The following is a 1097786-nucleotide window of genomic DNA, read 5'->3' on the forward strand; positions in this document are numbered from 1 at the left end:
GGCTCGAAAGCCTTTCTCCATCGTGACTAAAATATATTGTGGATACGCTTTTCCCCCAGAAAAAATGAATGTACGCCACTTTGGAGCTACTCCAGACCTCTGAAATACAGGGGAGATACGTAAGTTGGCAAAACTACGGGCTTGCTTTTACTAACCTAGTAACATGTTTGCCATATATGCTTTGCCGTGTTGAAAGGAGGACTCGAGCCATGCCACGATTTGCCCCTGTTAAAACCAAAGTTGTTGGAATACATGGTGCAGATGTGGCTTTGCTCAATAATGCGGTTTGCAATGTGTTTTTTTGTGCCGTATTATTATTGCTACACATTCAAACGCTTTAAACCCAAAGTCAAAAGTACGAATGACGAAAACAACATAAAACACGGGGTGGTATTATGGATGCATATAGTTCTGTGAGTGGATTGTAAATGCACTTCTTTATATGCTTTCGGCCTTATCATCAGCACATCCAGGTAAGGAAAAAGGTTGTGTATTTTTATTGTGATGTGAATTATGTGAGCCGTCGTATATACAAAAATTATTCTCTGCATGAGACTTTTTGCCTGGATGGTGATGATGATGTTGGCAAACGTAACTAACTAAAATAATGCCAAACATATCGTAATCATGATATGAGGATGGAGTTTGTATGATATGTAGTATGTATGTGATGCATGTGGCTATTAACTAATGAGTTTGGGAACGGTGGATACATACGTTGTAAGATGAAGAAAAAACAATGGAATAAAACAACAAAACCTTAAAAATTTAAGGAGTTTGAGAGAACACATATATTTTACTGTATATGAACAAAGTCCAATTGGTCATGCAATCCAATTTTTGGTGTAATCCGTACATATGTAGCCTCGAAAAAGTGCTTATGGACCAAGTCAGCAAAATTATTTTGCAGGAAGAAATAAATAAGTTTCAGATAATAGAAATTTTGAATTTCCGTATAAAAATAACTCCCACTTCTCAACGCGTATTTTATCATTTTGAGCGTTACAAATTGAAATGATCCCACATCATCGGGATTCTTACGTATTTATCTCATATGTCACCCACTTATCGTATCTGAGAAGACACTCCATCCACACTCGGTCACATTTATTTGGGTTTGGTCAATATTTCCATGTTTAGCCAGCCATGTTTGGTCTTGTACACCAAAAAACGTCTGAAATTCCAGTAATTTTTTAGTGCCATCTTCTTCTTGCACTTCTTTTTATAGGTGTAAGTACATATATACTCTTTAAAATCCTTATTTTGGACTGGATCCTAAGAATGCATATGTACATACCCAACCTGCATGAAAATATATACGCGTCACCCACAACCTCATCATCTCGACCCACTGACTAAACGCATTAATGAAATAGAATCCCGAACTTGTACGGATTTGCAGAATGAAAAGCAAAGTTTGTCGAGAGGAGTCGTCTCATAAAACAATTTCAAACTATTAAGACCTCCCAGTCAGAAAAGTTACTTGGACCACAAACAACTAACTCTGATTGCGCCTTATCTCACTCCAGTTTTCAAACACTCATCATCCATCTCATGTCCCAGAGAAGATAGAATGATAACATGCAAATAATACGGTGGGTATGCATATTTGTTGCTTAATACAACTTCCGTAGTGCATACATACTCGGTGATATTATACATTTTATCCATTATGTAATTCACTAACAGATCGAGTTAAAATAATATTTAATGTTTAATCTTTTGAAAATTAAATATTATTGTAACTGAGCCCCAATTTTGGCTTGACCTCGAGAGCCACACACACCAGTGCAACCCTACATTTAACTAAAAGTCAACTGCAGTAGTCATTATGCATTAATACTTAATTGTATAGTCTACTACTCCACAACGACGAAATGTGCATTATATGTATGAACGACGTAACGTATCCCACGCGGGGGCTGATGTGCTTAATGGCAGACACAGAGAACACATTTATTCATCGTTTTACGAGTGGGATAATTAATGGTTTGAAAAAGTAAATGGAGGGGATTTGCTATTTTTAATTTTTTAGGAAATTCAATGCTCTTGATTTTATCCAAAATGGTCAGTCGTGGTTTACTACTCGTGCTAAAAGCACACAAATTCAGTATTCATACATGATACGCATGCCACAAACCTTATTACAAAATCTGGAATTAATTGACTATCAAAATATAAAACTGAATTGTCTCATCACATTTATCATCATCTTAATAAACCATTTCCGCCCAATTTCTAACAATTCTCAAATTAAAATTATTTGACAGGCGGTCATAATAAGTCGTAACAGCCACTACCACACCAACCACGCCAAATGGACGTATGTATGCATGTCCATACTATCATCATCATCGATCCTTCCCTTCTTAATAAGTCTAACTTTTACACACCACAGAGTTCGTCATCTCAACCGAATAACTTGAATAATAATCCTCCTCTCCTGACGTCCGTCCGTCAATTGCAATCATATATATCAATCTTGATGCTTATCGAGATAATTGATGCTTTCATTCGGCCTGAAACCCCACCAATTGCATTCTGCAGATGGACTCGGCGATCTACCACCAAGTATACAGCCTGGTGAGTAATTGGTTGAGGGTGGCACTACACACAACCCATTGTAAACAGGACATTTCTTCCTCCTCTTCCACGACATTATCTCAAAAAGAGGAAGAAATGTCAGTTTTTCCATCCTGCGGGGAAATATCTGCAGAATGAAATGTTATGAAAGAAGAAAGTAACATGAGGACGAGAACATACACATACAACAAGAAAGACCATAAGAATTAGATTGGATGAATGGATGTGACATGGTTTCTGTCTGTCGGATCAATAAAAATGTAATCAAACGCCAGCCAACCGAACTTCATATAAAACTTGGTATATATCCCCCTGGATAAAACCAAGAATCGCAGATATGTGCATACCTCCAAGCATACTGATTTGTCAAACTCGTAATAAAATTTAAATCCAACAGTCTCTTCTGCTGTGGTTGGGTTTTATTTTTATGCAATTAAATAATGTTGTTGACTGCACATACACACGCTGAAAACCACACCATCATCATCGTCCCCGGCAATAAAACGCAATTTAATTTAATATCCGTCAAATGTGGTGTGGCTTCGATGGGTCGTCCTCCTCCTCCTCTTGATCGACTAAGGAGTGAGTGAGCGTGGGCCGTCGTATTGCGGAATTCAGTTGGGGTTTGCCTCAACTATAAATCTATCTCATCTCTAGTTTTCTCTGCTGGGCTCTGCTGCGAAACGAGTTCTGCATCCCAGAATAGAATTTTCAGTATCATCATCTTCCATAATTTATCTGGAGCAGGTGATAATGACAAATGAACTGTACGCTTAATAACCGCGGCACGCAGGTATTTGTGTGTTTTTCGGAATGTTCTTGATGATTGAAATAGAGTGGAAAAGTTTTGAAATCCAGAATGAATGGTGGTATGTGTGTGCTTCAATTATTTGGAAGTGTTGTTGTTAAATAATATGTACACATGTCGGAGAATAAATGACAAAAACACTGTAAAAAAAAACAGGACGACGAGTTTATTACATAGTGAAAGTTATGGCATAATATAATCCTAACCATATTTTTATATGTAAATGTCTATTATTAGCGACGAATGCTTAAATTAAGACACTTAATTTGTAAGTAGAAAAAGTTAGACCGAAAAATTGACATGTTTTTTGAAATGCAATGGTTAGATTTTTTAATAGGTTTGATTACAAACAAGCACCGGCGAATAAATATACATACACAAACAAAAGTCAATCAAATTTTCCTGTCGTTATGAAAAACAATTGAATATTTTTATGACAATTTTAGCAATATTTATGTAAGGCGACATTAGCCCTGACCAACCTTAATAAGAACCTTAATAAGAAATCAAATAGGTAATTATTTGTAAATAGTTTATGCGATTTTTAACATCACCTTACTTATTTCTAATGACATTGGTTATATAAAATCCTAGTTTATCTGTAAAGTGAGGAAAATAACCAGTATAAATGAATGTGATTTAAATGCCAAAAATTTTACTCACGAAATCCAACAATTAACTCAAGCATTACATCCGCTCCTGCCAACAACAACCAACAAACTTGACAGAACCTTGGGAAAACCTGTAATTTTAGGGACATTTCCCATGTATTTATTTAACGGAGTAGATGGTTATCATTTCTAGTGCATATATAAAGGAATACATAAACCGAGTATATTTTCTCGGTCAAAAATCAACTATGTTTATTGGCACATAACGTGCCACACGTTCCAAAAATACCTGCTACCCTACATCAAAAAATGGACATTCTCCATTCACAAGTAGCCAGCAGAGAGGGAACCAATTTGTGTTTATGTATGTGCTCACTTTGTGCATTATGCCCTCACAAATTGGCAATCATCAAGAAACTTTAATCAAGTAACGTTATCAAACAGACACAAATAAAAATAACAACATCTCTTGAGTGATTTTCTGTTTAATTTGCCAATCCCGTGCCGTTTTTTACATCAATTTATGTGTATATCTAACGAAACCTGCTATGTTGGTTGATATCTATCTGGGCGAAATTGGCAACAAAAACAGAGTGCGAAGTGTACATTTACATACTTACGTAGCATGACATTTGGCATTCAACCTCAGAGATTGTTGGTAGCTGCACTCTAGTTTTATTCCGATTTCGATATAATATAACGCTTCGCCCAAAATTAGTGCATATTAATAAATGTAACTTCAACTTGATGGAAATAAATGGCCATTGAGGAAACTGCCCAGCACGGATTATTATGACGCAGTTGGGGTACATAGAGCAGTTACGAAATTGTATGGAAATGAATGCTTTTGCGATTTATTAAATGTTTAACTTTTGCTGGAACTGGGTCCCAGAGTTGGATTCGCATGGCTCTTGAACGTGCATTATAGCACAATTCAAGACAAGGGTAAAGGAAGGACAAAACATGCACCACCATGAAATGTACAATCCAAGCATGCATAATGGTCCTCGTCGTTGTCGTCGTCGTCGTATATATCTATTTATTTTGAAGACTGCATTGTACTTCCACCATAGAGACTGCTAAATAACCAACTACTACATACACTTCTACTACGACTACTACTACAAAGTACTATCAAGCTAAACAAAACATGGCTAAGACGACGAGAAACACAAGACCAAGTCAACTTTGAAGCGTTCGTTTGGTCGGTCGGCGGAGTAGGACGTAAATTATTAACAAAGTTGCAAAACTTGCAAATCCCCGAACTGCATGGGTAGTAGAACAGGAGGAAGGATGTGTGTAAACCTGGACTGGATGTTTCGTGATTGTTGTGCATTCAAGCTGCACTCATATCACATCTCATCTCTCCAGTCCGCACGTAGTACATATGCACAGGAGAGAATTTAATAAGACACGTTTTTTTGCCCCCCATGCATTGTTATAGTCTAACAAGGAAAACTGGACCACGAGTAAGAAGAACCATGATGATTTGCACTTTCTGTTTTATTTCTTTGCAAACTTTTCCACAGGACGATCTCTTTTATCCAGGCAAAGTTTTCCTTGCTTGTTGGTGGACAGAACCTCTCGATGCTTTGGTTTGTGAATGGGATGGCTACCTGCCTAAAACTCTGCTACTGGCGGTGTTACATGTGTATAACTTAGAGTTTGCAAAAACTTTTTCGAATCTGCGTTACCACCACCAGCAGCAGCAGAGTACATATATCTAAATATGTAGAGTCTCGTCTTGTTTGGTCTGATGTTATGTTTCTCCTCGCTGTTTATGTGATAGGTACGACCATCATAAACGATTACTGCCACAGCACGTTGCATTGCGTTGTTACCGTAAAAGAAGATGATACCAACCACAAAACAAGGATAGGTACAGATACATAGTCTCTCGCTATTATATTAAATTTCCTCCCGTACCAACAACTGCGTCACATGAGCTGGATAATTGCAATTATGACACATACCACCATTGTTCGTTTCATCCACAGTGAAGAAAATTACCCACTGTACTGTACATTTAGCACCACGAACAACGAAAGCATGGTTGCATGCAAGTATGTACTCACTCCTCGCTGTATGAATGGGTGTGTCGTAAGACGGAAGAAAATGAAATAAACTTTGTCGCTCTTTGGAGGAGAGGATGTGGTACGGACGTCGTAGGTATTTGAGTTGCGAAACTTTTCTCTTTAGGGGAGATGATTAAGGGAACTTGACAATAAATCAATGAAATTAGACAGGAGAGAAAAGGTCAAAAGGAGGAAGAAGCGAGTAGAATTACACCATCCATCCGGGGAGAGAACTACTAAAATAAGTTTATGGGAACCAAACCAACTCATCTTCATCATCATCTTCTTCTTCCCGTGTGTGCTTAATCAGAGGACGAGAAAGGACGAAGCTCAAACAGAGGAGAAAGTTAATTCCGTTTAATTTGATTCATTTGATTGCACTCAAATCAGCGGGAGGAGGAGGAGGAACATCGTCGTCTCCAATCTCTGATTCGAGGATTGATGAGTAATGAATGATCAAGGCGAGATTTGCGAACTCAGAAGACTGCATAGATCTACATATCATGGCTCAAATTTCAATAGAAATTTAATTTCCTTCGTGATTGGACCCAATTTAAAAGTTTTGTAGCACTAAATATCTATGTAGCAAACTTTCTCTTTGTAACTTTCTCTTTCTTGGAAAGGACCCTGATCTTCGCAACATTTATTATATTTCCTTTCACTACAATTTTTCAGTCGTCTTTTATCCTCATACAAAAAAATAGTTTAGAAATCAAAAAGAATGAATAATAAGTAAATAAGTAAATATGAACGTTCAAGTAAAGTTGAAGGTTATGCATTTTTTTCGCCTTCGTCTTCTTCTTCTTCTGTATGTTTGAGAGCTTTTCCAGTCAAAAGTCAAGTCACTTAACATTGAATTGAGCGATTCATCACACATCACATCAAATCTATCATCTCATCCTCATAATTTATCCATGCAGCAGTGATCCCAGGCATCTAATCACTATTTCGTTACTCACTATTTTTAATGCTTGGTTGATCCCCACGATATTCTGGCTTGTCCCACTCCAAGGGAAACTAATCAATCATGAGAAACCTTTGGCTGTCGGGGCAAAAAGTGGATACTGATAAGCCTTTCTTACTCTCTGATAAGCAGCTAAACATAACATAACAAACACGCAAACCAGACTAGAAAGTAGAAACATCCAAAGTAAGTACTGGAGGCTAAACCGAAACCAATTTTACTAATAGTAAGTAAAGTTTATAGAATCACCTCGCTCAAGAAGAGAACAGAGAAAAACAAATAAGTAAGCTTATGTACGTACGAAGAACGCCGCGGTGTGATCCGATCTACCCACGACGACGATCTGAATGGAAATTTAGTGCTTCTTCTCTTACCCAATAGCAATAATAATTTAAAGGAATCTACAAGATTGCCAATCGCTTTGTGTGATGCCACACTCGAAAAATCTATTGATTTATCCACAAATAAGCAATTACTAGAATACTACTTGGTATCCTTTCCTACTACCAGTCCTCCATTCCCATTCACCGGTTTCTACCAGAATGGGAAAAGTTATATATTATATCGGGCTTAGGATTACTTTGAGTTATTGAGTTTTACCAGCATGACATCGACATTGCTTCGCCATCGACTACACACACACATTGTACCCAACTATCACCGCCACCCAGCTAATAAGGAGCAGCAGCAGCAGCAGCAGTGAACTACTGAATTCTCGAGCGTCATAAGCCAATAGCTATTACAGAATGCCAACCTAGATAAGAGCCACGCCAAAAATGAGCAAGCCAAACAAGCCTCCTCTTCTTCTCTCCTTATGTGCTATATACTATTTTAATATGGCTCGCTATGACCTCTTATTATGTGCTACAACAGCAATTCACCAAAGGATTAGGATTAGAGACACAGAAGGAGGAGGAAGGCATGGGTAGTATTGATCCCCTATGGATATTTGGCTATAAGGGTGTGTGTATTGTGCAATAATAATCATCTTGAATCTGTCTTCTCCTTGGATAAGGACAGCAGTAGGACGAACGAGGCTTTACGTAGAAGTGAAGTGAGGGCTAAACTGTTTACAACTCTGGAACTCCAGTATCACGAAAGGCAGGCATTTCCTCCTTTTGTACTTTTGGCGAGTCCGATCCTATCGCCGTTAACTATTAGATCTGCAAAAGAGTAGGGATTTAAAGAGAAACCACGTCAGAGCCAGATCTGATCAGAAGAAGAAGGAAAAGAGTTGACGGCTATATCTGTGCATGTATCTGGCACGATGAATGATCCCACTGCCACTGGTACTAGTAGCACTACTAATGTCCTAAAACATATCCGTCCATCCAAACTTTACAGGATGGGGAAAGTTGTACATAAGTATAGGAATCCTTCCTTCTGCTTTGATGAATAATGTGCCAGTTGGCCTTCACACTCTACTTTCTCCGCCTGCCTGGATTAGGCCGAAACACGGAAAGTGGAACGATTTCCCCAACGAACCAACCATCCAATATATTTCCCCGAATATCGAATACCTTTGACTTTGAACTAGCATCCATTGCACCCATCCGTACATACATTAAAGTGATAAAGGGTCCGTCATTTAGCAACAAATGCGGATGAACGTCACCCAAAAGGAGAGAAGATCAGACGGGAGAACAGGAAAGGGCTGGATTCCAATTTACCAACAACAGTGCGAGGGCAATGAAGACGAAGGAAGGAGACTTTCCATTTGCTTCTGCCTGGTTGAAAGTCTACTTCTTGCCTGGCTACATCATAGGTCGGACTCTATGTGAGCTCGTCGTCGTGCTGGTGAAATGACGTCAACCCGTAATTCACTATTGCAAATTGCAAACTCTTTCCTCCTCTCCCACCGCCGCTCTCTCTCGCAAAACACCATCGAGCATTTGGCAAAGCCAAAACCAACAACCCACGCAAAACTACGCGCAGCAAAGTAAACAAGATCTCATCTCTTCTTCTTTTTAGCTCATTCATATTCTCCCATCATCATCATCACCACGGACGGACGGACGTACACAATACACACACAAGTTCACCTAGGTGCATGTAATGTAGGGATGACAACGACGGTTGTATTGCACTCTGTCTGTCGGGGAAAAGATATTCTTCAATGGTAATCCCTTTTTTAAATAGCGTCGCATGTGACATATACATGATTCCTTAAATCCCTCGGGAAGATTAAATGCGAAAGGAGGATGAGTAAAAGTTGGCATAAAAGCCATACTTTCACTTCATGAATAGAACATGGCTGAATGAGTGAAATCCTGCAAGAATGACTAAAATATCCCGGCTTGAATATACATACGCGACCTGAATAAACATGGAATGGAACGATATTATTCAACTCTTGCGATTGGATGGAGGGATTAAATCTCATTTCGCACTTTGCTGTACTTCCTCTCTCTCTCTCTCCATATGGTAAATAGACTCGTAAATTCCCATGCAGTACTTACATTATAATACTACCGCTCTCCTCTGCTCTACCACCTCTCACTTGCTTACACTCTATGTACCCTGATAAGCTCTGTTATGAGTATGAAAATTGACTCATATCGAATAAATAGAACACACAGCGAGTGAGAGAAAGTAGACCTCTGCGAAAAGTATTTTTGCAGTGTTTGAATAAGACAAAAGCCGTCGTAAAGAGAGGAGAAAGTCGACGAAAGTGCAGTTGAAATTGCCAAGCCTGCTGTTTTTCTTGGCCCATTAGGGATATTGGGGAGGAAAGGCGAGACCAAACGAGACCGAGAGAGAGGAAAGAAAGAAAGAAAGAAAGAAAGTAAGAAATCAGCAACCTACGCAGATTTTCTAACTCGCAACTTTCTCCAACCAACCAACCAACCAAAACCAGGGCTCAAATCCCATCTCACCCACAATCAGTGACACACACAAAGAGACAGACACCAGCCCATCCTCATTCATGGAGGAGAGAGAGGAATGGAGGAAAGGACTGGCTGAAGGACACACAACAACAACATCTTCTACTCGAGCAGACGGCTCATCAAACTTAGTGTTTGTTGTTGTACCCCACTGGGACATAAAAGTATCAGCTTTTAGGCTCAATTTTTAAGTCATAGGCAAATAAAACTTCTAAAAATACGACACCATCCACCTGCACGACTCACTTGTTCAGGTGAATCGTCCCATAAATTTATGGATGGGGCCGAATATATATAAACTTTAGGCAGGAAATACACATATTCAAGGTAAAAAGGTATTCAGCCACTACAAGTAGGCACACTCCAAGGGAATGTGTACCCATTTCTAAAGGAAGTAAATCCTCCCACTGCTTTCTCTCATTTTGTGTACGTACTCCTAAGTCCAGTCCAGTAGTTTTGCTGAGCAGCATTCCCAAGTGGTCCCACAGGATGTGATTCTCACCCACCATTTCCCACTCTCAGGGGCCGTCGTTGTGACGCGAATACGAAATATGGGAGCAGGGAGCCTATGCGTGCCTACCGCTGCCCAACATCCATGCGCGGAAGGGACCTTCATTTTACTTTGCGCTTCCTCATGTTCCCTTATTTTTAGGTCAAGGATGAGACAGAAATTCGGGAGAGCAGAATCGATCTCCTTCCTCATGCCCGTCCCGGCTTTCTTGTCCCAATTCTGTCTCTCATCCCCTACTTTCCCTTCCCCACTGCTTCCACTGCTGCTGCTGCTGAGCTCTCTCCTCCACCAGAAGCACCAAGGAAGAAAAACAACGTTACGGGCCGTTCCGACGACTCTGCCCGATATACCCGCCTACGTACGTACAACTTTCTTCGTCAGAAACAAACGCCATCACCACTCACTTGTCCTCTTCTCAAGGGCAACTTTGTATACACATTCCTCCGCCGCCTAGAAACTACACAAGTCCAGACTTCACCGAATCTCATAATATGCACTGCAACCTTTCTCCCACACCGCATCGCTTTCTTCTTTTCGCGTCCCTGTTCCGTGTTTCCACTCAGTCACTCAGCAGTAGGTAGGGCGAAACTACATGGTGGCAGGTCTATATTTACACACATTGGGCATACCTTATCTATGAATGTATGTATGCATGCATGCGGTGCTGGTGGTGGTGGGCCATTACTTTCACGTGGATCCATCAAGCCATGTATCTGCTGAGTGAGCAAAATGTGAAAGTTTATACCTGCCTGGCTTCAATAAATGCCATGTTTTTTTTTACTTTCTTGATCGGATGGATGTGTTATGTGTACAAAAATGGGAGACATTTTGTAGCACGATTAGAATCAATTACTCAGCGTAATGATTGGGAGTAGAATGTGTAATGGCGTAACGTGGAGTATAAATGGCATGTGGTTCAAAATACCTACCTGCGCTTTCACTTTGGTAATGCACGGGTTAAATTGGGAACAGCAATTTGGGACGGTTTTCCCATGCCGGGGAATAAGTATGGATTTATAAATTACACAATTTATTTCCTAATCATGAATGACATGCTGTTTCTTCTCTTCTCTGTTCTCAAGTCTGAAAGGAATTGGAACTTAGTGAATTTCCTTAATTAAATTTTTCTCAAACTTTAGCTTGATTCCATTGTGCTGAATGTCAGAGATGTATAAATGACTGGTGCTTTTCCGCTCTGGTGAATCTTGAAAACACGAAATTCACCACCACCACCACGACCTAGAGAAAGCGAGATTCTAATAAAACCTAGAAAACTGCTGGGATGGAATGAAACATGATTAATTTCTGGATCTGTTTCAACTAGCATTATTTTCATCTTCGTCGTCTTTCGTAAGTAATTTCTAAAATGTGTAAAAGAAGCTTATTGTTTATAGAATTATTCGAAAAATACGACGCGGCTTGTTGGTCCGTGAGATCCTTCCATCCATTCATATCGGATGGAAATTGCAGTATGCGAAGGACGTGGAGGAAGGAACGGATGGCGATGATCTATCTACGTCCGTGGTACTGCTGCTGCTGGTACAAGGCACTCTTGTTTTTGTTCCATTTCAGTCCACATCCCCTTCATAAATCTTCCTTGTCTTCCCTTCTGTCAGCCCACTTTCAGCATCACACAATCCCACTTTCTCCACATTCCTACCAACCAACCACTCAGTTGTACGTACGCTTTCACCCATACTCAGATGGAAAAAAGAAGAAAAGAAAGAAAGAAATGCATGGATGGCTGTTATAGTTTTGGTCGTGGCGGTGGTGGTGGCGAGGACTGAATGGAGGTCGTGGGTGACGATCAATGATGTTGGACTTGGACGAAGGTGCATGATGTCTCATCGTGATGTGACTTCAAATTGGGTTGTTTCCTCCACATTGACGACGTCGAAAGGAGATCTCTCTTTTCGCAAACGGGTCGTCATCATCCAACGCAGCCAGGGCGAGAGTATTTTATTATTCCAGAACAAAATAAGGAAGTTACACCAGCAGCCGGACAAGTAGATGTACCTCCAAATAATACCTTCCTCCCTTCATCATTAGGCAATCCGTGATGATGTTCCGCTCCTTGAGAAAGTGAGATGGATAGATCCATCATCCAAGTATTGCTGACATGGATGAAAAAAGATACAAAATCGAATTAAGGATGCGATTGGTAGAAATTTGTATTAAAATTTACCTCTTTTTTCCCCACCACAATACTTAATCGCCTGGTGAGAGGAGCATTCATCCAAGTAAAATCAATTTTATCGCAGCCTCGATCTGGTTACCGGGTCTCTGTAGCAAAGAAGAGGAAGAAAATGACCTTCGAATGACGCCTTGGATCGTTCCTGGGATGCTCAAGTTACCGATTTTGAGCAAGGTCTTTCATACATTTCTTTCCACTTTCACTGCTCCTGGAGATTGAGATTGCTTGCTACCTGCAAACTTTTTTTTCTATACTATAAATAGATCCTCTCTACTCGTCCTCGTCCTCTTCGTGGCTGGGTAGGTGGATGAGTGGAATATTATGGAAGAAGGAGAGATTGATGAAGCTTTGTAGAATTGATTTTTGATCGGAACACCGGATATTAGGATAACAAAATCATCAGCACCCTTATTACATTCCTGCCGACTGCTGGGAATGTGAGATAGCATTATCAACTTTCACCCATTATAGATTATTTTCATGTTCCATCCATCGTGTCGATGGTCTTTAGAATTCGAAAGTTCAATTCATATATAATTTTCGAGTCGAGCGACTACATAAATGAATTAGTAGATACGTGATGTAAACAGTAAACAAGTTATGTAATCCTAATATTCATCAAATAAAAATTCCTCAAACTGAACCTGCTCCAATTTCTGGAATTATTTGCTCCATTTGGTGAATTTTGCTGAAGGGCAAAATCATCACTTTGATTGAGGCTGAGCACATCAAGTAATAATTAATACTTTGGTTTGGCCATTGCGATGCATGTGATGATAGAAAACCAAGATGAATTTGACCAGGGAGGACTAAAAGTCGAATGGAATTGGGTTCAGAAAATAAATAGAATTTGCAATCATGACATCGTGTAATCATCATCATATTCCTGTGAAATCTCATTTGTTAACAAGCAAATCAGAATTGGCAACAACTTGCATCCAGCCGGATATTTCGCAAACCAATCAGCAGAGAGGGAAGCCTTCATGCATAAAGGAAAATACATACGTACACGTTTCGTGACCGTCTCCCATCCCCTCCTGCCATATGGCCTTTTCCAACTTTATGCTCTGGTTTAATACCCAGCAAAATGAAACTTTTACTAAAGCCATAGGCGAGGCGGTGGAGAAGTGAAGTTGTATAGATACATAGATAATGGGAGACATATTGCCTGCTATACAGAATATCCAGCCATAATTGCAGATCAGGTTAAAACTTAATGTGTAATATCCTTTCAATTTCAGCGTAATCAATTTCCCTCGTCGTCGTCGTCAGCCAGCGTTGTCCGCGTTCAAGGCCCACCAAGCAAAATCAATTCTCCACCTCAATTCCATTTCCATCCAGCAAAACAACTAGCTGGATGGAACTGGAACTCATAAAGTACTAATTTAGAAACTATTTTAGTTAACGAACCCTACAGCCAGGAACTACTGTATAAAATACTGATCTCCATAAATTCCTCTACGTACAATGCTGACCAACCAAGCAGTAATTATGGAATGGCAGCGATCACGTTTCTTCGCCTCATCCCGACTAACAAGGTGCAGACGAGAGGAGGATGGATATGGATGGGTAGATATCTATTCGTGTCCTTTCTAATAAATTAGTTTACTTGTAATTTAGTACGTCTCTCACGACATAACGATGCAATTTCAGTAGTAGTTAGTTGATGTGCTTCGTCGGCATAAGTATGTAGGAAACATGTGCTGATTTATCGGCTCTTTTCTAATAAAGGATCACTTTGATTTGGACGGATGGACGTAATCTCAAACGAAACATGTACTATGGACTATATTATTTCGTCCATTTTCCCCAATGCCCCAGGTTTAAAATCGGGGGTCCAATCCATTATCGTTGTTAAATGTAAAATAAGTTTATGTATGAAATTTATTGATTACGCGTCTACAATTGCCCCCTGTCGTGGTGGTGGTTGCCATGGAGACGACGGGGGTGGGATTTTTGGGTGCGCGTCTCTCTTTGTTAAGTCGTAGTAAGTAAGTAAGGTGGAAAAAGTCCACACAGTCGAGTTTTAGTCGTTGTCAGAGTCAGACATTTTGGATTTTAGTCGTCGTGGCAGGCAATCAAGTTTAGAATTGTTAGTTCTTTTTTGTTGCACGATCAATTTATAATTAAAGTAAGTCATCAATCAACTCGTGTTGTTGCAGAGCTCTGAATTGTGTTGACCATCGTTTAATTGATTTAAATAAAATCTAGTTTAAGTAGATAAAATAATCGTATAATTCACTCAGTCACTTTCTTAATTCCAACGAGCAAAGCACAATTAAATATAACGTAAAGACACTATACTCCGGGTAGGTGATAGCTTGGTTTTTAAATTAGTGGTGACCTCGACGTGATTGCTCGTTGGGTCAGTTTTAGTTGAAAGTGGACTAGTTATAGTTGGTCAGTGAGTTGTGATCTTTTGAGTGAATTAGTTGTACGTGCAAAAGACTGTTCCGTGAAAATCCTGTGCGATTGTTGCTGTCTGGACGAGGAGCAGATTGAATTAGTGTACGTGCAAAAAGTGTTCCGTGGAAATCCTGTGCTATTGTTGCTGTCTGGACGAGGAGCAGATTCAAAGGAGAGGATTCACATCAAGCCTTGCCTCATTGAGGACCCGACCCTGAGTATTCGGGGGCTGTTCAGGTGATACCTTTCAAGTTTTTATTGTTGCTGTGAAGTAGTCCGTGAGGAAGGAGTGACCGACCAGATTGAAATCGGCGTGTCCGACCCGAGAGGAACTTCAACTTTATTCGTCTATTACTCAATTACTGTCTTGCCTCTTTTGAGGGCCCCATCCTGAGCGTTCGGGAGCCATAGAGGTCGGCGTTGTTGCTGATTGAGTTGATTAACGTGTACTGTTCTAATTGTTTTTGTTTGTTGACTTCGAGATATCAACATGGATCGACTGAAGAAGGCGAGGACTCCTGTTCGAGCTTCGATTACAAAGACAATTGATGGAGCAGTTGCTGAGTTGGCGAAGGATCCGAAGGATACAATGGAACTTACCATCAGGCTCAGAAAATTGCAATCTCTGCAGACGACGATCAGAGAACATGATGAAAAAGTGCTCACCCAGATGTTGGATGATAACTGTACGGCGGAGGCTTATACGGAAGAAAGTGCAGCGAATGAAGAATATTCAGACAAAATCAGTGCAGCTATTTTGAAAATTGAAAAGGTTCTTGATGCAGAAATCCGTCCACTAAGCCCAAGTCCTGCCAGCAGTTATACCACAGCGAACGGTGAACGTGTAAGAAGAAATAGGACTTTTAAACTTCCCAAGATTCAACTTCAGAAATTCAGCGGTGATACAAAGGAATGGCTGGGATGGTGGTCGCAGTTTAGGAAGATCGACGAAGATGATGAACTACATGCAAGTGACAAATTCCAGTACCTACTACAGAGTACGGTATCTGGGTCAAGGGCACGTGGACTGGTCGAAAGCTTCCCAATGACGACAGAAAACTACCCAAAGGCCGTCATCGCTTTGAAGGAAAGATTTGGGAAAGAGAAGTTCCTTCAGCAGGTGTATGTGAGAGAACTACTTCGGCTGATTATCACAACCGCAAAATCAAAGGAAGTAGTCGTGCTCTCCAAACTTTATGATGACATTGAGACTCAATTAAGGGCATTGGAGTCTTTAGGAATTAAGGCGGAGCAGTCGACCCAGTTCCTGTTTCCTATGGTGGAATCCTGCCTCCCAGAAGAAATCCTACTCGTTTGGCAAAGAAGTCCTCTTCGCAAACAAGATGGGTCACAGCTTAACCCGAAGAAAAATGAATTGGATTTTCTAATGGAGTTTCTTCGAGAAGAAGTGGAGGGCGAGGAGAATAGAAAGCTGGTGCGATCCGGTTTCGATGCAGCCATCAAGGGAAAGGAAAAGAACAAGAAGAAGGGTCAATTGGAGAAGAATGAAGAATTCCCCACTGCTGCCGGTCTCTATTCAGGTCAACAAGTTGAACAGTGTGTTTTTTGTGGAAAATCTAACCACAAAAGCCAGAAGTGTTTCAAAGCGCAGAAGATGCCACTCGAGGAGAAGAAGATCCTAGTTAAAGAAAATAAGGGATGCTTCATCTGCCTAGGAAGGGGCCATATTGCGAAGAAGTGTAAAGCGTCGGTGTCATGTCGTGTGTGCAAGAGTAATCATCATGAAGTAATGTGTTCTCAAGTCGAGAAGGATGATCAACAGGACAACTCGTACACATTTATTTCCACCGATGCATCTCAAACAAACATCCAATGCCAGAGTGATGTTTTGTTGAAGACAGTGCTAGTGAAAGTCGGCTGTCAAGAAAAGAAAGAAGATCGTGTTGTCAGGCTGCTTTTTGACGAAGGAAGTCAAAGAAGCTACATAACCTACAGCACTGCAAAAGCCATCAGAAGTAAGCCAATGGGATCAGAATTCTCCAGAAATGTGCTGTTCGATGGTTCCGTTACTGATGTTGGGCAAGTTTATAAGCATCACATTTTGCTCAGAAGTCTGTACGGAAGAAATCAAGTCAAAGTGGTTTTGAGAGAGAAGCCAATTATTGGAGGTATAGTGCCCAGAGTTCAAAACGGTCCATGGATTCAAGAGTTGAAAGCCAGGGGGATCTTGCTCTCGGACTATTCTCGTCATCAAGTCGCCGAACCAGACATCCAAATTCTAATAGGAAGCGACCTGTGGGGAAGCATCATGACAGGAAGAATGATCAAGTTACGATGTGGGCTCGTCGCGTGTGAATCAGTTTTTGGATGGAGTCTGAGCGGTCCAGTTCCAAAGTTCAATAGTGTGCTGAATGAATCGATCTCAATGTTCACGACTGAAGAAAACGTGCAGGAAATGTGGACATTGGAAGCACTCGGCATTAAGGATCCAATCGAGGTGAAGTCGAAGTTGGATCAAGAATTAATAGCGAAGAAGCACTTTGCAGAGACAGTATCTCGTCAAGCTGATGGACGTTATTCGGTTGGCTTACCATGGATTGGTGAAGAGAATATTCCCAACAATAGGATGGTGGCAGAGAATAGACTCCAGTCAACAACAAGGAGATTACTAAGTACAGGAAAGTTTGACGTATACGGGAACATTTTCAAATCGTGGAAGGAAGAGGGAATAGTGGAGGAAGTAAACGTGTATCATTTGGATGACTTAAACTGCCACTACTTGCCCCACCATCCCGTGTTCAAGGAAAGTGTGACGACCCCGGTGCGACCTGTATTTGATGCCTCTTGCAAGACAAAAAGATATCCATCATTGAATGATTGTCTTCACAAAGGACCTAATCTAATGGAACTCATCCCGTCAGTTTTACTCAGATTTCGGGAGAAGAAGATTGGGGTCGTCTCTGATGTTAGGAAGGCGTTTCAAATGATAGACGTACAGGAATCCGACAGGGATTATTTGAGATTCCTGTGGTGGGAGGACCCTGCCGGAAAGAAAATTAAAATTTACCGTCACTGTCGAGTTGTGTTTGGTGTTAACTGTTCACCCTTCTTGCTTGCAGCAGTCGTCGACATGCATCTATCATCAATTGTGGATGGACGACAAGAAGAAGCCCTGAAACTGATGGGAGCACTATACGTGGACAATTGTGTCACGTCAGTCGACAGCGTGGACGAGTATGAAACATTCAAAGTGACTTCAACCAAGATTATGGAAGAAGCGAAGATGGAGTTGAGACAGTGGGAATGTAGTGTTGTGGGGGTTCCCGGAGTCGGCTCGCCTGCCATGAGTGGGTGCGGATTGGGAGACGGCAACACTGACACTCCACAGGAGTCAAGAATACTCCCTACAACAATGGTACTTGGTCTAATTTGGGACAAGTATGAAGATACGCTGTCATGTGACATAAAGATGGACAATCTCCCGGATAAGTTGACCAAGAGGAGCGTGCTGTCCATGGTTCATAAAGTGTACGATCCCATCGGTTTCAGTTGTCCAGCCTTAATAAAGCCGAAGATGTTGTTACAGAAGGCGTGGAAGAGGAAGACCGGATGGGACGAACCATTACCTATGGAGGAGGCGAAGGAATTCAAGAAATGGTGCGAGGAGCTACCTCACCTAAAATCAATTCACCTCCCACGGTTTATGAAATTAGAAAGTACACGTGTATTGCAGATGCATGTGTTTTGTGATGCGAGTCAAGATGCATATGCTGCTGTCGTGTTTCTTCGCAGCGAAGTTGGGGATCAAGTGGAAATAAGCCTCCTTCAAGCAAAGGCAAGGGTGGCTCCTTTGAAGAAACCAACAATTCCAAGACTCGAGTTAATGGCTGCGTTAATTGGGGTGCGACTTTGTGAATCTGTCAAGAGTGCACTCAATTATGAGACCATCCCCACTACATATTGGAGCGACTCAACCACCGTGCTGGCGTGGATTCGAGGTAACGACAATTGGGGGACTTTTGTTGGAAACAGGGTACGAGAAATTTGCACGTATACGGATTCTAATAAATGGAGACATGTTCCGGGTCTTCTCAACCCTGCTGACCTACCATCACGAGGATGCAATGCCAGAGAATTGCTACAGTCAGGATGGTGGATGGGGCCTGATTGGCTCAAAGAATCAGAAGAAACTTGGCCTCACTCAGATGAAGTTATGGACGAGGAGGAAATTAACCAAGAAATGAAGAAATCCAGCAGTGTTGACTTGGCTGGTACTACCGCCGTCGAGATAATTCCAGATCCGAGATTCTCTACCTACGTGAAGAATGTTGCAGTAGTTGGCTGGCAGCGTCGTTTTGTGGAGAATACTCGTGTACCAAAAGAAGACAGGATCATGAAGAATTATCTGACAGTCCAGGAATTAAGAGAAGCTGAAATAGTGCTGCTGAGAGAAATTCAGGCTAGCTTCGTGGACAAATTCCAGACTGGTGGCGGAGTAAAAGTTCAGAAAATGGAAGATGGACTTTTACACGTGAAGACAAGACTACTGAATCGAATTGATTCTGAAGAGTTCAAGATGCCGATATTACTCCCAAAATCCCATCCGATGGTGCTGCAATTGATTCGAGATGCACATCGGAATTATTGTCATGCTGGTGTTCAGTTCACCATGGGGAAGTTACGAGAGAAGTATTGGATCTTGCAAGCTAGGAAGACGATCAGAAGTGTCATCCATAATTGTTCCACGTGTAGAAGATTCGAATCAAAGAAGGTCGAGGTTGAAGAAGCTGCTCTACCAGAGAAGAGGGTCGCTGCGACCGAGCCATTTCAGACGACAGGTGTTGACCTGGCTGGACCACTATACCTTAAAGATGGATCGAAAGTGTGGATCGTTTTGTTTACGTGTGCAGTGTTCAGAGGAATACACGTGGACTTGATCACCTCCTTGAGCACGGAAGCATTTTTGGAATCTTTGGAAAGATTCATTAAACAATGTGGACGTCCCAATACAATTTATAGTGACAATGGGACTAATTTTGTTGGAGCCGTCAACCTCTTCAAGTCACTGGATTGGACCAAGATCGAGAAAGAAAGTCAAGTGAAGAGAATCCAGTGGATCTTGAACCCACCCACAGGAGCGTGGTGGGGCGGATGGTGGGAGCGACTTATCAGATCAATTAAGGATCTTTTGAAGAGGATGCTGGGTCGAGCCAGGTTGACCTATGACCAGTTGAGGACCTGTCTTTCTTCCGCAGCAGCCGTCATCAATAGTCGTCCACTGACAACCGTGAATGAGGATGAAGACGACCTCATTCCTTTGACACCAATAATGTTCATGAGAGGAGCATTAACGTGTAATTTTCCTGAAAGTATGGAAATTGGATCAAGAGAGTTGCAGTCTCATTACAAAAGAACAAGGAGACTACAACAAGACCTTCAAGCAAGATTTAGGAAGGAATATCTCGGTCAATTGGTCCAGAAAGCTAACGAGAAGAAAGCACGACAACTTCAAGTAGGAGATGTTGTCTTAGTCGGTGCTGATAACAAGAAGCGTTTTGACTGGCCGATGGGGCGAATTTTTGAGCTTATTCCAGGGAAGGACGGAGTGTGCAGAGTTGCGAATGTCAAGACGTCGAAAGGAACACTCAAGAGACCACTGCAACGACTCTATCCATTGGAAATCGCTTCCCCTACGGCAGCCGCTTTACCCATTTCAAGACCCTCACTGGACTCCAAGAAGAAGAAGCAAGTCCAGAATAAACCGGAAGTTGATACTATCGATGAAGAGATAGTGACCAAATCAGGGAGGATCTCTAAGAAACCAATTAGATATTCGCAGTGGAATTTGTAGATTACTCGTATAGTTTAATTGGATTTAATATTTATGATTTTTTCTTAGGGTAGTTCTTTTGCTCTCACAAAAGAAAGTGGGAGGATGTTAAATGTAAAATAAGTTTATGTATGAAATTTATTGATTACGCGTCTACAATTGCCCCCTGTCGTGGTGGTGGTTGCCATGGAGACGACGGGGGTGGGATTTTCTTTGTTAAGTCGTAGTAAGTAAGTAAGGTGGAAAAAGTCCACACAGTCGAGTTTTAGTCGTTGTCAGAGTCAGACATTTTGGATCAATTTTCACGATCAATTTATAATTAAAGTAAGTTATCAATCAACTCGTGTTGTTGCAGAGCTCTGAATTGTGTTGACCATCGTTTAATTGATTTAAATAAAATCTAGTTTAAGTAGATAAAATAATCGTATAATTCACTCAGTCACTTTCTTAATTCCAACGAGCAAAGCACAATTAAATATAACGTAAAGACACTATACTCCGGGTAGGTGATAGCTTGGTTTTTACAATCGTTATTGCTACCGAATGTGAAGAGCAAAGAACGAAGTAAAAGCAAACAAACTTGAACCACCAGCAGGAGCAGCGGAAGAGAAAAAAAGAAGGCTACAAAAGTGAAAAAATAGAAGAAAGTGAAATGAAATCACAACTTGCTAGAATTTGATAAAAATAGCAATTTAATTTGTCCTGTTCTCTTCTCTGAAGGATTACATTTCTCGATTCGATCCCATTTCTTAACGAGAGAGCAAAGTCTCTTCTCTCCCATGTCGTCGATAATGATGGAGAGAAAGCTAAATTGAGTGAAATGTGATACGGCTTAAGAATGCATATACGTTGAAAAAATCTCATAACTAAAAGACAGAGACGACGGTTGCGTCTCCTTGTGTGCCGAGAGATTTTTTGCTAATGAGGGGGGGCGGGGCGAAGAGAGCAGCTGATTTTCATGTAAACAATGCAGGCAGTTGCATGTAAAAAGTTGCTTTGGGTTTTGAGAGTGACCGTTCCCACTCTCCAAACGGGGCATCGCGAACCAGAAAAGGAGAAAAATTTCGACTAAAACTTCTAATTTGCAGCTAATACAAAATGGATTGATTTCGTTTTGGTGGCAATAAATTCCCAAGTTTGTGCTTTACAATTGCCATGTTGCATAAATTCCATAATAAATCTCAGAGAAAAGTATTGAACTGAAACATGGACTCATATCATGTTTCAGTCCAATACTTTTCACCGAGATTTATTATGGAATTTATGCAACATGGCAATTGTAAAGCACAAACTTGGGAATTTATTGCCACCAAAACGAAATCAATCCATTTTGTATTAGCTGCAAATTAGAAGTCTTAGTGACAAAAATCATTTACATTACTGGTAAGTGGCGAGGAGAAAAAGTCAACTCGCTCACTAGGATGCCCAGACTGTTCCCTAACTCAAACTTTAAACGGACGGATCGACGAAAAGAGAAAATAGTCTTCGATATTCTACCCTCGCTGTCTGTCAGCCCACAGAACAGATATCAATTACTTTATTGTTACCGTCATTCTCCACGTCGTCTATTCTTAGCCACCCAATAATAATTCTTGCCTTTATTTAATATTAATGAAGTGACGACGACAAAAAATGGTGGAAAAATGAGACAAATAATGTACAAATAAGTTTTTTACGTCCAAACCAGCTGATCCCATCTGTCGGGTTTATTTGCGGGTGGCGATTTCTCCTCGGCAGCACCACCGCCGTCTAACCACGACTGGGGCAAACTAGTCGTTCAAATTTGCATAACTCCATCCAAGAACAAACCAACCGACTCATCAGTTAGTTCGTGGTCATCCTTCCCCCAAGAAAGGTTCTGCCAAATACGACTTCTTAACTGCACACAAAGTTAAGTTAGTTGTTTGTCGGCTTTGTTGATGACACTTTGTCGTATTTACTTGCAACTGTCAAATTTCTCAAGTTTGATAAGTACAGAGAACGACGGTTCGGAATTTTTTGTGTAGTACAAAAATTATCAGCTGCAAAATTCATTCCTCATTGAGTGACTGACTGACGTTTTTTTTCGGGTTGGATTAGAAGAATAATAATCATATATCTTCCAGTTTTAATAAATTTGTACAAAAAAGTGCCAATTTGTTTATGGTGGTGGTGGTGTTGATTAAATGACAAGTTGTGGATAATTCATATCAAAGTTTGTTTAAGGATAATTTTAGTCGTATTTTGTGAAAATGAGTGCCGGAGGGCGAGGCGGTGGTCCAAGTGGGGATGATAACACATTGGACAAAAATGACCCTGACTTCAAGTACCTCATTGTCGACCGGAATATCATCAATGATCCGGCATCGCAGGCAGAATGGACGCAGAAACGACTGGTGTGGGTGCCAAATGAGGCGTATGGATTCGTTCCGGCTTCCATTAAGGTGGATTTTCATGATGAAAATTTAGTGGAATGTGTAAAATGTAAATGGGGTAATTTTGATGATTGATAAATTTCTTTTCAGATGGAGAAGGGCGAATCTGTCGAGGTGGAGATGGTCGATACGTCCAAGAGGATGGTCGTAAATAAGGACGATATTCAAAAGATGAATCCGCCCAGATTCGACAAGGTTGAAGACATGGCAGATCTCACCTGTCTTAATGAAGCTTCCGTCCTCCATAACTTGAAAGATAGATACTACTCTGGGCTTATTTACGTATGTGACAAAAATTAATTATTTTTATTATGATTTGATTATTCATCATAATTGGGGAAAATTGGCCGGAAGTCTCTCATAGTCATAAAAAAAGTCATACATGCATACGTACCATCATCATAAGCAATTGACACCTGCAAATGATTTTCGCAGTAGTTGTTATTGCATATTATAATCTCAAGGGACATAATTGCTTCGCCTTCTTCCAAGTCACAACTCGTGAAATGTTTATTTTTGTTAATTTTATTTACGTACTCATTTCAGTCGTCTCACTTACGAGGGAACCTTTTAGGGGTTCATGCATTATTTCATATTAGTCTCAAACTGTGCCAAATTTAACACAATTGACAATCTTATCACGAAACATTTCTTCAACTTTAGTTAGAAGAAAGCTATGAATAAAATATGGACAAAAACAGAAATTTTTGCAAGTGAAAGTATTACTATTCCAACTCCCATTCACTTTCACAAATGGCTTATAAATTTTTTCAGAGGACAGTAAAGCTTCTAGACCAACTCCAGTCATAAAATAAAGTGTACAATATGAAGCAATTTAATTTTATGCAAAACTTTAAATGAAAGTTTTCATAAACATTTAAAGAAAAATACCATTTTACTTCCATTAATTTCAGTAAATGCTGGCAGTTGGTAAGCTCAAACTCAATTCGAAGATAGTGTGCTATGCAAAAGTTTTAATGCATTAAATTTGGCGCGGTTTGAGACAATACGAACCGATTCTGTGCCTGGTACTGGTACCCAAAAAGTTCCCTCATTAGATAAGACAGACAATAATATGGCGATAATTATTACAAGGTCACATATTTTTCTTAAGTGTCGTGTTGAGTCATCATCTTAAGTAAATAGTCTTATTCAATTAATTATAATGTCGTAATGTATATACTTTCGCTTAATGAAATGTTGCACTTTCACCTTTGTTATTCTAAACAAGCATAATTGACACAGACAATTGTTACATTATTTACAATTTAACCTCCACATTTTTTATGCATGGGTCAAGTTATGTCATGTTTATATTTTCAGTAAGTTGAGATTATTGACCCGAATATTTTTCTTGAGAAATTATACATCACCCAGTGGCAGTTTTAGTTGTTGGTATGTCTTGAAGAATAAAAAATAATTATTCATGCAGGATGAATGCACAAAATTAATGTGTATACAAACAAGGGATGAGTCAGGCAACCTCAATTTCGCACACAGGATTATAAAGCATGAGTCGTTCCTTTTCACTTCACCGAAGCAGGTACTGCGCGATCATAGATACGTCAGAAAATTTCCCCGGACGATGTTCCGTTGGTGTTGTTGGTGTCGGCTTCCGTTCTGCTGGTTGGTCATAATCCCACATTCCATTGTTTTAAAATAAGCAAGATTGATAGGTCATTGAGTTGGACTCATTTACATCCGCAAGTTTGATGTCATTGGTTGACAAAAAATGCGCATTTTAGGAGAGGCTTTATTATTACGGTCCATCCGATGACTAATTTTGACCGATAAGTTATTGATAAGCCATCCACAAAAGATAAATCGATTGATTATGTATGCTGGTCAATGTTGTTTTGTACGTCGTTCAAGCGAGTCAAGTCAGAGCTTTAGTTTGAGCTGTTGACAAGTTTATCCTTTATAAGTCAAAGTTTTCCTATGAATTATTTATGAATTTCTCTTTCCTGTCTCCCCTCCTCACCTGTTGAGCCGAGATTGGACTTTTGCTTTATGCAAAAACTCATAGTATGATGATGTATGAAATTGAACATGCATAATGAGGATTCTGTTTAGCTAGCAATGTACACATTATGATGAATTGTGCATAGATTGAAAAGGATTGCAGTTTTCGCGGAGGTGGATGGAAGTTTCATATTATTTGGACACGGGATGAAGCTTTGGTCACTGATATGATATGCGACAGGAAAGATAAGAATGTGAAGAGTTGTTTAGTTGGCTAGCTCAGCTTTTGAGTTGTTGCATTTGATCTACCAAATAGATTGTAGCGTGGTAGTGGAGAGACGAGGGAGAGAGAAAACTGGTTGCAAATTTGCAAATATGGACATTATCTCCATCAGAACCTTTATAGGTCTGCCATAATAAATTGCCTTGCCTGGTTTCTTGTTTTCGAAACATAGAAGATCATATACGTAGTTTCGTTGGCTGGTTAAATAAGCTCATCTTATTCAATTCAAATTTGGTCCGTTCCAAGCCAAGTAAATAATTGTAGTGCATATTGTAATTGTTGACTTTAGTTAAGTCTTGGTGGGTCCTCTGATGTATTCACTTGTGGATGAAATTCCAAGTTTTGTCCATTTGAAATATGCATATGTAGACACATTTACTTATCCACGTCACGTAAAAAGGGGAGATATCGACGACATTATGTCTCATTGGCGCCAGCCTTCCTTTCTTTGCACAAAGGATGACAGGATTTTTAATTGCAAAGAAGTATTATGGCGAAGAAGTGTTATGAATTTGGTTATTATTATTAGCACTCGAGTAATGGAAGAATTGCATGATGCTCAAATTCCTTTAGGGGAGGCTTTCCGTTGCAATTTTATGAACATATAAATGCGTAATGAAAATCGAGTATTTATGAATGAAATATTTTAGCTATATGATACGATACAATATTTTGGTATCAACGATGATATGCGGAAAAGAGCATAATTGTGGACTACATGCGTTGGCCTCAAACATTTAAGCGTGCAAGTTACATAAGAAAAAACACCACATCTGAAACCCCCCGTTAAGGTTAAACAAGGATACAGAATGTATGTATGACCATCTTCATAAATAGTAACCAGAGAGAAAGACAGCAATAAGCAGTACAACCACCCAAAGTTGGAAGTTGTACTTCTCAGAGAGAAGGAAACCAAAAACAAGTAAACTACCAATAAAAACAGCCCTCCAAACTAGTCGAGAAGAAGAAAGGAAGGGAATATAGCTTTTGTGGTATTAACTGACTACTATTTCTTATGCTTTTCGCTGGATATGGATGTTTGAGGTTGGGTGTTTGCGTTGTTTTGTTATATGTGCGACCACAACAGCTATATAATGTTTGGGAGGCTGTTATGCGAGAGTAGGAGAGGTCGTAAAATATATTTCACGTGCATTACATACAACAACCTCTTCTCCTATTCTACATTCCACACCAACAAAGCCGGTGAGGTCCATATGGTAAATGGCATGGCGAATTTCAAATCTTGAGCTAAAAAAAGTGTGATAGTGGTCGGCCTTTGCTCTTCTCTGCCTTGCACAAAGTTGTTTTTCACATCCATCTGGTTTTTGGAAACGTTTCTGCAGTCAGCATATCATTAGAAAAACTTGCAGCACTTTCGGCGAAAAATTTAAAATAAGAGCAAATGAAATGTACCTAAATTCATATCAAATTGTTAGTAGATGAATATTTTGCGAGACGGGACAGGACAATTAACTGACTTGACTGCAATATGCATGCAACAGGATATGCATACACAGCACACAGTCTTCTGAGATTAATATTACTTTACATTCTTTCTTGAGTGGAATCGAGTTATTTGGTACTTTCAGCGTTTTATAACCTGAGAGAGGCGAGGCTTGAGAGCCGTTGGTAAAAGTGAATCTGATTTAGAAATGAGTCTTCTTCTTCTTCCACTCTAAAACTCCAATAACCACTTGGTTCAGTTCATGACACTCAAATTTCATTGTGCAACATTCCTCTCACTATAAATCTTTGTGCCGATCAGATTCAAATTCTAGAATTCATTTAGCAGCAAGCAACAGCTGAATTCGCAGTTATGCATATTGTTGGGATCACTTTTGTAAAACAAATCTGCTCGCAGGATAAGCACTTTTTGCATAAACATATGAATTGTTTTATTATTTGGAAATGCAGCACGGATATTACGTACTCATTATGTTTTACAGAGATTTTCTGCTCGTCCTTAAAAAACGGAATGGTTGATGTATTTGGGCGAGGTTATCAATATATTGCGAACGACTTTTTCTGGTGGTGCTGCTGGCTGTATGTGGAAAATGAATAATAATTTGTAACGAACTTATTTTACAGCACTAGCATTCGACAGCTGCTAGCTGTCAACGGAAAACAGCTTTATGCCGTGATTTCATGCATGATGTGTGCGAATTTAGTGCATATAACGAGCTGGCATATGTCCTAAAACTATGCATTGCATCTGCAACTTTTTTTGTACATCGTTAAGCAAGCATCATTCAATCAGACGCCTGGAATCTGAATTATTCCATCTTCTTTCTTAGTCCACTCTGTACTGACTAACTTGAAATCAGACTAGTTTTTGGTTTGTAAATAAATCATCCTAGACAATGATGACACGTTTAGCTAATTTGCACAATTTTATTGCCTTGTGTGCACCAGACATGTGGAATCTTATCTTTTCAACTTTTTACTCCACTTCGTTAGTAAAAGTGTTTTGCTTTACGATGAGTTTAGACACGGATTAAAATTTTAAAGGAATTGTCCATGATAATTTTTTGTATAGTAGTCGCGTCGCGTCTACTTCTTGTCCAGCAGATAATGCAAGTGCAGGCAGGTACAAGAGGACAGAAATTGAAAGAAGTTTTGTTGCCTATACTTTTTTGGCCGTTCTTTTGTAATGAGCTCGACCACGCATTCACCTGACTCGATCAATGTTGTGTGTATTGGGTTTCACTGAATTCTCATGATGATCTTTTTGTATCTCCGAATCAGAAAGTATATAACAATGAGGATGAACCTTTGCTGCCTCGATGTGTGTTTACCCCCGTCGCATTCAATCCACCATAAGAGTTCAACCAACAAATCCCACTCCAGAATAGACGTTTTCATTAACATTTACATCTCTACGACCAGGCAGGCTGACAGTCACTTGATGCATGTAGCAGTTCAATCCTACCTGTCTATTGCTTTCCAATTCTCTCCTCTCTGCCCAGTATGGTTAGGTGCGTAATGTGTATTTGGATAACATTTTAAGGTGTTCTTTGACTTGACGTCTTAAAGTCAAGTCGAGTAAGTATTCAGCAGATTGAGATGGACAAAAAAATCAGCCTTTGTGAACAAACAGCAAAAAAATGAACAATCAGATTCCACAGTTCAAATACATTTGGATAGAAGACTAAGCATTCACTCACTTGCTCATTTTGTACGTATAGGAACTATTACACACGTGAAAGGAGATAATCAGAAGATGGTTTTAGTTAAAGGATTTCTTCTAGTTTCAATTTCACTCTAATTGAAAAATAGAGAAACTGCAAATTCATATAATATATTCAAACTCTTGCCAATCAGGATTCCCAGGAGATTTGCACCTAAAATTGTAATGGCTAATAAAATGGCAAATTTATAAATGACGAATAATTAACAGCGAGTTCATATATAAACCTTAATTTTCGCATTTTCTGTAAAGCCACATGTTAAAATATTCGGTATTAAAATCTAATACATACGGTGTCACACCAATTTCTGTCAAATCAAATAGGAGACAAGCTATTAGTGTGGATGTACATAAGTAAATAATCACGTTCAAATACAAATTATGTAGGTGTGCATATGCATCACTCCTCATTCGGATGGTTTGTTAACTTTTAGTTTTCAATTTGCACAGACAGATATGTAGATATTGCAAATACTGCTGACTATTTGAGTGGGGACTATGGGCTGTAATTATGGTTTGTAAATTGCCATAATGAGAGTTATAATTGGTGGTGATGAAGTGATGACTCAAAGTGGACGGATGGTGATGAGCTAATGGCAGGTTGTATTATAAACCTAACATTATACAGAATTTTGTATGTATGATAGCTGGTTTCCGTTTAAGGATTGAAATAATTTTTGGCTCAAATTTTTGAAGTCTTAATTAAAACCGCATGTAAAATTGGGCTGCGATAATTTAACGGAACGGATAACAATTCAAACATCAGATTATCTACGTCGGCAAGCCTCGAATCTTCTTTTTGCATTCATTCATTGATTGATATTATTATTACAACCGTTTTTGCAATTAGTTGGCTACTGCTAGTCTTTCAAAGAGTGGGGAGTTATATAACAGCTCGTTATGGGTGTTTGTGAGATGAGGTTGTTTAGTTGGTTGGCTTATTAATAGATGCGTGTAATGTGCAATGTATGAATGTAAATAAACATAGGTTTGCAAGTACGCAGTCAATTATTAGTAGACATCAAACCAATTTATTTCTTGCCATGTACATACATATATACATAGGTTTCATTACTTGGATGTCAATCGTGCTGATGGCACACGCTGGTTGTCTGACGTACGATAAGTGATGTGGTGATTTATTTTTAAAGAAAACTCCATTCGGATATTTGTAGGACCCACAATTTCATTGCATTGCATAATAAAGTCAATTTAGTTTTTTGACCTTTGTGAGGATACAATTATGTGTACACTATCAAGTCATTGCTAGTTGTGGGTACTCTGACTGATGTAATGACCAATTAATAAATGACACCCTTATTAGCATATCAGAATTAGAAATAAACTTTGTAATGAAATCCCACCACAACTTTTTATCACCGCCCAAAAACTACCACATCCAGAATTCAGGCAAAGTTTCCGCTATTTGTTTTGCAGGTTATTAGTACTTATTGCAAAGTTGATAAGCGTGTGCAGCAGGTTCATATGTATGAATTGAATTAGTTTTTCGGGCACGTAAAAAATGTAGATCTGCTTGTTATTAGTCGTTTAGCCGGTTGTGTGAAGCTGCGAATGAAATGTATTTAATGCTATTTAGCGATGTTATCTGGAATTTATTACGAACGAGATTCATAGCGAAATCTCGTCTGATCGGTCATGTCAAGTTGGAGGAGAGTAAAAGAACAAGTACAAATGCTTGTACGTATCCTAATAGACGAAGAGGTATTGACACTGACCGTTTAACTGGCTGAATGCCCGCTTGTCACCCTATAAAAAAAATTTAGTAGTGTATCTGTATAAATTCATCCCTCCCACTGCTGCCCGTCAGAGTTGCTTGCACATTTATTGATGCTAATTTCATATGAGAATAATAAGAAGTTACGAAAAGATGCCCATACACTCCTTGATGCTCGATGGACAATGAAAATGATGATAGTGATCAGTAGTGTAATTTGACTGATTAATAATTGCATGAAACTCACTTTTCAATGGGAGCGGGTTGGTTGAAGGGAGAAGAAGAGTGAAATTTTGGATGGACGGGGGTCTAAAATAAAAAGTATGTATAAGAGAGAGACCCTGGACTTAGATATTTATTGGGTGGGAGGGTTATCATTGGTGCATGCAATAAACTCATAAATAGATCAACTTTGATGAATGGGAATGCTTACATAAGCACGAAGAGGGTTTGTTGCCCATAAAAATATACACGTATTTATAATTTGCAAATTCCAGACCCAGTTTTGCAACTCCATCCAAATGGCACAGATCTACTAACTTAACTACTTATTCACATATTACTTCGTTATCATTGTCTTAATTTTTACATTTTTCGATGCACCCACTTATCATTCCAACTCATGGTTATTTGCTAATTACGATAAATACTATAATTTAAAAGTCCATAGCCCATCACAGGCGAATCAATCCTTTAGCTGTCCAACCAAATCACGAACTTTTATCATTTCGCGAATGGATTTTCTTTACAGGTTTCTCTATCTAGTACTGGATACTGATAAACTTATAATGATCCCACCCGTTCTATTTCATGCCCCATCTAATCCGTCATACTTCCCACCTCTCCAAATTTATTAAATCCGTGCCGACTGCCAATTTATTCATAAATCAAACTCACCTCATAATATGTTTGTGCATAAATGGATGGTGGATGAATGAATGGTTCATTGCTTCTACAGGTATTTAAATACTTCGAGATGTTTAACAAAAAAGATGATGAGATTGAGACGTCCGGTCAATGGATTATTCAAATGAATTAATTGATGATTTTTAATTCTACCCTTATAATATTCATTCAACGTGTATTTTTTTCTATTTGCAGACTTATTCCGGCCTATTTTGCGTGGTTGTAAATCCCTACAAACGTCTTCCAATTTATACGGAGAAAATAATGGAGTTGTACAAAGGGAAAAAGCGATACGATGTCCCACCTCATGTCTTTGCCATTACTGACTCAGCCTACCGGTCAATGCTCCAAGGTAAAAAGTTATTTGAATTAAATTCACCATCTTCTCTTCCATCATTTTAATTTAATTCAAGGTCGATTTATCATAGCATGAATTTATTCAAGTAGTTGGCTTAAAAAGCAAAAGATGCATATATTAAGTACAACAACATGGAACACGTACACTAAATCAAACCCTTTCAATAATATAGTGAGAAGAGTTCTGCATTAATAACGGGTGTTTGAGGGTTTAGAAAAAAAACTTTTATAAAAATAAAGTCGTGATTTGTGCATCAAGAGGAAGGAAATGTGTCGATCCAAGTCACATATGTCACTCGAAATGAAATGAATTGCAATTGCATCTCAACCTTTGAACTTTGTAGCTATTCTTTCATTATTAGTTCTTGGAAGATGGTAAAAATTCTGATAACATGCTTGTTTGCTAGCCTCCCATATGATTATTGCATTGTATGTCATAGGACACCAGCCAATTGATCACATTCACACCACATGCGCATGTTCTTCTTAAGCAAGTACGATGTAGTGCACGCGACAAGTTTTACGAGAAGAAAATTAAATTAATTATTATTCGATTGGTAAAATTGAATTGAACGATTATGTAAACGACACAATAGCACAATGAACATTAATGGCTCGGGATGCCTAGGAATGCTTGCTGGTCGAGTTGATAATGCAGTTATACATACGTGCACAGTTAATACTTTTACATAGTTGTGTGACTGACTACATGACCCGCAGATGATATCATCATTCTAAACATCCTGTGGCTGTGGTATTTTAAATTGCGTCACTTTAACAGCAACTAGCTGACAAAGTAATGTGTATATAAGGCAATGTTTTCATTTTGTTGGCCAGCCCTACCACTGGCTCTTCTGAGATGGGTGCGAGTGTTTTGCATTGATAGCATTTTTACTTGTTAAAATACCATTGTTATTTCGTTAATCGAATCGAGTCTTCTTGGTGGGCTGCTACTGCTGTTAACTAACTGCATACTTCTTCTTAAGAAGGACATATTATATTTAAAACAGACGACTCGATTTCTGTGGCATGCATGCGCCATGTACATTTTTTCTCAAGTATGCCCTCATCTCATCATTATTACAAAACCTAGATTTGATTTCACTCACTTGATGGTCGTGTACATATTGCCTGCGTGTGTGTACAATAGACATGGTTGAACACATTTTCAGCCTTGTGGACAATGATCTCAACCTTTTAAAAACTTGCTACACATCAAATAATAATACTCATCTTGCACACATAGTTTTTTGCAACTGCTTACATAGATATATCGTTCCACGGCTTATTAAGTCCGAGACAAGGTATCGTATCTCTCCTTGTATGGTAAATGATCAGATTAGCCCAACTATGGCATTTGTGCGTTCGTTGTGCCTACTTTTTTTACTGGGAGATGAAAAGAGGCGTAAATTATCAAACATAAAATAATTCTTGTGATGGCGATACTCTTGGTTTGGGGGAAGATCAGAGTACATTAAATATGTTTAAACCATACTTTGCTGGATTAACGTTTACGACATTCTTTAGATTTAATACAAGTGCGAAGGTCGAAAGGCTGATCAATGATCAACGCCTGCTGCTTACACAGAATAAGATTAGTCGAAAGTGCGTCTGTTCAGTTGCCTCTGGTGGTCGGACTGGATCTAGAGGAATGAAAAGAAATTCTAATGTGAAAGATACAACCAAGTATTAAACTGCCACATACGAAGGAACTTTAGCATAACAACAACATACAAAAGTCAGGAGGAATAAGGAAGATGATTTTGAAGTTTATTAATTTGGCCTGGTATTCTCCATCACGAACACGAGCCATGCGAATGCGAACTAGTCACATCAAATCTTTTTCGCTACACTAGTTGGGCTTCAAAAGAACTACTTCACATCGTTCTTGATTTTGTGGACGGATTCAATGATCTGTCTCTAGCCTGAGATTGTATGCGTGCTAGAAAGCTCATTACTATATGGTAGCAGTACGTATTTATTAGTGGAACACGTGGAGAAAATGGCAAGCAGTGAGATGAATGATGCAATTTGTGGGCAAAGACTAATGATTAATAAGAGAAATTTCTTGCTACACATCATAAACGACCTGTGCAATTTCATCCTGTTACATTTCTTTGTTCTTGATTAGCTACCAAGAACAGAAGTGTACTAGATAATGAACGTAACAAATCTTGAGTTTAGTTTCAAATGGTAGTTGTTACAAGGGTATTCTTATAGTGTTGGGGCAAACACTGTGTTGTTACTTTCCATGAATTCGGTAACGTTATCGCGACCAACTGATTAAAGTAATGGAATTTCCTAGTAGTGAAAATGATGTTGGTTTGGGCTTGTTGACAATTCCTTAGAAAAATGCTTAAAGTGGACTTAGTGTTTACTTACATACATATTTTTCCACTTACGTTCAAGATTCAAGTCCAGTCCTCTGTCACGTGTGAAAATCATTATCATTTTGCAATTCTTCTGTTTAAGGGAGATGGAAATTTCACGCTGTTTTACCCTTGAGTCACCTCTTGTCTTCTCAGACGTCCCGCATCACTCCTTTGTGCTTAAAGAAGTTCTGAAGGATACCATTTATTTCAGATCAGTTATTTGATTAGCCTCCTCTCTGCAGGGCGAATCCGTGTTTTCGATGATTGATACACATGTTTGATTTGATTTTGTTCTGAGATATTAAACATAATTTGGCCAGATTTCATTAAGAAGGCAGTCTCACATATAAATTATGAGCTTGCATTCCAAAAGAGAAATACATACATATGAAACGTCCGTCAGGTAAAATATGAGTATTATTGCTGCAACTGCATTCGTGGTAATTTTCTATGTCTCGTTGCCTTTTTTGTATGTCACTTATTGTTTTATTATACGTGCTGGGTTCGCGGTGGTGTCGTCGGTGCTTGGTAGCCGTGCTTGTGATAAATGACGAAAATTTATGAAACGAAAACAATTTTTATTTGGAAGGATTAGGAAAGGGAAAGAGATGCCTGTAAAAGGATTGAACCCTCTTTTGATAAATTGTTACCTAAACAAAAAACGTCGTTTATTGCGTTATGTCACCTTGTTTGATTCGTTATAAGGCAATGTTATGATGATGACGATGGTAGTAGTAGCACATAGATGAGCAATGTGGGCAATTCCAACTTTGATCAATCCATAATACGTCCAATGAGAGACAAGAATTTGAAACGAAACCAAGTAAAGCTTGCAATATGATAACTGATTGAGCATCAAAGAGTAGCTTTGATTTATTTTTCCTTCGTTCTTTGCCAGATCAGCCAAAAAAGAATTATTGTACGGCACAGTTTCTAATCCAAGTTTGCAAAGGTCTCAAAAAATAAGTACACGAACGCAACATCCGTCGTCCACTATTTGCATCCAAATACGGGCATCGGTCGCCTTGTCTATTGCTAAATTTAGTGTGATGTAAATGTCTTGGTCTTTTATCAAAGAATCAAAATTGAAGACAAACAGCAGCTACGCGTTATCATATATCGCTTTAATGCGCAACTTTACTTGAGCAGTACTCGCTGTCGCTATTCAGCTGCATACATATCTAGACGTATGCTGCAGGAAGTAATTTTTCAATCCACGGACCCTAAATACATGGCAAATAATTTCTTTTGATAGCAGAGAGTGGTTGTTGATACTCATTCATTCTCATTAAACTACACTTCTTCTTCTTTTGGTTATTATTGGTTCGAGTCAGAGTGGAAAAGTATTTTGAATCCTGTGTCTTTATTATCTAGTTCCAATCTGAATTTTGAATTCGAAATCGGCCATCAATCCATCCTAACCAAACCAACCATCCAATCCACTCTTTCTCTTGATTATGTTTCTTTTAGTCAAGATCTTTAAACCAAATATGGCAAACTTTGTCAGCCAGCCGTCATCATCCCAACCAAAGATCCCAGCTCAACTAAGCTTGGCTTTGTCCATTTCAGGTCAAAGACATTCTTTACGGCGAGAATGTTTTATTATGCTAAAACAAGAATAAGTTGGCATGATATGAGGTTAGATGATTAACCGTTCATTTTGAAATGCTTGATGAAACAATTGCATTTTATTCGTGTACACGTCTTATAAATTCGTATTATTATTGTACTCGAATATTTATATGCATATTTACATTCCTTCTGCTAAATGACTACTACTACCTTCTTTCAAGGTGTTGTGCTCTCTGGTCTCTGGGTGGACTCGAAGTTTTCACTCACCCAACAACAGCAGCAGCGCCGCAAGTTATCGATGACCGTTGATCAATTATTCAGAGATCAATATCAGATTTTGTCTCATTGATGCCTTGTTGACATCGGATGAATGTGCTTGATGCATTGTATTGTTGGATACCATATCTGACTTATTGGTCCACCAAACTATTCAATAACTGTTTGAATTCGCAGTTTTTTTTTCTTCTCTGTACAACTTTCTGTTCTCTGTCGGTCCTTGTTGTGGCATTAAAATACTATTATTGTGCTGCAATATTGGGTAAAGTTTCCCTGAATTGTTTCAATATCCGTTCATTTATTCTACATGCATACATTGTCATACGGCCGATTAAATAAAAATTCAATTATAATTTGCTTTATGTGTCAAAAGTTGATGAGGACCTTCGATTCGATTACTGCCGTGCATCCAGTGCCTTAATTATTGTAGTTTCAACGCACGACCATAAAGTGGTTGGTTGGTCGGACGTATTGGTATTCATAACACTTGTGTATATAAAATATTGGATGGCTGAGTCGCCCAGCCAGTCTCAAGAAGACATCTATTGTCGCCTTTCTCATTTAGGTGCATAATATAATGGACAATCAACAATCGCTCAATCGACAATGGAATGACGATGGGACGAAACGATAATAGTAATAGCATTATTATGTACGTGTAACATCTCCCTATTGTATTCCCCCTATATCTACTTAAAATTCCGTCTTGTTTGTGTCCCGACTCTGGCTTGGCTTGGCTGTGTGTGTGCCCCTTCTGCAATTTAATGAGATGATTTGCGATTTTAATAGAGGTTTCCAAACCCCATGTCAATGCAGTACATGTAAAATACCAAAGAAGCGTGCAAATGTCCACCACATGCAAAAAATGTTTTAGACGGGTAGATAATATTTTACAAGACAACGTCACATCGATGGATGGATGGATGGACGGACGAACCGATGCCAAAGTTTTGAATGTGTCACTGCAACCAGCAATTAAGTGACATGAGGGACCCCCTGGTTTACGAATTGTCAATAGATTCTGCTGCTTGCTTTGTAAAATAAATAAATAGATATATATTATATTTAAGATTATACGCTTTTGTCAAACCTGATTATAAAAAAGAGATACGTGAGACGGTTTAACAATGCAGGTAGTAGAGAAGTATAGATTATAGATAGATAGAGATACATTTGGTCAATGCATACACACGTTTCTACAAAGTTCATCAGCAGACATAAAAAAATAACTTGATTCGATTTGACGATGTCTTAAATATTAATATTTTGTTTAATGAATTTCAGAGCGAGAAGACCAGTCCATTTTATGTACTGGAGAATCTGGTGCGGGTAAAACGGAAAACACAAAGAAAGTTATCCAATACTTGGCCTACGTAGCTGCCAGTAAACCACGCGGAACTGGGATTCATCATTCCACGGTTCGAAATGTTACAATAAATGATGCAATGATTTAATAATATTCCAACTTGATGCTCTGATTTCAAAATTTCCATTTCACTTTTTTATATACTTTCTTTTTTTACATTTTTAAAAACAATTGCTGGTTTTGGTAATTTGGTATGCGTAATGAGCTGATGAGACTGAGCTATTTATTATCAAACTTATTTCACTTTTGCCCTACAAATTAATGCAGTTGCTGGAGTGCTGATTTTAAATAACTTGGCATTACTATGCACTATCATTAGAGTTGAAAAGCAGTCTTTTGAATGATTTTGAAAATATTAAGTAGATTTTAGTGGTAGAGTATTTTAGTTTTTTTTTATAAGTCATTCTGTTGCTTCGATGAGATTTAGTACGAGTTTGTTCAATTTATTTTGTAAATGTGTGTGAGACGTGACCCGTGAGTGGAGTGGGTATTTGTTGAACGTGGTTTGGCTACGGTTTTGATTGAAATTGATTTTAAATTATTATTATTATTGACTCTTATTGCATGGATTTCTTCCTGTCACTCGGAATCTGATCCACACACGCTCGCTGCACTTTCGATGATTTGCTGTTGGATTATTTCGCAAATTTCGCTTTGGTATCTGAATGGTATCGGTATTGGCATTTCCTTTCACGTACGTAGGTGGTGCCCACTTTCAATATAGTAAGTTTTTGCAACACACGTTCTAAATTGCCAATTATACATTTACTGCACTTGCGCACTACGGTTCTATTTTAAATATTTAATGATCTTTTATAGTAGCACAAAATTATGGAAACTTTACCATTTATTTATTTATATTTTTTATGATTTTGCTGCTTTTGTATTTATTTGCAAATATTAAGATGTCTCAACTACTGGAGACATTTTCTTATTTCTTAATCTTATTCATGCTCTTCCACAATATTTAAATGAAATGATGTTATGTTGGGATTATGATGTGGTTTAATTCAATAATAATAACACTTCCATGCGTGATTCAATTGCTGCAATTGAGACAATGGGTTTATTCGATTAAAAAGATATTATCCTAATTGAAGTGTATTTTGTGACGCTACAGGGAGAACTAGAGCAACAACTTCTTCAAGCAAATCCAATTCTGGAGGCGTTTGGTGAGTTTTCAACTATCTTATAATGTATATATGAATATATGATATTTTCAATTTTATCTCTCATTTCAGGAAATGCCAAGACTGTAAAAAATGACAATTCTTCCAGATTTGTAAGTAACGTACCCTTCTTTTATTCTCTGAGAGAACGAGACTACACAACCCCCACACATTTTCGATCGTTTATTTTATTGTACGATTTTAATTGAAATAATTCGAGGCCTTAAACAGTTGGGCGAGTCGAAATATGTCATTCATTTCTTCCTTCACATTTTGGCCATCATATTACTTTCCTTACTTGCTGCGAAGAATGACTCCCCACTGTAGTATGTATTAAATAATATATAGCAGAGTGTAATGGACACCGACTTCGTATCATGAGAACCATTATTAAAGGTCCATTAATATAAATTTATTTGTCTTGTTTGTATCTTGCAGGGTAAATTCATACGGATAAACTTTGACACTATTGGCTACATTGCGGGAGGTAAGAACTATTTAACTATTATTTAACACATATTTGACTATGACTTAAACAATGACAATTTGGGCTTAATTCGATCATACAACGGCTTCAAATTAATACTCTCAACATCAAATTCTGCATCTACATCGAAAACTAATTTCTGTCCTGACATCCACTCTACAACTGTCTTCATTCGTTGAACATACTCAGAGGTCCAATTTGATGAAGCTTCTATTCTCATGAGACCATACTTGATGCGTCGTCCATCCATTTGTCCTCCGAGCATCTCACACACTGCTGTCGCCATTTGTCCAACTCGTTCCATCATGTCGGTTTCCTCTGCAGAACCAGCCAAATTTTGAAACACGGGTGTTCCATCTTCATCGTGGGGGTGATAGTGACTGATGCATGTTTTAGGGGATTTTGAATTTTGAAAAGTCTTTCCAATGCTGACCCCATACATTGTATCGGACACTGCTGCCACCTGTGAAATAGTGCAACATGTTAAAAAATAACAAATTTAATACTACTACTATTTCGTCAAAGACATCACTACAAACTTTACATACCCGCATATAATTCCACCGCATATAATGTTCGTCACATTTTCCATCCGTGTTGTAACTCTTTTTGGTACATCTGTCTTCATTACACATTCTTTGCCACCTTCCTCTTTGATCTTTCCATCGGATACTTCCAGTCTTCATATAAATCACATACGAGACAGCATTGAGAGTGACTGTCCGAGTGATTTCTTTCTCTGGCAGTGCAGTCTTCAAGTCACTTTCATGTCCAGTGAAAGTATCACCCAAAAACAGGTTTAGATCATTCCAGATAGCTGCATTCAGAGATCCTTGCCTTGGAGGAGTCCAATCAATTTTGGGTCTATATTTATAATCCACAAACAGTATATAAATTAACAAGTTTTATTTGTATTTCACTCATGCATTTCACAACTGAGTAAGTGTCACGCTCACGCACCTGTATGGATTTATAGCAAATCCACGAGTAGTAGTAGGTCGTGTCACGGCAGTCATAACACCATCTGGGCTGACCACGTCTTCTGCACAGAGTAATTGACATTGTCAATTGTCTGTTTTTTGTAATTTTTATTGTTTTACCTGTCAGTTCCACCAGATTTCCATCTTCATCTTCTCCCAGGAATTTCACAATGGGTTTAGTCCCTCTTTCAATCAAAAATGTTTTTGTGATCTTCACTTTATTTGGTGGTGGTTCCATGTTTGCAAATGTAACTTAATGTTACATTTAATATGACACTATTTTAATTTAAATTAACAATTAAAATTAACAATTTAACTTAGACTTATCGCTCAACAAATGTAGAAATTTTATTCATTCCAAAATCAAATATCACTACTAATAATAATGGCTGAACAGTAGGAAAATCTCATGCAATTCGGGAGAAGGTCAATAACCCCGAGAAATGATTCTCTCTTTTTTCTTCGACCAAATAATCATTGTTTCTTGTTTCGTTTCAGCCAATATCGAAACGTACCTTCTTGAGAAATCTAGAGCAATAAGACAAGCAAAGGATGAGAGAAGTTTCCACATATTCTACCAACTACTGGCCGGTGCAACTGATGCTCAAAGAAGTAAGAAGCAGTCAAGCTAATTTGCAGACATCCATCTAGTCTGCAAATCGTATTTTTCATGCTGCGTAATTAAAACTATTGTCAAGTGATGTTTATTAATGGCTTGTTTGTAATTTTGTGATTTATAGAGGAGTTCGTAATAGAGCCAGCCGGCAACTACACATTCCTTACCAATGGAGGCCTCCCTGTCCCCGGTGTTGATGACGTGGTAGAATTTCAGGCGACCGTTCAATCAATGGAAATCATGGGCATGGGTATTGAACTAACATTTATTATATTATCCAAACGCCAAAATTGCTGGACTCAAAAACTATAATCTAATTTTTTGTATAGCCCCGGATGATTTTGCTTCTATATTTCGTGTCATTTCGGCCGTTCTTCACTTTGGAAATATGGAATTCAAGCAAGAAAGAAATTCGGACCAGGCTATTCTTCCTGACAATACCGTTGCCCAAAAAGTTGCACACTTATTGGGTCTCAATGTCTCTGAAATGATTAAAGCGTTCTTAAAACCAAGAATAAAGGTTGGAAGGGACCATGTAACGAAAGTAAGTTGATGAATTAAAAGGATAAAAACGAGTCACATGTATATATGCATACGAGAGTGTGGTTGGCATTTATATATTGATTGACTAATACATTTTTATATATTGTAGGCTCAAACTAAGGAACAAGTAGAATTCGCTGTCGAAGCCATTGGAAAAGCTACGTACGAGAGACTCTTCAGATGGCTGGTGAACAGAATCAACAGGTCGTTGGACAGGACGAAGAGACAAGGGGCTTCATTTATCGGTATTCTGGATATTGCTGGTTTCGAAATCTTTGAGCTCAACTCGTTCGAACAATTGTGCATCAACTACACAAATGAAAAGCTACAACAGTTGTTCAACCACACCATGTTCGTTCTGGAACAAGAAGAATACCAAAAGGAAGGAATCGATTGGAAGTTTATTGATTTTGGTCTTGATCTTCAACCAACTATTGACTTGATTGAAAAACCTATGGGTATTCTTGCCCTTCTTGATGAAGAGTGCTGGTTCCCAAAAGCTACGGATAAGTCATTTGTGGAAAAATTATTGTCCGCACATACCCAACATACCAAGTTTTTCAAGACCGACTTCCGAGGACAGGCTGACTTTGCTGTCCTACATTATGCTGGAAAAGTTGACTATTCTGCCGCTCAGTGGTTGATGAAGAACATGGACCCTCTAAATGAAAATGTTGTCCAACTCGTTCAAAACAGTTTGGATCCATTTGTGGTTACAATCTGGAAGGATGGTAGTGCGCCTTTACAATAAATATATAGTTTTAGACGCCAATAATATTTTACCTACGGACGTGTTTTAATGTTTGTTTTTTATTTATTTGCAGCTGAAATTGTGGGAATGGTAAGGCAAAAGATAATGAAGATATTTATTTAAACATATATTGAGCAAATTCTTTTATAGGCACAACAAGCAATGTCTGACACTCAATTCGGAGCCAGGACACGAAAGGGAATGTTCAGAACTGTTTCACAGTTATACAAAGAACAATTGTCAAAATTAATGGCAACACTGAAAAACACAAACCCCAACTTTGTGAGATGTATAATTCCCAATCATGAGAAGAGGTGCGTTGTACGAGTTTTGTAACATGATATCGAATAGTTGCGTTAATGCTTTTTAAAATCTAACTACAGGTCTGGAAAAATTGATGCTCCATTAGTTTTGGACCAACTGAGGTGCAATGGTGTCCTGGAAGGAATTCGAATTTGCAGACAGGGTATGAATTTGCTGCATTCAGAATATATTGACAACCAAAGCAACAAAGGAAATTATTATTTTATACGATTACAGGATTCCCCAACAGAATTCCATTCCAAGAGTTCCGACAGCGCTACGAGTTACTCACGCCAAATGTGATTCCCAAAGGTTTGTAAATTATATGGGAAAAGTAATTCAATAAGATTATCTCCAAATCCTTATGCTCTATTTTCTTTCTTAACCTTAGGATTTATGGATGGCAAGAAAGCTTGCGAAAAAATGGTAAGTGTTTTTTTAACTGTGAACTATCTTATAAGTCTTGTAACCAATTTTTTTACATGAATTCACCAGATTAACGCATTGGAGTTGGATAGCAACCTTTACAGAATTGGTCAATCCAAGATCTTCCTTCGTGCTGGAGTGTTGGCTCACTTGGAGGAAGAAAGAGACTTGAAAATCACCGATTTAATTGTCAACTTCCAAGCATTTTGTCGTGGGATGCTCGCTCGTCGAATGTATTCTCGTCGAGTGCAACAGCTCAATGCCATCAGAATTATCCAAAGAAATTGCTCTGCTTACTTAAAATTGCGCAATTGGCAATGGTGGCGACTGTATACGAAAGTGAAACCACTTCTCCAAGTTACAAAACAGGACGAAAAACTAATTCAGAAAGAGGACGAGCTCAAACAATTAAAGAACAAATTGGAATCTACTGTGAGAGTTACCTCCGAAATTGAACAGAAGCTTACCCAAGCGATAGAGGAGAAAGGAATGCTGGCTGAACAGTTACAAGCGGAAACAGAATTATGTGCTGAAGCTGAAGAAATGCGGGCTCGGTTAGCATTAAAAAAGCAAGAACTGGTACGAAAATCCTACTTTCTAATTTTAGGTTTAAGGTACCATTAAAAACTAATATATTTCTTACTTTCTCCAGGAGGAAATCCTTCACGATATGGAAGCGCGTATCGAAGAGGAGGAAGAACGCGTAGTTTCCCTCAATCAAGAAAAGAAAAAGCTCCAACTGAACATCCAGGATTTGGAGGAACAATTAGAAGAAGAAGAAGCTGCAAGACAAAAGCTCCAATTGGAGAAAGTGCAAGGAGATGCCAAGATCAAGAAAATGGAAGAAGACTTGGTCATTTCTGAAGATAGCAACACCAAGTTGGTTAAAGACAAGAAAATAATGGAGGAGAAAAATAATGATTTGAGCCAAGCGTTGGCTGAAGAAGAAGAAAAGAGCAAACACTTGGCAAAGCTGAAAACCAAGCATGAAGCAACAATTGCTGATATTGAAGAGCGACTTAAAAAAGAACAACACGCTAGACAAGAAAATGATCGGCTGAAACGTAAAATGGAATCGGAACTTCAAGACATCAAAGAGCAAATTAACGAGAAGCGCCTTCAAGTTGAAGAATTTCAACTCAATTTGGCCAAGAAAGACGAAGAAGTAAGCCAACTCTTGACAAAAATTGATGAAGAGTCAGCAGCCAAAGCAACAGCTCAGAAATCCTTGCGAGAACTAGAGTCTCAACTTTTGGAATTGCAAGAGGACTTGGAGGGTAAGACGTTCGTTTTTTTATTAAACAATTTTATATTCTCATGTATAGAATATCCTGTTAATAAAATATACCTGTTTTTTTTTGTTTTCAGCTGAAAAGGCTGCGAGAAATAAGGCAGAAAAGAACAAGAGAGATTTAAGCGAAGAGTTGGAGGCACTTAAGAACGAATTGTTGGACAGTTTGGACACTACCGCAGCACAGCACGAGCTTCGAGCCAAACGAGAACAAGAGTTGGCCGCTCTCAAGAAAAGCTTAGAGGAAGAAACAGTGTCGCATGAACAAGGTGTCACTGAATTACGACACAAACATGTCCAGGAGGTACAGGATCTTATGGAACAATTGGACGGTCTGAAGAAGACTCGTGTAAATCTTGAAAAGCTGAAGGGTACTTTGGAATCTGAAAATGTTGACTTGGCGAATGAGCTCAAGAATCTGCAAGGGGCCAAGACAGAGAATGAAAGAAAACGGAAGGTTCAGGAAAGTCAGATTCAGGAACTTCAATTGAAACTGGCTGAAAGTGAACGAGCCCGAGCTGAACTCTCCGAGAAGCTGGCCAAAGTTACAAGTGAACTCGAAGCTGCCTTCATTCAACTGGAACAAGCAGACTCCAAGGCTTCTCAAGCTGGTAAAAATTCTGCCGCTATTGAAACCCAAATGGTCGAAATTCAAGGTTCCTTGGAAGAAGAGACACGACAAAAGTTGGCCCTTAGTGCAAAAATGCGTCAACTAGAATCAGAGAAGGAGCAGATAATTGAGCAATTAGAAGAAGAGGAAGAAGCCAAGAAAAATATGGAGAAAGCAATGACCAGCCTGAGTCAATCCGTTGCCGACTTGAAGAAGAAGGCAGAAGACGACTTAGAAACAATAACCACACTGGAAAACAGTCAAAAGAAAGTACTTAAAGACATGGAACTTATTAAAAGTCAAAACGAGGAACTGATGGCCAATTGTGACAAACTTGAAAAGTCTCGAAAGAAACTTCAACAAGAACTTGAAGATGTTGGCATTGATTTAGAAACACAACGAAGCAAAGGTAAGGTTTAACTAAAATTAAAACTACCTATTTAACATGTTCTAACAATTTGCGAGAAATATATGTATTCTTTTGTTTCTTCTAGTCATCGAATTAGAAAAGAAGCAGAGGAATTTTGACAAGATCCTCGTCGAAGAGAAAATTATTAGCGAAAGATTCTCCCAAGAAAAGGATCAAGCGGAACGCGAAGCTCGAGAAAAAGAAACTAAATTGCTTTCCCTCAATCGTGAATTGGAGGAGAAGGATGCCCAAATCGAGGAGCTGGAAAGGCTAAAGCGTCAACTACAGAACGAACTCGATGAGTTGGCAAATTCTCAGGGCACCGCTGACAAGAATGTTCACGACCTCGAGAAACAAAAACGTGCTCTCGAGTCCCAACTGTCTGAACAAAAGACACAAATCGAAGAACTCGAGGACGAATTGCAGTTGACGGAGGACGCCAAACTTAGACTCGAAGTCAACATGCAAGCTTTGAAGACTCAGTTCGAAAGAGATATTCAAGCCAAAGAAGAAAGCAACGAAGAGAAACGTAAAACCCTTCTCAAGCAACTACGCGACACTGAAGCAGAGTTGGAGGATGAACGGAAAAATAGAACGGCGGCCGTCAATGCTCGCAAAAAGATTGAGAGCGATTACAACGAACTTCTTAGTCAGATGGAGGCCAACAACAAGATGAAGGAGGATGCTCTCAAGCAATTGAAAAAGATTCAAGGCCAAATCAAAGACTTCCAACGAGATGCCGAAGAAGCCCGTCTTGGCCGAGAAGAAGCAATTGCTGTCGCCAAAGATGCCGAAAAACGCCTCAAGGGAATTGAAACGGATATTTTCCAACTTCAAGAAGACCTCGCTGCTTCAGAAAGACAACGCCGAGCCGCAGAAGCTGAGAGGGACGAATTGGCTGAAGAAGTTAGCAACGGCACGAACAGGGGAACACTTTTGGTGGACGAAAAACGTCGTCTTGAAGGTAAGGTTAAGAAGAATGCTAGTAAAATTTATTCATATGGAGTTTTTGTCTGAATTAATGCTAAAAATCTCTTTTTACATTACAGCTCGCATTCAGAGTTTGGAAGAAGAGCTGGAGGAAGAACAAAGTAATAACGAAATGTTGCAAGAACGAGCAAGGAAAGCCGTCCTCTTAAACGAACAACTTGGTGCTGAGCTACAAGTAGAGAAGTCTACCAACCAAAAACTAGAAAATGCTCGTGCGCTGCTGGAGAAGCAGAACAAGGAGCTCAAACAAAAATTGACCGAGTTAGACACGAGCCAAAAGTTGAAGACTAAAGCGACAATAACTAGTCTTGAAAATAAAGTTCAACAAATGGAAGAGCAATTGGAACTGGAGGCCAAGGAGAGGTTAGCCCAGCAGAAGGTTGTTCGTCGGCAAGATAAGAGGATGAAGGAGCTCAGTCTTCAAATGGAAGATGAAAAGAGGAACTCGAGCAACATGAAGGAACAAATTGACAAGTCTAACGCTCGTGTGAAAGCCTTGAAACGGCAATTGGACGAGACCGAGGAGGAAATTTCTAGGGAAAAGGCGATTAAACGTAAACTTCAAAGAGATTTCGATGACCTGACCGAGAGTTACGAGTCGCTCGCAAGGGAAAATGGAACCCTCAAGAATAAAATACGGTAATAATAATTTGCACATGCTGTATAAGAAATAATCGTAACAGTAGTGGCATAAAATAGTAGTACTACAATATAAGTAAAGTTATGAAATATGATCATTTGATACTAACTTTTGTGCTTGTTGTCTCTTGTGCTTACCCAAGAAGTGGAAAAGGAGGAGGAAAAGTAACGTTTAAGTAAATGGTTCAATTGTTCATGTGTTGTGGCGTGGTGGTCATTAAGTAAATAGTAGTAAAAAAGGTTTACATGTAAACATTGCTTAACGTGTCTTTATTCTTTTTTATCTAGACGTGGAACGGGAACGGGGTTGAGCCTAAATTCTAGCCGTTTATCCAAAAGAGGTTCATTACCGAATTCCGGTCCAGGAGATGATTCTGTAGCGTCTCAAGAAGAGTCCTTTGACGGTGAGGATGAAAAAGCATAGAGTCAATCCATGAATCTATGCATATTTTCATAAATCACTAAAATGAACTCTTCCAACACGAACGAAGAGAAGGAAAAGTTATTATGAACCCAATACGATTAGAATTTAATTATTGTGTATGTGAGTATGAAAAGTTATAGTTTAGCATTATCTATATTGTCCTCGTCGTTGAATTTACCTCTCAATAATTACTTTTCGTCATGATAATTCTACTACTTTAGCTTGTCGGTTATCAAGTACTTACATATGATGATATGGGTTATTTATGGAATAATAATATAATATACGACGAATAAACAGTGCCTTACCTCTTTGCTAATGATAGCTTAATTTAGAATGTATCCTTTAGGCTAATGATACATGTATGTAGGCTCAAGATAATTAATTTGTGCTTCATTTAACTGACTAAATATATTATTTTATCAATTAATCTGTCCAATGACGTAAGATATGTAAGCTTTACGTAACAATTAAAACATGTGACATTCCCCCCGTAGGATTATTTGAGTGAAAACAATGATGAATGCAAACAAACAATAATCATTAATCAGGGTTGACCATGATTACTACTGCTACTATATACATTCTGGCTACTTGTACTTTTCTCGTTTTTTTCTCATAAAGTTTAATAGAGTATTAGTTTCGTAGTATTAATTAGCCCTCTGACCATTAATGAACCACAAGGCTGTATTATTTAAAATTTATATTGTGTTTTCCATTGTCATCATCACGTTGACATCACGATCGAGTTTGATTTCTCTCTACATGCATAATAATTATTATTATTTGATACCAGTGATTACATGAAACCATTCGGCCATGCTTACCTACCTGTTTAGAATTATATTTAATTATTAGTTATCAGTTAGCGTTTTATTTGAAAAAAATTGTGCAAGGCCATTAATAACAAACAACTAAATAGTACTCGACTAACTTTAAACAAAAACTGGAGTAAAATATTGTGATTTGTATCTATAAAATTAATAACAGATTTATATCATTTAAAACTTGTTTGCCTACTTTAATTTAATTATTTACAAATTATTTGCTGCCTCATGATTATTCTGACTTGATTCATTTCCATAATTCACTTGGTTTAACTTGTTCTTCCAAAATTAGATATTTCTGAGAATATTGTTGCGAATGTTGTATTATCAAAGTAAATTTTATAAGATTTACTTTACGTATTAAACATAAAATAAAAACTTTTTTCTTTGGATTTTTGTTTGGTTTGATTTTTTTTATGCGGTTTATTTGTATTTTTTATTTACAACTAACTCTAATTGCACACTTTAACTAATTGGCAATAGATGATAAACTTGTAATGATGCAATAATATGAATGGACTTAAAATTACTTATAGACTGGAAATGCTTCAACATGATTATTGTGATGCTAAAAAAAATCCAACACTTTCTCCTCCGCTCGTCTCGTACATTGTATAAAACTTTTTACTCGCTTTACAGTTGACAGTCAATGTTACACGTTTTTATAAAATAAAATAAACGTATGATATGAATTACGATAAAAATTAAATTAGTCAACTATTTAACACGTCAGCAAAGTTAAAATGGATTGTCAAAATTATTGTCATCATTCTATTCTTATTCTTACACATAAATCATTGTCGTCTCATTTTGCATTATTATTATTCTGGCATAATACAGCAGTGGAGTAGTAAATGGAGAACTAAATAATAAGTAATTACCTGAAATATCATCATAACCGTAAGCTTATCTCTCGCCATTTACTTAGCGATCAAACATTTTCACATCGCTTAAAATACATACACGTTAAAATTACTAAAAACAGCTCAGATTCATATTCATACCACTAAATTATGAACGCTCTGTGTAATAAAATGACAGAATTGTGATGGTATAAGTAGACGGGGTAATAATAATATTAATGATAGAACCTCTTTTGTAATATAAAAAAAGGTTTGAAAAACACTCGGTAAAATCGTTCGTTAGTTCAGAATTGTATTTTTTTAAGATTAATGGAAAAGTGGGGAGGAGGAAATATTTTGCAATATTATTGGCTTGAGCTATATAACAGGTTGCTATTTACTTCATGTAATTTCCATGAATGAGCGTATCGATTCAAGTAAAGTACAATTTGTACATAATGCTGATTGTTTTCAATTTTTTTTGTTTTCTTTAAATTTTTGAAAATTCCAATTAATCATTTCTTTCTTGAATATTTTTGCCAAGTCATCATTTTAAATGCCAATTGTACGAAAATTGTTTCTCGATCCCTCTCAGTAGTTACTGTATTGTGGGTAAGAGTTTCCATATCCGTATCCGGGTGGATAAGCAGTTGCGTAACCGTATGCCGCATAGCCGGGTTGTTTTTGTGGATAAACTGCAACATTTAGTGGAATTAGTTGGTGTTCATTTCATCATAAAATTTTTCACAATTTTTGCAAAATTTGTACGCAAGCAAGTATCCTTTTCAGCGAGTTAGTTTTTCATTAATTTTAGTTTGAGGAAAAAATTGTCTTATTATTCAAGGAAATCGTTGATGCATATTCGAATATCTGTAATAACGTATTTCTTAAAAAAATGAAATGTTAAGGAAAACTATAGAAAGTTTAGCGATGATTTGTGCCACAAGTGGTGTGCAAATTACGCACCCTCACGTAGAGCGTATTCAGTGTTTGTAGCATAATTTGTCATTTTTAAATGACACCTTGTCCACCAGTGTTTAAACCCTAAATAACAACGAATTGCATGGTTTAAATGGAAATTAAATGACAACAAACACAGCACCATCACGATCTGTCTCTCTATCACTTTCCCTCGAAAGAACACTAACAAGTAAGTCTTCCACGGTTCGCATAATAATAATCTCAAAATCATAATTGCATTGCACACTTTTACATTTGCATTATATTCTTAGTTCAATGCCGAATAAGACAAGTAAGTACTTAGGAACATGTAAGATAACCAGTGTCAAAGAAAGTAATGATCGTGTAGTAGTAGCATCATATTTATCTGCATAATCCCATATTTGGGGCCTTTGCTATGTTTTATAAATCGACATGAAATTATAACCGCCTCGACATGTGTAATATATTTGAGGATGTGGCTACCTCATTTATTTTAAAATTAATAGAATTGGCTGTCTATAATCTTCCGGTAGTTAGTTAGCAAGCATAGTTTGTCTCTAAACACTGTGCTAGAATTTCATAAATGATCCGATACGAATTTTTCCATTATGAACAAGCCAGCCTTTCAAGACTCAATCAGCGATGACCATTTGAGATGACCATTTGAAGGTGAAAAGGGCGTATGCAAATATATTAATCAGAAAAGGTAGTAAATGTGCAAGTTGTTGGCTGTCCTACCTAATCTGTGTCGTCAATATTCACACAATTTGCATACTGCGAAATGAAATAAACTTGCGTAATATTGGATGCACGGAAACATTTCAATTGATCTGGGTGCCTGTGATAATTTATTTAGTTTACAGTTTGATTTTTGTGGATTAAGTCCACTCTGTGACCTTCATTTTGATGCACAAACATCTCAAATTTCAGGTATACTTATTTCATGTTTTACATAAAGGAGGTGGGTGGGTGGTAAATTGCAAGAAGTGGTGGTACTACTTAAGAGAGTGGTGGTCACCCAAAAAATTTTGGTTTTTAAGCCCAGCTTCACTCACTGCAAGTAATTTGTGCTCTTGTTATTTTCTTTCACTTGTAAACTCAAGGTGATCAAGTATTGTGTTGCACAGAGAGATGAATGTCTTCTTAAAACAATGATTAAACTTGCAATTCATGGTCAATTTGGTGAGCAATTGGTGCACCTGCATTCAATTCAAAGTTCGGATTTTTTTTTGAAATAACAATAATCACGCGGTTCGCAATCACACAATTTTCGAAGCTAATGCTAATTTTATGAATGAAAAATGCTAATATTATGGTTTAATGGAGGATAATAAGTATATGGTTGGTGGTGACTTTGAAAATAAGACATAATAATTTGGAAACACATAAATAACAGTAGATCATTCATAACTTGCGACACGGATTAGACTTTCTGCTGCTGAAAATTCCTTGTTTTTTGCCGAGCGAGATTTTCATTGAGCAATAAATAAAGCCACATTTTCTCGTTAATAATGTAAAGCAATTGTTTTTTTGGGTAAGAGAGATGTTAGTGTCGCTTGGATTACAGGATTTTTTAGTAGTTTTTGAAAGCACGATTTTTGGATTAATGCTAGATTAGTAATGTTAATAAGTTTGTAATTAGTACCCGGCATTAAGTAGTGCATGTGTTGGCTCTCGGGGTAGCCAAGGCCGGCCTCGCCACGGAGACATACCGCGGCGCCCGAAAACAATAACGCCGCCACCAATGACCAACCCACACCAATCCAAGCGAGTACATAACTCCAGTCGTATGACCACACTGAAGACGCCTTCAAAGCCTGCGGTAAGACAAAATATTAATCAAATCACCTGTCATCAAATACTGCGATTGCGACGCCACGAGCTCATCACGCTCTCGGGACAGACACGTCGCTGCCCCGGCGAAGAGGACGGCGGATATTAAACTAAATCCGACAGAGACCCAGGACACGTAGAAGGACCAATCGAAGCTGTACTGTGATTCTAGCTTGAGCGACTATGGGTCATAGTCGAAGAGATAAAATTAGTTCAAATTATGGTTCATTTGGTTTTGTGAAGGATTTTTATGATTAAATATTTTATGATGTATTGATTGATGGCAATTTTTCTGTGTAGGTGTTGTTTTATCATAATTAATTACCTGAGGCCAGTCCTTGAAATATTCGGATCCACTAAGCTTCTCAGTTTCATAATACTCGACCCCGTGCCACAGTCCCATTCCGCCTGCGCTGAATAAACCTAAAAGAACAGCCAGCATTACATTTGAAACAGTGATATTTCATGCTAGATAATTAATTATAAAGAATTTATTACATGTGAGCAACATCAGAATCGCAGTGGCAGTAATATTTCCCGAAGATCTTCTCCAACAACCAGCAACTCCCGTCCAGAAGGCGATGAACACAAAGAAAAATGCGAGAATGAACAAGGCAATTGCGCTCCGTCCCATATCTGGAAATTCATTAAGAAGAAGCCAAACATTTTAAAACGCGTATGAAATTTGTAGCGTTGATTTCATGCATATTTCTAATTTACAGTAGAATTTATTTTGTTGCAGGATATCAAATCGTGTTTACTAAAATGCATACATAAATTCTGTACCACTTTTCCAGGCTTGATTATAATTCCGTGCAGCCTCGGATTTTGCCTCAATGAATCATTTTATTCCGTGTTTTCATGCAGACGCATTTCGAAGGACGTAACGTATTTAACGAAACGCAAGGTGGATTTGATCACCCTCCTCGTAATAAAAAAAATTAATTTTTTATTACTTAACCCGCATACTAAACATCTGCTGTTTCCTACAGCCTTTTTTTCCTCGAGTTGTTCGTTCCCAGCCAACTCCTTACTTTTATTTTATGTATGGGCGCTCATCATCAGAAGTGACGATGTGAATACTTTGGCTGCTTCTTTTATTCATCAGCTCAGCAAATGTATTAGGTTTTGGTAAAATCAGATTCAAAATTCCTGTTTGCTTGAGTCATTTCTTCTGTTCAGTTATGCATCATCAACTTTTAATTCACACACCAATGCCAAACAAACCCACGGAAGAAGACTCGATCAAATGGTAATCATCACAGGTACATACGCTAGAAATATGTATAGCCATGAATAAAAGAAATATATGGAGGTATGTAAAAGTGCATAGTGCAGCTACCTATTGTATGGCATAATAAATATGTATGGTTCAAATTACCATTATGCTTTATGTTTTAAATTAAATTACTATTTGATAGTGCAGCATACAGTTACTTCGTTTGCTTAAAATTGTCGTTAGATTGTTCCATATACGCAGACCTGGTCCTTTCAGGTAATAATCTACCTGTACCCGAGAGGAGATTTGTAAAATTTCACTTTTCTTTCATCTCAAGAAAACTAGGGTTAAATCCCAACTTCGAATTCAGCTACCGTCAAGTTTAAGTAGCCCGTCGTCGTCATTCAAGTATGAGAACCAGTATCTTCTAATATAATGATAATGCATCGCTTTATGGCATCAATTCACCGTGCCAAGTCAACCCGACGTTGGCAACATCAAGTAGTAAGTAACATAACGGGAGTTGTCTTTGTACGGTTACAAATTCAACAGAGATGCATAATTTGACTGACTTGTAATACGATTTATACGCCGGGGAGACGGTTCATTTGACGCTACAATCGAATCAAAGAATTCAAAGTGCGACGATTCACCTGCTGACTGACTGCACAATGAAATAATTTGAATATTCGGTCACTGCCAAATTCTAAATGTGCTAATGAAGTACACATTTGGGCCAGAAATTCACATGACCTGAGCACATACGGTAAATAAAATTTGGAATTTTCTACTTACGCAGTCTGTTCATTTGATCCGGGGTAAAATCGGCCGTGACATTGTCCTCGTCAGGAATGAAATAGTCAATGTTCATGCAGTACGTTTCCACTGGTGAGAGGTATAAAGCCACTGAAATTCCAAATACATGAGAAACATTTTAGATTTTCAAACAGACTTGTGAAAGAATGCACACGGCTTAAAAAACGTGGGCAAACAAAGGAAAATCTTGCGTACCTTTGCTCGACGATGGCCGTTCCGGAGTGGGGAAGCACACTCTGAAGAGACCCTTCGTCCTCGTAAAGTAGAGAGGATTGTCTTGTAAGTCATCTGGGTTATCTATGGATGAAGGGTCATTTTGTACTCGCTCCTGCAAAGGTAAAAAAAATCTGTGATAAAATGCACTGCGTTTTTTGAAGTGACAGAAACAGAATATCTTTCTTTCTTTTTTAAGTATGCACATATATAAATCAAAGTCAGACTTGATTCGAGACATGAATAAAAAGATTTAAAAGTTGTGTGGTGGTGGTATAAATTCTAGGTCACACCGTGTCCACGGGCCATTCAATTCACCACCAACTTATGGAGGGCTTTTACTACCTTCCTTCTTATTAATAATAGCAACACTCTCAATTTTCCACCCTATAACCTACGTTCACATTTTTCTGATTGCACCTCAAGAAGGGGAATCTACAGGTAGGATTTATATACATTTGAGGACACGGCGATGAACCCTTTTGCCTCCTCGATTCGATGGTGGGGTGCCAGGCACTTAATGACAATGGCAATCAACACGTTCACATTTGGTTGGTGTGAAGAAAAAAAGTTATTTTCGTTCATGTGGATGGAACCCAATTATGGAAGCCAAACTGCACTTTTGGTTTGTCATGGTTTAGAATTTTCTTAAAGTTCCACTCCACTGACATCGTGACGTGCTGGAGTGGAGACAATAATCGTAGATACAAAGTAGAGTCTGGACCTGATCTCAAGGGTTTGGATGGATTGAAGTACCAAAACTTTAAGGTTTTGTTGCAGCCGGATATTATTATTGCATACAATTCAAAGTAAACTGGCCCACAAGGACGTTTTTACATCCTTGTTCTTTTCCAGCGCTTGGGAAAATAAAAGATTTCTTCGGTTAGTTCCGCATTTCTAAGCGGAAAATTTTCGAAATCCAACTCTGGTTTGTTAAAGGATGCTGCTATTCTTATGGTGTGGTCGGTAACTGCTTTTAGTGTTTTTTAACTATGTAGAATCTGCTCGCATGTATGAAGCTTGTCACATTTTAGAGGTTTTCCTCTGATGGATTACTTTACCAACCTTCTAGAGCGATTCTCACTGACACGAAGGCTTAATAACTTTGTGGTTGCATAACAGCTTGAAATCTTCACTGGTGCAGAAAGTTTTAAAACCAATGAAGCGTATTTATAAGACTTTAAGTAAGTTTCAATGTGAAAAGTAGTTATGAAGCAGCATCATCTTTAATCTTCAAAAGTTAATTTCACAAATTTACTTATGTGTAGATATGGAAGGCCGAAATATATTATTTCAATGACACTTTATCTTCAACTAATTTAAGTTGGAGGCTAAATAGAAAATCGAATAATGTTTGCAGCGTAACATTTACATTTTATTGGATGGGACTTCAAATTTCTTGCAAAAACATTGTACAAATAAAATGAGCCAAACCTCGGTGGGTGGTTGAAGCAGATTTCTCTATTCTCGTGATTTTCTCTCAATTCTTTTGTATCATCTTTTATTTTAATGTAATTTAGTGAAAAGGACATTTTTTTACAGAAAAAGAAAAATGGTCTCATGATTCGGTATTCAATGGGAGTGAAGTGAACCGATTCCTTGACTCGAGACAATTCAGGTCCACCAAATGTCGCCTTAATCGCCTAACAAACTCAAAAACGAAGTGTGACACTGCTAAAATTTTCATGTTTGTTGGCTGGCACGAGGACATGTTGAACAAAATGTTTCCAAATTGTGTGTGAGGAGGAGGATGAACCTACGTCTTTTTCGTAAAGGAAAAGTGGAAAAGTCGGAAATTCAAAGTTTCCTTCTCTCATGGCGTGGGCAGTTTTACCAACCAATTTATTTATGACACGTGATCCTCCACCCAGGGACGTTTACATTGTTGCGTTTTCCAAACAATATTATTCCCACAGTTTCTCTATGCGTTTAGAAATTTTAAAAACGTGTGGATAAAAGGAGAAATAGTAAACTTGAAAAACCATATTTTTTCAACCCACACTGATTAATCTCAGTGTACCGTGACATGGTCAGACCACAGCAGACGAGAGGAGTTACAGGAATACATGTTCCAACCTCTTTGGCTTTATTTCGATTAAAATACTGCATCCAACTCCCTTTCATCCGCAAAACCGTGATTAATTACGCCTATTTTTACTTTTAATTTCCACTCTCCTCCATCCACACAATGAAAAAATACAATACAGCTTGTTATTTATTTATGCATTTATGACGCTCCATAATTAATTAATAATAAGATGCAAACAAGATTCTTCTTCTTTTATAGTTTTCTCTTATTTAACCCTGCATCCGCGACAATGCTAGTTTATTTATTAACGTTTCAGAAATGGTAATTGCCAATACTGCCCCAAATCTTTGTTCAATGTTGAAAAATCCCACGCCCAAAATGTTCACAACGCTTTTCAAATAAGTCCTTGCCCAGAGGGCTGTGCGAGGGTTTGAATGAATAATAATTTGAAAGGTGGATATTTGCTGTCGGCCGCTATGTAGTTAAGTATTTAGTTGATAAACCAAACCACAAGACAGCCTACATTCGCCAAATTGCTGCAAGAGAAGAGTCTGTCAAAATGCGATTTTATCTGGGCAGCATTTTATTCAATAGAATTTTAAAAATTGACCAAATTAGTCGGGATGGAACAAACTAAGAAGATAATGACTTCTGTTACAGTAAATACACGATGTATGTGTACTAAATTAGATGATCGTTACCATATTTGGTACTTAACCGATTACAGGATCAAAGTGATTCACTCGGTGCAACGGTGAGCATTAATTTTAGACTGTGGCAAATTAGAATATGCAGAATGCGTACGGATCTCATATCCGGATTGTCGATCTAAACATAAACTAACTGAAATATCTATTTAAATAATGGATAGAACACACCTTCTAATTGCTCGCATTGGAGGGAGCAACAAAAAGCCGTGATTTTCCGCTGGTTTAATCTGACTCATGCAAATAAAGGAGCAATACTTGCTTGCCTCTAGTCTTTTAGCTGCTTACGTAAAGCAGCGACACTTTGATTGGTATTAATGTCATTGTGTAAAATTTACCGTTTGTTTACAACCACTGACAAAGATCACCAGTTTTAAAAGAGATGCTAAATCGTTACCTGAGAGCTGAGAGACAAGTTAAAATCTTTCACTCAGCTTGAATTAAGACAAACCTTTAACATATCTAGAAGGCAGCTTTATTTAACACGACGACGGTGAAATGAAGAAAGAATCATCATCATCTTCACTTCCACCATGAGATGATGGATTTTCGGTCCGTGGAGGACTCTAAAATGGTTGCCTGTCTTGTTGTATGTAACTGTTTTTCGTAGTGAATTTCACGGGAGGCCACTTATTCACATTAGGAGTAGGTTCGTACCTAAATACGTTATGCTTTAGGTGAGAAACGGTTTCATCTCAATTTTCAATTTCGTACCATCCATCCATCCACTTAAATAGCGCAAATTTGTACGAGGAAAAATGACTTGGCGGAGTTTCCTCTTCTTCTGAAGCGAAATTTATTTGATGTAATAATCAAAGCGTGATTTTTTGGGGATAAGAAATAGTCGACATGCGAAATGCAGTTTTGATAGTTGCAGCATCAAATATCTTCCTCTGTGCTCAATAAAACTTTATTGTTTAACCATTGCATGTGTTTAAATGTTATTTAATTGGCGATGCCGTGATAGATAGTGGACAACACAAAGTCGCGATGCATCCTCTTAAATTGGCATGAATTTGCAACATTTTTTGCAACGTTTTGCTGCAGATACTGGCTGCATGCATTCACACACTGGTTTAAACCGGTAATAAACTAACTAATTTTTTATTGTGTGTATGTGACCATGTAAAAATAGTCTAAATTAAAATAGGCAAAGTACTAACTAATGAACATACATAAAATACGCTGGAATAACAATCTAAATACTCACCCGGACAAAAATTGTTCAAGCAGAATATATAAAACGGCACTGATAACGATCTGATCAATTTTACTTTCATTTTGAACTTCTTGCCATACGAGTGTAATTACCATTGACACAATTATTTGCAGTTTATGTATGTATCTACTTCAGCGCAAACATGGTTATGCTCAGCTGCATAAAGAACTACCGGTTGTGTCAGGAAATAGTGAAATGCAAAATGTGTGAACTATTCTCAGCATTCATTTCTTTAATTAATCATTAACAAACTTATCCTATCTGAACTGAACCACTGGTTGAGAAACAATTATACGTATCACAAACATCATCGGCGATGGTGGGAGTGTCACTTAAATTGTGTGCACGTACGTATATATATATTATTCACTTTTACTATTTAGTTAAGAAAACCAACTCTGATATCATGCCGCAGATAAAAAACAGCACTTACTTGAGTCTGCGTCTGCTGTTACAAAAAGTAAGCCAAAAATAACATAAAATAAATTTGAATGAGTAATTAGCACTCTTGGCTGAAGAAACTATAAAAAATCTCTTTGCCATTAAGATTTGAGTGTCGCTTGGCTGTCAATTCCACCCACACTCTTCTTTTTCGCCTCTCCATTAAAAACGAGAGTATGTATGACGAAGGATGACAAAATGAAATGAAGTGGTTTGCAATTAAGCAATAAGCCAACTATTCCTATTCACCTCGGTTAAAGTAAGTGACAAATTAAACAAAATGAGATGAATTCGGATGATTATACAACAAGTAAATTGTCAAAGAAATTATTCTGGTTGAGATTTACGATTGAAAGGGAAAGAGAAACCGGATGGGATATTTATGTGCGTGGCGTGGATTCAATACCGCTTTTACAATTGGTTAGATAATAAAAACTAATTTAATTGCTACTTTATTTTACCAATAAATAAATTCGGCAAGCTATACTTATCCAAAATAATGATACACTTTGTTGTCCCAATATGTCCAAAGGATCGCCTCCTTTAAATTTTTACATGCATGTATGTGGCCACTAGAAATTTCTCTTATTACGTTCTTCTCATACAATCAAATCATCGATGGTAATAATTTCGTGAAGACGCTGACACAACCATAAGTTAATCGAGAATCGCATTGTTTTGATACTCACGAATCAGCTCTTTCTTATTAATAATTGCAGCATGAAGTCACTCCTGTGGTTGGTGATTTCAGCCAGTATTAACCAATTGGCCGACGAATTTATCATCCACCATGTACGTACACTCTGCACAAATGAATAGCTTCCATATATGTGATTGATGCATGCATGACATTGTTTAATATTTGTTCATTCTTCCTCCTATCAATAATGGGTATAGATAGATTTTCGAAACGGATTTAAAAAATAATTTCAACTCATGAATGATAGTGTTATATCGACATCCTTATCGACATTCATTCATATCGTATCGACATGATATTATTATTATGGAATGGATGGTGTTTGACAGGTTTACTTCTTTTGACGTGCTTTACTTACTCTACTCATTTGTGGATGTGTGTGTATGTACCAGATTTGAAATCTCGTTTGTTTCTCTATGTACATCATGTCCATCTTTTAACAATGGAATTATTGCATTGCATTGGATTGCAACTTCTCGTACTGCACGCTCCATCAGTTGGGGCATGCATTTTTTTAGTTGGACCAATCGGATCATTAAAATAATTGGGTCAAATAAAAACTAAAGTCAGATCCAATTAGGGGTTCGTTCCTTATTTATTGTGTGTCGATTGCAAAATGCGTGCAATTTTTTTTATAAGTATTTGTAGTAATTAGTCAGATGAGGTGCGAATTTGTTACAATTTATTTATGATTATTGAGAGGTATCACTTTTTTATTATTATTTGGATCATGTCGCGTTAAGGAAAAAGTTGTATGAATATTTGGGAAGAGAATTTTTGCATGCTTTACCTTAATTTTATTCCTTCTGACATCAATACGGATCCAATTATCGGTGGAGAACGAAATAGCCAATAGTGCAACGGAGATTACCGCAGCAATCGTGGCTAAACTTAAGGTCACAGCGGAACACGGCATTTTATTATAATAAATTTATTTACGTGTAAAAATAAATAGCTTCCCGTTTCTTTCAAGTATGGGACCCTTTAATTAAATCCACACTTTGTGACCAACTCAACAACTATTACACACTCGCACTCAACAAACTCACAAACCAGAGCAGGATCAACGGAAGAAGGAGTCGAAACAAAAGACAAAAGACACGATTATTTCCACTCAGCACTTGTCAATGTCCTCCATATGCAAATTATTTTCGTAAATTTCTTCTTATAATTTCCAGGAATTTAACACTTTTTTGCGAAAGATCATTGATTTACTATTACAAACTAGTAGTCGAATCAGTCCACTCCGTTTGGGTCTCTCCTCTCATGAACTCGCTTGTCCTCCTGACTTTTCGATATTTGTTTGTACCTATAGCCCATGCAACTAATTGGTAATCGTAGTAATACTTAAGTACTGTAAGCACGTAATTCAATTTTGATTCCTGAACCGAGAGAGTCCAACCAAACCAACGGAGCAGGTTTGGCGTTTCAACCGATGTCGATAATCAAGTCTTGAATTTGAATTGTGGATAGGAGAAGAAGGAATAATGTTGACTTGACCTCAGCCAGAGCGGTTAGTTGACTAACTAACCAACTACATATACTTGAGATGTATGTATGTACACGGGATGGAATGCTTAAGTTTTACGGAAGAGAATATACAAGCACAACTATACGAACGCAGTACATTTACTTCTTGTCAGGTGTGTGTTGTTGGGTTGGTTATATTATTATTGTGAGATCTTTTAGGCAACAACATTGTCTTGTTGCTGCTTAAAAGAAGGTATGCCAAGCCAGCAACAAGTCACAGGTAAGCCAGGTAAAGGTAAGCATGATGGCAGTCTTATAAGCTGCAGTTACCATCCAATCCACCATCCACATTTTAGCTGCTTAGATATTTCTTTGAATTTTTTCTACCTCGCCTACCTTCCTTCCCATCATGATCCAATCCTCAACCTTCTTTAGTCTGTGTGTGCCTTTGATTTAAATTTAAGCCCTACCTTGACAAGGTAAAACGAGTAGGATAGCATTTGAATCTATGAGGTAGAATTCCTTCCTACGCTCGTAATGATACAGCCAAAAACTTGGTTGGGTTCCACAAAGACGTTGTCGACGAAAGACGACGATGACGACGACGACGGCGACGAGGGTAAAGAAATGAATGCACTTCTCCCGAGAGGAATAATACGTATAAACCTTTGGGTTAATGCTACATGCACAGGGTAAAAATGCTACCGGCTAAATAAATGAATCCTATGCATATTCACATTGAATTCTACAGGTTTTTCTTGACTAGATTGAAATGCAGGGATACAATAATGATGATGATGATGATTGAATATGTGTATGTATAAAGTCCGGGTTGGTTGTCTTTATTATGCAAAAAGTATCATCAACACAGAGAGAATTTTGTGCTACGAAAATAATTTTCTTTCATTTCTGCATGCTCGTTATATCTCTACTATTGTAATAAACAGTAAATAAATACAAAATATGAGCAACAGGTATGTGCTTACATACGTAGGCACAGGCTACCCGTGTTGTGCAGTAGCTGTAAATGCTTTTTGTACAGATTTTGTACAAGCCAGGGAGAGAAGATGAAGATGAGAAAATGAAGGTAAAACTGAGGAGTGGAAAGAAGAATGTCAATTATTATTACAGCTCCCATTTGCTAATTGCAAACGGAGGAAGAAGACAGAATTTTATAAAATGTTGGATTCATGTAAGAGTAATTTGTGTACCGGAATTTCTAATGAAACATATTTACAGCTAGTAAATAAGCATAACATTACATCGTTTACATAGTTTGTGGACGAAATACGATCCGTGTGGATGAGCCGCAATCAAAATTCTTTACAATTTCATTGTTATTACAAGCAAACATAACAACATTTGTAACATTATAGCTTTCGTTAGTTAGTGAAAAGCCGGTGGGGTCCTTTCCGGGCTCCAGTCTCGTCATCATCATAATCAGCCATCCGTCGCCAGCTACATAATTTCTTGTTCCTTTTTCTATTGAAAGAAGGAGGAAGACGAAGTGAGAATTTGCGTCTGTCGGCCTCTTATTATTATTCCTTTCCCCAGGGAGGTAAGAATTAAATGGGGATGGGTGTGTATTTCGAATTAGTATTCTGTACGGTAAGGCACTCAATACAAAGCAATTCTCATCTTCTGCTGCTGCATGACATGAGATTCGTCTTCGCAGAGAGAGGATCGCACCATACTGAGAAAATTGAGGTTGCATGTTGGAATTTACGGTAATGAGTTTCTGGATTAAAAATCCGTGACACATTTCTCGTCGCAACTAATAAAAGTGCATAAGCGGAGAGAGGAATTTGGAGTTTAAAATTATTCATTCCTATGAAATTTTACCTCCCAGATATCGCATTCGTGTAGTATTTAACATAATCCGGGTGGAATTTATTAAGCACACTGCTAAAAATCTGGTAGAGTCACAAATATGCGTTCCGCACTGATATTGATTTGGTAATAATTTCCTACCAGATTGATGTAGTAGTTTTGTTTCTGGGTGGTAAATTTTTCATTACCGCAACATTACTAAACGGTAATGCCAGTTATCTATTACCGTGGCGGTAGTCATGTATTGATTTAATACCAGTTTTCTAAGAGTGTATTCTTACAAATTAAACCTGATACATTTATCGGCCTGTTACAACACAAATATTTCCCTTCACTTGAATGAGCTTGGACATTTATTGAACTGACAGAGGACTACGATATGTAGAATAGAGTCTTAATTTTAAGTTATACCGTCCTGCCCCATCATCAGTGTAAATGATTCCATGAAGTAAAAAAAGCTATATTTAAACTTTCTGCAACGTCATCTTTGAACGATTATGATTACGGATAATCGAGAGATCATGAATATAAATTGTGATTAAATAATAAAAAAGAAGGTGGAGAAACTTAATTTTTTTCTTCGAGAAATAAGATTGATTACAAAAGCAATTGTGTGACTTTGCTAACAAGCATTATACTAAATTGTGTGTAAAAAATTTATTTATTCGATTGGGGTTTCTCAACTTTTTGTAAACAATTTATATGCTCGAAAACTAAATGCGTACCTATCTACAAAAGGAAATTGTATTCGTAATAAATTAATGATAAAGTATACGCAAAGTGTGTTTAATACAAGAGTATCTCAAAAAACGCTATTTGATATTTCATCTGAATAGTAATTGCCTTTGTTCAATTCATTTGACTAACTTTACTTGATTCTTCACAATAAAACCAGGTTTTTAAGGGATGAACACCTTTACCTTTTATTTGATAACTTTCCAAAACCACATTTTTCTACGTGGCTTTGAGATTGAGAGACTTGTCCTCTTCAACGAATCCTGCGTTGGGTGCGATGGTCCACACGGATAGCAGTGCATGCACGTAAGAAAAATCTTAATTCTTGATCTGATCTAGGTCTCACGAACTTGAGCGTACATAAAATAACTAACAATAAGTAAGTACATACGACTGACTGCCTGCCTGTACCGTCGAAAATCTATTCAACCAAAAGGGCGTAGGTAATTATGAAAAAAAGTAGTAGTAAACGCAACGTTTACTTACCGATCGTATGGATTATTAAGGCATTTTATTTTACATGCATTGGACAAGCGACTATGTAGATTGAATAATGCTGTATTTATTTGTAAAGATGAAGAAACTTGCCCATTCATTAAGAAAAATTGTACATACATACCTACCCCAATCTTATTATTTAGGAATTGTATGTACGAAAGATGAGAGAAAGAACCACTTAATAAAACCCACGAGGTCGGTTTATACATAATTGTGGCATACTTTTGCTTGACTTGGCTGCTACTACAGTAGACAACGGCGACTGTTTGTTGGACAGTTTAATTTTTCTTATAATACTTGACCATTGAGAGAATCTATGTATTTCAATCACGGACGGACTGAGTGACATTATTGACAACCTGAAAAATATTATTGAGCGCATCGTCCTATAGCCGCATCCCATACAAAGTTAGTTAGATCTCTATCATAAATTCAATTAATTTCGTCCCTTTGTCCATCCTGTGCTTGCTCTGTCATCAATTTTTATTATTATTTTGCGATCAGATGCACCTGTGACGCGTTAGTAAAGGTTTGTAACAGATTAATAAAATTGCACCCAACTCTCATCGATGTATATAAATAAATACAATAGTGCATCAAGTTTCAATGTAGTAAAGCTGCATTTTGCAACAATAGTATACAAGCTTAATTGCTTGACACTGCATTCTTTTACGTACTACAAGACACTTATTTTTAGTTATTGTGATGATGATCATGGTTAAACATGCATTTACAGACGGAGACATTGGTCCATCATCCTCTAGATGACTGTCTGTATCTTAAAAAAGTAGGCAAGAATCGAATGCTGGTTGTTTTCTTTACTTGACTTAGCACGGACTTGGATAATTTAAAATTTGGTCAAGAGAAAGGCTTGAGTAAACATGATAACAATGGAATGAAATGCAAGTAAGTCTGGCTAAGGAGAGAAGTTGGTAAATAAACTAAACGACGAAACTATTGCAATACAATTCTTCTACTCCTTCTCGTAAGTAAGTCAAGATTTCGATATAAACTTCTAGTCGGTCGGTCGGTTCGACTTGGACGCAATGAAATAAAATCTTGCTTTGCTAGTAAATAGTGATTAGTAAAATTCTCTGTTTATGCTCGTTGTAAAAAAAGAGCTAACTTTTTTTTATTACAATGACTGATACAAACCTTACGATATTTATTGCAGCCTTTACCATATATCTTTCCGCTGTTGCGTTAAAAAGTAAAGTGAGTGACATAAAAATGCTTTATGTTGACAAATATCATGAACGAATAAGTGAGTACAAAATCGAAAATGCACACTTTTTGTTACGACAGAACGGCATAGTGGTAGTAGCCAGTCGTCTTTAACAAGGTAGCTGTGTAGCTAGCTAAACGAGGCAGGCTATAGCAATTAAGAATTAGACCTGGTTTAGATGACTGAAAAACTGGTTAAAAAATTTGGCCTAAATCGCGACGAGCAGATTTGTCTGGTCGATCACAATTTTTGCAAATTCCTAATATTCTCCTGTGCTGCGTATGCATTAGATAAATCTCTCCCGTAATTTTAATTTAGTCGACACACAACACAAATTGAATTGAGTGAATATTTTATAAGGTTTTTTTTACTGAATAATTACCAAACTTTCGACATGATTATGAAATTAATTATAATACTTGAGGCAACAAGGAATTGTTTAATCAACGAGCAAATCCATATGCGTATGTATAATGTGCCCACATTTTTTCACCTGAATGTTTGCAACCTGCATGAATATGTAGCAGCAGCATCTTTTATTACATCTCATTGTTGGGTAATTTCTGTGCTGTCCCAATATGTCATCAATCTTATTTCAGTTCACTTCTAGGTAGATATATCCACACGTAAATGATAATATGCACCTGACAAAAAAATGCGATACAACAATTTGAGTACATAATTTAGAAATATTTGATCTTGGTTGGGCTGACGTGCCAAAAAAATTTATCACACTTCACACTTGTCTTCTCCCCTGTGTATTAAGTCATTCAGAGACTATGCATCTCATTATTGTCCGAATATCAGCAGAATATCTTCAATAATATGCATGCATGTACACGTCGTTGACCGCTACAAATACTTGCTAATACATCAACACGCATGCATGCAGTGATATTCAAATGAATTATACATCATCATCCATCCATCCATCCGACTTATTAATTGTCCGAAAGCACAGAGCACAACAAACTGAATTTATAATCTAGTAAAGTCGATGAACGATAGCAGCCAGCCAGGACGAAAAAGAGGAGAATGTGAGACAGGTGCTGCGTTGGTTGCTGCAGAGCCATTTAGCACATGTTTAATCTCATCATTATCACCACATCCGTCAATCCATTTCATACGGGACTCGTATGAAAAAGTACACTCTATATGTCAATTGGACACATTGTTTTATTTTGGTGTGCAGTTTGACAAGAGAATCCAAATGAGCGAATGGTTACGTACCTAAAACTGAATATAAAATGCATGCAAGTAAACATATGTGTGGCTTGGCCAAGCCCATAAAAAACTTCGTTATAAGGTCAGTGTTAAATTATGCTCAAGTTTTAGTGGTACTATAAACATGCCTAAACAGATTTCATTCATGAAAAAATTCCGGGCACAGACAACTGTGCAACAGGTCACAATATTTACATGTATTGAATTGGTGTAAACCCATAAATTGCTACTACTACTTAAGCAATTGAGATTTGCAGAATATAATAAATATCGAGTTCTTTTTTTGTGAAATTGCTCGTTATGATAATTACTTATGTTCTGCAACAATATTATTGCTGATTATGTATCTTTTCACTTATTTTTGTACCATGCATTCTGCCGTCACTCCCTTATTTTATTATGAGTTATTTTGGAATATATGTAACACAATGCATGAGCTGAATGGAATTATTTCGCATCAGGCAGCAGCAGCAGTTAGTTAAATTACAATTAGTTATTTCATGTGTTTTGTATCGTCGCGTGGTGGTCATGAAACGGCCAACACCCAAGACACGATTTTTGGAATTGTCGACCCATAAACATGGCCCAAGATGATAAATTGGCATGTAGAACATTATTGCGTTTCACTGTATAGAGATTCTAGATAATGCGACATTTAAGTTGTGCTTGTGTACAACCAAAGCGTCTCAAAAAATGAGTTACTGAACCCATATGCAATCGTGAAATAATCGTAATTCACAACTTTCAAGCCCTTCAACTTCAAAATGAGCGTATACAAATGAACAATTAATCATACCACAATTTACGTCAAGTAATTATAATTTTAGCCAGAGTGAACATACGTACAATTTTATTTTGCATGTTTTTTTTTGCATTCACACACACGCTCGTAAATCTCGTAGTTATGATTAGAATCGAATCAGGGTTTCTTTAATTCGTGGTATGGTCCATTCAAGAAATGACAGCCATTTAAATAAATTTACAAGGTCCCATTCATCCAATTTGGAGTGAAATCAATTAAGTGAGACAAGCATTTTGTTTGTAAATAGTAAATGCAATATGAGAAATGTGGAGGAGTCACACCACCACGAAATCCAACCACATATTTGTAAATAAACTTGGCTCGTGAGATTATTAGCATGGTATTTAATATGCATTCAAATATTTATTCCCATTCATGGCTGATTTGCATCTCTTAAATAGAAAGATAAATACGATATGAGAAATGTTAGTTGTAAATGTAAATCAGTCAGTTTTGTGATGATAGTAAATGATTTGACTATCACCATCATATTCATATCAGTAGTCTCAAAATCTCGTTGCCAATGCTAATGCCATCCTTTGACTCAAACTTGTACATCGTCGAGAATGTAATAAGATTGTGTTACACGATTCATAAAAGTACAAGATTTGCAAGCATTTTGTGAAATTTAGGTTCCACGGCAGGGTAAAAGTAGTAATTTTATACTTTCACTTGGCGTATCTCATTTTCCCCGGACTTGAAAAGTATTCATTTACATCATATACTTTGAACCTTTCTTTTAAATTACTCGAATTCAAGTCCCATTTGACTCAAACTAACGAAAAAAACACGCCTTAAATCCTCTCCCCCTCATTTCTGCGATACATGATCGTCCCTTCCGTCCACTATTCCTACCCTGCCTATATTTTCCTCGTCGACTCGCCCTGCTGCTATTGAAACACTACTAAAACCATCCAAAAAGCAACCATCATTCTCTCTCCTTCACAACATTATTCACGAGGCAGAGTGGACAGTAAAACCTCACTTCTCACCACTTTCCCTTCCCTTGTCCCCACCAATTTGACCCTTACTTGCCCCCTCCTCTTCCCCAGACGGGGTCACACCCCCACCGCCATCCTGGGTGACTCAGACCCTCCGGAAACGTGGTCAGATTGCGTCACATCCACGAAACGTCTGGGCCACTATGTCCATCCCGTCTCACTGCAGAATTCCGCCACTCCCTGTAACAGATATGAACCCTTTGGGGTGATGGGACGCCTTAATTTGGGCGAGTCTGGTTGGCCTCGAGAGGTGTGGCCTTGTGGGAGGTCGTTGACCCGGGGAGGCCGGAGCAAACCCTCTCAGACGTGGGGGAAGCGTTGGGCCAAACGGGCAGCGTTGGGCCCATAGTTGCCGAAGCTTCTTCTTTGGCGGAGCGGAAAAGGAGTGGGGAACAGCCATCGAGCACAAATGGAAGGGCCGGATCCTCACGAAAGTAGACTCGTTTTCACCACTTTTTGACATGTTTTTGGAGTTAAATGTGGACATGTGCGTGGGTCTTGTTTTACGACTTTCTTTGTCTTTCCCAAATAAGAGCAGAGTTAGTTGTGTGTGTGGCAAGTAATGAAATAGTTTGGGTGGTTTTATGTGCAAAAAAAGTGGAGGGGAAAAAGAATGCTAAATTAAGATACAATTTGAGACGAGGAATGTAAGAGAGAGATAGAGTTTTTTTGGGGGGTGAGATGAGACTGGTTGATTTTATGAGATGGAGAGACTTGCTGTTAAGGGAGAACTTTCGATGGGATTTCATGCCATTTCATGATTTCATTTCTGCCCCTTCAATTATTTTTAGCCCGGGTCGTTTTTCATTCATAGTTTCATTCATCAATCACTCATCTAAAACCCACCACCCACCTAACCAAAAACTCGAATGAACGAAAAGAGAGAGTAGTAGTAGCGGCGTCTACGTCTACGCTACACACCGCTTGCTCCGAAACAATTTCCTTGCACTTTTCTCATTGACTGTGCTAACTGGGTTGGGGCAAGGTGAGAAAATTTAACTTTCACCCATCAAACGTCGCCCCCCTCTTCCTCATAAAGGATAAACGCCTACTTTCACCCGCTTTCTTTTCCATGCCGGTGAAAGCTACGCCCCTGTGAGGATTGTGCTGCGCGATCGTGCGGACCCGGGGAAGATGATCGTAGCGTGCGTGGCAGGCCAGGCCAAGTTATTAAGACGAGAGTGTGTCTGGTGCCGCGTAAAAATCGGCTGCGAAACTGCCACCGCTCGTGAAATTTAATAATTACGCGCTACCTTATAACCTTTGACCCCTTTGGAGTACTACCACCTTGTAGATAAGATCATCCGCCACGCCCCTCAGACTGGATAAGGTCAAGGTGAGTCAAACTCGGCAAGATATCCCGGGTGAAGTGAGCACGATTTTTGTCGTGGTAGTGTAGCCACAAGTTGTGTTGCCGGTATTGCAAAGAGCATTGCATTGCCTACATCACCGCCACCGCCACTACTACTACTCCACAAGGATACTATAGACTACTTGTAGTATGTATAGTGCATTCCCAGTCAATGCATTACAAAAGCACGTTGATTAGCCGGCAAGACGGGAGATATTCTAATCTAAAATAACTCTAATGTCTTCTTCTTCCCATCTGATTATTTCCAGTGTTTTGCTCTTTTGTTGCTGACCCCACTTCCCACCGTTGTGTCCAGTTCAAGAGCTGGATGACACGGCGACCCTGAGTGATGGGTACTTTGGTAAGATGAGAAAACGAGTTTTTTTAAATTTTATTACTGAGACGGAAGCATGCCGGTGTGGTGTGGGTTTTATTGATTTGCGTGAGGAGTGCCCGGTCGGATAATATGCAAGGAAATGAGTGGGAATATCTTGTGTGCAGAGGCGGGCTGGAATTGTTGAGACTATTGTTATAAGAGAGCCTTAGACTAAAGTTGTGTTTTGTGTTTGTGCCGAGGTGCCCCACCGGGAGAAAAGTGACCCTTTTTTAGTTACTAATTACATAATATGCCTACTTAAGGGTTAAAACTTTCACTTTCTAGTACAATGAGGATAAAAGAAAAGGATTATTGAGGAATTCATTCATGTTTAGTGTTTGTTTAGTTTAATCCTCAAAAAGGGCAGTAAAATGTACGGAACGAATGTCTCAATGAATGAACTAGTTGTTTGGATATGCTAATTGATTGGTTAATTTATAATTTTTGGAATTAGTTAAACTAAATTAATACAACAACTACACCACGTGGATTTGAATGTATTCTGACGTGTATTTAACGCATTTCCCAATTTTCGTTCAAAGATATGAGCATATTTCCATGAAAAAAATGCTCGCATTTAGCTGCTTTAGGTGAAAGTGAGAATGAGAAATGCAGGGATAACGTTTTCTCGGATGTGCGTGGGTGGATATTAGTGTGTGTTACTGTGTTGTACATCACCATCCATCAGGGTGAAAGAAAATGCTATGATTAATATGATAAATATTTGTTTGTCTTATTTACTTACGTATGTGCTTTCTCTTGCGTAGGTGGACAGTAACGAGATTTTCGCAAGTTTAAAAGGAGGAGGTGGTACTACGATTCAATTGATGATGGGAAGTGCTGCTGCTGAAGAGAAAGTTACGACTACGAATGGCTGGTCAGAGGACGAAGCTGATTCTCTCCTTTCCCTTGTCGGAGGCTGGAGGCTAGACGAGTTTACCGGTGGTGGGGGCGGAGGGGGTGTGGTTGTGACGACAAACGGTCACACGAATGGGACAACTCCAAATGGAATAACCAACGGAATAAATGGGATTTCAAATGGAGTCGCTAACGTGTCATCCTGCCTCATTCGTAAATAAACCATTTCGTAATATACTAATTTAGTGATGAATTTCATTTCATGGCAATTTTTTCCAGATGCAATGCCACATATTTGTTGGTGTGAGGTGTGTTCAAAGGGTCTCTGCCGTATCTGTTCTCAGGTAACTAACAAATTACTTGTCTATATAAGACAATTGCTCATTTTGAAATATTTTCTGCAGGACCATACCGCACGTGGTCACGGCACAAGGACGCTAAAGGAGATGGGCGATACGCTAACATTGACGTTAGAGGCTGAAACTCTCAATCTGGGAAAGTTACTGAATGAAGTGTATCGCGTAGAAAGAAATCAGCAAGACATCGTAATGAAGATAATAGACGCATTAAGGTAATATTAAGTTTTAATATTTAAAAAAAACTTTCTCTTGCATATAGCAAAAGTGTTAATTTTTTTCAATTTTTACACAACAGTCAGGCTAAAAGGGATCTCGAGGAGGAGCTAATGAATGGGTTTTCCGTTTTTAGTGAGTTGCCTCAAGTTCATGACCTATTAACGTCGGTGAGTCGGCTTTTATTATTCTATAATTAAATTGATTTACAATGTGTAATTGTCCATATTAATTTAATTTTTGCTAATTAAGGCGCGCAAGTCCCTAGCAAACGGCAGCTCTGAATCAAACCACCTGTCCCATCTTTCATCCCTTATTTCCGGTAATGTTTTTTATTAATTAGTGGTTTATTGGAATTAAATAAGTGACGAGTTTTGTCCTTGCAGCACTCACTTGTCGCAAACAGCAACTCGAGAATTGTCTTTTTCGCGCAATGGTCAGCGTAAGTGTCCCAACCAACTTACATTTACTTACGTTAGCAGTTATTATTATTTCTAAAATGCATTCCTCGTTGCTTTCTCCAGGTTTCGCCGATGTACGCATGTGGTTCGAACTCAAACCATGAAACCCTTAGATTAATTCATAATTACACTTCGGTAAGTTTGTATTGAATCAAAACAAATTGCATAATTTTCAGTCTGTGGTTGAGCAGAATATATATAACTGAATTGTCCGCAGGCCAAACTGGGGTTGAATAATTTTGCATTTACCACTGGGAATGGAGTTCTCAAGAGCAGTCAGAAGGCATTGATATCTCCGCCCAAGTACTCACCTACTGCCTTGAGCCTAGGCAGTGTTTCCGGACCTCGGTTTTATTTCGACATGGAAGGTAAGTAATATTTATGAAGTATTTGCATTAATTATTAACGTCAAAAAATGATATGCATCATGTTTACAGTTCAATCTGTTCCTTTGGGACGTATAATCATCGAAACCCGGCCCGACGTTGCGCCCAAAATGTGTGAAAATTTCAAAGCTTTGACGACGAAAGAGAGAGGTAAGCAATATTTATTTATAATGTGATGTGATATTAGAACCATGTTGCAATAAATAATTTGGTTTATCCTCTCTATAGGATTTGGTTTTCATGGGTGCGTTGTGTTCCAGTGTTGGAAAGGCGAATCTGTAATTACGGGTGACTTTGAGGTAATATTTAGTTTTATATTATACAATTTAGATTTATACTTAAAATATTTTTATTTCTGAAGCACAACAATGGCAGAGGCGGACACTCAATATGTGAGTATTTATTTTTTATATGCGCATGACATGCATATTTAAATAATTACACAATTTCGGTTGTATTTTCTAGACGAAGAAGGTCTCTTCATGCCAGAAGACACGAGACTACCCGGTAAATAATAATTATAATTTAATAATATTAAATGCAAAATGTACATAATTATAATTATTACTATTCTAACTAGCGATCCGAGGTGCAATCGGGATGCGTCGCACTCAAAAACGCCATGATTCGAAAGGACTGGTTGGTTCCCAATTTCGAATCATCCTCCAAGACATGCCCGGTTTTACAGGAATTTTCGGTCATATCCTCGAAGGAATCGAGATTGTCGACAAAATCTCTGAATGCGGTGACCCTTCAGGAAATCCCACGAAGCGTATTGGAATTAGAAAATGTGGCGCTTTGAAGTAGATTTTATTATATTCGATATATATATATTATAATATTATTATGCGATTTTTTTGTTTGTTTTTCGATGACTAATTATTATGCAAGTGCGAGCGAGAACTTTAATTATTAACTACTTTTGTCGTGTTTTTGTCTTGACATTCCTCTAAGCGGAGTTTAAAACGGATTATCATGGAAAAAACCATTATATTCATCATATATATTCGTGTGCTGACAAAGAATAAATCGCGGACCTAAAATTGCTTTCATGTAAAAACAGTCTCATTTCCTTTACCTTATTAGATGATATGATTACTGTGTAAAACACCCATCACTGGAACGCATTTTACTCGCTCACTCCATTTACAATTACTACAAATGCAGTAAATAATGCACAATTAATCCATCATTTGTAAACAAGAAACCTTTAGCAGTACACACATATTTTCGTATTGGTCACCTCATTTCATTCATCTTTTCCACACCAACCACTCCATAATCGACTCAACTAAATACTAAATACTCGCTACGTGTGCATAAATAAAAACCATTCTGATGTACCTTTTCTTTCATTCAATAAATTAATTGACGGACGGACGGCCTGTGTGTGAGACTGACTGACTCACACATGCAAAAATGAGACTTGGCTCACGGGGCACGTCACTAAATAACAACTAATAATAATATTATGCCTTAAAAACTTGCCCAATTCTCTGTTTCTCATTCATTCACTGATTGACTGCTGTTTGGAGTGGAGCAAATTGCTCTATAATTGCGCTGCTTAGTAAGTATTATTAGGCATTATTCATTCCTTTTTATCCGTGAGTGAACTACCGGAATTGGAATTATACCACCATCTGCACCATATTAACGTATACCATAAGACTGCTAAATAAAAACTGTGTTACAGGAAGTATACAGCAAGTTCATGAGAGTTTAAAATAATCGAAACATATTCTTTTGACATTAAAATATTGACCCCATATTTCCAAAGTTTCGAAATTCTCTCATTTGATCCGACATATTGTGACATTTTATGCATACGTAGAAAATCATAAAAAAACACCGAACAAAGAAATCATGCTCCGATACGATGCACACAATTCCTCAAGTTGGAGAAAGGAAATGCAAGAAATTTTGACATCCCTTTCCAATCCACAATTCTACGGCCCTGTGAATAACATTGAGCCTGAAAACAGAGGTCTTTGCTTACAGCATTCCTCCTCTCCTTCAAATGCAATGTGAGTGAAGCTATAAGCGTCGACGATTGGGAACTCGATTCTGTATGTCGGCCTGCTGCTGCTGCTATGCACATTGGGCCAAATTGCTAACATTCAGGCCACGACTAAATGTTACGATTTTCAGTCGATTTCAACGTTTTAATACTAATATACATTAAGCAAAAAATCTAGATTGCAGAACATACAAAAAATTATGTAGCTGTTACAATCAGCAATTCGACGTCAAAGTTTTACAATTTTTCAATTTTCTTAAGAGGGGACGTTGTGTGTACTATCAACTCATGGATCTCGATGCCCTTTGGATATGTTGTAGTGTCCCATGAATGAACAAGACCCCCCAAGTGGTTTGATGCCATGGCCACATTTGCGCCCGCCACACCCACTCAAAGCTGCCAATAAAAGATAAAGTAGCGCTTTCACTCATTCAAATTCACGCCAAAAATCCAATTTTACTCGGATTCTGAAATTTCTTTCACCATTATACTCCCAGATAGTTGTTTTCTTATATCCAACATGAATTTTTGTAAAATTGAATTTGTGGCGTGGATTTGAATGAGTGAAAGCGCTACTTTCTCTTTTTTTGGCACCTTTGAGTGGGTGTGGCGGGCACAAATGTGGCCATGGCGTCAAACCCCTTGGGGGGTCTTGTTCATTCATGGGACACTGCAACATACCCAAAGGTCAAAGGGCATCGAGTTGATACAACCTCCCCTCCTTAGGTGTGGCAATTCCTGACATTAAGTTTTCTAAAATTTTTGTCCACAATTTGGGCCCACAGCATGCTGCTGTTTTTAGGATTAGAGGAACACATATACGAGGACACGACGTAGCCAGCAGCCATATAATGGAAACGGTTGGAGAGTTTTTGTGCCGTATAAAAGCAGCAAGGCAAGGGGAGTATTATTGAGCCTCTCTTTTTGGTGGCATGCATGACGAGGAGGATTTTATAACAGAAAGGGTTGTTCGCAGATAGTGCTCCGTACAAAATGTAAGGCTGTAAAATTATTTGAAAAATAAATTTTTACAATTTCAAACATTACATTTCAACGAAATCCTATGAGGAGTTTGTACGCTATCAGAGTTGTTGTTTTGCTAGAGAGAGATTCATCATGAAACCAACGAGCAGATATCCTTTGGGGGAATGAATGTATTTTTCTCAGCTTAGAAAATAATACCGTGTTGCTGGTTTGGTTGGGTTTTCTGCTGTCAGCTCATGCCTGAGTTTGCTATTGCCTTTTCCCATTCTCTTTCCTATCTACATCTAAATGTGAAGAAGACGTGAATTTAGCTCTTGGCCAAACTCACATCCTGCTTTTCTCGCTACACAAGAGAGGTGTGGGTTTACTGCTTCGTCTCACTTTGAACAGTTGACTCAACTCTAAAAGTTCCTCTCTGCTGACATATGCATGGAATAAAATGAACAAAGTAAAATGACTCGACTTGTGTGTAGATTCGCATGGCATAGAAAACTGAGGCTGCTAAAATCTTCTAAATATCATTAGCAGTACTTAACTTACTCCTCTGCTAAGAAGGCGTTTATGCAGCAGTTAAGATGAACAGCACATAATATTATTATCCTTTAAACTCTTCCCCACATTTGTTCCTTTTGGGGTCAAAGGTTACTCATAGTTAACATTACGGAGCTACCTAGGATGCATGTGTGCCCCTCTCCCCGTAATGTGTGAAGGCTTCTTTCGCCTTAAATAATCTACTCTGTGAGGCTGTCTGTCTAACATCCACCAACCCAACCCAACGAGCCAACATTCTGAAATCCTCTCTCTCTCATGCCGTGTGTTAAAACGAATAATATTGTACAGGCAGGCTGCTTTTATCTATCTCGTCGTCGTCGTCGTTCAATTTCATTGGGAATACAACGAACCCTCTCTCACACTCACTCTCCTGCTGCTTGGACCGTGCAGAAGGGATGAGGCCACATTTCGACCGCACCCTCTCCCCCCCTCCTCGCGATCCTTAAAACTCCCGCCGCTCCGAGGTCATCGCCCTCCGAGTGGGGAAAACTTTTCGCATTCCTTCCCGTTCAACCCCCCCCCCCACTTACAACAGCTTTGCATTGCCTTTCCTCCTCTCTTACTACTAGCTCGTCATGCTTTTATAGCTTAGCTTGACTCACTATTTTACTTTGGTTACTTGGTGGATGGATGTGGTTATTCCATGTTGGATGGATAGACCTTTTTGCTCTGCTCACTTCGATCGAGTTTTTGGTAGCGCGTTGCGAGTTGGGCTGTGCACTGCTACGTTTGCCGTCCGTATAATAAAATATTCTCTCTCTTTCCTCTGTATAAAGCTAAGGCAGGCCAGGCAGGATACTTTGCAAGTAAACCTTATAACATGGCATAAGAGAAGCTTACGCTTACGGGACTTGGGCATTGAAATTGGTTGGTTGGTTGGTGGTTCTCCCATCGCATCGTCTGAGTTCTCTCTCTCCTACTCAATATCCAACTCAACCTCACTCACATCACAAGCAAAAGCAACGCTCGTTCGTTCGATTCTTCCTTTGCTGCTGCTGGCTCTGCTGACATTTAAAAAGAGTTTTAGCACAGTGTACAAGCAAGGGAGCGAGGAGAAGAGATAAGTAAAACTGCATACGACGAGACGAGTGAAAGAAGTGACTTTACTTTGTTCCGCTCCTGAATTTTGCGAGAGAGTCGCTCTCCTCTCTTCCGTATTGTCCAGTCACAAGAAGAATTCCGCTTTCTCCAACTTAATTTTTCTAAACACACGGCGATTTTTTATTATTATTGTGGAATTGAAATTATTATTGTCAAGAATAATAATAAAAGGGTGGGATACTTGAAGAGATAAAAAAGGAATAACCAGTCGTTAAATGAGCATCGACAATTTGGACATTATCGACAACTCGACAAACTCCAACGGGAGTGGGGGCGGGGGTGAGTCGAACGAGATGAGTGAAATCACGACGGCAGCCTTCCTCAGTAAGGGGTCGGATCATCAGTTCAAGTAAGTACTAGATTATTTTTTACTATTATTATTACTTTTGGGGGAGTTATAATTGTGGAGAAAGTGGAGAATTCCATGCACCAGAGACAGGCAGAGAAAACTAGAGAGGAGTGAGTGCGAAGCCCATGAAAACGAGATTGGGTGCATCCCTGCATCATCATCATCATTCATTTCATGTAATTGTTTTGCATGTGCGTAAATAAAGTAGGAGAGCATGTGGTTGTTGTTGGTGTGACTTGGTGAGAGACCGGACCGGACACCGACTGTCAATTTGTGTGTGCAGCATGCATGGTGAGAACCGAGTTGGGATTTGCAATCAGCAAATCGCAGCAGCAGCAGCAGAAGCAGTGTAGTTTTTGAGAATGCGGGTAGTAGTTTACTTACACTTTCTGCTTGGTTTCGGGTGGTGGGTGCTTTCTCCTGCGTCTCGTTGAATCGTCTGCCTGTCTCGCTGGATCACTTCACGGCTATTTATACAATGCCGAAGTCCTACTGGTTGGTGTGCCATGTGATATTAAGAAATGCATCCGCATGGGTAAAGAGAGAGAGAGAGAGTACTAAACCAATGGTCGGTCGGGTTGGTGGTAGCCTAGGTCGGGTCCTTGATTTACTGAGGAGTATTACATACATACTAGTCGTACACTGGGCCAGCTCATTCAACAGCTTTTATTAGGATATGCTACGCACAACAGGAACTTGCACTTGTATCGGAGGAGTCGTAGTATTTAGTAAACGCACAAGTTACGTAATGCAGTTGGCTGGTGCATGGGCAGGAGAGTCATTTCATTATTATTATGTAACTCGATGCAGTCAGGCCAGCAGTAGTGTCGGCGATTATGTATTTGGGCTGATTATATCAAATAGTAATGTGTTCTTTCGCACTTTGCCTCCTCTTTGCGTTTTGCTTGGCAGCGTAACGCAGGCAGGGTCACTTGTTGTGCGTATCTAAATAGAGAAGTATATATATACTGTACTTTTATTTGATTTGATGAGGTGTTTTTATTATGCAGCACGTTTGTTTACGACTTTTACTTTCTCTGACTAAAGAATTGTGTAATTTTCTTTTTCCAGATATGTCCTAGGGTTGTATGATGAAGCGTTGAAGATTAAAGCAGAATCCAAGTCAAAAAAGCCTCAAGAACTGATTAAACTAGATCAGTGGTAAGTGCAATTTTTATTTTTTCTTTTGCATATGTTCTCCCATTTTATTAAATTATTATTATTCGTCGACGAAAAGGACGACTTGACATACTCCATCCATCATTCATAATGCTTTTAATGCTCCCGAGTCCTAGTCCTGAGTAGTAAAACTAATAATGGTTTGACGGTAGTAAAGTGAATCCTTCTTCGTCTTACACGAGCCATGTCATTACGGCATCAAATATTCTCATCAGACAAAGCTTTACAGGTCATTAAGGTCACATGACATTACTCGTTATGTGAACACCACCACGTCATTATGAATGACAACATTAGTAGTCCTCCTCCTCGTAAAACCCAGTAACAGCGAAATAGCAGCAATCGAAAATGAAAACTGATCTGACCATTTCACTCGTGAGATGAGATGAGACGGATCGAAAAAGAGTAGTAGGTTTTACGTTTTACGAAAAACTATCGGCGGATGTGAGACTGTGAAGTTGTCCATATATTGTAAAACATCTGCTGGAAAGTGAATGCGAGTAGGAGTAGGACATAAGAGACCGGTTCGTCCGTCGGTCGGTGTGGGTTGGTTGTGGCTCAACATTTCATTTCCATCTGAGGACACGGAGGAAATGCAATGTGTAGATAAGCCTGGAGAAAAAGGATGGATGAATGAAATCTCATTTTTAACCCAAATCAAATCTGGGCAAGTTGAGAACTTTACCAGACTAAATAAAAACCAGTAACGCGTAAAGGTCTTTACTTTACGTAAGCTAAGGTAGTCACTAACTAATTATATTCACAGTAACTCTTCTACAATTCTCAAGGCAAGGTGCATCATCAACTATTATACGAATAAACCACATTGATCATCGTTTTTTTTCGCATTGCCATTAACAATCTTGGCGTACGCATATTTACAATTAAATCGAGTCACTCTACGTTATAGAAAATGTGGAAATGAGCTTTATTATTATTATTACGGCTTCCTCTCATTCTTCGTTAGTAGACTTGTTCAATACAGGATCGCATTTTATTAAACGTTCTCCTCGTCTCCCTGTCGAGGAGAGAATGACACAAAATAAGGAAAGAGTCAAGTCCAGTATCAACAAATATGTACAACAAAACAGTCAATGTTACACACATAGTCGGCAAAATATTCCCTCCGACCCAACTTTTAAAATTTAACTAGTCCTGTATCGCGACAGTGCATACGCAAATGTGCGAATGCATGCATGCAAATACAATTATTTGAGAGCATAGCACAATAGAGAATGCATTCTCTTCCTGGAAGAAGGTCGCGTAATCGTAATCATATTATTTTACATGCATAAATACTACTTCACCTAGCACAGTGCATACTCAGTCACTCATCGAATTTCATGTTGATTGAGAGTGCAGCAGCCAGTGTATTCGGAATTTCTCCCAATTCCCAATATTATACTTGAAAGAGAGCTGGTTTTGTTTTGTAGAAAGCAAATTGAGTTGAGATTTTATTTCGCAACTAGAAAAATCACCATCATCATCGCTTCGCCACCACATCGCACATTCAGTATCTCAGTCAACATCAGAGGAGTCAGACGTGCCACAAAAACAGGCACAAGTGTGGCGTGTTTGCAATATGTATGATAATAATATTATATGCAAGCAAGCAAGTAAGCATTTAAGGCTGAAAACGATGAGCTGAACAGAATGTACGTACGTACTTTTCTATGTAAAAGTAATGTTAAATGTAGTTAGTTTTAGTTAGCTTAAAAGAGAGGTTGTTTAGAATGGTGGATGGAATGATGATGGTACACAAGTACGTAGTTGGAAAATTCTCAGTACTGTACAATCATGCAAGCATCCAAGTAAGGCGGCTGAAACTTTGGCCAACAAATGTTAGCTGCTGCTTTACTTACGAAGCAAATAACACATCTCTCTCTCTCTCTCTGTTTCCCAAAGGCAAACCGACCAAGTTTTTAACGTGGGCCGTAGCTGAATCGAATGTAGCCCATGCATAAAGATATGCCCAGCTCTCTCTGCTTGCTCAACCAACTGCTCTCTCTCCTCGTTTAAGCGTCGTCGTCGTCGACAGCGTCATCGCCATCGCTTCGACGTCCCTCGCCCCATGAGCAAGCCAAGCCAAGCCAGCAGCATTATATTACAGAACAGGCTTCCTTTTTCTCTCTCTTCGTGCTCAAGTCCAATCCACTTCCACCAACCAACCAACCAGCCAGCCAGCCATGCCAGTAAAGTATCACGAATTTGCTAACGAAACGAACGAACCCAAGGTTTTCCACCAACCAACCAACCTCACAATTCTCTCTCCAATCCAACCTAGAACTCACGTAGGCACAAGTATAATAGAAAAACCTGCAGAGTTGGCTTACTCGAAAGGATGAACTAAATAATATAAGTTGTTGGTTCATCATGATGGTGCTGCTGGCATGGCTGCTGCTGTAAATGTAAAATGGTTTGGTTGGTGATTCATTCCTTTGCTTAATAATATTACTGATAAAGCGAGTATTTGGACTGGTGATAAAATGAATGCATGAATTTGGTTTAATTGCGCCGAGTATGAGGTGATTTCAACATTATTACATGTACAAAATAGCTCCACGTGCTCTGCTTTCTTTAACTCCTCTGCTTTCACCCAATTTGTCACTCGAATTTGAGACGAGACGGATGAAACGGGTTTGATTGGGGCGAGAAACTTACCCTTCTTTTTTCTCGACTTGCTCAGCATTGCATTTAGGTGAGAAAACTGCCACGCTATTGTTGTAAGAAGGCAAAAAAGTCTCACATTCTCTCTGACTCAGTTTTGCATCGTTATAAGTCACAAGAATTACTGTTGCGTCATGTTAGTTTACTAAATTGAATGACTTGGATGGATGGATGGATACTTTGAAATTTATTGGATAAACTTTCACCGGCTACGTTTTTTTTGGGGAGGAGAAAAGCATTACTACTAATGATTGGTGATGGATGGATGGATGATAATATTTATGAAATAAAATGCTGCATATATTTTACGAGAATTTGTATATTCTTTAACCCAGGTACCAAAAGGAATTGCCAGTCAAGATCAAGTCCAGAGGGAAAGACCCATACATCAATCACGATGAGTTGGTAACTTGCATGAGATGGAAGTTGGCTGTAAGTGGAATAAATCCAAGTATCGATTGTTTTATTTTAATATGGATTATTAAAATTAAGAAATAAATGTTATCATTTTCAGAGGGGTAAATTCCGTCCCAAGTTGAAGGAGTTGGTTACAATGAACTCTCCAAGGGTTGTTGAAAATGAGGTGAATTTTCTTGCATATGAGTCAAACTGTTTATGAAATTGGCCACCAAATAGCTTATTTAATTGTTTTGTATTCATGCATTTTAGACCAAGAAAGCCTTCCGAGCTCTATTTAAGAAAGATGACCTGGCGGCTGCCATTCAGTATATGTGTAATCTCAAGGTGTGGCTCTCGTTTGTCACTAATTGTACCTCAAAACATGTACCATTTGATGTAATCATTCATGTTATATTTTATGGCAGGGTGTTGGACCTTCGACGGCGAGCAGCTTGTTGACTGCCGCCGCTCCCGACAAAGCCCTTTTCATGGCGGACGAGTGTATCGCAGCGGTTCCCGAACTCGAGGGTATCGACTACACTCTCAAAGAATATCTCGAACTCTTTAAACACGTTCAGCAGGTAATACATACAGGCGACACGAGTATTTTTTGTGCTATGGAAATTTTTACTTTTTTAGCACATTACATACGTCACACTACTGAAAATTGAGTAGTACGCAGTGACTTGTGCGGTTTCACTGTTTCAGGAACCTGATTAAATTTTCTTTCTTATTGAATTAGGCTGTTGCTAGACTGGGAGGTTCAAGCGAATGGACTCCACACAAGATTGAGTTGGCCTTGTAAGTTTGCATTTTGTGAATAACCACAAAAATTCATGTACATATATTAGAAAAGGATGAAAATATTGACATGATTTTTTTCTCTACAGATGGACTCATAACGTTCTTTTAACCCTCAAACCTGATCTTCTTAAAAATATACCTGGAGACGGTGAAGGGATAGTTCCTCCTATTGGAGTATTGCAGGAAGACTCATTAGCGTCTACCATCTCCTCGGCGGACTCCAAGATCCTGAGTGAAGATGGCAATTCCAATCTTTCAAATGCAGGATCCGTGAGTGACGGTGAGTGTCAATACATATCACAGCACCACTGCAATTAATCAGAATATTTCTATATGCCAAAATTATATTTTTTTGTTACAGCTACCGGAAATGAAGATTCCAACTTGGGAACAGGAGACGATTCCAATTCCGTGGACGCCTTTGTTCAAAGTACGTTATCATAATAATAATTTGATAACATGTAAAATGAGTAATGTTATTAATATTATTTTCTTGCTATATTTTGAAGGTCACAAGAAAAACGGGCAGTCGGACGGGCAAATGAACGGCACGGCGAAAAAGAATGACATTGTTCCTTCATCTGCAGATGTGGTGAACCACCATAGCGAAGATGCAAACGATAACGAAGGCTTCCCTGCTGCAAAGAAGATGAAACTGGACGAACCATTACCAGTTCCAGTCCCAATTGAATCTGCATGTAACAACTGAATTTTGATAGCCTGACACAAAAGATGTTGTTGAACTATTCATAATAATAATAAAGTATATTAAATAGAAAATCAAGTGACTAACCCCACTGAGAAAAAACCCCATCGATTGAACGATTGATTGAGAAGAAGAACATCGTCATTCAGATTTACTTAATTCAAGGAACTGAGGACTTTTTATTATTATTATTATTCTATATAGTTTATTGTTACTGTGTACCAGTTGTTGATTACCTATTTAATTTTTAATTGTCATCTCTGTATTTACCAATGTATTAAATTATATGACTTGTTAGTGGGCGATAGTGATTTGTAATATTAATATTATTGTCACTCTGTTAAATACGCAGGGAAATTTCGTTTTTTAATAACGAACAGGTTACAAAAACTGTATTTGTATGTAAACATTCCTACCAGAGTACGAATCGAATAAATGCTTTGTGGCGGAGTATCATTATTTTCTACATGCGTCATGCTTTCACTTACATAATTCAGGCTAATCGGAAGTTGTATTTATGGGCGTAAACTGTGCAGATCTTGGAATTCACAACTGACGCCAGTGGGCACAGCGCAAAAATCGTGGAAAATTCGAAGCGAATTGTCATTGACACCTCGTACGAAATGTAACTGACAAGGGAACCTTAAGTACTGTCCCATCTTGATTTTCTTTGAAAACTGGAACAAATTTATCTGGGAAGGGCCCTATGGGGTCCCTCCACTATGGATTATACAAATATATAGGACGGCATGAATATAGGCCTATATATTTGCGCTCCTGACTAACTCACTCTATTTTATTCGTAAGTTTACGTGGACCACCGTGAGATTATTAGGGTATATTTTGTCAATGGCTATCAAAAATATGCCCCATTAGTGGGGTACTGTTATTGAGACTAGGTTAGGTTAGATGTTCAGATCACAATTGACAACGGATTTGGTTCAGATTATGAATAAGTGCATATTTCATCTTCAAATCATATCACAGGGTTACGATTATTACCAAAATGTAAACGTATATGACTCTACCACCGTGGTAATGAATTTGGCACCAACTGGTTATAAATTTATTTGTTCTGGTGTCAATTTAATACTATTTCGGTGAAACTTTATAATTAGTCGGTGACAATTGTAACCATTCGATGACATAATAACCAGGGTGGTAGAGTCACATGCATTTACTTTTTGGTTATAATCGTTACCCAAATTTCTAGAAGTGTTCAGTGACAAAGTTTATGTATGTTACACTGAATTATCTATCAATTAAGATTACCCGAAAGGAAATTGAGATCGGGACAGTACTTGTGAGTTTATGTATGTCTATGGACTTTTGGTCATGGTGGAAATGTGTTTTGCAGTTCAAATTTCAGTTTTGTATGACGTGGAAATATTTTTAACAAACAGAATATCTTTTTCACTTTTATTTATTGTTATCATGAGTTGAGTAAGTAACTCGGTTAGTCATTAGTTTGAAAAACTTTGATGGCAACACGATTGCGCTTATCATTACGGTTAGCATTAATGTTTTGAGTTGGTTGACTAGCTGATTAGAGTTTGAGTCATAAAGTACAAAATTACTAATCTGATTATGAATCGCTTTCTCCAAACTTTCACTTCTTTCCATACGCTCCTCCGCCATGACTACCCCCACCACCGCCATGGCCACCTGAAGAAACATGGTGGTCTTGAAAATCTCCCACAATAACACTGATTTGAGCAATTGCTTTACCCCCACCGTCACCGCCCCCTCCGTAGCTCTGAGAAGGAGCGTTGTAGCTGACGCTAGACCCAAAATCAGGAGCGGCATAACTTTCTCCTGTTAAATTAAGCATGTGAAGTAATTTTAATTGAGATTATCGAGCCAGTAAGTGTTTCTTACCTCCTCCACCACCCTTCGACGACCCACCGTAATCAGAAGCAGGAGCAGCATAGCTACTCGACCCACCCCCGAAACCACCTCCATCGCCTTTATAAAGAAACAAAATAATTTCAATGTTTTTTTTAATTGACGAGTAGATCTATTTGACTTGTATGCATGCCTTTTCCTCCCCCTCCGTACGACGAGAGAGGTTCAGCTTGTGGAACGCCATAACTAGAACTTCCTAAAAATTTAATCGCATTGCGTTTAGATTTTGTTTTCAAATTTGAATAGCTAAAGTTTTTCTTAAAAAAATTACCACCCCCATAAGAAGATGATGGAGCTGCGACAACCCCATAGCTCCCACCGCCTAAACAAATATTCGAAATGAAAGGTTGAGCAGAAACAAATTCACTTATTGTGGGTAGATGAGGAAACATACCTCCTCCTCCCCCTCCGTAAGAAGACGACGGAGCTGCAACAACGCCATAGCTGGACCCACCTTAAGTAAAATGAAAAAGTGAAACGAAGGGTTGAAAGAAAGCAATGACAAGAAATTAACACTTTGTCAGCTTAAGGGAGTAAAGCATACCTCCTCCATGGCCACCCCCACCGCCACCGCCGTAAGAAGATGACGGAGCCGCGACAACCCCATAGCTCCCACCGCCTATGAACAATATGAATATATGAAATGAAAGGTTGAGCAGAAAAGGTAATTTGTAACAAATTCACTTATGATAAAGTGAAATGAAGGGTTGAGAGAAAGCAATGACAAGAAATTAACACGTTGAGTAAAACATACCTCCTCCATGGCCACCTCCACCGCCCCCACCCCCATAGGAAGATGAAGGCGCTCCATAACTGCTACCTCCTAAAATATATGCAATTTAATTGTACTGTCATTGTTCTAAAGTGTCATCTTTCCTTGCAGAAAATACAATTAACGTACCTCCGCCACCACCATGGCCACCCCCACCGCCCCCACCCCCATAGGAAGACGGCGGACTTCCATACGAGGATGCTGGAGCTGAGGGAACACCATAATCACCTGAAACATAGTACATATGCTTGAATGAAATCTGGACATGATAAACTGCATGAGGAGTGCAAAAATCTTACAGAGAGAAATATGTGCATATGCAAATATGTATTATTTTGTAGTAAATATTTAGAGATAAATATTTGGAGAAAAATTTAATTTAATTTTTCTAGGTTTCGAAAAACTTTCCTTAAGGGCAAGGATTTTATATGCCTAGTAAGTTTGGGACTTGGCTGGTTTTCAGCCCAATCGATTATCGCGTGTACTTATTACGATAATTAATGAAGTGACAGCAGAATTTAGGCCTAAAAGTTCATTTTATGAAGACCTCTAATTGCACAGAATACTTATGATCAAAAACATAGCCATGAAAAATTTTACATATAAGATGAGCAAATGATCTGATAAGCAATATGCTTGTGGGATATTATCTACGTAATGTTTGATAAAAATTACCTCCTCCACCCCCACCGCCCCCTCCCCCATAGGAAGACACAGGAGCAGCTGCGACGACACCGTAGCTCCCACCTGAATCTGAAATACAATTTATAAGTAAAAGTTCCGGCCGAACTATCGGTTCGTTGACATAAGTTTTGGGTGTAGGTGCTGTGCTGTCAAATTAGTCATGCTCGCCTCTAAATTATTTTCCCTCATTGATAATTGTCAGATTGTTATATAATAATGTCTGCCTCGTCTATAAAGTCATCGATTGGTTGCAATTCTCAAAGCCGAACTATTTGACGCATTGATTTAAAGTTGAAGGATAGAAAACTGTTTAATGAAATTATATATGCTCCATCCACCACGCAAGATATCCTAATTTTTATTCTATGCGAGGTTTTTTCGCACCTCCTTTTCCACCGCCGCCGCCCCCACTGTATCCGCCTCCCCCACCGCCCCCACTGTATCCACCACCGGCGCCGCCCCCACTGTATCCGCCTCCACCCCCACCGCCCCCACTGTATCCACCACCGGCGCCGCCCCCACTGTATCCACCCCCACCCCCACTCCCGCCGCCCCCACTGTATCCACCACCCCCACCGCCCCACTGTATCCACCACCCCCACCGCCCCCACTGTATCCACCACCCCCACCGCCCCCACTGTATCCACCACTTCCACCGCCGCCCCCACTGTATCCACCACTGCCGCCGCCCCCACTGTATCCACCACTGCCGCCGCCCCCACTGTATCCACCACTGCCGCCGCCCCCACTGTATCCACCACTGCCGCCGCCCCCACTGTATCCACCACCACCGCCGCTGTGCTCATGATGATGATGATGGTGGTGATGATGTTCGTGACCTCCGCCTTGACGTATGGAATCAGATTCATGTCATGTCATGGATAGGATATTTTTAGTTTTACGACCTTCCCCCAATATGGTTAGTATGACTGATGCCCTTAATTACTCAATGCAACAGTTAAGAGTATATGTTATTCAGCATTATTTTTGCATACTCTTTTGTTAATCGTCCCCCGTTACACGTTTTTTCAGTTGGGTTTTTAAAAATCGACGAGTTAGTAAGTTATTTGACCAATGGTAAGTAGGTGCAGTTAAGTTAGTGCGTGCCAATTAAGTATTGTTAGTGAATACAGGTTAGTGATACAACAACATATACTTTATTATGTAAAAACAATGGCAAAAGCAGTAATATTACTAACCGTGGGCTTTCCCTCCATCTACATATAAAATATACAAATTTCCAAAAATTGAGCAAAAAATATATTTACATGTAATAATATTTTCATACAAAAATTACCTCCTTTTCCTCCCCCTCCTCCACCACCTGATAAGAAATAAAATCATGAGCATGCTTTCTCCTTTACTTTCACAGTGCATTTAAAAATAAAATGCTAACAAAGTTCAATAGAAAAGAAACAAATGGTAATTGAATGACAATTTCAAATCGATCGGAAAAATTAGTCATGTATGTATCAAATTGGTAAATGCAAAATTACCTCCTCCATAGGATCCACCGCCACCACCTAAAAGTATTATTCAAGTATATTAATCAAGCATTTAACACTCATAAATTGTCGAAATTTAGCTAGGCTTCTCGCTATAGCTAATCCGATTGATTTAGTAAAAATGCAAAGCATTTCATCGAATACATGATGGATGAACTGTAATTATGCATCCACAGACACGTGATTTTTCGTACCTTTTCCTCCACCCCCACCTCCTCCACCGCCATAACTGCCCCCACCCCCAAAGTCTCCACCCCCACCCCCACCATAAGCACCTCCTAATAAATATTCCCACTTGTTAAATACTCCATCAGGTGTAGCGAAATTTCTAGTCAAAACCGAATAGAAAGTTTCAAAATTTGTAAAAATTTTACCTCCACCCCCTTTTCCGCCTCCGCCTCCTCCTCCGTACCCTCCTCCCCCATCTAATAATTTGTCAAAATAAAAACACGCATTATACATACATTCTAAAACACAAAATACTTTTCCCTTAAAACATTAAACTAGTAAATAGCACGTATTTTACCTCCTTTTCCACCCCCTCCGCCATACCCTCCTCCTCCCCCTAAGGAATTTGAAATTGTAAATTGTAATTTTTATAATCAACGCTCACAGTGGTGGAAACCTACCTCCTCCGTATGACGACGAAACCACCCCATAACCTAATTTGTCAAAGTAACAATCATACATGCGTTTTAAAACACAAAGCACTTTTCCCCTTAACATTTCATTAGTGAATAGCAATATTTTACCTCCTCCACCTCCTCCCCCACCAAAATCTCCTCCCCCTCCGTATCCGCCGCCACCTAAAAAATTTTGTTATAACAATTATGAACACACTTTCTCTTTTGCTTTCACTGTGCATTATTAAAAAGTTCAGTACATCATGAATTGAAATAGAAATCAATAGTAATATATGGGCCCTATTTAACTAATCATAATTCTTATTGCGACCATAATTAATACTTTTTCCCGAATACTTCCTCTTATCATAAAGAAATCCAAGTTGACAATAACGGAGAAAATATCTTGTCTTGAGGGGAACGCAAGCTTGGTTGACCAGCAAAAGCGCATATTAAAAAGACATTAAAGGTTGGCTAATAATTGATAAAATGTGTAAAGTTTTTAAAAATTTAAAAACGATTTTAACGTGCATTATTATTTCTGGAAAAATCGAGCAGTTATGAACGAAATAATTTATTATGAGCAAAAGAAGCATTTCTATCTTTTTAAATGCTTATTATGGTCGGGAGTAGTATTCAACTATAATCAGTTATACATTCCTCATAATATATCAAATTTAGGGATCGGAAAACTTGACATGTAATTTAAAAATCTCTTACCACCCCCTTTTCCCCCTCCATGACCACCTCCTCCATAGCCCCCACCCCCGCCAAAATCTCCTCCCCCTCCGTATCCACCACCTAAGCAAAATTTGCCCTTGTTATATGATCAAGTTCACTTTTAAGGCATAAAATCATAAATACGCTTTCTCTTTTGCTTTCACCGTGCATTATTAAAAAACCAAAAAATTCCAATGCACCATGAATTGAAATAGAGATCAATAACAATATAAAAATTAAGGGGTAATTTTAGAGGGGTCGAAAAACTTGACATCTAATTTAAAAATCTCACCCCCTTTCCCCCCTCCATGACCACCCCCACCTCCTCCTCCGTAACCACCCCCGAGGTCACCCCCACCCCCACCATATCCGCCGCCGCCTGAGTAATATTTATACTTGTTACATAACTAATTCACTTTTATAATGTGACGTGATTGCGTGATCATCTCTGGTTCTGGCCATATTTCAAATTCAAAACAAAAACTAAAGAGGGGAGGTTGTGTACTATCAATTTACGGATCTCGATGCCTTTTGGATATGTCATAGTGTCCCATGAATGAACAATACCCCCAAGTGGTTTGATGCCATGGCACATTTGAGCCCGCCACACCCACTCAAAGGTGCCCAAAAACGCTTTCACTCCAGCTTTCACTCACTCAAATCCACGCCAAAAATTCAATTTTACTCAGATTTTGAAATTCCTTTTACCAGATAGTTGTTTTCCTATATCCAGCATCAACTAAACTTTTTTGGTGATTATTTCACAGGCATTTTGCTTTGTTGATTACTACAGAAATGCTCATTCAGAATTTTAAATTTTAAAAATACTAAAAATTTCCAAAAGTTGAGTTTGATGTTGGATATAGGAAAACAACTATCTGGGAGCATAATGGTGAAAGAAATTTCAAAATCCGAGCAAAATTGGATTTTTGGCGTGGATTTAAGTGAGTGAAAGCTGGAGTGAAAGCGTTTTTTGGGCACATTTGAATGGGTGTGGCGGGCGGAAATGTGGTCATGGCATCAAACCATTTGGGGGGTCTTGTTCATTCATGGGACACTATAGCATATCCAAAGCGAACCGAGGTCTATAGTACACAACCTCCCCACCTAAAGTAGAATCGGTGTTTTTGCGCTATCCACAATGCGTGAACGTTTTGTCCCTTGAAAATTGCAAATGTTCTGGATAAAACCACTGGTTTTCGAAATTTGAGATGATCACACCCACGCATAATGGATTAAATATACAATTTACCTCCTCCGCCATATCCGCCGCCGCCGCCGCCGCCTAATAATATAGCCCCGTAATATTTAGACTTATTAGCATGACCAATTAATTTTTATTATGCGACAAAATTACGTGATCATCTCTGGTTTTGACCAGATCAATTTTAATTTCAAATCTAAAACTAAACAGAAACGGTATTTCTGCGTTATCGCGTTCACATTTGGGACCTTGAAAATTGCAAATTTTCTGGACAAAACCATAGGATTTTGAAATTTGAGATGACCACACCCACGAAATGGATTAAATAATACCTCCTCCACCATAACCGCCGCCACCACCATCAGCGACCTTGATAATCACAATCTTTCCACTTTGGCCTGAGCAAAACAAGAGAAAGTAATTTTTAATGATGGACGGTCAATTTGCATAAATGCATTTGGAAAACTCCAGTTTTGTGGACTAGGCAGGATTTAGCTGATTTTTTTTTGTAAATACCCTATGGTCCCCTGAGCAGGGGTACCAAACTTTGTTCGCGTAGGTGTCGAAAAATAAAATTTCTAGAATTTTTTTTGTCTCCGATTTCCAGGAAAATGATCTTCTTGACTAATTATGCTGAAAATAATCCGAAGCAATTTTTGAAAAAATTGATAACAAAAAGTTAGGATTGCTAGCTAAAGCTATTTCCCTCCTTTTACCCTAACCTAACCTGCTCGCTTCGCTCGCTAATTACGACCGGTACCCCAAAATGTCAAAATTATAATTTCTGTAAGGCCCACTGTGTCAAGGACAAGAAAACATGTTTGGCTCAGCTCTTTTTGAGCTCCCTGCGCCGTCCATAGCTCGCAATGGACCATGGACCATGAACCATTTTTTAGGTTGTCCAGCATAGTTTAATTAGTCTATAAAATCACTTTCATAAAAATCGGAGACAAGAAGTAATTTGTATGCAAAATTTCTAGAAATTTTATTTTTCGAGACCGTGGTGAAAAAAAATTATTTGTCACGGGACCATAGGGTATCCACAAAAAAATTCAGCTAAATCCAAATTAATCCACTAAACTGCACTTTCACCATGCATTAATTACGCTCAATAAATTTATTTACCGATTCCACCTCCACCTCCTCCTAAAAACGGTAAAGTAAATCCGAAAATGAAATTATTTGAATGCTTAAATCGCATTTGACTAATCGCGATTAACTTACCGTATCCACCACCATGGCCTCCTCCTCCACCCCCTAATAAAACATATGTAGCAATTAGAAGAAACAATCACACTTGATGAAATAAACGCGAGGTAAGTTAGTCTGCAAATGGCCTATCCCTACTAGGAGATTTTCATACCTTCATACCCACCACCTCCACCACCTCCTCCTAAAGAAATCATAAACATTTATATTTACATATTTGCATAGTTTTTAAATTTTGAATTTAAATTTTGATTTACCCCAACCTCCTCCTCCTCCTCCGCCACCGCCCCCACCTAATGAAATTATAAAAACCTCTCTCAGTACAGTTTTGCATAGACAGGGTTTATTAGTAAACAGCTTTGTCACATAAAAATAAATGGACTAAATAATAGGAAAATTTTGCACTATAATTATTGACACCAAAGGAAACATGCCCCTTGATCAGGGGCATGTTGGGTCAGGTTGGGGTCGTTCCAACAAAAATATGTATAATTCCTAAGGCGTATTTGCTACCAATAAATCATTTTTAGTCTGCATGCAAAATTCTGCTGAATATATGTAGCAACATTTAATTTCATACTCTTTCATAAAGTCCAGCTTTTCAAGCCAATTTATGAAAATTGCCCGATAACCAGACAACCCGATAACCTAACCTAACCTAAAATTACATAACATAACTTAACCACCCGATCGATCGAACGAATCTTGAATTCAGTCGTTACATATATATATTTCTATTCAATTTGGCAAAAAATAGGTCAACGCGTTCAAGAATTATCGAACGACAGGACGGTTACATAAGCTCTAGTTGGACCGTAAAATTGAAATTCATACTGACATGTCACTTTAAATTTTAATTAAAAAACGCACCTCCCCAACCCCCACCTCCCCCTCCTCCTCCGCCACCACCACCTACAAAAAAAAAGATTTTAATTTGTTGTCTCCAATTAAATCTTTCCAATTAAAATCAAGCCAATTAAATGACTCACCCTTTTTAAATAATTTCTTTAATTTCTTAAAAATTGCTTCCGACTCGTGGAATTGTACGCTTAGACAAATGGCCAGAAGCACACAAACGACGGCCTACACATCAAAATTAACATTATTGAAGAAAACTTTGTATCACTGCATGAAAATTGTGCCTGCATACCTGTCGCTTTCTTGCCATCTTAAGCAAAATAATATCCCCCACTAAATTGGCAACGTATCAATCACTCACTTCTCACCACAGATCGAAATCTTATGAAAACCACTCAATATTTTACAACACTCTTCCCACCATCACGGCACACAAGATTTTAAACTTAATTGGCTTCACTTCACTATTGGAATCCGTGGAATGAGTGACTTCTTTGCATCGATGTGGATTGGACGGCTCCCAATCCAAGTATTAAGTAAGAGTCCAAACAGTTATCGAGCTTTTATAACCGCGTTGGTTCAGCTGAAAGGGAAGGGATTTTCTTTGTTGCATTTTCCTATAATTCATTGTTTCCTTTCCTTTTTTACTAATTTCTCACACCTCGTCTACCAAGGCTTTAAACCAGATAAGACGACGCATAGTAGGCACACAAGCATTAGCAACAGCGTCATCATCTCAGTTGTCAGCAGTACTGCATGCTTGTCATATCATAAGAAGAAGCCGGCTAAAGCAGAATTTGTTTCATACCCAACGTAACAAAACAGTCCGTAATAATCCTGAATTTGAAAAAAAGTAAACCGTAAACACTGTACCATAACCCACAAACGTATACCAGAAGAAAAAAAATATGAAGAAAAGGATGACTGCCTATTTTCTGCATATTAACATCCCATAAGGAAGGAAGCAACAATTTAGTAGCTCAAATACGCAGGTTGGTTTACGTGCTGCTGCGTCCGCAATGGTCAGCACGGGATGCTTACATTTGTATATATGATTGTGCATTTTGGAAGAGAGATTTGTCCCATTATTTAATATTTACCAGTACCTAATTTATTTGGTCAAGATTTCCATTCCATAATGACCAGTGAGTGATATAAACTACTTAATTCTCCCGATAAGAAATATTCATAATCGGAACCCGATGAAAGGAAAGTTTTGATTTTATTATTTTTTTACGACAGAACAGTTTGTTGATTTCTACTAATAATTTATAATTTACAATTTTTCAAATTCATTAAGAGCTTGGTTTCCATTTTTTCACAAGCTACCTATTCCCATCCATCCATTGTTCATTGTGTGGACTTATTATGCGGAGGAGAAGATGATGAAATGCAATGGGCAACATCAAGCTGTGATTAGCGAAGTCGCAGTCGGGGTCTTAATCATTTTTGTCACTTGTTCTGTCGTGGCACAAGTTTTTTAATTTTGATATAAAATTTGACATTATTATATCAACAAAATTTATATGCATAAAGTTACAGCCTGCTAAGCATGTAGCTTATTAAACGACCCGCAAACTACCTAACCTACTAATTAAACAATTATGTATATAAATACGACCTGTCAGTACCTCTCAATTTGCCACTACCTAAAAATAACGCGGAGTGATGAAAACAACACAAACTGCAAATATCTAGTTAGACAAGGCGTTGTATGTTTTATCCTACTTAAATTTATCAAATATTTTTTGTCACATTGGGGAAAAGTTTGGGAAACCGAGATGGATGGATAGAAAGAAACGCTACATTGTTGTGACTTGCTGGGCGTATACAAGAGGTGCACGTAATTAGCCTATAATTAGCCAATTCATCCAAATATGAAATACTAAAGATAGTGCAAATACGTATTATTAGCTTTTATTTTCATCCCAGCCGATATTTCCTGTCACGACTGATCACGAACTAGAAGAAGGGAAGATCTAATGATGTCAGGAAAGTATGTACACGTAATAAGACGAACGAATATTAGTAGAAGAATAGAAATCTAATGTATGAAAAAAAAGTGTGAGGTACGTACTTACTCTCCACAAATGTATAATGTATCTTAAATCATCAAACACTCTTTAGCGGAGAGCGTCCTATCATTATTATTACTTTTATTGTCGTGAATTCTACCTTAGTTTACATGAGGCATTAAATTGGGATAATCTTTCAGCATCATCTGTAATCAGGAGTAACGAAACGACTTAACACACACTTGCCGAATCCTTTATCTGGCAATACTACCTAAACCCACCTCTTGTTTAATTAGGTATTCTGAAAAATAATGGTAAATTCTTTCGCCTTTTGCTACCGCCGAATGTAATTAGTGTCACTGTAACGATGTATGTATGCAAATTATGCACGTGATGAACGAGACGGATGGAGTAAGATCTCAAGTGTTATGCAATAATTGACTTTCCGTAACAGCAGTAAGTAATTAAATATTTTTGGGTGTTTCTTCGATTATGTACCCGTCGACCTAGTTGACAGACAGAGGACTATTTTGCAACGAGCTTTAATAAAAAATGATGGGAGAAAACAAAAGTTTTTATTATTTGCTCTTCTTAATAAATGACGGGTGCTAAAGAATTATAATTCATTCGGCAAGTTCTCTTTTTTTAATTCATCGTAATCCGTTCATGCAAATTCAATCAACTCCCAGAAAAGAAATGCAAAACCAATGTATGAAAAGCATCCTCGTCGTTCGTACTTAATGCTCACGAAATCAGAAAGTATACGCACAGCGGTACTCCAATTGTACTAGATGGACTAAATCACATCTTTCTTGTATAGTGAATTGAAATTGACGGCCAATTTATTTATTTGATGACACTTCATTTTCCGCCGATTAGCTCAAGATTGAAAGGGAAATGCAAAAGACGCGGAAATGGACAAAGCTTTGTAAAGAAAGAGACAGAATAATGTTATTATGACATCCGCCGACTTCATCCGAGTCATATTCAATTTGATTTGTGCAACCAGTTAAGCTGACAGGCAGGAACAGAAGCATAAATAAATATCTCCATATTTAAGAAGAAGTCAGAAAACACCCAGCCCCACAGGTACATGTGTACACACACAAATAAGCTCAAAAAGGTACCTGCAGTAAAAATAAATCCCGCATTCATTCATAACGCCAAAAGCAAAAGTTATACATAAATGCAAATAGATTTAGTTGGCTATTTTTGCACAATGTCTTTATCTTTGCCAAGTTGTGACCATATTCACTTATTTTGTCTGATTTGGCACATATACAATAATACGATCACGACAAGGATTGCTACTGATGATGATGACTCGAATTGTGTAACATTTCGTAAATTGATTAAACCTAGGAGCCTTTACATACACAGAAAAAAAAGCTTTAAAACTTATAACGAATTTATTTAGTCCGCGCCGTGTATTCCTGATGTAAGTAGCTTTTGGATTTAAAAAAATACCAAAAACCTATCCTGACGCAATTCTTGAATGAATTCTACCTCACCACGACTTAGGTAGATACTTACTTACTTGTTGAATTTAAAAAAATGAAAAGAACACAAGCTTTTCTTCGAATACTTCAGAAGCCGAAATTTCACGCAGAGCCCAACAAACAATCTTCATCACTGCGTCTTTTCCTCTCATCATCATCACCACAAGACAATTTAAGGAGAGGATTCAAACAATGTGTTTGTACGTCTGAATGAATGTGGTGGCACGTAAATGGTGCAGAATTACAAATTACATTTCAACATAAATGATGCAGTCTTCTTGGTCTGTGAGACAGAATGTACACACAATCGGGATGTGGATGTGACGAATTTGGATGAATGAATGATACTCGTCGTCGTCAGTTTGATAGGGTGCTGCTGCTGATCATTGTTATGTGTACTTATTTATAAATACGTCTGAAAAAGCTCCTGCAATTCTTCCCACGAATGGGGTCGGTTGGGTTGCATCATGAAATTATTATTACACTATTATTACAAATAATTACTGGATAATTTACAAAATTGTATTCTTTTTTGTAAAGTACAATAAGCAAATATTCAATACATTATGCAATCTTTATAACAATCAGTCATTTTCCACTGATTTTGTCACTATTCCATCATCCTGTCAGTGCAAAAATAAGTAAATGTATCCTTGTCTGGTAAGTCCAATTGGTATTAGTTTAAAATATGCACCCATAGATAATGGGGCTGGATTTACCTGGATAAAACATTAATTATACAACAACATACTTATGCACAGTAATTATCTATAACAGTCAACTTTTGTGATATGCAATTGATTGATTATCATAAAGAGTAAAAGTCTCATGACCTTTTAAAAGTGTTAAATGTCTTTACTCGGTGAGTGATATTGACCAGTGGACATTTGACATCGGCTCAATAAACAATAGCTTCTCCATTACAATGCAATTTGTTAAAACTTTAGCAATTTTGCTAGCCTGCGTTTGCAGCATTTTAAATGCAGCTCCGCAGCAGAAATGGGTGAGAGGTTAGTTAATAAATATTTAAAAACAATGGAGTTTAGACATTTAAGCAGATTTATATTGACCTAAATCAGATATTGAGGAGACTCCTGGTCTTTTCGAGGGGGACATAATTCTTCCCCCTTCCATCGAAAATGGACTAATTGACGAGGTTTACAGATGGCCAAATGCCACTGTGGTCTACGAACTCGACCCAACCTTCATGGTAGATGAGCTGGCAAAGATTTATGCCGGATGGGCAGAAATTACCAACACTACGTGCATCAAATTCAGGCCAAAAGGACCCTCCGACACCAATTACGTAATGGTTCGAAGAGGAGCAGAAGGAACTGGGTGTTCATCCTCAGTCGGGATGAGGGGAGGACAACAAGTAATTTAGCAACGTTTACAATGGAGGTCTTCCAGCGTAAATGCTCTCAAATCTAAGACACGATCTGCAAATGTTGACGTTTGACAAAGATATTTTCATCAAAAGAGAAGAAAACGTGCCCAAAAGATGACAAATTTTAGAATTTCCAAATTTCCTGCACGTTTTCTCCTCTTCGGATGCAAATATCTTTGCCAAATCTGAGCATTGGCAGATCGTATTTTTTGCAAATTTCATATTCATTGAATTTGTGATCGATTGACACTAATTAATTTGGTCAAAATCTGAGAGCATACGCTGGAAGACCTCCATTGTCAGTTAGCTACTATAACTTATTGACCAAGCTACACATATATAATCATGACTGATATTGACAGGGAATGAATCTTGAGGCTCCATCCTGTACAAATCGACACGGAACAATCATTCATGAAATGCTTCATGCTATCGGATTTTATCACGAGCAATCGCGACCGGACAGAGACGACTATCTAACCGTCGTTTGGGACAAGATTGAGCCTGGAAAAGAACACAATTTTAATAAGTACCCAGAAGACACGGTCACCACATTAGGGGCTCCCTACGACTATGGTAGTGTTCTTCACTACAGTGCTCGAGGATTTTCAATTGACGGGAATGATACTCTCGTGCCCAAGGTATAACAATCAAAATCAAGTTTTTAACCTGTTCATAAATTGTTTTACTTCAATTATGCAGATTCCTGGAGTTACAATTGGTCAAAGACTCCAAATCAGCCAGCTGGATGCTGGAAAAGTTCGGCTAATGTATAATTGTCCGGATGAATGGTGAAGCTTTACAAAAAATTAAAATTATACCGTTATAATAATAAACCGTTGTGAACAAACATAAAGAAGTTGAATGAATTTTGTTTTGAAATTACATATTTATGACAATTATTAGATTTTTGACATTTGACCTTGTCATTGGTTGGTTCGAGGTAAAAAATATTGATGGTGTGGGATTGGCGATGAAATTTATTTTCGACCTCGACAGAGGTCATAAAATTAAATATGTTGAACCGTTCGAAAGCCATCTTGCTAACGGACAAAGAGACTTATGTTGTGATCCCCTTTAACGTAAATGGGATCAGAACAATCAGCCATTATTTGCATACATTGCATACTCCAGGCTAATGTTAGTTTTATCCTAGCATTTTCATGGTACACCAACGCCACCATGCATCGGTTTGGAAGCATTCCTTTTATTTTGTGCAACAATACAAGGGTTCAACCTGGAGAAGGATACATATATCTCATTATACATATTTACATGCCTCATTTCAAAAATAAATGTCGCTTAGTTCACAATTTCCACCATAATAAATCGTCCTCTAAGAATTTAAATTTATTTCATACAGAAAATAAGTAATTTGCATATTATGGTTGCCCATAATGTCTTCCATAACCATGTTGCTGGATATCAGGTAAGAACCTCAGACCTCACCTATTCATTCAAAAGACTAAGATTAAGACTAATAATATTTAAATCAACGATGCAATAATCAAATTTGTGCAAAGGCTGAAGTAAATGACTTAACATGATTTTGGTAAAAAAAAATTAGTTAGTTCGTTGCATGTAATCATTCCATAACTATTCCATTCTGCAACTAAATATTTGCATCCAGTCTTACATAGTCCTCTCAGTAGTTCAGAATAATTTTTTTGTGCGTTAACTCGTATTTTATTTTTAAATAGAACAATTCCACTGCTTTGGAAGACTCAACAGCCATGGCTGGTAAGTGCATATTATTAATTATTGCATACCTAAAGACATCCTGCATATTACAACAGTGTAATTTACGCGAATGCATGGAATATGGTGAAAAATCAAGTGAACCCCTTGGAAGCGCTCATAAATTATGTATTGCAAAAATTTTCGGAAGCTTCCTTTACCATGTAACATGCACGATATCATTGGAGCTTGAATGAACCCTGCGTTACTTCGAAAATAAGCCATAGCATTCAACTTTTGTGAGCATGTAATTCAGCAAATTTAATTTAACACAATTTATATTAGCACATTATTCACGTCAGTCTTTATTCATTTTATTTTACAGATTTCGACTATGACCAATATAACCAGCTAAGGCGAAACACGGAGGCCTTTAGGGAGCAGCTCGAGAGATTAGATAAACTCGAACAAACCAGACAAGGTAAAACGATGCGTCCAAAAATGACGTACATATGTACGTAATACGTATGGTCTGAGTATTAAGATTTTTTATATAACACGAAAACAATATTTCGAGTTTGAAAGTTGTAATTCTCAAGAAGAATTAGCTTGCTCAGTCCTATTTACTCAGACAATAGTACACAAAGAGTACCTATTTAAACATCTTAAAATTACAGTTACCCGAGCAAGAAGACCAATTTTACAAGTATTAAAGGTTCTCGAATCTGAGCTCAAGCGGTTGGAGGGCGTTCTCCGTATTCCGCCGGCCCCCTTCGCACCACCACCGCGCTACTTCCCACATGATATGGCAGCAGTATTGGTATGTGGATTTGCTATAGTGGCGGTTGGGTTGGGGATCTTTTTCCAGTACTGGACTGAACACTGGTCAGTCAATAGTTAACAGTTGTTAGCTGACAATTAATATTTACCTACTGCAAAAATATTAAAATCTGATATCTACATAATCTCTCCTTGATAAAGCAGTGTCATGCTACAAATGAAAAGCTATTCATTTCGTTATTCTATTGCTCTTCAACACAACTCAAAAAATTTCCCTATTAAATTTCATGAATACTCAATTTCTAATAGACTGCTTCTAACGTGTACAAAGATTTTATTATTGGTCACTTTATGTCTAAAGCGTTCTAAAATTCTTGAAGAGAAGAGTTTGTACATAAATATATTAGTATTATATAAGATAAGATTGATTAAAGCATCCAGTCCATAATGCTAATTGTAATAAGACAAATATGAAGAATAAATAAATTCATTAATTTCTTTCCACAATTAAAAAATAAGTGCAAAATATTGTGGCTTAGTTATTTGAGAAATTGGCATTTGGTGTAGTTGGTTGGTAGTTCCATGAAAATTCTATTATGAAGATATCGACAGGAAATAGTTTTAGCGTTATTTATTATAATCAACAAAACTTAACAAAAATAACAATCTCATAAATTAAGTATTTAAATTAGGACAGAGAATGAGCTCAAAGTTTAATTAATCGGTAGAGAGCAAAGCTCGGAGAACATTAGCTGGTGAAATTTCATCGGGACGAAGGCGTTGCTGCAGCTTAAATTTTAGTTTCCCCGTCTGCTCTACCACCAAATTGTGGAAAAGGTTTTCCAATTTCTTCACCCGACATTTAAATTTGGAGTGACAAAAAGATTCTCTTTTCATGGGCGCAAGTTTGCCCACTCTTCGGAAAGTGAGTACTTTGCTTTGCAAACCGTCTGGCCAGATTTTCTCCAACATCCAGGCGGCAGGGTCCACCATCGAAGGTGCCACGCGAGACACCATGGCCTACAAAAAATACAAAGCAATGGGTTATTTTGTAGAACATTTGAATTTTTAACCAATTTCAACCCTTATTTCAAATGCTAGGAATCAAAATTAATTGAAAGTCAATAAATTTCTTGGATATATTTCAGGTATAAACGTTGAAATTTCAAATGTCGTTAGAGATGAAGTTAGAAATCTCAAATTCAGAGATCAGTTAAGCACTACTTACCCCCGTATCGCAAACAAATTTGTCCATGCATCCATCAACGTCACGCCAGTCCAGACGAGCAAAATCTGATGGAATTTGTCTCATAATGTCGTCCAATGTTTCCTATTGAAAAATTAATTGCTAGTTGACAAGCCTGCATTTTCTAGTCTATGCAAAAGTACAGTGAGTGTTATAAATATATGCAAGTACATACCTGAAGCAGTGACTTTTTGGTTGGGATCTCTTGCCCGTTAACGTCACGCTTTCGTCTTCCCGTAGTGATGACCTAAGTTCAAAAACAACACAAATTAGAAATTCCAGCCAGTACAACCTTATCATATTAATCCGCCACGTACTGGAATTGGGATGAAGAGCAATAACAGAAGTGGCAGTAACAACAGGAGTGGGGCCAAGAGTAAGAGGGGCAGCAAAATCGGGCTCAATGCCAAAAGTCCCAGCCCCTTCGCAGCCTTCAAGGCTTTCAACCCCTTCAGTCCCTTGAGTCCCTTCAATCCACCGAGTCCCGCAAGACCAATCAAGTCCTTCAGGTCACCACCACCTTCGTCTTCGTCATCCATTCCCATCCCCCATCCACCCCCTCCACCACCACCCATTTGACCCCAACCTCCCCCCATTCCACTTGCCTGACTTTGCTATTGAATCATGACAAATACAAATTATTACAACATTTTGAATGATCACTTATAGCCAATTAATGAACACAATTAATATGCACATACCAGGACAATTGGTGGGATCGCATACTGCGGTGTGTATCCACCTCCCTGCGCAGAGCCTCCATACCCACCGGAAATAGCTTGCGGGGCTCCATAACTGGACGCCACCTGTCCCCCAGCACCACCATCCGCCCCACCTCCGCCACCACCCACTGCGCCATAACTCTGTCCAGGTGGCGAGTAGTCTCTCGCCTGTCGAGAAGTCGCTTTCTCCTGAACGATCGAGTTGCTTATCGACGACGCCGACCCAGCAATCGTATTCGGCATGAGCTGTGACGGCGTAATGCTCTGTTTATTACTATTGCTACTCGATTCCTTCCCACTGTACGACGATGACGACGAATTCGTCCCCCCAATCACGGTGGACACAACCGTGCCGAGAAGCACGGCCAAGAACACAACTCCGAAATGGTGAGATCTTTCCATTTTTTTCTCGTACGTTTTTATCCTTCACTGGCACAAAGAGAGCAGGCAAATGTTCCAATAATGTCAACTGATTATTCCATCTTATCACGGAGGAGGCAAGATGAGATTATAGGATGAGATATTATTTCCACTTAATAAGGAGGAGAGATGTAGAGGGGAGAGTGAGACGGGACGAACTGATGGGATGTGGAAGAGTTGTAGGTGTATTTATACCGAGATCCATTGTATTGTCAACTATCGAGAGCAAATGCACCCAAAAATAGAAAAGTGTGGCTAAAGAGAAGAAGAAGAACAAGATGGATAGTAAATAAGTGTAGAAGGAGATGAGGATGGTTCCATTTCTCTCATAGTCAAGTTCAATGCTCATCATCATCATCATCATCTCACCACCAAGAAACCAACAAATCTTTGCTGATGAAAAGACCAAGAAGACGATGTTTTTTTTATTTATTTTATGTATTTGAGATTTAGAGATCTCCCTTTAATTAGTCTTTAATCATTTCCCATTCTTACAGGTAAACACAGGACGAGAACTTTTCACTCAATAAATAAACGCTACATAACAAAACCCTGAATTACCCATTTTTATGTGGCTGGCTGGTGTTGGATCTGGTCACGGTGAATCATCATCTTATTGTCACTTTCATTCCACCGTGCCAAGTAAGTACTGCAAATAAGTAGTCGTAATGCTGGCTGCGTTTTTCTCGAAATTGATAATAATTTCGGTTTATAGTTACAAATTTTATGATGAAAATGAATCCCTATTATTTATTATGGGATGATGGATGCATACCGAGAATCTTGTAAATCACGTAGATTTGGTGATTTCCTTTTTTAAAATTGGCTAATACTTTTATGACGTGGCTAAATAATAAGTTGGTGGAGCTGCTAAATCCGGGTTCGATAAACCATTCTGTAATTTCTCAGACAAGGTTTATCTTCTTCTTATTATAGAAACCCTTCAATTTGTGAAAACTTTCTTTTCCACCACCGCACACGTAAGTACGCAGTATTTTTATTATTAGGTGTCATGTAGTATTGCAGCATGTGTGTGGAGTAGATAAAGTTTGCCACATAATAATAAATAACGTTGGCCATTCATCAATTCAATAATATTCAATTGGCGAGAGAAGTTGTTCCTTTCTTCCGCTTGTGCATAAATACGTACGAGTATTTATTTCGTGGGTAATGCACAGATAAGCTTTCACTTCTCTTTATCCTCCTCGAGACCGGATACACACGCACAATTTCACCAAGAATATTGCAATTTGCAACTATTTACAAAGTATTCGTGTGTGCCTCCAAATATGAAAAATATTTGCGACTGGATAATAATTTGCTAAACTTGGGATGAATACATACGATTATTTATTTATTTATTAGATTTCTAATTTCTATTAACAATATATTTAGGTATGTAATGAGCATTTTGTTGGTTTTTCAGTTTACGACCGAGAAAGTAAATAAAAGTGGCCATTAATGGCACTAAAGTGCATGTTTGGACTGATGCGTAGTATCAGTAGCAGTAAATTCGTAATAATAAATAAATGCAATAAATAATGCAGTTGTAGTAGCAAGCGATACGGCTATTAATTTCCATTCTCATCTTTTCTTAAACTTATCCAAGCAAAAGTAAGAGGCAAAGTATATGGTGTAATATGTCAGTCGTGCATAAGTACATGTACCTCGAGCACATGTACATATGTTAACATTTCTCATTTTAAATACAAATGTAAAATTTTAAGTAGATATTTCCAAACTTTCTCTCCTCTTCGGGATTCCGAGCGATTAGTTTTCAATGCAGACTTAAAAAGGACTTTACTATTTAGAAATACATAAATTGGTTGTAAGTGTTCCTTGATAACGAACCGTCGTCGCTGTACATGTGACTTATGAAAAAGACTCAACTTTTGCATATTATGGTCGTGTAAAGAATCATCGTCAACCATAATTAGTCGATAAAGTGACAGTTACCAACCACCATTCATGCGGGAAAAGCTTGATAATTTTCTTTTCGCTAATTTGCTCATCATTTCCATCCGAGGATGTATGTAAAGAACGTCCGGGAATGAATGGGAATGGTCTGAAAATGTGGTCATAAAATCACAATGAGTTATCGGAATTTTAAACTTTTTGCATATGTATAATACCAAATACGTACCTACATAATTTAATTAATAGCTAAGGCCGCCACACCCCCGTTGGCGACTAGTTCGATTTTCTTGCGAAGATTTTTCATTAAATTTTTTCCCGAAGTTTTTGCCACTTCCGAGGTGATTTTCTTCCATCGTCCTTTGAATTTTCGAAAGGTGTCAGGCACATCTTGAAGCCGGGAGTATACTGACTTAGAACGTGCCCAGAATTTTTCGATTGGGCGGAGTTGGGGTACATTAGGTGGGTTGATATCTTTTGGTACGAAATCAATATTTTTCTTTCTGAGGTACTCGGTCACTTTCTTTGCATAGTGACAAGTGGCGAGGTCAGGCCAAAACAAAACTTTATCATTTTTGTGAAACCTATTAATAAATGCTTCCAATCCAGCCTTGACGCAATTTTTCAGATAAATATCTTGATTGATATTCCCTTCGAGAACTACCGGGTCTGATACATGTCCGTGACTGGAGATGCATTGCCAAATGCAATATTTCTTTGGAAATTTGTCTTTTTTTCGTACTTTTTCTTCATAAGCCACTTCAGAGGGATCCGAGCTATGAAAAAAATGACGCCCTGGAAGATTTGAAGGGTCAACCGGAACATACGTTTCGTCATCCAGGATCACTACTTTTCCACGCATTTTCTTCAACAATTTTTGACAGCAATCCTTGATCCGACTTTCTTGTACGGGCTTGTAATTTGGTGCAGGTTTTTTGGTCCTTGCTTTGATTCCTAATTTATGGACCTTAATTTCCCCCAGGTAGCTTTTGGAAATTTTGACTTTCCTGGCAGCTACAGCTACTGACGTTGATGGCTTGGTTTTGAAAATTTTTTCAATTCTATTTTTCACTCGAGTGGTCGCTAGCTTCGCCGGACGACCAGCTGGCTTCTTGAATTGCACATTTTCGGAATCCTTGAACTTTTTTATGTAGGAATACACATTTGAACTTGGAATTCCTTCCTGCTTAAAAAAGTTCCAGGTCACCTTGGAGTCTCGGTTGGCTGTCGTGTTGTAGAACTCCATCACTCGTTTTGCTAACAGCTCCCTTTCAAACAAGCTTCTTCTACCCTTATCCATTTTTGAAATTTAAGAGTGATATACCAAATTGACCCTAATGAAGTGGGCTTTCAGAAATTTAAATTATTATAGTTCGCGGGTTTATTGATTTGTCAATATACTCGCTAGAGCGCGCATTCCCATTCATTCCCGGACGTTCTTTAAAACGGTCAATTGATTTTGTGTTGATGTCAATCAATGCATTAATTTTCAACTAATGATCCACGCACTGAAACCGTTTGTAATAATCACACCCTCGATCGCCTTGATCCGCCCAAACCCTACACCGGTCTCCATATATGTAAATTTGTATGTTTTATCATCCCAGGGTTTTATCAATGATTAACTAATTGCAAATTTTAACGGATATTAACTGGATGAATTTTCAGACATGCGAGAGACCCAGATTTTCAAGACCTAGATTTACCTTTATTTACTATTTGTGCCCTCCCATTATGTATTTGAAATTCTTAAAAAGAGTATGATACCTATTCCAAAGAATGACCATCAATATTTGTAAACCGTGTTTTATCCTGTGATCCTCTACTTTGCAAAATATATCTAAATATTGTAGGTCACTATTATTATTACATTATTAAGTAGCTTCAGCTACTTTATGTGAAGACTTTGTCTGTCTGTCTGTCTGTCTGTCTGTCTGTCCGTCTGTCTGTCAGCAGGATATCAGGAGAACGGATCGAGATAATCGAAATCGGTTTTCGCCATCATACATAAGACCCCAGGGGGAGGATCCTATCAACTTTTTGGGGCAACCGGACCACACCCCCTTTGGCGACAGGGGGTGTGGTCGGGGCAAAATGAGATTTTTAGTGCAATTTAATCTATAGGTGAAATAGAGTAAAATTATGTGTTCCGGAGTTGTGCCACACCCCCTCGGCGCCAGGGGGTGTGGTTGGGGCAAAATGAGATTTTTAGTGCAATTTAATCTATGGGTAAAATTAGGTGAAATTGAGTGAAATTAAATGAAATTAAGTGAAATTAAGTGAAATTAAGTGCTTCCCCGATTGTGCCACACCCCCTCGGCCCCAGGGGGTGTGGTTGGGGCAAAATGAGATTTTTAGTGCAATTTATTCTATGGGTAAAATTAAGTGAAATTGAGTGAAATTAAATGAAATTAAGTGAAATTAAGTGAAATTGAGTGTTTCCCCGATTTTGCCGCACCCCTTCGGCGCCAGCGGGTGTGGTTGGGGCAAAATGAGATTTTTATAAAAAATTAATCTATAGATGAAATAGAGTGAAATTAAGTGTTCTCGAGTTGTTCCACACCCCCTCGTCGCCAGGGGGTGTGGTCGGGGCAAAATGAGATTTTTACAAAAAATTAATCTATAGGTGAAATAGAGTGAAATTAAGTGTTCCCGAGTTGTGGTGGGACCGTTTGGGGTGAAGTACGTCTGAAGCTACTTCCGTATGCGCGTTTGCGACGGTTTATTATTATTGGCACCCTGTATTTTTTCTCTAGTGGTAGCCCTTCAAGAAGTATACAATTTTTCATTCGAAATTTGCCAACGTTTCCATTCAGCCCGAAAGTTGGTTGTGGAACAGTTGCCCATGTTGATACAATGGGTGATGCGATTAACACACACAAACATTGACAACAACAATGGGAAAATATTCCCATGCATGCCATATATGAGATATTATTCGCAATTAGTCTTTATTATTGGCACTACCAACTGTCACTGATTTCTTTCAACGGTTCACAGCAGTCCATCCACCACGTCTGAACCAATTCAACGTTGGTCATCATCTATCTCTCTCGGATTTGAATGGCTCATGTTTAAATTCAAAAAATGGCAACAATAGATGTCCAACAGTGCAGCAAGCAACCAATGCAATCAAATCCTTGTCGACGATAAATTGCCAACTGAGAAAAGAGAGACGAGAAGAGATTCATATTTCATTTTATACGAGCTAATATTTAATAACAAAAATTGACTGTGCTTCCTACACATTTTTGTGTGTGGAGGATGATATTTAGTGCATACATACAAAATAAAACTGCAATTTTTCTTCCCCTCACAATAATAGCGTAGCAGTAAGCATAAAAAAGGTGCAATTAAAGACCTCATCAAATTCATATTGGACTTATGCAACTGCAAACAGGTGGCGTTTAATTTATTTATAATATGAACATGACTTTGAGCAGGATAAAGGATTGCAACAGTAATTTAATTAAAGCGTGCGTCTATTGCACAAATGGATAATTATTATGAATGTAATTATATTATAACACATGTAAACCTGCTGACTTACCATCAATTTTACAATAACCGCACATGAAAAGAAGAGTCAATAAGGGTCCGCAGTCCACTTAAATCCTTTTGTGCGTATTTGCTATGCACCTGATTAGGAGCAAATTCGTGCAGTGACATTGCATTCTTATTCGAAAACCGTCTGCCAGCCATGCAGATTTCAGTGCATTTGAAACTTTTCTGGCCTATTCGTCCGTCCACCAAGAAGAAGAAGGCGAGAAAAAAAAACCGGCAGCAATGACTTTGACATGACCAGTGCTAATGTCGATGCAAGAAACTCATCAACCTTCCAATGACGACGACGCTTTCTTTGATTTGGAAAAAAATATTTACAACACCAAAAAAATATGATTTTTTTTGTACAAAAACTCGAAAAAATGAGGCAATTTAAGAAATCATTGTTATTCAGAGATTTGGGTTAAACTTAAAAACGTCACTTTGTTGTTGTTGTCATTACTTTTATAATATTACTTTTGCTGCTGTGGTCCTTTTGATCTTGACCACAAAAATGTCAAGTGTTTCTTTCCTCCCATGAATGATCAATAGGATGCAGGACAAAATAAATATTAGAGAAAAATTCCTACAGAAATGCATGAATTATTCGTAGTGAAGAGAAATCAGATAACCAGGCTAAAAAAAGTGTGAATGTACAATAAGTAAATTTATACATAAACTGTGCAGAATACGTCAACTAAATATGCTGCATGCACTTTTCAACAATGTTCAAATCAACGAGTCATCATCATTCCTTCTTTGCTGCCTGGCTGCTTGCTCATTTAGTTTTTGGTCTAATGTCTAGCGTAAAAATAACACTCAGTGTATTTTAATTACGAAAAATTCAATTAAAACAAAACGGATGAGCGTTGAGCCAAGCAAGCGACAAGGCAAACGCTGTTTCTTTCTTTAACAACCGTACAACAGGTGTAATTCATTCATTCATTCTTCGTTCATGGCGTCTGTACACACACCATTTGTTCATCGCGTAGTATCGCGTTTCCACTATAAATCTACATTCACAGTTGGTTGGCGAACTTGATTTTCAAAATTTAAAGAAATATTTGTATGCATATTAAATTAATTTGTACCAGTTTTAAACAACGACGAACGAGGAGCACCCCATACGGCGGGGGAACGTCATCATCATCATCTTGAGATGATCCTCCTTTACGTACTACATTAATTTTTTTGACGATTTTTATAATTGAGATTCACCATGTGGTCTGTCTGCTGGTCATCATCATCGGAGGAGTTTAGTATCTACATAAATATCTATGTATATAGTCATCAAAACGTTAATCATTAGTCCAATCTTGTCTTGTCAGGCTGAAATCAACAAAGTTTATGATCATTGATGTTGACGAAGAGACAAAAGAGTCAGTCACCCAATTCCTTATGGGTTCTTCTTTGTAGCACTAATTATAAGTACGGATTCGAGACAATTAGTTAGTTGGGTATTGAAGCAAATCCGAAATAAGGTACGCACCGTCAATGTCAATCAATGAATAGAATGTAGAGTGAGTGAGGCATTTATTGTTTATTTATGTATTTATTTATATATGCCTTGCATTGCGAATGCATTCATCATCGAGAGAGAGAGAGAGAAAAATCATATTATAATTCTTGAATTGGACGTTGATTTACATTGGACGTGGTGTTGCTCGGGGTGTAAACTGTCACTTTGTTATTTATTAGTGCAAAATTAGAATTGTATTCCGAGTATTGATGAGGCTGTGTGAAATTACATACTTTCTTCTATTAGCTTTGGACACGTGCAGTCATTTATAGGACAAAGGAGGCGACACGACTACTTAAGTATGCAATTCGGATAATACATCGCCTTGGTGGAGTGGAAATAGACCATATTATTATATTGTTATTAATGCACCCAAGCTACACACTTGTATGAAAAAGGAACATGGCAGCAACATGAAAATATGATGTTACTTGTTTGATTGAGCATTTACAGTTTGTGCCATTTTTTCAGATATCTTATTATAATGATCTACGTATGTACATGGTTTTAAAAGAAATGCACCTCAAAAGCTATCCGGGGGCAGGTAAGATAAATTGAAAAATAAACATGCAAAAGTGAATTTGAAATAAATAAATAAATAATTGCTGAAATGCATAAATTTAAACAAATTCAAAATGCATCTTCTTCTTCTTCTTCTTTGAATTGTGTGCGTGTGTGTGTTAAAGAAAATCGGTCATCACACCATCCATTCAATTCACACACTTTGTTCTCCGGAGATAATTGCAACTTGCAAACTTTTCTTGTTGCGGATAAGAAAACTCACTTTTAACCAACAACACCCGAATAAAAGAGTTGGGCACGCACCAATTCACAGTCAAGGAGAGCAGAGTATTCGTTTGAATAATAAACGGCTTCAACAATTACACCACGGACAAGGGGCACTGACTGAATTCACTTTTCTTCACTAAAGTGCACCATTATCTGGCGCTGCTCATTTACAATTTGCAAATTTTGAGTACAAATTCCTCCTTACAATAAGCACTACAAGTATGTATCTGATAGTAGTCAGCTGCATATGAACTAGTTCACAGAAGAAAAGGCAGGTAGGCAGGCAGGCATTGACTTTGACTCCTTATTTGAGCATCTGCATAAAATCTTTGAGACTTTGACAACAAAGGATCAAAACTTTGAGCTGGTCCATTATCATGATTATTATTACTTCCACTACTACTACGACTACTACTCTCTTTAAATAATGGTATCAAACATCATCACGCCATGGATAGGTTGACTTGTGACGGATAAGAAAAAAAAACCCATTATGCTATCATCTTCGTTTCCTATTCTCAAATTCTCACACACAACAAGAAGAGAACAAGATGATGGACTGCTGACTGTGCTTGCCGGCTATTCATCCTTTTCAAATTCCAAATTTAAATTGACGTTTGAATCCAAAATATTTGAAAGTGATTCAGTGCTTGAATCTGAATCATCAACTTTCCCCACCAGCAGCCAAGCCACCAGAAGAAGATGAAGAGTTAGTAGAGTTCAACCTTGTCTCAAGTTTCTCAATTACCCATTATCTCAATCTCTAAATGTGTGGCAGACGGTTGGCATTTTTGTTGCTGTGTTGAAGAAATTGTTCAAAAGTTATTGTCTCATTATGCGCATATGGAGATAGGCATGTTTGTATGTGGCAGGCGTTGGGTCGAGATGCAGAAGCTTATGAAATATGCAACTTGGGAGATAATCTTTCTTGCCAAAAATAGTTACACTGATCTGAACAATCCTCTTCTTCTGCTTGATTAGTTTTTAATCATACAGTAAATATACGACCAACAGCGAAAGTGATAAACTGGGTGACAATGACCAGAAGTACAAAGGTATGTAATGGGCAGGCAAGGCAGACATGGGCATGAATGACGTGTATGTATGTAAGACGATGCATTGTCATTGTAATTAATTTCACGGATTCAATCAGAAAACAACAATGCAAATTTTCCATGTAACTGCAAAAATTGAAAAAAATTATGCATATTGCGATTGTCAACGAGAACATTATGAATGTATTTGCATACATATGAAGAAAATAAATCAGAAAAATAATAATACTCAAAATTTTGATGACAGAAAAAAATACTGGAATGCGATGAAAAATGAGCATGTAAATAAGTACTTGGATTTACTGTAATTTATTGTATTGCACGTTTATTAGCTGCCGGTGGGTTTGTCGCGTGTAAAGTATTATTGACGTACACGATATTAAAAGCAAAACTGTATCTCTCTCGGCACAACCCGATTCAATTTTAGACAACTAAATGTCACACTACTAGTAATACATTTCATAAATTAATAAGTTTCGTAATTTGATTCGACTCGTATAATGTTAAAAATTCTAGTATTTGCACAATATAGTTGCACATGGGTTTTCTCATAAATATTGTTATACGTATACACGGGCAGACGTGGCAGGCAGTAGTATAGGTTTAAATAGTAATTAAATAGTGAAATATAAGTACAGTAAATTTGTTTCTATTTCTGTGTGATTGTTCCCAGTTGCTGGATCATCGTTATGTTGGCTTCTTCAGGATTATTGATTATGGATTGTTACTAAAATCTTATTAAGTACTGCGTGTAATGATTTCAAGAAGAGTTCTTATAATTTCTGCTAAAAGTATTAATTACTATGTATTTATGCTACAGCTACACATACATATTTACGTACAAGTCATAATAAATTGTCAAATGTCATATTTTTAGATTGGAATTACATTATACTGGAAGAAATTTGAACTAGATTCATTGGAGAAGAGTCAGTCGGGCATCTCCTGTCAGTTTGGGACAGCTTGGCGACCTGATTATGGAATGCCTCGGTTTTTTGGGGGTGGAATTGGAGGAGGAATTTCCTCCATTTTCATGGCTGCTCCACCCTCCGCTTTTGCCCCCGACTTGCTCATTCTGGGCTTTGGTTTTGGTCTCGTCGACGGGACGGCCTGGACATGTTTTCATTTCAATTAGTTCATATTTCATATGTACTTGATCACATATTTTTGTACCAAGCAGTGCATAATTCCCAACAATATTTGTAAAAACAAAACAAAAACCCACGGGGAAGAGCGAGCAAATTAATAACAATTTACACAAAAACTCATGCTTTGGTTGAAGATATTTGACGAAAAACAAATAAACATTAATGCTGTTCGATTTTATGGGACCGGAGATTAAATTCACACAGACAACAGAGAATATCCAATATGGATCCGTGATAATGAATAGTATTTCTCTGATTTTCTCGATTTTTCGATCTAATCAACGAGTAACTACTATAATCCTAAATTTGTCACTCCGTTTATGCTCCATACATTTAAGCGCTTATCGTGCTTTGTACATATATTACAAATTTATCACTTGCCCTGATATCCGTCCATTAAGTGCATTAAGCGTGATCGTAAAGCGGAGATTTGGTCGGGTTTCTAAAAACAGTGATACATAGAGAAAGCAATCCATGAATAAACAAACATTCAGAAACAAAACAAGTGCAAGTAGCTGAAACAAAACACAGTGCATACATAAACACCAACAAAAACACAAGCAATATTTACAGAAAAATGCACCTCACCTTATTGGCAGATGAGGCACAGCTAATTATGCTTTGGAAATCACTGCCTTCTTGGTCTAAAATTCGTCTCTTTGCGTCGTTTAGTTGCGTTTTTAGGAAAGAAATTGTTTCCTCAAGTTTGGATGCTTCGACCTGTGCATGTTTTAATTTCAATTTATTCTTAATTTATACATAGGTGCTTAACTACGCATTTTTGTATTGGTATGACATACTCTGGTATGACATACTATGACATACTCATACTCATACATACTCTAATACCAGAGTATGAGAGTATTTGTATGAGTTTGTCGGATATTATAAAACAACTATCTGGGATCACGATTGACTTTTCACTCACACATTTTAAGGAATATTTGTCCGATAACCTCAAAATCTCGTCCTTGACTTCCGTCAATTCTTGCTCGTGTTCTCTATGCAAATCTGTCAAATCTTGACCCGTGCTAAACTTGGACATGAATTCTTCCTTGAATTTTGTAATTTCTTTCTGCAACTCCATTTGGTGATTCTTTCTCATTGCGTCCAATGCGGAAAGTGTGGCCTGTAATTTGTAAAAAAATAGTTATAAAGGTGAGAAAGTATGCGAAAACTGGACTAAATAAATAAATAAATTTCATATTTACCTTAGTCTCCTCTGCAAGCTCATTTTCTTTTTCTATTTTCAACGCCAAAAGATCTCTTCTGTGTTTCTCCTCGAGTTCCATGACCATCCTGCGATGAGAATTTTCCATCGCTTCGAGACCTTTAGCACATAGGTTTCTTAGTTGTTCAATTTCTGCTTGATATTTGCTAACTGCTTGCGCCGTCATAGGACGAGATTCCGCATTCACGGGCTGCTCTTTGACAAATTCTTTCAATTCCTTCACTTTGTTGTTAAAATCTGATTCCAGATGCATCAAATTTTCCTCCAAGGCGTCCAACCTCTCTTCACGATCCTGCACCTCCAACTCGAGCAGTTGACAGTTTTGACATGTTCCGATCACTTCCAGCTCACCACGTCTGAACCAATAAGAATCTACTGCTTTGTCCACTCTTTGGTCTAAATCGTTCAGTTTCATGATGACATTTACAATTCCACTTCCACCATCACGAGGACTTGGAATTGGAGATGTTAAAGAAATCGGTCCGGAACTTGGAGATGTGGGTGACAACGGAGTCGATGCATCAAGTTTACCAATTTTTTCTTCCAAATCGCTGATTTTGTGGAGCACATCTGATTCAATTTGCCTGTCCTTTAACGATTGACTTTTCACCCGGCCTAATTTAGTTTTCAGACTTTTGGCAGTTTTTTCCGACTGATATAGCTTTTCCGTTAGATCATTACAGCGATATTTAAGGAGATCCAATTCATGACACTGCTGCATATTCCTCGCTTCCAAAAGATTTTCTATTTCCTTGCAGTGAATATTTTCCATATCCGCTTCCTCCTCGGTTTGTCGTAATACCCGTTTTAAATCCGTGAGCACCAGGCGAGATTGTTCCATTAATTTTTCTCTCAATGAAATTTCTTGAGATAGTGCTTCCTTAATTTCTTCAATGATTTCATCTTTGCACTTTAAACTTTCTCCGTACTCTGACTCTCGATTTTTACAGTACAACTCCAATTTTTCAATTTCCATAAATCCCGAGGAAATTTGAGTCCTAAAATTGTCAATTTGCAACGCTTGACTTTTTAAGAGTTCTCTCATTCGAGGAGAGTCGACTCTAAGCTCCGTTCTCTTGAAATTCTCCAATTCTCTTTCTCTCTCGTTAAATTCGTCTTTTAGAGATTCGAATAGTTTCAAGTCCGTCTTTTTTCGCCATCTTGCCTTCTTTGATTTCAAGGGAGGACTTGGAGGATTGGCAATCGAAGATGGGGAAGGTTCTTGGATAATTTCTTCAGCACTGCGAGGCCTGCTCTTGGCTGCCTCTAATGCTTTCATCCAAATACCTGATTTGTACAAAAAACATGTTTTTTTATTTTTGAATACTTTGCTTTTAACCGTGTGAATTGAAAAATAATGAATAAATCTCACCTCTCATCCCATTAGTGATGGCAGACAATTTATGTATCGTCGATTTATTTATGACTTCAAATCCGTAATGCTAAAAAAAGGGAGAAAAAAAATTGTTCCAGTCATCCAACTAATCTAAAGCTATATATAAGCTTAAAACAATTATTTTTGACTTACACGACTGGATTCAAATTGTCTAATGGTTGTGTCTTCATTAATTTCAATGTTTCCCAAAGGATTCAGCTCTTCAGAATTTTCATAATACACTAATGAATTATTCTGGAGGACAAACCAGTGTTTTGTCCAATCCTGGAAGGAATAGTTATTTCATTAACATTATGCTTAAAATTATGTACTAATCATTATTCTCACGCTATTGGTTTGTCGAAGTAGCCATCCCTTCCTTAATGGGCCACCATCTAAGTTATCTAGACCACCGCATCCATCCGGATCACCTCGAAGCTGCGATATTAAAATTCCCCATTGATTGATATGTACACATTCAATTTATTCAATATCAACCGTAAAATATTGCACACACCGCTCGAACCGAATTAGTTGGACATGGACACGAATCGTCCGTAACATCCACGGATTCAAATCGCTTTTCAAATTCTTGGGATGTAATTGATGAAGTAGGAATTTCTTCATCTGTAGAAGCTGCAAGTAAATAGATAACAATTGTCAATTTTCATAAGAAGCATACATATTGCATTCCCAATCCACTATTTTTCAGATTGTGGGCTAATATGTGCAAACTAAAAAAAATGAGAAATCAAAAATAGTATCAGTACATGCAGTTTGAGAAGCACAGGAGGAGGAGGGAGGCAAAATAGTAGATGAGAGAAGTCGAGCTGAAGCTGGTGAAGGTCTCAGCGAAGGATTTGTGGCAGGGAAACTTCGACACGATTTTCCCGTTGGAACATTTGACACGGACAAATAAAAAGATCGGCTCGTCGTGGTAGTCGTCGATACTGCTGTATTTGCAATGATGGGGGACGCTTGTGGAACCGAAATTTGGTGATCGTTTTTATTGTTCCCGAAAGATGTAGGAGCAGAATTAACAGCAGAAACTTTTGGCGTGACCGCTCCCAAAGTTGAAATTGGAGAGGAGGAGGTGGAAGAAATAAAGAGATGATCCCTGTCATCATCATCATTATCCCCCCCACTACTAGCGGTGCTGGGGTAAATAACAGATGTAGACTTGCCATAAGGTCTCGTTGGCGAGGGCAATAATCCAATAGGACTCGAAGTTGTTACACTGTGAAATCTTGGTCGGGATGATGGCCCGATGACCACTCCAGTTTCTGCAACATTGATTTTGTTAGCTAAACGTCTGAAAATCCCCCATTATTAACTGCTATTTTAATAATTGTACCAAATCTTGTTGAACTCGACCCCCCGAATCCTCCTGGAAGAGTGAGACTTCTCTTGCCATTTCCGGTAGTGATAAGTCTATTGCCATATTTTGTAAGGACGGATTGCCATGATTTAATGTCTTCATTGTTCTACAAAGTCAAAAAAGGCCATAATTAATTGCTTGCAAAATGGCATAAAATAACTTTGGCCAATTTAGTTACGCTTTCTTACCTGGCCTTTAATGAAGGTGGCTTGTTTTCCAGTTAAGGCAAGGCTGTAAGGATTTTCGGTGATGTCTTCTGCATTTTTTACTTCCAAGATCTCCCTCATATCCAGAGTTCCTTGAGGAATGGTGTCCAACTAATACGAACGAAGTGAATTATTGATTTGATTCTTTAAATGATGATTTATGTTTCATTATTTATTACAAAAACCTGATCGTCAATGGACCACGTTAATTGGTCATCGGTCCACAATACGAACCAACGGCGTTGCCATCTCTGAGATTTCAATAAGCATCCATTGAATTCACAATTTAAGTCAATTTGAATATTACACAAACCAACCTTGGCCCGATAAACTGCAGGATTGCAAAAATCCCAGTCCCTCGGAGCGACAAAGAGATACCCGCATTTCACCACTTTCCTCAAGGACTTTAAACAAGATGACAAAAAAGAAATGAATTAACTATCTACTCAATTCTCCGCCGTTCTTCAGACTAATTAACTATGTCCACCTTGGAGTCCAACGCTATGTCCCCATGTTCCTCCCTCGTCTTAAAACAACTGGAACACTTTGACGAATTAAAGATATTGGGGATAAATTTAGGACAATCGGCGACCATCTCGATCTCGACTTTTCGTCTTCCTCCAACTCAGAACAGTCTTCAATTGGTTTCTTCATTCACCAAAATTTTATATTTCCTCGTAACTCGAATAATAAATCTTAATAAATCTCCAATATTATTTCTCACTGCCTCTTAGCTAATCTTTTTTATCTGCAAACACAAAATTACTATATATAAAAACACTATCAAATAACTTCCTCCAAATCAATACCCAACTCTTAAAAAATAACACAAAATAAATCCTACAGCACGAGTACGTAGTACAATCACACAAATAATATCTCCGCTGCATGTTTACACAAAATGATAATTACTACATTTTAAAATCATAAAGCAAACACACACTTACACACCTTTTCCTCTTTCTTTTTTCTCTCGTTAAACACACCTTGGTTTGTTGGTTTGCATGTCGTAAAATAAAAATGCGATATTGTATTTAACAACTTTACTAAATAGCAGCACTCACTCGTCCTTTGGCTCATTCAATAAATACATTTTTATATTTATGACTTTTATGTATACACTTTTAATAACTTTTCGCTCTGTGTAAAAACCAAGGGCGTAAACCAATTAGGAAATGATCTCCTCATTAAGGAATAAATATACCAGAAAAAAATACTGTCGCAATTCCGTTGAGATTCCAAACTAAATTTGTATTCAAAAACTTAAAAGTTAAAAACTTAAACTTAACTATTCATTCGCTGTCTATCTCTACCCTTATTAAGCTAAAATACTAGAGTTGAAATTAGAGAGAGAGAGAGAGAGAGAGACCATTCACTTTACTATTCTGGTCGATCTTTTACTATAATATTGCATCCCTTTTGCCTTTACTCGCTGCGATCCTTTACAAAGCATGCATATCTCTATTCTCTTCTGTAATAAGGATTCTCTTATTCCTCATTTCTTACTCGAGGATATGCCATGCATCGGATCGTCTCACGTTAAATAAGAAAAGAAGTTGGTGGAGTTAGTTAGTTAGGTGGGTTTCTTATTAGGGCTGCATTATTTTATCCCACTGTATGTATAATATACGTACCAACCAGCAGAGAATAATATGGGCAAGTCTCACTACTCACCAGCAAAGTTGTTGTGTAAAAGCTTGTATAAAATAAACCGTCGCAAACGCGCATACGGAAGTAGCTTCAGATTCACTCCACCCCTACGACAGCGGGGGAACACTTAATTTCAGTGTATTTCATCCATGTTTTTTAATTTCACTGAAAATCTCATTTTGCCCCAACAACACTCCTGGCGCACAGGGGGTGTGGTACAACTCGGGAACACTTAATTTCACTCTATTTCAGCTATAGATTCAATTTTTGTAAAAATCTCATTTAGCCCCGACCACACCCCCTGACGCCCAGGGGGTGTGGCACATAAGGGATACACAAAATTTCACTCTAGTTCATCCATAGATTCGATTGCACTAAAAATCTCATTTTGCCCCGACCACACCCCCTGGCGGCAGGGGGTGTGGTCCGGTTGCACCCAAAAGTTGATAGGATCCTCCCCCTGGGGTCTTATGTATGATGGCGATTTCGATTATCTTTATCCGTTCTCCCGTTATCCTGCTGACAGACGGACAGACAGACAGACAAAGTCTTCACATAAAGTAGCTGAAGCTACTTAATAAAATTGATATAAAAGCTGTCCTCTTATTCTTTCTCTATCCTCCGTGTATGTATACGAGTCGACTATTTCTTCTCATTACTATTTACTACGACACACACACACACACCATAATAATCCCATCTCAAATAAGCAGTCAATACTCGATTTGATGATGATGATGATGGTTCATTTCATCCATGCATTTGCAAACTTGCATTTAATGCGAATATATAGCATGTAAAAATCTCACACTGTATGGACGACGGACGACTAGTACGCTATTAAATACTATGGACGTACGGACTGCTCTATAATCAACAAAATCGAGCCGAGGTATAAAGAACTGATTGCAAATTCATTGTTATAAGAAAAAGATTGTGCTTTTAGTACATAGTTGGCTGACAAAGTTTAGTTTGTATAATAAAGCTGACTAACTCCACCGACGAGTCTGCCCTACTTTACTTCAAGTCTTCATGATGTATTTTCTCATCACATCTCTTCTCATACTTTTATCCCACCTCAGTCAGTCACACACACCTTCTTATTCTGCATGAGCACCAATATAACCGTCACGTTAGGCGGATTCAAACCTTTTTCTCTTCATATCATTATTTACAAACTCGTGTTTACCACCACACCACCGACCGCACCGTCGTCGTCGTCGTGGTCATCTCGTTCGTACACACACTCGAATCATCTAATACCAATACGAGTTTATTTTACCTGTCCTCTCCTACATGCTAGAAAATAATGGTCTGCATTACACACCTGCATGCATGCATGCAATGCAAGCACATTTAATTCATGATTGCGTATTGTTATTGTGCTTTTTGTGAGGACAGCTCAACAGGCACTTAAAAATCTCGACATAAAACTACGTAAAACCAAACCCAAATCAAACCACAATGAGTTCATGCTTTTCTCATGCCTCTCCTCTCTTAATGTCGCATGTATGTATGTATGCCTGCATTTTGAAATGAAGGACCACCACCACCACTATAGAAAAGTAGATAATACAGAATAATAATAGTAGTAGTAGCATATCATAACGGAGATGATGAATGATGGGTGCGATGTCATAAGACGGTATTTAAATAAATAAATACACACACATTTTTCATTAAGAAAGGTATTTATTTCTTCGTCTCACTCGAGTCAGAAATATTTCACAATTTGATTTCATCGTCGTCGTGTTGCTGTTTCTTAAATGAAATGAAATGAAATACATAATGTGCGTAGCAGTTAAGAAAACATTTAATAAAATAAATGCTGAGAGACATGATGAAATAAAAATGCACTATAATTTTTCTCTCGTCGAGGAGAGAATGGATAAAAATTTGAATTGCATCGCATGTAGTTGATCCATCATCATCATTTATCCCGTGCATGGTGCTTGGTAGCATTCATTGTTGAGTGAGACGCTGCTTGAATTTGGAATCAAAATTATTCCCTTGACTTGACATCCTCCGCGCTGTGCTATCATCATCGGCAGGTAAAGATTAAACTCGAGATGATGAAGTTAAAAAAGGAGGAGGATTTGCCGTGAGTAAAAATGAAATATTCATTCAAGTCGTCGTCGTTGTCGTAATGATAATTCGTACGAAACCACATGCATGCCGGCTAGATTATTCTTGTGTTGGAATCATATTTTTAGTTACCACACAACACACTACTTATGAAGAAGAGTTGTACATACATATCAAGTCAAAATATTTTTATTGGCACGATGGGACGATGGGATCACGCATTTTTAAACGTATGCATGCATGAGGTAGAATCAATTCGGCGATGTATGAGTGAGGGCATATTGTTTAGATTTTTCTCGTCCGACTACCTGGTTTACCTTTAACGTTCCCATTTTAAGAAACTTGTAAATGATAAGTTTAGGAGTTGGAAAGGATCTCGCTGCTCTTAGTCTTCTCTCTAAAAGGAAGAGGAGAGGTGCATTAAATAGCATTGACCGGGGGGACTTTACAAACAAACAAATAAAATAAACAAGAGTGCATATATGGTGCTAAATTAAAATTGGAGAATACGGCATGCATATTTAATGCATATTATGTATGTATCTACTCGCAGTCATTCGGCATCTCGCAGCATGTTCATTCACACGAATCGAGTCCTTTGTACCCGTTCCTGAATTATTATTTACTAGTTTTACTACTGCTAACTAACTGCTTTGCTGTTCTGCGGTAGTAAATAACTCGTAATTTGTGGTAGAGCTACTACTCATTCACTCATTCACTCACCTGTTGAATTATTGGGATTATTTTGCATATATCTTTTTTATGAATATATAGTATGTCACCCGTCATACACATGTACATATAAAACCCGGTCTTTTTAGCACATTTTCAGGCTATTCATCCCCTCAGGTTCCTCCTCTCTCGGATATGATCATTCATAATATGTGTCATTCAAGTTTGTTTGAATAGCGTCGACCACTATCTACCCATCTCTTCTACACAGAGTCAAGATTACTTTTAATCACAATTACCAAACGAGTGACCCATATGCCCAAGAAGCATTAACTAACGAGCAGGCAAAAAAGAAGTGGCAGTAGCAAAATCAAAACGCCACTTTTATTCTGTACAATCTAAATTGAACCATGTCCAATCCCACGCCACGTCAAAATAATCAAAGTCAAAGTCCTAATTTGTCATGCCCTTATTCAGCCCGAGTTGGACATTTATTCAGATGCACAATTCAACTGTCCTTACGATGAGGAGAGAAGTCTAAAAAGGTAAATAAATGCAACCTCCTCTCTCTCATTATATTATTGATGCATCCATTCATTCACCCATCCATTCAGGCAGGCTCTTCATCTCTTGGAGATATTTTGATAGAGGTTGATCTCGGCTTTAAAACATAAATGAAAAAGACGCAGAAATAAGAATCAGGCAACGTTACGTCGTCCTTTGGCATTGTTGACTAATAAAGAAAGAAAAGTCGCAGGGGGTTTAAAATAGCGGAGAAGAAGAAGACGTAACAATTTAGACTTCAACGTGTAGTAATCCAATGTCAATAAAGTTTTAGAAGCTTGTTCGGGTACAAACAATTTATTTATTTATTTATTTATCTATATTTACTTTGAGAATAAACAAACTACAGTAATTGTCCTATTTGTATTATTATATTATTGTACGGATTTTTAACATTTTTTCTCATAGCGTGATACTTTTTGCTGCTGTTTTTTTAGGTGTGAAATGTATCATGTACAACAAATTATGCAGGAATTTAGTTTTCAACACTTAATCCGAGTATAACATGGAAATAAACGTTAAACTGCTAACACTGTGCCGTGTATGATAATATGTACTAATCATTATTTAACTGCTGGTTTGTGTGGAGCTGGTTGGGTGGAGTTTGTATATTATATTCAGTGTGTGTAGAGATGGATCAAGTCATAATAATAATAATTCTAATGTAGTTTACCAATAATTTAAAACTATGTAACTAAATCAAATGTTGAGCAGAGCATGAGGTTTAGTTTGTGTGTGATGTCATGTGATCAATGATCTACAAAATAGTTGTAACAACAGTAACAATAGAACAGTAGTACAATATAATCTCTCAAGTTTCATCTTAAATCTTAATCTAAAGTTACGTAATGTATTGCATGTAACACTCTCCTTCATCATAACATCAATAATAACAAGAGTTTTTTAAAAGCGAATTGAGATGATTTCATAATTTTGTCTTGCCTGGGCCATTATATGCCATTCGGAATCTTTGTATACACATTTAATATTTGTAATATTTGGTTAACACTTTCATTGAGATGATGCCTGGTTGTTGTGGGTCTACTAAAAATGTGACGCGTATCATCATGGTATTTCTATACTTCTGCTTTCGGATATATAATTTTTGGTTTCAAAAATTAATCTTATTGTAGATCACGATATTTTTTGTACTTGTGTTTGTCTTTGCTTATTTAAAGTAGTACTGAATTAAAGTTTGAATTAAATTGATTCATGGAAGCAGCAGACATGCAGATGCTACGACACAAGTTGGTTATTGTTGTTTGTTGGTAGTAAAATTTGTTGGATAATTTTAATTTTGTATTAGTATTTGTAAGAAAACTTTATCAAGGGCACTAGGAATATATACGTAATATGGTTTACCTGAAAGTTGCCTTGTCTGGAAAATATCATTGTATTGTAATGAACACGGTCATAATAACAGCTCGGAATAAATCACTAAACCAATTCCATTCTCAATCCTATCGTCATTTTGTTGTTTGGGATATTTTCTTATTTCTAATATGTCGTGATTATTTTGTTTGTAAAACTGAGTATTGCATAATTGTTTACTTTTGCCAAGTACTAGGGTCACAAAGAAAGTTAAATTCGTAAAAAGCTTCATAACTCTGTGGCTTTAAATAGAGATTAGAAATCAATTAGTGTTAAAGTTTCAAATTATGTGAAAACTCTTTACCTTCAGAAAACAGAGTGTCATCACTTTCCTATTTTGTACATTATCATAATAATTATAGGTTAAAAATTATACCAAGACTCATCTTCTAAGAAAATAATGATGGCACTATGTACATGTAAAAAAAATTGGCAAGCCAGTTCGCCAGGGTTGTCTAGTTTACTATATATATATGCCCTTCACCAAAACTACATACGCCTGTGGCAGTGATAAAGCTGCAGTCTTTTGTAAATCTGCAGGAAACATAATAACTTTTATACATGTCCTCGTTTCATTTAAAGAGAGTTTGTCGCTTCGTCTACTATAGTAATAATACAGTGTCATAATAAATTTAAAAATCTGATGTATAACCACGATATGAGGGGCAGTTAAAATGGGATTGCAAAGTGAGAAAATATGCCTCCCTCTAAAAAAACTCCTTTTAAAAGGTGCTAGACAATTTGACACTTTGAGAACCATCCTCCTCCCGTCGATTTTTTGCTGGACATTGAGGCATTGGACTGTGATCGCTTAATTGGTACCTCCGTGGCATCAATAGGGACCTTATTGCGAAGTGGATAATTGGCATTTGATCGCGCACTAGCGCGAGTAGGTGTCTTCCTAGTGGACTTTGGAGTTGCCTTTCTCTCAGCAACTTTAGGGCTTGATTTCTCCGCTGCTCTAGACCTTGACGTAGATCTTCTGGTAGCTGTTATACCGGAAAAGTTCATTAGATTATAATGAAAACATGGACAAATGTCTTAAAAAATTGTAAATAGTTAAATACCTTGTTTTGCAGCGGGCTTCTTTTTTTCTGTGGGTGTCTTTCCAACCCGCTTTGGTAGCTTCTTCGTTTTTGAGACAGCTTTCTTTGCCTTTTTTGGAGACTTGGTCTTGGGCGTTGGTTTCTTTGCAGGGGCCGGAGTTTTCGGAGTCGGAGCGGCTGCACGGGTAGGAGTCTTGCGTGGCTGTTAATGATGAAACGAAAAATTATAGTAAATTGCATTCATAATTATATTACATCGCCCAATCCACTCTACTACTACCTAACTAGTTCTCTACTGTACGCTGTACTATAATTCTCTACTATCGAAAAAACACAAGCGACGCAAAATTAAAGAAACCCAACCAAATAGCTGTGATAACGTGGTTCCTGGATTTCTCCAGGGTGAAAGCAATAATTAAGACAAATTAGTACAAAAAAGGAGACGAAGACGAACTCACCCTTCCTCTCCCTCGTGTAGGAGTAGTGGGTGTGGCAGGTTGAGGCTATATTGTGCATGGAACATGAAATAGAATCATTACATTAACGCCCAAGAAACTGTCTTGCTTGACAGATGCAAATAGCACAAGTAATAAATCCCTCAAGCATTAAGTGCAAAAAGTCATCTAGAGTGTAATCTGTCCATGAAAAAGGGCAGACATCATCTCATATAACTTAATCATACAATTTAACCTATTACGGATTTAAATCCGTAATTATTATTACCCTTGCCGGAGTTCTTGACCGTGAACGTGACCTGGCCCGCACACTTTGCGTTTGAGGTTGAGATCCAGCCTTTTTCGTACTTTTCAGTACATCCAGCGACTAAAGTTTCACATTTCACATTAGTAAACAAAACTTTCTCCAACCACGAAACGAACTATTACAGGATACGTTACAAAATCCAGCAACAATTTATGAACACTCACCTTCTCGCTAATCCTCGCCTTAGCCTTGACCATTTTCTTGCTCGTTACACCCACAACCACAAACGGACTTGTGACTTATTTTCCAGAAATTTATCTTGAGGATAAACTGTTTATATTGGAATAAAATACTGGATTTAGTTGGTGGGAGAGTTTGTGGTGGAGGGAGAAGAGGACGCAGCAAAAGGAGAGTTGTTGGTGGGGAAATTGAGCCAACGGAAAAACTCAGATTTGAACTCCACCAATGGGACACCAATTCAGTGCCAAGCGTCAGTTGCATTCACGAACCATTCCACCCCACAAGTCAGAAATATGTATTTCCATTACAACCAACGCTGATGATACTGGTTAAAAAAACAAGTCCAGCACTTACTTGCGGTACTAAAAGTAAAGCGTAAGCATAGATAGTAGTTGATTTATTAAGCGATGGGGTAAGTTGGTAATGAAAATGCGAGTTGAAGACATGGGAGCACGTCTAAATATATGCTTAAAAGTTAGGCCTAAATTAAAAATTTGTGCATATGTTCGAGAAAAAATTACCATCATTTATCCAACTCGAAATTCCATATTGAGTGAGGCCCAAATTCACTGTTGCTGGAATTTTGTAGAAATTAGCAAAAACCAATGTAATACCTATCAGTTTAGATTTAATTATTTTTAAATGGAATTATTCATAATTAAGCTTGCATCCATGTTAAGCTTTACTCTTTAGATTAGAGTAAAAAAAAACCTTACAAAAACTTAACTTGTACAAGTATCTCAGTAAGCAACACATTTACACACGTCCCATAATTCCATCCATGAGATAGAGATTCTTTTTATTGCACACACACACTGTCCATCCATAACACCAATAATCCATTCTGTTTTCCACCAAATATATTATCCGACTTTGCTCCAACACCAAATGTAATTGTGCATGCAACTGCATCTCATTTCGGCTTTATTAGTATGCTCTCCTGGCCATGCAATTTACTCACACATAACATTTTATTCAAAACTTTTTAACTACCTGTTCGGCCTGGACTTGTTTAGTGAGTAAATGGAATGCCACTTTTTTGCCACACAGCTCATCAATTCAATCCGAGTTGGCCAATCAGACAGGATGGGTGGTGATGTGTGATGACGATGATACTATGTACCAAGATTTTAGAGATACTGACCAGATTTTTTTAACAAATTGAGCCTCCTCTACAAAGTCCAGCTTAATTAAAAATAAATATGGCTATGCAAATAAATGCCGACCAGAACGAGTAATAAAACCCCATAACACAAAGTATCCCACATTCACACGACTCGACTTTCTCCACTTTCCATCCATGCACTTTTCTTCCTTTTTTGTCTCCGCATGCTCCAATCTCAGCTCATCTTCTCATCGGCAGGAAGGAGTACAGGAAGGAAGGAGAGCTCATCAACATTTCAATAAAAGTACTTAACCTGATACCACATTAAACTACTCTCTACACCTACAAATAGATTATTACCTACCAAACCTAAAAAAAGATAACAAATCACCGCAGCCCCTGTCACGTCATCCTATCGCCAATCTCTACTAAAAAAGTACCACCTAACTAACAGGCTCTAACTCTTCAATTTGCATGACAAACAATAACAATATAGGACGAATTTTAGCTGTAAGTATTCTGTTAACTCAAGCATTAACTATACATATTTAATCCTGTGAGACCAAACCAACAACACTATTAGTGCTACCAACCAACTCACTCACCAGCAGAGTAAAAGTTGTTCATTCTTCAGGATGATATATACGTGGCCTCGTCCCATTAAATTCTTATTCACTTTACTTTGAGCCATTATATTATCATCAGGAGCCCCATATTTGCTTGCACTTTACATTACACGACGAAAATATAGGCTCCTCTTCGAAACTGTACATAAAAAAATCTGTTCTGTTTTGTAATAATATTAAAATTAGATGCACTTGATTACAGTTTGCTGTTGCACTTCTTCTTCTATACCCTTCACTAATATTTACGACTTGTATGTGTATATACAACCTGGCCACGTAGTAAAGTTACTACATAATGTGCAATATTTAACAGGCAGCTAACTGTTTAAATTAAATCCAATCCAGGCCCAGCCCGTCATCAGATTTTATATTTTATTTAGTCTGAAAATTATCCAGTTCAAATAATTAATCAGTGTTTAAATACTAATTATTCGTTTCTCTAGACGATAAGTTAATAATTGACGTTGGGACTTGAAAGTCTAGGATATTTGAGGGGTGGGGATTAGTAGTAATTCGTTTTTATGGTGCTTTATCACAAGTTGGAGGTGTCACAAATATTTTTTCTTTCATTCTTTAGTTTACAAAGTCACAAATATTTAGTTTTGTAACAAATTTAGTTGTGATTTACGGAAGTGTTACTGCTTTTTGGTTGTGATTTAGTAGATTAAACAAAAGCTATAGACAAAATGTGGAAGGTACGAGAATTGACTGATAAGTTGTAAGTGAAATATTACTAAATAGAATTTATAAACGGTAAATTTTGAATTATTCTGACATGTTTTTTATTTAAAATTTTAGAACGAACGTGGTGATGAATTATACGGATATTGAATCACGAGTTAGGGAAGCGACAAATGATGAACCGTGGGGCCCAACTGGTACTTTATTTTAAGACTTTCATTTGTGGCGTTATTATAAACACAACTTTCTTTTCTACAGGAACAATCAAGCATGAGTTATCTCAAGCTACCTTCAGCTATGAGGTGAGAATGACATCAAATAAATTATATGTGTATTAAGAAAAATTCTAATATCACTTATTATAATTTCAGTCCTTTCCTGAGGTTATGGGAATGGTAAAAATTTTGAATTAGCTCTTTAAATATTTAAAGTTTAATAAGTCAAATAGCTTTACTTACATTAATTACATTACAGCTTTGGAAGCGAATTGCTGAAAACAAAAGGAGCCCTAGAAGAATTTACAAGAGCATGCTACTTTTACATCACCTACTTCTTCATGGATCCGATCGCGTTGTTCGAGCAGCTCAGGACCGTCTTTATGAAATTAGATCTTTGCAAGACTATCACGTTATTTACGAGCCCGGATTTAATTTAGACGCAATCATTCCTCCGTCTGGGACTGAAACTAAAGATGGTGAACTTAATGTTCGCGTTAAAGCGAAAGAACTTGTTGAACTTATTCAGGTACATACATATTGACTTTGGTTGTGATATACTGGTGGTGGGATTTACATTATGTATTACTGTTTTTCGCTACCAGGACGAAGAGAGACTTCGCGACGAAAGAAAGAAAGCACGCAAGAACCGAGATAAGTATGTGGGAATTGGGTCCGACAGGATGACCACTTCCAAGTGGGATAATAATGACTATGGTGGTGGAAATGGGGGCGGTGGCTATGATGATGACTTTGGGTGAGTATTTGTCAAATACTGAATTGAAATTATAAAATAGTCTCACAATTTCAATCTGTGTTCTAATGTGTCAACAACAGAAACAAAAAGTCGCGCAGTCCTAGTCCAACATTTGGAAAGTCCAGTTTTAAAACGTTCAGCGATATGGACACAGATTTCAAGAAAAGTTCTAGCTCAAATTCCTTCAATAATAATCAGTAAGTTAAAAAGAAAGTTAATATTTTTAAATTTTGTTATGCACGCATAAATAACAAATTATAATTATGTATTACAGCAACTCCTCCAGCTCATTCAAAACAAATAAGCCTGCACCACCATCTCCTGGATTAGAAATTTCAGACGATTTTGATCCCAGAAGAGAAGAGAAGGCGTCGGATTTTGGAGATTTCACAAGTGCAGTATCCGCCAAACCAGTGCCTTCTCCGGTCAAAAAAGATTCCACTGATGGAGATTTTGCTGAGTAAGATTATTAGGTTTCATTATTTTGTGTATGCATGATAGAATAGTTCGAAAATGGTCAAGTAACAAAATTATGATTTTTCAGTTTTCAATCCGCCTTTGGAGATTCCAAACCAATTACGACAAAAGCTGAAGAACCACCAAATAGAACTGAATCAAAAGCAGATGACCTACTCGGCTTATCTCTCGACTTGAGAGGAAGGTCGACGGCGTTGCCTTCTTCCAATTTGCTATCTGACGATCTTTTCTCAAATTCCATGCCTTCAGTAACAAATACCTCTCCAGCATCGAATGTGTTGGATTTTGCTTCATTTGGTTCGCCATCAGTTTCATCTCCTGTCGGAATGGGACAATTTTCTCCAGGATTTTCTACTACCACTTTTCCTTCAATGGCTTCACCTACACAACCAATGGCTCAGGCTCTACCTCAAATGAATTATGGGGGGAATAATATTCTTGCTCCAGTCCTTGAACCAGCCAAATCTTCATCAGGCGGAGGATCGGTCAATGGGAATGTTCCCACGCTTAATAATAATAACAACTCCACTAAACAAAGCCTGCAGGTTAATACAATTTATCCAAAATAAATGTATAATCATTTCTTTAAATAATTGAGACGATTACAATTTTTTATGGAACACTTTCTAGGGTACGACCTGGTCTGACTTAAACATAACCATGGATGACCTGAACCTCGGAAGATCCAACAGCCGAAACCAGGCTGGTGCTGGTGGCAAGACTCCCATGAACCAACTTAAAACAAATTCTACCTCCAACAATTTCGGTGGCCTTCTATGAGGGCAACAGAATGTATTTTTATGCAATACTAAATATATGCTTGTACTTCATCATCAAAGCAAGGAAAACTTTAATAATTCTGTGCTGAACGAAACTTTCCAAGATTTTAATATCAACGTCCAATAATACACATTGCAGGCAACTAAAACTAAACAAGATAAAAATATATATAGTCGGATAACCAAGTTATTATACAAACTAAAGATTTTTCTAGTGATTGCAGGACATTCATTCTTTAAGGTAGACTTTGCTATATAATAATCAGAGAGAGAGAAAGATAATTTTGACGTCGTCCGTCAGGTTTGTACAGATCTTTCAGATGTTTAGATTGTGTAAAAAAAATCTTACCAAAATATTATGGTGCAATTATTATCAATTAACTTGGGCAGGAAAAAGAATCGCAATAATAGTCGACACCTACCCTGAAATACGTACGTAAAAAAAGCAAAAGTATTTGAAAAGTTATGCTCAAACGACTACTAGCAGAAAACAGATCAGTTTTATTAGCCACACACACACAGAAAAAAAGAGTAATAGATTTCATCATCATATTCCTTCCACATATTAAATGGGAAAATGTACTTAAGTTAGCTTTCGAGCTGAAAAATTCAATCAAGTGCCTTTCTGTATGGGATGAAGTTTCATTCATCCATCACAAAAAAATATTGAAACATCTCCAGGTAAATGTATGCGACGAGTGATGTAGTAATATATGTAATCATGCGATGACCGATTTGCCAAAATTGCTCACACAATCACTTCATCTTCATGGCCATCTTCTACATATTATTACACTAATAACCATCAATTATTACAGTTAAGTTTTGTGAGAATCGTTTTAACTTCACACGAGTGAGTATTTAGATTATTTCGATTTCTAATAAATAACGATTTTGGATTTAAAGGGGTAGCAGCATCATTCACGATGTGATAAAAAGCCTTCATTCATGGGCTAATATTTACAGCTTTATTATTACTTTACTTTTTCCGAATATGTATTAATTACTAAAAAAATAGAATTAGCAATTGAGTTGTATAAAGAACAACCTTAAAAAGATGTAATATTATTACGTTACTACTTTTATTTCCAGTATAGTATTTAGTTTCGATGTCGAATTAGTTGCGAAACTTGTATAGATATTTTTATTACGTTTATTGGTTAAGTTGATTGATTTCTGGTTGGTGGTATCGTTATCGTGCGTGTATTAGTGTAGTAGTGTGTGGTCTTTTGATAACAAATCATTGATAAGGGAGGAGATGAGACTAAATTAGAAATATGTACGTTGTTTGACTGTTTTTTTTTAGATATAAGTAGTTTGGTGAGATGAACTAATTAAAAATTTATCATACAACAACGCAATAAAAATTTATATGACTAAATTAACAGCGATACAGTTCTTTTTTACATAATTCTTTATTCGGTTCATTTAAATAAAACTTTATTCGTCATAATAATATATCATCATGCAGGAAAAGCGTACACAAAGTTATTTTATAAATTAAATTAAATTAAATACTCTCAATTATTTGTCGTCGTGAATAATAATAAGAACATGGAAATGTAGTGTTTCTCCTTTCTTGCAAGTTTTGTGTCGATAAAAACGAGACTCTGTTGGCTAGCGTTGTGAGTGAGTGATGCGAAATGTGCAGAATATCTGATGTAATGCATTTTATACCGTGATGCAAATTTGTGATAGAAATTAAATCAGATCTGTCTGTAGAATATCAAAATTAAAATTGAGACAAAGCGTATATAAACGGAAATTAGGATTTTCTTATCCCACGTCAGGCTGTAAAATGAATTGTGCTTGTGATGTATACATAAAATATTTAGTGGCTTCATCATTCATAGTACAAAAATGTGTCCGTCTTCTGTCCATCGTCTTCTGAAACCACATTCTCATTGAAGCATTAAATTTTCTAGATTCTTTTTCAAAATCGTTTTCTTCACGGCGTTAAACACGACTCGAATGTTTTCCGTGTCGATGGCACTAGTAAAATGGTAGAATAGTTGGCCAGACTCGTGTCGTCGTAAACTAATGAATAAGTTAAGGATGAATTGCTGAACGGATTCCAACGAGGCGTCGTCTCCTTTGTAGTTGGGGAAAAAGTCGGATACTTTAATTCCTCTTCCAATCTGTCAGATAAAGAAATGTAAGGATTTTGGTTAAGGTTATATTTTACATGTGACCTACAACTCACCTTTGCCCTCAATAGATCTGACTTGTTGAGAAACAGAATAATCGACACGTTTGTAAATATTCTATTATTGACGATGGCATCAAAGATTGTGCGACTTTCTTCCAATCGGTTCGTCTGCCTATCTTCCAGCAGCACCTGATCAATTACAGCACTTTTTAGTTGATACTTTTTCATAGGGAAATGATAAGGTCAATTATATTTAGTTTAGTTCATACCTGATCAAATTCCGAGCTGGCGACAAGAAATAATATTGACGTAATATTGTCAAAACATTGTAACCATTTGACTCTTTGTGACCTCTGTCCACCCACGTCGATCTGCATTATAATAATTTAAAGCATCATTAGTAACATTACTTATGATCATTATCCAATATTTTGGATGAAAAATTATTTTCCTTACAAAACGAAATGGAATTCCGTTGATGGCTGTAACAAACAACTGCACATTAATATTTTAAAGTTACATGTTTGCTAAATCAATTCCTTACCAATGGTAAGCTCACTTATCCCTTTGGTTGCTCTTCTGGCATGAACAATATCATTGTTCGTAGGCACCCAATCCTATGGTACAGTTCACATCAGTAAGAATTATTAGTTCATATTATCATAAAGCATTTCTATACATACTTTGTTTGCAATCGCATCCAAGTGATTGAAAAAGTATTCGACGGCATCCGCAATTTGGAAGAGCGACCGCTTATTGAACACGGTCCTAATCGCCTCATCTGTCCAACAAGCTCGTATGGAAGGAACAAATCTCGTAAAGGTCCATTGGTCGACAAAACCTGGCTGGTAACTGAGCAGTATGTCCCCGTGTATACTATTTTGGGGGTTCTCCCACGGAACCCCAAGTTTGTTTCTGGCATCCACTAAAACCCTCATTCCTGCATTTAACAAGTTTGATTAGCATTTAAATCTTTTAAATTGTTACTATTCATAGAGCTTTTTTCCAACTATGGACAAGAAAGAGTTGCAGGAAGTACAGTACCATTTTTGGAAGCCCAACCATAAAATCTTCTTCCGGCGAATTTTTAAAAAGCAGCAGATAATCAACACAAAGCGTAGAATTATTAATTTACATAAATACAGAAGCAGGAGTAGAATTTAGTCATGAATATTAGTTATAAACATTACAAAGAAATTCGTAGTTTCCAAACTATATACTAAATACTTCAAAATTTGTATTATTTTGTATTATTTGCGGTCCTCCCCCTCCTCCTCACCTTGTATAGTGTTGAGATAAATTATGTGTTGAAATTCTTGAACTGCGTCCGCATCAAATCCCAATCCGTGAATAATTCTCATTTGTTTTAAAAATGTAGACTTTCCACTTTCACCAGCTCCGAGTAAAAGCACTCGAACCTAATAATTAAATACGAGTACATTTTTATTTTCCAATTCGGACTCGAAGTTTGACAAAATCTGACTGCTTTCTCCATCCACTTACTTGCTTCCTCCTATCTCGTCGCTCTTTTTCTAGCACCTTGTCAATCTGTCTGGACCTTGATCTCTGCTCGATTTCGTCCGGATTGAAGTTAAATTTCCACCCACAACACCCTCGGTTTATCAGGGACGACATTTTTCACTTATCGTTCCGATTTGACTGATTTCCGTTTTAACCAATCCGTCCACTTATCAACTTCCTTCCTGTTTGTCGTCGTTAAGGTAGGTTAGGATTCTCATTACAGAAAAGGCCCCAAAATGTAGCACATCACGATGACGATAACCTCCGTTGTTATCTGTCAAGTGTCAATATCACAATAACCTTTTATTCCCTAAATACTTACTGGACGTACATAAACCCTCACTCATCATCAGACTAACCAACTAAACTATTCTAACCACAACCGTTAAATGTAAATACAACCCTGATAAAACTCTTAGAAATAAGAATAAGTTTGAAAACAAACGAAATTTATTACTCACCTAAACACACCACAAAACAGAAATAATACAGCAAATATAAATACGTGCACTGGAAGAAGAATTAAGATCAAGAGGAGAGGAGCTGCTTAAAAGAAGGCTGGATGTACATACATACATAAATCCAGCGAGTATGTAGTAGTGTGTAATAAGTAAGTATATGAATGTGTGTAAGTCTAACGAAATGGTACTAAATATTAAGTTAGCCAACTAAACTAACCACCATTAAAAATTGAATGCAATTAAATGTTGAGAATTGAAGATGATGATGTCCCACCCTTAGTGCAGTGCACATAGCTCTTTTAACCATCCTCACATTGCCTTCATATTCAACCCAACTGTGGAATATACGCTCTTTCACTCCTGTTTGTGTTGTGATTTCCTTGAAGAAAAAACATATCGTCACTTTGCTCACCAAACCAATACGTAGACCAAAATTGAGACATTTCTGTATTAGAGACGGTTCAGCGTACGTATTATTATTGTGCATATATTATTATGTACCCGTATCAACTGGTAGTATTGTGAGTAGCAGTGGTATATGTAAAAGTTTGGGAATATAATGACTACCCAAAAATGTGCTTCCTTTTTTAGCGAGGGGAAAATCATGTCAGTTCCGTGTTTAAAGGACTTTTTACTTAATCATGTATGTACATTTTTTGCATGCAAACCTTTTTTTCAGGTTAATTTGAAGTCGAATGGAAAGGTAAATTTTTTTACGACGTATGTGATTTTTGATCGGATCACATTTCATAAAATGCATTAATCCTTATAGGTCATGAAAGTAGTGATGTAATAAAAGTGACTGCATTTATGTATCATATTCCTCCGAATGTATAAATTCTCATGAATTTATTACTTCCAACGGATATAAAAATGTCTGGAACTGGACCTGGGTTTTATGCATAATAGGAATTCCCACTGACGAATGGACACAAAGAGAGAGAGTTGATTTAGGTTTTATGTCATGTTTATTATTTGAGTCTCTTATCAAAAATGCATTTATTTAGCGTCTCATTTTATCTGCTTATGGACTATTGACCCACTGCACATATTTTCATAGCATAATAGCACAATAGTTGAAGTATGTATGTATTCCTCGTAATGGCTTCGGCCAATTTCTAGAGTTGCAATGTGACACGCAATTGGAAGCTCTGTCTGAATCTATTTAGTAATAGAGATAAATTGCATAATATTAATGCATTAAAAGTCAGACATTGATGGATGCACGACATGACTAATGGGATGCTAGCAAACGCCCGATTTATGCATCTTCTAATTGGACCTCGCAAAAACGGGTGACAGTCGAAACGGTCATTAAAAAGAAATCATCTCACAATGCATGAATACAATCTTCATGAATACGTAACATAACGTATAGCCCAGAAGGACAGTTAAAACCACGTACAGATAAGTAAATATATACAGCACGTTATCATAATAAAGCCTGAGGAATGTATGTACATAATCAAATAACAATTTCATATAAGTCGTATAATTGGAACAAAGGCATATCACAAATGTCACCCAAGTCAAAATAATGGCCGAATAATAATGTCGCATTCCAATTCCACTCTGTTCTGCCAAATCCTGCTCGCGTATTGGACGCAGATCCAATCCAATGTTTCTGATAAGACTTTCTCCCTTTTACTACTCGTACTAAAGCTCTTATCATCTCCGCTGAATGGGAAACCTCCGCGTACAAAAACCTTTTACATCCATCCAATCCATTGTACTACATGTGGCAATATCTTTTCTGCTCTTTTATAGCCATTACATTACCCACAGCACTTTATGTGTTGTTGTTATTGCTCTCTCTCTCCATGATCATGATGCTCCCTGAACTAACGTGCTAAAGCATTTAAGCGTACGTACAGATGTACTACTCTTCTGCAGATCTCTCTCTCTCTACCTCTTTTAGCCGTATCTCTATTGAATCCAGCGAGTCGGCCAGATGGACGGACGGGTCTCTTTAAGCAGACGCTGCTTCTCTGCTGTGTAACAAAAGTGGTATTCATGTATGTGTAATAATGCAACGGGGATAGAAAGCAGCGGCTCAAGTGCTTATATGCAATGTGTGTGTGGTGGGTGCGCAAGAAAGAAGGGGCAGCAAGGAGTGGCCCTCTACTATTGATTTCCGCTGAAATCCAACCCGAATTCGTCAGTCTCTCAAATAATCTGCTCTGTGTGCGAGAGTCCTTTCTCACAGGGAGACATCCGTCCTTCGTCTTCCATCCTGGACGCGAAACACCGACGACGACGAGATAGATCCAGTTACTTGAGAGGGTACGACCGATGCGACGGAAATAACCATAAAACACGCATTGTCCATTGTTCCAATAGACAGTCGTTTAACTTTAACCATGTTGTAAAATTAGACCAGATAAGAAGTGTCTCAAGACAGTAGAGTTAGTATTGAGTGAGTGCATGGCTACTACGACGATAATAATGAGTTTTATAGCGGAGGCAATTTATTGCAAAATGCGAATAAATAATTCTACTAGTTGGTGACTAACTTAACCAAATTGCGATTATAACTGTACATACATTTGAGACGTTATACGATATCGCTTCTTATTATTACACTGGATTTCGCAATGTGACGATGTTTATTCAATTCATTCATTCATCACCAGCAGCATCATCATCACCCTTTATTCAACATCTTAAAGGACATCTGAGTCAGTACCACGCCACGTTAAGAACTAACCAGTCCGCTCCCTAGGAGGATAAGACGGATCCATTCGGAATGACTCATTACTGATCGTGCATAGTTGAAATTTGAATTTCGAGAAGAATGTGACATTACATTACTAAACTACCTAAAAGTTCTTTTCCCAACTACTAATACATCGTCTAAAATTCGTGTAACTTCCACGCCACGACACAAAATTTGTGTAAAATGTAAATCCTTCTTAATTTCTGTAGTGACCTGCTTCAAGTTAAACCTGCTGCTGCTGATATTTTATACTGTGCCAAAATCTCCGGAAAATGACAGAGTCTGAGTGCAAACCTGAAAGATCTCATGCAATTATTAGTGTGGGGAATAGTTAATAATTCAAACGAGACAATTTACAAAAAGAACTAACTGTAATCATGATGATGAACAGTGGAGGAATGTCGAGTAGCAATAGTGGACTAGGGAAAGTTTATCCGCAAGGGTTGCCCCCTTGGTTGGCCCGTTTTTTCCATCGTTTCCCCCACGTGAATGTCACGGGTCATCGGGTCAACTCCACGTTCGATTGGCGAAACGAGGTTTATGTCGAATCGTTGGGAATTTTGGCCTGTCTTCCGGCCCTCCTGCTTATATTTTTCCTCTTGATCCTCCTCTTATACTTGCTCACGAGATGTTGTGACCGACATGCGAAGAGAGATAGACCCTTAATTTGTCTTAAAGTGTTGTTAGGATTTCTTGCGCTTACGTGCTGGTAAGAAAAATTTGAGAAAATATGCATCGAATTCTGTAAATTGTAATGATTTTTTAAATCGATTTCTTTATAGTGCTGCCATCGGACTCGGTTTGTATGGGAATGACGATTTTCATAACGGGTTGGTTTTTTATTTATAAAATATGAGTTATTTTATTGTTTCATTTATAAAATACGTATTTTTTCATGCCCCACAGGATCGAGTCATTTGTCTCATCGTTGAGGAATATTCAAGCGTACTTTGATTTCGTTAAAAATCAGGTAATTTACATGATTCTACATAAATACATATTTTAGAATTTTCTCTACAAATTGTTATCGAAAGATATTGTAAGGTATTAATAGATAGGTGCATATCAGAAATTTCATCAGGATTTGTTTAATTTAAACTAAAATGCAATATAAACTGCAAGACAAAATATTTCTCAGAAAAACATTACTTTTGTTTACATTAAGGCCAAGTCGTAAACTTTTCTAAGTTCTGTTCCTGGCATGATATGCAGCGATTAATTCTTATCTCAGCGTTAATATTCTTCATTATCTGAGGAATCCTCGGTGAGGATGAGATATGAAACCTTCTTGGTTTTAGGGAGAGAAATTTGATCCCACAAATGTGCCAAGTACTTTCAGATATTCGAGCAGCATATCAGAAATTCAGAATGTTAAACTCTAAATTTTAGTTAACGAACGATGGAATAATGAGCTGTGAAGAGTCGTAAACACAAATTTTACTTCTCTCGATCCCTCCATGCAGACTTACAATTTTAACTTTTGTGGCACGTATGTACACGACCGTATCATTTTCAAGGCTCCTTCCCTCGTATCAGGACAAACTTGTTGCAATGAAATGATACCCACTTCTCATATTTATACATTTGTCATGAAATGATAAAAGTAATTTATTCAAGATCATGATTTTCATTTAAAAGACAACGCGCAGTGGGATTTGATTCAAATCACTACCACCACGCCACCACCGCTCGATGAATTTCATCAGAATTTGCACTCTATATAAGTTCCCCGCCTCTGCATTAATTTATTTATGAAGAAATGTCTAGCAGCTATAAGTAGATTGTCCAAGTTTCATCAGGCTCCTCCACTTTGAATGAATCTAATTAAGAGAGCGAGCTAGAAAGCCCACAAACAACTAATGAAATTCTGTTTGAACTTGTTCTTCCTTTAGACTTTAGAAGCTCAATCTTCGATATCTGAGGGAGTGTTTCCTCTCATGTCCCAACTGGGAGTCGTATTCGAAAGACCACTGGTAAGTTAATCAAGTTCCTTGTTGACAGCTCTACTAAAGATATGATATGCCCTCATACTAAATATAACGGACGGATAGACCATCAATCAGTCCGTCGGTCGGTGTCTATTCTCATTAAAATTGCGTCGAGGCCACTCGTCCAAACCCGCATAATGTTAAGGCCTCAATTAATACATACCCATCCATCCATCCAAAGAATATAGATATGCGTACTCGCCCACACGCCAAGAATTATTATTTTAGCAATATGATGACCATGAAGTGAATTTTGTGTACTCTGTATTTCAGCCGAATAACACAATTCATGTGGAATTGCTAGCTCAGATGACGTACATGGAACAGAACATGACCAGCACGCTGGACAATGCGAGAACGTTAGCCCGTTACTTTGATGAGGTACATGAGTAGTAAATATTTGGGAATGTTGACCCTTTACTAACGGTTTATGGACTGATTGATTTTCAGCTAATACAAGTCTCCCCTCACTCAACAACTCAACTGATTGAGACGATTAGGTACGTCGAGGAGTTTATACTTTCCAGAAAATTCATAACTTATTTTCCCCACGGTGAAAGTCCCAGCGTGGCTGGAAAAGGATGAGGTTTTTATATGGGAAACTTGTTCGTCTTGCTTGGAAAGTTTGGCAGGATGGGTTGAGAAAGAAGGGAAGAAGGGGGAGAAATAAGTATGTAGAATCATCATCCTTTTCCAGGAACATGGAGCATGTAACTAATCATTTGTCAAGACGCCAGTAGACCGTGTTTCAGTTTTTGGGATAATGCCAGGCAGAGAAAGTCGAATGAATGCTTGCTTTCTCTTCCATATTCGCACATTTCTTCGGAATAAAAATATTTTTTATGTCTTTTGTTAGGTGGCCCACAACCCTGGCACTCTTGATAATCTTTATTATATTTTGCGTTATCCTGTTCTACGCCATTGTTCGTCACTCTCGTTGCTGCTTTATCACGTAAGTCCGCTCCTTCACTTTGCTAATAATAATGGAATTACGTGGGCTGTCACATCCCGCTAATTTCATCATCCCGTCGGTAATCCTATTTTCGAGACTAATTGGATCTTTCTCTATCTGTTCACAGATTCTCAGTTTTAGGTGAGTATTAACTAAAGATAAGCCTGCCAAGGCACAAGGTGTATTTACGTATTATTTGGCTACTACGATGTTACTTTTCTGTTATTTTTAGGTCTCATAGCCGTGATTTTGAATTGGTGTTTGGTATCCTTCTACTTGGCCAGTGCTGTGGTAAGTGAAATAGCAACATATATAGATATTCCATGTACATGCATGTAGCTTCGACCAGACTGACAGAAAAAATCGATCCTATGACAAATGTGTCAACCCAAACTAATAATAAACTCGATATTACTTTTATTTAGGCACTGGCTGACATCTGCGTCAATCCGACACGAGCAGCCGTAACAGAATTATCCATCGGTCGTTCAATATCTCCAGAAATTTCGAGCTACTACTTGGTAAGAGCAACAAATGCCAAAGTTCATTGCTCGCAGATACACAAAATAATTATTTCTAAAGCAAGTTTTTGGGAAGATAAGATAAAATAATCTCTGCTCTATTTAGGATTGTGAGCCCAAAATGCTTGATCTGCTGGAAGACCCCATGCACGAGCTGGTCCAGCCTGTACATTCGCTAAATAAACCGATTTATGGGAAGACGGACACTTTCGACAACTCTGTGCTCGACAGTCAAACAGCTCTGGCCGGCGCACAGCACACGCTACGAGTCATCAACTCCATTACGAGCGAGGTTTACCCGTCGGGCGATGTCGACACAATTATTGATGGGCTCTTCCGCGAACTGTACAATGTCGAGGCGTACTTGCAAGAGGTAAAGTTTTTAGGGGCGATTTTATGCAAATCTGGGATGACTCTGTTTTACGGGGAAAGTTGGCAAGGCTAAATATTTATTTATGGGGATCCAGGGAGGAGGAGTATGTGTACTCTTAGAAATCCAGTATTAAACTAATACCAAGGGGTATTATTATTCATATTTATATGACTCTACCAAGTGGTATTGATAAGTATTACCGAGTACTCAATATTAAAGTTTTACTAAATCAGTAGCAAATTTTTATTGACCAGTATAATTTTAATAGCAACTTTAATACCGAGAATACCTACGTGACAAGTAATACCCTGTAGTAATAGCTCGGTAGTAAAGTTTTACCATATCGGTAACAAATTTTTACTGTGTAATCGGTATAATTTTAATATGTACCAAGTGGGTACCAACTTGAATACCGAGAAGTCGATCCCTGTCAGACTATACGAGATTTCTAACAGTGTAAGTGGGACTTTGGGACTTATTTTTCCTTAATTTATGTCCCCGTAGATCGCAGCAAGGGGTGAGTGTCAGCCCACTCATTTGCACTGGAAAAAGGGTGTGGAGGGGGTTTGCGGCACGAGTCTGTTTGGGTTAGCCCTTCTCCTCGTGTCAGGTTTGGCGACGGCCCTGCTTTTCACCCTGTTAGTCGGATTCGACTCTCATACATGGATTTACATCCAACGAAGGTCTGCACCATTGAATTCAGAACTCGAATTAGGTTGGGAAAAGGGTGTTGATTGGAATTTAACCAATTTTGGGAATATAACAGGAAGAGGTACTTGCAGAAAGAAGAGATAGCATTCCTTCCCTCGTCTTATGACGGAGGTCATAGTCATGCCCACGGTCACGGTACGGGGAGCACAGGTCGTGGAGGACGTCGTTCAGGAGGCGCGGGGTCAAATTCGCCTTATAATATAGTTTCAAATTGGGACACGCAACCCACCACCACCCCTTTGTACTACTAAAACCTTTTTTCATTCCCCCAATATTTCCGAAAATCTTAACTTTTCGAAAATGTCACTCTGTTTAGTCCATTCTCTGCCTCAAAAACTACTTTTCTACGCGCAAATCAGATTTCGTAACTCAAACACATACTTTATTTACGCGTGCTCTCGCTTTTTACATAATTTATTTATCTACTAATAACTGTAAATAACATGACGCGTTTCAGCTTTCACTTGCTCAAACATATGACAATTAACACTGGGATATTATCTACGAACATCTTGTTTTGAATGGAATTTAAATATATGGTTATTTATCGTGTTTTTGTATTGTTAGCATGTGCACTGGTTTTTTGCATGTTGTTTGTCGTTGTTTTATTGTGAAATGCAAGATTTTGGCTGATTTGTGACGAATTTTTGTTTTTAATTTTGTTTGTGTATGAATAAATCGTTTCGTTATCATGTGTACGTGTGTGAAGGAGTGAAAGTGCATGAAAATATATGTTATGCTTATAATAATTTTATTTGTAACTAAACACTTATGATTTTTGTCCACAATTTCATAACAAGCAAACACACATAGTTATGTACTCACACAAAAGTTGTTTTATGATTTTCTCTCTGAGAGGTGACGGTGGGGGTGCTTCCTACAAACTTTCCTATCTCTTTCTTTCTGTGTAGACCTCTTTCTCTCTGGCGTGTCAATGGGGACCTTTCTGTGTCGTAAAGTATTCTTGTCTGGAAATTGTTCAGCTTACATTTTGTTCTCTTTTCTCACAACATACGGCCCCATTGTCCGCCCATTCCCACAACGGCAGACTTCCACTCATACTGACGGTTGCTTTCTCTCAAAATTCACAGGTACAGGAATGGGACAATGCCACCGGGGGGATATTACAGGGGGGAAAGCACCATGGGTCACGCCGTCGTTGGGTGAGAGGAGGAAACTTATCGTTGATATCTCACTTATTCATATAAGTTAAGCTAATATTAAATATGTATATTTAGACCAAACCATGGCCAGTACGCGACTTTGAGCAAAGGATGCAAAACCTTAGAAGCGAACGATTTCTACTAAACGATGATCAAATAATCAAACCAAGTCTCTTCAGTCATTTGCTCTATTTGATTACTTTAAGACTTATAACTCGTTGTTCTTCTGTCTGAGGGGACAGCGACGAACGAAACATGATGAGATGAACAGAAAGTACCACACACGCAACACTATTGTATACACATTTATTAGCTGGAGGAGGATGTACCTACGTTACGTGAGATGATGATGGACAGTCAATAGTTAACTAACAGGTGTTGTTAGCTAACTACGTAATAATTAACTAATATTTGTTGCAGAAAAGTATTCTAATCTAAAATCTAATCTCTCTTTGACCAAACAGTGTCAAATAACTCATGCTACAAATGAAAAGCTGTTCATTTCGTTATTCTATTGCTCTTTAACACACACATCAAAAAATTTCCAGATTAAATTAAATATTACAGGAAACACCAACCATACTCAATTTCTGATAGACTGCGTCTATAAATATGTATACTTACTTATCTCACTGAAAGAAAAGCTAAAGATTTTTATTCTTAGTCAGTTTAAATCTACAGCGTTTTAAAACGTATCCTTCTTCTTGTTCTTCTTGAATCGGAATTAATTTTCCTGTACGTCCGCTAATTATTTGACGATATTTCCCCCATTTTTTACGAAGAAACAGCGATATAATTAGCGATATTATTAATTATCTCATTCCATTTAAACAGCGGCCATTCCTCAGCTAAGTAACTGCTTAATTTTTGCACAATAATATTTTACAACAAATCCAATCCAGTCAGGACCTAAATAGCAGTTAATTAATTAACCGCAACTATGCAAAGAGTCAGAAAGTTATGAATTAACTATCTAATAATAATTAAAATAATCATTTCGTGTCATATTTACATATTTATTATGCCACCACTTTTACAAAGATACACATTTGTCCAAACAAAAAATTGAATTCGTAATGTTTGTAGTCTGACCCATTTTTACGATTATACTTTCTCCTCGTATACAATTTAGTCAATATTTACATATTTATTTACAAACAAAATGCAAAACAAAACGAAACAAAAAAGCGTACTCCACATTTAGTCATATTTATTATTATTTACAAAAACCGTTCTGTTCAGCATTTACTGTAGCCCTTTAGAAGAAGAAAAAAATGATAATTCGACAAAACCAACCACGCAGCTCAGCTCATTGTTAATCGTTAAGTACAATACAAAGGCGTCTGAATTTTTTAAAAACTGACTGGATGACCGGTCATCTCTGGAGGTGGGTTTTTAACCTACGATTAATTGTAACGAAAACCAATTTGTTGTTCCCATCCTGATATTGAATGCTTAGAAATGAAAGTGAGACTTTGACCTAAATGTTATACATACATACAAATTATTGATTGAGAAAGTTGTAATTTCCTCCTAGAGGGAAAATTGAGACAGTAAAGACGTTGATATGTTGATGATAATAGTAGACACACATTTAGCTGAAAGACTAGAGGGAGGCAATAATAAAAGTATAATTGTACCGGCGTTCGTTTCGACAAATATTTCATCGTCGCTGAAATTTATATTCCTCAACTTATGCTACATAAATATGTTCAATATTGGCTGATAATATTGTTAATTAAATTTACTTTGATGATGATAAGCCCTAAAACTGCTCTAGTAATTAATTACTACGTATAATTATTCCGTAATTTTATTGTCTTTGTCCTTAGCAAGTAGGGAAATTATATTTTGTAGCTGCTTAGTCCTAGTCAGGCCATATTATGATTAATAACTTTATTAATTATTGATAAATATGCAGTAGTTAATTAATGTAAAAGGTGGAAACATTATGATAAAAATGTCCTTTTAAGAAGGACGAGGACAGTTTTTTGTACCCAGTAAATCTCATCTCATTAAATTACTATGATAATTAAATACAAACACGAAAATATGATATGACTTCCATATCTGCGTTATTCAACTTATTTTTGTTCTTTTTAAATTGAATCGACTTGCACTTACACGACGCTCTTATACACACAAATATCTTTGTAAAGAAAGAAGCTACATACATAAATATTGCAAGATTATATTTATCAGTTTGTTATCAAACAATGATGTTCTATGCAAAACAATTTATTTAAAAAAGTATGCAATTAAATATACTTTACATTGATGATACATAATTACACAAAATTGTGTTGTTTTTTGTGTGGAGAAAAACATGAATCCGGTAATAAACAGAATTAAATTGATATTGAAAACTTATTTTTGAGGTTGATTTTAATCCGAAATACATGTATTTTCACTTTTGTCAACTTTCTCTTTGAATTTGCGTTACAAATCCTTCCTTTTTTGAGACACACCTAAAAATTATTACAAAAGGTTACATATTTTATCAAATTGCCAAATAGTCCTTGTTGCTGATTCTGTTATCTGTACGTTTTACAATTGTTATTAATAAACATCAAGTGAAATGGGACATGCATAATTTAATCCTCCATCAATCTTTATATTTTACCCGTGTCACGATAAATAATTATCCAATAGCAAAAAAATGATCATCACACACGATAAACTAAGATGTTAATCTGCATCACCATCAATTGGTCTACATATTTTGAATTATTTATTTATTCTGCTCAGTTCTGGTTTAGGAGGCATCGCTTGGATTGAAACTAATAGAAAACTTTGTCATTATCAATTCATTAGCATGGCGTCATTTCCCTTTTGGTCGATGATATGCATAATATTGCTGATAATTTGCACAATTTCTATAAATGCACAACAATTCGTAAAACCCGTCCTAACCCAAGGCGGTGAAGATCCCGACCCCGTAATTCGTGCAAGACGGGATTTCGTGAAGCAGGTTAAAAGAGAGGAATTGCAAATTAATACAATTTTTCTACAACTCGCGATTCGAATACATTTCAGATGATGAAAGATGCATGGGACCACTACGTGGAGAAAGCATGGGGCGAAAACGAATTGAAACCGATTAGCGAGGTAGGCCAACCAGGTAATCACTTTGGAGGAGCAAAGGTAGGGTGCACGATAGTGGATTCATTGGATACTTTGTACATTATGGAAATGATGGAAGAATTCACTGTGGCGAGAGATTTTGTGCGTGACGAGCTGGACTGGAATGTGGTAATATGCAAATTAGGATGATATTTATTAGATGATGAAGATATGCGCAATGACCTTGATTTGGTGTTAAGGATGCTTCCATATCTCAATTCGAAGCAACTATTCGGTTCATGGGAGGTCTTCTGAGTGCATACGCGTTGTCGAATGATCCCGTATTTCTGAAGAAAGTTGTTCAACTAACGGATTTACTGCAACCAGTTTTTGACACACCTACTGGTTTACCATATCGTCATATCAATATTTTGACTGGGGTACCATTCTTGTGTTGTGCATAGCTTTTGATGAATTATTGGATTGAAAACCTCTTGAATTTTTATATCAATCATTTTAGGAACCAAATCGAACTAACGAGAAAAACTTTTTGGCAGAAGTTGCTACATTACACCTGGAATACAACTATCTGACCGATATCACTGGAAATCCTACTTATCGGCAAAGGGTGGATGTTATCCGAAATTTTTTGAATCAAGTCCCTAAACCATATAATGGCTTATATCCTAGCGAACTCAATGTCATTACTGGAGAGTGGACGTCCGGTATTTACATGATTTTTTTAACACAAATTATACAAGACCTTGGTGCATGATTATGATTTATTTTCTCAGATCAATGGGACCACCCACGGACAGTATTTTTGAGTACTTTTTAAAATCATATATTGAAACCGGACTTCCAGATACTTTAGGGCTACAAATGTACTACGATTCAATAAACGCCTTTTTTGACAATGGTTTAATCCAAACGTCAAGTCCAAGTAATCTTGAATACAATTCTGAAATGGTTAATGGCACCGCTGACCCTGTGGTGCATCATTTGACTTGTTTTGCCGGTATAAAAATAGTTTTGCAAGATACATATTTCCAAATCTTTTATGCATGTAAAAAATGTTGATGCAGGTGGAATGCTGGCATTGGGAGTTTATTGGATGGGAAGCGAACACCCAAATGCAACGAGGGATATGCAACTCGCAATTAATTTCACAAATACATGTTACGAGTCATATCTTCGAAGTGTTCCAAAATTGGGTAGAATTTTTCACTCAATAATCACGATAGAGCAGTGACAAATGTGCATTCGATTTATTTCTCTCAGGTCCAGTAAGATTTAGATTTGATGAAGACGAGGAAGCCGTCGGAATCTCTGAAACGGATCGGGATTGGAAATTGAGACCCGAGCTTATCGAGACTTTTGTGATCCTCTTCAGAATCAGGGGGGACACAAAGTATCGAGATTGGGGGTGGGAAATTGCCCAGAATATTGAAAGATATTGCAAGGCCGGCCCAGGTAAAGGGTAGTCGGGAATTGTGGATGTTTACCAAAATATTCCGGAACAGGATGACGTGCAACAGACGTACTTTTTGGCTGAAGTTCTCAAGGTAAATATAATAGTTAAGTTGAAATTATGTATATAAGCTGAGAAATGTACGGTAATATTAATTTATATGTATTGCAGTACCTTTATCTATAATAATTGGATTACACGGAGTTAAGTGGAAAAGTCGAAGAAAAAGTTTTGCTTTATTTTGTCAATATTTCGAATGCTATCTGCTATTCATTATCAAGACATTTACAAGATGGGAAATTTGTTACAAGATTTCGTGTAATGTTTCCTTTATCTATTGTTCAGCACACCTGACTTGATGCAACTCGATCAATGGGTGTTTAATACGGAAGCTCACGCTTTTCCCAGGAGGTTTTAATTTTTTGCAGTTTGTAACTAAGATTATAATATGGACATGGTCATTGATGTAAAAGAAACTGCAAAAATTTCAATTTTCATAACGTGGGATTATTTGACACTTACATAGGCGTTACAGTGGCCCGACCCTTGTAAATATGACGAGTATATGATTACGTTGGTAAAAAAATATGGTGTTCCAGGAGGATGAGCAAGTGACAATGCTACTTTTTTTAATGTGTGAAAGGTGTATTTCCCGTTACAATCTTAGTGTAAAGTCAATTACTTCAAATATTTTACTTATTTTAATTGTATTTTAACCCGGAAGCTTTTCCTCCATGCTTTATTGTTTTAGTACAAAAACATAAATGACCAACATTTTGATAACTATGGTTGAGACATTTTTCATAACTCTTGCATTATTTAGTATGGACAGATCTCGTTACATACAACATTACATGTCAAGCTTTTGTTGAACTTGATAATTTGCGAGAATTATATCACTTTTAAAACTTGAAATATCTGCATACATAGTTTCATGGGAGGAAATATAACAGGGAAATTTTTTCCTGTCCAGGGTACGATTAAGATTAAGTAATTATTTTAGCACAATGCATCTCGAATGCTGTTAAAAAATTAAATCTACACGCACTAACTGCGTGTAGATTTAAAATACAGTTATTCTACCACACACTCCAGTACCGGAGTGTATGTAATACATATCATCTCAAAAAGGTACAATTTGACATTAAAAAATCGCTTAATCATGTAATTACTACTCATCTTGTACTCCCCAAACCCAGCCATCCCGATGACAAAAAATTGTTATTGTGACTCAAGGAGAATTGGACAAAAACGGTTTTCTTGTCTTCCTAAAATTGTGATTCACCACAACAGTTAGAGATGAATCTGCCGACTTTACAGCTATTTCACAACGACCCAACTACATATTAAATCAATGCAAAATGAAAGTCTGTCAACTGTGACTGTACAATTTATTAAAACAATTTCATAATCGTTGAGAGGAGTGTGTGAGAGATCGCCTAAAAGTGTACAGACACAAGGCAATCACGAACAAAAACCAAGGACACGGCTTCAAACGACTAATGCATCTTTTAAGTACCTTCTCAAACTAGGTTCAACTTGATCAAGTTAAGTTAACACTTAAATAATTGGCAACATGATTTGCATGGATGGCAAATATTTCAAAATTTGTTAGTCTGAATTTTTTAATTAACAGTTCATAGCCCGTGCACAAGGTCGAATATGTGCAATTAATTGAGGAGTTCAAATGCAAATGATCACCTCAAAAAACAGATGCACTGCTACACAATAAATACAAACAGCAACGTTAAATTCATAATTTATAACACCATCTTTATCAGCTTTTTGTTCATGATATCCATCCACCGGATATTTCTCAATTTCATATTTAAGACTGCAGTGTTTAATCAAACCCCTTCTGAGCCTCGGCCTGCTCCTGTACACGCATAATTGCTCCGGTCTACTGACTTAATAAATTATACAACTTGTAATTTGTATACACGTGGATGTAGGAATGTATGTACGGCACACGTTATCACGCATTCCGTAGTCCGTACCGTGCCATCACCAAATTCAACCGACACAATTACAGATCACCAAGATCAGTCGTGATACATAATGCTATATAATTTTTAATAAAATACTACTCTCTTTCTCGAACGAGGTTGTCGTTGACGGTTTAATTTGGGTGAGTAAGTATTTTTAATGGATAAAAACTACTGAAAATGATGTGAGAATGAGCACTATGAACTTAAAATACCTTGAAAAATGTAAGCTATCAAAATGCAGTGCTGTATTCTATTATAGAATTTCTATATGTGGGAATTATAGATTCACGCCACAATATGACGACTTTTCATGAAAATGCAATGAAATCCAATGCAAAATTAATTAAATAAGCAATTGCAATTATATTCCTCATTAGACTTGACACGAAACAAACTGCATTTTTATTTGTTCCGTTACTGCAGTACTTATTAAATAAATGCATACATATTTTGCTGCAGTTTATTCAGTTCTCTTGTTCACAGCGCGATTAAACGGCAAGGGTCAGCATGTGATAAAGATATAATAATTATTATTTAACTTTTGCAGCTAAACTAATCCTAAACTATTATACGACGTGGAGGTGGTAAATTGGGGGGCACTGCTTAACCAAGCGCAAAATGGTACTCGAGAAGCTGTATGTACATACTTAATTTAGGTTTGACTTAAGAGCGGTCAACACGCTACACGTTTATTAAGCACATTTTCATCCACTCTTATTTTCTACTGTCAGTATTAACACCTTGCTTTACATATATTTAAACTTCGTTTAAAGTAAATTGTTATAAATTAGTGCCTTAAGTGCAACACAACAGACTACTCGTGCCAGCTTAAATAAATCAATAATAGATATGCTACAAGTGGTCTCAATTTAGTGCATTCAACTGTGTTCCTAACTAAATAATAACGCGTGACTTGGACAGCTTGGGGTCATTCTTTGTCTACCTTGGTCTTCGAAAACGTGCATTTTTTCTTTGTTACTTAATTACCTAAAATCCGAATACATTGCCAAAAATCAGGTGCAGCTTTACCATTTTTGTGAATTTTTTATCAAACCATGGATTGTAAGGATTTCTCGAGAACATTTTACAATAATTTCGCACGAGGTTAACTGAAAGAGTTCGTAAAAATTTCAACAAAAACAATAATTGTTTGTCAGGATTTCTATTTTCGAAAGTGTTATTAAGGTATCTCAGATTTCGAATAGTCATCATCTCACTGCATGAAAATGGAGCAACTATTGTCCGATTTTTCCATCTACATTTGTGCCACTCTGACTCCGCTTCTGACCGCTGTGATTGCCACCAAGACTTTTTTAAGATTCTACGATCAGATTATTTCCGGTGTGAGGTAAGTCATAAAAGTCTAAAATTTCGCATGGAGAATATTGACGGGGAAGGTGTAGCAAATTCTGTTATGATTTAGAATATGCATTTTCAGACAATTGAAGACACACATTGAAGATTGGATACTGGTTTTATTCACCACTTTTTGGCTCGTCTTTGTCAGCCAGCCATACGCACTTTGGTAAGTTTATTGTATCTCAATATTTTGCAATAAATGCATGTTATTTTTACGATTAACTCGTTTTTAGCGTCCTTTGGAGATGGTCGGTCAAATGGTACATGAAAATTTGCTACGGCGAACTCGGCGACATTACAACCGGAGCTGATTCGACAGGATCCTTGGACACGCCAGAATCTCGTCAAATTATAAAATCGCTCAAAGTTCTCCGAGGCAAGTGTGACATTGCAGAATTGAGAAAAAGGGTGGAGCAAACGGCTCGCAAAATTAATCCTGCAACAGGAAAATTGGCACATCCCAAATTCCACCAGTATTTGGAAATCAGAGGAGGTTTTTAGTAAGAGAATGAATTTTTTATTAGATAATATTGTTATTAGTTTACCTGACTAATGTACTTAATGATTGCATCTTCACAGTTGCTGGCGACCTTCAAAACCGTTGGACATCAACCACCACGTCCGTTTTGCCGAAGGGCTTGACGAATCCAGCAAATCCATCGGGGAAACCGAACTCTTGGACATTGTGTCAAAATACTCAAATACGGAATTTCAAGAGGGGAGAAGTCTCTGGGAAATAATCGTGATCCCAAAACTTCATTACGAACATGAAGAAGGCAATGTGGAAAATGCGGATGAGAAATTCGCCATTCTCGTCCGAATCAGTCACGGTCTGGGGGACGGGTTTTCATTTTTAAAACTGGTCATGCGAGACATGGCGGGTGCGAATCAGGAGGACTACGTCCCACCCCACAGACTACCAGAAAATCCATGGCTCAAAAAGATCTGTATCTGGTTGTACCTCTTCTTCAAAACTCCGAGAGCTTTTTACAGCGAGTTGATCTTCATGGACGATAATCCTCTTCACAATCCAGACTTGGTAAGAATATTAGTGTTTGAATAATAATAATATTATTAATTATTGCGTGCGAATATATTTGTAGTGAAATATTCGTACATGATTTAATACACTAGGTTCTAAGTGGGGAGAAAGTTCACGCCTGGGCGAAACCCGTAAATGTCAAGTGGCTCAAGAAACTCAAAACCAGGCTGGGATGCGGAATGAATACCATTTTATTAAACACCTTGAGTTCTGCTTGTCGTCGGTACATGATAAGTCGGGTAAACTAAAATGAGCTGCATTATTACGGAGAAAGTCCTGGTGTAAAAATTCAGTAATATTTAATTAATTAAATTAGGGCGTCGCGGAGTCCGACCTCCCCAAGAACATCCACACCATAATTCCAGTACCTGCCCCCAACCACCCGAGTGACCAGATCGTCAACAAGTTCTCCATCGTCTATCTCCCACTGGAGTTGCAAAAGTCAAAAACGGTGGAACGATGTCGTGAAATTGAGAAGCAGAACCGAATAATGAGCATGTCCCCACATTGCTACCTCAACCTCTTTCTCATGGATTTGCTCTGCGTGTTCAACGTGGCTTTCTCGAGGTGGTTGATAGTCAATAAGCAGTGCACCTTGGTCATTTCTAATCTACCAGGTACATAAACTGGCTTAATTGCTTATTTTTTTTATGGCCTATTAAAAGGTTACATAATTCTTTAACAGGGCCAACTAAACCCATTACAATCTGGGGCTATCCTATGGTCGATACGATGTTTTGGCTGCCGAATGTGGGCAGTTCAGGTGAGTTGGTAGATGCTATTTCTCTAGAATGACTTTATATTTTATTTTATTTTACTCAGGGGTTTCCGTCTCGTTCTTGTCGTACGGAGAGAAAATGAGATTTGGAATTGCCGTGGATGCCGGAGTCGTTCCCGAGAGGAAAGAAGGGGCCGAGTTAATCTTGAAATGGATGATTGATGACTTAAAGGCCCTCGCCGCCTCGATAAATCTCTCCTCCGATGAGGCCACCATGTTCATCGACCTTGCTGTTGAAAGTGGTCGAGGACAGTCTCAAGTGATGGGAAAAAAGGACAGGGACGAAATTGGATCAGAAGATTGCGGGTATGGTGGAGAACCGTCGGATATTTCGTCACAGGATGACGTTTCCTCGCAGGATGACACCGACGAAGATTTAGAGGAGCAACTAACCATCAAACTGGAGGAGGAAAGTGTGGGTTTCAAGAAGAAAGGAGTTTTGCATTCCGAGAGTAAGAATAATAATGAAAAGGAAGACGATTCTTCGGAGAAGGATTTGGTGGATAAGCGATTTATGATGAGCCAGTCTCTTCCCGTTGTAAAATCACAGCCTGTTGGGAAACGCAAAGGTGGAGGAGGGGCACGCCATCGAAATAACTTGTCGAAAGCTTCAAAATGTTGAGGATGGCCCCATATTTTATCGTAAATTGTTTGGTGCATGTCTTTAACATGATATTATATTAATTATTTAATTATACTGTTAATTTACTAATTTTAATATATATTCCAACGTCAAATCGCTCATCGCATATATCATAATATCGTATTAGCATTTTTGATGCAAGTAATTTTTAGTTAATATAAAAACATTTGTGATATGATAATTATAAGTCAATGAAAAATATGCACATGGGAAATAAAATAGAGAGCAAACACTCAATAATTCACGCTTTAAATATTTATTCAACATTGATTTACTGGCAATTTATTCCATTTACACTGCACAATAAATGAAAACAAATAGCTGAGAGATGCAACAATAAGTGTTGTTGTATGAGGCACCGGTCGTACATACTTTCTCCTTTTGGTGAGATACATAAATAATAATAATACACAAATTCCTGAACTGAAAATGAGTTTAGCTTATTAAACGTAACAACAATCGTGTAATTTACATGTAAACAAAATTAACAATATTTGCAATAAGTACTATCATATAGTTTTTCCTACCGTGAAACGTGTATCACAGCCGTAAAGAGACCTCATCATCATATAGAAGCTAGAAGTAAATAATAACAATAATAGTTTACTCGAACGACATCCATGGCTTACCTAAACTGCTTTTCTTACATACATAGTTGTTGCATTCTATTCTGACTATACGTATTTATTAAACTAAAACTGATCAGTTTTCCTTAGCATGCTATACGAGAAACTATTTATTATAAATTGGGTCATGCAGTATTAATAGCACTCAAAATCATTACAACACAATGAGGTTTAAACACAGAACCACCTTATACAAGACGAGAAATCGACAGAACCACCTTATACAAGACGAGAAATTACATCAGTAATTAATATGCAATACAATGCTGAGGAAATTGAAGGCGAATACTGACCTATCGCAGTAATGTTTAAAACAGTGGTGGCAGAATCTGAAGGTAATCTGTGATGACAAGTGATTCGTTAAGCTACTACCATAAAAATATACGAATATTTAGCTGGACTATCTGAACTATGCTGAAACTTTGACCGTTTCTGCGGAGGTACTTGTTTTGGATGGTGTAGAAGGGTTTTGTAGACTGGTATTACTATCAGTAGATTCTCCCCCTTTGTCAGCATCAGGTTGTTGATTTACTGAAGAAGTGTCATCGATATCCATCTTTGATTCCTCTGCTCCAGATTTGTTGTTAGAAGGAACTTTGGATTCCAGTTTAGCAATACAACTTTGGATCAGTTTTATACACTCTTTCCTAGCGTTACGAACATCCTCTCGGCCCTCAGTCTCAATCACATCTGAAATAAAATATTAAATATCAAGTTGAGTAAAGCATACAAAAAAAATTTACGTGGACACCTTTGATTGATATGTCTTAATGGATTAGTTATATATGTTCATATTTATAATCCTACCAAGTTTGATGAGATTTCTCGTCAGCATCTCGTCCAAGAATAAAAACTCCTTGTCCTTTGTTTTCCCAGTAAATTGATCAATTTTGACACTCAATTCGTTCACATCTTGAGTAATATCTGCAACTTTCTCCAATGGGTCTTTGGGCGGAGTAGGTTTCTTTGGTGGAGGCGTAACCTCACGAGGTTCGGCAGGTCGAGATGCTTTCTGTTGCTGTGGAGGATCAGCATGGTTTTGCTGGTAATGTTCTTGAGAAGTGGCAGGACCAGGTCCATATCCGTTGTTTACAGAGGGACCACGTCCTTCCACAAATATCGGGATTGGACGTCCATCAGTTCCTACCTTTGGTGGGGTTTTCTCTTTGGTACATTTTCCACCCAATTGAGTTGGTTGAGGTACAGAGTGGTTCGTCACTACTTTAGGTTCAATGTTGATGCTCGAGACAAATTTTTTGCCACCACCAGAACCTTGGCCGTCATTGTTGGGCGAATCAGGGGGAGCAGACTGGGCACGCGAAGATCGACCCGGAGATGGCGATTTTCTTACTTCATCGGTAGAGCTTCTCTGGGGTCCAGGAATATGATGCATTTTGATGTGAGAATCTGGTGTCGGAGATGGACTCATACTCATTCCTTCTGGCGCAGGCATTGGGATCGGCGTTGTTGAAATGGGATTGCTCCGTTGGACTGAGGCATTTGCTTTCGCAGCAGCTTTTGCATGCGCATTTGGAGCAGGGCCGTTGTGTGATGAGGGGGACGACGTGCCATCACTTCGTTCAATCCTGAAGTTCAAAACATGTCATGTTAAAAATTACTGATGATGATGTTAATGAGAAAATGCAATCTCACCGAATCGGTATAATGTGTTCTTCCCCAGTAGAAGCTGTCGATGAACCCGACGCACCTCCTCCGGATGATCCAGAGTTGTGTCTTTCACGATGGAACGGATTTCCCCCAAAGGGATCATCCTCCCACGCTGGACGTCTCATGGTAAACATTGGATGTCTGGCTCCCGGAAAGTCGTGGTCTAATCGAGATCGTGTACTGTCAAATGGGAATCCTCCCCCGTTCTGTTGAGAAATAAAACAAACAAACAAAAAATTAAATGTCAATCCCAAATATGGTCATCATCAGCCAAATTATCTTCAACAACGGCGTCACTTTATGTTCTCATTACACAGTTGTGTGTGTCTGGTACATTATCCACGCAAGATTAAGTTTCACATTTACTTGACGCCACACAACTATCACTAATATCACGCAACAAGATTAGCGTCTTCCGCTAGTCTTTGTCGTCGTCAAATCAAGAGAGTGGTGAGACGCAACATGTTATTGACTAGGCCAGGTGAACAAGTTTTTTTCTAATCTTGCGTGCAATTATACAGAAACCGAAATCTGTCAACCCACTTGTCAACACTTAAGAAAAGTTTGTTTTTTAGCACCATCAAGTAGACCATATTTGGACATCCAAGCCATGCGGCATATCTAATCTATAGTCGTCACCATTATAATAAGCCCCACAGACAAATTGGTAGAGATTAAGAAGGTTTTCACTCAATGCAATGCGTACTGATGCGTATCATCAAATAAAGTTTAGAAAATAATAATACTACGTGACGAGAGTGTTCAATCAATTCTCTGATGATTTAAAAGCAACTCGACCATAAGAATGCTAATATTTTCATAATCTGAATTGTAGTAATTTTTACCAATAATTTTTTATGTGATTCCATTTTTGAATATTCAACAGCCCGAGGAAGGACACCTTATTGGTATTTATCCACTTTCTGATCGGTTAATAACTTATCGAGTTATGTAGATGTCATCTATCCATTAATAATTTGTGCCAGAATTTCACTCTCGATTTCCTTAATTGTTGTCCGCACCATATAAATTAGTGTGGTTAATAATAATGCATTATCTTTCGAGAGACGGTACGCATGTTATTTGCGTCGTGATACTTGTAACAAAACTGATGATTTATCAGACAAAAGTGCTTGGAATGTGTACTTTTTAAAAACAAAATGCCACCTCCATTGTCGAGTCGAGAAGACCAAGCAAACTAACTAAAAACGAGTACAACAAATTCAAGATGTAAATGGGCTAATAGAAATCAGTTGTCAGTGGAGTGACGCCAAGCAATTCCAAATAAGGAATCCGAATCCAATAGTTCATCACTCCTCGTGGTCTCCTAACAATTTTTAAAGCGGAATGTAAAGAACGGAAAACAATAAGGAAAACTTTCTAACAAATTCTTTTGACAACAATTGGTCAAATTCAAATTACGAAATTATTACACACAAGACAAAATTATAAATGTCATACCAAAATAAATACACATTTTATTGCCTCCATACGCCAGCCATTGCCAACAGCAAGTGGAAGTAATAAAATTATAATGCTTATTAAATCAACATGCATGTGCCGGCAATTACTTAAATAGGATGGGGGACGACGACGACGACAACAATGGACCAGCGTGGAATTATCGTTCATGTCGATCTGCGACTCAATCTTCGTTTGGAAGATGTGAAATGATTGCCAACTTCCTGCCATTTCTTTTTTTACAAATAGCTATCACAAGCTAAAATTAATGTCACATTTACTCACTGTAATTAATTAATGAGCTTTCCTAGAACCTATGCGCACGTACCTATTTTCATGCAGCGTGTAATTAGAGTTAATCGTCCACAAAAAAATGTCGACCATCATAATAAATTATTTCGATAGGAATTTGTCCCCATGCAATAATTCCAAATATGCACTTTGAGCATATAAATTAGATAAAAGGCTGCCCAAATCGATCGGTCGATGCAGGGGTTCAACCATTATTAGGAACAATCAGCACAATATCGTCACGAGTATTTTTTTTGCCCTCAATTCAATGAGACAAAATCAGAGTGATATTAAGCAGACCTTCAACTCCAGACATTACACGGGAGCAAGTGCGACAGGATAAAATAAATAAAATTGACCTGCCCATAATGAGTTGGTCGAGGTTCTCTGTTTTACGAGGATCAAACGGCCTTGACTCAAGTACCTTCGTCCGTCTATCTGTCACCATAAACCATAATCATCACCAACATAAATCCTAGGAAAAAAACGAAATGGACGAGAATTCTGTACCAGCCCTACCTCACGCCAAATGGTGAACATTCCTTCTCCGGATGACATGAATGAGCGAATTTAATGCATCCGTCGCCCAACATAACATTGCAGACCGTGATGGTGTAGAAAGATGAGTGCAGAATATCTCTCTGAAACATGCCACATCACCACCACCACCGATTCAACCAAACCGAAATGCCGATAATTTATTCGCCACTCAATATTCATCAGTTCAAGGCAAATGTCCAAAGAAACATTGCACAAACGAAGCTACAAGTATATGGATGTAATAAATACACATTTACTATGCAAAAAGTGGAACGTGTTTACAGTCATCATAATATTAATGGATAGAATGGATTGACAACAGACTGGGTGGAGCTGAATAGTGAATATTATGTCATGCACAAAATTATAGAACTTTTCTCTTCTCCAGTAATTAAAGTGAACTTGGTTCGTCAGCAGAATTTCCACCCACATGAGTGAGAACGAGATGTTGGATGGTTATCCCACATGACATGACTATATAGACACCTTAACGTCTATTTAGCTAAACAATTATTACCTGTCGTTATACTTTTTTATTGCGCCTTCCCTGTCACACCAGTAGTAGTTGATGGATCACATCCAACTTGCTTCTTTTTTTTTTGCTATGAACGACGACTAAACTTCATAATACGTGTCACTTCCCACACATATGCATTTACTTTTTTACCACTACATTATGACGATAACTACTGAAATACAATCCACAAATCTGGCCGAGATCTTATTGCAAATTTGGTACAAGGGCTGGCTGGAGAACTAAGTGAAGTCAATATTGACCATTCATTTATCACCATCATTACATTCCACATACAGCATTTTAGTATTATTATATTGCCCGTGATTTAATCCTTCAGCTAAAACAGGATATTACATGCAAAGGCACGCGTCTAGCAGTAACGACTGGAAAACGAAATACGGGGCTGTAAATTAAATTGACAGTAATAATTTGCGGGGATAATAACAAACCTTGAGGATTCGAAATGAAATGACCTTGTGACAAGGAATATTTTTATGTGAAGTGTGTATTCAAAGTAAACCTAACCTATCTCAAATGTCATCATGCATATGTACATAATGCGTACTATCTGTTGAAGGAGTGATTCCAATCACAGTAAATACCAAACCGACAATAAAGTCGTATCATCATAAGCTAAATACACGTAATAATTTCATAATTGCTAACCTGACCTAATTTCATTTCGATTTTCTGTCGTTTTGCTCAGTCATTTTCTCCGAAAAACTAAGCCAATGTTAATGGAAAATAATAATGACCTAACCTAAATTTCTCATCAAATACGTATTCATACGAAGGAAATGGAGTGAATCTGTGAAACTCACCCACCTATAACAGACTGACACAATTACTTGACATTTACTAAACCCCCGCCTTCTTAATATCCGAAAAATGGAACATGGATTGATGGAATTGAGTTCAGTCTTTCTTTATATTTACCCGTAAGCAAGCAGGTTTAATGTCATAATTACAAATTCCACAAAAAACACCATAAAATCGCTTCAGGTTATTCAAAATAGATTAGAAAACATCCCAAGGTCTTCGGCTAAAAAGTGCCTACCAAAACCAAAAAAATTGAGCCAATATGCATCACGTGTAAGAGCGCATAAGATCTATGCCTACCAAATTTTGAGTGGTTTTTACACCCTCCTGTCTTATGATAATTTTTAAAGAACGCAATTCAGTAGTGGAGAGAAGCATATAGAATTGGTTTATTTTTAAGACGTGAGTAAAAATCTATGTATGCATGATGATAGAAGAGCAAGATGCTCATCTGCATACGTAACTTGTATGTACGTATTTTTCAAATATATATTACTTCACTTATTGCATTGAATCCATCCACATGCTTTTTTACAGTGTGTGCTTGAAAACTTGGAAAATCCGAACGCTCTACTCTACGTGAGACAGAAGTCAGATTGAACTTTGGCAAAGTCTCAAAACGCCAAGCTGCAAGCTATTACGACAACCTATACCCACTAACTAACCATACATTAATTTCAGTCGAGAACAGATAGAAAATAGAGCAATCATTCGATCAGTATGTAAGCGTAGGAATGGTATAGCACTTACTTCACACAAAAAATTAGCACTTTTTCCGAGCTTTTAAGAATTCCTTCCTTCCTTCCAAGTACTGGCACGTACGTATTTAGATAGGTGCGTTCTAACCATGAACCACTGTATGTATGTACTTATCTGTCTTAAAATTCGGTAGGGCTGATGACGAAATGAACGGAAATATGCATTCACCCGATATTACTCACCACTTTTCTTACGTACCACCAAATGCCAAACACCACACTTTTGAAAAGCTCCAGTTGTCCGAGTCAAGTTCAATACGAGGTCTCAAAGTCGAGTGCAAAATGCAATTCTTTTGCAGAAATGTTTCCAACCAGATGAAAAATAAATGCTCGGTTTCAAGTCTGTTAAAGGAATGACCTACGTGAAGGATGGGGAAGACACCTTTTATTAACTTGAGTAAGTGTGGGTTGCAAATTTGGACATTTTCGCATCTCTTTGAGTTTGCATTACCTCATCAGCACGTCCACCACACTAGCCCAACATCCATGTATAGTCACATAAACAGCTTTTTATTCCTAGTCAACACAATTGGCAGAGATTGAGACCACTTTGCAATTTTCAATGCGATGCAATTGTTTTTGGGGTTTCTCTTCATCAGCATAAAAAAATCGAGTATGATTTATTATTGAAATCTAATTTAAAAAATGATCTATGCCAAATAAACCCACTACGGAGCGACCTAGAAGACAGCTCCAGCTAGGATAATCTTCTTCGGATCTTTTGTTCAAAAGTTAGTGTATTTAAACTACACCTACTGTATCCATGCACGTGTAGGATTAATGGTCGATGATCATAATCGCTTTGTAATCTTCTTCTTTTTTCTCCTATCCTTTCCTCGAATATTTTTTTGTTTCAAATGAATCCTATAGTTTTATTTAATTTTAGGGTCCGGTCGAATCTCCTTTGCTATTTATTTACTACCCCCATCGATCCGTATTTGGTATGCATATTAAACATGCACAATAAAACTCAGGCAATTTCAAGGACTGAAGTAAACTGAAACCTCAAATGTGTACCGTCTGCCAATACGTATGTATTATTAGTGATTCGATGCCAAATAAATTAAACTCAAAACCTTGTAGAAATCTCCGTCTTAAAAACTTACATTTGCTCGAGATTTACTCGAACAACTAAACTGAAATGATGGCTAAATTGCGTGTAACTGGATTCTTGGACCTGATTTTTAATTGAATATATGTACGTGACCTGTCAACCGTTCCACCTAACGCACGTACATAGAAAAAGGACATTGTCTCATCCGGATAAAGTACCGTAGTAGTAATTGTGGAATCATCAGGTACATGTTTACTTTAATGATAATTACCAGACCTAAAAACATAATGTTATGATGCAAACTGCTGCTGTCAAAAACAATGCCGATTAGCATGACGCCTACAACAACGCGACGAGTGGATGATGCAAATGTTACCACCGAAATTTAGCAAACCTACGAATAAAATACAACCCACCTACAAACAAAGATGACCAGAGGGCAAGTGAAGATGACATCATTTTTTAACACGAGCTCATGTCAAGTGCCTTTATGATTACCTGAAAAGGTGCGTAAACAAACACCTACACAATTAAACTTAAACTTCTTAACGCGGTTTAATTTTCTACCTTTTTTACCCTCAGTACCATGAACACATGACTTTGATTGCATACTTGCTTATATACAAGTCAATTAAGTATTCTCAAACAATACAAATACACGATTGAATTAAAACAATCTCAATTTTCATAATGAAATGCATTTTTCTGCATTATCACTAAATAAATATGTAAACAACATCTAGGTATTTATGATTACAAGAAGATTAGTCAGCATATTTTGTAATAAAACAAACAATAAAGTATGTAATAGAATGCACAGTGCATTATGCACTTTATGTATGGAATAACTGATGTAATAATAAATTCGCTGAAATCAGTAGCACTACTGTCAGTTTGCTGGATTTGTAAACATTGCTGACTGATCATTTCCAGGTTATATTTGACTTCATCGTTTTATATTACTTCATTTTATATGAACAATTGAACAATCGCAGTAATGGAATGAATGAACAAATGAGGGTAAAAATATGTGGCCTAGCGCTAGTTTGAAATTCGTCACGCCAAAATGAATGAAATTAATTAAAAACTGCCAAAATTTCCGATTTATACTTACCCTTCCAGCTCTAGGACTTCCACTCCCAGCATGATGTGCCCCTCCGGGTGCTGGAGAACCACCCCTCGGATGACTAGGAAAGTTTCCAAATGGGTCGGAATCAAAAAACATTTTCCTCTCCTCTTCAATATGTTTCCTTAAGTCGTCTACAAAATTATCCTTCTCGAACACACCACCGCCTGGACGATTGCTGAAAATCCGTTCACTTAACCGAGGTCGGTTTTTCTTTCGGTTGTAAAAGTCTTGGAAAAATGGGTCAGAAGATTCCTGCGGGGACTGGCTTTTACTCTTGCTTCGATTTTGACTATGGTTTGAAGTTGAATTATTCTTCAAATTCTGGCTAGATTCTTCCTCTCGGTGGGGGTGGTTTTGGCTGTTTTGGGACAAGTGCTCTTTATTCTTGCTCTCGTCAGACGAAGACATTCAGCAAGTAAAGTCTCATTTATATTATAGCTCGAGACCAAAGACAAAACGCTGAAGAATGTATACGTGTGATTTTTCGAAAACTATTTGATATAAACTTTTCTATTTTAAAAACACAACTTTTTATTCTGAGAATAAATTGCAAGTCACAAAACTGCAAACTTTGTCCTTACAAAATGTGATCTGTTCAACCCGAGTTACAGAATGAGAATGTGAGTTCAGTCACAAGCGCTTACCATATTACAGCCGGGAGGGTTGTACACCTTTTACGGTGATTTACTAAAATGTGCGAATAATATCTTTAAAATAATGCCTGATTATATAATAAAACAATTAAGTTATTTTTTCGCAAAATTTTGAAACCAGACAAAAATAAGTGATTTTAGGGAGCATTAATTACAACTGGGAGACAACTATGAATGCTATAATAGTTGGTGAAAAGTGGTCCCAACAATTAATATAAAGAGTTTTCAAAATTTGTAACGTTTCTAAAAATTGATGCATGATCCATCCTTACATGCGAAATTGCAACTATGCAAAAAATCATGTTTAATCCCAAAAAACGTTTGTGAGAGCAGGCTAGAATTTTCCACAATAATCTCGACCCTATTGGTCCTTTCATAATTGCGTCACTTGTTCTCCTTATCCTGCAAGAATTAGTTATCTTAAATGCCTCTTGATATGCACTAATGTTGCTGATAAAGGTTGCATCTTTGTATTTTTGAAAGAAATGTGGGTTTGGTGCTTTTTGTGGATGTGGCGCTGTATAGGAGATAAGCATGTCTTCAACAATTGCAGGAACTTTCAACTACAATTACAATTACTGGAATAAGCAAAATTTAAATTGCTGGATAGCTACAACATTTTGCAAATATTTTGCAAGAAACATGTATGACTCGGTTTTTATTAGAGGATTAAGAGGATACAAATATGCGTCACTGTTGTTTCGTCCAACAATTGTTACGTATCAATTTTATCACTTCGCTATGTACTGCATGGCTGAAGAATGAGTCATAAAACCACTGAAGCTGAATTGTTGAGGAGTAAACAACTGCCTGTAACATAACTTGACCCTGAAAGGACTTTGCATGAGTCACTATTTTTGCAGTCCATTCTCGAGGAAGGAACAGACTATGGAGCTTACTTTTCAGGGTGAAAGCAAGCAGGAGAAAGTCCTTGATCTGTCAGGCAGAACTTGAGCCGGTGGTGTAAGTTGAGACTTCACATGAGACTTGATATGGGTCGATGTGAGAAGGGAAAGCGAACGCGGCCTGTGGTTTGGTCAGTGAAGAGAGAATTTTGCACGTGAAAGGAGTACACATATTTCCTCCTTAACTTTCACTACTTCCGGTTTGTTTAGTATTTTCATCTAACTTTGACTAATAAATTTGATTATTCGTTAGGAAAGATGGTTCGATTAAGGCATAGGTAAGTGGCTTATTTTAGATCAAATTTCGTGAAATGATTTTGTATACTTTGAAATTCAAAGTTTGAATTGAATTGAATTATTCTGAATTTCTAAAATAATTAACTTTTAGATATATTATTGCTGAAGTGCAAATGGAAGAAGAATGGAAATCTGGAAATGTTACGAGACAAAATGCACTGATGGAGGCGATAAATAAATCGATTCGAAGTTTGCACGGTATTCAAGGAGTAGCTTTATCCAAAGCTGGGCTATACGGTGATTAATCAGCCAACCAATTAATTGTTATGCTATAGTTCCAGAGAATTAATTATTCGTCTCTGTTACAGCCAAATATATTAACCCCTCGACAAAAATTTGTTTCATAAGAATGAGAAGAACGGCGTATGAAATAGTTACTTCGTCACTCCCATTTGTAACTCGCCTGGATGGACAACTCATGTCATTTAAAACTATTTATACGGGTGCTACCATTAGACATTGTAACATATTTCTGCAAAAGTATCACAGAAGAGAGCTGGAAACCAAGTACGGTTCGTTGAAGTCAGATTTACAGAGGAAATTGTTTGAAGCTGAACTTGCTAATATGGCACCCTTATCAGTCAAGATTTCTTAATACTTTCAAGTAGGGATTTGTTTTTACACCATTTTCTGGTATCAATGACGTGTATTTATTTTTGTATAAGACGTAATAAAGTTTCTACTTATTAACACGGTTATGTGCGAACGATATCAATTGATTAAATGTACAGCTCTATTTGTATCGTGTAGAGACACACGCAGGGCTAATCCTAAGTGTCAGGAGAATAATCGAGATAACCGAGATTTGAAGCATCATATATAAGACCAATAATTTCCACTTCCGGGGTCAATCTGACTGCCCCCTCGAGGTCATGGGGGGTGACCACATAATTTGTTGGAGAATTACTTGTTTCGTCTTATTGACACATTTCATTTGCTACGATTATTTTATTCATTTTCACTTAAAATGTAACTTTCTCTCATAAATTAATTAATACAAATTTATTTAGATGACTCTGTATTATCTAAAAATGCTAAGAAATAAATACTCTCTTGATTTGGACAACAAATGGGGTCACTTGACCAACTTTCTCCTCTCCTGAGTGAGGAGTCTCATAAGTCTCAATCTGGTCTCATGTTGCGCTGCAAGTTGTATGGTATTAATAAAGTATGAAATTATTTTCTATATATCTATGCATATTGGTGAAGAGCCTTAAACACTAGATAATACATCGAGGGACAACGTTCCAATTAGATGAATAATTTGTGTGTTATTTAAGACGACATTTGTATCCAATAAGTAATGAATATTTTTTTTAATGGAGAGCATATTTAACGATAATTCTTTAAACATATTTTACTAATATGCCTTTTATCATTGAAATTTTAGGGAATGATCAAAGCATGACTTAAAAATCTTCAATTCATAAACCCAGCCTGAAATTGATTGTGTGATATTGCAACAGTCTTTCCGTTTATGGAAGACAATGCAATCTGAAATGTAAATAGTTTACAACACAAAAACATGAGTCGCATTCGTGCCTTGCTCATTTTTGTACAAACAAATAAATGCTTTCACCCCTTCGATTGCGTGTCCACTCTAGCTAACCCAGAAAAAGACTTGTTTGGGGTATATCAATCTCTTGCATTACAGGTTTCTCATGCAATTCCTGTGATCTTGTGGTTGCTACTCTTTTAAGAAATTACCTCTTGTTTAGCAGCGATTTAAATTATAACTTAATTCAACTTTACGCAAAAATGAATGATCTTTTCCAAACGGTAACTCCTCTGAAATCAATTATGTAAACTTCAATTATTATTTTACTAAACCACTAGAAAATGTCATCCAAACGCTGCTAATTCTCCTCTCAATTGTGTATTTATCTCTTCTCATTCGTACTGAGAATGAGTAATGTGAAGTCGATAGTCGATGTCATGCCAAACTTTGTAAAATATGTGTGTAATTACACTGAAACATAAATAGAACCTACAATTAAATACCTTTTACTCTGACATATTACTCGGACGATTTTTAAGGCGTTATCATATTGTTTACTGCTTATCCCGAAACAAGGTAAACATTAAGGGGCACGCATTCATATTTGGTTCCTGGATCGCGATCGGTGCAAATGATTGACAAATTACATATTTAATGAATCTGTTGCACTAGTTGCTTGGGTTGTCGTATGCAAAATAAAGTTTGCATGCCATCATATTTACACAAATATGCTGTTACTTTAGCACACGTGTAAGAAAACTGTATGTCGCATCAAAATAAAATCTATTGCTCGATATCATTTACGAATATGTGCGTCAGACCGTGGACAATTAGTCACCAGGATAAGGACGCTGCTTTTAGTAGGCGTCTATTTCTTGGGAAGAAAGCAATAGAAAAATTTTCACTCCCGACCAATTGCCAAATCTCGTGCCAAAGGACATCACCAGTTTCAAGCAATTTCAATAAAGTGGAATTGTAGAGGTGTTGGGGATGTTGGGTCCCAACTGGGGTGTGGTTTTTGTGAGAGTTTGAAGTGTGATGTTCAATCGTATGGATGGCAACAGGGTGGAGATGAATACTTTTATGAGAGATTATGGTGTAGTTGTAAACTGAGGCAAGTTGAGAATAATCAGGCAGAGACGAGTGCACAATGGTTTAAGGTTACTTCAAGTCAGGATTTATGCAATTTAAATATTGTTACAAGTTTGATAAAAATGGGAAAGATTGACGCTACTCACAGCAGCTTAGGTAAAAGAATGACCGCGAGGTCGACTTGTCGACCAATATTTATAACCTTATTTGAGAGTGAATGACCAGTCAAATGCAAAAATAGAAACCTTGAGTTTGGGTTGAAAACTGGAAGAATACAGAATACTGAGAAATTTGACGGCTAAAAACAATGTTAGAAACTGGTCAGATTCACAAAGGTAGGAGGCTTGCATGAAGTACAGATAATTACATTAGTTAAACGAATGCATGTGCGTCATAGTTAAGATATGTAAAAACTCGGAAGGAGACAAATTTAGATAAGGAAATAAACTGAACAGAAAAATCATGAGCATTATACAATTCTCAACAAGAGGGTAGAAGATATTGGGGACATGTCGACGTCCGATTCGGAGGAGATTGTGGAGAGGACACCCGTGCTTCGGTTTCAGGACGACACCCCAACGGACTCCGATTCAGGCGGAAGTCATGTAGTGGAAAATGGAAATGTAGCCAAGGATGATGAGGTTACTTTCACTTTATAACAAAATTATTTTGCATTTTAAACAGGAATCATTTTCTAGTCATTAGGGCATTAAGGGGAAAGTTAGTTTGTGATAATTTGTATTTTTAAAACAAAGTATGACTCCATTTCTTCAGGAATATAAATTTGTAGATTTCGATGTCATCACACAAAATTTCCCACTGGGAAAAACTTAGCTTTGGTGTACATTGCATTCAGCATATTTTTTAAGTTTTTACTTTCTCCGTAATTTGTAGCCAACTCCGTCGCCACCCGGCGTAGGACCACCCACCCCATCTTCCCCAACTGAAAACGTATCTTTCAACCAAAATGCCACTGTCCCACCATCACATGAGACTCCACATTCCCAAATTAGCCAACAATCTCCCAACCCAAGGCAAGAACGACCCCACACTTCTCCCCACTTCGAATTCGAACCATACCAACCCCCCACATCCCGCCCTCACACGGCATATCGAATTCGCCACGATGACTTGGAACGGAACGTGCTCGCACCCTATGTCAAATCCCCATTTCCCCCACGCGTCATTCTTGACCCACCCTACAAAACAAAGTTGAGACAATTTTTCAACAATATTCGATCAATCGGTGGCGCCCCTGTTGTCCCGACGGATAACCCTGCTGATCAACCACCCCCTCCTGAAAATGAGGCAGAGATTGATGAAGAACAGCAACCAAATGAGCCCCATATGGGTCAAGATGAGATTGAGAAGAATGAGAATTTTGAGACGAATGAGAACACTTCTCCTCCTGATGAGATTTTCCCACCCGAGTCGCGCATCATGCAACCATTTTCCGCTCTGAAGTCGCTCATCTCAAACACCAATTATCTCGCCTGGACAACTATCCACAAATCAGAGATTGACCTTGGTGATCTGGGTGACAATGAGATCGACCAGGTAAATGAAGAAGGGATGGAGATGCAGCCGATTGATGCTCAACGGCATAACCGTGATGGCCAACTCGAAATGCAAAATCTTGACGAGCAGGCAGAGCAAGAAGAATTGGAAAATGAGATCGTCAACGGTCAACAAGCAGGCGGCCCTGAGGGGATGGGAATTATCGGAGCAGCGAATCAATTGATGGCAGTGAACGCATCCCGAAATCGCTTCAAAGAGATGGCTGAAATGAAGAGGAATCTTTTCCTTGGAGCTCATCAGTCCCTTCAGGCCATCGTCAATGTGGGAGCGTGTCAGTTACTCTGTCCCTTTGGAATCTGGGAAAACGACGGCGTTTTTGAATTAAAAAGTAACATTATTCACGCGGTGAGTGAAAGTTATACTCATTCTTTAGACATTATTGTTAATTTAGTCTGATGTCAAAATGGTAAAATTTGACTAGTTCACAAGAATATACCACAATTACATATCAAGATGCATAACAATAATACCATAAATACTGACTAGTAATAATTATATATCCATTACGTGATACCATCCAACGCTCATGCTTTTTTACACGCACAGAAATAGACCTCACATCAAAGCGTATGTACAACTCAATGAAAAACATCGATCAATACTTTATTAACCAAAATGTCCATGCTAATTTCCACTCGCTTTCTCCGGACACAAAGGCGACAAATGTCTTTTTAATTGATGTGTTCGATTCAATCAAGGATTTTCATTCGTTCATAAAAAAATTTGCTTGCCTTAATCGCAGAATTATTAAATGTTCCCATGAATTAACGAAAACGAATTTTTATAGCTTGTTTCTAAACTGTGTCTTATGTATTATCTAGGGACTTGTTAATTGCATGATTATGGGAGCCACATCACTCAAGGCATACGACACCAGCATTTCCTGGACCAGGTCCCAGTTGAAGGGAAAGCCAGAGACCACTGGGATCTTAATGATTGATGCATCATCCACTCTTATGCTTTTCTGCTATCTGTTTTGCGTGACCTTCAAGCGAAACAAATTTGGAGAGATATACAAAAGCTTCAAAATCCAGTCAGAGCAGGTGGCGGAAGTGACCAGAAAAAAGAAGTTAAGGGTAAGGAAAAATTGTTTATTGCAACAATGCACGATTTGCAATGGTGCTAATTATATTTAGGGCGATTTAAGAAATTGATTTATTGATTCTTTAGATTTATGTCGTAAAATTGCAATAATGATTGATTGATTGAAGTTTTTATTAATGGTGTCGTATGAGCGTCAGTACGAGTGCTGGTTTTCAGCCCTGGACACCAAGCGACAAATTCGAATATAATTTGAACTTATGAGTAGATCAAACCCAATATAAATTGGAGAACTTTGCCATAACATTTAAAATTATCATGTTAAGCACGTATGTAACTTTTATTGGTTATACCAAGGTCCTGAATTTTACTTAGTTACGTGTCTACATATGTAGACACGTAACTACATGCACTCTAAATGAAATCATTACCAAATCATTACCAAAATGCACACGTATATGACTCTGCAGAAACGGTAATAATAACCACCAACTGGTAAAGAAATTGATTGAACCCGAAGTGGTAATAAAGAACACTTTCTGGGATAAAATTAATACCATGATGTATGACAGATGTACTACAATATGTAGTAAAATGTCTACAGCCTGGTAATAAACCATACCACTTTGTACACGGTGTGCTATTCATACCGGTATTAATGCTTTGTTTTAGTATACCCCATTATTACCAAATGTAGTGCAGATTTCCACCGAAAAGAATAGATTTTTTTTATTTTCTTTACAATAATCTTTCAATCAATTATATTTATTGTAAAATAGTTTTGAAACATACTTACATAAGTAAAAAATACCACAAGAGGTTGAATATTTCAATTTTTTCTGGACTTAGCAACATGATTTTTTAGAGAAAATGAGTCAAGACATGAAGTACGGCTCCGCATAACAACAAGGGCATTGGGGCATTTTTAAGAGCTCCCCGAGATGGAGGGGATGGACTTTAAGGTCATAATGGTTGTTATTTGGAATCATTATATATTTCTGCAGGGTGTATAATCGGTTTGTGGGCTCATTTGTGTCTGGTAAAGAGATGTGAACCATTTTTGTCCTCAGAAACATAAAATAATATGGAGGGGCAAGTATAGAAATGCTATTTCGAAAAGTATGGAAGACAATATGGAAATGAGACCCATTATGCTCCCCAAGTAAAACTATTTCGCACGATGTGGGAGTCGTCCCACGTTTGTGCTCCGTATGGTTTTGACGCTAGGACGTTTTAAAAAAAATTCATCATGGTCGACTATTTTGGATATAAATACGTAAGTATAAGTAACAGCAGAAGGGGACATTTACCAAAATTTAGAGTAGTAATTTTTTTACAAAATTTGTATTTGAACCAAATTTCTACCTACTATAATTTCTGAGAAAATTACAATCAAACTGAGTGGTATAATTCCTTGCCAACTCTCTTGTGGTACCTTAAGTTTAATGCAAACTATTGAGTTACATACATACATATGTATACATATTTACATGAAATTTAAATTTGCTCCGATTTCCAACTTAAATTTTTGTTTAGCACTGAAAAAAGAAACGCATAAGATTATTATTAGCTCTTTCCTATAGTGATGGTGCTCGATCACCATCTTGATAAAGCATCTACAAATAATAATTTGATACTTACCTGTTTCCAAAAATTCCCTGCTCTGATAGATTCACTCTTAATTTACCCGGTATTTTTTCTCGCTTCAATTTCTACCTCGTACAGTTTTTGTTCATAAACTTTTTCTCCTTGACACTCAAGTACGCAATCTTCTACTCGTTTCCAAGAATTACTATTCTCACAATTCTGCCACGTCGCATTTGATACCTTACATTCCTTTGCTGTCTTGTCATAATGGAAGCCGCGGTTACTGACTCTCATGCATCCGGTCATATTGTTATTCTGACAACCTGGACAAAACAAAATTATTAGTATGCAGTGAAACGGTAAGCAGAATAAACTTACGCGCAGTCGGAAATGGTTTATACACTTTTGATTCCATAAAAGCAGGAGACAGAAATATCAAAAATATAACCAGATTCATTACAATTTTCGGATAAAGACGCTGAAAAACAATATTGTAATTTATTATGAAGCAACTAAGGTTAAGGATTATGAAAACTAAGCTGTTTATTGGTTATGAAACAATGAAGCCATAAAATCTGGAATTCGATATACAACTATGTTAACTTTTAACGGCGTCCAACATCCGTTCCCCATCCCATCCCACATAATGTGCATTTGTCAATTTTATTTCTATTCAAAATAAAAAGTATAAAATAACTAGTTATATTAGAGAGAAATTTAGTAGTTGGGGACACTGTTGTCAATTTTATAAATGAATGATAATGGAGGAATTGTTTGATAAACAGTCAATTCTTGTCGTCTTCATATTTTTGCAGCTTTTGACTGTGACGTCCGTGTTGGCCCTGGGTTATTTTTTACTCACTAACTGGACAGAATGGCTCTCATCCACTGTGTACGACCAAGAAACGAGATTTAGCTTTAGAGGAATCATTATCAACCTTGACACGCTCGTGCGTTTACTCTGTGAAGATTCAAATTTTTGCATTGCTATGTTTAGCGTTGGAATAATGGCGATGAATGTTGTGACCCTGCTATTGCTGTTCCACATTGATTTAATGTTATGGGGAATTTCACTCTCGTCTTACCTGATGGAGAGGACCCTCCGTGAAATCTACAACAATCCAGACCTAGATATCAATAAGGTTGGAGGTCGAAACATTTAATTAAAATTGTAGATCATCATATAAAAAATGAGGGATTTTTGTGTACAGAAAATTGAGGCCTTCAGGAGTGTCAAATCTCACATTCACGCCGTCAATTCTGCTATCGGGCCATTGATAATGGCCAGTGTTGTACAGATGATCCCCTACGGGGTGCTAATAATTCATTTAGTTAGCAAAGCAAAAACATTGGATCAGTTACCATGGCTCCACATGTTCATCATGGTAATAAAGCTGGGCCACATTATTGTGGCCTCTGAGGCAGCAGCAAACGTAATCAAAATATATTTTATTAAAATCTGCATGGATAAATTAACAGTTATATTTAATACAAAAGGCGGAGAACTTATCCTCCAGAATTATGTCGGATAGAGCCACCTTTGCGCAGGGGAATGCTGATTTGGCATATGAATTGATTACTGTGTCTACAAAATCAATCTATCTGAAAGGGCTGGACTTTTTTGATGTGAATTATCGCACCGTTCTGTCGGTATAACTCATTTTCAACATTATTTCGTCGTGTTATATTCCTTTCTGATAACTTGTATACTTCTATAACTTATTTCTAGATATTGGGGGCTTTCATCACTTATTATTTGGTAGTTGTCGACATGAAGGAGGATGACCCGAATCATAAAAAACTGATCAAGACGATTGTTGAGCAATTGGCCAACAGGACATTAATTCAGTAAATCTAATCATACTACACAATAATGATTTAAAGTAAATATATATATATAGAATGGATTGTTATTGTTAGTATTAGTGTGTACATATTTCATAATGAATATCACAAATTAGAAAGATTGGATATACGATAGATGTAATTGTATGTTTTAATCAGAGTACACTTTCTCCTAGTAGTCGGTCCATATACGTAGATTCGTGGAAAACTAATTGGATGAGGAATGTACATACGTAGATAGTTACATTTCCCGCAAGTTATAAGTTGGATTCACTTTTTACTTTCGAAAAATGCATTAACGTCTTTAAAAGCATAATATAATGCAAATAATATATTATGTACGCTTTTCAAGACGAGTTGCATAATATGCAACTCGTCGTGGGATTCGAGCAAGTCTCGAATGCTATACTAGTTCAGCAATGGCTATTGTGTTTATTTCATATGTATCATGTAAGTTAGATTTAGTCCGAGGCTATTTTTAAAAATAGATGTACATAAGAATGAATGAGGTACTTATGTACATAGATACGAAGAAATTAGTGTAGAAACTACACATAGAAAATACGAAAGATTAAATATTCACCAGTCTTGCTCGTATATACGTATTCCAAATATATTTTCTCCGGACAACACAATTTTTAGGATAATAAAGTAGCAGCACAGTTTTTAATTTATTAAGATCACTATTTGTTAATATACCAAGATGTACATACAATTTTATCTAGCTGTTCTGATAGTTCATAATTAATTGCACAACCAACATAATCATAATGTTGCCAAAAATAAATGCAAAGTATAGCATCAGGTAGAAAGGTCAGTAATACGTACACTCTGCACTTGATAATCAAGAAAAGTTGGCATTAGAAAAATTACAAAAATTGTCATAAAATTCCACAAATAAATAAATAAAACCCCACACAAATTGATGTGTAGGAGAACTTGACCACTCATGTCATGTCAAGCTTCGTTAAATTATCATTTCAACCACATAATCATGTAATGTATTATGTAACCTATATTATTTATAGTTATAAATTAAAGAAGAGCATACAAAAACCTGGCTTCCTGAACGATTAACTTGTAATTTACCCAGGATACCTATTTTTTCTCGCTTTCATTTCTTTCTCGTGTCTTTTTGCTTCAAAAACTTCTTCTCCTTCACACTCCTTAATGCAATCTTCTCCTTTGGCCCAGTAATTACTGGCCTCACAATTCTCCCACTTCAGATTTATTAGTTTACATTCATTTGCTGTCTGATCAAAATAATAGCCTTGATCACTGACTCTCATGCACCCGGTCATATTATTTTTCCGACAACCTGGGCAGAATAAAATTAGTATGAAGTGAAGCGGTAACCATAATTAACTTACGCGCACTCGGAAATGGTTTGTACACATCTGATTCCACGAAAGGGGACAGAAGTATCAAAGCTATGATAAGATTCATTAAAATTTTCGGATAAGAACGCTGAGAAAGAAAATTGTAATTTATTACGAAACAACTCCACAGCCTAACTTTAAGGATTATGAAACAAGGCTATTTACTAGTTATGAAACAATGAAACCACAAAATGTGGAATTCGATAGTTGATACAATTGTGTTAACTTTTTATGGGCGCCCCACATCCGGGTGTACCACATAATGCGTTCAGTTTTTAAGTAATATTAAATTTCTATTCTAAATAAGAAGTATACATGAATTATTAGGAATTAGGAGGGAACTTTGTGGCCTGTGAAATCTTGGTTTTCAATTTTATAAATGAGCGAAAATGAAGTAATAGAAAAATGATTTCGACAATAGGGCAACGCTTATCACCTTCATATCTTTAAAGAGAAGGAGCACTACAGTTTTAAATTTGTTAAGAGTATTATCCACTAAGAGAGCATTCAAATTTTAAAGGATAAGGTAATTTATCAAAAATTGAAAAATTCCTAGCTTAATTTCGAGCCATATAAGACGTTTATTGTTATGAATTTTTAAATTATATTCACAGAGTTATTATGTAGAAAATTATGCAGAAAAAAATGTATTACAGAGTAAATATCACAAAAATCTGACTACGTAGGAGTCGTACACATTAGGTCCCTAAACTTAAAAAAAATCGTAGAAAATTCGCCATATAAGAATAATTTCTAATGTATAGTGCTCGTACATCATACACACGTTCTTAATACCAATATCAAGACCAAGACGTACTATTTTGTCTTGCTGTTCTGCATGGCTACTTGAAATCACATTTACAGAGGTAATTGGTTTAAACTGAGCTCTGAAATATGATACCCTCATCAGTTAAGATTTCTTTCAAGTAGGGATTTATTCTTGAATTATTTTCTGGTGTTTATGCACGTATATTTATTTCTGTATGAAACGCAATAAAGTTTCTACACATTGACAAAGTAGTCATTTTATTGACACGGTTATATACGAACGACATCAATTGATTAATTGTACAGGTACACACAGGGCTAAGTGTAACATGGATTTTAAAACTATTACATTTAACCTACCATGATTTTGTTACTCTCCAATGTTATAATTCTTTTCATTATCCATGTTTATTATCTAATCATCATAACTAAAATATTTATTAATTACACAACATTTATTTATGATTAGCCATTAACTCTGGCAATATTTTAAAATCCAGTTACGTAATCAATTTTAATTCATTCAGGTCAGATAACATCATGACTTAAGAGTTTAAACAGCAATACAAAAAACTATAGACCATTTTATTTTTGATAAGATTTAATACCCTCATTATTCTTGGATGGTTGTAATTTTAATGATAAAATCCGGGATATTGGTCCAAATAAGTCATTTTTTGTATGTCCTTGATGTCAATTTGATCTCCGGTTTAATTTCATGATTTTCACGTTTTAAAATTGGGTTATAATATAAGTTACAATCAATAAGTACATTTAATTACTTAATTCATTTTCACTTAAAATGTAACTTTCTCTCATTAAACACATTAATTATACACATTTATTTAGATGACTCTGTATTGTCTAAAAATACTAAGAGATAAATACACACTCTTGATTTGGACATACATGTATTTAGATATTACGTTTAACTTGATACTGAGATCTCAAATAATTTATTATGCACATTTTACATACATAATCTAATACATACAGATTTATAGATGCACCAAGTTTTCTCTCCCTATCACACATATTAACTCTTGGATGACATTCATAATTTACGACATACCGTAAATAAATACAGGGTGTAATACACATAAAATTTTACATGACACGACACAATTACGTTTACGACCATTTAGAGTGAGGTAACATGAACTCCATCCTGGATGAAGGTGCTCTGGGTGGTTTCCGAATTAATTCCCCCCGTCGTGCTCGTGCTGGGCGTGTTGTTCAACGTGACGTTGAGCAGACTTCGGGCACTCAGCCCACATCCCGCCCCGCTCCCGTTGTAGCCACACCCACTGCCAACACCACCCCCGAGGATGGCGGCCCCCTCGTCATCCTCAGACTCACCCGACTCGTCATCCTCGTCAAGGGGGATTTTCCCCTTGTTGCCGTATGGAGGGACCTGCAATAAATTTTTAGCCCCGCCGACCAGTCCCCCTGTGGAGGAAGCGTTGTTGGGCATTCCAAGGAGGCCGGACGCACCAGAACCACCCGTGTTTTGACCCGTCAGTGCCCCCGACGTGCCGGATGGCACGACCCCTTTTCGATTCCCTTTTTCGGATTTCTTCCCCCGAGGAAAGACCGAATTTTCCATGTGGAGCTGTGCATTCACGTCCTGTAAGCATGAGATATATAGAATTTGACGTAGATAGATACATAAATAGGTAACTTGACACGTTACTGGTTTTTTTTGCTGGTGACAATCTTGGTTGACTAAATACTAAATAATTTGTTACATATTTTTCTAATAAGTAGTTAAGAGTTATGAATGTATGCAACAATTGGTTCAGTTGATGTGCGTAAGATGGTTACAATATTGTCCATAATTAATACATATTTAGTTTATCATACACTTTGTTTTTTTGGTCTTATAGTTAATTAACTGAGAATTTTCCTCGTAATTGGAAAATGCTTTATGCTTGTAGGCGTCAAACTAGACACCTCCGCAATATTCATACATATCTAAATAATCAGAGAATGCAAACCTTCGTCAAATAAATCACATTAGCGACACACAAAAAATGTCTGACTCTGACTCTAAGAAATCCTACAAAAAACTCACCCTATTTAAAATTTGATTTGCTTTCACTTCTCGGAATGAAATATTTTTTTTCCTCGTCTCTCTTGCAAGATTGCCTAAAACAATTTTGTTATGCAAAAAAACAAATCCATTATAAATCCCTGCTTCCTGCTGTGCGACGGCAGCAGCAAAACTCCTACATACTTAAATACACGTTGGTTGGGCTTATGCATTTCTATGCTGCCTGCTTTCTCCAACCTACTCACTCGTCCCTACTTATCCTTGAGTCGATTGGTTTAACTTAATGGAGTGCTTCTTATTCTGTACCAAAGTCTTGCCCAATTATCGTCGCGGTTGTTGTGGTAAAGAACCACTCGAAGGCAGATAGAAAGTTCTTGAGAAGAGCTCTCTTCCAACAACTTTGTTTCTAAAGGTGACTTTCACCACTGCACTCCAATCAGCTTAAGAAAAACAAGGACTGTGCAGTCAAAATTGTTTATCTCCAATTTTTAAGCCAACTACTCAAAATAATGAGTTTCGTTTCGGAAATTTCCTTGCCCACGCACCATACATTCATTTTCCACTCGGGCACTTGTTGTCGACGTAGATAGGAAAATTTGCACTCCTCAATTCCACTCCTTGGGGAAGCGACGAAAATAACATTTAAAGGCGTATACTAATTTGGTTTGGTGAAATATGTTTGTATGCACGTGACAAGAAAATGTGACCTCAAATTATATGTACATACTAAAAATTTTCTAGTTAAATTACTAATTAAAGTTATAATTATGTATGTACAAACTTAATGTTGTTTCGATTTTTTCCTCCTCCACGTGACTACACTATTACATAAGTCTGTCTGGTTGGAGAAAGTGGGAGAAGAAACCGGTATCTGTCTGTCTGACCACCCACCCACACTTTCTCCATCTCCAGTTTCTTATATATCTCATTAACATATCATTGCCAACATAGTCACGCTTTTAGAAATGTTGATTTTGCTGTTGTTGCGGTTGAGACAAGAGGACGAGTGGGATGTCCTTTTGAAAATCCATTCCCAATGCTAAGCACCCCTCATCTTCCAAATCTAGATCCAAATCGTCCCAAACTTCTTTCCCCTCCTCGCCGCCACCACCGACGACTCCGACGGCATGGACGGACTCTCGTCCAGGACTGGACTGCTCGACAGTCGTGGCCTGAGTAATTTCCACTGGCGGCGGAGATCTCCATCCAAAGAACTTTTGACCCCGGGGAATTGAACGTATAGTGTCCCCACCATTTCATCGTCAAATCGATTTTTTGTAATTAGATCAGCAATCAAGTGGATGGAAGGTATTCGTGGGAGTGGATCGCAAAGGTCCCAGAGTCCCCGGTGTCGTCAACCGTTGAGATTTGTCGGCCAGAATCAAGGACGAGCGTGGAGCGAGATGGATGAATGGACGACGATACGTAGTAGAAGAGTAGAGAAGAGCGTAAGCAGCCGAAAGAAAGGAACAAAAAACAACAAGAAACTAATGTCACTACGACCGACCATCAACCATCAACGAGTTTTTGTTCTCCCTCTTTTCTCAGGGGACTTTACGTTGCCAACAGAATAGCCAGAACTCAATTGACTAAAAAGCTGAAAAAAGCACTTGATTTGACGACTCTTACACAATAGTCATGACCAAGGTTGTGCATCTCACTGGCATGTCACCACTTTTTGGGGGGAGAAAGCAGGCACAAGTTTAAGTGGCAGTGATCTCATCATGCATAATGCTGCCTATAGCGTGGGATTCTGTGTACACGTTATCAAGACATCATGCACGCTAGAGAGGACAAGGTTATGGCCAAACGATAAAAATATCTTTGGGTCATATCATGCAAATCTCGCTCAAAAGTTATTGTACTCATCATTCCATGCCATTCGAGGAGGAGGAGGCGTGCACATAACCACCGAGTTCTTTCTCACTTGCTTAAAAGCATTTGTCCATCAAAGGCCAAGGTTGCCGTTTGACATAAGTGGCCACTTTTCGGTAAATGTATGTCTGGCTTTTTTCATAAAAATGGAATGAACTTTTGTGGTGTGAAAAAAAATGTCAACGGTTTCGTATGTATGTATCTGTAAATGGTCCCTTATTCTTGAGTGACTATTATGTATTTAGATAGCAATCTCCTCACAAGCAGAGTTTTTTTTATGTAAGTTGCAGATATTTACTAGAAAGTCGTATTGATTTGCTGTACAAGACAAGTGCGCATTGAGTGGGACACTATTTATTGATGGTCCTAAAAATAATTGTGCTTTGCCCCGTTAGGCTGAACAAATAGAGAGAAAGTCCGCCAGTCTCTGCGGACGTTTTATTGTGTGTTTATTTACGTCTAAATACGACGACTGATAAGCAACTTAACAGAGAGACAGCGGAGAACTTGGCAAATACTGGAAGCAAAAATAACCAAGCTGCGAATGAATGATTATCTGCTAATGTATTTAATTTCGGCAGCAACACAAGCCCACGAATTTCAGTACCTCCACCGTTCGTCTGTCTGGGTTCCTTCAAATATTCGAGATTGTAGACGCGATCATTTTATCGGTTTTCACCTCCCGGTTGTGTAGACAGACGTCTCATTAGGCAGGGTTAATTTTGTTATCGAAGTGGTGGTGGAGGTGTAGGAGCTGTCAGTTTTTCACTTATCCTAACTTAACACAGGTATCAACCAAGTAGTTGTAAGTAGTACAGTAAGAGTAGTAAGTAGTTTTAGGGAAGTTAACCAACAATACACCAGCAAAACCAGTAAACAAACAACCCACAGGAAATCAACGCGACAAACAAAGCAGTTTAGAGCAACTAAGGAATAATAATGCTAATCCCACTGGGCTGATTGTTTCCAATAAATTAGAATAAGTAGGATACTGAGAGGTTAAAAACACACCTGTCCCTTGGCGCAGGTGCATGCCTTGAGAAAACTTTTCTTGAAGTTGTCCGACAGGAACGCGTACAGAATTGGATTCATTGTGCTGGAAATAATGAGAGAAAGTAATTATTATTTTCAAGTGTTGTATGACAAATGCATAGGAAAAGACGTGATGTGGATGCTTACGAATTCGAGTATGAGAAGCAACCAGCGAGAAGAAATAGCGTCAACATGGTCTCGGAATGATTTGAGTCGTGTGGCATGAAAATCAGGGTTAACTGTAAACACGATCAAATTCATGAGCAAATAGTTAGACGGTCATAGGTCACTTTGGATAATGTACCTATGCAGAGCGGCCATATTGCATAAAAACCATTTTACATAAGAAGCCTTTTCATGTAAATACGTACTGCATAATTATTTCGTAAGTAATTATGCAAAATGACCGTTGTACAAAAAGGTCAGAGCTGGGATAATCCTGATTAAGGATTATGGATTTTAATCCCGGATTATGGATTATTAATCCATAATCCCTAATCCGGCAATGTGAGTTTTTTGTAGATTAATCCCAATCCATAATCCCGATTTTTCTGGAATTAGAATTAATCCGGGAATAATCCCACTTGATTTCATTAATCCATAATCGTGATTACGGATTACTAATCCTGATTAATCCCAATCATGATTACTAATCATGATTATTAATCCAGATTAATCCAAATCATGATTACTAATCATGATTACGTATTCATGATTAATTCTCAATCTGGATTACTCAGTTCAATTCCCATAGTTCCATTCATCCCACAGTGTAGCTTGAAGTCTCAAGTTCTCACAATGTTGTTCTGTCAGCTACCATTTGAAGAATCAACATGTTCTCGCTGCATTGTGCTACATACATATATCAATTGAAACTGGCGTCATTTTTATGTGAAACCACGTAGTTGAAATTCTTTGCGCTAGATATGGTGTAAAAATCATTAATCACCAGATTAATCCGGATTATTAATCCATAATCCATAATCCCGAAATTTTCAGAATTTATGGATTAATCCAGATTAATCCTGACATGAATTAATCTCACGGAAATAATTTAATCACAATCCACATTGTTTTGTGGTTAATCCATAATCCTTAATCCACCCTCAAAAACCAATAATCACCCAGCTCTGAAAAAGGTAGTTATGCAATTGAAATTATGTAAGGTGACCAGTGAAACATTCCATTTTCACATTATTTAGTAAAGTGAAAGTGGTGAAAGTGACTCACCTGAGTGGCCCAGTACGGAGCCCAGCAAACAAAGTAGACTGTGGAAACCATAATTTATCAAACATAAAGAAAAATACTTATAGTTATGCAAATTCAAATGAGTGTATCATGTGGACTGACCTGTGATGACGGTGAGGACCAATTTGGTAACTTTGCGATGTGATCTTTTCCTGTCTCTGGCCCTCGAAGCTTGTTGCGGGGTCAGGTGGTTGACCAACGGAGCCGGTGGTGGGACCGGGTCAGCGGAATGTTTCCGATCAGCAGAGAGAGCAATTGTGGGTGTGGCGGCGGAGGATGGCAAATTCTGGTTCGACGGCGTCGGAGGTGGACGCCGTTTTGGACCCACAGTTTTCAGTTTCAAGATTACGAAGACATAGAAGATCATGATAAGGGTGAGGGGAACCTGTGTTTTTTCATAGTTTCAATGAAACCCCACAAATTAAGACCAATACAAATACTAAAAAATCCACTTACAGCGAAACTGATGATGAATGAATACACGATAAAGATCGATTCTCCCGTCCACGTTTCCGAACTGGGCCAAAATATGTTGCAGTTGATTTGCAGTTCGAAAAAAAACAGAAAAACATCATATTAACGCCCCAGTACATGTCATGTCATGAAATGTGACTCCCAACCGAGCGAGCCAGCGATATTGGAAATTTTGTGGGGTGCTTTGCGGATGACAAGAATGCAATAATATTCCTGACCAACTGATGATTCGATTCGTCCATCTCTTATTATTACACATATCTCCTGCCTACCCAACCACTACATGGTCGTACGTACCTACATCTAGGGTTGCCGCGGGTAACGGGTCGGGTACCCGTTACCCGCATACCCGCAAGATTTTAGCGGGTACCCGTTATCTGCGGGTAGCTACAACTACCCGCACGGGTACGGGTAGCTAAGTTTTTAAATTTTGGGCATAAATTGGCTGACAAACAAAGTTGACAAACGTTAGGCCTTACATTAACAAAAATACGATTTTATTATTTATTAACTTCAAAATTTGCCATTTGCCAGCAACAAGTCTTTGTAGTGAGCGTGTCTTTTCGGAAGCCACAGCAGTCTACGGCAGCCTCAAATATTTTTTACATCCAAAAAATGCGGAGCAATTATTATTCCTCAAGCATATATAAGGTGCCTGCTCCACGATACCAGAACTAATTTGACTTGTATTTTGAGGGAACTATGCATATCATATGCATCCTCCCCTCCTATCTCTTCCTCGTCTCCATATTCATACATTGATATCTCGACCGGCCAGTCACTCCAAATTATCCATACATCGACTGAAGGACATCGTCTCCTTCAACAAGGACATATACTGTCTTCTGTCCAAGAATCCTGGCAGACGGAGTTCCGGTGTCTACCAAGACGTATCTCCTCTCTCCACCACTGCCATCCTAAAGTCCCCCATAATTCTACAGTTTCCACAACCTCTAAATATATTTTGGTTTTCTTGTTACATAAATGTAAAATCCTCCGGCTACGTAAAATAAATTGATAACCAGTTGCTCTGTAAAAAACTATAACTCTCGGGCGGACGCGTATTACATTTCGGTGACTTATTTCGAGTGCGAAATTCCGATAAAACATCAACTTTCGTGTATCTCACATCATAAGTGGGGCTGCCGATCGCACATACGGCCTTACGCCTCCAAACTGTGTGGTGAACTTCCGGAACATTCATCCCAGTCCGTCCCGACTGCACTCACCTCTGACCTACCAAGCGCCCACCGGAAGACCAACGCCCACAATTTGTTTGTATTTATGTATTTGAGAGGGACGACAGTTTAATTTGATTTGTGCGGGTGAAAAACCTCAATTCGATTAAAGGCAAAATTTAATTGGTAGGCGATTTTTTTAAATGAAAACTTCATTATAATCAAAATTTCAAGCATCAAACTAATGATGAATATTTGTTCAAGCTACATACCAAAATTCTCTAGCGAGCTATATCATAGTCAAGCCAAAAATTAGGGATTACGTGATACTTATTAGTCTTTCCTTTGACTAGCCACTTATATTATAGCCACCAAAAATATTGGCAGCCAGGTTGAATTTTAGGCAAGCAAAGTAAATATTCTCCACATTTTTTCTCCACTGAACGAAAACCATGATGGACTTTGAATTCTGCCCCCCAATAGTTTTCTTCAAAGGGGTCATTCAATTTTGATATAACTCGCTAAGAAATTCCGGTATACCTCGAAAAGTTTCCATTGTAAGCTTAAAAGTTTAGTTTCAATAACCAATGACCTCGACATTTCAAATTATGGCATGCGTAACGCATGCCATAATTTACCTAAACTACCCAAGTACCCAAACTACTTTTCCTACTAACTACTACTAACTACTACTTCCTACTAACTACTTTTCCCCAAACTATCTTTCCCTTTTTGCTAAAAGTTTTACAAATGATTATAAAATATATATTCCTAAATTACTTCAAAATTTTGTTACTATTCATGGATCGGTTCATGAAACAAGGTCCACAAATTGTTTTGTTATTCCACCACACAAAACTGTGCTCTTTGAAAAAAGTGTTAAACATAGGTTAATAAAATTTTGGAATGAACTACCAAATGAAATTAAAGATGAAAAAAATCTTGATGTCTTCAAATTCAAGTTGACGGCTTATATTTTAAAAAGGAGATGTTAATCTTAAGCTTGAAATTAAATATACTACTAATTAAGTATTTAGTTAAATGTCAATGGTTGGAAATCAGCATGTTATCACGTTGTTACCTTTTGACAATAAAGACTTATTATAATTTACAATGAATCTTGGAAGTAACGCATGATGCGTTACTTGCTTAGTATTGTCTCAATCTCCTGATCAACCCAAATGAACAAATAATTGACTAAACCAAATTTATTCTGAAGGCTGGTTAGCTTTTAGCTTATTTTTCACAACGGGCAACGGGTAACGGGTACCCGTGCGGGTACGGGTAGTTGTGCTGCGGGTAGCGGGTCGGGTAACGGGTAGCAATTTCGCTACCCGCGGCAACCCTACCTACATCTCCACATATGTATAAGTCTCCTGTATGTCGCAGTTAACCATCATGGATGGCATGTCCATGTCACTTTATTGCAATTCCAGCCATAAAACTTTTACGTGGGTAAAGATGCGAGAGAATATCCCCACCACCGCACTTACATCCGGTAAATTGTCGTGCATTCCGACAATCCGCGTTTATCTTCTTGTCGTTTCATTTCCTTGTGTGTCGTCCCTTCCGCAACGAACTCATGCCTCAAACCATGCACCACCGTTTTCCAGAATTTTAACAAAGCCTAGACCAACGCCACGCATCATTTTGACATGAATGTTATGTGGCCAATCATAAAATTTAGGACGAGGCGGACATAAAACCATGTCCGATCCTGCGAGAAGGGATTGATGTGTGTTTGCTTTCTCTCAAAAATCATCCCACTCACCTAAATTACTGATTTTGAGATGAGGAGAAATAACAACACGCCACGAGTTAACCTCGCCCAATTATTTTCTAATCGAGAGAACACAGAGGACAAAACAATATAAATTTCTCTGAACTTTGTCACCAACTAGGCAACCAACCCATCCGACCAGCACATGCCATTTGCATCCAGCAGTCAAAGTTCGTCCTCTAATGAGATTGAGTTATTTACATAACCGCTCGGCTACCTTTGAAATCACGCTTGGTCAAATTTTATTTTAATCTAGGTGCTCTCATCATTCGGCATTTGGCATGCCAAACTTTGTAATTGTAGCTTTGTTGCCGTTATTACGGGGCGAAAATATCCTTTCACCTCCGAAACTTTTAATACCGCTTTCACTTTTGGTTTGTACCTCCCCTCCCGCATTTAATTTACTTTTTGGGCACATGTAGACTCACATGATGCATAACTTCAAAACAATTATTTCACTTTAATGTATGCATTTGGAGATCAAAAATGTTGGTGATATTAAAATTTACTCATCTTGTTGTCAATTTCCAGAGTGTTTGCGTACATGTAGATGGGAACCATGATCAGGGCTGAGAGAGTCCAAGCAGTCAAAGCTGTAAATTTGGCGATCAGCGGTGTCCTCCTGAATAATAAGGAATAATAATGGTTTCAATTTTGCTTTTAAAATTACGTAGCTCGGAATTGATATTTTGATTGAAATTTTACCATTTTGGAGCACTGATTGGATGACAAACTGCCAAATATCTGAAATAGAAATAAATTAAAAAACTTGAGATTTTTCCTATGAAAACTTTCTCCAATCACGAGGTAGCCAGACGAGTATAATAAGGACACAATTATGAATAAATTATTTTCTCTCAAGGGAAACTTGTGATTAAAGTATTTCACTCAATTCTGCCCGTGACATGAAACCACTCAAAAATTTCCTAGACGAAAAAAAAGAATCTGGACACAAATTGATTTCCATTTCTTAAAATTCAATTAGTTCGGGCCTTGTTCAGAAGTAAAGTGCATTTTTGAGTAGTTTAATACCTATAAAAAAAGCTGTCAAACTTGCTCATTGTTATTTCTGCTGTTATGCATTTGAAGTATTGAATTATTTCGTTCAAATCAATTTTTATTCGGTTAGAAGCTCCAAAAATATACGTAGAACTAATTTATTTAAACTGAACTTATTTTTAAATTAAATATTCCCATGAAATACTGTACATTCCAAAAAGATTAGTTTTTTTTGCACAAGAAATTCTCGTTTTTGATAAAAGCTCTCCAATCTTTGCATATCTATGTATGAAAAGTAAGTACATGGAAAATCAAATCATTCAACTTGACATAAACTTTCCATGTTTGCAAAATTTATGTTACGTGTTATTGCATTTATCCAGAGAAATGTTCAAGCAGCAAGTAAGTACTCCACTCGTTCGTAGCATACTGGCAGCCAAAGCAGTCATACATATTTGGCTCACATCTCATCCCCCTCTCTCTCTCTTCAAGAAGAAAACTCGTTTAATAAAAGACAATTTAACGCAGATAACAATGTGCCAAGTGCTACTCTTAACTTATTGCGGCAGAATCTGCTGGGTCTACAGTTGCCCATCTTGTGTACGAGTAAAGATGCAGTGTAATGGAATATGATGTGCTGCCATATTTTTCATAAAACCAACCACACACACTGCTCTTCCCCCTTTGTCTACCTCACACTGCCGACTTTTTCAGAATCTAACCCGTCCCTTCATCCCTTCCACCAGACAGAAAAGAAACGCTGCTCATTCTTAGTCTCTCTCCTTTCTCATGTTAAATAAATGTTGCTCTTGGCACTTTTGTTATTTGATTGAATGTAAGAGCGCTCCTTGCAAAAGAGTGAAAGTCAAGCTGGAGAAAGTATAAAGAGTCAGATTTGAGACATGAATGGTTTTACTGCTCGCTTACGGTGAAAGAAAGAAAGAAAGTTGAGCAGCTTGATCCACATACTTTTATAAGTTACATACATGGCCCCCTGTCTTCTTACCTACGAACATATCTTGACTCGCGGAATGAATCACACCTCAAAGCTATTTTTGTAACGGTCTAGCCATAAAAAAATCAAAGCCATTCCATTCCCCACGTATGTATCTTGATGCGAAGTGTGCATTGTTGTTTTTGACGTGAACGGGAATAATCTTAATATTTATTGTCCCCGACTTTTCTCTTTTCAGCTCTCAGTGAAAGTGGGGAGATTGAGAGGAGAAAGATTTGAGGGCAGATTTATTTATTCGCGACAGGTAGACAATACTTGGGAACGATACAAGCTATAAAATAAAAGTCTTACCGATCCGCAGACATAATCAGGAGAAACATGGAACTGGTTATTTGGTTGATGGAAGTCGAGGTGAAGTACGCTTTGCATACAATATTGCCAAAGGGCCAGTACCTGTTTGAAACATTTACGGGATGAAATTTTGTTATCAAGTTTCTTTATTCATGCGGAATTTTACCCTAAGCCAATTGTCGTCATCAGGAAAGGGATGCCGACGAGGAAACACTGGATACATGGAAAATTCAATTTAGTTCGGAACGGTAGACACATTATTAATTAAAGTGGCATTATTTATCTATCCCCATTTGTATTTAGTTTGGGGCACAACAAACTTTAAATCGACTACAAATGGGAGAGAAAGCCATAATAAACATACAGCTAACAAGTGTTCATTAAATGTTTTGTTCGCCCACGTGATACCATGCCACGAAACTCTTTGATTAAATTCTCCCAATTAAACATCAAAGCAAATTCACAATAGATAAATTCCATTGTAACGTTAGACAAGTAATAATAATGGCGCAACAAATATTTCACTAATGAAATATTTACTACGCCGTGAGTACTCACCTCGTCTGCGATAGCTGAAACCAATTAAGTGCAAATTAATGATTTCATTAAACACAAATATTTGTCACATATGCAAATATTAGAATTTCGTTATTCACCCAAATTAACGATGTAGAGATTCGTCACTGTCTGCATCTTGGAGAACCTGACGACGACATAGATGACCAAACTGTTGCCACACAAGCCCACGCAGCACACAATCCCGTAAAGAATTTGTACAATCATGTGAATCCACCATGGTTGACCGGACCCCGTGGGTTCGCAGTTTTCATGAAAATAAGTCGAGTTGGGGTCCGACAGGGAACAGTTGGCCATCATTTCTTGGATGTGGGAGTGGACGTGGTAATCCACCGGAAGGAGGACGTGAGATTCATTCATTTTCCTGAGAAGAAGTAATTTCACAAGCAGCAAGTATTTCTCGAGTGGTTTCTCAGCTCAGCTCATCGCTGACTGTTCTGAAATTGAAAAATGAAATATTTTTAAAAATAAAATGTTTGTACGTATCAATACTTGTCAATTTCAGTCCAGCGACCTGGATGAAGAATACCTAAGAATATCACCTACAGGCTGATAGGTAGGTAAGCATTACGGACAAAACCATGTCGTAAAGACCTGCAAATAAGTCAGTCGGAGGACCGAGTGACACTGAGCCCAGCTGTCAGTTGCAGAAGTCAAAGGGTTTTAACTACATCTCATGTGACGCCGTATAAAGCTGGCTAAAGTAAGTAAGTAAGCTTCTAATAAAGTTATGGTGATCACAACACAACAAGATGCACATACACATAACAATAAACTGGAGTGTGTCATGAGATGCAGATTTAATTATGATGGATAATACTTCCATCCCGCATCGTGGTGTAGTAGGCACGGATTAAAATCCGTGGAAATAAATTACGCCATTAATTTAGCTTTTCCAGTTGGACTTGGTTCTTCTTATTCTTCATGCAATGTGTGGAATAATGTCTGTGCTAAGACCCAAATTTGTACTACAAAGTCCACTCCAAGAGCATAAATAAAGTTACTTTTAGCTCGCTGCTCCTTCTGCTGGACTGGAAAAGACATAAGAGTTGAGTGAATAATAAATTTCTAATTAGACCGCGGGACACAACGTACTTTATTTCGTGCAGAGGAATGCTGAACCAGTTAACAGAAAGTAGTGCCAAATCATCATCTTGATTGAGTATGCATGCCTGTTCTGGTGGTTTCAGGCTGCAGATTCATCTCATTTTTAATTTGTTTGCATCTAATTACGTAATTAATTAATGTAAGTAAGAAAACGGGGAGGTTTATTATGTAGGCCGAGCTACATATTTCCAGTGAAAGTCATCCATACTAATTGCACTCCCACGTAGAGCGTATACGACTCTATGAAGATAACCAACCACAAGTCGTATACTTGTGGAGAAGAGTAATTGCCACTGCTAAAGCCTCGATTTATTTATGCTGATGCTTAATTTTGAGACACCCACCCATCTCAAACTTTCAACTCAAATGCGTAGCAAGTGTGATTAAATTCGTTGATTTGAGCATCAAATTCCCTAAATGATTTGTTCTTTACAACTTTTTGCGGGCCAAGACAAATACTCACACTCGACGAGATAACAGATAAGAGAGTATTTTTAGGTTGTTTTCGTAGCAGAACTTTTCATGCCAGTTCCACACCACGTACGTTAACTTATCTTTCCTTGGCCCATCTAATATTTACTTTCAATCTTGTTCCTTTCGATTTAAGTGCAGGGCAGAGAAGGTTGTGTACTCTTCAATTTTCACCACTCGCTACCGCGTTTCCGTTTCGTAGAAACACCTACGAAACCTCTTTTACCAGTCTCTAACAGTAATTAAAAATCGCATTACTTACTCGCCTGCAATTCCTAATTCTCATCCACTTTCGAGTGCAACACACATCCACTCACTCAACTTCTTGGGCTCGGCAGAAATAGCCACAGACCAAATTATAAAAGTTGGAGAGAGAGAAAAAAATCCCATACGTAGGTACGAAATACGTATAAATAAATAGCTGTTTTCTGCCATCCGGCCTGAATTCTTTGTTATTACCTCAAAATTACTTATCTCAAATCAGAAAAGAAGAAGCCGAATACCTCGCCTCTCTGTTTTTTCTGGAGGGTTTCTGTCCTACATCAAAATGCAATCCATCATCTTTCTGTAAATTCCACTGACAAGAAATTCCATCATCATCTTTAAGCCAATCCGGTCTCCATCACATTCCTCCACCGAATCATAAGAGAAGAAGAAGAAGAGATTCCTCCAACAAATATTAGAATTGGGTCGTCTCTCTGGAAGGATTGCTACTTTTGTAGATAAATACGTCTCAAAAATTCTTTTCAAATTGGCCCCACTATAAATTACGTGGGAGAGAGAGCAAGTTATGGAACGGACGTGTAATACACGTACGTCCGTCGTATGTACCTCGTTAAAGAAGACATCGAATGTACACACATTTGTCAAATTATTTGACATTGCAAAATCATAAAAAAAGTTTACTTTTGTAGTAGCTAAACTTTCGATTTGACAGGATAAACACGAACCAGGTAGTATTAGGGTTGTACTACTGGTAGTAATATTAAGGAATAATGCTCTACAGTCCACCCATCAACAGGAGAAAACTACTGGTCCCTCACTTCTTTCTACTACTAAACTAACAAGTCTCAGGACTTGACATGAAGGGAAGATCCAATTTCATGACCATTTGAAGTACGAGAGAGAAAAAGCCATTTATCAGTCTCATTCTCGGTCTCAAAATTATAATGGGAACTTAGTGCCTTCCTTCTCACTCCGACTTTCACACTGTTACGACGACTGCACTTTCTCTTCTTAGAAATACGTCTCAGATTTGGCATTTCCATTTTTACCACCAGCACGGTTTTCGTGGTAAAAGCGTGTCCCTCCCTGGATAAAAAAGAGAAAGCACTACTTTCTCCCATCTACTTTTTGCCATATTTTCTACCCTGGCCGACTTCTCGTCGTCGTCGTTTTGCACCAGAAAAACAACAAGAATTGCATTCTTTCTTGCATTGTTGAGTTTTCGTCCGTTCGTCCCAGTAATTTATTTAGTTACCCGATCTTTGCTGCAGCTGCAGTAGTTGCACTCTGGCTAATAAATGGAGCAAAGTGGTATAAAATATTGCCCAAATTATGGGAATGGTTAAAACTTGTTAGAGCATTGCAAAGTAAACATTCACATTCATGGCAATAATACTATTTGCTCTCGGGTTCTGCTCCTCGTGCAATAAAATATTGCAAGATGGAGAGAAGGGAAAACATGCATTTCAGAGTTTACTAACTTCCTGCAACAGTCTTCCACTCGTTGTAGCTGGCGAATTCTGTCCGTGTAAATTAAATAAGCTTGAAGAGATCAGTCCCAATTTACTTCCTTTTCTTCCACGCGATCTCACTCGACTGCTGTTGCTTGAGAGGCAATATAGTCGTTCCTGCCTGCTTTGAGGGCAGCCTTTCCTTTTAAGGGAGGAAGAAGAAGAAGAAGACCTTTTTCCAGCAAGGAGAGCTTTCTCGTTTACACAAGAAAGACATAAATTTCTTTCCTCGGCACCATTTCCTCCTGCACTTAGACTCACACTGGGACAGCTATTATTCAACATTACTTGTTCTTCAAATCCTGTTTATTACTCATGATCAAAAATTGTGTGTTCGGGTAGGTTGCGGAGTGAAATATGTATTTCTTTCGCTCAGCCGGCGTCGTCGCAGGGTTTGCTCAATAATTTCTTGAAATATTTATGTACGGCCATTAATTATTTTGAAGTTTCATTCAGCTATAGTCTTGTAAGTATATCAAATCGTGTGGCATTGTTTCACGGACTAATCCATCTTATTGTTTCCTGCCCTTGTTTTCTGTATAATAAACTACTTTACCGATTTCTCTGTAGTCTGAATCGCTTAAACTTTGCTAATGACGGCTTTTCTACCTTGTCAAATATTATTTGAAGTGTTATTAATTCCTTCCGGGAACAAGACGACAGCAAAATGAGTGCTTGGTTGACTTCAAAATAAGTCAAAACCAGGGCGCATAAACTTTTTGTTGTCCGTGGTTTCTCTTAAGGGGGTGATGCAGGGATGAGCATTTTTTCAAAAAAAATTAAAAATTAAAAGTTCGGGAATTGCATGCAATTTTCCCATGAATTTGGTTGTCAACCACATATTAAAAATGAAATAAATAAATCTTATCTTGGTCTTCATCTCTGAAGATGAGGAATAAAGTTCGACGATTGATAAGATCCGTCAAGCATATGACCAGTGGGGACCATATGGGTCGGGTGAAGCCCGTGGTGCAGAATATTATCATTTGTAAAATTTGGTTGGCAACCAAATTCATGGGAAAATTGCATGCAATTCCCTAACGTTTAATTTTTAATTTTTTTTTGAAAAAATGCTCATCCCTGCATCACCCCCTTAAGAGAAACCACGGACAACAAAAAGTTTATGCGCCCTGGTCAAAACCGATTACACGATATTGTAAAGAGGGGAAGAATTACAGGGGTGGGTAAAATACTTTGTTAAAATTTAGTATTTTAAGCTATGTTCTTCCCAGGGTTTGGATTTCCAGGGCTGTTACACCAAAAAAAAGACGAGAATCTACGTGGAGAAGAACGAAAATACACGTTTCGGTTTCGTGAAGAAATTTACTTGTAATCACTGTCAAAATACTTTATTTCTTTTTAAATCGCTGAATACTAGATGCAGATTATCGTCTTCTCATGGGTGTAACAACCCTGGAAATCTAAACCCGGAGAAGAACAAAGCTCAAAATACTATGTTTTGACAAAAGTATTTTGCCCACCCTTGGAATTGTATGCTTGTAATTGCAACATTTCTTTGCCTCACCTAAGCACTCCTTTTTAGGTGCAGCTCATAAATCTGTATCTTTCTGTGCCTAACAAATGTTAGGTATTTTTATAGATCATGTCTCATAACTTGGCATGAGTGATGCATCAACAATCTTCTTCGCAAAGTCAGAGTGTAATTCTTTGTTCCAATATTTTTTCTCTTCTTATTGCAATCGCATCAGCCAAGCTCATCACGAGATTGGATCTGGAATCAAGTAGAAATAATCTGGCATTCGGATCGATGTCGATAGTTGGAATGGTATATGGCACACGCATTGTTCGCTCATAACTCAACTCTTGAAGACATGAAAACAGAGAAGAGTCATTTATTTGTCCGTACTCGCAGAAATCAGAAAGATGATAAATCATCCAGAAATCGGCGCTTCGCCTTGTTCGGTTTATAAGAAGAAGGAGACAAAGTTATTCATGCCAGTGGAGTGGATACCTGTCTTATCCGGCGAAATCTTACTTGGCAAGAAATGTTCTCTTTTGTAAACCACTTTCTACGAAATCCTTAGCGCTATTCGGGCATTTGCCAAGATTTCCGTAAGAAGATTCTTATTCTCCATCCAACTTTCTATTGTTCAACTTTTCTGCTCACATAAGAAAATTATGACAATTCAATATTCACTAAACCACGTTTCATCCGTGAAACAATGACTCGGTGGCAGTGGCAGCTACAGTTTTCAAAGTTAATTTATGCCACAAACCGAAAACTTTATGCGGACAGGATGACAAGTTGTAAATTTTGTATTGTACTCGGGAATAAGGTTCATTTTTCGAGTTGGCCACATTTTATAATTTTTTGCCTCCATACATATTCTCTCTCTGCCTGAATCTGAATTCAATCCATTCTCGATTGGTTACTTGGGTCTGAAACTTGCAAATTTTATGTATGAGATCCGTATCAGAATTTTATGTCCGAACATTTATTGTCCCCGTTTCGGGTTTGGATGAAATAAATCATAAAATTGTAACTAAATGAACGAACGAACGAATGAATGAGTAAAAGGAGCAACCAATCCGACTCTGCCAAGTTTATATCTTTGTATGTATTCGGTTTAGTGACCAAAATGAGAGTTCTCCCTGCAGGAAGTCATAAATTGTGAATCATTCGGCAAGAATTTAGAGACAACTAAATATCTATCTATCCATCCATGCAGCATCATCTACTTTAAATCAGACTTCGTGATTTGGTCGGAGAATCTTATCCACGGTTCGACCAGGATGCTTCTGGCAAAATTCTGCAAGTCAAAATTTAAGAAAAAATTCGATATGTGCATACAATCTCATAAAATGTCATAAATTTGTGCTTCATTGTTGCAGATTACCCCATTTGCATAAATCTCATTACAAAATTTTCTGGGCATACTGGTTTTCCATGTTGAATAAACTCTATAAAAAATGCCGACGGAGTGATCCTCTACTTAAATTCTATGTATGTATTTTGGGAGTTATTAGCTGCCCGCCTCAGATAACAACATAGGAAATATCCGACCAAATCTTAAAGTCTCCTTTAAATGTGTCTCTCCTCTAAAGCTTGTTTGAAACTCGAGTAAATAATATGCAATAATCTTTAGCCACACTTGATCCCAATGGCGTACTTTTCTCAAAAGTGGGTCAAAAGATCAAACCTTCTCTCGGATACTTAATCGTTTACTACCTTGAGCAATTCGACATGAAGTAATGGAATTTCTCTAACAAGAGAAAGGTTGAACCACATTACTCAATTTACGGAAAGCGGCTCAAATTCTGCAATAAAAGGTCCATTTTATCACACAGACATTAAGATAGGTAAAAGCCTGTTGGTAATAATTCCTTCATACACACACAAGATGAGGCCCTCTCATCCACACATTCCTCCATATTTAGTAGCAGCTCTCTCCCTCTATATTGCCTCCATTTCCCTGAAAATTGGATTGAATCGAGAGTGATCATAAACACGAACTGCTCATAACTTTCGTAATGGTTCTAATAACCCATTCCTAAAAAAAAGATGAAACAGCTTAAAAATGAACAAGTCAACTGAAATTTTCGGTGTAAAATAATTCGTAAATGAAATTTTATGAAAATAAACAAGCCCAAGCAGAATAATCCTTCAAAGGAAAAAAAAATCTCATGCTGGATTTCTGCGGATAAACTTTTTTTTTACTTCTTGATTGCTTTCTCCTTGTTCACTTTACTACTTCTTGATCTGAAAGTTTGGCACTTGTGATGCTAATCTGATGCTGGTGGCGTTGTTGGTTTATCCTGCTTACTTCTCATACATACAAGAAAGTCACGCTTTTTCCCAAGATTTGCACGTTGATAAGCAAAAGTATCAAAGTTTTCGGAAACAAAATAAAAACAAAGCAGGCCACACTAATTCAGAGCAACTTTTTTTCCTGCGCAATAATAATGCTAAAGTGAAGCCCCCGACTTTTTATACAACTCATTTTTAATATTTTTAAAAACTCTGCAGAGTTTTAAAAGCCAGAGGGAGAAAGCTAAAGCTCGCTCGCGGTGTGTGCTGGATGAGCTCGTGCTTTGCATTCAAAGTTGGGCTGTCCATCGAAAATTATTTTATGATCTTGTGGAATACTTTTTTTTTCTCGGCAGAGTGTAAATACAAATACTTAAATAATCCCGAATCCCACCCAAAAAAACTAAACCCATCGTCATCTAGCAAACCAAGCGGAAGAAGAAAACGGAATACGCCATGGTAAATAAGATAAACGCAATAAGTATGCAAACAAGATTTCTCGTGAGCGAGGAAAGTTTTTATTTTATTCTTGTTTTTTATTTATAATAAGGCCAACAAGGCCCGGCATGATTATGAACTTTCTTTTGTTTGTTCAGCAAAGTGGGAAATTTTCGTTCCTAGCACTGAGACCAATTTCACGCCTGCTGGGTGCCGCGAATCATAAACCTCTTCTTGTTAGTTAGGTTCGTAGATATTCGTACAAAAAAATTGAACAATTCTGCGATCTGCTGAACCAAACAGAGCGATGGGCTCGGTTGAGAAGTCACATCGTTCGTAGATAAAGACTCTCGCGTTCTAGGAACGAGTATACTGTTGAAGGTGAAAGTTTTGGACAAAGTTCAGGTTTTATGATGTTTGGTAAATTGTATTATTATGTTGCTTAACTTGATTTTATTAAAAGTTTGGTGCTTAGTGGTTATGGGTGAGTTGGGAGTGATATTCTAGACCAGATTCAACCGAGCACAATGTCAGAGTACGAATCACGAATCAATTTACTTTTCAACCATCACAAACTGCGTACTTTATCAAGTTTCTCTACATATTCTGCGTCTCTGAGTAAGTGAAAGTAAACTCAAAAGTTTAATTGAATTCGGTCGGTGATAAAATGAGGACAGGGAATTACACAAGTTGTCGGATTACCTATCGTGTTTGCGTTGCTTTTGCCTAAACGCAAATTAATATTGCTTACGTGCTTGTCAAGAGTTGGCCTTATCTAAGTATCAATTTACGAAAGAAAGCCGTTTTCGCAATATTGGCAACAATTGGCTCGAGTTGCCAATGAATTAGCTTTTCGACACACTTCACAGCACCACAAAATCTAATTAAGGCTTTGATAATCTTTGGTATTTGATCTGCCTGATCCTTTTATTTATTTGGACGAGTGACTGTTGACTTAATTTGATTCCAGGTTTAGTTACTACACTTATGAAATCATCATCTCGTATTGCTCTCATTTGTCGAGATCCTTTTAATGAAGAAAGAAGAAGAGAGACTTATATCTCATTCAAATCTGTCCTTCAATGTCCTCCTCAGGAGATTGAAGGTCAGATTCAGAACCTTGTAATAAATGACATCTGTATTCCTGCAAGGTGTACACATGCATAAAACATACAAGTTTTTTTCCACCTAAATCAAGAAAATCATCGGAAAAATGCTGGTTGCTTGGATCCTCGAGTGACTAAACTATTCAGCCTGATGGGTCAAGAGTTGCCAACTGGGTGTCCTACATTCCCTACCAAATCAACTTATGTGATGATCACGCACCAACTTTATCAAACTTCGTTTAATAAAAAAACAGCTCGAACTTGGACTGAACACTCGAAAAAAGATGAGAAAATTTCGTCTCAATTTTTGTCCACTCACTCACTCTCCAAGTTTCACTAACTGTTGCAAATATTACGTTTGAGATGAGACTTTCAAAAAAGTGACAAGTCCTGGAAAAGATCAGGACGCTGGCATAATAAGCAGAAATGCATGGCAAGATATGGCACTTTGATGATATGACGGAGTGGCGGATTGGAAGCCTGTTTTATGATGATTACTTTCTCCTCGTCCTTGTCGTCGTCGTCGCCGCTCTCCATTTCCATCCGACTGACCCATTGGCCATCTGCTTTTTATCACAATCCACACACACACACGGCATTCACTTCCTCATTCATTCATTCATGATATTCTGATTTTCATCCCACATTTGAATCCCGTCATGAAACGATGCCCTCTTTTTCCTCAGCTGCTGCTGCTGCTGGGGAATGATTGGTTTTGACAGCACGTTTTATTCCCTCAATAAACTTTCGATCAATTCAAATTGTCCCAGGTTCCCAGCTGCAGTGGATACAATGCACCAGGGAAAAAGACTACATTGCTTGTTAACAAACCCGTAATTGCGTAGGGATTTCATGCATTGTATCAGAGTCTGGCCTCGCAAATTAGTAAAGACATCGTCGTGGTTAAGAAGTTTGAATATTTTCCACCATTTGAGGCCACGATGCGGTAAAAGGTCCCCTTCTGCCGTTCATGTCAGGTAACAAAGTTTTTCAACTAGGATCTCACCGGGAAACGGCATAAAAGCTCGAGTCCGCTTTCACTTTCTCTCTCTTTTCTTCAGAGAAACAAAGTTTGACTTTCTTGTCGTCTGGTCTGACATTAGTTAACCCAGAAACACGAACTGTAAATTTGGTCTTAAACCCAAAAAGGATGAAAGCACGTCGTAATCAAGTAATCACTTTTAGTCGCGTCGTACCCTACACTCACACCCACCTCCGTTTCCATTTCCACTCGGCTGGATAAGTGTCTCCCTAAATGTGCGAGGTATATCTGCAAGCTCATCCCATTTCCATAAAATATTTAATACGTAGGCAAAGTAGATTGGGGTAGATTGCCAAGTGTCACACGAACCTACCCACCACCTTTTCTCGAAAGATTCACATTTCTTCACGCTAAATTGCCAATTACGTCCATTTACAATTACAATTACGAGAGCCAAGCTGTCTTGTAATTCAACGCTTTAAGGCCATGTTCACCAGCCACCACCTTGCTATATAAAAACGGAGCATTGGAAAGAGGAAGTGAAGAAGTCAGCAGTGGAGAAAGTTTCTCGTGTGTGTTCAGTCAGTGTGCGTGCTTATCTCTTTAATTCATTCATTCATGTCTATGCAGATAAGGGTAACGGGGTTAACGATAACGATTCTAATCTGGACGAATGTTCATTGTTATTTGCATATGGCTTTCCCTCTGGCTTTAGGTCACTCATCGTTTACTAATAGACGATGGCATCAAAACTTCCAACCAGAGATTTGTTGTCAGTCATTTCGTTCCTTCATTCAACCCACCAACCGACCAACCGAATGCGGTATCTGCGTGTGGAAGGCTGTAAACATCATGTAATAATGTGTGCATGACGGTGGTGAACATTTTCATATGAAGCTGTGCACACACACATAGAAGATGAAATCTTTCTCCGAAATCGGTCGGATTGAACGACGTTTATGACATGACCACTATTACGCAAAGGACACTTTTACTCATCCCAATAGCAAGACGAAATGATGCGATGGTCGTAATGAGATGGCTGGCGAGTGTTTCTGGAAGATTGTGTTTCATAAGCTCGTAGTATGTAGTACCCGCGCAAAATGTGGTCATTTGTCCGTACTTCGTACTTATTATATAACACTAACAGTTGTACGTTATTGTATATTTAAGTATTTATTTCATTACATGGTTAAATGTGAAAGAAGCTAGTTAAGCGGAAGTTTAAGTCCATATCGCCCTCTGACCGAATGTGTCGCCAATTAGCATCGCAGTGGCGCAGTTACACCGACAAACTGACCTACATTACACACGTTGTTTAGCATATGTGCATAATGTCGAACCTGTTAATGCATTCGCCATGATACTGGGAAGCAGGCCAATTTTTTAATCATTCATAAAATTTAATGAGAACTCATCACATTTGCATTTTGATTGATTCTATTAACCAAATGTGGAACATGTCTAGGTTATAAATGGCTTTTCCCGTCTGGTGATTGGGGCTTCCAAATTTATCCGGTTTAATCAGTGTGCAGAATCCCAGGTGCATAATAGCTTAATTCATGCCAACGGCGTATGTATTATGAAAACAAACTACTTACTATCTACATATCTTTCATGCATATCGTATGCATACTTTTGAGTCAAAACCATTTCCTTTTATCTCACGTAAAAACAGATTGATCAATCCACTCCGGTATATATTTTATGTTATATATGAACGAATATTGCTTGTTTTTCACTCCACTGATGCTCATGGGTCGCATGACGCAACCACCGTCTTGTAAAACCTTGATGTATATCTTTTCGACCACCTATTCTTAAAAAAAGCCCCATGAAACGCTTGGCATGTATGTATTCCTCTAACAAATTATATTTGCCAGGCAGACATTCCACTCCTCGCTAACATGCAGCAATGTATTTTAGGTTTTCTTTCAATCTTGGAGGACGTGTAGGAGTAGAAAGTGCTCGGTGAAAGCAAAAATACTTTCGGAAAATACATACATACATACGAGATAACAAACTAGACATTCCAAATTGTCCGAATTTTATTGCAAATCAATAGTCTACACACTGTACAGAAAGAGCGAGATGAAGAGTTCATTCATATGTCGGCTGCTTCACTCGTCGGTAAAGGTGACATTTTTTTACCCTTGGAAATAGAAAAATTCTATCCAAAAAAAGGAGCTGTCTTTTACCGATAAGGCGACCCCAGTTCTTTTACCGATTCAATTTTCTAGGAAATCTAGTTAGGCTTAAATTTTTTCAAGTTTATATTTCTGAAAGAAAGACAAAATAAATTTCTTCTTTGGTCAGTTTCTGCTAAAAATACTTTTTCCTTAAATAACTGAGCAAGGAGGAGCACCGTCTCAACAAGGCTGCTCATCTGTCGGCGTTACGTAACTTGTTTTGGAAGGAGGAGAAAGACAGCGATATGTCAAAGTTAATAAAGTGTTGGGAAATTTGCCCTGTACGACACAACCTGTCCATTCAATTTAACCTGTTACGTGTACATCTATACCTGAAAATTCCCAATTTAATCAAATGAAACCTTGTATATGTTTGGGTTTCATAACGCCGCAGAAATCCAATCTCTTATCAGTTGCGCTTATACAACAGGTCTGCTCACTCACTCGCGGTGGTGATTATCTTGTTTCGTTGACAAAATTAGTTTTGGATGATGAAATTAGTTTTGGATGAGTCCCAAGATTGTGAATTCGCTTTGTAGCTTAAAATAAATTCTTGGAATTTTTTTACGCAATTTGGCTCATGAAGCCAATTAAGGGAAAATTTCATTTCGTTCAATTATTATGTCCCTGCTGAAAATATTCGGTCCTTAATAAGCCGAAGTCTGATAAGGATTGATGTATGAATACGGGATGGAATGAAACTTTAATTAATTTAACTTATCTAACATATGTGGATACGCAATAGATTTACCCGTAAAGTTGAAATAAGTTTAGTTAATTCCTTCAAATCTGTTGCGAAATGGAGGGAAATATAGCGACTGGCATGAATCCTCTCATTTGTTGGAGCTGAATGGAGTGAAAGCAAAGTGAAAGCTCGCCAAATAGCTATTTTCAAGAGATTCCGTTACATGCATAAGGAAAATGAGGGTACATTTACGTATGGAATCCTTGTGTATTTAATGGACGGCGGAGAACAATACAATGGCACCCGTTGTTCTGATGGCTCCCTATTGTTCCAGGATTATCTAAGCATGGTGTCATTTTCAGGTCTATGCTTATTGTTCAACGTCAATTAAGCGTTATATGCATGCATGTAACGTGTATCACAATTTGTTATCGAGAAATACGTAATTCGATGAGCTCTAAATGGACAAAAGTCTAATAAAAAATGTGAAATGTAATAAAATACGGCATGTTTAAAAAAAATGATATTTCGCAGGAGACTGGAGCCTACTTCAATTTCAGTCTGGTTCGTGGAAACGCTATATTTTTCAACGTTTCACGCCCACTTCACTCGTTCTATTTTCTTATTGAAATTACTCCCTGGCGAATTTTAATATTTATACGGCACGCATGACTATGACACATGCAACAATGTTATCTGAAGATAAATTTACTGGTGTCTCGGAATAAATTTATTTTATTAATTCATGAGTTACATTTACATTCAGGGAGGGAAGAACGCCACAAAAATTACATTCATGTAAAAAAACGTTCTGGAGTCCATTATTCTTATGAAGCGGGTGGGGGGTGGTTAACTGTATTATGTGCATGTCTACGGGCGGAGTATTGTATTACTGGCATTGTATTATGATGTATTGAATTATTAAAATTTATTTTATCATTGCAACGGAAGAAGATGGATGTGCTCACATTTATTTTTCTAAGGTGAGACAAGAAGCACAATGGAGGTCTCCCAGCGTATACTCTGAGATTTTGACGAAAATAATGCCAGACAAACTTAATTAACGTAAAATTTAGAAAGGATACTGTCTGCAAATTCTGCTGTATAGCAAGCAGAGATATTTGCATTCACAAAAAGGAAATATCGCCCCCTCAAGAGAACAAATTTTGCACTATCCAACGTCCCTGCTCGTTTTCTCCTCTTCGGATGTAAACTTCTCCGACAAATCTAACCATTGGCAGATCGTATCTTTGGCAAATTTCATATTCATTAAATTTGGGATCGACTGACACCACATAATTTTGTCAAAATAGGAGAACATACACTAGGAGACCTCAATTGTTGGTGGAACCGATCCTTCATTTAGCATGCTACGAACTTGCGCGTGGAGAGATTCAAGTTCTGCACGTACGACATTTTCTTTACCGAATACAAATGCACCTTCATAATTTTACACTTTCACCATCAACACAAGTACTTATAATGATTTTCTCAATTTCTTGTCCGGAAATAAACTAACGCAGCTTAAATCTAAGTAGCTTACAGCGTCTACGATTCATGACAATTTACGTCACAGGCAGTTATTTAGGTAACAAAACCTTATCATGTTTATTGAATCGGATTGGATTTTATACTTTTTCCATCGCCAAAACGGAATCAGGGCAGAAATTGCGGAAAGAAACTAACAAGTATGTAAAAGAAGACCTCCATATGCAAATATCTCAGCGCACAAAAGTAGCAAACTGAACCAATAGGATGACAAAGATGTCGACAGGAAAGATGGATGTGTGGAGCTCTCAGGTGCATAAATCATACGAAACCTTTCTCTCTTGGCCCGACCAACTTTTGTTGGATTTTGATCAAGTAATATTCCCAGATTTTTCTCAAGGATTGCGAACGAAAAGTGGAAAATACATTCATGGGATGATCATCAAAGCATTTTACAAAGAAACGGGTATCCTTTGAGGATTTGAGAAAATTATGATATTCTCCAGCAACTGGATATTTATTCGCACAAACTACTTCTTCCACCCAGTTTTTGCACCAGTGAAACGAGCGAATACTAATTTTAGATCCAACGTTTCTTTCTGAAGAAAAACATGAATGATGTGTACCTGCTGTGAAGGGATATTATTATTATTTGCTGGCTGAACATAGGCACTTGAGTTTTCTGTCATTTTTCTTATTTCCCTTCTCCAGAGAATTCCGTATTCTCAGTAGAAACATGAACTTGATGAATCGCCTCAACTCTTCATCTCCTCCTCTCGAGGAATACGTGGAATGGTGACATTAAATTAAGATAAAATATGATGAATAGAAGCAACGCGAGAAGATAGATCTCCGTCGTCGTTGTCGTCGTCCTTCTCGTCGTAATAACCTCGAGATTCATATTACATACGCTTTTCGTCAACAGAACAGCTGCCACGCTGTGCGGCAAACACCAATTTAAGGTAAAAAGAACGCCATGTGATTAGTAGACTGTTCATACATATAGCCGATACTTATTCATGTATGGATTTCTTTGATATTTACGTAACTAGAATTGCCCAATTATTAACCGAACCGATATCTACTACATTGGATATTCGCCCAAGGTGAGACGACGACCCACCCTTTATCCACATCTCACTAATTGCCTCTGGCAAGTTTAACCTATCCACAAAATGTCTGCGGAATAGTAAACTTTGTGAAAGGCAAGTTTTGGACAGTGGCCCAAACATTGGTGAAAACATTGAAACAAGCAGTTTCAGTGAAAACTAATTTCTCATTGATTCCTCTCCTCCGCCCTCTCGGATGATCACTCAACAGAGAGCGTGAGGACCGATAAGTACTTACTCGATGATGATGATCAAGTCCCCAAAGAACAAATACCCGTGGTCACATCACCCTCCTCCTAATGGAGCAACTTCATTAATTTAAACTTAATTACGCAAACTTTTCAAAAGCAAAGTAGCACCAAAATTATTTATTTGCCAGTGCCAAACACTTTCTCCTAGTAGTCGGCTCACTCAAATGGTGACGACAATGGCAAAGTTCTCATCATTCCCTCGTCTCATGTGATGATGTCCACTGGTGAAAGTGAAAGTACAGCCGAACCCAGACCCCGTCGGGGCTGGTGACATACATATCGCCACATCACTCACTCAGTCAGTCACTCCTCTGGATCTTCTTGGCTAATGTGATTGAAAGTGCAAGGAAAGCAGAGTGCAGTAAATTTCTGCCTTAATCCACTTCACAACTTGCCACTCTCCATACAAGTACGCAGCCATCACCACATCTCTCATTTTATCCGCTCCACAAAACAAACTCGATTTGCTTTGACAAAGGCTGAGGGGACCTTATTTCGCAGAGAAGAGAATGGGAGCAGACAAACCTTGGTTTATATTCCTTTTAAAGTATTCAATTCCATTTTCCTTCAAGCTCTTTTGACTTTTGCCATTGACACATCCATCCAACAAATGCCGTTCCCTTTGAACAACGGCGGAGGTATTTCCTTCCTTCCTCTCCGTCCTCCCTGCTCAACCTTGCGAATTCAAGATTTCAACGTGATTACACTAAATATGTAGCATCCACTTGGATGAAAGTGAACGTTCATGGGTATTATTGAGATGGGAAATGGTTCTTCTTATTCCAGAAGCTAGATTCGATTTCCGTCTTCGTCTTCTGAACTTTTAGTCGAGCCATAGATGAAAAGTTATGATGATTTTCGTGGATGAAATGCTTCCCAGATAATGCTTAGACAGATCTAATACGTAATTATTATTATTGTAATTCAAGTTTATGTATGCTTTCTCCGCTCGGTGGATTTTTTTCATGATAAAAAATATGAAGCTCCACAGTCCACGATATTAGAGACACGGCACGCAGTAAATCATCCAGCCTCTCAAAGACCAGACCACGACAAAAAAGACGCATTCTTCATGACATTTCTCCTCCTGCTATCATAAATTACATACCTGGCCATGTTTCCACCCTGATATGGAATGTATGTACATTGTTAAAATTAAGCAAAATTTATGACCAGTCAGCATGTACAGTAGATTTACAAGCACGAAAAACGAAACCATTTCTCCGTGAGGAGAGAAAGGATGCTCCTACATTTTAAATCACCACCGCTTAGTCCTCTCCTCTTCTCACTACAGCGCCCCACATCCGGTCCTCTTCGCCATGTGAAATGCTCACCTGATGCTTCAATATTGAGAAAGCCTTGGAGTAAATCAACGTCACTTCACATCATCGTCGTCTCCAGAGAGTATCGCCACCAAAAGCTTTCAACGGCCCATCAAATATGCAGTAGGTAGCAAATATCCAGTCCAGAAAGGTCTCAGCCAAAGTGGTAAACGGAATCGCGTAACAAAGAATGCCTGAAAGTACAACAACCCTTTTGCTACTACATTCATCATATAATGGCGTAGGCGGTATTATGTGAGTTCTCTCAGAGTTTCGATATGTACCTAAGTAGATACATATTCTGGCTGAAATGTTACAAGTTGTGGAGGAGAATGTCATGTGATGAACTTTTTTTTATTTCGTCGCCCAACAAGTAATTTGTACTTGCAAATTTGTACCAGTCAAACTTTTGTGTGGTGTGGGTTGTTTTCGTCAAAATTCGAATAGAAATTGGATATCTGGCGGGGAGGAAGCTAACTTTTTGTATGTCTCTCTCCTTTATTTTTACGGGGGACGACTCTAATGTAATGTGATGGGTTGAATAGACCAGTGAAAGTTGGTAATGTAATCGGACTTAACGGAGGAGGACATCTGAATGACAACGACACAGCGGGAGTGGATACGCCACGTGTGCTGTTGATCTTTCCAACTTCTTGGGATTACATATTCTATAGGAGAGGAGAGAAGCGATGGTATGGTGGTTTTTACGCCCAAATCGAAATCTGTACTTCCACTTCAACACATGCACATCAATACCCTTTGATTGAAGTTAAGGGATCGAGGGAGAGAGGACATTAGACAAATGTGGCTTGAATTATAGATTATTTGCTTGCTTATGTAGGTCCCAAGTCTGCACGATCAAATTGTCCGTGTAGTTTTATTTCTATTTTCCAACGGAGGAAATACTTGGAATCGGCATCAATAATTCTGAACGATTATGATGCATACTGAATTGGAAAAGTCGGCCGTTTACGATGCATACATTGCTTTAAATCATTGAAATTTTCAAATCGAATAGTTTTAATGAAATTATTTACTGCTATTTATTCATCAGTGTCCTGGGAATAAATGGCACTTAATTTAACGATTCATTAGCATAACACCTTTAAATTAAAGTTGTGGGAAACATGTACAATTTAACAGAAACTGGGTCAAAATGAAATTCTGAGAATTGATGAAATTCAAAGTTGGTGTTTTCCAGCCTCTGGAGAGATAACTCTTCTTCCACTAGCTACAAACCAAATTTATCAGAAACATAAAAAAGTGCAGACCTTCACAACAACTTTGTATGACATGATTTTCAAATCAAGAAAGTTGAGATTTTCTGAAGTGAAAATTTCCACCGAGCTTGCAAAATTCTCAAGAGACTGAAAAAAATGTGATGAAATAGAAGGAAAAGAAGACACATTTTATTTGGCAACAGTTCTCCTATACAAAATTGGAATAACTAGACCCAAGCGAGTGAAACTTATCTGGTGGTGTGGCCTTACCTGGCATGTACCTGACTGAAAATTTAGGTAGGCGTATTCCATATCTAACAATGGAGGTCTCCAAGCGTATGTTCATAGATTTTGACCAAACTGATGTCCATCGATCAGAAATCTAATTAATATGAAATTTGAAAATGGCACCATCTCCCAATGGTCGCGTTTGGCGGAGATATTTGCATCCAAAGAGGAGAAAATGGGCCCTAAAGTAGACAAATTTTACGCTTTCCAAATATGCTTTCTCCTCTTCGAATGCAAATATCTCTGCCAAAATCTGAGCATTGGAAGATAGTGTTTTTTTGCAAATTTAATATTAATCAAATTTATGATCGATTGACACTAATTTGACCAAAATCTGTGAGCATACACGGTGAGACCCCCATTGGAAGTAGGTCCAACTTGTGCATGGATCGACAGAGTGAAAGTAATGTCAACACATGTCTGGGTATGTTTTGCGTGGGTGTGTCAAACGTGCAATCACAGCTGGTGGAACTGTTATTTTATTGAAGCCTTAAATATGAAATTTGAGTAGGAAATAGGAGAAAATGTGTTTTGTCGGGTGTATGTATTAACAATTCGCTGATTGAGCTTGATGACGTGTGCCAAAAAATACAAGTTGTGTAACTTGTATAATAAATCCATACCTACAAATGTGTGTCAGTTTCATATATGGGGTACGAAGCATATGTAAATACATCCATTTACTGCAAATACTGCTTCAGACGGTGACAAGCATAAAATGCTCCCACTCAACTTTTATAAAGTCAAAAATACTCTGCGTCTACGTAGAGGATCCAAATTTCTCAGAATGAACAGAATCTTACTCATCAGCAAAAGTTTTACATTTTGAATATGTGGGTCAAAAATGATTTATAAAATTAAGTATTTTTTTCAAAACAATCAGAATCCTAAGAGAGAGAGAAAGTACGAAAATTAGCTATTCGCGATTACATTGGGACTACAAAATCCAGATTTTCTACCCATTTTCAACGTAAATGCCTTAGCTGTGTGTATCATTACATAATCCAAAGATCACCTCATGACGTAAAATTAGCATATTTTTCGGTGCCCACTACCAATTACCAAGTGCCTTGAAGCCGAAAGGATTATAATACACACCGGTCTCGATATTTCTCCGCGTTATAAAACACCCACGTATGACGTATCCCTCCTCGTGCATAGGTTATCCCTTTGTTCGCCATCGGCCGTTCCGCTTAACCTTTCTCAGTCTCTAATGTAATTTTGTTGACGGACAGGAGAGAAAAACCCACCTAAAAACCTAACCTATCACATTATATTACGAACGAACCAGACGCAAACACCCGCAAGCAGTGGTGTTTTTGTCTGATGAAATCTGATCCAAATCGTATTTGTTACTATCAAAATGCAACACGACTTCCCTTTCCCTCCTTTCACAAAGAAAAATCAGTTTCTGAAGCTGTTGACACTTGAGTAGTATTTCCAAATTTAAATTCTGCAAGCGTGCTTTGTCCTTGTAAATAAATCACCATATGCAATCACCCTCCTCCTCCAGGCTCACCCACCCACCCAAAATGGCATATAAATCCACTCTATTCTATACTTTCTCTCTTCATCACTTTTTAACCCGAATCGGGGCTTATGCACCATCGTGTCCGTCTGTCCGACTAACTCTCTTTAAATTCATCCTACCAACTTGAAATTTTGCACACGTGTATTTAATATGCATCAAATGAGGAGTTATACAAGTTCGAAAATGGCCTATGGCACATGAAGTAAGTTTATTTTATTGCAGACAAATACTACGAAATAGATAGAATTGAGGTCATCGAGTCCTGGACTTGATTGCATTTTGTTTCGGTCAAGATAATTGGAAATGTCACACGAGAGTACAACTAATAATTATTAGAGGTGAATCTCAAGTTTCTTATCCAATCACTTTTCCAGACAACTCTGATAACACTTACGTACATAGTTCTCAACCAAAGTATGAAGTTGTTCCGATGGTGATGTATCGTAAAAGTTGTGGCCTCAACAAAGCCCTGCCACTGAGGACGACGATAATGAAGTGCTCGATATTTTTATGGTGCTACAATAAGCAAACAGCAACATGAAAATTCCATTGTGTTATTTTTTGACAGCAACATTTTCACCTTCCTTCCCAAACTTTCTTTGTATGCTTTCCTTCCCCAAAAAGTACGTGCATTGATTGAACAAATATATTCGCTATATCATTATCGACCATTCAACACGCCTTTCTCCCTGTCTTTCGCTCCCAAAAGCATACTCACAAGTGAGTTCGCAGTACTTGGCACACACTAGAATTTGCAACTTTCACAATATTTTGTATTTATTTCTTCCCCAGATTTAGGATAGCACACGTAACAGAACGGCAAAAATACAGTCTAGGAAAAGGGAATGCGAGGGGTGTGACTATTTCGAGAGGTAATCACACACAAAAATCAATGTTTGTTTGATTCTCAACTTTTATTGAGCGTGTTGTGTTGTGGATTGCCGAGTGAGATTATTGTAACGGATGCAAGCTTTTTTTTCCTACTCACGCGTAAAAACAGAAACATTTCAAATGTGGAAGAAATAGAAATGGTGGAAAAAATTATTTGCGAAATCGACGGTGTGTTCCGAAAAGGCGATAGATTTGAGTGGCACCTTTATAAAGCAGGCAGAATTCACAACTCACACGGCAGAACAATCCCTCTTCAACTTGAATCTCTCGCCATGCATCAATAATAAATTTATGCAGGTATGGAATAATGGGTTGAATAGAAAATCCGTTTTTGAAGGGCATGCCACGTAGAAAATGCAGTATTAATGCAGCACCGAACCATGGTTCGGTTAATATGCTGTGAATAATAAGCAGAGTATTCTACACATAATCCAGTCCTATGCACATGAATACAGACAACATGCAAACAAGTAGGGATACAATGACACAATTCCTGACAACGCACATCACTCGGAAATAATAAGTCTGTGTTCCAAATTTCCTGATGTCGGATATACAGTACACGGACGGAAAATTCAGATTGCGAGATATTATTACCAAATCTGACTGTCATCTCGCTTGAATTGGATCGGAACGTCATCCGACGTTTTGGTGACGGACGAACAAATTCCATTATTAATTGCTACTTCCATTCCACCTACGTACGAATATTTCAATTGAATAGTCTCTCTTTCTCATTGTCAATCTTAAAGATTGTCACATTTTACCACTAACCGACCGTCTCACCAACCTCACATTTATCTTTTCACGTCATGTTCCTTTAGGAGTTTTGTCCTTGAAATTTCTTTAGGGAGAAACGAAACAGTTCTGCAATTGACTTAAGAAAACAGGTCGCGATTAACTGTCAGACGTTGTGTCGTACCTACGTGTTCGTTCCTTTGAAAAGTGGGATTCAAGAGAGCAAAGCAACAAATGATGTTTTTATTCTATTCCCATTTGAATTGAATTCTATCTCGGTCGCCACTTGACATCATATTGTGTGTTTCGCCGAGAAACGAAGGATAAGCTGTGGGATCCATGTCGTGCGCTGGTATTAAGTAAGAGACCAGACCAGACCAGACCACCCACCCGTGGTTCTCCTACATTTTCCTTCTCCATGAAAATTCGCGAATAATTCTTGCAAAACCTTTCCCATACGTATTTACGATTATGTTATGTATGTTGTAACGCATTATACGGGTGGGTTCAATTTATTATCTCTTGATAAGAGAACCTTGTCAATGTCGCACAATAGCTTATGAGATGAGATAACCGATAACAAAGAGTTGAATGGAATCTAGTCGTTCGAATGCATGTATTTTGTTGTACCTATTTCTGTACCACGACCACAGCTGCCACGCCACCCTTCTTCCGAGATAAATGCAACAGTCTTTCATAAAATTGTCATCTCTTCTTTTCCAGAATTTTTCTCATTTCACACACGACTCGTTTTGCCTGCTTTATTCCTGAGAACAAACCCAGGTGATTGGCCAACTCGACCGAAAGTTAGATTTTTCAAATAGGATTGCGGCGACATAATTCTGAATTTTTTCAGGCAAACGGGAAACGTTGAGCCACCGGCGGAGACGGAACCGCTCATTCGTCAAACCAGGAGGATTTTAATGATACGTTCTTATCCTCACGTGTAATACAAAATGCATGCGAATACGAAGTATTTTTTAATTCTTGCTATTGAGAAAGGAGAAAGGAGAGGAAAAAAATGATTTTGGCACAAAGAATTAGCTCTTTGATTTTCCATTTTGAATTTGGCCTTAGTTTTCCACATGAGTGGATCTCTGAGAGAGGAGAATATGTTAATGCAAGACTATATGCATGTCGGATCTTACGGAATTGTCAATTTAGTTTGGTTTCATTTCCTTACTCAAGTTTAAACTTGGAAGATCCAGCAAAATCCTCAGGAAGCTTTAGGAAACCGCACAATTCATACTTCACCAAGGAGCAGGCGAAGGCTCACATCAATCATCTCTTCTTCGTGGTTGGAGGAGGATGGAGAAAGGAAATGTCAAGTATTGAATATGTTGATTTTGTTACTCTTGAATTCGTTCGGATAGGAAATGGAGTCAGCGGAGTGGAAAAAAATGAATTCCTTCTTAGCCACATCCTACTTGTGTCAAAGTCAAAATGATTCTTGGTACGCTTTCTTCTCGAAAAACACACGGCTTTCTTCACCAGCGGAAAGAAAAAGGAAGGAAAATCTCACTGTGACTGAAACGGTGAAAGGTCGGATATTTTAACTCTTTTGCGACCGGATAAACCTGCAAAGCTTGCTGTTTTTCGCCGGATTTGTTGTGTTCGCTTGCTACAAATCCATTTTAGACTTGGGCTAAAATACATTTTGTAATCCATCATTACAAATAATGACGCTTCTTCAATTCGTAAAATGTTTGGAATTACGGATTCAGCAGGAAGAACCGTGCTTTATTTTACCTTTAACCACTACTTGCCAATTTTCACTTTATTACTTTGTTAATGTGTTCTCAAAGAGCATTGAATCCTAACGAGGGTTCATTTCCATTCCACCACCGGCTGTTTCATAATTCATGAGTATGCTAATATATTTAGAATTCCCATTAGTGCAAGCACAGACTGACTGACAGATCAGCTTTGCTTTATTGTCTTCCAACTTTTCACTCAATTTTATCATAGAAAGGCAGAGACCAGACCAGACCAGACCACGCTTTGGTGGGGTTTTTCAAGGCTGGGCGTTAAGTTATCTGGCTTTAAACACACAAGAATACAGTCACAGTGTGTAAGACATCAGAGGAACAGAATAGAGAGAGAAACTCCTCCAGCACTTTGCTTTACGCTTTACCAAAGTCAGAACAATTTTCAAAGAAGGTTGTAATCATGAAAGGGGAAATTTCATAATCTGCTTAGACACGCTGAACTAAAATTGGCCTAGTTTTAATGCAGATCTGATCCAATTAACATGATTTCTATTTATAGGGTTAATTATTGTCGGAGATGTCATCCCTTTATTGTAAGACGATGCTATCAAGGTTATCTACTCAGCCAAAGGAATGCAATTAAGACCTTTAAATTTGATAAGTTTTCAAGGTTATATTCTCTTGATCTCTTACTCCTTGATCATATCTACATACAGCAGGTACTTAAATTGAATATTAGCCACAAGATAATAATTAATTACACAAATCAATATCACTTTCTCCTCCCACGCCGACACAAAGGTCGTGAAACAGCACGGTTTCATCTCTGCTCAGCACGGCCTCCTGAACGCTCCTATAAATCCCCCATTTTGGTCGGATGAATTGTGTCCCGTTACGCCAAAGGTCAATACCAGAAAGGTTATTATATTCCAGCAGCGTCGCCCCGTCTGACCACCTACTCAGATTGATCGTGTAGGTCCCATTGTGTCCAAACGTCACGTGCGATACGACATGGATCCACTCTCCGAGGAAGGGTTGGAGTGGGACGGAAGTCAAGAAATGGAGGGCTCCTCTGGAATCATACTGTAACAATTGGAGCTCGTTGGGATTTGATTTTCGTGGGGTGACCGTAATCAATGGCATGCTGTCATCCCTCCGACCGCTTTTAGCTGATGAATATGACAAAAACTGTACGGTGGGAGGAAACCAGAGTCCAGTTTGAAGTTCCAGGAGAGACTCATTCTATCCTCGGCATGTCCGACGAGTTGAGTTTCTGGAGGTGCGTTTAAGTTTTCATTCGTCTTGATTTCGTTCCTCTGCCGGTCGAATTTCGAGCACCTGTCGTCATCTTCTCGAATGTGGAGATGAAAAGCAAACACGGAGGAGTTTAGAGTGGGATCGAACTGTTGCGTGATGTGAGGACCGAATTGGGTGTGGTTGCAGTCCGGAACTTCTATGGCAGAGGATCCCTCGCCAAATACGGAATTAATTAATTGGTAACTTCCGGTTACTCCGTCAGGGTGAAGGGTGATTTTCCCTTCGACACTTCCGGGCGTGAAAGTGTAGGCCACCGCGATGGTGAGAAATGTGGTGGTCAAAAGTCGGAAATTAATGTACATGATTGAATTTATGGATAACAAGTTACGAGATGAGAGGCAAATTATGGAATCAATCGTAATGCAATGTCGAGCTGTTTTCAACTAACCACAAAAACAGAGTGATTGATTGGCTATTTATAAGTAAACTAATTAATTACATGTCAATGAATAGTTGATTGCAAAATATTCGAGTTGTGCGATATACATACAAATACCAATTTATTATCATATAATTAACCCATCAATCACTCTTTAGTTAATGTCATTAGTTGGATATCAAAGCAATCGAGTAAAGTTTTATCTCGCAGTAAACTATGAATCATAATTTGCACCAAATATTCCTAGATGATCAAATTCGGTCTGAAATTTTGCAGATTTCTAACAAAACATTAATAATTCATTGACGAGCAGTATTATGCAAGATGGGATTACATAACACCATTACTCTATCGCTATTGTGGTCCGTTTTAATCAAAACCCCATCAACTAAACCCAAGGATTTTCTCTCTTTCCTTCAAAACTTTAATGTAACACGCTTTTATCCGACCTTTAACTTTCCCCGTCATTTTCTGCACTGGAATAGTGTGTAAGAAAGGGATTTGCTTTCCCCTGCTGTACACCCTGTTCCTCGCCTCCTTTTCATGTTTCTCCCAATACTTAGAAAATCCGAGTCCTTTAAGAACATGCACCGTCCTCCTTCGTTCCGCTCTCTGCGAAAAATGCAATTTACTTCGAGTTGTTCTTGAGTCGGATATTTACCAACTTTTATTGTGTCCTTTGCAACATAATGAAAAAGTACTCCAGATGATACATATTTGTTGTCTGTACTATTTTACATGCCTCCAGAAATTTTGCTCATACTTCTTCTGCATGTATTGTGTATTTTTGTAGGTACATGTGCATTATTGATGAAATATTTTTGAAGGAATTTCATAATTGTAAGTAAACAAGTTTAAGAATTGACTTTCAACTCGTAGTCTCCACTCCGTAAATAAAATACTTCCATAAAGAGCCAATATAATCGAAGAGCGCTCATCATAAGTAACCCCAAAAGGCGTCATTTATTGCAAATATTCCATCCAATCTGTTATTATTTCGCTCAGCTCAGCGCTCTTGGCTTTTCCTCACTTACTTTGTTGTTCAACTTTTTCTACTTTATTTTGCCACTCTGACTCTAAAGAAAATCGATGAAAGGAACCGATCTTAAGAAAGAAAGAAGGCAACCCCAGAGTAAAAGAGAACGTTCAACTCGAACAATTCAACATTCAGCGTTTTTGTGGTGTAGAACCAGAGATCGGACACGAAACAAAGATCTCCACTCACAAAAGAAAGCATGAAGGCAGACCTCTGCTCAAGAGATGAACCCAGAAAATCAGGAGCCAACCCGGGATGCATGTCTTATTGTCTGCTTGCTTACTTACTTTGTTGTGGAAAAATTTTAAATCGAAAAAATTTTGCTGAGATTAATAATTTAGAAAATAATTAAGTGAGTTGCAAAAAAGTTGAAATTGTTGGGTTTTCAGAATTTCGTAAACTAACATTTTGGCAAAAATGTGACGGCCATGCTGAATAAATTAAATTGTGTGTTGCATAATTTTATTAAAAAGAGAAACTGCAAGTAAGCATTATGAATTAATGTGTACTTCTCATGTTACAAAATTGTATACATTTCAGCCTAGTTTGTATAATAATAAGGATTTTTTTTGCAAAAATCTGTTATTATTCCATTGTTATTATTATCCAACTACACGGGGATAAGGGAGAGTTTGTATCTCAGAAAGAAAAGAAATGCCCCTCAGCCTCCCTCGTGACCAGATGAAAGAAAAAAAGTCAGCGAGATGGGGAGGACAAAGAAAGGTCTTTTCACTCACAAAATACTATATTTCGAACAATAAGCAAATCTCTCACTCATGGATGAAAGCAATCTCAAGTTAGTTTCCTCCTGATTTTTAAATGGACTCAGTCTCCGTGAGTAATCACCAGATCGGATGTTTTTCCCTTCCTCTTCCTCTTCTTAAGATGGGATGGCTCGATCTGGAAATTTGTTCTGCAGCATGTTCCTTCACTTGAGTCGGTCTGTGAGTGATAATACAATAAAGATTTTTTTAGATAAATTTCCTAGAACCGGTAATAAGTAAGTCTTTGTTTGTTGTCTTTGTTTTGAAAACAAGTTGGAAATTTTTTTAGTTCAAATTGCACCTGTGGACTTACTACTCGGTGAAAATAAGATCTCTTTTTTGATTAACAAATCCTACCTTGAACGAGATAAGGCATGATTGGGAATTAATTGGACCAAGTTCTGAGTTTATATTTAGTGACATCACAGAGGTGAATTATTTCCCGTTATTAATATTCCGTCATCTTATCTAGATATCTAACCTTTCTGGTGGAAACTTCCACATATTTCCACTTTCTCCAATGTAAACTATTGGAATCATCCGTTGAGCCAGAGACCATTATAAATTTCCACCTTCCAACTTATCGCAATACTGCACACGGACTATGTATGTAACTATTCCTGATAAAAATCGTACCAAAACTTGTAATCTATTATTTCAACTCTACTTCCACCACTTTCTCCAAACTATTGAACAGAAATGATGTATATATATTTTTGGATATGCCGAATACAAACAATATTTCAGCCTTGTCTCTCTAATAATATGAATATTTTTTCATGCGGCAAAATTCAATATACTTTACATAACTTGAATTCTCTCCTTTGTACACATTTTTCCCAAAATTTCCGAATCTTTTTAAAGAGAAAGTCTTCCACTGTTGTGAGTCTGGTATTGTGTACGTAATGGGGAGCAGTAGTAGTAGAGCAGCGTAGCAGTAAGTATGCAGCTTGGTCGTGCTGATAATAGAAGGAATAACTATTTGTCATTCGGTCTTGGCCAGTTTTTCTCTATGCACTCCTCCTCCTATCGCTGAGTTTTTAGCTTCGTCGCTTATGGTGCAAGTTTACTAACTCCTACTTACTCAAAAACTTTCACTTTTATTCCCCAAATCTCGACAAGAAAGTTTTCCCTGTTTCCAGAGTCAGGCCATGCACCCGACCGAGAATGGTCTTCATCCTTTCGCATTATTTTCCCTCACTCCTGCTCCGTAAAGGATTGCGAGTGTGGTGGACAAAAAGTGATTCAAAGTCAAAGTACAATACTTTCCCCGCCTACTGGACTATGCGAGTACGAAGCGAATGCATGTATGCATGAGGAGGGCGACGCATTATTGAATTGACCAAGAGACGGGACGTGCGTGATGCCCCTGAAAAGGCTAATGTTCTCCTTGAGATGATATATTGTAATGATTTTCACGAAATTTTTGGAATATTGGCAATAATTCTTGTCCCTTTTTAGGAAATTTATGTACGTACATCACCCTGATGTATATACATTTGCTTAAATGTCACGTGCTATACAAGCCACTTGTTCTCCTCGGAACGCATTTTCCTCCATGCATTCTGTAATGTAATTTTCTGAAACCTCTTTTCCAAGCTGTCATGTTCAATACACTTTCAATGAAAATATGGTTACAAATAGGGACATTACTCGAGAGCGCATGCAACATATGGAAATAATTCAGTTATCTCTGCCTCATCTCTTCCTCTCTCTCTCCCTTTCCGTAAGAGTCGAACAGGGCGAATAGTTCGCAAAGAAAGATGAATCTTTCAATTCTATTAGGGGACATAAGTCAAGAAAACTCCACGCCACGGGTGAATTTTCTATTACTCGTAGAATAAGGACGACGATGCGTGTTAGTGGGAGCTGAGCAATAAAGGAGAGAAAGTGAATGGCAAATGGGATCGTGGAAGGGAAATTAACCAGTGAAATTTGCGAAATGGAAAATGTCTGGGCCAGATGGGGTACTCATTCATTTGATGATAGCAACCAAGGAACACATCACATCGGCAATCCATCCGATTATTTTTGAAGGAATGCACACCCGAGTGAAAGCCATGCATTTTGAGGAGTTGTGTGCTTTATGAATGCTTCGAAATGTGCATATGCTCAGAAATTTACCATTGCTTTAAACCTTGGAAAGCGCGATTCGAACCTGTTTCTTATTCGAAACCACCACCCGCTCGACTTGCTAATGATACTTTGGATCATGTTTCCATCATCATTACGATCAAGACAAGCAAGTCTTTGGCTTCGTCTCTTCTACTTTTCTTTCGCTTGCTTGGTGGATGAATTTAAACAGGATTGCAGATAGCGGAATCTTGCTTGATCTAACATCTGGGAAATTGAAATTGATCCCGATCTCTCATCAACATGGGGATGGAATAGGAGCTCCAAGTGGCTTCAATGATCTCATTACAGGACACTTCGCCCTTCCTTGATTTCATCAGCAAGGAGAAGTGAAAGACATTGAAAAGTAAAGTAGTCGGTGACTTGTTAGCATTTATTCCTTCTTTTTAAACTTGGTTATAGGTACGTACGTATGGATTGATCTCTAATTTGATGCTAAGGTCGCACATGCATATAAGATCACCACCACCTCGAAAAATGCTACCTAACTCACTTTCTATCTCTCCTTTTCCCCTAGTGTAATTTCCCCCAAAAAATATACCATCTCATATTTTCTCCAACTCCCTCCCCAGAGGAGCAAAGCGCAGCCCAGGCGTCGTGATTTAAGCAAATGAGACAAAGATCGCTATCGCCTTTTAATTCAATCTTCCAAGTTTCAATATAAGCAGAGAAACTTCTGCTTTGTCACACTTTCACGAACTTTGCTCCGACGTGTACCACCAGCGAGCGTCTTTATTTAAAAAGTGTCACTTCAATCTCTCTTAAACAGCAGGTCTGCCTATGCGACTATACCACTTCGCCTTACTCAATCTAAGTAAGTACAACGGCAAAGCATGTTTTCTTCCACTCAGACTCTCAGAAACTTTATAAAAGTTTTCGCATTTAGAGATGAAAAAAGTTAAAAATTTAATTCAAGATAATGCAATCAAAACCAACGTTCCACTTTCTCTCTTTTTGAACACGTTGCTCACTCACTCGCTCACTCGCTATGTGTGCAACTGAACTGATATCACGAACCACACCACGAGGAGGAAGATTCTTTTCGTGCAAAGATTTTCTCGCTCGACTTAGCTTAGCTCGATCCAAGTGAAAGTTGTCCATACACAGCAAAGTTGCGGATGATTGTTGGACGCGGTGGTCGGCTGGTGGTCGTGTTGAAGATGAAGGAGAGAGGAGAAAATGAAATTTCTTCAGGATTAAGCTCAAGTTTATCTTCGTCTGGTTTTAGCGAAGCAATCAAGAGCAGCTGAGAAAATTAAGGAGCCACGTTACGACTTAATTTCAGTTTATATAGATATTTGTCGTGAAAAAGGAGTAAGACTTCAAACGGAATGTTGTAAAACTGTGGGCTAAAAATTTGAAGGTTATAGTTTAAATTAGATGAGTAGTGGTGGGTCGTTGTAATCGGTCCCACCGTGCAGACTGCCACCCTTAAGTGCTTCAAGCCCTACATATATGGCGGGCGGGCGGGAGAGATGATGCAAGAAATGGGCACAGATCCGAATGACCCTATCAAAATAAGTAAGCGGGAGAGTTACGTTGACAAAATTTTGGAATTTGGATTGCACTAGTTGGTTCGTTCCTTCGTGTGTGTGTGATCATAAAGGAAACCTGGTACAAATTTACGATTGTGCTTAATCATATAAACTGCTTTTGTTTTTACTTGCTCCAAATTCCAGAGGCATCATCCTTACTCATATCTCTATATCATTTATATACCTATCTAGCTCCCTGTGTCGTAAATCTGCCTGACCGAAAACTACTAAAAAATTTATTAATTTCAAAATTTCATTCCTTCACCTCCATGCATGCTTGTGTCACATGATTAAATTAAAATTGGTGGACTGTACAAAATCTGTGCTCACTCAGATGGAAAGTTGGTCATTTCTCAACCACATGTGAGCAGCGTGATTATCTGCCCTCTTTCAGTCAGTGATGTCTCATGTTTAAAGTTGATGGAATCGGTTAGTTGGTTTGGTTGGTGAGCAGAATTTTCCCCGGCTCGTGTGACACATGACAAATGTGGCTGTCTCAGAATGTCAACCACATCGACAAAAGCTCATTTGCAAGCACGCTTTCCCATCATCATCAAACACAAACCAATGTCAGTCTCCTACTATCCGTCTGCCTGTCTTCCGCCCCCCCGCCCACCAGACCACTCGACAGTTGAATAAACCTGGCAAAAATATGGCGAAAAAAGAGACCTACAAGTTAAATAATGCTAGTTCAAAGTGATGGAGGTGGTGGTGCAAGATGAGAGGATGGCTTGATCCATAATGCTTTTGTTTTATTTTCTGTCCGTTTTTCGGGGAGGAGGAGGCGGGTATTAGCGGAGAGAAGTGTGGTGATGAAATGGTGCAGAAGGGCAGAGCAGAATCCTTCAATTATTAATGACTTTGCGTGTATGCTTTCTCCTCTCATCCCGACCGACTCGAGAACGAAACCATTCTCGCGTTGCTTTCTCTCTTGGATATTCGAGCAGAATTATTAGATAATGCTGTGTGTGTAGTGGTGGTAAAGGAAAATGCACTTTTGATCGTTCCTCCTGTGCTGCTGCATCGCAATAATTTACGAGCGGTTCGTTCAATGGGAAGATAAGTGGGAAACGTGGGGGGAATAAGCTTACTTAAAAATAGACAAATATAACAAAAGCAATTGTTCTGAAGGACACAAATCTGATTAAATGAAATCTCAAAATACGACTGGGATTACAAGAAGGCTAAAAATACACCGAGTAAAATTGATGAAACGCATCTGTGCCATGTGCCACTAACAAATTAAGCTGGTTTTAGCCGGATTAGTTTCTCCGACCAAAAATACTTAAATAAATATCGGCGTGTAAACCACCATTGTAGGCGAGAGACGACTTCTGGGAAAGGACGAAGGGTCACATCTCTACGCCTACGAGGATGAAATCGTGGAGGAACAAGGATAATGATAAAATAGCACTTTCTCTCTCTCTCGTCTCGTCGTTTTGAAAGGTGATTAATCATTTTCTTAGCAGAGATCACGCACTCTAAAGAAAGATACTAAAGAAATTCGGCTCTTATGTGATCCACCTTCCGCTCAAATCCCACTTGACACGATCAAGATAAAATTGTCGCGTAACCAATAATAATACACCACGGACCGACACGTGGCTGACTTTCAGACCGTTTCAAATGTCAAGAGAAATTACGATCGTGTGGATGATTGGTTGGTTGGTGGAAGGATTTTATTTCGAGCATCATTGGCAAATAAAACCATCAAAAGAATTGTTCCACTTCAAGCAGAGGTTGTCATGTTGTTCTGTTTGTATCTCGTGTGTACATATGATTCGAGGCTGGCTTGTCCATCTATAACTGTCCCCTGTGATTGATACACACCCCACAACGTGCCATCTTTCCAGGGTGAAAGGCCGGGTTAATGGATTAAAAAGGCCAAGTGATGATGTCAAAGTTACAAAAGTACAAAAAAGCCGGCACGACATGACACTGGGTGAATCACATCTCGAGTGGAAATGGACTGGAGAGAAAAGAGAAAGTAAGTGAACTGCTCGGGAACGTGTCAATCTCTCAAAGTCGCTCTTTTATAATTCCTCCCATATCTTAGGCCTCCTTTTCGGTCATGTTTTCCTCTCTCTTTAACCGCTCCTTCATAAGACAACAAATCCAAGGAAAGTGTCCCTCCTCGTCAGTAAGTACTGTGTTGCAACAATATGTCGTTTTCGTCTTTGTCCGCCAGCCAGTCAAGTTGGATGGATGACGTGGAGCAAGATGGATGATTTTAAGACTGACTGCATCTGGATGACTTATGGTTGAATGCTTTTAACTCTGTGTTGTTAATAACGCCCTCTCCGACGTTTTGATTATTTGAAGAACTTCACAAATCACGAGGAGCTCTTTCTTTCTAATGAAGGACGAAAACTGCATCCGTCCACTTCAAGATGCTTGCTTCACGACCATTCCTCCTTCTTCCCGTGATTAGCCAGCCAGCCATTGAGACCAAAGTGGTGTTGGAGGAGGAAGAAGTAAACCACACACAGCAGGCAATAGATTTGCAAAAGCGGCGGCGACGACGACGACGACAACAACCAACCCGTAGCTAAACTACAAAGGATGACAATGCGCTCTGAATGCTAAACACCCACTCGAGCGAAGGGAGGCAGCATCATCATCATCATCGTTGCATTAGCCTTGTGAAAGAAAGTGAAAGCATTGTGGATCCTGTATTTAATTAAACCGGAGAAAGTCAAGAGTCGAACATGTAAGTCTGCTTGCTTGCTTGGCCAGCCAGCTTTTTGGGGAGAGTATCAAATTAAATGTGAAATGTAGGACAGACGGTCTACCAACATGTGGCCACATCCGTGTAATTGGGGTTACTAGACTTGGATGGGATTTGCTCCTTTCAAGTTTATTGGAAATCTTCACAGAATGGATTATCAGGCATGAATTGAATTAATTTCTTTATCGAGAAGAGTACGTATTCCTTTAATGGGAAGGCAAACAGTTTAATTTAAGCGGTTCCTTTACTACCCGGTGGTTCCTGGGGAAATTATGTTTTTATGTGCAAAATATCGGACACGGCAGAATTAATGTATGCACAATCGCGAGGTCGATCAAAATTAAAGCATTATAAACTTTTCGCAATATATTATGAACGATTAACTTTGTCTACAAAGTTATGTATTACGATACGTTTTGCAATATCAATAACCCCATTAATTCACTGGTCGCGTCAGCCAGATTACACAGCCCACACATGGCGTAGGCAGGTAAGCGTTTTCTAGGTAGGTAGGATTACATAAGAAGGATTTCCATTTAAATTTGCATGTAATGAGAAGCCATAAATTCTCAACGTCCACATAACCGCACCAATTTTGCCCGGAATAATAATCTCTCATACTTGGAGACGAATGACAGTTTCCGACTTGCAGTGCAGTTACATATGTAGAGAAGCAGGAGTTGATTTGGTGGACTCCCCGCAATTTCCAGCTCACTAATTATTCCGGCTTGCACCATAATGAATGGGCAATTATCCCATCCAGCTGAGCTCCCAGCAACAAATACACTTTCCTGTCCACCACTCGCACCCCCATTGGGAGCCTTTATAATTTACTTTAATGCTTTATTATCAGCAAAGTAGAGATACAAGTGAACCACTCGGCGGCACTCACGAATGACAACGAGATAAATTGCAACCAGCCAGGTTCGTCCATTCTGTTCCATTTATAGGATCCCCCGCATAAGTATCAATGGCTATGTCGTACCAGTTACCGCAGGAAGAGGAGGACGAGGCCACCGACCCAGAAGCAGACCAACACACACAAATTGTTCTTTCGCTGGTCGTGATGGTCATGGAATTTTACGCTTCGAGATTCACATCACGGAATGACTAATGAGGCTGATCAACCCAATTGAGCTGACTGAACTTGCATAATCTCATTCAAGATTTCCGATCCCTGCCCTTCCCTCATTTCGTGCAAGTTGGTGGAGTTAATTCACTAATTATGCTCCTCTCTCTCTGTTTTCCTCACTTTCTTTTCTCTCCAAGCACAAAGTTTTTGAACGAATGTGGGAACTAATTTCGTCTCAAAATTTTTTTATCTTAATCTTCTCCCTTCAACGTAACGTAACGTATCTACGAGTTCATTTGCATAGTTGGCTTACACACAGCTAGTGCCACACCAGAGAAATTTGCACGAAAAGAGAAATTAATGATGAAGAATTTCACAGGGATAAGTTTTTCCACTTTCTCCACCACAAAAAACTTTATCTACTCTGCCATCGTGCTCGTGGTGATGGTGATGTCACCCCAATTTTGGGAAAAGGTAAATCGCAAATTATGATAACCTCCTCACAGATTGTGTTCTAAGATCGAAGTGGAAAATAATAGAGAGAGAGAATCCATCCACGAGTCAGTCCCTCGTTGAATCTGAGCTCCATTTAGGACACGGAAATGGGAATAATTTAGGAATTAAAGATGTATTATGGCAAACCGGGAAAGTGCAAAAGAGTTCTCTCTGGAGCTCCATTGCTCTTCACAACCCGGTACTTTTGGCTCACTCAAGAAGCCCATTAAATAAAATCACATTCGCATCCAGCCACCAGGCCGGAGAAGAAAAAGAGAGAGAAAGTGTTGTTCCTTTCCCTTTGGTCTTTTTGGCTGCACTTTCTCCAACGAACCCACCGACCGACCGAGGAAGAGGAACTTATTTAACCACTCGGCACACTCCTTCATCTCTCCTACGTGCTTATTACATTCACCACATTTTATGTATTTTACACATATAATTTAACACATACGGTGCTCCAGCCCCGGCAACAATTTATCATCTCAAGTGCACCAAGGAGAAGATTCCTTTTCCTCACTAACCGGTAATTTCGGGAGGAAATATGTGTGCTCAGTTGAACGGATGATAGAATTTAAATGCGTGTACATTCATACGGAGCGTGTCCTTACCCTAAAATGCTCCAAATGTGCTTATAGTATTTTATTAAAGCAGTGCAACCCCACAACTTTTTTTCCTCGGATTATTATCATCATCTTTTTTTCTCCACCGTCTCAGACACCCGACTGGACGAAGTGGAGGGATTAATTGACTCTAAAATGTCATGAGTATGTTATCTGAAACTCATTACGGCTTTATTGATCAAGTTGGAAATGTCAATCGCCACCGGAGCAAGGACGACTGATGATGATTACCGTTGTCTTTGTCTCGTCTCCGTATCCTCCACCCGACAACAACTTTTTGGTCATTTGCCTGGTTTGGTTCCCAGAACTGCTGCGAAACAGTTAAACAAGATGCGAACAGGCCAGTTGTACAAGTACCACCGAACTACTAACAAACATACAAAGTAGTAGTAACAGAAACCAGTACGACCGACGACAGCGGAGCAACATTGAAGATAACATAAGCCGGGTTTTATTGTTAATCAATATTTACGAAGAAAGCTGTGAAAGAAGTGCTGAACTTGGACGGAGAGGAGTGAGTGAGATTGCAACTCGCCCCTTAAGAAAATACAACAACTGGATATTTATGTATGTGTAAGTACACATGTAGACAGGATTCGTGAGATAAGTTTCTTCCTGTAAATAAATGTAAAATGGGTCGGGTTTCAGGCGTTGTTTTTCCGTGAAATGCAAGTTATTTAAGAGACGCACAACTATTATCTCGTGTCACTCAATTGGGAAATATTTAGTGGATGGGTGGAGTGGAGCATGGTGAAATGTTCGCCTGCGAGTCTATGACAATTGCTTTCTTCTCCGGTTTCATTTCCTATTACGTTTACTACGAGTCTGCTCTGCCTGTCCTTCTGGGAAAAAAGTTGTGGCTAGATTTTTGGATAAACCGAACCTGCCATGTGTACATTTTCTTCTTTCTATTCTCGCAATGTGGTAAAAGCTCTGGTTCGAAGGAGGGAGGTGAAAAGATTCCGTAGCACTGGCTAAAACTTGAACCTTGGGAATTTAAGAGTGGTGGTGGAAAGGAGATGAAGATGTGCAACAAGAGCAAAAACCCAAGTTTCCGGAACCAAACTGGGCCATAGGAGAGCAAGTAAGCGTGGTTACTCAGGAAGTGGGAATGTCTTGCGGATTGATGTTCTAAACTGGAGAGAGGAATGCCCAGGAGAGGGGAGGTTGAAATCCAAGTGTGTGGATGAAACGAGGTAAAATCCTTTCAGCAATCCCATTAGGAATGTTTACCAAACTCACGTCGTTATTTGCAACTTGCAAATTTTTTTCTAGATTTCTTCCTCTCGCTGAAGCAGGCTTAAGTTAAGCAGGGTTACATATTTGTAAATAGGTGCATGCATATGGATTTAACGTGTTCGGTCGTTATCTATGTATTGAATTAGCTAGTTTTTTTAACAAGGTATAGATTTCCAGTTTCTTAATGTATTTGTATCTCCTTTACGTTAAAGTTGGTCAACGACCAGGCTCCTTTGTACCCATGAACATGTTTATGATAAAGTATTTTCATCCAAACGGAATGCCTGTCCATGAAAGTTGTATGTACACAAGGCCCTATTTTTGGTCCTTGTTCAATTGTCTCTGCTCTTCGGGGTGATGATAAGAAGTGCTAAGAGTAATCATGATAATGGCCGTGATGACACTCTTCTTACCTGGAAACGTTCATTACTTTCGCTACGTGGCTGCGTGGGTGGGTGGATGGAATGGCATGATACCAACTTTATTGGAATTTCCAAGTACAATTTTGTGTCAAACTCAAGGTTTGTAGATATATTTACGGTGCTTCCATATTCTTCCAGGCGAAGGTTTGGCAGGAATTTCTTTGTTTAATGATTTTCTCTGTGTCACCAGGATAAGGAAGGAAGACGATAATGGGCGAGGTACGTACATATCTTTGGACTGCGCGGAATCTACAGCTGGCTGTTGACGAAGAAGGCTTATCGTCCCTTTCACAGTTTATTTATCGTTTATCGCTCTACGTGCCGCGACAACATGTACGACCCACCAACCAACCATCAAGTGCCTCACAGCCCACCCACCAATACGGAATTCACACGGTTGAAATATCCGATAAAAGCTTCTCTGCATAGACGAATAGAAAATATATATAACGATCACCAGCTCAGTTCAGTAGTGATTCGACGACAACGTCCAGGTTATAAATCCTACTTAATGACTTTGCCAACATAGATTGGATAACGAGGAGTTGATGAAATTGAGAGAATCTGCACAATGTTTGATTAGAGATTCTCTCGGTTCAACTAATGAGACTATGAGGAAGTGAGTTATTTAGTGACAGAGTACACAAGCAGTATGTATGCAGCATACATATACGTGTATATCCTGAGATTTCAGCCTGACATTGATCAGGTGCTAATTACACGGCCGACCATATCGCATTCATTACTTCCTTCCTCCAACGAATATTCACTACCAGACTTCTCCATGAATAATAATATGTTGACGATCATCAAAATTATGAAACCACCACCACGACTAACAAAAGACAGCACTAAAAGTGTCCATGTCTTATACATAATGCGCAGCGTATAACTTTACGTAATTCTCACCCACATTAAAGTAACACCCACCACAACTTCTGAGAAGTTGTCTAATCAAATCATGAGCAAAGATATTATCATTGCTTTTACTACTTTCACTTCAACGACCGAGTCACATTCATCATACTTTGACTACGAATTTATGCGTAATGCAGTCAAGTCATGGGAAAATGGTTTGAAAGTGGTCCGTAGTACGCGACAAGGTTAGTGTGGTACGAGAATGGCGAACCGCACACAACAATCTGCTTCATTACCTTTTACCCCACCCACTAACCGACTTGAGTGTTCATACCTCAACTCCAACCAACAATTAAATGCCCAGACTTTTCGACGAGAAGTATTTATTAATAAGTCGGCGTCTGCTTTGTGAGTGCCATGTGTTGCATAACATGACACGCCAACCAACAAAATATGTAGCATACGTCCACTCCTGATCGAGACAACGTGAGGGTTCATTGCTTCGAGTGAAAGCAATAAGGGTGGCTTCTTGGCTAATCCCACCTTGGGTGTTACATACGTATGTAGGAACCACTCACGTACAAGAAGTCGCTCGAGATTACTTGTGTTCTTGCAACATTTCGCCAAAAGCGCATTTGCACGAAGTAAAGAAAAAGTTGGCTGTTACCTCGCTCGCACAGTTTAGTGTATCATAATCGTATCTTATTCTTCTTATCCCAGTTTACGGGATGGATACTCTGAATGGGGCGAAATAATGCGGGCAGCAGGTATCAATTAAAGTCGGTTTCATTTCGGACGTGCAGTAAAGTTGCTCTTTCACTCCATCATATCAAATCGCTCTCATACCTAAGTAATTCTTAATTTGATTCAGACTTCTCATATACCTTGGGGCATAATAAAAGGACCATTACGATAACACTGCGAACGCACCTGCTCCCAATGTCAATGAGGGAAAGTGGGGGAAAGTGATACTTTTCCTACCTCCTCGTCATAACCATATTTCAGCTGCTGCTTTCTCTCTCCCCACAATTTTTGCTCTGGGTTTAATAAATAAATAAATTTAATGGAAAATTGAGCAGTAGACAGTTACAATTTATGTCAATTATGAAAAAATAAGGTTGCCGGATCCCATAAATTTTCATAAACGGATTTCTACCGTGAAATACATATATAAATCACACCCAATCAAAGGCTTATTTTATATGTACATATGTATACGGTTATCGTTTTCCAAAGGGTCGTTTCTCAAAATCATTAGAACCACCCACCCATCAAATCTAGTAATAAAGACTGCCATCAGACCAAGAACGAGCCGTAATGGTGGCCGTGGTGGTGGTGAAGCCTTAGTGAAAAACAAGTGAAAGTTGGCCAGGGGTTTCCTGGCTCATTTAATTTCCTTCATTGAGTTTCCTCACTACTTTCTCATTGTCCGTTTCGCTCGGCCTAATTTAACTTTATTGGAGTTAAAGCGAACTGGACTCTCGACTTAAATCAGTGGGTACGAGGAAAAGGTGCCTTATTTCACTTTGATTCCGATTCGACTTGATTTCCTGGCCGAAACATTGGTTTGGCTGGAATTCCGATCGGATGGAATTTGCTAGGTTTGGTTTTTGGCTCGGTGTTCCACACACTTTCCTCTTCTGGCCAACCTCAGCAGTCAGAGAGGAAATGGAAGACCGGGTTGACGACGACGATGACCAATATTTATGGTCCAACTTCTGTCGCCAACTAATCTAAGAGTTAAGACTTATTACGCCCATACAACGCAGCGCTACTTGCTGGGTGTCATTATTACGCTATACGAATGTATAAGGCGGCCTACACCTCGGAAGGAACCCACCATCATTACTCACACAATGCACTCCTCTTAAACCCGATTGTTCTCATTTTACCCACCAACCAAATTCCTCGAATGACTGGGACAATGTGTCATTATGAAAACTTTGTCGCTATAATTTCTCCCTGACTCCCACACTGCATGCAAATTTAAGCACATTTCGAGTGCGTGCATTCATTCCCAAATCGAATTCCACCACGTCATACAAATACATTAGCTTTAAAGCGGCGGGACAAAAAACGGGCAGTGATCCGTTTGCCAAATAATACATGTTCTTGTCATCCGACTTGCATCATTAGTTAGTTTGTGCGAAGCCCAAAAAACAAATTCCTCCCCCCTCCTCCTCCTATCTTTGAGGATGCAGCAGGAGCAGTGAAGTGGCTTTCGTGAAGCGGATTGAGATTGGAGAGCAGTGGATTTGGAGGAGGCTAAAGTAATGCCAAAACCGAAGCGGAGAAAGAAGATTTATTTATGAGCGTGTGTTGTTTGGGTTGGAGCGCACCCCAATTCATTTAAGCTTATCGAATTATGTCATCTGATAAGGAAGATCGAAGATCCCTACCTACCACTAAACAAGTCCGAGTGGGTGACTGGTTCAACATGACTCGGTCGGCTTATCTGCTTCTCTTCTCTTCTTGCAGATTTGCCCAAAGTCGTCTCGTGAACCATTGGAACACAATTTGTGCCACATTAGCATCCTAAACTAGGAGATGTACGTATGCATGCGTTTGTGGTGTGCGAATCAAGACGATCAATGAATTGGGTGCTTTGTGCGAATTTGAATTTGCACTCTTTTTTTAAAAGAACTCTTTGTTTTAGAGTTTCTAAATAAAAGCAGTTTAGATAAGAATTTATGACATTTTTTGTTTATCTGTGTCAACTATAATGACAAGGATTTTCGGAATTGTCAAAATAAGCAAGTGATGTCTTACCTTTGATGATGCCGAAATTGAGACACGTCGCAGTTTCTCGTCTCTGGGTGGGATGCGACAATTCCGAGTTTTGACAAAGTGCGAGAAAAAAGTGCCAGCCAGTCAGTCAGGGATCAGATTGCAATATTATTGAAATTCAAGATTAATGAATCCGTCAAAGTCTCGCCCACTGTGTTTGACACGAGTCGAGAAGAAATGCGAAGGAAATCTGAGACGCGGTCTCACTTTCTGCCTTTCATTTACATCTGCGAATGGTGACAATGTTTTTGAGAAAATTATTATATTCGTCACAAGAAAATCAAGATTTTCTTATTCAATTTAAATCTCAATGTCACAAAATCGTCAAACACAACTTTTTTTGTGAAGTACGCTTTCTTCTTCTCTCAGCGTAACTGGTTGGTGGATAAACAAAATCTGTCTTTCGCAGTCTTGACACTTGTCACGAAAAATTTTGCTTTTACTCCTCCACACAAAAATTCGCCTTGTTTTAGATTTTAGGTTGCGTAATGTAATGCAATTCAAACGAGGAGGTTGTTATATTCAATTGTTTTAGAACACGGCCGTCTTGGCAGGTCGTGGAAATAAAGGAAACTTTCTCTTTGGGTTTTCTGCTTTCAAGTGAAAGTTGAGACTGGCTCATTTTTTGAGGAGCGAGAAAGGGCAGCGAGTGGATCGAGGGGGTTCTAACTCAGACTGGATTCTGATCTTAAGTGGATCTCTCATGTTATTCCATTTCACGGACGAAGCCAAGTTGGTTGAGATGAGACTGCTTTTCGTGTCCGTCTCTCCCTTGCCTATTGTGGGTTTTGTGCCCACGCAGGTGCACCTACACCCGGGTATTATGCATCCCATGCTAAATTGTACGGGTCTCATAACTTGCTGGCTGGTGGTTTGTATGTTGTTTTATAAATTGGTATTTAATGCTTGTACGAAGGAAGGAGTGAAAGTGTTGATGTTACAGGTCCAACTTGATGAAAAACACTCGTCCTACTATGAACAAGAAGAAACAACAACGTGGCATTTGTTTTGCTTAAAAGTTGCTTCAGAGAATACGCAGGTTTATGAACCTGTCAGACAGAACTTTAAGCCTTGAGCACATTAAGAGCACGTAATTTCCAAGTTTTAACCGCACTAAGTGACGACAAGAGGCCAACAATGTAGTTGTTGATGTACACAAAATACAAGAGTAACCGAATGTACATACATACACCCACGATCATAAAACAAACACAAAGTTAAAACCGTCCCGTTTCTTCGTTACTTGGCCATCCATACCCAATTTATTTTTTGGAGAAAGTTTTCCTGTTTTAAATTTGTAGACGTAGATTCTTCCATGTATGAACTGGTCGTAATAAAGTTACTGATCAGAATTTTCATCAATTTATTCTATCCAAGTTCACAAGAAATACATGAAAGTCAAAGTAATTGGTCTTAATAAGACGTCATTGGACGACTGACTTCTTTGTCTTCGGGAAGAAGTATGTACTGCCAGCCAGGCAAACTGAATTTGGTAAGCTTTGAACTATACTTTATGAAAAAAGAAGTAACTTTTGCAGTTGATTGATCAAAATGAGATTGGAAATAGAACACAATCGATTTTGGAGACGGGATATACGCCTCCGTACAGGGAATTCTATGAAAGGACAGCGAATATGAAAGGCAGGAAGGAAATAAAGAATGGACGAACACGTATGTACTCGAGATGCTTGGAAAACTAGGAAATCTTGAAAAACAACGATCCGTCACTGGCCAAAATCAACGTCAGTCGATCCATAACAATCTCAATTATGGAGCACCTGCCAATATAGATATTTTTGTAAAAAATCCAACCTTTTTACCCCGAAATACATCCCCTCCATTACCTAACTACCTACCTTATTAACTTTTATGGACGACTTCACCCACCTCACTTACGCAATGCATCATCAAAGAAAATTTATTCCCATTCTCAAAACTTGTTACGTTCCACAAACTTTCTTTATTTAACGATTTCATTTCAATTAAAGACTTTCAAACAATTTTGACTGTGAGACCGGTCGCTTTTTCGAAGAATGAGCACGAATCAGAATTGTTTCTCTGGACCCACCACCCATAGTGACCTTCCCCCCCGTTGAATCCGTTCGCATCGCGAGGGTCCCTGTTTCTCCTGTCGGACTTCCACGGCTCATCAATCGCCTCGAACATGACGACTTTGACGCCATGGGTTGCCGCCTTTTGTCCCACGAGTTCCCAGAATTTGGCCATGTTGCTGACGGTGGAGGGAGACCCGTTGAACGCCACCCCTTCCGATGGCCACCCCGTTTCTCCCACGATCAGGTCGCACTTTGGATTCACGCTTTTAACCATATCGTTCAATTTCGAGTAGGTGTTTGACACCGAGTTAACGGCAGATTCGACGCTCTGCATTGAGGTCGTGTAGTCCGGGTAGAGGTTGCACATCAGATAGTCAGAGTCTCGTACGAGTTGGGTTAGAATTGCGACAATGTCAGCGTGCTGGTTGTTGGGGTCTAATGCAGTCTCACAGTTTTGCGTTCTAGCCCCAATTTTCAGGTTGGAAGCTTGAAATTCTGGATGACTTTTGATGGTGTTGATCATCTGAGAAACCTTGATTCCTTCCTGAACACTGAAGATATCTTCCCAGTTTACGGTTAAGGCCCAGACGGTGTTTGGGAATATGGCGTTGGCAGCTTGAGCCCCTTGGAATGCGGAGGTGACCTCGGCCAGTTGGGAGGTTGGATCGGCCAGTTGGTGAATTCCTTGAGCAATTGAGAGTAGTTTTTTGTTCGCTGCTTTATTCATGGATGCTGTCACGGTAGGAATGTGCGAGGTGATGGAGTCTGTAAATTGTGGTCAGTATTTTTGCTTTGTCTGAAATAATGTATTTAAATATCAAATTTTTTACTACCTCTGGTACCAAAGTTGTACGTCGCGATATACGTAAACTTTGAACTGATCAAGGTCAACTGGCACTCCAATTGCTGCAAAGTATACGAACTCCACTCTGGAATTGTATCATTCGCCTCCCATTGTTTCGTATACGGCCCAAACGCCACCCCGACATGATTCCGGTCGAATTTGTACGTGCTGGCCGTACAAAGCGGCTTGATATATTCATGGTAAAATTACAAATCAGTGGAAATAAGGGTCAATTAAATAGAATACACAAACCATAACCAAACCACGAACCATCATCTGACTTACTTACCACGAGCCCCAAGTTGAGAAGAAGAGATGGAAAAGACGCCAGCATTTTTATGTCCACCTTGCCTCGTGGTGTGGTGACTGAGATGGTTGCACAATTATTTTATAGCTTTCACACTACGTGACTGCTAATAAATATTTTGCCCCATCGCGCCCCACCACCTCGCAATTTGACAGCTTGGCTAAATCCAAACTGACGTAATAAAATCAGTCATGAGTCTTTGTGCAAACAGAAACGGAATGATTTATCACACGTCTCATCTCATCTGGGGAAATAGGATGTGGTATTTTTCCAGATGCTCCTATTTCTTTTTATTACACATCATGGAAATGTTTCCCGAGCTGCATATCCATACATAAAGACGCACCTTGTAATTTATGGGAGATACATATTTACTACTCACCATGAAGAGGATATTGCATACATAATGCACAGTAATGTTGATCATTCTACCAGAATCTCGTATTTTTTGATGGATGAGGAATCCATTTAGCGATCCGCATGATGATGTGTCAGACATCAGTGTAAACTTGGCATTGCAGCAAATATTTTATTTTGTCAGGTAAATATGTACATGCATAAAAATGGCATGAATGGAGCAACACAGATCATAAATTCTGACTATTTTTCATGCAATCGCAGTTTACCTACAGACATCCATAAGTGTGCCAAATTATGCAGCCTGACAGAAAAAAAGCTGCCCGAAAAGTAGTCGTAAAGGCGAAAATAAAATTGACAATTTCATGATGCTATTTAATAATTTACAAACTATATCAAACAAAGAATTATTATAAATCATCGGGAAAAAAGCTACCCGAAAAGTTTTCATGAGAAATGTCTAAAATTTTAAACTGATAATTTTATAACGACACTATTTAATATACTTTACAAACCATATCAAACTAAGAATGGGTATATATAATCTGTATTTACAACTCGAGCTTTTCAACCAAAATAATGCAAGTCTATTTAACTCCACCAAATCCCACGCAACTATTTCATCCTTTAAATTGAAGGGTTGTAACAACGCTCGCACAAAGGAAAGAATGGATAGCAAGTAAGAATAGCAAGTTGTAAATCTCTGCGATGCTACAAGAATAATATCTTGTGAATGCTTTGCCAGTTACCTGTGCAGGTTTATGAAGTTACCTTCTTACAGTAAGTACGATTACTATTTAGTAAGTGAACCACCTTGCCTTGGTTGGCTTGGCTTGATTCGCCTTTGTTCAGGAGTAGATCAGTGAGTCAGTAGTGGTGCTATTCTTTTGCATGCTTAGTGCGTTTGTGTTCTTGACGGAGGACGCATGTTGCTGAAAGAATTGCATTAAATTGCAACTGCAGCAACGACGGTGACCAGCATTTCATTTCATTTATTCCGATTGACTAATTAGTTGTGGAGCAATCCAGGAGGCAATTTGGGGAAAAGTGTCCACTTCTTCTGTGATCTCTTCTGTGAATACGTACATAATAAAATTGGAAGGAAAAGAGTGATTGGATTTAATCATCGTAAAGAAGGTATTTTTTTAATTTTTACATATTGTAGCATTTTTTCAAGGAATTCATGCATATTTTGAATCTGGAACTTTCAAAAATTTTACTAAACACACAAACCATTCATTTTCATCTTCAAGGCTTTTGCCAATTTCTTTTATTTTTCTGTTGAACAACGCCCATTAAATTTACTGCCAGAAGAGTTGAACTTTTTAAGGCTTGAGACAGTTACTGACGATCGTGAAATCCAATAAACAATGATGCCAAACATCCTCTCAAATGGTTTTAATACGAAGTTCATGCACAAACTACCTCCGTGCAGCTCAAACATTGCTTACTTACTTGCATATTATTGGTATTTATCGTCTCGCCTTTAGCTACCAATATGAAAGCGAGAGTGCTTAATAATGTTTTAAAATTCTTAACATGCAAAATAAATAAGGCAAGAATTTACATCACATTACGACTCGCAAACATTTATGTGTGGATAAAGTTGAAGGTAATTGATGGTTGTGAAGAAAAGCATGTAGGGAATGTTTGCAAAATGCGAAATGTGTCAGCAGGCTTTTTTTGCCATTCAGGCAGGACCCTGCCATAATAAGGGGGCGACGTCATGTGACACATTATGTATAAGAGGGCAGACATGCACCTACAAATAAATATAGCGCTCTTCTTTTTGCACACTTTTCTTCTAAGGAATATATAAGAAAAAAGATAATAAAGAACGAAACATCAAAGCACGCACCTTGAGAGCTGAATTATTATTGCATGCAACTTATTTAACACAATGCGCTACAATTTTGGAATCTGCTCGGCTCCAAGAAGATTACTTCAAAGGACAGCAGGGCAATTTTTGTCTTCTTGTCTGGTCTCAAAAGAGTCAAGTTTTATGTTTAAGGTGTGCAAAAAGTGAGAGTGCAAAAATTACAATTTTTTTCTTGTCAAGAGTTAATAATTGCAAGGGTGGTGTGGTGTGCGAAGGGAGAAGGTGTGATCTACATAAATATCAGTACTTGCAAAAAAAATGTCTTGAAAATATGAACTAATTGCAAAGTTATCCGTAAGAAATATGTATGTAGTTAATTTGCAAGTGCAAAAATGAGTATATTGATTTTTAATAATGTGTAGAAAACCATGAAATATTTTGCACTTGAATTTAAATCACATATATACGCAAAACACGGACGTGTGTTTGCAGATACGTACTTTTTTAAGAACGTGTGCAGTGCCAAACTATTTACGGCGAAAAATCTCATCCAACGTATTCCTTTGGCGTGTACGTATCTTGAGAGATATTGTTAGCTTAGTTTGCTGATTGTTGCTGCTGGTGGTTTTGTGGCGTTCAATTCAATATTCACGGACTGATTCCCAATTATGACTCGTGTTCCTTCGTGTCTCAATTGATGTATGTATTTTTATTCCATAAGGACTGCCTTCATTTACAACTGCACTGCACTTCCAAAAAAGATAGCTGATTCAGATACCTTTTGCCAAATACGCATTTACCTCAACTTTGCCGGCAACAATGCAAAATAATTATTTTTACAATGTAGTTCACGTTGCAATTATTGTTATTATTCCTTCAAAAAAAATGAACATTCCATAAAACAAAATTCAAGTTCAGCTTTAAAAAATAATATACTTGCAAGAACAATAACTGACTCGAAATCTTGTATTTTTTTAATTACCAGCCATCAATACTAATCCCATTTTATGCTATTAATTATAGCAATATATATATCCAAGTAGTGTTGAAAGATAGAGGAATAACTTATAATGACGATAATGATAATGGTTAATCTTGTTACAAATGATTTATTGCCCAGATTAAGAATATTATTAAAGAGAAGATCACGACGGTATTAATTTCTAAACTTTACAACTTTATATAAATGTACTTACGATTCCTGAAGAAATCTGAGTCAAAATGAAACAAAGCCTCAATTCGCAGAGTCACGACGAAAAGTTTCTTTACGAAATCTCTCTTGTTCTTCATCATTATTCGTTTGTAGATATTCCAATTCAAGAGCGGATAAATTGTCAGCATCATCAGAAGATAGATATGCGTCTTCATTACTTTTGCTACTTTTGCTAATAAATGACGAGTTAGTTTTTGCCGACTTTTTCTCTCTTCTCTTCTCACTCCCTGATTCATATTTCTTCACTTGTTCTTAAATAAATTAGCTCAAATTACAAGACAGAATATGCCGTCGTGTTCTTAATCAAATGTAAACGACGGTGATGCCGTTGCTGTGTTGTAAAATTAAAGTTACTAACTGTTGTTTATGCATTGCAAAATGTGAGAAGGAACAGTTAAATAGTGCAAATATTGAAATTGACGCATTATCTAAATCGTAATTTATTTATTTCAACTTCCATTTCCACTTGCCAAATGTTCGTTTTCCGTATCCACCTCTCATCATTTTTTTCAAGATGTGATGTGATGAAATGAAAAAGTGAGTGTCTTCTCAACATGTAATTTATTTCATGACAAGAAGTTCCGATGATAATTGTGGAAGCAATTTCTTGTCGGATCAAAAGTGATGCACTTCGTTAAATAAATATTCTTCAAGTAAATAAGTGTTGGATTCTTCTCCCAAACAAAAAATTATGCGCATTTTTATCATAAAATAAATAAGCAGACAGGAAAAAAAACGAGAGAAATTTTTCGGAAATGAGAAATATATGTAAGCAAATTACTACGCATCCCGTTTATGTAACAACTTGCCTTTGTGTTTGTACCAATTTTCTGTATGTAGCTCAAATTACAAGACAGAATATGCCGTCGTGTTCTTAATCAAATGTAAACGACGGTGATGCCGTTGCTGTGTTCCGGGAGGAAATGTGGCAGACGAAATCAAATTTAAATATATTACGGCAAAAATTCCGTTTTTATTAGGTAATAATCCAGATTAATTCGAGGAGATTCATGCGGAATTGTTGTTATACAATGGGAACAATCCTTATTCACGTGGATGCCGCCGCACCCAATATTTGTTGTAATGGTGCATTATAAGTATTATTATATGCCTAAAAGTGATCTAAATCTGTAAATCGATTCATTCCTTGGTTGAAGTACTTATGTACAACATGCACATGAAAATTCTTACGAGGGAATTGGGGCGACTAACGGGACGAGAGTGAAGAAGAAGAAGGCGGAGGGTCGAACAAAACTTGTCTGCATCCGAAGATGGATTGATGAAAGTTTACCTGAATTCATAAAATTCGTTCGTAGTGCATCCTTCCTTCCTCTTCGCCCACACGTCTCTCCATTGTTGGCTCACTTTTATATTTAGGCTGAAAATTTGACCCTTCCAGCCTTGTCGGATATTTTTGGAGGACTGGTTTCAGTTTAAAGTTGGAGGATTCAATTTCAGCCAAATTCTTAACATTTCTCGAAGAAATTATGTATCTATTTACTAATTAAAATTCAGCGTGTTTGAATTTGGGTTAGTTTGGCAAAAAATGTAACATTTAAATATTTACATGCATATTTTACCTATACCTAACATTATTATTTGCAATTTACTGCTACGTGGATGTAAATGCGTAATAAATTGCAAATCCTTCACCTCCTCTCTCATGACGCATTGTTTTCCTTAAATTGTTATTTTTATCCGTAGATAGCACCTTCTTTTATAAAAATTAATTTGCTACATGCCTTATTAATCATGCTTGTCTGCATGGATTTCCATAAGCACAGGGGGAAATCTGGTGTGTAACGTTGCCAACATAAGTGCAGTTCAATGTGAACTTGATTGCTAAAGAAGAAACAACAACAATTACCACAAGGAATAATTAAATGAACTTGCTTTACCTTTTTAAAATTGGGAAATGGACCTTTATTTTTTATGCGTCCATCCATCCATCCATTTGTCTGACAGAATGACTTACTGATCGTATCGTGTTATGACCAATATTGAAAAAAAGTCTGCATTATTATTGCCTCCGTTTGCTCACTTTATTTATCCTAGTTTTGCTATGCATCAACATTTATACGCGAAATAAGGAATGCGAAGCACATAACATAACTCAACTTTAATTTACCTTTTGAATGAGCACATGCATATGCAAGAATACAGAAATTGGCAATAACCATAGTTCTTGTGAAGTAATAAAGTTGCAACTGGCTCGCTGAACTAGGCACGTATGAACATTCGAGATTACTCTATCTGAATGAAATGAAGATCACCAAATTTGTATTTTACTTGCCAATTGGCATCTGTTTTTTATTGTCAATGTCAAGTCGGCTAGGTTATTCAGCAAGTGTCAGCAATACATACGTGAAATACTACATATTTTTGTATTAATTTAATGTTAAAAACAGTTAAATATTTTTTAAAAATTTTGCAGATTTTTGCAAATGACATTTTTACCTAAAATAAGCTCATCGTGGGCTGAAATTTTATTTTTTACAACCTGTTAGCAAGTACCTTAAAAAAGAAGAAAACTGAGAAAAACAGATTGTGTGGTCTAACAAAGAATGAAGATTTATGTTTCGCCCAGTTAACCACGCGGTTGACAATAATAATTATTTTCCGAGATAAGCGTGGTCATTATGAATGGTCAATGATTTTTAGATTCTCTGTATTTTTATTGTTTTTTATTCTCGAGATTTTATGTAACGACAAAATTATTATATAATTTCTAATTTCATTTGCTTTCTTATTATATAAAAATGAAATTTATGCACATGTGTGATTCAAGTGAAATTGCGGCAGGGTGGCAACATACCTCTTCTTCCAAGTGGCTTGTTTTGTGATGGACGTATGTATACACATGACCACATATTTACGCCACCGTAATGCGACAAACAACACAGTCGAACTGCTAATTTGAATTAAAAATGCAGTCGTAGTCTTAAAAAAATTATACGTTGCGTTGCGTTAAGTGAAAGTTGTTTGTCAAGTTTTATTCAAAACTTTTGAACCTTTAATACCCATCTTTAAAAATACAAGCTCGTTCCACTTGCAAGATTCAGATATTTATTTACGCACCTCAAACTACTGCACAAAAGAAACATGAATATTCACCTTTACTTAGGTAATTGAAACTGGAAGTTCTCAGCGATTGCAATCGTAATTTTAACCCAAACCTTGAAATATTTACTCACTTTAGTACTTCCCATGTCCAACAATGTTCCATCAAATTGCACCCAAACCAAAACACAATATTCTACCAAGACACAAAGGCTGCACGTCAAATTTGATAGGCATTATTGGGAAGGTTAAATATTTATTTCTAACCTCAACAACAAGTCGCTCATTTCCACACGGTTGTTTTATTTACAAAACAGAAGAAAACTTTTGCATCAGATAAATTACGATTTCATTCAAGTGTATATGCACTTGGATGAATCAGCTATTTCAATATTGCATATCTACATATGCAGCTCTCCTTTTATATTTATTGGATTATTTTCCCACAGACGGAGAGAGGACACTCAACAATTGTCAGGCTGCACAATACATAAAAAACTGCGGTGCGAATTTATTGTCATTCGTAAATACCGATTGCATCGGACGAGAACAATTTTATTGTTTGTTTTTAATATGAAATAATGCAGCAGAGGAAACTAAACTTGTGACGAGCGAAACTATTTTTTTAAATCCTGTGCGAAGCTTCACTTTGATTGATGCAAATCAAGAAGACGAATCAAATGATAATGCTTTAATAATACTTCTCAAGGGAAAGTCAAATGCCTTTGAAGTCATTAGGTTTTTCTCGTTGGGTGAAGTTATCAATGCAGTGCGATGCGATTGAAATTTTTAATTAGATATTTGTTAGGTAGATAAGTAAGTAAGGATTTAGCTTTGGCATAGTTGTTGAAGGTTTTGAGCGAGTAAATTTATGAAAACATGCGAACAATGATGCACGACAAAATTCTTACTTTGTTTCCTCATGTTTATTAAGAATGGTTAAGATTTGGGGTGATTTTGTAACAGCATAAGCTCACAATTTTGGGGAGATTGTCCAAAATATAGCCGAAGGTTACGGATGGTTGGTGTTTTCATTAATTGATGTGAATGCATAATAGGAAAAACAAATATTTACTGGGTTGAATTGGATCGATGGACGCCGTCTTGTTGACGATAGCCGAAGGTCGACGGAAAACCGATCAAGTTGTTTTAGCAGATTCCGGCATTATTATTGTTAAAATGCATCAGTACAAATATTGCATTGTTATTATTAATAAACCAATATGACCAAAGATCCACTTTAGATATTGAGCGAAAAACTTGAAAACACCAGGAAGTCTGTAACAGACTGTGAGTCACAATAAGTAAGTAAGCAATCTCACTCAAGAATTGCACGAGTTCCATAAAGAAATGTAAACCATTATAAAAAGCAACTTGCATTGTGATATCCACTTAAGCAAGTACAAAGCAGCTTTTATCCATGTACATAGATATCTAGTGCCTAGTCTTTTGAGCGTAATGTATTGTCATCGTCGTGTATTTGTAACAGTATAAAAATTCCATTTCATTGCCACCAACCAGGAATTAGACCAAACCATTTCGCATCGCCTTCAAATGCAGACCAAATCTCACGTAACATGAATTAGTGGAAAACCTGTTGCTTCCAAACAATTATATATAATGTTAAACAAATATTCTTAAAAAAGTTCCAGCAAATATGAGCAGAAATATGTTCTTACCAAATGCCTAATATTTAGGATTGCTAGTGCACTCTGCTATAAGCAATATTGTAATAAATGATCACAGATAAGTTCGGGCGGTGAGGTTCGTTTGGTTAAAGAGAATTGCTCTAGTTTTCCTTGAGAATTAGGCGCGGTTGATAGCCGCAGGCACCTCACGTATATATTTATATACTTATTACTTATGCACTATCCATTTCTCTGCAAATTCATATTTTTACTCGTTTTGAATTAACATGAATTAATTACAAATTGTTAAACGTTATTTTGGGAGCGTCAACAAAATTATGTGTAGCACAAATGTTTCTCAAACTATTATTACACATTCATAACATGCAAATATACATCCAATCAATGTAGAAATAATTATTAAGCAAGATCGCTACTTCCAAGAAAAAATTTCGCCGTGCCATAATAATAGCCCAATAATAATAATACCTAATGGCCCAGTCACTCCAAAACTAATCTGTACCAAACGCAAGGTAATTCTGACTCGCAAATTGCATCCCTACATCAATCAAAAGTTGCATGTGAGTCAGTCACCTTCAATTAATTAGCATGGCAAAGTTTACGGTAAAGAAAGATGATGATTATTGAAAAATGGGCCGTTTTATGAACTTTGTTAGTCCATTCGCAAGAAATACTGCTGCGTTCGCGTTACCATAATGTTTTATGGGTGGGAGACTAAAAATAATATCCTGAGAAAGTAATTTGTTCCATTGCCATGCTCAATTCGCAGTCAGGTGTCATTTTTAGTGCAACAACGGCTTGATGATAACAGGCAACTATTACTTTATGAGATTGCATCGTAAAGGCAGGGTAAATGTATGTAACGTATTGCAATTGCATACTTATTTAGGTACGTATTATGCCTACAATTCCATCAGCATGTCTGTCAATTGCAGATACCTAATGTCAGAATGTTCTTTATGAAAATGTCCTCGATCGTACATTCACTTGACCTGAACAGAAGCTAAAACCTTGCTTATTACGGTAGAAATTGGTTCGCTCTTGCAGCAATAATCTAGCTGCATTTGTGTTGTGGTTGCTCCTTTGGAGTGCAAATGAGTTGTAATTGTTGCATCAAGACGATTCAACGATTGTGAGTTTTTCAAGTGTTTTATTTACTAGTGAGAGCAGGGGGATTGGCTGGTGGTCATTTTAATTATTTGGCTATGCTTGAAATAAGTACGTGCTGTTATAGGTATATTTGCGAGTGATATTTTTTTAATCCTAACAATAATTAATTGTAATCTAAATAATATTTAGTTAAATGAAACTGCAGCTTATTCTGCTCTACATAAATGCATAGATATACGCACACATCTCTTAAAAGTAAAATGAGGAAGGACCTCGAAACTCGGATATGCGACAATTTATTATCTATTTATTTGCATCTAAGATACGGTGCAATATTGTGCAAAATGCAGCCTGCAATACATAGATTTAGATATGTGCATAGTGGATTTTCTAGTCTGATAGTTGTCCCTTGTTATAGTTTTTATCACAAGCATAGATATTTTATAGAATTCTAATGTCCAATTGCACACGACAATTGTATTCGTATTAGCAACAGGTACATATGTACAAATAAACTCTTTTGGAATATAGTGTAATTGCTGCTTGATGGTGTTCGGCAGGTCCTTTATGTTTATTTAGATATGCGAATTTTGCATATAACCACACCACACCCTTCTCAATTTCAAGGATATGAATCACACTTTTGCTCTCTTTGCGTTATACCTACACATTTATTTGTGGTGGGCTATATAATTACAGCAAATTGTGATATCGTGTTTCTGTATTTAGGCATTGCTATAATTCATGAACAGTGGAGGTTTCCCAGCGTATGCTCTCGGATTTTGACATAACAAGTGTCAATCGATCACAAATGGAATTACAAATATGTGAATACGAGGTTTCCTAAGATATTTGCATCCGAAGAGGAGAAAATGCGCAGTAAATTTGGAAAGCCTAAGATTTGTTAACTTCAAGGTGCGCTTTCTCCTCTTCGGATGCAAATATCTCCGCCAAAGCTGCACATTTGCGGATAGTGTATTTTGAAAATTTCATATGAACTAAACTTGTGATCAATTGAAACTAATTTGGCCAAAATCCGAGAGCATACACTAAGAAACTTCCATTGTAAGATACAACACTATCGACGTAAGCAGACTTGTTAAGGGTTTCAGACAAAGCAAAACTCTTATTTAATGAGCATACAGGTGTACAGTCCATGTTGCTAAATGAGCAGATTTTATGATACCATTTAAGTAAGCATGGATAAGATTTTATATATGCAAATATGAATGATAGACTAACCGGACCTAATTCTGTATGGATTTTACAATATCGATATTGCAACTGATTCTATGAATGGAATATTCATTACATAACTTCGATTGAGCAGATCTTCAGAAAGTTTCATAATTTTCACAAGTATTATGCAGTAGCTAAAAAATAACTATAAATTAAATTATAAATATACAAATATAAAATTGTCAAACCTTAAATATCAAAATAGTAACACGAACCAAAAATATAAATATATTTATCTGCATCTTTATGACAAGCAGGAAATGTACTGCTCCTGCCCATACAATGCTTTCTGATTGATACACATTACACACTTCTTGTCGTCATTCATTATTCCAACCCTTGCATGCCTTTCAATTTTGTCACATCTTAAAAAAACACAAGATACGGTAGAGTTGTTAATGATTTTGCAATCGTTGAGTCATTCGTGGAATTGTGTGAGTACTGCAAACAAGCATATAAATAAATAAGTACATAAATGCTGCTTGCTTCATTCTGAGTCTCACAATCAGTTAAGAAGTCACAGATATTCTCCGTGCTACAGATTCAACATAAAAATTTATGAGGAACCTTAAACAATTTATGCAATGATTGAATTGGAAACAAATTTATTCCATGTCATCCTCTCCCAATCTCATTTGAGACAAGTGCGAGTAGCCAAAAGGATGAATGAATGTCAAAACATTTTAACAATGGACTTGAAAACGGAAGAAGAGATTTCTTGGCGACGTGACATGATGAATTAATAGGTCAGGTTCTGCATCATCTAAGGACAATAAATGTCTTAGGGACAAGAAACATGCATTTATTTCCCTTTACAGAAAATTATTCTGTATTAGTCTGATCGAGACAACAGTTTACTCTCATCGGCATTATATGTCTTCCAACACTTTTAATTCGTACTTGTCAATATTAGTTCTCCTTAATGATTTTTGGATGAGTGAACGCAGTAGTTATTACGCGAGTCAATCAATTATTAACTGTGTCACATGATGACGAAAAAAATTGTGCTTATTAACGTGACTTTTTTTGGTATGGTTGACGGTTGACAGCATTTTAGCAGTTTGTAATTATGCTTGCTGTGTATGTATAAATTCCCCCGAATTATTTGGGCGTGCAGGATGTACATAATGTTTCATAGCTGTTCTTAATTTGATACTTGCGACGACTTCCCTGATAACCTGGCCACGCCTTATCTAATGCACACTGCACATTGGCCGCACCCACTCTCAAAGTATTATTGCTAAGAGTTTAAATTAAATCGATTTTTAATTACTACTTGCATTGACCCGGACCATATTTGCAAGTCTGATTAGAAGAAACTGTTACAATATCTGAAGAAATTGCAGTGTGCAACTCTTAAATGTGCATATTTCATGTATTGAGACGTTGAATTTTGTATTGTACATTCAATGCGAGTAAAGAAAAGTTGATTAATGCATATACAATGCAGTAGGAATTATTGTACGCTAAATAGTTTTAGAACTTTATGTAGTACATATGAATTTAGTAATTTGTGATAAAAATGACTATAATAATTTCTAATTTTTTGCAGAATTTAAATTAAGGACCACCAAACCCGATAGCTGATGAAGTGGTCAAAAATACGCTTGGCCCTTGTGGCCGTCCTTGTGTTCTGTCTTGTTGCCAACATCTTTGCTGACGATGAAAAAGGTAAAAAAAAACTTTAATTGGATTTACACGGAAGTTTTAGGAAGTGGAAAAACGAGGAAAAAGTTTGTTTTATTTGTCAATATTTCGAATCCTATTTGCCATTAATTATAACGACATGCGTAGAAATGATCTCAAAGATTTTTCAAAAAACTTTTAAAAATTAATGGTGGCAGTAAAAGTTAAACTATTTTCATTAATCGGATGATCACCCAAGAATCACAATTAAATAAAGTTTCTGGAAAAAATAAGCTCATAGAAATACTATGCATCTTCACATGTTATTTATCGCAATTTCCTCAGCTTAATAAGTTTGGAATAGCACCCTTAATGCGAATCCAGCTTACTTAAATTGGTCCTTTTTCTTCTTTCAAGTCCTACGAAACCCATACATACATTATAAATACACCATGAGTTTTCTAATTTATGACTCGCTCATTTGTGTCTTACACTTTGGCAAAGCTCTGATATGCACATTTTAATGACGACGACGACGATATTATTAGAGTTGAAATAATAGCCGACTCTCCTTCTGCTTCACACACTCTACAATTTCTGCCCAGCTCATTCATTCATAAGAAGTGTAAGAAGAAGACGAGTTGAAGTGTGCATTTTAGGTGAAGTGATCCTGAAAGGGAAAGCTCATTTGAATTGACTAAAGACCATCATTACAAAATACAACGGTCTAAAAGGATTAGCAGAATAACTCATTAGATCTGTAACTTTGCGCTAGAATGGCTTCATTAAAACCACTCAGGCTGCCTACTCACCACCAAAATATTCCTATAGAGCTGTTGCTCCTCCTTGTTGTGATATGCAAAATGATCCCTTTCACCCTCGATGAGTCGAGTTTCTCAGGAAGAAGACGAGAAGGAGGTGGTGGTGGTTGGGAGATTTTAAGTGGTTTCAGTTTTTAATGAGCCGTTTAATTAATTTGCTAACAAACTTGGCGTACAAGGTGTGCATGAACGTATTTTGGAAGTAAATATGCATGTATCTGTAATTCTATGGGGTATCTATCGTACCACGTAAATATTTTATTATTATGATGGTGCATATGTTGAATGCCGGTAGCTAAATAGTGTCAAATGAAAAGTAGTGAGAAGACAGGACTAGATGTGGTCACAATATTTGCAAAATCAATTTCTTATTTAGCATACTTCATGGATGATAATAATTATTGCAGAGCAAATACGACAAAAATTAAAAAACCAACTTAATCCAATTTCTATATTTCGATTTTTTCATGAAATCTTGAAAGTGACTAAAGTGAGTGCAGAATAGCATCCGAAAATCGAACTTTTTCTTCGAATTTCCACTAATCCTAAATACTCCGTGTACGCGTATTATTCGATTTCAAATATTGCTTATCAGTTTTGTTGGAACGAGGTACATAGTTGATTATACCGCATTTTTGTTCATTTAGAAAGCACAAAGTCTAGTACTCGATTAAGGCTGAGGGGCAGAGGTCGCGGAAAGACGAGGGGAACCTCCACCACAACCGCAGCATCGTCAGATACCTCTGCGGAAACCACGAGCAAAAAACCAGTTTCCAGACGTACCGGTGGGGGACGATTCCGTGGAAGCTCGTCGTCAAAATCTTCCGATGATGATGACCAAACTCCAGCAGGGTCGATTCAATCCAAAGTGTCGACAAGGCTCAGGCCTACGAATAGACTGGGAGTGGCTGCTTCCGGTTCCAAGTCAAAGTCGACGTCTTCAAATTCCGTTGACGGCAAGAAGAAGGTAATATTATTCTACTCTTAGTAATATTATTATTTCCGGTATTATATGTACGCACACGTTTATAATGGGAATGCAATTGTTATAAATTGTACGTCTGTTGATCGTCTGATCGTCGTAGATTGTCTGTTACTATACAAATTGGTCTCAATATCGACCCAATATTGGAAAATTTCTTCCTGAAAACATCCCAGCCGATCTTTGCACTCACATGATCTTCGCATTCGGATGGCAAGTTAACAAAGTTATGGAAAAGCTATATAAAAAATATGGAAATTTAATTGGTTTTTTCTTGTTCAGGATGAAAAAGGGAAAGTTGTCCAGCTTTGAAGGTAGACATTTATATAGTTTATTATTTATAGTCAACGCAAAATTCCTCCAACAATCTTAAAATGCATATGTGAAACAATTGTCTGGTTTTTGAAGGAAACGACGAAACCAAGGATGGAAAGATTGGACTTTACGATAAGATCAACGGGTTAAAGAAAGTCAACCCCGACTTGAAAACGCTTCTAGCCATTGGAGGGTGGAGGTACATAATTTATTCGAAATATTTATGCAACTTGTGTAGCAATTCCTTTCCAAATGTATGTACTTTCCCCTTTTTCAGTTTCGGAACTCAAAAGTTCAAAGAAATGTCGGCTACCAGATATACAAGGCAGATCTTCATTTTCTCCGCCATCCCATATTTGAGGTGAGCATTTATTCTTTCCAGAATGCCAACTTATCTGCTAATAATCTTAACCTAATCAATTCCTTAGGGAGCGAAATTTCGACGGATTGGATGTAAGTAAACGTCAGCCACTCCCTCAGGAGTGCCCAGGGCATGGGAACGTAGACCCTTTTCCTCATCCTGTCCCATGCACGTTTTTTATAGTGGGTCGCCTCCACCCTTCCAAAGTGACCCTGGCTCCGGCCTAAATCGGGGCCCCCAGCGATTAAGCAGGAGGGATCAGGGTCACTTTGGGACTGCAGTCTTTCCTGTGGGTCGCACCTAAAACCCATTGTTCTTTAATTCTGGAGCCATTTTATACTTTCACCAACGTGGTGAAAGCCCCAGAGTGCACTGCGTGGAGGCGGTTCCAATCACACCCTTAATTTTCTATTTTCTATTTACAATTTACAATTTTCTGCTCAGATTGATTGGGAATATCCTAAAGGAAGCGATGATAAAAAGAATTACGTGCTTCTACTCAAGGGTAAAAAAATCTTCATTTTCTAGATAAAAAGTTCAATCTGATTAATTTAGTTCAGTGACGTGACATTCATGATTTTTTAAATGACAGAACTCCAAGAAGCCTTCATTGCTGAAGCAGAGGAGGCAAAACGACCAAAACTCTTGCTCACCGCGGCAGGTAAGACTAATTAATTACTATTCATTTAGAAATTAAATTAAACTCATGTTTACTAAATTCATGTGTAGTGCCTGTTGGACCAGACTCGATCAGAGGAGGTTATGACGTACCCGCAGTTGCAAAGTATGTGCATAAATAAATAGTAGTTATTAAAAAAAGTTACTTTCACTTTGATAATCGTTTTCCCCTCTTCAGATATTTGGACATACTCAACATCATGGCTTATGGTAAGAACGTTTTTATTAGTATCATTAATTAAAATTAAGATTTGCATCAAAATTACTTTATTTATCTTTTACTTTATCTTTATAATTAAATTATTTACGACAATGAACACTGGAAAATTGATCGCTGATCTGACTAATTGATTGATTGCATTACAAAACATACAAACATTATCACCAATCAGTCTCTCTCTCTCTCTCCCTCTCTTGTGCTTCCCGTAACAACGATTAAAGTGTCCCCTGTACAGAGTAAAATTGTTACATGTTATTTATTAAGTATCATGATTTAAACACATACCATATTTGTGAACCAATTTCGTTACATCTAACTCTGATATAACGGAAGGCCTGTTCGCCAGAGTGTCAAAAATAACCCACTGATCACGAACGCGTCTCACAGCTATCCAGTGATTTCCAGGATTGTAGATAAATCCAAAGGATGAATTAATGTTAAAGTCACTGGCCCGTCTAGACACCTGATAGTTAGCGTAGACAAGGGCTCGATCTATAACCTCTACGCTATAATCTCCATTCTCACCGGCATATGCGCCACCATCACCAATTGCATACAGACATAAATTTTTACCTCTCCAACATCAATTATTTTTCTCTCGTGTTCCTCCAAATTGGCTGCGATTTCCTGGAAAAACTCCCTCGAATAAAGCGATTCTTGCAGATTAAAATTGTTAACCGCATTCATTCCGCAACTGTTCTCACCTCGAGATTGCTAAAATAGTTCAAATATTATCAAATACTGATGCTATTTAAATATTACCTTACCCGTTGAAATGGTAGGCAGGCAGGGAAGGTGCTCATCAAGGTCTCTGGGTGATTTGATGAATCAACAACTGATATATCCAGGGATTCATCTTCAAATACATCGTCATCGTCATTCATGTTGTCCATTTCCGTATCTGATTCTTCGTCTGTGGATTGGGCCGTGAGTTCATCTTTTTCTAAATTATCGAGAAGAACTTCAGTGATCTTATCCCTATCTGGATGCATCATAGCAGAGTAGGGTTGACCGGGATATAAGTGATCAATTTGGCAAGGGACAGTGGGATCCTTGAGAAAGTGGAAGGGACGGCGTGATCTGGTGGACGCAATCTGACGAATATGGGCTTGAATTGATGGATCGGAGTCCATAAAAATGTCTGTCTCGCCGTGACGATTAGCCCTACAATATTTTAATTTTCCGACTTGAGAATTATTTGGAGCGTTGGGATTAATCCACGACAGATACGCCTATTATTGAGTCAAATATACACTTTGGTTAAGGATGACTATATTATATTACGATAAATGATCAGTAAATTTACAATTACTGCAGCCTCCAGTGTCGCAATTCCGATTCTTCCCTTCTATTTGGATAATTTTCCTCGTGAACATGCAAAAGAAACGCTCGACCACCAGCGTTTACTTCTCGTCTTATTGACGTTTTAATACGAGGGTTAAATGTGAATGCAGAGGGTTCGGGTCGACTGGTGTAATGAGTATTAAGATAATTACTACACCATTTAAACAAGATAAAGTAAGTAAACTTTACCGTGAATTACGTCCAACGTATAATTGAACATATATGCTGTCATCATCTTCATGATCGCGAAGCCAATCATAAATCTCGGGACAGTGGTTGGTCGAATCCGGTTGGATGTGACTAACTAGCTCTTCAGGAATGATGACGACAAAGTAGATGTAGCGCCGCCGTAGTGAGAGAAATCCATCCTTGATTTTATCGTAGGTTTTGAAATATTCTTACATTTCTTCAACGTTTTCGATATCTGCCATTGCATCGACTGAATTGGTGTAAATTCCTCTAGGATTTACGTTGAAAGGAGAAATATGCCTCATCACTTCTCGTGGACTATAAGTAAAAAGGAAAATTTTTAAGCATTTGCGGAGATAAAGTAATATTAATTCTTAAAGAAGACTTAGTTACATGGGTCTGGTCTGATGAGTAAGCCATTCATTTCTTCCTGCCTTAACATACTGCCTGTTGATTTAAAACCAGAAATTAAATGCCATAATTATAACATAATATTTGCATTAACTTACAATCTGATGATGGCGTTCCTCCATCCTGTAATAGTCCGACATTGTCGAGTATTTTTTAGTCGATACAAGTCCATCCCAGATCGCTGACTTGATTCTCTATCATACCGAAGTTCATGCGTTATGCCGTTTACAACGATGTAGACGATTTCATCTGGATCAGGGTTTGCTAAACAGGGCCGCATCTTTTCATCATTATTTGATTCCAACCTGCATATAAGTAAAATTTAGAACTGTTTCTGATCTCTCAATAAGTGATGAATCCCACCAGCTTCGTATGTTGTTGATACTAACCTCCCTACTGCAGGGATTCTTTATGGGACACATTTCAGTCACATACATTCTCCGAAACTTTCCTCGAATTCGATACTTCGATATTCCCACTTTCTTCAACTTGTATTTTTTTCCGTCGACCTCAACGTCCTCATCCGTTTCGGACTCTGGAGATAAAATAGGAGGGGTAATTGGTCGTGAGAATTCAGGAGGTTTATGCTTATATCTGTGACAATAAAATATAATCAAATCAAAATCTGATTGAATTGACGAGTTTTTAGCATTTACTATTTATTTGTTGTTAGTGAAATAATGTACGTTTACCTCCTTTTTATTCCATTAATTATTGCGTCCTTTGACCTAGCCTTCTCACTCTGTTGATTTAAAAGTTTAAACATATTTTTTCCTGACTTCGTCCGATGAGAAAAAATTGCGTCGATCTTATGTGTTCTATATCTGAACGTTACAACTCCGTCAGTCGAAGATTCCTCGGTCGACGGATATTCGTATCCTTGCTCCCTTAGTAGTGACCGTGAACTGGATTATAAAATATATAATTATTAAGTTTATTTCTGATACAAGCCTACAAAGTACCGTACTTTAAACTGGCTGATGTCCTAAAACCGGAATCGCGGCTTGATTTATCCGAACCAGATGTATGTACAGCTGACCTGGTCACGCGTCGAGCAATGGTGTGTTTGGTGACATCTTTAAAATCATCAGAATCAGATGATAACACATTCATCATCGCTGGCTTCTTTCGCCGACGTTTCCTACAGTTTGTCAACAAGAAATAGTCAATGACAGTCCTATGTGGCAGAATATAAATATGCCTTATACCTTTTCTTCTGGACTTTTTTAAAGTCTGATTCAGATGAATCCGAGAAGATGCCTCTACGTTTTTTTGTGGTGGGAGGTGTAGATTCGTCTCCTGACGATGACGAGGAGTGAAGATCAGGCTCGGACATTTTATAAAAAATCGACAAACAATAAAAATTTGGTGAACAAGTCTTTTTGTAGTTTAGCGAAGAGAGAAAGAGAATGGTCAACAGTTTGTTATTGACTTTTGAAGTTCGCCAACTTTTGTCTCAGTTGGTACATAGTCACCAAACGGAGCTTACATTACATATCATGTTTGGAATATAATAGTTTTCAATAGTTCGATTAATTTAGTATTTTATTTCAGATTTCCACGGTCGCTGGGAGAGCCAAACCGGACACAACGCCCCACTTTACGCCCCCTCGTCTGACTCTGAATGGAGAAAGCAGTTAAGTGTCAGTCATGCTGCCGGTCTTTGGGTCAAAATGGGTACGAATCGATCCCGATTTAAGAAAAACAGTCCAGAAATCTGTTTCATAACATAAATTGCTATTCCAAACAACAGGTGCTCCCAAGGAAAAAATGGTGATTGGAATGCCCACGTATGGACGAACTTTCACTTTGACGGACAGACGCAACTTCTCCGTGAACGTTGCAACCAAGGGTGGAGGCAATGCAGGAACGTACACGAAGGAAGGAGGATTCCTCGCTTATTACGAGGTAGCTACATACAAAAATGCTCATTTTTAAGTTCCAGACATGACAAACATACACCAAAAAATTGCAATAAATATCGTGAAGAGCGTGTCAGTTAAAATTGGTTTGCTCGCTTCGCTTCTGGATTAAATATGAATTTGCCCCTAGTTTCGAACCCGTCTGAATAATCGCTGAGAAGAAGATAGCGAAAATAATGCATGAATTTCTGCTCCAGTTCCGAATTGCATGCATGTATCTACTTACTTTCTCTCTCTCTCTCCGGGAGGAATGGAGGCAGGATGATACAAGATCTCGAATGGAGATGAGACAGTGTGGGGACTTGGGACATGACTAGTTTTATTTTATTGTGTTTTACAATGCAAATTGTGTCGTACCGATGCTCATCACGTTTTTCATAAAAATAAGTCTTCCTGTCGTTTGTCCACGCAAAGGGGGAATCGAGTGTGAGCCAGCTTTAAATGTGATCTGAAGGCAAACAACATGCATGCAACGTGGGAATGTTTCCTTTTTCTCGCTCTTCTCTCTCTCTCCAGAATTGGTTATGTAATATGTTGTGGGAATAATGTTACTGGTGGTGATGCCGAACTTGCTATCTGGTCGAACGGACGGAGAGACGAATGCCATAAATATTTAGAGTTAATGCGGTGTTTTCTGATATCTGTTTTAGATTTGCGAGATGTTGCGAGGTGGGAAGGCCAAGTATGTGTGGGACGAGGAGATGAAGGTTCCCTACATGATCGAAGGAGATCAGTGGGTGGGATTTGATGACGAAAGATCCATCCGAAATAAGATGAAGTGGATTCAAGATGAAGGATTTGCTGGAGCCATGGTGTAAGTTTTCTCGCTGAAATGATGTGATTTTATGCTTATAGAAAAGTGGGTAAAATTTGCAGCCAGTAATTTCGTCATGTTTGACCAAGGAAATCGATATTTATATTTATGTCCGTGTTTTTCTTGTAGCTGGACCGTTGACATGGACGATTTTACCGGCACTATCTGTGGCGGAGGGAAATATCCTTTGATTGGCGCTATGAGGTAGGCAATGCATACATATTTGTGCCTCGATGAACTCAAATGGCTTCTTGTTTTTCCGTTCGGAGACATTTTTTTGGTCTAAACTGCTGTCATCAAATATTATTATGCTCTCGTCCACCAAGTTCTTGTTGGGCGAAATGGGGTGCTCGATTTTCTCTACGACCACCATTTGGGTCACAGCAGATTTTTTCTTTATGCTCAAAACAAGACTTGTTTCGTGCTTTATTGTGTTTGTGGTTGGGAATATAACACCATTTCATTTCATTCTTTCCTTCCAGAGAGGAGTTGTTGGGAACGCCACGTGACAAGAATGCCAAGGTAGGTTAAACAGGATCCGTAAAAAAACGTGGTGGCGGCTCCAATCACACACCCCTAATTTTTATTCTTTCAGGACATCGACTGGGAGAAAGTTGCTGGAAAACCGAGCAAGCCATCCGCCACGCTGCCACCCGCTTTGAAAATCCCCGTTTCAGAACTCCTCGCCAAAACCAAGAACAAAAAAGGGGTGCAACAACTCCCCCTTCGAGATGACAGTGAAGAGGATGACGAACCTGTTGATACCGCCAGCCGACCACCGCAAGTCATGTGCTATGTGACGAACTGGTCCTCCAAACGGGACGGGATTGGGCGCTTTCACGTTGAGGATATCGATGCCAAACTCTGCACCCATGTCGTCTACGCTTTCGCCAAACTTAAAGTAAGTACTTGCTAAGATAAATGTGCACAATTTGTTGAAAGCTTTTCCTACAATTTGTCTCAATTTATTTCCTTTTTTCAATAGGACAACAAACTAGCACCCGGTTTGGAGTCGGACATTGGGGACGACTTGAAGGAAGGAACGTACAAGAAACTCTTGAAACTGAAGGATAAAAACCCAGACATCAAAATCCTCTTAGCTTTAGGTGGTTGGTCGTTCGGGAGCAAGCCGTAAGCTCTCTTTCTTTCTCTGTAACGCGACCAGTTGACCTGAGACGATTATGATAAATAAATTGTAATTTAGGTTTAAGGAGCTTACTGCCAATGTTTTCCGGATGAATCAATTCGTCTATGATGCAGTCGAATACCTCAGAGAACACAATCTAGATGGTAAATTCGTAATGTTGATCTAGGAAATAAATCGATATTTATATTTATGTGTTTCCTTTTCTTTTCAAATCAAAAGGTTTGGACGTTTCGTGGGAATATCCTAGGTCAGTAATTTTAATAATGTCCTTGTTGTATAAGTTCAATAATGAGGACTAACATTTTTCCTCTCGTTCCATTATTCACTTGATCCCAATGATTTATCCTTTTTCCCAAAACAATTTAATTTGCCCAGCTCAATTTTAGGGCCAACTCGAGAGATTTATTTCTACTCCGTTTTCATATAATAGCTTTAACTCTTACTTCTCCGTAGTTGTCTATTTTTCCAGAGTCCAGACTAGAGAAATGAGATGTTACTTTGTTTTGTTATATAATAAAACATGCTTGAGGAAAATCTAGTACCCTCGATGCTGTATCTATTATGGTTACACAACACTACGCTATATGCACTTTTGCAGATAATAATAACTCCGATAATCAGCGATCTCTCGTTGTTTTCCTAATACAAAGCAGAATTCTCCAACTTTCTCCTCTCTTTTCCTCAATAAATCAATAGCACAAAGGGCGTAGAGGTGGAATGATGAATGTGGTCTGGTGGAATCAAATGGGGTGTGAAAATAATTAATTTATCAGCAGAGGTCAAGATGACAATGGTTTTCGAGTACTTTTTCTAGTGCATTAACCTTCATCTCAGGGTTTTGACCTATTTGTCGGAATGCTTTAATTTCCCTTTGACAAAGTGATAATGTTTGTATTAGTAAATTTAATTAATTTTTTATGTCTTTTACAGAGGCGAAGACGACAAAGCATCGTATCTCGACCTTATTCGCGAACTTCGACTTGCCTTTGAAGTAAGAAGATATTTCGCTTATAAATAAATATACCATCGCCTTAAATTGTTTTTGTGTTTTTTGCGAAAAATTTAATTTTTATCTGACTGACTAAAATTCTATGAATTTTCAAAACAAAGGGCGAGGCGAAGAGCTCCAAGTTGAATCGACTCCTTCTCACTGCAGCCGTCCCAGCCAGCTCGATAGCCATTGAGGCAGGGTAAGGTCCAGTTTTACTTATGGATATGCATCAAGCAGTGATGACCTACATTACTAAACTCCATATTACCAAGTACATACTACACTTTATGTGTACGTACATAAATTTATGTACGTACATAGCAAGCAACTGCCAGTTTTTGTCGTATTTCAAATCAAATTGACAAGGAAAAACATTCAAAAATGCTCTTAAACTACTTTCCCATCCGGTTAAAAATGCTTAAAATGATGATACCCTTAAACTATCCTTTTCCGCTCTGTAACCTGTGACTGCTCCAAGCGTATCAAGGAAGAAGAAGAAGTAGGTTTTATGCAGGCAGAGAAGAGATGTAAAATCTGGGAGAGAATATAATATGTAATGGCACAACTGCCTCTATTCCATTACGACGAAGATCCATGCAAACGCTTTCTCCAATCCCATAAAGAGATGGAAACCCATTTCACGCACCATTAAAAAGATGGAAGTTTTTGCTTTACTTTATATTTCACTGATTATTCCTTGCAAAGATATTTCCTTGCCATTTCCTCCTTTTCTTGCTAAATAAATGACTAAACGTCCCAAATCTACTTTTCTCTTTTTTTCTTTTACTCCCTCCGTGTAGCTATGATGTCCCAGAGCTATCGAAATATGTGGACTTCTTCAACATCATGGTCAGTATTTTATTTGAATATATGTATAATTTATGTATTATCGTTAATTAACGTTCTTACCTTGTTGTTATCTTAGACCTATGACCTTCACGGACCTTGGGTAATTTTTTTTTAGATAATTAACAGTTTTAAATAGTCAAAGATTTCCCTAAAAATAAAAATAATTGACAGGAGAAAGCTGTCGGCCATAACGCTCCACTCTTTCCGATCGAGTCTGCAACTTCTGCAGAGAAAAAATTGACGGTGGATCACGGGGCAAAACAATGGATGAAAATGGGTAGGATAGAAACATTATTAATTTGTAAATGCATATGTATTTTACACACTTTTGTATAAATAGGAGCTCCAAAGGAAAAGTTATTGATCGGAATGCCCACGTATGGTCGCAGTTTCACTTTGAGTGATCCCAACAAGTTTGACATCGGGTCTCCAGCCGAGAGCGGTGGGGAGTCTGGAAAGTACACCGGAGAAGCTGGGTTCCTAGCTTATTACGAAATCTGCGACTTTTTGGGAGGTGACAATACCACGTTGGTTTGGGATAACGAACAAATGGTCCCCTTCGCGTACAAGGGAAGCCAATGGGTTGGATTTGATGATGAGAGATCGCTGAAAACGAAGGTGATTTCTGCATAAATACAGATTTTGTGCTGTTACTGACTTTTAGAAAATTTTGGATTATTTTTCTATTTCCGAAATAGATGGAATGGTTGAAGGAGGAAGGACTTGGTGGTGTGATGGTGTGGAGCGTGGACTTGGACGATTTCAGAGGATCGTGTGGAAGTGGGAAGTATCCGCTCCTTAAGAGCATGACCACCGAACTTGCCGGATACAAAGTGGGTCTCGAATATGACGGTAAGGTCATCTTAAATGCGCATACATAATTTAAAAGCATGTGTCAAACTCTAAAAAACAATTTTTACATTCTAGGCCCATACGAAGGAACTGCCAATGGTGGTGTCGCAAAGGGGAAAAAGGATCGTAAGTTGTCCTCTTGATGCTTTCACTAAAGTTAATTATACTAATTTGTCTCCTTATTTCAGCAAATGAAGTGACCTGCGCTGAAGAAGATGGTCACATTTCTTACCACATCGACTACGCAGACTGTACCAAATATTACATGTGTGAAGGCGAAAGGAAACATCACATGCCATGTCCAGCACAATTGGTTTTCAACGAAAATGAGAATGGTACATGTTTTTAACTTATTTGATAATTGTCACAAATCACTATATTGAATTTTGATTTTGCATTTCAGTTTGTGACTGGCCCGAAAAAGTTGAGCGATGCAGTGCACACACCCAAGCACCACCCTCTGCCAAATAGAAACTCAAAAAAATTATGTAATTACTCATAAATGCGTAGTTATTTTTAATTGCCCACCACCAAATACCCATCCATAGACAGCATTATTTTACAACTGTCCTACTGTTTTGTACTGTATGTATTTTATTTAATGTAAAAAAAGTTTCTCCATTTATTAACAGCGCAGGAAAGATGTATTGTGTAGTAAGTAATAATAATAATTTCTTATTTTGTAATACTACTGCTCGCTAAGTTTATATTTTTGAAAAAATATGAACAAGAAGGTAAAACTGTGGTGTCAAATGTACATGTAATACTGAATGCATTAATTAGTAATTAATTAAGTAACTGATTATCGCACACGATTTTTAATAGTTTACAAAATTGTTAGATGAGTATGAACTTGATTAGACAGTAATGTACATAATATGGTCTCTCTAAATACATGTTATGTAAATACTTCAGACTGTTTTGTTACCCCCAACCCGCAGTTTTTTTTAGTAGTAATTTTATTTTATTTTATATTTTTTTCTTAGAACGAGCTGATATTAAAGAGATTCTGACTCTAATTCTCTGTATGTACGACAATTTAGAAAATGACACTATTGTTGTGATTTAGTCTAAATAAATATCCGAAACAATAAATCACGCTACATTTGTATACCCGCTTATTTTACGGTTTGTTTGTGTGTACGTAACATTGAAAAAAAATTATATTTTACTACTGGAAATAAACGCGATCATACAACAGTAACAACTTGTGATACACATTATTTTTTTAGCTGTTAAGACAGTTGCTCCTTCGAAGTCGTAAGTTTCGGGGGTTTATTGTTACTTTGGGAAATCTCGGCTAGATCGATATTATCGGTCCCCTCGGTCCAAACAGCTACATTGAGACATCATTAAGCCAATAATTACCTGGTTTTGAATCAAAAATATAAGTGAGCTAACCAAACATTCCATGCTGCTTGACTTTCCGCAAGTATGTAAACATATCTCTGGACAATAGGCCATCCGTCATCTAAATTTCAGACATTTTATTTCACATGTGACCTGTTTAAATATATACCCAGAAGTATTAAAAATCACCTCTTCAACTTCCGGAGGATACTCTGGAGTAAATTCTGGCGTAGGTTTATACGTCATTTTCTTATTTTTCATGACCCCCTGCCCCATCATATTAAGCTCGTCGTCACTACTCCAAAATTCCTCCTCACTTTCATCCAACTCTTTGGGCGTTGCTTCGTGCGGATCTTCCCTGAGAAATTTGGGCAGCTTGTATTTATACACGGGCGGTTTGCGACCTGCATTTCGATACACGCTGAGGACATTGTTTCTCTTGGATTTCTCAATCTGCACGAAATATAGAGTTAGTTTTTGAATAACTATTTGCATAAATTCAGTACAAATACGCAGCCACCTTAATTATGATCCAGCGACAAATTCTACGCACAAATCGGTTCGTGGCCAGTTCCCAAGTCCAAAACATCAAACGGAACACCGCCATGGCAAGGAGAGGGTAGAAAAATAAACCCACGGATCCAGCAACTGTGATCCATGCAATCATGATAAGCACCGGATAAGCGGATTCTTTCCAGAAGGATGTTTTCCCATCGCCATTCTCCTTCTCCAACTCCCAGTTTGTGACTTCGTCGCCATTTTCAAAGTAATACGCGTCCCACGCAAATTTCGACCTTTTGAGTGAAACCTCGAATTATCAGTCCATTTTCTAAACGTGTAAGTGTAAAATATTCTACTTACCAGTAAAGTCTCCAGCGTTTGCCCCTTCCTCCAGTCACGTTCACTTTGGTCAATTGTTCCCGAGGGATGCATCGACGATAAGGAGGATATTTAAGAAGCGGGTGGAAAGACTGGCCCGGCTCTATTTTGAAGTACAACAACCTGTAAAATGATAGAATTTATGGTTGATGAAAGTACACTTCCCTTCCTACTTTTTAGGTAGGACCATGACCATTTTACGCTATTTTTAAATTACTCGTAAGGTGAGTTCGCCAATTCCTCGCTGTCATTGCAAAATATGAAATGAACATTATGCTGGAAAACTAATAGTAAAAGGATGAAAACATTATATATCATTTTCATATTTTCACCACAGAAGAACACTTCCTATGAAAAATCTCATGAAAAGTAGCAGCACAAAATATTTATGATATTTTCAACCATAGTCGAACAAGTGTTTCTTTAGGAACGTATAGTCAATCAATCGTGTCTGGAAATTAGTTGCATGTTTTTTGTCGTTGAAAGTTCTGGGAACGTTTTATTCCGAATTTTAGGAGGCACAAATTGAAGCCCACCGTTCACAGTGGTCAAGAAAATTCTCCAAAAATGCTCAACCTCACGTGTTACCGAAATTTGGAAAGTGGGGTCAAGCTCGTTGCAGTGTGTTTAATGGTGAGATCCTATGCAAGCCTTACTAAATTAACACATATTTATTACATATCTGTTTGCCAGACTACTTACTGCGTTGGCCTCCTATACATGTTTCATCATTACCTCCTGAATCTCAAACAAGCCGAACGTAATGTAATGTTGTAATGTTGTCTATGATGCATACTTAATACATACTAAAGTTTACTAATAATTATTAAATGTTTAACCCACTTTAGAAGCCGAATTTCAAATATTGCGTTTGTCTTTTCTCTCTCTCTGTGCCGCGATTTTGTTCATAGGAGCAATCAAAGTAAGTCTACCTTCACTTACCTAATTACAATTACTTTTAGTACTTATACTATTTAATCTACGTACAGAGGAATTGGCGACACTGCATGATCTGGGTCGCTGTAAATGTGATGAACACGGTTTTGGATGTCGTCAACGGCTTCGAGTTTTACTTTAAATGCCAGAATTATGATGAAGGACGGATGACAGGGAAAGTACTCATGATCTCAATCGACATCTACTGCATTTACGTGGTGCTTTCCTTCGTTGAAGAATTAAAGGCAGCGCAGCGACAACCAATTGGACTTCCAACAGGAATTGTTCCCCAACCTTTTCACGCTTTCCCCTTACCTGCGGACTTTCTCCGACAAGTAAATTCCAATCACAACGAAATGATGCGAGCTGATGGCGATGTTACTGGATCCCATGCTTACAAAGAATCTAATCCTAGAAAAGAAAAGATGGATTCTGACGTAGGACCACCTCCGTCTTACAATGCAACCATTGGAGGAATTGGATACCCCACGATTTAGACGACTTTTGGCGACAATCGACAAAATGAAGCATACAAAATTGTAATTTATTAAATATTTTCTCTTTTAAATTTGGGGTGAGTCAACCGGAAAAAAATCTTATTGAGATCATCTTAATTGTTTTTGAAATAAAAAAAATACAAATATGACATCATTCCTCTGACTGTAGTGCATACGCAATACGAGTAAAAAATTCATAGCACTGGTACGAATTTTGCATACATTACTGAACTACTTGCTCAGTAACACCAACCAATCCAAATATTTGCCTGTTTGATACACTTATTTACTTATAAGAACAAGAAATTAAATATTCATCCTACAAGTTCGCACTAGTTCCCAGTTGTGCTGTGAATTATGAGAACTCGCACCTCAATTCGTACATAATTGAATCATCAATTGTCGTCATCATCATCACCACATAAAAATAGTTACAGGTTTTTTTACAGCAATAAATATCGGATATTTATATTTCACCAACAAATCATTTTTCACCCATAAATATCCTTACATATTTTTTACGTCGTACTGTACTGAACGAATCGCACCCATGAATGAGCTAATTTTTAGCTTGGTCAAAATTTTACATTCTTGATGAGCTTTTATCGTGTCAACTAATCATTACATACGTGAATACGCTACGTGACATGATGTAAGTTTAAGGACCCACCTTTTCTTCTTCACTTCATGAAGCATTACAAGTTGAACATGCAAATTTGAACGCTTCTCATTTGAATGAATTTTATATCGCAACAACTCTATTACACGAGGCTCATCTGGGCAAAAAGTAGATCTAAATCAATCACACCGACCATCAAACATCACATAAATATCAAACGAGGTGGCTAAATGAGCGTATTAAAATAAGAGATGAGATCACAGCATTCCTCGATCCATTCAGACCGTTGGCATCGTGCGTACATACATTTATTATGCATAAACTTTTCTATGTGGATTGTTCGATATAAAAACGAGATGAAAATTATTGTTCCTCTCCATCACTCGACAGTCGACAGCGACGTCGACGAGAGAAAAGGAGTGTCGCCCTTTTAGCAGAGAGGAGATTTTCAATGAATGGAAAATAATCGCTTTAACGTCGAAAATAAGGCAGAACGTAGATGCAAAACAATAATATTCATAAGTTGTTGGCGAACAACAGCAACATTACATTACACATTTTTATTTTACTTATTTATGAATGAAAAGAGTGCAGTAAGCTAAGTGATTTGGTGGACTGGACGGATGAATGAGAGCCATGTCAATTTATTTATTAAAAAAAACCACCAACTTTACTCACAACCTGTCGCAATCTACCTTCTTGTGGAATTATTATGTATGCAAAATTTAAATGAGTATTGGCCAGTAAATAGGTGACTAATCTAAATGAGATGAGATTGGGTTGAACAATAAGGTGGGTCTCGCACTCATTTTTACGTACAAAGTTGTAAAAAAATGTTTCAATTTGGTTAAAAATGCGACATTTCGAATTCATATTATTGTTGTAAATTTTACCTAGTTTGAGAGTTATTTAAGTCAGGAGGACAATGGAGGAGATCGCTTTCTTGAATTCAGGGAAGAAAAAAAACTTGAAGAAAAAGGAATCATTAATTTAGTTACGTATAATGAAAAACATAACATTTAAGTAAGACCTGGGCATGTCCATCTATTATTCTATTGCATAAATTATTATCTTGCAAATTGTGCTCATAACTCATTCCTGTCTAATGACATCATTTCATTCTCCTTCTGCTGCTGCTTTACTTTACTTTACTTACTCTGGATTCTTGATTCATTTTTTTTGCTCTTGATGAATATTGACTGAATTGAAGTGATAGGTATTCATGCGTCACTTTATATACAGTAAAAAGAGTCAAAGAAATTGGTTTATGGTCCTCCTCGCTTATTTACAACATAAGTGACTTGGACACAATAAGAAGAAGAAGAAGAGATGCATCAATTAGAATTATTAGCTGCGCCTTATTCATTTGATGGACTGGAGATCAATTGAGGGAATTTCTTATTATTCGTCATCATCCGTTTCGGTCATCATTATTATTATCTGGAAAATGGTTAATGGTTTATTAATTTATAGATTTATAGATATGTGTGATGCATGTACAGATTATGTAACGTATATACCAAACCAACCACGAGGGAAACAAAACTGGATGGAAGAAAACAAAAACAAGTCAAATAATTTATTGGCAGCTTCTGTCTCGCCAGGCTGCCGGCGAAATAGGCAGAGAAGAAATATGTATGTACATACATGAAAAACATAAGCAACATGCAATATGACCTGGCTTTTGTGAAGATCAAAATTATCATTCCAAGTAATTTGCATACCCTATTTATACACATTCTTCGATGGGAAAAGGCTAGACGAAAATACGGTTCATGAAGAATAATTTAAGAAAAAATGCTAAATTTCCCCAAAACGCAGGCAGAAATGTGTCGCTTTAATTTTCTCTCCTGGGTGGTTTGGTTTCCCGATTTAATACTTTGAATAAACATTTGTAGTAGGAAAGGAGAGTAAACTGAATAATGCAGCATTGTACGGGCAACTAAAGGGTCCTAAGTAAGGAGATTATAAACGGCTTACCGAACCTAATTTCAACCGCAGGAATGATATACTTGAACGGCAAGGCATGTACGGAAAGGTGACGTAAAATCTTCACACCTCGAGTACAAACACATACTCTTTCTCTCGAGGAAAGCGAATGAATAGGAGTGGAATTCGGTGGGCTTAATAAAAGAATTCTTCTCATAATACGAATGGAATGATGGGTTTAAGTTGCGAGAGAGGAACTAAATCATCCCTTATAACTGGAATTGCTTACATTTAAGAGCCTCTCATTGGTGGTAAATACTGTTAAAATTCAAGTTCCTAGCATTTGTGTGTATGTACGTATAATTATTCGTTAAATCGATATTTTTTAATTGATTTTACATAAGTATGTGAACTATTTACTTGCTAACGTCAAGTATGCCACCTTCACATTAGGTACACGATATTAATATATAATTATGTATTCCATGAATTTTTATGATTCATATTGCAATTTTCTACTCATAAGAGACAACTTTTCCAAGAATTTATTACAGAAGAAAATCAAATTAGACCGTGCCCAGCAGCTCTGTAAAACTGGCGATATTTGTTCCATTTCATTCACTTCCTACATTACCTAAATACATCCTTTCTCTCATTCTGATTCAACACCTCGCCACTTACACGACCCATTCTTTTCCCTTGTGCCACCCACCAAATCCACAATCCTACCAGTTTCAATACTTACTTAATACCACACAATACGGGTGGATAATAGTTCCTCGAAGAAGGTGAAGTTTTTGACAATGTGGTGGCGACACATTGGTCTAAACTTTGTTTTGTTAAGGTTTATGTAAAAGAAAGCTGCAAATATTGTACAAAGTCATGAAAAGTGGAAAGAATTGAATTCCATTCGTGGAATCAGTTTCAAGTTTTCAACATTTCTTGGAAAACCAATCGCCTGATTTACCCAAAATTGAAATTGATTGTGATCTTCAGAAATGAGCCAGAGCCAAAAATGAGGAATTTAATTGAGGATATATTTCCCTGAAGGAAATTCAATTAATGCTACATAAATTCTTTAGAATGTAATTAGGTACATACCTTATTCAACCATAATAATGTACGCACATACCCACCAGATTTTGAACCCACACATCAAATCAAATTATTTTTCACAACAATATGATTCATGCCTCGACTCACAAGGAAATGACAGTTTCATTCAAATCACATCTCATTATTCGGAGTTTAAGTCCTTTATTAACTGTTTACAATCCCAGCTCGTCGTCCCCCAACGAGGCTGTCTCTTAAGATTAACCAAGATTTGAAAGATTTAGGACATCATTCATCCCTTGCCAGATAATTTGAATAGGGACGACACAAGTGGGACTGTGTGGCAGCTGAAAATGAATCTGACATATGAACAGCTTATTTATAAGGAGACAAATTCAGCCGCAATTTGTACACGTACGTTATTTAGATACAAATTATGCTTAATATGCCGAAACAATTTGTTATTTTAGCATCCACTTTTAAACGCAAGGGAGCTTTTAAAGGTAGATCAACTGCACAAAAGTTACATATCTTTCACTTGGTGGGATTCCTTCTTTCGTCCTTTGTCACTTTTCCTCTTGAACTAACGTGACACATTCGAAATCCAGTAGATTTGCTTCAAATGCAACAACTTGCACTGCACCGTCGTCCATTATAAATAATATGCGTCCACTACATAATTCTGTTTTGTTGTTGCACATTTTCATCTCCAGAGAGTCGTTCGAGTACGTATTTACAAGTACATTTCACCTGAACCACACGTTTCCTTATGCAAGTGAGTACGTGTGAGCACAAAGAAAATCCTGGAATGCTATTGAACAAAAGTGTTGCAGGAATGCAAAAACGAGGGAAGAATAGCAATTTTCCTGGAAACTTTGTAAAGCATGAAATTCAATTTGGTAAAAAAAAAGTTTAGAAAAACCTCGAATTATGTAATAATTTATTATTTTAGTGTTGAAAGATTTTAGGCGGACAACTTTTCAAGATAATCCTGGAATCATTAAACTTGAGTGGCTTGACTTTTCTTATGCAATGTTGATTACTTCTGACTACCTTTCACCGGGTTTACCTGTCCGTTATGCATATACTTATCCGACCGATGCAACTGTCAAGATTCATTAGAAGCAATTGTGGTGGTGTTAATAAATATTTTACAATCTCACAATTTATCCTGATCACAAAAGGTAATCACGAATTAAATCCGGAAAAAAGCATGAGTAATAACTATAATTTTGGGTGATGATTTAATAAAATAGGTGCACATGACTTAACGATTCATGGGGAAAATGAGACTCGTCTCAAATTTTTGCACATTTCATAATGATTGCATACAAATTTACATCTCTCTCATTATTACGACACGTCCTTCATTGCCATAAGATTCTCTCGCGTAGTAAATCCTTCACACGGCGTCATTGTCATCTCCAAGGAGGAGGAAGAAACAAGGAGTGATAATAAGTAATCAACAACCCATCCAATAAACAATATGAACTTTTATGCATCTCATCCATCCATCCATCCGGTTGAAGAACCCATGAAATGCATCTCATTGCATGAAATGAAATCTCTCATCATTACATTGATCAATCTTAACTCGGTCCATCCGCGAACACTTCTTCGTTATTGCTTGATATTACTTATGCATGCATGTGCCAGCCAGCAGGACCAGTAGTAGACCAGCATCAACAAGTAACTTGTTATTGGCCCAGCTATATATTCAGCTTTGTTGAGGAGAGCACAAGCATTATTATCTATGTATGCATTAGAAGTGTGGTCGTCGTCGTCGGTGTAACACACACAAGTAATGCAATACTAGTTTGAAACTGAATCCCATACGGACCACATCACCTCTGAGAGAGAGAAGGAAGCCAAAAGTCCTCTACGGGATTTCACCCTAAAAATCAGAGAACCTTTTGTCACAAAAAAAGCAGTGAGTGTTATCCCACCTTCGAGTTAATGAAGCCAGGAAACAACGAGGTATCAAGATAAATCGTACGCGTGCTGCCCACGCAAAAATTGAATGCATACATACTGACCAGTTTTATGCAAATAACCCGAAATAATAAGGACAGTATCAAAAAGGTCATGCGAAATATATAGTATGCGACCAAATAAGTCGTAATTTTGTCCATTTTTGGGACAGATTGACATTTGAGACTAATTGAACCCAGGGAATATATGTACGTAGTGTTGACTAAATCTGTTAAGAGTACGGGATTTGCAATGGGAAATCACCTCTAGCCAAAAAGTGCTACCATTTTAGATCGAAGAAGTTCTACACGTCTGTGCCGTGGATGATTTAAGAACCTGTGGGAAAGTTGAGACTGAGAGAAAAGTTAAAGTGACTCGCTAAAATTTTGACATTCCTGAAAGTGTGCTGACTTGAATTCTGGTATTTTCGAGTAATTCAAGCTACAAGGGACGGAGAGGAATCAAGGAAATTAAGATATTTCCATAATTAGTAAGTGCAAATCAATCTTAACCTTTTTCATACGAATAATTCCAGATATAAAGCCAAAGCATCTCTAAGAAAGCAAAGTCCGCAATTAGTTTGATAATTTCGGAATTTTGCACATGTTCAACCAGAGTTCATACTAACGTCACGCGACAATTATGTACTTCCTACCCAAATCTACATTGTCCTTTAACTTCTGACTGTTGACTAGACCCAAACAAACTCTGATTAACTCATGCCAAACATTTACATACATATCTTACTACACAGTCATACATACATAAATACCAACTTGAAATATGTAACTTGTCTTGTTATTATTTACATATTTGACACTTTGCATATTATCCACTACGTGTGCATATTAGTATTGTTGTCATAATTCGCGATCTATTTTTCAAAATGGATATGCAAATATCGATCCATTCTCCCCCTGATCCTTCACAACAAATGACACATGTAAAATATGTCTCTTGCAATTTAGTGCATTGCCATCAACTCGAAAGCGTCTCATCACATTAGTTTCTTTCTAACATCACATCACATCCCTCGATCTCGTCATGCTGAACTTATTGCGATAGTTAAACTCCAACTATTGAGTGCATCAGGACCAGTGGTTGGTGGTATGGACCAGAAGTAACATAATATATTGTGAAGGAGGCGTGTAAACTGGTGTTAGTTTTGATATGAGGCTTTACCTTGTATTACTCTTTCAAAGTGTGGCTTGAGTGAAAACAATAATAATCAATCATTGTGAGATTTTTGCATATTTTTTATTCAGACGCTGCTTGGTAGTTGCTCACTCACTTGCAGATTTATACTGCAGATAGGACACACACACACATTACAATGTGAATATGTATTTAAGTAGTTGCACCAACGAGCAAATCTCTCGAGTTGAGACTTTGCCTGAGATGAGACAAGTTTGAAAAAGAAGAGCAACTCCAAAAAATTTATTTGCAGAGATGATCTCATCTTCGTACATATGCTCTCTGCAGACAACTACCACCTCGTCTCTCTTTCCTCATTCAACCCATTTCCCATTGCATATTAATCTCCCTCCTATAACACGTCGTGTATGTATGTATCTAGTTGCGAATTATTCGCGAATATGCTTAAAATAAATGATGTATTTTTCAAGTTTTGACATTTTAATGAGTATAATAGAAACACGGGACAATTGTTTTAAAAGAGGTTTTTATAAGATTTACAAAAAAGAGGAACGCAACAAAACAACACATAAATCAATGGGAAATTGGTGCATGAATTATTGTAGTGACTTTGCTGTTTGAGTTATCAATTTGAGCAGGATGAAAGGCGAGGTTTGTACTCAATTTGAGAGAAAGCAACTCTTCTCTTTTTTGAAGGATGACGTAATTTTTCGTGATTATAGTTCATCCATCCGAACAACGTCCGAATTTAAAAAGATTGGATACGAATGGGGAAGTTCACTTGTTAAATATATAACAAATTCGTGTGCATGTGGACTATTTACAGAGATGCAATACATAAAGTGCTACATATGTAAAATGGCATATGTACTGTACCACTTATTTATGAGAATCTGCTACAAAAGGGCAATCTAACAGCTAGTCTCGTACCCTGTTGTTGCAATACTTTAATTTTAAAGCGGATCCAACTGCTTTAACGACGACGGAAATGTGGCTGCTATTTGGAATTAAATAACCACGAAACACCCCGTTCATTCATTTCCCAGCACTCATTCTCTGTGCTCAACAACTTTGATTAATTTTGAGATCATCCCCTTTCCTCTTTGTGAAGCTGAAAATTAATTGGTCGCGTTGCATGAACTGGTCAAATCAAAGGCGTTACAGGACAGCAGCATTATTTTCGCCAACAAAGTCTAATGTGCATCACATATTTATCAATTGTTTCAATAATCGATGGCTCAGCACAAAGCTGATCAGGTGGGTAATCCAAATTGGCAGTAATAATTTTTTGATACGGCGTCTTAAATCTTATTCCAAATAATAGCGTGCTTGCCCAAGGGGGGAATTATTGAGTTTTGTTCTGCTGGGAGCGAGATTATCGAATGGAGACGACACGCCACATGCATACTTTATGGATGGATTTCTACAAGTTGAGTCCAGTTCAGTCCATATTTTTCCAAATTATTAATATTGCCATCTATATTCAGTCTGATGCTGTATGCATGTATGTACCTCTACTCGTATGATGTAATAGGATGAGGTAGCATTAGCTGAAATATGGTGGTTTTGTGCGTAATGCGATTATCTTGGAGGCAATCGCCCTTTAATTAATGGAAATGAGACGGTTTAAATAATATTAGAGATCTATGGCCTAAAGAAACTTGAAACTGGCCAATTGTCTGGCATTCCGTAGGTTTCTTGGGCTTCTATTCAGTAGTAAAAGCATAGATAGTAGTGACGATTGTGCATAGATTTTCCTGTGCATTACGAATTACGATGATGCAAGATATTGATATGTATGAAAACACTTAACTTTGCTATTTATGGGTCAATGGGATGAAATAAATGAGTAATGATGTTATTAAGTGAAGAGACTGCCTCATACAAAAATATAACCAGTCAACCATTAAATATTTATATCAGTACCACTGACACAAGACCCGAATCAGAATCAATTGCATTTTGAGAGTCAAGTTTTACGATCAATTTCACAAAAATAAATATAATAAAGCTCCAATCTCATCCTCAATAATTTACGTAATATTCATCCCGGGGTTGTCGTATAGTCTTTTGTGGTTGTAAATATTTAGTGACGACGAGCCGAAGAGGCCCTCTGGTTCACTTTTTATCCTGGGGTCGACGTGTTATTTACTACTTATTGCTCTTGGCATATGCATGCACGTATTTTGTAGTAGTAAGTATACAGTCATTAAAATTACTTTACTAACTCTGCTTCTAAACTAACGCAGATTTTTAGACGGATTAGACTCGAGATGAGCTCATCACTAATTCCGAATATTTATAAGCAAGTAAATCGTCGACGTCTTCAGGAGCAGTAGCTCGAGCAGTATCTGATCGAGCTTATAATCCCAATCAGCTCGATTCAAAATTCATTTTTTAAAAACAAAATTACTTACACACAAACTAATAAAGGATAAAATAAAATAATCGTATTCATGAATTGCCACCAATGAAATGAAACGACTGACCGCAACCACTCACTCGGTGACCAACGAGCAAACCACCATCAATCAATTACTTGAAAATATGACATTAAAAAAGTAACAACCATACGTTCGCATATAATTTATGCGGATTGGATCATCATTTAATTGACTGGTTGGTTGACTCGCCTTATCACACGTAAGTATGTACGTATATAGATCATTTCTTCTTATTGGAAGATTTGGTAGGTGTGTCCATCATCCTTTTTTTTACCAAGTATAACCTGTCAATATTTCTGTATCGCGTAAATACACTCGACTCTTGATGATTTTCTCAAGTACTAACAATTCGGAAATGTCTGTCTGAGATTCTCATCCTATACATAAATGATCCTGATACGCTAATAATGTGCAGTTAAAGGATGTAACTAACTAACTAACCACCATTCTACATATTATCCTTTTCCAAGTCTGCATTTTCTGGTGCAGTCACGAAGAAGACGGGGAGATAATAAAAAAGAGAGAATAAAAAATGACGACTTTTTGGCCACAGAGAGCAGAGTGACACACAATGGAGGGCAACAATGTCACCCCTAACTTACCGAGACTCTAACTAACTCAACCCCTATTCAATTTGTGAGGACGCACTCTATTTGTGCCATTAGGAGTCGAGTCATTTCATTTCATTCCTCCTGGTCTGGAGAAAAGAGGATGAATCCAATCTAATGCAATCAGACCACAATTCATCCCAGAGATTCCTTGCATTCCACCCTTTGTGTTATTCTGGTCGTCGTGTCAGCAATCTTAATCTTCTTCCCCGTGTCCGATCTGATGCCATGTTTAGTTTAGGCCCCTCTCCGACCTAAACTGAAACCTGAACTTGAAAAGTTTTAATAATCAGAATAATGCATCGGAAAGTCAAGTATGCAATTTAGTTTTTCATTCATGCAAATGAAAACATTTCGAAGGGAATCTTTGACAAGATAATTTTTTGATTTTCAAATCTCCATAATTAATTCCATTTTCAATTTTGATTCATGAAAAACGAGCAAATGTAACTGTTTGTAATCTGCATCAAGTGAAGATTGAGACATGCAATAATGATTGACTTAAATGCAGCTAGTAGATAATTATTATGCAACTTATGCCTATTTCTATTCAGTTTCCTTCAAAAACAAGGCATCACACTTAATCTGCCTACCTCACCCCAAACTTTGTTACCTCATTGCCATCATAATAATGAGTGAATAAATGCACGTAGAAATTCACCCTCATTCTCTTTCATTCATTAGAAGAATTGCTATCGAGAAGAGATTCATTCATAATTTATTTCGCTTTTACACACACAAAGCCTTCTTTTCATTCATGAGAATTTGATATTTTTCACACCAGCGAGATACATAATTAACTCGTCGTTCGTTGGTCGTGAGTAGGCCAATAAATTCACCAAACCCACCAAAGTGTTTGAAAGCATGGAGGAAAACAACAGGCTAATTTCTATCTGTTACATATGTATGCAAAGAAATAAGTAAACGAATGAATGAACTCCGCCCAAGTCTCAGTCAATTTTTTAACCCTTATTTACTGATTTTGTGGCCCACTGACTCATTATTGTAGGTGATCACAGAGAGAGAGAGCGACTGCACCCATTAAGAGAGCAATAATGGCAAAAATAAAGGGATAACTAATGGAAAAATGTATACCTAAACTATATTTTATGTATGTACATATGCGCCATTCATCAAGTTTCTATCTTGATTGCTTATTAGATAATAATAATATGTGAGTGAGTGAGGAGTGTGGATATTAAGAAATTGGAAGAAGATCCATCAGGAGAATCAGTTTTAGCTTGTAAATTAGTACCTTTGATTTCACCAACCACGTGTGATAAATTTGATAAAATTGTACCTGGTTGTTCAAACTACTTAAGTATCTCCAAAACTAACATTGTTGGCTAAGTAGTTAAAACTGTCACTTATCCAAATTGAGAGTAAATTGGTCATGAAAATATGTTGCATGGAAATGTGACGCCTCCACGCTCTGTGAAATGAATCTCTTGTATTGAACCCAATTAGCAGGTTTTGAATTCCAGCCAATGTAAACCACCACTCCACCCACACTACCATCCATTAAACCAGAAAGCCCTTGCCATAATTAAGCGCTAAATTCTTCTGGAGGTGTTCTCTCTCCCTCCAACCGCTATTTAGGGAAGATGGGAATCAATAAAATTAAACCTGCCCTAGATCAACACCTGGCTAAACGGCAGATCTGGTTTCGACTGGAGTTTGAACACTGTCTTGCCGCATGTCAAATTAGAATAAAACCCTGACCCTAAACTTTTGATAACAATGGAGGTCTCCAAAAGTATGCTCACAGATTTTGGCGAAACTAGTGTTAATCGATCACGGATTTAATTAGCATGCAATTTGTGAAAGACGCGATCTCCCAATGCGCAGATTTGGAGGAGATATTTGGATCCGAAGAGCCGAACACGCGCCGTAAAGTTGACAATTTCCAAGTTTACTGCGTTTTCTCCTCCTCGGATGCAAATATTTCCGTCAAAAATGTGCATAACCAGATCGTATCTTTTGCAAATTTCGTATGTATTAAATTTACGATCGATTGACACTAATTTAGCCAAAATCTGTGAGCACACGTTGTACGACCTCCATTGTAAGTACTTGCAGTAAATCGATTCCAGTTTTATTCCGCTCTTCGCACACAGTTTAATTGCTAAATATTTTCCATACAAAAATTCAAATCGTTACTCTACAGACTTTCCGAATCAAATTTCATTATCAAGTAAAACTTGCATATTTTGCACACTTTCCTGCATCAGTAACGACGCAGTATCCAATGGACGCTGTCCATTCATAAATTAATTTCTTTATCCTCCTCAACCATTAGTTCCACCAAAAAAGTACCCCTTACATAAATGCTGGCACAATTTACTAAATAATTTAAGCATGAGAGACACAACGTCTCCATATTTTTTTTCCTCAGACGACTCGCAATTTTTTCCTCCCGAACGAATATCTAATATTTCATTTACAAGGGTGCAGAAAACAATAATTGTTTTCCGACGACAGATAAAGGGACACTTGCTGTTGGTTCGTATTAAATTTCACACAATGACAAATTCCCAACGTTGCATGTACAAATCTCATTATCGTTATTGTGGGACAAATATGTGCATTCATAGCAATATTACAAGTTGATGCCATGTATACGGCTTATTAAGGAGTAGAAGAGTGGGGTGGACCCCACCCAGAAATCCATAAGCAAACAGCCAAACTTATTAAGGTAGGTCTTTTCCCTCTACATACGTAGATATCTCATGACAATGTTGTTCTTTTTGGTACGTGAGACGATATTTTACGTTGAAGATGATTTTAATCCATTCCCTCGGGCAGAGTGACACTCCTAAATAAAATCTTCTTCGTAGGCCAATCCATAACCTCTCATTCTCGAATGTGCTATATGTTCTTGCTTTGCCATTTTCTTTGCTGTTTAATTTCTACGAGGATGGAAATTTGTACCGAGGAACCTGCCCTACCTTCGTCCTCCTCCTCTCCTTCTCAGATGCGTTTCATTCATCTTCTCGACCATGTTACAAAACCTAATTATTATGCTGTGGCGTGGCATAAAGCACAAAAAATGAGGAGGACGACGTGTAATAAGGTGCATAATCATAGCATTCGGACGAAAATGGAAGACAGAAAAAGAGACTTTATGAATGAACAAAGTTGTGAATGAAACGAAGATGGTTAACTTTTTTAACTGATCATAATATCTGTAATAACGAGCCTTTTTCTTTCTACTGATCAATGGTTTTGCGATTCTATGTACATATAATTTGGAAATGTGCAAAATTAACAAGAATGGCTCCGTGTTTTGGCTTGGTTGTCAAACCACAAACGGCACACAAGTTTAAAGGTTGGTGATAAATGAGTAAGCTCAAACTGTTGGATGTTTTAAAACATGTCCTTCTTGTGTGGCTTGAGGATCACATCACAGAAGACACAAAATAATAATATGATCCTGGACTTGACAACTAACAATGGAGGTCTCCCAACGTATGCTCACAGATTTGGATGAAACTAGCGTCAATCGATCACAAATATAATTAGTATGAAATTTGCAAATGGCACTATCTGCCAATGCGCAGGTTTGGCGGAAATATTTGCATAAAAAGAGGAGAAAACGCACCCCCAAGGCTGGCAATTTGTTCATTTTCCAAATTTGCTGCGTATTTTTCTCGCTTTGGATACAAATATCTCCGCCAGACCTGCGCATTGGCAGATAGTGCCATTTGCAAATTTCATACTAATTATATTTGTGATCGATTGACGCTAGTTTGGTCCAAATCTGTGAGCATACGTTGGGAGACCTCCATTGTAAGTGAACGTGAGGTTGCATTTTTCCTTGGTAAATTTGAAGTTGCACCATTTTTTGCAAGCAATCCGTGTTTTATTTTATCGTGTCGTAAAAAGTAAGAGAGGAGAGGAGAGAGATGATATATTATTGTCGTGATTGGAATTCGACATGGGACATGGGAAGAAATGTGACATTTGCTCACAGACAAAATCGCGATATACTCACTCACCTCTGCAATTCATTAAAGTTAGTGTGGCATCACTGCGTGGGTGGGTGCGGACAAATGGTAAAGTGACCACATTAAAATTATGTATAATTGCAATATACAAATCCATCCAATCCACCGAGGACGAGACGACACACACACAACAATACAACCCAACCCTTGCTGCATACTTCACATAATGCTTCGAATATGCTGTCGAGTTGAATAATATTTTTCGTTTTACGTGACCCTTCTCCTCTAAATGAGACCTATTGTTAATTATTTATACATATCTAGTTGCTGAATGAATTAGAAAATTCGAGTCATTTCGACCTGAGAGGATACACATTTGAGCGAAAGGGATGGAAAATATGTATTCAAGTACTTACGACGAAATTTGATACTCTGAAAACTTGCGTCAACTTAAATAGTTAGTACATAAATATAATAAGTCAGACTTGTTGATTGAATTATAAATTAGAGAACCAAAAAACCCAACCAGCGAATAATAATATGATAATGTAATGACACTCCCAGTTCGTATTCAGTTTGCCATGAAAAAGTTGTGAGAAAAGTGCACAATATTTATTGTATAGTTGCCTGCCTGCCACCAACCAATTGGCATTTTTGGTATCTATCTTGATGTTGCGTTGTACACAGTGCAAATATGTAAGCCCCTGCATTTTAGTTGACATTAATTACAAATGGATGAGTCATTATGTTAAAAATTCAACTAACTTTCTCCACTTTATGGCATCATCGCGAATAAAGTGATTATTATGATATAAATCTGGTGACTAGTTGTTGATTAGTATAAATGATGAAAGAAATGCGAAAAACGTGGCATGAAATTAGCAAGTCGTGATCAATTAATAAAGTGGTGTAAAAAATGTAGCGTGCGTTAAAGCGTGATAAATAGGCGCAAAAAATGTGTATGTATGTACATACTTGTCCAATAATGCAGTATGACTGGAATTTTCACTTGAGACTCAATCTTTACAGAGAAAAATGTAACAAAATCTCAAAATTACTTAATATTTGCAGGTTATTAACAAGAAAGATCAGCAAATCGGCAGAGAAAATGAAGTTGGTCTTCGTAACGGGCGTGGTGGTGCAGTTTCTCACATTTCTTTTATTCGAAGTGGACACAAATCAGCATCACGTAAAATCTGGGGGAGGAGATCAGTATCTTATGCGACCCAGACCTGCGAAAGGTTTTCTAGCCGTTACAAAATTGCAGGTAATTACTTTCTCTGTCTGCATTTTTCTTCAATATCAATTGCAAGTGAATAATATGACATAATATTGACTATAAATTGTTTGTAGGAAGTCCCCGGCAGTAAGTATGATCCGAAGCCAGAAGATCTGGACGTGAGGCAACTAAGGATTAAAATGGGCAAAAATTTCGACCCTGAAGTAATGAGCATACGAAAACCGCACGATCTTGCGTCTCATCCAAACGGCACGGTCAAATTCCCATTCAAGCGAAATAAGAAGGGTCGATTAGTTCCGACGGGCGAGGTATTTAATAAAAATTTAATTTTTCACCCATATTTTTTAAATAAAAACATAAGAATGAAATAGTCTGCCCAGATTCCAAAGGCAATTAAGAAATTGCAATATGGAGCTCTCTCACTTCCGGACGGGACAAAGCTGAGGACAAGATTAAATCCTAAACTGAGAAGAAAACTGGTCCAGTTTTTGTGGGCTTATACATCTTGTCCAGTGTAATGAACACAAATTATTTATCATGCCATCCAACATGATTCTTGAGGTTTTATAATCTTATATTTTTATAATTACGTAATTGCAGGTATGAGAAATGGAGAGATCTTGGTAAGAAAAGACAAAAATTTTCAAAATTAAGTACATAGCAAATAATTTAGTTTAATTAATATCATAGGTTCTAGATTTTGGCCAAGATGGCTCAAAGAAGGTCACTGTTACACCGAACGCTCATGTTCTATTCCACCAGGGATGAGTTGTAAACCTTCGGCAGCAGAATATAAGGTAATTCAAGTTTAAATTTCTTGACTAATGATAAGGTATGCAGTTTAATATACATTTTGAAACGTTTGACCAGATCCTGTTAAGATGGCATTGTCAAGATTACGACAAGGCGAAAAAATGCAGATGGGTAAGAATCATAATTTCAATATTGTCATTTTCTTTCAGATAACATGGAAAATTTGTGTCAGAGCTTTCGATTACAAACAATATTCTCCATCAGAGATTTACATTAAGAAAAATTAAAATTGCACAAAATTTTTCATCATAATTTATTCATGTATTTATTTCCGAAGTACACTATATACGTACCTATATGCAATTTATATTGATTTTTTAGGCAGTCATTCGTCACCCGATTGTGACGGCATGTTCTTGCGAATGCTCCAACAAAGTATCTAACGACGACTATGACGAAGACGACTTTTAGCAATCTAAATTAGGTATTATTATTATTAAGAAATTTTGTATCTTCGTCATCCATGTTTGAATATTTCTGTATATATTCGGATATATCTTGTACTCGCTATTACTTGGCCTAGATGTGTATAAATAATGTGTATCATTATCATGCCGTAATTAATTAAGTTGCGATCGATATAAGACAAATGCCTGGACAGAAGCTATTTATGAAACTCTGTGATTCACAAAGTTTCAGTATTTAATTTAATTTGATAAATAGTTACAATTTTTTTTATTCCCCACCCTCTTTGACGAGGCAGCTCTCTGACTACTCTCCATTTTAATGATAAATACATATCCAGCTGTACATAAATATTCATGACAAAATTGTGATTCAAACGATATGTACATAACAGGAAAGGAAATAGTATTGCAACTTTTTAAATGTAGGACATGTTGTTGCAAGTTCCGAAATAGAATAAAAATGACGAGCAGAAGAGGCTATTAATTTAATTTGCACATGAATACTCATTAATAATTTTAAGAAATATAAATACTTAGAAGAGTTGTAGATATTTTGCCAATGATTATTTTTTAAACTGCTTTAAATAACTGTATTTTTTCAATCTCCAATTCTAAAAAATGTATTCACTGCAAAGAACAAAGACTGTTTAGTGATAAGAATAAAACGGAAGTGTGAGTGTAATTGAAGGAATCTGTGGTATTGTCACTTGGATGGCTTTAAAATTTATAAAATATTGTCGATTCTATTAATAATTAATAATTTTTGTAGTAGTAAAATCTGAATAATTTAGCAACCCTGCGAGTACCGTATGTGAATGGAAATGGACAACTTTTTATGACAAAGATCTCTGATTGAATTGAAATCAATTTGTTACTGTTATTATTATTTTTCAAATGTATGTATATAAATTACGAATTTGGTTTTTAGTTTTTTTTGTGTATATTTTATTTCCGGTTCATTACACATGAGGACTTTTTTTTGCTACGGACCCCCTTAAACATTTTTATTAAAATTTTGATAAATTGCAATATTTGCTACTGAGGTACGTCCAAACAATGAAAAAAATGCGTTTTAAAAAAATCTACATGTCAAGGGTACCTCTGAGGGACTCATTACATCTTTTACGCATATCCCTTCATTGTGGGCCAACCAGAAGTCGTAAAAATATGGGGTTTGGATATTTTTTATCTAAATACGATTGTCTAAAACGAACTTCAGTAAGGAGCTGCTACGTGACCTTTTTGACCTAAAGTTTGACCTCTACAAAAATTAAGTTTTACAGATTATTTGCATGCCAATTTTATCGCAATACATGTAAATTTAAAAGGTCAAACTTTAGGTAAAAAGGTCACGTAGCAGCTCCTTACTGAAGTTCGTTTTAGACAATCGTATTTAGATAAAAAATATCCAAACCCCATATTTTTACGACTTCTGGTTGGCCCACAATGAAGGGATATGTGTAAAAGATGTAATGAGTCCCTCAGAGGTACCCTTGACATGTAGATTTTTTTAAAACGCATTTTTTTCATTGTTTGGACGTACCTCACTAGCAACTATTGCAATTTATCAAAATTTTAATAAAAATGTTTAAGGGGGTCCGTAGCAAAAAAAAGTCCTCACATAACATAATGTGTTACTGAATACATATACGCATTTTGGCAAAACAAATGGTATGCGTATGTACTAATAAGCAAGAAGAGTATCAAATACACAGGCGGATCAATATAGGCATAATATCAGTTCAGAAATATATAGACCCACACTTATCACACAATATAATATCATTCAATTGGTAAGATAAGCTTCAGAATTTTACAAGTTTTGCAATTTTTCAGACAAAAAAAACATGCTGCTTCCTTACACAAAATTCAGTTGAGTAGCATGGCGTTAAGTTTGAGATAAATGTTTCTAGTTGCTGAAAGTATGATCATCACAATTTAATGAGAACATTCATTAGGAAGTGAGTCATTTCAAATGTCTCCTTAATTACTTCAGCCATAACAAGCTCAATTACAAATAAGGCAGTATTTTAAACAACTTGGCTTTAAAGTTGTACTTCGGCTTATTTTTTTAATGAGTAAGTTAAAGTTGGTACAGAAATTAAAAAAATATTCTGCTCTACAGCTCCGTTTCATTATTCTCATAATCTCTGGCTCGGTTTGATTGCTCATTGTTTCTGAAAAAAGCATGTATTAATCTAATCATTACAATTTGATCTACTTCCTGTTAAATTGTGGGAGTACGTACCTGAAGCAAATGAAGACAAGAATTTGTGTCCAAATAAAAATGCTCAACGCTAGGCACAAAGATATAATTAACTCCGTCAAGGTCAAGGGATGAATATTAAATAATAAACCTCCACACTGGGTTATAATCAACTATAAAATTACAAGAATAATATTATAGTATTAGAAAACATATTTAAGAATTACATTTTTTCTCTCTTATTATATCCAAACCTGCAGAATGGCAGCAAGAATCCACACGACACAGAAAATTCGATGCTTTAAAATACCAGCAAAACAATTTTTTTCAACTTTTCCAACTCGGACACAGAATAAATTGAATAGCGTCATGAAGGCAAGAGTATTAAAAATCATAGTATTGTACGCGGTAGGTCCCGTATCCGGATTGGTATTAAGGTCCAGCCATGGCCCCCCTGAAGAAAATGCAATTTGTTTTCATTTTAAAATACTCAAAATAATAATTAGCATCTCAAAGAAAGTACCAAGTAAAATGAGCCCGAGTAGAATGCCAAGCTGCCAAAATACTTGGCCAGCAATATTTCTTAATGTTTCACGGGCCATCGTCAGAATTTCATCGGCACCCTTCAATGGTCGATTTGCATCATCAGTCGGATACAACAATAGGGCCAGAAGCGTTGCAAATGTATTCATCCAAATTTTCTGCAGCCCCTGCTCACAAACCCGTAAAAGTGACATCGTTAAATCAAATAAACACAAAATCTAAATGTGTTAATTTAACGTAATTAATTAGCATTACACTAATAAACAGGACAGGTATTAGTGCGTAATGGATGAACATTACGGAAACGATGAGAATGTTGTAAATCACTTTCAATTGGACGATTTTAAATATTCCATGAAACGCCTTGGAGCTATCTTTCGAACGATGAAGTATCCAGACAATGATCAAAGGGAGGGAAAAGGGGATCATGAGGAGAAAACAGTTGACACTGTAGCCAAAGAAGGTCATAATTTGTTGGAGGTGTCGAACTTCCCCAGGCATTTGTTCAATGATGTAGGTATTGAATAAAAACATTGTCGTCATTGTGAAAAAAAATGATAATCCCATGACGGTAGCTGCATAATAGTTACATACGGAAAAAAATAAAATAAATTAGTGTTCGTTCGCATAATAACGTCATCATTGACGATAAGTATCATAATTGATTACCAATGACAAGTATGTAGGTTACTGGAAATAGTTCCTTATTCTGTGGAGGTTCTGCAGGTCATACATATATCCAAACATAACTAGATAAATCGTGTTGGCATTAAAGAAGCGCTTATCTTTATTATTTTTACCACTTATAATCTGCCCTAGCCGAGTGTTACTTCCAACGGCAACAATAACTATCTGTCCCTTCCCTTTCGATACGGCTGAGCCTGTTAAAAAACGTAAAAATCAATGTGCTTATTTTCAGTGCGTATCTGTAAAAGTAGAAGATTACCGACCTGCACAAACTCCGAAACCCGGGTATGAGTAAGCCCCATCAGATCCGGTGGTGCCAAACACAAGTCCATTATCTTGACCCAATAATAACCCATCTCCTGGGACCACATCACCCGGACTTAACTGATGCAGAAAATTAAACAGGGTGCAAAATTTTTCGTAAAGTGTTCCAATTCAAAGTAAGTACATACAAACCTGGACAATATCTCCAACAACAATATCCTCAAACTTTACTTTCGCCGTTAGCTCTCCACCTCGCATAACCGTTGCAGTTTGACCTGTGTTCCCAACCCGTTGAAGTGCAATATTCAGCATGACTTGTTTCCGATAGGTCCATCTTGCCTCCATGAAAATTGGGACACAGAGGAATGCCAGCGGTTCGATAATGTATGCGAGAATAATTAGAAGATACGTGGATAACTCAGCGCCAGGGTCCACAATAATGACGATGAAAACCACATAAAAAATCATCGCGCACACAAGAATATTGCGAATAAATCTGGGTTGGAGTTCGCTATAAGATTTTGCAAGTAGGGAGAAAAAAGTTTGTGAATAATGAGGTGGTGGTTGTGCTGAGTATTCATTTTTCCCAAAGGCTGATTCACGCAGGGATAAGTGAGCTGGGAATGAAGATAACCCTTCCTGCACGGAAGTATGGAGAAGGGTGCAAATCTCTTGGACTTTTTCCAATGAATCCACTCCCTCTTTCATGCGGGCATCGATACCCGAAGGGTCCAATCCGAAGCGCTTGTTATCCGTCATGGTGTAATCCCAATTTGTGTGTGGCAATCCTCAAATTATTGTATTCATGTCACAGTTTTTAATTAAGAGACACCACGCAAATACAGACCCCTCCCAGATCTAGATAGACACGAGAAGGACACTTAATAGCAGCAGTAAATACGAATTTTACTACCGTGCTACTTCTACTGCTCGAAGTTAGCAACTGGTTTTTTGTGTACCAAATACCCCGTTGAACTTCCGGTAAAAGTAGTAGCGAGTATATGCAAACATAGCAAACCGTTCTGTACATGCCCACTATATGCAGTCGTTGCTCCCACAACCCTCTTCGTCCTTGAAGTGTGGCTTTATTACGCTTTTTAGTATGCTATGATCAATTTTTTGGAATATTTAGTTCTAAAAATTAAACAAAAAAAGCAGTCTTTGCACATATCTCTGATTGTACTGGTTTTCTATTCTAATCTACAGCAAAATCATATCGAGAATGTATGTATCTTTTTTTTTTTTTTTTTTTTATGAAATGAAAGCACTTAACACTTTATTGCATTTTTGCACATATCCATGAAATCATTTTACATATATGTAAATATATGTATATATATATATGTATATATATATTTTACATATATGTATCTAGTATGTACATATGTACGTATATATATTGCTTTCACTAACTAATCATGGCACTAACGAAACCAGCTCAATATCTTAACTAAATTCTTTATAATTATGAATTTTATGTACTCTATGGGCAGATTTTGCCCGAAAGGGTTTTATTAAATTAATAAATCAAAAATCAAATTAATAAATCATGTACGTATATATGTATGTATATCAGACAGGTTGTTAAAAATTCAGCCAAGGGTGACCAAATAAAATGAACTAGTAGTCCCTGGATGATGCACACCTGGCACCTGGCCTCTTAATGTTACCACTTTAACGGCTGCTGATTTCCTACTTGACTATTGTTAACAAAGGCTGGTTTCGCAAAGTTAGTATTGCAATTGCAATCCATGCATACATTGGTTTGGACTTGGTTGGGTTAATTTTGTGCTGTGTTTTCAGTTCCATGAATTTCAACAACAAACAAAAGCCACATCATAGTTATTCTTAATCTGTGTCATAGCCACATTCATTCTCATTCACACGCGTATGCAAAATAGATGTTTAACACGGATGACGAATCTTGGTGAGAACTCTAAAATCATTTGTTAGTTTTTGCATGCACGTGCTACAGATAAATTTATTTGAGTTGAATGAAAGTTAATTTTCATAATATTGATTACTAGTAAATTAATTGGATAGTGCAACTACTCTACATACGAAGCATGGGGAATAATTGAAACTCTAAGTACTCTTTCATCTAGCCCGAGTCAAGAACAGAGTCTGCTTCTAAATTTTTGCCCAATTTGACCAGAGTTCAGCTCGATGGGATGATTTCTAAAAATTGGTGTGAGGGTCCCTTCAGATGTACTTTTTCCATTTCAATTAATGTTCTTCTAGTCACCTTGCGAGTACCGTTTATGAATGGAAATGGACAACTTTGATAAAGATCTCTATTACTTTATGATTTTAAGAATGTATATAAATTACGAATTTATTTTCTTGTGTATATTTTATTTCCGGTTCATTACTACACAGGAATACACATGTGTTACTAAATACATATGCATTTTGGTAATACAAATGGTATTAATATATAAGCAAAAAGAGTACCAAACACGACAACACAGACGGATCAATATAGGCATAATATCAGTTCACAAATATATAGACCCACACCTATCACACAATATAATATCGTCGACTAATTGACAAGATAAGGTTCAGAATTTTGTAAGTCTTGCATTTATTCTGCTGCCGGGAAAAAGGATGGGCTACGCCTGAACTGAAACAGCCTGAAAAAGCATTTGCAAATTATAAAATTTATAAAATTTCTTTACAAAATTAAATTAGACCAGAGACAGACTATAACAAGAAGGCAAACAACTCTAGCTGCAAAAAACGTAACAAATTATATCGCAGATACAATACCTAATTAGTATTATTTTAACGAAACACATTGGTTAAGCCACAAAGCACTCGCTGTGTGTAGTACACAGTTGACAACAATTCAGCAGGTCATGATATGATAAATACTTAGCTGCATAATGTAACTTTGTAATACGGTAACTGGGACTAAAGTCCATCGCTTGTACTGCATACCGTTCAAAAACAATGTACAAGGTAAAAGAGGAACGTTCTGATATAACGGAATCATAATTAGATTTTCAAACAAAAAAAGGCATGCTGCTTCCTTAATTGGAAATTAATATGTGAAGACAAAATATTCAGTTGAGTAGTTGTAGCATGATGTTAAGTTCGTAATATCGAGAACGTTTTTTGATTTGGTGATGATTGTAGACTATTCACCGTATTTACCTCACCACCGTCAAGACTGTCCGTGAGGTAGCCGAGCTGAACATTTTGGACAAAGTGAAGTTTTTCCAGTGGCGAATTAACTGTCCATGCATAAATCCGTACGTCCCTCTTCATCCACCGATACGTTTCCTCTCTGCGTACAAAAATATAGTACAACAGATTAACACGTGAAAATGATTAAAAAAATAAATTATCAACCTTGTTATCGAGTCTTTCTGAAACAAAATCGCGGACAGTCCAACAAACCACCAGTATAAGCAATTAATTCCCCAATCGTTGACCGCGTCCATGATTATTGCAGCCCAATCCATATACAAGGATTTCTGTCGAGGTTCCAAGTTCTCCCAATTTGAGCTCCACGTGGTGTATCGGTAGTATCCCGGTCGCCACGCCATGCAACCTATGATTTTTGGGTCTCGTCGTCGGACCTGGATTCACAGATAATAATGCACATACATATGCATTCACAATGTAACAACTGCAATATTTGTTTTATGGGACAATCTAAAATGCATTAATTACTTACATCGTAAACAGCTTTCACGTAAAAGGAGGAAACAATGCCCATCGAGTAACATTGATGCTTTTGAAATAAAGATACCACAGCGGCGATAACCTGTTACGAGAAAAGCATTGTTATAGATTGGACTTAAACATGACTAATGTCATTCATTATTATGTCATACCGTCTCATCATCGTCTTTTAAATCAATGATGAATTTCATCCCAATTGACAAACACAAATTAACGGCCTCTTCGAACGTGGGTACTGAAACATGAGTTATTACATGAGTTATCACAAAATGAGTAACGATGAATATGCAAGAGGAATGGTTAATTTTGAACAATTACCTCTTTCCTTCCTAAACCTGTCTCCCAGCGGATGCATTATTGAAATGTCCACCTTTTTCAACTCATCCAAAGTCATGTCCTTAATATTCCTATCAATGCCGGCAATGCGAATCAGGTTGTCATCATGAAATAGTACGGGAATGTTATCCTTTGTCAGGTTAACATCAAATTCCACCGCTTCGCAGCCTCTGTTCTTACACTCTCGGATGGCAGATAGGGAATTTTCTGGCGCATCCAGGCCAGCACCTAAAATAGAAATAAACAATTGAAATGTTATTGAAATTGTCCCTTTATTCAGAAATTTAATTACATTGTTATTCATTTGTTTATCTTTTTGCACCTCGATGGCCGACGACGATGAGAGGAGCTTCAGAGACAATTCGACCACCGTTTTTCTGTCCATTCTTCTGACCATTGCTTGAAGACGTGGAAAGTTGTGATGGTGGAGACCTCATCAAAAGAAGTCGAGATTTCACCGTAAGCCCTGGTTGATCTTGGATTGGGGTATTAGATGTTGGGTCCAAGTTATCATCAAGCTGAAGCGATGGTCGAAACGAAACGCCGAAAAATCCTTCAACATCGTCTTTCGAGGCGAGGGGGAGTCGGAACTTCCAAAGGACCCCAGTAAGTAATATGGTACCCAAAACAGTGGTAGGAAAGTATGTACAGAAAACAGTGTCGATAAAGATGAGCAATCCGCCGTACAAGATTAGCCAAATTCTGAAGGACGTGATGCCGGTCAGTAACCCATCCTCGATTAAGCTGCGGCTCGTCATAGTTGCTCTTTGTTTAGCTTCCAGATAATTTTAAACAATAACTGGAAGACTGGAAGAATAGAAATTACTATTTTATTTAAAAATGATGGAATAGTAGTTGACTTATTGGTTACCTGTTTTTAATCAATCCGACGGATTGACTGATTTAGTTACGGAGCTAGTCAGTTAAACCAATTTTTAGCCATGTAGGCCCATGCTTGTTCTACTTGTACTACTATAAGTTAACTTTACTTTATAAACTAAATCTAGATAAGGCAAAATGCCGAATAAACAAAAACGAGTAAGTTGGCTTCACTCCGTAAGTTAATCTTATAAAACCCGCAGCACTCCAGCAAAACACACTTGGCCCCAGAACGGTTTCAATTCAACCAAGTTTCATAAATTTCATGCACTCATTCGTCAAGTCAAGAACATCAAGATCACCGAAATTATATTTTGTCCGTTTATTATTTCAGGGTTAAAAAACTTTATAAAAAGATTCAACAAATTATTGGTAAGGTTTGAAAAAGTATAACAGAGCAACTCTTCAGTCATATTATAATTTGAGCAATTCGATTCGAAAAACATGGAAGACTTTCGTTCTAAAAAAACGACGTGCGATAACGTTTTGCATGTTACAATGTATACCAATATTACATTTAATTCATTAATTGTTATGGTCAGGTCAACAAGAAAAATTATCGCGTATCCGGAATCCCCATTCAGTTCTTCGCCATAAAGGTAACTCGGTACTTCCCTCGTCTGGATCCTCTTCAATGCAAAGATATTGGGCCACACCCATTTTCCTGGCGTCTTTCGGGTGTAAAAATCCCTTTGACCCCTTCTGCCTCTTTCTTGACCTTTCCTCTAATTCTAACAAGTGATTCACTGCGGCATCTAAATCGGCGACAAATACACGTGGCCATGGAATAAGCAATGATTGAAGAGTAGACATCCTGTTGGTTAATGCACACGGATAAATATCAATTTGTCGTTCAAAAATTGTTTTTTTTTGTGATTTCACTTACGCCAAGACACTCTTAACTCCTTCTTGCGTCAAGTTTTCTTCACCAAGTCCGCAACGCCACCGGTAAATTCCGAGATGTTTAAGTTTCCTGAGTCGAAACAGGGATTTAAAATCTCCTCCCTTCAGTCCTATGTTCTGCAGTATGAGTGTTTCCAACATGTCCACCATTGACATGGTCACAGAAAAATGCTCAATTACTGGTGATAGGCTGGCATGCCGGTACCGCTGTTTGTTATTGATCATGATCACTTTGAGAGATTCGCAGTGGGACAATACTCCAAAGTTTATGGGTCCTTGTAATTTTCCCACAATTTCAAAATGTACAAGGGACTCGGAATTGGAGGAAATAATTTGTTCAAAGTGGGTCCAAGAAATTGGGCGACCTTTTGTTGCACTGAACTTTATCTGAGTTAACCCTCTCAGTGATTTGAGCAGGTTGAGAACGTGATTTTCGAAACTCGACGCTGGATTTGACTCGTCTTCAAAATGAGTCGGTAGTCTGGAACAATATTCAAATTGCTTGATCGAAGCGAAACATTGAGCAATATTTCCGGAAGAGAGATCATTTGGATGAATAGCGGTGTCTGGACGTGTCAATTGTGGACTATTTCGCCGGTAACTCTTGTTGAAGATGCTGAGTGGGGTGTGGTACTCGAAAAGTCGGGATTCAATCAGTCTTTCACCATGGTATAATTTTATACTTTTCAGCCCTCTATGTCTTCCCATGAATGCAAGAACTTCCGCCATCAACTCCGTTTCAGAGGTTTGTTCCCACATAACGTTGGCGAGTGTGTGCAAAAAGAGCGTGGCTTCCTCCAATTTGGGAGCTTGCACCATCCGTAAAATTGCGATTTGATTGTGCCAAAATGCCATGACCATGTCGTGGTCGAATCCTCGTCCATTCAATACATTTACAAAAGCATTGATATGCGTTTCCCACAAGAAGGTGATGTGCAGATGAAAATTGTTTGAGTTCAACGTGAACGACTTCAATTTGGGTAAGTGTATGGGATTAATTGGGGTGATGAGTCCTTTTAGCTTCCCACTAATATTCAGGTTGGTCAAACTCGAACCATTCTTCATGGTGTTGTAGACAAATTCTGTGCTTGCAATCCCTTTCGGTGCAACGGTAAAAGATTTCAGACGCGCCGGGTTCATCACAACTGATGTCAAGGTTAACGACGTGGATAAACCAGCAATGGTAATGCAAGGAATATAACATTTTGAGAAGAAGGTGAGGTATTTTTTGGCATGACCGTCACTCACATTTATGCAATTCACAGGTCCAATGAATTGGTCAATTTCATTACTTAATTGCCGACATACTAGTCTCAGCATTTGTCTGTCTCTTGGACGAAGCTGAGTCAAAATTGTCTCACGTATCTGTAAATAATAATTATCACCGAGCCATGTTAAATCCATCTTTTACATGTAAACGAATATTTTTACTCGTACCTCTACTGGAATATTGAGAAAATGCGAGTCTTCCGAGCATCCTTGACATGCAGATTGAGTTTGACTCCCTGCCCCCAAGAAGCATAATACCCTCCGTAATTTTGAAATTGCTGACCCCATCTTTCACACCCACTTATTTTTTTTTCTTAATTCACCAAATTACTAATCCCAAACAAAGAGTGAAATAACACTAAAAAGATTTTCTATTGTTTTAAGTACTTTCATCACAAGAATGCATTTTAAAATTAAACCACTTTATTCATAGGCACGGGCAGACTGAGCAACTGACTGGTGATATGATTAATGGTTATCTTTATGCCTCCAGTATTTATATTTATTGTTTTTGATTCCTGCCAGCTTTACGTTAAATATGTAAGAATAAGCGTCCTCAAGTTTCACCTTTAGTTTTAACAAGAACTTATTGGGTCTTTTTCTCTGCTTCTTCTTCTTCTTCTGTGAATGTACATACATCCGTCACACAAAAAGGTTCATTCTCCTTTATCCAGCAAAGCACAACTCTCAAATATCACCAATGAAAAAGTCCACCAGTTTTACAAGGACTGCATTTATAACATAACTACATTTTCCAAATATGATGGTGTGATTCTTCTTCTTCACTTCTAAAGAGTTTTAACCTTAAAATTTTCCCATCATCATCCCATCCAACCGATTTCCAACCTGTTGTGATGGGTTTGTATTGAGCATGGCGTTAGTTAAAACCACGGAATGAATAAAATACACAGTCAAATATATCGATATTATTGACACGAATAAGTAATCAGACGGCATACATCCGTTGACAGAAAGTGATAATTAATATGATTCAAATTAATGAGAAAGCACAACACAACTTAATAATTTACGATACAAACACCGCACGAAACATGAGCTTCTAAATTTTACCTCAGAAGATCGAGTTGAAGGTTATGTGCAAGTTTCTCAAGGAAATCCTACACCCTTTTTATGCCCGTCCATGATTATTTGTTGAAGAATGGTGATGATAAAGCCGTGTATGGCATAGTTGTTTAAGCCACAGCAAAAAATGAGATTGACTCTTCTGGATCTGTAATTAGAGCAATGTAACGCAACAACAGGCACAGTCTGCAAAAGTGATTTCGACCGTATGCATTCATACAATACATAGTTTGGAATGTATAAATCAATTGTTTTGATATGAATTGGATATGAAAATCAAATACGTAGAAATGTTTGACCATGTTTTTCAATTTCAATTTAATAATCCATCCAGCTTTATTTTTTCATGTCAAGTTCGTTGCATTTTGTACACTATAGCTTGAGACATCATCATATTTAGATAGCGTACTTATTATTATCAACAGCCGCATTCCATAAGTAAATAGTAACAGTTTTATTTATTAGCCTATGCGTAACATAAGTATATCAGCAGCGTTTTTTATATGTGCATACACAGGAAAATGACGTTTACTAGTATTACTTAGATATTACTAACAGTATTAAAAGTAGCAACCCAATAACGTATAAATCCACTGCATTGGCACCTGTCAGTATAAGGTCACAAATATAGAAAAGCTTTTGATACGAAATTTCCAAGGGTTATTTGTCAATTTCAATTGATTCCCAGAGTATACATACTTTAATATTTTGTCAAAATTTTTGGCTTTGGCTGCTATGCTATTACATATGTATGAATATTATCCATTATATTCCTCACTTAAAGCTTTTATCTTTAATTTTGCCCATCGATTAACTATAAGTCTTACACAATGTTCAGTACATACAATATAAATTATACGAATATTCAGTCTTGACACGACTTTATATTCCATAATCCTAACCGACTAATGAATACTTGTCCATGTATTTATTTATAATAGTGAGCAAAACTTAAAGTGGAATTCAATACAAAAGCAATTATATTCTTCCTCGGATAGTTGGATGACATTGCTTAGGACCACCTTTTCCACGGCTATTGAAATTTTCATAATGAAAACCCAACGACTAAACAACAGCATGTACAATTAATAGATAATTTACAGTCGTCCTCCCCTGCCCTGTCTCTACTTTTTCAGCTAAAGTACAAAGACGTTTATCAAATAGGTAAAAATGATTGACATTTGCAGATCCGATTTAATTTGTAACTTGAAGAATTGTGTAGCCAGTTTAGTAAGTAAACTGTTTTTTTGCATGAAAAAATAGTTTTCAGCTAACAATTTTTTGTAGCACCAAAAAGCACGTACAGAAAACGTACTAAAATGTAGTCCATTATGGAATTATACAATATTAATTTAATAATTCAGCCTGATAGAGATATCTCTGATTACAATGTGGCTTTTAAAAGGTTAAAAATAATAAAATTACTATCCCCAAAGAGGAGTCAGCCCATATAAATTAATAAATTATTCATGATCCTGAATAGTAAGATGTTAAAATGTGACGACTTGAGATTGCACATTGTTCAGAGATTAAAAGAGAGCGAGTAATACATAAGTACTCAAATTAGTTTAAAAAAAGTCAAGTTTTCTTTTAGTATGAGATCAGATATATATTGGATCAAGTCTTTTGCTCTAAAATTCTCCAATTAATATTCAAATCTTGGTAAATAGTAGCAATGCGTTTATATAATGTAATCTCTGATCATGGATAAGTTATTCTTCCTGGAGGTCGGCTGTCCTCCTCATCATCGTCAGTTTGAGATGATGACGCTTCATCCGGCATAAGTTGACCACCTGAAAAAAAATTGCATTTTAAACACAACATATACAGCGCAAATTATGCCTTGCAGTAACTCAAGAAAATATTAAAGCTCAACGAATAATAAGTATTTACGTAGCACAAAATAATTATGATACTGCTTTCTACTGTTTTATTTTTAATTAAAAAAAACAAGCAATTTAAATTTGAAATGCATCAATATTTATTCTCATCATCTCTTTCTTCGTATCGTAATAATAACTCATTCGTACTTTTTCCCAAGGAAAGCTGATAACACAACAAAGAGTAATAATATTTGTAAAGTGATTTTAACATTAATTAAAGCTCTGAAATAGTAGTTGGAAAAATCAGTAGTACAGTTGTTGGAACAAGAAAATGTAGTCTGACTGAATATAGTAATTAGGGAAATTACCGTAAACTCAGAGGCGGTAGTTTGGGCGTGGGGCGTAATATGTAAGCAGTACGGAAACAACAATTTTCTGGCGAATTCTTATTTTGTTTTTAGGCAGGCAGATTGGGTTGGGTTGACATTTGAAAAACAAATAATCAGGAACAGGGGGTCTGAATTTTTCGCAAATACAGTGGCTGGTTGAGCAAGGTTATAAACTGGTCGTTTCGCTAATGACAGAAGATTCTTCCATCTGAAGTCCAGAATCGGTAGAGCTCGACTTGCTGTCGCCCTTTTTGGCTAATGGCATTGGACCGATTTTGGAACTAGGCTGTACTTTCTCTTCTTCTAGACCAAAATGTATCCAAATCGAAACAATAAGCACAACATCTAATGTTTCTACTTGATCAAATTATGACTGACTGTAGTAATAAGCGTTACATGAGCAAATATTATTCCTTCCGTATAAATAAAGCAACGACTACTTTCTAAGCACAGGAAAATAACAACACACGTATACATTTTGCTCAATAAAAAAAGACAGTGTAACTATTGAAGAAGAGATATTTCCAAAGTCCGTAAATTAATATAAACGCGTTTCCGTACTACCGGTACCACTACCACTATTGTACAAACTACACCAGCAACAATAATTTCAAATTACATGCAAGCACAGTAAATAGCTTTCACTCAACTCGACGGCACAAAAGTTTAAAGAAGAAATATGTGTGAGGGTAGGAAATTATTCTACAAAGAGTAGAACTACTTATGGAGACAATGCCATAATCAACACAAATTCATTCACTCCTCTTATAATCTTCATCAGTCATCATTCAATTTTAGTACAAAAATAAAAAGCAGTCAAGCATCACAAGCAAAAATAGAAATGCAAAATTGTTGACTTACCGGAAGATGTGGCAATAATACGATCACATTTGTTTTTGTCGGAAATTATATACCAGGCCGTCATGAGGAAAAATAACCCTCCCAGGACTTCGACAAAACAAGTAATGAACAGAGAGTACTGTAAACTTTGAAACTCGAGTGCAGCACTTTCATTGCTAATGTGCGTAGAATTGCACGACATATCTTCAAAGTTCATAGTCTGGAGTAGCGAAGAATTAGTAATAATTGAGGTAGCATTCATTGTTATCTCTGTTTCATTCTTTTGTCGCAACACTTTCTTCAATTCGTCCGAAATGATTCCAATCAGATATGGACTTCCGGCATCCCCAAATGCATGACTTAATAGAATTTGGAATGCTTCAGCGGTCGATCGTCGTGTTGGAATGACAGTATACTGCAGAGAATAATAAATTTGAGTTATTGTAGAAAAATACTACCAATAAAAGCATACATACGTACTATTAGATATTTCATTAATTTAAATACTCACCAATAGAATGTCTGCTACAATTGACCAGTTCAAGTTTAGGAACAACTATATAAAATCAAAATCACAAATTAGCTGACAACGAACAATATGTAATTTAGTTTTGTCAAAATGGACATTCATACCTCGGCAAAAAATATTAGTGTAAAACACGCCACAGTGTGATATTGGGCAGTGACGGCAGCCAAAAACATTAATGGGGTGCTGGCAAGAAGTCCAAAGGCACATATCCTATTTAAGATAATTAGGTCAAATGTTAATAATTACAGGTTATATTTAGCAATTCTTTTAGGGTGTTATGTTATGTAAGCACGTATTATTATTACAATGGATCAGCACGCCCATTACGAATTCTGAACTTTTGAGCAGCATAGGAACCAAGTGGAACTCCGATTAACCCCGATAACATGGTGACTACTCCGAATTTGAGCGATACGCTACATAGAAAAATATACAAAACATTATAAACTGTGAATGTTGATGGGTTAATAACTTGAATGAGCTTGACATACTCTGACATTTCCACATGTCCTGCTCCATCCTGAATTGTAAGTCCATAAGTAATAAAAATAGGACCCCACCAAGCTAAAGCTCCAGCAACGAATGTAACGCAGGTAAATCCAAGTGTAGACAAGATGAAACTTTTACTGAAAGAAGAAAATCATAAAATTAATCAATGTTGCAATGGTCTAGCTTGATTCATTTATGCATGCACGATTTGAACATTCCATAAAACATACTTTTTTCGCAAGTAAACGACATCCTCTTTGTACGATGTAGCTTTTAAAGCTGTAGAGCCCTCTGATTGACCTGAAAAAAAAGCAACAAAACTATTACGTTTCTGTGGGAGTGGACAAAGTCTCCTAAATAAGACTCACCTCGGGGAGGATCAATCATGGCGATAAGTATAAGGATCGTAGCCTATAAAATAAATAAATACAAGTAAATAAACTAAGGGGCAATGTGAAGCATCAAGACAAGGAAGTAATGATATGCAGGTGGCGAGATGAAATGATAATCTCATACCGGATTTCCTTTCCTTGTTACAAGTTACTCGCATAGTTTTCAATTTAATACAACTAGTAGTTATTTTATAATAATGGCCACACCCAGCCCCTCCTCCAGTAAAAGTGTCTTTGTTACACCTCCATCAAAGCGACAAAGGGTCCAGGGTGAAGGGATTGCTGCTCAAGTTGGGTGTACAATTCTTCTGACAGGTATTATGATTAAATAATATATATACATAAGTGGCTTATCCAATTAAATTAATTAATGACAATATCTAGGTTTATGTAAAGCAGGGAAAACCACAATTTCTAATGAAATGAACAGCTTTCTTGGTGGTCGCGGTTATCTTGTGAAACAACTGGACGGAAAGAAGTTACGTAGTGGAATTTGTTCAAAGTTGGATTTCGACAACCTTGACGATCGGTCCGAGTTTGTACGTCTGGCTGGCGAATCAGCAAAATTGTTCACAGAGATGGGATACATCTCTCTCGTCTCAATAGTGGCCCCACTTGAGAAGGTATAATGCGAATTAATGGATGTTTGTATCAATAATGAAACTACTGTTGATATTATAGGATCGGAAAACAGTTCGTGAGTCACATGAAAATGATGGTTTAAGGTTTCTGGAAGTCTTTGTGGATCGATCCAGAAAAGATTGTTCACACGGTCTTGAGAGAAACGGTAAAAACTATAAGATCATGTATATTATTGTGTTATCTAACTTAGTATTGAGCCAAATTGATGGCGATTATCAAATACCAACCAATGCTGATGTTCACTTAAGACGAAGTGGGGATAATGTAGCCGAGCTGACAACACAACTAATAAATGAGCTCATTTTATATGTATGTACAAAGGAGAAATTATGCAATTCTTAAGTGAAAGTGACTTTTATGAATAATTTTGTGTTTGTTTATAGACAATAATTTCCCCCATCATCATTCCACCACAATCACCACAATCGCCCTTTTCGCCTTGTGGAACAATATCGTCACCATCTACGTCAACTACAACTTTCAACTCGTCTGGTTTAGAGTCAGAGTTTGATGATGATGATGATGTGACAAGTTCCACCACCCCCTTTAAACTTCCGCAGAACGGAAGTGCTCTTCTCACCATTTTCAACTACGTGAAATCAGTGATGATAATGAGAGGATATAAGGGGACGGATGAGCAAGTGGATAAGGATGAATTGTTTTTTGAGATAATGAATGAATGGGAAGAACATTATAAAACCAATGTTGGTGATGAGAGATTCTTTCCTGTGCTTCTTCCTCACCCAACAAATAAAACCACTCCCACCACAACTCCTACTAAAAAAACAACTCCAACTAAAAAGAAACAGGATGAGTTTATACCACTTTACTGGGACGGGAAGCAATTATTGTTTGGTAAATTTTATGAAAAACACTTACATCCATTCTCACGAAAGTGTAATGAATGCTGGCAAACTAAAGACAACTGTTCCTCACACAACAAGACCAAACTTACTCAATTTGCAATTTTACGTGACTTGAATGAAAATGCAATCAGATACTATGTTCCTATACAACATCAAGTGCAAAAGAAACAACAATGGACAAATAAGTTAATGAAAGCCTTAGTGAACAAGTCAAAAATTCCACTTCTTGGACTGCACTTAAAGACCCATCCCGATTCAAAATGGTTTGAAGAGTATTACAAACCCATTCTTATCTCTTCACCTGATAAGCAACCAATCATGAATACAATTAAGGTTAGTTGTTTTACTAATTAATATGCATATACATGAAGTACTTATCTTTATGTACTTTCTCTTTACTCATAGTTGTCTTTGGGTTTCATCTGCCTGTTCCGTAATCTTGAGAGAGTTGGAAATGCCACCACCATCCTACCACACAACCTACTTCACTCGAGAATTTGCATTTCTGCTGCTAAGTTAGATGTTTTGGAGAGAATGTTGTTGAAACATGGGATAACTTTCACCGTGGGTGATGAATATGAAGAACAGTCTTCAACCTCCCCCATGGCTGCTACTTATTGTGGTAACCTCCCTCGTGTCTATTGTGGTACTGAGCCAGACAATAAGATCAACATTGGCCTCAAAGTACAAATTGGTGGAGGAGCTGCCAGTGTTTATACACAGTTAGTTTAATTTATAATACTATTAGCGATTCCTCTTTATGATTCACTAGAGTAAAACCCGTCATACGACGGGCCCTGTAATTATTTGTACGGAAGCGTTCGCTGAATAATTTACGTTATTCACCCATGGCAAGGGACGTGGACCCCCTTCCGTGTGTTGCCCCACGGACTTTAACTTGTAAAGTACTGGCGGTACATTTGTCTTGAGCCACCGTCTAGTTCATTTTGAAAATGGCGTGCAGTTGGTCTCTCCGCAACCTGCGGCCAAACTTAGTCAGCAGCAGAATGGGGCTACTTGCATTGAGTTACTCACTCACACACTCACGCAGATCTCTTCACTTTTATATATAAAGATATTCATGTATGTATTGCAGCTCCGATAAGTTTTTTTCCGGTCCTCTGTATCAACCCACTCTCACTGATGATGAAAGAGAGATTGCAAATTCCATCACCACTAATTGGAGGAAAGACGTGGAGGTGTCAAAAATGAAGGGGTGGAAACCTGATGAAATCACCAAATATCAAGATCAACTTGCCATATTTAAACGAGTGGAGGCTGACTGTACGAGAAAGGAGGGCTTGGGAATTGCAGCCCTAATAATAGCAGAGATGAAGGGACAGTCCCATAATGACATCCTCATTCAACGAGACAACAAAATTTATGAGTATACCAATAGTGCTGAAGAAGGAGATCTGCTATATATTCAAAATGTGTTTAAATTCCTAACTGGATATTCTCTTAAAATTACAACTGCTCATTCTAATGATTTAAAATTAATGGATATGTCTTTTGTTTGACATACTTATAAATGGAACAGAGTTACTTACTACACTTCCCATAATAGGAGTAACTCGAAGTGACCACCGCCAGTCTTTAGTAAATTTTTCCGTCTCGGAACCAACAATATATCCCAGCCCACTGCAAGAGAAACACGAATTTGAGTACATTTAAGCATGATCAAATTATCCTTATCCTCAGTCAAGTAATTCCATTTTCTCACCTTCCAACTGGAATGGCAAAATAAAACAATGCCAACATTTTTGATCTCATGTCATGCGTGAACATGTCGCTAAGAATTGTCGGGGCTATCGTCGAATAACTTGCTTCACCAATTCCAACCAAGGCTCGACATACGACAAACCATGTCCAACTTTTCTGTAAGTTGACAAAAACAATTATATGTAAGGGCACTGCACTGGTTTCTTAATTTAACATTGATTTACGTATTTGTTTCTAACTTACATCCATAAATGAGCCAAGCAAAGTGGTGAGACTCCAAAGAAAAACTCCAAATGCCATTATAAATCTTCGAGAATATCTGTCACCCAGATATCCGAATACAGGAGCAAAAATCATGTAACTGATTACGAATACTGTTTGAAGTAGACCACCCTCACTGTTCTCAATGCCAAACTGAAAACCAAAAGATTATAAAAGTATTATTTTATGTCAAAACTTAACACAGGGTAGTCGGAGGGGAAGACCCTATCTAACTTACGTTACACTGAATTTTATCCAGAATCCCTGAAACAGAGAAACAATTCATAAATATCGCATTACTAATTATACTTACGTATAGTCGGAATTCTTACCGGCAAGGGTGAAGCGATCCATATAGTTGATGAGGTTGACGTAGACTAATATATTTAAAAAAAATAAACAATTTAATACAATGCCTTTCACTGATAATATGTATGCAATTTTCATTTATTATGTTATACTTACCTAATACGGCAACTGTGAGCCATTGCGATTTTGTTATACTGCTACAACTTTGACCGGAAGATTCAGTAGATATCCCTCTCTGCATAGCTACTGCACTACTGGAGGACGACAATTCTTGACTACTTCTACTAGATACTTGATTCTCCAGATAATCATCACTAACTAATTTCTGATTCGACTTATTGGAAGGAATTGCTACATCTCCGCCACCCCCTCCATTCGGTCTTGTTGATGTGGACATGTCACTTGGTTTAGTTTAGAGGGTCACACAAGATCTGAAACCAAAAAATAAGTAATACTATTGAGTTTCTCCCAATCACATGAACAATAGATACACACATCATGAGATGATGAGAAGGCAATAAAATGCATGTAACACTCAATAACATTATGTTAACGCATTTATGCCAAAGTATGTCAGCTTTAGGTCGTATCTTTGTGTATAACCTATCACCGGATGATAAGGTTCAATTTTACTACATCACATGGATTTTTATCGTCATTGTGTTCAAACACCAAACTAATGATTCATTCATTCACAGAAACACCAAATATTTACACGGTAAAGGTAAAAGTCAACAGCAACTACTATACCGATAAATCGCCCTGAATTTTAACTCGTAAAGTTATAAATGATATCCTGACCCTAGTTTCCTCCATGCAATAAAACTTTCAGTATAGCTTCTTCACTCGATCCTTTCTCTTACATTTATTCAATCACGATATAATAATTCTGCCGTACCGTTGATACCATAGGTCAACTACTTGGCCTCCAGACTTCTCAGAGTTCTGAGAAATACTGTTATGATTTAAAACCAGTTGTTTACAAAACATAGAGGAAAATCCCTTTTAAATTGCTGGAAATGTATACATTTCAATATCAACCACAACTACATATGTAACTTTAAACCTCAAACAGCCCCTCTAAATAAATGTGACAACTCCCTACAGTATACATTGACTAACAATAGCGCTTTTTGTAGTAAATTCCAGTCTCTGCTGTATGTATGTAATGTACCTTACTATTTTCCGAGGGGAAAAATTGTCCGTGTTATTTGTGTGGAAATGATACTGTTATCATTATACATACATTTGGTTCACTCACACATTGGCCCATAAACACATAAAGACTCCAATTGTGCCACGTAAGGGAAAATGGAATCACGCCATATTTTTTGGGACTTTGAATACTACACGACGAGAGATAATGATGTATTATTGCTGACGAAAGATGCATTGCAGCCGTATGTAGTTTTCATTTAAACAAAATTTATCATATCATCGTCATACGCATATCATGCATATGAATGAGTTTCCTTCATGTGATGGGCAGTAAATTGGATAAAACTTAAAGCCTTATTAATCTCGGGGTTTCCTCTTTGTTATTGCATAATCGACAAATGAATAAATTGTGATTTAATAGTCCAAATTCCAAGCAGTAACGAGATAATCATTTTTTTTCTTTTAATGATATGCATGATAGGAGAGTGACTATCTGGAAATTATAGACGACTCTGCATGAGCATGACTGACTACCGTTTTTTCCGTGACATTCACATTGCTAGAAAGATTACGACATCACTGATACGTACAGAAGTAAACGATGAACAAGGAACTCCAACAATAATTTCTTTTTCTGAGGGAACTGTTGAGCAAGACAAATATTTCACGGGCAATGTCAGTAACTTAATCCTATACTTTTCTAGCGTTTGGCTTTTTGTTAAGATTAACTTGGTGACCTGCACATGCATGTGTATACGTGTGACGGATTTACCCACCCTATGCACGTCAAATCTTTTCGTTTGATGTCTAATTTTAAGTTGAACATTACAAATTGGCTTATCTAACTGAGCCGTGTGCTTTAACAAATAAATATTCTCATGGATTACAAGGAAAATGAGAATCATTGATATAAGAGCCGCAGCAGTCAATGCAATATGATGATAATTGTGTGATGGAAAGAATTATTAGTGTAATTGCAAGAAGGTTTTTACTGTATACGTATACCTGATGAAATACGCACAATTACCATAAAGCTACTCAACTAATCAATGACTTCATGACATGATGCTGACAATTATCATAATTACAACCCATACTAATGTTCAAAAGCATGAATAATTTCCATCTAAAAATGTATACATAGCGCGCAACTGTAGCGTGCACCCACTCATATCCACATGCATGCTCGAACAAATGTTTTAAAAATTAGGCAATTGATTTTCTCTTGGTACAAGTTGAAATTGAGATAAGATATAAATAACTAACCATCTGTCGCTTAATATTCTCTCAGGAAATCAAAGGACTTTCCATATTATCTCAACAAAGTAAAATGAAAGCCATTTCTCTCTTTGACCAAACAAAAGAAAACAATCCGAATCAGAGATGCATGCAATGCATTTACAATAACAGTAATAAAACACATGTACAACATAAATAGAGCAAGTTAACACCAATTTAAATCCCATTAAGTGGAGGATCAAGTATCAAGTTTAGAAAAAAACAGAGAGAGAAATGCATATAAATGTACGTACATGAATAACTATGCTATTTCTGGGTCGTTGAAAGTGCAAGTGAAGTGCTTATTTACGACGAGTGCTCGTACGCTTATTCAGAATTCTCGGCACAATTGTCAATTACTGTCGTCTGTTGGTGAACCCACTTGACTAATGAAACGCATTTATTATTAACACGTGCTAACTAACGACGACAAACATGGTGTTTCCACACTTGAGAGTTTATCCGTTGATAAAAAGTGCGGAAGTTCACTTTATTCTCATCTATGTATTAATTAAAATATCACGGACCAGCTGCTGTGAAACAATTGGACGAGATACCAAGAGTAATTGGCGGAGTAATGCAATAATAGTCAATTCATTAGCTGAATTAAACGCCCTTCCGAAAGATATTCTACCCTAACTAAATAATCCCAAGTACAACAATATTATTTATTATACTTCACGTGCAAGTTTTGCGTGCACGTATTAGAAATGCGACATGAAAATGAAACAAAAATCAATAGAAGAACTGAAGTAGGTTGTAATTTACACTGAAATTTCCAAAAGTATATTTCAAGCAAATAATTGATTCGGATCAAATCGATCATTCTTGCGTCGCATGACGCAAATACTTACAAGTGGAAAAGTTGGAATATTAAAATTTAATAGCCCTTCAGCGAGGTTTGCATATAACTCGAATAAATAATAGAATAAATAATGAAGTTCGAATAAATAATAGGCCCCGATTCTACTAAATATTACCCCCACATTTACCACGCAAGATGAGTTGAGATTACAATACAAAAGGTTTCCACCGATTGTGTGTGTGTGCCAAGGCTTAGTGTTCCATATAATTCAGTCAGTATTCCTATGTCAAGCTATAAATATCCAATTGGAAAGAGCTTACAAAACTCTTTTTAACCGAGCACTAATGTATGTAGAATGGGAGAGAATTGTACAAATGACACTGATTATGCTTTCCTTCTGTCAGGCATGTTTTCCTATAATCAATAAAGTATTGCGATGTTTGATGTCACATGAAATGAATGAATGTCAGCAGCTTTCACATTCGCATTTTCTGATTCGGAGATGACATCTACTTAGACTCATATGCTTTTTATGAATTGCGAATTTATCAATTCTCTATTGACTGTATTCAGGTCGAAAAGCAGACAGTTAGTCAACACACCCACGCTTTGCTTTCATGCAAAAATGAATGGGATGTCGTCGTTGAGGTGCATTATGTGTTATCTTACTTGTTACAGTTGTGCAATAAAACTTGCGTATTTGACGAACCGACCAAAAAATGTGATATTTCCCATAATGCATGTTCAATGATATGTTTTAAAGCGCAAGAAAATGGTCATTAGTCACATACCTGAGGAGATCTGGAGCAAAAAGAAAGGTTTCAACCTTGTAGCGATGTCATCATCATCAAAAGCTGATCACACAGAATTATGGAACGGATGCGAGCCGGCTTCTTTCTGGCAACTATTCTCAAGTTCCCAAATTGAATGCTTTTCTTTCAACTCGGTCCTCTTCAAAAAGTTAATCTCTTTTCTATTACAAGTATTTAGAACTCTGGAGCAGCTTATATAGTACTGGGAAGAGATCCAATTTTTGTACAACAGCTTGCAAAAAATTGAGGTCCACGTGTATAAAACCCGGTCGGTATATACTCCAATAACTTAAGAATATGCGGTGACCTTTGGCATTTTAGTTAATAGTTCGTAGTGGCAAGGATTTTTGGTGACCTGAATTGAAAATATTTAAAATTAAGGCAAATCAAACTATTTTTATGTAACTAAATGTAGTTTAAAAATAATAATTTAACACAATACTGAAATACTATCGGTTCTTACCGTATGTATCTTTAGGAATGCACTATGTCCCGTGTCGGTTAAATACTGACTGGTTTTGACTTTGCTGCTGCTGGATGGAACTCGGTCGGTTCCTGGTGGTGTGACTGGATTTTTAGTTTCTGAGAGCGTATCACAGGACGGGAAAACGTTGATTCATTCACTCCTCTGTGAACATCCGATGCAAAAAGGGTGAGTCAGTTGGGAGCAAGTTCGGGGGTTACCTTGAATCTTGTGCAACAAAACCCCTTTTTACTACTACTACCGGGTTTCTCCGAATTCCGATCCGAATTACGTGGACTGCTACGTCACAAATAAGAACCACGAATCTTGTGGAACATAACACGTTTTCTTCTTCTATGTCTACTCTGGCACGCTATTATGCGAATGACATCCGGTATTGTATTATTCTCCAGAGACCGGGTATTTTCTTTCACCACCACAAACCCCGATGTAATTACAGGTCAAATTGCTTCCTTCAGGGTCGTCGCAATATGTAGACCATAAAATGTTATCAAGATTACACGATCTGCAATTTAACAAAAGAGTATTGATTTTATGCACACTTTCATGAACTGTATGTTCTACAATTAAAGAAGAATTTCGGCAGAAAGTAGGTGAAAGAAAGTTACTCACCAACACGTCACAATCTTGTTTAAATCTCCAACAAATGAATAACCGTGTTTACTTTACGTTTCCTGTTATGATGATGACTTTTGGCAGAGAGAACAACCGCTGCTGGATAAGTAATAATAATGACACACAAACCCAACCAATCAACTAACTGAAGTTCACCAGTTACTGAACTGTGCCAAAGACTGAACTCAACTGACACATGGAAATCTCTCTCTCGTATTTACTAACGTGGGCCAACGGTGAATGAATTGCATCACTCGTGAGAAAAAATGTGTGGTGTGATGATGACGAGGACGGATGGAGGTGGTGGTGGATTAGAGACTTGGATTGGTGAGAAACTGGGGAAGGAGGAGACTCTTTTGGATCAGGCGAGAAATGTGAGAAAACCACGAGAAAATTAATTTTATTATGGTAAAAAAAATCTATTTTTTCACATTCGTTCGTATCAATCAACCCCCTTTTACACTTTTACTTTCAGTGTGTCGCAAATGGATAAAAATTACTCCTCATAATTTACAAAATGCTAGAATTTTCTGAAATTTGATTGAAAATGTTAAATATAATTTTTCATGCATTTACAATAAATTTGATTGTATGCAAATTCCAGAGGCGCCTGTTTTCTACTTCCTCCGCCATAAAATGACCATCTGCTTTGCAGAGTACTTCCGTTTCTGAAAGAAAAGCGTTTAGCGTTTACTACCATCATTACCACGCAATAACTTCATGGTTCGTTCAGTCCATATTCAGACTCTTCTGCTACAAAACACCATCCCCAACGTCCCCCGCAAATAATGAAATGTCGTTGGTTGGTGGGTATTATATTTCGTGTACAAATCTGCATCGTCGAAAGTGAGAGGTTCTCAGCCGAAGAATTGCTTTTGTTTGGGTCTCTTCACCGCCGTGGCGCTCGTGTTTTGTAACCGTGTTGATTCTGTCTGTAGGAAGAAGAATACATTCACCTGAGAAGCAGCAGTGTTGGAGATGATAGTTTTTGGTTTGGTGGTGGTGAGTGAGTAATGGTGTAAATGGAATGAATAACAAATGCACAATTTGAATAACCAAAAGCTTCGGTGGTGTCAAATTCAACACAACACAGCAGCATTTCATTTAGTAGGCATCTGTCGTGATCTCATCTTTTTATATCGACATCACCCATTACGCTAAAAAGTGTGTAGTGTGGTCTATTTTCTAATGTCTGTTGTTTACAAGTTTCTACACTTTTACATTACATTAATCGAGAATTTTGCTGGATTTTACAACAATAGGTGAGTATACTTGAGTGATAGTGCGTTCGTTGGTGTGGGTGGATTCATATTTCCAACCGGATCATTTATTTACATTCCATACTTGGTTGGTTGGTTGTGGAACCATCGTCATAATATTACATTCATTCGTTTGTACATTAGTATTGTTCTGTTTGTTGTTTCTCTACGGGTGAATTAGGGCGAGAGAGCGAGGGTGACTGAAACGGAACCGGGAGGAAGTTGTTATCAATATCAGTCAATCAATAACATATCTCTGTTGGTGTGGTGGTGTACAACAGTTTGACCAGTTTATTTTGTGGCTGGAAAGCAGGGTTGTTGTAATGTTAAATATTTAACATTTTTAACAAGAAACGAAACAGATTAAAATTTGGTGAGTTTTTAAGTTCTTCTTGTGCGTGATGCTGGAGTAATTTGCAGAGAAAAAGGTTCTGTTAACTACTCGCTGGTTCAATTTTTTTTAAAGTACAAAATACTATTAAACTGCAATGCCAGTGAGTTGTGAAACCTGAGGGTTTGACGTGGTTTGACGTGAATTTAAACTGGTACATAATATGTACTACATATTAAGAGTAAGCTATAAAAAATAGGAATAATTTGAGCATACCCAGACATAAAAACTTAATGGTCCCTTTCAATAAATGGAGTTGAATAGAGTATAAAAAATATTGTTTATTGGCATCAGTCAGTTTCTGCACGTTTGACGTTATTACTAGTTGCTACAGCTGGATTGACATTGAGAAATTTTGTTGAGAATTTGCTGAGAAAATTATTCATTGTGACTCATAATTCACAATTGCAGGTGGTCGTGTCTTGAGTGCTGATAATATAAAGCAAACCAATTAAAATGTTGAAGTTTATTCGGGGGAAAGGAACTCATCTTTCGGCTGAAAGGATTAAAATTCAAAAGGAACTTTATGCATATAGAAAGGTAATTCTAATATAATTCTAGTAATTAAAGTAAGTTGATTATAATAATTTGACACCAATATATTTTTATCATGCAGACTGTTACACATGGATTTCCTTCAAAACCTACGGCCCTGGCTTATGATGCAGACCTTGGATTATTAGCGATTGGCAACAAATCGGGATATTTGATTGTGTAAGTATTCATTTATTAAATCGACTGAAATGAAACCCTTTAGTTTAATTTGTCTATTTATATGTACCATATTCAGAGTTGGACAGCCAGGTGTAGAATTTTCAGGTCAACATCCATCAGATGACTCAGCAGTGATCCGAATTGCATTTGTTCCTAAAACTGTAAGTTTCAAATTGAAGGATTGATATTTTTATGAGTAACCTTTTGAGTAATGTTGAAATTTTTTGCAGGCCAAACTTATAACGCTGTGTGATAACAGTAAGCAAAAGTTCACTTAACTGAAGCTTGAAATTATTCCCATCTTCCTGACTTTCCTCGATTTGTGGTCCTTGCCCTCCTTCGTCGCTTTTTAATTTATATATATTAATTTTATATATTATGTTTAACTAGATTCCTTACATCTTTGGAGGTTCCGAAATTCTCACTTTGAATTGGTAAAAAGTTATTCTTTGGAAGGAAAGTAAGTTGTAAACCTGAATATTTTAAACATGTGTACTCGAATTAGGGTTTAAACTTAAACTATACTTTGACTTATCAGATTAAAGAAGATTTCCACGCTAGTTGTAAAATCTGATGGAAAACAAGCTTATATAGGAACAGAAGGTGGAAATATATACACTCTTGATATCGAGAAATTTGAAGTCGGAGATAAAATTATATACTTGGATGTCGTTCTTCAAAAGTAAGTGAATTGTTTTGAATCATTGAAAGAATTTTTTGAAACAAATATTGTCTTTACTCTATTTCTAGTGGTCCTGAAAATTACAAGGTCAATCCGGGAGCAGTCGAGTCAATCTTGGAAGTCCAGTCAGAGGGAAAGCTAATTATTGGATATGAGCGAGGGCTAATCGTCTTGTGGGATCTTGTTACACAGAAAAACATACGGGTAAGATCTAAAATGATCATCCGAGGTACACAAATATCTAACAATAACAAATTGTACGGCTTTCAGAACTATGTATCGACCCAACAATTAGAAAATGTATGCTGGTATGAGGATGGGAATGAGTCCTTGTTTGTTTCATCTCATAATGATGGTTCCTACGTTATCTGGGACATTGAAAATGGAAATAAACCAAAAAAGGACGCTACCACACCTTATGGTCCATTTCCTTGTAAGAGAATCGGAAGGATGAGATTCTGGAACGATGCAGATGGAGAAAGTATGTGCGTTTTTAGTGGTGGAATGCCTAGGGCAGCGTATGGTGACCATTTCACAGTCACCATTAAATCCGAAGGTATCTGAAGGATAAACAACTTTAAAGCTGTTAGTACATAAATCTATTTTTTATATAAAATAATTTTAATTGCAGCATCTTCTGATGGACCTCATGTAACCTTTGATCTTTCTTCCAAAGTCATCGATTTTGTATTAATTCAGTCTCCAAATCAAGTCGAACGAGCAGTAGAAAATGGCGAAGATGAGGAAGAAGAGATGCATTCTCAGCCTATAGCACTTGCCATTCTTGCTGAGGAAGAATTAGTTATGATTGACTTAACTTCTGAAAACTGGCCTTCCATGTACCCGCTGCCATACTTAAATTCCATTCATCCCTCCGCCGTTACATGCTTTCAACATATCGATAACGTTAGCGATCAAGTATACAACGTTTTGAAAAAGATTGGAATACGTGGAGAGCATTCAAAGAAACCATGGCCCTTAACCGGTGGCAAATTAGTTCCCCGACCCGCTGAGGCTAATTCATCGTCAAAGGGTGCTACCACTGCAAGTAAGAAACCTCGAGGAAAATCTCTGCTCATCACTGGCCATGAAGATGGATCTGTTCGATTTTGGGACTACACGGACATTTGTTTGACATTATTGACAAAATTCAGTTCTTCCGTCTTATTCAGCAGTAACATGGATGACTTGGATGGTCCAATTCTTGATTCGAGTAATACCAAAGATGATGAAGACGATGAGTGGCCACCATTTAGAAAAGTCGGAGTTTTCGATCCATACTCAGATGATCCAAGACTCGCGGTAAAGAAAATAGGATTCTGCCCGACAACTGGTGTTCTTGTCGTTGGTGGCACTGCAGGACAAGTCGTGGTCGTCAATTCACTCAAGCGAGGCATCTTGGAAGAACCGTCTAAACTCGAGGTAGTTAAAATTTGACATACTCGCCCTATATAACGATATTAATAAGATGAATTTTGTTTTCGCATGCAGATTACAACATGTAATTTGGTGGCCGACAAGGATGGGTTTGCATGGAAGGGACACGGGCCACTCGATTTTAAACCAAAGAATAATCCAAATATTGGCAACAGAGAGGGCGAAGAAACCTTTGTTGTGGGTGCACTAGTAAGTTCATTTGCATCCAAGTAGTTGATGCATTATCATTCATATTAACGTAATAATACATTTATTTTGGTCAGGTTCAAATTCAGCCTCCAGCAGCAGGTAAGTATTTAATGAGAAATATTCAGCTTTTTATAAACTATTTTTAAAATTCCGCACGATACTTTCAGTGACTGCACTTGCTCTGGATGCTCCTACCGGCGTTACAGCTATTGGTACTGGTTATTATAACTATGGCTAGTTAATTATTCATATGACTAATTTTCAACTTATCTACTACTAGGTACTGCGCACGGAGTTTTACTTTACGATTTTTTTAGAAGAAAGGTCGTCATTACCAGATCTACTTTAAACCCCAATGGTAATTTTAACATGCACATTTTAAATGTAGTCCAAAATTAAATAAATGAATTTCGTTAAAACCCCGATTAAATATATATGCTCTTGTGTAGATATAATGGCTGCTGGAGATACTCCAATTTCTAGGCGAAAATCTATCAAAAAATCTCTTCGGTTAGTAAAACCATCTTCTATTACTTTTATTTTATCAAGAAAGTATTAAATTTGCAACAACACTCTTTGCGCAGCGAGTCTTTTCGCAGATTGAGGAAAGGCCGATCTCAGCGCCTGCCTACAAGTCCGGTGAAAAGCCCTTCAATGTCTGCAATCCAATCGAACGAACCACCATCAAAGTCTGTGGAGAGGGCAATTGAAGCTCGAGATGAATCTATGACCTCAATGGTCCGATGTGTCACATTTGCGAAAACTTACATTGTTAGCTGTAAGTATTAACTCTTACATGGATAATTCTCAGGATATCTATTTGGATTGGATTGCAATAAAATTATGTTTTTCGCAGTGCAAACAACGACTCCAACTTTATGGGTGGGCACGAATGCTGGTACCGTTTACGTGTTTACAATTAATATCCCTGGTGGCGAGCGGAGATCGAAGGAGGACGTGGGATGTCAGATTGCCAAAGAAATTCAACGTAATTATGAAAAAAACAATCAATAGTAGCAGCATGCAAAAATTTATTTAATGTGATACTGAAGCATATTATCATGATAAATTTTTCAGTGAAACACAGGGCCCCAGTTTTGTCAGTTATAATCTTAGATTGTAATCAAGGAGCAATTGAAGGATTTTCTCCTCAACATGATCATCTTGGTCCTCACAAAGGTATGTATATAATATATGTATACATCAAATTGAGCTATCATAGTTGTTTCGTACCTCGCTAAACAGTGGTAAATAACGTTACATTATTTTTTCAGTGGCTTTATCGAGTGAAGAACAAGTGAAGGTACTTTAATCTTTATAAATGTCTATACAGATTGAGATTCTTATGTTCAATTCGTTACTAAAATCGATGGTATCATATTATTTTGCAGATGTTTACTTTGCCCGCACTACGACCTTTTGGAAAAATGAAATTAACAGCACAGGAGGGGTCTAGATTACGAGTAATTCGGGTGCAAACATTTACGTCCTCGGCAGATCCTTCATATTCCGAAAAGTGTTTGAGTTGCATCACCAATCAAGGAGATTTATACGTTATTAGTGTCCCAGACCTCAGGTCCGTTATTTGATATTATTCAACTATTGAACACCAATCCAAAAACCAGGTCCCATCATATTGTCATTCTCACTTATTCTTCCTCAATGTATTTCCAGAAAACAAATTGTATTCCATCAGTGTCTAAAACGGGTAACAAATAACTTTCAAATGCTTGCTTGACACACATTTTATGGCTTGTACAGTTCTTGCGTTACATAATTTTTTCCCATTTCAGGAAGATATCACTGGAATTTCAAGTTTTACTTTCAACGAATTTGGCGAAGGTAATCATATTACATTCTCGTTACCCATACATCCCAGTGCTGAGTTAAGATCTATTTTTCAGCCGTATATCAAATAAGTTCGAGCGAGCTGCAAAGAATAAGCATATCTACAAGTGGAGCCGTTTTTCCTCGTTGTTCCATTAATGGGCATGTGGAAGAAACGACAACTTCAAAATCAGAGTCAAACCATGTTGTGCTTTCGCCAATTTCACCCTCTACATCGAATACGTCGAGCATGCAGGTTGATGATACTTCTGAAGCCGGAGATATTACGATAGATAGTGTACGGGATCACACAAACAGTTCACCGCTTCCTCCTGCTGTGACCAGCACAACGTATGCCAACAAATAGTCAAACTAATTATCGTCGCAAGTTGAGAATTAGCAAGAGGGACAAAGTAAATTATACAGTTGTGTTTTTAATTCTTTCCATTATAGGGTTGTTGAAGAACGTCTTATCGACGGTGGTACGTTGCTTTCTACGTCGTCAACTGCTGATGGAGTTAAGAGTCAGATTCGTAGTGTCACCACCGGTAATAAATAAGTAAAATTTGTTTGCTTTTGTTTGCTACAAGTATTATGACCTGTAAATATACAACGTTCTCTGTTACAGTCACGACTACAACAGTAGTAAATTCCGTCCAAAGTAATTTCTATTAACTTCTGTTAAGCTAGTTCAAATTAATAATTTTATAATCAAAATAACAAATTGTAATATGCAAATTATATTTAGATACGAGTGCAAGTAACAACGCAGCAGCCTCCACATCCACGACAGCCTCCTCAGAAACCACCGTAGTACGTGCCCCTTTGGCAGAAGAAGAGAATGAAGAAAATAGCAACAATTTTGCTCCTCCTCGGGAATCGGCCCTTTGAGATTGTCGCAACTTAGATTTTATCTCAGTGGACGTTGATATTGTAATCGACCACCAATTCTTACTGTATTATTAGAATTACTAAAACAAATGCTTCTGACCGTTGCTATATTGCCTTGTCTAAACATTTCTCTGGACTGGAAAGATTGATGGCTGCCTCACACGTTAGCTATTAGGTTTAGTTGAAATAATAAGTTGTAGCTCGTACTTAATTCTCATTTCGTGCTATATGGTAATCCCGTCGGTAACACAGCTAGTTGTTGGCAATGCAATGTTATGTATGTATTAGTACTTATTGAACAGGCATTTACTTGTTAATTTTAGTTATTAAACTTGTTACGAGCGGTTTTGGGATATTTTATCGAATTGCATTTCCAATTAATTAGATAATGTTTGCGGTAGCTATTTAGCTTCTTTGCTAGTTGACGCCAATTTTTAATGAATTATATATATTCTAGTAGACTAGGATTTGTGCTGATTTGTAATTGTTATCAGTGGTACCATTTGTGCGTACCCTCATCACATCTCTCTATATACATATATATTATATATACGTATGTTAATAATCGTATCGACAATGATGACTCTGATCTTTTAGAAAAATATGTGCCTTCTAAAAAAATCAATCTGCAAAAAATTTTTCATTTCATTTCATCACACATGGCTGAATTAATAATTAGTTACTCCATGTTTTTAATTAATTGTGATTGATTGATGTTCAAATTGATCTTATATGACTGATGTTTTTCATACATATTTTGCAAAATTTCATGCTATAAAATGCACTTAACAAATAAAAATGAAAAATAAAAACAATTTCTTGTAATGACATACTGATAATTTTACAAGTTTTTGATGAATTATTCCAGCATAAAATATTAGTCGCAAAAAGTATTTTTGTTCTGAAAAAACTCTAATCGCTTTATTACGTAATTTCGTTGAAATTACAAAAAACGAGGCATAATGAGTACATGTCTACTCAACCGAAACATGCGTCACAACGAGGTAGTTTTATAATATAATATAGTGTAATATAATATAATATAATAATAATCATAACGTTAATATTGTTGATTAATGGAATAGAGAAGGAGACGATGATCTCTAAAGTCACATCACTCGGTGGTTGTTTTGCTCAAAAATATCAACAATTTTGGAGGTCAGACGACGACGATGAAGAGAATGTGCACCATCTGGAACTTGAGAATTTGTAAAGAAGATGGATTATTATGACGACCATAAGATGAAGAACCTATCACATGAGCGGATGCGATATATTTTCGATTTGTGCCCGCAGTGCAATAATAACACATCATCATCTCATTCATTCTATGGAGAACGGTAAACGCAAAACGACAACTTCAAATGTACGGATTCCGCAAAATTGAGGAGGTGGGAGAGAGGGGTTGCAAAAGTGAGTAATTGGTTACTGGTTGTCGAAAAATTTGACTTGTTGTTGAAAGTTGAAAGGGTTCTCTCAAATAATTTGATTACGTTTCCTGGCTTTTTGGATTTCAATTCGATTTGACAACGGGGGGATTATAAGGTCAATAAGTTTGTCTACTTCGGGGGAGCAGCAGCCATAACCAGGGGGTACGAGTCTTTTGCATTTATTTTGGTATTCATTGGAGAGTCAGTATATACAATAGCATTCTCCAGTGAAGTAGCTGTTAAAAATGCATTCCAATCCGATTCTAAAGTGACGGCTAGTTGTTCTGAAAGTTGTAAATTAATAAATTAATTCTACGTTTCTACGTCGTAATTACTTGATTAAAACGAAAAGACCCTAAATACATACCTCTAACGAAAGCTGTTGGTATGTTGGGTCGATATCTGTGCATAACAAGAATTAAGTTAATACATCAAATTATTCAAACCAGTGTCAATGATTTATGTCATCAGTAGGTGACATAAAACATTTAGACATAATAGGCTGAAAGATAAAATTATTAGTATTCGACCCATATATTGATCAAGATTTAATGAGATGCATGCTAAATTAAATTCCGAAGCACCAATAATAAATCTTACGATTTCAGTAGACATTTCAGGGCACATTTTCTTTCTCGATTGACGAACCAGTCAATAAGATAACCAGCCATTTTTGGCGACTCAGAATGCAATTTAAAAAACTTTGGATAATTTTTGATGGCCCACGCTGACCTTACTGACAATGCATGTTGGATTGATACATCTTTCTTTTCCTCATCGGTCAATTTAGACATCACTGTTCCGATATCTGAGTCAGGACAAAAATAGAATTAAATCAGTTTCCAATTTATATAAAAAAAGGTGGAAATAATTTTCAATTACCTAATGTATTTGCAGTAAATATGTAATACAAAATTCTATACGCAGTGAACTCTACTTTAAAGGTTGAAGGAATTTTCTGGTAAAGCTGAACAAGTTGTGACTGACATTGATTAAACTCTTCATGGTCACCTGAAAGAGTAAGAATAAAGATAAACTCGCTAACTTAAAAAAAACCCTTACCAAAATTAACAATCAAATTCCTCACCTTTCTCTAAGGCTATCCGAGCATGGGTTTCATAAACATTGACTGTAAATTCATTGCGAATACGTTGAACGGTGAGATCTTGACGAATAGATTTTAATTGGTCGCAAGCATAGAAATAATCAGAGTTTTCTTTCCATTTTCTTTTCACCATTTCCAAGCTCTTTTTCAGCACATGAGTTGGACGAATTGTGGAAGCATCAGGAGCCTAAACAGATTATGCAATATTAGAAATATGTTTCTAACTAAGAGGGTAAATTATTTTTTGTTCAGATATTATACTTACAGAGGTTAATCGTAGATATCGTTTCTCCAGATCTGTACTGAAATACATAAGAAAATAGCAAGGTCAATCACCTGTGTTTCACAAATTTCTTTCCATGAAAGTAAACCTAAACATTGATCTCTCTCTGTCTGTCTTATGTTATCCTATATTAATATAAACTTATCCAATTCTAATATAAAATTTCATTCTATTTAAAGAGTTTTGTTTGCTTTAGTTTATCATCATATATGCGTTGATAAATGAATAAATAGTTATGAGAGGTAATGACTCATATCTGTACAATTTGGATGGAGTGATTAATTTTGTAATTTTACCATGTTCCAATGACAGCTGCTGCATTGGCCCAAGACGAAGAATTATCATATGAAGATGGGTTGGCGTCAACTGCCCATGGAACTGCTGTAACAGATCTGGGAACATCAAATCCTCCGAGTCTGCTCCTCATGGAAGGTTTTCCTTTCTTTACTTGTTTCCCCGAACTAGAAGTGGGACCTGTAAATTAATCATGAATTATTATTAGATACAGATACGGTATCTATCACGATTTTTTATGTTAATCATATTATGATTGATAAGGTAGTGCTTACTGTCTTTTGCAAAGCGAGCGGCTCGGGCATTTAACAACTTCGAAGAAGACCCACTTTCAATATCCATCTGCATAATCCCTCCTTGGCTGTACATGTGAACAGGTTTTCCACTGCGAAATAATTACATTGTTTGGTTAGACTTTGAAAAAATTGACAAAATTACCCCTCGACATTAAGTGGTAACTATCTAACAGTATATTCTAATAAGAATGATGCACGCACCTGTTATCTTTCTTGCCTTTTTGTTGTTTCTTTTTGTTATTTTTGTTGTTTCTAACGTTGTTTTTACTACCTTTCTTTGAACCAAAATATTCAGGAGATTCGGAAGACCTGTTAAAATGTAATATACATTATGGATTCGGATTAATCAATGCAAAATATTAAACATTGTTATAAATCAACCTGCGCCTGCGTTTTTTATCTCGTCTGCTGGAAGATCTTGAAGAATTGGAAGAATTTGATCCGGAGCGGGATCGTGACCTGGAAGACGATGATGACCTAGACCTAAAATTTCTATTTCCACGTCCACGACCTCTCCCAGTATCTTTTCCTCGTTTCCCACCTCCTCTTCCCCCTCGGCCACGACGGCCTCGCTCACTACTGCTCATCGGTAGCTCGTCCAGACGGATGATTGGATTACCAGAAACTTGAGTAACTTTACCTTTGATTGGCCCAGAAAGCGGAGCAAATGGCAATGATTTTTCATTAATCCTGCAAAAATAACAACAACCCAATGTACACAAACATGTGAGCCGAAGTAACATAAAATAGCACATAAATACTGGTACTTAACTTTAATTAACTTACTCTGGAAGTGGTTCCTTGGACCAATCTTTTGACTGAAGTATGCCTTCAGAGGCTGCCCGGATTACTTTACCCTTCAAAATGATGTCAACCCTGTCTTTATCCATGTCGTTGGCACAAAGTGCGTAGCAGCTATACACAAAATCCCTGGAAGCAAAATATAAGTTTTGAATACTGGCTCCACAAAACCGTTAAACTTTATGGAGCATCATAGAAATATCGACAACTTACTGAAGGCTTTTAGGCCAATCGCTTGGATCCTTAAATAATAAAATAGATACAGTTAAATAAATATGCACTTCTGATTGATTATAATAGTAAAATACATAGTGTAGTGGAGTTCAAGTTCACTAACCATAGCATTGTTGATCTGCTGCTGTGTGAGAGTATGCATCGGATTGGAATTCTTTTGTTTTGAATCTGCAGGAGTGGGGAGAAGGGCGGACCGTTTGTCAATAGCAGAATATCCATTCCAACTCTGCTGTTGACTCATGGCCTCACCCTGTCTAATATTTCCTCCTCCTAACGGCATGAAGTTAGGATTCCCAAAGTCTTCGTCGTACCCATTACTTTTACTATTTACATTGTTACTATTACTATTATTAAATCCTCCCATTTGGCTACGATTGTTATTGCTCATTGCGTTGAACTTATTACTACTATTCTTCCCTCCCCCACGTTTAGGCTGAAGTTGAAATCGAATTGGTTTAGGACCTGCACCTCCAGGAATTTGAGAAGGCAATTGCTGTTGTACTTGATCTTGAACCTGTGGCCCAATTTTTTGCTGTCGAGATTGTATCCACTGTTGATAAGCCGAAGGTTGTCCACCACCACCGTATGGCGAATAATTTGATGATAAAGTACCTGAATCTTTTGGTGGGGGAGGAGGAGGTTGGTTCGGGTATGTCGAATCTGGTGGCTGTGGAAGGTTCATTTGAGGAATAGCTGACGGAGGTTGAGAGGCAGGATTAGAAAAATTCATTCCTTGCATTCCCTGTTTGAAATATGAATAATACCAAATTGTTAGGAAACATTACACATTACACATTAATTAAAAGCTTCATCGGCCAAGAAAAATTTGATGTTATACTTACAAAATCGCCGTAACCGTACATCTGGGGATAGCCAGCATAACCTGGAGGAGGTAGATGACTGCAAAAATTAAACATTATTGTGTACTCTGACTCACAAAATTACAAAAAACTGCTTATTCAATTAACGTATAACGTACGTGCTTCTTCCTAAATTAAATTAATTCAACTTACGAAGGAAATCCAGGAAAAGCGGAAAATTGCTGCCACGGATTTTGAGAGGCTGGTTTTGCAGCGCTATTTGTTGAGAGTGCTAACTGTTTTGCGACTTCTGCCGCCTTATTAATGGCGTCTTGGTCGTCCGACATGGTGAGATGGTGAAAATACTAAATCTTTACTTTCCCTACCTTCGCATTGGTTTTATTTCGTTGCTTCAACAAAACCAAGTTCGGACGCGTTCCAGACTCACTTTTCCTCAATAAACGTTGTCTACGCTACTTCTTTTGCCTTACAAATCCTGTCAGATCCTGTCTAACTTGAACACCTAAAACCCTTCTGCGTGTATAGAGATAACCCTTTAAAACAATGAAAAGCTAAATTATTTATGCTAAAAGGACTTTACAAATGACGAATTAATAATTTTTTAAACCAACTTTTTAACCTATTTATTAGCGATTCCGAAAAAAATATTAATAATTTCCCTATATTCTAATTTGAAGACAATAATTGAGAATAGGGCACACTTATTTTGTTAATTTGACATTAAATCTTGACCCGAGAAATCTTTTCCTTCATTTGTCCTCGTTCCAAAAATTGTGATTTGTGAATGGCTGAGTAAACAGGCGTTGTCTTTTATATTTTACGTATCACTTTTTACTCAAGACTCAAAGATTAGTTATTACTTTCAAAGTAATTTCATTTACGCAAATTTAACACTTGTCATTAATTTAATTCGCAATTAATTAATACGTGAGAAGAACGTATATAACAGACAAGTTCATTCTTGTCTTTCTACTCTTTCTTGAATGTGATTTCGTGTGTAGCTGTTACTCGATTCGAGTGTGGCAAGTGTGGCTCATGTGATCTATAACTTTCACTATACTATACTTTGTGAGTGGTTGCTTTTATTTGTATGGGCTAAAAACATGCTAAAATCTCACCATTTCTCCACATGCAGTCTAAAACTCGGGTGAAAGCATGCTATCAAACTTTCTTCGCTGTCTTTCGTATTATACGACCCAAATTCGTTTCATTTGTAAGCATTCTTCCTCTTCTGATGATGAATATGAAAATATGTATAAAGCTTTCCTTATCCAACCCTTTAAAACGACTTTAACTCAGAAATGATGGAGAAAGTTGAAACCTGAAAAAAAAGATTTTCTAACTCTAAAATCATTTTATGGCGTCGAGGCATGATAAATTATACAAATCAGAAACATGACCTCGTCTTGGAATTTTAACCTGGTCAATCAATACAAATACTGAATATAGGCCAGTCAGCATAACATTCTCGACATTTATTTTGTGGGGGTGGCTTATCATATGCAATTTTAAAACGTTTTAAAAATATTTGTTTTATAACGTTTGGTTGCACTTTTGCCAGTGGAGATGGAGCGGTGATGTTGAGCGTGTGGAATTTCTTCTCGTACATTGTGCTTGTGTGTTGAGAGCCCAGCCTGCTTCCTACCAAAACCAACCAACATAACAATTCAACAACTTCTTTCCACATCTCATCATCATCATCTCTCTCTCCAATTTCTCTTTGTGAGCCACCAGCCAACAAATTCTGAATTCCTCCAAGACAAGAACGAAACTACAACAAATCCCTCAAGGGCTCAAGCACTTCTTCCAGCAGCAGCAGCAGCGAACCAGGCTTCAAAAGGGGTTGGAGCAAGTGATCTTCAAAATTTCCAAATTACAAACTAGAGGTGAGTGGTAATATTGTGGGAGCAGAATTTTTCGGAATTTAAATTTTCTTGCGAATGTGTTTATACTCCGTCGTGGTTTTGACTTGACTGAGAACAGGGGGAAGCTAAGCGTAAAGAAATTTAAAGGGACTTTTTTAGTCTTCTATAGATTTCTGATTCTGACTAATTTCTGACAAAAGCAGAGTTTTTGTAACGGTGAGGAGAACTTGCAGAAATTAAAATTTAGTAGTGTACAGAAAAATATGGGAGATTGATGCATTTGTTCGTGTTAATAATATTACACGAAAAAATGCACAATTATTTAACATTTTCCTTAAAACTAACTAAACTATTAGTAAAATAATGCATAAAGGTCATTTGTAAATGAACGTTGCGATTGCGAATGATAGAACGATGGTGGATGAATTTTTATTATGATAGAGGAAAAATATTAATGAATCCTGCGTTGCTGGTTTCAGATTAAAATTGAAGCTGCACTGACTGATTAGCTGGACAAGGACAATTAAAGTTACATCACATCCGTGGTTCGGAATCAGTTTATCAAATTCGTCCTTCATCCTGCTGGGATCACAATTAATTCTCAGAAAATGACTTTTACTCGTTGCATCATGTTTTTACCTAACTATTCATTCAGCACTTCATAAAAATAAAATCCGTGCTATTTTCCCCGTCCCGTACGTCTTACAGTGAAATTAAAGTTTATTAAAGTGTGCAACATCAAAATGTGGTTATAAGTGACTGATATCGGTTGTTAATCAAATCAGTGTGAAGTGAGTGGAAGATTGAGGGCGGTGGGGAACGTGGGTGGTTCGGCGTTGAAGAATTTCTGATTAAGATTTAAAGACCATCAAACCAATACGCCAGCTCAACCCTCTAAACAGCTTATCTTCCTTCAGTAATCTTGTGATATATCTTTACGGTTCTCGGGTATGTTCTTTGTTACTAATGCTCATTTAAAGTAAATAATGATCAGAATTATTTTTGTAATGAAGTGACGCTGGAAATTCATAGCAGAGTGGCATATAGCATTAAATGGCGTGACAAATACGTAGGTCGTATACTAATTACGTAACTATAAGATTTATTAACGAATCGTACAAAAATTGAAAATTACTTTTATAATGACTTGCTATTCATTCAGTTTAATTAAGCAATCAGTACTAATAATGCAACCTTGACTGAGCAGTCAGTAGCAGTGTTTTTGTGGATGTTTTTATTTAGTCTCATTATCAATTGTTAACAACACCATCTGCAGTATACACTGCATTTTTCTATTGATTGCTTTATTTACCAACTCAAAACGCAAGAAAACATGAAGCAAAATTTTAAAGCAAAGCAGGTACAATAAAGAAAGACGTAGCAGACGCAGAACTTGTGTGAAATAATTGCGGAATCGAGTTAAGCAACCATAATGTCAAATGGTGTAATGCACGAGTATTTATATATTTATGTCGAGTTTTGTTAATACCAGAATTTGCAAGCAACTCGACTAATGTATAGCAGCAGTATATGCCTATGAGTAGTAGTTAACTGGCTTGTATTTATTTGCATACTTCTCCTCAGTGCACGATATGAATTGCGTACCAAGAAGTTGAATAAGTAAATATGTAAATATGGTAAATTCATACAGCACAAAACTTGCAGCGCATATTAGATTAATTTTCTCTCTTCACAACTACTAAACAAGTCGATCTGACTCGACTGACTTTAGTTTATGTATTATTACGACGAGCTCCATTTTATAAATGCAATAAGACGACATTAACGCAGATCGATCTCTGTTTAATGTTTGTGTTTTCGCCATTTAACTATTTAACGTAAATCTTGATAGTAATATAATTTAGTGTGATGATAAACTGTTAAAATACTTGATATGCCGTTACCCACTGCAGCAGAATTGAAAAAAAAACGCTCATTTACTTACCGTAGCTAATATGCAATTTTTATTACGCTTTTCCTTTGACTTTGCTAATGCTCGTCATTGAAATGCATTTCATGGGATGCACACAGAACACAGAACGCAACAGGTTAATTTATATTTATGGCTGAGCTCTGAAGCAGCCAATTATTTATGCAGTCAGGTATTAAACCTGTAAAAATTTAAACCACAACAGGACGACGGGCCAAAACGTAGAATAATAAGAATTAACAATTGTGTTTCATATCTAAGGCTCAAAAAAAGAGGAGTCAGAGTGCGTGAAGAACGAAGGATAAATAAACGAATAACTTTGCACGCTATTTAGATAGACGAATCCTGCTTTGTCGTGACTCATAATAAGTCGCAAATATAGCCAATTTCCGATTGTAAACTGGGCGAAAACAAACAAATCATTGGTTTCGAGCTGCTTAAATATTTTTTGAAACATGTCAAGAAATATTAACATATATTAATTTACTTTTTATTCAATCTTCTTATTCTCAAGTAAATCAATTTGTAATATCGTTGTTTGTTAGAACTGGAAAGATGTACAATTTTTTTTCTAAATTTCACTCTCACGCCGAAGCATAATTGCGAAAGAAAGAAATGTGCGTATTTCACGATCATTCGTTTCGCTCATCCAAACAAATACGGCTCGTGTTTCATGTTTCATTACACCAATGCAAAGCGAGCCAACAAGTTGGTTTACAAAATACAGTTAATTGTTCAATCTTCTCCTTGGAGTTAAAAATGCATTTAAACTACTATGACTATTTACGCTAAGGATCGTCCTAAGATAGGATCTCATCATCGTCTTCATTGTGTACATACTCTGTCACTCTCTCACAGAAGTCTGTCTCAAGTCAAGTACCAACAGTTCTTTGGTTTGGAAAGATTTCACTCTTCGTGTGGGTTGTTGGTTGGTTGGATATATGTGAATAACAACATCACCGTTGTCTGTAAATAAAAGGAGATGGTACAAAGATGTATATGTATGTAACACGGTTATATACTTAGAACCTAAAAAAGACGACGACGACGACGACAGTTGAACCGAAACTCATAAGACCATATCCACGCAAACCACCACGCAATGGTTCAACACCTAAACGAAATCTCTTTTAAAATGCATGTAAATATTCAACGTATAAGAACGTGGAGGTGGTGTCTGTCCTTCTTAGGGCAGAGTATTATTATTGGCTTTCGTTATCATGAAATAAATCCGGTATCCAATTTGTTGTGCGAATGATCGGAGTGTATTCTAAATGTCATATCATAGATAACTGCCAGCTAGACATAACACATGGCTTAATTAGAACTCGTCATTTAATTTTGGCAAATGTTTGTGCGTTATTTAAGCCAGTCTGAATTTCAAAATAAATTATACATCACGTTTTTACGTGTCTCATCGTAGTCAAAACTTCCTATTTTATCATTGCCTGGCTTACGATGGTCTTTAGCAACAATAGGAAATGTCCCATGGGAAATTTGTCTGGGTCAAAATTTATGACTCAATTCAACTGAAGAAAGAAAGAGACTCGGGAGACAAATAATATGCTGAACTCCAACAGCGTGACATTTACTCTTATTTTTTTATCTCAAATTAATTACAAAGATTCTTTTACGACGGTGATTTGCAAGTTCTGCTTGCATATTTACTTGCTCTGGTGTTCTTTTTGCTGTACTTGAATAATGCATTGCAAATATCAAAGCACATTTTGCGAGGTAACATTGTTATTGCATAGGGGACGAGGTTAAAAGTCAACCTTTTAGTGAACTTTATCAAGTCAAATACAGGCAGACATAGTAAAGGAGGTATAGGTAAAACGGGTCATAACATATAATAATGCAACACTTGACCATTTCCTCCTGGCAAATGCTGACAGATTAGATTATAGATTTCCTCTAATAGATAGTCCATAAGAGAATGAGACGAGTACAACAAGAACACAACTATGTTGTACAAGCACCAAATATGTATCGTTAAACTTATAAAACTTTTTTTGACCATTATAATCCGTCCCGACTTCAAGTCGACTTGTAGCCATGTAAGGTTTGCTCAACTTTAACAAGTTCGAAGGTTGTTTCATGTCGCAGACGAGTTGGATGATTGTTGGATTGGATTGTTGGATGATAATGGACACTCTGCGATGTGAATCTTTTTTCCTCACTACTTTGAAGTACTTTGGCCTTTCTGAACACGAGTTAAAACGGATTCATATAAATATATATTGACTCGAGAAAATCTGTTTATTTACATTGGAATTTTGGAGGAAGTCCTTATTCGCCGTTGAATTCATTACTTACGATACGAATGAGGAATTATTACTTTGCATTGTGTTAGGTTGACCTTGTTGTGCACTATGCAAAGCGTACATAAATGACAATGTGATATATGAATGATGCGATATGATTTTCATGTGGCGTGGCATATATGTATTCTGATATATTTCCATAAATGATTTGTCCAGCCAAATTATTGTTAGGTCCTTATTAGCCGAAAATCTATTTTGTCCTTTGTGTCTCGGATTACTTAACTTTCTAATTAATTGTTTATTGTTAGTTCCAACTACTTGTTTTATATTTACATTTATGTTTATTTGGAATTCGAATAAAACATCTCGCAAAAAAGTTTGTTGACTAAAAGCCCTTCCCAGTGTGTATAGTTACAATAAGAAACATGCCAATTTAACTGTCTCATTTGCACGTACATGTATATATTTCTACTATCTATGATTTGTTAGGTAAGGTGCGTAGAGTAAACAATTATTAATTATTAGAACTACTAGTGATCTGTAGAGTTTACTTAGCAGTAAATGAGCAAGAATTTTTTCCAAGAACTTTTCATAAAATCAGTCTAAATGCTAAATAAGCAGTTACTCATGTTATTTAGTACAATTTAGATTCATTTTGAATCCTTCATTACAAATATGCGCGTCTAAAGTTTATATATATTTTTATTCCACAGGAAGAATCTTGTTCGGATAAAGCAGACTGCGACAATGGAGTTGAGAGTTCGGAACAAGTATCGACTGGGGAGGAAGATTGGGAGCGGATCCTTTGGGGACATTTACCTGGGTAAGCCCATTGTTGCTGATTGATTATTAATATTTCGTCATATATATTTACTCACTCAATATCCTTTAAACTTTTATAGGAACAAATATCACGACGGGAGAGGAGGTGGCTATTAAATTGGAATGCATCAAAACTAAGCATCCCCAACTGCATATTGAATCCCGATTTTACAAACTAATGCAGGGAGGAGGTATGTGACCTTTTTTTGAGTATTGTATTGATTTTGTTGATTTATCATCGACTTGATGTTCCAATGTTTGTGCCTATTAGTTGGAATACCGTTGATAAAGTGGTGCGGTACCGAGGGCGATTACAATGTGATGGTAATGGAGCTATTGGGTAAGTATATTCGTACAATATATTATTTATTCAAACTAGAACTGGCATTAAAATTCAGATTTCTATCTATTTCTTTCAGGACCTTCCTTAGAAGATCTTTTTACCTTTTGTAATAGAAGATTTTCACTTAAAACCGTTCTTCTCTTAGCCGACCAATTGGTAATGTGTTTGATTAATTTGTCATCCATCACATCGATATTTAAATGTGTGTGACTGATTTTTTTCCGTTGTTTTAACAGATAAGTCGGATAGAGTCAATTCATATGCGAAGTTTCATACACAGGTAAGCATATAAATAACTAATAAAATGTACTTTTTAGTCTATAATAAAATAATCCAATGTTTCAGGGACGTCAAGCCAGATAATTTTTTAATGGGATTGGGGAAGAAAGGAAACCTAGGTAAGTGTTGTTATCATAACATTAGTGCAAACAACCGCAATGAAAGTTATCGACTTTGGATACTCATTTTTAAAACTTCATGCTTGTAGTGTATATTATCGACTTTGGACTTGCCAAAAAATATAGGGACCATCGAACCCATCAGCATATTCCGTACAGGTATGTCTTTAGTATATATTCTCAATGTTTCTGAAAGGTCAAGATATAATGCATTCCTATTCCACGCAGGGAAAACAAAAATTTAACTGGAACGGCGAGATACGCTTCAATTAACACTCATCTTGGGAAAGGTAATTAAAGAAATTATTTTAATCTGCCTGTATATGATTATGATGTTGATGATTAAATGTTTTATCTTGACCCATCACAGAACAAAGCAGACGAGATGACCTAGAGTCCTTGGGCTACGTGCTGATGTATTTTAATCGTGGATCTCTTCCCTGGGTGAGTCCTTGATTTATTTTGTCTTTCAATCATGCGGGGTCAATTTAGTCCATAAATACTAATCTTTGAAACTCAAGTTATCTAAATGATCCTCTACAAAGTTGTAACAAGGTTTGGTTAATATTAAGCTTTTTATCCCAATAACAGCAAGGATTAAAAGCAGCCACAAAGCGACAAAAATATGAAAGAATCAGTGAAAAGAAAATGTCCACCCCTGTTGAAGAGCTTTGTAAAGGTAAGTTACTTTAAAGGCTATCATTAATTAAAAAACGACTTCATTTCATTAATTATTTAAAGTTCATATTTTTTGAACCCGGGATTCTGTCCTTCGGGCAGCAGATAATGGGGAAGGGGGAAGAAAGTCCGATTCTGTGTAGCAAATCTTCTTGCTTTCTGGAAATCTGCTTCAGAAATCTTCCTCGTGAAGCCTACTTTCCTTCGTAGTCCATGATTAAGAATTTCAATGCCCACGGTGTACTGATCTGGCTTTACTCGTGTTTTCATTTGCCCCACTATCTGCAATAATACAGAATACAAAACGGTTTAATTTGGTTAGTACAAATGGATTTGACTTTCTCCTAACCTTCCAGAAGTGCTGCCAATAGAAAGCGTTCTCCCTATTTTCTACTGTAGTACCCCCTTCGAATGCAAAGTCCTAGAAAAATGCATAACATTAGTTTTGACTGTTTTTAAAATATGAGATTTTTATGTATTTACCTTTCGATAACAGACAGCTCCCTCATTCATTAACTCTACAAGACGTGATTGGGCATCAGTTCGATCATTCTGTTTGAGATGTATGCAGGTTTTGTTGAAAGACGTCCCAAAATAGAAGTAGAACCGGAACGGTATCTCATCAGTCCTTCCCAACGGTTTATCCATTTTGAGTAAAAAACCTTCAAATTCGTATGTAGCCATTGGACCCTTGTCTACTTTCCCTTCAGGAAAATATGCCACATACACTGTGCCGTGGTATGGGATAAACTGTTCCTCCTCAACGTTCTCCATTGCTGTAGGATTGAAACTCTATATAGGAGTCCGACTCCTTGTCATTTTGGGAGGATTCTGGCTCTATTTCTAGTAGAGGTGCTTTCTCCGCTTTTTTCAATGAGGCATGTGATGTGACGCTGATTGTTGCACGCCGATCATGTTCACGATGTCGTTGACGTGTATATACCTTTTGTTTCCTAAAAACATCCATCATCATGCACAAATTAGGCGACAGTTGAGTAGAAAATGAACTAACATATAGTATTTATTAGTTAAACTTACTGCTCATCAGATCTGCTATGTTGTGTGGTGATGTGGTTTTGAAAATTTCTTCTATCATCCCCCATGTATGAACAATCCTTGCACACGTATATCCATCCCCTCTCAATTTCATCTCGTTCTTCTTCTGATTTGTTGAATTTCTCTGCTAACCCTTCTTCTTTCAGAGCTGCAGAATTTGATTGATGGAATTTGGAAATATGGGTTTTGAAATAGGCCTTATTATTAGTGCAATAGTCACCACTCTTTTTCCCACAACCACTGTTTCCACCACCGTTACAAACAAATACCCAACTCCTTTCAGTTTCACTACGATGTTCTTCCTTCTTATTGAATTTCTCAACCAGACTTGTCCTCCTGGCCCTATCCATTTTCTAAGCTTAGTTAATTTTATTGGAAATCTAAAATTGGAAATCTAAAAGGAAGCAATAATATTTACACTAACGAGATTATTATGGTATCTCGGGCTAAAACCTGTGAATGCAGTTGTCAGAATGAGGTGCTAATGAAAAGGAAAGAGAAAAAAGATATGAGCCAAAGGTCATTGCCCGGGTTCATGCAAAATTAATAGTAATGTGTTTTATTTTTTAGGCTATCCAACAGAGTTTACAACATATTTAAATTACTGTCGAGCATTACGCTTTGAGGAAAAACCAGATTATGGCTACCTCAGGTAAAATTAAATTACATTACTTTTTTGAGACAAATAATTATTAACACGCTTTTAATTCGTTGGATCCGCAGACAACTTTTCCGTAATTTATTCCATCGACAAGGTTTCACATATGATTACGTATTTGATTGGAACATGCTCAAATTCGTAAGCCTCTAAATTAATTAATAAAATTACCAAGCGTACTGAATTGTACTTTGAATTAAAAATTATGTACATTTTGTTAATTTATAGGGAGGATCTCGAGGAGAAGGTGAAGATCAACGGGAACGAAGGCATAGTGCTCGTGGCGGGGCGCCTGGTGCTGGAGCTGCTGCTGGTCCCTCCTTGCAATTTTTGTTAAACCAACCCATGGTGACACTTGACCAAAGTGGCCAAGGTGGTCCAATCACAGTTCCCAACCCTTCTCAAAGAGCCAATGCCCCCGAGAGAATGAACGCTCTCAAACAACACCGTTCTGGGGACCATACCATCACTCCTTCCGGTAGTGGAAGTAATCTCGTCGTTGCATCCTCATCAATGCAACCTCCGTCCAACTCGCAACAAACAAACGCTGCAACTAATAATTCCACAGGTAATTAATAAAATAGATCCACAATTTTCCCACATCTCGCCTAAATTTATATGCATTGTTTTATTTCAATCTGTTAAGCATCACCAAGAGGAAGTCGACAAGGCGGTGGTGGTGGTGGCGGCGGCGGGGGCGAAATGGATCAAGCTAATCAACAAGGACGTCGTGGAAGTTTGGTAGTTGCATAATATTATACTTTACAATAATAATCAGACCAAAATATTACTAATTAGCAGTTGAGAACCTTAAGACTAAATATATCTCTTTTCATGTTTCAGCGCCTTCAAAGTCGTCAGGTTTTGGGACAAAATGGGGGACCTCAAGTAAACGGCATCAATAACCCTGCAACAATGGACTTGAGTCGACCACCTCCAGTCGCTAGTGCTCGATCGTCTGGACTTGTATAAATCTTTTCTAATTATATTAAATATATAACGACTCCCTCGCACTTTCTTAAACTGAGTGAAACCTAGAAATTAATTAATATGTGCAGCCGTAAAATATATACCGACCTGCTACTACAAATTACTTTATGTACGTATTGTGTAAAGCGCAGTACCTATAACATTGTTATTATCCACTAGTAAGTGACAGTAGACTTCCTGATAGGTTTCATGTAGGTCCAGGTATATATAGTTCGTACTCGTATCATCATTTGTTTAAGTATTTAGAATATTATTATGATATATTCCGATAGTCAAATATCGTTAAAATTAATGGGTAATACTAGTACTAGGAGGAGGGTAAATAATTTTTTGAAATCTCTATTATGACCGACGGTGAAATCCATCTCACATTTTTGCAATTTAAAAATACCAAAACTACCCCGTGTCAAGTAATTCATCAAACTACATTTTGTAATAAGTAAGTTGGGTATTTCTGCCAAATGCCAAAAATGTTCAAATTTTTCTGAATACCTTCCAAGCGGGCATTAATATTAATTAATATTATTGGGCGTTTTGTCGGGTGTGGTAGGAAGGACTGAGGAAAGCAAGTTGAGTTATGACGAGATAATGGTATCAAACATTCGTTTTCGTTATTAGAAGAATAAGACGAAACTTGGAAATAGTCCGGAATCAGATGTACCTACTGTTTCTGGTATATGGTGATAAAGACTTTGTTTGTGAGGCCAAACTTGCTTGAAACACACTGCACTGATAATGAATCACATAGGAAAAGGTTAACTGATATGAAGCACTGCTTAATGTGACAAGGATGATGAGTTTAAATCAGATTGATTGCATTCAAATATGTACTACCACTCGGTTTCGTTTATCAGATTCTTGGTTGAATTAGATTTTTTAAGGTAATCTGATTGAATGTTGATGAAAGTTAACTGTAACTAAAGAGTTTGACCACTCCACAACAGTTTGCGCAGAAATGTAATAAGTAATGTTTTAGTCGTGTGTGTACTGAATCACACTTGTAACTGACTGAGCCAGCTTTCCTTGAATACTAAATAAAATTGGACAACGATTAGTGTCGCGTTGCGTTTTTTCTGTGGTATAAAGTAATCATCATCTTAACTTGTACGTTTAGTTACTTGGAGTCGATTGTCAATTTCTAAATTGTGATTTTGCGGAGAAATTTCTTGCCTATTATCATTCATGGCTTAAAAAACTCAATTGTCCAATGCCTATTACTCTGTAAACCAAATAGTTGACTTAATTTGTCGATGTCATGCAAATCTTGACCTAAAGGAGATTTCGACCAATACAAACAAATTATCAGGAATTATTTCTCCCATTATTAAGTAGATTTAATAAATCCTATTGTGGTACTGGCTCCTTAAACGTCTAACTCTCTTCCCCACATATGAAAATGTTATTATCCACTCATCCAATTATTGTAAATCATCGCATTTTTGTTGACTATCTCCCATTCAATCACTAGGATAATTTAATAATAAGTTAAATTGTATTAGTCAGTTGCATTTTTATCTTTGTGTTAGTTTTCTATGTAATGATTTTGTCGAGTTGTGTTAATATTCAAGTTATTCTAGTAAGATTTAGGTTAATTGATTAATCGTCTGCAGTGCCAGACTTATTATTATGACGTAATCAACAATATTTAGTGGACGGATAATATGTGGACAATGAACAAAGGTTGTGTGAATAACTTGAATAATAAGAAAGTGTAATTATTTCAACACCCTGGTGTTATCATCATCTTATATGCTGTGGGCCTTACTTGATTCGATTTAGCTTCTTTAATGATCGACTGGATTTGTCTAATTATTTTACTTTCGTGTCCTATATCAAAGTATTTGATGATGATGACAACACACGTCACATTACATGTTCAAAATTTCAAATTATCCATGCTCTTGGTTTACTTTGATGATTTCTCTTTAGAACGACTTGAATGTTTCGCATAAAGGAAATAAACTATGAAGATAACTGACTGACTTGTGATTGTCCTTAATTACTTTTTTTTGCGTAAAACATAGAAATGCATGTAATTCCTGTCACCCTGTTTTTAGGTTTCTGGCGAATATTCCATATTGATTCGAAGGTCACTATTAATAGCAGCACTATAGCCGTTATTGCTGCCAATATTTTTTGTTAATTTTTCAATACTTTTTTTACGCTTTTCAAAATTGGATCATGCTTCATGTGAGACTTTTTGGTGTTAACCGTAAGAAGGTTTTACCCCTGTTAACCCCCAGGAAAATCCTGGTATCTGTCTGTGAACCCTGGTACTGCATGCATTTACATGTAAATACATGCATGCGAAACTGAAAGTATGACATTTTGGCCCCGTCCACACAGTCATCAGAGCAAAAATGGGGGCGCGTCGGTAAGTCCACTGTGATGTGATGGCCAGAATGGGGTTAGCAAATTTCTCTCCTGGTCTAACTTACTGCGTTACAAGAAAAAGATCAAACTACCCACAAAGGATTGGATTTTAATTTTAGTACTTAATCAGTCTCATGTATGTGTAGCATCGCTTTTTAGAACAAAAATGCTTTGTGGTATTGAAATGACACAAATTGCGCGTTAGTATAAAAATGTAAGTACAGAAAATCTGAGATTAATGTGCATGATCACGAATTTATGCATGCATTGCATACACATTTTCACCTTTCTGGACTCGTATTTGCAAGTGTTGGAGCGGGGATTTTTGCGAATTTTTTACCAGTTCTTTGCAACCTTGACTTTGTAGTGTAGTTGTTATACATCACATCTATGTAAATGGCATACGGCATTATCACCTGTCACTTTCATTTCTGCAGGCAGATACCATTTATGGAAGGTCCGGTGCAAAGTAAATAACGCATTACAGATTATGACTTGGTATGTGTAATTGTAGAGAGTGCCCAGGTGAACAAAAGAATACAAAAATTGCAAAAATATTATAAAACTAATGCAACATGCCTTCGCTCGCAAAAGCAATAAATTCAAAGTATCATTCCGACAATTTTGTGTATAATGGGCCAGAAGACGGATCTTTTGTTATTTTTGCACCGAAAAAGATTCCATTACTTAAAGGAGCAACACCTCAAACCCTTGTGAGTCACCACTTAAACATGTATTATTAAATTAATTATCATTAATTCCACAAGGATAGAAGTAGTGTTAAAATCAAAAACAAATTCCTAGTTCGGAATAAAAAAGAACTTTCCATCGTAGGCCAAAAGTGAACTTTCTTTGGTAGGCAACAGTTCGTTACCACCGTAAAAGAAAGTAGAAATTCACAGAAAAAGGCCACAGACAAATATCAGTAAAAGTCCCTATAATGTTACTAATTGCCCTAGTAGCTCAGAGGTCAGAGCACTTGACATGAATTCAAGGGAGCCGTGGTTCGATTCCCGGCTGGGTAACAATTTTTGGCATTATTCGGGATTTACGTATTTGATTTCTAAATGTATTATTAAAATCGAAGTCACAATAATTTATTTTTTGGAACATTCAAGGTTCTAAATGAATGCATGATTGACACTGCTGGAGATTTAGGGGAGCTTGAAAATGTATGTGCAAAAGTTGCTGAGCTTGATTTGTCTCATAACGATCTCAAGTCATGGGAAGAGGTATGAAATGAAAGAACCTTTGTTAGTCTACATAAATTTCTCCCCTGAAATAATTTATTTTTTTAATTCGAAAATAATTTAGGTATTGAAAATCATGAAGAATTTCAACAGTCTAAAGTTCCTTAATTTGAGCTACAACAAAAACTTGTCACAAGAAATTGATAATAATTTATGCCTCGATTTTGCTTCTAATTTGGAGACCCTGGTCTTAATTGGCACTGAGATTAAGTGGAATTCAATTTCTTCGCTTTTAAGCGTTCTCACGTCCTTGAAGGAGTTGCATCTTTCTTTAAATCAGATTCGTTGTCTCACCAAGGAAGAAGAGTTTTGCAACATTGAAAAGCTCACGTTCGATGGAAATCTAATGTCTGACTGGGGAGAAGTTGCGAAATTAGGTGAAGTGCGCAAAACCTTTATTTTTCGCCAATTAAATAAAAAAATAAAACTGTGTCTTAAACGGACCATGCTTTGAAACTATTATTCAGGAAAAACTTTCCCGTCCTTGAAGCAGCTAAGCTTATCCAACTGTCCATTACGCCTGCAAGTATTTAATTCAGATGACGTGGGCGGAAAGTGCGTCGAGGACACTTTTCAAAACTTGGAAGTGCTTAACCTTTCGTCCACATTGTTGGAAACGGAGGATGAACTTTTGAGATTGAATAATTTCCCAAAATTGAGAGAATTACGGATTTCCGGAATTCCATTTTTAGAAAGAGTTGAAGGTTGACCAAATTTTCTCACTTTTCTTTTATTATTCTCACCCATATACTAACTTGATTGATGGATTTCTCAGAAAAACAAAGACGACAAGAACTTATCGCATTGTTGCCAAAAATTCGAGTATTAAACGGAGGAGCTGAAATTATGCAGGACGAAAGAGAAAGTGCAGAACGATTTTTCATTCGAAAGTTTTTAGACGTGGAGGAAAAACCTTTGAGGTGATTTTAATGTGGCAAAATGGTCAAAACCAGCACATTTTAAATTATTGCTCGGCTCCTTGAATTTATTTTAAAATTTTGGAAGAGTGATTTGTAGAGAAAGTTATTGCCAATTTTGTGAAATATAAACTCCAAATTTCGGAACTGGCTTAAAAAGCTCGCCCCCATTCTATGTATCAATCAGCTTACTGACCAGAAATTTGTCGCCCAATAAAATAAATTCCCGTAGCTGAGTAGTTTGACGATTTTGGTGAAGAGTAATTAAGTCAGTCCTACGTTAACGAATAAAAACTTCCATATATTCATGATATATGGTCATATATATATTTGGGTTCCAGGTATTTCGAACTTACCGAAAAGCATGGACAACTCTTACCTTTGGCGGACATTAATTTTAAACCCGTGACAAAGGTTACGTTAAAAATCAAGTTTGGATCAGAGACAGTTAATCAGAAAATCAACTTGCGACAAAGCGTTAAAGAACTTAAGGTAAAAATTTGCAACATAAAACACTCCAATGAGTAAAATTGACTACAAATTTGCAGAAGTTCCTGGAACCAACTGTGGGCTTGCCTGCATCAAGAATGGATTTATACTTCTTGGACCTAGGATTGGGCGGTCGAAACATACTTCGACATCCCAACAAACAATTATACACGTACAATATGCACGACGGTGACGAAATATATGTCGAAATTAAAAACAATTGTTCCATGCAAATTTCCCAACGGTAGTGTAAAGGCTGGCAGTAAAATTAATAAGCCAAAAATAATAAAAATTAAACACTTTCTGTAATATCTATTCAATATTTTCTGTAATTATAAAGTAATTATTCAATTATACTAGCGAAACAAAGTCGTAATCTTTTAGCAAATTCCTTTATTATCATCTACATAAATACTTTAATTACGGTATCAATATCTAACATATACATGTACGTGATTATATTAAAATATGAACTTAACTTGACCTCACTAACTTTAAACAGTCTTCTTTCTTTCAACATGTCAAGTACCTACAAATTTAGGTACTTTTTATTAATAACTGAAGCAAACAATATCACAAACGGACAATTATTCCCAAATTGATTGATGAGATTCGTTTTATCAGTGACAAGGGACGTTGCGGAGTTGCTGGTATTCTGTAAACAAGATAATGCAATTTAGTAGTTAAGCACCTACATACTGCACACGGAGACTTTGTTTAGTCGAACTCAAAATAGATAAATTGAGCGTTACTGTACAGAAAAATGTGTAACGGTGTAACCAACCTAATTGAGCTTTGGCTTGAAGTGTTTCATACTGCGTGACAAAGTACTTGATTAAAATTCCAAACAACGCGATGAGAATGACGCTGCCGTACCTGTGAACATATTCGAGATGACAAAATTAAGTAATTAATTAGTGCAGAATCATCGGAATTAATGACTGAATATTAAATTATTACACGGCCACGGCTGCAATTCGAGTGCTACTTCTCCTCTCTTCATTTCCATCGTGCCATTTTTGGTCCTCCTCTTCATCCTCGGTTAACACTTTCGTTAGCAAAGAACTATTGGTTGCTGACGAAGAGTAGTTTGTGGCATTTTCTTCTTGACTAAATTGACATGATTTAAAATATTCACATTATTCAGAAACTTATAAATTCAGAAATCATTTTATACGGAAATTCACAAATAAATACCTAGGGTGATCCTCAGTTAGTGTAGAATTGCTTTCACCTCCACCAGAATTTGGCCACTCGTCAATCCCCTTTCCAATATTTTCGTCCGAATCTAGGGAACCTTTCGCTTGAAAATGTACAACTGATGAGGACGAAGTTATTAAGAAGCACAAACTTAACAGGAGCAGGGAAAATGTCAATATTGTGGGTGATAATATTCCGTTTAGTGCATGTCTTGAGCTAATGATTTTATTCCCGTTGTTCATCTTGGATTTAGATTTGTGTATAATTACTCGTCTCAAGTACAGTACAGATTACGATCAAAAGTAAAATACGCACTATAATTATTGTCTATTGTAGCAATTCCAGTTCACAATTATGTATGTATTATTGGGGTGATTGGTGATGAGTAAGTGGCACACACGACACGGGAGGTCGACGACGATAATAATAATGATATGACTAATGACAAGTGACTGCAGATAATCGCTTAATAACTTACTCACCAATACGAAGCACTATACACTATTTATCATTCAGATAAATCGTGTAGATTGATCACAGATTTTTATGTGTAACTAATAGAGCAAAGCGTCTCGTGAATCTGTCCAAAAATCATGGGATTTCGTCCCAGCTTGTCGTTCATGAAATTATTTTATTGTCGGCAGATGTAAAATAGAATCAATTTGATCGTGAATATGTACGTGGAACTCGTTAATATTTATATTTGTCGTATGAAATTCATCGAAATTGTATAATTTACAATCACAGTTCACAGTTCTGATTACGTGTGAAATGTCAGTTCCAAAGCACGTTCTTTTATGTATTTATGTACGTATGTATGGATTTATCAGGGTAGAAGCTCTTCGGATGGATGGTGCACAACACTTGACTACCACGAAATATTTTGACAGCAAATAATAATTCGTTAACTGATCTGATTGATTAATTTGTGCACTCGGTCTTAAAATTAGTAAATAAATAGTGACCACGAGTTGAAGGGATGAGACGAGACGATGCAAAATATTGCAAAGTTGACTTTTTCACCTTTTTGCAAGCAGTATCACGCACAAAGTTGTGTGGATGGAAGGGCATTTACTCGGTGAGATTTGATTTCAGAGACTGGAAATAGATAAGATATACAACATGGTTTTTTGCAGTAATTGAATTGTGAGGCAATTTTACGATAAAGAGAAGAGGTGACTACAGTTAATGGCGCAGAATAAATAGAGGTCTAAATTAGATGCAAAAGTGGAACTCAAAGCTTGGCCAGCAAACATTGACTAAAATTTAATTCATGACCAAGAGCGAAAATTATGGTTAAATGAGTGGCAATTATTTTATGTCGAACAGAAAAACTTGTAAAGCACGCAGTTTAACTTCTTATGTACGTGTGTGTATGCATGAATTTATGTGGTATTGGTATTGCGGGTTGAACTTTTAATTTCTGGACGATATGAACCATTAGTTTGCGACCCACCAAACCAACAACGCAGGTTGTCCAAGTCATAAAATTGGGTATATACGAACGATTAAGTAAATTGAATTATGGTCAAAGTCAACTACTGAATTTTATTTATTGACACGACGCTCACTCGGAACCTTTATTGACACAAGCTTCCCTTCTCTGGAGTCGAGTGGAGTGATGATGATTGGTATATTATTATTATTATTTTAGTTACTTTTGTTTTATGTGCATTGATAAATATGTAAACACCTTTTGTGTCAGTATTTATTTGGGCTAAAGCTTTAATCTGATAATATTTTCTTGGAAATAGACATGACGAGGGATGGATGCATATTTTATTTTATAACGAACCCTTGTGGTTTTTGGCCGTAGTTTTCCGCTCAGATAATTGTCACTTGATATTGATTTATGATCATAACACCCACAATACAAAAGTAGGAATTATTTTGTAAATGTTTCACTATTATAGTGCTTCATTATTATTATTATTTCTGATATTTGTGTAATAACATTGCTCAGAAATTCGCAGGGGATCAATGTCACTTGTGTTTTATTAATAATTTAGGAATGTTTGTCGTATCGCAAGCTATCTCACACACAATATTTAATTTTAGTTTAATATAATGTTATACTGAATATAATAATAAGTGATAAGGTTTGCTCACAGTGAAGGAGGCGAGGTATACCGATAACCTTCAACCAGCAAAGCATCACTATACGTTTGTTGCTTGTAACATGCAAATGTTATATGATTATTACGATATAAGTACGTTGCAATAAGATGGTTATTATTTAGCGACGCTGTTTAAGGCGAAACTTCGGGCTTACTTTTTGCTTTGCACCACACATTTTATTGTTCAAGTCACTACGAAACAGCAATGAACTGCTTGCATAAGAACTTTGTCATCGTTATTATAACTGCTGCCATAATTCAGCAGGAGTTAGTTGTACTGCTGGATGTGATGATGACGTTTATGAATACGTGGTTAGTTAATTAATGTCGCCGTGTGGTTATTGTTGCGTGAAAGAGTAAAACAGTCTGCTAAATATTAAGGACGGTATCGTATGCATTTGTATTATTTTAATTAATGAATCTGGACTATAAAATAAACTGAATGGAACAATGCAACTTTAGTTAGCACGACGTAAATCGGTATTCGAGACAGTTTGTGATTTTATTTTATAGATTAAAACTAGGACAATTGAAAATGTAAATAAGTAATTTAAAATACTTGCGATATAGGTATGATAAAAGTTAGGAACGTGCTTTCTTAGCAGGGACTATGAGCATACTGAAACTTGCTAACTGCATCAAATTACTTGTAATATGTACTGCATGCACGAGGACTTGTGCGAAGACAACTTTGAGAAGTAGCCTCGTGGGCATAAAAGCCGCAGATTTACAATGTTGGCGAATTCATATGCATGTATTTGAGCATGGCAAGCAAAAATCTGACCACTATCCATCCGTTCTAAATAAGTGAAGTAGTAAGTACTAAACTAATCCTAAGCTGCTTTAAACATGCGAATCTTGTCACGTAGGATTTACTGGTGACTGGGAAGAGAATTTATACAGCAAGGCAATTTTTTGTTGCATGAATTCTCCACTTGAACAGGATCTTGAATTGGAAATGTGCATCTTCACAGAATTATGATCATGTCTTCAACTACTTCTTAATGAAAAGGGAAATCCCAGTAAATTCCGAAAATTGTGACGTAATTTTGCGCAATGAGATATTAATTCAAAACTTATCTTAATGCTTAAACGATGTTATCATGTAACGCGTATAACTGACATATTATTGGGATTGCCGAATTATGAATGCATGCAACTTTGTGTAGTTTTAAAGTTGCAAGGTAATGAAGTCATCCAGTAAACTTCCGTACATTTTAAGTACACGTAACGAATCGTCGATTCTGTTAATATTTTGAGAAAAGTTTAAAAGGATCAATAAAGCAATTTTGAGACACATTTTTCCTTGATCGATTACCGAACAGTGAAAGGATTGTCGTGATTTGCATAAAGCATATCTGCATTCCACCACGTATGCCACCTTTGACCCACATATATTTATCCATGTTTGCTTGCATGGAAGTGAAATAAGATCGCTATAATATTAATAAGCTTTAAGTTAAATGCATTTAATTTTACGTCAAACTTTATTAAATCTGAATAAATAGTCCTAAGAACATAATTTTCGGTAATAAATAAGTTAAATTCCAATTTTGTGTAAAAGATGACAAGGAAATCTATGCATTTGTCTAGCAACTGTCCGCTTCGTTCATGTCGAAAGAAACGACTTCCTCGTCATAACCTGGTGGTGGGGGTGGTGGCAAATCCGGGAATGGTCTGTGACACAGTGAAAGCAAGTTTAAATTTGGTAATTAACTACTAAAAGAGATGATGGGACATACCCAAAATGTGGAAGTCCAGAATTTCCACCCGAAAAGCCTATTCCACCACCGAGGGGACCATACCCTGAATCTTGAGGGGGACCATATCCTCCATCTCCGAAGGAGCGACCACCGTGTCCATGTCGACGATGACCCCTCCTCCCTTTACGATGCTTCCTGTGATGACGTGCCACTCGACCTACTGTGGTTTCAGAGTCGGGAATTTCATTTTGGGACTCAGCAGCCAATGTAGCCGCGACAGAGTCACGACGAATCCGCGAGGTCTTATAATCTCCAGAAAAGATGTGGTTGACGTCGTCATCAGCACCTGTACAACACGATTTTAGTATATCAAGGTAGAAATATATGTACAGTCTTTGAAGAAAGCTGACTTACCAAGTACGGAAGCTACACCCCACAGGACCACCGTGAGACATAATACCCAACGTATCATGTTGATATGTAAGTTTGGATGGATAACTTATTTTCCCCTTCCTAATTCATATGGAAAGGTACTTCGCACTGCGAAACTAGTGCAACCACCTACTTATTGGTATTTGTTATCCGGCAATAAATAATGAACAGTGGAAAAAGTTCATACAATACACATGCTTATGAAAACAAATAATGAACAACATATTTATTGTTCTTATACAAATAATGAAGTACAAATAGTTTATTAGAAAAGAAAAGAAAGAAGTTGATAAACGAATTTTTAAATTTGATTGTCAAGAAGATCACCTTGAACGGAAGAGATGAAAGGATAGACGATTTGGAAATTGTACATAGTACTTGTCAACTTTTTATGAAATCTCAAAACTTTTGGTGAGCTACAACAGCTCGTACGCCTCCACGTCGACTTCCATGCAAAACAAAAATGTCAAGTTCAAATCACCTCTGAGAAGCATAATGCCATTAACAATCGTAATAATTTGTAGTAATTTAAATACCCGGATAGTTTTGATGAGCTGCTGGATTGTCAGCGTTTCGAAAACGGCTGAGGAATGGGTTAACGGTTAATCGCATTCTTCGTCGGGAATACCTTGCTAAATTTATAACCAAACAGAATTGCCTTTGTTAATAGGTTTAGCTTTTTTCGATTTACAGTAATGTTATCGACATAAAATTATGACCAACCTCTCATATTGCTTTTCCAAATAGCACATGACGTTTTCAATTCCTCACACCTCCAGGAACCGGATGAACAGAGTACGGACAGCAACCCAAGGATAAAAATGACGAGGATACACATCGATATGAAAATGAGCACTTTGTACTTGAAGGGCAGCACGCATGGAGTGGGTGGGGTGGTTGTGGTACTGCTGACCGGTTGGGTAGTAGCACTGGTGGCAGTGGTTGTAGCAGATGGAGTTGAGGTTGGCAAAGTAGTGGTAGTGGAATTGGTGGGTGGACTATTTGAAATGAACTTCAAACTAGCCACTACTCCAGTGAAACTCCCATTTTGCTTCATTATATCCGTTGTTGTTTCTATTTGGTTCCCCGTGATAGAAAATTGGGGAAACTGCCCTCCCGTACTGACTCCCGGTCGGCTGTCCTCAACCTGTGCTGTTCCCGTCACATTCTTCAACACCTTTGATAACTCGGCAAGATCAATATCGCCAGAAAATGAATACCACACATGAGAGGGTGGTGCTGGTGTTGTTGTTGTTTCAGGAGTCGTCGAGTTACTTGGTGTGGAAGGAGTAGTGGGTGCGGTTGTAGACACCCTATCATGAAAATGAGAATTTACTAACACACCGGTTTAAATATTACTCCTATTTAATTGTTAGATTAGAAGCACTTACATTGGTTTAACCGTTTCGGTCGTTGCTGACATTGTAGTAGAAGCATTTGAACTGGTCCCCTTATCTGTATATCATCAAATTAAAAGCCCAATAATAATTTGAAATAAACTATTTTAACAGTCATTATTCAAACCGTACCCCAAGCACAACTCTCACGAGGAAGTCCAAAAATTAAGAACATCCCTAACATTCCAATCAAAACATTTGACGGTCTCATCATTTTTCTCCCACAAGGTCGAACCCTTAGGAAAAATATCATCCTAAATGCGTTCAATAGACGCAGCGCAAATTTAGCGAGCTTTACAATAGTCAAAATACACAACAAAAGAAAAAGATTGCTCATTAATTGTTTTCAATTTATGGTGAAAATTTGAAGTTGACTCAGAAATTAAGAGTCAGAATTGAAGCGAGCTGACGATGAATTTATTCGTTTGTTTACTGCTGGACTGGAGCAGGCAACTTTGCTTGCTGGCTGGCAGACACGACTTTTAATTCCAACTCACTCAAAAATACAATTTCGACTTTTCAACTGTTCAAATTTATAAAAAAATATGGTAAAATAAGTTAATAAAATTAATATGTACTACACGTCTTACAAAAACCAAAACACGTTTTATACTTTCTTTGTTGTTTACAGAAGATGAGAATTTATTTCTTTTTAAAACTCCAATCCGATAATGCCACAGTAAGGAATTTTAAATAGTTTACATTGACCTGACCTGCAACAACTACTTTATGCAGTACATATAAAAGTTAGAGTTACAAATTATTATATAACAATACATTAAGAGAAGGGAGTGGATGGGTCAACATTTTTACGTGGGTTTAATTTTAAATTAGGATACAGTTTCTTTATGATTTGACAATTGATATACAAAGATTTAGTAAAATAATGTAAATCTTGAAATTTGTCTTAATCCATCCTAGTTCTCAGGTTGCGAATTGTAACCTTATCCTTCTCACTGCAATTTAAAAATAATCATATAAATATGGAGACAATTAAACCAACTAATAATTGTCATTCAATCTCCAAACTTAGTTCTACTTACATGACATAAACCTTAGCTCCCCATCCAGAAATGGCGTCACGATCACAAGCGTTGACCAAAGCTTAAAGTAAATAGAGGAAAGGCTTAGATTAGAAACTGCATCATAATTGTATTTATTGTAATAAAATCTGCCGTTATGCCTGTTTCCAACCTTGAGAGACGGCTTCAAATAATTCGTCAGGATTCATATTTGGTTTCCACAAAGCTTCACACATCCCAAACAATTGATCGTCACAGGTTCCAGCAGCGACAAAGTCTTCCGGCTCGCTGACACACCCAATAGAATCGAACGTCGAAATGTATGGTTCATTATTGCCATCCAGGCCGACCACGATGGGTTCCACGAAATATGGACCAAATCTGCAAATCACGATAACACATTCGGTTGGTGTTTATATCTGCCATTGTTATTTTTTAATACTGAATTTCTTGCATATTGTTTAATAGCAAACCTGTGTTCATATAAGAGATTGGATATCATAGCGCTCAAAACTTTTGGAGACACTGGTCGATTTTCCTTCAACTCGTAAAGATTAGTTCGAAACTTCATCCTCTGGTTGACGGTTTGAGTGTCGGTGGCAAGGCCGGGAATTCCCATGTAGATTTTTGGACCAACTTCGAAAATTTTATCGAAATCGAGACCAATAGTTTGTAGTTGGATACCGAAGCGTTTGTCGGATGCAATAGCGACACAGCCGTTGCCCTTCATCCCCACCACAGCACCTCCATTGTATGCCAAGATAGACTAGAAACCAGAACATTTGTCAATTTATTACAAAAATTTCACATTTAGCATCGGATTTTTTGCTTTCGTAATTTGTAAAATAAATTTTGTATACTAGGTGCAACCATTACAAGAAACCTTACCATTTCGACACTCCTCCTTCAAGTCTGAAATACTTAAATGTACTTGTTGATTTATTTGAAATTTGTAGTAAAATTTCCTAAATAAATTGACAGCACAGAGAAATCAAATTGCAAACTGTGCAAAGTAAAGTGACTCGGCGTTTGGGTCTGAAAAGCTCAATCGGCCGCTGATCACACTCTATGCTGTATTTCATCTCATCTCACTTTTCTCTACTAATTTACTGAATGCACAACTTGAGATTCTCAAGTTGAGACAGAAATACGTACTTACGTGTAGTTCTCATAATTTGCAACAGTCTTGCGTTATATATTTTTATAAGTATTTTGCAAAAATTTCGTATTTGGTGTACTGAAAGAATCTTATAAAACAGGTCGTCATTGTTTCATCTCAATCTGTACGTACCACATTGCATGCAAATGTCACGAAATGGTTATTTTGGAGGACAATTTTATCATTATTGCAAATATATACGTACATAAATATCATTTGATATTAGGGTTCTTACCATCCTATTATTAGTCGTAATCGATATTCAAAATGACGATGTGCGTGTAGAGCTGAGGACTTCATTTGCAGGTTCAGCGTTTTATATGAATGAGTTCATTGAAAGTAAGGTCAGTAAGACGAACCGTTTATTGACACCTTATTATTTGCAATAAATATTAAACATAACATACTTTGAGCCGTAACGTATTATAAAGTCGGAGTATCAAAAAATCTTAGCCAATACATTTTATCCCGGTGGAGCCAGTCGAGTTATATTTCCGTCAACCCCCAGAACAGGGTCATCAAAATCATCTTCTTCATCTTCAAAATCCACTAGTTCCTCTAAATCTGCATTATCGTTGGGTTGCCATCTTCTCTGAACGAAGCGTAACAGTAACAAGACCATCTCGATTAGCATCCTTGCGAGCAGCACATGCAGGAGCACTATGCAAATTAAGAAGATAGTCTACAAACTACGTTCCCTTGAATATGATTAACCCTTTAACGTGTATGATTAACGACAAGAAAATGCATTAAATCGGGGACACTATTAGTATGTTGTGGTCATGGCGCGGGAGGAGAAATTCAGGAGTTTTTAATAAAACTCGAAAAACTGAAAAATTAAAAATTTAACATTGAGTTGTATAGAGAAATATCCAAATTTTTGGGAAGAAAATCTTCAAAAGCATTGTGTTGGCATATGAGAAATCCCTCAAAATTGCAACAAATTTTAGGTGGCGGAGAAAATGGTGAAAATCAATGACCTCCTAGAAACGACAATTGTCTTCCTTCCGCGCCATGACCACAATTTTTTAGGATGACTTTTGTCGTACTCCCGAATTAAATCATTTCTTATAAAACGACGATTGTCTTGGTTTGGTTACAGTGTAATGGGTTAACTGGCGGCGTTGGGGATAGCCCTTGGGTCACTGCAAAAACGTTGCAAGATGGGTGAAATCCTCCATTAAAATCTGCCGTGTAATTGGCCGCATCCTTCATTAACGTGCTGGAGAATTATTAATTACAAATATTGCCGAATTATTATGCATACCTCGACATATTTTTTAGACCAATTCTCACCTAGTATCGTTTGTGTAAGGGGCAGTGGCGTGATTGGGTACCAGAATCCTGTGACGGTCCCCTTCCTTGATATGCGGTGATATGTCACTTTAAAATATCTCTCGTAATTTGTTTAACAATTTAAATTAGTGAACTAAACGGAAACACTTTGACGTGGCGAGAATTTTTAGTTTTAACCGAGATATTTAAGAAACAGCTTAAAAATGTGTGAAGGAAAGGGTCGTATTTTGAAATGATACATTTGCACATTCACTTCAGTCGAAGGGAGACTACCTGATTTGTCTGGATATATATGTACATATGAATACAGATGAATGCAAACTCTTCGTTTTTATATTCACTGTTACACATTTTCCTGAAAACTCACGTCCCTCAAATATGTGCATCATAATATGTATGTATGTAGACTTTGATATTGGTATACGTGATTATTCTGACATTTTTTAGAGTAAGAAAGGTTCACAGGAAACTTTGTACGCTTTTACGTGTTCTCATAAGTTTTAAAACAATTGTGCTAGAAATTTTAGAAGATTTTTAAAAGTTTTCAATCTGCAAATTGCAGACTGCAATCTGATGGGGACAACGTAGTTCGGTATTTCGAAATTATTTTATTCGCACTTTATTTGTCACAATAAATATTAAACATAACCAACTATTTAGTGTGAGTCGTAACATATAAAATCGGAACAAATCTTGAGCCTGTCCTTAATAAATTTTATCCCGGTGGAGCCGGTCGAATTATATTTCCGTCTTGAACTACAACCTCCAGAACAGGGTCATCAAAACCATCATCTCCAGCTTGAAAATTCACCAAAGCCTCAAAATCTTCATTGTAGAGTTGCCGTGTTATACGAACAAAGAGGAGCAAGACTATCTCGATTAGCATAATTGCGAGCAGCACATACAGGAGCACTTCGTAAACGCGGATGGAAATTCCGAAGATAGAGTCATCAAACTCTGCATCCCCTTGAATAGGATTAACTGGGGGCGTTGGGGATGGTCCTTGGGTCACTGCAACAACCTTATCTGTCGTGTAATTGGCCGCATCCTCCATTAGCGTGCTGGAGAAATTATTAATTACAAATCTTGTTGAATTGTATCGAGATATTTTTGTAGACCAATTCTCACCTAATATCGTTTGTGCAAGAGGCAGTGGCGTTAACGGGTACCAGAATCCTGTGACGGTTCTCTTATCACTTTTTAAAATCTCTCATAATTTGTTCGACAATTTAAATTAGTGAACTAAACAGAAACACTTTGACGTGGCGATGATGGTCATGTATGTACCATGTTCGAAGAAGGCATACCAAATAATGGTCAATTTTAAAAGACGGCATACAAAAAAATCCTTCAAACAGAGTTTTAACCGAGGTATTTAAGAAAAAGCTTAAAAATATGTAAAGGAAAGGGTCATATTTGAATTGATGTATTTGCATATATGTACATTCACCGAAGGAAGACTACCTGATTTGTCTGGATATATACATACGTATGCATATAGATTGATGGAAACTCTTCGTTTTTATCCATTGTTACACATTTTTCTGAAAACCCATGTCCCTCAAATATGTGAATCATAATATGTATGTATTCAGCCGTTGATATTGGTATTGGTATACATGCGTATTCTGCATTTGTACATTTTTCAGAGTAAGAAAGGTTCACAGGAAACTTTGTACGCTTTTACTTGTTCTCATAAGTTCTAAAACAATGCTAAAAATTTTAGATGTAATGCGATATTTAGAAAATGAATATGGTCAGCCGGAAGTTGACGAATTTCGCATTAGAAACGAGAAGTTAACTCAGGTCCTTAAAGATAGTTAATTAGAACCTACATGCATTATTAATGCTCTCGTCAAGCCCTTCGGGAACGTCGTATTACTCATATAAGGATATGTACTTATTGTCTATATTATTTCATAATTTTTTCATGTCAAATGATTTCACATAATTTTCAGATATATTTATTATAGGAATTTAATTCCTTTATTTTTCTCAATTTCGTATACATTTTTTGCAAATTGCACAATGTGCATCATAAATAAATATGTTTGGATCAAGCCCTGGTGGATGTAGTATCCGGGGGCAGAATGAAACTCACGGAAGGATCCTTAACATGAATCACTGTGAAAAGTGATTGTTGTGGACCCCTCGGATTGGTCTCATGTTCGGCAAACTTGGTCTTCTGGTTTACGCGAGGAGCGAAAGCATCGCCCATTTTGGAAGGTGGAGAAATCTTTGGGGGTTGGCGTCGCGTCGGTACCAAAAACATCGCAGAGCACGATTCGTTATTACCGTCAGAATCTAGTAAACCTATGTATGTAGTGAATAATAAACAGTATTATTCTGATTTTCAAAAGCCTACCAAAATTGGACGAAGGAAAGTTCTTGAAATTGTTGGTCTTCTTCTTTAATGGAATTTTATTCCGTTGTTCACCACAATTTGTCTTACTACATGAAACCATGCAGAATTGTGTGAAAATCATGGAGAATAAAACCACAAAGAATACAAGAACGATGCCACAAACGACGAAATGTACTCCAGAATAAGCCAAGTCTCCTTTAGTGGAATCGACATCTTTTGGGCTGTTACAGTTAGGTATGATTTCTGGAGGAGAAAGTCCATCATTTGTTACGATATTCTGGGAACAGTTATTCGGACTGGGATTCTCAAGACGGGTTTCCATTGCATTCCTACATACATACAAGCATATGCGGGGAATTTGAGACGCAGTAGATCAACGTGGCTGAGGAGTTGCGAAATTATATAATAATGATGCTTAAGATAAGATATGATAAGCACATACCCTTCGCCCCCTTCGTAATCAGCAAGACCGTCGTTGAAGTCGGTCACAGAAGTGTCCATTCGACTGGGAAAAGCGGACGTCTGAGCAAAAATAATTGCAAGAATGGGGCAAAATATGAGACGCAAAGTCATTTTTCTATTTCAATCAGGTAATAAATTCGGTCGAGATTTGTGTGGAGGATAATTAACAATATCGATGGATAAGAATGAATGTAGGTCTGATTTTGACTACTCCTCTACCGAAGAACGTTCTGGATAAAGAATATTTTGATTTCAGTTCTGAGTTCCGGTAAACAAAATGGTTCAAAGTATTGGAAGGAATGTGTTTTTGTTTGGGTTGTCAATTTATTTTAAATCAAGTAATAATATTATACCAGGAATTGCTTCAGCTCGATTCGTACCACTTCATACACTTGCCTCATTTCTTTCGACTTTTAGACTGGCAAAAACTTTACAGTACAAAATAATTCAATCAATCAAAACCCACCACCTCTTATTACAAACATATAACTGAATACCTTTATTTCCATTTATTCTCAAATTCATATCCTAACAAGTTTCTTATTCATTCGATTAAAATTGATAATAAAAAAATCACACCATTTTTTTGGCACCGCACCACCAATATTGTACTAATGCAAATAAATAATATAATATTACCATTTTGGTGCTTTTTATTATGCATGTAAAGTAAATACTATTCCACTTAAAGTGGTTTCGTTTTACGTTTTTCTACAACTCCAGTCGGGCAGCAGTTGAGTTGAGACTGGCTGCCGATTGGAAGTTGAAGAGAAAATGGCTTTATCGTGTAATATGAAACATTACAGAAAATTAACAAATATCAGATTGTTCAGGGCAAAAACTCCTTAGCTGTTTAGTACAGAATAATAATATAGAACTTGATAACTTGAGTATAAAAATCAGTCTGGGCTCCAAGAAATAAGTAGGTATTTAGTAGTTAAAGGGTACCAAAAACTCTAACATTTTTCATAACAGACAGCACAACAAAGTAGATTATTTAACCCTTGATATTGGGCAATAAAGTATATTTTAGTCATGGATCGATACGAATTACGAATAATTTCTATTCTAATTTACTTAACACTTGGCACAATAAAGTTGGATTCAAGTTGAATAAATGACAAATTAATTACCATCATTCAATGTAAAAATGTTGTTTAAAGGGAACAATTTGAGGAAATAGATACTAAATAAAGTTTGTTTTTAGGGAGGCTACATTTTAACTCTACTCTTACTTGATTATTTGAAAAATACTGTACTTAAATACCAACCTTCGAGATAAATTAAGGTCTAGCTTTGTAATTCTCAGCTGCATCAGATCAGAAAAGTATAAGTACAACAAATTGTGAAAACTAAATAAACATCGCAAATATTATTTCTCCAAGTCGAACAAGTGAGCATGAATCACTTAATTAAATAAGTATAACAATAATGATTAATATGACTCGTTTTTTTATGACGAACGGAACTAACGTAAGGAACGTACAATCAATCACGTCGTGTGTGGTACTTGCTACAGATAATTATGTACAAATAATTAAATACCACTACTAACTAACTAGCATTCTCTTCTGCCTGGCTGAATTTACGATGAGAACGCCAGTGGCACAGCAGTTCCAGAGATCAACATGATGGTCAGCAATTGAAATTTGCTAAGCCAGGTCACTTTTGCAGTAGGAAATATGGGAGGACTCGAGCTTGGCAGTGTCCTAAAAATTCAATTTGTGTATTTTTTCATAAAAATGTATTTCAATTTCTATACTCACGGGTCTTTGTCATTCCATTTCTCCGTTGTAGTGCTTCTACTGGCATTTCTACCGACAAAATAAATTGTTAAAGTCAAACTTCTTCATGAATTAAATTATGAGACGATGATAAGTAAATTGGTAAATTATAAAGTTTCAACTTTACCTGATGGTTCTGGCGTGAAACTCTTTATCCACGGAATCAACCACCATTCCAGCATCCACGTAATACGTCCACACAAATATCCACCCAAACACAAGCCAAAAAGACGGACGGAAGAGGAGGAACGCCATATTTCTGCCGTGTATTACTTATTGTCCCAAGTTGTCCCAACCTGCAGAAATATTAAGAAAATTGCTGCAAATAAGTAAACTTACATCTTATCAGGATAAAAATCAGTACAATTACCTTGAAGACTTTGCTTTCCTTTCAAACTCACAGCCGCTCCCACATCCACCAAACCAATTGTTTCACGCTTGTTCTCGTCCGTGCTAAACCAGAAACACGTTATTATTGCATATTTTTGCGAAATTTGAACAAAACTAGCTCACAATCAGCCACATGTACGTATTAAATTTATTCTCAAGATGGAACAATAGAACGCCGTTTCATGTTACGCTGATTATTATATATCGTGGCAGCAGTTTGTATGAAATGTATATAGAATATGCACGTATGGGTGTAATGGGTTCAGAAAAACGTAATCAGAAACAATGCTGCTACTTCTGCTGCTGGTGCTGCGTAAGTATTAAATATTATTGGACTCACAAACTTCTTCTTCTTGTATTCCACATGAATGATATCATGTCACGACGACGACGACTACGATGGCTTGATATTGCAATACAGTACATTTTCCATGCACACTTGAATATCAAGAGTATTATGAACTGAACAACCTCGCCACCAAGCAAACCAAGCAGCGAAATAACTATGCATTACTGACTCTAACTATGCAAACTCTAGCCAATGTTTTATCGATTTAATGAGAAAATTCCGTGATTATGTTGGGCGAACAAGTAGTGTTCAGGACACACGGTATGCAAAGTGTCCTCCTCCGTCTTCGTGCGGAGATAGACAACCCATGCAAAGAACAAAACAAAGGCGGAGGACGAAGACACGACAGAATGACAACAATATTAATTAATTAATTAACACTAGCCTCACTCAAATCTAAATAATTCATATACATAAAGACGGACATACATACAATACACGCACATGCCGGAAGTGTACACAAGTCCAGTTTTGTGCAAAAGTAACAATTAACATGAAATATTTGGATGCAACAATTATATTCATTAAGATTAAGGTTATCTTCTCCGATGATTACCTTATCCAAAGTTAAAAAAATATAAGCTATCCAAACTCACCCCGTTCGAACGTATTTATTTGTGGATATTTTTATGACTTGTTTCTCCTTCTGTTAACACTTTGCTTGTCGCAATTTCGAGCACAGTTTGCTTTTTAACTAAGCTACACACTACCACCAAGCAAATTGAGCTACGCAAATAAATCGGCGTCTCGATACGTGTACAACTCACTTTTTGACACGGACTAAAACCTTCATACTACTACACTTTTCCTCAACTAAACTGAACTGGATCTCATGAAATAGAAATCATGGCCACACACACATCAGTTTCATGAGTTTCGTGGCTCTCCTCCTCGTTGGTTTGGATACCTTTCTTCTTCAAAGTCGACGAGGAACATATTATCGACGAAATTGAATCCCGGGTTGGTTGCTACTTGAATGATTTGGTAACTATAACAAATGTTTCCATGTAGGTTTAATTAAATTACGTCTATTTGACACGGTCCCACTGTGAGTGAGTGAGTGAATATGAGGTGATGTGGAGCTTCCACTTCTTCATGAAAAGCTCACAGAATCAGAATCATGAGTTTGCTTTGCTGCTAAAATTGTTGACGAACTTGATAATACGTAATGTCGTGAAATGAAAATAAGAAATCTTGCATGTACAACTGGAGGAATAGAATTACTTTGCTTTACTGGTTGTTCTTAGTTTGGAGAGAAGCCTAATAAATAAACTTGATAAAAATATACTCTGTGTTATTATGCTTACTTATTTATGCACTCTGTAAATACTCGTGTAAGCACGCTAATCACAAACACCCAGCCAATATTAGTCAAACCGATCCATATATGAACCAATAATAACCAGTCTACCAGTTTCCAGTGTGTATGTTAGTGAATGATATGTATGTAATGTAAATGCAAAGCATATTAATAACAGGATAGTAATATAGCATGACTAATGTCTTAATGGAATGCATTATCAAACTGGTATTACATTACACTCCATAAAACGTACGTAGCAGAAATATGTCGCCTACTTTTAATTCGGTATCGCAAATTTAATAATGAAACAATATTTGATTTCATTTCCTATTGAGAATAATAACAATGCCGTAATTGTCGTATGATGAGTCAACCCTTCTTAATGGTACTTACTTTTTTATGATGCGCAATTTTTGGCACTTTTTGTGATCTTGAGTCCTCGAATGGAGACAAATCTTGGACAAAGTCGCGTCTCGTGGAGCGTGACCAAGTCGTATTTTAAGGGATGATGAGCCAAACTGTTTGTTACACCTTCGCGACACCGGTATCGAAATGGAATGAGCTGGAAATGTTTCACTTTCTAACGTAACAGTAGCATTTGCATGACGAGAACACAATGTCATATGATCCAATAGGGTTGTTGGTAAGAGAGGAACTCCTGCACCCTTTACACATTATTACGTACGTACGACTTGGATGTGTAAAACTGTGTCCAAAAAGAACCCTATGGTTCTGAAACCCTTTTCCATTTCGTTGTCGTCCTCCCTCCCCTTCATTTCCTTCCCGTACTGTGTGCCTTTCTTTCTTGGGGTGAGCATCATGATGGCATGGGCTTTGGTGACTTGCGAATTATTTGCGGTGGCTCATATGCCAAAGTTGGACCAGTAGCAGTTACATAATGGCAGATGGAAAGTGTAAACTGTAACGTGGGTATGGTAAACATGATTCCGCTGTAAAAACATGGTCTAACTTGTGACTTGTGGTAACACCTACATGCGGCATTTACAGATTGCATACACTACACTGGTGAATTCTTATTCCAAAAAAAGGATTGGACCGACCAAGTCAGGCGACGGCATGCTCATCTATTTCTATTTAGGGGAGTATCTCTCCGCTCTAATATCCTTTCTTGGAGGGGGATAAAGAACTTGAAGTAGTGGTGTTGTGAAAGAAGGAAGGATGATAACGTAACGGTGCATATGGATGGATGGATATCAATGATGTGGAGGTTATTATATGAGAGGATGGGAAGTTAAATAAGATGACATTGGATTTCACTGATATTAGTGCATGCATACTGGAGAAGTTATTAAACTGTCTCCTGACTTTTGGCTGGTCATACATAAAAGTAGGAGGAATCTTGAACTTTAATTTAACCACAGGCAGACGAATTAAAGATTAGGAAATTTTTAACTGAGCAATTATAGCTAAACCTCGTATTAAGGAGAAAAACAAGCCCACAAAATATTTATGTACTCACTCATGCCATATTTGAGCTATGAGCATATATATTGACTCAAATCAGAGCTATTTACTTCGCTTATCATCACTTCAGCCCTGCACACTAATGATGAATAATGAATCAAATGAATGTAAGATAAGTTAAATCGAGGTGTGATTAGACTTTTAAGACGAGACTGAATTGTGGTGAAATGGGGAAAATGAGAATTTTTGAGACGAGCAGGATGCACGGGAGGTGAGAAAAGCCAAGTGAGACAATCCCAAATTTTAATTCTGGCAGCGGGTACTGTAATTGATTCCGGGTTTGTTTGTAACGAAAACGCACGTGAACTTTGACAATCCGAAGAAAATTACTAAATTCTATTCATCTTTGAATTTTGAATTTACCAATAAGCAATTTTAGGTAAGAACTAGAAAAATCCCCTACTATACTACACATTTCTATACCTTTCACTAATCATATATTCTACTTCATACTTTATTTACTTTATTTTTTATTTCTTCTTACATTACAGTTGTTCTCGACACTAATTTGCAGCATGGAATCATCAGGGAGCGAAGGAAATCATGGGAAGGGGTTAAAATCTGGACAACTCTGGTCAAACGTTCTCATCGATGAAACGATCGACTTGATGAACAACGACATTTTCAAAACAAAATTGGACGCCAGGAAAAGCAATGGTCTCGAAGAAAGGGGAAATGAACAGTATTTGTCACAGCTGGTCAGCAGAAAGGCCAAGAACTTTGTGGCACCTCGAGTACAAAAGGCAAAAGTGGCGAATTTGAGGGGACACTTCCGTTTCAAGTACACACTGCCAAGAGGTCGGGGTCGTGGTGGACCTGGACGACGAGGGAATTGCACTGTTGGAATGACAAGGGGGCGAGGTCTTGGTCGTGGAAAATATAGACCTCGCGATGAACAAGTCATTCCAAGCACAAATCCAGGAGAAAGTCCAGCAGCAATAATTTACGACGCTCCTTCGCTTCCAGTAATTGGCGGAGATGTCGTACCAACAATTCCTGTGGATGAAATCGTCAAAAGTATGAAAGTGGTCAAACCTCCCGAGGAACCGACAAAACCAAAAACCGCCGAAGAAATCAAAGAAGAAGAGATGAAAAATCTGAAAGCAATTTTTGGAGGTGGTCATCGACGACGTGCAGGAACTGGTGCTGGAGCGTTTTCAAACCGAAAACCGAGTGTCGCAACGGCAACGTTTTCTTCTTCGAATGGCGATGATGCCATGATGGATATCGACGGAGAAATGCCAAGACCAACTCTACAGCAGCCACAACTACAACAACAACGTTTTGAAAATGGTGGTGGTAGATCTCGGGAGATTATTGATTATGGAGATGTTGATTACAGCTTCTAAGTATTTAAATGTCAAGGTTTAAAATGTTACAACAATTACTGATACTTATTCAAAGTTTTGTTTAATAAAATGTATTAATTTGATCAATTAATTAGATTTGAGGAATGTGTCCGCTTCTTTTTACTTAATTAGTACAATGCATGTCCATTAAGTTCATCCGTTAATTAGCAAACTTTTTTTGCATGACTGTTTTACCATTAAAATTCGCACATCGATTTCATGTTTATAATTTTGGTAGTTGGAGGCAAGTTGAGACAGTTGTTTAATGCCTCGTCTCAATCGCAGCGTCCTCTCTACTCACTCCTTTCCATCACAATGACAATTCATTTTTTGAACCAAAATCGGCTCCAGTCTTTCCTTCGTTGAAAAAAGTTGCCGAGTAATCAAATCAAAGTTTTTGATAAGTTTCATAAAAATTGTGAATTTTCAAGTGTGATAAAGCTTTTGAATTATGTCGTCGTCAGCTTTGGTGCCCCAAGTTCCCAGTGGAGGATTCAACTTTTCCAATTATCAAAGGTAAGTTGGATAAAGTTCTGTGTTTTTGTTTTTTAAATCGACGAACAATTTGCATTTGATTTATTTGATATATTTTATTCTTTTAGAAATGTGTCCCTTTGTGCAAGTGGATTTCCTGCCCCAAAAACAACCAAGACGGGGACAACGATTGTCGGATGTATTTTTGGAAGTAGAGAAGACATTGGTGTTTGTCTCGGCGCAGATACGAGAGCCACTTCGGGCAACATAGTGGCGGACAAGAATTGTGAAAAGATTCACAGAATTGCGGAGCGAATTTAGTAAGGATGAAAGTTATTTTTGATATTGTGAATGACTTGTATCTAATTAAAATTGTGTGGTTTTAGCTGTTGTGGCGCTGGTACGGCTGCAGACACAGAGTTTACCACCAAAAAGATCGAGTCGCAGTTGGAGCTTTTGAAATTGAACTTGGGTCGGGAAGTGCCAGTTGTCGTGGCTAATCGGTTAATTAAGCAGTTGCTGTTCCGTCATCAGGTTGGTATTTCAATGATAATACACGATGAGTGAGTCGAAACATTATAACGCATATTTTTTTTATAGGGACACATTTCTGCGGCTTTAGTTCTTGGAGGAGTTGACAACAATGGGGCTCACATTTATTGCATCTACCCCCATGGTTCGACCGATCGACTCCCGTATGCCACGATGGGTTCTGGATCCTTGGTAATTGACGATAACAATACAATTTTCCAAATACATATGCATGGCCTTAGTGTACTTTTAATTTCAGGCTGCCATGTCCGTCTTCGAAGGTGGATGGAAAGACAATATGACGGTAAGTGAATTTGTTTCATTACAATCTTAACATATTGGTATGACTTATAATCATTTACTTTTGTAGGAAGCGGAGGCTACTAAATTAGTCCGTGATGCTATCGCTGCTGGTATCACGAACGATTTAGGATCTGGTTCCAATGTGGATATCAACATCATTAGGAAGAACCTGCCGAAACCAGTGATTATGCGAAATATGGAGATAATTGGAGTCAAGGGAGAACGGTAATAATAATATAATGTTCTATTTTTCCTATTCCGTTGTAAAATGTTCCTGTTGATAACAACGAAAATCTTGCTTTGTTCAGAATGGGGGATTACACTTACCCCAAGGGAACCACAAAAGTTTTGAAGACGGAAGTTATTCCTATCAAAGTTGAGGATGAAGTTGTTGAGAGGATGGACACGGACCAAGATTAGGTTTAGATAATCAATTAAAATAATGTCTTTTTATTCCATTTCTATACAATGTTAGTTAACTACTAAATGTAATCAGTCCAAATTCTCGTAATGTACTCAAAATTCAAATATCTAATATTCGATTGGAAATATTATAACATTTTAAAACCGATTAAATAGGCTACATCATGAAACTTTGATGAGAAACTAATCGTTAAATTTGTAAATGTCTTCAGTAAAGCATCTGGAATCGCTACATTGTCAAATCCAATCCATAAAGTAGCGCATATTGGATGTGCGTGCATCAAGAGTTTCATGATTCAACCACATCAACATTACCAGTAAGGACCCCCTCTCACTTGTACAATTGATCTCAATGACGCTAATCCATACACCTCAGACATACACATTATAAACCTTATATACTTTCTCTATTTGCACGAAAGCAGTAACAGTACCTTTTCAGGTATAACATAGCATTTTGTTTGTCATCTGTCCAGAGAAAGTTTTGTTTGCAGTGTAACTTGTTTCCAATTAGGCTAAAACTGGCAGAAATAAGTTGTGAGTTGAACTGAGGAGTTGGTTAGTTGATAGTGTGGGATATCGTCGTGGAGTATGTGCACACAGAAAATTACAAGAACTCAACTTTTACTTTCCTCTTGCGGAAACTTTGTCCTCTTTCACCTCGTAAATAGCCTCAACGTATAGCCTCTGGTAATTTGATAATTCGTCTGCTTAACATTTTCCACCTGAACAATAACCTCCCTCACTCACTCACTGCATTTATTTACTTTGCACGCATGTCGCACTCGTTTGTTAAGTGGTCATGAGCTTACCGGATTTTGCAGACAGGATGAAAGTCCCTCATTTGGTTGGTGGCTTATATTTACATTCTTCGCCAAGCTTTGTGATTTAGTAGCAGGATCAAAGTTTTTGGTTCAAATATGCATCATTCGTTCGTTAATAAAACAGATTACCTGTTCCATTGGTTTGACAGTCAAGCAGTCCATTGCAAATAAGACAGAGAGAAAGTTCCGGAACATTGATGTTTGGTTAACCTTCCACCCATTGCAGAGTAATTAATCAGCTTTTATATTTCCGAATTGGACGCAGAATTCGATAGAAATTGTCTCTATTGCGACTCTTGCTGCCATGCAGCCTACTTATTTACATGGGCAAACTACTAGCAAGAATATTCTCCCTTTTCAATGCTGCCTTCCACCCACTCATAAAAACCCGGCCATAAAACGCAATAAAAAACAACGTCATCCTCGTCATTTTCAATTTCATCCATCCACCATTACCGACGGCTATTTGTTTTTCCTCTTTTATTAAAACCTCGTCGTCCATGTCCAAGTTTGCATACATTCTGCTTGCCTTGTGAAATCAAGTTTTAATGAGAATCAGGGAGAAAGTTGTGCTTTATTTTAATTATAACTTGGTCATGTATCTGCATGCATCGTGGCGTTGTTTTGTCTCTAGTTCAGTATGAGTTTGTGAAATTATAAACTAAACGGTGTCCTTTGGGAATGGAATCTTGGGACGAGGCGAGGTGGAGATGATAACACACGATAATGAAGGAAAAAGGAATTTATAGTTAATTAAAATTGACGACGACCTTTTGTTATTGTTTCATTTCGCTTTCACTTAAGGTAATTGGGTCACGTAGTAGGGAGGGAATCAGGTCCTAATAAAATTCGTTTTATGCAAGAATTTATTCTATTTTTTTGCTGCATTATTCGGCGTTAGTCGAATATAAAGTGAAAGCACTTTGCAGTTTAATCAATTAGTTGATTACACAAGAAAGACGGAGAAATGCATAATATGAAATATTTGGTATCTAAATACACTGTTAAAAATGTGATGCATTCTCCGTCCTGATATTGATCTGGTAATAACTTCCTACCCGATTAGTAGTAGTAGATTGTTTCTGAGGATGAGTGGTAAATTTCCATTACCATAACATTACTGAACCTTAATTCTCGTTATTACCAGTGCCAGAGTCATATACTTACTCCGGCCACTAATGATTTAATACCAGTTTTCTAAGAGTGTACCTACTTATGCGTACTTATGCAACCTCTCAATATTCATATGTATCAGTAATCGTACTTCTAAGTACATGCATGCAAAGCCGCAATTTTAAGAAAATATTGCAGAAAAGCAGTTCTCAATAAATGTCGTACTTATCATCATCTTATTGCCACAGGTAAATAAATATTGAAAGATGAGAAAGCAAAATCTTCAAATAAATCCCGTCTTGTCGTCAAACAACTATTTTCAACTCCTTACCAATATTTTTTTGAAGCACAAAAGTACCATTGTTGGAGTTTACTAGTACCTGGAATCCCATATCGTTTGTCCATCCACCTCCATTTGTCAAAAGAGTAGTTGTAAAGTTTGAGGACAAGGGTTGAGTTATGTCTCGAGTGGAGAAAGTAGTACATACATGGCTGGCAACTCCTCGCATGATCTTTTCCATTCCGATGGACTAAAATCGAATTTAGAATCAAATAGAAAATCCCTCAGAATCAATATCCATCAATTCCGTTTGCATTTTATGGATTACTTTCTCCCTTTTCTTCTCAAGAATTCATATCCAGCCAACAAACCCTCCAAACACGCATAAATATTCCTAAATGGAAACAAAACAAACAAACACGAGAAAAATGAAAGTATAAAATCAAAATGCTTTCTTTTTTCCCTGTCGCAATCGCCGGGGTGGCAAAAAGGAAGAAGAATAATGCTGGTTTTGTTGGTGCTATTTATCACTGGACAGCAGCAAGGGCGTGTCGCCGTCGTGAACCAATTTTTCTCTCCAAGGATTTCACAATGATTTAGGAAGATCAATAAAATCGCCTTTTACTACACTGACTGATAGATAATGCAAGAATAAGGAGGAGAAGAGTTGACGTTTTTGTGTCAAGTAAATATGTGCGTATGCGGAAGACTTGGGAGAATATTTGTCCTCGAAAGAAACATTGGATTAGTTTTGTTACATGATTCAATCTTGTCACGAGAAGGAGATAATATGTTGAGAGGAGACGAATACGAATGAGTTATCCCCCCATACGGCGTTATCCAGGCCAGGTAATCTTTGACTTTCTCCCTGCCTACTCAATTATTTAGGAGAGAAAGTAGTTCATGAGATTTGTCTCAATTTACACAATTAACTTTATACAAATCAAATAGTCGGGTAGTCGAATTTCACATTTTTGATCATATTAAGAGTGAAAATTTAGTGCTACAATATTCCAATTAAATTGAGATATTAGTATGTTAATTAGACATGTTGCGACAAGTTCATGAATGATACAGTTAATTAATGGGATCATTATGATTAAAGAGTAATTAATGTAATTACGCCTTGTTATCCTTACTACTACATGTGCAAATTATATTGTGCAGTCATCCATCCATATTCTCTTCCCCTCTTAATTGTCATTCACTATAGGACATCGAGTAGCCAACCACTGAAAATTAGCATATGTATGATGAAATTGGGCATAATTAAATTTTGAAAATTTTATTTATTTATTAGCACCACCAGCAGCAACATAACTCACATGCATATCAACCAAATACTGAAAGGATGACGACGACATTGGATTATTAATCATTGATGCGAGCAAGAATAAGGCCTGGCAAAAGCGAGGAGAAAGTGTTACACGGTTTGGCGTATGGAAAGCATTTCTTTGCTCGCTTTCACTCGACGCTGGAAGAACCACCACCACCCCGCAAACACCACATCCGGGGTTCACTTATGAATTTTCAATGATGTTAAATTTTGGATAGAGGTGAGACTCGAATTGGCTCAGCTAACTCGACTTTTTGTCGAATGGAGTCATGTGTCTCTGCTTTCACCCGGTTCGCTGGGTGAAAGTCAAGCCCTCCACTTTTTGGAATAAATTCAGCCAACAATTGCATAAAGAGGAGAACATCTTTTGTTTCACACTTTTATATATTTCCATAAAATTTTCATGTTTAGATTTATATATACAATTTTCAACGAAACCATGCTTCGTGAAGTTTAACCTATGTATGATAGTGACGTATTTACATATTTATATAACTTCCTTAACTATGCATTATTAATTTGGTTTAATGAACATCAAATACATATTTATATATTTTGAATTATGTAAGTTTTTAGTATTTAGTCAAACAAGAAGTATAATAATAGCAAATTAATTATTATGTATGTACTTGTAAATAGCATAATAAATGAGAAAACTTGTTAGTATTGTGAAGCATTAGTAAGAATATTAAATTTATAATAGCATGTCAGACATTCATTCATGTAATAGCTAACAATGGAGGTTTCACAGCGTATGCTCTCCGATTTTGGGCAAAGTAGAGTCGTGATGACAAATTCAATTAGTAGAAATTTGCTAAATACACTATTTGTCAATGCTCAAGTTTGGTGTAGATATTTGCATCTAAAGTGGAGAAAGTGCGCTTTAAAATTGACAAATTTTACATTTTTTAAAAATTTCCTTTGCATTTTCTCCTCACGGGATGCAAATATTTTAACCAAACCTGAACATTGGGAGATGGTGCCTTTTGCAAATTACATATTAATTGAACTTGTAATCAATTGGCCCTACTTTACCCAAAATCTGAGTGCATACGCTGGGAAACCTCCATTATACGTAAAACCACGCGATGAAGCCACAGGTTCTTAAAAACAGAAGGTCAACAAGCCATGATCTCATACTCACAAGGTTCAAAGTACATATTTCTATGTTCGAGAGAGAGAAAGAGAGAACACTCAAGGTCTTTTCCTCCAGACCTGTTTTTTGTTACAAGACTTTTTTTCGAATCCATTTCATTCTATGTATTTTCAGCTATTAGTCAGTAGGGTGGAAGGAGGTGAGGTTTACAAAGTGATGGATCGATCACTCAAGTCAAACCTGGCATCCGCAGTAAGGAAATGTCTACTTGTCACTTTAATCTAAAATATAAATGGAGAAATGCAAATTAATACAACTTAGGATAAATAATAGTATATTTACATACTTAGCACACAGCAGTAGTGCATTCATCCAGAGCATAATGGCAGAAATAAGTATGTGATTTAATGATTTATTAGTTCAACAGGCTATTAAACTTGGCTAATGAGTAACTTTGGCGGATGCGAGTAGCTGCAGTAATGAATAAATAAACCAAGGCATAAACTTAAACGCTATAGAATTTTGAAATGTTAAGTAGCCAACTTTTTTAAAGTGTAATAAATAAAACTAATTACTTTCACTCGGGTTGGGTCGATCCGTAATTGCTAAAACTATTCTATATTTAGTGTAATTGAGATTGATTAAGTTTTATACGTACGTCAATTAAAATATCAAAGGGCACTACGACTAGGTACATTTGTAGAGTGGCAATTTCTAGATGTATTTCTTATGTAGAGGCACACAATTTACCATCGAGAAACCCAATCATAAAGACTTAATTAACTTAAACTGGTACATTTTAGATTGTCTTCTCACAGCAATCTCGTCGTGGTTAGTGGTAATAAGATGATAAAGTTATGTATTTTAGGTACTGCTTCCTAACTCTACTGACTATAAATCGTTTCGTCAAAAGGTCAAAATGGGAAACGTGGCACAAAATAACAACTTTCTCCGTGACTTCATGCATCCAAAAATTGTATCTCGTTGGTCAAAGAAAACTCGGTTAAAAATTGTGGTACTTCCGATTTCCGCCAACAACACGGTCCAATCACTTACTTACACTATTACTGACCTCCGATTAGACTGCCCCTTGTCCTTGTCCGGATCGTAAGGTTCCAAATCATCTGGAACAAAGGGATGATTTTTTTGTATCATAATAAACATTACTTGGGCATAAAACTAGTCACCTTTGGGAGTATTGAGGGCACTGTAGTCAATGGGAAAGGGACAGTCCAAACTGTCCTTAGAGCAGATTCCAAATACGTATTGACCTATAAATTTAAGCGAATAATTTAGCCAATCTTGCAATGTGATGTGTACGAAATGCAAATCTGTACCAGGTCCGTGTGGGTATTTTCCAAATAGAAAGTTCGAGAAACAGAGTTTGAACAAGGTGTAGCTTATTTTGTTCCGACCATTCTGAAACAATCACAATATTTTACGGCCATCGCCACCATCACGAAAACAAGGGTAATAACAACGGTCATGGTGAAATGGTTGGTCAGACATGTGTGCGGTTTGGTCATAATTCTTCCCTCGCAATAAATTACTACCGAGTCTGGGGAAAGTACGAGTAGGTAATTACGCAGGAAGAGGAAGACATGGTTCATTTTTCATGCTTTTGTCCCCCTCAGTCAGAAGAAGGGATGGCCAGAGGGCGGATATGGATTTGTTTTTAGCTTTTTCATTTGGTGAGAACCGACGGTCAAACTTTGTGGGTGTGTTCCATAGCTATTATAGGTCACGAAAATTTGAAAATATGCTATACATGTTGCTACATATCTCTAAGTTTTCAAACATATCAATATTTCCGCTATTATTTGAAAAATACGTAAAAATTTTAGAATATTTTTTTTAAACTACATATAAATATTTCAATGATCCGAGAGTTTTTGCTCAAAGAAATACGAAATCAAAAATCTAGAAAAATTATATTCTGAAATACGAATTTTTTGAAAAAAATTATTTTTTATTTACTTTTAAAAAAAATTTACTTTTTGGAAATATTCCGTAAATATTTTATCATTATTTGCGTAAATATTAAAATTTCAGCGATTTTTCGTAAATACATATCCGCCCTCTACAGATAATATTAAAAAGGGGAACTTGTGAACTTGTGTTCTGTTTTTAGAGGAAGGTTTGTCCAACTCATGAAAACTTACATCCATCCATTCACATCCATTTATTTACAGAGAGAAAAGAGAAAGTCTCCGTTTTGCAATCTATTTCCTCAGCCAATAAAAATATTTCAATTCCATGTCGAATTAAGAAGACAAACGCGCACATGCATGGCACGAGGAGGAATATTGAAAGGGAAATAAAGCAATATTATTGAGGAATGTGAGTGAACAACAAAAACATCATTCCAATATTTTGTTCCAGGAAGATTTTTATATGGTTTAGCAGGACACATCTTCAACATCGGAAAATAAGGGATCGATTGTACGTAGTATGCACGTGCTTACTTTCTATTGCACTACGCACTATTTAGGGGTGGAGACCCTTTATAAGATCGTTATGTCTGTCCTGCTTTTAAATAATTATCTGTTGGAAGAAGTAATTTCGACCTGCGACACTCCCCGTGAACGCGTGGACGAGGTCAAAGGTCACAAATGTCGAAAACATGTCAGACGTGTCAATTTTAAAGGATTTTCGACGGGAAAAACGATATCGTATTCATTTCGACGTACTTATACCACACTGGCTTCACCCCTTTCTTACACGCGTTGTAACGATTTATTTCTATTGATAATACTATAGAAAGTTCAACTTACATCTGTCATAGCGCTGTAAATGGAGTCCAAGGTTTCGTTCACCACGCGGAAATCTATTCCTAGGAACATTGTGTAAAACGCTCTAAGCTCTTCTCTTGATATGGTGCCGGATCCTGAAAAAAGAGACGTCATCAGCAAAATAGTCTTAATCGAGCATTGAGTAAGTAATTACAAAGCTGACTGAAACGTAAAAGGCCACCGCTAATGAGAAATCACCACTTCAATTCCAAATTATTTAAGTATGCCAGAGAGTTATTTGTCAGCAGAAAATCAAGAATAAATTAACTTTGATCTCGTCCGTCAAGCAAATTCAGAAATTAGATTCCATCCATCCAACTTCATCATAATTGTAAAATTAGTCAAACTCCAACAGTTACACTTTCACCATTCATTTGATCGTTCATTTATGAACTCACTATGGGGAAAATCTATCGAAATTTCATGTTTCAATTCCACGAAGCCTTTTGTAAATTTCAGCCTCTTCAACAGATGAAAGGAGCAAAGTTCTTTAGTGATGATGATGATGATGATGAAGTGAGCTCTCGAAATTCCAGGGGGAGACGAAGGAAGGACAAAAGATTCAAAATCTGGATGTGACGAACAAAGAAGAAGAAGCTGCTGCTGCTTCGTGAACGAGGAAATTTGACCAGTTTGTTGAATTCAAAAGAAGACTTGAAGAGAGAGAAAGCTGGCTGGGTCTTGAAGGAGGCAAGTCAGATTCAGATTCAGGTGGTGGTCTTTGGAATCCATCTAGTACTTGGGAAAACGACTTGGAAAATCTCGTTTTTCCACCGTGTCTCATCCATTGTCTTTCCAAATTGTTTGGATTCTTTGTGCACACTTGAGACGACAGAAAGCAGAATAAATATCTGTTCTGCAGCCCAGAAACTTTAAGCCCCGCACCCACCCAGGCCAAATTTGGGTGTGTGAAAAAAGACAAGAATACGAAATAGGGAATTCTATGAGAATAATAATAATACTAATAATCATAATTCCACCTTCAACCCGACGGTTTATTATTTGCACATGTTTGTTGATTTGCTACGGAGAAAATCGGATTGTATTTTTCCATTCTAAAAGGAACAAGACGTGTCCAACTTTCTTTCACATCTTTTTCTCTCTCCAAATCTCTCCAAATCCAAATCTAGAAGAAGTAATGCGTAGCTGAATGCTGTAGCAAAGTGCATGCATGCCGAGAACTGTACATACTTTACTTACTCTTGGTTTGTACAATATGGAGAGAAAGTGCACTCTAAGAAATTTTACCACCGGATTATCACTGACCGGTGAGTATATATATGTGACTTTACCTGATGGTAATAAAATATATGTCACCGCTCGGTTACAGCGAAATCGCCATGTGGGAACCTCCACCACTAGCTCGGTGACATTTTATCACCAAGCAGGAGCATGCCACCACCGAAATCGTAGCAACCCCGATCACCAGTACCAATCGCTGATAAGATTGCTTCGTGCGTCAGTTAAAACTAAAATAGTAATATAATTAAATATTTGTCAGTTTCATTTTGGTCGGTTACATATTTGTCTGTGGCATATTTGTCGGATTGCATATATGTCATTACATAAATGTCGGTTGCACATTTGTCTCTGCATATTTGTCGCCTCACCAACCAATCGGTATAGTCCCGTTTGTCACTGGATTTTTTAGAGTATCCAATATGAAGAGAAAGCACAGAACTCTGCTGCTACATGACACACTTACCATGCAAATCTTGTCCTTTCACTTTACTTTCACTTGGTGTGTGTGGAGGAACGAGAGAATCAAGTTATTTTAAACTTCCCGACGACGCTCTCCCCCTTTTTCTTGGACAGAATGAGAGGTGGTAGAGTTGCGAAATTGAATTGTTACGCAAAGTAAAAAATAGCAACCCTCCCCTTCATTTTGCATACACGTAGCAAATTCTGTGCTCCACTCTATAAAAATGTAGACTAAAAGGGCGAACATCTTTTCTGTACTAAGAATCAAACGTAAGAAGAAAAAAAAATCCTCTTAAAAATGTTTTCATGAAAAAGTTTTGTCCGAGGATAAAATTTTGTGAAAGGAATTCATTGTATAATATTCACAAAAGAAAGTTGAGAATGTCGAAACTCAATGTCCAATCTTCTTTCAATCGCACATAATAAAACATGCAAACCATTCGGATTTGTCAGGCGAGTCTTTCCTGTCTAAACATGATGAATTGTTGATTTGCATTGAACAACTCCTCGAGAGACGTTTAACACTGGATTTTTCCCTTCTAGGTAAATATAGCCTCACGAAAGAGGTCTCCTAGCGTATGCTCTCCGATTTTTAGCTTTCAGCAAACTCGTGTCAATCAATCAGAAATGTAATTAATATGAAATTTGCAAAAGGCACTACATGCCAATGTTCAAGTTTGGCAAAAATATTTGCATTTGAAGAGGAGAAAACGCGCAGTAAATTTGGAAAGCGCAAAATTTGTCAACTTTAGGGCATGCTTTCTCCTCTTTGGATGCAATAATATCTCCGCCAAAACTGAGCATTGGCAAATGATGTCTTCTGCAAATGTCATATTAATTAAATTTCTGCTCGATTGGCACTAATTTGCCCAAAAATCCTATAGCATACGCCGGAATACCTCCATTCGATTGTCAGTTTCGTCGGACAATTGTGTAAATGGTGGCTGCCTTCTTCTCGCTAAGTACTGTCATTCCAAGTAGTGAAGAGGATACTTAACCGGCACCAAAGAAATATTATTGTATCTGTTCAAACACTTGGTCTTGTTACACACACGCAAGGTGAAAGCTCCACGTTGCCTCTGCTAACTAATTCGGTCGGGAGAGAGAGAGACGGGGAGACGAGAGAAGGCAAAATTCAATTATTTTAAGAAGAACGAACTAATCCTGGGATGAAGACTTTTACTACTGCTTGGGGAGATGAACCTCCGTTCACAACTATCGACCACGTCACTCTAATATTCCTATAAGATCCTATTGTTGTTTGGCTAACTCAATTATTTACGAATCTTACTTCATCTTCAATGTCGAGTCATACGTACGTACGTATCCTTCACAATACTGGTCTCGTCTTCGTGCTCTTTAAATATTTATGTAAATACCTGGTGAATAAAGACTTCGAAATCAGACGAAAACTAATAATGACGACTTGTTCATTAAATCTTTGAGACGAAAGTGTCAAGTTTTCCAATCGGCGTCTCAATTTGTCCCATGTTACGACGGGATACGTGAACCTCGCCTTTGTACCCAGAAAGAAAAAGAACTACTTGCCATTTATGTCGGTTCGGTAGTGATACTGCACTGGGACTACTTGGCGAATCGTGTAATTTCCTTAATTCGCTCACTCAACTCTTTACAATACAATTAGCCCTCCTCCAAATATATGAGGCTTGTTCTTTCTTTATACTGCAAGCCAAATAAGTTTGGCATCCTAATAAGGAACCCTCTCACTCTCTAATTTAGTCAGACTCCCAATTTCCCAAGAAGAGGAGGGAAAATAAGGCGATGGATGGAGCTAATTAAACAAGAGGATGGATCAATGCGTGGTTGTTGCTGGGAGTGAGTGAATTAATCCCCAAGTTTTAGTGAAAGCAGATTCTAGCCTCGTATGTTTTTTTTTCATGTGCAAAAAATTTAGAGTTGCAGTTTTATCCTGTTAATTTGCATAGGACGGAAATTAGATTGTTAACTGACCCGATTTGTTGATGACTTGGAACAGGATTTTGGGGAAGTATTGTAACCAAAGGGGAAGTGCTTCCAGGGTCCGGGCCGAATTGAGAAGAAATCCCCAGACGTCCAGCCACTCATCGATATTCACGTTCTGTCTCGTCTCTGCAAAATTAATTAGTCTTTTTACCCCAGAGATGACGAGACAGAAAGTTTGGCTAACTTTGTTGTGCTGAAGAAGATACATGTTTTTCTGGCCGAGTTTTGGGAGAAATATCTCAATTTTGTAGGAATATATATTTTCCTAATTAGTGGAGCGAGAAAATTAAATCTGAGGAAAGTGGGAGTTAATTAGCTTACCTCGTTCCGCATTGCAGTAATACATTCCTGAAGTATCGTCGAGCGGTTGGTTCAAGAAACATTCGAGAAATCCGGAGTGAACTTCTTTTAAAATGTGAAATTCTATGCATTCCGAAGACCACTCGATGTAGTGTCGGATCCTCTGGAAATTTAGGAAATAATGGGTTCGCACATTAGTAAATGTTGCATTTATGTATGCATATTTGCAAAAATTAAACATGCATTTGAAAAGGTTTTGATCTGTTTGGCTCAAGTCTTCTTTCGACAAGGGAATCTAAACGAGGCAGAAAATCGAGAGTTGATTGATTTACGCCGAAACCTACACAATTTGGCGGCGTGAGGATGAAAAAACAGACAGAGTTTTTATGTACGAATAGCGGAAATTGAGTTTGATATCTATTTTTGCATATTCGCAAAAAGTCCTAAAATACTGGGTTATACGGGTTGCATAAGAGCAGTGGGAGTATGTATGCATCGCAAAGCTGTGTTTACACTACAAACTGTTATGGCTTTCACTAATCACTGGTATCATTACATTACATAAGCGTTTATCATGAATAAAGTGTTATGCAGTGAAAATGTTGTGTGTAGTTATTTCCTCAGATTAACCAAAGGGGAAGTCTCATAGATATCAACAATCTGTGCTTGTGTTGGTCAGATTTAATACACCAAAAAGTGTGCAAGGTGGTATCTACACTCTAAAAAATCCGGTGATAAACGTGACTACACCACCATTTCGGCGGTAGTATGCTTCCGCTTGGTGACAGACTGTCATCGAGCTAGTAGTGGGTGTTCACACGTGGTGATTCCGCTATAACCGAGGGGTAACATACGTTTTATTACCATCCGGTAACGTCACATATCCTCTCCATTTGGCGATAATCCGGTAGTAAAATTTCTTAGAGTGTACACGTACGTAGGAATTTAGCTGGAAGGAATAAATGGTCCAAAAGTGAGAGACGAAGGAAGCCGTGAAAAAGTGAAGTTTGACATTTGCAACATTTCACCCATTCGATCGGAACGATGGTGGAAGGCTTTCACCTCGACTATGTACATGGATAATCGAACAGGATCAACTCCCACTGACTCAAGTTTTTCTGTGCACCAGTGCGGAATAGATTTTCTTAACATAACGTTAATACCCAAACAAATCGCTAGTCTGTGTAAACTGTCAAACGTAAAAATATCTAGAAAAAGGGGCTGATGAAGGATCACTTCCTCCGCTGAGTAGTGACGCATATCATGAAAATCTAAGCTCCCAATTAAACGGAGAAAACTTTCCTAATTAAGATTTGTTTTTTGATACCCACAGAAAAAAAGATCACAACTTTTCACCCCATTTAGCAAATAACTGAACAACACTTTCCCCGGAAGTGTACATACACGTAATATCATAGAACCCACCACAAAATATGTATAAATGGCCCCAGCACTTTTCCCATTTCCTTTCTCACTGCAATTCTATCCAGTCTTTTGCACACTTCAAATTTATACTGACCCGTCAGAGAGTTAATCTTTTCCTGGAATTATGCTCTCTCTCTCTCTATCCTAAGTTTTATGGGGTTTTATATACCTCGTAAAATGAAATGAGACATGGAGAAAGGTTGGTTCGTAATAATCTTGTCAGCTGCATTATACTTGTACCAAAAGCATCCTGGTTGCAGTTTTTCCTTCTTTTGGTACGGAACAATCTCCAAATTCTCACTCTCCTCAGTCCACTTTACTTCCGTATTATGTCATATTATGGCGAGCAGCTAGTTTATGCGTGTACTTGAGGATTCTGCTCAGAACACCATGAGCAGGGCAGCAAAAGTTGTTAAAGTATAATGCATAAGTATGCAGAGAATACCATGTCCATGTTTTATACTGCTTTCACCATGCCTCATTATGGTACTTAGGGCGAGCATTATGTCAACGATGATGACGAAACTTATGCCCCTCATGATCATTAATAGACCTATTTAATTTCACGTGAGTTTACATACAAGATTTGTCCCCAGGATGAATGAAAGCGGACATGAAACGAGTTCAAAATTGCGAAATAATGATGAAAAACTGTTTCCCAATCTTCCTCCGTCTCGTCGAAACACAGAGACAAGCAACCAGTTCTTTCTTCTCTGGTGGAATATGAGTGGAATAAAAATGAGAAAACGAGGCGAGACCATCTTTCACCTCTTTTCACCTCAGCAAGCGTCCCACTGCCCCATCCTGCGCCTCGAGTCATTCATGCACTCACTTTGCGATTCACTTACCCTCCCCTGAAATACAAAGTCTTTCAAACCTGTATTTTCCGTAGCAGGAGAAAGATGAGCGTCAGTCCTGTGACCATTTTTATCTATGTGTACGAGATCACGAGTCAAATCCACTTTCTTTCTGGAATAAAATCCCATTTGAACTACATCTCGAGCAAGTAAGCAATTTGTGAAACGAGCTCAAAACTAGTCGACTACGTCGGTATGAATATCTATACACCGTCGGGCCAAGCTTATGGGCGAGATTGTTATCTTACCACGATAAGTATGGTTGGTTAGATGAGATTAGAAATCAAGCATTTCATACAGCCAGGAAAACCGGATTACTCTAATCAGGCTACACTTTAGGAAGAACGCATTTCCACCCACTTTTGTGTAGAAAAATTGCCATCGGATAAGTTGAGTATCATCATTTCATCTATTTTTTTTCGTGGCTTGTAGCAAAAGCCCAATATACTTTTCATGAATGTAAAATATAAAGTAAGTAAGTGATCCGACTTGTTTGCAAGAAAAGTTAATCTCCGGAAAGTTATCGTAGCGTGGCGATATTGTGGAACACAGTGGCTGAGTGAGGCTACGTGAATGCAACTATTTCTCAACTTGTTTCCATTCAGAATCTTCCTCTTTTTCGTTTGGTTGGACTTTAAACTTTTAGCTGCGAGCCAAACCACTCTGCATGACGACCAAGAAGAAGACTACGAACAGAAGAACCATGACTTGATAGCGTTTTAGTTTTAGGTGGGTGCGATTCCATAAGATGACACATCCTTCCGTCTCCATTTCTTTCCCAGGGTGACCTAAAGTTTTAGTGAGGAGAGGAGTCAGCCCATAAAATGTAAAGGGGGAAAGGTATGCACGCTAAGAAATTTTACCACCTGGTTATCACCAACCGGTGAGGATTTATATGTGACTTTACCGGATGATGGTAATAGATATATCACCGCTCGGTTACAGCAGAATCACCACGTGGGAACCAACCGCTAGCTCGGTGACAGTTTATCACCAAGCGGAAGTATGCTACCACCGAAATGGTTATACAACCCCGATTACCCGGGAGTCAAGTTTGTCACCGGATTTTTTAGAGTGTACGTATGCATATATACAATTCAGGTAAATGGAAAGTTTAAGTGAGGACGAGTTTCCTTGTCGTGAAATTGATCCTTGCTGCTGAGTGGTAAGAGTCTCATGTGAAACTTTAGTGGAGAAAGTAGTATATCTTTTGCAGTAGAATATTTCGTAAACAATAATACTATACATAATTTTAGCATTCGCAAAATAAACAGACTTTTTAAAATGCAAACGGAATTTTTTACCTGGTTCAAAGCTACAAAATCCTCAGCGGATATCACATCGTCTTTGTTCATGTCCAGCACGTGACTGAAGAAATGGGTGAATTTTACTTTTTGAAAGTCCGACAAAAAATCCCGGTTAGGTGGCTTATCCTCGGGTATAGTCCCATCATCGATTCCACGCTGCACGTAGGTGGCTAATATCAAATACAAGAGGAAGAAGTCATCAACTCACCGCACTAAACATTGGGCTTTCCTGGCACAATCATATTATGAACGTAGCACCGCAGTGGGGTTTATAGTAAACAACAACATCTCTGCATTTTATGTGGAGGGCATCATCATCACGTTTAAAAGGTGTACACACCTTAGGTCGTCTTGAGGAGAAAGTACTTTATACCGAGAGAAAAATCGTAAAACGAAATGAAATAGAATCGAAACTTGAAGACAAACAGGGAAAAAAACAAGTCTCGAAAGATCAAGACACCACCACAGTTGGTCTTCTTAAGAAAAACAAAGATTAGAAATAAGCTGCTTCTCTCCAGCCTCTGCTGGTGAAAGTAAGACGAGTTTAGGCCTCTCCAAAGCCAAAAATCACCTCCCTACACCCACCACAACTAATCCTAATCCGCAGATTTACTAGGTCCGTCTGTGTACTGCAAAGGTTTGTGTAATCATTAATTTTATTGGTGTGGGTTACTTTCTCCAGATTTTCGACCGAAAAAAAGGCTCAGTTTGGTGTGTACATGATGAAAAAAAAATCGGAAAGGTTAACCGATTTATTACCAATAATAATAGCAGTAGTAACGACGTAGTAGATACAAATTCTTTAACGCTAACGAGTTTAGACTTGTGCCTTATCTTCCGTCTTAAAGTAAAGAAAAACAAGTCATACTTACCACTAAAAACGCCAATACATCGATCAAAAACCCGAAAATATGCTACATACAGGACAAATTTTACTCACCCCAAACATGCACGGACCACCCAGTGGACGACTTATTGGCCCCGTTCAGACCATCATCTTGCACCGGGCCGTTGTTCGTCGTCGCAAAGCTGACGCCACCCCCCTTGCCCCCACCGAGAGACATGGCCTGAAATCCAGAACTCACCTCGGCCGAGTGGTCACCACCTCCACCACCTCCTCCCTTCTTCTTCGAAAACTTCCCACTCGGCCCACCCCCACCACCACTGCTCCCCCCACCGCCCCCCTGATTCGGCGTCGGATTAACCATGTCCGTCAAACTGGAGGACGAATTTGCACAACCTGCTCCAGCCGAATTACAAATATTTGAAGTGGACCCAACCGGAGATGATTTATTATTATCACCGAGCGGCGAAGTTCTTCCAAGGTGGTCAAAATCTGGATGGTTTTCGGGCAAAGTTTTCCACCTTTTGATAAAGTCCTTTGTCTTGGTGGTACAAGCAGACTTCCAATTATGGATTATCTTATTGGCAGTTGATTGCTTTTGGGAGGATGTCGCATTTGCCTCGTAAAATGGGGAATGGTCAACATACGCAGGTCCACTCGTTCCTGGGATGTATTCCCCAAGCTCGTGCAACCCAGTGGATTTCTTGTCCTTTTCTACATCACAAAATACATAAGAAAAGAGCGTCACAAAGATGAGAAGGCTTACAAATTTGTAAACCTTTTTAAACCAAATCCTCTCCTGACTAATTTACAAAGTATATAAAATTATGACACAAAACTTTCCCCGGAAATTAAAAAGCTTCTTCTCCCGGAACTGTGTATATCTTTTTTTAATTTGGTGAATACCAAATTCACTCACCCTTTCCGTCGAAGAGCGTTTGTTGCCTGCGAACCGGAGAGCGTGAACTTTTGGCCGAGGTGCTAGAGCGTCCTAACCCTTTGAGGGAGAGTTTCGTGGTTCTGGAGGGAGACGACTTGGGCGACGAGTCTGCAGAGGATGCAGTCGGGGATTTTTGCGGCGGCTGTTGGTGGTGAGAAGCTGAGGATCCTCCGGGCCCGAGTGTTACCTTTTTACTACTGAGACTCTGCTCCAAAGACATGTGAAGTTAAGAAGAGGGTGAAAGCATCCCAACTTTCAACGCAACACGGCTTCTACTGTCGCAATTCGAACCATCTCCACCTTTGGCACGGCCTGATACCTTCTTCCTTCCACCACGATACACCACAATACTCGAGGTTACACGTTCCTACACGCCTGCCACCTCTGCTTTCTCCATCATGCTCACTCCGTCCAATCGGTGCTGAATACTGCTTGCTCTATCAGCACGGCCGCTGCTTGTGACGAGAAAACATGCTCACCTGGAAAAAAATTGTTAGCTTCAATTAAGTAAATATCTATGAGATGCTGTGTCTCGAGATATTTTGCCAACCAGCTTCTGCTTTACTTGACAGTCACGTTTTGGGAATCAGAATGGAAATCAGATCTTATGCTTGGGGCGGCTTAAGCATAAATGCGACCAAATTGCACCTCACTCGCAAGCAGGCGACGGTATCAAATTGAAAAAATGTATCGCCATTAAATCATAAAAGCCTTGAGAATTGTGCTGAGTTGGTGGTGGAGAAAGTGTCATATTAAAACTTTCACAGTATCAACTTTCCATCACGTACTTATAAAAAAACTACTTTACTTTTCCACCAAAGCGGCACGCAGTGCACGATGCTGCAATTTTCTATTATTATGTAACAACCGTCGTGCTATGGCTGGCAGGGTAAATATTTTCCTTCAATATGTTTTATGTACATATGTAGTGCACGTAAAATATGTATGTATGTAGTTCTTGGTGTATGTCTGGGTCGGCCACTAATTTAATTTCATTGTATGAATCTAGATCAAGGTTTCGGTTTATAAATGCTTGGAAATCTTACATTTTGCTTGTGTTGCATGCAAATGTGAGTACGTGGCTGTATTTAAAATAGAATGGCCTACAATTTGCATATGTACATACACAGGACAATTCGTATATTCTTATGTAACATTATTGCTATTGTCTTTCCATTCCAAGTTCAAACAAAGTATTGAATTTATTGCTGGGAACAACGTTGTTCAGTTGAATTGTAGGCTTGGAAAATTCATGAAAATTTGTGTTTCATGTCGTGTCGAGATTCTTTATGATTTTCAAAGGAAAGATCAAGACCAGTTTCGTAACATGGAATTGAGTTCAAGACCCTGAAATAACATTGATGACGTCCACTCTGCTATGTGTTAAATTTATGATATTGCTGTTGGAATTGAAAATTAAGTCAATTGAGTTTCAAATTTTGTGTGGGAGTGTGACCCGACAAACGAATTCCTTGTAGTTTTAATGGCTTACATTACAACAGAAAATCGATTAATAGTTTAATGGAGTGAATTTATAATGAATGTTGTAAAACATCGAGTTAAGTATTTGCCAAGCATGATTAGAAATCGGATATTTTTATCACTTTAAAACTTGACCCCAACGCCACAAACGTGTCAACAATTCTTGCAACTTATTCCTTAGTGGATTTCCTTTCTTCATCACAAAATACATAAAAGCATCACAAAGATGAGAAAGAAAGGGCTTACAAATTTGTAAACCTCTTTAAACCAAATCCTTCACCGACTAATTTACAAAGTCGAAAGTAAAATTAAGAGACAAAACTTTCACCGGAAATTAAAAAGCTTCCCGGAAGTTGCGAAAGTGTATATTTTTTTAATTTGCTGAAAGCCAAATTCACTCCTTGTAAAATTTCCAAAAACTAACGACTAATTTTTCTAAAAATATTTGCGGCAATTTTTTGTCTTTTTCTACACATGGATAATGAATGACATATATTTAGCATTCAAAATATTGACACAATAAAAAGTGTCCTCATTTTCTACTTAAATTTCTGTATTATTCAAATTAGAAATAATTTGATGAGGATAATGAATTTGTATTTTAACTGAAAAATTAGTATTTTCATACTCGTGTAGAGGAAACTTGCTTTGCAAATGTGCGTGCATGTGCGTGTTAAGTTAAGAAATAAGGTTTAAAAGATGAAGTAAAATTATACTGCAGAAGTTTTGTTGGTTAAAATTAAGTCAAAATAAATCACTTAATGTCGTCCCGTGGAGACCGCTCCGTTCCAACGTGTCCTTCCCTTCCTGCCACGATTTGCACACTAAGGTGGAAACGGAGGCATGAAACAAAAGCAAAATCAGATGAAGTGTGACAAGATTAAATTGTTCTAAAGAGAAGATTCCTGATTCTGAGCAGCATAATGAAGTCAAGCGAAATAGTTGTTGCCTCCTCCTCCTCACTTGATTGTGCATTGTTCTCGACTCGACCTGCTTTGTTTTCCTTTCTTCGCGGCCTCCTGCTTATCTTTCACTTCGTCATCTTGTCTTCCTTTCCCATCCCTTTTGTTTTGTTGTTTTTGGACAAGGAAACTTCAGAAGGAATGAGAAGTACACAATAAAAAATAAGGAAGAATTTATAGATTTGCGGTGAACAAAGTGATTGAATTATCAAGATTTCTCGATATATTTACATATGTACAATTGTACACTGTTAGAAATCTGGGTGAGTCCTCGCTGGTATTATTTAATCCAGTAAAAACATGTTACCGGAGTGGTAATAGTTTATTTCTAAGTGGTATTTTTTTCAGTCACATTACTAAGCGGTAATGTCCGTTATTACCATGTCGGTAGCGTCATATATGTATGTACTCCGGTCAGTAATGATTTAAGACCTAAGAGTGTATGTAAAACTCTAAAAATTTTGCGACTGGCTTTTGAGTAGATCAAATTATACATAATTTTGTATAATAATATTATCAAATTAAAATATTATGACCGAGTTAAAACACTGATTGAAACTTATGATGATAGATAACGTCTCAAAAAGTTATGGTAATGACCACCATCACATGAAATACTGGTCCCTCGGTCCGTTTAGCTGAGTGAAAAGTAAAGAAAGCAAGCAAATGAGCAAACTGGTGTAAATTGGTCTTCTAATTAGAAAAGTTTCTTCTCATTCTCACTTATCATTGGGGTGCAGCTGGTACTCTGGTGATATAGTGAATAGTAAATTCAACTTCACCATCATGTTTGTAATTCTATTATGCTCACTGCTGTTCTCGTAACTTGAAAATTCTTGTGAAATTCTTGTAAAGTTGAAAATTATGGTTAGTTTGAAGCTCAGCGAGGTGTTTGGAGATAAAATGGTCATTCTGACAATTCTTTATGTCAAAAATACTTACTTAGCTCGGGCTCAAAGCTTGTATTGAACTCATAATCAGTGGCCGCGGAAGTTGTGGGGACATCTGGGGACATTAAAATTGTAGGATATGGGAGGGAGGGGTTTATATAACATGGGCAGATATGGGGACATCGAACAACCATGGGGACATTGCCCCTCTGTCCCTACCCTTCCGCGGCCACATAATGTTCATCATCTCACCAGTGTGACCACTTACTTATTAAATGGCCGACATCTGTCGCGTTGGGTGAAATCTTTCGCAATAAACATCATTTTGCTCCACGACCACCCGTGGAGCAAAATTGGTGATTTTGTGGCTTTTGTGGAAGCCATGAAATGATGAGGATTTCGACATCTTATATTTTTTACGCAATAAAATGTAGCTTTTTCTCCCTCTGGGAAATTACTTGGATTGAAACTCTGATTATTTAATTCGTACAAAAAAATGTGTACTTGAAGGAAACTATTTTTTAACAATGCTGCCATTCGTGTAGCGAGATTGAATGGATGTCTAATCAATAAGTGCGAGTCCCGCGAAAGGAAATAATGCTCAAGCCCTTGTCCCATTATTTCACCCCCTCGGGCTTAAACTTGTCTCTTGTCAATCTCATGAACTGAGGAGGAAAGAGTGAGCCAGAGCTAATCCGACCGCAACAAAGCTGTGTGAAAGTAAGGAAGATGAATGACTTGGCTTCGTGACATTGACCATTTTGCTCCGAAGGAAAGCATACTTGAGGATTTGGCAAGGTGAAAGTGAAACCTTGCTAAATGTGGCTATCAAGTTTAATGGATTGAAAAATAAGGTCGAGTTAAACTCAATTTGTTTTTTACTCGCTTGTGAAATTGCATAGTTTACTAAAAATCCAAAGAGATACTGAAAAGCGTTATTTTCATTCCTTCAAAAATCTGTACATTCACAGGATATCTCCAGAACGTCACAACATAATCAAACCCCGTTTCAACCATTGTGCTTAAAATTTTTAATTCTGGGTCGAGTTCGATAATGGGGTCAATCGAGCTAGGGTCCAAATTTAAAGGTAACCTTAATTTTCATATGGGGTGACAATTTAAAGGAAATTTCACCAATAAATCAACACCCTCAATATTTTTGACCTCAGACCAATCTTGAGGACGAGGTCAAAGATCATAAACGACATAATTTTCACGTCGCATCATTTTACATTTTACTGCATCACGCCACTTTTTTATGGTCGTTTGACACTGGTTATTTATACTGGGAGAGTTTACTGTCTTACTAGCTTTATTTGGACGGATTTGGAGACAATGTTTATTCGGAGAAGCTCTTTGTTTTGTTGAATGCTTAATCACACACGACCACGTCATCTTGATTCATATTGTATTTTCCGAATTGATACAATTTTAATTCAAACATTCATTTGTTCCTTGTCCCAACTTTGTTCATCATATCGAATTACCAAACCCCAAGAAATAATATAAATTAATTGCTTCCAAAGATCAAAGTGAAGCAGGACAAAATAATAATTTCAAATTATTCTGTGACCATAAATAAATTGGTGTCCTATTATCATCCAATCACTTTAGAAAGCATCCAACAAAGTATAATCCACCAAGCACAAAGTATTTCGCTCCGCTCAGAGTGCGTCAGCTCATATCAGTGTTATTTCATTTCGTCCACAATTCAAAGAAGGGAAAGCTTTTGACAAAACTAATCTGATTTATGAGTCCTGATCGTACTACACACGTAGATCATCCGTATCGTAAATTGTGCATCACCATCGTACGCTTTCTCCCCTCGAGTGTGGCTCTAATTTAATTAAACAGTCGCGTATTATCATTATAGCCCACAAAACTTTCTCCGAATCCCAATCTGTCACGGACTTAGGGAAACTCATTAGTCAACTCGACTGTGTGCCTTCCATCCGTCTGTTTTGCTTTATTAATGCCAGCCAACCAACCAGCCAGGTTGGAATATTCGCCACGGGATATACATACATTGTAGCAGGCGAACATCATGTTGACCATGCAAGTGAATTGGTGAATTATCCATTTATGGAGAAATTGCCCAAGTTTCACAACATCACAATAACTTCTATCCATCCACCACGACTGGTGATTGGTTAGTGGTGTAGTAATTTTAAGTTGTTTGTTTCCATGCTTGTATTGTATCGCAAGGTTGTTTTGCCAATTGCTGCCTAGTTGTTTACACGAGCGACGATTTATTCGGGTGATAAGATTTTGAGAATAATGTGATCCTTGCCCGAGGGGAATGGTTGGTGATTTGGTTGGTGGTCGCTATCAAAATTGACATTCAAGTCTTGTGTGGGAGCAACAATACGTATGTATGTACATGAGATTATTTAGCTCTTTGTTTCAAAATGGGGTAATATAAGGACAGATATTCGTAACGATCGGAGTATCCGTTTCGGATCAAATTACTATGCCGTGCTTGTCAGAGTGAAAGTACATAAGTATAGAGAGACAAGTACATAGCGATGGATTACATATTTGCATAGGTGCACTCTTAGAAATCCGGTAGTAAAATATTACCAAGCGGTATTCGTAGATGACTCTATGATAAGTGATACCGTGCAGTAATAGCACGGTATTAAAGCTTTACCATATCAGTAGCAGATTTTTACTTACTGGTAAAATTTTAATACCAACCGGTAACAAGTTTGATACCGAGAAATCAATACGTGCCTGACTACATCAGATTTTTTAGCGTGTATGCATGTACATATGCAATCCCGACGGGGTAGTCCAATCATAATTGGTTCGGTTTTGTTAGATATTTCAGTTGAGCAGTCGGACATGAGAAAATAAATGACGATGCATACATAACCAGACCACAAATGACATTTCAGCCCTATCTTTGCAATCCTACCCACATAACGAGAAGAAAGACCAGTGATCGTGACCTTTAATATTGATGACCATATTCAAAAGCTAATAATATGTATTCCATTTTCATGTCCAATTCGAATACCTGGAGAAATATTGCTGCCACCAATGTGGATTATAGATTTTGAACACGGGTCTAAAAAATACATTAAACCGTTTAAATTACTTCTGGATGAAAACATTGATGAATTTACAATAAAGTAATTGAGATTATAACTCCGAATTCAAATAGAAATTCGGTTTAAGTATAAGCTTCGTATTAAGGTAAAGACTATTACTGTCGGATATTTTTGTTCGCAAATTCCCTCGAGTAAACGTAAGCAAAATTGGTTGGCAGAGTTAAACTCAGGACGAGTATGTACATCAACAATTTAAGTTATCGATCAAGCCTCATGTAGATTTAATGAAAATACTTAAAGGTACCAAACCAACTGATGCCATATCTTGAATCAACTTAATTCTCCTAACCAAATAAAAAATAAGCAAACTCGCTTTCTTTCTTCCGTTCGCTCGTCTTTCTCCTCGTCGTCCACTTTATTTCATGACCGGTCCGTCCATGCATGTGTGTGACAATTTTGACCAGTGGCCGCGGAAATGGGGGGACAGAGGGGTAATGGTCATTCGATGTCCCCATCGTCTGCCCATGTTATATAAACCCCTCCCTCCCCTATCCTACAATGTCAATGTCCTCATATGCCCCCACAGCTTCCGCGGCCACTGATTTGGACGGTGCTATGCCCACACTGCTACTGATGCATAGCACTTGTTGTTGACGATTGCTTGGGTTGAGACGCTTGAAATATGCATGACAGCCGACAGCCACAACAACTCGACGACAGATATTCGGACTGGAAGTCCAAGTGGGAGTCCTTTTACCGTAGCGTCTCATTAAGGCTTGATCGTAATCCTTTTCACAGGCAGGCAGGCAAATGGTCATGTGCGGTATGTGTATGCTCATTCAGTTAACAATGCGTTCACGTGACATGATTCAAAGCCATGTCATCCCTGTCATCCACGAATTTTTTACGAACATTGCACTTCCACTAGAAATGTGCATAAGCCAAAGTTCAGCCTAGAGGAGAAATGTATGTGGGCGCAAAAACGTTTCGCAAAGTCACGAATAATGCATGATTTGCATATGGGGTCGGTTTTTGTTTAAAGTGCACACGCCATGTGGCATATGGTCAACTGTATGGTTTAACGAAATACCATTATTCACAAGTTGTGTGCTATAGTGGATACGGACCATTATTGGGAAAATGCTGGAAAATTAGGTTAAAAAGGCAAGACATCGTGTAATGGTGGCATCCTTCTCCTTCTTGAGATAAGCTATCATCAGTGTAAACGATGCCTTATCAAGATGTGTCACCCTTTTTTCAGGCATTATCGCAAGCTTTCTCTCCCAAGATTGTGGAAAGCAGAGTGGATTTTTACATATAACCGTGCAAAATGAACCTTTGGTTTGGTCCTTTCACAATATCTAACTTCTCCAAAACACAAGTTCCGTATAAAACACTGAAACAACAGAGTGCTGCATAATAGGAATCCTCCATTCATGGTCCTAAACCAATATGTGCCATTTAATGGGTGCGTGTGAAAGCAAAAATTAGGAAAATGCGAAAAGTGGAAAAGAAACAAGCTATATATTTTCCTCTATAATATAATTCTCTTCCCAAACATTATGAAATTCAGCCCTACAAAGCCATCAGAACCATATAACGTCGTAAATTTGGGTATGCATTGTAATTGACAATGGGATGAGATGACAAGCAACACACCCACCGAAACAGGGCGACAGTGAGAGCACTGAGCAGTAAAATGCTCTTCTGCCATTACCAGGTAATCTCTCGTGAATTGTGAAAGTGGGGAGTGAATGGTGCTGCATGCCTCTGCCACGTACACAAATTTGTCTGATTATTAAAGTGAGGATGAGAAGTGTACGCCAGGAAATGCTGCTGTTCCTCGAAATGGAAAGGGAAAGCCAGAACTTGATTAATTTTCTGTGGTGTCGCCGTTAAGACTGAACAGGTTAAGTCTGTCCTGCTATGGTCCACGTATTTACAAATATGTCATAAAACGGGACAGGTCTCCACCCTCGTACTTATAAAGAAAACAGGTATAATTTGAGCGGACGAATAAAATTTGATGGGTGAGAATGACAGGGAAATATTTGCATATAATTTAAAACATGTTATGGGCGGGATAAGATATTTATGGGACAATCGGTGTAATTTATTTGAAAATGAACATCATCAAGAGAATGTAGGTACGTGCATAATTATAAATTAAGGTTCCACCAATTTTTGGAGGCAGGCATAAATCCTGGTGATAAAGGAGTCAATATCGGTATTTATCAAACTAATGGATGATATTTGATGGCATAAAGCACTTTATCAAACTCCATCAAATTCCTTCCTGCTCAAATCATTTGTTACAATAATGAAAACAGGGTGGTGGTCCTGCATTCAAATGAGGCTCGCTTTATAAATAGCTTTCACTCATGGAAAGCGATACGCTTTCTGAGTCTGAACTAAAGTCAGGTATCAAATTATTCACGAACGTCATCATTATGCAAATTTTCAAATTTTTTTTACATAAGAATCTATTTGATAATTTTAGCGAAACTTTTTCCCAATTAGAATTTCATTTCTCCACTTTTCTATTCCAGACAATTGAGATTACTTAAACCATGCTTGGCGTCGCAAGGTGAAAACAATGCTTGCATTTATCCACGTACATATTACACACACGACACATTTGTCATGTTTCTGTGATGCCTGGTTGGCGGCGGCTGTGGTAGAAACCTGTAATTATTTAACAATCTGAAAACAGTATTTGTGAGCCTGATGTTGCCTTGTTATTTCCTTCCTCTCGCCACAAACCAATTTTACCATACGGTATTTACAATGCAACAAACCAACCAACCACCCACCTACATGTGTACATACACACATCGCTCTACGAACCATGCATCACTGAACTTGCACAAAGTCAAAACAAAAGCAACAAGGTTCTCGATTCCTTCTCCATTATGCAACGCTCCTCAGCCACATATTTCCTTCATGGAAGGAAACGAGATTATAAGTTCCCTAGCATTTAATGAAAGTGCAATAACGCAGCAGCAGCAATAATCACTTGGAGGATTTTATTCTCTCCGTGAGACCACTAATAAATTGGGTAGATACAATTATGTAAGGCATGCTCCTGGCTGTACATATTTTTGTGACATGTACGCATGCATTTTTTTGGGTAGGAATGAAAGAAATTTTTTAAGCCAAGAAAGCAACAAATGTCCCAAACATTATCATGTCATGTGGACATGTCACAAAATAAAGGGGTCAACCTGCTCCAGTCTGGATTGTCCAGTGTCTACTTACGACATACCATAAAACGGCATTGCCGACATATTTTCGACGAAAGAAATTGTGTATGGCAACGCAATGCTCACATTTGGCTGTATACCCATCTCACAATGCGATGCTGTGAAGTGTAACGCTCCGATTTGGTTGAAATTTTGAAATTATGTGGTCAATATAAAGTTTCTTGAAGCAGTTTGTGCGATGGTCAGGATTTACCAAAATATTTGACGAGAAAGTTTAAAAACGCGCGATTTGTATTAAGCAGAGGACGCAAACTCAACTTTCACCCGTGCTAAAAATTGCATATCTTTCAACTTTGTCCTCAAATATTTTGGCAAATCCTGACCATCCTGGTTGTATTGACATGGGTCACATAATTTCAAAATTTCAACCAAATCGGAGGGTTACACTTCATACCATCGTATTGTCAGTCGTTTTTACTTTCTCCCAACTGAAGTGCAGGCAGGCTTGGAAAATGTGGGTGGCCGCCAATAATACATAAGTTACATAGCTATCGGGTTTTTGGCTGGTTGGGACGTATTTTCTTTATTGTATCGGGTTCACATTTCACCAACAAAACTTGGAGTAATTCGAGTTTGAGTTCAAAGCACAAATTGGCCGTAAAGACAGCCGGTATGGATGGAGTGCATCTATATGAAGCCGTGTGTACATAGAAGTTTAGAAAAGGCGTGTCATGTCTGATCGATTTATGTAAAATGTTTTAATGTAGTGTGACTGAGTGGATGGCTGTCCTTCCTTTTTCCTTTTCTTTTCTTGTCTGTAGGTTGTTCTTGCAGGGCTGATTTTTTACTACGTATAGTTCCAGTTCGTGTATGTGTGTGCAGAAAATGGATGCGTGTAAGGTTTCATACCAGCAAAGCCGCCTTTATAAGAAGGAAGATTGTATCAGCTCTTTGTTTGCCGTATTCTTTATGGCATTGAGCACTTTAATTGATGGGCATGAAGGGGTAATTAACAGTATTGATTTATTTTGACTAGACGGATGCAAGTTTAAAATTAAAATGGACGGAATTAAAGGATTACGTACAAATGTGGGGTTTAGTTTTGATAAAATTACAGAGTTGTAGCGTGTCTGCCAAATTGGCCGTATTGCACAATGTTATAAATCATACTTTTTGTGATGCAACTTTTTTATGGGCATATGCAATGCGACAAAGTTGAAGTTTTCGCCTTCAGTTTTTCTGCTAACAAGAAATTCAACAATTTTGGATTTAGATAATTCTTTCAAAAACTATTCTGTTATGAAACAAATATTATTTCTTAATCTGATTTTTTTGTCCACAGCAAACTTTTTCTTTTTAAAATTGCGGCACAAAGTTGCACCAGCAATTTTACTGTCTAGTGCTTGGAGTCAATAACTGCTTCTAAATAGGTCAAGAATAAACTACCACAAATTTTGAAAGGAGCCGGGAACACAATGATCGTTAGAGCCCCCACAATGGCTCGCCTAACTGAATTATTTCGACAATTACTCCTACTCGTACCTAAACTAAACCAATTTGGTTTAATAGTCGAAAGTGGGAGAAAAGATACGAGAGAACAATTGTAGCGAGAGATGCATGATGGGAGTCCATTCTTCTCCGTAACTAATTCATGAATGAACCCGAAACGGGGGACATTTTAAGCTGACCTTGCTGCTTTCTCTCTCTCCGGCGTCCCACGTCCCAAACCTGGAGCAGTTTGGTATTCAAATTATACTTTGAATTTCATGAGGAAAAAGGGCAAAATCCAGCGAAATGAAGTATGCATGGATGTCTATGTATGTCGCAGTGGAGGAGTAAATTTCTGGCAGAAAGGGCACCCGTACAATTAGTATGCTGCAGGCAAAGCTGGCTCACTTATCACCACCGTGTCACAATTACGTCACGTGGATCAAACTAAAATGCAGTTACATAATACTTAAGAATGTCTCAAATTCCAAGTAAGAATAAAATTTAAACATAGTCGTGATTCGTGTGTACGTAATAAATCATTCCAATCTAAAGAAAAAATAATTATTAAGTATTCGTGTAACCAGAAACTTTGCCACTTAATTTAAGATTTGTTCCCTTGTGTGCAGCGAACCTCAAGTGCTACGTGGGAGGATATTCTAGTTCATTTTTTTGCGACATCACCACCACCACCAAAAACCACTACCTTTTGATACTATGAGTTTTCCCCTTATGCATTCAAACAGAAAAATCTAGTGTACTTATTTCCAGATTTTTCTTCTGTTTCTGACAGCTGCTGTTGAATGCGTTTGAAACGGTTCCAGCTTTTCTTGGTGGGGCGTGGGTTGAAGATATTGCACGTACGTTATGTGTGCATGTATTTGAGTCTGTGTGACTCTATATGCATGATTGCCAAAGAAGGGACCGCCAGTGTTTTACTTACTTTCTCCCAGTGAAAGTCTCTGGTCGCCGTCTTGTCTGGGTTTAAAATCTGCACTTGTTCCTTTGTGGGTCACGCCGTGTCAACTCGACTCAAAAATAAAGGTTGGCACCACTGGAGGCAAGATTTGGCTAGGTCTGCATGTTCATATGTAGTTGAAACATGCAAAGTTTGAGCCAAGTCTGGTGCTCTTTTGAAGAGATTTAAATGACATATTTCTTTGGTTTTCATTTATTTATATAAGGTCAGAGAAGTGGAAAGAGTGACTGTGGTCAGGTCGAGTCAAAGATTTGGCAGGAGAAATAAACTTAATGGTAAAATGTTCCCATTAATTTTAATAATCTGCAGATGAGAGAAAGCGATTACTAAGAAAACTTTTATGAAAACTCGTACTTCTTGCATGAGTACTTTTTCGCACTGCGGAATTTGAAACATGAGTCGGAATTGTGCATAATATTTTATCATTATTACATGATAATGATGTAATTGGATAGCGTTGAATGTAGGATTGAGAGGAGTGCCATGCATCAGTTCCATGTAATTAATATGTATATGTTTCAGTACATTCGGTTGGTAGGAAATTTGAGAAAGGGGAAATTGAGATTTGGAATGAAGTTGGCGTAATATGTAACGCTTGTATATCATCTAAATCTGTATAAAAATGGAGGTCTTCCAGTGTATGTTCTCAGATTTTGGGCAAACGAGGGACGATCGATCACATATTTAATTAATATAAAATTTGCAAATGACAAAATATGTTAATGCGCATGTTTAGCAAAGATATTTGCGTAAGTGAAAGTGTAAATTTCAAGTGCAAATTTCATATTAATTAAATTTGTGATCGATTGACACTAATTTTCTCAAAATCGGAGAGTATACGCTGAGAGACCTCCTACGTATGCAATGCACGATTTGGTTTTCACAGTACTTTGCTACCTGATTATTTTAAGCTTATCCGCCCCGACAAATGCACGCATATTTATTTTTGCCCTATCATTTACCCCATTTCTCATTAGATTTGTTCACCGATCGACATTAATTTCAGAAAATTGTAGAGACACGAACACAAAACAAATTAGCGAAAAAAGAAAAGAAAAGCATAATTATCTTTGTCTTTCATACCTGCACCACATTTTCTTGATTTTGCTAACAATTCATCTTGTTCACGACGGCAACTTTTATCGCTCACTCACTCCCCACCAACGACGCCAAAGTGCTGCACAATATATCTTCTTTTAGACTTTAGAAGAAACCAGAGGTCTATCTATCTCTTTTCACAAGTTATTAAATAACTGTCCAAAAATTGTGTTGCTAGATTTTACTTTTTTGCCAACTACACTTATTACTACACAAATCCTGCACATTCCGCTCAAAGCTTGTCTAGTTCTATCATCTTTTCCTTGTCCGGCACCGTGTCTGGCTGGATTCTTTATGAGATGGGAATTGTTGGCACTTTTCACTTTGTAAATCCGTGGTAAAATATTACACCGTCCTAATATCACGCCACACACAAGGCGAAATTCCTTGAATGACTTTCTCTCTCTCCACTTGCTCTGTCTTTTTTTTATTTCGTCCAAAAGCTGAATGGTTGGTTAAGAAAGACGAGATTTTTCTGGCGAGGAGATGTGATGTGAATCAGATTGTTGGACACAATAGCAATCTTTCAGCTCATTGATACCAACCATACTTATCGGGGAGGAGTTGAAGTTGGCTTATTTTCATTCTTCGATCTCAACTGTACAGCAGCACGAGGATGATGCGGGCGACGTATCTACGAGGAACTGGGCGGCGAGGAAGGAGACGAAGATCTCATCCTTCTGGTTAGAAGGACTTTTGAGAATTGAGTGAGACTGTCACTTAAATCTTGATCCGGGCAAGATCTTTCTATCTTTGTATCGAGTGGGAAAAGTCATGACAAGAAAAGTACTCTTGTCAAGAATCCAGATTCTTCTCGGATGAGATCACGACAAGATGGAGAAAACGGGAGAAGAAAATGAATGGGTCCCCCTGCAGAAACAGAGCAGCCAAGCTGTATGGCCTGATTTCTTTGCATTAATAGAAAAAAGGGGGTTTTAATTGGTTGTTAGTTTAATGGGTATGAAAATGGTGGTTATTAAAGCTTTGTATAAATGCGTTAATTGTTTGTTAAGATGCCAGAATAATAATTTCGCCTATTAAAAAAATTTCTGGTTTCGCCTAGTATGTGGGGTTTCTCTTCACGATTTTAGCGTTTTGAAAATTTTGCTAAATGTAGACGAAACCTTGTAACAAAATTTCCCAGGATTTGTAAAAAAAATAATTTTAACGATTATTTTAAGAGTTCAAATTTTACATTTAAACTTTGCCTGGGAAGTTAGTAGATCACTTGCATAAAGTGAAAGTCTTTAAACAAAATCTGCCCCTCCAAAATTCTTATATTTCTTATCCTATCCCAGACACACTTCTCAGGCCGCGTAACCCGTTTCATTAAGACAAGTCTTGACCCTGACTGCACTTCATTAACCACAGGATTACAAAAAAGCCTACAAAACGTAATCCGCTCAAAGATCTGACTTACATAATCCCCCAAAAAAGTCAACGAATCCCTACAAATGACTTACCATTCATACCAACCAAACTGTCAAAAATCGTGAATTGAAAGGTGTCCTATTCTGATCTTGGCCCATTCTTTATGTAAAACTGACTAACTCACGTGGAACCCATGGAAAACGATGAGCAATCCTCACCAGCTCCCCGCATTTACTGCACCCCTCCTGCAAAATAATACCGCTCCCTATGCGGACAGAATACCCAATTGAATTCAATGCGTCCAGCGAATGCATGCAATATCAATAAAAAGAAATCTACTTCCTCCCACCCACCACGCGGGGTGGTGGAATACTTAGTCGAGTTGGTTGGTAGTTATTCAGCCATTGTACAGCGTGGGAACTTTGTGAGAAAATGGAAAAGCTTTCACTTCACTTACTTACTTCGCTTGAGAGGAGAGACGAGTTGGGTGGTTTGGAGAAAGTTGTTGGTGAGACGCTGGAATCGGACTGACAACAAGTTGTAGGTTTGGTCGTAAGTAGCTATCCGTTTCCCTTCTGTTCCCCATCACGGTACCCTGGCTGGATGGCGTGAGGTATGCGTTTTCTTTCTCTCTCTGTGTCGACAGGCCTGGGTGCGAGTGGGGTCCGATATGGGTGCGATATTGGACTCGATACCACGGATGGATGGGAAAGCGGTATGTCATGCAAGGTTTTTACTCCTTCTGCTTTCACTTATTATTTCACTTCACCTCTGTCGGTTCGACTCGAGAGAACGTCAGTCTTACTTATTTAAGGAGATTGCCCACTAATTATCCGCTGAAGAGGGAAGGGTTGGGCTGTACTGGAGAGAGAATGGAGTAATTTATACAGGCATGAAATTAGCCACTCAGGAGACAGACACATGTTCTGGATAGAAAGAATTTTAGTGTAGGAAACTTTGGGAACTTTATAATTTCGAATTTGTGTGTATTTTCTAGCGTTTATACGATAAAAGAGTCGGGATTGGTCAGAAATTAAAATTTTATTTAGCGCATATACAGTTTACACGTATTTATGTACATACACACTTATCTAATATACATATATTTATATGTTAAGCAGGTGTTGAATTTTGATATCTTTGGTTTATAGATCCATCCTCAATTTTCAAAACTATTATTTCTTTTACCCCACCGAATAAATATAGTATTTGTTTACATACACGTGTAAGTATTTATTTATATACAGAGTCATAATACACACAGTTTTACATACATAATATGTACATGAAAGTAAACATTCAAAGCAATTTATATTTTTGTAGTATGTACTTATGTAAATACATACTCGCGAAATTTACAGTTTTCTGTTTTCTCTTTTTTTCTTGGTACACTCCAACCAATGGCAAACATACTGATGATCATGATATGGAAAACTTATGTACATTGACTTTTTTTAGGATGATACACATTCCTATAATCTCAAATCTCGATGGTTATGAGTTACAGGAGCTCTATTTCTATACACATATTTTATGTAAGAATGTGGCAAAAAATAAGGTTTAACAATTACAATTTGCACGTCTTTTAGCTGAATTGGCTATGAATGAATGGAGACGTCTAATGAGCGCAAGGAAGATACAATTGCTCAGAAATTTGGAATGACAATAATAAATAGAATTACATCAAGAATCAAGACATGAAATCGTGTAACTTAATATTAATCACAATTAGATACTTGATAACACTTAGAAATACATTATATATGTAAATAATTGAGAACTTTAAGCTTTTTTGACAACTTTTAGTATAATCAGACAATGACCGATCTTCTGTTGCTGGTGTCCTTATCGTTGACGGGATTGTAGGGTTCCAGGTCATCAGGAGATGTGTTGAGAGCACTGTAGTCGATGGGAAAGGGACACGTCAAACTGTCTTGAGAACAGATTCCAAATACGTATTGACCTGTAAATTGAATAAATAATTCAGATAAGTTTATAATACGAGGTGCGTGTGATTAAATGTAATTTAATACCAGGTCCATGGGGATACTTTCCAAATAGAAAGTTTGAGAAGCAGAGTTTGAACAAAGTATAATCTATCTTGCCGCTTCCCTTCTGCAAATATTAAAAACATATTTAATCATTAATTTAGAATAGAGGTCTCCCAGTGTGTGCTCTCCGATTTTGACCAAATTGGTTTAAATTGATCACAAATTTAATTAATATGCAATTTGCAAAATGACACCTGCCAATAAGCGCAGGGATATTTGCACCCAAAGAGGAGAAGGCGCGCAGTAAGTTTGGAAAGTGTAAAATTTGTCAACTATTTTGGACGAGTTTTCTCCTCTTCGGATGCAATTTTTTAATCCAAACGTGTTCATTGGGAAATCATGCGTTTGGCGAATTCCATACTAATTAAATTTGTGGTCGATTGACACCGGTTTGCTAAAAATCTGAGAGCATACGCTGCTAGACCTCCATCGTTTGTATCAAATTAAATTTTTGCATAATAATTAATCCAACAAACTCACATCCGTCATAGCATCATAGATGGAATCTAAGGTTTCGTTCACCACGCGAAAATCAATTCCTAGGAACATTGTGTAAAATGCTCTAAGCTGCTCTTTAGATATGATACCCGAACCTGAAAAAAAATCAAGAATCCAATTAAATTGAAACGATGAAAATTCAAAATCTTGTTTATGTATCTCGTTTCATATTGTTATTCGGGACCGTCTTTGCCCTAACTTTTCTTGGAAGTCCGTCATTAGTGCGGATGAAAGGAGGCATAACAAGGAGTTAGGTAACATAATGAATTAAAAAAACCTCGGATACTTATGTACCTACGAAACCACGGAGCATAAAACTAACCAAACGAGAAGATGAAATATATGGTCAATTATAAATTTTACAATAAGAAATTCTAGGGTATTCTAGGGTAAGAAATTCTAGGGTAGAGACCGAACTGGCGTCATGAACAGTTCCCTACAATAATTATGAATATTTCATGATTTTCTGTGGGAATGATTGCAATTGGCAAAGAAAGTTTAGTTTTTAAAGAGAAAAAGAGAAAGTTAACAAGTATTATTACATAATATGTATCATACTAAAAAAAACGAGTATAAATCCTTCATTAAGAAAATTCCGTATAATAAAATCCTTCTGATATACAGTGATGCACTGCTAAAAATCTGATAGATTCGCATATATACTCCGTACTGGTATTGATGTGGTAATAATTTCGTACCGGATTGGTGGTAGTTTGGTTTTGAGTGGTAAATTTTTCGTTACTACAACATTACTAATACCAATTATTACCGTGCCATATTCCGGTCGGTAATGATTTAACACCAGTTTTCTTAGGGTGTATACATACAATTGTAGGTTACATAATTGGGATAGAAAAATATACACATACAAAAATATGGGCACTATGATCTTATTTAGATGGTTTGATTTTCACTCTTTTTTTTGTCCCGAGTTTGAAAATGAGAGGAAATAAAAGTGTTGCGGAAATGAGCTCTGGGCTTTTCCACACACCGTTGGCAACGAAATCATTATTTCTCCGTGATGAAGGAGGGGCAGATGATGGAGACAAGAAGGAGATGAAAAGATGAGAGCAATTTTGTCTTCGTCTCGGAATCCTGGGAACGAGTCAATCTTCACCAGGCTCTTAACCCTGGCTAAATTTTGTAAAGATGGTCCCCAGGCTAGCAGACGGAACCAACTAATGAATAAGTTTGTCAAGGCGTAACATTACAAGAATAAAGGAGAATTGTTCGGAAGAAGGAGTAAATATCGTGCATATTATTTTGGGTCGTCGTGTCGTCATTAAAGATTGTACAGTTTTGAATAACACATTATTTTTGTTGTAATCAAATTAAAGTATTTAAATACCCATGTTTTATTTTGCCCCTCAACTCAACTCACCGTTTTTGTTAATGACTTGAAATAATACTTTTGGGAAATATTGCAGCCATAGGGGAAGAGTCTCCATCACTCTTTTCCCATGCAAGAGTTCGCCCCAAACATCCAGCCATTCTTCAATGTTGACATGATCCCTCGTTTCTATTATATGATTACATCATTTTAGTTAGGATTTAGTACAATTTTTGGGATAAAATAGTTTTATTTGATAGCAATACCTTTATCCGAATGGCAGTAATACATAACGGAACACTCGTCCAACGGTTGGTTCAAGAAACATTCCAGGAATCCGGAGTGGACTTCTTTTAAAATGTGAAACTCTATACATTCCGAAGACCACTCGATGTAGTGACGGATCCTCTGAGAGAAGAAATTAAAATTTGCGTTGAATTTGCATAACTGACAAAATGTGTACTTCACTTGCCTGGTTCAACGCAACAAAATCAGAAGCGGATATCACATCGTCTTTGTTCATGTCCAAAACGTGGCGGAAGAAATGGGTCAATTTTACTTTCTGGAAATCTGATAGAAAATCTCGACCTGGAAGAAGAATGATAAAAAAATAGGAATAAAATACAAGCGGATAAAGTCATCGTCTCACAAACCTGGCTGTTTTTCCTCGCTTTCACCCTCCTCATCAACGCTGCCTCGCTGCACGTAGGTGGCTGAAAGAAGAAATGAGATGATACCATTTATAAGGCTCGGATTACTCGACGAGCATCGTTATCACAGTTTGCATGCCATTTCGGAAACATTGGAATTTGTGTGGTCTTTCTCGTCCTGGTGAAATTTAAATAATTGATGCATTTCCTTAACAAAATATGCTCTTGGCTTTATAATAATGAAAACTACTGTTACATTTCTAGCGACAGGATTCTAGTATATTTATTTGCTTATCGCGGTTTGCTTATCTTGTTGGCGGAAACTAAATCGGAAGTCAATTTATCCTTATTATCAGAGTCACCTTATGATCATTTTCTTCGTTTATGGCTTCCGTAGTCATTCATATATTTCTGAAATAATGGGATATGTATGTACATAGAACACATGAACACACACACGTAAACACATACATTAGTTTGATGAAGGACAAACTGCTGCGTGTGTACACATTTCTAATGTGGGTGTTGGTCTGAGAATGGCCTTTGTATTGATGCACAAGATGAGACGGGAAACAAATCGGAAATCGAATTGTACGTATGAAAGAGGCCGAGAGCAAAGAAGTGATCGATGCTTTAGCTCGATTTTGTGAGAAGGAAACAAGACGGTAAAAGTGAAAGTGGGCACGTTTCGTTTGAATTTTTTAGGAAATATTAAATTCTAAAGTTTAAAACAAAGCTCTTCCTTTACGCACATATTTAATAATAATCAGGTTAAAATAACTAGGAAAATGGTCAACCAACCCCAGACATGCACACTCCAAGAAGACTTCTCATCCACCACGACGGGTTCTGGCATCTCGACCTGGGAATGCTTCTTGACCAACATTCTGATCTTTCCCACGGTTGTGGTGGGTGGGGGATCTCCTCCTCCCGAGAATCCTGGCGTCGTTGGCGTCGTTCTTCCCGGAGTGGAAGTGGTGGATCCAGGGTGACAATCGTCGTCATTCTCAGTCTGATGTTCGGGCAGGGTTTTCCAACGTTTAAACAAATCCTTTGTCTTTTTGCCACACACGTTTCTCCAAGTGTTGAACACCTTCCTGGTCACGCGGACAGATTTATCCTTATCCGATCCTGCAAAATAGCATACAATTTTAGACTGCATAATTGGAATTTTGATTGATTCGTAATTGGTTAGCACCACTGGGTGACGTGACACTTTTCAAGGACAAAAGTTAATTAATCACCTGTAGAACTGGTAGAAGAATGTCTCGACTTTCCCAAATTGGGGCTTGTCGGCGTCCCCGGGTTTGAGGACCCCCCTTTGCTATTGTGATTGTGATTTCCATGATTTGCAGTGCAACTGTAGGAATTTTGAGAAGCGGAGGAATTTTGCTGAAAGCTGGATGATGCATTGGCGTTGGCAGAAGTGGGCGAAGGTGAAGTGATCGACTGAGGTTGTTCATTTTTGCTGAAAACTTTGCCAAATGAGATTTTCTTAGCGGAGCCACTCGCACTGCTCGACTCGTCTCCTGAGGGAGTTGTGGGGCTGGCAGTCAAAGTGGTCAAAGTCTGACCAGGGCCTGGGCTGAGACCGCGGGACTGAGAGTTGTGGTCGGACGAAGAGGAAGAGAGCTCCTTCTCCATCAAGGATAGCTTTTGATGTACTGATTGTTCCAATGTCATTTCCACCTGGAGTGATAATGATGATGGGTGGTCGTGCGAATCATCAATCCTCATTTGGGGTTGGATTAGATTTAGAAGTGGTCTCGCTGGCTGGCTGATTCAATATTATTCCCCTTTTTCAACAAGGATGAAGAAGAAGGGGAACAACGCAGTGGGAAAAGTGATTCAGTTGGAGAGAAGGAGATTCCAAACGGTGTGTAAATAGCAGTATTTTTTCCTGTGAGAGAAAATATCGAGAATGTCAGGGGTGGGCAAAATACTTTGGCAAAATACGGTATTTTATACGGTATTTATTAGCTCCGTTCTTCCCAGGGTTTGCAAATCTGCGTTGAGAAAATCTTACGAAAATAATGTGAAGAAATTGACTTCTTATCGCTGTCAAACTACTTCATTTTTTTAAATATTGAAAATAATTTATATATTTTGACTGCGATAAAAAGTTAATTTCTTCACAAAACCTGCATTTTCTTATGACTGTTGTATTCTCCACGTAGATTCTCGTCTTTTTGTGGGTGTAACACCCCTGGAAATGCAAACCCTGAGAATAACCTAGCTCAAACTACTGTATTTTGAGAAAGTATTTATCCCACCCCTGGAGAATAAATATATATAGAGAATACCAGGATTTATTTTAGAACACGTACTAATTTTCATCTTGTAAGTTTAACGAGAAAATGAAAGCTGTTCTGTTTACGATGATAAGCGCACAACTTGATGAAAAACAAATACATAGTTAGTTACTGCATGATCCTTGCATCATCATGATTTTACTGTAATTCTTCCTAATCCCAAACTCAATAGGGCAAAACTTAGGTGAAATGGGAATTATATTTACTACACGTACAGACTTATGCATTAGCAGGCAACACATGGAATGGATCAAGTGAGTTCACTCATCTATTGTCTAAATAACGAGTATTTCTATCTGGAACACCACACATTCGCAGGATCAGAGGACAGTTCTATTATGTGCATCCCATTTATTCGGAGGATCAGCTCGAGAATAATTTTCAGCAGGAGACACACACACAAAGGTGCTTATGCTTACCTAAAATAAAACCTGGCATGGTTTGGTGATGGAGAAAGTAAAGAAAAGCGGACGGGATTGCCCTGCTGAATTTCAAGATGCTGTTAAGTGTAGAATATAAATGGACCTGAACGACTGAGAGATCATGGGATGACGACCTAAATACGTGTAATAAATAGGATTTGGTGTAGTTTCTGACCAAAGCTCGAACCACAAGTTAAGCCAACCAACCAACCAACCATCAAGCAATGACACTTTCACTCAATTTACTTTCATCACGACCACAACCACTTGAACGGAAATAGACCAAGAAAGGAGAAATGTGGTGACGCGTTAATTTCAAGAATGACCTTGTCTTTTGATGGTTATCTTGTCAACGGTGTAAAATATAACGAACTTCGACACCACCGTACTTTCGTACAACTCTCGAAATAATACAACTTTGAACAATTCCAAAATTGGCTACGCGATGTTATAATTACACTTTTAATCCTTATGAAACAAACGATGTAAGCGGAATTATTGGGTGATATGAATAAAACCAGGGAAATCCTTTTTCCGAAAAAATTGAGGAGAATGCCCCAATATAGATGAATAAAAATTTGGGCATTTGCTTTTCCCCGAGGGAAAGGAAAAAGGGAATAGCTTTTCCCTCAACCTCAAGATTTTCCCTGCAGACGGGGATTTTCGTATGAATAAAACCAAGGTGAAAGCCTTTCCTTCAGGCAATCTCCCCAAAAAATACCGATCAGCTACTATGCTGACCCCAACTAACAAAATTAGCAATAAAACTTAGTTTTTAAGCATCTGTTGTACTTTTTATGAATGTTGGACACTAGTTGGACATGTTAGGGCTTTGAAACTCACAAAACCAGATTTATCGACAAAAATATAGATTTTTATTTGCTATCGACATCGAAAAAATGTATTTTATATTTTCATTGAAAACCTGAAAATATTTTCTGAAATATTTTTAAATTCAGATTTCGGCCAACTGGTCATGCTACCGGTATCGCGCAAGTTGCATATAAATGTTGAAAATTTTCCAAGATTCTAATTAAATTCTGCTTTCGCTCATTTATTCGCCGTTTAAGGGTCCATTGCATGTGGGTTTTGAGTTTGAATTTTTGTGTCTCAACTTTCCATTCCTCCATATAAATGGCGATTTTGAAACCCATTCATCGTCGTGCATATTTTACAAAAAGGGAGGTTTCAAAATTCGAAAATTTTTAGCTTTATACAAAGTTAGGAGGTTAAAATTTTAGTATTTTTCCTGGTTAGGAAATTTTTGAAAATCTATAAAAAATTCAAAAATGAGTTTGATCTTGAATATTATAAAATAACTGTATGGGACAATAATCGTAAAAGAGTTTTTAAATTCCGAGAACAATTTGATTTTTGGCGAGCATTTGAAGGTGGTTTTTTGAGGTTAGTCTGAGTAAGTTTGGAGGGTGTTCAAAAAATCAAAAATAGATTAAATTAAATACACTTATATACAACAAAACAACGCTGAAATTTCCTTGATTTTTGCAATTCTGAGATGCGCCGATACCGAATTTTAGCCTTTTTAGCGAACATCACAAACCAGTGGGGGTCATTGGGGGACATTTCTTTAAGAATTTGATCAAAATCATGGTCAGAGAAATTTTTGAAATGCATTTGTGTTCGTTGCAATGGTATTATTTTAATTACATGTAATTGAAGTCAGGGGATTTGCCCGAAACCAAGGGGATTTGCCTGGCGAGAAAGGTAAAAGTTTATTCATACGAAAAGGAGCAATAGCCTTGACCTGTGAGACTTTCCCTCAGGCAAATGCCTTTCCCTTTTCCCGTTTCCTTGGAGGATTTCCCTGGTTTTATTCATACCAGTAATTGAGTTTCAGCATTTCCCCCGTGCACCAAAATACTTTCCAGAGTTTGCTTGTTATTAATATCTCGTGGAATTTACTTTCTTTGAAAACATGTACAACAAAGTTGTCCTTTGTTAGTATCGAATTTTCAATTAAGTGCAGGTACATTGGTCGTTATACCTTGTTTCCGTTGTATTAAAGGTTTATTGCCTAACGTGGGTGGATTGGATTAATTGGAAGATTCGATTCATATTAAATCGAGGGCATTGTGCATAAGCACGAAGAAAATCGAATATCGAAAATGACAGCAATAAGTACTGCAAGTGTACATACATTCCGACCCATTTTAAATAAGTGGTCTCCCAAAATTGCAAACTTTCCATAGTCCGAGTTGTTTGTGTAACATGATTATTGCCCGGACTAACAAAATGCGAAAATAAGAGGTTAATTTAGATGTCATTCAACCTACATGTATGCATGGCTTAAATACTTAAGACTTGTTAATGGTGCTGTGCATTTTATATGATGGGCGTCACCAATATTTCGTCTTTTAAATAACTTTATCACCCACGTCACTACATACATCGTTCAAATATTGAGTTGTCCAACCTCGGGAAAAATTGACAAAGCGTTTGAAAGCTGTCTATTGGCTGGATATTGAATATATTGCATATTTTTTGTCGAGTCGCACCTTTTTTGACTGGGCCGATTTCAGTTTGAAACATTTTTGCTCATTTGTTACCTATTAGTTCTCTTTATCGACAATCAATTATCATTTTGCAATTTTGAAAAATTCTAAAAGTCTAAAAGTCTGTTTAGTTTCTCAATTATTTAGTGGCGTGAGCCGCTTATTGTGATCGCTTTGTCTGTCCTTCCGTCCGTCTGCCTGTTTTTTGGTCAGAATATCTCCAGAACGCCTCAATATAATCAAGCGCCGTTTTCGCCATTGTGCATCTAATTTTTAGTTCTCGGTCAAGTTCGATAACGGGGTCAATCGGCCCAGGACGAGGTCAAAGACAAAAAATACAAAATTTCCATATTGGGTGTTATTTTACATTGTATAACACCACTTTTTTATATTCACTTGAGACGATTTATTTCATTTACAATCTACTTTCACCGATTTACTTGGCTCCCAACCAGTCATTATTGTGGAGTGATGATAACAGCCAAAATTTTACAACAGTACAATATTGTAAGCTTATTATTTTCTCTCACAAAAGGAGTATCCAACCCAATTTTGCGGTATTTTTCTGGCCAACAGCACCCGCCGTATTATCGCAATGTTTGTTCTACTTCTGCTTTCATTTCATACATACACTTGTCCCCTAATAATACAAGGCAGCCCACAACACAACCCTGGTAAGCACTCACCCCCGTCCGTTATTGATTCAACTTGACCCAGAGCCATTTAGCTGGTAAATGTACCCTAATTCGGCAGATTTATCGCATTCCTGCGAGGAGAAAACCTTTATTAATACGTTGGGAGAAGGAGACCTCAATAAATAAAGTGCCTAACATTTCATCCAATTTCAACCGGTACGCAAATATCCTCCGGTTGGTGCTCATGTGTTATTATTAGACCTAAGCTGCCCCTAAGTAAAAATAAGGACTCAAATTGGACTCAAATTACTTCTTGGCAAAGACGGTAGTGAATCCTCTTTTGAGCTAAAATCATAAAATGGCCTGAGCCCCTGAAAAACGAGTCTTCTCTCCTCCATAAGCTGCATACGTGGCTGACCACCACGCCCAAATGGGTGCAGTTCCTCAACTCAACCTGTCCCGTATATTCCATTCATCGCCGTGGTGAGCGAAAAAGCATGTATGTGGCGTGACATATAAGCTTGAATATTTACACCGTACATATTTATGCGCTTACGTACACTCACATGCACCATGTCGTCTTGCATGGAATGAAAAAATAAATCTGAAATCGATTCTTTTCCCTCGCTTTTACCTACCTGCCCATTGAATCATTGCAACTTTGATAAGTAATCACCAAGCTCAATGTCTTAATACGGACGGCATAAAGAAGTATTTACTGACTGGGCACGACACACAGGATCTCATCAACTTCCCAATTTAATGGCGAGTTAATCCTTGCGGTCATGTCAGGTTCGATTAGGAAGGAGAAGAAAGTAGCAATATTTTACGTGTACTTTCCGTGATAAGATTTACTAAGGGGACTAAATGTACGATACATGGTCCGTTGGTTTGTTTACTACTACTACTTTTCAATCATGGTAACAGACTCCTGTCAAGACGTCACGTCCGAAGAGCACACAATTTGCCCTGCACAAAGGACGTATTCATACAGTTAAGCCCAACTCACCTCATTGTTCCATTTCGATGAAATTCAATTACTTGGCAACTTTTCGAAATTGAGACGTCTTCTTCTGAACTGTTACAAAAGAAGCGAACTTTTCCTTTTTCCCGTAGATTTCGATATCGATATCTTTCTCCTCATGGCGATGATACTTTGTTTGTTGGGATGAATTTCTATATTTACTCGCTATGTACATATGTTTATCCATGAATGTTTGCTTTGCATATGGATATGTCGTGCAGCCACCAGCGTCTCATTTGTTGAGACATCCGACACCCCGCGGTGGGGTCAGATTGCAAATAAGAGTTCTTAAAACCAAATGGTGCATGGCTTGCTTTCGGGGAGAAAGTAAATTTCTGCAAGGGCCACAAGTTGGAGATAACAAGATGTCGAGATACTTATGCAAGGAGAGAAATCCGATACGACTTTTGACATATGGAGTCGATTATGTAAATGATGTAGAATTTATTTATTTCCTGCCCAAATTCTGCCCAAATTGAGAGAAGAGTAGGGAAGAAGAAGAAGACACAAGAGAATGGAGAAATCGGATCGTGCGGATAACAACCGACCGACCAACTTTGGGCGATTCTATTGACTCGAAATTTCATATAGTTTGTGATCCTATTTACTTCATTTCGCTATCCATACACATGGCCAACCAATCTAATCTTAGGTACGTTATGGATGTATGTATGTACATACTTATGTGCAACTTGAAAAAATTGGATTTTGTGCTCGGGAGTATGGAAGCCTTGAGAGGTTGTATACGTGCACAGACAAATGACAAAGTCATGCATCATTCCCTAATTTGACGGCCATCATCTTTCTCTGTAAGGTCGATTTATATATGAAGAAATCGAGTTAAGTTCACTTTCAAAACTGTGTCACATGCTTATTCAGATGCATTTCGATATTTTTTTTAAATTATGCGAATAATTTGCAGAGAAAGTGAAATACTTTCTCTATCATTGTGAACAATGTATTCTTACAATGCAAGTCTCTCAGCATATGCTCTCCGATTCTGACCAAACTAGTGTCGATCGATCATAAATTTAATTAGTATGAAATTTGCAAAAGGCACTACCTACCAAAGCTCAGGTTTGGCATTCAGAGATATTTGCGTTCGAAGAGATGGAAACGCGCAGAAAATTTGGAAAGTCTAAAATTTTTCAACTTTAGGGTGCACTTTCCCCTCTTCAAATGCAAATATTTCTGCCAAGTCTGCACATTTGCAAATTGCATACTAATTAAATTTGTAATCGATCGACACTAGTTTGGTCAAAATTGGAAAGCATACGCTGAGAAACCTTCATTGTTATTTGCGACAAATTATTGCACACCGACGGTGAACAGCGTAACAATAGAATAATTTCAAACGACAAAAAATCATCCAACGCATGTATTGTTGTCCAAGAAAAGATTTTTCTACACCGTGACACCTTCAAGAGCAACCCAACTGAGCATGAACTGCAACCAGTCACACATTTTGCAAACAACAACAAGACTGTGGCGCTGAAAGGAGAAAAGTCACGCTTTGCCAACCATCTTCTGATTCCTTTGTACAAGATTTATTACATTCTTTATGTCCATCCGACGGATAGAAGGGAGAAAACTTTACCAGAAAGTGGTATATTTCTGCTCTTTTTCCATTTTCATGAATTTTGCACTTCAGTCTTGCGTCAGAATAAGAATTGGGAGTTGAACATGAACTGGCAGCTAGCTAGATACACCTCCCTCCACGAGCCGAGTATGTATCCACTCGTTTGGGCAACAAGGTGAAAGTCGTGGAGTGGACAAACTATGTACGTACACAAAAAGCCAAACTTATTACTCCAGCGTTGAAACTTTTCAGCCCTGTAAACAAAATGCGTGCTACGATCTTCAAACTCGTAATAATTCAATTAAAAAATCTGACATTTCCGGATCCATGATTTATCCACGATCAAATCCTATTACTTTGAAAACTTGTCAAATTACCACAACTTTTATGTCGGTTGGTAGTTGTTCTTCCTCAATTAATATTTCAATCACCTTTCCCCAAAAAATGTATGAATATGAGATGTGACTCCGTCCTTTGCGATTACTGCGGAGTAAATCACAGGTATCTCCTCTCCTCCATCTCAGAAGTACGGAGGCTCAACCTCTGAATTTTTTAACAAGGGCTGCAAAACTACACTGCTAAAAATCTGGTAGAGTCGCATATATACTTCGTTCTGGTATTGACTTGGTAATAACTTTCTACCGGATTGGTAGTAGGTTGTTACTGAGTGGTAAATTTGTCATTACCGCAACATAACTGAACCATAATGCTTGTTATTACCGGTGTCCGTAGTGTCATATATATGTACTCCGGCCAGTAATAATTTTACACCAGTTTTCTAAGAGTGTACAATCACTTCCACCAAAGTGAAGCTATATACATAATAAGTGCTACTCCCCGTTCTCTCCTACCTGAGTGAGTCTCAAATTAAAAATCCACCATTCCAAATGATTTATTTCAGACTTTGCCTGCATTTCTAAATTCGTCCGTAATTTATTACGTTGACGGTTTCAGATTGAAATATTAATTTCCACGGATTGGACGAAGGAGAAGGTCGAAGGTAATGAATAAATTAGGATTTCTAGAGCTTTTGTCCTCCTCGTGCCTCTTTCTTGTTTGGGATGCTGCGTAGAAATGCAGACTAATCGGAATTGTTTCTATTTCCAGTCGAGATTGGGAATGATTACGTCCTTTTCATTCAATTATTTGCACCGTATGGAAAGCATTCAAGTTTCTCATGTTGCACTCAAAAGAGAGAGAGTCTTAAAAGAGAGATTATTTTACTTTCACTACGACTTCATGAAAATGTCGAACCATATCACAAAACTCCAATTTGGACGATATCTCCTCCTCCATGGGGATGAGCGTACACAGATTTTACCTTAATCCGAAATCCATTAGCTGTTGACTCTCCATTTCTCTCAGTACATATTTCAACGGAGAGTATGTAATGCACCAGTTTTACAGAGATACGTATTTTTGGCTCTCTTTTATTCCTCAGTCCAATTCCATTCCAAGGAAGCTTTAGTAGCTAAACTACGATGTAAGCAAGGGAAGAAATGAATCCAATGTTTCATGAAGAAACAAATTTTCCTGCCTCGTTATAAAAAATCCCCTTAATGTCAAATCTTGACTTTTTGATGCAATCATAAATTGAGACGGGGAGCGAGCACCTACACTAAAATCCATTACAGAGATATTACATGCAGACATACACAGACCAGGGAAAAGAGGAGAAAGTATGAGAGTAAATAAATAGGATTAATTACTGGAGACTGATGGAAAGTTGAAATGTCACAATATCCAAGTTGAGTACGTACGTAGGAGAAAGCGGTGAGTATTGCGAATCCTGTCCTGTTCTCAATGGGATTTGAGTGTATAAATGGTTTTCTCCATTCCACTTCAAAATTACACTTTATTAAATAAACATATCCATAACTCACTCACTCGACGACAAAATATAGAAACTTTCACGTTTTTTTCTTCTATTCCAGAAATTCTGCAAAGTTTTATTTCTCTTGGCTGTCTCCTTTCCTATATTATTTTTAACCACAAGGATGAACTACACAATAATTCGCTCGGTTGACGTCTGTAAAACAATGGTTAATGAAAATGTCAGCGTTTTTTTTTCTATCTTTTAGGAGGAGAGTCTTACACATGTATGTATTCCTTATGGAGCCGGTGATTTCGTGGTTTGGGTGCCACGGGGAGAAGAACAAATGATGAGGAGAGAAGACCACGCGAAGACGAAGCACGTAGGAAATGAACTGAAGAAGCAGCACTACAGCGATTCGAGTGAAAGCAGGTTTCGCGAAATCGGAGTGTTCCACCAAATTTCAGCGTTCCTTCAACTTTACTGCCTGCCTGCCCGACTCAGCCAGCCAGCCAGCCACGGACGAACCAATGTTAACTACATGTGTACAACGGTTAACCAAACAGAAGTTAGTTTTTTTGCAATTGGACACAAAAATGAAACCGGTATACGAGACTGCTGTACTGTACACTCAAAATAACCTGGTGTCAATCCAGTGCGGTGTTGTCACATATAGACACCACGCGGTGTTAATGCGGGCAATTAACACCGCGCGGTGTCTATATGTGACTTCACCGCGCTGGATTGACACCAGATTATTTTGAGTGTACCCATCAACAAGGAAGCACCGTGTACGTACACTTTCTCGCTGTTCTGTCCCCCAACATTAGGAACATTGCACATTGCAATTGTTGGAGGTTGAAGGGATATGTGTGCCATGCTTGATTGCAATGGTAATTGGAAGGCCAAAGTGTGGGATGGCTGGAAAATTGCGGTATTTTACCCCATTCTCCATTTCACTGGGAAACCATTAAACCTTTAAATTGAGTGCAGGCTGAAAATTTCGTGGGAGAAAGTATGAGAGAAAGCCGAGATGGAGGCAGGTAAAGATCATGTACGTACAAAGTCAATCTGTGAATTTGGCCTAATGTTGTGTATTATTTTACGAGGTAAAGAATTAGAATTTAAATTCTGACCACGTTTTTACCAAAATTACCCCACATGCAGGAATACTCGACTAATTCGGTGTGCCCTCCTCTCATTCTTCAGCCATTCATCCCATTAAGTTTTGCACCCTTATTTATTTACTGCCTCACATACCAAATCTCCAATCTCATTTCCCGTGAGATTCTTCCTAAGGTTATGCAACGACATGATAATCTCGTTATGCAACAAGGTCATGTGCATACGGATTATAGAGAGAATATTAATGACACCGTCCTGCACAATTTTATAGGGATGCTTTCATTTCATACCTACGTGGATCAGGATCGGGTAGTGACGTGCTCTAAATAACCAACAGATTAGATCAACCGGAGATGAGAGAGAGGAGGCTGGGCAACTTTTTGACTGAGACGTACCGGACGGAGTAAGATGCTAATATGATGATGATGACGACGATGCGATGGTGACGATGATATGCTAACTCAATATTATCATGTGGACTTGGCTCTCAAGTGGCAAAATTTTATTAAAATTCTCAACATGTTTGTTCAAGTTATTCTACATTTCTACTTAATTTAACCTCGCCTTGCAGAAGGGAGAAAGTTTGACTGGTAAATTTACACGGTGACATGTGACGTTGTTGTTGGGATGAGGATGAGGATGATGATGATGATGACTCTTAAAACTCATCATCTCAGGCAGCCAGCTATTAATATTCTGGTGGAAGAGTTGGTCTTGTTATGTACTCTGCTTGCCGTGCTTACATAAGCTGCGGATGTTCCACTTCCCAAAGTAAACATTTTGCCGATATTTGCCAAAGTATATGTGTGCTTGTCGTGTGCATATATGGATGGATGAACTGCGATATATGCGACATGACATGGCAAAGTTCACATGGAAATTGTCTCCTTTGTTGGGGAGGAGACGTACTTGTGGCAGAGACAGGCTGCCAAACTACATCAAATTGTTTTACAATCACTGTAATCAAGAGGGAAGTGTAATTTATTTTACATATAATATAATTTTGCATGGTGAAGCAGGGTTGTAAATTTTAGTTTGAGGAACCATCAATAAACGGATAAGGTAAATAATTAAGTAAAGTTCGTAAAGTTGTCTCTATAAGTATTTAGGAAACGTTATCGTGTCATGTTTCCCAACGGAATTTCACATTATTTTAATTCCTTCCTTCCTTCCTGTGGTTGTATAGTGCGGTAAACGGGTAACACTTTGACCGACCAGTTTAAAATTGGATGGGAAAGTCGTATACAAGAAAATAACTGGTGAAAGTCGGGGAATATTAAAGTGTACATAAATTGATTTCGAGTGTAAAAGCTAAATTTTAAACGTGACATTTAGAAAGCATTAAAACTGTCCAATTTTATTCATAATTAAGTTAATTTGACATGACTGTATTGACAAGTGTGTAACAAGCATTTCTCGTTATAAATTCTAAATTTTGAATGCGATTCTGCTGGGGAAAGAAGGTTCTACGACGTTTATTTATAATTTGATTCGTAATTGATACTGCCAACGTTAAATTTTTAATCAGCTCCAAGAATTTGACTTTCTTCCTGGCGAAATAAGTCACCCAGTTATAAATGAAAGCCAACTTTGAAGATGTAGGTAAAGATAAAGTTGGAGTAAATAAATAGGAAATTTATACGAGTGGATCAGCTCCAAGAGAGGAAGAAAAGTCCTCTCTTCTGACTTATGAATATTCATGAATATTCAGTTAGATGAGCATCTCCGACTCAATTTGTTTCATGGAAGAGAAAGTCAGGAGATGGGAAACTGATAGTTTGAGGGTTCCGTTACAACTTCCCCTCTCTCGATAAATAAATCAATCCCTAATTTCACAACTTTCCCACTCCACCAGTTACCTACCTTTACGTACGTACGTAATTTGGGTTCAACTCAATATTGAAAGTGTACACACAGAAAATGAAATGAACGTCAATCCAGATAATTATTTACTTCAATCTGTTAGAGATTTTGCAATATGGAAATAAGAGAAGTGGGTACAATGAAATAAACTTAAAAAATCAAGGGAACTAAATTTTTGCGACGAATTTCAGCACTTATTAGAGCGAATATAAATTAAATAATATAATGTAATATAATGTAATATAATGTAATATAATGTAATATAATGTAATATAATAATATAATGTTTGCAAAGTTTGTTGTGAAATGTGCCGGAAAAAGTCAGTCGAATGGAATTGAACGATGGGAAAAACTTGTTACCTGTCCCAGCACACTTAATTTCGTAGCCTACATAATTAATAGAATTTAAATATGGATAATAATGATAGATAACTTCATATAGGAGGATACTAGTCTATGCAAATACGTAGGAAGTAACAACCTTGAAAATAAATATGGTGGAATTCTCATGAATTTTATTTCCTAAAAAAAGTGCAGAGACATCACGAGTCTTGAGTCTTTTTTTCTCATCCGAAAGCATCATCTTCATCCTTCTCCGGTGAGAGTGACGTAAATTGGATCTTAAATATTTCATGGATTGTGTGACACGGTAAACACGTTAAGTTTTATTTTATGTCGGAAATAGATGAGCAAAATCACATGTACATGTGTCGAGATGTATGTAACAATAGTAGTAAAATCGAGGTCACGGGTGCCCGACAATGAGCACTGTTCCCATCCCACAACTACCTACCTACGGACTACGGACGTACACATGTACTAACACACATTCCTCGGTAACAACCCATTCGAAGCAACATTATTGAATTAGCTAATCGATGAATTCGATTAGTAACCGAGGCAAGAATGAGGAAAAGAAGACGGAATAAGGGCGAGGAGGGGAAAGTGATAACAGCCTTTCTCCATTTTGCCCATCCCATTGTCATCCATTAATGGTATGGCTGCTCCTATCTGTACTAAAGATCAATAATTGAATACCTTTTCCCTGCCCTCGCATGACCTTATTCTCTTTGTTCCAGGAAATATGGCAGATTGGTGGTCATACGGCATTTTTTAGGCGAAATTATTCAGATTTTGTTTGCTAAAAACGGTCATAAGTAGAGGGCGGATATGTATTTAGTTTCAATTTTGTAATTTGATGATGACCGATGGCGGAACTTTGTGGGCGTTTTCGCTGTATCGAATAGATTTTTTAAAATATTTTCACATACACATTTTTAGTATACGCATTTTTGTTTTTAGATTTGCAGACATATATTTATAAATATTTCCGCTATTATTTTAAAAGTACGTACATATTTTAGATATTTTTTCAAAAAATGCATATATTTTGTAAATATTTCAACGAGACGAGACGAAATTTTTTTGCTCAAACAAATTGGATCAAAGAAAAAACCCCTAGCATTATTATCAGAAATATAAATTTTGCAAAAATCTTATATTCTTATATTTTTTGTGCATATTTCGTAAATATTTTGCGTTTTTTCGTAAATACATATCCACCCTCTAATCATAAATAATCCAGTAAAGTAATACTTCTCCGTCATCATCATCAAGGAATTATATTAAATTGACTCGAAATTCACTAACTTCCGTCCTTCATAGTCTTTCATCACTTTTGCAGTGTTGGATATGAAATATGATTATGCACATGTCTTCATGATTGACGAGTACACGACACTGCATTTGTGAGGAGTGAAAAGCTACAACTATTTTCACTTTGGCTTACATTCATTTCGTATGCCGTGCTGAAAAAGTAATTGCGGAAATTCGCACTACTTCCCTCCACACTAATCTGGTTAATGATAGGAGGACAACAATATGCAGAATCGTCGTAAATAAATTAGCAATTTGCCTCACCTCGTCGCTTACCATGCGTGTCTCGCTCGTTGTGTGAAGAAAATCGAACGGAATTACAGGTAAGAAGCTCCATACATGTAAGATTGGAAGCCAAATTACTAAATGTGATCATCGTCCTGTAATGCACATTATGCCAGCGTAAGTACATACGCGTTGCAACAGAGGAAAAGAAGCCAGTATGGAGTCGAAATGCAAGTAAATCTTGCTGCATAATTGAATTTGTAAACTGACTGACTCTTTTTCGGACTGTGTTTGTGTGTATGTTGTTCTCGTGGTTTTCTTATTCCCAAAAGAGTTGCGAAAACCAAAGCCACTTACTTTTACATAACAACTAACAAGGCGAAGGGGTCAGGGGATAACCTTAGATTTTGATTTGGGTCGGACGGAATTTTAAAAAATCATGGGTTTTTAAAACGCTGTAACTTTTAGAATTTTGACATGATTTGAATCCGAATTACGTTATTGAATTTTCTAAAGTGGATACATTTTTATATTTTATGAGCTATTCGCCAGTTTCTAAATTTTGAAAAATCTCAAGATCTCGCAAAATTTTAAATTTTGAAAATGTGTTTTCGGGGTTTTGAAATCGCACTAAAGTTCAAATATTTAAAGCTTTTGGGAACAAGTTATGACTGAAAATGATTATGAAAATTCCGTCAAGTAGTCTTTGCTCAAATCTTGACCCAACTCAAGAGATAGAGAAAGTTACAGAAATTTTAAAAAATTCAAAAATATGGGACTGCTCATTTCCGGCACTGAACAAATTAAACTTGGTCCGATCGATCAAAATCTAAGATTAACCACTAACACACTCGTATTGCAACTCACTGCAATATATTTATGAACTCGTGGTTCTTTAATTTTGCAAAATCTCATTTGAAAAGTATATAAACAATTGGGCTTTTTGTAAGTACACTACGAAAACGCAGAGTGGTCGTGGTCCAAGTCAATTCCTCCTGATTCAAGTCTTCTCTGCAATTAGGTCATAAATTGCATGTGCCCCATGTCTCAATAAGGTCGGATTAAATCAGACATATTTACATTTGCTAGAGAGTCGTCAATATGCCGTTTCTGATGGAATAAGTGTCTGTGAAGTCACCCTGAAAACCTAACTCAAACCTTCTCCTCTCGCTCGCTAGTCATGCGACTCTGGAAAGTTGTGTTTGTGTATTCGTTAGAGAAGGATGGACGATAATGACATTTCAGTTTCGAAACGTTCCTTCACTCCACTGAATATTTTATTTATTTGGCCCACCACCGAAGCAAACCACGACTGAAGGAAGAGGAAAACTTTGTTGGGATGCGAGACAGGTGAATTTCTCGAGTTGATTTTTGATTTCCCAAGATCACTTTCGATTCCTTGATCTCTCAATCCTCTCACAGCAGCAGAACTGCATAATAAAATATCAGAGTCCTACCTACCTACATATGCGACGCATTACATAATAAATTATTCAGGAGGAAATTATTTTCCAATTTTACTTCCGGAAATATTTCATCTATTTCTTTCTACATATGTATTCAAACTCTCGATAAGCTTGACGCCTGGATAAGTTTGGGTACGTGATCTTGTAAATTATTCCGACAAGTGTCACAAACTAGTTGTTTCTTGTTTCTCACAAAATTAGGAATAAATCCGATTCGCTACTTCTTTCTGGGGAAAGTTTGTGACCACACGCAGCTCCAGACTGACTTTCATGGGCAAGAAACCAGATTCGATTCAAGATCACGGCGGCCCTGACTTTCTCCTCAGGACGCCGATCAGTACACAAAGTCGATAAATATTCACGAGCCGCGTGTGCTTATTCAGTACATAGTCCCATAAAATTTCGTAAATGAAATACATTACGCCAAAGCACCGAGTGACCTAGCTATTCGGAAATGTATGATACATAATTGCACAAATATACACCCATGTAAATAAGCGACATTCGTGTAAGCACTTTCTCTCGTGTGGCAAGATCATATCATAAAATGGCAATTTTGCTACTTTGTCCGAGTCAAACGTTAACCTAAATCCCATCATCCGCATGTATGTGCCAATTTACCTTCTTGTGTGTGTACACAACACACATGTTTACTTTTTGCATATTTATGTATCCAAACCTGCCTACGGTGGGTCCCGATAAACTCATTCATTATTATCCGGGTTATAGTTGGTGGGACAGATTGGAAATTGAAATTGACGTGGGACACAGATATCTCGTCGGCGGAAGTGGAGTGGCATGACAGGCAGGAGGGCCAAGCTGAATGCGTCACATCTCATTTTCCTTCGATTGTTTGGAAGACAACAGTTGGGTAAATCGGGATCAAATTAAATTAGAATATTCATTATCGATTGAACGTAAAGGTGAAATAGATCGAAATTGCGACCCGACGCTGTAATCATGTCGTATTTTTATAGGCGGAGAAACTTATTTTTAGCCTGATACACTACCACCTTGAAAGGTGACTCAATTTCGACCTCAAGGTTCGATGATGACGAGAATCACACCACCAACCAGCACCGCAGTTACTTCGCCTGATACTATTTTACAATTGCAATCTACTCAGGCTTTTATATCCCAGCAGAAATAAATAATGCTGCTGCTCCTCGTCTCAAAATGCAATTGTCTTCCACTCAACAACACCACCCTTTCACCCCGAGTTTTCTCTCCTCTCCGTTAGTGCTGGAACTGGTGGAAATACAATTTTTTAATATACCCTCAAAAAGAACAAGGACACAGAAAGTGGAGAGTCAAAAGAATCCTTTGTCAAATGTGAAATGTAGCAGGAGAGGTTTGCTTGGAGAAAGAAAGAAAGAATCACTCGACGGCCGAGTGTTGCATTCAATTGTGATAATAATTGCAAAATTGTAGCGTTACCGCAGTTTTGAAATAGTAAGTTTTTGTCCGGGACAAACATCTATTGTATTTTTGGGTTAGTCCTCGTTGCAGACTAAATTTTTAAACTTGCTGGTTTCTCCCGAGCACCTGATGCGATGTCATGAAGGAAAAGTAGCAAGCGTTAGACGTACTACTGATTCTCTCACCTTTTGTTTGTCTCACTTTTGAAATTGGTGTTGGTTCTGCTGCTGTTCTGTTTTGGTCGGATATGGAAAGTGTAAATATTTGATGCAGCCCCAGACCCAGGTTGGAATAGGAGAGAAGAACCAATTTCTCTCCACGCGCTTTCTCCCAGAATTTCTGTCCTCCTGGTTAGTGGAACTATTCGAAATGAAATAAATGAGAGGGCAAGGACGTCATCCGGTCCAACGGACGGACGGACGCCACCGGAACGACCTCTTCCAGTACAGACACCTTTTTTGCGCTGATAATTATATGAAATGCGCTATTTTGTGAAAATTATTCGATGCAGTCTGCTCTTTATCCCACAATGCAGTTTCAATGTTCTGACGAGATGGGTTTCAAAATCAAGTTGACGTTTGCATATTTATCTGGAAATATGATAATGAAATTGGCAACTTCAAAGCAGTGTTATTATTTTTCCTTATTTTTATTTCTGTTCTAGAATCTTTTACAAAAATGTATGAAATATATACCTGTTAAATATATAAGTATCAGCGTATGACTAAAAATCTAAGCTTTTCAACGGGGAATTTACGTTTGTGATTGTTATAATTACTAAGAACCCAACTCGAATGAAGTCTTAATCTCCAAAAAAACTGTACAAAAAATGGAGAAAATATTTTACTGAGATATAGCCTCGTCAAAGGACAAGTTACTCAAAAATACGTTGTAAACAATACAAAAGTTACGTTTTATACGCAACTTTCGAAAAAATCGTCACTTCATGAAATTGAACAACAATGACTAATATATATAACACATCAAATATAGCACGCCACATTAACAATTGAGTTGGATTGTCAATGTGCATAAATTAACGGGTAATTGATTTTTGAATCAATAGTTTTTAAAGTTTGTTAACAAAAAAAATTTCGAGTACAATACCAAATACCTTACACAAAAATTTACGCGACCGTAATGATGCTGTCAAAGCATCGCAACCCTTAAATTTAGACCGATATCACAACGATGTGATTGATTTTTCGATAAATCAATAAATAATTTTATAAGTATTTGCGTACTTTATATAAGTTGTATTACTATAAACTTTATAGGAATCTAAGTTGACTAATTAGGTAAGTAGACGTATTGATTTGTAGCCTAATCAGTCTATCAAAGACTGAGCAAAAATATTAGTATGCGTTGTCTATGATGAGATCAAGTGTAATAACGTTTACAATAAAATTTAGACCCATCTAACAAAACAACATCCATCAACAAGTCTTTGTTCTTGACCAAATCCAGCAAAAATGAATACATATTTAAATAAGAGTAAAACTAAAATATGAAATTCAAATCTGTATAATCCAAACGAATAATAATAATTATTACAGCATCAACAATTCAATTTCAAACAAACGAACCGGCCCATATTAATTTTCACCATCCTATTGTGATGCAGGAGTTCTTAAAAATTATGTAAGTAATAAGTAAGTATACGATTTTTAGTCAACAAGACTAATGAACAAACGATTAACGCGAATCTCTTCAAACAAACTACTACTACTACAACTTGCTCCCATAATAATCTCGAATCTGAATAAATAGAGGAAACAGAGAAGTGAAAAACAACATAGCAAAAGATTAGAAGTTAATAAGTAAATGGAAAATTTATCAATTTTGATCCATATCTTCGTCGTCCCCGATGTCGTCATTGTATAGCTCCAAATTTTCCTCATCTTGATCAATGGGTTGGCTCAGTGGCACTACAGCGGCATTGTCAATATTGGGCACTTGACGATCGTCTCGAGGGCGAGCTTGCGAATCGTCCTCATTGGAAGTCCCTGTACCGCTGTCAGAAGAGTATGCGGACAGTGCCATACTAGTTGAAGACGAGGCATGAGACGCATTTGTCAAAGATGGCATGTTCATGCAGGTTGCGTCAATCTGAAAATTAGCACTGTGTGAGCGAGCTCGTTGTTCTCTGTTTGGTTCTGATGGTACCAATCCCAGCCATGCACCCACCTCCAGCGAAAAGAAGAATGGATCTTCATCATCATCCTCGTCGTCAGTATTGTTGTTGGAGTCCATGTCGGCGGCCTCATTCAAATCCCGTTCTTCGTCTGAATTGGCATCATCCAACGCTGGCAACGCTTCTTGCACGTTTTCAAGAACAGCCATGGCTTGATTTGGAGCTTGAACCGGAAGAGCTGGAATTGGAGGAGCCTGAACCGGAGGAGTTTGAACCGGAGGAGCCTGAACCGAAGGACCTTGAACTGGGAGAGCTTGTACCGGAAGAGCCTGAACCGGAGGACTTTGAACTGGTAGAGCTTGTACCGGAAGAGCCTGAACTGGAGGAGCTTGAACTGGGAGAGCTTGTTGAGGAGCGATTTCGGCGTTACCATTCTCCACATGTCCGTCTGTAACATTTTGCTGGTGGGGAATTCTACAGAATAATAATAAACATAAGTTAGAAACAATCAATGCCATTAGTAAATTCATTTGGAATTCTATAAACTTACTGTGGATCATCATTGTTCATTTGTTGAACTGCTTGATTTTCAGGAGCAGGAGCAGGTGCAGGTGCAGGAGCAGCTTGATTAGCCCAGTCCCCACTATAATAAAATACACATGGCACATTTTGTAAGGTTGTAACAATAATATATGCAGCACTAAATGTACAAGTTTTCCAAATTAGAATTATTATTTTTATAGAGCTCACGCAGCATTTCCAGCATTGAAAGGCACAGCACAGACTGACACTGCGTTGACAATTCGACTCGACTGATGAGGAAGATGAAGATTTCTTTCTACCAACAATTCCCTAATGGCCGGCCTGATGAACTGGTCCATCGGAGATTTTGAGGGAGCCTGGACGGTCATGGCATACGCAAATGGTGGCTGATTGTACTCGTCAGGGAGGAGTGGTGCAGTTGGAGCTTGAGAAATAAATCCATCGGATTGGTCATGGTCGTTGGGGCCTCTTTCTCCCGAGGAGGATAGCAGCCGACTACGTTGGACATTGCGCTTATCTAAAACCATAACAAATTAAAGTCTTACTAAAATTTAACACCCGTGAGTGAACTCGGCACAATTATTATAATTGATTATGTGTTTTTGTACTTTTCCTACGTACGACCAGGTGCGCTATAATAAAGACGGCACCAATCAATCCAAGCAGGCTTAGGACTCCATAGATCCAAACTATAAAATTATCGCTGTCGTTGTCAAAATCTTCAGAATCCAAGTTGTTATCGGCAGCCTTTTCGAACTTGTGCAGGATTCCTGAACCAGGATTATCTGTAGTTATAATCGAAATGTAAGCAATTGCATCATCAAAAAAAACGCCTAGTTTTATTAACATGATTCAATTTTACCAAGAGTTTCATGATCTTCATCGGTGCAATGATCGCCAACTAATTTATATCTGTAAAAATAGCATCATTTGAATTGCGTATTTATTAATATTTTTAAATTTTAACCAGTAAACTTGATAGAAATTTCTTGTAATATCAATAATTAAATTGGAGAAAGGCCTTTAGTACTGGATAGGGGGACATTATTAATATTAATCCGTGATACATTCTTTCCAAACATGTCAAATAAATAAATGGTCCAAACTATTTAAAGAAAGTCAAAAGGTGAAATTTTTATGAATATACCGACTTCAGTAACTGGCATCATACTCACTATAAACATTTAAGCTTGTTTAAACTGAAGTCAAACCAAACCCCATTAACTTGACTTCTCTCTCATGGCACAATCAAGTGAATCACTCAGAAAACGTTAATGGTTCATGCTCGACGTTTTTCAGTTTGGTATCAAATTGCAATGTCATGCTTTTCTTTGGTGAAAAATAACAAATCAGCCCGTAGTTGGTCGTCAGTCCTTGTCTAGTTTGGTGAGAACTCTAACGAGTCTAACTTTGTGAAATACTTAAATATTCAATTAAAGTGAAGTAATACATAAATCAGTAAAATAAGTTATAGTTAGCATAACAAAAGAAATAATATTACTGTCTTATAGTGAAAGTGAGAAAGTTTCGTTGTACCAATTCACGCAGGTGTGGTATTATCTCCTTCACCACAAACTTACCCCATGTGACAACCCCCGCACTCGGACGATCCTCTAGCGCAGGCATTGTTCGGTGGGGGCAGTCTGTGTTGTTTTGGACAATCCACACAAGCAGAACAAACTCCAGTAGAACGACAGAACAGTTCCGGTGGACATTGGAAATCATTTTGACACTTCTAAAAAAAACATGTGAAGTGTCAAGTGTCACTTTATTAAAAACAAAACTGGATAGTAAAGAAACCGTCAAAAAAATTGTACTTACCACGGGAGGTGTCGGAGCTGCTTCCGCAAACACGATCATAGGCGAAGAAGTGGTTGTTGGGTTGCATGCCGACACTACGACAAGCTGTGGAAAAATCAAACAAGAATTACAGCATTATACCCTGATTACGATCGTTATGGGCTCTCCGGGTGGAGCCTAATAGGCAGAAACCAGCGCTCTTCCCCTCATTCTTTTCAGCAAACTGAGGAACGTGGCTGGTTTCTGCTTATTAGGCTCCACCCGGAGAGCCCATAATGATCGTAATCAGGGTATAGTCAAGCACATTTAAAAAAGATGAGTAATTTTATTTTACAGTTTAACTAACATGCTAATAATTCAAGAAATAAATTTCATTTTGCAAACATAATAGTACCATTCATAAATTATATACTAACTAAAAAAGTTTCATTCATGAAAAGCAATGCTGTACTCAATGCATAGTCCGTGTAACTCATTTCACACATTATCACCAGATTTGCTAAAGTTAGGCATATGTTAGGTTACATATTTAACAGCTTCTAGTTTTAATCATTTTCCTACTACTGACTCGTGCTACTGACTAGTATGGGTTATCAGATGATGTCTGACGCTTAATAAATTTTATCTCAATTAACATGCGTTAAAAGTAACGCTCTGATATATAAATATCGTGAACTTGCTTGTTTAGGTTAGAATCCATCCAGATAGATAAATATAAATATCTATCTGGATGCTGCATTCAAAACATTTTGCATATGTGATAATATGCAAAAAATGCAAACTGATGGACGGGTTAAATACATTAATAGGACTAATTCACCTTGCATACAAAAAGAAAAACAATATTCGATACGAAATTATAATGCACTTGTAGAGAGATTGACTGGTGACTCATAGTCACCCGACCGACGAGGACGGACGTCGTGACAGTAATAAAATGGAGGAGTTATCATGTATGTTATAGTCAATAAACTCCACTACTAACCAACCTACCTACCAACCAACCACATACACACAGTAAATGGGTCCCACATTTAGGATTAGTTAACTCTATTAAAATTGCGTCCGCCACCACAACCACTTCTATTATCAAACACACAAGTGACTGGCAACAAGTAAATAAATATGTGATGGATTTTGTAGGTGTCAAGTTGTCAAGCTCATCACCTTATTCCATCCATGTTAAATCATTCGTAATATTTTGTAATGAGCGACATTGGCAAATAAGTAATGGAGATGCTATTTAAAGTGAGATGATTGAGAGGCGGTGTTATATTTTTTTAGCAGAAAGCATCATAACTCAAGGATGGGCTTGGCTCCTACACAATGTATTTAAATAAATGCGAATGGAGAACAAATCTTCACAATCTCATCCATTTTAAGTTAATAAGCCGTGTTATGCCGATGTTAAGCTGTGCGAGCCGAGTGCTGCACAGTATCACCTCATCATCGGTCAAGTTCGTTGGTTAAAATTGTCATTCGTCTGGTACAGGCCCGACTTATTCAATTAGCATGTTTTACATTTAGTTCTGGCAGATTGAATCCGAGGTGTACACATACAAGTCAAATTATGAATGCAAAGCTGGATCAGAATTAGATCATAGATGCGAGAAATTCATGTATTAATTTTAAATATAAATTAAAAAATCTCAATGTTAATTACCACCACCAGAATGGCGAGAGCTACGAATGCCAGCTTTTTGAAGTCCATCTTGAACATGGTGACGATATCAGGGTCCATCCGTAGTTTCGCTTTGTAGTCGAGGGTGATGCAGAAAGTAGAATTTTTGGGATTCAACTCCTACGGTGTCAACGAGGGTCATCCGAGTCCTTTTCGTGTAGACAAACTATAATTTTTTATGGAAATTGAGATTAGAAAATTGCAAATTGTTATGCGAGATGGACGTTTTCCTCCCACCCCATAAAATTCCCTTCCAGCTTTTCCATCAAATAACAACTATAAAATTATTCTGCCCCGTGAGAGACCTAAATATTGTCGATGGCACCGGAGTGCACTACCTGATTTTACCACCTAAAATTTCGTAATTGTTAAAATCTACAAATAGCAATTACAATGGCAAATTAGTTTAGCAAATACAAATCTATGCAACAGCACTCGCACGCACGCACCGAAACATACATACGTTCCATAAACTTAACCAGAGCCGTACGGATGGTGGAGACGACTGGATAGTCGAATCCAGGCCGTACCGGCCGATAGGCCGTACCAGGGGGATCAACTTTACACTAGATAAAATGACAATTTTCAGAATTTTTCAAAATTTGAAAATTTTTGATTTTTTTTTAGTTTCAAGCTATAAAACAGTCGTATTTAAAATATGTAAGATTTTGTTCCGTGGATTTGCTGCCAGTATTGCGTCAAAGAAGTCTGCCAAGTACGAGTGTGCATCGTTACTTTGCCAGGGACTTTTTCAGTCAAGTGTATGAATACATAATCGGACACCTAATTCAAAATTCCTCAGAATGAAAAAATACGTGTTGCGTAATACGAACATATGTGGGGAAGGTTAACCAATTTTAAAAACATAAATGTTTGAACTTAATGGTGGCGACACTTGAGACGTATACTTCGCGATAATTTTTCTTTTGAAACTTTAACGTAGCCAAAAACTGTGCTTAAAAGATAACCATGAGAGCTTTCTCACCTGGATTTTTCTCAAAATCTCACTCGACCGATAAATTCATGAAACCAAAACTTTATTATTTATGGGCTAAAAATCCGCCACAGTCAACAAATAACTTTTTAAGGGCGCATTTTTAAGTTTGTTTAAGTTCTTGAAATCCTATCATTATTTATGCTTATGCTGATTTATGCTTATGCTTATGCTGATTTTTGCTTACTGACAATGCGATGACGCCAGCGGTCTCGATCCGATTTTGGCGAAAAAATACAGGTCCGCCTATTTCTGCATTTTCCTGAATGCGGGCGGTCTCAGTTGTGGCAGAATTTTTTAATAAATTTTCAGCCAAAATCAGGATTTTTAAAAATGCTGTTCCAATTTTGACCAGATTCCAAACATGAAAGAAACTTTTTGTATAAAAAGGTTCTTTCTTTGAAATTCTGTATACAGAATTACATTGATTAATTTAAGAAAAATCTAGTTTTCAAAAACTTATAAATTTTCAAAATTTCTAGTTTGTTGCATTTGGAAAAAATTTCAAAATTTTCAAAATTTGTGCGAGCAATTTGAAATCGACAAAATAACATTTCATGCCCACGCAGTTTAAGGTTAAACGAAATTATGATAAAATCCGTAAGCTAGTAATCTGTATTTTTCTCACAAGCTTGCGAGAAAAATATCCCGGTAAAAATCCAAATTCTCGCTCACTGATTCCGTCATAATTTCGTTTATACTGAGCATTTTGAAAAATCCTTCAACACGTGTTTAATTATTTATCTGATGCTAAATAATTATCGTGGTTTCGTCAAAATCGGAGCGAGACCGCTGGCGTCATAGGCTTGCAAGTACTACATACCAGTTTTAGTAAAAATTGCGCTTGAACTTCAATCTGCAAATCTATCAAATGAGATTAACTTGGGCAAAATCCTGGTGGCATAGTACTTGCATAAGATTACCGTGTTAGCCATTTTTTAGATATTTGAAATTGCAATTGTTGCATATTATAAAGAGATCCTACATAATTTTTCTCAGCGTGGTGTCCGTCATTTATTTTTCTGATTAGAAACAGGTAGACACTTAAATTGGTTATCAAAATTTTTCATGGGGTTTACAAGGTTTGAAATTAAAAGGCTTCAAATCAACTTCTAAAATTCATTGTTTTTTAAAATTTGGACTCTTCTAATCAGGAAAACATAAGCATGAAGAATAAGCTAAGACAGCTAATTATTTTCAGTCACGCATAGGTTATCAGCAGAATCGGTAAACGTGGTTAAAATATTCTGCTTGACCCTTAGAAAAGCGCTTAGATACATATTAAATTCAGCGTTAACTGTCGTATATCCGCCCAATATTATGGATTAATTAAACAAAAAATAATCCGTAAAATCATAGGCCGTACACAGCACAAGAAATCCAGGCCGTACAATGTTTAGCGACGGCTCTGAACTTAACATGTGGTTTCGTGTTGCCCTGATTAACCAATTCGGTTGTATTTTGTGATAAAAGCAAACTTGATGCATGAATCATCAATTTTAATAACAGATAATAACCATGAAATGCAATAGCAATTGAGATTGAACATGGCACAAAAAGATAAAAATGCAGTTTTGATCCTTTTAAACCCTATTGAATTTCAAAAATTTGTAAAACTACATACCTGTCAATGACGGACGAAATGAGCAAATTTTATTAGAACGATTTCAAATTATTGTGTCAATGTAGAGACTAGAACCATTTCCGAGTTCACCAAAATCTCGTAACCAACGTTTTTGTTAGTCCTCCACACCACTCTGATTGTAGTCTCACTTTGTAATGTACTTGTGCACTTTTTACTACCACCACTAACCAACAACTAATTATGATGAGACTGAGTCTTTAAAAGGATCCTCCTTGGTCGGCTGCTAGCTCCTAACTGAACAGATTTTGCCACCATCCACCTTGTTGGATAATTTGATGACATGCAAAGAATCGAGCAAGCAATGAGCACTGGCTGAGATAAATACATGCACATATATGAACCATGATTGAATCTGGTGTTGGTTGTTGATGCAAAGGGAGGATAGCGACAAAATACCAGCAAATAGGTAAATCAAAACTGGAAAGTCCATGATGTGTAGTGCTAATACTGCTAATAGGAAGGAGGTGGCATATTTCATTCCCTTTTATATCATAAAATCTCTCGAAATGGACTTTCAATTTTTTATCAAACGCAAAGTTCCATCTCCTAATCCTCGAGTTGTGCAATGATAACTTCAACTTGTCGGATGATTGGTGAAGGGGACATTGTTTCCACTGAATTTGCCAACGACGCACAAAGTTGCAATGCAAATAATATACATATCGTGAATGGAATCTCACCAGGAGTTGGATCGAAAGGGGTGGAAAGGTGAAGAAGGGGTAATAATGAGATTCAATGTTACAAGTGTTAAGGTTATCTGACTGACGAATAGCTTGGGCAGTTATGACCACGTTAAGTTTGTCGCCAGCTATCTCAACCCGTGTGCGTACGCGTTATTAAAGAAATATGTAATGACGTAGTGAAAGCATGCAAGTTAGATGAGATACAATGTCCCACTCCCTAAGTAAGAACTATGAAACTATTTACTGCGTCATATGTAACATGATGCCTAACATGATGTGCCGACTGCCTAATAAAATTTGAAATGGTATATTTGGAAGTTATGTCGTCATAAGATAATGACGTCGTTGTGGTTTTTGGTGTGTGTTGACTAGTGAAGTAATTAAGTCTAAACTGGATTGCCTGCGTAAACACTAAACTCAGGATTAACTAGTCTAACCTAACCCCGTGGTTTTTACCCATAATACTCTAATACTTTGGGTCAATATCAATGTAAATATGTAGAACAATCAGAACTTCATGAATGGTTTCATGAGCCGGTCACCTATCTGCTCATGAGAGGTGTAATTTTTGTCAGCATTTGTTATTCTACGTTACCTCATCCAAACAATATTACTGAAACATTTGAACAAATTATTATTCTAGTGTTTGCCAACAAGAATGATGCGATGATGGATAACCTAACATGACAACCACCGCACCATCGGTGGTGGTGGTGCAGATTTAACGTTGGTTATAAATTCAATACCTCAACAGAGTGAGTCGATTATACAAAAGAATACCAAGCTTATCATTTGCTCGGACAAAACAATGCGAAGATTACATGACACAACATAAAGTCAAAAATAAAATTATCAGAAAATTGACTTCCTTTCTGGAATGATTATAAAATGAAACTGCGACTTTGGCTCAAAGTCGTCAGAAATCTGATGGAATTAGTCAGTTAAGTACTTTTGTATATAATAAGGCTGCCTTTCATTTGAATGTTATGCATATTTCTGAGGAAAGAAAGATACAGAATAATGGCAATCCAAAATGCTTAGAGAAAGGCACAATAAGGTGGGGTGGGTTCTGCCGATAAGAGATTTTTATTGCTTTTCATTCCCTGTCTGAATAGTTACAGCGTTTGAACGTATTACAGAAATCGCCCTTGTTGAGTACAAATTCCATCCACTCACTGATCTGGACATATGAATATTAGTTAGTTAGTTGGTGGATGATGTCAGTGAATGAATCATTTTCCAGGTATTTCCGTTATCTGTTTATCTGCGCCGAGGTTGTTTTCCAGACAAATCGGATTTTTAAATTATTGGGCTTGATGCCCTTATCATTCAAGTCAATTTGGAAATGAAATATCAATACTACGAGTACAAAAAAAGATGCAAATCCTATTCATTTCTTATCTCTTCTTTGTGAGACAAAATGGATGGATAAATTCCATACGGGTTGTTAATACCAGAGAAGAAATGGCCTTATTATGCTCGGCAAATAACCCTGAACCCACCTCATCTACGCAATTAAATCAGTCAGGTCAAAAACTTATGAATATTTGATTTTACACGTTATTATGATAAAATGACGATGGTTATGTTATCCTTTGCTTATGAGGACATTGGGATATCAGTTATCACCTCAGTATGTCTGTCGCTCAGTAATAAGCAAACATAAATATAAATTGTGATATAGAACGAAAATCAGAGGGTGACTCAGACGCTCTCGTTGCAAGGACACTTTAGGCCAGAAAAAATATACAAATTATTTGTCTCACCTGGTCTCAATTGATTTGGCGCACTGCTTTCCTTACTGGTGAATAATTTATCGCACTATAATTTTGTAAAGGATATTGACTCTAGGAAAAGTGTAATAGATGATCCCACTCTTTGCTAAACATCATGATGAAAATAAAAATGTACATTTGGGTGATGTAATAATCTGCACATCGTGTAAGTAGGGAGGCGTTGTACCATGCTGTCTAACATGTAACATTCTGCATTACAGTAGAGTTGTTTTGCAAAAGAGAAACGAATCGGCTATCTCTGGAGCTAAATGATTTGACTCCTCATTTCTAACAATCAACACTCCTACATATTCAGTAACCAACCACCAACAACTGAGATAACGCTAAATTAATATGACACCGTATTTGAGGCAGTGATAGGACGCAGTACGGAGTTGATGCCTATGAGAACACCATTTCGCGAATGCAACGAGTTTGCAATGAAAAGTTCCATCATTTTATTCTCGTCCAATCGAGAACCTTCCACACTGAGGAATGACGTAACCCCTACAAATTCTTACAGCAGCAGTGCTAAACCAACGTATTTCAAAAGTGAAAGAGTTGAATATTACTCGAGTGGGATGCAGGAGCGTGGAGCGAGGGAGAAGACGGAGCAGGAAGGAGAAAGTAACTGGGGCAAGGATAACCTGTGGATGGGTTGAGTGGACCGCAGTGGAGACAGCATCATCACCAGCAACGCGACCACAGACGTTCAGCCACATCAGCATAAGAACTCTCTTTGTCTAAAATAAGCGATCTGCTAAACTCGCACATAACAATAACGAGTCAATGGTTACTTACTTCTTTGCTAAAATAAAACCATTTCACTCCCATATTGTAGCGAATAACATTATGTTTCGATGTCCACCTTCCCTACCTATCTATCTATTAAAAATAGTGTGGCGTGGTGTGAGTGAGTGATGAGAGGTCGCATTATTTTGCTGAAGTATATCTATATCTATCAAGTAAGTTGCAAATGTACAAGAGTGAACTGGAGTGGGGGATGGAAAAGTACCAAGACTTTGGTTGATAAAGCTTGAAATGTTCATATTGGAAGCTACAAAATGGCGGATGAGCACAAAGACGAAAAACGTTTTTTGGCCTTCGGTAGCTATCTTGTCCTGCTAACTATCTATCACTGCGGAACACTTTTGTAGATGGAGACGACGGCAGATGCATGTTTTACTCGAGTGCGATAACAATTACCTTTGCAAGAAAGAAACGATACTTTCCACTTCTTACTGCAATGCAATAACAGTTTCTTGTGCATGACTCATCTTTGTCCTTGTAAATGTTATGCTACTCTTCAAGCCACGCCAACAACAAAATGCAGGCGTTCTTACACAAAAAGGTAACCCAAGTCGCCATTTTGTCCTCTCCCTCCCCATGCACAAGTTGTTGACGTTATTATTGTTAATTGGTGCTGCGAGTGCTTTTACTACTACAGTAAGCAAGCGAATCATATATAAATTGCGCCTTAAATTAATTCGTACTATTATTTAGCCACTACAAACTACATGATTAAATGTGATCCTGATAAAACAAAACATTAAACTTTAAATAATATTATAACTTGACTTTTATGACAATCCTACTCGCAGATCTTGCACACTTTCTTCTTACCTCTTCATCTTACTTTCTTACCATTCATCCATTTTCCTCCAGACACGAGATATCAAAACCATCGATCAATCATACCGAACAATCTTACATCTCAAACACTATCAAAGCATTCAATATTGCAAACTAATGTTCTTCTACAACTTCATCTCAATAGCCCAAAGCTTAATCTAAATTAGTTGTGGCGACGACGACAATTAACATGGAATCCAGTCATGATAATGACGACGATGAAAGAGGAATAATAATAACGACGACTGACGGCAGACTAATATTATCAACCCCCCTTGATAGATAATACACCCTCATCAAACCCGACCCACCCTATGCCCTAGTACTCTTGACTGACTTCAGTGACGCCCCCTCCCTCCGCAAAGAAGAAGAAAGAAAGCAAAATTTGGCGTCCGCTCACCTTAATTACCATCCAATAAAAGCCTTATTTGACATCGACACATCAACCCTTTAACAACTTCTGCTACCGAGAGGGGGGGTTGAGTGGGTTCGGAACAAGAATTTTGTTACCGTCAAACAAAATTCAAATCTTAATTAAAGCACACCGTGAAATCGTGATCTGATTAACGCCGAGTGTGCTTTATTAAATTCCGTTTGTTATCCAGACGGGTGTGGGAAAGCCAGGGTTATCTCAGAATGGGATTATCTCGATCTTAGTCAACCAAACCAATCAAATGAGAATTAATTGGCTTAGTTTCAGCATCAGAATCCAGCTCTTCATTTGTTCAATCACAGATGGGAAGTAAGTAGTAGAAGTAATGGGGTTTTACACAGCAAGTCGAAATTATTGATTTTTTTTGTAAAATTGTTGGCTTTTTAAACCAAATGAAACATTTTTACTTACAGATACCGAAACTTATGTTCGTTGGATGCGGATATGGAGTGGTCACAGACAAAGAAAATCATGTTTGAACGTGAACTGTATTCCTGTCTCATACTCCAAGTCCTTGGGTGGGATTGTCTTGCTTTCTCCCCTTTTTGGCTTCAATTTGGGACTCTTTCTCTCTCTGATTGGACTTATAAAACGGGGTGGATCAACTTACATGAATATTTGTGGCATAATATTCAATCAGTTCTTGGGATTCCTGTAAAACAAAGGCAGTGGGAAGAGGAATAATTAAAACCTGTCAATGATTTTGGACACACAAGCTACACAACATTTACGAGCGCTCAACTAAACTACTTTCCCCCAGTAAAAATCGAATATAAATTGCAAACCCCAGTTATTAATTTAACGGAATCTGAAATCCAATCTTTAGGGTTTAATCAATATGAGATGGATAAACCCAAGAAAAAATCGGATGAATTTCCGTCTTCTCTGATAAATAAATACCCAGCACTGCAGCGCACAATAAATATGATCCAAATATGCAGATGCCTTTGTAATTCTTAATATTGGCTTATCATTGAATATTCCTCAAAAAGCGCGATCATCCAGCCTATTTGTACCTCCAATTAATGCACTTTCCCCACAGAAGAACCACAGCTACCCCTCAAACTTGGATCTCTCTATCTCTTTCGCATTTTATCGCATTGTATCATCGCTTCTTCAGAAAGAAACTCACGGCTTGAGTAGTATAAAAAATTATACGTTTTTTGACTGACATGGTCAATTTCTCAAACATATGCGATCGCGAGATATCATGGAACTAGCTGTATATAGTTCATCGTCTCAAAATCCCAATTCCCTTTCCCACCCTACGCGATTGTAAAAATTGGATGGTGAAAGACCGGTCCGGATATGTAAGCGCGCATATTTATAGCAGCAGCGCATCGCAATATTTTTAAAAACTTTAGGAATAGGTTTACTTACCAGCAATTCCAACAAGAGGCCAGCCAACATCCAGCAACAAATTTCTTCAGCAGAAGCAGCGACAGCAGAAGAAGAACCAGTAATCGTCGTCTTCTTCTCAACCAGGGCGACGTTTATATCACTAATTTTAATTTAATTATCAGTCTTTCTCTCTCCTCTTGTAACTAATTAATCACGAAGATCAACTCGCCATTTTAGTTTTTTCGGCTTCTAAAAATTAAAAAAGAAACACTTGTAACGTTTTCCTCAACTTTACTTTATGGAGGAGGAGGAGGATGATAACTCACTTATCGGAATAACAATCAGACTTATCAGGTGATGCAATATTATTTACTGCAGATAAGGTTGGGCGGCCGGGGAGGGAAAATATTAATTGGTTGCAGGCACATGTGGAAATTTTCCGGTGTGGATTGCAAAACGAGCGTCGGGCGAATGAGCTGAAGAAGACTGACTCCAAAAACGTTTTGGTCTTTATCTATTACTTGCAGCAGCGAGTGGTTTTGGTTGGTGGGTTTATTACGTTGGTAAGATATGGCCGGCTCTAATGCTGTTTTGAGACGAGAAAAATATATGGCAAGGATGCCTAAATACTTTGGGATCGTTTATAAATTATGCTGGAAAAGTCTAATTGTAAAAATTTTTACAAAATGTAAATATGAAATTATGGCAAATAATTTGAGGCAAAACTGGGTCACATTTTTCGACTATCATGATTTGAAACACCTAGATAATTTTGTGATGTAGTTTTTATGAAATACTAAATGGGTTAACACATTTTTTGTTAACTCTGGTAATAAAACTTGCTAGAATTATAGTGGTGCTTGATAAGTAAATTTACTATTATCTTATCTTGTTTCTAATTTGTATTTTTCGATTACTCGCTTTACATGGCATGAAATTCATGTACACCCTTCGATCATCAAATCTCAACATGATATCTCATGTCTCAAGTTCGTCTCAAGTTTTTGTTCCTTCTCCTTCCGTGCATGCTTTCTAGCAGAATCTCAACAGGTTGAAACTTGTTCTAAAATCCCTTCAACAAAGGGATTTATTGACAGAGGAGAGAAAAAGTACAAGTGGTGTGGGTGGAACTGGAGTAAAAGGGCCGTCCTCCCTTATTCTAAGGAACCAGCCTTCAAAAGGTAGTCTATAAGATGATGATGAGGTACTTAGCTTAAGGATATCTACTCGTTATAGGTCAGAATAAGGGTTCTCTTAGAATTTATCAAAACGTTTTGCTCTGACCCAAGCCAGAGAGAGAGTCATGACCACGTCCAAAATAGAATTTTTGAACCCTTACAGGGCCCCAAGTTCTGAAATCTAGGACACAGCTGCAGCTGCAGTGTTAAAAATTAGGATGATGAAATTATACAGCATATTATAAGCTATTTGTATTTTGTAGTCGCCTGTTAACATTATTACGAAACCGAAGTTTCATTCAACAACAAGATGACAAACAACTGGAGATGATATGAGATAGTAATTAGGAATAAGTAAATATATTTATTTATTTTAGTCTTCCCTACACGCTTAGCACATAGGATTAACGTTAATTAAGATAATCTGGTAATCGGTAGAATACACAACATCTATCAAGCCGACTAAATCCATCAATAAAACTATTTTAAAGGAGGAACAGAAATGAGACAACTTAAAAATAACTATGTTTTATGAAAACGTTTCATTGTCATTGCCTAAGGTATTATTCTCTGTATTCCGTTGACCATGCTAAAAATACCATAAAATTGTTTAGTTCAGTTGTCCAGTATAACTAAAAAATGAAAAGATGCATAAATATTGGTGAATATAAAAAACTTTTACACAAACTTTTACTTTTACATCAGTTTTATACGTCTTATAATTTACGGGCAAAATGTACTTATTGAATGTCAAGTACACAAAACTTGCCAACTAAATGCAATCAGGAAATGCAACCGTATTTAATTTCATTGCATCATGATTCATGATTATGCACCAAAATGCACCATGAATGTGGGTCAATGTCGAGGCATAAATCGCAAGTGCATGCAATGAGGATGAGTGCAGTGCATACATAAAATATATGCATTTAAGCACGCATATATGCGTTTAAATAAAATACATTTGCATTATTCATTGCAGTGATAACAAAATTCAGCCTAAGCCTGGCTTAAAACTTTGCGAAATGAGAGAGGAGTAGGATGTACGTGTATACATACATATGATAAGTGATGGTGAACTTTTTGTGGCCATGAACCAAGATTATATTACAGTGTGAACGGAATAATGATGAGTCTATTTTCAACAACGAATATGAGATTCTTCGTTACAGAAACACATTTGAAATATAAATTATACAACCTACGATGTTGGTATACATTTTTTTCCAGAATATTTCTGATGGTGATGATGTGAGATTTACATCGAAAGCTTAAATTAAATCAGTATTATTTGAGTAATATTCACATCTTCCAAAACTTATTCTACGAAATACACTGTTAATTTGATTTTAAGGACGAATGACTCATTCCCAAAGAATCTCATCAACAACATCTGCCCGAGGGTAAAGTAAAAGCTATGAGGATAGCAAAATAACAATGAAAAAGGACCAATCTTAACCTTCTAGTCTTAACCATCATGAACCATATTATGAAACAAACATCGAATTTTGACTTTCATGGCATGAAATTCATAGCAAGCATTACGACTTTACGAGAAAAGCGCATCAATTAAACTGATCGTCATACGACCTTGACTCTTCTCATCTTACTTTCAGTTAGCAGACACAGACGAAGAGTTGTTGACTTTCCTTCAACTTTATAAAACCTCGTAAAAAATTGCATCGTAAAAAAATACCTAAATCAACATGCATGGTTAAACCGGTGGTACAACAAGTACTTCACGTGTTATACGACCCAATCGTAAAATAATTTGAGAATGAGTATCATAATATTTTGCTTCTGTTCCAGTTGCACATGTTTATTATTTAAATCGTTACAGTAATAAGGTCCAGTAATAATTGTGTTGCAACAACAACTAACAATAATGCAGGTTAACTTAGCCACTATTTAACGAAAGTACAAGTGTGTATGCATATGCATTCCTACTTTATCCGTTCATAATACAAATTTAATTAAAATAGTGAATCGCATAATATATGTATGTATGGACTTAATTTTACTTACGCTCGATCTAGCTGATTATCGTTATCAATGACTAAACAACAGTTATAGGATTTTTTCACTCTTACAATCTGATACAAAACAGGAGAAATTTTCAATACAATTCAGTTTATGTTTTTTTCTCAAATTGAGTAGTGCATGATGGAAACCAGACAATCGAAATTGGAGTGGTACTTGAAATTTTACATTCGACCGATTCTAAAAAAAGGTAGATATTCTATGACAAATCTAACCTTAGGTTATCGATTTGCTTGCTTTTTTGTTTCATCACAGTGTTCTTCCTTAGAAGGATAAATTGCAACAATTTTCATAGTTGAATATAATCATCATCATAATAAATAAAACATAATTTTTGAATTTTAAAATACAAATCAAATAGTAGAATTTTTAGAAATTGTAAAGTTCAAAATAAAGCTATCTCGTTTATCACTATAAATCAAACTAATGGAATCAAATTTAGCAGTATGCGTTTTAAGAAACCTAAAATTTCTTAACCCAACCCGAGTACATACATAAATAATAACAAATGACTATTATTTATACGCTTTATCCACCAAGGTAATCAGCATTCTGATAGGGATTACTCCCTACATTGAACATTAATTATTATTAACTAGTTAACAAACAATAACTGTAAATCTAGCCTCTTAGTTTTTAATTGTCTATCGAAGATGATGATCCCACGGTTTTTTCAATAACAAAATGGAATCCCACTCATGACAAGAAAATAAAATTCAAGTTTTCTTCTTCAAAATTTACTTACTATAAATATGAACAGTAAGTACAGTTGTATAACAAGAAAATTTTGTGTGATAATTGTAGGCATTTGATGATGAGAAGTACATAATCACAATAACAAAGTAACCAGATAGATTGAATGAACATAATAATAACAATAATAAATGAGGTTTGTGTATTGCCTAATAAATATAATTCGTATCTAACTCATCCTTGGTCTTGATTTTGGTATTTGTTAATATTCGTGCACAATAATTAGCATTAGATAGGGCGATGATGCTGATGGTGATGACAATGTATCAAAAGTCTTCTAAAAATCTTTTAGTATTACACGGTTGTCCGGCTAGCCTTTCCTTTGACTATTGTAGGCCTATTTTTTAAAGACCCCTTCTTCTTCTTACTTGTCTACAAATGGGGAAATTTAACAAAACGTTACAGGCGACTGAGAAAATGTGATATTTTTGATTACATCAACAAACACTAACTTACTTTCTTAGTCAAAGCTGCCTTAGTTTTAATTTTTCTTGCACTTCTCGCAATTCTGGGTCGATTAAACTCCCAGGGTTTCTGGATAAATTAAAATTAAAGCAAATTAAATAGTGCATAATATTCATACGATTCTAGTCTACTATTGCGTAGATATAGAATATACACTACATATGTAACATAAACTCTTGTCTTTACCTTGACGCGGTAAATTCTGACCAACCAATGTTCTGTAATTGAAAAGACGAGTATAAATAATCTTATAATCAAAGTTCAAAGTATTACTAATAAACATCGAATGGAAACCAGTATAATAATTAAGCTGTATTTAACTATGTAAAGGTAAACTTACCTGATGTGTAAGCTTCTTCTAGATACGTTAGATCAATGTTTTTGTTGCCAATTACTGAATTCCTAGTTCTATCGAATCCTGTATGCCCACCGATCTGCAATAAACAAGGAAATATTTAATAAAATAACCAAAAATAGTTATCGCAGACGACAGTATTCTTATTCTATTGCACTCACCCTAACATCACCAAATCTGTAATACGATAATTTGTACATCAAACAGTTCAACATGGTTTGTGATGCCTCCTCATCAACTCTGTATTCTCCTTTGGCCGTAAAGTAATCAGCTTCCTGTAACACAAATAGGATCCATTAGCTTAGTATTTAATGTGCCATGTTGAAACTGATAAGAGTTTTAAAAAAATGTGTACCCGGATATCTTGGGGATGTTCCCCTTCTGCAATCCGAACCATCCACAAGAATTTGTTGATATCGTCTCCAGAGTATCCGATCAGACCACCAAAAATTACCAGTACGTAGTCAACATCAAGTTTTGTCATGATGTCGTATGCTTTTGGTTCCGTGCTGGACATGGCTTTTCCGACCTAATCACAATAACTCGAGTAATTTAAACCCGTATGTGATAAGAAATACAAACAATTTCTTATCTATACACTAACCAAAGCTATATGGCTATTGTTCCACGTATTGTTGTCGACCAGAGTTGTCCTATTTCCCATTCCTGCTATCTGATACCCATAATCCCACCACGACATGATTCGAGCGTTGTCATCCGTATTTTGCCACAGCCAAAAGTAGGCCTCCCGGAAGTCGTCAAGAATTTGTCTAAATATTGAAAAGTTAAATTAAAGAAATTAAATTACTTTATCATTATTTTTAGTACTAAAATAAACAGTAACCACAATACACACCTCCCATTCTGATCATACGTAGCCAACACCACACTAGGACTAGAATATGCATTCGAAGTGACCCATGTGCAATGGACGACGAACAACAAAATGATGAACAGTGCTGCGATGAGAACTATGATTCGTAGATTTCCACCAATTGAATTTTCATCCTTGTTCTGCTCATGTGGCATTTTGCGAACTTTCCCAGCCTGTCAAAAATCATTGTTAAAAATTTATTATTAACTCGCAAACGGAATTAGTCGAGTAGTTGACATATTTTCGTAATTAATTACCTCATCATATAGATTATCATTCTTTCCAGATTGATCTGCTTGTGGATTTTCGTCATCTTTCAGGTACCTAAGAAAAAAACACGCATTAAAACAAAGTTCGACTGGGAACCAAGTGATTAAAACTCAATATTTTGCATACTTCCAAATACGACTAAATATGTATATATTTCTGGGTTATATGAATTTAATAATTATTATATAATTTTACCTTTCAAACATTGACGAGAACGCAATGGCACTGAGTACGCACACGACGGGAGTTAGAGTCAAAATCAGACTAAAGACGAAATAAATAAATATTTAGCATCTATGCATTTATACCTACTCGCTCACTCTTAACAAGTAATAATAAAATAAATCTTAAACTAACCGAACCATGACTCCAGCAAAGTAAGCAGCAAACAAGGCGTAGAGCACAACTATTATTTAAAACAAAGTTCATTTGTAGATCAAGTTATTAGATAATTAATGCTTTTCTGAATTGAGTCAACTTACTGAAAACTCGTTCATCATTGATCTTCTTGATGCAAAACCATATTCCGACTGGGAATGTGCACACTAAAATGTGCAAGTCGAAGAACATGGAAAACCATGTAGTTGGTTGATGCTGAAAATAAACAGGAAATTAGGTCCGTGTTACGTCTTGATCACACCTAGATAATTGTATGCAAAAAATAAGTACTTACCTCACTGACTGACGCAATGATAGGAATATGAATCTTGGCATATCCAGTGTCCCACAAGGAGTAAAACCGTCCACTCCATGGCGCAATAACACCGGCATAGGTCAATCCAACGACGGCTGCGAAAACGATAGCTGCAGCAGCGACTCCAGCGATTAGAAAGAAATGCCTGAATTCTTGCTTGCTCAAAAACCGTTGCAAGTACTTCAAGAATGCAACTGCATTTAGCAACGCGAATACTCCTACAAATTAGAAATACCGTCAAATATTTCATGTTGTAATATGCACTGTTGTGCATGATTTAAAACAAAATTTTCTACAGGTATCTGGTATATTACCAACTGCAGCCATGTGCTCGCTTGTGCGTACTGGTTGAAAGCCCACTATGATTAAGATTAATTCATTTATGAGTTCTTAGGATATGTTCTCCGTCTCCGTCAAATCAACCTTACTCATGCCACCCCAAAAACTTACCAAATGGAATTTGCATACTCAATATTAATCCAAGAATGAAGAAAGTAGTGTACGCAGTGTAGATTCGATGAGAAAATCGTCCCATCAAAAGCAGAACGAAGACGTGGAGGGGAATCAAGTTGATAATGAACACGTAACCACCCCAAGCCGAAACCTAATACATTAATTTCACATGTCAAATTTAGATTGTATTATCCATTTGCTTTTTATCAAATAAATTATTACTTATGAGATATTATTTACCATGTAGAAGTAGGAAAGTGCAGTTAATACGGCCCATGAGACGGATCCCGTCTTGACAGACTTGACCCAGAAGAAGTACGTTAGTTGCAAGGCAAAAATGGCGATGCCTAGTTAGAGCAGAAAGTGTAATTAGTCCATCATCTATCATGCCGATTAAATTTTCATTCTTACCTTCATTATCGTAAGATCCAGCCACTGATCGACTGATGTAACCTGCAAAAATTGAGTATATTAAAACTCGCCCACCAGGTGATATGTACATATTTCCATCATTTTAATTTTTTCTTGCCTGGTACGATGGCGATGAAACTTGCAGCAAATAGGCCGGCGCCTGGGGACCAAATCTCTTTTGTCAAGAAATAGGTTGCAATTGCAGTCAGCCCGCTGTAACAAAATAAGTTGAGTTAAAAATAATGTCAAAGAACTTCAATACTCTAATCAATCTAAACCTCCTTTTCATAGTACAAGTCTTAATGAGCTATTATTTATTATAATAATCTGTCCCTTTTCTATCCTGAGTAGTCTGGAATTGTGAATTTATCGCTACCACTCTGGCAAGTAAAAGAAATCAATTTTGCACACATGTAGAAGCCACAATTCATTCAATTTGAAATTGACTTTATAATGCAAGTGTGCAAACATATTGTTAACAAATCTTAATGGGTTACCTGAACACAGGGGCGAGGAATACACAAATTTCTCTAATGTGGACAGGAATGTTGAGCAGTGACAGGATGTAATGGATCGTCCCCGACGTGACCATCAACCCTGGATAAACAGTACTAAAAGAAAATAATAACAAAGATTATTAACACTATATATTAAGATTAAGATTAATTCAAGTACTAATATTTCACTTACCCCCCCACAATACGTCCTACAAGAAATATTTCATACATAAGTTGCGTGAAAACAAATCAAGGCGATTCATTATGTAAATTACGTACCTAACGGGTACCATGCACGGTCATCAAACCAATTAAGAAAATTGTAGAATCCATGCTCCACCATATGCGCTAAAAAATATATACATTTATACGTTTATATACAGAATTATGTATTCCGCACTCAGTCTCATATTTTTCTTAATACGGGACGGTATGGCTTGGACAAAACGGATAACGGTGGGAAACATTTAACTTCTCTAGAGAGAAGTAAAGAGCTTTACTTCTCATTCTCAAATAGCAGTAGCAACAACTTATTTTTTGTGTTACACTTTGAACTTTAGTTTTTTTTTGGATAAAAATGGAGGGGGACGAGTCATATTCGGACGACGACGATTTCGTCACTACACAGAAGAGGACAAGGCGGAGGTCGACACAAAAAGTGGTTGAAAAAAACGCTACATCCACCAAGACTGGTACACCTCATCCTAGCAAACATTTGGTCGTGGAGACTACGAGAGCCGAGAACTGTGACGAAGGGGATTTAAATCCCCGTGGTACGAAGGATACAGAGAAGAGAAAGTCGGAAACCGCTACAAGTCTTGCCCGTAAAGACCAGACTTTCCAACCCGTCCCGTGGTCATACATTCTTGATGAGGAGATGGAAGTGAAGGTGGAAGAGAGGCGACTAAGGGATGGCAGGGGGATTATTCGTAGAGATGTGGAATTGTCTGAAGAGTTCCAAATAAAGTATACAGGTTCGTCAGATACGAAAATTGGCAAAACGGTCAAAGGTAATATACTAATTACCACATGATAATGATTTGCGCACCCTATATACTAATGTTATCATGTTAAGTAGGTGAAGGGGTCGATCTAATCAAGACGACGATTCTGCGGTTAGTTGGATTAGCGCAGACTGAAACCAACTCGCCTGACCTCGATATTTTTGAAGCGTCCCCAGAACTAGTTTCGACCCAAGAGGAACAGGGATTGACTGCTGGACAGAGGGAGATTCTCCGCAGAGGAGGTCGTGTTGACGTTGTAGACAAGCCGGGATGGTTTTTAATTATTCACAAGGCCCCCACCACCGGATTAATTCATTTGTGTTTGGAAACACCAAGAAAAATCAAAGGAAAATGGGCCTATGGAGCTTTAAGGCTTTGTACGAAGCCAAGTAAGCATAATTAAGATGTATACATGTCGTATCTTTGATATACATTTACATAATGTGTCATTCTTATTAATTAGAATGTTACCAGTACAATTCAACTCTTTCAAATGATGTGTTTCCCAAATGTTCTCAACATCAACCCTATTCCTTTTACACCGTGGTGAAAGTGACTGATTACAATCGAAGGGACGTGTTGGTGTTTCAACACATGAAGTGTACACTCTCTGTAGCGCCTAATGCATCCAATCAGAAGAAAGATGAGGAGAGCGAATTATATATAAATCAATCTTGTTCCTCTTATACGGGGTGGAAAAAGTATTGTGCTACAAAGGGCCTGAAAATTCCACCAATGCCAAAAATCATATCTAGTCACCACTTTGACAAGGAAGAGGAGGCTCTAAAGATGCTGTCATTTGAATCGGTTAGTGAAATGGTATCGAACATAATGACTTGAATAATGATTTTCTTATTATTAGACCATCGGTATGTTTATGAAACTCGGCTCCGGATCTCAACCCATTATCAATTTGGATGAATTCACCCCATTGTGTTACGGAATGGAGAATGAGATCGATGAGCGACTAAAGGAGTTGGGGATGGAGCTCAAGATTCGTCGTCATTTGTCCAAAGAAGAGAGGGCGGAGATCAAGTACCCGTTTCTTGGGGAATATTTATTTGGAACAGCAGCAGCAGCATTACAAAAGCCTGAGAAAGGGAAAACTTTTTTGTATACCATCATGAGTCGGAATATGTGGTATTTTGGGTTGTCTGATACCCCCGATTTCAAGGGCCGCTTAGAGGTAAGAGGGGGGACTGATGGTGCTAGAGAGTACAAACGTATAACAGAAAAGAGACAGAAGGATAGGGAGATAGAAATAGAAGGATTGAAACAGAGAAATAGAGAGTTAGGTAGAGCAGAGGAGTTATGTGTCTATCCACCCCCACTTAAGGCTCCCACCATGACCCCCTACCTTATCGCCAAGTGTGAGGATGAAGATAAGAAGAAAATCAAGACCAAGACCATAGAAGCAAAAATGATAATTGCTGGATATGTTGCATATTTGTTGGGATTGCGTAATCCTATTCGTCCTAATTCTGATGTAGGTTACTCAACTAATAAGTGTGTTTGTTTAAGTTTAGTTGATTCTACTTCATGGGGCGAGATTTGTGAATTTGTCAAGTTGTTCTGGGGATTTGAACCAATGTTGGCGAAGTATGAGATAAGTTAAAGTATGCTGAGATTTTTTGTAAAATACATACATAAATTAAATAAATTAAATACGTTTTACCTGTCGCTCGGTAGTTAAACCTTAACAATTAATTAAGTAACAACATTTTAAGCATTCGTCTTTTGTACATGTTATTATTACTGATACTCATCATATCGTTACTCCTAGTTCCTCACCAAGGGTCAAACTCGTGAATAATACTCTCAAACCGGATGACTGAAAAGAGTCGCGACAAGAAGCCGGTAAGCCATGCGATCGTCAACACTGCGAACGTGATAAGACTCAAGGATCCGAGGTACTTGCTGTTCGCCGCCGCTACCAATTGTGGTTTTCCTCCACCCCCATTTTCTGACCGGTGTTGCTGTTTCTTTTCCTTACTACTACCGCTGGAACCTCCTCCTCCTGCCATCCTGAAGCTGTTCTGTCCAACATAAGTAAAAAGATACATGTCAGTTTCATTTCATGCATCAACAACAATAATAAACACCTCGCCATACATTAATACTTGTCCAATTAGTTAATTATTAAGTAATTCGTATGTTTATTACCTTCCACTCGTACTTTTCCCAAAATTTGCGGTTTTTCTGCGGTTCTTCTGCAACCGGCTGTAACGGTGTTATTTCCCCCGTACAACTCACCTGTCCCCTGACCGTACAAAGGGGATATTGTTTTGAGAGAACAAGAACAAGAGTTTGTTCTTATGCCTTCTTACTGCTGGAGTTTTGAGTTGACAGATTCCACGTAGTCCGATTTGACTCGACCGGAGAGTAGAGGGGCTGCTCTCCAAAGTTATTATGCAAATTCAACCCGCGAGCTTTTTCCTCTTCCAGGCAACACCTCTAGATGGCCGGGGAGCCCAACTCGTCCCAAATTGACCAGTTTTCCAGAAAATCTCATCTTCTCAACTTTTATCAATTATCATCATCACCTTCGTGACGAAGGATTCGTCTCAAAATTGCAATTTAGTTAGATACGATTGCAAAAATGGTGTCAAAAATTGTCATGATTGTCCACAATCATGCTTAAAAATGGACTACTTTTAAAAAATTTGTCACATTTATTAACTTTTTGTTGTCGATAATTTCAACGTTACGAAATCCTTACACCTTTTTTTTATGCCGGTTTGTATAATAATAAATCAACCCGAGAGTAGCTCGAGTTCAGTTATAACGACCAAACTTATTATTATTGTGAACGTGCATTGTACTTACACGAGAAGAACCACTTACTTACTCTAGTTAAAACCCGTCCAATTTATCCAAGCTATGTGTTATCGCATAATAATATTGATAAAGGATGGATACGAGGACATAATGTTCACGACTCGAGTGAGTTGGGTTGAGACATGTACTTATTACGTACGATGGAATATGGATGCTTGGCATTATTATTAGGGATGGAATTTACGTGTTATTCATACATATGCCGAATAATAAAGTTCTGCTTTGCTGGATGGATTGGATGATGGTGTGTTTTTTGGAGGAGTGGGTGTTCATACCAATTTTGTAATGGGAACGAACAACATCGAAAATAAAGGATATTTGGAATAATATAGAGTTTGAGAGGTATAAAAACTTCCTGTTCCGTGGTGAAAGTTAGCGGAGGACAATAAATTCACAAGTCTCAAATTCCCACTAATCATGTTTGCGAAAAAAAGTTGGAGCAGGTTTAGCGAATAATATGTACGTCAACAGTTAGTTAACTCCATTGTTACTGTGAAGTGTGTAAAAACTAAGTTTACTATAAAGGCTGTGATTAAGACTCTTGTGACAAAATGGGGGATGACGAATTGAACTTTGACCTGAACAAGGATGACGAAATTTGGGGAATAGGACTAGGAAAACCGTTCAGACTGGAACTTAATGAAAATCTGTTGATCAAGAAAGGTATGTTTTTCTAATTTAATTAGTGGTGCATAACAATCGTAGTTGACACAAACGACATGTTTACTGGGAAGTTGCTCACATTTTGTCTGCTTTTCGATTCCTGATACATATGTACGTAATGAATTCTGTCGCGTTCCTGTCCCCATTAACCCGTTATGATTAACGAACAAAGCTAATAGGAAACGGGAAATGCAAACACGTGTTGAATGAGCATTATGCATATTGATTATTGGATAAATCGAAATGTAGTACATTGATAGTCGGGTTATGTAACCGTTTTAGTGTTCAAGCTTATTTTTTTCTTATGCTTCTACTGCGTAGCGTATCTATGTCCAATACATATGCAGTGTTTATTACAGGCTATTGATTCCCCATTTTGAATCAAAACATTGCAAAAGAAAGCTTGACCGTATCATGATGAGTCACTTTTGTTTTGTTCACTAGTGTCCAATTTATTACGCTGTTGTTTCTGCCTGCCTTATCCGTTGCCAGAAGGCAAGGTAATAACCGAAAAGGCACGTACATCGTAAAAACGGCAAATTAATGCTCCGATTAATGAGGTAACAACCAGAACAACGCAAAACCAAAGTGATGCATAGTACATAATTAGATCAAGGACCCCGTGATTTGGATACAGCTATAAACTCTACAGTATTTTCAGCTTTAATTATTATTCGCCCTCATTTTAACTCGTACAGCAATTTTTCTTGGTCGACAAGTAGACATTTGTGTTCGGTTCGGAGTAATGTCAAAAGATAGAAAGCTTTGTATCTTACGATGGAGGTCTCCAAACGTATGCTCTCCGATTTTGACAAGTTAGATGAAATTTTCAAGAGAAATTGTCTCTTAACCACTTCACCCCTGAGAGACGCATATTTTCATACCTTTCACCCCTAGCAACCACGAATTTTTACTTCCCTTGACCCCGCAATTTTCACCTACTGCATGACGTTAATTACTGGGAGATCAATTTAAAAATGGTGTTCCTACCTGAATTATTCTGGACACTTTTTTATGAAAGTTGATGCGAATAACCATTTTGGCACGGATATTGAGCCGTAATTTGCATCTTTGCGTTTTTGTGAACCACTAATATTTATAGCCGAAAATAGCCAACCCGCCGAATTTTGAAAATGATTGTAATCCCATGGATAGTTAGACAGACATGGAGTAACACTTGCATAATAATACATAAATTCGCAAAAATCGATTATCGCGCCTCAAGCGCCCCAGAAGTAGATTTGGGCGGGAAAATTAAACTTCGCAAATATTGCTCTCAATTCTTGACATACAATATACAGGCCATAATTATAGCATCAACTGTTCGAAATCGACTTTAGCGCATTTGGTGTATATAACTCAATTCTAAGGAAAATTAATTGCTATTAACCAGTTGCCTCCCAAGCACATGAATGTCATGTGGCGCACAAACCGTCGCTAAGGGCCCAAGTACATCAAAGTCATGTGCTCCTTGAACGGTAACCATGCGCCCAAATACATCAAAGTCGTGTGCTCCGACTGCGGTAACCATGCGCCCAAGCACATCAATGTCATGTAATTCCAAAAACAAAATTTTCCTCCCGAGCACATCAAAGTCGTGTAATTCCAAAATAAATTCTGTGCAAATTTCTAAATAGCTGTAGTTTTTTTTGGAGCTTGTATATTACAATTGTATAGCTCTTCAGGCATGTCTGGTAAGTATTTATCATCGACAAGCATATATATAAATATATATCCAATTTTCTCACACTTGAAAATACGACAGACAGTGAAGACGACGAATTTTCCTTGGGTCAGTTCTCACATTGCGACTCCGATGAGGAATTCTTGCTACATGAACACAACGACGACGATGACGAGAACATGATCAACTTTCCGGAAGATGAAGATGAAGAAGGCGCGGATGTAGATTCTGAGGACGAGTTGGGTGACCTCGATGAACACCCCGATGTACGTATATTATTTGTACATATGTATATTCCTAAATAATTTTATTTTCCCCAAATTGATTCATATTTCAGACTAATGTTATCCGCTACCGTAAAAATGTCCCATTTTCACCACAAGTTAGTGATTATGAGGATCCAGGGGAATTTCTAAAGCCGGATTTTGGGATCACGATGGAATCTACTGCTCTAGAGATTCTACAAAAATTCTTGGACCCCGAAATTTTGGATGAAATTGTCCTTCAGACCAATGTTTATGTTCAACAACAAAGACGGGCGAATCGAAATACAATGAAGGATTGGTCTCCAGTGAATGGGGAAGAAATATGGCAATTCTTCTCTCTGGTGATGATGATGGGGCTGGTTATCAAGCCGGAGATCAAGGACTACTGGTCCACAGACTCGATGTTTTCTACCCCATTTTTCGGTCAGGTCATGTCAAGGAATAGGTATATACAACAATAAAATACAATAAATACTTATGTACACTAGTTATCATACCTATTTGCCTACTAGATTTGAGTCAATCCTTCGGGGATTCCATCTTGTGGATAATGACACCGTCCCACCCAACAATAAAGATCGGTATATAAAGTTTGGGAGTTTTATGGACAAGTTATTCCAAAATTTCCGCAAAGCAATAAATTTGGGATCATTTCTCACGGTGGATGAAACTTTGCTCTCGTTCAAAGGGAGGTTATCTTTCAAGCAGTATTTAAAAGACAAGAGAGCCAGATTTGGAATGAAGCTATATCTCCTCTGCGATTCGGCTAGCAGATTTGTCCTCAAAGCTCTTCCTTACCAAGGAAGAACTACCAAAATAGAGAATTCAAGCTGGATTCAAGAACTTGGATTTGGTGGCGCTACTGTGATGACTCTTCTTCATGGCTATTTTAACAAATTTCATAGAATCACTATCGACAATTGGTTCGTGTCTCCGATCTTGGCATTGCGATTGAAGCAACTTGGTACGTACATACTTGGCACCGTACAGAAAAGAAGAAAGCTGATGCCAAAATGGACGGACAAATTAGCAAAGGGACAAGTTGCGACTTATTCTTCTTCAGACATTTTAGTGGAACGGTACGTTTTTGTAAATTTACCAATAAAACAATACAATAAACCGGATGTCAAATTTTCAGCAGAATGACGTGAAGAATTTCATTTCATGATTTTTAGGTGGTCTGACCGGAGAGAAGTGATAATGCTGAACACATTTATGGGACACCGAATGGAAGAAATCACAACCACAAACCCCAACAACAACCGAGAGAAACCATCAACTGTTCTCGTTTATAATGCGACAATGGGCGCTGTGGATAACGTCGACAGAGTCACCAAGCCATTCACATCTGTCCGCAAATCCTTCAAATGGTACAGGAAAGTATTCTTCTACTTCTTGGACATAGCAATTTACAATTCTCACATCATTCACTCTTCTTTCCGGCCAACGAAGGAACACTCAAGTTATAAAGATTTTGTACGAATTATAATCAAAGAAATATTAGAAAAATATCCACCACAACGTCTATCATTGGGGAGGAAGTCCAACACCCAGTCGGAACGGCGAATCGGCACCCACTTTCCAGAAAAGATGTTAGAAGATAATGTCTCCGTCTTCCGGGATTGCCACCTATGCTGTTTGGAAGGCAAAAGGCGCACCACAGCTTTCAGATGTGAAACGTGTCTGAAGTTTTTCTGCATAAAGAGCACAGACTCGTGTTTCAAGAGATTTCACACGCTTTCGAAATTACCCGTCAAAAGGAAGCGATCTAACGCCAATGCATCTTCAGCATCGACGAGTCAAAGCATTATGTACCAATCAGTACCTCGGTCTGAAACTTACTCTGAAATTGGATTAGGATTCGGTGAGGCGAATGAAGTGAGATTTCAACAAGCGGATTTTGAATCAAATGTTGTAGTAATGGAGAAGGAGGAAGAACTGTTTTCCATTTAAAATGTGAAATTACTTGTGATTGTGCGAAAATATTTAGCCGAACTATGAATAAGTTTGTGAAATTTTATAATTTATGATTTATAGTTGTTTTGCCGAGTTTTTCCGGCCTATATTCGAATTGGCTATCATGATGTTGTATGGTGTTTTATTGTGAAAAAAATTGCTTCGCGGCATAAGTAATGATAATTAAAATGATTTCCACATATCATATTATCAGTATCATCCTTGCATTAATTTGGGCTATAGCGTACTTGTCAGCATTTCATATCTTGGGTCGCATTGAAAATGCTTCTCCAAGAAAAGTGGTACAAAGATCACGAAATTCGAAGCCTTATCTTGGGGGCTTAGCAACTATTTTATGGCTTCAAATGTGGCAGGCAACTGGTTAATTCCAGGCAATCTCTTAATTTTCCCGCCCAAAGAGATTTCACCAGCTCCAGATATGTAATAATTAATTTTGACGAATTTTGTCGTAGTGGCAATATTATTTGTAGCCTATAATATTAATTTCATGCAATACATCCAAGGTTTAATTTTCCCGCCAAAAACGCCCGTTCTAAATCCGAGAAAAACAATTTCTCTAATCTTATCTGAAAGCGCTGTTGAAATAGGTGACAAAAATTCCATCCAACAGCAGTTTTCAAAACTGGGCGTGTTGGCTAGAAATAACCACTTGGCTATAAATTGTTTTCACCTCCCTTTATAACATTGATTGCGAAGAGGCAATTCATCTTCCCGCCCAAAGGGCGTTTTGTTGACTCAAAACTATACTTTGCTATACTTGGAAGGGCAATGACCTAATTTTTTTCTGGATACGACACATAGTCGTATGCCGGCGTGAACGGAAAATACGCCACATAGTCGTATCCGTTGTCAAGGGTCAATACGACACATCGTCGTATTCCGGAGCCAAGGGAACTTACGCCACATAGTCGTATCCGGTGTAAAGATCAAATACGCCACATAGTCGTTATAGGGGCGAAGTGGTTAATGCTCTGATTTGGTGGAGATATTTGCATCCAAAGAGGAGAAAACTCGACTTAAAATTTTCCACTTTCCAAATTTACTACGCGCTTTCTCCTCTTCGGATGAAAATATCTCTGCCAAACACGCCCATTGGCAGATAGTGTCATTTGCAAATTTCATATTATTTAAATGTGCGACCGATTGGCACTTAGGTATTTGCTCAAAATCTGTGAGCATACGCTGGAAGTCCTCCATCGTTAGTTAGTGGCATTTCTAGTTGCACCTTGTACAATCAACTTCCACATGAGTATCAGTAACTTGATACCCGTTCAGCCACACCGAATTGATTTTATGCTCATGTCAGCACATCATAATGATAGTGCAGGATGTCCCCCTTATCTCGACCACCAAAGTACCGGAATTCGGTGGTGACATTTCACAACACACACGTATCTATAACCTGTCTCATATACGCCTCCTTTCGCTCTATAAAATCCAGATTTTGTGATGCTGACGTCGTCGGAGCTTTTCAGAAATAGAAATCCTATTATACTCGCTCATTTTAACAAAACGTTGATATCATCACTTTCCTCCTCCGTTTCAAACAAAGGCGTATTATTAATAGTAATTTTGGAGTTGGGGCGGTTTCTCTCTATTATTACGGGTATCTTGTCATTTCGTATTCTCTTGTTGGCCAGGCTTGTCTAGAAAATGATAAGATTCAATGATTTATGCTGCAATATGCTAAAGGTTATCCTATTGTGTGAGGGATAACTATGTTACTTATCTTTCTCATGTTACATAAATGTGAACAAATATGTAATTTTGCTTATATATATTTTTGAAATAATTCGAGAAAAAAAATCCGAATTTGGTCTGGAATTTGTTTTCGTTAGTATTGGAAATTCTTACGCTTTTGTATCTATGACTTGTCGTTGTTTTGATGAAGATGAAGCCGAAAAGGAAGGCAACTTCTTATGTATATCGAATAAAGGGCAAGGATCGAAATGCCAAGTTCGCACTTTGCATAATAATAATAATATTTTCGTTCGGGGAACACGCTTTTGCTTGTGCACAACTCTGCTCCTATTCAATTCATGAGATGCATTCATAACATGACAGGAAGGAAGTAAGTGAATAGACAAGCACTTGTCTTCCTTTGAGATACATAATAACGTGGCGTTGGCGAAATATATAAGCACGAAATATGTATATCTCGAGTTCTGCTGAGACGCAAAATATTGAAATTGTTATTTCAGAGTTTAATTTAACAAAGTGGAGCACAGTTTAATAAATTATAGTTGTTTGGTTAGCCCTAATTTTTGCATTGATGATTAATGAACAAAGGAATTCAAATTGAAAACATCTTACACAACGTGGTTTCACTTTCTTATTATTTCAGCAGGGTTGGAAATATTAGTTCTCTCAGTTCATTTCAAATTCTATTCGGAGCATGAATGTACATATGCGTACTAAAACTTGCAGATTTCTCAAGAGAAATTACACTTTCTCTGAAACCATCAACCTTTTGCTCTGTATTTTACCCTTATTTACGAAGCATTTGGAATACATACAATGCTTCGTAAATAAATTGAAACTATTTAAATATTTACAGAGAGAACCTTTTAAAATCGATCCGTTTTATCTGTTTATATCTACTTTTAAATTACATGAGCCGATTTAGAAGTTGATTAATTATTGTAATTGAATTGATGTGGAATCAATTTTTTGTATTTGCATGCTTTTTATTATTAAAGGCAATTATTAAGCACCGCTTTCTTCCCACAGTGCGTCACGAACCCTATAATACGAACACATATCTATGTACATATGTACAGGCAAATGTCGTTGAAAGCTGTAAAACTCGGCAACCATCAAATTATGTACATATTATTTGTCCTTGTTTCTGATTTATTAAACCTGGCAGGCTTTCTCCCCCTCCTGCACACCAGTCCAACTTTGTTCTTAATATGGTACATACATTCGTGCATATGAATCAAATATATGTGTGTAATGTAGGAGACCAGCAGACCGAAGTTTTTGCGCTTTCCCTTGTGTTGAGGCTGCACAAGTTTTTCGCACCGAGTCAAACCTCATGAGACCGATATGTACGTCCGTCTGAAAATCGGTATGAAGGTGAAAGTGCATTATGTATCTACGAATACGATGTACATAAATTTCTAGAAAATTTCTACTGACAGGAGGACGGGCCATTCTGGTTTTTAAATTCCTGGGAAAAAGCTGAAATTTGAAGGGATGACGATTACAACATTATCTCAGGTGTATCGCGATTAGTGCGACATAGGAAAGTTTAATCCCAGTAGATTTACACCACAATTTGGGTCATATGACACTAATTTAAAACTGGAGTCTGACCCTAACTCGGGCTAAATGACGTACGTTTTAATAAGCGAAAATATAATAAGCATTCCACTACAACCCACACCAATAAAATCAAATCAGGTCACTGGGCAAGAGAATTTCGTTTTGGTGCGATGAAAGAGGTGAAAGCAGGACCAAGTTTTATTTCGCGTAGTCGTGGTTCTCCGTCGTCCTTGTCTTTGTGAAAGTTCTACTTTACTGACTTCAGTATGTACCTAAAGTGAAAGCGACATAATCTTTTTGTCCACAGCGTGGAAATAAATTTGTTCGCTTAACCACCAAAGGAATTTTCATTAAAGTTCAAAAGGTTATTACATTATAAGTTCTGGGAAAATATTGGAATGCAATTTCAAAGTTAAGACAAATAAACCGTTACAACGCGTATAACCAGAGAGTGAAACTTTAACTCAAAACGATTATCATGTTAGAGTTTCTCCTTGAAAATCTGTTCAAATTGACACGTCTATAGTGTTTTTGACCTTTGACTTCGTGCACACGGTCACCGCAGACCAAAATGCCGTATTCCGTTGCATAGCTATGACCCGTGACCTGGCGCCGTGACCTTGTGACCTGCAGTGCCCATCTTGAACTCGCCCTGTGCCTTGACGTTATGAATTTATGTGGAAAGCTTGAAATCTGTATGTCGCTGCGTTCACAAGTTATCAGACAGACAGACGGACCGATGAACGATCTTGCATATACATAAGAGCATTTCTCTCTCTAATATAAAAGAAGAAAAGTCATTTATTAAAAAGAAAGGAAACCTCGTCAACCATCTGATGAAATTCAGCAACGTAAGCATCATTTAGTCTTGTTTTTCTCATTTTAAAGGATTGCTTGAGGCAAGTTTTATGCATACATACGTAGGTGAGAATATTGTCTAGTGCTGAGATTTTAGATAAACGATTTCCTCACTTTCTACGTACATACATAAGAACTAAGTATAAGAGCTTGCAGAGGGTAAACTGAGAATTTCTTATAAAAGCAGCCTTACATAAATATTTGAGACGAGAAAGTTTTTGACAAAGTGTTCGAGTGTCTTGGGGAAATTTACTTGATCAACGTCATGGACAGACACGACAGTTAACCCTGCCCAGAAAACAATTAAGACAATGACATATCGATTTTCTATGCGTGCTCTTATCACCTAAAATAAAACACATCTGAAACCCCTCCAGCTTATTTGAGTGATAGTCGGTCACTCCATTTAAATTGATCCATTTTTCATGAAACTGTTCCAACTCGACTGCTACATGTCAAGGTTTTGAAAAACTCCACATTTTGTTCGGTTTGGTTTTGGTTTTGTTTGAGTATCATGAATGCAGCTTCAGTCGTCCGTAACAAACGAAAGAATATGATTTCTTCCCATTTTAACTTTTTGTGAATCACGAAGTTACTTGTTTTTTATGTGACTGACTTTCTCCTTGAAAATGATACCGCTTGACGTTTAAAGTTACGCTTTATTGGTTGTTGGATAGACATTTGAGAAAAACTGAAAGTAGCAAAGTTTGCCTTTAGGTAAGTAAACCACATTTATTTCTCTCCTACTTAACCGAAAAAGCCCGACCCGGTTTTCGATTTCCCAGGTTGTTCTGCTCCCACCATCCCGGCAGTTTTTCCTCTGTGTCAGTGTATTCTACACTATCCTGGTAACCCATGCACCGAATCCGAATTCGGGGAGACGGAAAGTCTGCATGCTGAGAGATATATAGAATAGAATGAAGAGGTGAAGACCAGTGGAGATTGTGGAGTCTTCTTGTCTTCACTACTTTCGCATGCTCTTAGTTCCTATATTTTTGCACTTTCTTATCCTTTTCGGTGTGTGCCAATACACATAGTTACAGTCCTTCGTTAGACGTGATCGTATCAACTTTTTCGACTTTTTTGTTGTTGGTGCTAAAAAGTTGGTGAGAGAATAACAAGCTGCGTTTGTTTAATTTGTGGTCTGGTTTTCGCTGGTTTTACCGAGTTCCGTAATTCCGAGATGAATGCGGAACAAAACAATACAACAAGTTTCTTTATTTCTTTTTTGCATCGATAAAATATTAAATTAGCGACCTGGGATTATAAATTTGATTAAAATTTATATCAGATCAGAATCCTGCAAAAATTCACATTGCTCGTTTGAGAGATTTCAAGGTAAGAAATTGAACTGTAGTTGTTTTGACTCCACATTCCGATCATATTTAAATGAGCATAAGCTATTTATGCTGAAGCAGCATGTCTCCTGTAATGGCAATCGTCATGCGTTTTTTACCACATGACTCGTGTTACAACAATTTGAAGCAGGCTAATTTAACGAGTAATTCGCATGTACATAAATTAAGTCTGCGTACATAGCACTTAATGATTGTGCAGTGCAGTTCATCATTTTGCAGTTCATTCCAGTCTATTTTGTTTGAACAGAAACTCATGCCGAATATTTAGCATCCATGGGGTACACACATTATTATCAGCATCAGAAACCATATGCTCTTGTGTACTGTTTGATCCTTTGATTTACATTATGTGGTTGTTTTTTATGTCCATGTTTTCATTTTCGTGATGTTCTGAGAAACCGCTATGTCGTAAACAGTACACGTATCGCTCGTTAGCAAATTATGTAATACATAGATTATTAAAAAATGTGGGATGGTGTTCCGCTAATAATAGGATTATTATGTCGTAATTCACCTTCTTTCATGCTTAATTTGAGAGAAGTGTAAGAAGCCGCAGCCTGAATTTATTTAGTCGTTCGTTACACTCTCGTGTGTATTGAGAATCTCAATTTGAGATCAAATGCAGCATTTAATTTATTAAAGCAAAATCACAACGGCACAAACTTCCGTCACTTGTTTTTGTTTCCTTTGATCTCGCTGAGCGTTTGATCAAGCCCAAATTTATTCAAATGAGAGTGAGTCTCATGACCTGAGTTAATTTGCATCTTCTACAAAATGGCACTAGTTCAGTGATTTAAGACCGAGATATAACACAGTTGCAGATGATATCAGAATTGGATCCCGTGGTAAATACTGCATATTAAACATTCAAGTATCTTGTATGACCTTCAAAAGTATCAACTTTTTAGCCCGAGTCAGGGTTTATGTACCCGTCATGTCCGTCTGTCTGGTTTGCGATAACTGCCGTAAAACTAATCCGATCGACTTGAGATTTTGCACATATGTAGTATGGGTCAAATGAGGAGGTAAGTTCGAAGATGGGCGAAATCGGTGAAGTGGTTGACCAGTGGGGGTCATCGGAGTGGGTGGGGTATTATGCACCAAAATTTCAAAATTGCCGTAGAAAGCTGAAATTTGGTGCAGAGGTTGATAATGCTTTCTAATGAAGGAATACAAAGTAAAATTTCAAAAATTTTCATCTCGAGGGACCCTAGGGGGTGACTCATACCGATTTTTAAAACTTATCCAATCGAGCTGAAATTTGGTACATAGGTTGTTAATGACTACCAATGGAAGAATATGAATTGAAATTCGACACATTTTCACCTGGACAGACCGTATGGGGTGACCCATACCAATTTTTCAAATTCGTCAAATCGAGCTGAAATTTGGTAGACAAGTTGGTAATAGCTCCTAATGGAACAATATGAAGTAAAATAAGAAAAATTTTCATCTGGAGGACCTTATTGGGCGACCCAATAAGATGACCAGGGAGAAAAATATGTGTGCACCAACAAATGTATATGAACCTAGTCACCCGCGTGGCTGGAATTTACATATATTGCGTCTAATATTACTAGGATAATATCCTGAGAGTTTTAGGAAAAACTATACACTCGTTTCAAAGTTATGGTCATGGTAAATACTGGTGGCCAGCGAGAAAAATATGTGTGCACCAACAAAAACATAAGACCCTAGTCACCCGCATACCTGGAATTTATATGTTACATTGAATATTGGTAACATAATATCCTGAAAGTTTTAAGAAAAAATATACACTCGTTTCAAAGTTATGGTCACAGTCGATACTGGTGACCAAGGGGAAAAAATGTGTGCACTAACAAAAATTTAGTGATAGTGGATAAATTTTGGTATATGTGTTACTAAAGGCTCATAATTGAAGAATTCGAAGTTTTAAAAATTTAAATTTGAAAACAGATTTACGCCTGACTCGGGCTATATCAAGTCTGCACTGTAGGTTTTGATACATGCATAAGGCAAATTGCTGGTGTAAGACTGCATAATCATTGACACATATCGAGCCCCGTTTGGCGTGATGACATATTTTCAGAAATATTGTGTTTGTAACTGTAAATTTCATTTGACTTGCAGCACATCTCTATATGTCTTCCATGCACCTGCTGTCCTTTGCCTGCACAGCTCAATAATCAAGCCAAATATCTAATTCCTACGTATAATAAATACGCGCTGGACTCGTCTATTAATAAATGCTGGTGTTATTCACTCTGCAATTAATGTAATGAAATATTTGCATCGCCAGAGACACACCACTCAACCAACCAGCACACCCACTCCCGATCGTACCATTACACATTTAACAATAATGCACCATCGTATAATTTCAAGTGCTTAATGCCTCTCTCACACTTCAAACTGTAGCATTGCTTGTGACGAATGTGAAAAAGTGAACACTTAAAATACGGAACATTTTGTTTAAGCCGAGTTCAACTTTTGCCATCAACATTAAAGTATGTACACAACAACGGGGTCGCTTGTTTTGTAAACCAAAATCATAGTTCACAAACACTTACTTATAGCAAACAAACACATATTCGGAGCAGAAGTTGGAGCTAGAAGCACACATATGTAGAGATATTATTCATCACGTTTCTAGGATCATTTCTAAAACTTTCTGTGCACAACGTTTAAAAATGTCCTTAACGATGATTTTCCCGTGCAAGGTGAGTATGATAAACATTCGTGAATCCGCAATTAGTTCAATGCATGCGTGTTCAGTTAAGTAATTTTATTAAGTAATTGTCCTCAAATTAGTGATTGATAAGATCAGAAACATAACGAGGTGTTTTTTACTAGTATGTTTTTAGTCCATTTAAATGTCACAATGGATCGTTGACATGATTTGATTTGATCTTTTATTAGGAGGTGAGTCGGTTTTCTGCTATGTTAACGTATGTACCGACAGAAATAACTTTAGTGCGCTGTTGGTGACGTAATAAATATTTGATGCGAGGTTATATCCGAGGTTAATATTCCTTAAAAACATGCTTTTAAGGAATATTGAAACTAGTTTTTTGTATACAAAATACAAAGCTTACTATTACAGTTTTGAGGAGGGGAGCATATACATTTCTCCAACTTCCGCATTTTATTACTGCTTGTAAAAAAGTAATCCCATCCACATTTGGGTCAAACCTTAACCTTTCCTACGTAATTGTATGTTTGATTTGGCTGGCTCGGAATTACATTCTCCGTCACACACACGACCTTAGATTTGTTTGGTAAGGCGATACGACCAAACAACTCGAGAGAATAACCTTCCCGATTTAGTTGGTTATTAGGGCACTCGTAATACTCCTAACTTTGGAGAGAAGAAAGTTGAGGGAGAAATTGATCCCATTCCTGCATGGTCACATGTAATAGTCTCGACTGTTATCACCGTAAGGTGTTGTTTTGCCACAACGTAATCCTGGTTAGTATCTTTCTCTCTAAAAGCATTTCAAATTATGAGTAGTTTCTTTCATTTCATGCTGATCGTGATGATCGAATGCAGACTGACGTCCTGAACTGATAACCTGTTTACTACGACTACTACTCACTCACTTTGATATTTTTAGTTTTCAAGTATGAACGACGCATAAGTAGATATGTATTTTCCGACCATTTGTGAATGTAGCTACTTAATAAATGGAAATGCTTGTTCCTGTGCCAGATTTTACCGAACCAGAATTTGTTTTGTTTTCGAGTCAACAAATGTAAAAAGTCTGCAAGTAGTTCAAGAGGATTACTTAAGTCGGTGTGTATGTACATATTTACGATCTTGAAAGAAATGTAGGAAAGGAAATGGTTTGTGTTGAGTGACAAAAATGATGATGATTCCCACTTTACTTTCATCTCGTGGTATAACTTTGCTAATTACAGTCTTTCTTTTTCCCTTGCAAAAAAAGGAGGGTGTGTGGTGTGGTTAATAAAGTGTCATTGTGACGTAGGGTTAGCGAGTGAATGAGACGATTGGATTAATTGCGTTGTTGTTTGGATTATTATCGTCTTAAGTAGAATCAAGATTATTTTCTCTTCTGATGCCACCATGCATGCTGCACGTATGCTAAGTCAGAGGGTGGATATGTATTTATGAAGAATCGATGAAATATGTATTTAATATTTACATAAAAAAGTCCAAAATATTTACGAAATATGTACGAAAAAGCATGAACTAAGAATTTTCACAATTTTTTAATATAATGCCCTGGATTTTTTGTGATCCAATTTCTGTAAGCAAAAAAAAATCGTCTCACATCATTGAAATATTTACAATATGTGTATGTTTGAAAAGAATATCTAAAAGATGTATATATTTTTCAAATAATAGCGGAAATATTTTTTAAATATTCCTGAAAACCTAGCAATATGTGAAAGTGTATTCAGATTTTAGTGGTCTATAAGAGTTAGGGAACATAAATTTTGACCGTCATCAAATAAATACATTACCGCTCTCTTGCTACAATATACAGTTCCATGTATGCTACAGAATTGTATACATAATTCCTTTCACTGCAATAAAAGCTTACGTATTGATTTGGATATTAGATTTGGACAATTTATTTATTTTACTGCTTCTACCATGCATGCTTATAAATAACCACCCTGTCCCAAGTTTTAGTGCCTGTTTAATTATTTATTCGCGAATAAGCCTTACTGGGGAATTGTGTGAGCTATATCAAAAGTGGATTTGCGTGCTCGATCGATCCTTTTCTAAATATAATTAAGAATTAACCAAGGTTGCCTTGATAAATATTATTCTTTCGTTCAAAGATAAGTCAAAACAAGCAACGGTCTCAAAAAGATGGGAATCTTAGTGAGGCTTGGTACAACTACAGATATTAAATATATTTTCCGAAAGAGAATTTGCTTCACCAAGACTTCCATCTTTTTGGGACTTTGTTTATTTAATACTTGTAATTAATAGTTTTTTGGATGTTTTGTTGTCAATGGTGTTGCTATTTTATTCATCCAGTTTTTTGCATCTCTCATAGGAAAAACTTTGTCATTTATCAACCAATTTGGATCATTCTACCCTTAAAATTTGCACACAAATTTGCTCTAAAATTTGTGCAATTGGATTTTCGCTGAGATATGCCAGTAATTAACTATAAATATAAATGTGTTTCTAAGGGTACATTTTTGATAATAAGTCGGCTGAAAATCAAAAATTCGTTAAGTCGAATCGTTAAACTTTTTTAAATTGTCTCAAAATGATCTGTGCAAAATTTCATCCAAATCGGTTGAGAAATGGCTGAGATATCGTAAAATGTCACTTTTTTTAACGATATTAACTGCATACTTAGTAATTTTTTCGTTGTTAGGTATTTGCCTCACTAAGAATAATATCGTTCCAAATGTGCTAAATAAATAAATCCTTCCTTCATTTTGCGCAGAGATGGAGAGTGAGCCGTTGGTGAGACCCTGCAGTCGGAACAACATGAACTACACGGCGGAGGACGGGTCCTCCATCCTCGGCGAGGGTGGTGGTGGGGACATGATGGGTCGACACTCGGTCGGAAGTGCGGGTGCAATCAATGGAGAAAAAGGAGACGGAAATGCCACAATTTTGGAGAGATTTCATGAAGATGCGTTACAGCAGGTATGGAAAAACGACACTTTATTGAGTAGTTTGACACCCTCATAAACACGAACTTCTGCTGTTGGCAAGAGGTATGTACGTATGTATATACGGTTTTAGTATCTCTCTAGATTGCATTCTTTGAGTGAGCAAGTTGTGGTGTTAATGATGATGACAGGTTGAACTGTAAAGGAGCAAAGGAAGAAGAAATTCGATTTGCCAATTTCATTAAGAATGGTGCCAGTAAAACTGCTTTCGTGGTATCATCATCCTCCCTTCTAGAAAGAAATCTCGAGTGTAATCTGGGCTTGATTGATTTATGAGTGGAAGAAGAAGGCGTGTGAGCCAAGCCATTCAATGGAGTAGTATTTTATCTCTCATGTTACAAACACGAGCGAGCGAGATTCAGTAGTACATACTTTATCCAATTTAGAAACTTCAGACACACTCTGATCTTTTGTTCTGCTAGAGATGCGTTTTTTTTCTTGGAAAACCAGAGAGAAAAGCGACTTCCGAGTGATTCAGGAAATTAAGAACTTGTTAGTTTATCTGACAGGATGTTGTATGGGTTTGGGGAGTGGATGGGTGAAAGGCGGAGAAAGTAGGGAAGGAAGATGAGCAAGAAAAAAGGTGACAAATGAACGGTGATGATGGATTATGCCGTAGTTCTGCACCAACTGACCTATTTTTTTCTTCTTCGAAGTGGCACCATGCTCAAATAAATTCTATTTTCTTTGAATTTTACCCGAAAACTTGGGGAAAGTTTTGTGTTTTTGTTAGAAATGGAAATGTTTGATTGAAAGTATTTGTTTGGTTTCACAAAAGAGACATCAGAGACAAAAGATGAGATGATGATTGATTCACTTCATTTGTATTCTATGAAATTCCTGTTTTTTTCAGGTGGGCCATGGGAAAATGCAGCTCGTGATATTTGTCGTGTGCGGTTTGGCACTGGCAGCAGATTTGTCGGAATTGATGGCTTTAATTATGTCGTCAAAAAGTGCACAGTTCGAATTTTGTGTTGATGCGAGTCAAAAGTCGTGGCTGGGTAAGAACGGTTCAATAATGCTTGCTTTGTCCAGTTGGTAGTCAAGTGATGATTTAACACGGGCTGAATTTTTTTCAGTCGGTGCAACACTGCTTGGAATGGGGATTGGTTCAATATTTTGGGGCAGTTTGGGTAAAATAAAAGATAAAAATGTCAAAATTTGAAGTTTCCTAAATAAAAATGTGAACTTTTACAATTTTAAGGTGACCGTTTGGGCCGAAAGAAAACTTTAGTGTACTGCTTGGGTGTTGGGTCGATTTTTTCTGTTGCTAGCGCCATAATGCCAACTGAAGGATTATTCATTACCGCACGGTATGAGTTTATTTTATTGTTGATGGAACATACAAAAGTTTAGTTGATAATTATATTTTCTTTCATTCTATATTCATTCCACCGTTGGAAAACAGAATATTTAGCGGATTTGGGTACGTCATGTCATACATACAAATTTGCATGAATCGACAGATATCATCATTTGATGTAATGTTTGTGTTGATTCCAGGCTTGGAGGTGTCATGCCCCTTGTGATTACTTACTTCAATGAGTTTATCCAGGAAAAAAGACGCCGCTTGGCGACTACGGTACTGTTTCTTTGGTGGCCGATTGGGGCCGCGTATGTCGTGATGATCTCATGGTTTATCCTGCCCTCGACGGGCTTTCATCTGAATGAAGAGCTAAAGGAGCACTTCAGCGCTTGGCGTCGGTTACTCTTGGCAGCCTGGGCGCCAAGTCTTTTGAGCTTGATTGCGTTCATTTTCATGCCGGAAGCACCTCTGAATCTTCTGCAGAATGGGAGGGACGCTGAATCTCTTAGTATTTACAAGGTAATTAATTTGACACTACATATTTCGAGCTTTAATGAAAAAATTAATATGGTAATTTTTCAAAACAGCAACTCCACAAATGCAACAAGGGTAGCAAAACGACGTTCTGTTTTTCTGAAATCGAGATTCCCTCGCCGATGCCAATGAGCACGATAAATAGCCCAAGAAATGTTCTGGGTGATCTCTACAGGGCGTTGGATTCGGTAGGTTGACGATATGATAAAATTAATTCTGCTAATTTATTAGTTTGAACTCTTTGTTGAAAGAGGCTTATCCATTAAACTAATTAATTTCATGTGAAACACGACTTAGCATATACTAACTCATTTTGTTCTGCGTTTTACAGTTCAGAAGTTCAATACTCTTGATGTGGACTGAAAACAGAAGAAGGCTCACTCTTTCCTTGTCACTAATTTGGCTAATGGCAGCAGTGGGGTATTTATTGTTATTTCTTTGTACATTCGGCACAACAAAATCAATTTTATGGAGTTGTGTTCTAATGGAAAAATGTCATTTTATTTGAACAGACAAGGTTCCTTATCGTCGTGGGTGATATCTCACCAAGCCACGCTTAGAGATTGGTAAGCAGCACATTTATTATTAACATGACATGACATACCTTCTTCGTCCAGTAACGTCACCTCGAAAATGAGTAGGAGCGAATAACATATCGTAAAAATTTTTCAGGACATTTGACAATGACGCGAAAACATTTGATGACAACCTAATAAATAACACGAGCATGACGGCTGATCTGATCAATGTTCGATACAGAAACTGTGTCTTTCAAGACGTCACACTAGAAAATATGGTGAGAATAAGACACATTTTTTGTGAATCATGCCATGTCAAATTGAAAATTTCAATTTGAAATTTTATCAGAAAATTGAGATTTATATATTTTGATTTTGTAGCTGATGAACCACGTCAAGTTTGAAAACTGTTCCTTTCACCACGTCAATTTCACCAATGTTAAGACTTCTCATGTTCTTTTCATTCATTCCGAGCTCACTGACTGCTTCTTGGTAGATACCAATTTGGGGAGGTCGGACTTCAAGGACTGTGTTTTAGAAGATATTACATACCAAGGTACATGCGACACAATTTTACGAGTTTTTCTAAATTGATTGTGCTCTTGAATGTTTTTTTTTGTGTTTGTCAAGGCTTGGATCCCGAGTGTCACTTGATACCAGACTTCAACATGCATCTTTCAAACGACGTCATCGATTCAGGTCTTGATCATATTTATTTTGATATATATGATACATAAAAATCTGTTGAACCTATGAAGCATGAACCTCATTATATTGCAGGCCTCCCTGTTGCCGGAATTTTCATTGGATCTCTGTTCACAATTGTGCTAGTCATACTTTGTTCTCCTCCACGTCTCATTGTTGTGTCGATTCTGCTTATCTTGTCAGCTTCGATTAGCGTAGGACTTACCATTTGGAAATACGACCCAATCTGGGCGTTGGTGGGTCATACTTTTCTGAACGGTTTTGTTGCGGCTTCGTGGAGTCTCATGATGACAATGGCTGACAAATACCCCACTCGGACAAGGTAAATTGTCACTAGAGTGATTGCATTAGTTAAATGTTAATGAGTTTAAATAATTAAAAAGTCATTTATTTAACAGGAGCTCCGTTCTCGGCTTGTGTTTGGCCGGGGGCAGAGTTGGATCCTTCCTTGGCGTTGGACTCTTTGGGACAACGATTAAGGGAAATGCAGCCCCCGTATTCTCCTCGGTATTTCTGCTCTTGTCGTCATGTCTCGCGTTACGGGGGGAATCCCGATCTTCAACGACTTGAGCTATTTATTTTTACCAATTATCAAAGTATACATACATCCAGATTATTTAAATTATTTATTATTTAAAAATACGTACGTAAATATATGTAACTTATTTCGACTATGTATGTCTTTTCAGAGTATTACTCATAATGGATGTCTTTCATTGCTCTATTATCATTTGTATTTACAAATGTATTACTATTCTTCTTCTATATTCTCTGTGTAGAAGAGTGGACTCAATTACGCATGCATCTAAATATTATTTATTTAAATTATGGTATTATGTGCAGCTTTTTATTTGGAATTTCCTAAAAAAAACAGCAACCACAGATATTCTTCTTGAATGATGTACAAATTAGGCGTATGTATGTAGGTAGACTGCTTAAATAATTTCAGCTATTGTGACAAGTGATAAATTAACGTAATATATAATACAATCTTCATTATTATTTTGTGTGCCCATGAAATCACTCACTTTCCTAAATACGTTACGTATGTATTCTGACCTGAAAATTGAGATTATATAATAAATGATCCCCAAAACAATCAGTAAAATCATGCTATTTACATAAACAAAGGCTCTCAAAATGATACGTACTTGGTCGTAGTTAAATATCTCAGATTTGAAAATATAGAAAAAGAAATACAAGAATATGGTTCTCCACGTTCTGAATTATCATGATGAACTAAAAAGCAATCAATACATGCCATTATTAAATACATACACTCGATATAGCAGTGTTTAAACACAGACTGAGTACTTATCCTACATACCCTAAAAAAATTTTAGTCGTAGAAATTATTAACCAAACAAAAAAGTGTGTTTAAAAAACTAGTTGTTTCTAAATCAATTTCTAGTTGCTATTATCCCGTCAAATGTAATAAATAGTACAAGCTATGACACATCGCATCCTCATTTTTATTATGGATTTGACAGTTATTAGCAGTAAAAAAATATTTATTTAGTATACATTAATATAAAATTCTTGTTAATTAGTTAATGATAAAATATAGACGTGCAGTGCATCAACATGCAAAATAATGTTACACGCTACTCAAATTATGCTTATTATGTAATACATGCTTTCAAGTGATGAAATAAATGTCGACGATTTTATCGACGGAAATCGTACGATTGTATCATCCAGGATTATTTAATCACGACTATGAATGACACGTACCATTAATAAATTGGAAACTGGTTTTATTGCATTTTACCAAATTCTGAAAGTCTGAACTTGACGAGAGAGAGAGAGACATAAAAATTGCAATCTAAAAATATCTACTTTTAAAGATCTCATTATTCTCAATATTCTCCTTCACCCATTAAAAATGGACAACATAAAATTAGAATGTTTCTCTTGTAAAATTTATGCCGACAACGCACGTAAAAAGATTTGTGGAGCAGGAACCTAGTTAATATCTTCGCAAACAATGAAGTTGATCATTAAACATGAAAAAAAATGTTCTCCATTTGTTGCTCTTCATCTCGACCTCCAATTAAGAGATAGATGTAGGAACAAATATTTATGAGATTTCATAGCACTATACGTGCATATGTATGCATACAAAGATTCGTATATGAGCTACTCCTCTTCCTTAGTCCTTACACAAATCAGCCCACTTTATTAGAAGAAGAACTATCCAAAATCTAAGATATTATGTATGTGACTGCAATTTTTAAATGCCTATAATTTTGCCAAGAGATCCTCCTCAATACATACGTTTCCTCCACATTTTTAGTAGTTCCAGCTATAAAATCAATGCAACAATGCAAAAATCAAACTGCAAACTTAATTGGATGAGACGTTATTTTTTTTGTTATTCGATCTGGATGATCTTCACATCCAATCGTTAATTATTACTGTCCTCAGTCTGTCAAATTATAATGTTTTACTCAATTATCTCAATATGCCTCGATTGTTTGGGCTCTTCCTCACTTAATTATTATAAAGTGTTCTTCCTTCAAAAAGTATTTCAGTGTTGTGATACAGATTACTAGATACTTTTTGCATGGCTTGATTGATGTATGTACCCATCACACAAACTTGTGTATATGTGTAACCTTTGGCTAATTATCGATAAATGGATGAGCGAAGCTCGCCCTTTCTACTCTAATTGACAACAAAGACGAAGATGAGTATAAGATTCACATGCAGCGTGTAAATGTCATCCGTCCTTGAATAATGGTTGAGATTATTGCCAAATTAATCTCCTTCAGGTTTGGGATAACAATTATAGGGGAGCAATCATAAGTGGAAAAAATGGGGGTTCATTTTTTTATAAATTTATAAAGATGACTATGTTAATTCTTAATTAAATTTGAGGATGCGACGATGCACCAGTTACATATGCAGCCAATAATAAATTAAAAATTTGAGATGGACAATGCCTCATTTTCCCATCATCTTTTGCATGTGGTAAATTACTTAATGATCTTGTCACTCTGTAGCGTTTGCATTGCATTAAACACCTACATTCGCATCTTGTGCATATTTAATGTCCTCATTTCATTATCAACCATGAACTAATATAATAATGCTGAACTTTGCTTGGGGCAGATGCTTGATATACTTTTACGCAAGTAAGTACTCGTTTATGTAAGGTAAACAATATACAATGAAGATCAGTGATAAAGATGCAACATAATATTTATTATTTATGACAAAATTAACATTTAATTATTAAAGTAAAACTAGTTAAATATTTAATAAACAATAACATTCCGTCTCATAAAGGTTGACGTGAGGATAACTGAGTAATCATCCACTTATGCATATAGTTAGCATAAATGGATAGATTTTTGGCATGCCATTTATTAAGAGGTCCATTTCCATAAACGGGTATTGATGAGAAAAGAAAAATGAGTCAAAAACAAAATTAAGAATGAATTGAAAGGTGGAAAACTGGTTGCTTATTCAACAATAGGATCGTTACCACACCTGCTTGACACCAAGCAAGCAACGTTCGAGTCAAAAACCAATCTCATTAAATTAACATTAGAATTAATTAGAAGTATCCATTCTGGTTGGGCTCACCTTAACCCGACAAATCACAAAATGCAAATTTACCTTAATTCTGCATACCCATCTGTCACACAATTGAAGAAATTGCATCGTTTTAAGACATGATTGCATCGCGTGGTGTCAGTGCGACTTGTCATCGCATGAAAAGAATAGATTATTGATAAGACGTATTATTGATTAGTAGTGAAGTGATATTTAGACATTCGTGTCTGAGTAAAGCCGGCCGCTGTAATGTGTACTTAATGTGACGCTTATTTTTTCACGTCACTTTTATGACAGTTTAACTACCTACATAAAGATAAACAAAAGTGCATGCAGTAATGAAAATGAAGAAGATGAGATGATGGACCACACCAAATTATATGAAAGAATTAAAGGAAAGCATTGCACGTATATCTCGATTTTATGGCGTTACTGTTTCATACAATTTATGTTAAGTAGCCAGATCGTTTTAGTAATAAGTGTGGATGAAGGGGATAGTGATTGCTCAATGGTAAGGTGATAGTTTATATAAGAATTTAGCAAAAATGTGAACCACAAAGTTGATGCTATAAATAATTTGGCATGCGTGCATACCACTCTGGTAACTTTAGTATCTTTAATATGGTGATCTTTATTAAGAGAGAGAGAGAAGAAGCAGCCAACATTGTGGATGCGAAGGGGTGATGTTTAAAGGTTATAGATGACAAGATACCCTTAAACTTCTAGATTTTGGAGAGAGAATGGCAAATGTATAAAAGCAGATGCCCCTGCCATCATTGCCATCAAAGACAATCTTCTGCTTCTCATCTTCACCAACAATTCATCACAAAGATATCAAGGTCTTCATCATGAAATTCGTGAGTGAATTCCTTACTGTTTTATGTATAATGTGATAAATCGGTTTAATATTTCGGTGCGAATAAAGTAATTTTGTGTCTTATCTAGTTGGTTTTCCTCGCCATCGTCGCTGTTGCCGTCGCTCAGCGTGGCAGGGCCCCAGCCGCCCAGAAGCCAGAAGATGTGACCATTGTTCGCTCAGAGTCCGAAAACAATGGTGATGGGACGTACAAGTTTCTTTGGGAAACCTCGGACGGTTCCAAGCATGAGGTTAGTTCGGTGTTTTAAGAAGAGTATGAAAATATTACGTATTTTTCACGAAAAAAAATTATGTGATTTAGGAATCTGGATACTTAAAGCCAAACCCAGACTCTCAAGCTGAATACAAAGATATCCAAGTGTCTCAAGGTAAATTTGCTCACAATTAAGTGACAATAAAGCGAAACTTATCTCAATGAATTTTTACAGGATCTTACCAATACTACGCTCCCGAAGGAGATCTTATCCAAGTCCAATATGTCGCTGACGAGAATGGCTTCCGTAAGATTTTGTTTATTATGACAATGTGAACGGGAAATTATTATTAAAATATGCTTTTTAGAACCGACCGGAGAACACCTCCCCACGTCCCCACCAATCCCTGCCGAGATCCAGAAGGTAAGACATGGATAAAATAAGTAAATAACGCAAATGGACTGGAAAATAATCAACCTAAATTAATTATTATTTAGGCCCTCGACATTATCTACTCGAACATCGGCTCTGCACCCCCCGCCGCCCCAGCCAAGCGACCAGCTGCCCGACCAGCTTCCCGACGACACTAATTTCGTATAAACCCCATCAAAACATTTCCATTTTATCATCAGAAATACAATTTCTACTCTTATTTCCATCATGTAGTGCTGTGATCTAGTTTTTTTGCCTTGTGTAATTAAATATCAACTATTTTTATAACCTTTCATATATGCACTTTCGTATAATAAAATTTCTGAAATGTTTTGAAATATTTGGAAATAATAATTCACCAGAGAAGTTATCATGACATGTTTTTTGAAAGAAGTCAAAAGCGACAAAGATGGCGATAATCTCGTTGGAGTAACTGACCTCAGTTGGAGGGGCAAATTTACACGAGAATGAGATTTTGGCTGTATTAGCCGTATGAAATGAGTGGTGAGGGTGAGTTTTCCTCTGAGAATTTGCTCTGAGGTCGTTGTCGTTATTGTCAGCGTGACAACGGAATCGGACAAAATTTGGTTCTTGGTATCATTTTTTTCCAAAAAGTTCATTCGGTCAGAGCAAGTTGGAGAAGACGACAATTTTTGTTCTCTCTCTGACAAATTTCCAATTTTTTGTGGGTGTGTGTTTGATACAGTTTTAAAACTTGATAACGGACGAGTGACGAGTAATCATGGATCAGAATTCAATTTGGGGAATTGGTAAGTTACCAGAACTAAAAGGTGTTTTTTTTCATTCTGTATCTCACAATATGCACACTTTTGCTACAGACTTGAGCAAAATGAATCTGTCCGAAATTATGGATTGTGATCAATTTTCGACCCGACTAAATCTCAATTTGGACAATACTCTGGATACTATGCAAGGTCAAGAAGAAGGAATGATGTCAAGTTTGGGAGGTGAAGATTTTGGATCTTCTCTGTGGTCAACGTTAAGCGTCTCTCCTCCTTCTCCGAAAAGGGGGACGACTTGGTCTGGGACAGGGATTCATCCAGGACTACAATCTCCGGTTAGAAACCGACGGAATTCAAATAATACGAGTTCATGCACCTACTCACCAGCAGGTCGGATGACATTGTGCACTCCTTCGCACAAACGATATGAGTAAGATCATTTCTATACGTGTAAAATATTTTCATGGGAGTCTACTTCAGTCTACGTCCAATGAATGACTTATTGATGTGATGTATTAATTGTAGGTACGAGTGTGTTTTCTGCAAGGGGAATAATCAACCCGACTACGTGTACAAAAATCATCCTATTCGCATTAATGAAACCGTGGTTTGCCCAGCTCTTCGAAACCATATTTGTGGAATTTGTGGCGCTACAGGCGACAGTGCTCACACAATCAAGTACTGTCCATTTAACAAGCAAGGATTTTATGCTGGAAATCGACAAGGTACAAAATCTTCTTTTTCTGGTGGGGCTAGTTACTGCATGATGAACGCGTCTGTATCTACTGAAGAAAACAACGGGATGCAACTTGGAAATTGGAAATGTGCTGCTGTTCCTACTTCTCCTACTATTTCTCCAAAGAAGTCGGCAGTTCGAAAACTGGTGTTTGATGATGAAACCGTCGTAACCAAATCGACTCCTGGATTTTTCAAGAATCTTAAGCAACTGCAGACAACGAAAACTGCAGAAGAAGCAGGGAACAACGATCAATGGTACTAAAATTTCTCTAAAAGACCCCTTCATTTGATTTTTCATAAGGTGTTAGGTTTCAATTGGTCAACTATTACGAGTTTATTTTTTTCACTTTGATCAGATTTGTAAATAATTTCGTATTTATTATTCATTATTTTTAAAAGTTATCACCACGTAATTGTGAATTGAGGTATTGCACGAACAATTCGCCAGGATTTCCTTGTACACTAGATGTTTTTGTAAGACTTGCAAATTGCCTTTTTAATTTTGTCAATTGGGTTAAAGTTACGGCTTGTTCGAGATTAATCGTGGCTTCAGCATGTGGAACGGAAATTGATTTAAAATCCTCTATTGATTGTTTCTGCTCTGAGAGGATCGCCTAATTGGGACAACAAACAAAATGTACAATAATTAGATTTTTTTGATACTTGATTTTTGCTTTGATTATCAACAATTTTTGTGGTTCCCATAAGTTATTATAATTTGTTAAGTAGGTTGATTGAATTGCAAATAGACTATGATGTTAGTGGTATAAATAATTGTGTCTATTCGTTGTAGATAAAATGTTTAGTAAATTTGTCTGATTGGATTAATGTGTATATTAATTTATGCATAGATAAATTTAATGTGTATTTATATACCTGCACAATATCTGACGTTACTTTTTCAAGGGAATGCAGAAAATTTGATTCTGAAACTGGTTTCTGAAAAATTAAATAATTAATCTTTAGTACTCAGTGCCTATATATAGATATAGATAAATTTATTTGCTGCATACATTCTGTGTTGCCTTATTCTGCTTTGGGGCTTTATTGTGAAAAAGCGACTCGTAAATTCCCAATAAATCCAACCCTTCATTCGGTAGTACAGAAAAGTACGGACTGTCCCAGCGATTTTGAGAATCAGGAGCTTCAAATCTTTGAATCAAATGATCAAACACTTCCCTAGAATTTAGAAAATGTAAAACAGCACTAACCTTGTCATCCTAAATTGCGAAAATAAAATAAATTTAGGTTTACTTTTTATACTGGACAGCTTCACTTCTAGAAATGTTCCATTCCCATGCTTGTTCTTTTGAAATGTCACATTGAACGGTGACTTGTCTCGTGGGAATGCCTTTAGATATGCAGAATATTTCGTATCGGTACCCTGTAATTTAATCAGGTTAAATTAATTAGGAAATCTTGATATTTAAATTTTTATATTTCCTTACCTTTAATATAGTTTAGAGCATCTACTATCACAACATTTTCTTTGGTTAACAATCTGAAATAAATGCAAACATATTTAGTACATTTTCTCTTGAACATCATAAGTCTTTAATATTTACGTACCTCAGAGCCTCTGATTTCACCTTTGCCCTTAGATCTTTCTCCTTTCTAGAATCTACAATAGAAATTCAAACATAATTAAACCAACATTTCAAAATTTCAAAACCAAATCATTAAACTACATTCATCAAACCCCAAACCGCTTTCCGCGAGACTTTTACTTTTTATTTTAGCACACTCACCGTCCAGAATAGAATTCTTTTCTCCCCGAAAATGTTCCTCTTCTCTCACGATTAAAACCTCTTTGCCTTTCTCTTCTCGCAAATACGTGGCCAACTTATCAGCCCAACCTGACTTTCCACTCGATGGATAACCACACATCACAATGAGTGGCATACTTTTGCTGTTCTTATACAATGTTTTCTAAGAAAGTTTGCAATTCATTACGTTTGTTTACATCTACTCGTGGTCTTGCTCGGTGCCACTCGAATTCTGGGCAGGTTTCAGCTTCTTGCCGGCACTCTTTGTCTTCAAAACCCTCCAATTCCATGAATTCGATCAACTCCACAACATTCAGTCGGCGGTTGTCTTCTTTGTTCCGGTCGTTTTCAGTTACGAATTTTAGAAAAAGTCATCCCAGTCGTTCTTCATCTTCTTCAGTGTTAACAAGGTTTCTCCTAATGACGAAACGTGAAGGGTCAAATTCTCCGGTAAAATCATCCCCCCTCAAGAAGAGCAAAATTGAAGAAGAAAGTTGTCAAGTTTCTTCCGAATTAAAAGAAAATATGGCACCAGTCGTCGTCGTCGATAACAAAGTCGAAATTTCTGAGGAGGCGGAAGTAAAGGTGGCGAAAAGTCCGGTGAAGAATGTAGTGGTGCCGGAAATAAAAGAAATTACGCCACGACTGTATTTCGCCAAGTTGTCGGATAAGGCGCACGTTCCGTCGAAAGGGTCGAAACTTGCTGCTGGATATGATCTGAAGAGGTGAGTATTTTGTATTATAAAATGCAGTTAATATGATTAAAGTTAATAGTGATAACCATTGTGTGTCTTTATTTTTTTGCAGTGCTTACAAATACACTGTACCTGCCCGTGGTTCCTGTATGGTCAAGACGGACATTCAAATTAAACTTCCGTCCGGATATTATGGTCGAGTCGCACCACGATCAGGCCTTGCTTTAAAGAACAAGCTTGATGTTGGAGGTAATGATCAAGTTGATAGGTTGATTAAAGGAATGTTAACAACTAAATTTATTTCTCAATAGCTGGAGTGATTGATGAAGACTACCGTGGAAATGTGGGAGTAATCTTGTTCAATTTTGGGGACGCCGATTTCGAAATTAATGAAGGTGATCGCGTCGCACAACTGATCTGTGAGAAGATCTGCTACCCTGAAATTGTAGAGTTGGAGGTAACAATTAAATACGTTTAAAATAACAACAAAATGCATTTTAAGAACGGCTTGTAATCCTTAAATTTTTATTGTAACAGAGTTTGGACGAGACTGAACGTGGCGAAGGCGGATTCGGATCTACTGGTGTCGCCGAACAAAAGTCATCCTAAGAAGTATTATTTCCTGCTGTATCTCACTCGATTATTTAAATAATTTATTCAATGAGGTGATACACAATTGAATGATTTCTGCTTGAAATACATAATTCAGATTTATTCATGAAAATGAGAAAGCCTCACAGAGACTTGTATTTTTGATAAATCATTATTCATTATCCATATACATACATATTATCGCCTTGTTTTCACAGACTTTCTTATACATTACAACCCCTTTTCTATATATAAAGTTATTTGCTTTTTGATTAGACACATTATGCAGTAATTTTAATTTACATTTTTTCTTTCTATTGCTTTGCTATTTCGTTTTCCCGTTGCATTTGCATATTCCTCTCAAGGCTATCATTTCGTACTACGCGAGATACACACATTAATTTATACGCTAATTGCTGTTGCATACATCATTATTATTGCAATTTGTCTTGATTTTTTTCGAATTTGTTGCGCTTTGAATACCAGTTCAACAGAATAATATAACGGCATCATGTTTTTTCTTAAATATAATAGCTTAATAGTATTTAGTAATATTCACCATTCATTTTTTTCATCATCATCATCAATTCACATATTTCACATCACCCAATTTAACACAAAAGGTCTTCATAATAGTTGTTTTTGGCATACATTTTCACAATAAAATACATGTGCATCTCTGCCTCACTTATATTCTTACATGGGACATATTACATTTTTGCATATGAGCCTGGAAAGAGTCCAGTGTATGGCGACGGTTCTTTAACCAAGTGTCTTATTTCCGCAAACTTCGGATTGTCCTTGTCTTGAAGAATTTTGAAGATCACAGTCTCGCTGGTAGTTACAAAACATCCGATTTGTCTCAGCCTCTGCAAAAGTATACATTATTTTAATTATTAACCAGTTGTCCCCAACCTAAAATCCATTCTGTGTATTAGATAATTGCATTATTTTATACATACATCCAAGGCAAGAAGTCTGTCCGCATTATTCCTCGAAGTACATGCATCCGCTGATAATACAATGAAAATAAAACTTGATTACAATTAAAGTTGATAAGAGAGACCCGGGTAAACCTTAATTTTACCAATTATATGAACTTTGAGATTCCTGGATAACAACTCGATTGCCGTCTGCTCGACGCAAATGTGGGTCTGGAAAGAGAAAGTCCACATTAGATTACATTATTATATTTATTATTTCCCCTCCTCTTTTTTAATGAACTAACTAAACTATTATTTTTTCATTTCGTCGCAAATTCGCTAGATTTCATGTTATAAAAAATAAGTTAACCATATTGTGCTGCTTCAGGGTTGTGGAAAGAGATACATACATACATACATAAGAACATGTGTACTGTAGATAAAAAGGGACGAAAAATTGCAAAACTTTCTCCATATTATGATACACATAGGCAGCATATGGTTTCACAATAAAATAACATTTTGCTAGTTATGCTAGACCAGCAATACTAGGAAATTAAATTGCCGACAGGACAAACTGGAAAGTTTTTTTTTCGAAATGTAGAGTCTCACATGACAAACCTAAAACCACTTTCACCATGCCCTTCACCATGTCGTTGATCCTTCTTGTCGGTTGGCCATGTAGTACATACAACTTGTTCTTTCCTTCAGACAATGCAGACATACATAAAGACTGCGGAATAAAACCGTCCAAATTTTGTGCACTTTTCATAAAGCCATAAAGGTCGGGATGAGTGAGGAATTGAGGGTGTAGAATAATAGGAAATATAATGTAATGCAATGTAGTAATAACATGAAATCAAGCAGTCCAGTGGGACACTGTTTAATGTTTAATCCGTATTCATGATTCTACTTTCGCCTCCCTTGCGGTCTTGTATTATGCTTCGCCTTCCTTTCTCTTCTCCCAGCAATTCAAATTCAACACAGCTACCGGAATTAGACACGAGGAAATAAGTATATAGAGATGGATTTTATATCCTTTTCTGCTGCTGCAGTGGTGATAAAATGAATGAATTTTGTTCCGTTTAGTTATTCAAGAATGTATGTATGTACGAATAGGAATATAGTGGGAACGCGGAGGAGGAGGAGGAAGTGGATTCGCGACCAAAGTGAAGAAATTCCGCAGTCAGCAGTAGTAATAGTAACACTATAAAGTAATACACATAGCTTTCGACAATGCCGCTGACTGAAGTACCGACTGCATAATCCTCGTCTGGCTGGTATGGCGGTGGTGGTGACTTTTGGAGAAAATAAACGGGATTACTACTTGTTAGTTCCGTAGTGGGGAAAGGTTCAACACTAAAACAGTCGCTTGTAATTTTTCTGGCGAAACATCCAAATTGTGTAGGCCAGCCAACAGGGAGGCATTTAGGGTGAGATACACAAAAAATATTTGCATACAATAAGCCCCTCTTAGTACGAAATAGATAGCTCTCGGTTGCTTATCAAAGACCCAAATCTAGAATTAGTTTAGTTTTGGGGCAGTTTACGAGAGAATGGGATGAGATTTTATTACGATTTGTATCGTGTCGTCGACTTTCTCCGGGTTTAAAGTGGATGCAATTTTGTGAAATTTTCAAACAAACACGATTTTCTCACGTCTATTAAGTAAGAACGGAATAATATAAAATACATATATTTGTATTGCATGTGCAGGCCAAACTTGAAAAGGCAGTAAAAAAATATTCGTGTTAGCAGAGCAAGCACATACATAAAAATGAGACGGTCTATAACTTTTACATATTTATATATGTATGTATGGACAATATTGACCCAAGTTCTGGGTCTTAAATTGTGGAACTGCGTTTCGATTTGCAGATAATGCACCCAAGGAATTATACAAAAAATCTGTCCTTCTACTCTTTATTTACTGTTCCCTTTCTTTTGCCTTCATGTTTTATGGATTTTGGCAACATGCGCACATATATCGTGTACGTTTTATGTATGTTATGCCTCGGTACGTCGCCTAGTTTTTTGTTTAATTTTTAGCATTATACAAATTTTCTATGCCGCTTTCACCACCATGTATTTGTTGTCCTTTACTACTGAATTTAAACCGAGACAGCAAAATGTCAACAACTGTAAGTTGAATGACAAATGGAAAGAGTTATTATGCATGCTCAACTAATGGAATTTTATGAGAGGAGCTGTCACAGTTTGAAAGATTAATTGTGCTCATTTTTTGTTGAACATTTTATAACAACGAACTATATAATTTCAAGTCGGTTGGTTGGATTTACGGTCGAGAATTTTGGGTTATTCTCCTCTTTGATGGTCGCCTTTGTCTTAATCGACTGAATTTTAGTAAATTCGCGAATTCTTTTGACGACTTTCTTTGAAATTAATCTATTACTATTTTAATGTATTTTAATGCTGTATCACAACTTGCATTATGAACAAGATATGTACATACAATTCGCCCACTAGTACAAATGAGAGGACAACTAATTTGTTGAATGTTGCACCACTTTTGGAACCTTTCATAAACTGATTGCAACCGTTCACTGAATTGCAGAATTTTTTTTACATCTCTCTACATTACATACTTGGAGGTACTGCTATTAAGTCATTCATACGTGTTCAAAGGGATAGTTTACCTACTACAATTGGCATTAAAGATCAAATAAGTGAACGTCATTCCAATACATATTTATCTCCTTTGAACCACATGCTAAATTAACTTGCAACTTTTGTATCGTATGTATTTTTACAATCTTATTTTTTGCTTACCTCTATCCCAAATAGGACGACAGATTCCAAAATTCCGTCACAGAGTGAATGAAGAAGCCGCTCCACATCTGGCACAAGCATGCTAAAAAATTATATGTAACTAATAAACAGTCCCTTACTCACAAGTTTCAGTTTCAGTCAAGATGAATGAAACATACCTGAACCGAGTCTTAGAAACGACGATAAGTGCTTTCGAAACTGTAACAAAGATTTCGGAAATTTAATTGGGACCTTCGAACCACAAATGCTGTCACTCATGAAAAATGAATAAATAAATTACTGTCGATGTCTGGAACAGTTTTTCCCAATCCGCGTGGATACTGCTCCGTCACGACTAACGGGATCGACATGACTTTTGAAACTTCCACCTGTCAACGAAAATTCAGTCAGTCATGTCAATTTTATTACAGATTCAAGGTGAAGTTTAGGTGCTGAATATGTAATCATTCCACAAAAATTAAGTGGTAACTGCATGTAAATACATGCATATTTATATATTTCCTTACTTTGAACCATCTCAAATGAATAAGAAATCATTTCATTTAATTATTCGCTTCAATCCAAAATCATATTGCTCACCAAATCAAACCCATATACAAATATTCTACACGCCTACTTTACAAGTGTGGCTCAACAATCTACATAATATAATTGGACTTGGGACTAGAGCACAATTCAATTCAATTCAGACCTTAAGAAGTATGGAGTGGAGCATGAAATTCTTAATTTATTTTTATTTCAAGCTGCAATTGTGTCCAGCACTCATGGGAATAAAGGTGGAAGAAGGGATATTACGCCCATTCTTTTATACCCAAAAGTACATAAAAGCAAAGTATACAGCCATAGGGCACACGACGAACAGCATTATGTATTCTTCTACGCCAAGAATAATGCCATGTAATGTAGCTCAACTTCCGGAACTCTGATTTTCCCTTTGTTTTCCCTCTCCATTGATACGTTTAAAGTATATCATCTTGAAATTACGAAGAGAAAGAGAGAAAACAAATAAAATAAAAGGCAGTTTCCTCGTTCTGCTCCAAATCTTCCGACAGCAGAAAGAAAGCTGAACAAGGACGACAATACTACACGAATGACTTTCTTAAGAAAAGAAAAAAACACATTTATTTGGAGATTCCATTTTCAATTTACTAGCCAACTTCTTTCTCTCTCTGGCTAATCTGACATTCAATGGACAGTGTTTTTGAGCTATAATACGGGGAAAAAATGATGGTCGATAATACGGTGGGAAAGAAAATCAGAAAATAAACAAGACACGCATGGCTCGAAAACAAAATTCATTTCACAGTTCGCAACATTTGCTGACTCATAAAAAGAAACAATTACGTTAATACTGCATCTTATTAGGGCACTCACTCACAAATTACACTTGGGCAAATTGCCCCCTGGATGAAAATTTAACTGATTGATAAATTTATTTCAACACAACGGCATAGATTTTCTCCTACACACTTTGGCTAAACGAAGTATAACTCAATTTGTGAATTTGATTTTCACCCGAGCAAGTAAATCTCTTTTGCTATCCGTCTTTCTTCTGGAGGAGGAGAAAGAAAGCGAGAATGATTTGAATTAAACCAAGAGAAAGCCATTTGTTAAATGACACAGTAAATAAGAATAATGAGTTCAAGCAGTGTTTCGTTTTGGATTTTGGACGTGCAAAACCTTTTTTGCTAGTCCAAAATTGCCCAGAACTGTCTAAAATACTTTTGGGTATCCAAAACGTCCAAATCGTCAAATATTATAAAATGGGGCAAAATGTTACAAGTTCTTGTTACAACTTTTTTACAACTTTTTACAACAACATTAACTTTTTTTTTTACAAATCTATGCAAAAATATGCAATTTTGGTGTTTAATTTTAATACCACGAAATTTGGAAAAGCATTTGTTGGCACATGTTTTCTTCTGAGAAATTAACAAATTTTTTAAACCATGCTGTGTTAAACCAGTTTTGAACAATGGTTAAAACCACGACGAAACACTGAGGATGAGTTCAAGGCCCGACGAAAAGTATGGAAAGAAAGCCAAATGTTGAGCAAACTTAATTCAAAAGGAAGTAAGGAAAACATAACAATAAAATAAATCACATCTTGTTTGCTCTCTCGACGAGAATCAAATTTTCTTTTTTTAGTCCTCCTCCTCCTTCACATCCCAAATCTGTCATAAATATATTTTTGGTAATTGGCTGCCTAATAATAATTGGGGAATTATACAGGTCATCAGAACATGTACACACATACTGCACTGCAATAAGTTACATCATGGTAATCGTAATGTCGAGTAAAAATAAACGGATAAGAACAAAGTTTTCGTTTTTGGTTTCCGATTACTTTCTCCAAGAAAAGTAAACATGCATAAATTGATCCATGAGTTGTGAGTTGTGCAACAAACTAATAATATATTTATAAAATGGTAAAAGTTTATTACATTGCAATCAATTTTCAAACGAGGAATTTTGTGACGGATTGGAAATACGATTTTATAACTGGGTTATGAATTTAAAGAAAGTTGTGCCACGTTGGATGGATGGATGGAAAGTAATGTTCTAATAACTTGTTGGCGTGCAATGCAGGAAGGAAATAAATCTAATCACAGTTGTTCGTTTGTTACCTAATAATAATTATTGGACTGACTTCTTCGAATAACAATTCACTTTATGATGGCAGTTCTGCCATATTTACCCGATGGCAAGTCACATATGTACAATTTTCCAGGGGAGAAAGTATGTAACACATGCATTTTATTGTCTCCCTACGTACGTAAACCTCGTTAATACCAACTATTGCTAAATTTTTAAAGCACCCGATTATAAAACTAGTTTAAAATGAAAGCACGCCAAAAGTGAAAGTTGAAATATAATATGTGCTACTTTATTCTAGACAGATGACAGTTTGCCCTCGCCCTGTTCTTTGCTACGTAATATATTTTTCAGTATATTACATACGTGCTTATATGATTGATTATTGCCCCGCAGTCACCCGAGTCACTTATTATTACAAAACTCTCTGAGTATACATAATCAAGCTGAAATACACACATTCAACAAGAACGTATTATGTACATACACAGTACCAAAAATGTTACCAGGTTTATTATCTTGCCCATCAAAACTCCACAGGTTGCTTAATTATCGTTCAAATTCAAAGTCAAAAATGTCAACTGTCGACGACCGAGCGACTCTGCGTCGCCAACAACGCCGTCGTCGTTGCATTTCGCCATTTACTCCCGTCGTCAACAGGACCGAGTTGAAAATATTAACATCGCACTGACAAAGCACTATATACTCTGGGACTGAATGCAAATGCGATAATTAACCCCATTATTATACCACATTATTATTATATCATGCCACGCTCGTTCATTTTCACTTGACATAATCCAACACACCCATAAAATGCCCGGCCAAGCACGCCACGCCACTGTGTGTACATCGAGCAAGTAAAGTAACATTTTACAGAGTGAGTGAAAGCAAGAGAGGACGAATGGAAATTAACTTTTCACTTCGGACTGGAATGAAACATGGAATGTGATATTATTTATCCATCCATTCATATGTACAAAGCAGACAAATGTTACGGGACCCTTAGAGACAGGTCCCGACTCCATTTGTATCCATTTCCACAAAACTACTAATGGACTTTAGTTTGTGGTGAAAGTCTGGAGGGACATTGACTAGGAAATGGCACAAGGAGAAAACTAAATTGCAGAGAAAATCCTCAAAACACAGAATATGTATCATCTGTCTGCATAGTGTCAATTAAAGGGAACAACAATTTCACCCAGTTTTACAATACTGAGTATTTAATAAAATAATTTTGGGACGAAATGGATGACATTTAAAATAAAAAAACTAACTATGCATATTTTTCAAACTTTTGATAGTCATTTAATAAAATATTAATTGGATCAGATATGTAGACCACGAGATGATAAGTAAACAAGGCACCCAGAGAAATGTCTACTGCGGCAGGAGGCGAGACAGAATAATTGTGGTGGTAACAGTGATCCCTTATCAATTCATTCCCTATCAAGTAATCAGCTAGGCCAGTTTCGGGCAGAAATTAAATAAATAATAGTTGCATGACATCCAATCGTAAATGAAATGAAATGAAAGTGAATTGAATTGAATTTACTCACGACGATGATTACACTGGATCACATTCGTCATTCTTTGTTGGAAAATCATGAGAATTAATAGCCTTATTATGTTACTAACTGGTTCTTCTGGTTATTATTTTTCAGACCAAACAACTGTGCAGTTTGTTATTGGATTAAACCGTGCGACTTGCTGTTTATACAATAAAAACACGCGTTATATAATAATTTCCAGACACAGACTATAGCTCAATAAATAACAGGAACTTGCATAAGAAAGGTGTACGTGATGAATTACAAATAAACTGTTAAATTCAACCTGTTTGGAGAATGGATTTGATACATATAGAATTAAATTATGTTAAAAACCGGACTGTTTAAAGCAGCATAAATCAGTGGGGTTCGTTGCGCAATACGGTTTCCTTTGTTGAAGGCGCGAATGCAGGTAATTGCATTACTTGTGCAAAATGTGTGCAAAATCCACATGTGCTCATTTTACGTAAGAAATTATGTAAATTTCCAGCATATGAGGTGGTAAAAGTTATTAGTTCATTTAAATAGTAAATACTTCTTTTACTACGACGTAGTACGAGTAATGGGTTTGTTTTGATTCTAAAAATTTGTTTTAAGACGTGAAAATTCTACAAAACCTAACCACCTAAACAAAACCTAAATACTTTTCGTTGGACTTTGTCAAATTTTGCAAGGTAAGTGCCAACTTTTGTTAATAAGTTAAAATTAAAAAAAAATTGTTACGTACCATTTTTTTGGCGACGGACACGATTTCATCAAAATGGATCATCGCTGGTCGAAATTTTTCTTGCATATCACACATAAAGAAAGCCGCTCGACTAGGGTTTAGCAGCCCTAGATCCTAATAATTAACAAAAATTTGTAAAAAAAAACAATAAAAAACGAGGTCCTAGACAGTAAACGTTTACCTTAAGTGGGGGCGAAGCCTTGTACATTTTCGTCTTTTGAAAATTAATCAGTGATACGGATTTGATCGAGACTATTACAAATCGACTATTTTAGTCAGGAAGGAAATTGGTATTGAGCTCAGAATTATGTGGAAGGTCTGTGGAAACCGGTGACAATTTGTTATCGGAAATAAGAGTCGGCCAACCAGCAGCAGAAGTAATAAAACCAACCACGTATGTCTCACTTCGGTTATGTGATTGAGTAAATTGAGTTATTGAACTTTTGTTGATAAATCAATAATCGAAGGCTCGTCGATAATGCAATCAATGCAAGGAGGAAATAGGGTAGAAATATTTATAGAATAAGCTTTGGGAGTTTTTCTGTCTGGTTTTAGACCACTGATTAAAGGAGTTTTCCTTAAGTAGGTTAGTTATGCATAAGTTCAGGGTCAAAGGTCAAGAGAATAAACTTTATGCAAGTTACGGTGGGGTAAATTGGTTATCGGTCTGTTTTTATTATATCGTTAAATACGCCTTAATAGCCACCGTATATTGATAAGATAACGTATCGTTTGATGATAAAAGGTTTTGTTTTAGATAAACAATAATAATCTGTTAGAAAATGCACTTTTTTGCACCATAGGTATTTTAATTAGTGGGTGTGGATGAGCGAGTACAGGATTATTTGCAAGAAGAGGGTATAAAATGTTATTAAAATTGAAGCAGTTTTCGGCAGTGAGTAGTGTTATGTGGTGGTTAAAGTATTCTTTAAAAATAGATCACAACCTTTGTAGTTGTTTAACAAGGAAATGTGTTTACGGTAAATATTTGATGATTGATAGAAATGTAGGTAGAAATGCTGCAAAGGAAGGAGTGAAATTCGAGGATGCCCTTGACACTCAATTCTGAAAATACTTAATGCTCATCCTGCCCTAAGTTATGGATAATATTTGGATTGTGCTGGTTGGGGGATGGAGAAAATAATGTGCTATGAGAATCAAGGCAGGTGAGTATTACTTACTACTTTGTATAGGAGGAGGAAAGGATGAGTTATATCGCCGACGAGGTAGGGAACTCACCTTAGTTTTAGTGGAGAAAGTAAAGGGAAAACCAAACACAAGGCAGCGTGGTATCTCACGAGACACCCGAAATGTGCGAGGTGGGGGTCCTTCACGGGGAAAGTAGTGAAAGTTCAGGGGTGTTTTTAGCTTTACGAAATTTTGCTCGGAAAATATTTTGAAATTTTTGTGCTTCATAATTTTTGGAATTTTTTGAATTACTTCGAGTGACCAGAGCTTTTTCCAGTGTTGCGATCGCGTGCTGATGCTTTCTCCACAGAGGATTAGAAAGCATGGCCACGGGATAAAGCAGGATACATAGAGATTGAAATAGTTAGCAAACTCGCGCCCGTCGTGGGAGAAAGTTGGGAGAAAGTGTAGATGTCTGTCGGGTTGGGTCTGTTGATTTCTATGTAAGGTTTATCCTACATGGTACATAGGAATTCATACGATGGATTAAGGCAAGTTTCGTTTTCTCAAGTTAACATTGTGATGCTAAAGAGGTAGCGTTCTGTTAGAAAAATAATTGCATATTTGTGACCCTGATGAAGACGTTTGTTGTAGAATGTTCTAGAAAGATTGGAAAGTGGAAATAAAACTATTTTTTTAAATCTAGTCCTGAAAACCGTTTGAAAATCATTTTAAACTAAAAAAGGTCTTATGATAATAATTAATGTTGCAATTAGACCCGATTTCTGACATAAATTACAACTTATAAATATAAATATGTGCATAGGTTTGAAAATCAGGCCCACAATCTATGCCAGCTACTTATTGTTTGTCCAGAGCGTTCTTCCTGAGTTCAGCGTGCCCTCAAGAAAGCAATTTGATTTGAATAGGAAACTGGAAATATTGTCGTAATGGAAATTACATGTTGGGCAGAGATGATTTCCTTCCCAGAGAGGAGTCGAGAAGAGGAATCACTAAATTACAAATCGCCATCTTATGCCCTATACTCAATTTGTCGAGTCGAAAGAATCATGGGCAGCAAGCTTTCTTTGGATATATTTATATTGTACTCTTGCCCGTCGTGATTGATGGGGAAAAAAAATTCGCTTTTTTATCAATCATTTCCTGCTGCAACTCTCGGACTGATGAGATCTTATTCCCAAGAAAGCAAGGATTTCTTATCAATCCTTGAGAAGCATTTACTTCTGTTGTAAAAGGGTCGTGGTCCTGGCACAATTTTTATGTCGGATGGCTCGGAATATTTTAATATCTTGGGAAACATAAGGAATTGATGCAACCATTTCATTTTAAGAGATTCGTTTCAGAACGATATATGTAGGCATCGTAAATGTTATGCTGCAATAATAATTACAGAAACCTCAGACATTAATAAAAGGCCGTGGAACGTAAATTTGGTTTTCTGTGAAATAGGTCAATAAAATTCAGACAGTAAAACTTCTCAAACTGCTTAAAAACACAATGGAAGAGAAATGCACGAGATGTAGCGACTCGTACATTTTCCTTCCTGCACGTATATACTTTTGCGTAGAATGTTCCACATAAATGCCCATTTTTGTTCACAATTTAAAATTAAAGTTTGAAACAAGTTCTTAATTTTTCAATGCTTCATAAAAATTCGTAGCCTTCTTTGATATTCTAATGCAATTTTAGTACTACTAATCTTTTCCCTAGCCTCGTCATGGTTCTGATTTTTTTGAAACAAACTTTAAAGAGGCCACATCGTAGAGAATATATACGCAATACTCTAACCAAACTTTATCTAACCTCGACTTATTTCATGCAAATGTTTAAATATTGATTTATCTGATTTTGTAAAGTAAAACTAATTTCGACTTTCTACTCTTCTACATTGGGGCAAAGTTGTTTCTCTTTTTACCAAAACTTTCCCTTCCTACTGATTGCTATATTAACTAACTCACTTCACTCAAAGCCCCCATTTGCTTGAATTAGTCATAATAGTCGGTGGTGGTGGAATAGTTCAACTCAACTAATAAAAAATTTAGCATTCGTCCCCTTTTCCCTCCATGACAAAATATCTCACAATTAGCTCAATTTAAAGTTTATTACATCCACTTTAATGATCATGGTTTAACTTTCTTTTCATAACGTCATGCCCCCAGAGCACAACCTCACTGCGGGGTTTACTACCTACCACAGATTTATAGACAACTATTATTTTCTTCATTTTCCTATTTCTCATGTCTGTCAAAATAATTTTAATATGTCGGTTGAGTCTGTAGCCGGATTCCTCTCATGTTTTTACTGTGTGGGTTGAGTGATGATGATCTGTTGTGGTGGATGTATGTATCCCTGCTTGATCAAACTGGCCTATCCTGTATTTTATCGTGATTTTGTCCTTTATGAAATGACTTCCATTTTATTTTATGTATGTATTTGCTCGAGTTTTCGTCCTCCTGACAGCTCGCTGTTATCTGTCTGTTTCTATTTCTCTCTCTCTCTCTTCAAATGACATGACATTAAAAACACGTAAAAAATACGACGCATTCTATTTTACGAATCGCTCTTGAATGTTCGCACACAAGTCATTTCGTGTATCGCGAAAAAGAGCGTGAAAACCCAAGTAAGTTGGTCACATTCATCATTAATTTGAAGCTTTTCTGACGCAGGGATGAAAAAGAGAGGCTGCTGCTGCGGTATGGAATGTGTAAAGATTGATGTTTTTAGACTAATGATTCTTTCTTAAGGATAGCTAATGAGACGGACTGGAACAGATGCAGATTTTCCGGGGATGTTGATACGAGTATATTTTTTTACAATCATATTTCTCCGAAGGCTGAAAGAAGACCGAGATTACATTGTTCCAAGTATAAAAATATACGTAACACGGATGGCTAAAGGATCAATGAATGAGGAAAAATTTGTTTCAAAGTAAGATTGATTCGATTTTGTTCAACTTTTTTTTCTCTACTTTCTTGGGGTGGACTGCGGCGGTCGGTGGTATTCTTAACCACGGCGAGCGAGTGAGGTTAAGAATCGAGGATGTTGTTGCGTGTAAAGATTTTAGAAAAATGGTTTGGATGGATCTCCTCGGAGACGTAAGGAGGAGAAGACGACGACGAAGGGTAGCTTGTAGGCTTGCTGGCTGGCTGTCTTGAGTGTAATGGAACGCCTGCCAAAATAGTTTAATTAGCTTTTACAAGACAGATCTCTAATCTGGAATCAGGATCTTTAATCTTGTTCGTGTTCCTTCTCCGAATTTGCTTTGTGCATCCCTCACATCACATTACATTACTCGCGAAATAACATTACACAACTTTTCTTTTTGCGAGGATGGAAACTGTGTGTACGGCAGGCTGATGTGATTTACTGGGCCATGTGCGACGTAAAATTGTCGTCTCAACACAGGCTATGCGACGACGACCTTCATTCATGGATGGGATTGATTCTGATTTTTTCTTTGGAGGATGAGAGGTATACAATTTTTGCCGTCTTAATTCTTATTAAATGCCTTTCATCTTTAATGAGACGGAGAAATGTTAATTGTGAGTTTTCACTTCCGTGTTCTTTTACATTTGGGGCATCAGTCAGTATTGTGATGAGCTACAAATGCTAATTGTGTAAAATAAACAAGTTTACATTTGCGTATCTTTGATCCCTAGTTTTGCTTAGGTGCAAAAATTGCTTTCACCTTTCGATGCGAATTAAGGTGACAAAGCGCTGATTATCAAAGCCTAATCACACCTGATGAAAGTAAATATCCTCATTCTGTTGAGCATCTCCTAATTCCTGCACACATTTTCCGCTGCGCTTGACCATTCCTTGTGTGAAGTATTCATTAGTGCAAAATCTCCTGAGCTACTTACACCATCCATTCGCCTTGCTGGCTGAAACAGTATACATTACATACACCGTTAAAAATCTGGTAGAGTCAGATATATACTCCGTACTGGTATTGATTTGGTAACAACTTCCTACCGGGTTGGTAGTAATTTGTTTCTGAGTGCTAAATTTTTCATCACGACGACACTACTAAACGGTAATGCCTGTTATTACCAGTGCCAGGGTAGAGTCCGGTCAGTAATGATTTACCACCAATTTTCTAAGAGTGTATGTATGTAGCAGTATGTATTCCTAGCCTTCCTCCTCATTTGCTTTCCATTTCGAGAGTCACGAATTGGAGTGGATGCAGGGACAGAATCACAATTAAGTAACTTTGGAGAGGAAGAGGGGAGGAAGATTGTGATTGGGTTTGTCTCCTTTCTCCTCAATTTCACTTTCTTCATCTCAAGGGGACCACGAAAAGGAAGGAGTTCTCGTCCCGAGTAAGATATACCAAATGAAAATTAAACTAACAAGCAGCACTCGCAGCAACAGCAAGTAAACCAGATCGAATAATATTAGTATGCACGTTTTCCTCCCTTTTTGTTGCAGCCATTTTTGATGGCTTCTTCTATTTAATAATGTGAATGGTGAAGAAAAGTAAAGTGGTATGAATTTCTAAGCTACATACATTTATACCCCGCAATCTTTATTGGTTTGCCCTATCAAAAAAGGAATGAATATGGAGGAGAGTGATGTCGGATTCGGCGGAAAGTCGACCATTTTAATAGTTCATTGTCGTCGGATGGTTGCTTTTTTATTGCCATGTTTAATGTGAAAGACTTGTTTGTTAGTTGTGTGTGTCCTTCAGGGCGTACACAGATAATGGGAAAAGTTGCTTGGTGGGGCAATAATATTATGTAATACTGTCGTATATAAGCATAAACCTACTACTTGTTAGTCCAAAGTCATAGGTTATCTTTGGATAAGTACGGCGTTCATATGCTCATTCGTAAATATTTCTATCATGCAATTATTGTCATCCCTTCCAAAGAAAAAAAATGTACCACCAGGACAAGAAGAGTTACAATGGCGCAAAGCAACACAACATGCATGGCATTAACTCCTTCCGCACTCGTGGATTATTTATGTGCTCCTCATAGCGGATCTGGCAGCGTCGTAAGTTACAAAATATCTGCACAATAATGTAGAATATGATATCGTGGTGTCGGAGGAGGGAGAGATGAAAAAATAGCAACCAAAACCGATCCAGATCCACAACACTTTACTGTCAAAGTGCTGACTTTGAATTGAAACGAGTCTCGAGGAGAAGCATGTGGCATGCAAAACGGGAAAGATGGTGGTGATGATCAGAGGAGATGCAATTCTGATACATGAAGAATTCCAATGCCTGTGGGATGAAGAGCGTGAATCTGGAATTCAAAATCGTCGCCGTTTGACCAAGTCTATATTTTTTTTACTCAAAATTTGTAGAAAACAAGAAAACAAATTACGCAAGCTAAGCTAAGCTATTTAATGAGTGACTTTTGTGCAGAGGACGACCTGGTTGAAAGATCTCCTCTCTCCAGTTCTTTGTGAAATCCATAAAGCACAGGAAACGCCAAGAATTTGAAAGTTGTCTACATTTGCAATAACATAACGTTACATAATGCGCCGTAGTCTTCTTCTGATGGGATTGGATTGGATGAAACTACGGAGGAGGAATGGATGGAGGACAGAAAAACAGTTGTCGAGTATTCAAAGAAAGCTTGAAAAAGAGTGAAAGTGAGTGCTTTCACTTTGGTTGGGCGGCCGAAAATGTGTTTTACAAATCCGAACGCGTTGTCACTTTGGGTTTATTTAGCCATTTAGAGAACGCTGTAGTGCAGATGATGAGACTGGCAGCGGAAAATAAAGTACACAGTTGAGGAGTAAATGTTGGACATTTGCCTACTTGGGGCAGTGACCAGATATAATTTTGGGGCTAGATTGACCAACCGTGACTGTAATTTGAATTTTATCTCGTCAAAATTATACGGATGAGACAAATTTGTCCAGAGTACGTATTTATACACTGTTAGAAATCTGGTATTAAAGTTGCTACCGCTTGGCATTAAAATTATACCGGTCAGTAAAAACTTGCTACCGAACTGGTAAAACTTTAACTATTACTATACCGTATTACTTATCAATACCACGTTGATAAAGTCATATCTGCATGAATACCGCTTGGTATCATTTTAATCCTGGATTTCTAAGAGTGCACTACTAAACGTACATCCTTAATGGTTGTTGTTATACCTCCGAATCATACCTGATCATTAAAAAAAGAAGATGACGACGAACCTCCCTCAGTCAACGCATGGAGAACGGAAACTCCTCCATTTTATCCCTTGAAGCCAATTATTACACTCTAGAGTACCCTCTTATCTGTTGCATACAAAGGAAACGAGAGACTACTTAAACCGACTACTTCAGCAGATTCGCCTCCTTTTTGGAACGTAAGGAGCAGCCTTCTTCTGAATAGTGAAGGACACTTAAGGCTCTGTTCTGCTCAATTAACTTTGATTTGATTCGGTCGAGATTAGATGATGCTGCTCCTCCTGCGAGAATATTATACAATTCCAGTAAAATTTATACGGCTCCGTGCAGAGCTTCGATTCTCGTCGTTGGTCCGTCACTAGGACGGATTTTTAGTGATTTGGAATCCAGTTTGACTTTGTTAATTCACTCTAATTCTTCAGCAGCCCAAACGTGAACATCGCGAATTCGAGCACATTTTAAATTACAACATACATAAACCAATGAAGCAAGTATTTCAGATTCCGCCGTGTTCAGCTCTTTGTTAATTTGTGTATAGTTGAGTAGTGAAAGTGAATCAGCTCTCGATATAAACTCGACTCATTTTGCACCCGCAGGAGGAAAATTAATCAGGAAATATACACTCGAAATGAAATGGATTAATCATGCTGGATTTGCATTTGTTCGCTACATGGCTTTCTCCTGCCTACCGCGGCACATGCATAAGTCGAGTTTTCCATTATCCAATCCTCTTTGCGAACGCAGAGACTCAAATAACACCACGAGACGGACGGGTTTCTCGTATTTGAGTAAATGCACACCTACATACATAGCATAATATTTGCTGAACATGCATATTTACAAGTTCAAAAACCGAAAGTATTTATGCAGTGTTTAGTAAGCCCGAGTCAGGGACATTGTTCTTTTTTGGTTACACTGTTAAGAATCTGGTAGAATATGTAGTTCGTACTGCTAATGGTTTGGTAATAGCTTCTTACCGGTGTGGTAGTATTTTGTTTCAGAGGGGCAAATTTTTCATTCCCACAACATCACTAAACTGTAATGTCCGTTATTACCAGTGCCGGTGGAGTCATATATGTACTCCGGACAGTAATGCTTTAATACCAGTTTTCTAGTAGATTTACTTGGTCCTTTCTGTTCGTGTGATAGGTTTTCGAGCAGCGGAGCAACTTTTTAATGCCTCCAATGAAATCTGACCTGAAATGATAAATCGGTAATCGACCCTTGACTGATATATTTCAAAACGACATCGTTTTTATTCATAAATTTCAAGCCGATCGGATGAGTCATATGTTAGACGCGAGTTAGACGGACCGATATGCCAGATACATCTGTCCTGGCTCGGCCTAAAAACTCAAAATATTTAAAAGTCGCCGTCGTCGTCGTCGTCCACATCACTTATGACTAGTGAAAGTTGATCAAGATTGAGTTGAAATGCGAATCGATACTTACTTTCACTTTGGTTGGTCGGTTGGTGGGATGTCCGTCCGTTACTTACTTTACGTCCATTACTTACCCAGCATTTTGTTGGATAATCATTTTGTTATGTTGTTACTTTACTACTCTCGTGTAACACATATTTCTAATGAGCATATATAGAAACCCGGCACAACTTTTATTGTGAGTTAATAACAATGCTAAATACTCGTTAATGGTTGGATTGTGCAGCTCACTTCAGTAGCAATCAGGCCCCACTACTACGTACTTACCTGCTCGTACCAACCAAAGCGACTGTCGTGGGACTCGACGTGTATGTATGTACATAAGAAGAACGATTTGAGGTTCGTGTCGTGATAGAATTTTAGCAAGAGTTGGCACACTGGAAGGAATGTAGGCTCTAATTTTCTGATTACATTTGGAGGACTCACCATAAACTAAAGTGCGGAATAGTGTATGTACAAATGTAGCAGTAGTACAAACGAAACCAGTGCTAAATGCAGGTGTATGTAGTTTACTTTGCAGTTTTTTTGTACTTGCACACACTCAACCTTATTTGACCCCCCTTTACTTTATTGGCGGATTGTAGTAGTGGTAGTAACCGAATTTTGGTTTGGTGGTGGTGCTGCTGCTGCATGGTCAACTTAAGTAGTCAAGTGAAACATATCGATTCATGCATATTCAATTCACTTCACTAATTTGGTTGAGGCTTATACTCATTTAGCAGCTTATTGTTTTCCTTTGTTGGCTCAGTCCGCCGGTGGAATCCAATCTAATATCACTAATTCGGAGTGTGGGTGTTTGTCTGGCGTTTAGGATCATAAACTTTCGAGAAACAGTGAGACTGACTGTGCGCGTTGGAGTGGATTACGAATGGCTGTGTCCAAGAAGAGAGGAGGAGGATACAATAATTACGAAGGTGCATGACTCGTGTTGTTTTGTCCCAGATTTGGGCTTGTAATGATGATTATGATGATGAGATTTTGAATTTATAGATACACTCTTAGAAAACTGGTAATAAATCATTAATGACCGGAATATATCTATGACTCTACCGGTACTGGTATTACTCTTCAGTAATGTAAAGTTTATCACTCAAAAGCAAACTAATACCAATTGGGTAGAAAGTTATTACCAAATCAATACCAGTACTTTGACTCTACCCACATAATTTTTAACAGTGTAATTTGAAAGCAAATATATACGCTAATTTTCTACCAGTTTTCTGCAATACAAAACCGGGTAAAACACTAATGCGATCAATTGACCTCGTCTTTCTCTCTTTTTGATATAAACACCAAATTCCACTCAGTCTCCAATTTCCTGGAAAGTTGTAATTGCAGCGGAACGAAATCCATAGCACGACTGGACTGACTACCACCCTTTGTTCAGGTCGAGTCATTACCATTATCTTGGATTACACAGTGGCAAGTACCATTTTCCATCAGTCTACATAATCCTAAGTTGCACCACCACATTTATAAAATGAGATGACCAGCAAGGCTACGGTAGGCGGTGCGGTATGCTCATTTTTATGATGGCATCATCATCTCGGGCAAAGGTATAGGCGGCGGGTGGGTGGGAATTGGTTCATGTTTTCTCATGAAGTGAAAGTGCAAGCTGCTAAAAGCTTTTTCCCACTTGCCCCAGTAACCGCAGACACACACACACAAGTGTTTTTTTTCTGTTCAGTGACAAGTCAGCGATTACGACCAGTGAAAGAATTATCTTTTGAACGGTTGGTTGGATAGATGGACGGACGGGAAGCGAGGAAGAAGAAAGAAAGCTTTTATATTTCAAATTGAGTAGGAAATAACACATTTCACTCGGGCTGTCCAATCTTCAAACCGTAATAAAAACAAAAGGTAAATATTTTGGGGATCAAGTAAGTCTCAACATTAAACTGGATGGAAGACGTGGGCCTGACGTGTTTTTGACTGAGAATTGCATGGAAATGAGGGGACTAGGGAAGATTAAGATCAACGTCTGCACTCCGTCCAATCTTGTTCACAACAGCAATAACATCTCGCCAAATCTAAACTGGTGGTGGTGGGTAGAGAATTTGCAAATTATGGTTACCACCATGAATTGTTAAGCATCTTATCGTAACAGGGGATAAGTAGGTTGGCTCATTTCCCTTCATTTCATTTAATGTTATTTGACATTGTGTAAAGAGAACGCCATCACATCACATCACCACGATTACTATTTTCTCATAAAGAGAGAGAAAGCAAGTAGTACATGACACTGTCAATTTGTCAAACTCAGACCGCAAGAGTTGACGTGATGGTGGTTGTTACGACTCGAGTTGAACTAGTCTCGAACGGAATCATGTATTTTATTGGATTTTAAATATTAAAGTGAAGAACAAGTTTTTGATTTAGAGTCAACTTTCTCTCAAAGCACGTGTCACATTCATTCATCTCCTGGCATGGGAAAAAGTCCTGGGTGGCGGAGATTTCTAGTATGGAAGAGATTTAAAAAGCCAATTTAATTTTATGTCGGTTAGCCCCAGCACAGAAATATATGTACATACTTCGTGTGTGAATTATACAATTGGCGAGGAAAGAAAGTGTGTCTTCTGAGGTCAGAGGGAATTTTATAGGGTTTGCCATCATCATCATTGAGTCTGTACGTGGAGATGTTTGATTCTTTGCGAGGAGAGAGTCGGTCGGTGGGAGAAAGCGAGGATATTTTTTGTTTCTCAATTCTTCCCAGAAGGAAGTCAAGTCAAGAGTGAAAGCAAAAAAGAAACGGTTGGGAGGGAAGAGCCGTGTTGTGTCTGCTGATATCTCATTCGACCTCGGCTATGCCTCTTCTCGTTAGAATGGATACATGGTCTCATTCTTCACACATTTTATATTGTTCGACGTGAATCGTAGAATTCTGAAAAAAATATATAAAAAAATCGTACGACCACGCCACAGACATACCACATTGGCCAAAAAGAAGACCACGATAAGAAGCCATTTGAACAGTGGGAAATTGGAGTCATTACTCAAAATACTACTGTGGATTCCAGCACTGTAAGATCGTGTTTAAATCGACGCTAAAAAGGGTATATATTTCAAAGAAATGTGTAGGTGAAGATAGGGATCTGCTAAAACTTTACATCAATTTTCATTCTGATATTTGTGAATCGTTGCGTTTTTGAGTTTATTTGACAAAAATGCAAGAATTATTTTTACGAAATATGCGAAACACTCCTTCTAAAAGTCTCCCTTGGCCGGAATATTGTTTTCATGATGGTAGTTCCACCACAAAATGGGCCCTGGTTCTAAGGGACCATTAAAAATTTTTGAGAGAATAAGGAATGGGTGACATTTCTTGAGAGGGCAGCCTCTCTTTACACCCATCTCCCCAAAGACCCCCGCTGCTGCAGAGCTTTCCCTCCTCGTCCATGTCTCCCAACCAGACAAGACTTTCTCCACTTTCTCTCTTTCTCATTCCGGTCTCTGCTCTGGTTGACCTACTGCATCCAGACTCGACTGCTCCGATTCACGTCAACATACATCGTAGCTCTGGGTCAGGGTAAAAGTTCTGCTTGTTTGGCAAATAAATGCACACTGGACAAACATACAATTTGTTCTCCCTCTCCTTAAAGTCCTCTGATCCTTGCAGCACTGAAGCTAAGCGTGTGACGGTTACATTTTATTTGTGGTGATTCTTTTCCTGTGGAGACCGTCTAACCACCCACCACTACCACAGATATTTCTACGTATATGTAGCTGACAGGATTCATCTTGAGAGACTCGTCGTCGTGGTGGTGGTGGTGGCGTATCATCATTTGGGAAAAGAAGTCTGTAGTTGGATGGCTGGGTAGTAAAAGTGGGAGCTTTCTCTTGCCTGTCTCCTGTTGTGAAAGCAGCTGTGAAATAAGTCGACTTCAACAACTCTGTCCCACTCGGAAGACTTATGGCCACGATCTGTCCCTGAAGTAGGAGGAGGAAGTAGTGCTGAGGCTTTTGTCCTTTCTTGGCACCGTGCACACTACACGCTCCTCGTCACACTGTGTTGCAAAGGTTGTTTTATGCAGTTGGCAAGAAACTGGGAGGCGGTGGTGGTCTGGTGGTGGTGAGTGAAGCAGGGTGACCTTAGGATAGAGTGGATTAAGTGGAGACAGCAGAACATCATGTTCTCTTTCCATGGGGTCAAATCTCGTGGTTTATATGCAGATCAGAGAGCCAAAAGATCCACTTTGCACAATTTGACCCGTTTTGTCACGAAATATTTCTTCCTCGTTAGCAGGAGGAGTGGAAAAAGAGACTTTTCATCAAAATGGAACCTGGTGCACAATTATTAGCTCTAATAATATTATTATCTTGGCTGAACATGCTGGCCCGCATCTCTTTTCTTTCCCCGTATGCACTCCTCCACTCCAGCATCCCTTAGAATGTCAACTCAACCAAATCAGGGTTGGTTGGTTGGTTGGTTGGAGAAAGTGGAATCGAAGCAGTTTCGCTAAACTAAACATGCAATTTAACAAGAAGCGAAGGAATGGAGACCAAGGCGGTGGACATTATGGACTCCCTTCTTCCTACCACCACCGTCTGCATGGTTTGGCAGCAGAGAAAGTAGCTAAGTCCCTAGTTTCGATGGTTTGGATGGTCGAGGGTCAACCATACAGAACAGTTTGTTATGCATGCGAAAAATATTTAATCATTACCGCATATTCACTAGTCCGATAAGCTGTACGAATAACGATGATAACCACATTTCAAAAGTCATGACCCATCTAATTATCATATATTCACATCCACCATGAATAATCCGGGGCATCATCATCCTTAAGAAATTGGCAGTGGACCAGGGACCAGCTTAAGACAGCCCAATAAAGCGTCGTGCAAGGCTTCCTCTCACTCTCTGACCAACCAACCAAGGGATTCTCGGAAGCTGTTCTGTTCTTCTTCTATCCCCATTTGAAAAGGATGAACCTTTCATGCTGGTCGTACGGAGTATGATGTACAACAACTCGGCTTTTCATTCCTCCACGAAAAGAAGGCAAACACCACAAGTCAGGAGGATTGCTTCTGCCTCGTGGAGAAAGTCAGTAGGGGTAAAAGAGTGAAAGTGGTATTCATGTGTGGCTTTTGTGCCCAGTGAGGACAATGAAATGAACATCAGCATCAATATTGTTGTGGCTAAATGTCCCTACTAGTAAATGCTTGTTGAGTTTGCTTAAATTGCAGAATTTTTCCCGTTGCGTTACAAACTTTATCTGCTCGTTTCACCCTGGATTTTTTCGAAGAAGTCACGAAATTTATTTGTTTGTTTTCGTCCTCGACTTTGTAAAATGTGTCGTTCGTTTTGTGAAAGAATGGCTGAATTTATTTGGTGCGGTCTGGTCCAATGAGGTGTAGAATTTACACACTCTAAAAAATCTGGTGATCGGGGTTGTTACCATTTTGGTTCCCGCTTAGTGATAGACTGTCGCCAATCAAGTGGTGGGTGTTCTCACGTGGTGATTCCTCTATAACCAAGCAGTAACAAACTATTACCATCCGGTAAAGTCACATATAGATGCTCACCAGTCGGTGATAATCCGGTGGTAAAACTTCTTAGTGTGTAACCCATAGTCTGGCTACTGGGGACCAATTTTCTCCCTATTATTTTTCGGAGACTGTACTTTCACTCATGGATAAATCAACCTGTAACACGCTCTCCTTTTTCATAGGTATACTTTTAGACTTGGATTTATCTCGCACACAGGCGAGCCGGTGACTTATGGGTTACGGTTGCGGGATGTCTGGAAGTAAAAGTTGGCGTGAACTTTGGATAAGATAAGATTATGGGGTGTGGTAATTATTACGACGGCGTATAGATTTTGTTCGTCTGTAGGTGGACCAATAACTCGGGAGCAGGAGAGGTCACAGAAAATCCTGGGTTCAAGGTCTGGGTCAGGAAATGGCTGGAATCAAATTGCATCACAATATTTCTCACATGCGAGTTGACATTTAATTTTTAAACTGTCGTAACAAATTGTTGTTTGAAGTTTTAGATAAAAAATATAAAGTTTTATTGTTGCCGCAGTCATCTTGTGTCGTTGACGGCAAGAACGATACATAATTTATATTCTCCACTAAGGCGCTGTTCGTAAACTTCGTAACGCTGGCTAACCATGGGAAGATAGGGATTTTTCCCTATCCTGCCCATACTGGCCAGCGTTACGAAGTTTACGAACAGCGCCTAATCCTGTCTCGGACACATCTGCATCAAAATGTATGTAGTAAGTTACATGCACATGGTACATATGCAGGTTGCGTGTCTTCAGTCGTATCAAATTGGCCACAAATTTCTCTTGCACGACTTCATTTGAGATCAAATAAGTAAGTCCAACAACAAAGCCAAAGTTGCTTAATTGTTCGTGATTCTGCAGATTTTTCTCTCCATGCTGCCGGGTTAAACTGCTTTGGCTAACGAACAACCCTTAAAGATATTTGTTGAAATCTTTATTATTTTATCGTTTAGTAGAATTTATTTAGTTTCGTAATATGTATTTTGTACTTTTAAAAGTGAAGTAACTCAAGAAAACCGGACACAAGTTACCGACCTCAGTCAGTCCGTACATGCCTTTGGCGTAAGTGAGTTACAACCGGTTGCAATTGCGTTTTCATCATTTCGTGACTTGAGGGAAAGTCACATTTCAATTCAACATGCAATCACTACGTTACTTTACTTCCTACCTGCACATGTTTTGTTATGCGATGCCATGCTATCTGCAATGTCGTACTTGACGTTCGACAAAACAGCAGCAGCAGCAGCACCACTTTATTTTATTTTATAAAATAAGTAGTTGCCCATGTTGTGCGTCGTATGGGTCGGACAAGACGACGGGCATGAGCGGACGGAGAGTCAAATCCAAAAGTAAAGTCAGTAAATCTGTCGTCAATTTCTTTTAAAGTTTTATGCCTTATTTGCTTCATCCGATAAGTTGAGAGTTGAGTGAGGCATGAGCCAATAAATTTTGCTCTGGTAGAATGCTCAACGTACATAAAATGTGAGTAATGCGTCATCCAAAAGCCATAACGTATTATAAGAAGTTTGTAGCTCATGGGTGTCTAATACTTTCGGGTCGCAAGTGTAAACTTATTTGTTTCGTGATGGGGGAAAATTGTAGTTAATAAGGGACAAGGATATGAAGCTTCTTGATAGTTGAATGTATGTATGTGTACATATCTACGCATTCTAACAATGGAGGTCTCCCAGCGAATGCTCTCAGATTTTGACGAAATTAGTGTTAATCGGTCACAAATTTAATTAGTGTGAAATTTGCAAAAGGCACGATTTGCTAATGCTTAGGTTTTTCAGAGATGTTTGTATTCGAAGAGGAAAAAATATGCAGTAAATTTGGGAAGTGTAAAATTTGTCAACTTTAGAGCACGTTTTCTCCTCTTTGAATGCAAATATTCTGCCAAACATGCGTATTGGTAGATCGTATCATTATGCAAATTTCATATTACATAAATTTGTGGTCGATTGACACTAGCTCTGCCAAAATCCTCGAGCATACCCTGGGAGACCTCCATTGTCAGCGTATAGATTTCATAATGTGACCTGATATTGCACCATCATAACGGAATACAGACAATGGGTTGAAGATTTATGTATAATTTATTACTATTTGCTTCTTCCACGCTCTTATTTCATGTCAGTACTATTCTTTTCACACATACACACAGGATCAGAAGCGAAAGAGGAAGAAAGAATATTGCGTTGCATAACATCATAAAGTACAAGAAGAAGTAGAAAAACTTGCCGTACTGGATTTATCATTGGCAAGCCGGATGGGTACTGTTCTGCATTTCCCTTATCTATCTTCTTAAATATTCCGTCTTTACTTTCACTTTATAACGTCATCCTTTAGTTTACTTTCTCCGTGTTGCACACTCCCAATTTTTCCCCTTATAGAGATAGATGGCTAATATTGTGCGGTACTTTCTTAGTTGTTGGTGGGTAGGTGGCTGTAACTTGCTGGTAATAAACCAGGCTTAGCATCCCCCTTTTACAACGGGGAGAAACATAAAGGCTCTTTGAGTCAAAGTAAATGTCGCAGTTAATATCATAAAGGAAGCAATAAATAGGGATATTTGCCCCAGTCCTGGCTGCACCACTCACTACGCGAGGAAGGAACGAAGAGATGAAAAAAATTGCAAAAGAGAAAAGCATTGTGTGTCGTCGATAATAAAAATTGGGTTTAAAACCAAAACATCTTTTTCTTGGGTTTTACTATTTATGCGGAAAAATATTATACGACTCAAAGGTTACTGTGTGTAATAAGCTTGGGAAAATATCCTCCAGCCGCACCACCACTACCAGTCATTTCCGCATTGCACTACTGGAAACTAGTAGTCAAAGTAATTCCTCCTCGACGTGAGGAATCAGGATGAAACTGAACTCGTACATATGTATGCAAAGCAAACGTGAAAGACGGAGGCGACGACATTCAAATTAACACTAGCGGCACTATTACTACTTCAGTCGACTCGTGTTTGCTTTCTTCTTTTTGTTCTTGCCTTCCCTTCCTCCTGCAGTAGTTGAGTAATAGCGTAGTTCGTTCATTCGATCAGGAGTTGGATCGAGCAGTGAAAGTGAATGAGTGAAAGTTCACCAATTATTAGTACCTTTTGTACTCGCAGTATGACAACGGACGGACCGACATATTTTCCAAGTTGAATTCCTCACACGATGTTTATACTTACAGGGAATTTGACTCGTGCCTCTGCCAGCTTTTACGGTAATTGTGCAAGCTTTTAGAATCACAGAGGAGGGAAAATGTAATGTAGTCGTGCATACTTTAGTTTCGGATGGAATGTTGCTGCAGTCTGCGAATATAATGATGGCGTGCCCTAGGAGGATGTAAATGTAGACATGTTTTGCTACGAGAGAGAGTAGTTATGCTTTGTTATGCTTGGAGAAAGTAAGTGGGGTGGTTGGTTCATGGGTGAAATGAGAAGTTGTCTTTGTAACAGGAAACAGCACCAAGCAACTTAAATATGCCTCCCTCACTGCCACGGCGGCACCCGAGAGAAAGTTAGTGTTCCTATTTAAGTAGATGCTGGGCTGCTGCTGAGTCGACAATTCTTTTCTCCTCTCCCTTCCATACTTTTTAGTGTTATGGGATGCGAAACTTATTTGCATATAGTGCGAGGACCAAGAAAAGCTGCTGCTGCTGCATTTTCTCACTCTTTTCGCGGAGGGTGTGTTTGTGTGTAGGACAAGCGTGTCGCATATCGAGAATCTCAAACTCAATTGTGTGGAAATCAAAGAGTAAAAAAAATTCCGATGCGACATCAAAATGTTTGTTTAAATCAAGACAATGAGTTTCTACTGAGTTCTTTTGTCATTCGTCTCATAAAAAAAGTGTCAGTTTGCCTCCTCATTTCTCTCCCTTGAAGTAAAATAAAAAAACATTCTGGAAAAGTATATGTAAAAGTATGCATGCACCTACTTCTCCGTTTCTATTCGTATTGCGAAAAAAAACTGTAAAACTTGGACCTTCACATGGTACACTTTTTCTGCAATAAAACTACCCAGCACAACCGAGTTCTCGTGTTGCAACGCTATGCAAAGATAAGTTGAGAGCAGTTTTTGGTTGGTTACTGGCTTGGCATGCATTTGAGCTGGTGTGCTGTTGTACGGCCAAGTTGCCAATTGACTGCATCGCCTCGCTCGCTCGCTGCCTCGTTTCCTTTACCAAGTCGAAATTGCGATGTTCTTCTACCCGAATCTACTCCATTTCTTGCTCAGTTTTTCGCCAGACGTTGATCCAACAACAACCAAGAAATCTCTTTGGTCATAGACGGCACGATCCTGCTGCAAGAAAAGAGGGATAGAGAACAGCAGACTAAAAAGTAAGTATTGTGGTCCATCATAACAGCTTGGTCGCTCCTTGATAATCTATCATAGCAGAGAAAGTATTAGTCGAGAGAGGAGAGAAAAGCGCGCAAAGTTGTGATATTAGTGCACAACGCTAGTCGTACTTTTTTTATACTTTCACTCTCTCATCACCATCATCATCATCATCATCATCCGAGTCGCCCTTGGTTGTTGTTGGTTGGTCCTTTATTGGAGGGGAGATAAGAAAGCAGGGCGAAAGTAAGCCAGATCAACAACTTTCTCCTTGAACGGGTTGGTCTAACGGAAAGTCGGAATTCCGTCGCTGGGTTCTCTAATTTCCCCCCGTCTCCTCCTCCTCCTCTCAGGCAAAGGTTGTTCCTAAGCGGAATTATAATAATAGAATTTTTAGCCCTAACGTGAAGTGTTGTTTTGATGTGTTAATGGGTGTGAAAAGTACACAGACAATATTGGAATATTCAGTAGTAAGTAGTGGATCAAAGAAGCGAGTCATTATTGCTGTACATATTCTACAGCTGAATGAAATTGTGAAGGTATGATGATTATTTTGGTCGTTAACCTTTTCGTTATTGACGACATTATGGGAAGCGATGGATGGATTATTACTTCTTATTGTCGTTATCATTATGATTAAATTCATTAAGAAAGAAAGGGGAAGAGATGTATGTTTGTAGGGTAACGTGAGAAGAGTGATATTGCATTTCATCTCGGTTTTTGTTGTTGTTGTTGTTTTTGTTCTTATCTGCGGGGGTTTCATTCTCAAGTTTTCAATGCATGGCACGCTTTATTTGGGTGTGTAATTCTTTTAATATAACACGTCCTCTTCTTCTTGCCATTGATAAGTTGTGTTGTGCGTGGGTTTTTAAGCTAATATTGGACACAATGGAGTGAGTGGTACGTGTTGTCTAAATTTATTATTATTTTAATGTATTATTTATAATCGTGGAGGAGTGTGCCGTTCGTCGGTGGGTGGAAAGTATGGATGAGCTGTTATTTTAAGGTGAATTGACACAAAAGAGGAATGAAAAGGTGCAATATTTTATGACGTGCGTACATAGTTTCCTTTAAAAGGTTGTTCCTCTGTTTAAATGGATGCATAAAAGACGACGGAGGTATTTTTTTATTTCGTTTTTTATTTATCTAGTTTTTGTTGGGGAGCAGTTGATTTTTTTTGTTTGAAAGTTTCCTTGTTTGTTAATACGGAAGGGAGAAAGAGCTGGTAGAATTGGGATTCACAGGAATGAATATGTATGTACTGATATTGATCCTGGTGAAATGGTAGCAATTATTGTTTTGTTTCCTGGAACTGGGAGAAAGTGCTGGGTTTGGTGTGTTGTAAGGGCTCCTATTCAAATCAACAGGCATCCCATACAACCGAAGGAAATAAAACATTCAACAGTTGATTTCATCAAGCACCACGTTTGCTGGAAGTCAACTGAGAACAAAGTCGTCTCTCCGCATTTGATCCACTCACCTGTTGTGATGTGAAGGAATATAAGCTCCCCCATCCAACTTTTCCTGGGTTAGGTACACATAGAATTCCAAAACTTTGGGGAAAACGAGTTTCCCATTTATTTCTCAGTTTTACACAGTTTGGAACTGTTAGGTAAAAGTTTTTCTGAAGCCAGCCAGCCAGCATACGGAGCGAGTTTAGTCAGAGAATTCGGATTCCGTGGTGGTTCCTGTATGTAGCAGGAGCTTATGCATGTTAGTGTGGTTTTATGAATGCTAGGATTTGAGCTTTTCGATGAAAAATATGTATGTACGCAGTGACAAAGGGATGATCTTTGTGGTGGAGTTTTGTCATCCCGTTTTTCCACGTTAATTAGAGAGCTGGTTGAAAATATTGTGGCAAAGACGAGGTTTTGTTGTTAATTATACAAATGGTCCTTTACATGCATATGCATGCATGGATCGAGTACATGAAGTGATTATTATGTATGTATGAGCATTTAAAGCCGTATAATTCATACAAATTACTTATTCATTCACAACTAAGAAAGTCAATAGATCGTTATAAATACTGGCCGTGTGGGTGGTGGAGGTACATAATATTCGCATCATTATCGCATCCCCACACGTGCAATGATATGGAACACAAATGAGGCAAATAACCTTTCCTAAGTTGCTACCCGATCTTAAAGCCGTATATTTTTAACCCTTTCACCTCACGTATTTATATATCACTCTTGAGGAGTTCACTATTTGTCCATCCTTTTCCCCTCCATTTGTCGCAGCACTTGCTTATTTATTTATCTGCATGATTACGTAAGTCTAAGCATAAGTATGTAAATCCCACTTAAAACACTTGATTATTCTATTATTTGCAATTCGTAGGCAGCCATAATGGTTTATGACAGCTTGGTTAAATCTCTACGAGGGGACTGCCTCCTCATTATGGCTCCGTCCATACTACGAAATTAATTATGCTGAGTGTAATTTAATGTAAATATTTGCCTGGGAAGTGTTGATGAAAGGACTAATCAATAGCATCCTCTCTCTCTCTCTCTTTGTGTCAATTGGGGATTTGGTGGTGAAATATAGTAGTCTTTGTGATCTGAAATTAGTTACAATTATTAAGCTGAGGAAATCTAGAGTGAAATCAAAATCTGTAGACTTTGAGTATTTTGCTACGTAATAAATATATATTTTGGACGGGAGGAACTCTAGTATTTTAGTTCAACTCTGAATATTCATCCCATTTTGTTTGAACTCTGTGCGACGTATTTTTCAATAAATCCTCTCCCATGCAAATCCGTAGCTATCTAAGTAAGTAAGTAAATGCATTTAATTAGGGAGCGAGATCCCCTGAAAGGTTGTTGGAAAGGAGCTTTTATCACAAAACTACTCTCCTCTGTAAAACACGATTCCATTGTAAAAGATCTGACGCTGCTTAAATTGACAACTCCAATTAAGTGATCGGCTCAAAATTCCTAAACAAGTCTTGTTTCGAGTAGATTCAATTAAAGGCCACTCGTTCATCCCGTTTTGCATCTCGTCGTGCAAGTGGATCGCGTATTATGTTTCTAAACATACGAACGTGCATTGCATTGGATGGAGTAAATAGGTTTCTCTAGTATAACTTATACGGAGCCACCGCTCGGATTGGGAATTAGCAAGCTGCCGTTGATGATGAAACGACTTTAATTAGTTGGAAATTGAGGATAGAATGACGGTCGTTTGTTCGTCGTCCGAACATGAATAACATGATCCAGTCGTGTTTCGACCTCTTTCTCTTTCTGCCGTATTTCGTGAATTTAATGACATTGGAGAAGAGTAAAAACGGAGAAAGTAACCACCAACCAACCAAACCGAGTGATGATTGTAAGTACCTGGTGCATTCGTGGGAACTGTAGTAGAGCACTAATGCTGATGATAATGACAGACATCCGTTTACCTTATCAGGCAAATGAAGGGATCAATATTACATATATGAAGTAATGGTTTACTTTCTTATTAAGTGGTAAAAGCCACTTTTTGTGATCGTTTTGTCCGTCCACCTGTCCGTCCGTCCGTGGGCAGGGTATATCTAGAACGCCTCAACATAATCAAATGCTACTTTTGCCATTGTGCTTCTAAGTTTTATTTCTCAGGTGAATTCGATAATGGGTTGAATGTGATCACCCCCCAGCGTCAGGGGGTGTGGTCCAAAATTAAATTTAACTTAATTTTCATATGGGGGTCGTTTTAAAGGAAATTTCACCACAAAATCAACCCAGTCAATACTTTTGACCTTAGATCAACTCATAACAATGAGGGCGAGGTCAAAGGTCATAAATCGCATAATTTTCATGTGGTATCCTGTTACATTTTACTGTCTGACGCCACTTTTTCATGTTCGTTTGACACGGTTTATTATTAGTTGTTTATTCGAGTGGAAAGCAGGTTGCATTAGTTCCAGCAATAAACGCGGTTGTTCATAAGTATCGAGGTCATTCATGCATACTTGAGAGAAGGGGATGACAAAATACTTATTGCGAATTTCAATAAGTCTGTGCTTCTGCAACATAAAGTTTTTAATGGTGATGAAGATGTAACAAAGCGTGTACAAGCTTAAAAGTTCAAGGGCACATGTGGTGTTGCTCATTGATTTTTAAGAAGGCTTAAATTTGCCAAGGGCTTACATTTTTCTGATAAGTACGTCGTCTTATTTTTAAACCTGAGGTCCGGATGTCTGAAATAAGATGATTATTTTGTTGGTCTAAAAAGTAAAAGGTAAAAAATAGCACGTCAATATCGTAGTAGGGAGATGGACAAAGTATAAATAATCATGCATGTGTGTACATACATACTTCCTACATATTGGATTCAAGTTCGGTCGGACTAAACTGGTTATTCACTCCATGTCCGATCTGCTCTAAGAAAATATTTTAAGTACAAACGTAAATATTTGCGAAGCATTTAGAAACTCAAAACTTCAAAGTAAACAAATTCCAGTCGGGAATTTAGAAACTTTGTAATGTTAAAATTTCTCCGTTTTAATATTTATAATGTTTCCCTCTTTCTCGGTTTGGCTAAGATAAAAGGAATGGACTTTGAAATTATTGAAAGGAAAATTTATAATTATACTTTATAAACTAAATAATATTCCTATGTACGCTGCTCGTACGCAGTTTTGGCTGGAAAAATATACTTCTGTAACTTCAGGAAGGGGAAGATGTTTTGAGTCTGAGTATTATTGAGGGAAGACTAAGAATGGAGGTCTCCCAGCGTATGCTGTCCGATTGTGAAGACAGGATCTCCAAATAGTCACGTTTGGCAGAGATATTTGCATCTGAAGAAGAGAAAACGGGCTCTAAAATTGACAAATTTTACACTTTCCGAATTTACGGGGCGTTTTCTCCTCTTCGGATGCAAATATCTCTGCAAAACGTGATCATTTGGAGATCTTTGACTCTTTATGACAAATTTCATATTAATTGATCGATTGACACTAGTTTCGTCAAAATCTGAGAGCATACTCTAGGAGACCTCCATTGTAAGCCTCGTTAAACTAACCAGTAACTTGTGGCTAACGTATGTAAATTAAAAGTGAGGCCGCATGCTCATTTCCTTATCCGACAAATTTTGTCAACTTGTCGCCTCTAGGTTTGCAATTGGCTGAGGTGAGATGCAAGGTACACACAGTGACAGTCCACAACTAACCTGATTAGCCTTATTAAGTACGCTGAGCTAAACTAATTTTCATAAGATTTTACATGCTTAAATATACATCTAGAGAAATACTTCCTACTCGACGAAGATTTACTCCCACTGTGACAAACCGTAGTAAGTTAATTATCCCGAATTCAAACACTATCCGCCGCCGAGTGGTAGACATGTCGTTCGTTATTCCACTCCTTACTTTCTCCAGACTTTAACCTCACCTTGATTCACTTTGGTACACTGCAAACGATGATGAAGCCGTAAACTTGGAGTGTGCAGAGAAGTATTTCTCTCACTTGACCACAAAACCACAATCTAACCGAATCCCTTCCTGCTTCATTCCTTACTTTTGCTTACTTGTCGTCAACGAGCCGAGTATGCAACCACAACATATTAAATTTCACTTCTTTCGTCATTTGCAGCGTAGCAATGCTAGGAGCTCGTGGTTAGGTGGTCGTGGTGGCGACTTGGCGAGGCTCGTCGTCATCGTAGATACGTAGTGAAAGGTGGAAGGGAAAGTTCATTCAGCAATAATGTTACGTATGCACGTGCTAACTTATGGACAGAATATGTACAGTTACCTTTTACATAAATACATACGTAAAACTGCTCATTCTTAATATGCACATCTCACGAGGAAGGAAGGAACTTGAGTGTGTGAGTCAGGTCCGAAAGTAAATAGAATTACCTCCTCGAGGAACTTGGCGAGAGAGAGGCGACGGTGAGTGCAGTCAGCGTCAAGACCTCATTTGCAGTCAGGGAATGAACAGTTTTAGGTTGTGAAAGTCACCATCAATCCTTATTGAAGGCGTCTCATAAAATGGGGCAAGGTCAAGCTGGCTGTGAACCCGTCGAAGGAATCGTGTCCAAGTCGCTCTGATTTCTCCACCTATTTTACAGTGTGATCGCGACATATCTGTACACCACCCAAGTCACCCACCCACCCACTCACTCACTAATGTGACATACCTTTTTGACAAGGAAAGCCTTCTGTCACCAGTAGGAATATTTACTGCCACGACGACCATGTCCTAATTTGTCCCGGTGTGTGTTGTGCCGATTCCAACGTGTCACACAGTCGTCAACCAACCTGTGTAATTAATTCTTCTCCCCTTGTATCAATAAAACAAAAACTTTCTCTCCCCACCTGTCATCACGTTGTCGCCGTGATGCTTATCATCATCTTTTCTCCCCTTTATTCGAATGTCGCTTCTGTGCGAAGAATGAAGTCAAGTGGTTGGAGAAAGCAAAGTGGGAACGTGTCAGGTTAGAGTCATCCTCCTAAATAATAAATGATGAGTTTCGCAATGCAGTGCAAATGGGTCTTTTTTGTTATGCAGAGCACGCCTCGGCGGGCGAGCCAGCGAGTGAAGAAGAAACCCAGAAAGATTTGCTAACATGTTGGAAAGTTAAATCTTTCCGTATGTCGGTTTATTTATTATTACTTTTCAGCGTGACTGTGTAGTAGTCGTGGTGGTGGTGATTGTTGGTGTTATGGGACGATCGAGTCAAGCTCAACTACGGGCAGTAGTAGTGGTGACTTATTTGCATGGGTGGAGAAAATTACGGTAGAATTTGTAGGTTTATGTGTGTATGCGTCGAGAAGGAGAGCAATAAAATGTGGTGGATAGATATGGCTTTCTGAATTGGGGACACCCACAGCAAAATTAAATATGAGGCCCGATCCATCATGAATGAGTTTGAGATGAGTGAATGAAGCTCTAATATGAATGAGATTGTCGCCTGCCTGCCTTCTCCTGAAACGGCTGCGCTTTAATTTCAAGGCTAACAGACGTCTCCAGCGGACCAAGTATTTCACTCAAGCCAGAGATTTTAGCCAGAGTGTGAATGAAGAAATGAATGTTTGCGGGTGGTGAAACGAGGCGAGACTTTTGCATAAATAAAACTTTTTTAGTGGAGGGGAAAAAGCCATATCTCTTTCCACATTTCTGCCAGTGGACCCAACCATCAAACGTGTGGAGAAAGCAATTTTGTCGTTGGTGTGCGGAGAAAGTCAAGGTTTTTTGTTCCACTTGTTGATTTAGTGTGATTTTATTTCGGATCCATCAAATTGTGACGATTTATTACGTATGCCGACAATTAATTCTTGCCGAATATGAATTTTACTACGTGTCTGTGTACATAGTAATGGATATGAAATGAGTAATACATAATAAGGCGAAAATGCGACGCAGAAAAGGAGGTTAATAATGAGTGCTTTATGAGACGTGCATAATTGATGATAAGGCAATAAAGTGTTATCATCTGAATCTGTATGATAATTTATCCCATTTTCCAGGTGGCGGACGGAGACGAGATTTGATTGTTGATCAGACACGAGTGAAAGGTGGTGTCCATCAGCGTTCATTCATACCGTCGGACAAAGAAGAAGAAGAAGACAGCCATCACTGCTGCTTTACTTTTACCAGATGCCAGTTGTTAAGTAGCCCTTGTCTCGTTGAGGAGAGAAAACTAAGCAACAACTCACCAGCGTCATCACCTCATAATCACTTCAACATCCAGCCATTCGTCCTCCTCATCCTGAGAAAGGAGTAGTGGAAAGGTATGTACGTAATGCAATACCACCGTGCTCCTCGTTCCAATGGTGGCAGCAATGCTTCCAATATTTAGAGAAATTGCTGTCCTCTGGGAAAACATGGATCTTTTAACCTTGAGAGAAACATCCATTTGCTAGCAGTGCAGATAGTCGTCGTCGTCGTCGTAGAAGTGCTTTGCTTGCTGCTGGTCGTACATTACTATTGTTGCTTTCTTCTTCTCGCTGAGGATGAGATTACTCGCTCAAATCAAAACTAGACAAATTCCCTGTTGAAATATAAATATATCGTTTCATGTTTCCCTCATTTCTCAGACCGTGCTATTCGTACTGCTAACAAGAGTAGATATTGCTATGCTATATTTTATACAAATTCCGCATTAATACAACGTGTCCATATTTTGTTAGGGGATTATTAACTCAAAGAAGGGGCCAATAAGGTTAAAGAAGGAGAGAATCAACGACAGTGTGGTGACAAGAAGCAGCAGTTTGACATTCAGCAACACCTACAGAATCCATCCGTTGGTTGGTTGAATAGGAGAAGAAGAACTACTTAGAAAATCAACTTCTCAACTCTGTCAGCTTCACCGTCTATTCATCCAGCAAGTGGGAAAAAGAGAAGAAATCGAGTAAACAGCGAGGATCGCATCATTTGTCAACATTTCTCCACTTTCACCATCCATCCCAAATATTCAGCAATAAGCTGCTCAAGGTGGTGAAGCCAGGCTCTCATCCTCAATCTCAATTTCATTCCATATCCCATCCCATCCCCCTCGCCGTTTTCTCCCCACGAGAGAGCTGAGGGTCTTAACGGAGGAGGAACTTTCACTCGTTGGCTTTGTCCTCGCTTCTCCAAGTGGTGGTGAAATAGTGTGCGGTTGTCGGTACGTTTTAACCAGCAACACAGATTCCATTCCATCCTTCTCAAGTGATTCTACATTATCCTCCATCCTCACCTTATTTCATTCATATTTTACCCAATGAAAGCCTGCAGCCTGCTAAAAGAAAGCTTCTTCTCCACTTTTCTCCTCTCTGGCTGGTGGCGAACGTGTACGTAGGCCGATTCAAGTTCAGGGGCAGCAGATTCTTCTTGGCGCTACGCAACGAAAGAAATAGAGATCGATAATTTCCATCTCTTATCGCGCCATCACCATCATTGACATCTTATCATCACTCAACGCACCATTTCTGTAAATCCTTTGAAGTGGAATTACATTCAGGGAGGGGAGAGAGAGGTGTTGTTGTAACATTTTGTAAAGTAATGATTGGATAACACAGCGTGATCTAACTTACCAACACAACCACCACGTGGAAACATGACCATCAAATAGATATTAAAGACGTATATGAACGCTGTAGTAAAAAAGTGACAAATATAGCAGTGTCGATCTCTGACCTATAGTTACATACACGAGCAAAGTAGTGAAAAGTGGGACAGTGAGAATTGTGTGGCGAGATGAGGTGACATGTTGAGCCAACAAAATCAAAGTATGACCAAGACGAACGGTCCGCTATCTCCTGTTATTATTCCTCTAATTCCTTCTACGATGGAAAATGCCAACAATATTGGTGTTCCTGCTCCTGGAAGTAGTTCGACCACGCCGTCTCCGCCGAATCCAGCAGAGATGAAAATAATGGGAGCCTCTGTCTCGACTACAAACAATAGCTCAAATTCTAGTGGTTGTGGCGGCGGTGGTGGGGGGATGATAACCACGACCGTGGGGGGAAACACTTTGGCCGGAGGAAGAAGTGAGCCCGGAAGTGGAAATGCGGAACATTTGCCCAAGCTATTGAATATTTTGCCTGCCGTGACGGCCTGCACTTATACTCCTTGTTATTGGTAAGTCTGTATGCGATATATACATATTGAGTATAGGGGGAAAAAGTCAACAAGTTTTCCCCCTTATACTTATCCACCAACTACTAACAAACAATCCCGAGCAGCATAATATTTAGAAGGCATGAAATAAACGATGAAGTGATTTATTATGTTGGACTGAATCAATGTGGAGGAAAAGTAGGGATTTGCTGTAGTTGAAGGTTGATTCGAGTTGCTGGAGCTATTTTCTCAACCTTTCCGGTGCATTTATGTCGACGAGGAGAGAGGAATAAAGTAAATGCTCGCACTCACTCCCAGACAAAAATAGGTTTCCTTCAACTCCACTTTGCACTTTGTTCCGTGTAGGAGGAGGAGGAGGAGGGTGCGTTGAATTGCATTCCGGATTGTTTTGGTCAGTCCTTTCTTGACCAACTTTTTCTAAATACTTGCAATACTCTTTGGTGAAATAAGATTGCTCACTTACTCGCCTTCGGGTATTATGTGCATAAGTATGCATCGTGTTAGGTTAGGTTCGTGACATGAAGTAACTAGAAAGAAAAAGTGTGCTAATTTCAGGGTTGGACAGGGACCCCGTTAATTTTGGAATTTCTCCCATTTTATTCTCGAGAATAAAGGGCAGAATAAATAAAAGTCCGGATCAGGAAGTAAATGGAAAATTATATACTTTATTTTAAGAGAATGCCGTAAAAATTGGACTACTGCCCCGCACACTGCTCAACTTCTTGAGGGCTGCTAAATAATTCATATTTCTGCAATATATCATTCACGGACACACGCTATACAACAAAGTCACGCATACTTATATGCAGTTGAGCCTTTTTAGACAAAATCTCCACCATTTCCTGTGGCATAAAGATAATCATAAGCTAAAAGATTAACCCCCTATAATTTGCAATTGCCTTGTTCTTTGTTCCCTGACTGCACTTTTCTCGGGGATTCCGTCAGTCAACTTCTTTTTTTCAACTATGTGTGTGACAAGCGGATATGCAAAAATTTCCGCAAAAACTTCAGTACATGTACATACTTTGGTACACCGTGTCCACGTCCATTCAGCTATTTTTACCCGTTTGTATTTTCAACGAAAAGTCTTGTCATTTCGTCTCGCTCTTCCCAACAAGAAGTTGTTTTGGCTTCGTCTCTTTTTTCTCCATTGCCTTTGTGAACTGCAAAGTTGTTAGTCAGTCAAAACGAGAGAGGAGAGGACAAAATGAGACGAAGATAATAAAACAAGTCTTCAACTTATTTAGGTGCACGTCTCCCCGTGAAATTGAGCATTTTACGAGTTGAATGAACAAACAACATCTTGTTGACACTCCGCCTATTTATTTTAAAGTGGAATTGGCATGAAAAGTTTTTGCTAAGAGAAGAAAGTTGTAAAATGAGAGGGGCCAAAAAAGTTTTCATAACGATGTATAAACTTTTGCTAAATTAATTTCACTACGGTTTTTTAAATGGGATGAATTGATATTCAAAAGTACCTATATAGTTTTTATTTAGTTATTATCATGTGCTATAGTGTGATTTTATCCACAGTTGTTCTAAAATAAAGCTATTTATAATCTAGTTATTTTTACTCCTTGTTACAGTGAAGAGAACGTGTGGAAATTGTGTGATAAAGTGCGGACGGACTTTGCGAATGAGTTGGAGGTGAGTGAGATTTATTTTGATGAACTAAACCCACGTGTAACGCATAACTTGAACCGTTTTTGAATTGAGGTTTCAATTGAATTAAAATTTTCGTCAAATAGAAATATGAATTAAGCAATATTTTTTTGAAAATTAAAGTGAATTAAATACTGAAATATATGTAGCCATCTATTTAACAAAATCAAACATTTGTTGAGTAACAGTAGAATTAACTTTTGAATTTCTACCTAAACTTTTCACCAATTTTCTTTGAGCAAAACCTAACCTTTCGACAGGAAATGCGTAATACTGTATATTTTGATCCGATTGTATAGTTCGATAATGTAATGTAATGACACATATTTAACATTTCAGTACTGCCACGTTGCTTTCATATCTAATAAGAAACGTATGGTTCCGATGTGGAGGCAAAAGGCTGGGAAGAATGAGGAGAAATTGGCCCTTTGGGTAAGTCAGCAGCCACTCTTTCTTCCTCCCTGCTTTCACTATCATAAAATCATTCAATTTCATGGTGTCGACTCACCCACCCACATTCTCCAGAATCATTTCATTTCATGTTGCTCATGTAAACCTAATTTCATAGCATTCTTTTAAGTAATCAGAATAACTTTAGGAGAATAAAGAGGAAAATAAATATCGGCGTTTAAACTGTCTCGCACTATTTACATCAAGATGAAAGCAGATACACATTAAATCGAAAAATTGATTGACTTTTATTTTATTCGATGGAGTCGTGATATACGTAATTTCCTGCACTTTTGTTAAGTATAACCTGAGTGGAGGGAGAGATGGATAACTCGTCGAGGAAAGGATCTCTCAACTCGTGGCGCGGTGTTATGCCATGTAGTCGTTTGGCTGGTTGTGGTTGTCTTGTCATGTTCACTTATCTTGTTCTGATCTTCCAATTCATTCAGTTCCGAGTGCCATCCGCCTACAAACCGCAATCCAATATACTTTACCCTCCAAGTCCCGTATTTTCCTGGTTTAGAACCCTCCCATCATAGTTTCCTCGTTATTCTCATAATTTAACCCTGACTCAGTAGTAAATACATAAGTGTGCTAGCTAACAATCTCGCTCTGCATACATTATGCGTACATGTCAATAAATGGGCAATAATTTTGCCCTCCAAATTGCCCAGCTTCACTTCTCCTGCCTCCTGCCTTTGAGTGAGATGGCGATAAGATAGAAGCGTCAGGTGTAATTAGTGTCTGGCTTTTTTCTTTACTTTACTCACGCCTCCGTGGATGAAGGCAGAGATAGTTAGTAGTCAGCCGTGTAGTAACTTCGTAAAAGTGCGGATGGGTGGATTGGTTGGTGAGAGGGAAAGGAAGGGAAGAAAGACACAGGTTCTGCAAATTGCTCGGAGAAAGGAGGAGGAGGTCTAGTAGAATCCGCTACTTGCTTGTGCGGAAGACAGCAGTTATCAGCTCGCTCATCTCTCTCCGGATTTATGTAGCACGGGAGAGAAAGGAGTCGAGTTTGGCCAAGTTTTCTGTATTAACGAGTAGAGAAGTGAAAGTAAGGATTGGACGACGAGTCCATGAAATGAAATGCATCTCACTTCGCCTCATTGAACTAATCTCATCCATCCTTTCTTCTCCGCCTGGTTTATTGTCGCCTTCTTCCTCAGACTTGGTTGGTGGGTGGGACGGTGAAGTGGAAGAAAGTCAGTTGTTCGACTGTCTTTGAGGGTATGAAGTAGTTCAAATTACTGTAATTAAGTACAAGGAGTAAGTAGTGGGATAAAGTTGGAGAAAGTAATTGTGATCCAGGGTCATTTCATTAAAGGAGCAATGGAAATTTGAAGATTTGATCAATTCATTCTCATTCTACGATTGGGTGGCTAATGGGTTTTATTGGTATCGCTTTTACTTAAACTTCGAGGCTTTTGGAGTTCATTAAAACGCCTTCAGAAATAAATATGACACGTATGCATGCATACTTATTTCCCTTGTGTTTTTTTCTAGGATTACCACGTGATCTTCTTTTACAACCCGGACGAGAGATGTTTAGTCTTCGACATGGACTCTGACCTTCCCTTCCCCACCCATTTCCATCGCTATGTCTCGGAGACGTTTCGCACAGAAAATATCCTGCAACCAGAGTACCACAGATTTTTCCGGATCATTCCTGCTTCCAGGTGAGTTGGTTTGAATGAACTTTTTTTTTCAAACCTGACATGTTACATATCTTACAGATTCCTCTCATTATTCTCATCCGACCGGAGTCACATGTTGAGACCGGACGATAGATCTTGGATCAAACCCCCTCCTAATTATCCACCCATCTGTGCAAGTGGAGGTAAGTATTTGGATCACAATGTTCATATGAAGCATGTTAGTTTTTTTATCAATCTCCCATCTCTCTCTCCTGCGCTTTTTCTAGTAAAACATAGCCTGAGAGACTGATCCGGATCTTTTGCTATCCAGAACAGAACTTGGCTCCTCTGCCTCTGCACAATTTTATTTTATCTGTGCTCTCTTCTCCTTATCTTATTAAAAATTTAATCCTCTCCGCATCCCATCAAAAGTCTGTAACGCAGCAGGCCGTAGTCTGGCTGAGCCATAGTGCATCCACTCCTGCAACGTGTGTAGTTTCCACATATATGAGTCGTAATTTCGCAATGTTGAATGTAGTACATGGAAGCCGATTGCGAACACGGAAAATAAAACAAGGAGGATGGATGGATGTTGCGATATTTTAGATGTGGCTTTATTTCCTTGTTACGTATGTATGTACATAGCTCCTCCACGTGTGTATTGTGCAGTGGGGAAAGTCGGTTTATCTAAGAAATGAATAGGCATTTCAGACCAGGTCTTTCAGGACGTTTGTCAAACACCATGTGCTCATCATGTCGGTGGAGAAAAGGGAGTAAAATGAGGTTATAAATAATATAGTTAGCAGCAGTCATAACTTGACTCGAGCAGGTAAAAATTTAGAAACATGGGATGTTTTCGTAGGGAAAAGGGTGAAATAACTTTGTGGAATTTGAAAGGAAAAACATTGCTCTCTCTCTCAGGGTGGATACGCAGTAGTTTCTGTCGGCTGGAAAAATGCAGCCGGTCTGATTGAGTTAGTTATAGTTGGCCTTGCAGCATTAGGCAGGGAAACCTGCTGTCATGAAATGAAGGAAAGAAGAGGAGAAGAAAAAGAATTAGCTTTAAATTAGATTTGAACATTATCATTACTTACTTTCTCTTGCTCAACCTGCTTCTCCTTGACTGGCTGACATGCCAAAGAATCTTCTCCTCCGAGTTGAGTACATAAGTAATTTAAAGGAAAAGTAAGTACTATTACTGCTTGTTATTTGCTTCATGTCAAGTTAGCTTTGCTTTTTCTCCGTCTTGGTGAAAGTGGGGGGAAAGGAGATAGCTAATAGTTCTTGAATGGGGAGATGTTAAGGTAGTCGGTAGGCATGAGGTGAGGTAGGACTTGGAATTTGGAGTGCAAAAAGTATGTGGGAGAGGTTTGATTATAGGTTTCTTAGCATGCTTATGGGCTATTCACCTATTTATTGACGTCTAATAAATAATCAAAAATAATTTGGGTTACACGGAAATATTAGTGGAAAACGAAGAAACTATTTATTATGTCAATATTTCGAATGATATCTGTCGTTCGTTATCAAAACTAAAAATTATTAATTAAAATTGCTAATTAAAAATTGGCAGCTAATAAAGTTTGTTTTTCAATTTCTTGGTCTGATAGATATTTAAGGTTGAAGTTTTCGCAACTATTTTTTAACATAACTGTCAATAATTGAATAGCTAAATTTTAATGTGATGAAAAATAATCTTATGTACTTAAAATTTCAGAAATTTTGTAACAAAAACACATCATTTTGACCTTACATCATTTGAGGTTAAAATTTTTTTATAAACAAATTTCTATTGAACAAAGAGTCATACAAACTGTGTATCAGATAATTTCTGTGTACATAAATATGTACGCCTTGCCCAGGCTGTAGAAAAGTTGGAGGTTATCTTATTTATCTTATTTATTTGAAGACGCTTGTCTGCTCAAGAGATTTCCATAAATCCAATATGTAGTAAAATTTACACAAGTCTAGATCCTTTTCAGCGACATTGCATTTATTTGCATTAAGTCGATTCATAAAGTTGCGCAACCTTATTGGATTTGGATTGTAAGCAAGTGTGTATCCAGTAGTAAACAAGTAAACGTTATCTGAACGAATATTTCAAAAGTCATGCCCAACTCGAAAAGTTAATACGAACAAAGTATTTGTAAAGAAGATTCAAATAATCGAATCAAAAGTGGTGTGTGTATTCATTTTCGAGTAGTGAATATTATTATGTATCCACCCGACCAGACCACCAGCATAATCTACTTGTATTACCAACCACAACAAGTCGAATAGTCGAGTTATCTCCAGTTGCAAACTAAACTGTTTGCCATATTTACTTTACTTTCTCCTCGTGGTTAGGTTAACAACGGTGCAGGCAAAATATGAGACCGAATTGATTTATCCGTTCCTTGTTGGTAATGAGTATTCCATGAAAACAAATTGTCCAACATGGTCTGCTAGCTGCTGCTGGTGGTGGTTTTTGGTTGGATTAGTATTATATTGCAATGTGTGTGGAAATCGATCAGTTCCATATCCATGATTATGTATGTCCCATGTGCATATGTACATGGTCGTAGGTGGGGAGAAAGTAAATACGAAAGTAAATATGTGGACAATGTACTTATTAATATTATTGTTTGCTGCTATATACCAACCAAAATAAGGAGACCTGGTCATGTTCATTTGTTTTGTTTTTTACCAACGTGAGCGAACTGGTTTACCTATCCGATACTTTCTTTATAACTCTAAATCTTCAACTCCTTTATGCTTTGAGCTGCCAGAAACAGAGTTGAGAAACGATGTTTACTTTGAATTTCTCAATTTGATGTTAAGTACCCTGTTGAACATCCATCAGAGATAAGAATAAGAATGTGTGTGGGTTTGTGAGTTGGTGGGTTCGAAGGTAGAAAAAGTATAGTTAAATAAGCTAGTAGAATAGTACAACACTTTACTTCTCGTCCAAGCGTTCATTGTTGATACTGCTTGGTTCGTTCGTATTCATGGATAAATGCGTGCAATAAATTTTTCCAGACACGTAAATTCGTACAGAAAGAAGAATGTGAATGACAGGTTGGATATTGGTTGATACATATTTTGTTATTACAAGTTTGCATTTAAGATGTTTTGAAAGAAAATTGCTCAATATTATATTATTAGATTAGTATCGTTCCTTCCCTCGTTCCTTCGTTCGTTGGTGGATGAATGTATTATTTATGTAGATATTCGATTCGAAAGAAGGGGCGTTTTTAAAGCGAATTCGTTCCAGTGAGATTGCTCAGTCGAAGGGTTTCTAAATAATTTAAGACATTTGCAAAAATTATTGCTAATGCCTTTTCCTGAGTGCTCACTTTTGTCTCTTGATGTTCACCCAATAACGGTAATATTAATGGTGAAATGCTTATGGGTTTCGTCATTTATGCGCGGACATGGATCTGTCCAATTTTCATGTATCTATCCATCCATCTTGTGTACATACATGTAACACTTGGAAGACGAACTTTTTGCCCTCTCGACATAGTTGCACATACTTGACCGAGCACTATTTGAACAAAAAATCAAATATGTTCCACCTATCAGTCTGTATGTACTACGGAGTAGAATGTGTGCTTGTATATCTCTCAAATTTTGTTGCATTGTTGGGCTTTATCCTTGCTGACGAGATCTTTCTCTTTTTTCTGCTTCCTTTCTTTTCCTGACTGCCTGTCTGGCTGGCATGTACTGTGTAATACCTCCAAATGTTTACCTTCACCTCGAACTGAATCAACAGTTGAGTTGACCATCGGTTCGTTATCTGCGGGGTATCCATTCCCCTCTTGATGTTGAGATTTGATTTTGATTTTGACTCCTGATTCCTTTTATTTCTCTTTATTTCTCTTTTTCTCTCTGTGATTTTGATGCTGACTGAAATTCACTCTTGTCTATTTTTTCAGTGAATAACCTGGAGCAGTTTATAGACATGACAGACCAGAAAAATGAATTCGGAGAGGTATTTACCCTTATGGAACTAGTCCGGAAGTTCTACAAACCTCGGCAACTGTCATGATAGGATCCAACGCCAGAGCAGAAAGAGTAGAAAAAAACCTCGCACTCATTCTTGACAGAATTTTCCATCAAAACTAGATAACGCCAAAAGAAAATCATGGAAAGAAAGAAGGAAAGAATAATTCGATACGGCGGCGGAGAAAGGAGAAACAAGAACCTGCATACTCGTCATATGAAATATGTACATGTACCACAATATTATTACTATTACGACAATGTAGATGTGTAAGTATGTAGTAGATAGTTTGATATTATTGAGATTCTGAATTTAAATTTTGTAAGGAGAAAACGCAGTGCAAGGAAGCGTTACTTTTTCTTCTACGCTACGTTACTATTGCACTTTTTGTTATGATTCTCACGTTCACTTATTTTGTTTCTGCTTTCACTCCGACAGATACAGTGGAGGAATTCAAAATCATTTTGAAATCAAATCCGAACCAAAATTCAGATTTTTCAGCCAAATCAAACTGACATGAGGAAAATGAAATTTTTCTTATTCTAAGTACATACTTTCACTCACTGCCTATTTTTATCAAGATTGTATATGTAATTTGAATGGATTGATGGAATTACTAAAAAATATAGTAAGGTTTATAAAGCGACGTAGGATATAAAAAAAGAGAAAGTTCTTCGTGTCCCAAATCTGAACTTTCTAAATATTGAAGAATTATTGTGTTATGTGATGATAAACTGTTGAGCAGAATGGATTTAGAATAATTATACCATAGAAAAACTTCTCGGTAGCTTGACACATTTCTAAAGTCAGGATTTGTTCATAAAAATATTTCAAAAAGCCAAATTCTCACCGTTTACTGAAACAATAACAACTTGTATAACAATAACGATTCATTCATGATTATACTCTATCTCTCACTCGTATTGCTGTTATTATTATTATTATTACGCATATTATGTATGTACAACAACAAATTACATGTAACTCTAAGACTTTTTAAGTGACTTGAACTCTGAAACAATTCGAACTTGGGATTATAACAAATAAGAAAATGAAACAAAAATACTTTGTTAACAAATGTCATGAAATATTATTGTCGTAATCTTCACTAGTTTTACATACATAAAGTTTGTTACAGTCCGAATTCGTAACATGCAGTCAGTCATTGTTTAATTTATTTTGTGATTTTATATGTATTTGATATATTTTTTGCTCAGTTGGTTTGGTACAAGACATTTGTGTGTTGAGATTCATAATTTTGTTGAGGTTATGATTTTCTGTTTGGTGAATATTAAGTGCGTACTATATTTTCTATCTAACTCGTGCACGTTTTCGAACTTACTTCATAACTGCTGTGCCATGGGGCTGTTGTAAGTATCCAGTGAATGGGAACTGTTATTTGTCAAAATTCATTCATGTGCTTTTAAAAATGTCCTCATATTAAAAATCGGATCAAATTAGATTAGCTACTTTTACAACAATTAATTGGTATAATGTACTTGCAACGTTTCTTACTCTCTCATGCTTGCTACTGTATAATCTTAAAAAAACTGAATGTGTTTTGTTACTCAATTAATGTTGTCGGCCTCTCGTCCTCTTTGCCTACTAAATCGTGTAATTTTCCTCTTACTACAATCTGAAAATGTACTTGAAACCTAAGCTACAAAAGTTTCTATTGCTTTCTTGCTGTCTTGTCTCGATCGTGCGTATCTAACAATAATTTTGTAGTTAATTATTAACACTTGTGGTATTTAAGACTAATTAAATAAGTAATATTACAAACTATTTGATAAACATTTAACATTTACATACATATTCTAGATTAAAAAGTGAGCAAGAGTTCGATCGGCCTCTCTTACTTTACATCAAACACGATGATGAATTCATTAACTAAAATTGAATGAAAAGTGTTTGTCCGTAAGAAAAGGTGTAGAACGATGTGAGAATGTGTAACCGTTGTCTGTCGTAAGCAAAAAAAAATACATAAAATATCTAGCAAAAATTTATAACAATACGATCTAGATTCGTAATTATCTATGAGATTTGTGCGATGTAATCATGATGGTGCTGTTAACCAATTTTTTCACTTGTTTACAATTAGTTTTGTGATAGTCGTAAAATATCGTGTGTACTTATCTGATAAGAATCAAGGAGTGGATCATTCTAGAAAAAGTGCAGATATTCAAGAAATCAACGAATGCATTAAAAAAAGGTAACCACGCCGTAAGAGCTACACTTGTACTTGCCTTTATTTTCGAAATATTTTCTCGATATTTGTCCCATAATTATTAACAAACAATTTACAAAAAATATCTCCTCATCACATAAAAAATATGTAAATCTCAGCGCTCCACCAAGTGGCTCAATTATGTATTGTGGATGAACAAACAAAGAAGATCGCAACGTGCATTTTGCCTTTTTCTTACAATATGAACTTAATGATTAATAATCGTAATATTTAGTCAGCGATGGTTTCAGATTGATGGCGTGATGATGAATATCGAGAGATAAGTTTCGAATTATGTGTAGAGAAGAAGAGATTTAAATATTTTGTACTGTCAAAATAAGTAATTATTACATTTACATACATCAATCAGCGCTATTTTCATCTGAAAATGGAAAAGACATGAAAAATTTTATATTGCAATCTCATCATCATAATTTAAGTTGTTTCATTTTTATTTCTATTGGACCAATAATTTATTAATCTTGAAAACAAATCCAAGTATTTTGGTATGTTACTCTTGGTGTGAGTATGTGTTTTATGCCAATTTATAACTTAAAAAATATGTCTGTAACTGTAAGAATTTTAGGTTACAACGTCATTGTGATTTAAATTATTTACTTGTCATTATTACAATTACATAACTTTATCATGATACCATTTACATATAGTTTACTGAAATGATATAAAATATCTACTTGGTTTTATTACACAAACAAACAGATTTGCATAATAAATGTATAAAACTTTAGACTAAACGTTACCACGTTGTTAATTAATATAAAACATAAAGTAATGTTTCACCGTTAAATATAAGGAAGAAATGGTCGATGTTGAACATTGTCGGATGTTAATGTGTATGTGGTCGTTCGTGATCGTATATTATACTTTCTGTAGAAGGATGAAAATGGTGAATGCATAATAAAAAGGATACTAATGAGAGTATTGATAATGTCAATCGGGGTTATCTTCTGCTCCACCATGGAAACATTTATTCGGACTGGCTGCATTTAAAACGTGATTTCATAATTTCACGGACATTTCTGAACCCGTCCAAAATTTTGAAATGAAAGCTCACACAATTGGGAAGTTCGGCAACTGCACAAGCTCTTTTCAATGAGTAGAACTGCAGAAGTGTTGAAACCGCATATCTAAATCTGCTGACAGGATAAAGGATGTCCGACCAGGATGAGCAGAACAAGAAACCGACTAAAGATGAGAAGGATGACACCTGTCAACCGCAAAAACAAGGTCATGAAAATGATGAAATTCCAGGTTCGAGTTCCGCTCAATCCACAACTTCCGCGTTTGAAAGCGTGTCACAAATGAAGCCACAACAGGGTCAGATAGCACAGGGCCAAAATTTGTAAGTTCATGACTAACATTGGATGAGTGGGTATTGGTGAAATCATATTCATTTAAATGTAAAGACCCCCACGGAAGTTTGCACCCTTAATTCATCACCGATGTCCAATTCGAGCTTATCATTCCGCCGAAGAAACTATGATTCAGCCAGAAATGCAAAATAATAATAATAATCTCCAGCAACAACAAACACATCAAGAATCTGAGGTTGGGGGTAAAAACCTTCCAAGACAAAAGTCATTCTCGACAGATGCAATTCGCCCAGAATCCTCCCCAACGGAGTCGACCAACAGTAGCAACTTGAAAAACTACATCTTTCAGGGTAGGCTTTTTAGAAAGATTAAAGTGACTCCGAGCAACACGAGCACTTGCGACGCGACAAAAACAGTCGTCGTCCAGGACGTTCTTCTTACCCAGTCTCCCGCACTGTGTGCGTCAGGACAAGGCAATATCCTCATGGGACGAAGGCTCTGCTCGACTGGGGGGTGCAAAATGGGAGAGACTTGCATCAACGTGATCAATGTCAGTGGAAGTACAGACTCGTTGGAAAATATTTGCAGAAGTGGGTTTGTTATTTCAATATTGTGCTGACAGGCAGTGGCCGCGGAAGCAATTTTATATAACATTTTTAAGCGTGGGGACAGAGGGACAATGTCCCCACGTTTTTCGATGTCCCCATCATCCGCCCATGTTATATAAACCCCTCCCTTCCCTATCCTAAAATGTGAATGTCCCCAGATGTCCCCACAGCTTCCGCGGCCACTGCTGACAATAAGAAGACCGTAATCTTTCAAACAGGATTTATTATTACTCTTTGCAGTTTGCCATGATTCTCCCAGCTCGGAAAAGTTGATAAAGCCGTGTCTCTGTAAAGGTGATGATTACAATTTCTTATTCAAAGTTAAAATCCACAAAGAAAATTAAAAGTTTCAACTTTCTCAGGATCAATGGGTAATGTCCATCGAACTTGTTTGGAAAGATGGTTGGGTGAGTCGGGGAAAGGTTCGTGTGAAATTTGTGGTCAGGAATTTAACACTGTTCGGGTTCCAAAAGTAAGTGCATAAAGGAATATTAAATACTATCATGAACAGTAATCTGACATTATTTTTCATTATGAACAGTACAGAGGACTTCGAAGTTTTATTGCTTGGGTTCGACATCCCATGAATCCGACTGACAGCCGGTATGTCAACATTTATGTTGTGACCATTAATAAATCCTACTTTGGTCGATAACGCCCATTTTCCAATTTTATAGCAATTTCTTTTTTGACTTGGCTTGCTTCTTTATTTTGACACCCCTCGCCCTGCTTTCCGGTTGGCTTTGTATCGTTGGTGCAGAAACTTATGCAAATGATCAGCAACGTGTATGCTTCCAAATTACTGCTTAGATCTTTTTACACGTTATTCCATGAGATTAAATTGCTTAGAAACTTCACGAAAGTCATCTGCAAGGGCATGAGACGCTGTCCATGCGGGGAAGAAGGGACGTGTCCAACTCAACGTGGACTTCGATCGGCTTGCTTTCCCTGACCGGAACTTTAGTCGCGGCCTATATGGTACATAATTTTCACATCTTACCAACTTATCTTTTATGTTAACAGATAAATGCACACCACAGATTTGGATTTTCGTCGCATTTCGCTACCACATCCAAGTATGGCGTGAATGGCAGCAGAGGAACTACATCGTGACCATTGTACCCTTGGCCAACGGAGAGTTCTGCTTTCCCCCAGCTCCCCCAGAGGAACGCGTGAGCAGAAGTCGAACCCAACATCCTGACGGCGAAAGACACCCCAGACAAAATCGAGATTCGAATGAAAACCTGAACGAAGACGATGCTTCTCCGACGACCAGATTCATTCAGCAACTGTTCATCCCCTCCCTGGCAAATTGGGAAGCTGCCAACAATGTAAATTCACCAGATAATAGCAACGCCCGAGACAATAATAAAAACAGTACCCATGCCACGGGAGAAGCTTTACATAATGAGAACGGAGCCACTAATTGTTCTCGGAAAGAATCAGATAACCAAATATTACACGATTTTGACGACCAAGAGCCAACTTCTGTGCAAGTTGTGCCCTCAAAAAATGAATCTGGGATGTGTTAAGGCGGGTCATTATTAACTAGAATCAAAATTTGGAACGTAAATAATTATTATAAAAGTTTTCCACACTTTGTACAACATTCGAAACATTTTTTAGCATTGAATTAAAGCCATAAATTGCAATTATCATTAGTATTTACAAACTATGAATAAAGCCTTGGTTTTCCAATTCGGTTATATAACTCGATCCATCTGTCAATTGACTCTGTAAATCCGTGAACACAGTTCCGCTAATGGATCAAAATAAAATCAAAGCATTTAACACAAGGAAACCGTTGCCTTTCAAACGTCGTGGTGCATCAGACAAGGAAATTATTTGACAAAGAGCTGTTCCATTTTATTAGCCGGAATTATATTTCGCCTACGGGTAGACAATCAAGAAAATAGAAACAAGTCATAAGAAAGACTTACATAAGCTTCATCATCCCGAAGACTTATGTATAATGCCATGTGTGTAGGTATGTATTGCGCTACAGCTATGTTTTTCATTTACATGATACACGACCAGATTCGGGGAATAGGACTGAATAGGAAGTGAACGAATACAAGAAATAGAGTGGGAAGAATAGCCACCAAAGCAAATACTTATGCAAGTATCCAACCTGCCACAAAATTCCAACTCCCCATATTTCGTATTTCTATGCAGTTGTAACATCATTCCATTTTATATCAGTTTCAAAAAAAAGATTAATAAAGTATAGTTAAAGTGTTAAATTAAAGTAAATATTTTGCTGTGATATTTAGCTTTTGGATTTAAAGTTGGGTGAAATATTTGATATTTCTCTTAAAGGAGATTTTGTAAAAGGTCAATACTATTTGTGCTACTGCCAACGTGGAATTATTCAGTTTGTTAAGGAAATAGTGAATAGGGTGAGTTTGACGCCGATTTTGACTTATTTAGAAGCTCGAGTTCTTGTTAACAAGTTTTTTAAGTTATTTAACATTTTTTTTTAAGATTCGTTAAGTACGAGATTAAGATTAGATTGTAGTTTAAATTACGAGATTTTTTTTAGAAATGCGATTTATATATTTGTTAAACATTGGTTGTTTGTTATAATTAAGATGTGTGTACGCATTTCTAACTTGATTAAAACATTGACTAAATAGTATGCTTTCTGATCTAACAGTACTTATATTTTAGAGCAGCCTAACAAATTTCGTCCTCTCATATCATCATATCATCGGAGCCAAGACTTATCCAAAAAATGGTCGACTTATCAGGAAATTCTGCCGGTGGGCCCATCGAGCATGGATTTAGCAATTATGTGTTCATCGTATCCGGTATACTGGTGGTCACAGTTGTAGGTTAGTTAAAAAATCGTATTAATTCAATTAATTCATTGACAATGAATGTGCATGCTTTGTGCTACTTAAGTTATAAAATGAGGTTTAAAAATCGTATTAAGCTGTAAAAATTAAAATACACCAATCCAGTCACACTGATAAATTACTGGGTCGCTCGCTCGGATTGACAAATGTGAAAGCTTATCAATTTATTTTTTCTCACTTATCTGGTTGTGTCAACTTTAGTCTCATGCATTCATATACTTTTGCTGTTTTAAGCGCAACTTATCACGGGGAAGTTTCCATTCTATAGTAATGCATGCATGTGTAAGTCAGTAAATTAACGAGTTAAATGTACAAATTGAGTGATGTGATGAGTCCACATTGCTGAATTTTGTACGGGGATTGATGAGAAGCTGATAGTAATTAGTTAACGGTGGTTACATGCTGATCCTGCATTTATTTATTTATTTGTGTATTATGTGTGTATGTGTACATACACACATGATACGATATAGCCAAAAAGCTCCAACGTGGACCAACCACTTGATGACTTTATTGCCGGCAATGCAATGTAATGCAATGCGGTATTAACAGCATTAGCAGAAAAAGCTGTTCAGACGGGTTTCATCTCTCTAAAAAGCCAATATTATTATTGTGAAACCCATACTTTTGTCAGAAACATCAGATATTTCAAAAATATAGAAAGCTAGTAAATATCTACGCCATGGAAGATATTGACATTGAGGAATTGGCCAAGATGGCAAAAGAAACGGGAGGCGACTCTGCAGAAGAGTTGAGCCCGGAACAATTAGCGGCTGCTCAGGAGAAAATGAGGCTGTTGATGAACAATTATAGAAATGCACAGCAAGGAATTTCCATTCATTTTTCGGTCTATTTGGTGGCATTCGTTGTTATTTTTGGAACTGTTGGTAATATTTGCTAATCCAGTCGTATTTACCTTTCACCTTTTGCAGATTTTTTTGTTGATTTGACGGAAATTGATTTTGGGACAAATATAAACTAACCCGGATTTTTTTTGTCTATTTCAGGATTCTTTGCATACAAGTTGGTCCAAAGCTTGAAGAATAAGGAGAGGAAACGTGAAGAAAAACGGAAATTGAAAGAGCTCAAGAAAAAGAAGTGAATAATGTGACATTCATCAATTCCACTACCTGATCATCAAAATGCTTCCTCCTCCCACACGAAGAAAACATCACGATAAATTCAATTATATACATACAAATTTGGCCGTTGCAAATAGTAGGTTATTTATTTTTATTTTTGATTGATTTAAGAGAAAAGTTATGTACATACCAAAAAAAACAAACATACCAAAAATGAAATTATTATATTCCAAAAATAACATTATATTTAGGTATGTGTGAAATTGAAAGCCAAAAATTATTATGTAAAAGTGAAAGTATCTTTCATACAAATGTTGTCGTGAGGGAATGTAAAGTGAAAGTTCAAGTTTTTGAATTTCTGTAATAAAACTTATAAAACTCGAGACAGAATTTTAAAATATGTGTATCTATTTATTATTGTTAGTTTATTGTCAGAATAATTTAGTAATTAGGTACGATTGTATTTGTGTAATTAGAAGGAGCATCCCATATTCGAGATTTCTTCGTCTTCTTTGTAGCAGGGCAATGATGTTATTTGTTCTTCATGAACCTCGATAGGATTTAAAGAAACGTCGGAAACGTCTTGTCTCCCGTACTCATCCACGCAAAACCACATGGACCCAATATGCTGGAGAGTTCGAAAATTTCCATTTTTGCAACATTGTGGTTTTCCCGTAGCACTTTCACGCAAAAGGTGCCTTGCCCTGGCACAATCTGTAGGGAAATAAGTTAGAATAAGTAAATTATGGAGGACAATGGAGGACAGATTTTGACCAACTAGTGTCAATCAGTCACAAATTTAATTTATACAAAATTTGCAGAAAGCACGATCTCCCATTGCTCAAGTTTGGCAGAGATATTTGCATCCAAAGAGTAGAAAGAAAACGCTCAGTAAAGTTGACAAAACGTACACTTTCCAAATTTATTGTGCGTTTTCTTCTCTTCGGATGCAAATATCGTCGGCAAACCTGAACATTGACAGATCGTGTCTTTTGCAAATTTCATGTTAATTAAATTTGCTAATGATTGACACTAACTTGCTCAAAATCGGAGAGCATACGCTGGGAGACCCCCATCGTAAGTATAATTTAAGAAAGTTAATTAGGATTTAAATTAATTTAAGATCTCCTTCTTACGACAATTCATAGCATCGGCTGCACCAGAAATTTTTTCAACTATGAAATCTTCGAGAACATCTCCAGTCTGCGAATCAGCACAAAACTGCTTGTCCCAATCGGTTTGAATGGGGGCATAATTTCCGTCCGGGTCACAGTTGGGCATGTCGCTGATAATCATGACAGTGTTGTTAATTGCGGCTTCCGCAATTTCAATTTCCGCCTCTGCCCTTGCCAGCTCGCATGGACGCATGTAATACAACGGCGTAACAGGGTCGTACACATGCAATGACGAGTTATCTTTAGCAAAAAATAGGATATTTTAGTAAAATTTTCCATGTTTTTTTTCAGTAGATAATCACAACAACTTACAACACTTTAGCCTCGTCATATTCTGAGGATGATGCGTTATGCTGGGATAACTTCTGCAGTAACAGGTCCTCACGACACACTGCAGCTCGTCATAATCTCCATTCGGCAAACAATGTGGCATCCTTCCTGAAAATCCGTAACTCTGAAGTCTCGCTACATCTCTGGCACATGCTAAATTAATTCAAAATGATAAATATTGTTGGGTAATAATATATGTAATAATTGCGCTAAATGGATTGCAAATATACCACAGTCTTGCTTCTCGTGGGGGAGAGCTTGCCCAAATATCCGTTCTCCCTCGGAATTACTGCAGTAACATCTACATTGATGAGCAAGAGAGAAATTATGGAGTTAAAAAATAGTGCAATTTTAACAATATAGAAGTTTTCGATATTTTTGCAATTATCTCATTACAGTGATCCAGGAATGCATTGGACTGGAGCGTATTTTCCCCCAGCGTCACATTCCGGTAGAAACTGGACCATTCCAAGAGTCCCAGCTTTATCCGCGTCCATGTACTGTTTACGTTTCGTCATACAAAAGTCGGGGTCCACGGTTGGCTTATCTCTTGGACCTACGGTGACTGAGAAGGCGAGAAAGCAGGAAATGTTTAATAGTTAATCTTTAACAAAAATGAAAGTTTATATTGAAAAATGTCTGATAGGATTCGTACTCAGTTGGCAGGTCGCAGGGTCCTCCGGCTTCGCAGCTTCTTCACATGTCAAGTAAGGACCACACATCTCAATCGGTTTCTGCTGACTGTTTAGCGAACAGGTATCATTTTCTTTCAAATAATCAAAGCAGTAGTCGCAACAATTGCAGATTGAAGGGTCTAGAAATGTTCTGAATCCGGTGGTGTTGCAAGTTCTCTTTTCGGGACAGGGTCTCGCTCTTAATTCTTCTTCGCAAATTGCATCCGAACAGTAAAACAGACCTGTCGTGTCTTGGGAGGTGGTAAACGGTGTGGAGAAAGTTAGGAGGACGAGGGAAATGGAGAAAATTGTGTAGGACACGAAAATTATTGAGATTACGGAAGACAAAATAATTTTCGATTTTCCACCCATTCTGAAGATTCTTATTTGTGTTTTGAATTCTAGAAAAACGATTGTGCGCACTTTGTTTGTAGTGAAATTGATTATTAATTAATTGGCAATGACGCGGTTCTCCTATAGTGAGCCACACATCATAATCACATAAATGTTGCATGACATCAGAGCTTATAAGCTTATCTGGAATCGATAAGATATCGATATTCGGAATGGAATGAAGGATTTGCGCAAATTGGGGTTTGAACCTGAGGCTAATAAGTAAGTGTGCTACCGCTACGCTGTCAGGCTAAAATTTTAAATGAAATATTAGCACGATAGGAGATAATGCGAAATGTGAATCAGAACAATAAAGGGGTTCTTTGCAATTATTTGTGCATATTTATGTGCAAAGTTAGAAAGCAAGTAAATTCAGTGCATTACTGTGCAGGGTTTGTTAAGATGTCAATGGGTATGTTATTTATTGCGAAGATCGTATCAATAACCTGATCCCGATCATTAATTGTCTGCGAAGGTCAACAATGCAAACATAGAGTGAGTGTCAATGGAAAAATACTCCTGCTCGTTATGAGCAAGTTGGTTTATGTTAATTCGAAATAATAATAACGACTTTTACAGTGTTGCAGTGGATGCGTCATGCATGTTCATAAAAAAGTATTTCTATAAAGTAGGATAACTTATGATTATTAAATATTTGGAGTGTTATGAGATTATAATTTTTATTCCTCTGGAGTCCAATCTTTCCCATCCTCCCCTGGAAATCCATCGTTTCCAGGAAATCCTATAATGAAAATTATATAATCTAATATTTGTCATCTTTTACAATATTTATGAGACAATAAACTGCAATACCTGACAATCCGGCAGATCCTTGCTCACCAGCATCACCTAAAATTCAGAATAAGTATTCTCACTTTGCTTGTTTATTTTGCATGTAAATTATTTGTGTACCACATTCTCCGTTTAAACCAGCGTCCCCACTTGGTCCAATTGCACCATCGGCACCTATTTACCAAAATTACATGACATAATCATATTACGAATCCAGGTAATTTTAAGAAACCTACAATGCAACTTTGCAAAGTCCTTGGGAGGTCTATTTTCGGTAATGTTTATAAACAATAAGTAGAAACAAATATAAAAATATTTCATGCCCTACTTTCATCCATGTTGAATAATACCCGTGTTATTAATATGTACAAAACCTCAACTCGGTGGAATAAATACGTAAGTTTAGAGACAGACCGACAGACACGTACATAAGCCCTGATTCAGACAAGACTGCAACTGCATCAACTTCTTACCATCTCTGCCAGGAGTACCAGCTTTGCCTAATAAAAAATATATGAATTTATGTAATCAAATCAATAAGCTCATAACATAAAATATTCAGTTAAGTATTAACCAGGGAATCCTACAAGGCCAGGTAATCCCGCAAGACCTTTGACTCCACGCTTTCCCTTTTTACCACGTGGGCCTAAAAAGTAAAATATTTAGCTCCATAATTAAAAAGCTCTACATACTTTAATACACACACCTGGAGGACATATCGATATTGATGAAGGGCTAAACATAAGCCTGAAACACTCATCTGGAAATTCTCGCAAGAAAACTTTCCGTTCCTCCAATGTTCCTGAAGCATTTTTGTACGTGGCTGTTCCCAGAGTCAACGTTTGAAGCTCTTTATAGCCACCAATATCTTGAATGAAGAGGGATTTAACCTTCTTGCTTGAAGAAGAGGGGTCCAAATCACCTCTGCAACCGATTCGGATATCTTCCGGTGTTTTCTTTACGTATTCAAAGTTGGCTAAATAGAGTCAAAATGTACAATGAAATGAAGACTTGATAACTATGTAAATATGGAAGAGACAAATTATTTACTGAGCATTACAAATTGTAAGGTCAGCTTCGTTCAGACTTTTAAGAAGTGGATTATCCAAAATTCCTAGCGTTGCACAGCTCACGACAAAATTATGATTAAAATTTAAAAGAATTAGAAAAGTGAAAGTACTAAAAAATATTAGTTGTCCAAATTTCGGAAAAATCATGACGAAATTATTAAAAGTTATAAATATATTACTGCATCGCCACTGAACTTGAAAGGTATAAAGGGTAATGCATAATAATAATAAGGGTGCATATTTAAGTAACTGTATAACAGGCAAGGGACTCCAAGTCCCGTTAGTACCTTACTTGACGGAATTTCTACTCTAGTCACGACGGCATCCATCCGCCCATCCATACATAACACACATCGTTAAAACACTTACCCTGTACCCTTTTAAATACATGTGTTACATGCGAATGTCGTCATCATTATCAATGCCAATAATAACACTGCAGCAGTTTTCGAGGGCAACGGACCTGCATGCATGCTGGAAAAAGGCCAAAATCAACGGTGGAATTCAATTTCATCACGTCATATCAAGGAGGAAGAAAGAGAGGAATTTAGTGGTTTTAGGGAAGAAGATCGGGAACAAGACATCGGAATTCGGTTGTGTAATAAGAGGAATGATCATGCAATATCCTTCCTGCAAGCCAACTTCCTCCACTTCTTCCATTCCCAGTGCTCTTTCCGGTCCATTACCTCTTATTATACTTTTTCAATGCGGTTCTTCCCTATGGTCTACAAATCCAATCTGCTCTGACTTTTCGTAAATAATATGTACCCCATTCCTCGTCTGCTACCTTTTTTCTGCACACAATATGAAACAACCCGTGATGTGGAGTACAAATACGTATGCATGCATGATCATCAAATTGTGCAAGACTTGAGTATTATCGATTACGAAAAGTGCATTCATGGTGAAAGTAGGGAGCGCTTTGCAATTTTCTGCAACATGGACATTAAACGAAGGTTGGAGTGAGAGAGAGATAAACTGTGCAGTTTTTTGCAAGCTAATAATCGTCTCCTCCTCACCACGCTAATAGTTTGCGTACCGCAAGTACAGATACTCCTCAATGCCAAACCGTCCTGTGCAAGGTTACTTATTACTCTGATCTGATGGATACATGCAAAAACTGAGAAGCTGTACGTACATATTAGCACGTTGTTGGTGGCCAAGAAGTGTCGATGACTTTCATCCCACGTTGACATTTCCTCCCCGACGACGACGAGAAGGAACGAACGATGATGCACAAAGACGATAATAATGCTTGTATGATGTCCAAATCCAAATTATGACTTTATACACTTGGATCATCAGAGTGCTTTAGTGTGTTCGTTTTATATTCATATTGTGCAAGAAGCCGGGGTCTAGAAAAATGTACTCGTTTTGTTACTTGCTGATGCATACATATTTCTGCTGCCAAACCGATTTTTATTATTGTCTTCTCCTCGTCGTCCATTGTCCTAATTGAAACTTCGTGTACGGCTAATAACGAGCGTGCATGAGTAATAATATCGAGCAGGACGGTTAACATAGGAAGAAGAAAAAGGAGCTTGACAAGAAACAAAACCTTAACCCTAGCCAATAAAGTTATTAAAGACCGAGGTTGCTGCATTCTGCATTGCATTACGTCATACCACGTGTGTGTCTATATGACACTGACACCATAAAACGAGACGGTGAAGTTGGTTCGGTTTTTGTTGGCGTCGTTTCTTCTTCCCAGCTCATCTCACTCATTTTGGTTATGATGGTGGTGTAGGGGATGCAATAAAATCATTTTCTTTATGCTATGTGCAATATGCTAAAATCCTAGCAAACGGTAAGTAAGAGAGAAATGAAACACCTTGAGCAAATGTTGGCTGGTTGGTGGTGGTGCAAGAGATTTGAATTGGATAATATAAGTTCACTGGCAGTTACATATGAAGATATTTGTGCAATGTGTACTTGCACATATTTTAAACAGCCAGCAAGAAATACCACACCGAATAATAAATGCGAATATGAAATGAAGCCGTAGTACTGGCACCACCACGGAACGTTAAAACTTATTCAAAGTAGCAAAATTGCCAATACATAACTGCACCCGTGGAACAACAACACCTTTTTGAGAGAGAGATGAAATGGGTCGAAAACATATTTGTTCATGAAAAATTATACCTTGGGAATATGTAAATTACGTATATATAAGATTTCCCCAATATGTAAATGGGCATCACCGTTTTTTTTATCGAATCAACATGTCGTGTCCATCAAAAAGAGAGAGATCAAAACAAAATAATGTGGACAATTATCGTTACACAATGCATAATTTGCGGATGATCTCGCAGATGTTTGCCAGACAGGGTTCAGACATTTGGGATCAGATCAAGTTTACGTAGAGGTCTAGAGGTTGGGGTTCACCTTTCACTGACTGAGCTGTGTAGCTCCTGTTGCGAATGTGCATACAAATGAGATGTGATTGAGAAAATGAAAGATGGTGGAGACGCAGCAGAATTGATCATTACAGTTTCTTTGCTTAACTAACTCCTCCAGGTGTAAGAAAAAACATAATGGCGAAAGAAGATCTACCTGTAAAATTCTTGTATGCAAGTGATCAGCCAAAAGTCGTGGAAAATAAGAATGCGAGACTCGATTTATATTTTTTTCTACTTTGAGGATAACAATGATTATTGGATTTTAAACAACTTTTATTATTGCACGAAATAGGAGAAAGAAGTCCCATTACAGAAAGTCAATTTAGAGCCCCGTCAAAATAAGTCATAAAAGTTTTGGGAAACTTGTGAAATGAGACGACAACGAATTTGAGCCTGCCTGCATGCTTTTGCAATAATGAGTTTCTGTCTACTTGTATGTACGCCCATTCAATTCCGAGTTTGAATCTTGCACTGTCAATTGTCAAGACATGGCTGGAAATCTAATTTCAAATTATTTTTGCAATCTGCAAATTATCTTTAAATTAATATTATTTGGATGACTACGTGCAAGCAGGTTGATTGGACCTGCATGCTGTTAAGTTGAAGAATATATGCATAATAATTTGCATAGCCTATACCTGCAACAGTAAGTAACGGAAAGGAGTAAAATATGCTATGTATATAAGTCTGCTAATAAAATTACTTGCCCGTCTGCATCTGACAGTTTCTTCTCCTAATATCCAATCCAAAGAGAAGGGTTACTTCTTCAGGATAAGTGGAAAAAATGAGGAATTAATTACAGTTTGTGTTTCACTTTCTGTTCCAAAAGTGAGATTTTTTCTCAACATAATTGCTTTAAAAACCATTAATTTATTGCTTAAAACATGAATTCTGGATTGGAATCTTCACCCTGGGCACGTTATGCACTTGTATTGTTATTATTATTATCATTAGTATTACCGGTTCCAATTTTTATTAGTACGCTGTAATACGATACCATGAAACATCAATCATTAAGTTGACTACGTCCCACGAAAAATAATTTGAGGTGGGTCCTCCACAAGTTTTAATGAGACTTTTGGACCAAGAAGAAGAAAGACCTCACTTGAGGCAAGTGGTGCATAATGAAAGAAAGAAAAGCTGAGCTGACTGGATATTAAATATTTAAATATGAAATGAAATATTATGCAACCTTTTCAATTCCATTTTGACGTGTATTCATTCACGACATTTTAAATAATTATAATTAACAGAAACAAATAAAAATGGGCGAGATAAATGACCTCCTCTTACATAAATTGAATGCAGTAGATTTGTAGCAATATTTCATAATTTCATGTCCACTTCAAATCTGGTAATAATGGGAGTAGTAGTTTCACTTGAATGGACTTGCTTCAAAAAATCTGTAACCTTACTTTTCTTGTTCTTTTCAAGTGCAATAATTTGAAACCTCAAAACCATTTTTGCACAAAGTGATAATTATAATGTGTACACAAGCATGTATGAATCCAGTTTTTTTGCAACATTGCGAATATTACCCTACTACTACTGTTGTATGCTACCAGATTTGTTGGCGAAAAGGGGCGTAAAACGTGTACTAGATGGCGTCACGGGGGACAGTTTGTCTGAATGATCAACTTCTTTATATAACTCTGATTCTACTTTTTAGCAAACCCTCATCTCTCGAACTGACTTTCTAGTTCTTGGTGATGCTGCTGTTGTGCGAACAGTGGTGGTGGTGTGGGTCTTACTTTACTTGGTGCAAAAAATAATAAATTGGGAATTGATAGTAAAACCAAGCTTTGTTTTATGCACACCAGCATCAGACTCAAGAAGATTCCCTTTCAAGGATTTAACTTTTGCTCCTCTCTGATGATACTGTAGTCTTGTTGTTCCTTTCTCCTGCTGCTGTTGAAAATTGCAAGAGTAAGTTCAACGCCAATTTGCAAATTGTACTTTGTCAAGGTTGTATTTCGATTTGGTTGTTTGTAAAAGTAAAATAAACTGGGTGAATTGAAACACAAAGGGTAGATTTTTTTTAGAAAGTGTGGGAAGGGTTGCATTTCTTGGTGGAAGTTTAAATTTGTAAATAAATATTTTTTCTTTTTTGCTTTCCATGAATTAAAAGTTGACAAAATTATTTGTTTGTTGCAGATTCGGTGGAAAGAAAGACAGTCTTCGCGACTTCGTGACCTTTTCTTCGTCTTGAGAGTTCCGCAGTTTTTGTTTTTGTTGTGTCTGGGATAAATTAATTTGCAACTGAAAATCGTCAATATCATGACACCCAGCAGAAAAATGACCTCGTCGAAGAAGAATTCTCCGACTTCTCGTGATCCTTGACATTGAGACTTGGTTTCTGGTCTGGTTGGTGGCCAGACCATCTGCCTTTCTTTGTTCCCGAGTGAAAATCTCTGAAGCAGCTGTCTGATCGAAGACTGTACAGATTTAAATGTTGTTTTAATTGTGGAGTTTTTAAAAACCACCGACTTGAATTTTAATTAATAATAATAATCAGTTAACATCGATTCAATTCCGTTCAACGTCCGTGGATTTGTTCACGACTAATTAATACATAATATCGAGACTGAACTGATTTTATGTTTTGGTGACAAAGAGAGTATAGTAATTTTAATTGAAGAATGACGTCAATCCTCCCATTCAATCATTCACCAGGTATGAGTTTTATTTTTATTCTTGAATTTTGTTAAATTGTATGGGGATTGAAATTTATTGTATATACAGTTGTGAAACGCCTACTGGGATGGAAGAAGGGAGAAGGGGAGGAGAAATGGAGTGAAAAAGCGGTCAAAAGTCTGGTCAAAAAACTGAAAAAGTCTGGAGGGTTGGAAGAATTGGAGAAAGCTATCAGCACCCAAAGTCCTGGGACGAAATGTATCACGATTGCAAGGTCAGTGAGCATTTTAAATTATTTTATTCAGCATTTTCATACCTATTGGTAAGTGAATCACATATTTAGAGCTGTTTACAAGTTAGCGAAATAATAATGAGATCATCAAAGAAAGCGTTATTATTATTACAATGTCTTTCTTCTGTTGCTCAGCTATGTAGAAGGGTTATCTCAAAAAAATACGTCTTCAGTTAGTCAACAACGCGCAACGGTGACCCAACCATATCATGTACTATGCATTAAGCACCCACCCATTACTCTGCTATTACTATAATTATTTTTCATTAGCGTGTCAGTAATTATTAAATAAGACGATTAAGATTAACTGCATTTATAGCTTAACCGGGAGTGATGCTATCAGCACTACTATATATAATATTACACACACACACACATACTACTGTTAGTACTTTGTTAACCATAACCATCACTTATTCACCACCATAACTATAACATGATGACTTGTTGTTTAGTGTCAAAGTCACATCATCTCCGATCCAACCGAGCTTTTACATGCAAGTAATGGGACTGGGAGCAGGTTGATAAATGCCAGAGACATGGAATCATGTATCATTTCATGATATACAAATTCTCATCCCACGAACATGAAATGAATTCGGCATTAATATGAGAACGAGATTATTTTAGTCCCAAGCATTTCCAAAAGCCTATAATCGTCTCATTTTAGGAGATCCCCTAATTTGACGAGATTTTTTAAAGAAACTAATAAGGCAAAGTTATAGAGTTATTCTTTATTGTAAAGTTTTAAACTACGGCTGCTGCTAAAAGATGGCTTATTAGCCAATTTATATAGTTATGAATGTTACTGTTCATCTCATCCAGCCGCCGGAGAGTAACTAGCAACTAAGTTAACAATTAACGGGTCGTTCAACCTTACAAGTTGCGTCACGTAATAAACGCAACTATAAAGTGTAAGTAAAGTGTTGATTAAATTTGGAGTGGTGTATGCATTGCATGGCTGGAGGATGATCTACACAGTTACACACAGAGAATTAGGCAGCAATGCACGTGCTTTGAGCTAAAAAATGAACAATTATGGATTTTATTGCGAAACTGAAAAGCATACGAAACTTTAATGGTACTGGTCACTCGTCTTGTTTAAAGATATAATTCGCAATTTTATATTTTCTCCTGGCTGGAGTTATTATGGGCGTTCATATTTTGTTTTTCGTGGAGGCTAACCTTTTCCAACATTGAACAAGTAAACGGAATAAATGATGCATAATGTTTTTACATTTTTTCCAATTATGGTGAACATGACCTGACGAGCGAACTGGCAGAGTTAATTTGATTTGGTTTCAAATTTTAAAGGGTAAAGATAAATTAAACGGTTATGATTTTGTTTTCTTCTAACTCCAAGTAAATAATCGATTTCGAGCCCCTCCTCCTCTCCCCTCCCAACGACGATCTGATAACAAAACTGACCCAGGGAATGTAAAATGAATATAATGCGCATTTTAAAATCGAGGCTAAAAATGATGTCGAGTTGCTATTCGCATTGGCATTTAGGTTAAAGGGGTTGAAAAGGAAAATGAAATATGAGACTGTTGTGTTTGGAAATTTTAGTATGTTGAAATTCGAAACCCGGATTTTGTGCGTTGTTTGTACTACCTAAAACCAAGTTATCCAATAACTTGGTTTGGTTCTGTTCTTGCGATATGGAATGTTTTATTGTTTGTTGCAATTTTTATATTTTTGCATCATTCATACTTCATACATACACACCAGACTTATTAATTTATTCAATGACTCGAAAGAAAATAAAGTTCATTTAAAAATAATTTTCCATACAATTGCTCTAATGTCAAAGGTAAAAACTTTCGGGTACGAATCTAAAAGTGTGAGAAAATGTGCAAATGTATGGAGTCGTCCTTGTCGAGCTTTAATAACATCCCTTTTTCTTAGTGAGGCAAATACCTAATAACGAAAAAAATTTACTAAGTATGCATTTACCCCATCCAAAAAAAGTGAAATAATTCTATTTCTCGACCATTTCTGAACCGATTTCGGTGAAAATTGGGGCCAGATCATTGTTACGGAATTTAGAAACGATGTGCAAGTCGACTTAGCGAATTTTTGATTTTTACCCGAGTTATGCCCCAAAATGTGCAAAAATTTTCACTCGTAGGCACGTTTCTATCCATTATTCCATTTTGGAACATCACACAATCCTAAGCAATTGCAAAAAGGTTACATCAACTCGTTCTGAACATTTTAAGACCAAGTTGACCGAAATCGGTTAAAAAATGAGGACGATATTCAATTTTGAAAACTAAAAATCTATTCAAATTATTCTGATGTAAATGTAATGGCGGTGGTGTAGTGCAATAATGTCGTTGACAACCAATTACAAGTTTTAAATAAACAAGGTCCCAAAAAATGGAAAATCTTAGTGAGGCAGTGCAATCACAACCAAAAATTAGATTGCAGAATTTTTGCATCACCGCTCTATTTTTGCTGGAATTTTCTTTGCATCCGCATGAATTCTTAAATGTTAATTTGAGAATTCAGGGCATTTTCATAATACACATGACGTACATAGACATATTTAGTGGACGAGAAGTGTGCTAAATTAACTGAGATCAAATATAATGGATTAACAATTTTGACCTACAAAATTGCAAATCTATTATTTCATATATTTGTATATTCTGTATTTCTAAAATCACCTTTGAGGGGGCCAAGTATTCTAATCGTAAGTGATTAATGCTTCCAGTGTAAAATGGTACCGAGAGCGGTGATGCAAAAATTCTCCAATCTAATTTTAGTTGTGATTGCACTGCCTCACTAAGATTTCCCATTTTTTGGGACCTTGTTTATAAAAAATGCAATCCAAAACGACACTCATCAGCTTTCCCCGTTGCGTTTCTTGAACAGTGCCAACTCCTCCAGGAAAGACAGAGACAAAGTCATAAACTGTCTGTTGAAAAATAAAATTGCTATTAAATGAAATGAAGTGGAAGTTATGATTATGCCATGTTTTTTTTTCCTTTTCTTTGCTATACACATGTCCATCTACATAGACTCTCCGGATAAACAATTCCTTCTAAACTACTAGTGTACGAACGACGACTACCACTTAAGTTTCTCATTCATTCATGACTTTGTCAATATTTTATGAGTTGGAGTCAGTCACACAGGGTTTTTTGCCAGTGGGAAAAGTTCAAGCTTGTGTACTTGCCATAGTAAAAGGTCTACATCACATGCATTTGTCCTTGACGAAGATATGTATGAGTAGTAGCATTCAATATTTAAAAACAGGATATTATGTTGGAATGTGCAGCATTATTTAAAGTGAGGAGCATGAGATTATATTTAAATTCTACATTGGGAGGGATATTATTTGGTGCAGTTTTTGAGGTTAAATTTCATTTCATTTGCATATTGCTTCCTCCTCGGGCAAGATTTTATGTCTTTTTGTGTTACTGTCCTGTTGTGTTCTTCTCGTCTCGCACTCATACATTACGTACCACTTTATAATAACTCTTGGCTTGTTTTAAGTAGTTTTGTCAGTTTCATGGCAAGTTTGTGAGGGTGGTGTTGTGTTTGTTGGTAAAAGCACGTTTTAACAGGCCAGCTGGTCTCATTCTGCGTAGAAGAAGAATTAAAAAGTTGCACTTAAACTTGATGAATTCATTAAAAGAACAATCACAACGTTGAACTGAAATGAGGAGGTGAAGTTGGTGGCTGTGTATCATATCATTTCAGCTCGTTTACTTATACATACATATGTACCACCTGGGAGTGAGAGGAGCAAGGTAGACGAGGTGGCGTCAAAATAGTTTGCGAATTACTTTGTATTTTCCTTGTTTTTGCTACTCAGCTTCCTGTCTTATCATTAAACTGCGCGGTTGGCTACTTCTGATTTCAAACCCTTATTACGTACTCGGGTCGAGATGGAAAGAAAGATGGCATAATAATAATAAGCTGTGCGAATTTCTTAATTATTTATGTAAGACAGACAACAACATAATTAGCAACTTCTGTGGTACTTGTTATTGACAAGGTAGGGATATTATACGTACATATAATCATTCACAAAATATAGGAGGAATGAATGATATTTTATTTGAAAATATTTTGCAAATCATACCAGAACAAACAGTGATTGCAATTTACGAGGAGTCTGGTCTGGCTTATGAAACTTATGGAAATTGCAAATTACGAGCTAGCAAGTTGGTTCATTATTTATTTATTAACTAGTTGTGTAAATGTCCAGCAGTTTAAAGCATATTTCTAATAATCGTATCTTTCCATTGTACAGCAACTTTGAGTTACACTAACAAAGTTTAGAAATTGAAATTAGATGTCTAAAAACTTGTACAATGATGCAAAAGTTCCTGTTCTTGAAAGTCTCAAAATTTTGCACAGATGTTTCACAATATTGCAAAATCTGAGCGGAGATGATGACGAGACTTGTTTAATTCAATTAAATTCTTGAAAACTTTGCTTACATGTATAAATTTTAATTCGATTAATATTCCAAATGTCAAAAAGCAGTGCTAATTCTCGCCAGTCATACATAAAGCGAAATAAATTGCAAATAAAAATACCTTTCTCAAAGTTTTCATTTTTATATGCAAAAAGTAGCTGTCTAAAAGGTTGTGAGAATCAAAGTTCTGCTTATTAGTTATTACACTAAAATTAATTTTGTCTGGTGCACGAGATGGCGGAGAAAGTACTTTGTAATCAAACGGAATATAAAACAGTATGGATTTGTCAAGTTCTTGAGTGATGTTTTGACATTTGATACTCACCGCTTGTACCTATAATTACATATTTATTTATGTATCACGAGACGACAAACTCAACCTTGTTTTGCATTTTTGGAAGCAAAGGAATAGAGACATCATTATTAGTTCATTGGTTTCCAAACCACATATGTAACCAGCATTCCGACGTTCATTTAATTATGACCCAAGTCGTCCACTGGTGTGTGCGAAATTGATTGACAGCGGGCCAATTACGGTCATCTGACGATGAATAATGGAGCATTGTTATTGTGGCTTGGACACTCGGGCGATGACAATGATCCAATATGCATGATGGCATGTGCGTATGTACACAACTTTGTTGGTATTTATAACAATAACCCCGTGTGTACTTGTATGTCGACAACTAGACCATAGTTAAGGAGTAGTTTATACAAATTTAATTTACGGCGTAGTCTCAACAGGTAATACTACCGAAAATGGCGGTGGATATACGCCCATAAAACTGTTATTATAAAACAAACCATTAAACTTTCTCCAATCAAAATTGTTGTTATTCTCAGTCGTCAATTCGTCATATTGAGAATATAGATATGTAGTTACGTAATGGAGAAAGCTGGATATTATGTATCTACAAACCTGAGTTTATAGGCGTACTTTCTCTGTAAGCAAGTCAAATTGACGTAATGGGTATCAGTCACCAGTGAGGAGTAAGTAAAGTAAAGTTGCAGAATTTGATCAATATGTGCCATTCCTTATTCCTATTTTCTATACACTCTTCCTTTCCCCATCCATCCGGAGGAGCGAGAAAGAGAGAGAGCAATGCGTCAGCAATGTCAGCACCAATTGTGTTACGTGGATGGATGGGGAAAGGTTGTTGTTCAGAAAATCCAGTAGAATTTAAACCTTTCATGGATTTAAAGTTATTGCTGCGGAGGTGGATGGGTTGCGAAAAGCCGAGAGTAAAGGTTTGAATGATCAAATAACAAACTATGTCAACCATCCAGTCAACTTCACCTCGTATCATGCAAATAAATGTCCACGCGTCATATTTTGTTTTATGTACATGACTTGTTGATCTGTCATTGTGTTGTTTGAAGGAAGGACCAAGAATTTGATATGATGATGGCATGTTGCTGCCGCGGTGTTTGTGAACTGTTGAGAGTTAGTCTGATATGTGAGGTTACTGGACTTTTGGATGTTTTAGCTTATCGTCTCGCGCATTTTATTCAGTTGGATGGATGGAATGGAGGAGAGACAAACTTGATGAACAACTCTTACAGCTATGTACATATGCATGCACTTACTTGTGTATTATTGCACACCTGCCCACATACAGTTTTGCACAGAAGAGATAATAACTGCACTTTGGTGGGCTAATCCTGTTGGCTGCATGTCGAAGGACATGAATTAATGTCAGTTAGGATTTTCGTCTGATGGGGAAAGAGCAGACAGAGAGATGATAATTTCCGAAAGCCTCCTGTTTTAGAAATAAAATCTGAAAATGACAAGACCGATCGAAACACACACTCATTTCATAATGCTTAATAATAAAGCTGGTTTTATGCATTACACGTACATACATACTTGGTTCACTTTGTTGTGTGCATTCCATTCGTGTGGTTATTCGAAGGTATGTGCTTTCTCTTCTGGTTGGGGATTAATCTCCCCAGGCAGCCGAGACCTTCCGCAGCAGTAGCTACGCAAACTAATCGAAACGCTTGTTGGTAGAAGGACATGAGCGGATGAAATGAAATTCAAGGCCGGTTTGCTTACATATACCGTCTGCAAAGTAAAATTGAATTGAGATGTGATTTTTTTGTGTGATGTGGGATTAAATTTTATTCCCAACACTGCCTCGCTCGCTGGACTGGACATGGCAGATGTTGGATCTCGAGCTTATGGCAGCGTATGTATTGCTCGCAATCTCGATGATGATGATTGTTCTGTTACATACGATTCAGTTTTCACTTTGAAAGTGGAGCAGCAAGAGAGTCGAAGCTGGTTGGGTTTCCTTCCATCATAAATCCGATCAATCTTAGATATGTATCAGATTCGACAATTTCTTGGAATAAAATAACAAACAGTATTGACAGGGGATGAAAACATGAAGAATTACGTCTGTAAAATGTTCAATCACGAGGAGATTAAGCGAATAAAAAAAAGTTTGGACAAATGATGTTGTTGCCAAAGTATGTCTATAGAATTTTATGTAGGTAGTTATCCAATAGTCCGCAAATTGTAAGGTTATGTATGTACGTTCTAATACATAATTCGAATGATTTTGCTAGGAAAACATGCCAATTTGAGTCAGTCAATATTACATGAACAAGTCTCGTTATTTTCTTACTTTGAAGTAGACTCGAATGATTCTCATTATAACTTTATGGAAGAAAGTTGATACGTACATACAATTAGAGTTATACATAGATGAAGATGATACTGATCCTTTTATTCTGCTGATTGATAAGGATTCCTTTTACTTATTTGCTTTCTTTGGGGAAATACAAATTAGTAATCTCACTGAAGCTCAATTGAATAATGTGCTCCGCTTGGAAATCTTAAGTTGGACTCGTTTTCACTTCTTCAGGTCCATATTTCGTTTCATAGATTGGCATAATAGTCATCATCATGCATAATCATGATCATGTCATGATTCCCATCGTTGTCAACTGTCATCTCGGCGTCTCTTTGATTTATTTCCCAATTCGTACCTTATTATTAGGATGATGATCAAAGGAATGTAATTAGGAAGCAACTAAATTGTCTCCACTCTCTACGCCCACTTCCAATTTATAATTATGTCTACATGTCTATTATGTATTTACATGAGTACATATTCACTCCTCCAGTTGACGGGACAATTTTGTTTGAAAAGGAGACCAGTTCAAGTATGCAAAGTAAAGCACGAAACCTCCTCCTCCTCGTAAGTAAGTAAGTGACGGAGTGAGTGAGTAAATGGGATCGATCTGTTGATCGTAAATAAGAAGCGAAAACAACATCCTCCGCTCTTTTCTTCCTTCCTTCTTCTCCACATTATGCATATGTCTGGATTTGTTGGGTGGTTTGTTGGTGTGGCTGTATCGGAGAGATGTGGAAACACAACTTGACATGTCACGACGGGAATTGTTGGAGTGTGTGAAACTAACGGCGTCCAAAACCCTACTCGTTCATTTAAAAGGAATGAGAAAAAGTTGAGATGAAAGATTAAAGTGAAAGCGTCCTCAGTCTCGAGGACGCTGTGAATTTAGTACTTTAAAGCACAACTTGGAATACGAAATGTATTAAAAATCTCATACACACACATGCATGTCTAAAAAACATGTTGTGTAATCCTTTACATATTTCTACTCATGATGGTTCCGGTTTTTGTCGCTGTCTCGCAAAATATGGTCAGCAATTCCACAACCCGCTCTCTCTCTCTTATTAGTTGTGTATATTTCCTTCTTCTTCAATCTGCTACTTGCCGCATCTTCAGCAAAATATCTTCTTGATAAAATGGAAGAAAATGTAAAAAAAATGTCCCATCGCCATCAGTTTGTTGTTTTCTTGGTAGTCTGGCGCATGAAGGGATTGCGTTACCTCTTGTTACAACACCAGTGAGTATTACGATTCATTTCAATGCTAGTTTATTTCTCAGAAGAAGAAGAAGAAGAAGAGTTTTTATGCTCTAACTCCTTGGTTTGTTTGTCTAAAAATAACAAAAGCAAGAGAATGATTATGAGTTGAATGTAACAAAAAAAGTTGGTTCGTTTCATGCTATTTATGAGAATCCTATAGAGTCTGCAGTGCGAATTTAAGTACTGTATTGGGTGAATTTGGGTGTACTCCTCTCTGTTTTGCCTTGTTTTATCAAAACACTAAACAAACGAAGAGGAGGTTCTATATGCTTTGAAATGGATCGACGGTTCCTAGATTTTAGACGGTTTCTGTAACGCCTATGGATGGAGGCGCTAAAAATACTTGGTTTTCATATTTAGAAAATAATTGGCGTTTATTGAAAGGTGAAGGAGAAGCCTTCCACATGAGCGGTTAGTTGACGACGTATGTCTCGTTTTCTCTCTGACGAATACGAGTTAATTTCGTCAATTGATTAAAAAATCAATTTAAACGTGTGATTTTCGCGAACATTAAAGGCTGACTTGCTACCCAAATGATGCTATCTGTGTATGCAGAGGAGAAATTGAGACATGATGCAGACGGTAATAATGCTTTCCCCTCAAAAAGATATACGTGCACACGTATTGGGCATGGAAAACGGAGTCTGCAGTTTTGTATTTGGACGCGATTTACAAAGCTGTAAATCAGCGCTTAATGACTATTCGTTACTGTATTTGGCAGAAATATGGAGGCTGCGAAAAAAATAGATGAGAAAGCAGAGGAGAACTCTCGTAATAATACGACTCATTCCATCAGCGTGGTACTTACATTTTGCAAATATGCATGTATAAATATGCAAGTTTAGCGATACGGTTCATTGGCTGCTCATAAAATAAGCAGATCTTGCTGAAGTGTATAATATACATGAGTACACGTCGTTTCCATCATCTTGGAGAAAGTTGGTTAAACAATTGGTTGAGTTGAAGTTTGACGCTGTGGAAATTTATGTGGTGGTAAAGAATCATCAGTGTCAATCAGCAGCAAACTTGAGAGTGGACCATTGTTTTATTTTGATTGACAAAGTTTTGATCTCCTCAAAGCAGCAGCAGCCGTGCTCATCCACTTATTCTCAGTTGGTTAGTTAGTGATGTATGCACTAGTACCTTCCGGTGAAAGCAGACACACGTTCTTATTCTTGAGTTGAATGTAATCACTTGTTATGTTTTCCTCTTTAATTTTCTAAGGATTTGGAGGACAACCTTTAACCTTTGGATATGAATGTCTCTCCAACCTTGAGACGACGAGAAACCAATTAGATGTAATTTCTTTGGATGTCCTTCGCCAACGTTATACTTACTTTTGTTTGCTCGGAACCTTTCTCAATAACCTTCCTCATAAAAATAAATTATTAAGGGGAATTAGTTGGGGAACAACATAGCATAAAATATAAAACTATTGCCAAATCGGATATATTTTCTCATAGATATATGCATAGACCGGTCAAAGGAGGTGATGCAAACTAGTTTTAGTAAAAGTTTGGTCCTGCTAGTGCTGGATGCCAATTAAAAGTTTGATTTGATTTTGATTGCTCATTTTTTCTGTAATTTTTTTCCCTTACAGATCTCTCGACGGTCGACTTCAAGTGTCACATCGAAAAGGCCTCCCACACGTAGTAAACAACTTTTAAAATTTACTGTCTAATGATTGATCAAAAAAAAATGATAACTTCAAGAAATATTCTGTCATTTCTTCCTCTTCACCGGTGAGTTGGTGGCGTTTGAGAGGGGAACACGGTTCGCATTCCTCTTTTCAGAATTTGCACGCAGCAACAAAGCTCGTTCTCGTTTCATCGCCACCAACTAATTATTCAAATTCATTACAGTACAACGAATACAATACAAATTACTAATTTTAGAGTTGAAAAGAAGGATAGTTGACTTACCATTTGTTTTGTCTCATTGTGAGCTTTTTTCTCATCCTCCAACTGAGACCGCAATTTGTTCTTCTCCTTCATGTCATCCTCCTTCTCTTTGAGCAACTTTTCTTCACGAAGCGAGGCCTGATGCAGGTCTTCCTCCAAGTTGCAAATTTTGGAAGTCCCTTCTTCAATCTTTGCCCTGAGAATCGGGTCGCCCAGTGGTCGATCGCCTTCTTCTACTTCGTCTATAAAGACTAGTTCACGGTCCCCAACAACCAACGAGTTCTTCAACTTTTCCACTGCTTCGATGATGATGACGAGTTGATCTTCTTCAAAATACGTGAGAGCTTCTGGGGGCATCAACGTGTCCACGCACACTTTTTGAAGAATGTTGCGAACTAACCACTTCCCGTTCGAACTGGACAAAGTTCCTTGAAAAGGGTGGATGGGGACGACTCTTGTTTCTTCACAAATAACCTCAAATCCTTCTGGGAGGAGGACCCTCGACGAGCAAGCCTTCTTCAGCATGGTGGTGTTGTTACGCCCGGCACTCTTCATGTCAGCCTTGTTTTTCTGGGCGGCAAGAACCCCGTTTCCATAAGTAGTTTTACTTACACTCAGACCGATCGTGTTGTCCTTCATCCAAACTTTGAGTATTAAATTGTGTAAACCGCCATTACTCTCTGCAAACACCAATAAAAACGAGTTAAATATATATGGAAAATATAAATATATGTTAAATATATATTTTACAAAGTTTGTGTACCATAATGATCTTCAGGTTGAAATGCTCTCGGAACAATTTTGCAACCATCACCGTCTGCGTAAACGTGTGTGGGAATGGCGACATGTCCTCTCCTTGTATGATTTTGCACCGACAGCTGATTACTCGCCACGAATCTGCAAGTTCTGCACGTCGCCACCAAGTCACCACCAGTAGTCTGTATTTCGAAATTTTCGTACGAGTTTTTCGGCCTAATCGTTGTTTCTACATAACACAAAAATATAGATAACGATTATTGTAGTAATTTATAAATTAGAAACATATTAGCTAATCATTACTTTCAATCAGGCTGGATCCGGAATGTTTTAGCCTCATGTGCTGAAGGACATTAGAATTTCTAAAGTTATTGAAAGAATGGTTATGTTAATCAAACAGTCAATAATACGAAATTACATGAATAATGAGAGACAAACCTTTTAAACTTTACCCCACAAACTACACACGCAAACTTTCTCTCATCGGAGTGGGTCAACTGATGACTTTTCAGATTACACTCTGTGACAAAGGTTTTCCTGCATTTGTCACAAACGAATTCTTTCTTATTCAAGTGTCTTTTTCGATGAATTTCAAGTGCATATGGCGACACAAAACGTTCGTCGCACATGTCGCACTCGTACTTATTTTTTATTTTGGCCACTTCGAAAGCTTCAGCTCCTTTCACTCTTTTTCGCAGCTTGTTGAAAATGGGTGCCATGTCCAACTTTTAAGTATTACTAATTGTACTAATTTATTCACGTTCAGAGTGGTAGTAGAATTAATTCACAGCGGAGGTAGTGAGTGAGTGTGTGAGATCAATGATCAGTGAGCTCCAAAGCCTACAAACGAGCATCTCATATCATGGGGCACAATAGCGACGACTGAGAGCCGCCATACTTCCAACTTTCCCACACGGACCGTTGTCAGCTAACAAGTTATATTAATAATTTAATAATTTGCAGATTTACTGTCGGCTCTGGCGGTGGCCAGGTATTCACATTTGACTTTGTTAATATCTTTTTTATCATATCAAAATATTTGCATAGTATGAAAAATAAAATAAGCAATAATTATAATGTAATAATCCTTTGCAGATTTGCAATCTCATCACGAATTGAAATCGATTGAGACGTGTGTCTACGGTCAGTATTTTTATTATCTTACAGTTTAATTTGTGGAGCATTAAAATTAATAATTAATTAAATGCTTAGCTTTCCATGCGAAATTGGAGGACGTGTGTATCAATCCATACCATTACCAGAAAGTGGAGAACCCAGTCCTTCCCCCCATCATGGTCCCTAGAGGATCAGGTTCTCTGGGATCAGGACTGAGCACGTCATCCACCACTCTAACCAGCATCGGGTCCATCAGCAGTGTATCTGTAAGTAATCCTCCTTGATCCATTTTCCTTTGTTGGTGATGAGCTAGTATAGATTCAGTCGATTGGGGGTATCATGAGTAAACAAAGTAAAGAAATCCTTGAATCAACGTGATCTCACTCTGCCCACGTGGACAAGGTTGTTCCATATGCATTAGGCACTTATCGACCATGAAATCCTGATAATTTTGTTTGCAATACGTGCATGTGCATTCTCATTCTCGCGATGGATGGATGGACAGGACTTGTCAAACTGTGTGTATTTATAAACGTGTACATTTACCGTTTGTACAACACTTAACCTTTAAAATATATGTAGTAACAGGTGTATGTAGCTGTTTTTGTTTAAAAATGCAAGCCATTAGAAAATCTGCTGGTGACTGAAAGCCCCCATTTGTTTTTTGAATCTTCCCCTACAGCCACTAACGACGACGACAACGACTAACGCTAACTCAACCTCCTCCTCCAATTCCAACAACATAATTTCCTCCAATTCAAACCTCATATTTATAGCGAATGCAAACTCCTCCTCCAGCAGTTCATCAACTTGTGCTACTAAAACTTCAACCAACTCGAACTCAACCCCAGCAGCAACAATATCATCATCATCGACGACGACGACGACGACACCATCACCGACTACCCCGACGACAACGACGGTAAATGCTAATATTCGAACTGCTACGAATGCCAATTTGATGATGATGGCGATGACGAATAAAAACTGTCCGCTTAATGTCGAGCTGCTACCTGAGCCTGCGGACGAGTCTTCTTCTTCTCTTGTGCTTTCTCTTTCCTCTCTCTCCAATAACTCTCATTCTGACTTTCACCCTGACACTGTGACTACCAACAACTACTGCACTAGTACTTCCACTACCACTTCTGCTACTAACTTGGGCACTATTTACTCTTTCTCCACTTCTACGACTACTACTGATAATAACCCCACTTTCTCTTCTTCCACCTCTACAACTGCTGCGACTTTCGGTCTCGATAAATTACAACCTTTCCTTCTTTCTGCTCTGGGAAATCGGAACCATCAGGAAGAACCTCTCCCTGAAATACTGGACAATAGCAATATTATTAGTGGCCAGCAGCACCCCCCTCGTAGCAGATTCATAATTATAAAGAATATAGTGAATTTTGAGAGTAATACCCCCGAGGGCCAGAAGAGGTGTCGGTACTTGGCACCTGTTGAGTTGCTAGGAGTAGATCAGAACCGAAATCAATCTGTGCTTGTTGTTGAACCGCGTATTGTTCCTCCTCCACAGCAGAATGGCCAGAGCCAAATTGTCGGTGGTGGGAGTGGAGGAGCTCTGATAAATATCTCAAACAACAGTCCTATCCTCTCAATCAATAATAATAATCACCTCCACCGAAGTCCCAGCAGTGCGAGTGCTGCCTCAAGTCCCGCATCCATCTCCTCGGTAGCTTCCCCCACAAATATTACGTCAAATGGTCACGCGAACGGTATCGTGGAAGAGTTTCCGTCTCTGGAAGAACTTGGGAACACAATCACGGACAATTCGAGCTTCCCTACCAATTTTGACTTGAATGGGTTTCCTCCTGTAAGTAAATTGTTGATCTAAATAATGCGTAATAAGTTGATCGATGACATAATTTCAAAACCCTTATTTTCTCCGTCATCAGGTCACTGAAACGCCACCGCCTGGATACTCATCAGGTAAATCTCAAAATTTCATTACAATCTGAAACATTTAACGGCTATACACAAATTATGTAATGCGTTATTTCTTGTGCATAATGCCTCATGTGCTGACCGATGCGTTTTTCTATTACTTTCAGCAATGTCAGAAGAAGGGGACACTCAGGATCAAGGAGATTTGATGGGTATTTTTCTTATTTAGTTGACTTTTATAAATATATACATAATTTTAAGTTTTATGATGCAAGAAAGAGCTTTTTGTCGTTTATTTTTGGAGTTTTAAGTTCGTTGTAAAATTGTGGTGAGGAAAACCTCAATATTTTCGTAGAATGAATAGGAAACAAAATCATAGTATTCAGAACTAATCTAAATACAAACATATACGTTTCGTTTGTTTCTTGTACATATAACACGTTATGTTAATTGTTATTGGGTGCCAGACAAACCCTACATTCATACGTTCTACCAACTCTTTACTAATGAGTACTTAATTATTGCCCAACAGGACTATCGCGATTCACTCCAAGCCCTTCAATGGATGCCCAACCAGGTACGGCTTAAATTATGCATATCATTATACTCATACGTACTAGCGGGGTTTAAATGAAGATCAAGTAAAATAATTTTGTATTTCTATGTTTTTTTGATTACTAGTGATGTATTGCGAACCTGCATGTAAGTAAAAGATTAATTAGCTCTTTGTTCCTTTGTGTGCTTTCTCTTTAATCCAAAACGAGAAAGAAACTACTTAACAATATATATATTTCAGTTTGGTGCTCTATCTGCTATTACGAACTAGGTAAGCACTTTGAGTGAACTCAGTAAAAACAATATATATACAAGGGTTATGGTTTAAATTAATAATTACATTAAATTTGTGCCATTAGGAACAAGAGTTGGCGAAACTTTTCATGCGTCCCAGCCATCAATCGTAGTTGATGGATTTACTGGTAAGATTTTTGTGAAGTATTTATATATAAACTTATAATATGACTCAGGACTCCTCAATGTGGAGTCAGATTTCCATGCAGAACTTTCTCCAAATTCAATCTCAATACTTTTGAGCAACACCCACCACATCAAAATGTCACGTCCGAGGGACTCGAATTGACTTGACTTGATTTTCGTTTTGATTTGGACTGAAATTGGCCGTGAAATAACATAAATGTTTAGTAGTATGCTTTTCCTTTTTTTGCGGGGAGTGGCAGACTAAAAGATTTTACGATAATTTTATGGCGGCCATTGTAGTGCCATGTTTTTCTCTTAGTTTGATGTGGTTGTACTACAAATGTGGGATAAAAACTGGAGTAGGAATGAATAGTTATATGACATTGCATTTAATATTTACTGCTTTTATGTTGCTCCTATTTTAGATCCCAGCAACTCGGAGAGGTTCTGTTTGGGTCTGCTCTCCAATGTAAACCGGAACGTTGTTGTTGAGCAAACTCGGAGGCACATTGGGAAGGGAGTGAGACTTTACTACATTGGAGGAGAAGTCTTTGCAGAATGTTTAAGTGATTCTGCCATTTTCGTGCAATCTCCCAACTGCAACCAGCGATACGGATGGCATCCTGCTACCGTATGCAAAATTCCCCCTGGTACTTGCTAAAACAAACGTCAAAACGAAACACGCCACTCATTACTGGAGTAGTGTGGATAATGCGGAGTTGTTTATATAATGTGACTTTTGTTCTTTTCATTATAGGATGTAATTTGAAGATTTTTAACAATCAAGAATTTGCTGCCCTTTTATCCCAATCGGTATCTCAGGGATTTGAAGCTGTGTTTCAGCTCACGAGGATGTGTACCATTAGAATGTCATTTGTAAAGGGTTGGGGTGCAGAATATAGGTAACAGCAAGAAACTACTTCATCTTAAATTCATGTGTGGCACCTGCAAATGACACTCGTTGTAATGGATATTTGATTTTGTAGGCGACAAACTGTGACGTCAACCCCTTGTTGGATTGAACTTCATTTGAATGGACCACTGCAATGGTTGGATCGAGTCTTGACTCAGATGGGATCACCCCGACTCCCTTGCAGCAGCATGTCATAAGAAGCAGTAGTAAAAGGTCCCTTTCCCACGTAAACCAAATTCTTGACTTTTCTCGGTTACAATCTCTACGTCTTCACTCACCATCGTCATCGTTATACCAAAATGGGACATACAACTTGCAAGAATTATATGAATCAAACAATTATTTATCCAACTTGACACAAACTAAAACCTCAGTTCTACAAATGTGTACAAAGCCACATGGATGACAAAAAAACCAAACTAACTGAAATTGTTGAAAAAGTACAGTGAAAGGCAAAATCATCACAACGTACCAAAATTAACTCAGTGCGCATTGCGTCAACATAAATTAGTACTAATTATATTATGATAAACATCCCAGTGTTTTAAAAAAGGCTTTAGTTTTAACGTTGACAAATATTTAAGTATTTTAACCAGTCTCTGAGAATCATTATTATGAACACATTTCTCTTTCAAAGTATTCTGATTGGCATCACTTTTAAATGAGCATGTACTTTTGTCCATGAGTTCTGCTTAAAACTTATCGATAGAAAGAGATGATTTTTAGCCATTTGTAAATTGGGCAGTTCTTGAGTAATTTATGTACAATGGTGTTTCACCATTTGTCTCATCAGTCTCTGTTCTCTATTTTATAAGTTGTACAATTATTATGTCAAGTTCATATGAAACTAATTAGAGGAGTGCACATAAAATTAATGTTGTTAAATATTTTGAAACTCTGCTAGTTTTTGGAATTACCATTGTTTTGTGTCGAGTACATAAGCACACTTTGTAAGAACGAATCGTTTGAGCCAAACTATATATTACTACCACAGTTACTAAATGGATTGAATCCCTGCATCACACATACTCGTTAATTATATTGTTTGACAGAAGAAGAGGAAAGAAAATAGGAACAAGAAATGAAAGAAGAAAGTCATGATGATATACTTTAAATTAAGTTACTCATATTAATTGTTATACGGAATATTATTAAGATATATTGAGCATTGAGTGGGTTACATAGTCGTGTCCTCCTAACGTTGTGATTGGTATCGTAGAATTACAACAATCATTTATAGTCCCTATAGAATTTTCACATGGATGCAAAAATTCTCTTGACGTGTTGATCGCATGTTGTGCCATGCAGTTTGGAATAGTTTGGATGGTTGGAGGGGAGACTTATTTCAGACTATAGCGGAATGAATATTATGGGAACGGAAAAGAAATAAGGCGATTAACGAAGTCATTGTAAATAGAAAAATTATCAAAAATCGTGTTTTGATATCTTGATTAATTTGCTCCAACTTTTCATCCATAGATTTCATTTACTCCAGCTGCCAATTTTGTTAATCATTCACTATACAATATATATATTACTATTATAATGATACTTTTTTTCTAACAGCTATTATTGTACATATTACGCAGGTTTCTATATAATTGAGTAATGAATTCTACTATTTAATGGTATGTAATTATATACAAGATGGAACGCCGTTGTTTTTAAATCCTGCTCGTTCATATCTAGAAGTCAGTTTATTGCTTTGTTACTGTAATTTTAGACTCTTATTTCAAAACATGTAAGTACATGTAGTTGTTGATAATCTTTTGTGTAACAGAAATTAACTGATGTTGTAAGACTTCTAGTATCTACCATGTACCTGTCGCCTATGATGAAACTTCACTACTGAGGAGAAAGAGAGAAAGCGTTGAGGTAATATTATTTAAGGGATGCATCATTGTCGCTAATTATAAACTAGTTACAAGAAACAAGTGAACTGCAACCGAGAGAGTGAGTGATTTGAATATAATCCACAGCTTTAATTCTTGATACAAAGAAATGTAAAACCTGTAGTAGTCGCCCATGTAGCGTAGACATTTAGATATAAATGTAAATCAACTCCTACTGAAAGAGAGACAAAGGAATGAAAGTTGTCTGAAACTATTACCTGCACTCTACCAACCTGATCTATTATTCTGAGCGGTGTGTATGTAATAAGAAGCATCCTACATAGTTTGAAAGTAAGGAAGCATTATCTTGCTAATAATTCTAAATCTAATTACAGTATTTAAAGATTAGTAAGTTCCACACATCACAATATACTAATTACGATTGCAATTGGATTGATATAAGGCGTTTAAGAAAGCAGTTAGCTAAACTAAAAAAATTGCATCTTTATTATGGAATATTTTGAGACTGTCACTCAAATAGTTACACCACACTCGATTTTGTTGATACATACTTTTGAATCAAGAAGAAGAAAAGATATAAAATTTAGCGTAGCCAAAAATTAGCAGTTTAATTTGTCTAACAAAACAGCACACACCTAAATATTTATTTCTCCAAAGCCTTGACGTTATTAGAATCACCTGCTTTCTCCTTAGGTTTCTCACGTCCTTTGTTGCACATTTACTTACACTTTACAAATTAATACCGAGCAACATTACGATTACAGAAGCAACGGAGTTCAAATAATCAAGTACAGTAAATTGAATTTTAATTAAAAAAGTATAAAAATAGTGCAAAAAGCTGCTGCATCAAATTATTAAACATTTCTAGTTTACAGTTGCATCAACATGTTTAGTGTGTGGCTAAAATATTGGTATTCAACACTTTTCAATTATTAAACAATATTTTTAGAGAAGATACAAAAAGATGAATTGGTAGCGAGTATTATACAGGATTTGAACAAATCCAACAATTATTTAATGTCTATTGCAAAGTAAAAAAAACTAAAACAGTGTAATCAATTCACTACCAACAAAATTAAAAAGTACATTTGAATCAGTCTTTTAAAACAGAAACAATATAATTAAATATGTATGTTGGCGTGACTGACACGTATGGTTAAATTAATACATAAAAACGAAAATTTCAATTTTTCACAGCTTTAGATGTTACATAAGAACCTGCCAAAAGAAAGTTGTACTTCACTTGTTTCGCTACATTTAAACGAAAATGCTAAAAGGATGGAAAATGTTTATGAGAGTTACATACATATATCGAGAGTTTGAGAGTATAAAAAATCGAGAGAATGCTATTTACTACTATTTACCTACATATATGAATGATGTTATAACTTGTTAACTTTAAGTTACTGGATTTTTTCAAGTTTTATTAAATTAACCTGCAAAGAAAATGAGTGGTTGGTGAAATGAGTAGTGTTCTTCTTACGATAGAGATAGTGTTTTACGTAGTATATTACAAGCAACCAATAATTTGTGGTGAAAGTAGTCTCGGGTTAACTTTGTTATTATTATCCAGTAAAAAGTTGTACATCATATTTTGTTGTTATATATTATATTATACAATTAATTAAGTAGGAGTAAAAGGTAGATTAAATTTAGTTTTTTCTCCTCCATTTGTTTTCTAGTTGCACATAGTTTTTTTTTTCTAGGACAAAGTGTAATATCATCATCACCACTCATCAGCTAAGCTATTAATAATTTACTGTGTAGTGCATTTAAAAATGCATTGTAAATATTATATCCAGGAAGTGCAAAAAAAATGAAAAAAAGCTGTTGTAAAAGTAATTGACTAAAGATTGAATAAAGTTATCATTGCCAAGAAATAGATACATAATGGCTGTGTGTGTCATGCATGATTATTTATAAGCTATGCAGGATGAATTGAAGTGAAATAAGTGACAATGATGCGATGCGAGGTAAGGATATTTTATAAAAAAGGCTGAAACTCATCACTTTTTATTCGTATCGTCTTTTCTCTCATTATAATTATGATACAATTATCGGTTATTACGTACTTAATAAACTACTACGGTGCACTATGTATACAGTCAGTAAAACTTACTGGACTCTCATAATAATTATTACATATTATACCAGATAGGAAGGTACATGCTACTAGTGCCACATTTTGTTTTTTATTCGTCGTAAGCAACAATTAATGCACTCGTCTTGCTCAGAAAACAAAGTACTTGCAGTCTTATCATTTCCTTTGACTAATGGCTCTAGAAATCCTCCATATATTTTTATTAATACTAAACAAAGACAAGTTTGAAGGATTGTGACCCATTTGTTTCTGACAAAATTGAAGGTATTGGCTTGTCAGTTGGATAGGCTGAGCTTGACATTTTGCATGGTTTGGAAGTATTAATGTTAGAAATATTGACATGCATGGTTGATGGCTGCCCTTACTTGGATTCAATAATTAGCATTGTACTATTTTTCACTACTCTTCATCATTCAACTGTTTCAAAAAATATACATGTAGTCAGTCACACATTTCCAGAGGAAAGTAGTAGCATCATCAATCAAGTAGTCAATATTTGCAAACATTTTGCAAATTGTTGCCTGCGGTCAAATAAACTTAACTAAAAAAATGGGTGGAAGTGGAACACATGAAAATTTAAGCTGACATGTTTATAATTTTCTTTGCCACAATAATTTGTAGTGTTGGCTGTTATATTAATTGTAACATTTCGCTAAATAAAAGTCACATAGAATCTTCTCCTCACATAATTCATTTTCAATTTGATTGTTATCCCCATCATTGTCTTCTGTCCGTTCCGTAGGCTAATTTATGAGCTCGTTTTACATGTTGACGAAGTTGACGTGTATTATTCAATCTTGTGGGTGTTTCGGTAATACGACATTTGTGTTAGTCCCATCGTGCTCATACCGATTCCAAAACAAGCAAAGATCGTAGCCGTTGTGAAGGCAAATTTTTCGCTCAGCTTTTGAGACCTGACGCCACTCTAAAGTGTATGAAAAAATAATATTTCATTAACTGAAATTACTAAATGATAACTACTAAAAATTATTGGAAGGGTTACTTACAGGTACTGCGGTGAATCCCACGCGTACAGGGCCGTTGAGAAAGCGAACCAGAAGCATACTCTTTTTTTCTTGTTTTCAAAGTCAAAACACTCCACACGTCCACAGACTGTAAGAAAACGGGAGAATTTTATAAGTTGAGAATTTAGGATGTATATAACTAAACGAAGCAGCTAACATTAATTGCCTCCACCATAAACTGGACTTAAATATTAATTTGTGGTTCGTGCTGACCCTTTTATAAAAAAAATACAGTCACAATTTTTGGATGGCTTTGTGCAGCATTATTTACTATTTGTCATCTCGTCTTAAATCAATGAGCACTGAGAGAAATTTTCCACAACAATAACTCAAAGTCAAAATAAATCTAATTACTCAGAACCTCCACAAATACAAGCACGATATGAGTTTATCACATCAGAACCTCAAATCACTAGACACGGAGATAATTGACCCGCAATGTTATCAATTTACCGTCAAATTTGAGGAAAATTTCAAAATTTTAATGTATTAATCGCTTTATTTTGTATGTATGTAAAAGGATTTGACAAATTCAATTACATTTTTTAGAGCATATTAATCGCTAGTCTCATGCTCCAATGGCTAAGCCTTTATGTATGCGTGGAGTTATGGAAAAGTGTGAACCACAGTCAATATTTGGTTTATCGCAAGCAATGCATGCATACACATCTTATCACAAGACTACAGTGTCGGACAGATGTCTACGTCCACATCAATCGCGTCAATTTCATTTTCAAATTGTCACTGAACTACTGAACCAATTTTCATCATTGATATATCAAATTCTCACAAATTTAACGTAATTTCATAAAACATATGAGTTATTTCTGAAAATTCTGGGAAAACTGAGAATCATAGTGCAGAGCGAGAGAGGATGAAATTTGAGCGGACAAAAGTCTACGTCCACTTCACTTTAATTGTCAACAACAAAAATCTCTCCAATTTATAAAATCAGGTAACTTAATAAATCTATCAATAACATATGCCGCATTAATTTTTAAATAATTTTCTTCCAGAAATATATGATGGCGTCGACACGCAAGGAAATTCCTATCGCTATTCGAGATCTTGTCATTCAGGACTGGAAGGGTGGACAAAAAGGGGGCTGTCGCAGAGACAAATATGGACCAAGTATAAATTAGCAAGGACAACCATCCAGACAATCATTAAGAACTTTAAAGCTAATGGTTCAGTCCAAAACAAGGTCAGAAGTGGTCGAAAACCCATTTTGGCTCACCGAGAAGTACGCCACGTGCTCAACAAAGTCAACGTTACACCCTCACTTAGTGCTCCAAAGCTATCTACTGAGATCAAGGAGATGTTCGACAAACAAGTTAGTCCTAGGACCATCCAAAGAACACTGAACAAGGGAAATTTGAAATCCCACAGAGCAGTCCGGAAGCCTCTTATTGTACCGAGGAATGCAACCAAACGAGTGAAGTTTGCCAGAGACCACATTTCCAAGCCACAAACATTCTGGGACATATTTTATGGACTGACGAGTCAAAGTTCAATGTCTGTGGGTCAGATGGGCGTCGTAGAGTGTGGAGGTATCCAAAAGAAGCTTTGAATCCAAAAAATCTCAACCCCACAGTTAAGCACGGCGGCGGGTCGGTAATGGTGTGGGGATGCATGGCTTCAAGTGGGGCAGGAAAAATGGAATTTGTTGACGGAATTATGGACCAATACAGGTACCAGGGAATACTTGACCGTAATATCCAGGAATCTGTTCGAAAACTTGGACTTGGACGACGATTTGTCTTCCAACAAGACAACGATCCGAAACACTCTGCCACGTACACCATGGAATACTTCAAGAAAAAAAATTTCGAAGCTAGAATGGCCTTCCCAATCTCCAGACTTGAATCCCATTGAGCATCTGTGGGACCACATTGAAAGAGAAATAAGAAAACAATCTTTTTCAGGAATTCCGGGCCTTAAATCCAGAATTCGTGAAGTTTGGGAAACCATTTCTGAAGATGTGACCAAGAATTTGGTAAACTCTATGACTCGACGCCTTGAAGCCGTCCTTAAAGCGAACGGAGGCCCAACCAAATATTAAAAATTAATTGTTATAACATTCCTTATAAATTACAGTTTTTTTTGTATGTTTTCTCTTACTGGACGTTGACTTTTGTCTATCCAATTGTTTTCATTTTGAATTAAAATACATCTCTGGCCTAAAATAAATTTTTTAGCGGAAAACTAATAATGTGCTATGAAATTACGTTAAATTTGTGAGAATTTGATATATCAATGATGAAAATTGGTTCAGTAGTTCAGTGACAATTTGAAAATGAAATTGACGCGACTATGTGGACGTAGACATCTGTCCGACACTGTAATTGCATACCTATTGAGTGAGTTTATTTTAACTTTAACTTTGGGAGAGATGAGACCACGTTTGCTCTATTTAATACAAACTGTGTAACTTAACAAGCCAAATACATAAGCGACAATGTGGCGCCTCACTTTCATGCCAATATCAACATAATAGCCGAGCACCCGGTGTGAAGGAATGAAGAAAGATATTTGCAAAATTTACGTCTCTGGCAAAGTGCGAATTTTGGCAATTATCAAAAGGGCATAGTCTAACGCAAGATGATCTAACCAATTCATGCATACATCGCATTTTTCTTTGGAAGGATTAACCTGGAATATCGAGCGACATTAAATTTACTTAATATTGTCAGACTTTAATTAATTCTTCTTTAATTAATTAATTTAATTTGCAGTTCGGAAGTGGAAATAATACACAATTTTCGGCATTTGAAATATAATAGTTCAATAGAAATATTACTACTTTCCTGTAAATTTTGCTTTCTCCAATGTTTTACCCAATGGACATTTTGGAGCACAACGTAAAACGTAATGTGCTATGTTTGTGATTAAACTGCGAATTTGGCACCGAAAACTAAAACTAATCTAATTTAATGCAAGGAAAAGTTTAATCTTCTGATTGCAATAATCATCCTACACATTTACATGCATTTCCATTTTGTTTTAAATACAGTATTCATTTATTTTCTTGGCAATCTAACAGAACCCGTACATCTTGGAAAAAGTGGGTCGGTCGATGTCATACAAACAAAGTTTTCCACATAGTTTTCGTAGTATTAGTAGTATTAATTCGTAGTGTTTTCCACATAGTATTCGTGCATAGTTTAGAGAAATTGTGCTTATCCAATTATGTTGGAACTTGGTATGTCATGACCAAAGGTAACCTCACCTTTACCTTCCTATTTACAACCTCCAAGAAGGTAGTCACGTACCATTTATGTCGCCGGGTTATTTTTATTTTTAGAAAAATGCAGAGGTTGGCTCGGGCAGGGACGAAAACATACGCCATAATAAAATAAAAAATACATATATATTACAAAATACATTCTAAAATGCAATGCATTTGCCGTTTGTTTAACAAAAATAGAAATACTTACTATTTTACAGACATATTAGACGCCAGTTTGGCATCTGATTCGTCATATTCTTCTACTTAATAGTCCATTTTACCCTAATACTGATATGTAAAGGTGAAGGTTACTATAAATGTTTGATAATTTGCACCAGCTACAAATTACTTTTTATGAGCGCGTCGATTTCTTACTAAATAAATATATTAAGTAAATCAATTAAATGTCTCAGCCAATTTAATGACAACCCCATTTATTTCATGTGCACACAATTTCCTCAAAACTACCAATTACATAATGACTAAATGATAATGCAGGGCAATTTATGTGGGAAACTTGATTGAAACCTTCGCCTTTACATTAAACAAATCAAGTTTAATATGAACAAAAGTTGCAAATTAAAATACCTATGTATCCTTCACCGAGCAGAATGTATAGATAAATGCATTTCACGCAGTTTGCAAATTGCAGGAAAATTGAGTAATAAATGGAAAATTATGTTGCGTGCGTTCCAAACATGAACTCTTAGTTAGTAAAAGTGGTTCAATATCATTGTGCGAATAAATTGACGCAGTTTGCAAGCTAGTTCAGTCCAAAGTGCAAAATAGTGAGCGTAGACGTGGAGTTCAAATCACAAGAACAAATACAGCATCCCAGTTTTTTGCACCATGTCTGGCTTTAATACCTGCCTTGCTATTAAATGGCAATTTATTTTGCATTATCAGACAATCTAAGTAAGCAACCTGGCGAGCACCGACCGCCTCTAACCCACTGTTATTATATTATCATGATTATTAGTGGAATGCACGAATCAAGGCCGACAGAACTGCAACGAATTATCATAAATAATGATGCTGGACTTAATTTTCCAAATTCAAAGAATTACTATTTAAACCTGAACTAATCCTAAGCATTACACAAGTATTAGTAAATTGCAATAAGCAATGCAGTTCAAAGATTTATGATTGAACTTTGATGAGAACTCCCTAAATCAACGCCGTAAATCCAAAACAAGCTTTTATGCAGGTTTTCCCTACAACTTATCAATACCTACTGGAAAATGGATTATGCAATGTTGAATGTTGATAAATTGATAACTAACTACCCAAGTTAAGATTTTCCCACCAAGTAGTAAATAATTTAATTAATAAACTAACACAAATTCCTTCCAAACAAAACTCACCTTTAGCAAGAGATTCCAATCACAACTTGTTCAAAACATTCACCACCAAAGTAAAATTGAAATTTTCCCAAATTTTGAAGTTATTTAGCCAATTGTTCGGAGAAAGAATTTGCCGAATTCTCCGGAACCTCTCACTAAAGCGAAACCACTCCTGCTTGTGCAATGCAGAGAAAGACCTTCATTCATTCTTCTTCCTCTATTTTATTTTCGTGTGGTGGTGATCACAAGGTTTTTCATGCCGTGAACTATTTGGCAAGGTGGCACTGCTGTTGATCAAAGTTCTTTTCTTACAATTCTCCATGAAAATGCTGCATGATTCCTTCATTTCGCAAAATTAATTCCCAACTTTCACTTGCTTTCACCTTTACGAACTTTATTTAATTAACAATAAAACCTAATACAATTTAACAAGTAGGATTTATAACGCGGTAACTGTAACGGTAGTGCTCGCATCATTTGTATCATTTGGCTCTGACATGGTTTTGGTATCAATGTCTCTGTTTATTATAGGGCTGGTTGGGAGGTTGGAATATTTCTTAAAAATCTGGACAATTTTTGGATACACGAGTAAATGCACATCCCTCCCGAGGATAAAGTCGCAGTGGGAAAACTTGGGGTAGGAGATAACTGTGTGAGAGATGAGGTTAGGAAGCTCCGCAGATATTCGCAGGACGCCCTAGAATTAATTACAAAATTGAAAAATTAAATAATTTCATAATTAATTTTGAATCGTTTTTGAGCTTATCTAACCTTGGCAGGGATGAGACAGTCGTGGTCCGCCGTGAAAGTGGCGACTGGCACGGTCACTTTCCCCAAATCGTATTTGGGGGGTTTCGGTGTTCCGTGCCTCTTCAAGTTTCCCGCCCGGCCGTAGTCAAACATCTGGAACTTTTTCGAACTAAACATTTGGGCGACATGGACCGCATATTTTATCGAAGTTGGGGCTGGCATGTGTTCAGCGAGGCGATTGTACATCTCCTAAGAAAGAAGTGGGGATAATGAATTTTGGAAAAAGAACTTGAATAATATAGATAAGCTTACCCGATCAGTCCTACACCCCGCCCCGATAGAACCACCCATTCGCCCCAGTAATTTCATCCAACTGCCTGCCAAACTTTCCCTGTTGATTTTGGTAAACGATGGGATGACCATGTTCACTATGTCATTCACGGATTTTGTCCCAATCGGACGTCGATAGACGAATTTGGACCGCTGTATAATATGATCATAAGTTAGAGATAGATAATATTGATTTGATTATTATCGTTTCATAGTTCTGGAATTAGGTATTCTCCAAAATATTACCGCACGTGCAACTAATGGCACTCCGAATTTGACCGTGGATGTTTTAAAGTCATGACCGTACACTCCGGGAGCCATCGCCGCCACGGCGCGGACCTTTTTGTGATATTCTGGTCTCAAACATAGCGTTGATAGTATCATGGCACCTGTGAATAAATTGCAGTGTTTGTTATATGCAAAATATCAGATTAGTTTTTGCAAGCGCAAAACTTTGTTTTTTAAACCAACCTCCCATTGAGTATCCGAGAAAAAATAAATCTTTACTTCCAGTGACTTTTAGAATATAGTCGATAAGAGCTGGAATGTCATATTTGCTCATCTCGTCAAATCTACATAATTTATATAAATCAACCAATGCATACTCCACGTGATTCCAATTTGTACTCGTATTTCGTTCAAAGTTATTCAATTCGCTCACCCAAAATCCCAAAACTTTTTAGAACTCGTTTTCAAACTGGTGTGTCCTTTAGAGTGAGGCGTGCCGCGATTTGTACCCATCCAACAGTCAAATCCTTGCTTGGCCAGTATGTTTGCTATATCCAAGAATAGCGAATGGTCTAAACTTTCAAGTTTTATAATTTCATAGAATTATATGTAATTCGCTCACGAATTGCTCTGCCCTCTCGTTCAAGGAGTAGCCACTCCAATCCATCCTGGAATTAATCATTAATCCATCAATTAATTAAAATTAACTAATTACCTATTACTTAACTTACATTGAACATCCCCGGAATCATAAGGACTGGGGGCAACTTATTATTTGTCGTGGATCCATCGTCACATTTTTCTCCAGACTCGCCACCACCGCCATCGTCCCCCTTATCGAAATCTTTCAGTCGAAACAAACCTAAAATGTAGCCGTCTTCAGTCTCTACTTTATGTGTTTCGAGCCCGTTTGAAGATATCGAACTGCAAAATGAGACGGGTGGAACGTGTTTCTTATCCTTCGAACTATTTGGCACTTTATTTGACATTGTTCATTTATTATTCTTATTTTATTTAATAATTAACTAACTAATTATTTTATTATATTTTATTTTACATCGCCTCTTCCACCACTTGCTTCTTGTATGTATTTATTACGACACTTTTTAACAGCAATTAGACTTGGACTCAAAAGTCAAGTGTGCAGTGGACCAAGTAAGTCGAGGTCGACAAGGCGCATATGTAGCATTGCCAAGCAATGAACTGAAGATCACAGACTATGAAACAACGCTGCTATGAATTTCATGTATGATTATTAACTCAACCGTTTGGGAAATTTTTGCATACTTTTTACACGTTGACCACTGAACTGACTGACGTACTACGTATTAAAGAGTACCACAAGAAATCATTTATTGGTGTTGTGCGAGGTTGTTAAAACTTAATGTGAACTGAAAAACAAGCTCTCTGCTGGATTGGATTACTATACTTATTTGGCCAACCATTGTTGCCAGTATGGAATGGAATTGTATACAATTTACAGTGATAACTGGTTTGGTTTACCTGCTTGCGTCCTTCCTCTTGCAATTTTATCAAAAATCTAAGCTAGAATTTTTTTGCCATCTGCACCACGACCACGACCACCTTCAACAGGACTGGAAATGGAAAGAAGATTGCAATCACACCATTATTTGCCTACATGCGTACACGTCATGTGCATGCATCGTTATGAAAGGATGGGAATAAGTGAAGACTAGAAAACATAAAATATTTTATTCCAGATAAATATAAAGTTGAGAAATAATAAGATAATTGCAGGGAAAGATTTCTGCTCGAAGAAGTTGTTGAGCTAATGTGATTATGATTATGGCAAAGAGCAGGTAAAACGATGACAAGCTCCGTGTGAAATTTTACCATTTGCCTGATTTCATGCCTGAATAAACGGGAAACAGGAAAAAGTAAATTAAATAAAAACGCTATGATTTGATACGACTGAATTTATAAGGATAATCAGAGAACAAATTAAGTTGGAAAATACTTTGTGCAATAAATAAATATGTTTATCAGGTTCATAACAATTACTACTGAGGCTTAAACCATAATCGTTGGAGGAAGAGGTCCAATAACAGTTTTTTTTATTTTTTTTTAGAATCCACTCATAATGATAGAACTGCTCAGCTCACTATAAAAATATACATCATAATGATAAAGGTTTATAATTTCGTGGAAATATTGTTGCCAGCACTGTCTGCTAGTTTGAATTTGTCGAAAACTTGAATAACGTCTGGATACAGCAATTTATGCGCGTCCGACCCAATCATGAAATCCGTGTGGTAAAACTTTCCAACAATTTTCTTATATTTTATGACATTCTTCAACTCATTGGAGAGTCGGAGTACATCCTGAGAGACACAAACGTATGTGAGAAAATGTTTTCAATAATGTGCAAGTGAATAGTTTTACCTCATGCCCTACGAGGTAATCATGATCACTGGAGTAGAGTGCCATGGGGGCAGTAACATTTTCCAAGTTGTATCTCGGTGGGGTTGACTGACCATATTTTTTCATATTCCCATTCCTCCCATAGTCGTAAGCCTGAGCCTTTTTGTAAAATAAGCATTGCATCACTTGACACACCATTTTCATCGAACTTTGTCCAGGAAGAATTTCCACAAGTTGGGGAAGTCGTTCCTGTATATCCAGAATCGCCAATGGCGTTTAGATATTAATGACAACATTTACATACACAATTTAATGTAGTACCTTTTCTAACTGTTTCTTATAAATGATTTTCAGAATGCTCTGCGTATAAAATCGGAACAGTTTTGAGCAAATTTTATCCTTTCGAGGCATACACGGCCAATATTTTTTGACCAGTTCTACCAACGAGCTTTGGCAAACACCTCGTCTGTAGAAAAATCGACTTTTTGCCTAGAAAAATTCAATACCTGTAATATCATTCCCATTAAATGGACTAGAAACAAGCCTTCCTTTAATCTTTGGGCTTACAAAAACAGCATACAATGGAGCTGATAGCTTGGTCAAGAAAAAATTTCTACAATGCTCCCCGTAAATTGCGGGCGTCATTGCGGCGCAAGCACGAATCTTGTCGTTGTATTCTGGTCGAGATGAGAGGGTGATGATGACCGAAGTAGCGCCCAAGGAGTGTCCAACATAAAAGAGGTTCTCATGATGCGTTACTTCCAAAATGTAATCGATCATCGCGGGGACGTCGTAATAGCCAAATTCGTCCACGCTGAAGATCAGTCGTATTGCTTAATAACCCTTAAAATTTGGGGGAATCCTATAAATTAAAATTAATCTACCTAAAATCCCAGTATTTCTTTTGTTTCATGGTGTACTTGACATGGGGCTTAGCTCCCGTAAGACGAGTACCACGTAGACAGCCGATCCAGCAATCGTATCCTTGTTCATATAACATATATGCTGCACAAATTGCGCAAAAGTATTTATTTAAGCATCATCCAAGATCTGAAATTTACACTGATTGTACTTACGCAAAACTTTCTCCGGGCTGTTACACAACCACTCCGTTCCTGTCGAATTATATTTATTAGTCAATTCCAAATTACAGTTAAATTGGTGTATTTTAATTTGAAATACCAGCACACATCATCCCATGCACCAATAACACGGGAGGGCGATCACTTGTTTTTAATTCGGAAACTTCATCCTCGTTATTTTCTCCGGAAGTGGAGATGGGTGGATTGATATTAAGTCTGTATAAGGTCAAAATGTACCCGTCTTCCGTTTCGGGATAATGAGGTTCCAATGGATAATCCGAAATTGTCAACATTTTGATTTTACTGTGCAAAAGTACTAGATTTTAATGCATGGAATAAATAAGAATGAACGTCTGATTAGTAACCTTCATACCAGTCGAGATGCAAAGGTGCCATGTGATTATGCGATGGATAAATAAAAATGCGATTGCCCAATATAAAAGTTGTTGCAATCAGGATTCATTTCGCCCTGAAAAAAAACTAGACTAGCCAAAGCAAAATCGACTCACGAAAGACTAAGGAAATTCCAGTAAATGCAATCATGGGAAATATTTCTAACCATAATTGGGCCAAAACCTGTGAAATAATTCGCAAATAATAAAAGGTAATGACGATTTACTAGTATCTTTGACTTGCATCGGCGAAATCTGCGAATTATGCACATTGCATGGTTAAAGTACTGGCGTTATGCATACAACTCAGGATTAACATAATCTCTCACAGTTTATCTCATCTTTAAGCAAATATATTTTTTCTAGTACAATTTTGTGGCTATCTGCCAACATTACAAAAATTGGTTCATGTACAGGAAGAGGAAGACAGCCCATCATGGCTGATTTTGATCAAGATAACATCAGGTCAATCAAAAGACTATCAGTGCGAGTGACGAAATTAGACTGTAAACCTCCAACTTAAATATAATAATAACTAGATTTGTGCAATTAGCAAGTCGTAAAATTGGATAAATTTTGAGTACACATGTTAAGATTTTTGTATTATATTTGAAGGTTTATAATACCATCGTAAGACATATGTATACATGTCGATACATTAATAAAGGTAATTTACATATTAAAACTGCTACTTCTTTCTATTATCTTAATTCGCATATTCTTCCCACTCTTATGACAAGTACTTTAAAATTTTGTCAATATAACACCAAACTCTCATAAAACCGAGATACAAAAAGGTAGCAATAAAAAAAACTTCGGATTAGATTACCGGCTTGCGCATTACTTATTAAATTATGATAAGTACGACACACATTTGTGATAATTACAGATTGTCTCTTAATTATCAAACTTAAGAAAATGATAATCAACCAATGTTAATTATTACGAGTAAAATTTCACCTCGTAAAAAAACTTGAATCCATCTTCTTATTAATAATGCAAACTGAAACAATGGTTTTGTCAGGAAAGCTGAATTTTATTAAATTGACTCTTTTGTGAGACTCACGTTTGCAAAAAATTTGGACGAAATTGTGCAATAACGAGTGATTTATTACGATGTGATTTAGATGAGAAGATGACGCGTTTGTTCGGCTAACTAAGCATTAGCCAAAAAATGCCACAAGATTTTTTTAGCGATACACTGATGGAGTCAGATGACAGGATTATGTACAGATGTAAATTAGTTGGACATGATTCTAATTCTTCCTTCCTCGGAAATCCTTACAAGTTTTTTGAAAGTAACGATAATAAAACGACAAGTCGAGAGTTTCCGGAGCATCGAAATTTATGAGTATGATGAAGTAGCCTTGCTTTTTGTATACTTTGGTGAAAATCTTGGTTTAATGAATTGGTTTGCGTTTTGCTTGATTACACGTGTCAAATTTGTTTTTTATTGTTATTTTCCAAAATTTAATTTCCACGAGGTAACAGTCCCTGTGAAATTGTATAATTTACTACTTGAGACCTGTGTATGTAAATGTGCCTGTAGGTAAATTCTAGTAACAGTAAGGAACAAAAAGAAAGAGTTATAAGAAAATGAATTTCATGAAAACTTAATCAAGCTAATAACAGTCGTCTTACGGTCGTTGGAGTTAAATGGGTTGCTGAATTGAAATTGGTTCTGTTGGGCCAGCAATTTTTCCCAAAATGTATTCACCACTTCGATTGACCAGGAGGAGAAAATGACATCCATGACATCATATAACATCGAAACATGGTTTCCATTAATCAGATTGGTCAGCACGTAGAGGAAATTGAACGCAAGTATGATGACGGCCGAAATCATCCAATGGCAACATTTCTCAGGGTCGTTCTAGAAATTATGTACGTGTATTAAAAACCGATGGACAGATAAGCCTATTGGATAATATGACTTTTGGAATTTTTATAGCTTATCTCACCTCAGCAGCAGCTTGCCACAAAATGATGGAGAAGTAGAGACCCAACAGGGCGAAAAGAAGCAGGATTATGCCCCAAACTAGTAAAGACTCTCCTACATATGAAAATAAAACGTTTTTCTTAATGAGTATTATAAATATTTATATGTGCAATTACTTAATTATCTTATATTAAAGAAATGACAAAAATTGTCTCCTAAATAATTACGTACCCTCTTCTCTTATGGTGTCCGATTCAAGACTAGGACATTCGGATTTACCAATGGTCATGGCTCCAGCGATGACAAGGAAGACGGATTGTGTCAAGTTCCACATGTAAGACAGCTACATAATCAAAATAATAACTTTATTCCTTCCGAAATGTCACTTTAAGAACTTAATTATTTATTTCACTTACAAAGAGAAAGGCAGCCACGAAGGTGACACATTTCTTTACAGGGAAGCCGAAAAAAGGGTCCATAATTCATTAAGTTTTGAATTTATTTTTAAATTTCAAAGTCCGACTTTTGAGACCAGACTTCTTGATACAGTACAAAGAGGTGAGCAAGAAAGAAATGACATGAAATCAGAAAGAAGAGGGGAAAATGTCCATACATTATAACCTCCGGTTGATAAGAGGGAGGAAGTCATGATTTTGAATTGAGTTGATATCTGGAATGTGCGATACACCTGAATGAATGACAGAAATTCAAATGATATGAAATTACTGGATACAAAATGTTATCATCTTACTTTGCGTTTCAATGAATCACATTTCAATCATGATTAAGAATTAGCATCGCCAGATCTCGCATTCTTCAGCGTCAATGATTGTTTTTGTACATATGATAAATATATTTATAAATACATTTTAGGTTTGAAGTTGGCAAATAGGACAACCAAGAGGGTATATTTCATTCATGATATGAGAGATTGAGCTGGTGATTTCAGTCAAATAAAATCAATTCAAATGAATTCTCGCGTTGAGATTATAAATAAAATCCTGTCACAAAATTTTATGAGTTTTATAGCAAACTTTTTATATTGTCTTGCGAAATATATACACATCGGTATGTATGTATATATGCACGTAGAATCATTGAATGACCACTTTTTTACAAAGTAATAAATACTTAATCATAGTGTGAGCATTATTATTGCCAATTAGATTATTATTTTTTGCATTAGAATTGCATCTAGTCCAACAAAGTGCTGCATTTTCAAAGTATCTTCCTTCCGTTTCATCCACGCTTCTTGACACGCTATTACCTTCTCACTTGCACATTTTACTTTCTACTTCTCATCATGCACTTTACAAATTTAGGTAAATTCGAATGTAAATGTACTCTATATTATTCAGATTATTGCGCTCGATGCAGTGTCCAAATCGAATTAAAATGCAATCTACATTTTCTGCTCATATATGTATCTTCATCAACCGCTTAATTGGATCGGGTTGAATTTGAGAGCCTTATCATCTTGATGGGACACTATAGCAGTTGGGGGACAGTTATATTATATTACTCCTTTTTTGTAGTGACAAATGAGCATCCTACGAAATCTGGATCTTACTCGTGGCACTCATAAATTCAAGAATTAAAAGGCATGCATATATACACGCGGAAGGAAGTGAGACGGATCTACATATGTACCCACATTGTTATGCAATGGAATAATAATGCATGTAAAATGCAAATCATCTAAAAACTAGTGACTGAATAACTCTTTATGCAGTGTGGTCCATTTTTTGCCCCACTACTTTCCTTCATAACCTTAGATAACATTTCGAATTAGAATGCATGGCATCTCGCTCATACGAGCATAAAATCCAATTCTACCAAGAAAACTTGACAGTCAAGTACAAATTGTAACAAAAAGTAAATGTCAAATGCTCCTTTGTCGTTTTTCTAATGGGTGTTTTTATAATTGCATGGTACGCGAGGGTAATGAACGCCAAGTTGATATACGCATTGTTACCACGATATGATCGATATTAAGGGCGGTGGTCATCCTTCCGGTAAAAAATAATCAGTGGACAAGAAATAAATGAATTACAGATATTTTATTTACTTCGATTTCTTGACACGATCAAAACAACAACAATGTTTTTGAAGGATATAAAAATTCGAGATTTCACAAAGATTTAATTGAAAAGTATTAATTTTATTCTTCATTTTTTGTGCAACACCCGGAAAGCCATCAAATTTTTAGTATTTTATTTTACACGTGGCATTGCAAAATAAGGAGTAATTTGCATAGCCGATAACTGCAATAAAATAAATATACTTAATTAGAAATGTGGAGGTGGAGAAGAGAGATAAATGGTGACCTATACCATAATAATATTGCAAATGTAGGTATGTACGTACATATGAGCATCTCTTCCTCGTGTCTTGTTGATCATGGCGTTAAGATGCTCATCTTCATCTCGCTTTTAGACTACTAGATACACAACTTTGTTGTATTTCGCTATAAAGTGCGGCACAAGTCGTGGCTGGTAGGATTACACAAGATAATAGTTGATTTATTTCAGGAATAAGAGACAGGCATTTGTGCAGCGGCCCCATCGTCACGAGACCAATTGACCTTAAATAATCATTAAATCCACCAAATTGATTGAACCAAGTGACCCTCTTTCTTGTAAATAAGTATAAAACATAGTTCCCGTATTACGACATGAAAAAATGCACAAATCGATGCACCACACGCGCATTGGTCATTGACTGTCCCGTCAGTTTGACCAGTTACATAATTTGCTGATTTTTTGTCATAATTTAACAAAAGTGAAATGTAATCTTGCTCATTAGTAAATTAAACTCAGTATTGTTTGTTTAAAAATTGTTCTTAATTTACAGTGTGCGTGTAGTGTGGTTAAATAAATGATGAACAATTAACAAAAATATTACAGGAGAGCGAAACCCTTCCCATTATTCATTTGTAAATATGCTCATAATTCTTGCGTGTACGAGCAAAATATGTGCGTGTCGTCAATTTTATTTCGACACCTGAAATCACACATAATAAAATAAAATATACACAAATGTTGCATATGTATAATTGAAAATATGATAAAATTTGGCAGAAAATATTTATTTGCAAGAATTTTTAACTAATATTTAAACTAATTCAGTTAAATTCAATGCATTCATCATCACCGAGTTACATACTTGCATTTACACATGCAGGCAAAAACTATATAATAGGATGATGCAGAATCCGGTTATAGGTTGCACTTTGTATCCTTAATTTTCATCACACACAAGTAAATAATCGTTACTAAAATCATGATCGAATTGGGTAGAGTAGGGTTTGACTCCAATAAAGTTGAGTGAAAGTGGACAACTTTTGTACATACGTGCATAATCTGGTACGACGACAACAACTGCTGAAAATTAATGCAAATCCTAATCTGAACTATGAAAAAAGTGCATTTTGTATCCCTATTACTTGTAAAAGTCAATGACAAAAAAGTTTAAAATGTTTATCAAATATTGAGCGTCTCCCATACCGTTTTTTGTAGTCAATTATAAAATATTGCAAAATGTCGTTCACAAAAAACTGTATAGCGTTATTAAAATTGTTGTTTTGCATACAACGTTGGCTTCTAGTGCGAGGAGTTAATTAGTACGGATTTGCGTACAATGAGATTTTAATTCAATTTTAATAGCTCACTAATAACTTTGAGATTACGTGGGAGTAGTTTGAGGATGATTTGGGAAATGGAGATGTGACATGTGACCCATATAATAATTTTTATGCACTTTTTGCATTAAGCGAACATGAGATGCGTTTTGACAGGCTGTTAAAATTTACTTGATTAATAGAGATTTAAAATGCTACCAAAATACATACACGTTATGCATACTTCAACAATTAGTAAAGCTAATTGTGCGCACAATCTGTTGTATACATTATTGGATTTCAATTAATTTTAATTGCGGCTAATATTGCTAAAGCCAATTTCATTGAGAAACTATTTCTTAAAATGTGAACAAATTTGCAAACAGTTGAATTCTGCATATTTGTAATCGATCTTCCAAACAATGCCTACATACGATATGATCAGAACGATATGATGATGACACTGTCGAAATAAATTGCTGTCTTCTTCTCCCAACAACGTCTTCACTTCATTTATGAATATTCTTACGTAATCCTCGACCCAGTCAGTTTGCAGCCTGAAAGAAATGAATAACTCCACCCACCCCCACATGCATAAAATAATTCAACTTATGCACAACACAACCGGCTTGCCTGTCGTGGTAAGAAGTTTAAATTTGACAATGAGACAAACGTTGTTATTATAAATGACGATAGACCGTGGGGACTTTGTGTCAGTCGTTCTCAAGATATTGGCCCAACGGTTGATGTTGCCTTTGCGCACATTGTTCTAGTGCGTCGTTGGTGTCAAGCTTTTGAAGTTGTTGAACTACTACGAGTTGATTTGCGGTGGTTGGGTGATTTACTCGTTGAAGGCTACAAAAGTTGGATCAAGATTCATATTGTTAGTTGGGAAACTGTGTTAATAAGTTTTTAAATGAGACTAAATAGTTTTCGTTCCGAACATTTTTATTGAGAAAGTTCTGCACGATTACATTTCTTTTGCTGGATAGTTATCAAATTAACCATGAGGATTTCACTGGTAAGTGAAAATCATACGTAGGACGCTCTGCAAAGTGTCTATAATGCATGTAAAAATCTCCGTAATATGAAATGTGTACTGTTTATTTTGACCAATTAGGTACTGTTGCTCCTCGTCGTGGTGGGAGTAGCATTAGCTGCGGAAAGTGGGGGAGGCTGGGGGCGGAAGAAGGGCGGAGGACTTTCCCTCAAGAAAATCATTCGTCAAAAACTTGCTGCCATTAAAGGAATTTTCAGTGGATTGAAGAAAGGCAGAGGAGGCGGTGGCGGTGGGTGGGGTGGTGGATCCAGTAGCAAAGGAAAGGGGTGGGGTGGAGGGTCTTCTTCGTCCGGGAAGGGTGGCTGGAAACCTTCAAAGGGCAAAGGGGGTGGAGGTGGTTGGGGGCAACAAGAGTCGTCTGAAGAACAAGGTGGTTGGGGCTCCTCGAAGGGTTCTTCTGGTGGTGGGTGGGGCTCTTCCAAGGGATCGTCCAGTGGTGGGTGGGGCTCCTCGAAAGGATCGTCTGGTGGGGGATGGGGGTCCTCAAAGGGATCGTCTGGCGGTGGTAGCGGTGGATGGGGTCAAACTCAGTCCAAGGGTTGGAGTCAGCAATCCTCAAAGGGCAAGGGGTCCAGCGGATGGGGACAAGATGACGGATGGAAGGAGGGAAATGGTGGTTATTCTAGCGGAGGTTGGGGACAAAGTGGCGGATCTGGAGCAGGAGGGTACTCCTCTGGAGAAAGTGGTGGCTGGGGGAAAGCAGGAGGAAGTGGGGCAGGCTGGGGTCAGCAAAGCGGTGGTGGCGGTGGTGGTGGAAGCGGTGGAAATCAGGGCGGTTGGGGTCAAAACAATGATGGAGGATCGTCATCAGGAGGTTATTCTTCAGGCGGAAATCAGGGCGGATGGGGTCAACAAAGCGGTGGTAGTGGTGGAAATCAAGGTGGTTGGGGTCAAAATAACAATGGAGGATCGTCAGGAGGCTATTCGGGGGGAAATCAGGGCGGTTGGGGTCAAAATAATAATGGCGGCTCATCATCCGGCGGGAATCAGGGTGGTTGGGGTCAGAACAATAATGGCGGATCTTCATCAGGGGGTTATTCTTCTGGCGGAAACCAGGGCGGATGGGGTCAAAACAATAATGGGGGATCGTCAGGAGGCTATTCGGGCGGAAACCAGGGCGGAAATCAGGGCGGTTGGAGTCAGAACAACAATGGCGGCTCCTCATCAGGAGGCTATTCTTCAGGTGGAAATCAAGGCGGCTGGGGTCAAAATAATAATGGCGGCTCATCATCAGGATCGTACGGCGGAAACCAGGGGGGTTGGGGTCAAGATGGCGGACAATCTGGAGGCTACTCTTCCAGCGGAAATAATCAGGGCGGGTGGGACCAGAACAATAATCAACAATCATCTTCCGGTGGTTATTCTTCTGGCGGCGGCGGCGGCGGCGGTGGTGGTCAGCAACAAGGGTGGGGTCAATCAAATAGTAATAGCGGAAGTGGTGGAAATCAAGGCGGCTGGAACCAAGGAGGAGGAGGAGGCTCAAGTGGGGGCTATTCCTCCGGGGGAAATAATCAAGGTTGGGGCCAGCAGGGAGGGAACAGTAATAGCGGCTCTAGTAGCGGGTGGAATACTGGTAGCAGTTCAGGTTCTAGTCAAAAAGGAAGTGGGTGGGAGAGGCGACGATAAATTAATGCATTTACATAGAGCATAACAATTTTAGTCTTGCCTATCAATTTCAAATCACAGCCAAACGCCGCAAGTTACGATAAGATATTTATGTTTTTATACCGTCAAGCAAAATCCTACTCAATTTCTAATATTTTTTACAATTTGCATGCAGCGAAACGCGAAAGTATTCAAACTTCAGCCAAAAAATGAGATGATGGTTGTTGAAAAACTGTCGATTTTACAAAGTGGTCGAAAGACTTGACCTTCCTTCTCTTTAAAAAGTACCTCTGCATATGTCATACTTGTACCTAAAACTGTAAGTAATTGTACGAAAGGTGTCTGGTGTAGTGGTTATAATGACGAATGCAATCAACCACTTACTGCGTTAGGTTATTAGTTAGTGTTCCCTCCGACGCTGTGTATCAAATTATTTTTGTAAACTCTCTCATAACGCAAATGCAACAAAGAGTCACGTATATCATGTACGACGAAATGTACTACGAAATGAAAACGAAACCAATAATAAAATAAATAAAATGGTTCAAATGAAGCTAAAAAAGTGCAAGTAGAAACCAGTTTTTAGGAGAATAATTCATAAGATTCACTGGTTTGATTTGTTGTTATCATTATCTACTCATCATCCTCGATCACCCATCCTTTAGAAAGTTGTACAAAACCAGGTAGTAGTACCGGCAGCCAGCACATGTCACCCTTCTTTAATAAAACAAAGGTGTGTACGTACGTACGAACTCGTATTACAATTTGCAACCAGAGCAGTTTTTATAGATTTTTTATCTCTAAAACTCAGTTTCATTCACTAATTCTTGAACAAAACGAGTTTTATTTTTATGACACATTTTACAACTTGACATAGTTATATTAGTGCTACTGAGGAATCCGTCAACCTAGAAATGAATGCGATACGACCGATGATACTATCACGTCTCTATGCATTAAAGCCTGTCCTGTGAATGGTTTTGGATCAATTTACTCCTAAATTATGGATTGTAACTCATTCCGATTTCTGGTTAATGTAATTTGTACATATTTCATGGCATAATAAATGACCGGAATAAACGAGCTATGTAGCAGTTGTGTCTGTATCCATTTTGATGCGTGCACGCGAGGGGAAAGAAAGTGAAAAGAAAATCGATAAGTTCCACCAAAGGATACATATCATCACCATCACGAACGAAATGCATAACACAACGAGCAACGAGTCTTCTCTTCTCAAGACTTCAAAATCCAGTCACACTTTCTCTCCTCTTTCGAGTCAAACATGAATTTTGCCCTGGTTTTTGACAGATAACCAATAATTCATACGAACCTAGAATTAAAAATCCACTACATAGTTTTCACGTACGTAAAAAAAATATTTTTACCACTTTCACCACAAAATATCTGAACTTTCACGAAGAACTTGAACCACATATTCCAAATTGATCTCTACTTTTGCTTATACATCTACTTTTGCGTACATACACACAACTTTCCCCACTCTTTCTTTACCCACCTCGGAAGAATATAGATCCACCTGCCACGAACATCCTCCCCATAGAAAAGATTCCGTCTCCTCATGTAATTCTGGACCTGGAAGAAGAAAGTTGTACTACTACGTTACGGTTATTACGGTGGTGGTGGTGGTTGATCCTCGTCGTCGTCGTCGTGGTAGTCACAGGAGGAGGGAGAGACGACACTTTTTTCATCACCTGCTCACCTTGCTTACTTTTCTACACACCTCACATCCTACTTTCACCACCAACAACGTGACCACCACACAACCTCCACCTCCTCCTCGTCGTATTTATGAGAGAGGAGATTTTTTATATCAATAGTTGCACAAGATAAACATTATTGTATTCAAGAGCACAACTCTAACACTACTTTCGCACAATTACTACTATACTCTTTCACTGGCTGAGTGAGTCAACCGTATGTACAAAATTTTGATACATTTTTACCCTATCACTCTCAATCTCTTGGCCAAAAGTACGATAACAAGGGTAGGATTAACTAGAGATCAGATATACGACTTTCTAGTACCGTATTTCTATTATGAGCCAAGGGGACAAACCGTCCACCTCGGCTCAACTACAAGAACAAATATTCCCTACAACCCCGGAGAATCCTAATCTTCATAGAATTTTGGTCACAAAGTGTTCATCTTCACCGCCACGAAGTCGCAGTCAAAGTGCTGGAAGTGCTCATAAGGAAGCTCTCTTATTTTTCGAGAGACACCAACTTTTTAAAGAGGAAGAGGATAATCCTGCCCTTTCTGGAGCGTCGTCGCCCCTCGGTGGCAGCGAGACTGAGAGAAAACGTCGTCACGAAGACGAGGAGAAGCGCCTCATAAGGAAGAAAAGTCTTCGAGGTCGCAGCCAGAGTCAGCCGAGCCAGATTTTGCTGTGTACTTCAACCGGTGGGACGACAAGTATCACGACCTGCACAACTACCGGCCTGGGTTCGGGTGACATTGGATTATCCTCCAGTGAGCAGCGTCAAGAGAAAAAGTGCTCCTCGTGGCTGGAACAGATTCAATTTACTGCTCAATACCAACATTATCGGACTAATGATTACTCTTCGGTTGTGAATTCGGCTTATTCTCTGGATAAAGCGGGTCGTGGATCGGGACAGGTTAGTTGAATGCATGCAGTTCTACTACTAAAAGTAATCCATGCGTCATAATTCAGACGTACATGTAAAGGTCAATCAATTCTTGATACATTAAGAGAAGAAGAATAACATAAAACATTCCGAAATCCTATCACAATGAATGAAGCACTTAATGACTTGATATTTATGTAGATATACCAATTTCCTACCGAGTGATGTCGATGTCATGTTATGCTTGCAATGTGTATCTCTGCATAGACGAAAGTTTTGCCAATTTTGACTAAATTACGACCTCTCCTGATGAAATTTCTGGCCTTGACATTATCTTAATGTTTTCCGAGAAATGTGAAACGTAGTAGAATTTACTTACTTTCTTACTTTCACCAATCAAAGAAGAGGAGAAAGTCAGCTTTGCGTACACTAAATACATATCGTCGTGACATTTTGCGAGATTCTCTCCCGAGTAATATTATACATAGTTTAAATACCAAAACCTACTTTTTCGACATTATTACTGGAGATTTTTTTACTGTGAGTGAGCATATTAAGCGGAGCACTGGTATTTAAAGGCAGAGCTGAGATGAACCAGTTCCACAGTTTACCTCAGGTAATCCAATATCATCGCCAGATTCCATTTCCACGAGTATTCATAAATAAGCACAATAATGCTTTTATCACGTATTTATTGCAATGCATGTTTTTCCGTGATTATCGTAAATCAATCCGTTCTCTGCATGTGGCATGAGTTAAATTTGAGTTATTGTATTGCATGTCAATGATTTTGTGTGTGTCGTAGTGCCAGTTGTGTCTTCATTCCGTACATAAAATAATTTCCGGAGAATAGTCATCATCAAGTCATTCGGTGCTGCGTGTGTTGTCATTTTCCCAAAATTTGAAGAAAGGTAATATCCAGCCCAGAGCGTAATTTTCTCCATTATTTAACGTTATGTACATCAGTAAACACATTACGTTCGTGGATGGTTACCATTTATCTGTCCTCAACGTGTAATTCGCCTTCGTAATGTGAAATTATTTACAAAAAGGTCCGATAATACGTATCTGTCAGGAATCCATTAACACACAAAATAGAATTTTATCTAGTTTTACTTAGGAGCCAGCTTTTTACCAGTCTGCACTTTTTTGCATGCTAACTATTTATTGGAAGCCATCCACTAAATAAGCAAAAGCCAGTGGACAGTCCAATAATAATAAGTGTTGGGCTTGTTACGATAATGTATAAAATTATAAGTGAATAGTACATATTGCATTCAAAAGTAGGCTTTTTGTATTGTGTTTGGCTCTATGTAAAAACTGCGGACGGATTAATGGATGAGAGTTCTTTTTAGCTTTTTACTTGTTACACATTGCTCTTCTCTCTGTTCTGGTCTGGTATTAGACCAACCGAACCTAATTCAAATGCGTGGCCATTATTTTTATTACCAAGTAAAAAGTGGTTGTGAGTAAATGTAACGTTATAATTTTAACTGGGCTCTGCATTTCATCCATCGTGTACATACACCAGTTCATAGACTTACAGTTCTCATGATTCTTCGTGTGTCACTCACTGCTTAGTGGAGAACAGTAGGATAGAAAATTTGTGAAAATTCTGCAATAATTTGTTCCTTTGCATTATAATTTGCTTTAATTTAAGTGTAAGCACATCCCAAAACCTGCTCGGGAATTAATAAGTAATCGTCAAGTCTCACTGCCGGAAATTTTACACGATAGCTTCACTACACGTAATCTGCTACCTAATCTCTCACACACACACAGGTAGTCGTCACATTAGATACTCACACTTACACACCTGCGGCAAATTCACTGTGAAATTATTGTAATTATTAGATACGGAATAAGCAAAGGTCAATGCAAATTTTTGCAATTAATTTCTCTTCCATGTTTTGATACTCATGTAAAGATTTGCATTACATTTTGCAATCACGCATTTTTGACATGAGTTTTCATATCCCTGTCTTTTCTTCACAATAGATCGCTGGACTTTTAAGTGGTGCAGGTGGTGGAACTACAAGTACTACTTTGAAACCACCCATTTCTTCAACCCCACCCACTCGCCGGACAGCTCCGCCTCCCCTCTGTTTCCACTTTCCGAAAGTGAGGGTAAAACTCCCCCGAATTTTTAACGCCAAATCACTCGACGACATCCTCGGGACGAATAAATCCTCGTCTACCCGGAGTAATAATAAGTCTCAACAGCAGAAACTAGTCTCATCTACCACCTCATCATGCACGTCTCCTCATCCTCATAATTTGGAGATCGATCTCGACAGCAATAGCAGCGTGGGCATCACAACTCCCGGAATCACCAATACGACCGGAGGTACGAATGTGACAGAAGGATTTACAACGACGAGTGGCTATTTTTCCGACCTAGATCGGAGAGAAAGTTGCGATCTCTTGGTCGTAGATCAGGAAGATTTTGGAGATGAGGGAGAACGGAGAAGGAGGCATTCAAGTCTCGTTTCATATTGTGAAATCAAAGTGGGGACAAAAAGTGGTGATAATAGGGATGCTCGTGGCAGTATAATAAGTAGCACGACATTACCCCCGATACCGTTGGATAGGGTAACTTCGCCGGCGATAACTCCCAAGGGTAATGAGATCATAATTTATTATTGAATGGCGTCTGACCGCTAAAATTGTTGATTTGCAGAGGCAGGATCCACAAGAAGTAGAAAGTGGTCTGGCTCATCCCTCCAGAAAACTACATCCAACTTAACCTCCGCATTTCTCTTACGAATCCCCCCGTTTTCCTCCTCCTCAGACAATAAGTCCCCTCAGTACAGTAAACAGAAACAATCTAAATTTAATAAGAATCCGAGTAAAAGTCAGAGTTCCGGGTCTTTAAACAGAGTGTCAGTCGTATCGTGTGCCAATCCCACAAACGGTATTTCAGCACGTGCCAAAGAACCTTGTTCTGCTACGACCAGCAACCCGATTGCCAAACAGATTACCAAGTCAGATAATTATCTAAATCGCATCGTCACCTCCACTTCGGCCCGATTCTTTTCCGTCGGAGGAGGTAAATCCTCCGCAACGACGGCGGAGTGTTCAAGTACTGGTAGAAATAGTAAAGGTATTAAAACCAAGGGGAATAAAAAGGAGAACAGCAACAAGGAGAACAATAGTAGATCCAGTATTAGTGGAGCTAGTGTTACGAGCGACTTTAGCAGCACCACGTCAGATCAACCTCCTTCTACGCAGAGGAAATGGACTACTGTGAAGCACAAGTGGGATCTAAAACTCCAATTACCTCCCAATGAGATTGACTCTGATTCCACGAGTAGTCAACAACCCGAAGAATCTCAACGCTTACTTTTTATCAAGTCACAAATAGGACAATTAGTTGAAGCTCAAGCGAAACAAAGGCAAGCTTCACTGGACTATGGGGCGTCGCAATCTCCAAAAAGTGAAGTTCATGTTAGACCCCATGAGGCGGGCAGGGTCTCTTTTCGCCTAGAACCAGAAGAAATCCCGGACACTTGCATTTTAAAGGGTTCTTCGTCCTTTAACAGTACGAGCAACTCGTCCCAAATTGCGAGCCCGTCAGGAGGAGAACTTTATCGTGGCGACGATTATTCCGAAGACGGCGACGAAATGACGAAATCGCAGCAGCACCACCATTTCCACTATGCTCCTACTAAATGTCAAGGTCGCAACAGAAACGTGAACCAGCCCGTCGTCGTCGCAGACAATGCACCCAGTGGTTCTACTAAAAGTACCTCCAACAATAAATCCAAGGAGAAAGTGCACCTAGTCGTGGCGAATGTTTCCTACTTGCAGAGACCGATTTCCCCTTGTCGCCCTCCTGGTCACACGACCACGCCGACGACGCCCTCCACCGCTGCATCGTCCCCTGGAGTCTTTTCACTCCTTCCATCTGGGCCGGCCTCAAGTGGAGACTCGACAATTAAATGTACAAAGTCATCAAAATCAATTGCAACGAGGGGGAACATTAATGAAGCGAGACTAATTGGGGACAACATTAATAACGTTGGTGGCGTTGGTTGTGGGCTGTCATGTCTCAGCTACAATAGGGACGATGTCCTCTCGCCCGTTGTTAACAAGCTAAATGAGAAGGAGGATAAAAAGTGGAGTGGTGGTGAAGGTGCTAAAAAGTCTTTGTATGGGCAAGACGAGGATTATTGTGCTGGTAACAAAAAGAGTGACACATTGATATCTGCTGGCAGTGATACGAAGAGAAGATCTCTCCAAAATCAGAATCAATTTGGAGCTACGACGACGAGGAGCGATGTGGATTCTTCCGATTCTTCCGCATTAACAAGGTGAGTGATAAAGGAGATTTTTGAACGGAATGGTAGCATATCTAGTTGAGTGAGGTAGTAATGCGTTGTAAGCGATTTTCCATGTTCATGGAACTCTGGAAGTAGATAAAATTGGCAAAGTTGTTGGTGTCTCTTTCACAGTAAAAATGGATAGCATATCTCTTATATTACCATTGGTATTGGGTTAGGGTTACTCATCGTCTCATAAAGAAAAGCAGTAAATCATCTTCATTTCTTTCAAGAGCAGGAGGAAAATGAGGAGAATTTGACGTTTTAAACAGAAATTCCTAATATTTAGAGAGGAATTTTCACCACCCAGATTGAATTCCAAGAAGTCTGATTTAAAGGCAAACCATATATTTATGTATGCCAACAGTGCAAAGATAAATATGTTTTTTTTGTAGAAATTGTAAATATGTGAGGCATGCATCATGCATTTGGCCGAATAACAGTTGGCGAGAACTCTTCTTTTCTAAAACTGAAATGGCACATAAAGTTTTATTATTTCATTTCTTCTGCAAAAACCAGACCAGAACGATACAACAAAGATTTTATTTAATTAAAGTTATGACTTTATTAGATTTTACGAGAGTACATATTTAGTGTTTTGCTGGCATATGTAATTGTCTTATCGAAGAAATTGTAAAGTCTAATCTTCATTTAAAACTATGCATAGTCGCATTTTGCAAGCGTGTTTACTAAAAATTTTAGAGATCAGTAACCCTCTTTGGTCATATTTTAAAGGGCTCGGCAAATAATACAATAACCAATTTATTTTTACATGAACATTCATTTAATGGAGAAATAAACATGAGCACGCACAAATCTCACAAAGCTTATGACCCGTCATGACTTTTCAATCCATGAATTAGGATTGAGCACAGCACAGAATTTCAACTTTGCCTTTATCATCACACCAACAATGTAAATATCTCAACGAACCATAGCAAAGTACAAATTTTGTTTGGCAACATTAACATTTGACTACATATATAATTCATGTTATCCAAATTCAATTTGAGGAATGGACATGAACAGAGACGCCTTCAATGTATTGCAAAATTATGCAAAGATTGGAATTTGCAGAGTCAATAAGTGCATGCATGTAGAGAATGACTATATTTTAAAGTATTTCATTATGCCTCACAACAACGATGTATTTTGTCCGAGAATAGTGAACTTATTGACACCCAAAAGTCACGATAACCCACACCGTCTTACTATTTGCGAGGGTGTGTGGAACAACAACACACATTTTTTAAATCTTGATAAAAAAAACTGGCTTTTTCGGTGGGTGAGGAGAATGCTAATGTTTGTTCATTTGGATTTTGCCATCATATTAATTTCATGGGTTGTTTTCTTCTACGTACATGATTAACTGATTGACGTAGCCAATCTTGAATATTCTCACTGAAAAAGCCAGACGGAAGAATCAATCACAATCAAGTTAAAGTGAAACCAGTTTCCCTTTTTTAAGGAAAAAGATTCCATCCTTTCCTCCATAAATTAAGGGATTGCTGATGATAATCCAAATTCCCACCAAATAAAAATCTTTGGTTTCATTACACGAGAAAAATTTAGGAATGCCAAATTTGATTGGCATTCCAAATTTATTGGCAAAAAAAATCATTACTCATGAAATGGCACGAGATAAACGATATCCGTACGGTTGTTTTACGCTATAGTATGATTTGTATGTGACATGATAATTGCTAGAGATGAGTCGTGTCGAGGTTTTTCGAAACACGCACGACACGAACACGAAGCTCGTGTCACGTTTTGCACGAACACGAACACGGCTCTTTTAAAAAAATTCACGCACGACACGAAACACGACTTTGTCTGCCAGAAAAATGCCCAACACGCACGGAAAATTTTTTAAGACGAAAAAACACGCACGACACGCACGATGCGACAACACGCACGGCACGCACGATGCGCACGACCAAAAAATGTCGGTTTATTTTGCATTTGAGCTTTATCGTGTCGGGTATAGCAACAGAATTGTTTGACACTATCATGAATAATTGTCACTTAACCGACATTTTCAATTTCCAGAGTGTAAAAATGCAATTTTACGAAGAATTTAGCACGCTGGCACTAGTAACCAATGTCCCGCTGCACAGCGTGCGTGTAGTGCTAAAAGTACCAACACGCACGACACGAGGATACTATTGGTTTTGCACGCACGCACGCACGAAGTGTTTGAGTGAGGGCTACACGCACGGCACGACACGGCTCACGTCGACGCACGCACGACACGATGCACGATCGTGTCGTGCGTGTTCGTGTTAACACGAAAAAGTCGTGCGCACGGCTCATCTCTGATAATTGCACTGATCAGCCTCTGGCACAAATTCGAATAAGTAAGCAATATGCATACGTATTGTCTTTTTCCGTATTTATTTCTTGCACTCACTGTAAACATCATCATCAGTTTTTGTAGTAAATGAATCTGTGCAGCAGGTATGGATGATAGTCAAACCATAAATTAGTATGTCGTCGTTTCACGATTTGCGGATCAATGGCCCTCGCTCGCAAGAAGAAATCATCAAACATTGAAAATAGGCAGGTAGCAGAAGGAGATGAAGATGAGGTTTTAATAAATCTGAGACGAGGCAACAACAAAGAACAACCTACTGTTAATATTCTGCTTACCAAAGCAGCCCAGCTGACGCTACAATGGAATTCAGTCATACATATACATATGTAAAATCCAAAGGCAGTTCTCACCGCATCACAATCAGAATCAGCCTGACCGATTTTTTTCTATTTTTCCCATACACTTTTATCCAAGCCCCATGTAAAATAATGTAAATATTTTTTCAGTGGAGATATTCACTTACCAGTATGATTTAGAAAAGCAGAGAGAAGAAGTAGCAAATATGAGTATTAAAAATCCTGACGAAGATATTTTTACTTGTAATATTTCTGTAGACATACTTCTCCCTAAATGAATATCCCTAAATCCCTGCTGAAATGAAATGAAAAAAATAGATTTTACCTCAATACTTATTGCACCAGTTCATCCATCACCATCACCACTAAAACTATCATACTGCTCACTCATACATAGTCACAGACTCACCTCATCTCACCGGAAATGTGCCAACCATTAATGTGATATCAACACATCCTCCACAACAAAATCAGTGCCGCTGATTGCTCACATCAAGTAGAAATAGATACATAAACATGACGTACTATTACCACACTATGTGTTATTTGCGTATAAAGAGCTTGTGATGAAAAAACTAGGTGTGGGCTTTTACACACAATAGTTACCTTCTTCCTTAATCATGGACTTGCATCCGTCCGTCCATTCCTTGCTTATTTTCCTCGATACCTTTATCACCACATAACCGGGCACATAGACATTCATAGCTCCAAGAAATTTCATCTCTCTTCCTGCAAATTCTAATAGATCATCGTAATAATCCGGATTGCCTGTTAACCTTAAAGATTTCTGGCAAATTCTTGCCCTTCTTACTCGCATAGTAAAGTCCAAAAACCAAATACTTGTTTGCTGTTGTGTCTGTAATGCAGACGTGTCATACACATTATTCCACAGAGAATGAATAAGATTTCCTCCTTCTTGTTTTTTACTTACAATACACGGTATTCTGTATTGCATAAGAATAAGAAGAGAACTCTATCCGTTCACTTCATATACAACTCCCACATTCTCTTCTCCCTTATAAAGAGAGTATTTCAACCCCATCCAATCCAACCAACCTACTTGGTTTTTAAGCAAGTGTATGTAATAAGATGAAATTGCATTGCATTGCAGCATGGCCAAACTGGTAGAAGTAGAACCATCCCATCCCAAAATCCTCATCAGCCCGAAATGTATTGTAATGTTACGGTATCTTTTGAAGACGAAGGTTCACCAGACTACTGAATAGTAATCCCTGGTAGGGGAGAAAATTTTAGAAAAGTCAGCATCATTTTTACACTGTAAATAAGTATTTTATTCTATTTTATAAGCGAAAAACCAAACCATTTTACTCTGTGTATTGTTTGTTGGCTGGCAGTATTAACCGTATTAAGGAGCGGACTTTCTTTTATTTTATTGCCAGCATTTCGCAGTCCGGCTTCTTCAAGTATTTTTTTAAGAGGAAATGCCATATGTGCTAAAAACTAGTTGAATACGCGAGTTGAGTTGAGACGGTTAAATAAATAGGTTTTGTGTATGTAAGTTTTTTTAATAAAGCGTATATTTCGTTGGTATTAAATGTTTTGCGGTGACAGTCAGTGTGGTGGTTTTGTTGTTATTATGTATTAAAAGAGTGACATCAGTTAACATTAACATTGTTAAAATTAGTGGTGTCGTGGTCGTGGTTTGGTGTTCTAATTTATAAGAATTTTTGGCAATCGAATTTTACACTCATTACTTGGATGACAGTAATTGAAACATCTGGATTTGTGTGACATTGAATATTCAAAGCTGACAAAAAAATATAAACGGAGCTAAAGAGATTACAACTCATTATTACAAGTAAGGAATCTTGTTTCTACCCAAATTTTCTTTTCACTTATAAAGATAAGAGTGATCTTGACTGTGTAAATGCATTCAACAGCAAGATTATAAGTATATTTTAGCACAACAGTTTCTTTAGTCATATAGTGCAGATTATAATGAATGGGGGTCGACTCTTTTTTTGCGAACAGTTGACTCACTACCAATTCATATGCAACAAGCTGATCGTCGTTTCGTTACTGCAATCTGCAAATATTAGGTTGGCTTATTTGGTACGATTAATGTGACGAACTCGATGCCAATCGATATGGGATGATAATTTAGAAAGGGAAATTTAAAGGGTCATTTGTTGCGACTATAAATAAATACATAAATAACTACATGTTGAGGGACACGGTCGGTAAAAAGTGTACAAAATTCCAACATTTTTGTCAACGTTGTCTTCTTCTGGTGGGGTATTGGGTTCCTTAAATAAACTAAAGTAGTAATAGTAGTAGTAAGCAACGTGTCGTGGAATCGGACCGATCCGGGTAAATTGTGCTCGAAAGGGAAGAAAATTAAGCCTCCCTGTTGCCCGTGAAAGTAGAAGGAAGTTTGTGCTGCTATAAGTGAGCAGTGACAGATGGGAAGCACTTGAGCTTTCTGAGGATAAGGAAAAAAATCGATAAGTTTCCCCCATTCGAACCGACAAGAACATTGAAGTAGAAGCTGTTGAAGAACATTTCACGGTTTTTGTTGTGTTTTCTCCGGTTCAACAATACAACAAAAGAACAGCCCGGACAATTGCGAGGCTAAAATTATTTGATGTATTAACGAGTTTTGTCATTAGTATTGATTTATTGAAGTAAATATATGAGTCATCCAAGTACAATTTTGCGTGTCAATGTCATTAGGGTATTAAAGTTGGGAAAGGGGACACAACGCAGAGCAATCGTTAGTATTGGTTCAGTTTTATCCAGAACGTGATACGTGCATTTGGGGAACTTTACAAGGTATTGAGATTTTGAGAATGCCATTTATTTCATACAATACGTACATTTTTTGCATTTCAGTTGCATATATGATTGATAATTTTGTAACTACAAACTAGGCGAAAATTTCATCTTAATGGTCATACTACTCCTTTTTAGTCTTTTTAAGCTGATATAGCAGTAATTTTTAATCGTTAAACATTATTGTTGCCTTAAAAAATTAGATGTTACTCTAATTATTAGTACGTACCACTAAAAATTATGCATACACATGTATGTGCACATCTAACAAGACGAAAATTCATTATAAAGCTATAAAATCATGAAATGTTTCATTAATGATGAAAGTCAATGATTTGCGTGGGCTCAATTGGTGACTGGTGGGTGGGTAAAAATAGTTCAAAGTTGAGAAATCCATTAATTGTTCATTTAGTTAAGTGACAACGCTGAACCAAGTTATGTCACTTTGCCAAGATGTAGATAAGTATTTAATCAATAAAGGGATTAAAGAGAACACAATGAGAAATGTAACAATGAACATCAATTAAAGTAATTCAACATGGATTTGTCAATAATTTAACTTGTACTTGGTGGGTTTTGCATAACACAAAATATTTAGAAACTGGCTGAGTTGGAAAAGATTTCGTATACATTATTTATTCTAACCGATTAGTTAATTAGTGAATGACTTTAATGAAAGTGAATTTAATGTTTCAGATTTCACCCCGAATTTCAAGAAGAACACGACGCCGACAAAATGGGAGACCTTCAAAGTCCAACCTATGTCAAAAGGACGGCTCACATGTTCAACTCTATTTATTCTTCACAGGTAATAAACCTCCGAAAAGTTATATTTAACTATGATGTTCAAATAGAGAGATACATGCATAAGTGTGTCACTCGCTTATAAAGTCACAAACTGTCATGTCAAACACTCGTTTTTAAAAGTCAATTTCTGCCATGTTCATGCTCCTTTCACTTCATTTATTGTTAGGCCAGGATTATTCAAGTTAAACCATATACACTCTCAAAGTAACTGCAAAATATTATTGCAAATGTTTCAATAGCATTATTGAATATTTGCACATTTGCACTTTCGTTTAGAAGGCGAGATTCAAATCGCAAAGTGCATAAATAATGTATGTACAAATATGCATGCAACGGTGGTTCATAAATGTGTACTGAGAGCAAAATGGGTTTTGTATGTACGTAATTACCAATGTGTATGCTGTTTGAGTAGGACATTTCGATGCTTTTATGGATATCCAAATTATAATAAATTTGTACAATGCAATGCAATGCAAAGTGGAATTTTGATAACAGTTCAAATATCTGTTATCTAATCTTAATTTAATTTTTTTCCCAGAATGGATCACCTCCCGTTGTGGACCACAATCCATCATACCTAAACGTATCGAAGTCAGTAAGCGGCTACTCCTGTCTTTCCTACAATGGGAACAGTGTCACGAATGGGATAACTACTGTGACCAACGGAAGTTCAGCACCAAAAAATAGAATATCTAGTAACGGAGCGTCATCAACATCAGCTCCTCCCTACTCGCACAGATTTGTACAGAACGGTGCTGGAAAACCTGCAACAGCATCTTCAAATCGCTCAGAATTCAGAATCAAAGTCAATCAGAACCAAGATCAGGTCCGATCAGGATCACCCAACTCTAGAGATTTGGCACTGTCTCCGACACGAAAAGGTAGCAAGTTGTTGACCAAAGATATAGACGAGGACGTTTCCGATTCTAATTACGTCCCCTCGCACGGAAAATCCTTCATCATGCAGAGAATTGAGCGACTTTATGGTTCTGATGCACACACTGTGACTGCCTCGACGGGAATTGCGACGAGGAAAACGGTCAATCAGTCTGGAGTTGGGGGAACGGTTACCACAATCAAGTTTGAAACAGTGCATCACCATCAACCTAGTCGGGGAAAGGAGACTATAATTCCGATTCAATTGGAGAAAGAAAACAGACCGGAAGTTGATCCTTCCATAAAAACTTGTATTCAAAGCTCAATAGTTTCCAAGGATAGAGAAGAAATCAGTCAAATTTCGTCTTCTGCTGGATATGAAAGGTGCTTCAGAGGGGACGAGATTTTAATACGAGATCAAAATGACGACGACACCCATACCAATATTATTAATATTAAACAAGAAGAATCAAAAGAATCAGAATTATCATCAGAAATGAAATCAATTTTAAATCATAAGTCATTTGGAGGTCTCGGCAGTGTCACTTCCCTTGAACCATGTCCTGGAAAACATAAACTTGAAACAATCACTCTGGATGAGAAGGATAGACACTTGCTAATTTCAGGCAGTGATAGCAATTGTAGAGCAAATGGAGACCAGCCATTATTGGCTCCAGTGGAAGAAAATACCGGGAGCAGCAGTAGTAGTATCATTGCGACGGATAAACAACCTGTTCCTTTAACCAAGACAAAAGTTAGCATGGCAGATCTCAAAGATGGCAACTATTTTCTTCAAGAGATGAGAAACACTGTAACCGAGCTGCAGAGATTGTGTGACAAGGCGACCCCGGAACTCGAAACGCTCGACCAGCAGAGTGACCGGGCTGGAAATATTTTAGCTGCCGTTGGAAAGTCGAATCTGCTCATTAAGAAAAAGTTTAAGCAGTTTGAAGAACTCTGCAATGCTAATTTGGTAAGTAGTTTACTTATTGAGTTATTGATATGAATTGCAAGTTGGTTAGTTTTTAATGATTTTTGTCTAATTTATTTGCACCTTTTAGCGAGGCGTTACAAGTGACGAACCAGCAACAACAAATGACGATCTGGCCGGATTTTGGGACATGGTGATGTAAGTTATTATTTATCTATGTATAATACTTAATAGTTAATTTTGGGTCTCCTGTATTTAGTATTTTTTATTTACGTAAAATTTTTCAGGATCCAGGTTGAGCAAGTCTTTAATTTGTTTAAGGATATCGAAGAGAATAATTCCGTAAGTTATACGACACGAATTATTCACTACTTAACATTAAGAAGACACGATACTAATTATTAATTAATCAACTTTCTTAGGGTGATACTTTGGATGTGAAACCAAAGACGACCAGTTCTCCAAAGAAAACAGCTCCTAGAGCACCGTCAACAAGGCCCACAGCATCAAAGTCACAAATCAGTGCTGCTGCCAAGGCCAGGTATTCGCCCTACATTTAATAATAAAATATTTATGATAATGCTATGCTTAGTAATATGACTAATTAAAATCATGTGTGTAGGGATGAATCCCGTAGAAAAATGTTGGCCGAGAGGCGACGACAATTAAAAGAGCAAGACGAAGGGACCAAAGCTCAAGAAGATGTAGTAATATTTACTCCAGAAAACAATTAAATCTTCACACACCAGCAAAATTACAAAGTGGCCACTCCTCCTCAACTTCTTCAATTCAAACCCAATAAGCAGCAAGCAAACCATTAAAAAATATATTGACTCTTGCACAGTTTGTCGATTAATTTGTAATTTTTGTCGCTTTCCAATTTTAACTTTATATATGACTCGCTAAATTGTCCAGTGTGGAGATTTTTTTATTTTATTTTTGTACCTTTTGTCAGTTGATTTTTTTTCAACCAAAATGACCAAAGCTTTTCGCACAGCAGGTTCAAATTTTGTACTGTACTATAAAATACGCAGTGTTATTTCTAACTTATTAGATCCGATTAATTGAATTAAGGATCAAAGTACATTGTCTGAAAGAGATTATGATTCATGAGACAACAAAACAAATGATGAGATGAGAAGAATAATTATAATGACGACATACAAACCCAACCAATTAACGTTTTATGTGGTTTTATTACTAAACCTAAATTCATAAATAGATTTGACTTGCTTCTCTCTCATGTCATGAATGGTGAAAGTGTGCAGAAAATCGCGATTTTACCCATTTCTTGTTTGACCGTTTAACCTTGTGTAACCAACTAATAGTACAATTATTGAACATTGACCAGCTTTTGATGATTGAAATGAACTTGATCCATGTAGTAGAATCTCACATAAAAGTAACGCTACTTGCAGAATAATGAATGGATCGACTACTATTACATAAACTTTGTTTTTAAGAATCAAACAGAGTATGTAGTCACACTTTTAGCATTTGTACAACAAATTGTGTGTAGTTGTGGGGTAAAACCAATTAATAATAATCAATAGAAACCAATATAATTTTTGTACCGAAGAGAAAGTTAAGATGAAACATAATACTGGAGCTATGGATGGATTTTGGAGATGAAGAACAATTTCATACATTTTTCATGAAACCAAATAATTCTAGAATTACGAGTATTTATTTGAAATATTGGACTAAATTTTTGAATTATGTTTTGTAAGGGAATGAATTGTAATTAGTTAATAGTCGTGCATACCTATTATGTAATCATGTAAGATGATGATAATGATTCGTATTTGTCAGTATCGCAGTTAATAATAATAATTCCGGTGCTCACTACACTCAACCCGTTTAAATACAGTATTGTTGTAACGTTGTTATCATAATCCATTCGCTGTAGTCAATAACGAGTATCGCGAGTCAAAGGTTTACCACTATTACAAAAGTATGGAATTGATTGATAGAAACTTTGCCGTGTAATTTTGTCAAACTTTGATCTAAATTTAAATAATTACTTTTGATTGATGAAGCAATCCAGTGTTAATTTTATCAATGTGTTAATTACCTACACTCAACATTTCATATTTTCGTTACTTTTCCGACGATTTAAGGCTGATTTTTAATTTTTTTAAAGCTTGACCATTGATTACAGATAATTTGAACGAGTTGAAATCACAATAATAAAGCTTGTAAAGATATTATGATGAAATGTGCAATATTTTATTTCTTTCATATCTGATAGTATTTATCATTATAACAAAATATTTATGTTGAAATCGAAAGTCCAAATTTATTAAAACATGTATTAAAAACTATTAACTTTCCTTATCTTATTACATGTTAGTCAGAATCGTCAGAGTCGTTATCCTCCATATTATCATGTTGATGGTGATCTTCAGTAACAGTGCTACTTGCAGTACTGGCTGCAGCTTCATCACTTTTCAACTTTGCTTGCAATTTTTTTGCAGGATTAAATACTCCATGCGTTTGGGCTTTGCAGGCGAAACACCTTTGGGACTTTTTATAATGGTCTAGTGCACATTTCTCACAAAAATAGTGGTTGCATCTAAGAAAAAGTAAGAAAAACATTCGGGTTAATTTTTTTAAGCATCGACACGTATAAGAATTTTGGTAATCTTACTTGGTCACGACTGGATTTGTAAAAGAACTTCTACATAAAACACATTTAAAAGGCAAGTCTTCATCATCTGAATCGGAAATTTCATATTTTTCAGCGTTGTCGTCATCTTTCCCGTATCGTCCTTCTGCTACTTCACGTTCAATCTGCCACCCAAACTTGTAATCCGAACGGTCGTGAAGAAATTTACAACTATCTGAAATATAAGTAAAGGAGAAAGTTAGATGACACAGGATGATTACCACACGACGACAAACGAATGATTTTAATATGATGCACCCCTTATTACCTCCAAAGCCGCAGAAACCAGTCTCCTTGTAATCTTTGCAAATATCGGGTTGATAATCCCATCTAACAGTAACTCTTAAATTGTCGGGTGCTCTTATTGGCCCCTTTCGGTTACTCCCACTGGCCGCATTCCCCATGGCGGTGTCCTTCTTTTCATAAAATTGAGTATAATTGTTCATCCCACGATATATCCCGTCGTCCGCTTTCCCCTTAAGTTCCTTATTTATGTCTAAAGATCGCTGAAATACGGCTTGAGCGTCCCGATCTCTTTCCGTCTCATGTTCCACGATGGCTGTCGCACCCATGTCCGTTGGGCCGTCCCTTTCCGACGTTTTGGTGGACTCATAATGAACTCCGACACGGCTAGGGGCGGGTGCTGATTCGTCGCCTTCTTCTTCAGACGATGAAGAGTTTCCACCTTCGCCTTTTTTCATATATCTGCGTCCCCCGGTCTAAAATTTGTACAATAATTATACAACTATGAAAAATGAGAACCAAAAGAATTTTAAAATGGTGTAATATAGAGAAACTAACATTTTGAATCATAGGATTAGCTCGGCGAGCTTTCTTTTCTATCCGCACAATCTTTGTTTCTCCGTCGCTGCTTGATGATGCTAAAAAATAATAACATAACATATGTTAGTTATCTTGTAACAGTACAGTACCAATTAAAAGTTTATAATTTCTTCATTTGACTTACAGCTATCTGATTTTTTTGAGACTTCTTCCCGTTTCCTCGCATTTTGCTGTCCCCTTCTAAGAGGTTTTCGGAAACTAAAGCTGCACGAAGGACCGGTCGACGTTCCTTGTCCTTCGTCTGGGTTATCAGCCATGATTATCGTAGTATTTGCAGTAGTTATAGCGTAATAACAATTGTACTACTATTATTTAATGTTATCTGGTTTTAGCTATCTGAAATTCAAACAATTTAGATAAGTTTTATTTGGATAAATAAACGTTACAGGCACAATTTCTTAACCTGTCCAAAACTGAAGTGTTTAAAATAATTACGACAAGAGAGACAAAGGGACGAAATTTGCTTACTTTGTTGAACAATAGTAATAATATATTTATTTTTAACAAAATTTTAAACTTCCAAAGTTTATCACAATCACAACCACACGATAAATAAGAGACAGAGAGAAAGTGTGTAAACACAGAGAAAGTGTAAGCGAAGTGTAAGCGAAGTGAAAGAAATCGTTTCGCTGTGCAAAATGGTTAAACGGCGTGAACCTAATTCTATGCTCCTAGAAATCCAATGGTTTTATTATTTTTCATGTAGCATTTTGGTATTTCTGTCTGCGCAAACTATGGTTTGCATATCACATATGCATATTAATTTGTTCAATATTTTTGATCACGCTCGTCAATTAATCTGAACTATCGTGGTAAATTGAGCTTTACTTCAATCCTTTGAAAAATATATTTATTTCGATTTTACAAATAAGTATGTAATATGCAAAACTTAATTTAAGTCCTAACCCAACAGCTCAATTTAAGACTGAAGTTATGTTTAATCGCAAATATAAATATAGGGAATCCGAAACTTCTTTATTTTTGCGATAAAATAATTAAGCAGAAGTGCATCTTAATTTTGAACATGCTAATCTGTATGACTTTAAAAATGGTACAACTGTTCATTTTTATATTAATTTTCATATACGTTTTATGAGCTCTATTCTTTATATTCTATGGCTCTATGTGTGGCATTTCACATCGAAATGAAATAGATTTTATCAAAATTTGCCGTCGATACTCACAAGTCACAAAACCGAAGCCTTTGGTAACTTATGTATATTCGTCCTCTATCTTTGTACCTATCAAGCTTTCATGTATCCGTGTATTCGCATATTGGGACAATGCCAATATTGGTACGTGTAAGATTTTAAATTATCATGATTTGATTAAATTTTCTTACTCAAACTCAATCAAGGTAAGAAAGGTGAGTCTCATTCGAGTATAATTGATGGTCACGTTTTAAAAACAAGATGATCATATTTCACCAACAGGACAAATCTCATTAGCATAATGAAACATATGTACCTGTTTTATCCAGCCGAAACCCCTGCCAAGTTAATACTTACTGCCAAGGCAAGTTTAACATACATACATAAAATCAAAACTGGAAAGTGATTTTTTATCATTCATATGAATCATCATGCACCCTGCCAAACAGCGTCCAAAAACGCAGAAAATCTTGATATTTTCATGATATTTGGTACAATCATCATAATCATTTATACATATGCCACCCCTGCCCGTACCTCGTTTCATTTCAAAAGTTCCCCTGCCATGAAAAATAATATAATTGTAAAATCAACTGAATCGAATATCTGCCCCGAATCTAGCTCACGTAGAGGAGTGGGGCTTATCGCAAACGGTGCGTGGCGTGCAGGTGTCAAACTTATGTGTCCAGCCAAAGGAGGAGGGCCAATGCCAAGGGTACAAAAAATCTCCCCCATCATTTTTATTTCGCAAAAAACACTTACATAATGCACACGGAGGGACGGATATGATGATGTCATGCTTTTTATTATGCAAATATTCCATAGTTTTGGTTGGAGGGTACCAAAACCAGTCCAAAAGATATTCTTTTCTTCTGCTGCTGGTGGTTACTCGAGTTCATCAACCATTTCATTTCACGATTTTCGTAGCTACCGTTCCATACCGAGGAGCGAATTGTATAATAAAAATCCTCGGTTCACCGTCTAATAATTATGTCATTAAAAAACTTGGATATTCCATCTGCCAACTCTTCCTCCTTCCTCCTGCTGCCTCTTCACGCCACGCCACAATTTTGGCACGGTTGTGTTGTGTTGTTAACATCTTCAACTTTATGTGTTTGCTGCTTATAAACAAACTTCCTTCCTCTCTTAAAGACTACGAGGATTGTTACTTAATATTACGTCCATCCATGCATCCGCTCTGCTGCATGTGTGGAGTTAAATACCATCTCATTTTTGTTTTAGTCTCAAGTTCACAACATTTCGTATTTTAAAGCAGCAAATCCTTCCCCTTGCCCTTTTCCGATCATAACACACACGACGGCAATGCCATTCAGACGTTCTGTTAAATGGATTCATACAAATACATATATGGATTTTTGAGGGCTTACACACATACACACGACTCTTTTCCTCTCTCCTGGTTAAAGACCCGACCGACCAAACACCGAATCCATTCAAAACTCTTCACAACCAATTCTTCCAAACAAAGCAACCCTCTTACCAACTTGGTCGATCGGGATGGAAAACATACAGCAGCAGCATTACTACATATTATATTTTGTACGTATGTAAAGGTTGGTTGGTTACATGAAAGCAGAATATAATGCCATGCACCTCTCCTTCTAATACAACAACCTACCTAAAACTAAACTAAAAGCATCACCAGCAGGTTTTTAGTTGATGATGCTGGTCCAACATGATGGCAAAAGATGTGAATAAGGTTTAGTTGGTTGGTTGTTGGGTACCTTAGATGGATTGCATTTTACTCTTTAGTGTGGTTTTAAGAGGGGTAGAAAGAGTTCATGTTGGTTCGCTATTTGGCAAAATATTCAATCTTTTCGCCTTCCTTTAATAAAAGACATGTTAACTTCTTTCTGCATTCTGGTCTAAAAGTCGTGTATGTAAAAAGTTTGGCATTCCAATCTTCAGCAGAAAGGCTTGGTTATAGTCCGGGCTACAAGAATCTTCTTCACTTAAGTAAAATATCTTAAAACCGACAAAGTTTGTTTCCGTGCTTACTACACGATCAACATTCTTGTCTCGAGAGAGATGGAGATATTCATTCCATTTCATTAAAAAGTGTTCAGTTTGCATTCTGCATTCTTCCGAGGAGAACAACTAACGAGCTGCACAACAACGCTGAATTGCAGATACATAAAACGGGATTTCGCATTTTAGTGGATTATGCACCAGCTACATAGTTCGTTAATAAACGGAAGAGAAGAAAATCTATTCTGAATTTTCGCAAGATTAAGATTACTCGTGCAGTTTGCTGAGAAACTGTGTGACAGTGATTGTTTTGTTCATTGTTCTTTAAATTGTTGTTACGATTTCCACGTTTAGCAGTTGGTATATTACTTTGGAGCGTCTGCCTGCACTGCACGACGACTAAGAAAACGGGAGCATATATTTTGCAAATACTCGTCATTATCATCATCAACATCGTAAAGGGTAATTTTTGCAATTATTATTTCCAAATCGACTCTGTTTTGTGTGATATTCGTGCAAAAGATTGGGCTGGGAAAATATGTATGGGTGGGTTTTTTAGTTGTAAAATATAGCGTGTATGAATGAATGATACTTTTTCATGTCGTTATTATTTTTGCTGGTTGTGAGGAGAACCCATCACGATGGAGTCAATCTGATCCAAAGATCTGAGCCCTCACATAATAAATAACAATAATAATAAATTGGTTGAATAACAACTTTGACAAATTACATGTTAAAGGAGTCTTTTCTTTTGTGAGCAAATCTTTAAAAAAGTGAACGGGACTTTTTTATACCGAGTTGAGCCAAGTCAAATGGCATTAATAAGAGTTTGCATTTGAGAGATGGGATAGGATAGGTATGAAATGTGCTAAAATGCAATAAAATAAGAATATGTGCATAGCAAAAAATCAAATTCACATTGATAATGGATAACACAATTATTGCAAAATACTAGTTGGATGATTAATGAGTAAAATTACATGACTGCAATTACTAAGAATTTGGGATAAATCACGAGCTAAAGAGTAAGCAATAATATAATCTCACGTACTTAAAGTTGGTGCAAATCCAAAACCAATTGGTTTCTTGTTATACATAAATGTACATTACATGTACTTACATACTTCTATTCGAGATTTGCTGGCTTTTTGACTGGTACAACAAATTTATGACCTGTTGTAAAGTATTTGGTTTACTGCTATACATCTTAAATTTCTCTAGTGATGCCCAACCAAAGTCATTCCATCCATTTTAGACCTTTTCAAGGCAATCCCATTTTATTTTTATATTTTTTTACTACTACAAAAGGTTTAAGATTTTTTTTACAACAATTTTTACAATCTCCACATACACTTCTTTTCTATTATTATTTCCTATGTATGGGTCGTGCTAAGGTTGCTTTATCAGGAGGAAAATACTGCCTTAATATTTTATTTTCTAATAAAACCAACTTTGGCAAAGCAAAATATTGGATGGAGGAATGTTGTCAAGTGCATCATCATCTTTCATTCTGGTGGAGATTCAGGTTTATTGTTGCAAGTATTGTTCTCTTCTCTCCTTTTCAAAAAGAAGCAGCCAACCGATTCCTATCACACCTTTTGCCACCATTATGTTTACTGCACATTGCATAATACTCAAGCTATTAGTCATTCCCATTTTACTTCGTTTTTGTACAAGTGCATAAACATGGGTTGCTAAATGACAATAAAAAAATGGCTAAACTGCACGAGGAGGGTAGGAGGTGAGCTGGTGGTATTCTTTTCTATTGAAAAAGAGTCCTTTTCTGTTTTGCTCAGCAGATCGGTGTGCATGCAAAGTGAAAAAGAATAATAAGATTGATGATGAAAAATGCCGAGTGCATACAAAATTGTGGTTCAAGGATTTTTTACACAAATTTTTTGATCCATTGTGTACCTGCCCATCAAAGGAGAGGTGTGAAAAAAGCAGGAAAGAGTCGGCAAAACTGTGAGATACGTACGACACAAATCTTTTATTATGAAATTATTGTCACCAAATTATAAAAGTATTATTTTTTAATATCCATCAACCCCTTGAAAATGCATGATTGATTCGTATTAAATAATGAGAAACTCAATTTAGGCAAGTTTCATATGGTGAAATCATCCCTATACGAAATCCAAAACTGATTACTAGAAACTCAATATGATTAAATAAATTATATTGTGTAATGAATCCGGTCTATTTTTGGTGCGAGGCTGCTACCGTCATTATCGTATCAGCTACGATTCGATTTAACCAGCCAGCCTAATAAAATAAGTTGGGAGAGGGTGTTGCTGTTTTGTTAGTGGGATAGTAGTTTCCATTAGAAAAAGCTAACGTTGGAGTGGACAATGGGAAATAAATCAAAACTCTCATTCTCACCTCGCCTCCTTACAAATAAATCTGTACAATTTTGCAACAATAACAGGGAAGAAAATGGACTTAAGCAAGGCAAACAAAGGAAATTTTGTCCACTTGCTAATTTCTATACGACTCCTTCGCTGATTCTGCTGTTAATACAATGAAATCACCAACTATCTAAAGCAGATTACAAAATTATTGTATTGCATCTTGCTTCCGTCTCATTCATTTGGTGTGGACATGCAATTATGGTAAAAATAAGAGTGTAATTTGAGGAAATCTGTCACCTAATTCCAGAAGCTGACTTTAATAAATAATTCAGAGTATGCGTCATTCATTCATTGCAGAATTGTGTGCAGGAAATAAATGCACATCATAACAGATTTTTTTATCTATTTGGAGCGAGGTAGGATCAGGAGGACAATGAGTAAATATAGGTAGTAATAAATATTTCTTTCGTGTTATAAATTCCAATCCCACCCAGAAGAGGAGGGAGGTTACCTGAAAAGTCAGACGCGTGATCGATTTACCTCGTAAGAACTGTACTGGTAGGAATAGCCTAGTTTATCTTATCCGCAAAAACATATACGCAAAGTGATCACAGAGATCATCACAAACAAACAAAGCGAGAAGAAAATGTTAAATATATGCAAAATCGTGGTCTGCAAAACCTTGTGCATATTTACTCTTACATATATTTCGACATGACATTTTTGGCCTTATGCTTATCTCATTATAATATCGCACGAACGACGATATATGCAAGAAACTTATTGGAGCCCATATTTTTGCAACGAATATCAATTTACATACTATTTTCCTTTAGTTGGGAATAAATAGAACGATCGATTTTTGCTATGTATTTTATGTAAATTTGCTATAGATCGTTAAAATTTAACATTAATAATTTTCAAGTCTCGTTAAAATTTTCTTTGTTTAATGTTCCCAAGCTTTCTTATTATACTCAAGAAAGAAAAAAGTTCGTCTCGGGTACATACATAAAATTATCCGTGATGTGAGAAATACTTAATTGCTTTGTTGTTGTTTTAAACCTGGTTCATTATTGTAAAACATCTCCATAAATCTGCACATCATGATGTTAACAAGAGGAAGGTTGCAGTGTCATAATTAAAATTCATGGGAAGGTAATAACATAAAACCAAAGTTAAAATAAATTCTAAAACTTTTACTACTGAGCAAACTACGATTTGCAATTCTAAATTGCATTTGCAAACATATTTGCAGAAATACAGATGAGAAGAGGAGATTAGAGACTTATGCAGTTTGCTGATCTCATCTCTAAAATGTGCATAATAAATATATCCAAGTATTCAAATGTATTTCTAAATGTGTCCACTATACATTTGACCAACACATCACAAATCATTGGGATAAGACAGGCCTACTCACAGACCAAGAAACATTAGTTGGATCGCCCTTAACGAACTTGACGAGGAGGGTTTGTCCTCTTCATCTTCTTCTTTATTTAACTAATTTGATTTGATTGGCCATCAGTTAAATTGCAAAAGCCAAGAAACAAATATACCAGCCCATTAATTATGCTACATATGTACGAGTCGAGTCGTCAGGATGATATAAGTGCCACCAGTTAGTGAAAGAAAAGTGTGTGTTGTAAAATAATTAAGAGAAATGTGATGTGCAATAATAATAATAATACAATAATAATTACGGGATGTGCATTCATACGTAGTGATCACATTGGAGGTAATACAGTTAGCAAATTATAGGAGTGACGACTCTTTCTTTAAAACAAAAAAATATTCACCCAGTTCAGTATTTAACCTAAACCTTTAAAAAAAATTGCAGTTAGTTAATCAATTGATTGACATTCAGTTAGTTAGTTGTTCTTGATTGTGCAAACATTTGCATGCACACAAAAGTACAGAAAACCGCAATCCATCCATCAATCATCGAAGAACGAAATTTGAGAAAATGGATCACTCCACTAACCAACCAAACTTTTTTCAAAGTGAGACAAATGATTTTTATAGCACAAGGTAAATCAAAATACCTACTTTGAAGAAAGAATGGAAACAACGGCACGCTTTATTTAATCGTATACAGAGGATAACTTTATGGCTTGTCATGCCATCCTGTTACTTACCTGTTGGACATGAGACAACAATATGTACGAATAATGATGCTCAACTTTACAAGTTCGAGCGAATAATGTAAACCTTCTCGTATTTATTGTTGAATTTCGTTCCCTCGTACCGCATCACCGACAACGTCTTTACCTGATTTCCATTGTTGTCAGCCAGGGTTGAGCAATTTTCTTTGAAAAATTGAGACTTCTCTTGATGAGACGCAGCAACAAACCCTGTCGTATTTTGGTAGTAGGGCATCATGTAATGCATACCTGTTAGATTGCCAAAGCCTATCTTATAGGCATTGGCAGCTATAAGAGTCACTCGTTTAATTCAGATTGAAATCTTAAAAGAAGTGCAAAGTGGAATACTCCCCACGGATTGAGAGAGAGAGAGATAGATCATCGACGGAGCATTAGCATCAGCAATCCATCCATTTCAATGAAGTCAGGTTGAGTGATGTGGATGTTGGTTGTTGTCGTAATGTGGAGTGGAAAGAATTGCTTTCCATTCAAGATTTAACTATTAAGTACAACTAAACTGCTGCCAGGGATGGATGGGAAGTAGATCAAAATTAATCTCAGAAAGCCTTACCAACCACCATCTCATGCGACTTTTATAGTGTTATCATGTAGTGATATGCACATACATAGGTGTGTGCAGTAAGTAATAGCTTATGTAGCTGCATATCAGATATTTAGTTGACGACATAACTAACATATCAATCATCCACCGTGCACATACACATATCCATTTTGCAAAAAAAGTTGGCGTGCGTATTATTATATGCGAAACCAGTACTAAATAAGTCGATATCTTCTATCCATCTCTCAAGACGATTTTTCCACCACTTGAATAGTTTTAGTTTCCATTTTATTATTTCAGACAAGTTTCAATGAAGAAAGCTGCTGGCATGAAAAGTTTATGGTTTTCGTGTAATTTGTTGCCTTGTGGTGTGGTGTGGATATAATACTGATGGCGTCAACCGTGGGAAAATGTGGGGAGGACAGAACAGAGAGACGAACAACGAAAATGTATAATAACAAGGTTGCAAATTTTTTAGCGATAAGTATTATTATCATTTTCTAGTCTAAGGAAAGGACTTTTGTAGTCAGAGTCTTAAATAATAATTGGTTGGTCGTATGCATGATGAAGACACGTCTCACATGCTATTTACCTGTCAGGAAGGGGTAGCATATGGTATTTATATCTGGCGTCTGTATGTAGCGGACAGGTAACAATTTACTTGTAGGAAGAAGACGGAGCCACATTATTATGTTGAGGATTATCGAAATAAAGCAAACTGATGACGACGACGATGAAGAATTAGGTGAAGTTTTAGTTCACTTTGCAGTGCCTGAAGTTGGAGTCGTATGCATAATGCGATTCGTAATATGTACATATGCGGATTGAAGTAATCAGTTTAAAGGTATTTATTTTGCTGTTGTCTGTGTCGTCCTCCACTTGAGGCAGGTAGTGCAAATAGTGCAACTGGGAGTTCTGGCAGTGCTCATCTTCAAGAGTGACAATGATCCCGTTACTGCCAAAAAGTAAAGTTTAACGAAACTGCACATTATAAATTTAACACGCGGCTTCTGCTGCTACGACAAGTCCCATGAAACTGCAGCATTACTGCCATTATTTGCCAGTAGCATAATAATAATGATAATCCGACTGAGGATGAGTAGTGAAGATTTTCTTTACACGAGTAAATAGATAGAAATATGTATGTAATGTGTAGTTGGTAAGGTAAAGTGGAGTGAAAAAGTTGCATTATAATAATTTGTCATGCAAGTGCAAATGACTACGTGCTATCATAAAAAAATCTCAAAAAGAGCTCTTAAAACGTAAAAGTTATTCCCTAATTTATGCTGATTGCCACATTTTTACTCATAATTGCAGAAGTGAAGTTGGTGTGAAAAGCAGTTTACAGAAAGCAGAATAATGAATGATGCATCCATCCAGCAATAATAAGCAGAACTTATAAATTTTTGGTGGGACCAAGTGAGGAGATGATCGTTTAAGAAGTGAAGAAGAAGATTGAGCAATTACCACACAAACACGGTCTGAAGGAGGATACTAATTAGGAACAAAATGCGTGGGTCCCATTACCCACTAAATAATCTGCACAGCAAGTTTTACTGAGATTGTTCAAGTAAAAAATCTCTCAAAATAAATTATGGGGCTCAAGGATGCTACTAATTCTGAAGAGTGTACAAGTTCTAAGGAATCCATTACACCAGAGAAATTGAAGGATCGGCCACTCTACTTTTGGGTGAATAATTTGAGATAATTTAACATAATAATAGGCGTCATGTCGAGGAGAATTTCAAGAAATTGAAAATCTGAATTAAAAAATACTTTTGATTTTGCAGTTGAAATCATTTGCCGGACGCGAAATTGAGGATGATGCCAATGTCTCGGCGTTTGTGTCCAGCAACGCTCTAAATTACGCTTTAGAGTACATGTAAGAAAATTAACTAAATACAAGGTTCATGGTCCCTTTACAAAAAAATACAAAATTTTCAGTGGGATAACTCCAGAAAATGAACAATCTTCTCTCCACCTTTCCGCAATCTTTGATTCTGAAGACTCCCCCAAAACAAAGTACCCAAACCACTACGAGTCCGAAACCAAGAGTCGCATCCAATCCTTAAATCGAGTCTTCCTAGAACTAAAATCATTCTTTGAGGATCGCTACAGCCAACTTGTCGCCATTCGCCCACCCAACAGTGTCCACATTACGTCCTCGTGTGGGTCCTGCTCGGTCCAAGAATTTGAGAAATTGCTCTTCCTCCTCTTGGGGGCCGCAATTCAAGGAACACAAAAACAGGACACGATAAGAACAATTAAGCGCTTCCCAGCAAATATCCAAGAGTCGTTAATTGAGTGTGTGAAACTGGTAAGTGTGCATCTAAGATAATAAGCTGATTACTTATTAGTAATTACACAAAATAGCTAAATATCTGGACAATTTTTAAGATCGCAGATAATCCAGAGCTTCTAAATGTCAAGTCATGGAACGAGGTATATATTTTATCAATTCATGTATTCATTAATAACAAGAGTACGAGTTGCAAAATTTACTAAATAGTATAAACTAATAATTTTTTAATTACATAGTTGCAAACGATGGGGGCTGTTGAACAGCAAAAGATTTACGAAAGTCTGCTCGCTCTCGTGAGAAGGTTGATACTCGAGAGGAATGAGTTGACTCAGGTTTGTAACTACTAATTAATGTTCATTAAAATATATATGACAAGATTAATCATACAATTTACATACATTGCAGAACCAACTCATCCTCGACTACTTTGCTGGGTATACAAATTGTGACCAGAAGCGAGGTTTCAACGCCTTTTCGGAATGTTCAGCAGAAGATACTCGTCTCAGTTCGTCCATGCGTCACTTGAAAGAACAATTGTAAGTTTTTTTTCTCAATGCAATATAAATTAAATAAATTAAGTATAAATTATAAATTATAAATTAAATATAAAATTAAGTATAAATTAAATTAAACCCTAAATTCTTGGCATGGTTGCGTTTCCTAATTCTTCTTACCAAATGCATTCATTCTGAACAGAACTGAGAAAGCTGAACTTTTACAAGAATGCCGTGAAGAGCTGGAGAAGGCGAGAAATCGGATCCTGGATCTTGAGATTGAGGTGAATGAGATGAAGGGAAAGCATCGAGCCATGAAGAAAGCACGCGACGAACTTGACGCCCTACGAGAAGGACAAGACAAGGCTGTTCGACTCGAAGTTGAGGTATTTTTCTGCTGGGATGACAATTTAGTATTTGAAAAATGAAGCAACGCTTGACTGAATGCATACTTTTTTTGGCACAATAGCTTTCCAGGTTGAAGGCCAGGCTGGAAGAATCAGAGTTGGTTTATGAACGAGTGGAAAATTTGGAGATTGAAAACAGGTATTTAATCGATCTAAATAACTCGGACGGTCTTATGTTAAACTGTTCATGTAACAATATACCCCCATTTTTTATGTGTAGAAATTGGAAGGTGACGAATGACATGCTTCTTGACCAGATTAGTTTTCTCTCGTTTGAGAAGAGCAGCAGGGACACGAGTTATGACCATATGAATACCTACACTGGAATTCTGGACGGTCGACTAACTGAAAACCTTAAAGAAGAAGATTACAAAGATGATGGCACATTCTTCGACTCGGATGATGAGCCATCCATTAAAGAGACCAAGAAAATCCAAACGCTTAAAGAAAGTGATGTTGATCCACTAAACGAGGAAGAAGAACAACTGACGAAAGATGAACCGGATGCAGATTTAGTGGTGGAAGAAGCACAAGTAGAAGAACCAGTTTTAGCAAACACGTCATCTTCGTCCACCATCCAACCCGAGGGATCTCCAGAGAGGGAGGAGGAAGAAATTATCGAAAGGCCTAACCACCTAGAAATTTCCCAGACCGAGTCCATCGCCTCGGGAGACAGTTTGGTCACATCCACCCCAAAGACGTCCAATGTCGAATTCAAGTCACAAGAAGTACAAACACCTACACAATCTCGCGTCAAGAGGAGACGACGTTCATCCCTTCTCAATCTCAAGAGGACACGGAAAGCCATTATCATACCGATACCACAGGGACAGAAAATGCCCAATCCGGAGGATATCAACGAACTTGGGGAAGATTCTCCAGTAAAGGTGGCTATTAAAATTTTGTTTAAGCATTGGGGAACTTTCGTCGTAAAAAATATTTGTATTCTATTTTGCAGAGTAATAGCACTAGTCACACAATTCAATTCTACAAAGTTTACAGCGTCGATAGAAAGAGGGGATCGAGTCGACCGAAAAAGTTCAAGTCTCCCACAAAGTAAAAAGTTAACTTAACATTACCACACTTTTTGTCGGTATTTAAAATTATACCCAGTCGGAATCGGAATTCTAAAAATGTGTTTTATTTAATACCAGAAATAGTTCATCTACGGAGAAACAAGTCGTCCCAAACTTGGACAACGAAGGTAACGAAGCCGACGAAGAGTTAAGCATCTCTCCCACCGGGAACCCCAACATGAGTGATCTCGACTCCAACAACGACCCAGCCAATGGTACAGACAACGACTCGGAAGTCTATTTCGTCTGCAGTCCACCAAACTCGACTGGAACCAACACTCCAAAGAAAATACAGCTCAGAGGAAGTTCACATTTCGGAACAACGACGGCTTTCCCCGTTTCAAATATTGGGGGGATGAGAAGGACGACCGAATTTACATTTGATCCCCACAACCTTTCCGACATGCAGTTCAATAACAACTTGCAAAATCAGAACCACCATTCCAATCATATGACGATTTACAGTAATCGACTAACAACGAATCTAACTCCGTCGCCAACGAATAGTGGTGGTGGGGGAGGAAGTCTGAGAAATAGAACAACGACCCATGCTCACCATGTCCCTTCTTACTCTCAACACGGCGATATTCATCGGATCGGACCAAACTCATCCGACGTGGACCAAGAAGACCATGAGGACGAAGATGCCTCAAACGCATTTACATTTGGAGATTACAATATTCAACTTAATCTTAGAAACAGTATTAAGCCTTCCACTGCGCTCATTAATAAGATATCCACTCTTTCCGCTAATCTTGAACCAGACCATAATCACAATTTTAATCAGTATTCCACCATTTCAAGGGACCCGTACACTATTGAGACTTCGTCAGAAGAGGATGGTTCTATTTGGTACGAATATGGGTGCGTCTAGTATGTAGTAGAAAATACGTAGTCCAGATTCAATTGGTCATGAAATAACACAGCACAATCACAAACAAACGTTTTTTAGTCTTTTATGCACCATGAATTTTAGAATGGTACGCACGATGGCACGATCAGAAATTTTAGTCATTCACTAAAAGATAAGTAAGACCATTTTATAAGCATGTAACACATCCGTCCAATAATAATATGGCCTGATTATTGTGCTTGATCATTTTATTAAAATCAAATGAAACACAAATTTTATAACACGTTTTTTAACGAATTGCTGCGACCACTATATGATGTTGACAACTCAATATTTATATCTTATCTCAGTCAGATAGTTTTTATGAAAGATTTTTTTTCTAGATTTTACTACAAATTATATATTAATTAACTATAATTTAACTGTTTTGCCTGCGATTATTTTATTGTAAATACAATATTTTATAAAGTGAAGAAGAATAAAGTCTTTGGTAAAAATGGAATCCATAATTGAAAGTAATGACTGGTTGTCGGATTGATATGAATTTTTTAACACTTTTCAAACTCATTTAGTTTGGACAAACTTTAATTAAACTTGAACTACTCAAGTCAAACTCTTTTTGAGCGTCATTTGCTATATACCATCATCATCTTAAATGTCAACTACTTATCACATTCTTACTTGAAACTATTGTAACTTACGATTATAAACTGGAATTAATTCTGGAAGCATCGTCTGCTATAATTTTCCACTGTTGTTGTCGAATTTTTTCTATGAATTTGTGCTGCCTCTGCTCCATGGCTAAATCTGTAACTTGCAAGTCGTTTGCTTTCAAGTTTAACTGCAAAGTATATAAACATAATTAAACCATTAGACAACTAAAATGTGCTTGTGTAAACAATTGTTCAGTGAAAACCTACATGCATTAAATTTCTCTTGTCAATTTGAAATTGAAAAACCACGCTTAACAAGTGCCAATATGTGAATTCTGGCCACAAAACATTGGTGAAACACAGGACGGTTTCAGCACTTTGCCACAGTAAGAAATCAGACAATCTTTTCTCTCCTGAAGTTCGGACTAAAATATCCAAAGGTTTGGACGGAAGAATGTAAAAGGATTCTTCCAACAGCTTGCAATCTACATCATCTTCTAATATGCTACCATCGAGGAGTCCTTGATGAATTAATTTCATTCCACGAGTAATTTCATTTCTAGCTGGAAATACGTACAAGCACAATAAAAATCTGTAAGTTGTTTATCACAATTTCAAACAACTTACAAGTGTATGCAAAGGCAACGTTCAATTTTGCTCTAGTATTGTTCCTCGTCATATACATTGCTTTAGCCATGAGTATTCGTAAGTCTTCTGGGACAAGAGACCAATCTCCGACAATTTGAACACAAACGCCTTCATTCATTAAATTTTCCCTGTAAAAACAAATAATAATTACTCCGTTTGACGAATAGATTGATAAATACCCTCAGATTAATACTTACTCTTCGTCTAATAATTTTTGAAACTTTTCTTTGGCTAATTTCATCAAACCGGATACTTCCTCCTCAGATCTCTTGAAGTTTTCGATACTAAATACGAAAACCGTTACTTCTGTAATGCCAAGATCAAGGCACCAACGTAGAGTGTCCGACAGTTTTTCAAATCTAAAAAACCATAAAACCACGTCACCAAAGTTAAAGAGATTAAAATTATACAGTAAATTAATATACCCCTTCCTATGACCCTCAACCGTTTGTAGATTCTGTCCTCGAGCGTATCTTCGATTCCTGGATGATAATAAATTAAAACGTTTGAGCCATCATTTCATCATTAGTTCACAGTTACAACTTGCAGAGTCTGGTTAATCCGGGATTACGGATTGAGGATTGAGATTGGGGATTAATTAATCCTTAATCCCAATCCTCAATCCGCAAGTTTTGACTTTTAATCCCTAATCCTCAATCCCAAAAAGTTTTGAAAAAATAATTAATCCCTAATCCTAATCCCGGAGCGCATTGATTAATCTTAATCCAAGTTTGGGATTAAAATGGGATTAAATCAGCTCCACCTGCTGAAAATTCTCAGAGACTTTGCCAGTTCTCCTTTTGTTTCAATTAAAAATATGTTTCCCATAAGTTATGGGCCATAACTATCGAAATTCCATCGTTGTATTTCACAAACAAAAATTCGATATTATTAAACAAATAGTTCATGTATTTAAAAACATTTGATAAGACTTCATCTGTTAAAGTTGATTTTAGTTCACTGATGACTAAGTAAACTTATTTTATGTCACTCATCTGCAGAGATCCGTGATTAATTAATCGTGATTAACGGATTAAGGATTGGGATTAAGGATTAATAATCCTTAATGCTTAATCCCGACAAAAAATTGTATGCAATTAATCCTTAATCATTAATCCCGACGAAATATTTCCACGCCATTAATCCTTAATCCCGACAAAGCGTATCCAAATTATTAATTCTTAATCACGATTAGGATTAAGTCTCGCAAGAGAATAATCACTGAGAATGGAGTGAAGTAACACTAACATTACATATTCTCAAACATACGATATTTTTCCACTCTTTCTACTGTCCTCTCCCGAAATTAAGATGTGTTGAATTCTTTAACTTTAAATTGTTGCTTCCGTAAAAATACTGATTCAGTCGTTAATCATGGTTAACAGTGATCTGACTGAGCTGAAAAATTTGCCGTTCATCTTCACCGGCAGATTGTTTGATGTCGAACAAATTGACAAATTCAGCGGCTCTTTATAGGCCAGGCGCATAGCTTTTGCACCAATGTGTGCCATAATTGGTGTTAATATTAGGCCAACATCAAATTTTACTTCACATTTGACATTCAAAAGTCCTATACATTGTCTGTTTTGTATGTATTTGATGTTTCAATATTCCTATGTGCTACAATAAACAATTAAACTGCATTAAATGGAGTAATATAATAATAATATTAATCCTTAATCAAGAATTAATCAGGATTAATTAATCCTTAATCCTTAATCCCGAATCTCAGAGAATTTTGAATTAATCCTTAATCCTTAATCCCACCAAATTGAATTATTTAATTAATCCCGGATTAATCTAATCCCGGAATAACATTAATCCTTAATCCCAGAAAAAAATTCATTAATCACGGATCTCTGCTCATCTGTACACTTCATATTCTTGTGGCCGTATAATAGTAACCTAGAGTGGCCAGTGGTAATGCCCACTCATTCAGACTTGAATGTTAATCAAATGGAGACTGGACTTAAGTCACTTAAGCGACAACTCACACTTTAGGTCATTATTTATATGGTCATTAGGTTATTCAAATTCAATCGCACTGTTAAGACTTATGCCCTGGCTACACTACTGTCGTAATATTCTAGAGTTTACTGGTAATATGGGAAAATGCATAAGGCCAGCTACATGTGTAACTTGCAACCAGTTCAGAGTTTACTCTAGAGTTTTACTAGTAAAATTTCACTAGTAAAACTCTAGAGTTCAGAGTTTTACTACGAACTCCAGCTATACCAATGTGCTACTTCAGTGTTAAACATTGAAATTTTACGCGGGATTTCTTATTTACTGACAAGAGTCCACTTATTTTTCCAAACATTAATTCTTCGTCTTCATTTAATTTATAAGAAAATTTAAATCAATGGAGTCGCAAATAATTATCGAAGTCGTTGGTAAAAAGGCAAATCATTTTTCGCAAGAATAGAACCTCGCATTAATACGGATTTGGGGATCGCAAACTTGTATTTTAAACTAAATTATTATTTTTTAGATGGTAAATTTTTAAAAGTCCCACCTCTGAGAAATAACTCTGAGATTTGGTACCCTGAAAATTACAACGGTACAAAATGCAATGTAGCTGGAGTATTTATTTCAGCGTTAAACTCTAGAGTTAACTCTGAAAAAATTTACGACAGTAGTGTAGCCAGGGCATAAAACAATTTAATTAAGACATCAGAAACATTAACTAGATATAAATGTGATCGACGATAAACACGACTTTAATCCCATTCCGGGATTAAAATCGGACTAAATTAATCCTAATCCTTAATCCCATTGAATGACTCGAGAGATTTAATCCCGAATTAATTTTAATCCCGAGTTAATTTAATCCCTAATCTCAATCCTCAATCCCGAATTTTTTAAAATCAATCCGTAATCCTAATCATTAATCCCACTTTCGTTAATCCCAAGACTCTGGTTACAACAAATTGAACAACTTTAGTTACCCGTCCAAAATGAATCCAACATGTTGCGGAATTAGCCCTTGTTTGAGGACTGCAGTACACAGCTTTTGCACCCACGATCTGTCATCTTGATCTTTTATCCAACTCATTGTTTGTCGTTATCTCAAGAATTTACGTCCCTCCCTCGTAGAGCACATAACCATTCACTTCACTCTACAAAGTAAAGACTTAGAATGCAGACGTTGGTCCGCTCAAGCGCACACTTGATTTCTAAAGTTGAACCAGCAAGTCATTTACTACTAACCTTAGTTTTCATGATTCAATCATCCTTTAAGTTCTTACCTTATCAAAGAAGTTGCTTATCACTTATCATTCAGCCGGCTCGTGCAGTCGTGTGTGTATGTATTTTTCCACTCCTTGTGCTGTGCCTTGTTGTCTAAATCTCAATATTATTAATTTTGAACTTGGCGCTTCCACCACATCACCCGTCACCCCTCCAATTACTATGTTACGGAGAGAGCTCCTTCACACAAAATGTTCACATGAATGATGGATAATCGCTTATCTTCCGGCCTAATCTTCATACAAAGAAATCCTAGGTAAGGTAGATAAGCAACCTACACAGTAAGACCTTTGTCCGGTTAAAAGATAAGATTCCCTTCATTCCTTAGAATCCTTACTTCGTAATCAGATCGTATATTACAAACAAGCTTTCTCATGCTCAAGCTCAACCAAATTCTCTCTCATTCCGAGATGAAATTCTCTCTACTAAAAACGTAACAGATTTTCGAAAATAAAACGAAACCTTCCAAATCCAATCATCCCCAATCTTTTGAAACCCTTAAATACTCCCATTTCACAACTTTTTCCAAACTTTGATACGTTTTCCACCCCGAAAATATTGACAATTCAAGAAACCAAAATTTCATGAAATTTACTCGATATTTTGGGTACGTGAAGGAAAATGTGATCATCACATTGAATCCATTTTACTTCTATATTTTACTTATCAAATTCATACTAGCATTAAATTTCATCAATCCCATTCTTGTCAAATATATGGAAAGCATTTCATAAAAGTTTCGAAATTTTATTTCGAAATTTTGTCCGCCCATCGATTTGACGTGATTCCTGGCCGAGCTCCCACGTCGTGAGTCAGAGGAGTGAATTGTCAGTGAAGGAAAAACGACAAGCAAGCAGAGAGTTTTAGTTTCTCTCTCTCGCTCGCAGTCAGTTGAACATTGTGCTGGCAGAATGGAGCTCGAGGAAGAGAAGGCTGCTGCTGGAGCCAATGATGATACCAATGTTGACCTCAACTTCAATACGGCGACAGTGGGTCCTTTACACAAAGGTAGGTCATCATCGGGGTCAAAGTTTTGGTTGTGTTTCAAAAAAACGTTTTCTACGTTAAGTGGCCCCGTTATAATCAGCTGTGCAAGTTTCAAGAGTGAAAAAGTGCGCAGTACAAAAGTGAGTTTTTAATAAATGTGCAATTGTGATTTCAGAGTTGTACTTTTTGATTGCAAAATTCTTGGCGAGTGGACCCTGTCAAGGGGCTTCGAAGGTGAGTTTTTAAAATTTGGGGGATATTGTTTCGGATGTTTTTTTGTGGGTTAAAGTTATACTTTGGACTTTTGTATTTTAGGCACTGATTGAGGAAATAGAAAGACACGAGGTGAGAAAACTTATTTTGAAGAAATTGAGATTGGTTGTTGTCCTGTTGAAAGGCACGTGTAGACTAAAAATCAGATGGTAGTGTCGGCTCGTATTTGTACCACCGACCAAAATATGAGGTTAAAGCTGGAAATTTAGCGAGTTTTGTTGTGACGGGAAATATTTATAAAATGTGAAGCATAATTTAGGCACTAATTAACTTTTATGTTACAGATCATCCCAAAAAGTGTCAACTGGTTAGGTGACCCCATCAGACAGGACTTTAAAACTTTTGTAAGTACCCAGGGGGTGGAGATGACCTCACAAGTGGGTGGGGTCATTTTCATCGATTTTTGCAAGTTATGAAATCTAAGGGCAAAAAATGAGTGAGATGCTAAATGCAAGTTGGAAATTTTGAAATTTTCGAAATTAAAGGGTGTTTGTTCTTTGTTCGGAGGTTAAATTCAGGGACCATCTCAAAATTTGGGAAGATTTCACTCGGGGGTTGGGTGGTTGGGAGGTTGTGAAGTGTGTTCTGCTTGGCAACGGACGAACGGAACGAACGCTCTTCTTTACACAAAAGTGGTAGGGCTGCTGCTGCAGTGCATGGCACCATTATTCTGCTTTTACACTCCACATCCCTCTGAGAGGACGTTGTGGGTGGGGTCATTCAGAGACGTTTAAGGGTCATATTCTCTTTTAATGCTGTAATGAAATGCTTCAAGATTACAGCGTTTTACGAAAATGGTTCAAATGAGCACCTCTTGTCGCTTGGTCAGCTATACTTTTCACTGCAAGTTTTGATTGTGGGGGTGGTCATATTTTAAATTTCGTCAACATAGCCCCCTTATCCTTTTCCTACGAGCAGGACAGCGACTTGCAGCAGAGCATACTCTGTTCTCATGATGCATTGATGCTTCGCGTTCTCTTCTGCAGACTAGTAGTGGAATCGAGTTTGTTTTATAAGCTGGTTGTTGGGCTTGGGTTTGCGCCTTGCGGTGAGGTTGGTGAGCTCTAACTTGTCTGAACGGGGAATAGCTTCATGAAGTTGATGATGGGGAAGGAAAACTGGGAAACTTTCCTGTATGGCTTTATTTGAGACTGCTTGTTAAACTATGGGGGTTAAAGCAATGTTACATGAGTAGATATTCTCGTTTTTTGTGCTGCCTGCTCTTGCTTGTGACTTTGTTTCCAAATCCGAGTTTAGAGAGAATGGTATTTGTGAAGACTGGCCTCTCGTCGTTATCCCCTTTCTGTGAATAAGGTTCTGCTGTCTCGTGATGTTTGTTTGGAAAATCATGCATTTGTTGTGCCAGTATAATGCATGCATCTCACCATTTTCTCTTATCTATCGTTATGAATGATGTTGATATCCATATGAAAACTTATTAATATGCTGACGCTTTTTTTCTAGGGCTCAAAATTCGATCATATTGCTCCAGATCATTTACCAAAACTCCTGGATCAGTTGATAAAAACTGTCAATTCTAAGGAACAGTCCTCCTCCAGCAATGTCGCCGCATCTCGCAGTCTCCTGTCCTTCTCGACATTTTCCCTAATCAACAAAAGAGCCGATGATGGAGCCAACGTAAGTGGTAACAAAAAGGGCTCAGGGCTCTCTTGGTCAAAAAAATGTGGGTACAATGCGCTACTTCGATCTCTTGGTGGAGAGAAGAGGTCCTTGCATCCAGGTAAAAGTTTCACCTTTATTATTAAGCAAGCACTTTACTAATTGATAATCATGTTTTTAAATTTGCAGTCCATGCAATCGCAGACAGACCACTTGTGGGGACTGGAGTTGGCCATTCCATTATCCATCCAGATTTTTATAAGCGAATGAAAATCTCATGCTGCACGTTGGGTCACCTGGCTGCAGTATACTGTGTCTCGTTTGATGTCAGTGGTCGATATATTTTTACGGTATGACATATTCAATTTGAAAAATTTTACTCGAGTTCCGCAAACTCTTACTTACTAAGAAGGATTATCTGATTTATCTATTTATTTATTGCAGGGGGCGGACGACAACCTCGTCAAAATATGGAGTGCTTTAGACGGAAGACTTGTAACTACTTTGCGTGGCACTGCGGGGGAGATTGTGGATTTGACTGTAAATCAGGAAAATACAATGTTGGCCGTCGCAAGTGTGGAGAAAGTCATCAGGGTGTGGTGTCTCCAAACTGGAGCCCCTATCGCAACATTGACTGGTCAGGGTGGAAATACGACGTCCATCTTCTTTTGTCCCATGCCACGATCTCGGTCCAACGTTCGATATTTGACATCTACCTCAACAGATGGATCGTGTGCTTTTTGGGCTTATACCGACGAGCCAGGGGAACAAATCCAATTCCAGTAAGTTATATTAAAACACAAAGCATGGATAGGTGAAACTGCTTGATAATTATTAAAATGTACAAAAAAAAAACTTTCAGACAAAAACCAACCCTATACCTGGAACGCATGAGACCAGGGAATGCAAAAATGGTGTGCTCAGCATTTTCATCTGGAGGTCTATTCATGGCGGCGGGCAGTGCAGACAATCATGTTCGAGTTTATTACATGCTGGGAACAGAAGGTCCAGAAAGAATTTTGGAGGTATGTTATTTTTTTAAGTACATAAATTCTTGTTAATATTGCACATCATGAATGAATATTTTTTAGGTGGAGCATCACTCGGACAGAGTGGACAGTATCTCTTGGGCGCATGAAGGTCTTCGATTCGTTTCGGGTTCCAAGGATGGAACAGCTTTAATTTGGCGTTTTGAAAATGCATGTTGGCGATATATCAGGCTTCATTGCTCAAAAGTTCAAGGGTAAGTTGACAAAAAATATTTTATTTAATCGGGAACGGGGAGAGAAATAATAAATGAGTACTATCGAAAAAAAAAAATTGCCAACATAGACAAGCTGCCATTCTTTACGATGATCCAAAACGTCGACCTCGCGTCACGATGGTTGGATGGAACCGAGATGACTCGCTGGTTTTGACAGCCGTTTCCGATAACATGACACGAGTTTGGAACTCCAAAACCGGGGAACTTGTCCGCGTGCTGAAGGAACACTCTGCTGAAGCCTATGTCATTGAGGCGCATCCCATCCATCCGAGAATTGTCTGCACTGCTGGGCATGACGGAAAACTTATCATCTGGAATATCGGGACAACCAACAAGGGCGATCAGTATGGAAAAATTTACGAATATTATAACTCTCTAGAAGGGCAAGGCCACGGCGCCGTATTCGACTGCAAATGGTCCCCCGATGGATTTTCCGTCGTAGCCACGGATTCACATGGACATCTCATGATTTTAACTGTGGAGGCTGAACACAACGAAAAATTAAAGAAAATTCCAAGCGAGATGTTCTTCCACACCGACTACCGACCATTAGCGCGGTAATTGTTTTATTAAATTATTAACAGATTTGGATTTGGATTTTGGATTCTCTGTTTCTTGTACATCATACATAAAGAGTTAATGAGTATTTATTGAGTAAAAAACTGAGTTTAGGATGTCACTCAGACTTTTCTAAATTTATATCGTCGGTATCATGGAAATTCGTGTGTAATTTTAAGTGTCCTTTGTTCACATTATAGTGATGCGATGACGAACGAAATCCTTGATGAACAAACTCAGATTGCGCCACACCTAATGCCACCTCCATTTCTTGTTGATATGGAAGGAAATCCGTATCCTGCTCACTTGCAACGATTAGTTCCGGGAAGGGAGAACATGAAGGACGAATATCTGATTCCACACGTTGCTGTATCTGATCGAGGGTTCCAAGAAGTTATAGAAGGGCTGCCAGCCAGATCAAATATTGATGAAATGATTCAACAGTTGGCGAGAGCACAGGGTCTTGGGGGACAAGGAGAGAATGACAACAGTATGAAAATAAAAGTTTTCCATTTCCACTAGAAATTTCCTAGAATAACATAACTCGTGATTTTAATATATATTTAATATACATTTTTAAGGTGGAGAACGTCGTGGTGTTGGGCAACGAAGAAGTGGAGAAATAGAAGGTGTCAGACAATCAAGAGGAAACTGGCAGACTGATTGTTACGGGTTTTCCAAGAAGAATCACATAGTGTCACCAATGAGTAAAGCCATATTAGAACGTTGTGAAAATAAGCGTTCTGGTCTATTCGAAGCGGAAGAAACCTGGTACTTGGAACATTTAACGAAATGTCCCATCAGCGGTACAACTCTCGGCGTTCCTGCTGCAGTTGGTACTCCGGTGGAATCTCCGGAGGGCCGTTCACGCAGGATTCGTCGTATAGCTGCTGTAAGAAACTATTATAATTAGTAATATCAGTATATAGTACATTTTTCAATAGACCATAGTTTTCTTCGTTATAATTAATTGTGTGCAATTAATCATTGCTTGTTTCATAGCAAGCGGCGGAGCGTCGCCAACTTCATAATGAAGAAGAAGCTAGTTTTGCTCAAGTGGAAGGCATAGCTCGACCAAATCCTCATCCTCAGCAAGAGATTTCAGTTAGTCAAGCACGACCACGCCAACCTGCTGGTGGGAGTGCCTCTCGCCGTACGACTGGACGTAACGCCCCTCTTTTTCGTCCGATGCAAACTCCCAGAAGAGTGGGAATTGCAACTTTGAATGATGTCGCTAACCGACCAGCCAATCCTAACCCTAATCGACGAGCCAGACCCGTTCGATACGATGTGCGACGGATCTTAAATGCTCATGGAAGTGATATTGAAGTATATAAGGATTCATTAAAGCATAATTTAGTGTGAATTTGTTGATCAATTTGTTGGCTTTATTTTACTGAACATTAAAAATTACAGAATTTGGATTTGGATGATTCTTCATCAGAGGCGTCAGTTGATAGCTCTTCCGAGTCTGAGTCTTCATCCGAGTCTGATTGGGGAGGAAATCTTGGTGCATCCCAGCGGCGTCGAGAAAGGGAACAAGAAAATCGGAGACCTGCCGGTAGTGGCGAAGGGCGAGCTGTACGAACAACACGAACTCAGTCCCACTCCTCTCCAGATGAGCAGGAAGAAGAGTCAGAACCTGAGGAGAAAGAAAAGCCGACTACCAGTTCTGAGCCTCGACCTGGTATGGGAATTGATAATAATTTATTAGAGTGGTCCTTTGTCTGTTGTAAAAATGCGCGGTGGAATATATTCGTATCATTGCCTTTGTTTCATCATGATAACTCCAATTCCAGGTCCATCGTCTGAAATTACCGGAATAAAATCTGAGCCACAAAAACAAAATCGTCCTAGAAAAACGGTGAGTGAGCCATATTATTTATTACTTATTGTATTATTATTATTAATTATGTTTGCTAATCGTATCCTGTCCTGCGAATTATAATTCTAGAAAGCAAAAGTAGATTACAGCGGTGGGTTGGAAGAGGTAGCTCCAGAGTTTCGACCATCCGATTGGTTGTCAGAAGTCTTTCCACAACGAAGTCCATACTTTCCACAACTAGGCGATGATTTAGTCTACTTTAGGCAAGGTCACGAGTCTTACATCAAATATGTAGAAGAGAAAAACTTGTACCAGATTCCCAAGAAAATGAAGAAAAGTTTGCCTTATGTTGTTAAGCCTGACCTGGAGGTAAGCAGATTGTAAATATTGAAAAATGTAATCTCCGTTCACAATTCCAATTCTTGTATTTGTATGAAGCCTGAGGTATCGGTTCGGGTCGTGGCCATAAAATTTGAGCTGGAGCCTCCCCGTGTTGCAATTCTTAAACTGGCAAGGACGGACTGGACAACGGGGGAGTTGGGGAGGAATGACTACTTGTACGTCAAGTATCATGACGTGGCCACAGTTGTGGACTTTCTCATCCTTCGCCACATGTATGACAAATCAATAAGGCGTAAATGGAATGAAGGCGATAGGTAAATACTTTAATAAACTTTGGACTAGAAACATATGTATGACTGTTAATTGCTATTGCTGTTTATAGGTTCAGATGTCTAATTAGTAGAGACTGGTGGTTGGGAACAGTAATAAAAAATGAGCCACATCTTGCCGAATATCCTAACTCGAATTACCTATGCTACAAGGCAAAATGGGACAATGGTGACCCTGAAACGATGAGTCCATGGGATATGCACACAATTCCAGACGACTTTGTAATTCCAGAAGACGATAAAGATGGCATCGTCGCATCCGATGAAGACCTGCGGTTTGGACTGTATGAGCCAGTCACAACAGATTGGCCACCTCATGGACATCAAGATGCTCAGTGTCAAAAACTCTCTTCTTTATTGGAGCAAGTGATGGCATTAGCAATTTCAGAAGCGTTTCTTACCCCTGTCGACCTTAACCAGTATCCAGATTACGCATATGCTATTGAATATCCGATTGATCTATCTACAATTAAGGCAAGACTAGACAATCGGTTTTACAGAAGAATGGACGCGTTAAAGTTTGATTTCACGTACATTGCTATGAATGCTGAAAAGTACAATCAAACGGGTTCCGACATTGTGAAGCATGCAAGAGTGCTGCGAGATGTTTGCTTGGAAATTATTACGTAAGCCGCTAAACAATGGTTTATTTACTTTAATTATGACTACGGCTTATTAAATACTTCCTTTAACACTACAGGAATCCAGATATAACGTCGATAAATCCAATTTATCATAGAATCAGCAAAAACGAAGAATCGACAGAATCAAAGAAGCAAAACAACAAATCATCAAGTTCTAGCTCTAAAGGTGGCAAGTCATCATCATCACAGCCCCACTGTTCAAAGTCTTCAGGTCACAAAACCCGTCTTCGTGATCGACGTGGAGGAAACGACAGTGACCAAGATGATTCACGAGACTGGAGAGAACAATGCTTATCCCTCCTTAATGAAATATATAATAAAAAAGACGCCCTTCCCTTCCGGGAGCCTGTGGACATTATCGAGTACCCTGAGTATTACCAACAAATTGAAACACCTGTAGATTTGGGCTCCATTAGAGAAGATCTGCTAGGAGATAATTATAGCTCTGTTCAGGGTTTTCATAAGGACATGATGCACGTCTTTTCAAATTCGAAACGGTTCAACACTGAACGTTCAGCTGTGAGTACTTTCATTTTATCGTACATTCGTTCTGATATACAGATGCTACTTTTATAAAATTTATAAAGTTTATGCATAAAAGTAGGGACAACACTCGACTCTCTGAGAGCTTGTCCCTTGCATTACGACAAAGTGTGATACTCAACGATAATGTAATCTTTTACAGATTTACGCCATGACCTGTCGTCTGCAATCATTATACGAATGTCAAATAAAAGGAATTCTAAGTAAACGTCGGAATAATAAAAATGCAAAAGCAACTAGTACATCCACTCCATCCAAAGGACGAAGCCGTAACCTTCCATCCAGAGCAACCAGCAGTACTGCTTCCAGCCCTAGAAAAAATCCGAGACGATCAACTGCAACTGGGAAACATCGTTATGTCAACCATTCTGACGACGACGACAACGACTCTGATGATGACGACCATGGACATCACAATCTTAGGACACGAAACAGCAATAGCAGATCGGCCCGCAGAGCTTCCATTCCGAACGGTGATCATTCTTATACAAGTCGAAGTAGTAGTAGAATGAACGGTCATTCTACTAGCAGTCCTGCTGCAACTAGTAACACGACTCCCAGTAGCAGCAAAAATGGAACTGGCTCTTCCAGAAATTCAACGGAAAGCTCCGCTGGTAGCCGTCCACGTAGAGTTAAACGATATCGCATATCTTCCGAGGAGAGTGAACGTGCTAGTCCACATAGGGAAACAAAAATTAACAGGGTTACAACAACCACAACGACCGACTCACCGGTACGTGCGAGTCCAAGAAAGCATAAAATTCCAATTAAAGACGAACCAGAAAGTGACGAGTTTGAAGATAGCAATGATGGAGTAGACATGCCTACATTGAATAAAGTTAATGATGACGATTATTCCGCGTCTGACAATGATTCTGACGATGAAATGGAGTTAAACAATGTGAGACGCTCAACTAGGACAAAAGCCAAGCGACAACATGAAGGGTCGGATGATTTCTGTTACGGTAAGTAAAAATCTTTGCCGATTGTTATTTTAGTAAGACTACTTATATCTTGCAACTTGTTGTCTTCTACAGAGACACGGAACAAGGGAAAAGCAACAAAACGTTATACAGAAACACAGGATGATGCTAGTGAAGACGATGAAGGCAATTTTAAACGTAGACGAATCAATAGCACATCTCCCTCCAGAAGTACACGAAGCCATCCCGCATCTCAACCACCCTTACTCCATAGAACAAATATACACGATCAATCAGATGATGACGATGAAGAAGACGACGAATATTCAAATAAACCAGGCCCATCATCTCGGCTGATGCAAACGTCTCGAACAACTGCTGGCCATTCTCCACAGAAGTCTAGTAAGCTGGCTCAACATCAGGTAATTCATAACGCCCTGGATGATGACGATGATGAAGATGAAGACGAATCAGAGGAAGGAAAGGGGTCAGACGAGTCTGAAGATGAAGAAAATAGTGACGACAGTGATGATGACGATAATGAAGTAAGTAGCAGTCAAAGACGGACCGGAAGAAGGGGAGAAGTAGGAGGAAGTCAACAAAAACTACAGCGGCGTCCTCTCCGACAAAGACAAAACGTTTCAGAGGACGATAACTTTGAAGTTAGCCCAACATCCAGGAAATCAAAGGTAGGTTAAATAAGCTAATGAGAAAGAGGAACTATGAATGCAGTAAAGGATAGATTTATAGTGTTGAGTTATATTTTTTTAGTCCTCGTCATCTTCGTCACGTCGCCGACCAACTCGTGGAGCCACTGTACGTCGACCTGATTACGCAGAAGATAGTGACAGCGAACCACATATTAGTGATATTGGGGTGAGTTCAAGGGGAAGAGTTCTAAAGCGAAAAAGTTTTTCACGACATTAAATGACTGACGTTAACTTATTCTTATTTAATAATATTAATAATAATTTTATTACTAACATAAATCAGATCATAAATTCAAACCCTTGTATCTAATTCTGACGTCAAACACAAGATACTGAAATATTATTAGAGTTTAATTTTTCCCTTGTGAATGTTTTAATTAGTATGTATAAATAATATGTAGTACAGCTACGAATTCAGGTTAAGCAAACTTGAATATATTCATGAGGGTGAGAGGAATACGTGATAATTAATATAAATCGTTCCAAAACCTGAATTATGATATGATCCGTTAGTCATATTTACACGTTGCCACTATTTCTGGCACATTTACGACAAACAAACAAAAACGACAGACTTACTAGTAATAGCTAGATATGTACATACTTATTATTGTTGTATATTTCTTAAATTTTCTACCAATTGTTGTTTCCATCCTTTCTACTACATGCTAACTATTGTGTAGTAATTTATTATTGTTAGAGTCAATTTAACATCGGACTTACTCGAAAGCCGCACACTTTTCAGATTTACGATTTATTTAAATAGCTCAATGAACGACCCAGTTATTTTACATTACATTTCATTAGTACATAAAGGCATGTATTATTGACTTTGACCTGTTCTCTTTGTATATTTAATATATCAACTGTGCTGTTACACGTACGGTTTCTTTTTGTATAATTTATTATTGCATTTATTAGATAGATATCCGTTAAAGTGGGATGATAATGTGTTCTCAATTGCACACCACACACATGAGTCTGATTTTTAAGAATAAACATATTCAACATGATAAATAATATTGGTCGGATGTCCTCTAAATTCTCATCGGTATTCCATAAAATTTCTGTATAGGCATGTGTGAATTAAGCGATAAAAAGTCCACACATTTTGCCACATTTACACAGTGATACATACATCTTATTGACTTTGTGTGTGTACACCATCCATACGAAATAACTGCGTGGAAGGAACTGTCATAATGAAATGGAATGGATGTACGTATATAAATAACAAAAACTAAAGCAAACAAAGGACTCGTAGCAAATCTAATCCGTTCATTGACGCAGTTACGTATTATTTTTCATTTTACTTATTATTGTCACTCATCGCCACTATGTACTTATTCCCATTTACATGCACATCTACTAGTCATTTCATTATATTACCCTTCCGTCCTCCAACAAGTATTATAAAACTTGGTGTTTATTCTCTCTCTCTCTCGCCCAGTCTGCAGCCGTTCATTATAATATTCTGTCCGAAAATATCTCCTACCTCATCACATCACCACCAACCAACACCATCCCCGTGACGAGATGAGATGCATGAATTCCCAAATGTTCATTCGACATTCAGAGTGATTCGCTTATTTATTCTGACTGTATAAAAAATACGCCCAAAAATGGTAAAAGCAGATCCTCCACTAAAACTTTGTGCCGTGGGTTCACGGGGGATGATCATTTTGATGAGATGAGCATGGATAGTCTATTTAGGGTTCATACACCCACATCAAGTCTCAATTTAATCACACACCGTGCCGAGTCCATGAATAATTTCAATCTCAAACTTTATCCTGTCGCTTAATTTCGTCAGCAAATTGAAGAATGATTTGTAGCATAAACCACAAATTAAAAGACACGCATCACTTATTTACTTGCTCCTCCTTCTTCTACGCATCAAATTCCATGTTATTTGATCAGAACATCTATAAAGCATCATAGAACATCTATATAGAACATCATCCATAAAAATTTAATGTCATCCGACTCATCATCTTCTCAATCCATAATCCGTCCGTGAATAGCAGAGCGGAGAGAGTTTTATTTTATACAGGACGATATTGCATAATAAAAAAATCATTATAATCATCGAATGGCGTTCCTTTGCATAAATAGACCTCGAGCTGTTGAAGTCGAATAAATTCAGCGTGTTAAAAATATCAACTTCACATTTCATCATTCGCATCCATCATCTTTCTGAAATCTTATGCTATTTGCATATGCAGTATTCGACGCTCGATGATTCGACATCTCTATCTTTCTATCAAGGAGAAGAAGAAGAAGCAGTGGTTTGGTTACAAGACGACGAAGGTCTGGTGGCAAATGCTCAAAGGATGAAAATAGTTCCTTCAAGTGATTTTCGAGTGGTGAAGAGACGACGAAGAATAAGAGACCTTAAACCTATTTTTGATTTATATATGCAGGGTGGTGGGTAGTAGGAGTATAAGTACAAATATAAAGTTAGATGATGGTATTATCATACGTAAGTAACGTGGTGGTTCTCTTCTTTCTTCGTCTGCCCTGGATGGATTGGATGAGAAGAAGAGGAATCTAATAAAAAAACTATATATATCCACAGCACGTTGTTGAAGAGATGACCACTGGCTGGGAAATGCATACATCTTTCTTCGTAAGTAGATTTCATCCCAGAATAGCTAATGGTCTGCAATGCCTTCTTTCCTTATTGGATGGGATGAAAGCAAAAACATGAATATCTCTACTAAACCACCCCAAGTTGCTCAAGATCCTCTCGGTATGTATATTGTGCTAACTAGCGAAATTTCATTCATCCCATAATATTATCCGCTCTTTGCCCCGTCGAAAGATAAAAGCAATTTTCTATTTATTTATGAGAATCTATCCAATCAACTTTGAGAGAACACTTAAGCGTTATCAGATTGAAAACAGATGGAAATTAGTGCAAATAACATTCCTCCGTAATATCAAACAGAATCCAATCCAATTTAGACAACCACCCACTAAAAAATCGACTCACTAACCAGTTCCTATTAATACAATCTCGAGTTTCCACCCCGTAAAACATTCTTCTACATAGTTCTAGAAGTCTTCTTGTCATATCAGGATGAGAAATGTAGTTCCAGAACAACAACAAACAAAAAATGGTGAATATGAGACGCGATAATAAAATCTCATCTTATTCCCTACCCACTACCACCCATCTCATTTTACAGCATTACGAAGTGAGTCCTATTCTAAAGCTGGCTATATAGATTAGTCATCTTTAAAGCAATATGTGACCAGACCAATTGAATGTACTCACTCAAAGTCCCATGAATAGCACCCAAGTAGAGCGAAGTACATACTAATTCCTTCGGAGCATCAACCACTTTCTGTCGCTAAGAAGTGGTTGGTGCTAAGAAGAAGAACCGAATTTGAGACTTTTCTTTACCGAGCGAAGAGTGAGAAAACCTTTGCAAGTTTCTTGGACAAACGCTGAAACGCTCCTCACCCAGAACACATAGCTCTCTAGGAACACGTTGCTCTCGACTTTTCGTTTATTTTTAGAACAGGTTGTTATACTGCAATCTTCCATTCTCGCTAAACTACACACGCTCCGTTCGACAACGACGACGACGACGCTGCTGCTCTGCTGAATCAGAATCTGATGGTGTGGTGGTTTGGCTTCGCTTCGCTTCTCGCCCAGGCCAGCAGTGGTTCGAGGGGTCTTTAATACACAATATTATTATTACACTTGCTCTCCGTTCCTTGTAATATTCTCTCGCTGCTTACTTCCCTTTTAAAAAAACATTTTCGAAACACCAAACAACAAGCAAAGTGTGAGAGTCAGCAGAGATAGAGATGAACGTCCTTGTTCTTATGGCGCATACTTACAATAGGCTCATCTCATCTTAGAATTATTATTATTGTCCTTCTTCTCTTGCTCTGTACTTTTACTTTCCTCACAAATTTAAATACCTTAACGAACATCTTTCTAAAAAAATAAGTTGTAAAGCTCACACTTAAGTGCACCTCTCGCATCATAGCCTAATAATGTGGGTGTAGCGTACTTTTAGTTAGGGCACCTTTTTGCATTTTTAGAACCTTTACTGACTCTCGCAACTCGACACCTTTGTATAAGACTCTCCATTTCTTTCATTTCATGCATATTTACATATACACGAGAAGAGGGTTGTTTTTCCATTACAGGCATTAAAGACCTTGGCTTCCCTTCTCAATCCTCCTGATCATCACCAACAAATAACTACCTGTGTGCCCTGTCGCGTTGTATAACTGTTGCATTAAAAAAATAATAAAAAGAGCAAAAACTTTGCCTAGCTTTACACACAGACATGTAAAGCGTACTTCAACGAAGCATTCCATTCGAGAACACAATATAATATACAGCACTAAACTCGAGCTGGCGATTGGTACATAGGACACAAAAAGGACTAAAAAGCATCATAAGAGGATACAAACATAGTGGTTCTTGTTGAGTACAGCTTTTATACCCAGGACGCTATACAGTACATATACCATTTATTGGCCTATACAACAACTTGTTAGTTCATCCACCACACTTATTAGCTCATTTCCTTCAGTTTCATCAGCAGCATCAGCACCAGAGTCGTCGTCGGTCGGTGGGTCGCGGCTGGTTTATTATTATTGTAATATCGCCCAACTAAAATCTCTCTTGGTCGCAAGAGTCACAACCCCTCTCGCCACAAGGATCTCTTCTCCTCACATTTATTATATGGTGTTTTATTTCAGTCTGATTCCGATCTGATTCACTTCGATGACGAAACTAAAACCAACCACCTAATCTTCTATCCGACAACAACTTTTAAGGAGAGTGAACATTTAGGCTAAATAACAGCAAAACTATAAAATACTGCTAAGCACATCCTCTTCTTAACCTTCACCCAATCTTCCAATAATAACTCCTACATCCATAATTATTAATTAATAATAATTTAACTCCAGTTATTCAACGCCAATTGCCCTGGCCTAATTACAGTTGTGTTAATTATCACGTGTTATTATTACTGTCGTCGTCTTCTTCTAGTGGTGGTGACTCGCGAGTCTTGCCCCGTGTTTGTGAGTTATTAAACGACGACGACTCAAGTGGTAATTGCAATCAGCTACATCAGCAGCACCAACTCATTATTATTCCCCTGCAAATAATAAAAATAAGTGAGTGAACTGAACCACCGAGAGGTCTGAATCACCCATTCAGCATATTCGTCCATCCATCCATCCACCACACATATACCATTTCCCCCGATCGATTCTGGACTTTTTTGGTGACTAGAGCTTTGTCCCAGCACCAGAGGACACAGTCATTCATTACCGACCAAGCTGGAAGCAAGTGGACGACGACAATTAATATTATTATAACTTTCCAACCACCGCACACATCGCTTCGCTTGACGCCACTAAAAGCTCATTCTGATTCTGCAAGTGAATGCAGAGCAAGAGCAAGCAAAACACGGGTTTTTCGGTCGTACTGAAACCAACATACGGGGAGAAGGAGGGAGGTGATTGGTCTTAACTTGATCCTCGGTCGATATTTTTAACGTAAACGAGGAAGAACAGAACAGAGCTGGTGGTTACAACAGTTGACAACAACAAGTTCGCACAGGATGATCCGGGACTCGAAGCTCTAAGAAACTAAATCGAAACAAAAAGACATTTAAAACTAAATTCCACCCCATTCCATTAGTGCATTCGAACTGTTGAGCAATAAACAAATAGTAAAATTTTTCTACCAGTTTTGTATCCTTATTCGTATAACGATCGTCTTGAATTACAAAAACCTTGCTGGACAAAGGTTTCGTTCGATAATTTAAAAAAACAACGTTGATCCGTTGACGCTGTGTGACGCGTTCGTTCTTCTGGTGACCTTTTGTCATCTTCAAATTACACAAATCGCTGTCGTCGGTCGTTTGATTGGTGTCATCTGTCAGTCTTCATCATCAATTTATTCCCTAGCAGTTGGATCGTTCTGAAAAATTCAAATCATTATGGGGACTTGTAAAGAGGTTAGTAACATAATCATACCAAAAAAAACACTTTTATGCTTGTTGAACAAAACAGTATGAAATAAAATGAAATTGAGCGATTGTTCTCAATACCAGCGAAATGGTTTGTCATATTAACGACGAACAGTAAGTTATAATAATAATATTTCTTGGCTGCCTGATGGATGCATTCATGGACGGGCTAAAATTACAACAATAATTATATTGTTTTGACAGTAATGTGAATGACAAAGTGAGAAAGGAACGACAATTTACATGGACCGAGGCTACATACATATATGCATAGTTTCAAATATTTGCTTTGCTTCGTCAGTAGAGTTCAACTCTAATAACAACTTCTATTCTATTCTCTATTTCTATAATAAAACATTACATCACATCTCATCGCCATCATCATTCATCTGAAAACCACCACCTCCTCACGTTTGACGTTATTATTACTGCTCATCTGTCCATCCACCCATCAAACTTTGTTCGTGGGACCTGAAATCTAGAACTTTTATTTGAGAATACTGCTATATAATAAAATTATTGGTATTATTACATCGTTGGCTAAAAATTTGCATGCAATGAAACTCGATGTGTAGATCGAAGAGGAAAGGTTGACTGGCATGTGGCGTGTAGGTTGATATGCAGAATTTAAGAAGAAATAAAAAAAACGCACGCTATAGTTTCTCATATATATGTATCAGAAGAAGACAGATAATATCATGGTTATAAAGTGTTGCGTATTATTATGACAATCAAGAGCCTTCCTCTACCTATCTTGCATTGTTGTTTCATGGGGTTTGGTTTTCTGCGAGTGAGGAGTAGGCAGGCAGATAAACCAGAAAAGTGAAAGTTGTCCTAATCCAATCCAACTAGCGATGCTTGCAGCAATTCAATCCTAACCAAATATAATATTCCGAGTCCAAGTCTCACCATCAAAACGCTATATAGTCAACTTTTCAACCCACTAAAACCACCACCTGTCCAACTTGTATAATAATAAGAAGTAAAAGTATATGATAGGATACGGCTGTATGTTAACTCAGCGCATACGACTTATCTTGTCGCTGGGTTGGTTGGTTGGTTTGCTTGTTACTAACTAATAATAAGCAGCAACAACAAGACCAGAGTCAACTAATGAACCCCTATTCTTTCCTGTTTAAATAGTAATGATCTAATCCGATAGAAATAGAATGACATATTTATAACTTGGTTCGTTGTAACAGTACATAGGACACACACTAATAAGGAACGCTATCACGTAACGCATTACACGAAATCAGAATGCAACTTTACTTTTAGCCACGAGATTCTCAGCGTCAGTCATAGATGTTTATATTACGTGTCAGTCGTGCGTCGTGGTGCCGTGATGTTAATTGTGGCGCATAATGCATGCATTTACATACCTTGCAAGAAGAATAAGTAGTTGATCTGCGGCAGTTGTGCTGGCCTCAGTGCAGAAAGTATCACATCAACAATGTTGCACAGGCATCAATATTTTAGCAAAACACTAAACAATACACAACTGGTTTCATAAAATAAAACAAAGTTGCATGTCCTGTGTGCAGCAGGGGTCAGTGAGTCAGTCAGGTTAGGCCGGCGTATCTTCTTCTCTTCGTGAAGAAAAAGGGTAGATGGATGAAAGTACAGTGGCGTCAGAGAGAGGGAGATGGATTGAAGAAACGAATAATTCTGACAATATTTGGCGAATATTAGCACAAAATCAAGTAGTGGTTGACCGTATTGTCCCCGTGTCTTTGTAAGAGTCATCATTAGTGAACACAACTCTGAAATAATAAAATAAACCAAAATCATGGTATTAGAAAGAGAATCAATTTAAAACAACGATTATACACAAGATAATATTATTATCGAGTACTGATAAAACATTTCAATCTGTTTGGCAGGATTCACAAGAGCAGCCGGAAGCCAATCAAGGGCCAATCGTGGAAGAGAATTTCATAAACGGACCCCCAGCCTCCAGAACGGTTATCGACAATTTGAAGAAACTTTTAGTACAACGACAACATTCCAGAGAAAGTGATTATGAGGTGCATTTAATTCCTTCCTGGAAATATTCAATATAAATAATACATGTGACGATTTTTTTAGCCAGTGCCCCTTGAAAAGGCTTCAATTTTTATTTGAATGAAACTTCGAAAGTTGTGTCCTCCAGCATAATTGAAAGTGCAATTTTTCATTTAACCCATGAACCCACGAATTCTCTCAGGACGCAGGGAGACGTTGAGTCCGTTACAAACTTTCTTTCATTTAATAAAAATTTTTTGAGACTCGAAAATGCACTTGACCCACTAATTCAATTTATGCTGGACACAATTTTCGAGGTTTCATTCAAATTAAAAATCTAAGTCTTTTCAGGGAAACCGACTAAAAAATGGTGACATTACAATTGCAAAATCCTTATTTCAGAACAAACAAAAGTCAACATCAGGCTCAAATTCTGACGCAGCCTTCTATTCACAGTTTTCCACATCTTCATCAGAATCCGACTCTGACTCGGATACATGTCTCATTTTTGGGGACATTTCCAACCAAAACCGGAAGGGTGGTAGTGGGGGTGGAGGAGGCAGAAGGCGACATCGGAGGCAAAGGTCGTATTCATCATCAACTTCTTCATCCAAGTCTCCGGTAGAGAAACGACGACGCAAACCTGTAAGTAGATACAAATGCGTGAGCATTCAGTCAAATAATAATTCTGGCCAAATTAAAAACTAAATTTTCAAATTAAAATGATTTTGACATTTCTCAATATTATTTCAGACAAAATCTCGAAAAGGGTTAACAAGTACCACTGAAGGTGGTGGAGGGTCACCTGTCATTCCAACGTCGGGTGTCCATCAAACCACTACCACCGCCAGCACCACAACGAGGGGGGACGATTCTGCCAATTCCACCTCTTCAAACAAAGACTCGTCGTCATCCGACGGTGAAAATGTGGCTCTCCTCTCCCCAACCAGCAACGCCACGACCACGAACAACAACAGCGACCCCCTCAACTCGTCCAGTGCGAATCGTCTCCCCAAATTTAGAAGTAGACGGGACCGAAACCGGAAACGAAGACGTTCTGAAACAAACTATGCAATTGATCGCCCTACCATAATACCAACCATTGTCATTTCGCACATTGAAGATGACAATGGTAACAACGTTAATAATTCATCGACAAATACCAATAGTGCGAACCACGTCGCAGCAGGAGGAGCAGCCACTGTACAAAACCAGGCAGCTACTACAACTTGTACTCCTGTCGTGAATAATAATGCTACAAACTAAAATAATTCCATACTTCCTTGGAGGATATCTTTAACCATAATTCCATAAAATACATTTCCAGGTGACTAGCTACCTATATATACAAACATAGAAAAGATCTTGTAAGTTCGTAAGTTCTTGTAAGTAAGTTTTGGTTCTCATAGGACTTAATTTAGGAGAAGGTACACTAATCCAGTTGGGCTTTCTTTTTTTGATAATAATACACAATGTCATTATTATCATAATTTTGACATTTTCTTAATCATTACTTTTTCTACAATGTTTGTTTCACCGTGTCTTGTTATAAATATCTTAGAGATAGTGCTATTTGTACGCATAGTGTTTTACATATTTTGTAAAAAAAACTTTTAGAATTTATAAGTTGGTTCCTAAATGAATGAAACGTGTATTACCCTACAACAACTACAATATAAAAAATACGACCAGAGAGAAACTCATCATAAGAGATTTTGAGCAAAAGGAAAATTCTCAGTTTAGACAACAATAGATAGATCCGGTTAATAATTATTAAGAAAAGTAGAGTTATATATAGCTCGATGATGATGAGGTGTGACCAATATAAACTTCCTCATTAACAGCAAAGAACAGAGGAAAGACATATTTTGGAATAATAATAAACACAAATGCCACATCATTATAAAAGCATAAACCAACCAAACAACAGATACCAATATATGTACCAGACAACAATTAGCCTAATTTACCTAAAATACAATATTTGCGTTACAACCAATATCGAAATTACAAATTCAATAACGGTCTAAAACCCATAAATGTAAACTCTTTCAACAACTTCACTTATTATATAAACCCAGGTTTAGTCATTTGCTAGCAGCAACATTTAAGTACCGACCAGACGAGGAGATATCGACGACAATGTTTGTTATAAATACCTACTTGTCACTTTTGATTCTTAAATTGGTCTAATTCTAACACTGTTATTTCAAAGCTTTTGTGCTAGACTAGTTGATTATTATATAACTTGAAACCGATGACTTACGCAAAGTTTAGAAATAATTAGAAACCATTATTGTACCTATACCCAACTAATCTCCGTGCACTAGATAACTAAATCTTGAAACTAAACCCCGTGAATTTTACCATTGTCAATAACTATCAGTCCTGTCATTATTAACAACTATTATTGTTTAGCTTTACCATTATTTTACAGTACAGCTCACAGTACAATTTAATTTTGTATATAATTATCGTACATCATTTATTTTATATTGAGTTTATGACAAATAAACAAGGAATTATTATTCTGTATGGAGAGAAAACACTAATTTGCTTTTAAAAACAGTTAATAATGAGTCACAACATACTCATCATCCATATCTGAAATTATTATTTTAAAAAAAGCATTAGAATAAATTAATTCTCTGGGTAAGGGTGAGGTGGGCGAAGTACCACATCACTGACGCTGTGTTCACGGCTGTGGTGGCGATCGAAGATATTAAAAGTCCAGCAGGTTATTCATATTGTCCCAATCGAACGAGTCGTCTGAATCCAAATTAGGAGGAGGAGTACCTTTATTCGTATCTCTTTGCTGATCATGGAGAAAAACAGACGACTTTTTCTTCTCACTTTCCACAACCTTTTCGTACTCAAAGTCCATATTTTCCCAGTCAAAGGTTTTATTTAAAAGAGATGGGTGAGGACTTTTACTTCTTCTAGGTTGTTGTTGAAACGGACTTTTACTTCTAGGTTGTTGTTGAAATGGACTTTTACTTCTAGGTTGTTGTTGAAATGGACTTTTACTTCTAGGTTGTTGTTGAAATGGACTTTTACTTCTAGGTTGTTGTTGAAATGGACTTTTACGTTGTTTAACGCGTTCCTCTGGTGGCATTTTCCGTTTTGGAATGTTCTCTTCGAATGGACTTCTCCTTTTAGGAACGTTTTCTTCGAATAGGCTTGTACTTTTTGGGTCACTTTCTTCGAGTGGGCTTCTCCTCTTTGGGACGCATTCTTCGAATGGGCTTCTCCTTTTAGGACCGTTTTCTTCGAATAGGCTTGTACTTTTTGGGTCACTTTCTTCGAGTGGGCTTCTCCTTTTTGGGTCGCTTTCTTCGAGTGGGCTTCTCCTTTTTGGGTCACTTTCTTCTAGTGGGGTTCTACTTTTTGGAACGCTTTCTTCAAGTGGAGACTGGTTCTTTTTGGTACGTCTTGGTTTACGTTGTTTACTAGTCGGCGACTTATTTTTTGGTGGTTTTATCGGTTTCGTGACTGTAGGTTTCTTCCTGGGCAATTTAACTTTTGGTAAAAGATTTGTACCTGTTTTGGTTTCTTTCTTGGCTCGACGAGATTTGTTTTTCTTGGCCGTAGGAACTTCTTCAGGAAGGTCTGCAATTAATCTGTCCAGTTCTTCGTCAGATGCAGTTATCTCATGACAGCGGGGAGCTCTACTTGGCGCACGACGGGCAGGTGCTGATTTCTTCTTTCTAATCATTAACGAAATGAACATGTTATCATAAATCCACGAAATAGAACAAAATGAAAACCAAAACCTTCTACAGTTACATTTGCATAAATTAAACCTACCGAGAATACTTTTTCAACTTTTTCTCTTTGAAAAAGTCCACATCTTGAGTGATATCATACGGGTCCACAAATTGTGTCAATGGTGGTGGTGAGCTACGATCCAAATAGATTACTGACCTCCGAGGAATTGCAATTGGAGATAACGACCGTCGAGGTCGAGGGGTTGCAATTGGAAATAACGACCGTCGAGGGGTTGCAATTGGAGATAACGACCGTGGAGGAGTTGGAATTGGAGACAACGACCGTCGGGGAAGTGAAATTGGAGATAACGAAAGTCGAAAAAACGGATGAGGAGTGGAATTCCTGGTAGAAATTACGGGACTGTCTGGCATTCCGTGGTCAGATTCTACATATTGCTCATCGCAATGGTTTAGAACAGTATTCGTTTTTCCGGGGGTGGAAGTGATAGGGGAATTAGATTCAGAAACCGTAAAAATTGCCCTCAAGGAAGAAGGACGAGAAGTGGATTGTCGGGCGTAAAATATTGGGCTAGCAGACAATATTTCTTCTTCTGATTCTACATTTTGCTCGTTGCAGTGGTTTTGATCCGTACTAGTCTTAACAGGTTTGGAATTATCAGGGGAACACGTTTCGGAAACTGGAAAACTTGATCTCGAGGAAGAAAGTCGAGAAAATGGACGAGGAGTGGCCTGTCGGGCACAAATTATTGGGCTAGCAGACATTATTTCTTCTTCTGATTCTACATTTTGCTCATTACAGTGGTTTTGATCCGTACTAGTCTTAACAGGTTTGGAATTATCAGGGGAACACGTTTCAGAAACTGGAAAACTTGATCTCGAGGAAGAAAGTCGAGAAAATGGACGAGGAGTGGACTGTCGGGCACAAATTATTGGGCTAGCAGACATTATTTCTTCTTCCGATTCTATATTTTGCTCATCGTAATGGTTTTGATCCGTACTAGTCTTACAAGGTATGGAATTATCAGGGGAATACTTTTCAGAAACGGGTAAACTTGATCTCGAGGAAGAACGACAAGATGGACGAGGAGTGAACTGTCGGGTACAAATTATTGGACTAGCAGACATTATTTCTTCGTCCGACTCTACTTGGTAATCATACTGGTTGTGAACAGTATCCGTAAAAGCGGTTGAACTCGGGGATGACGAGGGTCCAATAATTGGATGAGGAGTGGAAGGCCGGGTGGAAATTATTTCTTGATTCTCGTTCAATTCCATATCTTGCTCGGCATTGTTATCCTCAGTACTCAGCTTAACGCTACCAGAAGTTAGAGGACAAGTTAAACTCGGAGACAATGAAAGTGGAAAAAATGAATGGGGAGTGGAAGGCCGGGTAAGAATTATTTGGTTAGCCGAGTCTTGTTCCAAATCCAACTCCATATTTTGTTGATCATTATTATCTTCACGAATCATCTTAACACTACCGGAAGTTGAAATCGGAGACAACGAACGTCCATAAATTTGATGGGGAGTGGAAGGTCGGCCGGACTTTGGGCCGGATGGATTGGCAGGAAGCATTTCTTGATCTATGTCCAATTCTACTTCTCGTTTATCGCAGCGTTGTTGAACACCAACCGTCTTAAGCAAACTAGGAGTTGGAGGACAAGTAGAACTTGGAGACAACGAGTGTCGAAAAGGAGTTGAAGGTCTTCCGGGAATTATTGGGCTGGCAGGCAGCCTTCCTTGATCCATGTCCAATTCAGTATCTGGCTTATCGTAGCGGTGTTGCACAGCAGCCGTCTTAAGCGAACTAGGAGTTGGAGGACAAGTAGAACTTGGAGACAACGAGTGTCGAAAAGGAGTTGAAGGTCTTCCGGGAATTATTGGGGTGGCAGGCAGCCTTCCTTGATCCATGTCCAATTCAGCATCTGGCTTATCGTAGCGGTGTTGCACAGCAGCCGTCTTAAGCGAACTAGGAGTTGGAGGACAAGTAGAACTTGGAGACAACGAGTGTCGAAAAGGAGTTGAAGGTCTTCCGGGAATTATTGGGCTGGCGGGCAGCATTCCTTGATCCATGTCCAATTCTACTTCTCGCTCATCGCAGCGTTGTTGAACACCAACCGTCTTTATTGAACTAGGAGTTGGAGGACAAGTAGAACGTGGAGACAACGAATGTCGAAAAGCAGTTGAAGGTCTTCCGGGAATTATTGGGCTGGCAGGCAGCATTTCTTGATCCATGTCCAATTCGGTATCTTGCTTATCGTAGCGTTGTTGAACACCAGCCGTCTTAAGTGAACTAGGAGTTGGAGCACAAGTAGAACCTGGAGACAACGAATATCGAAAAGGAGTGGAAGGTCGTCCGGGAATTATTGGACTCGCAGGAAACAAAACTCGAGAGAAGGGCCGAGGGGTGGAAGGTCGTCGGGATGGTGATTTTGGATAAGACGGAGGATGGATTGGCGGGGCAATCTCCAGCAATTTCATTAATTCATCTGGCCTACTGCAGTGCTTATGGTCATTCTAAAAAATAGTATGAAAAAGTAACTAACTAGAGTAACAATTTGGCTGAATTTGTATAATTATTACGTACTGCATGAGTTGGGAAGCTCATTTGATGTAGAACCCTCTCAATGACGCCAATATCTTGGAAACATAGAGTCAAAGAAAGTATATTTTTATCTTGAAATTCGTCCAAATCGTTAGAGATTTCACTAAAGCAGCTCTTAAGCCGGATGTGTAGAAATATGAGGCAACCAATTTCCAAATTACTGGCCGTGGACCTTTGGGTTGCCGAGTCTTGCGTTAGGGCTTGAGACTGAGTTTGAGTCATAAACTGACTTCTGCCATCGTTTCTTCGAAGCCAAGAGACACAAATTGAATCAATTTGCTCAATATCAATGCTCAAATTTATCCAGGCGTTGTTGGGGGTGGCGAAGAAGGAGTGGATTCGACGACTTGAGGCACTAAAATCTATCCAGAGCTGACCACAATCCTGGAAACATATATATTTTACACGCTGTAAACGATTTTTTTTTCACGACAATAATTTAATAGCATGAATATTTTCTTTATGTTAAAATATACCTCAGGAGGGGTTATGTGTTCGTTTTCAGCGAAAAAGTATAAACATTTAACAGAAGTTATCATTTTGGTTCTTGGCCCTTTCGTACTAGAATTCACAGCATTCAGAAACGTTCTTGCACTCTAATAGAATACATAAGTTACTGTTTGTCAATATAATATACATAACTGCATAGAAAAATAAGGCCCTTACGAGATCAAAATCTTCACTTTCAAGTAAAAATTTTCGCGTCTTCATGCTCACGGTAGGGAATGATTGGCTTAAGAAATCCTCCGCCCTCTTATTACCAGCCCAAGTTATCCACTGTTGGATTAGAATCATCAGAAAATATTGACACGCGAAATCTCCACATTGTACAATTCGTTTCTCCAATATAATTCTGAACGCAGAGAAAGGTTTAATTAGGAAAATATCATGTCAAAATAGCATCCATATAAAGATTATGCCAAAACGCTCACACTGAACAGAAAGTAGTGTTGGTCCAATTGGTGAACTTCTCCAAAGCTCGATTTTTTGGTACTTTTCCCCACTCGACGAGGATGAAAGTGATGGGGATATTAATAACGTCCACGTAACGCCATGAATCGGTCTCTGCAGCCAAATTTACTATTTTTACTAGTAAACTGAACGTAAGATCCATAAAAGTCAGTAATGGTTTCCCTTGTGAGTTCTCATTCTGGTCAAAGCACCATTTTTGGAGATGGAGTAAGAATGACTAGAAACGTAAACAATTAAACGAGCCCCACTTTTGAAATACATTAAATACCACCTACATTGTTTGATTATATAAAATACTTTACCTCTAGGACATTTGTAAATGTAGAAAGTTCGTATTTCAGATTATCCTTTTGGTTTCCTTGATCCAGTAAAGGAATCAACAATTTTAGTACTTCGATAAACAATTGTGTGAGCTCTTCTATCCATTCGACCAGATTGTCCATTAAGTAGTTCTGTATAGTAAATAAAGATAAAACAGCCGTTTACAATCAAATTAAATGTCCCAAACCACCGTTCCTCCCTCTAACACTACTAATTTATCACTAGTTACGGGGTAAATTTTGTGACCATAAGCTTGGACGAGACTTAAGCAATTTCTTAAAGGATTATTTCCTCTCTGACCTTGTGCATCTCATAAGCTGCGGGGATAATTCCGTCCAGGTAGTCAACAACATGGGTGAAAACCTTCCTCCTCTTTTTGCGATTTCGAGAGTGTGCCTACATATTAAGAAAGTGAATCAATTCTTAATTAAACAGACCGTTGTACAAACTTTTTTTGTCAACTCTTTCTTACTTTTGCGAGTTCTTTCGTTGTCGAAACGATCTGCTCCTTGGTGGCAACTTCGCCGTCATCGCGAGATACCTCGAACTCCATTTTTCCCGATACTTTTAACCTTTAATTTTCGATGTTGTTTAAATTGAAATACCGTTATCCCTCGGTCTCGATACACATCGTTAATTTACTAAAAATAAAGCACCCCGTTGTTATCAAGGCAATTTTAGTTATGGCGCTGTCGCTTCGCTTTAAACGTTTCTGGCGTTGTTTTAATATATTGAACTGTCTTCCACCAATCCTACCACCCAGTACCCACCTGTTCCTTTATGTTGATATGATATTACAATGCTGATAACGACTGGAATAATTATGCTTAAAGATTAAAGACGGTTTGTTAATTATTTTTTAACATTGCAACATCTTGTTCGATTTGAATATTCTGTTAACACAATTTTTTAACTTTAATTAAAGAATAAAAGTGTTGTTTTTCGAGGAGACCGAAGAGCTCGGCGGTTGACCCTGGAAAACTTTCTCCTCTAGAAGGGCGGGAAGTTCAAATCGTTTGTTTTGTCAACAGTCAGTATAAACAGTCAACATTTTTTATTTAACGGCATGATTCCCGAATCGACGCCCACTTCCGGTTAGATAACAACTGAAGAGTTTCAAAATTTGAGTTGGAGTAGTAGTGGTACCTTGAAGATGTAAGGGTAATCATTGATATCCTATTTTGTACGGTTGGGGAGGACATTTTCATTCATTTTTCGTAGATTATCATTTTGTTGTGTATTTTTTTGCATTTTTTTGCATTTCAGTTATTGCAGATCTCACTGACCGGTGTATTGCATGCATGCCATTCTCATCTGAATCGGACCAGTAGCTTCTTCAACAACGGACGGATTGCTTCCTTTTACTTTTACCTTTGTCGTTAAAGAGGAAAGAACCACCGCCAGTAGGACCTTTCTCTCTGAAGAATCGTCATCAACATCAGCATCATCGTCACCAAAAGACACCCAAAAGAGAAGGAGTAGTAAGTAGGAGAGGAAAAGGAATTTGTTACGAATTCAATCTTATATTATCTCATCTCATCCACAGCACTCTCTGCACTGTGAGAAGAGTGTGAGAGCATTCAGCATAAAAACTCCTTAAAAAGGCGAGCTCTCCAAAATACTCGGCTTGAAACTCTCAACCCGTTCCCTAAGTTCAGTCGCACTCCATTTTATACACTGGACTGGATTGGATTAAAAAACTTTAAACGCTTGTTGAATGTAAATTCTCTACTGTCGAATTCAAAGTTTGTGTGTAGTAGTTTAGTTTGTATGTAGCAGAAATCTACAATCTCGATTCGAAGCTCTCCGCAAAGTTCAATTCAAGATTTCAACAACTTAATACATCAACATCATCATCAACAAGCGGCGTAGCCTAATAGATGTAATATTTGTTATTTTACGGTACGTATATATTTTCCCTTTCGTTTAACAAACCAAAAACAACTACCAAACTTGGGTATATTGTGGGAGTGTTAAATTATACCTACTCCAGAGAGTGATTAAAGTTAGTCAGGCGTTTTCGCTAGTTATATATACAAGTGGTTCGTGGTCGTGGTTAGGAGAAGAGTGGTGTTGTTTTAGTCGGCGTAATACATATACCAATAATCTACATTATCTATTCGCATTTATTTATCCTTAATGACGACATGTAGTGTAAGGGCAGGGTGTAAAAAACTATAAACGTGTAAGTCACAGAGAAGCTTGTTGGATTATCCGGTTGATGGGTGCCGTATTGTATTTTTCTTTATTTTTAAATTAAGCATTCAAGTATTCAAACCCATGGAGTAAAAAAATTGAATTGAATTATTCTTCGTGCCAGTTGCTGATTAATAATTCCAAAAGTTACACATAAAAGTAAGCGGGTTATGCATATAGCTACACTGCGTTGATGAATTCTTATTATAGTTTTTGAGATTGAATTGATTACATTGCTTATTAAAATCTAACCACCAACCAACTTAGTGGCGCTGTAAGGAGCAAATTGGTCAAGAGAGGTACTTTAAAATGTAATAGTAACGTAATATGTAATAATAATATTCTTTGGTTTCTTGTGCCTTGGTTTGGTCTAATCCTATGAGAATGGAATGGCTTTGTTTTGTTATTGAATTGGATGAAACTGAAAGGGTGAAATATTTGAAAGGGCTGACATTTGAAAGGAACACGACATTTGTTATTATTGTGCAAGTTGTGTTATGCAACATAAAATATGTAGCAGCAGAAGTAATAGATCGTGCACTACACACGACAGTGCATCCCTCCTTCCTATTAATATTATTTGTAGACAAGTAATTGTTATAGGCTGGTGCTTCATGCAATTTTCATTGATTGATAGATGATAGTATCGCAACAGATAAGCAGATATATTTGGGATTCACCTTGGTACAATGTAAATGGAGTTTTTTTTCGTATAGACTTGAATGAATTGATTTGGTTGTAAAATTGTATTCAAGATTTGGAGCGTAGTCTCGCGTGGAGCGAATTATCTGTTATCATTATTATACACTTGTTGATAGGCAGGAATTGATTATCGATACATACAGGAGCGAGTTCTTTAATAGTTGGTGTAGTGTTATGGGAGGTGAACAGATTGTGATAAACTGGGACTGAGTCAGGCAGTTCAACCAACGAATTGTGTGGAATTTTTTCTATGTTGTAAAAAATAATATTTTAATATTCAAAAAGAGTGATCCATCGTGAAGGAGGTTGGGAATCATCTTTCAGTAAAATATATTATTTGAAAGCATACAACTATTTAATTTTTGGCACTACATGCAATTAATTTAAACCTACAGACAAGGCATAATATTGAATGAGGTTGCTAAGGAATGCTGGTCGTGAATATCTTAAAAAAATAATTATCTGTTGTTCCACAGATCTTGGAAAAATAACTTTCACCGACGGTGAAAGTTCGAATATTGGTCGCGTCTCCTGCTTAAATCCTGCTGAAAACCGAAAAAAAATCAAAATGAATAAACTCTGTGCCAAGTGTTCCAAAACGGTGTATCCGATGGAAGAGTTGAAGTGTCTGGACAGGGTAAAAATACTCGGATCATGAAAATGCAGAAATAGCCATGTCTCACCAGACGATTATACACTATGATAACATTGCACTTAATATTTCAGACTTGGCATAAAGGATGCTTCAAATGCAACGACTGTGGGATGACGTTGAATATGAAGACATACAAGGGATTTGATAAAATGCCCTACTGCGAAGCGTGAGTGGATGATATAATTTGACTAATTCCTTAAAAGATAGTGCAGTACTAATTAAACCAATTCATATTTTAGCCATGTACCAAAAGCAAAAGCAACCACAGTCGCTGATACACCGGAGTTTAAGAGAATTTCTGAAAACACAAAGATTCAATCAAACGTAGGATTAGAATGTTTCAGAACATTATATTATGCATGCATTTCCCTAACTTTCATAATTTATGTGATTAGGCCGTGTACCACGCCGAGTTTGAGAAGACCAAGGGCAAGTTCACCCAAGTTGCCGATGACCCTGAGCTGATGCGCATCAAGGCGAATACCAAAATCATCAGCAACGTCACTTATCATGGCGAGTTAGAGAAGAAGGCACTGATGGAGCAGAAGAGAACCCTGGGGGGAGAAGGTGAGGGGGACACAAAGAATAAGAACGGGGTCCCACCTCCACGAAGCCCCTCATCATACATGGATGAATTGTCTTCCTTGCCAACCAGTAGTCATTCTTCGGCCTCGTCTCACCACCAGAATTATAATTCACCTTCTCACCAATCCTACAATCGAGGAAACAGCCATGATTCTAATTCTCGCCAGTATCAAGCCCAACAACAGTCACACCAGCCTCCTGCGACAAACAATTCATCACACCAACAACATCACCGGGCAGAACGCGATTCTTACCAACATCAGCAACAATCGGCTCAACAGCATCATCAACAGGGGCACTATGTACCCCCTCAAGCCCAGCAGCAGCAGCAACAACATCAACAATATAACCCATCCCCTTACTCCTCGAGAGGTCAGGCCAACGTGATTTATACATCAGAGGGTGGAGCAGGTGATGTTATTTGAATTACTAATTATGAAAGTTTACAGTGGTATAATTTTGTCCTAATAATTTTGTATGAATGTAGTTAACGCAAATGCATCCCGTAACAAGGTAGGATCCATTGCGGATTACGACCCGATGAATAACTATTATGGTTCTGTAGAGCAGCAGCGAGTAGCTCAGGCTCAATCTCAGGTAGACTTTTTGCAGGGTTTTAACTTTGTAGTAAATTTTTTTACGGACAGCTTCACTACTTGCCCCTCTCAGATTTCGACGCACCATTGATTTGTTCTACTATCCCATGAGTGAACAGTGACCCCCAAGTGATATAATGCCATGACCACATTTACGCCCCACTCAAAGGGGCAAAAATTAGAAAGTCGACGTCTCCAAGCGCTCGCCAAAAATCCAATTTTGGGAGAATTTGAAAATTCTTGCATCCATTCTAGTAAAAAAAGTTGTATGATCATATCCAAAATGAAATCCATGTTTTTTTTTTAATTTTTAAATATTTTTGAAAATTTTGACCGTATAGCAATAGCCTCGGCTATTTGATTTGATCAATAATTTTTTTAAAAAGTTGAGTTTAGCATTGAAAAGTTACTATTTGAGCGTATAATGGTGCAAGAATTTTCAAAATCCGAGTAAAATTGGATTTTGGTTGAAGGTTTGAATAGGCGAAACAGGGTCGTCTTTTTTCTTGTTTTTCATATGGCCACACGCCACACCTACTCGTACTTGAGTAGACGAGTAGGTGTGGCCAGTTCAAATGTACTCATTGGCTGTTCACTTATGGGATATCGAAAACTGAGAGAGGAAAACAGTGAAGCTCTGAAGGATAAGTAGAATAATAGTAGATGATATAGTGTACCTGATAACATGTCGTCATGCCATGTTGACAGGCACGAATGAGTTCCGGATATGGAGCAGGAGGTGGAAATTCTTATTCACACCACCAACAACCTAACCACATGCAACAAATGCCACAGCAGAAGCATCACCACCAGCAGGCACCACCCCCACAAAGTTCTGGAATCCGATATCAAGCTCTCTATGATTACGAGGCACAAGATGTTGATGAACTAAGCTTTCATGAGGGAGACATGATCGTCGACTGCACTCCGGTATGTACAAATTAAAAATATACAAATCGGTTTAAAAACTATTTCCATTTCTATTTTTTCTAGATTGACGAAGGTTGGCTGACTGGGACAAATTTGCGTTCCAAGCAGAGAGGAATGCTCCCAGCCAACTACGTACAACCTGCCTAATTCGTTTGTTTAAGAAGGACAATTCAAATCTTGTTCTAGTTATTTAACCCAAGCAGATCATCGTCTAACGTTTTAAAGAAGAATCAATTTATTATAAATTTAATTTGAAAGTGGCAATTATATGCTAAATTGTTATCGATCAATCGAGGTCCTCGTCGTGGAACACAAATTTTAAGAAGAAGGATTTGACTGCTTTGCTTTCGTAGAATACATGGTACAATGAATCTTATCAATGTAACAAGTGTACCTCATAACAAACCAATATTATTATCATTTTAGGAAAATTAACATTATGTGTCATTTTTGAAAAAAACATGTTAGTGCTCTGCATATCACATAATAATGGCAATAACAAAAAGTAATTAGGCACACATAACCCACATTCAGCAGACTCCTATACTTTTATTAAAATAACTAGGATTTTTAACAATATATGCATACTAGTGCCTCGTACATACGTAGTGATTATGATGATTATATCATTACTTGTAGATTGTACTTTGAACATGAACATGTAGGTTTTTATTAACAAATAACTGCTTATTATCTTGTTAACTAATTAATTACCACAACAATCCTAAGTTTGCCATATCTTTCATGACATTATTATTTACTGTAGTGTACAGTAGAACGCAGACGACCGAATATTATGTAGATTATTATATTACAAATTAGTGAATATTAATGTCTTCCGATTTGGTACAATATTTCGTCTATGCAGACTATAAATATGTACATATATGCTTAGATTGATTGGTGTTTCTTATTCTTTGAAGAAAAAATCAAGACTGTTTCAACTTTCCATGCTTTCTCGGGATGCTCCATTTTCTAATAACTAATAACAGTATTATCCTTCCATATGAAACTGGATATTCCATCCTGCTAATATGCTTCATTCCAAAAATTGCCAATCTTTTGATGCTTTGCAAAAATTCCAAGCTTACTAAAAAAACATTAATATAAATAAATGAAACTTTCTGTATTTATAAGGTGAGTTGAAGTGGGTGCAGCTATTCAGATGTAATATATAAGTTGTGAAAATGTTATAACATGTATAAATATCACTATTTTGGAAACTTGTTTCTCCATAATTTATATCCTGACTGATTGATTTTTATGATGTCCTTCCAATAATATTGATAATCAGATCGGTAATATGTCAATCCATGTAAATTAATTATAAAACTATGGATAGCATGTTCCTCCACCTAAAAGAAGAAAAAATTGAAAAGCATGACCATTGTTAAATTCTTGTGTGCAAAACGAGGCTATACGAAACTTGTTTGTATCACTATTAATTGATTGTAACACTATATAAAAACTACTTCAGGTATGTATGCAAAGAGTTGGCAGCTTGCTGGAGTACCAGAAAATCACGTATAAATTAATTAATTTATCTGTAGTACCTTATCATCCTTTAGTTGAGAAGATGGAGAGGTTAAATGAATAAGAATTGCTCAGTCCGTGTCAGATATACAAAACATTTACTATTTACAAGAAGGTTTGCCAAAATTCTAATAATTAATGCATTTTGATTTTATTTAAGAAAGACACGAGTTTTTTTAGATAGGTAATTTAGAAATAATGAGAAAACTATTAAAGTAATTAATTGATTGTGGCAAAGTGTAATATTACAATAATAATTAATATGCGAGTCTGCTACTGTGTGAGCTCAATTATTTGTGCCTTCCTATGTTCCAACATTATCGACTAATAAATAAATATTAAATAAATAAAGTTCAGTTTAAATATTATTTAAATTCAAACTGTCCGAAATTTATTGATTTTTTACAGAAAAATAATTTAACAAAATTTTTATTTAATTTTGTGTCACATTTTACAAAACATCTATGTACCAAGAATCACAACGAGAATAAGGAAAACGGATTATTCTTACAACAACTGACATTTATTATGCATGCGAAAAGGATAGGTAACTATTTATTAGCTTTAGGTAGGCGCCGTGCTCGCGTCATGATTTCCATTCACGGATTGTCCATATCCCTTATACTTAGGATTTATCCCTAACATACATAATCTATCATTTATTCACATATGCACAACTTTTGTTTGAAGTTTTACGCAAATACGTGTTTGTTATTTTATCGTCAGCTTATTTTTTAGAGTAAATACTAGTACTTAACTAACCAACCTGTGATAATCATTATAATTTTTAATTAACAATGGAAAACGCGTCAACTAATTTAATCTATCGGAACTATTTTGGAGGATTTTGAGTAACGTTTTTCAGAAACTGTTGAGAAATGGTTTTCAGCACGATAGGATGTCCGATGGCATTAAGTAAATGTTCAAGATAAGAAGGAGATCGGGTGACGATGGGAGGATTAGCATCTTCATCCTGCTTGGTATCTGCTATTGAATCATTCTCGTGATCTTGACACTGAAATAATGACTGATAATCCACTGGTGAGAGAACGTTGACGCTGGCTCTATGAAAATGCAGAAAATCGGGAAGATTGATCCGTTTCTTTGCTTTTTTGAGAGGAGGTGGCATGGAACTTGAATCAGAAGAAGCAGTTGATGAGATAACTTGACTGCCAGCTGCTGCTGAGATGGTGTTATCTATAGCTGGTGGACGTTGTGGGGCTAGAGTGGTCGTTGGCGCAAGCATTTTCGCTCTCTGACTTTCAACGTAAGATGATGTAGCTGCTTGAAGAAGTTCATTTAAGTCCATCTCACTCATGTCGGCTACATCCATCTAAATAAACAAAATTAAACTGATTTAAAATAAAATGCAGTATTTTAAAAGTAGATAGAAATATTACCTCGTTTGGATTCAGTATCTGTTTTGAAGCATCCGGAAATGTCATGCTGACAACGGTACTTGTAACGGATCGCAAAATGGCCTCTTCCAGTCTGACAGAATGATCACCAGGCTGTAACATTCAATGCCATGTATTATTTTAAAGTGGTCATTCAAATAACTCTAATCAAATGTATTTTTGATCGAGGTACCAATTCTATCCATGTATTAACGCTAATACTGAAATCTTCGGACTGGACATAGTGCCACCACTTTTGAGGAAGAAACATACAGTCGCCAGCTTCCAACGTGATTTGGTAAGGAGTACATTTCTCCAAGTCTAATGACAAATTATTATTAACATATTATCCTTTGGCACTGATAAAAATTTCATAATTATTTCGACTAACCTGCAGCATGGCTGGCCAAACGCTTTTGAGAACCAAAATTAATGCGACTATATACACTAGACTCTTCGTATGGAATTCGGGTTGGAAGCAAGTGGTCAGTGTCTTTCGGGGGAAACAAAATCCATTTCTTTCTAAAATTAGTGAACAAACGTGTTATTCCTACTCATTGGGTATACCTTAAAGTATTTATGTATTACCTTCCAAATACTTGACATACTAAGTTGCATGAATATCTGGAATTAAATTAAATTCTACATTTCTAGTTGAATGACCGGCAATCAACTTTAATCATTGAAGCCATTGATGTCTACAGTAAAATTAATTAATTAAAAATTAAAGTAATTTTTTTACGTATCAAAATGACAAGGGGTATACGATCCTGAACAAATGAAAAAGAATTAAATACGTCACTAAGATAAAGAGTTTTTTTTAAAATATATAATTCAATTTAAACAACCTGCAGATCCAATCCACAGAGTAGAATGATCGCTATTTCTCTCGGGAAATCCAAGTTTGCTCCAACAAAACTTTTTCTTTAGGTTTTCATTGAATGTTATCACCTGCAAAATGATATACGTGGCCAATTAATTAGTATTGTTAGTGAATAAGTCAAGTCATTATTTGTTGTATTTATTACATATTTTTGCTAATGCAAATTACTATTACCTTTAAAAAGTCTCGATCTTTGTCATTATTGGTTGAACCGAAATGGAAAACATCAGGCAGATAGCGATAGTCATAGTAGATCCAAATGTCCTCCTTTTTTCCACCCTCTGGTAAAAATTCATACTCGCCATTGTTCCAGTCAATAATTTCTTTCCATTTCAAGTCAACTTTCCCACATTCCGATTCCCATTGGGGTTGCTGTTAACAGGATGCAAAATTGATTGATTAATTCAAGTTTATCTAGAACTAACTACTATACAATTACTGACTATCTATGTATGACTAACCAAACCATTCCACCTTTTCTTCCCATATCTCACAGTGAGTCGTTCCTCCTTGAAAAGTTTAGCCCAGTCATCCAAAGATAACGTGCAAGGGTCCCAATTTTCATGAATTCCTCTGAATACGAGTGGCTGATTAATTTCTTCTTTAAGAATAAGTTGACGAAGTTGAGATTCGAATGAGGATGGTTTCGGGGTATTACGAACTTGTGAATTGTCCATCATGTTGTTGTTTTTTGCGAATGTTATCACAATAGTTAACAAATTACTAATTAACAGTTGACAAAACTAGAAACTGTTGTTTAGAATTGCATTGATTGATTTCGGTACGGTGATTTAAGCTTAATTTGTTATTATGTTAGTCTCTGACTGACACACTTTGTTCATGCAGTTTAACTGCTTGTAATGTTTATAAACTACACTTTCACACAAATTCGCGAAACAATGGCCTTGCGTATTTTGCTTGTCTGTTAGTAGTAATAATAATAATAATCAAAATAATCTCGTGATTGAACATTAAGTTATATCTGATTGATCCGCGTCAACAATGGTGAGAGGCGATTTGAATAACTCAAAGACTATTTGTAAATTTAGCTTAACTATCTTGCTAATCAAATATCAAGTATTTAATTAAACGAAACGAAGCACCGAGTGAGTGATGATGGTGACAGTTTATATATAGTGTACTTTCTATATAGCTGATTATCAATCCGGAACGTAAAGCTGGTATTTAGGCACAAACTCAATGTGAATCCTAAGAGAAATAAAGAAATATTTTTACAATTTGTTTTTTTTTTCAAATTCAATAAGAAGTGAATAACACAATTAATCTTTAAATAAACACATTGACTTGAATAATAATCAATAACTTACACGTATTCTAACATGGCCGAGTCTAAGTGCCCCTGAGTGAGCCTAAAAAGGATCAGGTAATAAAGGTCAACATGAAACAACCTATATTCCTGATTAATCCTGATTATTATTAGTTATTAAGTATCCTTACTTCCACTTTAATCCAAGTCTTCTATAAAGGTGAGAATTCTCCCACTCGAGAAGCTTTTCGACAGATAATTTAGTTTTCTTACTTAGGCAAATCACAGGCCAAAATGAACATCCTGAATACGTATCATGACATATAATTAGTTAATTTTTCTTATTAATGCATGAATCCTTAATTTATTTAATATGATCATACCTAACGTACAACAGCAGCAGAAACACCCGAAAATAACCCATTTCATCTGCAAGGGAAGGCTGTGACCTGGATAATTATTTTAAAAATATTACAAAGTTTACAACTGAATTTAAAATTTCTATCTGTTCGGCGTTACCCAAAATTGAATTGACTTTTTCAACCGTTCCTTTAAATTCTTCAGGAGCGACACGAGCCAAAAGGGAAGGTGGAAAGTCTGTCTTAAAACGATTATGAAGACCAAAGACTGTAATGTTTCCACATCCTCGGATAATAATGGGTTCTTGGTTCAAGGGAAATCCACTGCCTCCATAGTTTAACTCACTAAAGCTTTCCGTATCTTCAATTGCTTCGATATCCATCACTTGATAAGTGGAGTTTAGTTATTTCTGACTAAAGTTGAGTTTTACAAACGGTGAAGAAAGGTTTTACGGATATCCTAATCGCAAGTAGTAGAATCTGGTCAGACCCTTCGCCTTGTTTCGTCATATTCGTCTGCCTAAACAAATAAATAAATAATGAACCACAAAATTGCTGTAATTAAGTATGAATCACTTGTGACTTGTATTATAAGATACGGTCTGGCGTCTCAACCTTGTGATGTGTGATACACACATTCTAATCGCAGTAATTAGGGTAATCATTTTAATTTAGTCATGATTCTTTCTTATCTTACTTTACTTATTCCAACTACAAATTACTTAAAAACCTCGAAAAATTAAGAAGAGAAGTTAACAAAAAATACAACCAATATATACATGTAAAATACCTTAAATTCTTACCGTAGCTTGTAGTAGTCACATCCTACTAAACAAATAGATAATTAACAATTAAAAAATTCTATCCACTATCACTAATCCCTTAAAGTTTGTGAAAAAAACAATAAATTCTAAATTTAAGGGATACATAATTTAATGTATTTGATCGTGGCGGATTTCCCAGTTTTCTGTCCACCAGATTCAAACCCGTTCGGTTTTTGCACTTGTCATCTCACATCACACGTCTTCTCTCGCTCGCTTCTCAAAATAAATTCACAATTTTTCGAAAGTTAATTTTTAAAAACTTTTAAATTATGAAAGTGGTAGAGTCTAACGACATCGAAATGGCGGATGCCACCGATGGAAAGACGGTGGAGCCGGAAGTGAAAAAAGATCCTGACTTGCTGACAATTGAAGGTTTGTTTGTTCATGTTTTTAATTAGGTTTTTGGTGAAGTGAAATTAAATTAGTGTTCCAATTTATTTAGACATCCGGGAGCAGGTAAAACAGTTGGAGAAAGCTGTGTACGGGAAGGACTTTCGATTTACGCTCCGAACGCTGCGTTGTCTTCCAAATACGAGGAGGAAATTGAACTCGAACGTTTTACGGAGGATTATTGTTGGGTATTACACCCACTCAGCGGATAAGAGGGACTCCCTTTGTGCCTATTTGGCTGAGGTAAGGCTCAGCAATTAGAGGAAGTAAAGGCAAACGGGTTGGGTAATTAACGTTTATGTGTTTATTTTAGCCAATGGACACGGATGCTGCACCGTCTCCACGAACATTGCGGTCAGGACGGTCCACCAATACTCCGCTGATTCCGGAAATTGATGCGTATCTACACCTCTTGGTCCTCCTGTATCTACTGGACAACACGAAAACGGTGGATGCCGTCAAATGCGCTGGTAAAGAAGGAGAACTTATTATTAGAACTTATAATTTTTATGCGACATTCAAACTGGGTGGAAATTTGATTAATTTTTTGTCATATATTTAGAGCATCTCATGCAAAAGCTAAAAAACCACAATCGTCGGTCTCTGGATTTGATCGCTGCCCGGTGTTACTTTTACTACTCTCGAGCATATGAATTAGACAGCAAGTTTGATCAAATTCGGCCTTTCTTGCACGCAAAGCTTCGGACTGCAACTTTGAGGAACGATTATGAAGGACAGGCTGTTCTCATAAATTGTCTGTTACGGAATTACCTGCACTACAATTTGTATGATCAGGTTCGTTGCGAATTTTCAATTACTAATCAGATTGAACTCGTTGGACTTACTGCATACTAGTCACGAAGTTGACTAACACTGACGTTATTAATATTTTGCATATAATCTCAATAGGCGGATAAGCTCGTGTCCAAGAGTACATACCCAGAGACCATGGCCAGCAACAATGAACTTGCTCGCTATCTATATTACCTGGGACGAATTAAGGCAGTCCAGTTGGATTACTCGAATGCTCAAAAACATTTAATGCAAGGTTAGCACAAGACATACACGCCATGTTTCATTACATTTATTATATATGAAGTTATTAAAAAAATACAAGTATGGTGCAGTTAATATTTTAAACTTTCTCTATTTACTTAAAGCACTGCGGAAAGCACCACAACATTCAGCAGTCGGCTTTAAGCAGACTGTTCAAAAGTTGTTGGTTACAGTTGAATTACTTCTCGGAGATATTCCAGAGCGGTCAATTTTCCATCAGGCACACTTGAAGCGCTCGTTGGCTCCATATTTTCAATTGACGCAAGGTTTGATTTGATACTTTACATACTTTTTAATTTTGAAACAATGACTAAAGTATTATTTTTTAAATATATAGCTGTACGTCTCGGAAATCTCAGCATGTTTATAAAAGTCCTTGAAGAGTATCAAAAGCAGTTTCAAGAAGACAGAACTTTCATTTTAATCCAACGTCTGAGACACAATGTAATCAAAACCGGTCTCCGGGCTATCAGCACCAGCTACTCTAGAATTAGCCTGGCTGATATTTCCCAAAAATTGGTTCTTGATGCGCCAGAAGATGCGGCCATGTAAGCGTCTTTTAATTAAAATAATAGCATGATGAAGCATTTTCATCATTATTTTTAAAATTTTTGGTTGAAGCGTCGATACGACGATGAATTGATGTTTGAAAAAAATTGGCATAAATGTACAACATGATTTGAAACTTGCAGAAAAGCACCAGGGGAGGATGCAGAATTTATTGTCGCAAAGGTATACTTGCATTTCTGCATTTCTCACTACAATTCACTACAAGTGCATATATAATAAATCTCAAATGTTCTCTTGTTAGGCAATCCGGGACAGCGTAATTGAAGCTGGAATTGACCACGAGGGCGGATTCATGGCTTCTAAAGAACGAACCGACGTGTACTGCACGCAAGAACCCCAGCTCGCTTTCCACCAGAGGATCACGTTCTGCTTGAACATTCACAACCAAAGTGTCAAAGCGATGCGCTATCCGCCCAAGAGCTACAACAAGGATTTAGAGTCTGCAGAAGAACGGAGAGAACGAGAACAGCAGGATCTGGAACTTGCTAAAGAAATGGCAGAAGATGATGACGACTTCGTTTAAATCAACACTTAAGAACCCGATTATTTAATTACATATAGTTCATAAAAATAATTTTTAGCATCATAATATGCAAAAATTTGCAGTTTTTGTAAGAACAACTCTACCATAAATAGAGACTCAAAATTGTCATAAGTATGTACGAATATTATTACGGGCTACGGTGGATATAATACTGTAATTTGAAACTCTTGTAAAGGTTGGAAATTAATAAAATATCTTTTTAAAATGATCAACTATATGATTTTAACACTGATTAGGGCATAGTGCGAAACTACGGATTGCAAAATGTATGCAAAGTTATCATAAATTGCATTGCATGATCACATTCTCTGCACTGGCGGCAGGGAAGAAACTTTCTCTCAATCCCTATTTCTCTTTCAGCTAAAATATTTTAATTTTTTCAAATACTTGATTGGTAATTACCAGGGCGCATAAACTTTTTGTTGTCCGTGGTTTCTCTTAAGGGGGTGATGCAGGGATGAGCATTTTTTCAAAAAAATTAAAAAATTAAAAGTTCGGGAATTGCATGCAATTTTTCCATGAATTTGGTTGTCAACCACATATTAGAAACGAAATAAATAAATCTTGTCTTGGTCTTCATCTCTGAAGATGAGGAATAATGTTCGACAATTGATAAGATCCGTCAAGTGGATGACCAGTGGGGGCCATATGGGTCGGGTGAAGCCCGTGGTGCAGAATATTATCATTTGTAAAATTTGGTTGACAACCAAATTCTCCTTTAGATCCATGGTTTCTTCCTTTAGATCCATGGTTGACAACCAAATTCATGGGAAAATTGCATGCAATTCCCGAACTTTTAATTTTTTAATTTTTTTGAAAAAATGCTCATCCCTGCATCACCCCCTTAAGAGAAACCACGGACAACAAAAAGTTTATGCGCCCTGGGTAATTACGTTCAAATTGTGCAAAATTGTGTAATTGTTTCAAAGGTAAAACATGGCTGCAGGAGCTGGCAACTTTCGTCCCGTGTTGAGCGCTGTGAATAAGGTGACCTGACAAAACTTTAATTGCAAATTACAGGATTTTGACTTGAAACTTTGAAGTTGATTATGTAATGTAAATTATAAATTTTTATAGATCTTCAGGTCATACAGCGCATTGCCAACAACTTCGACCTTAACCCACTCAAGATCGTATGCTAATATTGTAAGAATTATATATATGAAGATTGTGAATGTCATTAAGTTTAATTGTCTGAGTCTGATCAACATAAGATTTTGTTTGATATTATTTTTGCTTTTAGCAAGCACCCGTTTCGAAACCAGAAGGGAAAACGACATGCACCCTGATTCCTGGCGACGGAGTTGGTCCAGAGATGATGGCCGCAATGCAAGAAGTCATTAAAGTAGGTGGCATATCGTTACACATTTGTGCATATTTATTTATCGTTAGTTATAGCTATGCAATAATTAGTGGTGTTTGAAGGTGTACTTTTTACGCTTAGATAATCGAAGTTAGATTAATTATTGTAAATATATTGTCTCTAACAATAATTCATTGTTTCAGGCTGCAGGGGCTCCCGTCGAGTTTGAACAGTACTTTTTGTCGGGTATAGTTATAGAAGTTTTAATTTTAGTTTGTGTAACTAAACTAAACATCTTGTTCGGTTGCAGATGTGCAACGACTTCTCAGCTCTAAGTTGGACGATGTTGTCAACAGCGTTACAAAGAATGCAGTTTGCTTGAAAGGAATTCTTGCTTCTCCAGTAACTGGGGACTTGACATCAACAAATTACAGGTTCAGATCTGATTTGGACCTCTTTGCTAACGTGGTGCACATTAAAAGTCTCCCAGGCATTAAATCGAGGCATAAGAACATTGATCTGGTCATTGTTCGGGAGCAAACGGAAGGAGAGTTTTCTTGTTTAGAGCATGAAACTGGTAATAATCATCAAAACAAATATACCATTTGTTTCATCATTTACCAAGCCAATGTCGTAATTTCTTCCGTAATTTTATATAGTTCATGGAGTTGTAGAATGTTATAAAATTGTAACCGAAGAAAAGTCGCGCAGAATTGCCAAATTCGCATTCGACTATGCCACCAAACACGGCCGCAAGAAGGTTACAGGTGACTAATATTTCAAGAGATAAACTATTGTAGCTGTTTCGTTATAAAATTAGCGTATTATTGTATTTTTCAGCTGTACACAAGGCTAACATTATGAAACTGGGAGACGGTTTATTTTTGAGGTGCTGCCAAGATGTGAGTCTGATTTAACCAGAATCATTATTTTTTTAAAATCATGTGCATGACATTAATGTATGAATGTTTTTTGTGTATGTGCAGATTGCTAAACTATACCCGAAAATCCAATTTGACGCCATGATCATTGACAACTGCACGATGCAAATGGTATCAAATCCTCATCAGGTAGGGAAATGGTGTCAAATGCAATTTAATTTATTGGAGTTTGGATATATAACAAATTGATAACCTGTGCATGTAAATAGCAGGGTAAAATTCATGTTAAATCAATCATCAATCAATTAATTAAATAAAACAATGACTGAATACCACACTGACTGAATTGAAATACCAATAAGTTGAATTTATGATTTGATGTTGTTGTAGTTCGATGTCCTTGTCATGGGAAATTTGTACGGATCAATCCTCGACAATATTGGAGCTGGTTTGGTAGGAGGAGCTGGTGTGGTCTCGGGAAGTAGTTATTCTCCCAACGCTGTAGTTTACGAACCGGTGAGTATTTATTGGATTTGAAATACATGTAAATACTTTGAAACTAATTTTTATTGCTTACTATTTCAGGGTGCAAGACACACTTATGCTGAAGCTGTGGGTAAAAAGTAAGTCATAACTTGGATATGTAAATAATCAACTTAACCATATACGTTTTTCTCTTTATATTGCAGTGTGGCCAATCCGACCGCGTATATTATAATGGCTGCCAAGATGCTCAACCATGTAAACCTTCAGTACCACTCACAAATGATCTTTAAAGCATTGGAAAAAACCATTAAGGCAGGAAAATTTCTGACGAAAGATCTGGGCGGGCAATCCTCCACAGAAGAGTTTACTTATGCCGTCATCAATGCCCTTACACCGTTATCGGCAAAATAGAGACACAAACACCCAGCGATGCCCATTCTTGTCAAATCAAGCCAAATATTGCTTAGATAATAATATTCACGCCAAGCAAAATCTGTTTGTCTTAGATTTAGAAAATAATATGGCACGTTTAAAGTTGGTATATATACTCTTGTTTCAGGAATTATCGCAAGTCGATCGAAAATTTTGATGATACTTTGCAAAAACATTGTAGAAAATTCGAACCGTAAAATTGATAACTTATTGTCAAATCAAAAAGTATTCTACCTTCGAAAGCATCAAAACCTGTGTTGCAAAAAAGTCTAGTCATATTACACACAGCACCGCATCTCAAATCCTCTTATTTAATACTGCACCTGAACAATAGTATTTCCTTTCTAGCACTCTCACCGAATTCAAAGTGCAATTGAACCGAAACGAGTGCGTTCCTCTTTAGCTCGACCTTAATAAGAAATCTTTGACCTTTCACTTCCTGTCGAAAACTGTGAAGTATCGACAATAATTTAAAAGCAATCAACTCTACAAATAATCGTGATGTTGTTGTCGTTTGTAGTGTCTCGTTTCAATCACTAGTGAAATAATTTATCAATGGTGCTGTTATCGAGAATAAAAAATAATATGTTGTATGTATGTATTAAAAACGAAATGTAGAGCAAATTGTTAATAATATGTCACGATTTTAACTTGGAAATTACAAAAGCCTTCATAAATTATTTTATTATTCTCCCTATTTCATAACAATACGCATTTAAACCAATGAATTATTATGCCTAAAATAATAATAACATAATATGTCTGAAACTTTACATTACATACACTTTGTCAGCCTCCGAAAAGCTGAACACTTTCGATGTCCTGGGACAAATTACTTTTCCGCCGTTCGTGCGAGCCATATCCTGCAGGGAGTGAGTCCCATACACGAAACCGCTCGGAAGAACGAGGGGAGGATTGTTTTCGTTCAATGGCTCCCCAGATATGGCACAAACCAATTGACTGTGGGCACAATGGGCAAAAGGCAAGTTATTTGCGAGCGTGGACAAAGGATCTGTGCAAACAGGACAATTTGGATTCTTGGTGGTAGGGCGATAACATTGTGGCGTTTTTAGAGAAGCCAATCCAGCTTGAACAACGGCAGCTAGTACGGAACTTGAAGAAAGTTGATACAAACGGGCATGTTCTTGGCGAAAATGGGTGACGAGATGTTTCCAGCGGTCAGGGCTGAGGAGTTCCGCGTATGGCGTTAGGGCTAAACAAGCCAAACAAATTATCACTTATCCCATCTTTGCATATAAATAGTTTACTAGTTAGATTTATAAATGTGGATTTACTTGTGGATATGGGAAAAGCGAGTAATCCCATGCACTTTTTCACGGCAGCGATGTGTTCAGGTTCAGAATCGGCGAGATATTTCCTAGCATGCTTCACAGCGTCGCCCCTCTTTCCAGATCGAACCAATTCAACAAATTCTTGAACTAGTTAAACATGTTATTAATTAATTAAAACAAAATTATAGACATTGCTAATTGCTAGAAATGTAATACTTAATTTATAGTAATTTAACATCTCTTACCACGAATCTCAAGTTCCAGCGTGGATTTGATTTTTCTTAACTGTTTCAGAATAACCAACTTTAGCTTATCGATTTTGAGAATACCTTGAGTATGCATGTATGATCTAACCTTGGACTTGTTCTCATAACACCAGGCCACCATCCTCCCAGTCTCGTGTCGTTGAAGAGATTCTTCGACTTCTTTTGCGGCCCAGAAAACCTATGTTGAGTAATCAAGAATTTTAGAGCACAGCTAATTAATTATTCTAAACCTTTAGGGGTTCATTTTCCTTTACCTCGACATTCGTTAATTCTGAGATGGTCAACTCCTCCGAGAGCATTTTAGCAGTATCATACATTCCTTCTCTGAGTAAGTGGTCAACTAGCATCCTGTTCAGTCGAACGCGTTTCCATTGTTTCTCTTTGGTATCCTTCGTACTTTTCCCGTACGTGAGCGGAGGGGTGATAACTTCAGTCGGGGAGGAGACCGATTTCAAATGGCTCGTTCTCTGTTTCACGGCTCGAGCAGCTTTAAGAAAATTATAAAAAAAGTAAATTACATGCAGTTTTATATTTTGGTTTAACAAGAAACTTGTATTGTTCAAGACAATCCTATATTTTTGTCTTGAATTAATATTTTTAATAACATTTCTAATACAAGTACCTTCCAGCTCGTCTTGAATACTTTCTCCGGCCTGAAACACACAAATACTTGGATATTAACAATTTCATTGAGATTTTTGGATTATTGAATTATTTCCAAAATTTCGTGTACCTTTCTTTTCAATGACCCCAACCTGTCCACCAAGGCCCCAAGAAGTTTTGCTACATCTTTTCCCTTCGGGCCTCGATGATGCCCGTGTTGCTTGTTGCTCTCCGACTCGAAGGATGACTTATCCACAGAATTTGAATTGCTGTTGCTGTTACACTCACTAATATTGTCTTCGAGAAGCATCGTCTCGGAGTCGCCACTCCCACCCAAACCGATCACGTCACCCAAACCACTTTCGGAAGATGGAGCGAGCAAATTCAGTCCGTCCCCGGAATTAATTTCCTGCTCAGAATCCTCGTCCATAATTATGGGGTTGTTGGCCATGAGGGTCGTCGTGGTGTTGACTATTTGAGAAGATGGGGGCGAATCCATGGCGGTGGTGGAAACCGTTGGTGAAATGGAAATGGGGGGAAGATCCGCCAACAATTTCTCAATTTCATTTCCTGCCTGCGCCACGTAGGCAGCTTCACGGTCCAATACTTTTTGCGTAGCTCGGAATTTTTTGTTGAGCACTTCATAAGGAACCTAAAATAAAATTTACCATTCTGATGTGATATAAAAATTCTTACAAAGCAACATTAAACATTTGTTTAAGAAACAGTTAACAATTTTTAATTTTTCTTGCCTTCAAGGTGACGTGTTCCAACGTCTTTAGTTCTGACCCAGTGCTCATCTTTAGAATTGGTTTGTCTTGCACTGGTAACAGTGGTAACAACAATAACTAATTTTGTTAAATTAGCAATGCTAAAAAGTAAATTAACACAGATATTTCGATTTCTTAAACTATCCTCAATCTTGTAACTTTTCTACATTCTGTGTTATGTTCGTGGGCTGATAAGAACACTTAATTTATGTTTTCTAATTATAAATTAGATGGACGAAAGACTAATTTTATAGTGAGTAAAAAAATCTACAAACTTCCATTCTACGGACTGTACAGAGTTGACCAAGTCATCTCTGAAGTCTGATTACACGACGTAAATAGAAAAATAGCAACTTTTGGGGCGAATTGATGCGATAGAATATCTTTCATATTTTATTGATGCTTTCTTTCCGACATGATCATCATCCATGACTATTTGAATTATCTATTTATTTGAAGATATGCAGATAAGGTCTTGCCTTTTAAATTGTGCATTATGGGATTCATTTATTATACTTGTATAATGAGTTGTAACTCATTATTCTATGCACCAAACAGGGAAAGCAAGTGTTGAACCCCGGTGAAAGTATGCACATTCTGCATGCGAACAATTATGCCAAAAACGACGTATTTGGAAAATGTATTTCACAGAATTTCATAACAGCAATTATAAAATTGTCTTGCTGCAAATTTTGTAATTCTTGTATAGTATAGTGTATCTTATTCATAGGTAGTGGATAAATAATCTATGATCTTATTCCATGTTCTTGTCGGTCTAATTTTGCATGCAATTTTCCTCTGAATTTTACAACCAAAATCTGTACCCACGTTCAATTTGATTAAACACATTTTATCAAATTATTGTAATTTTGCATTATTGTAATGAAATGAATCAGTAAAATATTTACAGAGTGATATTTTTCTCACATTCACGCTATACTATACTCAAATGCTCAACTCGCATACTTTTCCATGAGCTGATTCGCAACTTGCAAATTCATCCGGCAACCATGAACGATATAATGGAGCATAGACTTGTTTATATAACACAACACGCATTTATTTAGGTCCCGTCAAGTCAGTTAAATGGCATTAAAAGTTGTATTAATACGTCAATGTCCATAGGAGACCTTGAATTATTAAGCTGAACTTGATCCGCATGTGAACATAAACTGGCATCTCATCTCTCTGTAAATTACAATAGTATGCACACTCAGCACTTCACCTTCAACATTGTAACAATTTTCCTGACAAAAAAATACATTTTATTGTTCTAATTGTTGGGTACGAAATCAAATCATAATAAAATTATTGAAATATCACCTTCAACAGGTGTGAGTTTCGTGTTTTGAGCATATTCCGACCTTATGTAATTCAAATTAAGCCATGACGCTGACAGGGTTAACTTAACCAGAGTTCGTTAATATGAGTATGAATTAAGAGTTCAAGAGCACTCATCGTTATCAGGACACACCACTCATTTAATCCAATCGTTAAGTTACATCATATCATAATAATACCAGGTTTTAGTTTAGTGCATAACTGATACTGCGTGTGGGAGTAAAGCAAAATTAAATGGACAATTTGGCACATTCCGTATCTAATTTTTTCCAAGTCTTGATCAACCGTTCCCTGTGAAGCATGAGTAGAAAAAGTATTTTGGCGTTCAATAAGTCTCTCGTAAGGTAAACAAATCATATTCATGTAAAACTTAAAAATTGTAAAAATGTAAAAATTAAAAGCCATAAATAAATTTTTGTACTTTTCGGTTTGCAGACTTTTGCCATCTTCAAGCCATCCTATTCCAATATGGACCGTATTATTAAGCGGACCGAGTACTTTCAGAGTGCATGAGAGCCACTCCCACAGAAAATGCTATTCTCAAAATCATTCTTCAAAATTTAATTATTCATCTGAGCATGAAAATGCATCGGGTGAAAGTTGGAACAAAAGTGGAATTTTTGGAGCATTTACCGGCCTAACCCTTGCCGCATACGTGGCGTGGAGAAAGTCAGAGCAGAATGGAGTTCATGGTAGGATCTAAAGGAGAATTTTAATATGTATCTAGAAAGTTTTAAAAAAATTAATGAAAATTGTGATGCGATTATGAAATCTAATAAAATCTCCTTACAATGCAGCTGCCACAGTACGGATGGAATCAGAGGAAATAAAAAAGGATCTTCCAACTTACAAAAGTTCTGAAGTGGCAGTGCACTACAATCCCGAGACGAAGGCATGGAATTCATGCAAATTCATCACAGGATTACGATTCGTTTGCTAATAATTTTCTCATGCGCAGATTTGGGTAACTTTTAAACGAGGAGTTTACGATGTTACTGAATTTGTGGAAAAGCATCCCGGAGGCTCAAGAATCATGATGGCAGCTGGAGCATCACTCGAACCATTTTGGGAACTATATCCCGTCCACCAGAGACCCGATGTGTTTCAGATCCTTGCAAAGTACAGAATAGGTAAGTGCACAAAATGTATCAATACAAACATGCCAAAATGAATACATTGATAATTCAATTTATGCATGCTTTCTAATTTAGCATAAAATGTATTTTCAATTTTAGGCAATCTCTCAGAGGAAGATGTACTAGAACAACAACAACCTGCAGAAGATCACTTCAAAAATGAGCCGAAACGACATCCAGTCTTAAAACAGAGGTCACTAAAACCGTTCAACGGAGAAACTCCGCCTTCTATTTTGGCTGAGCAGTTTTATACGCCAAAGTAACAAATTATTATTTACTCTTTTATGCGAAATGCAAGTCATAACTCATTAAAATGAATGATTTAGTGACGTCTTTTACGTTCGTAACCACCTCCCAGTCCCACAAGTGGATGTCAAATCGTATTGTCTCGAAATTGAGGGAATTTCCATAAAATCTTCCAGTTTGCGGTTGGACGATGTCAAAAAATTCCCTAAAGTGACCATAGCCGCGACCATCCAGTGTGGTGGGAATCGTAGATCTGACATGTCAAAGGCGAAACCTTCGGCTGGTTTAGCCTGGTCCGGAGGAGCGATTGGGAATGCAAAATGGACCGGAGCCAGCTTAAAGGATATTCTCAAAAAGGCAGGATTCGACCCCAAAAAATATCCACACCCAGAGAAAGTCCATGTTCAGGTGTATTTTTATACTCACTTTCTCTAACCAACATCACCTTAAATTAATTACATACAAGTCACAGTCACCTACATATCATATAACAACGCGAATGTTCTATGTTAAGTTTGAAGGGCTGGACAGCGACCAATCTGGTGAATGTTACGGAGCCTCAATTCCACTCACTTACTTTTTGGACGAAAATTTTGAACCTGTACTCGCCTACGAAATGAACGACAAAAGTATTCCAATCGACCACGGGTTTCCCTTGCGCGTGATTCTGCCAGGAATCGTGGGAGCAAGAAGTGTCAAGTGGTTATCCCGAATCATCATATCCAACCAAGAATCTCAGTCCCTGTGGCAGCAGAGGGACTATAAAGTGTTCAGCCCGTCGGTCACAATGGAATCTGTAGATTTCAACTCGGCCCCTGCCATCATGGACACGCCTGTCACCTCGTATATTTGCTCGCATGAGGATGGACAAGTGGTAGCACAGGGGAACATCAAAATGCAGGGTATGTCACATGATTACCCCCTAAAATAGGACATGACGGTTGCTAAACTGAGCAAATTGACATCGTTCACCACAGGGTACGCCTTTTCTGGGGGTGGGAGAGGAATTGTACGGGTGGAAATTTCTAAAAATCGAGGCAATACGTGGGAAGTAGCTACAATTAAGCACAAAGCTCCGGTAAATAAATGACAAACGTACAATCAAATTTGTAACTAACTACATAATTTTAACTAATTTGATTATACGTATTTAGTCGGCAGCAAGAAATTGGGCCTGGGTCATGTGGGAGGCGGAAGTAGCTGTGAACAAGCAGGACAAAGAGATCTGGGTGAAAGCTGTCGACACGGGGTACAATCAACAGCCCGAAGACTTTAAGAATGTTTGGAATTATAGAGGACTCGTGTCCACTGCATATCATAAGATTACATTAAATGTCAAATAATAAGTTGCTGCGTGTTAGTATTATTATAAAAATTGAGGAGTATTGATCACTAGTTCAGAAAACATTTCGTTATTTACTTATATGAATTTATATAAGATAACTATTTGACACAGTAATCATAATAAAGATAAAAAGATATAATAAAGATATTAAACAACTATTAATAATAATCTTTTGACCATCATTGTTCAAAATTACATCACAGATTTGATTTACTTCTTCAGTCTAGAAATTATCTCGGAAAGGTAGCATGAGTAGTAACAATCTATCCAATGTTTAACATTTAATCAAGCTTGTTAATAGACTCGTCGCACATTTCAAATAGATATGCATATCTTCCAGCCCTTAAGGCCAAATCGAGTGGAGTCTCACCTAAAGAGTTCTTCAAGGTGATATCAATTCCAGGATGTGATAGTAGAATGATCATACATTCACGAGATTGCTGATTAGATGCGATGTGTAAGGGAGTTTGACCTGAAATAAAAATACAAAGCACATGTAAAATTTAATTGCCAATTTACTGACCAATATCGTGTAATTGCTTAGCAGTTTTACTATATGCCGACCTCCATTAGTTTGTGCATTGACATTGGCGTTCGAATTGACCAGTTGTCTCGCAGCCTTGTATGAGTTCCAATGTGTGGCGCAGTGGAGTGGCGTCCACCCATCTTCGGTTCCCTTTTCGACCTGCGCTCCGTGTGCAATTAGGTACTTGATGACTTCGGAATGGTCCGAATAAGAGGCACGATGAAGAGCAGTGTACCCATCTTGGTCTTGGTAACTGACCAAGGTCGGGTTTTCAGCCATCAGTTTAGCGATTAAGTTTAGGTCACCGTCCTCTGCACTTTTGAGGAGAAGTTCACCAGGAGAATCTACCAAACATGTCGCGGTAATTTGTCACGTCTTTCTACATTGTTTTTCCTACGTGAATAAGTAAGTTCAATAGAATAAGAACTAACTTGGATCTTCGGCATCCTCAATTCCTTGGTCATCCACATCAAAGCCGGACACAAACATTTCTGGATGAGTGGATTTTGCTTTTAAGCATTCCATTTGAGCTTCCAAGTCGTCGTATTCTCGGAGCGGTCCTAATGCATCGTTAATTTCGTCATCATCATCATCGTCATTTTTAGACATGTCAAGTTTCTTAAGATCGGCACAATTTTCGTCGTCTTCTTCCTCCATAATGTCAGTGATTGAGAAATACTTCCTGTAAAAAATGTCAATAGAAAATGTCCTGATAAAACTTATAACACGAGTTCAATTTCCATTTAGCTTACTTTGATCGGCAATATGGATGCTATATTTAAAATTATTTTAATTACCACGAGCAATTAATTCAGCACCACGCAAAACAAAGACCATAAACGAGAGCCGACTCACCTTCGCCAAATAAATCCGGGTCCGTGCAAAAACAAAAGTGAGACAAATCTGCCATGCTGTCAGTCGGATGTGTTGGTCTCCAGCGCCCACGCCCAGGGTCTCCAGCGCCAAAGCGCCCAAGGTGGGTCTATAGCGCCCAAGGGTGTTTAGCGCCCATACGCACAGGGTCTACAGCGCCCAAGTGGTGGAGGGTTTCCAGCGCCCAAGGTCTCCAACGCACAAGGGTTTAGCGCGCAAGTGTCTCTAGCGCCCACAGTGTTAGCGCCCAAGTGTCTCCAGCGCCCACCGTTAAAATTATTAAAATTATTATATACTTTCTTTTATACGATTTTAATGGGAAACGATTCACTGGATTCACCACAAAATATTTCAATTTACTTTGTTCAATTTAATTTAGTTTATTTAAATAATTAAGGGAATATGTCTCTATCACAAACTTCTTGTTACCCCTTTTTTAACCCCTTAAACTCAGGTTACCCCACCAATTTCATTTTATGTCAATAATCCGCGTTGTTTTTATTATGCCATATATTGGGGTATTGTTCGTATTAGGTATGCGGAAAGGGAGGACTAATTAGGTAGCTCTCCTAGCCAGTGGGGTGGCTAGGAAAGCTACCTAACCTAACCTAGCTAGTGGGGTGGCTAGGAGTGCTATCTAGGAAACCTAACTAGGAGTACTAGCTAGGAAACATAGCTAGGAGTGCTAGCTAGGAAACATAGCTAGGAGTGCTAGTTAGGAAACATAGCTAGGAGTGCTAGTTAGGAAACATAGCTAGGAGTGCTAGTTAGGAAACATAGCTAGGAGTGCTAGTTAGGAAACATAGCTAGCACCGTTAGGTAGCTACCCCACTAGCTAGCACTCTTAGGTAGCTACCCCACTAGCTAGCACCCCTAGGTAGCTACCCCACTAGCTAGCACTGTTAGGTAGCTACCCCACTAGCTAGCACCCTTAGATAGCTACCCCACTAGCTAGCACCCCTAGGTAGCTACCCCACTAGCTAGCACCCTTAGGTAGCTACCCAACTAGCTAGCACTGTTAGGTAGCTACCCCACTAGCTAGCACCCTTAGATAGCTACCCCTAGCTACCCTCTAACTAACCCCTAACTAAATATAGTAAATTCAAATAGTGAATGGTTAATCGTCTCCTATTAAAATTTTGCAAAAAACTAGGGTGAAAAATGGCATTTCCACCTCCACCCCATCCCACCCACACAATTTTTATGGGGCAACGTGAAACCTTGGGGGGGGGGCAACATGAGATTTTATTTCATATTTGAGTATCGTTCGTTTTTTAGCGAGCGAAGCGAGCAGATTAGGTTAGATCTGCTAGGTACGGGAAAAGTGTGAAATGCTTAGTTAGCCAATCTAACTAACTAGGCTAGATGCAACCTAGCTAGCTAGGATAGATACAACCTAGCTAGCTAGGATAGATACAACCTAGCTAGCTAGGATAGATACAACCTAGCTAGCTAGGATAGATACAACCTAGCTAGCTAGGATAGATACAACCTAGCTAGCTAGGATAGATACAACCTAGCTAGCTAGGATAGATACAACCTAGCTAGCTAGGATAGATACAACCTAGCTAGCTAGGATAGATACAACCTAGCTAGCTAGGATAGATACAACCTAGCTAGCTAGGATAGATACAACCTAGCTAGCTAGGATAGATACAACCTAGCTAGCTAGGATAGATACAACCTAGCTAGGATAGATACAACCTAGCTAGCTAGGATAGATACAACCTAGCTAGCTAGGATAGAGCTAGGATATACCTAGCAGATCTAACCTAACCTGCTCGCTTCGCTCGCTAAAAAACGAACGATACCCCAATATGAAATAAAATCTCACGTTGCCCCATAAAAATTGTGGGGGTGGAATTATAAATGTCGGGTGAAAAACAATGGTTGTCGGGTTACGCAAGGAGATCTAATCAATCTGTGGTGAATCGTTTCCCAAATCGTTTCCCAAATTTTAATGGTAACGAATCGTACAAAAGAAAGTATTTCATAATTTTAATAACGGTGGGCGCTGGAGACACTTGGGCGCTAACAATGTGGGCGCTGGAGACACTTGCGCGCTAAACCCTTGGGCGTTGGAGACCTTGGGCGCGAAACCCTTGGGCGCTGGAGACCCTGTGCGTATGGGCGCTAAACACCCTTGGGCGCTATAGACCCACCTTGGGCGCTTTGGCGCTGGAGACCCTGGGCGTGGGCGCTGGAGACCAACACATGTCAGTCGGCTGTCAGTCGCTCTCTCTTCACCTGGCCTAAATTTGACAATTATTATTCTAATCAACCTATTTTATAACTAACTAATTTGAGTACAACTTTAACGAGCTTATCATTGTATAAAACTGACTGGATTATATACATATACAAAGGCCGGTTAAGAAGCTTTATTTAATGTGACAAAGTTTGCGAGAAAGTTACCGTTTGCTTTCACATCTTTTACAACAACAATAGAATTGTGAAGTATTAAGATAATAAGGTATAAAAATGAGGGTATAACCCAATCTGATTAATCGTTGTCTATGTGAAGCTTGAAATGGTTGAAAATGTGGTTGCACTTTCACCATGCTTTCACTTTTAGTATGTAATTCCGCTTTACAACTTTCACTTTACTTTCTCCGAGCAAAATGCCGTTTGCATTGCATGTGGGCGTGATTAGTTAATTAATTATATAAATTATACTGAACTATTTGCAATATAGTTATTTTGATTCTTTTCAGCCAACGCTGAAAATGGATGCGGCATCTGAAGTCACTGAAGTGACAAATAGTGCAGCTATTACAAAAATGACATACGAGCCAATAAAGTCGTTTGAGGAATTGATGCACTACGGGGGCGAAATAATCACGACTTGTGATAATGGGAACGACGTTAGAGACTCCTCCAGCGAGCTGACTCTGCCATTGGAACAAGACGCCATGAATATTGTTAGCAGACAACGCGTCATCCCATGTCCCGAAAGAACAGTGCCACTCAATCGAAATTTTAGCAATGTCAAAGTTACCCTGGATGGAAGGCACGTCAAGTCTGCGGAATGTCCCAAGACTTTGGTTTGTCATGATTTCAAAGGTGGATACGGGGATGACAGGTATGCGACAGAATACATATGAATTGTATTAAAATATGAGTACCTAGTTTATAATTTTTGAAATTTTATACTTCTGACCAGATTTGTGGACGGAACCGATAACCATGAAAATTATATTTTTCGACACTGGCTTCATACTGTAAACTGTGTAAACATTTTAAATAATGTATGTAATATGTTTACATTATGACTATTCCGTAGGACGTTTTCGTTTACTTCTCACATCACTTTTTGACGATCCCCCCTATTGGTTGGATAAATGCGGCACATCAACATGGGGTCAAAATCTTGGGTAGAGGGAATATTTCATAGTTAATATTTATTTTTCGAAAGTGTATCTATATAAAGAAGGAAATGTGTATAATTATATTTTGTGTATGAATTTAGGAACAATTATAACCGAGTGGACTGATGGGGTGAAACTATGTAATGAAATACTACGGGATTCTGTAACCATTGATAAAGTTGTGGATAACTTGACCCTTGTCGCTAAGGATTATGGGTTTGAAGGATATCTAGTCAATATTGAGAACGAGCTTGCAGAAACTCAAGTGCCATTGATGTTGGAGTTTGTTGAAAAACTGACAAAGTCTTTGAAACACGTATCACCAGATAATCTAGTGATTTGGTAAATATAGAAGTCAAAGTACTTGATCTAATAAGAAATTTCCAATAACTGAAGGTATATGATTCATAAGGTATGACTCTGTGACTATTGAAGGGAAATTAAAATGGCAAGATTGCTTGAACGATTTGAACAAGTAAAACACTAGTCCTTTTAAGCATATACTTACGAATAAATAAAATAGACTAAACATATTATTTAATCCTGAATTATAGACCCTTTTTCCTTGCTTGCGATGGAATTTATCTAAACTACAATTGGGACGACGAGAAGCTGAATCATTCCGTGGAGAAAGCAGGAGAAAGAAGGTTCGATGTATACGTTGGAGTAGACGTATTTGGAAGGGGCTGCTATGGAGGTGGAGGGACAAATACATGTCTTGTGAGTGGTTTTAGTGATTTCAAAAGACTTTAATATTTATTTAGTCACAGGATTGAGAAATATTTCATGTTTAATTTCTAGGCTGTCGAAAAGGCTCATAGTCATCAACTTTCATACGCCATATTCGCTCCAGGGTAAATTATAATCTGTCCATTATATGATTACATAGACAAAGTTATTCACATTATTGTTCTTCATTTCAGTTGGACCTTTGAATGTCATCCGTACGAATCTTTTCAGCAACTTGACGATGCTTTGTGGATGCCGTGTTATCCATACTTTTACTTTCGTTGTCTAAAGGATGAATTTTACCCAACTGACCGATTTGAGCTTCTTTCTCCGGGTAGTGATGCTACTTGCAATAAATTCAAAGTATTATTTTCTTCAAATTTTTCAATGGGATATGGAACCAAATGGTATGAATTTGGACAGGTACTTAATAATTCTGAATTACAAGCAACAATGTGACTACTCTTATATACGGTGAAATGTTAATGATACTAATGCTGCGTTATTTATGTAACTAGGAACCTGTATGCAAATCATGGTTCGACTTGAGTCGACAAGCATTTCAACCAGTATTATGGCTTTCAAATAATTCGAATCTTATTTTGACCTCCTCAACCTCGTTAGAAGACAGCAAATCAGACAAAGTATCTTACGATATGACCACGGGTTTCTCTGGTGGTGGATCCCTTAGAATATGCAATTTGAAAAGAAGTCCCAACTACGTGAATCCATTCAAATTCTGTCCCATGTATGTATTTTATAACTCTAATTAAACACAAACTGGAAGTAAAACTGAAAATTTTCATACATGCCATGCCATTCTTGCAGCTGGTTCCCACTACAAATTCCATTGTCTTCCAAACGCATGTCAATCGCAGTACTGGCCGCCTGGAAATCTGTGTCAGTTGATCACCAATTGCAAATTTACTTGGAAGTTGTTCAAAAGAATTTGCAAATAAAGTTGGTTACCCACTTTCAATATTTCCAAAACTAATAGCTTTAATACTGCAGAATTTGAATTTGTAGAAAAATTCTGCTCGGCAGTGTCGACAACTTAGCAGATTCAGTGGGAGGAAAATATTACATCCATCTGAAATTGAGCCATTTTTTTCAAGAGTATAATGGAAACTCGTCTACGTCTTCATTGACGTCTGCTGGGATTTCTAAAGGGACGGAAGTCGAGTTCTTTTTCCGAAAAAATAATTACGACGAGAAAGAAATAAATGGATGGAGAATGTCGTAAGTGTTGAATATAAATTATGATTTAAGGGAACAATGTGAGTATGTCATGTATGCGTTAATTCATAGGTGCTTCCTCTTTGATTTGGATGAAACGCAAATAAACAAGTATGTTTGGATAAACTCTATAAAAGTTGGTGCTGAAGGGGACATATCGCTTGGATTTCTAAGTCTTGCACAAATTATACACTATTCGGATCTCGAGTGATACTAATTAGTCATAACGCCAAACTATGAAATTAATCGGTACGATTCCGTTATTATATTGTATTTATTTATTATAGTTAACTTTTTTCGTTTGTTCATCCCGTTGAACATCTCGAATGCGAGAATTTAAATACGATTAATGAATAATTTACGATAAACAATCAGAAAAAATTATTTGTTTAATAATTCTTCAGTTAAAGCTTACAGAGAAAGAGAGAGAGAGTAATAAATTTGACATTTATTTGATTGACTGATTTGTGTATACACCTCATTATTACGTTCTCTGAATTTATAAATATGATGAAGTACAGTTCTTTAACTATTGTATCACATATTGATGCAGTAGCAGCAATGCTATGTAAAGCTAAATGATATAACAGTATGTATATATAATATGCATTGTAAGCGAATTACAATAGGCAGAGGGTTAATTATTTTACGTTAAATCAACCCAACAATATTCATGCTTATTTGCTATATAAGAAATTTGGTCAGAACATGCAATAGTTGATACTCAAATTAATAAAGCAAAACGAACAACTAGAACTCTTTCAAAGCAAAGTCAAACTTACAAATAAAAGTTTGAAGTTTGGGCTAGGCTTTCCTTACAAATTCCTTTTATCTAATGATTCATTCCTAAGGTTCATTCATAGTTTCTGGGGTAGCGATTACTAACATATTGATTGACCCCCAAAGTCTTGTGTAATATCGCTACGTGAATATTCTTTTTATCCTGCATTTGCAGGATGGACCGGAAGATAAAATGCGACTAATCCAATCCCAAAGATTAGGGTGAGGAGGGTAAGGCTTATAACAGCGCTCTGACTGAATAAATGGCTTCCCCAATTAAAACAAACGACCCACAAAATTGTTAAAAACACACCAAGAAAACCGACAAAGAAAAGTCCAGGATCTGCCGCTCCTCCCCCTAAAATCCCACCATTATTGGCACGGTCATTGCTGCCACGACTTCCGGCAGAACTTCCACTTGCAGATGGGGGCGGAGGTCGAGACACGATGAGGCAATGAACCACACACTGGTCAAATATTCCAGACTCTCTGAGGGTCGAGGCGTCGTTGTCCAACACACGACCGTTAAAGATCAGTCTCACCGTCTTGTTTTCGGAAAGCTCCGTTGAAAAGTGTCGCCTAAGGATTAAAATATAAACGAGTGAAAATGATTGCAATAAAATAATGACTCAGTGGAAATGTGAGATAAAAGTTGAAAAGTATGTAGGAGGTACATAGTTAAGTAATTATGCATACCTTTTGAAGTCGAGGATCTTCTCCTCTGGCTGTGTAGTCACTTCCAATGAGGTATCATTTAGAAACTTGATTGTGAATCGAATATCTTCAACTCCAGGAGACGACACTGGGATTTCCTGTCGGGGTGATTGATTAGTCTCCGATTTATCCATTGTGATTGGTACTGTGGTCTGAGAAGTTTCTTCAACCAAGGTCGAATTATTGGTAGAAGAAATATCCGAATAAGCAGTAGATCTTCGGAGACGCAGTCCACCACCGTCTGATGTAACCTGCGGACCTCGATTTTCGTTAATTCCTCCGTGCTCTTCAATAGGGGATGATAACGATGAATCAATAACTTCTTCTGCGTTCAGCAGTACATCTACTCCACTGGGATTCTCGATTAATTGTTCGTAACTCTCTGTATCGTCCACGTTCGCATCAACGTATTCATACTGGGTGGAAGAATCCACAGAGTGAGAGCGTGAAGATCGATTGCTTTGCTGCTGGTCAGGTATTATTTCATTTGAGCTTAAATTAGGATCAGTTACAGATAACGCAGCTTGTGGTTGATCGGAAATAGTTTGGTCTACAGAAACTTGGCTTGATGAAAGCAGTGACTCTGCTGTTCCTACTCCTGTGGATGTTTGAGAACCGTTTTCGGAATGATGATGGTGATGATGATGGTGGTAAACCTATAAAAAATGATTCGTAAATCATTTTTTACTTATTTGGACTTGATATTAGGATGGGAATTGAAACATGAAAAAAATAATTCCTTACGTTTACACGATGGTATACAATCACTTGGTTCCCTTCTCCACCTGCCCGTTGCAGAAGAGGTCTAATTACTGACCCCGGACGAAGAAGTCCTTGAAGCAAAGCTGCTCCTGAGGTTGCTTGCCCTACAGCGGCGGCCCGCTGGTGTACTCTGGTTTGACGATAACTTATCTGAGTTCGTCCCTGATTCACACTGCCGCCGTTAAGGACCTCACCTCCTCCAACCACTCCTTGATTTTGATTTTGTGAGGAGTCTGCACTAGTACCGTTACTTCCGCCCGTAGAAGAAACTCGTGTACCAGATAATCTTAGACGGTCCAACGAAGCCGAAGCTGAGCCACCACGGGTGATAACAAAGTTTCTTCGAAAATGGTCCACATCCACGCCACTACTCAAAAGTCTGACATCTGCGAGCGTGTTGTGCTCCCCGTTATTATTTAGGGTAGGAGTAGAGGAGATCTGAATGACATACGGTGGCCGAGGTACCGGAGGGAGGTCGGGAATGTAGGTCGTTCGCCAGGCAAATATTCCAGTGACGATGAGGCAGATTAAAAATATGAGGAAAGATGTGGAAATAGAGAATGACCCGGACTCGATGTGGCTACTGATCAGTTTCAAAAAGTCACTTATGAGAACAAAAGTAACACTCAGGTCAAGAAACATAGTACTTTCACCGAAGGAAGTGACACCTTCCTTTTGTTCTTTTCTGACGTTCGCTTTGTAAGGTTGAACAAGAAAAAACAAAAATATCAAAGAGATTTTGATTTGTTATTTTCACGCCGCAGCTTATCTTCACTGATCCATTCTCCTCAATAGTCCGAGCCCAACAATAATCTGAAATGCAAGATTAAGAGATAACACGTCATTAGAACAGAAATCCTGTGATCCTATGAAGTAGTAGCAGCATTATGCAAATTAATACTGCACGTATTGATCCTCGAATTAGGTCAAGGATATACTGAATTAATCAACAAGATAATCCATAAGATAATCAATAACAGAATCACGACATAAATAAATCCAGGCGTATATAATTCCCATTATATTACAAGAAAATCGGATTTTTTTATAAATCAAGCAACATCCCGATTCAACTTATTATTCATGACGTAATAACAAACATCATTAAACTGAATTATTACTCTAATAACTAATTTTTGCAATAATCTTATAAAAACTTACCCTTAAACTCTTGACCTTGAGTGATAAATCACCCGAAATCCAAAACTTTTAGACTAAATTTCCAAAACGTATGAGAAACTTTCAAAACTTTTAAATTTTATCGATATTCTCAAAAACTCCACATTTACAGGTGTTCAAGTTCTAAAGGTTAAAATCGAAACTTCCCGCTCCATTGGTAGTCTATATTTCTCAATCTGGCGAGCTACGCAGTATTCACAATTTCGCAGCATAATTAACAAGTAATTTCGCATTTCAAAATCTTGGAAATTAAAAATTATCGAAATTTCAGACTTCTCCAATTATCTATAAAATTAATGTTCCACCCACTTATTCTTGGACAATGGGTGTATTTACATTGGATGGAAGCTCCATCTGACGTAGCAATGGGGGAAAATTCCCTGAAAATATTTTTTTACGTCCACTAAAAAACTCATTCATCCATCACAGGGATTGAGAGTTGATGAGAATAATAATATTAAACAAGAAAAGATTTAGTTAAATGGTATACGTTATATTTAATTAACCTCACTTACGTTGCTACTACTAAGATAAGCCCGTTAATTTCCTTATCTCACGTATTCCCACACGATTAAATCGCAGTTTCCTTTTTGTTCTGGCTGAAGAAACACTTTTTATCAAGTTTAATAAAAAAATTGACGTAAGTTTAAATTAAACTGTTATTTTTATTCTCTTATTTATTGAATGGGGAAAGAGTTTAATTGTTCCAAACAAACAATAGGAAGAATAATAAAACAGCTGAGTGTCAAAATATCGAATGGTAATCTATAGGGAGCTTTTCACTTGTAGTACTATATGTCAAATAAAATTGTAGTGTGTTTACCATGTAATGCATCTCTATAGACTTCTTTGAACTGGGGATGAAGTTTTCTTGCTGGAATTACGTAAATTGAGAATATAATCATTATTTAATTAGTCTTTTAAGGACTAAGAGTTATTTTAATATGCTGAAGGCGAAAAATTTATAGTAAAAAGGTTCATTTTAGTAAAATTAGATAAGATCTGCAACAAAATGTTATATATCTATTGGATAAAGTTTAGTGCTACTTTACCAATTTGACATATTATCATTTTATACCATTCTATTGTGGTTTTCATTTGTATTACTCTAATGAAATACCAAGATTATTTGCCACTTTATCACTCAATCGTAAGGGTAACGTAAGGGTCTTTAAGGGAGAAGAAAATAAGCAGTAAGCACTAAATGACAAGCAATCGTGATAAAATACAATTCTATTATGGGGCCATAATTAGGAATGGTGTCAATTAGTCGTGCTACTTTACACTGCCAATTCATTATTAGAATTAGGTATGCGATGACTTACCAACAACTAATTCATTTTAATTTATTATTTCAGGAAAGCCAAGTCCTCCTGCGTTTGACATACTTTAAAAACCTTATTAATTTTGTCGTCGACATTTAGGACTAGATGTAATCTTTAGTTGTCAAAATGGATTATTAACTATCTTACGCAAAAGTAAGCAAACTTATTATTATAGTAGTGCGTAAGATGCCATACCGCTTGGATTTAAAAAAAAAATATTAACTAGGATTGAGTGTGGCGATACTCCAAGTCCACAGTCCTGAGTCAGCGAGGTCCAGAGAAAGGTTAATTGAATAATTAAAGTAAAAATTTATAAATTCAATTGTGCATTTCTAATGTTAAAATTATTATTTGTTCTTAAAGTAACAGTCAGTCAGCTTATGAAGAGTACTCTTGACCGTTTTCCAAAGCTATCTTCATGTTTGAAGGGAAAAATATTCACTTCAGTCCTGTGGACAATAAGCCATTATGTTCATACTCTAGCAAATTGTGTCGGTAAGTTCCGTTTGATAATTTGCAGAAACTGAAAATATATAATACAAATAAGTTTCAAATGCAATTGTCGGAAAAGGACAGGAAATAATATACAATTTTAATATTTCAATTTGATTTTTGAATTTCAGACAAAGGCGACTAAATGGTTATGCATTTTGTATCAGGTGAATAATTGTAAATTTATTGCCGTGTTGAATAATATCGAGCAGTATTTGATATTTGATATTTAATATCCTTTTTCTCTCCAGACACATTTTGGAAGACAAATCAGCTCCATTCAAGCGATGCACCTACGTCACCAGGAACAATAACCAGATTTGTCAAAATGCAATTCCGACCAGTCAAGAACGTGGCTATTGCCACAGCCACATGCAGGTTGCTGGCATCATTCCGAAAACGGAAAGGAAAGTAAAAAACCCACCAAAATCTGCCGATGCAAATGGAGCATCAGGCAAGTCGTCAGATTCAAACAGTAATAGTTCCAACTCATCCAATGGTGGAGTCAAAAAGGATCCCAACGCTGTGTTTAAGTTCGAAGAGGAACCTTCTGAAATCCAGTGGATTCCCAAGGGTGGAAGAATTAACGGGATTGTCAACAGAGGAAAAAAAATCAACGGAAAAGGAAAAGATCAAGTCAAAGAGACCGGAGTGGTCAATGGGACAATTCACAATGGAAGCTCTGGAAAAAGTGGAAAATCAGAGACCAACAAGAATGGAAAGGTTAATCAATCCATGTTGATGAACGGAAAAGACACGCCTGCCCATGTAAAGTCTCGCCAAACTTATGCGAAAAAGCCCACTACCACTTCATCGTCAGGGAAGAAACCAAAAGTCATCATAGAGTCAACTACTGTGATTAATAACAAACAAACCTCGGGCAGTTTAGAAACCACCACAACCAACGGATCTGGAAATTTAGTAGAAAATGCGCGCTTCGGTCTCGAAGTGAATATTTTAGACTCCAATGTTGCTACTCCCCCTTGTGCACCAGAACACGACAAATATTTTGATCAATTGAAAACACTGAAATCTGTTGAAAAATCCGTGTCACACTCGAAGCAGGATTCTTCAGATATTGTAAGCGCTATCAAACAATCGCACATCAACAACAACGCTTCTTCCAAGCCAACAAATTCTCCGCGGACAATACCCATTCCAAAGTCTACTACTCTACCAAATAGTAGAAACTCTAATAGTAACAAAAATTGTAGTAACGTAGGAATTTGTACTAGTTCTGGTAGCAGTATTAGTAGTAGTTCATCTGTTTGTGTTGATTTGTTCAATAGTATATGTGCTCAAAAGGTAACAAATTCCTTACCCCCAGAATTTTCACCTGACAAAATAACCATAAAATCCCAGAATTCTTCCTTCGAGCCCAGACAAGAATTTCTAGCTCGTGTGAGACAAGCATTTAAACTGCAGTACTTGACGATTAAGAATTCTGCAAATGATAGTGACAAAAATGAGAAAATTTGGAAACGAGCTTTACGCCATTCTTTGCTGACATGCGTTGCTAAAAATTCATCCTACTGTGCTCACGTAATTGTTCAAAATGATCCAAAAAAATACTCTGATCTCGTCATGGTGGGCAACGGAAAAAAGTCGCCTGCTCCAAAATCAAACAAAAAGTCGGCAGCTGCAAATACAGTCGGCAGTAATGGCAACAACAACAAGAGCAGAAGGAAGAACGGTTTGGCAGATAACAATCCTAGTGGTGGGAGTGAAAAGAGTGAAAGCAGAATCGTTTTGACCAATGGAAATTCTATGAGCATAATGGATGATGACATTTTTGGTCCTGTCTCACCGCCGGACGTTAGGGGTCATGGAAAGTCAAAGGTATATTCACTCGATAATTAATTAATTGATGGTACCCAATACCGTATATTGAACTCATTTGTCATGTTATATTTATAATTGTGCAGGCTTCATTGGGCACGGACGAGAAATTATCTTCTCAGAAAAAGAAGAAGGCAAGGAAAGCAGCCGTCCTCAGTCCGTGTGTAGCTAATGGACTTGATGAAATAAGTCACATATCTCCATTAGATCATCACGCACCTTCAATACGAAGCATATCCGCAAAGAAATCTTCATCTGACTCATTGGAAAGTGCAATGAATGCCAAGAAACGTAAGTTCTCTGAGACCCTCAACTCTGAATCGGATTCCCTCTCTCAGCACATTCTCAACTCTGTGACGGAATTCCGAGTTCCAAAAGTTGAAGATCCTTCTGCTCATGATTTGAGTGACATTGACATCAAGATGGAAAACGAACAAATTGGATACAACAATTACAATGGTCACATAAGCAATCACCACCACCACACCCACCCCTTACTTCATCCCCACTCCGGCTCAGCAACTACTGCAAAATCTTCCATCCTCAGTAATGCTCAGTTACAACACCTCCTTAGCCAGCCAGATCTCCGGACACTGGCTTCAGCTGGACATAATGCGAAACTTCAAAGGAATCAAGGGATTAACACGGTCTTAAATTCAGTCGGATCTTCAGACTTGGTAAGTTCGGATGGTGTTATAACGGATGCATCATTTGACTCCACTTTCGACCACTCCAGTCAACAAGGTAATCATATCATATTTATTGTTAACCCTAATGTAAAGAATTAGTTTTATTAAATTTTTTGAATTTCCAGATTGTGACTTTTCGGATGACGATTTGGAGAAGAGTCTGGAATTTCAAATCGATCCAGAAACCGAACACCAGGCGAGTCGACTTTTGGAGGATAACGAGCTAACTGAAGATGATTTGAATGAACTCTTCCCCGAGACAAGTAACAAAATTGGTCGTTCAGATTTATCGGATTTGGGTGTTGATTTCTCTTCCGCATTCGACGCAAACGACATTGATTATTCACTCTTTGCGAACATATTCCCATTTAGTCGATCAAGTCAATCGGAATCCATTTCTATTTCGAATCAGTATTGAAAATCGTAAATATTTTAGATTTTTGTATCAAGTTTTAAAAATTAATTTTTATTAATTTTAGAGTTTGTTCATTGCCGTGAATAATTTTTTTTGTTAAACCGTACCTGAGTTTTTATTACAAGTTTTTGATTCATTCTTGGTTGTTGAAAAACGGAATAGAAATGGATGAAACGACAGTTGACGGCGTGCATAAAAAAAATCTCAATTGCTTCCTAATGTGTTCTAAATAATCTACTTTTACCTGTAATATTTATTTAAGGTCAAGGTTTATATTGTTAAAGAGTGAAAACTATTGTTGTAATTGGGTAACAAACCGATGCGGTGTAGTAACTAAAATGTAGTAGAAACTAGCGATAACAACAATCCTTAAAAATAGAGTGATAATGGTAGTTTCATAGAATTAAATCTAAGTTACTTACTCAATGTCAGTCAGTCATTTGCTATTTAGAAGTTGATGCAATTTGTGTTTTACTTAATCAATTCGTGGTCTCTCCTCCCAAACCAACAAGATATCTTGTCCCTCAACCATCCAGATATATATTGTAAGGCAATGTATCGTGTCGCTCCATTATATGAATATGACTTTGTGTAATAGAAGGGTTTAAAATGGTCTGAGGAAAACGCTTGCTACAAAGCTTTACAATTTACAGTGAGTATTACTAATATACATAGTTTCTTCTGGAAATGAAGAACCAACATTATGTCATAATTTTAGAACATTTTAGAATTTTAGAGCACTGTTCGTTTGCAGTACCGCATAATGTTAGGCTTTGTGTCCTTTGTTCATTTTGTTGAGTTGACTTTTTGAAATTGTGATATTCTTTATTTCCGATAATACAATATTTAATCGGGAGGATATTATGTTTCTGGTGAATTTGTCAAATGTAAATTATTCGCATGTAAATTTATCGCTCGAACGTTAGCTACTTTCTTATTAGATTTTTTGAAGGGTCGACTATGAAATGAAGCTGATACAAAATCTACGAATTTACACGAGAATCAAATCAAGATTTCTGATAACATTTTAAAGCCAAAAAACCAATTGAACGTGTTACTTAAATAACTGATTTGCGAGTAACGCGATCGATCGAATTATGTTGCAATATCAAATGTCTGATTTTCAATTGTAGGTTTTATTTATTTATTTCCTTTACGCTCTGAATAGTGCGAAATATACAATTCAGATAACTGACATCAAGCAGCCTGAAAATTTGAAAATTATATATTTCATACTTCAAGAGGAGACTGTCAATTTAAAATGTGTTGAAATATGTGAGACTGATTTCGTTTTTTTTTGTTTTTAATGAAAATCTGGAGACACTTAAGGAGTCAATAATCGATGAGGGTTATGTTTTATAATGAATTGTGATGATCAACTCAAGGAGAAAGTAATTGTTCTAAATTTTAAAAGTTAAAATTATGTCGTTTTTTTGTTATATTTATTTGTTTAAATTTGTTTTTGTACTCTCTCATTTTACATGCATTCTTTACTTTGTAGTTACAAAAAATGACTGAAATATGATGGCATTATCCTGTGGTATTTTCAGTATTGGTTTACTGCAGATTTTTCATTGGTTATTAACAGGGTGCATAAACTTTTTTGTTGTCCGTGGTTTCTCCTAAGGAGAAAGTTTATGCACCCTGGGTTATTAATAATTTAATTTTTTTACTCTTTGGTTAAATTTTTATGTTTTTTTACGTTATTTATTATTTTAAAATTAATTTATTAACGTCTTGTTGCAAAGTTATGCCAGACCCGACCCGTTATATAATGACAAAGGCATAATAATAATAATAATAATAATATAAATGTGGAAATTGATGCATTTTTGTGAATTATTATATACTCTGATGAAGCAGAAGAAAGAAAGATTTACTCAATGTATAAATTTTAAAAATGTACATATACATAAATATATCCTCTCGAAAAACCCCAAACCAACCCCCCAGTATCCCCACTACATAATAATGTTGCATACATCTTGTACATACAAATTGTAATGTAAAACCCAGTTGAATTTTCGAAAATTATTATTGTGTCATCAAGTAGTTGGTAACACCTACTAGATAAATGTATAATAGATCGCATGGCATGTCAGTGAATAATAATCAATTACTATGTGAGGTTATAGAAAAAGAAGCCAAAAATAGTGTACACTCTAATTATAAGTTTGAATGCTACACGCTACACACACACCTACAACACACCCTGCCCGCGTATAACTTATCTACTTAATAGAACCCCCACCCACACATATACGCTCAGTTCGGTCAGCTACAGCTTAGAGATAAACTGTATGCATATGACACAGGACGTGGAGATCATGAAAGTGAGACTCAATTTAATAATATTCAACAAATCTGATTTGATTCATGTGATTACCCAACCAAACGTTGATTGTATAAAAAGAAAAGATGAATGTTAATTACTCGTCGATCGTTGTCGTCCCAAATCAAAACCAATTTCAATTTGAATCGGAAACTTCAAAAAAATAACCTACCAAAGTAGTAGCTACTACATAAATAGGTTTGTAATAGTTATACACATACATAACTCTTGTTATTTAATGGGCTCTCAATTCCCATTTTGTGACCCCGTGAATGTTAAAAATAAACTTCGACCAGTTCGTTTTTCATACAGTAAATAATGTATGTTTTTAGTTTATTCAATGATCATATTTATTTTATAAGTAATCTGAATCAGCATTATAATCAATTTATTACAGTTCTAGTAAGTAAATTCTCCCTAGTTTCACGAGTTTGTCAGCTAAGCTTGCTCTAATTCAAGCAGTACTCCACCACAATCTTTGGGATGCAGAAATACGACGGGTTTCCCATGAGCCCCAATTTTTGGTTTCGGATCTAAAATGCGGATTTTCCCTGATGCCTTTAAACTATCAACCGCTTGGTAGATATCATCCACTTCTATGCAAATATGATGAATTCCGCCGGAAGTGTTTTTATCGAGAAAGTTCTGTAAAAATGTATTATATTTTTGTCTGATTATCTATATACACGTTTTATTACATGCATTTCGTAGTACCTGAATAGGAGACTTTGCTCCGAATGGATGTAACAACTCAATCTTTGTATTTCCAAGATCTACGAAAACCGTTGTAACCCCATGTTCCGGAAGATCTTCTTCTTTACTAACTTTGGCACCCAGAACGTCCCTACAAACCTCATTAATTATTATGCAACTTCATACTAATTAAGTATTAAAAGATAGTACATGCATACCTATACATCGCAGTAGCTTTTTTAAGATCGGGGGTTGCAATCGCCACATGATTCAGGCGTCCCAGCTTCAGAAGTGAAGCAAGCGTTGGATTTGCTTGTGTGGCAGAAGAAGAGAAATTTTGACCACCACTCTGAGTCTCTGACGTAGATGCCATGACCCTCGTAAAAACGGAGAACGAAGATCCTTTAGTAGTTGCAACGGTGGGACAAACCTTAACGCTTTTAAAGATCCCCTGCCTAATTATACTGTACATCTTCCGGAAACCAAATAATCCAAAGTCAATTCCGATCTGTAAGAGATATAAAATGCTTTCTAAAGTACAATTAACCTTTAATTTTTCAATTCTTCTGGGTCAGCAACGGGAGGAAGTAGGGACTTTTGTCTTGGTCGTGTATCCTCTTCTTCGAGAAGTTTTTGCTTAGCGGCAGCTCGTGCTGGGCGTGTCACAGTAAAATAGTGATAGTAACTTGCGCCCCCAACAAATAGCCCCCAAATGGATACTCCGATGCACGTAAGTACGAAACCTTTATGAAGTTTGTCAGCAATACTGGAGGCCTTCGCGATTTTTCTCATGCTCTTTCAAAGGACTAAGGACAAGGAGTCCTCTTTACTAACATTGATCAGTGTAATTCCTAGCGTTTTGATGTTTCCGATTCACGATTTCTACAAAATCGCAGTGATTCAATCAAGTTGATGAATTTCTCCTATTTTCTCCTTCAAAAATACTGCTTCTCTGCAATTGAAATCATGAAAATATATCTTCACAAAAAGTGTGTGGCTGAAAAAAATAATAATTTTGACGTACCAAAATTTCGAAACCGAAAAAATTTCTGAATCTAATAGATTGATTTTAGATAATGTTTGTTATTCCCGGCAACGATATGCATGGCACTTGCTCCACACTGTCAACTTCCAGCCGGTCAGTGCATGCATTTTATTTTTCTGCTCCTGCTGCAATAACTCGTTTTCTTGCAAATTATTTAGCACTCGACGTTTTTTTAATAGCCAAACGTTTGCTAATTTTTGGCAAATAGTCGGCCAGAGTTATTGAAGAAGGATGGGTGTTCAGGATGGAGAAAATGCGGCTGGGTAAGTATTTATTATCTTGTTTGTTTTGTGACTAGTTTCAAAAATCAAAACAAAATGATTCAGAAAACCATATAAATACTTCCAATTACTAATTTAAGTAATACAATCAAATTAGTAAGCGTTATAAATTTCCAGAGCTGCCGATGTTGAAGGCAAACACTCAAAGAGTGCCCTGAAGAAAGCAGCGAAAGAGTTGGAGAAAGCAGCAAAAAAGCAGGCGTACAAGGTAAAAACAGAAGAGCAAGTACACATACTAATTGATAATAGATTCAACAAATAAGCTTGTTGTAACATTGGTGTCTGCTGGATTTGTCATTATTAGGCAGAGAAAGGAGGGCCCGAGCCATCCGAGGGGGCTGCTGGCGGTAGGGTTGATGAACCAGACATTTCCGAATTCCGATACGGAGAGCTTCCCCTGAACCAGTCGCAGATCAAGGAGACACGAACAGTGACTCGTGTGGAAGCAGTCAACAAGTCTTTGGCTAATAAGACGGTCTTGATAAGAGCAAGATTACACACCAGCCGGGCCAAGGGGAAACAATGCTTCGTCGTGTTGCGTCAGGGAAGGAGTACGATTCAAATGTTGGTCGCCGTTGGACCTGGTATCAGCAAACAAATGTTGAAATTCGTTACAAAGTGAGCTCCAATGATACTTGCGAATAAATAAGGTGGAATATTCTACGGATAAGTCTAAACAAACCGAAATAAACTTTACAGCGTACCCAAGGAATCCATTGTTGATGTGGTAGGGGTCGTTCAGCCAGTCCCTAAGCCAATCGAGTCTTGCACCCAGTCGGAGGTGGAACTCAGTTGTCATGAATTTTGGGTGGTGAGCTTGTCCGCTCCCAAACTTCCGTTACAAATTGATGATGCGACTCGACGTGTTACTGATGATGTATGACAATGAAAGTAGTTTGCATTTTAGTATTGTTTACAAACAATAATTGCTTTTATACATATTGTAGGCGGACGAGGACAACTTGAATATCAGAGTGAATCAGGACACGCGACTTGATAACCGAGTTTTGGACTTGAGGACACCTACAAATCAGGCAATTTATCGGATAGAAATGGGAGTTTGCAAGCTATTTAGGGCAGCTTTAGAGAAAAAGGTATGTGAAAATTTTAAATGACATGTTTCTTGTGTATTTTGGACTACTTTTAACCCTAATTCGTATTTCAGAGCTTTGTTGAAATCCATACTCCAAAAATTATACCTGCCGCAAGTGAGGGTGGTGCAAACGTGTTCACGGTGTCTTATTTCAAGGGCTCTGCGTTTCTTGCTCAAAGTCCTCAATTGTACAAACAAATGGCAATTGCTGCTGATTTCGAGAAAGTTTACACCATTGGCTCCGGTACAAACTTGACTATTATTCTTCGAAATTACCAATTTTAGGACCAAGTTTCAAAATATTCTTAATTAACCTATCTCCTGTTTTTCACAGTATTCCGTGCCGAAGACAGTAATACCCATCGTCATCTTACGGAATTTATCGGTCTGGACTTAGAAATGGCTTTCGACACTCATTACCATGAAGTTATGGACACAATTGGGGCGACTTTTACCGAGATCTTCCGTGGACTTCGAGACCACTACGCCGACGAGATCAAAACTGTCGGGAAACAATATCCTGCCGATGAGTTTACCTTCCTAGACCCACCACTTCGTTTGGAATTTCCTCAAGCTGTTCAAATGCTGCGAGAAGCTGGTGTCGACCAAGGGGATGAGGAGGACATGTCAACTCCAACCGAGAAACTTTTGGGCCGTCTTGTCAAGGCAAAGTATGACACTGATTTTTACATTTTGGACAAGTTTCCTCTTGCCGTTCGACCCTTTTACACGATGCCAGACCCAAATAATCCAAAGGCTTCCAACTCCTACGACATGTTTATGCGAGGGGAAGAGATTTTATCAGGAGCTCAACGTATTCACGACCCCACCGTAAGTTATCATTTTCCTTGTTTCATGTAAAATTAAGATGTACATAAAATCTCATTTTTTCTCATTTGTTTTTAGCTGCTCTGTGAGCGTGCCACACATCATGGAATTGATTTAGAGAAGATCAAGGGTTACGTTGACTCCTTCCGGTACGGTTGCCCACCCCATGGCGGTGGCGGAATTGGGTTAGAGCGAGTTACAATGCTGTACTTGGGATTGGATAATATCCGCAAGACGTCCATGTTCCCTCGAGACCCTAAACGCATCACTCCATAGATTAAAAATCCCAGTGTCAATAACAAATGAAATTAACTTATCAAACTTTGATAAATATGAATATTATATCTTTCCTGTCTCTATTAATAATGTGGAAGAAATGAGTTGTGCTATTGACATTATATTTAAATTTTTCTGTTACTTTGCCTTCAGTTCTCATTTTCAAAACTTGATTTGCACGCCATATACAAGACTATAATTATGCCTAATTTGGAAATATTAAGAAACCAGTGATTTGCTTTACGATTTATCAACTTAAATTTGGATATTGGATTGTGCCTGTGCATGAATAAATGTTTGCAATAAAAAAGCCTATGAAAACTGGACCATGATTTTGTTGGAAGAAATCGGGAGAAAATTTAAGCACTTTTCGGTATGGTCGGTAAATCATATTGCATTCACTATACACGGCATACACTAGGCAACGAGTATGCACAACACAAAATGCATGGCAAAAAAATTATTCTTCTAAAATTCCCCGATGTGCATCGAGTGTTCTAAAAGAATGCTATTTGGAGGTTGACCGTGCAATCTATTAGCATTACGATTTTGGCCACCTTGAGATATTCTAATAGAATTCTGTACATGGAATTCTTGTAGAGTGCTGGACAGCATTCTATCAGACTTCTCGGGACAGCCTTCATTAAGAATTCTGGAAATAGCGTTCTATCTAAATGCGTACTTTAGAATGCGAATAGTGTTCTTTTCTTAGATGCTAATGACTCAAATTAACAATATTCATGTACAAAAAACAATTATTAATTTATTGAGTGTAATAAGGGGAAACACATAAAATATTTCTTATAAGGTAATCTTGTACATTGATGTAACAAATCACTTTCCTGCAACTCAACACAAACTTTATCCCCTAGCTTATCTGCTAAAAATATTCCTAATTTAGTGCTATCAATAGGGTAATGATCAACACGTTGTAAGTGCTCAAAATATTGCACCATAAATTTAACTTTTGCATTTTCTAACAAGTGAAGATACTCTCTAAATACAATTATTTTACCAGTTTTTAGCATGAAACAGTTACCATTTCTTTTATATATTTTCGTGTACCAAGGTTTTTCATTGATTTTTACTTCGTTGCGCTTTTTCATGTCAATGTGTAGGATTTCATTCTCCAATATTCGTTTGGAAACTTGTTCTAAGAAATAATTATGCGAATGAATCCAGCGTTTTATTTGTTGCATATAATTTTCAAAAGGAAACGTGCTGATTTGATCCAAGTTTCCAAACAAAATTGCATCGTCGTGAATGTGGAGTAATCCATGCACATTGTATACTGCAAATTTAACTCCATACAAAATAATACATTTCGTTACGAACTCTTTCAATAGTGACTCCGCAACCCCATTCCATTCCAAATTGTCTGCCTTCTTGGACAACAAAATGAACATAGCGCAGTGCAAACGAAGGAAATTTTTATATTCGCGTCGAGGAATAATATCTACTAATGCGCCTGCTCCTGTGTACAAAATAAAGCTTCGAAATTCTGACCCTTTAAAGTTATCAACGTGCACAACCGACCTCGGCAAACGCTGGAAACAAGATGGAAAATATTTTCGAAATAGTTGCATGCGAGATCCTATCTGTAAAGTTTTTTGGCTTCGTAATCGATACGGTAGATCACCTTTAACCCATTGTCTTAATAACTTGCGTACAACGCCGAGGCACACTAAATGAAGATAATCTAACGGCACTTGAGAAACCATCCCAAAATCTAATTCATTAAAAATGCTAGTAGAAGTATGATGTAAGGAATCAATCTGGTTTTTGAAATCCTCATCCGACCTCTTAGAATAGTTTACGCTAGGATAGACCACTCGTCCAAAATATTCCCCATCTTCTGTACACTTCTCGCAGCCATGATAACTATTGTGATTTCTCGAACTTTTTATAAAGCTACGGGCTGGAGCGTCAGCTAGTAGTTTTGAGATTCGGAATTCATATTTAATATTGTTGAACCAAAATCCTCCCAATTCCAGTCTTTTGCACTCGTCAATAAATTCCTTTAAAAACTCCTGATTTTTTGGTTTTGATTCCCCGTAAAAGATACCAATTACGAAAGGTGACTCTAAATTTGACTGGTTTATTTTACCTAATATAGGCCAAAATTGCTTATTGCTACTTTTAGACACAGGAATGCCATCAATACCAATCGTCAATGTTATTAATGGCACTCCGAGTCGTCCTACTTTTGATTGTAAAATATTATAACTATGTTGACTTGAAGAACATTTTAAACCGAAAGGCAATCTTGAAATTAAATAATTTTCAATTCCTAAGTATACAAATTGTCCTCCACTAACCTGCGTAACTTGTATACACTTTGGGGTTCGCATAAGGGTGCGTGGATCATTTGGGAACTTATGCCCTGCATTATTCATAATTTTTAGCAAATCTCGAAGAGCAGCATGTTTAATATTGTGCTGAAGGACCCATTCTCTCAACGATAAATCTAAAGGGGTAACTGTTTCATTTACTTCTATACTGGCCTCATCACTAAAATCGCTACTTAAAGTTATATTTCCGTCATCATCAACTTCATTCGAATTGCACATTCCATCTAAACTAGAAACTTCGCTAAAACTACCCGGCTTCGCCGGAAAGGTTGTTGTAGGTTGACAAGAACTATTAATATTTTGAACGTTAACTTGAGGGATCTCTTGGGAGGTTCTCATTGTTGACAAAATCTCATTAATCTGAAGGCGCCGGCGTCTCCGACCCGTCCGAGGCGACACGAGTTTCATTTTTCTTTCGTTGGCTGATGTCCCGTGGTTTTGAGTTCTTTAGCCAACCTTTGATTACTTTTTCAATATCCGCATCGCTAAAAGTTTCTGCCTTCTTTGACGATCTCACGGTCACTACACAACACAAGAAACAATAATTACAATTTGCTAGGACAGTGGATCTTATTAATGCATTAATTATTATTAAGATTGACTAACAGTTTAATAATGTCTGCAGGTTTGTCTTCCTTATACCAGCTTTGGCGTGAACTCCGGTCCCGGTCAAACTCAGTACTCTGGCCAATTGGGTAGATATAATTTCACTCAAAATCCGCTTGGTTATTTCTTCCGGAGTGTTGCCACCTAGATCTTTTAATTTGTTGGCCTAGGAATGCAAAATTTTAATCAAATTTACAGTCGTGTCATAGATATCCATGTACATCATTTACCAATTTCTCGATGTTGTTGCTCACGCCCAACCATTTATTAAAATTCTCCAAATCCTCGAGCAATAACAGCGGAAGTGGGGGATTGTCAATTCTTTCTCCTGGAATCTGGTTATTTTGTGGATTTGTACGTCTCAGTAGTTCAAGTAAATTTGCATTAATGTTGACCAGATGCTATACAATTATTTCCTGTGAATCTTCAAAATGGAATAAATTAGCATTAGAGATTCTAAAGTAAGATCATTTTATAAAAGACAAAGGTTTATGCAATTTATTAACTAGCAATAATGACTCACTATGAAATTCCGTTTTTAGCCCTTCCAACAGACTTATCAGAGTGAATGCGTATGATGGAACCTCCAGTACTGCTAAATCAGCTGTTTCTTGGACGTTGATATCATTATCGGCTGCTGCGTTCGAGTTGTTATGGTTGGCTGGACTTGAAAATTCATCTTCATCTTCATTTGTCATTTCTTCATTTCCCTCGGTGGATATAAATTCTACTAGAGCGAAAAGTATTATTGTAATATAAATATCAATTAGCATGGTAAAAATTTAATAGTCTACCATTTCTTGTTGAAGGAAGATTAATATTATCTTCACCCGAACTCGAACCTGAGGAATCACTACCTGGTACTCTTGGTAGGGCTTTTTCCGTTTTCTTTTTTCTAGAAACAACTGGTCCGATAATTCCGCCTTCGGCTCCTGAGGACACAATATTATCCGTTACCCGTGCTTGCTCACAATATCGTGTGGCCTGATCCAACGAGTCTAGTGAAAATATTTAACACGCTTTAAAGGTCATGTAGAATAAACTAGAAAATTTTAAAAGTTTACAAGCAAATTTTAGATGACGACAAGGAAACTTGGGCCAGTTGCTTTCCGGATTTGCACATGTTTTCAACTTATCTTCACAGCCAGGTCCTATGGGCCATGCACATTTGGTTAAAGATTGATTTAGCCAAACTGTGGCCACCACTGCCACTTTTTTCTCTTTAGGAAAATTAACAACTGAAAACTTTTTCCCTGAAGCCATTTTTATATATTTGTTAAAATCTCCTGATTCCGTGCGGCGTGCCAAAGCCTTTCTTTTGGGTTTCCCACTTCAGTAATGACGTATGTATGTATCATTCTACTAACATTCTAATAGCAATCTATGCATAGCATGGGTGTAGAGTAGAACTCTATTAGAATTCATTCGTTCGCAGCAATATAGAATGCACTAAATCACAAGAATGCTATGCTAATTCTTGTTGAGAATTCTTCTTTTAGTCTTTTTTTCGTACGTTTTACGCATACTAAAAATGTTCTGTAAAGGGTCAGGACATTCTTGCGCCCGTAAATAGAACGTGCATCCCACAAATAGCATTCTTTTAGAACACTCGATGCACATCGGGTCTACTCTAATTCCAAGATTGCTTGACAATTTATCATAATACAAGGTGTTATCATAGTTTATATAAACTATGTTTTCATAGTTTATCAATGTTGATGTTAATAAATAAATAAAAGAATAATTAATAAATAAAAGCCTAAATAAAAGTGTGAAAAAAAAAAATAATACAAGGTTACGACAGTTGCATAGTTGTATAATTTTACGTGTTATTTTAACATAATTAATTGGCCCTGTGTCCCTTCCCATGATGTCGCAATCGAAAAACTGACCTCAGATTCGAAATCAGCGACCAAAAAACTATAAGAATCGGCATTTACCCAACCTCAACAACGTTGAAACAATTAATCATTAATGATGAATTATTTGTAACAATTGTAAACACGGAACATGTGAGGCCGCTTATCTCAGGTGCTATTAATAGCACCCAGTCATAAGTATTACTGGGTGCTATTTATAGCAGAACTTTCACCGGATGCTATTTATAGCAGAACTTTCACCGGTGCTATTTATAGCAGAACTTTCACCGCCCTCCAGAGGGTATAAAAGGAGCTGCACCAGAAATTTTTGTCAGTCTGCGGGAGGCGCTCGTGGGGGACGTGTCCCTGGGTGAGCTCCCCATTGCAGCTGCGCCCTTGGACCGCCCTACCTCTCTGGGGAGTCGGGTCCACCCGTGGTTTGTCCCACAGCCCCGACTCTCTTCCCGTTGGAGGGGTGGTCCGGGGGAGCAACGCTGCAAGGGGAGAGCCTTACGGGAAGGTCCCCCCTCCAATGCTCCTCCCACCAAGCAGGCTCACCGGGTGGGGAGCCGGCGGGGCTTGCCAAAAGTGCGGGTGGCGCTTGGCAAGTGAGAGGGGCTCTCTACCTCCAACCCTTGGGTGACCGGGCTCTTTAGCTTGCACTCCCCTTGGGGCCGGCCGGGTTCCCGAGTTCGAAGCCTTAATGGGGGCCGATTTACGGGTGCGCTCCCACCTCGTAAGGCGAGGGTCAGACGGGCCCCCTAGGGGAACGCGGTTGCAGAGGCGGCGACGTGGGCAGGGCTTTCCCGGCCGGTGGAGGTAGACCCCCCTTGCGCCTCCGGGCGTCCGCGGGGGCCGACCCGCGTGGAGCACGAGGGAGCGACGTCCTCGTCGTGTGCTCTGGAAACGCCCTTCTTAGGGCGGCTAACAGCTCCCCACCCCCACTTGTAAAGCCATGGGACAAATTTTGTCGCCATGCCATAACTTCACCATTTCTCGTCCAATTTTCATCAAACTTCGACAGAGCCTTCTTTTTGGTGTTATCGACATGTCGCAAGGTCACACCCGCCGCCACCACCTTGTTTTCGCCAAATTTCGTCGCCATGCCATAACTTCGCCATTTCTCGGCCGATTTGCATGAAATTGAGCACAATGCTTCTTATTGGTGTTGTCGACATGTCGCAAGGTCCCACCCGTCGCCACCTCCTTGTTTTCGCCAAATTTCGTCGCCATGCCACAATTTCGCCATTTTTCGTCCGATTTCCATTAAACTTCGACAGAGACTTGTTTTTGGTGTTATCGACTTGTCGCAAGGTCACACCCGCCGCCACCACCTTGTTTTCGCCAAATTTCGTCGCCATGCCATAACTTCGCCATTTCTCGTCCGATTTTCATCAAAGTTCGACAGAGACTTCTTATTGGTGTTGTTAACATGTCGCAAGGTCACACCCACCGCCACCACCTTGTTTTCGACAAATTTCGTCGCCATGCCATAACTTCGCCATTTTTCGTCCGATTTTCATCAACCTTCGACAGACTTCTTTTTGGTGTTATCGACATGTCGCAAGGTCACACCCGCCGCCACCACCTTGTTTTCGATAAAGATCGTCGCCACGTCATAATTAAAAAATAATAATTCGAGGGAACGAAATGTGAGTGTTGACAATTTTTGTACGGTTTGTTTCTGGGTTACAGTTTGTGCGACACGCACTGGTGCCAAAGGTACCAGGGTTTTTGAAAAGTAAGTTTTTTAGTCGTCGGACCAATTGTCGCAACCTTGTAATTATTACTAAAGTTGTCAAGCAACCTTGCTCTAATTCAGAATATTATTAAAATGGTTAGCATTAAGGTACCACAAGAGAGTTGGCAAGGAATTATACCACTCACTTTGATTGTAATTTTCTCAGAAATTATAGTAGGTAGAAATTTGGTTCAAATACAAATTTTGTAAAAAATATACTACTCTAAATTTTGCTAAATGTCCCCTTTTGCTGTTACTTATACTTACGTATTTATAGCCAAAATAGTCGAACATGATGAATTTTTTTTAAAACGTCCTAGTGTCCAAACCATACGGAGCACAAATGTGGAATGACTCCCACATCGTGCGAAATAGTTTTAGATAGGGAGCATAATGGGTCTCATTTCCATATTGTCTTCCATACTTTTCGAAATAGCATTTCTATACTTGCCCCTCCCTATTATTTTATGTTTCTGAGGTCAAAAATGGTTCACATCTCATTACCTCACACAAATGAGCCCACAAACCGATTATACACCCTGCGGAAATATATAGTGACTCCAAATAACAACCATTATGACCTCAAAGTCCTCCCCCTCCATCTCGGGGAGCTCTTAAAAATACCCCAATGCCCTTGTTTCTATGCGGAGCTGAACTTCATGTCTTGACTCATGTTCTCTAAAAAATCATGTTGCTAAGTCCATAAAAAACTGAAATATTCAACCTCTTGTGGTACCTCTTGTGGTACCCTTTCACTTAATTAAATTCTGTTATATCCCAAAATTGTACAACAAAATCATATCAATATGGAAAACATTCTCGCCCAAGAACTAGAACTTCAACACAAACTTCACAAGCTGTAAGTAAACAATACATAAAAGTACATTGTTTTCATGCATGAGACATGACAAATAAACTATTACGTCACAATCTTACATTTTTCAACAAATAACTAATATTTCAGAGAGGTACGCCATCAAAAGTTGAAAAGTCAGAGTAAATATTTGGACCTGACAAAAATCTCGACCCCAGAGAACATTGCAGCCATTGCAAAATCCAGGCGAGAAATGGCAATGACAAGAAATGCGGAACTCCTTAGCGTGCGTAGTTAAAGGCAATGTTGATATTATCACAATTAACAAATAAATAATTATTACCAATATAAATATTTTGCAGGATCTGAATATTGCATCTAGTAAGCTTCATACGAAAAATATGTGTCCATTGGAGTCAAAACTGGATAAAATGAAGCAAAAGTTTTTACAAGAATGCGATTATAACAGAAAATTGAAAACCGATCCTGATTTTGTATAAAATTGTATATTTTATTTAGTTCTCCGTTGGTCAGTTTTACGTCAGTCAGAGAAAGCATGATTTCATTAACTAAGTATTTTACAAAAATAAGTCTAATAGATATTAAATATAATCCTAGTATATATTTTTAGTCAGTGCAGCTAATCACTATCTTCACTCATCGACTCAGTTGTAGCACTCCCATCTACGTCAGATTCTTCATGCATACCTTCATCGTCATCAGGTAGTAATTCAGGAAATAGATAACTACCAGCGCCAACATTGTAGGTCAATCTGTACAATATGAAATGGTTTAATTTAATAAAATATTATTAAAACTTTGCAAGCACGGCAATTTGTAATTACTTACAAAGACAGAGTCCTGCTTTTTACTTCATTCATCTTTTGACTGAGGTCCTTCAGAATTGGTTTCGTTTCAGAATTATTTTGAAGTGTCCACATGTGATGGACCATTACAAACTCTATCCATGCTAGGTATAGACCCAATTTTGTCTCATTACTAAGTCGATCAGTCAGAAAACGGAGGAGGAGGCAGACGTACTTGATTGGTAGCTCTTTCACAAGAAGTTCAACTAGAAATAATAATGTCAGTTATTTTTAGAACTAATTATTTGCAACATTATTGGTTTAACACCTAGTTAGACACACCTGTTTTTGTCGGAATTCTTGACACAACATTGACAATAAGATCGTGAATGTTAAGTCGGAGAGACGTCATGAGTGCTGTCCCGAAATCGTGACGTGCCAAGGCATCTTCAAGGCTTTGCGGTGTAACTGTAACGTCTGCATCGATGGGGTCAAACATGGTAAAATTTTGTATTCCATAAAGTAAAAGTCCCTCTGTCGTCGCTGCAGCCCAACTTTTTCCACTTGCAGCGAATTTTAAGGCAGTGACGCGAATTTCATTTTGGTATCTTCGTGATGCCATGTCACCCTTACGGACTCCCGGGAGCGGTAGAACGTCCCCTGCGTCGTCACGGTCTTCAACTAAATCCTTGTTACCAAAATCGGTAAGTTTCTTTCGATGAATGAAGGACTGTGGGAGCCAAAAAAAGACACGTTAACGTATTGAATACTCCATCACTTTAGTTTTTCATAAACTTGGCTTACGTTAATTCCGTCTAACGAGTAATTTCTTGATATCGAGTACGATGTCACCAATCTTTGGGATTCTGTGTTAAACATGCAGATTACTTTGTTATCACCACCAGCCAAGATAAATTTCCCATCTGGCGAAAATGCAACTGCCTTATATCCCCTGTTGGAATATTATATTAATTAGATTTGAAATAATTATAAATATAAAATAAACTAAAAAATTATAAGAGATTTAAGTTAGTCTTACTTTCCACGTAATTTATTTTTCAAGTTGTGTGCCGTCCCTTCTGAAAGGATTGACTTGTCAGGAATGTGAAGATAACCATCAATGGTACCTTGGGATGCACCCTCCATGTCAAATAAAGAAATCACTCCGGAGAGGGATACAACAGCGACGAGTGTTCCCAGCGGAGATATTGCAAGAGTTGTTGCTGGTAATGAAATGAAATGAAACATATTCATAAATATTGAAACGCTTTATCTGTTTTGTAATTGTATTTACTAACCTTCCGAACTTAAATCAATTTCTTCAACTCTCCCTTCAGTCCCAATTGGGGGCCATATCCTAAGAGTTTTGTCCAAACTACAAGAAGCAAAACGGGAGCTGGAAATACTAGGTGAAAATTGAATTCCAGTGATTGAAGCAGTGTGCCCAGTAAACTGTAGAATTGACGGATAAGATAACGGAACAAGAACAACATGGTGAAATAACAACATTACTAAAAACTCACCACTTCCAATAACTTTCCAGTCTTCATTGCCCAAAGATAGATTTCAAAAGTTTCATCCCCTCCTGCAATTACTAACTCGCCAGCGTGGTCCACAGAGACACAGCTTAATTGGACTAATCGTGGTGTAACAAATGTTCTAAAGTTACGATATCTCGTGAGATCAAAAGCTCGAACAGTTCCATCCCGAGAGGAGGATACAATTGCTTTCCCCTTTTGTGTAAATGCCAACGCAGTAATTGGGCCGGTATGATCTCCAAAAACGGCAAAGTTAAGGGCAGATACAGTATTCCAGACTTTGATCTGACAGATTATACAAATTGGTTACATAATGAATGCATATATTTTAACAGCTAGTGGAACTATAATATTACTTAATCACCTTCCCATCTACACCACCAGTTGCAATTACGCGACTTGTGTTTGAAAAGTCAAAACTTTCAATGATATCGTAGTGAGCCGTTTGATTAAGGATCATGGATTCGCTCTGCCACTCCCACACGACGAGCTGTCCAAGAGATGAACTCCCGAATGCTATCCAGTCAGCAGTTCTGTTTAAAGTAACTGTGGACACCCCGACCGCTGGGATTCTGTAACACAAGTCATGCATACATAAAATGTGAGAATACGTTTCAAAATTTGTCATTAAATTAATTACTTCATTGACTGAATCAGTACGAAATCTTGAAGTTCATGGAGAAAAATCGTCTCTCCAAATCCAGTCACTAATAATCCAACAACAGGATTATACGCCGAGATGGTCAACGGAGGACGCTTCTCTCCCTTTGGGAAGAGTTCGTTAAAATAATGCTTATTCGTTATCTGGTAACGGATCCAGTCAATGTTTTCGGTGGTTATTGGCTTAACAAAATGGTTCAATTGTTCAGGATCAACTTCATCGAATTTGTCAATATCTTCCGTCTTCCAAACTCGCAATGCTCCATTTCTGATGGACAAATGCATGAAAAGAAAATTTGAAAGTATTCATAAATTGCGGGACTATATTATTTCTACCAATAATTATGTAAGTACTTACACATCAACGGACAAAATATCATACGATTTGTCATTTTTAAAGAAGGTTTTAACAACTCCTTCTGTATTTGCGGTGAGGGTAACGGGCTTAAAATTCCTAAACTTGACAACTGGATAGATATGAATGATTCCCCTTGCGCTAGAAACAGCCACAATTTTACCATCGTTGGACCATGCGACGTCAACCACGTTCTGGACATCAGAAATCGCTCTTTTCAAAGCAATGGGGTTCAGGGTTGGCTTTCTTGTAGGAGCACTATAGATGAGCACGGTGTTTTGTTTTGCGACAGAAAACTTTGTCCCGCATGGAGAAAACTTGACTTGCACAATGTGACCACCTGGTCGTAGCATGTGAAGAACAGTTTCACTGCGAAGGCTAATAACGTGGACTTCTCCAGCTAATAATAAATTAGGCAAAATATATACAATAGCTCAATCATGCCAGTAGCAAGTTTATCGTCCAAAGACTCACATTCGTTCCCAGTAATTAAAATATGCCCACATGGAGAGAGGCTCATTGTTGTAAAACTCGTAGTTGCCTCTACTGGTAGAGTTTTGGCTGTTTTGCTGAAAACACAAAAAAGTTTTGACCATGGCATGATTAAAGTTATTGATTGAATTTAAAATACTCAAAGATCCTTACTCTTTTAAACCAAACATAGATATACGATTTCCGACGGGTGAAATAAGGGTGAAGCCGTCTGGAGAAAATTCTAAATTCCCTTTGGAGTACATGGCCCCAAGAAGATTTTGAAACTACATATTTAGAACATTAATTGTAATACATACTAAAAATAACACAATTGGGGCTTTTATTTCATTCTTGTACAACGTTAAATACGTACCCGATAAGGCTCCACGTGATCCGCCATTGTATATAAGTTGTACTTATCTAATAAACAATCAGGTAATCAAAATTCTGCACTTTTAAAATGTTTTATGCGTTGCAAGCTATTTAGATCGTTTTTGGAGTAACGCAACTTACCAACCCCTTTTTAAACGTAATGCTCCCGATCTCGAACGTACTAATCAGTTCAAGTTTGATAAGCCTAATGAAAAACGAGTGTATTTAACTTCAAAACACCTAGCTTTCTATCAAAAACTTTAACTTTATCATAAGCATGGCTTTGCTTACAGTGCACATGGAACTGCTTCTTCCCACGTTCCGTTTTCTATGGCAGATTGAATGTCTCATTTTCATGCATTTTCTTGAATTACGGCACATTCTCACATTACATTTAGTAAAATCCTTTCGATTTAGAAAAAAAACATATTACATGCATTGAATGAACGTGACTGTATTATGCTGATGGACATCTTTATCGCTGCGAGGTTATCATACACCACTTATCTTGGTAACAATCTTAATAAAAGGTCATCATTTTCGTTATGCCCTTTGGCCTTTGCTTTGCGTCTCAATCTCATTTTCCCCACTGAAATAATCTCATTTAGCTCGTTTGAGGTTTGTGTTTAGTCGATGGCAGCGAAGGGATGGTTGAAGTTGATGGATAAATTGCCACGTATAAATATTTCGCACCATGATCCAGATTTAATTTGCAATTGCTCCAAAAGTTGAAGCTTGATTAAATTTTGGATGGAGCATTTTTTTAAATCGTGCCAAAGTATAGGAAGTTTAGTAGTTTAGAGTTTGACACTGTCAAATTGACAGGCAGGATAGAGTTAAGGTAAGATTTAGGTAAATTGTTACAGTTATCTAAGATAACTTATCTTAAAATCTGTCAATATTTATATATTTTGCTCTATGATTAAAATAATAATTATTTAAATGTTATTAATACAGAAGGGGGCCACAGTTCTAGGGCAAATAATGTGCAAAATCGATGGTCATTCGCAGTAACTCGTAAGTAAACACAGTAAAATTAGTAAAGTAAATAACAGAGTGAAGAAAAACGAAAGTGATTTATTTTTACATTTCTATTCAGCAGATAATAATAAATACCTCCGGTCCAGTCTATGAGCATAGTCAAAAGAGGAAAAAGAACCTTTTTCACGTCAGGAAAGGTGAAAGGAAGGAATCGGCCGACTTGCAGGACAACAACAGACGACCTTCATCATTGATCCTTCAACTGACTCATAAATAAACGGTGAACAGGGACGCTCAACCCATTGTTGACTGCTTGTGACCTTCAAGATTTAACCCACCAGCAGATTTGATCCAACTGCTAAACCCAGCTTTGCACATCATGTTCCTGTGGAAGTTTAAATTTAAATAGGACATCATGCACTAATTACTCACTTAAATATGACAGACAGTTAGAACGACAGTCGAGTTAACTCGCTAATGGTTCACTATTGGTTTGATTGTAAATGACAATCAGTCAATCGTGATGTCGCGTCTATTTAAAAAGTTTTACATATTTGCCCTTTTCATCTTTGGGGTCTTCTTTTACACCATGATTAAAAACATTGGGTTGCCAGAGTCAAGAGCCGTGGGACCATTATTTAGAGCAAATTCAAAAATAGTAAGCCAACTTAATTTTATATTTGAATGTGTTGGAGTAAAAGTAATTAATGGTGTACATAACTTATAATTTAGGATACTATGGCCATATTAAAGCATTTGGATAATCTGGAGGAGGAAATCGGGTCTCAGAAAAAATATTCCGGAGCACTATTGAGCAAACTAAAGTCAAAATTCTCCACCGTAGACAAACCTCCACAAAAGCCTAGGACTAGTAAGGAAGTGCTCGGAAAGGGTGTCGGTGATAAGAGGGGAGTTTTAGAATCTGATAAGTTATTAGCACTTCAAAAAGAGCTACAGCAAGAAGCTCACGCCGGTGAGGTTAGAAGTGATATTGAACTTGGAGAAAATAATAATGACGGGAAAAAGAATAAGAAAAAGGAGGACGAATTTGCCAATGGGGAAGTAATCGATGAACATACTCCCGTTAAAAATGACCATGATCACAATAAGCATCATCCCTCTTATGTGTATTCTGATGAAGACTCAGTCATTGCAGTGCTCGTGTTTGTATGTGATCGACCATCTATTAAGAGAAGTCTGGATAAATTGTTTGCATATAGACCTTCGGAGAAAAAATTCCCCATAATTGTATCTCAAGATTGTGGGTCACATGTAGCCACGACACAAGTCCTTCAGTCGTATGAAGACCGCATTGTACACATTAAGCAACCTGATCTTAGCGAAATTAGTGTACCACCAAAAGAGAAGAAGATGCAAGGATATTTCAAAATTGCTCGTCATTACGGCTGGGCATTAAATTACACGTTTAACATTTTAAACCATGAAAATGTGATTATTGTCGAAGGTAGATAGAAGATCATTCAGCCATTATTATTTATATTTAGTATCTTCAAGAGGCCTTATAATACAATCGTGCATGTGCTTCCAGATGATATAGAGATCGCTCCGGATTTCTTTGAATACTTCGCTGCGACGCTCCCCATATTGAAGAAAGACCCTTCAATATGGTGTGTTTCAGCGTGGAACGATAACGGGAAGCCGAAGAGGATTAACGAGACGGCGTACGATTTACTATATCGAAGTGATTTTTTTCCGGGTCTTGGATGGATGATGACAAAGACGTTGTGGACTGAATTGATGGTCAAGTGGCCCAGAGGGTGAGCCTCAAGATTTTATTGACGTGACAGGTATCGTCTAATTTATGTACTATAAATAATCTTATTATAATCTCCAGATATTGGGATGACTGGGTAAGTTACGCCCTGAACTCTGTCGGCTTTTTATGCATGTATTGTAATAGACATTCAATAAATTCTAATTCAATGCTTATGTTTAAGATGCGAGAACCTGCTCAGCGACGGGATCGCGTATGTATCAGACCTGAAATATCAAGATCCAGTACCTTCGGGAAGGAAGGTGTCAGTCTGTAAGTTAAAACTAATTGATGAACAATGCTGCACAATATACATTTTAATCCCTTGGTTGCCCTATATTTATTGTGTATTGAATTATTACTTTAGGGGAACGTATTACATGAACCATCTCCGTTTCATTAAATTAAATGATCATTTTGTGCCTTTCAAGTCCCTTGACTTATCGTATCTTTCTAAGGTATATATGTTTAACTTAATTGCTGATGACACTACATTTATATGATGACCATTATATTCTGATTAAAGGATAATTACGACGTGGAATTCGTCCGTCGAGTATATTCAAGTCAACTCGTCAATTCTGTAACTGAGCTACTAGCAGTGACTTCAGAAACTCCTAAACCCACGCCAGTCGAATACCGTTTAATATATAGAACAAAGGTGGATTTTAGAAATTTTGCAAAGAAGCTTGAAATTATGGAGGACTTCAGGGTAATCTACTTGACTAAATTTGGATTTACTTAACTAAAAGTTCAACTAATTAACTATGCAAATTATTTGTATAGGCTGGAGTACCGAGAACAGCATATCGGGGCGTGGTGCCACTATTTATAAATGGACATCGTTGCTACCTAGCTCCCGGAGCTAATTGGGAATCTTATCAGCCCTGAAGTCACTCAATCTCAACAAATAGCCATCAAATAATAATTTAATCATCACTTACTCACTACTTGATAATAACTAGTGCGACTTGCTCATCACCAGTATAGTATACATATATGCAAAACTTTATCAAGTTTTTGAACCACATCATCAAACTTTGTGCAATCATCATCATTTCTGACTGTGACACATAATGACTTGAAATTAAACAATTACAAGTTGTTAATGTAGGCTTACCCATATTCAAACGTAAAGGTCGAGTCATTATCTTCAATTGAAATGTATAATCTTTAAGGATTTCTACTTTCTTCTAGCATCTGTCAAATGTCTATATACTAGCAATTATGGAAATTTGTATGTGTTAGTAGCAAATACCTATTATAGTTACATACCTGTACCATTACCTATTCCATCCTATAAAAATGAGTGCTGTTACGTTTTTACATAAGTATTACCATATTTTGTTTAGGGTGAAAAATCTAGTCCAATTATATACAACTAAATATTACTTTTTGTACAAACATTGGAGAAGGGGAGGAGGATACAGGCCACACGATAATTTTTTCATCTTGATCATATTTGCCAATAATTTGTCTAGTTTTGTTATTAGAGTAGTGACATGAAAATGCGTTTCATAATCAATTACTTACTCGTCGTCGTCGAACGTATACCCGCCTTGGATATTCCGCATTCGCAATGACCTTAATTGTTAAACAATATCAACGCATCGGTATTGAATAAAGGAATTCGAGATTTAAAACAACCTGTCGTATTTATTTATTCAGACGGTGGATATCTTCAATCATTACCTTATTGCAAGTACAAATATCAAAGTAACATTGTTGTCGAGCAGGATGCATGTGTACACATCCACGCCAACAAGAATTGACTAACGTAAAAAAACCGGAGAAACATAAAGTTACAAGTCAAAACAATAAACGTACAAAATAAAAGCGTATTCAATTACAGAAAATATACTGAAAGCTCCGTGTCATGTTGCTGCAAATTTTCAGGACTTATAGCTTAAGAAAACCTTGATATTGACATAATTTGACATGGTTCCGCCACTATAATAAAATACATTGTTTCTTAATTAATCCTCTCTTTTAATAAGCGTATCGTATGGATGGAGTAACTTCATTTTGAATATAACAGGAATTTAATATAGTTCTTTCTAAAAATAGAGTTTACCTGTAGTTCAACGTTATTAAATATATACACTGTAGTCTTATTCCTTAAGTACGTAAATTTAACAAGATAGGAATGATACTGGAGATCTATATTATTTAAGTAACCTTGTAAAGAGCACCTATTTCTCAACTTTTTAAAAATTTCACATTACAATTTTGATTATACATGGCTACATACAACTACAACAATGTAATGTAATACAATGTAGAGGAACATGCATGTATAATATTACATAATATGAAATAGCTGGAATGGCATGCAGAATAATAATTGTTACCCAAAAACAACAATTAATTATACTAATTAAGAATTAAATATTTTTTAAGGTATAACTACACATTTTCTGCATAAAAACGTATAAAATGAGAAAGCAATTCAATTTTCTAACTCAATTTGATCAACTATTGCCAATTTATCATCCAAGTGATGCATAACTTCCATGTAGTGAGCCTTCATCTTAGCATTCGTACTTCGCAAATTTTCCTCTTGTTTCTTCCACTGCTTGCGACAGAGTTTTGTCGCTTTTTGAAGTTGAATAAATTTACCATTCAGTGTTTTCAATTCCTCTTCTGCGGCCGATGATTTGCTCTCGGCAAAATCAGCTCGTTGTTTGCAAACAGTAACTTCGCGTGACCAGCTGTCGATAAGAGCAGCCAGTGTTTTATAAGTGTCCAATGTTTCGTCTGTTTGAACGAGTACGGAAGACGTTTCTTTCTCCTCTCCAAATCCGGAGTTTGAAGGGGACGTTTTGGTCTGCGTATGAAAATCGACGGCGTCTGGGTGAGTACTGGCCAACACAGCTGCAAAGTTTACTTGTATTGCCTCCTCCTTCATTTCCGGGCTGCGTGCGTCGGTTGCAGCGTCCGCACTTTCAGGAAGATTTTGAACTGCTTCAATTCTTGATGTTTTAAGTGAGGTTGCCTTTTCATATTGAGGAGGTCGAGTGTATGTTTCCTCAGTCATTGTTGCAGCTTGGCGCAAAAGCGGTTCTGAAAGTTATCTCATTACAGTAACTATAAAATATTGGGCATATGTAACAGCGTGGAAGTCTTACTTATAGTAAATGGTTGGCTCAAACCCAGCTCTTTTTGCCTTTGCTCCCATGCGTTATATAATTCCCCCGGCAGAGAAGTCAGAAGTTGTTTATATCTCTTGATCTCCGTGAGAAAATGGACGACAAGTTTGTTCTATAAAAAACTTTGGTTAAAAACGCCCATGCCAAAATAAATGTTTTGCGTAATAATATGTATCAAGACGTTTACCTTTGCAGTTTTCCATTCTTCACGAACTCGTTTTATAATGACGGGTTCAGGCAGGTCTTTGAGCTGGTTCAAAAAGTCTTCTCCAAGGTCTCCGAATTCTTCCTGAAACTCTTGTGCTGCGAGCTCGCGTTCTCTCTGTTCCAATTCCTCCTCTGGCTGATACTCTGTCTGAGTTTGAACACTTGCCTTTATTATTGTGTGGCTATCATCCACAAAAAGATGTTGAGCTCTCTATGTGGAAATAAATAAATTACAAACTGACCGTGGTACAACTGTTGGATTAGTCATATTTATAATATTCTTACTTAATTGATAACTATATGCATACCTTGTAAGTACTTATCTCCCCTTCTAACTTTGCAACCACCTTTCGCCATGAAGCATGATCTTGAGCATGCTTTTCTTGGTGTTGACGAACGACATCGTTCAATTCGGCTTGCTGGGTAGATGTTCCTAATGAACTGAGCATTTGCACTTCTTGACGAAGTTTGTCATTCTAACGACCATAGAAATCATAAAACGTTACTCTGACTGACTTAAAGAAAATTGCTACTACTAATTGAAAATCTTAAAACTTACCTCAAGCTGTATCCTTTGAGAATGGTTATGAGCCAACTCTTCATTACGACGAGCCTTTTGATACTCCTCGATTGCTTCCTGTATTTTTGTTTTCAGATAGACAACCTCTTCGTCTTTCATTTCTACACAAATAAAACATAGTCATAAGTCGCAGTACAATTTATAAATGCAAGAAATTCCAACAAGCTCTTTTGTATTCATACCTGCAAACTTTTCGGCTTCGTCACACTGCGACTTCATCTGCACCATTTCCGCCTTCATCAATCCAATTTGATGATTCAGAGCTCGCTTTTCCTTCTGATTAGCGGCCAATGATTCTTCGATTCTATGAACTTGACGCTCTCTGAGTTCGCACATAGCCTTCAACTTTTCCACATTATTACTATCTGCCGAGGGCCAAATTCCATCACTCAAACCGTCGTTGTAAGACTGTGGACAGTGTTCTTTATGCAAAAGGGAGATTGTGGGGTTAGGGACGACGATTTCATCCATTTCAAAGTTCTTTTGATACAAATCCGTCACGTGGTTGTTGTTCTTCTCAGTAGGTTTTGGATATTTAGCTAATCGACTTGTCGTATCAATTCCATTTCCGTTCAAATGATTTCCATGACCATTGAGTCCTCTTACAAATCCATTAGTTCCTTTACTACTGCCATCGGAGTCATCATTTTGCAGAGGGATTGAATTTTGCATTGTGGAGAAATTTATACGCTTTTTGACAGTTCCACTTTCATTCAGTTTGGGCGTTTGAAAAATTCCCTTCTGTTGTTCTTGTTGCTCCGTCATGAAATCCCCCTGACCACTTTGTGCACCACTTCCACGACCATTTATAGATCCATCCTTGTTGGAAACAAAACTGCAATTGTTATGATTCGAGAAGTTTGACCCGTTACGATACGACGTGTCATCGCCACTATCAGAATCGTGAAAGGTTTCATTGCCCAGCTCTTCATCGAGGAAATTCTTGATCTAAACAAACCATTTATGACTTACTACAACTTATTATCAAAGGTTAGAGATAAACCATAGTTTGGAATTACATACATCTGCATCTCGATGTTCTTCATCAGAATCCACTTCGCTTATGTGATCCAAATAAACATCCTCAGGTCCATTTTCAAGACCAAACACTTTTGCCATCGTGATAAAATTAAAGTTTCATGCATGAAACTTAAGTAGTCCAATCGATCTATTTCATATTTTAGAACAAAATTAAACAAAATCATTAATTAATTTTTCACCGAGACTTTAAATCCTTTATTATTTTTTCTCACCAATAGATGATCTGAGTACAAAATATATTCCACCAAACCAAACGCTGGTGGTGGTGGCGTCTCGCCGTCGTCAACAAAAAATCAATGGTCAACAATGTGATGAGTAACAACGAGGAAAAAGTCACAGATGCAAAACACACAAAATATAGATCTCAATTTCCAATGCACTATCAACTCTGGCTCGCTTTCGATCAAAAAAATATCACAAAAGTTACAATTTGGAAACAAAATTATGAAAAAAAATCTTTCGAATCGAAGGTAACGTGATCATCCTGCATTTTCAAGATTATTTGACACTTTATCAATCTATAAGGTTACGACAAATGGCCGAGTTACAAAATAAATTTTCATTTTTAGAAAACTAAAAATTGTTGAAAATATGCCATTGGTTAGTTTTGGAAATGTAATTTTGTAACCGTCATGTCCGTCTGTCTGTCCGTCCGATCATTTTACGATAACTTTCGTTAAACTCGGCCTAGCGACTTTAAATTTGGTATACATGTAGTATGTGACAAATGAGGAGTTAAGTTTGAAGATGGGCGAAATCAATTAAGTGGTTGACCTGTGGTGGTCATCTGGGTGGGTGGAGTATTTCAAAATCCTCGTTGAAAGCTGTAAACTGGCATTGAGATTGCTAATGGTGTCTAATTGAAGAATATGAATTTAAATTGGGAAAATTTCCGACTGGAGGGACCCGATACCATACCGATTTTTGAAAATTATCCATCGAGCTGAAATTAGTGCAGAGATTGCTAATGGCCCCTGATGAAAGAATATGAATTGAAATTGGTACCATTTTTATGTGGAGGGACCTTTAAGGGGGTGACCCATATCGATTTTCAAAAATTGTATTAAAAAGATGAAATTAGACACTCGTAGAAGACTGAAATTTGGCACGACCCCGTGGGGGTAGACCAGATTGAAAAATATGAACTAAATATTAAGATTTTTTCCACAGAGATTTAACAAGGTGACCCACGCTGCTTTTTATATTGGTAGAATAAAAATAAAATTCGGTATCATGGGTAAGGGCACATCAGACTAAAGAATATGAATAATGTTCATATTCATCGAATATGAATATTTTTGTGGGCCCAGCCCAGAAGACTGAGACCCGTACTGGTTTTAAAATTGGTCAAGGAGCTGAAATTTTGCATGCTGGATTGTGGGAACATTTTTGCCGATTACGAATAGTAGTTGGTGCAGGTCGTCTGACTAAAGTTTAGAAGCTGACACTGACCCTGACTCGGGCTAAACAAACGCTGCACACTGGGATTTCAAATTTAATTTTCGAAATAGTACCCTCGAGATTTTGATCTTAAAAAATCAAGCTAAAAATTACGATGATTTCATCTTAACGAATTAAATCTCTATGTCTGCCCATTCAAAAGTTATTAAAGGTCAAAGTCGTTGGTACACACGACCATGGGACGTGTACCAACGATTTAAAAAATAATTATTTTATTTGTAACTCCACCATTTGTCGCAACCGTTAAAAGACACAAGAGTTACCTAGATACTAAATGTCAAGCAATCGTGCTGCATTTTGGTAAACAAAAGATCTCAGGATGTTCAGGGGCTCGCGGTGCTACGCGGCCCGCGAGATCGGAATCCCCCAATGTTTCCAGCAGCAAGTCTCGCGTTTTTTTTTGTGCTGGAGATTTATTAAAATTTCGATCAATTAATTAATTGTAAAAGTTTAAGCTAGCATTTCTGTGTGTATTATTTTTAAAAAATTATAAATATGCCTAAACAAAGACCAAGCAAGACCTCATCCGAAGGGGAGCATGATCCAAAACCATTACGAGAAAGACAATCAGGTATTAAATTACATTTTTTTAAGTTTGTTTAAACACAGTATTTGTAATTAGTATTATTAAATGGTTAATTTATTCATAATCTTACTTTTGTACAGAACAAACACCAGAAACAGTAAATGACAACAGCTTTTCTCCAAATAATAATGCGGACCAAGACCAAGATCACGATCTTACGGAAGAGTCGGAAATAGAATCGAGAAAGTTGAAAGAACGAGAAAGGAAACACGACTCGGGCGCAGTTGACCTAGAAAAAATTACAGATTATGCGGAAGAAACAGAAATCACTGCTTCAGATCTCAGTGGGGTAGGACTAACAGTTTTAATCATGTGTAGACGGTTTAGATATTTTTACTTGTCATGCAAAACTGATTAAAACTTGCTAAATTTCATAGGTGAGGGAATTAATCGCAACAGAAATGGCGGAAAGGCTCCGTAAAGAAAAGGAGTTGATGCTCATTAAAATAAAGAAGGAAGATGTTGAACTAATAGTCACTGAGCTGGAAATGTCAGCCGAACGAGCAGAGCGAGCCTTGAGGGAGCATGGAGGCAATCTATTAGAGACTTTGGGTGCTCTAACAAATTAATGTTTATAAGTAATCTATATATTTCTCTTTAAATCGGATAGAGTGAATATGAATATGGCATAATAATTCTTCCTTTCCATTCTTTAAAGTCTTCGTGTGTGTAAATCCTAATTACAAACTAAACTCAATTTTCGTATATAAATAAATTTTTGATATAAAATGTGAACCTTATTCATGCATATGTAAAAGATTGAGCAACTCTAATAGAGTTGCTCAATCGAACTTCTATGCAAAAATTAGTGATGGGTAGTTCATGGCTTATATAAATCTGCGAATATTTTCCCTCATGGATAAACATTCATCAAACACGTTGTTAGTTTGTTAGGGTTATCTTTCAATTCCTTCCATTCATTTTCATGCGAATTTAGAATTAGAAATGTGAGATCATCGCATCATCATGATTTTTAGCAGAAAAAGCAAACTCGAATGGATGAGATTGCGGTATTTCTGGTGGTGGTGGTGGTTGAGTTAGTTGACGCAAGGGCAGTAGCTCCGCCATTCTCCGGCCATTCCACTCCGCGTCTCGCTTCACTCACTCACTCCCTAACAGCAGTAAGTCTGGTCCTCCGTCATTTTTATTTAATTTTAATTACTCCAATTTAAATTTTGCATGAGTTTAAATTGTAATCAGCCAAAGCAGTGCATGTTCTCTGTGTAGTCTGCAACTTTTTAGAATACTTGGGTTGATTTTATCCCTGTGTTTTCAGCTTATCCGGCACAGAAGTGCTGATGACGCAGTAGACGAGGAAATTATAGAAAATTCAATAACTTATTTCATTCCGTCGCCATTATCATGGGCTCGGATGACAATTATAACAATGGGAGCGTAAACAAGGAGGGGGGCGATGAGGATTATAATGTAAGTAATTTTAAGTATTTTTTTTGTTTTTATAAACGTTTTTACGATAAGATTATTTTTTAAATGATGACTAATAATTACCGCCCCAGTCTGATACAAATGAGTGACTGGTTATTTGTGTACTTTTGTACCTACTGATATTATTTTACAAATGCTAGAAATTGTTTTTTTTATAATTAGTAAGTTAACTGAGGATTAAGTTATGCGAGAGATCCAACTTTTTTTTATTAGAACATATATCTTGTGATTTTCAGGATGGAGGTGCCAGTGGAGGTAGTAACGATAATCGAAATCAGGATAAAAACGAGCCAGAACAATGCAGAAAACTCTTTATCGGAGGACTCGACTACCGAACTACTGAGGACAGTTTGAAAGCTCACTTTTCCAAATGGGGGGAAATTGTGGACGTCGTCGTAATGAAAGACCCTAAAACTAGAAGATCTCGTGGGTTCGGATTCATCACCTACTCCAGATCATTCATGGTTGACGAAGCCCAAAATGCCCGACCTCATAAGGTTGACGGACGAGAGGTCGAACCAAAGAGAGCAGTACCACGAGAGGATATTGGCAAACCAGAAGCTGGTGCAACGGTCAGGAAAATCTTTGTTGGTGGACTGAAGGAAGAAGTGGAAGAAGAAGATCTTAGAAGTTACTTCAAGGTAGATTGAAAAAAGTTATTGATATGTCAACTATTTATAGGGTAGTTTTATTTTAGTTGTTAAAATGATGAGATAATTACCGCCCCAGTCTGACAGTTGTGATGAGTGGTGCTACTTTGTAGCTCTGATTTGATTTTTTTGCTCTGTAAAATCATACTCCTGAAGCTCTCATAATAGAAGTTCATATTTTACATGATTTTGAACGTTTATTTTATGTAATTTTTAGTCATTTGGGAATGTCTCCAACGTTGTCCTTGTCACGACAAAGGATACAGGAAAAAAACGAGGGTTCGGGTTCGTTGAATTTGACGACTATGATCCAGTGGACAAGGTTGTATGTAAGTACTTTAACTCTTTCCATATCCGAGTACATATCTTGTATTCTAATCATCTGTGTTCTTCCATTGCAGTGTCCAAGTACCATGAAATCCAAGGAAAACGCGTTGACGTTAAAAAAGCCCTCAGCCGCACTGAAATGGCTAACATGAAAGGTGGCGGTGGCGGAGGAGGAGGCTCTCATTATTCTGGTGGTGGTGGTCGAGAAGATTCCCGATCTGGTGGGGGACGTGGACCGCCAGGAGGACGCGGTGGTGGTGGTGGCGGAGGTCACAGCCAGAACCCTTGGGGTGGACGAGGAGGAGGAAGTGAGGGAGGAAACTGGGGTGGTAGTGGAGGAGGAGGATGGGGCGGCGGTTACAGCACTGGTATGATATCTTATCTTTTTTTTTAAGTGGGCTTTTTATTTTACTTAAAAGTGATGATTAGCATTACCGCCCCAGTCTGATCTATCATGAGTGACTGGTTGGGTATTTTTACCCCCTGATTGTTTTTATTTAGTTAGAAACACTTTCATTTGTAATATGCCAACCATTTGAATAGTCCGTGACAGTAACCAACATTTATGAATTTGTAGGACCTTGGGAACAACCTCCCGGAGGTGGCGGCGGTGGACAATGGGGAGGTGGCTGGCAAGGAAGTCAACCCGGTGGTGGATATGGTGGAGATTTTGGAGGTGGTTACCAGCAACAATACGGCGGTGGGCCGATGAGAGGAGGGCAACAATATGGTAACCGTCCGTCCCCCTACCAAGGTAGGAAGGAACAATTTTCCTTTCTAAATCCCTAGTAGTAAGATGTACTTCTCTCGTTCTCACCATTTCGGTTGTTTGTACTTTTTCGCAGGCGGCGGCGGTTATAGCGCCCCAACTGGTGGCGGCGGTGGTGGAGGAGGTATGGGATACAACCGTAGATTTTAAAGGAACATGAGAAGCGGCAGACTACACTGGCCAAATAACCACTCCCCTTTTGGTGTATCTCATCCACGTCGTCATCTCTACTCTCATCTTTGGTTTGATTTGATGTTACCCACCCATCTCTCACTCATCACTCTCCCGTAAAATTTTCGGTGAGGGAATTTCCGGCTAACGACACAAAATCTCTTCTCCTCTTATTACGTTTGAATCGATCAATCTTAAGCAAGAAGCGTTTCTCCTGTTAGACAGGTTTCACCGTTAAGACGAATTCTTATAAATTAGGTTAACTTATTGTTTTTGTACAGTTGTCTATATCTTTAGTAAGGTTACATGGTGTTGTATGGTTATAAGATTAGTTTCTTACATTACAAAAAACATAATAGTTGTTGGCAGATTTTTAGTTGGAAAGAACCAACCTTTCAATAAATCAGTTAGATAGATTATCTATCTCAACAACAACAACTAGACCGTACGTAGATAGTTGCCAGTAAGTTTTATGCAGCATATTTAATAGCGGTTTATTACTACCACATGATATAATTAACGGTTCAATAATACGATCGTATAGCATTGCATAGTAAATTTAAGAATGATGCATGAACTGGTACAAATTCCGTCTACCACAGTTTAAATTCAATCTCATATCATGACAGCATCAGATGGTCAGTAATATTCAGTAGATTTTTTGCACTATTGCCAAATATATATTGGCCCTTTCATTTCTTCAGCAACTTTCTCCCAGAATACAGTCAGCTCATTCAACGAACGACGGAAGAATTGCAGTCGAGAATCACAGACAGGAAAGTGTTCTGCAACCTAGAGGACGAGAGGGAAGGGGAAAGTGCGCACTAACTAATTCAATCGAGTAATACTTAACAGAGCAGAGACAGAAAAAAAGAGAGCCGAGAAGGTGAAAGTTTAAGGTATAGTAGTAGCAGCGGAGTTTTAGTAAGCTGAAGAAGATGACCCAAAAATAATACGTACAGGCAGCAGAGAAACTAAATCACTCACGAACAATCAGTCAGCTCAGCTACAATCTTCGCGTTCAGGAAGGAGACAGGTATCAATTCAATTGTGAGTGATGGTGACCAACAAATTCAGTGCAGAGCAGATCAAATGAGACAGATAACAAATACCAGGTAGTAAGATTACTGATCATTATATTGATTGATTGATATCTATCTATATAGAGGTAACGTTTTCTATATATGTCACGCAAATTGACTTCTTTTTTTTAAGTTGCAGTATTATTATTATCATTATAATTATCATTACGATGCAATAACATGTATATTTCTTTGCTGGCAATGGTATCTTATTCCGTCTAAAAAAGAGCACATAGTCCTCTCAGACTTATTATTACGATTGTACATAATAATAATTGGTCAATCCTTTCCTTCGGTTGCTTCAACTAACAGGAAACCCATTAACAAAAAAAATCTGTATACTTTCACTTGAGTTTCTTTACTTCGCGTGCTGACAGGGCTACTGTTCTTATCGGTGTAACGTTTGAATGGACGTTTATTGATTTACATTATATTAGTTTGATTGAGTAGGAGCTTATTTTTAATGCTGTCGTAGACCATGCTATGTTCACCCTCTTGCAATGTTGAAATGCTTCTATTTTTCCTTCGATTGAGGTGGATTGATTTATATTTTAATTATTGTTATGATTTGTGTAAATACGTACCTTTTGCATTATTATTATTAGTCAATGTGTAAATACACAAATGTTGCAATGTAATGATTTATAGAGTAATCTTCCTTAGATTATACCAATAATGCGTATTTCTTTGTTTTGAAGGCGATGAAACGAATGCGATGGAAGCGGAATCGAGCGAGAATGTGACGCTGGACGTGTAATGAATCTCGTGACAATGACGTTAAAAAACTGTGATTTGTAAGTTGTAAATTGATTTATTTTTCGATATTTAGGCGAGTTAGAGAAAGATTCTGACTTTTAACCAAAATTATGTTGAGTCAATTTTTTCAATACTGGTTTATGAATACTTTAAATGCTAATCTTAAGTAAGGCAGGCAGTGGTGTTTGATTATAAAGTTATATTACATTATTTGTTTGGCACTTGTTAATACGACTTGTATTTGTAAATTACAGTTATCAACCTGGTTGACTGATTAATATTGTGATATAAAAGTTTTGGACTTTTACTGGAGAGAAACTCGTTAGAACCAAAGCACACTCGGATCTCGGTACTCTCAACGTCTGGTACGATGAGCATTGCCGTACAATCTGCAAATTATTGTAGGGTTGTATTTATTTATAGACTTTTTTACAATGTTTTAAAATAAATGAGTTGAAACCAATATTTGTTGTCATCTCACGTTTTGTAAGCATCCGTTTTCACATAGTCCAGCAAATGATGCGGACCCAGAGCCCACTGATCAGCAAGTGGTGGCGCCAGAGGGTTATCATCCACTCGAATGATACTTCGACTTCCCCCCAAGTCCATATTTGCTATAAATATGAAACCAATTATTATTCTGAAATTTCATCGTAATCTCAAGTCTCAAGTTTCAATAAATAATAAATTGCCAACTTACATATGTCTGGGGGCAACCACTGGATAGTGTTTCCTTGAATATGAAATTCTCTTAGTCGGGTCAAGTTTCCAATTTCGCGAGGAATATGAGTAATATTGTTGTTCCGGATGACGAGCTATTTTCAGAAAAATAAATGAAATAAAAATTGCCTGGGCTAATTTTCAGGAAACTATTTAAATATGAATAACGTACAATTTGAAGATTGCGAAGACGTCCAACTTCCGGAGAAAGTGTTTCAAAATAGTTATCCCCCATGTACAAAGCTCTCAAAGTTTCTATTTTCAAAATACAATCAACCCATTCACATTTTTGACAGACTTTCTCCCTGGTGAAAGTAGCATAAGTTACGGCTTATTTTTACCCATCATCCAAAAATTTCCAGGCAATCCCTCTTCGCTCATCTTATTATGGGTGAAGTCCAACACTTCAAGGGATGGACAGGCACCAAATCCTCTCCCCAAAGATTTCAATCGGTTCATGCTGCCAACGAAATTTTGTCTCAAATATGAGTTTGATATTTTTCAGATTTGTTTAACGTGCATTGAAACTATGTGTATGAACTTTCTCTCACCCAACATTAAGAATTCGAAGTTTCGGAAGGGATGAAATTGCAGTGGGCAATTCTTCCAATTGATTGTTGAACATGGTCAAAATTTCTAGGTTGCAAAGATTTGCGATCGTTGCTGGAATTGCTGGAATCATACAAATTAGTATTTTAGAGTGAGTACTTGCGTAATAGTTAATCCTTTTCATCAATAACTTACATTTTATCTTGTTGTGAGAAATTGTCAATCGTGTCACGAAATCCAGGTTGACTGAAAATAAAATTACGATTTTTATAGTTTTATGAAAACATCCTTGCATTGTTTATGGATTTGAGACACTTTAACACCGCAAATGACAATTATGGGCAAGATATAGTTATATACATACAAATAAATATTAGTGGTGACTAGTGAGACTTGTGGAGAAAGTACAATAATTTGGATAAAATTTCCGTAAAACCTTCTGAAGTACTTACACAGGCCAGGGAGTTCCTCAAAGGCGAGAATTCCCTTTTCGACCAAATCCAACTCTGGATTTTTAATTTCGCGAGCTTCATCGATAACCTGCAAGATAATAAAATAATATCACAAATAAGATACCAATTTATTACTTTCTAACATTGAAATATAATTACAATAACAAATTTACTCTTTTGGGTTTGGTCATCTTGGAGTTTCCCACAAAGTTGCACGATACTGGGCTTGAATCCATAGTGCAGGCTTATTTTATCCAGCCAGAGAGAGCAAAAGTATGTAAAAGGGTTGAGAGATTTCAGCTCCTGCTATGCTTTACGTATTACGTATTATGCTCCTCCTGGTATAAAAATTTAGCCCAAATATGTACTTTTTACACGAGTGGGTATAGCTCAAATGAACAACAACGTGGATTTGGATGCACGGTATCAATTCTACTTCCCGTGTCCTTTACTTGATTATTGTACGACTTTCTTTTCCATGTATTTCTCAAGAGATGAACCGATATCGGGCGAAAACAACCTATAAAATCCGTATAAAAGATGCAACTAACTTTATAAAGATGCTGATTCTCACCACCAACAACGCCCTGCCTCTGATGTAACTGGCTTCGTCTGAATGGTTAACTGAAAACTTGCCCCGGATTCGGTTTAAAAGAATATATAAAATGCAACCAGGATCCAATGTATACAAAACTTAAGTAAGCATTGGCATAAGAATAAGGTTCTCTCAATCATTATATGAGTCAACTTTGCCAACTTGCATACTTTTTGGTGCGCTGATTGGCATTTCAGTTTACATTCACTTTTTTTTCCTACATCCTCCACCAGAGATCAGATACTCGTGTTATTCAAAACTTGGATGGAGGATGTCTTTAAAAAAGCCCACACAGGTTCCATTTTTACATTGGCTTGGGTTACAGAGATCGCATGTGTATGAATCCATCCACAAAGAGAAGAGTTACACTGCGTGCATAAGAAAGTCGCTTTTTTCATGCTTTGTTTTTGCATGGACGAATGTAAATATCTAGCGACGTATGTATGTAAGAGTGATTAGTTGATGTTGCATAATACAGCGTGTAGGCAGATGATACGGCTGCATGTCTTCGAAACAAATGGGGTCCATCACGTTGGAATGATGTTAGTCCAGATGGCAATCAATTTGCTACGTGCTCTTATACAACAACAGATTACGTAATTGTCTCATCAAACTTGCAAACGTGTTTGATTCGCACATAATTCATCATAAACCTCTTGTTTGAGAACATCAATCTAAAATAAACAGAAAGATTCATTACTTTTTGTACGATTCTGACCTGTGCTGTGACGACGAAGAAAGTTTTCCAATTTCAGAAATACCAATCTTTTTCCTGCCAGGATGTACTCGTATCTTGTAATTTTCATACTTTTCTGCTCAAGTCATTTACAAATCTACGTATAATTTAGACGACTTTATGATTATGCATTATTTAAATCTGAGCACGAACCGTGACGCTTGATAATTTTTCGTCACATCAAATATTCCAGGAATGCACAAACAATCAGAGGTGACAGCAACGACGACTGTTACAAACTCATAAAATTTTTACCATCCCTCCTCAATCATCATAATCTCGCAGATTTCTTGATTTCTAATCAATGATGAATGCCAACTAGCTAACGAAGGAGCGAAAGAGGGTGATGAAAGTTGCCCAATTTCATCATCTTTTACTCGCAAACTCCATCCCATAAATGATGGATCGTCATTAGACGCGACGACAAGGGAGCCTCCTGCTGACAATGACAAATTGAGAATGAGTGGAGTGAATTTTGATGCCTTTTTTATCGGATTTACTCCTGTATTTACTATTACGACATACATGGCTTGTCTCATTCTGGCACGTCTTTCTCCATTACTCTGAAAAATGTAACGGCGCAGCAGTGCCCACTTTCACTTTGGTTGCAAGTCCAAAATTCTCCCTCTCCACGATCATGATCAATTGCAGAGATGGAAAAGGAGCCAGCGAGCATCTGTTTTCTTTCAGCCTTTCTTTTTTTTACCGGGGGTAGAAAGAAACGTATTGAAAATTAATTCAAAGTAGTGTTCCCCAATTTATTGCCAGTACTAGAAGTCTTCCTAGTGGCCCAATTTCTCTCCTTTTGTATCGTCTAGACTTTCTCCTTCGAGGAGAATGAAGTCGTTTAATTCATTCCACACACGTCGTCAAAATGACCAGAGGAGAAAAGGTGGGTGGTGGTGGTAACATAAGCCACCGGAACCGGATGGCTGTTTTTTTCATGCTGCACGGTTTTAATGCAGATCTTGATCTCAGACACATCAGTCATCTCGTCATTCTTACTTTTTTTATCCGATCACGGAATGATTTTATTATCTTTTGAACTACACGTGCTCTTACACGTATGTGTAAGAAACGATTGGGAATTCACACCTCGATCACTACTCAATTTCATGAAAACCATCTGGACTGTGGGTGAAAGTGCTAAATAAATGAATAGCCAACTTACTTTCTCCCAAAGAAGAAGAATGTAATGGGTAAAAGTTTTACTAAATGAGGGTAAATTTTTGTACAAATAAACATTGAGAATGGATCCAAATGTGGGTATAAAAGTCAGGTAGAGAGAAGATCCTTTTTGTAAGAATTTGTTTAAAAATTCTACAGATGTGTACCGATACGTATTTGAGATTGGTATCACATAGTTTCTCGTGTACGTTTGCACTCAGAGAAGACGAACACACATATCGTATCCTCTGAGTAAATATTTATCTTTCTTTCTGGCACTACTCATCATACTACGAGGGCTGTTGTTCCATGTATTTTTAAAGGGTGAAAGTCAACTCACGTCTACTTTATGTTTTCTCTCTCGGTGTCTGAGTGAAAGTGCGTGTCTTTCGAGGATTTGTTCCCTTGTCTCAATGCCGATCAATCTTGCACACACACATCTCTGTCAAGTCCAGCCACGCCCAGCTTGACCCGATTATTCGGAATGGGTAGGATTTTTATTTTTGCAAATTGCGTAGGCAAAACATGCAACATGAAGTCGTGAACGGGAGGGTTTCCTTTCATTTTTTTCGCCCCGTGGAGAAATGACAGGCAAGGAGAGAGTATCAATGCCAATAATGCAGCGTAACATACGCCTGAACTTACATATTCACCTTCAGCGTATGAACATGCAAAAAAGAAGTTGGGATTTCTTGCAGGAAGTGAAAAACGTGATTTTTCCTAGAATTGGGATTGAAGGTCTTTGCCACATGGAACTGCGAGTGGGTGGTGAAAGGCTTCCCGTGCCGAGGTGCTCACCTTTTATCTTTCTTTCATAAGTATATTAAATATGGCGACCTTCACATTTGGTTGGTCTTTTACTCGTCAATGTCAGAGTTATGTATGTAGAGATCAATTAGAATATATTCCTTTGTTGAATAAGTGGGGTAAATCGTTACGGAATTATGCGGACATTTAAAGCATCTATTAAATATGTAGGACTTGAAATCAGACCATTTGAGAATTTGCATAAGCATTACGTATATTAAAGCTATGTATAAGGATCAGATAAAAGGCGCCGTGGAATTATGTACACATAAATATTAACTTTTAAGTACATCCATACATATGTATATCCAGTAAGCTAATGCACTTTCCAGCTCTGAAATCATAATCAACGAATTATTTATTACAGCAAGTTTACTCCGAGCACTTTAGAAGCTTATTTTTCTGACCAGAACATCAACGAGGAAATCACGGCTTCGAAGTATCTAAAATCCATTGGAATTTTTGCTCAAGAATTGAAATCTCAATCTCAACATCCCAACCAAGCAGCCGTATTTGGTGGATGTATGACTGTAATTGAACGATTTTCAACGGTTCAATCTCCACGCATCAACCCTGGCCAGGGTCAGTCCGAACTAAATAGGACACTGGTGATGGAAATTGTGCATGAAATTGGACGAGTAGACATCCACGGTTGAAATGATGAGCTTCTGAAGTAAGACGCACAACCCGAAAGATTGAGATAGCGCGATGAAATTTGTTCTAGAAAGTTACATCCTCGAATCTAACTTGATTTTGTTGAAGAAACCAATTTAAATTATCTCATATCCATGTAATCCTATTCTATTCGGATGAAAAAAAAATGTAATTTCACGGAGATTCTTTGTACAATTTTGCGATTAACCATCACGTTTTCATTGAAACTCGAATAAAAAATTCTAGTAAAAAAGTATTTGTATACAGGAAAATATGAAATTTTTGATAGTTTTCCCCACAAAATTTTCAAAATGTAAATACAAAACATCGTAAACATAAACTAACTGCACAGCTCCATTAAATACAATGAGTACATATGTATGAATATACACAATTCCAGATGACTTTCTCTACTTGCAAGGCCAAACCAGACAAGGTTTCCGCACATCCGCCCTAATTCCGATTTCTAGGTCGACGGACTAAACTAACCAACCAACCAAATGAGATGAGAATCCCTCTTGCTACTTCTATTAAATTAACATATTAAATCATGATATGGAAATGCGGCTCAACTTTCTTCCTTCCCTCCGTCGGCCGTCCTTCTCCTTTGTTCACGGTGGGATAAGCTCTCCCAACTAACAACTCAGCCCAACCTTGACCTCCAAGTTTCGTCCAAATAATAAAGATTAAAGCTGTTCGAAGGTTCTTTGGACGGAATGTTAATTGGACTGCCAAGTCCATTAGAAATGATAAATTAGGAAATTAAAGATTGTTTCGTACAAAAATACATTAAAAAATTATGTAAGCATTAAGAGAACATTAGCAGAAAAGAAGATATTAATCATTTCTACATATTTTCTAATTAGTCACGTATAATTCCATTGAGGGGCATATGCTCTTAGCTTTCCGTAAAAAAAATGCAAATGGCGATTCTACGAGAACTTTTCTTTTACTTTATTGCAATGTAAAATCAATACGAATCCGATTAACCCGAAGTCGAATTGAATGTCTAATGGTGCTCTCATAGTCGTCTTAGTGGTCAATTAGTGGAAAGGGTGTAACTCTCCAGTTCAAGGCACTTTGACCACTTTTAACTTGCGAATTAATGGACTGAGCACACACCTAGTAATGACTGATACCTAGTTTGGGTTGAATTTTTTATTGAGCCGCCGAACTAATTGTTCGTTTATTACGGTCTTACAAGTATAGCTACAAAAAAGAAATTCCATTTCGTAGTAGTGTCCCATTACTGGACCAAATTGACAACTTGTGTCACATTCAATGGTACAATTTCAATTTCAATTCAACTACTGGTGACATTCATGCCGCACATAAGTACACATAACAATGGAGCAACACGGCACATGATAAAAACTCCCTACAGTGCACGTTGGACGGAAGGAGTACAATCTTGGCCAACCCTAATGTAAACTTTCTCTTATTGTTAGATTCTGGATGACTGGGTTGATGGCTCATAAAATTTTTAAATTATGTAATTGCATTGCAAAAATAATCAAGCTACCCGATTTTACCCCCGGCCGAAAAATTAAAACTCAAGGTCTTTTAGATTTTCTTTGGTGAAAAAAATTGGGAAAATCATCGTACAATTTTTTAAATTCCTTGCATATCCTAAAGAAAGTTTTTATATGTGCAATATGATGTTTTAAACGTATCAAATTTTCAGAAATTTTATGTTTTGGCCCCCCTAAGAAAATCTCAAAAGCTTTAAACTCTAATTTCTTGGCAGATGACAGTTGTTTTCGCATATCTAGATATTTATATTTTGTCTAATTTTTTGAGCGATCAACCAAGCCACAGAAAATCTACACAAGCATTGGCCAAATTGCACCCCTTCCGTCCAATGTGCACTGTACAAGAAAATAATGAGCATTCATTCCATGACGGTGGCTGTCAACAATGGTGGACGGACTTTACAAAAAGATCACTTTCACCATACCAACTTCTCCTCTATAGACTTGCAGCAGAGGTTTAAACTCATTTAGTTCTCCTCTTCTATGAAATAAATTTGACAACATCCGACCACCTTTCACTTCAAACCGTAACCAAGCTTTCCCTTTGTCTCTGTATCTGCCGCTCCAACCGCCAGTCCCACCGCCAGGCACTGCATAACTGCCCCTGCTGACTTTCACTTTACGAGCTACCTTCGTTACATCACAGTTTAATGGATTTAATAGCTCTCTCTCTCCAGTAACAATCTATGTGTGTGTGTGTAGCAGGAGAGGATAACTACTTGCGGATTTCCTCTTCCTCCTGCACCTCTGGCATAGGAAGCGAAATCGAGGTGGGCAGTCGTACGCGGAGAAAGTCGAGAGAATGCCAAGGCTTATTACAATTGCTGCAGTTAGTCGCCATTAAAGTTGCAATGAGGATTTCCACTCTGCTCCTTCCTTCCTTTCCTCTCCTCCTCCTACAACTTTCGCTGTCTTATCTTTTCGTGGGTGGGGTGGACTGGGGTAATTCCACCCACAGCGATGTCCTCTTTTATTGCGGGTACTCTATTACCGAGACAAATTGGGATTCGAATTTATATCTTTTTTTCAATTAATGCACAACTCAGGAGGAGGACAACAGACAGGCATGAAATTGGAGTGAAATTCGAAATTGGGATGTAAACCCCGGAAGGAAGCAAGTTTCTCTCGACAGGAAAGTTCATCCATTCATGCATGCTCTTGTTAAAAGAGGAGGAGGAGGCTGCTCCAACTTTCTCTGGAAAAAGTGACGGGGTTGATATCAGGTATATAAGTGAGTACTAATATAAGGTTACGGATTGGGCACACATCGACGACTTTACATACACATGACCACCCGAGCAGGTGGCGTGTTTTGTGCATGTGTCTGATTCCACCAGAGGTAGAGTTACCTTTCAAAAGATTGAACAGGGAGTGGGGAGCAAGGGGCAGAAATGGCAAACTCAATTTACAAATATCGATCCGATATACCTGCTCAAGAAGTGAACCTGGGGCATCCAATAGTTAAGTAATGGGAACCATTCTCGAATTTCTATCACATTCCTAGGAGAAATTTCGTTTGTGGAATCCGAATTCGACCGGTTTTCCTTGGTTTGTTTGTGCTGGTGCTGACTTGTTAAAGAGCAAGGTGCTCCATTATACGGACACTACTACCGCCATGCATACGCTGTGCACAAGTCGAATTCAATCGGCAGTTAGTCGCATTGTTATAAACTTTGGACAAGAATTGAATAGCAGGAGGAGAGAGAGGAGAATTCGACTCCATGAAAAATTTAGTGAGCTCAAAGAATCCTTTGAAATGAAATGAACTCATAATGCTATTCAGCCATATATTTGCATGTGGTTAGGAGTTGCTAAAAATAATTTGCGAGAAAAAATTCCTAACCACTTTTGCAAATTGAGGCGTGCAGCACAATGGTTCATTAATAGTGCAAAAGTTATGCACGTACAAATATTTATAAGTAATGCATGATTGATCGCAACTAATTTGCAAATCAGCCTAATTTCTAATTTACTATCAATCAAGCCACAATTCTCATTTCCTTAAATGATTAATAATAATTATGCATATCCTGCTTATTCTCCTCGGAAATATGAAACAGTCTATTTATCTACGCTCGTGTATGCTAAAAAGACCTTGAATAATTGAATAGTTTGCAAAATAAGACCCCATTTAATGGAACGACACCCATATAATTTCAGATCGTGGTATGTAGAGCTACGTGTGCACATACATTGTTTGAAAAGAAGAAACTTAATATTGTGCAGGGAGCAGTAAAGTCCCAGAGGGGTTGCTTTTCTATTAATAATGAAACCGCAATAAAATTATGACCAAGGTGGCTGGATATATTCGCACACAGTTGCTCTGTGTTTGTATGTCGTGCATGATGGAGATTAATGCGCAAAGCGGATAGTCTTATGGCGTTTGCATGGGGTGTGTGCATACGTGTGTGTGGTGGTGTTATGCAAATTCGCAATGTTCATTTCATGGTCACCACCACGATATTATGCCACGAGAGAGGAAGAGCAAGATGCCTTTTAGTGGCAGTGGTTCTTGGTTGGCAAGAAAGTTAAGTGCTGAACAATGCAAAGAATGGGTGAAAGAAAGAAAGAAACATGCTCAGCTTTCTTTCTTGGTGAAAGTATTACCATATAACCCAACTTTTTACCTCACTTAATAGCGTCTCCGCGTGTGAAAGCGGTGAAAGAGGTGCTGGTCCTCTTTTACTTATGGGGAAAATGAAATATAGACATGCAGGTAGGCAGGTAGGGGAATAAAGTAATGCATGTGTTTAAGTCTCCTGCCTGCCTGCAGTCTGTCGGTTTTTGGATGGATGCAGTAACATACGTACATTGCGGAAGTATTCATCGATCTAATTTAATACCTGCGATGTGCAAAGTGAGCGTTGAAAGGAAAGGTCAGATAGCTTTCCTTTATTACGTGATAGCGATGGTACATATGTCGTCGTTAAAATTTGTCGCAATTTTCCCATCCTTAATTTTTCAATGTGCAATGCAAATCTATCTCTCTCTCCGCTAAAATTACTGACGTGTTCGTGACAGTTGTGCAAATTCGAGTCGATGAAGAAAGTAGGCAATTTGTCCAATCTAAACAAGATAACCTGTCACTCCGCTTTCTCCTTGGTCGTTAGACTCATAAATAATGCCAGGCTAAAATGAGGTCGTTCTCTCCTTCTTAAATGTATGCATACATACGTCTCATTATGCAATACAGGTAATTAGAAACCCTGAAAAACATTGTAACAAAGAACATTCAGAAAAAATCGCGTCATTAAGAACACCACGCATAATAAAATGCCAAATAATAACTCCTTCAAACCCGAGACGACACACAGCACGCCACTTCTTTTGCCAATGTAATACCTTTGCAGTACGAGAGAAGATCTGCAATGGTGCTACGATATATTCGCGTATACTCCGAAGTGCAAAAACCCGGGCAGTGTCGGAGTATGGGTGGCTCGAGGTCTGGCTGGCTGTACTTCCCGATTTCCGTCTCGAAACAAGCAGTCCGCATCTTAGCACATCCCCGGACACAGCTCCGCAGATATTTCCACGTCCATTCAAGATCCTCCTCGTCGTTGCGCTTCATTTAGCAGCAAACCCATTTCTTGATCCCTCCTCGGACAAGAAAACAACACATATTTTGCGACGAGCAGACAAGAAAGGAAAGGGATAAATAAAATATCAATCATTTAACGGAAAGAGTAGAGAAAGCTCCTCCGACTTTAGAATACGATTTAAATTTTATAAACTGAGCAGAAACAACAACACGCTCCGTATAATAACCGAGCAGACAAATACATACACACAAAAAACAGCATGTCATGCATTTAGATCGTAGACATAAGAAAACCAAACGAGAGGAAACAGCGCCACATTCCGTTCTTCCTTTAATCAACATCAAAGAAAGGACACCAAATTTCCATCCTACATATTCTGACGACAGAGAAAAGAAGCAGCTCGTATAAAATTATAGTTTCTCGTTAGTTGGAGAAAAAAAGAAGACACAATTTCAAAAATTTGGTGGCACGAAGGATAAGTGGACGACGAATTACAACGATTGGTAATACAACAACCTGATAATAAAAAGTTTAAGATTTGATTGGATTTGGGTTTCACACCAGCAACACTGCTGCAACTGCACCAAAAACCTCTTATGCACCTGCCTCTGAATGCAATCACCACTGCAATCAAACAATAATAATTATTATGCACTCCCAATTTTGTAGAATATCTACTTCTTTTTTATTTGCTTAAAAATGCTTTCACTCGAAAAAAACTCACGCTTGTGCAAAAATACTTATTTACTTATTAGTCATAATGTTTGCTACATATAAAAATAAGAATTGTGAAAAAAATCTTGGCTAATCAGACTTTCGAATTCTTGCGTTACACAATAACATATTGTAACAACTGAGAGAAGTTGGCTGGAATTTATTCTGAGGCAAGTTCGCGAGAGAGCAAACTCCACTTGCAACATCAGACATTTCCCCAGTCTCAAAAAAGTCTCTAAACTTTAACTTCAAGTTTCGATTGGAATCTCGAATCCCAAAATGTAATTGGATACGGAGGAAGAAGAGGACAGAATCCCAAACCGCGGACGACGACGACGACAACAAAAGCCCACATAGATAAAATTCAAATCTATATTTTTAAATCAATTTAAATTTTATGCACGATTCTGATAAATCTGGATCATCCATCCAATATTTCAGACTTGTTACTTCAAATCCGTCTCGAAAAAAGTTTTGCTTGAATTTGCAATATATTTTTGTTGTGTGACATAACCAGTTGATGGGATGGCGACATACCTTCTTCTCTAATATTTCTACCTTTCAGACCCGATGACTTTTTTTGCGTTGTGACCTTAAATTCTTTGATCTTAAATTTTATCCGCTCGTTCCATCCGCAAATATGAAACAAGTATGCAGAAGGCATAAGCCAGACTTGAAAGAGAGAGCGAGTGAGAGAGACTGTTTTCTGATAAATGGTTAACCACCAAAGAAACCCCAGAAGAAATCTCTGACACGCTTTCGAACTATTCTTTGTTTTCCCTGTCTGCCAAATCTCATCGCTCAATCTCATCTTCTTGGTCTCGGTCTCTCTCTCTCTCGTTTGCAAAACAACCGAACCAATCGGCACTTCATCTCTACGTATGCATTGCATTGCAAAGTTAGTCTCCTGCCTTGTGCGATTTGGGCCAAAGCAGTAAACACAGTTTCCTCGTCAGGCAGCAGCAGCTTATCAGTTACGGCTTGCATCCACGTCACAGTGCAGATAATGCTGCTGCTGTGGCCCCCAAAGTCTCGCAAGTACATAAACTACCATCAGATATTCTGGTTTGAGTCGGATTATTTGCACACAACAAGAGTAAGAGCGAGTCTTTAGCACGGCTAACTAAAAGTGGGTAGCAGAAGAACGGCGTACGTATCGCTCCCAAAATGTTTTATTCCTTTTGCTTATCTTCCAATGAAATATATAAAACTGGATGAAAGTGAGAGACAGAGAGCACCCAAATACATAGGAAAGAAAGAAAAAAAACGGAAAATGTTCACGACTCCGAGAGTTTCCTCCCCTTCAGGGTATTGAAAAACTGTTGAGTGTTTCCATTGCATGACAGGAAAACATTTCATTGTCGCATTTTATTGCATTTTTGTACTTCTAGCAAAAAAAATTGTATATTGCCCTCCGCGATAGATATGCTAGTACCTATTTAAGTTGGAGTTACTGTGCTATCAAAATGGGAGTAGGCATGGCTCTAGACGAGCTAAAAATTCATGGTGAATTATGAATGAGAATTATGTATCCGGAGAGTATATGTATGTGCACATTCATTTCATTCACTTTTGTTGCCTGAATACAATCGCATCGTCATCAGGTCATAAAATATAGAAGAATTAGCTCAAAAGCCAAGGTCAACTTTCTTCACTGCAGTTATTTCCTTGTTACGAACCGTACTGAACATATCCAACTCTCCTCCAGAAAAATAATCACTTTCAAAGCACCCTCCACTCCACAAAAGTAACAGAGATAATGGACTCTGCAGATTAATTGAACCCGATACAATTGAAAAGTGAAGTTGTGACCGCAGAAGAGTTCAGCCCACTTCAAGAATGACGACTAACAAGAAGAAACTACTTATTTGTCATGTTACATCACATCCCCGTTACAAAGTGAGGACGGGCGACTGTTAGAATCTAAAGCAAACCACATCACACTGGACGAGCCCACTTTCCTGCCTCCTTCTCGTCCTCGTCGTCAACTTCTTCCTCCCTTCTTTTTGCAAATAGCAAAAGCAGTCGTCGTGGTCTGGTCGTGCATGGTTCAGTTGGTACATATTCAGCAGCACTGAATTAGTCTCTCTTCCCTTCTCCGTCTGCCACCACTTCAACTTTCACTCTGCTCCTGCTGCTCCTCTACTTTCTCCGCAGGGTGAATTTGTGAGGGCAAAAAGTGAACCAGTTGAGTTTCCAGAGATCGCAGCCAGCCAGCAGTGCTACAGACCACCAACGACTATTACTTTCCGAGAAGAAAGTGCTGGGGAACGTCGAGAAATTTTAATCCGACCCTCAACTCATCTTTCTCAAATTGTTCCCCACTAATAAAAAGTAAAAGTGAGTGAGTATCATCATTTTCATTGGGACGACGAGACCGAAAGGACGACCGACGTGGACATCACAGCCGAGTGGGCTGCATCGTAATAGTAAAAGTAAAAAATAAGTGTTGCAATTCTCCCTGAAACTGCAGTGCCTGCATTGTTGTAATTTGCGGAGGAGAACTATTTCATTTCCAACTAGGCTGCCATGATACGAGGATTATTGCTACCCGACATTTTTCTTTGGGGATGACTAAACGACAACCGAGTATGTAACGTTACTCGTATTGGTGGATGTTTCTCATTTTACGGCAGAGTTTTTGTCAGTCAGAGAGAGGTTTCCAGACAGGAGGAAGTTTCACTCCCTTTGGGCGAACGTGGATGGACACATAACGCACCGCACTGGTGCTACTCGTTGGCGTCAGAATAATTAAGTGAGTGTTGGAGTGAAGTGACCTATTTTTTGTGCAACTTTTGCCCACTAAATTCTTTTGTGGAGTGGATAAAAGAGAGAAAAAAGTGGATCAGATCCAATTCTACGAGGACAATGATAACAAGTGAATACATCTTTATTCCTCTGTCCGAGAAGGAGTGATGAAACATAGAAACTCGTAGTTTATTGAGAGATAATAGTCATTCAGTGAGATGAGTGAAAGTGTGTACATACTCGTCTCATGGTTCTCGTTTTGTCGTCGCAGTTGCAGCTAAAATTCGCAAACACACACATGTAGGTTTGCTTGGTTTATGTCGATGATATCGAACCGGACGGACTGACTGACTCCCCGGTGTTTAAAGCGTTTTCATGTACAAGTTTCCTTACAAGTTTCCTTACAAGTTTGCAAAGTCGACGAAAAGAAGTGTAAGTGGTTGGCTAGCTGCATAGTAAAACGTGCATGGCGTATGTACATATGTAGAAGAAAGAAAGACTGCACCGTAGACCGATCGATGTTGTGGGCCAATATAAATAATAAAATGATTTGGATCCATAATATGTCCATCGTTTTTATAGAGGTAGCTACATCAGCTTACGAAGCAAAAATATGTAGCCTCGTAACCTTACTTCTTTCCGCCATAATTTAGCCAAAAGTGTAAATCAAACAAATATGTAAACATACAATTGAAGAGTTTTGAACGGGCAGGAGGATTTTCACGTGGTAGAAAAATAGCAATGTTCCACTTTCGAAAGTGGAAGGAGTTCTTCTGAGGAGAATACAGGGGGAAAAGTGGAAATTATTGTAATTGCCACTTACCCTTCGTATGTAGTAGCACTTGATGTATTTTTACGTGCAATTTACAGAAACATTTTCCATAATAATATACGTAGTCGATTTATCGATGTAACTTTTACTCGATGGTCTGATATTTAAATTGCAGTTTATGTACATTCCAATTCGCAAATGACTTGTGTGTATTTACAACCCACGACATTTTTTTCGCAAAATCTAATCTACCTCTGCTCACGAATAGTTGGTGAGAGGAAGTCAGTGCAGATGTTTATATCTCTCAAAGGAATTATTCTGCTATTTACGACAACCTAGGCTCTCCGTCTCGTTAATGTGCCGCATTAGTGGAGCAATTTTGTACGTAGCTAATGCATCCATATAAATAATTCGGTCACCGGAAATTGCCATTTCTTTTTTCATGAGTAGGAAGAAGAAGAGGAGATCGTGTTGTGCATAAATAACTGATTTGTTGCAAAGTAAGTACTTAAATAACCTTGGCTGGTGTTAATTATAGTGCGGAAATGAACATGTATTAGGTACGTATTTCTGTCAATAAGGTCGTAAGTGGGAGAAATGGAGAGGATTTTATAAATAAATATGGTGGAGAAAATCGGTTAATTCTATTCTTCTGACCAGATTTTCGTACCCTTCCTTCCTCGTTTGCTGTAGTGTCTAATGATGGAGTTTGATGGTGAAAGAGTGATGATTGATGAATGATCGCGAAATGCAGAATCATCAACTATGTTATGTCTGCATAAGACTTGTAATTGGCAATTATTGAAGGAACAATAGATTCAGGATGCTTCGTTACATTGCCGTCAAAAAAGTAGACTGTATTGATCCGCTCGAACCACAAATTAGTCTCAAAAATTATGTAAAGTTCAATTTAAACAAGCTTCACCAATGTCACTAATCACCAAAAATAAATTGTCCTGGTGCTGACTCTCTGCTTCGTAAACCACCTCTGACCTTACCCCAAATTTCACTGGAACAAATAGAGTTTACGAAACTATATTTTTGTTGCACAACACATTTATTCCTTTGACATTGCTTGATACATATGTGCAGCCTGCAGTGCACTTGTTTAGTCTGAGGCTTCATCGTAATGTATACAAATGCATGATAACAGCGTTTGTGGTGTGCCTTTGATGGTCAAAACATAATTCCTTAATTTGCTTTTTCTTGTTTTTCCTTCATTTCTCTCAGAGAAAGAAGAAGACCGAGAAAGTGAGCAAAACAACCAAACTGGTGGAATGCAGACGAAAACTTACACCCTGCGAGGAGTAGATCCATCCTGAAGTAAAATTACATTCTGTTGTTTTGCTGGACTGGGAAAAACTCTATTTTTCCTCCCTCGAAATAAAAAGGTACGTACAAAACCAATCAGAAAAAGTTTGAACCCAGCAGTTAATTCGGTTTACTGATTGTATCGAGTCGAAGAATTGAGACGACTCGGCAGAATTTTGTGTTCTTCAAATAGAACATTCCAGCCTCATAATTTCTAAAGTACGAAATAAATTTTAGTATTATCTACGTCCTCCTCCCATCCATCCATCCATCCACAAGATGACCTTGGTAGTTGTCAACACAAAGGAGAAAATCATGTCCTTCATTTCCCAACTTAATCAGATTTCTCTTGTTCTTTACTTTCCCTCAGAAGAAGAAGATGCTGGATGGAATCCGACTAAAGAACTCGAGACGGATTGTTCGCCGTGCGTCCAAATTGTGCTAAATCAGTTCTGAGAATCAACCACTTTCAAGAATTAGAAGGAAAGAGAGAGAGGACGCGGATGCTTCTTGACCATGACAAGTGCTCCCATTAGTGGTTGTGTGCTACTCAAGTGAGGCGTGATAACGTGTGACATGATCTGATAAGAAATTTCGTACTGTGTATTTGACTACGCTACTTATTTCCACGTGCTGATCGCGTTCTTCCTCATTTTTTTATGGACAATGAGTGGGTGTGCTATGTAACTTGGGTGAGTGCGAACTTGTCGAAGGTGGACGTGATTTATCTCCTTTTCGTCAGTCACAACTTTCTCTCATTATTTGTTACTCTGTGATTGCGTCACTCGCTCGACGAGTAAATCCCACCTTCGAAAACTTGTAATTACTTCCATAGATATTTCATTTCTGTTGAAGGAAGAACGTCCATCCGAAGCTTGCAGGTGGGCTCGGGTTCATCCTTCAATTGTACCAACCAGGTAAGGAATTTGAGCAAAATCTCACATTTCCCCCCAAAAAAACATAATCATTTCAACGTTGATAAGTACATGAAAAAAAAGTTTCCAATTAATTCTTCCCTTTCGTGCCCGTCATTATCCGTGCTGTTGGTTCAGCAGCTTTCTCTAATTTACCAGTTCACGCTCCTCAGCCAGCCTCAGATATAAACTTACTTCTTGCTAAATTAAGTTGGCGAAGAAATCCAATAAATATCCGTTATCTGATGAGAGTGAGCTTCAACTCGTGTAAAAGTGGAATTTATATCCACTTTTTTAGCCCTCTCTCGCCCACCTAGTTCTTTCTGCTTGTCATAAACAATTTTCCGGCTGCTTACCCATCTTCTTATCTGTCTTATTTATTTATTCTGTTAAATCAACCTCCCTAATCGTTCTACTACTAGAACTAGCTCATAGAATATTTAGAATTTGACCACCCATTCATTAATTTGATACAAGTATATATGTATTTCGCAATATGTCAATTTTCTCACGGAACTCTGCATAATAAGAACATTTTCATTAGGCAATCAAACTTTAAAGACGTTACATAACATTTTGGGTGAGTTCCTCGTACGAACGAACGCAAATACGCAAATATCTACACGATACATTAAGCCGGTGGTTTGGTCGTAATGTTTTACGACGGGTGCCAAAAATACATAAAGAAAAGAAGAGGTTATTCCGCCTCTGCTCTTTCTTCGTCTAAGACTAAGTTTGCATCGACTACTTATCGTCAAGTTGTTAGATACTTGATGATGGTGTGTAGTGTATTTAATGGAAAATGGGTTAACGGTGGTGGTGCTGGTGTTGTACATATTTCGTTGAAATTTTACCCCCTGACTGAATACATATGAAACTTTGCTTATTCCACTCGCTTTCCCAGACTTTATATATAATTAAATGCAAACAAGTCCAACATAAACAACAAGGGAACCATGTCACCGTCGTCGTCGGGGTGCGTGGAGTGAAGCAAATTTACTTCAATATTTACTCTGGCGTTATTTATGCCAGACTTGAAAAGTAGTGTATCGTTTGTCTCCTCAAGAAGACAGAGAGAGTGAGAGAGACGCTATTTTTTGTCTTTCTCTCGTTGTTGTGGCTCATTTATCAAATTATGTAGAGCACGGCGAAAAAACGGGGGGACGGTTCAATGAGAGAACAAATCCATTATTATGCTCATGCTACCCGTATTTCGGATTGTGTACAAAAGCGAATAGAAATTCGGTGCTAAATACTCAATTTTACGGATAAAACCTTGCTTGTCTATCTACTTACTTATTATATTAAGGTGAAATCCTATTAAACTAAGACTTTGTCTGTCTGTCCGTCAGCAGGATAACGGGAGAACGCGTCGAGTTAATTGAGATCGGTTTGGGGCATCAAACATACGACCCTGGAGAGTAGATCCTATCAACTTTTGGGGTCAATCGGACCATCCCCCCTCGAGTTCAGGGGGTGTGGTTCCATAATTTTTTGGGAAATTACTTGTTTCACTCCATTCCTACATTTAGTTTGTAACGGTTTATTTATACATAATATAAACTAATACGCCATCATCATCATCAGGGAATGAAAGTACGGACCAGGAAAGAGCGAGTGCCTATGATTGATGCAGAATTAATTAGACTGACACGGCACAGCGGAAACCTTTTAAAATTTTGAAGGCCAAAACACAGTAGTGTTATATCGAATTTGCGACTTTGTTTGACACAAAGTCTGACTGACATGGCAATTTATCTGCCTCGGCTTCACTTCCGCGTGTTGAATTGAGTTTCTATTTGCAGGAACGAATAGAGATTTCTATGATTTCGGACAATTTGACATTGACAGTGACGCAGGCTGAGGCACGCATGGAAGGCAGCGAAATGTATCGTGTTTCCCAAAACGATATCAAGTTTAATTAGTCTCATTTGTGTAAAGTTCACGGGAAACAAAATAATTTGGCAATGAAGTAACTTGCTTATTTTGTCCAGTAAAAATAAACTAAGTAAATTGGTTGGATGATTGACGATTAAAATTGTAACGATACACTCGAATTAATTGCAATTAATTTGACACAACAAAGGCTAAAATTGGATACTGCATGTACTACGCAACTAGGGATTAATTTTAGCCTTCCCTCCTCCATCCCGAGTCTTCATGTCGCATCTAATTACGTATTTATGGGACCCATCAAGATTTCAAACCATTAGATACGACCACAACCGACGAACGGAACCTAAAACGTTGCAAATAATTTAGTACTATTCCATTTCTATGTATATATGTATTCGAGCAAGGAGGTATTTCTGGCCATAAAAATTTATACCTATTTCTAGAAATCCCAGAAATATGCCGCAAAATAATATTATCGGTAGAAGAATTAATCGAATCCCGTCCTTACCTGTCCCAAATTGTATGTCGACTTCATGGGAAACAAACAACCGTCGCAGTACCAACAAAGTGAAAGTGTTCAGCCTGTTTGGAATTTCATTAAATCATAGTTTCCACCATGGACCAGGACTCGAGAAGAGAAATCCACTTCCTTCCTGATCGTCGTGTTGTGTTGTTGGTGCCTAAAATCCCTCCCCTCCTGTTCTGACCAGGATGATGAATTTATAAGACTGGAGAGACTGCTCTGGTGAAAGAGAAATACGTGAGGCAAGAAATTAAGTAAGTGCACTTAGCAAAAATATAAAAAAATACGGGAGAAAGGTTCCTTCTTGAGGTGAACTTTCTCTTGATACTTGATCTCGGTGGCAAATCTTGCTTACCTTCTTCTTCCTCCCACTCTGTTTCCTCATCCACAAAGTGTTTTGGTGAAAAATAAAAATTTTGGAGCATAATTTTGTGGAAATTTTATTCCACCACGTGATACGCACAAAGTTTTTGCTTTGCTTATCCTTCCCTCCCATGTTTGACTTTGATGATGCCTGTTTAACTTTAGCATGATAACGGAACAACACAAAGTCTCGAGTGGTTCCATTTTAATGCAAGGACTGTACTCGACTTATTTACTTGAGTCGCTTGGCTGGAGAGCAATTTACTTCAGGGATGCGATGCAACTTGTATTTTGCAAAATTCTGACTTTTATTTTACAACAATTGTCACAGAAGATAGATAATTTAATTCGTTTGAGAACATTATATGTACATACTTGAAATGAATCTCGCTGAATATTTATGTCTTATTTACATACATTCGTCTACTTTAACGTGGTGGCTGTTTCATCAATATTTGTCGAGTGAGCTAAATCCGGTCCAGGACGAAATGATATCGCATTGCCTGAGAAACTTACACCTCGAGAACAACTTTCCCCGACACGATATGAGACGACGAGGCGTTCATCATGAGCACCGCAGGAGAGAATATAACTGTATGCAGTACTCGAGCAGTGCAAGTCATGCATTTAATATGAAGGACGAATAGGACGACGTTTAGGTACATAGATTTTGCTACGATGTATCTGTCTGTATGCATGTTGGAGAATAGAAATTCATCATCACATTGTTTCTTCGCCTGGTGCAGCAGCCTTACCTTTTATTCCACGGCATCATATCTACCATGCCGCCTACTGCAAATTACTTTACAACACACAAAGTGAAAGTTTGCTTTCTGTGGAAGATTCATGCTAAAAATCACATCACATTCTCCGTACCACCGACGGTCTCACCACAACAAAACCACAATCCTAAGACTCGCAGACAAAGGAAATTTTCATTCCGTCTCTCATCATAATCTAGTTCAGAGTGTGGAATCTGCGAGATTGTAGACGAAAAAAACGGAGTAGCGGAGCCTGGCAAAATTATTATTATCTCGGAATGGCTTTGTTTTCACGAGAAACTTTTTGTTTTTCTACGTTACGTTTCTGTTATTCCAACCAGCGATGAAATTGTGCGCGGTGGGTGATGAAATATTTTGCATGCGGATATGAAAATTAGGTTTTTGTGTCGCTTTTTACTCGGCTTTGGGAGTTTGCATTGTTATTTGTTTGAAAGGACCCCTCTTCAATTGAAAGCTTGGAGAAAAATTGCTCAGCCAAAATTAAACAAGGACTGAGAAGCATTCTTGTCACATGAATCCGCTCTCTCTTAGTTTGTCAGGCTTGTCTCATAATTAAATTAAATTAAGTGGATGGCTTGCTTTATGGTGGTGCTGGGTTGTCTATCAGTTTTTGTTATGCAACTTCACTCTGAGTGACAGGCCAGGCCAATGTTTAGATGGATGTTGCAACCAAATGTACACTTTAGCAGTGTAGGCATAAAGCAAATTGAGAACAATGTTGACATTTCGGATTTCATTATATTGTTATGAAAAGCAATATAGAAACTTTTCTGGTATGAAAAGAGGAAAATAAAGGGATGAACTAAATGTCATTTTATTTTATTACGCAGAGCTCTACTTTCACGAATCTTCTCGTCGCAAAAATATTAATAGTGCAGAGCTCCTCCGCAATGTCAATATTAATACACTTTCTCTCTGGAATTTTGCGGAAATAAAGTTATCGCAGAGTAAAAAAAAAAAAAAAAAAGACGGCAGTGCAGTTGGTTCTTTGCTGTCTTGTCGATTTCCTAGCGCAGCAACACGGCGGCGGCTCAAGGCATAAAATGACATGACACATGTTTTACATCGGAAGATATAGAGATACGACGAAGCAGTCAACCATTAAAATTACGATTCTGAGCACGCCCCACAGATAACGGTCCGGAACCAGCGTCCTTCTTTGAAGAAGAGTAAAGTAAAGTAAAGTTGAATTGTTATGCAAAAGTTTTTGAAAGCAGGGAAATCATAGGTGGATAAATTGAGCGACTATGTAGCGTAAAATAAATCTTCATCATTTTCAAATTACGAAACGGAAATTGAAATACATGTTTCTCATGAAACGTGTACATGTCAAATAATACTCCTCCGCAGATTTGCAATTTTGTGCGAAAAAATCCGGCGGCTCAAGTTGTATGTGCAAAAAAATAGCGAATCGCCATTCTCTGGAGACTGCCTATACAATCAGCCACCTAAATTATATTGCACTCCCGTGAATTGTGCAAGTTGTGTTAATTGCAATTTTGGGAATGAGTATAGCTCCAAAGAAGACAGGACTTGATCTGTTTCCTAAGTTAGCACATCATAACTTCAAATTTCGTATGGGAGTCGTGCCGCACAACGTAAAAAAGATAAAGGGCTACAAGCTGCTGCTGTGCCGGGCTAATGGGCAAAGTTGTATGGCATGAAAGTCAAGCACGAAGGACAAATAAATGAAAGTGAGACGGCTACAGGGTCATGAATGAGAAGAAGCGAGTTAAGGATTATTATTGAGCATGTAGGGCAACTACTACTAAAGTAAGTAACAACTTTTAAAAGTGATTTTTGGTTTAGTCAGAGAGAAGACGGAAAATAAGTGTGTGTTGCCAGCGGCAGTCCCATTATCAAGTAGGAGCAAACATGGTAAGAGGAGAAGGTGCCTAAATGTTGAGAAGTTCTACAGACGAAGTTTCACCCAATCATTTATCTGGCTGGGGAAAGTTGTTAAGAACGTTTTACGTGAAGTCTGCAGGGTTTTTGAGAGATGCAGACTTTTGTAAATTATTAGAAATCTGAGTGAAATCTGTTGTAGTTGAGTTTTGATGAAATCTTTATTGTTTTAAATTTAATCGTTGTACGGTTAGTGTCAAACTGTCAAAAACTATGTAGAAAATACCTTCAAAATAATATTTGACGCTGACTAACGCAAAAATTGCATGGAATTTTGTAAAGCTAAGTATCCAAGTGAGCTTTCCACGCGTGAAATCGACTTCTGTGAAAATTCCACTCGAATTTCACTCGAACGTATCCAGGTTAGCGATGAAAAAGTGGTGGAATTTTACGCGCGTGAAAATTTCACAGAATTGCGAGTGAAAAAGTGATGAAACGGAGGGGTATTATTCCACAGGAATGAAATTGTCGTGAAAAGTCATGCCGCGAGGTTCAATTTTTTTGCAATTCGCCCCTGCTGATTGAGTTTATCTGTACCAACAATATTTACAGTAATTTAATAATTCTGGCTGTTGGTCGTAAAACAATATCCCTGGTCGTAATTTTAAAGAATTTTTGAACAGTTGCTAAGAAATTGTGTATTGTTTAGAGGAATAATTTCCCGTAATTCTCCAACTTTTGTAAATAATGACCTTTGGTGGGGACAAATTTAGAGGCAGAAACCGTACATTTTCTCCGTAATTTTAGAATTTTGTCTCAGTTTAAAATTTACTGGCCACATGCAGCAGCCATTAGAAGTCAATGCGGTTGTATTGTCTCAAAAGATGATCATTAATGCTAATAATGAGAGGAAAAGAGCATTTCGTCCGGATACATGGAAGGATCAAGTCACAAAACAGCGTCGTGCGCGTGGAGCACCTTATATATCGCGTAATAACACTCCACGACCTGGGAAAATTGCTCCAGTGGTACAAAAAAATATTCCTCCGATATTTTAATCATACTCGACTTTAATCATGGCAATATTTAGGGAAAGCCTTGCAATGCCGAGTGTTTCTATCCTGGCTGCTTGATTCCACTACCTGAGAAAATCAAACTCTTTAGAACGTATTATTCTATGGGATCGTACAACTCCCAGCGATCTTTTCTCCTTGCTTTGATAGAACGAGAAATGGTGAATAATTCGAACAACTTTAGGTGAGTTGTAGAATCGTCTACACCAAATATCTCATTGACCATCACTTATTTATGCATCTCGGAATGTTTAGCTATTTTCTACCCGTTAACGGAGCCCGTATTCGAGTTTGCAAGAAAACTTTCATTGACACGTTCAAAGTCACAGACTCCGTAATACAGAATCTGCAGAACAAAAGCAAACAAGGACAAATTATCATAGTTGACGGGAGAGGGAGGCATGAAAACCATCCAGTTACAGAAGATTATGTGTTAACTTTAATTGAGGAGCATATCGATTCATTTCCAAAGCAAGAGAATCATTACAGTAGGGCTCGCCAAGGCCAGTTTTATCTAAGTCCTGACCTAAATGTGGATCGAATGTTCAGACTCTTTGTTGAAGAAAACCCTGCTGTGCCTAATATTGAGAAGAAAGAGACCATCTATCGAAGAGTGTTCAAGCGATCTGGGCTAACTATAGGAGAGCCAAGGACAGACACATGTAAAACCTGCGACCTGCTGAACGTTAGGATCCGTAACAGTGCAACAGCACGATTGCGAGTTGTAGCACAAGATGAGCAACATATTCATCACACAACTTGGGAAATGGCGAAAAATGCAATGGACGAAGATATGAGAACTGCTCGTGACGATCCGACCTACGTTGTCCTTTGTGGTGACATGCAGCAGGTAGATCATTTTCAACATCAGTTTCTCGCTGGTAACTTTTTATAATGATGAATCTGTGTAGGTTTTGTTTTCACCAACGCTCACACACGGAGAAATGTTCTATAAACGACAGTTCAGCACATATAATTACTGCATTTTTAATGGAGCTACTAGTGTCGGAGCAATGTATGTGTGGAACGAGTCAATTGGGAATCGTGGTTCAGATGAAGTAGCGTCATGTCTCCTTCTTTATGTGGAACAGAACTATAATCAGTTGGAGAACGGTCAACAAAGAACTCTCGTCTTTTGGTCAGATAGATGCAGAGGGCAGACAAACAACTTTATGATGATCTGTTTATTTCAATTGCTGATTGCACGACGGATTTTCTCCAGAATTGAACAAAAATTTCTTGTCACTGGACATTCATACCTGCCTTGTGATCAACTTTTTGGCTTAATTGAAAAAGAAAAGAAAAAATCTATCGTTATTGTTCCAACCCAATGGATCGATGTTTTGCGATCTACTAAAATTCCAGGATCAACGCCATTTATTGTTCGCGAAATGAATCAGAATGAACTTATCAGCCTCGAACCCTTGCTAGCTTTAATTCCGCGACCTAATACTTTGCAAATTAGTTCGTATTCTTGGTACATTTTGGATGCTGCCACACCTCATCTCATTCTTTGCAAGCCAAATTTCAACCCAGGATCATTAGGCACTTGGGAAATTTTACGACAAGGAGGCCGCGGACGAATTGTCAATCGACCTGTATGGACCTCTAACGCTATTCAAAACTTGGAATTAAACCGGAAATACGTTGCCCCTCTGCCAATTACAAGAGCCAAATATGACGATTTAATGAGCATGATGGAGCTCGTTGCACCGGAGTTTAGGGAATTTTATCAGAACCTTATTTTTCATTAAGTCGCTTATGTTATCCTTATATCAAAATTGCAGTTGTTTATTTCTTGGTATTAAAAATGCTTCTTATTGCATGTTGGATGCATGATTAATCATACTTTGTCCGCTCAATAATATTTAGAACAATTTGACAAACCATCAATGAAAAAAATATAAAGTACCGCCCATGTCCTGCAATAATTTCTTAGCAACTGCTTAAAAATTATTTAAAATGACGACCAGGGATATTGTTTTACGACCAACAGCCAGAATTAAATAATATGCGTGCATGAGTATTTAGTGAAAATGTGAAAAAAAAGTTTTGACTTTATTTTCTCTATTTATAATATTTATAAATGGTTTCTTGATCAATATTGATGCAGCTGCCAGCACAATAATTTATTCCTCTATTTCAAATTCAATTAAATACACTTGACACAAAATAAACTTTGACTGATTGATTTTGAGATTTTGGAGTTTTGAAAAAGTTGTAGATTTTATGATACAAAACGAAATGAATACCAATTATTAATTTGGAATTTAATAACTGTTGGTGGTGATATTTTGAATAATAAATATGATTTTCGCGGACTATAAGTCCACTTTGAGACATTTTCATCGCACTTTGACCTGGATATGCCGAGATGAAAAATGAAGTGGAAATAGTGGAATTCTCCTTTTCACCGTTGTTTAATTCGTGTGGAATTTCGCATGAATGAAAAAATTTCACTCGAATTTCACTTCTGTGAAATCTCTCACTTGGATACTAGGCTTAACTTTTGCTGTGTTCCATCCTCATATATAACTCGTAGTTGTAAATAGCCTACCAAACGGTCATTGCTGATGAGCACTTACTCGAAGAACCAACCACGCCACGACTAACATATAACTTTTGTGATTTGTGGAAATATATGCTTTTCACATACATGAGCAATTCTCTTAATGGCCTCTGTAACAAAAGAAAGGAAAAGAACAGCAAAAGTGATGCTTCTCCAAACACATCAAGAATCTGGAGTAATCATCGTCTTCTTCACTCGATTGGTTGGTCTTTTTGTGGGAACGATGCAATTAACGAGTTGATGGATTTCAGCTTCCAGCAAATTCACTAGCACGATACATAAATAAACTTGTTTTCTCCTTCGATGAAGGCTAACGTGAAGGGAGGAAGTTGAATAAACTGCTGTTAAGTAGAGTGAACTACGGCACTTTGTAGTTACACAGTAACATACATACATAAATTTCTGAAATAGGTACATATTTCGGATGTAGCAATGGTTCTTAGTATAAAAAGTCTACAGCAGATTATTCAAAATCCAAATAAATACTGAATACACACGAAAGTACACTAGTACTTGACTAGAATTTCTAAATGGATAAAGTTAACGCTTCTCTTTGAAGTTGGAAAATAACTGATATAAATCATGTTAAAAATGCTGGAACTCATTGACATTTATGTGCAAACTATTTACAAACATGAAAATGACACTTGTGTCTTCCTTTAATCGTGAGGTATAAAATGATGGCATATTCGAAGAATACTTTTTGCACAAAAAAAATCAAATTCCTCAAGAAATTATGCAAAGAAATACAAAAAAATTGCACAACAAATATAACAAATATAATTGTATACCTATGATATCACAGAGCTTTTTGCGTGCATCTATGTGCCAGAATATACGATCTCAACAGCCGTTATCTCACCACGATGAAATAATTCCATGAATTTTATGTCCCCCACTTTCACAAAACATTTAGCCATGTTTTGAATCCCTCGGTATCATGCAGGGAACCAGGATATTTGCAAAGTCAACTTTGTTCCTTTGCCAAACCGAACTACATAATAGTACAAAGTCAGGTTGGTTATTGGTATGTATGAAAATCTGAAGCCAAGCCAAGTGGGTGTGTGAGTATACAGCTCATCTCCATCTGAACATGCAATTTCCGACGGCATTTTTTTTGCTTGCCTGGTGCAAAAAGGTGCCAATGGATTGAGAAATGTGAGTAAAATCCTGCTCCCCGTCGCTTTACTTGCTTACGCCTTGCCAAATAAGTTTCATCTCTCCCCACAGAGTGAATTTTCAGCAGTTTCTACGCATTCAAAGCTGTTGTAATCAAATTCATTACGATTGATTCTGAACAGAATAACACGGGCCGAGTCCTTCAGTTGTGGTGGTAGTGAAACTTGAATAAATTGGGTAAATTGATAGAAAGCAAGGAAAGGGTGGAATCTGCTGGGTTTTCGAAGGAGCCTCATCATTAAATTGAGTTACCGGTCACACAGCAGCAGCAAAAGTGGTGGTGCAGAAACAACATTACGTAGTGCTTAATAATGGCACTGCCTGACTGATACGAGATACTTGCCTGAAATTCAATTTTACTAGAACAAGCACTTCCTCTCCAACGATAAAATTTAGATGTGTGGATCCACGAAATCCTTTGATTTCGCCACCAATTTGAATAAATAGCAAGAAATTGCGAGGGAGCGAGTGAAAGGGAAAACTTGAGCTTAACTCGAGTGCACCCATGAAATTTTACTCGCTCTTTATTTCGTGTTTCATATTTAAAATGGGGAATGATTTAGCGATAGAGAAAGTTTTAGACGAGTTAAAAAGTTATCTAAACTTTCGTGCCCACGTTTCACGCTTCGCCTCTGGGAGAAAACTCGGCAAAAATCTTTATCTCGTAAATTACAAGTCATGTTACGTACTACTCCTGGTAAATATTGCTGTTTGAAGGTGTATATATTTATGGGAGGCATTTCTGCTGCTGCTGTTGTTTTCGACGTTCCATCATCATGCGAGAAAGAACCCACTAATTAAGTGCTAGACGTGGCCTTTGTGCAGGTGCATTGTAAGTACACAAACGCGTAATAGAAATGGGAGATTAATTGCGAATTTAAATTCAATAGGACAAAAACACTGCATGAAATCGCGTAGTGAAAGCAGTAATTGCAGATTTGCATGGAATCAGGTTCACTCCCAATTGTTGTATTGTTTTCGGTTATGAATACTGTGGATGGAAAATATGTATTTGAAAAGGAGTTGATTTTCCAGACTGAACGATTTAATGAGTTTTGTGGCATCAATTTATCCCCTAAATTTTTAATAAGGCTAGTATTAATTGGTCTCTAACGGAAAATCCTCTATACCAAGCGACAATAAATTCGTACCTTTTCATACAGTTGACGACATGGTCCCAATGCAATTTGGAAAATGCAAATTTCCCGACTAACACATCCCATTGGAACAACTCGACTAAAACTAATGATATCTATTAAACCTGCAAATCATGAATACAAATTTGTCACAAAGACCAATTTGGTTTCAGCACCATTGGATGTCATCGTATTTAAGCGGTGGGGGAGAAAGTGGAGGAGAATGGTCGTCTCCTCAACCATGCGGAACGATGGATGGATGGACGACGATAATAAAATGAACAAAGCCCCCACCGACGACAAAATGTTACTGCTCCTCTCCCAGTGAAAGCTTTCGTTTCGTCTGATTCCATCCTGAAACGGACCGATTTCGCGAAACCCAATCCGCCCGGATCAAAATTTAATGTCTGCCAAAAGCTTCTACTGCATTAAGTAAACCTGTTGTAAAGCAACCTCTACGGAAATGGTGAGATGCGATCTCTGACAAATATATTTTCCCTGTTAGATACATCGAAATGCGTAGAATTTTATGTGCTTTTCCCACAATAAAATAAAATAACAGCATGCATTCCATAAAGATATTTAACTAGCTTGTCCAGTCGTTATAAATCAAAACAAGGAATATCGCTCATTCATTCCGCTTGGAAGTACATTCATCCCGTCGTAGATAAATAAATTCATGGGTGAATTGAGGCGTATGTATGTAGTATTTTATAGGCAATCACATAATTTATTTGGTGGGTTACCATTTTCTCATAAAATACGACCTACCCATCTAGTGAGTGAGTGGGCAAAGGGGATTATGCTCTGATAATAAGGGTATTAACCGGCTTTATATTTATGGATCGTCGTCGTCGTTCTAACCACCGGCACAAACAAGGTCTGGTCTGCGTTTGACAACAAAAACACGATTTTCACAAAGGAGAAAGTTGTGACAAAAGCGACACCATTGTCTCCGCCGTCGGTATGAATTATGATGAGACTCGTCCCACCCATCACCTTCTTCGCACACATAATCCGATTCAATCCACTTTGACAACAATTCATTAAATGAGGCGGCAATTTTTGTTTTACGAACCGTTTTATGAAAGTGGTCCAAGTAAGTAAGCTGAGAGCTGATTCTCGTTCATGCATATTTTGGTTAGCTAGCCGTCCTCTTCTCTGGTGACTGAATATTACGCAGAGTGCCTGCCGGATTATGGGCTTAACAATAATGACCCTGCTCGATTAAATGGCGTGGACTAGGCGCTTAAATTTATGGAAATAATTAATAAAATGTACTTGAACATTATGGAACTTGTCTCACAAACAAGGTGTTCAATCTCGAATGCATTGACACGGGTTAATTCCGCACTCAATGGTGAAGGCCAAATATCGAGTTCAGTTGGTTCGAACTTCTGCATCTGTTTTTAGCATGTGCCTGCAAACTCGCATGCCTCGACCCAATTAGGAATTTCCTCAAAGTCCTTCCTTCCCATGCTGCATGGCTCGAGTTACGTACCACAAGCAGCTTTTGGTTTTGGTGCGATAAGGTATTATCATTATTATGAAATCAGGCAGGAAACTGGAGAAAGTATCTGAAATGTGTGGACGGAGACAGTCCAACTGGTGCATGCAGTTCATAGATGAACATCATCTCATTAGTGGCAGAAACGAAGGGACTTTCTCCCCTGGAAGGATTCCATTTTCTCTTTAATTTCATCCCATTTCATGAGAAAAGCACATCTAATCTCGCTCCTCTTTTCCTGTTGTGAGGAGGAAAGCAAGGTGAATAAGTAGGCCTCGCACTGCTGGGCAGCGGCCACTAATTTTAATCATTAACACGCTCTTGCCACTTAAATATGGATGACATTTGCATGCATCTCTCTGTTCTGCGTAGAGGTAGGTGCACATCGGGGGAGAAGGTATTATTGTAATTCTTCCAGGAAGGAAAAATCAGTCTCATGAAGAATTCATGATCCTTGGCAAGAACGGAGAATACTCCAGGGACGACTTGTGTTCCTGACTGGGAGCAATTCTTCTCAGAATTAGACAACAAACTAAATTAAATAAAATGTGGAACAGAGAGGTCTGCTACTTTTTAGACAAATATAATTACATTGTATTCGCAGAAAGTAGAGAAAGTATTACGACGGCGAATCCTACCAAAATAATCATAATGTCCATGACCCACTTTTATTTATCTGCACGTTCCAAAGTATCGTTCGATATTTGCAAATAGATTGAAAATTATGGCGAAAACTTATTCTATTCGAGTCGTAATAATTTAATTTTCAGTTCCAGTGATACAATTTGTTTTCAATATTGTTCAACTTTTATATTATTTGTGTATAACTACACTGTTAAAAATCTGGCAGGGTTGCATACATACTCCGTACTGGTATTGATTTGATAATAAATTCCTACCGGACTGGTAGTAGTTTGTTTCTGAGTGGTAAATTTTTCCTTACTACAATATTACTAAATGATAATGCCTGTTATTACCAGAGTTGGTAGAGCCATACATATATATGTACTCCGGTCGGTAATGATTTAATACCAGTTTTCTAAGAGTGCACATACATACTTCTACATTTCTCTCCCCGTCATAACCCACGTGGCGTGCGAGAGAAAGTCAGAATCAGGCTCGCAATGCAATACAGCAGTTCATCTCTGGTGCTCATTAGGGTGAAATTGATATTCGTGTTTACCCAGGAGTAGACTATCTACCACCCAACATATAAAACAAAGTAGGAGTAGTTTTGAGGTGATATTAGATACGCATAATATTGTACTTTGGAGAGAAAGTAGGCGCTATTTACGTCATCAAAAGATCACCAGATCGATTCCCTCCTCGACTGTTGGGTTACTTTCGCAAACTTATCTATTATGTGGACAAGATTGGATTCTGTATTAAATTATGTGACTCTCTGATTCAGTCTCAATTTGATTGCAATTTCTCAATTTCCACGCTAGAATTAATACCTAAATCTGTGTGGGAAGCAAGAGGTGGTGGTGGTGGTAGCAGACCAAGTACTTCCTACGTCCCAAAACTTTGGAGTACAATATTGCTTCGTAAACTATTATCCACGAGTGAGAGGAGGAGATGAATAAAATTTAGTACAATATAAAATTTAGCAAACTTTCACTCTGTTCCTGGACACACAATACAACGTACGTTTTCTCTGCATAACACATCTCCAAACTTTGGAGAACTCGTACCTTCCCATTTTTTTCTAAGACGTGGCGGCTCACATCTAAAAATAAATTGCAAATCAAATCACCTTATCACAATAAACTAAATCTTTTCTCAAGTATTATTTTGATTTGACTTTCACCAATGAGAAAGGGAGCAGGACACGAAGAGGATGCTGCTGAAGGGGAAAATATGTCAGAGAAGAAGAATAAAGTTGATGTGATCGAGGGAATACGTTTTCGAGTCGACTACTTTACTTATCTTTTATTGCTCCGCGAAAAGATATCTGTCGCAGGCCAAATCCCATTTTTCGTATTCTGAAGTAAATCTGATCAAAAGCGAACTGTCAAAGATTTGATTGTTTTGACAATCTTGACACGGCCCTGCTTTCCATTCGAAGAATTCGTGATGGCTGGCAGATGGAAATGAAATTGTGAGAAAAAGTTTCTAGAAAATAACTAAATTTTCTTTTTCATACTTATTTTCATTCAAAGTCCAACTGTCTATTTTTCCTTTCATTTCTTTTTGATTCCTACTTGTTAGTTGCGACAGTTGTTATCACGCTAAATTGCGTTAATGAACGCTATGAAATCATTAATCTGAACAGCATATAGCTAATGAACTCGTCCGTCTAGAATTGGCCTCTCCTCGTTATTACGCAAGTCTGTCAATTTCGCCTTCATAATCGGATTATATTATTTAGCACGAGACGCGAAGCCTTGGATGAATGGGAAGATTTTTTTTATATCCTTCACATAAAAATCCATTTCTTTTCTGTCACCACGCGAGCGGGTGAGAATCATACGAATCTGCTGAATAGTTTTTCACCCAGCTTTCTTCCACGCTTTCACTCGACATGCATGCCAAGTGTGAATGTAATCTGGTTTTCGGGTGGCGTGGCGTGTGGTATTTCTTAGAAAGTGAGGCATACATACAGTTGCGTCGAAAACGGGATATGTATCTGGCTGGGTGGGGGATTGGATGGACGAGTTCGTGTCAGTTCAATGTGAACTTTCTCTTGTGTGACACATGATGCAAGACTGCGAAGTCAAATGGCGGCTGAATGGGACTCAATGATGCAATGAAATAGTTGCAATTTCCTTCGTGGTGATATGAATTCCCAAGGACAATAAATTTCTGCCTGCTGCAAACTAGGTTTTGTCGTATTTTGGTGAATGCTGGGTTGGTTTTGGTTAGATTTGTGCTGGGGTATGGGCTATTTGACGAATATACTTGCTTATATAACCACTTTAGATAGAACGGTATTTCTGCTAATGAAGCAGTGCTTATCAATTTGCTTCGAGTGGTAGTGATGATAGTGGAGTAACTAATCAAGTTGACGACAAAATGATGACGACCAAATGTACAAGGTAATGCTGGTGAGTGAGTGAACCATATTTATTGTGTTGGACGATTAAATCTCCAATTCTACATTATTCCCACCACATAATGGTCCAAATTTGTCGTACATCTGAAGCATTACAGGGACCTTTGGTGAGATAGTTATTGCTGAAAGTTTAATAATTGAGGTCAATTAGACAAAATGTCCTTCTATGATTTTGATGGTAATTGTTATAATTATGATGACGCACCCTGGATTTATGAGGCAATTGTTTGTCCAAGTACTGCTTAAGAGCCCGGTAGAATTTGCCATTGGAGTTGGAAACGATAATTTTGTGGGGGTGGAATTCAGCTGGACAATGACCCAATTTTCGGGGGCTGAGAAACATGTTCCGCAAGGCTTGTAGGTGCTGAAAGAATTCTGGTATTCTGGACCGTATGGGGAAACATAGATGCTGTTGTCTGGAAATTAATACAAAATTAATTATAGCGCAAAAATAAATTGTAGCAAACCAAATGTAGCAAGATGGTGAAACAAGTAATTCCCCCAAAATTATGTGACCACACCCCTTGACCTTGAGGAGGGGTGGTCCAATTGACCCCAAAAGTTGATATCTGGGGTCATATGTATGATGTCACAAGCTGATTTCGACTATCTTGATGCATCTCGTGTTATCCTGCTGGCGGACAGACAGATAGACGGACAGAGAAAGTCTTAATAACGTACCTTCATACATGGTGACTTCCCATCTTTGTTGCGGAAGCCCTTCATCATTTTGAGCAATGCTTCCATAAACGTTGTAAGGACCTGGATCTTCCAAGTAATCCGTGGTAGCGATCACCTGGAGTAGTAAATGTTAATAAAATCAAATATCTATATCTCCACATACTCAAAATAAACTCACCTTGTTATCCAAGGCGCTGACAAATGTAACATTTGGAAACTCAAGCCTGGGTTGCCGTTTAATTTGGGGTGCTCCGTTAGCACCGACCAAAACGCAGAGCACAGCCACGAGTACGGTGGAAAACTCCATTTTTAGTTTCAGTACAACTCTGACAGATCAAATGAAGTATGACGAGCTTCCTTATAAAGGCCAATTTTGCTTACATCACGGTTAAATTTTACATGGCAAATCGATTCAATTATCATCTTATCGCTAATTGAAAATGTTAAATATAGATATTTTTATTACGCAAATAAAGTTATCTTGTTACTCAATTATTGATGAGGTCACAAATATAAAGTCATAAATCTATGCTGCATGCATACCTCGTGTCCAGATAAACTGTGAACAAATCATGAATAATTTATTTTCAAGGGATTTTTTTCCACATTTATTCAACTCTCTGGTCGAAGGTTGTATGTACGTAGTAACATTTTCCTTTATACGCTTGTTGCTTGCATTTACTGTCACAATGCTTGGAATGCAGTCACCGTCTGGCAAAAAAAGAGAGACAGCCGACACAAAAGGAAACTTCTGGTATGATAACATAACATCGTAATATCTGCATTCATACATTTGAGAATTGTGGCTGGCAGTGAAGAAAGTATGTCACAGCGTCCGAGGGAAGAATGCTACTCTTTTTTCTGTCCAAAAGAAATCTTGTTTGATCCACCTTCATAAAATTTTTATGGTGGCCTAAGTGAAGTAGAGTGGAGTCAAGTAGAAGAGAAAGCAGCGGCTTCCTCGTCGTCCCCGTCCATTTCTGCTGAACGTGAAATTGCACAATGTAATCTTAAAGAATGCACGAGAAGGTTGAGGAGGAGCATAAATTTCAACTTGTTCTTATGAGTTTTGGAGGGATGACTGCATAGAGTGACGTTAATAAAGAAAGAGGTTGATGGATTCTTTGTAAATTGAAACAATCATGCTGACCTATTGCTTGAGCGATTCAAGTTAAAAATTAGAGGGTTGTTTAGCTTAAAAATCACTTTTAGCCAGGGTCAAGGTCAGGGCTTATGTATCCGTCACGGTTGTCTGTTTGTCTGTTTGTCTGATTACGGTAGTAAAATTTATCCAATCGACTTGAAATTTTGCACAGACGTAGAATATGCAAAATTAGGAATTAAGTGCAAAGATTGAATCATGAGCAAAATATTTGGAAAAGTTGTAGTGGCCGTACCCATACCTCAATTATTAGCAACATGACTCGGGCTAAATACATCTGCATTGTAGGCTTTATACACAAAAAACTAAATTCCTGCAACTTGTAGCATACACATCCTTTTTACAACTCATCATTCCATTGATTTACCATTCTCAATTTCAGAAATGACTCCGAAATGAAGGAAATCGACAAATACAAGTCCAACCAACGGCCACCACCACCACCACCACACCCAAGAACTCTACATGATCCAATTCACTCCGTTTTCGCACGGAAATAAGTGCCATGCAGTTAAACGACCCTTCTCCCACCCTTCAAAGGCCGCTCCTTCCCCTCGCAAATGTGAGGACTTGCACCAACTTTACTTTCGAAATTGAACCTTTTCTCTACGTCAACTTCACGCCGACAAGAAAAAACGAGCCGTGCCGTTGCGAGCGTGAAAGTGTTTCTGGTTATGATAATCTCCACCCCACGACGACACAGACACAACACAACGACCGCCACCAGTGCTCATCAACATGGCGAAAGTCGAGAAGGATTACACCATTCACCACCACCAAACTCATTTCCGGACTTGAGAAGAAAAGTGACTACACGAAATATTCCGGGGTGGAATTGAGATTTCTGAGATAGCAAAGAAGAAGAAGAAAAGTGCAAAGTGCAGACGTTTTTTTGGTCGTGGCGAAATAAATAAAGTGCCACTTGGCGAAAAAACTATAAAAATATTAAGTGACTTTTTGAACAAGTATTACAGCAGCAGTCCTCGTGCTACAAATTAGAATAATGTTGCTCCCCACCACGTCCTGCATCCTCCCCTTGTTGATCGCTTCGTGTGCCTTGTTCCCAACGCTGGGTCGCGTGGAGGCCACCACCATCCACCACGCCCACCACAAGAAGAGTGGTCCAGATCATGGCAAAGATATGGACAAACAGAGCAGCAGCATGATGGAGGACTATGAGGACATGTCGACTTCTTCAACCCCGTCGCCCCCACTCCCCGAACCGATGGAACTAGTTTATCAAAAAGTTCAGATTGGACAGCCAGTATTTGCACCACTAAAGTATGAAAAACATTGTAGAAATTAGTAGAAATTGAAAAAGGTGGCAGAGTTTTTATGAGTAATTTGATATGTGTAATTTCAGCATAAGTATGGATTTGAGCGAGAAAGCGGCTCTAGACTTACTCATAACGAATAGTAGATATGACAGGAGAAGTATGCCGCCAAGTTTGGGTACAAGATTGATTATACTTTCACCATGCTTTCACCTGATCTAAATATGCGATGACGCCACCGGTCTCGCTACGATTTTGGTGAAACCACGCTAATTATGTAGCCTTAAATAACGTTTAAGGATTTTTCATAATGCTCAGTTTAAACGAAATTATGATGAAATCCGTAAGAGAGAATTTGGATTTTTCTAGCTCTAGATGGAATAATCATAATTTCGTTTAAACTGAGCATTATGAAAAATTCTCAAACATGTTTACTTATGTAAAGCTACATATGTAATTCGTGTGGTTTCATCAAAATAGGAGCGAAACCGCTGGTGCCATCGTATTATAAATATGCAATTCGAAAATTGCCTTTTTTTAAAAAACTTGCAGTCCCATTGGACGTAAATGTCAGTGTGTTACTGTTAACACTCGCATCTCCGGATGAAAGCAGCTTGGTCAGTATAGATATTTACAAAAATTAACACAATTATTAATGCATATAATTGATCTAAATTATTTTTCGCTTCGAAACGTGCAGAAATACGAAGTGGAATTCCTTATGAACATGGTTTGGGTTGATAGCCGGTTGAAATACAATATTACGAATACAACCTCTGTGAACCTGACCTACTCTGCGGACAGCTACGAAGCTATTCCGATGAGAGCTAATCCACGAAGAAGAGATTACCTCGACGCCCTCCACCATTTTCCAAAAGTGTGGATTCCGGATGTGTACTTTGTCAAACATGGCGATTTCAGAAGTGGGTGGCGGATTCAATTTAAAATTAAAATGTGTTTAATTATAAACCAATTTAAAAATGCTCTCGTTCTGTCGCAGTGAATTTGGACCCGAATCATATTGCCCTCCGCTTGCACCCCAATGGCACAGTTGCTTTCACTACAAGGTTATTTCAGTTTTAAATTCATAATTGATTTAAGGTCAGGATTTAACTTTAAAAATTTTAACTCTTAACTGTTTTCAATATAATTCAGACGCCACTTAATACTCTCGTGTCAAGGGGAGCTGGGAATATTTCCGTTTGACGATCCTCAATGTTCATGGAATTTAAGTGATCTTTATATTTCACCTCATCTTTCATCCTCCATTCCTTGATTTTATCCATTTTAAATTAGTAATAAAAAATATGTATTAATAAAAAAATGTTTTTCCTTTTCTATTTCAGATTGAGTCAAGTAAATCAAACTTCTTCACTACTTGACCTTACTTTTTCGAATCAGTAAAAAATCTCGCAATTCACGTATTCACATAAAGTTTCATAATAATTTTGAGAAAAGTACTTAAAACCTACTGCCAACTCTGCAAAAACTCCTATTCTTTCAATTGTCATGTACATTTCTCATGTATATTTCGCCAAACTGAATCTATTTATCAAGTCGCCAACAATTTTCTCTTTGTGCGTTGCCAAAAAATAGATACAGATCATAGAACATGGACATCTTTCTTTCAAGTTGGTTTTATGGCTGCGAAGTTTTTAATGCGCAACAAACCTGCTGGAATTTCTTCCACTCTTAACGCTCGCCATTTCCACCTTTTATCCATTCGACAACAAAACCAACCACAGATTATTTATGAGATTCTTCTTATTTTTCCTCTCAACCTCTATTTCGTCTCTTATTTTTATTGCAGTTTCCAACGAACGGGACGCACTCGAGGTTAACTAAACATTAAGTAAATATCTACTTTCTACGACATAAATTTACCATAATTATTATTTCCATTTCAGTTCAAGTGGCACACGGACACAGGGATTTTAAGGAAATCACCAAACTTATCCTTTCTCAACGCCTACTTGGCAAAGAATGAGACGACATATTGTAATAGCTCACATTGGCGGGGTGAGTTGAGTTCAGAGTCGTTACGTGGTCATAATATGTACGAAATAATAATAACTTTCCCAATAAAAGCTAAAATAATGCTCCAAGTTTTTTATATTTATGAATAACAGCGATAAAAATAAATTGTTCCATAAATTATGAAGAAGAAAAAAGAGCAGGCAAAAAAAAATTTTCGGCCTTGCTACATAAAAAGAAACGAGAGAGTGATGTAACGAAACGATGGTGGGGCGAGGTTCCTTGGGATTAAATAAACTACGCAGAGGAGGAAAAAAACGAGTTAAATACACATTGAAAAAAACGAGGTTATCATTACTGAAGAATAGTTACTGTTGCACAACAGCCCAATTTTTTAGGGCACGAAAAGCTTTAAATTTTAGAGTAGATTATCTTCCAGAGAATCGATACCACACGTTGACTGTAAAACCTCCAAACAGTAATAAATCTGTTTGACTCGTTCCAAATAAATTATATTGCCTTCAACCTCCTGACTTTTGCTCTATTCAATGAATGGAATGAAAGTGTGAGAGAAAGAAACTGGTTCAAACGGGAAAAAAGTGGGTGAAAGCAGGAAATGGGGAGTCAACCTGGAGAAAAGTGTTCACCTGCTGGTTACATAAGTTCTTCGGCACCTTTTGCTTTATTGTGCAAAATCCGGCCAAAAACATGGTGGCAGAGTAGTTCACTTATCTAGGTAGGTAAATTCTGCAGAAAACTTAATAATTGACCTTGGAGAAAGTTGGCCTCCTTTTATTGCTGATATTAAGTCAGATAAATTCTTTATGTCTAATTTATTGTACGACTGACAAAAAGAAAGTTGTAAAAAAGAGATGGTAAAGATTTTCCTATAGATCAACGAGATGATAAGCTCAAGTGAAACCTGATTTATATCTGGATTAACGTAGCAATCAAATATTTGTCTCTAAAAAGAACCAATTCATTTGATTCCTGGATATAAAATCAAGGTGAGACTGAGATTTGGACGGGATAAGATAAGAGATTGGTATTTCGCAAAATTGCCAATTTAGCGAAAATCGGTTTTTGATATGTATCCATATTTTTTTGCTTCGAAACCCGACACGTTACCTCACATCATAGATTTATTGGAAGCTTCCTGCGCTAAAAGTTACATTTGCGCGACAAATGAAGCCCACCAGCCATGATAGTCGTAAATTACGGCCCGTGATTTACCAGGAGTCTAGTTCAAACCAGTTTATGCTATTTCTACGACAGCCGCAAGGTAGATGTGCAGATTAATGGCTCGTAAAATAAACGTTGTCGTGAGTGGTGGTGGTGAAAGTGGCGACATTCGGAGAAAGTTTATCACACCAGGCGTAGCAAACGACGACATTCGTACGTACGGACACACACGTAGGCGATTTTACATAATAAATGAACAGAGAGAAAGCAAAGAGAAAGTCGTGTAAGGTTTGTGGTTAATTAAGACATTTTCCGCTCCATCTCCATACATTCCTCGGCCCTAATTAGATTTCAGTAATTAATGCGTTGTATAAACTCTTCGGTGCATTGCTTAATGATGACAAAGGAATCTAATATTATGCACAAACCACAAATTTGGTTCCATTATCGCCTCGTATGTCACTCTACGTCAACAGATTCTATTAGTGTGGGACCTCTGTGTACCTAATGTGATGACTTTAAACGTGTATTTCTGTAATCCCAATTTAGGAAACTATAGTTGTCTCGGGGTTCAACTTACTTTCAACCGGGACCGAGGTTTGATTTTTCTCTTTTATTTTTATAATGATTAAATCATAGTTCAATACATGCTAACAGTAAGTAATTTTTTATTTTTTATTGACGACTAGCCTATTACTTCACGACCGTTTTTATTCCTGACATCATCTTGGTGACATCCAGCTTCATCACATTCTGGTTGGAATGGAATGCCGTGCCCGCCAGAATCATGCTTGGCGTCACCACCATGCTCAATTTCTTCACGACTAGGTAAGAGCTTAAATAATTAGATTAATTTACATATATTGCACTTGAGATGAAAAAGCTTGTCATTACTTAATTACGATTAAACTTTGTATTTCCAGCAATACATTTAGATCGACTCTTCCTGTCGTGTCCAATCTAACGGCGATGAATATATGGGATGGATTTAGCATGTTTTTTATATATGCGCAAGTGCCTCTCATCTTAAAATGTTTTGTAGCGACTAGAATTTATTTCTCTAATTTACGTTTTTCTATTTTAGGAGCCTCCTAGAGTTCGTTATTGTTAATTATATCGGAAGGAAGAGGCCAAGAAGAGCTTACCCTGAGCCTCCCGATCCACATTCGTCAGCTCAGGTAATTATTTGCATGGACACTTATAAATATTTCCGTTTTTTGTTGAAAATACTACCAAATTAACCGTAAATTAATTAACTCGTCATTAAAACAAGTCATTAAAAAATTACCTTAATACGTATGCAATCCGAATGCATTTACTGCATATTTAACCATATAATTGTTACTAACAAGTAATGCTTCTTCCTTACTTAACGCGAATTTCTTTGTTTTCAAAATATTTTTGCATGTGGACTGGAATTTACATTATTTCGTGGCTAAAATGGATAAATTTTCGCTTCTTGGCATGACTTTATCAACTTGTTGAAAAATCTCATTTTTGGTGGATGGAATTGGAATGGAAGATTTCAATGTTGCAGTTGAACAAGGTGGAGCAAAGGGGCGTGGCAGGGTCGCCGTCGGGAATGGGAGGCTCGGGCGGCACGGAAAATAATCAGGGCGACATCTGCACAACCTTCAGCCCCTCGCCTAGCCACGCCGCGTCCATCGGAGGCATCGGGATCGGCATTGGATGGACCATACCCACCGTGAATCTCGTTAGAGCTTACTTTTTATCACTCTAAATACAAAAACCATCCATTAATTAATCGACCCCAGTAAAATTAAAATCCTTACCGTGTTTTTTAGTCAACTAAATCTGTAAACCAAACTGTTTCCTATTTACATAGATAATTCGAATGCATGACTTTGTAGCGATTTTTTGAGCAGCAGGGTTTGACTCGACGACCTCCCGTCCCCAATAATGAGACCCTATTAAAACAGTGTGTTATGACATTTTGTGTAAAATTTGGTGCAATTATTCTATTTTGGTTACAGTTGCGGAGAAGAATTATCGAAAATCCTATTCGTGTAGCGAAAACGGTGGATGTCATTAGCAGGTAATTGTTACATAATAATAATTAGCATTGTAATTACTTATTACACTATAAACTCTAATTACGTTATTACAGGGTCGTGTTTCCAATAGCTTATGCGGGTAATAGAAACAATGAAAATTCATAAAATTTCATACAAATTCGTAATGTTAATGTAATGTTTTTTTGATTTTTTAAAGCGTTCCTCATCTTCTTCTTCGTGAAACATAAGGCGTTCGAATGAGATTTCTATTTTGTCGACATCCACCACACCCACCCACTTACAAATTGGCTCACTGTGTCTCCTAACAAATTTGTTTGGTTTGGACTAACAATTAACAACTTTCCTTCGAGCCCATGACACCTGCGGAGTGGAATTTGCGATGCGTTGATTTACACAGCTTACAATTATCTATGTGGATGCGATACAAGTGTGTGTCACAAAAAATAAGCATTCCATAAATATTTTATTTTCGTAACGTTACTTACATTTTAACTTTCACCATTGTGTTGAAACTACTTATTACTGCGTGTATAATAATCTGTACTAATTATTACATATGTACGTGTAAATTTTAGCGTTTTAGACCAGTTTGCAACCATTACAATTATACGATCACTGTAATTTATGATCTTACATGTACAGTATGGTCCAAAAAGAACTTTGCCTGGAGCAATTTTTCCAGCAACTTTGCTGCGATTTCTATTAATGTAAAATTACAACAATTAAAGTAATTTTAGAACATTTTAATATATATCATTTTCAGAAATTTTTGGAAAATGTTAAATTTTACATTGTGATTTTATGCTAATGGAAATCACACAAAAGTTTCTGGAAAAGTTTCTCCAGGTAAAGTCCTTTTTTGACCACCCTGTATATAAATATCTAAAAACTTTTAAATCTACTCATGAAAAAAATGTAGAAAATATAACCTACTTAATTGTCAATTGTACTAAAGTAATAATGTCATGTACATAAAGTAACTCACGAAAAAGGTCACATCACAAAAATATCCCTTACATACATAATTCTAATATATGTAGCTGCGTATAGCAAGTGAATATTTGAAGATGAAGCGCATTTCGATCAATAACTAAAGAAGGGAACTAATTTTGCCTGACATTTCTAATCTAAAAATCTAATAATACTAGTTCAATGTAAATTTATTCATGTATAACAAACAGAACAGAATTGTAGTATAAGAGAAGCAATATCAATCTTAATCCAGAAAAAAAACTATCTCGTCACACCTACATATTTACCATTCTAAGAAGTAAATATATACAAAAATACATATCATTACCAAATAGATCACACATAATTAATTAACTACTCAAACTTACGTACACAATTAACCTCACTCTAATAAATGTGTAATATCATCAACTTACTACTTATATGCTAATTATATTTTGAAGTATATCAAAAATACTAGTGGTAATTGTATAACCTTCCTAATTTCTTTGAATTAGGAAATCGAAAGACAATTGTGATATGCAATAGGCAGCCAATACTTGTGTAAAGATATACTTACTTACCTAATTAACAACCATTAACTCTGCCATTAATTAACAAACTAGAAATTGATTTTAAAAATTTACTTGAAAATATCTAAGCAGCAAGGTTTTTTCTCCATAAATAAATGCAACGAGGTGCATACATATTTAGAGTCACGAGCTAATACACCATACAATACTTGTGTAAGCAGGTACATAATTAAAGAAAATGAGTAGATAAGTACTTATCAACGGAATGTTTGTTCTCCAGATTTACGAATTCTAAATATGTGTATTTAGCATACATAATTTATTTATTTGTAACACAAGTTTTTGTCTCAAATTAATTAGTCAAATCTTCTGAATACATAATTCTAGTCAATAAAAAGTGTTTTGCTACAAAATATTAACTCCCCGATTGTCTTTCGTGTGTACTTTTCCTATTCACTCAATTATTTTATTTTATTTTATTTTTAGCTGGGAAATACAATGCCGATATTTGTCTTTTTTTATGTTACCTTGTCCAGGTTTCATGAGCGATATTCATCGAATCACGAGTAGATGCTTAGATGATTACTTAGGCTAAAAATAAAATACTGCTGAGGACCCTACTAACTCATGTGAGTTGTTAATTGTAGGGGTCTTCGGCCACTTTGCATAATTAATGCTGCATAACTGTCATTTTGCATAATTGGCTTGTTATGTAAAATTACTTTTATGCAATAATATTTATGCAATATGGCAGTTATGCAAAGGTATATTATGTAAAGTGACCTAGGACCCTTGTAGGTGAATAATATAGGAATTTATTTATTTTCCAGTGAGTCATCCAATACACGAACTAACCTCCAAAGTCGGTTTGAAATCCTGTAATGTTAACGTTGGGAATAATGTGTCCTTTCAGATTCGATGGGTCTTATTATTATTCCAATGAAGAGTACGACGACCGTTGATGACGGATGATCAGAGCCCACACTTTTTAATAATTTTGCCTAAACCATGTATGAAAATTCAGTTCAAGTTCGTTTAATTTATAAAAATGTTGATGTTAAATTTTTAAATAAAAGTTTGAAAATTGCAAAAATATTACGTCTTAGAATTTGTGTATCCGTGTAATAATTTGTCATTTTTAATGAGCCTGCACCATTTCATACATATGATCTATTTGCATGTTTAGGTACAGCTTATTAATATGTACGATTAATATGACACGCAATTTTTGCATATAATTTTTATAAATAAAGTTTGCATACAATTTTGCATATAAATTTGGCATACAAATAAATACACATATCGGATAATAACTATTCTAGTCAAGTGTACTGCTGGCAAAAATTTCGTACTAAATATGTCTCGTAGTATAAAATCATGGTTTTTTATCAGGACAAATGCTTACAAATAAGATTTTATCCAACCGTTGGATTTATTTTACCCAATTGTTGTGTCATCCTCTTTTTTTATTCAACCTTGAGTAAATTTACACAACTTTATTTAGAGTATACAAATAGACGTGTTGTGTATTTAGAAAGTAAATAAAGTCTGACACAATTTATTCCTTGCGCAACATTTTATTTTCCATGATTCCACAGTTAACCATGATTCCGCTGAATAACATGGGAGCAATGGATACGAATTTTTGTCTGGAAAATCCGAGGTGTCATAATAAATCGCATGGTTTTTTGTCATATTTGTGCTCATATGTACTACATTTATATCTCATCTTCACCACTAATGTTTCAAGCTGACCTGATCCTTCTACGACGAGTAAAACTATACGCAATATGTACATATGAACAATAGTATGCAAACTCTATTATAATATGAAAATATGATTTTCTGTCACTTCATAAGCTGCCTTTGTCCCAATTTTGGCAGGTAAACATCTGAGGGTAAAGAAAACACAGAATCGAAAACAAGACATCTGCGTAAGTATCAAAAACAAAGATTTGAAAGTTTGGTGTGGCACGTCTTAAATTCGAGGTAGAAAGTTCTATCAACTTTGCACAGCTATCCGACTTCTAGTAAAGCAGACGTTTGGTTGGATCCTACGAAAAGTTTAAACAATATGCGGTTAATAAATAGCTGATAAGTAAATGTTCATGAAAAGTGTCATGACCAGCTCGTACTATGGAGAAAGGTGTTTCCCGGACGTATTTTTATCAACTTTCACTCAATTCTCATCAAAATTTATATACTTTATTTTCCCAATTTATTCAATTACAATTCCATACAACATATCACATCATTAATTCTGTAAGCGAAATTTAAACCGCTGTTTTTAATTGTGTTACATATTATTGGTCACGAATATAATTAATACCATATTGTATAAAAGTCTTTGTTAGTGGTTTAGGTACACGCATCATGGATCAGTCATTCCCAGCTCACTTCACTGATACGGTGAAAGGGCTCCCTGTAATATAAATGTGTCAAGTCTGAACTTTCTCCCAATGGAGGTCTCCCAGCGTATGGTCACGGATTTTGACCAAATTAGTGTCAATTGATCACAAATTTAATTAATATTAAATTTACAAATGACACATCTGCCAATGCTCAGATTTGGCGAAGATATTTGCCAACCCAAGAGGAGAAAGCACTCCTTAAAGTTGACAAATTTTACACTTTCTAAATTTATTCTGTATTTTTTCGTCTTCGGATGCAAATATCTCTGAGAAAATGAGCATTGGGAGTTAATTCCTTTTGCACATTTTGTATTAATTAAACTTGTGATCGGCTGACACTAGTTTTGTCAAAAATCTGAGAGCATATGCTGGAAGACCTCCATTGTTAGTACGGCATCGTGTAATGATGTGTATTTACTGTTTATTTTGTTACTATTACTTACCAGGGATGTTGTAGTGCTGAAATTTCAAAGTGATCTTATAATTTCCTGCCACCGTTGGCTTATACACCGCAGCCACCGTCCCGTCATCATTTTGTTTGAATTGGAAGTCGGGCTTTGAGGGCCCCTCTGTACTTCCGGAGAGGCCGCCTTTTAAATCCCCATGAAAATAAGAAGTAAAAATACATCAAGCCTCCCAATCTCGCCTTTTTTAAATAATTTGAGTGAAAGTATTGACATAGACCACATACGGGGACGACCTACCAAGAATTCCGACTTCTCGCCCGTCCACCAAGATCGTATTGTTGACATTGACTTTCCCCTCCTTCGTGTCCCCCGAGGCTTTCACCTTGTCCACGGCACCTTTCACATCCCCGATAATCTTGCATTTGAAGGGTGACCCCGGGATGGGCTTGTCGTCGTAACGGACATGAATCTTATATTCTCCCGCCACCGGGGACGTATAGGTCACGTCGATGCTCTTGTCCTTCTTCGTGTTGAGGCGACACTCTGGTTGACCCGGACCATCGAATCCGATCTGGATTTTGCTCACGTCGTGCTTTTCAGACGCGTAGATTACAAACTTATTTGGACCCTCTGGAATAGTGAAGTGAAGGTGTACATGAATGTATAGGTACAGAAATAACATGGATAATAATCAGAGGGCGGATATGTATGTATTTTCAACTTTTTCATTTGATAACGATCGACAGTCAAACTTTGTGGGTGTGTTCCCTAACTCGCATAGATCACAAAAATTTCAAAATATTTCCATATATTATTACATATTTCTTGATTTTAAACATATATTTACAAATAATTCCCATTTTTGTTGAAAAATACGTAAATATTTCAGATCTTTTTTTTAAATTCATATATTTTGTAAATATTTCAATGATACGAGATGAATCATTTTTGCTCTAAGAAATTCAACCATAAAAATTACAGAGCATTATACTCATAAACACAAATTTTACGAAACGTTTAAATTTTTATGGTTTTTTGGCACATATTTCATAAATATTAACTACATATTTCAACAATTCTTCGTAAATACATATCCGCCCTCTGATAATAATGGTGGTGGTGGCCGTCGTAGTGGTTATGGAATATACAACTTCGAGGGATGAATACAAAATCAAAATTTGATTCAAGATGTGAACAAGAGGAGGAGAAAGGCATCGAAGAAAGTCATGTGTACATAATTTCGCATCATTTTGAGGAGATTTGTCATGAATTTATAAAATGATGAAAACTCCTTTCCTGCCTTTTGGTCCTGACATTAATGTTCAAATCGGACGACAAATCTCCAAAATAAATGGGAAGGATGGGACAAAAAATGAAATAAATAACTTACCAGCGACCCCATTTCGAAGTCCGGTTCCTTCAACCTTAATACTCCTTGCTTCTGCCATTACGCTATTTATGAGAAATTGGATTAAAATGAAGATGCAGATCAGGAGAACTTGATCTCCACACGTTATGAATCCAGCTACTGAACTGAGAAAGTAAAGCTTTAATCCTACGTAAATCAAGCTCCTTCGTACCAAAAGAGTGATAGATATCCGATCAGATAAGCAGCCTTACAACAAACTACACCACTCGGAAAGACCCAGTTTTGAGATTATGTCCACAATAAATTTATTTCGCCGTTAGATCCAAAGCGGAAGTTTTTTTCAGTAAAGTTGAAGGGTAATCTATTACATTTGTCGTGAGTTGACAGGACCGGAAAATGTGTGGAGCAGAAGCAGCAGCAAATAAAAGATGTGGATGTATTTATGTATGAATATCTCGAGATTAGTGAATTCCCAGCGTGCTATTTTAAATATTTTTAAGTCGTGAAAAGTAATTTGAGCCAGATTTTCATCAAGATCGTCGTCGTGGGTGCTTGCTGGGTGGCAGCAGGCAACTAGTCAGTCAAGATCAACTAATAACACGCATATATATCGTCGTCCTCGAACATATCGTAAATCTCATATCCTGTGCAGATTTCTGGTGCAAATTCATCCCACAAAATTTGCGAGACGTTATTGCAGCAAGGTTAAAATGTTTTCTTCTTGAAACCCTTCACTAGTTGTGGGTGAAAAACAGCAATCCCAAACTCCAATGTGCAAGACATCAAGATAAAAATATCCAACTGTCTAAATCTAAATGTAGAACTGGAACACCATTTTGGGCTAACCTTGCCTTTCATTTTCGACTAACATCAGAGTAATGAGCGTCATTTATGGGCCATCAAATCCACAGAAAAATAACATTATCGTGTTGACATTAAGCTGTAATTTACAATCACGCCCTTTGCATGTGTGGCTGGCTAGATATGCGATCATTCTTGCATAATGGGCAGATTGGCTTGACTTTGATGACATGTAAATTGGAAAATGGATTTATGTCAGGACAAAAATCGGATAATTTGTGTCTCTAAAATTATGAAAGTATTTTTTTTCTACGAATGTACGTACATATTCATACGTGAGTGAATAAGTACATATGTATTTTTGGTTGGCCGATATTGACCAAGAAAATTGGAAAGCCCAATAAAGCCGTCTGTCCACAAAGCACGCCCGCCTGTCATCCGAGCAATATTCGTATCCTTGAATCCGGTCACGTACAGCAAATCTGTCCTCATTTCAAGCCGGAAGACAAGAGGGAGCTTATCTAAATCGATATCCAATTCCAATTTTTTGCCTCGATAAGTTGGATAAGCCGGGGAGGAGGGGGCGACGAGTGTGGGTGATGATGAGCGAGAGGATTCTCAGAGGGTCACATTGGACAACAAGATTCATGTTCTCGTGAAGATGAAGACCTGCTCGGATTTATTTTGTGATTGTGATAATACTTTTTTTTACGTGTTTATCAATACGTGACACCAGTTAATGGATAGATTTTGCAGATGGATAAAAATAGAAGGGACGTTTCCGAGTCCGCGTCCACGTCCGCTCGTGCTCATGAATGTAATTTATGATGTGTGGTGAGTGAAAGTTCAACGACTGGAATGTATGTAATTAATTGTCTCGTTTGATGCTCCAGATTTCGGTAATTATGTATCGCAGATTTTTTTTCGCGATCTCTTTTTCATGCTTATTACAACTTTGGCAAGAGGGAAAAAATCTAATATCATGGTTATTTTACTCGAGTCTCAAGTTATTCCTTGTTAAAATCCTGACACGTCAATCTAGTTGACAAATGAATGTCTCGTAATGTGACCTGACAGGTGACGCATGACAAGATCCGATCCGAAGCAGGGGTTAATTTTATCTGGTAAATTTATAAGCTCCGATGGAACCAGGTGGGCAAAAGTGTTGGTTAATACCACAATTTAGTATGTATATTTTTGTTCGTAACTTTCACGTAATCTTGCCAGCGACACAGCATAAGTATTCATGTGGTTACACGAGTAAAAGATGAAATTTGGACGGGATGAGAATAAAGTCTTCATGAATAATAAAGTTTGGGTGTAATCATTTTATTATTTCGGAATGATTGATATTTTCCTTTACATACTTTACATAAATGGATATATTCTAGAATATTTACTTAATTATTTACTTGGTAAATATTATTTGTTTGTATTTATGTTCAATTATTCACTTTTGTTGTCTTTCAATATGGATGTTGTGCACATTCCATCTTTTTTCTACGAACTAAAAATCAATCGACTTTTTTTACCCTACTTTTTATTACATACGCATTCATATCATGTACTTATGTATGACTCAAATAAAGGTATACATATTATTTACTTGAGATTTGTTATGTTATTTATAAAGAATTCCTTAAGAACGGAAGAGAGCATTTTTTGTAAATTTTACATACCCCGTGATACATAATTATGTATGATCATCTAAAAAATGATGATGTATTATGAGATTTATCGGGATAACTTTTTAAGGATTTCCTATATTTTTGTGAGTATGATAAAGTTTAATAATATTTCATTTACGACTCATCGGCTGCGTTAGGTTTCATCGTATCGACTTTTTTGACAATTCAGCAATCCAACAAGTTTTGATTTATTTTATTTATTTTCTCTTTTTGCCAGTCTGCTTGACTTTCTCGGGTAGAATTAGATGGAGATTTACCGTATTTTATTACACCAGCTCCTGCCTGCCTGCATGGCCCTCAATTCGTCCAATAATCCATACCTATGCACCTAAAGGTATCCGTATTAAACTACTTACTACATACGTACGTACCGATTTTATTAACGTTCTAAATTTGTCTCTAGAATCACGTATGCTTTTCTTGGGTTGTTTATCAGTTTGGGACAGGTTATAAATTTACGACTTATGCTACAGCATGTATGAAGCACCATACATATCTTGATAAAAGTTGAGAATGAGTTTAGTTTTGAAATCTGCGATAAGTAATTCTGTAAATCACATGTTTTATAATATGGTGTTCTAAGTAAAACTTGAAATTTTGGGCCCATTAATTTCTGTATAGATTTCATCTACGTAGAATTGTGGAAAAAGTTGAATATTTCGTGAAATGACACAAGGCAACGGGTAAAGTGCACAATTTTACTATGTAATCTGTCCAAAGGTAATTAAAGTGTGATAATTTCCGAAAATGTATATGTGCAAAAATGCATAATATTTAACTCTTTCCACAAACTTGATGCAAACTTTTTCGAATTATTTAAGACAACGAGGTGTGAATCAAGTATGCAAAATACCTCGAAACTTGTCACATGCGTCGTATCATAGGAATCCCAACGACTTTTTGTTATCTTCTAGATGCACATAGTTTCAAGTCTGGTCTGCTTTATTAATATGCTGGGCTGGAGACTCATCACTTCCGCATCCGTTAATTTAGCCATCAGCGAGAGAAAGTTGGTTGATTGGTTGGTTTCGTTGGTCACATCCACGTCATTCTTAATCACTTTCACGAATTGAGTGGCCTATGAAGGCTCGATGGGCGAGAAAGAAATAGATCAGGAAACAGGAATACGCTGCGGGGAAGACCACCCTGATTGTGACATACATATTATTATTACATATTAATTTGTATGTATGTATAGTGTAATTCTTATATGATATAATAATAATAACTAGAGCGGAAAGGCCCATTGGAAATTTTGAAAATCAACGACTCTTTTGCATTGATATAGACTAAAATAAGGGTACAATAATTTTTGTATAACAACTAATGTATACTGCCAGTTTAAAAAATCACTTTCTCCTCATTTTTGAGATAAAAATAGTTACTGAAAATGTGTGAAAATTTATATTTTTAGGGCATTTCATCTGAAATCTAAATATTTGCATGATTTTTTTGAGACTGCTATTAAATAAAATTATTGTTCCCTTATTTTTGTCTGGATCGAAACAATAGAATTGTTCATAGGAAGAGTTTTTCTACTCTTTATAAGGTATATTATTAGATACTCTAAGGTGTAACTAAATTTCTAACTATTTGATGTATACCTGCTGATGACGTCTATCCTCTTAGCGAGATGTATCGGGGATGACAATATCCGGCGACGAAACTGTCATAAGCGGAAAAAACATGAGTTTGGTACAACAAATTTGTAAGAACTATTGAAATTAAATAATGAAATTAACGTGTTGAAGTGATGTGAAAGTTGCATTAAATAATTTAGAAAATTTTAGCTTAAATTTCAAATAGTAACACTTGCAATCGAAATATTTTTTAGTATTTTCCACCTTTTGAACATACATAGATTAGTTAATTTAAGAAGAAAACTGTTTTCTGAATAAATACGTTATTGTGAAACTGGGATTGAATAAAAAATTGAAATTAAATTAAGAATTTGTATTAAATAAATATTACGTTAAAAGCATAATTATTGCAAAGGAATGAATTACTCGAGGAGGAGCACAGCCATTGTTAGCGGGATGGGTGCAAGGCGTGTTGCTTGTCGAGCAAGTGGTGCAGGTGACCATATCAATTGGTCGATTGCCAGATGGCGTCGTTGCAGCATTATCTTCTATTTTATTCAGCTGTAAGAAGAACATTGGAGGGAACACGAAGGTCATCATCACAAGTTCAAGAGCGATGAAAATATTTGCTTTATTCTCGTATAAAATTCGTATAAAAATTCATTAGTTGTAAAAGTGAAAGTTGGAGAAAGTTCAAGGTTATTAAAATTTCAAAAACATTAATGAAAATCTGTGATTGCTCAAGTTGCACAATTAGTTAAATTAATTGGTAAAGTGACTTGTATAAATAGTTGAAAATTGTAGTAGTTGAAGAAATAATGTTTGTTACCTGGATTGTGGGTTGGTCTGCAAAATCTGACGGTGGCCTTGGCCTCTTTCTCCCAATGTAGTTAACAAACACAAATTCCAAAAGCGAAAGGTAGATGAACAGCATAGATCCACCTGTAGGACAGTTATTACATTTGATTATTGCGTGAATCACTACCTGTATGAGCATGAGGTATTGTTTAGTCGATATGCAGATTAAATACGAAAAACCAAAATTCTGCATAGTTCCTGCACAAATCCCTCTGTATAAATTTTAGCTAAATTTAGCCACAATTTCTGCAGGAAGCCAGTTCAAATTTTTGCTCGGGCTGAGCTGCCTTGCAAAATTTAAGGTGCAAAGCCGTAAAATTTTGCTACTAAATAGCCCCCATAACCCCTGGACCGATCCACCCTTAATCTATCACCCCAATAAAATAGTAAGCTACAAAAGTACGTAAACTTTACACACCGTCCCATATGTTCATCGCTGTTAGATTGGACACGACAGGAAGAGTGGCACGAAATCCGTTGCTGAAATTATAAATCCAAGCCTTAAAATCCAGTCTCTACATATCTGCAATACAAATCTAAATAAGTTCTTACCTAGTCGTGAAGAAATTGAGCATGGTGGTGACGCCGAGCATGATTCTGGCTGGTACAGCATTCCATTCCAACCAGAATGTGATGAAGCTGGATGTCACCAAGATGATGTCAGGAATAAAAACGGTCGTGAAGTAATAGGCTAGTCATCAATACAAAAATCAGCATTAATATTAGATAAACTATGAAATCATCATAAAATAAAAGGGTGAAAGCCGAACCTCTGTCACGGTTGAAGATGAGCTTCACTTTCAGACAGCTATAGTTCCCTGAAAATTATCGTAATTAATGGTGAGATGAAAATCCGTCCAATAATAACACTACAAAAAATACACCAAGAACACGATTCACAGCTAAAATAAAAGCTTGCGGTAACGATTTTCCACCATTTTCTCTGGTGGAGCGTACTTGTTTACACCAATTTATTTCGACCCTGTATAGATTCCAATGCTGATTCAATCCTTTGAACGAGCCCGTGATCTCGTTGAATCTCAAATCCCAACACAATCAAAGATCAAATCAGGATCACCGACCAGACCCACGCCGACCGACCGGATGCAGGTATATTCAGCACAATGAATAACTTTCACTCGAAGTGAGAAACTCTCCAAAGTGTTTTTCCCCTTCTCCAAGATATTGTCCGACAGACATGCCTCCAAACACTTGCTCGCTCACCCTCTTGAACAATATCCAGTAACAAAACAGGCTCAACTAACCGTTGGCTATAACATAACATAAATCCCGTTTAGAATCAGAAAAAATCAGACGCAAGCTTCGGTCAGGCGGAAGATTCCATTGCTTTGCAACATTTCTCTCTCAGACACTTCCCATCGTTTCCGGTTACAATTTTATCTTCCTTTTCCACCACCAGTACATGAAAATCGAGGTGAAAGGTGAACAAAAAACGCAGATATTTTTATAAAAAAACCTACTTTCTCTCCTATAAAATAACAGAAAATCTCGATTGGTTCCCCGCAATACTTCAACATCACGAGATAGTCCTAATTCTCGATAAAAGTCGTAATCATTCCTCAGCTTAACTGATTCAACACCATTTAATCCCCCAACTTGTCATCCCGTCCCAATTGAAGAGAGAAAATGGTGGCGTAGGCAGAGAGAAAGGGAGAAAAATTGGTCCCGGCAGGTGATAAGCATCACCCGTCACTTTGTGACGAATGGCCTTCTCTTCACATTTGGAAGAAAAAGACGGAGATAACAAAAGGTGGAAGTAAATGAAAAAAATTTTCCACTTCATTTCACTCTTTCTCCTCAATCTTCCAAACATAAATTCTTGCACCAATTCGCAATCACAATCGTTCCACTTTGTAAGAAGGGAAGAAGCATGTCATCAATCTGGATTTGAGTTTGTTGGTGGGTCGATTGAAAAATTGCACATGTTTCATTCAGGGACGCAATTTCTCCAAAAAAAACGATACGAAACCGATAAGTACATACGTATGGTTTTGTTGGAGGAAGCACAAATTGCAAGAAGCGGTTGACATTGCGTATGTAACAGTGGCCGCGGAAGTTGGGGGGACATCGGGGACATTAACATTGTAGGGGAGGGGAGGTAGGGGTGTATGGGAAGATGATGTGGACATGGAATAACCGTGGGGACATTTTCCCGTTTCCGCGGCCACTGCGTATGTACATAAGTCGTAGGAGCTCCTCCAGTGGTGTGACGACATGGTGACAAATATGTAACCGACATTTATGCTACCCGACAAATATGTAACCCGACACATATGTAAACGCATTTTTCAGTTTACATATGTGTCGGGTCGCATAAATGTCGTTTACATAGATGTCGTTTACATATTTGTCGTATCCCCGTGTGACCACATTCTGCCTATGAACTTACCACGCCAATGTGAGGACTCGCAGTAGCTGGTCTCGTTATGGGCGAGGTATGCGTTGAGAAAAGATAAATTCGGTGATTTCCTCAGAACTCCCGTCCTCGTTTGCCACCTGAATTCCAAAGCATCCTTTTCGTGTGATACTACATTAAAGGGAACAAAGGAAGAATGCAGTGGTGAGAGTGGGCTCATAAGTTTGCGTCGTCGTTCGTAGGCTTTTCTCGAAGGAAAAGTGAGTCGCACGGAGAAAATTAGAAAATGAAGGGGAAGAATGACTTACTGCTTTCAATCTGGAATAAAAGTAAGAATGTAAACAGTTTTAGTTAAGTTGCACAAATTTATGGGAGATTTTGAAATGGGGGGAATTGCTAACAATGGAGGTCGCCGAGAGTATGCTCTCTGATTTTGGCCATATTAGTGTCAATTGATCAAAAATTTAATTCGCATGAAATTTGAAAGAAGCACAATCTGCCAATGTCCAGGTTTGGCGAAGATATTTGCAACCACTGAAGAGAAAACGTGTTTAAAGTTGACAAATTTTTCCACTGCGCGTGTTCTCCTCTTCATATGCAAATATCTCTGCCAGACCTTAGCATTGGGAGATCGTGTCTTTTGAAAATTTCATATAATTTTTTGTGATCGATTTACACTAGTTTGGCCAAAATCGGAGAGCATACGCTGGGGGACCTCCATTGTTAAGATCCCCAGAGGTCAAGCCAAGTAATGAAGGTCACTCACATTATATTCACAGAGAGGATCATCGAACGGAAAGATACCCAGCTCCCCTTGACACGAGAGTATTAAGTGGCGGCTGAAATACACAAAAAACAAGAATAACTGTTGATATTGCTTTAAATGGAAATCAGAAATATTAACCCTGTTTGAATTATGTACGTATAAAAACTGTGTTAAAGGTTATCTTGTTCCACAAAATGAAAGCACGCGACAATGATAACAAGAATAATGTAATAAATACTTTCTCCCACTTTCTCTTTTGATGTTACACTTCCATCAATACTTTTGTTCATAGAATCTTGACAAACCCAAACCCGTACATAGATTATAGATTATACTTCCTGTAAACATACCCGACACATTACAACTACCAAATACATAAAACCCATTACATATGTATGCACAACTATATATGCACCAATAAACGGGGTAATTGCTACACAAATACATACATACGCCATACGCATAAAAGCCAAATGCCAACAAATAAAAATGTACTAATATATCCCAATTCGGCACAGTTTATTGCTGTTTTTCCATCATAATGCACATGAGATCGGGCGGAAAAGATTTAGATATGCAGCAGACCTTTGTTTTTGTTCCGGGTCTTTTGTTATCTAGCCAAATAAGCTACAACCTTGTACAGCAATATTTGTAATAATAATGCTGCTGCCCACTATTGAACCACCGTTTTTGCACAAAAACTACTACTCCGGCTTGTTTGTTACTACATGACTTTGAAACGTGTGCCCTCCTCGTCTAGATATTTTGTGCTCCTTTGTTTTCGTACTATTCAACCTTGTGCAAACTACATACATGTTTCGTTTCATCTCATCTGGGAATTCGTGCATGCTTGTGAAACGTATCCATCCAGGCTACGTGGCAGAAACAATATCTAAGTTTGCTCAATTGCTTTCACGGTCAGAATGTAAAACATTTGCTGACGGGGCTGCCACACACAATTGTCTACTCGCTTTTGATCCCTTTAATGGCTTATTGTACGATTTAAAATTATTTGACCATGACTAATTTGCATTGGCATGTTTGTCCATGTGAATAATTTAGTAGAATTTAGTAGAAGGCAAAAACCAATAATTCAAATGAGGGAAAATCTTCGATCTCTTTTACCTAGGTTTAAAATCGTTTCAAAATGACACGCCTCCACCAATTAAATATTCACCACATCCTCATCACCAACCCACCAACCAGGAGGCTCGTCGTACTAATTCGCCCAATTTGGTTTGGACGGGAATGACGCAAACCTGAAATTTAGTCAGGGCGTCGGTGTATGTACATAAGAGTGAAAGTGCGACTCTGTGACGTACTCTGACAGAATATTAATTTATCATCGGAATATGTACTTTGGCCGAGGCGAAAAGTTTGAACGTGATGAATTACCTTTGAAATGCCAAAATCCAGGTAGGCGGGGAGGGAGGGTACTTTTACAAATCGTCCAACTTTTCCGATTCATCAAGTCTTCACCAATTTTTGATACGCCAGATTTAAGGGGAACGGAAGAAAGCATAAATAAATAAACTGTCTCGAGCGAATGTAAAAAAGTGGCGTCATACAGTAAAATGTAAAATGATAGGACATAAAAATTATGTATTTTTGATCTTTGACCTTCGTTATGGATTGGTCCTAGGTCAAAAATATTGACGATTATTATTGAATTTGTTGTGAAATTTCCTTTAAAATGACACCGCATGTGAAAAGTAAGGTCCAATTTGGCGTTTGACCTCACACCAGGGTCACCTTGACCTTTACCGCAGGGGTCCCATCTTCGACCTCTACGGGTCAAAAATTAGAAGCACAATGCCAAAAACATCGTATGATTATGTTCAAACGTTCTGGAGATATCCTGCTTAAGTACGGACAGACAGAAGGACGGACAAAACAGTCGCAATAAGCAGCTATCCCCACTTAGGATTAGGATTAATAATTCTGCTAAAACAAACAATCAACTTGACTGAAAATGAGCTCAAGTATATTTCTGTGCACAGTGTGAGATGAAACAAATGACGAAATTCCTCCCGAATGCCATAAGGTGGTGAAAACCAAAGAGTGAAAGTGGGTCAGAGAAAATTCTAAAATTCTGGTATGGAAATGACGTCCGCGTGTATGAGCCGAGTAGTAGATACATTTTATAAATTCTATTTTCAAAGGGATCGAGTGAAAGCACAAAGAAATAAGAAATGTGAAAGTGGTGTCTGCCAACCGACAGGCTTTTCCTCCTCATAAATATATTTTCACAGCTTGCTTACTGCTACTTTTCAGTTTTGACTCTTTGTTGGTGCTCGTTCGTTCAAGTTAGGTTCATGTCGGACATGGAACTTTCTCCGCCAACAAACCAACTCATACCTGGATTAGAGTTGGTAACGGAATTCTTCCGGGTATTAGAGAAACTGATGAGATAAAATAAAATGAGTGGGAAATGTTCCAATTTGAGTAGGTTTTCGCTTGTAAATTTGCACCAAAGTTTTGCTCGCCCAGATTTTCAAAAGAAACGAATGTTGGGTAATAATGTCATGTTACGATTCTACAATTCAATTAATTAGTTGACCCAACTAACCAAATTCTCATTTAATCCGATATATAACCCGTAAATATAGCCAACCTAAGTCAGTACTGCCACGTTATACCGATGTCTGGTAAAGATTGGAGGTCTCAAAAGTAAGGCGTACCTCGACTTAGCCAGCACTTAAATCACCTCACTCAGGAGACTCTTTCTTCTTGCCTTACTTTTTGGCAAAGAGGAAACTTAAAAGTGCAAACTTTCTTTTACAGTTTCGCCATCTCCATCCGCACCTCCTCCTCCTCGTTAAAACTGAAACAAGAGAAGGATGCGATGGGAACCCTATGGGCTGGAGAAAGCTGAGTAAGTCATAAAGTGGCCAAAGACCAACAACGACGCTGTGCTATATATACTGCCTGCTCAAAAACATTGGCGGCGGAAGGAAGCATGGGGACAAGGGGACATTTGTCCCAACACAAATTTCGAAAAATCGTATCTTTCCCATGTTAATAAGTCCCTATCCGACAAGACTAATGTCCCCCCAACTTCCGCCGGCACTGCTAAAAAAGACGAGCATATCCTTGGTAGGTGGGACCTTGGAGGAAAAAACTTCACCTGCCAAACAGTCCGGTTCCTTGGTTTTACATCATGCCAAGTTTCACCAACCAACCAACCAAAGTAACTTTCCCACTTAGCGTTGGGTACAAAAATGTGCAAACTTTGGTCAAAGATGATCGCCAATCATTACGGGAGAATTGCTAACTAGGTTAAGCTCTACAGAGATAAAAAATGCTATGTGATGAGTCTGCTTGTATCTTAAAAAAACGACAAAATTAATTTAGGCGGAAGAAAGTTTTTTATGTACGTACCGTGTTGTAAAGTGGACGGTGCCATTGGGGTATATTCTGAGAGCGACGTTCACAGGGTCGAGATTAGTCCTGAAGTCTCCGTGCTGAAAATAAAAATACGGGTACGAATTATTTTAAGAAAGGATGAAATAATAAATAGCGTTGATTTTGTCTCGTGCTTACTTTAACGAAATATACGTCTGGCACCCAAACCTAGAAAAATAAGACGCCGATATTGGTAATGGGCATAAGATACATAAATATATAAAGGTGAACATTATGTACATATTAGTAATTAGTATACACGCCAGTTGTCGGCAATTAGCCTTAAATGCGCTACCGCCGCTGGCCTGGCTGTCTCTATTAATGAGTAGTCTGGTCACCCCACATAGTACATACACGCCAGTTAATCGACGGGACTTTTTTGCCCGTCACCCCAAGCAGACAATTAGTGATATCGGAAATTAAACAATTCGAATTAAATAATTCGATTGTTTCATTAGTGTTATCGGATCAAAGGACGGACAGACAGGCATAAGGATGTTATATAAAGGACTTTCACTCCTTAATAAAGGAACTTACATTGCATTACTTATCACGTATTTTGTAATTCACTACTCTTTGTCTTCCATATAAAACAACGTACCTTGCCGAAATGGTGCAGGGCGTCCAGATAATCTCTTCTTCGTGGGTTGGCCCTCATTGGCTGGGTAATTAAACATTTTATATTTCATGATACTTCTTTTGGTTAAATATTATGAGACTTAATGCATAAATAGTAAATTACAATGGCTTCGTGATACTCGGACGTAACGTCGAGATGAGTTCCCGTCGTGTTGAACAGGTGGAACTTGAGACGTGGATCAAACCAAAATAGGTTCATGAGAAACTCTACTTCATATTTCTAAAAAAAGCACAGGAATTTATTTATCAATTTATGAAAATAATTACGAAACCTATGCATGAATTTTTAGTGTATGACAGTTTTCCCCGAGGAAGGAATGCTGAAAGCTTACTTATCAAGTAATTATTATGCCCTCAAACACTGAATTAATTATTAATTATAAGAAATTTATTTATATACAAATTTCCGGAAATATATAATATAAAAATTTGTTGCCCAATATTTCTGAATGTACATACACATTTTCTTAAACAAATCAACCAAACTCACATTTATTACATCTTATAAAATATATCTACTCGAATTTTACGAAAATTCTACCTCGTCACCAACCTCATCCATAAATTACATAACGCTCCCAAATAATTTTACACATTTATTTTACACAACTCTGAAATTCTCAGAGATTGAGAAGTACAATAGATTCTTTGGAAGCACCAATTTCTGTCCAAAGTCAAATAGCCATTCATTCTCGCATCCCATAACCGAAGGCGTGTTCAACCATTCACCACCTTTGAATTTTAACCTGAAACCTACACAATTACTTACTCTGCCTCCGCCTTGGTATAAGTAGATCTACGCCATTGTACCTACCCCACCCCGCACAATTGCCATTTTCCATGTAAGCACATACTATAGAGAATTCCTTCTATGAAATAAAAATGACTCCGAGATGAAACGAGGTCTCTTAAATTCTCAACCTCCAGCCATTCAATTCAACTTCCCGTCTACTAGTTTAAAGTTTACAAAAGTTAATCAACTTTCATTGTGTGTAAAGCAAAGAATTTTTCACCGTTCGTTCAGTCGTCAGAATTTGTCATACATTATGATTACACAATCATTAATTTAGCACGGTCCGTGGCGGTGGTGATGCCTTCGTAACCACTTAAAGTTACATACATAACGGAGAACTTTCACTTTTAATTTAATCGAACATCTTACCAAAGAACTTTCATCCGGAGAGGCTAAAGTTAGCAAAAGCACGCTCACGTTCACCGCTAACGAATCTGAAAATATAAAATTTCGACGGAGTAAGTACTTCTAGAGAAAACTTGGAGAAAGTGGGTGGTTGGTTGGTGAGTGAAAGGTGGGTGCATATGTAATTGTGATTGCGGATTTTCCCCCCGAAAATGAAAGTTGACACATTGTTATGGCAGAAATGCCTGTCGTTCGTCGTGGCAAACAAATTGTTGGAAACGGAATAACGAGCATGGGTTGAAGTGCTCTTACAAGATTTTCATCCTCGAGTTGAAGGACCACACTTGATATATATTTCCATTCGACGTTTCTACTACTACTCAAAAAAGGAGACAGCCAGTCGTAGTACGACCTCCACTCTGAAGTTTGCCAATAGTTTGGACGACAGAATGCAAATTAAATGGAGGGCAAACAGCGGAAAAAAAGCTTTGAAACGTGAGTAAACAGATTGGATTAATTTGGCTAAAAATGTCGCAATGTTTCCTTTTTAAAAGGGTTGAGGTTGGTTGGTTAGTCGTACAAATGGGTGGAAATAATAGGATAACTAAATATGTATGTACATATGTAGGCTAAAATTACTCACTTATTGTATGAAACTCACTTATTGTAGGTGGAAGGAGTCTTCGATCGTACTGTGACTTGTGAAGTAGTTCGTCCAACGCCGCCTTTTCACTCAGTTCAGTGCTAATCCTGTAATATTTTAGGAAATTTTATAGCATAAAATAAAATAGAAAGATTTTCTTCCGGGAACGAATTTGCCTCTGCCTAAAAAAATCTACAACGTTGTATAAATGATGATCTGAACATGATCTGAGATGAGATATGCACCAGGAAACCGCAGTGTACGCTTCCGGCAAAGTTTTGTGTGTTGGATCTGTTTACATGCATTTTATACATGGTTTGACTCTCTGCTGGTGAAAGTTACGAGGGGAAGGATCTGATCTCCACTTTTGTTTCTTTATAATTTACTCCATTCATTCCGGAAAGATTGTCGTGTATTGAATGAACATCTTTCTCTCCGGAACTCGCTTTCCGTTTTGTGCATAATAATGATGTGAGCTCATAGCCCGGCTCGCATTACGTATGTAGAGATGCATGCTGGATGTGTAAAACCCACAGTGCCAGCCTTTTTTAGCCCGAGTCAGGTTGTTATTAAAATTGAGGTGGGTATAAATAATATTGCCAGTTCAACTTTTATCTATTTTTCCACGCATTTTGCTCATCCTCGAACTTGATTCCTAACTTTTGCATATTCCACGTGTGTGCAAAATTTCAACTTGAAAAGTTGTAAGAGCGTAATCGGTAGATAGACAGACAGACAAGCCATGACGGCTACATAAGGCCTGACTCTGGCTAAAAACTAGTACCGCTTTTGATCCTCGTGCATGTATGTACCCACATTTGATTTCCTTGCAGTCCAACTAGCAGTAAAATACTTATGAAATTCTGCTACAAGGCATCGCAAATTATAACGTAATGTTCCCCTTCCACAAAACTGTTCGCCACCACTTGAATTATTTTAGGATTCACCACTTTTTGCTTTGTCAGTGAGCAGTACATATTCTGGAGAAAGTACGTTACATACCGTACGTATATACACGTGTAAAAGTACATACTTTTGTTTATTTGTTGTCTACCCCCGCGGATATTTTTCCTATTTTCCAGCTACATTTTTAACTGTTTATATGTATCTCATGTATGCGTTTTATGGGAATCTTAACTTGATGCCTGGCCTGAAGCGGACAGGCAACCCATCCCATTCTTCGTGGAGATGAAGGCCGGATTATTATTCGCTTTGCTGGCGTGGATTATGAGTTATGAATATTAAATACGTAATAAAAGTCGAGATGTACGCAAGTTATGTCAGTTAATGGCTTAATATTTTGCACATGTGCTGTTGCCCATTATATTATGTCGACATTATTATGAACCTGCTTCTCCTCCCGCTGCTGCTCGATGCCATTTATGTTCAATTAATGTTTAGGCACATCCATTCACAATCGTCGTAAAAGGAGACTAAATCTTCATAAGGGAAGAAATAAATTGGGCAACGTACTTGACTGGATCTCGCGTCGCGTACGAGACATATTGAGCAATCACCGGATTCATGACGGGAAGGAGGGCACAGCAGCCGAGAAAAAATGGCAGCAGCACCTCAAATGTCATCGTTGAGTCTGAAATGAAATCAAATTAAGCCTGATATCAAGTCTCTTTCTCTCTCTTTGCGTTTTGCAGATTTTCAGTGATCCTTTATTTTTTATGGGGGCCATTTGTGTATGTATTTTTGCACAAAAAGGTGAAGCTTTTAGGACCACTGCATCCCCAGAGTCGTTACAAACACACTTTCTCCTCCACCAGGACAAACGGGATGCAAGAAGAAGAAAAGAGAGTAAAGTAGAAAGCATTCCCTCCTTTAACAGGTCTTAACTCTTTTAATGAGAAAAGTACATATTTTTCCATTAGCTGGAAAACATCTTCCTCGTTCTCCTCTGGCTGGCCTACAAAGTCGGGTTGGAGGAATAATAGGACGACAAACGCAGCGTCGGGAGGATAGATACTTCTCCCCTGAAATGTGTAACAAAGTCGTTACACTTTACGTAGGAAGAAGAAGAAGAAGAAGAAGAGGTTCCTTCCACGTTACGGGGCCGTGGCTCATTATGTTTTTCTACTTGAGATATCACACGAGTGAATAAATGTTTGCTAAAGTCTGCCATTTCGAAATAATTCCTGAGGGGCTATAAACTTATGGAAAGGATTAGAAAAAATAATGCGAATGGTTTAAAGAAATTTATAAGACTTGGAGTGGGCAGAGGAAACGTTACCTTCAAAATTTCTAAGGAAAAATCAGACAGAAATTTTTGGGCTACGTGCTGGACGATCTGTATGGGAGAAGGTATCTCTACGTCTGGAGAAAGTCTGCACAAGAACTTATCTGCCCAACGTCAACCACTAAACCCTTTAACCGCGATGGATGTGGTGGTAGCGTGAGTAACGGAGAACGTCCTACTCCTCCCTCAAGTTGAGGTAAAATGTGCCCCATAAAATCATATAAAAAGGTCAAATTCTACGCAAGTAAAAGAAAACCTTCCAAAGTATTTTTTGTACTTTGTACTTCAACAATTTCTAAATTGCTTGCTGCTAAAATTGCAAAATCGTGTTTAATTGGATTGCAGAGAATTAACGGAGGAGTTGCAATTACTCGAAATTCCTGGGCAGTAATACCTTCCCGTATGATTGGGTTATATAAGGGAGAGAGAGGTACCATCTCAATTGTCCCGTGTCGTCAGTCAGTTTTGTAGTGGTGGTGGTCTGGTTGGTGGTAAACTGGGTTTTATTACTGCGGATAATACCACCTTACACGCTTCACTCAGCCTAACGACACACCACGACAGCAGCATGCAGGATCTTTTTTGAGTCGGTTTGGTTGGTGAAAGTAAGCTCAAAATATCGTCCATGTGGGTTTGTTTCTTGGGAAGAAGGAGAGCTGTCGGCTTCTTCGCAGGCTTTTCGCTAAGAAGGTGATGATTCAAGTGATGAGTGAAGAATTTTAAGTCTGCTTTCTCCAAATATCTATACCACCACGGCGATACGATATCATAGCGAAGTATGAGAAAATGTTTATGCTGCTACTCGCCCTGTTTGTAACGCTTTTGTTCCAAGCACTTAAAGAGATGCAATGGTCCGTGACGTATATTATCTTATATGTTCGAGTCAACGAGGATTATGCCACTTTTCGTAAGTGTGGCATGGCCTCGGAAGCCGTGGGGACTTCTGGGACATTAACATTGTAGGATAGGGGAGGGAGGGGTTTATGTAACATGGGCAGATGAGAGGGACATCGAATAAACGTGGGGACATTGTCCTCCCGCCCCCACGCTTCCGCGGCCACTGATACTCGCCTCTTAATTTTACGTTTCGGAAATGCAGGACAAATTGGGCGAGTGCAAAATTCTGGAATATATTTTTAGCATAGATACCATTTTCTATTTTTTGTTCGTTTTCAGACGCATTACACCCCGCTCTACTAATCTCTTCTAGCATTCAGCTCTAATCAATCACGAGCTTTTACGAAGCTAAGGACCCACAAAAACGCAGGACTTTCGCAATGAATCAAACTCATCGGCCGCTTGCACCCGTGAAAGATAAAGCAAATCTTGATAAACACTAAAACCCGTGATCTTTAACCAATGTCTCATTTCTTACTCGGGATAAGATAATATTGATCATCTTGTTTTTTTCCGAGTCACGATGTGAGAATGTCTCATTCGCAGTTTCGGACATTTTCACTATTTTATGAAGCATTTGTCCTACAAGTCACTTTATCCTGTTGCGATAAAGTCGGACATTTCCGCTCCCATAAAATATCAGTTCAGTGAAAGAGAAGCGTTTTATATCTGAACGAAAATTTGTCGTCCAACTAAATACGAACATACACTTCGTTCCTATATTCTATCAAAACGTTCTTTATTTCAGACATCCCGCCAAACCTACGCCGCTACACCAGCTAATAAATTCTGCACCCGTATTCATTACGACCCAAGTGGATGGCAGTCCCTCTTTAAAATTTAATTTGAAAGTGTCCCTCTCTCCAATCGAGTGGTCTGCTTACCTTTGTACCATCCGAAGGTTTACTCTTCCTGGCTTTCTTGAATTATTTACTTGGACTTGGCTTATTTCCAGCCTCCATTGTCCACATATTGCATTATATTCGGTGGACCAATAGAGCCCCCGTCGCTACAAAAGAAAGCCCTGCGTACGTACGTATTTATTGGAGAGTTTCAGCCCTATTAAATTCAAAACTAACCAAAAAGTGGAATTGGGATCAAATTCATCCCTCAGGCTTTCACAATTTTGGCATAAGCTATTAAATTGCAAAATGCATAATACTGTTTATGAAACTGGTTGGACGAACTTTTACGGAAAAAGTTTCATATTTCGAGTTAAGTGAAAATAGAAAGGAGAACGCTTTTTTATACCGATTTTGCTAAGCAAAATGGGTTCGAAACTCTCGTAACTCAATCCTGAAGTGAGTCCACCTTTGCAAACAATTTATTTTTCGTGTATCCACGTATCGCAATAAAATGGTCCCACCTCGACCCGTCCACCTTTACGATTTCATACGCAATAAGCCCCATTTGTCCACTTGCTTATCAAGTGAAAGGCCAGGTATTATAAATCCAGTACGTGAAAATAGGGCGCTCAGTTATTTGGAGGAGCTGTTTTAATTTCACAATATATACTTTATGCAAATTGCTTGGATAAGGAGACAATCTCCACCTTGGACTTACTTTCTCTCTTCTTCCTTATACTCGAGGAGGAGCGACTAAGCTGCTGCTGCTTACACATTTCTCTGGCATCATCGTCATAAGCCGTGGTTGATGAGGTTGAGAAGATCCATGACTTACTTCTTTACGGGTGGTTGGTGACAAGAATCACGTCCCAACTTCGTCAGGGATCATTGCAAAATCCTCACTGCTCCGGATTTTCACTCACTTTTGAGAAAATTCTCTCGTAATCATATTCTCATTGCGAAAGACTAGTTTTCTTGTAGAAACTCCAAAAATCTTCAGGAGAGAGGAACAACTAACTTAACTCACTCTTACTGCAGTGGAAATCCAATAAGTTTCGGAAACTTTGGGATGGATACACAAGTACAAAAACTTGTTTTCATTATTTTCTGAGAGATTTTATTGCTTGAAATTACAAGTTATATCTCACTTTATGTAACACTGCTTTCGCCCAAATTGAACTGCGAGAAGAGATGAGTATAATAATTATGCTTTACTGTAGCAAAACAATGGTTACTGCACTTTGCGACCAGGTGGGATTATTGTATCACAAAGAAAAAAACATCCAGCACTATTTTTAAATATTCACAACCAACCACAATAACAGGAGCACAGCATCCGTCTCAAATATCCGGGTCGTTTTCAGAGATACTTTTCATTTTCGTGATGATGGTGCTTTTGTTGGGTCGTTCCATTACTACGGACGACGACATCCGCCTTATTTTCACTTTCATCTCGGCATAAAACGGCTCCACTCATCTTGTTAAATGGTTCGTCTCCCCTGTTGAGTCGGGCCATTTTCCTGTATCACTCGCTATCATTGTGAGATTTAGTTTTGAACTGAAACTGAATGAAAGAGAATGAGTCGTCAAAATGGCAAGGTTTTTGTTGGACGATTCTTCTTTTCTTTTGTGGCCTTGAAGTGAAATGGAAACCTGTGGATGCAAAATGGGTCGATTGTTGGGGAGGATATCTGAAAAAAATGAAATTTGAAAATTAGAACTAAGTTCCTGTTTTTTTGGCTGTTTTTCAATCCCCAAAATGAATAACAAGGCGACAACAATGAGTCAAGGGAGGAAGGAATTTAGCAAAATAAGCGAGGCTGAGTCTGCTTTGGTTTGCTTTCTTGAGTCACTAACAAAAGAGAAAGTTGATGACAAGCAGAGTCAGTGGGAGAGAGTTCACCACTGACAAATTAACCCTGACAAAGGTTTTTCTTCCCGTCATCCCGTCATCACCGACGAGAAGGACGTAGTTTGTCATCTCATCTATCATCCTTTGTATTTCCGCCTTTCACCAACGCTGACTAATCTCTGAACTGGGAGGAGGAGTGCTAACGAACGAACAAGGTCGTTCTACAACACAATAAGAAAAAATAAGGAATTTGATGATAAATAACTTTAAATTGGGGCAAATTGAGACAATTTTTTAATTTTGATGCGAAGAAATTTAATTTTTTAATTGCAATAAAATTAATTATATACATAAATATATTTATAATACTTGTAAAACGTGTAGATCTGTGTGAAATAGTGCGTCCCTTAATTTCCACACTTCACGCTTTTGATTCGAAGCCAGGGAATCGGTAATGCGGAAAGTTGGATGGCGCAAAGAAATTTTTGGCTCCAGTGATTATTATAACCTGAACAAACACACCTTGACTTTCTCTCCATCCAAAAACAGCGTGGGTTTCTGGCCTTGTTTCAGCACGAGTTTTCACCACGAACGCTACAACAGTCGTGCACCCATCCATCCATGCACTTAAACACGAAAATGAACAGAGACGCTATAACTTATAAAGTGTCGTAATCATGCTTAAAAAGACGCAGAAATGAAGAAATTTATGTAAAGATTGCACCCAAAATTTGTACACATTCCTATTAAAATAAAATCCAAGTGGGAACTTTAGTAGATTGATGGAAAGTTATAAAAGTTTTGACACCATTTTATGTATTTGCATGCAATGTCACAATGTCAATATTGCAATATATTGCAAATCAGGTAAATTTAACCGGACATCACTTAATTATAGCTAGAAAGCTCAAATATGTAGAAAGTGCCGTCCTTCTGCATATTAACAGCCAAAAACTGACCCACATGCTGGAAGGAGGGAAATAAAAGACGAGTTTATAAACAAGTCAAAACACGTCTAAAGAACCAGCACACATTATTTGCACCGGTGCAAACTTGACAAATCGTGTAACAAAAATGCGAGTAATTCATACTCCCCCGCATAATCTCCAAATCAATCAGTCGTCAGCTAGGAGTGCGTGCGAGAGCAGCAAATTATTTCTTCCTGTGCAATCTAATTTTTCAACTATAAAATATTAAAGCAAATGCCTTTCTCAAGGCCACACCCCCCCATTCCACCATGCCTAAAAGGGTCCCCCCTGTTAAGTCGATGGACAAAGTGGGATCTGGTCCTTTGGATACATTTGTTCAGAAAAGACCACGGTCATCAACTCTTGGGTAAGTTAATTATATTGAACCGGTCAAAATATTAGTATTTTCATTCCAGTTCTAACAGTTTATTATTTTCAGTTTTGATCAATCAGAACAACACGAAAAGGAGAATGCTGCGCCTCGTGTTGTTTTGACCGGTCAAACTTCTATCCAAGTGTACGCAAATATTTAATTATTTAGTATTTCTTTATATATTCTTGATCCTTAGCGGATAACTTGATTGTTGCTCTCTTGTTGAATCTTAATAATAGTTTTGTGGATTCTAGTGCTAGGGAAGAAGATCAGTCCTTACGCCAGGCCAGTCCAAAACCATGTACTTCGTCCTCGATGATGACAGCTGTTCAAAGCGCAGTAAATATTATATTATTTACTTTACTGTTTACAAATCTACTTGTCTATATCGCGTGCTAATCCATTTTATCCTAGGTCGAAGAGAATGGACTGGACGATTCGGGTGTTGTAGATTTGTAAGAAACGTTTATTAAATTATTGTCATTTTTGTCTGCACCGGTGCAACGATTGATGACATTGGATTAACTTCAATTAGTTCAATAAAATAATGTAATTTGTTGATTTACAGGACGTTTAGTGATGATGAAGAGACTGGTCAGGAAGAAGAAGCAGGGACATTGGAGAACACGGAGGAGGTCAGCCCCCAACCCGACCCTTCACGCGGAATCCCAGTTCCTCATTACCGACACGGAGATGTGAGCACGTTTATTTGTTTGATATTGTTGTTTGGCTTTTAGACTCAATTTGAACCGATTCAATGTTGTTACAGTTGTCGGACAATGTATACGAACAGTTCCACCGCGAAGTTTTATTGGATTGGCTCGACGAGGTGATGAAGATGAAGGTTCCTGTGAGCAATGACACCAAAAGATTGGAATTGGAAGAAGCAGCCAACTGGGGTCAACAACGTCGAAAAGGGAAACTACTTGTCCAATTCGACACAAAAATTCCCGGTATGTGTGATATTGTTACGTAATTATTATGCATGTATACAGTTAATTTGGATTTATTTATATATAGGCTCGAAAGTTAAGGGTTATTACGTGATCAGGTCTGGTGCGAGAAACAGCCTGGTATCGTACTACAAAAAGGTCATGAAAGACGGAATATCTCAGTCTCGCAGATTAAGGACCATGGAATATAGAGATTCCAATCATCCTCTACATGAAACCATCAAACACAGCAATTCGAGTTCAAAGGATAAACGTCCCCCATTGGATATCGTGTACATTGCCACATTATTCGCCAAGGAACATCTGAACATGAGTTTAATTGAAATCATGAAGAAAGAATTTGGACCGGTCCTAGAAGGTGAAACTCTTCTCCGGCTATTGTATTACATCGGGATCTTCGCTGGCACTACTGGTTATTTTTCAATGCGCGATACTCACTTTACCAAGACATTAGATCCGAGTCATATCTACCTCCGTACTATTGGCAGCCTGAATCCTTTAGCTTGTATGGAGAACAAAGTAATTCTGTGCGACTCCGCTGCGACAAAACAATGTCTTGAAGGGTTTTTGATGGTGAGTAGTGTAACTTCATACATATTTATGCTTATTTTGACCGGTCAAAAGAAAAGCAAATGTTCTTTTTCAATCCTAGGCCTATGCGAGAAAGACAAACGAAGTAGTTGGCTATGAACGGTACATTGACACAGACACGGCTTCCCCCCACTTTGAGTACATCAAAAAGGCCATCAAATACGCAGAAGACGAAATCCCCCTGTTCCGTATTGTAGAAAAAGGGGACCGGTCCCATCCTCCCCTTTGGGCCACCATGGAAGAAGCAACCACCCTACCTTACACCATCACTGAGGAAGAGCTCATTCTCCGCTTTGATCCAGATAGGCCAGAGGTTAAGAGACACTACAAAAGCTTCCAGGATTTGGCTCACCTTATCAGTGAAGTTGGCGACCCTCCGGAGAGCTATTTTTACACCAACCAAAAGTCCCGAAAAGAATTCAAAGAAGAATTTGACAAGATCAAAGCAGCTCGTGAAGAGAAACAAGACTAAGTTAGTGTTTTTAGTGATTTGTTAATACCTGTTATATGATTATGATTAATTCCGGGTTAACTGCCAAACTTTATGAAATCCTATCCGCTGCAATTTTCCAGACATAACTATAAAACCTTATCGTTCCTCCGACTGAACATGCTACTTGTTCAGACTCATTTTGCATTTATTGTTCCGTGAAACTTTCGCCAAACTGCTTTTTCCGCACGCGAGATGCATATTACTTCCCACTTTCTGTTACAAGAAATTGGGCAAACAGAGAAACCCAATCGTCGTCTATGCGACGAATTGTCTACATGCATGCATAACTGGGCTCAACATGATTTTGATTGTTCACTTGAGTTGAAGTCATGCAGGGCGAAGAAGAAAGTAACCTCGTCTTCCGGTATTGTTCGCAAATAAATGGCTTTGTTATTTTTCTTTCGCCATTGTGTGATGCAGTCTAATGCGATGTGAATCGAACTGCTGCACTTTTCCCCCTTTTATTTGTTTCGTGTGAAATTTCAGACCTTTAATACCTCGTCATCAGGGTGGTGGGCTTGTTAGTTGTTAGTTGGTTGGTTATATATCGTATCGTATGTGGCAGCTGAGCCATGCCCACACACGCCAATCAATCAAGGTTGTTAGTGTTTCTGGGGATCGTGCTATTTCCCACCACCAATTTTGGCAAGAGAGAAATGGGTAATTTTTTTGGACGGGTGCTATTTAAGGGGTTTTGTTGGTAGGTATTTTGGAAATCGGGATCTGGTCAGGGTGAAATCTTGAAGTCAGGATTATTTATTAATGGAATGGGCTTGTTATGTACTTCCGGACGAGGAAAATGAATATTTATTTATAAATTCGAGGAACAATATTTGAAATCAAAATGAAATATTTGTGCCAAAAACTTGGTTTTTGTGTTAGTGACACTTCTGCTGCTGGGGAACAGCAGGATATTCATGATTGAAGGGAGGATACTGCACTAGAATAAACTGGACATGACAATCCCGCATTTCCAACTCGGAACAAAATTTAGCACTAATTTGCACTTACATTTGCATGATTGACATGACGTGGCACGACCTCTAATAATTCTATGGCCCTGGTCTGCGCTAAATTTTCTCCCAGTGTAGCCACGCAAACCTCAAATAATACCATCACCCCACCGCCTTCCCGGTGTAAATCCTTCGTGACTTCTCACTTGATTATTTACTACGTGTGCAAATTACAAACTAAAATATAACGATTGACCAGTCTATTGTTTGCAAATTTTTGTACGAAATCCGCCACTTTCTAGAAAAACGTTTACCTTACATACTCGCTAAATTATGGACTGGTTTTGTAATCAATCTTACAAAATAATACTCTTTCAATACAGTAAACTGGTAATTATTTAATCAATAAATAATTCAATATCAAGCAAACAAAAAATAAAAGAAATATATTTTTCGCAATTTCCTATAAAGTGAAGTATGTTATGTATTCATTTCTGCGAATTTGACATTTCTACTCCGAAATAAAGAATTCTCCACGGCAGAAAAGGATAAATGACGAAATCATGCAATACCTGTAATTTTCCTGTACTAATTTCTTTTCGTATTTTTTTCTAATAATATTCGACCTCTGAAAATTGCCCTTATTATTACGAATAAACTCAATAGGATAATATATCCCCGTCTTTGGCTAGATTTTGCATATGTGTCTTGTCATTCATTGTCTTCTTGTCATGTGTTCCATGCTTGTGTGTGGATGTCGATTGTCAATTGTCATTCCCTTGACGTCATTGCAGTCTACTTTCACCACTGACCGAGTTAGTTGTGTGGTGTGGAAAAGTGTGTAATGTTCCTTGGTGGCTGGTACGTACATATTTATCCAAGAAGAAGCTTGGTCGGTGTTGCTTGCACATTAGTTTAGCTTTTTTTATTATTCGTGGTTTCAGTAGTCGGATATGATTCATGACCAGAAAAAGAAGCGAAAGCAATATTTGCACAGCCTTTCTATTCACGAAACAAATAAAAAATAACATTTGCAAACTGAATATAAGCCGAAAGACATGCTTGCAAAAAATATTTCTCATTTCGTCCAATAATTCGAAGAGAAAGTCGTAAAAAATTGAAATTACAGAGAGAAACCAATTTAGTAGAGATAAAAGACTTCAATATTAAGAGCAATAAAAAGGAGACCGCCTACCGAGTACCAACCCAGCAAGGGATATATATTTATAAGTGTAGCAGTGGATCAATATCAATCAAACAGTACTACAAACCACCTCTCGTCGATAACCATGCATGATATCGATATAAAAACTTATTTTTGAGAAAATAGCTACATTTATTTACAGAATGGGGCTAAAATTCAATAATTTTTGATGGAGAAATGCTAGCTGGCTTATTGTCTCTCAATCGAATGAATTTTTCGATTGTTTTCTAAAAAATGGAGAGGAAATTCTTCATAACTCTGACTTTTTATTGCTCTTTGTCAAAACGAGGAGCACATGCCAGGTCGATCTCCCCCCGAGGATTGCAGCCAAATGAACCAACTTATGTCCATATTTATTCTGCAAACCTTCTTTCACTTTGAAGTCACCGAAGTTATCGAATGTATTTATTGAGGCTCAAGGCTTGTGCTCACTCACTCTTCACTCACCCGATAAATCAACCACTGAACGAAGGAACCCAGTTTCAATATGATAATATTTACATATCAACCTTCATTATACATTGACAGAATTCACAATGATAGAAATTTGCTCCCGTTTTATCTTCGTAAAGGTGAAGGTGGAACCCAATACGGGGAACTTTCATGGTGGAACCGCTGTTATCTGATGGAATTACCAGGAGGATGAAACGCCCGCGTAATTACGGGTTTGCACGATATTGCGAGATAACCTCAAATAGGATGTTGTTCGAGGTCAGGGACACTGATCGTAAATAATTTGTTCCAAAATTTCGTTCATAGTTTTCAAGACTCATTAGCCAGTTGGCAAAGCTATGTTTTTCTCATAACTCTGTCCTAACTCTGCCTGATTCTTGAATTTAGTAAAAAAAAAAATCGGAGGACACGCCAGAATGATTTTAAGACAAGTTCCGCAAATTTTGGGTAAACTATGATTATAAACAATTTTTGAGTACTACCTTGTTAAAAAATATTACAAAAATAGCCTTAATTATTTTGATCTATTTATGTTACAGTAATTATTTTAAATACATGTGTGGGTTTTGTTTGCCACGTGATGCCCTTTCTGAAAATCATGTTCATACATGTAAACCGACGAGAAGAACATTATTGTCCTAGGAAAATACCAAAATGAAGAAAGCTGCAGAGTAAAGATGACTTATCGCGTATGCGGTGACTTTCACCGAAAGGAAAACGAAACCAGAAATTTATGCGATGACCGAGCCAGTCAAGGCGTCAGACGGGGAGTCTGCCTGCAACTTAAGTAAACTCGAATAAAACTGTGTCATAAAAAATCGACAAATGGCAAAACTTTCCCCGTTCGCCATATGAGTATGCACTACACATAAGAAAGCAATAGCTACGTACGTGGCATCCTCCCCCAACTCTTGATGCTGTTTTCAGCCTCACATTTATAATTCAGAGTATTCGCACAAGCAGCCAGATGGGAAAATTTGCATACATCATCATACACAATGATTTCGTCTTTGATGCCGCAGCATAAGCATCCCCTCAAAAACATTCATATTCAGTTTTGCAAACTTTCTGTAACGAAATAAATGTTTTTAAAGCCTACACAACACGTGACAAATTCTAACTTTATGTATACCACCAACTTATTTGCTTCCTAATCGCTGTTTTTCATGGATTTAGGCAAGAAAATATTTGCCAAGTTTTTTTGCTTCCTTGCTAACTTTAAATTGATTTTGTCTGGGTAAAATAATCTAAATAAGAAGTTTTCAAAAAATATGAGCTTGTAATAAAAGTTTTGTCATGAATGGAAATGATTTTAAGTGGAACAAAAATATGGCAGTTCTCATAACCTATTTTGAATCAGAAGTACTTCTAAAACTTCTAAAATCAACAACCCACTTAACCAATTGGTAAAAATAAGACCAAGACGCATAGAAACTTTCTCCTAAGTTTTGTAAGTAATTGGAAGTCGATAGCTAAAAATATCCAATAAAAAACTGTAAAATCTACTTCATCCGGCCCAGAAATTGAGATTTTCTTTTGTAAGGCATCACATCTTAACAATGATGTTGTTTAATTACGGGAAAAATATAAATTTACAGTCTATTTACATCCTAAACATTATTACAACCTATTGAATACTATGGATGTAGATACACAGCAAACTTGTAGTTTCCAGCACCAAAGTTTTAACATAAACCACTTCCGCCTTAACAACACAATATAGTTTCAACCCTTTCAAATCAATCATTTCTCATGTTAGGCTTCACTCCATTTAATCTTTATACGTCATAAAACCTCACAATAAAAATCAACTTTAATAAGCGAGCAAACTTGGCGAAAGCTCAAGTAAGAACTTGATAGTTTTTATAGGCAATTGGCAACAATTAAATATTCCTATATAGAAACATATCCTACCTGCTTTGCTTAAAAAATCGTGGGTATATCCAACATTAAGATATTACCATACATACATATCATCACCAACCCGAGATAAAGGTTAGTCAAGCTAAAGATTGAATTTGTTCAAGGGACGAAGAATTCCGTCTCTATTGTCACCCTTTAAACCCCTTCCGTCTTCCTTCTTGAGGAGCTCGTAAACTCGTGAGGAAATCATGTAAGTGCATTTATCGAAATGTTCAACAAAATAGCCGATCCAAGGTCAGCGAAAGATACGGTCGACTGAATTTAGAACGGTTTTCTTCTTCCTGACTGACTGAGTTGTTGCTCTTGAGCAACCAAAGAACACACACCCAATCCGAATTCCAAAACATATGTAGTTCCAAAAAATGCTAGACTTATTTTGCATTTCTGTAACAAAAAAAGTTTTCCCATTGTAGGTACGTGTTTATTAAGTAGCTTCAGCTACTTTATGTGAAGACTTTGTCTGTCTGTCTGTCTGTCAGCAGGATATCAGGAGAACGGATCGAGATAATCGAAATCGGTTTTCGCCATCATACATAGGACCCCAGGGGGAGGATCCTATCAACTTTTGGGGGCAACCGGACCACACCCCCTTTGGCGACAGGGGGTGTGGTCGGGGCAAAATGAGATTTTTAGTGCAATTTAATCTATAGGTGAAATAGAGTAAAATTATGTGTTCCGGAGTTGTGCCACACCCCCTCGGCGCCAGGGGGTGTGGTTGGGGCAAAATGAGATTTTTAGTGCAATTTAATCTATAGGTGAAATAGAGTAAAATTATGTGTTCCGGAGTTGTGCCACACCCCCTCGGCGCCAGGGGGTGTAGTTGGGGCAAAATGAGATTTTTAGTGCAATTTAATCTATGGGTAAAATTAGGTGAAATTGAGTGAAATTAAATGAAATTAAGTGAAATTAAGTGAAATTAAGTGCTTCCCCGATTTTGCCGCACCCCTTCGGCGCCAGCGGGTGTGGTTGGGGCAAAATGAGATTTTTAGTGCAATTTAATCTATAGGTGAAATAGAGTAAAATTATGTGTTCCGGAGTTGTGCCACACCCTCTAGGCGCCAGGGGTGTGGTTGGGGCAAAATGAGATTTTTATAAAAAATTAATCTATAGATGAAATAGAGTGAAATTAAGTGTTCCCGAGTTGTTCCACACCCCCTCGTCGCCAGGGGGTGTGGTCGGGGCAAAATGAGATTTTTACAAAAAATTAATCTATAGGTGAAATAGAGTGAAATTAAGTGTTCCCGAGTTGTGGTGGGACCGTTTGGGGTGAAGTACGTCTGAAGCTACTTCCGTTTGCGACGGTTTATTCTAATCAGCGGAGACATTTGCCGCATAATAACATGGATATTGGCGACAATACACTGTAAAAAAACTGGTAGAGTTACATACTTACATACTCCGCACTGGTAATAACTTTATACCTGATTGGTAGTAGTTTGTTTCTGAGTGGTAAATTTGTCATTACCACAGCATTACTAAACGGTAATGCCCTTTATTACCAGTAGAGCCATATCAGTAATGACTTAATACCAGCTTTTTTCTAAGAGTGTCGTAATTTAGGAATTACCACAAAAGAAAATGAGAAAGAACAGAGCATCGTACACCTCCAGATACATGACAAAATACGACTTTCCTGCCTCTCTTTCTCCCGAATTTTCTTTTTTATTCCGTCGTTTTCTCTCAATAAAACCTGCCCAAGAAAACGAAGAACAAGATCTATCTATCTAGCAGGTCTGTGCTGTCTTGTCTGTGTGGGATTCGGAACTTGGATAATCTCCAAGTCTAATAGACTCGACAAGAAGATGATACTCAAACGAGTATGAGAGCGAAGAGGAGACCCTGGAAAACAAGTTTCATAGACAAGAAGAGAGTGATAACATCTTATCATCCGCAGCTTCTTTCTCGGGCTACTCAGACGTTATAAAGAAAGAGTCAAAAATTCCTTCCCATTTAATCTTTTCGAATTAAATAGGGCGCAAGCTGAGACAGGATTGAGTGCGGAATAACCGTCGAGACTATTATTTCTGGCAAAAAAACTTGTTTATTCGGATGAATGCAAGAGAAGTGAAAGCAAATGTTGATATCTAACAACTTTTCTCATTTTTATTTATTAGGCGGGGAAGGCTACGGTGCCATCCATTGAAATCATACATCGGACCAAATGGACGCGCTTCACCAATTTTTCTGGGTTATTTAGTGTCAGCAGAAATATCGTGTGTACGTACGCGACTTCACACAATGGCTGTGGTGAAAGTCGGAGTGGTTTCCGGAAAAATATTTACATATTTACATAACAGATTTATTCTTGAATAAGAGATGAATAAATTCAGTAAACCCAATGGACACTTACTGTTTTAAAATATAAATGTTGCATACGAAGGATCACGTAATTCTGGATTCAGATTTCGGCATAATTTTAGTCGAAATTCCAGCATGTAATTTCAGAAAATAATTGTCAAAAGTAGGAAAAATGGATGCTCCAAAGGGAAGGATTTGTGGCAGTGTGACTTGAAATGGTTGCCGGATAAGGAGACGAGTATGGGTGTCCTACATACATATATTACATACACAGTTTGCCAGCCATTTAATAAATAGAGCTAATGAAACTAACTAATTAGCTCTTTCCATGCCTCGTCTAGGATTTCTGCGTAAAGTGCATCATTTTCCGTCTTTGGCTTGGTCATCACACCACCATCATCAAGGCTATCTCCAAAAAGATGGCAGATTTGGGAAAGTTACCGAACAGATAAAAATTAGATATTCCTAGAGAAGACAGGGAACAATGGAGATCTCCCAGCGTATGCTCACAGATTTTGATGAAATTAGTGTCAATCGATCACAAATTTAGTAGTGTTAAATTTGCAAAAGACATGATCAGGTTTGGCGGAGAAATTTGCATGGGACAAGGAGAAAACGATCAGAATTTGGATGGTGTAAAAATTGTTCACTTTGGGGCGTGTTAAAACAAACTTAAAATACTAGTACTTAAATAAACTTTGACTTAATTTCTGAAACTCGAGTAAATCAAATGGCAGAAAATCTGCCTAAAAAGGACGACTTTATTATTAGTTTGTTATGTCTTTTGATTTAATTAGTCGTGGGCCCGCCCGTGAGGACAGAACCCTTGTTAATGTACACCAGATACTTTTAACGGTACCCAGCTTAACCCTCCCCGAGAGGAGTAGTTGTTGGTTTGCCCATGCATCCATATCTCACCTCCTCTATTAAACTAGCAACCACTAACTATGGTCAAGTTTTCGTTAGAAATCTCAAGTCAAGTGACCTCTCCCTTATGGTAAACTTTTTAAATAATGTAAATTTACTTCACCTGAAACGTTTAGTGCATTAATATTTTCATTTAATAGTGAGATATTGTCTGCATTTTTAGAAATGTGAAAATTAATGAATTATTACAATTGGCAGCGACACTAATTTCCACACCATCGGCATCGCATCGCAGCAGCAGACGTAGGTTAACTGATCTTCAGCGAGAACGGCGCAGCGACCATCTCCTTTTCATCTGGATTATTAAGGTCAACTTGCAATGGAGGTCTCCCAGCCTAGTGTCAATCGATCACAAATTTTTTACTAGAAAATGACACAATCCACACATCGTAAACTTTACAAATTTTACATTTTCAAAATCTACTTTTCCTTTTTGGATGCAAAACCTGTTCATTGACAGATAGTGGCCATTGCAAATTTCACGCTATTTAATTTGTTATCACTTGACAGCATTTTGGTAAAATCTGTGCGTATACGCTGGGAGCCCTCCATTATGAGTACATACTAGTACAGAAACAGGACTCAATTTTTCATTCTACGGCACCTTACAATTTGTGACTCCACGGATTAAAATGTATTGAATTTAAGACTTAAAGGTTCGCTAATTGGGCTCACTAAATAAATGAAATGATTGTCAAATTTACTAAACATTCCCAAACTTTAGGCTCAACTCAACCTATATAAATTATTCCTCTCTCCCTATTTTATTCTCCTAACCTGAATAACTGCGTAATTAATTAATTAATGAGATTTGTTAGTTAGACGAGAAGATAAATTAATTAGGTTGGCGCAATATGTAGATACGCTCATGGCAGGATTTTTGGCCCAGAAATAGAACTAGATTATGTATGCCCCGTGATGCTGAGGAGACCTTTCGTCACTATACCTTCTAATTGGAGTGAGAAGCACAATAATAAATGATTCTATTAAATGAATAAGCTTTTAGTTGATTAGTTTACACTCTTCCGTTCCGTCGTCATTGTCGCCTTCATCATCATCATCACCGTCATCCCCCATGCACTCTCCTCCTCGCATGCCAAAACTATGCCAAATGTTGCAAATAAGTAGTTCAAGGGCGGCAGAGAAAGCTGATTTCTTGTTTGTGAAGCACAAATCGGTATTTTGGGTGAAATTAATTCTGTCCTGAGAGATCCTTGATCTGCTCTAAAATCGGTCCAAACTGGTTAAAGAAATCTTACAAATGACAATAAGAATCATCTCTGTAACGAAATCGGATGGTGGTGCATGCACTCTGATCATGACAACTTTAAGTGAAACTTGTATTTATTTCAGAGTAAACGAAGAAGTCCAACCCAACCGGAATTTAATTTCCGCTCAAACTGCTATCATCTGAACCCAGTGGGGATGGAATTAGTATTGATTATTTCTACCCTAATTTAGTACAAACTTGTACAATCAGTGTCATTTGATGACTTGTTTCGATAAGGAAACCGAGTCAACAGATTAGATTGGAGAGAGATTAAGTTAATTGAAAATAAATATATTTAGCATGGTAAAAAAAAGAATCAAACCTCGTCCTAATTTTGTGTATATGTAAAAAAAATACTAAATTTTGGCACAAATTTATCCCTTCCAATTCATTACATCCAACCAAAAACGTAAAAAAAGAACCAGCTACTTTTCCCGTCTGGATGAAATGTGCTAAAAATACTGAAGGGAAATAGGAGCGAATTCTGCCCGCGATTCGGCCGAGGCACATTTCCATTCGCAATTCAAGTTGCCGTTTCTCCGCTATCACCCCCACGGGACAAGTGGCAGGATGGAAGTTTGGGTCGCAGAAACAGAAACATGAATGCAAAATGTCAGGAACATGTAGTCGCAGGGAGGTCCCTCCTGACTCACTTTCTCTCTGGACCGACCAAATCAATATTGAAATGTTTGCACAATTTCTTCCCCTCAAATTAAGTTACAACTTGATCATTATCATACAGCGACGGGTTGTTCTTCTGACCATGCTGATGTTGACCATGGGGAACGAATAATGCATGATGAACGACGACAAAAGGCTACCAGTAAAAATAGAATCGTGGCTGAATAATCTATGCTAAGAGGGCTGTACATACATCCATTTTCCATGCACAAGAGCCTCACTTTACCTCCTACATTAGGTCGCATTAAGTTATAAATTGCATTGCAAATTGCATTACAGAGAAACAGCAGGGAAAGTCTGGTTACGTGAGGATACGGACAAATATGTACGTACGTCTACCCTTCACCTCCCTATTTTCCTCTCTCATCCACCAAACTCTTCAGCAAAAAAAGGAGAAGATAAGGACGACAAGAGATTGAGGGAAAGATATGAATTCCAAGTGGTGTGAAAATTTAATGACAAATCTCAAAGAGAAAGAAAAGAACAAGGTGTGAATGAGATGGAGGGCAGGCAGGCAGGCAGGTGAAATATGTAGAAAATCCTCGTCTTCTCTCCCTTTTTCTGTCACATGCATATGCAAACCTGACGTGATCTCCGCAAAGAAATGTAACCTAACTGAGATTTGAAGTGCATTTACTCTGTCGGTATAATGGCCCCAAAAAATAATAATAATCTGCCAACTTCGCCTATGTAAGGAAGCACATACTGATTTTTATAAGGGAAAGGAGTTCATTTGTTAATTCACAAACTGAGCAGCACCAACCCAAGCGTGACATCCATTCACTCCTTTGAATTAGTGTGTGTAATGTATAATGGGAACACTGGTAAAAGTGGTCGTAAGCAATTTTTCTCTTCTCCTTTCCCAGAATCCACCCCATAGTGAGTTATGATCTGCAGCCTGCAGTTGGTCGTACGTACGGACAGGGTTGGTTGCTTGATGGAAATGGCCTTCGTTTTCGGAGAGAGCTAATGGTGTGGGCATGGTGGTCTGTGTACGTACGTATGGATGTACATGAGACTTTATTGCGACGGGGTATGAATGAATGGAGTGGTGAAAGTCGTGGGGAATTTTCTCCATCCACTTTCATCCCATTATTTATGCCCAACTCTTACTTATGCACACCATAATTCTTTTCTTCTTCTTCCCCGTCCATCCACGAAGCTACGTGAACAAAACATTACAAATTGATTAAACTGATTTCTGTCTGCGTACAACGGGAAGTTTGTTAAGTGTTGATTTTAAATTGATTTTATCCTCCGAGTAGGAGTTGGAAACTATTATTAAACATTACGACAATATATCGCCTTGGCCTTTCTTCTTTACTAATGAAATCGATTCTCTTCTGAACTAACAATGCGATGACGCCAGCGGTCTCGCTCCGATTTTGACGAAATAACGATAATTATGTAACCTTACACAAATAATTGAATACGTGTTTCGGGATTTTTCATAATGCTCAGCTTAAACGAAATTATGACGTGATTCGTGAGCGAGAATTCCCATTTCCACCGTGACATTTTTCTCGTGAGGGAGAAAAATCCAGATTCACGCTTAGCGATTCCATCATACTTTCGTTTAAACTTAAAATGCGTGGGCATGAAGTGGTTTTCTACCAATTTCAAATTGCTCGCACAAATTTTGAAAAATTTTTGAAAAATTCAACAAACCAGAAATTTTGAAAAATCAAAATTTTTGAAAACCAGATTTTTCTTAAGTTACTCAATCGAATTTTCTTAAGTCACTCAATTTCCGCTACAACCGAAATCACGCGTCTTCATGAAAAAGTAAAAATACGGGTAGAGTTATTTCGGTTGTGGCGGAAATTGAGTGGAATAAATTTTGGAATAAATTTTAACCCGAATTAAGGATTTATCGAAATGCGGTAAATTTTCAAATTTTTATCCGGTTTCAAAAATGCATAAAGATTTTTGCACAGAATTGAGTAACTTAAGAAAAATCTCGTTTTCAAAAATTTTAATTTTTCGAAATTTCTAGTCTGTTGCATTTTCAAATTTTTTCAAAATTTGTGCGAGCAATTTGAAATTGGTAGAAAACCACTTCATGCCCACGCATTTTAAGTTTAAACGAAAGTATGATGGAATCGCTAAGCGTGAATCTGGATTTTTCTCCCTCACGAGAAAAATGTCACGGTGGAAATGGGAATTCTCGCTCACGAATCACGTCATAATTTCGTTTAAGCTGAGCATTATGAAAAATCCCGAAACACGTATTCAATTATTTGTGTAAGGTTACATAATTATCGTTATTTCGTCAAAATCGGAGCGAGACCGCTGGCGTCATCGCATTGTAAGTAAGCAAACCCATGACCAGACCAGGGACTCGTCCTGTCGATACGAAATGTGAGACTGAAGCAACAAGAAAGAAAGTTTAACCAGAAGCTGACGCTCGTTCGGGTAGTCAGTCAGTTATTGTCCGAGGATAAGGAATAAGACTATAGGACGAAGTATGTACATATTAATAAGGCAACAACAACTATGTATGTAGTGCACGCTTAAAAATCTGGTAGTAAATTAGTACCGGCCGGAGTACATATGTAACTGACACTACCGGCACGGTAATAACGGGTATTAGTAATGTTGTGGTAATGAAAAATTTACCACTCAGAAACAAACTGTTACCAGTTCGGTAGGAAGTTATTACCAAACCAATACTCGTATTGTAACTCTACCAGATTTTTAACAGTTCAGCAAGTTAGCAGGTTACGCACGATGTATGTTTGTTTGTCCATATTTATGTGAGGAACAAAGCGGCTCCGTTACGTCAAGACTGACCCAAATGTTTCTTCTGTATTTGCGTGGCCGTGGTGGTGGTGGTGGTAGTGCAAGTAATTATTATAATATGCGGTGTGGGGTTTATTGAGTGAGTTGATTATTTATTTGTGAACGAAATTTGACTCGAGCTTACCTGAGACGAGAGCAAGGTTGCCTTTTGCCGTGTCAATACTTGGCCTTCATAATGGCATTTAACGTCAGGTGTGATGTTTACTTTGCTGACTTTCCTTTCTCCAAAAAGTAGGAGAAGAGCGAGGAAAAGGTCACTTTATTAAGACAAACGAGATACAACGTTATCAAGTCAAATTTCGCAATATTTTTTTATAATCTTGCTGCATTTGCGTCGTCCTACTTTCCCCGTGTAATAAATATCCAGCTATATTTATGATGGTCGTCATTCACACTCTCATTCCATTCCGTCGTCGTCGTCCTTGTTTCGTGGGAGGGGAAATTGCTTCAAAAACTTAATGGATGGTTCATGTCTTGCCCAGGGGACAGTTTTTATGATGCCGAAAATGATTCATCCGTCCGGTCTTCTGCTGAGTAATGACTTGGCTTGTAACACAATTTTACCATCCCCTCCAACCCGGAGGAAGTAATGTCCAGTATTATTTTATAACTAGAGAAACACGCAGTTTACGATTATCACGGCTATTCAAACCTTACGATTAGTTCGAGATGTCACCAAATACATGTTGCGAGGGGCAGCACAGGGTTTTGGGTACAAGTTAATCATCCCCGGAGTGGAAAATTTGTGTACTTTCTCCACTTTCACTTTGACAAAATGTGAATGAATTGATGAAAAAAACAGCAGAAATAATTATCTGCCAAACCAAACCGCACTTTCACTTTGTTGCTTTTGTCAGTTTTTTGTTCGAGTCGAGGGAAAGCAGGAGACAGGTCGGATGCCAGGACTGCTACTCTTTCTCTCTTCCACTCCAAAGCCTCTCGTGAACTAAGGTTGGGAGAGCAGCGTGGTGTTCTTGGCCTGCTGGCCTGGTCCCGGTTTCCCCCTTTCTCTTTTTGGAGAAAAGACCAATGTGTGATGAGTATGTTTGGTGTGTGGCGATTCCGACTGAGTCGGCCAAGGAAAGGAAGAACGTACTTGTGTAAGTTTTGAGAGGAATAAGTCCGGTTGGAGGGAAGTAGAGAGTCACTCGGATTTCTGAATATTTCTGGTTAAACGAAATGAAAATGAGGAATGGGTCAAGTATTTGGGGAAAAGTTGGGCAAGGTATTAAATTTGGGTAGCATATGAAAATATGAAATAAATAGGGTCAAACGGATGTAGCTAAGGGGTGAAACAAGGGGCAGGATTGACTAATTTGTCAGTTCAATCTATGACAGAATATTAAATTTTCTAAAGTTTTCACCTTGTTTTAGGTCAAAATGACCTAAAACATTGATGTAAACGGTCGCCTAATGAACATCACATTAGGATTAATTCGGACCTCTTCTCGTCATTAAAGACACAAAAATTAAGTTCATTCGTTCGAAAGTTAAAGACGTTACAGAAGACGGACGGACAGATGCATAAAGGGGTTTCACACAATAACGAATTACAACCAAATTTAGTGCAGAATAAAATGTATGCATTGTGTCATGATTAAACAATGTGGTTATTTATTATGAAGGCAAAAAAGTTGGTTTTATTTAGATTCAAACTTTGGTACAAATGTCTGACTCCGTATCAAAGAAATCCAAATAAGTTGGATACCTGTAATTAAGGAACAAATACACATTTAAAATAATTAATTACCATAAACTTAATGAAGGACATACATACCTTTCTCTACAATCCTGTGAGATTCGAAGACATACACAACTAAATCAACAATATAATAGCATTATTACGTATTGTTATACGTATCATCATTTTTTACACTATTTAAAAAATGGATAATATTTAACTGATCATAATTTAATACTACTTTTGACCATAATTAATACTTTTTCCCCGAATACTATCTATCACCATAATAAAGTGCTTCCTTGTGTATAATAATTACTCAATTTTACCATAAGTAAAAATACACTTTAAAATACTTTAAAAAACTTTACAAACTTTTCGATTTTTAGTCAATTACAAATTTCTTGGAAGGTTTTTCTGGTCTACCACGCTTGCATTTCTCTTCAGTGAGTATACATTTAGCGTCTGGTGGAGGCTGCGAAACCTTTAATTTGATCGATAATTGAGTAATTGAGACCAGCGTTGGAAGATTTTAAATGCTTTTTCGAAAAACATATGTAGCGCCAATCATTCCTTAAACGTTTTAAGTAACGTTGTATGTATCAACTTTTTCTAATCGCTTGCTTCCCACAATGGATAGGTGTGAATGATTTTAGTAATTGGATTCTAATCCTTGAATGTAATTGGATTCTAATCCTGCATAATTTGGACAATTTTCAGGGGTAATTATTCTTCGCAGATATCTTGTCCGTAAATTGTCCAAATTTATATTCGAATATTTTCAAATTCCATCTTTAAAAAATATAGTTTACGCAATATTTGTATAATCGTCGATCTGGCATGAATTCGAAAATTTTTAAATTCGAAAAGCATTTTAATATGCAAATATATTTGCATTAAAACATATGCGTGTCCACACTAACCCCTCTACTGGCCCCACTTATCCCATTTGGTGGGGTTAATGTACACACTTGTTTTATTTATTTTAAATAATTGATAAATATTACTTCCAATTATATTTTAAACTTTTTTTGATCATAAACTAAAGCGAAATAGTTAGTTGAATCCATTTTTTGTTTCACTGAAGAACGCAGATTCGGAAAAAAGTGGCCAGACTAACCCGCATTGACCCTACTATGTTTAACAAAGATATACTTTTTTTTACTCAATACTTCGCCAATAACTTGGTTATGGTAGACGGAGGATTCGTTATGAATAAGTCAGTATTCTAGTTATGGTCAAATTAGATTCCATTATGATGAAAGAAAGTATTTGGGAAAAAAGTATTAATTATGGTCGGAAGTAGTATTAAATTATGATCAGTTAAATCTTTAAAATCCCTTTAAAAAATCTTACATGGCGAAATGGTCATTATTAAATTTTTCGATATTTTCCTCAAAAACATCCCGAGTCCAGTCCTCATCAAACGTGAGGGTAACCTTGTCCCAAATGATGACCCATGGTGCCCCTTGTTTCTCTAAGGTGAACACCTTCCCAGTCACCGACTTAGCCCCCAGGATCAGCTTGAAAAATTCCGTCACCCTGATTGCATGATACCCAGCTTCATCTGTGCTCGGTTGTGGCAAATCTTTCGGAATATTTAGCGTCGTTTTGATAACCACAATATCTTCATAAAAACTGCTATCATTTTCAATATCCTTCTCCAAATTGTCCCAACCGGTTGGAATGTCGGCCGGTATTTTCGTGACGTTTCCATACTTGACATATCGCAAATTAATGTCAGCCGTCTTGTCGGAATTGAATTTAATTTGCAAGAAAATCGAGCCGGGGGCCAAGTTGCTTTTTATCACGGCCAAAGTCAAGGCTTGTTGGTAGCTGGGGTCAGCCTTATCGTGTCCATCGATTATGGGGCACGTAGTCCGTTTCTTGCCATCCCCGCAGTAATTGAAGGTCTCACATTGGAGGGATTCCTCTAAACCGGGAGCTTCCGGGTCCTTGACGAAAGGAATGTTTGTCGTGATGTTAAATGTCGTTTGGTCCAAGGGACACCGGTCTCGGGCACATCTTCTGGTTTCAGACCGATCCTTGGATGTGGGGTTATCGTTAGGTGATGAGTTCACGGCACTTATCAGGCTCAGTGTAAGAGCAAGGATTGATAACTTCAACATTTTGGTAAGGCTGCTCTCACAAAGTTAAAAAGCACTATGAAAATTATTGCAAAGACCAAACTCCTTAAATACCACCTTGTTAATGGAAAAATCGAGATTCAATGTGACCTTCTACATTTTACTAGTAGAATGCATTGTCGTCTTCTACCGTGTAAAAATTATGCACGCTTTTCTTGGAAACCTGGCAAATTAAAAAAATATTGCTAGCAAAACTGGTTACTCATAAAATAAAGTAATAAAATAAGACTAAAGTGACATAAATTCATAACTAAAAGCAGAGTATGCATAAACCATAGATTTACGAAGACAGGGGTAGCATAATAAAAGTTTTGATGTACACGATTTTGCAAAATAATTTTTCGCAACATTACATAAGGGAAAATTCACACCAGAAAAAAAACTGGTACTTTATTCAGAAAGTAATTATATTTATGTATGTCCATGTTTAAAGTGTTAAATAGCTGCATTTTGAATAAAGCTAAATGCATATTTATAAAAACTAACCATCAAAATACATGCATTTATTTCGCAAACATTCTTCCAAACCTAAATATATAACTCGTACAAATTCGCACTAAACTAATTGCAAGTCGAAATGAAAATTGATACTCGAGATCAAAGAGTTTGAAGGATTCCGGAAGTACATACTGTGCAAGCATAAATATTTCATTGTGTTTATTATTAGAACCGCAGAATGAAACCTCATTTGATTGAACATTTGTAAAAAATTGTGCTAACCACTTCATACGCAGCACGGACAAAGTTAAATTAACAAAATATTTGTATGACGTCGTCAATATTAATTAGTAAATGCATATGGCATTCGTATTGTTTGATGTCATCTTGTTACATATTTGAAACATCACCTTTTAAATTTTGGTCTCTGCTGGAAACGGAACTAAATATTGCACCCAAAATCTGTACATCTTGAAGCCTGCCTAGGTTTGCGGTCATGAAAGTCGGAGGAATCCATGAGAAACTGCACGAGGAGCAGAATCCTCCACCCACTGTGGAGAGTTATTAGACCGTAATTTCCGATCTGTTATTCCTCTCTTCATTAGTGCCTGTTTTGTCTTGTGTGCTCAAAGAGGGTCTAAAAGTAGACACGATGAGGGCTGTCGGATGGAGATTGGAGTGAATCTCATGGCTTCTTCATTCATTCATTCATTCCTCTGCCACTCACAGAAAAATTCAGCTTCCTCTGCGTTGGAGACTTGTAAAACAAAGGGAGAGATTGTGTTGCTTGGATTACACAAGCAATCCAAGACGTGTGAATATGTCATATAATGCTACCTCTTCAAATATTAGGCACCACGAAGGAATTGAGTAAAATAGTGTCGTCAATAAAAGTTATATTGTCGAAAAGTAGTAAAAATCTACAAGTAATTTGAGCTAAATCGGTTTATGTGCAAGTTAAAGGACCACAACAGCTTGTTTTGCACTGACCTCCAATAACTTCTTCGTTATAATCTAGACGCCATCTACTTTCACCAAAAGTGAAAGCCGCACACGCGATTCCGCAGTTCTTTTCTGTGCTCACAGGGGAAGTGAACGGCATCGCTTTCTCTATAGATCCACCTCGTATTTATTCGTAATTTCATGTTAAATTTGTATTATTGCTGGGTTATATCTACATATTTACACTTGCAGGATAAAAAGTTATCTATGTACCGACAGAGCTCAGTGTTATCAATGTATGTACTTAAATATTTTAACACCTTGTAAATCAGTTACATAGAAAATTCCAATTTAAAAAAATCTGGAACCTTGTCAAACTCCTAGCTGGAACCAGTATTTTCATGTTTTTTGATTAAAACCTACCACTTAAAATACCTGGTCTGACTTTAGCCTGGACTCCTACCAAAAACTGGATTGGCATGTGTCACCTCGCGTTCCGAGTGACGCTTGTAAAGTGCCCCACCCCCACCACCCAATCCCATTAGGTCGTCCATACATAAATATCATACGGAATTTTCCATCCCACGATTTCCATTCTGTGAATGAATCATTAAACAGGACAGAATAACAAGAGGAGCAGATGAGCATCTGCTTGTTCGTGGATGAGTCACATCAACTAACTGAACACATAAATCATGAACTGTGGGGGGAACACATTCATCTCCAAAAAACAACGACTACTACAACTTTTAGTTTGACTTTGATGAGGTGACACTTCCGCTTTTAGATTGTACTCCTCTTTAAATTTGAATACATGCACATGTGGGGACCATATCCCACCCCAATCAACACAATTGTGTACGTATAATCCCACCACAAAAAAATTGAACCACATTACGCCTGATATTTCCTCGTATGCACATATTTACATACCATCGTGCTGTTATTATGCTGCTGTAAATGATGAATAATGCAAATGCATATGATCCATGATACGTTTAATTGAGCGTTCACAAGGTGCTGATTATAGTAGTCGTGTCACTTCTGGATATCTGTTCGTTCGTGCAAATATTTCACGCAATGCATGGGTTGACATTCAGACTGAACACAATATTATATTTATTTTTCAAAGCTGTGATGATCATTCTTTTCCAGTGCAGTTTCCAGTGTGGGTGCATTGAACGTGGTGCTGCTGGTGCTACTAGTGATGTCTGGGTTAATAGCTCGTTAAAGACTGAAAGTTATTTTTTTCAAAGTATGTAAAACTGTTGTAAAATCTGTTTTACTGTCGACACCCCGTTCGAATCAGTTGATTCATTTGTATACCTAATTCGCCAAAGAGAGTTTGTTTACTGGGTGAATTTGTGTTGGTTTGTTTTTAGAAGAGAGACCAGAGAAGAGTTGTCTTGAATACGAATTTTACCGTTTGGCGAGTCGGTTGTTAAATTTGATTTTACTTTTCGCATTTACGACAGAAACTGTTGAATAAGGAGGTGAAAGTATTTAGCAAGCAGATACATACATAGTCGCACAAAATACTGTGCAGGACATGAAAGTGAAATAAGTAACTCGAAATCGAACAGTTGTAGAAATCAGTTGCGAAACTTCTCCTGCAAAAATATTCTAAGAATGACTCAGCAAAATCAGTCATAATTTTATAAATTCGCAAAGACAAGTTATTATGGAGCGAGACAACGAATTCCAACTTTTGAAGTTGAAAGTAGCGTCTGAAATTGTGCGGAGTAGTCAATCCGTGGTTGCCTTCTCCAGAGCCTTTTATTTGGAAGAGGTGCTGATCGACAAGATTGGAAGTGAGGTAAAAACAACAACTTTCTTTGGTGCGGTAAAAAAATGGCATTTTTTAGCCCTACCATCCGAAATCATTCTATAATTATGTTAATGTATGGATGCATAGGTCAAAGACTTGAAGTCTGAATTTACCCAGCTGCAAAAGAAGATTGATGATCTCCTTAAAACAGCTCATTTGGAGGATAACATCGTTACCGAGACCAATTTGAGACTACTTTGCTCAACCATCCAGTCCGAATTGGATGGACATTTTAATGGAAATGGGGACGATGCTTTTCAAGAGTTTGAAAAAAGAGTAATGCACGCGGAAGCGAGGCGACAGGTTTGTTCTTTTTTAGCCACGTCCAACATCCTAATGCATATTTTCTTCTGGCGTTTTTAGCCAAGCGTTGTATTGCTAATGGAGGTCCCCCAACGTATGTTCTTCGATTTTGACCAAAATTATTGCCAAATGGTTACAAATTTAATTAGTATGAAATTTGCAAATGACACCATCTCCCAATGGGCACGTTTGGCGGAGATATTTGCATCCGAGAATAAGAAAACGGGCGGAGTAAATTTGGAAAGTGTAAAATTTGCCAACTTTATAGCACGTTTTCTCCACTTTGGGTGCAAATATCTCTGCAAAACCTAAGCATTGGCTGATAGTGTCATTTGCAATTTCATACTAATTAAATTAATGATCGATTGACACTAGTTTTGGTCAAAATCGGAGAGCATTCGCTGGGAGACCTCCATCATTTGTACAACCCCGTAATTCAGATATGCGTGGGATTATGATATGAGACATGTCAGACGCGATGACATGTCCCGTTTCGTGCTTTTGACCTACTTATTTAGATTTTGTCTACTTCCAGGCCAAAAGTTCACTTCTCCAACAATTATCCAGCAACGAACTCATGACTAAATTCGAGACGTTGACGCTGGCTGACCTGAGGCAAATTCATATTCCTGAATTTTCATGGCAAGTGTCATTATAAAACTAATCTTGCTCAACGAATTATTTTCAAATTATTATTTTTCTCCTCATGAAATGAAACCAGCTTCATAAACGAGTCGGATTTTGGACAGCTGGAGCAACTGAATCAAGAGTGGAGTCAATTTAGAAAAGACTTGATTACTATTTTAAAGTCGGGACTGGATAAAATTGAGATTTTTCGCATTAATGATCTCTCCTCGTACAGGTACGTATAATTTGTCAGGAATATTTCAATCAGGAAAACGGATTAGTACAAAAATACCAAAATCTTTCAGACGATTACACCAACATCAAAAACACGCTCACCATCAAGGAGATGGTTCAACAAGGTCATGTTCCGTGTCGGACTTGACCATGAAAAACTTTAACGGAAAAGTCGAACAGGACTCTCTCGACGAGATTGGAAAGACATTTGCCAACCGGAGTGGAAATGTGTTGCGAAAATTTTCGTCCTTATTGAGAAGAGGAAACCGCAAAAGTAAAACATTGTCTCATGATTCCTTCGATGAATCTGGCGAACCCTGAATTGCTGAGATGCAATATCTCATTTATCTTGAAGAAGTGAAACCTTAAATTATCTTACTGTATGTAAAAGCTGGAGATTTAATAAATGAAAGACATGATTTTTATAACACTTAAATTTTCTGTGACATGACACACCTCCCATTTTATCCAATCCGTCCAAGTTTTCAACATACATGCAACCCTTTTAGTGAAGCAATATGAATTTGCTCATGGAAAGATGAGAACAGCCTTGTAAATCCGGTTAACCTTGAGTTTGTTGCCGTATTTATATCTGGAATCCACTGTCAACTCTACACATGTATATCCAGAAACAAGTTTAACTTTAAGTAATTATGCAGTGAAGCTCATCTGCCTGATATACAATAAATTTCAGCCGGTTTATTTCATCCAATTCTACTCTGTTGCTTAGTTAATGGTGTCAAAACGTGATCTTGTAGTAACTTCAATCCAGTATCAAACTTGTTTTGGAGGTGCCTGAATAATTCTGGAAGGAAAATCGTGTCCAAGTTTTTCGATCTTTCTTACCTCGTCGCGTGGACAGTGCGGTCGTTCTCTTCCTTTGTTTTAGATTCATCTGCCCCGTCGTAAATTTCCGTCGTCAAAATGAAAAGTTTTATTGAATACGGGCCAGAATGTGAGTTTCCACTCGAAAACTTGCCTTATGGAATTTTCTCCACGACGGACAACGTAAGTTTTTTGTCGCGTAGAATAGAATCAAGAAAAGTTTGGGAATTGTCTTGGTCCAAATCATCTCCGAAATATTGGACATTTTTATGTAACCTTATTTCTTGATGTACATATGTACGCATTCAATTTCGGAACAATTGACGTCCCTGTTAGTCCCTATTTTTCTAAGAATTACCCCCAAGGACTGTCTCGTTTGTATTCTCGTTCATCCTCAGTTGTAAAAGGCTGTAAAGAAGAAAAGTAAAAGTAACAAAGTTTACGGAACTTTTCCCCTCTGAGAGGAAAATAAAAGAGCAAAGGTTAAGTATCCTCATCGCTCAGTGTTGTCCAGTCAAGAGGGCAAAGAACGCGTTTCAACTTTTTAACTTGTCCAAATATTTACGAGTTTGAGAGACAGAATTAAATTTGCTTGTTGTTCATGTAGATAAAATTGAATTTCATGAAAGATAAGAGAACGGACAAGCGATTTTGCGAATTTCGTGCACAATCCTGTTTCCAATTGTTGTGGGAGATAATCCAAATATGTGGACGTAGTACGTTGCGGTTTATTGTAGGTCAAGTGTTGAAATTGTTTTTCGCCATGACATTTTCAGCCCAAGCCGAGGCCCGGCGTGGCAATAGGTGATCAAGTGTTGGATCTTGGAGTCATCAAAAGCCTGTTTTGTGGACCTTTGATGTCCAAAAGTTCACACGTGTTTGATGAGGTGAGTCAGTCAGGTTTAGATCATTTGCTTTGAAGTGTGTATAATATTATGGGATTAAAATTGGTGGTGGTAGATGCATTAGGTCAAATATAGGCGTGCTGTGGGATCACGAGTCTAATTATTACTTCCAAACCGTCTTAATTTTCATGATAGCATTTTCTGCATCTCAATATTGGCATTAATCAAACCAAATTCCTGAGAGGGTTGCCTGATAATCAGTAACGGTGCAAAATGCACAGCTATTAATACCCAAAGATAGATGACGTCGGTGAATATGTAGTCGAAAACCCAAATTAAAACTAATTTCCTTCCTGCCCTTTATTTACCACACTGCATGTAATCCCTTCCTTCATTAAGAACCATGTTAAGAAAGTTTGTTCCGGTGGGATAAATTAGGCTCAGGTATCCTATGATTTTACTTATTTCGCAAATTTTCAAAGTCAAGTCAAGCATGGCATGGATATTTACATATCATGTAAAGATAGTAAGGAACAACATGTACTTTAATGACTGGAGGGTAGATTATATTAAAAGTGTGTTCATTCATGTGGTGGGCGTTTCAATGTGAAAAACTTGGAGAAAGAATTTATGTAAACTAAATTAGATGAGAAAACCTGTGAAACTAGAACGCACATGGGATGAAAGTACATAAGTATAATGCAAAAAATGATAATAATGAAACGTGGATAATTTATAACTCTTGAAAATCCTCGGTATTAGTTTTCTTTCTCAATTCCCATCAGACCAGGTTAAACATAATGCATGCATGCACGTACGTAAATGTAGTACAGTGGCCGCGGAAGCTGTGGGGACATTAACATTGTAGGATAGGGGAGGGAGGGATATATATAACATGGGCAGATGATGGGGACATTGAATAGCCGTGGGGACATTGTCCCTCCGTCCCCACACTTCCGCCGCCACGTGCATGCAAAGCAAGTATAACTCACTCACCCCATGAATTTTGAACTTTTACTTAAAAACTACTCAAAGAATGCACATGGCCTGGAGAACATTAGAATTTTGTATTATTTTTATACCTCCGTGACGCAACTTGACATCTTTTGCTTAATCCCGATGACAAAAGTAGCACCCACTAATCCACCATTTCTTTTCCTTGTTACATGCCCACTGCTACCAGGAGAGTCTAAATGGATTAATGAGCCTTGGGAAATCAGCATGGCTAGAGTGCAGAGAGACACTTCAGAAAGTACTTTCCGCCTCAGAATCCGTCCTCCGGGATTCTCCACTTCGACACACGTAAGTTGATATTCTCTCTGTATTCTCGCCCGTCAATTTCAGGCGAAGAGAGAGAAAGCAGCAATGGAGACGCGGAAAGTCAAACAAACACCGCAAAAAGAAAGTATATGGACGAGTCGGGAGAATGAGATGACAGTGGCAGAAGAGGAAAAGTTGCAAGGCAAAAAAAAATTAGAAGACAGCAGACAAGTCACTAAACCAGCCAAGGAAGAACTAAATCAGCCAGTGAAAGCAACTTTCACTTTATTTCAATGTAGACATTCTATCGACTAAAAACCTGCTCCTGTTCTCAAATGCACTTTATTATCGCGGGATGAAGGCCAAGAACTTTTTTTAAGCAAGGCCACTCAAAATTATGGGAGTTTTAATCATATGAAAAGAGATAATGTCTGGCAAGGACATGGATATTCCCACTTTCCCCAAAATAAATTGTAAAGGTTGAATTGTTGAATGGCCAGCAGCACAATGCACAAAAAGATATGCAAGCACGATACCAGGAACACGGAGTAGGATTTCCTTTGTCATTATTCAAATAACAAAGGAGACTCTCATCTCCAATTTCATTGTCTGCAACTTATCCGCCACAAGTGGAGGAGACATTTAGCACCTGCGGCATAAGTAGGCTAGGAAATAAATATGAGAAGGCTTGGAAAATTATGAAACATGACAATCTTGCTCAAATAAAAACCTATTTCCTCAATATTTTTGTATCAACGACACAATGTCTGAACTCTCTAAACGAGGATTTATACTCATATTTGTATCTTTGTACCCTGCAGAGCTTTTGTTCCGAGTTCGAAGTGTAGGTAAGCATAAAACGCTATTTTTATAGTTTTGTACAGAACTTGTAGTTTAGAATCGCTATATTTTACTACAATACAAAGTAGAATATAGAGGTTCTAAATTCTATTTGAAAGCGTAGTGCTCAACTTTTTTAATGCAATTTTTCTATAATTGAATTTTCTTTGGGTAAAGGATGCACCTTCCAGCAAAAATTGGAGACTATACGGATTTCTATTCAAGTATTGATCATGCCACCAACGTTGGAACCATGTTTCGAGGGTGAGACTGCTTGTTTGTCCAAGTTTTGTATGCTTTCAATTTCAATGGTGCGCATAGTTCCTCTGTTTTTACTCAAGGATTTCTCTATATTTTCAGAAAAGACAACGCTTTGATGCCCAACTGGTATGTTTCCATTATCCTTTTTCCACCAACCATTACCTTGTCCAGCAGTGAGTGAGATGAGAACCAGAGAGTGAGAGCCGCAGCATACATATATGTACAATCTCAAGTTGAGAGAGGTCATAGCATGAAACCTGGTGCAATTGCTCCCTCGAGAATTTAACCCTTTTAACCAGCTTTCTCCCCATGTCCGGGTTATCTCTAAACTTTTACGGTATTCGAATCAGAGCCAGTGCGTATTTGTAGTACGTCATAAAACTGACTTCGGAATTCAACTTGGCAATAATACCGGGACAGATTTTCTGGACCCAACTTTTGAAACTGGCTACAAGAATATCGTACTGGTCCTAAACCTTGATGACTTTCTATAATCTAACTGCGTCTCTGGATTTGCATAAGAGTTTCGTTGGTCTCGCACATTTCCACACTTTGCTTCAAACTTTGAATATAAATGGGAATGAGGATTTTCTCCCCGAGCTACCGGGACATTTGGAGCAAATGATAAATGTTGAAATTGTTATTATTATCATTATCATTGCTGGTGGGCCTACTGCTAAGTAGCAAGTCTGGTAATCCCACGCAGGCCGATGCATATATTATAAACATTATTATTACGTGGTAGTTGCGTTCTTGTTGTTGTTCTCTGAAGCACAATGCATGGGGCGTCCTATCAAAAATCCTATTCCTTTCGTCAAAGAGAATGACGCAGAGAATGTATTATTCTGTCCCTGAAACGTTTCATTGGATTTAAATCGTGTAGGAAGTACCTCCCCGTGGGCTACCATGGGAGGGCGAGTTCAATTGTGGTAAGTGGGACACCCATTAGGCGCCCCACGGGTCAATCCTGTCCTGTTGATGACAAACCTCCTATTTTTGGACCATGTAAACTACTCGATTTTGAGTTGGAAATGGCATTCTTGGTCGGGACCGGAAACCAATTCGGAAGTCCGATTCCAATTTCCGAGGCACAGGACCACATCTTCGGCTGCGTCTTGATGAACGACTGGAGTGCGAGAGATATTCAGGTGGGTGTGGGTTGGCACGTGAAAAATGTGCAAAGTTCGCACAAAAAATGGAGGGAAATGTACAAGTAAAAATATTTACTTACTATTATTCATACTGAATATGTTGTTTTTCTTCTCCAGAAATGGGAATACGTTCCACTTGGCCCATTTTTGGCGAAAAATTTCGGAACCACAATTTCGCCATGGGTCGTCACCCTCGCTGCGTTGGAACCATTTCTCCAACCCAATTACAACCAGGATCCGAAACCATTCCCATATTTGGTGCATGATGATCCTTTCACCTTTGACATTCCCCTCACGGTCTCCATCAAGCGTAAGTTGTGAAAGATGCGTGTGTGCACACGTGGGCAAGCTTCCTCTATTTCTAACAAAAATACTCACCCTTCGAGTTGAATAAATATCTCTAGAACTATTTACAACTGGGGAGACGCGTAATACATACGTAATATTTTGTTACCATTCGCAGCCGAAACTTCGCCGGAGGAAACGACCGTATGCAAATCCAATTTCAAATTCATGTACTGGACAATGAAACAGCAGTTGGCTCATCACACGATAACCGGTTGCAATACAAATCCCGGAGATTTATTGGCCTCCGGGACAATTTCCGGTCCGGTAAGTTTAACCTTTTATATGTAAGCGCTAGAATATTTATATTGACCAGTGAGTCTGCACGTGGATAGATTTTCATTATTTTTTGGAATGTGTGGTGACATGCTAAAATATGGAGCCATTTATTATCTAACTGGCAATACATGTCTCACCTTTCCCGTGATTAGAGTGAGGATTCTTTCGGATCGATGCTGGAGCTGTCATGGAGAGGTAGCAAACCAATTCCAATGAGTGATGGGTCCACGCGCACCTTTCTGAAGGACGGTGACGAAGTTGTTATCAGAGGTAAGTCCAAAATATTGGAGCCTTACTTTCACCTACTTTTCTCAAACTTTTGTGCAAACAATACTGCTTCTTTATCATCACGATGTTCCGATAACCACGAAAAAGTTTCACTTCCAACTAAAATAATGATCGTGATGATCGTGATGAGACTCTTTCTTGCTATCTGTTTGATTTATTATTTTGTTGGGCAGGAGCGGCTCAAGGAAACGGCTACAAGGTTGGGTTTGGAAAATGTAGTGGAGTCGTGTTGCCTGCAATTTCTCATTAATTACATGTTACATGTTTCGAGATTTGTTCTAATTTTGGGTTTCTTTCATCTTGTGAGAAGATTCATTGTGTGCTGGTATATGGATGAGCGTAATTGGAAAAAATTCTATCTATATGTTTGGAAACTCCCATTTCCTGTGTTTCTTGTTGCAAGTAGGAATGCATGGTTTAATTAACGGATTGTTATTTGACAGATAGTTAAAAATACTAATTATATGTTTATTTGATACCCAACAATGTAATACAATCATCATTATGAATAAAATCGAGTGAAAAATTCATTAATTTCTGTCATTCAATTTAAATTGAGACGTTCGGATATATTCCTTAATTTGCTTCAAATTCATTACGTGAGTACCCATCCTGATACGATTCAGTATATACGTTGTGCGTGCACCGATTTTTAAGTTACATAGAAAATGAGAAAGAATTCCGTATACATACATGTCGCATGTTATGTATTGCACCGAATTTTAAGCACTCGTCCTAAATAGTTTCACAGATTATTTTTCCTTTGGTTTATTTTGATGCGTCATATGCAACGCCTTAAACAGATCCGTTCTGGAACTTGCCAAACTCGGTGTGGATTGACCAATCCTAGAATTTCGGTAGTGGACCATCGGCGCGCCGCAGCCTGGACAAAGGAAAAGGTCAGATTAGGATAAGGTATGTTGATAACTAGCTTTAGTTAGCAGTCCTAGCTAACAAGCCAAGCTAGCTAACAAGCTTGTGTAGGTTATGTTGTGTTAGATTCCGCAAGTGCTCACCTGGTCTTCCCCAGAAAGAATCCCAAGTATTAAAGTGTTTCTCAGCGGCCAGCCTCTCGTTCTCTTGAGTGATTTGGTACATTTTCTGTTTCTCTGCGAGTTGTATTGACAGGCCTTTGGCAATTTCCTCGGGTTCTGGTGAAAGGCAGTTCTGGTCTCCTCTCCGCGGGGAGCTAATTTTTGCCAAGGCAGGTATGAAAAACAGAAGAGAAAGCTCTCAGTTTGGTTTGACAGTGGTAAAGAGAGAGAAAGCACACACGGAGAGAGAGAGAGAGACAGACCAAAACATACACACTTGGTTGCTTTAATCTTCTCCTTTCTCAACCTACGTGTTTTTCCCAGATTGTATGCCTTCCCTGTACTCTCGGATTCGGTTCGTTTCATCTTTTAGCAAAACATTCCGCTCTCTATAATGGAACCTTCTTCCTCCCCGGTTTGAGAGGAGGATTTTATTATAATAATAAACCGTAGTAAGCACACATACCAAAGTAGATTTTCAGTCTCAATTCGCCCAAAACCACGCCCACAACAATGGGGGAACACTTTAGGTCACTATATTTCATCTAAAGATTTAATTTCAGTAAAAATCTCACTATGCCCCCGACCACACCCCATGCGTGCGAGACGGTGTGGTCTTGACCTCGGAATTTATTTATTGCATTATGTGCTGAAAACAGGATTGAAATATTTCTCTTCGTTCAAAAGTTATGCTGTTTTTAGTGTGTTCAAGACAGCCTCAGAGTTCAGAGATCACTTGAACACGGGAAGGTCATATCTTTTATGATCTAATCGTAAGCCACCATGTATGGGGCACAATATATGTGAAAAGAAACAATCAATTCCCTAAAATTATGCAATCACGCCCCCAACTTTTACTGGCAATTGTCCGATTGACTCAAAAAGTTCATTTGGTCATGTGAATGATGCCGTAAACAGATCTCAATTATTTATCTCTCTCCTTTCTCCCGTCATTCTGCTGACGGACTGACTGACGGACGGACGGACAAAGTCTTCCCAGCAAATACCTTCAGCTCCTTATATAATAACGATAACGCGTGGGAACAAGGTAAGCACAAATCTCATGCAGCCGTCGTTTCTGTTTTTGAAACATGATATGAATTATTTTGTACCTTTTGATGATCACACAGAACTTGAGTGAGGGATGGATATTTCATATTTGAATTTCTCAACCAATCAAAACATGTACATACATCTGAATCTATTTGAGTAAACAACTCCCCACTTACGAGAACTGTTTTGTGACATCGGTCGAGCTGAGAGCGTTGAGTTTGGGGAGACTTTTATACTTTCTGATGAGCGGAGCCAACTCGACGCCATTATTGCTGCCACGAGAGAACCTTCTCAAATCATCATCAGTCTCGTTCGTGGCGAGATTTTGGTTACTTTCGTGACTGCTCATGATCTTAATCATGGGAATGGACCCGACCCGAACCTTTTGTCTCGCATTTTCCAACACTTGTTTATCCAAGTCCTCCTTGTATTGAGAGATCCGTTCCTTATCCATCATGTAACGCAGGGTTTGGTCAAAACCACGCGTGTCCTTTTGGTGGTAACGGATCTCAGGGTGACCTTGCAGATTGGTCATTAATCTTCCTGATGGTGAACGACGCGGAGCTCCGGCTCCAGTCCCACCACCGAACCCCATTAGACCGAAAAATGCCAGGTTGCTGGAAAAGTTGTAGGGTGTCGAGGTTATCCCGGCGGCCGGAGTAGTTTGCCCTTGATGATGATGATTGGGTTTGGTGAGACTCTGCAAAAATTTGAGATGACATGAGAACGATCGTGATAATTAGGAAATAGGAAGTATGTAAGCTTTAATTACTGAGTTACATACATCGTAGGAAATGGAATTACTGAGTTTTGGCATTTGACCACCACTGGGTCTCCCTCGCGTAAATACTTTCTCAATTTTTGGGAGCATTGTGCCATTATTTTTGTCGAGATCAGGAACAAGATCACGTCTGTATTGATTCTGATGATGATACGTTTCGGCATGATAACGTGTCCCACCACCACCTTGTCCTTGCCTAACCTGATTATCGTCAGCACTGTCCGTGGGCACCACCCACTCGTATTGTGCATCCGTATTATTACCTCTCGGATTATATTTGTTCCCACCATCGGAATTATTCATGTGTTCATTACTTTTCACAAAATCAGACTGAGCACCACCACCAGTTTGAGTGTGATGAATATCCTCGTAAAAGTTGCTCTGAGCAAAATTGGAAGTAAATTCATTCACAGAATCAGCACTAACAAACTTTTCACTTGGATCTTGGGATTGGGGCGATCTCGCAGAGATGAAATGTGTGGGTGTTGTTGTTGTTAAGGGATTATTAGTTCGTCGGGTCCCTTTCGCTCCACGGGAGGTTGGAGTGTCTTCTTCTCTGGATATTTCAATCCTGAATTCATTGGGGCTTTCACTGCTAAAGTTTACTCTGGGATCTGGCACCATTCCATTGTCTTTGGATGGTCTGAACGTGTTATAGCTCCCACTTGCACCACCACCACCGCTGCCCCCACCACGAAGTGGTCCCGTCCTACTGGCTTTAGCTTGAGCTTGATAGTCTTCGTCAGACTTTCTCCTCATCGCAGAAGCAAGATCGCTCTGTTTCTTCTCTTTTTGCTGGAAGGTAAAACATGTCAAATGCAGGATGAACAACAAAGAATTTTCTGTGAGCAAATTTACCAGTTAATTGGTAGGAAATAGCATTATGTATTTTTAAGCAATTATCTACCTACATTCACAACCTACACAATTAGTAACCCAATTTCCTTAACATGATTATTACAGGACTACTTAGTTTGAAAAGTCAAATTTTTTCCATAAAATATTGATTTATTGAGCAATAATAAAATCGATTATCCAATTTCAATTTTTTTATTACAAAACCTGAGAGCGAGACACTTTAGCTTTTACTTTCACTCACCTCCTTGAGCAACTTTTCCTGCAATTTGCTTTGCCACATGAGCATCCCGTATTTTGAGTCGGTCTCCAATACTTTAAAGTGACTGTCTCGACCACCACTTTGCGGAGTGGTTGCACCCCCATAACCAACACTCATCTTACTGCTAGCACCGCCACCGCGACGACCAGAAACACTCCCACCACCCCCAGTTTTATTGGACATGATGCACTTTTCACTCAAGTGGATCTCCCAGTAAACATTTGATCAATGTAAATATTTTTAAAAAACTTGTAGATTTTCCTTTATATTTTTCATGCCTACATGGATTAATTTCTACGAAATATGTATCCACTCACTGCGTATGTACATCAATTTCAGCACGATAGAACGCAACCACCACCAGCTAATTTCATGTCCAGCACAGCCCGAAAACTGGTCTCGACTGAGGCGAAGCTAGACACGAAATGTAATGTAAATTACAACTTTTTAAGTTACCGAAGCAAAACCAATGTGTTCACCAAGTTCCCCTCATGAATTTGAGAAAGTATGTCGAATATGTATGTACAGCGTAACACGAGTACATATTGCTGCCCCACGGTATAATCCGATTCATTCTGGCAACACACACAAACCAGACCACCACGCGATTCCAAAACACCATGTCGATGACGACGACACGACGATACTACTTAGTTTTTCTACTATTTACTTTAGTTCGATCATGCCATTCCAGCCAGACGAGGAGGCGGAGGAGGACAAGACATTCGACATGGTTTGGTTTGGTCCGACTTGTATTTTGCACTGAATGCTAACTAAATAACTACCGTTTGAATTGGTATCTACGACATAAACCAATAGTTGTGTATTGCTTTTGCTAGAGTATTGCCTGTTTAGTGGATTTATTTGATCAATAATGCTATTATTTTGGATACATCAACCACCAAGTAAAGGTATGTATGGCGTTCGTGGGTATGAATGTACCTAGTAAACTGCATAAGCAAATAGTCCAACCGTGCTGAATGCATACATACCACGCGTACTATTTCATAAGAAGAATGAGGAGTGTAAAAAGTTGGTGGAAAGAAAGGAGGCGAGAGATTGTTCTCGTCTTCTTGGTCCCGTTTCCCCAATATCCGTCCTGTGGTATCATTATCCTTGTCATTACACTCTGGAGAGAAATATTATTAAGTCTGCACCATCACCGAAGGAGTTTTATTGTTTCAAGAGAAAAGTTTCGCATTACGAGAAGGAGTACCACCTCAGTCGCAGCCATATTTTTGGAGTTTGAAGAGGGAGTAAAGTTGTCATAAGTGTAACGAAAAATAATAACTCAGAAGGGGATTTTTTTGTTTTTTTCGAAGGGTTTGGTCCAATTCATCTTTTTTGTCAGATGTGAGTGACACACTGTCCGATAAAATAAACGTCTACTTGGTTGGAGCTGGACCTTCCTTCCTTCCTATGGAAAGGGAGAGTGAAATGTAGGACAGTAGGACAGGAAATAAGGCTACTTTTGATGTGGGCTCAAGAGGAGGAGGGACGAACTTTGCAAAGCCAGATTTTGATGCCTTTTGATTTTGTTGTGGAGATAGGTGAGAGTAGGAACAGTGAGGGAGGGTTAAGGTCCATGGGCCATTTAACGCCTGCCACATCCCCTCGAAGAGGTGAAAAACACGAAAAAAAACATGTTTTCGCTCGTTTAAACCTTCACCAAAAGTTCAATTTTGATCGGGTTTTGAAAATTATTGTACCATTGTGGGACTAAATGGTTTTTTTTATTTAACTTCCGGCATCAAACTCAATTTGTTTGAAATTTTGATTGTTCCGAAGTCATACAGAAAATATCAAAAAAATACTTAATTTGATGTCGGATACGATAAAACACAATCTGGACACAATAATTTTTGAAATCTGAGGAAAATTTAATTTTTGGCGAGCGTTTGAAGATGGTAATTACCGTACTTTTCGTTCCTCTGAAGGGGTGTGGCGGGCTTTAGAGGACCCTAAAATATCCTTCACTTTTCATACACTCACTTAGGGCATCAAAATCTGGTGTTGCAAACGTCACACCTTCTCCTCCTCAGAGTTGATTTGTCTCGTTGTCATCGTTTTGCTTGCTGCATTGAGAATACAAAAGCCAAGTGGAGAGAGAGAGAGAGGGTTCAATCAGGCCACAGCAGAACCAATCTTCAATTTACTCAACAATCACTATCACCTAAAAACATCACACGTTCATATGTACGCCACCCACCCATACCCATCCCACCCAGTAGTACCTGGACAGAAACTCGTTAACATCATCAACACCCACAACAATAGACCTGTCTCTTTTCCTCTTCAAATAAATCTCAAATTGATTCCAGACCCCGCAGTTTGTCCCTCAACGGACAAACTTTTTACCTTATTACGTAAATATTACATCACTGGATTACTTTTTCTATTGTTTTTCTAAATTTCCATTTCATTAAGAATCATGCCATCTCTTCTTATTCCCTGAACTCTTTCTACGTAACAGTTAAAAGAATGCGAATCGTTTTCAGAAACAATAAATAATTCGAGGCTACATACATTTTCTTCCAAAAGCTTTTCCCTTTTCCAGCACAAAGACAAATTTTCTTTGCTTTCTTCTTCGTCTCGCTTTCTCTTGAACAATTGTAAGAACATGCCATTAGCGAAAACATTCTGCGAAACAAGGTCTCCTCGTCCATTATTCGAAAGCCTGCAGTCACTCGCTCACTCATTCATCCCTCGGTTAATGTGTCTGTGAATTTGATGGATCTAATAATATATAGAGCAAAGCAAGTAAAATGAAGTGGCGAACCTAGTACACCAATCATCCAATCACCAATTTATTATTTAGCGCACCCAGGATACATACATGTGTGTAGATGTACGTACATACCTGCCAGAAAAGAAAGTGCAACGTGCAAACAACGAGCGAGAAAGTGGATCAAGGCTGCAAAATACTTACAAACAATCCCCATTCTTCTTCCTCGTGCTCATTAATCTTGATCAGGTCGGCTCATTATTATTATTTTTAGTATGATAGCTACTGATACACTGGATTAGTAGCGATGCACTGATTTGCATTGTAACACCGCATCCTGTCAGCGTAAATGTGTGTGTACATGGAGCTCGGAGGACAGGGAGTGTCGAAAGGAAGTAGGAAAAGGAAGGAAGCATCTGTCGGACGGACGACTGATTTGTTGATGTTGTTACCTACAACACCGTCCGCGTATCTTTTAGGAAATAATGGTTCAATTCATTTCATTCATTTTGCAGGATTTAATTAAAAAGTGACATGGATGGCGACATACATTCTTTTCGGAAAGCTGAGCAGATTTTAGGCAGACTCAATTACACGTTAGTTGAATGGGTATAGTAGTACACTCTAAAAAATAGGTGATAAAGGTGACTACACCGGTGATCGGGTTGTTACAATTTCGGTAGTAGAATTGTGATATACTATTACCGAGCGAGTGGTGGGTGTTTTCACGTGGTGATTCCGCTGTAACCGAGAAGGGAAATATTATCACCATCCGGTAAAGTCACATATACTCACCGGTCGGTGATAATCCGGTGATAAAATTTCTTAGAGTGCACGTATATCTAGATAATATGATGCTCATGTGTAAAATTGGGACGGAAATTGGATCTGATTTTGTACCAAAAAAACGTGGGACGAACCAATTAAATTCATGAGTATTATTCCCATCTTTTATGCTCTTATGCTAATCAGATAAAGTTATGAAGACTTTCTATTGAGAATTCTGCAGAAGCAGGCACATGAAAGTCTTCTTTCCCAGAAGAATGCAGAAGAATGCATCGCGTTACCAGAATTGAAATCTTATCATCATAATGATAAACCCTCATAATGCGAAATCAAATGAAAAGGGACTCAATGGAATAGACGCTGCTTCCGGCGTGGGCGTTATCACATCGAATGACGCATTTAATCAGGATTTTTGAACTAATCACGTACACAGCTCTATCCCATTCAGTGAACGTGCAAGGGGGGATCATGCCCAAGACGTGCAATGACAGGGTTCATGGCTCGTGATGTGCGGATAATTGAAGTGAATTTAATCATCAACGTAACGAGCGAATGTTCCGGAAATGAATCCGAAAGGTTCTCCAAGGTTTAATCTTCTTAAGGTCAAGTTCTGAGTGGTAAGGAATTTAATTATGAAACCACGGCTTCGAGGAGGCGTTGTAAAGCAGGTTTCGTTTATTGAGAATAATATTAAGGTTGGAAGAAATTCATGTAAATATTGAATAAGTAATGAGTTTTATAAATAAATTGTGTGAACTATTTTAAGATTGGGAAGGAATTTTATCCTTAAAATAAAATAAATTAAATTACGGTATCACCAAAATTTCGTTTATTTAGAAATCCTCCTAGCTTACCTTATTTAATTCGGAAGAACTAAACCTTTGACTTATTATAGTTCTCAACTTTCTACAAATTATGTTAATCGACGTTCAAATCTTACATAAATAAAAATTTGAATTTTAAAAATAAATTCACGACATGTAATTTATATTCAAGCCCTGTTCAGAAAAAAATAAAATTTACTTCATAATTTTTTGTGTTTATTTACAGTTCAGAAATATACATTGTAAATAGTGCAGCACGATTGTAAATGATTTACCCAAAATTTACTACTATTCATATTTATTTAGATACATAATTATCTGCAAATAAATCTTTTCCGCGTATTAAAAAATCGCATGCGAAATCTAGGAAGAGGAAAATCCCTTGTTGCTGATTCCACTGTCGTGATCTTCGCTTTCTCGCTCTTCACTCGACGACTCTGACTCATCTTCTGAATCTGTCGTGCTTTCTCCACTTTCTTCCGAAGAGCTGTTACTGCTGCTGCTGCTGAGCGTGCTGCTGGAACTGGTGGAACTTTCCTCGTCGGAATCCTCGTTGGAAATTGAGAAGAACCGACTTAGCGTGTCGTCCACCTTACCATCGCCACCGCCGTGGGTAAATTTTTCCATGAGAGATTTCATATAGGCGTCGGTTAGAGCGTCAATCTCGGCTCCTGTTTCTTCAAGGGCAGCCACATTATTGTCACCCCCACTGCTTCCAGGGACGTCATCCTCCCCCTCGTCCTCCTCCTCCTCTCCAGTAGAGTAAGTGGAATCCCTGGCGTCCTCACCGTCGTCTGAAGAAGAAGATGTTACTGAAAGAATGTAAAAATGCTCTATAATAAATTCAATGTAAGGTCATAAAATACATACATAAATGTTTAAAGAAGTGGGGACGTGCTTGTACGCATTCCTTTCTTTCGACCGACACCTTTTACAGAAATCTAATTTCCAGTCAGATTCTCGCCCGTTATTTATGAAGGGAAAAGAAAATTGAGGAAATCTCGTTTTCTTTTCTCTCCTCGGGTGCCCATCTGCTTGTCGTGATGGACATTTTTAACAATGCAGCGTTGCATGGCAGTAAGGTTTTTAATGTCAAGTTACGTATAAATCCTGCCCTCTTACCATTGTCATCTTCATCTTCGGAGGAGGAAGATTCTTCATCTGTTGCGGACACTTCTTCCTTAAAAGTCAACCGTTGAAATTCCTGAACAATCTGATTTTCTGGTTCGTAGATCAAAACTGGAAAGTAAGTAAATAAAAGGTAAATTTTGTTGGTACTTATTCCACCACTGATGAAAATGTGATCATCCTTTGTTTCGTTTAGGTTCGCAAGTAAATTACATTACACAACGCTCTCATTCTGGTAATAAAGTCGGCATGAAGTCAACCTAAATACCTACGAGGGCGTTCTACTAACTGAATGAATATGCACATGAGTACACGCACGCATCTGGAAATAATTTAAACTAATTTATGCAACATTTACGTAACTGGAGGTAACATTTGGACAAAGAAAATATAAGCCGCTATTTAGAGCATCTCTCTCTTAACAGTTATGTTTATGTGGCCGCTTTAAACTATTCTCGACACTTGGAAGGAATTAAGTTTACCGACCGTGAAAATCTCAATGCAATATTTCTCCTTGACTAAAGTATTCTTGAATATTCGCAATTCGTTCTTATTGGTCTTTGCGGAGAAAGAAGTTCTCCGCAGTAAAACTATATTTACAAATACAGAAATGTTTAGAATTAACACGGAAGAAGGAGGTCAGTCATCACTGATGCGAATAGATGTATTTTTTCGCCAATTCCAGTCCATAAAAAATTGGTCGCCTACACATTTCACGCAAGTATCATCAAAACCACACATGAAGCAATACGACACGAATGTACCTATGTACGTACCACATGCATTATTAATTCGAAATATGACCGACCTAAAGAGTCATCATCCTCCACACTTGGAAAGAGAGGTAAATGGCTCCTCCATAACATTACACTTTATAATATCACTACTACCACCATTGTCTGTACATGCACACACATCGTGCCCATCCTTCCAGGGCAAGTCCATCAAGGAGAAAGTAACGCACCTGGAATTTCATCTCATTTGGTAATGGCTCTTATCTGTAGGCACCCCCTCCCGAGCCAAATGCCTCCGTACTCCATCAGGAAGGAGATTGAGGGAGGGAGTAAAGTAGGCCCCATTAAATTTAATATCACGCCTTACTTTCCCACAAAATGGCAAATGCTCTCTCCATCTCTCTCGTCTGCCAACCCACCTGCATCCCAATCAAAAATGTGGGAGAGTCGGGTTGATAAGTTCCCAAAGTCTAAGTACATTTCTGACACTGGAGAGGGAAAACCTTCATCACAGTCGACATGTCTAAACGCCAACATCCGACACCCACCCACACGCCGCGGAATGTCGCAAGTTAATGGCTCATGTTTTCGTAATGTGAATAGGTACTAGTGTATGCCGTCGTGGGAGAGATCATTACGAGGAAGACGTATCGATTATAATATTATTATGGGACACTTTAGTATGCACGAATTTTAAAATGCGGCACTAGTTCATGGTCGGAATAACCAAGTTGCATATTCCTCAGCCAAATGTGACCTTTCAAAGGTGGGATCTTCAAGAGATCAAATAAACTATGAGACACAGGTGCGAAAAACAGAGCATCTAGAATCAATGGCACGATTGGTTTTGAGAATTCTAGTGAATCTTGAAAAGAATAATGTTCAATCTTTCCAGTTACAGGGTGTGATTCAACGTACATAAAAGTCTAGAGGCAAAAAATACCTTTCTAAAAGTCTTACGTAAGTTTTTACCACCCTTGTGAAAGGTCTGGGTCACGCTATTTAGAAGAAAGAATGTCCTTGCAACATTCATCGCGTTATTTTTGTGAGACGTAGTAGAATTGTATAGATTTATGTACACAAGTATGTTACTTGAGCATGGGCGACGATTTTTGCAAGCATTGGCTTATCGATTGCCTTGCCTGTCATATGTCCTGTAAATTCCGACTCTCGTAACGTGACGCTCTCACTGGAGAAAGTTTTCCAATTTATTTTTGGTCTCCATCAGATGACTTTAAATTTTTAATGCGTCGCAGGATACATAATATTTTGCAACATAAACAGCCCTGTATTGTCCAGGTCAGGCTATGACGACGAAAAGGGGTTTAAAAATTTACGTGCCCCACTGGCCTGGCCTGGCTCACACCAGGGCACGATTTGTAAAAGGTGCTATGTAGCAGCTTTATCATACCAACAAAGAAACAATTTTTTTTAGTTTCTTCTTTCTTCCAGCTACGTGCGTACGACGTACATAAATATTCTACGCTGTAGCTTTGAACATCAATCTTGCCGAATAAATTTTATTTGTCCAAATATCGATCCAATCAAGCCTGATTTTTCACTCGGAGGAATTTAACCTTCCTGAAATCTGTTCCAAATAAATCCCCAACAACATAAATCTAACACTCGATCCGATTCAATCCATAAATATTTCTCATATCCGTGCTGACTGAGCTGTGAACAATTTTACTGCTTCGGGACATGATGTTTCCTCCAACTACTTACTTTATCCACAACGGATCAAAATCTGAGGATTGGAAAGGTTAGTACCTTGTATACCTACCTGCCTCATGCAAAAGTGATGTTAAGCGACCCATGGAGAATTCATTACAGTGAAATATACATTTTACATTGAATATCTGTTCGACTGGAGACTGTAATCTGTTAATTGTTACTTTTATTACACGTATATTTATTTTGGACAACTTACTCTTTTTGCATAACGCATTGGCTTCATCATACTTTTTTTGTATCACGTACTGCAATAACTTTAAAATATAAAGTTCATTATTTACATGTACATGTAAATAAATAAGATATGCAATCTTATTGTGTATCGTCTCACCTCACAAATCATGTCAAAAGGACAAGCCTCTTCGCATCCCGATTCTGACAAAATCTTACTTTCCCCCATTTTCCCTTGATTTACTCCAGGTGATGTGGTACTTGGGGGTGTGACCGTTTTGGGCGGTGGAGACTCCGGGAGCACAGGACGAGCATCTTCGGACATCAGAGTTGTGGGGCTGTCCAGATCCGTAAACGAAGAGGAATGTAAAGTTTGATCCAGGGACTTGTTAATTTTTGGAAGAGGATCCATTATTTATGGTAAAATCTACTCGTTCCTTGACTGATAAATCGGTAATCAGTTGTATTGACGATTATCCAAATACGGTTTCAAAGTTGCCATACAAATAGTTGATTTATCGATCAAACATTTATTGCGACGTAGTGAAAGTACAATGCGAATGCCTCTTTGTATTTATGAAACGATGCCCAGAATGAATCAAAACAGTTTTTTAAAATCTTGAATAAATGCACAAATTGGATTTTATAATTTTATTCAACCAAATCCGTAACAGAATACGCAGAGAAACATTAAAATTTTATTTTTTTTAGTAGAATACGAGTACTTTTATCATTACACAGTGTAAATATGTCAGTTGTAGTATTTTGTATCGCTATCCATAAATTTTCTTACGCTAAAATTTTTACTTGATCTATAACAATATATTTATGTATGTATGTATGTAGGTATATGTAATACATCTAATCTGTAATTACTGTTTTGCATCATATGTACAAGAAGATGGACACCCATTCCGAACAAAAACATAAAGTTTCATCTAATGTTTTTTATTCAAGTTTTTTTTCTTAAATTTTGAGAAACTAAAGAATTTGCTGTCATAAGTACTTATGCAAAGAAGCGCGATTCAATAAGGTACAGAATTAGATTTCATTCACAACAGCACCATCCCGTTTGATTTAATTGTGTGGATTTTTTGAGGTAATGATTTTACTGTTGTTCCACAACAGGGGATCATACATATATTTATGTAAATAAGTATGTATAATATTCTATTTTTTTAACATGCACACACCCCTAACATGCTCTAAGATATGTTGTTCCTAAATATTTCCTGATATGTTGATTGCGTGCAGAGCTTAGGGAATCAATTGCAAATTAATCGTGGTTACGATAAAAAACGAACCCTCAGAAGCGTATTTAATTTAGCACGAGATTCATAATTTGGCAGTTTCACTCCGAATTTGGCCATTATCGGTCCAGCCCTTTCCGCTTTCCGGTACCAATTTATCTTAAATTTGCATGCACATTTTCCGCAAAGATTTCTTTTCAGCGTTGCAGCCATAATTGATTTTTTATTTAAATGCACGAAGCTTTTTCTAACAGAAATATGAAATCTTTGCGATTTTTTATTCTACAAAAACTTCTCCAAGTAACAACATTCGTTTGTCCGTTTTGTTCTCTTGCTCTTTTCATATTCCGAGTAAAACTGCACTTGAAACATAATTTATTAGTCATAAAGTTGGTTATTTACTTGAAATGGGTTAGTTATAAAGAGAAGAAGAAAAGCTTAACTAATTACGTAATATACTGATTCATTCATCTCCTTACTTATTATCACCAGATCCTTTTTGTCACTTACTTTACTTGATTTCAGTTATTTAAAAATTTAACTAAAAATATGATGTACATACATTTAAGAACGAACAATATTTGCTATTCTTTTTTATACACACTGACATTGATGATGAGAACCAAGATTATGTATTTATATAATTGTTGTGATATGGTATTTAAAAGACAGGACAAAATTTTTGGATGAATTTGATTGATATGTGCCGTTTCATATAGATTGCATTGTGCATGTATCTTGGCTAAAGATTCAGAATATATTGTGGTTAATAAAAACCTGAAAATTATATTTAGACAACAATCAGTCATGTAAAATTGTAACTCGTAATAATTTTTTTATCTAATAGATAAATACATGGTGAGGAAGATCTCTAGATTTTTTCTTGGGTATACGGATCGTGCATCGAATACCAGTTACATACGCAATAAGTACGTGGTAATCAGGAAATTGTGTACAAAGTGAAAGTGACAACAAATTCCGTGTTAGTTAAGCCAACCAAAAAAATACGTATTAAATATTATTATTCGGAGTGAAAACAGTGTTGAGATCATAAATACATGTGATGTGTTATCGAATATTTATAGATATGTACTTATCTGATATGATAAGATATGGTATGCACCGTGATATGATATGTTACTTATTTAAGGGGCATTAATAGACTTTTTAAAATGTTCCTAGCTTGTTTCTAGTAAAATTCATGCATGCCTCCATCCATTCGAATACAATTAAGAGTAGTTTCCATTCATCACGCACCACTGCCACGACCACGACCATCACGACCGCAGGATTTACTTGGATGGTTGAGAATGTCGTCGTTGGTTGGTCGGTGGCAGCTTTCACCCACCACACGGATTAGCGGAGATGGTGAAAGGCGTTGGCCTTGGCGGTGATCCGCTTTTCGCCAGCAGTGTGTTCCACCCGTTCACGAATTTGGTCGATGGCAACTGGGCCCACGCAAATCAAGGGGTCTTTGAAGTAGCTGCAGGCCTGCGGATAAGACAAATAACGAAACGGTTTATATTTGCAAACAATTATGAACTAACTTTTTCCTTCTGGAACTTTATTTATGCTTGAAAAGAACAAAAGCCCACTCCTCCGCCACGTGTGACGGTAGTTGTTTCACAATGTTGGGAAAGTTGAGGTGAGTGAGTTTGTTATTGTGAGTGGAATTAATGCAATTACACAGAATGACGAGAGACATGTATGTGTATGTCTTGACAGATAGTTGAAAAGTTTTGTAAAAACAAGTCATTAGTTTCCAGGAAATATTTTCGAAGGGTGAACCGCAAATTTCGTTTTAGTTTATTTACAGAGTTCCATCCTACAACTTCACCGCCCTTTTTTTTGGACAAATAACGCGATAAAAAATGTATGGTTTAATCGATCAGAATAGAATAATTGATGGGATATGTAAATGCATTTGGATTGAAGCGGGTTAACAAATTCATCTCTTTGTCCTCGATATTTTAATGGATCAGATACAAAAAGAGAAAGTCAGAGAAAGTCGAATCGATCAAGTGGGACGGACTTTTCGGATTATTTTTCTTTGGTAGCAGGTACCCACGCACCGCACAAACGGAAATTGATGTGGATTTTGTTTTCCCAAAATTGCATAAATGAATGACAAGGAAGTAAATATTTTGAAATTCGTATAAAGCGAACAGTAGGTGGTTAATTCAATGTATGAATTTATGAGGCTGGAAAAATAACATTGGTTTAACCTATTTATCTGCATTTGCAAAATCCTCAACACTTGTTACTCATTGTCCGTGTGTACTTATATTATGATATCGCACTTCTTGTAGTGAGTCGTTTAATGCCATACTTTCTCTGGTGCGTTGAGCCAAAAAATTTGCATTTAGATAAGAAACCTACTCATCCACTTTACTCCCAAGTGAGAAATCTGCCCACGGGATAGAGAAGTAAGTACAAGTTGGTACTACTTTCCCCAACTTTTGCCTCCAGGCCTTGTCACGTTACGTAAAGTTGACCCATTTCATATTTAGAGTTATGGCATGCAACCAGATTGCATAATATTCGATTTTTTGTGACACATATCTCCACATTTTTTTAAAAGATTGACAGTAATTTGCAGAGAAAATTCATGTCGTTGTCTTTTGTAATCATTGAAATGTATAATTTGTGCAAATAATTTTTAGCGGGGCAGCATTGCAAACTTCGTGTAATGAAAATTAGCAACTGCAAACTTAACATATTTGCCATCATAAAATATTTACATATGCAAATAACAATAATCAAGTGTTCATGTATTTATGTTTTCGAATTATAAATTCAGGTGAAAAAAACTCCCGTGGATTTTTGCGGAAAATTGCACAAAAAATTAATGATGACAATTTGAAATAAATATGTATCCAAAAAATATGAATTACTTAAATAATTGATGCCAATATTTGTACTCACTTTTCTTGGAGCTTGGCGATGACGTCTTTGAACCTGGCAGCAAAGTCCCTTTGTGATATCGCAGTCGCTCGACATGATGCAATCCTCGCCTGTAACATACACACAGAAAAAGAAATGTAAATTAATTATTGATTGTCACAGCTCATTTATAATTCAACATCATTATTTTTGTTTGTTTTGCGTCACTGGCACATATAAAAAAATAGGATAAAGGAATTGACTTTGCACGAGGTGTGTGCATGTTCTGTTCTTTTCAGAAATTTGATCCCCCTCTGTAGATTTAGGTGTTTTAATGGATATTTGATCTGAGAAGAAAAAAGTAACAGGAGAAGAATTGCATTTTGTTCCAATTAATTTTTTTATGAAAGTGTAAAGTGTATCGGGTTTCGAATTTATCCCGAAATTTTGTTTATGAAACCTATCCAACTTTCCATCTTGCAAAACCGATCGATGACATTTTACTGCTTATCTTACATGGAACACAAATATCAACCTACACAAAAACTAAATGTTAACCTAAACGTACCAACCAGAACCCTGGACTCTCATCAAGTTTAATTAATACGACGAGACAAAGGACTCTTTCAACCCACAAGTTTTGTAATCCATCACCAATTCCAGGTAGGAACGATCGAACCACATTAGGATAATGAGGTGGAGGTGACAGCAGCTTTTTACCAACAAGTGTCACCAGAGGAACCTCATCGTCTCATCACAATAACGGGACGTGCATGACGTCCAAAAAATAAAATAACAGCGGTTGACAAGTGATTATGTGTGGGTTGAGGTTTGTTTTCCTCTCCTCGCCGTCTCAATTTTCGTTAAACTAATCAAAAGAGAAAGCAACCTGGTTGGTCCTAATGTTTGCGCTAGCGAAGAAATTAGATTGGAGTGGCTTGAATTCCATATTTACGAGGTTGGATGTGGCATCGTTTCGTTTCGTGAGCAATCAGAGCGAGAGGAGAGATTTTGCAAATGCTAATCTTTCTTTGATTGATCTGCTTGCACCACATCAATCAGTTTGCTATCCTTCCTAATTAATTGAGATTGGTTTAGATTGGCAAAGGAGAAGCTGGAGGTCCGTGGTGTATGACATGATCAAAAGAATGATTAAATGGATTTGCGGAAACCACGCTGATTGCATTTATGTATTATCGTGCGTCACACATACCCAACCAAGTTTTGGAGATATAGATACGTGTAATTGGATATTTTATGGCAAACACATACATAATCAGGAAAATGAAAGGCACGTCTTCGTACGTATAAAAAAATTGGTGAAGATTAATGAAGTGAGGCATGCTATATTCTTGGGGAAGGTTTTTCTGTATATATAATTTTCAGGGATATTCTCGAAATATTTCCACTGCAGATATCGAACCAAATTGCAAATGTACTGGTTAGAACTGGTATGATTTTCTAATTCCGTACGTCACACAGACTAACTAAAGTTTTTAGAGGATTTAGGTTCAAGACTTAAGGCGGTAGTTTGTCCATAAATAATAAATTGTGAAAGTGGATTTAGAGCGATAAATGACCCGCATATGATATTTATCAAAGTAATATCGACATCGTATATGTAAAATAAGGTATGAAATGGCTCAATCTTGTTCAAATATGTATATTTGTGGTCCTGGTGGCTTCGACATATGCGACGGAATATTTAATTCTTCCCACACATTTGTAACATTTCAATTTTAATTTATGACATTTTAGTTTCCACTAATTTAAAATTCATATTTCGCAATCCGAGCAAATATTTAAAGAGATTCGTATCTCGTTTCGAAAAGGTTAAGCAAAAGGTTGGCATGTCATAAAGCATTCAGGGCAAATTAACACCCCACCGAGTCAATTAGGACGTCGGAATAATAATAATTTGTTCTCATCAACTTTGCTCATCAACCTTCAGGGCGACATGCACTTAAATCATCATTAATTAAAAGGATCACATAAGATCCATCCAAAATTAAGAGAATGTAAATGAACTTATCATTTTTAATGAAAGGCAGTTCGCAGAGGTTACGTTGAGGTCGTGTCAATTGCGCCTTTCACCGCTTTCTTTTCCAAACTTTGGATTTGTATTCCACCCAAACTTACTTGAACTGCTGCTTTGCCTCAGTTTTACTTTTGTGGGCAAAGGCTATCATCTAAAACTGAGTGGTTCATTAGTATTTGAAAATTTGCATATTGCGGCTTAACTCGCAATGGTGACACGTTACAGGACGTGACCTCGTTCACCTAATCCCTGTCCATCCAAGCGATGCCAAAATGTTAAGTAATCTCGTTCACCATTTGGGACTCGGACTTACAAAGGCAAAGTTTTGGTATTCTCTGCCCACACCAGACTAAAATTCGTGTGGTGAAAGTAAGTAATTCTCATGGTGAAAGTAAGTTTAGCACGAAAACTTCTTTACATATTAGTTCATTAATTTATGTTGTGGCTTTATTACGTAATCCCAGACAGACATACTACGAGTTGAGACAGGCTTATTAAAAAAGGTAGGTTACTAATGAACATTTGTGGGTAGTTGACGTCACTCTTCATGATGAGCAGTTTTGGACAGGAAATGCAAACAGGATCGGTTCTGTATTTATAAAAAATGCATCATTCACTCCAGGGGTTGCTGTTTGAAATGAATGAGAAAATTGGAGGCAGAAGAGCACCACGTATCTAAATATATCGCTTTCAGGAAGACTTTCTTCTTCCCTGACAAGTTGGTAAACATTGTTAGCAATCTGTTTCACTGGAAAGATTATTATCTACGTCTTAACATTCAAACAAACCAAACCAGACATACGGAGAGAGAGAGATCAAGTACGAGGAGAAAGCAAATATTGGTATAAAGACCTCGCGAAAGACCGAGATATGATGGGCTTTGAACAAAGCTCTTCTCCAGTTAAGAACACGACATGCACTTAGTTTGGAAAACAGGAGACAGAAATTTGTTTCGGGGTTTAACTCGTATCGAATTTCGGGGAATGTTGTGTCTAGAAATTTCAATTTTGATCCCATGAAAATGGAAATTGTTTTCGTTTTGTTAAGAGCAAATTGGAAAACATGGTACATATGCAAATAACCTTTTACGTCTTATTCATTTTAGGCAACGAGCTAATTCAGTCTGGACTTTGTATCCATAAACTTTCCCAAAGTGCGTAATTTCACCTATTTATTTATTACAACAATTTCATGACATACTAAATTCGCCACTTGTCCTTCAAATTCTTAATTGTCGAGTAAATGAATTAACTTATTCCAGTGAGAATAAAACGCATAAAACAGACGGGTAATTAATTTGCGCTAACCTAGAGACAAATTGCTTTACCCTTCAACGTATTTATGTAGGAGAAAGTTTATGCATGTGCATATGTGTATATGAAATTATTAATTGTGCAGAGTGGACACTGGAATAATTAATAATAACTCAATTACCATATTGTTTCTTGGATTCCACGACAGGGACACAGGTTTTGATATCAGAGCCAGCACAAATTAATCCGGATTCACAGTCGCCATCCCGTTCGCACATTTCTCCCTGCTTGGCTCCGAAAGTTGGTAAGCAGGTGCCCAAAACTGCGGAAAAAGAGGGAGGACATTTTACGTTAATTTCTTCGTGTGAAGGTCACCGTGGTGCTAAAGCGCAGCCATCAACCTAAGTATGTACTTGGTCTAATTGCTTTACAACCCGAGTGAAGAATGCAATTCTCCGTAAAAATGAGAATTGCATCCTCTCCCAAGAGTCTTTAAAGGCTGAGAACGAGTTTTGAAAACTTACCTCCATCAACATCAACGCAGGCGTGACCTAGAATTATAGGAGACATTAAGTAACTGAAGACATAGTTAAGCAGTGGAATGCAGGGTAATAGGTATAATCCTTACCTGGACAACAGTGTTCGTTTGCAGTGCATTGTTTTCCTAAGGGCAATAATATTATGTTAGACATGTAACTCAACTGACAATGGAGATCTCCCAGTATATGATTACAGATTTTGACCTTAGTGTCAGTCGATCGCAAAAATTCGTGTCAAATTTGCGAATGACACAATCTGCCAATTCTCAGATTTGAATTCTCAGAGAAAACGGGCAGTAAATTTGGACATCCAAAAATTTTCAACCTTATGGTGCGTTTTCTCCTCTTTGGATGCAAATATCTTTGCCAAATCTGAGCATTAGCAAATCCTGTCTTTTGCAAATTTCATATTCCTAAAATTTGTGATGATTGGCACTAATTTATCCAAAATCTGTAATTATACGCTGGAAGACCTCCATTATCAGATTTTAAATTGGCGTAAACTATAATTTAGCTTAATAAGTAGGTAAAAACCCGTACCATAGCACACTTGGGGGGTGGAAGCCTCTCCCTCGTTCATCACCTCCTCCAGCTCACCCTTTTCTATTTTCTGAAAATTAAATTAAGTCTTTAATTAGATTAAATAATGAACTACACGATGAACACCTGCGACACTGCTAATTTATTGCGTTGAGAGGAATACTTTGGTTAAAAGGATATCAAATTCTTAATCTAATTTTCTAATAGTACCCCCGGGTAAAAGCTACGCATTTACAACGCCTACTTATTTATCTTCCCAGAGAAATTTGGCTTAGGACGGATGCCATTCATACGTACATCAGATCTTTTAGGCTGAATTCTTAAGTAACGGAGAAATTATCCCATCAAGTAATTCCGCACAGTATTAAATGCTTTTATTCTTGGTTTGGACACGTTTTATCTGCACAGCAGCAACAGCATTACTTTTTATGAACGTGTTATTCTTAGTGCTACTTTCTTATTCTGTCTGGAAAATTAATCGTTTAGAGAGTACTTCTCAACCCAACTGCGTATGTACAAAGCCTTGTCAGACAATCAAGACGAAGTGAATAGCAAACATCTTGAGACAATAGGGAAAAAAACTTTGAACCAACTTTCACTTTCACAAACTCTACCGTCTGACTTTAACAATAACAAGAATCATCCATTCCAAATGCATAGAGCGACTTCCATTTCCTCAACAAACAAGAGTTCAACGCCTTTTTCAACGGAATCGGGATGACGATAATCTAATTAGCATGGTACAAACGACCGCCAAATGTCATTTTAAACTGACTATCCGAGTGAAAGCTTAAGGAAAAGTTGGATCAGAATTGAGACAACATTCAGTTTTAGAGACGTCTAAAATGGGAGAGAGTCTTTATTTTGGTCCACTTTCTTTACAAAGATGGACGAACTTTCTACTTTCGGTACTTTCTCCGTTCTGGAGAAATTAGGGATCACTTTGCTTGAGATTTGTCACTCGCGAAGCGTGTATCTTATCGCCCCAAAATCTATCTTATAAATACTAAATTATGATACGTCCTGACAATGGTTTAATCCAGAATGTCATCAATAATTGGTTATAATTGTGTTTCATTTGTCTCAAAAAATATGCGACTTTGTACCAGTTATGTCAATCTAAGTATACATAATCTACGTGGTATTTACCAAAATTGGTTCAAAATCATTACGAATGCACACCCTCTATTATTTCTCTACGATATTTATTTATACCCTTCCTTCAACAGGAGTAAAGAAAGAAGGCGTGTCCCGATATCAGCGAAATTATTCAGTGAAAGTGAGATCTGGGTCGGAGCAACTTGCGATAAATTGCGATTTTAATCGTGTATTGCCATTTGGGACCGTACGTTCATCTCTCTTCTGATATGCCTACGTGACTTGTGTCCTACTTTTCTTTTGCAAAAAAATAAAACCTTCGGCCTGACTTTCCAAGTTAACTTTCTCCACTGTTTTACGTATGTCCGCCTACATGCATGCTACATACCTTTGTAAAAATACAATGCTCGCATGATAAAGAGCATAAAGAAGAGAGACCATTATTATTTCCTCATCCGTCCCAACTCGTTATGTGTTTGATGGATGATGGTGAAAGTAACGGACACTGATCCATTTATCCCTCGTAACTACGAAGTAATGAGTAAAATGACAGTGTTGCCAAATAATAAGTGTCACACGGTAGCTTTTACAGAGCTGTAAATGGGCAAATTTCTGCAGAAAACTGCCTGTTTCTATATTTATCTCGATGTATTATTGAACTGGTTGTGATGAAATTGAAAAAATAACACAATGAACTGAATTTTGAGTTTTATTACATTTGCCAATAAAGAAGAACGCGTATGTGGATACATAGATATGCGAAAAACATTGTGAAACCCTTGCCCCATAAACTTAGATATGCAAATTTCACACTCAAAACCTTCTACATTTGTGATAGGTATGGAAATGCTGAAATCTTTTCACAAAAGCCGTAGGCGTTACTTGCTCTAAAATACTTATGCAAATGAGTCTCATTCTTTCTTCCTCTTTCCCTTTCCTTCAGTTGCATGAAGGCAAAAAAGGAAATGAAAAGTTTAGAGGAATTCTATTCTTTATTCTCGTGTACCTCGCAGGTTTTCGGTACTCTCATTTCCGACCTGGTTGGAAAAGACATCTGTATTTGTTAGATGTGAGTATGGAGCAGCAGGCTTAAAATTCCTGGTGTCAGTCACATTCATTTTTTTATCGTGACATTTCTAGGTAGGTAGTTTTTTTCCTCGTGGGACGGTGCACACCCTAGTAAACTAAATAAATCTCGCCCATTTTGTTGGGCCAGACGAGGAAACAAAAGTTTAAATTTGGACAAACTTCACTTTTGCTTTTCTAGTTTATAATCCTGGGCAGGGTCCTTTAACTGTTTCCTTGGAGGATTTCTAGACAGGGTCATGTCAGTTCAAAAATTCTCCAATTTTTTTTTTACATATTTTAAAGTTTGGGAATATGCGCTATTTTTGCTGGGAGAGTTTGGTTGTCAAGAAAAATTTAATATTCTATAAACCGTCGTAAAATGATAACGATTTAATTTAATTGCAAATTAAAATAATTATAAAATAATTGAACTAGGATCGGTATCAAAAACGGTACGTAAAAATTTTTCGCATGCATTTATGACGTTTTATAGAATATTTTATTTTTCTTGACAACCAAGTTCTCCCAGCAAAAATAGTCCATATTCTCAAACATTAAAATCTCCAAAAAAAATTTTGGAGAATTTTTGAACTGACATGACCCTGTCTAGAAATCCTCCAAGGAAACAGTCAAAGGACCCTGATCCTGGGTTTTGGGGAAATTTGGATTCAGGAAGAAAGCAACACGTTCGAAATAAACTTTCATCAGAGGTGACTGGTGGGATTTGGAGAAGCATATAGTTTCTCGAAAATAGTAAATTCTGCTGCAGTTTTGATTGTTCTGTTGCAATTTCGATTTGAAATTTAATGCAAATATTGCGGAGAAACTAAAACACTAAGGAAAAGTAGTTTTATAATGGGGTAAAATGAGAATACAGTAGGTCATGGTAGGTCGTTATTTTGCTTGCGTCACATTTCCATATATTTTTTTGCAATATTCTTGCTTAAATATATAGTAAGGAATCAGTCTATTATATTACCCACCAATTTATAATTTAGTATAATTCAGTGACCTGACCTGGCCTTGTCACCTGTCGTGACCAAAGCTACTTATTTTGTACGATCGAAGTCTAACCCAAGAATAAACTACACGACAGACTTCATTTAGCCCGAGTCAGGGGCAGATTCCGCTTATAAATTTTTGTCCGAATTGACGACATAGCTTCTACTACTGTATGGTTAAGCCATTTTCGCTATATCGTGTCTTGGATAGACAGACAGACACGACTTGCATAAGTCCTGACTCGGGCTAAAAAGTGGCAAAAGTGCGGTTTTATATAATAAAAAAAACTGTTGCTGAATTTCATACACCTGACCATTAAGCATATGATAAGCTTAATGATATGCTGCATACCCATATATTTTTATATGCGAATTTTCTACCGTAATAATTACGGCATAATATATAATTTATTTAAATGTAAAGCAGAAAATGTCCGAATTTCCCTATTAACTTCCTACTAAAAGTAAAAATAGCCACTTCTACAAGTAAAATTAGGACTTTATGAGACCCATTTGATTATCCGAAATCAAATGTGGCCCCGCCCATTCGCGAAACACAAACACACTATAATTTTTCCGTTGAGATTGGCGTAATTCGCGAACGGGTGACGTTACCAACCATACCAATACACCCAACAACCACTCATTTTCCTACCAAAAGAGCAATGCAATCCTCAAACATAAGCATCTGCAACATTGATCCTTCACATACGTCCTATTGCACCCTTATTATTATTGAGGTGGCGTTTTCCCGTTCAAATACATACATCAAGCATTCATGCATAGCTTTTGTGCATGTCGGACACAAACCTACGACCGATTCTTGTTAGCTGGAAGTGAAAGTTTCATTCTGCTTCCATTCACCTGGAAAGAAGCACAAGTCCCTGGCAGAGCCGACCAGAATGCAAAATCAGGAACAAGAAAAGGCCCAACGGAACCACCACCACACGGTTCCTGCGACCCAACCACCACCGTCACTCACTCTGCACCCGGCCATTGAACAAACCCTCCTGCTTTCTCCGCAGCGCAGAATGACGTAAGCAGGAGGAGAAGAAGTCGTTCCTGGTTCTGGGCAAAGTGGAGCGTCTCAAACAGGACGGCGTGGTTTTAGCCTTGACTGCAACGTTTTTTGGCCAAAGCTCGATGTCAGTCAGAGGGTGGACTGGACGGAAGGGTGATAAACGATACAAGGATTTCGTAAAAGATTAAGATGCGTCATCCTATTTGAAGCAGTTTTGAGACGAGTTTTGACCATGAGTCAGCAGCCAAAAATCTGTTTTGGCGAGGGAGGAAATATATAACATGGTTTTTGGGGAAAGTGGGCGGTAAGCTGTCTTCGAGGTTGACGTTTCTTTCTGGTCGAGTAATTGGATGAGGAAAGGGGTGTTATTATTGGAAAGTCATTATTGAATTATGAAACTTGTGGTGGTCACGTGCATGGCGGGGGTGCGGAGAGAGAGAGAAAGTAATAAGATAAAGCATTATTGCATTAGGGACAGTAATGTAATTTACTCCTTGGACTTATGTAATGTGAGAATTAGAATGGTAAAGATAACAAGTAAAGTTGACGTATAATTTTAGGTGGGATCGGTTACGAAACTAATTCTAATGAGGAACGTATAGGTATTCAGCATTAGTTTCACTAATGATAAATAAATATTATGTGTTGTGGTATTGTTTCTGTGATGCTCTGTTGTGTGTAAAATGTCCAGGTTGAGCTATTTACATTTAAAATCTATAAAGTCCACTTGCGCTTTCTAATTAGAATTGATTTTTTATTCAATAGCATTTAAATAATACGTCATATTGACGCAGGTTGTTCAATTTTTGTCGACTTTTATTTTAAAAAAATAATGAACGTGGTCTAAAAACTTTGAATAAATGTTGTCAATTGGTATGACTTACGTACATATGTAAAAAGTCATGGTCTCATTTAAGTAAGATGTCATATTTATAACCGGAATTTTGTACAAATGCCGGTTCAGTACCGATGATTGCGGCATCGTTGGTCTTGAAATATTCAGCTCGTTCACGACTAACGTCCCAATGACACGGTGGTACAATTTATATGCTTATTTTACCCGTTGAGCTTGCTTTTAGTGCAGGTTCTACACGGGCACTTCTGCCGAACATCGACACTGAACCGGCATTTGTACGAAATTCTGGTAATAGCTTCGATGAATATAAATAAATGAGGTTAATTATACGCATCGCTATTTTCGAATTGTCAATACTATAACCTATTGATGTCGCTTGTAGCATGTTTTCACGGGAAAAAAGTGAATGACATAAAGACGGCCATGAAAACTAAGCGGTTATCGAAGAACGTTTTTCCCCCACCCACACAAATTCCACTGTCCTGTTAACCGTTACTTTGAACTCTGCATGGTCTGGCTGAATATCCAGTTCCAAAATGAACTAAGTAAGCGCAAACATTGTTTGCTGACCTGGGCAGAAAATTGGGAGTTTCATTGACCACAAATTTCTCTTTGTGCAAGCCAAAGTGACACGAAAGTGACCAGAACGTGCCCAATTATGCTTTATATTCTATCTGCGTCCATTTCACCACCCACTAAAACCGCCCAATTTGACCCACCAAAAAGGAGACGGATGGTTGGTGATTCCATTAGCAAACGCTACTTCTGTCATTCGTTAAGAGCTGCAAAAAAGTCAAGTAGTGGTGTCATAAATAAATCCTGTGGTACGGGAGTTAATGCAGCTCAGGGGGAAATTCTAAGGAATCTCTAAATTGCGATACAAAGCACGTTTCTAGGGCTGGTTGCAAATCGAAATTTCCCATTTTCTAGAGGTGAAAGTACCGATTTACTCAAAAAAAACTGCATATCACTGGACTTTTAAAAAATGCCGATGTCCTCCCCAGACATGAAATTATTGTTGATCAAACTGTCATACAAAAATAAAAAGGTATGTCACATTCCAAGTCGGACTATACAATTTAGCAAATTATCATCCAACTTTCACCAGGAAAATCCAGTTTCATCCGAATGTCGGTAGCTGTTGTAATTTGACTTTCCTTTTCTCCCTGACAGACAGTTTGTTTGTCCGACCATTTACATATTTAGGGAAACCACAAGTCACAATCACTCCGAGACAATTACGCCCAAGACCTGCAGCCCAAAAACCAACCATTCCGAAACGGAGGGTAAATATATAACGTTAAAGAGCTATCTATCTCGTTCTCAACTCTGCCATGCACGAAGAACGGTGGGTGTATAACTACTTAACTATTTATACTTACGCGCACTGTGGTTTGGTTTGTAAAGGGATTTGCTGGAGCCATAAGTACTTATCAAGAGGACGTATAAAACAAAGGGGGAAAATGTACTTCAGTCTCGCTGCGCTACTTTCCAAAATATTCGATACACGAGTTCTCATGTTCAAATGTGATGAGTTTCAAATGAAGTTGCGATATTGAAATGAATTCCAACCTGAACGTGTACTTTCTCTTTTTCAGAGTGAACTGTTTTTGCATTCATAAATAATTGTTCGGTTGATGTACGTATGTCGTTCGAAAATGAGAACTCAACCACACCGACGTATCAGCACCTGCTTAAATACATCCATATTTACATATTGCTGTAGTCATGCTATATAAGTAGCTAACAACTCTATGCGCCTGGGTCGATTATTAAGTATTCAATTACACCGAGTAATACCATTAAATTATTATTACTCATTTGGCGAATGATTCATGCTAATTTTCGAGGCAATGAGTACTAAATAAATTGAGTCATGTGTATGATTGCATTTTCATTTCATGCCGTGGAATATACTTTGACCGTTTATGGTTTGATATCACTACTACTTGGAAATAAAATTTAGATGAAGTGAATAAGCACATTTCCTAGAAATATTTAGGATTAATTGAGTCATTGCGTGTAAGTGGAGTTTCGTAATGCGTCAAGTTCTGTCAAACCTTAAGCAAATATCTCGAGATCGAATATTATGATGACGCATTTGAATTTAGAAAAATTTAAAATTCTTGAGACGGAAAAGGTTTTAATCAATTTTGAGAAAGGTCAGGTCCAAGCTAATCCTAAGTATATGTAGCTCCAAATGCGTATTTAGAGTGCAGTAATTCTACAAGTTTTGCGAAAAGTGGGTGCCGCATAGTGCAAAAGTGCTCTGCTGTCACTCAATCATTTTTTATGATGTTGCCAATTATGGTGATTTATTGGATGACTCGACAAAGTCGCCCATTGTTGTTGTGCAATATAAGACAAACAACAATATAATATGCATAATGCAAACGTGTTATATAACGCTTTTTGCTGATCGTTCATTTCATGCTGTACTATTTATTTCTCGTTCGTTATGACCTTTTCTGTCAAGTCGCAAAGTAATGGGTTCGTCAAGTGGAGGAGAGTACCGAGCTAATAGATCCTGATGTATGAGCAAACAATTTGATTTCCCTATATTTACCACGAATTCATTTTTTTATAGCGATTTTATTGGATTTGAAAAGGTTAACGAGTTGCGAAACATTAAGATAATGCTGAAATAAGAAGTAGGTAAGTAAATAAGCTCTAAATTGATCAATTCCTCAATTTCTTCCAAGTAAAAAGCCAACTTGACACACTAGTTATTTTCTGATTGACAAATAATCCTCATTCACCTTATTGGTAAATATGTTCAAAAGCTCGATAAATTTCAAGCCGAGACATCTCAGCAGGCCCACTTTCCTTTACTTTTTTCTTTGCAAAAAGTCTGCTAAGCTTTTCACCATGTCAGCTTTTGAATTGCAATTTCACGGTTGAGACTGATCATGATGATGATGATGCAGTGTGTGGGTTGGGCAAAGAAAATAAACTTTGGTGAAAGAAAAGTATGCCGGCAGAAGAAGTGATTCTTTCAGATTTTTCTGTTTGTGATTAGGATACTAAACGCCTCAAAGATATATATTCCACTAAATATTTAAGCAAGCAAGTTTCTATTTGTTTTAGTAAAAGGGGTGAGTGTCGAGCTGACTGGAAATATTGCAATGAATTTTACAAATACGTTTTGTATTTTGATATTTTAAGCTATTTTGAAAAAAAAATATTTTATACTATTTTTTTCCTAGCAATTTCTCGTTACTTTTTCCAGAAGAAGAAATCATCTTAATTTTGAGTGGTCGGACGGATCCATAAGTTTAAAGCCCAAGGAAATTTTGCTTATTTTGCTATATGTAGCCAGAGGTAGGAGTGTGGGCGTGACATTGAAATTAGATTTGTGAAAAATATATTTAAATGCGTGGATGCAAGTCGACCGTAAAATTCGCCAACATCATCCGATTCATATATTTACATCTCCCTGTCCCGAGTTAAATTAAATATTCTTACATAAGATGGAAAGTTCCGTCTTAATTTGCATTGCATAAAAACCAATATTACCATATCCATTCGATTTTTGGAAAATTCAACCAATATCTTTGGCCAAGTGGTGCGTAAGAAATGGAAAAAAGTTATAGAAAAATGATGGAATTGCAAATGTAGGATTACATAAATATCGGTAACTCGATGATGTAAAAGTTGGTGAACTTCACAGGTCCAAATATGAAAGAATTTATCAAGATACAGACTCCCGTAAATTGAAGGATTTTTTTCTAGTTCATTCCAGGGAAAAACCATTATTTAAATTGCATATTTTCCACAATTTACAAATTGCGTAGTAGCCTACATTAAAAAACTGAATAGATATTTCCAGGCTTGAGATTCCACTCCACACCTGAGCCTGAGTGAGCATGACAAATTGAGACGGGGAGAAAAAAGTTCTCTCTGTTTGAGGTTGGAATTGGAAATGGCATAAACAAAACTTTATTGTGCATATTCGATGCGAAAATAGGAAACTGCGGAATACAAAGTAAATCCATTAGCAGATTAACCTGCTTTTCTATTCTCCTCTGCAACATCTTCCAAAGTTTGTTTAGTAAAAAAAAAGTACTACAAGCCCAAAACACTTTTTAATTGTGTCGTGTTGTCGTACGGAGAAAGTTCCTGGTTCAGCTTTTTTTGTTGAAAATGTGACTTTTGTTATTTTTCTAAAGTTTTGTCATGTACCAATTGTACCAACTTTTTTTTATCTGTTCAACTTTTCCTACGATATTTGTCGCCGTTATGAATGATTCATAGAAAATAAAAATATATAAATTGCACTCACGGTAATGAGAGGTTGAAGTTTGTAGTTTCCGAATCCACTGTAGCCTCCAAGATTTGAGAGGAGTTCAGGACTGAATCTGTTGAATAGACCACCCCACCCGTGACACAGACCCATCAGGGTCCCAACCACGGCCAACGTCAGCAGAGATTTCATTATGAGTGAATAGCGAGGTACTGGATTGGATGGATGTCTGCAAAAAGGGTTAAATTTTAGGTGAAGAATACGCTAACCTTGTAAAGACTAGGATTATCAATGTACACACAAGAAATGTATAATATTGCACATAAATAATAACGAGCACGAGGGAAGAATGCTCTCCAAATGTCAAGAAATGAAAGAAAAGTTGAAGAATGCCAGTTGAAGATTCAACGCCTCGTTACCCACGATGAAAGCGAGTCCAATTAAAATCTTTTACATAATGGGACATCATCTCTCACTCCTCAACTTTCTGCTAGCTAGATCATGTCCCAAACTTTCTCCAAACTTGAAAAACTTTACGTAAAATACAATAATTCTATTCTAACAATAATAATAAAATATTTTCTTACCCCACTTGAATTAATTCAAGGAAGTGTGTAAATACAGCCACAAAATAGAAGAATAATATCTCCACAATAAGTTCGCAACACTATAGATTTCTCACAAAAGTATGTAATTCAAACCCACTTTGTCTGAAGAAACGAGTCCAAACTATAGAATTTCTGGTATGCTTTCACTCCTTTTTGTGTATACACGTTGCTGCAATTCCGTCTTTCAGTGTTGCATTGCGTGTCTCAAGTATCACAAGCACTTTCGAATCTGATATGTTATATATTTCTTCTCGTTAGTTTACTATTTTCCGGAGCTGCTGTCTTGATTGTGCAAACGTCAAAGTATGAATGAACATTAGTTTTCGTTTCGCCTTTATTTTATGTATTTATATGCTTTCCAAGTAGTTTGTTAACGAGGGCAGGGAAAGTTGTGAGTGAGTAAATGTGTGTTCTTGTTTTTTAGGTTGACTCTCTCAGGTAAGTAAACTCAACCTCGCGATACGAGCGAAATTTGCGGAATGAGACGAACCCAGGCTTGGTTGGAGGAATACTTGAGTGAGACTGGATTTATGGTATGGTGGTTTCTCCTCAAACGTGAAAGTATGGGGGAAAGGACAGGCTCTAAAACTCAGGCTAACCCAGACTGGCTGATTTGATGACGGAGAACGGAAACATCCGACGCGGTAAAAACCCGGGAAATCGGTACGACGGGTATTAGTGAGTAGGAGAGAGAGAAAGCCTGGTGAAAGTCTATATGCATTCCGTCCTCCGAGTAAGAAAAATTGCAGGTTATTCGTTCAAACCTAATGTTGCGTTATGTTTTACTTGTTTTCACTTCTTGGTTTCATATTTGGGGAGAAAGTAGAGCAGTAAAAGTAGCAGTTATTTTTTTGCATGGAGGGTGCACGATTCTTGAAAAATCAATCGTACACGTTTCCGCATCGGGTAACAAATTGCGAATGCAGTAGCTACTCAATAAGTAGGATGGAATAAGGAGGAAATTTATTATGTACGTATGCATTCTAATTTGAGTCGGCAGAGAAAAAGTTTGTATGTATGCTACGCAAAGGGAAAAGCATTTCCATTTTTGCTGATAAAGCAAAGTCACGAGGCACGATTTTGTGAATGTTGATGTTTCAAATTGAATCGGTATTGCGTGATTGCGTCGAATACGATGTGACGACAATGCTAGTTTCCTTGTCTGATAAGACAAAATTAAAGTATAAGAAGGAAGAGATACTATTCTGCCACGTGTGCACGTTTGGTTAATATTTCAGGGACACTGGTAAAGAAAAAATGGTCGCAAATTAGCGCAGAAGTCTTATGTATAAACCGTTGCAGCATTTATCCTTGGTCACGTCTGGATCATTTAATTTCCGTATTCTGCACAGGATGAGGAAGTTGTAGACAAACAAGTCCTGCATACGTGCTCATATTCTACGGGGGGTTTTGTGTTGGAGAAAGCGTGATGGAAATTGGGAGTGAACTGGTCTGGGATGAAAATGAGATTATCTTTCTCCTCATCACGGATGATTATGAGAGGCCGAGGGAATTTTGTGCACGGTAAATTAGGCGTCGTAACATTTATTATGGTTTCTACCGTGTAATGTATGCGGCATGGGGAAATTGGTGGTGTAAAGATACGGGAAAATTCAGGATGCTGATAAATCCGATGAGTAAAACTTGCACACGCCAATGCAGCTGCAGCGGAGGTAATGTTTGAATTTCCAAACTGCATTGATAATTGCTTCAGCCTTACTCCGGGTCATGATTACGGTGAAATCCTTTTACTCGGGTGCAGTTAAATTTTAACTGCAGTGGTCTCTATGAGAAGGTGAAAGTCGGTGTTACCTTGTCCTTTGAGCTAGGCAAATATTTACAGGGGCAATAATTCCAAGTCGTCACAATAGCGAGCACGATATCTTAATTCGTATCAATCCAGTGCAATATTTCTGTTCACGTTCGTTTCAGTTTTTATTGCGAATATTTTAGACATGCAGGCAAATTTTTATGAATTTGAAGGACATTGTTTCATATTTCATTACCAGATTCTCTATTGTTTTATCGAAAACCGTGTAATATTATCCTTGCGTTTATTAATTAGTATCTCTTGCGATGGTAAAGGATTGAATTTCTTAAAAGGAAACGAACTCGAATTACATAAGGAAACGAGTTGAACTGATGCCACGAGCTAATGAGTTCATTACTTAATACTTTTCAGAAATTGTGTAACGAGCATGCACCCCTTATGACTCACCTTTATATAAATTTCCATTCCCCTCTCCAAACCACTAACAATATCCATACGTAGGTACGATTCAATGGTGATCTTCCTTTATTATGCTAAACTCACAATCTAACTCTCGACTTCAAATCCTGCAGCTTCGAATGAATGACGCCATCTTAAGAAATTCGAAAACAAAGCTTTTTCCGATATCTATCCCGTCTAGATTACAGTATAACAGTTTCCTCCCAAACTTTTACCCCGATTCCAATAATGCAGCAGCAGCAGAACAAGAGAATAGAATAGAATGTTAAGCCAAAAGTTCAAGCCGAACCACCCATCCGTATTATGAATGAACTATATCTGTACATTTCCATTCCACTGGGGCAGGGAGAACGCCCGCAAGTAGAACAACCCTCCGATGGAAATTAAGATTTACAGAGGAAGGGATTCCGAGGTGGCATTTCTCTTCCTATATAATTCGCAAACTTGGTAAAAGTATGTATGGAACGCTTCTACGAGTAGCACCATCGCCATAAAGTGAAGCCACCTTCATACGTACCGCCGCCCACGCTTTTACCCTGCAAAAGCCACGCTACGCCATCCTCCTCCTCCTCCAACTTTCACCTTTACTTTATTCCGTATTCCACATCCTCGCAGTAAAAAACAAGCTTCAGCGTGACTCCAAAAAAGCAGTTGAAAATGGTTTCTACTTACGAGATTTCATCATTAAAGGGCCAACTCCACATTATAAAGTAAGCTGAGATCAGTCCGTTAGTCATTTCTTATTCAAAAGTTGAGACACTTTCTTTGTTTTTCAACAGAGAGCTGGCTGTCTTTTATAAAAGGGGAAGTTTGAGAAAAAAGAGAATCCCCATTGTTGTACTTCCCCCACTCCCACGTGAATTGTGTAATGAACTAATGGATAGAAGGAGAGAGAAAGCGGACTTCTTTTATCTTTCTACACTAGATCGACAATGTTTTGTAAGACTGGAGTAGAGCGAAGCAACCAGTGACAAGGAAACTTTTAAGGGTCATTTTCTCTCTTTTTGCGGATTCCTACTAGTTGGATGAGTCAGGGATGAGACGCGTTGATCTCTTCTTGCTTTCTCTTTCTCACTGCTGAATTCAATGGCTATATTACTACTGCATACAATATGCACATATTTGGCTTACGGACGTACGTATATCTATCGGAAGGAATTTCTGTTCTGTCCTGCTTGAGTGGATTGACTAGATACGCATTCATCCACTTTTGCTGGCTGCTTGTGTAACACCCAATTTGATTTTATTGGATGTGATGTGTGTTCGCGGATATTTTCATAGTTCTTTCATGTCCGTTGTAATGGGTCGGTTTTATGCTGTTTCATGCCATTGGAAAGACTACGTGTCCTGATTTGGATATTTGTTCATTTTTCAGTTCAGCAACATTTCTGCGGTGGGATAAACTTGTAAAAGTGCGATTTTTTTAGGGCCACAAAGGAATACTTGCTAAAATTTGAAAGTATTACGTAATAAATAAAATAGGGTAAAAATAGATTCTGGGGTAATTTGAATTAATTGTTATGCTTGTTCTACTAAATGTTTTTTACGCAACAGGACATCCTTTGTGAACAAGTTTCTCTCTCGGAGAAAAGTGGAAAGAACGTGACTACAGGGAAAGTAATAATATCAGCATTTTGCAAACTCATAACTTTCAACTGCGGTTAATGCAATCCTCAGCAGTAATAATTTCCTGTTAATCTCCGTTCTCATTACGCAACTTTCCTCCACCTCCACCTGTTCACTCATTCGACACGAAAACCACATATTCCGCAATCCAGATTCGCGAGCTTGTTGCTCGTTCGTTGCTACATAACTGGAAATGAAATCTGGAGACAAATGTATAAGTTTGGCAATTTACCACCACGTTCAATTCCAACAGAACCTTGATTGCGAGAGTTCCATTCTACGTTGTGGGTTAGGTATGTGTAAATACAGGATTTGGTTCGTGTGGAGATTGCATTACGGTGCAAATCTTATTAACTTTTACTTCGAGTATTCAAGGTTGAATGCATGAGTGAAAGTCTCAGATTGCGGAATACACGGTAGATATTTTTTCACCTGTAGTGGTGATGTTAACATTGGTATGTGTTTTATGTGCAAATAACCACTTGCACGAAATAACTGCAAAACAGTGGATTCTTGCAGCTATTTGACCTGCAAGAAATACAAGGCGCAAGAAACTACATCCCGCAAATATACTTCAGATGTCGCATATTTCTTGCAGTTTTTTTCACCTCGAATTTCTTGTGTTTCTTGCTTTGCAGTGCAAAAAATGTAGCAAACTCGCAAAAAACGAAACACTGATTCCTAATATTGACTATGCTCAATTCTATTTTAATAATTACGCTTACAATTCCGCAATGGTAGGAACAACCTGATAATAAAATCTTTGCAAAAATTAATTGCAAAAACAAGGTTGGATATGCCTAATTCCGGCTCTAGAAATAAATAAATGAGTTTCTTGACGCAAAAGTCTCACCTTATCTTATCATCAAAATCTAACATGTTCCTTAACAAAACGACATTACATTATTACAAATATATTTCTTGCTGCTGCTGCTGCTGCTTGTCCGCAAGATAACCTTCTCCAAGAACAACACACAGCTTTGTCCCAAGCCTGGAATACATAATCAATCATTTTTTATCTGATGTGTTGTAAATATCGAGAACCTAAAATAACTACGCAAAGCAAAAGTCGCTCTCTGACGTTGGTGATTATGAGTGCCTGCTTTAATTTACTGGATTCAGGAGAAGACGTAATTAGGCTCGTCATACTTGAATCAACAACAAAAATAATTGTTACGATTTCGGTAGAAAAGCTAAATTTAGTTATGTAACGCATATTCATATTTTGGAATAACAGGTTGTGTGAAAGATCAAAAACAATGGGAATAATTTTCTATTTGAATCATCATTTTACAGGGTTTTCAGTCTTTCTTCAGCCGGAACAAATGTCCACGTGCCTCGTTTGATGCTATATGGCCTGTATTTTTATCGTGAATTTTATAGTTCTTTGACTGTGAGAGACATTCTGTTTCGTTTGTTGGGTTATTACATCTTGCGTGATATGCCAACCTGTTAACCTTCTCACTTGCACTCGGATTTGGTCGCACGTCAATCGTCGCAAAAATATTTGGCTGACTAAAGTGAGCATACATTTTTGATGGAGTGCAATCATGCAATAAACATTTACTTACAGGTATGTAGGTCCCTGTAAATCTGGACTTTTTCGCAATTTTTTTCAGTAGTTGCCCAGTCGTGACGACGATGACTAGACGACTTGCAGCAAAAAGCTTGTCTCAAATTACAAATTTTTTAAATGAATTATGTAACACAAATTTGCAAAAGTTATAAATTTATAGCTTGTAAGAGGTACTTCAAAGAGCGAGATTTCCCTTGCAAATCTCATGAGTATGATTCTCTACCCATGAGACGAATTACAACCAGTTATGCAAATCAATTCAAGAGTCCGAAGCTCAGAATGAGAGAAATTTTCACATATTTATTTATATTGGAACAATTATTTAATTTTGATTGAAACCCAGCAAAACTTGGGGGCTGATCATGTCGTAATGTGAATTCATATATTACTGTTTACTACAATTTGTTGAAACGATTTTATAGTCAGAACCAGGTCAAAAAAAGTCATTCCCCTACCACAAGTTTAAGATCGTATCTTTGTCTCGGTGAGAGCTATGTATTAAAGTACGAGTGACGAGTAGATACGCAAACTCTGACTGTAGTTGAACTTATCTTGCAAGATTTACCACGAGAAAAATCAAGTAAACAAAATCTTGTTTTGGTAAAATCGTAAAAATGAAGCACATCCAACAACAAACAAATTGAGCGTTTCAGATAGAGCAGAATTCAATTCAATAAAGTTACGATGTTCGTAGGTCTTTTCGCGAGGTTTGATTGAAGCTCAAACCTCATAACCAGTCCTGGCAATAAAATAAAATCACACCTACGACCAGATACATTTAAGTACCAGACTAGAAGAACACGAGTAATACTGCGGGCAAAAATGATAAAATGGTGTAGTGTAAAAACAATTTTTTTCGTAAACATCCTGGCAAAACTGCCTTAAATCTGCCCCGGTACATGAATGAAATATGTATATACGAACCTAAAATTACGTAACCAAACCATAAAGTACATACGCAATTTAATGGAAAATGTGCACAAAATAATGCTTTACTGTCCCCATAATTTGAAAAATTTTCGCACACGGCTATAAATAAGTGAGTAAATCTCTTGTGTAAAGTAGAAGATAAAAGTGCTCCACGTATCTCATCCGGACTTCCTCATGTTACACACGATACGAAACAAAATGGATGTCGTAGAAGCTTTGTGACATCCATTAACCATTTTTTCTACATGTCTCATCTTACTCTTACTTCCTTCCTTCCTGAAGAAATAGGAAGGGATGAATGGCTAATGGTCTCGTGACCTTTACTTTTATGGGTTTTGTAAACTAGGTATTTCCCTTAAATAATGAGCACAAAGATAAATATCATGCCATATTTTGTACTCCCGTATTTTTTATCCACATTCAACAATTTATTAAATTTACTTCTTTGAACTCACAAATATCCTGAATGACCCAAATGATATCACGGTGTCAATGTCAATATCAAATGGTAATGATGGCAAGTAACTAATGCGTGTAGACGTGCAGCAGAGTATACGTGCTGTATGTAAATATGTATATAATGCATATTGGTTAAGATAAGAATGTCGCACTCGTGTAGACATGTATATAAACAACTTTTCTGCAAAGTGGCAAAACTGGTAAATAGTAAAGTGTAATGTTTACAAAACCAAATAGTAAACTAATCGCACATACTGGAATCAAGTAGTGAAATTAAAAATCAACAGTCTCGTATACGTATATATAATTCGGTGAGTTGCAGTCTTGACATTCACACAATGAGACAGTCTACACTTTAATAAAGTCGTCTTTGAAAACATCTTGGTTAAAAGGACAGGATATTTTGTACCGTTTCATTTTACTATTTAAGAAATATATTAAGAACAGCAACATTCATTTCAATGCAAAGTTGCCGAGTGCTAATTCCGTAGAAAAGCTTGTGAAACTTGATTAAGTAAACTAAATTGTGAACATTGCTTGCATGCACAACCAACCCGGTGAGACTGCCTGGTTGATAAGTCACGTTAAAAAGTTTGCCAAATCTCGTGATTGTAACTGTTTAGATTTTTGGCCTTATTCCAGAAAAGAAACGGCTCCAAAATCTCTGGCAAGACTTGTTGTTCGCGTTTTCAGTTTTAGCCGGAGAAGGAAAAAGGTGGTAAAGTAAAGGTCACCGTGAAGGGAAAGTTGTTGAAGCTGGGCGAAAAATTTGCGGTGTGGGTTGAAGAGCGATTCCTCACAAAATTGTGCAATTACTTTCTTTCAGCCATGAATCACGAGTGAGTAACTTGACATTATCGGTCGATGCCTTTTGAGCCGACATGGTCAAAGTGTTTACATGAATGATTTTCTATACAAAAATCCTCCCCAACTTGACAAAATGTTAAGGGTGAAGTAATCCGTAGCCGGTGCGTGGGTGGGTGGGAAAAAAGATATAAATATTGACGATTTCTGCTAAAAAAGGAAGATTTTATCTTTTTTGTGTCACCTTTAATACTGCAAGTGCCATTTTCTCATAGTTAGTGCTTCCCAGAAAGATTAATAATAAAGATGGAAATGCTGGAAAAGTTTGACAAATCGTTTGGCGATGTGCGAAAGTTTTTATATCTCGTTCAACCGGAGGAGTGTACCTTTGAAAAAATTCAAGATGTCCCAAACTACTTTTCAGAGGTGGGTAGCAGTTCTTTCTTCTAAGGGCACTCTTAAAAATGGGGTAGAGCCACATGTGTAATGATTTAGTAATAAATTCCTACCGGATTGGTAGTAGTTTGTTTCTGAGGGGTAAATTTGTCATTACCGGAACGTTACTACGTAAGCGGTAATGCACGTTATTAGTTTGCCGGTAGAGTAAAATACATACATATTTACCCCGGTCAGTAATGATTTAATACCAGATTTCTAAGAGTGTACTTGTGACGATGAGTTTCATTTTTAAAATGCATTTGCATGTGGTGGCCTTTGTGGGAAAAAAGCATTGTATGTGGCGTGGCCTTTTACATATTTTGCACTCTCATAAATCGTAGACTTTAAGTATTCATGCCACAAATGAATTGTTTCCTCCTTTTGAAAATAGTCATAACTTGGAGGCGAATGAAAGCCTTATTTCCATATGATTACAGGTTTTCCCACTTTTTATTGGTCTCGTGTGCGCGGAATATGTTGCTCTCGCCATGAAAAGAGAAAGTCCTCGACTTGCCGAAAGTCTCAACTCTTTAGCGCACGGAATTTTATCAGAGACATTCAAGTAAGGTTTTTTTCCTGTATAAATTACATCACGCAATGTGTATGTACATGCAAAATACGTATATTTTAGGATTTTGACGATGGGTATAGAAATTTCCTTGTACATTTTTATTCATCGCAACTACAAAATAATTGATCTCCCTTGGGATAACCCGCTAACCTGGTATCTTGCCTTGTTAGGGGTTGATTTCGCGTATTACTGGGCCCACAGAGCGTCACATGGTAGCTAAATACATTTAAAATCTAGATATTAATGTACCTGACGAATAATATGAAACTTCTTAAAAATGTGGAAACAAGAGGTAAATTTTTTATGGGCTCAACATCAAATTCATCACAGCAGTGAGGATTTTAACATCGCAGTTGCCGTCAGACACCCGATAACCCACGGTTGGATCAATTCGGTGAGTTTGTCCATTACTCAATTTTTTTTACATGTGTACATACATATTGCATTGTCCTTGAATTTCTCTAACCTTTATAACATTTGGTGAAAATTTAATGCGCGCACGATTGACGCAAACATTTCCACGTGTAGGGAACGAAATGAAACACGTTTGCAGCCCATTTGGTATAATAGTATTTTGTGCATGTATTTATACATCAAAAAGAATTGGGGAGTAGATATCTACGTATGTATGAAATATTTAGTTTAAACACCTACATACAAAGTCGTTTGAAAATATTCGAAATTTCATTTCCCATGAGTTACTGCTGGTTGATTTTTATGCAACAAAAACTTTCTCTCAATTGCAAGATCCTTATCGAATCGGTGCTTGTTTGTCAATGAGAAAGGGAAAGTTTGACATTGAATTTGCCCATATTTTTAAAAATTACGGTAATAGCGTCACGAGAACTGAAATATTCAGAATGTCTGAGTACTTACGTATTTCCATTATGTCTGCACCACAATTGTTGACAACTAGATATAAATGTAGATAGTAGCTAAACAGACTGACCTAAAAAACGAGTCGGCTCGTGGAGAGGAAAATTAAGTCAATCCATCCACCTCCACTTTGTATCTTGGTCAAGTTCATCGTCATCCATAAAATAAATTCTCCGCAGTCTAAATTTGTATGCAAGGTGAATGAAATGAAAGTATTCGAGGTTTCCCTTTCACCCGTTGTCTCTCACGAAATAGATAACGTTTTCATTGGATTTCCTGGATTTGGAGTTGACTATTTGAAACCTGTTCCGCTCAACTGCACGCCCACACCCACTTTAGAAGCACTCAACTTGTCAATGCATGTCAAAATGGTTGAAGGACTTGTTGCGTAAATTCCACAAATCCCATTTATTTGGTGGTTGCATGAAGTGAATCGAATCTACGATTCTTGTATAAGCAGAAGGACATTTTTTTTTTACTTTCGCCCATCCAGTTCCGGTCGGTTTTTGGCACGTGTAATTTAATTCCTTCGTCATCAAAACTATTTATGCATGAAACTTCCAATTTGTTCGAGTTTCTTGTCCACCTATGACGAGAGAAAGCAGGTTTTGATGCGTAGTATGCTCAAACTTTCTGCCGTGGTGGTTTTGGACACAAATAAATATTTTCGGTGGAACGACATAATCTGCATCATTCATCACTGTTGCGTGATGAATATCACGTAAAACAAACGAAAAAGTGAAAACAAAAACATTCTGACACTTTGGGATAACCTTATGAAAATAAATGTGGTTTTCTCGTGGTTTTGTATGGTTGCTTGCACCCCGGAAGAGCATGCATACATGGTACGTTTACCTTTGCATGAAAAGGGTCACATAGTTTAGGATCATTTCAGATGCCCATTTATTACGAGTGCACCACAGTTTTATTCGTTCTTTTAAAGACATAATTCATCCCGTGGTTCATGTCTGCACATCTAAATAAACCATCGCAAACAAAATGTAGCAATAGGGTGAAACATGCAATTCCCAAAAAAGTTATTGACCGCTGACCTCGAGAGGGGGATGGTCCAATTTACCCCAAAGGTTGATAGGATCCTCCCCCAGGGGTCATTTATACGATGCCACAAACAGATCTCAATTATCCCAATGCATTCTGACCGACGGACAAACAGACAAACATATAACGCCTTCGCTTAATAAATACTTTCCTCCTCCCCCAGTTTTTCTACCTGCCTCTCGCCCTCCTCATCCCACCACCTCATTGCCTTGCCCACCAGCAATTCTCAAATCTCTACCAAGGCTGGCTGCACACCTCCCTCGTCGGCACGTTGGGCCCTTTGGAGTTCATCTTTAACACACCCTCCCACCACAAAGTGCACCACGGTAAGTGCATGATGGGAAACATCCATAGATACCAATTTTCCCCACCATTTGACACGTCCCATCATCCCTGCGTAGGTTGTAATCTCTACGTGCTCGACAAAAACTTCGGCGGCCTACTGATAATCTGGGACCGAATATTTGGGACATTTCAAGCCGCGAGGGAAGATGAAGAACTAGTCTATGGAATCGTGTTTCAACACGAGTCCCATAATCCCGTCTGGCAAATGGTGCGGCACAAAATTGTATTCAATTTTATTTACCTTGGGCAAAAAATATCAAGTTTTATTCGTCCGTCGTAGTACTACCGGTGGCCTGCGTTGTTTCGTTGGAGCAGAATGCAATCCACTTGGGCAGATGCTTTCCGAGCGGTGTTCTACGGTCCTAGCTGGCGACCAGGTTCACCCAGGACGGGGGCTGACGTTGATAAAGTAGATGTAAGTCTCGAGGTGGTTGTAACATTTGCAACACGTAACACGGCACACTTTTTCGGTGGATGGAGCAACATTTTATTAGTCATCCGTTCCGTGGTCGTCGTGAAAATGATCTAACCAAGAGTGACACTTCTTGGTTCATGTAATAGTCTGGTGTGGGTTTAACGGTGAAAATCCAACAACTTGAGGAGAAAGTAAAACTGGGGAATTGGCATCAAGAGCAAAATCATGTCCTGGATAAAATCTTTGACAAAAGTTTTTTTTAATTTCAGATAAAGCCACGACCAAAATTTGTAATCATGCTGCCCAAATGGTTGCAGGCTTATATTCTGTTACATTTCTTCATGGTTTGTCTCGTCTTTCAGGAGTTTGCTTTGAAAAAAGGGGTAAGTAGTAATATGATACGATCCACTTTCTAATACATAATCTCCATCAAGTACTTAAGGGAACATTACATTGTGATGCGACGTAGTGACCACACATTCAAAGAGCCTCGTCAAAGACGGTAGACTAGCAAGGGAACCTTAAGTACTGTCACATCTCGATTTCCTTTCGGATGGTCTTAATTGATGGATAATTTAGTGTAACTAATTGTAAGACTTTGTCGTAGGACATACTCTTGTTTTATTTACCATACGATCCTCGACGTCATCACTCTCATTACTAATAGCATTGCAGTGGTGACGTCGAGGGTCGTATGGTAAATAAATGGACTGTACATACGGTGCAAAATCACGTTTTTGTGAAATATTTGGAGAAAGCTGCACCAAAACGTGCAATTTTTCCAATGCTTTTAACATAGATAACAGTCTTCGGAATAATGAAATGAAGTTTACAAATTATACATCTGTCCGTAATTTCATGTTGATCACCAATATGCAAAAAACAATCCAAACACTCGTCATTTTTTAAATTGCGAAAATCTGGAAAATTTTCTAAATTTGGATTTCGCCGTTCTTTGAAATTTCAACGAAATTTCCAGCTTTTTTAAGCATTACACAAAAGTTTTCAAAAAAATAATTTTTCCTCACTGCAACACAATGGCCGAAAATTTTGAATGATTGAAATTCACAATTTTTCATGAAAAAAGATAATATGACCAATGCTAATCTATTTTACGTATTCTTGTTGGCTATATTTATTTTTGTAAGGTGTAAAAAATTCTGGAAAATTGTATCGTCGTTTTTAACACATTCAACAAAATATCTTTTCCACACCTCATTCGAGATTTTAAGCTTTTTGGAAAACTGAACAAAGTTTCATTTGGGAGGGACCCTAGTGGGTCCCTCCACTATGACACATATAAAGGACGGCAAAAGTATAGGGCCCTATACTTTTGCCGTCCTTTATATGTGTCATAGTGGAGGGACCCACTAGGGTCCCTCCCAAATGAAACTTTGTTCAGTTTTCCAAAAAGCTTAAAATCTCGAATGAGGTGTGGAAAAGATATTTTGTTGAATGTGTTAAAAACGACGATACAATTTTCCAGAATTTTTTACACCTTACAAAAATAAATATAGCCAACAAGAATACGTAAAATAGATTAGCATTGGTCATATTATCTTTTTTCATGAAAAATTGTGAATTTCAATCATTCAAAATTTTCGGCCATTGTGTTGCAGTGAGGAAAAATTATTTTTTTGAAAACTTTTGTGTAATGCTTAAAAAAGCTGGAAATTTCGTTGAAATTTCAAAGAACGGCGAAATCCAAATTTAGAAAATTTTCCAGATTTTCGCAATTTAAAAAATGACGAGTGTTTGGATTGTTTTTTGCATATTGGTGATCAACATGAAATTACGGACAGATGTATAATTTGTAAACTTCATTTCATTATTCCGAAGACTGTTATCTATGTTAAAAGCATTGGAAAAATTGCACGTTTTGGTGCAGCTTTCTCCAAATATTTCACAAAAATGTGATTTTGCACCGTATTTCCTACGACAAAGTCTTACGATTAGTTACACTAAATTATCCATCGATTAAGACCACCCGAAAGAAAATCGAGATGTGACCGTACTTAAGGTTCCCTTGTACTTAAGTAGTAGGAAATCTGAAGAATCAATATTTACATTGGGAGAGAAAGTCACTTTATACGAACTAACTCTGTAATAAGGTAACTTTCTTTCCGTGGTAGGCAGGCAGGCAGGCAGATTAATTTGGACAGGTTTTCCTACCTACAATTTCATCACCATCGTAAAACACGAAAGTGGCAAAAATTTATGTTCGAAAAGTGACGACAAGTGAGTGAGTGGGATACATGACATGAAAAGGCGGCGGAGAAAGAAAGTAGGTGACTCGTCGTTTGTAAGTTTGGCAGTAAAAGAAAGTAAATCCAATGCTCGTTTGAGGTTTGAGCCATCATCAGACACATAATCATAATCAAACCCAACTTGTTTGGTCTGTCAACACCACAACCATGCCACACACAGTCAGTCACAGCCACCAGACCATTAAAAATATTATGGCGTGGGCAGTCGTCCTGCTTGTCGTGGTGAAAGCTGTCATTATTATCAATAAAAAAGTGGTAAAGAAAGTTCACCACCGTCATCGTCACTTCAACTTCGTTGGTGGTGGGTAGGTTCGGAGAAAGTCTTCTAAATCAAGGAACAAATGTCGGGAAAATATACGCGGAAAAACATGATGAATTGTTTACAAGTTAGGATTATTGATGACCATTGAAAATTTAAAAGGCGACGTGATTTGTTTTTTGTGGTGGGGTAAATTTCTGGGGGTAAGATCCTGATGAAAGGAACATACGTACGTGTGGTCCACAAGTTGTTTTTTTTGTGGTGGGCTGAATTTCTGAGGATAAATCGGTCTTTTTCTACACACACACGCGTAGTCCACAAGTTGTGGATGTAAGAGAAAGTTTGTTTTGATTTTTTTTACCATCAACAATCTCTCCTTTCTTTAGACATTGGACGAGATCACGATCGTGATGACAGTGTCTCATCTCGTCTTGAGCCTCACATCGATCGGTTTACTTTCCGAGGGGAACCCGTGGGGCTCATATTTTGAGCTGTTTCGCTGCTCTGTCACATTTCTTATCTTACCGACGCCAAATTCTCAAAAGGATTACTGGCTCAAGGGAGTGGTCAACCTCTACTTTATCCCATCCGCTGTCCTCTGGATCGTCTACGTCCTCTATCAAGGCATCGTGGGGGCGAAGAAGCCGGAAGGGATTATGGAGACCGACAACTGTGATGAGTGCTCCAGACAGGAGGATGAAGCTCATCGGGAGATTTTGTACGGCGACGACGATGGTGATCACAGGACGCCAAAGATATTTAATTGGAAGACGGGAAAGATCACAAATAATAGGTCACAGTTTGGGAGGAGTAGGAGGGGAAGTGGGGAAGAAAATCATCCGTATTTAGTGGAGAGTAAAAGTTTTGTTGATCAGAGAAATTTGAATTAAAGGAAACGAGACGGTATTATTTTTGTATCGTTGCATAATATAAAATGTATGTACGTCTTTATTATTTCTTCAGCATTTTCATTCCTACTAACTTCTAAAATTACGCTAGAGATTGCCTACATATAGCAAAAAGTTAGTATCATGTAATGTAATACCAAATCGAATTGCCTGTTACAAATACTAAACTATTCTAGAGTATTTATGTACTAGTCTATGTAGAAGAATGTATTTTATGATTGCATCGTTGTTTTACTGACTTGGTTTAGTGTTAAGTATCAAATAATTAATTGTAATAGTTCCTTTAATCTAGCCGTAAGAGAACCGTATCCAAATAAATAAAAAACGTGTGTACAACCCAATATTCAATCTCAATCAGTCGATCAATTTCTCATAACTATAAAACCACTTTCTTCATGCGGTACACACAACGCATAGCATAAATATATTTCATGTTATATGGAACATGACGAAAATTCTACTAGTTCCATGCAACACAACTTTAAATACCGAAAGATCAAAAAAAATAAATTCAAATAAATTATTACTTAAACCTTTCTTTCGCACCATAAAATTTTTCAGATTATTTTTGAACTTACAAAAGATATTATGCACAATTAACTGATAAACATAGATATGCTCCTCTCTATAAATAAATACAATTTAATGAATGATAATGTTCTCTCTAGATATGTCTGATCACGAAATGGAATGTAACTATATAATTATCTTTGAAATGCAATAATTTAATTCGACAAAAATCATCACATTCTGCACCACCAATACAACAGAACAAACAGCAGTACGTTTCTCACCCATATTAGATTTACATAAGTACTTTACATTTTGAAATGTCTTGATTGGAATGTCCCTGGTTTACGAATGTATGTTAAAATTAGGTACACGTAATAAGTACTTTCTTTATATTTTCCTACGCAATTAGCAAATTTTTTCTGTGTATAAAATTATTGTTGATTGATGGGAATTTATACGTGTAGTTTAGTTTCCTATTATAGTCTTGATGATAATAATGCAAGTGAAAAACAATATATAAATTGACTATTGATTCAGAATCAGTGCGTATTCAGTCTACTATGGTGTCGGATTTTTGAAGCTATTCCTCTGCATCATTTGCTGCTTGCCATTTAAATTTGGAATCCATTATCCACTTTTGACCATCAGTTCCATCACATTTTGATAAAAGTGGGGCAGTAACGTCACCGTCCGTGGGTCGAGCGAGGCACTTTCCACTTGACACGTGCTTTATACTTCTCTCCGTCTGACTGTAATGCCAAGCTTGGTTCCCTATGAGAATAAAGAATATTAAAACGTAACCTGACTGCACCGTATTTACATAAACGGATTAGTGCTTATATAAAATCATTCATACCTCCAAGGCCGTGACATCTCACAAGCTTAACTTGAGCATTATTAGAAGAGGTGGCATCCAAGCAGTTGTCGTCCGACATTACCTGCTGTCGCTTCGTGTACGCAAAAACCTATGGAGCGATGTAATACAATTACGTTTCTAGTAACATTTTAGTGTCAATTTATTAAATGTAATGCACAAAACATACTTGATTACCACCCAGCCCATGACAATATCCCATTCCTACAACTTCTCCACTCTTTCTTCCCATCGTATCCAAACAGTATTGTGTCTCCTCGTTACGAATTTCACCAAGATGATAATAATCCAGAGGCATAGGTGACTGCAAAGAAATTATTTCATTTCAATTTTCTGCATAATGATTCAGTTTTCTTATTTAAAAAATTCAGTACCTCTGGATAAATATGCTCCAAATACCATCTAAAGCTCTTACACTTTAAATCTTTTCTCAATTTGACGCGAGCAGATACGTCTCCAACATCTACGGTTCGGGCTCCTGATGTTATCAAATATATTTCAGTTAAGATAATATGCCAAATTCTGTATTACATATTGCAGCATGCAAAATAAGTATTTTTTAAAGCATCGTGGGCGTGTTAGTTGTGAAATTGAAAGCAACAAAAAGCATGCAACCGCTAAGACCCAATAATACCAGAATTCTTAAAATTTTACCCATTACCCACTCACACCAAAAGCAACTTTAAACTCATCTTTACAACTTTTCGAAGGTGCTGGGTCAGAATAATCTTGAAAACAAAAAACTGAGGAAAATGGCTTAAAATTATGTATGGTGATGGTGATGTGTAATGAATGACTGTGTTTTTGTGACATGGGTGTTGAATTTTGTTGAAAATTGTAACGAGTTTTAGGACCTGTAAACATTGCGTAATAAAACAGTCTCCATTCATCGAGCCAGACTAAGAGAATGAACAGTAGAGACAATTAATAACTCATAATCGGACGAAGAGATTTCTTAAATAATTTTTCGATCCACACCTTCTGCAAGTCGTCCATTATTTCGGTCGACAATGTGAGATGTCCCCCCGGGGAAGCTGTAAGGGGTGGTTTTTCTAAATACGTGTCCGACTCTAGAGCATGGCGTAATAACCAATCTTCCACCACACATCCATACCTACACAAAGTTATTGCCAACAATACACAAATATATAATCCCATAAGACCAGTACAAACATTTAGTAGATTTTATAGAAAAGGAATTAGGAGGGTTTAACATGGGAAAAGAACAAAAACAAGCGAACCCACTTATGATTTTAATTACAAAACTGAGTACTCTATTACTAAATAATCTGGACAGAAGCAACTGTTAGTTTAACTAATTATAACGATTAATATGAATATGAAGCAACGCACATCTTTCAAACATAAAAAGCTCGACAATACATTAAATACGTCGGAAACAGAGATCAGAGCGCTGATGTTAGTACTTAGGATTAATAAGAGCTGGTAACATAGCAAAATGGCTACGAAATATGTCGGACCTGGGCTCATTTCGAAGTAAAACTGTTTCCAAGCGTCTAACCAGACATGGGCAACTCTGGCGGTGTTATGGAGGATGATTTTGCTCACACCCCCTGGGAAACTGTAGGGAGATTTATCCCTAAAAGTATGTCCGACGTGGCTGCAAGTCGCGATAAGCAACCGTCCCCCACACATCCATACCTAATAAACATAACTTTGACTTACAAACAAAACAAAAATAAAAACTGACGCTGGTAGTCACTGGAAATGCCAATGAACATCTTTTTGCCCATGAAATACCATTGCATGTGCGTAATAATCCCCCCGCCCCCGCAAGTTTGACAGATCAAATTCTGCGACTGCCTAACTTTGTCGTTCGAAGCCACTTCATCAACTCCTGCTCAAGGATAATTAATTCCGCTCTTATTTCGCTAATATTTCCCCATATCTGGTAATACTATGCAGATATTTCCTCATTTCTGGTAACATTTTCCTGATATTACCTCATCTCTGGTAACATTTTCCCGATATTTCCTCATTTTTGGTAATATTTTCCCGATATTTGCTCATTTCTGGTAATATTATGCAGATATTTGATCATTTCTGGTAATATTTCCTGATATTTCCACATTTCTGATAATATTTTCCCGATATTTGATCATTTCTGATAATATTTTCCCGATATTTCCATATTTCTGATAATATTTTATAGATATTTGCTCATTTCTGGTAATATTATGGAGATATTTGCTCATTTCTGGTAATATTATGGAGATATTTGCTCATTTCTGGTAATATTATGGAGATATTTGCTCATTTCTGGTAATATTTTCTCGATATTTCCACATTTCTGATAATATTTTACAGATATTTCCTCATTTCTGGTAATATTATGCAGATATTTGCTCATTTCTGGTAATATTATAGAGATATTTGCTCATTTCTGGTAATATCATGCAGGTATTTCCTCATTTCTGGTAATATCATGCAGGTATTTCCTCATTTCTGATAATATTTTCCCGATATTTCCACATTTCTGATAATATTTTACAGATATTTCCTCATTTCTGGTAATATTTCCTGATATTTCCACATTTCTGATAATATTTCCTCATTTCTGGTAATATGTACCGTAGGGGCTCTGCAAATATTAACAACTACTGTTTCCCCAAATTTCTACATAAATTTTGTATTCTTGTACGCACGACTACATATTGCTACTTATTTCCCCCATGTGGATCTGGAATACAAATAGACAACGAAAAAATAATTTGAATAGAGAGGATGTCACAGCACACGATGTCCAAAATTGAGGTTTCAGGACGTCTCCTAAGATCATCACATTTAAACTAAAACGTTGTATTTTTTGCATTCCTCATGTATATATCTATGTATGTATCTAAATTAATATCTGCGGCAGAGACTGAATGCATGCTCTGTTTGTCAATCGAAATGATTTTTTGTCCTGTGACACATAATTTACGAAAACAATAACTTTATCATTATAAATAAATAAACTTAAAATTCCAAAACCATTATTGCAGCAGAGGTCATGATATTTCGTCACCACAAAATAATTAAAACGATTGTAAAGCTTCAACGCCAAAATGTTAGTTTCTGATATAAAAGTTATATAAAATAACATATAAATACTTTCTATACTTTTGCACATGCAAAACTATCAAAAACTAACCAGACATGCGAGCATGTTGCTATCTTTAATGAACCACCGCATTGCCACACCTGTTCTCGGTAGCAAAAAATAAAGTTGTAATAAAAAACTAATGCAACGGAACGTAATAATTAATTTCGAAGTATAGGGAACTCGATTCAAAGATTAAATAATTCCTCAAATGTAATCCTGACTAACCCGAAACGACATTTCTAAATTTTCGCCGCCCCAAACATCCATCCCTTCATCGTAGGATCCAATTTGGTAGAAATAGTCTTTATCAATGGAAAACAATCCTCCAGCCATGGTAGGAGTTAGTAATGGCAATGTCCTGTCCCCGTTGCGTCTTTCCATTTCTCTCTGGGGAACACGATACCTAGGATAATTTCATACACAAGTTAAGTATGGATTGACATATCATTATATAATATAAGAAGGTTGTACCATCGGAAATTCAACTTCCTGAAATCATTTTAAACAATTCATTAAATTATGACCAGGAATAATTTGGAAATAAGCTTGTTTGTTTGTAAACCCGACCAATTAAATCCCCCCCACGTCATATCTGAAGCGGTCACGTATTCAAAGTTATTATCAGAAATGACATCAATTATTGGACAAACGACTGATTTTTTGTCGATGGCTATCTCGTGTAACAAGGGCTCCAGCCATCCTTCGGTGCACTGAAATCAGTTAGGCAAACTTATTAATTTATGGCCAGATCATTTGGAACATAGCTCGCAATGGACCACAAAAAAAACAGTCCATCGATGGACCATTTGTGATGGACCAATTTATTGCGAGATATGATTTGGAATAATTAAAATAATTTGAAAATAAACTTGTTTGCAAACCTCGCAATGTGCATCCAGGAAAGTCAATACTTTACCCTAAAATACAACATAATAAGCCTTTATGTACACAAAGTTAACAATGACGAACTCGCCATTTTACAGTTTATTTATTTACTACCTTTGCATTTTTGGCACCGAGAAGTCTTGCACGGATCAAACCCGAACGTTTCCCCGTTCTAAATACTCTAACCGAAGTTGGAAGACGGGCGACATATTCTTCTAGTTTCTTGCCCAAAAAGTCTCGTTCGGAAGCATCATCAACTAATATAATCTCTTTGATTAAGGGTTGTGGGGATCTGTTAATAGTTAAAGTTAAGTTTAGATTTGGGAATTTGGGAAGTAAGTTCCATCTTTGACACATATTCTCGTATGTGGGTACATGTGTAAACGGTTACTTGCCTATTGATTACTGAATGAACAGTTCTCAGTAATGTTGACCACGCCTCGTTGTGAAAAACTATAATTACTGAAGTATCTGAAAAAACGGGTAAAATGCATGCATGTATATCATCATTCATTTCTAACCGTTATTTCTAAAATTACCTGGAAGATATTTTGCATATTCCTTGTTTCGGCACCTAAAAATACAATTAGTTGGACAGATTGAATAATTATGTAAGGGCTAGCTCAATAGTAACTCAGACTAAATTGCTCACCCGCTTAGACGAACATCAGGTAAGGAACGATTAAGAGAAATTGCATCTGACGCTAATACGTTGAACTGATTTAGCTTAAACTATAAAGTGAAAAGTAAAATTTATAAGGATTCCAATAACTTTATTCAAAATGAGCAGAAAGAGGCAAACAAAAATCATTAAATTATTACCTTATCGGCTACTAATCGTTCTACTGCAGGGGGCAGTTTAACAGGTTTTCCCATTTCTCCCGGTGATCCTTTCGACTCTGTAACGACTGCAGCTTTGTCCCACAAGTGCAACTCTCGTTTTGGATATTGTAGCTTATCCTATATTAAATTAAATTAGTCATTAGTAATCACTTCCCTAATTAATTACTAATTTATTAACTACTCACATTAAATTCGTCTTCCTCTTCCCCACCATCTTCTACCCGATTATTCCCAAAATTTCCTACTTGATTATCATCACTATGAACTAGCGGGTCGGCCGACGGACCCTTGACGTCATTTCCACCCCCACTACCCCCATCCGTATAATAGAGCAATACAACTACATCTACCAAAAACCATATAAGCGAGGTGGCTAAAATGATCTTACACGTCTGCATTCTAAATCGCATTTTGCATTAGCGTCGTTCTAGCTTATACACTCCTAAATTATGTTTGAGTTCTTGTGTGTTACAACAATTTCCTGTTTCTGTACATTATTCGTTGAAAACGCTATTATTGTCAATAATTATTTTACTATTTTTAAGTTTCAGTTAATTACAATTTGTTGATTTGATATAATTATTTCTGATATTTAATTGGCGATATGAATTAAACACCCAATAATACCGATTTAGATTTCGATTTGCATAAAATGGAAGCAATGGTTTCATACAAGTTCAACATACAGGCGTCGATATGATGACTCATGTAATTTACGAGGAAATTAAAAAATATTTCTAATGGAATGTGTAAAATCACAACCGACAGAACAGAAATATTGATATCACTGGACTATAAAACCATTTTAAATACTAAAGTTGATAAATAAATAGCTATAGTTTAATTACTACAAGTAATTAATTAATTAATGATCTTGATTTTTGAATGTTGAATGATTTGTTTCGTTGTCTTTGTTGATATGTTAAAAATAATGTTGTGGATGTCACAAAAAAATCATTCTGCAACTGAAATTATTAGCACTGCACTGCACACTTTGACTGATATTCTTCTGACTGATTTTGAATGGCAGATTTTCTCAAAAAGATTTGCATGACTGGACAGTTGGTTAACCTAATCTGTAGGACATGTAAGTTTTCTTGAAAGCACACCAGCAGAAGACTCCCCGCCTGCAAATTAGTCTTTGTACGATGATGTTACGCAACAATCTAAATTCCTACCAAGTCGTATTCATTCTTCCTGTAATTATGTATTGACATTAGCGTTAATCTCGGAGATACAGTGTAAATCCATGCATCCAATAATATATTAGAATCCTTTCACTTTCTTTTCTTGCCAGACAGACAATGGGACGAGGGGATGAAAAGCTGGTTCCTTTTTAAATGCAGACTCTGATATGGTTTCCTGCAAAAAATAACACAATCACGAATTATAGATAAAGATATACCATTCAATTGCAATTTTAATGCATAACCTAAAATGAGATGCAGCTTATATTTTAGCTAAAAAAAATTATACGCTAGCAAAACACGACACGATCTTCCTGTACCTTTCGTAATAACATTTGGGGATGCACTGCTCAGTTTTACAAAATTTACTTTACGCCTTAACCTATGCACATCATGAGATTGTGTAACACCATCAAATTAGTATTTTATCTTTTAGTGCGTGCGCTTCTTTTAATTCAACCCAGATATTCACACTACAAAATGCAGTAATTAATCAACCATAGGCATAAAGCAGTTGATAATATGCTGAGCAAATACGACACTAAATCAGATCGAGGAATGAATAGTGTATTCAATTCACACATAAGCTGTACGCACGCCGCATTGCCACACCAAATAAATAATAGCGATACAATCTCTTGACGCAAGACTGGATAAGCCGGGTGGAGCGACTGAATGAGTTATCTTCTCGTTTTGTACTATATTATGATATTATCTAAGCATCTGGCTGACTGAGGCTTATCAAATTAAACCGTGTACTCCTATCCTTGCCATTTAGTTTTGTTCACTTCTCATCCTGTCAGAATTTTGCCATGTCTGTTTTACAAAAGATGAATATGCCCTCAACACGAAACTTCTTAACTAACGCTTGAAAAACTATCAGTAAAGTAGTGTAGCATGACAAATTTGTAAACTATTTAACCAAACCCCCGTAAATAAATAGACGTATCGATTTTGTCATAAACAGTTTAAAATAATAATATCAACCATTATGTTACAGGAGTAAACAAGTAACGCTAAAAAAGTTTAATGAGTCGAGAGGATATACACTTTTACATAAATTAAATTAAAAATATGACCCATCTTCCAAAAATATTGGCATGTTTTGTTTTCACGTTGTTCCGACAATGAAAACATGCAATTATTTTGATAATATTCCAAGGCTTTAAACTTCACCGAGGTGAACTTTCATGACGGGACCTTGATAAATAAATAACAAAAGAGTTGCACTGTATGTTGCCCACAATTAAAAAAACGGAGTGCCGACCTACCCAAATCGTATTGGTTTGATTAAATAATTAAAATTGCATACAAGCTACCGCCCATTAATTCACATGTATGGGATAATATATGTGCTGCTGCTAATGGATTACAGACATATATGACATGATATGCACTATGCACCTATTGCCTGTTACATATTACACAAGTGTTGACTTTAAACTTGCACTTTTGCTCTAAAAAAAGTGCAAAATATACTGCTATCCGCGAGCCAACAATGAGCAGTGTTATGAAAATGAAGCAATTAATTCGCAACAAGACGATAGACGATACGATAGTCATTGCTTTTGATAAGGCAAAATTATCACACGTACGCATTTTAATGTGCTGGGAAATGAACTTTTTTCCCAAAGTATTAATACAAGGAATATCAAACTTTATTGTGTAGTTTCACACAATGCCCAATGTCAACATACATGCGAAATTTGTAAACTTATCCCAATTATGTTATTGTAATATCTGAAAAGATTTGAGATTTCGCAGGCCTTTGGGAGATTTGCCCTTAAGGATTTCACGAAGGTAAAGGTGAACATAATTGCGTAACACACAACAGAAGAGAATGGAATTTTATGCGGCACTCGCTAATTTATCTGCACTATTTGCCGATCCAAATTGAACAAGAATAATGGATGGACAATCATTTTATTTTTGGACTTACACACATTCTAATACGCCAAAATTCAAATAATTGGGTGATTATTGCCAATAATGGATGATGGATTTAAGTGATGTTACTCTCGGTACAATTTTTTGAAATAATTTGCCCTTTTAAATGGATGACGAATCATATTTTTTCAAGTTTCTCCTACCCCAACATTAGCAAAACCACTAAATTGTATTAATTAGCACAACTTAGAAACCGAATTTGGAAGAATTGAATTGCAAATTGAGTTGTCTGCCAGTTTACATACAATACGAAATCTAAATTTCGGAATTACAATACTTATGCAGTCGTAACAACTCAAACACATCATACCGAAATTTGTTAACCGACTAAAAAATAGAAATCATCAGCTAATTGAAATTAATAATAATCCCCTATTTTCACGTCTCATTGAGTCATCTCCAGTCAAATCAACAATCACAAAGCTAAATCTTGAAAGGCGCACACTTACCAAAAAAATTCGCCGTTATCCTTCCGTTCCAAAAAAATCCACACCCGACAAACCACTCTCAACCTTAACTTATCCAGTCAATCCGTCTCAACCCCACTCACACCAATTAATTAATTACAAATTACTTATTAAACAACAAACCGTAAACTGTCTCTAATTCCATCCTCACTTCACTTCACTAAAAGTATGAACTCAAGATTCAATTCAATCAACTCTTTTTCATTTCTTCAGGCCAGGTGAGTCTAGCAAAAATCAGGCCCGTAAGCACCAATTTGTTCACACCATCACAAAATTGGCAACCCCTTTTCCTTCAAATCTGCTAAATTTTTGGGGTGGGTGTGCCAACATACAATTTTAGCAAACCGATAACCACTACGTACTGATAAATATGAGAGGGTCGCCACTGGTGAATTTGGTGAGCTGTCACAAGTATCACCACCACTACTTGCTCGCTGACTGGGAAGAAATGAGACTGAAGTCAAAAAGCTTACCTGGCCACCAGGTAGCAAAAATGTAATGCCGCAATGAGTAAAGTTGGTGATGACGATGACATGTAATAAGAGAAGAACGCGATAAAAGAAGGTTGTTGCCTGTCTTCTTTTTATTTTAGCCCATTGCTTTCCTCCTCCGAGACGTGAGTAAGGTTACCTTTTGCATGGAAAGGAAAATGTAAAATAGTACTGGGGAGCCTGCCTGGCAAGGTGTAAAAATATCTGGCAATAAAAGTCTCATGGTGCGGTCGTAATTGTAAATTCTGAGGTCCAAGAGGACACCTAAAGCTGAAGAGGTATGTACATAAGTGTATGAAAACGAACGGGGAAGGAAAGTAAAATATACACAGGTGTGTATGCCTAAAGTGAAATGCATATTATAAAGTAAAAGCCTTATATATATATATATATAATATGTAAGAAAATAAAACTAGAATTCTATTACCAGCCACAGAACCTCCAACGAAACGAGCTGGGATGAAATGGATGCGCATTTCCATGCAACTCGAGACTTGGATTAGTAGATGGTCTTTGATCTACGGATAGCAAGACAAGAAAACGAGGAGAAAGGCAAAGGATCAATTATATTGGAGAAAGGCATCAATTTACGTGGTCTGGCTTGGAGCTACATATAAATGTATAATTCAATTCGACTATTTGTTTGTACAGACAGAAAGAATAATGTGTCCTCCTGCGCCGGTATTTTATCTATTAAGGCATGTTCCTACATATGTGTATATAAATACGTAGTTTTGCCTTGTTTGCATTTAACGAAGGGTAAAAAGTGTTGTTGGTTGGTTAGGCTGCCAACAATACTTAAATATTTAAGAAGGACGTCTTTATGGGGAAGTTAAGTCGATGCGACTTTTCGAAATAAATAGTTTGGGAGTTATCATCACATAACGTGAAGAAAATCATAATTCAATGACAATTGCAAATATTTTAGGTTGCTTGCATAAAATTTCGTTTTGCATAGGAATTTTTGGATTTTCCTCAAAACAAAAAAAATGAGACGGAGCAAATCGTAAATCGCTTCTTCTTTCAGAATGGAGGTTCTCACATGATTGTCAAAATACCCTTTTATTCTCTATCCTCGTGTAGCATAGCATGGCAAATTCGTGTTGTTGTCAGGTAGTAATCGTTCGTTTGTCTTGTGAAAAAAGTTTGGGGAAGAAAATTTAAGACATTTCTCTCCTCGTAGTAATTTACTATAAAATGCAAGTACATACGTACGTATAAATATATGTATATGTACACACCACTTTTTTACCTCGTCTCACTCAACGTAAAGTAAAACTAAGCGATCGAAACAGGCGAACTCCCGAAAAGTAACAGGACTCTTAAATTTTTTATTTACGATATGACCACTGGCTATGCATGCATGCTTTGATCCTTTTATATTCGTTTGTCTTTTGAAGAAAAGTCAAATTGGTTGACAAGAAGGCACAGAAGACGATAAAGAATAATAAGTGTTTGCTTACTTAACTCACCAAATGATTCCCGTTGAGAATCTACAATAATAATAAAATGGACAGTCAGTGTGGCTTCCTTCTCGACCGGAACTTCCAATTAACACCGTTTAATAATAGACTCCTAACTCTTTCACAACAATGTAGCGAAATTAATTGTATTTTCTAACGGTGGGTTCCGTACATCCATTAAATAAGACAACTCCCTAATTATTAAATTGTAAATAAATGGTAGCAAGTATTTTTAAAATCTTTAATAACCAGATGGTTACACGTGGTACAGACTTTACGAAATCACGTCTATTAGTGAAATTATGATTGCAACACGTCAATCAGCCCCTATGTATTGGTCACAAACTGCGTTATCAAGATCACATTTACTGACTGACTGACTGACTGACTACGACTATTAAAAGCATTTGTGTGCATAATAATACATAATGGACCTGAGAATAATAGCCACGACCATGCACCACCCCGTTTTTTGAGGATATTAACATAATAGATGTGCCCCATACTATTAAATCAGGATGCCACGTAGACGCTTATGATGCTCATTTATTTATCCCATTGTGCCAAGCTGGCTGCGAATTGAATAAAAAAACTGCAATATGATTACATATAACAAATCCATACCATATTACATGGCGAATGGCGTGTAATTGTTGTGGAGGTGGAGGACTACCAATTTTTCGCTAGTTACAAGAACTATCTATGTATGTTAATATTAATACACATTTTTGCAGAAATATGCATGATGGGCTTCCTGCCAACTATTGCTTTAATATAGTCACTAGTCAGTCATCTTCCTTCCGCTTCATAGGGAATGAAATTGGGTTGTTTCGTTTTTTGCACAAAAAATTCTACCCACATTTACTTTGTATGTAAAAATATCTCCCCTTCCTATTCATAAATTCTATTGCATTGATGTATTTTTTCAAGGCTACTTGTACCTACACGTAGCCATGATGTGACATGGCTCACAGTTCTAAAAGTCAATGAATGCATTCAATCAATGGAAATAATACAAAAATGGAGCATTTTCATGCATGAATACAATTGTCAATCCCTAGCTATAGAATAATATAAGTGTTTCTGGTATCCTAAGCCTGAAAATTTGAAGCAATTTCTATCTATAATGCATAAACTACTTACGAGATACTGTCATCATTGGTAGATCGGGGGGAATAGTGTCGCATTGTGCTATTTTCTCCCTTTAATCGTAATGCTCAACATTTTTAGCCCGATCTTATGGAACCATCATGTCCATCCGTCGTGCCACAAATCTCGTTAAACTTATCCTACCCAATTGAAATTTGGTGTATATATGTATAAATGAGGAGTTAGGGGCCGTCCATAAATTATGTAATGTAAAAATTGCGATTTTCTAGACCCCCCCATTTAATTTGTGTAATATAGGCACAATATCATTTGAGCGTTAGATCTCCCCCCTCTCGCTAAATCTAAATTTTTCTTTGAATATTAACAGATCCTCACAACCCTTAATCAAAGAGATTATATTAGTTGATGATGCTTCCGAACGAGACTTTTTGGGCAAGAAACTAGAAGAATATGCCGCCCGTCTTCCAACTTCGGTTAGAGTTTTTAGAGCGGGGAAACGTTCTGAGTTGATCCGTGCAAGACTTCTCGGTGCCAAAAATGCAAAAGTAATGTAAATGCAAATGTAAAATGACAAGTTCGTCATTATTAAACTTTTGTATCTATCTATTTTGTATTTTAGGGTAAAGTATTGACTTCCCTGGATGCACATTGCGAGGTTTGCAAACAAGTTTATTTCCAAATTATTCCAAGTGACCTGATCATAAATTAATGAATTTTCTTTATCTATAATCTTCATTAATAAATTAATGAATTTTCAAATGATTTCAGTGCACCGAAGGATGGTTGGAACCCTTGTTACACGAGATAGCCATTGACAAAAAATCAGTGGTTTGTCCAATAATTGACGTCATTTCTGATAATAACTTTGAATATGTGACCGCTTCAGATATGACGTGGGGGGGATTTAACACAGTAAGCTTAACAAATGTTTTATTTTTTATTGTTTCTTAATTCACCATCGGTGTGGATCCGATACATGCAGTATATTAAGGATAAAAGCTGACATGATCCTTACTATACAACACTTTCTATATAATACTTTACTACTTTCTACTACATTTAATGGAGACTACATTATCAGCTATGCTACGAATGTCGACTAACTAGGTTGTATGAAGTGCAATTGTGTTTGCATTTAATTAATAAAATTATGATGATGCAAGACGTAGAGTTAAGCTTTTCTGGATGACCGAACGAAAGTCACGGTGTAAAGGTTAACGTAAATGATGATGATGATGTAAATGATGATGGAAATTTCCAAACAAAATTATCTTTGTGTGATTAGATCCTAACCCAATTCCCATTATTTCTGCCTGGAATCATTTCAAAGATTTGCGCCACTTCGTATCTTTTTATATCCTTGATCTGATTCACTAGAGCTTAGACTTGCTTTCTCATTAAATTTTGAAATCGTAAGTTGGTTTATGATTTCTAAATGTAATTTGGTGGGGCTCTTGAGGATCTCTTTATGATGGAAAGCCATCATGGTCCAGATATATTGTTGGTGTAGTACGGGCCTCACATTTTCTATGAATGGTCCTTGGTTAAATGTTTGAGTCTATAGTTACAAAAGCCAATTACTATCCCACCATTTTTCATTTACTGATCTTGATTTGTAAATTTTGCTCACCAAATAATATACACGATAGCCTTCTTTAGCTTTTTTGTACACGGGGCTTCTTTCTCTTTCCCGTGGTTCCGTATGGTAAATGCACGGGCGCTGGCTACGGATTATATAAAATGTGTGAAGAAAACGGATTGTTAGGAGAACATGATAATAAAGCGAAGTATAAAACCCAGTGTAAGTCATTCAGATAAGGTATTTCGATTTTTACTTACTGAACATGGCTATCCAGAAACACGAAAGCTTGAAAGTTTGGATTGTTTGCATTTAAGCGGAACATTTCTGTTGGTCCTTGATCTGTTTGTGTGCCTGAGATTTTGTAGCCTATAATATAGTTGAGAAAATATGGTCTGATATTTCTTTGATCTGCAATTATTCTGTTGCGTCTATTTTTGTATTTCTCGTAATTTTACCATCCTTGGGTCATTTGATGGGATATTAGCCTCTTCAAGGATGGGGAGTTTAGGGTTATCCTTAAGCCACAGGGTCCAATTTAGATCAACAGATTCTTTTGCTTTTCTAAGATCTTGTCATATTAAACGTGCTTCTGCATCTTTCGACAATCTGATTCAGAACAACATGACATTTAGACGAAGTAATAATCGAAATTGTTATTAATAAAGTTCAGGCCATATCATTGCTAGCTCCATAGTTGGAGCGCATTGAGCAGCACCAGCTACCTAATACACCTGTTCGTTACGGATGTCAAATGAACGCACTAATAACATTTCACTGTACAAATATGTGTATAAAATTGTGGAGTAGGATCACAATGAATATAACTCGATACAGGTTCTTCTTGAAGGCAATCACGCAAACCGGATTGTCATCAACTTTTGAAAATTGACGAAATTACCTACACTGACAATGGGTATGCAAACCATGCTAATTTTTGCACACCTCCGTTTGAAAGATAAGCTCTTAAAAAGCAACATTTGTTGCGCTGACATTTGTTGCGTTTCGCGCATTTGCCAATGCGCGAAATTCAGCAAGTTATGTGCGCAACAAGTTGCCGGAAAAATTCGATTTCAATGCGAAACGCATGTTCGTTCGCTTTTCACACTTCTCTCTCCACGCATTTTTTTGCTATCTTTGGCTGAAATATTTATAGCTTCAATTTTGCCGTACAAAATCACGCGCTAGTGAAATATTTTGCAAGTTCAACACCATCACTTGTGCCTTTTACTGCAAATTGCAAAAATCTATCAATGTTTTCCAATCCAAGCATTTTGTAAACAATTATGAAAAACTCATATACCAGCAGTGGTCAATGTATCTGCAGGAATATTTTTTTGCACGAAAGATATATAAATTTTCTCCGTTTACAAATGTAATATTTTGCAAAACGAAAATGTTTTTGTTTAACAACTTTGGTTACATTTGTTTAATTGTATATTTTTAAGGTTTGAAAATAAATGTGCAAGTACTATGCATCCCTTTTTCCTAAACTTTATGTAGAGATTATTCGAACAAAAAATCGAATGTGTGATAGTTAAAGCTGAAGAAAGAAATGGTTCGAGGTGCTGTACCAAGGCATAAATCAGATTGAACGCGAACTTTTCCGCCAACTTGTCGCGCCCCGAACTTTCTGAATTCCGCGCAATTACTAAACTGGCGCAACTAAACTGTTCATATACCTTCATACAAATCTCACCTCGCCTCAACTTGACCTCATCTATTCCAAAACGGTGAATAATCTTTATATCGAAATCTCTCCTCTTTCGGCTGAAGACATGCCACTATTTTTCTGGAAAGAGTTTCCTCATCATCTTGAATCCCAAGCTGGCGACTGTGGAAAATAGAAATTTCAAACTGTAAAAATTTGTCAGTTTTGATCAAATCCAGTACAACTTAAGTATGGTTTATGCTTAACGTCCTCGTTACATAACGTCGCCATAGCGTTAGCGTTCCTTCCTTCATAACGGGTTTACACTTTCTGTAGTTTTTACGATCGCTTTCTCTCAACGCTAGTTTTAGCTATCGGTCATCGAAGGGAAAGTAAAAACCCGTAAAAAATCATAGCCATTTCATAATCTCACAAAAACAATTATGCCAATTAAACAAAAACAAAAAAACAAAAAGAATCATCTTCAGTCACGAGATTGGACACGGTACTGTTTGTTTAGAGATAGTTTCATTACCAAAATTATTTAACCAACTCATTACTCAATTAAATATAAACTACTATTACCTTTCATCCGGGTCAACAATGTCACGGATGAAACGCATTGCTCCTTCATGCCGGAAGAAGGGACGTGGCTTGTCCTCTTTTCCACTTGGATTGCGTAATTTTCGCAGGAATCCGCTGAATTGGCTGCGTAATTTTGTCCACAGTTGTTGACAATCGAACTCTGAAAAATTGCCTTTTTAGAGTTAATACAAGTGAGAATATAGACTCTGCAGTAAAACAAACTGACCTGTCTTTCCTAGTAGCTTTCCAATTTCCTCCCACATCACCGCACGAGTGTTTCTATTTTTGTATGCAGGATCCTTCTTGTCGTACAGTGCTGGACGTTGCTGAACTAGAAGAATTAATTTTTCTTCCAGATCCAGTGGAGATTTGGGCGCAGATATCACTTTTGTAGTCATTTTGTGAAATTTTGAAATCGCAAATGGAAATATTTATAAAATTGTAATGGTTTCTAAAAATTTCCTTGCTCCTTCATCCGTGTAAAAGTTGAACTCTGTTCAACTTTCATGGTGATCGTGAAGGTGCCGTGAAATGAAGGAGGAAACAATGCATAAACCCGCATGGCGAATTGCATAGCGACCGCTATGGCGACGCGAATGTAACGAGGACGGGAACTAAAAACCCGTCGGTTATCAATTCTCTAAGAGATCGCTACAATTAATCAGAAAGCATAAACGCACCTTTACTTGGCGTATCAATACTAGGCAGATTTGGTTTTGCACCACGGTCCGGTTGTTTATTTTTTGTCCATTGTTGACATTAAATCTGGAAAAAAGAATAGGAAATTACCAGTTACCGTTTTAATTGAATTACTAAGGTTTTCGTTTTTAATGGTTCTTAATATTTAAATGCTCCAGTATTTCATAATGTTGATAATAACACCCAGAATCAATAAAAGGTTTTCGAGCACTTCAATCGGCTTTTTATTTACCAGGTTGATTCATTAGCGAGATTAACCATTATAATATCCAGTGCACATAATTAGTTTGTTATACCCTGATTGCGATCATTATGGGCTCTCCGGGTGGAGCCTAATAGGCAGAAACCAGCCACATTCCTCAGTTTGCTGAAAAGAATGAGGGGAAGAGCGCTGGTTTCTGCCTATTAGGCTCCACCCGGAGAGCCCATAACGATCGCAATCAGGGTATAATACTATTACTAGTCGTAAATTTTTGGTTTGAGTTAATAAGCTGGGGATGTAGTATTAATTCTCTCAGCTGTACAGAGGAAGAGTTGAGTGGCAAGAAGTTGTCCGTATTTAATTCAACTACAAAATGTCAGCAGCTAACTAGATCCGTCTATTAAAATTTTATTCAGCTGGCATTAAGAAATGCACTTTAAACAGAGTTTTTATTTTGTGGTGTGTTGGTTAGTGGATATAGTTAGTTTGTAACATATTTGTATATTGTATGTGTCACTCGTGGAAGAGCATGGTTTGTTACTGTGAACTTGGTAGACACTTGAATAAAGCATAATCAATCAATCAATCAATCAATCAATCAATCAATCAATCAATCTTTGAAACCCATCAGTACAGCTTTCCTTATCCCGAACCAGGATTGATTGTTAACCCCATATTTGTCAGTAGTTTTGTGTAAAATCAAGTGCTACTATTTTGTAGTAATTTTTCATTAACTAACATAAATTCTTGGTATTGCTGATAAAATTACTTGTGTCACGAAAAAATTGCGATTTCTAGACTCCCTCCCCCATCTAACAGGTATGATATGATTGGAGCCTTGGACCCCCCCCCCCCTCTCGTGTGACATAATTTTAATTTATGTGCGGTCCCTAAATTCTAATCATGTTATTTTCGACTCCATGCTGAATTTTAGCTGATTATCAACTTTTTAAAATCGGTATTGGTCACCCATTAGTGCCCTTCTGGTTACTTTTTATTCATATTTTATTTCATATTATTTCATGAGAAAGCAGTAAGGATCTCTGGTCCAAATTTCGCTTTCCATGTTAATTTCTCAAAATTCTAATGTTTGCTCGATTCCATTACCACCATGCCAAATTTCAGCTCTACATGACGATTTTTTTTAAATCGGTATGAGTCACCCAATCGGGTCCCTTCACGAAAATTTATCCAATTTGAATATTCTTCTACTAGAAGCCATTAGCAAGCTCTATACTTTTCAGTTTTCTACTATTAATTTGAAATTTTCGTGCATGATACCCCACCCACTCGGATCACGTGACCGATTTCGCCCATCTTCGAACTCGCTTTCCAACTTTCGCAATATGCATATGATAAAAATTTCAAGTCAATGGTCACGAGCGTTATCGAAAGACAGACAGACGAACGAAAATGACAATTACAATGACAATTAGCCCGAACCAAGGCATAAAATAATTAACGTTCATCTCCGAACGGTTACTATTAAATATGCAGTCATGCACAGTATTTAATGTCAGTATTTAATGCAAACTCGCCAAAAAAAATAGTCGAAAATATTCAAACAAATTTAAATACATTTCATGTCATTATAAACACGAACTAGGGAAAATCCACCCTAAAATTAATATGACAACATCGTTAATTCCATCGTGATTACAACCGTCCCATTCCTCGTAATTTTATAATTTTATTGGCGACAAGAAGGATGAAAATTGTATGACGAGTTCAAACCGGGTAGTAAAAAGCCATGCATATTAATAATTGCTCCCACTCGCTCGTCCGCAGTTTAATAATAATAGTACTTCCGCTTCTTCCAAATCTTACAATCCATTTAACACACCGATTACTGTCCAAAACCGTGGGCTGCATATATGTATGCATACGTAGATCGCCGTATACTGTCAACCGTCTCATCATGGCCCATCCCCATAAAATAATTATTTTATGTGAAGACAAGTCATTTAGCAATGAAATAAATGAGTCAGGCTGGGACGAGAGCAATGAAATGGGACGAGATGACAATGATGCAGGGCTAAAATAAAACTTGGGGGATATCTCCGCTCTTATCGCTGTAATAAGAATTTTATTGCCCTCTTCTGCACAAGTAGTGGTGGTTGTAGATATGTAGAGATGGATGGGAAGATGGGATGCAGTTGAATGACTCCGACCGGATCCGATGAGAAATATGAAGGAAATAAGGGTATGGATATTAAAGGGATGTCAAAGACATGTAAAAGTAAATGTGGGTGTAGCAAGCAAACTGTTTTGTCATTTGTATTGCAAACTAACGAGCTGAATGCGAAGTTGGATGAATTCTAGTTTAAACCATTTTAAATTTTGCATTTGTTTGTTTTAAACTCATTTTCAATAAATATATCTCACGCGTGTATTAAACCTTTTAATTATTACAATAATTTACCGATCAGACTCAAATATTGGGTAATATGCAAATACTTACATACACAAATCGTATGTTAGCTTTATCATAGGGTGAGACACTACTAGGGAAGACTTTTCCCGTTTGTCTGTCCGTCTGTCCGTCAGCAGGATAACGGATTAAGATAATCCAGATCGGTTTGCGACATCATGCATAAGGACTCAACTTTTGGAGGTCAACTTTTGGGGTCATGCGGACCATCCTCCTTTCAAGGTTAGGGGGCGTGGCCACATAATTTTATGTGGAATTACTTGTTTCACTCTATTTCTGCATTTCGTTTGTAACGATTTATTTACATGGTGCTTTCTCCTTCTCTCTGAATTTCTTATTTTTTTGAATTTTTTGTTGAGCATGAGTTTGAATGAAGATTCAATCAGGATCCTTATCTTTGCCTGAGTCAGCACATAATGCAAGAAAGGCAACTTTTCCCATTTCGAAAAGAGGGAAAAAACTTTCATCTCCATTTTATCCATCAGAAGAGTAATGCAGTAAAGTAAGTTTTTTTTTGTTCTTTTTGTTGGAGAATAGAAGAAGGGGACAGCTTATTATTGCCAAGATTGTGCAGAGTAAATTTAGTAAGAAGACCGACTAACTCCATACAATGACCCGTGTCAGGTCGTGATTGCAAGAATCAAGCTTTATGTACATATGGATGGAAAGTAAGTTTCCAATTAGGAAAACTTTTGCAGAGTTCGGTAGACCGTGTATAGTGTATGGCAAAAGTTGGTTAACAATTTTGTAAAAATGTAGTAAAAATAGGAATCTAACAATTAATGAAGCCTAACAAGGGCATGGATTGATTAATTTTTATATGTCAAATTACGAAATTTTCACAAGTAATAAGTAATTTCAATCATTGCTGAATTGTTAGAAAAATTATGGACCAAATCGATTATCGTCACAAGATGTTATGTAACTTCGTAAAGGTTAGAAATAGAATTTTTAGTGGTGTATTTTATCGTGATTTTTCGTAATACAAAACATAAAGATTTTTACACTTCACTTTTCTAAAACCGACATGGAGAATAAATGTCAGGTTACGTAGGTAAGTGTTACATGTACGTATGTGCTACTATGCCGTATGAGATAAAACAATGGACTTATTTATATCAACAAAGGCATCGTTAATCAATTTAATGAATAGTTTTTTATAGTGAAAGTTTTAAACAGGAGTCATTCGGTTATTTGAAACAATAATAAATACCTGTTAACCTTTGACTTGACTACGTATTGACCATTGTAACGCTTTCATTGTCAATTTCACCCAGGTGGACACGGCGAGTTTATATTTTGATAAACACAAGTTTCTCTGTCAATTAAGTTTCTCAAAATGAAGTCGAGACAAATTTTCCTGCTAATTTTATCCCACTTTTCTAACTCTTTTGGATTTGTAAGCAACAGTGTAACATTAAATCCTTTATTAGAAAGAACTGCTATGCTGGACAGAGGTGGAAACTTTGAGGTTCGATGAATGATGAAATTACTTATTCATCGATGAAATAAGGAATTTTGTACAAAATTATTTTTCTACAAAAAAAAGATCAGATTATACTCAAAACGGCTTAAAACTTGGGCAGGTTCGATGGGCCGTTGACAAGGAGAAGGAGTTGATCACATTTGAAGTGAAAGTTAACACGACGGGCTATGTTGGGTTTGGGATTTCCTCCACGGGACGAATGAAGTCGGCCGATATTGTGATCGGGGGTGTGGATTCGGATGGGAAAACGTACTTTGAGGTAATATGAGATTTTCATGTTTATGCAGTTGCAGAATAAATTGTTAGGATGGAAGTTTTTGTAATGCATTCCTGAATTATTTTTTTTAAAATAAATAAAACAGGACCGGCACGGAATTGGCAATGTTGAGCCGGTAATTGACGTCAGTCAAGATTGGACCTTGCTGGATGCCAAAAAATCTGAAGGAGTGACCCACCTCAAGTTCTCACGACGGCTTGAAACCTGTGACGAAGATGATGTTGACATCAAGGTAGAGTCATGAAAACGATGTATGCATAATATTTTAGAACTCACACTAGTGAATAATAACCCACTCATACATTTTCATCGTAGGTTCGTTGACGATACTTTCACTTGCATCACAAAAAACGAAACAACAAACATTTTAAATCAGTTCAATAATTTCCATCCAGAGATACAATTCACGTTAGAAGAAGAAACTAACAATCAATTACATTTTTTAGACATAACCATAATAAGATACACAGATGGTACTACAAAACACAAAGTTTACAGAAAAAGTACACACACAGGTAGATATTTGCATTACACATCTTACCACCACCAATCTCACAAAATTTCGGTAATTGATTCACTTTTATATAGGGCATTTACCATTTGCAGTCCAGAATTCCTAAGCCAAGAATTACAATTAATAAAATCACAACTCATGCAAAATGGCTACCCTTTGCATCTCATAAATAAACGCATTAAAAAGTTTCAGACAAATGAACCTAAAACATTAGAGACAGGCGCACGTATCATACTACCATATTCTGGCCCCCTCACAACAAAACTTTCACACTTTCTTAGACGCACTCTCTCTTGCACTTTCGGTTATATTCCAGGTAAAAAAGTAGGAAATATGATATGTACACACAAACAGGCAGCACCAACCCCTCAGATAGGTATATATAAAATTCCTTACTCTTGTAACAAACTATATATAGGTGAAACATGTAGACCACTTTTAGATAGAATAAAAGAACACAAATCAGAAACAGACAAGGTAAACATAACGTATACCAACATTTCTCAAATGACCACCAGAAACAAAAACAAGCATGTCACCGAGCAAAAAATCGTTTCAGCAGTAGCACAACATATCAAAGACAATCCCACTCACACCATCCATTTTCAATCCACTGCACTTATTGAATCAGAACACAGATATTTTTACCGTAAATACAAAGAAGGACTTTACATTAAAAAACTTGACAAAGACAAAATCAACTCTAATGACGGCAAAAACATCAACCCCATTTGGGCAGCTTTACTTCTACCAATCATTCGACATCCAAAATTTATTAACACAAAACCACTCCCACTTTCAAGCGACACACAACAAAACATCAACCCAACTTGATGCCAAATGGGGTCTGGGTGGATTGACTGAGGTTTTCCTTCTTTTCTTTATGGCAAGGTTTTCCTTCGGTCCATCAAGTTGGGTCCCTTTACATTTTTTATCACTTGAAAACGTGACCCCAGTATCCAACGCCACAAACATGACAACTATTTTTATGAATTTACACTAACTAATTTCAACTACGAAATCTCATAACAAATTTCCCATCTTGTAAATGTCTTGATAATGAATAGCAGATAGCATTCGAAATATTGACAAAATAAAGCAAAACTTTTTCTTCGACTTTTCCACTTAACTCCGTGTAATCCAATTATTAAATAATATTTTAGGATGGAAATCATAATAATGGAAAGTTATACAGGATGAGACACAAAGGCTGCTGTGGGCAATAGGAGAAAGTGATATTGTTCAATATCACGGAAGTGTGAGCAGGGGTTCTTACTCTGTCAAATTATTGGATCCACCTCCTTTCCCAGTGGATCTTACAAAGTAAATTATGCAAATTTGTGAACACTACTTTTTACTTTTGTAAATTTCAGCTCAATAATTTTAGAATATTTAAAATTATTAAATGAATGGCAATTTATATAGATACAAATCGGTAAATATTCTGACCAGAGCTGAATTCCCAGCTACAGACTCTACTTACTGGTGTTCTGTGGTAGAAGGGCCCGAAACTTTGGAGAATGAATCACCTCACATCATTGCAGTATGTAAAAAAATAGCTAACTTTTAACGAAATTATATAAACTGAATCATTGTAATGGTTCAGATGGGTCCGAAACTAAATAATGAACTGGCCCTCCGTCACACCCACCACCTGACTCTGTACTCTTGTCAACCTCCCCTCAACAATGCGGATCCACAAAAATACTTTGCCCAATTTAAAGATGGGAACTGCTTTTCTGGCGGATATAGCGACGATATAGGCGAACGGAGATTTGACGCGTATAAAGATTGCTCAACCATTATTTACAGTTGGGCAATTGGTGGAAATGTAAGAAAAAACATTTTAACCATAAAATCTGTCTATTCAATAAATTCGGTATTTTGCAGATCATGATATTTCCCGAAAATGTCGGGCTTGCAATAAGCACAAGAAAAGGAAAGCGGAGAGAGTACTTTCTCTTAGAACTGCACCTCAATAACCCAGGATTGGCGAAGGGACTGTCATTTCAAACCGGCGTAGAGTTATTTTACAGCGAACAGCCAAGGTTAAATTGAGACAATAAAAAAATGTCTGTAATAAATCTACAATAATTATGTAACAATCCGTCTTCCAGACCGATTGAAGTCGGACTTTTAGGATTTGGAGTTGTGGCTGATTTTAGACTAACAATTCCTCCCGATTCCTCCAACTTTAAAGTGGTTAGTCACTGCAGTCCTGAATGTACGAAATTCCTTCCGGATACGGGATACACTCTGTTCAATGTTCAACTTCATGCGCATAATACCGGTAAATAACACAGGAAACTAATTCTCCACCAAGTTTTGGCAGTTTTGTTAAGCAGTTACTTCAATTAATTCATACTTTTAGCCAACAAAATGCGGGTTCGACACTTTCGCGAGGATGTTGAACTTCCATTTCTTGGAGATGATCAAAATTATGACAATGGGTACCAAGAGAATCGGAATATTAAGGAAGTCAAGCTTCTCCCCGGTGATCATCTCACTCTTGGTAAGCAATTTTAATATCTAACGCAAGTCGCAACAATGGCAAAGTACAAAGTTGTATTTATTTTAAATCAGAATGCACATACGACACTCGAGGATTGCAACCACCCAGAGTTGTCCGTGGCGGTTACAGGACAACGGACGAAATGTGCGACGCCATTATGTATCCGAAAGGTCGAGTTGTTGGGTGTGGGAGCGAAGTGGTCGCACCCATGCTTATGAACGCTACTGGGATTCGGTCCGTAGAAAGGTATGTGTGCTATTAAAAATTTGGTAGAGTCGCATATATTCTCCGTAGTGGTATTGATCTGGTAATAAACTCCTACCGGATTGGTAGTAGTTTGTTTCTGAGTCATTACCACAACATTGCTAAACGGAAATACCCGTTATTGCCGGTAGAGTCATATATGTACTCCGGTCAGTAATGATTCACTACCAGTTTTCTACGATCATAGGTAACATAAATGAATAGAATCTCATCTATTTTTCCAGAACTGGAGTATCCAACCCTAAAATTAAACGTCCTTCAAAATTCAGAAACCTAACTTACGCCGAATATTTAAGTTCACACGTGAATTGGACGGAAGATTTACGCCTAAAAATACAAGATATTCAAGCCTACACTCCTCAATTGGTCGGATGCGCCGTGCAGGATCCTGCCATCGATTTATCAGCAGCATTAATCGATCCCAAAACGAAATTCCAAGTATTGACGCAGTATCCCAAAGTCACGACGACGTATCAACCCCCCTCATCGCTAGATAAGAATTGTTCCGCCAGAAGAGAAGTTTTCATCAGCTCAAGTAGCAGCAGTAGTGTCACTAAAGTACAAATGCTACAGATCTATTTTATCGTGTTAACAGCCACTTCCGTACTTTTGTTTAAAGAAAGTTGTACATAAATAGTGAAAGCGGACAATGATAACAATAAACAGCATCATTTTTCATGACCATTTTACTCATTACATTCCACGTCAGTAAAGTAGCGGTTGTAAAACATGTCATTTTCTGAGTAAGATCTAAATCTTAAAAATTACAAATTGCACTTTTCTCCAGCAAGATGATCCAAAAAATTCACCCCTCGAGTGAGACCCACTCAACTGTTAAACTATATATGAATCCAACTCCATCCATCCAGTGAGAGTGGTTGGGAGAGAGATCAAACATTATCCAATTCATTTCATTTTTCCTCTACTCGAGCCATATCGGGGACAGTCAGTTATGTGCCCCTGACTGAATCAGGAGGTTGTAAGCAAAACTTTTATTTGTTTGTCTTGAATAAGCTTATCTTTTTTTCTGTTGGGGCAAAGCAAAAGCAGCAATAAATTTATCACCCTTGTCTGTCACATCTTATTTTATCACTCCGCTTTCTCTCTCGCTCCCCTCTCACTTCCTCTTTTACCCAATATTCCGAAAAATATCCTTGTCATATCCCCTGCATTGTGAAAAATGAAGTGTCATTCTGTGAGAGCGATGCTGTGGAGATTGTGAAGAAGAAAGTCGAGTCGAACCAGGAAGTTTTATGAAAGTACGGGATAAAATCATTTCTTGAAGCTTGGATAAAGTTCGGTATTCAAAATATGTACGTATGTGGCTGCTGCCAAAGACAATTTTTTAGCATGTTTTTAAGCGAGTTTTAATTCCTATTTTTTTGTAAGAATTGTTTCCCGTTTGGAAGATGCCTTGATATATTGTAAAGCTTACAATGGAGGTGTCCCAACGTATGCTCACCGATTTTGACCAGTGTGAATAGATCACAAATTTAATTGGTATGAAATTTGCAAAATACACTAACTGCCAATGAGCACGTTGGGTGGAGATATTTGCATCCGAAGAGGAGAAAGCGCGCCCCAAAGTTGACAAATTTTACACTTTCCAAATTTATTCTGCATCTTCTCCTCTTCGGATGCATATCTCTACCAAAAATTACAGGAAATATCTCTGCCAAACTGAGCATTGAGAGATCGTGTCATTTGCAAATTTCATACTAATTAAATTTCTGATCGATTCACACCAATTTTTGTCAAAATCTGTGAGCATACGCTGGGAGACCTCCATTGTTCGTGGAGTAGAAGTGAGTGAGTAATGGAGAAGAGCTGCGGAGTGAATGAGGAGGAGAGATTCGATGAAATGAGGGATGAAACGAGGGTGGATTTCTCTGGGTGAAAGCAGCAGCAGGGATGATGATTATCTCCGAAGTGGATGCATCTCCATCCATCCGTATCACCAACTTGACTACTCACCAAACAAACTGACATTCCTCCCACTGACTCGAAATATTACGGGTGATATCTATGTAAACAATTGCTAAGAAGGAAGTAAGTAGAAAAATCGTTGGAACAAAGGATGGTCACAATGTGACATTGAATGACGTCAGCATTTTGCCTAAAAGAAATTAGGAATAATGTTGATGCTCTGAAAGCAGAATTTTAGTAGTGTAAAAAATGATATTCATAAAATAAAATAAAATGCCATCACAAAGTTGTGTCCACATCGGGATTAGTTGTATTTGTCTAAATACTTAAGTTTTAGAGTTTTTTATGTCAAAAAATATTGTAACATGAAAATTGTGAAATTTATTTGCACTCAATTAGGTTTTACGTTCCTACAGACTTCTGCAATCTTCATTCAAGCTCAAACTCAACAAAAATTTAAAAAATAAGATATTCTGAGAGAAAGTGGAAACAAAGCTAACATACATTTGTATATTTATATAATTGCATATTCCCCAATATTTGAGTCTGTATATAGACTTTGGAAGTCATGCGATTGTGTACACTGTACAGCATTCCAAGAGGTTATTAATCTTAATTTAGCCACAAATATTGTAATTGTCAGGTAAAAAATAAATACTGAATAATAAGTATTAACTTTAGCATGCTATATGTAAGTGAAAGAAAGCTATCATGAAATTCTGCCGATTTGGCATCAAAGTCAAAATCTGGGCAGTCTATCGTTAGTCTTTTTCCCTTTTTGGGAGATGATAAGTCGATGGGATGCACCTGAAGGAGAAAGTTGGGGAAAGGAGAAAGGAGAACCATTGGCTCCGAAGAAGTCTCTCAAGGAGGAGCTAAAAGGATCCAAAATCTCGGACAGGATCAGGAAGAGGGGAAAAAGAAATCTGGAGAATTTCCAGCATGGCAGATCACCCTCGACTAGATTTCGGCTTGGCTTTCTGCCACTCTCAAAAAGCATGAATCCCACACAATCGTCTCAATTGTATTGAAATATGGAGAAAATTTGGTGACTTTTGCATTTTCCGAGAAATGCTAATACGCACATTGGGTTTAGTTTCAATGAGCATGAATTCAAATTCACCAGAGAGCGTGCCAAGTAATCAAATCTATAAATCGGCATTTCGTCTATAAAACTGTACTTTTTAATGGAAAATGGAGCCTTTGCGTTATTTATTTTTGCTCATAAAAGTTATTGGAATAGAATGGCTGATGACTCTTATTTTCATATTCATTGGTCCAAGTATTGTTACATAGCAAAAATGCAGCGAAATGGAAGATCGCCGCGACGAAAGTAAAAATACAGGTACATTTCAATTGAATTGCAATGAAGGTAATTTGTTCTAGTCCTGTTTTATGGAACTATTAATATTTTTCTAGATTTTAAAGTTGTAACTGACCATGAAAATAATTTTTATAGACAACACAGTAGACGTAATTCTACTCAATTTCTGTTACTCTGACGCATTGTGACTATTTTACAGCTAAACTACCAATTAATGCTTTAAGTATTACTTCATTTTCTTACATATTTAGTGCGGTTTGTTCTCAATAATCTGCAATAAAAGCCAGGATTTTTTTCATGTTTTACAAGTCCATTGATGTAGTTCAACAATGGTCGCAGCGCATATCACATGAAACTAAATTTTACAAATCAACTCTAATATTTCAAATTACTCCCGTGCTTATCTTTAAAGTTTGAAATGAGGTTGTGCTACTTCCTCCTTTACACGTCGACCTTAGTTTTTCTTGTAATAGGTACATAAGCAAATAAATACTCAACAATCCATTGTTTTCTATAATTTTTATACATTTCGCGTTATTTTTTCATTTGTTTCTAGGATTGTTTATACTTTCAGCAGAAGCACACCAGTGCTCGAAAAAACATCGCCAATGCGTGTACCGAGGTTTGCATAGAGAGCTAAACTTAAGTTCACATAAATTAAATAGTTTCTTAAATGTTGAGATGGTTTGTTGACAGAAAATGCGAAACGGAAGGAACTGAAGGACCGAAAGGGCACTGTCAACGTTGACATTCACAGATTTCCAGTTTGTTCTGAAGAAAAGCTTAAATGTTGGCGACATAAGGTTAATCATAAAAGCTAGTAATGGACACAGCGTTGATTTTAATCCTAAGCATATATATATGTATTGCAAAATCAATAAAGTTAGCATATTTTAAAAAAAATGGTGTAAGTTGATATTGTTTGTATAGATATGTATGTACAATAGTCGATCAACGGTAATAAATCGTCACCGCATCCAAATAGTCGCAATTTTCATGAAAAATAAAAGTTGCATGCAAATATTTCAAAATTAGCATTTGTCAGATGCCAAAAATGTAATTTTTGACAACTACTATTTACTTAGAACCTCAAAGATACAATTTTCACTTGACATAAAAAATACCCTGCTATTCTTTGCACTATAGAAAATCATCTATTAAATATATTTTAATTGTTCGAAATTACTTCAGAACCATAAATCATACCTGAGCTGGCAGGAAGATGGTGCCAACAGCGAATTATAGAAGCGTGCAGTTCTTCATAATTTATGGGGGCAGAGAAAATAGCAATTATTCCAACTTTCACTATACCCCTATTCCCCTCAAACTACACATCCTTAATTTTCACAAACTACGCTTTTTGAACACCATTTATTACTTTCATCACTTACAATTTGAGCAAGCTTTCTACGATCTCTTGTGGCATTTCAAAATTAATTGAGCTAATGGAACGGGGAACCTCTCTCCCTACTCCTCCACCATACACATGTTATGGATACACAGATAACACCCTCCGTCCTTCATCCCAACTAAAATAATAACACTGAGCTAATAAGGTTAGTTAGCTGGCTGAACCCTATGAGCAAGACAAACATGGCTTTGTCTAATAACACCCAGCCCAAGCAAAGCAAAGCAAACTTGTAAAGCTAAAGCCTTAATTCTCGTCATCCATCCATCCACAAACTGAGAACTCACCACCAACGCATTTTTGAATGGAAAGCTGCCTAAATCTGTCCAACCAATCTACTAATTCCGTTTTACTACTACACAAGTTGCAAGTATGTAGTCAGTCTCATCTGTGTAATATGTAGGTTCCAAACCCTAACCAAGTCATACATATCAGTGTACATAACCTTCCGCCCAGACGCTACATACGTACAGACAGAGCTCGTACTTGAGACTTATTCAGATCTTTTGCTCTCCTATTAACTACTTGGCTTATTCAGTTTGTGGTACGTGAATAAGTAGCGTTGGAAAATCAAGTGTAGTATTTTAATGGAGCGTTCATGTCGCTGGTGAAATTTGAAAAAAATTGTATGCAAATACTTGTGACGCTATGTATGAAAGTGAATTGAGAGCATTGCTTTTTCGGGATACCTACTTAATTTATTGTATTTTGAAAATTGCTAGGTTTCGTTGTACCACTGTAATCTTCATCAAGTGAAAATGCAGAGTTTTGTTACAGAATCAATCTAAAATAGTACTTCATAATTGAACAATACGTGATGAACTGAATTGAAACTCAAATTATTTAGATTGTATTATTTACCTTGTAAATTGAAATAAGAATTTACACATCAAAATTATTTATGTATAGTACAACAAAAGTTGAGGATGTATTTAATTTTATTTCAATCTCACTCTCACGACCACAAAAAATCTCACATGTACAAAATCCGTTATAATAAATGAAACCGTGACTTTGTTCACCACGGGTTTTGTTTGGGTTAACAACATTTCGTCAGTTTCTCATCTTCGAAAGTGGTAAACATGTTCCAGTCTGTACATAAATATGAGACGGACTCAAACTCTGTTACGCCATGCCTTTCTTTCGTTCGACCCAACAACCTTAATTCTTATTGTGTACAAGAAGAAATGACAATAATAATACCATCAGTCCAGCCGTATGGCCCATTCTTTCTGCTCCTTAGCACAAAGTCATAAACACGAAAGTGAGAGTATGGATAAGATTAAAGGTCCTTCGCTCCCAATATTCATCCTGCTCCTTCTCCTCCTTCCACCAAGCCCATTACTTATTTTTATACTTAACAACTAAACAAATATTGTTTTGTTAAAGTTAAACTGGAGGGAAACCACACCACACAAACTTTATCCCTTCTTCCTTCGTCGACTCTTAACCCGTAAAGTTGGTGGCTTTACTGGACAAGGAATAACATCTTTGAAAAACAAAATTATTTTAGATCTACACATACAAATTTTGAAAGGATCCAAATTTGTGATTAGCTAATTATTACAATCTGCGCAGTCAAAGGTTACCCTGTCATCATCATCATCGTCATCATCAAATCAATCATCATGGAATCAATGTTATCCCAAAGAACAAATTAAGTTTGGGGAAAGGTGCAATTTACTCGACTCACTCGACTCAACCTGAGGCTAATAATCTGCAACCTGCAATTTACCCCGGTCCATGCAGTGGCCTGTAATACGGCGTGTGTATTTATGTAAGATAAGTAATAGGTAGTGCAGTACAGGAAGACTTTTATTCAATCAACCTCCAGCAGGTAATAAAGTTTTACTTTGATTTGATTTGATTTGACATGGTAAAAACGTCAAATCTAAATATGTATGTACATATTCTTCAAATAATTCTTTTACTTCGTCATCTCGTCGGAATCTCATCTTGAGAATCGAATCAAATCTCAACCTTTTTCCACTTCCTCTTGAATTATGTGCAAATGGTTCCTGAATAAAAATCACTGTGTCGAATTCTGAAGTAATCGACAAAATCTGATGCATATTATATTCTCATATTTTTTTACGTAATCCTGCAGATAATTTTTATTCTGCAGAACCGTATGTTCATAATTGTTCTGCAGAAATCGCTCCACCTAAAATTTGCCTGCGTAAAATCGGCCCAAATTTCTGCAGGAAACCCGTTCAAATTTTTACTCCCATTTTACCTCAATAACAACGTGATATTGGATGAACCTACGTAAAAAGCAAGTGATATGCAATGAGACAAAACCAATTTGGTATTGGAGGTGGTGGAGTATGAGACTGGATTGGATTTGGATTCATTTGGTTACGAGAGAGAGAATCACATCACCTTATTCACCAAGTTTACTACCAGCGAGCGAAGAGGCCAAGCTGGGAGATCAGTGTGTAACGTGCTCTTGCCAAGACGAGAGAGAGAAGGGAAATGTTGGACGACTACTAAGTTTTATTTACGCTGCTCTTCCACATCCAACTAAAATCCGATCCGTCCAACATCCTCCCCGAATTCGGATCGATCCCTCCAACTCACTGAAACTGCCTGCTCACCCTGTCTGCTTTTCACCCAGAGCCAGGAAGGAAGAACCGGATAGGAGGGCGAAGGAATAAGAACTACTCCAACTTACTTAGTCATCAGCACGTCACCCATACTCCACTGCCTTATCAACTTTATCGTTTAATATTTACTACTAGTGTTCAGTTAATAATTAGGGAAAGAAAAAACTATTTGTAAAGAGAAAGTTTCTCGTGCCTTAAAAATTGTGACTTTCATAAATCCGCGTATGTACAAAACAGGAACGAGTTGGAAAAAATTGTTAATAAAAAATACCAATCATTACTAAATATCAAGGTGCTTTACGTAAGAATTAACTGATCCAATCTGATGGTGGGGTGTGGACGAGGAAAATTTATAATTACTACTTTTTGTTGACGAAGTTTCATACATACATGAAAGGAAGTCATCGTTAAGTAAACGAGGTGAGTTATCATAAATACACATTTTATTTATTATCTTTCAGCCTTTGGTTATATTTTATGGCATAAAATTATTTACTCGTACTTGCAATTAATTTACAAGCATCCTCACCAATAAATAAGGCCTCGTGTTAAATGATATTAAGAAATTGGAAGAAAAGTTGGACACGATTTTCCCTTTTTTGCGTACACGCATGACACGACTGAATCTTTGGTTGGCTCGATATAATAATGCTGGCGATGATGTGGGGGACTCCGAAAACGAGACCGGCATAAAATGTGGATGAGGTTCATTTATTCCCTGCTCCTGCTGCTGCTCTTTTACATGGTTTCTTATTTACCAGGAAGAACTTATTATTATGCGGTGTGCAGGCTGGGTGATGAATAAGAAATTATTGGACGTATATATAAAAATTTTGATTTATTTTACTTATATCGTCACTTTTTTTACGACCATCAGTTTAACTCCTCAATTTCTGCCATAAATATCTCGACAATGTCAAATGTCATGATTTGTGTGCTAATTAGTTGGCAGTTTGCGGTTGTTACTTTACTGCTGCTGGACAATAAAAACCGCACAAAATCTACCCAATTTGTGTGATCATCCATCCATCCACAAAATGGAATGAAATCAATAGATAGCTCGTGCTGGGAGAACATTCCACTCCTTTATTGTTTTCGTCTCTTCGTATGAATGTATGTAGTTTGTGGCTTTGTTAGCTCTCTGTAATTAAGGTAGTAACGGCAAGCAGAGGTGGTTTTGTACGTAATCAGTGCTCATCTGTATTGATTGCTCAGTCAGGAGTGGGATTGGCAGGCATCAAAGTGTGGATGATGAATTCATAGTTGCAGTCATTATCTCGGGAAGGGAGGATGAGTTCACACGTTGTAATTAGGACTGCGTGGGTGGGTAAAGAGGTGCATGTTTGTTTTACTAAATATTGCATACATTTTGGTTGCGAAATTGCCAACCTTCTCTGTAATTATTTCTTCTTGGCCAGTATTTTTTTTTACCCTTTTGGCTGCATCATCTAAATTTACATAGATAATTCTTGCCTGTTTAAAGAGTTAGTTTGGTGGCTGGCTGGCTCGTGTTGTGTGAGAATAGTTTTAGTAAACTCCGATTAAAAGGGTGTAAAATAGAGTAAAATAGAAAATGTGAGATGTGGGTGGTTTGGTTTGTTGGCTAGTTTGGGGAATGAATAAGCTGCGCGTGGCGTGGCGTGGCGTGGATGGAAGATCACTTTCCTCTTTGCCATCCGACTATCGATTTCTCTCTCTCTCCTTCAGAAGACTCCCCAAAACTTCACTTTACAGTACTTACACTCACACCAAACAAACCACGTCGGCATTATGTTCGACTTTTTACGGACAATGGTCCCATGTCGGGTTACATAAGTGATTCTAAATTATGAGGCTATTATTATTGTCGACGTACATATGTACGTATGGAAAATGATGAAAAGATGTTGATTTGGCAATTTTGGAAATTCAGAATAAGAGAGCTCTTGATAACAGAGTTCTTGATAAAGAAAAGAAGAGAAAATTGTGGATTCATTCTGGGGATTCATTCAATTCATTACTTACCAAAGAAAAGTAAAATAAATTGCTTTTTCTTCCCACATACTTATTATTTAAGGTCCAATTTACTCATGTATTTGTAGAAATTCACCGCAAATCTAAAAAAAATGTGTATAATTTAGTTATTTGCCTACTTGCAACATTAGCTTCGAATCATGGATGAAGCTTCTTTCTATAAAAAAAATATTCGACTCGAGATAGCAGTCAACTCCCCCGTCTTCCTTATAAATATTTATTTTCACGTTGCTTATTCCGTTGGCATTGTACTTTTAATGGATTAGGCAACCAAGTAACCAAGATCGGATTGATTCCAGCCAAGTAAGTAACTCACCTAGCTTGCTTTATCATATATCAACATTTTGTTGTACACATAAACACACCCCGCAGCAGTACGAGGGATAAATAGTATATGTTACACGACCATAGATTACATCATTCGTATAAGTATAACATGTCAAACTGATGGGATATATGTAGTAGCTAACTACCAAATTATAAATGTGATGTTGTATCTACTATTCGCTTATATCACATCTCGATCTAGGCAGGAGCTTAAAATTATCCGGGAGCTTATTCAAGCCTAGCGTTCTCTCTCCTCTTTTATACATTGTTTTGTTTGGTTTGATTCCATCATCAGTATCAAATCAGAATTAGGCACGTAAATTTAGACTTGATGCAAATCTTGTCAGTTCAGTCAGGTTCAGGTTGCAGGAAAAAGTACGAGTTGGTTTTCGGGGACCCGAAGTGTGTACATCAAATTTTAGGCAATGTCGCTTGCAAACCTACCTAAATTAGATATTTATTTGTGGCGTATTCCCAATCACCACAAATAATACCTAAATATTTGTCATGTTTTCTTACAGCGGTTGTTGAGATGACGTGTCGTATTATTCCAAATACGACCCGATAATAAATAACATTCTGTTTTGTTGTATAACTTTTCAGCCTGATTAATGCAACAAGTTTTCGATTAACGTTTAATACAATCACCAGTTAGTGGTTTGGTCAGTCATGCATTTGCCAGAGATTGGTATAAATTGTGCATATGTACACATATTAATACCCATTTTATTATACTACTGGGCATTAATATGTGGTGTGGTCAAATACATAGTTGTCCACTATTTGTATGTATGGTTTAGTATGTCATCCAATACTGCATGGTCAACTCTGAATAAAATATGGTTGTGCAGTTTAATTTAATTTAATACAATGCATATTAAATATAAAATCAAACCCGAATCCAATTCAACCAACTCGACCCGACCGACCGACCAAAGTATCCGGTTACACATTGAGATATGATTACCACCACGATCGACTAAAAACTTCATATACAGTCAACACTTGCAAGTGTATGAAACTTGACATTATTTATTGCATGATATGCTGAATGTGGTAGCGAGAACGTATGTAGGATGGTGCATTTTGTTGGCTTGCATTAAATTGAAATTGAACCTCGAGAATTTATCACCAAACTTTTGCACCACTTGGTAAATATTTCTGTGGAAGAAGACTGCTCTGCTGCAAATAAAGGGAAATAATTTATATAAAGTGATTGAAAACTTGTGGTCGTGATGGAGAGTGAGTGATTGAGTTAATATTTTATCTACATCCTGTCCGAAACTTTCATGATATTAAGGATGAAATATTTGCAAAATTTGAGCAAAAAAGTGAAGATTTTATGTCAACTGTAGTGCAGTGAGATGTGTATGTTCTGCCATAAGGTGATTTTTTTTATCTCAAAGTATTTAACTCCATTCCAAATTCCGTCGAAAAGTGCGACACGATTTATTCCTTATTAAGTGGAAATGGGATAAATTCCCGTATATGAGATGAAAGGCTTCCTCTTCTTCTTTTTTCCTCTGAGAATTGAGTTACCGATGGAAATTCGGTCATAAATTAAGGCGGAAATCAAGGCAAATAGACATTAAAAAATAACAAGTGATTAATTTTCCGGGTTGAAAACGCTTCCAACTTTTTACCCTGTAGGGATCTGGGTAATTTATAGCGGAATGGGAAGGGAGGTTCGCAGATGGTTAAAATATTTACCGATTGTATGTATCTCTTTGGGATTCGAATAGTTCCAAGTACTTTAAATGCAAGTCTGCATTATGGACTGCATTGCTGCATACTTTTGTGATGAGGTATTTTTTTTGTGAGACGTATTTCTGACAAAGTACCTGAACTAGCCATGTAGGAGTTGCAAAAAATGTGAATATTAATGATGCATTTTTTCTATTATTATTTTTTTCTCTTGCTTAATGAGCTCGTCATGTTTTTAGTTTTTGATTGAGTTGGATGCCGATTTCATAAATCTTTGAAAAAACTATTTAGTATAACTACAATTAGATAATTTGGCACACAAAAAAAAATGATATCCTGATTTTTGATAAAATCATTTTTAGCAAAATGAGAAATAAGAAATCGGACGAGAAAAAAAGTTCTCTTCTTCCTCCTCCCGTTCTTTTTCCATCTCGTCAATAAAAAGTAATTGAAGGGTGGAGTAGCCGAGGCAGGTAGTCGTACGTACTTGTGAATCTTGAGTGATGGGTACTTGACTCGCACCACGGGTGTAATGGAGCGTAAACAGGCGTAATGGCATCGAAGGTACTTAGCAGGGAGAGAAAGGAGGCAAACATCCATCAAGCCTCGTATTTATTATACGGACAGGCAAAGAATAATGGAAAATTGTCGCAAGAAACAGTTTGCAATTTTCATGTAAAAATGTGAATTACAATTATTTACCAAGTATTCCGGCACCATAGGAAATACTGCTTTCTAGGTTATGCCGTCCACATAGCTGCATTAATATCGCTCTATCACTTCATGTAGGATGCATGCACTCGCATGTTTACGCTTACGCAAGGAGATAAAAAAAACTGGCATCTTTTTAACTTTGGAAGGACGTTAAGCTAGTTTGGAGGAAGAGTTGGTTGTACTACTCGTTGCATTGACTGTCGACTCAAATATTTCCAAACTTCCTGCTGCACACGTTGTTGAACTCCACCTGCGCCTTGTTTTTGCTCCAGACCTCGCCAAAAATATCAAAATCTTTTGTTTCTGCAGACAAATGATAAAACACCCTCAAAATTCCGGATTGGTCGGGGTCCATTTTTTATTCGGGATTTTTGAAGGTGTCAACCAGACAGTTTTATCTTTTACGGTTGTATACCACCATGCTTACCGTGGCTTTTTGCCTTGTCAAGGTTTTGCACCTCATTGTGTTGCTGTTGCTGATGCTGGTGGTGGTGTTAGATAGCAAACTAACTGGGCTGATTCATTACGTAAAGGCGAAAGGCCGTATTTCTATTCTACAATACTCGTAAAAATTTAACTTCTTGCTCATGCTGGGGATGCATCATTGCATCAATTGCATCACACGATTCTCTTATCCGGCCTTCTTGGAATTGCATGTTTTATGTATGTAGAAATATGCATCACTTTTGACAGAATGTGCATAATTTGTGAAATTAAGGATTTCTACAAATTTGAACATTTACCCGTGTGGGAGTTTTATTTACTACATTGAAGAATGAAAACGGCTGGTGATGCGGTGCGGTGCATTTGCCGGTTTTATGATCTCTGCCTGAGGATGAGTCAAAGAGTCAGACATTGTGCAAGCGATATTTATGGTATGAATGATAACTACATAAAATTATGAAATTTTTGGACACTTAACTCAAAAATGTCACTGAGAAAATATTCTAATAGCTGTTAAGTATGCATTTAGTATATTTTAGTGTTTTAAGATGTGATTTCATAAACTGGCAACTGCACAGATTGACGAAATCTTCTTCCAAGAAGTGAATAGCATACTCTTAAAATATCCATGTTTTTTAATGGGCAGTTGTAAATTTACTGAGTCTTGCATGGCTGGCTAGATGGATATATTTAGTTAATTCGGATTCGCAATTTTTTCTTAACTCGTCTCAAATTACAAAATCAATGTTTAAAATTCACCAGTTCTGGGAGGTGGCATGGTGGAGAATTGCCAGAAGAAATTTATGAGAAAGCAGCTGCACTTTTTATCCCTCATTGTGTTGCATGCTGCAAGCCTACTAATCGACAGATTTAATACGGGGACATTTATATGCACTTCATTTTTGACATGTTTGCACTTTAAAGCACGAAATAAAATAGATCCATTTTGTGGGCACAAGCATGTTTATTATACTTTTGTGCAGCAGTTAACTAAATTATGGGGGCAAAATTGATAGACTCAATCTTATTTGTGTCAGAGACTCGTTGCTTCAATTAAGCAATTTTATTATTTCACTCTTAATTTAGCTACTGGTCTTTACACATTTCGAATTTTTCTGACCTTACAATATTTTCCATTACATTTGTTCGATCCATATTTTGGCCCACTTTAACAAGATCATCGTCACGATTTATTTATTGCATTTGAAGGATTCAACAACAAAAATGTTATGTACATACGTGCACAATGGAGAATTCAAAACAAGATTTTGTTATTCTAAAGTACACCGTCTTAAATCTTGTATGATTTACTGAGCGAAAAATCAGGCTTACGATGCATCATATCATAACCATATAGAAAAGAATGGAATAAATGCTTTATTGTTCGGTTTGGTATGTGTATCGCTGCAGATGATATTCTTTCACGAATGACCGATGGAAGACCTTATTAAGCGGGGTAGAATAAGATAAGGAAAATAATAACGTCGTCCCATTTCCATAATTTAAATTGCAAGAGACGGATTTGGCTGTCAACTAAATCTTTGTTGGTGTGTGTAGGTTTGTCCGTAATAGTTTGTATGCATAGTATTAAACCGTGATGCTTATCGTCCACATACATAGTTCACAGAATAAGTAATCCTATTTCTGCAAAGCTTGCTAAAAAACGTGTCCTAATCGATGCGATTGTTTAACAAGAAGTATAAACAAAGACGGACAGAAAACAGTTTAGTCTGCATTCTTATTTTCTGCATTGACATTCACATGCAGGCGCAATTTAATCGAGAAATATGTAATTGCTTCTCTCTACACACACGCCAATAATCAGTTGAAAAAAGAGCTACACACATAACTGGCTGACCGGCTGGGGAAAGGGTTTGGTCATTCTTTTTGTGTTATCATCTTGGCCTGCAACGATTTGCATAAATGCGTAGGTCGCTTAAAATCTGAAGGTTGTCGAATAGCGTAATAAACTTTATATGTATCGTTCCTTCTTAAAGGCTTTCATGTACATGGTCTGTCTGCCTGTGGTCCACAAAACAGTGGAGTAGAAACTCCTGCAAGTTTCTTTCATCCTTTAATTTGACACCTGCTGTACAATTACCTTCTCGTTCTTTTGGTCAAATGGAAACTTCTTCTTCTTTAATTAAATCTGAATCCGACATTGGCCAGATCCTAGTATGATTTTCATTGTGATTGTAATTACTGATAAATGATGTATCGGAAATAGGAAATTTCTGTGTATGTAAAATAAATATATTGATGATGAGAATATTTACGAATAATTCTTGCTGATCTTGTTTTTATCTCATAAATAAAATAAAAACAATGCTGTTCATGTATAGCATAGCCACCTAAATGAAAATATGTAATATGCAATACTAACGCCCACGTACGGCCTAATTGCATGCAATACTTGCTCTGTCCAAATGCAGAGAATATCTGAATGTATTCATGTTGGACTTCACCTGATGAACGTGCTTTCAACAATATTGTTGAAACTTTAAATTAAATGTGTTTTAAATGAACTGCTGCTAGAACATAAAGTTGCCACGATTTTACATGCGTGTTACGCATCCAATTAAAACAAAACTTCAGGAAATTTTACATCAATGTCGTCCTTCTTGTCAAGTTGTTGGCAGACATTGAATAACGAATTGGTCGTAGTAAATGCATACTTTTTGTGTGTGGAGTCATCTTAAATAATACGAAGAAGTGCAGTGCAGGAATATATGAATACGTAAAGTAAAAGATTTTTAAATTCAGAAGTATGCATGCACTTGTAACAGTCACACTTTAAACATTTAGATTCGGAAGAACTATGCGTGGGTGTTGGACAGTCTGTACTTGATGAAAATGGACAGAAACCATCCCACCCTAAAGTCTAAATAATGGCGACTCTATATAATTTGTAGATATGCAGATTGGTTCGGCTTATTCGTTAAATTATTTAGTTTGGATGAATATTTAGGATGATTTAGATTATGAAGTTGTAAGATTTTTTAAAAACATTTTTGTTAAAATTAGCCGGGTAAGTTTAAAGGGAAATTTGCATATTACCAATCAGTAACACGTTGAGAATCTTATGTATGTGAATTATGTGAGTGTTACGCATTTGTATTTAAATTTATATCCGAGTCCTTGGCAATCTAGAGAGCAAAAGTAATTTTGAGACTTGTTGTTTGTCCATATTTTTAAAAGAGACATCTTCCTAACCATCCAATGCAATATTGCCTCCTTGGTTTTTTGACACGTAAATATTCCTTCTTCCTATTCCTCGCGATTATTGCATCACGGACGGACGGGGAGAGGAAGCAGGAAGGAAGTTGTTGAAAGAGATGAACTCTTTTCAAATCGGATTCAGCAGAAATCAAATCACAACTTGTGAAGGCAGTAACTAACCCACGAAATGAACAAACCAACAACCCAGATATTTTTAGAACTTGGTTTTTTCACTGAGACAGCAAAACTGTTCTGCATCTCGCATGGTGGATGAGCTCTTGCTTGAACCGAGAGTGGTGAATTCGGGTATAAAAGGTCCATATACTTTCACACCATTCACTACTACCCGGTAATACCCGGTACACATTTTAAGTATGTATCTATATACCGGCTCATGTATGAATGCAAGCAAATGTTTGCTATAAACTATATAATCATCATCATTGGATACACATTTTGCAAAATGGGTTTAAAACCGCAAGATTTTTAGGGTGCAGTAAACCTCAGAAGTATTTGGTTGAGTCAGTTTTTTCGCAAATTGTTCTCCTTAAAATTTCCTCAGCAATTTAGTTTAGGACTTTTCATTTATTATCAATATTTAAAACAAACTGTGCATAATATTCTCCTCTTTATGTGTCATTTGATGGTGTATGTATGCATTATCACAATCGTATTTTGTTCATAAAGTCAAACTGTTTTTGTTTTAGTTGGCGAAGGGATGGTTATTTTAAAGTTGAGAGTATTAGTAGGACATTCACTCGGGCTTCCATCATTTTTTCATCATCCGCTCCTTCATCCCAGTAACATTTTGGCATTTGTTTCAATCCCATCTCAAATCGCAATTAGGCATTGACATGAGACGAAGACCTAGCTGAATGGAGACACAGAAATGTAAGTATTACAGGAAAAAAGGCCTACACCGTTTGGCATCTTCTTCTTCTTCATGTGGTCGTTTTATTTTACGTTAACGCATCCTGATTTCACTGCTTGATGTCAAACAGTCAAACTGTGCGAAAGTAGAGAGGTTCGCTATATTTTCCTTCTGCTAAAGTCAACTTGTACCTCAGTTTGATGATATGGTTGCCAAAAATTAATGGATGTTTCTATCTCTGTCTGGCACACTTGTAAAATTAATTAATGCTGTGCAACTACGGGGGTGGTCTAATTTTTTAACTGTGCAAAATCAGGAGACACAGTTTGCAATAGTAATGAAGTGACTAAGAATACATTTACCACCGGGTTGTGGTTGGGATGATCAATGATGAGTCAATAAATGCTTAATGGTGGTTTTAAATAGTGTTCTATAATATCTAGGCGTGTACATAAAAATAGTCAGAATGAGTGGGCTAGGGAAACAGTAAAACAAACCAACCACAGATAAGAATGACAACCTTTGAAGATAACCGTGACTATTTATCACTCCACACATTTAATTTACATTTAAATTTCTTGTAAGGAAAGCTAAACAAAAATTGACTGTTGACTTGACTTACTTTTATATTTAACCAAGTTTACATGCAAAGTCCTGCCTTTCATCTACAAAAATACCGACACAGCACAAACCCCGTCTTAAATAGTTGAAAAGCGAGGAAGACTTAGGAATTGAAATAGTTGACAAATACACAAAATGTACATTTCAAAATCGACCGGAAATGTGAGAAATGGCAAAAAAGTTAATGGAAAAGAAGAAATTCCGGAAAATTGGGCGAAAACTATAAAATTTTGTGGTGAATAAAATCGAAATCTGGTATCCATCGTGGCATTGTAGTCTGTAAATAAAAGAATGTGCGACATTCATGGAGATAATCGTGACTAATGGTATTCTACAATGTCGTGTCGTGTGGGTACACTACAAGCACAAAACATGAGACGAAACAAGCAAAAAATACAAAAGTCAAGTAAGAGTTAGAGCTATTTGCCATTTCGGGCTGTCTTTTTCCTCTTCCTTTCCTCCTCATCTGGATGTAACACAATGAAATTTGACTTTGTTCCGTGTGGCAAACGGTGATAAAAATCACTTTACTGAGCTTTAATCTTAAATCACTTACTGCTCTTTCACTACAACGGGGAAATAAACAGCTTTTAAAATTGTTTCGGCAAAAAAATATTTTAAATGTTTATACAAATCTCAATTTGTACTTTTAGAGTTATTTTTTTACTAACAAGTTGACAAGTAAAGTAAAGTTGACAAATTTTACAGTTTCAAAATTTACTCTGCATTTTCTCCTCTTCGGATGCAAATATCTCGGCCAAACGTACCCATCGGCAGATAGTGTCATTTGCAAATTTCGTAATAATTAAGTTTGTGATCGATTGGCACTAATTTGGTAAAAATCGGAGAGCATTCGCTGGGAATCCTCCATTGTTAGAATTGCTCCATGTTGAACTTCAAATATATATTTTTTTCTCTGCAATTTCTGTTATCAGATCAATGTTAAATGTTAAAATGTTAAAATGTGACAGTTTTACATCGCCAGGACTCAGATTTCTCTGCTTTTCAGCCTCAGATGGCGACTTCTTGCCATAATTTCGTAGCAAGTTGTCTCATCCCAATACAATTTAGGGGTTGTAGTAGATTCAAAGTTTGATATCCTCAAATTTTTTGTCTTGCCGTGGTACATGTAACGTTGAAGAAGAATAGAAAAGAATTGAGTCATCCATCCGTGCAAGCTGATTTATGAAATGACATGACGCGTTCTTATTCTGTGCAATCAGAGTTGAATCCTCTCCTCTCTCCATATTTGAACATTCGGTCGCCAGAAAGAGAGACCAGAAAAAGATTCATGTAACGATTTAGTCGGTTGTATTTGTACAATTATTAAAATATTGATGTGTTGGAGAGACTGCAGACGGCATTCCTTGACCAATTATGGAGAAAATGATAATTTAGTATTGACAATTATTGAGTGTGATCGATATGAAAGCAGTTAGTTAGATATTTCTGCTTTCAATTTTATTTCTAATGATATGATTTTATTTATTTATACCCACTTAAATATATATTATGCCAATTATTAATAAGCAGTATCTCGTGTTGACATGAAATGTATTCTATTTTTTCAGATTGATGCTGATAAAAAGACAGATTTTCTCATCTACAGAAATTTTTGGTAAGCAAATTCCCCCATAATAATGCTAATAATCTCAAAACTCCATCCTTGGCCACGAAACGAATGCAAATCTAAGCACATTTATTCGCAGTAATCATTTTTATTTTTTGAGAATACTCACGTTATTTATTTTGGCTTTAGTCAGCGCCAGTGAAAGCAGAGCATGGCATTGTGTAAGCCGGGGACAAAGGCTGATTCTCTCTTCTTGATAAGTAAAGTACCCTGTGCGACTATTCATTCCCGGTCATAAATAAAATCTGGGAATAAAATAAAAGTACGAGATCCCCTCCTCCTCCTCCTCCCTTGATTTCTCTCCTTAAAACGTCCACCAACTCGTCGTTTCCAACTTTTCCTAACTGAATTAAGACTTGGCCCGTTGACACTAATGAAAAGATATTTTCCCATCCGTCCAGCAGTCCCCTCGCACCCATCCATTCAAACACAACCCCACCAAACAACCGACCAACTAATGCAATTTTATATTACATAAAGCAATTCATTTAAGTGATTGCTTGCTTTTGAAATTGAGAAGACTTGTTCAAAACTTGTACATACATTGGTCCGCATAAATTGTAACATCACTTTTCATTTCTTAATACGAAGGATTTTTAAATGAGTCGGACTCATCCTCAGAGTGCTGAATATTAATGTCAAAGATTTATATGCGGACGTGTCATAACTTTTTAGTTAGTAGTAGCTGAGCTGTTAAGTCTCCTGGCAATTATTCCCCTCCTGAGTATGGCAATAATAATAATTGGTAATACAAGTAAGTGCAGAGTTGGGTGTGTGCGTACTAAATATTAAATATGGTTTCGTTATTATTATTACTTTACAATTATTGCTTCAGTGATTTGAAAGCACTTTCTTTATCGTTGGTTATATTGTATTGTATTGTTTGCTACTTGCGTATGTATTCGATGAATGAGGAAATGTAAGTACTCGTTGTACGAGTGTTTATGGTGAGGGAGAGAATTTTGATGTGTAATGGAGTGTAATATGCAGAAGATCCGACGCACACCACTCGGTTAAACAGACAGTAAAAGTTTCATGGGGGTAAAACGGTGGAAATAAGTGAGCAGGGATTAGATGATAACATACTCATGTGAATTAAATCATTTAAAAAAATATTTAGCCAGGAGGAGGATGAATAATTCATAACGACACCTTTTACTACTTACTAAATACTAAATACCAAGTGCGGGCTAACGAGGCAATTTGTATTGTAAGTGGTTTGGCATTTCTTAATTTAAAGCAATTGTGATGATGAGAGACGGTTATAAATAAGCGTTACGTAACATATGACGATTTCATAAGTGTGAAGACCTTCAAATGAAATGAACAACTGTCAGGTTTGTTGAGTTCATAAAAAAAGGTGCATTATGATGACATGCAGGAATAATGGGGTATGATTTAGTGCATCGGTTGTCACCTCTGCTGCAGTGCAATTAGTGAAACCATTGTTAATTAGGGATAGATAGCGAGTTAAGATGCTGAGAAAATAAGTAAGATCTGGTAATGTGGTTATGATTCTGGCTCTGATTTCCCAAAAAATATCTACATATTTTGACCCAACAAGATCATTAAGGCGCTGCCAATCCGAATTTTTCACAAGCCAAGCCACCCACCCGAAATCATTATCATAGTTGCAATTTAAGCGAAGTAGAGAAGGAGGGTCGGAGCAATTCGACGAGACAGTGGCAAACAGACTCATCCATCTCCCAAACTCCACTTCCTCTCAGAAGGAAGAATACATAAGTGCACCGAGGGGAGAAGAAATCTCCATCTTATTCATTCCCAGCACCCCCACCACCACCACCACCGTCAGATTTTGGATAAGTAAACAAACCCAAAATCTTTCAGAAAATCCAGTCTTTTTGGCGATGAAATTTATGGTGGGAGAGAGAAAGGGAAGACAAGTTTGTTGATGCGTATCGCGCCCTGGTATTCATGTTCTGTGCCCTTCCTCGGAGAGATATCTGGCTCTATTGGTTCTGTAAATTACCAGGACTCACCACACCACCAAAATCTACAAATTTGACAGTGATGTACATGATGTTACTGTGAAATTCTTGCCTCCATTTTACACATTCGTGGCAAGAATAACTGGCTCCTAACGGGCAATAAGTTTAACCCGAATTTGTACATTGATGACAGATGAAAAACCTTGCTGGAAGTTTGCACAATAATTTTCTCTTACATATTCCAGCCAACGGTGTACTTATGTATGTTTGTGGATGTTTGTGGTGGTGAATCCAACCAATCCACCACCCAATAATAATCCGCATTTAGCATCGGACATCAATTCCATGTCATGTTTTGTGAGGGGAGGAAATGGAGGAGAGAGATCACTCACGGCCGTCTCATCTCATTCCATCACATCACATCTCAATTTCTCCAATCATGTCAAACCCGAATATACACGGATGCCTGGAACTACTACTGTGTATGATATGCAGTTATCGTGGGACCTTCTCGTGGTGCGATGTGGTGGTTGGTAGTGCATCTCGAAATTTCTCTGCTCACTCCTTGTGATACAGATCGCTTGGCAAACAACAGATATTTTATGGATCCATTTCAGTCGGAAGAGGGAGAGGAAGCCGGAGCACAATTGACAATCATAATAGAAACACAATGGTGTACAAAGTGTATCCATTTCATTAGACGGCTAGGGCTTTGGGAAAGTAAGTGAGTCAAGAGTCGAGTCACCCCCTCGTATAAATGCTTCATTTATTTGTTTGAATGTTTCGTATGGAGGATGCACTTTATATTTTCTATAAAAGAACAAGCCACGCGGGCCGATCTGTATGGACAATGATGGTCTGGTCAGGCCGGAGGAGTAGACGAGAATGAAAAGATCAAAATCTATCTTTTTTTTGGTCCTCGATTTCTATGTGTGTGGTAAAGTGAAATGTTCCCCAGCAGAGCAGCAGTAAGGCAAAGTTTTCTATGTGGAAATGTCCACATCTCCACATTCATGGTGAAATGGATAGGTCAGACGTGATCTGTGAGACCCGACCGGAAGTGAATGTCCGATTCCGATCATCCAAGCGGAAGCTGAGTGTGCTTTTTGTATGAAAAAAGATTCCATAAATTTGTTGATTTTGAATCTCTGGAAAGATCAGATGGGTCGTGCTGCATGGGGTGAAATACATGCATTTTAAATTTTAGATGTAGAGTTGAAAAGTAATAAAACTAATTTACAAAACGGGACAAAATTATATTAAACATTGATGTTGACATTTTCTTAAAAAACGTGCAAGTCGAAGGGCATGTAAAAAAGTGTATGTAAAAAATTGTACGCATAAAAACTAGACTTTCATTCATTTCATTGTGCGTAAAATGTAATTTTGTGCTTTTCTTCTCAGAATGGAAATCTTACATTTTGTAAAAACTGGCTGGTTACACACGAACCAGAACTTTGTTGTATGAACATACTCGTCTGTTGTTGAGCATTATTGTGCAAGTATCGTATCTGCTACTGCTTCTGGTGCTGGTCCCTCTGGAAGACCATGCGTGACGAAGCATTGCCCGTGAATCCATCATTTCTCCGGAATCGGAATCAAAGAATGCCCTCCATGACTTCATCCCGACGACCCATTCCGGTCTCGGTTTGTTGATTCTGCTGCCAGTTTCGGTATTGTTGCTTGGTACGTCTTCCTCTCTCTCGTACACATTTTCCTCCCAGGGGAACTCGCAGCTTTCACCAATATTTAGCATTTCACTAAGCCCCACATTCTTGTACTCACAGATCGTTTCACTCAGTTGACGTTGCTCCCTGAGTGCATGTTACTTGGTTTGCATTGTGCTGCACTTTTCTATAATGTAACGTAACGAAGGAATAAAAACGACACCATAAAAGCGAGAGTCAGACCAGACCCAGTCATAAATAGTGTTGCATTGTATTCCACGACTATTTTTCTGAGGATTACAAACATTCTACTGCGTAAGACTTTTACTTATAGAGAGACCGTTCCTCTCCTCTTGGAAGAAGATAAAATACTTGCACAAATGCTCTTCTCCGACACAATAAAAAGCTGAGGGGGATGCAGAACAGTAAGTGCAACCACTTTGGTGCACAAATATTTTGATCGCGAGGATCTCTTTAAAATAACAGTTTGTAAAAAAACGAGTCTGGTAGGGAACGAATAAATAATTAGGCGTAGAAATAAGAGGAGAGCATAATATTTTTATAATTGAGTTGGAGAAAGTGGATACGACTTTCTCTTTTCTCTTGATTTTATATATGCATGAGTTGTAAAGTGTAAATGGAAATACATGCTTGCTTATTTTGTCCACTACTGAATACCTCTTTCACTCAATTTGTAGAAAAATTGGGTCTCATCCAACTCCAAGTTTACTACTCGCATCCCTATATTCGCATGTACGTGGGAGTAAGAAATACATGGTTTATTTATACCAGCGAGAAGATTCTGAAAGTTAATCAAGTTATTTTTTGTGTGCAGACACTTACAATTACGATGCATATAGGAGGAAACCAGCAATATATTTGGTATCCCGTCCTTATCATTGAATGGGACAAGATAAGCCACGATGACATTAGAAGTAGTAGTAGTAGACGTAGTACATGAGTAGTGCTGCCATGCCATTGAGGAAGGGGCTGCTTTCTCCCCATGCATGCCACGGGTGGAGGGGGAATACGAGAGAGAAATTTGTCAAAACTTTCCCCGCAGGAGGAGGAGGAGGGAGGGATATGTTGGAGCATTATCTGGAAGAATCTGGTGAATTGACGGGCATAAAAAGTGGACATTTCCACGGCGCCATCAAGTCGGATCCGGCAACTGAGATGTATAAATGGCTGATGGAAGAAAGTTTTAGTGGAACTAAAATGCTGCTCACTCAATAGGGTGGGATATGGCTGAGAGCAAGTTATCTTATCCTTAGGAGTAGATTTGGTTCTTCTCCCCCGTGAAGGGATTCACAGTGATTTCGTGATTTTATATAAGCATACAAATCACAGCGTTAAAGTTTTACACAAATTATTCCTTTATGTAACGTCTCCCATCAAACATTACATTTTCACACAATGGACCTACTTTTCGTCACCGGGGTTAAAAATATCATGGAGAAAACAGTGGAGAAAGTATGTATGGCTTTCCTTTATCGTTGCCTGTCGAGGTGACAGTCTTGTAATAAAAGGGAATAAAAGAGTTGTAAATTTTTTGTGTATCAATATCATCGAGAGACGTTGAATATCACGCAGTAAAAAGTTGTAAGCACGAAAATTATGTTAAACCTTGTCGAGTTTCCTATTCCAATTCTTGTATCCCGACGACTTTTGGGAGTTTCTGTAGTAAAAAGTCTAGCCATGAGACGACCTATCTCTAGTACCTGGGCGGTATTATCGTAGATTTGGTGAGGAGAGATGAAATATTTTCGTATCTCGCCATTGTCGCTGGCAATTTGTCATCTTTCCTCTCGTACTACTGACTGCTGAACCCTTCTTCTTCTTCCTCCTTGGGTTTGGCTGGCCGGATCTGATTTTATTTAACCCTTAACTGCCAAACTATGTACAAAGTGGCTGAAGGGATTGGAGAAAATGGGGAAAGTTTTCCGTCTGCCGGCGCCACCAAGTCTGGGCGTGTGGGATTGGCTGCCATTCCCCCACTTTCACCGCCTCCCGCCCAACCCCAACTCGTTTTGATTTTGATTCGAAAATCTCGGAAATCTTCCCCAAGCTCCAGAAATCTTTTTTTGTCCCTTCAGTCTCTCTCTGACTTTGGGACTGACCACCCAAAAAGTCCGTCTTTAGCTCGGCTCCGTAGTACTAATCCGGCGTCTCAATTTGGTAAATTTCTGTAGGTATATAATCCTGTTAAGCCCGGTAGGGAAATTGAGACGAGTTTTCATAGACTTTTGTAATAAGGAACAAAATGAGGAGAAATATTCCTCAGAGTTCTTCTGACTACTTGATACAATTCTTCCCATTGTGTCGTGATTTACAAATACGAGGGAGGAGGCGGACATGGCCGGGTTATAAGTCCTCTTGGGATATTTGACCGTAAACGGACAGATTTTGCAGTGAACTTTGTCATTTTACTACTGCTTTCGTAATCTTTATCATTTCGGAGTAAAACTTGAAATGCAATTAAAGACAGGTTGGGCATGTCAAAAGAGAAGATTTTAAAATGCGGCTCATTTGTCTCCTCTTTTTCAACGCCCACCACCTTTCCGTTCCGTAAACTCGATCTATTAAACCAGACCGAAACAAAAAGGTCAGAAAACATGACAAAACACAGTTGTTCGTTCGTTCGTCTTCACATCCTCCTCAAATCAAGAAATATTCCATTAAATTCATCTCGGCTTCGTTTACTTACACCAAGAAAGGTACGTTTAGTGGTTTATCTTGTCGTAAATTAAACAGTTTTCTCAATTTTCCCGGAGGCACTTTGAGACTAATGTAGTACATAAATGAATCATTAAGAATGGGAGTCATCATTAATTTAGGAGTGGCCCTGGTACAGTTAGTTACACCGGATGGTTACTAATATGGTCTGTCAAGTTAAGCCATTGCATAATCCGGCTGGATTATGTAGTTCGTCGTCCATTTGATTCTGATTTGATGGGTCTTTCTCCTTACTGGGAAGCCGTCATTATGCAGGCGATGGAGACGATGAGATCGTGTCATTGACTGCATAAGTGTTGTTTTTGATGCTACATGATAAAATTAAGTTTTATCAAAATAATTCCTACGAAAATTTGTGTTTCAAATCTAAATTTACTTTCTCTCTCAAGGAATATCCAATTTGTTATTTGCGATTCTTGAGTAAATTCAGACAAAGCCATTAATCTCTGCGCTGCTGTATAACATTGTTAATTTCACTTTTAATTACTGACTTGATTGGATTTAGAGGCATTGGAGTATGAAATGAGCCCAGTTAAGGGAAAATCTTATCACATCAATGTCAAGTTCAAGACATGGGTGAACTTTAGCCCAGTCCAGTTCCTGTCTAATCATTGTATTAATACTTGCTTCACTTAATTTACATTTACCGTAGAGTAAAACTGGATGATGTGATTTCCAGTGAACCCTACAATGTTAAAAGTGAAAGTCAGGCATGTCATTATGATTAAGCAGTCAGTCACTGTGATTGATTCCTTATTGGGATAAATCATGTATGATGAGTAGCATTTTCTCGGAAATTTTATAATACAAATTGCGTAATCTATCAGTATTATTATACGAATTTAACTACAAAATCACAATAAAAGATGCCATGCTTTGCCATTATGGTTCAGTTTTATTGATGATTCACTTCATTTTTTATCTTCAGATTGCCCTATCCTATCAGCCTTGAAGTTGCCTGAAATTTACCACTGCCATGAGAAGATAACCGACAACGATAAGCTTAAAGATAAGTCACAATCAGGGGAATTCAGAAGAGAAAGCACAAGATATCGTCTTCCATACGACACAGGGGAGTCTAAAGACTGCGCTCAAACCAACAACCAAGCCCCTCACTCAAAATCATAAGAACCCAGCCAAAACAAACACTTTTCTGTTTTCATTCATTTCACATTTAATTTTTAAAGCTAGTTATTTTTTGAACTGTACCAATTTCTGAAAATAATCGCAAATTATTCGCACGAATTTCACCTAATGATTCAATCAATCGACTTGAGTTGAAACGATACAAAAGAGGAGGAGGGAGTGAAGAAGAAGGAGAAGACTTGTAAATAAATCAACTTCTTCGTTCTCTCATTCTTCTCATCTTAATTTCGCCAACTGTCTTATCGACAAACCGGCGACGAAATGGCGCTCTCACTTAAGGTTTTCATTGTGGAAAAGAGTGTAACGAAGACTCTTCAGTTTGATCCGTCCACAACAATTTTTGACGCTTGCAAAATCATCCGAGATAAATGTTCCGAGTTGCCGGATCTTGGTCAACGTAAGTTATTCTTTAATTTAATTTAACTTTATTAGATAAGGAAATATAGTGGATTTGTTTCTGATTCTCATTGTGTTTCTTTACAGCGAAAGACTATGGTCTTTTCCTTCCCGGCGAATCGCTAGGATCTGGTGCGTGGCTAGAACCGTCCAAAACGCTGGACTACTTTCTTCTTAGGTAAGCGTTTATGAATAGTTTTCAAATCAGTTCACAGCTTGACTATTATTTAATCAATTAACTAATGTAACTTATTGTCTCTTTCTATAAAATAAAATAACCTCAGAAATGGAGACATGATCGAGTATAGGAGAAAGATGCGACCACTTAAAGTACGAACGTTGGATGGCACAAATAAAACTATGATGATTGACGACAGCCAAAATGTTGCAAATTTGATGGTCGTGATCTGCACAAAGATGGGTAAGAATTATTTAAACCGATAATTAAAGAATATGTATATTTTCTCAAATAAATACAAAGTTAACCCAATGTTTGACTTAGGTATTACGAATCATGACGAGTACAGTTTAGCTCGAGAACTGCCTGAGGATAATGATCCGCTGAATAAGTCAGATAATTATGGAACACTTACGATGCGAAGAAAGAGGGAGGAGAAGGAACGAGACGCTAAGATGGAACAATTAAGGAAAAAGCTGAAAACTGATGACGAAAGTAAGCGAGAATCACAATATGATCATGTCACAACGTTATAAAATAATTAGTGTTATGATGCTGACTACGATTCTTATTTATTTCAGTGAATTGGATTGATCACGGAAAAACTTTACGAGAACAGGGTGTCGAGGAAGCCGAAGTATTACTACTTCGAAGGAAATTCTTCTTTTCTGATCAAAATATTGATCAACAGTAAGTATCAACAGTAACTCTTTTTTTGGGGGATAACTTGCATATTTAATACGAAGCTGATAAACTGTATTTTCGTGTAGTGATCCGGTGCAACTCAATCTCTTGTACGTTCAAGCCAGGGATGCAATTTTGGATGGTACTCATCCTGTGACGCAAGACAAAGCTTGCGAGTTTGCCGGTGTCCAGTGCCAAATTCAGTTTGGTGATCACAATCCACAGAAGCATCGCGCTGGATTTTTAGAGTAAGCCTTAATGTTTATTGCAAAAGCTGTAACTTGGATGATTATAATATTTAAATACTGTTCCAGGCCGAAAGAATTTCTACCATCTTCATATGTGAAAGTGAAAACCATTGAAAAAAAGATATTTGCTGAACATCGACGACATATGGGTAAGCACAATTTAAATGTAATTTAACATATCGACAACTAATTGGCTCGTACTTTAATTCATATAAAACATTGTTTGATTGTTTGGTTCAGGTCTTTCCGAATTGGATGCCAAAGCCTTATACGCCAAATCAGCAAGAGCACTTGACACTTATGGCGTCACCTTCTTCTTGGTGAAAGAGAAAATGCCAGGCAAGAACAAGTTGGTCCCCAGGCTGTTGGGCGTCACGAAGGACTCTGTTCTTCGTTTGGATGAAAAGACAAAAGAAATTCTAAAGACGTGGCCTTTGACAACTGTCCGCCGTTGGGCCGCATCTCCAAATACTTTCACCCTGGACTTTGGTGACTATTCGGATCAGTACTACAGTGTACAGACAACTGAAGGTAACTATTAATTTAATTGATACACAATTTATGAATACGTTTAACAAAACTTAATTAACCTTATGTGTGTGCTTGTAAAAAGGTGAACAAATCGCTCAACTTATTGCTGGGTACATTGACATCATTCTTAAAAAGGTTTGTTCTATTCGATAAAATTCAATTCGAACCACTTCTAATTAACGTCATTGATTTAATTATATAGAAACAAGCCAAGGATCACTTAGGGATTGAGGGGGATGAGGGGTCAGCTCTATTTGAAGATAATGTGAGCCCAATTCGTGCCACAATTGTTCAACGTCAACCACCAGCAGTGCCAAGGCCTTTGGATACGAGCAGTGTCGCTAAGCCTGCTGTAATTCAAGGTCAGACCATGGTCTTTTTTAAATTTTCTCAAATCTTTGTATTGTGCTGTTTGAGTGTATGACTTTAGGGAATAAATTGTATTCAATAATATTTTTTTGTTTGCTATAAAAATTCAAGCTGGAGCGGACGGCATGAACTCGATCCATACCGGACACCTGCAACCTCCCCATTACAGCACTCTTACTGGCCAAGTCCATGAAACTCACATTTCTGAAACAACGGTAAGTAAAGAACTCTGCCCATATTAGAGCAAATTAATCGATGCATGCTCGCTGGTGAAAGTTGAGTTGAAACTGTATGAACTGTTTACGCATGATGTCAGGTGAATGAGGTAATTGCAATAGGTGGCATTTTAGGTCGTTTCTTATGTCATACGGTTGCACAGAAATGACGTGCAACTCCCAGATAAATTAGAGATACGCACGTTTAAATTTTTCCTTGCATGCAACTTTCTCATAATGTTTAAATCGATATTTCAATTTCCCCTGAGAAATGTATGCATACGACCCACTTACATTTAACTCATTTCTGCAAACGTGTTGGATCTATTCGGATTCAGTCACATTTTCTCTTACAAACTTGCTCATAGCGAAAGAGAACATAAATATTTTTTATTTTAAATATGAGTGACTATTTCTTGAAAGAGTTTAGAAAATTAAGAATACAGGTTGTAAACGTATTTAACTTGAATCGCCCGTACTCATTGTTGTTCATTGTCTATTATTGTGTGTTTTACAGATGCAACAACTCCAAATGGCTGAACCAATGACGGCCCACAAGCGGGGTAAGTCTTGATAAAAATTATAGAAATTATTACCTCATATTAGAATGTACTATCCTCGCATTTAGGCGTGTCACCTCATTTGCATATGAGATGAATTAATTGTTTTTGTTAAAAATTTGCAGCATTGATGAGCGGTCATGATGCGATTGACAAATCAAGAGACATTCTCAATCAGAGATTCGACCTCCCACCCATGGGTGATGATCCGGTTAGTAACTACCGACTTCGCTACACTCGTGTTACGCAATTTTGTTAAGCTATCATCATGAATGACCATTTTGTCTCTTGAACGTGTCTGTAAATGTGTCTTTTAGAAACATTGCTTTATTGCATATAATGTAAATTCAATGTTGAGATCCCAATCGATTGAAATGTTTAGTTTTTTTTGCTTAACACGTCCACTTACAAATATGATTACTGACTTTGAAAAGTAACTTTGATTCATTTGATTCACTACTTGTTGATCTTATTTTAATAATCGCCGATAAACTGGCCAACCAGTCATTAACAGTATTAACAAAGACTGACTTTTTTTTTACCAATCTCTTATACTCTCATTATTATATTAGCAGTGTAATAAATTTGTCACTGAATAATAGAATATTTGGCGTTGAATTTGCATCGTTTTTCTTCATTTCATTTTGTACATTTTGTGTGTTTTCGAATGTGTGCGTCTTCTTCCTTCTTCCTTGTCTGCATTTCTTTTTTGTTTGGCTTTCACTGTTAAATATTATTTTATTGCTTTTTGTCAAATTCTTGTTTTTCATTAATTTTTTTGTGCCAAAGCAGAGCAGAGCTTTCAGAAACATTAAATTTTCAAAGAAACTCTCAACTAAATTTTGTTACTGAGAGTACTTCTGTCTTACTTGTGTAGCACACAAGGAAATGGAAGGAGACCACGATTGATACGAAGAAAGCAAATGTTCAAACACAAATCGCTGCTATGAATGCAGCCACTGCTCATGTTGTAACTCTTACATCCACGGATGAGGTAGACTCTGGGGCGATGGGGGAGGCAGTCAGTGGTAAGTTGACCAATTTCATTAGTAGGTCCAAAAAATTGGAAGAAATAAAATCCACATTTGTTTGATTTACTTTATCACAGCCATCTCCTCTGGATTACCGGAAGTGGCGAAGGATGCTCGGATGTTAGCCGCGTTGATGGGTGACGGAGGAGGTGACAAGTTGATTGATGCTACCAGGAAACTTTGCAATGCATTTTCAGACCTGCTCACAGCAGCCGAACCAGACACCAAAGAGGTACGAAATACATTTTAGATGGGTGTCTATGCTATCATTAAGGCGTCTTCATTAACTTGAGTACTAATTACTGGCGTCAATTTCAGCCACGACAGAGTCTACTAAGCGCTGCTGGACGAGTCGGGGATGCCTCGAGAGCGTTGTTGAATACAATTGGGGAAGGAGACGAGACACAAGATATGCTCCTTGCTCTGGCTAAGGCTGTAGCAAATACATCCGCAGCTTTAGTAGTGAAAGCGAGGAAATGTGCAGAAACCGTAGATGACCCACAACAGAGAGAAGAAATAATTTCATCCGCAGCCCAAACAGCTTTAGCTGCATCAGAGTAAGAGTTCAACTCCACTCGATTCATTTATAATTTGCACCGCGGAGACTTCCAGCTGTTAATCATTCTTAAATGTTTTCAGGTTGGTCGCCTGCGCCAAAGTGGTTGCCCCCACGGTGAGTCTGCTATTCTTTCCTCTGGCAATTATATGAATTTTGTTTTATAACGCCGTCTTGTATTTCGTTTTATAGATTAACAATGAAAAGTGTAGAAGCGAGCTTATGACTGCTACAAGGAAGGTGGCACAAGCAGTGGAAGCTGTTTTGTCCTCGGTTGATAAGTCTACTAAAAACCGGCCATTGAAGGATGATCTCCAAGCGGCTGCGAGGGAAGTTTCCGAGTCACTTAATCGATTAATGGATCATATCAGGTAAGCTAAATTAGAGGAGTAGACTTTTCTTTGTGAAAATATGTATGTTATAGTACAATTTGTACTAAATGTTATTATTCTCTTAGACCACAAGCGCGCGTCTCTGTCCAAGAATCGCGTCAAGAAGAAGCGGTAGACACAATTCTCGTCGCTACTGATAAAATTATCACTTCTCATGACCCCAGTGACATGGTTCGTCAAGCTCGAATACTAGCCCAAGCAACTGCTCAGGTTAGTGAATTATTTTTAGCAAATTGATCAATTTTGTATTCTTATCACTTACGTTCGAAAACTCACTTGAAGTAAATATTCTAGAAAAATACTTCTTCAAATTAATGTTTTGTCTCTTTCCACTTTACAGCTTATTCAAGCAATCAAAGGGGAGGCAGAAAAACAACCGGATTCAGATGTTCAGAAAAAGCTCATCGCAGCAGCGAAAGTATGATTATAGTTAGTCCAATTAGTTTAGAATAATCTTTAAACATAACTATTTTTACTTAGGTGCTGGCTGAGGCAACATCACGTCTGGTAGGTTAATATAAATTAAATTTATGCTTTGCAATGCTAATTACAAAAATTGATTACAATTATTAAACTACGCAGGTCGAAGCGGCTAAGGCATGTGCATCAATGCCAAACGATCCTAAAAATCAAGAACTACTAAAGAAAACCGCACAAGCCTTGAGGGAAGCGACCAATGATGCTGCAGGAGGTGCCGTTCAACGCAAGAACTTGAGAAGACTGGAAACCGCTGCAAAGAATGCTGCATCTGCTGCAGCTCAGACGATCGCTGCCGCACAATCTGCGTCTCCTCATTGCAACAATGCTACAACAAGAGATGCAATGTCTTCTGATTGCCGTGCTGTTGGTAAGGTGGATGTAGACAAGGCTGACGAGAACGAAATTTACATGCATTTATATTATATGCCATTTTGTAGCGGATACAATTCCTCAGTTGGTCAGCGCCGTAAAGTCTTCATTACAATCTGGAGATGAATCATCGCAAAGCAATCTTATCGATGCGACGGACAAATTCGTGAGACCATCAAATTCCTTAGTGTCCACTACCAAGCATGCTGTCACTTTTATCGAAGACTCGTCATCCCAACGACATTTGACTCAATGCTCAAGTAAGTTATAAAAAATTATATAACTTTTCCCTAAATTGTGCAAGCATGTGTACTGATCGAGTTGATCTAAAATTACTACAGCCAAACTTGCCATGGAACTTGTTGAACTCCGAACATCCTTAGACCGCATTAAAGCAGATTCAGGTTTGCTAGGCCCAAGCGAGCCTCGGCGACAACTTGAATCGGCTGCTGAAAAAGTTCAAGAAGTAAAAGCTGAACTTTTGGCTTGTCAGAAGGCAGCATCAAGAAATGAATTAAGGCCACTTCCTGGAGATACAATGCAAAATTCGATCCAACGGTATGCAAATCTACTTACTACTTAAAGCAATTTGATAAACATGCCCAATTAATTCCTAACGATTAACGTACATGTTGCAGATTGACGTCAAGTATTCGCAAAGTTGGAAACTCTACTGATCAACTAGTGAACTCTGTGTCAGCCTCTGATGCCAATGGTTCGTCACAATCAGCCCAAAGTATGTCATCGGGTCTTACAGACCTGGTGTCTGCATCCAGAGGAGTTGCTGCTGCGTCAAACGACTCGAGAATTTTGATAGCAACGGAAGAAGTCCTAGAACGAAGTTGGACGCTGCTTCGAGAAAGCTGTGGCTTAATCAATAGTGATGATTCCGCATATGAGAAGCAAGCTCAGATGAAACCACTGGCCAAAGGTGTTCATGATGCTCTGGATAGAGTCAGTGGATCAATTCCTGGCCAAAGGGAGGTAGATGATGCGATCATGACAATTAACAATGCTAGTCTGATTCTGGATGACGGTGTCTCCCACTTGAGAGGAATTCCTGGAAGTAGGAATTATGGGTGAGCATTACAAATTTTTTGTTTTTGGATTATAATGTGTGAGTTATTTATTTGTATTTGTTTGTATTTATTCAGCCAACTTCAAACCGAACTACAACGTCTTGCAGCCGAAGTTGGAAACTCTGCGCTGGACGTTGTTGGGGCTACCAAAAATCCTGCCAAATTGGGGACAGAATCGAGACATTTTGGTGGAAAAACTACCGAGCTTATAAACGCTGGCTCTCAGCTTGCTGCACTTCATGAGGATATTCAAATACGGGATGAAATCATCATCACGCTTAAAAGTGTGTCAATTACTACTTCCAATCTTCTTGTTCAGGCCAAGGCAGCTTCTGTTAATCCTGATGCTCCTGGTATGAGGAATCAACTTTCATCCGCTGCCAGGTAATGGCAAATTCAATGTATAAACTTGGATGCAAATATATGGACAAACTAAACTTATTGTTATTTTTGGTTTAGGGCTGTTAACGAAAGTCTAAATCAGTTGATTGACGCTTGCTCATCCGCTGCACCGGGTCAAAAAGAATGTGACAATGCTGTCAGGAAAATTCAAGCACTTAGACCACTTTTAGACAATCCTTCAGAGCCAATTAATCGTTCATCTTACTTTGACTGCCAACAAATTGTAGTTGATCAATCAAAACTATTGGGTAAATTGAATTTCTTTCTATCTTTTAAATACATAATAATGCTTCAAAAAGTATACTATTTATACCCGACTTTCGAATGTAGCATGAAATTAAATTAATATAATATAGTAGTATAAGTAGTAGCCTGAATTAGTAAGAGGCTGTACTTGAAGCAAAGCAACTCTTGTCTTTTGGGTATTGAGTTGAGTCGAGTTATTGATTATTTATTTATTTGTGTCTGTTTCTAATTAATGTGAAATGTGTTGTCTCCACAAATTTTAATTTGGTTTCGGTGGCTTGTTGGCTTTATATAGGTGATAGCATGACGGGAATAGCAAATTTTGCCAAAGAAAGTCAGCTGGATCAATTTGGGGGGTCAGTTAATGCCGCTGCTGACGCTATTTGTGGGTGAGTAAACTATAATGTCTTGATTCATAACTTAATCCATCTAAATACATTGTACAGATATTGATTACACATTTTTCATTATTTTTTAGGCTCATTGAAAGTACTGCCCAATCAGCTTATTTACTTGCAGCGTCAGAACCTACGTCCGTTGCCGGAAGGCCTGGAATGGTTGACATGCACACCATAAATCAGTCGTCACAAAGTATCAAGTCTGCCTGTCAATCCCTCTCAAGCCCAAAAGTTACTCAACAACAAGTATTAACGTCTGCAACGACCATTGCGAAGCACACTTCAGCTTTATGCACTTCATGCCGGGTCGCATCTGAACGGACGAACGATTCCACAACAAAGCGACAGTTCGTTCAAATGGCGAAAGACGTTGCGAATGCGACAGCGGGCCTTGTTAAAGAAATTAAAGGTATGCATTAATACACTACCAATTACGGGTTTTAATGTTTACCATTACTAATTTGATTAACTTATAACCAGCTTTGGACACTGACCAGTCCTCGGAGAAGAAAGAAACGTGCAAACGAGCTACCGACTCGCTAATTAGATCAGTCGATACATTGCGTTCATATGCTGGGCAACCTGAATTTGCGGGTGGTAAGAGCATCAACTATTCATTACGATATTTTAAAAAATGGAGTAGAAAATATGTGTCAAGCAAATTTACATAAAACTGTGGTATATTTTTGCAGTTCCTGCAAAAATCAGTGTGAAGGGTCGCGTAATTCAGGAACCAATTGTATCATCTGGCCGAAGTGTTATTGAAGGATCATGTAATATGCTAACAGGTAACCAATACAACATGCCCAACATGCCTAATTTTAAAAAATATAAGGAACCTGTTTGCAAAAAAAAATGTTCTTTCATATTTCTAGCTGCAAAATCGCTAGCCATTAATCCAAAAGATCCTCCAACCTGGCACCAACTTGCCCAACATAGCAAGCAAGTCTCCGATTCAATTAAACGGCTTGTAACTGCTTTAAGGTATATTTTATTATTGACTTTTGAACTTTACTTGCGAAAATTTAATTTAAATGAGTTTTGCTCTTATTTTGTAGAGAGAAAGCACCTGGTCAAAAGGAATGCGAAATTGCGATTCAGAAATTGAACAATGCCCTCCGTGAAGTTAATCAAGCCTCGCTTGCTGCCGTATCACAAAATTTACCACAGAGAAAAGACAACACGTTGCAAGGTTTTGTTCAAAATGCTGAAGGCTTATTGCGAGGTGCTGAAGAACACGTCGAACCACTTCGTATTTCGGGTAGAAGCGAAGCAGAGAATTTAGGCCATCAAGTCTCTTCCCTCACATCAATTATCGACAATTTGATCGGAAATATCGTGGGTACAGCTTCCAACATTATTGAGACAAAAGAGCAAGTCAATTTATTGGAGAGGACGCGGACCGTTCTTGAAAGCTGTGTTCAATATATTTGTGCCGCAAAAGAGTCTGGTGGAAATTCTAAGGGTAAGCAACTTTTTTCAAGACAATTATATTTATTAAGACGTAAAGACCTTGTTTATATTTTTTATTATTTTTTCAGCCATAAATCTTCATCCTGAGCTTGATCTAAGTAGTCAGGTAATTATATATTTTGAAATAACACAGTTAAATTTATATATTTTAGTGATTACTGTCAAATAACTATTTACTTATTGTACATAATAGTGTTTCCAAGAAGGATTAGACGATCTCAAATCATCGTTAGAAAGAATATCCTCTGGGGCTGGTGGACTTTTGGCCTCCATAACAGAATCTATTGCTGCTTCAATGGTGAAACTAGACCAACAAGCTGCCCCAAGTAGTGCAACCGAATCTTTCGTTGACTATCAATCCCGTATGGTTAACTCTGCCAAAGAAATTGCTCGTTTGTCTCAAGACATGGTCACAAAGGCGACTATCGATCCCTCGAAACTGCCACAATTATCTCAAGATCTATCCCATCATTATACACAGGTACATATGGGTATACGTAGAATTTGTAATATATTTGTTATCTGGTCAATGTGTTTCCAACCAAACTTGAATTGTTTGTTATCTGAGTTATTTTATTCCCATAATTAAATCCACTGTTTATTATTTTTGAAGCTGGCAAACGACGCAAGGGGTGCAATTACTACCACGATTTCTCAAGATGTCGGTGTTCGACTTCGAATTGGTGTTCAAGAATTGGGAAGAGCCTGCATTGATTTAGTTCGATGTGGAAATACAGGTTGGAACAATATTCAGGAATTTATTGAAAATTTTTACTACTCACATTTACTTGTCAACTAATTTATTCTATGTTTGCTAGCCCAATTCTCTCATGGCGATACTTTCGCCCAACGTGATTTGTCTGATGCGAATCGTGTTGTTTCTGAGAAAGTGTCTGACATCTTGGTAAGAAATTGATATGAAGCGGTTTTATTATGTTTGAATGTGTGGACGGCCTAACTAATAACGTTTGAAATTAATTTTTATTAGGCTGCACTTCAAGCAGGATCTCGTGGTACTCAGGCCTGCATCAATGCGGCCTCCACCGTTTCTGGAATAATTGGAGATCTAGATACAACCATCATGTTTGCCACAGCTGGAACTTTGCATGCAGAAGGAGAAGAAACGTTTGCAGATCACAGAGAAAATATTCTGAAAACTGCCAAAGCCCTCGTGGAAGACACCAAAACACTTGTAGCAGGTACGATTCCAGTGACATTTAGATATTTGGTTTAAAGTTCTTCACATCTAGGCTCAATTGTATAACTTCGTGTCTCTCGTCTCGTAGGAGCCGCATCCACCCAGGAACAACTGGCGTCCGCTGCCCAAAATGCTGTCGCCACAATTGTCCAACTAGCCGAAGCAGTCAAATTCGGTGCAGCCAGCTTAGGATCCAACAACCCAGAAGCACAGGTGATGTTAATAAATGCAGTTCGGGATGTTGCTGGAGCCCTGTATGATCTTATCCATTCGACTAAGTCTGCTGCTGGCAAAGGGACAAATGATCCTTCCATGTTGGCTTCCAAGGTACATACTACTTTTTAAATTATTTTTATTTCATTAATTAGTATTGTAATTGGAACTTCCATAAACATTACAATATAGGGTTTCCGTACTAAACAGATTACTTTAAAGAACAAACTAATATACTTTATTCTATATATAATTTTAATCTATATATATATATATATATATATATGGTAATTAACATGCCTAGACACTTATTTAGACGATTATTTTTTTGCAAAAATATAATCTCATCACAAATGGAGAATTCTCACCCGATTATAATCAGGAATCGATTACAATCCAATTCTGTTACTTCAATACAATCTACGAATCTATTTTAATTCATGTAGTAGTACGGACTTTGGGATAACATGCTGTAGAGTAGTTATATTATAGCAATTACAATGGGGCAAGTCCATAAATTATGTCACACGAAAATTCCATTCGAACCCTCCCCCCTCCCCCACCCTTCTGATATGTAAGCACAAATACGAATACATAAAACTTTAGATGTGGCATAATTTATAGATATCCCCATAAGAATACATATTGCTAGCCCGACCCAGGGCTTAGTAACGGACGGCTTACCAGTCCGTCCGTCTTGCGATAATTTAAAAATTAAAATTTGACACATTTAACTAAATATGAGTTCGAATCAGACTTGTAGATCAACCCCTGGGTCGGGCTTAATGAAACTGTAAAAATCACTAGAAGTATGTTCAGAAGTCCTGGCTGATTTTCGATTGGATTCCCCTTGACTAGATCCATATATCGTTTTAGGTCAACTACAACAAAAAGTTTAATATGAATTAAAATATAAAACTAAATAATTATAAATATTCGTGTCATCTATTTACCGTGAAATTCATTTTGAACAAGGTTATCTAAAGTCATATCAGGAAATAGTCTTAGCTTGCTCCAGACGTCACTTCCCTTCCTCATGGAATACTTAATCTGACCCAAATAACGTTGCAGAAGAATGTAACATTCTTTAGGGTTAAAGGAGCAAATAGATCCACTTTCTCCCCTTGCAATCCATTTCAACTGTTGTCCAGCTTCTTTACAATCTGCGATCAGTCCATCCACAAAGAAAGCTTCTTCGGCACAAAAGAAGTGACCGGCTTCAAACAGTGACCTATTTTAAAAACATTAAATTTGTTGAGAATTGCAATTCATTTTTAGTGTATTTCGTTTTAACTAAGATTTTATGTTTCATTAGTCGTGTAAGGCATTGCTGCAACAGTCGATGGTAGTTATCGGCCATTCCACCATGACCCGGAACAGCCGATGGTAGTTATCGGCCATTCCACCATGACCCGGAACAGCCGATGGTAGTTATCGGCCATTCCATATATATAGTTAATATCTCAAGTTGCCTTTTCTCTACACGTCTAGTTGATAATATTCATACGGTACATTTGTACATATCTTTCAAAATCCACAATCGCTCTTTGGAAGCCAGCATCCCCAACAAACTTTAATGAACTAAGTGGGCATTAAATATATTAAATATTTAGTTTTCTTACCTGTCCGAACAACCTTTTACTATCGTATCCTTATTATTGCCCCACTGAACTAATCTGTACCACTTAGATTTAGTTGCCTCCAGAGGAGTGAGAACGGTCAAACCAATATAGACGTCAATTATTTCATACGTAGTCCCATCCCTCCAAACGTAGCAGTATACCTTGAATTCTAAAAATACATCAATTAAAAACTGGACCGGCTTTTTTATTTTTTTCAAATCTTACCTTCACTATCAGGAATCCGTTCTTGGTATTTGTATGTCCCATCTTCCTTGTCAAAGGTAAAACAATAGTCATGTTTATGAGGTACTTCAACAACATCGTTCATGCATTTAGGTTTGAACATCTTATATAGTTCAATGCGACATTTTTGGCGAGTAGTTAACTTTAAATAATATTTTTCCGTCGTTTTATTCGTCACATCTCTTATGACTTCGTTTGGTAAATTGCAAGCCAAATATGCGTTGAGATTCCGCTGGGAAGTTGTCAATTTATCAAATTTTTCTTGTTGTCTTGTCGTAGCATCATCAGAATGTCGAGTTTTAATATGGGCTTGCAGATTTTCTTCTTGATTAAATTTTAAATCGCAAAATGTACACGTGTATTTTTTAATTGAATGTATTGTTCTCATGTGTTTTTTCATGTGGTTCCTTGTTCCGAATTTTTTCTCACAGACGGTGCACATAAATTTACCAAATTCGTTTTCATGTACACGTTTCATATGTAAAGTTAAAGCAATTTTTGAACCAAACTCTCGAGGACAATGTTTACAGTTAAAGATAATGGCTTTTCCATTCTTATCCGTCTTAATTGCACACACTTTTTTTTCCAAGTGTCTTTGCAGATCCGCTTTTGTCGTATAGTCATACTCGCAATGAGGACAAATGTACTTATTCGCAATTTTATGTTTATTTTTTATGTGAATGGAGAGACTATTTCTATTAGCATACACTTTGCGGCATATACGACACTTGTATCTATCTGTTTTAATTTCTTGTTTAACACCCCCTATAGCAAACGAAAAATCTTCCATATTTTATTTGAAATATAAAATAGTAAATGCAATAATCAGGTTCTTCTAACGTGAACACTTATTTATTCATTTCAGACTCCCGCGTATGGACCGATGGAAAATTTAAAGGAATCTGCAAAGGTATGTTGCAGACCATTTATCCAATAGCTTCTAATATTTCCTACATGCCGTTAATTTATCTCTCCCGTCAGAAGCGCAACTTGATAGATATGTATTCACTTAATATGTAACAGTACTGCATTCAGTTTTTATTACTCTTGCTGTTTCTTATTACCAACTTGCATATATTGATTCTGGTTGGTTGTTCATCCCTTTAGATTTAGCTGGGGTTGAGTTTGATATTTTTGTTGACAAAAACAAAACACTACCACATTATGACGCAAAGTGTTGCAAACAACCTTTTAAATAGAACAAAAGTGCACTTGACTTTATATGAGCATGGAATGGATTGCTTCTTTTTGAGCGACTCGTGATGTGATGATTCATGCTCAATAAAATGAATCTGGAAATAAAATAATTGATTTCTGCCGAAGGCTGGGGAGGAATATGGGTCTGCGGAGGGCCGGGCTCACTTCGTTGACCAATTCGTTCGAGCCTTAGAAGGCCATTCAGGCATAGAGGACGATGATTGGGTCACTTCGCAAGATGAAGACGATTTGATTCTTCAACTTTGTGCTACGGACTCGGCAACTGATCAGAATTAAATTATCTGTATTAGGAGGAGACATAATTGCTTGTAGATAAAATATTGTTAGCGCATTTTCTCGTCCGCTTTTCCCAATTTTTTAGTCTTTATTTTAATCGAAGAAAAGTTTCCAGCGGAATTGTGGACTTTCGTTTTTGTCTTTCTTAAAATCTAAAATCAATGCATATCACTTTTTCCTATTGATATTTATTTATCAGTCTGTGCGAAAATTTTATTGTTTCATGTTGAGTTTGAGATTTGTGAATAAATTGCTTTCAATGGGTCAATCACATAAATAATTTTACAAACGAGGCGAAGTATGTGGAAGCATTTTATAGGTTTACACAATTCTCTCCATCTTTCAATTTTTGTCACACCAGGTAAGCGATGAAAATTTGAGTTGTTGCACTTTCTTCGTTTCCGTTTTCTGTGTTGGCAATGCTCTGTATGTCAGCTATAGATGTGCAACTGCATATTTTTTAATTTGAGGATGAATGGGAAACTTGTTGGCATTTTAGCGTGTAGTGTATCGTGATTAATCAAATAACTAATGGAAAAGTGGAATGATAGCATAATGAAATGAAATGTCTCGCAGCAGTCAGTGTTTTTTAAAGCAATACATTTTATATCGCTGCACATTATTTGAAAGCTAGAAGCAATTTATTTTCAAGTTTGCATTTTACATTTATGTAGTGTTTCAAGTATTGTAATGAATATTATGTTCATGTTGTGGAGTCCGTGGCGCTGAGTGGCACATGCCTTCCTCCTCTTCAAATAATGATTAAATACTTAATAACCAATATTATATGTATGTATGATACCAGCGCATATAATCTAAACTGTAACATTAAATATAAGTGTATTTTATTGATATATGTGTTGCTGGAGTCAACTAAACAATTTAAAATATCAACTGACCCATATAATTTTTGTCATATTGTCAATTTCTGTATATTTTTGATGGTGAGCAAATTAACTGCATGTATGGATGAGTTAGTGCGGAAGATGGATGGATGAATGTGATATGTGACTATTAATTCAACGGTTATTTGCGCAGATTATGGTGACCAATGTTACGTCGTTGCTGAAGACGGTGAAAGCAGTGGAGGATGAACACACGAGGGGAACGAGAGCATTGGAAGCAACTATCGAAGCGATCGCTCAAGAAGTCAGGGTGAGTATTTTTCAATAGGAAAACAAAGCTGTGGCGATAATTATGAGATTTATATCAGATGGGTATTTTTAGGCATTTGATTCGCCCGATATTCCTAAAGGACGAACAATTGCCCCCGTAAGTTACAATTCTGCATTGTATTGGCATATCATTCTTTCATGTGAGACACCAAGAAGCATAGAGTTTAACTGCGAACAGGCAAAAATCCGCAGTTTTTACTTTCTAATAGTTAAGGGATCATCTTCATATATTTTTCTTCGTCTTTTTCACAAATATTGTCATCAATTCTTAAAAGCACAATGTCTTCAAAAAAGGTAACCACACCTTCTCCTGCAAGTGAAACTGATAAGGTAAGCCGATAAGGATAGGGTATAATACAGAAATTGCATACATATAATAATAATTTTGTGTTCATAGGCTTCGTCGTCTTCCTCGACAAAGAAGGCGAAGTATTCATGGGAGATGATTGTCCAAGAGCCACCGAAAACTGATGACGTCCCACCGCAATATAAAGATCGGACCATTGTTGCGAGGGAAGTAAGAAAGGAATGGAGTGCAATAGGGGAAATCCTGAACACGATAAAAAGAGAGCAACGTGTTTATCATTCAGATGGTGGAGTTGAGAAAATAAGAAAGCAAATCTACGCTCTTGTTCGTCCAGAAGTAAAAGAGGAGGAATTCGACTCTCCTGATTTCGACATATGCACCCCAGAAGGTTATACCAAGAAGGTGGTGGGCTCAGCATTAAGTAAAGAAGAGAAGGACGAGGCGATCAGGAAGATCAAGGCAGCCAAAGGTGGAGTAAAAGTGGATGGGACAAATTTTCATCTCGTTTGGAGAAAAATTGGAGGTTATGAGAGGCTAGTCTTGGATGATGAGACGGATGACAGGGCAGGAGGGAGAGTTGTTTGTATGTTTTATGGTGAGAAATGTGGTTCAATTTTATTTGAGACTTTTCTTAATGTGTGCTTGATTTCAGACTGTTTCAAATACCACGGGACGTCTGGTGTAGCTCCATTTTGCGACGCCCATAGGATCAAGCGTGAATTCGTCATATCGGATTATGAAGATAAAGGAAGCAGAATGCAAACATTTTTTCACGTTTTGACCCAATTTACATACGAAAGTGTGGAGAAAAAGGCTGAACGAGCTACTGCGTCTTTAAATACAAGTGCGAGTAGTGGTGGTACCACTCCCTGGTCCTCCTACATTAAAGAATTCACTGATGCGAAACTACCTCCCCCAACTTGTACTGAAATTAGTAGTCGTAGACGTTACTTTTCAACAGAGAACGAGGCCAACAAAGTTTATGCAAGCAGACAGGTACATAATTTACATGATTATGATTAGCTTATTCAGCTGGTCAATTTTTTTTATCATTTTGTAGTTTGTCACACTTTTGCGGAAATTAGTCCCAGCCACATCAACATTTCGATATTTGAATAAGAATATAGCGTTGCCAAATGGAGCAGAGAAAGAAGTATTAGAAGAGATGAAAAATTGGGGAATGAAGATCAGCATCTCCAAATACTTGGGCCGTGAATTCAGGACCCCCCTCCCATACCCCTTTGGTAAAGAACGAGAAGGAAAACAAGTTGCTGCCTCCATGGTTGTTGATAAGCAGCGTGGAGTTCTCTACGTGGTATCCAATCCGCATATAAATTACTTTGGAAAGACCCTGACTGGTATCAGTCTCCATTTGAAAACCTCTCTGAGCGACACTGTGACAAAATACATGTTAATGGAAGGGTCTGTACCCTGGGAACTTATTCCCTTGTCATCTTGTCCTGTGGATGTTTTAGAGGCCAACGAAGCTCATCTCCACGTTGCCAACTCTTTTGCCGACCTTCTTCGCCTACATCAGCATTTCGTGTCAGACCCTCCCTACACTTCTCCAAAAGGATCCACTCCTTATGATGCATATCCGATCTGTCTTAACAAATTTACTAATGCCAAGTTCTTTGATGAAACTTCTTTAGCAAAAATCAATCAGTTTATGTTAAAGTATTATGGAGTTGAGATCTACGTTGGTCCAATGTATGATTAGTCGGCCTAAAAAAGTTCCAATTAATAAATAATATTACCAAATAATAAAATATTCCCTCACCCAAACGACTGTTGATATATTTCATCTCCATCCACCCAACCTTGTCCCACGAATACTTTCATTCAATTTATTACCAAAATTTAAACTAACTGCACTGAATTTAAACTAACTCTTTTAACTTTTTCCTAACTCACCTCTTTATAGGAAGACCTTATCCGCGTGACAAAGCCTGTTACTCAAGCCACAGCAAAAGCCGTCGCAGCTGGAAGCAGTTGTCGACAAGATGATGTCATTGTTGCAGCCAACATGGGACGTAAAGCAATTTCCGACTTACTAACGACCACCAAGGCTGGCGCCTATGGCGTGGAGGGTGAAATGAGGGAGCGACTCTTAATTGCTGGACGACAGTTGGCCATCAACTACAGGGAATTGTTGCAATTCGTGTTGCACGCTATTAACCATCCTGGTGCAGACGTGAAATCGCAACTAACCAATTGTTCCAGAGAAATTGCTCAAGCAGTTACAGAGTAAGGACTCCATTGGATTTATTTACAGTTTGTACAGTAGAAATAAAATTACTACTTGCTTTAGGTTGGTCGCTGTTGCTCAATTAATGAAAGGTAAGGACTTTTACCATTTTGCCATCAAATTGAATATGGGAAGCTTTGGGGGATTATTATTCATTATTATTCTCATAATTACTTTTGAGTGAGTTCAAGTTTGAGTGATTTCAATTGTGAAATGAGTGATGAGTTTTTTTTACTAATTTATAAGTTCATAATCAAAATATTATGATTTTATATACCAATATTTATATTTTATGCAATTTAGTGAATGGCACTTTCTCCTCACAACACTTTACGCAAAAGACGCACCTAATTAATAGATAAAGCCGATTTTGGGTTTGACTGTTTGTTGATACATATATTTGTTTTGTCCATTTTTTGAAAAGTTGTACGTAACCAGCTCAGCTCAAATCCATTGCTTGGTCACACAATTCGATCCTCGACACGAGTGACGGCAGAAGGTTTGTTGTTTTAACAGTAACCGTTTTGTTAAATTCTCCAATTTTATTAATCGTAGAGTTGAGTAGGCCACAAGTTAATTACTACAATAATTTTGCCTTGTAATTATCAATTGCCTAATCACAATTGCTACTAATAATACTAACTAACCGCTTTTGACAAACTTCATGCACTCTAATGTCATCTAGTTGTACAGTAGTTTAATATGATTAAAAGTAAGTAGTTGCTGTGTTATTCCTAAGTTGTATGGTTGTGGAGTGATATTTTATGGTAATTTGTCCTTTTCTGTACTCTCGTCCCTTCTTTCTCACCTTGTATATTCGGTTAAAATTAAAATGTGCATATGTAATTCCAGGAAGTGAATACGAAGACCCTGATGATCCCACAGTCATTGCTGAGAACGAGCTATTGGGTGCTGCGAATTCTATCGGTGAGAGCCATAAATCGCATTAATTTAAATGTACTTTTGCTAGAGTGTGTTTCATTGTTATTACTATAATTTAGATGCTGCGGCGAAAAAATTGGAGAAATTGCGACCAAGGCGCTCAATCAAGGTGGGTGAAAGCATCCTGTTTCGCTCTATTTTATAGGGTACAGGAGGACCACGCACAACCTGAAGATCTAACGATCTTGCTAGAAGATATGTTTGTATTCTATTGGTTGTAATATGTATCAACCGGAAGTCAAACATATTATTATAGCGAGATTTTGGAGCAACACCGATGCGGGACAGTGGAGGATTACATTTTCCATGATTATGCTATTAGATTAGGCTTTCTAAATATTCGAACTTGTGATGTGCTTCTTGTAATTTGATTTGGACCATAGTACTTGCAATCAGATCGAACGTCCAATCACAAACACACATTTGTCTTAACGCTTAACAATTGCGTTTAAATGGACAAGAAACACATCATGAGTTCGTATAATAACAATAATTTCTTAAATATTGTCTCCTTGTTGCCTACAGGAAGCAGATGAAAGTCTGAACTTTGACGAAATGATCTTGGAAGCGGTTAGTTGTTTTACAAATAAGCTTCCATACGATAAGAAATATTCATGTAATTCATATTCCAATTTTAGGCAAAATCCATTGCGGCCGCTACGAGTGCATTGGTCAAGGCAGCATCTGCAGCACAAGTGAGATAAAAACCATCCAGCGATTCTACGATATTCCCAAACTGTCAATGACTAGTTTTAATATTTTATATTACAGCGTGAACTAGTCGATACCGGAAGAGTTAGCAGAAAGGCTGCAAGTGATTCGGATGATGGACAATGGTCGGAAGGTCTTGTATCTGCAGGTATTGTAACTTTTTCATTTATCCACACTTAAATATCTTATAATTCTATTAAACGTAAGTTTGTTTTTTGCAGCCCAATTAGTAGCAGGTTAGTTTTTATCTGTTTTCTACAACATATTCGTACAATGTATATTACTGTATGTATTTATGATATATGATTTATTGTTTCAGCGGCAACTCATAGGTACGAGTCTGATTATTATTTCAACCGATGGAAAATGGTTGGATAGAGTTCGTCCGAGTCTCATAGAGCCAGACAAATTCCAAATGTAATATGGATATGTATAATTGTCTATTCTTTTATAGTCTTGTGGAAGCTGCAAATTCACTCGTCCAAGGGCATGCAACGGAAGAAAAACTGATTTCTGCTGCCAAACAAGTTGCGTCTTCTACAGCTCAATTATTGGTTGCCTGTAAAGTCAAATCTGCGCCAGATAGTGATGCTACAAGGAGGCTGAATGTAAGTTATTATTATAATATGTGTAAGGAATATCTATTTCCAGCAAAAATAGTATAGTATAATGTATACATGTATTTTATTTTAGGCTGCGGGCCATGCTGTAAAACGAGGTAAGTAGTTGTGCAACGAGGAAAATCTGCCTTTAGTACATTTCGATCTTCTTTCTTCTTTTTAGCCACCGAGAATTTAGTCAAAGCGGGTCAACAAGCCTTGGCACAGGAAGAAGAACGACAATTGGTTCTTAACAAGAAAATGGTTGGTGGGATTGCACAAGAAATTGACGCCAGGTCGGAAGTTCTAAAAATTGAGAGACAGCTCCAAGAAGCACGATCTAAGCTAGCAGCAATTCGAAGAGCCAAGTATCATGAAAAGACTGGAGGAATGTCAGGATACACTGACGAATCGGATGTTGATTTCGAAGGGCCAGAAAATTCTAGGTAATACTTTTTAATAGTAACATCATATCTCAAATTTTATATAATTAGTTAGGATTGCTAATCACATTTTCTTTTTCCCACAGATTGGATTCTTTACTGGAATCTTCTGCCGAACGAATTCAAAGCGCAACGACCTCATTTAATCTTATGCGACAACAGCAGCAACCACAGTCCTCGTTTGGAAGCTACCCAACAACCTCAACACCACTTAAACCAGCAATTTCACCCAAGCCTGGAACTATAGATCGAGATAGGAAATTCAACAATTCATCTCCATCATACAGCACAATTTCCGAAAGTTCGATAGGAGGAGGATATCAGAGTTTTCAGCAGCAACAACAAACCCCTCCACCTCCACCTCGAAACTTTCAACAAGCCGTTTCCATCCATCCTCCATCCACATTTAAGCCACAAAATGGTACTTCTCAACAGCAGTCAACTTTTACTACCAGCCTAAACCAACCACCAACAGAAGATTTATATGCCCGTCCACGCCATCCAGACCAATATTATTCAGTTTCTACTCCTCCTCCAACCACTCCTAAAAGCACATTCATGAAAAAACCATCAGAGTTTTATGCTGACGCACAGCAACCCAAACCGTTGATAGCGCCCACGCCATTTGTACCTCCAAAAGGAGGCACTCAAGTAATGCCTGCAACGTTTGGTAAAACCTTTGGGAAAGAATCGAGTGGAGATTTTAGTGAAGAATTCAGTCATTATGATTCTGGTCCTCTGCAATCCGAGCAAGTATTTGAGACCAGGGGTGCCGATGGAAGTGTGTCGTTGCAAAGAATTTTCAAGCAAGAACAATCATCCTCCTCATCCAGTCGAGTCACAAGCTCGCGTAGAGTTTTTCAACAACAACAAGAGAACAACTCTTCGACATAATTTAAACCTAACAACTTAATTCCTATATTTATTATTTATTAAAGTTCTTGACGGTAGTATTAAGGTTTGGTAAAAAACAAGTAAAGTATTACATTCTATTTATACATGTAGATTATCCCAGTGTCTTCCGGAAAAGTAACAAGTGACCATCGTCCAAACTACATACTTTCAAGCACAAGCAGAGTATTAAATATTATTAACTACTTACCTTTAATTGGGTATGCCTTTTCGAAAGCCTTCGGTGTACAAAAAAAGAAGATTGAATGCTAACTTTTTACTACAGTATGTAAACTACCTACTTATTCTTATGATTTAACTGATTTCCTTCTCTTCCAAGTGATGACAACAAAGGAAAATTAATCTATTCGAATTATAATGCTGTGAGTGAATGTAACAAGCATGTTGACGCATGCAATTCAATTGTATAAACAGTATGTATGTATAACCAGAGACTACTACTTAACATTTCTCTCTGTCAATGACTATTCTATTCTAACCTTTTTCGAAGGGAAGAAGAACAACAACCAAGAATACTTTACGAAATATTTATTAGTGTTAGGAAATACAATAGCCAACTTATAGTATTTAAACCAGTGTCTAGCAGTTCGATATTTGCAAGATGAACACGTATATTAATATGCAGTAAAGTAATGTTCCAATTTATCTACTTATTGTAATTAAACTATACACATAGATATATATATGTATAGTTTAGTTAGGTTATTTTAATTTTGAATCTCCCAACGCACATGGGAAAATTCAATTTGTGCCATAAATATAGCCATATCAGCCTGTCCAGATAACGAAATGACCAAAAATGGATCAAAGTCTAAACACCTTTTAAAAAGCATGACCCTTGCAAACCTAATGTATTTATTTGTTTTTTACAACTGTAATTTTAATTTGTATTTTAGAACCCACATTTTAACTCTGGATGTTGCATGCCTCTAATAGAACGGACTACATAAATTGGCTATATACTAACTAATCATTTTTATATAGATTATTATATATAGATATGAATAATATTAAGAAACTGAACGTTTTATTATTACTGTCTTGTACAAATAACTATAATGAACTATAAAGTTAACTGTATTATTACGATAATATATTTACGATAAGGTGCTTGATTTATAAAGTGCAATTGAAATAATCGGTAACAAGAAACAACCCACAGAACAAACGAGATTACATCGAGATGAAATACTTTTATGCAAAGAAATTAAATGACAAAAAGGAAAACGAAACGTTATAAATATTTACATGCAGTGCTTACTTATACTGAATTGGTATTTAACAATACAATTCAGAAACCAAAACTAACTAACCATGCAGAGTGTAAAATTGTAATGTTGTGCCTAAAAAATGGGGGAGACCACCCATCGATATACTGATTATTAATTATTATTACGAGTATTGTTGAAGAAAGCGATTGTTATAAAAGTATTTAAACTCATTTATTGACAACCATGTAATTAATATTATTTGAAAACTTGAACTGTTGATAAACTGTTAACCAATCCCGGCCATAATGCAGAGTAACGTAAAATGTATACCTTTATTTAATTTTACTAGATTTTAGTTTTAATTACTTAGTGAATGAAACGATGATAAAATTTAGTAAACTTAAGTTATTAATTTATTTGAGCAAATTATAAAAATATACAAAGAGATTTGACTTTAAATAAAGATTGCTTTATTAAACGGATTTACACATGAATGATTTTTTGTGATTTACAAGGTGAAAGCAGTGCGTTCTGTCTGCGTCATCTTAAAGCATGATAAAATGACTTTCTGCACGAAATGGCGTGTAAACGTTGAGTAAAGTAAATAAGCATACCGTGAATCATGCTGCTATCGGGAATAAACTATTGATTTAGCCCTAATTGCGCATAAAACGACGGTGAAAGTTGGTGAAAGTGACTTAGCAAGCGGAACACCTGTAGACAAATCTGCCTACCTAACATTCCTCCCTCTGAGACACAGGCAATTTAGCATTACAAAATTTGCACGATTAAATAACAGACATTTTTGGCTTATAAATTTCCGAAAATTTTCAGCACATTCCCGAAAGTGAAAGATTTTAGAGGGTGAAAGCAACAAATGATTTGTTGCTCAAGTGATGGGCAACGTGCGACATTCAGCGCCGGCAACTTGCGAAAAGTTGTATTCGCCAAATTAGATTTTGTGAATCATCGAAGGAAAATCATGTCGAGAAAGCTTTAATAATTTTCAAGTCAATCTCAATTAATTTTTTTTATAAAGTGGAGTGATTAAGTAAATAATGTTTTAATTAGTCTACCACAGGAGATAGCTGTATGTCCAATTGCCGATAGTATCATTGTTATTATTAGGTTTTTAAGAAACGACGAGTAGCAAAGTGTAATTTCAAATTTTTTAAAATGTTTGAGTGATGTGGTTTGAAAACGTATATAAAAAGGATTTATTTTATCAGAAATAAGTTAGTTTGAGAAATTAAGTACACTGTGGTGAGTCGAATTTGAATAACGGAACTAAACAAAACTGAATGTTTTGAAGAGCTGAAGTCTGTAAAGTAGAGGATTTAAGGTAATTTGTCTTCTAAGCTAAATGCAATGGAAGTAAATAAATGCATTACAATTTGTAATGCCATAAATTATCATGTAAATTAATAGTGACTATTGGTTAGCATGTAACATTAACATTGTTTTCAATATTTACGTGTTGGGATATCACGTACACATTTATAAATATTGAAAATGAATTATTTTCCCAGCCAGCACACATGTAAAGTAAACCACCGACAGTTGGTATACTTTTATCAGTACAAAGTATAAGCGCATTGAACACAAGCGTAGATAAACCACTTTATTGGGGTGTCATTGTGTTTATGGGGATTAGCGCTGCATCCATCCAATTGCGATAAGAGAATATCCATGTTTGGGCGTGCGCCGGATGTGTCAGCGATATCAATTTCATGTAATTCATTCAGATACGAATACGAATGACATAATACATACGGCAGAATTACTTCCTTTACCATTAATCATATTAACAATATGCAAAATATTATGCAAACAAAAACAATCATTATGTGTGGATTTGCACTAATTTTCATGTTTTTGTTATGTTTATAGTTTGTTGGTCAACTGGTAATACGCCCTGCTTGAATCATCCATCCGTTCTGATGGAAGTTAATTCGATGCCCAATGACTTTACGAGTTGGTAATCTGTCATCTCGTCGGACCATCATTTCATTTTGTCCGTGATAATCTAACCATCGGGTCACAACAATAACACAATGGAGGAACTCGTAGTTGATTATTTCGTCGTGGCTGGACTTCCGGATGAGAATCCAAAATTGGTGGATGAAGACTTGTGCGAAGGGCTAAATCCAAACCAGCAAAATATTGAACCAATTACGGATATCACTGTCATATTTCCATCCCTGGGCGAATATGTTCCGAAAGGATTCGAATGTGTGGAACAAACGCCTTCAGGTAATAACAATTACTCTCTTCCTAGAATTCGAGTCTTCGAATTACAACATAATTTGTTTCTTTCAGGCTATCCTGCAAATTTAAATAGCGGAAGTCTACGAAGTCCAGAGGTTTATTTATGCTATCGAAGGGGTAGAGATAAACCACCACTCGTTGACATTGGGTAATAATAATAATAATTGATTTATTTTATTGTAAGCTAAACTAAAGTACTTAATTTACTAAATTAATGTATTAAAATTGGGTAATTAATTAATCAATTTTAGGGTGATGTACGATGGAAAAGAAAGACTCCTCCATGACGCGGAAGTCGTTTTATCCACTCCGTACGGAAAGAAGGCAAACGTTAATAATACCAGTGCTCAAACTCTCCTCACTTTTCGACGTGCTCCAGAAAACATGCCCTGTAATGAGTTGGTCGTCACTGATATCTGTGTTATTTTTCAAAATAAGGGTGAAAAACCTCCCCATGCGTTTTGTCTAATTCAAAAAAATTTGAATAAGGGAATGGTATGTGAATTCATTAATCGTGTCAAGTAACTATTTTGCCGATTGTTTTTCAATATTCACTGTCATTTCAGATGGGGTGTGATGTATATCTTTGCTACAAAAAATCGATGAATCGACCCCCTCTCTTATCTTTTAAACCCGAGGTGCTCTTGAGATATCCGCCAATAGATCGGAGAACATTTCCGTTTCCCAACTTGACAGCTACGTTTTGTTTACCAATGTGTGCTACGATTGAGTGCTGGCCAAAGCTTTCGCAACAACCTCGTCCCGTCTTTTCTACGTTCGTCTTAACCGTGGCGGATGCGACAGAAAAAATTTATGGAAGGTGAGTACCATGCTAATTTATTCTACTGTATATTATAAATATCAAGTATTATAATATGGTTGTAAATTATTTCAGTGCTATTACGTTTTATGAAGGTGAGTGCTTTCTACTGTTGTGTTTAATCTATAAAAACTTACAGATTGACCATTTTCTATCTCAGAGTATCCGTTTGGAGACGCGTTGACGAATGAGCAGAAAGAAACACTGGGCTTTGTGCATGCTTCAGACAAGCTCGAGAAGGCTCTTCACGTTAACAAATGTATTTGGTATGGCACCATCTATTTATGAATGTCAACCAATTATTAAATATTATGATTAACAACTAATTAATGTTTGGTAATGAATTATTGTTTACAGTTTGTTATCCCACCACCCGTTCTTTGATGCATTTAAAACTTTTTTGTACTACCTCAATTGGATGATGCGAAATGGTGCTCACGATGTACCAATTGAACGGTACGTAAGGAAGAAACTCTAACAATTGTCAAAATAAATGTTGAACACCCATGCAAATTATGTAAATAAGTAATTTATGATTGGTATTATAATTTATTTCAGATACATATCTCATCTTCTACAGGAGGTCCCATTCCCTTCCCCACAACGACCAAATATTCTTATGCAATTGTCCCACACGCAAAATATACTTTTGTCTCATCCTCACGATTCGCCACTCCCCAAAAGGTTTTTAATTCACATAAGACACTCTTTTGGAGGTTGATAATTCATATTTATTAACTGACTATAAATTTGATTGATTTCTCTGTAGTGGAGCGTCGTTTAAATCAATGTTGAACAATTTGGGGACTGAGAATTGTCTGATGGTAATCCTTTTGGTTTTGACGGAACAGAAATTGTTGATTCACTCACTCCGGCCTGATGTATTAACTGCAGTTGCTGAAGCCATATCAGTTGTAAGAAAAATAATAATATAAAAATAATAATGTTTTACATAATAAGAGTATTTTGTGAGTTAGTTAGTTGACAAAATGCTATGATTTGTTGCAGTTAATTTTTCCATTCCGCTGGCAATGTCCTTATATACCACTGTGTCCCTTGGGTCTCTGCGGTATGTAATTTATTCAATATTATTAATACAGAAAAGTAGCGGTTATGTTGTGGATCACAACTTGTGATTGTTTTTATTCTAGGTGTATTGCAAGCCCCAGTTCCATTTCTTATTGGTGTAGATTCTAGATTTTTTGATTTATACGAGCCACCCTCAGATGTTACGTGTATTGATCTGGACACGAATACTATAACTGTGTATGTGCTTCATGCCTAATTTCTACATTTCTGCATAGTGACATGAGTATATTTGATTGGAATTCTACTCTTCTGCTGCATTACAGGAGCGAAGATAAGAGATACTTCCTCAATGTAAAGTTATTTCCTAAAAAGCCGGCCAGAATCCTCAAAACTACTCTCGAGACAATAAAGTCAGTTTTAGATCGTATGATGATGACTAGAGCATCATTAAAAGGACGGAGCGATACAAGCGAAGCTATGGACATTGATTTTCAACAGAAACGCCGTGAAGTAAGTGAATTATACAGACACTCTAAAATGTATTGTTATCTTTATTCAATATTCTGAACATTATTCTTCCCTTTAGCGAGTTCTTGAGATGGAAATCCAAGAATCGTTTCTACGCTTTATGACTACAATATTAAAAGGATATCGACAATATTTACTCCCAATCACAAAAGCACCAAGTATTGGAGCTACTGATGCTACCTCGCTATTTGATTTCCAGGTATTCCATATTAACACATCATCAGTTTCAGGATCAGTTAGGGAATAAGGGAAACTCGTCTGGATATTTAACACTTCTTTGGTATTGTTGCAGGGATTTCTCCGATCACGGGATAAAAATTATCACAAATTTTACCTCAATTTTACCAGAACTCAAATGTTTATTCGCTTTATTGAAGAGAGATCTTTCGTGTCAGGTAATCAAATGATGGTGGCAATCGTGAAAAATAAAGGTTAGCATTTTAAATAGTTTTTGGTACTTTTTTTCAGAAAATGACACCAGCTTGGAATTTTTTGACGAATGTTTAGACAAGGTGAATAAATATTTAATCCAATTTGATGAGTACCAATCTCACGAACAGTTTTAATATTGCAGGTCGAGTCAGATGATTCTGAAACTGTCAAACTGTTAGAAACAAGCGAATCAAATCAAAGCGAAAGGACAGTTTTTGTAATGCCCCCTGAACCTGTCGGCCTACCTGCAAATGCAACCTACGTATACGATGGCAAACTTAAAGAAGGACTTTTTACCGGCCCAAAATTAAAATCGCGCTCTGTGGATCGCGTCTTGCAGTCGAGTGAACTCTCAACGCCTGGGAGTCCGATTGCAAGAAGAACCAAACAAGAAATTAAATCTGCACAAAAAGTAGCAAAAAAATACTCTGAAAAACCTCAACTCTGGGCAAAATATCTTTTATCCACATGTTACACGTTAGTATTCCAGTGTTAATTACTTGAGGAATGGACGCATTACTTAACAAAGCTCTTTTGTGTTTACTTATAAACTTTTCAGTATCTGGTTCATCCATTTGCCAAGTTTTGCTAGCGTCACGGCATCTAAGCACATGGCACTCTGCTTAGCTTATGAAATGCTATCTCGGATGGCAAATTATGGTCTGCAACCCGCAGATGAGATCTGCTACAGAGTAGTAATGCAACTCTGCGGACTGTACAGTCAACCTGTAATTGCTGTGAAGGTATATTGTCCATTAAAAGTCAACCTACTGCTTATTTATCAAAATGATTGCTCATTTGTAACTTGTATTTGAAGGCACTCTTAAAAATGAAACGATGTGGAATGACACCAAACGCTATGACCTATGGATATTACAACAAAGCCGTGTTAGAAGCAGAGTGGCCTTCTAATGGTATTCATTATTTATGTTTTCCGTTAGTTGGAGTACTCATTTCTCTCATATTTAAATCCAACCAATTCTGACAATATTTCAGTTTCAAACTCGAGTCAATTAATGTGGAATAAACTGAGGTATAATGGAATTTATATTTATAACTAAATATAAATAGCTTTCTAGCATTAAGTAGTTTTAATGAAGTTAATCTACATATATGATCTTGCTTAAATTGCAGAAATGTTATTATTGGCGTCGCTCAGTTCCGATCCGCTACTAGACATCGTAATGTGTGTGATACTGTGGACGAAGGTGATCGAACCTCAACTGGAAGTGGGATATCATTAGACTCACAAGTTCAGACTACTCGTTTGGCCTTGAATACCGCTGGTCGGGTACACTCTTCCCCAACAACGTTAAGCCCTCAAGGAGTTTCCCATCCAGACATTTCTGCGAATGTGAATTGTAAAAGTCAGAGTGATTCTGAAGTAGCAAATGTATCATCACCGTCTGCAATTCCCACAAGAATTAGTTCATCTTCTGACATTGGATATGGTTCCATGCAAAAAGTGTCAACCGATGATATCACCAATGCGGAGGGCCCAACTGAAACTCAAGCAAAAGCAGCCAAGTTTTGGGGTAGAATGGGTTCAAGTTTGGATCAGGTAATCATGCAAACTTTATGTGCACTTAATTTAACCTTATTACTAACTTTTTCGTTGTTTGTAGTGGGTTAAATCTGGGGTTTCTAGCCTGGCATCCATTGCTGCAGATACGAGTTATTATTCTCAGTCCCCTGGTTTATTCATGGCCGGGGGCTACGCTGGAGATTACAGTTCTAATTTGAAAAGTGATCCGTATGACGTAGACGATGATGACGAGTTGGAAGATCAGTTACCGAAAAATATTGAAGTTAAAGGGAAGAGCAGGAAAAGACTGGATTTTGGAGATGACCGGGATGAAGAAAGTAGTAAAAGTGAAAGCCAAACAATGAGATTGCTACGATCTGTGAGTTTTGGAAACGACACACAAATCATGTCCAAACTCAAATTACTAAAGGACGATTTTATATCCTCGGAAAAGAAGAACGGCAATAAAAACTCATCTCCCGACAAGACTTCTATTTCAACAAAATCCAGTGACGATGCTGGAAGTCAAAGAAGATCTGCTAGCGTAGAGTCGAGTAATTCTCTTAGTCTGGAATCAAAAATTAACCAATATTATGAACCTTTGGGCGACTCTAGGGACACGTCTGTAGAAAAAAGCGCGTCTAGTTCTAGAGAAGTTACACCTGATGACAGCCATGTGAGTAAACTATTATTATATGAAATCAAATGTAATACATGTATGTTACTTAATATGTATGGCATTTGGGTTATTTTTTTAGGAAACTTACCAAGAAACTATTCGGCCTGCAAATTCATATTTAAATGCTCCAAAATCTCCGTCTATCCAAATTCGTGCAAATGAATTATCCCGAGAAGCGACCCCATCCAGTCCTGCACGAACTCCAGTTGTCCAGAATGACCCGTTGGGAGCGTTAAGTGAACCGGCGTCACCAGAGGGTTTGAAAGACGCAATTTCTGGAAAAAATGTGAATGTAACTCAGCAAAAGAATAGAGATTCTCCAAAACGAACAAGTAGTGAAGGACAATTGGGAGGAATTCGGGAGAAAGTTGTGATGGGTCCCCCTGAAACAACACCAAAAGGGTTTCATCGTTCAAGCACTTTGCCGAGTTATGGAACTGGCATTGGAGAGAGGGTAGGAAGCAATGCTTCCATGAACTCTGCACCAAGTGATGAAAAATTATCTGGATCTGCTGGTGGTGGACCCTCAGGGTTAACTGTGTTCAGTTCAAACTTGAAAAATCCCTTCGGGTAATGAAGATATACACTCACTTTTCCATCAATTCTTGATTATGAGTATTATGACTTGAAAAATTGGCGTCATTTTATGCACTATTTTCAGCCGTTACAGTCCAGGACGACTAAGTCTAAGAAAAGCAGGAACGTCCCTTATTGAATCCACAATAGGTGGGAAGAAGGCTGAAGCATTGATGGAGGGATTTAACCAATTCAAGTCCGCTGCTACGGTCAGTGTGAAAACAAAGCTTGAAGAGTTAAAGGAGGCGGTTGGAAACAATTCAACGCCTGGAAGGAACGGACCTTTTGGACGATATGATGAACCACGTGGAATAGATCAAACGGACAATTTAGAACCGGAAGCTCCAAGCGATCAATGGGCAAGTGTTTCAGAATCTTACCTGGATCAACTTCTAACCACGACAGAGTCGGGGTCAACTAGAGCAAGTTTTGCCAGTATGGATTATGGTAGTGGGATAGGTGTTCATGGTACAATTTGAATTATTTAGTTATTATGCTATTTGTCCTGATACTGACATTATCTTATTTTATGTACAGAATCTCCTTTATCAAGCTCCAGAAACTCACTTTTGTTTGTCGAACATTTCAAAAATACTGGTGGTGCTGGCGGACCCTCATCAGCTGCAGCCGCCAGGAGTAGTTTACCTCGACCAATCTCATTAGAAATTAATATGACAACTTGTTCTCTATGCCACAATTGTTCCTCGTTGCTATTTGATGAAGAAATTATGGCAGGATGGGTGAGTAGTTGTGTTTTCAATTTTTAGTCTTGACTATAAAATAATATGTAATTTTCCGCATTTTCAGACGTCGGAAGACTCCAATCTTAACACTAGGTACGTATATCAAATTATCATGTGGTCCAATTTATGTGTGCCATTGATCACAAATAGTCAATAATTGTGGATGATGACTGATTTTTTTAAATTCAGGTGTCCTCATTGCAAAAAGTGGGAAGTGCCTTTCCTAGAAGTTACTGTAGTCGATTTTAGACACAACCCAATGCCTCAACTAGTGAATCTTACTTCTGCACCTAGTCTGGAAAGTGTGAATATATCGCGACGACCTTCTTTTATCCATCCCAATGCTGCTTATCCACAGCAGAAACCTAATGTTGAAGTAGAAATTATAAAATCAGTCCAAAAATCGGCTGCTGCGGTAGTTGCCAGTAATGACGATGCTAAGAAAATTGGTGAATCAACAAATACAGAGTTGGATGGATCATGTGTTTCAAAACAAACGACTGAACAAACGCCCCCTCCGAGTGAATTGGATCCGTTAGGAGTCTTGGAAGAGTTGCATCGAAGTAGTCGAAGAACTAGTCCTGAATCTGAAAATACTCCTCCTCCAGTCTCGAGTGCTGAAACTGTCGTAAAAAATGTGTCTGACAATAATACGGAATCCAAAAATCCTACAATATCCATTTCAACGACAAGTGGAATTAATAATGGATCCACTTGCCCAGCTAATACGACTGCTGAACCTTCTTCCAATCCCGACTGTACTTTACCATCCTTCGAATTGGAAGGAGTTTCGAGTGACCCGATTGTTGTTCCTTACTTGAGTCCATTAGTGCTTCGAAAAGAACTGGAAAATGTGCTGCATCATGAAGGAGATTCTTGTTTAGTTCAACCCGAGTTTGTTGATGAACATCCAATTATTTTCTGGAATCTCGTATGGTTTTTTAATCGCTCCAAATTACCAAGTCATATTAAGGGATTGTGTCTTCAAGCAAAGTCCATAATGCCAAATGCAATGGTGAAGAAATTAAAGACTGAGGAAACAACTGCAACCGAGGGAATTTCAGACCACAGAGAGAACAGTACAGCGTCTTCGAGGACAGAGGAAGACGAGTTGGAACCTTTCTCTGTACACCCAACTTGGGATGGAGTTGATCATCGAAGCGTTATGGTCAACTGTTTATGGGACAATCCAAAATTTCATGAGAATTTTTCTGTCCCGTTATATTTAGAATGGCAAAAAAACAAGGAACGAGAAAAGAAAGACAAACAGTTGGAAAAGGCTGATGAGGAAAAGAATGAAAGTAGTCCACAACCAGATAATAATCTGAACAAGTAATATTTTATACTCGATTTTATGACTCAAATTTTATATGTACCGTGGCATATAATGAACCAAATACTAATGAACTGTCTTTTATATGCTAGACTCATAAACAACGTACTTCGAGCAGCACAAGGAAACACGTTAGCACAAACTTGTCCCCAGCTTCTCTACCATTACCATAAACAATCTAACCCGCGACATTATCCTACATATCGAGACATATTGTTTCTTTCTCTGATTGCTGGAAAGGATACTATCGAAGCATGTAAGTACATAACTTGTGGGTGACTGTTTTTCCTTATTCCTATTACAAATGTGTGTTCTGATTATGTAATATTTCCTCAAATTTGTGTGTGGGTTGCTTTCAATCCTGGTTGCTACCATCGTTATCATCACCCGTAGCTCACAGAATAGCTCAAAATATGCAAGGTACTGAATCAATTAGTCAGTATGTCGGTATACTATGTGTAGTTTGGCTTCTTGGGCGTGGGCACATTAGTTGATCGATATTTGCTCTATGTAATTTGGATGTGGTGCCTCTGGTTTTTAGTCGCTAAAATCAGATATAAGCATTGTCATGTAAATATGTACTGTGATTAATGTATTTCTCCATTCTCGGCTGTAATAGTTTGCTGTTAGTTTTGTCATTGCTAATCAAAGCGTTTCAATATTTCAGATGGCTACGGAATGGACAAGGAGTACAGAGATGTGTACAGCAAACTCCGAAGCAATGATGACTATGAGTGCATGGACATTGGCGATTTGCCACCATCGGATACCGCCCTTTATTGTCGAAGATATTTTAAAGAGCTGCTATTATCCACCCCGAAATGAAAGAATAACGTATAGGTCTCACTAAACTGTCCCTGATTAATAGTCGTATAACTATCTAGTGCTATAATAAACGCTGGAAAGATTGACAATTTTCTAGATTTTATAAAATTGAAAAAAACTGTCACAAGCTTGGAAGCACCCTAACTCAAAAATGATATTCTTTCTTAGTCATAGATATGCATATACTTCGTAGTTCGTTATCGTAGTTGATGGTTAAAGTATAAAATACTTGTTTGTGATATATTTTGAGTTTGGGACGGAGTACCTTCCTTTTTTAGGACAACCATCGAGCCTAATAAGATAAGGGTACAAAATGTATATGCAAAATACCCAGTGGTTATGTTTTTAGGGACATTTTACTCTTGTATCTTGTCCATGCCCGCGCGATGTTCTTTAGAGTTTTTTTTTCTTACTGCATACATAGAATAATTTTTAGGTGATTGTGTTCTACAACAATTTATCAACGAATATTTTTCTTGTTATATAAGAAATTATACGATTATCATATGACTCTCGACTCTTACAGCGAACTGACAATAGGAAACCGAAAAATTTTATGCCCTTGTTCAATTATATATTAAGATAAGATTCCATTAATTTGGAACAGTTAACTTCGCGTCGTTTTCTACAACAATCACATGCTTTAGATGAGTTATTTTAGAATTATATGAATAAATTGCTGTTTACAATATATAATAAATATGAAACCAAAAAACATACTAATGCCGATGATCATTAGGTCATTAGTATACAGGTAAATTGTTAAATAGTCACAATAAAAGTGTATACAGCTTACAGTGTATTCTCACAATTATGCGTTAACTAACGCACACTAATTTCATTCACGAAATGGGGTTTTTGCTTAATCCATAGAAGTATAAACATGCCAAAATTCGTACATTTCCTCAAATTCTAGAATTATTTTTCTTTCCAAAAGTACCTCAAGCAGGAAATCTCATCTGCTTTTCCTTCCTCGTGAAGGAAGTTTTGTCTGAAATCATGAAAGTGTGCCCTCATATCATTGCATGCATGAATTAAAGCAATGGTAAATCCATCCATGCAATTAAACATTTGACATCAGCAAAAGTTGGACGCTGGTAAAAAGTTGATCAAGCCACTTGAGGAACGTGGCTGCATTTATGGCTGCATCATCCTCGCAGAACGTGATTTCAAGTTCAGAGTTCTAATTTTTACGTCATTTTCACTCACCACCCACTTGGCGAATTTTTGTAAATACCAACAAATTACAATTATCCATGCACTCGATCGTTACAATTCGATTGATTAATTGCTACATACCTAAATATAAATGTGTGCACTTTGATTTTCACATGGGTGCATTTTTAAAGGGTGCAAAGCTCTTAACACAATCGGACATTAAGTTTTTGTCCACTCGTCATCACAATAATACAACAAACTTTGAATCAGAGGAGCAAAGTGCAAAGTCCATTCGCATTCATCCTGTCTCATTGTATCCTCCGACCCGAATATGTAGGTTGTAAAACGTGAATCTATTCTGGTTGGTCAAGGAGTTGATCATGCCATAGCATGGTCAATGAGTTTACTGTTTTAGCATTTGTCCAGTCTTTCATTAAGGTGGGATGAGCTAAAAATGTGATGCACAAATGTGTAAGATGACCACGGGAAGATTGCCTAAAACAGTCGTCTCATCTTAATACTCATTCATCAATGTACAATTTTCTTAAATTACATTAAATTTGCACGAATATTTTACTCACTATTTATGTATGTATCTTTATGAGGGAAAATTTCGCATAGTATAATTCTAGTTTGCAACATTTATTTGCAAATGGCTTTATAAGTTAAAGACCACTCTGGTTCTCAGCCTGTACCACACTCAATACTTCATCGTGTATTTAGTGTGATCATGCAATGCAATTGTGTATGGAAAACATGGATGGGAAACAATGACCACGGTATGAAGCGTTACATAGCATGCAAAAGTTGAACTTGGTTGAAGTATCTACTTGGTTGATTGGATGGTATGGTCATGGTTGGTTACGTAAAATAAAATTCATGCATATGGTTGTGCCAACTTATTACACGAGCAAATCTAATGAACCGGCATTACTTCGAAGTTTGCAGTGGTACGGGAAGGAGTGTTTCGGTGTCGAGGGGTGCAAAGTAATTGGTGTGAGAAGATAGTAGAGAAATTTTGCCTGTTTCGGGTACTGAGATTGGTCACGGGATATTTTACAGGTTGGTATTTACATATCGTTTATTGGTCATTCGTGAATTTTGTAATTTATCAAAATTGCACCATAGTCGTATTTTTTAACAATGACAATTTTCAACCCTTGGCGAAATGCATACGGCGGTGAGAAAAGTGGTGATGGTTTACTGCAAAATGTCACATTTTTGTTAGGACTTGAATCCAATCTCCAGAATATGAAGGAAATTTTAAGATACATTTATTTAAGAAATGTGATATTTAGCAGATATCATGTATATAGTTTGGCTATAAAGTTACGCATGAAATTCGGTCATTGTCTTTGTGCGAAATTGCACCATACTTGTATTTTTTTAATGATGGCAATTATCAGCACCACACAATTTAACAATTCTTCGAAATTCTTATTAAGCCATGTAATATTATGTACTATAAACTATTACCTATTTTCATATACTTTTGATTATGCAAATGTACAGAGATCTTATATATCGAAATCGGAAAGTTAAATTAAGGAAGCATTTTTTGTATGAAATTATTCCCTTAATTTTTTCTGCATATAAATTATGCATACAAATTGTTGTTACAAGTTAACACGTTCCATTTACAACTACTTGAGTGAGACCACATTCTTCTTCACTTTAGCGTTTGTTATGTAATCAGACATCGAACGATTGACATTTTTTTTATTCGAGTTGTGAGATGATTGAAAATAGCAATTAATAGTTATTTAAGCGGTCATTGAATGAGCCTACGTGTTGATACGAGCTTTGACGTTTGACATTGTCCGAATCAGAAAGTACTTGACTTGGCACAAGTGTGTGTGGTGATGATCGGACCATGATGTCTCCCCGTCTCCTCTCCAATTTGTCTGGATTAGGTCAGAGTTCGGCAATCCACAAGTATCGCACCACCTCTTCGTGTCGCATGTTATTCTACGTAAAGAAAGTAAACAATTTAGGAAGTTAATGAATGAAATCTAGTGTGCGATTGACTCGAGCTTCTTCAGACTCAAAGACTTTATGTATGTAGGTGAATCCCATCATAATCGCTGTCGTACGATACTTGGAGGTTGGGCATTTTGTATGTTATCAACATAATTTTTCCCCAGTAGATGATAACCAAGTACCCATTATTTCTTTATTGCATTAAAACAATTTCATGAGAATTTCTGCTGCTGTTTATGAGGTTATCGTGCAGAATTTTTATGGATCCACAAGATTTGCATGAGTGGTACATCATTGCTATGTCACGTCAAGGAAAACCCAAAAATAGTGAAATAATCTCGGGTGGATGCACCAATTATATAATGGAAATGAAATTGTACCTCTTTCCCTGCACACTTAATTAGTTGATATGTACGTGTTTATATTTAACATATAATGATTCCAGACCTTGACACGACATGGCTCCCAACACAAAGTCTGAGGTTGCCGGACCAGGCGATGGTTATGATGAAAGTAGTGAAAGCCGTTCCGTAGTGAAGGAAATTCTTTACGAAGGTATGCATGCACGTATACAAATGTATGCATTTGCTTTACGTGGATATGTGCATATGTAGATATATAATATACAAGTATATGTTTTTGTATATATGCATTTATGCGTAAATTTTTTTGCAAAGGCAATTACTACGATGTCACAAACTTTATTAAAAGACATCCCGGAGGCTCCATTATCGAATACTATGTCGCACATGGTAAGTCAAAGAAGAGGTAAAATGGACAACCTTCATACATAAGATGCAAATATTATGTATTTTATTTGTATAATTTTTATAATAAACAGGTGAAGATGCAACCCACGCGATGCAACAGTTTCACCAACGTTCCTCCAAAAAGATTAGGTTGATGCTGCAGTCGTTTAAGAAGCGTCCAGCAACTGATAGACGCAGTATGATTATTACAACGACTTATTTCTGTATTTACATATAAAAAGTAAGGAAATTAATTACGGAATCATTTCTAATCGCAGTGATTCTTGGAGAGGAGAAGCTCAAACGACACCAAGCACTCACCGAAGACTTTAACAAACTGTACCTCGAGTTGGAAAAGGAGGGCATGTTCCGACCGTCCTATGTCCACAATATTTATCGCATTTCTGAAATTATCGCAATCGGATATGTCGGATATTTGCTCCTCTTTTCACAATCCTACTTGATCAAACTTCTTGGCTGCTTGCTACTCGGACTCGCACAAGGACGAAGTGGATGGGTTCAACAGTAAGCTATTACTAAAATGTGGTTATTTGCTAGTCGTAAAAGAATTTGTCAAATAATTTAGCATTTCTTTGCAGTGAAAGTGGACATCACTCACTTACCGGAAACCCAAAAGCGGATCGACTTATTCACGCAGTCATTTTTGGTTTGGGGCTCGGGCTTTCTTCAACTTGGTGGGCGAGAGGTTTGTACTTTTTGAAATTTATTTTGTGTTCATTGAAGTTCGAAATAATTACTGGCGAGAAGTTTTGGGAGAAAGATGTTAAAAATAAGTGCCTTATCTTTTTCAGGACATAATCGACATCACGCCATGCCCCAAAGGCTCAAACATGACGTTGATCTCGACACGATGCCATTAATTGCCTACAACGCAAGAGTGGTCAGCAAGAAGGAGAAAGGAAAATCCTTCCTTATTCAGAACCAGGTAGGCATAACTTTTACTTTTTAGTCGAATAATTTTACCAAACACCACGAATAAAACTTATGTACTTCATTCCAGATTTACTTATTTTTGACCCTGGACACCCTGTTGGGAACTCTTGCTTGGCAATTATACCTTCACCCCAAGTACGTTTTAAAGCATGGCTATTATCTGCAAGCAATATCCATCTTTGGGCATTACGTGCTTGCATATCAGTGCGGATTTCTTCCTTGGTTGATATCAACGTGGGCCTTGTCCGCCTATCTGTTCGGAAACTTTGCCCTGTCGCACACTTTTCTTCCAGTGACTGAAGGCAAGTGATATTCATCCTTCTGAATTTAAGGCAGCATTCTTATTTCAATATATTTTGGGTGCAGATGTCACTCATTGGGTCGAGTATTCACTCCTGCACACTGCAGATGTCGAACAGCGACCCTGGTGTAATTGGTGGATGGGATACTTAAATTATCAGGTCAGATCACGTGGTTACGCCTTCATTACGAATATTTAGAAAATTAATAATGTATTTAAAAAAAATCTAGATTGAGCATCACTTGTTCCCAACAATGCCACAATTTCGGCACCCTTTAATCAAGGACAGGGTTAAAGCACTGGCTGAAAAGCACAACATTAAATATTACGTGTATTCGTACAAAGAAGCAGTTTATCGGACCTTTAAAAATTTGTCAGATGTTTCAGAACAGCTTAAAGAAGCTTGAGAATGAGTATTCGAGACGTGTACTTATAAATCGGAAAGTAAAATACCATGAAGAAATTAATTGTTTGTTTTTTTAATAAAAAAATATTTAAGACGTAATTAATTAGTTTAAAACATTTATTATTATAATTGCATTTGCATACTAACGATTTTAGCTTATATAGATTATCTTTCTCTTAATGATTTTTGATGTAATTACTCATTTTTTAAATGAAGACCGAGATTTTGTTTCGATTTGTATGATTGTATTTATTTAATTTCAGTTCATTACTCATTGCCAATTAGTACATTTGATTTTCATATGGCTAAACTTCAGTACATGTAATAATTGTTAGTCAACAATTCATAAACACAAACTCGAATAACAACAGTGCGTTTTTGGGTTAATTCAACCCAAAAAATAAATTCCTATTAATATTTACAACATCAATATTATGTAATATTCCACCGAATTTCTCACTCGATTATTTTACGATGGATGTCAAGTCTTAATTATGGCTATAATTTCCTTGAATCAAAAAACTTCCGTCCTACCCTGAATTCAAACTAAAAGTATAATCTAATTGTAAATATATATGTGCATTTCAATTTACAGAGAGTACTTTGGGTTGACAGCTAGAGTTGTAATAGTCACATTATTACAGTAACACAATTCGTAATGTAATTATGTATAAGGACTCCAGTGGGTTAAAATCTAACTGGTTTGTATTCACATCATTTTTAAAGGTACTGATTACGTATTTGGAAAATTTGTAGTAGATAGAATTTCCCCTCAACCGATGGATTATCAATTAATATTAATGATAGGATGATCGATAAGTATTCGACATATTTACAAGTGAAATATACTGCGATTTTGAAAACAAAATTATTACGATTAACCTGTTACGAGCGAATTTCTTAAAATACTTTGAAGATGATTGCGATTTGCGATAAAACCGGTATACATGCGTTAAATGTCGTGCTATTGGGATCTTTTCTAAACTACACAAGGTATTCTAAATAAGTAAAATCACACCAAGATACATAATGAAATACATAACAATTATTAGAAGTCATAATTATTAAATCTTTTACCAACATAAAGCATGCGTAAACTGACTACCAAGACGAATCACAAATTTATAGAAAGCAGATTAAAGCTGGTGAAGTGAAAGACTATTGAATTTAGCACTCATCAACTTGAACATGATTTTTTAAATAACTAACTGAACATAATTATAATTATGGATTTTAAACGAAAAGTCGACCCTTAAATTGAACTGGACATTGTTGAATTGCGATTGTTTGAGCTTTGGATTTGTACCGGAGACTGCTTCCGTTCCACGTGAATCTCATCTCCGTCTTGCATGTTGTATGAATAAAGTTGCTTTTGGGGAAATCTGTAAATTTCATTAGAATTATTTTAGTCAAATCAAATTATGAATTAATTTTACATCGGTCCAAAAACTTACCGCATTTCTTCACGCCCAACTACTTCACGCATTTCTGCATCAATGTAAAACAGACGCATTTTTACCGCAGGAAAGCCAACTTCTTGTTCCAGACTTGTCTAAAAAATAAATCGAGGTTTTAAGCAAAAAAATAGTACTGTCTGCCTTGAAGTGGAGAAATTCTTACCTTTAACTCGTTTGTTGTCTGATACACGTTAATATGCCTCTCAAAAATGTTATCCGCATAGCAAACGCGGAGTTTGATACGTGTGGCCGGCTTAAATTTGACGTCCAAGAGTGGCTGTAATTCTCCATGAATTGCGACGAGCTCGTAATATCTGCAAGTAAATAAGTTAATGATAATTCCTATTGTCATGAAAAAAGTGTAACGATTATTTGTATCCATTATACCTCTCCGGTTTTTCTCCCTCTTCCTGAATATATTTCCGGATGAAGGCTCTTTCTGCATCTTCGCGTTCAGTATTGGAGATGGGGGCACCTCCATTCAATTTTCTCACATTTGGGAGAAGAGCAACCAACAATTGCCTTCGTTCGTGCGCTAAGAATACGAACATAAATTAATCAATGGCTTGGTTAAAAGGCATATTTTGACATTTTATGAAACACAACATACCGGTCATGTTGTCGAACAAAGGAATTCCTTGAAGTCTGAGATCTGCACATAAACACAAAACAAATCAACTCCAAAAAAGATCATAACAAAAAGATGGATCGTCTCACCAGTCAAGGTATTGAATTTTTTCAACCTCGCAATGTCAGTCATTTCTTTTATCGAGGTATTTGAAATGGTAAGACTTTGCAAATTTTCAAAGTTTTGATAAGCACTTTCTGGAATTGAGTCTATTTGACAGTCCGCAAGACCCAAGTGACGCAGTGATGGGAAGCATGATCCTACATAACAAGTAATCAACAGTTAAAAAATTAATTTCCTTTCATAAAAATGCATGTACACTCTCAACAACTGGGTGACAATACTACTACCGCTGTAGGTACTATGCAATTCTACCGTGTGGTAATACTCATAGCGACAAGTTGAGGACGAGGGTAACAAATTACCAGTGTCGGTGATATTTTATTACTACGAGCAGAACGTTGACATTGTGGATTTAGCAGTATTTAGCCTCTGAATATATACTACCCTTCAGTAATAAATTATTACCAAACCGGTAGAATTGCATAGTACTTCCCCAGGTAACAATCATATCCACAAATTATTGAGAATGTATGTATCTACACCACCAATTTGTACGTACCAAGTTTAGAAACTTCTCCCCAACAAGTGATCGGGTTCCCATCAAACATAAGCCTCCTCAAGTACGGGAATAAGCAACTGTCATCCTCATCACTGGACGACCCAGATCCTGAACTTCCATGCCCACTGTCAGTGCTGTCGACCCGATGTCGATGCGGTAGACCGACCTGGGCCGAGAGAAAGCGGTCAGCAGTAGCAGAAATCGGTGGGCTGCCACTGTTCGAGTCCTCCTCACCGGAAGTCATAATACTGGCGGAGATCTCAGCCTTTCGACCCTGAAACGACTTTTTCAGCTTCGAAATATCCACGCTGGAAAAGTTGTTGAGAGAAAGGTGGAATTCTTGGAGGGTGTTGGCATGTCGCAAAATGAACCATATCGCATCCCACGAAATGTTCGTTCCGATAAGGATGAGAATTGAGAGTCGGGGGAGGAGCGGGAACCGGAACGAGTTTTCGACACATGACGACATCAATGGTGAGCTGAGGTGGTTGAAGCTCAAGTTGAGGAAGGAGACGGAGGGTGAATATTGCAAAATTTTGGATATCTGCCAACAAAATTGAAACAAAAAACTGTTTCAGGCACGAGTTGAAATTATTTGTAGAAAAAAAGTTAACCCAAATACAGATTTAGATGGTATTAAGCGCATAAAAAATAGCAGGAAATGGTTTAAAAGAAAATTTTTGCTAATCTGTGCATCTTTGTTCACTTTATTCAACAAGTTTCGGAAGCAAGTCTGTAATCTTAAATGTTTTTCAAAAGTAAATCTTGTATGTCAAGCTTCTCTTCGAATCAGTCTTTTTTATGCCTGTCACTTAATCTCTCACAAGCAAAATACAACCAAGAAATTCACCATCTTCTTCCCAGATATCTAGAAATCCTGCGTTTCGCAATAATCTGATCTCGCGTGTGCGTGCGTGTGGTGTGTGAAATACGTGAAACCGTTCCACACTTCACATGATAAATAAATCCATGTTATTATTTTTGTTCTTCTGTGCCTACATTTATCTCTAAACTTTTTGGAACCATCAATCAAAATGAAATGGTAGCTTCTCCTTTCTCATCGTCATAAATGTAACCTCAAAATTGGTAAAATGTGACGAAACTTTGTGTTTCACTGACTGAATACTTTTTGAACTGTAAAGTAAAAATGTGACAGAAGATTACGCCATCGCAGTCAGTCGCACACCGTCTCAATTACTCGACGAGATTTCAACAATTTCAACAATTTCATTTCATCCCACTGACTGAAATCCAGTTCACTCACTTTTCAAGTCTAGTTAACTGCAATTTGCCAAGTAATTTAATGGTTTACCCTGTAATTTGACGCTATCAATGTACATTATTCATCGTACCAGTTCTCATCCTTTGTTCTGTTTCACATAAATAAGTATTATGACTACGTACGTATTTACATATGTGAATCTATGTCTAAGCATGCGTAAAGTGCGTATGGAGAGCTGTCGGATTCAAATTAAATCTGTAATTGGAGAGGAGATTTCCCTAAATCCACTTTCGTTAGTCCACTTTGCAGCGCAAATACGGTGGATGATTGCAAACTAGATGAGAAATAAATAAATACCCACCCAGCACAAAAGATTTCTAGATAATTTGATACTGGTTTTTTAAAGTAAAAATATTTGTTAATTATTAATCAATGGAGTGAAATACGAGTTGTATGTATGAAAACTATGCTAATGTCAGAAAGGACTTGTTAAGTCGTAAATTTTGTGTGATGATGTCTGTCAAACCCCAATTAGAGGGACAATAGAAATCTGTGATGAGATACGTAGTGCATATTTATTTACTTCGGCGTAACGCACTTTCTTGACAGGGTACATAAGTGATTGATCTTATCTTACGATTAGGCATGCAAAATTTTATGTGTAATTATTAGACTCTTGTATAATCCGTCTGTGACCATCACGCATAGAAGGATTTTAGAACGTATACATTGGTCATTGTAAGAAAATAACAAGTTTCGTTAACGCACTTTTCTATAATACTTTGTCACGTTTTTGAAAAAGTAATTGGGCAATTTTCAACTCGTGACGCCATGAAAAAGTTGAAGGACGCAAAATATCGTCAAAATAATTTCAAATGGGAAAATTTAAATTCAATTTAAGCAGTACTCACTTCACTCCATTGAGTCAACCGATTGTGGGCCAGGTCGATTTCAATCACTCCGGAGCAGTTTTTCTCCAGTGATTCCTCATCCCCGGCCGAATCCACGCCACAATCGTTCAATACCTGCGAGAAACGAATAAAATGAACGACTTCTTCAGTATTTGATTGGCTTTGCAGTGATGATTTTCATTTTACAGATATTTGACGCCTTGGATCAAGACATAATAAGTAAATAAGTAAATAATAACTTATTATTTACACTTTCGTCAACTGCGTATCTTCACAGAATTTATTCAGTGACACAAATAAACGTAATGCGAGTAAGTTAACCCAATTAAACTGGAATAAACGAAGGAATTCCACTTTTGTCAATATATACAAAACCATAAAACATTAATTTACTTTAAGATTATTTGTGTCTTGAGTACCATCCACATACGAAAATAATATACAAAAAGTATCGAAACTCCGTGCTGCCCTTTTGTCTCGTCATCCTCGTGTTTGCATTATACAATTCCACAATAAAGCCCTCTCTGCTATATAAGCAGATCATTTAATGACCAAACCAAAACCTTGCGTCGAACAAGAGAATAATTTTCGTCGTCGCACTAGTCACTCAGATTCATTCATGTACAAAAAAAACCTTATAAAACCTATTCATTTGTGCATTCACAAACCTCAAGTCGCACAATTTGCAGCACATAATCACACTTTTCATTTCATTCGGCAAGAAAAGTAAGTTTGCGAGATGCAGAATCTTTTGCAATCAAATTCTCTAGTGGCAAATTATCAATGCACGTGGCTTTTTATTATGTATTGTCCTAGTAAACCAGCCAGACAGTCAGTCAGTCAGTATAGTCAATAGTGGACCAAGAACAGAAAAAAATGGATGAAATAGAAAATAATGCTGGTAAATACTACTGCATTCTATCTGCATCATAAAAATCTAAGGACTTTGATGATGACGATGAGATGTTGCATTAGACTTGGGAATCGTCTAAATGGCCTTCCGAATATAAATAATGAATTCTATTGTCGAATCGCTAAGACTGTCACCGAGTAAAAAATATTATCAATCATTCCTCCCTCGATTCTCATCAACGTCATTTTTTACCCCTTAAAATTTAGAATTTGTAGGAAACAATGCATGATTGAACAAAGAGAGGTGATATCATATTTGATATTTAATACATATCAGTATTGATAAAGTCATCCGTGTGATGTGATATTCATTTAAGAAGCAAAATGGCTTTGGATATGTGATACTCTATTCATATAAACATGCATGTATTGTTTTTCTGCAACAATGCAGTTTTGCAACAATTGCGATTAAATTTGGCACAGTCTTTTAGATTAGATCAACTAAGTAAATCTAGAATGGGACTAAACAATGTGTACGAATTTACTTGGTGGGTTAGACAAAGAAATCGAGACGTAGGCTAACTAATCGACAATTACTTCCCATAAATTCGAGATCAAATTAATTAGCTGCATACTGTACACATCCTCCTCACTTCATTATTATTCAAGTTGCATGATATGCTTCACATGAATTAATTAAACGTGGTTAAAAATTAGCAAAAACTGTGATAAGACTAATACAACAAGATGTGCTACCTATTCATTCATTATTGACACGTGCCAATTAATTTACTATTTAACTTGCCATCCACTTAAATCAGTAAATAAAGTCTAAATTAACTTTGAGGATCTATTGATTTAATCATTGCAATAATTTGTGGGATGCATTTTTATCACGCAGTATTTATTATTATTATTATTATGGCGATGGCGGATGGGTGTTGACAATTTTTGTCAAGAACTCCCTAATTGAGGAACGACATCACATCATTTATTCGTAAATGTTGTATTACTGAACCCTTGGCACGTAGATACATATTTGTGCAGATGGATTAATTAGCACTCTTTAAAGCGTAGGTGTTTCTGCGTTGTATTCATATTTACATGTAATGTTTGGACTGTCAATTGTCAGATTATGGGATTTGGTTGATAATTTAAGCTACAAATATCACTATTTGGTTTGGACTGGACATGGACTGTATAGAAACTGCGTAAAATAATTATCCCCATGCTCCATGCAGTCAAGCAAAGCTTTAATGACTTTCCTAACTTTTTACGAAGGACAGGCCTAAAAAACATGCTTCGTTTGCCCATCAATTGTGTACTTTGTGATAAGTGTGTCAAGTAAAAATGAGTAAAAATAAGACATGAAACAGTTCCAGGTTCAGGCCCCACCCTTGACATCACCACACTTTCATATTCAAGACTAAGAATAGCAGTGTTATGCTACCGCATCGATTCAACTGATGACCTCGGTTTCATGTTTGCAGACTTTTTTTAAAAGAGTATCTCCGTATGTACATACAAATTTTGAGTTTAAACAGACTGCACGGTAAAAATTGTTTAAATTGTTAATGGATTTATGTATGTACATAAATTGGTCCAGAAATGTTTTTTTTTCTGCCACCACGTGGAAAGCACATGCATCATCATCATCCCATTTAACGTATACCAATCTGACCTAGTCTACAATTTTATGATGATGCTAAGCTAATCCAAACGAAAATGTAAACATTGACCAATTTTTATCTAATCTGACACTGACCAAGACCACGCCAAACATTCCCTTAAAAGTTAACAAGCTCATTAACACAATAATTATTAATCTACTATTCCTTTTACAAATATGCACAATGGACAACCGCATCTTTCCTCAATTTACCGAATGACTGTCCATTTAATTGCTACTTATCTTCCATTTTCTTTCGCAAAGGTGAAATGTAATATAATAAATATGCAAATAATTTGCCTGTCCTTCCAAATAAGATGGATTGTTTCGTCTGGTTCTCAAAAGTCGAGCTGGCTGATTAATGTACACGACAAGCATAGATAACATGGGAAATCTTGTTGTAAACCTAGCCAAGAAATGGTGGAACGTATCGTAAATGTACTTGACCGTGGCCTATAGCATAGATATTCTTTGTAAATACGTATGCATATATTTACCAACTGACAGACTGTGATAACTGGTAAGGAATATATGTAATAAGACACCCAACCAACATCATTAACCTTATTCATGCCTCCAATACGACAAAGGTACATGCTCACGAAAAGAATAGAACTACTACGCAGGTATCAAAGTCTGCATGCAATTAGCGTTACCAAGTTTAGCAAATCTCTATTTATTTCTATTTGACGAACTTCACTCACTGGAGAGATAATTGTTTATGCACATTTTTAGATGCCAGAGTCAAATGAGCAAAAAACTGTGGTAGGATTTTGCACATGTTAATCGTGGAGCTGCAAAACGGTTGCACAACCAAATAATTGAAACTTTTTGTTAACCATATTATATTAGCGTTGCCCTAATTGAAACCGTCGTGATATTGCATCTCTCGCCACGTGGTACCAATTAAAATTGGATTTATGTAGATAAACTGACATGTACATGGAAAATATGTGCATAAAACTCACCAGCAACCTCGGGATGGATTTCCGTGGTCCATATCTCGGAACGTAGATTCCTACAAGAGAAAAATACAAACGTTTAAGAAGACTGAAGTTAAGAGGACGAAATTTCATCATTTATGATCCACAACATTAGATTCAGTCGCCTTGATTTTACTCCCAATGGTTTCGTGGACTAATTAAGACCATCATTTTGGTCAGAAGCCACTTACACCGGGTGAAAGATAAGTAGATATTTGGATTAAGCAAATAAATAGCTCGACATTTAAAGTTGTGGCGTGGATAAGACTGCTTACTAACCTATCGGAGCTTCGCAATCACTCCCGTCCTGTCCGTACTTGGCCTCGATCGCATCTAGCAGAGAGGGCATCTTGCTAGATTATCTTGTGTATTTCTTGGCTCGGTGTTCCGTACTGTGTAAATAGGTTGATGTTCGTGTTACGGTGAGGCGACGGATCATTAAAGATGAAGTCGAAGCCGGAATTGTGTCAAGGATGATGTCTCCACAAATGAAACCGGAAAAGTGGCATTTAAACCACTTTCAAAAAAAAATCTTGCAATTGATCTGCTAAAACTTGGAGAAGGAATTATTTCTGGGAAGTCTCTCTTCTTCTCCGGTCCAGGTTCAGATTGGAAATGACTTTTATTTGTAAATAATGTGCAGAAACGAGAGAGAGACGCGTGGCTGGGCTTGGCGTGGCGTCTCCTGCAAACAAAGAGTTGGAGTTCCCGTTATCTTCTTAAGCGTTCTTTGAGTCCAGTCAGTAAGCCATCAACGAGGAAAATGAGAACAAATCTGCATTCTTGAAGTTCCCAGGATGAAGGTGACATTCAAATTTTTGAGAGATGCATAACTCCGTACCCTGTAAAAATATGGGTCATATAAATTTTCTCATAAGTATGTAGGTGTCTGATAACCCAAACTTTCACCAACTTTGCAAAATCGCAATTCATTTTACAAGATGAAACGATAAAAATTCAAGATGATATTTTTACGTGATTAACTCGACAAAGTTGTGGCTACTACAAAGGCGAAAGGAGATGCACTTCCTCCACACTCTAAATTTAACACCCACACCGTCATCATTTGTATAATATTATAAAAGAAAATGCACTATAAATTATACACGCGCGAGTCAAGCCACTTTTCTACGTTCGATGTCATACGTACGAACTGACTGACCTTTTTAAACCATTCTTTATTGTTCCTCCTCGCACCATCCACCAAACTCAATAACCGTTACTGTATGTGTATCGCACTTTGAAAGTGCATGCAAAATATTCCATAAGCATTCCACGCTATGTAATGCAATTTTTGGCAATAGCCTGATTTTTTTTTCAGTTCTACAATCAAACTGTGATATTAAGTTGAATATTTATACCTGAGGCATCATACCACAACCTTTTACTGATAAATGCATAATGCTTGGCATACACGACAAAACGACGCAAAACGTCCCACATAACGACAAATGTAGACCTGGCATTGTAATTTTCCTTAATTTTGTATTTAATATCCTGATCCACATCCTGATATATAGGGTGTAAAAAGTGCGGTGCCATACTGCATTATTAGTATTTATTTATTATTGTTGGCTGGCAGGACGGAGGGTAAATAAATAGTATAAACATGCCGACTCCCCCACAATGTTTGAGGTGCGCAATAATAATGGAAGGAGAAAAGATAACAGAATAAAGTGCGTGTTAAAATGAAATGTGGTAAATAAATGCACAAATCGGATGCTGTCTTACTTTTTTTGAGTAGTGTCGTGGTTTCAGATTGGGATCGGATGGATGGTTAAATATGGTTGACGACAGAACTACTTACCACATGAATGGTATGGAAAAGTTATTATCGACAGTATTCACTGAGCTTTAAAATATCTTCGTACAAGACATTTTAAAGCTCAATGTGGTGTAGTGTTCAACTTGTAAATATTTTGCCTTTGTAGGTTTTCGTATGAAATGGGTTTTCCTTTTCGGTTCGATTTATCGATACTTCGATTCCCCATAACACCAGGAAGAAATTACTCCTGGGAACCTGACAATTTGTGAGTAATTTCCAATACTCAACTTGTGTTATGTACGATGATATGCATACAATTACGAAATTCGGAAGCGAATTGTTCGGTATCGGCTCACCTAATTGATGTAAAACACTCCAAGTTGTCAACCCCGAGAGAATAATGCGTCTTGCGTTTGTTTGTATTGTAAATTACAATTTGTAATAAATCGTTGAACAACTTGGGCATAATGCGCCACGAGGCTGCCACTGCAGTGTGAAAACCACTAATTGACGCTATTTTTCCTACATCAACGCAAAAATAATTTCCCGAATGGACTATGACAACTCTACTGCATACATATTTCCACACTTGTAATGATTTATTGTAATCTACGTCACTTTTGTAAAATGCGACTTTGCTCATGTTTTACAATTGTCGTAATAATGCAAATTTTACTATCATTCTTGATGCAATTGTTGAACCACAAACCAAAATTTATTATCATAACCAGAAGGAAAGAGACAGTCTGAAACAATAAAATGATAAAGTGACAAAACTTAACACTTTTAAATGTGCATTACACAAGCCCAGGAGGAGGCTGGATGAGGACACGAAAATAATAAGAATAAGCTTGAAAAATCTTATTCATAATTTTATTTTGAACTTATTGCATTAATTTTCCCATTCATCGTGCCGATGATGATAACATTGCTCCACGTGCAGTCTCAGGCTGAGACTCTCCGCGTCTCTGTCCGTGTAGCTCGTCCTCATTCAGTGCACAAGGCAAAGAAGTGTTAAAACTCGCAAAAATATATAAAGTGAGACATGCATGTCATGGCTAAAACTCAGCCAGTGATAAAGGTATCACTGAAAATGTATACATTCTGCAAAAATACATGTGCGAATACAAAAAGGATGATTAATGAATGAAGGGAATTATGCAATTTAATTTTAATTAGTGTGAAAATTATCTGTAACTGCGTTGCAATTAATATGCGAGACATGTGTAAAGTATGAAAAATTCTATCGATTATACACGAAAAAACAGGGTCTTGGGTTTATAAAGATAATATTTTTTCTTACTTTTCTTTTTAGTGGAGATATTTTTTTAGCTCAATCCCTCAGAAAATTTCAACTTGGCCAATCTCCAATATTGAGAACTCTTTTCACACATTTTCATTCAATTCGAATGAAATATTTAACTCGTTGACAATTTCCTGTGCAGAAATCACTCAATTTTTTACACCGTCACATCCAATAAAATTGCACGATTAATGTGGTGACACAAATAAATAGTGTGTACTTTAATCTCGCTATGCTTAAATCGATTTTAAAGCTCTTTGTTAACTCGACTCGAGTATTGATTTTTTAATACTTTATTCTTCCTTTTCATGTCGTATCATAAATTAAAATTATGTCGACATTGACTTTTTTGCATGCGCAGCAGATGCAGAAAAACTACGACTCTTTCTTTCTTCAGTCTTATTGTGGCGACCTTCAACTTGCGTTTTGCAAGAAGATCAGATCACGCTTTCGTAAAAGATTTTTGAAAACAATTGATTTTTTAAAATAAAAATGCACAAAATAAGGCCGAGCAGTTCCGTTTAAAAGCTGCTAAATTGCAAGTAGTGAGCACACGCAAATGGCAAAATGATAACTAAAACTGGATAGATACACACTAAAACGAGTTGGTTGGATTGACTCGGGCTTAAAAAGTGTGTAACTTTAGGTACACCGTGTTTGTAAACAGTTCTATAGAGTCGCATGTGCTGTGTGAACAGCACAAAATGTTGTAATGCAATACGGCCAGATTCTCATCTGTTCTGTTTGAAGCTGGCAAATAGGTTTTGCTGTTTCACGCAACGCAAGCAAAACTGCGAGCCTTTCTTTGTGCATGCATCGAGCAATGGTAAAAATGTAAGTAAAGGGTTGAGGTGGATGGATGGCTGTAATGAAAACGAAGAATGCAAAAAATAAAAAGCACTGAATACACTTTGGACTCTGCAGTTTAGTTCTTTTTACTATTTAGTTGCTGGGCTGGGTTGGATGGATGGGTATAATATTTAGTTGAGCAAGTATAGTTTTGCATGGGTGATCTTGAGCTTGAGTTTTACATACTTACACAGATAGTTAATGATATGCCGCGTTTTCTGCATAGCAGCAACATAGGACACTTATGAACTGTAGGATTAATGGGGATGGAACAGGATTTAATGTTTAGCACTTATTATTATGCTAGAAGTTTTTCTTGAGTGTGTATGTAACTTGGATATTTTGAGGTCTCGAACTTTTTTAGAGTGTGGTTTGGTTTAAACATTTTTTGGGGTTTGGTTTTGACTGATAAGTAGTGAGCTTTGTCTTGTTTTTATGGTATGTCATTGTTACAGAATTAGTTATGATGAGAGGTTGCATTAAAGCATTGCATGCAAAACTTTATGAGACGAAGTTTTAATGGTTCAATAGCAAATCGTACGAAATTTGTGGTTTTATCTGTGTTGAAGTTACCAATGTCAGGATAGTGATTGATATTTAGTCGTATTTATAAAGTGGGGAATTTTTTAAAAATTATAAAAATGACAAATCTACGATGAGAAAATACAGTCTATGTACATAAGTAAATGCCATCATGGTTCATCTAACTTCATGAGTGTGTGGTATTGTACAAGGCCTTTTAAACCTCAACCAGATTATGCAGGCTACAGGATTATGTTTTACTCATGATGAAACTTTTTAGTTTGGCCTTATGTTTGTTATTTCACGGAGGATTTTTTAAGCACCAGGCTCAATTTCAATTCCGGCTGATATAGATTTCTTAATAAATCCTGTGAGAAAAATATTCCTAGTGTAAATACATACACTTTTTTTTTGTGTTCGTGAACGATAATTCATAGAATATCATATTAATTTAGTAAGTAAGACAAGTTGTAAGTAAAGTGTTTCCTAAAAATAATTACAGATCAATAGATAAGCTTTACGTTTAAAATGCATGAAAATATTTTGCATGCAAAATAAGTTTTGGGAGACGTGCTAGTAGACATGTAAAATAGATTCGATAAAGTTGTACTTCATCGGACAAGGTTAACTATTTTTTTGCACTGCGGAGTTTTATACGTATGACAATAGTATTGGTCAAACATTCGGTGTGGCATAACTAACAGGAGGAACAGACACATATTGTTCATCGTTATTAGAAGTGTACAGTTGAAAATCACTGGACAAATTGTTCTACGTTGGTTTTTTTGCTGGATAATTTTATACATAATTGCATGTAAGCTACATACATAGATAATTACATATTTTCAAATATAATCGTGACTGCATGGATTTCATGGCTGTGCAATTTATTGGAATTCGTGCAAATATTTACAACAATGCTTTGTTACAGCAACAGAAAATACTGGATTACGTTTCTGAGATCGATAATTTGCTGAGATTTATGTACTTCTACGAAGTTAGACTTTTGTAATATTTGAGGACGTGAATCGAAAAACAACTTGTAAACAAATTTAAATTAATTTAAATTTTTTTTTTGAAAATTGTATTATTTATTATTAACATAAACATTGATAAACTATGAAATACACTTAGTTGGCTTGGGGAGTAGAGGAAAAACCCGATGTTGGTGGGTTGGGAAAACCTTTACTTGATCCGGATAGGCGTCCGAGATCACCATTCGGCCCCTTACATGATTTTTGTAAATAAAACGACCTATCATTTAAAATATAAAATAATTCTTCTAATCCTCGTTGACTGGGGACAGCTCCCATGATTGATGCCGCATTCCCGCGTTGAACTGCCAAACTAATCCGTTGAATGAGAAAAGTTGTCGACATTGGTCCAGTGACATCCTTCATCCTCCTCCCAACATCTTGGATGAACTTCAACCCTTCCGTCCCCCATACTCCTGATGTCTCGATAGCCACCGGAACAAAGATATAGTTTGTTTTAAGTTCAGAGTACAGTTTGTGTTTTTTGGTCTCGGCTAGTTTTGCTGCTGTGCCAGCATGTCTAAGTGTGTGAGAGAGATAAGAGGGGGCAAAAGTGTCTGTACATGTAAAGTCCCATATTAGTGAGCGTCCCTGTTTGTAAGGTATTAGTGTTAGACCATCCGGTCTTTTTCCATCTGTCCTACAACACCCTAATGGTTCCCTAATGCTTGGTATGTCTGCAGAAATTAAGGCTCTCTTTATAATGTCATTGGCTTGCGTATGTCTAGAGTGCCTGCCAGCACTTTTTTTACATGAAAGACCATGTAAGCCTAGTTCATCTACTTGTGCGCCGCAAACACATCTATGAGGGAAACATAAATTTAACCCTAACCTCAAACCTATTGCAATCCTGAAGGAATTATCGTCTAAAAGTGTGCCTAAATTCCTCGATGGTAAAGCTTGCAACCATGCACCTGATTCTTTTGACCTTGATGCCAAAATCCTAGCAGTATTTATTGGGGTGGTGGATGATTCCAGGATACGTGAAGATACGTAATTGAAAATTGGACTTTCCCAGGATGATTGAAAAGAAGTAATTGTACTGCGAGGTAGTTCTTCACAACTAATTGACTTCCACAAGTCCTGCGCCTCGGTCACAAGTGAATCGGACAAAGCAGTGACATACGAGGGCAAAATTAAAGAAACCAAGTCAGTGGTGGCAAATGAAGATGCAAGGAAACATGGAGTTGCTAATGTTTTAGATTGTCTAATTCCTAAACCACCTAATTTAATTGGTAATGCAATTTCTTCTAAAGACTGAGATAAGTATTTTTATCTAAGGATTCCAAAATAGATAAATTATTTCTAATTTTGTTGTTAAGACTTTGACCATTCTTTATATTTGCCCTTGAATCACATTGTAATGTTACATATGGAAAAGTCAAAAGAAGGTGCCATGCCTCTGGTGTGTTTTCAGTTATGCATTTATCTATGGCTGACTTGATTGATTGTGCTACCGGAATTCTACAGGCCTTGGGGCATTGTTTGAGAGTTGGACAATTTTGCCTAAGAGAGGAAATAGTAGATTTGAAATCAAAAACAGTTTCTGGAACTTGTTCTGATTTTAACTGGATCCCTACGTAATGATATTTCGAAGCGCCATGAAATTCTGTCCTAAGTCTTTTGGTCCTAATGTTTGAAAATGAATTTTTTATCAATTTCCCAATTTCTGCATCGTTTAAGGGTTTGAAAATGCCTAACGAGTCCTGTCTATACGCTTCATGTAACAGATTTTTCTCAATTATACCTCCTGGGACTATATTGTTATTTAGCCACTCTAATGTGAGAGATGTACATGTTGCCTTGCTAGATATAAAATTTGAAAGTGGTGTACTTAATGTAGAAATTGGTTGTGATGCACGTGGATTTGTACAGGGGCTTGACTGTGTAATTTGACTATGTGTGCCTAGAGTAGACTGATTTGCAGGCGACGGTGTGTTTGAGTTTACTTGGGGGCCTATTTGTGTATGTATTTGGGGACAGTTTGCGCAGAACCAGTCATCTTCAGGAATGGCCTGCAAAAGAAGACAAGAGGTGTGATACCACAAAAGACATGCAGAACATTCTATCCACTCATCTGTTGCTGAAGATGATGGTCCTGGGCAGCCCGACACCGGACAGAAAAGGTCATCGGAAACGGGATTTAAACCCTCGGTGGTATGGGGGAGCGGTCGGGAGGATGTGGGAGGAGGACATTTTCTTGGTCCTGTCCTCTTCTTTTGCTTATTCCTCTTCTTTCTTGGTCCTGGATGTGGTCTTAGTGAGGATGATGATGGCGGCGGCAGCGGGGACGATGACGGCGGCAGCGGGGACGATGACGGCGGCAGCGGGGACGATGACAGCGGCAGCGGGGGTGATGACGATGATGGCGGGAGGGGAGGAAGTAGCGTCAAGTTTACATATTTCCATATATCTAGTGACTTGAAGAGCGGCATCGTGGTCTGACGACTTGTATCCAACAATACTGGCAACTGTGATGATAACGCCAATGAAGCATAAAATTGATTTGTATAAGTTGAAAATCAATTTTTCGCCAAAACGGTAAATCCACCAACTAAAAGTTGCATGGCGAAAATGTTAATTTTAATTAATTTAAATTAGTATAGTCATGCAATTTGCACCATGGATATCAAAAAAGGTACAGAAATTTGTAATATTCAATATTAAAAAAACTCATTTTTCATTATTTTTTGCACTTTATCGCTTATCGCTTATCAAACTTAAAATGGCCGTAAATCAAACTCTGATAATCTCCATATCCGAGAAAAAAGTTATCAATATTAACCAGAACAGAAAACGTCAATTTCGTCCAGAGACTTGGAAAGATAATGTAGCAAAACGTCGCCGTAATCGAGGTGAACCTTACGTGTCTCGCAATAACATTCCCAGGGCTGGCAAAAATGCGCCGACAATGGTATGAACTCAAGTGTTGTTTAAAGTGACATATTAATAATAAGTGCACTGTTCAGGTTAAAGTTTGCTCTGCTCGATGCCCACATAATGGTTGCGTCCTTCTCACCCTGCCAGAAAAATTGCAGCTATTCCAAGAGTATTATAATATGGGGACTTACGAATTGCAGAGAACCTATCTCTTAGGTTTGATGGATAACCTAGGCCACAACGGGAATGGGAACATATTCGAGTGAGCATGCATATAAACTGCACAATTTCATAACGAAAGACAATAATGTAACTGTTACACAGGTATCACATAAAGATTGGTGGAATACGGCGAACGGTTTGCAAGAGGACGTGGCAAGATACTTTCCAAATTTCAGAGGCAGTTGTAAAATCAATGCAGGAAAAATGTGAGCGTGGTCACAACAGTGGGGGACGCCATACAAACCACACAGTTAATCCAGCCGCCCTTAATGTCGCAATTATGGCGCACATTAACACATACCCAAGATATGAGCATCACTATTGCACTGCAAAGCTTGGACAATTCTACTTGTCGCCGGACCTAACTTTGGATGCTATGTTTGCCGATTTTGTTATCAAGCATCCTATGATTGCCGACGCCCACAGAAAGGAACAAGTCTATAGAAGATGTTTTCGGGATAGTAACTTGACCATTGGACACACGTACACTGATACTTGCCGAAAATGTGACATTCTTGATGTGGAACTTAAAATAGCTCGGAGAAATAATAACGTGCGTCAGATTGATGTGGCGGTGGACGCAAGGCGTGTACATCTCGATTTCGCTGCTATTGCCAGAAATCAGCTTATTCAGGACGAATTGCGAAGCCAGAATGACCCTGAATTTGTCATGATATGTGGTGATATGCAGAAGTTTTCTATAAGCGACAGTTAAGCACATACAACTACTGCTTGTATCTTGGAAGAACAGGTCATGGAACAATGGCAGTTTGGAACGAATCTGTGGGAAATCGGGGAGTTGATGAGGTTTGTTCTACTGGAGTATATAGCCACAAATTTTATTCGGCTGCAGCCTGGTCAGGAAAGGACACTTATCTTCTGGTGTGACCGATGTCGTGGCCAAACAAACAATTACCAGATACTATGTTTTTTCAAATTTCTCATTCAAGAAGGATATTTCACTGCGGCTGAACAGAAACTCGCTCCCACGGGCCACTCGTACATGCCAGCAGACCGGTTATTTGGCTTGATAGAGCAGAAAAAGAAGAACGCTTCCGTTATGGTCCCAGACGAATGGATTAATATTATCCGTTCAACCTGTCCATTTAATATACAACGAATGACACAAATGAACATTTACAATTTCAAGGGGATGGAGGAGTTTATTCCAAGGCCAGCCAGTTTAAAAATCAGTGAAAGTTGCTGGTTTCGGGTGACAGCAGCAAGTCCTTCATTGATTCTTACAAGAGAACATTTCGCCCCTGGATTTTGGACGGAGCACATAATAAGACAACCTCATATCAGTGGACCAATTGGTCGTCGCCCGCATTGGAACGGTCAATGTTTAGCTCCCTTTGTTCTTGTAGTTAAATACAATCATCCTATTCCTATTTCAAGAGAAAAACATGACGACCTCATGTCTATGCTCCCATTACTTATGCCAGAGTATCGCCAATTTTACAGGAATTTGCCTCGCGCATGAGGAAGTTCAAGTATTTATATTTTTTAAGCTTGTCCTTGCGTTACATACATCATTTCCACCTGTTACCTCGTAAATGTATGATTATTTAAAAAGATGCGAGTAAACTTTAAACCATGTTAAAGAAAAGTTATAATAATTTAGAGTTTCTGTACCGTATTTGATATCCATGGTGCAAATTGCATGACTACACTAAATTTAAATTTGTTTACAAGTTGTTTTTCGATTCACGTCCTCATTTATAGATTTCATATCAAAATTCCAAATTAATAGTGACCTTTACTTTAAATAATAATTAATAATAATTAGAATTTCCAAAATTGACGGGCCGAATACAATGTAAGTGATATGTTTTTGGTACCGAAATAGCACTTCTAAGGTGAAATCACATAATGCAGATAGTCGAACTTCCTCGGTATTTGGTTAATTTTCCCAAGAGGTAGAATACCTTAATTGAAGTGGAATTCGGGCTCTGTTTTCTCAGGAGTATTTACATCCAATAACTTTTACCGATCAATACATTATCATTACTACTTATCAAGCGAGAAGCGAATATTTCCTCGAGTTTTCTCTCCTGCCAATTAATTAAGCATGACTCCTGCACTTTATGGCTTGGGAATGCGGTGGACGTATTATTATCTCTTTATCTTGCCGTCCAGGTATCACTGACTATGTACACAAAAGAACATTCGTGATTATGTACACAAATCATTTGATTTATGACGATGATTGATAATACTCTCAGCTGAATTCACTTTACAAAATACATAGAATCACCCTCGTCACACTATAATTAAGCTTATGTAATTATATTGCAGGGGTATATGTAATTACTAAATAATTCATCTCATGGTTGACATTTCGTTTTCTAGACGAATTGTATATACCACTCCACTGCACACTCTTTCTCTAAATGTTGTCTGGCGTTGGACATCAATTAAGAAGGATGGCGAGTTCTGTGAGTAGCGATGCCCGGTTTATTTTTCGACAGGTATTTTTTTACAAAAGTTAAATAGTTTGAAGTACCATTTTTTACAGCATTTTTTATATTGTTTTGCAGTGGTTCGACAGGGAAAGCTGCACTTACACGTACCTCTTGGGCGATGCTGATACAAAGGTAACAGTATTTCGAATGGCAATTAACTAACCACCGTTTAGCCAAATTTGTTCAAAGGATCTGAACGTGTTCAAGCTGACTTATATTTTTTCGTTCTAAGGAAGCGTTGATAATTGACCCAGTGATTCAGTTGGCTGAAAGGGACGCTCAACAAGTTCAAGACATGGGACTGAATTTGAAATATGTCATGAATACGCACGTCCACGCTGACCATATCACGGGGACCGGCCTACTAAAGAAATTGTTGGCTTGTACCAATGTGAAAAGTGTGATTTCGAAAGAGTCTGGAGCAGAGGCGGATGTCTACGTGTCGGGTGGGGATGAAATCACGTTTGGGGACATGGTAGTTGAAGTGGGTTTTTTAAAAATAATAAACTATAATGATTGAAATATTGTATGATATTGCATTGGTTTATATGTATTTATCTATAAATTTCAGGTGAGAAGTACTCCAGGACACACAAACGGTTGCATCAGCTATGTATTTCATGCGGGGAGAAGGGTATTTACGGGCGACGCGCTGCTTATTCGGTACAATAAAATTTTATAATCACTTAAGGTGAAGGTCTCCCAGCATATGTCCTTCGATTCGGTTACAAAAATTAATATGAAATGTGTAAAAGACACAAGCGTCCAATGCTTAGGTTTGGCAGATATATTTGCATCTGAAGAGTAGAAAACACGCAGTGGAAGGTGTAAAATTTGTCAAGTTCTAGGTGCACCTTGGATGCAAATATTTCCGCCAAACCTTGCCAGGTAGTGCCTTTTGCAAATGGCATGTTAATTAAATTTGTCACTATTCACACTAATTTGGTCAAAATTGGAGCGCATATGCTGGGAGACCTCCTTTGTTAACTCCACATAAGCCATGTACTAATTTGACTGTGTATTTCGCAGTGGGTGTGGCAGAACTGATTTTCAGGAAGGGAATTCTGAAACTTTGTATAACTCGGTAAACTCGCAAATTTTTAGTTTGCCAGACGATTACTTTGTCTACCCAGCTCATGACTATAAAGGTACCAAAAACAATTACATGAAAATGTTTCACTTTAGTTATGTATTAGTATGAACTAATAAACTATAATATTCCATGCAGGTCTTACTGTCTCGACAGTTGGAGAGGAGAAGAAATACAATCCACGTCTTAGCAAACCTTTGGATGAGTTCAAAACGATAATGTCAAATTTGAATCTGGATTATCCAAAGCAAATCGATGTCGCACTCCCAGCCAATCGAGTTTGTGGATTATACAATCTTCCAGCCGCTTTAACGGAAAAATATGGCGACAAACTTGTTGCAAAATAAAACCAATCTCGCTCACAACATTTTGTCACTTGTCATTGTCACTTGAAGCCTATGTATCAACATCCGCGAAACATTTAGAAAAATTGTATATTCAACAACTATTTACTCAAAATTCTTGTACCTCCAAAACTATCTGTGTTATTTCGTACATTGCAATAAACTATCTACACTATTTCGGTTTGGCTGGATTGTTCCCAATATTATTTATCACCTCATAAAAGAATGAAATTTTAGTAACACAAAAACATAAATAGAGAAAATACGAAGTACGCTTGGCTTGGGGAGTAGAGGAAAAATCCGATGTTAGTGGATTGAGAAAACCTCTAGGCGTCCGAGGTCACCACACGGCCCTCTCTTACACTACTTAGCATTTTATTCTATGGGGGCACCGCGGCATAGAAACGGTGCCAATTTCATTCAACGACATTTCTGGTTCAAAAGACTCTAATATCACGATTCCTTGACCTTAAGTATCTAGGTAACCAGTCTCCCTTTATAGACTGATAAAGTGTCAAATAATCTTGCTCTAATATAAATACGTAACATTGCGCCAACAATCTCATCTAAAGTCAACACTGCAACAAAAAAGATGGAGTCCCGGTCAGAATCAGAGTCATCACGCGACGCCATTTTAGGAGACCATGTAGAAAATTCGCTTCAAAAATACGAGAAAGTCCTTTCTTGCTCGCCCCTCAGCACAGAAACATACATCTTGAAAAGTGATCGTGACTCTGTATGCGATGAAGTCCGACCCTGGGTTCTGTTGAAAAACAGAATGGCAGACTTTGACGAATTTGATGAATACCCATCTGATCTCGATTGCCAAAAACAGGAAGGACTCTTTGACATTTCCGAACCCAAATTTTACTCCTCCTCCTCCGATGAAGATACAGAAAATGAGGGTGAACCATACTGTCCTTTGTTCGAGTTTAGTCCTGTGCCAATGAGCAATAATGGGATCGCCAAATTGGACCTACTGCAACACCAAGACTTCAATGCTAGCGGAGATTCTTGTCACACGGATAAAAAGTTCGGGTAAGATCCAATGTTTGCATTTGTTGAAAAATATGCCGTTACTTATGTATCCATTTATATTACTTATGCAGAAATTTTGGCGGATTGAACGTTACAAACAACGTCGCTAATAAAATGGGTTCAAATAGTGCCACTACCTTATCCTCCAATAAAACCCAACGATCGCGAAAGTCTTTAATGCCAAAAATGAGATCAGCCCTGGGAGGATTTTCTTTCTTTAAGAAGTAATGAGGATGATGACGACAATAACTTTCACCTTCATACATATATAAAACAAAACTAATAAATAACAATTAAGTGACACGCATAATACATATTAACCAAATATTTGTAAAACTATGATGTATGTGTATTTTAAAAAGATTTATTAACACTCAATTCAACCTGGAGTGCAACAATTATTACATACATAAACATTCATACTTTTCAGAATCGTAATCACAACATTTGTCTGTAGTCGATTATTCTTACATTTACTGGACTTGTATGTAAATCAGTGCGTTTATCCTGAATGCTTAACAAAATTAATACATATTTTGTTTTGTATATAGATAATCCTACAACAGTAAATTATTATTTAGTCCTAGCTCTGGTTTTTGAACACTGTAAATATTTTCGAGATTCGAATATTTGAAAGTGAATACAAAGCTCTGTATACTTTTTTTAGAACAGAGCACATTGTACAAATTTTGTATAATTTCAGAAAATTTCTCCCACCCGAGCTGCATTAAGAAATTAAATTATATGGTTAGGACGAAGAAAAATGGAATCAGTCAATGCACTAAATAATATAAATCAATCATTGTACATAATACAAGCTACACAATCCCTTCAAAATAGAAAACTAAATATACTTAATTAAACAAATAAATCTCAGATAACAGATTCTCATAGTTCGTCAACTTCTTTTTGTGCCGTCAACTGTATATAATACTCTTTTTCTAATCTCTGCAACAACCACAACAGCAAATACAGCAAATCAGTTCTTTGACACATTCGCAAAGGCAGTATCCAATACAACAAGGCAGAACCAACAGCAGTATCACAGCCGCCGCGACAATGGCACCTATTTCAAGGGGAGTTAGTTTTTCTTCCCTAGAAAATTTAAAAAAACTGTGTTCAGCTAATTTGCCACAATTTATTACAAATTAGTGAATCTGCTTCAGACCAAATGGTTTATTGCAGTGACTTACTTCTTGACATCCTTTCCAGTGAACGTGTTCTGTGCTCGGTCAATGAAGTTCTTGGCTGAATTTACAGAGTCCTTAATGTTTTCACCGACGCTTTCTGAGTCAGGGATCGGATTTCCTGATATGCTGACAGCCATTGCGAGCAGGACGAGTCCGAGAAGGACCAGGCTGGGTCTCGATACCATTTTTGAGATTGTTGAGCAAGCCATTGTTTGTACCACGGTGTTTTTCAAATTCTTCTTGGAAAAATGGAATGAATTGGAAAAATCTCTTCAATCTGAAATAAAGTTAAAATTTTCGATTACGTAATGACTGCAAACTAACATCAGTATGAAATGACTCGTAATACGCCAAATGTTTCACAAAAATTTTGAAGTTTGTTTTACAAAAAAAACAAGGTAAAATTATTAACAATGTATAATACCCAATGACGATGTGCTGATGAATGAATGAAATTAGAAACTCTGCTGCTGCTGCGGTTACAAAACTAACTTTCTAGTTCCAGGTTCAAGAATTGATTGAAGTGAGTTACACAACCGACAAGCAATAATATACGCGTTCGTTCTCAATGAGCTATCTTAAACCAGGGAAAACGATAAATACATAGTTTGCTTGCCTTCGTTCATAATCAGTTTGAACTGAATTGGATATCATGAACAAAGAACAGAACTGAACAAACAACAAGTGTTCCCTTTTCCCCAATACCAGAACCAAATGACGTGTTGCCTCTGTCCTCTCTTTCTTTATTCTTTTCTTGGCAATCAATTTAACGTGTGTCAATTATGTGTCACTAAATATGACTCACAATTAGTGCATGCATTGGCTAAATACTCACAATTTTCAAAGTTGTATTGTGCATTAAGAATTTTTACACATTCCAAGTTTTAAACACAATGTAAGGACGAGTAGTAAGAAGTAATAATAATAAGAATAGAAATGTGAGAAGCCTCGTCACGTTGTTTGTGACAATAATCGTGGCACGTTAAAAATTTGGAGTGGCGTCGTGTCGTGTATAGATTCTTAATAACAAGAGAATAAACTGAAAACCAACCTTTTTTTACGTATCTATGTAGCACGCAAGGAGAGAGGCTTATAAAAGCTCCAGAAATAAGCAATAATAGGTCGTAAAGACTAACAAATGACAATCATTTCCGTCGCCGTTCAATGCTTGTCACCAAATGATTTGCTTTGCTCTCCAGCACCAGATTTTTACTGCTCAACAAGTGGATTATGTTTACAGAATGTTATGAAACGTCGATATTTGCCATGAGTCGCGTTGTCGGAATCACTAATCTCAAAGCGTCATCCGCTCCTACTTACTCTAATCTGTGTACTGTGTACATAAACGAACGGATCGAGGTGTGGATATAATAAGGAAACAATATGAGCGATAAAGTAAGAATCTGCTTAAAAATAAATAGTAGCATAACAGTGCATTATTATGCATGCGAGTACGTGAGTCATTCAAAACTAGGGTGCAGATTTTGTATTCAAAAAGTAGTGACGAATGATCTCGTGCAAAAGTATCTCGGCTACAATTTGTACCTCGTTAATTACTAACTACTGAAAAATCGAACTCTACCACGTCATGACATGACATTGCAAACACACATACTTAACATTACATACGTCACATGGCAATGACGTGGCGAACGAAATGAGTTATAAAATAAATGTTTGAGAAGAAGATACCTTGAGCTTTCTTATATGGCATGCATGCATTATTATTTATTAAGTCAAAAGTCAACTCGACCCAAAACTGAACGATCTACAGATAATTGAATTGCCTTGGAAGGCGAATGGCTATTTAAATGGCCACTCTGAATAAATCACGCAAGTCTAGCTGATATATTGATAAAATTATGTATGTATGGTGCATTTCTATGAATTCTAATCCCAATAAAAATCTAATTCGATACAATATCCTACATAAATAGTCAGGCGAATAAAATATATTTTATTGTAAAACACGACTCACCTTTTACAATTTCCTGGCGAATGTGGTCAACAAAGTTTAAAATATTCTGCAATTTAGAAAAAGATCACGAGTTATTAAAGAACGTCCACCTCTTGATCAATGGAAGGGCAACTGACTGACTGAAATGCAGTATCTCAATGTCGTTGGCTTGTTGTCCCAAGATCAGTTCTTCTCATGAGAAACCATAATTGCCCATCAGACTCAAATGTCTGTTGCACAATTACTAATACATAATATCTAACACAACTCGTTGGTTAAGCTCTTCTTCTACTATTTACCAAGAAGTGGTACCTCTGCATCTGTACGTCATATATACGAGGAGAGATAGATTCCATGAACTGCCCACATGTATAAAATCAGAGCAGGACATTAACTATGTTTGCATAAGAAGAGAACGAAAACTGATAAAAACTAAACCAGTTTTGACTCCAGATAGGCAGATGCTTACAATATTGTGAAGTTTGGTCATACTGAAAAATTCATATCGCTATTCACTATTAGAAGAACTGTGGTTGTACTACGTAGAAAAAATACTCATGGAGGTTTAAATTTTAAACTCAGTCCATCCTAATTGGTGAGACACATCATTATTAAGGGGTGAAAACCCCTTTATGGAAATGTCGTGTCTGTCTGTCCGTCTGTATCCACGATAACTTTAGAATGGTTTCGTATTTCGGGATGCGGTTTACGTCAACGTGTTTCTAATTTTTGAAGTATGGATGAGTTCGAAGATGGGCGTCGTAGGTGATAAGGTCACGGCGCCACGGAGATGAGATAAACGGTCAAATGTGTCGAATTTTTTCTTTCGACCGTTTTAGACGTAGTTTTTGGCGAGGATATCGAAAATCGACATAGTTTTGACGTGCCGTGGCTGTGTGACCGCGTAGACGACGCCAAAGTCGGAAATTGTCGAATTTTTTGTTTCCACCGTTTTAAACGTATTTTTGGACGGGGATTTCAGAAATCGCCATCATTTCGACGTACGATGACCCCGTGACCGTGTGGGAGGTGTCGAATGTCGAAAATATGACTTTTGTCATGTGGGGTGTCTATTGAAAGGTATTGTCGTGTACGTTTGAAGTACGCGGGTGGGGGTGTCAAAACGGGGCAAAATGAGACGTGGGGTAATGTGAGACAATGACGGGAAAGTGCAGAAAGACGTTGTGGGCGTGCCACAAAGACAATTCCGTGTGTTTTCACCCCTTTGCTACATTTCGTTTGCAACGGTTTATTTATTCATGCAAATATGTTGTGCTGTACGTACATACAACTGTCTAACAAGTTCTCTCTATGAAATGATGGGAGTCTATTCGATTTCCCATGTATATTTTCCATGATATAATTCCAGGAAAATAATTTTTACAGAAAGTTATAGTGCAGTTTTTTACCTTTTTTTCTCGTTTCTCCTGAGTTGCAGGTCACTTGATGGTACATGAACCGGATGATTTTTCTCAGACAGAAATGGTTATCCGAATCCGTTCTCAACCTTGAATTTCTTGGCAAAAGTGTTCAATATGAAATTTGTCTGTCTCGAGTGTCACTACACTTGGAACAAATTCAAAACCCTAAACGAGTTGCAGGCAGGTTTTTGTTATACTATTTCATTTCAAGTGGTTTTAAGCTAATGGGAATGATAACCGGGGAGTTTTCATGAATGCGAATGTTTTATGTTGTAGATCCTCGTGAAAATGTCTTGTCCCAAGTGTTTTGCAGGCGTTTCTTTTGGAGTGTGTGTTGCTACTGCTGGATGGATTGTGACTGAAGTATCCGAGTTGGATTGGTCACAGTCAAAATCACAATGGAATGGTTACTATGTATGAATCGTGACCTTAATATGCCACACAGTAAAAAAACAAACAAAAAGGCGTAGGTAGTTATCTAGTCGCAATAAGTTTTGCTGCCCTTGTTAATAATGACTAAAGAGACCATGACTTAGCAGAACTCGGGCTTTTTGGTGGCTTCCTTTCGTTGTATTACGTACTTAACTATTAATTGAGCTTCATCAAAAATGTCGGCAGTCCACTTCTCGACAATAACCACTCGGTTCGGTTAGTTGAAACTGGAATTGGGCTTGATAGCTTAATAATAGCAAAATAAACGATTTGATACAATGTCAGGTAGATAATTCAGGCCAAGTTGTACAGAAACTCTGGTGGAATCCAGTATTTCTTTGTTAAAAATAACAGGTCACATCGATTACAGGAGAGCTGAATAGTGACAGATTGTCGCAGTATTGACGATATTAAATATTGATGTGACCCTTTTAGCTGTACAATACTAATTCAAAGTAAACCTCCAAGATTGTGGTGGGATTGGTGTCAATTATTGTAGCTTGGCTGGATTGGTTCAAAGGGTTCCAACAAATTGCTTGATTTTCTTGTGACAAGTCTAGAATTTGTGACACTTTACGCTTTTGAATATGATTAGACATTCATTGAATATTAGGGTGATCAATTCACGTATCAAAACAACTTCACCCTCACCACAAATAGAATCGAATTATAATCGACACAATTAATTTCCTGGTATTAAGTAAGAAACGAAATTGTTGATTGTCACTTCACTAAATACAATTTCTCAGTCGATAATACTTGAGTAAAGTTAACAATTGATTATATCTTGTAAGTAAAATATGTTTCCACTTTGAATTTGTTTCTGAAAAATAGGAACAATTTGAGAAAAATAAGAATCAGGTGTTTTTAAGCTAGCTGTTCTGTGGACTGTTTTGACAGCGTACTGCATAACAAATCGCAATCCTTTCACTTTTTAGGCGAACCCATGTTAAATCATGTACGTCGTATGTAAACAGTTTGTATGTAAATAACGCTCAACTACATTCTGCATAACTCTATAACAAAATATACATAAATAGGAAGGTGCTAAAAGTATATTGCTAATTGTAAGTGTCCTTATTTTTGACAGATTTTCTATCACGGTAAATACACCACAAACTTTCACTTGAGTATATATTTCATTGTCTGCAGTAAGTAAGGCAAGTAAAATTTACAAGTATCAATATCTTTATAAGGTGAGAATGGAAATCACCAGTGCCCAAAATTATAAATAATTATAAAATGTCACTTAAGTAAGCAGGAAAGAACGAAATGCATCCTACCTATGCAATTTAGGATTAGTACATATTAGGGGAGATCCATAAATTATGTCACGCAAAAAAGCCCTTTTTTAGGACCCCCCCCCCCCACCCCTGTTGTCACGCCTTTGTCACGCTCGTCGTGACCCCTCCCCCCCTCTTGTCACGTCACGCCTGAAAATCTGAATTTTTCCAATAGCAAGAATAAGATATATATTATGAACCTTATTTTAGCTATTGGAAAAATTCGTATAAAAGAGGAGCGAGTAGTAGGGAATAATATCAGGACTAACAAGGGAATCTTATGTAAATACTGTGTCACCTGGATTTTGCACGAATTGACTTTACTTGGCCGATAATTTCATGAAGCCACGCCTTTGTCATAGAAGATGTAGTGTCGATTACGGTTGAAACGAAATATTTCGCAATAACTATGTGAAACCCGTGTAATTTTACAGGATAGGAACAATTCTTAGCTCTATTCATACTCATATAACATCCTTTATTGAGTGAAAAGTCATAGCTTTATAGATTTGTAGACAATAATTTTTTCCAAAACTCGTGTTAATTTTTTATTATTTTTAGTGTTTAAAAGTTTCAAATAAGTTGAAAAAAATCCGCCAAATTTTTCAGTTTTGTTATATGTTATTGCGATACATTATTTAATTGTTAACATTTTTGAATCACGCAGTTGTCTTCAATTAGTACACATTTTTGAAACTACGATGAATAGAGTGCTTTCGAACGAATTTTTTAAATTGTACACATCTTTGGAGATTTAGTAATGTTTTTAGTTGTAGAATTTTTTGTAAAATTATGACGATTTCTTGAAATTATGCAAACTTTATGGCATCGTGAATTTTTTTAAATTTAATTTTTTTAAATTTACAAACAATTGGATATTGTGTAAATTATTTGAAGGTTTGAACAAAATTTAGAAACTTGATTGAAAATCTAAAAATCTAAAACTTGGTTTTTAATACTTTGGATCAAAGGTTTGATATTTGGCTGGACATATTTATATTTCTAAATATTTGCGAAACTGTAGTTTGGTTATAGTCGGAGAATTAAAATGTGAGTTAAAGTTTGTATTAGTTAGGCCTGGAAAACGTGATGTCACGGATCGGCCGAACCCCCCCTCCCCATATGTCACACTTTGTCACGGATTCCTGGAACCCCCCCATCTTCAGCGTGACATAATTTATGGATCACCCCTTACGAAAAATGCAAAAGCAAAACAGTTTAGCGATTTTTATGTAAATTAAGAATTGCAATGCAACTACAGCCTAAAATTTTACCGGCGTCAAACTCTGATTTCTTTAAATCTTTTATTATCACAAAAAGTAAGTACCTATGTACACACATATACAGCAAGCGATGGGATGTAATATAATTAGTCATAATATCATGGTGTTATAATCTAAAATATGAGTTTGATAGGATTTAGTTAAATTTTTCACTAGACATACAACCAGACTAATCTTCATGTTCCAAGGCCGAATTTTCCTTCCCTTCATCTTTCTCGTCCTCCAAGGCTTTCACTTCGTCTTTCTCCTTTTCTTCGTCATCTCTGAGCCAGAATCTGTCGGCGGGCACATACTTGTACGCCATGTAACTAACAAAGAGAAATCATGATAAAGAACTCACATAGAAATATTTATGCAATTGATTCAGAAGCTTACGAGAAGATCAACATATCGGCAAACATGAGGCCGGCAAAGAGGAAGAACTCTTTCCACTACAACATTTAATTATTTAATTAGTATTTTTTAATTAATGCCTTTCAGTACAGCTTAGCACAGCCCGAACCAGGATTTATCTATTAGTAAACCAGTTACCAATTCCCGAAATACATGTTCCTACTAGTACCAAATTTGGCCAAAATCTTTCAACGCGTTCGAGGGTTATCGAAAAATAGATGGACGGACATGACGATTACACTGGTTCGGGCTAAAAATTTATCTGAAGACGGACCTGTTTGTCAAAGATTTGAGCCTCGGCAATGATAATGACGATAAGATTTCCAAAAGCCACTGTCAAAAGCCACGTGGACTGCATCACAGACTTCATGCTTGGGGGTCCCTATTATTTCGAATAATTATTTGAAGGGGAAAAATTTCTCAAGAACAATTAAGCTTGCACATACCTCAGCGTATGAGAAATCCATAATTGTAATCGAGAACATAATTTCTCCCATGGTCATGATTATGTATTGAGGAATTAGGAGCAACATGTGAACGTCGTTAGCCTTTGTAATTTGGTGCATCACAATGTCGTAACTTTCTTTACTTTCTCCGAATTTATCCTCATTCCTTGTAATCAGAGTTAGATTATTGATATGATAATTAAATCGGTTCTCCGAGTTGGTTTTACACAATGTGCAATTAATTTAACTAAAGACTTACCTGACGACAGACATTAGATATACCGCACCCAGTTTTAAGTCTAGACTATCTAATTGGAAGCCAGTGGGATTTTCAGCATTGGACATGTAAAAATCATATCTGAAATTGATAAATTATTTTAAACTACATTATCTCAAATTGAATATTTCCATAATTGTAAGCAGTGCGTTCTTACTTTGTGGGTTCAACCTCGCCGAAGGACGTCCATCCAAGTCTATTCAGTTCAAAGTGAAACGATTGTTTTTCGGTGAACCCTTGGACAGTTGTATTTTCCTTAATGTTCGCCGGGTCATAAATTACTCTGATGAATGGACATTTGAAATTAATTATGGTTTTGGCAATAGTTTAAACATTTAATGTATTTTTTAACCTACCGAATTCTCGGATTTCCACTTTTTGCTTTTTCCATATCGTCCTCGTCCAAAACATGATGAAATTTTAAATCATCTCCGTGCCAAAGCATCATAAAACTTTTAGCCTGAAATTTTGTGGGTGCATTATTTACATATCTATATAGGATCATAAAAAAGGTACTTATAAAGATGTGTCGCTTTGTACCACTTCACTTTCACCGGTAAGAACAGGCTCAGTGTGGACCCTCGTTCTCCTGCAAGTTCCTTCCCCGGAGAAAGTCTCAAACTAGACAAACAAAAATGAAATTGACGCAATTATACCGGGTTCAGTCTAAGATAAGACCATAATGAGATAAGGAGATAAAAATAGACGAGACAAGGAGTAGCGTCTGGCGTTAGCGTGGCGTCCCTTCCTCAAACATCACTAAAATTCTCCCAACTCGGGTCATTCGTACGAGAAATCAATCTTACCTTAACATTTGGATAATCTCTGGCATTAATTGCTTCAAAAATCTCCATCTGATTGGGAGGAATGACGACTTTTCGATTTGCATCCAGGGTCATATGAAGTGGACAGTCGGGAAGTCCATTAACCATGTGAAAGTTGGATTCACCCTTTTTCAGTATGGTGGCATATGTGTTCTGAATCAAATATCAGAAGTTTTATTAACATTTGCATTTCAATTCGAAATTTTCGAATTAGAAACCAACCTCCAAACTCAATTCGACCAATCCAGACACAACGAAAGCAACACCGGCAAATATGCCACCCATTACGAGCCGTTGAAGTGGTTTCTTCAAAACTCCGAATTTGCTAAGAAGTGGATAAATTCCTCGATCAAAGATGGGAATAAAAATCAAGACCAAAGCTGGATTGAGGACTTGAAGTTGATCCGGCTTGATGACCCAGCCCCACGTGTCTCCATCCATTCTTGTAGCTTGGAGCGTCCACCGAGATCCTTGCTGATCGAAGAGCGCTATTTTTTTAAGTAACATTTGCATATTAGAAATTTCTGTGAAAGTAAATTCCTTGAAGGTTGTCCTAATTTCACGCACCCCAGAAGAAGGGGACAGGAATGTACAAGAAGAGGACTTTCATCAACACCTTTGCCTCAGCAATGAACCGTTTCCCGTATTTATCTTCGGCATAATCCAACCAATGGTCACGAGCACGTCCAGCTTTTACTTCTGATCCTCGTCGGCTCAATGAATGCTGGACATGGTAACAATTTTAATCGCTGGAGAAAGTAGGCGCACGCATTACCTCATTAAATTTATTTACCTTAATAGCACCAAGAACTTGAACAACGACATTGCCCTCTGGCTTGTTCACGATGTATCCCGGACGCCCAACGACGAACACGACTACATGGTAACATTTCTCATTTACATTTATTGTTAATCAAAGAGTTCGACCGTGTTTTGAAGTACAACTTACTCAACGCAAAAATCATGAGACCACCCGGAATCGCAAAGGCCAGAGAGTAGCAGTGATCATCATCGAAGCATTTGACATCCTCACGAAGAATGGGCGTCAAGACGGTGGAAACCAAACTGCCAGAGTTAATTGCGGCATAAAATATGGCAAAATAACTGGCGACTGGTGAATACATAAATGGGGAACAAGTATTGAATATTTAGTAAGTAGTGAGTGTGAGTGCATCTGTATTTATGGAAGTCTCGTCCATATCCCAATTAATTTCTGGCTCAAACATTATCATAATTCTTGACGAAAACAAAGACGAGACTCCCTTTTGAAATTTCTGTCTTTTTCATTACCGTAAACTTCCTGTTCTGGGAGCTTGAACTGATCAGCACCGAACGCAGACACGCAAGGCTTGATACCTCCAGTTCCTAGAGAAATCAAGGCCAGGCCTACCAAACTGATAGCTCTGTAAAAAAGCATGAAATCCAAAGTTCAGCCATTTTGTACATACACAAACTTGGTTCGAAATTCGATTTTTTCAAGATTGTTTTTCTTTAATAATGAAGACCTACATGACAGGGAAGTTCAGAGGTGGTGTTGCAGCCAAGGCTAAAGTAGGTTAAAAATAAATTACAGATTGTTAATATGTTCCATTTAAAAATTATATATTATTTTGATATTGTTTACCCAAAACAACGCATCCAGCGCAGTACACGATTCCGAGGTAAAGTATAGTCCTTTAAATTTCCGAAAAATTCCTCATTTTACAAATGCATTATAATGCAATTCAATTCTAATTGTTTACGTACTGGAACTTTCCCAACAATGAATCTGCTAGCATTGCTCCTATTAACGGTGTGAAGTATGAAACCATAACCCACGCGTGGTCTAGAAAAATAAAATAACTTTCACGACAATGCATACAAAATATGATCTTGAATAAAGAAAAACATACAAACAACGGTAGCCTGGTTGTCTGACCATTTCAAAACCTGGACAAAGTACAGCGTTAGGATAGCTGTAAATTAAAATTATTGTCATCATTGTAATGTCCTGTTCCAAAACAACATCGTTGAAATTTTTGTAAGCCTTACTTCGCATTCCATAGTAGCAGAACCGCTCGCAAAATTCGCAGATGATAACTAAACGACACCACAAGGTAAAGTATAAAAAATATAGGTCAAGTATTAAACAACAAAATAATTTTAAAAAAGTTGTATTAATATTAAAATAATTACTGAAAAAGACAGCCTTGGGATACGGCAATTTCTGAAATTATAGGAATTTATGTTACAAATTAGTTGTGTAAATGTATATACAGTTCATTTCGATAACGCCAGAATTTTCAGGTATGCCATTTCAATCATGGATATGGGCTCAGCTTTCTCACATTTTGGAGAGGAGCAACCAACGCTATTCAGCAGCAATGATAAGAATATAAATTACGCATTGAATAGTTAATCATTACTGTGAATAAAAATGTTTAAGGATTTTAGCCGAAAAAATTCATTGAATGAGATGAATTAAAAAATGAAAAAGACAAATTTTGGATACGGCAAATTTCTGAAATAGTTTCAAACATATCCTCATTCCTCATTTAAAGTTTCAATGAACCACGTTATCACTTATTGATTCATAGCATTTTTATGCAAATTTTAAACAAACTTGAAACGTGGGATGGACATTGCACATTGTGATGATGGATTGATTGAGGAGTGTAAAACACATCGATTGTGCAACAAATTAATTATGTTTGTTGGAGAATCTGCTAATGGAATGCATTTCCAAGAGCAAAATGCTGACATCAACCATAATCAATTGATTACTTTCGATAAAAGCTACATACATACACTCAAAAGGCATTTAATATTATGAAATGAAAAGGAATATCATGGATGATTTATGTAAAATATTATCATTCTCGTCATAATCATTACCTTCGCCGTCCCCTCCAAATCTTTGTCTCCCGACATCCTTCCAGCAGCAGTGCCTCAGACCTTCATATGTTTCATGGGAATTTTAGATTAGTGTTGTTCTCATTGACATGTTGTAATGAGAAAATAAATTGTGTATGACAATGGAAAAGTAATAAATATGCTGTCGATTGGGCTAAAAATGTAATTCGAAATTATATAGCTCCAACTTGTATGTGAAAAAATCATAATAATAATAAGATAATGTCTAGACAGGTATTGGGGGGATTCATGAGAGCTTCGTACATTTCGCAAATGTCCCATTGCAACACAGGGAGGTTTGTGAATGGTGTGAATTTTTAGATAGAAAATATATAGGATTTTGTATGCGAAGGTTACGCAAACTCCGCATTTTATTTAAGCAATAACTTTCAAATTCCATTGTTTGTGCCTTTCTCACCAAAAAATATCAAAATTTTGAGGGTTTCAAAATTATTTCCGGATTTGCGAACCACCACCACTATCCAAACCCACCTGAATAAATCAACATGGCCTGCTTGAGTAGTGACAAAAATAAAATAGTAATACAAATACAGATTTTAAAATTCAAGAGAGAGACAAAGGAATGCTGAGTTTGCGAGAAATTTGAAATTAGGTCGTTCACGTGGACAATTTAAGTTGCGAAGCGACGAGCCTCATGAATCCCTTCATTTGAGGGGGCTGGCGTCAGATTAGACACGAAATAACTGCCGGCTTTTAGGAAGATATGCAAATTTCTGATGTCGCTAAAAACGTATAAACTCTAAATTTCCTTACCTGACTACTCCTTTTTAAAAACTCTCAGATTCACGCCTCTCAGTAACAGATTTCGCAGATTGTCGAAATGCCACTACACAGCCACAACTGCTTTCAACAATCCAATCGAATCTGACACTGAACCTAGTGATCAACTCTCCATGAATTCTCGATTTCCAGTTATCCATCGATATCGATATGATGAATGCTATCAGACAACCAATTAAATAATTTGAACATCAACAGCAGCATACTTGAACAATTACCAAGAAATTATGCTCACTTATGTTTTAATATTCGGGGAACAAGATAATGCTAAATGCCAATTCTATTCGAATATTGGTATCAATGTTCACGTCATCAGATTAATTTATGCATTGAAAATCATTCATCGGCTGGATATATTTTTCATTAATAATGTGATTTAAGCTAAATACCTACCACTGTTATATTTTACCATTGATTTTCTCACGAATATATTCATATCCACACATTTAATTAAATTTGGTCATTATCATGTTTCAATATTATTCATAAAATCAACGAAATTGTGTACATTTTCACCTGATAAATGTGATAAGGTTGGAATTGGAACATGGTGCTCTTATCCACCCTTGGCCGCTTCCCAGGATTTGGTCGCATTCGCATTCCTCTCCTTTTACTAGGTTTAGGTCAATCTCAACTTGTGTGGGCGTGATAATTCAATGTTTTAAATATAATAAATGAAATACGTACATCAAAATTAATTACTTACTTTATTAGTTTTGGGACAATAATTTAAATCTGTTGTACTATTATTTTCCTGTAACAATTATTATATATTTCTCAAATTTTGAGTAGTTGCATATCTGGATTTTGAGCCTTGACGTCATTGTATTGTTTAATTGTTTGCAAAAAGAGACAGAATGATGAAACTCTAAATGTTATAAAATACAAATAGATTGCATTTATTGTTACAGCAGAACACTTTTAACTCTATTGCATCATCGTAATAATGTAAATTGATAATATTGTTAATATTATGTAGGTATGTACATATTCATATCATTTGCAGAGGCAGGTACAAAATATGTGTGGAACTGGCAAAGTCTCTCCACATATTTTGGAGGGTCGTTGATACACTTGGGCGCAGTACTCGGAACAATGGTCGTGATCCATGGAGTTTATCCAGGTCGTGCAAGGAGCTGGAATTGGATTTGATTCAGTTTCTCCTTCCTAAAAATGAAATAATTTAGGAATTTATAACTGAGAAATTGTTAAATTGTTCTTAATTGAAAGTTATTAATTGACATGCATTGGAACAATCGCAAACACAGGTTCCATTTCGGTCGCAGAGTGGTTGTGACAGGTCACCAAATTTCCAGCCGCAAACATGTTGACACTGTTGAGGTTGATCAGGTTCGCATTTATTGACTGAATAGTATTCGTCTTTAAGACCCTGAGACATTGTCCTCTGAAACTACGGAATATTAAATATTGAAAATGTTTATGATAATTAAATGTTAACATTTTAATAAATAAGTACTCATAATTACATTCAAAACCATCTGCACGGCTAGAAAACTGATAAATATCCGAAATCCCCACAATGCATATTCAGATTCTCGTAACATGATAACCATTAAGTGCAATCAAGAACCTAAATTTTTCAAATAAATTAATATGTTTTATGTACAAATGCTTGCACGACTGAAAGTGCAATACTGTAAGCATAGAAAATATGCAGGTAATCCTGAATGAGACTACCTTAACCTTAAAGCACATTAAAAACATTTTCTATATAAGGATCCATGTATTTTTACTTTTTAGTACTGTGGAAAACCCCAAATACCCTTCACCCTTAAATAAAGTTGCATGCAGCTCAACTTCCCATCCCATCCCACACATGCACTTGATGCATTTTCATTGTTACGCTAAAAATACCGCATGTGCATTTTATCATTATTTCGTGTGCATAAAGTGTGACCATTGTCCCCCGACGTTCGCAGAGTTGAGACACATAACATGTAAAATATCAGTAATGCTCATTTAACATGGTATTTAGTTAAGTCATCAAAAGTGGTATGATAAATGTGTTAAATAATGTTTTTATTAAATATATTCCAACCTATATATAGTACAGCGTCTATGATTCCAGCATATGCTTAGCTTATTATGCAACACAATCTGCCTGACCTTCAACTAACTGGCTGATAGAACTCGGTTCAACTCAACGTTTTGTATTTATCACATTCATCGATTTATCTCATCTTTACTGCTGTCTTGTGCTTCCTTCCAGTATATAAACCGGCTATTTGGTTAGTACTTTCCAGTCAGAACTCTTGTCATCATCACCTCGGTCTTCCATAAAAATCATCTCTAATTAAAATGGCTTCAACCGTTCGTAAAATTATTACCAGTGCAAAATTGCCAAAGAGCACTCTTCCCTACAGGTACCGATCGATACCATAATAATAATGATCATATTTTAGAATGTCCTAAAATTGTCAAAATTTGTGAAACTATTTTTGGATTTTTTCAGCCCCGGTGTGCTGGTGGACAAGACCTTGTACATTGCTGGGCAGATAGGATGGGACTCTACAGGCAAGGTCGCAGAGGGCATCGAGGCTCAAACCAAATTGGCCTTGGAAAACATGGGCCATGTTCTCGCTGCGGCTGGAGCTACTCACAAAAATGGTACTAAATAGTATCCAATACTAAAATGTGACATGCAAATGATTCAAATTTTCTGAAGAAGGTATTTTGTTTGGTCATTTCCAGTCGTGAAAGTCACGGTGCTTTTGAAGGACATCACTCAATCTGCAGCAATGAATTCAGTCTATACTACTTGTAAGAAAGCGAAATTATGATTGGGTCAGTTCACACGATTTAATAATATGATCTATTTTTAGTCTTTACTGAAAACTACCCAGCCCGAGCTGCTTACGAGGTGGCGAATTTGCCTGTAGTACGTTTCACACAATTATGGATTTTTACATGTATGTGTGCCATAAATTTGAATTTCTATCTAAAAAAATGATCTGTTAATTGCAGGGAGCACTCGTTGAAATCGAAGCTATTGCAATTGTGGGGGACATCGTTGACTCCAAGCTGTAAATTGTCAAAGACCGGTGAAAGTGGAAATACTTTGGAATATTCTCAAATAAAAAAATAAAGCTTTGATTCGAATAAAAAATGTATAGAATGCATTAGATAATAAAATTCTCTGGCTAAAAGAACTCTAAATTCTGTGGGGAGATCAAATTATTAGGGCGCAGGTGGTGGGGCCTCTGTTCCACCACCACCCCCACCTCGGCGAGCTTCTAGTTCTTTCTCCACATTTTCCTTAGCTTTTGCACTGTCCTCTTTCGTGTAGGCGCTGCAAAGGAGTAATCCTTTCATTTGTTTGAAACACTTGTCCTCCAATTTTTCAGGTTTGATGTTACGATGAAGGTTTTGTAAATGGTCTACAAACAAAAATTCAGCAAAACGATTAGAATTATTTGGCATAATATATACTTATCATGCATTGTAGTGAACAAACCCATGCAGAACACGTAGATCAGATCACAATGCGATTTTTCTATCGCGACAATGTCCTCCTGAATTTTTGGGTCTTCTGTGACATCCTCCTCAGGAGAAAGGAGGATTGAATTATTAGCTTTATTTCTGGGGTTGTCCCAGCCCTTAAGGACCAGAGGATTCACTGAGGACCCGTTTCCTCCACCGTTTCCTGCAGACGGTGAAGGTGCATCTGCGGGAGGTGCGGGGGGTGGGTCATCGCCATAAGCTATATTTCGTAGTATTAGATCAAATCTGTGTTTAAAAATTTAGGTGCAACTTGTAACAGAAGAATTTTACCTTGCTGTAAATTTGATACTGAAATCACCACTAAAAATAGTTGAAAAAATCTGCTACACATTTTACAAAAACTTATTACGTGAAAAAACGTATTTGTTTTATGAATAAGATACACTCTAACAGCGTAATAAATGAAACAAAGCATTCTGCTCTGACGTGTTGCATAATACCTGAAAAATGACATTGGAATTAATTTAAATGCATTGCGACAGTGGCCAACTTTCTATTTTTGAATGTTTTGTTTTCCACTATCCATTCACAAACGCGAATCCTAGAAATTTTGGTTTTAGGAATCAAATGCGAAATCATAACTTTTTCAGGCAAAGATTTATTACGAGGGCCAATTGTTGTAGTTGTTTTTATGCGAAATAATAAAGTAATAGCCAATCCCCTTTCAAAGAATTAATTTACCCAATAATGGTTTTACAAAATTCAGAGTTAACCAAAATTGACAATTTTCCGTCATGATTTTTTTAAAGGGCAATGTTGTCCTCGCTCCTGTAGGCTGGCAGTCCTTGACAAACTTCCAACGCACGCACCTATTTTTAATATGTTAAGAGTTCGATTTACAAGAATCCGGCTACAAGTCTGGACTTTTCGAAATAAAATTAATTGTCATGCACCTGTGCTCTGCAGGTCTTGGCGACGGTTTGCATTCCCATCGGGTTGGACTCGTTCTCACGATCTGTGACGAAGAATCAAATCGTTCAAATATGTCCTGACTTTGAAATATGGTTAGAAAATCATCTTTCGTTTTCATTTTGGTTTCGGTTTCGTTTTCGAAAATGGTCATCTTTCGTTACAAAATATGCAAATCTTACCAACGCAGCTCATGTATTCTCCAGCACAATCCACATTGGACACCTGCATGGGTTTGGCATCTGCTCCTGTAAATGAATTGAGGGCAGAAAGGGTTATTTATTTTTAAAGTAATGACGCCCCCCACGACTCTGAATCTCCTTACCTTGGAAGTAGAGACAGACGAGGGGGAGGATGACGGCGAAAATTTGGAAGACTTTCATTTTTCTGCGTATTAGCAAAAAGCTATCGATGAGCTATCGTAAAGTGATGCGATTATTGTGTGTGACCTCTCCTTTCGAGCTCTAAATCGAATGACCGAGTTACTTCCACAAGTATAAACAAGGAACCATTTTGCCAGTGCATTTCAAACAGTTGATTGTACCACGTACGTAGTCGGTAATAAAGCAGTAATTTTTACACTTGAGTATGCATTACATTGGAATTGTTGTACAAAGTGTAGAGTCAAATATAATACCCGGAAGTCTATGAACATAACCAGGAGTAGTTGCGACGTTGAGAGAAATGTGTGTCGATGGTGTAGGCATTCTAATGATGTAAGGGACCTCGATGTGTATGCAGTCGTGATAAAATGTGAGTAAGTACATGAGAGTGATTAGTCACTAAATAATTAGGTGGTGAAAGTTTGCAGGATGCTCATATTACGGAAAAGTTTTGATTTTTAATGCATGAATTTTTTTATTAGTAAGAATTTGTCACTGTGTAACTATTAAAATCCAATCAGAAAAGGTACATTTATAGTATCACGATCGTTTACGAAAAAAAGATGATCTGACCAGCAGACATCAATATCAGTAGGTGTACGGCGATTATTGCGTTTAATATCCAGATGAGACGACTCGGATGGCCGGGGCGGAGTAGGAGGACTTGACCATTGGGGCTTCATAGCTGGCATAGCTGCTTCGGATCAAAGGGGCCTCGTAGGATGGGTAAGCCGCAGCCTCGGCGTGGGCTCGGATAAGCTCGACTGGGACTGGTGGTGGGGTGGGGAGGTGGTCACCGACGGCACGGAATCCATTCTCTGAAAAATATTTAGATAACCCACGATAAGACACGATACAGAGTCAAAGAAGGGTCGTAGTTTTTTACCATCAGCGGTCCAGGTGACCTTGTAGGTGACACCATCGTCTCCGAGGAAGCTGTAGGCTCCGCTCATGACGGAAACTGGTCCTTCCAGATCTCCGGGGAGGCTCTTGAGGTGACCTTCCTCGGTGACGGAGGTACCATCTCCGGAAAGGTGGTCGAAGTTGAAGGTTCCGTAGTTGTCGTCGTTCAAGTTGAATCGGACGATGGGGATGGGAGCCTTCTTCAATTCTGGGACGGCGGCGTATCCGTAGGAGGCGGTCTTGACCTCGGGGGCAGCATAGCTCGAGTAGGAAGCAGTCTTCACGGCTGGGGCTTCGTAGCTCGTGACCTTGATTTCCGGGGTGGAGTATCCACCATAGCTGGCAGCGCAAGCACTGGCGACGCAGACGGCCAAGACGACAAACTGTAAAAATTTTTAAGGGATTTATGAAAATTTTGAAATTTTGAAAAGTTTTCAGAAATTTTTTTTTTTGAAATTTGGTTTACCAATTTCATGATGAGGTAGGAGTTGGTTTAGTTGGTGGGTTGAGGTTGTTGTTGTTGTAGTGAGAGAAGATTGACTTGTGATGCTCTGGACAAGATTTGCTCCCTCTTTTATACCAATTCGAATTCTGGAAAAATGTATGCATTTCGAGGACTGGGAGCAGCAGAGATGAAATATTTAGGTACTTTTGCATTGCATGGCATTGTATACCGAGATAGGATTTGGTATTTGTTGAATAATATTGCCAAGGTCGGTCATTATGATGTTTTCTGTGTACAAGAAGAATTAGGACCTTTATTTTCAGCCTGGTCAGATAAAGGGTTGACCAGTTGAGACTGACAGTGAAGGTGAACCAGATCCAGATTTGAGAGAAGGGTTAGTAACCCTTAGCACGATTCAAGGGTAGGTTTCGTCAACAAGGGATCAACCAAACCACTCGCATAGAGATGATACAAAAACAATTTGAAATGACACCTTGGAAAATCGACGAGTAATCTATTCTTCCATATCCAGGGAATGGCCGTCCTTGTCCTTCATACCAAAGTCAAGCCTCCACAACCCTTATCATGTGGCCAACACGTGATGAGTCTTACAAAGCAAGAGCTTATGGAATTAGTGATAAAAATGTAAAAACGTTTTCTGGAAATTTAAAACTTCGAATAATTAAAATAGTAGACCTAAAACCGAAGGCATTTCAAGGCGTTCAAATTAATATTTATTGAAGAGAAAATCATTTAATTGCAACAATTTGATATAAATAAATTAAATTCTGAATCCTTCCTCCTCCAAATTACTCTGTTTTTGAAGAGCAATCCCATCCTCCTCGCTTTCCTCATCGTCGCCCCCCTCCGTTCCCCCCAAACTGGCCACTTTTCTCCTCAAGCTTTTAATCTGGTTATTTTTCTGAACTAGAATTTTCTTCATATTCATGTAAGCAGACGTTGCTTGGAACTTTTTGTCCAGTTCTTTCTCCGCAAGCAGAAGGTTGGACTGAATTTGTCTCAATTTGTCCTCTCGCGATTCCAAATCTCTTTTTAGTTTCTCCGTCTCTTCAGCAGCTTTGGTCTGACTTACTTCCAATTCTTTGCTTAAAGTGTCCACGGCTTGTTGCACGATTTGAAGCTTTTCCATTGAATCAGACTCATTTTCTTGAAGGAGACTATGCAGCTGAGATTTCAAACGATTGATTTCACCCTGCGCTAAGGAAAGTTCAGATTCGAGCTGTTGTACATCTACTGATTGTGGAGGAGGATTTTTCGAATCCTGAGAAATCAACAAGAGAAATTATTATGAAATTAAGTTAATGGATGAATTATTTAGTGGTAAAATCATTTGTAATTGTGGCACCTGATCTTGGTTTGCAACGTGTGTCCTCAACGAATCATTTTCCATTGTCAACCTTGCAATTTCGGTTTTCAAAGCGGTCGCTACATTCATGTCCTCAACGGGAATAACTTGCTTAGTTTGGGTAACAGTTATGCTCATCTTTTGCGATTCAGATTTTCGTTGCTGTTCTTCCTCAAAAAGTTTTACACAATTCAACAATTCTCTAAATAGTAGATAATTGCAAATAAAAGACTTGTTCATATTATTTATTTATAAACAATTACGAGTAACAAAAAAAATTACCTATTTTCCAACTCTGAAATATTTGCTGATAACGTCAAATGCCATTCTTCCGCTTGGGCTAAAAGCTGCTGGACAAATAAGGTGTTCGTATGAACTCCGTCGGTCAATTCGGTGTCGACCTCGCCACGTACGACATCCTCCAAGTCTGTCAGCAGTGATTTTACTTCATCTCCGGTGTAGGTTTCCGTGCTTCGAACCCTAAATAATTTCAACTATTTGTAAATATTGTAGATTTCTTGGTTCTAAAAATATGTATAATTAATTGCTTGCCTGCAGTTTAATATGCTGCTAAAACAGTAGTCAATCGACTTTAGCCTTTGACCCGTTTGGTATTTACAGAAACGCAAATACTCGGAAATTAGATCACAATGAATCTCGTTTAATTTTATGTGCTTATTGTTCTCCATCGTATAGTTTCTATTTAAGCAATGCGACAATAATTAAAATTATGCGGTAGAGACTAAAAAAGGTAACAAGCTTATGAACAAGTTGGCAGTATGGGCTTGATGTGCGAGTAAATATTGGATTTGCTCTCGTTGCAAAAATCCAATCAACAACCCGTCGCCAGGAAAAACAGAGCGTTGCTACATTTCAATTTAGAGTTGCATAGTACGTATGCACTCAAAAATCATCACATATTTGGAGCATTTCGCAGTTTCATGAGATGTTTTGAGATAAATTACATAACTCTCGATCTGATTTTCATTTGCTTTAATGACACATAAAGATTGGAATCACACTACAATTACGATTACATGTTATTCCCGTTGGTTAGCTGTACTTTCATTCACTTTCAGCATTTCTTCTCAGATATAAAGCTTATTTGAGGGTAGTTGTCACTTTTTGCATTCTTTTTCCATCCGCATTGCAGGTCTAGTACATAAATAAGACTAAAATAATTAAAAATCTGGACAACATTTGGCATCATTTCTTCTTACAGAATGACATGCATGATTACAAACATTATTTGTGGAGTTACATACCTTGGAAAGTAACCCGTGAGCCAACTTGACACAATAACAACACCAATGAGAACCAGGGGGGCTGGTGAAAGCAAAAAGTCACTCGTCTGTGGAATCTATTTTAAATCAGAGTATGTATTATGTCGGTCTCAATTTAAGTTATCATTCAAAAAGCGATTTAGTATGTACATAGCCCACTGCCAATAGTTTTGAATCGCCAAAGTTCGTAACCGTCCCCAATGTTCTAGTCCACAAAACGTTAGCAAAATAGCCGCACGAACTTCCGAGAAATATCTGGAATAGATTAAAACAAGACTTTCTCCTCATAAATACATGCTACAAATTCGAAATCTGTATACGCATTTTTACATCAATGACAAAGTGATGAACGTATTCTTGTTTCAGCAATTGCCTACTCTTCGCCACATATCCAACCATAAGATTTGTTGCTGACCAAGAAAATGAAAAGACGAAGAGAATGTAGATAATTTCCAGAAAGACGGGTAAATTCAGAACTTGAAACTGTCTGACGTTTTCGTAACCGGCATCATTGCTTATTCTGTACTGGAATAATAAGGAGGATAACGCCGCTCCAAGAATTATTCGGGTAGCGAGCCCAGTGGATGATAAGCCTTGGATTCTGTAAAATACAGGAAAATAGCATAGTTGCGCATATATTAAAGAATTAAAAAAAAAGTCTAATTTACAGTAGAATCATCTTTGGGAGGATAAATTTCATGAATTCACAGGATGACGAGAATGTTGATGCTGCAAATTCTTCTATCTGTGCAGTAAGTTCTTCCACGGCAAACTTAAGGGTAAACGGACCCATCCCGTAATTTTAGCAGTAACGAAAAAAAATGAATGAATAAGAATAGTTTTGTGAACGGTCAATTTGTGTAGCAATATACTTGCATATTTCGCTGCCACAGAAATTTGTACCAAACCGTAATACTCAAGAAAATCATCCCTGTACCCTCCAAATCAACATCAAAAAGTGTCCATTTGATTGCTTTATTGGTTAAATACAAATGAAAACACACCAATTACATGTTTACGTACTACATGCAGTTCAATTTAGGTATGTAAAATTAACAGAGTGAATAAAATTGTAGTAAATACGACTGATCATCATAAAGCACACATTCGAATTGGTAAATGACTCCAATGGTACAAAAAATTAAGTAAAATCGACCCCTGCTACACAAGTACATAATTTCACATTGAGTAATATGTATGTAAGAAGCATTTAATTAAACATTCTGCGGCATATTCCATTCCACCTGTCTCTGCTCAGTCAGAGGCATCATCTGCCCCCCACTTCCGCCCACGTCGTAGTACTTTTGCCCAGTTTGTGGCGTTTGGAAAGTTTTTAACTCTCGAATGTAAAGAGAAACTAGAATAATTCCGATGACGCGAAAAAGTACGTTGGCACCTCCCACCACAATGCTCTCCAAATTGGTTTGACCAGCTCCCCCAAAAAAGTTAAGGACAAAGAGGACTGTCAAAATGGCAGAACAAATTCTCCAACAATTCGCAGATCTTAAAGCGTCACTTGGATGTTTTCCCTGAATTGAGAAAATCGTCATCATTTGCATAATTTGCATAATTGGTTAATGCATTTTACAAATCATTATTATTTTTTTTACAAACCTCTTTTGTGCTGATAAGGAGGCGTATGGCTGCAACGAGCATAACAATTTCGAGAATCGCCGCAATTGCAAAGAAAATCCAAAATACGATAACTGTGAGGAATTAAGTATTATAGATTAATTAATTAAAATAATTTTATGCCGTTTGCTTAATAATCATGACATGATAACTACGAACCAATGACTATGAAGAGGACACGCATGGCACCCGTGAATTTTCCATCATCTTTTTCTTGACCTCCAGCAGCCTGAATTTGGAGAAAGTCAGCTTTCGGTTCTTGAGATATGAACCATTCAAATCCGGAAGGTTTCTGATTTTGATTTCGAGTCCTTCCAAAACTATCATGATTTCTTTCCGAATTTCGATTACTTCCAAAATTTAGATCGACTTCTTTCGTCTGTCCTGGATTCCGATTCCTATTGTCAAATCCGAACTCTTCAAAGGGTTTTCTAAACTCGTCCACGTTGTTATTGTCTTCTTTACTCTCGTCATCCTCAAAAGAATCAGCGTTATCGCTATTAGGATAACCCGAATTAATCACTGCATGAGAGTAAGACGAGGAAGACGACTTTCTAAAAGTAAGCCCAAATTTGGCCAGACCACCCCCACCCATTTCCACGAAGGAGGAACAGTCGTCCTTCGTGGAGAGACAAGAGCTGAGAGCCACCGTGAGAAAGAAGAACATGACGAGGAGGTAAATTGAGACGATGGTCATAACCTGTGTGGATGGACATACATACGCAAAAAAATGAGAAATTCATATCAAAATAGTGATCGGTTCGGTAGTTGCTTCAATTTACCAGATCAATTATGGCCACGACTTGCACAGGAAATCTGAACTTGTAATCGGCCATTCTAAAGGTGCGTGCAAATATCCCTGCAACCAAAAAGTACAACATGTATATTACGAGTTGTATGATGTGGGTACATAGGTGGGTATGTATATGCAAATTATCGCCGTAAAATCTGCACACTTGTACCCCAATAGTTTTCCAAAGGTATGTATGAAAAAAGTTACCTGCTGTTGATTGATTAACCTGGAAAAGTGGTCCCGTTTAATACTACGTTCCAAAGTTTGTTACGTACGTGTTTTGTTGTGCCAAGTTTTGTTTGTCATTCTCCCCTTCGTAACAACCAAATGGGAATCAATGAAATGCTGCTCTGTTCTCTCAAACCATTTTCGCCTGGATATAATCAAGCTAATAAAAGTGTAAGGAAGGAGCAGTCTAATAAGGACAACGTTGGGCGTGGGTTCGGACTGTCTCAAAACGCTAAAACTAGCGAAAATGTAATAATGTTTGCATGTTTGACTTTGTTCCACTCGATTCATTCACTACTGACACAGTTTGCTTGCTTGATAAGAGGTCTCCATTACTGTACCATCAAACTATGACTCTTCTGGCGTTATCGATTTGTTGGTAAACTTGTAAAAGTGATGCATCTGCTGCTGCTGCAAATATCTACTTTCTCCGGTATTTGCAGCAGTAATGGTGGTACAGAGTCCGTCCTTGATCTTTTAAGCTGCCAAAATTACATCGTGGTGCCAGAAAGTCGGCCGGAAATGCTGGTCTTGTCGGAGACAGTATTAAAGTGAAAGCAATATTTCTCGTGCTGGAAATGCGGTTCGAGGCAGAAAGAATGTCTCGCGTATAAATAAATTATCCGGTCTATGTGTGTCGTACAAATTAAAGTTGACATTGGGTGGAGGCCTGAGACTGATTGTCCACGAGGCAAAATAATAAGGGAGGCAATTAAACGGAATAATGTTGTCGGATCTGAGACTGATAGGAATTATGTTATGTATTGGGAAACATTTATTTGACACCCAGAATCCACCACAAATAATGAATATTTACAACTCAACTGTCAGTAGTTTAGTAATAAATTTAAGCTTAAGGTACAAAATAATTTTAGAGTAAAATATTTGTAAATATTTTGTGTGGATAACTTTCTTTTTAGATTAATTTTCATTAGTGGGTCTAATACTGCTGTCCAGGAGGCATCATTGGGGCACTTGGCCATGTTTCGTTCGTTGGATGTTTTTGGTTCATTGGTGTATTACCATAATTAATCGGATATTGTCCCGTATTCATCGGGTATCCAGGCTGTTCCACCATCGGATATTGTCCCGCAGAATTGGAAGGATCAGGTTGCTGACTGACCACGTAGCCATCATATTGCGTGTCTCCTGGAAGCTTTTCCCTCATGATTTGGCACAGGAATATGGACACGAGGAGTATTGCAGCCGTGCGAAAACCAATGTTCACCATTCCCAATTGAAATAAGAAATCGGAATAAAGTGCCTGTCGAGTAAAGAAATCTACGACGAATAAAGAGATGAAGATGATGCTGACAATTATCCAGAACTTTAAGGTTCTACTGACGTCGTTACGATGTGCTTCCTGCATTTAGATTAGATGTGAAATATTGAACAAAATACTGTATTTGTGTACAAATATCTGCTAAATATTATGAGTTCAACCTTGTTCGTAGATAGAAACAATCGAACCCCCATAATCAGTACGGCACACTCAATGACCAAGAGTAAAACGGAAAAAATAACCCACAGAATGAGAACTGCAACACATAATAATCGTAATTTGCATAAGTATGTGCAATATTTGTACATATTAAAATTTGTAACGTACAGAAAATCGCAGAGAAAAAAGATGACGGCGATCTACTCTCTTTTTCATGCCTCTCATTAACTTCTTTCCACCATTTCTCGTGATCTTGATGCATGAGTCGTGACCTTTCTTCAAAAGTTAAGGTTTCGCTTGTCATCCAAGTCGTGTCCCTTTCTCGCCCCACGTCAGTCTCCGCTATGCTGCTGGACTCTGACTTTTCAAACGGCCCCATGACGAGTGGGGGCGTAATGTTGTACACGTCCCGAATTATGACCAGGATCACGACGATTGAGACGATGGTCAAAATCTAGTGTGCGAAAGCTATGTAATTTAGTGACATAAGTGATTTAAGGTTAAGTTGTAAGTTAATCTTTACCACGTCAAAAACGGCAACAAGTTTCACCGGAATTCTTAAACAGGCCGTCATCCTGACTTTGGATCGTTATTTGCTTATACTAAACCAGTAATTTATAGAAATTGAAGAGTTTGCTAATACAAGAGATGCAATGTTTACCCAGCGCCGGAGAACTGTGCAGTGTAGTTTGGGATTAGTTCACGTTGTAAAAAAACCTGTCTTTTGGTTCGGGGAATTTTCGGTAAATGCTCCGTTTGCGAACCGAAGTCGTGGTGCATTTAAAAATCGTATCATGTTATAAGACTGAGGAGATTGCATGCGTACAGATTTCATACATCGTTTTATTTATATTTATTGCTGGTTTTGTACAGCATAAAATTACTCAGTCATTATTTACGTAGATTATTAGACACTTATTACGATGAGTCAATGTACATTTCGAAATTCGTAGGATTCTACGACTGACGATGAGTTAGCTTAATGGGTCAATCACTTGCTACATATAAACTTATTAAACCTCTGCTTGGATGAAAAATTAGTCCTGTTAGCTCACAGAATTTTCAGGTCTGGTCCACTCTTCCAACATGTATATTAACTTGTTGTAAACTAAGGTATCTGCATCCTTTGCGTAAAGAAAGTCCGTGTGCGAAAACTTGTCACAGTCAACTCTGTGGTACCCAACGACATTTGGTAATTCTTTGGAAAGCTGTTCCACGGCCTGTAAAAATTAAAATTGAGTTACAAATTTTGCCAATAATTATTACTGGATTTTTATTCGTTATCAAACCTGAGGTCTGCACAGGAGGTCATTTTCGCCATAAAATATGACAGTTGGACAAGTAACTTTGGTCAAGTCATACTTTAACGGGGTGGGTTGCCCGTAAGCTTGCAAATTAGCGTCAGCACTGCCATAGTCGTACTGCTGGAATTCTGAATTGATAAAATACTGGAGGCAATGGATATAAGTTCGGACAGAGGACGAAGAAGGGGTGTGACCAGCCACGACGGGAAGTCCAGGCTAAATAAATAGGTTACGAAAATAATTGTTATGATCAAGTTTAACGGTACATAATTAAAATTAAAGTACTTACCCAGTGAATTTGATCGGGGTTGTAGCCACCCATCAAATACATGCTCATGGTCACAACCTTCGCCGCAAAATACTCTGGATAGGGAAGGAATTTTTTAAACTGTTGAACAAACGGTTTACTCATCAGCTCTCCACCCGTAAAATAGTCTAGAATCGCCTGTTTATAGAGAAAAGTCAATGTAAGTTAACAATAACTAATATAATTGTTCTTCTACTTAATTACGTACTTTCTGCAGTTTGAAGAAGGGGGCGTTAAGGCTGAGAAGTCTGGCCGTAGTCATGTACAAGTAGACCGCAGGGGCGAAGCAGACCAACAGTTTGACCTTTCCGACCAGATTCTCATCCTCATTTATAGCAATCATAAGCTTCGTATTTCCTAAAGAGTGGCCAACATAGTAAAGATTTGGATGACCAGTGGTCGCCAGAATGTGATCGATCACGGCAGGCACGTCCATGGTGCCCATTTCATGGAAGCTGTACGATAAGAAATAAATTATAAACTAATAAGCAGAAACAGTAACATTATTGATTCAGATTAATTTTAAAATCACCTAAAATCCCAAAATTCCTTATCCTGTGCGGACAGCGTTTCATGACCCTTGGAATACGTACAACCTCGACTATTCAGCATCCAAGTGTCATAACCCCGGTCAGCCAACATGTATGCTAAGAAATAGAAAATAATCATGTATGGTACGTGGAGGAAAATTATCACAAAATTTCATAATTCGCAATTACTGAAGCTGGGCTCGGATCTGCTTCCCCTAAAAAGTCCTGTTTTGATGGGTTTTGAGCGTGCACGCACTCTCACCTACTTCTGCACGTAGACATGTGAAATTTTAAACTTTGTCCTAGAGATGCGAAATTTGGCATGCACATGCACCAACATATGCTGCATCATAATCTAACATCAATTCCCGTTCCGTTCGCTATAAATTTTTCAGGAAAAATCAAAAACCAAATGTCACCTCTATTCCGTTTGGTTTTTGATTTTTCCTGAAAAATTTATAGCGAACGGAACGGGAATTGATGTTAGATTATGATGCAGCATATGTTGGTGCATGTGCATGCCAAATTTCGCATCTCTAGGACAAAGTTTAAAATTTCACATGTCTACGTGCAAAAGTAGGTGAGAGTGCGTGCACGCTCAAAACCCATCAAAACAGGACTTTTTAGGGGAAGCAGATCCGAGCCCAGCTTCAGTATGTATGCGAATTTGAATTTAATCCTAGTGGTACCTAAAGCTTTGTCTGGCTCGTGAATAACCCACGCTCCGGCCGAATTTAAGAGTCCATGCGCCAAAAGGACTGGGGGTTTGTCCCCTCGAGAATGGGGGCCTTGACGCCCATGTGGAATTCGAAACAAGTTCAGAATGTATTTATCTTTCGTGACGACCTCGTGAGACTCGAATGGAAATCCATACTTTTGAATGAGCTCGGACTAAAAAAATTGTGTGTTCTTTAATTAGTTGGCATGTTTTAGTAGTTTGTAAAATATATATGCAGTTCACTCTAAAAAATATAGTTAAACGTTTGGAAGGTTTGAACGGCACCCTAAATTCTATATTAAATGCACTATGCTAAATCAGGGCGCATTATAGCAAAAAAGCTTATGTACCCGACGCTAAATCCCGAGTAAACTTTACTTTTTATCGAGTTAATGTTCCTCTGGATTTAGTACAGAACTTGCTTAATACAGAATTTGGAGTGCATTTACTTTTCAAAAGGGTAACACTATTTTTAAGAGTGTTGCACAATTGTTATGCTAAACTCACGCACCACACAGAGCCCAATGTCAGGATTCTTGTAAATGCTGTTGGTCTGATTCTCTTCAGCCGCTTTTGGTTTTTTCTTTGTATTGTTGTTAATACTAGAAGAAGCACATGTGCTCGCTTCCATCACAATTCCGTTGCATGATCCTTGCAGCAACGCTTTCTGGACCGTGGTGGACTTCATGACCATTTTTCGATCACCTGTCACGGCCCCCACAAGTTCGGCGAGAGAGGAGAGAAGGTTCCCTGAAAGTATTTAAAACGATTACAGTAACAAATAAATATGAAAAATATTTCAGAAATTTATTTTACCCAGGGATGAAATCAATCCTTCAGGAAGTCCCATCTTGATTCTGTTTCTTTGTGTGTATCGTTCAAATTTCTATGTCAAAATTGACTGAAACTTATTTTCGTTGCAGATTTTTAGCCCGAGTCAGGGCTTATGGAACCGTCATGTCCGTCCGTCTGTCTGTCCGGCACGATAGAGCCAAAACGGCTGAACCGATTGACTTGAAATTTTTACCATATCCGTATTGGACAAAGTTAGGAAACGAGTTCGAAGATGGGCGAAATCGGTCAAGTGGTTGACCGGTGGGGGTCATCGGAGTGGGTGGGGTATTATGCACCAAAATTTCAAAATTGTCGTAGAAAGCTGAAATTTGGTACAGAGGTTGCTAATGGCTGCTAATAGATAAAAATGACTTCAAGTTGGAAAAATTTTCATCTTGAGTGACCCTAGGGGGTGACCCATACTGATTTTTAAAAATCGTCATATCGAGCTGAAATTTGGTATACGGGTTGTGTGTGGGTCTTAATGGAAGAATATGAAATGAAATTGGTAAAATTTTTATCTGGAGCGACCCTATGGGGTAACCCATACCGATTTTTAGAAAGTGGTTTAAAAAGATGAAATCCAGCACGGTGATACTTAATGGCTTCTCATGAAATAATATGAAGTTAAAAGTTTGCAAAATGCAACCAGAGTGACCCTGGGGGACCCATACCGTTTTAAAAAGTTGTTATTCTCGTCTGAAATTTGGTATGAAGACTAAAAACCACTTCTGGACTATATGCAGCTTTAGTATGTAGGTTAATTCGGACAAGAATTTAGAAGAGGACTGGGACTTATCGAGTCACGGACTCTGTCTCTGACTCGGGCTATATGGAGTCTGCACTGTAGGTTTTTTAATTAGAAAAATCCTTATATTAACTTCATTTCGACAAACCATCAATGAATTTGCAACACACTGCAAGTCCCAATTGCAAAATTTCCGTTGACGACTCCTCCACAATAACAATGCAGTAATTAGCGAACGGTTCCTCGCTCAATTTACAGTGCACACTGCCTTTGCTACCAAACTTTAACTTTTAACTGGCATGAAGTCAAAGGAAGCGAAATCATTGCAATCAAAAGCCGTCGCTTGCTACATATTTACATCTCAACGAGGTGCATAGTACAAGACACGGCTAGATCATGGGTAGATAAACCTTCATGCGAGGGGGTGTCGAGTTGGGGGATGAAAATCGCCAAATGAGGAGCGGGGGGACTGAATTTCTATTTTGGCAGAGATTGGTAGTGGATATCCATGTAATTCATGTATAGGTATTGGCACTGTTATTCTGCAAGTGCGAATTCATACCTAAATAACTGTGTTAAGGATGCATATGCATGCATTGTTGTGGGGATTGGAGGGGTACTTGCTTTACTTTAACTTTTCATTTTAAAATTTATTAGAGCCACTAATGACCATAGGATATCCGTCAGCTTATGGTTGCATAGGTGGCTGTAATTACGCGTACATAAGGTTACAATTTAGACAGGGTAGAAATTGCAAGTATTACTATACGTAGGCGATTAGTGTAACAGGTTTTCGCAGTGTGAGAGTTGATTTTTTTGCATGTTTGACACATGCACATTATGCACTTTTCTTGCATTTTAAGATGCAAGTTAATTCGTTATAGGTATGTACTCTCGTGTTGGTTATCTTTTTCTGTAATAATTGTGAATTTTTGCAAGTCCATCAAGCCGCCAACTTACTTCCTCTCTATCAAAAAATATACAGAAAGTAGATAAAATTCTTGCAATTGTTTACATTTCCTGTTGCCGAATATTTTTTTCGATAGCGATGCAAAATATGAACCCTATTTCACTGGAACTCTTCGTGATTCGAATATTTGCATGTGCCGCAAACAAGCACGCAAAAATAAGTAGGACATTTCAACACGCTTTGTTTGTGGGACAATTGTGGTGGCACAGTCACTGCACTATGTAGAATCACGCTCAATTGCATTGTTGCTGCAATTTTTAAGCCGCATCTAACAAGATACAGAGAAGTCTATCCCGTCGATGCCTATTTTTAGAGAATCTGTATGCATGCACATCGAATAAGCTCACTACAACAATGCAACGAGTAGCTGTGGATTGTGTATCTATGTCCTAGACATGTGATAAGAATATATTACTGTAGTAGTAAGTACATGGATTGACAATGCATTGATACCGTTGGATTGAATGGGGGATGAAAATAATTATGCATGCTAGCTGACAGAGTTTCTGGCTGGTCCACTTTTCCAAGTTGGTATTACAGCCGATTTACTGTAATACAACACGCTGCATAATGATGACGATTCGTTCTTGATAATCTTTTACACTACAACTGAGAAGATAGCACATATTTGCATACAATCAGAATAAAGTGCTATATTAGTTACTTATTTATAGGAAATCAGACAGGATTACACAAGACGTAATTTGCAATTTCAGTCAGTATGCGCTATGCACTATCCGTCCGTGTGCATATGGAATTTCGATATGTAGTTTGCTGCTGGTAATTTTTGTGCTAATTACGGTATTGTCTTTGTTCTTATGCATCCATTCATTCAAGTGTTGGATTTATTAAATATTTCTTGAGCTTTATGTTATGGATATTAGAATGTATGTACAGCATTATGATAAGAAAAAATCACAAATATTTTAAAATCACATCCATCAGATGAACATTGAGCAATTTATCGACATCCTTTGCGCAAATGAAGTCAATATGATTAAAATCTGGCCAATCCACTCGGTGCACCAAAACTACATTCGGCAACTCTTTAGCTAATCGTTCAATGTCCTAAAACACGATAATGTAGAAATTAACTAATTAAATACTATTCATAATTGTAATTATATAATTCTCACTTTGGGTTGGACGCAGTAATCATTATCTCCATAAAATATGGCAACTGGAAAAGTAGCGTTTTCGAATCCGTATTTTGGTGGCTTAGGCTGTCCATACTTTTTCATGTTTTTTGCTCTTCCAAAATCGAATCTTTGAAATTCCTTTGATTTGTAAGCCTGCATGAAGTGATCATACGTCCGAACGGAAATAGACGAGGGAACATTTGCCGCAATGAGTGGAACCATTGGCTATAATATTATTAAACAGGCACTTGTTTGATTGACTTACTAAAAATCTATCTCAATCAGTCAATTCGATAAATAAGTTACCCAGTAGATTTGATCGTGATCCTTGCCGTTGACAATGTCCACCCCAAACCGACTGAACCACGAAGCGTCTCTCACACTCCTTTTGGGACGAAGCCAAACCAAGGGTGAAATTGTCTTTATAAGTTTTATCGAATTTTTCTTCGTGTAAAACTCCCCGTGATAAAGAAATGCCAAAAGTGACTGTGTGCAAAATTATTGTTTTTAAAGTCTAAATGGCGGAAATGTAGTTTTCAAATGTGCAAATAACTACAGTCGTATTGGCTATAACCTTTCTGTCCAAAAAGTCCTGTTTTGATAGGAATCGAGCGTGCACGCGCTCTTCCCAACTTTTGCACGAAATTTTAAACTTTGTCCTAGAGATGCGAAATTTGGCATGCACATGCACCAACATATGCTGCATCATAATATAACATCAATTCCCGTTCCGTTCGCTATAAATTTTTCAGGAAAAATCAAAAACCAAATGTCACCTCTATTCCGTTTGGTTTTTGATTTTTCCTGAAAAATTTATAGCGAACGGAACGGGAATTGATGTTAGATTATGATGCAGCATATGTTGGTGCATGTGCATGCCAAATTTCGCATCTCTACGACAAAGTTTAAAATTTCGTGCAAAAGTTGGGAAGAGCGCATGCACGCTCGATTCCTATCAAAACAGGACTTTTTGGGCAGAAAGGTTATAGCCAATACAACTGTACCATTGGCAAAATTTTCGGCGCCACTGTCAGAACGAGGGTTTTCGCATGACTAATGAATACCGCGGGGGCATAGGCAATCATTAATTTAATTTTAGACGCGATTTCTGGATGGTAAGAAGCAGCCACGAATAGCACGACACATCCCATAGAATGACTACATAAAACATTTGCATACATATTTATTTGCATAATAATACATTAATTAAACTTGAAGGAAAGAACATACCCAAAATAAAATAGTTGATCTTGTCCACTAATTTTCAAAACATAGTTGATAATGGCAGGGATGTCGAACTGGCCCATTTCATTGTAACTGCGCACGTTGCCCATTAATTAATTTAGTAAATCAAGTCATTCGAAGGACTAAATACATGCATAATTATGTTTCTGGTACCTGTACGCCCAAAATTTTTTAGAGGACGCTGACAACTTTACATGTTTCCGAGACGAGGCAGTTCCTCTGGGATTAACGAGGAAACAATCGAACCCTTTGTCGGCGAGTTGATAAGCTGTAAGTCGTTCAAATAAAGATGCATAACATTAATTCTGTTAAATTCAAAATCCGTCGAATTTTTGTAGGATACAAATTACCAAGAACATTTTCGTCCTTATTTAAAAGCCATGGCATAGCACCCATAAAAATTCCCGAGACAAAAAGAGCTACAGGTCTTTTTTGAGATCCATTTTTACAATTTTCTGCAGTTTCCCCTTTTCCATACCGAATTCGAATGACGGATAAAAGATAGCCGTCTTCAGTCTCCACTTCATGGAATTCAGGCTGATAGCCATGGTTGAGCAGAAATTCCTCCTGGAAAATAGCGCAAAGTTAGTTTTAATCAATTTGGGTAATTTGCATATATTATTACACATGATTAGTACTTGGGTTTGTCTTACATGCGTCATGAAAATTTCTGGATTGGTCCATATGGGGTCGCTAGATTTCGGAAATTTATTGGATTTTTTTTTCGTAACTTCCTCAGTAGGTTTTGAATCATTTGGCTGTTTCTTAAAAAGTGATAACTTTGACTTCTTTCGTTCTTTCGCAACTTTTCCATTCGAAACTTCTTCCTCAGAAATGGAAATTATGTTTTCTCCCTTTTTAGCGTCCTCCATTGTATTAGTTGAAAATAAACTTGTAGCACTTGTATATTTACATATGCATAATATGCTTAATTTAGCATGATCTATATATGCATGTTTTCACAAAAATACTCCTAAACTTCTTTCTGGTTAGATTGCACAGTGGTTCAGTTCAGTTTTATTACTATCGGCAATTCATTCGTCTCGAACTAATGTTATACTCGTAATATTAAGTTTCTATGCTTATACTTGACCCCGAACTGAGTAAGTAGTTTATATGTTTATGGAGAAAAAACCATTGATGGCGAATTTTGGCAGATGTACGAAGATGTAAGAAGATACACAGATTTACAACTGAAGAACCTTATGTATTTGTACCAATATTGCGTAACCCGGCTGACAGAATCAGCATCAGTGTTAAATATTCGCCGAGTATAAAGTCTTCGGTTCATCAGCAATGAATGCCGACTAAAATCCCAAGCACTCACAAATGTCCACAATGAAAATCTACACTTTACACTCCACTACATACAACTTTGTAGATACTACTTCGAGCAAAATGGACAAAGTTGCATACCTAAAGGTGCTTATGAAATGAAGCAAATTTTTGCAAATCGCTAATTCACATCGAAATCTCAAGGTGAGTTAGGTTTAAGTTTTACGACGTCAATCAGGCTGCACAAGTGCTTAGCACCTACATATTTGTAGGAAGGTAATTGGCTTGTGTAACAATGTCCAGTCCATCTGCGAGATGTACGCTGACAAGTAAAGACTAAATATTCTATTAACATTTCGTAGCGCAGGTTGTACATATCTACCTGTCGTACCATAAAACCTGTTCCACCATTACAGTACAAACCAACCTATTACCTGGTAGCCTGCAGAAGATTATGAGATTGTTTATACCGGAAGTAAGTGAAAAAAAGCTCCTTGGTCGGGATTAAATTAAATTACTAACGAGACATGAAAGTATGAAAACAATGCTTGCATTTCTTGAGGAGGAAAAATGAGCGAATTCACCACCACAAAAAAAACCTGCTTTTTCGCAAAAAGCAGGTTTAACCTTTAAAGTTTTAAGACACGCAATACAATAGCTCAAAATCCATAATCTGATTCATTATTTAAGCTTTGACTGCCATTCATTAGGGTAAATTCATTAGCTCTAAAAGCCAGGAAAATAAGAATATAAATAAATAACAAGGTTTACAATCTGTTTTACTTTATACGCAAAACATGACGAGTTTCGATGAATATAATGAAATGACGCAGGAAAATTGTATTTACCAAGTTATCTAGTTCAAGTGCAGGTTACACTGACGCTTTTGCTTGTTTGTTGTGATTTGAACTTGTTTTACATATGTATGTACATACGCAAGAATAAAAATACACAATTTGCATGATGTTATATTGTGAATAACCTCGTGCCAATACTTCCTATTTTTTTGGAATGCCAGCAACAAAGTTATCCAGCTTGATTGCTTTATAAAGAATTTCCTTTTCCACGCTTATTTCTATGTACTTACGTGTGCCTAAGAGTTTAAGTTCATGGTACCTCTGGCCAGCAATCGTGCCCTTGTCGATACTCAACAAAAAAATCCACTCCACCTTGAATCACTTTTATCCTTCATTATGCAATTTCCATTTTTTCTCCAAATCTCACCAGCCTTAATTAATTGCAGTATAGGTAACTTCTAACGAGTAATGGGAACAAAAAATGGGCACTGGGAAATTGTAGGTAAGATATGCACGCATTGCGAATTTGAAATTCAAATGGTAAATTGGTCAACACTGTTTTTTTGCAATCTCATCAAACAATACTTGACAAATGTTTGTGTGAGCAAATATTTGGACACTCTTAAAGACTGACAACTTTATTTTTAGCGTCTTTGATTGAATATATGTAATACTTGGGATTAATTGCAACATCTGCCACCTCCTCCTGGTAGGCGATGTTTATTTAAATGCAATGCAATCCGAAGGTCAAGCAGTGATATGAAACTGAGCGTTCTGTTTCCAAGATGGAGATATTTATAAATAAGTATTCAAATTAAATCAGGTTTTTATTCGTGTCTATAATTGATTGATGAGCGTGCATAGTTGTGCAGCCAAAAAAAGGTATTTTATTCAAGAATGGACATTGGACCTCAAATATCGAAATGCATACTTAAATGTATACCTGCATAAATTAAGATAGATGTGCACGTGCATTAAATAATCGACATATTACATATCAAATGCGGTAATATTTAGTAAGTGCATGATTAGATTACCATTGTCTTGATCATCACGGTACTCCTCCTTCATGGATATTTATGTAATTTGCAGAAGGAGAATTTAATGACACGGAGAATTCCAATTAAAAAATAATAACGACAAGGAAAATATGAAAAAATATCTTTGGACAACTCTTCTCTCTCATTTATTAAATAAAAGCTCGCTTAAGTAATTACAAAAATGCGTTCTTTCCATTCACATGAAAAGGTAATAAATTCAACATAAAATAACTTAATTACAACATAAATAATTTACTCTTTAATTTTCGAATCTCTCAAAATCTGAATCACTCTTTTGAACACAATTTCGTGTGCACGTTTTCCCAGCATAAAATCGACATGGGAAAAGTCGTCGTCATTGATGTAATACTGTCCGACCAGGTTGGGCAGTTGTTTACTCAGGGTCAGCACGTCCTAATTGATTGGTAAAATATTGTGGGTATAATAACTCTGGAGAATAATACATATTCATAAATGGCTGATCAGTTACCAATGGACGACACAGTTCGTCACCCTCCGAGCAGAAAGTTGCCACTGGGACGTTAATTTTTGAAAAGTCATAAATTGGTGGCTTCGGTTGGCCGTACGCCTTCATGTTTCCAGCCCTTCCGTAATTATACTGTCTGGCCTTGTTCGTATGATAACATTGGAGCCCGTGACAAAATAGCTTCAGCGAAGTGGGACAGGGCCACTCACGGGACAAGATACGAAGACGTTCCTGTACGAGAAGAGGAATAAAGAGTGATGGACTTACTGGAATTAATTTGATAATAAATAAATCAGAGTTACTTACCTTCTCAATCCCAGATTTTCCAAAGGCTCCAGTAAAACCCCCAAAAAATTTGATAGCCCAAGCCCCCAAACGGTCCCTTTTGGATTTTAGGACAATGTATTTCACCGACTTTGCTGCAGGTTCATTTGCAATCTCCCTTCTTCTGATGAATTTGCTGGACCCCTGTGTAATAAATGCATACATATTTGCAAATTGTCTATTTTACTTTTGATTTCCTCTTATTAGTCAGATAGGATTTTCACTTACCACGAAATTGCCAAGTAGTATGATCGGTCTGAACCCCATATTTCGAATATGTTTCCCATAGACTGCCGGAGCGAGGGCTATCATGGTGTCGACTTTTGAGCAATATTCAGGTTTGGTGGACATTAGGACAAGGAATACAGAGCAACCCATAGAATGACCAATGTACGTCAGAGATGTGTTGTCCGTTGTTGTCAGGATGTAATCAATGATTGTTGGTAGATCAATTACTGCAATTTCATGAAATCTGGAACCAAACAGCGTCTTTGTCAATTGGGAAAATAATGTTGGCATTCATAATTTGCATAATCGATAAATTAATTTATGTAGCTTACGAAAAATCCCAATAACTTTTTGAACTGGTTGATAACGAGACATGTTTTCTGGACGAAGCTGTCCCTCGAAGATTTGGGAGCCAGCAGTCATATCCTTCCTCCAACAATTTATAGGCTGAAAAAAATATCATAAATTTTAACGACTATTTATTTCATGAAAATGTACAACTTTTCACACTTACGTAAACCAGCTTCTGAAGAAATCATACACCAGTTTTCTGCCTGACAGAGTAAGCCGTGTACTAAAAGTGCTACAGGCTTTTTCTCAGGTACTGGAAGTTTGACCGTGTGACCCTCAATCTCATTATTCCTTTTGAATAGTCGACACAAATTCAAAATATATCCGTCCGACGTGACTATTTCATGGTTTTCTGTGTAATATCCTTGCTCCTCTAAGAAATGAGTGCTTTCCTTCCTCTTTTCTTTTTTGACATGTTTTTCAGCCATTTCGAGTGCATCCGGTGGATCAAAAAATGAAAACAGTTGATCGAAAAATGACGAACTTTTCAGAACCAGAACTGCTCCCGACGAAACCAGAATAGCACTGATTTATTCAGATTGTAGAATTTAGATATTGTAATTCGTGGCCTGGGAATTCTTTCAGCATTAATTTTAATAATCTGTTTAGAATATTGCGAAATTATTGTATGTATGCATGCAGCCGATCCTCCGATGAAAGAATGCGCATAAAATTGAAAATTTTCTGGTTTTATATTTATAAATATTATCCAGCCAGAGCACATCCTTGATCCTAGGTTACTATTTATCACAGAAGAACAACCATGAGAGCTTGATATCCGCTTGTGTAAAACCATAAATCTGATCCAAATAATTCGCACAATAATATCACAACACAACGCACTTATAAAAATATCTCATCCTCCCAGGATCCAGACCAACATACAAACACAAAGCTGTAGTTATTATTGCAGAAATAGCGAAACAGGTATTTTCCGTATTCATGTAATCTTCATTACGAAGACAAACATCGCTTTATTACTCGGTATTGAGATCTGCATAACCAAGATAGTGACGCTCTTACAAAGAAAAATACCTGCAAGTTCACTTCATGCTCAACAATGCAACAACACGACCACTTTACTTTAATAAGATTTCTACCTGACCACAATGCATGCTCGTATCTGTAACAATCTTCTTCCCAGAATAACGTCCGTCCGTCCGCTAATTACCAACAGTCCACTGGATAAAAACTCTCGTATGAAAAGCCAACGTATTCGTGTTTGCTAAACTAGCTCACCTTTTACACTCTGTATAAATATCTTTGTCTTATGGTATTGTTTGTTTTGTGGGGAAGCTTATTTGCACAGTTAAAGGTGGCGTCTATCACGTAGGTAAAAGGTTTCTTGAGAGATTAATTGGTTGCTTGATAACTTTTATAGCCTCGCTGAGAATACGTAGACGAACGTGTCGGACAATTATTAGATATGCATATGTACGTATAGCACTACTGGCTGGAGTTATTATTACACTTGGTTCGTCTCACGAACTCTGGGATGAGAATTGCATGGTATTTCAGCAAAGTGAGATTCGTATGGGCGTAAGAAAGTGGAGATTGGTAGCAGATGACCTTTCCGTCCATCATTCGTTGCTATGTACATACGAAAGGAAGGGTTGACTACGAGACTTTTTGGGAAGGTGAGACTGATGAATGCAGTATTATGCAATTGCACATAGTGACCTTTAACGTGGAATTAATGGAGGTAGGCGAAATTGCAGATAGAGAAGATCTTCTACGTATGCAGTGGTGGACCTATGTCGCAGTTATTGTATTTACATATACACAAAGGATGACCATTAAGATACAGCACCTGATAATGACATTCTTTGGCAGTACTTAAAGAATTATGAGTTATGCAATGCATTAATTTATGTGTCTTTGTAACTGATGATGAATTAAAGAATTGCCCGGCTTATGAAGGTTTATGTAGTATAAGGCGATTATGTCCTGAACAATGCAATCTGTACACATTTATAAGGAACGGGGAAAGATTTATTGTGTATTTCACACAATTTTACCCAATCGCTCAATGGACATATATATCCATACGTATGTATATCCATCCATCCCAATTGATAAGCTGGATTATTATATAAGATTTTGCAAGTCAGCCAACCAACCTAATTAAGTAATGAACACACTTCAAAGTTTAAGAGTGACAAGTACATTGCACCACCACAAGGCAAGGGTAAGGTCAGTTAACGTTATGATGATTATCAGTCTGCCATCATCTACATACATTATAAATAAATGCATTAATGACTAATCGTAAGTTTAAGGTTAAATTAGGTATCTTGCTGGATAACTAATTTCCCAGTACACGTACTAATTTCGTGCAATTTAGTTTAAGTACTGCAGATATTATTCATACATAAATGGTGCACCCAGCATATTTTCTAGTTCAAGGGGTTATCAGAAGCATTGCTATTGATAAGATGCTTGAATCACAGGATCCGTTTCATACATATTTATTTACTGGAACAAGCAACATATTTACTGGAAATACAGTACTGGCAACATCATAAAGCTAAAATTTGTGAATAAGATCTAAGTAACTTGGTCAGTAGGATTCAAGAATGTATGTCCATAAAAGCTGGAGTATCTAACTTTTACAGAAATAGTTACATCTGACATTTACTACGCAATAACAGGAATATTTTTGAGCAAAGGGCTGAGCACTTTGTTGACTACGACCCTATTTATGTCCGTAACCTTCAGAGCACTTGAACAAATCAGGCAGTATTTGGTTACCATTAGTCGGATGTAAATACATGCAGAAATAAATGAGATCCTACAGTTTCATGGTCACCTATCAGTTCAACTACCCAGTGTCAATCAGCTCTCTGTAAATATCCATGTACATACGTTCATATTTCCACTATCGCACTTCTCGCTTCACCTACTTTTAGGTTAAAATTCGGTCTCTCGAGTGGTAAGCAATTAAGTAATTAAGAAAAACAAATGTATCCAAAAATGCGCAGAGGGTGGGTGGGTGATTCGCCACACAAATATATTTATGAGCTTTGCGCTGAACTCAATAATAATTATTATCTATTTCTGTATCTTCGTTCCTGCTTAATTACTCACTTACAGCACTACACATCGACATTCTCTTCTTATTACGAGACAAACAGCTTATCGAGGTTTATCGTCCACACGAGGCTGCTAGTTCATCTCGGCACCTTGCGCTTACAACATGCAATTTCCTCCCTTGATAAGTGGTTTATTAGTTTTGTTTTGCCCGTGCTGAAAATTGTCCTCGATCAGTTCAACGTAAAAATTAGGTTTGACTTGACATCCTCCTCCGACTGGGTTGGTCATAAACTTGGATTTCGTGCTAGAGCGGTGTCATTGTTTAAAAAATGTAGGTTTAAAATAGGCTTGGAAATATAAAAATCTAGATTTAATACGTATACATATATTTGTGCGTTAAAAATATTTAGAAAGTTTCATCATCCTCTACGAACACTAACTAATGAATTGAGCAGTTCTTCTGTTAGGAGGAATATTTGACAGGTGGAATTTTAAAGTTGGCCCAGCACCAATATTAATTTCAATAAGACGACTTATGCCAATGAAAAATTATTAGTATGCACGTCATACTCCTCCCTTAAGAAAAGTTAACGAGTGCAACCCTTTACTTATAAATTCTTACCTGCACCGACCGACCCCGTGTACTAATACTAATTCTCACACAAAAGCATTGATTTTTATGGGATTTTTTAAATCAAAGAGATTTTGAAACTTTGCCATGATTTAATCACCTCTGGGTCTGGCGAGCAGTCCGTCCAGTGTTTTTTTTTGTGCATCAAAAGCATTGTTTGTTACATATATAATTATTGATGCATTCATTCAGCGCATAGATAAATCTGCATTTTATTATGTAGAAGATCTCTCACATATTATTTCTTTTTTTACGATCTCTAACAAAAGAGCAGTGAGGAGAATTGCATTGTAGTAAATCTCATCTCAACAAGTATGTCTGTATCGGCATCAGACAGGTATTAATATTTTTATTGTTTGATTTTGTTGCGTTGCAAGTAACAACAATTGGCAACTTCAAAAATGCCAGGATGTCAGAAAGCGTATTAACTTAACGTGAGCCTGTCGGTGGTGAAGGGTTTCATTGAAATTTACTTGCTAAACATAATCAAAGTGCAGATAGATATTCTTCTTGACACCTTACTTTTCCACGAAAAAAATCTGCATGCATGTACACACAGATATTAATGTACATGCACACACGTACATATATTTAAATCATTTTGTGACTTGCTAAGCAATCGACAGAGAAGAATAAGCCATTAGCATTTAATATATTAATTGTTGTTCTGCCATAGGTTGTTCGTTATTCATTCATTCATTCATAAAATATCTTCAACTTCTTAATTTATTTGGTGATCCACCTTCACTTTTTTGACGGAGTGAGAAAGGCCTCAAGATTAATAGGATCAAGAAAAAGGAATGAATAAATTTTGTGTCAACCAAGAACAAAAGTCAACACTGATAAATATTTAGTCGTAAATAGTACGTCACACGGTTAGAGAATCATAGTACATTTTTTAGAAAAATGAAACTGTACATAATCCCAGGAGACGCTTCCTAATTTGGGGTACGTGCGATTATAATAACATTCGCGTGATCCTCTGCATTGTATTTACTTTACATTTCCCTTTTGTTTGCGTCTCATGTAAGTATTTACGGTAATCAATCTTAGCTTAATGGTAGTAGTTACACATAAGCATACCTCTGATCAACCGTGTACTTATTACTTCTTCGAGTACAAATAAAGTACTGTTCATGTCGAGCCAAGTCAATGACCAATCTTCCCATACAGCGAGTGATGTGATGTGATTTGATTGATTTTTATTTGAAGACGACGACGACGACGGTGTAAGGAAGAAAGTCAATTTATTCCGAAACTGTCGATTCATTCAAGGCGAGTGAGCAGTTTAAGGTGGGTGAGGCTTGGTTAAGAAATTAATTTGTTACAGTGTCGCATATATACGAACGGGTCGGTATAGGGAGTGAGTGGTACTTAATAAAATACGTGATAATATCTTGACTTATTATTCAAGTAGATATCAATAACTCAATCTCTTCTTAACCAACGGTTTTTGTTTGGCTGACACTTTTCTGGTCTGCACAGTGGTTGAATGAATTGTCAGTGAAGAGACAGGTGGACCAAGAGACGACCGACTCTCGGAGGAAAAGTCTGTACCGTTTTATGGGGCAGTGTGTGTATTTTGAATTAGTGAGGATTTTTTTTAACTTGCATTGTTGAGACTAATTAGTCCTGTACTACTGAATCCTCCAGGGTAACTTTTGATTACTTACTGAAAGTGGTAGAAAGTTGGTGCTATAACGATAACAAATATTTTGATTGTGATTGTGATTGACTGCTTTGTTTTTAATCCTGGTGTGTCAAAATGTTGCCTAAATTCCTGAGTAAAAAGGACATTTTTCAGGATGGGAAGTTTGTGCAGATTCTCATTCTCAGTTTTTCTTTCATGCTTTTGTTCACTGCTTTCCAGACGACTTGGTAAGAAATTTATATTTATGATTCTCTAGAACAGTAGACATAATTTCATAAATTTATTTTTTTCTAGTTTCATTGAGGTGAGGTTTTTAATAATTATTTCAGATAATTTATATATTTACATAAATCAGTATTCTACAAACTCGATAACTCGGCATATGAAATTATAGCAAACAGTGTTGAACAGCGTGAAAGCAGAAGATCCCAATTTTTCCGGAAATGGTTATGTCTCACTGTGCATCATTTACGCCGTGTTTTCACTCGGCTCTTGGGTTGCCCCTTCCATCGTTGCGGTCATTAGGTCAAAATGGAGCATGGTAATTAAGTAGACCCTTATGCAATTTACGCAAATGCATGCATAAATTTACATGAAAATAGCACACACACATAATAGTAAATTTGTCGTGTCCATTGTGTTAGGTCTGTTCCGCAGCCATTTACTTGCTCTTCATCGTCCAGTTTACATACCCCGCGACCTGGCTGCTTTACCTGACCTCGGCCCTGCTGGGGGGAGCAGCATCGCTTTTGTGGTGTGCCCAAGGAAATTTCTTAACGCTCGGGTCTGACTCTAAAACCATTTCGAGAAATTCTGGCGTCTTTTGGGCAATCAATCAGTGCAGGTGGGGTAACAGCGTGGAAAAACTTTTGCATTATTTTTCTGAATAAAACAGGAACAAATAATTACAACTAATGTTATTCTTGCATATTTCAGCTTGTTTTTTGGAAACCTTTTCGTATTTTTCCAATTTCATGGAAAAACAACGATTGACGCAGAAACCCGAATTTTTGTCTTTATCGTCCTAACAGTTGTTTCCGCTTGTGGAGTCGGGTCATTGTTTCTGCTGAGAGATCTCAAGTAAGAAATTAGCATAACTTTCAAGTACAGCTTTGAGCATCATTATTACATAAACCGCTTATGCATAAAGGGAGACACCTTCATCGTCATTGGAAGAGACTAAAAATCCTTCCGAGATTTCACTTCCGGTCGAAGATAAACCATCCTCTGCTGGAGAAAACAATTCTCCAACTCCGCCACCCACGAAGACGGCTGGACTCCCAAAATCCTCTCTGACCCTGGCAACTGACGCCTTCTTCCAAGCCATCAAACTATTTATCACGCCGTACATGCTGCTACTTTCACTGGCCTCGATCTACACTGGGTGGGGACAGTGTTTCTATTTTGGCGTGTATTCCACATCGGTTGGTGCCACGCTGAAGTTTGAAGACCCCAAGAGGCTGGTCGGCTTGATCGGTATTTTCACTGGAATTGGAGAAGTTGCGGGTGGAACGGTTTTCGGGCTTTTGGGGTCCAAAACTACTAAGAAGGGTAGGCAAATTTATTTATTGGTATAATGTACACAGTCTAATATTGTGTTATTGGATTATATGCAGGTCGTAGTCCAGTAGTTTTCTTGGGACTTTTGATCCACACTTTGTGCTACGTTCTGATTTATCTTAATCTTCCGGACGGATCACCTGTGGGTGAAACGGAGGACGTTTCTGTGATTAATCCTCCCCAACCTTGGTTGGCTTTATTGTGTGCCCTGTTTCTTGGTAAGACTTAAAAAAATGCAAGTAAATATGTTTCCCCAAATCTTATTCTTGACTAATTTCCCACCCACAGGATTTGGCGACGCGTGCTACCAAACCCAACTATTTTCCATCTTCGGCTCCGTCTACTCCGACAAATCTGCCGCAGCCTTTGCCATCTTCAAATTCACACAATCTGCCGCAGCAGCCATCGCTTTCTTCAGCAGTTCGTACATTGGCATATTTTCTCAAATGATGATCCTCCTGGTGACCGCGATACTTGGCTTTTTTGGCATTTTTATTGTCGAATTCGACACCAAACGGAAGTCCAAGGGGGAAGAAATGTCATCTTCTGGCATGGAAAGTGGAGAAAGTGGGGGAGGTGGAGAAGATGATAACACTGGTGATAAGAACGACAACAACACCAAGTCATCGCCACCAAGCATTATGGAAAAACCAGCCAACAACGGTGACACAGTTTCATAAGTCTACTAAATATATGTATAATTCTTCCTCTTGTAACATATGAGTGTGCCAAAGGATATTAACTTTTTTAGTGTAATTAAGAGTGAATCTAATCTCAGCTTTTTAGCAAATATTTTACCTTACCTGTGTAATATTTACTTGCGTATGTTCCACTTTACTTGCACACACGTGCGTACATGACTAGATTCATTAACCATGTATGTAATCCTATCTCTCCTCTCTGCCTCTGGAATGAACTTAAAGTGTGACAGAACTTTTACTTTTTCCCATTTTAAATGTTTACCCTAATTTAAAGTTCGTTGACCTTTTGGATTATCCAGACTGTCTGTCTGCGCATCCAGTTCCGGCAAAATTCTTCATTACAATTTGAAAACAAGTGAAAGTTTTCTTTGTCTCCCTTAAAGAGATTACAAAAAAAACCTTGTGTTTCCATTGTTGATGTTGAAATGCCAATTTTAAATTTACATGATTACATTATATGTATTTACATAGATAGATAGCAGAGTGTGGGTGTTATATAAAAAATAATGAGTAACAAAAAAAAACAAATTGCACATAATAATACAAAATATAAACACAATGGTGTGTAAGCAGACGACCAGAAGAAGAGGAGGCGTAACGTAATGGATTGCATTGTTATAAATAAAAATAATTTTGCACATGTGTAAAGTGAAGTGATCAATGTTTTGGCTGAGGTGAAGAAATAAATTAGTTTTGAATGCAGTATAGAATTATAAATATGTAGATCTATCTCTGACATAAATCTGACAATGATGCGGCTGAAAATGTTGAAATGTTATTTATATAATATCATATTTATATCATCATTTATTCATTTCCGCTGATAATGCGATTGTGTAATTATGTGATGCACTGCTTTATTTAGGGATTCTCATCCTGATAAATTTCACTTTTTTCGGTCTTGACAAAACTTTCCATGAAATTAATTAAAAACAAAATTAAATTGGGGAATTCCAGCCAATTCTAATCTTTCTAGAGTCAATGATCCTATTATTCTCGAGTACAATGCGTATATTCTTACAACAATTCTATATCTCATTATCAATTTTTTTAAAGAAAAGTCGTGAGTTATCTCAAATAAAGATGTTCAAACGAGCAAGATCAAGACTTAAATTCGACAGGGTGTAGTTATTGTCTTACATATTTCCATCTCATTAAGCACTTATTAGTCGTTGTTTTTTTACAATAAATCATAATTAATTAACAAAAGTGAACTCACACACACATTGTGAAGTTCAATGATACATATGAATATAATCAAAGTCCACAATCACTTTAATAATGTGCGGGGACAGGATAAATATATTTAGCCCTCATCATCCCAAAAGAAACTTTCACATTTTCCCAAATTCATTATGTATAAACGTAATTTCCAGTGAATACTCCTCTAATGAGGAGTGTGTGTGGGTCATCAAACCATGTTAATTGCAACAATGCATGCCCATCATCATCTCTCCATTCATCCATCCGTTCGTATGTACTTCCGTCGTCGTCATGAGGTCAGTAGTCGCCTTTTTATCGACCAACGCATAGAGCACACCTACCGACAGATTGCTTTCATGCTCTCACTTACTTATTAACTGGAACGATGACTGGAAGTAGTTGGACTATGTTATGCGGCTAAAACAAGAAAAAGTGGTAGTAGCAGCATTCATGCCATGAATCACAATTAGATGACTTGGACGGATTGTGCCGTATGTGAATTTATTTAATGCACTTATTATTATTATACCACAACCACCCCCTTGCGTACGTACGTAACGTATGGCTGCATACACTTTAGGGGAGATATCAACATAATAAAATTAATCGTACAACTTGTAATGGACGGATGCATGGGATGTAGTTAGTAAGTAAGTAATGCATATATTGCATATCATCCAACATGTGGATCGCTACTCTCTCTGAGATTCGATATCGTATTCAAATTAGAGAGGATTAGAGACCATTGTTATGTGGGTGATGAAGGAGAAAACGTGGAATTTTCATATAAAAGGAATTATTTTTGCGAAACTGGCAAAGTTTTTGATTTGCGACACATTCCGTTCAAGTGGTGCTTGAAAGTTCTTCTGAAACTTCTTTGCAGCTCATTCATTCCTTTTCCTGTTCCCACAATCATGAAAGTTTTATTTGGCTGCCTGTTGGTCGTCGTTGGGACGCTGCTTCATACGGTGAGAAAAAATGGGATTATTCGAGCAATGAATTCAAATTGGGATATTTGTTTCAGAATGCCGTCGTGATTTCTGAAGAGGAACAAATGGCGCTGGAAATTTCCGGAGTGATGTTGCCACCAAAGAAACTTACAAAAACGATTGGTGAGCATCTCCGAGCCATAAGAAAGTTCTACCCACAAATGGAGAGGATTCAACACAGGCCGAAATGGATTCCTGGAGAATTGCTCCTCGCAGCGGACGCCAGTGCGGTGCAGAAGCTCAATTCCAGTCGGTATGGACCTGTCAAGACTGCGGAGAAAGTTACTGGAGAGGAGGACTCTTCGTCGACTTTTCACGTTATCTTTGATAAGCCATACCATCCGGCAAGACTCGTAGAACGGGTCCAATCCGAACTGGCGATTCAGGAGGTTGAGGGCAACTTGATTTTTGGGGATGGGAATGACATCACGTACCACCCGACAGCCCCGACCTATGCGACCTACACGTTCAAAATGGGATGGGGGGATTGTAGCTCGGGCTGTATTTATAAACACTTTTGGGAATTTTCCGTCGCCCCGTCAGAGGAAACTGTGACCGTCAAGCTGGAGAAGGAGTATGGAAGTGATTTGAATAATAGGGAATTTGTCAAGCCGTAATAATTGACACAGTCAGAGAGATCGAGGTTTAATTTATTTTGCTATTACATTTATACACTATTGTTTGATTGGCGAATTACTAAAATGTCATGCGAAATGTATGTATGAAATCGTCTATTGGAGAGGAATATGTATTTAAATAAATTTGGTGAATTTCTAAAGACATGAAACCACTGATACTTTCTCAATTTGCTAATAACTCATTATAATCAGACGACGACCGCAGGATGATTGATGCTAAAGTTTGGTTGCTTTGCTTTTGTTTCTGACAAACCATGCATGTCTAAGCACTTTTTGATATTATTACTAGTCCCAACAAAAAGATTGCAGCTTTCATATTGTGCATGGCTTCTTTTACGTCACCATCCTTACCTTTGCTCTTTTTGTGTATATGCATACATCCAACAAAAGAATTAACGATGATGTATTCGCTCACGGACGGTGGGGCTTATGACTTCACGACTGCTTAATCATAATAATAATAATAAACCACGCTGCGAAGAACATCTTACCTCAAAACCAAACAAAACGAACAAGCATCAGCCGTTCTGTCCTCGTATCAGGCATGACGACAATCATTTCTCTCCTTGACTTTTAGACGAAAGAACAATCTGATCCTTTCCGTGCATCGGAGTCGTTTGTTACTAAAACAAAGAACAACTGCACAACATAAAAGTCGGAGAAAGAGCATTTTCAACAACAGTTGCCAACCGGGGAAACACGAAGGGGTCCTTTATTCAAATCGAATAATGTTTATCGACATGAACCATGTACTTTAACATCCGTTAACCATTGATGTATGTGGATATCTCCTCCCGAGAGAGAGGATACGGTACATAAATTACCATCGGAAATATTATTGAACAGGAAACAAGGAGAAATTATGTTCCATTTATTTAGGTCAGATCATGGCAAATGGCAATAATTAAATGAGAAATTAATGGGTTCAATATTCAATTCATCACATAAATATGTAATAAAGCATGTTCCAATTCAATTGGCATAATGTTTCGCACATCCGTACACGAGTCTCTCCTCATCCGCCCAGTTTTTGGTCCATCTGCATCTGCCAACCCCACAAATCACCCCGACAAACTTTCTTGCTTGTGACACCAATGCATACATTCTGCAAATCTCGTCTGGCGCCGGGCTATGCAAGTATCATTATGATGGCATTTATTTTCTTCTTAATCGACTCTCTCCCACCCTGCATTTCTCGAACCGCAGAAGCAGCATCAGTATGGAGAAATTGCATAAAATGGTAAGACATGTATGTATATGCGAATACACAAGATTGTATTGCATACTTTTCGTACATCCATAGCGTACCATCGCAAAAATAATTGAATACTTGATATTCCTTTGTATGAACCTTGGATGTCCTTTTATGAAATGAAATGAAATGAACATTCTGCTGCTGCTGCTGCGGCTTCCTTCATCATACAAAAACTATAAACATTGCATAACCAGCGTATATGTAGACCGAGAGAGACATTTGGTTTGTCGGACAAATGGGAATGTCCCATTTAGATAAATGCCAGAATGCCTGTAATAGTGGCCAAAAGTTCGTGATACGCCTCAGTTTGGCTCTTCTGGAAGAAAGATGTAGTCGACAGATTGTAATGTAAGCAATGGTTGATTTTACTTGCGGTGGTGGTTTGCCTTTGCTTGCTTATGTGCAATGTGGATATGCTAGGCGTGCAAAAATTCTGCAATACCCGACTCTCTCAAGATTCGCGTTGCCTGGTTGATTATAACTCTTTATCATCATCCTCTCCTCTCTCCTCTGTGTGCTGTACATGTACGAAATGTGGACCTACATCTCAATATCCTAGCTAAATATTATGTACCCGGAGGATCGTTGGAAGTCGTCGTGTGATTCGGGACGTAGAGTATTTACAACAAAAACGCTTCGATATATGCCATGACCTGCTAAGACGAAGTTGTTTTACTTCCAGTCCGACTTTGGCCTTGCTTCCTAACAGAACAGAAAAACTTTCTCTTTCTCCAGAACGCAGCCTTGAACCGTTGTCAGAGAAAAGACGCCATTCGTCTACCACTCATATTTCTACGGATAAAATCATAATTTTTCCACGGGTAAGTTTAATTTAAGAGGTGGGAATCACTTATTATTGATCCGGTTAAATTAGACCTTGGCAAAACCGAGGCAGGTTTTTAAATCTGTTTTGCACATGTTTATGTATGTGACATTGATTGATCCCGTGAGTTGATCCGTGGATTGAACACGAAATAAATACGTTAATTGGCCCACTAAAAAAAGTACTGCAATCACTGTCACCACATAAGTTAGTAACATCTGCACAATTTTGGCAATTGAAGCCCAATTTTTCCAACTTATCTGGCTTTGTCCTAAATTAAGCGATCAAGTAAAAAGCATATAAATTCAAGATAAGGAATGGAACGACCTAACAAGCCAGCGATTTTATTTCAGTTTCATTGTTCTTCTCTGTTTTATTTTTATTTTTCATGAATAGGTTATTTGATACGTATGTACATGTGAAACAACAAGTTTAAGTAGGCGTTACTCATTTGCATTAAATCACTCCGTGTGGAATACTGCTAATTTGAGACGTTATATTTTAAATGGTGACTCATAACTATATGCAGAAAACTTCAATGAGATAATAATGACGCAAAAAACGAAGGAGTAAACTGCAAGCATTGCGGATGCACATATATTTTATAAGCGTGATGATGTGATCCATACATAATTACGATATGCAATTGTTTATTCTCATGAGATCATGTTTTGTCTGGATATTAAGCACCCACAATTACTTACATAATTTGTTCATTTCGCAGTAAAAGGTTTTGGAGGGCAAGTTTATTTAGTTGGTGACAAAATATTTTAAACCAGTGTAAACTAACGAGTCCGAGAGTACATACGGATGCAAATAATTGCCAACAATTCTTTAACAGGGATTTATGTAACTAAACTTTTTCTCTTGTAGAACCCAACAAATTAACAACTCTCAAAATGGTTTGGACAAAATTGGAGACTTGCGCCGTCTTATCGATTATCTGTCTTTTCGCCATAGCTTCCGCCGGAGGGTCGAAAGGTTACGGGGAAGAGTGTATCGTAGGCCTGCTTGCAGGTGTGGGGGTTGGGGTAGGAAACAATTTACTAATAAAATTATACTACTAATTTATTATGTATGTAATACTGTACGGAAATTGTTATGCAAATTTAGAATGAAGCAGATACTTGCAATGAAGACAAGAACCTAGTCTGCTTGGGAAAAACGTGTAAATGTTCTCCGGAACGTTTCGTCTACCAGAACGGTAAGCCATCCAAATTAAGAAATTTTTTTAGGTGAACCCCTTTTAATACATAAATCTAATTTTCGTAGGATGGCTTGGACTTGAATTTCTTGGGGGAGGTTGCAAAGTGTAAGGAAATATTTTTTAAAAAACGAAGAATAAGATACATAAATACCACAGAAATATTTAATTTTGGACTTTCGCTTTCAAATTTTAGACGAGCAAACTTCCCATGTTCGGAAACTGGTCCCGGATGTGTGTCGAATTCAGAATGCAAACACGTCTGTCTGTGCAACGATGGGTACCGGATGGACTTAACTGAGGGGACGTGTGCTAACGGGGCACTGAAAAATACTGGACTTGCAATGATCCCAATGGTCCTTGTGGGGCTGGTCATGTATTATTTGCAAAATTGAATCCAAGATTTCAATCATCAAAATTATAATTATGATTATTATTATAATTGAATGCGAATTTTTAAACTGCCAGATTATATATCTCAGTCGGTTCTTCTAGTGTTTGTTTTTATGAAAGAAACTCCATCATTCTCTTTACAGTTTGCATGAAAGTTATTGGATTTGTAATTTTGTCGTCATTATTAGCTGCACTTTAATGATTTGAGTTGACAAGTTATGAAAATGCCAAGTATTTTTGATTTGTTGGATTGCATTGAAATATTTATTAATTTCAGAATATTTATCACAGCAGAAATCTCTCCCTCATAAATAGTTATCAATTTATGTATCTCCACTTAATATTCATCCAGCCAAATGCAACTCATGAGTACGAAAATTCAGCTCTTTCGCTACATTGACATTATTAATTGATAATAAGATTCTATATTATTATGTAAGAGGAGGTTTAGGTCTATTAATGGAGCAAGTAAAAAAAATATTATACATAAATATATTATAAAACATATATTTAGTAATCGGTATGCAAGATAATTTTATCATTTGCAATACTCAATATATTTAATGCTGACTAGTTGTTGTAGAGGTCAATAAATAAATAAAAGTTGGTTTAGTAGATACAAAACGCCGAATCCCGAAAATAAAATTTTAATTGTAAAAATGGGCTCGTAAAAGTTAGCTGAGCCGCTGAGCCTCAGCCGGCATGGCACCCGCCTTCCAGTTGATTTTTTGTTGTCGTTCTTTTCTTTTTGTAAATTCAATTGGCCATTTCTAATTTCAAAAATTTTCACTGCAGTTTGTTTACGATCGGCTGAAATGTTCCCCCGTCCCCATTTCTGTTGTCGTATCGTCGTCATTTTTGTGACCTTAGTCAGCCTCTTGACGTCGTTATCTATCTTACTAACTCGGCACCTTCGACCCTCCCTTATCATTCGGGACTTAGGTTATCTCACTCGTCCGCTTTGGGACAACCCTGGAGAACAGCCAAAAATTATTATTCCCCATTTTGACGCCAGTAATAACGACACGGTTGAAGACCTTTGCCGCCTCCACGGCTGGATACCGATAATGCCAAATACTACTATTACTGTTATCGACGCTGTGATTTTCTCTATTGAATTGGACATTTTAGAAATTCGAATCCGCGAGTTATGGGACGTTGTTGACATATTTCTTGTCATGGAGGCTGACCGCACCTTCGTCGGACGTCCGAAACAGCTTTATCTCACCGAAAATCTGTACAGATTCTCCTGGGCAAGCATGAAACTTCGCCACGTTCCTCTCCTCGACACCCTAAAGGCCCACCCCGCGAAAGAGTTCGACAACGAGATGCAGATGAGGATCAGCATGTCGAAAGCAGTTGAAGCACTTGCGCCAAAAGACGGTTCCTTAATAATTGTCAGTGACGTGGACGAGGTGCCGTTCAAGAATACTATCAAACTACTAAAATCTTGTACTGGATATCCAACGAACGAACTTCACCTCCAGATGAAAAATTACCTTTACTCCTTCGAATTCCGCCCTGCCACGACCAATTGGAAACCACATGTGACCCTGTTTAAGCACAAGAATTTCAACTACCATCACGGGAAAAGAAAGTCCAATCACACCTTGGCCAACGCCGGCTGGCACTGCTCCTTCTGTTTTCGATACTTGTCCGATTTCCTGTTTAAAATGACATCGTACTCCCATCATAGCAGGGTCACAGGGGAACACTTGCTCCGTAGGGAGAACATTCAAAAGAAAATTTGTGAGGGGGCTGACCTATTTGACATGCTTCCGGAAGCTTATTCATACAAGGAGTTGATCGCGGCGATGAGGAATGTTCCAAGGACATCGAGTACGGCAGGGATTCCCGAAACGGTGCTAAGATATAAGAACAAGTTTTCATTTTTACTGCCAGGTGGGTGTGTTAGGGAATATTCAAAGGTCAAATATGTAGAGTAGGAGTAGCTAAATATCTATAATATTGCATATAAAATTTTCAACATAATAACTAAACTATCTTGTACTCGTACTTTATGTACATAATTGGCATTTTGATTATGACTTTAAATGGTTTAACTTTAAAATAATTTTATCAAGCAATTACAATTTTTTTCTATCTGTCGTCTCTAATGATTTCTAAATAAGCATTTCTCTTTGTTGTGTTGATGCGTCCTGTTTTTATGACGTTTTGAGCTTGTGTTTGTTGTGTAATAAAATTCTTGGCTTGCTTCAAGCAAGTTGCTTGCGTTGAATATATAAACGAAGAGTCCGACTCTTGTTGCCATCCGAGTCTTCTTTGTGTTGAAGAGCCAACATTCGAGTCATGATAAATGTACACGACTCGTACTTGTACAGCAGCACATTAATCTGAAAATTTAATTTTAAACTTGAATAGTTTGGTTACTTTGAATTCGGACAGAATTTAAAAAAAGTTGTGTGTAAAAAGAAAGGTGCAAGTTTACTGCGAACGTTAGTAAATTTGACTAATGATATAAGAAATCTATTATTATTATTGCGTTGTTGGATTATTTTAACAGTGAATAGAACATATTTCCTTAATTAATTAGTAAATAAATTAAAACTACGTAGAAGATAAAGGTTAAGAATAAAACGCACTTTAAGGAAGTACAGTTTTTGGTCGTGGTAAGTTTTAAAATATGATTTATTTTTTATAGATTTATAAAATAACTAAAATGATCTATGTAAAAATTGTCTTCTTAGGATGGGAATATCTTGAAACGACCACTTATGTGATCATTTTGGAAATCCGTCAGTATGGAATTTGTCAATACGAATTTTAAAAAGGCCAAGTCGGGGAAGAATCGTGGAGGAAAGTACGAGAATGGAGAAAGCAATGGCAATGGCAGGTCACACCCACAAAATCAACAGTTTGAACAAAAAGCAAGTGTTCTCACTGGAGGAGGATACGGTCAGATCTCGAATACAAATAATGGACTTTTAAAAGCCCTGCAGCAAACGCCGTCAAAGGTTGCGCCTCAACCACTAATGAATTCGGGGTCCGCTTTGGGAAATTTATTTTGTCAAAATGTGGGGATTAAGAAGAACCAAGGGAAAAAGATGAACAATGGGGGTGGTGACAGTGCTGGTGGGCAGATTCACAATGCAGTCAACAAGATTAATACAAATCATGTGCAAGAGTCTCACGAAGATATGACGAAACGACTAAATAATGAAACGCTGATAAGAGTAGATTCCTCCTTTAAGGGTAATACATTTTGGCTTGTTTATCATATAATTGAATTGATCAACCACTGAATGTAACTTTATAGGCGTTTGCCTGAAAAAGTTCAAGAAATAAACTGAATACATACATACATACATACATAATACATTTTGGAGGGATGATGAATTATGAATTTTATATTGTATGAATTATCAATTATAGGATTATTTGGTACCGCAAGTCAAGTAGCTGTTTACGATTACGATGGTGTAACGAAAGACTGGGTAAGTCTTTGCTATGAAGTGTACTTAATCGGTATATTCTTCGATTTGGTACATATTTAAATAATTTGTCCCCTTCAATTTAAGGTTGATACAAAAATGTGTGGCCCTTTCTTCTTGTACGATCGGTAAGATTTAAATTCAACATTTAAATTATTAAACAGGGGTATTATTTCGTACAAATTATTTATTAGCGTATGTTAATTATAGGGCTGACGTACCGGAATATGGCCTCGTAGTGCTGAATAGGAAAGGAATGCGGAATTTGATAATGTTTTTCGATAAACAGAGTCAAATTATTCCACATGAACCATATTTGCTGTTTCGTAGAGGTCCTGACGAAGGTTGGTGCACAAATATCAAAATATAAGCTATACGTGACAAAATTTTGTTTCGATTATAATTTAGAAATTATAATTTTTAATTGTTTCAGTGATAAAGTGCATATGGTTTTATAAGGACTCAGAATTCCACGAAGCATTAATTTTATTTCGGAAAATGGGTGTCCAGTTCGATCAATGCGACGATAAAAATGCAGCAAATACAAATTCCAATTCATCTGCTCATATTGCTACGACAAATAATTCGTCCACATCATTAACAATGGGTGGTGCTCCTGCGCCCAACTTGTTTGATATGCTAAAGCAAAGCCAAGCAAAGGTACATAAAAATAGTAAATTGCTATTTCAAGTATACATGATTTGAATAATATTGCATTCTTTTTAATGTTAATAATGCACGACGAATTTTTATGGACAGATTGACGGATCACTGCCGAAACTTGGAACCAAAGCCAAAGTATTTACTGCCGAAGAATTAGAGCAAAAAATGCTCCAAGATAATAGTGCAACCGATCGGCTTGGTGGACCCAGGTCGGGGGGAGCGCTGAATAATATTGGATTGGGTGGACTAGGGACGCAAGGAGGAGGTGGTGCTTCATTGCTTCAACAGCTAACAACTTCTGCTCCTGTAGCTGTTTCAGAGACACTCCCTGCCGGGAAAAGAGGTCCTAAAAAGATATCTGGAGATAGTGACGATTCACTCCCTGCACAGTTGAAGGATGCTAGTCGTTCTGTGAGTATTGTATAAACCGAATAAATATATTAAATTTTGTGACCCAGTTTTGATTTACGTTGTTGGTTTTAATGTTCTAAGATGCGTACAGTAGAACAATTAGAAAAGGCCTTGATGCCTGAGGACTCAACCAAATGCGAGATGAGTAATGAGCTATTGGCTACATTAGGGATAAAACCATTAAAAAGTATACTAATCACTAAATTTGTGCATAGGCTTTTGTTAGGCATATTTCTTGGTACTAATTAAATCTCTCCACCTCAGGTTTACTCGAAAGCAGCTCAGAAACTCCCCAGTCTCCATTTATGACTCCAACCAGCAGGTCTATCAGCGAGAGTGAACGATCTCAGAAAAAGTTGACAATTGACGACTTGGATGGAAAGTTATACGAGGAGACTGACGAAGATATGGTTCGAGAGGTGGTCGAAAATTTAGCTGATCTTACAGAACTTTTGCTATTAAGCGAAAACGTCCCTGGTCACTCTGAACCCCAGCTCGTGTGGAGAAAACGTTCTAATTTACAAAATGTAAGTGAACCATACAACACAAAAATACTTAAATCACGTGTTCATATTGGGCTAGACTTCTTACTGTTAGTTAATATATAAAATGTTAAATCTACAGAGACCCCCCTCTGCACTTGTACAAGTACCTCGAGCGAACGGTGTCGGCAGCAATACTCCGAATATGCATCAGAAGCATTCTGTTATGAATAATGCATCCACGTCCAGCCCTGCTATAAGCCCGTTAACCGAAAATCAACTATTGCAAGCAATCACGTACCTTCTTCAGACCGATCCTTCATTCATTGGGAAAATTCACGACGCCTATGTGAAAAGCTTACAACAAACCTGGGCATCTCGACTCGGATAGAGAGCCCAAACCATCATAGTCTTTAACCAAAATATCAGCAGACTATAAAATGGAACAAACAACTATTATATTTATCAAATATTGCATGTATGCACGTGAAGCGCCGTCGAACGAATTATTTTACTAGTGTCGTGGTGTTTTATCTTTAAATGATACGGGCTAATTAGTAATTGGACTATTTTAAATGCGAATGAATTATTATTAGAGTAAGTAAGTTCGACCTGATGCTTTATCATTTATGGGAACATGACTGAAACGTTTTAAAGAAAGTTTTAAATAATCGGATTCTTAATCTCTTTCTCTTCGGGATATGTAAAATTGATAATATATGGTATTTAAAATAGTGTGACGTGTTTTATGTTTATTATTTAAGGTAGTAAGCAAAGGTGGACGAAGACTTATTGCCTATTTATTGTGATTAAAAGATATTCCAGTACTTACCTTTAGACAAATTATTATCGATAGACGGTAGTGGATTTCCTACCGTAACCGATTCACCGGAGTAGTAATGATGTTACGTTGAAGATAAAGGTTTTGAAAAAATAGTCAATTTATTTTAACAGTAATTTATCTTGTGGAATGCAATGACATTATTATTATGTATGTACATCAATTAAATTAATACTATTGTAGTTGGCTTCATAAGCTTTCCTAAATTATGTTAATTTTGAACAAATCCAGACGAATTACTGAAAACATATTGTCAAAATGGTTCTTTTTATAATGTATTTAGTACGTCACACACGGATTGTGATTATTGACGGATATCACGATAACTATATTATATAATGCAAACTAATAATTGTACAATCAAAATATTATTCTAGAAAGTAGTGCATTAATTAGTCCGTAGTTTTATGCACGTGTGTATTTGTATATCAGGTCTTTTAAAATTATATTTCCCGAAATTATACCCTGCAATGATCATTGTGATCGGCGTATATTCTAATCAGGCGTGTGTAATTAGTGAAAAACTATATGTATTTGGTGTATACTGTTATATCCTGTGAAAGGCATACCATCTCAAAATTATGAGATTAGTTACGCAATTAATTATTCTTCAAGATGATGTGTGAATTATGACTTATTCATCCTATTCTGAAACATGGTTGATCTCAGTTAGTTCAAAGAACGTATATAATCAAATTTTATATTTGTTGAGGAAGGAGTGGACGTTTACCTACCTACCAATTCAACCAACTAACTGCGGATCTTTTTTGTTTACGTAACCTAACAAAAAACTCTGACGAGATTTATTCCCAAGACACTTTCTACGTATGTAAAAACAATTGGCTCCTAATACAATCGGAAATTTAATTGGCAAATAATTGGACGAATCTATCAAAATTAAATCAAAATTCAAAATTCATATTTGTTTTCCGTCTTTTATTGCTGCCAGCAGCGAATATACATATTTTCATAAGGTAATAAAGTAGTAAAATTATGAATAGTCAGGATGACTTTGGGCCAAGTTGGGGGATGTCAATGGTAGAATATCTGGGTGGGGGTGGTGGTGGTTGAAAAATGGAGATTGAGAGAGACATGTCGTTAATGTCGGTATTTGCACTTCCCAAGCTTATTCGACTTCCATTACTGACTCGCCACTGTGCGGCGGAAAAGTGTTTTAGTGCTTGAACATTGGGGGGAACTCCTGTGTAAAGAATTAAAATTAAATTTCCAAACGTGACACATTTATTTGCATTGCAGGTTGTGCTTACTTCTTGAAACGGCAGTGTCGTCATTTACTGCGTCACTTGTTCCACTTTTGTATTTTCTCAACCAGTATTGATAGCCCTAAAAAAATAAATAATTCATAGCTAAATATTTTAAAGAGCTTCAGAGAATAAAACTTCGAGTATTTATGAATGGCCTCACCAGATATCCAAAAAATCCAAAGAAGCAGAGGAGAAATATTACAATGAATAATTCCAGCATGCCCTTAATTCCGAAATGTGAAACTTAAATAATTCCGTTAGTAGAATTTTTGTAGATATTCAACAAATGACAAAGTATTCAGCTCCAGCTCAGTATAATAAATGAAAATGGAATGCATCCGTTACAGAAGTTTATCTAAAGAATGAGGATAGTCACACATGAATGTGTCACCATCCACATGTACTTATTACCATAGGTCATGCCATACATACAAAAGTTTAGAAACATCGTCATTGTGGTAAATTTTGTGGTTATATGGACAGGATATTTTTCAAAATTTCAACGAAAAATTTCATGCACATCTTAAACTCTGATGCGTATTATGAGTAAAGTTAGGTAATCAAGTTAAATGAATTATCAATTCAGTTCCTGTGTGATAGGAAACTTATGAATTTAATAAAAATCAAGTCAAAGTTAAAAAAACGTCCTGCGCATATAAATATTTACAGTTATAAAATGCACTCAATTTGATGAGTAATACATAATATGCCAATGGAATGAATGAATGCGAAATAAGTCATATCTGCATGAAACATATCAGTAAATACTTTGCTTTTACTTTTACTGAGTTCTATGGAACTAATGGCTATATTTTGTATTGAACACGTCTTATTAATTAATTATGTATGTAAAGGCAAAATTTGCGATATGACAGGGACTGACTATATTAAGGCCATGTATCATAAAAATAACTGCAGGGTTGAAATTCATGGCTTGTTCCCAACAATATCTTACTGAAAAATGCATTGATTACTGTTACATAAGTTACAAATCAGTTGAATAATAACACATTGGATGTCATCTTTTAAAATCGGTTGAAATAATTCTATGATCATTTCAATTTCGGACTCTCCTCCTCATCATCGTCAGAATCTTGAGGGACGCCAACATCATCACTCTTCTCCTTGGCGTCATCCCTTCTCCAAATTATTGCGGTAAAAATTGCCATGCAAATTATTTCTACGAGTAATATCCCAGCGGGTAGCATCCATTTGTCAAAATCTGCATTGCAATATTTTAAATAGAAATCTGTGTCCTATAATAAAATACGAAATACTAAAGAATTACCTTGTACTCTAACATTAAACTTGTACTCGACAGGAAACATTTTCTCGTGAATGATATTTTTTGAGTGCGTCTTCAGATTTACCGAACAGATATATTCAGCTCGATGAGAACTCTTTGCAGTGCCCAGGAATTGATAGGGGTGGATTTCGGTAAAGTTTAGATATTCACCCTCCCCTTTATTCCGCAAATCTGAAGTTATGTCAGTCCTGTTGACATTCCCGTCTTCATCTTTCACCCCAGTGGCATCCACTTTTAGCATGAAATGAAATTAGCAAAAAAACTTAAATAATATTTGTGGTAACATTTATTTCTTCCTAAATAGTTAATCTCTTACCTCTAAACCAGGACACCGTTACGTAATCGATATCACTAATGTTGAAGTACTTGTCCGACTCTCCTTGTGAGTAATTGCAGTACAAATGAAGCGGCATTCCTACATTTACAAAGACGCTTCTTTCCGTCTCTGGTTTCGGCGTTTTGGACTTTCTTGTAGCCCTTATCTCCCCTGCAAAATTTTCATACAAAATTTACTACTTCTTTACTCAGTACGTAACATTATGAAATATTTTAACCAAATAATCATCGCAGTACCTGTTAAAACAAACTCTCGAAGTACTGTTCCATCAACTCGGCGGCATTCGTACTTCCCGTAATCGGACTGTGAAAGTTTACGGAGACGAAGTTTCGAGTAAAATAGCGATTTGCTATTATTTACATTAGAGTAAATGTATGAACACTTTAATTTGTCGAAATATTTTTCATCACTGTCATTTTTGTCGTCATCGGCATGCTTATCATCTTCATCGTCGTCGTCGTCGTCATCGGTGTCTAAGCATTTTGCAGACATGTCCACCTGACTTGGCGACGTTTTATACCTGACGAGAAATATCACAAGTTATTTATTAATGTACGATCCATACCCCGGACAAATATTTTTTTATCCTACCCTACTCGTGTTGAGCTCAACATGAGTAGGGTAGGATAAAAAAATATTTGTCCGGGGTATGACGATAACATGTAAGGTTGACTTTGTTCATTTTTGCAAATAGAGAATTACTAGACGTACCATTTTATACCTTCGCTACTATTTTTTGCAAGATTTTCTGGCACGGAAGACAACTCTACATTTTCACATTGTAGCTGAGCCGACTTTTTTAAATTCATGTAGACGTAATGCGTCTCCACGTCTGCAGCTCTCAAATGACTTGGAGCTATTTATTACATAATTCATCAATTAATTAACACAAGACGACCTAAATTTATAATAAAACCAGATTAAAAATGCATTTACTCACCGATTGAAATCTCATTTTGGCTTGGACGACCTTTCTCCCCACTTTCTCCCGAATTTGACAATGCTGCTGACGAGAATGACGAAAAAAATGTGACAGCTAAAAATACGAGGGCCGGCTTGTAGACAAATTTTCCACCACTTTTCCACATCTTGAAGGATCACAGATCAAAAATAGTTTATACCAAAAAAAATCACAGATTGTTTCACAAGTTGGTTGGTTAAAAAAGCGTAGAAATAATCACAACAGAAGAATAATAAGCATTAGTAGACTGGCAACTGTCACATTTATCTTTTCACACGCTTCCTGATAATAATTCGAGCCAGATATGTACGTATCACTCGAGGTTTGGTTGCATAGACGGTCTGAATTTCTTTGTATGCATTCTCGTGGGCACGTACATGACTCGGTCCGTATTTCACTTTACAAATGTGTGTTTGACGATGTCTTATTTTTTTAGGTTCAGGTCCTTCTCGTCATCGAAGAGATATTACTCATAAAAAGATCCCAAAATGTTTTTACGACGAGCAGCAATAAGTAATAGGCAGTAGCACGTTAGAACAACTGCATTAAAACATTATTGCATGTACATACAACTCGTATTTAGCAGAACAACTCCCATGTTTTGCCTTTAAGACGAGGATTAACGATTAGCCTTAAATGTATGTGGGTAAACTATGGTTAAATAGTTATTTATACGACTTTTTCCTTAATTGCACGCTTCCTCTTACATATTTAAGGGTAGCAAGCAAACTGGCTTCCCTTAACTAGCCAAACTCTAATCACTCCATTGTTACAAGAAGTTATTACAAGAAGAAGTAACAAGAAGTTACAAGAAGTTGTTACAAGAAGTTCTCAGCCTCTTCAAATATTTTTGTCCTCTAAACTCTGTACTAAATACAAATCAGATCCCACTTTATCCTCACAACCGAATGCTCTTATATTTCACGGTAAAATTATTTCAGTGATCTCATTCCGCGTTCTTTTTATTCTCCATCCAACCAACCAAGCAACCACAATAATAATAATGGCACATGCACTGTATAAACACTACCAACTCGAAAAACACGTTGCCTTTTTTTCCAATGATCTGTTCTTCTTCTTCTTCTGTTGAGTATTTATATCAGTCAGTCAGCGTGTAAGCCGCCTAATGACGTTGTGGAGTAGAAGATCGTAATGTTTTTGGGTGCATGACTACAGGTAATTCAATTCCATCGCATCATCCGTCCGTGGTGGGAATGAATATTGGATGAATATTGCTCATTACTTGATTATACATTTGCTTGTACGTATCTCTCTTCTACCTGTCCGACTAAAAAGCTACACGATGCAACTACCAAATAGTAGGTGGGAGCACGTTATGAAGTTAAACATGTGAAAATGATGTGCAGACTAAAAAAGTAGGTAGTTGAAAAAAAGTGCAAACTGTCAGAAGTATGTACGTATGTACAAGATGATATCTACATATCTACGGACGTAATGCATATGTATAACAAATTGAGAATGCGTGGAAAGGTTATGCTTTTGCGGGCAATAATAATGCAGTTAGTTTTACAACCAACAACTATAAACACGACCATCCCTGGAGTAATTTGCATGTTAAATGTCCAGCTTAATAATACGTACGTACTGTGGACTGTGGTTGATGATATGGATGGATGACAATTCGGTGGTTTTCGTATTTAGCTGGGGACACACACACGCTATTGGTTTATGTATATTTGCTTCATTTAGTATTCATAAATTATTCCGTGCTTGGTTTTACTGACTGAATAACAAACCGACCACCGACCAAAGTAAAACTGGGACTAATTCGGTATGACGAGTAGTTATAGTTGATGACGGTTTGTTATTCGGCTTCAGGGATGGGCAATCCAAACAATTTTGATGGATTACGGATTACAGATTAATTAATGTAAAAATTATCATGGGATTACTGGATTGGCATTACTTCGTTCCTGAAATAATGTGGATTACTTGTTGGATTACTTGGATAAATTAATGACGTGGATTACGGATTACGGATTACAGTAATCAGATTACGGATTATTATCTGGATTACAAAAATCTATATTTATGTATTAAGGGGTGAAGAGAAGCGAAATCCCTTCATGGAAAAGTGTTGTCCGCCGGTCTGTATCGTATCCACGATAACTTAAGAGCGGTTTAGAATTTTAATATGCGGTTTTCGCCAAAGGGCTTCTAATTTGAGGTACGGATGAGTTAGAAAATGGGAATTGTAGGCCATAAGGTCACGGCGACGACGCCACGAGCCAAACTTGTCGAATTTTTTGTTTTGACCGTTTTCGACGTAGTTTCTGGCGAGGATTACAAAAATCTTCATAGTTTTGACGTGACATACCCGAGTGACCGTGTCGACGACGGCAAAGTCGAAAATGTGGAATTTTTGTCTTGATACTTTTAGACGTAGTTTTCGGCGGGGATTTTAAAAATAAAATCTAGACATATTTTTGGCCAGGACCGCGTGACCGTCTCACTACGCCCCCTTGCTACATTTCGTTTGCAACGGTTTATTCTGAATAGCGTCACACTTATATTTCATGATGATGATTAGTTAAAAAAACAAGAGCTTTGAATGATTCATCCGACAGTCGGTTTCTTAGGGCAGACAAAAATGTGTTGTAGTAAATAGACCCCTCTTAATTTTTCCAAAATTCTCTAAATTTTGCACCTCTGCTGAAGAATCCAGAAGGTAGTTTAAGCACTGAAGTTCAGCAAGTGACTTAGACTCTGGAGAAGTTGCAAGATGGAGCTGGCATGTCGTTTATAGAAGTAAAGTAATCCAACAAAGTAATCCGTAATCTGATTACATTTTTCAGCCTCGTAAATTGGGGATTACGGATTACACATAATTTCCAGATCTAGTTAGGATTACGGACTACGGATTACTTTAAAATGTGAATTTTTCGTGGATTACTGGATTACGGATTACATTCAATGTAATCTGATTGCTTAATCTGATTAAAGTAATCCTGGGATTGCCCATCCCTGTTCGGCTTTATGCTTTATCATCATCAATCTGTCAGGAACAAATGGGAGTATAATTAGAATCAAGTTGGAGCATTGTACGTGACGAATTATTGAATGGAAAATGGTTTAGCTGGACAAATAGAGAGATAACAAGGGTTGACAAAAACAAGCGTTTAGCGAAAGTTATTTATACGTATAAGAGGAAAAATTATAGGGGAAAAAATTTGGCAATGTTTGAAAAAAATGTGTGATAGTTTCATCATTTATGTATGTAAAACTTACTTTTCGCCGGATATGGATTCATGTGCAAAATAAATATTTGCAAAGTTTTCTTGTATGCAAATTACCACAGTATTCACCGTTACTGATTCAGCGTCATAATTCAATTTATAGTTGATTTTCAATTTATAATGCCTGGAACACGCCTGGAACGAGTTTGTCTCATGCTGCAACGGCATTTTTTCGCTATTGTGTCGTGATCATGTTACAAATGTAATAAAACTGTCATGGCTAGTTTTACGCTTTGTAAGGGGATTAATTAGTTAATTAATTGGTATCAATCACTATATAACTTTGTTTGACAAAGGTCAATTATAATTTGTTCCAGGATTTTCCACATTGTTTGACCTTTCTTCTTTCAGAGAGTAGAAAAACAGATTTATTAAAATATTAATAAGTTACTGGAGTCATTTCAGTATCACTTTTTTGCATTTCTAAATTCTTTGTACGCATTAGAGTCAACCTAGTCGACAATTATCCTTAAATGTGCTACCGCCGCTGGTCTGTATGGTTAACCCATTCGATGAGTTTGCTGCTTATGTACGTTTATGGATGAAAAGCGTCATAACAATACTCTCACTGATGTAAATAACAGATAACTACTTGACAGTACTTGAACCAGTCTAAATATGTAAGTAAAGTAAAAATAAACATTTATTAACATCAATAAATCAATTGGGTACACAATTTATCATTCATATCTGCTGTAAATCCCGTATGCGTCATAGGTGCAAATTATAATTATGATGTGACGACAACAGAGGCGATTTAAAATCAAGTTTATGTAAATTAAAAGTGGTAATCAAATAGTAATAAGTGTGTGTAATGAGCATTGAACTTGTGTAAATGTTTGTCCAGCATTTGCGTCCATAGTTTTTACACGTGCTGCTGGTGGCAAGGTACCGATCTCGAGAAAGTAGATGACAAAATGAAGAAAGGGTTCAAGTTTTCTGAAAAATATTTGAGAAATGGAATTCTGAAATTTTGAATATATTGTCTAAAATGAAAAATAAAATGAAAGATGATCATCGTATTTGTTAAAAAAATACTTTGGCCAGAATATGTTTCATTTACCATAATATATTTCCGGTAACAACGTGGAGTGACGAAAATGACAGTGACACTAACAACATGCAAAGCACATACATAAGATGGTATCTGGCTTGTACAAACTTTTGGGCAAGTGTCACTCCAACGCAGTTGTAAGATAAGCTGCACTTCATGCTTACAAGATGATATCAGTGAATCAATGTCGAAATGTATGATTGCGAAAATATAGTGGCTTATCCTCATTTATAATTTAAGCACTTTATGAGTAAGATCTAGTTGTTTGGAAGGACGAAATAAATTGCTTTCTCAACTGTAATTTAATAAATATTGCGATTTCTCACTAGCCATTTCTTGACGACTTGCCTGTGCAAATAGAGTTACTGTGCTTAAAGACCTAGTTACATAGTTTAGTTAGTTAGTACACGCCATTATCGGCATATGCAGAATGTACTCGTATGTAACTACATATGTACATACTAAATTTGCTGTTTTATATTTTATTCCCATAATTTACGGCAGCAGCAGGGTTACTGATCTCAATATATAAACACGGTGACCATTGCTTCGCCTTTCAACATTTCTATTTTAGTCGACAACGAAATTGCAAGTGGTTGTAGAGTATATATTTAACTGGTCTCGTTATCCGTAAAATTTCATAAAAATCCGACTCCATTGAGTTTTCGCTAAAATGCACTTAAAATATTCAACCTTAGTAATTATTGCTGCCGGTCTACAATTATTAATGGTACTGAATTTGGAGAGTTAAGATTTTCATGGAAAAAATTAACATTTTGAATTTTTAATGTGACCAGGTAAATTGTTCCATCGACTCTGCAACTCTAAACGTATCTCAAATGTTTGACGGTATAATACCCAAAAATCGTACTGAATCTGAAGTTTATCAGCCAATTATTACGACAACGACGACTACTGAATCTAGTGTCACGCCACCACAACTTTCAAAAACCATGGAACAAGAACTTCGCAACGTGTTGAACCTATTGCCATTTTCAATACGAGAATTATCCCGAAATTACATTGCCACCCGGTTAAAACGAATTGTTCTTCTCACATCAACACCTCCAGCAGATAGTCCAAACTCCACTCATCAAGATGACGTTCCTAACAACCTCACCCTTGATCTCACGACTTTAAACAAAAACAAAAGTAAACCATATAACCCTCACGGGAAAAGGATGCTGGGGTCGGATTTGGTTCCCATAATTCCGGACGGAGCTCCAACCCCGAAATCGATTCCGGGAGAGTTGATTGCTTCTCATATTTCGAAGAGAGAAATACAATTAATTAACGAGAGCATGTTCGGTCCCTTAAAATCAGTGACCATGTTCCCCTCCGTCATGTCGTCCATTTTAGTCTTTCCCAGGCGTTATAATCCTGAAAAGTTGGCTCAAGTTCTCAAGTTCAATTATGGCGTGGAAGCTGAACCGAATGGTCTGATTGTGGAAGCTAAAAAGTAAAATAAGATAAATAATTGCGATATTTTATAAAATTACGAACAAGCCGAGAGAGAAAGTATATTTTTGCAGTAAAAAGATCCTATAAAATAAAATATTACAAGCATACATATCTACAAACCAAAACTAATGTTCCTTTATGTTCCATGTTACTTGTAGCCATTTCATTATTGTCCAAAAATCTGCAATAAATGCACCAAATAAATGTTACCCCAAGATAATTAATGCATGTATAACCAGTATAATGGGTGATTACAATTGGTGAAATCCATCTGGGTCTGGTCACTAATTAGATTTCAGTATTCGATATTTAAGGCAAATTATTCATCACTTGGATTCATCAGTGGCAAATTGCACGCTGAGAAAAGGTCGCGTTCACGAAATATATTCACAAATGTAATTTCAATTATAGATACATCGTAAACACAGTTTATTTATATAATTGGCATCGTTGTACCCACTAAAAATTCACAGACCTAGACACAGTTCTTGTCGTACAGGTAATTGGAGGAAGAGTCACACGACAAAGCAAAGATGAAAGGAACGCTGACAGGAAATGCCTTGGGAGTCTTGATTATCTTGACCTTACAAATTTTAAGCGTGAGTAAATATTTCATACGTTTGGGTATAGAATTCAAACCAGTTTTGCAAATAGGTATCTACTTACACTTAAAGAAAGGATTACTAACTGACTTAACTTGTCGATCATGTACATATAAATATCATCGTGTAATTAGCTCCCTCACCCACGAAATGTTTTTTTCAATATAAATTTTAAACTGCAGGTCACATGCGAAATATCTCGAGTGCATCAACTCATCTACAAGAACCAGATTCCAGCAAAAGAATGGGTTAAACCACAGTCTGGAGCTATAACTTTGTCCGAAGGCGAGCAAATCGCTCTAGAAGTCACCAATCAGCTCCTCCCACCGCCCGAACTCTCTCAAAAAATATCGGACGAGCTGAAACTCATAAAATACAAGTACCGCGTCGTGAGCAAGATCTCCCATCAAAGAAAATGGGTTCCTGGTGAACTAATTTCTACTAAAATCACGGCAGAACAGATTCGCCAGGTTAATTCAAGCAGCGAATATGGTCCACTCGTCAATGTGACGACGATTGACCTGCTCCCCTTCTACATCGTGTCCATCCTCTCCTTTAACAAACCATATAATCCTCTAGTCTTGGGAGAAATGCTGAAATTTCAGTATGGCTTCTCATCCTCGCCGAATTCCGTGTATTACGACGGGGACGACATTTTCTACGACTTGAGCAGCAAAACGTACATTTTCAAGAGGAGGGGCTGTGTCGACCAGGAGGCTGTGTCGACAGATTCGCCACCACCACGACGACGAAATGATGGCGTAACTTGCGGAGAGGATTCGAAACATTACTGGGAATTTGTGGTCACGGATGACGATAATGTCCGACTGGTTAAAGAGTACGACATCGATGGGGATGGAAATCGCAGTTTCAATCGGAAGTACAATTCCTTGGCTATTATTAATTAATTACTGAAATTATCAAGTGTATGTATGTATTATGCAGGCGATATGATAATAAAAAATAAATAAGTCGTAATAATAAATCATTCTAAAAAGGATGTAGACAAATCAGTGTATTTTTATTTACTCATCATCACCAAACAAATGTATTATTAAACACGAGAAACATCTCGATAAAGACTGGAAAGAACTAACAATAAGTGGAACTTAATTTCCTCATGTATCACATAATTTTCGGCTTTATCTAAAGAAACTGCGGTTGTGTGATGTGATTATACGAGATAACAATGGGGTTGATAAGATTAAGATAAGCACTATTAATCGGCTTCTATCTAGTAATAAATAAGTGTAAGTTGCATTCTTTTCTACAAATTGACACGCATATGCACTTCGTAATTATGCTTAATAAGAGAGGGGAGAGAAATGAAGGCATGTAATTGAAATCCGCAAAAAGCAAGGAAAATGTAAACCCTGGGAATTATGCAATGAGTGATAGCGCACTATCATGTTTAACAAATCTAGAAATATGATGTCAGGATTTCCGATTCAAAAACTTCACTTGTGCTGCTGGCATAATAGAAATTTTATTTTATTATGGACCATTCATACAAATTGTGTGGATAAAGTTGCAATTTTATTTGCAATAGTTTTCTGGATTTTCCCAGGAAATTTTTAAACTAATCATGCAAAATGGCGTATTGCAAATTAGAATCTATAGTTATGTACAACTTTAAATCACGATATATTTGAAGCTACTCTGAAAGTTCTGAAACTAGGGATGCTATTGTTTTAAATGATATTGACCATGATTCCTCATTTTCCACATGCTAATAAGTATGCATTACCACATTATGCGTGCATATCTGTAGACAGACAGAAGCCAGGCCAGGAACCCTAGTGTCATGATTGATATGAAAATCGCAATTTATGTTTGTGGTATGTGTTACATGAGATTGTGGATATTAATATGACACACTTTCAGTTCCCTTTTGTTTTGTTCGCCGTTTTTTTATGTTGTGCAATGCAAAGTCGGTTTATTTTCTTTAGTCATTTTGATCCCACTACTGACTAGAATCGGAAGAAATTTGTTTGCTACAAATTTGAGAAAATGTCTTCTTCAAATTGCCAATCAGTGTGTGTGGTGGGTGTCATATTTTTAATCGCTTTGGGGTCCATGGCGTACATCGGTTATTTTAGTGGGGTCGAGAAGGAGGAAATTATTGTGGCTAGAATTAAAGAACTCGATTTATCACTGGATTTGAAAGATTCTGCGTCAAAAACAGAGTCGTACTTAAATGAAGGTAATCAGTAAAGCGGTGCAAAGAACACGGATTTAAAATTAAATGCAAATTAATTTGTATTAGAGAGAAGGAGCATTATCGATTGCGAAAACATGGTCCCTCTGGAATTACAATCACCCAGATTTTTAGGCGTTATCCCAAATATAACGGCGAGCAAGGGCGATAATGTATCCATCCCGTGCGTTACAGAAAATCTGCAGACTTACAGGGTAAATTAACTAGAAACGTCAATGTGGATACATTACATTGTGAGCTTAGCAAAAAAATATTAATTGCGTTTAATTGGAACGATTAAGATGGCCTGGCTGAAATTGCACTCCCAAACCATATTAACAATCCATAATCACATCATCACAAAAAACAGAAGGATTGGCCTCTCGATGGATACGCAGACGCTCGAAACTCCTTGGTACATGCATGATTTAAGAGTGTATTTTATAAAATATTACGTGCTATAAATCTACATCTAAAAAATTTTAAAATTTCAGTAAAAATCAAAGTATGGAAACAACCATTCTGATGTACACGCTAAATATTGACTCAATTTCAGAAAAGGATGAAGGTTTCAAAGAAATTATAAATATAAATATTGTATTTAAAAGCTTGTACTTGAATAATTATTTAAATAATTATCAATTATTGAAGGATTCTACATGTGCCAAATGAACACGGGTACTTGACCAGATTACTTAAACAATTTTAAAAACTAATTTATTTAATATCATCCAATTATCTGTCACAGATCCAATGAAAGGACAATGGGGATACTTGAAGGTGGAAATTCCTCCAACAACAACGACGAATCCAAGTTCATCGTCGTCGTCGTCAGAAAGCTCTTCAACATTTTCAATAACGTCGTAACGTCTATTTGATATCATCTTAATTGTTGTGATTTACAGAATTCGTTCGTGGGTGGTGGGTTCTTATTTAGTAAAGTCAAATCCAAATACAAAATTGTGATCTCATTATTACCATAATAGGTACGCATGTCCATAAAGAAAACAAATTCTTGCTACATCGTACCATGATTCATAATTCAGGTCATTACAAATTAGTCAAGTTCAAGGCCCACCGTTAAGACATGTGTATAATGGGACGAGATTCGTTTCAAGATGTAGAAAAGATGAAGATAATGAGAGACATCCAATCCATAAAGAAATGCAAATGATGCCAAAAAAATTGCAAAGTGTCGTCTTCAATTCTACTACCGCTCAGCCGGATGATTAATTATTATGATCAAAATCTTGGTCCAAATTGACACTGAATATAATTTCATCCGAAAATATTATTCTTATTTATTTACAATTTACTTTGGTATTTAGACTATTTCGACAAATTTGGTCATCGCCTTTGTGAGTGAGTACGTTTATCACCACGATCGTTGATTGCCAAACTCTTGTATCTTGAAAACCAAGAAGTTTGCATCTTCTAACCCAACCAGCAACCACCCACGTCTCAATAAATAAAGTTACCCAGCCAGGAAACGTCGATGACATCAAGTTTCAAGACGAATAAGTTGGAATTTTCTGGCAAGGAGTGACGTAACCTGATATTCGTACGAGGTGAGTGAGATGATTCCTCCCTCCCAAGGCATGACCCACCAGCTTTTTCCCTGTGTTCAACTTGCTGCAAATGATTCACGAACCGCACTAAAAAGATGCTAAAAATAAGCAAATTTCCACTCCAGCCTCAGTCAGACGCATAGACAACTATTTAATGCATGTACATGAACTTTGGAAAAGATTTTATGAATCTCTCACTACGAGCTAAATTTAGGCTTCGTGTTGGTGTATGTACAAAGGATGAATGGCCAAGTCTTAGAATAGCGATGGCAAAAAAATGTTTGCGCAAAACGAAAGTAAGTAAATCTGTTTGCGATATTTTGTCAGAGTTATTGGAAGCAAAGTTCTTGACTCCTCGGCGAGACGGCAAAATGTTATTTACAAATTATTGGAAAACATTTGTATGGTTAAAACATCCGAAAATGTATTCACAAAATTATCCCTCCCACCATTTTGTCTGTAACCCAGTTTTTAGTTGACAATTTGACATGATTCCTACTTATGCAACTTGTCCCTGACTTTTGGAAAAATGTTCTCATTTTATATCAATTTTAAATGAGGCCACTGTAATACGTAGACGGGTTTTACGGATTGAAAATATATCGACCTAAATATTTGCGTCCTTTCTTTCTGTAATGTTCTTCATTGAAAAGAAGCAAGCAAGAATAATTGCACATGAAAATCTGGAGGAAACTCGGATTTGCTCACGTTCCAGAAAGCTCCAACTCCAGTTTTAGCTTGCCTTTCTCTACTTTCTGCGCAATATATGAGACGTGTATGAAAAGTATATGGAGCAGAAAGTACGAGAATATCCAGTAAATATACGACGTACTATTATTATACATACGTATTTATGCACGAGTTTGACCAAAACAACAATACCACGTAAGCCAAAATGCATGCGAATCATCACCGTATGCAAAACATATCTCCAACCACACACGTATCCATAAAGGCAAACTTCCTGTTATCATTTCATTTCTTACGTGAATTTAACAGACAAAAATAATCTTCTTAACCTACTGGTTAGTAAAATGCAATGATCAAATCGATGCCGCTAGATCTCGTGATCTCGTGTAATATGTTATTGTTGACTCAAACTTAAATTAGTAAATGATTCAGATTCAGATGATTCCTATGCCAAGAAATAATCCACCAACCATAAGCACCTTCTTCACCTAAACTCATGGATGTATAAGAAACTAAACTACACCAAACTGTGCAATTATTTCCAAATTATTGAGATTTTAAACCGAAATTTCATCTCAATTTAAATAAAATTGAATTGACATAAACGTATTGGCTAGTAAAATAACTAGTTAATTAAAACATGTGCTTAAAACTGCAGCATCTCATTTATTTAGCAGCACTAAATTGCACTTTCGTCATCTTTGCACAATGTTTTTGTGCGACTATGTAAATATACGTGTAGTAGATGGTAAAGGAATGGGATGGATGTTTCTCGTAAAGAGTGGCCGAAACCAGAATACGTGAGAAGTGGTTCGTATAGTCTGGAAAGTGCGAGAAGCTCGCTCGCTTTGCCATATAAAGCAACGCTGACTCACAAACCCCAACATTCACACGCTGAAAGTAACAAAGTGAACAAATCTCATCTCACTCACTACCTTTTTGAAGTGCAGAAACGTTACCATATCACTAAACTACACGATAAAAAGTGATTTATATATTTTTAAAAATTTCGTCTTTCAAATAAGTGATTTTGGAAAAAATTATTAAAAATAAACTCCGAATTTCTACAATATTTGGATCGTTTTCAACTGGTAAGTGCTTATTTTACATGTTTCGGGTTTAGATAAAAAGATAAGTAGCAGTTTGTAGAAAATTGAATTTCAAACTTGAACATTTTCTAATTTGTTACTTCCAGAATTCACATAATAAATAAAAATGGTGCAAAAACGAGCCATCGGAATCGACTTGGGTACCACGTACTCCTGCGTTGGTGTCTGGCAGAATGGAAAAGTTGAGATCATCGCCAACGACCAGGGGAACAGGACGACGCCCTCATACGTCGCCTTCAACGACACGGAACGACTGGTCGGAGACGCTGCCAAAAATCAAGTCGCGATGAACCCACAAAATACCATTTTCGACGCGAAACGTCTCATCGGAAGAAAATTTGACGACCAGAACGCCCAAGCGGACATGAAGCATTGGCCATTCAAAGTGGTCAACAGCGGGGGCAAGCCGCAGTTTGAGGTGGAATTCAAGGGGGAGATGAAGCGCTTCATGCCGGAAGAGATCAGTTCCATGGTTCTCACGAAGATGAAGGAGACGGCGGAAGCTTATCTTGGGACGAAGGTCACCGACGCTGTCGTCACTGTTCCAGCCTATTTTAACGACTCGCAACGTCAAGCCACAAAAGATGCCGGAGTCATTGCGGGATTGAACGTGCTTCGAATTATTAATGAACCTACGGCTGCCGCGTTGGCGTATGGCTTGGATAAAAACTTGAAGGGGGAGCGAAACGTCCTCATCTTTGACCTGGGTGGTGGAACTTTTGATGTTTCGATTCTGACGATTGATGAAGGGAGCTTGTTCGAAGTTAAATCAACGGTAAGGATTTTTTTATGATGTAGAATTATAATTTCAAATCGGAAAGAGTGTGGAGATTTGGTACTTATTTGTATTTTTATTTATATTGAATTACAGAACGGAGACACCCATTTGGGAGGTGAGGACTTTGACAACAGAATGGTCACCCACTTCTGTGACGAGTTCAAGCGCAAATTCAAAAAGGATTTGAACACCAATCCCCGAGCACTACGACGACTTCGAACCGCTTGCGAGAGGGCGAAAAGAACCCTTTCCTCATCCACGGAGGCTTCCATCGAAATCGACTCGCTCCAAGACGGAATTGATTTTTACAGCAAGATCTCCCGAGCCCGATTTGAAGAACTTTGCATGGACATGTTCCGTGGCACCCTGGAACCAGTTTCAAAGGCACTGAATGATGCAAAAATGGACAAATCTCAAATCCACGATGTCGTCTTGGTCGGAGGATCTACTAGGATTCCCAAGATCCAAAAAATGCTCCAGGATTTCTTCAACGGGAAAGAACTCAACAAGTCCATCAACCCGGATGAAGCTGTCGCTTACGGTGCCGCAGTCCAGGCCGCTATTCTGTCTGGAGATCAGAGTTCACAAATCCAAGACGTTCTTTTGGTCGACGTAGCTCCACTCTCCCTCGGAATTGAAACCGCTGGAGGAGTCATGACCAAAATCATTGAGCGAAACTCCCGAATTCCATGCAAACAAGCCCAAACTTTCACCACCTACTCGGACAACCAGCCAGCCGTCTCGATCCAAGTCTTTGAGGGTGAAAGGGCCATGACGAAAGATAACCATCTCTTGGGCACCTTCAATCTCGGCGGAATTGCCCCAGCACCGCGTGGAGTTCCACAAATCGAAGTCACATTCGACATTGACGCCAACGGGATTATGAACGTGTCCGCTGCGGACAAGGGGAGTGGAAAGACGGAAAAGATCACCATCAAGAATGACAAGGGTCGTCTGTCCAAGGAAGAAATCGACAGAATGCTGTCAGACGCAGAAAAGTATGCGCAAGAAGATGCCAAACAGAAGGAGAAAGTCCAGGCCCGAAACCAACTGGAGAGCTACGTCTTTGGGGTCAAACAAGCCGTGGAGGAGGCGTCCGCTGATAAACTTCCTGAAGCTGATAAGAAGAAAGTTATCGCGAAATGCCAAGAAACCTTGAAATGGTTGGATAACAATTTGCTAGCAGAGAAAGAAGAATACGAGTTCAAGTTGAAGGAGGTGGAGACCGAGTGCAAACCGATCATGATGAAGATGCATGGAGGCGAAGCTGGTGGTGCTCCTGGTGGTGGTCCACAGGGTCGAGGAGGACCTGGAGGACCAACGGTTGAAGAAGTGGATTAAGGATAAGCACTTATCTTTCTCATCAACCTCCAAACAAAAGACTGGCTAGTATTTTATAATTTCTCATTACTTAATCTCTGAACTTACCACGTAAAAAAATAGTCATGCAATAAGCACACTTACCATATATTAGTGTGTAAGGAATAATATGGGTTCAGTATTTCTCGATAAGCTATTTATTTATTTTAATGTACAAAAGCAATAAATTAGTCAAATTGTACAAGTATTATTTCAAATGAATTTGTGAAATTTTTCTGTTAGGAAATTTCGAATTAAAAAAAAAGAACTCCCACAATGTTTAGATTTAAGTTTTGAAATGTATGATGTTAAAAAATTAAATGCAAGCAAATGAAATAAACGTACATTGAACAAAAAATAAACCAAACTTGTCTTGTCCATGCATATTTTGGAAAAATTTAAAAATTTAGCATATTCATATTTCATATTCATTCAAAATCATTTCATGTCATAATTGCAATACTCCAAACAGCACTGTATTCATGTAGTATTTATTCATTAGTAATCATCTTCACAGTCGTTGTTACATGTGACATAGCATCTGTTTATTTATATTAAAGCACTACAGAACTTTATTTAATGATATCACAGGATTACATCCATAATAAATTAGGTGAATATATCTAAAGGTATTATCGTACTCTTAATTAACAAGCATAGAATGTTTCACAGTTGGTTTGCTGCTACTAAAATTATTTTGGAGAAATGGATTACCAGACTTGGAAATGTAGCGAGAATACACGGACATGTCTCTTGGTCCTGGTTTCGTAGCACCTTCCTTCCCTCTTCTGACATAGTTTTTGTAAATATCCCTTGAAATCTGGGGACGAGATAAATAAGATTGGTCAATAATACGAATATGTCGGGTGAGAAATATCATTATCTAATTATTGCATACTCGAGACACTGTGGGTGGAGTCACACTAAAGGCACTGTCCTTTGAGAATGCGCTCAATGGAAGAATTGACGGGGATTTACACTTTGACGGACCTGGGGATAACATCTTCGACTCCATTTGACAAGTTTGCAAGTTGACAAACCTATAAAAAATAATTATGAAGGAGTTGAATATTTTACCAACATTTCATTTCAAATGAACCTTTTATAGAGCATGATATCAGATTTTCTAGGAGACTTGACTTCAACACCATACGAATCTTTCATAGTTCCAAAAATCCTTGAAAATGCTAGATTTCTATTCTGACTTCCGGCACCCGTGTTTAACGTAACATTCATGCTGGCCATGCTGGAGCTCATGTCTTCACTGCTTGAATAATTAACCGGATTAAATATTTGCAGAGTGAATTGCATACTTATTTTTCATGTGCGTATATTTAACAAGTAATAATTTTCATGGCAGACCGGAGGTGAACCCCCCAAAACCCCACCTCACGAGGAGTTAACCCCCATCCGTTCTGGAACTACGCGCACATTATTTCACAACAAGAAACGAAAACGTATTTTCAGTATTTGCACGCAGCAAGAAAGCTCACTGATCTCACTCACTCACTCCGCTGTGAATTAATTCCACTACCACTCATAAAAGTAAACAAATATTCTTCTCTCCGCCCACACTCTGAACGTGAATAAATTAGTAAAATTAGTATTACTTAAAAGTTGGACATGGCACCCATTTTCAAGAAGCTGCGAAAAAGAGTGAAAGCAAAGAGTGAAGCTTTCGAAGTGGCAAAAAAAAAAATAAGCACGCGTGCGACATATGCAACGAAACTTTTCCATGTCCTTCTCGACTTGAAATTCATCGAAAAAGACACTTGAATATGAAGGAATTCGCTTGTGACAAGTGCAGCAAAATGTTTGTCACAGAGAGTGAGCTGACAAGTCATCAGTTGACCCATTCCGATGAGAGAAAGTTTGAGTGTGTAGTTTGTGGGGTAAAGTTTAAAAGGTTTGTCTCTTATTATTCATGTAATTTCGTATTATTGACTGTTTGATTAACCTAACCATTCTTTGACTAACTTTAGAAATTCTGAACTCCTTCGGCACATGAGGGTACAACATCCCGGATCCAGCCAGATTGAAAGTAATGTTTAGTTAATGTTTTTCTAATTTATAAATTACCACAATAATCGTTATCTGTATTTTTGTGTTATGTAGAAACAATTATTAGGCGGGAAAACTTTTACGAAGATTTCGAAATAGAGACTACTGGTGATGAATTGGTGACGACGTGCATAATTTGCAGATTCGTGGCAAGTAATCAGACGTCGATGCAACATCATACCAGGAGAGGACATGTCGCCATTCCCACACACGTTTACGCAGACGGTGATGGTTGCAAAATTATTACAAGAGCATTTAAACCTGAAGATTATTATGGTAAACAAACTTTATAAAATATCTACGGTTCCATATATATTTACCTCGTTTTTATTGTTGGTTGCAGAGAGTAATGGCGGATTACACAAAATAATAATCAAAATATGGATGAACGACAACACGATCGGTCTGAGTATTAGTAAAACTACGTATGGAGACGAGGTTCGTGCCGCCCAGAAAAACAAAACTGACATGAAAAGTGCCGGGCGGCACAACACCACCATGCTGAAGAAGGCTTGCTCATCGAGGGTCCTCCTCCCAGAAGGATATGAGGTGATTTGTGAGGAAACAAGGGTCGTCCCCATCCACCCTTTTCAAGGAACTTTGTGCAGTTCGAACGGGAAGTGGACAGTTCGCAACATTCTTCAAAAAGTGTGCGTGGACACGTTTATGCCCCCAGAAGCTCTGACGTATTTTGAAGAAGATGAACTCGACATCATCATCAAAGCAGTGGAAGAGTTGAAGAACTCGTTGGTTATTGGGGACCGTGAACTAGTCTTTATAGACGAAGCAGAAGAAGGGGATCGACCACTGGGCAACCCGATTCTCGGGGCAAAGATTGAACAAGGGACTTCCACAATTTGCAAATTGGAGGAAGACCTGCATCAGGCCTCGCTTCGTGAAGAAAAGTTGCTCAAAGAGAAGGAGGATGACATGAAGGAGAAGAACAAATTGCGGTCTCAGTTGGAGGATGAGAAAAAAGCTCACAATGAGACAAAACAAATGGTAAGTCAACTCTCCTTATTTTCAAATCTAAAATTAGTAATTTGTATTGTATTCATTGTACTGTAATGAATTTGAATAATTAGTTGGTGGCGATGAAACGAGAACGAGCTTTGTTGCTGCGTGCAAATTCTGCAAAGAGGAATGAGGACCGTGTTCCCCTCTCAAACGCCACCAACTCACCGGTGAAGAGGAAGAAATGACATAATCTTTCTTGAAATTATCATTTTTTGTTGTGTTCAGTCATTAGACATAAATAATTAAAGAAAACCTTTTTTGAGTGCTGTCGTAATATCGCCTTGCTTATATTCCTGCCTTTGAATCATGCATTCAGTGTTGGGTCATGCATGAAACATGTTCACATTTGGTCACATTACATGAGACTTAGAATTTTTTATTTAATACCTAAAGCATGACCTGAGTACAATTGGCGGAACAACAGGAACGAAATTCCAATCTTTGGGAACGTATCCAGAGTGGATGTCTTCACTAGAGTAGTCCGTCTCGGAACTAGAACAACAATTAAAAATTATACTTAAAAGTACTTATCTAGTAATCTGATATTATTAGACGTAATTACCTCGTAGTAGAATTTGTACTTGCAGCAGAACTTAGCCCCATAATGGATGGGTTTTTGAAAGACAAAAGTTTTGCTGATTTCTTATTGGAACTTTCCTCTTGTCTCTTGCCTGGACAAAAGCCGATATAGTGATAACCTGGCAATTACTTTTTCTCTCTTTCTCATAATAAACTTGTAATTATCAAACTTGCCTGGTCGAATTCTTACTGCAAATGGACTGAAATTTGTAGTAAAATTTGGCATGAAATCACGGATGGAATGGCTCACTTTGAATGCATACATGTCTAGGAAAAACAAATTGTATTAATTTCATATATACTACTATTGCATAAATAAATATCAACCTGAAAGTGGAATGAAAAACTTTGGTCTATACAAATCTGAATATGGGTCAATATCTTCCCAGTCTTCACATGGAAGTAAAATTGAAGTCTTTTGTGTTTCATAAACAGCAAACGGCAATGATGCCAAGGCACTATCAGGAAACCACTCTGTAAGTCTACGGAACAAAGAAAAGTTATTTTAGAGTTAAGTTTAAGATACATTTTAAATTAAAGGGTGAGTTGACTAACTGTCTCAGTTTATCATTTTTGTTAGTAAATCGAAGTTCCATCTTTAAATGTAAATGAAGATCGTTTTCCAGTGACCACAACGGAATAGTTTCGTTGAAAGGTTGATACATTCCCAGAAATAGATTTATTGCGTTCTGCTTATCAGCATCTAAATCGTTACAAGCACAATATGTTAAGAGTCATACTAACCAGAAAAAAACAATTTTTGAGAATATAACAAACCTGAGAATGTGTTTGAATAGTATCGCGAAAGAGTTTGCATAATATCATTTCCTGAAACAAAATTTCAATTTATTATTATCCTGTTATAACTATTAAAGCTCACTGGATGATTTTGTGAATCACCTTGTGAAGTCCAAGGTGCGGTTTTCCGGTAAGTATTAATCCGATGAACAAGCTGAGAACCACCGTATTGTAATGCTAAGGTGTCGCCGTGGTCTTCATACAATTCTTCCAACATTCGTATCGCATCTGATTCAAACTCTAACTCCCAATTAGAACTGACAACCCCAAGTGCTCGTAACTAAAAGAATGGAAATTACACATAAATAATTTTTCTGAGGAAAATACTTAGTTAATTTTTGCAAAACAAACCTGATGAGCTAAGGCACATTTTCCAAGAGCGAATTGAGCAGTATTAGTACGATCCAAACAATCCACACAATTTATCCTAACAATCCCAGTCTGCAATCTTCCATACAGGCAACCGTCATAAACCAAATTATTCTGGAGTGCGGGATAAAAAATTATAATGACTGAAAAACATAGCGATTGACAAGACAAATTATGAATATACCATTGTTTTCTTTGTTGAGGTAACACACGCCTCAAGGGGTTGATGAGTCATAAAAAATCCTGTTTTGCAGAAAACTTGTTCAGAAATACCTGCAAGTTTTGATAGGACGTTCTTTTCTTTCCTATATAACAAGAGTTTTAAGTACGGATAAACCTCGACATGAGGAAAATTATGCAGAATTTACATTTTGTTTGTTCGAGCCATATCGAATCCCACATAAATTATGCGATGTTTAGGAGGCAGGAACTGATTTAATGTCCTTATTGCCGAAGTGTACTCCTCTGTAAGGATACTTTCATGTTTTTTACGCTCTCGTTTCTTGACTAGATTCACAACCACCAAAGGGCTACCAAATCGACAAATTAGTTCTCCAAAGTGTTTTCCTATAATTAGCACAACCCAATTCAGGAAATAACATATTTGAATTATTAGCAAATTCCAATATACCTGCAGTTTCTGCATAAGGATCTGCTAAATCTATTCCGATCGGTGGTTTTGGAACCATTTTGGCAATATCTTGACTCCAGTGAGCTGGAATAGATCCACGCATTTGCACAAATGATGTAAAGCGTCCTTTCGTAAAGCTAGAAACACTTGAATCAAAAACAATCTGCTCAGTTTCTACTTCATTGGCAACGTCTCCCTAAGACAGAATTAATTGTTATCCTTATTTTTTATAAACCGTTGAATAGATCAATATACTTGGAAATTTGCCCCCCTTTTCAAGAATCGTGTCCCTGCATAGGTTGCAGATCGCCTTGCTATCAATGTCAAGTAAATTGTTTTTCCATAAACACAAACACTTGATTGTCCCACAAACCCATGGACTACGGGAAGCAACCAGTTCGGATGCAATATCCCTTCCATTGGTTCCAACAATTTAGCGTTCCAAACATATTTCTTGTTAATTTGATTGCTAACGGCATACCCAGCTCTGCAACATAACCCAAGGTAAAGGACTTAGAAATTTCAAATTATGTATTTAGCTAGTTTTGTATACATTTCTAACTAATTAACTCACATTAGCTCTGGATTCTGCGCTTTATTTCCTGGGACAACATTTTGTGGAGGAGTAATATTATGCTGTAAGCTATTGGTCAGATCATAACTGTACCTAAAATATGAATAAGAATTTGTAGTACACACATTACAATTTTAGTTATCTGTATTTCTCGTCGTCACTTACGTGAAATAGAAATTACTCGACAAATCTATGCTTTGAAATAGCTTTAAGTATCTAATTTCATCCGGATTCTTAGATGGTCCATCCGAGGGAATGTACAGACAGGCAGTATCCTCAATCTTATAAATGGAATGGTACCCAACGGTCGCAATTTTTCTCCTTTTCGTCACCAGAATGACATAATAACCTTCCAAAAATCGGACAAAGCCCACAATTCCAAAAGCCGAAACTGCCCTTACGAGACCCGCAGGATTTTTGGGTTTATTTACACAAGCGATGGTCGCCAAAAGCTCCTTCATCTCCTTCGAAGTGTATCTCGCCTGATCTTCTACTACGACCAACTCCTTCGATTCTGTCCGGTCAATCTTTAGAATCCGGAACTTTGTTTCCGTTTGGTTCGATCTGAGAAGGATGTGAAAATAAACTTGCTTTATAAACTGCTGATTTTGAATATTAAATAGTGCGTGGCAGAGCATAAGCGAGAAGTTTACAAAAGTATATTAAAATAAAATGTGACTGACCCAACCAGAAAAAATCTCTGAAATTAAACAACCATAGTACAATATTAGTTAATTTGTATTCATTAAGGCTCACAATTAAGTTTGTTAAATTCTTACATTTCTAGTCTCGTACAATACCATTTTTTGAATAGGGATGAAATAAGGTCTGTAAACTTCTTTTGTTGTGGGGAGCTCCATTGTATATTTTTACACCAATCTAATTAGAATTACAGATCACTAATTGGTCACACTAAATTGTTCAACTATTAACTAGCAATTATATAATGTCATATTTTGCTAAAAAGTGAAAATTCCCTGTTTTTATTTACTTGTCATTTGTGTTTGTTATTATATTGGCGAATATCATATGGGCGAGAAGAAAATCGCGGCTAGTCTCACTCACTATTCCGTACACGTCATTTCACCGCATCAAAATATTCAATAATTTCAATATTTCCACAAATTTGACAGAAACTTATTTCGATTGAAACTTGGATTGGAAATAGTCAAAGATGGACAGTTCATTACTGGTGGGTTAACTATTACAAGTCATTATTTTGCATAAGTTTTAGTCGAAATTTCTAATTTTCTTAAATAACTTAGATGATAAATTATCATTGGTAATTAATAAAATAATTAATATGTTATGACACCCTTGCAGGATCCTACCCTGTACATTGTGAAGGGGATGGTGATAATGGACAATGACGGAAATCGCCTCCTTGCAAAGTATTTTGATTCCGTCAATTTCCCGTCGGTCAAGGAGCAAAAGACGTTTGAGAAAAATCTGTTTCAAAAAACACATCGGGCCAACTCTGAAGTTATCATGTTGGACGGACTCACCGTTGTTTATAAGAGCAATGTCGACCTATTCTTTTATGTGATGGGATCGTGTAATGACAACGAGGTAGATTTTTAATTGTGATTATGCATCTATATTTTTATTAGCTATTACTTATTTAATAAATTACACATATTCTATTTGTAGCTCATCCTGATGACCGTGTTGCATTGCATGTACGACGCTGTAAGCCAAATTCTGAGAAAAAATGTGGAAAAGAGGAATCTGTTGGAAAATTTGGACGTCGTAATGTTGGCTATGGATGAAATCTGCGATGGAGGGTATTCATTCGTAATTTAAAATAAGTTGTAACAAACCAGCCAACTAATTAGTTTGAATTTTAGAATTATTCTGGAAGCGGATCCAAGTGCAGTTTGTCAAAGAGTAGCTTTGCGGGGCGATGACATTCCGATCGGGGAGCAGACCGTTGCTCAAGTGAGATATTCAAATTAAAGTATTTAAAAGGTTGTGCCTTGATTTTGTGCGAATTCGATAATTTATAAAGTATTTTTCGTTACAGGTATTGCAAACGGCAAAGGAACAATTAAAATGGAGTTTGTTAAAATAAAATTGCATGCACGTCTATAAAATAAGTTCGTAAGGTACTTTTATTTTGTAATTGGGTATATTTAAGTATCACAATTAAAATGAATTAAATTTATAATACAACTTGTCATTCGTATTTTGTTTCCCATCTCCATAAACTAGTGTAATCTGCATCTATGGATGGATGACTATTGCCATCAATTTCTTAACCATATAATAAATAATTATCATAATTAAGGTCAAGGACTATGAGCTAATAGAGCTGAACGGAATGTCTGCAATTGCGAATTCAACGCAACGTTCGTTACCTGTTTTTAGCCAAAATCTCAGCATGAGACACATCTCTAGCAGAATTTATCCAATAAAGCAATGCACTTTCCAGGCACTCGAAAACAATAATGAAATGCAACTCAGTCTCATGAATATTAAACGTTCACGATTAGGTTGTTGTTTTCCATATTATTCTCATTGTTTCATATTGGCAAACTTATTAGCAAATATTTCCCCACCTTCCCAACACACAATCAAAATCAACGTGTAAGGTTAATCATTTTTCTCATGCAATATCGATATGACGAAAGATGTCTCTCCAGAAGAAATATTTATTGGGACCGTGCCCTTTGGATGCTTTCTGTGTGTACATTAAGACTTTGTCGAGTGTACATCGTTCTGCCGTTGACTGAGTATTTTTTCGAAGTAGCACCTTTTACATTTTTCTACAATGGGGACCCATCAAACGAGTATTAGTTGTGTTTTGGCATCGCCAAAGAATATAATTTTACTTGCACTGGGATTAATGTTAGTAATTGAAGTCTCGGTTGGATTGCCTGTCCTCAGTTCGTCGAATTCAGATAATCAGCAGATACAGACATCTTCTCATCGAATGGTGAAGGGACAACGAAACGCTAATCTGCCTCGAAATAAGACGAAACTTTACAATGATGGTAAATAAAAGACGTGATTCTATTAATTTTTTGAGGAAAATTACACAAGACAAGATTTCGTATTTAGGTACGGCACACTCCAAGGACTACTTTATCGATGATGATATGCTCTTTTTGACACGAACTAAGCAAAATCGTGCCGGACAATCCAAAGAGTCGTATCGCTGGCCTGCCGGTCGTATTCCGTTCACGTTTGCTCCTGGTTATTGTAAGTTTAAATTCATAATTTGGATAATCTATGAAAAACATGCCATAATTTTTTTCTGATTTCTAAAGCTGACGAAGAAATGAAACAAATTTACTACACCATGAAGCACATTGAGACGGTAAGTAATTGAAAAGCAATAGCATTGTACCAGATAGGGTTTTAAACCTCATAAGCATATTTTTCTTACAGTACACATGCGTCCGATTTGTATTCAGAACGGAAAGTGATGAGAATTTCCTGTACTTAAGAAATGTCGAAGGAAAGTGTCAATCGTTCGTCGGGAATGTGAGACGAGGAGCACAAGTACCTAAGATTTTTTTTACTCTTTAGTGCTTAAAATTCAAGTGAGACTATAATTTATATCCACTTTTATTGTATTCTTTCAGCAAGTCGCATTGGACCCTGAATCCAGAAACTGTGCCTTTCCAAACTTTCCAGGCCATGTATTACACGAGTTGATCCACGCAATTGGATTTTTCCACGAACATGCCCGAGATGACAGGGACAATTATATTGAGATCATGTATGAGAATTTATCCGAAGGTGGGTTTTACATAAAAATTATGAAACGCAATATTAACCAAAAACATGTTTAGCTAAATGACAAAAAATATTCCTTTATTAGACGACGACGTACTCAGGAACTTTTACAAAAACTCCGATTCAGGTACTCCTGCTTCTTTGATCAATCTCTTAATTCCGAATATAGGATCGGTTAACAGAGGCGCGTATTTATTTCCTAAAATATCCCAATTTTCTACAAGAAATAGAACATTGGAGAATTTAACAGAAAGAGTACAAAAGTAATGAAGGTAATTAAATGATATCTATAATTTTAATTATACAGATAGAGCCACCGAATTTTATGGTGTCCCCTACAATTACGGGAGCATAATGCACTATTCTGAAAGGGCTGGTTCGACAAACGGAGAAAATACGATTACCAGAAGGGTAAAAATTATACGTATTTAGTAATAACTTATTTTAAACAATTCTCGAATTTCTCGACTGAACATGTGTTTACTTATTACTCACAGAGCCCGGTACCCACAGGCGTTCCAAAACCATTTGAAGGCGAAATGGGACAGCGAGAGCGTCTCTCTGAAGGCGATGTTCTCATGATTCGTAACATGTACAAGGACTTGTGCCCAGGTAAACTTTTTTATATCCACACCGATTTAAATATTTTATATTCAATTATAATAATCGTGTAATATTTTTGTATAGAAAATGCTAAAGTTTCACACGGAGCGATTCCTGCAAAATTCCCCGACGTCTTGGATTGGGTTGTTGAACAAGATCGTGGCGACGCAATTAATTTTCCTGTAGAATCCGTGACGGAAGATGATGACGATGATGACGACTATGATTACTCATTGAGTGACAAAGGGAGGAAGAAAACGAACAGTAGATTTAGATAAAGCGATAAATTGGTATGCTAGAAAATGTTAAGTTTGTGTTCCCCAATTTTCTCAAATCTCTTGTAAATAAGTATTGCTTTATTAGTGTTTGTACTTTGTCAAACTTTTACAAATAAGTATATTGTTAAATTTAGACATAAAATGACCTAGGTCTAACAAGTACCTGCTACACATATAGTTGTCATTCTATCTTAATAAGAGTCTAGGAAATGAGATCATTAAACCCATATCGTAAAGATTTTTGCCTTGTGAGACATTCATATTCTTGACAGGACTTCAATAAAAACCAGTTAGTCAGAACGTTTAAACATTTGAAGGTTGGTACTGATGAGATTCCGCCTCACGTTCCAATTCTACAATCTCATTTTCGAAAGCTTCCTTCAGAATTTGCACATCTTGTTCAGACGCTACTGCTGCGTCCGCGACCATGGTCAACCGAATTTTTCCACAATATGAGACGAAACAGAAGGCAAATCCTAAATCAAATATGCATTATAAATCATTATTATAATTACCCATCACCATTTTATTATGTGTGCAATCCCACCTGTTTTATTCTTGATGGGCAAAAAACCAGCCACGTCCATCAATATATCACCCTCAAACAAATATCCTGGAATGCTGGGTCCTGGAATATTGGACGTCAGAACGGTGAATTCTCTCGAATCTGTCAAGTTTTGTGACCAATCGGCAGGCAGCGTTCCAATGAATCTGAGCAGCAGGCTATTCAACAAAATAAGCGGAGACGTTGTTATTTCCTTCAACGTCCTGTCAGTTTCTCGAACTCGGTCCAATCTGCTTTCCACACCTCCTACACGAAGAGGGAAAAAGGCTCCGGAAAACCGATTCTGCGGCTTCAAGTTTGGATAAGGTAACATTGGAATGGAGGTCAACCCTGTAATTTCTCTCGGGACGGGACGCACCCCTTTAATTTCAGCCAGTCTGAGAAATGCGCCCCCAACGGCGGCATTAAGGACGGCATTTGTACCAAAACATTTGCTCTTGGACCCATCACCTCCACAGGATCGAATTTTTCTCAGACTTTCAATCGTAAAGTGGTTCGTCCAAGTGATGATCTTCTTGTTGCTTAATGCCGGCCCATGAAAGCAATTTGATTCAGAAGGAAGTCCAACGCTCTCGTACATCAATTTAGGCCAGACAAATAATAGCTTCAAAAATGTCCAGAACTTGAGATAGAGTGGGATTGGGAGTGGTTTTAAGGGATTGAAGGGCATCGATTTCGCCACATCGACCCCAACATCTGCGAGAGCTTGTGAGATCAGGAGGTACATTGAGATCCCGTCCATAATGGAGTGATGCACCCTAAAGATTACGGCGTACTGAGGAATCTCATCATTCAGATTATCCGTCTCATAGCTAAACTTGGTCACTAAGTTAACCTCCCAGCGTGGCTTATCAATCTGCATGCCACAACTGTAAAATTCACTTAGTTTTTCAAAAACTTGCTTTTCGGTGAAAGCAGCTTCCTTGATCTCTAGCGTGTTATTATTAAGACCGGGAAAGATTCTGAGATTATTGTTCTCCACAAGTTTCACATGTTCTTCCAAGCGGAACTCTTCCGGTGAAAGTATTTCCCAGCAGTAAAATCCAAACTTTTTCACGACACGGCACCTCAACTTCTCGTACGTCACGTTGTTTATCACTTTGTCGGAAAGTGCCTTCTTGATTTTGCCCAGGTCTCCTGCTCCCTTCAGGATTAGCAAGGTGTAAGTCTCAAGCAGATTGTTGGGTCGGTCAAAAATTTGGAAGGAATCCATGCATTGGACTAATTTCACCGTGTTGTTGGTTCTCACTCGTAAATAAAGCGAGATCAGGAGGCGAGCAGTGCACATGAGAAATGCCACCACTAGAAGGACTGGGGTCAAGAAAAGTGACACCAATGTGGAGAGGCAATAGATGACAAATATTCTGGTTTGGGGGAAACTTGTATTATTTTTCGCAGGGGACGACATGATGGTCAAACGTATTACTGATAAAATTTTCTTGTTGAGCGTATCATTTCTAAAATCCGACTGGACTGCACAACCCGGGTTTCGCAATCCAATGTGCGAACTTATTTTGCGAGCTATAGTTTTGACATTGAAAAACCTCAGCTGAGATATAATGGTAGTTCAGGCTTATATATGAAGGTCGTGGACAAAGAAAATGCGTGTATTCGTCTAGATTAGATAGGACTTGCATGCGAAATAAAATATCTCTCTTGCATGTTCCAGTTATGTAATAAGAACTGAACAAACCAAAATGCTACGAAGTGATGAAATATGTACAAAGGAGTTTTGTGAAAGCTTGATTTGGCCTTTGTTTCAATTGTCTATGTACGCAACTAACTTATGGAGGATTCCTGATGGATATATGGGCTTAAACTTATGCAGTAAACATGACAATTTGCATTCTTATGGGTTGACTAACATTATTGGTTGATATTAAGCAAGTTGTTGTACCTATAAAACGGTAAAACGTGTGAATTGACTTGAGAGATGATAGGGCAGGGCCAAACCAAACATGTCGTTTCGTAGGTGCGATATGTATGACGATGAATCATAAACTTCCTTTTGTGAAGGCATTTGAACTTTACATATTCATAATTGATACAAAAGATTTTCTGTGTTCCATGGGGCTCATATCACTCGCATGAATTTTATATTTCAGTAATATCAGTATGTTCAGACGTGTAAAATAATAATTGGGAATTAAGCACTCTTCGTGACAATTTTTCTGAGGAGATTGGATTGAAATTGGAAAAGTTTGGTATAAAAGAGTATACAAAGTATAAAAAACCTATCAGTACAGCTGTGCTTAGCCCGAACCAGGAATGATTAGTAAACCCATGTTTGTCAGTAGTTTTCTATGAAATTATGTGCTACTATTTTGCACTAATTCTTCCATCAATCCTTCGTATTACTAGGGTCCAAATTCTAAAAAGATTTACTATCCCTTCCCTTGACTACTTCCTAGTGGAGGTCGTCTCTATAGCCCCCCTGGTTAATTTTTGTTCATATTTAACTTCATGTTATTTCGTAAAAAAGCAGTATGGATCTCTGGTCCAAATTTCAGCTTTCTATGTTAATTTCTGAAAATCGGTGGGGATCACCCCATAGGGTCCCTCTAAATGAAAATTTTACCAATTTCACTTCATATTCTTCCATTATGGGCCATTAGCAGCCTCTATACCAAATTTCAGCTCGATTGGATGATTTTGAAAAATCGGTATGGGTCACCCCCTCGGCCACCTCAGGTTGAATAATTTTCCAATTTCACTTCATATTATTTCATTTGGAGCCATTAGCAACCTCTGTACCAAATTTCAGCTTTCTACGACCATTCTGAAATTTTGGTGCATCAAACCCCACCCACTCCGATGACCCCCACCGGTCAACCACTGGACCAATGTCACCCATCTTCGAACTCGTTTCCTAACTATGTCCAATATGCATATGGTAAAAATTTCAAGTCAATCGGTCAACTCGTTCGAGAGTTATCGAAAGACAGACGGACAGACAGACAGACAGACAGACAGACAGACAGACAGACAGACAGACAGACGGACAGACAGACAGACGGACATGACAATTACATAAGCCCTGGTTCGGGCTCAAATGTATTTGTGCTTCAAAGCCAAACGGGCAGTATGGGAAATGATAATACATACTTATCGATTTATTGATCCGTGTTCAACACGACTGGATTTGGATTTGGATATTTTGATTATCTGTAAATGTAGGCAAGAAATGTGTGCCTGCATACTTGACAAATTGACATTACATGCTATTTACAAATTATTATGAATGTTTGAATACACAAATGGGGAAGATTTGATAAATTGGTGACTTCTTTTATCCATAAGTCTCGACATTGCCCCACTTTCGACAAAAGATGGTTAAACTAGGTCAGGGCTATGAAATATGTCAGAATCTTGGTATCAACTTATCAGCGACAAAACATTTTCGTCCGTGCTTGTAATGATTTTGCGATAAATTGAGACGGGTGAATGTTTGTGTCCGAAAGGACCGAAAGGACACTAAAACCTTGTACTTTACAGATATTGTATGTACATAAGCTTCCTCCTCAGGGCATGAGTCAGAGTTACCATAATATTTACGAAATCATGGATTAATTTAATTTTGCACCTTTATCCTTAAATCGTTACATGACTCTGGTATAGTCCGTACTAACGTTTTTATTACTACTTTTTTCATAAAAATACTGACTGATCCTGACCGGATGGGCCAGGAACAAAATCATGCAACACTCAATAATGAAGTACATCCTGCAAATTAGTCTAAATATTTATTTAATACTAGCAACTAGCAATTGTAAAAAAATTTTCCCACATTATTAGCTACGAATGAAATAACAATCCATAACTCGTGTGCGTCATTTACTCACAAAGTTAATCACAATTTATAATGGATTATTATAGAATGGGTAGGTCCCATTGTGAGACGATAATTGAGTTACTCAACAAATCCAGATCATTGTCAAGTTGATAAAATTTCCGTATCTCCAGATTTTTTTAATTAGTACTCATTGTGTCAACACGCCTAATCAAAAATATTTCTGACAAGGATATAAATAACAGGCACACACCTCAATCGTGTTTACCACTTGTAAAGTCAAACGTCTATTCCCAAATTCCTATCAATCAAATTTTCATTGTACCTTGCGACATTGTATCATTGTGAATGTCACAATATGATGTATTTAATATTTGCATGAAGTGTTATTATGCAATCAATATTTCCTAATGTTTAAGGCTTTTTTAAATGGTGAAAGTTATTAAAATTCACTTTTCCTTTATTTATTGAATTAGAAATAAATATTACTGAATAATTTAATTTATTTAACTCCATTTTTTAACCAAAAAAAATATTTTGTTTTTACTCAGTTTAATCCACCAAAAAACGTGTTATTCCACAATCTATCCCACAACTGGTAGCCTTGTAAATTAAGATGCAAATTATCAGGCTGGAAATAAAACGTATTAATTTGTTCCATCGAGATGATCAGGGAGTCGAACATGTCGAATACAATAGTCTTATTTTTTCCGTCATGAACCAGTGTCAATTCCTGATTGATTGTTAAGGTCCTGTTCAACATGGTTGGGACTGGTTGTATGTCCCCCCTTGGGTTGAGGGACATGTAGAGAACGGTGGTATTTGGCAGTCTTCGATGAATTTCATCAATTGTGGCTGTGATTCCCATCATAATTTCGGTATTGTTTGGATTTCCAATGTTATTTGATCCACAGTAAAGGACAACCATTTTTGGGTCTAATCCTTCCAATTCCCCGTTCATAACTCGCCAAAGGCAGTTTTCAATTCTATCTCCGCCGATACCGTAGTTTATAGAGCCGAGGGGAGCGTACTTTGAGTTCCAGAGGGCTTGACCTAGCATAAAATTGAGGTCAGTGGTGATTTGATAATCAAGAATTCGAGCGTCTCTTCCATTATTTTAATACCTGTTGAGGACCACTGTTCAATGCTGGAGGACCCCACAAACACGATTTCAATATTGGACGCATTTTGCTGTGACTGTCGAACAAATTGATTGTGTCGGTCCACCCACCAAGAATCTATGAGTGACGTTATTTAGCAATTAATGGGAGCCTTAAATGTTGTAAACTGCTGCAATTACGGTCCTATGTAATATCTTGATACATACAGAGTCACTTATGATAGTGATAGCGATAATATACATAAGCACAATTAGTGCAAATATTTTATATATGTATTCAGATACGACAGAATGCAGAGTTTCTAGACATTTATTTAAGATCGCAATTAATTATTTACCAGGTCGTGGTGTCGGCTCCCAGGGTTTTTGTGCCATCGTGAGCATCCCAAGAATGCCTATATATTTCGAACACAAATTAAATTACATACAAATTGACCAGCAAACTAAATGACTTAATTACCAAAATATGCGACGAGACAGGCAGCAATTCCTCTCATTTTCATATATTTATGTAGGATTAAACACTAACCAACGCCTGTATGTGTTAATTATGTTCTTCGCGTGGCTTCAAAAATGCACTGTTGTAAAGCAACGAGTTTGCATCTCAATTTATCAATTCTTGGCTCTTTCACATCCAATTGTTTATCCGAATCAATTGCAAATAATTATCTCAAGTGTTGCATACATTGAGATGAGACCCGAGGAATTTATCATTGTCGTCACAAATCAGTCCAAAATATGCACCATACTTGTAAATTATTAGCTAACAGGCTACAAATAAATTGGACGAGAAATTGGATTATGTATGAAGAGCATTGTATTTATTACACCGTATACGAATGAAATGTGCGAAAAAATGAGACTAGGAAAGGAACATTTGCACAGAGAAATATTGTCTCAATTCAAAATGCACATGAAAATGTGTCTCAATTTCCTCAACCATTTACCGGTGCAGGATCAATCTTCAACTCACAAACACCAGCAGGTTGATCATCAAAACACGTGTCTTATATTTTTGTCAAGAATTAAAATAACTACTACAATCAAAGCAATCTATAATAAAATGAGTGCCAAGAATTCGGATCACTACAGGAATAAGTTGATTTTGGCCCCTATGGTTCGAATAGGAACGTTGCCCATCAGACTGTTATCTTTGCGTTATGGTGCAGATTTGGTAAAGAATACGTTTAAATATCAATTCAATACGTGACTCACTTTCACTTTTATACAATTTCTATTATTTCGTTGATTGATTGGTGATTTAGGTATATTCAGAAGAAATTATAGACTGGAGGTTGTTGAGGTCAAAGAGAGTTAAAAATGGTACTGTGAGCTGTGACATGATTAAAATGTAATCAATTAGACTGATTTGTCTAATATTTACAGAAATGTTGGGGACAACGGAATACGTTGATGAAACAGATGGCTCCCTTGTGTTCTCTACTTGTGAAGAGGAAAAATCAAGGCTAATTTTACAAATTGGGACAAGCGACCCTGATCGAGCAGTCCAAGTTTTACTCAAAATGTAAGCCAATATAAAAGACTAATTAATAATATTGTGGCGAAATCTAAATAAAGGTTATCTTTTCAGGCAGGACCTCATTTCCGGGATCGATGTGAACATGGGGTGCCCAAAGGAATTTTCCCTCAAAGGAGGAATGGGAGCGGCCCTGCTAACCCAGCCGGAGAAAGTAAAGGCCATTCTGTCTGCTTTGGTGAAATATGCCACGATCCCTGTAACTTGCAAAATTCGAGTATTGCCAACCATTGAAGAAACGTTAGAGCTAGCGTTACTCATCCAATCTTGTGGAGTATCAGCCGTTGCAATTCATGGAAGAAATATAAATGAGAGACCTCAGCATGCAAACAGGAGTCATTTTATTAAGGCAATTGCGGAAAAATTGGAAATCCCAGTTATTGCAAAGTAAGAAATATTGAAATAATAGTTATTGAAAATTAAAGTTAATTTAAAAATTAATTTTCATTTTAGTGGTGGTTCCAAAGAAATCTCGTGTTACGAAGACATCCTTAAATTTCGAGCAGAAGCAGGCGCATCAAGTGTTATGGTAGCTCGTGCCGGTGAATGGAACCCTTCGATATTCAGGCCCGAAGGAAAATTGGACATTGAGATTATCATCAAAGCCTTCATCAAAGAATCAATCCTATCCGACAATCCATTTCAGCATACAAAGTACACGATCCAAAATATTCTAAGAGATTTGCAAGAAACGCCGAGAGGACGAGTGTTCTTATCTAGTCAAACAATGAACGAGCTTTGGTGAGCAATTTTCAGATTCATTTAATTTGTTTGCTATTCGACTCTAATTTTATTATCATTTGTTTCATCAGTGATATTTGGGAACTACAAGATTTCTACAAAGATACAAAATTAAAATGGGAAGAATTCAAAAAGAAACACAAACGTCCGGCAGATGAAGATATAAAAGATCCCAAGAAACCAAAATTAGATATGCCATTCGATAAGTCTATAATTTGTGTACCTGACTGTGAATTTATTCGAAAGCATTACAGCACAAATGAATCCCTCCCAAAATCAATATTACTTAAATGGACTATCAAGGAGAGTTTCGGTGTACCAAAATATTCCATGGAATGCTCAGATAAAAAATTCCTCGCGATTGTAGAAGTCGGTGGTAGAAAATTTATGACTGATGTTTGGGAGAAAAGTAAAAAGCTCGCAGAACAAGGTGCTGCATTTGCGTGTTGTAGATACTTGAAATTAATGGAAAAGAAGATTTTTTGACTTATTATTTTGACTATGTATAGGATATTTTTAAAATCATTTTTGCAATATGTATGTACTCCTTTTAAGACAGTTTTGTCCTTATTAATAATTAAATGCAAGTCGAACAACTCATATTCTCCATGTTATGCAGTGTCACTTGTCAGAAATGAGTCATGGAAAGCGTCCCATCAAAATCACGCGTATTAAACAATGCTAAAATAACTTTCATACATACGTCCTCTCGCAATAATCCGTAATACTTGTCATGAAATCCGAGTGTATGTAATATAACGTAACGTAAAACATGTAACTCTTTTTTAGCCTCGTAACAAAGCCATATTACATTATAGAATATTGCATCAACCCTTTTGCTTTCAGCTATGCCTGGCCGTTTACTTACACACTCCTCCTTCCAGGAGTGGTACACAGGTTGATACAAACCCAGCACAATAGGCACCTGTGCTAAACTCGTCTAAAAAAGTATTGGAGGTATTGCTGCTAGCATTCATTATTACACACACACTACGGCAAGTTTCTATGCTTCGAATGAGTAATCCGTTATTACCAAAAGGAAAAGCACAGACAGGTGTGTTAAACTGTCCCCGTGAAGTTTACATTTAGGAAACCCTGTATAATAATCGGTTTACAGTTTAAATCCGTTTAAAAAACATGATTTAATTAAGCATTTGACCACTTTGAGCAGTAATTATAGCATTTTCTGCCGCAAAACACCCGATTTTTTTTGTGACAGCTTGAAGTGAAGGAAATCAGGGTGTTGTTGTCATTACGCGACACTTGCCAAATTTTCTTCTACCATGAAGAGACCCCCAAGTGCTGGAACTGCGTCGATTTACTCGCATTCCATTCACTCCGTGAGATCTGTGGGGTTGCGGTCTACCCGTTCAGTGCCAGTTCCCTGGTACAAGAAACCCTTAATTACACAGGAAGTGCTGGGATATGATGTGCAAAAACTGGCACTTTATATGGCTTTGTTTTCTCTGGTAAAATCATCCTGTTTAAAGAATTATTAGAAAATTTTTGTGAATGTATGTATGAATTTGATGCAGATTGAGAGTTTATTCACAATTGGGACTTCATGCTTTGATATCTACTGTTTGAGCGAGGCAACGCCGGGATCAAAGTAAAAATCACATCATTTAATTAGTATTTAATTTAATTATAATGATCGTACAAGAATATTATGGCGTCTAGCTTGTCTATTTACATGTTCTCTTTCTGTTCAACAGGCACTATGGCTATTACTTGATCTCATTTGATTTTGTATACGTTGGGAATCAGCATGGTATGAAAATCGTTATTCGCATCTGTATCGCATTTGGAAAATTTTGTTACGTTGCTAATAAATTTTCAGTGAGGAATGCCTTGATAACCATAGCTGTATTTTCCATGGTGGGTGGAGTAGCTCTCTTTATCACGACAATTCAACTTGTCCAAGCCTTAAGAAAGGTGCAGTGCAATAGATAGCAAATGATACTTGCGTACATAAATATGCAACATTTGTATAATGTGAAAAATATTGTGCTTATATTCCAGGAACACGAAAGGAGAATGATCCCCTGGTTGGTTTGCATGTTGGTATTTGCAATCTGGCGTGGATTAGCCTTCATATTTTTTGGTAATTATGTTATTATTATGTAATTATTACACGCCCTTAAGTCATTTATTATTTTGTATTCAATCTTAACATACTTGAAATTATCATCATTACTACTGATCTAACACCTTCGGCCCCAAATAAACATTCACTAAGAACTTCTTCATCATATAACCATGAATTATGCCCCACGATTGCTTATCTATAAAACTGGAATTTGTCTGTCGGTTGATGCAGAGGGGGTGAGGATCGGAAGAAGAGTAGTCGGCTGGGTTGATACAGTTTTTGAGTTTTAAGAGAGATGCGATTAGGGCACACATATGTAAATGAAACTCCCATTTATACCGCTCCTTCTCTAGAACTAATCCAATGGGAATAATCTTGTAGTCCGGGTGGTTTCCTTTGTTACCTTTGTAGTCCATTACAGGGTCTCTACCGCTAGAAATGGTATGAACAATCGCTGAAATGGTTTGACCAGCGTAGATGACGAAGGGGGAAGATACAAAATACAGGGCAGCCATTTTCTCTACATTTTCCTCCTCCTCGTTCTTCTTGCTTCCTCTCGCCAACAGGGACCACAAACTTTCTCCTTGTTCTGGTTTGAGAAGGAAAGGAATCTCCAGTCCGGATTTCAACTCTGCTGCTGCTGGCGATATCTTGTCCTGGATTCTGAGCTCGACGCTACAGAGATCCATCTCCTCTACCAACTCACGATAAGCACCATTTGGGAAATTAACCATTGTGTTGAGTGAGATTATTTTGATTGTTGTTTCAGGCCATAGTAGCATTTGAAATAGAGTTGTTGTCTAAAAGCATTGAAGTATTGTTAGAGTCATAATAATATGTAAATCACACATTTAGCATTATTATTATTATTACCTGTCGAGCAGAATAGACTTTCATCATTTCATATTCGTCATCAAAATAACGGCGACGCGTCTCAATCTCAATTAATTCTGGGGTGGGTTTTTTGGCAGCCTCTCGTTCTTTTGTATATACTTTCCATGAACCATAGACGTTGTTATTTATCGTGGAAGTAGTAGCAGTGCCTGCATTTCTGGCCTTTCCTTCTTGGTCTCCAGAAATATATGTGAAGGACGCAATGGTGTGGAGGATAACATTATTTTTCATATTGGCTCCATCAGTAAATTGAGACAACACGAATCCAATTCTTTCACCCTTGTGAATGTCGCATTTTGTAACCTCTTCCATCAGAGTCGCTTTTGTCCTCACGCAATCTAAACACATAATAATTGAATTATTTTATTATTGTGTATAAAAGTTATAGACAAAAATAACTTACTTGGTTCTGCTGCACAAATAAATCTTGCTCTGGACCTAGTATTGAGGGGCAACGTTACAAATAACCCGTAATCTCGGTTAAGATTGGGTAGGCTATAAGCAACCCTGCTAGTTAGTCCCGGAACCAGCAATCCTTCTTGCCCAGCAGCCCTTATCTTTGTTTCTGCAATTGTTCTCTCGTTAGCAGTGAGTGGGGGATATTTCCCAGTGACAACTTCCGGGGTGAGTGGGGTGAGTTCGGACGTGGTGGACTCCTGTGACGGCATATCTTCATCGTTCCCTTCCCGTGCCAATTCGCAGTAAAACTCTCTGAGTTTACTTTCGTTCTCATCTAAAAGGAGAATAAGTCAAGTCATAAATTGGATGGAATAATAATAACATATTTTGCATTTTTATAGTAGATAGTTTGCACACCTTCCGACTTATCTGCCATTTTCCTCTTTGTAGACAAAGACTGGGTGATTTTACACCATACAGGAACAGGCTTTTCTTCCCTCGTCTGAATTTTTCTATTTACATATCTGTGGTTGGGGTTGGTGGGAGGACCCATTGCATATCTCGTCCCGTCTACTTTGCTCTCAACCATCATCCACTCCATTTTTGACGTCAGCTCTTCCTCGTCGTCATCATCGTCAGAATCCAACTTAACAAACCTATGCATAATGCATAGTAATGAGCATATATTTTGGGATTTATAAATACTTGGTTTGCTATTTACCTTAATTCTGGTACTTTCTCCTCTTCATCGTCATCTTTCTTCTTCTTGGGCTTCGATTTCTTGCTGCTGGTGGGTGTGGCAGCCTTCCTTTTAGAAGAAGAGGAAGGAGTGGCCGGCTTCTGTGTTAAACAGGAGGAACGACGAGAGTTGACAAAATCGTCATCTGAGGAAGAATCATCCATGATTTCCTAGATAGATAATAATAATATTTATACATTATTTATTTTAGATTATGTGCACATACTCATTATAGCAATGCCAATTATAGTAATTAATGTGGTGCAATATTTTATAAATTACTTACGTGTGGACGAGGGTAATTAATTAATAATTGGTAGAGAGTAATGTCTATTGGTGGCACATTGGTGGTGAGCCGGTGACTTGAGGGGCAAAATGAATTTTATCATACCTACACACGGAATTAATGCATATTATTTTCTTTTCAGCCATTTTAAACGACATGATTTTTGCGTATAACATAATCATGTGCTTGTTCTGGACCTTTTTCACTATTATGAATTTTGGAGGGTGGGCCGCTGTTTACACGTTGTTCTTGGAATTATCCGATTTAACAAAGTTGGAGGATTTAGCTCATCTTAGAGTAAGAAGAAGAAAAAAATTATGTAATGATCATGGGCTGTTCTTTAACAAATTTTTTATGTAGATGGGAACAATGGCATCTTTGGCGACCCAATCCATCCAGGGATCCCGTCCAGTCACTCCGCACAGTGTTCAATCTCTACCTTATCATAATCCATCCGTTAACATTTGACAGTAAGAAAAATAATCCAGAATGCCATCTTAATATGACACGTTAATTCATTACATGACAATTTTTATGCCAACCAAGTGAAATATAGTTTATGCCGTCCAAGTTCAATGCTTATTACACAATTAAATATATAAATACTTTAAAGTTATGGCTTTATATCCAGTCAACTTGAGACTTTTATATTATGACTTTGTACCAAATGTTAGTATTTAGAGAGTATTTAAGTAGCCTAGATTGCAAATTTTTGCTAAAACTGTTCAGTAATTTTATACATATACTTGATGAGATGGGAAAGAAGATCTGAGAATTATTCCTGCCATGTCTATCTTTCCGATGACGAATAATTTCTTGCTGAAAAGCTTTATTTTATTTTTTCAATCCTAAACAGACATTTTTTTACTTTGTATATAAGTAACCCGATAAGTATATATAAGTTAAGCTAGATAAGTTAGATGGCTGGACTCTAATGCAATTTTGTACATAAATCATAAAATTAATACTTGTAAGATTTAAATAAATTTTGTATTATTAATTCGGAAATCAAAATAATCTACTTGTCTCAAACATTTCTTGGATACATGAATTTCTACAATCGGCGTAACCTTATAGCACATTTTCGTTAGTTGGTTATTGACTCTGATAAATAAACTCATTAATGATCTTGGCTTTGCAAAGTAAGTGCACAGCAAATATTGTTGTATGTATAGAGAGAAAATGGTGATAATAATACATGTAATATGCTAATAGAAACATGCAGCATCACCATTATTATTCTAGGTTCATCATCGCATTACAAAAATCATACACCCACAAAAGTTTAGTCCAGACAGTTCTTGACTAACCCTTTTTTTACTGTTTTTTACATATAGCACAACACAAAGTCTCATTCCCCATTCCGGCTTAATACTTATGTACATTGCATATGTACATCTCTGCGTAGTTGGTTGTGGGATATTGCAACCAAAAAGTACATCTGATTCCTGATTTTACTATATCATTTCCTCTCTTTGGAGAATATACCCTTTGCTAAATAAATAACTATTTCCATCCATATAACTTGCCCTTTCTTCTCTGAAGTCAATCTTCCTTTATACGATTGGTGTATACATAAATACCACGAATAATAATTCCATACAGAGACTTATAAAGCATCGAAAGAGCGAATGAAATGCATATTTCATTCAACTTGTGTACATGCAAAGTTTGAAGATAATATTCATCAAGACATTGCTAAAGTGAACGAAAGAGCGGAAATTAAACTCAGACAGATCATCTTCTCCTTAAAGTTTTGTTTCCTCCAGGATAATTTACTTATAAAGCAGGTCACGTAGCATATACGTAATAATGAGCTGATATGTATACATACAGAATTTCTTAAAAAACGAGAAGATCTCAATCCTCAGACGCAACGTGACTATTATATAATTTACATACATCAAAGAGTTGATACGAAACAAGGAAATCCCATCATCTCTGCTTAATGGATAAACCAGAAATGATGATGAGCAAACTTGAAGAAAAGTGAACCCAATTAAAGTAAATCATTGACCGATAAAGCACGTACGTATGTAAATCATAATAATATTTTGTATCGATGATGTCAAATCCAAAAACGTTCCTCTTTTTATAATGATTCATTATAAAAAGAGGAACGTTCATTATTAATGAATCAAATGTCAAGGAGTTGAGTTTAAACTAGAAGACGACTAACTCGTACATACATATTTGTCAATTTGTCATTTTATACATAACTTGGAAGACATTTCAGTTAAATACGAAACCGTATTACCTACTTTTTTGTGAAGGAAGCAAAAAGTGAAGTGATCCAAATAGACGCACATTTTTGAGACTACGGTAAATTCAGCAATAAACCAATATATGATCAGCAAAGAAAGCAACAACGGTACCGAGTAAATAGAAACATTGAATTGTCATGGATGAATAGTTCACAACAATTTCATAGTGACGAATAGGAGGTGAGGCATGTCAGTCAGTTGTGGTTTAACCAAGCAGTGAAGCATCTCGGGCGCAAAATAATCTAGAAAATAATCTCAATCACACGGAAAAATGACGCCGATCACGTATTCGTTCGTGGTGACCTTGTGCCTCCTAATCTGCAACTTTGGAACATGGGTGTCCACGGAAATGTTCACGGCGCAGGTGGATCTCGAAGCCCTGTTTCCAACGCAGGAGTTGGTAATTGAAGCTTTTGAGGTGTACTTGGCCAGGGAGGAGATACGATTGAAGGAGGTCAGGAGGAGGTTAGAACCGCTTATTCTGCGGGGCAAGAAACCAAAACAGGAAATCATCGATAATCCCATCAGCGCATTTCTCCTCGTGAAAGGCTTGACCATTGATTTGGACGACGTGCTCAACATTGCAGAGCAAAAGTATAATGTTCAAGGTACTTTTTTTATGCGTATTACTTTGAAAAATTGTGATATGGTTAGTTGACAATTTATATTTGTGGTTTTACAAAAAGATTTGGCAAAGAAAATCCAGAGCTTGAGAGATGACAACAAATTCCCCGTGAGTGAAGACCTTAATGGAGCCGCAGTAGCGATAACTCGACTACAGGATACTTATCAACTAGAAACCGCAGATATTGCTCGTGGGGATTTGAATGGACATTGTTGCGCGGATAGGCTAACAGGTACGTGCATATACATATGCCCAGACTCAACAATTTTAATGCTCTTGAAAATTTCTTTATTTTAATACACAGCCGAAGACCTTTTCGAACTTGGGAGACAAAGTTACACCCAGGGCGATATGGATCACACAATTTTATGGTATGCACAGATGCACATTCTTAAAGTAGTAGTATAAATATTTCTAACTGTACAATATTTCTACAGGATGCACGAAGCACTTTCCAAATTTCATGAAGAGAAACAAAATGCCACAAGTTTTGCGACCGAGTACAGAGCAGGTAATAAAAAGAAAATTTCTCTAAATTTAATATTGCAAAATTCATTCACTAAAAAAATGCAATATTTGCTTGATTCTTCAGCGTCCGAGTCGGATATTTTGGAGTACTTAGCTTTCTCCACGTATCAAAAGGGCGAACTTCAAAGCGCAGGTTATTATTATTTACCATAGTTTAATTATAACAAGGTTATTTATGTCTAATGATTGATCACAAAAAAAAATGATAAGTTCAAGAAAGATTATGTCATTTCTTCCTCTTGACCGGTGAGTTGGTGGCGTTTGAGAGGGGAACACGGTTCTCATTCCTCTTTTCAGAATTTGCACGCAGCAACAAAGCTCGTTCTCGCTTCATCGCCACCAACTAATTATTCAAATACAGTTCAACGATTACAACGAATCCAATACAAATTACTTATTTTAGAGTTGAAAATAAGGAGAGTTGACTTACCATTTTTTTTGTCTCATTGTGAGCTTGTTTCTCATCCTCCAACTGAGACCTCAATTTGTCGTTCTCCTTGAGCAACTTTTCTTCACGAAGCGAGGCCTGATGCAGGTCTTCCTCCAATTTGCAAATTTTGGAAGTCCCTTCTTCAATCTTTGCCCTGAGAATCGGGTCGCCCAGTGGTCGGTCGCCTTCTTCTGCTTCGTCTATAAAGACTAGTTCACGGTCCCCAATAACCAACGAGTTCTTCAACTCTTCCACTGCTTTGATGATGATGGCGAGTTCATCTTCTTCAAAATACGTGAGAGCTTCTGGGGGCATAAACGTGTCCACGCACACTTTTTGAAGAATGTTGCGAACTAACCACTTCCCGTTCGAACTGCACAAAGTTCCTTGAAAAGGGTGGATGGGGACGACTCTTGTTTCCTCACAAATAACCTCATATCCTTGTGGGAGGAGGACCCTCGACGAGCAAGACTTCTTCAGCATCGTGGTGTTGTGACGCCCGGCACTCTTCATGTCAGTCTTGTTATTATGGGCGGCAATAACCCCGTTTCCATAAGTAGTTTTACTTATACTCAGACCGATCGTGTTGTCCTTCATCCAAATTTTGATTATTATTTTGTGTAATCCGCCATTACTCTCTGCAAACAACAATAAAAACGAGTTAAATATATATGGAACCGTATATATTTTATAAAGTTTGTTTACCATAATAATCTTGAGGTTTAAATGCTCTTGGAATAATTTTGCACCCATCACCGTCTGCGTAAACGTGTGTGGGAATGGCGACATGTCCTCTCCTTGTATGATTTAGCATCGACGTCTGATTCCTCGAATCTGCAAGTTGTGCACGTCGCCACCAATTCACCACCAGTATTCTCTATTTCGAAATTTTCGTAAGAGTATGTCGGCCTAATCGTTGAGTCTACATAACACAAAAATATAGATAACGATTATTGTAGTAATTTATAAATTAGAAAAACATTAGCTAAACATTACTTTCAATCTGGGTGGATCCGGGATGTTGTACCCTCATGTGTCTCAAGAGTCCACTATTTCTAAAGTTATTCAAAGAATGGTTATGTTAATCAAACAGTCAATAATACGAAATTACATGAATAATGAGAGACAAACCTTTTAAACTTTACCCCACAAACTACACACGCAAACTTTCTCTCATCGGAGTGGGTCAACTGATGACTTTTCAGATTACACTCTGTGACAAAGGTTTTCCTGCATTTGTCACAAACGAATTCTTTCTTATTCAAGTGTCTTTTTCGATGAATTTCAAGTGCATATGGCGACACAAAACGTTCGTCGCACATGTCGCACTCGTACTTATTTTTTATTTTTGCCACTTCGAAAGCTTCAGCTCCTTTCACTCTTTTTCGCAGCTTCTTGATAATGGGTGCCATGTCGAACTTTTAATAATTTTACTAAGTTATTCACGGTCAGAGTGTGGGCGGTGAGAAGAAACTTTGTTTACTTTTATGAGTGGTAAGGAAATTAATTCACAGCGGATTGAGTGAATGAGACTGAGAGCAGTGAGCTTTGTTGCTGCGTGCAAATACTGAAAATACGTTTTCGTTTCTTCTTCTTCGCCACTGCCCTGAATTTCGAGTCGTAGGCGTCATTCAGAGCGGTGAAACGTTCACCAAATCTAATTTTTCAAGTTCAATTGACGAACGAGCTGCTTCGAGTTCACCCAGATCATCCCAGAGCAAGTGGAAATATTGAGCACTACCAAAGAATGATTGACGAGAAAAAAGGGGAGGACGGGGGGCTGAGTGACCGGGTATAAACATTTAGTCCTCATTTTTTATGGCAATGCACATATCTGTACCTTACATAAGCATGCATGCATCCCTAAAGCATCAAGTCTAATAACGTTTCAATGTTTAGCTTGGTTCGGTAAAATTAGGTTTAGAAATGGTATGCAAATTTGTAATAATCTCGCCTTATTGCTTAACCCCGCTATTATTCACAGGTGAAGGGGGACGTCGGCAGTGATCTTGTAGATGGTCACAAGGGGATCTTACTCTCCAAGCTAACGCATGTACATAATTACTTACTTCAACTTATGCATATGATTATTATTATTCTGTATATTACATAAATCTGCATTATTCACTTCTGCTTACACATTATCTACTAACGCTTCAATTTTTATGTAACCCTTATGCAATATAAATTGCAATTTTTTTAACGCATTTGGTCGAATCTAATAATAGTCCTACACCATCCGGGAGAGAAGAGAAAGCAAAGTTGGTTGGGAGAAAACCAAGTATGAAGCCCTTTGTCGAGGTGAATACCAAACGGCACGTGTTACCAAGAACATGAAATGCAGATACAACCAAGGTGGAGATCCATATCTTCGAATCAGCCCTGTCAAAGAAGAATTGATTTATGAAAAACCAAATATTTGGATTTATCACGACATTATCAGCGACAAGGAGATCAACGTCGTAAAACAATTGGCGAGACCAAAGGTGTGTCTGATAAATTGTCCAGATGATATGTGCATATTCAGATGTAAAAGTCTATATTTTTTGCATTGCAGTTTAAGCGAGCTACCGTCCACGACCACGCTACTGGGGAGCTGGTCACAGCTCAGTACCGGATTAGCAAATCTTCTTGGCTTCAGGGTCATGAGAATCCAGTAATTGATGCTGTTAATAAACGCATCACCGCCATTACCGGACTTGGTAAGTTAACTGTTTTTATTACTTATACACACAAATGTATAGAAATATGAATTTTTTTCAGATGTAGAAACGGCAGAAGAGCTTCAAGTCGTAAGTTGTAAAGACTTTCTTTTACCATGACATGAGTTCCATCCATTTAATACTCTTGGCATTTGGTAGGTTAATTACGGTCTCGGAGGCCACTACGAACCCCACTTTGATTTTGCGAGGGTAAGTACACAATAAATATTATAAGATAATGGTCTCGTTGACGAAATTAAAATTGACAATGATTTATGTACGCCTTAGAGGGACGAGAAAGACGCCTTCAAAAGTCTGGGCACTGGAAATCGAATCGCCACATATTTAATATACATGACCGACGTTGAGGCTGGTGGTGCCACCGTTTTTCCGACCCTTGGTCTGACCCTGTACCCCGTCAAAGGCGCAGCCGCGTTTTGGTATAATTTGCTTGAGGATGGAACTGGCGATGTGACCACGCGTCACGCTGCCTGTCCAATTCTACGGGGGAGCAAATGGGGTAATTTTTAACAATCTCATAGTTTCCTATATAGTTTCCTGACATGATGTTTTATCTGATAAAAAAATATTTTCCAGTCGCAAATAAATGGATTCATGAACGCGGACAAGAATTCCGAAGACCGTGCGGCCTCAAGCATAACAAAGTTGCCGGTGATGAATCAGACTGATTTGAAACATTCGTCTCAAAATAATGTATGTATGTAAGAACAAGAACTGATCCTCAAAGTCAAATATCGTCAAGTGCCATAATAATGCAAAGTTCTCAAAGCAATTTAGACTTTCAAGCCATACTCACTCGGTATTTATGCATTTAACTTTGTCGTCAATCCCATTATACTGACATTTATTAATCTCGTCTTTCTTGACATTTTATTGTTACCGATTAATTACCATTTAATTTTTAAGACTTGTTTTCACGTAAAACATTTTCCTACTCATGTTTACCATTTATTACTTAATCTTACGTATTGATACTGACCGCTTGTTTATCTTGTTGATACAATCCTATTAATTGTTACGAGCTCAAGTCCACATTTATAGTCATGAATCTCAATCTCAGAAGAACGTAGAAACTGACCAAATCCAAGTCCATCATATTAATCATTTGCAATTTTTTAAACAAAATTGCGTTAACAAATTAATAATCTCACCACAACACAAGTAATTTTGTACACTGATTTGTATTTGTACTCGTGTATGGCACGGCATAATATAGTAACTATTAATATCAAAAGTTATCAGATTCAATAAAAAATATAAAACTTGTTAAACCCAAAACCTTTGATGTTACATAATCATGCAGAATCCTATGCATGCAATACAACTGCAAGTCTCAACTTCCTCACGATGTCCAACACCCAACATCACACGATCAATAACAAAAAAAAAACTGTTTACATTTCGTTTCAGCCGTTTAATTTAACTGATAATTGAACAAGTTCAACGTGACATTTCTATTTGTTGACATTACATGTAATTAGTGCGTAGTAAAGTTATTCAGTAAAATTGTTGCTGTAAAAATGTCCTCCTCCACCACAACTTCGATAACCCTCCCTAAGCATAAATCTAGCAAGAAGCCTGATAATAAATCAAAACAGAAACATAAACTATTCGAACGAAATACAGCCAGCCCATCCTCGTTATTACCGAAAGGAGGACCCCCTGAAAATGAATTTTTCCAATTTTACTCAGAACTATACAAATCGGCCGTTCTGTTTTCGAATCCGAAATTTCAACAAATGTTACTTTTCCCACATCCGAGCCAAGCTCATTCGCTTATCAATACCAGTCGGAGCTTGTCATCCCCCAACTCGATGATGATGATGAAGAATAAGCGAGCCATGAAAAAAGCTCAGCGACGACTCAGTGGGGGGAGTGCCCAACAACGGCAACAATCTCCCAACAGCAATATTACTTATCGTACATCGTCAACGTCAACGTCAACCATGTCCACGTGCGATGGTGACTACAACTCTGCAGAGAGTGGAGGATCTTTAACGAAAAAGTCGTTTTCCGACCATTTCTTGGTACATCATCCCCCAACCATTGCTCCATTGACATCCACACCCACACAGACTGGAAAAACTAAGGTCATTGGAGGACTAAAACTCAAGCGGAGGGTCAGCTTTTCCAAGAATTCGCCGAGAGCAAGATCAAGATCAAATTCTCAGCAGCAGCAATACAACAAACAAGGTTCTTCAACTAATAATAATGTCCCATGGATAACGATTCAGGAACATTGTTGGAGCAGCGATATGGACGAAACTGACACGACGGAAGATAGTGATGAAGAAGACGCAACTTCGTCTTCTGTTCTTCTGTATGTTGGTAGTGGGGGGAAGAAGGAATGTGGAAGTGCAACTTGCGACCGAGATGGAGACAATGAAAATAGCACCACGGATGATGGTACTAATAATTTAAACTTAACGCACTTTAATCCTCGAAACAATACTTGAATCAACTATATTAATTATACATATATGTTGTAATTGTGTGGTAGGCAAGAAGAACAAGAAGGCGACAACATCGATGGAGGAAGTCGACGTGCAACTGCGGAAGTTGTCGACGACAACAAAACAAAAAGCGAATAGTTGTGATTGTGACGAGATGCCAGAGTCGGAAGCTTAATAATTTGTACACAATGTCTGCCTTGTTGGACTGAAAATTAAAATGTAATTTAATAATGGAATTGTCACATTGAATCAATTGTACAATTTTGCATAAAAATAATGAGAACTTAGTAGTGAATAAATGTTTGCATCAAATATTTTAAAGTGTGAAGGAATTCTTAAATGACAATAATTATTTTTGAAGATTACGGTCCGGTGAAAGGGTATATAACGTAGCGTCCAGTTGTCATATCGGTTGAGAGGAATGTCCAGGTTAGGTCACGGTCAACTTTATCCTTGAATAGAAATTGGTCGGATTATGTAGAAGAGTGGTAAGAATACCGCCGAGCCCTGCAACATAAGAAAAAGGCAAATATTTTAACATTTGCTTAAACAGTTTTACACTAAATAATGTATTTACTTATTTATTAAAAACCTCACCTCATGCTCAGTTATAAGTTGTCCAGATAACTCCCCCCCCCCATTTCCCCATCTTTCAAGTTACTGCCCCAATAATCCCAAACTTTTGGGAGTCGTAATTAATAAAACAATAAAAGAAGGTCCCCATCACTATCTTTCTACTAGTTAAAAGTCTGTTGCCCCCATACTCCTCCCCTCAAAATTAATGCTGGAGAACAGCAGGAAAATATTTGGTTCGCTATCTAGTTTTTAACCGAAACAGCTTTTAAAATGAAATTGGGACCTTCTTTTCAGCAGAACAGAGCGAAAGAATTTGTCTCTCGTGCTGCTGAAGCACAAGTGAGCTTTCATTACAAGTGAAAGGTAGCCGGGTTCAAAGTCTTCAAAGCAGGCATTTTTGACATGTTTTGGGCTAAAATAGCCCCATGTTATTAATAACCTTTGTATTAAAATAGTTTATATGTAAATAGTCAAATAAGATGGTTACCAACTTTCTGGTATCACATAAGCTATTCTTTCCTTGTCAATTTAAATACGTAAGAGTTTCATTTTTATTCAATTGTGTAAAATTTAGTAGGAGCATTTCTGGTCATGACATTGAGACATTGCTTTATCAATTTTTAAGCTACAAAATGCGAACGAGTAAAGTTTAATACGGCTGACAAAATGCAGCAAAAATTATTTTATCTACGTTAGCTTGACAAAATAAAAGGCATATATTTTACAGACGTACTGATCAGATTAGCCCCTATTTAAAAGTAGTTTCTGCTTAAAGTATAAAAATACATTAACTACCAGTTAAGTTACGAGAAATCAGTCTATAAAGATTAAGATTTGGCTCATCGGAGGGGATTGATAATTTGGTCACTTAAATATGCGACGTTTTCGATACGACGACCATCTACTATTCCTGATCGCTGATCCATGACGAGTACCATTGTCGAAGCCTCTTTATTTTCAACGATTTGACCACCACCAGACTGGACGAGACGGCTGAAGGCTGCAAACTTGTTATTGGCTTTCCCTTCCAAGAAAAATGTATCTCCGTGAAAGGGAGTATCGGTGGGGTCCTTCAGAATGCGACGAATCCAACAGAAAGAAGATTTGGCAAGCTCTTTTACGGCATCAGTTTTAGCGTCACTTTCTTTCCAAATGAACTCTTCAGTTATCTAAGAATAATCATTAAAACAAACATTTTATTGACACTTGATAATAATAATAATTTAAGTTTAAAATGAGTTTTTAAACGGTTTTGAGGACTCGATTTCTAAAAACTATACAGTTTTATTTATACTCGACCAAGCTTTCTACAACGAATGTTGTCTTCATCAGGGTCACAAATATGTATTGTTTTCTGACAGAACACTACTTCAAAAACTTTTGACTAAATTACAATAGTTTCCCTAGGAAATTTTATGGATTTTTTATTAGAGGAAGAATAGTTGGTAACCAAATAGGGTTTATTTTCCTCCCATCCTTGATGTTCATGCTAGATGGATTTTTCTTAATATACAATGCTTCTTTAATTTTTCGATGATAAAATAATTTAAGTAATATAAGATTCCTCCAAAAGTTATTTTAGTCTCACCGGAATAAATCTGTCTGCTTCCATGCATGCATCCACGTATGCTGATGTGACAATGGGCTTCCCAGACGCGATTGCACATAAAACTTTTTCACTCCTGGCCAAAGTATTTGCAATCACAGCAAATGAAGATGGCTCAAACATCGCTGTTTCAGAAACATTTCCGCCCAACCGAACCAACTTGTGTTTTACTGATCTCTTATCCTACAACAAAATCAATCAATTAAACCAAATACCAACCTGGACGCTCAATTATTACGATTGTACAGTAGCTGTAATTTTTCTTACATTATCATTCAAGCCTGACAAACTGAACGTTGGTCGTGGTGGAACTTTAAAAATAATTTCACGGGTTCGACCCTGGCTGGACACGATTCCCGGTGAGACGCCTACTTGTTGTTGCATGTCATTATGAAAATCTTCACTATCAGCCACCCACACAACAGGAGGTGCATCTAATTCTTCAGCACATGGTTGATCTTCTTCCCTAATTACTTGCTGGTGTACTTTCGATGGCGATTTTCCGTTATCGGTTTCTTCATTTTCATCCTCTTCTTCTTCCTCATCCTCGTCGTCGTCGTCATCTTCTTCGTCCTCGTCTTCGTCGTCTGCATTAGCTAAAAGAGTTATAAGCTTTTGTAAATTTGCAGTCGGTCTGTGCTCTTGAGTTTCAGCGATTGGTTTAGGGATTTCCTTATTTTTTTCGACAGGGTTAAACTGAGAAGGATCATTTTTGCTTCCATTTGCATTCGTACTTGAAACCTGTTCTTCTCGTGCACCAACATCAACAATATCGTCTGCTTTTGATGATAATTTACGAGAACCAGATTGAGCTGCTGAAGTTGCATCCTCTTCTGAAGAAGCTGGGTAATTGCTGGTACTACCTGGGCTAGATATTGAACTAGTTTTTGCACACTTGCGACTTCCTGGTGCTTCAGATTCGCTTTCGCTGGAATTAATACGAAGACGCTTGGGAAACGATGCAGGGTTCACATGTATTTCCTCATCATCCGTAGTTGAAGACGTAGTGGAAGATCTTTTGGAGCTAGTCGCTGACTTGTTGTCCTCTTGTTGGCTCTTCTCGGCAGTACGCTGAAAAAATAAATTAAAAAATTATATAATTGTAATTGGAAATATTCTTATTTCATTCCAATCCAAATGCTTTGTAAATTATGTAACCTTACAGCTTTGGGTATCAGTTCTGCCAGCTTGGCAAAATCTCGTGCCATAATATCACGGAAAGGCGTTGATTGTCGACGTCTCAGTTTAATAACTCCAATATCTGGCGATGGGGTTTTCATAAGTTCTCTATACAAAGCCTTCATTCCTCTTGACTGAGCGCGAGATAAACCGTAATGTTCACCGATGATGGGAGATAACTCTTGGGCTGGGGGTGGTGTTGGACGTTTTGGTTGTTGAGCACGCCACTCCATAAATTCTGGATCGTTGTCCATGTCCTCAATTGAAGTTGGGTTTGCAAGTTTCCACTCAATGAAGCTATCAGTCTGTGGAATTTCTTCATTCAAGGCATCACCAGGTGTGGACTTCCTCGGTTTTGACGTCGGCGTCTTGAAAACATGGTTATTCACATTTTCCTTAGGTGATGTGGGTGGTGCGTGTTGTCGTTCGGATGCAGCAGCTTGTTGGAGTTGGCTCACTTTGCGATTCTTCTGTTCAGTTTGAAGTGCTTTCTGCACTCTCGATGAGTTTACAACTGGAGTTTGGGGGAGATAATTCACAGTTGATTGAGAGTCTGATCGATTTAGTGGATCGAATGGTCCGATGTCTAGAATGACTTTTTTATCAAAGCTTTCAACCACCCACTCGGCTACAACTACAGGCGTCTTCCATTTTTGAGCTGCCCTATATTTATCGCTGTCGGTTTTGGCACAGAGCAGATGCGTTGTTCGATACACCGCATTTACAGTTTTTCTTGCAAACATGTCTTGAAATCTATGTCCATCCACATTATAATAAGTGTAATAAATTAACATATGCATGCAGTAAAATTATCCAGTAATAATAATTTTTTAAAAAGTCGAGAAACTTACTTTCCTCCCATTTCATTCACCAGCTCGGAAATGTATTCTTTTTCCGAGTTTGTGTATTGGCTGATAGCAACAACAACGCCAACAAGAATGCTTCCCATTCCAGAAAACGGTTGACGTGGTTTGTAGAAATAAAATGCGTCGCCATCCACAATCGCATCATGGTCGATGCAGTCGTTCTAAAAGAAAAAAAACGTAGCGATCATAAATTTGTATGAATGAATAATGTATGAATTTATATATTACAAATACTAAGCAAATCATAGAAAATATCTAAATAAACTAGTGAATTAATTAATTCAAATAATAAGCTGACTCAAATAATGAATGAATATTGCTTACCACCCATTGCCTTGTTCTGAGATGTACTTCGCCAGTTTTCGCAGTATAAAGTGTCGGAACAATAAGGAAGTTATAATCAGCGCCTGATGACAACTTTCCTCCATTATCTGTCAAGGTATTTTCAATTTCGATACGCTGGTTTGGATTATTGTTCATCTCAACTTTAAACTTGAGACCAGAAAATAGTTTCGGTTCCGATTCATTTAAACTGTTCATCTCTCCTTCTGCTACATGTTCCGCTTCATCCTGGTTCAGATTCATGCCATTCTCGTCCTCAATATTTTCATTCTCTTCATTGGCATAATAACGTGCTTGAAAATCGTTCTCCCCTACTTGGACATTCAAACTTTTGTTTACTGGCGACCCATGTGAACGGGATTTCGCTTGATTGACATTTATTTGTGGTTGTTGATTATCCCCATTCTTGTCAGATGAATTGTTCGCGGTAGGAGAACTTACTCCGGCATTATTATCAGAAGAACTCGACACTTCACAGCGAATGTTTTCAACCAGGTGTTCAGCCGGGTAATGTGACGATTGATTAATAATAATCGACTCTGCAACCCTGTCGACTTGATTCATCATCACATAAGCACCATTTGAGTCAATATTTATCCTGTACAACTCTTCATCTGTGGCTGACCCTTTTTTCGCAGAGTCGATTAGCCACTGAACTTTCATCAAGCATGGTCTGCAACAATTAGGAAGTACATTGTATTAGCAATCATGATCCAACTCGATATTAGAATAATATATCTAATTATATACCGATATTTCATTTAAATGATAAATTACACAGGTAAATGAACTAATATTTCTTTGTACATTATTATTGCTCTACCTGGGATCAAGTTTTTTAAATTGCTGTAGTTCGGATGAATTAAGTTGATTGTTTGGTGGAAGAATTATGTGTGTGACTCTGTCGCTTATCTTACTAAGTCGTACTGCTCCAGCATTTACCAATTTCCGTACATGTTCAGATTTTTGATTGTTGCAAATATAAATCTAAAATAAGAACCAAAGACGTACATATTTACTCGTGCGTATATTTCCAAAAAGAGTGAGTACTAGAAATTATGAGTCACACATACCTGACAACCATCTAGGAAAGGATCTGACATGGTTTTGACCAATTCGACTGCTTGTTTTACACTGTCTTCGGTGTATTCATACTGACTCACGACATGCCTATCCCTGTCCCTTCCAGTTGGACCGTTGATATTACTTAAAACACTGTCATCAGTGTTAGAAGGAACATGCACTGCACACAAAAAAAACATTAATTACCTCAGCAAAGTACATGAATAAATATGGTAATAAATAACACATACACTTAGGTAACACCATTGAATTAAACGGAGTCGAAGTTGGTGGATGATCTTTAAAAGGCTGAGGAACAGGGTAATCCTGCCAGGGCACGATATGACCTGCCGACTTTGATGCTTCCACCCAATCTGGAGTAGCGCATGGGACCCCCCATTCTTGAGCAAACCTATATTTTTCACCAGTGGCGAGGGGTATGATTAAAATGGAGGTCTTGGCTCTTGTCAAATCAGCACTATACTCTCCACCTATCAGTCGACGCAGATCAGATATGAAAGTTAGAATACGTGCGTTTGTATGCAATAATTCGTGTTACTGAGTATTACTAACTAATTAACTTACCATTGGCTTCGATTACATTCCGAATCGCTTCTTTCAACTTAGTGAAAACTTGAGAGACACAAACGACCAACTTGTGAAAAATAGGACAGGCGTACTTGACATATTTCTCATCCACGGCATGCACCAGGTCATTCTGACTGTCTTGCCAAACAGCATCGATCCACTCGGGCATCATGACGGGTATGTTGGTCTTGTACGCTGTGAGTACTTTTTCAGTCATCAAACTATAAGCTATGACATGAGTGACCCCTTTTGTTAGACTTCCTGAACAAATTCCCATCATTTTTGTTATCTTAATCGACTGTTCAACCTAAAAACCAATTAATCGTGACTTATGAAATTTCATCGTATAATTAACTCATTAATGTCATTCTTTCACACCCACCTTCTGACCCTTTGGAAATCCTGTGAGCGTGATGAGCATGTTTCTCATACCAACTGTGAACAGTGGCGTAGATCCACCCATATCAAGTTCTGGCGATTTATCATCATCATCTTGTTGTAGAAGGTACAGTAAAACTTGAGGCCCCAGTAGGCTGTGGTTACACATTGACACAAAATTAAGTCACACTTTAAAACAAAATGCATAATTTAATCTCCTTACTAGCACTGCCCTTCCTTCTTATATCCAAGCAGTCTTTCATAAACCGGGCCTTCAAACGAACCCACAATAAACATATTCCCAGGTTTTGGGACGACGTGAATACAATCTTGCTCGGTTATCCATTGGGATTCTATATCTCCATCTTGTGCACACTGTACAAAGATTTAATAGATGTCTAAATTATTAAAATTCTAACATCAAAAATAAACTTTTTAACCCATTTTTTTACCACATATGTCCTCGCCAAGGTGGGACTGCACGTCGCTGCGGTGAGACCTTCTGGTAGTACGAAATATATGACGTTATCCTCCTTCCTGCCAACATCAGACTGAGAGTACATGGACATGCTGCAAACACTCCCTTCGTCTGCACGTCGTCGTCGCGTAGTTTTTTTGGCCTCATTCACCGTGGTCCTGGTCACTCTTAAAGACTCTTGATTCACTCGAACCCCATTCGTTGTTGTTGTTGTCGTCGTCGTATTATTATTATTATTAGTGGTCGTTGTTACTGTTGCTCGTTTCGCAGTGGACCGGGTGGTCCTTCCTCCTCCTCCTCCTTTCGGTGGTGCCATCATTGAAGCGAAGGATTTAAGGCTTATCGTTCGGTACGATAAGACACTTGTTTTTATGAGGTCAAAATGGTAAAATTGTAAATAGGGCAGAGTATTAAACTAGTTTGTGCTTTGTAGAAGCGGGTCCAGCGTGTGAGATAAAGTGATCGTCGTGTAAATAAGTAACCGCCGTTTTTTCTGCCAACTTGAGCCCCGCTGCTCGCTCGCGATGACACATCGAGACTGAAAAAGTCTGATTTCTCTCCAGTTCTTCAAACTGAAATCACAATCTGTCTGTAGAAAATTTTTGCACGTGATTTTGAATTGTTTATTCAGATTTTTAAGTGATAAGCAAATAAGGTCAAGATTATACAAAGATAAGGGTAACCTCGAGAAGAAACTCACAGGTTATCTCTTAGTACTTTAAAAGGTGAGAGTTAGCAAAAAATTTTGCAGTTTGAATATTTCAAACTTTGAAAATTGAAATTGATCTTGAAATTAAAATTTATTAAATATTTAAACATATATTCGCTTATTCGCTTATTATTATTGAATGTTCCATTAATTATGATTTATTGTTATTATTAGATCATCGTGGGCAGACTTTCATATTTCATTGGACTGTCTACAATTACACGATTTACAATTAATTTCGGCAACCTGTGAAGAGGATCAAGATAATGTCGAATTACGGGAAGCGAAACGTTCACACCCCGACGGGCGATAGCTTTTATTCTTCGACCAGCTATGGAGGAGGAGCGGCTGGTGGAGAGTTTTCCTACTCGTTTGCCCAAGATCAGCAATTTGAATCTTTTGATTACAATTCATCTCAACAGCAACATTCGTCTAGTACTTCGGCAGCCTCGCCAGGATATTACGATCCGTCTGCGGCTGTCACGAGCGTACAGCAGGCGTATGGTGCAGGTATGTGCATAATAATTAAAATATAGATAATGCAAATCAGTTCGTTGATCTTTTACTGACAGTTTATGCATCGATATCAATTCAGGTATCCAGCCGACTTACTATGTCCCAACAGCAGCTCCAGCCGCCGCAGGAACGTCCGAGTTTGAGAAAGAATTTGAAGATGAACCACCCCTATTGGAAGAACTTGGAATAAATCCAAGTCATATCATGGAGAAGACGCGATCAGTGCTTAATCCGCTAAGAAAAACCGATGCTACAATTTTGCAAGATACCGATTTGGCTGGTCCTGTCGTCTTTTGCGTTCTCTTTGGTTTCATCCTTCTTCTCTCGGGAAAAGTACAGTTTGGTTACATTTATGGGATTGGAGTCATTGGATGCTTATCGATGTATTTCCTCCTCAACATGATGAGCACTGCGGGCGTGTCTTTAGGAATTGTGGTGTCTGTTCTGGGATATTGTCTCCTTCCGATGGTTGGGCTTGCGGGGGTCAATCTGCTCTTTTCGTTGCAAGGGATTGTGGGAAGTGTGCTAACTTTTTGTGCCATTTTGTGGTGTAGTATGTCGGCATCAAAATTGTTTGTCACGGCGTTGAATATGAATCAACAACAGCCTCTCGTGGCATATCCATGTGCTCTGGTGTATGGTGTTTTTGCATTATTAGCAGTGTTTTAGACTGGATTAATGCAAATTTAATAATTAATTACGACATTTATATAACATTCAGCATTCTATAATATGTAGTTGATATAAAAAATGATCCGACTCTTATATTTCTATGTCATATATATATATTATATAAATTAGAAAGAAATAGAGTAAGCCCCTACTAATTCGTTATGAAGACTGTGTCCACAATAATATTCATTTGTGATTAGAATTTTGCAATTTCTCACCCACATTTTATGACGTGTTATATTACAATCAGATCAAAATCTAAAGTGTGAAATAGCTCCGTGAAATGAAACTTATTAACCCGTGCTAAATATTGTTACTCAGAAGGAAAACTTCACTACTTTGCCTTCTCAAATTCTAATGTCTGCCTCCTTGTTGAGTGGGTGCGGCAGGGCTCAAATGTGGCCATGGCTTCAAACTTGGGGGTCCTATGACCCCCAAGTACCAAATATCCAAAGGGCATCCAAATCTGAGAAAGGCAAGTAGTCAAACCTTCCTCCTCAGTACAATACATAAAATAAGACGACATCGTTGTTTGTAAAGTTGAAATTTATTACCATTTGCAGTAAATACTCTATTTATTATCATGAATTAAAATCGGTCGGTTGACCCTTATTCTCAACATTGTAGATCCTTCACGTGTTCCAAATTTCAAGCCCATTTGTTTAGCGTAAAGCGTACAATACTGCATAGCCGAAAACTACGATGCAATGAGGTTGAAAAATGACTAGAAAGGGAGAAACTTTTCAACTCTTCATCATTTCACATGAGAAAACCAAGCATCAAATCGGCATCATCATCGGTAGAAGCTGCTTTACTTCCTAATGCTGGTTGGTCCAAAAATGCATTTTCTCAAAGGGAATCAACTCTACGCAAAAATTTCATAAGTGAAATGTTTCAAAAACAGGCAACGTTACACGTTCAATACTTGTCTCAATTTTCATCCCACTGGCGAAAGCATAACACATTTTTGTCACATTATTCCATACTTTTCCTCAGATTTGCCTCCTTTCCCCACTAATTGCTTCCCCTTCATGGATGCTCCTCCACTATTAACCATCAAACCAAACCAAACCCTTGTAAGCCTATTTTTTACGATTATTTGATCTCTTCCGAGAAAATAGCATCTTCTCATCTCCGTCTTTATTCCCTCCTTTTTCCCCACCAACCGACTAAACATCATCCAACTTTCTCTCAGCTAGCTTTGCGTAATAATCCGAGATAAAAGCGAGAGCAAGATGGAACACAAAAGACTTATGGTTTTCTTCTTTTTCCAGACAAGACTGATGATGGGAACTAGTTCGAGTGTGAAAAATCACGCAGTCAGTCAAGAGATGAGGAAACTTCCTGCTTCATCAAGTATGAAATAGCTTCATGTGTTCCTTACTTCATGTTTTCTCCAGAAGCAAGGAAACCATGTTTCAACTCCTACTTTCACCTTTTCTTCTTCTTTTACTCTTTTCCTCTGCTAAAAAGATGGATTAAGTGAAAGAACCAAGTTGGTGGTGGGGCGGGCCCATCACGGCATTAGATTAAGGGATGACCGTGTCTTCGTGTCTTACAAACTTCCACAATGTTCAGATGTTCAAATGTTCAGATGTTCAATTGTTCCCAGTAGTCAGTCGTCATGTCATGAACGAACGGTGCTGGTTAGCCACACGGTTAAAAAGATGTACGATTCGACTCTGGAGAAAATTTTGCTGTCCTCTCATAATTTTTCCTAAAAACGTATTCCACATTCTTCGAATTTGTAACGATTTTCGAATTGTTGGACGGAGTTATTAAGGGTCACGCTATATGATGTAGTTGTTGATCTCTTCATGTGGGGGAAGATAAAGGTTGTTTGTTGTCGGTGTGGTGTGATGATGACGTGATGATGATGACACTTGTGATAAATAAACACGTCAACACCCTCCTCTCTGGATGGAACCCTAAGTGGTTGCTCAATTCAGCTCACCAATCCTTGGTCAATTCTTTCACTTTGTTCACATCAAACCGAATTGTAGTTTCTCATCCTTCTTTCCTTCCTTCTTCTGATCTGGAAGTGGGAGAAAGCTCACCAATTGTTGTGTTAGCGTGTAGTTTAGGTACATAAGCATCTTGATTTTACTTGGACGATCTTCTTACTTAGGTTCCGGCCAGTTTTTGCCAGCCAATATAATTATGAAATGTTATTTTATACAAGCCCCATGTAAGATGTAGCGTCTATCTATCTGACTGACAACGGAGGTCTCCATGCGTATGCTCACATATGTTGACTTACCTAATGTCAATCCATCACAAATTTAATTAGTATTAAATTTGTAAAAGACACGATCTGCCAACGCTCAGGTTTGGCGGAGTTATCCAAAAAGGAGAAAACCTAAAATTGACAAATTTTACCCTTTCCAAATTTACTATCATGTTCTCCTATTCTGATGTAAATGCCTCTGCATTCGTGATCCTGTTCTATATAATTTCATATGAATTAAATTTTCATTCGATTGACACCAGTTAGGTTAAAAATCTGAGAGCATACGCTGAGAGACCTCCACTCCGAGGTTAAGCAACTTTCACATATATATAATAGCAAATCATGTTATAATAGCAATCACGACGTGCCTTTTGTTTTAATATAACAAAAATAGTCAGGTATTCTTGCATAATAATTAATAAACTAATGTTTGGATTTCATTAAGTCTGTTTCAAAATATTGTTTCAAGAAAGTTAGCAATATGTACACGGTTCCTTTGTAATTTAATTTGAAATCAAATTAATTATGTTGTTTGACTAAAAAACGTGGTACCATTATTTCTTCTTGGCAGAGGTTGCATAAATAGCCCCTCCAGAGCTTGGTTCGACAGCACTAAAAACTTTTGAACTTTCTCATCTAGAAGAAGTAAATTGTATACGACTTACCTACGTTATTGCCTTTCTCCCTCGAAAATGAAATGAAAATAAGCAGACGAAAAGAGAAAAGCGTAAAAATCACATCAACTTTCACCTCCAACTTTCTCTTGACAAACACAATATATGCAGCGGTAGCTCATGTATTCGTGGCGTTGTCGAGTTTTATGTGGTTTGGCTACTTTTTTAGGTCTCGAGCATTTGCAATCATGATATATACGAATTTATGATACCCTATTCGGCGTGGTCAAAAAACTTGAAGTGAGTTGGAGCCTTGATCCGCCTCCAAGTTGTGGTCAGGTTGTCGTAAAGTAAAACAAAACTGAAATGACACTTGGGGATTTGGGTGTTCTTTTATTTGGTAGAAATACAGAACAGAAGAATGATTATGACACCACATCTTTTGTCAATTCTATCATTTTGCTAAAAAAACTGGAAAATATGTGAGATGCATCTTTACACACGAGTTTTTTGGTTCCCTTCATTTCATATAGCGTTACACGTATATCGCTATTTTTCTACCCTGGAGAATTCGAAGATGACAAGCCGACCAAAGCAACCTGGCCAAGGCCCAAGTCCAAAAGACTAGAACCGCTGTGAATTTGAGCGGAAATGCTGAAATGACGGGTTTTATTTGACTGAAACTGGCCATTTGGTCAGCCAAATCCAATGTTCCATGTTTTGTGTCAGGTTCTCATGTCCAGCTCAATGGTCAAGGAGAGAGAGATGCTGCTCCTGGTCATAAAGTAGAAGGGGCTTTTACTCCCGAAATGATATCGTCTCAACTTTCCTCTCTCTTATTACACAAGGAGAAAGGAGTTACGTAGTAGACTCGATATATCATAGACGTATGAACCGTTAACACTATTTTTCGAAGCAAATGTGGCAGAAAGTGTAAAAAAGAAGTGGGATTTACTTTCTCCAGTTTCACTCTACAAAAGCAAACAAAAGTGGCCACGGTATACATGGCGGGGACGGTGGACGGCTTATGGGCGTGTGTGAATTGAGTGGTCACTTTGTGTAGTAGTAAGTGGTCACAAACAAGTAAAATTGTGTTTCTTTCTCCCTTCTTCTTCTTCCAAGCTGGTCATAAAAGTTGGTGGATGGAAATGTCCAAGTCCATCTCGAGAACTGACTGCCACCCGAGAGTGAGTGGATGGATGGTGAAAAATAAAAGAAAGCGACCACGACAGATTATTATTCGTAGGTTTCCAGTTCTGAGAAAATTCTCCGACAACCCACATTTTCCTGCGAGCTGAATGGTCTTACATAACTTGATAATGTCATCATCTGGCCTCTGTTCGAACACACTTTATGTGTGCCTTCAACCTTTCATCGTTGGTTGGATGCGGTGGGGTCGTGTGGTCCAGCCGTAGGGATCGCAACACAATGTAATGACATCGATTAAACTAAATGACCCGTAAATTGAGTAACTTTATGTTTTATTACTTTTGTGACATTATGGTTTTTAGGTCCATTCTACTCCACAATGTGGGGTGTTTCACAGTTCCGGTAAAATTGTGTATGTATGTATCGAGCTGTTACAATTTTTAACCTTTTAGTGCGTCTACGATCTGTATATGCATTATTTAAGCCTCCCTTTATTTCAACTAATCTCACCCACAGAGTTAAATTAAAATGCGACATAAAGTAGGCTTTTGGTTGGAAAGAGGACAAAATTTATATGTCGAAAACTGAGGAGTCCCCAATTTCAAAAGAAAGCAGCTCCAAGAGCTTTAAGCAATCAAAGTTGTGTTTAGATTGAATTTCTAAGCTTTTAATGAGCTTACGTATAAAGCGTGGTTGGTGGTGGTAGTGGGAGATGAAGATTCTAAAAAATCTGACGGTTGTTTTTCTCCATGTAATTCCTCTTAAATGTAAAGCAGTCAGACTAATTCGTCTTATTCTTGTAAGTACGAGCTTTTCTTCGTCTAATACAATTAGGTAGGAGTAATTAACACTAAGTTCCATGTCAGAATGAAACTTTTACTCGTCTCACTAATGATGTTTTAATTAGTGAAGTTCTTTTTTTAGATGGAAATGTAAAAAGAGGGAAAGTTATCCGGCTCACTGCTTGTTAAGCAATTAACCCACTAATTCAAGAGCCTCCTCTTATTTTGCATACAAAATGTAAGATTTTTGCCAATTTTGGACAAGAATCTTACAGTTGCTTATAAATAATTTGTTCTGTACCGAATATTTCTCGTGAAATAGAGGAAATTGCTGCTAAATAGGTATCGAGCCTGCATTTGCGTGAAAGGCTGGAATTACCTAGTCGCGAACTACTTTGATACATAGTTTGCTTGTGCAGTTTCGATTTTGTTGTTGTCTGTTCTGTTCTGTTTGTGGCGGAGAAAGGCGATGAGGCAAAAACTCAAAAAGGGAAACTGAAACTTCATCGAGCAGGGAATTAAGGGCAGGAGCAGAAGAGGAGTTGTTGGGCTGTCCATGAGAAATAAGCAGGTGGTCGCCTTTTCGAATTTTCGACCCGTCGACTCTTTACAAAAAAGATTACTTCTCTCCTCTCTATTCATTTATTTCATCTTTCATTTCTCTTCTCTGTCTCCCCGTACAGTTTAACACTCATTAATTCCACTCCCTTTTCCGAGGACGCTGGGTGGAAAAACATGCCAGCGACTGAGTGAGCCTCTCCCTTTATTTAATGTGCTCATATTTTTGTATCATAATTTCCGAGTACATACATAAATACATATTCGCATAAATTAGAAAAATGAAGAAGGATTAAACCCTCGTGATGAATCGGCCAGATTAAAATAAAATAATAAATCTTTTTCCTTACTTTCTCCGGAAATAAAAGTTGGTACTTTTTGCGAGGAAAATGCTGCATGTCAGAAATGTCTAGGTTATATGAGATTGGTGAGCAAGTATGCATAATATGTACAACTTTTGACACTAAAAAATAAGGCATATACTTATACGAAGAGCTAGGAAGAGCCAAGAGCAGCTTTCACTTTTCTCATTAAACTCGCCTTGAGCAATAAAATAAAGTAAACCCGTTTCATACTTTACTTTTACACAATTCAATTAAGAATTAAGGAAAAAGTTCTGAAACTCAGTTGGAGCTTTTCTTCTTCATTTTCTACATAACATTTCATCACTTCATTTATTTCACTATTTTTAGAGTTGGCTGCGCTCACTGCTCGCACTAAATGCTATAGTCGAACAATTGTTCTTCTTTTCTTGCTTGTCTGCAAAGTCTGCAGAAAATTGGAGGAACGGCAGCAGTAAATTGCTGCTGGCATTTGAATCGATGAGAACTTGAGTGGATGAGATGGCGAAATTACTTTATGAGACCGTGAAAAGAAAGGTAAAAAGCAAGGATGCAGCTGTCCAAGTAAAGAAAGTAAAAAGTGGGGAGAAAGTTAAATTAGCTGGAAACGTATGTATGTAAATAAGGAATTATAAGTAGATTCGCTCTCTTGGCTCTTAAAAAATGTGTGGTTAAAATTATTCCTGGCATACATTCATTTTCATATTTCGATGAATTTCCGATGAAATTTATTAAGGGGTGAAAGCCATTCATCGATCGAAAGATCGTTTATGTTCGTCCGGTCCAAACAGGAAATTTAATCCCGAATTCAGTGGTGACCTTCATTTTGACCTCAAAGGTCACGATATGTAACAAAAAGCATACATATGTATGTCAAAAATCTCAAAAATATCAGACCTGTCAATTTTATCAGGTTTTTGACGAAAACCAATATGATATTAATTTTGAAGTATTCGTTCCGGCTCACTGTTTTCACCCCTTGGTTACGTACGCTTTAACGGTTAATTTACATACTAAGGACGTGTCGATTTTGCAATTCATAAAAAAATATGCCACCTGATGTAAAGTCGCAGTAGCTTAATTTCCGAAATGCACCCATTACATGATGATCTCTCCCAACTAACAAATTGAATCGAGAACTGTAAACAAGTAGTAAAGTGAAGTAAAGTGGAAGTGATTCGGCTCGGATGATGACAGATCAAGCATTATTGTTCTCCATGTCTGCTAAATATATGGGCTGACATTGCCCAACAAATGTGATGTCCTGGCAAAGTAAACTTTCTCCTAATCTTCTCTCCTCGTTCCTCGTTGGTATGTTTTTCTCTCTCCGTCTGTCCTTTGATTAGGCGGAAAGTGAGCTGTGAAAATCCATCAACTGTTCAAATTCCAGAGTCAACATTACACATCGCTCTCCATTGTTCGTTTGAATTGAAAATCGGCTCCCATTCTTTAGAATCGGGATCAAACCAACTTAAATTACTTGCCAGCTCGATCTACTCCCAGTTTCAACTGGGATCAGAAACAAAGTGATGGTAAACACGTGAAACTCCTCTCTTATACACACACACGCAATTCAATTCCATTGAAATTGACACATACGACATACCTAAAATCCAGTGAAACGTGGATCCACGAGCTAATAGAATGAGTAGTGGGTGAGAAAGTTGGTTGGGTTGGGTTGGATTGAATTGGATTGTATCGTACAAAAAGTAACTTTAACTAAATAGTAGGGCTCAATTTTTATCCACACGACTCAAAGCACTCTAAATGTTATTGCAAGTAGTTCTTCAACTTTAAAGTTTATTTTGGGCGTATTGTTCCATATTGTTTGTAAAAGATTCGACTGAATTAAAACCAGTCTCAAGTGACCCAATTTTGTTGTTTTTACGAGAAGGACGTCACACGACAGGCAGCAGCATATTGTTTCTTTCGAATGTTATACATAATGAAATTTTATGGTGAAAATAGTTGTGAAATGTATAATTGGATTTTCACAATTTAAAATTTAAAGTGTTGAAAAACACTTGAATCTACTTCATGAAATATTTTCCCATGGCAAGGCATGTGACATATTGTCGCAAGTAGTAGCACTTTCTTCTGTGGCATGTCTATTTGTGTACGACATTGATTTAAACAAGCATCATATAAGCACGAGTCTCCAATATGTTACAGTATTTTATAGAAATTTTATTTTAAAAAAACTGCTCCATCATCATGTCCCCACGCGGACAAATGATGTTCCCAGTATTTCCCATTCTTCTTGTGGGTGGGTGGATGGATGGTTGACAAGCAGGCATAATTTTTCTCTTTATGGCTTTGATTTGTACATAAGACCAACACTTTTCCCCACCATAAGCAACTTATCACAATACCGAAACCTTTCAATCTCGACGGAAAACCACTCTGCATTCTGAGTTGAGAAGACAGCTTACTAAAATTTATGCTAGCTCACATCCAATCCACTACAAAATAAATCCTCTAAATTCACAATTCCTCCAAGAGCCACATTTATCCTTGTCCTTTTGTCTTTGTCATTTCTTGACATGTTATACATAGATGGATATCAAGCACAAAATGCAGACATCCCAGAACGAGTGAGATTTCCTGGCTGGAGCTGTATTTTATTCGGTATAACAGTCCATTCACTTGTTTCCAATCCCTTGTTTGGTTTGTGTGCTGGGCAAAGGGAGCGGAATTTGATGGAGGAATAATAAAGTGACAAACGAGTTAGTTGGAGAGATGATGCGGCTAATCCCTTAATTTACTTATGGCACACAGCCCTAAATCCACAACGACCGTGTTGAGAGGAGTGCATGAGCGTGCCTCCAATAAAAAGGGACACCGCAAAGCAGCAGCAGCAGCAGCAGCCAAAATCGATCCGAATTCACACCCTCATCCGGAAGCTAAAGCGTCCGAGTTTCAATAGTCGAGTGTATCGTAAGTAGTCTTCTTGATGCGTATCTAGGATTCTGGACTTTTTGAAAGAGTGTGGAAACGTGTTTTACGTTAAAAGAAAGTCGAGAGTATCAAAGGAAAGTATCAAAATATCAAAATGCCCCAAAATTACCTATTTTAGATGCATATCTCTTATCTTTAACTTTTAAAAAGAGTATGGAAATACCTTTTAGTCGTGAGTTTGAAACGTATCAAAATATCAAAATGCCCCAAAATTACGAATTTCACAAAGCTTATTTATTTATTACTCCTGAACACTTGTAACATTTTTTCTACTTGGTTTTAATTTGAACCCAGTACACAGCACTAGATTAGTAGCAACACGTAACAAACTCATTCATCAAGGGTGGAGATACATACTCGTATCATTTCAAGTTCAATGAAGCCCGATCCAACACATGTAAGTAATTTATTGCTTACACGCATACCCTTATTGCCTTTGTGAACACATTTTGTGTCACTTGTTGTTTCGCATGAGTCTGTCTGCACCCTTATTCAGTCCTTTCACCCTCCTCTCGTCGTCATCCCGTGATGATCGTCGGATCAGATCCGTATTATTATGGACCTCCACTGACTGCTGAAGAAGGGAAAAACACATTTTTATTTACTTCCCTTTATTTACTGCATCAAACAACTGCAAGTCACTTCACTATAACGCTTCAATTGTTGTAATACAACCGCCCTAGATCAACCTCGTCTCGGACCACTTGATTTAATTCAGACCTTCACATGTTCACTCTGATATTTTGACCGTGACGAATCGACGAATTAATAAGGTCACGCTTCTTTCTTTTATTAACCGTGACCGCCCACAAGGTCATAAAAGAAGGGACGCTGAATGGGAGCAATTACGAAAAAGGGACTCGCACTCCAAGGCCATTAATGAAATAATGATGGCATGTTAAAATACACCGTGGAGAGAAAGAGAGAGAGAAATTCTATCTCAACGTCTCCAATAACCCCTTGATTTACAGACTTTCTTAGGAAAATCCTATCAAAGAAAACAAGACATGCTATCCGTGGTGGGTGGATTGGATTGAGAAAACCAGGTCAAGAGTAGTATTTTGTCAAAGTTCTTATCAAAAAGTATAACAAACCAAGTAATCAAATCCACATGTACGAAACAAACTTACTTTTTAACCCAGCCAAGAGATTTCGTGGTTAGAAGGAGAGAGAGCATGCAAAAGATACATTATTCCTCGGAGAAAGATTCACTTTCGGCCAAAAATCTCAGAGATCTGTTATTTCCAAAGCAAACAAGGATTCAAATTCGTTCAGAGGAGGAAAATGGAGCACAATGGAGGAGGAGATCTCTAAACCCCTGCAGCGGATCCATTTTCCAGTTTGTTGGAATCAAATCAAGAAAAGAGGCAGCAGCAGCAAACACTGTCTTCCTACCTTATTTGCTTTGTCTGCCTTTGTACAATTTTGAATTTATCGTATTTACATTTTATGTCGAGATACTTTCCCTCCCCTGCTTTTTTTCCAACAAATATCAAACATGCATCACGTTATAACTTAAGTGCCATGTGACTCAAAATGGCAATTATTTTGCCATCATAATTTGCAAAAAAATTAAATATTCGCAATATTTAAACCGACCATTGTGACCAATATGTATGACTTACTTTTTCCCACACATATGGACTCTACGAAGCCAAGGTATTACAAAAGTGCCCACCACACCACATAATCGGATTTTGATTAGCTTTGCACATTCAAAACATGAATAAATCTGATTTTGTTGTCATAAATGTGATACATATTTCATGCCCGGTAAACGCTTTCTTTTCTTCCTTCCGCCTTTCTCTCTCTTTCCTTCGGAGAGCACGTACGTAGGAGTTTCAATAAAAGAAAGGAAGGTAAAAGCTTCAAAGGTTGAGTTTATCTGAATGCCAAGTGGGATGGGAAGCAGGAAACTTCTTCTCGTGGCTGGTGGGTGGTAGTAGCGATGCTGATTTTGTGGCCAGAAGAACGAAGAAAATGTGGTGGGTCGCATGTGGAGTGAAAGAATCGCTTACACGCATAAATCTTTGCATTTGTGAAGAGCTACGTACGTATTTTACTCGCAATTCGGTAGGACAGACATTAGCATTGCATGATGCTCGGTTTTGGTTTTGCCTACGCCACGACCATGATTGCCAGCCACGAAGGAAGGAAGGACGAATGTATTATTACAAAGTAAAAGCATCTGGTGAAGAGGAGCTAATTTTCACATCATTTGTCAAAGGTTATGAGCACACCTATCAAAGGTAACTGGAAATCTGTAGGGGTTCCCCATTTGCGCTCCCACCCTCCTGGCTAACTTATTGAAAAAAGATTAGCCACCTCAACCACTCATCCGCATTCTCTTCCTCCAGCTACTTTTTTCCACTTCATTGCACTTCCTTCAGGTATGATCTATGTTCATCGCTCGAGCGACCGACGACCGACCACTGTGTAGCGGACCAAGCGATTAAGTACATAATAATGCGGGGCTGCCTGTGATGATAAAGTGAAGGAGATTCTTCTTGTGGCCTAAAAGTGGGCACAATAGGGATGAATATAATGTTAAAATACATTAAATTTATCTTTGCACTTGGTGTATTAACAAGTGTTTGTTGCTACTTGTTTCGTGCAGCGTAAGAAGAACGCGAATGATCACTGTATGATTTATGAATCATTGGCTCGTGCTGGTTAAACTGGAACACGCAACTGAAATTAAATTGACTTGCAACCAGAAGCCTGACTCGGCACTATTTTTTTGTCAGCAGTCATAGACAAATCGGGTAATTAAGCCCGATGCTGTGTGAGGTGAGGAGAAATTGAGATAATTTCTATAAAACAAAAAATTGTACAAAAATCGCTACAAAAATTTGCTTTCTGATAAGTATTGACTGTCCAATGAGGTTGGTGAAAGCGAGTTAAATGTGAGTGTGCTTCATGTCATTTACAATTCAAGAATATTTGTACACAGTTTTGACGCAGCATTCATTTTGAAAAGTTAGTGTCTCTCGCTTGTCTCGCCCTAGCATCAATTCCATTCTTAATCCGTCGCAAAGACCAAAAAGCTTGGAAACTTTCATGTCGCCAAACTTAACTCGAAAATGAACTTTGTGATCTTCTATTTACCATTTATATCTGAGGGATTATATATATCTCTCTCTCCGGCCAGCCAGCCAGCCAAACTTTGCATTAAGGGAAAGCAAGCATTCTGGTCGGATGCCACACTGCGTTGCACAAAACCACGACCACTGCCGCCACATTATCGCCATCACCACCACCACCACCACCATGATCTCCTTCCTAAATTCCAACTAGATACATACAGTTAATACCCTTTCTCTCTGTATCCACCGCATCCCATCCGTCCAGGTTTCCAACATTTGAGGATTTCACGTATTTCACATTATTTCAAAGGTGTTTCCGGAAATATGAGGCAAAAAGATGCATCCATTTATCATCATCCGCACGCAAAGTTCTTGCCCAATTGGCTTGAATGATAAGTGTCAATAAGTTTAAAGTACATACAAAACCTGGCTGAAATATTTACAAACTTATTTGTACAATATTACTTGGAGGTCATGTTTTCTGCACTGAAGGCTCGCTCCTGCCAAGTATGCAGGATACATGGAGGACATGCACCGATGCATCGATGGTGGTGGGTGCTGATGAGTTTGTGAAGTGAATCCAATCCGTGAGAGATGAAAAGGCCAAGTGATGTCGACGGAGAAAGCAGATGTTGTTCTCTCATTGAGTCACACACACTCCCATTGAGATTATCTCTGGCTTATAAACAAACTAATCATCTCCTTTACATCCGACTGAATTCACATCACTCACTTTCCTCTCCTCTCTCCTCTCTCTCTCACTCTCTTCGTATTCATCATCAAATCCAAAAGCAGGCCAATAAGTAATAAGTAAGAGGGAGATGGAAGCCTTGTGGAATGAATAGAAAGTAACAATGCCTTACGTACCCTTTGAGGATGCTAATACCGATCTTATGTATGTATATCATTGTCCATACCTAGTGGTCGTCGTTCCAAGGATAAGTTGTGCAAGCCATGCATATGTAGTAGCATTATGTATTACATCACCTTCAATTTGCATTATTTTGATCCAGTTTTCTAATGAATTTGCAACATCTAAATAATATACGTACCGATTGTCAGACTTTGTGTTAATAATAGGCATTTTTCAAATTTCCATAACTCTCCCCCTTTTTCATCAGTTTAGGCAAAATTTTAAGACACAATGTGCAAAATATGGAGATGACACCCCAGAATGATTTTCAAGATGTGCTTCGGAAATTTTGACTCAACTTATGAGACAGGGAAAGTTACGGGAATAGCGTAGCTTTGCTAACTGCTTAATAATCGTCAAAAATTATATTTTTATTAGATTTCATATTGACATTTCACAGTGTCTAAAAATCATAATTCTAAATAAGGTAATTAAACTTGCTCTGGTTAATTTTTCCACCTTCTGAACAGACCACGCTCTCTCTGACTGTGTCAGTGATGGTGAATACAGCGTAAATGGGACCCATTAAGGGAAAGAGGTAGAAAATACTGTGACGACACAACGACGACTTAAAGACTGAAAGAAGGTAAGTGGAGCATTACGGAGGAGGAAATGCTGGTGGGAGTGAATTGACTGTTGGTGACTCTGATAGAATAGCTTGGTCGGTGGCAGTTTTTTTCCTCTCCCTTTTTAGACGACCACGTCTGAAGAATAAATGAGGCTGCTTACGCCCCACCTCATGACTCCATTTCTTGCTTAGCTTAACGTAAAAATGGAGAAAATGATCACTTTCCTTGAGAAATGTCTCTCCGGAGGATTCACATAGATTCCACTCGTCGTAAAAAGTATCAAAATTACGTCTCATTTTAATTTTATAATTTGAATATATTCAAATTTATTATTGTAATTTTTTTCAAAATGGAGATCCCATCGTGTATTATTTCCACGCAGAGAAAGGTATTTTCTGGTCATTCACTTCACCAAGTCCGCCTCTTAATGGAGACTTTCACTTTGGTCGTTGGCAGGGACAGACCTTTCTGCAGACTGGGCGACACAGTCGAGAAGGCGAAAGGTGATGGGACAGATGTGAAATTCACACGCATAACGGCACGGTAATTTCCCAATATGGGGAAAATACCAATTTACTGTATTTCAATACTAGGAACGTGAAAATAGGAATGTTTGCCGAGTAGCCAAGCTAAATTTAAAGGCAAGGCTGCATGGTCAGAATATGTAGTCGATACTGCAATAATTTACGTATTTACCTTCTCTGCTGACTCTATACATCAAAATGTCAAGGGCTGACTTAATCTGGCTTAAGCAGCAAATGTAAATAGTTGAAAAAATCTATCGAAAAAGTGGGAATGTTTCTCTACATTTAAAAAACCCCATATATTTATCAGCAGGGCGTACCCTAAAACTCGGTGTTTTGACTCTGGTAGTAACCACTCCTTTCTTTTCATACCCGAATCGGGTAAAAGCCAGAAAGTCAACCCTCTTCGGATTTCTATTGGTTGCTGCTTAGACGTACGTACACATTTGTCCTGAAACCCGAGTAAGACGGAAATGGGAGGGAATAAGGGTAAAGTAAGCATCATAAATAACCCGATATCCACTCACTTATCTATCCTATTATGTAATAATTATATGCATAATGTATCACTTGGCAAGACTCCTAACTTATTTTATTTAGAATGATATAATCCCAGTTTTCCAAGTAAGTAATGTTCAAAATTAATGACTTCCATTTTCATTCATAACTCGAACCCATCCCGTTTCCACTTTCTCTCTTTACTTTCACCGACGAGACGATGAGCAAGACATTGAATTTTCCTAATGGATTCTTCAGAATAAATGAAGTGGAAGGAGGGAGAGAACTTCATAATAATTTCAATTAATTTGTCACCACTCCAAGAACCACTCAAGAACCAACTCCCAGCAACGTTTTACATTCCCACCTTCGGGAAGAAGCAAACAACAAAAAGTTCCTGACAAACCTCGACCCTTTTACTCCCGAACGTAGATACTTCTAGGTATGTAAATGATGTAAATTCTGCCATACTTTTCAGTCATAAAGGGAGACAAATTCACTCACTTTGCTAATAACGTTTCATCACTCAATGTCACATTTACATTCAATTCACTTTCACCACCTGCCTCCATTATTTTCTGGCTTGTCCTACCAAACTTTAATTTGCTGCAGGCACCAGGAATTCACCAGAAGATGATTATGTATTTGTACGGAGATTGGTTAATTTACTTAAGGATTGAGTTTTGATGTTGGACAGACGGAAATCTTGACATGGAGAAAGCACGGAGCAGCAGGAAAGAAGAGATGCAAAGAAGCTTACATATTTTTGTGTGCATTTGTACATAAGCAACGGGGTGACTGTTTTAATCAGCAGTAAGCATTAATATGAAATTTAACATTCTAGTAATTTACATACGTACACTTCCTTATTTTGGAAATACGACTAATCAAATGCAAACCAAAACCACGATTACTAAATTATTGACCACGATTTGCAGGTTGGACCATGATGTACAAACCTGGAATGCGATTACAGAATTCCAAGAACAAGAACATGGATTGAGTTTTATGAATTGAAAGACGTTTGGTCACGTACACATTTACCTGGCCGAATCACAAATAAATTTCCGTACACCCAAAAACAAGCTACGGACACACATACATCCGTACATATTTCTGATACGAATGAAGTAGAGCGAGGCTCCTCAACCTACGCAAACAGACTTATGTAACGTGACACGTTTATTTACAGATCGCCAAGCATTGTTGGAAATGCCAATTATCGGCCTAATCCAAACCACTGCTCGCATACAACAGTAAAAGAGAATCAAAAGGTAAAAAAGCGGAAGAGACCCCATTATTTCTTATATAAGGATATATTCACCAAAATGGGATGAATGGTGCGGTGTAGTCCCTTAATTCGAGTACTTTTGTATGTATGTATCATGTATTTTTCACCATGTGGGCGCATACATATTGGTCAGTGCAAAGCAATGTTTTATTTACGCGTGTCGGATATTATTAGTTATCAACGATTCAGAGAAATGAATGAGGTCCTTTCACTTGGATAAGTTATTACATAAATTCTACTTCCAGATCAGAGGGCTCGACACACTTGTGTACTTTTACCTCACGCACACCTACTGATTAGACTAAAAACATGAAATTCAAGGGATTTATTGCAGGACAAACGCTAATACCAGGAAATGACTGGGACTCTTTATTTCCGAATTTCTCCTCAAAATTCATCCCACCTCCTCCTTTTCCGTGTCAGAGAAATGACCAAATTCTCTGATTCGATGGAGAGAAGCCAAAACCAGCCCCGAGAAAGGGAGCACCACATCCTCCCAGAAGCAGGCAGCCTAGTCGTCATCATCGTCATTGTTAACATCACACGTATACCATGAACCAACCAACTCGGCAAAGTTTCGAAGTGCTCAAGCCAAGTAGTCCTCCAGCCCACGTTGTACGTACGTTGCTTGCTGCTGAGTTTGTTGGTAGAAAGTTGGTGTAAGCTCCCTTTTCACCACCACCAGATATAAAAGCAACTTGTGTCTCACTTTCCAACTTAGTTTCACTTTAACTCTCCCTTTTACTTCCTCCATGAAAAGGATCTTGTTCGTAAAAAATTTAGCATAGAATTTCAGCTTTTAAGAATTCTTTGGTACTATCTAAGAGTGCAGTGTTTTAATTAAAGATTAACTAATTGTTGGGAATTGGCGTGCAACTTAAGCAAGCAAAATTCGTTGTCAAATGGGTACAGGTAATATTAATAAACATATAAAACATTCTGATATTTAAGCTAGTTTACATGCAAATAATGTTGGATTAGTATTTAGCATAAGTAACATTGTGTTTTGAATAGGTGACCGATTACTGGATATTCCATGCAAGGTTTGTGGCGACAGGAGTAGTGGAAAACATTATGGAATCTACTCTTGCGATGGTTAGTTTCTCAAATTATTAATTACACGATATCCATATTTCATTGGAAAGCATCATTACTAAAAACGACGCATTCTTGGAACGTGTTTCACTCAGGTTGCTCTGGATTCTTTAAACGGAGCATCCACCGAAACAGGCAGTACACTTGCAAGGCTCAAGGAGACCTCAAGGGACGATGTCCGATTGATAAAACACACAGAAATCAGTGTAGAGCCTGCCGATTAAGGAAGTGCTTCGAGTCATCCATGAACAAAGATGGTAAGGAAGCAATTATTTGTTATACGTGCATATGTACATTGTACACATCATGTTACTAGATACTGCAGGGGGGAAGTTGAGACTAAATAAAAAATCCTGTGAGGCATTACATTGTCAAGTAACAAATCAAATTAGATAAAATACCGTAGCATGATTACAAGCAGTTTGTCAGCAGAATTACAAAGGCTGTGACATTTTTGGGGAAAGTTGTAAAGCCCAAAAGTTAGTTTTCTTCCCGAGGTAAGATGAGACGCCATAAGTAGCCTGACTTGCAACAATGGGGAAAGTTAATTCACTTGGTTGGTTTCCTTTGTTATGACGAGGAAGAAATTTACGAGGGGATAAAACTATTGTCGTTGTTTACCTGGTTTTTTGAGATTCTCTTCTGAGAAATTGAGACGAACTTGAGAATTTAGTTCTTCTCCAATAGCCGTGCAACATGAACGCGGACCACGGAAGCCGAAACCTCCGAAAGACCTCTTGTCCTCCCTGCACGGTCATGGGCACCACCATCAACACCACCACACCCACCAGCACCACAACCATCATCACGGTCAAGGAAATAATCACGGAGGATCTGGCGGCGGAAATGCTGGAGGCTTGACGCTCACCCAAATTCCATCCAGCAATGGAAGAACACCTTCTTTGACCTTGTTAAGCCCATTGGAAAGAGGATGCGGCGGGGGTCTCTCTACGGTGACTTCGAATGCTCCATTTTCACTTCGGACTGGGAATTTAAACGGGGGTGTAGTTTCCACAGGTATTAAAGAGCATTTACATAGATTTCTTATTTTCATAATGATCAGAGGTCGGATATGTATTTCTTTACAAATTTTATCTGATGACGACTGACGGTCAAACTTTGTGGGTGTATCCTCTTATAGATCACGAAAATTTCAAAATATTTTAGTATATTGTTACATATTTCTAGGTTTTCGGACATGTATTTATACATGTTTCCGCTAGTATTTGAAAAACACGTAAATATTTTAGACATTTTACGAGACAAATTTTTTTCTTAAAGAAATTCAACCGCAAAAAATGCAAAAAAATATTCAGAAGTATACATTTTTCGAAAATGTATATTTTGATCAATTTGATCCTTTTTTGTGTACATATTTCATAACTATTTTGGCGTTTTTTTCATGAATACATATCCGCCCTCTGATAACCACAAGACATCTGCCATTTTCTGTATGCACATTCTTATGTACAGGTTCATCCTCTGGGTCTAACTCCAACTCCACCTCGAGTAACTCGACCACCCCGGGAAGTGGTCGTGGGGGGAATAACACGACGACCTCATCGCCCATGGTGGGTGGCGGTGTGAGTAATGTGATAAGTCTGCTTCCTTCTTCTTCCTCTTCTTCAGCTGCTGCAGCTCATCATCTCAGTAATTTGCATGCCACGGCGCAACACATTTTCGCCCAACATGCCGCCGCCGCTGCGGCTGCTGCGGCCGCGAGTGGGGGTGGTCTTGAGGGTCACAATGCTTTCAATCCTGCCGCTGCGACCCCTTTCTTTGTTCACCACTCGGCTGGACTCTTGCAAATTCTCATGGCTGCTGAAAGATGCCAAGTAATACGATGACGACCTCTTATGCCTTCTTTTTCACCTGTATTATGCATTAAATTTGTATGCAAAAGAATCAAGTACACTGGTATTTATGGCTGCTTGTATCGACAGGAATTCGTGTGGGGACCCAGGACCCCAGAGGCGTTAACGGCCAATGAGCGTCTTGTTAATCCCTCCTCATTAATAAGTTGGAGTCCGACGTGGGAAACGGTGCAGGTGCGTGTACGTCTCGAGATTAATTTAATTATAAATCTACAATGTGGATGTCAACAATAATGATTCGTTTTTTATATTAGGAGACATCGGCGAGACTATTATTCATGGCGGTGCGATGGGTGAAATGTCTCGGCCCGTTCCAAACACTGTCGAAACGAGATCAAGTAAAATCAAGGAAATATTCAAATATTTAGATGGCGTATGAAATTCTATGAAATTTGTGCATTTGCAGCTGCTCTTATTAAGTGAATCATGGAAAGAATTGTTCCTCCTTCATTTGGCTCAGTGGTCAATCCCTCTGGATCTCCCGGCACTACTTGGCTCGCCCAAAGCACAAGATCGTTTCCCCAAAGATCCCATGATTCTGCAAGACATCAAAAACATACAGGTTCGCCATCAGTACAATGTCATGAGGTTCAATACGTCTTATTTATGTGGATGCCAAATAATATGTATATCTACATAATTGCCTACAGGAGATCATGGGAAGATTTAGACAACTTTCACCGGACGTGAGTGAATGTGGGTGCATGAAAGCAATCATTTTATTGAAGCCAGGTATGTAATATCACTTACGAGTAGAGATATGTGACTTATCTGATTTCCTCCTTTGCTAATAATTAGTCCTCTAATCTTTTTTATAGAAACACCAGGACTTCTTGACCTCCAACCAGTCGAAATGCTCCAAGACCAAGCACAATGCATTCTCAATGATTATATTCGAGGGCGCTATGCCCGTCAACCTACTCGATTTGGAAGGATGCTTCTGCTGGTACCCAGTTTACGGGCAGTTCGACAACACACGGTGGAAAGCTTATTTTTTAAAGATACCATTGGAGAAATCCCAATGCAACGGTTACTCATAGATATGTACAGTATGGATAAGTTTACCTAGTAGTTCAGTACAGGCGTACTTAGGTAACCCTAATTATATAATAATAGCTTGATACCCGCATGTGTGTATTTAATAATTACGACATTCATTTAATATGCATTTCACTGATCGCCATCAAAAAATCTTAAATAGCGCAAGATTACAAATTTAGTTAGCGAATAAAAATCTGAATGACATTTACATTTAAATTTATCCATTTTATTGCATAATTAATGACATCTTGAGCACAGGTTTATTTCACTTTAGGTTATGGTGAACAAGAAACCTTCTCTGCTATATTTATAATAGCATTTTGACTTTAGTACGTGAAAAATCGCGTCCTTACCTCGAACGGTAAGGACGCCAAGGGCGTCATGGGGACTCAACGTGCCTTGATTTCATCCTATCTGATCCTTTGCGAAACGGAAACTACCCAAGGTTGCTTGACAACTTTAGTAATAATTACAAGGTTGCGACAATTGCTTCGACGCCTAAAAAACTTCAATTTTCGAAAACCCTGGTACCTTTTGGAACCAGTGTGCGTCGCACAAACTGTCGCCCAGAAACAAACCGCACAAAAATTGTCAACACTCACATTTCGTGCTCTCGATTCTCAAATTAATTTTTTAATCATGGATGTATTATAATAAATTGTCAAGCAATCTTGCACTCAAAGTTAGTGAGGAGAAAAGACCAAAATGTCTTTTCTCCTCACTGAAAGACTGCTGGAAGAAAATAAGAAAACTGCCTTTTCTAATTAAAAAAGATGATTATCCAAGGGTTTTTACGAGCCTGTCGACAAAAAATTGAAGGAACATAAAACTTGATTTGTTAGGGAAGAAAGAAAATAATACGCGGTAGGTGGGTCAAAAGGTCTAGTTGTCTTTGATAGTTTAACTTTAACACTTTATCATAATGCTAAAAAATAATTCTTCAGTTTGTAACTGGAGTTAAACATCACCATTTCTTTTCTTTCTTGTTTTAGGAACGACGACTGATTACTGAAATGTTGCTTGATAAGGATTTGGTGCTATCCGGATCGTCCATTGAAGATCAATAGGAAGTACTCGTACAAATTGTTCAATATGCACAGCCCGGACAATTTTTGGATTTATTTTATACCATCCAACGAAAATATTGATTATTCCAACCAAAATTAATAACTTCACCAATCATGACTTGTGCAACCAATTGATTTATTTTACAACGCTTTTCATTAAAATTTCCAACGAAATAATTTGATGTTTAGCCCGAACCAGGGCTTATATGTAATTGTCATGTCCGTCCGTCTAACTGTCCTTCCATAACTTGCGAACAAGATGACCGATTCACTTGAAATTTTTACCATATATGTAGAGGGTGTCTTAAAAGTTTCTCCCGATGACTTTTTCCCTCGATTGTTGTTTATAACTTTTGTATTTGTAAGTTTTGTTATATTTGAAATACAACATATATAACATATATGTATATGAAGTATAACATATATTTGAAATATTTTTTGCAATACGATACCAAACGGAAAGTCTTCTCGCCAGCACACGGAAATAAGCACCATATTATTATCCAGTACAGGGTATGGGGTTTATTGAAAATGTAAACACCCGAAAGAAGCCAGGATTTCGAAGCATCAAAAAATATTTTAAACCTAAACGCAGTTAAGATAGTTCGAGGATACTCTCCCCATCAAAAAATGCTAACTTGCATACAAACTTGCAAGGAACTTGGCTAGTTCTGCTATAAAAACTGGAATCTTGCACAATAGCACTTTTTGAAGAATTGACATAATTTGATAATTATTTTAGGGACTAACCCGGCATGACAAAGGAGGGTGCAAGAGATACAGGGGTCATTATCAAACGCTTTTGAACCCAAGTGATATCGGTTAAACTTCGCAAAACGGATGGAAAAAATAGATTTTCGACTATTTTTCTATTTTTTCCACCATAAGCTCAAATGTCGGGGCAACCTGAGACATTTGGCGCTATATGTGGAACATATAGTATGTTGTCAGGCACTCTTATGGGAAATGTCGGGGGCTCGTACAAAAAAACGGTTGGGCGTAAAGAGATGCCGTAAAGTGCATTAGATGCCTCTCGAAAAGTTTTAAAATGACTTTTTTCTAATTCATGGTATCTTGAACCATTTTCAAGAAATTCAATAAAAACCGATTTTTCGGTTTCGAAATCATAAATGTTTCGCTGAATGAATTGGGTGCATAACACAAAGTTGTATGTAATAGCAAATATGTTCATAACCGCATTATCTATAATATTTACTCGAAAATTTTTTCGAAATAATGCTAGGTACAGGCGGTAAGTTCAAATTTCCGAAAAATTTTGCAATTTCGGCTACCAATTTCTCCACTGAGCTACAGCCTAGACGATACATTTTGGTAACCTAAACTAAACGGGATCGTATTGGGGAAGGTCCCGGCTAGTGCCCTCGACTGATTGACTTTTTCGAAATAAGCCTTGGTTTTTAAGATATGGCGCGATTTCTAAAATTAAAATCCATAACTCATATTTGGTATGAAAAAATAGAAATTTTCAGCGGTTTTGCCGCATAGCTTGTGACACCTGCGGAAGGCGATGACGAGCCGATATATAAGTATGACAAAAATTGGGCAGAGGGGTGACCCCTACCGATTTCTTAGAGTTTATATAATCAGTTGAAATTTAGAATGGAGTCGAAAAATAACTTATGATTAGCATATGGGAGAGTTGAATTTCGAAATTTTTATATGGGCGACCTCCTCTGGTCATTGGAAGTAGTCAAGGGGAGGGGATAGTAAATCTTTTTAGAATTTGGAACCAAGTATTTATGTAATAGGAATAATTGATGATAGTGCAGGAATTAATGCAAAGTAGAAGCACACAATATGTGTGGATATGTGTGTACAACATCAATAATTTGGGTGGATGCTTTTACATTTTCGCTGGAAAGAAAAATTAAACCCGTCGCACATTGCATTATTGGCGATATCATTAATTTTGGTTGGATAAAACTGTATTTTCGTTGGACCGTTTAATTGGCACCCACAATTTTTCAATCATCGTGGTGGATCAGACTTCCGTGGTGATTCAAATGCAGATTAAGGAGGAAATGGACCTTTATCTGCACAACATTGCCGGCTGTGCACCGGTTGACGTTGCTTGTCTGAAGGATAGACTTCCTGTACCTGTCAAATTTGAGGATGGGTATGATCATGAATGGGACCTTGCGACATGTCACAACACCAATAAGAAGCATTGTGCCAAATGTCATGCAAATCGTACAAGAAATTATGGCATGGCGACGAAGTTTGTCGAAAACAAGGTGGTGGTGGCGGGTGTGTCCTTGCGACATGTCGATAACACCAAAAAGAAGTATCTGTCGAAGTTTGATGGAAATCGGACGAGAAATGGCGAAGTTATGGCATGGCGACGAAATTTGGCGAAAACACGGTGGTGGCGGTGGGAGTGACCTGGCGACATGTCGATAACACCAATAAGAAGCATTGTGCTCAATTTCATGCAAATCGGCCGAGAAATGGCGAAATTATGGCATGGCGACGAAATTTGGCGAAAACAAGGAGGTGGCGACGGGTGGGACCTTGCGACACGTCGACAACACTAATAAGAAGCATTGTGCTCAATTTCATGCAAATCGGCCGCGAAATGGGGAAATTATGGCATGGCGACGAAATCTGGCGAAAACAAAGGGGTGGCGACGGGTGGGACCTTGCGACACGTCGACAACACTAATAAGAAGCATTGTGCTCAATTTCATGCAAATCGGTCGAGAAATGGCGAAATTATGGCATGGCGACGAAATTTTGCGAAAACAAGGTGGTGGCGGTGGGTGTGACCTGGCGACATGTTGATAACACCAAAAAGAAGTATCTGTCGAAGTTTGATGGAAATCGGACGAGAAATGGCGAAGTTATGGCATGGCGACGAAATTTGGCGAAAACAAGGTGGTGGCGGTGGGTGTGACCTGGCGACATGTCGATAACACCAAAAAGAAGTATCTGTTGAAGTTTGATGGAAATCGGACGAGAAATGGCGAAGTTATGGCATGGCGACGAAATCTGGCGAAAACAAGGGGGTGGCGACGGGTGGGACCTTGCGACATGTCACAACACCAATAAGAAGCATTGTGCCAAATGTCATGCAAATCGTACAAGAGATTATGGCATGGCGACGAAGTTTGTCGAAAACAAGGTGGTGGTGGCGGGTGTGTCCTTGCGACATGTCGATAACACCAAAAAGAAGTATCTGTCGAAGTTTGATGGAAATCGGACGAGAAATGGCGAAGTTATGGCATGGCGACGAAATCTGGCGAAAACAAGGGGGTGGCGACGGGTGGGACCTTGCGACATGTCACAACACCAATAAGAAGCATTGTGCCAAATGTCATGCAAATCGTACAAGAGATTATGGCATGGCGACGAAGTTTGTCGAAAACAAGGTGGTGGTGGCGGGTGTGTCCTTGCGACATGTCGATAACACCAAAAAGAAGTATCTGTCGAAGTTTGATGGAAATCGGACGAGAAATGGCGAAGTTATGGCATGGCGACGAAATCTGGCGAAAACAAGGGGGTGGCGACGGGTGGGACCTTGCGACATGTCACAACACCAATAAGAAGCATTGTGCTCAATTTCATGCAAATCGGCCGAGAAATGGCGAAATTATGGCATGGCGACGAAATTTGGCGAAAACAAGGAGGTGGCGACGGGTGGGACCTTGCGACACGTCGACAACACTAATAAGAAGAATTGTGCTCAATTTCATGCAAATCGGCCGAGAAATGGCGAAATTATGGCATGGCGACGAAATTTGGCGAAAACAAGGAGGTGGCGACGGGTGGGACCTTGCGACACGTCGACAACACTAATAAGAAGAATTGTGCTCAATTTCATGCAAATCGGCCGAGAAATGGCGAAATTATGGCATGGCGACGAAATTTGGCGAAAACAAGGAGGTGGCGACGGGTGGGACCTTGCGACACGTCGACAACACTAATAAGAAGAATTGTGCTCAATTTCATGCAAATCGGCCGAGAAATGGCGAAATTATGGCATGGCGACGAAATTTGGCGAAAACAAGGTGGTGGCGGTGGGTGTGACCTGGCGACATGTCGATAACACCAAAAAGAAGTATCTGTCGAAGTTTGATGGAAATCGGACGAGAAATGGCGAAGTTATGGCATGGCGACGAAATCTGGCGAAAACAAGGGGGTGGCGACGGGTGGGACCTTGCGACATGTCGACAACACCAATAAAAAGTGTCTGTCAAAATTTCATGCAAATCGGCCGAGAAATTGCGAAATTATGGCATGGCGACAAAGGTTGTCGCCATGCAATGCATTTATAAGGGGGGAGCTGTTAGCCGCCCTAAGAAGGGCGTTTCCAGAGCACACGACGAGGACGTCGCTCCCTCGTGCTCCACGCGGGTCGGCCCCCACTTGCGCCCGGGGGGTCTACCTCCACCGACCGGGAAAGCCCTGCCCACGTCGCCGCCTCTGCAACCGCGTTCCCCTAGGGGGCCCGTCTGACCCTCGCCTTACGAGGTGGGAGCGCACCCGTAAATCGGCCCCCATTAAGGCTTCGAACTCGGGAACCCGACCGGCCCCAAGGGGAGTGCAAGCTAAAGAGCCCGGTCACCCAAGGGTTGGAGGTAGAGAGCCCCTCTCACTTGCCAAGCGCCACCCGCACTTTTGGCAAGCCCCGCCGGCTCCCCACCCGGTGAGCCTGCTTGGTGGGAGGAGCATTGGAGGGGGGACCTTCCCGTAAGGCTCTCCCCTTGCAGCGTTGCTCCCCCGGACCACCCCTCCAACGGGAGGAGAGTCGGGGCTGTGGGACAAACCACGGGTGGACCCGACTCCCCAGAGAGGCAGGGCGGTCCAGGGGCGCAGCTGCAATGGGGAGCTCACCCAGGGACACGTCCCCCACGAGCGCCTCCCGCAGACTGACAAAAATTTGTGGTGCAGCTCCTTTTATACCCTCCGGAGGGCGGTGAAAGTTCTGCTATAAATAGAGACTATGTAGATTAATAGCACCTGAGATAAGCGGCCTCACATGTTCCGTGTTAATAATTATATTATAATTACATAAGTTATATAGTATATAGAACACACTTGCTATAGGTATACAGCTGTATACCTGTGTATAGCTATATATAACATATATAAATATGTACATAGTATATATATATATTTAGTATATACATACACATATATATACATACACATATGTTATATATAGCTATTTTGAATTTTATTGTACCAAATACATTTTACTAATGCACTTTACGCCTGTTTTTTGTCAAATAAACAATGCGTATTATGCATTGGTGAAAATTTTAACTAAATATAGGTTTTTAGCCTGAATCAGGGCTTATGTACCCGTTATGTCCGTCTGTCCGTCTTGCGATAACTGTCGTAAAACTAATCGTAGCAATATAAATTAAAATAGGAAAAATTTTCCGAGTTTATTAAGTTCGTGTTTTGTAATGGTTTATATACCAAAAATAAATCACAAAATTATATGCACATCGTTCATTACGAGTCCTGCTCTCAGAATAATGCCATCTTACAAGGCTCTGCAAAATTGTTGCCTTTTTAGCCTAAGTCAGTTCTTATGGAACCATCATGTCCTTCCGGAACACGATAGCCAAAATGGCTGAACCGATTTAGCTGAAATTTTCAGAACGGGTGAGACCGTAGGGCTTGATCCATACAGATTTTTCAAAAATATGTCACTCCACAAGTTTAAATGCATTTGGTACATTACAATTTCATGGAAAATGGTTGGTTTGACCGACAACCACAGAGTCTGACTCGGGCTCACTGGAGATTTCAAGTTTAATTTTCGAAATAGTACTCTCGAGATTTTTAGCTTAAAAAATCAATCAAAAAATTACGATGATTTCATCCTCAAGAATTAAGTCTCTATGTCTGCCGATTCAAAAGTTATTAAGGGTCAAAGTAGTTGGAGACTCAAACGCCCTTTTTGAACCAACGATTTTAAAATGAATTTTTAATTTGTAACTCGACCATTTGTCGCAACCGTTAAGGGAGACTAACGTTACCTAGATACTTAAAGTCAAGCAATCGTGCCCTGGTACCTTTTGGAACCAGGGTGCACTCACATTTCGTTCCCACGAATTAATTTTTGACCATGGATACAAGAACTAGTGCAGTTGTAAATGTGAAATCGGCTATTTCGGTGCAGGATTCTTCAATCACTAACGGCTACGCCGGTGTTTCTGGGTTCGGCCGTAACTCAGAAAAAATGGAAATTTTCATTTTTTGAAAAGCTGGATATTATAATATCCAGCCTTGTGGATATTATAATATCCAGCCTTGTGTATCCATGCGTCTGTCTGTCTGTCTGTACATAAATTCCACAAATTCATGCTTTTACGTAAACTGCTTGTTCGTTACAATTTAACTAACGTAAAAATTAAATAAGAAATTAAAATACTCAATAAAAACCAATAGTGCAGGCAGACTCCATATAGCCGAGTCAGGGATAGAGTCCCTTACTCGGTGAGTTCTAAATTTTTCTCCGAATTGACCGACATAAGCCAGAAGCCATTAAGTATCACCGTGCCGGATTTAATGTTTTTAAAGCAATTTCTAAAAATCTGGATGGTTCACCCGTCACCCCATAGAGTCGCTCCAGATAAAAATTTCACCAATTTCATTCCATATTTTTCCTTTAAGATACATAAGCAACATTTCAGCTCGATATGACGATTTTGAAAAATCAGCATTCCAATGCTAAATATCCAATCTACATTCGGCATGATGGGTCAAGTGGTTGGTCGGTGGGGGTCATTTACATAACTAACAATGCGATGACGCCAGCAGTCTCGCTCCGATTTTGACGAAACCACGAAAATTATGTAGCATTAGATAAATCATTAAGCACGTGTTTCAGGATTTTTCATAATGCTCAGTTTAAACGAAATTATGACGGGATCCGTGAGCGAGAATTTTCAATTTTACTGTGAAAATTTTCTCGCGAGGGAGGAAAGTACAGATTCTCAGATTCCATCATACATATCTTGTTTAAACTTAAAATTCGTGGGCGTGACGTGGTTTTTTCCGAGAATTTCGGAATTTAAATTTCTCGCACAAATGTCTAATTATGATAAATTTTGAAGATTTTGAAAAATGTAACAAACGAGAACTTTTTGAAAAGCAGATTTTTCAATGGAATTGTGTGGGAAAGGTTCTTGCATTTTTGAAGTCGGGTCAAAATTGGAAAAATTTACAGCGCTATTTTAAAAAATCTTGACTTTGGCTGATTTTTGTCCAACTGAAGACTTCCACTAATTTCCTTGTGTGAACAGTTTAAAATTGGTCCGGTCAAAATCGAAAAAAACACTTCATGCCCACGCATTTTAAGTTTAATTCTGATGGAATCCGTAAGCGACAATCTGTATTTATCTCCCTCGCGAGAAAAATGTCACACAAAAATAGAAATTCTCGCTCACGGCCTTAAAAGGCCTAAAACTGAAGCACGTACAGATTTTGGTAAAAATGTTAACACGTTGTATGGCATGCCTCGAATCTCGAAAGAATAATAAATAAACATGTGCACGTAAAAATATTTTTATGCAAAATAGAGTAATTATTTAGTCATCAATTAAAAATAGAAAAATAATTTAAAAAAATTTTCGTCGAGAGTAAATGGTCCAATTCATCCTCAGAATAATCAGAATACAATAAAATATGTAGTGCACTTGATATCGAATTTATCGTTAACTACTACTCCCCTGACTCGGGCTTCATGGCCAGTGATTGGCAAAATCCACCAAATTATCAAATAATTAAAAATTAATTCGTTGACTGAGTTACGGCCGCACCCTAAGAGGAAACGAATTGATTCATCCTGATTTCGGTGTTCTGTTAGAAATTTTTATGCTTTAATTACCTTTAGCGACGGCCCAAATAATGTAACAACAAATAATGGAGGTTTTTGATTCTATCGAAGCAACTGTCGTAACCTTGTATTATGATAAATTGTCAAGCATTCTTGGAAATTACCGCATCCACATCTTTATACATCTTGTACCCTGCTTATTTTCCAACTAATTTATTAACAATACGTGACAGTTATAATTAAGTGAAAGTATACGTACGCATGGGCAATGGCAGTAATAAAAATCGCTGACGAACCTTTATCATCCTCCTTGAAGAAGAAGAGTGCGCGTCCCAGCTCTGATTTGAAAAAGACCAAATCCTGCGACTGTAACGCCTGCCTTAAAAGAACAATCCGAGTAATTATGATGTGTTTGCTTGTTACTCATACTGTAAGTCTCTCACCATTTAAGATTAACTACTTTCACCAATTAATCAATTAATTAGATTAATTTTAATGCAATTTCATATCCAAGATTTGGGACTTTATAGAAACTCTCACCGCAATGACGATAGACTTTACCGTGAACCACGAACAAGGCAGAGATGGATTCACACTCCTCGAGAATCTCAGAATAATTGAAATCACGGAATGGGAACATCGAAGTTGGGAACTTCCTGGGGAAATAGAGTTTCACGATAAGGTAAGTAAGTTCTTTAAATAATAAGTAACGAAAAACATTCTCGTAAGGACCAACATATTTCTTGAATTGAAATTGTTAGGGGAATAAAGAAGATGCCAAAATGCTCGCTACTAGGGTCAAACTCATAGCGAAATGCAGTAAGCTTAAAATAACTGCGGAAAATAATCACACACAATGTAACAACGCGTCCAAGGAGTTCCAAGAAGATAACTATTTTTGTGCAGGTTAGGAATAAATCTTATGTTCCTCGCCTCCACGCAATTTCATTTCATTTCCATTCCCATTGCAGTGATTGAACATCCAATACGATTTCACGATGCTTTTAGTAAGTATTTATTACGCAGTCCAATGTGTTAACTAATAAATTGTCAAAGTATTTAGTGTCTCTTTCACTTTAGAACCCTTCGTCTATTTATGGGAAACCATAAATCTTATGTTTCTCGCCTCCACACCTTTAATCATGTTTGCCTTTATTTGGGCAAGTGGCAATATTTTAATTCGTCCAAGGGTCCATGTTTATCTTGTCGTGTGGTCATTACGTAGAAAAGTCAGTGCATCCGCCTCATCCTGGTACGGATCCTTTTCCAACTGATTCCCATGGGGTTGTTGTGCAACCTTTTGTACGAACTGTGGGAAAAATATGGCTACGAACTATGCGGACTGGACTATATATATTGGGGATATCCTGTCAGGGTCATTTTCACGGTAAAAAGGTTCACGAGATTATGAGGTCATTATGGTATGAAGTAATTAAGTAATAACAAGTAATTTTTGCTGTATTAGATTAATGTCGTCATCAAACTGATATCCAGAGTGGTCGAGTCCTTCATGTCCGCCTGGTTCATTTACACAGTTTTGGTGGAACGGGAACAAAGAGGTTTCGGTGTTCGCCTCCAGAAGAACCGGGTTGCGCCAGACATTCCAGTAAGCTTAAACCCATTAGTAAAATTTCAAAGTTAAATTTCAAGCCTTATCGAATATATTCGCAGGTCACATTTCACGACGAAGTTTTACAACCCGCTCGGCCGGTTCCAGAAGAAGAAAAACCCTTCCAGCGTGTCGACCGTTGTCGAATTTCCATTAATCCTGACAAAAAAGGTGCTGGTGGATTGATGGGTTATGATCCAGATAAGCCAAAACAAAGAAAAAGTATTATGAAAGTTATGGAGAGTGATACGGCGATTAATATGGATGAAACCCTTCCTGATGACGAGTAGTCAATAAAATAATGTGCACGTTTGACTTTTATTGCATAAGTTAAATATTATGACTTTGTGGTTAACATTATAACTTTAATTAAGACCGCACCGATTCATTTTACAACTTATCTTCTCATAAATAATATTATTATGATATGTCGCCTCCGCCTCATATTTTGCATGGGATTGAACAAAGCACAAGAAAAGGCAAAAAATGCGAAACGAGGGAGTTCGCTGCCGTATCAACAAAACTATAAACTCTGCTGAGCTTGGACTTTTGAAGAAAAGCAAAACAAAATCAATAATATTGCCAATTTTCAAACGCTATCAGGTACGATTACTGGTCTAGGCAACGCTTGGGTGTGAAGTGATAGTTTCTAATAATTTTGTATTTGGAAAAAATTGTAAAATATCGTCGAATGAGATAATTACAAAATTTTTTGTTGTGTCTGGAATCTAGCTTCACGAGACTTTAACCGGATTTTTGGCGACAAAATTTTTAATCTCTTTGGATATCGAAAATGGCCATGCTACTGCGTTCGTTGAGTGGACAACTGTCTAGGAATTTTCCCTCAAATGGCGTCGTGGTGAGCGAATCATTGTTTTCAATATTTTCAACCAAAAACCATATAAAATCATGAAGATATGATTTAAATTGTAGAAATCACAAGGATTCCGAAGTCTGACTCCTGCATTGGCTGCCGAAGTGAAGGGTCAAATTGCCAAGAAAACCCCAACCAAGGTCCTTTGTGAAGAAGGCAAATCGTATGCCTGGTGTGCCTGTGGCCTGAGTGGAAAACAGGTTCGTATTTATTTAAATGTTGATAACGGAAAAGGGAACTATTTACTTAAGTAATAATGGTTTGAATAATATAGCCATTCTGTGACGGATCTCATAAAAATTCGACCTTGGGACTTACTCCTGTACGATGGTTCGTAATAAAGATCATAAATGGACCATATTTAAATGCATATAAAAGTGTACTTGATATATAATTCCTTTCTCTATTTTATTTTGATGACAGGACTGCAACCTCTTCAAAAGAAATTTTTTTCTGCAACTGTAAACAAACGAACAAACGTCCATTTTGCGACGGATCCCATAAGAAGTTAGCATAAATCCACATCAAACAAGCCAAATCGCCTATCGTAGAAAATTTAAAGTACCTGAATTTATTTACTTAATCAACCCAGCTGTTACGCAGTCAAAATTACAAATTTAGTCAGTCAGCTATTTAGTTGGTACAATTTTCATATAATGTAATGTAACAAAACGAAATACTTGCAATAAAGTTTCACTGTTAATTTCTGAAACTTGTGCAAATCAAATCTTGAGCAGAACATCTGCCTAAAAATGACTACCTTATTGTTAGTTGTTAGTTATCAATATCTTTTGATTTAATTGGTCGTGGGCCCGCCCGTTAGGACAGAACCCTTGTTAAATGTACACCAGATACTTTTAACGGTACCCAGCTTTACCCTCCCCGAGAGGAGTAGTGGTTTGCCCATGCATCCATATCTCACCTCCTCTATTAAACTAGCAACCACTAACTATGATCAAGTTTTCGTTAAAAATCTCAAGTCAAGTAACTTCTCCCTTATGGTAAACTTTTTAAATCATGTAGATTTACTTCAACCCAAACGTTTAGTGCATTGATATTTTCATTTAATGGTATAATATTTCGGCATTTTTAGAAATGTGAAAATTAACCATTAACGAATTATTACAATGAGGATAATTGACAGCGACACTAATTTCCACACCATGGATATCGCCATCGCAGCAGCGCAGACGTAGGTTAATTGATCTTCAGCGAGAACGACGCAGCGACCTTCTCCTCTGCATCTGGATTATTAAGGTCAACTTGCACATGCTCTCCGATTTTAATTAACTAGTGTTAATCGATCACAAAGTTAATTAACAAAAGACACAATCAACGCATCCTAAACTTTTGGACAAATTTTACATTTTCAAAATCTAACATGCTTTTTCTCCTCTTCGGTTGCAAATAACTCGACCAAACGTGACCATTGGCAGATTGTGTTTTTTGCAAATTTCATATTAATTAAATTTGTGATCGTTTGACACTCGTTTGGTAAAAATCTGTGAGCATACGAGACCTCCATTGTTAATGGGAATGCAAAGCAAAAGTACACTAATATTTACATATTATTTGTACCTGTAGGGCGTAAGTTCACTCCGAGTTCCACATTTTTTCCCCTTGTCTACCAAGCATTCGTTTGCGTGGTCATCATACACGAACCACTCCGTGGACAGCGTAGGATCCGAAAAATCTGCAGGCTACATATTTGGGGCACAATTATTAAAGTTGTAGTTAAAGTAATTACGATATTTAATTGACGCTCACATTATCATAAGGTACTTTTGCACCATTCCAATTACGATAACATTGACATTTACTAGTCTCCGTGTTACAATGCATGAACATTCGGATTCTGGGGATGTCGCATGGGTCCTTGTGAATCCTGATAGTCTCATTTATAAAAGGAAGAGTACCATTTGCAAAAGTACCGTTTGGAAGAGTCTCATTTGAAAGAGTGCCGATTGGAAGAGTTCCATTTTGAAGGATATCTGGATTAGCGACCAG

At 37.4% G+C, this 1097786-nt stretch overlaps 151 protein-coding genes, 9 long non-coding RNA genes and 4 other non-coding genes across 330 annotated transcripts; 83 read left to right on the forward strand and 81 right to left on the reverse strand.

Annotated features, from left to right (window-relative positions):
* The first annotated feature begins 15527 nt into the window (after positions 1–15527).
* Positions 15528–20951, forward strand: LOC110849165. The gene is made up of 2 exons (XM_022096540.1): positions 15528–20789; positions 20898–20951. The coding sequence occupies exons 1-2, from the start codon at positions 15528–15530 to the stop codon at positions 20949–20951; spliced, it is 5316 nt and encodes a 1771-aa protein (XP_021952232.1).
* A 1693-nt stretch (positions 20952–22644) lies between these two features.
* On the forward strand, positions 22645–48115 carry LOC110848424 (myosin heavy chain, non-muscle). 4 transcript variants are annotated; one of them, XM_035851502.1, is made up of 24 exons: positions 22645–23251; positions 23333–23524; positions 31511–31667; positions 37177–37310; positions 37961–37981; positions 38379–38430; positions 38500–38540; positions 38866–38914; positions 40393–40506; positions 40635–40760; positions 40840–41054; positions 41163–41787; positions 41878–41894; positions 41955–42118; positions 42188–42270; positions 42345–42419; positions 42499–42533; positions 42603–43112; positions 43186–43810; positions 43902–44843; positions 44929–45807; positions 45893–46472; positions 46616–46693; positions 46761–46891. In XM_035851502.1, exons 1-23 carry the CDS (start codon positions 23060–23062, stop codon positions 46650–46652), a joined length of 5865 nt encoding a protein of 1954 aa, XP_035707395.1. In that variant the 5' UTR covers positions 22645–23059; the 3' UTR covers positions 46653–46693; positions 46761–46891. The 4 variants fall into 4 exon arrangements, with proteins under 4 accessions (XP_035707395.1, XP_021951331.1, XP_021951332.1 ...); XM_022095639.2 differs by lacking the exon at positions 46616–46693 and having other exon boundaries at positions 22646–23251; positions 46761–48115; XM_022095640.2 differs by lacking the exon at positions 46616–46693 and having other exon boundaries at positions 22646–23251; positions 41163–41784; positions 46761–48115.
* LOC118435440 lies at positions 38888–40371 on the reverse strand. The gene is made up of 4 exons (XM_035851503.1): positions 40015–40371; positions 39875–39956; positions 39463–39778; positions 38888–39377 (listed from the first exon to the last, which is right to left on the reverse strand). Exons 1-4 carry the CDS (start codon positions 40130–40132, stop codon positions 38952–38954), a joined length of 942 nt encoding a protein of 313 aa, XP_035707396.1. The 5' UTR covers positions 40133–40371; the 3' UTR covers positions 38888–38951.
* A 206-nt stretch (positions 48116–48321) lies between the features above and the next one.
* LOC110848425 lies at positions 48322–60326 on the reverse strand. Of its 2 annotated transcripts, none has more exons than XM_035851504.1 (7): positions 59475–60326; positions 53571–53703; positions 53355–53465; positions 51839–51976; positions 51666–51763; positions 51153–51324; positions 48322–49260 (listed from the first exon to the last, which is right to left on the reverse strand). In XM_035851504.1, the coding sequence occupies exons 1-7, from the start codon at positions 59598–59600 to the stop codon at positions 49157–49159; spliced, it is 882 nt and encodes a 293-aa protein (XP_035707397.1). In that variant the 5' UTR covers positions 59601–60326; the 3' UTR covers positions 48322–49156. The 2 variants fall into 2 exon arrangements, with proteins under 2 accessions (XP_035707397.1, XP_021951334.1); XM_022095642.2 differs by lacking the exon at positions 51153–51324 and adding an exon at positions 51356–51521 and having other exon boundaries at positions 59475–60296.
* Positions 60327–68614: 8288 nt separating this feature from the next.
* Positions 68615–72533, forward strand: LOC110848431. Of its 2 annotated transcripts, XM_022095651.2 has the most exons (15): positions 68615–68805; positions 69090–69181; positions 69964–70267; positions 70334–70398; positions 70459–70625; positions 70709–70796; positions 70879–70948; positions 71013–71068; positions 71151–71222; positions 71305–71455; positions 71525–71623; positions 71702–71772; positions 71835–71865; positions 71939–71980; positions 72054–72533. In XM_022095651.2, exons 2-15 carry the CDS (start codon positions 69170–69172, stop codon positions 72278–72280), a joined length of 1455 nt encoding a protein of 484 aa, XP_021951343.1. In that variant the 5' UTR covers positions 68615–68805; positions 69090–69169; the 3' UTR covers positions 72281–72533. The 2 variants fall into 2 exon arrangements, with proteins under 2 accessions (XP_021951343.1, XP_035707066.1); XM_035851173.1 differs by lacking the exons at positions 68615–68805; positions 69090–69181 and adding an exon at positions 69739–69885.
* A 3218-nt stretch (positions 72534–75751) lies between these two features.
* Positions 75752–82697, forward strand: LOC110848348. 2 transcript variants are annotated; one of them, XM_022095543.2, is made up of 11 exons: positions 75755–76476; positions 77548–77637; positions 80658–80754; positions 80837–80905; positions 80992–81066; positions 81147–81302; positions 81464–81522; positions 81612–81805; positions 81887–81955; positions 82035–82223; positions 82302–82697. In XM_022095543.2, coding segments are annotated over exons 1-11 (1134 nt in total). In that variant the 5' UTR covers positions 75755–76342; the 3' UTR covers positions 82304–82697. The 2 variants fall into 2 exon arrangements, with proteins under 2 accessions (XP_021951234.1, XP_021951235.1); XM_022095542.2 differs by having other exon boundaries at positions 75752–76476; positions 82035–82697.
* A 939-nt stretch (positions 82698–83636) lies between these two features.
* LOC110849329 (glycine-rich cell wall structural protein 1.8) lies at positions 83637–85572 on the reverse strand. 8 transcript variants are annotated; one of them, XM_035851572.1, is made up of 9 exons: positions 85038–85572; positions 84891–84959; positions 84681–84755; positions 84531–84590; positions 84408–84458; positions 84270–84332; positions 84110–84196; positions 83960–84046; positions 83731–83896 (listed from the first exon to the last, which is right to left on the reverse strand). In XM_035851572.1, the coding sequence occupies exons 1-9, from the start codon at positions 85150–85152 to the stop codon at positions 83841–83843; spliced, it is 663 nt and encodes a 220-aa protein (XP_035707465.1). In that variant the 5' UTR covers positions 85153–85572; the 3' UTR covers positions 83731–83840. The 8 variants fall into 8 exon arrangements, with proteins under 8 accessions (XP_035707463.1, XP_021952425.2, XP_035707460.1 ...); XM_035851574.1 differs by having other exon boundaries at positions 83966–84046; positions 85038–85571; XM_035851570.1 differs by lacking the exon at positions 85038–85572 and having other exon boundaries at positions 83637–83896; positions 83966–84046; positions 84891–84962.
* Positions 85573–85955: 383 nt separating this feature from the next.
* LOC110849166 (glycine-rich cell wall structural protein 1.8-like) lies at positions 85956–91056 on the reverse strand. The gene is made up of 16 exons (XM_035851412.1): positions 91008–91056; positions 90869–90901; positions 90770–90790; positions 89977–90042; positions 89693–89725; positions 88733–88819; positions 88441–88521; positions 87850–87903; positions 87727–87759; positions 87624–87662; positions 87472–87522; positions 87292–87375; positions 87089–87115; positions 86890–86916; positions 86788–86809; positions 85956–86388 (listed from the first exon to the last, which is right to left on the reverse strand). Exons 1-16 carry the CDS (start codon positions 91054–91056, stop codon positions 85956–85958), a joined length of 1140 nt encoding a protein of 379 aa, XP_035707305.1.
* A 693-nt stretch (positions 91057–91749) lies between these two features.
* LOC118435341 lies at positions 91750–92259 on the reverse strand. Its single transcript, XR_004834717.1, has 3 exons — positions 92004–92259; positions 91843–91936; positions 91750–91765 (listed from the first exon to the last, which is right to left on the reverse strand). It is a non-coding gene; the product is annotated as an uncharacterized LOC118435341 (long non-coding RNA).
* A 3816-nt stretch (positions 92260–96075) lies between these two features.
* Positions 96076–97477, forward strand: LOC110848746 (zinc metalloproteinase nas-14). The gene is made up of 4 exons (XM_022096042.2): positions 96076–96235; positions 96305–96600; positions 96975–97253; positions 97315–97477. The coding sequence occupies exons 1-4, from the start codon at positions 96151–96153 to the stop codon at positions 97405–97407; spliced, it is 753 nt and encodes a 250-aa protein (XP_021951734.1). The 5' UTR covers positions 96076–96150; the 3' UTR covers positions 97408–97477.
* A 388-nt stretch (positions 97478–97865) lies between these two features.
* Positions 97866–99584, forward strand: LOC110848442. Of its 2 annotated transcripts, none has more exons than XM_022095664.2 (4): positions 97866–98041; positions 98313–98352; positions 98675–98770; positions 98967–99584. In XM_022095664.2, the coding sequence occupies exons 1-4, from the start codon at positions 97997–97999 to the stop codon at positions 99188–99190; spliced, it is 405 nt and encodes a 134-aa protein (XP_021951356.1). In that variant the 5' UTR covers positions 97866–97996; the 3' UTR covers positions 99191–99584. The 2 variants fall into 2 exon arrangements, with proteins under 2 accessions (XP_021951356.1, XP_035707048.1); XM_035851155.1 differs by lacking the exon at positions 97866–98041 and adding an exon at positions 98098–98164.
* Positions 99585–99685: 101 nt separating this feature from the next.
* On the reverse strand, positions 99686–101628 carry LOC110848441. Its single transcript, XM_022095663.2, has 5 exons — positions 101017–101628; positions 100633–100929; positions 100491–100562; positions 100298–100399; positions 99686–100089 (listed from the first exon to the last, which is right to left on the reverse strand). The coding sequence occupies exons 1-5, from the start codon at positions 101437–101439 to the stop codon at positions 99787–99789; spliced, it is 1197 nt and encodes a 398-aa protein (XP_021951355.1). The 5' UTR covers positions 101440–101628; the 3' UTR covers positions 99686–99786.
* Positions 101629–110567: 8939 nt separating this feature from the next.
* On the reverse strand, positions 110568–117308 carry LOC110848525 (protein outspread). 9 transcript variants are annotated; one of them, XM_035850928.1, is made up of 16 exons: positions 117290–117308; positions 116103–116363; positions 115933–116019; positions 115801–115866; positions 115598–115726; positions 115386–115515; positions 114802–115314; positions 114549–114667; positions 114380–114469; positions 114185–114316; positions 114029–114098; positions 112637–113943; positions 112354–112554; positions 112014–112145; positions 111807–111867; positions 110568–111387 (listed from the first exon to the last, which is right to left on the reverse strand). In XM_035850928.1, the coding sequence occupies exons 2-16, from the start codon at positions 116208–116210 to the stop codon at positions 111194–111196; spliced, it is 3339 nt and encodes a 1112-aa protein (XP_035706821.1). In that variant the 5' UTR covers positions 116211–116363; positions 117290–117308; the 3' UTR covers positions 110568–111193. The 9 variants fall into 9 exon arrangements, 7 of the variants coding, with proteins under 7 accessions (XP_035706821.1, XP_021951455.1, XP_021951456.1 ...); XM_022095763.2 differs by lacking the exon at positions 117290–117308 and adding an exon at positions 116567–117159; XM_022095764.2 differs by lacking the exon at positions 117290–117308 and adding an exon at positions 116563–117159.
* A 2146-nt stretch (positions 117309–119454) lies between these two features.
* LOC118435484 lies at positions 119455–121085 on the forward strand. Its single transcript, XR_004834796.1, has 2 exons — positions 119455–120567; positions 120637–121085. It is a non-coding gene; the product is annotated as an uncharacterized LOC118435484 (long non-coding RNA).
* LOC110849231 (neurofilament heavy polypeptide) lies at positions 120973–124199 on the reverse strand. Of its 2 annotated transcripts, XM_022096614.2 has the most exons (5): positions 123930–124189; positions 123727–123825; positions 123462–123506; positions 123025–123205; positions 121219–122946 (listed from the first exon to the last, which is right to left on the reverse strand). In XM_022096614.2, the coding sequence occupies exons 1-5, from the start codon at positions 123960–123962 to the stop codon at positions 122690–122692; spliced, it is 615 nt and encodes a 204-aa protein (XP_021952306.1). In that variant the 5' UTR covers positions 123963–124189; the 3' UTR covers positions 121219–122689. The 2 variants fall into 2 exon arrangements, with proteins under 2 accessions (XP_021952307.1, XP_021952306.1); XM_022096615.2 differs by lacking the exon at positions 123462–123506 and having other exon boundaries at positions 120973–122946; positions 123930–124199.
* Positions 124200–125261: 1062 nt separating this feature from the next.
* LOC110848090 (clathrin interactor 1) lies at positions 125262–129276 on the forward strand. Its single transcript, XM_022095208.2, has 10 exons — positions 125262–126394; positions 126475–126554; positions 126616–126659; positions 126729–126752; positions 126832–127101; positions 127178–127329; positions 127410–127526; positions 127604–127789; positions 127874–128351; positions 128437–129276. Exons 1-10 carry the CDS (start codon positions 126363–126365, stop codon positions 128584–128586), a joined length of 1533 nt encoding a protein of 510 aa, XP_021950900.1. The 5' UTR covers positions 125262–126362; the 3' UTR covers positions 128587–129276.
* A 705-nt stretch (positions 129277–129981) lies between these two features.
* Positions 129982–133036, reverse strand: LOC110848091 (guanine nucleotide-binding protein subunit alpha-12). Its single transcript, XM_022095209.2, has 9 exons — positions 132717–133036; positions 132238–132529; positions 132014–132152; positions 131418–131674; positions 131279–131351; positions 131191–131216; positions 131004–131105; positions 130789–130923; positions 129982–130723 (listed from the first exon to the last, which is right to left on the reverse strand). The coding sequence occupies exons 2-9, from the start codon at positions 132367–132369 to the stop codon at positions 130487–130489; spliced, it is 1101 nt and encodes a 366-aa protein (XP_021950901.1). The 5' UTR covers positions 132370–132529; positions 132717–133036; the 3' UTR covers positions 129982–130486.
* Positions 133037–134685: 1649 nt separating this feature from the next.
* Positions 134686–143508, forward strand: LOC110848420 (protein tweety-2). Of its 6 annotated transcripts, none has more exons than XM_035850829.1 (15): positions 134689–136141; positions 136215–136262; positions 136339–136402; positions 137325–137405; positions 137694–137801; positions 137871–137920; positions 138277–138372; positions 138500–138513; positions 138605–138663; positions 138798–138893; positions 139000–139266; positions 139771–139949; positions 140033–140151; positions 141069–141140; positions 141216–143508. In XM_035850829.1, exons 1-15 carry the CDS (start codon positions 135810–135812, stop codon positions 141242–141244), a joined length of 1614 nt encoding a protein of 537 aa, XP_035706722.1. In that variant the 5' UTR covers positions 134689–135809; the 3' UTR covers positions 141245–143508. The 6 variants fall into 6 exon arrangements, with proteins under 6 accessions (XP_021951325.1, XP_021951324.1, XP_035706722.1 ...); XM_035850827.1 differs by having other exon boundaries at positions 134690–136141; positions 138500–138507; positions 138599–138663; positions 140033–140218; XM_035850828.1 differs by having other exon boundaries at positions 134691–136141; positions 140033–140158.
* A 1016-nt stretch (positions 143509–144524) lies between these two features.
* Positions 144525–146462, forward strand: LOC110849167. The gene is made up of 6 exons (XR_004834725.1): positions 144525–144643; positions 144724–144928; positions 144998–145221; positions 145289–145417; positions 145485–145768; positions 145846–146462. It is a non-coding gene; the product is annotated as an uncharacterized LOC110849167 (transcript).
* Positions 146463–148333: 1871 nt separating this feature from the next.
* On the forward strand, positions 148334–151724 carry LOC110848092. Of its 3 annotated transcripts, XM_035850705.1 has the most exons (9): positions 148334–148779; positions 148848–149010; positions 149086–149187; positions 149255–149521; positions 149601–150060; positions 150156–150302; positions 150380–150680; positions 150749–150826; positions 150886–151724. In XM_035850705.1, exons 2-9 carry the CDS (start codon positions 148883–148885, stop codon positions 151461–151463), a joined length of 2061 nt encoding a protein of 686 aa, XP_035706598.1. In that variant the 5' UTR covers positions 148334–148779; positions 148848–148882; the 3' UTR covers positions 151464–151724. The 3 variants fall into 3 exon arrangements, with proteins under 3 accessions (XP_035706598.1, XP_035706597.1, XP_021950902.1); XM_035850704.1 differs by having other exon boundaries at positions 148334–149010; XM_022095210.2 differs by having other exon boundaries at positions 148336–149010; positions 149101–149187.
* LOC110848093 (BAG domain-containing protein Samui) lies at positions 151725–160971 on the reverse strand. The gene is made up of 4 exons (XM_022095212.2): positions 160333–160971; positions 153764–153984; positions 152918–153696; positions 151725–152800 (listed from the first exon to the last, which is right to left on the reverse strand). The coding sequence occupies exons 1-4, from the start codon at positions 160753–160755 to the stop codon at positions 152520–152522; spliced, it is 1704 nt and encodes a 567-aa protein (XP_021950904.1). The 5' UTR covers positions 160756–160971; the 3' UTR covers positions 151725–152519.
* Positions 160972–161863: 892 nt separating this feature from the next.
* LOC110848637 lies at positions 161864–163265 on the forward strand. Its single transcript, XM_022095895.2, has 3 exons — positions 161864–162183; positions 162294–162439; positions 162511–163265. Exons 1-3 carry the CDS (start codon positions 162164–162166, stop codon positions 162795–162797), a joined length of 453 nt encoding a protein of 150 aa, XP_021951587.1. The 5' UTR covers positions 161864–162163; the 3' UTR covers positions 162798–163265.
* Positions 163266–164687: 1422 nt separating this feature from the next.
* LOC110849168 lies at positions 164688–171794 on the forward strand. 2 transcript variants are annotated; one of them, XM_022096544.2, is made up of 8 exons: positions 164688–165433; positions 165687–166715; positions 167192–167446; positions 169814–169890; positions 169996–170140; positions 170210–170431; positions 170496–170648; positions 170728–171794. In XM_022096544.2, exons 1-8 carry the CDS (start codon positions 165302–165304, stop codon positions 170848–170850), a joined length of 2136 nt encoding a protein of 711 aa, XP_021952236.2. In that variant the 5' UTR covers positions 164688–165301; the 3' UTR covers positions 170851–171794. The 2 variants fall into 2 exon arrangements, with proteins under 2 accessions (XP_021952236.2, XP_035706728.1); XM_035850835.1 differs by having other exon boundaries at positions 169814–170140.
* Positions 168239–169826, reverse strand: LOC118435217. The gene is made up of 3 exons (XR_004834615.1): positions 169377–169826; positions 169053–169321; positions 168239–168949 (listed from the first exon to the last, which is right to left on the reverse strand). It is a non-coding gene; the product is annotated as an uncharacterized LOC118435217 (long non-coding RNA).
* Positions 171795–173219: 1425 nt separating the features above from the next.
* On the reverse strand, positions 173220–226614 carry LOC110849169 (somatostatin receptor type 2). Of its 7 annotated transcripts, none has more exons than XM_035850836.1 (15): positions 225912–226613; positions 212048–212215; positions 202177–202358; positions 185592–185948; positions 185494–185507; positions 185102–185148; positions 184936–185037; positions 183336–183374; positions 183144–183252; positions 179655–179741; positions 179301–179583; positions 179181–179218; positions 178098–178189; positions 177930–178014; positions 173220–174617 (listed from the first exon to the last, which is right to left on the reverse strand). In XM_035850836.1, exons 4-15 carry the CDS (start codon positions 185869–185871, stop codon positions 174132–174134), a joined length of 1662 nt encoding a protein of 553 aa, XP_035706729.1. In that variant the 5' UTR covers positions 185872–185948; positions 202177–202358; positions 212048–212215; positions 225912–226613; the 3' UTR covers positions 173220–174131. The 7 variants fall into 7 exon arrangements, with proteins under 7 accessions (XP_035706729.1, XP_035706731.1, XP_035706730.1 ...); XM_035850842.1 differs by having other exon boundaries at positions 174504–176257; positions 225912–226614; XM_035850838.1 differs by lacking the exon at positions 212048–212215.
* A 1255-nt stretch (positions 226615–227869) lies between these two features.
* On the reverse strand, positions 227870–229277 carry LOC110848638. Its single transcript, XM_022095896.2, has 3 exons — positions 229117–229277; positions 228817–229012; positions 227870–228748 (listed from the first exon to the last, which is right to left on the reverse strand). Exons 1-3 carry the CDS (start codon positions 229159–229161, stop codon positions 227922–227924), a joined length of 1068 nt encoding a protein of 355 aa, XP_021951588.1. The 5' UTR covers positions 229162–229277; the 3' UTR covers positions 227870–227921.
* Positions 229278–230360: 1083 nt separating this feature from the next.
* LOC110848073 (probable chitinase 10) lies at positions 230361–254224 on the forward strand. The gene is made up of 31 exons (XM_022095180.2): positions 230361–230628; positions 241134–241252; positions 242676–242995; positions 243114–243223; positions 243293–243324; positions 243419–243524; positions 243603–243686; positions 243754–243778; positions 244131–244191; positions 244279–244347; positions 244416–244470; positions 244543–244574; positions 248083–248205; positions 248282–248436; positions 249101–249264; positions 249394–249468; positions 249747–249786; positions 249860–250165; positions 250250–250395; positions 250469–250554; positions 250631–250658; positions 251342–251402; positions 251522–251601; positions 252203–252251; positions 252328–252351; positions 252423–252528; positions 252592–252869; positions 252950–253103; positions 253179–253229; positions 253292–253438; positions 253507–254224. Exons 2-31 carry the CDS (start codon positions 241168–241170, stop codon positions 253572–253574), a joined length of 3120 nt encoding a protein of 1039 aa, XP_021950872.1. The 5' UTR covers positions 230361–230628; positions 241134–241167; the 3' UTR covers positions 253575–254224.
* LOC110848074 lies at positions 244603–248049 on the reverse strand. Of its 10 annotated transcripts, XR_004834632.1 has the most exons (13): positions 247737–248045; positions 247496–247669; positions 247221–247433; positions 246918–247122; positions 246627–246833; positions 246511–246564; positions 246118–246435; positions 245891–246052; positions 245352–245816; positions 245289–245298; positions 245158–245211; positions 244870–245076; positions 244603–244811 (listed from the first exon to the last, which is right to left on the reverse strand). XR_004834632.1 is itself a non-coding variant. In XM_035850885.1 (9 exons), the coding sequence occupies exons 1-5, from the start codon at positions 247862–247864 to the stop codon at positions 246819–246821; spliced, it is 735 nt and encodes a 244-aa protein (XP_035706778.1). In that variant the 5' UTR covers positions 247865–248032; the 3' UTR covers positions 244603–245816; positions 245891–246052; positions 246118–246435; positions 246511–246564; positions 246627–246818. The 10 variants fall into 10 exon arrangements, 1 of the variants encoding a protein (XP_035706778.1); XR_004834629.1 differs by having other exon boundaries at positions 244870–245211; positions 247737–248046; XR_004834633.1 differs by lacking the exon at positions 245289–245298.
* LOC118435223 lies at positions 254009–255907 on the reverse strand. The gene is made up of 6 exons (XM_035850884.1): positions 255550–255907; positions 255315–255455; positions 254974–255247; positions 254643–254906; positions 254505–254574; positions 254009–254439 (listed from the first exon to the last, which is right to left on the reverse strand). Exons 1-6 carry the CDS (start codon positions 255654–255656, stop codon positions 254339–254341), a joined length of 957 nt encoding a protein of 318 aa, XP_035706777.1. The 5' UTR covers positions 255657–255907; the 3' UTR covers positions 254009–254338.
* Positions 255900–256849, forward strand: LOC110849170. The gene is made up of 4 exons (XM_022096546.1): positions 255900–255965; positions 256026–256092; positions 256181–256254; positions 256322–256849. Exons 1-4 carry the CDS (start codon positions 255900–255902, stop codon positions 256763–256765), a joined length of 651 nt encoding a protein of 216 aa, XP_021952238.1. The 3' UTR covers positions 256766–256849.
* Positions 256850–262138: 5289 nt separating this feature from the next.
* LOC110848650 (noggin-2) lies at positions 262139–273880 on the forward strand. 2 transcript variants are annotated; one of them, XM_022095912.2, is made up of 8 exons: positions 262139–262827; positions 271563–271758; positions 271845–272039; positions 272112–272245; positions 272332–272354; positions 272422–272528; positions 272602–272655; positions 272866–273880. In XM_022095912.2, the coding sequence occupies exons 2-8, from the start codon at positions 271600–271602 to the stop codon at positions 272953–272955; spliced, it is 762 nt and encodes a 253-aa protein (XP_021951604.1). In that variant the 5' UTR covers positions 262139–262827; positions 271563–271599; the 3' UTR covers positions 272956–273880. The 2 variants fall into 2 exon arrangements, with proteins under 2 accessions (XP_021951604.1, XP_021951603.1); XM_022095911.2 differs by having other exon boundaries at positions 262140–262827; positions 272103–272245.
* Positions 273881–274995: 1115 nt separating this feature from the next.
* LOC110848811 (plasma membrane calcium-transporting ATPase 4) lies at positions 274996–278317 on the reverse strand. 2 transcript variants are annotated; one of them, XM_035851019.1, is made up of 10 exons: positions 278207–278317; positions 276844–277509; positions 276651–276771; positions 276501–276581; positions 276370–276420; positions 275956–276275; positions 275681–275867; positions 275412–275611; positions 275200–275330; positions 274996–275128 (listed from the first exon to the last, which is right to left on the reverse strand). In XM_035851019.1, the coding sequence occupies exons 2-10, from the start codon at positions 277408–277410 to the stop codon at positions 275071–275073; spliced, it is 1716 nt and encodes a 571-aa protein (XP_035706912.1). In that variant the 5' UTR covers positions 277411–277509; positions 278207–278317; the 3' UTR covers positions 274996–275070. The 2 variants fall into 2 exon arrangements, with proteins under 2 accessions (XP_035706912.1, XP_021951826.1); XM_022096134.2 differs by lacking the exon at positions 278207–278317 and having other exon boundaries at positions 276844–277886.
* Positions 278318–278447: 130 nt separating this feature from the next.
* On the forward strand, positions 278448–279104 carry LOC118435278. The gene is made up of 2 exons (XR_004834649.1): positions 278448–278578; positions 278679–279104. It is a non-coding gene; the product is annotated as an uncharacterized LOC118435278 (long non-coding RNA).
* Positions 278990–281754, reverse strand: LOC110849238 (glycerophosphodiester phosphodiesterase 1). Of its 3 annotated transcripts, XM_022096623.2 has the most exons (8): positions 281552–281754; positions 281003–281487; positions 280663–280908; positions 280497–280579; positions 280337–280426; positions 280009–280238; positions 279811–279943; positions 278990–279287 (listed from the first exon to the last, which is right to left on the reverse strand). In XM_022096623.2, exons 2-8 carry the CDS (start codon positions 281436–281438, stop codon positions 279267–279269), a joined length of 1239 nt encoding a protein of 412 aa, XP_021952315.1. In that variant the 5' UTR covers positions 281439–281487; positions 281552–281754; the 3' UTR covers positions 278990–279266. The 3 variants fall into 3 exon arrangements, with proteins under 3 accessions (XP_021952315.1, XP_035706914.1, XP_021952314.1); XM_035851021.1 differs by having other exon boundaries at positions 278990–279943; positions 281003–281479; XM_022096622.2 differs by having other exon boundaries at positions 278990–279943.
* A 109-nt stretch (positions 281755–281863) lies between these two features.
* Positions 281864–284781, reverse strand: LOC110849317. The gene is made up of 3 exons (XM_022096725.2): positions 283900–284781; positions 282446–283827; positions 281864–282373 (listed from the first exon to the last, which is right to left on the reverse strand). Exons 1-3 carry the CDS (start codon positions 284017–284019, stop codon positions 282103–282105), a joined length of 1773 nt encoding a protein of 590 aa, XP_021952417.1. The 5' UTR covers positions 284020–284781; the 3' UTR covers positions 281864–282102.
* Positions 284782–285117: 336 nt separating this feature from the next.
* LOC110849552 (protein spinster) lies at positions 285118–298447 on the reverse strand. Of its 6 annotated transcripts, none has more exons than XR_002547842.2 (18): positions 298226–298447; positions 297593–298118; positions 297109–297484; positions 293233–293507; positions 293100–293144; positions 293006–293031; positions 292750–292920; positions 292508–292662; positions 292335–292425; positions 289253–289295; positions 289115–289184; positions 288887–289021; positions 288701–288811; positions 288500–288605; positions 288378–288422; positions 287888–288281; positions 287006–287326; positions 285118–286607 (listed from the first exon to the last, which is right to left on the reverse strand). XR_002547842.2 is itself a non-coding variant. In XM_022096972.2 (17 exons), the coding sequence occupies exons 4-17, from the start codon at positions 293471–293473 to the stop codon at positions 286516–286518; spliced, it is 1725 nt and encodes a 574-aa protein (XP_021952664.1). In that variant the 5' UTR covers positions 293474–293507; positions 297109–297484; positions 297593–298118; positions 298226–298446; the 3' UTR covers positions 285118–286515. The 6 variants fall into 6 exon arrangements, 2 of the variants coding, with proteins under 2 accessions (XP_021952664.1, XP_021952663.1); XR_002547840.2 differs by having other exon boundaries at positions 287006–287329; positions 298226–298446; XM_022096972.2 differs by lacking the exon at positions 287006–287326 and having other exon boundaries at positions 298226–298446.
* On the forward strand, positions 289952–292443 carry LOC110849553. Its single transcript, XM_035851020.1, has 4 exons — positions 289952–290227; positions 290302–291117; positions 291190–291506; positions 291881–292443. Exons 1-4 carry the CDS (start codon positions 290081–290083, stop codon positions 292302–292304), a joined length of 1704 nt encoding a protein of 567 aa, XP_035706913.1. The 5' UTR covers positions 289952–290080; the 3' UTR covers positions 292305–292443.
* Positions 298448–298923: 476 nt separating the features above from the next.
* On the forward strand, positions 298924–306457 carry LOC110848623 (lethal(2) giant larvae protein). 2 transcript variants are annotated; one of them, XM_022095878.2, is made up of 26 exons: positions 298935–299490; positions 300290–300418; positions 300495–300592; positions 300669–300753; positions 300823–300850; positions 300983–301052; positions 301131–301274; positions 301343–301478; positions 301545–301830; positions 301906–302696; positions 302766–302900; positions 302975–302999; positions 303068–303112; positions 303181–303258; positions 303350–303410; positions 303485–303678; positions 303757–303888; positions 303978–304079; positions 304175–304203; positions 304292–304476; positions 304575–304608; positions 304694–304742; positions 304805–305078; positions 305181–305275; positions 305356–305388; positions 305476–306457. In XM_022095878.2, exons 2-26 carry the CDS (start codon positions 300335–300337, stop codon positions 305616–305618), a joined length of 3336 nt encoding a protein of 1111 aa, XP_021951570.1. In that variant the 5' UTR covers positions 298935–299490; positions 300290–300334; the 3' UTR covers positions 305619–306457. The 2 variants fall into 2 exon arrangements, with proteins under 2 accessions (XP_021951569.1, XP_021951570.1); XM_022095877.2 differs by having other exon boundaries at positions 298924–299490; positions 301343–301830.
* Positions 306458–306509: 52 nt separating this feature from the next.
* Positions 306510–311897, reverse strand: LOC110848705 (leukocyte receptor cluster member 8 homolog). The gene is made up of 15 exons (XM_022095982.2): positions 311075–311897; positions 310904–310961; positions 310165–310803; positions 310041–310069; positions 309813–309956; positions 309408–309716; positions 309228–309335; positions 309006–309115; positions 308733–308910; positions 308419–308455; positions 308136–308340; positions 307931–308059; positions 307649–307856; positions 307416–307450; positions 306510–307332 (listed from the first exon to the last, which is right to left on the reverse strand). The coding sequence occupies exons 1-15, from the start codon at positions 311206–311208 to the stop codon at positions 307178–307180; spliced, it is 2478 nt and encodes an 825-aa protein (XP_021951674.1). The 5' UTR covers positions 311209–311897; the 3' UTR covers positions 306510–307177.
* Positions 311898–312523: 626 nt separating this feature from the next.
* On the forward strand, positions 312524–323868 carry LOC110848706 (casein kinase I). The gene is made up of 17 exons (XM_022095983.2): positions 312524–312768; positions 313227–313695; positions 317655–317764; positions 317844–317954; positions 318035–318103; positions 318183–318262; positions 318343–318386; positions 318452–318504; positions 318594–318663; positions 318733–318794; positions 318875–318948; positions 319096–319183; positions 320809–320890; positions 320962–321037; positions 321125–321464; positions 321543–321637; positions 321740–323868. Exons 3-17 carry the CDS (start codon positions 317689–317691, stop codon positions 321866–321868), a joined length of 1449 nt encoding a protein of 482 aa, XP_021951675.1. The 5' UTR covers positions 312524–312768; positions 313227–313695; positions 317655–317688; the 3' UTR covers positions 321869–323868.
* Positions 323869–324540: 672 nt separating this feature from the next.
* On the forward strand, positions 324541–327284 carry LOC110848606 (tubulin-specific chaperone cofactor E-like protein). Its single transcript, XM_022095856.2, has 7 exons — positions 324541–324972; positions 325378–325491; positions 325574–325886; positions 325977–326213; positions 326285–326429; positions 326768–326918; positions 326975–327284. Exons 1-7 carry the CDS (start codon positions 324835–324837, stop codon positions 327161–327163), a joined length of 1287 nt encoding a protein of 428 aa, XP_021951548.1. The 5' UTR covers positions 324541–324834; the 3' UTR covers positions 327164–327284.
* A 6-nt stretch (positions 327285–327290) lies between these two features.
* LOC110848607 lies at positions 327291–330837 on the reverse strand. Its single transcript, XM_022095857.2, has 4 exons — positions 328113–330837; positions 327876–328025; positions 327700–327791; positions 327291–327570 (listed from the first exon to the last, which is right to left on the reverse strand). The coding sequence occupies exons 1-4, from the start codon at positions 328355–328357 to the stop codon at positions 327536–327538; spliced, it is 522 nt and encodes a 173-aa protein (XP_021951549.1). The 5' UTR covers positions 328358–330837; the 3' UTR covers positions 327291–327535.
* An 863-nt stretch (positions 330838–331700) lies between these two features.
* Positions 331701–334237, reverse strand: LOC110848608. 2 transcript variants are annotated; one of them, XM_022095858.2, is made up of 7 exons: positions 333897–334237; positions 333759–333822; positions 333091–333680; positions 332904–332999; positions 332350–332812; positions 331975–332281; positions 331701–331909 (listed from the first exon to the last, which is right to left on the reverse strand). In XM_022095858.2, exons 5-7 carry the CDS (start codon positions 332405–332407, stop codon positions 331822–331824), a joined length of 453 nt encoding a protein of 150 aa, XP_021951550.1. In that variant the 5' UTR covers positions 332408–332812; positions 332904–332999; positions 333091–333680; positions 333759–333822; positions 333897–334237; the 3' UTR covers positions 331701–331821. Both variants share the same exon structure in this region; 1 of them encodes a protein (XP_021951550.1).
* Positions 334238–334381: 144 nt separating this feature from the next.
* On the reverse strand, positions 334382–335835 carry LOC110848581 (proteasome subunit beta type-3). The gene is made up of 5 exons (XM_022095827.2): positions 335675–335835; positions 335260–335552; positions 334959–335167; positions 334808–334868; positions 334382–334720 (listed from the first exon to the last, which is right to left on the reverse strand). The coding sequence occupies exons 1-5, from the start codon at positions 335675–335677 to the stop codon at positions 334672–334674; spliced, it is 615 nt and encodes a 204-aa protein (XP_021951519.1). The 5' UTR covers positions 335678–335835; the 3' UTR covers positions 334382–334671.
* Positions 335836–336285: 450 nt separating this feature from the next.
* On the reverse strand, positions 336286–338614 carry LOC110848879. The gene is made up of 4 exons (XR_002547773.2): positions 338370–338614; positions 337242–338302; positions 337046–337167; positions 336286–336605 (listed from the first exon to the last, which is right to left on the reverse strand). It is a non-coding gene; the product is annotated as an uncharacterized LOC110848879 (long non-coding RNA).
* A 916-nt stretch (positions 338615–339530) lies between these two features.
* On the reverse strand, positions 339531–344570 carry LOC110848407. 2 transcript variants are annotated; one of them, XR_002547742.2, is made up of 7 exons: positions 344288–344570; positions 342223–342305; positions 341980–342148; positions 341835–341882; positions 340049–341777; positions 339607–339935; positions 339531–339545 (listed from the first exon to the last, which is right to left on the reverse strand). It is a non-coding gene; the product is annotated as an uncharacterized LOC110848407 (long non-coding RNA). The 2 variants fall into 2 exon arrangements; XR_002547741.2 differs by lacking the exon at positions 344288–344570 and adding an exon at positions 343188–343929.
* Positions 344571–345598: 1028 nt separating this feature from the next.
* LOC110848739 lies at positions 345599–346824 on the forward strand. Its single transcript, XM_022096031.2, has 2 exons — positions 345599–345758; positions 345871–346824. The coding sequence occupies exon 2, from the start codon at positions 345895–345897 to the stop codon at positions 346726–346728; it is 834 nt and encodes a 277-aa protein (XP_021951723.1). The 5' UTR covers positions 345599–345758; positions 345871–345894; the 3' UTR covers positions 346729–346824.
* Positions 346825–347055: 231 nt separating this feature from the next.
* On the forward strand, positions 347056–348646 carry LOC110848347 (proteasome subunit beta type-7). The gene is made up of 7 exons (XM_022095541.2): positions 347056–347244; positions 347331–347522; positions 347589–347736; positions 347803–347925; positions 347993–348037; positions 348104–348261; positions 348345–348646. Exons 1-7 carry the CDS (start codon positions 347180–347182, stop codon positions 348454–348456), a joined length of 843 nt encoding a protein of 280 aa, XP_021951233.1. The 5' UTR covers positions 347056–347179; the 3' UTR covers positions 348457–348646.
* Positions 348647–352377: 3731 nt separating this feature from the next.
* Positions 352378–380409, reverse strand: LOC110849171. 7 transcript variants are annotated; one of them, XR_004834669.1, is made up of 13 exons: positions 380245–380407; positions 378398–379282; positions 365237–365736; positions 364777–365031; positions 364414–364713; positions 363471–363643; positions 359906–360047; positions 359573–359710; positions 355883–355995; positions 354446–354527; positions 354296–354379; positions 353684–354232; positions 352378–353389 (listed from the first exon to the last, which is right to left on the reverse strand). XR_004834669.1 is itself a non-coding variant. In XM_035851128.1 (13 exons), the coding sequence occupies exons 3-13, from the start codon at positions 365475–365477 to the stop codon at positions 353380–353382; spliced, it is 1602 nt and encodes a 533-aa protein (XP_035707021.1). In that variant the 5' UTR covers positions 365478–365736; positions 378398–379282; positions 380245–380409; the 3' UTR covers positions 352378–353379. The 7 variants fall into 7 exon arrangements, 5 of the variants coding, with proteins under 5 accessions (XP_035707021.1, XP_035707022.1, XP_035707025.1 ...); XR_004834668.1 differs by having other exon boundaries at positions 353455–354232; XM_035851128.1 differs by having other exon boundaries at positions 354169–354232; positions 380245–380409.
* Positions 380410–380805: 396 nt separating this feature from the next.
* On the reverse strand, positions 380806–395160 carry LOC110849172. Of its 3 annotated transcripts, XM_035851126.1 has the most exons (11): positions 394893–395160; positions 394507–394826; positions 385557–386212; positions 385114–385443; positions 384316–384375; positions 384135–384250; positions 383929–384070; positions 383714–383851; positions 382315–382427; positions 381817–381898; positions 380806–381746 (listed from the first exon to the last, which is right to left on the reverse strand). In XM_035851126.1, the coding sequence occupies exons 3-11, from the start codon at positions 386047–386049 to the stop codon at positions 381595–381597; spliced, it is 1626 nt and encodes a 541-aa protein (XP_035707019.1). In that variant the 5' UTR covers positions 386050–386212; positions 394507–394826; positions 394893–395160; the 3' UTR covers positions 380806–381594. The 3 variants fall into 3 exon arrangements, with proteins under 3 accessions (XP_035707019.1, XP_035707020.1, XP_021952240.2); XM_035851127.1 differs by having other exon boundaries at positions 394558–395160; XM_022096548.2 differs by having other exon boundaries at positions 394507–395160.
* A 7834-nt stretch (positions 395161–402994) lies between these two features.
* Positions 402995–417517, reverse strand: LOC110849564. 7 transcript variants are annotated; one of them, XM_035851632.1, is made up of 9 exons: positions 417065–417517; positions 408505–408688; positions 406863–406946; positions 406622–406776; positions 405904–405953; positions 405650–405826; positions 405249–405558; positions 405049–405141; positions 402995–404972 (listed from the first exon to the last, which is right to left on the reverse strand). In XM_035851632.1, exons 2-9 carry the CDS (start codon positions 408580–408582, stop codon positions 404201–404203), a joined length of 1719 nt encoding a protein of 572 aa, XP_035707525.1. In that variant the 5' UTR covers positions 408583–408688; positions 417065–417517; the 3' UTR covers positions 402995–404200. The 7 variants fall into 7 exon arrangements, with proteins under 7 accessions (XP_035707525.1, XP_035707524.1, XP_021952684.1 ...); XM_035851631.1 differs by lacking the exon at positions 417065–417517 and adding an exon at positions 416096–416234; XM_022096992.2 differs by lacking the exon at positions 417065–417517 and adding an exon at positions 415652–415784.
* A 2476-nt stretch (positions 417518–419993) lies between these two features.
* Positions 419994–428417, reverse strand: LOC110848944 (dolichyl-diphosphooligosaccharide--protein glycosyltransferase subunit STT3B). The gene is made up of 24 exons (XM_022096316.2): positions 428183–428417; positions 427811–428055; positions 427695–427714; positions 425295–425363; positions 425209–425224; positions 425016–425129; positions 424637–424731; positions 424519–424560; positions 424348–424454; positions 424105–424258; positions 423969–424013; positions 423634–423872; positions 423443–423554; positions 423318–423366; positions 423156–423224; positions 422948–423014; positions 422673–422863; positions 422421–422586; positions 422172–422345; positions 421978–422091; positions 421802–421895; positions 421648–421679; positions 421453–421530; positions 419994–421368 (listed from the first exon to the last, which is right to left on the reverse strand). The coding sequence occupies exons 2-24, from the start codon at positions 428041–428043 to the stop codon at positions 421291–421293; spliced, it is 2358 nt and encodes a 785-aa protein (XP_021952008.1). The 5' UTR covers positions 428044–428055; positions 428183–428417; the 3' UTR covers positions 419994–421290.
* LOC110848946 lies at positions 425521–427699 on the forward strand. Of its 2 annotated transcripts, none has more exons than XM_022096320.2 (4): positions 425521–426025; positions 426094–426408; positions 426483–426826; positions 426882–427699. In XM_022096320.2, the coding sequence occupies exons 1-4, from the start codon at positions 425593–425595 to the stop codon at positions 427632–427634; spliced, it is 1845 nt and encodes a 614-aa protein (XP_021952012.1). In that variant the 5' UTR covers positions 425521–425592; the 3' UTR covers positions 427635–427699. The 2 variants fall into 2 exon arrangements, with proteins under 2 accessions (XP_021952012.1, XP_035707456.1); XM_035851563.1 differs by having other exon boundaries at positions 425521–425989.
* Positions 428418–429116: 699 nt separating the features above from the next.
* LOC110848945 (synaptic vesicle glycoprotein 2B) lies at positions 429117–449324 on the forward strand. Of its 4 annotated transcripts, none has more exons than XM_022096318.2 (16): positions 429117–429520; positions 444345–444550; positions 445430–445577; positions 445656–445709; positions 445781–445889; positions 445985–446002; positions 446080–446401; positions 446470–446604; positions 446748–446836; positions 446929–446982; positions 447089–447212; positions 447316–447490; positions 447565–447633; positions 447715–447961; positions 448038–448235; positions 448329–449324. In XM_022096318.2, exons 1-15 carry the CDS (start codon positions 429409–429411, stop codon positions 448207–448209), a joined length of 2034 nt encoding a protein of 677 aa, XP_021952010.1. In that variant the 5' UTR covers positions 429117–429408; the 3' UTR covers positions 448210–448235; positions 448329–449324. The 4 variants fall into 4 exon arrangements, with proteins under 4 accessions (XP_021952010.1, XP_021952009.1, XP_021952011.1 ...); XM_022096319.2 differs by lacking the exon at positions 429117–429520 and adding exons at positions 438503–438910; positions 441043–441632 and having other exon boundaries at positions 448038–449324; XM_022096317.2 differs by having other exon boundaries at positions 429118–429520; positions 448038–449324.
* A 2589-nt stretch (positions 449325–451913) lies between these two features.
* On the forward strand, positions 451914–452998 carry LOC110848760 (larval cuticle protein 65Ag1). The gene is made up of 6 exons (XM_022096065.2): positions 451914–452057; positions 452146–452307; positions 452379–452445; positions 452506–452577; positions 452639–452694; positions 452769–452998. Exons 1-6 carry the CDS (start codon positions 451962–451964, stop codon positions 452859–452861), a joined length of 546 nt encoding a protein of 181 aa, XP_021951757.2. The 5' UTR covers positions 451914–451961; the 3' UTR covers positions 452862–452998.
* Positions 452999–453145: 147 nt separating this feature from the next.
* LOC118435446 lies at positions 453146–454484 on the forward strand. Its single transcript, XM_035851512.1, has 3 exons — positions 453146–453473; positions 453543–453876; positions 453972–454484. The coding sequence occupies exons 1-3, from the start codon at positions 453446–453448 to the stop codon at positions 454444–454446; spliced, it is 837 nt and encodes a 278-aa protein (XP_035707405.1). The 5' UTR covers positions 453146–453445; the 3' UTR covers positions 454447–454484.
* A 4-nt stretch (positions 454485–454488) lies between these two features.
* On the reverse strand, positions 454489–456117 carry LOC110848065 (protein KTI12 homolog). The gene is made up of 7 exons (XM_022095169.2): positions 455933–456117; positions 455754–455805; positions 455633–455685; positions 455439–455568; positions 455198–455363; positions 455061–455123; positions 454489–454798 (listed from the first exon to the last, which is right to left on the reverse strand). The coding sequence occupies exons 1-7, from the start codon at positions 456084–456086 to the stop codon at positions 454577–454579; spliced, it is 840 nt and encodes a 279-aa protein (XP_021950861.1). The 5' UTR covers positions 456087–456117; the 3' UTR covers positions 454489–454576.
* LOC110848067 (deoxyuridine 5'-triphosphate nucleotidohydrolase, mitochondrial) lies at positions 456084–457382 on the forward strand. The gene is made up of 4 exons (XM_022095172.2): positions 456084–456675; positions 456758–456894; positions 456957–457102; positions 457183–457382. Exons 1-4 carry the CDS (start codon positions 456107–456109, stop codon positions 457252–457254), a joined length of 924 nt encoding a protein of 307 aa, XP_021950864.1. The 5' UTR covers positions 456084–456106; the 3' UTR covers positions 457255–457382.
* Positions 457330–466489, reverse strand: LOC110848066 (isochorismatase domain-containing protein 1-like). The gene is made up of 8 exons (XM_022095171.2): positions 466003–466489; positions 465822–465935; positions 461230–461317; positions 461108–461147; positions 460950–461031; positions 458324–458390; positions 458199–458248; positions 457330–458105 (listed from the first exon to the last, which is right to left on the reverse strand). The coding sequence occupies exons 1-8, from the start codon at positions 466027–466029 to the stop codon at positions 457947–457949; spliced, it is 627 nt and encodes a 208-aa protein (XP_021950863.1). The 5' UTR covers positions 466030–466489; the 3' UTR covers positions 457330–457946.
* Positions 465519–504842, forward strand: LOC110848064 (protein N-terminal glutamine amidohydrolase). 4 transcript variants are annotated; one of them, XM_035851511.1, is made up of 9 exons: positions 484272–484399; positions 491848–492111; positions 492511–492986; positions 493090–493942; positions 495529–495589; positions 495944–496036; positions 497558–497730; positions 497788–497891; positions 501606–504842. In XM_035851511.1, exons 4-9 carry the CDS (start codon positions 493569–493571, stop codon positions 501716–501718), a joined length of 918 nt encoding a protein of 305 aa, XP_035707404.1. In that variant the 5' UTR covers positions 484272–484399; positions 491848–492111; positions 492511–492986; positions 493090–493568; the 3' UTR covers positions 501719–504842. The 4 variants fall into 4 exon arrangements, with proteins under 4 accessions (XP_035707402.1, XP_035707403.1, XP_035707404.1 ...); XM_035851509.1 differs by lacking the exon at positions 484272–484399 and adding an exon at positions 465519–465768 and having other exon boundaries at positions 492511–493942; XM_035851510.1 differs by lacking the exon at positions 484272–484399 and adding an exon at positions 466513–466987 and having other exon boundaries at positions 492511–493942.
* A 116-nt stretch (positions 504843–504958) lies between these two features.
* Positions 504959–508571, forward strand: LOC110848625. The gene is made up of 9 exons (XM_035851413.1): positions 504959–505263; positions 505328–505824; positions 506083–506136; positions 506205–506314; positions 506384–506475; positions 506520–506628; positions 506692–506820; positions 506883–508241; positions 508513–508571. Exons 1-8 carry the CDS (start codon positions 505073–505075, stop codon positions 507372–507374), a joined length of 1674 nt encoding a protein of 557 aa, XP_035707306.1. The 5' UTR covers positions 504959–505072; the 3' UTR covers positions 507375–508241; positions 508513–508571.
* Positions 508572–510172: 1601 nt separating this feature from the next.
* LOC110848624 lies at positions 510173–512845 on the reverse strand. Its single transcript, XM_022095880.2, has 6 exons — positions 511943–512845; positions 511684–511852; positions 511518–511588; positions 511270–511440; positions 510919–511197; positions 510173–510496 (listed from the first exon to the last, which is right to left on the reverse strand). Exons 1-6 carry the CDS (start codon positions 512331–512333, stop codon positions 510255–510257), a joined length of 1323 nt encoding a protein of 440 aa, XP_021951572.1. The 5' UTR covers positions 512334–512845; the 3' UTR covers positions 510173–510254.
* Positions 512846–512933: 88 nt separating this feature from the next.
* Positions 512934–514440, reverse strand: LOC118435447 (collagen alpha-1(V) chain-like). Its single transcript, XM_035851513.1, has 7 exons — positions 514207–514440; positions 513853–514122; positions 513721–513792; positions 513620–513646; positions 513267–513320; positions 513168–513203; positions 512934–513096 (listed from the first exon to the last, which is right to left on the reverse strand). The coding sequence occupies exons 1-7, from the start codon at positions 514361–514363 to the stop codon at positions 513035–513037; spliced, it is 678 nt and encodes a 225-aa protein (XP_035707406.1). The 5' UTR covers positions 514364–514440; the 3' UTR covers positions 512934–513034.
* A 3839-nt stretch (positions 514441–518279) lies between these two features.
* On the forward strand, positions 518280–539181 carry LOC110849299 (mothers against decapentaplegic homolog 3). 6 transcript variants are annotated; one of them, XM_022096702.2, is made up of 18 exons: positions 518280–518544; positions 518773–519291; positions 519361–519526; positions 529480–529531; positions 531500–531527; positions 531632–531679; positions 531749–531918; positions 532335–532574; positions 533187–533483; positions 533566–533599; positions 533722–533766; positions 534087–534131; positions 534236–534256; positions 534351–534380; positions 534469–534531; positions 534955–535179; positions 535287–535431; positions 535516–539181. In XM_022096702.2, exons 2-18 carry the CDS (start codon positions 519258–519260, stop codon positions 535637–535639), a joined length of 1767 nt encoding a protein of 588 aa, XP_021952394.1. In that variant the 5' UTR covers positions 518280–518544; positions 518773–519257; the 3' UTR covers positions 535640–539181. The 6 variants fall into 6 exon arrangements, with proteins under 6 accessions (XP_021952394.1, XP_021952395.1, XP_021952398.1 ...); XM_022096703.2 differs by having other exon boundaries at positions 533190–533483; XM_035850852.1 differs by lacking the exon at positions 518280–518544 and adding an exon at positions 518679–518703.
* On the reverse strand, positions 529439–530915 carry LOC110849300. The gene is made up of 4 exons (XM_022096707.2): positions 530840–530915; positions 530544–530765; positions 529802–530460; positions 529439–529718 (listed from the first exon to the last, which is right to left on the reverse strand). The coding sequence occupies exons 1-4, from the start codon at positions 530874–530876 to the stop codon at positions 529602–529604; spliced, it is 1035 nt and encodes a 344-aa protein (XP_021952399.2). The 5' UTR covers positions 530877–530915; the 3' UTR covers positions 529439–529601.
* Positions 539182–539275: 94 nt separating the features above from the next.
* Positions 539276–543714, reverse strand: LOC110849301. 4 transcript variants are annotated; one of them, XR_004834623.1, is made up of 3 exons: positions 543694–543714; positions 540404–540509; positions 539276–540321 (listed from the first exon to the last, which is right to left on the reverse strand). It is a non-coding gene; the product is annotated as an uncharacterized LOC110849301 (long non-coding RNA). The 4 variants fall into 4 exon arrangements; XR_004834622.1 differs by lacking the exon at positions 543694–543714 and adding an exon at positions 540962–541081; XR_004834621.1 differs by lacking the exon at positions 543694–543714 and adding an exon at positions 540579–540938.
* A 1651-nt stretch (positions 543715–545365) lies between these two features.
* LOC110848832 (lipase member N) lies at positions 545366–547815 on the reverse strand. Its single transcript, XM_022096161.2, has 8 exons — positions 547033–547815; positions 546924–546969; positions 546735–546849; positions 546545–546645; positions 546320–546462; positions 546056–546226; positions 545765–545992; positions 545366–545690 (listed from the first exon to the last, which is right to left on the reverse strand). Exons 1-8 carry the CDS (start codon positions 547288–547290, stop codon positions 545433–545435), a joined length of 1320 nt encoding a protein of 439 aa, XP_021951853.1. The 5' UTR covers positions 547291–547815; the 3' UTR covers positions 545366–545432.
* Positions 547816–548202: 387 nt separating this feature from the next.
* LOC110849174 (lipase 3) lies at positions 548203–552913 on the reverse strand. Its single transcript, XM_022096549.2, has 12 exons — positions 552513–552913; positions 552328–552439; positions 552119–552210; positions 551799–552030; positions 550139–551651; positions 549866–550068; positions 549760–549798; positions 549568–549688; positions 549251–549497; positions 549005–549172; positions 548705–548932; positions 548203–548643 (listed from the first exon to the last, which is right to left on the reverse strand). The coding sequence occupies exons 5-12, from the start codon at positions 550159–550161 to the stop codon at positions 548455–548457; spliced, it is 1218 nt and encodes a 405-aa protein (XP_021952241.2). The 5' UTR covers positions 550162–551651; positions 551799–552030; positions 552119–552210; positions 552328–552439; positions 552513–552913; the 3' UTR covers positions 548203–548454.
* A 4335-nt stretch (positions 552914–557248) lies between these two features.
* Positions 557249–558401, forward strand: LOC110849175 (uncharacterized transmembrane protein DDB_G0289901). Its single transcript, XM_035851414.1, has 2 exons — positions 557249–557269; positions 557337–558401. The coding sequence occupies exons 1-2, from the start codon at positions 557249–557251 to the stop codon at positions 558399–558401; spliced, it is 1086 nt and encodes a 361-aa protein (XP_035707307.1).
* Positions 558402–559962: 1561 nt separating this feature from the next.
* LOC118435220 lies at positions 559963–575593 on the forward strand. 2 transcript variants are annotated; one of them, XM_035850849.1, is made up of 9 exons: positions 559963–561017; positions 562986–563607; positions 563668–565300; positions 571469–571580; positions 572118–573428; positions 573517–573584; positions 573674–573728; positions 573809–573927; positions 574009–575593. In XM_035850849.1, exons 1-9 carry the CDS (start codon positions 560439–560441, stop codon positions 574118–574120), a joined length of 4611 nt encoding a protein of 1536 aa, XP_035706742.1. In that variant the 5' UTR covers positions 559963–560438; the 3' UTR covers positions 574121–575593. The 2 variants fall into 2 exon arrangements, with proteins under 2 accessions (XP_035706742.1, XP_035706743.1); XM_035850850.1 differs by lacking the exon at positions 559963–561017 and adding an exon at positions 561562–561603.
* On the reverse strand, positions 575594–577531 carry LOC110848153 (E3 ubiquitin-protein ligase RNF113A). Its single transcript, XM_022095291.2, has 6 exons — positions 577366–577531; positions 577022–577233; positions 576856–576935; positions 576323–576773; positions 576037–576229; positions 575594–575961 (listed from the first exon to the last, which is right to left on the reverse strand). Exons 2-6 carry the CDS (start codon positions 577152–577154, stop codon positions 575736–575738), a joined length of 1083 nt encoding a protein of 360 aa, XP_021950983.1. The 5' UTR covers positions 577155–577233; positions 577366–577531; the 3' UTR covers positions 575594–575735.
* A 2290-nt stretch (positions 577532–579821) lies between these two features.
* On the forward strand, positions 579822–590389 carry LOC110848881 (girdin). Of its 4 annotated transcripts, none has more exons than XM_022096222.2 (12): positions 579822–580499; positions 586409–586781; positions 586882–586973; positions 587036–587408; positions 587489–587533; positions 587630–587725; positions 587799–587929; positions 588090–588273; positions 588357–588433; positions 588515–589181; positions 589253–589350; positions 589449–590389. In XM_022096222.2, the coding sequence occupies exons 2-12, from the start codon at positions 586686–586688 to the stop codon at positions 590242–590244; spliced, it is 2655 nt and encodes an 884-aa protein (XP_021951914.1). In that variant the 5' UTR covers positions 579822–580499; positions 586409–586685; the 3' UTR covers positions 590245–590389. The 4 variants fall into 4 exon arrangements, with proteins under 4 accessions (XP_021951914.1, XP_021951911.1, XP_021951913.1 ...); XM_022096219.2 differs by lacking the exon at positions 579822–580499 and adding an exon at positions 583788–584416; XM_022096221.2 differs by lacking the exon at positions 579822–580499 and adding an exon at positions 583788–584388.
* A 67-nt stretch (positions 590390–590456) lies between these two features.
* LOC110848882 (dehydrodolichyl diphosphate synthase complex subunit DHDDS) lies at positions 590457–595017 on the reverse strand. The gene is made up of 7 exons (XM_022096223.2): positions 594773–595017; positions 594473–594700; positions 591950–592006; positions 591722–591883; positions 591504–591652; positions 591144–591439; positions 590457–591064 (listed from the first exon to the last, which is right to left on the reverse strand). The coding sequence occupies exons 2-7, from the start codon at positions 594577–594579 to the stop codon at positions 590927–590929; spliced, it is 909 nt and encodes a 302-aa protein (XP_021951915.1). The 5' UTR covers positions 594580–594700; positions 594773–595017; the 3' UTR covers positions 590457–590926.
* Positions 595018–595314: 297 nt separating this feature from the next.
* On the forward strand, positions 595315–605811 carry LOC110848880 (PH-interacting protein). The gene is made up of 22 exons (XM_035851637.1): positions 595315–595781; positions 595936–595994; positions 596076–596105; positions 596318–596377; positions 597498–597774; positions 597843–598003; positions 598098–598435; positions 598516–598678; positions 598745–598896; positions 598986–599474; positions 599676–599965; positions 600057–600367; positions 600478–600804; positions 600892–601162; positions 601275–601339; positions 601430–601669; positions 601739–601956; positions 602025–602597; positions 602672–603134; positions 603301–604123; positions 604196–604770; positions 604853–605811. The coding sequence occupies exons 1-22, from the start codon at positions 595685–595687 to the stop codon at positions 605006–605008; spliced, it is 6138 nt and encodes a 2045-aa protein (XP_035707530.1). The 5' UTR covers positions 595315–595684; the 3' UTR covers positions 605009–605811.
* Positions 605812–608454: 2643 nt separating this feature from the next.
* LOC110848657 (myosin-G heavy chain) lies at positions 608455–615341 on the forward strand. Of its 2 annotated transcripts, XM_035851644.1 has the most exons (5): positions 608455–609389; positions 609520–610790; positions 612686–612829; positions 613209–613451; positions 613560–615341. In XM_035851644.1, exons 2-5 carry the CDS (start codon positions 610773–610775, stop codon positions 614070–614072), a joined length of 918 nt encoding a protein of 305 aa, XP_035707537.1. In that variant the 5' UTR covers positions 608455–609389; positions 609520–610772; the 3' UTR covers positions 614073–615341. The 2 variants fall into 2 exon arrangements, with proteins under 2 accessions (XP_035707537.1, XP_021951613.1); XM_022095921.2 differs by lacking the exons at positions 608455–609389; positions 609520–610790 and adding an exon at positions 611787–612594.
* Positions 614394–621409, reverse strand: LOC110849177 (serine/arginine repetitive matrix protein 2-like). 2 transcript variants are annotated; one of them, XM_035851639.1, is made up of 10 exons: positions 621203–621409; positions 620905–621073; positions 620733–620828; positions 620414–620563; positions 620072–620328; positions 619806–619992; positions 619616–619735; positions 619122–619523; positions 616614–619051; positions 614394–616513 (listed from the first exon to the last, which is right to left on the reverse strand). In XM_035851639.1, exons 2-10 carry the CDS (start codon positions 620983–620985, stop codon positions 615529–615531), a joined length of 4716 nt encoding a protein of 1571 aa, XP_035707532.1. In that variant the 5' UTR covers positions 620986–621073; positions 621203–621409; the 3' UTR covers positions 614394–615528. The 2 variants fall into 2 exon arrangements, with proteins under 2 accessions (XP_035707532.1, XP_035707531.1); XM_035851638.1 differs by having other exon boundaries at positions 620905–621409.
* A 37-nt stretch (positions 621410–621446) lies between these two features.
* On the forward strand, positions 621447–627980 carry LOC110849242 (LIM and SH3 domain protein F42H10.3). 8 transcript variants are annotated; one of them, XM_022096630.2, is made up of 10 exons: positions 621447–621587; positions 621699–621913; positions 621979–622334; positions 623807–623967; positions 624057–624151; positions 624225–624309; positions 624381–624981; positions 625058–625167; positions 625875–626096; positions 626160–627980. In XM_022096630.2, exons 4-10 carry the CDS (start codon positions 623899–623901, stop codon positions 626241–626243), a joined length of 1266 nt encoding a protein of 421 aa, XP_021952322.1. In that variant the 5' UTR covers positions 621447–621587; positions 621699–621913; positions 621979–622334; positions 623807–623898; the 3' UTR covers positions 626244–627980. The 8 variants fall into 8 exon arrangements, with proteins under 8 accessions (XP_021952322.1, XP_035707535.1, XP_035707534.1 ...); XM_035851641.1 differs by having other exon boundaries at positions 621462–621593; XM_035851642.1 differs by lacking the exon at positions 621979–622334.
* Positions 627981–628027: 47 nt separating this feature from the next.
* On the reverse strand, positions 628028–631040 carry LOC110849245 (HSPB1-associated protein 1). The gene is made up of 9 exons (XM_022096638.2): positions 630371–631040; positions 630084–630281; positions 629875–629977; positions 629769–629796; positions 629615–629650; positions 629418–629548; positions 629220–629347; positions 629030–629140; positions 628028–628962 (listed from the first exon to the last, which is right to left on the reverse strand). Exons 1-9 carry the CDS (start codon positions 630587–630589, stop codon positions 628462–628464), a joined length of 1455 nt encoding a protein of 484 aa, XP_021952330.1. The 5' UTR covers positions 630590–631040; the 3' UTR covers positions 628028–628461.
* Positions 630699–632483, reverse strand: LOC110849246 (cysteine-rich hydrophobic domain-containing protein 1). Of its 3 annotated transcripts, none has more exons than XM_022096640.2 (6): positions 632339–632483; positions 631696–632051; positions 631560–631625; positions 631368–631479; positions 631238–631279; positions 630699–631118 (listed from the first exon to the last, which is right to left on the reverse strand). In XM_022096640.2, exons 2-6 carry the CDS (start codon positions 631916–631918, stop codon positions 631070–631072), a joined length of 492 nt encoding a protein of 163 aa, XP_021952332.1. In that variant the 5' UTR covers positions 631919–632051; positions 632339–632483; the 3' UTR covers positions 630699–631069. The 3 variants fall into 3 exon arrangements, with proteins under 3 accessions (XP_021952332.1, XP_021952331.1, XP_035707538.1); XM_022096639.2 differs by having other exon boundaries at positions 631696–632055; positions 632339–632479; XM_035851645.1 differs by having other exon boundaries at positions 631696–632055; positions 632326–632479.
* A 57-nt stretch (positions 632484–632540) lies between these two features.
* On the forward strand, positions 632541–635127 carry LOC110849243 (probable 26S proteasome non-ATPase regulatory subunit 3). The gene is made up of 9 exons (XM_022096637.2): positions 632541–632731; positions 632802–632992; positions 633063–633219; positions 633312–633544; positions 633659–633797; positions 633910–634071; positions 634143–634353; positions 634498–634537; positions 634617–635127. Exons 1-9 carry the CDS (start codon positions 632629–632631, stop codon positions 634896–634898), a joined length of 1518 nt encoding a protein of 505 aa, XP_021952329.1. The 5' UTR covers positions 632541–632628; the 3' UTR covers positions 634899–635127.
* An 83-nt stretch (positions 635128–635210) lies between these two features.
* On the forward strand, positions 635211–638675 carry LOC110848241 (isocitrate dehydrogenase [NAD] subunit beta, mitochondrial). 4 transcript variants are annotated; one of them, XM_022095408.2, is made up of 12 exons: positions 635211–635313; positions 635849–635906; positions 635997–636065; positions 636163–636264; positions 636426–636468; positions 636533–636799; positions 636882–636989; positions 637063–637124; positions 637209–637292; positions 637494–637619; positions 637689–637726; positions 637793–638675. In XM_022095408.2, exons 2-12 carry the CDS (start codon positions 635856–635858, stop codon positions 637998–638000), a joined length of 1158 nt encoding a protein of 385 aa, XP_021951100.1. In that variant the 5' UTR covers positions 635211–635313; positions 635849–635855; the 3' UTR covers positions 638001–638675. The 4 variants fall into 4 exon arrangements, with proteins under 4 accessions (XP_021951100.1, XP_021951099.1, XP_035707124.1 ...); XM_022095407.2 differs by having other exon boundaries at positions 635236–635313; positions 635823–635906; XM_035851231.1 differs by having other exon boundaries at positions 635236–635313; positions 635841–635906.
* LOC110848239 (E3 ubiquitin-protein transferase MAEA) lies at positions 638664–641332 on the reverse strand. Its single transcript, XM_022095406.2, has 8 exons — positions 640935–641332; positions 640313–640834; positions 640202–640232; positions 639834–640066; positions 639668–639757; positions 639559–639598; positions 639317–639460; positions 638664–639234 (listed from the first exon to the last, which is right to left on the reverse strand). The coding sequence occupies exons 1-8, from the start codon at positions 640980–640982 to the stop codon at positions 638792–638794; spliced, it is 1551 nt and encodes a 516-aa protein (XP_021951098.1). The 5' UTR covers positions 640983–641332; the 3' UTR covers positions 638664–638791.
* A 656-nt stretch (positions 641333–641988) lies between these two features.
* LOC110848178 (sulfite oxidase) lies at positions 641989–645178 on the forward strand. The gene is made up of 9 exons (XM_022095327.2): positions 641989–642637; positions 642729–642985; positions 643091–643185; positions 643252–643423; positions 643529–643688; positions 643756–644083; positions 644190–644577; positions 644653–644753; positions 644830–645178. Exons 1-9 carry the CDS (start codon positions 642594–642596, stop codon positions 645016–645018), a joined length of 1734 nt encoding a protein of 577 aa, XP_021951019.1. The 5' UTR covers positions 641989–642593; the 3' UTR covers positions 645019–645178.
* Positions 645072–648650, reverse strand: LOC110848179 (ankyrin repeat domain-containing protein 49). Of its 4 annotated transcripts, XM_035851234.1 has the most exons (7): positions 648632–648650; positions 646402–646457; positions 646299–646318; positions 645978–646228; positions 645585–645890; positions 645391–645492; positions 645072–645283 (listed from the first exon to the last, which is right to left on the reverse strand). In XM_035851234.1, the coding sequence occupies exons 1-7, from the start codon at positions 648633–648635 to the stop codon at positions 645231–645233; spliced, it is 792 nt and encodes a 263-aa protein (XP_035707127.1). In that variant the 5' UTR covers positions 648636–648650; the 3' UTR covers positions 645072–645230. The 4 variants fall into 4 exon arrangements, with proteins under 4 accessions (XP_035707127.1, XP_021951020.2, XP_035707129.1 ...); XM_022095328.2 differs by having other exon boundaries at positions 645072–645492; XM_035851236.1 differs by lacking the exons at positions 646299–646318; positions 648632–648650 and having other exon boundaries at positions 645072–645492; positions 646402–646465.
* Positions 648625–652161, forward strand: LOC110848180 (cytosolic endo-beta-N-acetylglucosaminidase 2). The gene is made up of 13 exons (XM_022095329.2): positions 648625–648892; positions 649134–649501; positions 649583–649640; positions 649703–649793; positions 649889–650129; positions 650200–650262; positions 650342–650507; positions 650589–650641; positions 650711–650939; positions 651035–651264; positions 651345–651476; positions 651543–651755; positions 651825–652161. The coding sequence occupies exons 2-13, from the start codon at positions 649146–649148 to the stop codon at positions 651961–651963; spliced, it is 1971 nt and encodes a 656-aa protein (XP_021951021.1). The 5' UTR covers positions 648625–648892; positions 649134–649145; the 3' UTR covers positions 651964–652161.
* On the reverse strand, positions 652013–655379 carry LOC110848181. The gene is made up of 4 exons (XM_022095330.2): positions 655170–655379; positions 653991–654821; positions 653229–653902; positions 652013–653111 (listed from the first exon to the last, which is right to left on the reverse strand). Exons 2-4 carry the CDS (start codon positions 654648–654650, stop codon positions 652691–652693), a joined length of 1755 nt encoding a protein of 584 aa, XP_021951022.1. The 5' UTR covers positions 654651–654821; positions 655170–655379; the 3' UTR covers positions 652013–652690.
* Positions 655380–655587: 208 nt separating this feature from the next.
* On the forward strand, positions 655588–662598 carry LOC110848183. Its single transcript, XM_022095331.2, has 8 exons — positions 655588–655827; positions 656546–656665; positions 656739–656796; positions 656876–657007; positions 657136–657171; positions 657256–658843; positions 658930–659587; positions 659658–662598. Exons 4-8 carry the CDS (start codon positions 656931–656933, stop codon positions 659948–659950), a joined length of 2652 nt encoding a protein of 883 aa, XP_021951023.1. The 5' UTR covers positions 655588–655827; positions 656546–656665; positions 656739–656796; positions 656876–656930; the 3' UTR covers positions 659951–662598.
* Positions 662587–664130, reverse strand: LOC110848185 (ethylmalonyl-CoA/methylmalonyl-CoA epimerase). 3 transcript variants are annotated; one of them, XM_035851237.1, is made up of 5 exons: positions 663997–664130; positions 663807–663924; positions 663191–663480; positions 662994–663123; positions 662587–662924 (listed from the first exon to the last, which is right to left on the reverse strand). In XM_035851237.1, exons 3-5 carry the CDS (start codon positions 663442–663444, stop codon positions 662718–662720), a joined length of 591 nt encoding a protein of 196 aa, XP_035707130.1. In that variant the 5' UTR covers positions 663445–663480; positions 663807–663924; positions 663997–664130; the 3' UTR covers positions 662587–662717. The 3 variants fall into 3 exon arrangements, with proteins under 3 accessions (XP_035707130.1, XP_021951025.1, XP_035707131.1); XM_022095333.2 differs by having other exon boundaries at positions 663191–663444; positions 663520–663924; XM_035851238.1 differs by lacking the exons at positions 663807–663924; positions 663997–664130 and adding an exon at positions 663520–663659 and having other exon boundaries at positions 663191–663436.
* On the forward strand, positions 664098–666821 carry LOC110848184 (aspartate--tRNA ligase, cytoplasmic). The gene is made up of 8 exons (XM_022095332.2): positions 664098–664280; positions 664416–664506; positions 664603–664916; positions 664998–665175; positions 665246–665392; positions 665464–665635; positions 665726–666222; positions 666298–666821. The coding sequence occupies exons 1-8, from the start codon at positions 664249–664251 to the stop codon at positions 666493–666495; spliced, it is 1629 nt and encodes a 542-aa protein (XP_021951024.1). The 5' UTR covers positions 664098–664248; the 3' UTR covers positions 666496–666821.
* A 162-nt stretch (positions 666822–666983) lies between these two features.
* Positions 666984–671227, reverse strand: LOC118435320. Its single transcript, XM_035851227.1, has 4 exons — positions 670517–671227; positions 670247–670450; positions 669453–670179; positions 666984–669368 (listed from the first exon to the last, which is right to left on the reverse strand). The coding sequence occupies exon 4, from the start codon at positions 669252–669254 to the stop codon at positions 667254–667256; it is 2001 nt and encodes a 666-aa protein (XP_035707120.1). The 5' UTR covers positions 669255–669368; positions 669453–670179; positions 670247–670450; positions 670517–671227; the 3' UTR covers positions 666984–667253.
* A 1484-nt stretch (positions 671228–672711) lies between these two features.
* Positions 672712–674687, forward strand: LOC110849421. Its single transcript, XM_022096828.2, has 3 exons — positions 672712–673911; positions 674017–674152; positions 674229–674687. Exons 1-3 carry the CDS (start codon positions 673859–673861, stop codon positions 674364–674366), a joined length of 327 nt encoding a protein of 108 aa, XP_021952520.1. The 5' UTR covers positions 672712–673858; the 3' UTR covers positions 674367–674687.
* Positions 674357–678374, reverse strand: LOC110849417 (periodic tryptophan protein 2 homolog). Its single transcript, XM_022096822.2, has 14 exons — positions 678213–678374; positions 678073–678119; positions 677871–677983; positions 677700–677794; positions 677229–677625; positions 676851–677138; positions 676575–676782; positions 676196–676495; positions 675971–676124; positions 675712–675895; positions 675477–675624; positions 675015–675402; positions 674716–674938; positions 674357–674639 (listed from the first exon to the last, which is right to left on the reverse strand). The coding sequence occupies exons 2-14, from the start codon at positions 678097–678099 to the stop codon at positions 674507–674509; spliced, it is 2658 nt and encodes an 885-aa protein (XP_021952514.1). The 5' UTR covers positions 678100–678119; positions 678213–678374; the 3' UTR covers positions 674357–674506.
* A 311-nt stretch (positions 678375–678685) lies between these two features.
* Positions 678686–682469, forward strand: LOC110849419 (alpha-1,3-mannosyl-glycoprotein 2-beta-N-acetylglucosaminyltransferase). 4 transcript variants are annotated; one of them, XM_022096827.2, is made up of 10 exons: positions 678686–678923; positions 679029–679088; positions 679171–679710; positions 679785–680517; positions 680602–680830; positions 680908–680923; positions 681011–681099; positions 681194–681284; positions 681353–681538; positions 681613–682469. In XM_022096827.2, the coding sequence occupies exons 3-10, from the start codon at positions 679576–679578 to the stop codon at positions 681715–681717; spliced, it is 1584 nt and encodes a 527-aa protein (XP_021952519.1). In that variant the 5' UTR covers positions 678686–678923; positions 679029–679088; positions 679171–679575; the 3' UTR covers positions 681718–682469. The 4 variants fall into 4 exon arrangements, with proteins under 4 accessions (XP_021952519.1, XP_035707122.1, XP_021952517.1 ...); XM_035851229.1 differs by having other exon boundaries at positions 679174–679710; XM_022096825.2 differs by having other exon boundaries at positions 678686–678912.
* On the reverse strand, positions 682463–687551 carry LOC110849418 (golgin subfamily A member 4). The gene is made up of 9 exons (XM_035851226.1): positions 687528–687551; positions 686016–686287; positions 685786–685930; positions 684945–685710; positions 684742–684863; positions 684491–684658; positions 684163–684393; positions 683955–684087; positions 682463–683889 (listed from the first exon to the last, which is right to left on the reverse strand). Exons 3-9 carry the CDS (start codon positions 685879–685881, stop codon positions 683276–683278), a joined length of 2130 nt encoding a protein of 709 aa, XP_035707119.1. The 5' UTR covers positions 685882–685930; positions 686016–686287; positions 687528–687551; the 3' UTR covers positions 682463–683275.
* Positions 687552–687613: 62 nt separating this feature from the next.
* LOC110848859 (huntingtin-interacting protein K) lies at positions 687614–688590 on the forward strand. Its single transcript, XM_022096195.2, has 3 exons — positions 687614–687835; positions 687931–688139; positions 688228–688590. The coding sequence occupies exons 1-3, from the start codon at positions 687760–687762 to the stop codon at positions 688417–688419; spliced, it is 477 nt and encodes a 158-aa protein (XP_021951887.1). The 5' UTR covers positions 687614–687759; the 3' UTR covers positions 688420–688590.
* A 250-nt stretch (positions 688591–688840) lies between these two features.
* Positions 688841–693514, forward strand: LOC110848068 (heterogeneous nuclear ribonucleoprotein A1, A2/B1 homolog). 2 transcript variants are annotated; one of them, XM_022095173.2, is made up of 9 exons: positions 688841–688971; positions 689127–689278; positions 689533–689937; positions 690164–690275; positions 690348–690641; positions 690851–691027; positions 691119–692328; positions 692994–693089; positions 693306–693514. In XM_022095173.2, the coding sequence occupies exons 2-7, from the start codon at positions 689213–689215 to the stop codon at positions 691190–691192; spliced, it is 1128 nt and encodes a 375-aa protein (XP_021950865.1). In that variant the 5' UTR covers positions 688841–688971; positions 689127–689212; the 3' UTR covers positions 691193–692328; positions 692994–693089; positions 693306–693514. The 2 variants fall into 2 exon arrangements, with proteins under 2 accessions (XP_021950865.1, XP_021950867.1); XM_022095175.2 differs by having other exon boundaries at positions 691119–691341.
* Positions 689338–689405, forward strand: LOC118435507. The gene has a single exon (XR_004834823.1). It is a non-coding gene; the product is annotated as a small nucleolar RNA SNORD31 (small nucleolar RNA).
* LOC118435508 lies at positions 689997–690056 on the forward strand. Its single transcript, XR_004834824.1, has one exon. It is a non-coding gene; the product is annotated as a small nucleolar RNA SNORD31 (small nucleolar RNA).
* LOC118435513 lies at positions 690685–690748 on the forward strand. Its single transcript, XR_004834829.1, has one exon. It is a non-coding gene; the product is annotated as a small nucleolar RNA SNORD31 (small nucleolar RNA).
* LOC110848069 (ras suppressor protein 1) lies at positions 693087–695470 on the reverse strand. 3 transcript variants are annotated; one of them, XM_035851232.1, is made up of 9 exons: positions 695324–695470; positions 694946–695110; positions 694773–694860; positions 694323–694566; positions 694113–694231; positions 693944–694026; positions 693752–693866; positions 693533–693665; positions 693087–693440 (listed from the first exon to the last, which is right to left on the reverse strand). In XM_035851232.1, exons 2-9 carry the CDS (start codon positions 695006–695008, stop codon positions 693407–693409), a joined length of 879 nt encoding a protein of 292 aa, XP_035707125.1. In that variant the 5' UTR covers positions 695009–695110; positions 695324–695470; the 3' UTR covers positions 693087–693406. The 3 variants fall into 3 exon arrangements, with proteins under 3 accessions (XP_035707125.1, XP_021950868.1, XP_021950869.1); XM_022095176.2 differs by having other exon boundaries at positions 695347–695459; XM_022095177.2 differs by having other exon boundaries at positions 694323–694443; positions 694516–694566; positions 694946–695413.
* Positions 695471–703738: 8268 nt separating this feature from the next.
* Positions 703739–737080, forward strand: LOC110849178 (glutamate-gated chloride channel alpha). Of its 12 annotated transcripts, none has more exons than XM_035850795.1 (22): positions 706089–707564; positions 709267–709427; positions 709718–710264; positions 721801–722093; positions 728415–729313; positions 729396–729484; positions 729859–729923; positions 730007–730229; positions 730307–730373; positions 730462–730534; positions 730653–730662; positions 731117–731142; positions 731214–731325; positions 733012–733059; positions 733152–733290; positions 733386–733472; positions 733547–733640; positions 733985–734176; positions 734457–734518; positions 734591–734616; positions 734695–734728; positions 736896–737080. In XM_035850795.1, exons 5-22 carry the CDS (start codon positions 729036–729038, stop codon positions 736942–736944), a joined length of 1674 nt encoding a protein of 557 aa, XP_035706688.1. In that variant the 5' UTR covers positions 706089–707564; positions 709267–709427; positions 709718–710264; positions 721801–722093; positions 728415–729035; the 3' UTR covers positions 736945–737080. The 12 variants fall into 12 exon arrangements, 9 of the variants coding, with proteins under 9 accessions (XP_035706684.1, XP_035706688.1, XP_035706687.1 ...); XM_035850794.1 differs by lacking the exon at positions 721801–722093 and having other exon boundaries at positions 706089–707105; positions 707165–707271; XR_004834604.1 differs by lacking the exon at positions 721801–722093 and adding an exon at positions 736519–736611 and having other exon boundaries at positions 706090–707564; positions 736813–737080.
* LOC110849555 lies at positions 726174–727213 on the reverse strand. Its single transcript, XM_022096975.2, has 4 exons — positions 727049–727213; positions 726871–726985; positions 726395–726605; positions 726174–726311 (listed from the first exon to the last, which is right to left on the reverse strand). Exons 1-4 carry the CDS (start codon positions 727175–727177, stop codon positions 726236–726238), a joined length of 531 nt encoding a protein of 176 aa, XP_021952667.1. The 5' UTR covers positions 727178–727213; the 3' UTR covers positions 726174–726235.
* Positions 737081–738165: 1085 nt separating the features above from the next.
* On the reverse strand, positions 738166–740752 carry LOC110848709 (filamin-A). 4 transcript variants are annotated; one of them, XM_035850945.1, is made up of 5 exons: positions 740421–740746; positions 740191–740333; positions 739098–739430; positions 738837–738983; positions 738166–738404 (listed from the first exon to the last, which is right to left on the reverse strand). In XM_035850945.1, exons 2-5 carry the CDS (start codon positions 740246–740248, stop codon positions 738376–738378), a joined length of 567 nt encoding a protein of 188 aa, XP_035706838.1. In that variant the 5' UTR covers positions 740249–740333; positions 740421–740746; the 3' UTR covers positions 738166–738375. The 4 variants fall into 4 exon arrangements, with proteins under 4 accessions (XP_035706838.1, XP_021951680.1, XP_021951679.1 ...); XM_022095988.2 differs by having other exon boundaries at positions 740191–740252; positions 740381–740746; XM_022095987.2 differs by having other exon boundaries at positions 740191–740746.
* Positions 740753–742283: 1531 nt separating this feature from the next.
* LOC110849179 (glutamate-gated chloride channel) lies at positions 742284–776839 on the reverse strand. 3 transcript variants are annotated; one of them, XM_035850942.1, is made up of 19 exons: positions 775917–776838; positions 758770–759742; positions 755538–755655; positions 754065–754171; positions 753446–753510; positions 752387–752503; positions 752246–752305; positions 751783–751812; positions 751621–751703; positions 748240–748312; positions 747782–747791; positions 747507–747644; positions 745867–745914; positions 745649–745787; positions 745515–745576; positions 745068–745180; positions 744665–744799; positions 744263–744324; positions 742284–743804 (listed from the first exon to the last, which is right to left on the reverse strand). In XM_035850942.1, the coding sequence occupies exons 2-19, from the start codon at positions 758825–758827 to the stop codon at positions 743711–743713; spliced, it is 1512 nt and encodes a 503-aa protein (XP_035706835.1). In that variant the 5' UTR covers positions 758828–759742; positions 775917–776838; the 3' UTR covers positions 742284–743710. The 3 variants fall into 3 exon arrangements, with proteins under 3 accessions (XP_035706835.1, XP_035706836.1, XP_035706837.1); XM_035850943.1 differs by having other exon boundaries at positions 754083–754171; positions 775917–776837; XM_035850944.1 differs by lacking the exon at positions 744665–744799 and having other exon boundaries at positions 775917–776839.
* LOC118435243 lies at positions 760283–764910 on the forward strand. The gene is made up of 8 exons (XM_035850941.1): positions 760283–761238; positions 761311–761388; positions 761499–761583; positions 761659–761699; positions 761813–761939; positions 762014–762197; positions 762265–762770; positions 762850–764910. Exons 1-8 carry the CDS (start codon positions 761141–761143, stop codon positions 763258–763260), a joined length of 1530 nt encoding a protein of 509 aa, XP_035706834.1. The 5' UTR covers positions 760283–761140; the 3' UTR covers positions 763261–764910.
* A 544-nt stretch (positions 776840–777383) lies between the features above and the next one.
* On the reverse strand, positions 777384–779655 carry LOC110848687. Its single transcript, XM_022095956.2, has 3 exons — positions 778830–779655; positions 777570–777608; positions 777384–777500 (listed from the first exon to the last, which is right to left on the reverse strand). The coding sequence occupies exons 1-3, from the start codon at positions 779600–779602 to the stop codon at positions 777443–777445; spliced, it is 870 nt and encodes a 289-aa protein (XP_021951648.1). The 5' UTR covers positions 779603–779655; the 3' UTR covers positions 777384–777442.
* A 2477-nt stretch (positions 779656–782132) lies between these two features.
* Positions 782133–784428, forward strand: LOC110848769. The gene is made up of 5 exons (XM_022096078.2): positions 782133–782816; positions 782916–783131; positions 783667–783773; positions 783853–783993; positions 784064–784428. Exons 1-5 carry the CDS (start codon positions 782682–782684, stop codon positions 784311–784313), a joined length of 849 nt encoding a protein of 282 aa, XP_021951770.1. The 5' UTR covers positions 782133–782681; the 3' UTR covers positions 784314–784428.
* A 283-nt stretch (positions 784429–784711) lies between these two features.
* On the forward strand, positions 784712–790620 carry LOC110848786 (fumarylacetoacetase). The gene is made up of 11 exons (XM_022096108.2): positions 784712–785000; positions 785594–785704; positions 786846–786964; positions 787744–787770; positions 787940–788026; positions 788123–788149; positions 788907–789171; positions 789292–789484; positions 789638–789786; positions 789951–790068; positions 790260–790620. Exons 1-11 carry the CDS (start codon positions 784917–784919, stop codon positions 790334–790336), a joined length of 1257 nt encoding a protein of 418 aa, XP_021951800.1. The 5' UTR covers positions 784712–784916; the 3' UTR covers positions 790337–790620.
* LOC118435298 lies at positions 790307–794700 on the reverse strand. Its single transcript, XM_035851118.1, has 5 exons — positions 794054–794700; positions 792958–793749; positions 792350–792873; positions 791103–791275; positions 790307–790969 (listed from the first exon to the last, which is right to left on the reverse strand). Exons 1-5 carry the CDS (start codon positions 794252–794254, stop codon positions 790839–790841), a joined length of 1821 nt encoding a protein of 606 aa, XP_035707011.1. The 5' UTR covers positions 794255–794700; the 3' UTR covers positions 790307–790838.
* A 2556-nt stretch (positions 794701–797256) lies between these two features.
* Positions 797257–802612, reverse strand: LOC110849180 (lisH domain-containing protein C1711.05). Its single transcript, XM_022096556.2, has 4 exons — positions 802334–802612; positions 802199–802256; positions 799529–799645; positions 797257–799218 (listed from the first exon to the last, which is right to left on the reverse strand). The coding sequence occupies exons 1-4, from the start codon at positions 802583–802585 to the stop codon at positions 798770–798772; spliced, it is 876 nt and encodes a 291-aa protein (XP_021952248.1). The 5' UTR covers positions 802586–802612; the 3' UTR covers positions 797257–798769.
* Positions 802613–802792: 180 nt separating this feature from the next.
* LOC110848894 (ITG-like peptide) lies at positions 802793–821108 on the reverse strand. Its single transcript, XM_022096240.2, has 8 exons — positions 820551–821108; positions 820003–820192; positions 810677–810746; positions 810226–810261; positions 810122–810148; positions 809779–809919; positions 806349–806437; positions 802793–804914 (listed from the first exon to the last, which is right to left on the reverse strand). The coding sequence occupies exons 2-8, from the start codon at positions 820153–820155 to the stop codon at positions 804780–804782; spliced, it is 651 nt and encodes a 216-aa protein (XP_021951932.1). The 5' UTR covers positions 820156–820192; positions 820551–821108; the 3' UTR covers positions 802793–804779.
* A 6543-nt stretch (positions 821109–827651) lies between these two features.
* LOC110848089 (alkylglycerol monooxygenase) lies at positions 827652–835688 on the forward strand. Of its 2 annotated transcripts, XM_035851625.1 has the most exons (10): positions 827652–828622; positions 829072–829196; positions 829266–829279; positions 829376–829417; positions 829496–829599; positions 831304–831466; positions 831542–831693; positions 831766–831900; positions 832170–832283; positions 834813–835688. In XM_035851625.1, exons 1-10 carry the CDS (start codon positions 828503–828505, stop codon positions 835314–835316), a joined length of 1473 nt encoding a protein of 490 aa, XP_035707518.1. In that variant the 5' UTR covers positions 827652–828502; the 3' UTR covers positions 835317–835688. The 2 variants fall into 2 exon arrangements, with proteins under 2 accessions (XP_035707518.1, XP_021950899.2); XM_022095207.2 differs by having other exon boundaries at positions 829266–829417.
* Positions 835357–847445, reverse strand: LOC110848088 (polypeptide N-acetylgalactosaminyltransferase 5). 4 transcript variants are annotated; one of them, XM_035851624.1, is made up of 17 exons: positions 845139–845596; positions 841741–842917; positions 841535–841672; positions 841365–841444; positions 841252–841286; positions 841108–841183; positions 840827–841004; positions 840709–840744; positions 840395–840537; positions 840299–840316; positions 840053–840230; positions 837700–837835; positions 837576–837620; positions 837096–837199; positions 836891–837025; positions 836704–836812; positions 835357–836618 (listed from the first exon to the last, which is right to left on the reverse strand). In XM_035851624.1, exons 2-17 carry the CDS (start codon positions 841963–841965, stop codon positions 836428–836430), a joined length of 1827 nt encoding a protein of 608 aa, XP_035707517.1. In that variant the 5' UTR covers positions 841966–842917; positions 845139–845596; the 3' UTR covers positions 835357–836427. The 4 variants fall into 4 exon arrangements, with proteins under 4 accessions (XP_035707517.1, XP_035707516.1, XP_035707515.1 ...); XM_035851623.1 differs by lacking the exons at positions 837576–837620; positions 837700–837835; positions 845139–845596 and adding exons at positions 838203–838383; positions 847120–847445; XM_035851622.1 differs by lacking the exons at positions 837576–837620; positions 837700–837835; positions 845139–845596 and adding exons at positions 838203–838383; positions 846075–846213.
* Positions 845527–849171, forward strand: LOC118435400 (polypeptide N-acetylgalactosaminyltransferase 5-like). The gene is made up of 4 exons (XM_035851415.1): positions 845527–845640; positions 848541–848765; positions 848840–848875; positions 848989–849171. The coding sequence occupies exons 1-4, from the start codon at positions 845527–845529 to the stop codon at positions 849169–849171; spliced, it is 558 nt and encodes a 185-aa protein (XP_035707308.1).
* Positions 849172–851694: 2523 nt separating this feature from the next.
* On the reverse strand, positions 851695–852709 carry LOC118435481. The gene is made up of 2 exons (XM_035851627.1): positions 852262–852709; positions 851695–852195 (listed from the first exon to the last, which is right to left on the reverse strand). The coding sequence occupies exons 1-2, from the start codon at positions 852431–852433 to the stop codon at positions 852032–852034; spliced, it is 336 nt and encodes a 111-aa protein (XP_035707520.1). The 5' UTR covers positions 852434–852709; the 3' UTR covers positions 851695–852031.
* Positions 852710–853245: 536 nt separating this feature from the next.
* Positions 853246–861101, forward strand: LOC110849181 (DBH-like monooxygenase protein 1 homolog). 3 transcript variants are annotated; one of them, XM_035851621.1, is made up of 12 exons: positions 853246–855589; positions 855905–856035; positions 856954–857112; positions 857216–857362; positions 858840–858967; positions 859070–859187; positions 859251–859475; positions 859535–859692; positions 859762–859934; positions 860016–860156; positions 860228–860402; positions 860645–861101. In XM_035851621.1, exons 3-12 carry the CDS (start codon positions 857053–857055, stop codon positions 861051–861053), a joined length of 1734 nt encoding a protein of 577 aa, XP_035707514.1. In that variant the 5' UTR covers positions 853246–855589; positions 855905–856035; positions 856954–857052; the 3' UTR covers positions 861054–861101. The 3 variants fall into 3 exon arrangements, with proteins under 3 accessions (XP_035707514.1, XP_035707513.1, XP_035707512.1); XM_035851620.1 differs by having other exon boundaries at positions 853246–856035; XM_035851619.1 differs by lacking the exons at positions 853246–855589; positions 855905–856035 and adding an exon at positions 856737–856838.
* A 5864-nt stretch (positions 861102–866965) lies between these two features.
* LOC110848827 (talin-1) lies at positions 866966–910130 on the forward strand. Of its 5 annotated transcripts, none has more exons than XM_022096153.2 (58): positions 867112–868104; positions 879169–879215; positions 886508–887122; positions 887209–887299; positions 887406–887542; positions 887624–887794; positions 887881–887989; positions 888070–888231; positions 888298–888380; positions 888472–888762; positions 888845–888897; positions 888965–889124; positions 889243–889346; positions 889864–889909; positions 890032–890117; positions 890784–890934; positions 891015–891169; positions 891256–891494; positions 891577–891610; positions 891686–891864; positions 891951–892095; positions 892226–892303; positions 892366–892392; positions 892468–892732; positions 892803–892994; positions 893076–893292; positions 893373–893813; positions 893889–894197; positions 894273–894463; positions 894757–894850; positions 894940–895268; positions 895340–895456; positions 895552–895647; positions 895735–895843; positions 895918–896324; positions 896401–896438; positions 896526–896813; positions 896946–897069; positions 897151–897236; positions 897321–897531; positions 897619–897857; positions 900474–900518; positions 902141–902257; positions 902330–902374; positions 904509–904831; positions 904896–904924; positions 905257–905331; positions 905685–905759; positions 905834–905883; positions 906300–906344; positions 906413–906469; positions 906546–906633; positions 906707–906721; positions 906805–906817; positions 906940–907093; positions 907179–907203; positions 907269–907530; positions 907614–910130. In XM_022096153.2, the coding sequence occupies exons 3-58, from the start codon at positions 886987–886989 to the stop codon at positions 908419–908421; spliced, it is 8616 nt and encodes a 2871-aa protein (XP_021951845.1). In that variant the 5' UTR covers positions 867112–868104; positions 879169–879215; positions 886508–886986; the 3' UTR covers positions 908422–910130. The 5 variants fall into 5 exon arrangements, with proteins under 5 accessions (XP_035706923.1, XP_021951845.1, XP_021951847.1 ...); XM_035851029.1 differs by lacking the exon at positions 867112–868104 and adding an exon at positions 871179–871409; XM_022096155.2 differs by lacking the exon at positions 905257–905331 and having other exon boundaries at positions 867114–868104.
* Positions 898013–900537, reverse strand: LOC110848829 (zinc finger protein 433). Of its 2 annotated transcripts, XM_035851031.1 has the most exons (5): positions 899591–900537; positions 899366–899534; positions 898697–898974; positions 898548–898624; positions 898013–898213 (listed from the first exon to the last, which is right to left on the reverse strand). In XM_035851031.1, exons 1-5 carry the CDS (start codon positions 900396–900398, stop codon positions 898172–898174), a joined length of 1374 nt encoding a protein of 457 aa, XP_035706924.1. In that variant the 5' UTR covers positions 900399–900537; the 3' UTR covers positions 898013–898171. The 2 variants fall into 2 exon arrangements, with proteins under 2 accessions (XP_035706924.1, XP_021951850.2); XM_022096158.2 differs by having other exon boundaries at positions 898013–898624; positions 899591–900536.
* A 146-nt stretch (positions 910131–910276) lies between the features above and the next one.
* On the forward strand, positions 910277–921219 carry LOC110848096 (DENN domain-containing protein 4C). Of its 2 annotated transcripts, XM_022095216.2 has the most exons (30): positions 910277–910992; positions 911541–911903; positions 911970–912066; positions 912170–912413; positions 912485–912738; positions 912814–912833; positions 912899–913004; positions 913096–913194; positions 913297–913422; positions 913508–913652; positions 913747–913807; positions 913890–914004; positions 914091–914277; positions 914354–914494; positions 914588–914690; positions 914764–914807; positions 914870–915204; positions 915287–915470; positions 915545–915641; positions 915724–915760; positions 915862–916288; positions 916353–916928; positions 917011–917501; positions 917593–917975; positions 918045–918247; positions 918315–918343; positions 918440–919582; positions 919676–919839; positions 919977–920003; positions 920251–921219. In XM_022095216.2, exons 2-30 carry the CDS (start codon positions 911705–911707, stop codon positions 920406–920408), a joined length of 6195 nt encoding a protein of 2064 aa, XP_021950908.1. In that variant the 5' UTR covers positions 910277–910992; positions 911541–911704; the 3' UTR covers positions 920409–921219. The 2 variants fall into 2 exon arrangements, with proteins under 2 accessions (XP_021950908.1, XP_021950909.1); XM_022095217.2 differs by lacking the exon at positions 919977–920003.
* Positions 921220–922471: 1252 nt separating this feature from the next.
* Positions 922472–926190, forward strand: LOC110848266 (acyl-lipid (8-3)-desaturase). Its single transcript, XM_022095440.2, has 10 exons — positions 922472–922628; positions 923992–924101; positions 924224–924298; positions 924388–924492; positions 924574–924820; positions 924895–925001; positions 925108–925241; positions 925317–925551; positions 925616–925710; positions 925781–926190. The coding sequence occupies exons 2-10, from the start codon at positions 924005–924007 to the stop codon at positions 925955–925957; spliced, it is 1272 nt and encodes a 423-aa protein (XP_021951132.1). The 5' UTR covers positions 922472–922628; positions 923992–924004; the 3' UTR covers positions 925958–926190.
* On the reverse strand, positions 926180–938188 carry LOC110848265 (tubulin-specific chaperone cofactor E-like protein). Of its 2 annotated transcripts, none has more exons than XM_022095438.2 (11): positions 937369–938188; positions 934580–935142; positions 934286–934335; positions 930797–930910; positions 928664–929207; positions 928131–928301; positions 928024–928065; positions 927801–927948; positions 927577–927727; positions 927411–927508; positions 926180–927338 (listed from the first exon to the last, which is right to left on the reverse strand). In XM_022095438.2, exons 2-11 carry the CDS (start codon positions 934647–934649, stop codon positions 927209–927211), a joined length of 1518 nt encoding a protein of 505 aa, XP_021951130.1. In that variant the 5' UTR covers positions 934650–935142; positions 937369–938188; the 3' UTR covers positions 926180–927208. The 2 variants fall into 2 exon arrangements, with proteins under 2 accessions (XP_021951130.1, XP_021951131.1); XM_022095439.2 differs by lacking the exon at positions 937369–938188 and adding an exon at positions 935276–935416.
* An 848-nt stretch (positions 938189–939036) lies between these two features.
* LOC110848557 (persulfide dioxygenase ETHE1 homolog, mitochondrial) lies at positions 939037–946949 on the forward strand. Of its 6 annotated transcripts, none has more exons than XM_022095804.2 (7): positions 939037–939209; positions 945228–945346; positions 945416–945472; positions 945573–945824; positions 945912–946003; positions 946370–946488; positions 946569–946949. In XM_022095804.2, the coding sequence occupies exons 2-7, from the start codon at positions 945269–945271 to the stop codon at positions 946775–946777; spliced, it is 807 nt and encodes a 268-aa protein (XP_021951496.1). In that variant the 5' UTR covers positions 939037–939209; positions 945228–945268; the 3' UTR covers positions 946778–946949. The 6 variants fall into 6 exon arrangements, with proteins under 6 accessions (XP_021951496.1, XP_035706577.1, XP_021951497.1 ...); XM_035850684.1 differs by having other exon boundaries at positions 939037–939193; XM_022095805.2 differs by lacking the exon at positions 939037–939209 and adding an exon at positions 939251–939553.
* Positions 946950–947414: 465 nt separating this feature from the next.
* LOC118435290 lies at positions 947415–948629 on the forward strand. The gene is made up of 2 exons (XM_035851084.1): positions 947415–947812; positions 947884–948629. Exons 1-2 carry the CDS (start codon positions 947553–947555, stop codon positions 948038–948040), a joined length of 417 nt encoding a protein of 138 aa, XP_035706977.1. The 5' UTR covers positions 947415–947552; the 3' UTR covers positions 948041–948629.
* Positions 948161–953703, reverse strand: LOC110848823. Of its 5 annotated transcripts, none has more exons than XR_002547770.2 (4): positions 952369–953703; positions 950981–951026; positions 949006–949279; positions 948161–948907 (listed from the first exon to the last, which is right to left on the reverse strand). XR_002547770.2 is itself a non-coding variant. In XM_022096148.2 (3 exons), exons 2-3 carry the CDS (start codon positions 949209–949211, stop codon positions 948754–948756), a joined length of 360 nt encoding a protein of 119 aa, XP_021951840.1. In that variant the 5' UTR covers positions 949212–949279; positions 950981–951249; the 3' UTR covers positions 948161–948753. The 5 variants fall into 5 exon arrangements, 3 of the variants coding, with proteins under 3 accessions (XP_021951840.1, XP_021951841.1, XP_021951842.1); XR_004834660.1 differs by lacking the exon at positions 952369–953703 and adding an exon at positions 951097–951275; XM_022096148.2 differs by lacking the exon at positions 952369–953703 and having other exon boundaries at positions 950981–951249.
* A 1660-nt stretch (positions 953704–955363) lies between these two features.
* Positions 955364–961139, reverse strand: LOC110848794 (solute carrier family 15 member 2). Its single transcript, XM_022096116.2, has 22 exons — positions 960985–961139; positions 960193–960252; positions 959494–959524; positions 959350–959397; positions 959211–959273; positions 959065–959143; positions 958943–958992; positions 958828–958864; positions 958609–958721; positions 958268–958429; positions 958112–958194; positions 957886–958042; positions 957541–957806; positions 957301–957471; positions 957035–957115; positions 956851–956954; positions 956652–956777; positions 956477–956575; positions 956218–956383; positions 956046–956153; positions 955754–955809; positions 955364–955686 (listed from the first exon to the last, which is right to left on the reverse strand). Exons 2-22 carry the CDS (start codon positions 960226–960228, stop codon positions 955548–955550), a joined length of 2175 nt encoding a protein of 724 aa, XP_021951808.1. The 5' UTR covers positions 960229–960252; positions 960985–961139; the 3' UTR covers positions 955364–955547.
* Positions 961140–961882: 743 nt separating this feature from the next.
* Positions 961883–962653, reverse strand: LOC110849271. The gene is made up of 3 exons (XM_022096670.2): positions 962499–962653; positions 962258–962422; positions 961883–962178 (listed from the first exon to the last, which is right to left on the reverse strand). The coding sequence occupies exons 1-3, from the start codon at positions 962583–962585 to the stop codon at positions 962008–962010; spliced, it is 423 nt and encodes a 140-aa protein (XP_021952362.1). The 5' UTR covers positions 962586–962653; the 3' UTR covers positions 961883–962007.
* A 544-nt stretch (positions 962654–963197) lies between these two features.
* LOC110848914 (2-iminobutanoate/2-iminopropanoate deaminase) lies at positions 963198–964188 on the forward strand. Its single transcript, XM_022096266.2, has 5 exons — positions 963198–963395; positions 963485–963639; positions 963724–963792; positions 963855–963910; positions 963997–964188. The coding sequence occupies exons 1-5, from the start codon at positions 963331–963333 to the stop codon at positions 964057–964059; spliced, it is 408 nt and encodes a 135-aa protein (XP_021951958.1). The 5' UTR covers positions 963198–963330; the 3' UTR covers positions 964060–964188.
* Positions 964189–966295: 2107 nt separating this feature from the next.
* Positions 966296–967313, reverse strand: LOC110848910 (endocuticle structural glycoprotein SgAbd-4). The gene is made up of 3 exons (XM_022096262.2): positions 967195–967313; positions 966712–967111; positions 966296–966643 (listed from the first exon to the last, which is right to left on the reverse strand). The coding sequence occupies exons 1-3, from the start codon at positions 967201–967203 to the stop codon at positions 966441–966443; spliced, it is 612 nt and encodes a 203-aa protein (XP_021951954.1). The 5' UTR covers positions 967204–967313; the 3' UTR covers positions 966296–966440.
* Positions 967314–967884: 571 nt separating this feature from the next.
* Positions 967885–969321, reverse strand: LOC110849182 (leucine zipper transcription factor-like protein 1). Its single transcript, XM_035851284.1, has 4 exons — positions 969092–969321; positions 968822–969019; positions 968540–968741; positions 967885–968455 (listed from the first exon to the last, which is right to left on the reverse strand). Exons 1-4 carry the CDS (start codon positions 969226–969228, stop codon positions 967955–967957), a joined length of 1038 nt encoding a protein of 345 aa, XP_035707177.1. The 5' UTR covers positions 969229–969321; the 3' UTR covers positions 967885–967954.
* A 196-nt stretch (positions 969322–969517) lies between these two features.
* Positions 969518–970781, reverse strand: LOC110848042. The gene is made up of 4 exons (XR_004834546.1): positions 970491–970781; positions 970153–970423; positions 969805–970077; positions 969518–969694 (listed from the first exon to the last, which is right to left on the reverse strand). It is a non-coding gene; the product is annotated as an uncharacterized LOC110848042 (long non-coding RNA).
* LOC118435163 lies at positions 970782–972754 on the reverse strand. Its single transcript, XM_035850638.1, has 5 exons — positions 972455–972754; positions 972237–972313; positions 971614–972154; positions 971437–971528; positions 970782–971351 (listed from the first exon to the last, which is right to left on the reverse strand). The coding sequence occupies exons 2-5, from the start codon at positions 972288–972290 to the stop codon at positions 971037–971039; spliced, it is 1002 nt and encodes a 333-aa protein (XP_035706531.1). The 5' UTR covers positions 972291–972313; positions 972455–972754; the 3' UTR covers positions 970782–971036.
* A 473-nt stretch (positions 972755–973227) lies between these two features.
* Positions 973228–974610, reverse strand: LOC110849365. Of its 2 annotated transcripts, none has more exons than XM_035851280.1 (4): positions 974440–974610; positions 974085–974370; positions 973919–974013; positions 973228–973838 (listed from the first exon to the last, which is right to left on the reverse strand). In XM_035851280.1, exons 1-4 carry the CDS (start codon positions 974488–974490, stop codon positions 973416–973418), a joined length of 855 nt encoding a protein of 284 aa, XP_035707173.1. In that variant the 5' UTR covers positions 974491–974610; the 3' UTR covers positions 973228–973415. The 2 variants fall into 2 exon arrangements, with proteins under 2 accessions (XP_035707173.1, XP_021952462.2); XM_022096770.2 differs by having other exon boundaries at positions 974085–974384.
* A 129-nt stretch (positions 974611–974739) lies between these two features.
* Positions 974740–978720, reverse strand: LOC110848724 (lipase member K). 4 transcript variants are annotated; one of them, XM_035851277.1, is made up of 9 exons: positions 978506–978720; positions 977592–977661; positions 977287–977525; positions 976747–976948; positions 976060–976174; positions 975736–975982; positions 975510–975665; positions 975206–975436; positions 974740–975136 (listed from the first exon to the last, which is right to left on the reverse strand). In XM_035851277.1, the coding sequence occupies exons 1-9, from the start codon at positions 978506–978508 to the stop codon at positions 974963–974965; spliced, it is 1437 nt and encodes a 478-aa protein (XP_035707170.1). In that variant the 5' UTR covers positions 978509–978720; the 3' UTR covers positions 974740–974962. The 4 variants fall into 4 exon arrangements, with proteins under 4 accessions (XP_035707170.1, XP_035707172.1, XP_035707171.1 ...); XM_035851279.1 differs by having other exon boundaries at positions 977592–977676; XM_035851278.1 differs by having other exon boundaries at positions 977592–977682.
* A 1430-nt stretch (positions 978721–980150) lies between these two features.
* LOC110848551 (gastric triacylglycerol lipase) lies at positions 980151–983589 on the reverse strand. The gene is made up of 8 exons (XM_022095797.2): positions 982365–983589; positions 982062–982278; positions 981865–981979; positions 981697–981783; positions 981471–981624; positions 980773–980952; positions 980464–980691; positions 980151–980395 (listed from the first exon to the last, which is right to left on the reverse strand). Exons 1-8 carry the CDS (start codon positions 982581–982583, stop codon positions 980243–980245), a joined length of 1353 nt encoding a protein of 450 aa, XP_021951489.1. The 5' UTR covers positions 982584–983589; the 3' UTR covers positions 980151–980242.
* Positions 983590–984942: 1353 nt separating this feature from the next.
* Positions 984943–987544, reverse strand: LOC110848552 (lipase 1). The gene is made up of 6 exons (XM_022095798.2): positions 986377–987544; positions 986195–986309; positions 985863–986106; positions 985617–985778; positions 985314–985541; positions 984943–985237 (listed from the first exon to the last, which is right to left on the reverse strand). Exons 1-6 carry the CDS (start codon positions 986639–986641, stop codon positions 985076–985078), a joined length of 1176 nt encoding a protein of 391 aa, XP_021951490.1. The 5' UTR covers positions 986642–987544; the 3' UTR covers positions 984943–985075.
* A 1797-nt stretch (positions 987545–989341) lies between these two features.
* LOC110848754 (UNC93-like protein MFSD11) lies at positions 989342–994885 on the forward strand. 5 transcript variants are annotated; one of them, XM_035850667.1, is made up of 10 exons: positions 989343–989497; positions 991051–991170; positions 991295–991755; positions 991823–991832; positions 991923–992069; positions 992173–992372; positions 992465–992608; positions 992679–993079; positions 993145–993306; positions 993377–994885. In XM_035850667.1, exons 3-10 carry the CDS (start codon positions 991643–991645, stop codon positions 993766–993768), a joined length of 1569 nt encoding a protein of 522 aa, XP_035706560.1. In that variant the 5' UTR covers positions 989343–989497; positions 991051–991170; positions 991295–991642; the 3' UTR covers positions 993769–994885. The 5 variants fall into 5 exon arrangements, with proteins under 5 accessions (XP_035706558.1, XP_035706557.1, XP_035706560.1 ...); XM_035850668.1 differs by having other exon boundaries at positions 991090–991170; XM_035850665.1 differs by having other exon boundaries at positions 989342–989525; positions 991051–991755.
* On the reverse strand, positions 991981–992825 carry LOC118435175. Its single transcript, XR_004834557.1, has 3 exons — positions 992687–992825; positions 992481–992594; positions 991981–992410 (listed from the first exon to the last, which is right to left on the reverse strand). It is a non-coding gene; the product is annotated as an uncharacterized LOC118435175 (long non-coding RNA).
* Positions 994886–995741: 856 nt separating the features above from the next.
* On the forward strand, positions 995742–996768 carry LOC110848703. The gene is made up of 2 exons (XM_022095980.2): positions 995742–995960; positions 996017–996768. Exons 1-2 carry the CDS (start codon positions 995907–995909, stop codon positions 996596–996598), a joined length of 636 nt encoding a protein of 211 aa, XP_021951672.1. The 5' UTR covers positions 995742–995906; the 3' UTR covers positions 996599–996768.
* A 1598-nt stretch (positions 996769–998366) lies between these two features.
* On the forward strand, positions 998367–1002454 carry LOC110848618. 2 transcript variants are annotated; one of them, XM_035850676.1, is made up of 5 exons: positions 998367–998695; positions 999571–999728; positions 999811–999901; positions 999970–1000009; positions 1000098–1002454. In XM_035850676.1, the coding sequence occupies exon 5, from the start codon at positions 1001110–1001112 to the stop codon at positions 1002238–1002240; it is 1131 nt and encodes a 376-aa protein (XP_035706569.1). In that variant the 5' UTR covers positions 998367–998695; positions 999571–999728; positions 999811–999901; positions 999970–1000009; positions 1000098–1001109; the 3' UTR covers positions 1002241–1002454. The 2 variants fall into 2 exon arrangements, with proteins under 2 accessions (XP_035706569.1, XP_021951565.1); XM_022095873.2 differs by having other exon boundaries at positions 998468–998695; positions 1000098–1000925.
* Positions 1002455–1002616: 162 nt separating this feature from the next.
* LOC110848519 lies at positions 1002617–1007062 on the forward strand. The gene is made up of 10 exons (XM_022095757.2): positions 1002617–1002924; positions 1003003–1003507; positions 1003688–1003749; positions 1003834–1003874; positions 1003957–1004090; positions 1004180–1004406; positions 1004506–1004820; positions 1004902–1005007; positions 1005085–1005347; positions 1005445–1007062. Exons 2-10 carry the CDS (start codon positions 1003057–1003059, stop codon positions 1005691–1005693), a joined length of 1848 nt encoding a protein of 615 aa, XP_021951449.1. The 5' UTR covers positions 1002617–1002924; positions 1003003–1003056; the 3' UTR covers positions 1005694–1007062.
* Positions 1007046–1008008, reverse strand: LOC110848520. Its single transcript, XM_022095758.2, has 3 exons — positions 1007569–1008008; positions 1007412–1007487; positions 1007046–1007344 (listed from the first exon to the last, which is right to left on the reverse strand). Exons 1-3 carry the CDS (start codon positions 1007626–1007628, stop codon positions 1007145–1007147), a joined length of 336 nt encoding a protein of 111 aa, XP_021951450.1. The 5' UTR covers positions 1007629–1008008; the 3' UTR covers positions 1007046–1007144.
* Positions 1008009–1008165: 157 nt separating this feature from the next.
* LOC110848950 lies at positions 1008166–1011387 on the reverse strand. The gene is made up of 6 exons (XM_022096324.2): positions 1009992–1011387; positions 1009763–1009907; positions 1009288–1009571; positions 1009031–1009201; positions 1008697–1008945; positions 1008166–1008630 (listed from the first exon to the last, which is right to left on the reverse strand). Exons 1-6 carry the CDS (start codon positions 1010137–1010139, stop codon positions 1008461–1008463), a joined length of 1167 nt encoding a protein of 388 aa, XP_021952016.1. The 5' UTR covers positions 1010140–1011387; the 3' UTR covers positions 1008166–1008460.
* Positions 1011388–1014729: 3342 nt separating this feature from the next.
* On the forward strand, positions 1014730–1015993 carry LOC110849273. Its single transcript, XM_022096672.2, has 2 exons — positions 1014730–1015053; positions 1015121–1015993. Exons 1-2 carry the CDS (start codon positions 1014997–1014999, stop codon positions 1015784–1015786), a joined length of 723 nt encoding a protein of 240 aa, XP_021952364.1. The 5' UTR covers positions 1014730–1014996; the 3' UTR covers positions 1015787–1015993.
* A 134-nt stretch (positions 1015994–1016127) lies between these two features.
* Positions 1016128–1017386, forward strand: LOC110849492. Its single transcript, XM_022096904.2, has 2 exons — positions 1016128–1016383; positions 1016569–1017386. Exons 1-2 carry the CDS (start codon positions 1016318–1016320, stop codon positions 1017292–1017294), a joined length of 792 nt encoding a protein of 263 aa, XP_021952596.1. The 5' UTR covers positions 1016128–1016317; the 3' UTR covers positions 1017295–1017386.
* Positions 1017387–1017470: 84 nt separating this feature from the next.
* Positions 1017471–1019557, forward strand: LOC110849493. The gene is made up of 6 exons (XM_022096905.2): positions 1017471–1018589; positions 1018653–1018798; positions 1018886–1018998; positions 1019078–1019151; positions 1019235–1019261; positions 1019332–1019557. The coding sequence occupies exons 1-6, from the start codon at positions 1018397–1018399 to the stop codon at positions 1019448–1019450; spliced, it is 672 nt and encodes a 223-aa protein (XP_021952597.2). The 5' UTR covers positions 1017471–1018396; the 3' UTR covers positions 1019451–1019557.
* A 2161-nt stretch (positions 1019558–1021718) lies between these two features.
* Positions 1021719–1024352, forward strand: LOC110849490 (heat shock protein 68). Its single transcript, XM_022096902.2, has 3 exons — positions 1021719–1021932; positions 1022037–1022725; positions 1022822–1024352. Exons 2-3 carry the CDS (start codon positions 1022057–1022059, stop codon positions 1024067–1024069), a joined length of 1917 nt encoding a protein of 638 aa, XP_021952594.1. The 5' UTR covers positions 1021719–1021932; positions 1022037–1022056; the 3' UTR covers positions 1024070–1024352.
* A 212-nt stretch (positions 1024353–1024564) lies between these two features.
* Positions 1024565–1031131, reverse strand: LOC110849489 (polyphosphoinositide phosphatase). The gene is made up of 19 exons (XM_035851465.1): positions 1030896–1031131; positions 1030800–1030816; positions 1030282–1030680; positions 1030117–1030209; positions 1029798–1030029; positions 1029543–1029738; positions 1029280–1029478; positions 1029096–1029216; positions 1028894–1029025; positions 1028645–1028822; positions 1028522–1028572; positions 1028300–1028447; positions 1028072–1028226; positions 1027919–1028011; positions 1027728–1027836; positions 1027553–1027657; positions 1025187–1025354; positions 1024986–1025127; positions 1024565–1024907 (listed from the first exon to the last, which is right to left on the reverse strand). The coding sequence occupies exons 1-19, from the start codon at positions 1030974–1030976 to the stop codon at positions 1024731–1024733; spliced, it is 2796 nt and encodes a 931-aa protein (XP_035707358.1). The 5' UTR covers positions 1030977–1031131; the 3' UTR covers positions 1024565–1024730.
* Positions 1025712–1027441, forward strand: LOC110849491. The gene is made up of 5 exons (XM_022096903.2): positions 1025712–1025993; positions 1026070–1026128; positions 1026203–1026424; positions 1026492–1027150; positions 1027234–1027441. The coding sequence occupies exons 1-5, from the start codon at positions 1025866–1025868 to the stop codon at positions 1027348–1027350; spliced, it is 1185 nt and encodes a 394-aa protein (XP_021952595.1). The 5' UTR covers positions 1025712–1025865; the 3' UTR covers positions 1027351–1027441.
* Positions 1031132–1031147: 16 nt separating the features above from the next.
* LOC110849494 (coatomer subunit zeta-1) lies at positions 1031148–1032288 on the forward strand. Its single transcript, XM_022096906.2, has 5 exons — positions 1031148–1031308; positions 1031440–1031685; positions 1031767–1031900; positions 1031964–1032054; positions 1032140–1032288. The coding sequence occupies exons 1-5, from the start codon at positions 1031291–1031293 to the stop codon at positions 1032185–1032187; spliced, it is 537 nt and encodes a 178-aa protein (XP_021952598.1). The 5' UTR covers positions 1031148–1031290; the 3' UTR covers positions 1032188–1032288.
* A 426-nt stretch (positions 1032289–1032714) lies between these two features.
* LOC110848620 (astacin) lies at positions 1032715–1035046 on the forward strand. Its single transcript, XM_022095875.2, has 9 exons — positions 1032715–1033109; positions 1033177–1033317; positions 1033386–1033435; positions 1033507–1033620; positions 1033704–1033860; positions 1033943–1033984; positions 1034165–1034268; positions 1034355–1034469; positions 1034545–1035046. Exons 1-9 carry the CDS (start codon positions 1032887–1032889, stop codon positions 1034736–1034738), a joined length of 1140 nt encoding a protein of 379 aa, XP_021951567.1. The 5' UTR covers positions 1032715–1032886; the 3' UTR covers positions 1034739–1035046.
* Positions 1034797–1037000, reverse strand: LOC118435426. Its single transcript, XM_035851466.1, has 2 exons — positions 1035286–1037000; positions 1034797–1035214 (listed from the first exon to the last, which is right to left on the reverse strand). Exons 1-2 carry the CDS (start codon positions 1036709–1036711, stop codon positions 1035042–1035044), a joined length of 1599 nt encoding a protein of 532 aa, XP_035707359.1. The 5' UTR covers positions 1036712–1037000; the 3' UTR covers positions 1034797–1035041.
* Positions 1037001–1039578: 2578 nt separating this feature from the next.
* On the reverse strand, positions 1039579–1040904 carry LOC110848947 (platelet-activating factor acetylhydrolase IB subunit beta). Its single transcript, XM_022096321.2, has 4 exons — positions 1040674–1040904; positions 1040552–1040608; positions 1040218–1040331; positions 1039579–1040146 (listed from the first exon to the last, which is right to left on the reverse strand). The coding sequence occupies exons 1-4, from the start codon at positions 1040714–1040716 to the stop codon at positions 1039641–1039643; spliced, it is 720 nt and encodes a 239-aa protein (XP_021952013.1). The 5' UTR covers positions 1040717–1040904; the 3' UTR covers positions 1039579–1039640.
* A 266-nt stretch (positions 1040905–1041170) lies between these two features.
* On the forward strand, positions 1041171–1043096 carry LOC110848619 (tRNA-dihydrouridine(20) synthase [NAD(P)+]-like). Its single transcript, XM_022095874.2, has 6 exons — positions 1041171–1041387; positions 1041479–1041536; positions 1041600–1041738; positions 1041805–1042137; positions 1042204–1042491; positions 1042563–1043096. The coding sequence occupies exons 1-6, from the start codon at positions 1041277–1041279 to the stop codon at positions 1042975–1042977; spliced, it is 1344 nt and encodes a 447-aa protein (XP_021951566.1). The 5' UTR covers positions 1041171–1041276; the 3' UTR covers positions 1042978–1043096.
* Positions 1043097–1043479: 383 nt separating this feature from the next.
* On the forward strand, positions 1043480–1047915 carry LOC110848652. Its single transcript, XM_022095914.2, has 7 exons — positions 1043480–1043960; positions 1044027–1044100; positions 1044207–1044262; positions 1044332–1044426; positions 1044514–1044595; positions 1047041–1047195; positions 1047259–1047915. The coding sequence occupies exons 1-7, from the start codon at positions 1043775–1043777 to the stop codon at positions 1047364–1047366; spliced, it is 756 nt and encodes a 251-aa protein (XP_021951606.2). The 5' UTR covers positions 1043480–1043774; the 3' UTR covers positions 1047367–1047915.
* LOC110848651 lies at positions 1044589–1047033 on the reverse strand. The gene is made up of 6 exons (XM_022095913.2): positions 1046899–1047033; positions 1046595–1046782; positions 1046291–1046529; positions 1045878–1046207; positions 1045454–1045812; positions 1044589–1045380 (listed from the first exon to the last, which is right to left on the reverse strand). The coding sequence occupies exons 2-6, from the start codon at positions 1046774–1046776 to the stop codon at positions 1044688–1044690; spliced, it is 1803 nt and encodes a 600-aa protein (XP_021951605.1). The 5' UTR covers positions 1046777–1046782; positions 1046899–1047033; the 3' UTR covers positions 1044589–1044687.
* A 385-nt stretch (positions 1047916–1048300) lies between the features above and the next one.
* LOC110848279 (prolyl 4-hydroxylase subunit alpha-1) lies at positions 1048301–1054739 on the forward strand. 4 transcript variants are annotated; one of them, XM_022095453.2, is made up of 13 exons: positions 1048301–1048930; positions 1049048–1049770; positions 1049849–1050019; positions 1050092–1050158; positions 1050225–1050298; positions 1050380–1050448; positions 1052416–1052537; positions 1052974–1053231; positions 1053303–1053447; positions 1053509–1053537; positions 1053607–1053657; positions 1053736–1053967; positions 1054045–1054739. In XM_022095453.2, exons 2-13 carry the CDS (start codon positions 1049434–1049436, stop codon positions 1054134–1054136), a joined length of 1647 nt encoding a protein of 548 aa, XP_021951145.1. In that variant the 5' UTR covers positions 1048301–1048930; positions 1049048–1049433; the 3' UTR covers positions 1054137–1054739. The 4 variants fall into 4 exon arrangements, with proteins under 4 accessions (XP_021951145.1, XP_021951148.1, XP_021951146.1 ...); XM_022095456.2 differs by having other exon boundaries at positions 1049051–1049770; XM_022095454.2 differs by having other exon boundaries at positions 1048301–1048926.
* LOC110848280 lies at positions 1050437–1051181 on the reverse strand. Its single transcript, XM_022095458.2, has 2 exons — positions 1050746–1051181; positions 1050437–1050658 (listed from the first exon to the last, which is right to left on the reverse strand). Exons 1-2 carry the CDS (start codon positions 1051058–1051060, stop codon positions 1050542–1050544), a joined length of 432 nt encoding a protein of 143 aa, XP_021951150.2. The 5' UTR covers positions 1051061–1051181; the 3' UTR covers positions 1050437–1050541.
* A 109-nt stretch (positions 1054740–1054848) lies between the features above and the next one.
* On the forward strand, positions 1054849–1056249 carry LOC110849283. The gene is made up of 2 exons (XM_022096684.2): positions 1054849–1055874; positions 1055969–1056249. Exons 1-2 carry the CDS (start codon positions 1054989–1054991, stop codon positions 1056094–1056096), a joined length of 1014 nt encoding a protein of 337 aa, XP_021952376.1. The 5' UTR covers positions 1054849–1054988; the 3' UTR covers positions 1056097–1056249.
* A 768-nt stretch (positions 1056250–1057017) lies between these two features.
* Positions 1057018–1063506, reverse strand: LOC110848059 (DNA topoisomerase 2-binding protein 1). Its single transcript, XM_022095158.2, has 13 exons — positions 1062971–1063506; positions 1062742–1062893; positions 1062523–1062673; positions 1062138–1062447; positions 1061804–1062043; positions 1061564–1061733; positions 1061314–1061477; positions 1060473–1061163; positions 1060134–1060309; positions 1059267–1060035; positions 1058371–1059174; positions 1058086–1058286; positions 1057018–1057666 (listed from the first exon to the last, which is right to left on the reverse strand). The coding sequence occupies exons 1-13, from the start codon at positions 1063313–1063315 to the stop codon at positions 1057337–1057339; spliced, it is 4503 nt and encodes a 1500-aa protein (XP_021950850.1). The 5' UTR covers positions 1063316–1063506; the 3' UTR covers positions 1057018–1057336.
* Positions 1063507–1063564: 58 nt separating this feature from the next.
* On the forward strand, positions 1063565–1065512 carry LOC110848060 (protein YIPF5). Its single transcript, XM_022095159.2, has 3 exons — positions 1063565–1063721; positions 1063880–1064215; positions 1064301–1065512. The coding sequence occupies exons 2-3, from the start codon at positions 1063972–1063974 to the stop codon at positions 1064888–1064890; spliced, it is 834 nt and encodes a 277-aa protein (XP_021950851.1). The 5' UTR covers positions 1063565–1063721; positions 1063880–1063971; the 3' UTR covers positions 1064891–1065512.
* Positions 1065513–1066084: 572 nt separating this feature from the next.
* On the forward strand, positions 1066085–1084574 carry LOC110849185 (nuclear receptor subfamily 2 group E member 1). Its single transcript, XM_022096560.2, has 13 exons — positions 1066085–1066249; positions 1077995–1078110; positions 1079728–1079928; positions 1080054–1081318; positions 1081421–1081501; positions 1081597–1081758; positions 1082189–1082518; positions 1082975–1083336; positions 1083445–1083549; positions 1083630–1083713; positions 1083782–1083937; positions 1084026–1084107; positions 1084194–1084574. The coding sequence occupies exons 4-13, from the start codon at positions 1081309–1081311 to the stop codon at positions 1084442–1084444; spliced, it is 1623 nt and encodes a 540-aa protein (XP_021952252.1). The 5' UTR covers positions 1066085–1066249; positions 1077995–1078110; positions 1079728–1079928; positions 1080054–1081308; the 3' UTR covers positions 1084445–1084574.
* Positions 1084575–1093564: 8990 nt separating this feature from the next.
* Positions 1093565–1094207, forward strand: LOC118435401. The gene is made up of 3 exons (XM_035851416.1): positions 1093565–1093726; positions 1093811–1093978; positions 1094058–1094207. Exons 1-3 carry the CDS (start codon positions 1093565–1093567, stop codon positions 1094205–1094207), a joined length of 480 nt encoding a protein of 159 aa, XP_035707309.1.
* Positions 1094208–1094526: 319 nt separating this feature from the next.
* LOC118435472 lies at positions 1094527–1095213 on the forward strand. The gene is made up of 3 exons (XM_035851587.1): positions 1094527–1094683; positions 1094762–1094902; positions 1094968–1095213. Exons 1-3 carry the CDS (start codon positions 1094576–1094578, stop codon positions 1095193–1095195), a joined length of 477 nt encoding a protein of 158 aa, XP_035707480.1. The 5' UTR covers positions 1094527–1094575; the 3' UTR covers positions 1095196–1095213.
* A 146-nt stretch (positions 1095214–1095359) lies between these two features.
* On the forward strand, positions 1095360–1096491 carry LOC110849235 (CDGSH iron-sulfur domain-containing protein 3, mitochondrial). The gene is made up of 5 exons (XM_022096618.2): positions 1095360–1095508; positions 1095638–1095764; positions 1095839–1095979; positions 1096054–1096109; positions 1096203–1096491. Exons 2-5 carry the CDS (start codon positions 1095699–1095701, stop codon positions 1096294–1096296), a joined length of 357 nt encoding a protein of 118 aa, XP_021952310.1. The 5' UTR covers positions 1095360–1095508; positions 1095638–1095698; the 3' UTR covers positions 1096297–1096491.
* The last annotated feature ends 1295 nt before the right edge of the window (positions 1096492–1097786 follow it).

This window comes from Folsomia candida, unplaced genomic scaffold (assembly GCF_002217175.1).
Source record: "Folsomia candida strain VU population unplaced genomic scaffold, ASM221717v1 Fcan01_Sc004, whole genome shotgun sequence".
Lineage (NCBI taxonomy): Eukaryota > Metazoa > Arthropoda > Collembola > Entomobryomorpha > Isotomidae > Folsomia > Folsomia candida.

Coding starts and splice junctions, on each gene's coding strand:
- LOC110849165 (XM_022096540.1), top strand. CDS start 15,528: ATGGATCGACTGAAGAAGGCGAGGACTCCTGTTCGAGCTTCGATTACA. Junction 20,790..20,897: donor ATACTATCGATGAAGAGATA/GTGACCAAATCA, acceptor ATTTTTTCTTAG/GGTAGTTCTTTTGCTCTCAC.
- LOC110848424 (XM_022095639.2), top strand. CDS start 23,060: ATGAGTGCCGGAGGGCGAGGCGGTGGTCCAAGTGGGGATGATAACACA. Junction 38,915..40,392: donor TATTGGCTACATTGCGGGAG/GTAAGAACTATT, acceptor GTTTCGTTTCAG/CCAATATCGAAACGTACCTT. Junction 41,055..41,162: donor GAAGGGACCATGTAACGAAA/GTAAGTTGATGA, acceptor TATATATTGTAG/GCTCAAACTAAGGAACAAGT.
- LOC118435440 (XM_035851503.1), bottom strand. CDS start 40,132: ATGGAACCACCACCAAATAAAGTGAAGATCACAAAAACATTTTTGATT. Junction 39,957..40,014: donor AAATCTGGTGGAACTGACAG/GTAAAACAATAA, acceptor TACTCTGTGCAG/AAGACGTGGTCAGCCCAGAT. Junction 39,378..39,462: donor TGCGGTGGAATTATATGCGG/GTATGTAAAGTT, acceptor ACTATTTCACAG/GTGGCAGCAGTGTCCGATAC.
- LOC110848425 (XM_035851504.1), bottom strand. CDS start 59,600: ATGCCGTGTTCCGCTGTGACCTTAAGTTTAGCCACGATTGCTGCGGTA. Junction 53,466..53,570: donor ACGGCCATCGTCGAGCAAAG/GTACGCAAGATT, acceptor TTGGAATTTCAG/TGGCTTTATACCTCTCACCA. Junction 51,325..51,665: donor ATTTCAAGGACTGGCCTCAG/GTAATTAATTAT, acceptor GTCTTACCGCAG/GCTTTGAAGGCGTCTTCAGT.
- LOC110848431 (XM_022095651.2), top strand. Junction 70,797..70,878: donor TTCATGACCTATTAACGTCG/GTGAGTCGGCTT, acceptor TTGCTAATTAAG/GCGCGCAAGTCCCTAGCAAA. Junction 71,069..71,150: donor TTTTTCGCGCAATGGTCAGC/GTAAGTGTCCCA, acceptor TGCTTTCTCCAG/GTTTCGCCGATGTACGCATG.
- LOC110848348 (XM_022095542.2), top strand. CDS start 76,343: ATGAGCATCGACAATTTGGACATTATCGACAACTCGACAAACTCCAAC. Junction 76,477..77,547: donor GGGTCGGATCATCAGTTCAA/GTAAGTACTAGA, acceptor TTCTTTTTCCAG/ATATGTCCTAGGGTTGTATG. Junction 77,638..80,657: donor CTGATTAAACTAGATCAGTG/GTAAGTGCAATT, acceptor TCTTTAACCCAG/GTACCAAAAGGAATTGCCAG.
- LOC110849329 (XM_035851567.1), bottom strand. CDS start 84,947: ATGGAGCGCCTTCATCTTCCTATGGGGGTGGGGGCGGTGGAGGTGGCC. Junction 84,591..84,680: donor TGGGGGTGGCCATGGAGGAG/GTATGCTTTACT, acceptor ATTTTACTTAAG/GTGGGTCCAGCTATGGCGTT. Junction 84,333..84,407: donor ATCATCTTCTTATGGGGGTG/GTAATTTTTTTA, acceptor TTAAATTTTTAG/GAAGTTCTAGTTATGGCGTT.
- LOC110849166 (XM_035851412.1), bottom strand. CDS start 91,056: ATGTTTATGATTTCTTTAGGAGGAGGTGGTGGAGGTGGTGGGTATGAA. Junction 90,902..91,007: donor TGGAGGTGGTGGGTATGAAG/GTATGAAAATCT, acceptor ATGTTTTATTAG/GGGGTGGAGGAGGAGGCCAT. Junction 86,917..87,088: donor CGGTGGATCCTATGGAGGAG/GTAATTTTGCAT, acceptor ATTTCTTATCAG/GTGGTGGAGGAGGGGGAGGA.
- LOC110848746 (XM_022096042.2), top strand. CDS start 96,151: ATGCAATTTGTTAAAACTTTAGCAATTTTGCTAGCCTGCGTTTGCAGC. Junction 96,601..96,974: donor GGATGAGGGGAGGACAACAA/GTAATTTAGCAA, acceptor TGATATTGACAG/GGAATGAATCTTGAGGCTCC. Junction 97,254..97,314: donor ATGATACTCTCGTGCCCAAG/GTATAACAATCA, acceptor TCAATTATGCAG/ATTCCTGGAGTTACAATTGG.
- LOC110848442 (XM_022095664.2), top strand. CDS start 97,997: ATGGTTGCCCATAATGTCTTCCATAACCATGTTGCTGGATATCAG. Junction 98,042..98,312: donor ACCATGTTGCTGGATATCAG/GTAAGAACCTCA, acceptor ATTTTTAAATAG/AACAATTCCACTGCTTTGGA. Junction 98,771..98,966: donor ACTCGAACAAACCAGACAAG/GTAAAACGATGC, acceptor TTAAAATTACAG/TTACCCGAGCAAGAAGACCA.
- LOC110848441 (XM_022095663.2), bottom strand. CDS start 101,439: ATGGAAAGATCTCACCATTTCGGAGTTGTGTTCTTGGCCGTGCTTCTC. Junction 100,563..100,632: donor TGCTCTTCATCCCAATTCCA/GTACGTGGCGGA, acceptor TTTTGAACTTAG/GTCATCACTACGGGAAGACG. Junction 100,400..100,490: donor CCAAAAAGTCACTGCTTCAG/GTATGTACTTGC, acceptor ATTTTTCAATAG/GAAACATTGGACGACATTAT.
- LOC110848525 (XM_035850928.1), bottom strand. CDS start 116,210: ATGGTCGCCGATTGTCCTAAATTTATCCCCAATATCTTTAATTCGTCA. Junction 113,944..114,028: donor CATCACTAATGGGATGAGAG/GTGAGATTTATT, acceptor TGTACAAATCAG/GTATTTGGATGAAAGCATTA. Junction 111,388..111,806: donor CTTAATGGACGGATATCAGG/GCAAGTGATAAA, acceptor AAACATGTCCAG/GCCGTCCCGTCGACGAGACC.
- LOC110849231 (XM_022096614.2), bottom strand. CDS start 123,962: ATGGTCAAGGCTAAGGCGAGGATTAGCGAGAAG. Junction 123,507..123,726: donor GGTCAAGAACTCCGGCAAGG/GTAATAATAATT, acceptor TGCACAATATAG/CCTCAACCTGCCACACCCAC. Junction 122,947..123,024: donor GAAGCCCGCTGCAAAACAAG/GTATTTAACTAT, acceptor CCGGTATAACAG/CTACCAGAAGATCTACGTCA.
- LOC110848090 (XM_022095208.2), top strand. CDS start 126,363: ATGTGGAAGGTACGAGAATTGACTGATAAGTT. Junction 126,555..126,615: donor TGAACCGTGGGGCCCAACTG/GTACTTTATTTT, acceptor TCTTTTCTACAG/GAACAATCAAGCATGAGTTA. Junction 127,102..127,177: donor AACTTGTTGAACTTATTCAG/GTACATACATAT, acceptor TTTCGCTACCAG/GACGAAGAGAGACTTCGCGA.
- LOC110848091 (XM_022095209.2), bottom strand. CDS start 132,369: ATGTCGTCCCTGATAAACCGAGGGTGTTGTGGGTGGAAATTTAACTTC. Junction 132,153..132,237: donor GACGAGATAGGAGGAAGCAA/GTAAGTGGATGG, acceptor TTTAATTATTAG/GTTCGAGTGCTTTTACTCGG. Junction 131,352..131,417: donor TGGATGCGATTGCAAACAAA/GTATGTATAGAA, acceptor ACTGTACCATAG/GATTGGGTGCCTACGAACAA.
- LOC110848420 (XM_035850827.1), top strand. CDS start 135,810: ATGATGATGAACAGTGGAGGAATGTCGAGTAGCAATAGTGGACTAGGG. Junction 138,894..138,999: donor AAATTTCGAGCTACTACTTG/GTAAGAGCAACA, acceptor TGCTCTATTTAG/GATTGTGAGCCCAAAATGCT. Junction 141,141..141,215: donor ATGGGTCACGCCGTCGTTGG/GTGAGAGGAGGA, acceptor ATGTATATTTAG/ACCAAACCATGGCCAGTACG.
- LOC110848092 (XM_035850704.1), top strand. CDS start 148,883: ATGAAAATGGAGCAACTATTGTCCGATTTTTCCATCTACATTTGTGCC. Junction 149,522..149,600: donor GAAATCAGAGGAGGTTTTTA/GTAAGAGAATGA, acceptor GCATCTTCACAG/TTGCTGGCGACCTTCAAAAC. Junction 150,303..150,379: donor GTCGGTACATGATAAGTCGG/GTAAACTAAAAT, acceptor TAATTAAATTAG/GGCGTCGCGGAGTCCGACCT.
- LOC110848093 (XM_022095212.2), bottom strand. CDS start 160,755: ATGTCTTCGTCTGACGAGAGCAAGAATAAAGAGCACTTGTCCCAAAAC. Junction 153,985..160,332: donor GAAGTCCTAGAGCTGGAAGG/GTAAGTATAAAT, acceptor ATTTCTCAACAG/AACGGGGGAGGATTCCCATT. Junction 152,801..152,917: donor GAGAAATCTCATCAAACTTG/GTAGGATTATAA, acceptor ATTTTATTTCAG/ATGTGATTGAGACTGAGGGC.
- LOC110848637 (XM_022095895.2), top strand. CDS start 162,164: ATGGTTCGATTAAGGCATAG. Junction 162,184..162,293: donor ATGGTTCGATTAAGGCATAG/GTAAGTGGCTTA, acceptor ATTAACTTTTAG/ATATATTATTGCTGAAGTGC. Junction 162,440..162,510: donor ATCCAAAGCTGGGCTATACG/GTGATTAATCAG, acceptor TCTCTGTTACAG/CCAAATATATTAACCCCTCG.
- LOC110849168 (XM_035850835.1), top strand. CDS start 165,302: ATGTCGACGTCCGATTCGGAGGAGATTGTGGAGAGGACACCCGTGCTT. Junction 165,434..165,686: donor ATGTAGCCAAGGATGATGAG/GTTACTTTCACT, acceptor CGTAATTTGTAG/CCAACTCCGTCGCCACCCGG. Junction 167,447..169,813: donor CCAGAAAAAAGAAGTTAAGG/GTAAGGAAAAAT, acceptor ATATTTTTGCAG/CTTTTGACTGTGACGTCCGT.
- LOC110849169 (XM_035850840.1), bottom strand. CDS start 185,871: ATGAATGAATCTCACGTCCTCCTTCCGGTGGATTACCACGTCCACTCC. Junction 183,253..183,335: donor CCAATCAGTGCTCCAAAATG/GTAAAATTTCAA, acceptor CTTATTATTCAG/GAGGACACCGCTGATCGCCA. Junction 179,584..179,654: donor CATTCATCATCAGTTTCGCT/GTAAGTGGATTT, acceptor GAAAAAACACAG/GTTCCCCTCACCCTTATCAT.
- LOC110848638 (XM_022095896.2), bottom strand. CDS start 229,161: ATGCTGGCGTCTTTTCCATCTCTTCTTCTCAACTTGGGGCTCGTG. Junction 229,013..229,116: donor TTCTCAACTTGGGGCTCGTG/GTAAGTAAGTCA, acceptor GAATATATCAAG/CCGCTTTGTACGGCCAGCAC. Junction 228,749..228,816: donor GTACAACTTTGGTACCAGAG/GTAGTAAAAAAT, acceptor CACAATTTACAG/ACTCCATCACCTCGCACATT.
- LOC110848073 (XM_022095180.2), top strand. CDS start 241,168: ATGAAGTGGTCAAAAATACGCTTGGCCCTTGTGGCCGTCCTTGTGTTC. Junction 248,437..249,100: donor GATTCCTCGCTTATTACGAG/GTAGCTACATAC, acceptor TATCTGTTTTAG/ATTTGCGAGATGTTGCGAGG. Junction 252,870..252,949: donor AGAGATCGCTGAAAACGAAG/GTGATTTCTGCA, acceptor TTTCCGAAATAG/ATGGAATGGTTGAAGGAGGA.
- LOC110848074 (XM_035850885.1), bottom strand. CDS start 247,864: ATGTCCGAGCCTGATCTTCACTCCTCGTCATCGTCAGGAGACGAATCT. Junction 247,670..247,736: donor AAAAAAGTCCAGAAGAAAAG/GTATAAGGCATA, acceptor GACAAACTGTAG/GAAACGTCGGCGAAAGAAGC. Junction 247,434..247,495: donor AGGACATCAGCCAGTTTAAA/GTACGGTACTTT, acceptor TTTATAATCCAG/TTCACGGTCACTACTAAGGG.
- LOC118435223 (XM_035850884.1), bottom strand. CDS start 255,656: ATGAAAATGATATATAATGTTTTCATCCTTTTACTATTAGTTTTCCAG. Junction 254,907..254,973: donor GTCGCTGGATCATAATTAAG/GTGGCTGCGTAT, acceptor TATTTCGTGCAG/ATTGAGAAATCCAAGAGAAA. Junction 254,440..254,504: donor CAAGCAGCATGGAATGTTTG/GTTAGCTCACTT, acceptor GTCTCAATGTAG/CTGTTTGGACCGAGGGGACC.
- LOC110849170 (XM_022096546.1), top strand. CDS start 255,900: ATGCTCAACCTCACGTGTTACCGAAATTTGGAAAGTGGGGTCAAGCTC. Junction 255,966..256,025: donor TCGTTGCAGTGTGTTTAATG/GTGAGATCCTAT, acceptor TCTGTTTGCCAG/ACTACTTACTGCGTTGGCCT. Junction 256,255..256,321: donor TGTTCATAGGAGCAATCAAA/GTAAGTCTACCT, acceptor ATCTACGTACAG/AGGAATTGGCGACACTGCAT.
- LOC110848650 (XM_022095911.2), top strand. CDS start 271,600: ATGAAGTTGGTCTTCGTAACGGGCGTGGTGGTGCAGTTTCTCACATTT. Junction 271,759..271,844: donor TAGCCGTTACAAAATTGCAG/GTAATTACTTTC, acceptor AATTGTTTGTAG/GAAGTCCCCGGCAGTAAGTA. Junction 272,529..272,601: donor CTTCGGCAGCAGAATATAAG/GTAATTCAAGTT, acceptor ACGTTTGACCAG/ATCCTGTTAAGATGGCATTG.
- LOC110848811 (XM_035851019.1), bottom strand. CDS start 277,410: ATGACGGATAACAAGCGCTTCGGATTGGACCCTTCGGGTATCGATGCC. Junction 276,421..276,500: donor GCTAGGGCAGATTATAAGTG/GTAAAAATAATA, acceptor TATGACCTGCAG/AACCTCCACAGAATAAGGAA. Junction 276,276..276,369: donor AACCTACATACTTGTCATTG/GTAATCAATTAT, acceptor ACTATTATGCAG/CTACCGTCATGGGATTATCA.
- LOC110849238 (XM_035851021.1), bottom strand. CDS start 281,438: ATGACGAGCCGCAGCTTAATCGAGGATGGGTTACTGACCGGCATCACG. Junction 280,580..280,662: donor CAGGTTTAGGAAGGAAAGAG/GTAATTGTTCAA, acceptor CTCATGTTTCAG/TACCCACGTTCGAAGAGGCC. Junction 280,427..280,496: donor TAAAAGACGATGATGAGACG/GTATGACATAAT, acceptor TTCTCGTAACAG/GTTATCGCCGCTGTGGTATC.
- LOC110849317 (XM_022096725.2), bottom strand. CDS start 284,019: ATGGGGTCAGCAATTTCAAAATTACGGAGGGTATTATGCTTCTTGGGG. Junction 283,828..283,899: donor TTCTCAATATTCCAGTAGAG/GTACGAGTAAAA, acceptor TATTATTTACAG/ATACGTGAGACAATTTTGAC. Junction 282,374..282,445: donor GGAGTTAAGAGTGTCTTGGC/GTAAGTGAAATC, acceptor ATTAACCAACAG/GATGTCTACTCTTCAATCAT.
- LOC110849553 (XM_035851020.1), top strand. CDS start 290,081: ATGTATATTATTGTGTTATCTAACTTAGTATTGAGCCAAATTGATGGC. Junction 290,228..290,301: donor TAAATGAGCTCATTTTATAT/GTATGTACAAAG, acceptor GTTTGTTTATAG/ACAATAATTTCCCCCATCAT. Junction 291,507..291,880: donor GCTGCCAGTGTTTATACACA/GTTAGTTTAATT, acceptor TATGTATTGCAG/CTCCGATAAGTTTTTTTCCG.
- LOC110849552 (XM_022096971.2), bottom strand. CDS start 293,473: ATGTCCACATCAACAAGACCGAATGGAGGGGGTGGCGGAGATGTAGCA. Junction 289,296..292,334: donor CTCCTATTATGGGAAGTGTA/GTAAGTAACTCT, acceptor TTTATTTTATAG/GCTACGATCCTTATACTTAT. Junction 289,185..289,252: donor CATGATTGATCCTCCCCGAG/GTGAGTCTTATT, acceptor CTTTTTTTTCAG/GTCAATCAGAGGGCTCTACA.
- LOC110848623 (XM_022095877.2), top strand. CDS start 300,335: ATGTTGAAGTTTATTCGGGGGAAAGGAACTCATCTTTCGGCTGAAAGG. Junction 300,754..300,822: donor TTGCATTTGTTCCTAAAACT/GTAAGTTTCAAA, acceptor AATTTTTTGCAG/GCCAAACTTATAACGCTGTG. Junction 301,831..301,905: donor AGTCACCATTAAATCCGAAG/GTATCTGAAGGA, acceptor TTTTAATTGCAG/CATCTTCTGATGGACCTCAT.
- LOC110848705 (XM_022095982.2), bottom strand. CDS start 311,208: ATGTCGGACGACCAAGACGCCATTAATAAGGCGGCAGAAGTCGCAAAA. Junction 308,341..308,418: donor GATATCTACGATTAACCTCT/GTAAGTATAATA, acceptor TAATCTGTTTAG/GCTCCTGATGCTTCCACAAT. Junction 307,451..307,648: donor CTGAAATGTCTACTGAAATC/GTAAGATTTATT, acceptor TGTTATGCACAG/ATATCGACCCAACATACCAA.
- LOC110848706 (XM_022095983.2), top strand. CDS start 317,689: ATGGAGTTGAGAGTTCGGAACAAGTATCGACTGGGGAGGAAGATTGGG. Junction 318,949..319,095: donor ATCGTGGATCTCTTCCCTGG/GTGAGTCCTTGA, acceptor TCCCAATAACAG/CAAGGATTAAAAGCAGCCAC. Junction 321,638..321,739: donor AAGGACGTCGTGGAAGTTTG/GTAGTTGCATAA, acceptor TTCATGTTTCAG/CGCCTTCAAAGTCGTCAGGT.
- LOC110848606 (XM_022095856.2), top strand. CDS start 324,835: ATGCCTTCGCTCGCAAAAGCAATAAATTCAAAGTATCATTCCGACAAT. Junction 325,887..325,976: donor GGGAGAAGTTGCGAAATTAG/GTGAAGTGCGCA, acceptor ACTATTATTCAG/GAAAAACTTTCCCGTCCTTG. Junction 326,430..326,767: donor GTGGAGGAAAAACCTTTGAG/GTGATTTTAATG, acceptor TTTGGGTTCCAG/GTATTTCGAACTTACCGAAA.
- LOC110848607 (XM_022095857.2), bottom strand. CDS start 328,357: ATGAACAACGGGAATAAAATCATTAGCTCAAGACATGCACTAAACGGA. Junction 327,792..327,875: donor CGAATTGCAGCCGTGGCCGT/GTAATAATTTAA, acceptor ATATGTTCACAG/GTACGGCAGCGTCATTCTCA. Junction 327,571..327,699: donor TCAAGCCAAAGCTCAATTAG/GTTGGTTACACC, acceptor TCTTGTTTACAG/AATACCAGCAACTCCGCAAC.
- LOC110848608 (XM_022095858.2), bottom strand. CDS start 332,407: ATGATACGTTGGGTATTATGTCTCACGGTGGTCCTGTGGGGTGTAGCT. Junction 332,282..332,349: donor GGGTGTAGCTTCCGTACTTG/GTAAGTCAGCTT, acceptor CGTGTTGTACAG/GTGCTGATGACGACGTCAAC. Junction 331,910..331,974: donor TCTGGACTTCCACATTTTGG/GTATGTCCCATC, acceptor ACTGTGTCACAG/ACCATTCCCGGATTTGCCAC.
- LOC110848581 (XM_022095827.2), bottom strand. Junction 335,168..335,259: donor AATCTCTTATATGAACACAG/GTTTGCTATTAA, acceptor CGTGATTTGCAG/ATTTGGTCCATATTTCGTGG. Junction 334,869..334,958: donor ATTTGAAGCCGTCTCTCAAG/GTTGGAAACAGG, acceptor ATTTACTTTAAG/CTTTGGTCAACGCTTGTGAT.
- LOC110848739 (XM_022096031.2), top strand. CDS start 345,895: ATGGAATCATCAGGGAGCGAAGGAAATCATGGGAAGGGGTTAAAATCT.
- LOC110848347 (XM_022095541.2), top strand. CDS start 347,180: ATGTCGTCGTCAGCTTTGGTGCCCCAAGTTCCCAGTGGAGGATTCAAC. Junction 347,926..347,992: donor CGATGGGTTCTGGATCCTTG/GTAATTGACGAT, acceptor TTTTAATTTCAG/GCTGCCATGTCCGTCTTCGA. Junction 348,038..348,103: donor GATGGAAAGACAATATGACG/GTAAGTGAATTT, acceptor TTACTTTTGTAG/GAAGCGGAGGCTACTAAATT.
- LOC110849171 (XM_035851128.1), bottom strand. CDS start 365,477: ATGTCTTTGGAGCAGAGTCTCAGTAGTAAAAAGGTAACACTCGGGCCC. Junction 365,032..365,236: donor AACGCTCTTCGACGGAAAGG/GTGAGTGAATTT, acceptor TTTGTGATGTAG/AAAAGGACAAGAAATCCACT. Junction 364,714..364,776: donor TGGAAGAACTTCGCCGCTCG/GTGATAATAATA, acceptor CGGCTGGAGCAG/GTTGTGCAAATTCGTCCTCC.
- LOC110849172 (XM_035851126.1), bottom strand. CDS start 386,049: ATGAGGATTGATGATTCGCACGACCACCCATCATCATTATCACTCCAG. Junction 385,444..385,556: donor TTCTTCTACCAGTTCTACAG/GTGATTAATTAA, acceptor GCTATTTTGCAG/GATCGGATAAGGATAAATCT. Junction 381,747..381,816: donor AAAGTATCCCCATGGACCTG/GTATTAAATTAC, acceptor TTCAATTTACAG/GTCAATACGTATTTGGAATC.
- LOC110849564 (XM_035851632.1), bottom strand. CDS start 408,582: ATGGACCCTGATATCGTCACCATGTTCAAGATGGACTTCAAAAAGCTG. Junction 406,777..406,862: donor CAGCTCCGACACCTCCCGTG/GTAAGTACAATT, acceptor TGTTTTTTTTAG/AAGTGTCAAAATGATTTCCA. Junction 404,973..405,048: donor ATGAACAATGATGATCCACA/GTAAGTTTATAG, acceptor ATTATTCTGTAG/AATTCCCCACCAGCAAAATG.
- LOC110848946 (XM_022096320.2), top strand. CDS start 425,593: ATGGAGGGGGACGAGTCATATTCGGACGACGACGATTTCGTCACTACA. Junction 426,026..426,093: donor AATTGGCAAAACGGTCAAAG/GTAATATACTAA, acceptor CATGTTAAGTAG/GTGAAGGGGTCGATCTAATC. Junction 426,827..426,881: donor AGATGCTGTCATTTGAATCG/GTTAGTGAAATG, acceptor TCTTATTATTAG/ACCATCGGTATGTTTATGAA.
- LOC110848944 (XM_022096316.2), bottom strand. CDS start 428,043: ATGGCAGGAGGAGGAGGTTCCAGCGGTAGTAGTAAGGAAAAGAAACAG. Junction 424,732..425,015: donor TTCCTCGCCCCTGTGTTCAG/GTAACCCATTAA, acceptor ATTTTGTTACAG/CGGGCTGACTGCAATTGCAA. Junction 423,367..423,442: donor CAATGATGAACGAGTTTTCA/GTAAGTTGACTC, acceptor TTTAAATAATAG/TTGTGCTCTACGCCTTGTTT.
- LOC110848945 (XM_022096318.2), top strand. CDS start 429,409: ATGGGGGATGACGAATTGAACTTTGACCTGAACAAGGATGACGAAATT. Junction 444,551..445,429: donor ATGAAGATGCGTTACAGCAG/GTATGGAAAAAC, acceptor TGTTTTTTTCAG/GTGGGCCATGGGAAAATGCA. Junction 445,578..445,655: donor GAGTCAAAAGTCGTGGCTGG/GTAAGAACGGTT, acceptor AATTTTTTTCAG/TCGGTGCAACACTGCTTGGA.
- LOC110848760 (XM_022096065.2), top strand. CDS start 451,962: ATGCCCCTGCCATCATTGCCATCAAAGACAATCTTCTGCTTCTCATCT. Junction 452,058..452,145: donor AGGTCTTCATCATGAAATTC/GTGAGTGAATTC, acceptor TGTCTTATCTAG/TTGGTTTTCCTCGCCATCGT. Junction 452,695..452,768: donor TCCCTGCCGAGATCCAGAAG/GTAAGACATGGA, acceptor ATTATTATTTAG/GCCCTCGACATTATCTACTC.
- LOC118435446 (XM_035851512.1), top strand. CDS start 453,446: ATGGATCAGAATTCAATTTGGGGAATTG. Junction 453,474..453,542: donor GAATTCAATTTGGGGAATTG/GTAAGTTACCAG, acceptor CTTTTGCTACAG/ACTTGAGCAAAATGAATCTG. Junction 453,877..453,971: donor CCTTCGCACAAACGATATGA/GTAAGATCATTT, acceptor TATTAATTGTAG/GTACGAGTGTGTTTTCTGCA.
- LOC110848065 (XM_022095169.2), bottom strand. CDS start 456,086: ATGCCACTCATTGTGATGTGTGGTTATCCATCGAGTGGAAAGTCAGGT. Junction 455,124..455,197: donor AGAATAAGGCAACACAGAAT/GTATGCAGCAAA, acceptor TTAATTTTTCAG/AAACCAGTTTCAGAATCAAA. Junction 454,799..455,060: donor TAACGTCAGATATTGTGCAG/GTATATAAATAC, acceptor TGTCCCAATTAG/GCGATCCTCTCAGAGCAGAA.
- LOC110848067 (XM_022095172.2), top strand. CDS start 456,107: ATGTTTTCTAAGAAAGTTTGCAATTCATTACGTTTGTTTACATCTACT. Junction 456,895..456,956: donor GAACAAGCTTGATGTTGGAG/GTAATGATCAAG, acceptor ATTTCTCAATAG/CTGGAGTGATTGATGAAGAC. Junction 457,103..457,182: donor CTGAAATTGTAGAGTTGGAG/GTAACAATTAAA, acceptor TTATTGTAACAG/AGTTTGGACGAGACTGAACG.
- LOC110848066 (XM_022095171.2), bottom strand. CDS start 466,029: ATGTACAAGGCTTCGCCCCCACTTAAG. Junction 458,249..458,323: donor TCTCAAAGTTCATATAATTG/GTAAAATTAAGG, acceptor TTGTATTATCAG/CGGATGCATGTACTTCGAGG. Junction 458,106..458,198: donor ACAGACTTCTTGCCTTGGAT/GTATGTATAAAA, acceptor ATACTTTTGCAG/AGGCTGAGACAAATCGGATG.
- LOC110848064 (XM_035851509.1), top strand. CDS start 493,569: ATGTTGAGCCAACAAAATCAAAGTATGACCAAGACGAACGGTCCGCTA. Junction 497,731..497,787: donor CGGATCATTCCTGCTTCCAG/GTGAGTTGGTTT, acceptor CATATCTTACAG/ATTCCTCTCATTATTCTCAT. Junction 497,892..501,605: donor ACCCATCTGTGCAAGTGGAG/GTAAGTATTTGG, acceptor CTATTTTTTCAG/TGAATAACCTGGAGCAGTTT.
- LOC110848625 (XM_035851413.1), top strand. CDS start 505,073: ATGTCCGACCAGGATGAGCAGAACAAGAAACCGACTAAAGATGAGAAG. Junction 506,629..506,691: donor ATGCAAATGATCAGCAACGT/GTATGCTTCCAA, acceptor TAAATTGCTTAG/AAACTTCACGAAAGTCATCT. Junction 506,821..506,882: donor CTTTAGTCGCGGCCTATATG/GTACATAATTTT, acceptor TGCACACCACAG/ATTTGGATTTTCGTCGCATT.
- LOC110848624 (XM_022095880.2), bottom strand. CDS start 512,333: ATGGGTGGAAAATCGAAAATTATTTTGTCTTCCGTAATCTCAATAATT. Junction 511,853..511,942: donor CCCTGCGACCTGCCAACTGA/GTACGAATCCTA, acceptor TCGCCTTCTCAG/TCACCGTAGGTCCAAGAGAT. Junction 511,198..511,269: donor TATGACGAGGCTAAAGTGTT/GTAAGTTGTTGT, acceptor TTTTTGCTAAAG/ATAACTCGTCATTGCATGTG.
- LOC118435447 (XM_035851513.1), bottom strand. CDS start 514,363: ATGATTTTTCCGAAATTTGGACAACTAATATTTTTTAGTACTTTCACT. Junction 514,123..514,206: donor CGAAGCTGACCTTACAATTT/GTAATGCTCAGT, acceptor GACTCTATTTAG/CCAACTTTGAATACGTAAAG. Junction 513,321..513,619: donor TGGTACTCCTGGCAGAGATG/GTAAGAAGTTGA, acceptor TTTGGTAAATAG/GTGCCGATGGTGCAATTGGA.
- LOC110849299 (XM_022096702.2), top strand. CDS start 519,258: ATGACGTCAATCCTCCCATTCAATCATTCACCAG. Junction 519,527..529,479: donor AAATGTATCACGATTGCAAG/GTCAGTGAGCAT, acceptor TTTCCCTTACAG/ATCTCTCGACGGTCGACTTC. Junction 533,767..534,086: donor GGATCAAGGAGATTTGATGG/GTATTTTTCTTA, acceptor ATTGCCCAACAG/GACTATCGCGATTCACTCCA.
- LOC110849300 (XM_022096707.2), bottom strand. CDS start 530,876: ATGAGGCTAAAACATTCCGGATCCAGCCTGATTGAAA. Junction 530,766..530,839: donor CGGATCCAGCCTGATTGAAA/GTAATGATTAGC, acceptor TGTGTTATGTAG/AAACAACGATTAGGCCGAAA. Junction 529,719..529,801: donor ACAATGAGACAAAACAAATG/GTAAGTCAACTA, acceptor TTGAATAATTAG/TTGGTGGCGATGAAACGAGA.
- LOC110848832 (XM_022096161.2), bottom strand. CDS start 547,290: ATGTCAAATAAAGTGCCAAATAGTTCGAAGGATAAGAAACACGTTCCA. Junction 546,970..547,032: donor TGATTCCGGGGATGTTCAAT/GTAAGTTAAGTA, acceptor GATTAATTCCAG/GATGGATTGGAGTGGCTACT. Junction 545,993..546,055: donor CGGGGTGTAGGACTGATCGG/GTAAGCTTATCT, acceptor CTTCTTTCTTAG/GAGATGTACAATCGCCTCGC.
- LOC110849174 (XM_022096549.2), bottom strand. CDS start 550,161: ATGGCACCTTTGCATCTCGACTG. Junction 549,689..549,759: donor CAGCCCGGAGAAAGTTTTGC/GTAAGTACAATC, acceptor CAATTTGTGCAG/CATATATGTTATATGAACAA. Junction 548,933..549,004: donor ATAAGAAACAGTTAGAAAAG/GTACTACATTAA, acceptor CTGGATATACAG/GAACGACTTCCCCAACTTGT.
- LOC110849175 (XM_035851414.1), top strand. CDS start 557,249: ATGGGGGTCCTCAAAGGGATC. Junction 557,270..557,336: donor TGGGGGTCCTCAAAGGGATC/GTCTGGCGGTGG, acceptor CAATCCTCAAAG/GGCAAGGGGTCCAGCGGATG.
- LOC118435220 (XM_035850849.1), top strand. CDS start 560,439: ATGAGCCAAGGGGACAAACCGTCCACCTCGGCTCAACTACAAGAACAA. Junction 563,608..563,667: donor GCCGGCGATAACTCCCAAGG/GTAATGAGATCA, acceptor GTTGATTTGCAG/AGGCAGGATCCACAAGAAGT. Junction 573,429..573,516: donor AACTCTGCAATGCTAATTTG/GTAAGTAGTTTA, acceptor TGCACCTTTTAG/CGAGGCGTTACAAGTGACGA.
- LOC110848153 (XM_022095291.2), bottom strand. CDS start 577,154: ATGGCTGATAACCCAGACGAAGGACAAGGAACGTCGACCGGTCCTTCG. Junction 576,936..577,021: donor CTCAAAAAAATCAGATAGCT/GTAAGTCAAATG, acceptor ATTATTTTTTAG/CATCATCAAGCAGCGACGGA. Junction 575,962..576,036: donor ACAAATCCAGTCGTGACCAA/GTAAGATTACCA, acceptor ACTTTTTCTTAG/ATGCAACCACTATTTTTGTG.
- LOC110848881 (XM_022096222.2), top strand. CDS start 586,686: ATGGGGCTCAAGGATGCTACTAATTCTGAAGAGTGTACAAGTTCTAAG. Junction 587,930..588,089: donor CGTCACTTGAAAGAACAATT/GTAAGTTTTTTT, acceptor CATTCTGAACAG/AACTGAGAAAGCTGAACTTT. Junction 588,434..588,514: donor AATTTGGAGATTGAAAACAG/GTATTTAATCGA, acceptor TTTTATGTGTAG/AAATTGGAAGGTGACGAATG.
- LOC110848882 (XM_022096223.2), bottom strand. CDS start 594,579: ATGAGTTGGATAAAAGATCAAGATGACAGATCGTGGGTGCAAAAGCTG. Junction 592,007..594,472: donor GTTGGATTCATTTTGGACGG/GTAACTAAAGTT, acceptor ATTATCATCCAG/GAATCGAAGATACGCTCGAG. Junction 591,884..591,949: donor GTTGAGGGTCATAGGAAGGG/GTATATTAATTT, acceptor ATGGTTTTTTAG/ATTTGAAAAACTGTCGGACA.
- LOC110848880 (XM_035851637.1), top strand. CDS start 595,685: ATGGAGCTCGAGGAAGAGAAGGCTGCTGCTGGAGCCAATGATGATACC. Junction 601,340..601,429: donor AAAATCGTCCTAGAAAAACG/GTGAGTGAGCCA, acceptor TTATAATTCTAG/AAAGCAAAAGTAGATTACAG. Junction 604,771..604,852: donor CAACATCCAGGAAATCAAAG/GTAGGTTAAATA, acceptor ATATTTTTTTAG/TCCTCGTCATCTTCGTCACG.
- LOC110848657 (XM_035851644.1), top strand. Junction 612,830..613,208: donor CCAGAGAAAGTGATTATGAG/GTGCATTTAATT, acceptor TCCTTATTTCAG/AACAAACAAAAGTCAACATC. Junction 613,452..613,559: donor AGAAACGACGACGCAAACCT/GTAAGTAGATAC, acceptor ATATTATTTCAG/ACAAAATCTCGAAAAGGGTT.
- LOC110849177 (XM_035851639.1), bottom strand. CDS start 620,985: ATGGAGTTCGAGGTATCTCGCGATGACGGCGAAGTTGCCACCAAGGAG. Junction 620,564..620,732: donor CAGCTTATGAGATGCACAAG/GTCAGAGAGGAA, acceptor TTTACTATACAG/AACTACTTAATGGACAATCT. Junction 616,514..616,613: donor AAGTTGAAAAAGTATTCTCG/GTAGGTTTAATT, acceptor GTTAATGATTAG/AAAGAAGAAATCAGCACCTG.
- LOC110849242 (XM_022096630.2), top strand. CDS start 623,899: ATGAATAAACTCTGTGCCAAGTGTTCCAAAACGGTGTATCCGATGGAA. Junction 623,968..624,056: donor AGTTGAAGTGTCTGGACAGG/GTAAAAATACTC, acceptor TTAATATTTCAG/ACTTGGCATAAAGGATGCTT. Junction 624,152..624,224: donor AAAATGCCCTACTGCGAAGC/GTGAGTGGATGA, acceptor TTCATATTTTAG/CCATGTACCAAAAGCAAAAG.
- LOC110849245 (XM_022096638.2), bottom strand. CDS start 630,589: ATGATGGACAATTCACAAGTTCGTAATACCCCGAAACCATCCTCATTC. Junction 629,651..629,768: donor ACCCCTTGTCATTTTGATAC/GTAAAAAAATTA, acceptor ATTTAATTCCAG/ATATTCATGCAACTTAGTAT. Junction 628,963..629,029: donor AGATACTGAATCCAAACGAG/GTAATATTTCTA, acceptor TTGTTTATTTAG/ATGGATGTAGCCGACATGAG.
- LOC110849246 (XM_022096640.2), bottom strand. CDS start 631,918: ATGGATATCGAAGCAATTGAAGATACGGAAAGCTTTAGTGAGTTAAAC. Junction 631,280..631,367: donor AGACTTGGATTAAAGTGGAA/GTAAGGATACTT, acceptor GATCCTTTTTAG/GCTCACTCAGGGGCACTTAG. Junction 631,119..631,237: donor TCGGCCATGTTAGAATACGT/GTAAGTTATTGA, acceptor TATTTCTCTTAG/GATTCACATTGAGTTTGTGC.
- LOC110849243 (XM_022096637.2), top strand. CDS start 632,629: ATGAAAGTGGTAGAGTCTAACGACATCGAAATGGCGGATGCCACCGAT. Junction 634,072..634,142: donor ATATTTTCAATTGACGCAAG/GTTTGATTTGAT, acceptor TTAAATATATAG/CTGTACGTCTCGGAAATCTC. Junction 634,354..634,497: donor GCGCCAGAAGATGCGGCCAT/GTAAGCGTCTTT, acceptor TGAAACTTGCAG/AAAAGCACCAGGGGAGGATG.
- LOC110848241 (XM_022095408.2), top strand. CDS start 635,856: ATGGCTGCAGGAGCTGGCAACTTTCGTCCCGTGTTGAGCGCTGTGAAT. Junction 637,620..637,688: donor ACGCTGTAGTTTACGAACCG/GTGAGTATTTAT, acceptor TTACTATTTCAG/GGTGCAAGACACACTTATGC. Junction 637,727..637,792: donor GCTGAAGCTGTGGGTAAAAA/GTAAGTCATAAC, acceptor TTTATATTGCAG/TGTGGCCAATCCGACCGCGT.
- LOC110848239 (XM_022095406.2), bottom strand. CDS start 640,982: ATGAGCACTGGGTCAGAACTAAAGACGTTGGAACACGTCACCTTGAAG. Junction 640,233..640,312: donor TGGGGTCATTGAAAAGAAAG/GTACACGAAATT, acceptor TGTGTGTTTCAG/GCCGGAGAAAGTATTCAAGA. Junction 639,599..639,667: donor GTTATGAGAACAAGTCCAAG/GTTAGATCATAC, acceptor ATTCTGAAACAG/TTAAGAAAAATCAAATCCAC.
- LOC110848178 (XM_022095327.2), top strand. CDS start 642,594: ATGAGTAGAAAAAGTATTTTGGCGTTCAATAAGTCTCTCGTAAG. Junction 642,986..643,090: donor AGAGCAGAATGGAGTTCATG/GTAGGATCTAAA, acceptor CTTACAATGCAG/CTGCCACAGTACGGATGGAA. Junction 643,186..643,251: donor ACTACAATCCCGAGACGAAG/GCATGGAATTCA, acceptor TCTCATGCGCAG/ATTTGGGTAACTTTTAAACG.
- LOC110848179 (XM_022095328.2), bottom strand. Junction 646,229..646,298: donor CATCCATATTGCCGATCAAA/GTAAGCTAAATG, acceptor CATTTTTTACAG/GAAGTATTTCTCAATCACTG. Junction 645,891..645,977: donor TGAGGATGCCGAAGATCCAA/GTTAGTTCTTAT, acceptor CATGTTTGGTAG/ATTCTCCTGGTGAACTTCTC.
- LOC110848180 (XM_022095329.2), top strand. CDS start 649,146: ATGGATGCGGCATCTGAAGTCACTGAAGTGACAAATAGTGCAGCTATT. Junction 649,641..649,702: donor TTCGACACTGGCTTCATACT/GTAAACTGTGTA, acceptor ACTATTCCGTAG/GACGTTTTCGTTTACTTCTC. Junction 650,940..651,034: donor AATGGTATGAATTTGGACAG/GTACTTAATAAT, acceptor TTATGTAACTAG/GAACCTGTATGCAAATCATG.
- LOC110848181 (XM_022095330.2), bottom strand. CDS start 654,650: ATGTTTCTTGACCTGAGTGTTACTTTTGTTCTCATAAGTGACTTTTTG. Junction 653,903..653,990: donor TTGTATACCATCGTGTAAAC/GTAAGGAATTAT, acceptor CATTTTTTATAG/GTTTACCACCATCATCATCA. Junction 653,112..653,228: donor AAGATCCTCGACTTCAAAAG/GTATGCATAATT, acceptor TTTAATCCTTAG/GCGACACTTTTCAACGGAGC.
- LOC110848183 (XM_022095331.2), top strand. CDS start 656,931: ATGTTTGAAGGGAAAAATATTCACTTCAGTCCTGTGGACAATAAGCCA. Junction 657,008..657,135: donor TACTCTAGCAAATTGTGTCG/GTAAGTTCCGTT, acceptor TTTGAATTTCAG/ACAAAGGCGACTAAATGGTT. Junction 659,588..659,657: donor CGACCACTCCAGTCAACAAG/GTAATCATATCA, acceptor TTGAATTTCCAG/ATTGTGACTTTTCGGATGAC.
- LOC110848185 (XM_035851237.1), bottom strand. CDS start 663,444: ATGTACAGTATAATTAGGCAGGGGATCTTTAAAAGCGTTAAGGTTTGT. Junction 663,124..663,190: donor AAAGCTACTGCGATGTATAG/GTATGCATGTAC, acceptor TGAGGTTTGTAG/GGACGTTCTGGGTGCCAAAG. Junction 662,925..662,993: donor GAGCAAAGTCTCCTATTCAG/GTACTACGAAAT, acceptor ACATTTTTACAG/AACTTTCTCGATAAAAACAC.
- LOC110848184 (XM_022095332.2), top strand. CDS start 664,249: ATGGGTGTTCAGGATGGAGAAAATGCGGCTGG. Junction 665,393..665,463: donor GGGCAGCTTTAGAGAAAAAG/GTATGTGAAAAT, acceptor TTCGTATTTCAG/AGCTTTGTTGAAATCCATAC. Junction 666,223..666,297: donor AACGTATTCACGACCCCACC/GTAAGTTATCAT, acceptor ATTTGTTTTTAG/CTGCTCTGTGAGCGTGCCAC.
- LOC118435320 (XM_035851227.1), bottom strand. CDS start 669,254: ATGAAACTCGTGTCGCCTCGGACGGGTCGGAGACGCCGGCGCCTTCAG.
- LOC110849421 (XM_022096828.2), top strand. CDS start 673,859: ATGGAAAACATTCTCGCCCAAGAACTAGAACTTCAACACAAACTTCAC. Junction 673,912..674,016: donor CAACACAAACTTCACAAGCT/GTAAGTAAACAA, acceptor CTAATATTTCAG/AGAGGTACGCCATCAAAAGT. Junction 674,153..674,228: donor GAAATGCGGAACTCCTTAGC/GTGCGTAGTTAA, acceptor AATATTTTGCAG/GATCTGAATATTGCATCTAG.
- LOC110849417 (XM_022096822.2), bottom strand. CDS start 678,099: ATGGCGGATCACGTGGAGCCTTATCGG. Junction 677,984..678,072: donor ATCACGTGGAGCCTTATCGG/GTACGTATTTAA, acceptor CTAAATATGTAG/TTTCAAAATCTTCTTGGGGC. Junction 677,139..677,228: donor GATATTTTGTCCGTTGATGT/GTAAGTACTTAC, acceptor TTTGTCCATCAG/AAATGGAGCATTGCGAGTTT.
- LOC110849419 (XM_022096827.2), top strand. CDS start 679,576: ATGTCGCGTCTATTTAAAAAGTTTTACATATTTGCCCTTTTCATCTTT. Junction 679,711..679,784: donor TTAGAGCAAATTCAAAAATA/GTAAGCCAACTT, acceptor CTTATAATTTAG/GATACTATGGCCATATTAAA. Junction 680,518..680,601: donor AAATGTGATTATTGTCGAAG/GTAGATAGAAGA, acceptor ATGTGCTTCCAG/ATGATATAGAGATCGCTCCG.
- LOC110849418 (XM_035851226.1), bottom strand. CDS start 685,881: ATGGCAAAAGTGTTTGGTCTTGAAAATGGACCTGAGGATGTTTATTTG. Junction 685,711..685,785: donor AAGAACATCGAGATGCAGAT/GTATGTAATTCC, acceptor TGGTTTGTTTAG/ATCAAGAATTTCCTCGATGA. Junction 684,864..684,944: donor CGAAGCCGAAAAGTTTGCAG/GTATGAATACAA, acceptor TTATTTGTGTAG/AAATGAAAGACGAAGAGGTT.
- LOC110848859 (XM_022096195.2), top strand. CDS start 687,760: ATGCCTAAACAAAGACCAAGCAAGACCTCATCCGAAGGGGAGCATGAT. Junction 687,836..687,930: donor ATTACGAGAAAGACAATCAG/GTATTAAATTAC, acceptor ACTTTTGTACAG/AACAAACACCAGAAACAGTA. Junction 688,140..688,227: donor CTGCTTCAGATCTCAGTGGG/GTAGGACTAACA, acceptor TAAATTTCATAG/GTGAGGGAATTAATCGCAAC.
- LOC110848068 (XM_022095173.2), top strand. CDS start 689,213: ATGGGCTCGGATGACAATTATAACAATGGGAGCGTAAACAAGGAGGGG. Junction 689,279..689,532: donor GGGGCGATGAGGATTATAAT/GTAAGTAATTTT, acceptor TGTGATTTTCAG/GATGGAGGTGCCAGTGGAGG. Junction 690,276..690,347: donor TCCAGTGGACAAGGTTGTAT/GTAAGTACTTTA, acceptor CTTCCATTGCAG/TGTCCAAGTACCATGAAATC.
- LOC110848069 (XM_035851232.1), bottom strand. CDS start 695,008: ATGGATTCAAGCCCAGTATCGTGCAACTTTGTGGGAAACTCCAAGATG. Junction 694,567..694,772: donor TGAGGAACTCCCTGGCCTGT/GTAAGTACTTCA, acceptor TTTTATTTTCAG/TCAACCTGGATTTCGTGACA. Junction 694,027..694,112: donor TGGAAATTTTTGGATGATGG/GTAAAAATAAGC, acceptor TTTTGAAAATAG/AAACTTTGAGAGCTTTGTAC.
- LOC110849555 (XM_022096975.2), bottom strand. CDS start 727,177: ATGGAGTTTTCCACCGTACTCGTGGCTGTGCTCTGCGTTTTGGTCGGT. Junction 726,986..727,048: donor TCAGCGCCTTGGATAACAAG/GTGAGTTTATTT, acceptor TTACTACTCCAG/GTGATCGCTACCACGGATTA. Junction 726,606..726,870: donor GGAAGTCACCATGTATGAAG/GTACGTTATTAA, acceptor ATTAATTTCCAG/ACAACAGCATCTATGTTTCC.
- LOC110849178 (XM_035850791.1), top strand. CDS start 729,036: ATGTTGCTCCCCACCACGTCCTGCATCCTCCCCTTGTTGATCGCTTCG. Junction 729,485..729,858: donor AAGTATGCCGCCAAGTTTGG/GTACAAGATTGA, acceptor AAAAACTTGCAG/TCCCATTGGACGTAAATGTC. Junction 729,924..730,006: donor CTCCGGATGAAAGCAGCTTG/GTCAGTATAGAT, acceptor CGAAACGTGCAG/AAATACGAAGTGGAATTCCT.
- LOC110848709 (XM_035850945.1), bottom strand. CDS start 740,248: ATGGCAGAAGCAAGGAGTATTAAGGTTGAAGGAACCGGACTTCGAAAT. Junction 738,984..739,097: donor GCGAGAAGTCGGAATTCTTG/GTAGGTCGTCCC, acceptor GGGATTTAAAAG/GCGGCCTCTCCGGAAGTACA. Junction 738,405..738,836: donor TCAGCACTACAACATCCCTG/GTAAGTAATAGT, acceptor TTTATATTACAG/GGAGCCCTTTCACCGTATCA.
- LOC110849179 (XM_035850942.1), bottom strand. CDS start 758,827: ATGTGTAAGCAGCAGCAGCTTAGTCGCTCCTCCTCGAGTATAAGGAAG. Junction 755,656..758,769: donor TATAAGGAAGAAGAGAGAAA/GTAAGTCCAAGG, acceptor ATTTCATTTCAG/ACTCAACGATGACATTTGAG. Junction 744,800..745,067: donor CAGACCAACCCACAATCCAG/GTAACAAACATT, acceptor TTCTTCTTACAG/CTGAATAAAATAGAAGATAA.
- LOC118435243 (XM_035850941.1), top strand. CDS start 761,141: ATGCCTAAAAGGGTCCCCCCTGTTAAGTCGATGGACAAAGTGGGATCT. Junction 761,239..761,310: donor CCACGGTCATCAACTCTTGG/GTAAGTTAATTA, acceptor TATTATTTTCAG/TTTTGATCAATCAGAACAAC. Junction 761,584..761,658: donor TGACAGCTGTTCAAAGCGCA/GTAAATATTATA, acceptor ATTTTATCCTAG/GTCGAAGAGAATGGACTGGA.
- LOC110848687 (XM_022095956.2), bottom strand. CDS start 779,602: ATGTTGAAGTTATCAATCCTTGCTCTTACACTGAGCCTGATAAGTGCC. Junction 777,609..778,829: donor AATAATGACCATTTCGCCAT/GTAAGATTTTTT, acceptor TTGTTGATTTAG/TTGTGTATGTCTTCGAATCT. Junction 777,501..777,569: donor TCACAGGATTGTAGAGAAAG/GTATGTATGTCC, acceptor CCTTAATTACAG/GTATCCAACTTATTTGGATT.
- LOC110848769 (XM_022096078.2), top strand. CDS start 782,682: ATGGAGCGAGACAACGAATTCCAACTTTTGAAGTTGAAAGTAGCGTCT. Junction 782,817..782,915: donor TCGACAAGATTGGAAGTGAG/GTAAAAACAACA, acceptor ATGGATGCATAG/GTCAAAGACTTGAAGTCTGA. Junction 783,994..784,063: donor AATGATCTCTCCTCGTACAG/GTACGTATAATT, acceptor AAAATCTTTCAG/ACGATTACACCAACATCAAA.
- LOC110848786 (XM_022096108.2), top strand. CDS start 784,917: ATGAAAAGTTTTATTGAATACGGGCCAGAATGTGAGTTTCCACTCGAA. Junction 789,787..789,950: donor CCGGGACAATTTCCGGTCCG/GTAAGTTTAACC, acceptor TCCCGTGATTAG/AGTGAGGATTCTTTCGGATC. Junction 790,069..790,259: donor TGACGAAGTTGTTATCAGAG/GTAAGTCCAAAA, acceptor TTTGTTGGGCAG/GAGCGGCTCAAGGAAACGGC.
- LOC118435298 (XM_035851118.1), bottom strand. CDS start 794,254: ATGTCCAATAAAACTGGGGGTGGTGGGAGTGTTTCTGGTCGTCGCGGT. Junction 792,874..792,957: donor GTAATTCCATTTCCTACGAT/GTATGTAACTCA, acceptor AAATTTTTGCAG/AGTCTCACCAAACCCAATCA. Junction 791,276..792,349: donor GATGTCACAAAACAGTTCTC/GTAAGTGGGGAG, acceptor GGCAAAAATTAG/CTCCCCGCGGAGAGGAGACC.
- LOC110849180 (XM_022096556.2), bottom strand. CDS start 802,585: ATGGATCCTCTTCCAAAAATTAACAAGTCCCTGGATCAAACTTTACAT. Junction 802,257..802,333: donor CTTTTGACATGATTTGTGAG/GTGAGACGATAC, acceptor TATATTTTAAAG/TTATTGCAGTACGTGATACA. Junction 799,219..799,528: donor CGAAGATGAAGATGACAATG/GTAAGAGGGCAG, acceptor ACATTCTTTCAG/TAACATCTTCTTCTTCAGAC.
- LOC110848894 (XM_022096240.2), bottom strand. CDS start 820,155: ATGAAATCTCTGCTGACGTTGGCCGTGGTTGGGACCCTGATGGGTCTG. Junction 809,920..810,121: donor CTGCGTTGATGTTGATGGAG/GTAAGTTTTCAA, acceptor CTTTTTCCGCAG/TTTTGGGCACCTGCTTACCA. Junction 804,915..806,348: donor ATCGCCAAGCTCCAAGAAAA/GTGAGTACAAAT, acceptor TCTTATCCGCAG/GCCTGCAGCTACTTCAAAGA.
- LOC110848089 (XM_022095207.2), top strand. CDS start 828,503: ATGGAAATGCTGGAAAAGTTTGACAAATCGTTTGGCGATGTGCGAAAG. Junction 828,623..829,071: donor TCCCAAACTACTTTTCAGAG/GTGGGTAGCAGT, acceptor ATATGATTACAG/GTTTTCCCACTTTTTATTGG. Junction 829,197..829,265: donor ATTTTATCAGAGACATTCAA/GTAAGGTTTTTT, acceptor CGTATATTTTAG/GATTTTGACGATGGGTATAG.
- LOC110848088 (XM_035851623.1), bottom strand. CDS start 841,965: ATGCGATTTAGAATGCAGACGTGTAAGATCATTTTAGCCACCTCGCTT. Junction 841,445..841,534: donor AACGATTAGTAGCCGATAAG/GTAATAATTTAA, acceptor TTCACTTTATAG/TTTAAGCTAAATCAGTTCAA. Junction 841,005..841,107: donor GTTCATTCAGTAATCAATAG/GCAAGTAACCGT, acceptor AACTATTAACAG/ATCCCCACAACCCTTAATCA.
- LOC118435400 (XM_035851415.1), top strand. CDS start 845,527: ATGAGAGGGTCGCCACTGGTGAATTTGGTGAGCTGTCACAAGTATCAC. Junction 848,766..848,839: donor TCGGTGCCAAAAATGCAAAA/GTAATGTAAATG, acceptor TTTGTATTTTAG/GGTAAAGTATTGACTTCCCT. Junction 848,876..848,988: donor CCCTGGATGCACATTGCGAG/GTTTGCAAACAA, acceptor AAATGATTTCAG/TGCACCGAAGGATGGTTGGA.
- LOC118435481 (XM_035851627.1), bottom strand. CDS start 852,433: ATGACTACAAAAGTGATATCTGCGCCCAAATCTCCACTGGATCTGGAA. Junction 852,196..852,261: donor AAAGCTACTAGGAAAGACAG/GTCAGTTTGTTT, acceptor GCAATTTTTCAG/AGTTCGATTGTCAACAACTG.
- LOC110849181 (XM_035851619.1), top strand. CDS start 856,812: ATGCTGGACAGAGGTGGAAACTTTGAG. Junction 858,968..859,069: donor TTCCCAGTGGATCTTACAAA/GTAAATTATGCA, acceptor CAATTTATATAG/ATACAAATCGGTAAATATTC. Junction 859,693..859,761: donor TTTTACAGCGAACAGCCAAG/GTTAAATTGAGA, acceptor TCCGTCTTCCAG/ACCGATTGAAGTCGGACTTT.
- LOC110848827 (XM_022096153.2), top strand. CDS start 886,987: ATGGCGCTCTCACTTAAGGTTTTCATTGTGGAAAAGAGTGTAACGAAG. Junction 893,293..893,372: donor ATGCAAAATTCGATCCAACG/GTATGCAAATCT, acceptor TACATGTTGCAG/ATTGACGTCAAGTATTCGCA. Junction 897,070..897,150: donor AGTTCGATGTGGAAATACAG/GTTGGAACAATA, acceptor TATGTTTGCTAG/CCCAATTCTCTCATGGCGAT.
- LOC110848829 (XM_022096158.2), bottom strand. CDS start 900,398: ATGGAAGATTTTTCGTTTGCTATAGGGGGTGTTAAACAAGAAATTAAA. Junction 898,975..899,365: donor GTAAAAGGTTGTTCGGACAG/GTAAGAAAACTA, acceptor TTTTTAAAATAG/GTCACTGTTTGAAGCCGGTC. Junction 898,625..898,696: donor TGTTCAAAATGAATTTCACG/GTAAATAGATGA, acceptor TTTTTGTTGTAG/TTGACCTAAAACGATATATG.
- LOC110848096 (XM_022095216.2), top strand. CDS start 911,705: ATGGAGGAACTCGTAGTTGATTATTTCGTCGTGGCTGGACTTCCGGAT. Junction 912,834..912,898: donor TGCTATTACGTTTTATGAAG/GTGAGTGCTTTC, acceptor TTTCTATCTCAG/AGTATCCGTTTGGAGACGCG. Junction 913,808..913,889: donor GTGTCCCTTGGGTCTCTGCG/GTATGTAATTTA, acceptor TTTTTATTCTAG/GTGTATTGCAAGCCCCAGTT.
- LOC110848266 (XM_022095440.2), top strand. CDS start 924,005: ATGGCTCCCAACACAAAGTCTGAGGTTGCCGGACCAGGCGATGGTTAT. Junction 925,002..925,107: donor TTCAACTTGGTGGGCGAGAG/GTTTGTACTTTT, acceptor TATCTTTTTCAG/GACATAATCGACATCACGCC. Junction 925,552..925,615: donor TTTTCTTCCAGTGACTGAAG/GCAAGTGATATT, acceptor TTTTGGGTGCAG/ATGTCACTCATTGGGTCGAG.
- LOC110848265 (XM_022095438.2), bottom strand. CDS start 934,649: ATGCCCTCTCTGCTAGATGCGATCGAGGCCAAGTACGGACAGGACGGG. Junction 928,302..928,663: donor GGGAGAAGTTTCTAAACTTG/GTACGTACAAAT, acceptor CTTGTTATGTAG/GATCATGCTTCCCATCACTG. Junction 927,728..927,800: donor GAGGGAGAAAAACCGGAGAG/GTATAATGGATA, acceptor ATTTACTTGCAG/ATATTACGAGCTCGTCGCAA.
- LOC110848557 (XM_035850682.1), top strand. CDS start 942,250: ATGATAACGCCAATGAAGCATAAAATTGATTTGTATAAGTTGAAAATC. Junction 942,688..942,742: donor GCAAAAATGCGCCGACAATG/GTATGAACTCAA, acceptor TGCACTGTTCAG/GTTAAAGTTTGCTCTGCTCG. Junction 942,916..942,977: donor GGGAATGGGAACATATTCGA/GTGAGCATGCAT, acceptor ACTGTTACACAG/GTATCACATAAAGATTGGTG.
- LOC118435290 (XM_035851084.1), top strand. CDS start 947,553: ATGGCAGACTTTGACGAATTTGATGAATACCCATCTGATCTCGATTGC. Junction 947,813..947,883: donor CACACGGATAAAAAGTTCGG/GTAAGATCCAAT, acceptor TTACTTATGCAG/AAATTTTGGCGGATTGAACG.
- LOC110848823 (XM_022096148.2), bottom strand. CDS start 949,211: ATGGCTTGCTCAACAATCTCAAAAATGGTATCGAGACCCAGCCTGGTC. Junction 948,908..949,005: donor ACTGGAAAGGATGTCAAGAA/GTAAGTCACTGC, acceptor TAAATTTTCTAG/GGAAGAAAAACTAACTCCCC.
- LOC110848794 (XM_022096116.2), bottom strand. CDS start 960,228: ATGTCGGGAGACAAAGATTTGGAGGGGACGGCGAAG. Junction 959,274..959,349: donor CTGCTACTATGGAATGCGAA/GTAAGGCTTACA, acceptor TTTAATTTACAG/CTATCCTAACGCTGTACTTT. Junction 955,687..955,753: donor GCCGATATGTTGATCTTCTC/GTAAGCTTCTGA, acceptor TCTCTTTGTTAG/TTACATGGCGTACAAGTATG.
- LOC110849271 (XM_022096670.2), bottom strand. CDS start 962,585: ATGGTTATCATGTTACGAGAATCTGAATATGCATTGTGGGGATTTCGG. Junction 962,423..962,498: donor CCGTGCAGATGGTTTTGAAT/GTAATTATGAGT, acceptor AATATTCCGTAG/TTTCAGAGGACAATGTCTCA. Junction 962,179..962,257: donor GTGTTTGCGATTGTTCCAAT/GCATGTCAATTA, acceptor TTTCATTTTTAG/GAAGGAGAAACTGAATCAAA.
- LOC110848914 (XM_022096266.2), top strand. CDS start 963,331: ATGGCTTCAACCGTTCGTAAAATTATTACCAGTGCAAAATTGCCAAAG. Junction 963,793..963,854: donor GAATTCAGTCTATACTACTT/GTAAGAAAGCGA, acceptor ATCTATTTTTAG/TCTTTACTGAAAACTACCCA. Junction 963,911..963,996: donor AGGTGGCGAATTTGCCTGTA/GTACGTTTCACA, acceptor TGTTAATTGCAG/GGAGCACTCGTTGAAATCGA.
- LOC110848910 (XM_022096262.2), bottom strand. Junction 966,644..966,711: donor GGTCACCTGGACCGCTGATG/GTAAAAAACTAC, acceptor AATATTTTTCAG/AGAATGGATTCCGTGCCGTC.
- LOC110849182 (XM_035851284.1), bottom strand. CDS start 969,228: ATGGAGAACAATAAGCACATAAAATTAAACGAGATTCATTGTGATCTA. Junction 969,020..969,091: donor AGCAGCATATTAAACTGCAG/GCAAGCAATTAA, acceptor GAAATTATTTAG/GGTTCGAAGCACGGAAACCT. Junction 968,456..968,539: donor ACGTTGCAAACCAAGATCAG/GTGCCACAATTA, acceptor TTGATTTCTCAG/GATTCGAAAAATCCTCCTCC.
- LOC118435163 (XM_035850638.1), bottom strand. CDS start 972,290: ATGGCCGATTACAAGTTCAGATTTCCTGTGCAAGTCGTGGCCATAATT. Junction 971,529..971,613: donor TGTCCTCTTCATAGTCATTG/GTTCGTAGTTAT, acceptor AATTCCTCACAG/TTATCGTATTTTGGATTTTC. Junction 971,352..971,436: donor TCCTTATCAGCACAAAAGAG/GTTTGTAAAAAA, acceptor TTCTCAATTCAG/GGAAAACATCCAAGTGACGC.
- LOC110849365 (XM_035851280.1), bottom strand. CDS start 974,490: ATGACGGCCTGTTTAAGAATTCCGGTGAAACTTGTTGCCGTTTTTGAC. Junction 974,371..974,439: donor TTGTTGCCGTTTTTGACGTG/GTAAAGATTAAC, acceptor TTCGCACACTAG/ATTTTGACCATCGTCTCAAT. Junction 973,839..973,918: donor TGTTTCTATCTACGAACAAG/GTTGAACTCATA, acceptor ATCTAAATGCAG/GAAGCACATCGTAACGACGT.
- LOC110848724 (XM_035851277.1), bottom strand. Junction 976,949..977,286: donor CTGACATTGGGCTCTGTGTG/GTGCGTGAGTTT, acceptor CAATTTTTTTAG/TCCGAGCTCATTCAAAAGTA. Junction 975,437..975,509: donor ACCCCGATCAAATTCACTGG/GTAAGTACTTTA, acceptor CTATTTATTTAG/CCTGGACTTCCCGTCGTGGC.
- LOC110848551 (XM_022095797.2), bottom strand. CDS start 982,583: ATGGAGGACGCTAAAAAGGGAGAAAACATAATTTCCATTTCTGAGGAA. Junction 981,980..982,061: donor TAAGGACGAAAATGTTCTTG/GTAATTTGTATC, acceptor AACGACTTACAG/CTTATCAACTCGCCGACAAA. Junction 981,784..981,864: donor AAAAAATTTTGGGCGTACAG/GTACCAGAAACA, acceptor CAACGTGCGCAG/TTACAATGAAATGGGCCAGT.
- LOC110848552 (XM_022095798.2), bottom strand. CDS start 986,641: ATGGCTGAAAAACATGTCAAAAAAGAAAAGAGGAAGGAAAGCACTCAT. Junction 986,107..986,194: donor AAAAGTTATTGGGATTTTTC/GTAAGCTACATA, acceptor GTTTGGTTCCAG/ATTTCATGAAATTGCAGTAA. Junction 985,542..985,616: donor GAAAATCTGGGATTGAGAAG/GTAAGTAACTCT, acceptor CTTCTCGTACAG/GAACGTCTTCGTATCTTGTC.
- LOC110848754 (XM_035850664.1), top strand. CDS start 991,643: ATGTTGCCTAAATTCCTGAGTAAAAAGGACATTTTTCAGGATGGGAAG. Junction 992,373..992,464: donor TGGGCAATCAATCAGTGCAG/GTGGGGTAACAG, acceptor TGCATATTTCAG/CTTGTTTTTTGGAAACCTTT. Junction 992,609..992,678: donor TTTCTGCTGAGAGATCTCAA/GTAAGAAATTAG, acceptor TTATGCATAAAG/GGAGACACCTTCATCGTCAT.
- LOC110848703 (XM_022095980.2), top strand. CDS start 995,907: ATGAAAGTTTTATTTGGCTGCCTGTTGGTCGTCGTTGGGACGCTGCTT. Junction 995,961..996,016: donor TTGGGACGCTGCTTCATACG/GTGAGAAAAAAT, acceptor TATTTGTTTCAG/AATGCCGTCGTGATTTCTGA.
- LOC110848618 (XM_035850676.1), top strand. CDS start 1,001,110: ATGTTCCCCCGTCCCCATTTCTGTTGTCGTATCGTCGTCATTTTTGTG.
- LOC110848519 (XM_022095757.2), top strand. CDS start 1,003,057: ATGGAATTTGTCAATACGAATTTTAAAAAGGCCAAGTCGGGGAAGAAT. Junction 1,003,508..1,003,687: donor AGTAGATTCCTCCTTTAAGG/GTAATACATTTT, acceptor TATCAATTATAG/GATTATTTGGTACCGCAAGT. Junction 1,005,008..1,005,084: donor AGGGATAAAACCATTAAAAA/GTATACTAATCA, acceptor TCTCCACCTCAG/GTTTACTCGAAAGCAGCTCA.
- LOC110848520 (XM_022095758.2), bottom strand. CDS start 1,007,628: ATGCTGGAATTATTCATTGTAATATTTCTCCTCTGCTTCTTTGGATTT. Junction 1,007,488..1,007,568: donor TTGGATTTTTTGGATATCTG/GTGAGGCCATTC, acceptor TTATTTTTTTAG/GGCTATCAATACTGGTTGAG. Junction 1,007,345..1,007,411: donor CGACACTGCCGTTTCAAGAA/GTAAGCACAACC, acceptor TTCTTTACACAG/GAGTTCCCCCCAATGTTCAA.
- LOC110848950 (XM_022096324.2), bottom strand. CDS start 1,010,139: ATGTGGAAAAGTGGTGGAAAATTTGTCTACAAGCCGGCCCTCGTATTT. Junction 1,009,202..1,009,287: donor TCGAGAGTTTGTTTTAACAG/GTACTGCGATGA, acceptor AAAATTTTGCAG/GGGAGATAAGGGCTACAAGA. Junction 1,008,631..1,008,696: donor GTTTAATGTTAGAGTACAAG/GTAATTCTTTAG, acceptor ATTGCAATGCAG/ATTTTGACAAATGGATGCTA.
- LOC110849273 (XM_022096672.2), top strand. CDS start 1,014,997: ATGCACTTAAAATATTCAACCTTAGTAATTATTGCTGCCGGTCTACAA. Junction 1,015,054..1,015,120: donor CCGGTCTACAATTATTAATG/GTACTGAATTTG, acceptor TAATGTGACCAG/GTAAATTGTTCCATCGACTC.
- LOC110849492 (XM_022096904.2), top strand. CDS start 1,016,318: ATGAAAGGAACGCTGACAGGAAATGCCTTGGGAGTCTTGATTATCTTG. Junction 1,016,384..1,016,568: donor TGACCTTACAAATTTTAAGC/GTGAGTAAATAT, acceptor TTTAAACTGCAG/GTCACATGCGAAATATCTCG.
- LOC110849493 (XM_022096905.2), top strand. CDS start 1,018,397: ATGTCTTCTTCAAATTGCCAATCAGTGTGTGTGGTGGGTGTCATATTT. Junction 1,018,999..1,019,077: donor CAGACGCTCGAAACTCCTTG/GTACATGCATGA, acceptor TTAAAATTTCAG/TAAAAATCAAAGTATGGAAA. Junction 1,019,152..1,019,234: donor AATTTCAGAAAAGGATGAAG/GTTTCAAAGAAA, acceptor CAATTATTGAAG/GATTCTACATGTGCCAAATG.
- LOC110849490 (XM_022096902.2), top strand. CDS start 1,022,057: ATGGTGCAAAAACGAGCCATCGGAATCGACTTGGGTACCACGTACTCC. Junction 1,022,726..1,022,821: donor TGTTCGAAGTTAAATCAACG/GTAAGGATTTTT, acceptor ATTGAATTACAG/AACGGAGACACCCATTTGGG.
- LOC110849491 (XM_022096903.2), top strand. CDS start 1,025,866: ATGAAGGAATTCGCTTGTGACAAGTGCAGCAAAATGTTTGTCACAGAG. Junction 1,025,994..1,026,069: donor TGTGGGGTAAAGTTTAAAAG/GTTTGTCTCTTA, acceptor GACTAACTTTAG/AAATTCTGAACTCCTTCGGC. Junction 1,026,129..1,026,202: donor CGGATCCAGCCAGATTGAAA/GTAATGTTTAGT, acceptor TGTGTTATGTAG/AAACAATTATTAGGCGGGAA.
- LOC110849489 (XM_035851465.1), bottom strand. CDS start 1,030,976: ATGGAGCTCCCCACAACAAAAGAAGTTTACAGACCTTATTTCATCCCT. Junction 1,029,026..1,029,095: donor CCTCAACAAAGAAAACAATG/GTATATTCATAA, acceptor CCCGCACTCCAG/AATAATTTGGTTTATGACGG. Junction 1,025,128..1,025,186: donor GATATCATGCTCTATAAAAG/GTTCATTTGAAA, acceptor TATTTTTTATAG/GTTTGTCAACTTGCAAACTT.
- LOC110849494 (XM_022096906.2), top strand. Junction 1,031,686..1,031,766: donor GATCGTGTAATGACAACGAG/GTAGATTTTTAA, acceptor TTCTATTTGTAG/CTCATCCTGATGACCGTGTT. Junction 1,032,055..1,032,139: donor GGGAGCAGACCGTTGCTCAA/GTGAGATATTCA, acceptor TTTTCGTTACAG/GTATTGCAAACGGCAAAGGA.
- LOC110848620 (XM_022095875.2), top strand. CDS start 1,032,887: ATGGGGACCCATCAAACGAGTATTAGTTGTGTTTTGGCATCGCCAAAG. Junction 1,033,436..1,033,506: donor CCATGAAGCACATTGAGACG/GTAAGTAATTGA, acceptor TTTTTCTTACAG/TACACATGCGTCCGATTTGT. Junction 1,033,985..1,034,164: donor TTACAAAAACTCCGATTCAG/GTACTCCTGCTT, acceptor TTAATTATACAG/ATAGAGCCACCGAATTTTAT.
- LOC118435426 (XM_035851466.1), bottom strand. CDS start 1,036,711: ATGTCGTCCCCTGCGAAAAATAATACAAGTTTCCCCCAAACCAGAATA. Junction 1,035,215..1,035,285: donor GCCCATCAAGAATAAAACAG/GTGGGATTGCAC, acceptor TATTTGATTTAG/GATTTGCCTTCTGTTTCGTC.
- LOC110848947 (XM_022096321.2), bottom strand. CDS start 1,040,716: ATGAAAATGAGAGGAATTGCTGCCTGTCTCGTCGCATATTTTG. Junction 1,040,332..1,040,551: donor GGAGCCGACACCACGACCTG/GTAAATAATTAA, acceptor CGTCACTCATAG/ATTCTTGGTGGGTGGACCGA. Junction 1,040,147..1,040,217: donor TGAACAGTGGTCCTCAACAG/GTATTAAAATAA, acceptor ATTTTATGCTAG/GTCAAGCCCTCTGGAACTCA.
- LOC110848619 (XM_022095874.2), top strand. CDS start 1,041,277: ATGAGTGCCAAGAATTCGGATCACTACAGGAATAAGTTGATTTTGGCC. Junction 1,041,537..1,041,599: donor GTCAAAGAGAGTTAAAAATG/GTACTGTGAGCT, acceptor TAATATTTACAG/AAATGTTGGGGACAACGGAA. Junction 1,042,138..1,042,203: donor GAAATCCCAGTTATTGCAAA/GTAAGAAATATT, acceptor TTTTCATTTTAG/TGGTGGTTCCAAAGAAATCT.
- LOC110848652 (XM_022095914.2), top strand. CDS start 1,043,775: ATGAAGAGACCCCCAAGTGCTGGAACTGCGTCGATTTACTCGCATTCC. Junction 1,043,961..1,044,026: donor ATATGGCTTTGTTTTCTCTG/GTAAAATCATCC, acceptor AATTTGATGCAG/ATTGAGAGTTTATTCACAAT. Junction 1,044,263..1,044,331: donor ATACGTTGGGAATCAGCATG/GTATGAAAATCG, acceptor ATAAATTTTCAG/TGAGGAATGCCTTGATAACC.
- LOC110848651 (XM_022095913.2), bottom strand. CDS start 1,046,776: ATGGATGATTCTTCCTCAGATGACGATTTTGTCAACTCTCGTCGTTCC. Junction 1,046,208..1,046,290: donor AATGGCAGATAAGTCGGAAG/GTGTGCAAACTA, acceptor TTCTCCTTTTAG/ATGAGAACGAAAGTAAACTC. Junction 1,045,381..1,045,453: donor AAGTCTATTCTGCTCGACAG/GTAATAATAATA, acceptor CAATGCTTTTAG/ACAACAACTCTATTTCAAAT.
- LOC110848279 (XM_022095453.2), top strand. CDS start 1,049,434: ATGACGCCGATCACGTATTCGTTCGTGGTGACCTTGTGCCTCCTAATC. Junction 1,050,020..1,050,091: donor TTGCGCGGATAGGCTAACAG/GTACGTGCATAT, acceptor TTTAATACACAG/CCGAAGACCTTTTCGAACTT. Junction 1,053,968..1,054,044: donor TCTACGGGGGAGCAAATGGG/GTAATTTTTAAC, acceptor AATATTTTCCAG/TCGCAAATAAATGGATTCAT.
- LOC110848280 (XM_022095458.2), bottom strand. CDS start 1,051,060: ATGCCCCCAGAAGCTCTCACGTATTTTGAAGAAGATGAACTCGCCATC. Junction 1,050,659..1,050,745: donor ACAATGAGACAAAAAAAATG/GTAAGTCAACTC, acceptor TTGAATAATTAG/TTGGTGGCGATGAAGCGAGA.
- LOC110849283 (XM_022096684.2), top strand. CDS start 1,054,989: ATGTCCTCCTCCACCACAACTTCGATAACCCTCCCTAAGCATAAATCT. Junction 1,055,875..1,055,968: donor AAATAGCACCACGGATGATG/GTACTAATAATT, acceptor ATTGTGTGGTAG/GCAAGAAGAACAAGAAGGCG.
- LOC110848059 (XM_022095158.2), bottom strand. CDS start 1,063,315: ATGATGGCACCACCGAAAGGAGGAGGAGGAGGAAGGACCACCCGGTCC. Junction 1,062,448..1,062,522: donor GATTTCCAAAGGGTCAGAAG/GTGGGTGTGAAA, acceptor ATTGGTTTTTAG/GTTGAACAGTCGATTAAGAT. Junction 1,060,036..1,060,133: donor GTGAATGAAATGGGAGGAAA/GTAAGTTTCTCG, acceptor GGATGGACATAG/ATTTCAAGACATGTTTGCAA.
- LOC110848060 (XM_022095159.2), top strand. CDS start 1,063,972: ATGTCGAATTACGGGAAGCGAAACGTTCACACCCCGACGGGCGATAGC. Junction 1,064,216..1,064,300: donor ACAGCAGGCGTATGGTGCAG/GTATGTGCATAA, acceptor ATATCAATTCAG/GTATCCAGCCGACTTACTAT.
- LOC110849185 (XM_022096560.2), top strand. Junction 1,083,714..1,083,781: donor CACTGTCGAAACGAGATCAA/GTAAAATCAAGG, acceptor GTGCATTTGCAG/CTGCTCTTATTAAGTGAATC. Junction 1,083,938..1,084,025: donor AAGACATCAAAAACATACAG/GTTCGCCATCAG, acceptor AATTGCCTACAG/GAGATCATGGGAAGATTTAG.
- LOC118435401 (XM_035851416.1), top strand. CDS start 1,093,565: ATGGCAGTAATAAAAATCGCTGACGAACCTTTATCATCCTCCTTGAAG. Junction 1,093,727..1,093,810: donor GTTTGCTTGTTACTCATACT/GTAAGTCTCTCA, acceptor TTCATATCCAAG/ATTTGGGACTTTATAGAAAC. Junction 1,093,979..1,094,057: donor AAATAGAGTTTCACGATAAG/GTAAGTAAGTTC, acceptor TGAAATTGTTAG/GGGAATAAAGAAGATGCCAA.
- LOC118435472 (XM_035851587.1), top strand. CDS start 1,094,576: ATGGGGTTGTTGTGCAACCTTTTGTACGAACTGTGGGAAAAATATGGC. Junction 1,094,684..1,094,761: donor CTGTCAGGGTCATTTTCACG/GTAAAAAGGTTC, acceptor TTGCTGTATTAG/ATTAATGTCGTCATCAAACT. Junction 1,094,903..1,094,967: donor GGGTTGCGCCAGACATTCCA/GTAAGCTTAAAC, acceptor ATATATTCGCAG/GTCACATTTCACGACGAAGT.
- LOC110849235 (XM_022096618.2), top strand. CDS start 1,095,699: ATGGCCATGCTACTGCGTTCGTTGAGTGGACAACTGTCTAGGAATTTT. Junction 1,095,765..1,095,838: donor TTCCCTCAAATGGCGTCGTG/GTGAGCGAATCA, acceptor TTTAAATTGTAG/AAATCACAAGGATTCCGAAG. Junction 1,096,110..1,096,202: donor GGACTTACTCCTGTACGATG/GTTCGTAATAAA, acceptor TTTTGATGACAG/GACTGCAACCTCTTCAAAAG.